This window comes from Malaya genurostris, chromosome 3 (assembly GCF_030247185.1).
Source record: "Malaya genurostris strain Urasoe2022 chromosome 3, Malgen_1.1, whole genome shotgun sequence".
NCBI classification, from domain to species: domain Eukaryota; kingdom Metazoa; phylum Arthropoda; class Insecta; order Diptera; family Culicidae; genus Malaya; species Malaya genurostris.
The window spans coordinates 134,487,408-135,640,840 of NC_080572.1; the positions used below are offsets into that span (position 1 = coordinate 134,487,408).

Genomic DNA, 1,153,433 nt, shown 5'->3' on the forward strand with positions numbered 1-1,153,433 from the left:
GGTGAAGCCCAAAGGTTTTAGTACAAGCTGAGCTCACGATTTTAAGTCGAAAGTTCATCCGACCTTCTCTCGAAGTTCTGCCATTACCACTGTAGCTATGCCAGCGACGGTAACTAGTGCCTATGAGAGTGTTTTTTTTACCATGACGTTGCACTGACTAATGCTCGGAAATGTTCATGCTTTTATAACAAAGTTTCTACAACAAGGTTGCGGTTACGCTGATATGCTGATGTGTGGGTTCGCTTGACGGCATTCTACTTTTATACAATACTAGCAAATTCAAAGAAAAATTGGCACGGCTTCCTAATTTTTTTACAATGCTGGAAAATTCAATGGAAAATTTGATGAAGGCGCCGCACCAGTAAGTTTATATACTATGCAGATCATAGTCATAAAGAATCATAAAAAAACTGTAGGTCATACTAGTTTATGGTTGAATAAACCAATTGTCACTATGCCGATATCCAGTTTTCGGTTCCATAAATACCGACAAAAGTAATCGAATGTAATAAAATGGAGCTCACTTCACTTTCTCACATGTGATTGAATAGATTTTCCCAAACTTAAATTGAAATGTGCAACAGGAATCTTCTAAACTTTTTTAAATTGTAGTATTTTTTGAGTTTTTACTGTAACATAAAGGCGAAAATAAATCATATGAGAAAGGTATCATTACACCTCTAGGTGAATTAAAACAGATTTTTTGGTTCAAGGCCACACTAAGCCAAAGCGCAAATGAGCCGAAAGTAAAACACTATGAAAATAACCTATCTTTATTTTCTAGAACACTGACGATTACTGTTCGTTTGGTGGTTCTGCAAAGCAATTTATTTTAGTAAGGCTTGTGTTCAATAGAAAATGGAAATTTTTTCAGTCATGCAGTACAAAAAAATTTATTGCACGAATTAAGTATTTTTTATCGAAATCATCCCTCGGCTTGAAACACGGCTTTGAAATCCCTCCCGGTCTACTGCTCCACGCTCCGGTACACTGTACGATCACGTAAACTTTTTGCCATGATGACCATACATTTCGTAAAACTGTACAAGATTCAAATGAAATCTAAGAATCATCTAAGATTCAAATGAAAAGTTTTAAGATTCTATAAAACATCTTGTTTTTTTAGAGTCAGATCCAACTTCCGGTTTCGGAGATACAGGGTTATTATTATAAAAAAGTCTATTTTACATAAATTAATCAGGTTTATCGGGTTAGCAGATTTGGATAGTCGATAACCATATAAACTTATTTCATTTTTGGTTGTATTGTCACCCAAAAAATTAATTCTCACTACGATTCCTCAGAGATGTCTACATTGATTTTCAAACATTTTGAATCAAGTGTAAACTATTCAGTTACTCAGGTGAATTTGTCTGACTTCGGCTACACCGAATTTCGAATTCCGGTTCCAGTATCGAATCGTTTCTCAAAGCTCAATCGTTTTCTCAAAAAAAGCCAAATCGAATTTCAGCGGTATAGAAGATGACAATCCCGAAAAGCTTTTAAGTTGACTCAAAAATATTGGAATTTATTCGTCATATGGCCATACGAATCGGTTTGGGTTATGCTGGTTCCTTAATACCGGCTCTGGAAGTACCTTAAATTACCCTAAACTCTAAAGTGGAAATTACTTCGACATATTTTGGAATGTTTAATCGATTGTTATACTTTTAGATTCAAATTCGATCCGATTTGTAGTTTCGACATTACAGAGTAATGTGTGATTAAAATTGCACTTAAAACGACGGACATTAGAATAATATCATGAAAACTGAAACACCGAAGAATATCCGAGAAAAGTAAGAGACATTATTTTCACATTTTGGTGCATAACACCCTGTAATTGTGGAACCAGAAGTCGGAACCAAATGAAATTCAGGAACTTTGTACATGAAGACTTTGTAACAAAAAACACTTTGCATACTTTGTTTTTCAAAAAACGATCTGTCTTTTGAAAAAGTCCAAACAAAAAAAACATGTTTGATTTGAATAAAATGTTGTTACAAGATAGGTGATTACTTTCCCCACCTACAGTCAAAAATTCAAGTTGAGCACTTTTAAGAAAAAAAATGTTTTGAAAAAAACTTTTCCCTGTCCAAAATGATTTTGTTTTTCAGTGTAATTTGATCAAAAACTAAACTAATGAAAGTTATAATTATCTCAGTCAGAATTCAATGAAACTTAGTTTGTGAGAAGATATAGCAATACTAATATAGCAACTAAGTATATTTTCACTTTTTATAGATATAAAAAAATGGGTACAGAACTCACTCAAAATTTAGAAAAAATTTCCGATGCCGAGTGTCACATACAACTTTATGTATGGGTGTTGTCAACAAAGAGGTCGAGATCTCTGAGATGCCAGGACCGGTTTTGATCAAATTAGTTGCAAATGAAAGGTCTCCCCATCACTCTGAACGCTATTGGATGTTTTTAGATAGGATGCTTACTTTTTGAGATATACGTAGCTTTATGTCGAAATTTTCCGGTTTTTTGACAATATCGGTCACAATTGACCTTGAAAACAGAATATGTTTTTAGACTTAGTTTCCGCACAGTAATAACAATATAACAAGTTTTAGATCCATTCAATTTTAACAGAGATATCAATATTCTTGTGAAAGCGAATTTTCTCCCTATTCCAGTGCACAGTAATCCCAATTACTTTAAAACTCGTTTTCTGTTTGCGCTTCTAAGGTTGAATTTGGAGCCTAAACGCCTTCAGAAGAATTTTCGGTTGGAATTGTACCATTCTCTTGATATAATTCAAGTTATTATTAATCCACTTTGAAGTGAGACTAAAGTTATAATTTGACTACATTGCGTGATCATTTCTTCGGAGAAGTTGTAGATTATATTATTATAAGAAAACACACCGAACACATTAATATTTTAAAATGGATTAGAGTCGAGATATGATGCTTTGTAATCGGAGACCAAAAAAATTGTACACTTTAACTTTTCTGTAACATTGGATTCTACTATATTATTTGAACGCCACTACCCCTTCACAGAATGTCACCAAACTTTCACAGAAGAACAATTCCATACGAAATTGAAGGTCGATTTTTTCTTGTATTTTTTATTTGACTTAAATTTTGCATATGCATTCTTTATGATCAGAAGAGATAATTTGCATCATAAGTTTGCAATTTTTACACTAGCCTTACTCTTGAGAAGGGACTAAGCAAAAACCCTTGAAAATTTTCAATAATGTGTGTTCAGAAACAGTGCTGGAACGTTTTAGGTAATTTAAGCAAAGTGCAAAATATATTAGTAATATTGACAAAAATTGTTTGTTTGGTTTTTATTTAAAAAAAAATACACCTAATACTCAAATGTCTCAAAAATGCATTTTCGATTTTTTATATTTTTTTAATATGTTGTAGCTGAGGTCCAAACTATTGTCAAATTTCTAGAATGGAGAAATAATATTTGAAAAAGTTTCATATTTGTAAAACAATGTAATTTATTGAGAATCATGAAGAAATTTTGTTTATTTATTCTTCAACAAAATTTTATGAAAGAACGTTAAATTTCCATTGAAAACAATGTTAATCAAAATTTTGCTACATGCTGCCATTCTCGAGATACAGCGGTTTAAAAAAAATTCGGGAAATTCTTATTTTTGTAACGATTTTCGGATGTTTGAGTTAAAAAAAACTATTCAAAGTTCGTACACAATATTCGGGAGTCGCATTTATTAAAGATTTCGTATTGTTTAATAACATCTACAATTTTTATACTAACATTACAATTTAAAAATCTAATCTAGTCTAATATCTATTTTATCTACAGAAACTGGAATGAATGAATGGTTTGTGTTCCTTGAATAGTAATTGCTTTTGAATATTGTTCATTAAGATGTTGCTTGGTATTCTAATGTAGTTGCCTAGGAAAAAAAGTTCGTATTAGTTGTTCCTCCTTTTTCTTTCTAGCCTATACGAATAGTTCATTTGCGTTTTTAATGGGATGTTCACGTTCCATAGCTAGACTTGCCCTTGTAGTTAAATACGACATAAAACTACTATGGGGTTGTTCGAATTGTTGACGTAGGACTTCTTAATTAGTGTCAAAATTACTGCCAAAATTTGTTTTGAACATTGAGGTAGCAGTCTTTTATGTTCCGTATAAACTTATTTGTGTCTGTGAATTTTCGCAATTAACTTTTTAAGAATTTTGGTTACCCTGACCGTTTACTTTGTTGGGGTGGATGATGGAAGGTGATGAGCTCGTTCATCCAGCAGTCCATGATTGAGGTCATCCTGCAATACCCTCGAAAATGAAGAAACTGCCGAGTTTCGATTAAAATGTATCTCGTGCGAATTGGGCGGCGCACAAACTAAATCCACAACCGGTCCAAGCGCTGATGTGCATACCACTTTAGTCAAAAACTAACCTCATTTTTAAAAAGTACCAAACTTAAGATGGCAGGTGTTGAACTTTCACGCCAATCGGCGGACTACAAAAGCTAAGTCTACCGGGATATAAGTGACGTTACTTATCCATTCATGAAAAAATGAAAATAACGATTTCCGTTTATTGATAAAATATTGCTTTTTAAGGGGATAAAACCGCGCAAACCCAGCAAGTTTAAGAAGTGTGCTCCGTACTCGAATTATAAAACAAATATTTGTGGTATTCTTATTTAAACGTGGCCGAATGAGGTAGTCATCCGGAAAAAAATTAGGCAAGTTTTGACAATCGTGATGGATGAACGCAAAATCAAAGTTCGTGATATAAGATTTGCCGAGATGGTTAGCATATCAACTGAAAGTGCTTTTACAATGTGTTACTAAAAGATTTCTGCTTGCTCAAGTGACCCTTGTACGTAAAAATCTGGGCATGAAAAAGGTCTTTACCAAATGGGTGCCTCGTTCGCACACAATCGAACAAAAGCAACAACGCATCAACTATCCAAAGAGCGGCACAGTTTAGTCCCAAAAAAAAAGGATTTCTTGCGTTGGTATGAAACAGTGGACAAAACATGGATCTACCTTTTCCTTCGGAGTCATATCAACATTTAAACGTGAAAAACCGTGCAAAAACGCAACTGGTAGCTGGAACAATCATGGCGTCAATGTTTAGATGCTCGAGGTACATTAAATATCGACTATTTTGAAACGGAAAGTGCCATCAAAAGTGATTATTACATTGAGTTATTGATGCGTTTGAAGTGCGAAATCGAAAAAATGACCGAGTGAGAATGAAAAAAAAAACATCTCACAATGCACCGTGCCACAAATCATTGAGAACGATTGCCAAATTTACAGAATTGGGCTCCGAACTGTTTTTTCACCCAACATATTCTCAAGAACCGAGCTGAATGTTGTTTTGTATGAGCGATTTTCTTAAGGAGGGGGGTCGAGTATAAATGATGAAAAAAATCATCATTTTTGCGAATTTTTTTTCAAAACTATCATTCAACAAAATAAATTCAAAATTTTGTATAATAAAAAGCATCACTCGAACAACATTTTGTATTTTTTTCGTGGAAAAATATTATGTTATAAGTCGGTGAAGAGGCATTTTTGAGGACGCTTCTTAAAAATCATGATTTGCGGTGTCCACTGTATCTCAGCGCAGACTAATAGGAAGTGAACAAATCAAAGCAGCATAGTTAAAGCAAAATTTTTTCTAGACCCCAACGTTTCGGTTTGATTTTTTTTAAATTTTTGGTGGTTGTTTAAATGCAAAAGTACGATTTTTCACGAAAAAATCGGCAATTTTGTAGCTGTAAAACCTCCCCATAGTACCAAACAACGAAAAGGAAAACGTTGGGGTCTTATTTTTTATATGTAGAAAGTGTGTGCAAAATTTGAAAAAATTTTGGTGCAGTAATTTTTGAATGACGATGGACACGGACTTTCAAAACTTGCTTTCGAGAAAAACGTGTTTAAAGTTTATTGTGTATAAAATCGAAGAAAACAATTTATTTTCAAGGGAGCACGTAGGTTCTAACATTCTCAATAGGCCATATTTTTTCTTTCGTATTTTCTTATAATGAAACATTTCGAGAATGTTTTATCAAGTTTTTAAGTCAATCGAAGCAGAAATCTTGGGCCTGTTCGCGCAGCTCTTAATTCTTCGTAGTATGAGATCGGCAAAAATAAAGGCCCATAACTTGCTGAGTTTTGTTCTGATAGGCTTCAAAATTTCACAGAATATTCTTGAAATGTTTAACTATCAGAAAATGGAAAGAAAAAAATAAATGATTTTTCAAAAGTGTTATACCCTACCCGCCCCTTAAATGAGAACGCACTCATTCAAGAGCAGAACTCCTATAGAAACCGCGGACTTATGTATACGAAACTATCGTATTTGTTGGATAAAATCATAACAATAGTTCGATCATCAATTATCTAAAATATGTTATATAATATAGAATATCAATCAAAGATGTAGATGTTCAAAACCTGACCGCTGTTTTTACGGTCTTATTTTCTGTATTATGGATTTGTACCCCAATATAGAAAACAAAAACCAGTATAGAAAGACAAAAACGAAATTTTTTTTTATTTTTGTGAAGATATAGAACGGAAAGGTGAGATGTGAAGGTTCATTTGAGCAACCAGACATTTTTAAGTAACTTAACCTTTATTTTCTCCCGGAAGAGGAGCAAGTGCCAGCTTCTGGTAACTTTACCGGTTCGGATTGTAAATGGCAAAAGACCTTTATCGGTACTTTCCGGCATACCACAGACTCGAGTGATTTCCATTGATGAGTTGCTTAAGCTCTACTCCTATGGTACAAGGTAAAAGTTAAGTTACTAAAAAAACTCTGCTTGCTCAAGTGACCCTTGTCACGTCTCACCTCTCTGTTGTATATTTTCACATCCTTGCTTTATTATTCTGCGTTACGAATATTCTAATTATGAATAATACTAATCTAACCATTGTTTATCGATCGAAATTTCAGATGGGTAATTACCCACCTTTGGAATTTTCGGGTGGGTAGTATTACCCATCGTACCCACATCTTTCGCCGGCCCTGTCCGCTGGAATTTATATGACACAGAGGTGGAAATTGTGAATCAAAAACCGAACACCGTAAATTCTTTGGTTATCAAAACAGTAAATTGTATTGGGTAACAAAACTAAAATTGCGATTATGTTTCAAATTGTGGGAAATGAAATTGAAGACCTTTTTAAATTTTAAGTAAAACCAATATAATCTTATCAAAAATGATTCAATCATCCATAATAATATCTACAATAAATGTGTGATATGAAAAGATAATACTGACTATTTTTATTTAATGTGAATCAAAAAATTGCCTATTTCCACCCCATATTAAATATGTATAATATGACCCGGGTTGGCGGTTCAATGCATACGGCGCTGGTTTTACAAGTCAATTGTCATATGTTCGAACCCCGACCTGGAAGAATTCATAGTGTCAGTAGCCATACAATGATGATTCTGTACGCTAAGAATCGGTCTGTTGGTCTGTTGAAACAGAAAGGCCAAATTCCACAAAAGAAATGTAATACCAAGACTTTGCTTTGCTTATAATATGAAGCATTGCTCAGCAAAAACAGGTTATGCGACAAATATGCCGTACAATAGACATACTTTTCTTTGCGTACCCAAGGTAGACTATCCAATATCCCAGTTCGAGACATTCTTGCTTGTCGTGACCTTCCATACATGAAACTTCTTTATCATTTCATAAAGACAATTGGAGTTTCAATTAAATAAATGACCCTTTTAAGACTTAGTTCTGATTCCAGCTCCGTCCATGAGTTCAACCTATAGCTAAATTAGAAAAGAAATTATGTAATGATACAAACAAGCTCTAAATAGTTTATGAAATTATCAACAAAATGTCTGAAAACAACAGCTTATCTTATAATTTATAGAAGTTAATCATTTGGTTCAAATAATAATATAGATTTCATAATTAATGACGAATTACCTAATATGATATTTAAGTAATGAGAGGAATATGTTTTAATAAATTTAAATCCTTTCGTGGTGAAATCATCCGGTCTTTATTGTTGATATCATGACTGTAGGGGAGTCATTCAATTTCATGAAATGGGTATTGTTTTTAGATATTACGAAACGACCGATGCAGTTAGTTGAAGACAATATGAATATTTTTGTATTGAATTTGAAGTTGTATTTTTGTGTTTAATGACCACACTTTAGAATCATCATTCTATGGTAACTCCAAATATAATTTCATTTTCTCCAATATTGAGTTAATTTATGAATTTGCTCTACCAATGCTGGCATAACCGCAGTTATTGATAAGTCCAGTAGATTTTGCAAATGCTGCACAGCTTCCTCGTCAGAAAGATCTAAACGTAAATTATCTTCTACTTTCTTGACAGCCTTATCTGGCTCTAGTGCAATATCTGGAATCGATGCATCTACCATCAAACCGAATAAATTAAGCATCACGTTTGCATGGCGCCTGAGATGTAGAAAAGCCGTGTAGCAAAGTTTTCTGAATTCATGGTAGTGTTCAGAATATATACCACCCATCGCTTCAACCATTTCCTTACTCAGTTTCATTGGAGGAGGCATCGGTTTTGGGTCGCGACCTAGTATGTAACCAAAATCTATATGGAATAGCTTTCCAGTATCTGTCAAAAGCAGATTGTCGAAATGACGATCTCCTACACCTGAAATAAGTTACAAAAGTTACAACAAACACCAAACATTTTGTACATTCTACATTAATTCCACATTCTACATTTACCTAACAAATAAGTTATTACACAATATCCAGCGCAGCTTTTTATATATGTGTCCATAACATCAGCAACGATACCATAAGGACCTGTCTCACACAGGTGATGTTTCCGAAAAAAGTTAAGGATGCTTCCTTCAGAATTTAGTACTTCAGCAACCGTTATTGATTCTATATATTGCATAAATCCATGCTTCGAACTGGTTGCTAAAACACGATATGGCGTGAGTTTTAAGTCTAAGTTTTCTTTTTGCAGAAGTTTATCCATCAATGTTATCATTTGCAAGATTAATTGATCTTGTCTCAAATCGTCTCCATGTTTGAAAATAGCAACGTATTCAGTTGTGTCTGTTGTCAAAAATGTCAACCTAGAAAAAACATGTGTCATAATTTTCGTCTATACGCATAATTGTAGTGTGAGCTGTAAAAAACCTTGTATTATTTTTCAATTAATCTTAAACCATCAAATTTCAACACATCACTTTGGGAAATTAAAAACATAGTTTATATATGAAACAGTTTCTAGTTTAATTTAAAAACTAAATGACATCAAGAAACCAAAATTTGATCGATTTTAAAGAAAACTTTGTTCCATTTAATTCCAGTATATGTCACGAAATAGTAACAGACACAGATACCGGTATTTTTGTGTGCAATTTGTAACCTTCATCAGTGTATAGGTTCAAAGTCTGTTGGAAGAAAAGTGCTGTGTGGTCTCTTTTTGGTTTGGTTTTGAACGGATGTGCAATATCACGATTAAAAACTACTGATATCCTTATTAAATTTTCAGATGGTTGGGATAAAATATTAAGTGATTGTTTTTCCGATAGTATTACTTTTTGTCGTTTATTCAAAATTTACCTTGTTTAATAGGTTTCGTACACCATGGATATTTCTTTTAATAACAGAGAAACACTTCTGTTTGACTTATCATTTAAGAATGAATCTTTTATTTAAATCAATCACTTATTTATATCCTATCCTCTCCTAACTTAGCTAAGTGAGTTTGCAGTATGGATTACTAAAAATCCGGGAGGAGGAGTTAGAACGCGCAGCGTAAATCTGATTTAACCAATGGCATTCGTAGTAACATATCGGCCATTTGAGGCGAATTTGAGTAGGAGAGAGTGAGTAATGTTTCTAGACAAGTGTGCGAGTGTGATACAGAGAGGAGAGGGTGAGAGTAGTCAGGTTAAACTCTCGTGAGTGTCGGTTCGAGTCAGTGTGTTTTCCTGGGTTACTGTTATTCTAGGTCATGTCGTATGGTACTTGATTGAGAGAGGTGTGGGACGTGAAGAAAAGGGAAATGACATAGCTGTTTTTTGTTTGTTTTTGGGTTACATAACGATTTGAAACGTGACGCTGACGCTTCCTTATTTATTGTTGTCGTATGGTCGCGGTGTTTTCGTTGAGTCGAAGTAAGTGCTGACACTTTAATTGCTTCATGTAGGTGAAGTTTATATTTCAAGTGGGTTTCTGGCTTTTCATGACATGTTTCTAGGTTTTCTTATCTGGGTGATTTTTATGGGTTTCTGTTAGGTGCATGTGATCTGGGTAGTGTTAGAGATTTAATGCCAATGTCTCATATTACATCATCCTCCTTTTGGAAGAATGATGTCACGAAGGGAAATCATTCTGCTGTGCTTTAGGGGATTAAGGTAATGATTTTACGTTCTAACTCTCAAACAATTTTAATGTATATTACAATGTTTTCTTATAGTTAAACTAACCGAATTTGACAGTTTTTCTCAGAGAAGCTGGGTAAAACTTCACTTACGATCACGTCAATGATTTTGTTTTTGAATTCTCTCTTTTTTTTGTTTTTGTGGCGTTAAGCTCGGTAGCTGAGTCTTAAATTCTAATAGTTTGATATTACAATTTTGAGTATTTATGCTTTAATAAGTCTGTTTTTGTGGACAATGGTTTTTTCTTTTGATTGTAATTTTTGTATATCGCAATTTGGATCCTGAAGTTGTGTAACTTTTAAAGGACCTATATAAAATGGATCTAACTTGCGTCTATTTTCGTTTTGTAGATACACTATGTCGTTCACGTGTATTTCTATTGGATTGGACAGGTGATCTGTTGTTGATTTTCTAATTTCTTTTTGGTGTATTAAATGTTTGTTTGCAATTTCGTGTGATTTGTGTAGTCGGTATTGTAATTCTTTATTGTACATGTCGAGATCATATATTGGTTCATTTTTGTCTGGGTAATTTTCTTGTGGTAGTCTGGCTTTTACACCGAATACTAGTTCGTAGGGTGTATATCCATGATCTGAGTTTGGTGTTGTGTTATATGAAAATGCGTAATATTGTAACCAATCATCCCAGTCGGATTGATGTTCGTTGATAAAGGATCGCAGAAACTCGTTGAGGCATCTGTGATTTCATTCCAAGGAACCAATTGTCTGAGGATGATAAGCTGTCGAAAATGTATGTTTGATTTTTAATAATTTGCAAATTTGTTCTAGAACCTTTTTATATTCGGTTCCGTTGTCGGTTTTCAACTCAAGAAATTTACCGTAAGTTAAAATGAAATTTTCTACTAACGCTTTAGCTACGATGTTAGCTTCTTTGGTTGGTATGGGTATATATACAACGTATTTGGTTAGTTCACACTGTATGCTTACAGCGTATCTATTATTATGCATTGTTTTGGGTAATGGTCCAACAGTATCGATTGCCACTACTTCAAATGGTTTGTTAGGTGTATTAGTAATTTGTAATTTTTCTTTAGTATGTTTATTAATTTTGTTCTTTTTGCAAATTTCACAGGCCTTGATGAAATTAGCAATTGAACTTTTCATAAATTTCCATGTATATATTTCTCTTAATTTGAGGTACAATCTGTTTTGTCCGATGTGTCCTCCTGTTGGTAATTCATGGCGATTCTTTAATATTGTTTGTATTTCCTGAGGTTTACTAATAAACTTCGGTGGTTTGTAGATAATAATTTGTAATGTTTTGATTGTTTTTAGGACGAGACCTTTAAACATTTCCATAGGTACCATTTCAAATATTTTATCATTGCAAGAGATTGCTACTCTGCTAACTTTTAATTTTCTCATTTCTTCTTCATATTTGGAGATTGCAAACACGAGTGTTTGTCTGATATCTCTTATTTCTGTAATTACACGATGCATCGGTTTTTGTTTCTGTATTCCTTGATATGTATCAATTATAATATGGTTGTTTTCGAAAAAACACCTCATTTTCAATAAGTTTCTTACTTCGCTAGGAGTTTCCGTTGAATAAACAGAGAGTTGATCAAGCTCACTGTTGATGCAAGGATTATTATTTTTTGAATTATTCTTATGATTAGTATTTTTGGTATCATTTAATTTATCCTGTTCTTTTTCCTTTTTATTAGTTCTTGTTTTCTTGACATTGACCTTGTATTAATCATCAAAATACTGTTTGTTTTTAATTCATCTGAGGACATTATTATGCGTGATAACGCATCGGCTTCAACGTTACTTTTACCTTGGATATATTCTATATAAAATTCAAATTCCTCTAAATCTAACCTCATTCTAGTTAATTTGGAGGTTGGGTTTTTCATATTAAATAGAAATACTAACGGTCTGTGGTCCGTTCGTATAGTAAATTTGCGTCCGTATAGGTAGGACTTAAAATAATTAATTGACCAATGTATTGCTGTCAATTCTTTCAAAATTACTGATTTATTTTTTTCTCCGATAGTGAAACTTTTGCTGGCAAATGCTATAGGTAAATCATTGCCATTAATTATTTGTGATAGAACTGCACCACATCCTACGTCTGAAGCGTCTGTGGTTACGATAAATTGTTCGTTAAAATCTGGGTATTGTAGAATCTTTGGTGACATTAGGAATGATTTTAGAATTGTAAATGCATGTTGGCACTCTATTGTCCATGAAAATTTTTGATTTTGTAGTGAATACGACTTACTTTACTATGGGGTGCCATTTCAAAATTTACCCTCTGAGAGAGTGATAAGTTTTTGATCGTGAATATTTCTTGTTGTATCTAACGAATCAACATAATTTTTTCTACATGCCATCGGAAATATGCTCACAATTTTATGATAAAATTTTCAGTTGTGTGACATAATCTCAAATAGTTCAAAGTTAAACTTTTCTGAAATGTTTGGTATAAACGAGTATCAAAGAGGATAATTCATAAGGCGCGTTTGCCTTTCTCGTATTTTGAAAGCTCATAGCTCAGTGATCTGTGGAAGGATTTATATAATCTAACTACCAATAGAATCGAAATTTTTCAACTTAAACGTGTATAGCAAAAGCATTGAAGTATTTCAATAGCACATTATTGAAAAACCTGTCTCATTTGACCCATGTCAACACCAGCCAATCAGAACGCGTTCTGAGGAAGAGTACAAAGTAACAGATCGGCTGAAAAGTTCGTATCGTTTCTATGAGAGGGCGCCACTAGAATTAAATCCATACAATTTTCAGTTAGTACCGACCTTCAAAAGATACGTGTATCAATTTGACAGCTGTCTGATTATTAGTTTGTGAGATATTGCATTTTGAGTGAAGCTACTTTTGTTATTGTGAAAAAAATGGAAAAAAAGGAATTTCGTGTGTTGATGAAACACTACTTTTTGATGAAAAAAAGTGCCGCCGATACCAAAAAATGGCTTGATGAGTGTTATCCAGACTCTGCACCGGGCGAAGCAACAATTTGTAAGTGGTTTGCAAAATTTCGTACTGGTCATATGAGCACCGAAGACGATGAACGCAGTGGACGTCCAAAAGAGGCTGTTACCGATGAAAACGTGAAAAAAATCCACAAAATGATTTTCAATGACCGTAAAGTAAAGTTGATCGAGATAGCTGACTCCCTAAAGATATCAAAGGAACGTGTTGGACATATTATTCATGAATATTTGGATATGAGAAAGCTTTGTGCAAAATGGGTGCCGCGTGAGCTCACAATCGATCAAAAACAACAACGAATTGATGATTCTGAGCAGTGTTTGGAGCTGTTATATCGAAATAAAACCGATTTTTTTCGTCGATATATAACAATGGACGAAACATGGCTCCATCACTTCACTCCGGAGTCCAATCGACAGTCAGCTGAGTGGACTGCACGCGATGAACTGAACCCAAAGCGTGGAAAGACTCAACAATCGGCCGGTAAGGTTATGGCGTCTGTAGTTTGGGATTCGCATGGTATAATTTTCATCGACTACCTTGAAAAGCGAAAAACCATCAACAGTGACTATTATATAGCGTTATTAGAGCGTTTGAAGGACAAAATTAGAAAAAAACGGCCTCATTTGAAAAAGAAAAAAGTTTTGTTTCATCAAGACAATGCACCGTGTCACAAGTCGATGAAAACCATGCTGAAATTGAACGAACTGGGCTTCGAATTGCTCCCTCATCCACCGTATTCTCCAGATTTGTCCCCCAGTGACTTTTTCCTGTTCTCAGACCTCAAGAGAATGCTCGCTGGTAAAAAAAATTAGAAGCAATGAAGAGGTAATCGCTGAAACTGAGGCCTATTTTGAGGCAAAGGACAAACCGTACTACAAAAATGGTATCGAAAAGTTGGAAGATCGCAATAATCGCTGTATCGCCTCTGATGGCAATTATGTTGAATAATAAAAACGATTTTGGCAAAAAAATGTGTGTTTCTATTAAACGATACGAACTTTTCAGCCGACCTGTTATCTGCTGCTGTACAACAAATCGTTCGAGAAAAATGTTCCGAAAAGTGGTGAATATCGTAGTGAGTTCCTCAATTTGGTCCTTCTGAATGCTAGAAACGAATCCCTACAGCATATTGATAGTTTCTTTCAATAAATTATGCAAATCCGAAATGAAATAATCGAAATTAAAATTTTGTATGCGGCTATTTTTATAGCCGTTAGGACCGCCCATTAGTGAAAAAGCTACAAACGAAATCACGTAAAAGAAAGCTCCTAACAAAAATTGAATCAGTTTGATTTCTATCGCCAATGCGAGCAGGTGTATTTTGTGCTGTTCGCAAAGCAAGTTTCGCTTCCGATAAAAGCGATTAAGTCACAGCTGCCAGTCATTTGCATGGATGAAAAAGCAACGGTGGAGAAAATTACAAAAAAATCAGCCGTTCCAATTTAAAAATTTAAAGTTAATTTGGTAAATACGTCTGGTTTGGAAGCGGTTACCTGTGATTCGTTTTGGCTAGACGTTTTGAAAGCATTTCCGTGTGGAGTTCTAACTGATCCAAGTTTTACGTGCCGGTAAACCCCGAGTAAACTCTACCAAAAGTGATTGGTTGCTTGCTTTGTGTGCGTATCCATTATCGTCGCTGACAGCAGCTTCATCGACTTCGTTAAGTTCTTCGGTATCCATCGGCGTGTGCTACGAATTTGAAGAGAGACGCAATGGATAAAAAACAATGCGGCGAGTGCCAAAATGAGATCAACGATCTCGAGCCCATGCGATGTGGTTTTTGCGATGTCTTTTTGCATATCAACCAAACCTGCTGCGGCATCAACACTAGGGGTTTGAAGGAAGCTTTTGCTCTCGGCAAAATTATGCTGATATGCACCAAATGCAGGGAGGAGCTTCAAGGTCGTAGCATTCGCGCCTATATTGATGATCAACGTCAAGTAACTTCCAGTGAGCCACCTAATTCTAAGAGTTTGTTACCTGATTTAACAGCTCAAGTACAACAGCTTTCGGATGCGGTGGCTGTCCTGAACGATAAAATCATTAATATAACGGGATCAGTAAACCAGCCCGAATGGCCTAAACCGGACAATCCCACATGGCCTAGAAACTCAAAACGCCGTCGTGTGGATGAAACGACTACCATTCAAGCCCCATCCGACCATGGAACCAGTCAGATCGATTTTAATGATCTTTCCGTGTCTTCTGTTAGTACCAACGTGGAAAAGTTCTGGTTGTACCTTTCAGGGTTGAACCCGTTAGTCTCGGACAGTGACGTCCAGAAAATCGTCGCTCGTTGCCTGGATTTGAATGATCCAATCAACTTAGTACGGCTTGTACCAAAAAGCAAGGATGTATCTGGCATGTCATTTGTGTCCTATAAAATTGGACTGAATCCTGACATGAAAACAAAGGCACTGGACCCATCGTGTTGGCCGGTTGGATTACTGTTTCGGGAATTTATTAACCAGCCAAAAAACTTCGACCGGCGAATGTCTCCCCCCAGCTCGAACAGTTCGTAAGGAGGCACATTCCATTGCGATGCACTGCGGACGGTGGAAACCCTAGGGTTTCCACCAGAGGCGAGTATTTTTGTTTAAATCCAGATATTCCAGCACTTAATGACAACGCGTTTCAGCATGGCGATAACGATAATCAAATCTGGATCTATTACCAAAACGTACGAGGTTTAAGGACAAAGGTTGATGATATTTTCCTGGCTACGCATGACTGCTGTTACGACGTCATCATTCTGACGGAGACTGGACTCGACGACCGAATAAACTCGTTACAACTGTTTGGAAACTCATTTAACGTGTTCCGTTGTGATAGGAGTCCAGAAAATAGTAACAAAAGGAGTTTTGGCGGTGTTTTGATCGCCGTTTCACAAGCGCACTCGTGCTCATTAATCGAAACTGTGAATGGTCGTTATCTAGAGCAAGTGTGTGCTAGTGCCACCGTGCGAGGCAGAAAACTGCAGATCTGTGCTGTGTACATTCCTCCCGATAAAAGTCAAGACGTTGGTATTATTGATGCGCACATTTGTTCTGTATCGGAGATAATCAGTAAATCATCACCTAATGATATAGTCTTGGTGTGTGGTGATTTCAATCAACCACGCATTGTGTGGACGGATGGAATCGATGGAAATATAAATTCGGGTTTCTCTCAGCTCACCGCTGCTAGCACCGCTTTGATCGACGGTATGGACTATTTGAACCTTTCCCAAGCAAACAAACAAAAGAATCACAACGGACGTATTCTCGATCTGGTTTTTGGCCCTTCCGAGCAGCAATTGAATATAAATAATTGTACTGCTCCACTGCTACCCGTTGACCTTCATCACCCTCCCTTGACAATATCGTTTTCAATTAATTGTGATGAAGATATTAGTCGTGCTGCTCCTTTGAATAAACCGAGAGCATTAAACTACAGGAGAATTAATTTTGATGCTTTGATTGAGTTTCTTCGAAACATAAATTGGAAACCTCTCAAGGAGCTCGATCATGTGGATGATATGGCTGTGCAGTTTCGAGATCTTTTGTTGGAGTGGCTAAACTTAAATTTGCCTTTTGTAAAGTGTGCGATTTCTCCTCCGTGGGCAAATTCTCGTCTTCGAGCTCTGAAACGTGAACGGAATTCATGGCAGCGTAAACACCGTCGTTGGCGTTCTACTGAAACTAAGAAAAACTTCAAAAAGTCCAGCGATGAATATCGTTTACTGAATACCGGATTGTACAAAGCTTATGTTATGCGAGTGCAGAATGACTTACGACGGAACCCAAAAAAATTCTGGAGCTTCGTCAACTCGAAACGAAAATGCTCGTCAATTCCTCCAAACGTTCGTTTTGATGGGGTAGAATCCACTTGTACATTTGATTCTTGTGAACTGTTTGCAAGTTTCTTCGCATCTGTTTTTGCTAACAGTACCGCCTCTGCCACGCAGGCTGAAACCGCCGCAATGGACGTTCCTGTTAGTCTAGTGGATTTAAGCACATTTGAAATCACTCCGGATATGATCGTCACCGCTGCAAAAAGGTTGAAAAAATCATACTCTACTGGACCTGATGGTATTCCAGCAGTAGTTTATAGTCGATGCGTCCACGTCTTGACTGATCCTTTGTGTGTGATATTCAATAAGTCGTTCGAGCAAGGCGTATTTCCGACAATCTGGAAACAGTCTTATATGTTCCCAGTATTCAAAAGTGGCGATCGCCTAAATGTACGAAGTTACCGTGGTATAACCAGTTTGTCAGCAGCGTCGAAGCTTTTTGAATTGGTAGTTAGCACTGTCGTACTTTCCAAAACTAAAACGTACATCTCTACTGATCAGCATGGTTTTATGCCTGGACGATCGGTGAACACGAACCTGTTGGATTTTACATCTACCTGTATCACTCGGATGGAAGAAAAATCTCAAATTGATGCAATTTATACTGATCTGAAAGCAGCGTTTGATCGAATAGATCATGAAATACTTGTAACAAAATTATCCCGACTAGGCGCTTCGAGAATGTTCGTTAAATGGCTGAGCTCTTATTTATGCGACAGAGTGCTACGTGTGCAGTTAGGCTCGTGTATTTCTTCTCCTTTCACGAATAAATCTGGTGTTCCTCAGGGTAGTAACCTAGGTCCACTATTGTTTGTGCTGTTCTTTAACGACGCTACTTTACTACTTGGCGTTGGATGCAGACTGGTTTACGCTGATGACCTGAAGCTGTATCTGGCAGTTCGGTATATTGAGGACTGTGTTCGTCTCCAGGAACTTTTAAATATTTTCGTTGGCTGGTGTAGAAGAAATTTTTTTTTTTTTTTTATAGAAAACTATTTATTGGAATATGAGTTAAAATTAAATTATTAAGATTTAAATTGGGTGTTCAGCCACAAGTGGTGACTTTTCAGCCCTATTATATATATATATATATGATTTGGTTATTACCATGAAGACATCATTTGCTTCCGCAATTCTGAGATTTTTGTGTAGGGAAAATTCTAAACCTACTTGTATTGTGTAATGGGGAAAAGGAACTTATATACTAACTTACTAACTAATACAGAGAGCGAATCGATTCAATTGAAGATTGCATCGATTTTTGTCGGAATTTGCTTATAATATTATGTGACATTACATCTAATGGTTCTATATTTGTGAGTCTGTGTAACTCATTTGTACTAAACCAGGGAGGACGCTTCAGAATCATTTTCAGAATTTTATTCTGAATCCTTTGAAGCGTTTTCTTCCTGGTGGAACAACAGCTTGACCAAATTGGTACCGCATAAAGCATGGCTGGTCTGAAAATTTGTTTATAAATTAACAATTTGTTTTTTAGACAGAGCTTAGAATTTCTGTTTATAAGAGGATATAAACATTTAATATATTTATTACACTTTGCCTGGATTCCTTCAATGTGATCCTTGAAAGTGAGTTTTTTGTCATACGTTAAACCTAAGTATTTAGCTTGATCAGACCATGTCAATTCTAAGCCATTCAAATTGAGAATGTGATTATTGTTTGGTTTTAGAAAAGAAGCTCTTGGCTTGTGAGGAAAGATAATTAATTGCGTTTTTGCTGCATTTGGTTTAATTTTCCATTTTGACAGATAATCACTGAAAATATTTAAACTTCTTTGTAGGCGACTGCAGATCACTCTTAGATTTCTACCTGTGGCTAACAGACTTGTGTCGTCACAGAATAGCGATTTCTGACAACCAACGGGTAGATTTGGTAGATCAGAAGTGAAAATATTATACAAGATTGGAGCTACACTCGAACCCTGCGGAACACCGGCTCGTACGGGTAGCATTTCAGATTTACAATTCTGATAGCTAACCTGAAGAGTACGATCAGTTAAATAATTTTGAATCATTTTGATCAAATAAATAGGAAACTGGAAATCAGACATTTTTGCTATTAAACCTTTGTGCCAAACACTGTCGAATGCTTTTTCTATGTCTAGAAGAGCAACTCCAGTGGATAACCCAGAAGATTTATTTGCTTTTATCATGTTCGTTACTCTGACAAGTTGATGAGTAGTTGAATGTTCATGACGAAATCCAAACTGTTCTGGTAAAAAAATTGAATTCTCATTTATATGAGTCATCATTCTTAACAAGATAATTTTTTCAAAAAGTTTACTGATAGAAGAAAGTAAGCTAATTGGGCGATAACTTGATGTTTCTGCTGGGTTTTTATCAGGTTTTAGGATAGGAATTACTTTAGCGTTTTTCCATCTTTTTGGGAAGTAAGCTAATGAAAAACACTTGTTAAAAATTTTAACCAGGAGTCTCAAGGCAACATCGGGAAGATTTTTAATAAGAATATTAAAAATTCCATCATTACCAGGAGCCTTCATGTTTTTGAGTTTCCTAATAATTGATTTAATTTCATCAAAATTCGTCTCAAAAATGTCATCGTGTGATAACACTTGGGTTGAAATATGATCATACTTCAGTGAGACTTCATTTTCAATAGGACTCACAACGTTTAAATTAAAATTGTGGACACTCTCGAACTGCTGAGCTAGCTTTTGAGCTTTTTCACCATTTGTAAGAAGTATTTGATTTCCTTCCTTGAGAGCAGGAATTGGTTTCTGAGGTTTCTTAAGAACCTTAGAAAGTTTCCAGAAAGGTTTAGAATATGGTTTAATTTGTTCAACTTCTTTAGCGAAATTTTCATTTCGCAAAAGAGTAAATCTATGTTTAATTTCTTTTTGTAAATCCTTAACTATGTTTTTCATAGCAGGATCACGAGAACGTTGATATTGTCGTCGACGAACATTCTTCAACCGAATGAGCAGTTGAAGATTGTCATCGATGATAGGAGAATTTAATTTAGTTTGAGCTTTGGGAACTGAAAGATTTCTAGCTTCGATAATATAATGATTCAAATTATCAATTGCTGTGTCGATGTCCGCAGAATTTTCTAAAATAGTTTCATGATCCACATGATTTTCAATGTGAGATCTGTAATCCAACCAATTAGCTCTATGATAGTTGAAAACAGAACTAATTGGATTAATTATAGCTTCGTTGGAAAGTCTGAATGTTACTGGAAGATGATCTGAGTCAAAGTCAGCATGTGTAATCGGTTCACTACAAATGTGACTTTGATCTGTTAGAACCAGATCAATTGTAGACGGGTTTTTCACGGAAGAGAAACAAGTAGGATTACTGGGATGAAGAACTGTAAAGTAACCAGCTGAGAGTTGATTATGAAGTATTTTACCATTACTGTTATTTTGCCTACAATTCCACTGGACATGCTTAGCATTTAAGTCCCCTATTACGAAAAATTTCGATCGATATCTTGTAAGTTTTTGCAAATCGCCTTTAAAGAAATTTAATTGTTCGCCGGTGCATTGGAATGGCAAATATGCTCCAGCGATGAAATAAATTCCATGAATGGTTTCAACTTCGATTCCCAAGCTTTCAATAACTTTAGTATTGAAAGAAGGTAAAATTCGATGTTTAATTTGCCGTTGGACAAAAATGGCAACTCCACCACCAATTCCAGTAAACCTGTCAAATCGATGAACCACATAATGTGGATTACTTTTCAATTTTACATTTGGTTTAAGAAAAGTTTCTGTCACAATGGCAATATGAATTTTGTGAACTTTGAGAAAATTATAAAATTCATCTTCACTCGATTTCAAAGATCGAGCATTCCAATTTAAAATATTCAAATAATTATTTAACATCACTGTTAAATTTTAAATTCATTATAATATTATTTGCAAATTTCCATCCGATTTGAAATGCTTCAAAAAGTGATGAAGTCGAATTCATTTGGATGATCATTTGAAAAAGTTGATCTTGTAGGTAGATCATTTTATTTTCAGTTATATCGCCTAAATCGACTTCATTTAAAGAAGCGAATGGCATTGAAGGAATATTTGTAGGTAGACTGCCATTAGAAGAAGATGATTTGGCCGGTCTACCTATTAATAAATTGTTTTCGTTAGAAGAAGAACTGCAAGGCGGTCCTGTGTTTTGATTATTTACATTAGAAGAAATAGGTGATAGATTTCTACCTAATATACCAGCATAACTGACATTAGAAGAAGATGATGACGAGGTCGATCTACCTGTCAATAAATTGTTTTCGTTAGAAGACGAATTGGCAGGTGCCTTAGAAGAATTTTCAGGTATATTCTGTAAATTTAAGGTCGTTGATTTGACTTGTTGTCTAAGCGAACGAGCGTTTAAAATTTTTTCTCTGACAGGACATTTCAAATAATTGGATTTATGATTTCCATTGCAATTTGAACATGAAAATTTATCAGTGGTTTCATTCATTGGACAATCGTCTTTCGAATGCGATTTACCACAATTCAAACACCGTATATCCATATGACAATTTTTGGTTCCATGACCGAAGCCTTGGCAACGACGACATTGCGTTAAGTTTGCAATACGATTATGCCGTTTATAATGTTCCCAATGAATTTTAATGTGGGAAATGAAACGTACTTTTTCTAAAGTTTTCAAATTGTTTACATCACTTCGATTGAAGTGTATTAGGTAAAGTTCATGGGAAATTCCAGAGCGTGGTTTAGAAGTACCATTCGCTCTTTTTTTCATAAGTATTACTTGGGAAGGGGCAAAACCAAGCAATTCTTTTAGTTCATTTTTAATTTCATCAATACTTTGATCATTTGATAATCCTTTCAAGACAGCCTTGAAGGGTCTGTCTGATTTTATATCATATGAATAAAATTTATGAAGTTTTTCGGACAAATATCGAATAAGACGTTCGTAATCTTCCAATCCATCCACCAAGACTCGACATTCTCCTCTTCGTCCGATTTGAAATGAGACTTTTACTTCCGGGAGAAAAGTAGAAAGCTCAGTACGGAATGCTTTGAAGTCGGAAATCATCACCGTCACTGGTGGCATAGATTGATGTTTCTTCCCAGAACGACAAGCGTCCATTTTGGGAATTTTTGAAGAATTTTCTTCTATGTCGCTACAATCGGATTCAGGAAGAATCTCGTAAATATTGTTAGACGGCATAGGATCAGCGGAAGGGAAATCCGTCCGTTGTCTTTTATTTTTACATTCAGATTCTATAAGATCGTGAATGTTATTAGAAAAATGTTGAATAACGGATTGTGATTTATTCCGTATTGAATTATTTTTAGCCTTAGGCTTGTTGCCTTTCCGGTTGGACGCAGGCATTTTTGAAATTAATGAAATTTTAAATTAAATTAACTAGGCTAAATTAGTCTTCGATTAGACTCCTAGCTAGCCTTAAAAAAGGCTGATTAATTTCTTAGTTACTCTAATATCACTCTTTGTATCACTTAGTCACTCTAATATCACTCTTTGTATCACTTAGTCACTTAGTTAGTGATTCAGGTAGCCTTGAAAAAGACTGAAGCCTTGAATCAATGAAACTCTAGGTAGCCAGAAAAAAATTCCAGGAGCCAAGAGCTATACGCGTGCGGTGCGAACGACTGTTCAACACCGACTGAAGAAATTTTTTAATTATCAGTACCGTGAAATGTCAAGTTATAACATTCCATCGCAAAACCAACCCCATAATATTCGACTATCAAATCGATGGACAAACTCTTGGAAGAGTCGACGTTGTCAATGACCTCGGCGTTTTGCTGGATGCTAAGCTTACCTTTAACCAACACCGATCAACTTTGATTTCCAAAGCAACACAACAACTCGGCTTCATAGTAAAAATTAGCCGAGACTTCGAAGACCCGTACTGTCTAAAAGCGCTATACTGTTCGTTGGTGCGTCCATTACTCGAAAATGCGTGTTTGGTTTGGAGCCCGTATCAACTCGTTTGGAACTTACGAATAGAACGCACCTCCCATGGCAAAACCCTCTGGATTTACCACCGTACACTGACCGCTGTCGTCTGATTGGCCTGGAATCTTTAGAGCGACGAAGAAAGATGCAGCAAGCGTTACTTGTGGCTAAAGTAATCAATGGCGATATTGATTCACCAAAATTGTTATCTCTTCTTGACTTCCGTGCTTCTCAGCGATCTCTACGCTCGACGAGTCTACTTCAACCAAGATTTCATCGTACTACTTTCGGACAACATGAACCAATGACAGCATGCATACGTGCATTTTCCAAAGTTGAGCATCTCTTTGAATTTGGTGAGCCGACGCACAAGTTCTCACAGAAATTATTAAGTGTATCCTTGTTATAAGTTTGTTCGTTGTACTTCGTGTTATTCATTAAGACTTTTAATTGTCAGATGGATTATTTTAACAAATAAACAAATAAACAAATGTCAAATGATGTTTTTTGTATCTTCCAACCTTCCGGGCGACGCCGTCTGGTGTATTACTTGTATTCGGTTTCTGTTTTCTGAGTGCTCAAAGTTTTCAGTGAGAGAGTCGATTTCGCGTAGTCGAATGAAGAAAACAGCGATTTAGAAGCAAAATTTTCAAAAAGAAGTTTATGTTTCGCTTATGTTATTTTCTCCAATACAACATCGTATTTATACCTGCCAATATAGGACCGCCCATTAGTGAAAAAGCTACAAACGAAATCACGTAAAAGAAAGCTCCTAACAAAAATTGAATCAGTTTGATTTCTATCGCCAATGCGAGCAGGTGTATTTTGTGCTGTTCGCAAAGCTAGTTTCGCTTCCGATAAAAGCGATTAAGTCACAGCTGCCAGTCATTTGCATGGATGAAAAAGCAACGGTGGAGAAAATTACAAAAAAAAAAAAAAAAAAAAAAAATCAGCCGTTCCAATGGCTCTAAAAGTTTTCTAAAGGACTATTAGGATTTGTTGTTCGCAAATCGAAGGTAAATATCCTCAGTTTAGTGCAAATCTAGAACAGTTTGGTTAGGTTTTTGCACATTTCGCTGTGTGAAATTCACAGTAATCTAGATCAAGTGAAGCCTAAATGTGGAAAAGGGGAATGCTTGCATAATTCATACAATTGATCAACTAATTGATATTCGGAAGTGTTAAGGAACATGTCACTTGTTTTCGTATTCACGACATCCAGTTATGTCTCTGACATTACCCACCCGCCTTTTTTCTTTAATAATTGGTTTGATGGGTAAGCTATGGTTGTGAAATTTGGGACGAATTTTCTGTAATAGTTGCAAAAGGCAACGAATCTTCGCACGTCGTCGCTACTTGTTGGTGTAGGATAATTTTTTATTGCTTCATATTTGTTACTATCTGGTAGTATTCCTTTATCTGTAATTTTGTGACCCAAATATGTTACTTCTGTATTAAAGAATTTACACTTATTGAGGTTTAGTTTAAGATTGTACTTCCTAATACATTCAAAAACTTTTTCTAAATTCTGAAGGTGGTGTTGGATTGAACATCCAACTACTATAATATCGTCTATGTATACAAAAGCATGCTCAGGTGTTAATCCTGACATTGCGATTGTCATCAATCGTTGAAAACTGTTTGGACTGATTTTTAAACCAAACGGTAATCTTTTAAATTGAAAGTGACCGGATTGGGTCGAAAATGCTGTAAATTTCCTAGAGTTTACTTCTAAGGGTATTTGATGGAATCCTGACATTAAATCCAGGGTTGTAACACGGAACGCCCGAAATTAGCTCTGCGCCTAATTCGTATTACTGTTTTTGAATTAGTTGATTTTAACAACAAAATTTTCAAAATAACTATAAAATTAGTTAAAATTGTGAATTTACTTTGCTAAAAAAAAACTCTTATTTTTAGAGAAAGAGTTTAGTTGGCGAATATCCTGGCCACAAACCAGCAATATTTCAATCCAACACGAAATTCTCATTGACAACTAATTTTGTTTTTAAAATCAGAAAAATTTGTTACTATTTATCTATCACCGTCATTACTGAAGGACAGCACAAAGAAAACAAAAAAGAAATGGGTTTTATTAACAAATTTATTAGCCAAAATCTCATGAGAAGTGTCAAAGCAAAACAAACCATTAAAAAGCTAAAAAGGACAGTCTTGTTGAAACTGCTTGCGAATTGTTTAGATGTTTTTCGCATGTGTTACGATATATCGATATATAAATTTCTAAACCGAGTTGTAAAAATGACGTAAACTCTTAGTGACAAGTGCATTTATTCAGAATTTGTTCGCATTTGAAACTATTGTGCGTAATAATGTTTTTACGTGGAACAGTGAAGTAAGTTTCGAATGTTGCATTCTAATTGTGTATGTCAAATGATGTTTTTTGTATCTTCCAACCTTCCGGGCGACGCCGTCTGGTGTATTACTTGTATTCGGTTTCTGTTTTCTGAGTGCTCAAAGTTTTCAGTGAGAGAGTCGATTTCGAAACAAAGAAGAAAACAGCGATTTAGAAGCAAAATTTTCAAAAAGAAGTTTATGTTTCGCTTATGTCTTTTTCTCCAATACAACATCGTATTTATACCTGCCAATATAGAAAAGACTACCGCGACTGAAATATTTTTTGGTAGTAGTGTGCCATCTAGTGGCTAGTAGTCATTACGGTGTTAATGTTTTTTTCGGTGACAGTGCGCCACATAGCAGCAAATTGCCGAAGCCAATTCAACCATTTATGTTGGTTGAAAACAACGTTTTATTTTTCTAATTCAACTAAAAAATTAGTTGAATTGGTGAATTCAACTAAAAAATAGCCATTTCAACGAATATTTTATTATTATTAAGGGAATCAGAAATAAAAAACCTAAATTAGCAAAAGTAAGATTTTTTTAGTTGTCTCAAAAAATAACTAAATAATTTTTTCGCCAAAATGCTGATTTCGGTCTTTCCGTGAAAATATTTTGCTTTACCAAGCTGGTCACTTTACTGCCCTATCTTCCCTACAGCACATAACTTTGTGCCTGACCTAACTTCTGCCCTAACTTCTACGGTAATCAGTTCTACCGGTTAACCGACGGTCGAACAAGGTTCTAGTTAGAGATGTCCTGCGGCACAAGCCACCTCTAAGTCTAGATGGAATCTATAGTTTGCAGCACCTGCGTAACAAATGCTACACGCTTATAGTCTTTGGGGTGGAGTCCTTCGTCCAGTTAGTACCGTCCTGCGTTACAAGCCGATACTAATTCCGGTCGTCTGGTTAATCTGATTCCCCGCCTGCGGTACAAACAAGGAAGTAGATCGACCAACGGATGCAAAGTGGAAAAAAACCAACGACGAGATCCGATGTTCTGGGTCCAACAGTTGAACCAAGAAGCCCCGATAAAATCAAAAACCGACCCTTTTTTGAGTATAAAAGGTATAAGTATATGTACCTAACAAAAACCTATATTTATATATATATATATGTCTGGTAGACTAACTACCACCTACGTGAATTCACTGCGATCGCGTCGCTTATGTACATAATCAATTAATTCGATCGGTGATACAGTTTTTTTCTGGCTGATGCAATATGTTGAAATAGCCAGCCGTGGGCATTACAATGACTCAACTGTTCTACTGCCTGTACTAGCTAAGATAAAGATTTTTATGGAAAAATTAGGGCTGCTACAATGTAAGTAAATGTAAGAATTACTTCTGTATGATTGATGAATATCGATACACTGTCATCATCGTTATCAGTTATTACTCTACTGGTCTACTGTCTGTACTAGATAAAGATTTCTTTGGAAAAATTAGGGCTGCTGCATAAGTTGCCGGAAATCAACTACCAATCTCCATTTTGCATTATTGTTTTCTGATTTTTTCGGGACTAGTGAAATTGGATTGTTATAGGGTGCTACGGATGGTTCGATTATATCATCTTTCAACATTTTGTTTACTTGTGTTGCAATTTCGTTGCTTTGTGAGTGAATAGTTTTGTAGTTTGGAATGCATACTGGGACTCTATCGCTCAGTTCAATATTTCGTGTATAAAAATTGTTTGGCGAAACTGGTATCAGAATAATTTGAAATTAATTTTGGCAAAATATATCAGAATAATTTGAAATTAATTTTTCCAGGCTGTTTTTAGCGTATATAGGTACATTGTTTAAATCGAGTTCAGTTAGGACTTTGTTTTTTCTACTGAAATTTTTTTGTGTTTTATTTTTCAAAATCGTATATTTACTCAAAGGTTCTAAAATTGGTTTGAATTCTAATTGACTGACATCTATGGGTTTGTCAGTTGTATTCATAAATTTTACAAATTGGTTTTGAGGTGAAATAATTGTACTTGCGCAAAATAACCCTTGTTTAATTTCCTGTGAGTGTAGTACCATGTCCTCACTGATATTTAAATTTTGCATTCTTCTGATAACTTCGCATCTTCCTGGTATAATGTAGTTTTTATCAATTGTATCTTGAATCGGTATTGCTATTGGAATATTATTAATTGTAAAGTTTAACATCCAACATTCATAATCTATTAGGCATTTATTAGCTGAGAGGAAATCTCTGCCTAAGATGCCGTCTGTAGAAATAGGAAAATTTGGGCTTACTAGGTGGAATCTGTGTTTCATAGAAACTTCGTTGTTAAATATTAATTCTGTTTCTGTTGACGCGATGGTTTCTATCTCGCCAACAGTAATGCCCGTAATTTTAATTTTGTTATTTATATTGATTGGTTGTTGTGGAGATATTTTGTTTGCTTTAAATAATGATATATCTGCACCTGAATCTATAATAAATGTGCATATCGAATTTGTCATTCTTATACCTACTTTGATAAAATTAGCGGCGTGTATATTCATGGTATACAAGGTCTTTCTTAAAAATTTTGATTCATTGAGTATTGGTTATTATTTTGTAATTGTCCGTACTGACGTGGTATTATATTTACATTATCATTTATAATATCGTTGTTTGTATTGTGGTATTGTATATTTAATGTTTCGTTTTGTGAGGCATTTTCTGTCTGTTCCTCGTTAGTTAATAATATTCTGTTATTTCCGTTCCTTCGGAAATTTTCGTCGTATTGACCTCCTCTGCGGGGTCTTCCACGGTAATTAGTTGTATTCCGCATATTACCTTCATATCGGAATTCTTGATTATTTGTATTAAAATTATTATGGTTAAAATTATTATTAAAATTATTATGGTTATAATTATTTCTATGATTATGAAATAATTGCTTTTGTGCATACCTATTGTATTGCACTGGATATCTGGGTGCATTATATTGTCTTGCCCCTCTATTAAAATTATTCATACGTTGTTGGTGCTGTTGAACAAAACGTGTGTGCATTATTTGAGAGTGAGTGTCTTCGTCTGTACCCAACTCTTGTGCTTTCTGGTTTGCTTCTCTTATGTTGCGAAATTACCAGCTTTGAGAATTATTTTTAATTCGGTGTTGTTACACCCTTTTATTAGAGCGTTTACCCCTATCTTAGTGCTCGTTGATTTTGCAACTGGTAGTGAGATTTTTTGCTCGACATAAGTGTTTTCGAGTTTCGTGCAGAGAATTTCAACTTCCTCGCAGAAACTGTTTATTGAGTTTTTCTGTTTTAAGGTGTTTATTTTCGCTATAATACTTTCGGGAGTGGTCGTGATTTTACACCTTTCCTCGACTAGTTGTATCAGATTATTGATTGTATTGACTGTTTCAGGGATGCCTTGTCTGGCTTTTCCGGACAGTCTGGTTTTTAGAAATTTTATTGCCATGGCCATGTGGTCTGACAGAACTTACTCATTCAGCAATCTAGCTGAGTCAATAAATGTGTCTAGGTTCTCGGGAGAACCGTCGTAAGGTTGGATAAGAGCCGTCGCCTGACGTAAGTCAAACGGTGTTGCTGTTGTTTGCGTCATTGTGTCGTTTTTGGTTGCTCTAATGAGTGTGATTTTAAATTTTATTATTTCGCAAATTTCGTCTGTCCACAGTCTCGTATTTTTTACTAAGTTGTGGAAAGTCTTATCGTCAATGATTTCTTGTTCCTTTATAAATAAATTTTCAAGGTCTATTTTTAATTCCTGACATTGATTTAATTTTCCTTCAAGTAATTTTTCTGATAGTTTTGTGTTGATAGACTTCTGTACGTAAGTGTGGAGTGGAAACACTGCCGACCAACTACAGCGAGCCACGAGTACACGCCGTTAGAATCGCATAGTTAGCAGTTTTTGCATTATAAAAGGTAGCCGAGCCACGCGCTCACTCTCTTTCTCTGCCGAGTGTTCGTAATAGCTAGTTAGTATCCTTTACTCCGGATTCATTAATAAAGTGTTTAATTTTAGTTTTAAAAAAGTTAACATTGCTGATCCGAACTCTAACTGGCGCAGCCGTTAGGATCTGTGTGATAGTGGTTTTAAAACATATAACAGTGTTGTGCAAGTGATCATTTATTAGAAGAACTAACCGGTCACGCTAAGCAACGGTTGATTATCTACAAAAGCAGCGACACCGATTAGGATACAACTGTAAAAGGATCCACCACGGAAACACGACCTACTCATTACTACGGATGCTAACACCAGTTTTCATATTGTAAGTACTTTATATCTATTTTATCGCACTCACAGTTTAAAATGGTAGAAACTCGGCAAACAACAGAGTTAGAGCAGCTCCGCCAACAAGTGGCCGAGCTTACAAGATTGGTGACCAATAGCACTAGTGTATACCACGTGCCGGATCCCATAAAACAATTATCGGAATTCTCCGGTAATAGAAGAGAACTTCTCATTTGGATCGACGAAATTGATCAAATTTATGAAACATTCGTGATCAAAGGCAGAAATGGTAGCCCAGACACATATTACATTACACCAACGGGAATCCAAATACAATTCCAGAAATAAAAAAGTGTTGATGGAGCACTATGGCGACAAGCGCGATATCGCCACGAATTTGAATCACCTGTTCACGACAAAAAAGGGTGAGCGGTCCCACCAAAAATTCTACAATGACATGAAAGAGCTAGAGTCGAGAATAAAATCAAATTTATTACTTAATCCTATTTCCACCACAGAGCTTCTCGAAAAGATTACCGTGACTAAGTATCTGGATAATATCCAAGAACCACTGGCAAGCATAATCCGAAGTTCTAACCCCAAAAGTGTAGAAGACGTGTATCAGTCCGTTCTATTAAATCAAAACGCTGAAACACGCAAACCCACGACAAAACCGAAATCTTCTTTCCATTATAATAATAGCAATCAAAATGCAAACGGAGCAAAACTCACTTTCAAACCTCCACAGTACGATTCCAGTAAAACCTTTCATAAAAAAACCATTCAAACCTAAAGCCACGCGAACAGAACAAAATAATAACGAAGCGCAAAAAGGTGCAATAGACGAAAAGAATGACAATGACGATGACGATAACGATGATTACGACAACGACGATGACGACGACGTTGAGGAGTCTAATTGCGCTCATGAAGAATGTGACGTAAATTTTCAACTGGTCAGACTAGACACAAGACCAGTCTAAACTTTATCCCGTACTTGCGGTTCCCGACTACGAAAGGCTATCTCAACTATCTGGTCGACACGGGAGCCAACAAATCATACATTAATCCCGAACACGTGGCTAAAGCGAAAAAAACCACCAACCCTGCAATAGTAACTAATAAGAACGGTAGATTCGTGCTAGACAGCGTAGTAAGTATAAATCTTTTCCACGATTCATTTGAAGAGAAATTGCCGTACCACGTATTTCAGTTCCACAAATTTTTTGACGGCCTCATAGGTTACGAAAACCTAGCAAAAATGAAGGCAGTTATAGACACATCAAATCACTTTGTACAAATTGGCCATAAGAAATACCATTTCTCCAAATATTACCCATCCAATTTGAATTTTCACGAATGTAAAGAAAATTTTTTTGAGATCTCAACCACATCGAACGGTTCATTTTTGATCGAGCAGGAGATTAATCTTAGCTCTCAGGTTACTATAAACCCCGGCTTATATGAAGCCCGCGACAACAAAGCGACGGTTTTTCTGTCTAGGAATGGCAAAAAAGAAAACTTCAGCTTTGAGCCATTTAAAAACGATTCTTATTTACTAGAAAGCGAAAGCAATATAAGCAAACTAAATTTTTCAGCCAGTCATTTAAATAATGAGGAGATTCGCCTTATAGCGAAAACCCTTAAGCCGTATAAAAAGGTATTTTTTAATGATAGGGAGAAGTTATCTTTCACACACGAAGTCAAGCACTCTATCAACACAACCAACAATAAACCTATTCATCAAAGAACGTACAAATGTCCTTACCATCTCCGCGAAATCGTATCAGCACAAATTCAGAAAATGTTGGACACAGGAATAATTCGGGAATCCTCATCCCAGTGGACTTCTCCAATTTGGGTCGTACCCAAAAAGGTCGACAATTCTGGTTTAAAAAAATACCGTATAGTCGTAGACTATCGGAAGTTAAATGAAGTTACACCCGCTGATAGGTATCCGATCCCGGAGATCAGCGAGATTTTAGATCGGCTTGGAAAAGCACAATATTTCACGGTGCTAGACCTTGCCAGTGGCTTCCACCAGATTGAGGTGGAACCAGACGGTATCCCTAAGACCGCTTTTAACGTGGACAACGGTAAATATGAATTTATTCGTATGCCGTTCGGGCTGAAAAATGCGCCCGCAACTTTTCAAAGGTTAATGGACTCTGTACTGAGAAAACATCTCGGTATAAGATGCTTCGTTTATATGGATGATATAATCATCTTCTCATCTTCATTAGAACAGCACAAGACATTTCAAAAGTTCCACGGAAAGACCGATATCAGCATTTTGGCGAAAAAATTAGTTGATTTTCTGATTTTAGTTAGTTATTTTTTGAGACAACTAAAAAAATCTTACTTTTGCTAATTTAGATTTTTTAATTCTAATTTCCTTGATAATAATAAAATATTTATTGAAATGGCTATTTTTTTAGTTGAATTCACCAATTGTCATTTCTTAGCTAAGGCACACTTCATATCCATTCAACTAATTTTTTAGTTGAATTAGAGAAATAAAACGTTGTTTTCAACCAACATAAATGGTTGAATTGGTTTCTGCAATTTGCAGCTATATGGCGCTCTGTCGCCGAAATAACGCTAACACCGTAATGACTACTAGCCACTAGATGGCACACTACTACCGAAAAAACTTTCAGTCGCGGTTGTCTTTTCTATATTGGCAGGTATAAATACGATGTTGTATTGGAGAAAAAGACATAAGCGAAACATAAACTTCTTTTAGAACATTTTTCTTCTAAATCGCTGTTTTCTTCATTCGACTTCGCGAAATCGACTCTCTCACTGAAAACTTTGAGCACTCGGAAAATAAAAACCGAATACAAGTAGTACATCGAACGGCGTGGACCGGAAGGTTGGAAGATACAAAAAACATCATTTGACATGTACAATTAGAGTGCAACATTCGAAACTCAATTCACTGTTCCGCGTAAAAACATTATTACGCACAATCGCTTCAAATGCGCACAAATTCTGAATAAATACACTTTCCACTAACAGTTTACGTCATTTTTACATACCGGTTTAGAAATTTATATATGGATATATCGTAACACATGCGTAAAACATCTAAACAATTTGCAAGCAGTTTCAACAAGACTGTCCCTTTTAGCTTTTTAATGGATTGTTTTGTTTTGACACTTCTCATGAATTTTGTGGCTAATAAACTGGTGATAGATAAATAGAAACAAATTTTCTGATTTTAAAAACAAAATTAGTTGTCAATGAGAATTTCGCGTTGGATTTAGATATTGCTGGTTTGTGTCCAGAATATTCGCCAACTAAACGCGTTCTCTAAAAATAAGAGCTTTTTTCAGCAAATAAATTCTCAATTTTAACTAATTTTATAGTTATTTTGGAAATTTTGTTGTTAAAATCAACTAATTCAAAAACAGTAATACGAATTAGGCGCAGAGCTAATTTCGGTCGTTCCGTGTCTACAAACCCTTCAAGACGCAAACTTAAAAATCCAATGCGACAAATCCGAATTTTTAAGAAAAGAGGTGGAATTCCTCGGTCACGTTGTAACAACCGAAGAAGTTAAACCCAATCCACGAAAGGTAGAGGCTGTGAAGAATTGGCCTCTTCCCAAAAACCCAAAAGAACTAAAATCATTCTTAGGTACGATAAGCTACTATAGACGATTTATACCACGGTTTGCCCATGTAGCCAAACCTCTCACTTCAAAATAAAGAGGAAACCCAAAATCGTTCGAGATAACGCCCGACTTCGAAGAGGCATTTGAAAAATTGAAAGAGATCATGTCTTCCGATCTCCTTCTAGCATACCCTGATTTCGACTTACCATTTATTTTAACGACCGATGCCTCAAACGTGGCAATCGGTGCCGTTCTAGCCCAAGCTGTCGATGGAAAAGAAAGACCTATCGCCTTCCTCTCCCGCACATTATCAAAAGCCGAGGAAAAATATTCAGCTGCTGCAAAGGAGCTCTTAGGCATTTATTTTGCGGCAAAGTCTTTTCGACCATATTTATACGGAAGAGAATTCAAGATCTACACCGATCATGAACCTCTTACGAAGGAGTTGAAATTGACCGACTCCACAGGAAGAGTTACCAGACAGAAACTCTACTTGGAACAATTTGATTTCAAAATAATTTATAAAAAAAGGGAAACAAAACGTCGTTGTCGACGGTCTTTCTAGAATTCCATCCTCAGAATTGAACTTAAACGAGGCACTGTGTAACGAATTGTTCGAAAATGATCCTGTGTATCACTCAGAAATTATTAACAAATATCCAGTTCAAATCATTATACGCAAATCTTATATCCCTTCTAAAAGTCCGTACTTAAATTGTATGATATTTCCCAATCACTTTAGACATATATTTCACAGACATGACTACACGAAAGACGACCTGACAGACCTACTTAAAAAATGTCTCGATCCAACAAAATCTAATGGAATCTTCGCCGAACCTGGAATTGCAAACATGTGTGAAGACATAATTCGATCTCATTTTAAAAGAACAAAAATACAATTCTCAAATATTAAACTACCGGATCTAGTTTCATTTCAGGACCAACAGGATTTCATCAAGAGATGCCATAACTTCAACCACCGAAATTACAAGCTAACCTACTAGTAAACTCGCAAATCAGTATACTTTCCTGGAATGCTTGGAAAAATTAAATCCTTCATAAAAAACTGTGAAGATTGTAAATTTTCCAAGTATGAAAGAAAACCATTCAAAATTCTGATCACTCGAAGAGTTTACGAGAAACCTTTCGAAAATGTATTCATAGACGTTTACGTCAAAGAAACTGAAAAATTCCTTATTCTCGTGGACTCTTTTTCAAAATTCGCCCAAATATATAAAATCCGCAACGAAACGGCAGATGAGTTAATTGAAACCCTAGTGGAATATTTCAAAATTTTTGGAATCTCTAAAATGATCACCTGTGATCAAGCCACAGGTTTTCATAACGCAAAATTTAAAGACTTCTTGGAAAACCAAATTTTTTTCTACATTTTGCCAGCTGCAGCAACAGCAATGAGATTATAGAATGCTTCCATAACACATTGCTCGAAATGTACTTGGCAAATAGAAGAAAGGTCGAAACCATGACATTGTACGAGCATTATATAACGAATCAAAGCACTCCGCTACAAATCTCTCACCACGAGAAATTATATATGGAACATCCACTTCATTAAACATTGACGAGATAAATCTGGCAAAGCAAAAAACAATCCAAACTGCATAAGATAATATAAAAGTTTCGGCCGATAGTCACAACGCAAAGTTGGAAACTATGCGTTCTGATGAATTCAGAAAAATCAATAAGCCAACGATCCTCGTTAAAGGCAGAGCGAAGCCTTCTCCTTACGGACATCGCTACAGACTTGTAAAAATTGAGAGTCAGACAGACAAAACTATTACTGACGAAAAACAAATCAACACTCATAAGAGAAACACAAAAACTCAAGACAGGTCCTTCTTCTAAATTTTCAGACTTTTCGCATGGATAAAGACGGGGACCACCGACATACAAATACACGACTTGACCAAAAACCCTCTGGCAATAATACCCCTAGGACCAGCACGACTTAGCAATAATTTTATAAGAATAATGCACCGGATTGATTTAGGTCTCATTCAGGACGCTATAGAGCGACTAAATTATCAAGTTCAAAAACAGACAGAAACAGAACAGTTAATGAGCTCACTATTAAATTCTAAAATAGAAACGTTAAACTCTTGTTTCCAGAAGTTGCAACCCCAGTCTAGAACTAAAAGATGGGAAACATTAGGTAAAATTTGGAAGTATGTGTCTGGCAGCCCGGACGCAGAAGATCTACGAATAATTAATAGAACTTCAAATTTACTAATAGATCAGAACAATAAACAAATCACTACCAATCACATCTTCGAAAATAGAATCAATAATATATCAAACAATATTGTAATGACACTCAGAAATTTTGATGTAACAGCTAAAGAAACACGCACTTATTTCGATTCATTGAACCTTCTGTTCAACATTGACGAGCTCATTAAACAATTAGAATACATAGAAGAAGCTATAGATTTGGCCAGGCAAAGTATTCCTAGCAGTCGGCTCATTAGCTACCAATAGATGAAGACAGCAAAGCAGATCCTTCTTCGAAGCGGTCTAGAAACAACAATCGTAGAAAATGTTCTGGACATCTCGAGCGCCTACGTCATGTACAGTAAAGAAACCATCATATACATACTGAAAATACCCAAAATAAAAAACGCGGAGTACACTATGAACTTCGTGGACTCAATAATTTCCAACCAAACAAGAATTCATCTAACATCAACCTATTATCTGAACGGTCCAATAGTATATAGTACAAAATCACAATGCCCCAAATACAAACACATTTATATCTGTCCAAGCTCTCAACTGGAGCCAGTGGTAGAATGTGTGCAACAAATAATTAAAGATGAAAACGCACAATGTCCTACAGAACGAGTGTACAACAGTAAAACCATCAGAAAAATCAACGATGGAAATATACTGGTAAACGATGCGAATGTAGTGTTAACATCCAACTGCTCCAATCAACGAGAACTGAAAGGCACATTCCTCATACAATTTTCCAGTTGTATGCTAAAACTAGACGGGGAAGAGTTCTCCAACAGTAATCTAGAAATTTCGGCAAAGTCATTCATACCGACCACTGGAGTGAAGGTAAATTCAACCTTCGTTATAAATCGCATTCCATTAGAATACTTACAGGAACTTCATTTGGAACAACGATAACATATCAATATTTTAAACCTGACCACAGAAAATCTCCACTGGAACCTCAAAACTTTTGGATGATTATCATTTGGCGGCATATCATCTATATCTATAAGCCTAATCATATTCATTGCAGTATGGGTCCTCAAAGTAATCATCGCTCGCAGGTCAGCACTAGTAATTCTACAAGATGGGAACAGAGAAGATACGAGTTCAGCACATGCAACAACAGGCGGACATTCCGAGGTGCCATTCATACCACAGGAATAACACAGATTTGGAAACAGAACGCTGAGGACAGCTTTTCTTCAAAAAGGGGAGCTGTTAGGAAACACTGCCGACCAACTACAGCGAGCCACGAGTACACGCCGTTAGAATCGCATAGTTAGCAGTTTTTGCATTATAAAAGGTAGCCGAGCCACGCGCTCACTCTCTTTCTCTGCCGAGTGTTCGTAATAGCTAGTTAGTATCCTTTACTCCGGATTCATTAATAAAGTGTTTAATTTTAGTTTTTAAAAAGTTAACATTGCTGATCCGAACTCTAACTCTAGCTCCTTATATTTTTGCATTTCATTTTAGCTTGGAAATGAATAAACATTTATATAAAAATTTTATAATATATATATATATATATATATATATATATATATATATATATATATATATATATATATATATATATATATATATATATATATATATATATATATATATATATATATATATATTTTTGATATTCTTAAACCGTGGTCATTTGAATTTGTCTTGCGGCCTTTATTGCAATTTTTTTTGTGAATTGCTTATGTAATTCTAATATTCCTTTTAATAACAGATAACTAACTATTATTATAACCAGGGCACAAAGCGCGATGCCTTCGGTTTCTCTCTGTTGTGGGACTATTGTGTTGTTGATGGTACAACCTTCATAGGTTTGTTGGCGGCAATATCGTGTGTGAAGTATTCCGCTTTTGTCTGTTTCATACATATATATATATATATATATATATATATATATATATATATATATATATATATATATATATATATATATATATATATATATATATATATATATATATATATATATATATATATATATATATATATATATATATATATATATATATATATATATATATATATATATATATAAAACAAATGCCAAACAATCTGCTAAAACCTATTTCGGGTCAATACAGATAGGAATCATCCACTCCAGGAAGAATGATGAACCCCTCTGACTATAGCTCCTTACCGCATTGGGTGAGAAACGATAGAATATCCTTTAATTTTGGCTCCTCATACACAGACTCAACCATGTATGGAGAACCAAAAACCGTAGTTGCGCGAATGCGGGACAGTTACATATCAGATGATATGAAATACCGTAATCGAATTCACACAAATCACACGAACAATAATAATTGCGGTAAATATGTCAAACAATAGACATACTTCCTGAATATGACAACAATTATCACACCAACTGTGACAGCACAAATATCGCAAGTTGTGAGCTGCGATATGAGAGAAACATCGAGAGCATTATTTGCAAGTATGCATGTTCGAGGCATTTCACGTGTATTAGTCATACCGTTCTTGTTGAAGGTAACAAAGACTGGGCTTAACAATTTCCTAACTTAGAAGTTTCCCTTTTGGAAATATGGTTCTTGAACCAAAGCTATAGAAACTTTACCTTCTTGCAGAAGTCTGGATAAATTCATATTTCCGGTACGTTTGTACTGGAGATTGATTTGTACTACTCTAACCATTATCAATTAATGTAATTAACACTCATCTCCAGCACTTATCGAACAACAACTAGAAAAAAAAGGTCCATAATCGCCTATAGCGAACCATGGAAAAATTGCTTTAAATGTTTTAATCATTTAACACAGTAAGTGGAAACCCAAGCTATTCCGTTCACGACGGCATTGTTTAACCTCCTGCAGCCTCTTGAGAGTTCATTTTTGTGGCCTCCTAACAGTTCGGCTAAAAAGTTCGTATCGTTTAATAGAAACACACATTTTTTGCCAAAATTCGTTTTTATTATTCAACATAATTGCCATCAGGGGCGATACAGCGATTATAGTGATCTTCCAACTTTTCGATACCATTTTTGTAGTATGATTTGTCCTTTGCCTCAAAATAGGCCAAAATAGGCGTGCAGTCCACTCACCTGACTATCGATTGGACTCCGGAGTGAAGTGATGGAGCCATGTTTCGTCCATTGTTATATATCGACGAAAAAATCGGTTTTATTTCGATATAACAGCTCCCAACACTGCTCAGAATCATCAATTCGTTGTTGTTTTTGATCGATTGTGAGCTCACGCGGCACCCATTTTACACAAAGCTTTCTCATATCCAAATATTCGTGAATAATATGTCCAACACGTTCCTTTGATATCTTTAGGGTGTCAGCTATCTCGATCAACTTCACTTTACGGTCATTGAAAATCATTTTGTGGATTTTTTTCACGTTTTCATCTGTAACAGCCTCTTTTGGACGTCCACAGCGTTCATCGTCTTCGGTGCTCATATGACTAGTACGAAATTTTGCAAACATCTTACGAATTGTTGCTTCGTCCGGTGCAGAGTCTGGATAACACTCATCAAGCCATTTTTTGGTATCGGCGGCACTTTTTTTCATCAAAATGTAGTGTTTCATCAACACACGAAATTCCTTTGTACCTTTGTCATATAGAAAGGCTATGCAATCGCTGTGAAAATCGACTTTTTAATCGAGGCCCGGAGGGCCGAATGTCATATACCATTCGACTCAGCTCGACGAACTGAGCAAATGTCTGTGTGTGTGTGTGTGTATGTGTGTGTGTGTATGTAACAAAAATATGCACTCACTTTTCTCAGAGATGGCTAAACCGATTTTCACAAACAAAGGTTCAAATGAAAGATCTCATAGTCCCATAGCCTGCTATTGAATTTCATTCCGATCCGACTTCCGGTTCCGGAGATATAGGATGATATGTACCAAAATAAGAAAAAAAATGCACTCACTTTTTCCAGAGATGGCCGAACCTATTTTTACAAACTAAGATTCAAATAAAAGGTATAATGGTCCCATAGTTTGCTATTGAATTTCATTTGATTGTGACTTCCGGTTCCGGAGTTATATGGTAATATGTGAAAATTTGAGAAAAAGTTTACACTCAATTATCTCTCGAACAACTCGACCGATTCTCGCAAACTAAGATTCAAATGAAAGGTCTTATAATATCCTAAAAAATTGTAGAACATTTTATCTAGATCCGACTTCCGGTTCCGGAACTAAAGCGTGATAAGTGGAAAATTATCAATTTTATTAAGATTTTTCCACGAACGATGGTTGAAAAAACAAGTACAAATCCCATGAAACTGTCTGATAAATTCTTCTAGTTTGCAGTGCTTGTTAGTTTGTGGGCATAAAAACTTAATTCGGCAATATTGGTCCTCTCTTTTCCTGTTCCGAGAGTACTGAAAATGGAGAAAAAAAAACTCCTAAAACTAAATTCACTTCGATTTCTCTGCGATGCTTGAACCGCTTTTCACAAATCTAGATTTGAATTAAATCTCATACTGTGTTTAAAGCTACTGTGAAATTTAATCCGGATCCGACTTCCGGTTCCGCAGTTACAGGGCGATGCGTGACAAAGTTTTCAAATCGCCATATAGAGTGACAATATGTGCAACACCGAAAGAAGAAGAAAACACAAAACGAACAACAAAACACGTTGTGTAGTGATATCAATAATGTTTAGCTTGACTTACATATGCAGAAGTAAACGGATAAGCAGAAGTAAAGGAAATAGAGCATGAAATAGTAAGTATAGGTTTAACTACATTCAAAACTGTTCCAATTTGTAGGTCATATTTGTTGGTAGCAAACGAACCAACTTCGGCTATTCCATTCATCTGAATCCGGTTTCGGAAGAATTGGAAATAGTGATTAAAAACTGCAAAAAGGATCTCACTCACTTTTCTTGGAGATGGCCAAATCGGTTTTCACAAACTTATAGGTTCAAAAGAAAAGTCTTACAGTTTCATATGGAATTCCTTAATTTGTTGTGGATACTACTTTCGGTCAGGGTAAAAAGGATTTATAGAGTTTGTGAGATTAGGTCCGAGCAAATTTTCCGTTAGGCGTTAGGTACACACTCATATTAAAGGCATTATCATCTATGTATTTTGACCAGCCTCAGCCGGTACAGCCACTTATCGGAAAACGGCGGAAGCAAAGTTGTACACCTGATATTAATTTATTTACTTATTTATTTACATGTAATCAACAGACAATGCGTAGTCCCAATGATTAAAAACTATTCCTATTTCTAAGTATGTTTAAAAAATTCGTTTGTCGGTGTCGAGTCCAATCAATAATCCAAGGCTTTTGTAGCTAGGCAGCTCTTAAGGGTTATTCCAAGGTAACTGTCAAAGAGCAAAACGGACGAATCTGCGCTGTATTGATTCTACTCGGTGGGAGCCGTTAAGGTAATATGGGTTCCATATCGTAGAGCAGCACTCCTTACAATAAAGTTGATATGCTTCTTAAAAGACAATTGCTCGTCTAGAATTACACCAAGATCCTTAACACATGTGGTTCTGTTGATCACTACTTCATCAAGGCAGTAGTTGTATCTTATAGGAACTTTTTTGCGTGTGAAAGTGATTATTGAGCATTTGTCAACGTTCAAAGCCATTCGATTTACCTCACACCCTTTTGAAAAGATTTCAAGTTGGTGTTGGAGGAAAACAGCATTCTCGTTACTTCGAACTATTTAGAATAGCTTGAGATAATCAGCGAAAGATAAGCGTGGACATTCAAGAGAAAGATTCACATCGTTAAAATACAGCAGGAAGAACAGGAGTCCGAGATGGCTGCCTTGTGGAATCCCAGAAGAAGCAATGAACTCTTTGGACACAGAGTCATTTATCTTGATTGTTAATCGGCGATTATTAAGGTATGAAGAAAACCAACGCAGCATGTTAGAACCAAATCCCAATCTGTCTAACTTAGCAACAGTAATGGCGTGAGTAATTTTGTCAAAGGCAGCGGAAAAATCCATGTAGATAACGTCTGTTTGTAAACCGCAGGATATAGCGTCACAAACGTCGTGAAGGTCAAGAGATTGGTATTCGTAGACCGTTTCGGCATAAACCCATGTTGTATTTCTGCAATAAACCATTTACAATGGTTGAATATAGATTCAAGTACCACCATTTCAAAATGCTTTGGATTAGCTCTGAGCGAGGTAATTCCACGGTAGTTGTCGATGTCTTTTTAGTCTCCTTTTTTATCAACTGGAAACATGTATAAAAACTTCCAGGAATCAGGGAAGATCCCAGATGTTAGCGATAAACGAAAGATTTGGCAGATAGGTAAAATTAAACCGATGGAGCATTTTTTTTAAATAGATCGGGTCAGGAAGAGCTCGACGACTTCATTTTGGCGATAGCCATTTTTACTGAATCTGGGTCAACACTAATTTTTTTAAATTTAATTCGTACGTTTATTTGTCATTTTCATATATGTATAATAAAAATCATCGTCAATATTTGATCAAACTACGATTTGAAGATTGATATTCAAATTATCTAGATCTACCCTATCATCTACAGTATTCTCGATGGATGTGACGTAGCACGTTAACAATTTAAGTATCTTTGTTCTAATTGTTTTTTGTACTCCTTCTAGCGCGGGCCTTTGCAAATCATTGTCCGCGATGTGTTGTCCGTTAGTCACTGCTAGTAACTTTTGTTGAAGCAGTGCGTAAGCGTCTTTAACTCTACGACAGCCGAAATATTTGTGCTGTATTGTTTCGACTGGTTCAGTGCAGTGAATACAGTTTTCTCCATCCGTACGTCCCATGATGTGCTGTAAGCGTCTATGCTGGCACTTTTGATTTACCCACATGTACAGGGAGCTGCGCAGTATAGGTGTAGCTCACGCGATGAAATGTTTCTCCATATTCGTTTCCAGTTATCGTGTGGGCTAGCAGTTCCAATTCTGCCACGGTCAGTACGCTCAATCAATTGGCGCTGAAATAGTTTGTTAAGAGCATTGTTCTGCGAGTATTGATTTGGTTGATGCAGGAGGAGTAAAATGGAATGGATTCGAGTTCTTAAAGATGACGATTTACTAGCAAAGCCTGGCATTTTATCGCCGGAAGTTGCAGTTGTAGTCCACCCTCTTCAATTTTGCGAGCTAATTGTTGCATCGGTATAGTCCACGGAAAAGGTACGGACGCATGGTAGCCACGTGTGCTGTTGTTGGAAGAACATTTGAAGACATGTACCATATTTTTGATGAAATAAATGTGTTTAGTAATGTAACTTTTTGATACATGGCTAAGCTGCGCAGTGAATGTTTTGGCTTCATTTAGACGGGCGCTTGCCACACACTCAAATTGCCTAAATAAAGCTCGCATTTCATCCAGCTGGTCTGCATTGCTGACAATGACGCTGATGTCGTCTGCATATGCGACGATCAGGTTTATTCCGCACACTTGTTCTACTTTCTGCAGTAATGGATTTAATTGTATCGTGAATAGTAGCACGCACCGAGCGCTGAATGGGAAAGGGCGCATGATAAACATGGTTTACTCTATCAAACGCATGATCGAGATCGAATGACACTAATTTGCCGCTTTGTTTGTTGGCAATCAATAACGCGATTTTATCTTTCAGGGTCAATGTAGCTTGAAAAATGTTTTTGTGGGAGTTAGAACATTTTTGCGAGTTTGCTAATTTACGGTGAGTTTACAGTATGCTTTCAAGATGCTGTTTCAAGATCCGAGCGAGGATTTTGTGTTCGAAGTTAATAAGGATAATCGGCCTGTACGCACATGCCGTATCATCAGCACCACGTTTCTTGATTAATACGATCACTCCGTCGACGAACTGAGCTGGAAAGTTAGAGTTGATGGCTTCGTTCAGTATTAGGTTCTGCTCACGATGGATTACATCGAATGTGTACAAGTAAAAATATTTTGGTAAACCGTCTGGGCCTGGTGATTTTCTGGATGCGCTAGTACGAATTGCAGCCAAAATTTCGGCTGTCGTGATTTCATTCATGCTAGCTTCGTTCATGGCATTCTGTTCGGGTATGACTTTGTCGCAGTGTAATGTGTCGGTGTTTCCTACTTCCTACTGGTCTCATTTCGAAAGTGTTCAATAATTGTTTTCCGTCTCATTCGCTCTCCCAGTTGATAAGTCGAAAGCGGTTCTACTGCGATGTACGATTCGTTGCTACGCACAAACATTTCAGAGAACCTTCTTTGATGCAGAAGCCTCTCCGATTTCAGCTGGTTAATAGTAGTGAGCATGGTTTGGTTCTTTTTAGTAGTTGTCGATCGCCTGCCGTAGTAAACCGTAGAGACGTTGTTGCTCACAATAGAAACGGTGGCATCAGAGAGCCTTATCACACAATTGAAGTCGCCTCCGAGGTACCGGAGGGGGCGTATACATTACTCAGCGTTATATCGTACACACGTAAGGCAACTAGTCTTCCATCCAAGCTTTTTTTCTATATGCGAGAACTTAATGTGTTCCTTCAATGCTATCGCTGTTCCTCTTCTTGAGTGGTCTACGTTGCAAATAACGTTATAGCCAGGTAATGTAAATTGTTCGTTCTCGATCTCTTGCAGGAACACAATATCAAGGTCCATTGTGCGAATACACATCTGGGGAGCGTTCAATTTGTAGTGGTACGGGCTGATTCGGTTTCCTTTGCTGTTTTGGATTGCTCTTTGTTACACCAGCGTACTTTTTATCTGATTCGAGTTCCTGTACGAGCAGTTTTTTGGACCGTATTGTAGTCTCGATACTTGATACCGAACGAAAGCGGCAAATAACACTGTACTGAATGTTTGTTAGCGAATTTTCGTTTCTCGAGCTTCCGAAAGAAGTGAACCGATCGACACGAAAGTTGGCTGATAATTGACACTGATAGTATCCAACAACTGATGCGATACTGGAACGTTCATAGCTGCTTGGGCGATTTGGTTTGGTGACAAAACTTCATTGGAGAAAACGCTGGAAAAACTTTTCGGAAAACAGTTGACAAATTTCATCTAGATTAGTTCCAACACTTATCCCATATACCATCGACGAGGGCAAATTCGATTCTTTTCGTTGGTCGTTTACGTACTTCTAAAAAGATTTAGGATCAGACTTTAATTTATTATGAACATTCCTAAGGTAACGTGCGTAGCAACGTTTTGCTGTCCCTTTATATGAAGAGTTGATGTGTACGTAGTTTGCGCGCAGTGCATACCTGCCATGCTAGGAATTTTTTTTTCACGCAGATCTTTTAGATGATTCTAATCGTTTCAATTCAGTAGTTTGCCATGAAGCTTGTCTGAAAGCATTACTTAGTCGTTTCGGCACATAATGATCTATAGCATACGTCAAGATATTGGAACAAGTTTGAACAGCAAGATTTTCATCGTCTTTGTCGAGAACTTCAACATTCGACAAAAAGTTGATGATTTTGCTATAGTCTGCTTTTTTATAATCATATCTGACGATTCCATTCACATTGGAGCTATGAGACTGCCGATAAGCTTCTATCTCAAGGCATAAAGGACGGTGGTGCTTGGCATATTTCACCACGGCTGCAGCACCAATATTGGGAGCGGAATTGGATTTACTTGAAAAACAAAGATCCTGTATTTTATTGTTTTCATTCGTCACGAAGTTGAATTGGCGCAACAAATTTGTGCTGTAACGATCAAGCAAACTGATACTGCCAGTATGGAAAGATGACTGCGATGGATCCGCGAAAAGAAAGCCGTTCGAAGCTGGTCGCCATTTCAGATTGGGAAAGTTAAAATCCTCAACGATTAATATTTCGTCAACAGGGCAAGCGAAAGAGCATATCTTTTTGAGGGACAAAAGATGGGCATAGATCAACGACAGGTCATAGTTTTCGCCGAGGACTTGCACATAACAGTCACTTAATGCGACTCATACCACCGGTACAAGTGGACCGTAGCGTTATTCATAGGCTATTCCGGAAATAGTAGTCAAACATTCAAAAATAGATCTCACTCACTTTTTCTCAGCTATAGTTTGACCGATTTCAACAAACTTAGGTTCAAATGAAAGGTTTTATGGTTCCATTCGGAATTCTTGAATTTCATCCGAATCCAACCTCCAGTTTAAAGTGTGTTAAATATTGTATACAGTCACTTAAAGTGACGAAACAAAACTAGCAAAACATTTTCGAGACCGGCCTCAGAACTACAGCCATTATCAGAACGCAGACCAACCAAACGTTTTTCGGAGATAGTGGTCATATATTGGATCTCACTCATATTTCTCAGCGATTATTCGACCGATTTCTTAGGTTCAAAGGAAAGGTCTCGTATGTATGTATGTACGTATGTATGTGTGAACCCACCATCAGTTTAAGGCATTACCTGTGTATGCGGGTAAACTTACAGTAGATTCGAATTTGATTATCAGATAGCTTTCATATAACTGCTATTAAGAAGGCCAAAATGGATTTTGAGGGGCCTCTAGCAAGAACATCCAGCCATATAATAATTTCGCTATACCAGCATAAGCCCGCCTGATGGTTTGATGGTTAGAAGAGGGCGTCTTACTAATTTCTGATTTTCTCCCTTCCCCCACGTGACTCAGTTTGTTAATCCACTCCACTCCATCCTCCATTCTTTCACTTGTAAGATATCCTGATGCACTCCCTGAGGCTCCACGTTATCGATATAATTGGACATAATACAATATAATAAAATATTACACAATATAACAGAATATAATATATTATAATACGATGCAATATAACATAACGTAATGAAATATAATGAAATGTATTATAGCATCTTATAATACAATACAATATAATATAATAATATAACACAACGTACAATAGAATGTAGTATAATATGATATAATATAATCCCAAGCAGCAATTGAAACATGTTAAAATTGGAATGTTTCACGATTGCTACAGAACGGTTATTTTTGTTCGATATGTTAGACAAGAGATTTCACGAGTTTTTATAACAAATGTGAAAATCATTCGTATTACTGCTTGTGATACCAACTCAAAAACCTGTAAGGAATATGTTCTACCTCGCTTTTGTTAACTGACTGTACACTATGTTCATTTGAACAGTTTCATCACAGACTAACAGACATGACAGTATGAGTAAATTCTTATAAAAATAATTTTTCGTTATGCACTAGTTCCACCTATATTGTACTGCGCGAACTATCTACTATCTATACACCCCTTGTGTTACATAAAGGTTTTTTTACTAGTTGGTTTCCCCTCGTTTGTCAACACCGATCAGCTGCTTGCAGGGTTGCCTGATTTCATCGAAATATTTGAAAATGAATCGTCACAATAAATTTTTGGATTACGTTGATAATATATTTAACTTTTTTAGCGATGTTGGAAGGTAAACATTTATTTTACTCAACGTTGTTCATCTAGACTATTTTTGATTGTGTTGGTAATTTTCACCCGAAATTAAGTGACGGCAGACCAGAAGCAAGTAAATATTGTAACAAAACGGGTTCGATTTTGTATTGCGTTGTAGGATGAGAAGTAGGCACAATTCTGTATATAGTTTTAGCAATATGTAATTAATCTGTATCCTGCATGAAATTCGCATGGGGGTATACAAATCAATACATCACAGGTAATTCTGTATGAATGGCAACTCGGTTGGTAAATGAAAAAAATAAACTCAGTCTAGATGACAGACAGAATGTTTTTGATAGGGTAACGTGGTGCCATCATGACACATGTGAGTACTGTCCCAAATAAATGAATATTCGAAATGACCGTTTATATGGTTAAAGAATCTAATTTGAGTGTCCTGTCTGTTAGTCTGTTGTTTCATTTCCGGTTTTCTCTTAACAAATATTACTGAAGTGAAACATATTAAAGAAAAAACTTGTTGCACATCATACAAACAAAGTGCGCTTTTCCAATTTCACAATCGTTACGAGAAGAGTTAAGAAATACAACACAAGATCAATGTTTGCTACTTGGGATATAACATAAAATATTATGGTACACTATAACATGATATAATGCAATGCAGTATAATATCATACAATATAATATAACATTCAGTCGGTGTTGAACAGTCGTTCGCACCGCACGCGTATAGCTCTTGGCTCCTGGAATTTTTTTCTGGCTACCTAGAGTTTCATTGATTCAAGGCTTCAGTCTTTTTCAAGGCTACCTGAATCACTAACTATGTGATACAAAGAGTGATATTAGAGTGACTAAGTGATACAAAGAGTGATATTAGAGTGACTAAGAAATTAATCAGCCTTTTTTAAGGCTAGCTAGGAGTCTAATCGAAGACTAATTTAGCCTAGTTAATTTAATTTAAAATTTCATTAATTTCAAAAATGCCTGCGTCCAACCGGAAAGGCAACAAGCCTAAGGCTAAAAATAATTCAATACGGAATAAATCACAATCCGTTATTCAACATTTTTCTAATAACATTCACGATCTTATAGAATCTGAATGTAAAAATAAAAGACAACGGACGGATTTCCCTTCCGTTGATCCTATGCCGTCTAACAATATTTACGAGATTCTTCCTGAATCCGATTGTAGCGACATAGAAGAAAATTCTTCAAAAATTCCCAAAATGGACGCTTGTCGTTCTGGGAAGAAACATCAATCTATGCCACCAGTGACGGTGATGATCTCCGACTTCAAAGCATTCCGTACTGAGCTTTCTACTTTTCTCCCGGAAGTAAAAGTCTCATTTCATATCGGACTAAGAGGAGAATGTCGAGTCTTGGTTGATGGATTGGAAGATTACGAACGACTTATTCGATATTTGTCCGAGAAACTTCATAAATTTTATTCATATGATATAAAATCAGACAGACCCTTCAAGGCTGTCTTGAAGGGTTTATCAAATGATCAAAGTATTGATGAAATTAAAAATGAACTGAAAGAATTGCTTGGTTTTGCTCTTTCCCAAGTGATACTTATGAAAAAAGAGCGAATGGTACTTCTAAACCACGCTCTGGAATTTCCCATGAACTTTACCTAATACACTTCAATCGAAGTGATGTAAACAATTTGAAAACTTTAGAAAAAGTACGTTTCATTTCCCACATTAAAATTCATTGGGAACATTATAAACGGCATAATCGTATTGCAAACTTAACGCAATGTCGTCGTTGCCAAGGCTTCGGCCATGGAACCAAAAATTGTCATATTGATATACGGTGTTTGAATTGTGGTAAATCGCATTCGAAAGACGTTCGTCCAATGAATGAAACCACTGATAAATTTTCATGTTCAAATTGCAATGGAAATCATAAATCCAATTATTTGAAATGTCCTGTCAGGGAAAAAATTTTAAACGCTCGTTCGCTTAGACAACAAGTCAAATCAACGACCTTAAATTTACAGAACATACCTGAAAATTCTTCTAAGGCACCTGCCAATTCGTCTTCTAACGAAAACAATTTATTGACCGGTAGATCGACCTCGTCATCATCTTCTTCTAATGTCAGTTATGCTGGTATATTAGGTAGAAATCTATCTCCTATTTCTTCTAATGTAAATAATCAAAACACAGGACCGCCTTGCAGTTCTTCTTCTAACGAAAACAATTTATTAATAGGTAGACCGGCCAAATCATCTTCTTCTAATGGCAGTTTACCTACAAATATTCCTTCAATGCCATTCGCTTCTTTAAATGAAGTCGATTTAGGCGATATAACTGAAAATAAAATGATCTACCTACAAGATCAACTTTTTCAAATGATCATCCAAATGAATTCGACTTCATCACTTTTTGAAGCATTTCAAATCGGATGGAAATTTGCAAATAATATTATAATGAATTTAAAATTTAACAGTGATGTTAAATAATTATTTGAATATTTTAAATTGGAATGCTCGATCTTTGAAATCGAGTGAAGATGAATTTTATAATTTTCTCAAAGTTCACAAAATTCATATTGCCATTGTGACAGAAACTTTTCTTAAACCAAATGTAAAATTGAAAAGTAATCCACATTATGTGGTTCATCGATTTGACAGGTTTACTAGAATTGGTGGTGGAGTTGCCATTTTTGTCCAACGGCAAATTAAACATCGAATTTTACCTTCTTTCAATACTAAAGTTATTGAAAGCTTGGGAATCGAAGTTGAAACCATTCATGGAATTTATTTCATCGCTGGAGCATATTTGCCATTCCAATGCACCGGCGAACAATTAAATTTCTTTAAAGGCGATTTGCAAAAACTTACAAGATATCGATCGAAATTTTTCGTAATAGGGGACTTAAATGCTAAGCATGTCCAGTGGAATTGTAGGCAAAATAACAGTAATGGTAAAATACTTCATAATCAACTCTCAGCTGGTTACTTTACAGTTCTTCATCCCAGTAATCCTACTTGTTTCTCTTCCGTGAAAAACCCGTCTACAATTGATCTGGTTCTAACAGATCAAAGTCACATTTGTAGTGAACCGATTACTCATGCTGATTTTGACTCAGATCATCTTCCTGTAACATTCAGACTTTCCAACGAAGCTTTAATTAATCCAATTAGTTCTATTTTCAACTATCATAGAGCTAATTGGTTGGATTACAGATCTCACATTGAAAATCATGTGGATCATGAAACTATTTTAGAAAATTCTGCGGACATCGACACAGCAATTGATAATTTGAATCATTATATTATCGAAGCTAGAAATCTTTCAGTTCCCAAAGCTCAAACTAAATTAAATTCTCCTATCATCGATGACAATCTTCAACTGCTCATTCGGTTGAAGAATGTTCGTCGACGACAATATCAACGTTCTCGTGATCCTGCTATGAAAAACATAGTTAAGGATTTACAAAAAGAAATTAAACATAGATTTACTCTTTTGCGAAATGAAAATTTCGCTAAAGAAGTTGAACAAATTAAACCATATTCTAAACCTTTCTGGAAACTTTCTAAGGTTCTTAAGAAACCTCAGAAACCAATTCCTGCCCTCAAGGAAGGAAATCAAATACTTCTTACAAATGGTGAAAAAGCTCAAAAGCTAGCTCAGCAGTTCGAGAGTGTCCACAATTTTAATTTAAACGTTGTGAGTCCTATTGAAAATGAAGTCTCACTGAAGTATGATCATATTTCAACCCAAGTGTTATCACACGATGACATTATTGAGACGAATTTTGATGAAATTAAATCAATTATTAGGAAACTCAAAAACATGAAGGCTCCTGGTAATGATGGAATTTTTAATATTCTTATTAAAAATCTTCCCGATGTTGCCTTGAGACTCCTGGTTAAAATTTTCAACAAGTGTTTTTCATTAGCTTACTTCCCAAAAAGATGGAAAAACGCTAAAGTAATTCCTATCCTAAAACCTGATAAAAATGCAGCAGAAACATCAAGTTATCGCCCAATTAGCTTACTTTCTTCTATCAGTAAACTTTTTGAAAAAATTATCTTGTTGAGAATGATGACTCATATAAATGAGAATTCAATTTTTTTACCAGAGCAGTTTGGATTTCGTCATGAACATTCAACTACTCATCAACTTGTCAGAGTAACGAACATGATAAAATCAAATAAATCTTCTGGGTTATCCACTGGAGTTGCTCTTCTAGACATAGAAAAAGCATTCGACAGTGTTTGGCACAAAGGTTTAATAGCAAAAATGTCTGATTTCCAGTTTCCTATTTATTTGATCAAAATGATTCAAAATTATTTAACTGATCGTACTCTTCAGGTTAGCTATCAGAATTGTAAATCTGAATTGCTACCCGTACGAGCCGGTGTTCCGCAGGGTTCGAGTGTAGCTCCAATCTTGTATAATATTTTCACTTCTGATCTTCCAAATCTACCCGTTGGTTGTCAGAAATCGCTATTCTGTGACGACACAAGTCTGTTAGCCACAGGTAGAAATCTAAGAGTGATCTGCAGTCGCCTACAAAGAAGTTTAAATATTTTCAGTGATTATCTGTCAAAATGGAAAATTAAACCAAATGCAGCAAAAACGCAATTAATTATCTTTCCTCACAAGCCAAGAGCTTCTTTTCTTAAACCAAACAATAATCACATTCTCAAATTGAATGGCTTGGAATTGACATGGTCTGATCAAGCTAAATACTTAGGTTTAACGTATGACAAAAAACTCACTTTCAAGGATCACATTGAAGGAATCCAGGCAAAGTGTAATAAATATATTAAATGTTTATATCCTCTTATAAACAGAAATTCTAAGCTCTGTCTAAAAAACAAATTGTTAATTTATAAACAAATTTTCAGACCAGCCATGCTTTATGCGGTACCAATTTGGTCAAGTTGTTGTTCCACCAGGAAGAAAACGCTTCAAAGGATTCAGAATAAAATTCTGAAAATGATTCTGAAGCGTCCTCCCTGGTTTAGTACAAATGAGTTACACAGACTCACAAATATAGAACCATTAGATGTAATGTCACATAATATTATAAGCAAATTCCGACAAAAATCGATGCAATCTTCAATTGAATCGATTCGCTCTCTGTATTAGTTAGTAAGTTAGTATATAAGTTCCTTTTCCCCATTACACAATACAAGTAGGTTTAGAATTTTCCCTACACAAAAATCTCAGAATTGCGGAAGCAAATGATGTCTTCATGGTAATAACCAAATCATATATATATAACAGGGCTGAAAAGTCACCACTTGTGGCTGAACACCCAATTTAAATCTTAATAATTTAATTTTAACTCATATTCCAATAAATAGTTATTTAAAAAAAAAAAATAATAATATAACATTCCTTATGATCAAAAATGAACCGGAATTTTCATTTTAAAATTCCCGCGCTTGTGAAATCGGTAAACTTTTATTCTCTCAACGTTGGCAACACTTTTATACACATTCTGTCAAATTTTGACGCATATCGTACGATTAGTTTTTGTTTGGCGTCTATACAAAGAAGTTGAAAAATTTTCGTGTGGCGATTTTTATAATGGATTTAGAACAACATTTAGAACAACGTGCGTGCATCAAATTTTGTGTTGCAAATGGATTTAAGTGTTCCGAAACGTTGAAAATGTTAGAAAAGGCCTTTGGTGAATCGTGTCTCGGAAAAACACAGGCATACATAATATATATAAGAAGGAGACGTACATAAAAATGAAATAAAAATTAAACTAAACTCCAACGACCTTAATGAAATGATTAAGAAGTTTTATGTATGGAAGGTTACGCCAAGCAAGAATGTCGCAAAATGGGACATTGAAAGCATGCATGCTGGCAAATGGTTTTTGGCGAGACGCACTATAAAATGAAAGCAGTTGGTCTCTCATAAAATTCACTCTAGAGCATTTGGCTAAAATAAAGGCTATTTTATTGCCTATAAAGGAGCAATGAGCTGGGACTCAGAATACAGTGATTTGATAATTATTATTTAATGTGTCAATCCGCACGAAATTGACCATCTATAAAACGCTAATCAGATCGGTTGGTCTCTATGGCCATGAGACCTGGACTATGTTGGCAGAGGACCAACGCGCCCTTAGAGTTTTCGAAAGAGAGGTACTAAGGACCATCGATGGCGGAGTTCAGATGGAGGACGGAAAGGACATCCCAGGACTATAGCTATTAGCAAGCAAGATAGCAATATGAATTGTGATTGCAAGCTGGTTTCTCCGGCTTCTGAACGACGATAACCTTCACTTGCCTTCAGTCAGGTGGAAATATGTTTTGATCAAGAAATTTGTTGAAAAATTCCAACAAACTTTTTTTTTGCGAGGTCAGGCTGATTCTTCACCAAGTTGAATTCAATTCTGTCCAACCCAGAAGCGCTGCTGTTACAAGACAAGAGTGCTATAGAAAATAACGTCATTTAAAGGGGCTCTCAATGAAACCATTATTTGTAGAAGATTCCCGAACAATACTCTTCCTAGGAAAAGAATCTGGGCAAACTTTCTCAGCAAAGTCAAATATCCATCGGTTCACTTTCATTTCCCACGTAACGATTCCTCATTCGTCTGGCCGTGTTCCAAAGAGTGCTCATTGAGGTTTTTTTTTACACACCTTCGACAAAATGTCTGAAATAGCTACATTTCTTGGCACGAAGTGAGCTCTTCTTATATGTGTGGTATAAAGCCTCAAACGCTTAGATCCTGCTTTCATTTGGACTTCAATCGTCCGGAGCAGCGGTCGTCAATAATGAGAGCAGACCTTTTGCGTGGTGCCAAACCTCAAACGCTCAGGTCGTGCTCTCATTTGGACTTCAGTCGTCAATGAAAGCAGACCTTTTGCGTGGTATAAAGCCTCAAACGCTTCGGTCGTGCGTTCATTTGGACTTCAATCGTCGGGAGCAGCGGTCGTCAATAATGAGAGCAGACTTTATGCGTGGTGCCAAACCTCAAACGCTCAGGTCGTGCTCTCATTTGGACTTCAGTCGTCAGGTGGAGTATTCGTCAATGAAAGCAGAACTTTTGCGTGGTATAAAGCCTCAAACGCTTAGGTCGTGCTTTCATTTGGACTTCAATCGTCGGGAGCAGCGGTCGTCAATAATGAGAGCAGACCTTTTGCGTGGTGCCAAACCTCAAACGCTCAGGTCGTCCTCTCATTTGGACTTCAGTCGTCAATGAAAGTAGACCTTTTGCGTGGTATAAAGCCTCAAACGCTTAGATCCTGCTTTCATTTGGACTTCAATCGTCGGGAGCAGCGGTCGTCAATAATGAGAGCAGACCTTTTGCGTGCTGCCAAACCTCAAACGCTCAGGTCGTGCTCTCATTTGGACTTCAGTCGTCAATGAAAGCAGACCTTTTGCGTGGTATAAAGCCTCAAACGCTTCGGTCGTGCGTTCATTTGGACTTCAATCGTCGGGAGCAGCGGTCGTCAATAATGAGAGCAGACTTTATGCGTGGTGCCAAACCTCAAACGCTCAGGTCGTGCTCTCATTTGGACTTCAGTCGTCAGGTGGAGTATTCGTCAATGAAAGCAGAACTTTTGCGTGGTATAAAGCCTCAAACGCTTAGGTCGTGCTTTCATTTGGACTTCAATCGTCGGGAGCAGCGGTCGTCAATAATGAGAGCAGACCTTTTGCGTGGTGCCAAACCTCAAACGCTCAGGTCGTCCTCTCATTTGGACTTCAGTCGTCAATGAAAGTAGACCTTTTGCGTGGTATAAAGCCTCAAACGCTTAGATCCTGCTTTCATTTGGACTTCAATCGTCGGGAGCAGCGGTCGTCAATAATGAGAGCAGACCTTTTGCGTGCTGCCAAACCTCAAACGCTCAGGTCGTGCTCTCATTTGGACTTCAGTCGTCAATGAAAGCAGACCTTTTGCGTGGTATAAAGCCTCAAACGCTTCGGTCGTGCTTTCATTTGGACTTCAATCGTCGGGAGCAGCGGTCGTCAATAATGAGAGCAGACCTTTTGCGTGGTGCCAAACATCAAACGCTCAGGTCATGCTCTCATTTGGACTTCAATCGTCAGGTGGAGCAGTCGCCAATGAAAGCAGAACTTCTGTTCTTGGTTCTAAACTTAGTTCTTGAACTCAGGTCCAGTTCCTTATTCTAGAGTTCTATTCGGTTCTTTTTAGAACCATAATAATACTCTCAAAGAATTATGCGAAATTTTGCTTTACTGTACTTTATACAACCCATTTTGATGGTCGAGATGAAAAACCGTCTTCAAGTTTCAGAGCTCAGCTCCGGGTATAGAATTCAGAGCCTGTGTGCTGAACTGGATTCTGGAAAAAGATTTCGGAACTGATTTCGGTTTCGAAATTGTAGTTCTAGAACTAAAATCAAACTGAATTCTGAGACTGTTCTAAGTTCTGAATTTAGTTGTTGAGCGCAGGTCCAGTTCCTATTTCCAGAATTCTTCAAATCGGTTCTTTTTAGAACCATAATAATACTCCTAAAGAATTATGCGAAATTTTACTTTACTGTACTCTATACGGCCCATTTTTACCTTTTTATATATATATATATATATATATATATATATATATATATATATATATATATATATATATATATATATATATATATATATATATATATATATATATATATATATATATATATATATATATATATATAAATAGGTATAGAATTCGCTCAAACTTTAGAAAAATTTTCCGATGCCCGGAGAGCCGAATGTCACATATCAATCCATTCAGCTCGACGAACTGAGCAAATGTCCGTGTGTGTATGTGTGTGTGTCTGTATGTGTGTTGCCAACTAAGAGGTCGAGATCACAGAGATGGCAGGACCGATTTTGATCAAGCTGGTCGCAAATTAAAGGTCTCCCCATCACCCAGAATGCTATTGAATTGTTTTGAGATCGGATGTTTATTTTTTGTGTTATACGAAGTTTTATGTCAAAATTTTCAGTTTTCTGACAGTATCTGTCACACTTGACCTTGAAAACAGAATATGTTTCCAAATATAGATTCCGCACGGTAATAGCTATCCAACAAGTCATAGATTGTTAAAATCCATCCAATTTTAAGTAAGCGACTTTTCCTCCTATTCCAGCAATAGGAGTTTTGAGCGCTGTATGACAAAGCAATGCTTGGGAGCAACGTGAAACACGATTTTTTATACTGTTACATACAATTGTTTCTAAGTACCAAAAAGACTGTGTACAGCATCCTTTTTCATGACAATTTGCCTCGGACCGATTTTAGCACGGTTCGTTTTTGGCAACATAATCGTTCGAATATGACATGTAAACCAGATGATGACATTTTCATGACATTTTCAAGTTGAAAGTAATACCTCCAACTTACATCAATAAATGCTGGAAGAACATAACACTCATATACCATTCAATCAGTTCGTCGAGATCAACAAATACGTGTGTGACAAATAATTTCACTCAGTTTTCTCGGAGATGACTCAACCGTTTTCTACAAACTCAGATTAACATGAAAAGTAGTATATTCCCAAACAAGGTTCCTGAATTACGTTTGGATCCGACTTCTGGTTCCGGAACCACAGGATGATATGTGAAACGAAATTTAAATAATGCAACTCACTTTTCTCGTAGATGGCTGAACCGTTCTATGATTCAAATGAGAGGTCTTAAAATCATATAAAACATCTTACTTTTTAGTCAGATCCGACTTCTGGTTTGGGAGATACAGGATGATTAGTATAAAAATGTCCATTTCACATAAATTAATCAGGTTCATCGGGTTAGCAGATTTGGATCATTTTCTCAAAAAAGGCCAAATCGAACTTCAAAACAAAAATTCAAATTAAAGGACTTAAGGTGAAATGTAGCGGAATGCGAAAATCGCGTTTTCGATCAATTATTCAAAAACTAGACCGATTTTTGAAAAACCAAAAACACTTAAGTTTTCGAAATCAAATTTATCATAACTAAGTATTCTTAGAATTTTGAAATTTTGCTCTGCCGAGCCGTAATTGGTTGTTGAAATGTACAAACGGTCACTGTTCCGTCCCATGGGGATGATTTTAGAACTGAAAAGTAGTGTTTGTAGCAGAATTTCACAAAGAATCTGAAAATGCAACTCAAAATTATAAAATTTTAGCTAAAACAACCGAAAATTGAAAAAGTTTACATAAACTTTTTTGCATTTTTTTTTATTGCTTGCGCGCTGCTGTTTCGTATTGAGGTGGTGTGAGAAATGCACGGTGGGCACGGTGGCATTATATCGTGAGCAAAAATACATACAATACATTAAATTATGACGCGAATTTATGCAGCATTGGGTTTTGTGTTGAAATAGAAACGAGTTGAATACAATTAAATGGGTATTGTAAGAAATTGTTTATTTTCTAAGTAACTGTCATTTATAATGCTAATAATGTCCAATTCTGTTGAGTTGATGTTGCTGAAGCAATTAAGCCTGGCTGTGTGATATCGTATAACAGGTATTATTTTAGATTGTAGCAAGCTACTGAATGAAATGAATACAAGCCAAGTATTATCGTTCATTAACATGATATACAAACAAAGTGATAAACATTGAGGGTAAGCTTCGAGCCAGTCAGCATGGAAAACTTATTGGAATTCATTGGTTTTTCCATTATTATGAATACAATGAATCAACGCTTGATTTTGCTTTCAAAATCGAATCGTTCTCGGGGGTCCTCCACAAATATTGCTTGAGCCCGGACCCATTGAAACGTGAAAGCGGCCCTGTAGTAGATGGATTTTTATTCTTGAAACAAGACGCACAAAAGGAAACAGACAGTTCGTCATTTCGTATTCAGCAATTCAGTTGGTCATTACATATACATATAACCTCATGTTAGTCACTCATAATTACTCATGATTTATAGCTCTAGTGTAAGAGTAATCACTAACAATAACGATTGAATTAGGATATATTCAAAGTGTGAAGAATTCAAAAATCCATTTCGTCCAGTCTTTTTTACAAGCCAATATAACGAGAGCTAAGCCCACTGCACTCAATCATTGTAAAAAGTTCTTGTTTCCATGTGTCCGTTTTTCGTGGTATGCTTTGTGCGACGGTTCGTTCAACTGAAGCGGATAAAATTTTGCGCGCGTTTTATGACGCTACATTTCACCTTAAGGTCCCATACATAGTTGGTGAATTTTATTCGATTCTGGAATTACAGATGATGAGTTTTTAAAATTCATACCGATATAGAATTTATGGCCATTCGAATCATTTATGGTTATGCTAGTTCCTGAATACCGGCTCTGGAAGTACCATAAATAATGACGAAAAACTCTAAAAACTCTCTCCTACTTCGACATCTCATGGAATACGAATTGTCACACGTTAAGATTGAAATTCGATACGATTTGCAGTTTCGACATTACAGGGTAATGAGTGATTAAAATCTCAATTTGCCGTTTAAAACGACGATAATTAAAATAATGTCATGAGAACTAAAAGACCTCAGAATATCCATGCAAAAAACGAATGCGGATTGTATAAAGAAAGTGTGTCAGTTTTATTCGTATTCACGACATCCAGTTATGTCTCTGAAATTACACACCCGTACTTTTTTTTGCATTTTTATATCCATTCAGTCACAACTTACGTTTTCATCTTAACCGCCCATCTACGTATCATCAATTTTATATGAAATACACTCTTTTCAAGCTACCTAACCAGCCATTCCAAAAGAATTTTAAAACTGAATATGCATCCTTAACCTAACAATGGATTCCGCTTCAGCTTATTGTGCTTGTGTCTGCGAGGTAGCAAAAGCCATAGAAATTATGTGCAGTGGATATTGTAGATCGTCTTTCCATCTTAACACAAGTGTGTGAAACAGTCCATTGCGATTCGTGATTCGATCGTTAAATGCCCCAATCTTTTCTGGATATGCAATACTTGTACAAAAAAATAGCAAAAGCTACTTTTCGTCATACAGTTTCGACAATTCAATAGCCGCCGTGAGTGTAGAACACAATGAAGCACTATTGGAATTTAAGGACGATGAAGCAACAGTTTGAAAATAAGTCGAATTCTTCGGCAAATTCCAACCATACTTTAACAAGCCGGACAAAAAGGTACGTCAAGTGATAATCCCCGGATAGACAATGATTTCGATCAGTTCACTTCGGATACATCAGTAGACACTAAATATGCCGATCCAAATGTTATGATACTTTTGGCAGCACGCAAGTCCAACGATGACTTGTTTTGATTGTAATTCTCCGGCTTCGATCCTAAAGCCACTGAGGAGGACAAACGCAAATTAGTACAATGAAGATTGGACACTAATAAGGCTATCGAAGTGCACAAGTTAGTTCCCAAAGGTAAAAATCTTGACGAACTTTCCTTCATGTCCTTCAAAGTCGGAGTCGGTATGCTGTTTAAATCTCTCTCATTACTTACATCAACCAGAAATAATTAGGCCGTCAGTAAGTCACATCCTCACAGACGATCAGCATAGCTTTGTCAAAAAGCGAAACTCTGATTGACTAGCTTGGAAAAAACAAGTTGATGCGGTATATTTTGATTTTTCTTAAGTTTTCGACTGTTTTCCTCATTTACTCGCTTGTAATATAACAAATTATCCCATCGTAGCATGATCCATTCTAAGTACAGTTTACATTCAATCCCAAACCAAATACGACATTTCCACGTATTTGGATATCCCGGTCATAAACCTTACAGAAATGCGCGTATCGCAATTACCTCGACCTAAGTCCACCGCGCAGGCAGCTAGCAATATATTTCGTGATTGCTTGCCCTGCATAAAGCGGAGGTCGATAACCAAATCTATGACATCACAGCTGGGCCACAGCTGTGAACGTTTTTACCAGTCCTTCTCCATTAGCATGACATTCTCTCCCTCTCTATGGTTTTTCCGATTTCTCCCGCTCCAGGTACGTCCGGTAGGAAACGATAAGTTACGGTAAGAATAATTGTACGGCTAGAGATAAGTAGAAATGAAAATACACATTCATTATTGGAAAAACAGTCAAACACTCTGGTTCTTAATCCGAAGGTATCACATGGCGAACCGTTGACAAGTGTCACGGGCTTACAGTAAAAAGTTATATATCAACATAGTGCGTAGGTGCGATTCAAGTGTACTTGTGGGTCAATCATTGTGACTTTCCGAAATGGGAAACAACAAGTCAAAACAAACGCATCAAAGCGGTGATGCACAAGTTAACATTCTTAAAGAACTATCGAGTCACTCAGAATTTCACGAAAGCAGTGAAATCAAGCTTACCATAATACTGGCGATGGCCGCAATTCAGCCTAAAAAAATTATGCGCCAGCAGGCGCTCAAAGCGGCACGATCCATTGCCAATATAGACCGTGTGTAACTGTGTGTGGCTGTTAAAAAAAACTCTACCCATCAGGGAACAGTGGTCCTTCGGGACAAAAGAGAAGAAAAAAAAACTTTCTACCCATAAGGGAACAGTGGTCCTACGGGGCAAAAATAATAAAGAAAAAATTGCCAACCTTCCAAGCATCTTTCCAACTTTTCAAAAAGGTAGGAAGTAACGGGCGATGTCAACCCGGTGAGACAAGTGCTTGAAATAGATATGAAAATAAGTTAAATTTATGTGCTATGGCAAGCAGTTATTCAGATGCTTAAAACCATTTGTTAGTAGTACACAGAAAAACTAATTAAAATGCATTTACGCGTACTTTAGTGAGTTTTAAATTAGCTGGGTGATGAATAACTATGAAATATCAAAAAGTCTTTATACCTACTGCAAAAAGGCAGTAAACACACCCATATCTAGGGAATTGTTAGAGTCAAAAAGAAGGAATTGCACTGAGGCGTTTGCAGGGTTTGAGCTGTTTTTAATAGAAAAGGAAGACGAAATACCGAACGAAGAATTTCATATACTAGTAAAAAACTCCCGGTCGTGGAATTACGAAGTAAATAAAATAATTAACCAAATATTAAGTAGTCTAGGTATAGAATCAAACAAAGGGAAGACAATGACCGACGCAATATTTGACGTGAAGCAGGCGACTGCCATCGTACCCATGTACGATGGCTCAGCAGACTCATTATCATCGTTTACAGACGCCTTAGGTTTACTGGCTGAACTGACACCAGCAAACCAACTAGCAACGGCATTAAAATTCGTTAAAACTAGACTAACCGGTAAAGCCCGGCTAGGGCTAGGAAACTGCGATACGCTACAAGCGTTAGCAGACGACGTCGAAAGACGCTGTAAAGTAAGTGAGTCCCCGGACTCCATAGTAGCTAATTGAATCAGGTGGAAAGCACTAAAACCAGTGAATTATGCGAAGAAATTGAAAACCTTACATTACGGCTAAAATGTACCTATCTAGCTCAGGGAGTCCCTGAGCAGACGGCTAATTCATTAGCAACCAAAAGCGGACTGAACTCTCTTATTAAAGGAGTAACGTCCCAAGAAATAAAAATCATACTAAAAGCGGGCAATTTTGCTGACATTAATGCAGCAAGCCAAAAGGTAAGAGAAAACACTACAGAAACGAGCAACGCTGCTCAAATTTTTACCACACGACACACTAGTCGCGGGCGTCGAAGACCAAATACGTCTGGTGGACAATACTTACATCGCAATGGGCACCCCGGACATTACAATAACTATAATAATAGCAGAACTAATTCCAGAGGACACCAAAACTACCGCAACACATACAGAAACAATTTTAATTCAAACATACAAAACTGGCATAATTACAATAACAGAGGTTACAGTCGCGGAGCTTATAATAATCGAAATCCTCGAATGCTCCTCGTACAACCAGAACAACCGAATAATCAACATGCAGCCCCGAATGCACAACCCAACGGTAGTATTACTGTTATTCCGAATAATTCTAACAATGCTTAAACACCACCACAATTTTTTTAGGAAGATTTATTCAATGAACATCTGTGCATCAAATTTTGTAAAAATTCATGTACAAATGGCTAATTCATTGTGCAACTTTTTATTAGATTCCGGAGCGGACATCTTCGTCATAAAAATTAACAAAGTAAATAATAACCACCCACTAGACGCTAATAATAAAATAAAAATTACTGGCATAACAAACATTTCAACCGAAATTCTGGCAACAACCACAACAGAATTAAATTTTGGAAATGGATTTGTTACCAACCACACTTTCCACATAGTAGATAACAACTTTCGAATCCTAACTGATGGCATTTTGGGAAGAGATTTCCTCTCTTCTCATAAGTGCATCATTGATTACGAATGTTGGATGCTAAATTTCAAAATTTATAATAATATTATTTCATTACCAATTGAAGATACAATTTATCAAAAATATATTATACCACCAAGGTGTGAAGTAATAAGACAACTTCACAATCTCAAAATTAACAAAGATATGATAATAGTTTCACAGGAATTGACCCCTGGTGTGTTCTGTGGAAGTACTATCATATCAACAGAAAACACTTTTATTAAAATTTTGAACACCACAGACTCAACCGTTAATTTAAGCACCAATAATCTCAACCTAAAACTAGAACCTTTAGAAAATTATAAACACTTGAAAACAAATTCAGGCGATAACAACAAAGAGCAACGTACAAATGAAATTTTAAAAAGCATAGAAAAGTCGGATGTACCATTCTACGCAGCAAACGATTTTTAAAAACTTATAAGCAATTACAACGACATTTTCTGTCCACAAAATGAGCCACTTACTACCAACAATTTTTATACCCAGGATATAGAACTGACTGATAGCGTACCAGTCTATATCCCTAACTATAAAATGATTCATTCGCAGAAAAACGAAATCGATGGGCAGGTATATAAAATGCTAAACGAAAAAATTATCGAGCCTTCCATATCTTCTTATAATAATCCCATCCTACTAGTACCAAAGAAGGGTGAGGATAACTAAAAAAATTGGCGTTTAGTTGTTGACTTCAGACAGCTAAACAAAAAACTTCTCGCGGATAAATTTCCGTTACCAAGAATTGATACTATTTTAGATCAACTTGGCAGAGCAAAATTTTTTAGCACACTGGATCTGATGTCAGGATTTCATCAGATACCACTAAGCGAAAATGCAAGAAAATACACTGCATTCTCGACCCAGACAGGTTATTTTCAATTTACAAGATTGCCATTTGGACTAAATGTCAGCCCGAATAGCTTTCAAAGGATGATGACAATCGCTATGGCTGGTCTGACACCAGAAATGGCTTTCGTCTACATTGATGATATCATTGTAACAGGATGCTCAATTAAACATCATTTATCGAATTTAACAAAGGTATTTGAACGACTTAGAAAATATAACTTAAAATTGAATGCAAGTAAATGCAATTTTTTTAGAAGTGAAGTAATATACTTGAGACATAAAATAACCGATAAAGGCATTTTGCCAGACGATTCAAAATTTGAAGCAATTGAAAATTACCCAGTACCAACAAATAGTGACGAAGTGCGACGATTCGTAGCATTTTGCAACTACTATCGTAAATTTGTTCCGAATTTTTCGATCATAGCTCATCCATTACACCAGTTACTGAAAAAGAACCATCAATTCATTTGGTCACCACAATGTCAAAACGCATTCTATACTCTAAAACAATATTTAATGTCTCCAATTATATTGCAAGTCCCAGACTTCACGAAAACTTTTATTCTTACCACTGATGCTTCAGACATTGGTTGTAGAGCAGTTTTATCTCAAAATGTAGATGGAGATGAGCTTCCAATTGCATTCGCCAGTAAAACTTTTACCCCAGGCGAAAAAAATAAAGCCGTAATTCTAAAGGAGTTAACAGCTATTCATTGGTCTATTAACTACTTCAAATCATATTTGTTTGGTACAAAATTTAAAGTAAAAACGGATCATAGACCACTAGTATACCTTTTCGGCATGAAGGACCCAACGTCGAAGCTAACTAGAATGCGACTTGATCTAAGTGAATTCGAATTTGAAATACAGTATATTAAGGGTAAGGACAATGTGGGAGCGGACGGGTTGTCGTTACCTCTGATGAAGTTAAACAAAAGTCGATTCTAATAGTGAATACGCGATCAATGACACGAAGTCAAAGATCCAAACCGATTGGAAAAAATGAGGAGTGTGAAACCAAGCCTGATCAACATGCGATGTACACCACCGAAAACCAATCAGAAACAAAAAAATTAGCTAAAATTAGTACAATAATCGAAAAAAATTGCATAACATTTTCAATTTATATTAAAGCAAAGGAAATAATAAACAATAAACTAACGAAAGGCATACTGAAGTATGAATATAAAATAAATAATGAAAGTCAAATTAGCTTTGCTCTTTCAGACATTGAAGAAGATATGAAAAAACTTCAAATAAATAAAATTGCGCTGTCTCAAGAAGACGAAATATTTAAACTAATTCCCATGGAAGTACTCAAACAAGTGAGTAATAAAACATTAAAAGCCATGCAAATTATAATTTTCAAACCAGCAATTTTCATTAGTGATCTTTGCAAGGTAAGTGAAATATTGAAAAGGCACCATGAAACACCAACAGGTGGACATATAGGACAGCATAGACTGTACCTCAAACTAAGAGAAATTTATGTGTGGAGAAAAATGAAACAGTCAATTTCACAATTCATCAAGGCCTGTGAATTGTGCAAATTGAATAAGATAACTAAAAATACTAAAGAGAACACACTAATTACAGCTACACCATCAAAACCGTTTTAAATAGTGGCAATCGATACAATCGGACCACTACCAAAGACAAACAAAAATAACCGGTACGCATTAACAATGCAATGCGAACTAACGAAATACGTAGTTTATGCACCAATACCTACTAAAGAAGCTAACATAATAGCAAAGACTTTGGTGGAAAATTTCATACTAATATATGGTAAATTTTTAGAATTAAAAACAGATCAAGGTACAGAGTACAAAAACGAAGTACTAGATCAAATCTGTAAATATTTGAACATCAGACGTTCTCAACAGCCTATCATCCGCAGACAATTGGCTCATTGGAAAGGAATCACAGATGTCTAAACGAATATCTGCGATCCTTCGTCAACCAGCACCAATCTGACTGGGATGAATGGTTACAATTTTATGCTTTTACTTATAATTCTACACCACATACAGATCATGGCTATACACCGTATGAACTAGTGTTTGGTGTAAAACCGAAACTCCCACAAGAGATATACAGCAAAAACAAAATAGATCCAATTTATAATTTTGAGCAGTACAGTAAAGAAATGAGATATAAAATGCAATTATCCCACGAAACAGCAAAGCAAAGATTACTAGCAAAAAAGGAATTTAGACAGAATATCCTCAACAAAAATATAAACCCAATATCAATAAACAAAAATGAAACAGTATACCTCAAAAATGAAAACAGGCGTAAGTTAGATTCTTTTTATTCTGAACCTTATAGAGTTAAACATATTTTGGAGCCAAACTGTGAAATAGAACATACAATCTCAAAACAATCATATTTAGTACATAAAAACAGACTAATTAAACAATAAACATTGTATACTTAGTCAGGAACTAATCATCATTATAACAAAATGACGTACTTGGAGGAAAGTTTTAGATGAATTCCACTTCGTTACATTCATCTCCCGAAAGGTGAAGGTGTAATATAACAAATTATCCCATCCTAGCATGATCCATTCTAAGTACAGTTTACATTCAATCCCAAACCAAATACGACATTTCCACGTATTTGGATATCCCGGTCATAAACCTTACAGAAATGCGCGTATCGCATTTACCTCGACCTAAGTCCACCGCGCAGGCAGCTAGCAATATATTTCGTGATTGCTTGCCCTGCATAAAGCGGAGGTCGATAACCAAATCTATGACATCACAGCTGGGCCACAGCTGTGAACGTTTTTACCAGTCCTTCTCCATTAGCATGACATTCTCTCCCTCTCTATGGTTTTTCCGATTTCTCCCGCTCCAGGTACGTCCGGTAGGAAACGATAAGTTACGGTAAGAATAATTGTACGGCTAGAGATAAGTAAAAATGAAAATACACATTCATTATTGGAAAAACAGTCAAACACTCTGGTTCTTAATCCGAAAGTATCACACGCTGTTGAAATATTGAGACGAAATGGATTCCTTGATTGGGTAACAAACTGGATTCTTTCGTATCTTACAGAACGTAAAACCTCAGTTCGAGTCGAAACTGATTCTGATCTTTTTGGTATAACATCATGTGTTTCTCAAGGGAGTAATCTCGGACCACTTCTGTTTGTGCTATTTGTGAATGATCTTTGCAATGAACTGTCGTCAAAGTGATGTATGCCGACGATTTAAAAATTTACCGAATCATCACAAGCCTTGTATATTTTTGTGCGCTACAAATGAACATTGAATGTGTCATAAATTGGTGTAATAGAAACGACATGAGTGTTAATGTTAATAAATGTAATACCATATCATTTTCACGAGCTCAGTCTCTAACTTTATTTGAATACTCAATGATGGCGAATCAAGTCAAACGAGTTTCATCAGTAAAAGAATAAGGCGTAATTCTCGACCGCAAGTTACGCTTCACCGAAAAGTTTTCGATTGTTATAACTAAAGCTTCTGCCGTGCCGGGACTTATCAAACGCAACACTAAAGACTTTAACGACGTTTTTTTGTCTCAAGGCGGTTTACTCTAGCAAGTAGTCTAGAATACGGAGTTGTAATCTTGGCCCATACCACAACGTTCACATCGATCGGATCGAACGAGTGCAGAAATGTTTTGTCTGATTCGACTTCCTTGGCTAAATCGGCTTCAGCAACCACGAAGATTGCTGTGCTTTCATCAATTTACTCACGCTGGAAAACAGGCGAATATTGAATCAACGACTTTTCGTTTCTTCTGATATGCATAATAGTAACATCGACTGACCCATGCTTCTAGCAAGGATTTTTTTCAATAACTATTTATTGGAATATGAGTTAAAATTAAATTATTAAGATTTAAATTGGGTGTTCAGCCACTATTATGTATATATGATTTGGTTATTACTTTTCAGCCCTATTATATATATATATATATATATATATATATATATATATATATATATATATATATATATATATATATATATATATATATATATATATATATATATATATATATATATATATATATATATATATATATATATATATATATATATATATATATATATATATATATATATATATATATATATATATATATATATATATATGATTTGGTTATTACCATGAGGACATTATTTGCTTCCGCAATTCTGAGATTTTTGTGCAGTGAAAATTCTAAACCTACTTGTATTGTGTAATGGGGAAAAGGAACTTATATACTAACTTACTAACTAATACAGGAGAGCGAATCGCTTCAATTGAAGATTGCATCGATTTTTGTCGGAATTTGCTTATAATATTATGTGACATTACATCTAATGGTTCTATATTTGTGAGTCTCGCACCTCCGCTCCATAACAAAAGCGGCCGATGAAAAGTCACCGTTAGTATCACTCACGGAAGCTATAAGCAGTTTACAAAGCGAAATTAAATCGTTATCTAAACCTGCTCCTCTGCCTCCCAAACTTTTCAATGCGAACTGGCCAAATATGGAGCGTCGTCGTCCTGCTAAAAGACCTCGTGGGCCTGATTATGAACAAGATGCTTTCGAGTGCCAATCAGGATCGAAACAAATAGGAGAAAACACCGTCAGCGTTCCTGTTTTCGAAAAACCGGCGGACAAATTTTGGCTATATTTGTCTCGTATCCGACCGGATGTCACTAAAAACGTAATTTCTGCAATGGTACGATCTAATCTCGGCATGTCAAACGACCCAGTGGTGTTCAAATTGGTTTTGGAATCCATCTGCTGTCGATCCGTCACCAACGCCAGCATCATCGCAAGAAGGAGCCGCTCAGTAATTTCTGAAGGTGGCTCACTGGGACGCAACGTTGTTAGCATTGTGGAAGTCTCTGACCCGCCCGCCCCAGTCCTGCCACCGCAGCCTGCGTTCATCAGTCGTAACGGTCCTGCGGGCAGTTGCGGTGTAGGGGGCTTCCAAACTTTGCTCCTTGGCAAGTATTTATTCGCTTCCAGTCGTTCAAGCGCTGATTCGTATTCTGGTTCCAGTTTAATGCCGTCAATGCACCGGTCACTGGGACGCACCGCAGAAGGTATCATGGAAGCCTCTGAGCGCCCCGCCACAGTCATGCTAATGCAGCCAGCGCTCACCAGTCGTCCCGGTCCTGTGTGCGTGAGTGGCGAAGAGGTCTTCCAACCCGCCGCTGTCGTGAAATTATACAAACAACGTGGACAATTCATGCACTGACTGCTTCCCCGTTTCTAGCTCGAATTCTTTCACTCTGGCAAGGTCATCGCATATTCAATTGTATTACTAAAACGTCGGTGGTATGAATACATGTCTGGATGACTACCTGTTGTCAAGTTCGGATGAATGTTTCGATATCATCGCCTTGACAGAGACTTGGTTGAGTGAAAGTACTTTGTCTTTGCAAGCATTTGGTGCGAACTATGATGTGTTCCGTTGCGATCGTGATTCCCGCAACAGTTCGAAGAAAAGCGGTGGAGGCGTGCTTGCGGCTATTCACCGACGTTTAAAAGCGCAACTTATAATAAACGTTTCTGGTAGCAGTGTCGAGCAGGTATGGGTTCAAATTTGCCTGAACACATGTTACTTATTTCTTTGTGTGGTTTATTTTCCACCGGATCGTACACGTGATTTGTCACTGATTGACTCGCACATTCAGACGCTAGAAAAAGTAGTTTCAGTCCACATGAAACCGGCAGATGATATTCTAATTGTTGGTGATTTCAACTTCTTCGGCCTGAAATGGTACCCTGCTTCCAACGGCTTTATGTTCGCTGACCCAATGAATTCTTCTTTTCACACCGGTATCGTCCATCTGCTTGACCGTTACAGTCTTAACCTATTGCGTCAAGTGAATCACGTCGAAAATGAGCACAACAGAATTCTCGATCTTTGCTTTTCAAGTAAATCCGATTTTGCACCCAGAATTTCCGAAGCAGCAATTCCTATAGTGAAATCCGTTAGATATCATCCTCCCCTGCACATTGTACTTGAATCAAATCAAACGTTGGATAACTGTAAAGTTTCTCAAACCGTCAGATACAATTTTAAAAGAGCCGACTACAACAGTATTGTTGCATTTCTTTCAAACGTGGACTGGACTGAAATTCTTGACAATGATGATATAAATTTTGCAGCGCAAACCTTTTCCAACGTTCTGATTTATGCAATTGACCAATATGTGCCGAAGCAAATCAGCCAGCTTTCCAGACAAGCACCGTGGCAATCCGCTGAGTTACGAAAATTAAAAAGTTTGAAAAGAACAGCACTAAGGAAATATTTCAAGAAAGGTTTATAAAAAAACAGACAAACGATGTTATGCCAACTTTTTGCGAAGTGTGCAGAGGAAATTAAAATCTAACCCTAAGTCGTTCTGGAAGCACGTTAATGAGCAAAGGAAAGAGCCAGATCTTCCTTCGTCTATGTACTACAACGATCAACCGACTTCTAGCTTGCAAGAAATCTTCGACATGTTTATGAAGAAATTCTCTGGGGTTTTTTTCTAGAGATATTTTATCAACGGATCAAATCTCCCAGGCAGCACGGAACGTTCCTGTTTTGAGTCAATCGTTGAATTTCATTAATGTTGATATTAGCTCTGTCCAAAAGGCTATCGTTAAAATGAAGTCTTCATATTCTCCTGGACCCGATGGCATCCCCGCTGTTGTCTTGAAGAAATGTTCCAGCGGTATTGCAACACCCTTATGTCAACTGTTTCAACAGTCACTCATCACTGGAGTATTTCCTGTTGTTTGGAAATCTTCTTATATGTTCCCAGTGCACAAAAAAGGAGACAGGAAGAATATCGACAACTATAGTGGCATTACCTTACTTAGTGCAATTCCTAAGCTGTTCGAACTGGTTGTTCTGGAACCCATTTTCAATCACTGTAAGCAGTATATCGTAGAAACTCAGCACGGATTCATGCCGAAACGCTCAACTGCTACTAATCTATTAAGCTTTACGACGTTTATAACAGATGCTATGTCAAACGGTTTTCAAACAGATGTTTTATATACGGACCTCTCCGCTGCTTTTGACAAAATAAATCACGCTATTACTATCGCCAAACTGGACCGACTGGGTTTCGGTTCCTGTATTCTTCAGTGGACTGAATCGTACCTCTGGAATCGACAGTTGGCGGTTAAGATCGGTGATGATCTATCTAATGATTTTTTTGATTTTTCTGGCATTCCACAAGGCAGTCATCTCGGACCACTGATTTTCCTCCTATACTTCAATGACGTGAACTTTTTACTGAGTGTCCCACGATTATCATTTGCCGACGACCTTGAGTTATTCAAAATTATTAAGACAACTGAGGATGCCATTTCCCTCCAGAGTCAACTAGAAATTTTTTCGGAGTGGTGCGAGATTAATCGAATGACATTAAATATCAGTAAATGCTCGATCATCACGTTCACACGGAAAAGAACACCTATACGTTTCGACTATTGTCTCCGAGGATCTACGATAGATAGAGTCACATGTGCCAAGGATCTTGGGGTTTTTCTTGATGAACAACTGAACTACAAGCAACATATCTCGTACATTGTTACAAAAGCTTCACGTTACCTGGGATTTGTAATGAGAACTGCTAAGCACTCCACAGATATACAATACAGCGCAGATTTGTTCGTTTCGCTCTTCGCCAGTTACCATGGAATAATCCTCATCAGTTGCCGAGTTATGAAAGCCGCGGACTGCTTATCGGACTCGATACACTGAAGGTGCGACGTGATCTGTCCCGTGCATTGCTAATCGCCGACGTTTTGTTGAACAATGTCGATTGTTCAGCACTTATTTGTCAAATAAACATAAATGTTCGCGCACGAGCTCTTCGCAACAACAACCTCCTCAGAATGCCTTTACGCCGCACTAATTATGGAATCAATGGCGCCATCATTGAATTGCAACGTTCTTTCAATGCTGTTTCGACGGGTTTCGATTTCCATGTCCCGCGCAGTCGAATTAAAACTAGTTTTTTAAATATACTTAGAAATAATCATTAGGACCATATTTTGTCTGTTGATTATGTATATTAGTAAATAAATAAATAAACAAATTATCCCATCCTAGCATGATACATTCTAAGTACAGTTTACATTCAATCCCAAACCAAATACGACATTTCTACGTATTTGGATATCCCGGTCATAAACCTTACAGAAATGCGCGTATCGCATTTACCTCGGCCTAAGTCCACCGCGCAGGCAGCTAGCAATATATTTCGTGATTGCTTGCCCTGCATAAAGCGGAGGTCGATAACCAAATCTATGACATCACAACTGGGCCACAGCTGTGAACGTTTTTACCAGTCCTTCTCCATTAGCATGACATTCTCTCCCTCTCTATGGTTTTTCCGATTTCTCCCGCTCCAGGTACGTCCGGTAGGAAACGATAAGTTACGGTAAGAATAATTGTACGGCTAGAGATAAGTAGAAATGAAAATAAACATTCATTATTGGAAATACACTGGAACGGCGCAGAAAAATTCAGCAAGCAATTATTGTTGCGAAAATAGTAAACGGCGATATTGACTCTTCGAAGCTTTTATCGAGTCTTGATTTCCGTGCTTCACAACGATCGCTACGTTCTACTGGTTTACTTCAACCGAGATTTCACCGAACGACGTTTGGATTCTATGAACCGATAACAGCATGCATCAGAACATTTGGGACTGTTGAACATCTCTTCGATTTCGGCGAACCTACACATAAATTTGCGCAGAAAGTGTTACGTTCCACTATTTTATAACTTGATTACATTATATTCATTAAGACCTTTTATTGTCGGATGAATTAGAGAAAAAAAAATAAATAAAAATAAATAAATAAATAAAAACAGTCAAACACTCTGGTTCTTAATCCGAAAGTATCACACGCTGTTGAAATATTGAGACGAAATGGATTCCTTGATTGGGTAACAAACTGGATTCTTTCGTATCTTACAGAACGTAAAACCTCAGTTCGAGTCTAAACTGAAACTGATTCTGATCTTTTTGATATAACATCATGTGTTCCTCAAGGGAGTAATCTCGGACCACTTCTGTTTGTGCTATTTGTGAATGATCTTTGCAATGAACTGTCGTCATTCAAAGTGATGTATGCCGACGATTTAAAAATTTACCGAATCATCACAAGCCTTGTATATTTTTGTGCGCTACAAATGAACATTGAATGTGTCATAAATTGGTGTAATAGAAACGACATGAGTGTTAATGTTAATAAATGTAATACCATATCATTTTCACGAGCTCAGTCTCTAACTTTATTTCAATACTCAATGATGGCGAATCAAGTCAAACGAGTTTCATCAGTAAAAGAATAAGGGGTAATTCTTGACCGCAAGTTACGCTTCACCGAAAAGTTTTCGATTGTTATAACTAAAGCTTCTGCCGTGCCGGGACTTATCAAACGCAACACTAAAGACTTTAACGACGTTTTTTTTTGTCTCAAGGCGGTTTACTCTAGTACGCAGTAGTCTAGAATACGGAGTTGTAATCTTGGCCCATGATTTGGTTATTACCATGAGGACATTATTTGCTTCCGCAATTCTGAGATTTTTGTGTAAGGAAAATTCTAAACCTACTTGTATTGTGTAATGGGGAAAAGGAACTTATATACTAACTTACTAACTAATACAGAGAGCGAATCGATTCAATTGAAGATTGCATCGATTTTGTCGGAATTTGCTTATAATATTATGTGACATTACATCTAATGGTTCTATATTTGTGATTCTGTGTAACTCATTTGTACTAAACCAGGGAGGACGCTTCAAAATCATTTTCAGAATTTTATTCTGAATCCTTTGAAGCGTTTTCTTCCTGGTGGAACAACAACTTGACCAAATTGGTACTGCATAGAGCATGGCTGGTCTGAAAATTTGTTTATAAATTAACAATTTGTTTTTTAGACTAAGCATAGAATTTCTGTTTATAAGAGGATATAAACATTTAATATATTTATTACACTTTGCCTGGATTCCTTCAATGTGATCCTTGAAAGTGAGTTTTTTGTCATACGATAAGCCTAAGTATTTAGCTTGATCAGACCATGTCAATTCCAAGCCATTCAATTTGAGAATGTGATTATTGTTTGGTTTAAGAAAAGAAGCTCTTGTCTTATGAGGAAAGATAATTAATTGCGTTTTTGCTGCATTTGGTTTAATTTTCTGAAAATATTTAAACTTCTTTGTAGGCGACTGCAAATCACTCTTAGATTTCTACCTGTGGCTAACAGACTTGTGTCGTCACAGAATAGCGATTTCTGACAACCAACGGGTAGATTTGGAAGATCAGAAGTGAAAATATTATACAAGATTGGAGCTACGCTCGAACCCTGCGGAACACCGGCTCGAACGGGTAGCAATTCAGATATACAATTCTGATAGCTAACCTGAAGAGTACGATCAGTTAAATAATTTTGAATCATTTTGATCAAATAAATAGGAAACTGGAAATCAGACATTTTTGCTATTAAACCTTTGTGCCAAACACTGTCGAATGCTTTTTCTATGTCTAGAAAAGCAACTTCAGTGGATAACCCAGAAGATTTATTTGCTTTTATCATGTTCGTTACTCTGACAAGTTGATGAGTAGTTGAATGTTCATGACGAAATCCAAACTGCTCTGGTAAAAAAATTGAATTCTCATTTATATGAGACATCATTCTCAACAAGATATTTTTTTCAAAAAGTTTACTGATAGAAGAAAGTAAGCTAATTGTCCGATAACTTGATGTTTCTGCTGGATTTTTATCAGGTTTCAGGATAGGAATTACTTTAGCGTTTTTCCATCTTTTTATGAAGTAAGCTAATGAAAAACACTTCTTGAAAATTTTAACCAGGAGTCTCAAGGCAACATCGGGAAGATTTTTAATAAGAATATTAAAAATTCCATCATTACCAGGAGCCTTCATGTTTTTGAGTTTCCTAATAATTGATTTTATTTCATCAAAATTCGTCTCAATAATGTCATCGTGTGATAAAACTTGGGTTGAAATATGCTCATATTTCAGTGAGATTCATTTTCAATAGGACTCACAACGTTCAAATTAAAATTGTGTACACTCTCGAATTGCTGAGCAAGTTTTTGAGCTTTTTCGTAATTTGTAAGTAGTATTTGATTTCCTTCCTTGAGAGCAGGAATTGGTTTCTGAGGTTTCTTAAGAACCTTAGAAAGTTTCCAGAAAGGTTTAGAATATGGTTTAATTTGTTCAAGTTCATTAGCGAAATTTTCATTTCGCAAAAGAGTAAATCTATGTTTAATTTCTTTTTGTAAATCCTTAACTATGTTTTTCATAGCAGGATCACGAGAACGTTGATAACCGAATGAGCAGTTGAAGATTGTCATCGATGATAGGAGAATTTAATTTAGTTTGAGCTATGGGAACTGAAAGATTTCTAGCTTCAATAATATAATGATTCAAATTATCAATTGCTGTGTCGATGTCCGCAGAATTTTCTAAAATAGTTTCATGATCCATATGATTTTCTATGTGAGATCTGTAATCCAACCAATCAGCTCTATGATAGTTGAATATAGAACTAATTGGATTAATTATAGCTTCGTTGGAAAGTCTGAATGTTACAGGAAGATGATCTGAGTCAAAGTCAGCATGTGTAATCGGTTCACTACAAATGTGACTTTGATCCGTTAGAACCAGATCAATTGTAGACGGGTTTCTCACGGAAGAGAAACAAGTAGGATTACTGGGATGAAGAACTGTGAAGTAACCAGCTGAGAGTTGATTATGAAGTATTTTACCTTTACTGTTATTTTGCCTACAATTCCACTGGGCATGCTTAGCATTTAAGTCCCCTATTACGAAAAATTTCGATCGATATCTTGTAAGTTTTTGCAAATCGCCTTTAAAGAAATTTAATTGTTCGCCGGTGCACTGGAATGGCAAATATGCTCCAGCGATGAAATAAATTCCATGAATGGTTTCAACTTCGATTCCCAAGCTTTCAATAACTTTAGTTTTAAAAGAAGGTAAAATTCGATGTTTAATTTGCCGTTGGACAAAAATGGCAACTCCACCACCCATTCCAGTAAACCTGTCAAATCGATGAACCACATAATGTGGATTACTTTTCAATTTGACATTTGGTTTAAGAAAAGTTTCTGTCACAATGGCAATATGGATTTTGTGAACTTCGAGAGAATTATAAAATTCATCTTCACTCGATTTCAAAGATCGAGCATTCCAATTTAAAATATTCAAATAATTATTTAACATCATTGTTAAATTTTAAATTCATTATAATATTATTTGCAAATTGCCATCCGATTTGAAATGCTTCAAAAAGTGATGAAGTCAAATTCATTTGGATGATCATTTGAAAAAGTTGATCTTGTAGGTAGATCATTTTATTTTCAGTTATATCGCCTAAATCGACTTCATTTAAAGAAGCGAATGGCTTTGAAGGAATATTTGTAGGTAGACTGCCATTAGAAGAAGATGATTTGGCCGGTCTACCTATTACTAAATTGTTTTCGTTAGAATTATTTACATTAGAAGAAATAGGTGGTAGATTTCTACCTAAAATACCAGCATAACTGACATTAGAAGATGATGACGAGGTCGATCTACCTGTCAATAAATTGTTTTCGTTAGAAGACTAATTGACAGGCGTACCTGTTTTTTGTTTTAAATTCGAAGAAATCAGTGCCTTAGAAGAATTAGGCGTGGCATTTGTAACGGTTTTTTGATTTTCAGGTATGGTCTGTAAATTTAAGGTCGTTGATTTGACTTGTTGTCTAAGCGAACGAGCGCTTAAAATTTATTCCCTGACAGGACATTTCAAATAATTGAATTTATGATTTTCATCGCAATTTGAACATGAAAATTTATCAGTGGTTTCATTCATTGGACGAACGTCTTTCGAATGCGATTTACCACAATTCAAACACCGTATATCAATATGACAATTTTTGGTTCCATGGCCGAAGCCTTGGCAACGACGACATTGCGTTAAGTTTGCAATACGATTATGCCGTTTATAATGTTCCCAATGAATTTTAATGTGGGAAATGAAACGTACTTTTTCTAAAGTTTTCAAATTGTTTACATCACTTCGATTGAAGTGTATTAGGTAAAGTTCATGGGAAATTCCAGAGCGTGGTTTAGAAGTACCATTCGCTCTTTTTTCATAAGTATCACTTGGGAAAGAGCAAAACCAAGCAATTCTTTCAGTTCATTTTTAATTTCATCAATACTTTGATCATTTGATAAACCCTTCAAGACAGCCTTGAAGGGTCTGTCTGATTTTATATCATATGAATAAAATTTATGAAGTTTCTCGGACAAATATCGAATAAGTCGTTCGTAATCTTCCAATCCATCAACCAAGACTCGACATTCTCCTCTTAGTCCGATATGAAATGAGACTTTTACTTCCGGGAGAAAAGTAGAAAGCTCAGTACGGAATGCTTTGAAGTCGGAGATCATCACCGTCACTGGTGGCATAGATTGATGTTTCTTCCCAGAACGACAAGCGTGCATTTTGGGAATTTTTGAAGAATTTTCTTTTATGTCGCTACAATCGGATTCAGGAAGAATCTCGTAAATATTGTTAGACGGCATAGGATCAACGGAAGGGAAATCCGTCCGTTGTCTTTTATTTTTATTTTTTTCAGATCGAAGATCGTGAATGTTATTATAAAAATGTTGAATAACGGATTGTGATTTATTCCGTATTGAATTATTTTTAGCCTTAGACTTGTTGCCTTTCCGGTTGGACGCAGGCATTTTTGAAATGAATGAAATATTAAATTAAATCAACTATGCTAAATTAGTCTTCGAGTAGACTCCTAGCTAGCCTTAAAAAAGGCTGATTAATTTCTTAGTCACGCTAATATCACTCTTTGTATCACTTAGTCACTCTAATATCACTCTTTGTATAGCCTTGAGAAAGGCTGACTAATTGTTAGTTTTTAAAAAGACTGTTAATGATTCAGGTAGCCTTGAAAAAGACTGAAGCCTTGAATCAATGAAACTCTAGGTAGCCAGAAAAAATTTCCAGGAGCCAAGAGCTATGCGCGTGCGGTGCGAACGACTGTTCAACACCGACTGTTCTAGCAAGGATTCATATCAATGTTCCGGGAAGATCTTTACAAAGAACGGGCTTTATACAACGATCAGCTCATCGCACACAGTATGGACAAAATGATCCAATGGATGTTTGCTGCAATCAATTCAATAGAGATTAAGGAGTGTATCGAAAATAAGCTATCCACATACATTTGTGTTGTATGCATGTATTTGTGATGGTTTTTAATGCTCAGATCACAACATGCTGTGCGATTCGTTGTCGGCTTTCTTCCGTTTACTTGTTTGTGCGGTTGAAATGTCGCGTATTTAATAGAAAGTGAAAATTGAGGTTCTGGTCACATGGCTAAGTGAGAAGGGTATTACTATGCGACAACGTGCGAAGTGGTTTGGAATTCATCATGCCAGTGTTAAAACCATCATTAATAAGTTGGGGGAACACTATTATTTGCATGAGCAACTAGGAAGAGGCAGAAAACCCGGTTATTCAAACCCAAAACTGGACCACAAAGTGGTATCTCTAAACATCAAGAACAAATCAATGTCAATACGTGATTTGGCTAAAAAAGTAGGAACGTCTGTCTTGATCCAGCGTATCAAGAGGAGAAATCACCTAAAGACCCACAAGAAGCAGAAAATCTTGAAACAAAGTGTAGAACAGAAGAAGCGAGCAGCAACAAGAACCCGGAAATTGTATTCGCATCTTTTGCAGTGTCCGGATGCATGCGTTTTGATGGACGATGAGACTTATGTAAAGGAGGACTCAAAAACCCTTCCAGGTCCACAATACTTTACTGTCGTCGTTGGGGAGAATGTGATCGATGCGGACAGGTCGATTCAAGTGGAGAAATTCGGTTGAAAGGTACTGGTATGTCAAGCAATATGTTCCTGTGGTTTGAAGTCACCCATTTTTTACACTAACGGAACTATAAATGCAGAAATCTATCGATCTGAGTGTCTCCAGAGGAAATTGCTGCCTTCATATTGTTCGATACCGAACGCATAATGCAGGGAAAAAATTACTCATGTCTTGTCTTTTCCCAAAATGATTATTTTGTCATACATTCCCGCTCCCATATTCCCCACTGAACTCAAATTTAATCCAATAGCTTGTATCTGTTGCCTAAAATTCACACGCATTGATCATGTCCATTCATGTCCGCACAGGAAAGTCTCCCCATACAAGCATTCTCTGCTAACACGCAATTCGTGTTGTTGTATTGAAAGGGGGTGGGGCTTAATCCTTGCTGAATGAATGCACACGTCGAACTGAAAAATAGTATATAAGAAAAGTATATAAGTATATAAAATTTATTATTGTTGTAACCATTGTACTGTAAACATCGCGAAATAAAATTAAAGAGTTAAACCTGGAATTTCTTATCTGCCACCGAAAGAACACCATTTGAGGTTTGGTATCCGCTGCTTGAGTGAGAATTCCGATTGCTGCTGCTTTTGAGCCTGTCGCCATCGAGTATAGTTCGTTTCAGCGTTCCGAGTCGCTATCGAACTTCGTCCATCCGTTCTGGAGCACCGCCGAGAGAACCACAAAAATTTGTCTATCGATCCGATCCTCAATCAGACCCTACCCAAGGTAATCTGTTGTGGACACCGGTTCGAACTGTACGGACAATTTTAATTCTCTGGTGTGTTGGTGTTAGCCGTAGCGGAATTAGATTGCCCACTGAAGAGATTTGTTCCTGTGCCATTATCCCTACATTGTACGCCGTACACATATAAGAAAAATAGTACACCTCCTCTGTTTTGGCCGGATTTAGTGACGACTCACTATGCCAAAACCACTCTCAATTGTCTAGCGAAAAGAAGTATAAATTTCCAATTTGTCAATCCACCGAATTGCCCTCAGCTTCGACCCATCGAACGTTACTGAGCAATCGTGAAGAGGGTCTTCAAGATGACTGGTAAAGCAGCTGAGAACATGCAGGAGTTCAAAAAAATTTGGGCTCAAGCGTCCAAAAAATGTGATGCAACACTTGTCCGGAACTTGAAGAAGAGCGTTCGAACATAAGTTCGATAATTTGTGAAGGAATAACTTAAATTTCATCCGGTTTTCGTTACGCTCAAGTTTAACCTCGTACAATAAAGGATCAATTTTTAGTTTGAATAAAATATCATTTTTTATCATAATTTGAAAGACAAATTTGTTGATACCTTATTTTCGATACACTTCTTATGACCTGTTTGATTTTACTATGAACAAAGACACATTGAAATCTGAAATATTTTTAGGTTAATGTTATTAGTCTAGATCAGTGATTCAGCTACACTAGTGGGCAGTAAAGTAGTAAATAGTTTCAATGTTTCGTTAGAAATTCATATCATGTCTATATTCCAAACTGATTGCATGAATGTAATTTGTACAGAACAAAATCAAGTCCACGTCCAGAATCCAGATGGTCAGAATGATTTTCAATGTTCGAGTCCGAAATCTTGTTCAGAATTCTGAGGTCAGATCCAGAATTCAGATTCATGTTCGGAATTCAGACCCAGAATCCTGTTTCCCGGTTCAGAATTTAGAACCAGATCTAAAATTTTTGTCAGAAATTCTGACCCAAAATCTAGGCCTGGGATCAGAACTTAGTCAGGAGTTCAGGTCTATAACCCAGGTCCAAAATGCAGGCCTAAAATTTGGATCCCGATTTTCGTTCAAGAAGCCAAGTCCATGTTCTGAAACTAGGACCAGAATTCAGGTGAAGAGCCATGGTTCAGCAGCTAGTTTCAAGTTCAAAAACTCTGTCAGGAGTTGATCCGGGGTCAGAATTCTGGCCTTGAACCAAAGTCCAAGTCCAGGTTGAAAATTTAATTCCAGAATCCAGATGCAGAATTCAGATTCAGGTAGAAAATCTCTGTCAATAATTTTGGTCCAGAATCTGAGTCGAAGTCCCGATTTAAGATTCTGCACTCAGATCAAAAATTCATGTTCAGAGGTTAGGTCAAGTTACTGTAATCAGGCCCAGTTTCTGAGTTCCAATATAGTATAGAATCCTGGTCTGTAATTCAGATCTTTGCTTAGAATCCATGTACCGAATCCAGTTCCAAATTCAGGATTCAAATAAAGTATTCTACATCAGTTTCAGACTACAAAATCAGGTTCCAAGTTCAGAATGCATGTTCACTTAGAAAACAGAAATCGGGTCTATAATCATGCTTCAACATTTTGGCCCAGTTCACGATTCTGGTGCATTCCCAGCATCTCTGTAAAATTTTTAGAGTAAAAATCTTGTTTGGAATACTGAATCCAGCTCCAGAATCCTGCCTCAGATTTAGACCCGAAACCGATATCTAGAATTCAAGCCAAGAAATGAGATTTAGATTTTTTGTCAAAATTCTGGTCCATAAACCATGTCCAGATTCAGTATTCAGATCCAGAACCAAATACACATCTTTATCACCAAAACTTATTTTTGTCGTAATTTCCCTGTAGGAGGTCGTCGCCTGAGAGTTGCCAATCTCGTTAGCCTCCAAAAATCGACTACAATGCTGATCTTATCTGAATGGACTATCTCTTTGGTTGCGAAGAATCGTAATGTCAAGTCTCTAGAAATCTGAAATAAATTTAATGGTTTCAATTTGCGCCGAATATACATGGGCCCGAATAAGTTCCTTTGTAGAACTTCATTCTATGCGAATTAGGACCCTTTAAATTTTCGCGTAGCGGCAAAGATGGATCTCCTAATTTCTCATCCATAAGATCGTAACTATGCTTCAATTGGTCTCAACTGAACTATATAAAACGACAATATACTACGATTTGGAATAACATAAGATCTCAGATCTATATGTTAGTCGCTTTCTGATTCCCACAGGTACTCGGTGTGAAGCTCACCCCAACGATTTCTAATTTGCTGTATTCTGGAGTAGCTTTCTTCTATCTCCGAGAGCAACGAAGTGGTCTTCGCTGAGCTTGTTGTGTACGCTGCCTGTACCTGGCCTTAGATACAGCGCTATAGCTCTTGTTGATGATTTAATGTGATGCTTGTTGTGTAGCACCAGGCGATAGGTGATGTCTCTTTTTGCCTTTCTCTATTGAAAGGTATTAGAATTGCTGAAAAACCCGACATTCGAACGGAGCCTCGGAGACCCATAGTGTTTTATACCAATCAATTCAGTTCGACGAGATCGGAAGGGCTCGACTAAGGCTCGTTTGAAAGCTACTATTGGGCCATTGATCAAGTTCAAAGATCAAATGTCTGCGACTTCTAGTTCCGGAGATATTATTGTATAAGTTACGTACCCGGCAAAACGTGTTGTTGGAAATTTTTTCTGGCTACCTAGAGTTTCATTGATTCAAGGCTTCAGTCTTTTTCAAGGCTACCTGAATCACTAACAGCTGCTTTCTCGGCTGCTCGGCCATCCATGGAAGTTGACCATCAATGTTAATTTCCCTCTCTGAGCAGCCTAGATAGCCGTGTAGTGTCGGTAGCGGTTTCCCAACTGGCTAAGTTTTTCCCTTACTGGATACACGCAATGCTTAGTAATCAACTTCTTTGATCATCGATTCGGCAGGCCAGAGATTAGAAAGCTGAGTGTCTGTGGGTGTCCTCAAGGTGGTGTACTATCCCCACTTTTATGGAACCTAGTCGCTGATGGTTTGTTAAGGAAACTTAATAACCTTGGATTTCCGACTTATGGTTTTGCCGACGATTATCATATATTGATGACCGGTATAAGCATTAACACTCTCTTTGATTTAATGCAGCAAGCCCTGTTGAACAATGGTGTTGGCAGGTTGGATTATCTGTAAATCCGGGCAAAACATCTATGGTGCTTATCACTCATCGTAGGATAATTACAGGAGCTCGTCCGTTGCAGTTCTTTGGTTCAGAGGTCACTGTGGTCGATCAAGTTAAATACGTCGGGGTTATTCTTGACTCAAAACTGAATTGGTCTGCTCACATTGACTCCAGGATTGAAAGAGCTTGCATGGCTTTCGGCCAATGCAGACGAGCTTTTGGAGATCATGGGGACTCAAACCCAGATATATTCATTGGATCTACACAACTATTGTTAGACCAATTTTAGCATATGGATGTCTTGTATGGTGGCAGAAAGGAGAAGTCGCGAGAGTTCAGTCAAAGCTAAATCATCTCCAAAGGATGGTCCTAATGGCGATGACAGGAGCATTCACGACAACTCCTACTGCTGCTCTAGAGGCGCTACTGTGTATTAAACCACTACATGTGTTCCTAAAACAAGAAGCATTATCTTGTGCATACCGTCTTAGGGTTACAGGGCTTTGGAACAGTAACCCATTAGATTATGCTACCAGCCACACTCGCTTGTGGTCTCAAATGGTTACGTGGGATGAGTATTTACTCGCTCCTAGTGACCTAACTCTCACACGCAGTTTTCCTTTTAAAACATTCAATGTGAGCTATCCTCTTCGTTAGGAATGGTTGTCTGGTTGTCTGGAACGACAACTTGATGAACACATAGTTTGTTTTACGAACGGTTCTCTGTTGAATGGTCGTGCTGGTGTCTACTGTCGTGAAATGAGGCTGGAGCAGTCTCATTCACTTGGTAGATACTGTACTGTGTTCCAAGCAGAAATCTACGCAATTCTGTGTGGAGTACAATCGGCACTTCAGCAGAGGATCTGTGGTAAACGAATTTATTTTTGTTCCGACAGTCAGGCAGCCTTAAAAGCACTCAGTTCGAATGACTCACGGTCGAATCTAGTGATCGCATGTCGAACTCAAATTGAAGACCTCAGCGTTTCAAATGCTGTTTACTTCTTATGGGTACCCGGCCATTCTGGTATTACTGGAAATGAATGGGCTGATGAGTTGGCTAGAGCTGGTGCAACGAATGATTTCGTTGGTCCTGAACCAGCTTTACCACTTTCAACTAGTTGGATAAAGCACAAGATACGTTCTTGGGCTGCCTCCAAACATGCCAGCTACTGGCGCAGCTTGCAAACTTGCGCTCAGAGAAAAGCATTTCTACCAGATTTAAATCTGAAAATGTCAGTGTCTACATCATTTCTCCAAGTATCATTGAAGTATTTTTGTCAGAGCTCTGACTGGACATTGCAAACTCAATTATCACATGGCTACTATTCAACGTGCTGAGTATTATTCGTGTGATTTGTGTGAATGCGATTATGGTACTTCATGTCATCTGATATGTAACTGTCCCGCATTGACGCAGCTACGTATCCGGGTTTTTGGTTCTCCATACATGGTTGAGTCTGTGTATGCGGAGCTAAAATTGAAGGATATTCTCTCGTTTCTTACCCAATGTGGTAAGGAGCTATAGTCAGAAGGGGGGTACCGAATTTACTTCTGCTCGTACATACTGCGAGTCGTTCTGCATTCTTCCGGGAGTGCAGAATGGTGTCGCTTTTGTAAGATCTCTAAATCCTCTCGGGGGTTGGAGGTTTTATTAACAGCAGACTGTTCGGGACCTCGTAGAGGTTCAGAATTTCCTTCTGCTTCCACAAAATGTGATCCTCAGCAGATTGTTCAGCATCCCTTAGGGGTGCAGAATTTACTTCTGCTTTTATGTGTTTTTGTGTCGTCAATTTTTCCCATCCTCCTAGTCCAACCCTTACCATTTCCTTTCAATCCTTCCCTCTTATATATCCGGAAAATGATGCTAAAAACAAATTGATGGCAAGGCACAAATCTCCAAATATCAAGGGGAACGTGCCATTTGAGCCAATTTGTTCTGATTCCTGATTCCTGAAACAGCCTTTTTAAAGACTAACAATTAGTCAGCCTTTCTCAAGGTTATACAAAGAGTGATATTAGAGTGACTAAGTGATACAAAGAGTTATATTAGAGTGACTAAGAAATTAATCAGCCTTTTTAAGGCTAGCTAGGAGTCTAATCGAAGACTAATTTAACCTAGTTAATTTAATTTAAAATTTCATTCATTTCAAAAATGCATGCGTCCAACCGGAAAGGCAACAAGCCTAAGACTAAAAATCATTCAATACGGAATAAATCACAATTCGTTATTCAACATTTTTCTAATAACATTAACGATCTTATAGAATCTGAATGTAAAAATAAAAGACAACGGACGGATTTCCCTTCCGTTGATCCTATGCCGTCTAACAATATTTACGAGATTCTTCCTGAATCCGATTGTAGCGACATAAAAGAAAATTCTTCAAAAATTCCCAAAATGGACGCTTGTCGTTCTGGGAAGAAACATCAATCTATGCCACCAGGGACGGTGATGATTTCCGACTTCAAAGCATTCCGTACTGAGATTTCTACTTTTCTCCCGGAAGTAAAAGTCTCATTTTAAATCGAACGAAGAGGAGAATGTCGAGTCTTGGTTGATAGATTGGATGATTAGGAACGTCTTATTCGATATTTGTCCGAGAAACTTCATAAATTTGATTCTTATAATATAAAATCAGGCATACCCTTCAAGGCTGTCTTGAAAGGCTTATCAAATGATCAAAGTACTGATGAAATTAAAAATGAACTGAAAGGATTGCTTGGTTTTGCCCCTTCCCAAGTGATACTTATGAAAAAAAGAGCGAATGGTACTTCTAAACCACGCTCTGGGATTTCCCATGAACTTTACCTAATACACTTCAATCGAAGTGATGTAAACAATTTGAAAACTTTAGAAAAGGTACGTTTCATTTCCCACATTTAAATTTATTGGGAACATTATAAACGGCATAATCGTATTGCAAACTTAACGCAATGTCGTCGTTGCCAAGGCTTCGGTCATGGAACCAAAAATTGTCATATGGATATACGGTGTTTGAATTGTGGTAAATCGCATTCGAAAGACGTTTGTCCAATTAATGAAACTACTGATAAATTTTCATGTTCAAATTGCGATGGAAATCATAAATATAATTATTTGAAATGTCCTGCCAGGAAAAAAATTTAAATGCTCGTTCGCTTCGACAACAAGTCAAATCAACGACCTTAAATTTACAGAACATACCTGAAAATCAAAAAAACCGTTACAAATACCACGCCTAATTCTTCTAAGGCACTTATTTCTTCGAATTTAAAACAAAAAACAGGTACGCCTGCCAATTCATCTTCTAACGAAAACAATTCATTGACAGGAAGATCGACCTCGTCATCTTCTTCTAATGTCAGTTATGCTAGTATAACAGGTAGAAATCTACCACCTATTTCTTCTAATGTAAATAATCAAAACACAAGACCACCTTGCAGTTCATCTTCTAACGAAAACAATTTATTAATAGGTTGATCGGCCATATCATCTTCGTCTAATGGCAGTCTACCTACAAATATTCCTTCAATGCCATTCGCTTCTTTAAATGAAGTTGATTTAGGCGATATAACTGAAAATAAAATGATCTACCTACAAGATCAACTTTTTCAAATGATCATCCGAATGAATTCGACTCTATTTTTGAAATCACTTTTAGAAGCATTTCAAATCGGATGGTAATTCGCAAATAATATTATAATGAATTTAAAATTTAACAGTGATGTTAAATAATTATTTGAATATTTTAAATTGGAATGCTCGATCTTTGAAATCGAATGAAGATGAATTTTAAAATTTTCTCAAAGTTCACAAAATTTATATTGCCAACGACAAATTAAACATCGAATTTTACTAAAGTTATTGAAAGCTTGGGAATCGAAGTTGAAACCATTCACGGAATTTATTTCATCGCTGGAGCATATTTGCCATTCCAATTGAAAACCCGTCTACAATTGATCTGGTTCTAACAGATCAAAGTCACATTTGTAGTGAACCGATTACACATGCTGACTTTGACTCAGATCATCTTCCAGTAACATTCAGACTTTCCAACGAAGCTATAATTAATCCTATTAGTTCTATATTCAACTATCATCATGTGGATCATGAAACTATTTTAGGAAATACTGCGGACATCGACATAGCAATTGATAATTTGAATCAATATATTATCGAAGCTACAAATCTTTCAGTTCCCAAAGCTCAAACTAAATTAAATTCTCCTATCATCGATGACAATCTTCAACTGCTCATTCGGTTGAAGAATGTTCGTCGACGACAATATCAACGTTCTCGTGATCCTGCTATGAAAAACATAGTTACGGATTTACAAAAAGAAATTCAACATAGATTTACTCTTTGGCGAAATGAAAATTTCGCTAAAGAAGTTGAACATATTAAATATATTCTAAACCTTTATGGAAACTTTCTAAGGTTCTTAAGAAACCTCAGAAACCAATTCCTGCTCTCAAGGAAGGAAATTAAATACTTCTTACAAATGGCGAAAAAGCTCAAAAACTTGATCAGCAGTTCGAGAGTGTACACAATTTTAATTTGACCGTTGTGAGTCCTATTGAAAATGAAATCTCATTGAAATATGAGCATATTTCAACCCAAGTGTTATCACACGATGACATTATTGAGACGAATTTTGATGAAATTAAATCAATTGTTAGGAAACTTAAAAACATGAAGGCTCCTGGTAATGATGGAATTTTTAATATTCTTATTAAAAATCTTCCCGATGTTACCTTGAGACTCCTGGTTAAAATTTTCAACAAGTGTTTTTCATTAGCTTACTTTCCAAAAAGATGGAAAAACGCTAAGGTAATTCCTATCCTCAAACCTGATAAAAATCCAGCAGAAACATCAATTTATCGACCAATTAGCTTACTTTCTTCTATCAGTAAACTTTTTGAAAAAATTATCTTGTTGAGGATGATGTCTCATATAAATGAGAATTCAATTTATTTACCAGAGCAGTATGGATTTCGTCATGAACATTCAACTACTCATCAACTTGTAAGAGTTACGAACATGTCAAAAGCGAATAAATCTTCAGGGTTATCCACTGGAATTGCTCTTCTAGACATAGAAAAAGCATTCGACAGTGTTTGGCACAAAGGTTTAATAGCAAAAATGTCTGATGTCCAGTTTCCTATTTATTTGATCAAAATGATTCAAAATTATTAAACTGATCGTACTCTTCAGGTTAGCTATCAGAATTTTAAATCTGAATTGCTACCCGCACGAGCAGGTTCGAGCATAGCTAAAATGTTGTATAATTCGAGCCGGTATAATTCGCAGGGATCGAGCGTAGCTCCAATCTTGTATAATTTTTTCACTTCTGATCTTCCAAATCTATCCGTGGTTGTCAAAAATCGCTATTCTGTGACGACACAAGTCTGTTAGCCACAGGTAGAAATCTAAGAGTGATCTGCAGTCGCCTACAAAGAAGCTTAAATGTTTTCAGTGATTATCTGTCGAAATGGAGAATTAAACCAAATGCTTCAAAAACGCAATAATTACACAGTTCGAAAAAATCTTCTGATTTTACATCTTATAAAATGCACACATAGAGCATCGTATTTCATACAAATTTATAATCAAAAAGCAGTCTTGGCATTACATCCCTTTTGTGGAATTTGGCCTTTCTGTTTCAACAGACTTCGCAGCCGATTCTTAGTGTACAGAATCATTGCATGGCTAGTACTATGGATCCTACTGACACTAAGAATCCTTCCAGGTCGGGGCTCGAACATACGACAACTGGCTTGTAAAACCAGCGTCCTATGCATTGAACCGCCAACCCGAGACGAAATTTATAATCAAGAACATGTAAAATTGTGTGATTTGAAAACTACATGCCTTGAATTCGAATGAAATAAAAAAACAAAAGATCGATAGCAGCAGCGGGACTTGAACCGAGAAACATTAGATCACAAGCACATCGGTTACTCGACCGGACCACAGAACTCATATCTGTTCATTGAATAATTGATAAATTTATCCATACAAGGTGAGATGAAAAAACTGCAACCAACTTCAGACTGCTGTCATTTCTAAACCGCTCGTCCCACAGCTGTCAGATTTATTCTAGTGACAGCTCATTATATTATTTACAAGCGCACAAAAGCATTTTGGTGGGAATTTTTCAGAAAAAAAGTTATTTGTGATGGAATTCAAGTGTGATAGTGTGATTGCTTTGCATTTGGCTGGAAAACCACAAGTGGCTATCGTTAGAGCCCTCCAGCATTTAAAAGTGAATAAATCTTTTGTGTCTCGTACCATCGCTCGTTACCGTGATACTGGTAGCGTAGCCCGACGTCAAGGAAGTGGACGAAAAAAAAACAGCAACATCGGCAGAAATGGTTCGAAAAGTGAAGAAGCGAATTGAACGAAATCCGCGTCGCAGTGGCCGAAAAATGGCTCGTGAGCTGAACATATCGCAATATGCCATTCGGCAAATATTGAAAAATGAGCTTGGACTAAAGCCATTGAAGTTCCAAAAAGTGCAAGATCTTACTGATGCGCAAAAAAAAGTTAGACTCGAAAAAGCTAAAGAGTTGCTTCGCTTGGCCGAAAGTGGTGAACTGCCGAATTTGGTTTTCTCCGATGAGAAACCATTCGTTATCCAGCAGTTTGTAAACAAACAAAATGATCGTGTTTACTTGCCAGAGAGGTCAGCTGAAAATTTGCAACTTCGGTTGGCCACCAGAACTCAAAAGCCGGCCATGGTGATGGTGTGGGCCGCCATAACAGCCGATGGTCGCTCGCCGCTCGTATTCATCGACCGTGGGGTCAAAATAAATGCGCAAATCTATCGCGAAAATATTTTGGAGGGAGTTCTGAAGCCCTGGGCACGCAAACATTTCGGCTGCAGACCTTGGACATTCCAACAGGACTCAGCACCATCGCACTCAGCACGCGCCACCCAAGAATGGTTAAGAAATGAGGTTCCTCGCTTCATTTCCACCGCACAATGGCCACCAAAATCTCCGGATGCCAATCCGTTGGACTATTGTGCCTGGGGTATTTTGGAAAGCAAGGTTGGCACTAAAAAATACCAAAGTGTCGATCATCTCAAGCAAGCGCTTCGCCGAGAATGGGACAAAATACCGCAGAGCCACTTTCGGGCAGCGTGTGATGGTTTCATTGGCCGTTTGAAGGCCATAGTTCGTGCCAAAGGTGGCCAATTCGAACAAATCTAAACCGATTCTCAAATTTGATGTTATTTCCGACATTTTTTGCTTTCATTCAATAAAATTTAAAAAAAAATGAAAAAATTATGGCGTTTTACTTTGTTGCAGTTTTTTCATCTCGCCTTGTACAGCGGCACTTGGTAGCTGAGTGCAAATTACATTTCGAGCATATAAAATTCTGTGCGAGTGGAATATTGCGTCATTTGAAAAATTAAGCAGTTGTGAATTGTATCGTTTATAGCATTCTGTCACCTGTAAAATTTATATTTTTTTTCTGTATATATTTCCTCATAAGCCAAGAGCTTCTTTTTGTCGTGAATACGACTTACTCAAAATTAGCCATATGGAAGAATGGGCAGAACTTAACCGTGAATATCTCGACTTGTATTAATGGTAGCAACATAATTCTTTCACCATTTCATCAAAAATATGATCAGGAATTCAGGATAATATTTTGAACAGTGTGCGATAACCACAAACAACTCAAAAATTAAGTTTTCTTAAAATTTGAAAACAACGCGGAAAACTCTTTACTTTCGCTTGGGGTTTTCGCGCAAGGACGACGATTTTGAGGTAGTCAGGCACATATCTTCAACTGAATGCGTATAAAAGGGAAACCGTGGTCGAAAATCGATCATTTCTTTTCGTGCGTTCGATGGAAGCAGACGTCGTGGGAGTGGAATCATCAACCAGCAGCGACGGAGAATGCACCTTCTGCGTGGTTAAAACCTCAAACGCTCAGGTCGCATCTCTCATTCGCTTGCTGACCATCGAGGCGAAAGGACCTTAACCAGCAGCAGCAGCGGGAGTTAACCAGCAGCGACGGAGAATGCACCTTCTGCGTGGTTAAAACCTCAAACGCTCAGGTCGCATCTCTCATTCGCTTGCTAGCCAGCGGGAGTTAACCAGCAGCGACGGAGAATGCACCTTCTGCGTGGTTAAAACCTCAAACGCTCAGGTCGCATCTCTCATTCGCTTGCTGGCCATCAAGGCGAGAACCAGCAGCGACTGAAACTGGATTCTGAGTCTGTTATTGGATCTAAATTTAGGTCTTGAACTCAGGGTCCAGTTCTCTATTCCAGACTTCTATTCGGTTCTTCTTAAAACCATAATAATACTCCTAAAGAATTATGCGGAATTTACTTTACTGAACCTCTATACAACCCATTTTGTCGTGAATACGACTTACTTTACTATGGGGTGCCTTTTCAAAATTTACCCTCTTGCGACATGCCGAAATGGAAATATGATCACAATTTTATGATAAAATTTTCAGTTTTGTCACATAGTCTCAAATAATTCAAAATTAAACTTTTCTGAAATGTTTGGTATAAACGAGTATCAAAGAGGATAATTCATAAAGCGCGTTTGCCTTTCTCGTATTTTTAAAGCTCATAGCTCAGTGATCTGTGAAAGGATTTATATAATCTAACTACCAATAGAATCGAAATTTTTCAATTTAAACGTGTATAGCAAAAACATTGAAGTATTTCAATAGTACACTATTGAAAAACCTGTCTCATTTGCTCCATGTCAACACCAGCCAATCAGAACGCGTTCTAAGGAAGAGAACAAAATATCTGCTGCTGTACAACAAATCGTCCGGGAAAAATGTTCCGAAAAGTGGTGAATATCGCAGTGAGTTCCTCAATTTGGTCCTTGTGAATGCTAGAAACGAATCCCTACAGCATATTTATAGTTTCTTTCAATAAATTATGCAAATCCGAAATGAAATAATCGACAATAAAATTCTGTATGCGGCTATTTTTATAGCCGTTAGGACCGCCCATTAGTGAAATAGTTACTAAAGAAATCACATAAAAGGAAATCTCTTAACAAAAATTCAATCAGTTTGGATTCAATCGCCACTGCGAGCAGATGTGTTTTGTGTCGTCTGCACGCTTTCGACAAAAGCGATTACGTCACAGCTGCCAGTCATTAGCATTGGAAAAAAACAACGGTGGAGAGCATTGCACAATATCAGCCGTTCTAATGGCTCTAAAAGTTTTCTAAAGAACTATTAGGATTTGTTGTTCGCAAATCGTAGGGAAATATCCTCAGTTTACGGCAAATCAAGAACAGTTTGCTTAGATTTGTGCACTTTTCGCTGTGTGAAATTCACAGTAATCGAGATCAAGTGAAGCCTTTTTTTGCAAAAAATGTTTTAGAGTTTAATGTCGTAGAGAATTACGCAATGTGACTCTTCTGAATGCTGGAAACAAATCGATGCAGCATATTGATAGTTTCTTTCAATAAATTATGCAAATCGGAATTGAAATAATCGACAATAAAATTCTGTATGCGGCTATTTTTATAGCCGTTAGGACCGCCCATTAGTGAAAAAGCTACAAACGAAATCACATAAAAGGAAATCTCTTAACAAAAATTCAATCAGTTTGGATTCAATCGCCACTGCGAGCAGATGTGTTTTGTGTCGTCTGCACGCTTTCGACAAGAGCGATTACGTCACAGCTGCCAGTCATTAGCATTGGGGAAAAAAACAACGGTGGAGAGCATTGCACAATATCAGCCGTTCTAATGGCTCTAAAAGTTTTCTAAAGAACTATTAGGATTTGTTGTTCGCAAATCGTAGGGAAATATCCTCAGTTTACGGCAAATCAAGAACAGTTTGCTTAGATTTGTGCACTTTTCGCTGTGTGAAATTCACAGTAATCGAGATCAAGTGAAGCCTTTTTTTGCAAAAAATGTTTTAGAGTTTAATGTCGTAGAGAATTACGCAATTTGACTCTACTGAATGCTGGAAACGAATCCCTACAGCATATTGATAGTTTCTTTCAATAAATTATGCAAATCCGAAATGAAATAATCGACAATAAAATTCTGTGTGCGGCTATTTTTATAGCCGTTAGGACCGCCCATTAGTGAAAAAGCTACAAACGAAATCAGGTAGAAACAAGCCTCTCAACAAAACTTGAATCAATTTGGATTGTATCGCCACTGCGAGCAGATGTGTTTTGTGTCGTCTGCACGCTTTCGACAAGAGCGATTACGTCACAGCTGCTAGTCATTAGCATTGGGGAAAAAACAACGGTGGAGAGCTTTGCACAAGATGCACAAGAGCTTTGTATAAAGCCTAACTGAAGGCGTTCTATTGCATTTATCATAAGTATGGAAAAATCTGTTGTCATAGCTGATTCCGTTGCTTGTCGCGGATACTGTGGATGCATGATCAATTTGGCATGCTCGGGTTTTTCCCGCGCTCGGTTGGGGTACTTTACATCGCATCAGAAAAATCTATTTTGGATGTGTGGTGAATGTGCCAAATTGTTTGAGAACTCGCATCTCCGATCCATCACCAAATCGGCAGACGAAAATTCGCCACTTATGTCATTTACGGAAGCTATCACCAACGGATGTCACCAACGACGAGATTTCTGCTATGGTGCGAGCCAACCTCGAGCTAAGTAAGGACCCAGTGGTAGTTAAACTGATTACCAAAGGTTCTGATATTAGCAACATGACCTTTGTGCCTTTCAAAGTTGGCCTTGATCCTGCATTGCAATGAACAATATATTTTCGCCAATTTGAGGAAACATCGACCCAAAAATTTTGGAAACCTTTGGTGAGCCTCTCTCTAACGCCCGCACAAGGAATATCTAAGCATTGAATGTATGCAGCACACTGGGACGCACCGTAAATTATACTATGGAAACCTCTGACTCTCCTGCCTCAATCGTACCACTGCAGCCTGCGCCCTGGTCCTGAGGGCAGGTGCGGAGAAGGGGGCTTCCAAACTACTAGACTGGGCGAGTATCCATTCGTTTCCAGTATTTCAAGCGCTGAATCGTGTTCTAGTTCCAGTTTGATGTCATCATTCTTCCGGCCACTGGGACGCACCGAAGTTAGTATAATAGAAACCTCTGACCCCCCGCCTCAGTCGTGCCACTGCAGTCAGCGGTCGACAGCCGTCCCGGCCCTGAGTGCGAGAGCGGAGATGATCTTCCAATCAACCACTGCCGGCAAGTCAAATAGTACCTTGTACAGTTAAAGCATTCACTACTTTCCTGATTCCAGTACAAATCGGTCTCGTTCGCACTCTCAGCCAGTTTTATCACACATCTTATTGTATTATCATAATGTTAGAGGGCTACGTACGAAGATTGACTTCAATTATTTTGCTCGATGTACACGGTGTACCGTAACGATGGGGATCCAGAAAATGCTGAAAAAAAACGCGGCGGTGTCGCTTATCGCTGTCTCCAACCAGCTTTCGTCCAAACGTAAATCTGTTCTGAATCATGCTCTTGAACAGCTTTAGGTAAAAATTCGCAGCCATAATACTGACATATTTGTAGGTGTGGTATATACCTACCCCGATTCTGTCGATAACGTTGAAGTTGTTCAAAGTCATATTGATACCGCACTCGACATCGCTCAATCTATAGATCCCAGCACAGTGCATTTACTGTTTGGAGACTATAACCAACCAGGTCTAGTTTGGATGGAAACTTATTCAGGTTTTGCTATCCATGATCCATCTGGATCAACCTGGACAAGGCCGAACGTTTCTTTGCTGGATGGAAAGTCGCTACTGAACATGGTGCAAAAAAACACTGTTACTAACATGCGCAACCGTACGCTAGACCTGCTTTTCATAAACGAAGAAATTTCAAGGAATTGCATCACTGCTGAAGCATTTGAGGCTTTAGTAGCCGTTGACGCAAATCATCCTCCACTTTCTGTCACTTTGACTTGTCCTCGGCTTGTTCGGTTTGACGATGTTCAACTTTTCGAAGACTGACTTTTCCGGACTCAATAATGCACTGTGTGTTATCGACTGGGATTCTCTACTGTATAATGCTGCTGACGTGGATACAGCTATGACAAATTTCCTCTGTTTTGCGTGACCTTTTCTTAGTAGATGTTCCCGCACCCCGCCCTCGTCCAAAGCCACCTTGGGGCAATAGAATATAACTGAATGTAACACACTGGGACGCACCGTTGTTCGATTAATGGAAGCCTCCGACACCCCCGCCCCAGTCGTGCCGTCGCCGCCAGCGTTCATCAGCCGAGCCGGTCCTGCGGGCGGATGCGGCGAAGGGGGTTTCCAAACTTTTCACCATGGCAAGTATTCATCATTACCCAGTTATGTATGCGCTGATTCGTTCTCCGGTTCCAGTTCGATGACTTCTACTCACCGGACACTGGGACGCAATGCAGTTGGTATTATGGACGCCTCTGATCCCCTCGCCACAGTCGTGCAATCGCAGCCAGCGCTCGTCAGCCGTCCCGGCCCAGTGTGCGAAAGCGGTGAAGAGGTCTTCCAACCCGTCGTCGCCGGCAAGTACTTGCACAATTCAACAATTGACTGGGAGGCTTCCAGCTCAAACTCACATAGACTACCTGCTCTTCGAAACGTTTTACAAATTCAAGTTTATTATCAGAACGCTGGCAGTATGAACTCATGCTAGGAGAATTACCGAGTAGCCTGTTCGGACGAGTGTTTTGATATCATCGCATTAACATAAACTTGGCTGACCGAAAATACGCTGTCTATACAAGCAACTACGAAGTATTTCGAACCGATCGCAGCTCCCGCAATAGTAACAAAATCATCGGTGGTGGAGTTCTTGTTGCTATTCGTCGTCGTTTGCAAAACGCTTCTGAAAACAACGTTGAGCAGGTATGTGTGAAGATCAGTTTGAGTGATAGCTCATCATTATTTCTCTGTGTGGTTTATCTTCCACCGGACCGGATACGTGACCTGTCACTGATCGATACGCATATACAATCGATAGACGAAATTACTTCCGTACATATGCGACCTACTGATGAGATCTTTATTATCGGTGATTTCAATTTTCCCGGCCTGAAATGGCTTCCCGCTTCCGACGGTTTCCAGTATGTAGATGCGTTGCATTCTTCCTTCCACACTGGTATCACGAACTTGCTTGACCGATACAGTCTCAACCTGTTACGTCAATTGAAACACGTTTAAAATGAGTATTGCAGAATACTCGACCTCTGCTTCTCGAGCCAATCCGATTGTGCACCCAGAATTATCGCAGCACCCTTTCCTCTGGTGAAATCCGTTAGACACCGCCCTCCGCTCCACATTGTACTCGAATCAGATGGATCGTCGCACGACCGATTCTCGCATCGTCAGCTACAATTTCAAAAAAGCCGACTACAATAGTATCATTTTTTTTCTTTCTAACTTGACCTGGAGTGAAATTCTTGACAACGACGATGTTAATCTTGCGACTCAAACTTTTTCTAACGTTATGACGTATGCAATCGATCAATACGTTCCTAAGCGAATTATCCAGCCCTCCAAACAGGCTCCGTGGCAAACTGCAGAGCTAATACGTTTGAAAAGTTCAAAAAGGACCGCATTGAAGAAATACTCGAAGAATGGCGGCGTAGTGTTTCGACAAAATTACATGCGAATAAACAAAGTATATAAAAAGACAACCAAGCGTTGCTACTCGAACTATTTGCGCAATGTGCAGAGGAGGCTAAAGTCCGATCCAAAATCATTTTGGAAACATGTTAACGACCTAAGAAAGGAATCGGACCTACCCTCGACCATGTTTTACGAACAACAAACTGGTTCCTGCACGCAAGAGATAAGCGATATGTTTAGGAAAAAATTTTCCAGCGTTTTTTCTAGAGAGCCAGTACCAAATCTCTCAGGCGGCTCTTAATGTTCCCATATCGAGCCTGTCTTTGAATTTAATCAATATCGACATCGACGCTGTACTAACGGCAATCGTAAAACTTAAACCTTCACACTCTGCTGGACCCGACGGTATCCCGACAGTTGTCTTGAAGAGATGTTCAAGTGCAATAGTAACTCCCTTATGCCAACTGTTTCAACTATCACTCACGACCGGAATCTTTCCCGTTATGTGGAAATCTTCCTACATGTTTCCAGTTCACAAAAAAGGAGACAAAAAGAACATTGACAAATATCGTGGAATTACTGCCCTAAGCGCCATATATAAATTGTTCAAATTAGTAGTTCTTAAGCCAATTTTCGACCACTGTAAACAATACATCGCGGAAACTCAACATGGATTCATGCCGAAACGCTCCACTGCTACTAATCTCTTATCTTTCACGACGTACATAATAGATGCTATGTCTAATAGCTTCTAAACGAATTCTATTTACACGGATCTCTCCGCAGCTTTTGATAAAATCAATCACGCTATCACGATCGCCAAACTGGATAGGCTGGGTTTCGGTTCCAGTATTCTTCGATGGATGCAATCGTATCTCTGCAATCGACGGCTGGCGGTTAAATTCAATGACAGTCTATCGCAGGAGTTCTTTGCGTTTTCCGGAATACCTCAAGGAAGCCATCTCGGTCCACTGATTTTCCTCCTTTATTTCAACGATGTAAATTACTCACTGGAAGGCCCATGACTATCTTTTGCTGATGACTTAAAGTTATACCAAATAGTCAAGAGTGCAGAGGATGCTTCATACCTTCAGCGTCAACTGACCATTTTTTCAAAGTGGTGCAAGATCAACCGAATGACTTTAAACATTAGCAAATGCTCTATTATCACATTCATTCGTAAGAAAGACCCTATGCGGTTTGATTATTGCCTCCATGATGCAGCGATTGAAAGAGTCACTTGTGTCAAGGACCTTGAAGTTTATCTAGACGAACAAATGAATTACAAGCAGCATATTGGTTACATAGTTACGAAGGCTTCTCGTTGCTTGGAATTTGTTATGAAAACTGCTAAGCGCTTCACAGATATATACTGTTTGAAGTCGCTCAACACTCGAATACTGCTCGGTGATATGGAACCCTCACTATGTTAACGGTGTTCTCAGAATTGAGTTAATCCAACGACGTTCCGTTCGTTTCGCTCTTCGCAAATTGCCCTGGACCAACCCTCATCAGCTGCCTAGCTACGAAAGCCGTGGGATGCTTATCGGGCTCGATACTTTGCAAGTGCGTCGTGACCTGTTCCGTGCAATGCTGATTGCCGATGTCTTGACGAACAATATCGATTGCCCAGCACTTCTTAGTCAAATCAACACCAATGTTCGTTCCAGAGCTCTCCTCAACAACAACCTCCTCAGATTGCCTCTACGTCGTACTAACTACGGAATCGACGGTGCATTGGATTGCAACGAACCTTCAACGGTGTTTCTACGGGATTCGATTTTCATTTTTCCCACAGCCGAATAAGAGATTTTTTTTTAAATATTCTTAAAAACAATCATTAGGACTTAAATTTGTCTGTTGATTAAATAAATAAATAAATGAATAGAAACCTACGTGAGCCTAAAATGTTACGAGCAGCTGCACTTCGGCACTATTCCAATCGACGAAACCCAATAACAAGGAAAGATTTTGCTCAAGCTAGTAACAATCGGTCGTACAACCGGTATCTCTACTCTAAGCACGTACAAAAAACTCAATCCAATCTGCAACGAAATCCGAAGAAACTTTGGTCTTTTGTTAATGGCAATCGCAAAGAAAACGGACTTCCTTCCTTCCAGCATGTTCCTTGAAAATGAAACATCGAACACTCTAAGAGGCACCTGCAACTTATTCGCACAACACTTCTCGAGAATATTCAATACAGACTCGGCTAATTCAACTCAGGTGGAACGATGCCTTCAAAATGTTCCATATAATGCGATAGATATTGCAAACATTCGATTTTCTGGTGAGAATATTATGGCGGCAATAAGTAAGTTGAAATCTTCAACATCAGCTGGGCCAGGTGGAATTCCGTCTATAGTACTGAAAAGATGTTCAAGAGCATTGTGTGCGCCCCTCAGATTAATTTTCAACCAATCATTGTTGCAGTCACGGTTTCCTGCATGCTGGAAAAAATCGTCTAGGCCGAGTTTTATCAGTAAAGCTAGGAAATGTCGAGTCACACAACTTCATTAACGAATCAGGTGTTCCGTAAGGAAGCAATCTCGGACCATTGCTGTTTTCATTATTTTTGTCGTGAATACGTCTTACTTAGTAAAGTAAGATGGGATAGTAATGGGGCGCCTTTTCAAAATTTACCCTCTGAGAGAGGGATAAGTTTTTGATCGTGAATATCTCCTGTTGTATCTAATGAATCAACATAATTCTTTCTACATGCCATCGGAAATATGATCACCATTTTATGATTTTCAGTTGTGTGACATAATCTCAAATTGTTCAAAATTAAACTTTTCTGACATGTTTGGTATAAACGAGTGTCAAAGAGGATAACTCATAAGGCGCGTTTGCCTTTCTCGTATTTTAAAAGCTCATAGCTCAGTGATCCGTAGAAGGATTTATATAATCTAACTACCACTAGAATCGAAAATTTTCAACTTGAACGTGTATTGCAACAACATTGAAGCCATTTGCTGAGCAACTGTTCCCGAAACAAAACACACGAGAGCAACATCGAGGACCTGTCGTCTCACTGTTTCCCGTTCTGCGAACAGAAGACGGTTTTTAACCAAGGGTCTGTCCGCACACCGCTGCCAGTAGCAGGTATAAAATGAAATGTGATGTGAAAAACTAGCGTGATTTAAGTTAAAGCAGCTACTCTGAACGTACTAGACACCGTCAGCACGATGGCACCGAAAGCCGGTAGAAAGGCAGCCAAAAAGTCCAGCAAAGCACTTTTAAGTGCTAATGATCATCCTAAAGAACTAGTTGAATTTTTTCGCTTTCATACCATTTTCTGAGCAACTGTTGCCGAAATAAGACACACAAGAAGTTTAAATAATTTGCACCGTCACTACCACATACAATTACGAACGGCAATGCGAAAGTGGAAGTGATGATGTTGAACACATCTTTATACTAGTATACAAATATGCCATGCGAAACAGAGTTGCCACGTATACAGATCAATATGTAAATTCGCAAATTCTTTATTATTCGGCCGAAAACAAAAATGAACAAATTGTTAGAACAAAGTTTTCCACTTGATTTGCGCATTTTACCTTCCAGGCGTATCAGAACTGGCTAAACTTTAAGCATTCTTAAATATTTCTTTATCACAGTGATTTGGTCGTCCTGAAAAGGACGGGGGTTTTCTACTCCTCGTCGTTACGAATGGCCAGCTGCAGATGGCGAGGGATTTTCGTTTTTTTGTTGTCACGGGCAGCGTTACCGGCTAATTCCAACACTTCGGCAGCCAAGTACTCCATCACTGCCGCCAGATAGACCGGTGCACCGGCACCCTCGGCGTAGTTCCAATTCCGGAGCAAACGATGGATTCTGCCCCCAACTGGGAACTGCATACCAGCACGGTTTGTGCGGGACTTTGCCTTGCCCTTAACTGTTCCTCCTATTTGTTTAGTGAAAAAGGAGAAAGCTTGCACAATTCTAACTGATATTCGGAAAAGTGATGGGAGCGTGTCAGTTTTTTCATATTCACGACATCCAGTTATGTCTCTGACATCACCCACCCGCCTTTTTAATGACATTTCTTTTGTCATCCCACCAGGATGCAGAGTTCCCGAGCAAAGTCAAACATCAAAACGAAAGCAAATCGAAATCTTATTATGATAGCAACATCACATTGAAATCTTAATATGATCTCAGCTCATCAATTTTTCAATTGATATCACATTATGTTATCTTTTTGCTGTTATTTTTGAAAATAAAAAAACTTGCGAGGCAAAAAATTTGTGAAACTCCAAAAATGATTATTCAAAAGCAACAACTTAATAACTGCATCAAGATAGGACTAATTCCATTAGGCGATACAAAAATGCAAAAATAAATTTTAATGGAACAATTATTCCTTAAATTCTATGTTGCGTTTTACAAAAATGCTTCCTGAGGCAGTAGTTTGGAACCATAACCGTGGTCAATGAAAAGATTGTTTCTCAACACTTTTGCAGCTTTTACACCAATAATCCTTTATATTATTGTTGTAGCACCACATATCTGGACGACAATGGATAGGTTGGCGATCATTGGTGCCACGTTTATCTGAAGCTAGTTTATTTCCATTAGTGATCTCCTGGCATACTGTGCTTTTATCAGATCCGACCAAAAGCCCTCATTCTCTTTCGAGGACGAAAAGCGGCTTGGGCATTCTCATCTCGCTGATCGTCAGCCACAAAAATACCTTCTTCAGGAACTTGATATGAAAAATACATTTGACGTTAACGATTTCCTTCTGGTGGGGTACGTTAAATATCAGATTCTCTAACAGTTTTCGCGTTTAGTTAAAAAAAGATGTTAAATGTCCTGACTATTATTCTCGTTTGTTGTTTTGATCGTTATTGTCTGTGGTTCAGAAATCAACTAACGGTATTGCCGGCGTTGCTTGAAAATGTTTCATGAAGGCAAAGCCGCAAAACAAATTTTAGAAATTGTTCTGGCCGTTGAAATACTCAGAGCGTAGTGAAACACAACTTATTTCCACACAATTGCTCAAGATTGTGATAATGATTATTTGATAACGAAAGGCTAGAATAATATTTTTCGTTCTATAGAATAACAATTCATTTAATTCGAATGTTGTCGTAAACTTATTTTCATCAGCTTGGGTCGACGGTTTTCTCATTCTGATTTCTTCGTCAATTCAGATCAATTTTACCTCCTTGGTTAATAATATTTATTTCCCCTGCCTCTTGTGAATATTTTCGTGGCCCTCACTTAACACTCCTAATACCAAGCCTAAAAAAGTTACGCGAAGCACCAAGACTCAAAAAAAGTTGGAACGGTAACTTTGAGCTATCATAGCTCAGTTGTTACTTGACCAATTTCGATAAATTTTTCACCCTCGAATTTTGTGAAGTTTGTAGATTATTTTAAGTATATCGTTATTGGCAATCTTTTAGGAAAAACTAATGAAAATCAGATTTTTCCCGTTCCAAGTTTTTTTTAGAGCTCAAAACGTGCCCTATCTGCATTCATGCGGCACCTGCATCGCGAATCGGATATTGAGAACTTCAACTTTACCGAGTCATAACTTTGTTGTTAGTCAACCGATCTTCAAAATTTGTTCTCCATTGGAAAGGTAATACTTCCAGAAACAAAATGCACTGAAAAAACCGACAAATAGGGTTATCTACCCAAAGTTATAATGAAAACTGTAGATAGATGATCTAAGAAAAGATGAGACTTTTTACTATGATCGTAAATATCTCGAAATTCAAAGCGATGACCTATATATTTTTATACATCATTCGATTGCTAGTGATACCAGCTACAATTTTCGCTCAACTACCTTTCCTGCACAATCAAAAGAAAACATTAAACAATCGATGAATTTATAAATATATATGAATTTTTCATTTTTTTTCACATGTTTGTATATAACTCGAAAATTAAAGCGATGACATGTACAATGTATGTAGAAACAATGTATTGATGATCAAAATTATATATCCGTTCAAAGAATCTCAAGAAATTTGGTACAAATACAGAGAATTTGTGTTATTGGGAAAATTTTGCCAAAACAACATGAATTCAAAACTTTTCAATTTTATGACATATATTTTTTTTATTATTTTAGTTGGAAATTTATTATAAACAAAATTTACAAAAAAAAACTGAAACTTGGATTTCACTGAAAATTTTAAAATTTTTAGGAAATAACCTAAAACTCTTAAAAAATTTTTGTATTGGACAAACGATCTAAACAATTTTTATGCACAACACAAACGCATTTGATAACTACTAAAATTCTGGTTTTGTTGTAGGTTTGCCGTAGAATCTCAAAAAATAGATGAAAGATCGGAAATTTTAAAATTTCCGAGTTAAATTGCATTGCAGAGTGGTCCGGATCCACAATTCAGGGGGACAAATACATTTGTGGCTTAACCTTATACTTTAGAGCTATGATGTCTTCAAAACAAATTATCAGTGAAGATAAACCATATGTCGATGTACATGGTATTAGGGTGGCTCTTATTATTAAGGTGATCCAAAACTTATTTTCCGGATGTATTATGATAGAGGACTGCATTTTTCGGCGAAACTATAGATAAACTTATATCGAGCAGCTTTGCTGAGGACATCATAGTAGTATCTGCAATGGTTTTAGTGTTACAGCTATTTTTAAAGAGCAACTTAGGGTGTTCCTCAAAAAATCAGATTTTTTGCACTAGCATTTATATTTTTCGCTTTTCGTATAGGTATCTTTGAACATCTTTTAGAGTTTGTTAAAACCAATTTTTTAATGACTGGCGTGTTCAGGTAGCGTTTTCTGAACCGAAGTTATGAGCAAAACTAGTTCAAAAACAGGTTGTTTTTAAACTGCTATATCTAACATTGAGGAAAACAAACAAAATCCGTTTCTTGTATTTGACAAAAAATATTTTCGAGCATGTTTATAAAAAAAGGCGGAGGAGATATTTTTTAATTTTTTTTTAAATTATGTTCATACATTGGATTTTTTCATTGAAAAATATTCGTATCAGTCATTTATTAGCTATATAAGGTATTTTTGTCTTCTAAAGTGTCAAATTAATTCAAGTGCATATTCGGGAAGAAATCGTTCTGCATTCTTCGGGGAATGCAGAATGGTGTCGCTTTTGTAAAATCTCTAACGCTTCTCGGTGTTGGAGGTTCTATCAACCGTGCATTTTGGCACCTGCAGAACGTTCAGCATCCTTTCGGGGATGCAGGACGACTTATTTCTTTATGTTTTGTGCTGTTTTCCCACCTCACTCAATTCTCAATTCCCTTCCATGTTCCTTTTATCCTTTCCTTCCCATCAGGAAGTTGATGAGAAGCTACGCAAGGCACGAATCTCCAAATAACTAGGGGAACATGCCACTTGAGCCAATTAGTTCTGATAACATAGGTGCAGGGTTTCATTCAGTAAAAAGCATTCAAACGAAGAGGTTGTTTTTCGAGACGAAGACAACTTTAAGCTGCGAATAGATTGGTTGGTAGGTGCTAATCGCAAAGGCTGCCGCAAAGCCATTATTCGGGGCGATTCCAGTTTCACAAGTACCTGAAATAGTGGAACTCACTTCACTGAGAAAGATGGCCTAACCGATTTGAGAACTGTTTCAATTTGTAGGTTACACTAGTTCATGCACTAGCTTTCATGTTTTTCAAAAATCAAACAAAACTGTTTGAAGAATACATTTTTATATGAGAATAAGAGAGATATGAGAAAGGCATCATTACACAACTACGTGGAAAAAAACAAGTTTTACTTAATTTCGTATGATTTTTGTGCTAAATTCAGAATTCTACTTTTTCTAAATTGTTTACTAATAGAAAATTCAAATAATTTTCGAATTCTATACATTTCGAAATAATTCTAAGTTTGTGATATTTAAATTCTAATATTCTATCGATTATAATTGATGTCGTTTAGGATAGCGGAAAATTTAAGATATATTTTTTAGTTTTTAATTGCTAGTAAAACAAAAATCAAGCAATTTTTTTTTTAATTTTAGTTGGTTTTTTGACCATGGGTTAGTATATGGAATTCGTATAAATTTACGTTCTATTTCTTTTTGTACAAAGCCATTGAAATAATTTAAAATTTTCGTGTTGTCACAAAATTTATTTTATTAATAGAAACAAATTCTACGTCTCTTTGAAACAGATGAAATCAAAACGGATTCCAATATTTTCACTTTGATTTATAGAAACGTTGGAACGCAATATATATCAGAAATTTTGAAATTTCCGATCTTCTACCGATTTTCTGAGATTTTACGGAAAACCTTAAACAATAAAACCTTATTTTAGCAGTTAACAATTCCGTTTGGGTTGTGCATAAAAATTGTTTAGATCGTTTGTCCAATACAAAAATATTTTAAGAGTTTTAGGTTATTTCCTAAAAATTTTAAAATTTTCAGTGAAATCCAATTTAATAGCTATCCGTTCAGTAGTTTCGGAGTTATACCGTTAGAAACATTACACCTCCCTTTTCAAAGGCACTTGCTGCATTCACCGCCATATAAGCATCTAAGATATGCAAAATGTTGCTATGATCTTAAACCCCCCCCCCCCCGCTTCCCCCTGTTAAGGACACTTGCTACGATCTCTCCTCCATTAAAATACTTTTATTACCATCTCTGAAAAGCAAGAATTATCTGTGCCAAGTTTGGTGGCAATCCGTTCAGTAATTCCAGAGTTATGGCGTTACAAACATACAAAATTACATCCATTTTTATATACATATATAAATATAATAGGTCTTAGAACTTTCATAAAGTTTTCCAAAGAAACCGTCTTACTTAGAGAAAAGGTGGGTAATAGGGCACGGTACATATTAGTGCGCATCTCATTGTGAGCTCCTGTTAATGTTTACCACTTACAATTAATATTGAAATTTTACACAATTAACATTATTCGTCTACATTAAAAATAATTTAATAATTATTAAATTTATTAATTAATTAATTTATTATTTTATATTCACACGACAGACGTAAATATAAAATCTGTCATTAACAGCTTTTCGACCCAAACGAGTCATCGAGTATTCCGAGTATTACGGAAAGTTCGAGTATTCGAGTACTACGGAAAATTCATTGTGCGCATAATTTTGTACCACTGTGCACTATTACTTTACCTCGCGCACTATTATGAACAAAACATGATTATTTTGTAGCCTTCATGCTCGTAATAATTGTAATCGTTAATTTGAGGATATTGAAAAACTAGGTTTTATGTTTCCGTAGACGTGTTTATGATCGTGATAGAAGTAATATTTTATTTGTAAAACTTCGTAAAGCTTAGGTGCGCATTAAACTCCACCTCTCCCCTAATCTGTATGATTTTGAGTCTTAGGAAGTTTGAATATTTGATTGAATTTTAGCGCCACCAAATGGAAGAATTTTATAACCTCCAATTACCGACGTTTTAAATCATCATGTTTTGGAGATATATCGTAATATGTCTTCTATCAGAAACATTCGAGCACTGTAGAAGCGCTTGGCGAATGAATTCCTAACTAACGTTTTCTTCATAATGTAGACTTTGACATCCCGAACAACTTTCCTCAGAAAAAAGCTTTGTAGAATTTAGGTTCTGAGCTAGATCATATTTTAGCACACTAGCTCCATATAGTACAGCGATTTTGCATTAATATTTGAAAGACTTAGAAAACTAGTTTGAAAACCCTATTCTACAAATAATCAGATTTCCATGAATTATCTATGTTTAATCCATTTTATCTGAAGCAAGCAAATGAATTGCTTAATTTTCGCTCCGCAATTAATCTTCATTGAATGATCCCGAATTTAAGTCTACACAAGAATTAAAAACTTGCTAAATCAGTGTGATGCTGTCTGTGGGCAGAAGTGAGATACTCGTTTATTGTCCCAATTAGTAAGATATTTTTTTGGAATCGAAATAACATATGATCTGGGATTGTTTATTGTCAGATTCCTAATTCACGTCTCCAGTGAGCCTTTGCTGTAAAAGACTTCACTCTAAAGTGCTCGCTCTTCTGAGCCTCGAAATTCGTATTTCCAAGTGATTACATACTCGAGTAGAGTGAGATCAAATAAATAACTCAATTTGATATTATGATGTTCACATGCTACAGCTTCTGGATACGAGAAAGACAAAGACCACATTTTCATACCTATCAAATAGCCGCACTGCCATTCACGATGGCTGCGGGAGGGATGCGACGAAACGAGTGTACATCGGCTAAAACTACCTGTATACAGCTTTGCGAATCAACACTGCTTGTCATATGATCGAAAATTCTCCATCTACTCACAACTTAACGTCACAGTCCATAGCATTCGCGGAGAGTTCGGAATCCAAATCACCTAGGTTCGAAACTCAAGTCTCTCTCTGTGGAGGTGTTTGGTGCTTTTGATGCTTTTTTATTGTTGCCAGTAATTTCGCCTAAAGGTATACTATCCCGGGTCTTTTGCCCAATCTATTTTTAGCTTATGCTCGCGACTTGTTTGTTTTCAGTAATGTATTCTCAAAGCAAATCAATAATTGATTAAGCATTCCAGTTTTGTTTTCGTTGTTTGATAATAATATCAAATTGAGAACTAATTTTGCAATCAACAAGAAACAATCTATATCTTATTTAGATTTCAGTTTGCTTTCGCTGTTAGCAAAAATTGTTTTCTGTTTGATATCATAGGAACATCTTTTTGCTTTCGATTTTGATGTTTTGCCACTTAAAACGACCAAAACAACAGCAAATTGAGTTATCGATAAATGCGAACATCACAACATCAAAATGAGTTTTCTATTTGATCTCACACCCTGCTCGGGTTATGTATGCGGACAATTTGAAACTGTTTCTTGTCATAAAAAAGCTGATTGCATGGAGTTTCAGCAGCACCTAAACAATTTTTATGTATTGTGCAATTTCAACCTCTGTGTCCAAATGCTCTGTGATTTCTTTCACAGGCAAGAAAATCCCAATAGTCTGGAACTAAACTATTTCTGGGGAAATACTTTAAAGAGTAACTGTTTTCAAAGATCTGGGTGTGCTTCTTGATTCTCAGCTCTCTTTCAGACATCACTACTCACATATAATTGCTCAGGCAAAAAGAAACCTAGGTTTCATCATGAGGATCGCCAAAGAGTTTACTGATTCATACTGCTGCCCTTGAAGCCGTAAGGCATATTTCGTGTCTTTACACCAGTGTTTGGATCAATAGAATTGAAGCAGTACAATCACGATTCCTACGATTTGCTCTTAGATCTCTGCCATGGCGTAATCCGTCAGAGCTTCCACCACACAGCGAGCGCTGTCGTTTGCTCGACATGGACACACTAGACAAACGACGGAATATACTCAGAGCTGTATTTATAGCGAAACTGCTGAATGGACAAATTGATGCTCCTGAGATTCTCTAAAATATGTATTAATGTCCCTCCAAGAACGCTAAGAGCGCCGAATTTCTTGCGACTCGACTTACGAAGAACGGAGTATGGTCAGAACGAACCGATTAGGGCATTGTGCAATGTTTTCAGTAGTTTGTACGACCTTTTTGACTTTTGTGTATCAAGTGTTGTTTTCAAGAATAGGCTTAGGAAACTCAGATAGAATATAAGTAGAATTCAATTATTTTTTAGCACTGGACAATGTTTGTATCTCCATGGCGAGTCGGGATAGTTTATATATGCTTCTCATATACCAGTACCTTAAACACATTGATATACAAGTGTAATGTGTTATTCCTCGCTCAGAAAATATAATTTCCGCCCACAGATTCTACACTAACATCCGTCGATTCTCTCGATCCCCGTCCCTGTCCACCATCTTCATTGGAACTAACAAGATCTATTTTTTTTTGTCACTAACTTTTTCGTTCCCCCTTCCCTGTCTCTCTACCATCTCGATGGCAACTAACTAGATCTCTGTCGTTTTCAGACATTTTGTTCCCAAATCCCCTTTTTACCACGTTTTCCACAATATTTACTTTTCTTTCATTCTCTTCGGAAATAGCATCATCACCGCCCACGGAAGACCGCTGCAGTCGAAAACCAGCATGCGGACCACCCGCCGGGCCTTCGTAGCCTGGGGGTGTTTCCCGCGGACCAACACCATCTGGAAGACTCATGCAACACTCAATTCATCGACCACTGCCGATCGCCAGCTGAAAGCTGGATTTACGAGAACCCGAGATGACATAGTCTAATAATACTATTCTAGTTTCAAGTTAGTCGTTAATTAAGATTAGAAAATACCCTTGGCATCCTAGAGCTTAAGCAGTGTGCCTAAAAATATATTACATTATTGAATAAAAAAAAGTTTGTATCTTTTTTCATTAGGCTAATGTTTTTGAATTGTAATTATGTAAACAAATATGTAAAATGTTAAAATGATGATGGGTTTTTACGCTCATTTGATGAATTTCAAATGGGCTTTCCCCACTCCACTAAAAACTCCATTGAGATCAATCCAGGTCAGTTGGAGAGAAATAGATAAATAAATAAACAAATGAATAAGATGTTTGTATTAACATATTAACGTTTGTTACAATTTGTTTATAACCTAGGCCAAGTTTAGTTATATTTTTGTTATTCTTACAACTAACCCGCCTAATTTGAAACAAATATTGTTATGTGAAAATAATATCTCAGTTTGTTATAAATTCATTTCGAGGATCTGATCGGGTATTGATAACAAGCCAAACAAATAAAATCACTGACTGACAAGTAGTTATGAATAAAAACCTATTCCAAATCCACTTATTGGCGTAATTTGTTCCTTTGTCTTGTCATTCACAGTCGCAATAGAATATTTTTTGTTTATTAAGATAAACTCTAACATGAATTTGGGCTCATATTTTATACAAATTTATTCAGATTGATTCGAATCGATAACAAAAGTATGCTTCAGCACTTACGTTGCAATGGCCACATTCCACAAACCAAATGTAATAATAAATTTGAACTTCCGGTTCCGGAGATAACTTTAGTCAAATCTGATGAAATTGTGCGGATAGAAAATATTGCTATTTGTCGGTTACGCCATTTTTACGATTATAACTACAGAACTGGAAGTTTCAGCTACTTGATCTTCGAACTTGATTCACAATTCAATAGTACCTAATAGTACCTACAGATTGATTGAGTCCTTCAGCTGCCTAAGTTGGTTGAAATCGGTTAAGTCATCTCCGAGAAAAGTGAACGTATAAAAAAATGTGCAGTTTGTCGATTACGTCACTTATACGATCATATCTCCGGACCCGGAAGTGTCAGTCGCATGATCTTCCTACTAAATCCATAGTACAATAGCAGCTTCTAAACGTGCTTAAGCTTGTTAAAGTTCAGTCTTCGAGAAAATTTGGCATATATATGAAAAGCGCGGTTCGTTGATCACTTTTACGATCGTATCTTTGGAACCGGAGGTGTCAGCAAAATGATCATCAAACTCAATCCACAATCCAATAGTTGCTTTCAAACGAGGCTAAGTTGGTTGCGATCAGTTAAGTCATCTCCGAGAAAAGCGAGCGTATAGAAACTTATATGATCACATCTCTGGAATCGGAACTGTTAGTAATTTTAGCATTGAACTCGATTCACAATCCAAAAGAAGCTTTGATTGTGTCATCTCCGTGAGCGTATATAAAAAAGTGCAGCTTGTCGGTTACTTCGCTACTACGATCATATCTCCGGAGCCGGAAATTTCAGCCACTTAATCTTCGAACTTGATTCACATTCCAATAGTAGCTTTCAAATGAGCTAAAGCTAGTTGAAATCGTTTAAGCCATCTCCGAGAAAATTTAGTGTTTCGAAGCGTGCACACACATAAACACAGACATTTTCCGATTTTGTCGAGCTAAGTCGATGGGGACGATAGGGATCTCCGAGGCTACGATCGAAAGTTTGGTTTTCCAGAAATTCTATTAGCTTTCTATAGTTATACTTAGTTATGCAGAACCCGTACATACCAGAATTGCGACCTTAGCAAAATAACATATAAGAAGTTAACGCATTTGGTACATGAATGTTTGCAATGGATTAACACAAAAGTGATATAATATGTCGTCACCCACTTTAAACTATTTCAACAACTCATAACAGAATTCCATATAGACGATATTACTTACTCTGCCGTTTATAAAACTAAACACTCAAATAAAATAAAATCAGGTTACTCACTTTGAAGGCATAAGCGCACTTTTGAATAAAGTAACTTTTTCTGGAATGATTCCACGGATAAAAACATCAGGATCCAATGGGAAGGGTAGCGGTTCAAACTTGGTAAAATTTATTTTTAAAGTGTCTGCATCCGATAGAAGAAATTGAAATTTCTCAGTCTTTCTTTTTCGATTACCTGGCTCTTTCGCCACGATTTTAATTAGTTTTACTAAATTGTCTATGAATTTCTGCTGCTCATTTAGATTATGATACACTATTTTCAACTTTGCATTCCCTGAAATATAATATGATAACTTGTGTATTAGTATAAATCTGTGTATATATACCCAATGAAAGCTGTCTTAAAAACATTTTCAAAACTGTTAAATACATTTCGCGAACTTTCTGATCTTGTTTTCTGGCAGATTCCTCGCCGCATTCTATTGATAAATACCAGTATAGGTAATTAGCTAATGTAGCATTTTTGCATGCCCGTTGTATCAAAAATGTTGCTAAATTACATGAAGCAGATATTTCCTCCTTGATTATTCCTTTAGATGCTGAAAAACTGTTTGCTTCATTGTCTACCGTCGTATCAAGTCTATCCGATTGGTACAAAATCGTTTTTTCTGGAATAAACAGCAGGATTAAAAAGATTAATGCAACTGAATCTATATGTGATCAATATTTAAAATATCCACATCCATTCGAATAATGGATTAGTCCAAACATCCAGGAAAAACATTCGACGTAGGACTACGTCTTCTTTTGCTTTCCCACCTGGGTGCATTTCCAAAAATTTAATAAGACAAAAGCGTAACAAAATTACTAGAGATTGGTTTTTGGCTAAAAATTTTTTTCCTGGTCAAGTATTCTCGTTCTTTGTTTCTTTCATTTTCAATATCATGATTCATGATTATAACACAATCGTTGCCTAAATAGTAACTTTTTGTGTCTCCACAAAAATCAATTCTTAATCTACCTAGTGGTGTGATAATGTCATTCTCTTGCCATCCACACAGTCTCATTTAAATATTTTTTGTGTATGTATGTATGCATATATGTGAAATCACCATCAGTTCATGGCATTTCTAGTGGATTCAGTTAGAATTACTGTACAGTGTAGTGAACAATAGGTGTACGAAATGGGCAAATACGATTTAACAAAGCCTTGGCCTACCAAACCTGACCAAATTAAATTTGCATTGATTTCAAGCGCTGCAAAGTTAGACCAGTCGCAAATCAAATTGAAATCTTACTTAAAGAACGAATGCATATAGCCGCTAATAATGTAACTGAGATTCAATTCAGCAAGGCATCTAACTGTGTGTGCATTATGTTTACACGTGAAAGTGATGCAATTAACAAGTTAACAACAGTTAACAACGAGGTGCACAGCGTTAAGTGTGACAATATTAAATACAAAATCCCTGTGTACATGGTGGCCAATTCGATGGAAGTACGCGTGCAGAACCTTCCCGGCAGGCCAGCGATAAGTTCGTTCGGGAAAATATGTCGCAGTATGGTGAAGTTCTTTCCATCGAAAGCGAAATATGGCGGAATTTTTCCCCGGTATCTGGAATGGCGCGCGAGTGGTACTTATGCAACTTTGTACTAGGGAAACAAGACAAAGCAGTTAAAACTAGCATTGATTTTAACACCACTAAAATTAACCTCATCACTAATACTAATACATCAGTGACAAAAAAAAACAACAAAAACGACGATGACGAAATGATCGGAGATTTGAACAGACCATCTGCTCTTCAAAGCTCGTTGGAACGCAACGAGAACACTTCTCCCACCACGAAAACAGGTTACAACGACTAAAAACTTAATTAATTGACAATAGTAAATAAGTCGTATTCACAATAAAAACCAATGCTTTTTGAAATCGGAAATCTCATACATAATACTGTGGTATTCTATTTAAAATATTTCTCTTCTATTTTTGAAAGAAACCAAGGGATTTATGCATTAACTGTATAACCTACAGAATGAAACAGTGCTTTGATCGCTTAGGTCATGCTAAAGAAAATGAAGTGGGTTCACTTTTAAATGTACTTCCAGCATCGGAATCCGAGAACCGGTATAATCTAAGGCGCTTCGTACACCAACTAACACCACGTACAAACTCTACTAGTTTTTGTTCAAATTTTGAATGTTTTATACGAGTTTGCCATCGTACTCTAAAAGACTACTTAAATTTTTGTTGTATTCGAAAATATGTAGTAATTTTTGGTAGGACCATAAGACCCTTCATTTGACCCTTAGATTGGGAATAACGGTTTCGAGTCCAGTTTAGCATTTTTTACGTTTTTTTTGCCGGTTTAAATGGCGGTGTACAATATTTAACAAACTTTTTCCTAAAACTCTGGAATCGGGAGTAGGATCCGGATGAAATTCAAGAATTCAGTATCTTAGATTCAAATGAAAGGTTTCACAGTTCCATACGGAATTCCTGAATTTCACCCGGATCCGATTTCCGGTTCCGGAGTTATAGGGTAAAGTGTGTACAATATTGTACACCGTCACTTAAACCGGCGAAACAAAGCACGTAAAAATGTTCTAAGCTACACAAATCGATAGCTATTATCAGTAGGCAACTAAACAAACCGATTCCGGCTATTCTGATTCCGGTCTCCGGTTCCGGTAGCACCGGAAATAGTGGTCATATACAATTTTGAATAGAATACCACAATATGATATATGAGAAAGGCATCATTACACCATTGGGTGGATTAAAACAGGTACTGCTAGATCCCATTGAACGCGTTTTCAGACGTGTTTTTATTTTAGTTTGCACATTTTTGTGAGTCGGCCAGCACCATGTGAGACCGAAGCACTCTCCCGATGCGCTGCTTTAAAATCCGGGAGAAAATTTTGTACTCGTAGTTTACTAAACAATAGGCCTGTATGGGTTTGCGGTGTCCCCCGTCCATCGTTTTTTCACTAGCACGATCACTCCATCAACGAATTATTCAGAAAAATTTGAGCGACTAACCTCGTTTAATATCAGGTTTAGCTCGCGGTGAATGATGTCGAATGTTCATAGGAAGAACGCCTTTGGCAAACCATCCGGACCGGGTAATTTTCGGGATGCACATGTGCGTATGGCAGTCAGAATTTCCGACGTAGTGATTGCTTCCATGATCGCTTCGTTTTCTGGATCCTGATCGGGAATGACTCTAACGCATTGGAACAGAATATCATTTTCGACTTCATCGACAAGGCTGCACGCGTACAGCTCGGCGAAATGGTGGACTGTATGGTTTTGAATAGAGATTGAATTGTTTATTATTATATCTTTTTCGTTCTTTATGTACTCGATCGTTGTTTTTCACCTTACTCGTTCTCCCAACTAGTAAGTGGATATTGGTTCTCCCGCTACCTACTTTTTATTCATTCTGACAAAAATCTCCGAAAAACGTCGTTGATGCGATAGCATTTCTGCCATCAGCCTGTTGATTGTGGTAAGTAAAGAGTTGCTGTTTTGATATCCGTCGTAAGTCTGTCTTAACAATCCGTAGAGGCATTTCTGTTCGCTGTAGAAATTTTGAAATACAACTTTCGATTTCCAACGGAAGAAATAATTTACCTTTGGCTTGGCATACATGAGCCACCACTCCATCCAAGAAGAAAAATTGCGACGCTGACGAGTCAAAAACTGCCACCGTATTTGAAATTCATCGATTGAATCGGTAGTCAGAAGATGTGGACGGAGGGACCAAAAACCTTGTCCGTGTACTTTGTCGGGTATCGGAAGACAAATTCTCGCAGTGACAGCCTTGTGATAAAAAAAAAACAGCACAGGCCCGTACCCAGGATTTCTGTTTGGGAGGGGCCCAAAGATAAAAAAAATTGTTACTGAAGATTGCTGATGTATCTAATTCTCGGTGTGCCTTTTACAAATTTTTTTAACAGACACTTAAAACTTTTCCACTAGAACTGTTATTGTAGGCTTGAAGGCTAACGCTGATATAAAGATGAACTTCATGAAGAGTTATGATTGATATATGTGTAATCATTCTCACGATGATGAGGGATTGCCATACATCACGAAAATGCATCTGCCGAACAGTGGCTTGAAGAATGGGACTATGGTTATTTTCAGTTGAATCGCCTGAACGTATCACGTAGTTGAAGTCGCCTCCGAGAATAATGTGTACAGTAGTAAGCAAGCGTTGTGTTGAAGAATCTCTCTCGTTCCCCACGACGGGAAGCATCCGACGGAACGTACACGTTACACAGTGTGATGTTATTACCACGTAAAGCAAGAAGTCTCCCACCTAGCCTTTTTTCAATGCGCGAAAATTTTATATGATTTTTGAGAGCAATAGAGGTTCCTCTCCTCGTGTGTAGGGCTTGCAAATTGAAGCAACGAATATTAACAAAATAGTTTCACCCTCTGTGCTATTCCCACACGACCAAAGCAAGGAGAGTTGCTTCGTTCGTTCATTAGTTCATGAAGATGTGCGCCAACTAATGAGTATATTTCATGAGGTTAGCATTTGATGAATAGTTCTCATATTGAAGATACCTTTGAGAAAACTAGATTCATAACTTTTTGTTTCGATGAATATCAATTGAAAAAACATTGGTTGTTGTGTTTCTAGAACATATGCACTGTATAAACTCCCAAGAAACAAATTGATTGTTTTGAAGACGAGCTCAAATGAAAAAAAGGCGGGTGGGTAATGTCAGAGACATAACTGGATGTCGTGAATACGAAAACAACTGACATGTTCCTTAACACTTCCGAATATCAATTAGTTGATCAATTGTATGAATTATGCAAGCATTCCCCTTTGCACATTTTTCACAAAAACAAAGAAGGCTTCACTTTTTGTTGAGAGGCTTGTTTCTACCTGATTTCGTTTGTAGCTATTTCACTAATGGGCGGTCCTAACGGCTATAAAAATAGCCGCATTCAGAATTTTAATGTTGATTATTTCATTTCAGATTTGCATAATTTATTGAAAAAAAGTATCAATATGCTGAAGGGACTCGTTTCTAGCATTCAGAAAGGTCAAATTGCGTAATTCTCTACGACATTAAACTCTGGAACATTTTTCGCAAAAACAAAGAAGGCTTCACTTGATCTCGTTTACTGTGAGTTTCACACAGCGAAATGTGCACAAATCTAACCAAACTGTTCTAGATTTGCAGTAAACTGAGGATATTTCCCTACGATTTGCGAACAACAAATCCTAATAGTTCTTTAGAAAACTTTTAGAGCCATTAGAACGGCTGATTTTGTGCAATGCTCTCCACCGTTGTTTTTTCACCAATGCTAATGACTGGCAGCTGTGACGTAATCGCTCTTGTCGAAAGCGAAACTAATTGTGCAGACGACACAAAACACATCTGCTCGCAGTGGCGATACAATCCAAACTAATTCAAGTTTTGTTGAGAGGCTTGTTTCTACCTGTTTTCGTTTGTAGCCTTTTCACTAATGGGCGGTCCTAACGGCTATAAAAATAGCCGCATACAGAATTTTAATGTCGAATATATCATTTCGGATTTGCATAATTTATTGAAAGAAACTATCAATATGCTGTAGGGATTCGTTTCCAGCATTCAGAAGATTCGAATTGCGTAATTCTCTACGACATTAAACTCTGGAACATTTTTCGCGAAAAAAGGCTTCACTTGATCTCGATTACTGTGAATTTCACACAGCGAAAAGTGCACAAATCTAAGCAAACTGTTCTTGATTTGCAGTAAACTGAGGATACTTCCCTACGATTTGCGAACAACAAATCGTAATAGTTCTTTATAAAACTTTTAGAGCCATTAGAACGGCTGATTTTATGCAATGCTCTCCACCGTTGTTTTTTCCCAATGCTAATGACTGGCAGTTGTGACGTAATCGCTCTTGTCGAAAGCGAAACTAGCTGTGCAGACGACACAAAACACATCTGCTCGCAGTGGCGATAGAATCCAAACTGATTGAATTTTTGTTAAGAGATTTCCTTTTATGTGATTTCGTTTGTAGCTTTTTCACTAATGGGCGGTCCTAACGGCTATAAAAATAGCCGCATACAGAATTTTAATGTCGATTATTTCATTTCGGATTTGCATAATTCATTGAAAGAAACTATCAATATGTTGTAGGGATTCGTTTCTAGCATTCACAAGGACCAAATTGAGGAACTCACTGCGATACTCACCACTTTTCGGAACATATTTCCCGGACGATTTGTTGTACAGCAGCAATTTTGTTCTCTTCCTTAGAACGCGTTCTGATTGGCTGGTGTTGACATGGATCAAATGAGACAGGTTTTTCAATAGTGTACTATTGAAATACTTCAATGCTTTTGCTGTACACGTTTAAATTGAAAAATTTCGATTCTATTGGTAGTTAGATTATATAAATCCTTTCACAGATCACTGAGCTATGAGCTTGAAAAAAACGAGAAAGGCAAACGCGCCTTATGAATTATCCTCTTTGATACTCGTTTATACCAAACATTTCAGAAAAGTTTAATTTTGAATTATTTGAGACTATGTCACAAAACTGAAAATTTTGTCATAAAATTGTGATCATATTTCCGATGGCATGTCGCAAGAATTATGTTGATTCATTAGATACAACAATAGATATTCACGATCAAAAACTTATCACTCTCTCAGAGGGTAAATTTTGAAAAGGCACCCCATAGTAAAGTAAGTCGTATTCACGACAAAATTAATGCTATGAAATGATTGAAATATGATTGAATTTGGTCTTAGATTAATCGTTTTGAAGACGGGCTCAAATGAAAAATTTATGCTATAAAATGTTTGAAATATGTTTGAAATTCGTTCGAATTTGGTCTTAGAGCACAAACGTTATGTTCAAAAATGATTTCTGTAAACCTACACTAAAAAACACCGTGCAAAATTGCCTGTATGACCTTGCTTTTCAACTTGTAGCACGCCGTGAAGCATAGTTCTTCATTTTCGTACAGTACTAACGAGATTGAACCCTTCATTTCATTGCATTGCCATGGGTTGCTTAGTCCATGTGTTAACTGAGACTGAAAGCTCAGTACCATATACTCTCACGCATCCAGTTTCTCTCTAATATAGGTATCTCATTCAGTTATGTCAAGCAAAGTGTTCACAGCGGGTGTTATTTTGTTGCTTCGCTCGTTTGAGGATTTACAATTCAAGCCCTGTTCGTCTTTTTCCCAGGTGGTTGCCTTTGTGAGCTCCGACTGGATGCCGAAGTCTGAGAGCTATCTGTCTCATTACCATCAACTTTTTGCTGTGCGTTGCGGCTGCTAGAAGGCATCGGAGATGGAGAGAAGCGTTAGATGACTTTTGCAGAGATGGAGCTGGCGCCGTTTTTCTGTTGTGCAAATACAGAACGTTTTCGATGGAATTTCGGGACTTAAGAAAAGACTGCCCGAGAAGCATGGAAAAATCTCGTGAGACTTCACCGTAGTCGGAAAGGAACGAGCCACATGTTCGTTGGTGACATCCTCGGGAAGATCGAAGATTTGCAGTTCTACTGCTCCGTCTTCCATCGTTATACGTAGCTTGTATACTTTTCCGTTGATCGTGAATTCATGCCTGTTGCCGTGTTGCTTTATAGATTCCCCGGCTACGGTGAGGCTGTTGACCTTTACAAAAGTATAACCTAGCCTCTTACTTGTCTGAATTTGAAGGACGTTTTCAAGCAGTTGACCGAGTTCCTTCCCGATGAATTTAAGAATTACATCGTGGGAAAGATGCTTCAGAAACTGTGACACACGAAATATTTTTTCCCGCATACTACACGCAACAACCGTTGCGCGTTAACAAAAGCGACAAATAAACCGTTTGATACTCATCAACTTTTCGTTTGAGTGTTTGAACAGAATGATTTTACAAGGATAAATTTATTAAATATACTGATTCGTTCGTCAGTAAAGGATGGGAAAATTTACGATACAAAAACACAAATAAGAAGATGTAAATACTGCATCCCTAAGAGATGCTGCTCTACGAGGTCTCGAACAGTCTGCTGTAGAACCTTTTTAGGTTTGTTACTATGTGCGTTCTTTCTGATGAACGATGCACAGTTAATAAAACCTCCAACCCCCCCGAGAGGACTTAGAGATTTTATAAAAGCGACACCATTCTGCACTCCAGGAAGAATGCAGATCGATTCGCAGTAGGTATGAGCAGAAGTAAATTTGGTACCCCATAAAGGATGCCACACAATCTGCTGAACCCTATTTAAGGTGAATACAGAAGGGATTCATTCACTTCAGGAAGAACGATGAACCCTTCTGACTATAGCTTCTTACCACATTGGGTGCGAAACGAGAAAATATCTTTTAATTGTAGCTCCGCATACATATACTCAATCATGTATGGAGAACCAAAAACCCGGATACGTAGTTGCGTCAATGCGGGACAGTTACTTATCAAATGGTATGAAGTACCATAATCGCATTCACACAAATCACACGAATAATACTCAGCACGTTGAATAGTAGCCATGTGATAATTGAGTTTGCAATTTCCAGTCAGAGCTCTGACCAGATCACTGCAATGATGCTTGGAAAAATGCAGTAGACACTTTGAAATCTTCATATTTAATTTCAGATTTAAATCTAAAAATGCTTTTGTCTGAGCGCAAGTTTGCTAGCTGTGCCAGTAGCTGGCATGTTTGGATGCAGCCTAAGAACGAATCTTGTGTTTTATCCAATTAGTTGAAAGTGGTAAAGCTGGCTCAGGACCAACGAAATCATTCGTTGCACCAGCTCTAACCAACTCATCAACCTATTCATTTCCAGTAATACCAGAGTGGCCGGGTACCCAAAAGAAGTAAACAGCATTTGAAATGCTGAGGTCTTCAATTTGAATTCGACATGCGATCACTAGATTCGACCGTGAATCATTCGAACAGAGTGATTTTAAGGCTGCCTGACTGTCAGAACAAAAATAAATTCGTTCACCACAGATTCTCTGCTGAAGTGCCGATTGTATTCCACAGAGAATCGCACAGATTTCTGCTTGGAACACAGTACAGTATCTACCAAGTGAATGAGACTGCTCTAGCCTCATTTCACGACAGTACACACCAACACCAGCAGGACCATTCAACACAGAACCGTCCGTATAACAAACTATGTGTTCATCGAGCTGTCGTTCCAAACAACCATTCCTCACGAAGAAGATACATATATCACATTGAATGTTTTGAAAGGAAAACTGCATGTGAGAGTTAGGTCACTAGGAGCGAGTAAATACTCATCCCACGTACCCATTTGAGACCACAAGCGAGTGTGGCTAGTATCTTAATCTAAAGGGTTACTGTTCCAAAGCCCTGTAACCTTAAGACGGTGTGCACAAGATAATGCTTCTTGTTTTAGTTAGTTCTCAGCAGTAGGAGTTGTCGTGAATGCTCCTGTCATCGTCATTAGGACCATCCTTTGGAAATGATTTAGCTTTGACAGAACTGTCGCGACTTCTCCTTTCTGCCACCATTCAAGACACCCATATGCAAAAATTGGTCTAACAATAATTGTGTAGATCCAATTAATGTATCTGGGATTGAGTCTCCACGATTTTCCAAAAGCTCATCTGCATTGGCCGAAAGCCGTGCAAGTTCTTTTAATCCTTAAATCACGAATTTAAATTGATCAACGACAGTAACCTTTGAACCGAAGAGCTGTAACGGACGAGCTCCTGTGATTATCCTACCATGAGTGAAAAGCACCATTGATGTTTTGCTGGATTTACAGATAAACCAACCTGACAACACCATTGCTCAACATATAGCAGGGCTTGCTGCATTGAATTAAAGAGAGTGTTAATGCTTATACCGGTCATCAATATATGATAATCGTCGGCAAAACCATAAGTCGGAAATTCAAGGTTATTAAGTTTCCTTAACAAACCATCAGCGACTACTTTCCATAAAAGTGGGAATAGTACACCACCTTGAGGACACCCACAGACATTCAGACGAGACTAGAGACATTTGTACAAAGGCTTTTCCAACCACTTCGCTCAGATGGTCGAAGAGCATTTTTGTTATTCCTTCGAGCCGACACGACTGCCCCGACCCATCTCTTCTGCACAGTTTCCTTAGACTAGCAAGTTCAGCATTCCACCAACCCGGTGAACGACCGCAACTAGGTTAAAGCCGGGTATAAATAAATGATATAAAAAAGCATTTCACCAAGAGTTCCTCTAGTAGCTCGCATAATCCGAAGTGGACAAGCCTCTTCATATGCTGCAACGATATGTGATAATATCAAATTTAACGTTTGAATGATCAATGAAGATGTACTTATTATCATCGGAGGCGAGAAAATTCACCAAATCATGCGTAATTTTATCAGAGCAGAGAGTTACGTTCAAAACCTCCTCTCATTCAGATCTCGCAAAAGTTGGATGGTTTCCTGCACTGACTATGTGCAGGTTTGTACTGCTCACAAATTCCATCATATCAGAACCTCGCGAGTTTATATCTGTACTGTCCCAAATGATATGGTGAGCATTAATGTCACTGCCGATTATAAGCGGTAAAAAACTTTTGCAGCAGTATGATACAACACTTTTGAAGTCATCGCTTGGCGAAGGTTGATTATGCAGTAAATATGCCGAACAATAGATATATTTCCTCTCTATGCCATCAATAGTCATACCAACTGTGACGGAACAAATATCCCGAGTTGTGATCTCCGATATGAGAGAAACATCGAGAGCACTATTTGCAAGTATGCATGCTTGAAGCATTTCACGTGGATTAATCATTAGTCATCTTGTTGAAGGCAACAAAGACTGGGTTTAAAAATTTTAAAACGTAGAAATTTCCCTTTTAGAAATATAGTTCTTGAACCAAAGCTGTAGAAGCTTCACCTTTTTGCAGAAGTCTGGATAGATTCATAGTTGTTGTACGTTTATGCTGGAGATTATTTGTGCTACTCTAACCATTATCAATTCAAGTAATGAACACTCCATCTCCATCACTTATCGTACAACAACTAGAAGAAACCAAATATATTGGCTTATAATCGCCTATAGCGAGCCATGTAAGGATTTTTTTAAATTTAATTCAGAATGGCAGGATTTGTCGCATATTGATTCAACTCCGAACAAAACAGTAAAGAACCTACTGCAGATGTAAGCCACCTGAAAATGTCAGACCTTTCCCCAAGAGAAGTATGCGAACTGATTCGGAGAAGCGTCAAGGTCGTAAATCGCGAATTGATCCACAGTTCCAATTCTTCAATAAAAGTAATATCGAAGAAGTAGAAAAATGAAACCAAGCGTAAGCGCGAACGCTGGTGGAAAAAAGAAATGAGTTGAGCTGAAGTAGATCGCCCGTAGTTGCACTTCGTGATCGATCGAATGAGTGGAAAAAGATAGAAATGAGTTGAGCTGAAGAAGATCGGCCGTAGTTGCACTTCGTGATCGATCGAATGAGTGGAAATGTACAATGAACCAAGAAAATGAAGCTCCGGAGAAGCAAATCATTTTCACTGTACGTATCCACTCACTTCTAACTTTTCATTAAATGATCAAATATCCCCCTTTCATCTGGCGATGAGCCAGTGATAGACGACAATATTTGTCTCACTAGACATTCAACTGAGCATTCACGGTATCATATACATTACTCAGAATCATCGTACAACCATTGCTACTGCATATATCTCTGGGTGTGTAGTCTTACGGCGTAACCAATGGTTTTAGTTATGTTTTTGGCGTGGTTCTAGGTACTAAGACTTAACTTGCTGAAGAAACCCGGTTTCGCAACCAAGAATCACGGATTCACCAAATATTTGCGTAAGATACCGATAAAAATCATCGATAGACCCTGACGATTCCCTACTTGTACTAGCCGGATTTTTACCTAATTGGCAGATATATTCCCAAGTTTCGACTATGTATTGGTGAATTTTATCTTTTTCCTCAGCCGTGGATATTTTAGAGCCTCGATAGTTGAACCTTGGATCCAGATATAATGCCGTATGGACCATCTTCATATGGCGCAAAACGTTCAATCTATTGTTCGAAGACCGAAGTGAATGAGGACTGAAAGCGTTTTCGTGAACTTTCTGTGCCTCACTCGTTGCCATCAGCCATGTCATATAGAAGTCAGATAACGACACGTGCTTCTCTTGCATTTGCTTTGTGCAGATGTACAACGGCTTAAACGTATCATGTAATGCTCAAGCTCAATGAATCATTAGTCATTGGAAAGGTGCAGTTCAGGAAAATTATCGGACAACTGGTTAAAAAACCTTTTTTGATGTACGAACGATTCCATCACTTTGAATATACCACCCCATCGTGTCCTACTCCAGTTGGGTGGGTTTGAAGCACCTTACTAGCTTACATTTTCTAGCAACTGCAGTGATGGCTCGGATAGACTCATCGGATTTGTAAACAACATAAAGTATTGAAGTTGTAAGGTGTGCACGGCACATCTCACAAGAGTAATCCTTTCGGACAGTTCATTGGCCAGTTCAGCAGTAACGTTTCATTCACACTGTTGATCATCCTCTATCACATCCGACTGATCCAGCTCATCTATGTTCCTACCATCAGCCTGCTGCTCTGTAGGCATTGCGTGCGTATCATTGTTTAATTTTCTAACCGTTGCCACCATATTAGCCCCATTGTTGCATGTCACGGAAAATATCTTCTCATAGGAAAGCTCGTAGTCGGCCAAAGTATCCATAACTTTTGATTTCAAGAACGCCGCCGTTTGACTTTCTTTGATTTCGATCATACCACGGGTACGAATGACCACCTGCTCGTCTAGGGCATACTGTACATTGATGTCTAAGATATGGCGATTGTGTCGGGCAGCAGAATCTATTTTCAAGCAGACGAGCTTGCCTTTCATTTCATCTATCAACATTTCTTTCAAACGATGGTCAGTGTTCGAGAGTAGACATTTCATTGTGACAAGGTTCAAAGTGCACCCAAGAGTAGTTGTAATCGGTTTCAGTAAGTCTTTGAAGCATTCCCACTCGAAGAATGAAATAGAAAGATGATGGAAGGACGTCAGCTTAACTGCAGACGCAATTAGTAACTGCTGGTTAATAGCTATTAAACGCTTAGGAATTATCTTCTCCTTCTTTTCCATTGGATAGGTAATTGTAAGGATTGTTTGCACATGCACGTTTCGTATGTGCGGTGCGAAAGTGACGGATGAAGTTGCCAAAGGCAAATCTACTCTGGACGTATGGAAATCCTGATGCGGGATCGATGTTGGATATAGCTTTATCGCCCTGGCTTACTACCAATGACGACGCAATGTCCGTCAGTAACCGCTGCAGCTTATTACGGTCTGTTCTAGTTGTAGGTGTCATCGTATAAACACCACACCAAATTTAGTCGCTAATCGTTAAAATACGCTCCTCTATCTAAACACACACACTTGATAAATACTTCTTTGATGAATTCGCACTATAACCTTGTCTGAATCGGATTCGTTCGGAATACGATACGAAACCTGACAGACTCTCCCTCTTACGCCTTCGACAAGTGCTGGAAGCCACGATGGTATCTCATTGTTGCCCGAGAGATAAAGCGAGCTCGCACCTATCTGGCAGTGGACCACAGTAGTGCAGCACTTCATAGTCCAGCGCTCATATAGCTATTCGCCGCTCTGTTCGTACCTGTCCTACCAAACCATAGTGCGTCACTTCATGGTTGGTCTCGCTCATGCCCTGTGTGTCAACAACAGGCCAGTAACTCTACTTCGTATTAACGAGTTCAACGGGTTTGAGCCCTAGGCAGTTTGACGTACTTTTTGACTCTCTATTCAGAGTGCTTTTCAACTTTCTCTCACGGTACTTGTTCGCTATCGGTTTTGTGGTGATATTTAGCTTTAGAAGGAGTTTACCTCCCACTTAGTGCTGCACTATCAAGCAACACGACTCCATGGACAAAATTTCTACCATCAGCGCCGGGCCTTCCACCCTCTATGAGAGTAAAAGCCACATTCTAGTTGAACTTGTACTGTTCCGCTGATTATGGTAGATAAAAAAATTTCCAGTACAAGGAATCAGGTAGATACGCGATGTATATCACCTCTACGTGCTGAGCTCCTTCCGTTTCGCTCGCAGCTACTCAGGGAATCCTTGTTAGTTTCTTTTCCTCCCTTTATTAATATGCTTAAATTTAGGGAGTAGTCACACATTATTTGAGGCCTTCTTTTTTGTCGGATGGTCGAATGTCGATGCACTGCCTACACACGTCAAGGCATATCCAAGCCAGGGTGGAGTATGCTATGTATGTGCATCAACCACCGATTGCCTGTATCGATGATTGCCTATCGGCACCGATACAATCCATGTCTAAATATCTTGAACGGGAACCAGGTAGGCACATTATTCGATTGATTGGGCTATATTTTGCATAATTTGTTCTAGTGTTTCTTTCTAAAAATAATTTCCTGGTTCGTAATTGACGGCTAGGTGTACAAAAATTAAATTGCGATAAAAAAGAAGGTGATTGAATGCGTTGAGAAATAATGTCGCTGATAAAATAAAGCATTGCAAGGTCGCGGCGTTTTTTAAGTGTTTAAATATTGATGAGCATGCAGCGTGCTTCATATGGTGGTAAAGGAAATGCTGTCCAGTTTAATTTACGAAGTGCATATAAAAGAAATTGTTTTTGGATAGATTCGATGCGTTCTTCGTGAATAATTTTGTATGGATTCCATACTAGGCTGCAATATTCCAAAATACGTGTGACAAATGTAGTATATAATAATTTAATTGAGTATGGGTCCTGAAAGTTATGATTGAAGCGTTTAATAAAGCCCAGCATGCTATTTGCTTTATTGATTATGGTATTGTAGTGTTCCACAAAAGTGAGCTTGGAGTCTAAGATTACGCCTAAATCTCGTACAATTTTACATTTTTCTACAAGTTGGTTTCCCAGATGTATGTTTATAGATATAGTTTCATTTTTCCTGCTGAAAGTTATTGAGTTACATTTTTTTACATTGAGTTGGAGTAGACTTTTGCAGCACCAAATGTGGAATAGATTGATTTCGTTCTGGAATATTACAGCGTCGCTGATATTTTTAATTTCCATGAAGAATACACATGTGTCATGTCGTCTGCATATATAAGCACTTTCAGATTGTTGAGTATGAAGGAAATGTCGTTTATATGTAAAATGAAAAGGAGAGGCCCTATATACGATGTGCAATATGCGTTCAACTTGTCGGTGTTCATGTGTCCTGCAGTTTACATCCTGACGCGCATTTAGCAGCGGCCTTTATCGATCCACGAGCTGAGTGATCCTCTGCCTAGGATTTTATAAGCTAATCGGATTCCCCAGTAGAACCATACAATAGCATAAACACTGTTGTGGTAGACATCCACGCGCACGGGCTCACGGTACCTCACTGCACTCCGAGTGAGTGAGTATAGTACATAATAGCACCGTTTACGAGCACAAATTTCGCGAACAAGAGTAGGAACAAAATAGAAACACACATGTATGTAGCGTGATTTTCGTTCTCTCAACCCACACATCTAAGGGCATCACGGACCTGTTATCGCTCAATCTCACTTTGCTGAACACAAATTGTCATATTAAGCAGAAGTCAACCTCGATGAGTTGACGCATTATCAGGTCACATTACACCGCCCGCCGAAACCGGCGCGAACGAAGAAACTGCACCGCATGGTTGCCCAACGTACAGCACCCCGCCGCACCGACCACCAACCGAATGGGATCATCGTCTGATTGCTGATAGCGTTCTATTTAATTTGATTGAGTCACGTTCGTTATCGGAATTAATTACCTCTTGATCTGGATTACAAACCAATAAATATTATTCCATGCAAGGTTATTAGCGGCCATAGGGGTAGCCTGCTTAGAGCACTCTAATTTGTCCAAGGTAATAGCAGCTGGGCTTGTGTAAAACGCCAGCACCCGATAAAAGACAACATACGCCAAAACAACACACACGAACCAGAGTTGCAATCATGGTAGTCCTCTTTACTACCATCAATAGTTGATAGTTCAGATATTTGAAAGATCCATCGTCGGTACGAGACCATAAGATCAACAAAATTATCCAGATTTCAATAATTGCACAGGTTCCGCAAGGTCCCTGTATTATGGCATGTATTAGCTCTAGATTTTCCCCAGTTATCCAAGTAACTAGTTAAATTATCTTGTAAATTATAGCCAGTGATGCCAACCCTACAGATTTATCCGTAGATCTACGAATTTCTGTCTTTTCTACGGATCTACGGATGAATCATATGAAATCAACGGATTTAGCATTATTTTACCAGAAATCTCCTGATCTAGCATTATATCTCTTGATATAAACGGAAAATAATTAAATATTGTTACATCGCCTGCATATTTTTTTGTAATTGTAATCATGCCTCTATTAGCCATCGATCTGTAATTATTGGAAGCCTTTGTGGATTAGAGCTTTAAGTTTATGTAAATGTACTAGTATAAATACACTTGAAAGAAAATCTTCAGATTTGACTTCAACGAAAAGTGGCTTCACTGATTATAGCTGTTATACTGAGCCTTATGCAGTTTCACATTAAATCTGTTTGTAATTAGACATGCATGGCTTAGCCTTTGAGACAAGCGTATATTACTGGTGAACCAGAATTCGTCCGGGTCAGTCAGTCAGTGATGAGCTGTTACATCTGGTATGAACTATGGTATGGCCGCCGTCGTTCAACACCGTTCTTTGGTAACTATCAAATCACCGCCCTCTTTCCTCTTCTCGTGTCAAGATGGATACGAAATCCTGTGCCATCGAATTTCACCACAACGTGTTTCATTCGCACATTCGCCAAAAGATTCCCATCCTTGACGGCCGACCACTTCCCATAGTTTTTGATGGTACACCAATCAGGACGAATAATAGTACCTGCTACTGTCGTTAGCTATCGCATATAACGTGGTAGCCGTATATCATTCATCAGACACCTAAATCCTCCTTGCGTTAGCCGGAGTCGGTCAGAACACGCTTCCGTCTGTGTAACCAACCGATCGACCATTTACCTCATCGTTCGAAAATGACACGTAGTGTACCGTCCCGAAACGATAGAATACACCTACGCTTGTATTACCAATCAATCGGCCATATACTCTTGTCCCAACCAACTTATGGTGTAACGTTCCACGTTTTTTTGCACTCAAATAACCATTTCGACCAAAGCTTATGTTTGTTCCCGCTCACATAGCCATTAATCGCACGACTGGTACCTCCTCCGACCAAACCATAGTGCACCACATCATGGTTGGACTCGCTCATATTGCCATTATGCCTCCCTGTTCGTACCTGTCCAACCAAACCGTAGTGTACCACATAATGGTTGGACTCGTTCATATAGGCATTATATCTCCCTGTTCGTACCTGTCCAACCAAACCGTAGTGTTTCGCACTATGGTTGGTCAGTGAGCCTCGCATCGTGCGGGAGACCGAACAGAACGTAGAAGGCGGTTTAGCTGACAAGCCCACTAAAAGGGCCGTTGATGGTACATCATATGGCAGACTTCCGCAGACTGATGGGAACGTCTTAGGCAAGTATGGTGATGTATTCCACTACAAGGGCCATTGATGGTACATCATATGGTAGACTGATGGGAACGTCTTAGGCAAGTAAGGTGATGTATTCACTACAAGGGCCATAGATGATTCATCATATGGTAGACTGATAGGAACGTACGCGCAATTTACATGTCAGCAGAGGGTAACTTTATCGTGGATTAGAACTCAAAAGAAATTACGCAAGTCATCGATCAATCAAGACATTCGAGACTTGCAGTACAGCCCTAGTACGATACCTCCACTAGGTCATGTACTATCCACGGAACCGATAACCAGAGTAGAATCAGATGACAAGAGACATAGAATGTCGCACTTTACCACTATATGGTGTAGTGATACAGTGCAAAAAGTTTTATTGACAATAAACTTGATTTACTAAACATATCTCCTCATGCTGCGGTCTTCCAGCCTGTTATCCATATCGCGCACGGATAGGCATTGCGTCTACGTTCATATCTTATCACCTATCCCGCGTACTACGCTCACGTCGATTACATTCGACAGAGCGGGGACGGCACTACCATATGTGAAACACCTGGGTTTGGAAAAAAATGCAGGTGTTGATTGTACTAAATCGGTTGGTGGAAAAACTAAAAAAGTGTTGGACATAGCTAAGAAAAAAAATCTGATAAGTTGTTCGAAAAGCTAACTAAAAATATGTAGGTTGTTCGAATTGCTAACTACGGTTTGGAGAGACAGGTATGAAGCGGAAGGCAAATGGCTGTATGAGCGAGACCAACCATGAAGTTATGCACTATGGTTTGGTAGAACAGGTACGAACAGGGAGGCGAATAGCTATATGAGCGTTGGACTATGAAGTGGTGCACTACTGTGGCCCACTGCCAGATAGGTGCGAGCTCAGGTAAAATATTATTCTACAAGCAACAATGAGATATCACTGTGGCTTCCGGCACTTGTCGAAGGCGTAAGAGGGAGCGTCTGTCAGGTTTCGAATCGTATTCCGAACGAATCCGGTTCAGACAAGGTTATAATGATATAGTGCGAATTCATCAAAGAAGTATTTATCAAGTGTCTGTGAGTTCAGATAGAGGAGCGTATTTAGAGTTATTTTAACGATTAACGACTAAAATTTGTATGGTGTTCATACGATGGCGCCTACAACTAGAGCAGACCGCAGTAAACTGCAGCTATCACTGACGGACATTGCGTCGTCATTGGTAGTAAGCCAGGGCGATAAAGCTATCTGCAACATCGATCCCGCATCAGGATGTCCATACTTCCAGAGTAGATTTGCCTCTGGCAACTTCATCCGTCACTTTCGTACCGCACATATGGAAGATGCATGTGCAAACAATCTCCTTACAATTACCGATCCAATGGAGAAGAAGGCAAGGGTAATTCCTAAGCGTTTAATAGCTATTAACCAGCAGTTACTAATTGCGTCAGCATTTAAGCTGACGACCTTCCACCATCTTTCTATTTCATGATTCGAGGCTTCAAAGACTTATTGAAACCGATTACAACGACTCTTGAGTGCACTTTGAGGTAAATGGTCGAACGGTTGGTTTCACAGACGGAAGTGTGTTCTGTCACTCTGTCGGACCGACTCTGGCTAATGCGAGGAGGATTTAAGGTAATGGTACTAACCTGCCGGTCACCACACGGCAAAAATAAAGTTCTATGTAGATGAGAATTCGTTTTGATAGAGAAATTCATTTATTTAGTTCATCAAACACTGTACATAATTCCAAACATTCTGATTTCAATTTTGTAGATTGCATTTATACATTTAATTATTCATTTTTGTAATATTTTGATCTTGAGTCCGTCCTATAACTTTCTTGTCGTTGCACCGCAACTGAATAAGTGTGATACGGTAGAAAATCTGAAAATTGCAGCACTCCAGATCCACGAAGGATGCATCGTCGACACCAAGAATTATGTTCCTCCGATCGTCCGAGCGGTTACCGGTCAGGGCTAGGATTCTCCAGCCGCGCGTATTCAGGTTAGGGTTAAGTTTTACAATGTGCCTCAGAATCTCTCCGTAGAGAAGTCGTTTTCGCCCACAATTGGGGAAGACCCCCATTAATCTGTGTAAAGGCGCCGGGGGTGAGTAATCGCGCACTGTTAGGTTTATAGCGGGGTTCCTTAACGAAATATTATAAATTGACGCTTTAAGCCAGTCAAGACTCGACAGGTTAGCAGCCTCTATCCAGAGATCGCCCGTCTGGAAACCGAAGCCATTAAACTTAGGCGGGTCCTGATCCACTGGAACCGCATCCTGGAGCACGTATAATTCGTTGAAAATAAAGCTGATGTGATTATCGAGAGTGCCACTTGTTGCTATGAGTAAACGGAGCGATTGATCTCGTTTCAACCTTTTACTATTTCTATTATCTTCGGGACGCGATGCGGAGCTCTCACGTCTCCTCTTGGAAGATGATGAAGCGGCATCTTCCTCACTTTTATTGCACTTTTGTTCAGTTTCAACTACACCGGATTCTCAAAGTGTGTCCTCCTCGATAGAGTCCATAATTGAGTCAGCTTCATTATTGTTACTCATTTTAACCACTGGTAATGATAACTTCCCGCGAAATAAACGGTATGTACGCGCCTAATTGAAAGACCAATTACAATTGTAAAAGCTGATGGTTGAGGTTGCTTCTGACTACTACTACTGAACCAACACACTTTTGGGAAACTTAGTATAGGTGACATGAGTAAAACCGTTACTAGGTCAGAGCTCGCAGCCGATGGATGCTGTTGACCCAAGAGTAATGTCTCGAGTCGTTTACAGCATATGCCATCAGAACGTTACACATTTATGAGTGTATCGAATGATACAAGAAATGAGACAGCAAGAGGCAGCCAAGATGAATCTTGGGTCAGTAAACCAAAACCGCACTCGAAGAGAAAGGCAGACAGGTATTACAAGTAATGACCAGAAATTGATGTAATGCATATGAAATTGAATTAAGATCTACAGCTAACCCATATATCAGAAAGAAACTTTTATTCGATAAGGGGCTAGTTCGAACTTAATCAGTAGAAAATGTGCGGAGGAAATAGGCTCTGGTAAGATAAACGGACACGAGCAAATACGGTACACGGGGGTGGTAAACATCCCGCGGATAAGTCTAGGCACAACCGAGGAAGAGTTTATAATACGAGAAGTACATCTTAAAGTAAAATTCGACATAGTCTAAGAGTTGGGGTTCGATGGAATTCTCGGGATGAAATTCATAAATAGATACGTCACAAGTTAAGATAACAAAAATGGAATACTATACATGCAAGAAGAACCTATAAAGTTTAGCACGAAAGTGAGACCTTGTACGAGAGGATCATTATATTTAGTACAGGGTAAAGAACACATGCGGGAGAGAAGACACAGGGAAACGACAGTGTGCACTAACAAACAAAAAGAGATACTGCTAGGCAAGCTAAATATGGTAAAAACATTATACGAACACCAAAAGGTGCTGCCCGAAAGCACAACTAAATCAGACAATCATTGAAGAAAAAAATATCCCCAAGTAGAGATAGAACAACCAAGAAACATATTAAAACTGATGCAGGGGATGCCAAAAATGACGTAATTATCGTAAATGTTGAAGTCTTGGAGCGTAGTTTGTCAAAGCATAATAAGTATGAAACGAACCAAAAAATGAATAACAATAATAACATTGATGTACTGTTTCAGAACAACAATAATATATACAAAAGCAACGATCGTTCAGCTAGTATGATTCCGTTTCAGGGGCTTTTATTAATAATGGAGAAGAAAATGTACGGGTGTGTAATGTCAGAGACATAACTGGATGTCGTGAATACGAATAAAACTGACACGCTTTCTTTATACTTCCGAATACGAATTGGTAGTTGATCGATTGTGTGAATTGTGCAACTTGACCCTTTTTCACTACAAGAATTTTGAACGATGCGCCTAGACTAAAGTACAAATTAGTAATATTAAACATTCTGAAACGCAAATAAAAAGGCGGGTGGGTAGTGTCAGAGACATAACTGGATGTCGTGAAAACGAAAACAACTGACATGTTCCTTAACACTTCCGAATATCAATTAATTGATCGATTGTATGAATTATGCAAGCATTCCCTTTTTCACATTTTTCGCAAAAACAAAGAATGCTTCTCTTGATCTCTATTACTGTGAATTTCACACAGCGAAAAGTGCACAAATCTAATCAAACTGTTCTAGATTTGCACTTAACTGAGGATATTTACCTTCGATTTGCGAAGAGAAAACTTTTAGAGCCATTCGAACGGCTGATTTTGTGTGATGCTCCCCACCGTTGTCCTCTTTTCGTTGTTTTCCACCAATGCAAACGACTAGCAGCTGTGATGTAATCGCTCTTGTCGGAAGCGAAACTAGCTTTTGCAAACGACACACAATACATCTGCTCGCAGTGGCGATGGAATCCAAACTGATCCAATTTTTGATAGGAGGTTTCTTTTTACGTGATTTCGTTTGTAGCTTTTTCACTAATAGGCGGTCCTAACGGCTATGAAAATAGCCATAGAATTTTCATTTCGATTAATTAGTTTCGGATTTGCATTTCATTGAAAGAAACTACCAGGATGCTATACGGTATTCATTCATGCCTTTCAGAAGAACCAAATTGTGGAACTCACTACGATATTAAGCACTGTTCGGAACATTTTTCTCGAACGATTTGTTGTACAGCAGAAAATATTTTGCTCTCTTCCTCAGAACGCGTTTTGATTGGCTGGTTTTGACATGGGTCAAATGAGACAGGTTTTTCAATAGTGTACTATTGAAATACTTCAATGCTGTTGCTATACACGTTAAAGTTGAATTGGTAGTTAGATTATATAAATCCTTTCACAGATCACTGAGCTACGAGCTTTAAAAATACAAGAGAGGCAAACGCGCCTTATGAATTATCCTCTTTGACACTCGTTTATACCAAAAATTTCAGAAAAGTTTAATTTTGAATTTTGGAGATTATGTCCCACAACTGAAAATTTTATCACAAAATCGTGATCATATTTCCGATGGCATGTAGAAAGAATTATGTTGATTCATCAGATACAACAAGAGATATTCATGATCAAAAACTTATCACTCTCTCAGAGGGTAAATTTTGAAAAGGCGCCCCATAGTAAAGTAAGTCGTATTCACGACAATATTATGAAATAACCTGTATAGCGACAATATTATGAAATAACCTGTATAAAATAATGGTGGCTCTGAAAAGAACCTTTTATGAAATCGTTCATGACGGAGAGTGTTGAGTTCGAATTCCTGGATCTGAGTTCAAGAACTAAATTCAGAACTTAGAACAGACTCAGAATTCAGTTGGGTTTTAGTTCTAGAACTACAATTTCGAAATTGAAATCAGTTCCGGAATTCTTTTACAGGATCCAGGCTCTGAATTCTCAACCCATACTCCGGAACTAAGCTCTGAAACTTGAAGACGATTTTTCGCCATGACTACCAGAATGGGTTGTATAGAGTACAATAAAGTAATTTTTCGCATAATTCTTTAGGAGTATTATTATGGTTCTGAAAAAACAACCGAATAGAAGAAGTCTGGAATAAGGAACTGGACCTGAGTTCAAGAACTAAATTTAGGACCAACAACAGACTCAGAATTCAGTTTTAATTCTAGAACTACAATTTCGAAACTGAAATTAGTTCCGGAATATAGTTCCAGAATCTAGTTTCAGCATGCAGGCTCTGAATTCTACACCTATATTGCGGAACTATCATCTGAAACTTGAACTTTTCGTTACAACTACCGAAAAGCAAATGAGAGTTGCGACCTTAGCGTTTGAGGTTTTAACCACGCAGAAGGTGCACTCTCCGTCGCTGCTGGTTGATGATTCACTCCCACGAGGTCTGCTTCAATCGAACGCACGAATAGAAATGATCGATTGACCACGGTTGCTCTTCTTACGCATTCGGTTGAAGATGTGCCTGACTACCTCAAAATCGTCGTCCTTGCGCGAAAAAGCCAACCAAAAGTAAAGAGTTTTCCACGTTGTTTTCAAAGTTTGAGAAAACTTAATTTTTGTGTTGTTTGTGGTTATCTCACACTGTTCAATATATTATCCATAATTCCTGATCATATTTTTGATGAAATGGTACAAGAATTATGTTGCGTTAATACAAGTCGAGATATTCAGGATTAAGTTCTGCCCATTCTTCCATATGGCTAATTCTGAAAAGGCACCCCATAGTGAAGTAAGTCGTATTCACGACAAAAGGTTTTATATACAGAGAGTGGGACGATGAAGACAAATGTTTCCTCTTTTTCAAATAAAATTTTATTGGGCTCATTTGCCTTAGCTTAACGTAACCGATTGTCTTGTTGTTAGGGAGAGAGGAAGGGATGCCGTATTACGAGGCGACATACTCCCCTAGAGTTAGTAAAGGGACATAGAGAAAGTGGGACCTACACAGTATTGAATTGGAATTTGAATACATCATTCGTTTGTGGCATGTACATTTTTTAGACACACTTTGCGTTCAATGAATCTTCATGTTCTTCAGCTTGTAGCAAGGAAGAGATTATTCTGGATTGGTTTGTTGGTGTGATGTTTTTGGGTAGCTTCCAGCAACTCAGTCAGTTCAAGGCAGTCAGTTGCTCCGAATCATCGTTTATACAGGCCATACTTTCAGTAACGTAAAAAAGTACGGGTGTGTAATGTCAGAGACGTAACTGGATGTCGTGAATACGAATATGACACGCTTTATTTATACTTCCGAATTCGAATTGGTAGTTGATCGATTGTTTGAATTGTGCAACTTCCCCCTCTTTCATTACTAGAATTTTAAACGATGCGCCTAGACTAGATTACAGATTAGTTACATTAATCATTCTGAAACGCAATTAAATATTATGAAATAAGCAGTATAGTTCTTTATAATAAAATAATGGTGGCTCTGAAAAGAACCTTTTATGAAAGTGTTCGTGATGGAGAGTGACGAGTTGAGTTCGAATTCCGATGGATACCGTTGACTTTCGATGGATACCGCTGACTTCCTTCATCTGTTTCCAGGCTGACCAGGCTGTTGTCCGTGGGTGCGATACTGATATGGTTTGTGTAGGTATAGCGTTCACAATCGATTACAATCTTTCAGTAAAGGAAACTTCAAGTTGCTGGATTGATCAATGATACAATAGGCCTGTGATATGAAAAGTATGAAATATATCTACGGCTTTCTACATTGATGTTCCTAGCAAAAACAAGATCGATACATGTGCCTCCAAGCGTAGTAGCTTGTGAAGGATCAGATTCCATATCCAGCTTCATATACTTGCTCATGAAATCAATGAATTTAATATTATCTTGTTTTGAGGCATCTATATTGAAATCCCCCACAACGATCATCGGTGTAATTTTACGAGAATATAAAAATAAATTACGCGTGATGAAAAATTGCTTCTCTTTGTAAGTTGTATCTGGCGAAATATATAGAACAACTAACAGTGTTTTTATACCATTTAGCATAATATCGATTGCACATATGTCGCCGAAATTGTCAGCCAACAACAAATTTTCATCATATTGCTCACTAAGTTGTTCGAGTTTATGAACAGTAGCAATCAAAGACGCAGTGTCCTTTAGGTAAATTGCAACACCACCAGCTCTACAATTAGAACGTTTATATTCGGCGATGCAATTATAGCCTGTTATACTCACTGCAGAACAATTGTCCAACCAAGTTTCACTAAATGCTAAAATATCAACTTTGGTTAGTATATTGTCAGTGAAAATATCTGAAGCATGAGCATTTAAGCTTTGAACATTGAAACTGATTAAGCTTAAACCTTGATTTGTCATAGCGATAAAATCCAACAGTGCGTCACTGATTGTGGATAGTTTATGACTGGATAGTCGGTTTAACTCTGTTCTCAGTTCCGTCATTCTGGGCGAATCACTACCCTTTGAGTGCCAAAATTTGAAGAAGTTCTTTTGGTTAGTTAAGTAAAGCCCATCCATTGTTGTCACCCGTGACAATCCAACATATACTAGTTGTTGTTCCAAAGATTTATCGTAGTCAAGTACAATTTCAGAAAATGTACCTCCCTGCGATTTATGGACCGTGAGTGCACATGCACTAACTATCGGAAATTGAATTCTTTTACAGTTGATGCTACCAAGCTTAATATTGGCTGATCGTTTTAATATAGGTACCCAATCAAATTGCAGTTGACCTGGGTTAGAATACACTAAAGGTCTAGATTTGACCTTTAAACTGGCACCGATAATATTACTCTCAAATTTTAGCCATAATCGAATAATGCGCTCTTCGGGATTATCATCATCATGTTCGATAAATTTAAGCTCTCCTATGGCCCCGTTAACTAGCCCATCTTCGACATCAATGTTAGTTGAGATCATATAGGGCATTCCAAGCGTCAACCGTAATAGATAAGGTAGACCGCCTGTTTCCACTACGCTCATCTTATGCATCTTTAATCTAGCACTAGCTAGTTGTTCCGCATTTCGATAACCTGTGAAAACATCGTTGACAATAAAATCATAGCCCTCTCGTTCACGCAATGCTTCCGTATTATATCTTTCAACATCCATATTGCGATGGAAGAGACGTATAGCATTCGGAACATTTTGTTTACACCACTCAGCTGTTCGAAAGCGGCTTTCAATACGCTCATTTTCAGAATCAGTAAGTGGCATACCATTACCTATTTTAGTAAGTATGGAAGAAAATTCAATGTCAGCTTGTCGCATAACTTGAACTAATGGGAAGAAATTAAGTGATTGCCAGAGTACAGGTCCAAGAATAGAGTTTTTACATGGCTTGAAAACTGGCCGTGCGTTCACAGGTGGCAGTTGGCGAAGATCACCACAGAATATTATATGAATTCCGCCAAAAGGATCATCATAGTTCCCAGTGATGTCTTGCAACCGAGTGTGAATAATATTAAGCATATCTGCGCCAATCATGCTTACTTCGTCGATAATAATCGCTTTAACGCCTGCAAAAGCATTGCGATACAGTTGAAGTGCTTCGAACCCAAGTTTTGAACTACTTCTACGTGCCATTGAAATTCGAAAAGCAGAATGAACTGTAGTGCCTCCAATAGCTACCGCTGCTTTCCCTGTTGATGCACAGGCGACATATGCATTTTTAAGTAAATTGTGTGCTTGACTAAAACGATTATAAGTCTCCATCAATATTTTCAGAGTAAACGTTTTACCACATCCTGCGGGGCCAGTGAAGAATATCTGCAAAGGCGTGTTCATACCGTCGAACGCATGCAAAATATCAATCAAATGTAAAATCAATTTTCTTTGATCTACATTTGTGGCCCTGACCATAGCACAATAATCCTGTTTGCTCATGACATTGGTACGTTTTTTGATGACAGCTGACAGAGCACCAGTAGGCAACTGTTCTATATCATCATCGTTGGGCTCCATAGTTATGGCCCGTACGTACTCATTGTGTTTATCGTTGGATTTTTGTTGATCATCACTTTCATTTTCTTCTGAAACACGAAGATATTCTTCGACGATCTGTTCCAACTTAATATCACAATCATATTCTTTTAACTTGTCGAATATGATAGTTTTATTTTGATCATACAAATCTATGAACTTGTTACGATCAAGAATATCACAAGCTTCACTTCGAAATGGTAGAAACAGAAGAACCATTTCACGCTTGTAATCGTTTAATTCAGACATTTTATATTTCAACCATCGCACTATGCGAGGTGCATTTCGCTTCTTATACGAATTCGTGTTACTGTTATCCTTCGTGTAACACGCTACGAAGTCAGCTAAACAAATGTCATCGAGATCTGCACGCTTTTCATATTTTTGTACTATGTTCAGCGTCCAAACATCGGTAGAATCATCATCAATTCCTTCCTCGTCCATTTGTTTAGTATGCTTTCTAGACTTTATACGTTCATGTGGCCACATGGTGGGTATAAATTGTACTTTCCGGCTGGCTTCTGACATTGGTTGACGTAGTAAGTACCAAGCAGCTTCTTGGGCACACATTTCTACTGAATTTAGCATTTTAATACTAACTTTTTTCAGTAATGAAGCATAATCATGATCAGGGTATTCTTCTTGTAACTTAACTAATTCGAGATGTAAGTTACTAATACCTCTGTTCGTTTTATTAACATATTCAACAACATACGCAGCACATGAATATTCATCTAGAATAAATTGAAGATCCATGTTTGACAGTAATTTGTTTGCAACCCATTTATTATACGGGTTGGTCCAAAGTTCTTCCATGGAACGTTTCAAAAGAATTATAGGTCTTGGTGTGGAGGCACGAATTACATCCAAGTAGTCATCGTATGAACAATTACAATCGCAAAGGTATTCATCTAATGTCGCATAAATTTTTATATTCAAATTTTCGCGCATTTCTTCACCTTTTTTCAACAACCGATTACGACGGGAGTCATTCGATGGCATTGGCAAAATAATTCTTGTTTGATCCATGGGCCAATATGGGATATTAAAACGACATCGCTTTTCGTTCCGTTTGTAACAGATAAATGTATGCTTATCTACCTGATTACTGTTAGAATTGATGGAACAAAGTCTATTAATAAGTTCAATTGTAGCGGGCATGTCCTCTGAAATTGTTTCTTTAGGATCATTGTTTAACCACAGCAAAATGTGTGCATGTGGACTGCCACGATGCTGAAACTCTATTCTTTTGAAACAATCGACCACATAATATTCACCAAAGGGACTAAATCTTGACGAAGATAATATGTTGAGCAAGGTATCCACGAGTTTATTGAAATAAATGCAACAAGTGACTGGATCCTCACTAACGAGTGTAGCTCGCTGCAAAGCAGTCAGTTGATCTACTGGGTTTGCTAAATTAGCGATATGTTCATCAGAAAGTCGATGTAAAATTTTTAACAATTCGGGCCATCGAGTTTCATTGGCACTCAAAGTCATGAATATTGTTGGTCTTCCAAGTTGTCTAATCATAGCGAAAACATCATGCTTACGTTGTTGCCAATATTGAACTGAATTTGGGATAGATTTGAGAAACGATAAATTACGCTCAATGCAAGTCTCCAAGAACTCTCGGTTCTTTAACATTTCGCGAGTTATATTCGCAGTTCCCATACACTTAAAAGTGCTGTGCAAACCTTCTGAAACACGAAGTCGCATTATTTTTGCTGCCATATACAACAGGTGTTTCGGTTTGGCACCTCGCCTATCCTGGCGCCTGAGCTCACTTGTAGCCATCATAAATGGTGTAACATGAACATCAGTTCTATAAGTGCGTGGATGCCCGAAATAAATATCTGGAAATGAGAGTTCTTCCGCAAATTCGTCATATATTATTGACAGAGGAATTCTATTCTGAGCGGGTGCAATTTCCAAACACTGGTCTTCATTCCAAAGGAGCGTTTGTTGTTGTCCAATTAAAAGCTCAAAATCACTCTCAGAATCAATACATTCCAGCTCGTTGTCAGGATCAAGTAATGTTGACGATGAGTGGTCAAACTGGTTTAGTTGATCTTGATTGATGACTATATTATAACGACGGTATAATGGAGTATCAACAAGGTACATAAGCCACTTTTTCACAGTAGCTTTTTTAACGAATCCATTCAAATAGGATGATTTGTGAATCGAATGCTTCTTAATGCTAACATTGAATGAATAATCATCATCAATGTTTCTAGGAAGCACGCGAACCATCTCAGAAACATCTACTGGTACATTAATAATTTGTCCCATAATTGAATGACTACCTGCAGCATGACGCAAACGGCGAATCTGCATAAAAGGTATTCTTGGTGAGATGAGTCTCTCACTTCAGCTGTTTTTCAAAGAACGGCGAATCTAACATTGACAGCAAATGGAGAAAATCATCGAGGAATGTTTCGACTTTGGTTTCAAATCGTGTTTAGAAATTATCGTATATTCTCAGATCAATTTATGATTTGTCGATGAATTGTTAGTTTATCTTCAAAAGGCACGCAAATGTTACCACTTTCCTTATATATCCACTGAATAAATCAACATAAAAAGAGTTTCGCCCTTTTCGATTTGTTCACTTTTATACTTCCTGTGTGAATTATAAAGATACGCCCTTGCGCATTTTTCATGAAATTGGCTGATTTTCGCGACTAAGACAAATCTGTGAGTAGTTTTATTGTCTCTTTTACTATTTCCAGTAATAAACGGTTCGGAAACCATCTAAAATAAAGAAAATAAATAGTTTCGCCCTTCCTTACTAGCAATTGAAGTATCGCCCTGTTTGTTGGCATGGAACACGGAGGGCGAAACTTGCGTAAACAAATGGAATGACAGTTTCGCCTTTCATAGTTCTTCGTATTACTAAGATTGAGATTTTTGTAAAATACGAATTTTTAGACAAAATTGTAGGACTTTGAAGCATTTATTGGTAGGAGAGAGAAGCTCGATTTGTTTACTTTTGTAAGATACGTCCTTCTTTGAAAAACAGCTGACTTATGGGATCAAGTGGAGGTAGACCTAGCGGACGATTGGGATATACAAAACCATTCGTTTTTGCTAGCTTAGGTACAACCCCACGTCTCAAACTGCTTCGGCATGTTTGACATGCTCTAAAGTTATCTGTGGATTCAAAAGAAGCTAATGTAATAAGCAAATTTTCCTCTTCTCTGTTAATCGTTTTCAAATCATTTTGAAACCATAGTCGATCGCAAACGCTACACACTACACCAAACTCATTATCAGTAAACCGCTTTTTGAACTCGCGATCAGCCCTTTCATAAACACACATCATATCTATAAAGAAATAAAAAACCATTCATACATTTCATTCTCGGCAGCTAGTAATGGAATGCAAAACTATATATTCTAAGCGTAAAACAATTCATTTTTAATATACTAATATAGGCTGGGTACAACAAATTTCTGAAGTAATTTCAATGAAAACTTTCAAGTACGAAGATTTCATTAAGAGACAATTGCAATGGTCCGTTTTGAAATGTGTACTTCCGTTGTGCAATTATAATTTTGATAATAAAATAATAATAATAATAATAATAATAATAATAATAATAATATAATAATAATAATAATAAATAATAATAATAATAATAATAATTATAATAATAATAATAATCATACTAATCGTAATGAACAAATTACTAAATGACATTAAAAGTTTTGAAGTAATAAAATCGATCATATGAAATATCGATTATTCAGCGCGCATTAAGGTTAATCAACAGGATGTAAGATTATTGGAAAATATCAAGAACCGTTATTCTGCTATCCGTAATATTATCACTAGAACTTCGAACGAATATTATTGATATTTCTAAAAACGCTGTCGAAATCCAGGGTAGCTTGGATCCGATCGGAAAATCAATACGTCACTATTCAGAATAAGTGATAATAACATACCTGATCGGATTCCATTCGAGTGCTCATCTTGTACTCCACTCGGTTGCGAACTCAACGAACCACCTCCATCACTCGGCTCTGCTACTGTCTGCTCAACGCGTCTCAACAGCCGACTCGGCTCTCCTTCTGCGAGTTCTGTTGAAGCCTCCTGCTTCTTCCGCTTGCGGTAGCAAGCTTTGTATTTCGCCTGGAGATGCCTCGATCGCGCCATAATCGATACGTTGACAACGACAGCCAAATTCGAAATGAATGGCTTCTGAGTCGGTGCCATGCATTTTATATAGCAAATCAGAAGGAAGTTCTACAAACTGCAACCAATTTAAAAATGGGTTGTATAGAGTACAGAAAAGAAAAATTTCGCATAATTCTTTGGGAGTATTATTATGGTTCTAAAAAGAACCGATTTGAAGAATTCTGAAATTAGGAACTGGATCTGAGTTCAAGAATTAAATTCAGAAAAGGTCTGCTTTCATTGCCGACTGCTCCACCTGACGGCTGAAGTCCTAATGAGTGCTTGACCTAAGCGTTTGAGGTTTGGCACCACGCAAAAGGCCTGCTCTCATTATCGATGACCGCTGCTCCCGACGATTGAAGTCCAAATGAAAGCACGACCTAAGCGTTTGAGGCTTTATACCACGCAAAAGGTCTGCTTTCATTGACGACTGCTCCACCTGACGACTGAAGTCCAAATGAGAGCATGACCTGAGCGTTTGAGGATTGGCACCACGCAAAAGGCCTGCTCTCATTATCGATGACCGCTGCTCCCGACGATTGAAGTCCAAATGAAAGCACGACCTAAGCGTTTGAGGCTTTATACCACGCAAAAGGTCTGCTTTCATTGCCGACTGCTCCACCTGACGGCTGAAGTCCAAATGAGAGCACGAACCTGAGCGTTTGAGGTTTGGCACCACGCAAAAGGCCTGCTCTCATTATCGATGACCGCTGCTCCCGACGACTGAAGTCCAAATGAAAGCACGACCTAAGCGTTTGAGGCTTTATACCACGCAAAAGGTCTGCTTTCATTGACGACTGCTCCACCTGACGACTGAAGTCCAAATGAGAGCATGACCTGAGCGTTTGAGGTTTGGCACCACGCAAAAGGCCTGCTCTCATTATCGATGACCGCTGCTCCCGACGATTGAAGTCCAAATGAAAGCACGACCTAAGCGTTTGAGGCTTTATACCACGCAAAAGGTCTGCTTTCATTGCCGACTGCTCCACCTGACGACTGAAGTCCAAATGAGAGCATGACCTGAGCGTTTGAGGTTTGGCACCACGCAAAAGGTCTGCTCTCATTATCGATGACCGCTTCTCTCGACGATTGAAGTCCAAATGAAAGCACGACCTAAGCGTTTGAGGCTTTATACCACGCAAAAGATCTGCTTTCATTGCCGACTGCTCCACCTGACGGCTGAAGTCCAAATGAGAGCACGACCTGAGCGTTTGAGGTTTGGCACCACGCAAAAGGTCTGCTCTCATTATCGATGACCGCTTCTCTCGACGATTGAAGTCCAAATGAAAGCACGACCTAAGCGTTTGAGGCTTTATACCACGCAAAAGGTCTGCTTTCATTGCCGACTGCTCCACCTGACGGCTGAAGTCCAAATGAGAGCACGAACCTGAGCGTTTGAGGTTTGGCACCACGCAAAAGGCCTGCTCTCATTATCGATGACCGCTGCTCCCGACGATTGAAGTCCAAATGAAAGCACGACCTAAGCGTTTGAGGTTTTATACCACGCAAAAGGTCTGCTTTCATTGACGACTGCTCCACCTGACGACTGAAGTCCAAATGAGAGCATGACCTGAGCGTTTGAGGTTTGGCACCACGCAAAAGGCCTGCTCTCATTATCGATGACCGCTGCTCCCGACGATTGAAGTCCAAATGAAAGCACGACCTAAGCGTTTGAGGCTTTATACCACGCAAAAGATCTGCTTTCATTGCCGACTGCTCCACCTGACGGCTGAAGTCCAAATGAGAGCACGACCTGAGCGTTTGAGGTTTGGCACCACGCAAAAGGTCTGCTCTCCGAAGCTGCTGGTCCCACGACGTCTGCTTGCATCCAACGCACAAGAAGAAATGACCGAATTTCGACCACGTTTCCTCTTTTATACGCAGTCAGTTGAAGATATGTGCCTGACTACCTCAAAATCGTCGTCCTTGCGCGAAAAAGCCAAGCAAAAATAAAAAGTTTTCCGCGTTGTTTTCAAAGTTTGAGAAAACTTAATATTTGAGTTGTTTGTGGTTATCTCACACTGTTCAAAATATTATCCTAAATTCCTGATCATATTTTTGATGAAATGGTGAAAGAATTATGTTGCTGCCTTTAATACAAGTCGAGATATTCACGATTAAGTTCTGCCCATTCTTCCATATGGCTAATTTTGAAAAGGCACCCCATAGTAAAGTAAGTCGTATTCACGACAAAAGAGTGCGATAGAGCTGTAGACGAGAAAGAGATAGGGAGAGCACTAAATTTGAGCACTGATAGTTTTCAAGAAGTTGTAGATAAGGAAGATTCCGTGTTGCCAAGACGTCGCGGACTGATACGAAGGGTGGTATACCTCTGGCCCGAAGGGAATCTATGAGTTGAGATCTGGCATCACAATACTCGACACACGTACAAACAACAAACTCGATGTCATGATAACCCTCACCGCAAATGCAAACATATAATGATTAGCCATAAGCCTTGACATTACACGAATAAAGTCTCGGCTCACGTCTAACCCCCGGAACCAAGCTTTCGTCGATACCTGTGGAATTATTGAGTGTAATCATTGTCCCAGAGTTCCACTATTCCAAGTATATTGCCAGCTGGCTAGAGTTTTCTGATGACAGCAACTGAAAAATTCATTGAAGCAGATTGGTCTTTCATAGATATCTCCTTCAAGTGCGCCTACCTTGGCTAGTGAGTCCGCCCTCTCATTGCCCGTATGGAGCAATGTGAGGGGACCCAAACCAAGGTAATCTGGTATGATTTTTCAAATAGAGCACTGAATTCGAGTGTTTTTGATCTCAATGGTATACTGAATTGCAGCTAGCTCTGTGATGTAAACTTAAGCTGGATCATTGAGTTTAAAGAATGCGGTGAAGTTATCATTGAATATACCGAAGCCAGTGGACCCATCGAGTTGTGATCCGTCAGTGTAGAACATCTTCTCACAGTCGACTGATCTAAATATTTGAAATCACTTGAGGGCGTAAAGGGATCCGGAATTCCACGAGTTCTTCTTTCATGGATGTGTCGAAAAATACAGTAGGATTAGAAGTATCCAAGAGTTGAACACGGTTGGAAACACATGAAGTAGGATTTATATTCTGAGCCATGTAACCAAAATACAAGGTCATAAAACGGGTTTGAGAATTAAGTTCGACAAGCCTTTCGAAGTTTCAAATCACCATTGGATTCACGATGTCGCATCAGATGAGCAATCGATATAAGAGATTCCGAAACCGGTTTTTCAACGGAAGAACACCCGCAAGCACTTCAAGACTCATCGTACTAGCAGATTGCATGCACCCCAAGGCAATGCGCAAACAACGATACTGAATTCTTTCCAGCTTAATGAAATGGGTTTTCGCGGCGGATCGGAAGCAAAAGCATCCATATTCCATAACGGACAATCAGGTCTCCTGGGTGGGCACCCCGAGACTACCCGGTTATTGTACGAAGAAAGTTAATTCTCTGCTGGCATTTTTGTTTCAGATATCAGTTTCCTTTGGAGTCGAACCAAACCCCGAGACATTTGAATGTGAAGACCTGAGCTATGGTTTCACCCCTTAGTCGAAGCTGTAATTGGGCTGGTTCTCGCTTCCTCGAAAATACAACTAGCTCAGTTTTCTGCGTAGAAAATTTGATGCTCAGTTGGAGAACCCATTTTGATAAGTTGTCAAGAGCATCTCATAACGGCCCTGGCAGATCGCCCGCTTTGGGTCCTATAATGGACACAACGCTGTCGTCGGCATGTTTTTTAGCGTGCAAGATGTGTTGATACATTTATCGATATCGTTTACGTAGAAATTGTATAGGAGGGGGCTTAAACATGAGCCCTGGGGAAGACCCATCTAACTAAATCGTAACGTTGTCAAATCACCATGCTCGAAATGTATGTGTTTCTCAGACAATAGATTAGATAAAAAGTTGTTTATGGGCATCGTCCAAGTACCATGCGCGCGGGTTCTTTTAGGAAATTTTCGATGGAAATTTTGAAAAATATGCCGAAACCAAAAACATACAGACATTTGAAATACTTTTATCTATCTACAGGGTGAAAATGGTTGGAAAATTCGGAGGATTTTCCGAGTCTTATCAAAAATAGCACTGAAAAAAGTACTTTTTTTGTAATCTTTCACAATTATTTGAAAAAATAATTCGATGGAATGAAATTTTAAAAAAAAAACCTTATGCTGCAACAAGGATCACATTCGGACACATTTTTGGAAAACCTTTTCACGCTTTTCATGAACAATCAACGAGTTTCATATAACCGATTTCGTATAAATTTTTGAAATTCGTGGTTTTTCTATGAAAAGCGTGAAAAGATTTTCCAAAAATGTGTCCGAATGTAATCTTTGTAGCCATCATAAGGTTTATTCGAAAAAAAAATTATGTCATCGCATTATTTTTCCTGATAATTGGGAAATATCACAAAAACACTAATTTTTCAGAGCTATTTTTGATAAGACTCGAAAAATCGTCCGAATTTTTCAGCCATTTTCATCCTGTAGATAGACAAAAGTATTTCAAAGATCTGTATGTTTTTGGTTTTAACCAATTTTTCAAAATTTCCATCGAAAATTTCCTAAAACCACCCGCGCGCATTGTACTTGGACAATGGCCTTAACACAGGTGAAAGACCATGCTGATGCAACTTCTCAGATAGAATATCAATGGAAACTGAATCAAATGCCCCCTTGACGTCGAGGAAAACTGATGCCATTTGTTCTTTACGAGAAAATGCCATTTGAACTTCTGTTGAGAGCAACGCAAGACTATCGTTCGTTTCTTTGCCCCTGCGGAACCCAAATTGAGTATCTGAAAGCAGCAACATTAGTTTCGACTCAATTGTCAATAAGCGTCTTTTAGTAGAATCAGGCAGATTTTTCAACAAGTTGAATTTAATTCTGTCTAACCCTGGGGCATGACAAAAGCGCATGTGAAAACTCCATCATTGAAAACGGTGTTTCGTTCGAACTTGATGTTGGGACTTGGTATACCTTCTATTGCGGGACAGAATCAGGGTACACCTTCTTGGCGAATTCGTATATCCAGAGATATGAATATTCCTCACTTTCCTTCGCGTGATTACCATTGCGCCTGCGTCGTGCCGTATTCCAAAGAATGCTCATTGCTGTTTCGCTCTTTATTCCGTCAACAAACCGTCGCCAATAACCACTTTTTTTAGTTTTAGTCAAACTTTTTATTTTGAGTTCTAACGTCGCGTGTATCTGGTAATTTTCAGATGTTCCGTTAGTTCTAAATACGATAAAAGCTGATACTTTTTTTTTCTCAGCTCTGAGCACTCTTTGTTCCACCACGGGTGGGGAGAACGAATGTTAGTTTTCGCGCCGGGTGTACGTTTCGTCTTCTCTTCTATTCTTCCTCCGGAGGAAGCTCCTGTGATATATCTACTTTCTCCGATATCGAGCTCGCGAAGCTTTTCCAATCAATGTTTCGCGTGAGATCATACGAAACATCGCTACCGTGAGGATCATAGGTTACCTTCCACTTGCAATCTAACTGTAGCGTAGTCGAGCACATGGATAAGTCCAACACGCTTGCGCGGTAAGGAGGTCTAGGATACCGTGTCATTTCTCCCGTATTAAGAATGGTCATATTGAAGTTGTCACACAGATCTTGGATTAACGAAGAGTGATTATCATCATATAGGCCGCCCCATCCCGTACCATGGGAGGTAAAGTCTCCAAAAACTAACCATGGTGTGGGAAGAAGTTCCATGATGTCTGCGAGTTGTCGATGCCCTATCGAGACTCTGGGAGGAATGTAGATGGAAGCTATCTTTGCCTTTAATGTTAATTTGGCAAGCAACAACTTTAATTCCTGGTATCGAGGGGAGATTAATTCTATAAAATGAATAGCACTTTTTGATTTCTAAAAGTACCCCTCCATAAGAGTCGTCCTGATCCAAGCGAATAACATTGTAATTGTGGAAGTCTAAGGTAATGTTAGAAGTAAGCTATGTTTCACACAGGCTAAATCCATCGCAGTTACGAATATTTCTTAGGTATTTGAAAGAATCAAGTTTTGGGATGATACTTCTGCAATTCCACAGTACAGTGATAATATCCTCGATTTCTGATGATAAATTAGCCGTCGAAGGATACGATCGCTGAGAGGATGGGTCATTGTTCAGACAACTGTTTTAAAAATGTTCTTACTGTTGGTATCAAAGCAGCTAAAAGATTTCTAAGAGGATCAGCAATATTGAAGGCTGTTAGTATCTAGCTAATGATATCAGTGAATCTCAACAATCCAGATTTTATCTGATTTACTTTCTGTGATTTGGAGTTATTAGGGTGTTTTGATGTTATTGGAAGTGCTGGATACTCCTTATTATAGTTTTCCAAACCTGGTGGAATTATCTTCGGTTCAGATTCAGTACTTTTCGTTTTTTTATTATTCTACGATGAATACAGTCTAATGCCGTTACGAGGAAGCTTGGAAGAGACCGAATTTAGTCTTTTTCTGCTTCCTAAAGGAAATGGGTGAGATGTTCCTTTGCCGAGGTCGTCAGAGTTACCTTCTTCAACTAGCAAGAGAGAAAACGGGTTCTCAGGGTGCGATGAAGGCGTTCTTTTTAATATTTCCGCGTACGTAATTTACCGTCTATCGATTTGGGGTGCAAATGCTCAAACTCCAGTATCAGGTCTTCGATTGTCAGGCTCTCGTCACGGACAACACCGCCGATCTCCACCACATGAGACGGGACGTACACGAGGTACTCCCTCGTGAACAACTCGCTGGCAATCTCGTTTGCTTGCTTCAGGTCGGACACAACAACACGCAACTTGTTTGACGAAACCTCGCCAATTGATTTTACTGCCGAGTAGTGCTTTGTCAGGTCCCGGGCAATATTCCTTGATTAAGATACAAATCAAAACGTAATTCTTACGGATACGGTCGAATAACTGGTCGGGACCGAACCGATAAAGTATTAGAATCACTAAATACAAATTATTTAGAACGAACAAATTTTATGGATATAGAGAAAATTATGTCAGCATAGAGCGATGAATTCTATCTGAAGGAGAACAACTTAACTATTACCGATGCGGCAGTGCACGAAATTGTGACCACATCAAATGTGCTTATCAATAAACGGCAACACAGATTTCCAGAAGCTATGAAGAAGCATATCAATAAAGAAATTGAAGAAATGTGTAAACAAGGTATCACAAAGTCTAGCAAAAGTCCGTGGAATGCACCACTCCTATGTGTTCCCAAAAAGGACGATGAAATTGGTAACAAGAAACACAGAATCGTGGTGCACTTCAGGGCTTTAAATTTAATTACAAAGCCATTAGTTTACCCAATTCCACAAATTGACGAAATACTAGACAGTAAATAGTTTTCTACCTTGGATTTAAAACCAGAGTTTTACCAAGTACCTAAAAACTCAAAAGATGCAGCTAAGACCGCATTTTCAATAGCAAAAGGTAATTTTGAATTTACACGAATGTCTACGGGCTTGCGTAACAGCCCGTCGACGTTCCGATGATTGATGAATACGGTACTTTATGAGATAGAAGGGGTTAAGCAATCGTCTATCTGGATGATATAATGATTTTCGGAGTTACCATCGAAGAACATAATGAAAACTTACGGAAAGTTTAAGAGGCTCTGTGCCGACATAATCTAAAAGTCGAGAAAATGAAAGTCCTGGCATTACATTCCTTTTGTGGAATGTAGCCTTTTTGTTTCAACAGACTTCGCAGCCAATTCTTAGTGTACAGTTAGTGCTTGGCAAGTACTATGGATTCTACTGACACTAAGAAGCCTTCCAGGTCGAGGCACGAACATAAGACAACTAGCTTGTATGATGTTAAGTTTACGTGGACAGAAGCGGGTCAAAAAGCTTTTGAGGTCAGTCGGTGTTGAACAGTCGTTCGCACCGCACGCGTATAGCTCTTGGCTCCTGGAATTTTTTTCTGGCTACCTAGAGTTTCATTGATTCAAGGCTTCAGTCTTTTTCAAGGCTACCTGAATCACTAACTAAGTGATACAAAGAGTGATATTAGAGTGACTAAGTGATACAAAGAGTAATATTAGAGTGACTAAGAAATTAATCGGCCTTTTTTAAGGCTAGCTAGGAGTCTAATCGAAGACTAATTTAGCCTAGTTAATTTAATTTAAAATTTCATTCATTTCAAAAATGCCTGCGTCCAACCGGAAAGGCAACAAGCTTAAGGCTGAAAATAATTCAATACGGAATAAATCACAATTCGTTATTCAACATTTTTCTAATAACATTAACGATCTTATAGAATCTGAATGTAAAAAAAAGGCGGTTGGGTAATGTCAGAGACATAACTGGATGTCGTGAATACGAAAACAACTGACATGTTCCTTAACACTTCCGAATATCAATTGTATGAATTATGCACGCATTCCCCTTTTTCACATTTTTCGCAAAAACAAAGAAAGCTTCACTTGATCTCGATTACTGTGAATTTCACACAGCGAAAAGTGCACAAATCTAAGCAAACTGTTCTTGATTTGCCGTAAACTGAGGATATTTCCCAACGATTTGCAAACAACAAATCCTAATAGTTCTTTAGAAAACTTTTGGAGCCATTAGAACGGCTGATATTGTGCAATGCTCTCCACCGTTGTTTTTTTCCCAATGCTAATGACTGGCAGCTGTGACGAATTCGCTCTTGTCGAAAGCGAAACTAGCTGTGCAGACGATACAAAACACATCTGCTCATAGGGGCGATAGAATCCAAACTGATTCAATTTTTGTTAAGAGATTTCCTTTTATGTGATTTCGTTTGTAGCTTTTTCACTAATGGGCGGTCCTAACGGCTATAAAAATAGCCGCATTCAGAATTTTAATGTTGATTATTTCATTTCGGATTTGCATAATTTATTGAAAGAAACTATCAATATGCTGAAGGGACTCGTTTCTAGCATTCAGAAAAGTCAAATTGCGTAATTCTCTACGACATTAAACTCTGGAACATTTTTCGCAAAAACAAAGAAGGCTTCACTTGATCTCGATTACTGTGAGTTTCACACAGCGAAAGGTGCATAAATCTAAGCAAACTGTTCTTGAATTGTAGTAAACTGAGGATATTTCCCTACGATTTGCGAACAACAAATCCTAATAGTTCTTTAGAAAACTTTTAGAGCCATTAGAATGGCTGATATTGTGCAATGCTCTCCATCGTTGTTTTTTTTCCAATGCTAATGACTGGCAGCTGTGACGTAATCGCTCTTGTCGAAAGCGTGCAGATGACACAAAACACATCTGCTCGCAGTGGCGATACAATCCAAACTGATTCAAGTTTTGTTGAGAGGCTTGTTTCTACCTGATTTCGTTTGTAGCTTTTTCACTAATGGGCGGTCCTAACGGCTATAAAAATAGCCGCATTCAGAATTTTAATGTTGATTATTTCATTTCGGATTTGCATAATTTATTGAAAGAAACTATCAATATGCTGAAGGGACTCGTTTCTAGCATTCAGAAAGGTCAAATTGCGTAATTCTCCACGACATTAAACTCTGGAACATTTTTCGCAAAACCAAAGAAGGCTTCACTTGATCTCGATTACTGTGAGTTTCACACAGCGAAAAGTGCACAAATCTAAGCAAACTGTTCTTGAATTGTAGTAAACTGAGGATATTTCCCTACGATTTCCGAACAACAAATCCTAATAGTTCTTTAGAAAACTTTTAGAGCCATTAGAATGGCTGATATTGTGCAATGCTCTCCATCGTTGTTTTTTTTTCCAATGCTAATGACTGGCAGCTGTGACGTAATCGCTCTTGTCGAAAGCGTGCAGATGACACAAAACACATCTGCTCGCAGTGGCGATACAATCCAAACTGATTCAAGTTTTGTTGAGAGGCTTGTTTCGTTTGTAGCTTTTTCACTAATGGGCGGTCCTAACGGCTAGCCGCATACAGAATTTTAATGTCGATTATTTCATTTCGGATTTGCATATTTTATTGAAAGAAACTATCAATATGCTGAAGGGACTCGTTTCTAGCATTCACAAGGACCAAATTGAGGAACTCACTGCGATATTCACCACTTTTCGGAACATTTTTCCCGGACGATTTGTTGTACAGCAGCAGATATTTTGTTCTCTTCCTTAGAACGCGTTCTGATTCTTATCACTCTCTCAGAGGGTAAATTTTGAAAAGGCACCCCATAGTAAAGTAAGTCGTATTCACGACAAAAATGGGTTGTATAGAGGTACAGTAAAGTAAATTCCGCATAATTTTTTAGGAGTATTATTATGGTTTTAAGAAGAACCGAATAGAAGTCTGGAATAGAGAACTGGACCCTGAGTTCAAGACCTAAATTTAGATCCAATAACAGACTCAGAATCCAGTTTCAGTCGCTGCTGGTTCTCGCCTTGATGGCCAGCAAGCGAATGAGAGATGCGACCTGAGCGTTTGAGGTTGTAACCACGCAGAAGGTGCATTCTCCGTCGCTGCTGGTTGATGATTCCACTCCCACGACGTCTGCTTCCATCGAACGCACGAAAAGAAATGATCGATTTTCGAACACGGTTCCCCTTTTATACGCATTCAGTTGAAGATATGTGCCTGACTACCTCAAAATCGTCGTCCTTGCGCGAAAAACCCAAGCGAAAGTAAAGAATTTTCCGCGTTGTTTTCAAATTTTAAGAAAACTTAATTTTTGAGTTGTTTGTGGTTATCGCATACTGTTCAAAATATTATCCTGAATTCCTGATCATATTTTTGATGAAATGGTGAAAGAATTATGTGGCTACCATTAATACAAGTCGAGATATTCACGATTAAGTTCTGCCCATTCTTCCATATGGCTAATTTTGAAAAGGAGCCCCATAGTAAAGTAAGTCGTATTCACGACAAAAGATTTCTAACAGTGGTTTTGCGTTTCCCATAATCTTCAACACATAATATGATAAAAACTGATGTTATTAGTTCATTTGATTCAAATTTTAAAACCGCCGTGTTATAATTGGTGTGGGGGCAAAAATGCAAATCCGGGCGAAAGTTGCTCGTGCAGGGCTTCTTATATTGCGATGTGTCATACAATGACCGGTAATTTAAAACTAGGTCCAGTTTGTTTACGATGATTGTTATTTTTGGTTGTCGACCATAACCACAGTCAAGATCGTAGTTTATCACTGTTAAAAAATAATAGGTAGTCGAGGGAAATTAATCTCATACTGGTGGGGGTAGTGAAAACAAAACTTGTTTGAAAAATTCCTGCATATGTTATAAATGGTGCTCGTAAAAACATGCAACAGAGGTTTTACAAAGATATAAGAGTATAAAAATGAAATGAAGAGCTACTAGTTAAAAACATGAAGCGGCATAGCGAATTAAAGTCACATTGACAATGACGAACGAAAATAATATTGAAGGCGGTGGTGCCTATCGATTTCCGATGTTGATTGCAATACAATGTATACCAGAATTTCATGGTTCAGTTAATGAACTGGAACCATTTTTATGTCAAATAAGTTATTTGCGGAGCAAATCCCGCAAGGTGCGAATGAAAAACCTTCAGCAAATGTGATACTTACTAGTTTCAGTAGAAGATATTCTTATCAGGGTCGAAACTCTCGAACAATATATGTAGAATCTTTTGAAGAGTACGCTGAAAGAGTGCTTCGAATAATGGAATTTATTGACGCTCAACAAGAGAATCAAGGTACGGAGGAAGTACAAAAATCCTTCGCAGAAAAAGCATTCACTATTCATTTTATAGCAGAATTATCGAATAAAAACTTAAAGCAAATAGCAAAAAATCACAGACACCTTAAGTTTCAAGATATAATAAGATTCCTAACAGAGGAGGCGAAAATCAGCTATTTATTAACAAATATTGAAAATCGGATGCTATTCTACCATGCAATTGATAAACCAAAACTCTGTCCAAACAACAAATATAAATGTTATCCAGAGGGACAAATTGAAAATTACCATAAATACAACCGAAATTTACACAACGAATTTTATCGTAACGACAGGTGCTTGATCGAAGATAGCAATTTTGATAGTAAACACTTAAAATATAAGGCAAAATAACTGTGGGTGAACTGCATGACATACAGGAATAGAAACATATTGCGAAGTTATGATCACATCAGAACCAGAAATGTGCCTGATCAAAGGAGATATGGAGCATCTAGATATTCGAACGCAAATAATTTCAAGGAAAAACCTCCAGAAGGGATATGGATTAAACTACATAAGACAAAAGACTACGAATTTATGATATTATTGAGATCGGCAACCAGACCAAATAAGGAAATGAGTTTCCTAGTAGACACAGGAGCAAGTGGCAACATGATAAGTAGACGAAACGCAGAGTACATGGGAGCATATACAATTAATGGAAACGAAGTCATAGAATATTCTGGGGTAACAGGTACCGTTAGAAAAACATTAGGTACCGTAGAACTAAATTTCATAATCGCAGGAAGAATTTTCCGAACGAAGTTCGACGTAGTGGAAAATTGACTCCAGGAGGTATTTTGGGAATGAGATTTATGAATAAGTATGTTCTTAGCATGCACAATGACTGAGGGTGGATATGCTTACAGAAAATACCTCTCACATTCGAACCAAAAGCGGAATTGTATGAAACTCATCAGAAACAGGAGAACAGAGTCTCGAAATACGAGGCAGGTAACGAGGTTAAGGTACAGGAAAAATACCAAACGGAAGATCAAACCAAGCTTAGTCTACAGGGTAGGCAGTGTACAAGAACGACAAAAAATTTCACGGAGCAATTGCAAGAAAGTATGCAACCACATGAATTGTTGAAAATAAATTGTACTAAAAACAATCAATTGTTAGTGAGAATTGCTTCAGTAAATAGGCCTTATGAAAAATTAAAAGTACGGGTGTGTAATGTCAGAGACATAACTGGATGCCGTGAATACGAATAAAACTGACACGATTTGTTTACACTTTCGAATTCGAATTGATAGTTGATGGATTGTGTGAATTGCGAAACATTCCCCCTTTTCACTACTAAAATTTTCAACGAGTTTTGACGTCGATTATCTCATTTCGGATTTGCATATTTCATTGAAAGAAACTATCAAGATGCTGTACAGGATTCATTTCTGACTTTTAGAAGGACCAAATTGTGGAGTTCTCTACGATATTTACCACAGTTCGGAACATTTATCTCGAACGATTTTCGCACAGCGAAAAGTGCACGAACCGAATCAATTTTTTTTGGGTTTTCACTAAACTGATGATTTCTACCTTCGAATTTCAAAGAAGTAATCTTAATAGTTCTTCAGATAACATTTAGAGCCATTAGAAAGGCTGATTTTATATAATGTTGTCCACTTTTCATTTGTTTTCTTTCTCTCCAATGCAAAGCACCAGCAGCTGATGCAATCTTTCTTGCATGAATTGAAACTAGCTTTGCGTACAAACCGACACATACGCTCGCAGTGCCAAATGATGCGAAACTGGTTTAATGCGTCTTCTCGCCTTGACGACCGGAAGCAAATGAGAACTAAGATCTGAGCGTTTGAGGTTTTTAATCACGCATAAGGTCTGCTTTCATTGTCGACTGCTCCACCTGACGACTGAAGTCCAAATGAGAGCACGACCTAAGAGTTTGAGGTTTGGCACCACGCAAAAGGTCTGCTTTCATCGACGACTGTTCCACCTGACGGCTGAAGTCCAAACGAAAGCACAACCTAAGCGTTTGAAGCTTGATGCCACGCAAAAGGTCTGCTTTCATTGACGACTGCTCCACCTGACGGCTGAAGTCCAAACGAAAGCACAACCTAAGCGTTTGAAGCTTGATGCCACGCAAAAGGTCTGCTTTCATTGACGACTGCTCCACCTGACGGCTGAAGTCCAAATGAGAGCACGACCTAAGCGTTTGAGGTTTGGCACCACGCAAAAGGTCTGCTTTCATCGACGACTGTTCCACCTGACGGCTGAAGTCCAAACGAAAGCACAACCTAAGCGTTTGAAGCTTGATGCCACGCAAAAGGTCTGCTTTCATTGACGACTGCTCCACCTGACGGCTGAAGTCCAAACGAAAGCACAACCTAAGCGTTTGAAGCTTGATGCCACGCAAAAGGTCTGCTTTCATTGACGACTGCTCCACCTGACGGCTGAAGTCCAAATGAGAGCACGACCTAAGCGTTTGAGGTTTGGCACCACGCAAAAGGTCTGCTTTCATCGACGACTGCTCCACCTGCCGATTGAAGTCCAAATGAGAGCACGACCTAAGCGTTTGAGGTTTGGCACCACGCAAAAGGTCTGCTTTCATCGACGACTGCTCCACCTGCCGATTGAAGTCCAAATGAGAGCACGACCTAAGCGTTTGAGGTTTGGCACCACGCAAAAGGTCTGCTTTCATCGACGACTGCTCCACCTGACGACTGAAGTCCAAATGAGAGCACAACCTAAGCGTTTGAAGCTTGATGCCACGCAAAAGGTCTGCTTTCATTGACGACTGCTCCACCTGACGGCTGAAGTCCAAACGAAAGCACAACCTAAGCGTTTGAAGCTTGATGCCACGCAAAAGGTCTGCTTTCATCGACGACTGCTCCACCTGCCGATTGAAGTCCAAATGAGAGCACGACCTAAGCGTTTGAGGTTTGGCACCACGCAAAAGGTCTGCTTTCATCGAAGACTGCTCCACCTGACGGCTGAAGTCCAAATAAAAGCACGACCTAAGCGTTTGAGGTTTGGCACCACGCAAAAGGTCTGCTTTCATCGACGACTGCTCCACCTGCCGATTGAAGTCCAAATGAGAGCACGACCTAAGCGTTTGAGGTTTGGCACCACGCAAAAGGTCTGCTTTCATCGACGACTGCTCCATCTGCCGATTGAAGTCCAAATGAGAGCACGGCCTAAGCGTTTGAGGTTTGGCACCACGCAAAAGGTCTGCTTTCATCGACGACTGCTCCACCTGACGATTGAAGTCCAAATGAGAGCACGATCTAAGCGTTTGAGGATTGGCACCACGCAAAAGGTCTGCTCTCAATATTGACGACCGCTGCTCCCGACGATTGAAGTCCAAATGAAAGCATGACCTAAGCGTTTGAGGCTTTATAGCACGCAAAAGGTCTGCTTTCATTGCCGACTGCTCCACCTGACGACTGAAGTCTAAATGAGAGTTGTGACCTGAGCGTTTGAGGTTTTTAACCACGCAGAAGGCGCACTCTCCGAAGCTGCTGGTCCCACGACGTCTGCTTGCATCCAACGCACAAGAAGAAATGATCGAATTTCGACCACGGTTCCCCTTTTATACGCAGTCAGTTGAAGATATGTGCCTGACTACCTCAAAATCGTCGTCCTTGCGCGAAAAAGCCTAGCAAAACTAAAGAGTTTTCCGCGTTGTTTTCAAAGTTTGAGAAAACTTAATTTTTGAGTTGTTTGTGGTTATCTCACACTGTTCAAAATATTATCCTAAATTCCTGATCATATTTCTGATGAAATGGTGAAAGAATTATGTTGCTGCCTTTAATACAAGTCGAGATATTCACGATTAAGTTCTGCCCATTCTTCCATAAGGCTAATTTTGAAAAGGCACCCCATAGTAAAGTAAGTCGTATTCACGACAAAATATATGCTCGATATTGGAGCCTTTTATAACGTGATGAGATGGGATACTGTCGCGAAAATAAGAAAGTATGCAACCACATGAATTGTTGAAAATAAATTGTACTAAAAACAATCAATTGTTAGTGAGAATTGCTTCAGTAAATAGACCTAATGAAAAAATTAAATATATGCTCGATATTGGAGCCTTTTATAACGTGATGAGATGGGATACTGTCGCGAAAATAAGAGCAGAGGAAATAAACTATAAAGATAATTTATACATTGCAGGCTTTGGTGGAACTCAATCACAGACTATTGGGTCAGTGAAAATCACGTTGATTATTGGAAAAACTCAATACAGAGCTAGGTTTTACATAGTAAAAGATTTATGTGTTCCTGGAATCATTGGAGCAGAGTTTTTTAAGATATATACAATTTATGTCACTCAGAATTTTGAGTGCCTAAGGGTACCAAACGAGTACATTACAACAGAATATATTAAAATATCGGAAAAAGAAAACTTCAACAGAGCTGAGAATTATTTAACGCGTGCTGCAAATAACGATAAAGTCAACATTGAAATATCAAACCGCATGAATAATGAAAAAAACAAAGTAGTTTGTGATAGTAAACAAAAACCAAAGGTTTTGTCAAAAAGCGCAGCTAAATCCGACAACAATTGTTACATAAATAAATCAACAAGTAGAGAGAGTACAATCAAGAAAAATATTAAAAATAATGTGGAGAATGACAAAAATGAATTAATCATCGTAAATGATGAAGTCAAGCGCGGTATATCAAAGAATGATAAACATGAAACAAACCAAAAAGTGAATGAAAATGAAAACATGAGTGTTGTGCCTCAGAACAACAATGAAGTATACAACAACGACGATCGTTCAGATAGTATGCTTCCCTTTTGTGGAACTAACATAACTAATGAAAAAGAACAAGATTTGTTAGATAGATATTGCGACGAGGAAGATATATATTTACTTGATTTAGAATCAAATCAAGACCTGAGTTTAACGGAAAATAAGAGATACGGTCAAACAACTGGTCAGAACCGGACGGATAAAGTACTGGAAACATTGAATACAGATCACTTGAAAAGAGAAAACTTTGTAGGCATAGAGAGAATTATGACAACGTATAGCGATGTCTTCTATTTGAAGGGGGATAAATTAACTATCACTGATGCAGCGGTACATGAAATTGAAACTACTTCAAACGTGCCTATCAATAAACGGCAATACAGATTTCCAGAAGCCACTAAAAACATATTAATGAAGAAATTGAAGAAATGCGTAGGCAAGGTATCATAAGGCCTAGTAAGAGTCCGTGGAATGCACCAGTCTTATGTGTTCCTAAGATGGACGATGAATTTGGCAACAAGAAATACAGAATTGTGGTTGACTTTAGGGCTCTAAATTTAGTAACAAAACCATCTGTATACCAAATTCCACTTATCGACGAAGTTTTGGATAATATCGGAAACAGTAAATATTTTTCCACTTTGGATTTAAAATCGGGATTTTACCAAGTACCCATTAACCCAAAAGTTTGCTGCCAAGACAGCGTTTTCAACTCCAAAAGGTCACTTTGAGTTCACAAGAATGCCTATGGGTTTACGAAATAGTCAATTCACTTTTCAGCGATTAATGTGCGAATACGGTGCTTTATGAAATAAAAGACGTGAAAGCTATAGTCTACTTGGACGACATAATTGTTTTTGGTTCAACTATTGAAGAACATAACGAGAACTTGTGCAAAGTTTTGTGGGCATTGCGCCGATATAATTTAAAAATCGAGCCAGGAAAATGTATAATTTAAAAAACAGAAATAAAATACTTAGGTCATGCAATCGACAAGGAAGGCATCCGGCCTACGGAGGAAAACATTAAGGCAATTAAAAAAATGATAGCGTCCAGGACGGTTAAAGGAGTCCGTTCATTTTTAGGGACAGTAAATTTTTATGTAAAATTTATAAGACATATAGCAGAGAAACGTAAACCACTGAACGATCTCTTGCGAAAGAATGTGAAGTTTGTTTGGACAAACGAGTGTCTAAAAGCCTTTGAACTAAGAAACTTCAGATACACTATTGGTAAGACCAAATTACAAAGACATGTTCGTAATCACAACAGACGCTAATGAGTACGCCCTTGGAGTAGTACTTTCTAATGAAAAAATCGGTTGAGAGACCAATAGCCTACGCAAGCAGGGGCCTGGTAAGTGTCGAAAGAAGGTACCACACCATCGAAAAGGAACTGTTGGCGATTGTATGGGCAGTAACCCGCTTCAGACATTATATTTACAACCAGAAATTCATTGTCTTTACTGATCAAAGACCTCTCATTTCAATATGGCACTTAAAAAAAGGCGGGTGGGTAATGTCAGAGATATAACTGAAGGACGTGAATACGAACAAAACAAACATGCTTCGTTCACACCTCCGAATATCAATAATTGTTCATATTAGTTGATCGATTGTTTTATTTGTATAATTTTTACTGCCTTGCTTTTGGAATTTAAACGAAGCATGTATATTGAGGTATAACTGGAACTGAATTCGGAACCTGGGCCTAGCTCCAGATTCAGTTGCAAAATTCAGGTTCGGAATACAGATCAAGAATTCAGTTCATGAATTTAGGCTTAAAATTCTAGAACTGAACTCATTTTCACAATTCAGGATCCAAATTTAATTCTAGAACTGAATACTGAACTTGAATTTCGAATCAGATTTAAAGCACTGAATCCAGTTCCAAAATTTTGTTCCAGAACCCAAGTTCCTGAATTCAATTCCAGCACGCTTAATCTGAATAAGGGTGATGTACTCAGAACTAAACTGGAATCAGGAGTTAAGGTGAAATGTAGCGTCATAAAATGCGCGCAAAATTTTATCCGCTTCAGTTGAACGAACCGTCACACAAAGCATACCAAGAAAAATGGACACATAGAAACAAAACCTTTTTTCAATGATTGAGCGCAGTGGGCTTACCTCTCGTTATATTGGCTTGTAAAAAAAACTGGACATAATGGATTTTTGAATCCTTCACACTTTGAATATATGCAAATTCAATCGTTATTTTTAGTGATTACTCTTACACTAGAGTTATAAATCATGAGTAATTATGAATGACTAACATGAGGTTATATGTAGTTATATGTATTGACCAACTTGCTAACCTTGTATATGCCTATTGTTTTTCAATGTTTATCACATTGTTTGTATCACGATAATACTTGGTTTGTATTTCATTCACTAGCTTGTCAATGATGAAGTTATAGTTTTGCTATAAAAATTGCTACAATCTAAAATAATACCTTTATTGTATTCAACTCGCAATGCTGCATAAATTCACGTCATAATTTTATATGTAATTTTTGCTCACGATATAATGCCTCCGTGCCCACCGTGCATTTCTCACACCACCTCAATACGAAACAGCAGCGCGCAAGCAATAAAAAAAATTCGGAAAAGTTTATGTAAACTTTTTCAAATTTTGGTTGTTTCAGCTAAAATTTTATAATTTTGAGTTGCATTTTCAGATTCTCTGTGAAATTCTGCTACAAACACTACTTTTCAGTTCTAAAATCATCCTCGTGGAACAGAACAGTAACCGTTTATACATTTCAAAAACCAATTACGGCTCGGCAAAGTAAAATTTCAAAATTCTAAGAATACTTAGTTATGATAAATTTGATTTCGAAAACTTAAGTGTTTTTGGTTTTTCGAAAATCGGTCTAGTTTTTGAATAATTGATCAAAAACGCGATTTTCGCATTCCGCTACATTTCACCTTAAATTCAGGTTCTAAAACTGACTTTCAAAATTCTGGTTCAGATCGAAAATACTGGATACGAATTCTGAACTCAAATTAGGGCACTAAATTTAGTTCGAAATCTAGTCAATGAACAGTTCCAAAATTTAGAAGTAGGATTCAGTTTTCAAAGTTTTAAGTTTTGAATCCGTATTCTGGAACTAAATTCTGAAACTAAATTCCAAAACTACGTTCTAAAATCAAAATTAAGTTAAAAATTCAGGTGGAATTTGGTTCCAAAATCCTATTCAAATGATGCTTTAGAAGCGATAGCGCAACCTAAACGTTTGCGGCTTCATACCATCTGATCTGATTTGGCTGCTGCTGATTAAAGGTGAATCGCTTCGTCTGAGACTACCTCAAAACTGTCGTCCGGGTGCGAAAAAAGTAAGCAAGCATGATGAGTTTTTCTCTTTGCTTCCAAAAGTTTTAGAAAAATTTGTTTTTGAGTTGTTTGTGATTATCTCACGCTGTTGAAAATTCAATCACAAATTCCTGATCATATTTCCTTTAGCTTGTAGAAAAAAATATTTTGTTGGGTTAAGTACAACAAGAGATTTTCATGGTTAAGTTCTACCCATTCTGGTACGGGGTAAATTTTGAAAAGGCGCCCCATAGTAAAGTAAGTCGTATTCACGACAAAAAACTTCGGCAACCCTTACGCGACTACGTCTAAAATTACAGGGACTCGAAATAGATATTCGCAACAAACAAGGTAAAGACAATGTTGTGGCAGATTTTTGTCCAGAGTCCTTATACCCTATATCAATAGTCACTAGACAACAGAAACGTCAACAGCAGCAAGCGGAGAAAAATGAACTTGCGAAGCGGAAAGACGCGGAAAATAAAACAACTGCCTCAAAACAACTTAAAGACGAATCAGGCAGGTTTACTTTATTTGAAAATAAACAAAAGACAGAATGGAATCCGCACATGGACGGATTAGAAAACATCGATTTTGGATGGGACGAAACAGAAGACTTAGGAACATCTTCTTATTTCGACGAATGTGAAATATGCATAAATAGCAATGATATCAAATTTGATCTGCTGAAATTTTCAAAACATAAAACAATAGTAAACAGTAGATCAGCATACAAAGAACTAGCCGAACTGGTAGATTTACCACACGGTTTAAAAGACTATTTTAAAGGAAGAAAATTGCAATTCCTGACATAAAATATGGGGATTAGTTTTGAATGGCTCAAGTAAATCACTAAACGACACAAAAATTCTATTAGATGGGTTAGTAGATGGTTTCAGTAATTGTCCCGAAGACATGAGAGGGGCGAAAACCATTTAGATAATTTCCTACCGAAATATGCAGAAAATTCCCGAATCAAATGTACTGAGGTTAATCGCAGAAAAATTTGATAAAATTTTCACACTATACGCACCGGAAAAAGACAGAATGTGGGTGCCGGAAAAAGATAGCGAAACTTTATTGAAAGAATTCCACGATGCTCCTCTAGGTGGACATGTTGGAGGCAAATGGATGGCAGAGCGTATGAGTCCGCTATTCCAATGGACTAATATGCGCAAAGATATCGAAAATTTTGTTAGACAATGTGATTCTTGTCAGAAGAATAAAATTGGCCGTTCAAACAAAATTCCAATGAAAATTACTACGACATCGTTGGAACCATTCGAGAAACTGTACATGGATATAGTAGTACGCCCAGAGTCTGACTGGGGTAACAAAGACGGCCTTGTTATGCAAGACGATCTGACTAGATATTTAGTTGTAGCACCGGTGGAAAATCAAGAGAGTTTCACGGTTGCTCAAACTTTTGTAAATAACTATATATGTAGATTAGGGACACCCGCTGAACTAGTAACGGATAATGGATCAAATTTTGTTAGTTCATTAATGAAAAATATCTGTAAAATTTTAAAAATTAAGAAAATTACATACATCCGCAGGCAAATCTCGTCGAAAGATCCAATAGAGAATTGAAAACATATGTTAGACAATATGTGGGTAACGATCCTAGAATATGAAAACAACTTTTACCATTTTTTACATTTGAATATAATACTACGATTAACGCATCAACGGGTTACACTCCGTTTGAGTAATTACATGTGAAACGAGCAAATATTCCTAATTCAATGAACAAATATAACAATGATGGAATGTACTATGAAGATTATGTGAATGAAATGCGATCATCATTCAAGCGATTGCATCATTAAGCACGAAAATATTTAATTAATTCAAAAGAATAACGTAAGGAGCTGTATGATAAAAACTCGAACGAATGGCAACCAATGTGGGAGACTTAGTGTTAGTCAAAGCCAATCCCACAGGCGCAGGCCAAAAATTACAATCACTTTGGAGAGAACCATATGAAGTAGTCGCTCTACCTAGTGAACAAACAACTACAATTAAAAATGGAAACAGGCTTGAGAAGATCCATAATAATCGATTGAAAAGATATACCGAATGATCGATGAAAAAAAAAACAAAACTCGTAATCACTCGCAATATTTTAAAAATAAATATAAATATAATTTTAACTGAGAAGATAACCTTTCATCCAGTATAATTGTATAAGAATAGTGATTACTGTATACAAAAAAAAAACAAATAAACAATAAAAATTAGCATATTATAAGACAATATACAAATGAAAGCACGAAATAATAGGATAAAGATCGAATTGAAGTTTATTAGTCATGAAAAAGTGTAACAAAAGAAAGACTTTTAAATCAAGTGTGAGATTTTGGAACACAAAATCAAGATGAAATTCAAGTTAACAAAATATGAATATTATTAGCTAAAAATATATTCGACAAAGCGATATTGTTTGAATATGCAACATAAAAGTGTAGATAAGTTAATGTAAAATCGGACAAGAGTTATTTAAACGTGTACGAGTAGTGAAACGAACATAATATTAAAGAAATCGGGGTCAAAAGTATCAAAGGAGAAAAAAACCGTTTTGAAAAACTAGGATACGTAAAACAATATACAGGTATTTAGAAAAGAAAGGGATAACTCAAAGCTGAATTATGGCTATGATATGTTACAAAAACAGAAAAAAAACTAGATTAAAACAAAATAAAACAAAATCAATGTTGTCAAGATGTTGACTGAGTATGCAATATGAAAACCAAATGGAAACTAAAAACCAACTCGGATGGATCTATGGATTACGAAAGAAGTTATGTGAAAAAAGAAACAATCCATGCATAGAAATCAGTGGAATAACAATAAAAAGATAACAATAAAATATCACAAAAGAGAGAATTATGAAAAACATTTTTGCTTACAATGGAAAGCAAACTTAATACAAGGGAAACAATATCAAGTAGTAGTAAAAGGATATAACTAAAAGGGGATACTCAAACGGGATTCTTTTTTAATAGTTTTTATGGATTCAAAATAAAATGACATGCTAAACATTAGGTCAGCACAAATATATTTGTATATATATAGTATAATATATATTCATAGTTAGACATTAAACTAATATAATGAAAAAAAAATTCAACAATGACGTGATGGAATTAGAATACGACAAAACGTTAGAGGACAACAAATTGAGAACGATATAACAAACTAGTGGACAGAGTAACGAATACCAAAACGACGTTGGCCAACATATAATTCCTATGCCATAAAGGTATTTTAGCAATTTCTTCAGTATGAGTGTGAAAACAAGTGTGTGTGGACAAGGGGAGCCGGACCCCAGAATGAAAAGAAAATCGGATTTTGCTTGAAATCTCAAATTATTTATGACAAAATAAATATAACACTCAACGAATCATACAGGGTCGTATAAAGGGATAATACATAAATCAAATCAATAGGGAATTAATTAATAATACTTAAGATTTATAAAAACGTGTTGAAAGGATGAAGGGAAATACAATTCATATGTGAACATAAAAGAAATCAATAAACCACTTTACAATGTATACTAACATATATATCGGATTTATTCACAATTTGTATTCAAATTAATCTAAAAGACAAATCTAAGTATGTTTTCAGATCAATATAGACCGCCGAAAACACACTTAGTAAGTAAGGGGGATTAGTTGCTGCATGGAACTGACCATTCGACCTGGATGAAAAGCAAAAACTAAACAGAAAGAAGGAAGATAGCAATTACCAAAGGTAAATTAAGGATAAACAAGTCGATGGATAGAGAAAAGCAATATGTAAGCAGCATGCATGTATCGATGAGCTGAAACATCGCATGGAAGCGAGTTTCAGAACCAATGAAAAAAAGGATAATAATTTGAGTAGAAACAAAAGATTTACAGAAAACGGACCCCTGCAACAATCTTCCCATGCAACAACTCTAACGAAACGTTCTACTTTTACAGGTTAAAGGAAAGCTAATAGTGTGTTGATTGCCAAAGATAGATTAGATTGATAGAAAGAGTGTACAAAATAAAAATGAAATAATAAAAAAACACGATCCTACAAGTGCTTACGAAAATTGATTTGTATATACACGCGGTGGAAACAATACATTATAGAAAGGTTAACAATTGAGTATTAGATACAAGTTACAGCTATGCAAGTTTATTAGGAGATTATTTGTAGAAGTAATCGGAGCCCTGGCCAACGTGTGCATCCAACGTATTCATCGCGGTCGTGCAAGAGGGAAGGATGTCGGTAGCATAGCAAAGCTACCTAAGAGAACGAGAGGGTGTGGTCGAATGCGGTGGCAAGTCGAAGACAAAGGGGACCGTCAACACAGTTAAAGACGATGCGCGAGTGCACCACAACAGCCCAAAGTACTATCCCGTATTTTACATACAATAAGACAAGAATGAAGTGAACGCAGTCGGCACCGTTCAGAATGATCTGCGCGGGGGTGCCACAACAATACAAGGTACTACCCCGTGTTTCGCTCAGTAAGCATCGTCAAAGCTCAACTGAATGCCAGGAACAAGCATAGAGAATTTAATGATCATTGTTAAATCCAACACGAGAAAGCAACCACGAAACCAGGCGAAACATTTTTGAAGATACGTTAGAAGCCTCAACACATCGTACGAAATAATGCAATAATTTCCATGACCCCTAAAAATTCAAACGAAACAGCAATTAATTCTCAAACTATTATCAACAAACCGGAGGATATTAACCGAGATGTTTAACTATGAACCCAGGCGAGAAGAAGGAGCTATTATAAAGGGAACGACACGGCACCCAGAGTCCGAGACTAGCAACCGTTCGATCACCCCATCCCACAGATAAGGTACAGACAAAAGCGACTACAAGGTGGCACTGGGACTGAAATGGAAGCACACGCTACGGCATTGTAAGGTTAGGGAAGCTAACTTCATATAATATTTAAATGGAAGAATGTAATATGTAATAAATGAATGTGTAAAAGGTTTAAAAAAAGGAGAAAAAATAAGAAACGAAGAATTATTAATCTTTTGTAACGGCAATCTTAGGGCTCAAAGTTTTACATTAAGACAACACAACCTTTCAATTTACTACCCGTGCGATCAACTTGATGGTATCATCAAGCTCAGTAAGTAATGGGGCATGCAACAACCCCAATTTTATCACAGATCAATATCAGGCCGAAATCATATAAAGATATTATAAAACCATATTTCACTATACCTTAGCTAGTACAGATAGTATATTAGTAAAGTTATTGCGGTGCTCACGGATGCCTATTTTAACATATTGCATCAGCCATGTACCATCGAGCGAGTTAATTGATTATGAACACAAGCGACGCGATCGCATTGCAATATATATATATATATATATATATATATATATATATATATATATATATATATATATATATATATATATATATATATATATATATATATATATATATATATATATATATATATATATATATATATATATATATATATATATATATATATATATATATATATATATATATATATATATATATATATATATATATATATATATATATATATATATATATATATATATATATATATATATATATATATATATATATATATATATATATATATATATATATATATATATATATATATATATATATATATATATATATGTAGATATATACCGCAAATTTCTTTCCGAATTGGCGAAACTGCGGGCTGCGTTCACATCTTAAAATAAACGCAGCTAACAATGCTTGCCAACACGTGAGTAATATGATGATGGTCCCACCTCATACCCCTACAAAGGTGTGAGCAGAACGAGTTATCGAAATGATAATTAATATTTTGCACATATTGTGGCGGAATTACAAAACCACCACGTTTTCCACGTTAAACACTCAGAACAATTGCAATAGTACATTTCATTTTATTTCATTTCGACACAATGTAGTTACATTGTAAACGTCTTCTTGAGAATACTTTGTACGGAAATCAGTCATACATCGTAGCACATACAGCTTTATGATTTGATGCATCGGCACTTTACAAATCATAAACTTTAAATATTTTATGAGTTGGACCGACACAGCCGAAATTATGCTCGGTACCAAAAACGGTCCTCCTATCTTAAACACTTGAACTGCTTACAGCGCACAAGCAAAGTAACGCAATGAATATAAACACTTTAAACCATTGCGCCGCTGGCGTGGATTTTCCGCCTCGCGCGAAGGAAAATAAATAACTTCAATTGTTTATTAAACACTAGCCTTCTCCATATAATCATTACCAAAACCTTTTCGATATATGTAATTGTCAAGTCTCAAGACTTCTCGTCAAACCTACACGTACACAGAGAAAATTTGTACATTTTATAAAAACCAAAATGCATAAAATAAATTGATTATTCATTCAGTAACCAAGACGGGAAACGGTCTTCTCTGTCAAAGAAAGAACCTCCTTTTTGCCACATGGCGACAGTGACAGTGGTCAAAGTTAAGACCCTCAAAAAAAAGTTAAGTTAAGGACTTGAACTAAATGGATAAGCTTTGGTTTCGTTTGCGGTTTCAGCACTGTTCGGAATTGATGAACGAAGCGTGAAATGTAACTTCTGGTAGCGGATAGTACGGAAGTGTTTTAGTGTTACATACAAAGTTTAATGAGTGAAGAAACTACTACTACCTAGTGAAATACATTGCAATAATCATTGCATTAAACACTCAGTTATACAGTTCCAATTTTAGGCATCTAGCGTTAGAATGTGAAAACAACTTAAATAAGGATTTAGCGAAAACCGAACGCAAAAAGTGACCTTGGCACTGATACCAAGAACAGTGAAAAAAAAACAGTTATACAGTTCCGATTTTAAGCATCTAGCGTTAGAATGTGAAAACAACTTAAATAAGGATTTAGCGAAAACCGAACGCAAAAAGTGACCTTGGCACTGATACCAAGAACAGTGAAAAAAAAATAAAAAAAAAAAATAAATAAAATAAATACAAGAAAAACATGGGTTGGTTCTCGTCGGAGGATTCAATGTCGAATATTATATACACCTCCAACGATGCCCAAACCTGGGCAGTAGTACTTTTGGCAGTTACAGCGGGAGCCTATATCGTAGGCAAAGCCATATACAGGCTCAATAAGTTGGTCACGGAAAGAGCAGCGGAGCGAGCAGCCAGGAGGATAACAGCAACAGTTTAAAGATAAGTAGCTCATTATCAATAAATTTATTCAAAAAAAAAGAGAGAAGAAATTTTTTTTTACATCATATACTTTACAAAATCTTGTTTTCCTAATATAAAAAAAATGCCGTACAATAAAGAGTTAGACGAAGAAATCAACGAAATGGTTGAATACTTCAGAGAAGTAGAGATGCAAGCTAAGAAAATTACTAGCACAAAACAATTCGAAAAGCAATTTTTAGAAGCAGAAGGCGATATTGAATTCGCTGTTACAATATTTCCACACCAACCGGAAAAAACACGAACTGTAAGAGTGACTATCGGAATTTAGGCAAAATTTATTATGAATAATTAATAATAATTAGAAATCATGAATTATACTAAATGGAAAAAATTGATGAATATTTAGCAATATTAAAAACAATAGAAACTAATTTTAGAAAATCCCCAAATAGAACTTATTCGACCCAAACTCTGCAAATAAAACGAAGTGAAGTACAATTCGCACAAAATAGCATCAACGAAAAACTTGCTGAGCTAGAAGATACCCTAGACTCAGACTATTTCAATTTAATCAACCGAGAAGCAAAATTGCTTTCCGGAAAAATTTTCAATTTAATAGATACCAAGTTAGTCTATGCCAAACCATCGCTACTACCCAAATTTAAAAAGGTAGTAAAAGCAATAATAATACAAAACAAAGAAGCAAAAAGCAAAATGACTAATATAGAAAATACCATAAAAACGGTGACGGCTTTAATGCCCGAATTCGATGGAAATCCTTTAAACCTGACCAGTCCCATCGATGCACTAAACATTATTAATACAATGGTGACAAACGATAACAAACAATTAGTTATCAGCATCGTATTATCTAAACTCAGAGGCAAAGCGCGAAACGCATTTGCCGCTAAACCCGAAAGCGTCGAGTCCATAATAGACAAAATAAAAACCATTGCACCTGCCTCCGTTGGAGCAGTGCAATCTAAACTAAAATTATGCAAACAAAAGTCTGACATAATCACATTTACCAACGAAATTGAAACCCTAGCAACGCAACTAGAGACTGCATATGTAGCTAAAAAAATTAATGGCGAGGTAACCAAAGAAATGGCTACCCAAGAAGCAATTAAACATATGGCGGAAGGTCTAAAAAATGAAAAAAACATCAATTATTCTTCGAGCAGGAACATTCACGGACCTAGCTTCAGCGATAAATAAAGTGCTAGAAGTAAACCCGGCCTGCGAAGAAAAGATACTATTTGCAAAAATGCAAACGAATAAAACGAATATACAGCAAAAAAGTAACGGTGAAGGTCGTCAGTTTAAACAACAACCGATACCATTCTTCAATATGCCTTTTCAGCCACGGTTCCAAGCACAGCGTGGTTGGAATAATCAAAACAACCAACAAATGCCTAACCAAGCAAATCAAAGTCAAGGGCGCCAAATGAGACCAAATTTTAACCAATGGCATAACCTGCCTCAACAAATGTTCAGTAACTGGAGAAATAATTCCAACACCAATTTCAGCAACACACATCCAAACAGAAATGTGATGGCTGCGGAAAACACATCGGAGCTGACGTCTGGTCCCCAAGACGTCGGCCAGCAACAAAGTGCAAATGGGACAATCAAGACAAATCAAAACATGAGAATGGATGTGAACCAGAATGTGGGTCACATTCAAGCTCGGTTAACGAATCAAGCAAGCCAGCAATGAAAATATTCAATTGCGAGATAAGTTATACAAATTTTGTAATTTTAAAATTAGATGTCTGTAACAAACCGGTCACACTAATCGTAGACACAGGTGCAGACATCTCTATATTAAAAGAAAGCGCACTAAAGCCAAATATACTTATTCACATGAATGAGAACTGTATTATAAATGGTGTTACCGAAGGTAAAATGGAAACCGAAGGTAGCACATATGCTAATATTAAACTAAATAATAATTTAATACCACATAAATTCGAAATAGTTAATGATAAGCTACCTATCTTTACAGACGGAATTCTCGGTAGAGACTTTCTAATAAACTACGAATGCAACATATGCCTGAAAACATGATGCCAAATAAATGTGAAATAAAGCCAGGAGTGAACTACTCAAACGCGCTTATCACTCCTGGTGCCCAATATGTAAATATTATGAATACTAGCGATAGTTTCGTACAGATTCCTTTTAATGATTTAATAGAAAAAATCAAAATAATCCCAACTAGCAACTACGAAGCAGCCGGAAACGAAAATAAAAACTCTAAACGAAAAATTAATCAACGAATACTAGATTTACAAAATCAGATTAATATTAAAAATATACCAATCAATGCTAAAGGTAAATTAATAGACCTATGCTATAGATATAACGACATTTTCGCACTCAAGGATGATCCGTTAAGTGCAAACAATTTCTACAAACAAGAAATTAATCTAGAAAATAAATCACCAGTTTACATAAAAAATTACCGAACACCCGAAATCCACAAAGGAGAAATAAATAATCAAATTAATAACATGCTTGATGAAAATATTATCCAACCTTCCGTATCCCCGTATAACTCACCTCTTTTACTAGTACCGAAAAAATCAACTACTGAAAATAAAAAATGGCGATTAGTAATTGATTTTCGCCAATTAAACAAAAAAATTATTGCGGATAAATTTCCATTACCAAGAATCGATGAGATACTTGATAATTTAGGTCGAGCAAAGTATTTTACGACACTCGACCTGATGTCAGGATTTCATCAGATCGAATTAGAAGAAAACTCAAAAAAATACACAGCATTCTCGAGTTCAACAGGCCACTATGAATTTAATAGATTACCTTTCGGACTAAACATTTCACCCAATAGCTTCCAACGTATGATGACAATCGCTCTGAGTGGTTTACCACCAGAGTGTGCGTTCTTGCACATTGATGACATCATCGTGGTGGGTTGTTCAATCAACCACCATTTGAAAAATCTAGAGATGGTTTTCCAACAACTCAGGAAATATAATTTAAAACTAAATCCAGCAAAATGTAATTTCTTCGGAAATGACGTCACATACTTGGGTCATCACATTTCGGAAAAAGGAATTTTGCCAGATCCATCAAAATTCTCAACAATAAAAAACTACCCCATCCCAACAAATGCAGATGAAGTTAGGCGATTTGTAGCCTTTTGTAACTACTATCGTCGTTTTATCGAAAATTTTGCCAAAATAGCACACCCATTAAACAAATTACTTAGAAAGAATACAAAATTTGACTGGTCGCTCGAATGCGAACAATCCTTCCAAACACTTAAAAATCTACTTTTAACGCCAACAATTTTACAATTCCCTGACTTCAACAAGAAATTTATCGTAATCACAGATGCTTCCAAAATGGCTTGCGGTGCAGTTCTTGCTCAGACACACGACAATATTGATTTGCCAATAGCGTACGCAAGTAGATCGTTCACCAGAGGCGAATCAAATAAGTCGACAATTGAACAAGAGCTGACAGCAATCCATTGGGCCATCACGCATTTTAGACCATATTTATACGGAAGAAAATTTCTTGTCAAAACAGACCACAGACCATTGGTTTATCTGTTTTCGATGAGAAATCCTTCTTCAAAATTAACAAGAATGCGTTTAGACCTCGAAGAATTCGACTTCGAAGTAGAATACGTACAAGGTAAATTAAATGTAGGAGCGGACGCGCTCTCTAGGATTAAAATTAACACAGACATGTTAAGTAATATGTCTATTTTAAAGGTTCAAACTAGAGCCGACAAAAGGAAACAAAATGACGAAAATATTATTCAGAAAAAAAATGCAGAAAATAAATTGATTATTCATTCAGTAACCAAGACGGGAAACGGTCTTCTCTGTCAAAGAAAGAACCTCCTTTTTGCCACAATATCTTAACCAGTAAACAAAAGAAAACGATCTGATTAATCTAGCAGGTATAGATTCTTCTTCAAAAGAACGACTGACCACATCCACATCGGATATACTATCCAGGGGTAACTAAAAAAATTTCCAACCCGCGAAGATCCTTGATCACATCAGGAATCGAACCCGATATCTTTACTAGTATCAGACAGTAATTCACCTGGCCCTTCCCGCCGGACCAGTTCATCGCTACACGCATCAGCTACGATGGAGTAACGAGACTGCGGATGAGCAGAGCCAAGCCCAATTCCATCAACAACTGTCGATCCCAATTAGTTTCCCGAATCTATTCCTTAATTTATTAATCAAACCTTGCGATCAAGGTCAAGAGCAAACTTAACACACCGAATGCTAAGGCTCTTCGGCCAGTCCTGTTCACGTCCAGATCACAAACCAGGAAATGTCTTCAAAATCTAAACATGAATATCTAGATTCAAAACCCAAAAAAAAACTGTTCCAGGAAATCTAAACTCTCGTAATCTCAGTAGGAGCTGAAACTGGTCTCGAAGTCTCGAAGCCCTGTCAAACGACCATCTCCCACTTTTTCCATTACTCTTGCCACAGATTCAACGACGTCTGAAACATCGTAAGTACTATGGATGATCATACTGACTGTTCTGATCCATAAAATAAAACAAACACAATTAAATATAAATTATGATTAACACACCCAAACATAACCAATGTAAATCACCATTTTATATGTCATCAAGTCCTTCAGGTTGTAGTTCTGATTCAGGCACAGTCGAGAATCTCGCTTTCGCGACCACTTCATCTGATGTTGAAACAAGACCACTAACCTCATTCCAGCCAAATTATTCTGACCCTGTACTTTCCATCGTGTCCACAAGCGCACTGAAATTTAGATGATCAAATCGCTCAAATGACCTCTGCACAAGCCATTTGTAAGTAACAATGGGACATGCAGCAGTCGAACATGCAATCAAACCCGCACTCTTGGAATTCAATGGAATCTAAAGCTAGAGCTATCGAATTCCGAAACAAACGCAACTAGGCTAGGAAAGCAATTGTGGTCGTCAAAAGTATGAGCTGGGTCAGGTTCCTTGACGAGATTCATCCGGAGACTTCAAGTAGTGAACTATGGAGACGCGTTAATGCTCTGAGTGGTAAAAAATGACACACAGGTTTTTCGATGATGATGATTGATCTGATTATCGTACAGCCAGATGAAACAGCGAAAGCATTGGGACAACATTTTCCTTCATTGTCTGCTATCGCAACTCTACCACCTAAATTCATTTCCATTAAAATTCATGTTAAATTATTTCCAAATCAACCTATTTCGGCATATGAACTAACCTTGGTAACTTTGGATTTGTAACTTTGGATACTATATCAAACGTTTCTTAACGAATCGAAGCTTCCGTGTAGGTATTGGAGGGTATCAATCATAGCTTTTTACGCCGAGTACTCGGGGTCACTCTTGATCGAAAACTATCTTTTATCCCCCACTTCAGATTTGTGACAGTCGCAAACGATTAGTACGTACTATCAGCTCTCGTCATACAAGATATAACCGACAGCTCTCGATCAATATAAGCAAATCGATTTTTTTCAGTCGTACCCAGAGATGCCAGATCTGCAGATTTTCCTGTAAATAATGTATAGTGCTGCAGACATTTTTTGTTGTGCAGACTTTTGAAAATCGAGTTTTTCGCAGACTTTCGTCCAAATTAAAAGACTTTTGAAATTGCCGCAACCTTTTTCTTTTGCTCGCCAAGTAAGTTTTGCGCGGCATACTTAATAGAGAAATTGCTGCCAGAAAGACATGCTTTCTGACTGCAGATTTTTTTCACATTTACAGACTTTTGAAACCCTGTATGCAGATATTTGAAATTTTTACCTGTCATAAGTACGTACTATCAGCTCTCGTCATACAAGATGTAACCGACAGCTCTCGATCAATATAAGCAAATCGATTTTTTCAGTCGTACCCAGAGATGCCAGATCTGCAGATTTTCCTGTAAATAATGTATAGTGCTGCAGACATTTTTTGTTGTGCAGACTTTTGAAAATCGAGTTTTTCGCAGACTTTCGTCCAAATTAAAAGACTTTTGAAATTGCCGCAACCTTTTTTTTGCTCGCCAAGTAAGTTTTGCACGGCATACTTAATAGAGAAATTGCTGCCAGAAAGACATGCTTGCTGACTGCAGATTTTTTTTCACATTTACAGACTTTTGAAACCCTGTATGCAGATATTTGAAATTTTTACCTGTCATCTCTGCCCCTACCTATCACGGCCCTATTCGTCGGCTTCTAACCTTTTGTCTAGTACACCTGCGGAGAACGCATATGTGAAGGCTGTCCTTCCGTTCCGCTAGACGGTGACCCTGGTGGCTTTGCGGCGGGCTCTCAACTTTCTATTTACAGCGAGTTCCTTACCAAAACTAGTATGTCTTCATCGTATCCTAGACCGGCCTTGGTACGACACAGCTCCCGATACGGACTCATCTCTATCTCGCTCAATTCGATCAGGAGTCTCACCGGCTCTTGCGCATATTGCGTACCATCAATTAGTCCATCGTCGATTTTCGAATCATGTCAAAATATTCACCAATGGTTCGAAGGCAAATGAAAGAGTCGGAATAGGATTAAGTTTCATTGAAAATGGTATATCATTCCAAATGTTCGATACCGAACGCATAATGCAGGGAAAAAATCACTCATGTCTTGTCTTTTCCCAAAATGATTGTTTTGTCATACATTCCCGTTCCCATATTCCCCACTGAACTCAAATTTAATCCAATAGCTTGTATCTGATCCCTAAAATTCACACGCATTGATCATGTCCATTCATGTCCGCACAGGAAAGTCTCCCCATACAAGCATTCTCTGCTAACACGCAATTCGTGTTGTTGTATTGAAAGGGGGTGGGGCTTAATCCTTGCTGAATGAATGCACACACCGAACTGAAAAATAGTATATAAGAAATCGTTTCACGCACTAAAATTCATTATTGTTGTAACCATTGTACAGTAAACATCGCGAAATAAAATTAAAGAGTTAAACCTGGAATTTCTTTTCTGCCACCGAAAGAACACCATTTGAGGTTTGGTATCCGCTGCTTGAGTGAGAATTCCGATTGCTGCTGCTTTTGAGCCTGTCGCCATCGAGTATAGCTCGTTTCAGCGTTCCGAGTCGCTATCGAACTTCGTCCATCCGTTCTGGAGCACCGCCGAGAGAACCACAAAAATTTGTCTATCGATCCGATCCTCAATCAGACCCTACCCAAGGTAATCTGTTGTGGACACCGGTTCGAACTGTACGGACAATTTTAATTCTCTGGTGTGTTGGTGTTAGCCGTAGCGGAATTAGATTGCCCACTGAAGAGATTTGTTCCTGTGCCATTATCCCTACATTGTACGCCGTACATTGTTTTGGTCCTTCGAACCGGATAGCAGCATCGGTAGCTTGCGATTGCAGCTGGAGTAGTTTTATCCTGCTCTGGTGGAGAAGTGAAATCCGTGAACATTTGACCAGATTTGAGTCGTTCGCGTTCGAAAGTATAGTCCGCGCGAGAGACTAGTGAACAAGTGGAAACACGTCCGAACAAGTTTCGGCAAGACAGTTAATGGTGAACACCCAAGTGATTGAACATTTAAGATAATAGTGTTTGTGCTTGATTGAACTAAATAAGTGATTGTTTGAATTGAACTGATGTCGTTAATGTACACACCGCAAAAAAGTGATAAAATGGTCGAGTTAAAAACACTCGTGCATCTTCGTGGTCAAACCAAGGCAAAAGTGACCAGAATCCGTAAAACCGTCGAAGAAGTGTCGGGTGCTGGCGCTGTGCAGTTCACACTAGCTCAGTTAAAAGTGTATTTAAGAAATTTAGAAGCCCATTATCAGGAGTATCTAAATTTACACCATCAAATTATTGGACTATCACCGCCTGAAAAGTTAGATGATAATGATGCCACGTATCTCCAATTTGAATCACTGCATACTGAAACTGCAACTATGGTGGAAGCACTCATTCAATCGTCGAGCCCGCAACCAATCTTGCCAACAGGATCAGCAGTTCTACCTTCAAGTGTGTATCAACCGCAGATTGTAGTCCAACAGCAACCGCTTCCGATTCCCATTCCTTCGTTCGATGGGAAACCGGAAAATTGGCCGAGATTTCAGCAGGTGTTCTCGGACATCATATCAAAATCCAGAGACTCTGATGCCGTCAAATTGCATCACCTCGAGAGGGCAATTTCTGGCGGTTCCGCTGCCAAACTCATCGATCCAAAAACGCTTAGAGAAGGAAATTTCGCCCACGCTTGGGAGCTACTGCTGGACGTATACGAAGATGAAAGGAAAGCAGTGGACTCTCACATCCATGGATTGCTGAGCCTTAAACGCATGCATAAGGAATGCTCCAAGCAAATGAGGGAGCTTTTGAACGAAACAACTCGTCACGTCGAAGGTTTGAGGCTGCTGAAACAGGATCTACAAGGCGTTTCTGAACGTTTGGTCGTCGTCGTTCTATCTGATGCTTTCGACACTGAGACAAGGAAACAGTGGGAAGCAACCATTCCTCATAAGCAGATTCCCAAGTATGAAGACACCATTCAATTTTTGAAGGAGCGATGTTCTTTGCTTGAACGTTGCGAATCCAGTCATCCTAAGTCAACATCAACCAAGGATATTAGTCAAAAAATTACTTCAAAACTGCCCCCAGCGAAATCTTTTGCTACGATTGCACCCGTTTCCAATAGTAGTGCTATTTGTGAGATTTGTAGTGCGAGCCATCCCAATTATAAGTGCGATAAGTTTCTTGCTTTAACGGTACCCCAACGTAGAGTTAAGGTAAGAGAAATGAATCTATGTTTTAATTGTTTGAGGAAAGGCCATATTTCCTCGAAATGTACGTCCAACAGAACTTGCCAGGAGTGTCAAAATAGACACAACACATTGTTACATGAGCCCAAGATAACAAAGCCCAATGTAAATCCCGCCGTAAACGATCCAAAATCTGTTACTGATAACTTGAAATCTGATAATCCAAAACCAAAATCAGGAGATTGTCAAGTGGTCATTAGTTCTCAATCATCTCCCCAACCCGTAGATGAATCGTCTTTTTCCAATTCAATTCACAAGGTTCGTCGATCGGATAGCACTATTCTACTAACGGCCATGGTTGACGTCTTGGACAGCCATGGAAATCCCCATCCCTGCCGTGCTTTCCTCGATTGTGGTTCCCAACCAAATTTGGTTTCCCGTTCCCTTGTTGAGTACTTGGAAATAGAACAGATACCAACTCATGTTGAAGTATTTGGTGCCACCGGTAAAAGATCGGTGTTGGATAAAAAGGCAACACTTAGGTTCCATTCCCGTTGTACTGATTATCATGCTCAAATAGAATGTTTGGTCACCGATGTGGTGACTGGTCCCCTTCCAGGACAAAAATTAGACTATCGGTCTTGGAATATTCCCTCCGGTTTATCTCTTGCCGACCCTGATTTCCATTCTCCAGGAGAAGTTAGTCTATTAATTGGAATAAAGTTATTTTTCCATTTAATGCTCCCCGGTCAGATAACTCTCGGTAAAAATTTACCAATCCTCAAGGAAACCCGTTTGGGATGGGTTGTTGCTGGTGGTGCTGAAGATCTGCATGAAAATCAGCATTGTTATACAGCTAATCTCAAACAACTTTCGGAAAGCATCGAAAAATTTTGGAATGTTGAATCGGTCGAACTTGTTGATGCTGTGTCCAAAGAAGAGCAAGAATGTGAGCAAATTTTCCGTTCAACCACAATTCGTAACCACGATGGCACTTATACTGTTCATCTGCCACTTAAAGAAGCCGTTAGCGAATTACAAAATAATCGCTCATTAGCTCTTAAACGTTTCCACATTCTTGAGCATCGTTTCAAGAAAAATCCCGATTTGAAAAAGGCTTATACTGATTTCATTAATGAATACAAATTGTTATCCCATTGCAAACAAGTTCTCGAATCCGAAGATCTCCCTGGAAAACTTATTCATTATTTGCCACACCACGCAATTCTGAAACCAAGCAGTTCCACCACACGTTTGAGAGTTGTTTTTGATGCTTCGGCTCGAGCAACTGGTCCATCACTAAATGACGTTATGATGATTGGACCCACAGTTCAAGATGATCTTTTCTCCATAATTCTCAGATTTAGAAAACATCGTTTCGCAATAACAGCTGATATTTCCAAAATGTACAGAAGAATCCGTGTTAATGAAAATCATTCCAGCTTACAGCGAATTTTCTGGAGGGATAGTCCCGATGACTCCTTACAAATCCTTGAATTGACAACCGTTACCTATGGAACATCTAGCGCCCCATTTTTGGCCACCCGAACATTATTACAATTAGCTAGAGATGAATATCACCGTTTACCATTAGCATCTAAGGCAATTGAAGAAGATTGCTACGTAGATGACGTGGTATCTGGAGCAGATACCATTGAAAAGGCCATTAAACTTCGTTGTGATTTAACAAACTTGTTTGATTCCGGTGGCTTCCCGGTGCATAAATGGTGTGCGAGTGATTCCACTATTCTTGATACTGTTCCTGAAGAAGATCGCGAAAAGTTTCTTGAATTCGAATCTTCTGATATAAACAAGGTTATCAAAACTCTAGGGCTACTGTGGGACCCTGAAAACGATATTTTTCGTTTCCATTGTGATTTGAAACCAACTTCGTCTATACCAACCAAACGTATTGTTCTTTCTGAGATCTCCCGTCTGTTCGACCCTTTAGGGTTGGTGGCCCCGGTAATAGTTCTGGCGAAGGAAATTATGCAGCGTTTATGGAAAGATGGATTAGGATGGGATGATCCATTAGAAAACGATATATTGCAGTCTTGGCTTTTATTCAGAGAATCATTGAGTTATGTAAACCAAATTAAAATTCCACGTTTCGTTGGACTAGAATGCATAGAATATTTTGAAGTGCACGGTTTTGCAGATGCCTCCAATCGCGCTTACGGAGCTGTCATTTATTTAAGAGCTGTTTCTTATACCGATGTTAAAATTTCTTTGCTTTGTAGTAAGTCAAAAATTGCTCCATTAAAACCATTAACAATTCCTAAAATGGAATTATGTGCCGCCTTGTTACTTTCGAGGCTAGTTCAGAAATGTATATCATCGTTAAAATTAGATACCAGGCGCGTCTGTCTATGGTCCGACAGTCGTATTGTTCTAGCTTGGTTAAAGAAGTCTCCCACTCAGCTTGAAGTTTTTGTTCGCAATCGTGTGACAGAGATAAACACCATCACCGAAAGCTTCTATTGGTCTTACGTACGTTCAGAGGATAATCCAGCCGATATTGTGTCCCGAGGGCAACTCCCGCAGGCTCTTTCGAAAAATAATTTATGGTGGAACGGAGCGTGTTTTTTAAAATCCCATCGATACGAAACCTTCTATCCTGATATTCCTCTGGATGCAGAGCTTCCGGAAATCATACAAAATGTGACAATTATGTCTGCCGCAGTTGTTTTACAAGATGTTCCTTTTCTTGTAGCCTACAGTTCGTTTCGGAAATTGCAAAGAGTTATTGCATATGTCCTACGATTTGCAGCTAATTGTAGATCTAGCCATGCAAATCGTATGCATTCCAAAGGATTGACGGTACCAGAATTACGAAAGTCAATGCTTACTATAGTTGGTTTGATTCAACGGCTTGAAATGTCGGATGAAATTCGTTTGATTTCATCAGGAAAACCTAGTCGTCATCTAGGCACGCTTGATCCAGTGTTTGTGGATGGTTTATTAAGAGTTGGTGGAAGATTAAAAAACTCTCGTCTACCTTATGAAGCCCGACATCAAATATTACTACCAAGTAAAAATCCAGTTTGCGATTTATTAATCCGAGACATGCATTTAGAAAACCTTCATTTAGGTCCCTCCGGCTTGATGTCACTTTTGCGTAAGAGATTTTGGATAATTAATGCCAAATCAACCATTCGTAAGGTGCTAAGAAAATGTATAATCTGTTTCCGATCTCGTCCACAATGTCTTCAACCCATGATGGGTAATTTACCAGCAGCCCGTGTTGTTCCATCTGATCCATTTTCCAAGACAGGTGTAGATTTTGCCGGACCGATATTTGTGAGGACTGGTCTCCGAAAATTCGTTCGAGTAAAGGCTTACATCTGTATATTCATATGCCTTGCTACCAAAGCTATTCACCTAGAATTGGTTTCTGACTTGTCGTCAGCGGCATTTATAGCTGCTTTGCACCGATTTGTTAGTCGTAGAGGATTAGTAGAAGAAATACACTCCGATCACGGCTCAAATTTCGTTGGTGCCAGATCAGATCTCCATGAACTTTATTTGATGTTTCGCGACGATCAGGCCAAGGGAAAAATAGACCAGTTTTGTTCCGCAAGAGAAATTGTATGGAAATTCATTCCGCCACGATCTCCTAATTTTGGTGGATTGTGGGAGGCTGGTGTGAAAGGTACGAAAACTCATTTGCGTAAGATTCTGTCCAATGTTTGTCTCACGTTTGAAGAATTCTATACTGTTCTCACGCAAATTGAAGCGGTCCTAAATTCGCGCCCACTCATTGCAATATCATCGGACACACATGAACCTTGTGCCTTGACTCCGGGACATTTTCTGATTGGCAGAGAACTAGTGGCTATCCCTGAACCCAGTATTAAAAATATACCTGTTAATTATTTATCCCGATGGAACTATTTGCAGTCTCTTAAGGAACAGTTTTGGAAACGTTGGTCAAACGAGTATCTCAATACACTACAGGCTCGTTCTAAGTGGATAAAAGGTTCCCCCAACGTGGTGCCTGGGCTCATTGTTTTAATAAAGGAAGACAACCTTCCTTCCCAGTCATGGAAATTGGGCAAAATTTTAAATGTGTATCCTGGCAATGATTCTATAGTCAGAGTAGTAGACGTACAAACATCGACTGGGGTATACCGTCGCTCAGTATCCAAACTCGCACCTCTGCCAATTGAAGAGAATGATCAAGCACTCGCATCTACAGATCCACATCGTAGCCCGGCGGGTGAATGTTCGATACCGAACGCATAATGCAGGGAAAAAATCACTCATGTCTTGTCTTTTCCCAAAATGATTGTTTTGTCATACATTCCCGTTCCCATATTCCCCACTGAACTCAAATTTAATCCAATAGCTTGTATCTGATCCCTAAAATTCACACGCATTGATCATGTCCATTCATGTCCGCACAGGAAAGTCTCCCCATACAAGCATTCTCTGCTAACACGCAATTCGTGTTGTTGTATTGAAAGGGGGTGGGGCTTAATCCTTGCTGAATGAATGCACACACCGAACTGAAAAATAGTATATAAGAAATCGTTTCACGCACTAAAATTCATTATTGTTGTAACCATTGTACAGTAAACATCGCGAAATAAAATTAAAGAGTTAAACCTGGAATTTCTTTTCTGCCACCGAAAGAACACCATTTGAGGTTTGGTATCCGCTGCTTGAGTGAGAATTCCGATTGCTGCTGCTTTTGAGCCTGTCGCCATCGAGTATAGCTCGTTTCAGCGTTCCGAGTCGCTATCGAACTTCGTCCATCCGTTCTGGAGCACCGCCGAGAGAACCACAAAAATTTGTCTATCGATCCGATCCTCAATCAGACCCTACCCAAGGTAATCTGTTGTGGACACCGGTTCGAACTGTACGGACAATTTTAATTCTCTGGTGTGTTGGTGTTAGCCGTAGCGGAATTAGATTGCCCACTGAAGAGATTTGTTCCTGTGCCATTATCCCTACATTGTACGCCGTACACCAAATGCCATCTTCCTGTTCCGTTTTCTCGACCAAGGCAGCTGCAATTTGGTTGGCACTTACACGGAGACCGCCTGACGTAGCGGTAGTAATTTTCTCATCTGATAATTCCGCCTTGAATTCCGGTGTATTCTGTACGGCGTACAATGTAGGGATAATGGCACAGGAACAAATCTCTTCAGTGGGCAATCTAATTCCGCTACGGCTAACACCAACACACCAGAGAATTAAAATTGTCCGTACAGTTCGAACCGGTGTCCACAACAGATTACCTTGGGTAGGGTCTGATTGAGGATCGGATCGATAGACAAATTTTTGTGGTTCTCTCGGCGGTGCTCCAGAACGGATGGACGAAGTTCGATAGCGACTCGGAACACTGAAACGAACTATACTCGATGGCGACAGGCTCAAAAGCAGCAGCAATCGGAATTCTCACTCAAGCAGCGGATACCAAACCTCAAATGGTGTTCTTTCGGTGGCAGAAAAGAAATTCCAGGTTTAACTCTTTAATTTTATTTCGCGATGTTTACTGTACAATGGTTACAACAATAATAAATTTTAGTGCGTGAAACGATTTCTTATATACTATTTTTCAGTTCGACGTGTGCATTCATTCAGCAAGGATTAAGCCCCACCCCCTTTCAATACAACAACACGAATTGCGTGTTAGCAGAGAATGCTTGTATGGGGAGACTTTCCTGTGCGGACATGAATGGACATGATCAATGCGTGTGAATTTTAGGGAACAGATAAAAGCTATTGGATTAAATTTGAGTTCAGTGGGGAATATGGGAGCGGGAATGTATGACAAAACAATCATTTTGGGAAAAGACAAGACATGAGTAATTTTTTCCCTGCATTATGCGTTCGGTATCGAACATATTCTACCATCCTTACATACAAGCAATTGAAACCGCCTGTGATTCACTTCCTACAATTTGCTGATTGCCAGGGCATTCGGGAATCCGGGGAAATGAAAAAGCTGACTATTTGGTTCCACTCGGTCGAGATTCGCGATCATTCCTTAATACCGAGGTCCCAGCCGAAGATATCATCAAAAATTTCGATAGATGTATTCATAACACATTGGAGTATACAGGGTCATTCACAGAAGATCAAAGGAAACCTTGAAAACTGGACATATCTGGAATGCCAAAATTCATAGGCGAAATACATAAGTTTTTCTTCGTCGTGTTTGGGTGTGTTAATCATAATTTATATTTAATTGTGTTTGTTTTATTTTATGGATCAGAACAGTCAGTATGATCATCCATAGTACTTACGATGTTTCAGACGTCGTTGAATCTGTGGCAAGAGTAATGGAAAAAGTGGGAGATGGTCGTTTGACAGGGCTTCGAGACTTCGAGACCAGTTTCAGCTCCTACTGAGATTACGAGAGTTTAGATTTCCTGGAACAGTTTTTTTTGGGTTTTGAATCTGGATATTCATGTTTAGATTTCTCTCTGTAATATTTAAATGAATTATTTATCAGCGTTTGAGTATTTTTCCCATAAACGCGTTTATTTCATAGGCGAAATACATAAGTTTTTCTTCGTCGTGGCATCCACAATACATACAGGGTCCGAAAAAAATGTCTTTTCCCAAAATGATTGTTTTGTCATACATTCCCGCTCCCATATTCCCCACTGTACTCAAATTTAATCCAATAGCTTTTATCTGTTCCCTAAAATTCACACGCATTGATCATGTCCATTCATGTCCGCATAGGAAAGTCTCCCCATACAAGCATTCTCTGCTAACACGCAATTCGTGTTGTTGTATTGAAAGGGGGTGGGGCTTAATCCTTGCTGAATGAATGCACACGTCGAACTGAAAAATAGTATATAAGAAATCGTTTCACGCACTAAAATTTATTATTGTTGTAACCATTGTACAGTAAACATCGCGAAATAAAATTAAAGAGTTAAACCTGGAATTTCTTTTCTGCCACCGAAAGAACACCATTTGAGGTTTGGTATCCGCTGCTTGAGTGAGAATTCCGATTGCTGCTGCTTTTGAGCCTGTCGCCATCGAGTATAGTTCGTTTCAGTGTTCCGAGTCGCTATCGAACTTCGTCCATCCGTTCTGGAGCACCGCCGAGAGAACCACAAAAATTTGTCTATCGATCCGATCCTCAATCAGACCCTACCCAAGGTAATCTGTTGTGGACACCGGTTCGAACTGTACGGACAATTTTAATTCTCTGGTGTGTTGGTGTTAGCCGTAGCGGAATTAGATTGCCCACTGAAGAGATTTGTTCCTGTGCCATTATCCCTACATTGTACGCCGTACAGAATACACCGGAATTCAAGGCGGAATTATCAGATGAGAAAATTACTACCGCTACGTCAGGCGGTCTCCGTGTAAGTGCCAACCAAATTGCAGCTGCCTTGGTCGAGAAAACGGAACAGGAAGATGGCATTTGGAATGATATACCATTTTCAATGCAACTTAATCCTATTCCGACTCTTTCATTTGCCTTCGAACCATTGGTGAATATTTTGACATGATTCGAAAATCGACGATGGACTAATTGATGGTACGCAATATGCGCAAGAGCCGGTGAGACTCCTGATCGAATTGAGCGAGATAGAGATGAGTCCGTATCGGGAGCTGTGTCGTACCGAGGCCGGTCTAGGATACGATGAAGACATACTAGTTTTGGTAAGGAACTCGCTGTAAATAGAAAGTTGAGAGCCCGCCGCAAAGCCACCAGGGTCACCGTCTAGCGGAACGGAAGGACAGCCTTCACATATGCGTTCTCCGCAGGTGTACTAGACAAAAGGTGTGAAGCCGACGAATAGGGCCGTGATAGGTAGGGGCAGAGATGACAGGTAAAAATTTCAAATATCTGCATACAGGGTTTCAAAAGTCTGTAAATGTGAAAAAAAATCTGCAGTCAGCAAGCATGTCTTTCTGGCAGCAATTTCTCTATTAAGTATGCCGTGCAAAACTTACTTGGCGAGCAAAAAAAAAAAGGTTGCGGCAATTTCAAAAGTCTTTTAATTTGGACGAAAGTCTGCGAAAAACTCGATTATCAAAAGTCTGCACAACAAAAAATGTCTGCAGCACTATACATTATTTACAGGAAAATCTGCAGATCTGGCATCTCTGGGTACGACTGAAAAAATCGATTTGCTTTTATTGATCGAGAGCTGTCGGTTACATCTTGTATGACGAGAGCTGATAGTACGTACTAATCGTTTGCGACTGTCACAAATCTGAAGTGGGGGATAAAAGATAGTTTTCGATCAAGAGTGACCCCGAGTACTCGGCGTAAAAAGCTATGATTGATACCCTCCAATACCTACATGGAAGCTTCGATTCGTTAAGAAACGTTTGATATAGTATCCAAAGTTACAAATCCAAAGTTACCAAGGTTAGTTCATATGCCGAAATAGGTTGATTTGGAAATAATTTAACATGAATTTTAATGGAAATGAATTTAGGTGGTAGAGTTGCGATAGCAGACAATGAAGGAAAATGTTGTCCCAATGCTTTCGCTGTTTCATCTGGCTGTACGATAATCAGATCAATCATCATCATCGAAAAACCTGTGTGTCATTTTTTACCACTCAGAGCATTAACGCGTCTCCATAGTTCACTAGTTGAAGTCTCCGGATGAATCTCGTCAAGGAACCTGACCCAGCTCATACTTTTGACGACCACAATTGCTTTCCTAGCCTAGTTGCGTTTGTTTCGGAATGCGATAGCTCTAGCTTTAGATTCCATTGAATTCCAAGAGTGCGGGTTTGATTGCATGTTCGACTGCTGCATGTCCCATTGTTACTTACAAATGGCTTGTGCAGAGGTCATTTGAGCGATTTGATCATCTAAATTTCAGTGCGCTTGTGGACACGATGGAAAGTACAGGGTCAGAATAATTTGGCTGGAATGAGGTTAGTGGTCTTGTTTCAACATCAGATGAAGTGGTCGCGAAAGCGAGATTCTCGACTGTGCCTGAATCAGAACTACAACCTGAAGGACTTGATGACATATAAAATGGTGATTTACATTGGTTATGTTTGGGTGTGTTAATCATAATTTATATTTAATTGTGTTTGTTTTATTTTATGGATCAGAACAGTCAGTATGATCATCCATAGTACTTACGATGTTTCAGACGTCGTTGAATCTGTGGCAAGAGTAATGGAAAAAGTGGGAGATGGTCGTTTGACAGGGCTTCGAGACTTACCAGTTTCAGCTCCTACTGAGATTACGAGAGTTTAGATTTCCTGGAACAGTTTTTTTTGGGTTTTGAATCTGGATATTCATGTTTAGATTTTGAAGACATTTCCTGGTTTGTGATCTGGACGTGAACAGGACTGGCCGAATAGCCTTAGCATTCGGTGTGTTAAGTTTGCTCTTGACCTTGATCGCAAGGTTTGATTAATAAATTAAGGAATAGATTCGGGAAACTAATTGGGATCGACAGTTGTTGATGGAATTGGGCTTGGCTCTGCTCATCCGCAGTCTCGTTACTCCATCGTAGCTGATGCGTGTAGCGATGAACTGGTCCGGCGGGAAGGGCCAGGTGAATTACTGTCTGATACTAGTAAAGATATCGGGTTCGATTCCTGATGTGATCAAGGATCTTCACGGGTTGGAAATTTTTTTAGTTACCCCTGGATAGTATATCCGAAATATTTGAATGTTATTTTGTGGTCAGTCGTTCTTTTGAAGAAGAATCTATACCTGCTAGATTAATCAGATCGTTTTCTTTTGTTTACTGGTTAAGATATGTGCAAAATATTAATTATCATTTCGATAACTCGTTCTGCTCACACCTTTGTAGGGGTATGAGGTGGGACCATCACCATATTACTCACGTGTTGGCAAGCATTGTTAGCTGCGTTTATTTTAAGATCCGTGAACGCAGCCCGCAGTTTCGCCAATTCGGAAACAAATTTGCGGTACTACTCACTAGATTCATTGAGCTGTTTTTTAAGTTCCATTATCTCAAGATCCTTAGAGTTATCTACATATTTACTATTTGCTTTTCAAAATGTTTCTAATACTTCTCGTAGTAAAAGTATTATTCGATCTTTTTCGTCTTTAGCAGGGTTTAAACGACTTTTTAACGCGTCAGCAGAGATGGCATTTCACTAGAGTGATACACCAGTGCGTATGTTTCATTTCTACACTGCGGATACATTTGCTGTGCTCCATACAAAGAGGAAAGCGCACTTCTTCCCAGTGTCCATTATACACACTTTGTGTGCGTGCCTGTGTTGGAAGAAGCTGGTGCGAGAGAACCACATCTTCGCATTAATTGCTTTCACGTGCTCTCGCCTAAATATATGGTGGTGATGGTGAGCGAACACTTCTGTGAACTTCATATAATAGAGAGTAGATCTGACCTTGCTATGAAAAACTTGCAAGAGAAAACGAAACTGCAACGATAAATTGTTTTATTTTACTGATTTTGTGTGCCCCACTCACTTATACACAAAGCACACAAGAGTGTTCACCGGCGTGTACACCTCTGTGAAAGTATATGCGTTCACCTTAGAGAATTTGCTAGCTCTGCTCTAGCACTTTGGTGCGATTGAGTTGAAGAGGTAAAAGGAAATGAACACGTGCATATTTTATATAACATTGGTGTATATGTGTGAAAGAGAAGTGCTCTCGTTGAAGTTGTCAGTGCGAGGGGAGAAATTTGGCTTGCTCTTCGTCACATAGGAGAGCATAATTGTTCTTCTCCACTTCTTTGCGAGCCAAAGCACGTGCTTCGGGAAAAGATAGTTCAAGAGAAACTTTCATTTTTATGATGTTCATCTCCTGTATATACATTAGGCATTTGCGGTTTCTGGTAGAGTGACAACCTTTACAATTATTGCAAAGACTTGGTAGGTTACATGGAATATCACGTTTCATTGTATATTTCCCACTGCAGTTTAGATATATTTCTTCATTTGGGCACACCCGACTACCATGACTGAATTTACCACATTTATAACAAAGTAAGTGAGCAGGGAAATATTTCCTCGCCATCGTACGCACCAGCTCGATGTATACATATTCGGGTAAAGTGGAATAAGAAAACGATAATATTAACAACGGAGTATTAGAAATTTTACCTTCGTTTGTCTTGCTAATTCGACGTACGCCGATTGCCTTTTTAGTTACCTTACCTTACCTAACAGCTATAGGCCTGGGGTGTCCTTTGCTGTATCAAGCATACGTTTCCACATAACTCGGTCCATGGCTGCTCGTCGCCAGCCACTCAAGGCACGGATGCTTCTGAGACCACCCTCCACTTGATCGATCCACCTTGCTCGCTGCGCTCTTCTTCTTCTTGTACCAGTCGGATTATATTCAAGAACCATTTTCACTGGGCTGTCGCCCGACATCCTTATGACATGCCCAGCCCATCGTAAACGTCCGAATCTAGCTGTCCGTACGATAGGTGGTTATCCTAGCAGCTGATGCAATTCGTGATTTATACGCCGTCTCCACGTTCCGTCTTCCATTTGCACTCCGCCATAGATGGTCCTCAGTACCTTTCTTTCGAAAACACTGAGGGCGCGTTGGTCCTCTGCCAACATAGTCCAGGTCTCGTGGCCGTAGAGAACAGCTGGTCTAATGAGCGTTTTGTAGATGTATACGACGTACCAGAGCGGCGAGAGAAGTATTTCTTTTCACTAACGAATTTTACTCTCATTTTTTTTGTAAAAATCGACAAACCGCACTTATTTATTTTATCCTTTCATTTCTTACTGGATTATAACACACTGCCTTTCCTACAGCACATAATTTTGTGCCTGACCTATCTAAAGCACTTATTTTCCGGGCCTGACCTATCAAACACCATAAATATCCCACCGGACGAACGGTTAAACTACTAAGCCCCCGATATAATCAAAAACCGCTTTTTTTATACTCAAAATATAACAACCTAACCAAAAGCTATATATATATATATATATATATATATATATATATATATATATATATATATATATATATATATATATATACATATATATACATATATATATATATATATATATATATATATATATATATATATATATATATATATATATATATATATAGCTTTTGGATAAGTAGTTATATGTAAGGTGGATCGATCAAGTGGAGGGTGATCTCAGAAGCATCCGTGCCTTGAGTGGCTGGCGACGTGCAGCCATGGACCGAGTTATGTGGAAACGTATGCTTGATACAGCAAAGGACACCCCAGACCTATAGCTGTTAGGTAAGGTACGGTAACTCAAAAGGAAATCGGCGTACGTCGAATTAGCAAGACAAACAAAGGTAAAATTTCTAATACTCCATTGTTAATATTAACGTTTTCTTATTCCTCTTTACCCGAATAACTTTTATAATTTTTTTTAAATGACTTATTATTGGAATATGAGTTAAAATTAAACTATTAAGATTTAAATTGGGTGTTCAGCCACAAGTGGTGACTCTTCAGCCCTATTATATATACGTTACGGAAAATCCATCCAGTACCCTAACTCGATATCGCGACCACACCACAAAAACAGCTGACCAGCCAATATTCATAACCGACACGCGGACAGAAGATACTACGTACACCACGGATAAATCGATGACCCAACAAACCAATCAAGCTACCAGTAACCAACCGGATGAGGAATGCTGACACAACAGGATCGACAAACAAAACCATTTGGAATGAGCCAGTTTAGTCAGTTCTAGTGAAGAAGTCGTCTTGTGCAATTGTAAATCTTTTTATTGAGTTAAATAAAGTTTATATTTTTTTCATACTCGGACCACCCGAATTATAAGTTGAAAACTTAAGTGAAACTAGTGAAGTGATCTTAGTGCAAATAAGAGCTTCATAGAAAAATTTAAGGACAACGAAAGACCTTTTTAAGTGAAGTTCATAGTGAACACTTGTGTTACCGGTAAAAAAACCGCTGTTGAGTGAATATCATACAGCTTGTGCAACACAGGACGAAGGAAGGACCCAGTCACAACCTACAAACCAACCAGCCAAGACGACACCTATAACTCCAGATGAGGATTAGTACTCTTCTGTAAGTAGTAAAATTTTTTTTACTTATTAACAAAAAGTGAACACAGTGATAATACTAACAAGTGTTTTAAAGTGAATATTTGAAACACAAGTAAGTGCTAAAACTTAGTGTAAACTTCGACCTCATACAAAAAAAAAAAAATACTTTTGATTTCAACTAAGAAAATATTTTATGAACCGTGCTAAAACTTTTGACAAAAACAGAGAAATGGCACAGCAAATTAACGCTGATGAGCTGATGGAGCAAATCCGCAGCCTCACAGAAAACCAAAACGCACTAATACAACAAATTAGTGCAATGCGCGAAAGGGCAGATGATCCGTTTTTAAATTACCGGACACCTGACCCAATAAAAAATTTAGCTACGTTCAGTGGCAATAAAAAAGAAACTCAAGCATGGCTCGAAGACACAGAAAATACGCTAGAGTTATTCGGAAGTTATACGGGAACACCGTATTATAACCAAATCATTAGAGCCGTGAAGAATAAAATAACAGGAGAAGCCAAAGAAGTATTAATTGCAGCCGGAAATCCTAAAGATTGGCAATCGATCAAGGAGGCTCTTCTAAACTCCTACGGCGACAGAAGAGATCTGACATCTCACATTCAATCGCTTTTCTACATAAGGCAAGGGAAAAAGACTTTGAGTGAGTTCTATAATAAAGTCAAATCCATAGACACAGCGATAAAGAGTACCGCAGCTGTCATGAACGACTATAAAGACTCAACCAGAGCTATAAATAACCTAATAAGCCTAATGTCAGTAACCCGATTCATAGACGGACTAAATGACACCTTGTCCATGCACGTGAGAAGTTACCGACTCGAGTCTCTCGAGGAGGCATACAATATCACGGTGCAATATGCAAACGCGGCTTACAGAATGAAACTTGATAATAAAACACCTTGTTCGAGTTCGAAACCGAACTACCAAAACAAATCTAAGCCACCGCAAATTCACAACGCGACCAATTCACATAATGCACAAAAACCCGGTCCATCAGGGAAATTCAGACATTTAAAACCAGCTACTGACGATGACGTATCCATGAGAACGGTTAGATCAAACCAAGTGAATGCACACGAGGGAGAAGCAGAGATAGATAATGATACTAATCAATTAGATGAAACAGTTTTAGATTCAGATGACGACGACTTTTTCTTAGGAGACGAGTTAAATTTTCACATAATAGAAGGAAAAGGACTGGAAACATAATAAACAATAACTTTATACCATATATTACGATACTTACTAGCAAGGGGGAAATGAAGTTTTTGATCGACACAGGAGCGAACAAAAATTATATTTCACCAGAGCATGTTAACCTTCAAAATTGCAAATCTGAGACTGGGATACAAGTAACAAACATACACGGAACGCATAAAATCGAAAAGTCAGCCACCTTCGACATTTTCCAAATTAATAAAAAACTTAAATTTTACATTTTCAAATTTCACGAGTTCTTTGATGGCTTAATTGGTTACGAATCACTAAGAGACATCAAAGCACAGATTGATATAGCTAAAAATAAGATAAAAATCGGAAGAAAGGAGTTGACAATGCAAAAACGTTTTCCACCTCAGAATAAAATCAACTTGACCGAACAAAAATTTCAATATGTCCCAGTACAGACAGTAAAAGACGGAGACTTCTGGATACAAAACGAAATGAATTTGGGAAAATTTTCTTTATTACCTGGGCTTTACCGGAGCACAAACAGAACAGCAATAGTAGCAATACAAAATCATTCCGACATTCCGTTGGAAATTAATTTAAATGAAATTAAAATTAAAACAGACAAATTTCAGGTAATCCAAGAGCCAAATAAGCAAGAAATTAACCAAAAATATAACTTTCGGGAAGACCATCTAAACGACGAAGAAAAGAAAGCGCTAAAAACCGTCATCAATCAAAATAAAGAAATACTACACTCAGAATCTGAAAAATTGACATTTACACATAAAATTAAACATGAAATTAAGACAGCGGACAATATACCAATTTATACAAAATCCTACAAATATCCTCAGATATTTGAAGGAGAGATACAAAGACAGGTACAGAAGATGCTAAAAGACGGCATTATCAAAGAGTCGATATCACCATACACCTCTCCCGTATGGATAGTACCGAAAAAAGCCGATGCATCTGGACAAAAAAAATTTCGTTTAGTGATCGATTACCGAAAACTCAATGAAAAAACAGTAAATGACAAATATCCGATTCCGGATATAACAGACATACTCGACAAATTGGGTAGAGCTCAATATTTTTCAACAATCGACTTAGTATCAGGATTTCACCAGATACAACTAGCCGAGGCAGATACCGAAAAAACAGCGTTTTCCGTGAATTCTGGAAAATACGAATTTACCAGAATGCCCTTCGGCCTGAAAAACGCACCTGCCACATTTCAGCGAGTAATGGATTGCATTTTGCGAGAACTAATAGGAGTGTGTTGTTTCGTCTATATGGACGACATAATCATTTTCTCTAGCTCACTGCAAGAGCATCAAAAAGACTTGATACGAGTAATGAAAAAGTTGAAAGACGCCGGTCTGAAGATACAGCTGGATAAATGTGAGTTCTTCAGAAAGGAAGTTCAATTTTTAGGACACACGGTGTCAGAAGACGGAGTGAAGCCTAACGCGGATAAAATTAAAATAATTAGAGACTGGCCGATGCCAAAATGTGAAAAAGAAGTCAGACAATTTCTGGGCACGCTAGGTTACTACCGGAGGTTCATAAAAGACTTCGCGAAGGTGGTAAAACCAATGACAAAATTACTAAGAAAAGACATAGAATTCAAAATTACACCTGAAATCGACGACTGTTTTCATAAATGCAAAAAGATACTAACCATGGATCCCGTACTAACATATCCCGACTTTAGTAAGGAATTCATTTTAACAACAGACGCGAGCGACTATGCGATTGGAGCTGTTCTCTCGCAAGGGACAATAGGAAAAGATAGACCAATAGCATACGCCTCACGGACATTAAATAAAACAGAAGAAAATTACTGTACCACCGAAAAAGAATTACTGGCAATCGTGTGGGCGGTAAAGCATTTCCGACCATATCTTTACGGAAGGAAATTCAAGTTAGTTACAGACCATCAACCCCTTACATATTCCTTAACCAACACGAACAGTAAAATCGTTCGATGGAAGCTTAACCTAGGAGAGTTCGACTATGAGATTGTATACAAACCCGGCAGGCAAAACGTCGTAGCAGACGCTCTCTCGAGAATCAACATAGTTCCAGAAAATCAGACTCTAAACGCTAATTCCCTAAGAAGTATAGAAGTAGAACCATCCTCAAGTGAATGTGATGATCTAGAAACAGTTCACTCAGCAGACACGAGTGATGATTATTTCATACCCTGTACTGAAAAACCAATTAACCTCTTCAGGAATCAAATCATTTTAAAATTAGGCAACAAAGACATAACATCGTACGAACAAGTTTTTCCGAAATACCACCGGCACATAATATCAAAACATGAGTTTACAGAAAACGACATGATCAAGGAACAAACTGCATGAGAATGCCAATTTCACTAATTCAACAGGCCCAGGAAACCTACAAAAAATATTTCTCCACTAACAGAACCTACAAGATTCTCATTTCAGAAATACTCCTAGAAGACGTAAGAATGGAAACTCAACAAGACGAAATCATCAGAGAAGTCCACAACTACGGGCATAGAGGCACAAAGGAGAACAAGCACCAAATATTAGTAAAATATTTTTTTCCACAGATCGAAAGAAAGCTCAAAATTTTCATAGGTGCCTGTGATATTTGCAAAAAAGCAAAATATGACAGGAAACCGCCAAAATTAATTAGAAAAAGCACTTTCGGCGAGACACCGTTCGATAGAGTCCACATTGACGTCTTTTTCCTGAAAGGTCAAAAGTGGCTAACTATAGTAGATTCCTTTTCCAAATTTGCAAATGCAATTCACCTTCAATCAAGAACAATAATAGATATGAAAAATGCTATAACTGAGCACATACGTCAGTTTGGAAGACCAAATACTATAGTCAGCGACCAAGAACCATCATTCAGATCAATCGACTTTATCGGATTCTTAAATGATCTAGGAATCGAAATACATTTCGCCAGCAATTCTAACGCGAACGGTACAGTTGAAAGATTCCATTCCACACTTATTGAAATATTTAGATCAACGAAACAACAATTCAACGATCTCTCTCTCAAAGAACACGTTAACGTCGCGATCGATATCTACAATAACACTTTCCATGAAGCTACTAAGGCTAAACCGCGCGATTTAATATTTAACACTTTAAATACAACAAATACTTTAGAAATAACAGAAAATTTTCATAAACTTCAATCAAAGGTTAAAAATGAACTCGATAAACGAAGAACAAAGTACGAGGATAACAACGCACACAAACAACCACCTAAAACATTAGACCCAGGCGAAGAAAAATATATTAAAATAGCACAAAGACTAACAAAAGATAAAAATCTGTATAAAATCGTAAAAGTTAAACAAGACAATGAACTTACCTTTGAAGACAATAATGACATTAAAATCCACAAAAATCGTCTAAAATGAGTAAACATCTAAAATGTCCTTCTACTCGCAGAATAATCTCACTCAGCATGATAAACGCCACCATATATAAAGAGATAACAAACACTAATGGACTACTAGCAACGAAAATCGAGACAGTCAGAATCAAAATAGGATACAATAGGATAATACACAAAATTGATCTGGAAACACTAGAATACAACATCAATTATATCGAGAAAATAGCGAAAGCAGTAAAAATTAGCGACCATTTAGAAAACACACTCGAATCCAAAATACAACTAGCCAAAGATAAACTATACAGCCTTATGCCAAGAAGACAGAAACGAGGTTTAGTCGATGCTTTAGGAACAGCAATAAAATATATTTCAGGAAATCCAGACAATAACGACTTGAAAATGATTCAGCAAAATTTAGGTATATTAAACGAGCAGGAAAACAAACTCGCTAATAATCAGATGAAACAGATCACAATCAATGAAATTTTTCAGAACAAAATAAACAATATTACAGCAATTTTGAAAAAGATTAACGCAAAATTATTCAGAGAATTCAATTCATCACAAGGCATTAAAGCAGATTTAGAATTTATAAACCTTATTTGGAAAACAGAAGAGATAATCCAACTGATAAATGATATAGAAGACCAAGTAGAATTCTCCAAACTAAACCTTATTAACAGAAACATACTTTCATTAGAAGAAAAGGATTTTATTTTTAAAAAGCTAAAAGATCAAGATATCAAAATAAATTACACAGATGAAATTTTTCGTTTTTGCACAGCTAGTATAGGAATCAGTAGAAACCAAGTAGCCATACTTATAAAAATCCCTATACTGGACGAGAAATTCTACGATTTGCTGGAACTCCACACACTCAATATCAACGGGACCCGCATCAACACGCACATCCAACTAGTAGCGAAACACAGAAACCAAGTCTACATACAAACAACAAAATGCGATATTTGCAGTAACCACCTTCCACTTGAAGACGAATGCATCCTTAATCTTCTTGTTCATCAAACACCAAAATGTTCAGTTACACGAGCGAAAGAACCCCCGAAAATCATAGAAATCTTAGAAGGCATCATCTTAATAGATACCAATAGCAAAATCGAAGTATCAGACTCATGTGGTAAACCCAAAGCAATAACCGAAGCAACACTAATAGAAATTGAAAACTGTACAGTGAAAATACACAATCTAACTTTCCACGGGAAGCCAGAATTAATACACAAAGACAACTATCTCATACCAATATACAGCAAAAGCTTTCAAACGAAGTCAGAAACAACCAAAGCTGAAGATAACCTTTTGACAAGGATACAAAACTTGGAAGAAGTCAGCGAAATCCAACTATCATTACACCAAACACAGAAAGAAGCGACACTAGGAGGATTCTGCTTCCTAACACTAACATTTCTTTGTTTATCCATTTATCTCTGTAGAAGGAAGTCATACCGAACGAAACTCCAAATCGATGGGTTGCCGAAATCACCTACAACAACAAAGGCAAGTGATACAGCAACTGAGATAATAGTCACAACAACCGGAAATAAAACCGAAAGTAAAAAACCACGAGTCATCCCGATACCGAGATTTGAACTTTTGAAAAATCAACCGAGAACGCTTGATGCTTAAGGAGGGAGACGTTACGGAAAATCCATCCAGTACCCTAACTCGATATCGCGACCACACCACAAAAACAGCTGACCAGCCAATATTCATAACCGACACGCGGACAGAAGATACCACGTACACCACGGATAAATCGATGACCCAACAAACCAATCAAGCTACCAGTAACCAACCGGATGAGGAATGCTGACACAACAGGATCGACAAACAAAACCATTTGGAATGAGCCAGTTTAGTCAGTTCTAGTGAAGAAGTCGTCTTGTGCAATTGTAAATCTTTTTATTGAGTTAAATAAAGTTTATATTTTTTTCATACTCGGACCACCCGAATTATAACTTATATATATATATATATATATATATATATATATATATATATATATATATATATATATATATATATATATATATATATATATATATATATATATATATATATATATATATATATATATATATATATATATATATATATATATATATATATATATATGATTTGGTTGTTACCATGAGGACATCATTTGCTTCCGCAATTCTGAGATTTTTGTGTAGGGAAAATTCTAAATCTACTTGTATTGTGTAATGGGGAAAAGGAACTTATATACTAACTAATACAGAGAGCGAATCGATTCAATTGAAGATTGCATCGATTTTTGTCGGAATTTGCTTATAATATTATGTGACGTTATATCTAATGGTTCTATATTTGTGAGTCTGTGTAACTTTTTGTACTAAACCAGGGAGGACGCTACAAAATCATTTTCAGAATTTTATTCTGAATCCTTTGAAGCGTTTTCTTCCTGGTGGAACAACAACTTGACCAAATTGGTACTGCATAAAGCATGGCTGGTCTGAAAATTTGTTTATAAATTAACAATTTGTTTTTTAGACAGAGCTTAGAATTTCTGTTTATAAGAGGATATAAACATGTAATATATTTATTACACTTTGCCTGGATTCCTTCAATGTCATCTTTGAAAGTGAGTGTTTTGTCATACGTTAAACCTAAGTATTTAGCTTGATCAGACCATGTCAATTTCAGCCCTTCAATTTGAGAATGTGATTATGGTTTGGTTTAAGAAAAGAAGCTCTTGTCTTATGAGGAAAGATAATTAATTGCGTTTTTGCTGCATTCGGTTTAATTTTCCATTTTGACAGATAATCACTGAAAATATTTGAATTTTTTGTAGGCGACTGCAGATCACTCTTAGATTTCTACCTGTGGCTAACAGACTTGTGTCGTCACAGAATAGCGATTTTTGACAACCAACGGGTAGATTTGGAAGATCAGAAGTGAAAATATTATACAAGATTGGAGCTACGCTCGAACCCTGCGGAACACCAGCTCGTACGGGTAGCAATTCAGATTTACAATTCTGATAGCTAACCTGAAGAGTACGATCAATTAAATAATTTTGAATCATTTTCATCAAATAAATAGGAAACTGGAAATCAGACATTTTTGCTATTAAAGCTTTGTGCCAAACACTGTCGAATGCTTTTTCTGTGTCTAGAAGAGCAACTCCAGCCAGAAGATTTATTTGCTTTTATCATGTTCGTTACTCTGACAAGTTGATGAGTAGTTGAATGTTCATGAAATCCTAACTGCTCTGGTAAAAAAATTAAATTCTCATTTATATGAGACATCATTCTCAACAAGATAATTTTTTCAAAAAGTTTACTGATAGAAGAAAGTAAGCTAATTGGTCGATAACTTGATGTTTCTGCTGGGTTTTTATCAGGTTTCAGGATAGGAATTACATTAGCGTTTTTCCATCTTTTTGGGAAATAAGCTAATGAAAAACACTTGTTGAAAATTTTAACCAGGAGTCTCAAGGTAACATCGGGAAGATTTTTAATAAGAATATTAAAAATTCCATCATTACCAGGAGCCTTCATGTTTTTGAATTTCCTAATAATTAATTTAATTTCATCAAAATTCGTCTCAATAATGTCATCTTGTGATAACACTTGGGTTGAAATATGATCAAATTTCAGTGAGACTTCATTTTCAATAGGACTCACAACGTTGAAATTAAAATTGTGGACACTCTCGAACTGCTGAGCAAGTTTTTGAGCTTTTTCGCCATTCGTAAGAAGTATTTGATTTCCTTCCTTGAGAGCAGGAATTGGTTTCTGAGGTTTCTTAAGAACCTTAGAAAGTTTCCAGAAAGGTTTAGAATATGGTTTAATTTGTTCAACTTCTTTTGCGAAATTTTCATTTCGCAAAAGAGTAAACCTATGTTTTATTTCTTTTTGTAAATCCTTAACTAAATACGACTTACTTTACTATGGGGTGCCTTTTCAAAATTAGCGATATGGAAGATTGAGGAGAACTTAATCGGGAATATCTCGGCTTGTATTAATGGCAGCAACATAATTCTTTCATTATTTCCTCAAAAATATGATCAGGAATTTACGATAATATTTTGAACAGTGTGAGATAACTACAAACAATTCAAAAATTAAATTTTCTCACAATTTGAAAACAACGCGGAAAACTCTATACTTTCGTTTGGGTTTTTCGCGCAAGGACGACGATTTTGAGGTAGTCAGGCACATATCTTCAACTGACTGCGTATAAAAGAGGAACCGTGGTCGAAAATCGATCATTTCTTCTTGTGCGTTGGATGGAAGCGGACGTCGTGCTATATATAGCCTCAAACGCTTAGGTCGTGCTTTCATTTGGACTTCAATCGTCGGGAGCAGCAGTCGTCAATGCTTTCATTTGGACTTCGGTCGTCAGGTGGAGCAGTCGCTAGTAATAAGAGCAGACCTTTAGCGTTGTACAAAACCTCAAACGCTCCGGTCGCAGAGCCAGTTTTCTTTCGAAGAAGATCGATTACATCATCCTGTTGGTGGCCATTTGCATTGGAGCAAAATACAACGGAAAATGGACAACAATGTAGAACATTATGCCAAATCAGCCCTTCTAATGGCTCTAAATGTTACCTAAAGAACTATGAAGATTGCTTCTTAGTAAAATTATCAGTGTAGTGCAAATCTAAGATAATTTGATCAGTTTTTTGCAATTTTCTAAATTCTAAATTCAGTTCTAAATTCGAAACAGTGTTTAAAATCGTTTATATTCAATCCGTGTTTAATATCATAGAAAGTTATACAATTTGGCTCTTCTGAGATGCCAGAAATTAATCCCGTACAGCATTTTGATAGTATCTTTTACTAAAATATTGAAATCCGAAATGAAATAATCGACATTAAAATTTTCTAAGGTGCCATTTAGAACCATGATTTTATACCCAAAGAATTATGCGAAATTTTACTTCACTATACTGTATACAACCCATTTTTCAACCAGTTGTAGTTTGTAGTAAACTTTCTGCAGATTTGCTATATAAAATATATCACCGGCTCAGAAGCCATTCATTTCGAATTTGGCTGTCGTTGTCATCGTGTTCATTATGGTGCGATCGAGGAATCTCCAAGCGAAATACAAAGCTTGTTACCGCAAGCGGAAGAAGCAGGAGGCTCCAACAGAACACATATCAGTTTCGCATTCATGGACAACAGGTCATCCTGGAAATAGAAGACGGAAGTCAGCGGTATCCATCAGAAGTGAATGGTATCCATCGGAATTTAAACTCAAATCATCACGAACGCCTTCATGAAAGGTTCTTTTCAGAACCACCATTATTTTAGGATAAGGAACTATACTGGTGATTTCGTAATATTTGTGTGTCAGAATGTTTAATGTAACTAATCTGTACTGTAGTTTAGGTGTATCGTTTCAAATTCTAGTAGTGTAAAAGGGCAAAACTTGCACAATTCACACTATCGATCAACTAATTTATATTCGGAAGTATAAAGTAAAAGTGTCAGTTTTATTCGTAGTCACGACATCCAGTTATGTCTCTGACATTACACACCTGTACTTTTTGCCTTTCTCTATAGAAAGGTATTAGAATTGCTGGTAAAACCGACTTTCGAACGGAGCCTCGGAGACCCATAGTGTTATATACCATTCGACTCAGTTCGACGAGATCGGAAAATATCTGTGTGTGTGTATGTGTGTGTGTGCACTTTTAGAAGATATTTGAACGCGCTCAATTTTCTCAGAGATGGCTGAAGCGATTTTTACAAACTTGGGCTCGTTTGAAAGCTACTGTCGGGCCATTGATCAAGTTTGAAGATCAAATGGCTGTGACTTTTGGTTTCGGAGATATGATTGTATAAGTGACGTAACCGACAAAAAGCGTTGAATTTGAACGCGCTCAATTTTCTCAGAGATGGCTGAACCGATTTTAACAAACTTGGGCTCGTTTGAAAGGTACTATCGGGCCATTGATCAAGTTCGAAGATCAAATGGCTGTGACTTTTGGTTCCGGAGATATGATTGTATAAGTGACGTAACCGACAAAAAGCGTTGTATTTGAATGCGCTCAATTTTCTCAGAGATAACTGAACCGATTTTAACAAACTTGGGCTCGTTTGAAAGCTACTGTCGAGCCATTAATCAATTTCGAAGATCAAATGGTTGTGACTTTTGGTTCCAGATATATGATGGTATAAGTGACGTAACCGACAAAACACATTGATTTTTACCGCTCTTGAATATATATATATATATATATATATATATATATATATATATATATATATATATATATATATATATATATATATATATATATATATATATATATATATATATATATATATATATATATATATATACATATATATATATATATATATATATATATATATATATATATATATATATATATATATATATATATATATATATATATATATATATATATATATATATATATATATATATATATATATATATATATATATATATATATATATATATATATATATATATATATATATATATATATATATATATATATATATATATATATATATATATATATATATATATATATATATATATATATATATATATATATATATATATATATATATATATATATATATATATATATATATATATATATATATATATATATATATATATATATATATATATATATATATATATATATATATATATATATATATATATATATATATATATATATATATATATATATATATATGGGTGCCAAAATTGCGTAAGGGGTGCTGCCCGGTGGTAAAGGTTTGACAATTTTCGACCTTGAAAAAGCACCATATGGGGGAGTACATGAAATTTCCAAAATCGATTTTTTTTATGCCGAAACTCTTAAAACTGCATGAAACATCGAAATTTAGTGTCATCTCAAAAAAAAATTTTTTTGAAAACATCAACTTTCTGGGACTTTTTCATGTTTTCATATTTTTTCTAAGTCTCAAAAAGCCGACTTTTTCAAAAAAAAATTTTTTTCGAGATGACACTAAATCTCGACGTTTCATGCAATTCTAAGCCTTTTGGCATCAAAAATTTTTTTTCGATTTCGAAAATTTCATGTACTCCCCCCTATGGTGATTTTTCAAGATATATGAAAATTCCACTAAGTGGACTAAGAAGGCTTTTTTTAGATTAGCATCACTGATTACAAATACGCAACGCAAATGTCAAGCACTGGTTTGGAAAAGTGATGCTGACTGTGTGACATAAACACTGAAGCATGCTTTTGTGAACCTACTCGAATCAATCTGAATCAATTGGTGTCAAAATTAGTATCCAAAATTATTTAATAAAAGTATGAAACATATTTTCATGAGACTGTTATGAAAGAAGAGAAAGGCATTATCACACCACTAGGTGGATTAAGAAGGGTTATTTAGATTAACATCACTGATTACAAATAGGCAACGCAAATGTCAAGCACTAGTTTGGAAAAATGATGCTGACTGTTTGACATAAACACTGAAGCATGCTTTTGTGAACTACTCGAATCAATCTTCATCAATTGTTGTCAAAATTAGTGTCCAAAATTATTTAATAAAAGTATGAAACATATTTTCATGAGACTGTTATGAAAGAAGAGAAAGGCATTATCACACCACTAGGTGGATTAAGAAGGGTTTTTTCATAGTAGGATCACGAGAACGTTGATATTGTCGTCGACGAACATTCTTCAACCGAATGAGCAGTTGAAGATTGTCATCGATGATAGGAGAACATAATTTAGTTTGAGCTTTGGGAACTGAAAGATTTCTAGCTTCTATAATGTAATGATTCAAATTATCAATTGCTGTGTCGATGTCCGCAGAATTTTCTAAAATAGTTTCATGATCCACATGATTTTCAATGTGAGATCTGTAATCCAATCAATTAGCTCTATGATAGTTGAATATAGAACTAATTGGATTAATTAAAGCTTCGTTGGAAAGTCTGAATGTTACAGGAAGATGATCTGAGTCAAAGTTAGCATGTATAATCGGTTCACTACAAATGTGACTTTGATCTGTTAGAACCAGATCAATTGTAGACGGGTTTTTCACGGAAGAGAAACAATTCGGATTACTGGGATGAAGAACTGTGAAGTAACCAGCTGAGAGTTGATTATGAAGTATTTTACCATTACTGTTATTTTGCCTACAATTCCACTGGACATGCTTAGCATGTTCCCTATTACGAAAAATGTCGGTCGATATCTTGTGAGTTTTTGCAAATCGCCTTTAAAGAAATTTAATTGTTCGCCGGTGCAATAGAATGGCAAATATGCTCCAGCGATGAAATAAATTCCATGAATGGTTTCCACTTCGATTCCCAAGCATTCAATAACTTTAGTATTGAAAGAAGGTAAAATTCGATGTTTAATTTGCCGTTGGACAAATATGGCAACTCCATCACCCATTCCAGTAAACCTGTCAAATCGATGAACCACATAATGTGGATTATTTTTCAATTTGACATTTGGTTTAAGAAAAGTTTCTGTCACAATGGCAATATGAATTTTGCGAACTTTGAGAAAATTATAAAATTCATCTTCACTCAATTTTAAAGATCGAGCATTCCAATTTAAAATATTCAAATAATTATTTTTTTTTTCGATTATAGAGGTTTTAACCTTAAGGTCATTTGCCTCTTCGGGCCAGAAAAACTTTCTGACCCTATGTGCGGGGTTGGGAATCGAACCCAGGCGGGCTGCGTGAAAGGCATCGACTTACCCATCACACTATACCCGTCCCCACAAATAATTATTTAACATCACTGTTAAATTTTAAATTTATGATAATATTATTTGCAAATTGCCATCCGATTTGAAATGCTTCAAAAAGTGATGAAGTCGAATTCATTCGGATGATCATTTGAAAAAGTTGATCTTGTAGGTAGATCATTTTATTTTCAGTTATATCGCCTAAATCAACTTCATTTAAAGAAGCGAATGGCATTGAAGGAATAGTTGTAGGTAGACTGCCATTAGAAGAAGGTGATATGGCCGATCTACCTATTAATAAATTGTTTTCGTTAGAAGATGAAATGCAAGGCGGTCCTGTGTTTTGATTATTTACATTAGAAGAAATAGGTGGTATACTAGCATAACTGACATTAGAAGAAGATGACGAGGTCGATCTACCTGACAATGAATTGTTTTCGTTAGAAGACGAATTGGCAGGCGTACCTGTTTTTTGTTTTAAATTCGAAGAAATCAGTACCTTAGAAGAATTAGGCGTGGCATTTGTAACGGTTTTTTGATTTTCAGGTATGTTCTGTAAATTTAAGGTCGTTGATTTGACTTGTTGTCTAAACGAACGAGCATTTAAATTTTTTCCCTGGCAGGACATTTCAAATAATTGGATTTATGATTTCCATAGCAATTTGAACATGAAAATTTATCAGTAGTTTCATTAATTGGACAAACGTCTTTCGAATGCGATTTACCACAATTCAAACACTGTATATCCATATGACAATTTTTGGTTCCATGGCCGAAGCCTTGGTAACGACGACATTGCGTTAAGTTTGCAATACGATTATGCCATTTATAATGTTTCCAATGAATTTTAATGTGGGAAATGAAACGTACTTTTTCTAAAGTTTTCAAATTGTTTACATCACTTCGATTGAAGTGTATTAGGTAAAGTTCATGGGAAATTCCAGAGCGTGGTTTAGAAGTACCATTCGCTCTTTTTTCATAAGTATTACTTGGGAAGGGGCAAAACCAAGCAATTCTTTCAGTTCATTTTTAATTTCATCAGTACTTTGATCATTTGATAAGCCTTTCAAGACAGCCTTGAAGGATATGTCTGATTTTATATTATAAGAATCAAATTTATGAAGTTTCTCGGACAAATATCGAATAAGACGTTCCTAATCTTCCAATCTATCAACCAAAACTCGACATTCTCCTCTTCGTCCGATTTAAAATAAGACTTTTACTTCCGGGAGAAAAGTAGAAATCTCAGTACGGAATGCTTTGAAGTCGGAAATCATCACCGTCACTGGTGGCATAGATTGATGTTTCTTCCCAGAACGGCAAGCGTCCATTTTGGGAATTTTTGAAGAATTTTCTTCTATGTCGCAACAATCGGATTCAGGAAGAATCTCGTAAATAATGTTAGACGGCATAGAATCAACGGAAGGGAAATCCGTCCGTTGTCTTTTATTTTTACATTCAGATTCTATAAGATCGTGAATGTTATTAGAAAAATGTTGAATAACGGATTGTGATTTATTCCGTATAGAATTATTTTTAGCCTTAGCCTTGTTGCCTTTCCGGTTGGATGCAGGGATTTTTGAAATGAATGAAATTTTAAATTTAATTAACTAGGCTAAATTAATCTTCGATTAGACTCCTAGTTTGGAAAAGTCTTCATAAGACTGACTGATTTTGTGGTAGTCTTAATAAAGACTGATTAGTTCGAAGAATAGTTCTTTGAATAGCTAGCCTTAAAAAAGGCTGATTAATTTCCTAGTCACTCTAATATCACTTAGTCACTCTGATATCACTCTTTGTATCACTTAGTCACTCTAATATCACTCTTTGTATAGCCTTGAGAGAGGCTGACTAATTGTTAGTCTTTAAAAAGACTGTTAGTGAAGAAATATATCTAAACTGCAGTGGGAAATATACAATGAAGCGTGATATTCCATGTAACCTACCAAGTCTTGGCAATAATTGTAAAGGTTGTCACTCTACCAGAAGCCGCAAATGCCTAATGTATATACAGGAGATGAACATCATAAAAATGAAAGTTTCTCTTAAACTATCTTTTCCCGAAGCACTTCTCTTTCACACATATATACCAATGTTATATAAAATATGCACGTGTTCATTTCCTTTTACCTCTTCAACTCAATCGCACCAAAGTGCTAGAGCAGAGCTAGCAAATTCTCTAAGGTGAACGCATATACTTTCACAGAGGTGTACACGCCGGTGAACACTCTTGTGTGCTTTGTGTATAAGTGAGTGGGGCACGCAAAATCAGTAAAACAAAACAATTTATCGTTGCAGTTTCGTTTTCTCTTGCAAGTTTTTCATAGCAAGGCCAGATCTACTCTCTATTAAATGAAGTTCACAGAAGTGTTCGCTCACCATCACGCGCCAGTGATCACTTGGGTATATTTAGGCGAGAGCACGTGAGAGAAATTAATGTGGTTCTCTCGCACCAGCTTCTTCCAACACAGGCACGCACACAAAGTGTGTATAATGGACACTGGGAAGAAGTGCGCTTTCCTCTTTGTATGGAGCACAGCAAATGTATCCGCAGTGTAGAAATGAAACATACGCACTGGTGTATCACTCTAGTGAAATGCCATCTCTGCTGACGCGTTAAAAAGTCGTTTAAACCCTGCTAAAGACGAAAAAGATCGAACAATACTTTTACTGCGAGAAGTATTAGAAACATTTTACAAAGCAAATAGTAAATATGTCGATAACTCTAAGGATCTTGAGATAATGGAACTTAAAAAACAGCTCAATGAATCTAGTGAGCAGTACCGCAAATTTCTTTCCGAATTGGCGGAACTGCGGGCTGCGTTCACGGATCTTAAAATAAACGCAGATATCAGGAATCAGAGCAAATTGGCTCAAATGGCACGTTCCCCTTGATATTTGGAGATTTGTGCCTTGCCATCGTTTTGTTTTTAGCATCATTTTCCCGCTATATAAGAGGGAAGGATTGAAAGGAAATGGTACGGGTTGGACTAGGAGGATGGAAAAAATTGACGACACTAAAACACATAAAAGCAGAAGTAAATTCTGCACCCCTAAGGGATGCTGAACAATCTGCTGAGGATCACATTTCAGGAATCAGGAATCAGAACAAATTGGCTCAAATGGCAAGTTCCCCTTGATATTTGGAGATTTGTGCCTTGCCATCAATTTGTTTTCAGCACCATTTTCCCGATATATAAGAGGGAAGGATTGAAAGGAAATGGTAAGGGTTGGACTAGGAGGATGGGAAAAATTGACGACACAAAAACACATAAAAGCAGAAGTAAATTCTGAACCTCTACGAGGTCCCGAACAGTCTGCTGTTAATAAAACCTCCAACCCCCGAGAGGATTTAGAGATCTTACAGAAGCGACACCATTCTGCACTCCCGGAAGAATGCAGAACGATTCGCGGTATGTACGAGCAGAAGTAAACTCGGTACCCCCCAAAGGATGCCAAACAATCTGCTAAACCCTATTTAAGGTGAATACAGAAAGGATTCATTCCCCCCAGGAAAAACGACGAACCCTTCTGACTATAGCTCCTTACCACATTGGGTGAGAAACGAGAGAATATCCTTCAATTTTAGCTCCGCATACACAGACTCAACCATGTATGGAGAACCAAAAACCCGGATACGTAGCTGCGTCAATGCGGGACAGTTACATATCAGATGATATGAAGTACCATAATCGCATTTACACAAATCACACGAATAATACTCAGCACGTTGAATAGTAGCCATGTGATAATTGAGTTTGCAATGTCCAGTAGACACTTTGACATTTTCAGATTTAAATCTGGTAGAAATGCTTTTGTCTGAGCGCAAGTTTGCAAGCTGCGCCAGTAGCTGGCATGTTTGGATGCAGCCCAAGAACGAATCTTGTGCTTTATCCAACTAGTTGAAAGTGGTAAAGCTGGTTCAGGACCAACGAAATCATTCGTTGCACCAGCTCTAGCCAACTCATCAGCCCATTCAATTCCAGTAATACCAGAATGGCCGGGTACCCATAAGAAGTAAACAGCATTTGAAATGCTGAGATCTTCAATTTGAGTTCGACATGCGATCACTAGATTCGACTTAACTAGATTTCTGCTTGGAGCACAGTACAGTATCTACCAAGTGAAAGAGACTGCTCCAATCTAATGGGTTACTGTTCCAATGCCCTGTAACCTTAAGACGGTATGCACAAGATAATGCTTCTTGTTTTAGAAACACATGTAGTGGTTTAATGCACAGTAGCGCCTCTAGAGCAGCAGTAGGAGTTGTCGTGAATGCTCCTGTCATCGCCATTAGGACCATCCTTTGGAGATGATTTAGCTTTGATTGAACTGTCGCGACTTCTCCTTTCTGCCACCATACAAGGCATCCATATGCTAAAATTGATCTAACAATAGTTGTGTAGATCCAATGAATATATCTGGGTTTGAGTCCCCATGATTTACCAAAAGCTCGTCTGCATTGGCCGAAAGCCATGCAAGCTATTTTAATCCTGAAATCAATGTGAGCAGACCAATTCAGTTTTGAGTCAAGAATAACCCCGACGTATTTAACTTGATCGACCACAGTGACCACTGAACCAAAGAACTGCAACGGACGAGCTCCTGTGATTATCCTACGATGAGTGAAAAGCACCATTGATGTTTTGCCCGGATTTACAGATAATCCAACCTGACAACACCATTGTTCAACAGATCGCAGGGCTTGTTGCATTAAATCAAAGAGAGTGTTAATGCTTATACCGGTCATCAATATATGATAATCGTCGGCAAAACCATAAGTCGGAAACCCAAGGTTATTAAGTTTCCTTAACAAACCATCAGCGACTAGGTTCCATAAAAGTGGGGATAGTACACCACCTTGAGGACACCCACAGACACTCAGCTTTCTAATCTCCGCTTGCCGAAGGGGAACGTGCCATTTGAGCCAATTTGTTCTGATTCCTGCCGAAGCGATGAACAAAGAAGTCGATTGCTAAGCATTGCGTGTATCCAATTTGTGATACTTGAAGGTATGCCATGACCACGGGCTGCTTTCAGAATTGAATTGAAAGACACGTTATCAAAGGCACCTTCAATATCTAGGAAAACTCCCAAGCAAGATTGCTTTTGTGAGAAAGCTTTTTCAATGTTGTACACAACAACATGTAACAGGGTTGTAGTTGACTTTCCACGCTGGTAAGCATGTTGCATTCCATGTAGCGGATGCACGCCCAGACGAACATTCCTGATATAGTGATCTACTATGCGTTCCACTGTTTTAAGAAGAAATAAACTTAGACTGATAGGCCTGAAACTCTTCGCTTCCTCATAAGTATCGCGACCGCCTTTGAGAATAAATTTGACAATTATTTCCTGCCAGGCTCTTGGAATTTAGTCGCAAGTAAGTATTTTCTTCAAAACATGTTTGAAATGTTCATACCCTTTCTGCAGTAACACTGGGAAAACTTCATCCTTTCCAGGAGACTTGTACGGAGCAAAACTCTCAACTGCCCATTTGACCGATTCAATCGTCATAACGCTTCGAGCAAGGGCCCAAGAATCGTAACTACCTGAAAAAGTCTCGGGAAGAGCTGTCGGTGATGGATCCATACATCCTGGAAAGTGAGTGTTAAAAAGATAGTGAACTACATCACCTTCATCAGACAAGTGTTCACCATCTGAAGTTCTCAAGAAACTGACATTAAAGTTAACTTATTTAATCTGCTAGCCTCGTTGAGACTAGAGACATTTGTGCAGAGGCTTTTCCAACCACTTCGCTCAGACGATCGAAGAGCATTTTTGTAAGCCCTCCCTTCAAGCCGACACGAATGCCTCCGACCCATCTCTGCGTCGGTGGTTCCAAACTCTTCTGCATAGTTTACTTAGTCTAGCAAGTTCAGCATTCCACCAAAGAGTTCCTCTAGTAGCTCGCACAATCCGAAGTGGACAAGCCTCTTCATATTCTGCAACTATTAGTGAATTTGTCTCGTCGACAACATTTTCCAAATCAATTGGGGTTTCAATTGTTGGTTGGTACCCGTAAAATCTACTCGCCAAGCTCTCTTCATAGAGGTCCCAGTTTGAAGATTTGGGATTACGATATGTGATAATATCAAATTTAACGTTTGAATGATCAAAGAATATGTACTTATGATCAGACAACGAAGGTTCGAGCTCATCGGAGACGAAACCAATTCACCAACTCATGCGCAATTCTATCAGAGCAGAGAGTTACGTCCAAAACCTCCTCTCTTCCAGATCTCGCAAAAGTTGGACGGTTTCCTGTATTTGTACTGCTCACAAATTCCATCATATCAGAGCCCCTCGAATTTATATCTGTGCTGCCTCAAATTATATGGTGAGCATTTATGTCACTGCCGATTACAAGCGGTAAATCACTTTTGCAACAGTATGATACAACCTTTTTGAAGTCATCGCTTGGCGAAGGTTGGTTATGCGGCAAATATGCCGAACAATAGATATATTTTCTGTCTATGCCATCAATAGTCATACCAACTGTGACAGCACAAATATCCCGAGTTGTGAGCTCCGATATGAGAGAAACATCGAGAGCACTATTTGCAAGTATGCATGCTCGAGGCATTTCACGTGGATTAGTCACACCGGTCTTGTTGAAGGCAACAAAGACTGGGTTTAACAATTTTCCAACGTAGAAAATTCCCTTTTGGAAATATGATCCTTGAAACAAAGCTATACAGGGTGATTTTTTAAGAGCTTGAGAACTTTTTTAAACAATAAACGCATTTGCAAAATCTCATCGGTTCTTTATTTTAAACGTTAGATTGGTACATGACATTTACTTTTTGAAGATAATTTCATTTAAATGTTGACCGCGGCTGCGTCTTAGGTGGTCCATTCGGAAAGTCCAATTTTGGGCAACTTTTTCGAGCATTTCGGCCGGAATAGCCCGAATTTCTTCGGAAATGTTGTCTTCCAAAGCTGGAATAGTTACTGGCTTATTTCTGTAGACTTTAGACTTGACGTAGCCCCACAAAAAATAGTCTAAAGGCGTCAAATCGCATGATCTTGGTGGCCAACTTACCGGTCCATTTCTTGAGATGAATTGTTCTCCGAAGTTTTCCCTCAAAATGGCCATAGAATCGCGAGCTGTGTGGCATGTAGCGCCATCTTGTTGAAACCACATGTCAACCAAGTTCAGTTCTTCCATTTTTGGCAACAAAAAGTTTGTTAGCATCGAACGATAGCGATCGCCATTCACTGTAACGTTGCGTCCAACAGCATCTTTGAAAAAATACGGTCCAATGATTCCACCAGCGTACAAACCACACCAAACAGTGCATTTTTCGGGATGCATGGGCAGTTCTTGAACGGCTTCTGGTTGCTCTTCACTCCAAATGCGGCAATTTTGCTTATTTACGTAGCCATTCAACCAGAAATGAGCCTCATCGCTGAACAAAATTTGTCGATAAAAAAGCGGATTTTCCGAATGGACCACCTAAGACGCAGCCGCGGTCAACATTTAAATGAAATTATCTTCAAAAAGTAAATGTCATGTACCAATCTAACGTTTAAAATAAAGAACCGATGAGATTTTGCAAATTTTTTGCGTTTTATTGTTTAAAAAAGTTCTCAAGCTCTTAAAAAATCACCCTGTAGAAGCTTTACCTTCTTGCAGAAGTCTGGATAGATTCATATTTGCTGTACGTTTATGCTGAAGATTGATTTGTGCCACTCTCACCATTATCAATTAGAGTAACGAACATTTCACCTCCAGCACTAACCGTACAACAACTACAAGAAACCAAATATATTGGTTTATAATTGCCTATAGCGAACCATGTAAGGATTTTTTTTGGATGTTTTAATCATTTATATCCCACGAGTTGCAAAGAATGAAGTCGTCCACTGTGCCAGAGCTTCGCTTAACACAGTAAAAGAAAACCCCAAGATATTCCGTTCACGACTGCATTGTTTAACCTCCTGCAGCCATTCAGCCATCGGCACGGAAATACACCTTGACTTAGGAGTTCCTATTTTTGTGACCTTTTACGACATGGAATAGGAAACTAGTGGATCAATTCTTGGTAAAAAATAATTCCGCCGGAATTACCCTAGCCACAGATTCAACGACGTCTGAAACATCGTAAGTACTACCCAAGTAACAATTCGAATGCCTTATGGTTTTGATTATAATTTATAGGAGTTTTGTAATTGCTTGTTCAATCACTACTTGTTTTATAACAACTATAATAAGTATCGCTTTTGACAAGTAATATCATAGTTTTTAAAGCTTCTATAAAACCTTTTACCTAGACTAACAACTGGACTAAAAATAAATCAATTTGTACTAGAATAAAACCATGCAAACACTCTTAATATTGCTTTAAAAAATTCTCTTTAAAACATTATTGTCAGTTAAATTCTTTCATAAATCTAGTTTTGTGTGTGTGCGTGTTCATTTAATGACAGTTCCACTCAGAGCAAATTTGAGGGTTCTAAAGTACATTTATGACACTCTTGTTGTGGGCTATTTGATTCATTGCTTCTTAGATTAAGTGTAATTTGCATTAGAGAAAATTTCATGGCCGCCATTATGATGTTCTTTGCTCTAGCCTTTATTGACATCAAATAAACTTCGAAATGCAAAAACGAGGAAGTATGATGGACTTTTATAATTCATGTTCAGAACGTATGCACAAGTTTTACCGCCACGAAATAGTTTTATACAAAAAAGACGATGAATCACAGAAAATAATTTTCATAAATCATGGAGACTTTTGCAAAAACCGTATTTATTTCAAGGCGAATGGTTATAATTCTTATTTTTATCCATACATTCACGATAAAAATAAAAGCGCATGAAGTTTTTACGTTCGGTTAAAGCCTCAAACTTGTAAATAAAATTCAATGAATTCTTACCGATTGCATTCAACGCAGACATGACACATATAGTCAAGAAAAATATTATCAAAACGACAGTTTATTTATAGCGGAATTCATACCATCCAAATAAATTTAATGTTGATCGTAAAGCTGGTTTCAAAATTATCTTGAATTTGAAGTTTTAACGCAGCTTTATGCTGATTCTTCACTTTGCTTTATAAACCTTATGAAGAATGGTCCACTTGGCAGGAACATGCTATTATAGAGGTTTTCAGTAGGCTTTCGTGGAGTTTAAAGTTTTAATGCAAGATTTATTATGTAGCATTGAAGATAGCTACAAGTATTTATTAATATTAAAAATGTTACTTGGGTATGGATGATCATACTGACTGTTCTGATCCAAAAAATAAAACAAACACAATTAAATATAAATTATGATTAACACACCCAAACATAACCAATGTAAATCACCATTTTATATGTCATCAAGTCCTTCAGGTTGTAGTTCTGATTCAGGCACAGTCGAAATCTCGCTTTCGCGACCACTTCATCTGATGTTGAAACAAGACCACTAACCACATTCCAACCAAATTATTCTGACCCTGTACTTTCCATCGTGTCCACAAGCGGCTGATTGCCAGGGCATTCGGGAATCCAGGGAAATGAAGAAGCTGACCATTTGGTTCCTCTCGGTCGACATTCGCGATCATTCCTTAATACCAAGGTTCCAGCCGAAGATATCATCAAAAATTTCGAAAGATGTATTCATAATGCATTGGAGTACACAGAATCATTTACAGAAGATCAAAGGAAACCTTGAAAACTGGACATATCTGGAATGCCAAATAGAACAACGGATTTTATCGCGGTTACGTGTAGGACACACTAGAATTACACACCCTTATTGTGTATTGAATTCAGATCCTTTTATTCGTATTCACGTCATGCAGTTATGTCTCTGGCCTGTTTTCTCCGGAAAATCAAGTTCTGTTCCTCGAATGTATCTCTGTAACATTCAAATTAATTATTTATCAGCGTTTGAGTATTTTTCCCATAAACGCGTTTATTTCATAGGCGAAATACATAAGTTTTTCTTCGTCGTGGCATCCAAAATACATACAGGGTCCGCCATCTAACTTTTTTTTTGAACTAGCGGTTATTTCGACATTGATAACCTTAATGTCACTTCTGATTTGACAGAAACATAGTTTTATCCTTCCGCTGAACGAAAATGATTGTCCGATGCGATATCGCTTCGCCTACTGGGCTTGTGATCAGCTTTAAAAAGACGCCGATTTTTGCCAAAAAATCATCTTCTCGGATGAGACACATTTTCATCTCGTCGGGTATGTTAATAAGCAAAATTGTCGCATCTAGGGGACGGAAACCCCGCACGTTATCATGGAGAAGCCGATGCATTCTCACAGAGTGACGGTTTGGTGCGGATTGTGGTCTGGAGGCGTCATTGGGACATTCTTCTTAGAAAATGTGGCAGGAGACGCCGCCGCGGTCAATGGCGAGCGCTACCGCGCCATGATTAGCGATTGGTTCTTCCTGTTACTTGAAGAGGAAGACTTGGACATCATTTGGTTCAAACAAGACGGCGCTCCGTGCCACACAGCCAACGCTACGATCGATCTTCCGCGCATAGTCTTCGAAGATCGGATTATCAGTCGAAATTCGGATGTCGTTTGGCCGCCTCGGAGCTGTGATTTGACGCCGTTAGACTATAATCTTATGGGGCTGTCAAAGATAAGTATCATGTGGACAAGCTAGAGACAATTCAAACCATAAAGGACAACATTCGTGCAGCCATAGCTGAAATAGAGCTGCATACAATGCATGTATCATATTTCAAATGATTTTATTCAATATAAGATAGCTAGCTATTGGTTGAACTCATGGAAGAGAAAGGAGCAAGAATGTCGCGAATTGGGACATTGGCCAATCTACCTTGGGTACGCAAGGAATTTACTAGTTGAGATCTGACATCATGATACTCAACGCATTCCCAAACGACATGATCAATTTCGCGATAACCTTCGCTACCAGCACAATGATTAGTCTCGGAAAGTCCAATTCGAAGGAGATGTGCATCTAACGTGTAGTGATTGGACATGAGTCTGGACATCACATGAATGAAGTCCCTACTCACATCCAATCTCCTGAACCATGTCTTTGTCGATATTTTAGGAATAATTGAGTGCATTCACCGACCCAGATCGTCTTTATCCCAAGAAGTTTACAGCTGGCAAGTGTTTGGCGAGACGCGTTATAGAATTCGTTGAAAACAATCGGTCTCTCATAAATTTCACCCTCAATAGCATCACATTTGGCTAATATATCGGATCTTTCATTGCCTGGAATAGAGCAATGGGCCGGGACCCAAACTATTGTGATTTGATAATTATTATTCAATATGTCGTTCAGGCACTGTTTTATTTTGCCCAAGAAAAACGGTTCATTTTTGCCAGCAGCGTTTGAGCGAATGGCTTCAATTGCACTCAGACTATCTGTGAAGAGAAAATAATGGTTTAGAGAAGCTGTGACGATTACACTCAAACTATAATGAACTGCTGCTAACTCTGCTATATAAACAGATGCAGGTTCTTGAAGCCTAAATGAAGCCGGAACATTATGGTTGAATATACCAAACCCAGTAGCCTCTTCAATTCGTGATCCGTTCGTGTAAAATATTTTCTCATAGTCAATATGCCTGAACTTACTTGTAAATATTTTTGGGATTTCCATCGAGCGTAGGTGTTCCGGGATTCCAAGCACTTCGCGTTGCATGGATGTGTCAAAAAATAAAGTTGAGTTAGGGACATTTAGGAGGCTATCACGGATGAGAATATATCTTGAAGAGTCGATTGCCTGTGACATATGATTAGAATATACTGTCATGAATCTTGTTTGAGATTAGAGCTCAACTAGCCTTTCGAAGTTATTAATAACCATGGGATTCAGTACCTCACATCTTTGCAGTCGCGATGAAAGCTCCGAAAAACGATCTTTCAATGGAAGAACTCCCGCTAGAACTTCAAGACTCATTGTATGTGTCGAATGCATGTAGTCTAAGGCAATTCACAAACAACGATACTGAATTCGCTCAAGTTTGATAATATGAGAGTTTGCAGTGGAATGAAAGCAAACGCATTTATATTCCATCACTAAGAGATTTATTAGATCTTCCGGATGAGCACCCCACCAAGATCCTGTTATCGTTCGGAGAAAATTTACTCTTTTTTTGGCATTTTGTTATCAGATACCTAATGTGTCCTCCCCCCGTGCATTTGGAATCAAACTACACCCCGAGGTATTTGAAAGTCAAAACCTGTTGGATCATTCTTCCCATCATATGAAGCTGAACCTGCGCGGAATTTTGTTTGAGTGTTTGAAAAGAATAATTTCACTAGGGTTAAATTTTTTATTACCATTTAATTCTGTTATAAGCATACTTATAGCAGAAATAAATGGTAATAAAAGTTCTCAACCTAATGATTTAAATCCATTTTATGTAAACATAGTATTGAGATGAGCAATGATTTCTTACCTTCAGGATCTGGATAAATTTCAAAATTAGTTTCTTTTAAATTATCGTCCATTGAATCCAGTACATCTTTTTCTAATTCATGTTTAGAATATGAGTTCTACAATGAAAATGTTTATAAAAATATTGCACAAATAAAAAATATCATCTTACAATTATTTCATCGAAATTTTCGTATTTCAATGCTTGAACTAGTTGCAATAAATAAAGTAGTAAATCTTCGTCTGGAGCCTGATTAAGTCGAGATATGGCATACCGTCTAACAGTTTGATGATTGAATGAAGGGTTCAGCAGTTCGAGTGCATCATCGACATCCATCGGAGCCCATTTTGCCAAAAGTGTGAGTGCTTGACGCACTTCTGAACCGGTTTCCCAATTGATACATTTTAAAAATTTAGTCAATGCTTTTTTTTGAGTACTGAGATAAAACCTATATTTCCATATTAAATCTTGCTCTTCGCCACTTAGCGTTGATGTTGGTGAGTAACGATAAACAATAGAATGTAATAAATCACGTACACTACGGTAAAATAACACAAATGTTAGAGCTGAAATCAAACAACTAAATTTCCGCAATACCTTGCAGTTGGCTTGGCATCACGATCCGATAGACCAGATCTAGCTGACCGGGACAGCCGATGATGTTTACGTTCGACAAGATTCTCCTAAAAGTGATTCCAAATGTACATATTATAATATACAATAAAATATAATGAAAAGTTGATCGAGAAACGATACATACATGAGTAATGTAAATGTATATTGGTTAAACACCAATATAGATTTACATTACTCATGTCTGCCAGTGATTTAATTGCGAGTTCGGACTGTGAGTATTTAATTGCGAATTATCAGGCTTATCAGTCTTTCAAAACTTTTCAAAGATTCTATAGAAATATTGAGCTGTTATAAATTTTTTATTTTCCATAAATACGCTTATTTCTTAACAGATCGGCTGAAAAGTTCGTATCGTTTTCATGAGAGGGCGCCACTAGAATTAAATCCATACCATTTTCAGTTAGTACCAACCTTCAAAAGATACGTGTATAAATTTGACAGCTGTCTGATTATTGGTTTGTGAGATATTGCATTTTGAGTGAAGCTACTTTTTGTTGTTGTGAAAAAAAAATGGAAAAAAAGAAATTTCGTGTGTTGATGAAACACTACTTTTTGATGAAAAAAAGTGCCGCCGATACCAAAAAATGGCTTGATGAGTGTTATCCTGACTCTGCACCGGGCGAAGCAACAATTCGTAAGTGGTTTGCAAAATTTCGTACTGGTCATATGAGCACCGAAGATGATGAACGCAGTGGACGTCCAAAAGAGGCTGTTACCGATGAAAACGTGAAAAAAATCCACAAAATGATTTTCAATGACCGTAAAGTGAAGTTGATCGAGATAGCTGACACCCTAAAGATATCAAAGGAACGTGTTGGACATATTATTCACGAATATTTGGATATGAGAAAGCTTTGTGCAAAATGGGTGCCGCATGAGCTCACAATCGATCAAAAACAACAACGAATTGATGATTGAAAACCATGCTGAAATTGAACGAATTGGGCTTCGAATTTCTCCCTCATCCACCGTATTCTCCAGATTTGGCCCTCAGTGACTTTTTCCTGTTCTCAAACCTCAAGAGAATGCTCGCTGGTAAAAAATTTAGAAGCAATGAAGAGGTAATCGCTGAAACTGAGGCCTATTTTGAGGCAAAGGACAAATCGTACTACAAAAATGGTAACGAAAAGTTGGAAGATCGCTATAATTTCCATATTTCCATCTGTTCCTCGTTGGTTAATAATATTCTGTTATTTCCGTTCCTTCGGAAGTTTTCGTGGTATTGACCTTCTCTGCGGGGTCTTCCACGGTAATTGGTTTTACTCCGCATATTACCTTCATGCCGGAATTCTTGATTATTTGCATTAAAATTGTTATGGTTGAAATTATTATTAAAATTATTATGATTATAATTATTTCTATTATTATGAAATAATTGTTTTTGTGGATACCTATTGTATTGCACTGGATATCTGGGTGCATTATATTGTCTTGCCCCTCTATTAAAATTATTCACACGTTGTTGGTGCTGTTGAACAAAACGTGTGTGCATTATTTGGGAGTGGGTTATTTCATCTGTACCCAATTCTTGTGCTTTCTGGTTTGCTTCTCTTATGTTGCTGAAATTACCAGCTTTGAGAATTATTTTTAATTCGGTGTTGTTACACCCTTTTATTAGAGCGTTTACCCCTATCTTAGTGCTCATTGATTTTGCCACTGGTAGTGGGATATTTTGCTCGACATAGGTATTTTCGAGTTTTGTGCAGAGGGTTTCAATTTCATCGCAAAAACTATTTATTGAGTTTTTTTGCTTTAATGTGTTTATTTTTGCTATGATACTTTCGGGGGTGGTCGTGATTTTACACCTTTCCTCGACTAGTTGTATCAAATTATCGATTGTGTTGACTGTTTCAGGAATGCCTTGTCTGGCTTTTCCGGACAGTCTGGTTTTTAGAAATTTTATTGCCATGGCCATGTGGTCTGGCAGAACTAACTCATTCAGCAATCTAGCTGAGTCGATAAACGTGTATAAGTTCTCGGGAGAACCATCGTAGGGTTGTATAAGAGCCGTCGCCTGACGTAAGTCGAACGGGGTTGTTGTTTGGGTCATTGTGTCGTTTTTGGTTGCTTTAATACATGCGAGTTTAAATTTTATTATTTCGCAAATTTCGTCAGTCCACAGTCTCGTATTTTTTACTAAGTTGTGGAAAGTCTTGTCGTCGATAATTTCTTGTTCTTTTGTAAAAAATTTTTCAAGGTCTGTTTTTAATTCTTGGCATCTATTCAATTTTTCGTCGAGTAATTTTTCTGATAGTTTCGTGTTTATAGACTTTTTTACGTAAATGTGGAGTTTTTCTAGCTCCTTATAATTTTGCATTTCATTTTTGCTTGGATATACATAACATTTATATAAAAATTTATCGTATTTTAAGTGGACATTATATTATTTTTATCGTTAAAAAAATTTTTTTTTTTTTTTTTAAAGAAAAAATCATTCCTTTCGCAATTATAAGATATAGTGTGTAGTCTTCTAGACATGAATATACATGCATAACCACATTTGTGTTTTTCAGGAATCGCCTGTTTGCGTTTTTCCTCTACACGAATTTTAATTTCATTTAATTTCTCTTTGACCGTTAAAGGCCATTTGTCGTTATAAGAATTTTCCATTGTCGCCTAAAAATGTTTGTGTACGTAGTCTAAATTTAAACGTTGGTCAGTTGTACCTGACGTGCGGCCTTGACTGCTATCTTTTCCGTATATTGTTTGTGTAATTTTAGTAGGCCTTTCAGTAGCAGATAGCCTATTACTATCCCTACCAACGCGCAGAGTGCGATGCCTTCCGTTTCCCTCGACGGGGAGGCTATTGTGTTATTGATGGTTTCGTCTGACGAAAACCAACCCATAATCTCTATTCACAAATGTTGTTTTGTCTCAACTCGATATTTGCCTAGCTAGTTGTCCCTAATTCTTAATTTAAGCACAGTACCTTAGTTTTACTTCCATTTCGTCCTCACGTTGCAGGTACTCGTGTGTGAGCGTTGTCGTCGTCTCTTCGTGCTGTAGCGGATCCTTCCTTGGTGACACACGGTTTTGTTTTATTTCTGTTTGCACACAGAATTTCTCCGGTAGTTCATAGTTAGCGTCGCACGATGTTTTCTGGTTATTCACTGCTATCAAACGAGCACCAATTACCGAAAGTCGAACTAACTAACGATAATAACGATCGTCATTTGCATCTTTTCATCATTAAACACTCGTTTATCAGTTATTGAATTCTGTTTATTGTTAGCCACTAAAGCCAAATTGCACACTTCACCAAATCACCAATAATTGGAATTTGTTGCCATCACTGTGGGATGCCAGGAACACTTTTTACGGGCATGCAACTATTTCATAAGTCAATTTCTTTTATTCTGTTTATTGTTAGCCACTTAAGCCAAATCGCACACTTCACCAAATCGCCGATAATTGGAACTTGTTGCCATCACTGTGGAATGTCAGGAACACTTTTTACAGGCATGCAACTATTTCATAAGTCAATTTCTTTTATTCTGTTTATTGTTAGCCACTTAAGCCAAATCGCACACTTCACCAAATCGCCGATAATTGGAACTTGTTGCCATCACTGTGGAATGTCAGGAACACTTTTTACAGGCATGCAACTATTTCATAAGTCAATTTCTTTTATTCTGTTTATTGTTAGCCACTTAAGCCAAATCGCACACTTCACCAAATCACCGATAATTGGAACTTGTTGCCATCACTGTGGAATGTCAGGAACACTTTTTACAGGCTTGCAACTATTTCATAAGTTAATTTCTTTGAAGCAGTAGTAACTTCCTTTGAAAAAATATAGGCACTTTTGCACTGTTCCGAATTTTGAATCCTGATCATTGTTAGAGTTTATTTCTTCAAATTTTTTTTTTTGCCTTATCACTTGCACGTATAAAACAGTCAATAGTACTTTAACTGAAACCGAATTGTTTCACAAGTTCAATTCCCGAGAATCGTTAAGAAATTCTATCACTTGCACGTATAAAACAGTCAATAGTACTTTAACTGAAACCGAATTGTTTCACAAGTTCAATTCCCGAGAATCGTTAAGAAATTCTATCACTTGCACACCACGGAATCGCGGGTGGAAAAACACTCGGTCGCCATTTAGTAATAACACAAGTTCAGGTTTAAAACGTAATCTGTGTTCTTTATTTTAAAATTTACTTATTTATATCCTATCCTCTCCTAACTTAGCTAGTTGTAATTTACAGTATGGATTGCTAAAAATCCGGGGGGAGGAGTTAGAACGCGCAGCGTAAATCCGATTTAACCAATGACATGTCTCGGTCATTGTATTGTATTTGAGTAGGAGAGAGTGAGTAATGTTTCTAGACAAGTGTGTGAGTGTGATACAGAGAGGGGAGGTTGAGAGTAGTCAGGTTTAACTCTCGTGAGTGTCGGTTCGAGTCAGTGTGTTTTCCTGGGTTACCGTTATTCTAGGTCATGCCATATGGCACTGTTTGAGAGAGGTGTAGAGGTGTGGAAAGTGGAGAAGCGGGGAAATGACATAACTGAATTGTTTTTAGTTGATATTTGATGCTTAAGTTTCCGTGTTTATACTTGTCGTATGAATGCGATATTTTTCGTTGGGCTGAAGTAAGTGCTGACAATTTAATTGTCTTATGTAGGTGAAGTTTATATTTCAAGTGGGTTTCTGGGCTTCATGACTTGGTGTCGAGTGGAAATTTGTCGAGTACGTGTTTTATGGAAATTTGTCAAGTGCGTGTGGTCTGAAGTGTGGGAAAGATTTACTTTTGAATATTTTACTGGGTCTGGGATGTGTGAAAGATTTAATGTTACATGGTCTGAAATGTGTGAAAGGTTTAATGTTACATGCTCATATTACACGCTGTATCGCCTCTGATGGCAATAATAAAAAAAATAAAAACGAATTTTGGCAAAAAATGTGTGTTTCTATTAACTGATACGAACTTTTCAGCCGAACTGTTAAGGCAGTTTACATATGTTCTTTTTCACTGTGGCATAACTTTAACATAGAATTCTTATCCAAATATAATTCTAATATAGACAAAACGAATTAAATTTAATAAAACATGTTTCAAATTGCGATTATGCATTTTGTGATTTACTACAAAATCTACTCAAGAATATTATTTGAACCAAACGATTAACTGCTATAAATTATAAAATAAGCTGTTATTTTTATACAATTTGTTGATAATTTTATAAATTACCTCGAGTTTGTTTGTATCAGTACATATTTTCTATTCAAATTTAGCTATTGGTTGAACCAATGGACACAGTTGGAGTCAGAACTAAGTCTTAAAAGGGTAAATTATTAAATGGAAACTACACTTGTCTATATGAAATATTAAAGAAGTTTCATGTATGGAAGATCACGACAAGAAAGAATGTCTTGAACTCTGACGTTGGATAGTCTACTTTGGGTACGCAAAGAATTTATTCCTTGAGATCTGACATCACGATACTCCACGCATGTCCAAAAGATTTGATCAATATTCCGATAATCTTCGCCACAAGCATAATGATTAGTCTCGGAAAGTCCAATTCGAAGGAGATGTGCGTCTAACGTGTAGTGATTGGATGATTTAGTGCATACACCTACCCAGATCATCTCTGTCCCAAGAAGCTTGCCAACCCTCGAGAGTATCAGATTTGGCTCAAATATCGGCTCTTTCATTGCCTGGAATGACGCAATGAGCCGGGACCCAGACTATAGTGATTTGATAATTATTATTCAATATGTCATTCATGTACTGTTTTAAATTTCCCCAATGGTTCATGTTTGCCAGCAGCGTTTGAGCGAATAGCTTAAATTGCACTTAGGCTATCTGTGAAGGTAATAATGGTTTGTAGATAACGTGACGATTACACTCAAGCTATAATCAACTGCTGTAAACTCTGCTATATTAACAGTAGCAGGTTCTTGAAGTCTAAATGAGGCCGAAACAATTTTTTTTTCAAATAAAATTTTAATTTGCTCATTTGCTTTGGCTTAACGTGGCCGATTGTCTTGTTGTTATAGGAGAAGAAGGGATGCCGCATTACGGGGCGGCATTCTCTTTAAAAGTTAGTCAAGGAATTTAAGGAGGGTGGGAAATATAAATATATCATTCGTTTGTGATATAAATCTTTTAGATATACTTTGAATTTCCTGGATCTTCACGTTCTTCAGATTATAACGAGAGAGATTATCCTTGGCTGGGATGCTGTGTTGGTGTGCTCTGACGTTAGTGTGGCGGTTTTGGGTAGTTTCCAGCAACTCAATCAGTTCTAGGCAGGTCACGGACTGGTACGAAGCGTGGTATACCTCGGGCCCGAAGGAACAATGTGAGGGGACCCAAGCCAAGGTAATCTGGGATGATTTTGTAGATAAAGCACTCAATTGTTCCCGTATTTTCCCCAGAAAATACGGTGAGTGCTTTCCAGGCTTCACTGAACGGAGAGCCTCAATGGAGCTAAGGCTGTCCGATACAATGAAGTAGTGATCTGTGGGCAGAGTGTCAATGAATGGGTATACTGATTTGCAGCTAGTTCTGCGACGTAAACTGAAGCTGGATCACTGAGTTGGCCGAAACATTATTTTTGAGCATACCAAGCCCTGCCGCCTCTTCAATTCGTTTTCCGTCCTATACTTTCAAGAATCTTGTTTGAGATTGAATCTCGACTAGCCTTTCCAAGAAATTAATAACCACGGGATTCAGTACCTCACATCGTATCTGCAGTCGTGATGAAACCTTCCAAAAGCGATCTTTTAATCGTTTTACTGTTTTTGAGTTAGTTGTTCTTAACAAATTAATTGCCAAAATAACTAATAAATTAGTTAAAATTCAAACTTTATTTGACTAAAAACACTTTTGGTTTTAGAGAATGGTATTAGTTGACAAATATTCTGGACACAAACTACCAAATTTTCAATCCAACACGAAATTTTCATTAAAAACTAATATTGTAGTTGAAATCATAAAAATTGACGCTATCTAACTGCTCAAAGCACAAAGAAAGTAAAAATGAAATTGGTTTTATTAACAAGTTGATTAGTCAAAAACTCATAAAAAGGGTCAAAGCAACACAATTCATTAAAAAGCTAAATAGGATAGTCTAGTTGAAACCGCTTGCAAATGATATTGATGTTTTTTTACATGTGTTATGATATATACATATTTAAATTTTCTAAACCGATATCTAAAACGCCGTAAACTCTTAGTGGAGTGTTTTTAGTGCAGAATTTGTGCACAATTGATATGAATGTAAAGAACAATATTATTCACGTGGAACAGTAAAGTGAGTTTCGTGTGCTGCACGCTAATTGTATATGTCCATTTTAATGAGAAACGCCATCGCGAGTGGTTCAATCTATTTTCTTCGTGCGTGCACTCATTAAGAGCTGTACTATTAAACTCTTGGAAGAACTAGTTGAAGAGTGATTTTGACGATTTTAGATCGTTTTTTGGATTACGTTGATTGATAGCAGAAATATTAGAGAAATTTTGCGTTTTTACCTATTTTTATATATATAAAAAATAGGTATAGAATTCGCTCAAACTTTCGAAAATTTTTCCGAAGCCCGGAGGGCCGAATGACATATACCAATCGATTCAGCTCGACGAACTGAGCAAATGTCTGTGTGTGTGTGTCCGTATGTGTGTTGTCAACTAAGAGGTCGAGATCTCAGAGATGGCTGGACCGATTTTCATCAAACTAGTCGCAAATGAAAGGTCTCCCCGTCACCCAAAACGCTATTGAATGGTTTTGAGATCGGATGTTTACTTTTTGAGTTATACAAAGTTTTATGTCAAAATTTTCAGTTTTTTGACAGTATCTGTCACAATTGACCTTGAAAACAGAATATGTTTTCAGACTTAGATTCCGCACGGTAATACCTATCCAACAAGCCATAGATTGTTAAAATCCGTCCATTTTTAACGGAGATATCGAAATTTTTCTGTAAGCGACTTTTCCCCCTATTCCAGCAGTAGGAGTTTTGAGCGCTGTATGACAAAGAAATGCTTGGGAGCAACGGAAAACACGATTTTTTATACTGTTACATACAATTGTTTCTAAGAACCAAAAGGATTGTGTACAGCATTCTTTTTCATGACATTTAGCCTCGGACCGATTTTGGCACGGCTCGTTTTTGGCAACATAATCGTTCGAATATGACATATATAAACCAGATGATGGCAGAATTTTTTTTAATTATTTTGTTTTAAACTACTTACAGCAATAAATGCTGGAACAACATAACATCCATATACCATTCGAATCAGTTCGTCGAGATCAGCAAATGCGTGTGTGACAAATAACTTCAATTAATTTTCTCGGAAATTTCTTTTCTACAAATTCAGATTCATACGAAAAGTCGTATGCTCCCAAACAAAGTTCCTGCATTATGTTTGGTTCCGACCTCTGGTTTCGGAACTACAGGATGATATGTGAAACGAAATCAAAATTGTGTAACTCATTTTTCTTGAAGATGGCTGAACCGATCTAAGATGCAAATGAAATCTAAGAATCATCTAAGATTCAAATGAAAAGTTTCAAAGTTCTATAAAACATCTTGCTTTTCAGTCAGATCCAACTTCCGGTTTCGGGGATTGTATAAAAATGTCTATTCCACATAATTTAATCAGGTTTATCGGGTTAGCAGATTTGGATAGTCGATAAAAAAATTAACTTTTTTCAGTTTTAGTGGTATTCAGTTGTCGATCAGAAGGCACCTAAAAATTTAATTCGTGCTATGATCTCTCAAAGATGTCTTAACTGATTTTCAAATATTTTGAAACAAATGTAAAGTGTACAGCTACTCAGGTGAATTTATCTGACTTCGGCCATACCGCTTTTAGAATTCCGGTTCCAGTATAAAATCGTTTCTCAAAGCTCAATCGTTTTCTCAAAAAAAGCCTAATCAAATTTCAGAAACAAAAATTTTAATTAAAACAAACTTATATACAAAAATTAATTATTTTATCCAATTATGACTTCCGGTTCTCGAATTACATGATGATGAATTTTTAAAATTCAAACCGATATAGAAGATGACAATCCCGAAAAGCTTCAAAGTTGAACTCAAAACTGTTGTAATTTATTCGTCATATGGCCATACGAATCAGCATAACCCAGCTGGTTCCTGAATACCGGCTCTGGAAGTACCTTAAATTACCGTAAACTCTAGAGTGGAACTTACATATCATGACATGTTTAATCGATTATCACACTTCTAGATTCAAATTCGATCCGATTTGCAGTTTCGACATTACAGAGTAATGAGTGATTAAAATCTCAAATTGTCGCTTAAAACGAGGGTCATTAAAATAATGTCATGAAAACTTAAACACCGAAGAATATTCATGCAAAAAACACATGCGGATTGATAAAAATAGGTATCATCTCACTGCTAGGTGGATTAAACACGTTTTTACCGAAATAATGGATTTGGAAGGAGGAGGCGGATCGCTGCCTCCAGATAAAGAAAACGATGGCGGCAAAAAAGACGAACACAAAATGGCGGATGATCAACCACGTGAATAGTATAAATATGTAGCAAGAGATATTGCACCATACCGTGATTACATCGAGTTAATCGATAAAACGAACCGTATGAACAAGATCTCTGTTGGATCGATGCTGCGAAAAATCAAGAGTTTTCGGAACCATATTACAGATCTCAAGTATTTGGGGAAAAATAAGATCATCGTGTTACTAAACTACTGGATTACGGCGAATATGCTAGTTAAGGAACCTAAGATAGTAGAAAAAGGCTATAAGGCGTACATTCCGCGACACCTTATTTGCATAACAGGTGTAATAGGAGGAATACCGACCGACATCACAATGGAGGATATCGCCCAGGATTATGAGTGTGTTTACCCAGTGGTAAACCTTTTTAGGCTGAACAGGTGGGATCGGGAGAAAGGAGTTAAAATTCCCTCAAGCCGAGTGAGTGTCACTTTTGGTGCTGGCAACTTGCCAGAAAAAAGGAAGGTGTTCGGAACATCAATTAAAATTCGACCGTACGCGCGCAGATTCTTATTCTGCAACAATTTCCATCGTTTTGGACACAAGGATTTTTCTTGCAACGCTAAGAAGCGGTGTGCGAAATGTTCCCGCGTTCGCGAAGAGAACGAAGATGAGTGTAACAATGAGGTAAAATGTTTCCATTGCCGAAACTCGGATCACCGCAAAACTGATCTAAAGTGCCCATCACGGCAGCGAGAGATATTTATAAACACTATGATGTCAAAACTGAATCTGACTTACATTGAAGCCAAAGAGCTTATAACCCCAATCCCAACACAAAATCATTACGATATTTTGGCAAACATCACGGATTTTCTGAGACTCCCAACCAGCTTTGCACGCATGACAGCTGGAAACCACAATGTGATAAATAATCAATAAACTCGATAACAGGAACGAATTCCAATCAAAAAGCCAGCCCCATGTAAAGATTTAGTAGCAAAGAAAATGAAATTTTCTGACCAACAAAACAACTGATCAAAGATCGAAATTCACCAAACGAATCAAAGGGAACAGGATTGAACAATCCTCTCACTACAAGCGAGAAGAAACGTTGGGACAACATCACCAAAAAAAACCAATGAAAACGCTTAAGAAACGGTGAAGCGCAACGTACGGGGTGAGCTCGCAAACTTCTACACAGCTTTGCTTCAATGCCCCGGGGTCACAAAAGAATTGCAGTATAGAATAATGGAAAGTTCCAAAAAATTTTTGAATCTTGATAGCATTATTGTTTAACAAGTCTTTACTTCACGATATCTAAAAAATCGAATATAAACTATTTTTTTCTCTTTAATTGTATTCTTATTAAGTATGAGTCATTTCAGGTTTGTACAGTGTAACATACAGAGTTTTTCTAAACATATAGATGAATTACAACGAGTATTAACTGTGGGTGACTATTCAGCAGCTCTCTTATCTGAGACTTAGTCACACGAGCCACAAGAAAAAAACAAATTACTATAATATATCTCGGTACCATAGAATTAAGCAATCCAGAACAGATGGCTATGGCGGTAGCGCTATATACCATAAGCAAGAAATAGGTTACGTCAATGTGAAAATGCCCCCGCTTTCAAACGCGACACAAGCTATGGCAATTAATGTAAAAATATTAGATTTAGTAATAGTCGCCTCATACATTGCACCCACAATCTCTAAAATTGAATTGAAATCTGATCTCTTAAAAATTTTCATCTCAATCAAACCCTATTCCAACATATTGATAGAAGGAGACTTCAACTTCCACCATTATGCGTGGGGAAATGAATTTATAGACGCAATAGTTTATAGGCTCAATAGTAATGAACCTTATAAACGATAGTAACATAATCCTTTTGAACGATAAATCTAAGACCTTTATTCCAATTCAGCTGAACAAAAGATCAACAGCAATTAACCTGACACTGTGTACACCAAACTTACTTACGCTCTTCGAATGGAAAACTCTTGAATATGGCATAGGAAGCCATAATCTCATTATAGAACTTAAGCTCTTCCAGCACAGAGTCGATGATAAGAAATACATATTGAATAAAAAAATTAGAAATAAAGTTAGGAAATTGAATTTTGATAACATTAAAAATAGAGTTTAAAGATCTGACATATACGAGAAAAATAAAATTCCAAATAGATACACTCCAAAGCATTGGTGGTCAGAAAATTTATCGCATGCATGGGAAGAAAAAACAAAAGCCCGATCATTTTTCAATAAAAATTCAACAATTTATAATTTAATCCGATATTCAAGAAAAAAAAGTGACGCTCATCTTCAAAATTAGTTAAACCTATGCAATCAACTCAAAATATCCATTAACACAACACATTAAGAATATAACCGCAAAATTGAAAACGAAATAAAAACTTGTCCTAAGAACTTTTTTAACTACACAAAAACTAAACTAAAAAGCAACAATTTTCCATCTCAAATGCACCTCGACGAACATGTAGGGCAAAATAGTACAGAAATCTGCAATCAATTTTCAAATTTTTTTCAAGAAGTATATACATCTTATTCAGAAACTGACCGTTACCGTGAATACTTTTCTTTCATACCTGCATTTTCCAACTCCATCTCTGTAAACTATCTATCAGAACATGACTTTTCGACAGCACTGAAAAACTTAGACGCCTCAAAAGGGCCTGGACCTGAAGGTATACTAAGAATATTCTTAAAAAATCTTGATGAAGAACTTACACAACCACTACAACTACTTTTTAACTTATCACTTAATAAATGTACTTTTCCTAAAGCACGGAAATCTTCCTTTCTTGTATCAATAATAAAATCTGGTGCCAAATCTAACATTCGGAACTACCGTGGAATCGTTATTATGTCATGCATTCCAAAATTATTTGAAAAAATTGTAAACGAAAAACTATTTCATCAACTTAAAAATGTAATAACAAACAAACAACATGGCTTTAATTATTTTTACGTTTCGTCTTTGACTCATTAGTGCAGAGCAGTTCAAATTGAACTGCTTAGTGCTAAAATCGGCAGTTCAATTTGAACCGCTAAGCAGACGTAAAGCTTCTGCTACTTACAGAACACTTTTTGTTTTGCAACGGAGTGCAATGTTTTTTCTGACGTGCCGAACGAAAACGTGTTTTCGACTATTTCTGGCCGATGCAGGTATGGTCATTTAGGGGTTAGCCAAATTTTGTGCTAGGGCACATAACCGTTTTTAATTATTTTTACGTTTCGTCTTTGACTCATCAGTGCAGAGCAGTTCAAATTGAACTGCTTAGTGCTAAACTCGGAAGTTCAATTTGAACCGCTAAGCAGACGTAAAGTTTCTGCTACTTACAGAACACTTTTTGTTTTGCAACGGAGTGCAATGTCTTTTCTGACGTGCCGAACGAAAACGTGTTTTCGACTATTTCTGGCCGATGCAGGTATGGTCATTTAGGGGTTAGCCAAATTTTGTGCTAGGGCACATAACCGTTTTTAATTATTTTTACGTTTCGTCTTTGACTCATCAGTGCAGAGCAGTTCAAATTGAACTGCTTAGTGCTAAACTCGGAAGTTCAATTTGAACCGCTAAGCAGACGTAAAGTTTCTGCTACTTACAGAACACTTTTTGTTTTGCAACGGAGTGCAATGTCTTTTCTGACGTGCCGAACGAAAACGTGTTTTCGACTATTTCTGGCCGATGCAGGTATGGTCATTTAGGGGTTAGCCAAATTTTGTGCTAAGGCACATAACCGTTTTTAATTATTTTTACGTTTCGTCTTTGACTCATCAGTGCAGAGCAGTTCAGCAGTTTAGCACTAAGCAGTTCAATTTGAACTGCTCTGCACTGATGAGTCAAAGACGAAACGTAAAAATAATTAAAAACGGTTATGTGCCTTAGCACAAAATTTGGCTAACCCCTAAATGACCATACCTGCATCGGCCAGAAATAGTCGAAAACACGTTTTCGTTCGGCACGTCAGAAAAGACATTGCACTCCGTTGCAAAACAAAAAGTGTTCTGTAAGTAGCAGAAACTTTACGTCTGCTTAGCGGTTCAAATTGAACTGCCAAGTTTAGCACTAAGCAGTTCAATTTGAACTGCTCTGCACTGATGAGTCAAAGACGAAACGTAAAAATAATTAAAAACGGTTATGTGCCTTAGCACAAAATTTGGCTAACCCCTAAATGACCATACCTGCATCGGCCAGAAATAGTCGAAAACACGTTTTCGTTCGGCACGTCAGAAAAGACATTGCACTCCGTTGCAAAACAAAAAGTGTTCTGTAAGTAGCAGAAACTTTACGTCTGCTTAGCGGTTCAAATTGAACTGCCGAGTTTAGCACTAAGCAGTTCAATTTGAACTGCTCTGCACTGATGAGTCAAAGACGAAACGTAAAAATAATTAAAAACGGTTATTTGCCCTAGCACAAAATTTGGCTAACCCCTAAATGACCATACCTGCATCGGCCAGAAATAGTCGAAAACACGTTTTCGTTCGGCACGTCAGAAAAGACATTGCACTCCGTTGCAAAACAAAAAGTGTTCTGTAAGTAGCAGAAACTTTACGTCTGCTTAGCGGTTCAAATTGAACTGCCGAGTTTAGCACTAAGCAGTTCAATTTGAACTGCTCTGCACTGATGAGTCAAAGACGAAACGTAAAAATAATTAAAAACGGTTATTTGCCCTAGCACAAAATTTGGCTAACCCCTAAATGACCATACCTGCATCGGCCAGAAATAGTCGAAAACACGTTTTCGTTCGGCACGTCAGAAAAGACATTGCACTCCGTTGCAAAACAAAAAGTGTTCTGTAAGTAGCAGAAACTTTACGTCTGCTTAGCGGTTCAAATTGAACTTCCGAGTTTAGCACTAAGCAGTTCAATTTGAACTGCTCTGCACTGATGAGTCAAAGACGAAACGTAAAAATAATTAAAAACGGTTATGTGCCCTAGCACAAAATTTGGCTAACCCCTAAATGACCATACCTGCATCGGCCAGAAATAGTCGAAAACACGTTTTCGTTCGGCACGTCAGAAAAGACATTGCACTCCGTTGCAAAACAAAAAGTGTTCTGTAAGTAGCAGAAACTTTACGTCTGCTTAGCGGTTCAAATTGAACTGCCGAGTTTAGCACTAAGCAGTTCAATTTGAACTGCTCTGCACTGATGAGTCAAAGACGAAACGTAAAAATAATTAAAAACGGTTATGTGCCCTAGCACTAAATTTGGCTAACCCCTAAATGAACATGGCTTTATTAAAGGCCGCTCAACCACAACAAATCTCTTAGAATTTATGACATTCACTATGAATGCAATGGACGCTGGCAACTACGTAGAAACTCTTTACACTGACTTTAGCAAAGCTTTCGACCGTATTGACATACCATTACTTCTACACAAACTACAAAAATATGGCATAAAACATACTCTTCTGGAATGGCTCAAATCATACTTAACGAATCGTGTATGCTTCCAAAACATACTGTGTAAACCAATTAATGTAACTTCTAGCGTACCTCAGGGTTCTCACTTAGGGCCTCTCCTTTTCATTTTACATATAAACGACATTTTCTTCATACTCAAAAATCTGAAAATGCTTATATATGCAGACGACATGAAACTCTTCATGAAAATTAAAAATATCAACGACGCTGTAATATTCCAGAACGAAATCAATCTATTCCACATTTGGTGCTGCAAAAGCCTACTCCAACTCAATTTGATGTGTTGAGGCAAAGCGAATGTTGTTGATCTCAAAGTTCGAAGGCAAGCATAAACTTTACCACACTGAGTTGCAACAGCTCTGCCCCAATGAAGGTTTGCTTGAAAAATGAGCCCAAGGTTGTTAGCATAGTCCGTGACCTCAATAATATTTTGGTCGATAACTACTTCAGATAATGAGGTGTCTCGACGATGTACTCCGAAAGGCACAAGCTTAGTTTTAGAAAAGTTAATGCAAAACGAGTTATCTTTAGCCCATCGCACCACTGCATGCATATCTTCCATTAACAACGCCAAAAGCTCCGCATGCGTCATACCAGGTTTTGAACATCATCAGCAAACATCTGGACACCGCAGTTTTTCAAAACGTCAGGAAGATCGTTATGTACATTGAAGAAGAAAGAATGGGTCCAAGTACAGATCCTTGCGGGACACCAGAAACAACCGGCACCCTTTCTGATGTAGACGTGGCAACACACAAACTGCGTTCTCCCGGATAAATATGATTTTATCAATGCAACTGCCTGTTGATCGAAACCAAAGAGATAACGAAGTTTGCCGCATAAACGTAGATGTGAAATTGTATCGAAGGCCTTAGAGAAATCCAACAGCAGAAGCAATACTCGACTTTTTTTTATCAATATCATCATAGACTTTGAGCAGAGCAGTTTTCACACTTTGACCTTGACGAAATCCAGCCTGCTTATCAGAGAGCAGACGATTACGATTTAAATGAGAAACAATTCGCGATTTCAGTAGTTTCTCAAAAGCTTTAGAAAGTCTCTATACAATACTTATTGGTCTCAAGTTGTCGATCGTGTTTAAATGCTTTTTCTTGTTTACTGGTACTACTTTAGCCGATTTCCAGGCATTTGGAAAAGATGAGGACAGAATAATTCTATTAAAGATGGACGATATGTGAAAAATGATGAGAGGAGTAATTATTTTCAGAAATTTCCATGATAGTTGGTCAGACCCAACAGCATTCGATTTAATATCAAAAACGGCATTTCTAACATCATACTACTGAACTTCTCGGAACAACGAGAAGACATTTAGACATTCGTTGGGTCGTAAATCACTCGAAGTTGTAGCATCGCTAAAATGCGTAAAGTGAGATGCAAAAGTGTTGTTTACTAAGTCAGGATCAAAGTTACATGTGATCTCACACTTCTGTCTTCCGAGGCCCAATGATTTAAGTTGCTTCCATATAACATTAGTGGAGTTTCTGAAATCAAAGTGCGTATTGCAGTAGTCCAATTTGGCTTGTCTTATGAGGCCAGTGACACGATTTCGCAGTACCTTGTAGATCATCCATAATCTGTCTTTCTGATCATCCGCAGCAAATATCCAATCTCTATATGCTATGTCTCTTTCCATTATTTTTGCATGGATTTCAGTAGTAAACCACTTATTATGTTGTTTACGTTGTTTAACAAATCTTTAAGGAATAACGGAATCATGGACATCATTAATTTGTCTAGTGAAGAACTCGACCATATGATCCGTTTCACTCATAGCATAGAACTGTGCCCAAGGAATCTGTTCTATGGCGATGCGCAAGGACTCTGCATCAAAGTTGACGAACATCCAGTAATATTTAGTTATCGGAAAAATACATTTACAGTCAACTCTACAGCCAACGGTATACACTTTAGTTGCTTGTTGCTACCGCATCTATTCACAACGTATAACCTTTGGCATGGTTGCCAGTAATGATGGGGTGAAGGAACGTGGCGAGGGGCTCAACCCAAACCTCGGCACTCGACCCCCGGATCCGAGCCATGTAAGCGAACCCGGTGAGAATCCATGGGTGAAAGTCGCCAAGAAGAAAAGGGTCAAAAAAGATGCTGGGCCCATTCCCGGGAGGAGGACTAGGGACAAAGGCGAGGCTTTGTTGGTTAAGGCCGACAAAGAAAAGTACGCCGATGTGCTCTAGGCCATGCGGAGTGAGGCAAAGCTAGCCGAGCTTGGCAAAGATTCTGGAAAGACACTTCCAGAACCGAGTATTGCTCTACGAGACCGACGATGGCACACGTAACACTCCAATCACGGCGGGAGTACCACAGGGATCTATCTTGGTCCCGATCCTGTGGAATATAATGTACGATAGAGTACTGAGTTTGAGGCTCCTTCCGGGTGTCAAGATAGTCGGGTTCGCGGACGACGTCACACTAACAGTCTACGGCGAATCCATCGAAGAGGTCGAACTGAGTGCATCACACTCAATCTGCTTGGTAGAGGACTGGCTGCGTAGCAGGAAACTGCAATTCGCACACCACAAAACAGAGGTGATGGTGGTAAACAACCGCAAATCGGAACAGGAGGCGTTGGTACATGCCGGAGATTGCGTGATCCCCTCCACGAGATCACTGAAGCATCACTGACTGATGTGTTTTCGCGTGATCAGTGCATACCGCACTGTATCGAGGGATGCGGCCTGCGTGATTGCATGTATGATGCCTATCGGTCTGATAGTGAAGGAAGACGCGGAGTGCTACAGCATGCGAGTAGACAGGAACGCCCGTAGGGCCTCCAAAGCCGCTTCTCTAGGCAGAAGGCAACAAGAGTGGGACAGCTCAATCAAGGGTAGGTGGACACATCGGCTCATACCTAGGGTCTCGACTTGATTAGATAGACCTCACGGAGAAGTAAACTTCGGCCTGACGCAATTTCTCACAGGCCACGGGTGCTTCAGATGGTACCTTCACAGGTTCGGCCAAGCGCAGGGTGGCAAGTGAATTTCCGATTTCGATTTCCCGGTTTTTTCCCGGTTTTCCCGGTGAGCGAGATAAAAAAATTCCCGGTTTTTAGAACAGGCAGTATTTTTTAGAATATTTCTAAATAAATCCCATATCCAAAAGAACATCGAGAGTTGAAAAAAAAGTATTTTTTCGAGTAGTATCTCGATTTAGAAATATGAAATATTCATTATGCCAAGTGCACATAACAATGGCAAGAAGTCTTTCTCATATAGATAAGTTATGCAATTACTGTGAAAACCGATTTTGGAACCAAGGCCCGCAGGGCTGAGTGTCGAATACCATTCGAATCGGTTCGTATGATAAAAGTGATAAATCTTGCATTTCACGAAGGAATACAGCATTAACATTCGTGCAATTTTGTTGAAAAATTAACCAATTTTATTCAGACTCCATTCTCTTTCTAATAATGATCTTAAGTGCAGCTTTTACCTCAAATTATTGTTTGTGTTTTCTAGATTGCCAGAAATACCATCAGGCATTTGAAAGCCAAATAATTAGGAATTAAATTTGAAGTCTTATAATTAAAATTGAAGTTGTGATTTTCCGAACGATTCAGTATTTGTTAAAACTACTACTAAATGAGTCTTCCAGGCTATCTGGAAAATCAGTTGTTCTTAAGACTCTTAGAATTCAAACTAGGAGTGTATTCTAGAGATGGACAAAACCGTTCTTTACAACGCAACTAACTTGTATACATCGTTAAAGAATTAGATTACATTCATTTCTATATAAAGAACTATCATTCTTGAATAAAGAACCCTAAGTCACTCACTATTCGAGGAGAAATAACTCGTTGAACTGTTCGTGAGCGGATTACCCATCTCTAGTGTATTCCAATACTATATCAGCCTAGCATAGTCTAAAAAAAGTATACCTAAGGTTAAAAACGAACAAGAAACAATTCTACTCCCGATTCCATCTAACAACATATAAGATATTCTTTCAAAATTGAATTTTGGTGAAACAGAACTAAATCCTTCCAAAATTCTTAAAATGAACTCTTGTCGCTCTGGAAAAACAATGCCTCTAGGTACTGAGATGATCTAAATTCTTGTGATCCTACTATGAAATCCATAGGTAATGATGTTTAATATAAGTTAAACATTAAACATTCACTGAACAAATCAGACCATCTTCTAAACCTTTCTAAGGTTTATCGCAAACTCTCAGAAACCAATTTCAGCTCTCAAAGAAGGAAATCAAATACTCGTTGCAAACGGTGGACAAGGTCAAAGTCGACAGCTTTTTATATTTTGTGAATCCTATTGAAATCAATACCAAGATTACAACACAAGTATTGTCTCAAGATGACATTATTAAGACAAATTATGATGAAATTCGGAAAATCATAAACCCACTCAAAAACACGAAGGGTCCTAAGAATTTTCTTTTGCAATCATATTATGCAAATTTGTTCTGAAATTTAATAGAAATCCAGCAAAAGCATCCGATTGATGTGCTGTTGTTGATAACAACTAAGAAAGCTTTGATGCTTTCTGATCCATTAAAAATTGCTGCTAAACCCTTACAAAAATTGTTGAACGAAACATGAGATGTTGGCCCCATCTCCAATGGATTGTGTACCATAAAGCCTGTGTGGGACAATACGATGTTTCAAAAGTTTTACTGAACTCAAACATATGATGGAGTATTGCCTCCAACTTTTCATTTGTTTGATCAAGAAAATCATGATACTGAAAATCTTTACTAAGATTAGGTGTAATAATAATAATTTTTTTCCCGGATTTGCACTAAAATTCCCGATTTTTCCCGGTGAAACGAAATTCCCGACTTTTTCCCGGTTTTCCCGATTTTCCCGGTCACTTGCCACCCTGCAAGCGACATCCCCTGTATGTCCTGGCTGCCCAGACGAGATCGAGACGGCAGAACACGTCTTGTTCGCATGTTCCCGTTTCGCGGCTCAAAGGAGTGAGCTACTGGAGGCATGCGACATTGACACCACACCGGAGAACCTGATCCAGAGAATGTGCCACTGCGGCATCCCAAATTGCGGGCATATAGCAGCGAAAATGGAGTGCGCAACAACAACAGGCAGCCGCGTGCAACCGTAGTAGGCTCAAGAGGGATCAGCGAAAAAACGTCGGTCCGGGAGAACCTCCTTCGCCGGGGAGCTCTTCGTCGGAGTAGTCTAGATCCATCTTCGGGTACTAGACGAGTAGTACGTAAAACTGTTAGGATCGTCGGGGCGCCAGTGAACCGGAAGCTATCCTCCAACCAGAATCACTGTATCGACCCAGGGAGGGCGTTGACGGGTATCGGAAGCGTCGGTTTCGGGAGGACCTCCTTCATCGGGGAACTCTCCGTCGGTGTAGTCTAGATCCTTCGTCGGGGACTAGACGAGTAAATCGTGGCGTAATACCGCTAGGATCGTCAGGGCGCCAGTGAACCGGAAGCTATCCTCCAACCGGAATCACTGGATCGACCCAGGCATCCTCTCGGTCGAGCGTTCACAGGAATAGAAAGCGTCGGTTTCGGGAGGGCCTCCTTCGTCGGAGAACTCTCTGTCGGTGTAGGCTAGATCCTTCGGCGGGGGCTAGTCGAGTAGCCGCCACAACACCGATTCGAGTCGTCGAGGCGCCAGTCGATTCTTCTTCGCCGGGGAACTCCCCGTCGGAGTAGTCTAGATCTTTTGTCGATGTCGACTAGATGAGTAGATTGTCGCGTGGTACCGCTAGGATCGACTGAGCGCCAGTGAACCGGAAGTCACGCTCCAACCGGAATCATTGGATCGACTTAGGCATCCTATCGGTCGGGTCGTAGACGCGTACTGTAAGCGCCGGTTCGGGAGGACTTCCCTCGTCGGGGAACCCTCCGTCGGTGTAGACTAGATCTTTTGGCGGAGACTAGTCGAGTAGTTCCGCGACGTAGCATCAGTTTTGGGTCGTCGAGGCGCCATTGAACTGGAAGTTACCCTCCAGCCGGCATCACTGGACCGACCTCGTCATCCAACTGGTCGATCCCTCGAGAGCAGGACGCTGATCCCCGTTCTGCATATATCTGGGGAGGGTGCTGTGAGCAAAAAAATGGCCTTCCACCCCGAAGTAATACCTAGCGGTGGTGCCGGGGAGGTAGGGTTGGAGATCCAAAGTATTTTAGTGGGTAGTTCCAATCAACAGTTGGGTAGTCCTGTGGAGAGTCCCACACTCCGTGCGTAAATGCATTTCAACTTATAGAAAAAAACAGTGCATATGTCAGACCTATTTTGGAATATTGCAGCCTAGTATGGAATCCATATAATATTATTCACGAAGTACGCATCGAATCTATTCAAAACAATTTCTTTTATATGCACTTCGTTAATTAAACTGGACAGCATTTCCTTTACCACCATATGAAGCACGCTGCATGTTAATCAATATTCAACAACTTAAAGAACGCCGCGTGCTTGCAATGCTTTATTTTATCAGCGACATTATTTCTCAACGCATTCAATCACCTTCTTTATTATCGCAATTAAATTTTTATACACCTAGCCGTCAATTACGAACCAGTAAATTATTTTTAGAAAGAAACACTAGAATAATCAATATTGCGAACATCTTGACCTTGGTATGTCGAAAAATGAAAGGAAATTCCAGCTTAGTCGTAGAAAATAATGCGTAGTATCTAAGTAAACATTGTACACCATTTCTATGTAGTCTACATTTGCTTGACGAAATATCAGGAATCAGAACAAATTGGCTCAAATGGCACGTTCCCCTTGATATTTGGAGATTTGTGCCCTGCCATCAATTTGTTTAAAGCATCATTTTCCCGATATATAAGAGGGAAGGATTGAAGGGAAATGGTAAGGTTTGGACTAGGAGGATGGGGAAAATTGACGAAATAAAAACACAATAAAGCAGAAGTAAATTCTCAATCCCTAAGGGATGCTGAACAATCTGCTGGGGATCACATTTAGTGGAAGCAGAAGTAAATTCTGAACCTCTACGAGGTCCCGAATAGTCTACTGTAAAACCTATGTAGGTTTGTTACTATCTGCGTTCTTTCTGATGAAGCGCAGTTAATAAAACCTCCAACCCCCGAGAGATTTTTCAGATTTACAAAAATGGCACCATTCTGCACTCCCGGAAGAATGCAGAACGATTCGCCGTATGTACGAGCAGAAGTAAATTCGGTACCCCATAAAGTATGCCAAACAATCTGCTAAGCCCTATTTAAGGTGAGTACATAAGGGATCCATTCACTCCAGGAAGAACGATGAACCCTTCTGACTATAGCTCCTTATCACTTATCATTGGATGAGAAACGAGAGAATATCCTTTTGCTGGCATGTTTCGATGAAACCCAAGAACGAATCTTGTGCTTCATCCAACTAGTTGAAAGTGATAAAGCTGGTTCCGGACCAACGAAATCATTCGTTGCACCAACTCTAGCCAAGCCCATTCATTTCCAGTAATACCAGAATGGCCAGGTACCCATAAGAAGAAAACAGCATTTGAAATGCTGAGGTCTTCAATTTGAGTTCGACATGTGATCACTAGAATCGACCGTGAATCATTCGAACTGAGTGCTTTCAAATTCTCTGCTGAAGTGCCGATTGTATTTCACACACAATCGCGTAGATTTCTACTTGGAACACAGTACAGTATCTACAAAGGGAAAGAGACTGCTCTAGCTCCATTTCACGATAGTAGACACCAGCACCAACACGACCATTCAACAGAGAATCGTCCGTATAACAAACTATGTGTTCATCAAGTTGTTTCAAATAACCAGTCAACCATTCCTCACGAAGAGGATAGCTCACATTGAATGTTTTGAAAGGAAAACTGCATGTGAGAGTTAGGTCACTAGGAGCGAGTGAATAATCATCCCATGTAACCATTTGATACCACAAGCGAGTGTGGCTAGTAGCTTGATCTAAAGGGTTACTGTTCCAAAGCCCTGAAACCTTAAGAAGGTATGCACAAGATAATGATTCTTGTTTTAGGAACACGTGTAGTGGTTTAATGCACAGTAGCGCCTCTAGAGCAGCAGTAGGAGTTGTCGTGAATGCTACTGTCATCGCCATTAGGACCATCCTTCGGAGATGATTTAGCTTTGACTGAATTGTCGCAACTTCTTCTTTCTGCCACCATACAAGACATCCGTATGCCAAAATTGGTCTAACGATAGTTGTGTAGATCCAATGAATGTACCTGGGTTTGAGTCCCCATGATTTTCCAAAAGCTCATCTACATTGGCCGAAAGCCATGCGAGCTGTTTTCATCCTGATGTCAACATGAGCAGACCAATTCAGTGTTGAATCAAGAAAAACTTCGACGAATGTAGCTTAATCAACCACAGTAATCTTTGAATCGAAGAACTGTAACGGACGAGCTCCTGTGTTTATCCTACGACGAGTGGAAAGCACCATTGATGTTTTGCCCGGATTTACAGATAATCCAACCTGACAACACCATTGCTCAACAGATCGTAGGGCTTGCTGCATTAAATCAAAGAGAGTGGTAGAGAGTGCTTATACCGATCATGGATCATCAAAGAGAGTCAAAGAGAGTGCTTATACCGATCAACGATATATGATAATCGTCGGCAAAACCATAAGTCGGAAATGCAGGGTTATTGAGTTTCCTTAACAAACCATCAGCGACTAGGTTCCATAAAAGTGGGGATAGTACACCACCTTGAGGACACCCACAGACACTTAGCTTTCTTATCTCTGCTTGCAGAAGCGATTAACAAAGAAGTCGATTGCTAAGCATCGCGTGTATCCAGTATGGGAAATATCCAAAATATTCCGTTCATGACTGCATTATTTAACCTCTTGCAGCCATTCAGTCCTCGGCACGGAAATACACCTTGACTTAGGAGTTCCTATTTTTGTGGATCAATTCTTGGTAGAAAATAATTCCGCAGTATGCCACATGGTTTACCTGTTTGGTGGACTTATACCATCGGTACAGGTGGACCGTAGCATTATTCTTAGCCAGTTGGGAAACCGCTACCGACGCTACACGGCTATCTAGGCTACTCTGAAAGGGAAGTTGACATTGATGGACAACTTCCATGGATGGCCGAGCAGCCGAGTATATTACGAACCAGGAAATTATTTTGTCGTCGGATAATATTTTGAACAGTGTGAGATAACCACAAATAACTAAAAATTGAGTTTTCTGAAAATTTTAAAACAACGCGAAAAACTCTTTACTTTTGCTTGGGTTTTTCGCGCAAGGACGACGATTTTAAGGTAGTCAGGCACATATCTTCAACTGAACGGTATAAAAGGGGAACCGTGGTCGAAAATCGATCATTTCTTCTTGTGCGTTGGATGAAAGCAGACGTCAGGGCGAGAAGACGCATTCAAACAGCGGCATCGGAGAGCGCACCTTCTGCGTGGTTGAAAACCTCAAACGGTCAGGTCGTTGTTCTCATTTGCCTTTCGGTCGTCAAGGCGAGAAGACGCATTAAACCAGTTTGGGATCATTTGGCACTGCGTGCGGATGTGTCGGTTTGTACGCAAAGCTAGTTTCAATTCAAGCAAGAACGATTGCATCAGCTGCTGGTGCTTTGCATTGGAGAGAAAGAAAACAAGAAACGAAAAACTCATTTCGCTCGTACATCTCATCCAAGTCAGTCGAAATAACAAAACCGCTTACGTTCGGAGCAGAAGATACCAAGTACAGTATTGTGTAGTGAGTGAACCAAACGAACTTGAAGGTTTGCTTAAGGAGCAAATGCATCTTGACATTAAACGTATGAATTTACTAAATTTATTTAAAGATAGTTGTAATTCCAAAAATAGGTAGAGACTAGTAGACCGTTGATGGTCAACGGCCTATCTCCTTAGTGCCGGTTTTAACAAAAATAATTAATTCAGCTGTTTTGATCAAATTGCAAAATTGGCTTGAGTTAGAACAAGTAATTCCTGAGACATCCTTTGGGATTCGAAAGAATATGTCAACAGTTACATGTACAAACTTTTTAGTAAACCAAATTAAACAAAATAAAAGAGATCACCTTCTAACATCAGTGGTGTTCATGGATTTGTCAAATGCGTCCTACGCTGTGGTAGTACTTCTACAGCACAAACTATTCGTTGATTCACAATGATCAATTTTATTTATCTAACTCCATTACACACAATCCATCAACTGGTGAACGATATCAGAACTTTTTCTCCTGCCTACAGCGGTTTTCTAGAACAGTCATATGCCTTCCGTTATTGAGTCATTTGGCAAGTAATAATTTTGATATGCAATTAAGCACGTGACTCGAAATGACAAATAACATGAATCAAGTATGCATGTGAAAACTATTCGTTGCGCGCCAAACGATTTTTTCTACGATCTAGTATTCTTTTCTTCAACGACCAAACACTTATGCAACTTGTTGCGCGCCAAACATCAATCGTAGATCTAGCAATCAATGACAACTATTTCAACGGAAAACTCCATTGTCCATACAAAACAACTTTATGGATTTTTCCCACTTTTCCTGCTAATTTTCCTAATTTTTTGATGTACGAACCGGGTGCGGGTAGAAACTAATAAAACAAAAAAAGATTCATTTAAATCTGTCCATCCGTTCTTAAGTGATGCGATTACAAAAAAATGATCTCTGCATTTATATATATATATATATATATATATATATATATATATATATATATATATATATATATATATATATATATATATATATATATATATATATATATATATATATATATATATATATATATATATATATATATATATATATATATATATATATATATATATATATATATATATATATATAGATTTGAGATCCTCCTGTTTAATGACTGATTCTGTACAACATTCAACTAAGACAGCAAAACTTATAAATCGAATTATAGAAAAAGCTATTAAATGGAACGTGACGCTTCAGTGGATCCCTAGTCATACTAATATTTCAGGGAACGAAATAGTTGATAAGCTTGCCAAAGCAGCACTGAATGAGAGTAGAACAATACCAAACTGCATGATGCTTTCAGGCGCGTTTGTTCTATTCAAAAATAGGGCAAAAGATAGCACCAATCTACGGTACCGAGAGTATGAATACGAGAAAGGTAAAGCCTTCTATCAGTTTCAGCAAACTGTGAATAAAGAGACATGGTATTACAATAAAAATCTCAGTAATCAAAATCAGTCTCACATTTTAATGAATAGACTGGATAGACTAATCACAGGCAATGTGATATAAACAGGTGGGGCAGAACACATAGCTTGCTTGCTTTGGTAACCAAAAATTTGTAAATAGTTCGGCATGACGACATACATGAAAAAATAAACATGCTATGATTCAATGCCAACTAGTCCGAACGATGTGACGAAAGCAAGCACGAGGGTTTTATACCGTTTTCGTTTTTGAACCGAGACGCGGGCTACTCTGACTCCGAGTAAAACGAACACGTGGTACGCGCCCTAAACAACAACTCATGAAAAAAAGAAAAAATAAACAAATTCGGTTGGATGCGTGGTGCGACCCGAGAAAATATTCAGAGCGAAACTACGCGATTGGAGTCCGATCTACAGCGATCTCAGGTTGCTAGAAAAAACATATCAAACGTTGTTTGGGCGTCTCTGGGTCAGCTTTTGGGCTGCTCTGATCAATAAACGGAAACGGTATTAGTTTTACTTGGCTTGCTGAAGCAAAGTTAATTTCACTAACACCAAGGAGTTGTGTTTGCCCCACCTGTTTCTACCTCATTGAATCACAGGGCACGATTGGTCAAAATTTTGGAAATTCAACATGAAATTAATAACAGTTCGGCTGAAAAGTTCGTGTCGTTTAATAGAAACACACATTTTTTTGCCAAAATTCGTTTTTACTATTCAACATAATTGCCATCAGAGGCGATACAGCGATTATAGCGATCTTCCAACTTTTCGATACCATTTTTGTAGTACGATTTGTCCTTTGCCTCAAAATAGGCCTCAGTTTCAGCGATTACCTCTTCATTGCTTCTAAATTTTTTACCAGCAAGCATTCTCCTGAGGTCTGAGAACAGGAAAAAGTCACTGGGGGGGGGGCAAATCTGAAGAATACGGTGGATGAGGGAGCAATTCGAAGCCCAATTCGTTCAATTTCAGCATGGTTTTCATCGACTTGTGACACGGTGCATTGTCTTGATGAAACAAAACTTTTTTCTTCTTCAAATGAGGCCGTTTTTTTTTAATTTCGTCCTTCAAACGCTCTAATAACGCTATATAATAGTCACTGTTGATGGTTTTTCCCTTTTCAAGGTAGTCAATGAAAATTATACCATGCGAATCCCAAAATACAGACGCCATAACCTTACCGGCCGATTGTTGAGTCTTTCCACGCTTTGGGTTCGGTTCATCGCGTTCAGTCCACTCAGCTGACTGTCGATTGGACTCCGGAGTGAAGTAATGCAGCCATGTTTCGTCCATTGTTATATATCGACGAAAAAAATCGGTTTTATTTCGATATAACAGCTCCAAACACTGCTCAGAATCATCAATTCGTTGTTGTTTTTGATCGATTTTGCACAAAGCTTTCTCATATCCAAATATTCATGAATAATATGTCCAACACGTTCCTTTGATATCTTTAGGGTGTCAGCTATCTCGATCAACTTCACTTTACGGTCATTGAAAATCATTTTGTGGATTTTTTTCACGTTTTCATCGGTAACAGCCTCTTTTGGACGTCCACTGCGTTCATCGTCTTCGGTGCTCATATGACCAGTACGAAATTTTGCAAACCACTTACGAATTGTTGCTTCGCCCGGTGCAGAGTCAGGATAACACTCATCAAGCCATTTTTTGGAATCGGCGGCACTTTTTTTCATCAAAAAGTAGTGTTTCATCAACACACAAAATTCCTTTTTTCCATTTTTTTACAATAACAAAAGTAGCTTCACTCAAAATGCAATATCTCACAAACTAATAATCAGACAGCTGTCAAATTTATACACGTATATTTTGAAGGTTGGTACTAACTGAAAATGGTATGGATTTAATTCTAGTGGCGCCCTCTCATAGAAACGATACGAACTTTTCAGCCGATCTGTTGATATGTGCGATATCTGTGATGCACCAGAAACGGGAGAACATATCGTTTTGCATTGTTTGAAATTTGTTGTGGCTCGTTCAAAATATTGGTTCGTTGGCAAATTCAGAAGTTTAATTGACTTGTTCAACAGTAAAAACGTAGAAACATTACGCGACATATGTGAATATTTAAAAGAAATCGAAATAGATATATAATTGATGTAACTATCTGCAAAACAGAAATTACCTCACTTTGCGGCTAGCTGGTGTGAGAGGGAACGAGGGAGCCTTGCACATACCAGAAAACCAAGGTGCAACTCTCGAATAAAAAGCTCAAGGGCTTTATAGTCACAGTCACTCTGCCCTTTAACATTTGTTGTCCAAATGACAGTAAAAGAAGATGAAGAAGAATTGTATATGTCAAACGAAATATGTTGTATCTTCCAACATGACAATATTGCAGCTGATTATGGTTTATTCAGCAGAAAGTTGCCTCGAAACAAGAAGAAAGGTCAGTGTTTTCTGTTCAAAACATAGTTTTGGATCTATAAAGCAAGATCAATCACAGTTTGCGTAGAATACTCGTAGTGGGCGGTTGCTTTTCTCTGTAGCTGTTGATTTCACTTGGGCTACGCTGTCCGGAGTATTATTTGTATTGCTTTCGGAGTGAGAGAGTCACTGTCGCACAATTGAGTGAAGAAAATAGTGATTTTGAATAAAAATAGTTACGCTTATAGCAGACTTCCTGAGTTTCACTTTCGTTTATGTCTTTTCCGTAAATACAGTACGGGAAGTCGTATTTATAGCTGCCAAAATAGTAGAGACAATCGTAAATGCGAATTTTTTTTCAGCAGTAATGTGCCATCTAGTGGCTAGTAGTCATTACAGTATGAACCATTTTTCGATGACACCTGCAAATGGCAGAAACTAATGTTGGCTGTTATTTTACCATCCACCGACGAAATCGGTAGTCTGCAAGATCGGTTGTATTCAGTGCGGTAAAATTTCATTTTCAATCGAATAAAATAAGATGAAAATGAAATTTATGGCCGCTGACCGTCAGCATATCCCTACTAATTCCTTTGACTTTTGCTGCCATTTTCAAGTGAAGCTCCCGGAATTCATCGTCAGTTGATTAATCGTTGATAGTCATTTGAAGTTTTGCTTGCTCAGTTTCAAGTGCCAAGTAGTGTAGCTCCTTCATTGCCTTCGCTCTTGGTAGTAAGCAAGTTCGAACGAATAGAATTATAAATGGAGTAAAGTATTATAAATGGAATAAAGTATTAAAAATGAAAACTGAAGGAGGAAACAATTAATTTATGTGTATTCTGTGATTGATATTTCAACTATCTGGTTTGTCTTTCATCTATTATCTTGAACCAATTCGAATGTTTACATGAACCTCATTTGAAGGCCGCTCTCACACTATTGAAAGAAATATCTTGTTACTTCAAGAGATCAACTGACGGTGGTTAAACTGAGCCTCGATTGAAGAGAAACGAGTGATGACTGAATGCTGCCCGTTCGGGCTGTCAGCAAACATTGTGTGTGTCAGAAAGTGAAGTTTACTGCATTAGAGAGATCGTCAATGTGTTCCACATTCAGTTTCAATTGAATTGAATGAACTACAGCACTCGATGTATTCAAGACTGATTTCGAGGTGTATCGTCGTTTTCTGATATTATAATATCAGAGGTGTATCGTCGTTTTCTGATATTATAATATCAGAAAACGACGATACACCTCGAAATCAGTCTTGAATACATCGAGTGCTGTAAAACTTCATTCAATTCAATTGAAACTGAATGTGGAACACATTGACGATCTCTCTAATGCAGTAAACTTCACTTTCTGACACACACAATGTTTGCTGACAGCCCGATATATTGATATCAAAACAACCAAATGATAATCCCTTATGCAATATATGGATATGGATAAGTGCGTTCATATAAGCATGTTTTTTGTGATTCGGAGATATATACTGAGAAATTTTGTCAGCATTGTTAGAAATTATAATTGATTTCTAATACCTAGTTCAAATCATTATTTTCTTCATTCAATTGTGCGACTGTGACTCTCTCACTGAAAACTTTTTGCACTCCAAAAGCGATACAAATAGTACACCGGACGGCGTAGCCCAAGTGAAATCAACTAGGAGCAACAGAGACAAGCAACCGCCCACTAGGAGTATACAACGCAAACTGTGAACGTATGAACGGTCGGTCAAGTAAACCCTATCGTTTTGATAGTTTACGAATTGCTCAATTGGAAAAATTTTCTCGTCAGAAAAAACAATGTTCGGAAATTGACCGCTTTCGGCCAAACGAAGCAACTCCTTCGCTCTCTCAAGTCATCAAGTCAAGGCAAAAGGTGGTCATATCGAGCAAAAGTGAATTGATTCTGAATTTTGTATTATTTTTACACATTTTGTACTTTGAATTAAGAAAAAGTAATTTTCCAAACTGAATTTATGACCTTTTTAATTGGTTACACTTCGAGTGCCGGACCCTGTATGTATTGAACAGAAGACTCTTACTTTTCTTTTGTCGTGAATACGACTTACTTTACTATGGGGTGCCTTTTCAAAATTTACCCTCTGAGAGAGTGATAAGTTTTTGATCGTGAATATCTATTGTTGTATCTAATGTTGCTCAAATAATTCAAAATTAAACTTTTCTGAAATGTTTGGTATAAACGAGTATCAAAGAGGATAATTCATAAGGCGCGTTTGCCTATCTCGTATTTTTAAAGCTCATAGCTCAGTGATCTGTGAAAGGATTTATATAATCTAACTACCAATAGAATCGAAATTTTTCAATTTAAACGTGTATAGCAAAAGCATTGAAGTATTTCAATAGTACACTATTGAAAAACCTGTCTCATTTGCTCCATGTCAACACCAGCCAATCAGAACGCGTTCTAAGGAAGAGAACAAAATATCTGCTGCTGTACAACAAATCGTCCGGGAAAAATGTTCCGAAAAGTGGTGAATATCGCAGTGAGTTCCTCAATTTGGTCCTTCTGAATGCTGGAAACGAATCCCTACAGCATATTGATAGTTTCTTTCAATAAATTATGCACATCCGAAATGAAATAATCGACAATAAAATTCTGTATGCGGCTATTTTTATAGCCGTTAGGACCGCCCATTAGTGAAAAAGCTACAAACGAAATCACATAAAAGGAAATCTCTTAACAGAAATTCAATCAGTTTGGATTCTATCGCCCCTGCGAGCAGATGTGCTTTGTGTCGTCTGCACAGCTAGTTTCGCTTTCGACAAGAGCGATTACGTCACAGCTGCCAGTCATTAGCATTGGGAAAAAAACAACGGTGGAGAGCATTGCACAAAATCAGCCTTTCTAATAGCTCAAAAAGTTTTCTAAAGAACTATTAGGATTTGTTGTTGGCAAATCGTAGGGATATATCCTCAGTTTACTGCAAATCAAGAACAGTTTGCTTAGATTTATGCACTTTTCGCTGTGTGAAATTCACAGTAATCGAGATCAAGTGAAGCCTTTTTTTGCGAAAAATGTTCCAGAGTTTAATGTCGTAGAGAATTACGCAATTCGAATCTTCTGAATGCTGGAAACGAATCCCTACAGCATTTTGATAGTTTCTTTCAATAAAATATGCAAATCCGAAATGAAATAATCGACATTAAAATTCTGTATGCGGCTATTTTTATAGCCGTTAGGACCGCCCATTAGTGAAAAAGCTACAAACGAAATCAGGTAGAAACAAGCCTCTCAACAAAACTTGAATCAGTTTGGATTGTATTGCCACTGCGAGGAGATGTGTTTTGTGTCGTCTGCACGCTTTCGACAAGAGCGATTACGTCACAGCTGCCAGTCATTAGCATTGGGAAAAAAACAACGGTGGAGAGCATTGCACAATATCAGCCGTTCTAATGGCTCTAAAAGTTTTCTAAAGAGCTATTAGGATTTGTTGTTTGCAAATCGTAGGGAAATATCCTCAGTTTACTGCAAATCAAGAACAGTTTGCTTAGATTTGTGCACTTTTCGCTGTGTGAAATTCACACTAATCGAGATCAAGTGAAGCTTTCTTTGTTTTTGCGAAAAATATGAAAAAGGGGAATGCGTGCATAATTCATACAATTGATATTCGGAAGTGTTAAGGAACATGTCAGTTGTTTTCGTATTCACGACATCCAGTTATGTCTCTGACATTACCCACCCGCCTTTTTGTTTCGAGGCAGCTTTCTGCTGAATAAACCATAACCAGCTGCAATATTGTCATGTTGGAAGATACAACGTATTTCGTTTGACATATACACTTAGAGTGCAGCACATCAAACTCACTTCACTGTTCCATGTGAATAACATTGTTATCAATTGTGCACAAATTCTACACAAAAAACACACCACTAAAAGTTTACGACATTTTAGATATCGGTTTAAAAATGTAAATATGTATATATCATAACACATGCAAAAAACATCAATACCATTTGCAAGCGGTTTCGGCTAGACTATCCTTCTTAGCTTTTTAATTAATTGTGTTGCTTTGACACTTCTTATGAGTTTTTGTCTATTACACTTTTTAATAAACCCAATTTCCTTTTTGCTTTCTTTGTGCTGTCTTTGAGCAGTTATGGTAACAGTTAGATAGCGTCATTTTTTATGATTTCAACAATCGGTCAAACCATCGCTGAGAAAAGTAAGTGAGATCCATTTTGGTACATATGAACACTATTTCCGGTACTTCCGGAATCGGATACCGGGAACCAGGATAGCCAGAATCGGTTTGTTTAGTTGTCTACTGATAATGACTATCGATTTGTGTAGTTTTGAGACCAGTTTAGAACATTTTTTACGTTTTTTGTTTCGCCGGTTTAAGTGACGGTGTACAATATTGAACACACTTTACCCTATAACTCCGGAACCGGAAGTCGGATCTGAATGAAATTCAGGAATTCCGTATGGAACCGAAAGACCTTTCATTTTAATCTAAGTTTGTGGAAATCGGTCAAACCATCGGTGAGAAAAGTGAGTGAGATCCATTCTAGTATATATGACCACTATTTCCGGTACTTCTGGACCCGGATACCGGGGACCAGGATAGCCGGAATCGGTTTGTTTAGTTGCCTACTTATAATGACTATCGATTTGTGTAGTTTTGAGACCAGTTTAGAACATTTTTGTTTCGCCGGTTTAAGTGACGGTGTACAATATTGAACACACTTTACCCTATAACTCCGGAACCGGAAGTCGGATCCGGATGAAATTCAGAAATTTCGTATGGGACCGAAAGACCTTTCATTTGAATCTAAGTTGTGGAAATCGTTCAAACCATCGCTGAGAAAAATGAGTGAGATCCATTTTGGTATATATGACCACTATTTCCGGTACTTCCGGAACCGGATACCGGGAACCAGGATAGCCGGAATCGGTTTGTTTAGTTGCCTACTGATAATGACTATCGATTTGTGTAGTTTTGAGACCAGTTTAGAATATTTTTTACGTTTTATGTTTCGTCGGTTTAAGTGACAGTGTACAATATTGAACACACTTTACCCTATAACTCCGGAACCGGAAGTCGGATTTGGATGAAACTCAGAAATTCCGTATGGGACCACGAGACCTTTCATTTGAATCTAAGTTTGTAAAAATCGGTTCAGCCATCTCCAAGAAAATCTAGTAAGATTATTTAACACATACACAACCACATACATACATGCACACACAGACAATGCTCAGCTCGATGAACTGAGTCGAATGGTATATGACACTAGTCGGTAGTCCCTAGTCGGTTTTTCAAGTGATTGCATAACCTTTCTATATGAGAAAGGCAAAAAAATGAAAATTTGGACATCGTACAACTCAAAAAGTAAAAACTCGATCTTAAAACCATTCAACAGCGTTCAGAGTGACGGGGAGACCTTTCATTTGCGATTAGTTTGATCAAAATCGGTCCAGTCATCTCTGAGATCTCGACCATATTTTTGACGACACACATACAGACACACATACATACACACATACATTCACACACGGACATTTGCTCAGTTCGTCGAACAGCATGGATTAGAATACGATTCTCGGCATCTTTTATTTATTTTTTATATTCATAAAAAAGGTAAAAAAGGAAAAAATACGTTTCCTCATAAAATATCAATATTCTCGATTTGGTACCTAATATAACAACTTTTTTTGCAAAATTTTTTTTTATTCATCAACATAATCACCTTTTAGGGTGATACAATGGTTCCAACGTTTTTTCAATTTTTCAATACCATGTATATAAAAAAGTTTATCTTTCGCTTCAAAATAAGCTTCAGTTTCAGCGATGACCTCCTCATTTGAGCCAAATCTTTTTCCCTGGAGCATTTTTTTAAGATCAGCAAAGAGCCAGTAGTCAATGAGGGCTAAATCTGGCGAGCATAGGGGGTAGGGAATCAGATCAAAGCCCAATTCGTTCAATTTCGCCATTGTTTTCATCGACTTGTGGCTGGGTGCATTTTGTTCCATCGAAAGCAATCGCGGCACCCACTTGGAAAAAAACCTTTTTCATGCTCAATTTTTCATGAAGGATAGTAAATACACTTCCATATGATATTTGTGTCATCTCAGCAATCTCACGGAGCTTCACTTTACGATCTTTCATTATAATTTTTGTTACTTCACTCACATTTTTCGGTGTAACGGCTTCCACAGGTCTACCCGAGCGTTCCGCGTCATTTGTGTCGGTACGACCACGTTTAAACTAGGCGAACCACCGACAAATCGTTGCTCTTGATGGACAAGAGCCCGGATAACATTTTGCAATCCATTGTTTCGCTTGCACGGTGTTTTTACCCATTAAAAAACAATGTTTTATCAAAACACGAAACTCGGTTTAGTCCATTTTTTAAACAAACTACAAAACGACTTTACTCCAACCTCGATAACTCAGCTGTTTCTGGTCGGATCGACTTAAAATTTTGACCCGTTTCAAGCAAAGGTTAGTACTCTAGAAAGGCGTGATTACTGGTTTACTACGAGCGCCATCTCTGCTTTAGTCTCGGGACTTATTGATCCATGTGTTATCTTGAAAATGGCTGCATTTGAAAAGTAGTTTCCTATAAGCTTTATCATTGAACGTAGCTTGGAGAATAATATTTCATTGCTTAGATACATTTATTCCTATAAAAACATCGTTTTTCTAAAATTCTTAAAAAGCTTTCCGTCGGGAAAAATTTTCATTTATCATCCCTTCAACGCTCCAAAACATTCATTAGTTTCCTTGTAACTTGACGTTTTTTGTGATAATTTTTTTTTTAAATCTTATTGTAAGATAACTGAGAATTTAAAAAATAACTTTATATTCGATTTCACGAAAAATTGGAAATATTGTTCAGTGTATAATTTTTTTAGAAAGTGTAATTGATTACCTACAACTTCTTTTTACACAAATTTATTATAGAAGCTATAGATTTCTAGTTATAATTGTTTGAAAATAATGTGGCTTGAATCACATACGCCCTTTTTATAAATTAGTCGTGAGTGAAAAAAATCCCTAGACCAGTGAAAAATACTTTATTTGTTACAACGAACACACATGCACATCGAAGGGAGTCGTTCCAACAGTCAGCGGATTCAGCATGAAATTGTTCCATTGTGTGATTTTTTGAAGCTAGTTTAGACCGAAATATTACGCTTTTAATACTACACACTTAGAAAATTTCGCAGAATTCGGTAATTTTTTACCGAATTTTCAACAGCTGAACGTTCGGTAATCAAATTGATTACCGATCGTTCAGTAATTGGTGAGCTGTCAAACGACTACCGTAAACTGTAAACCAAATGGATCTAACTTCCTTTGGTTAAAATTGTTTTATTTTCGGATTTCATAAAACAACACATGTTCACAAAAAACGAATGATAAAAAAATCCAACCTGTTGTGGCTATAATTTTATTCCACCTTCCAAAACACTGCACAATCCGTCGAGTCCACAAGAAATTACCCTTGAACGAATTGTGTAGGCAGCAAGTGAACAAGTGATACAAAATTATTCTCTGCCTATAAGTAAACAAAAAGCTTTTAGTGGTTCTAATGTTTCAAAAACTTTAGCACCTGTACCTCAATCCATTCGATGAACTCTTTAAGATTTTTTTCGTTTGATTAATAAAAAGACACTTACTGAACATTTATCAACTGTTTGACAGTTAGTTTTCACGACAATCAGTATCTACAGAAGTTCGGTTATTGGAAGATTATTTTACCGTACGGACGGTAGGGTTTTACCGTACTCGGAGACTATTCAGATTTACCGTATGAATTGTATATATATTTACAGAATTCTGTAAAGAAAATATGCGTAACACTGATCGTCCGGTAAAAATTTTCATAATTTTTGTAAAACGACGTTCATGTACCGAAATATCGCTAATAGCTTTTGATTACCGAAAGCTTTCGTTAAAAAAATTACCGAACAACGGAATTGAATCTTAGTGTGTATATCAATTTCTCATCATTAAATTAGGTTAAAGGATTATTGTTTGGTTCAATAATAGTAGCTGAGGGCTTATGCTGAAAGATAGTTCATTGTATATAGCCACATTTAATGAAAACAGAAGTATCTATGATTATCTTCATAACACAACTTAATGGATCCACCACCATAATTATTTTTGAATTTATTATGGGAACCTATCAGGAATCAGAACAAATCGGCTCAGATGGCACGTTCCCCTTATTAGAACCTTGTAATATTTCCGTTGAATGGAATCGTAATCTAGAAAAGATATAATACGTACCAAACTTTACCCATGTTACACTATGCCTCTACAACTACAGTTAAAATAAAGTTACACCACTCTTGTACAGAATTAAATTTGAAAAGGCACTCCATAGTAAAGTAAGACGAATTCATGTCAAAATAGGCAAAACTTGTTATTTTTCTTATTTTCTCTTTCTAGGGCATTGCATGTCACTTTCTCGCCACGTTGGCAATGTACTGTGATCCGCTGACCAATAAATGTCAGCGTCTCCCGTCCGCACACACGATCCCAGATCACAATGGCGGAATGCCCCTATTGAGGGTGCCGCCAGCTTCGCCTGCCGTGCGTCGATCTTGTGCTTCTACCTGGATGACCTCCGTTAATTACCTCGCGGGCGATAGACACGGCCTTTTTTCCGCGTGACTTTTGCCAGCTTTTCAATACACAATACAGTCAAACATCATAGCCGGCCGCACAAAACCTTCCTTTTCCGAAGCGCGCTCAGCGCAATGGCCGCCAAAGGCGAAGAAAAAACGGCCCTCGCAAAACACGTATCAACTCGAGCACGCCGGAAGACCAACTGACTATCGTTCGATACGCTATCTCTTTTTCGGATTCTGCAAAAGGAGCAGTGCACCCAGTTACACTAAATTTTTCTTACTCTGTCTACACGCTTGATTCAATTATCTTATATGCATCTCACCATGACTTAACTCAAATCCTTAATATAACGCTACACAACCCTACCCAGTGGCAAAAATGTTTCGTGAAGCACGAGAATGGTTCACGAAAAATTTCTAAAACTTTCACTTCTTTAAGAAGTGTGCCGGTGATTGTGCCGATTACAAACTTCAACACAAACCAACACAAATATACCAGAGCCTAACGAATGCTCTTCAAATCTTGAGCTCAACAAAAACTTATCTTCTTCTCTACCGCAACATTAACTAAACAGCAGAACTTGTCTGCACAAAATGGTAATCGTATGCCAACAAGACATGGCTAAAATGTATCCGGCTCAGCTCTTGTATGCCTTCCTCAAACTTCCACTGAGTATTAACAGTCAGTGATCTTATCCAGTCTTAATGGCTAAATTAAACTAGAAGATCAACAAATAACAAAGAAAACAGTATGCAGCATGCAAAAATAATTGATTGGCTTAACTACAGAATTGACAATCTTAGGAAAATTGGTTTATTTGAGGTTTGAGAGGATTTAGTCTCTCCTATCACCACGAGCCCAAGCAAGGATTATGACCGCGCCCTTGATTCGCGTTCCTTCGGGTTGATAACCTTCGTCGTGACGCCTCCGACCAACAAGACTATTATTGTATCACTGAACTTTGCGCACCTGTTCAGGCTTTCAGGGGAACTTCTACCGCTTGCGTGTTTTTTGAACATATTTTTCTGGGAGCTGGTGCTACTCATAGTTCGTTTTCCTCGATCCTTGTAGGCGACTACGATTCGATGCACTTCGGTCGCGTCGGTGAAATGATTCGGTCCTTCATCCATCAGCTTTCTCTCGCTACTGTGGGAGGCTAGTTAGCTACGCATGTGGGAGGCTAGTTTCCTAACCAATCGTGGTGCTTGGGTGCGTTTTTCTCACGGGTCGCTACCGGCAGGCCTGCAGAAGGCTTATTCCCTGGAACTCGCAGTTATTGAACGCGATTTCCGCTTGTTTCGCAATCTTCCGACACGATTCGTGCCCTTGAATTTCGTTCAACTGTTATACTTTCTGGGTTTTGAGGGTGTGTTGTCGACATAACTCATGCCATTACTTAACTTGAGTCCGTTTTCTCGCTGAACGGTAACGTACAGACATCCTCGGCCTTTTCTGGGAGGAAGTCCGATCCCGTCCCTGGCGTCTCGAAAGTAACTTGCTGCGACTGCCAGTTGTCATGGGCCTTCCTCGGCCTATCTGTCCGTCTTATGGCTCGTTTTCCTCTATCCTGTTGTTTGGATTGATCAGACTCGCGAGCCTATATTTCGACTGTCCGTTTTCTCTCGCTACGGTAACGGCCGAACTGTCTCTGTGCGTTTTTCTCCCGGTACGCTACCGGCTGGCCTGCAAAGGCTTTGCTTTATTGATTTAGTGAGTGTTCCGATGTGCGTTTTTTTCGCGGTCCGCTACCGGCGCGCCTGTGGGAGGCATTTTACTCTGAAATTTTCTCGACTTGGGTGCGTTTTCTCACGGTACGCTAACGGTAAGCCTGTAGAGGCTGGTTTCCTGTGTGCGACTGTGGACATAGCTGTGCTAATTGTTTTTAATCTGATTTAATGTCTTTCACGTGAAATCTCCCTGTCTTACCAGATGGGACGTCTTCTAGTTCTTCTAGAACCTTACGAATGATTGCCGGCACAAATTTCGAGTTTAACTTCTGATTGAAGTGGTCTGCCTTAGATGATAACGATCTTCTCCAAACCAAGTCGCCGACTTTGAACGACCGTTGCTTTGCCTTTTAGTGTGAGTTTCTAATTCGCTGAAGCATAAATTCTTGGATTCGCTTGAGATTCGATAACCGAGAATCTTGTGCCAACTTCAAGTCCTTCGGGGTGTTGAGGTCCTGCTGTCTGTAGAGATCGGTGTGTAGGATCAGCTCTCTGCCGAAGTTGGCGAAGTGTGGACTTACTCCTGTGACTTCATGCTTTGCACTGTTGATTGCTGCAACTATTGAAGGCAGATTCTCATCCCATGTCCGGTGATCTTCGTTCAAGAGTGCTCTCATGCAGGTTATCAATACACGGTTCACGCGTTCAGCGTTATTCACCATCGAACAATAATACGTTGTGGCCATGTGCTCAGTGTTATACCTCTTGAGCAAAGAGCGAAATGCCAACGAAATGAACTGTTTCCCGTTGTCTGTCAGAACAATCCTTGGACGTGAAAATCGCAGAAAGATCTCCTTTTCCAGAAAGTTAATAATCGCCTCAGTGTCTGCACTGCGCATGGAGTGCGCGATCACGTATTTAGTTATCCAATCCACTACCACCAAGATGACTGTGTTACCTTTCTTCGATCTGGTGAATGGACCAACAAAATCTAAAGAGATCAGCTCCCATGGAATTCTAGCAGGTTCCAATTTTCTCATATCCGGCATCATGCGATAATTCGGAGCTTTGCTGGCCTTGCACACCTTGCAGCTACGCACGTAACGAGCGATGTCCTCTTGCATTTTCGGCCAATAGAAGTTTGTCTGGATTTATTGTAGCGTCTTCTGGAATCCTAAGTGCGCTCCTGTGACCGAATCGTGAAATTTTCTTAATATTTCCGCTCGTTCGTCCCTCGGAGCTACCTTCTTCCATTTGTGCGTGATCTGCCCCAGCTCATCCCTGTAACGATAATTCTTGAAGAGTTCGTTGGACACAATACAGAAGTCTGGGAACTTCTACGGTTGCTTCGTTACGCCTCTTGCAAGACGGATGTACCAATTGTTGTCACTTGTGTTGGTGGAGAACGTAATCGTTGCTACTATCCTTGACAATGCATCCGGAACTACATTGCACGCTTCTTTACGATATTTGATGTCGAAATCAAACGCGTTCAACCGAAGGATCCATCTGCACATTAACGCCGTGGGGTTCTTTATTGATTTCAAGTACGACAACGCAGCGTGATCGCAGAATACCGTGAACTTGACGCCTTCCACATATCCACGGAACTTTTCAATTGCTCGAATGACCGCTAGGCATTTTCTTTCCGTAACCGAGTAGTTTCGTTCGGAGGATGACAGTTTCTGAGAAAAGTACGCTATCGGGTGTTCGATTCCATCTGTTTCTTGCGTTAGGACGGCTCCAATGGCGACGTCACTGGCATCGCAGGCTATGTTGAACGGTCTGGCATAATCGGGCATCACCAGAACTGGTGCTGACACTAGCATCGATTTCAGCTTCACAAAAGCGTCTTCAACTACTAGTGTCTATCGGAACATGATTTTAGCTTTCGTTAACTCGGTCAGTGGAACAGCAATGCGAGCGAAATCCTCGATGAACCTTCTATACCAGTTGCACAGTCCAAGAAAGCGCTGAACTTCTTTCCTGCTTTGCGGTGAGGGAAAATTCACGATGCAGTTGATCTTTTCGTTTTCTACCTTCCATCCGTCTTCATTCAAGACGTAGCCTAAATATTTCAGCTCCTGACGCAGAATTTGGATTTGTCCGGGGATATCGTCAGATTTGCCTGTCGCAGTCTGTCTGCTACTTTCCTCAGTGTTACTAGGTCTTCTTCGAAACTGCGCGAAAAGATGATAATGTCATCCAAATAGTGAAAAACCTGCAGTTCCAGATCAGCAAAAAGATGTGTCATCAACCGTGCTAGTGCTTGTGCAAGCACCTCGTCGTTTTCGGCCGAGCGGCGGCGGGAGGAAGATACCGAAGGAGGATGTTTCTTTTCCACAGTTAGAAAAATAATAAATTTGTTTCTTCTGTTCTTCTTTAAACTTTTATTTGTGTTATTAATTCACAATAACGTCTTTACATAGTGGTAGCACATTTTCCGCAAAAACTGTTATCACTTGTTATCTTTTCTCGGTAACACTACAGTGGGTCTATGCTTCTTGTGCTATATGTTTTGTTCACGCAATCTATCTTATCCCTTAGAGAATGTTTCTTCTCCCACTTGCTACCATCAGGCTATGTGCTTACAAATCCGATATTTACTTCTATTTATCACTATTCAAAAACTGTTAACATGCTTTCTGTCAATCATATTTTGCGAATTCTCTTCTTTATAACGATATTGTACACGAATTGATATCACTTAAAAACGATTATTAACACGAGAACTCGGACGGGACGGACTAACTTATCTACGGGTCGACTCCCGAGACTAACGGCTATTTACCGCGCACTCTTTAAAACTTAACTAACAGCTAACTCTTCCCAACTATGGGTTTTTAAGCTCCTAACATTTACTTTCGGGTGAAGCCCGAAGATTTTAGTACAAGCCGAGCTTGTGATTTTAAGTAGAAAGTTCATCCGACTTTCTCCCGAATTTCAACTGAAAGCCGCGAGCCGCGAACCGAAACCACTGCCACAATGTCAATGACAGTGACCGGTGCCCGTGAAAAGATATTTTTGTTATTGCTCGTCGCGTTTACGCTGACGTGAAGGCTTGCCTGAAAGGTGACGAGTTTTTTTCTTCTACAATACTAACAAGTGCGAAGGAAAATTTGCTAAGGGCGCTGCATGCCCCCTTACTTACTGAGCTTGATGTTACCTGAAGGGTGAACATCAAGTCGAATGTGTTGGTTTATAACATTGAGGTTTGTAGCTGGATCACAAACTTCCGTATTTATAATTACTGTCGAGCGTAGTGTTTGCTACAATCGCATTAATCAGATGATGGCATTAATAGACTTTATTTATCAACCAAAATAAATGTGCTTAAAGGAGCACTATGAATAAGAAGTAATTTGACCCGATAGTTCGTTACCAGCGCAGTCATGAGAGCTGTTATTTACCCATCAAATCTCGCATCCCGTATGCATTAATATTGCACTAATTCATATAGCGGCGGAAGCCTAAGTTCGGGTCGAGACACCAGATAAGCTGGTGCTGATGGCAATGTAAATTAACTAGCAAGGACCATGACGAAATGCGAAGGAACAAAACATAAACAAACGCCAAAAGGAGGCGATAACAAATATCGGTCAGAACTTGTTCTCTGAGGGTTGTGGTAATAAAGTAGTAAATATAACTCTAACGAAGAATGCAATAAAACGACGATCTAGCAACGGTCATGGAAATATTTGGAAAACATAATTAACATGCTTTTCGAGCATACAGATAAGGTGCCGCATATGTTTAGATAGGACGGCTAAGCAAGATTTGAACTTGAAACTTGAGCCTTCTAGGAAAGGCACTTGCAGCCGTTAGGGAATAGCGAAGGATAGCACAAAATGCAAGTGCTATCATCGGATCAAATCTTTATGTAGTAGTGAGGCACCAGGAATTTGTGCTGACGAATGGTAACGTCAGCATCTAAGGAGAAAGGGAGATAGCAATAAATGTTGCACTGCATGTCGTGCAACATTTTCATTATTTTACCATATGATTCATGTATATATAGGTTAAGAAAACTGAAAATACAGGAAGTCTATTAGTTACACCAGTCAGTGCTAGTTCATACTTAGAAAGAAAGCGCCATAGAAGGTCGTCGCCAGTCGAATTCTCATCCCACAGGACAAAGTCATCGCCAGAGAAGGAAGTTGTTGGAGCTTGGTGAAGTATCCTCGATTAGATAACATTTCCTTTTTTTACCTTCCCTAGGTACAGTCCGCTGGAGAACCGTAGCCAGCATAAAAGCGTACTTCCGCTCTTATGCCCTACTTGTTTCTTCCCGGATATCCGAAAGATTTAAACAAAAAAGGAAACAATAGTTTTCAAACCCAAAGATTCTTAAGCCAGTTTAGGAACTTGTGTTGGGTGAAGTCATCGAACGAGAAATCGCTCTTGTTCAGCCGGTGACATTTTGGTGGCTCCAGAGAGGAGCGTAACGCAAATTCCTTTAATTGGCTTAAGAATTTATTTAGTCTGACTTTGGAATAGTTGTTTTAAACTATTTTAGAGAATATTTGTTGAAAATTGATATAGGCAAATATTTTGAGTAGAATTCAAGGAGATAACAATTGTTCTTATTAAAATGGAATTTGTGTCTAATCCAAATGGACATTGTCGCCTTTGCACGAAGAAAGATCGTGCAATGGTCGAAATGATAACTTGCGATGAGTGCGATAGGTGGTTCCACTTATCTTGTGTGAATCTTGATAAACGGCCACCAAGACCAGAAGACTGGTATTGTGTAAAATGTCAGCAGCGGAATAAAGAATACGCTGCAATGACAAAAGACTTGGAGATGAAAACTATGGCTCTCCAAGCAGAGGCTTCAACCAGCAATGGGGCGATTTTTGAGTTGATGCGAATACACGAGAGGACAATGTCATCCCTCGTGACGTCATTTCAAAATAAGAATTTAAGTGATGACGCCATGTCAGAAAACTCGTCTGATTGGACGGTCTACCTAAAAAGGCAAGCATTAGTAGCTTTGCCTAAATTTAGCGGAAATGCCAGAGAATGGCCTAAATTTAAGAAAATTTTTGAAGAGACCACAAGAGAAGGTCAATTCAATAATTTAGAAAATTTATCCAGGCTGCAGACGGTATTGGAAAGTAAGGCCGCAAGATGCGTTCAGCAACTTATGCTGGACCCAGAAAATATAAACGAGATCATGAACAGACTTGGAGAAGTATTTGGATCTCCAAAAATCGTCTTTGAAGAATTAATTCATGAACTAAATAAGGCAAAAAGAGACGTCGTGGAAATATCAGACGCTCAAGAAAACTTAGTCAATAATATGACTATGTTAGACGCAAAAGGTTATCTATATGATAACCGGTTGATAGATGATACGGTTAAAAAACTACCGTTCAATCTTCAAATAAAGTGGGTCGAGACGTTACAGTCTAATGCTGAAAGGAATCGTATTCCTACAGTAGTTGACTTGTGTAATTGGTTAAGACCAACGGCAAAAGTATATAGGGCAACGTCACAGGTGAAATCAAAAACAGCCGGTGACGAAAGGAGAATTCACTTGCACCAAGATTCTCCAAAGAAGTACACTGAGCCGAAACGTCAATCCCAAAGGAAATGTGTAACCTGCACATTAGATCACAATTTAGAAAATTGTGAAAGGTTTAAACAGTCGTCACCTGAGAGGCGACAGGAAATAGTGAAAAACGCTAGGCTATGCTTTCGCTGCTTACGTTCTAATCACATAGTTAAGTTTTGCAAATCGAACAAGGTTTGCAAACAGAATGGATGTAACCAAAGACATCATCCATTAATACATGTTGATCCTAAAGATACAACGGAAAATGAAATAAATTGCCATCAAGAATCGAAAGGCAATAATTTTTACCAAATTCTTCCGGTAACGTTACATTCGGGAAATAAACAAGTGAAAACACTTGCCTTTCTCGATGCCGGATCTTCTTTAACGCTTATTGAAGAAGAAACGGCTAATATACTGGGGCTAAAAGGGAACAAGGAAGTTCTGAATCTAAAGTGGACTCAAAACATTTCAAGTGCCACTGAAAGCAGAACGGTTAACTTGAAGGTATCGGGAACGGGTAGGAAAAGGTTTGCATTAAGAAATGTGAAAACCGTTAAAAATTTGGACCTACCTGCTCAGTCAATGAATATACCTGAGTTAAAGGCAAAATATCCATATTTAAGTAAGGTACCTTTAACTGAATACAAGTATGAGAAACCAAAACTGTTAATTGGCCTAAATCATAGCCATTTATTGGTTTCGAAAAAAAGCGTTACCAGAAAAGCTAATGAACCCATAGCCATAAAAACAAAGCTGGGATGGTTAGTGTTTGGCAGTTCAAATAGCCAGCACGTCATGATAATCCAGCAAGAGGATGAATTAAGGAAAATGATGAAAAAAGTTGCAAATTCGCCTGAATCCAAGGAGCACAAACGCTCGAAAGAAATTATTAAAGACACTCTCCGCAAGAAGGAGAATAATTATGAAATTGGGCTACTTTGGAAAAATGACGAAGTGCAATTTCCAAAGAGTTATGATATAGCCTTGAGTAGACTCCGAATAATGGAGAGAAATTTGAATAAGGATATGTACAAAAAAGAATGGGCGATTGCCACCTTTAAGGACTATGAAGCGAAAGGTTATATAAGAAAATTAACCGAGGAAGAAATCGAGTATCCATTTAAACGTGTATACTATTTACCTCACTTTATAGTTAGTAACTTGAATAAAGTTCCGCCCAAACTGAGATTGGTATTTGATGCGGCTTCAAAGATTCAAGGTGTATCCCTCAATTCAAATTTATTATCGGGGCCGGATGCAACAGCATCCCTGTACGGAATACTATTGAGATTCCGGGAAGGCAAGGTGGCGGTTTGTGGGGACATTAAGGAAATGTTCCATCAAGTACACATAAAATCGGATGACCAGCATGCTCAACGATTTTTGTGGCGTAGTTGCCAAACTGATAAGAAACCTGACGTATACGTGATGCAAGTAATGACATTTGGGTCGACTTGCTCACCATCATGTGCTCAGGCAGTAAAAAATTTTAATGCTAAAAAATATGCATTAACGAATCCTGGCTTAGTGTTTGCGATTGAGAAACAACACTGTGTTGATGATTACCTGGATAGTTTTCATGAAATTACTTTGGCAACAGAAATGGTTGCGAATGTGATTGAAGTACAACAAGAAGCTGGGTTCCACATTCGTAACTTTATTACGAATGATAAAGTATTAGCCAACACTATTCCTTCCGAAAGGAGAATGGATAAAGGCCAGAAATTGTTTGAGGACAAGGACTCTATGGTGGAAAAGGTTTTAGGAGTTTACTGGGACGTTAATGATTCATTCGGGTACATAGTGAACGTAACCAGACTAGGCAATGAAGTTGCTCAAGGAATAAAAATTCCCACTCATCGTGAAGTCATGTCATTTGTTTTAAGCGTATATGATCCTTTAGGGTTAATAGCGCATATGACTATTCACGGGAAAATCTTGTTGCAAGAATTGCACCGTTCATGTATCGGGTGGGACGAGCAGCTACCAGAGCATTTGTGTCAAAAATGGCTTGAATGGTTGAATAAAATTAAAGAAGCCGAAAATGTACGAATCCCTAGATACTTACAAACAAGGGATGACGAAAGTAATGAGCTTCACATATTAGTTGATGCTTCAGAGGAAGCATTCGCGTCATGCGCATACATAAAAAATTGCGACAATAATTGTATCAGACTATTGTCGGCAAAAAGTAAGGTAGCTCCGATTAAACACAATTCTGTATTTCGAATCGTTCTTGTTTGCGCGATGCTATAATTACTATTTTGATTATAGTTTCGTGCCTGCCTATTACCATTCCCGTGTCCGACATACGCCTCTTGGTTCCTCGGTCCACTCCTATTTTCCTGTTGGTATGTTCGGTTGCCATTTCCATTCCATGAGATTCGACAGGCTTGGAGTCTCTGCTCTATTTCTTCTAGGTGATCGCAGTCTGCATGTTCCTGTTGAAGAAACTGAACAAGATCCCTGAACGTGGTGTTTCTTGGAATTCTTGCCACTTGCTTCAAATTCTTGTTTCTCAATCCTCCAATGAAGTGGCTTCTCAAACATTTTTCTGCATACGAGATCTCAGTTTGATTATCCCCCTGCATCTCCTCGATACACTCATAAATGTGTAATGCTCTGTTGGCGTATGCTGTAAAAGACTCTGTCTGCCGCTGCTCAAGTGTTTCCACTTTCTGTTGGATATCCCCACTCGAACTTTTTCTGCTGAATTCACGTTTCAGGTTGTGAAACATAGCCTCCCATGTATTTGCCCGTATTTTATTGATAGATCCGGATGCTTTCCCCTTCAACTTCATTAATACGATATTGAGTAGTGATCTTTCGTTTTCTCCTTCCGGTATATCATCTGCAAAATATTGTATCTGGACTAAAAATGGCTCTAGTTCGTCAGCGTTACCCTGGTACTCAGGAATACACTGTATCGCCTCCTGCATAGGAAATTTATATTCTCTGTGTACGCCCTGCATTTTGTCTTCTTTATTTTTGTTACTTCCGCTTTCGCCACTACTGTTTCCTTGCTCGCGTTGCAATTTCTCACTCCCACCACCTGATTGAGTTCTCCGCCGTTCTATTAGCGTCTCTTTTCTGCTAATTTCCCCAGATATGCTTCCTCTGCGTGTTGCTGGGCGGTCTGGATTTGGGTCTATTACGATTGAACCGCCCAATATCTTTATCGAGGAGTTATACTTCTCCTTTATAATACTATATCGATCCGTTAAATTGTTCCAATCATCAATTGTTAAGCGGAATTCGCAACGCTCCACTAGATTGGTATATTCCTCGAAGGCTTCTTTCAGCGCTTGAGTTTTTCCTAACACGCCTTGTAATGATCTCGGTCGTGTTTTGTTTTTATACACATTATCGTGTTCTCTTTTTATGTACTCTTCGATTTCGCTCAGTCTGTCCATTTGCGGTGACACCTTAAAATTTCTAACGAGTCCTTGCTATAGACCCACATTTTCTCAATCAAAATTCCCAAACAGAAACAAAAAAAACAAAACACACACATACCTGGCGAAAAGTGTAGTGGTCCTGAATCAAATAGCTTTCTTGATAACTTCAATAATAATTCAATTCATTGACGGCATATGCTGCAACGAAACATCATACCATACACGTGGTTGACCGTTATTGTTTACCGTACGCGTCTCAAAGTCAATGTCGGCTTATTATTATTATTGTTTCGTACCGCCTTTTTTCCCCGTGCTCTGTTCTTATTTCGGTTGCCCGACTTTTAGCCGCAAATATGGCCGCGATTGTTTTGGTGTGTCACCTAGCAACGCGTTTTTCGGTAGGCTCCGCCCATACGGGTTGGTTCACAACCGTTTTAAATATATATATACCTCGTGACATGCGCTCCTGGTGCCATTCGTCATCTAACACTCGATGTGGATAGACGAATAACCTACTACGACTAATTTCGATTTTGTTTTATTTTTTATTCGCAGTTGTCTACCTACCCAAGCTATGGGTAAAAACCGCCATAGATCCGAGAAGGATCCAAAGGATGCTAAGCGTCTGAAGCCAAGTAATGTACAGGTAAACGACCGTTTGCTGAGTAAAAACCAATATGCTGATCGGCCAGTTGATGTCGAAGAGGAACTGCAGAAGAAGGAAAAAATGCCGCCTTTCTACCTGAAAACGATTAAATCGTTATTTCACATAATCATCGAATGGCAAAAGTATAAACCGGTACATCGGGATGTTTGAACTACGGCCATGAAGCGAGAAATTGCCACATGAAAAGTCGGTGCGGGAAATGTGCCGAACCACACAATACCAACGGTTACCTACTAGATGACATCGCTGTAAAATGTGTGAACTGTGATGGCGACCATCCATCTACTAGCAAATCGTGTCCCAAACGTGCTGAGTTCACAAAAATTCGACAACAGGCGTCCCGCAAACAATCAACGCGCAAGAATGTTCCACAGAAGGATGAAATTAATTTCCCACGGCTCCCACCGAAGAGGGATATTCCGAGTTTGCCGCCACTTCCTCGCAGCAATCCAAAAGATTCAGCCGCTGGATAACAAAAAGAATCTTCCTCTAAAATCCCTCCTGGATGGGGCAATAATCAACCACAAGCAAAGGATGACTCTGGTGATTTATTTTCTGCTGAACAACTGATCGTCATTTTTGAAACAATGACAACAAAACTACGAAACTGCAGAACGCGGTTAGATCAAATCAACGCCTTAGGGAAATTCATCATCGAATATGCAATATAATGAGTTAGTTATAGTAAATTGGAATGCTTGCTCACTCAGGAGCAAAACTGCTGAATTGTCCGACTTTCTTCAAGAGAAGAATGCCGATATTGCTATTTTAACTGAAGCTCATCTTAAACCTGAAATTTCTATTTTTATTTCCAATTACAGGATTCACAGGCTCGACAGGGCAACTACCAGAGGAGGGGGAGTTGCCATTGCCATTAAACGATCCACTCAGCACAGGCATCTGCAGCCTTTAAATTGCAACTCATAGAAGCCATCGGAATTGAGATTACAACGACGATGGGACCCATCATCATCATTGCAGCGTACGGCCTCAAACAAACCAATCTTCGAGATGGTACGTGTGCATCATTGAAGCGAGATATGGCTATGCTCACTCGACGACTGAACAAATTCATCATTGCAGGGGACCTGAACGCACGGCATGAGCTGTGGGGAAACAGAAGACAGAATCGAAACGGATTCGTACTTGCCGAAGATTACGAAGCTGGACAGTACAACATCCTCGCTTCGGATCAACCAACGCGACTTTCCAAATCGGGAGTTCATTCCATTTGGATATATTCATCAGCAACATCGCCATAGACAGCTCTCCGGTTGTCTTCAACGAGCTCTCTTCCGATAACTTTCCAGTAATATTGACGTTGGGATCTTCACCAGAAACAGTGCCTATTCAACCTCGGAGGAACTATTATCGCACCGATTGGGTCCAATTTCAACATATCGCCGACCAACATATTAATATCGATTTGCCACTTGATTCCCCGATGGAAATCGATGCAGCCCTATCTTCCTTCCAGCATTCAATCACAGTCGCTCGTGATAGGACGGTTCCAGTACAACATATGCCGAGTTCCTCTCTTCAAATCGACAGTGTCACCAAGAAACTCATCCGACTTCGAAATATCTACCGGAGGCAGTATCAACGAACTGGCATCCTAGATAGGAAGACGGAAGACTACTTATGACAACTTAACTAGGATAATCCAGGAAAGGATATCTGAGCTTCGCAACAGGAACTTCCAGCAAAAGCTTCGAGAAATTCTCCCACATTCAAAGCCCTTCTGGTCCTTAACGAAGGTGCTTAAGAAAAAACCGAAGCCTATTCCTCCTCTGATGTCACCCCAGGACGCAGCTGAAGGAATACCTTTAATCACACCAGTAGAGAAGGCAAATGCGCTAGGCCAGCAGTTTGTGTGTTCTCACAATTTAGGACTTAACATTGTTAGTCCATATGAAAGAGCCGTTCCTGATAGCGTAGCTGAGGTTGACCAATCAGACAGCTTGGTTCCTGAGGAAAGTAGAGTCACTGCGAATGAGCTGATGGCTTTTGTGAAAAAATCCGAAAATATGAAGGCCCCCGGTTTCGACAACACAATCAACATTGAGCTGTAACATTTGAGTATTCGCTCATTTGTCGTCTTAGCTGAAATTTTTAACAGGTGCTGGGAGCTTGGTTACTTCCCTTCAATGTGGAAGTTAGCTAAAGTTATCCCAGTTTTGAAACCGGGGAAAGATTCTTCCTTTTCCAAGAGCTATCGGCCCATCAGCTTACTCGCTGCCCTATCCAAGCTGTTTGAAAAGTCAATACAAAGGCGAATTCTTGCTTTCGCAGATGAACAGGATATAATTCTGGAAGAACAGTTTGGGTTCCGGAAAGGAAGATCCACCATCCACCAACTCACAAGGGTTAACAACGTCATCCAGCAAAACAAATCAGTGTCCAAAACGACTGCCATGGCAATATTGGATATTGAAAAGGCATTCGATAATGTGTGGCACTGGTCTGGTGTTCAAACTGCATCGGTATAATTTTCCCATGTATCTTATTAAAATTATCAAAAATTATCTTGCAGCTAGAGCATTCCAGGTTTCTCTGAATAATGCACTTTCAGAAATATTTACTATTCCTGCTGGTGTACCACAGGGAAGTATCCTAGGTCCCATTCTATACAACATTTTCACATCAGACATCCCACCTCTTCCAGGTGGTGGTGTTCTGTCACAATTTGCTGATGATACTGCCATTCTTTACAAAGGTCGTGTCATTATTGCTCTGAAGAATAAACTACAGACAGGTCTGGACGCTTTAACGGAATATTTTACAAGCTGGAAAATTGTGATCAATGCAGCAAAAGAACATCTAAACTATGCCTGAAGAATCAGATGGCTGTCTATAAACAAATCATCTACCCCGCAATTCATTTTTTTTTCGTCCAATATAAAAATAAGTGAAAATTTCCGTTTTCTATCGTTTATATTGAGTTGGTGGACTTTAACAGTGCCTAGTAATAATATTGAACAAACTGTGTGTAGTTATCGTACGTTACAAGTAGAAAGTGCCGTTGGACATAGATAACACAGGCAATTGTTGCTTTTTCCTCCTCGGAGGTTTTTTGCACTGCCGTGGTTTGATATATCGGTCGACGAGAACCAGTCCCGACGGCCGCTCCTAGAATAAGGATTACAAGCTAAGTGTAGTTGTTTTTTTTTTAATTTTCTCCTACTGAATTTAAATACCGTTACTGTTATCTGCGCGGAGACAATTCCGTGCCATGATAGTGTCTTCTGTTGTTAATCCCCCTCCCCCAGATGATAAAATGGAGACTTCCGCTGACAATAAAAAGTCTCGCATTAAGAACTTTCTCGATGGGCTTTCACTCCCGCCCGGGCCTTACGCGGTCTATTTCCGGACCAAATCAAATGAGAAAAAATTGAACCTTTTGAAAATTTCTCACGGCTTGACCTCGCGATACCCTACTGTTAAAAGAATTGATAAAGTACGCCCAGACAAGCTTAGGGTCTTGTTAACCAGCTCTCAGCAGACAAACGAGATTGTTCGAAACGAGCACTTTACGCGGGATTACCGTGTCTACGTACCAGCTCGTGAAGTCGAAATAGACGGCGTGGTTACCGATTCGACTCTGACTTGTGAGGACATTCTTAAGTACGGGGCGGGTTGTTTCAAAGATCCCTTACTTAAGAATGTCAAGATACTGGATTGCAAACGATTGCATTCAGTATCGATCACCGGGGATGGAACAAAATCTTATCCTCAATCGGATTCTTATCGAGTAACCTTTGCTGGCTCGGCTTTGCCTAACTACGTCCTCTTGGACCGGGTTCGTCTGCCTGTTCGTCTCTATGTACCACGGGTAATGAATTGTACGAACTGCAAACAATTGGGGCATACAGCCTCCCATTGCTGCAATAAGCCTCGTTGTGCTAACTGTGGGGGTGCCCATGCGGATGGTTCTTGCGGTAAGAATATTGAAAAGTGCCTCTATTGTAAGGAGGATCCGCATGACCTCTCAGCATGTCCCGCGTACAAACTTCGCGGTGATAGAATGAAGCGTTCTCTGAAGGAACATTCTAAACGCTCTTTTGCAGATATGCTGAAAAGTGCCACACCCCCTAAACAGACAACGAACCCATATGCCTGCTTGTCAACTGACGAGAGCGATTCTGACGACCCTTTGGAAGGTACATCTTCGGCTGTCCCTCATAGCTTTAGGAAAAGAAGAAATATATCCTCTCATAAGCTCCCTAGTAAGGGTTCGAAGATATCTTTAGAAGGGCCTCGAAAAATTACAGCTATAGGAAGTGATGTTAAAGCAAAACCGAAAAAAAATGCTCCTGGTCTAGGAAATCTAAACTCTAAGAAGGAATTCCCACCACTTCCTGGGACACCGAGCCCCTCAAGCGTCCCTGAAAATCAACAAGAGAACCATCTTGAAACTGCTGGACTTATCAAGTTCTCTGATATTGTGGACTGGATCTTTAAAAATTTGAATATTTCTGACCCTCCTAAAAGCATTTTATTTGCTTTCATGCCTACAGTGAAAACGTATTTGAAGCAGATGACTGCAAATTGGCCCCTTCTTTCAGCGATCGTATCCTTCGATGGCTAAGTCATCCTTGGAGGTTAGGGATTCAATCACTGTCATACAGTGGAATTGTAGAAGTATCATCCCAAAAATAGATCCTTTCAAATTTCTAGTAAATAATCTGAAATGTGACGCATTTGCATTGTGCGAAACTTGGCTAACTTCTGAAATACCCTTAAACTTCCACGATTTTAACATTATTCGTCTGGATCGAGATGATCCCTATGGAGAAGTACTTTTAGGGATCAAAAAGTGCTATTCTTTCTATCGCTTTAACCTCCCATCGATACCAGGTATTGAAGTTGTCGCATGTCATGTTACAATCAAAGGCAAGGACCTTTGCATTGCTTCCATCTACATTCCCCCAAGAGCCTCGGTTGGGCATCGGCGGCTCAATGATATCATAGAGCTTCTTCCCGCACCGACGTTGATTTTAGGAGACTTTAACTCACACGGTACAGGATGGGGCTGTCTTCACGACGATAACAGATCAACTATGATCCATGATATCTGCGACAACTTCAATATGACAATCTTGAATACGGGAGAAATGACACGAATTCCTGCACCACCAGCAAGACCAAGTGCGCTGGATTTATCCCTTTGCTCGACATCGCTACGGTTGGATTGCACGTGGAAGGTAATCCCTGATCCCCACGGTAGCGATCATCTGCCTATCGTAATTTCAAACGCCACCGGATTAAGACCATCGGAAACAATCAATGTTTCGTATGACCTCACACGAAACATTGATTGGAAATGCTACGCAAATTCGATATCTGAGAAACTAGAAACAACACAAGAACTTCCTCCGGAGGAAGAGTACAAGTTTTTGGCTGGCTTGATTCTCGACACCGCGAGTCAAGCTCAGACGAAACGTGTACCCGGCGCGAAAACTAACATCCGTCCTCCCAATCCGTGGTGGGACAAAGAGTGCTCATCACTAAACGTGGAAAGAACTTCAGCGTTCAAAAAGTTTAGAAAAAATGGAACACCTGATAATTATCGGAGTTACGCGGCGTTAAACTTGCAAATGAAGAACTTAATTAAAGCAAAGAAACGAGGTTACTAGCGCCAATTTGTTGATGGATTAACAAAAGAAACATCGATGAGCACTCTTTGGAACACAGCCCGACGAATGCGCAACAAAAACACCACTAATGAAAGCGAAGAATATTCAAACCGCTGGATATTCGATTTCGCTAAAAAAGTTTGTTCAGACTCTGTTCCGGAACAGAAGATCTCTCGCGTCACGACATTGAATACAAACGAAACATCGTTTTCGATGGTAGAGTTCTCACTTGCACTCTTGTCGTGTAACAATAAAGCCCCGGGGCTAGACAGAATTAAATTCAACTTGCTGAAAAATCTGCCTGACCCTGCCAAAAGACGTTTGTTGAATTTATTCAACAAGTTCCTTGAGGGTAATATTGTCCCACATGACTGGAGACAAGTGAGAGTGATCGCCATTCAAAAACCAGGAAAACCAGCTTCCAATCACAACTCGTATCGGCCGATTGCTATGCTTTCCTGTATCCGGAAATTGTTCGAAAAAATGATTCTGTTTCGTCTAGACAATTGGGTCGAGACTAATGGCTTCCTTTCAGATACACAATTCGGCTTCCGCAGGGGCAAAGGAACGAACGATTGTCTTGCGCTGCTCTCAACCGAAATTCAAATGGCATTTGCTCGTAAAGAACAAATGGCGTCAGTTTTCCTAGACATCAAGGGGGCTTTTGATTCAGTTTCCATAAACATCTTATCAGAGAAGTTGCATCAGCATGGTCTTTCACCAATCTTGAATAACTTTTTGTATAATCTGTTGTCCGAGAAATACATGTATTTCACGCATGGTGATTTGTCGACAATACGATTCAGTTACATGGGTCTTCCTCAGGGCTCATGCTTAAGCCTCCTATTATACAATTTTTACGTAAACAACATTGATGAATGTATCAACACATCTTGCACGCTAAGACAACTTGCCGACGACAGCGTTGTGTCTATTATAGGACCCAAAGCTGCCGATCTCCAAGGACCATTGCAAGATACCCTCGACAACTTGTCGACATGGGCTCTTCAGATGGGTATCGAGTTCTCTACGGAGAAAACTGAACTGGTTGTATTTTCAAGGAAGCGAGAACCAGCACAATTACAGCTTCAACTAGGGGGTGAAACCATAGCTCAGATCTTCACATTTAAATATCTCGGGGTCTGGTTCGACTCCAAAGGCACCTGGGGTTGTCACATTAGATATCTGAAACGAAAATGCCAACAGAGAATCAACTTTCTTCGTACAATAACCGGATCGTGGTGGGGTGCCCACCCAGGAGACCTGATAAGGCTGTATCAAACAACGATATTGTCCGTAATGGAATATGGATGCTTCTGCTTCCGATCCGCCGCAAACACCCATTTCATTAAACTGGAAAGAATTCAGTACCGTTGTTTACGTATTGCCTTAGGTTGCATGCAGTCGACTCATACGATGAGTCTTGAAGTACTGGCGAGCGTCTTACCGTTGAAAAATCGATTCTGGGATCTCTCATATCGATTGCTAATCCGATGCGACATCCTGAATCCGATGGTGATTGAAAATTTCGAAAGGCTTGTCGAGCTCAATTCTCAAACCCGTTTTATGTCCTTGTATTTTGATTACATGGCTCAGAATATTAATCCTTCTTCGTTTGTTTCCAACCGTGCTCATTTCTTGGATACTTCTGATTCTACTGTGTTTTTCGACACATCCATGAGAGAAGAAATTCGTGGAATTCCGGATCACGTGCGCCCTCAAGTGGCCCCAAATATTTTTTATAATAAATTTAGAACAGTCAACTGTGAAAAGGTGTTTTACACTGACGGATCAAATATCAACGAGTCCACAGGCTTCGGCATCTTCAATCAGAACATCACCGCTTCTTACAAACTCAATGATCCGGCTTCAGTTTACGTCGCAGAATTAGCTGCTATTCAGTACATCCTCGAGATCATTGAAACCTTGCCCAAAGACCATTACTTCATTGTCACGGACAGTCTAAGCTCAATAGAAGCTCTCCGGGCAATGAAGCCAGGAAAGTATCCCCCATATTTCCTGGGGAAAATACGGGAACATTTGAGAACTTTATCTGAACGGTCTTATATAATATCGTTAGTCTGGGTCCCTTCGCATTGTTCCATTCCGGGCAATGAAAAGGCAGACTCATTGGCTAAAGTGGGCGCATTGGAAGGTGATATTTATGAAAGACCAATCTGCTTCAATGAATTTTTCAGTATTTCTCGTCAGAAAACTCTCGAAAGTTGGCAAACTTCATGGACGAATGACGAACTGGGACGATGGCTACACTCCATTATCCCTAAGGTATCGACGAAACCTTGGTTCAAGGGGATGAACGTGAGTCGTGATTTCATTCGCGTTATGTCACGGCTCATGTCAAATCACTACACTTTTAACTCACATCTCCGGCGTATTGGGCTCGTGGAGAGCAGTCTCTGCACCTGTGGCGACGGTTATCAGGACATCGAGCATGTCGTGTGGTCGTGCGTAGAGTATCGTGACGCCAGATCGGAGCTTCTGGAATCCCTTAGGGCCCGAGTTAGACCGCCTGAGGTTCCGGTTCGGGATGTGTTGGCGAGTCGGGATAGTTCCTATATGCTTCTCATTTACCAATACCTTAAACACATTAATATACAAGTGTGATCCGTTGTATATGGCATAGAAAGTTTTCCTTACTCTTTTCGAGACTAAGAATACTCTTCACCTATAGGTTCGACACTAACATCCGCCCGATTCTCCCAATCCCCCGTCTGTCTACCATCTTTATCGATACTAACAATTATTTCTCTATTTTTTTTTCTTCATACCATTCGGCAACATCACCATCATTGCCACGGAAAGCCGCTCCAGTCGATGATTCACATGCGGGCCACCCGCCAGGTCTTTGCAGCCTGGGGGTGTTTTCCGCGGACCCACTGAAGGATGCAGCAATTTTTGATACATTTTCACGTCACCTGGCTGATTCCAAGAACGGAGGACCACTCCTGTCGACTAGCACGCGGGGCACTGGCCGGGTCTTTAACTCGGGGGTGTCTTCCGTGGACCCATACGGACAAGCATACGGCCACTACCATTGAGTAGAAACGTCACCAGTAAAACATGAGAGGCCAGCACCTACACAATTCTTATTATTACAAAATGCCTTTGGCATAATAGAGCTAACGCATTGTGCCTTAATAAATATATTATATGAAAAAAAAAATCTACCCCGCAATTGAATACGCAGTCCCTGTTTGGCGGGACTGTGCACGAACACACAAACTTAGGCTTCAGCGCATTCAAAGTAAGATCTTAAAGATGATTCTAAATCTACCCCCTTGGAAAAGGACTAGTGAAGTACATGAGATGGCCTCATTGGATATACTAGAACAAAAATTCGAACAATACTGCACGAAATTTGAAGAGAGGTGCTCAATCTCTGAAATACAAATAATTCAAAATTTGTACGTATTAGGTTAGGGATAGTTATAAGTAGGTAGACATTTTATAAATAATTAAAATAAATATTATGATTAAACATTAGTATGTAAAACAAGAGTAACTAAAACACCTAATATTAATAACGAATCGTATGAACAACAAAGATGAAAGGCCAAAGGGTCAAAACACTTGTACTGTAAAATGTTGATGTAATACACAAAAATAAGATTAATAAACAGATATTTATGTAAAAAAAATGCACTCCTGGTGCCTATCTCGCTGTTTTGCTTTGTTATGTCAGTCGAAGTACGGCTACTTTTGCTTATTCGCAAAATGATGCGTCAAATTACCGATTCCTTCGCTCATACGCGTGAGGTTCGGTTGGTCACCTTGACCTTATAATCATTACACCAGTGCTAACTGTTCAGCTGGTCCTGATTATCGTGTTTCTTCAACGAAGGCAAAAAAACTTCTTAGGCCTTCATGCTAGTATGGCCACTTTTGTAAATATTATCGCGGTGTTGTTTTTTTTCTCTTCAACACATGCACCCGTATTGACCGTGGTCAAAACGTAAACAAATCAACTGTGAACGTAATCTATACGTCCGCAGTTTTTAAGGAAACTTGAATAAAATTATTGCTTGCCAAATGACTCAACAACGGAATGTATATAACTGTTCTAGAAACCCGCTGTAGGCATGAGAAAAAGTTCTGATATCGTTTACCAGTTGATAGATTGTGTGTAATGGAGTTAGAAAACCAATATTGGTCATTGTGAGCGCGAGTTTAACAAATCAGAAAAAAAATTTATATGAGTCAATGAAAAGATTGTTCTGTAGAAGCGCTAATGTCAACCTAATAGATTTTCCTTGCATTTTACTTTCTAATGATTTAGCGCACACAATAAGTGGCAACATTCAAGTATGGGTAATTCCTTTTAAACGGACTGTTCAGAATGCTTTGTATGCTTTGTATGAATGTGTTAAGTTTATCAATACGAAATTCAGGTTAGTGAACTGTTTTATTTATTACCGAAAGCAAGAATCACATCTGGAAGAGAAAGCGTGACAACTTATATCTACTATGTAGAAGCCATTATAGAGAGATTCTTTATTGACTCAAAGGATGGGATGACATTCTGTGCATTTGCTCATTTTTTTTTCTTAACAGAAGTGTTTCACAATTTCACATTAATTTTTGGTGATATTGCTTTTTTTTAAAGCTAAAGCAAACGTGTGTCGAATTTCGTTGGTTGTAGGTTAAGTAATCAGAAAAATAATGGAGACTCACCATACTAATACTGCTTCGCCCAACATCCTCAATTTCGAATTCCTCTCCCATACTCCTGGCGTATCCTTGCTGTGCGTACCGCGTCTTCTCCACCGCGGACAGTACCGCTGTCACCACTTGCAAGCACCTCGTCGTTTTCGGCCGAGCGGCGGCGGGAGGAAGATACCGAAAGAGGATGTTTCTTTTCCACAGTTAGAAAAATAATAATTTTTTTTTTAAATAACTATTTATTGGAATATGAGTTAAATTATTAAGATTTAAATTGGATGTTCAGCCACAAGTGGTGACTTTTCAGCCCTATTAGGACTTTGCCTTGCCCTTAACTGTTCCTCCTGTGTGGGTGTTTCTGCGTAAAAATTCCACAATATGCTGCTAACAGCTCGACGACCAATTCAGAATTACTGGCTGCCGCTCTGCTAACTCTCTCTTTTATATCGTTTCACTGTTTCCCGTTCTGCGTATAGGAAAGGAATTCTAACTAAGGGGACGTCCGTCCACCGCTACCACTAGAACGTATAAAAGGAAATGTGATGTGAGAAATAGCGTCATATAAGTTAAAGCAGCTACTCTGAACGTACCAGACACCATCAGCACGATGGCACCGAAAAGATGGCAGATTTGTACCGTCATTAACTCATTCAAGTACGAACGGCAATGCGAAAGCGAATGTTGAACACATCTTTATACTAGTATAGGGTCGTGTGAAAATATGCCATGCGAAACAGGGTTGCCATATATACAGATTAATCTGTATTATAACTATTATTATTATTATTATTATTATTATCATTATTATTATTATCATTATTATTATTATTATTAGAAACCCTTTTGCATACCAAAGATCGTAGATACATTTCAGACCAGGCCATTGCAATTGTCTCGTACCGAAATTTCGAGAAGAATCAGATATCTTCGAACTTCATAGCTTCAATAAAAATAAACTACAAATTTGTCGTACCTAGCTTCCTATATTAGCAAATTAAAAAGGAATTGTTTGAAGTTTTGAATATATAGTTGTGGAATGTAACTAATCTGTACTTTAATGTAGGTGTATCGCTTCAAATTCTATTAGTGAAAAAGAGGAAAGCTTGCACAATTCATACAATCAATCTACTAACTGATATTCGGAAAAGTGATGGGAGCGTGTCAGTTTTTTCGTATTCACGACATCCAGTTATGTCTCTGACATTACTCACCCGCCTTTTTTTAGACAGAGCATAGAATTTTTCTTTATGAGATGATATAAACATTTAATATATTCATTACACTTTGCCTGGATTGTTTCAATATGATCCTTGAAAGTGAGTTTTTTGTCATACGTTAAACCTAAGCATTTTTCTTGATCAGACCATGCCAATTCCAAACCATTCAAATTAATAATGTGATTATTGTTTGGTTTAAGAAAAGGAGCTCTTGGCTTATGAGGAAAGATAATTAATTGCGTTTTTGCTGCATTAGGTTTAATTTTCCATTTTGACAGATAATCACTGAAAATATTTAAACTTCTTTGTAGGCGACTGCAGATCACTCTTAGATTTCAACCTGTGGCTAACAGACTTGTGTCGTCACAGAATAGCGATTTCTGACAACCAACGGGTAGATTTGGAAGATCAGAAGTGAAAATATTATACAAGATTGGAGCTACACTCGAACCCTGCGGAACACGGGCTCGTACGGGTAGCAATTCAGATTTACAATTCTGATAGCTAACCTGAAGAGTACGATCAGTTAAATAATTTTGAATCATTTTGATTAAATAAATAGGAAACTGGAAATCAGACATTTTTGCTATTAAACCTTTGTGCCAAACATTGTCGAATGCTTTGTCTATGTCTAGAAGAGCAACTCCAGTGGATAACCCAGAAGATTTATTTGATTTTATCGTGTTCGTTACTCTGACAAGTTGATGAGTAGTTGAATGTTCATGACGAAATCCAAACTGCTCTGGTAAAAAAATTGAATTCTCATTTATATGAGTCATCATTCTCAACAAGATAATTTTTTCAAAAAGTTTACTGATAGAAGAAAGTAAGCTAATTGGTCGATAACTTGATGTTTCTGCTGGGTTTTTATCAGGTTTCAGGATAGGAATTACTTTAGCGTTTTCCATCTTTTTGGGAAGTAAGCTAATGAAAAACACTTGTTGAAAATTTTAACCAGGAGTCTCAAGGCAACATCGGGAAGATTTTTATTAAGAATATTAAAAATTCCATCATTACCAGGAGCCTTCATGTTTTTGAGTTTCCTAATAATTGATTTAATTTCATCAAAATTCGTCTCAATAATGTCATCGTGTGATAACACTTGGGTTGAAATATGATCATATTTCAGTGAGACTTCATTTTCAATAGGACTCACAACGTTCAAATTAAGATTGTGGACACTCTCGAACTGCTGAGCAAGTTTTTGAGCTCTTTCGCCATTTGTAAGAAGTATTTGATTTCCTTCCTTGAGAGCAGCAATTGGTTTCTGAGGTTTCTTAAGAACCTTAGAAAGTTTAGAATAAGGTTTAATTTGTTCAACTTCTTTAGCGAAATTTTCATTTCGCAAAAGAGTAAATCTATGTTTAATTTCTTTTTGTAAATCCTTAACTATGATTTTCATAGCAGGATCACGAGAACGTTGATATTGTCGTCGACAAACATTCTTCAATCGAATGAGCAGTTGAAGATTGTCATCAATGATTGGAGAATTTAATTTAGTTTGAGCTTTGGGAACTGAAAGATTTCTAGCTTCGATAATATAATGATTCAAATTGTCAATTGCTGTGTCGATGTCCGCAAAATTTTCTAAAATAGTTTCATGATCCACATGATTTTCAATGTGAGATCTGTAATCCAACCAATTAGCTCTATGATAGTTGAAAATAGAACTAATTGGATTAATTATAGCTTCGTTGGAAAGTCTGAATGTTACAGGAAGATGATCTGAGTCAAAGTCAGCATGTGTAATCGGTTCACTACAAATGTGACTTTGATCTGTTAGAACCAGATCAATTGTGGACAGGTTTTTCACGGATGAAGAACTGTGAAGTAACCAGCTGAGAGTTGATTATGAAGTATTTTACCATTACTGTTATTTTGCCTACAATTCCACTGGACATGCTTAGCATTTAAGTCCCCTATTACGAGAAATTTCGATCGATATCTTGTAAGTTTTTGCAAATCGCCTTTAAAGAAATTCAATTGTACGCCGGTGCATTGGAATGGTAAATATGCTCCAGCGATGAAATAAATTCCATGAATGGTTTCAACTTCGATTCCCAAGCTTTCAATAACTTTAGTATTGAAAGAAGATAAAATTCGATGTTTAATTTGCCGTTGGACAAAAATGGCAACTCCACCACCCATTCCAGTAAACCTGTCAAATCGATGTACCACATAATGTGGATTACTTTTCAATTTGACATTTGGTTTAAGAAAAGTTTCTGTCACAATGACAATATGGATTTTGTGAACTTTGGGAAAATTATAAAATTCATCTTCACTCGATTTCAAAGATCGAGCATTCCAATTTAAAATATTCAAATAATTATTTAACATCACTGTTAAATTTTATTTTAGATCATTTTATGTTCAGTTATATCGCCTAAATCGACTTTATTTAAAGAAGCGAATGGCTTTGAAGGAATATTTGTAGGTAGACTGCCATTAGAAGAATATGATTTGGCCGGTCTACCTATTAATAAATTGTTTTCGTTAGAATTATTTACATTAGAAGAAATAGGTGGTAGATTTCTATCTAAAATACCAGCATAACTGACATTTGAAGAAGATGATGACGAGGTCGATCTACCTGTCAATAAATTGTTTTCGTTAGAAGACTAATTGACAGGCGTACCTGTTTTTTGTTTTAAATTCGAAGAAATCAGTGCCTTAGAAGAATTAGGCGTGGCATTTGTAACGGTTTTTTGATTTTCCTGTATGTTCTTTAAATTTAAGGTCGTTGATTTGACTTGTTGTCGAAGCGAACGAACGTTTAAAATATTTTCCCTGACAGGACATTTCAAATAATTAGGATTTATGATTTCCATTGCAATTTGAACATGAAAATTTATCAGTGGTTTCATTCATTGGACAAACGTCTTTCGAATGCGATTTACCACAATTCAAACAACGTATATCCATATGACAATTTTTGGTTCCATGACCGAAGCCTTGGCAACGACGACATTGCGTTAAGTTTGCAATACGATTATGCCGTTTATAATGTTCCCAATGAATTTTAATGTGGGAAATGAAACGTACTTTTTCTAAAGTTTTCAAATTGTTTACATCACTTCGATTTAAGTGTATTAGGTAAAGTTCATGGGAAATTCCAGAGCGTGGTTTAGAAGTACCATTCGCTCTTTTTTTTCATAAGTATTACTTGGGAAGGGGCAAAACCAAGCAATTCTTTTAGGTCATTTTTAATTTCATCAATACTTTGATCATTTGATAATCCTTTCAAGACAGCTTTGAAGGGTCTGTCTGATTTTATATCATATGAATAAAATTTATGAAGTTTCTCGGACAAATATTGAATAAGACGTTCGTAATCTTCCAATCCATCCACCAAGACTCGGCATTCTCCTCTTCGTCCGATTTGAAATGAGACTTTTACTTCCGGGAGAAAAGTAGAAAGCTCAGTACGGAATGCTTTGAAGTCGAAAATTATCACCGTCACTGGTGGCATAGATTGATGTTTCTTCCCAGAACGACAAGCGTCCATTTTGGGAATTTTTGAAGAATTTTCTTCTATGTCGCTACAATCGGATTCAGGAAGAATCTCGTAAATATTGTTAGACGGCATAGGATCAGCAGAAGGGAAATCCGTCCGTTGTCTTTTATTTTTACATTCAGATTCTATAAGATCGTGAATGTATTTAGAAAAATGTTGAATAACGGATTGTGATTTATTCCGTATTGAATTATTTTTAGCCTTAGGCTTGTTGCCTTTCCGGTTGGACGCAGGCATTTTTGAAATTTTAAATTAAATTAACTAGGCTAAATTAGTCTTCGATTAGACTCCTAGCTAGCCTTAAAAAAGGCTGATTAATTTCTTAGTCACTCTAATATCACTCTTTGTATCACTTAGTCACTCTAATATCACTCTTTGTATCACTTAGTTAGTGATTCAGGTAGCCTTGAAAAAGACTGAAGCCTTGAATCAATGAAACTCTAGGTAGCCAGAAAAAAAAAGTACGGGTGTGTAATGTCAGAGACATAACTGGATGTCGTGAATACGAATAAAACTGACACGATTTCGTTACACTTTCGAATTCGAATTGATAGTTGATCGATTGTATGAAGATATGTGCCTGACTACCTCAAAATCGTCGTCCTTGCGCGAAAAAGCCAAGCAAAAATAAAGAGTGTTCCGCCTTGTTTTTAAAATTTTCAGAAAACCTAATTTTTGATTTGTTTGTGGTTATCTCACACTGTTCAAAATATTATCCTAACTTCCTGATCATATTTTTGATAAAATAGTGAAAGAATTATGTTGCTGCCATTAATACAAGTCGAGATATTCACGATTAAGTTCTGCCCATTCTTCCATATGGCTAATTTTAAAAAGGCGCCCCATAGTAAAGTAAGTCGTATTCACGACAAAAGAACCTATTTGAAGAATTCTGGAATTAGGAACTGGACCTGAGTTCAAGAACTATATTCAGAACTTAGAACAGACTCAGAATTCAGTTGGATTTTAGCTCTAGAACTACAATTTCGAAACTGAAATCAGTTCCGGATTCTTTTTCCAGAATCCAGTTCAGCACACAGGCTCTGAATTCTAAACCCATATTCCGGAACTAAGCTCTGAAACTTGAAGACGATTTTTCGCCACGACCATCAAATGGGTTGTATACAGTAAAGCAAAATTTCGCATAATTCTTTGAGAGTATTATTATGGTTCTAAAAAGAACCGAATAGAACTCTAGAATTTAGAACCAAGAACAGACTCAGTGATCAGTTGCAATTCTAAAACTGTAATTTCGAAACTGAAATCAGTTCCGGAATATAGTTCCAGAATCCAGTTTCAGCAAAGTCCAAATGAATGCACGACCTATGCGTATGAGGCTTTATACCACGCAAAAGGTCTGCTTCTATTGCCGACTGCTCCACCTGACGACTGAAGTCCAAATGAGAGTTGCGACCTGAGCGTTTGAGGTTTTTAACCACGCAGAAGGTGCACTCTCCGAAGCTGCTGGTCCCACGCCGTCCGCTTGCATCCAACGCACAAGAATAAATGATCAAATTTCGACCACGGTTCCCCTTTTATACGCAGTCAGCTGAAGATATGTGCCTGACTACCTCAAAATCGTCGTCCTTGCGCGAAAAAGCTAAACAAAAGTAAAGAGTTTTCCGCGTTGTTTTCAAAGTTTGAGAAAACTTAATATTTGAGTTGTTTGTGGTTATCTCACACTGTTCAAAATATTATCCTAAATTCCTGATCATATTTTTGAACAAATGGTGAAGGAATTATGTTGCTGCCTTTAATACAAGTCGAGATATTCACGATTAAGTTCTGCCCATTCTTCCATATGGCTAATTTTGAAAAGGCACCCCATAGTAAAGTAAGTCGTATTCACGACAAAATTCCAGGAGCCAAGAGCTATACGCGTGCGGTGCGAACGACTGTTCAACACCGACTGAAATAATAAATTTGTTTCTTCTGTTCTTCTTTAAACTTTTATTTGTGTTATTAATTCACAATAACGTCTTTACATAGTGGTAGCACATTTTCCGCAAAAACTGTTATCACTTGTTATCTTTTCTCGGTAACACTACAGTGGGTCTATGCTTCTTGTGCTATATGTTTTGTTCACGCAATCTATCTTATCCCTTAGAGAATGTTTCTTCTCCCACTTGCTACCATCAGGCTATGTGCTTACAAATCCGATATTTACTTTTATTTATCACTATTCAAAAACTGTTAACATGCTTTCTGTCAATCATATTTTGCGAATTCTCTTCTTTATAACGATATTGTACACGAATTGATATCACTTAAAAACGATTATTAACACGAGAACTCGAACGGGACGGACTAACTTATCTACGGGTCGACTCCCGAGACTAACGGCCATTTACCGCGCACTCTTTAAAACTTAACTAACAGCTAACTCTTCCCAACTATGGGTATTTAAGCTCCTAACATTTACTTTCGGGTGAAGCCCGAAGATTTTAGTACAAGCCGAGCTTGTGATTTTAAGTAGAAAGTTCATTCGACTTTCTCCCGAAGTTCAACTGATAGCCGCGAGCCGCGAACCGAAACCACTGCCACAATGTCAATGACAGTGACCGGTGCCCGTGAAAAGATATTTTTGTTATTGCTCGTCGCGTTCACGCTGACGTGAAGGCTTGCCTGAAAGGTGACGAGTTTTTTTCTTCACGGCTACCTACTTTTTCTACAATACTAACAAGTTCGAAGGGAAATTTGCTAAGGGCGCTGCACTTGACTCGCCGTACACAGACCAAATGGTACGACTTTGAACTGAAAGTGGCCCCGACCGGGAACAGTGAATGCAGTTAACAGACGAGATTCTTTTTTCAGTGGCAGCTGCCAAAAAGCATCTTTCAAGTCACTCGGCGATATGTAGAAACATCCACTGAGATTGCTGACGATTGAGGCGATCTGCGGAATCGGATGTCCTTCATTAACCATGATCGAGTTCAAGTGTCGAGCATCTAGACATACTCTGTACTGTCCTGTCTTTTTCTTTACAGCAACGAGCGGATTGTTCCACGGCGAAAACACGGCCTCCTCGATGACATCCAACGCTATCATCCGATCAATTTCCGATGGGTTCATCATTGTTATTCTGCTCATCGGACGACATGTCTATCTTGTTGCACACCGCTCGAACTCCACAAATTCATGCCGAGGATAATACACTCGGGCAATGAAGGTATTAGTAGCACCGGAATTGTTTCATGACGGCCGTTGTATGCTATAGGCAGCTTGACGAACTCGGACATGGTGTGTTTTGTGCCGTCTGCTGTCTGGATACCACCTTTCAGTCGACCTCGCTTCAAGTTCAGCTCGTCGATGATCTTTATTGCGGCTCCTCCGATTAGAGAACAGTTTGCTCCGCTATCCAACAAACCTGTTAACTGTTTGCCAAGAACTGTGAAATCGGCATGTGGCCGGTTGTCTCCGTTTGTGTTGATTCTGATAGAGTTGATGTGTCGAAGCTCGGGAAATGATGAGGGACTATAGAATTCTTGCGAGGATGCGATTCCCTCGGTTACTGACTCCTCGCTTGCTCGTTTCCCGTTGCTGTGAACAACTAGGACAACTGCGAAGTGAATAGCCCTTCTGACCACATCGATAGCAAAACAGTATGGCTTGTGGTTTTGGACAGTCCATGAACCTATGCCCTTCCGTATCACAATTCCAGCAGCGAAGCAGGACTGATCTGTTCTCGTCCTGTGCTTCTTGGGAGCAGATCGCTGTCTGTTGCTCTCTACGATTATTGTTCGCTTCCGACCGATAAGATTGTCTCGACGCTTGTGGCTGTTGTACACGAAACCCTTGCGCCGCCTCTTGGCGATGATCTCTCCTTTCGAAGCGAGCCTTTAATGCGTTTACTTGCTGGCATAATCTCCAGTTGTTGCGTCCAATCTTGCTCTTCTCCAGCTGTTGACACCGAGTCGTACGATTCATCATACGGTTGTTGTTCTAGAAATTCGGCTGATTCCACGGCATGTACTCTGTTGAATCTTTGCAACTGTCCTGCATTTCCGTATGTTCTCTCTCTTTGTGATGGTGTTGGCGTTGCTAGGCTCGGCTCAAGCTCAGAAGAATGCGCGTCTCGTCCAATTCGTTACAGACTTCAGCCATTTCGGTTAACGTTTGAGGTCTCGCAGCTGCAACAATCGATGCGTACTCCGTGTTCATGTTCTTCTTCACGATGAATAATTTCTCCTCTGGTGACATCGCTGGCTGGACGAACCGAAACAGTGCTGATATGTCCCTGAAGAATTTCGCAAACGATTCATTTGCACCTGTGACGGATACTCTCTATGAGGGAATGGTGGTGTGCTTCCCGTTCTTCCGTAGTGATGATATTGGTCCTAATTGGATGTTGGATTGAAGTTATCCGCTTCCTTGTGCAGAGTTGAAGACCACGCCGGTTGCCAATTTCCGAGATCACGTCCACGACCTCGTCCTCTTCCGATAGGTGATGATACTCTGGGTAAGCCAGTAGCTTCTTTACTTTCCGTTTGCTGCCATGCAAACGTAGCCATTTGCGTCTCTTTGTTGCTAGCACCTTGCTCTGCTGTCTTCTTCGCGCGGGCGCCTGCACCTCCTACCTGTCCGTGCGTTGCTTGCGAACTCTGATGATCTTCCGGTACGCCAAATGCCCCTTGCATTATGTGCACTGAGTTATTTGATTCTTTGGAACTGCTGTTTCGATCACTCACTTGACACAAAGCTGACATGTTTAACGCGGTGTAAACTTCTTCCAATAAAGCGGCTATCAATGCTTGAACACTAGCTAAACACTAGAACACTAGAACCAAACGATTTCGATAGTGACGTAATCGCGATTTTATATGTTCTAAGAAACCAATATCGTGTTTCTTAATTGCTGAGTCTATTGGTGCCAGCAATAATTTCAGACGTGATGCGCAAGCATTAATGTTGCTTTCATCACTCATAACGTGACTAGAAGTCGTATAGAAACGCTTCCGCCTTAAATCTTCTTCAAAAGCCTTCAATAAACGGGCACATTTACCCCTACGGGTGATTTGACCAAGGCCAGTGATACTACGAAGAGCGAGTTCATAATTTAACTCCTCTTCACTTAAATGCAACGGATCTATCTCCATGGTGAGATAGCGAATTAAACTAAAGCCAATCAACAGAATTTAACATAACTAACAAATCGAATACCAAACTAGCAATATATTTGCTTTATGCCGTGCTTACCCGAAAGCAAAATAGGTTTTCTAGTAGGGCGCCATTGCGATTTTTCTTATTTTCTCTTTCTAGGGCATTGCATGCCACTTTCTCGCCGCGTTGGCAATGTACTGTGATCCGCTGACCAATAAACGTCACACAATACTGGGACTAGTGAGATGCAAGGAAATGATTGTGCAGACATACCCGTGTCACTTCAGCATTCACTCCTGTCTCCGAAACCCACGATCTCGTAACATCGGTTGCACCAACGCCACCAATCATGCAAATCATGGCCGTTTGTGCATGTGCCGGAACTGTTGTCTAGATTTCGCTTCCTTGATTATCCTTCTTACCGGCCTCTGCGCCGTCAATCTCCGTCGCGGCTAGCGGCGGAATTCTCGTGTGCTCGCCTTTGCTTGTAGATGGGCAGAAATGAAAAACCTTACTCTCCCGTCCGCACATACGATCCCAGATCACAATGGCGGAATGCCCCAATTGAGGGTACCGCCAGCTTCGCCTGCCGTGCATTGATCTTGTGCTTCTACCTGGATGACCTCCGTTAATTACCTCGCAGGCGATAGACACGGCCTTTTTTCCGCGTGACTTTTGCCAGCTTTTCAATACACAATACAGTCGAACATCATAGCCGGCCGCACAAATCCAAAACCGAAAAATTTTCCGAAGCGCGCTCAGCGCAATGGCCGCCAAAGGCGAAAAAAACGGCCCTCGCAAAACACGTATCAACTCGAGCACGCCGGAAGACCAACTGACTATTGTTCGATACGCTATCTCTTTTTCGGATTCTGCAAAAGGAGCAGTGCACCCAGTTGCACTAAATTTTTCTTACTCTGTCTACACGCTTGATTCAATTTCCTTATATGCATCTCACCATGACTTAACTCAAATCCTTAATACAGGGTGATTTTTTAAGAGCTTGAGAACTTTTTTAAACAATAAAACGCATAAAATTTGCAAAATCTCATCGGTTCTTTATTTTAAACGTTAGATTGGTACATGACATTTACTTTTTGAAGATAATTTCATTTAAATGTTGACCGCGGCTGCGTCTTAGGTGGTCCATTCGGAAAGTCCGCTTTTTTATCGACAAATTTTGTTCAGCGATGAGGCTCATTTCTGGTTGAATGGCTACGTAAATAAGCAAAATTGCCGCATTTGGAGTGAAGAGCAACCAGAAGCCGTTCAAGAACTGCCCATGCATCCCGAAAAATGCACTGTTTGGTGTGGTTTGTACGCTGGTGGAATCATTGGACCGTATTTTTTCAAAGATGCTGTTGGACGCAACGTTACAGTGAATGGCGATCGCTATCGTTCGATGCTAACAAACTTTTTGTTGCCAAAAATGGAAGAACTGAACTTGGTTGACATGTGGTTTCAACAAGATGGCGCTACATGCCACACAGCTCGCGATTCTATGGCCATTTTGAGGGAAAACTTCGGAGAACAATTCATCTCAAGAAATGGACCGGTAAGTTGGCCACCAAGATCATGCGATTTGACGCCTTTAGACTATTTTTTGTGGGGCTACGTCAAGTCTAAAGTCTACAGAAATAAGCCAGTAACTATTCCAGCTTTGGAAGACAACATTTCCGAAGAAATTCGGGCTATTCCGGCCGAAATGCTCGAAAAAGTTGCCCAAAATTCGACTTTCCGAATGGACCACCTAAGACGCAGCCGCGGTCAACATTTAAATGAAATTATCTTCAAAAAGTAAATGTCATGTACCAATCTAACGTTTAAAATAAAGAACCGATGAGATTTTGCAAATTTTATGCGTTTTATTGTTTAAAAAAGTTCTCAAGCTCTTAAAAAATCACCCTGTATAACGATACAAACTGCTCTCTAACTAAGATCCATATACTTACATTACCGATGAACTCTTACCTGTAGTGTTTCAGAATCTGGCACAGTAACCAATTTTGGTTTCGAAACAAAAAAATATTTGTTATCGCCATCCGGATCATAATATAATATGGAACACTGAAACGAAAGAAACAAGCAATCAATCAAAACCTAAAGAGAAACGAGTTGACTGACTGATATATCTTGTGTTAAGCAATATAATGTGTATAGAGATATTATTTCTTAAGTGCTAAGTAAACGGAATGCTTGAATAAAATAAATTAATTGCATTTCAAGATCAGTAGATAATCAATTTTGTTCTTGGAATTCTCAATAGACTTCATAATATCGGTTCCACTAAAGATCGTCGAAACCGACATAATTACGCTCTTTTGTTTATGATTCACTGTTGGCCACAGATATTGCAAAGAAAGTTCGATTTCGATTCTTCGATGAAAATTATGTTCCAAAAATTCTAAGGCTGTGGTATATAGAAATAGCACTGAAACACGTCACACGGTAATTATGAAAAACTCAGAACCTAGAATATAAAAAGCCTTCTGAATTGTCTTAGTAGCGTAATAATACTTTTCTTTTCGATTCCTTTGCATTTCGCTTTTGGCTCATCAGTGCTTAAAGCAGTTCAAACTTGAATGCTATCTCCGCATAGTACTTCAATTTCAACCTCTTTACCACAATTTTTGTGATACTTAAAGGATATTTCACGTGGTGCCATATATTAACTGACGTCTCAAGCGTAAACGAGTGACCTATTACTGGTCGCCGCAGAATTTAACTATTTATGAGTTGTTTGGTTTGTACAATAAGTAAATGTTTTGTTTCGGTTACTTCGAGTTTCGCCTTCGGCTCATCAATGCTTACAACAGTTTAAATTATTTTGCTTTTCTCTTGCCATTTACATTTTAGGGGTACAAATGAGTTCATGGCGTTTTGCCTTTCTCTATCGAAAGGTATTAAAATTGCTGGAAAACCGACTTTAGATAGGAGCCTCGTAGACCCGTTGTATACCAATCGACTTATCTCGACGAGATCTGAAAATATATGTGTGTGTGTATGACTTACCCTTACTAACAGCTATAGTTCTAGGGTGTCCTTTGTTGTATCAAGCATACGTCTCCACATAACGCGGTCAATGGCTGCTCGTCGCCAGCCACTCAAGGCACGGATGATTCTGAGATCACCCTCTACTTGATCGATCTACCTTGCTCGCTGCGCTCCTCTTCTCCTTGTACCAGTCGGATTATATTCAAGAACCATTTTCACTGGGCTGTCGTCCGACATCCTTATGACATGCCCAGCCCACCGTAGACGTCCGATTTGAGCTGTCCGTACGATGGGTGGTTCCCCTAGCACCTGTTGCAATTCGTGATTCATACGCCGTCAATTTCGTGAGGTGGCGTACTTTTCTCGATGGAAGGGTTTTTCTGAGACCAAAGTACGCACGATTCCCTGCCAAAATACGTCTCTGAATTTCGCTGTGTCATTATCGGCGGTCACCAGTAAAACCCAAATACACGAACTCGTCAACCACCTCGATATCGTCACCTGTCTATCAATATTCGTGGTGGGAGGTGTAGTGTTTCTTCTCTAGAGCCTCCTTCTCTCATGTATTTTGTTTTTGACGCATTTATGGCCTGTCCGATACGCCTAGCTTCAGCTTCAGTCCGATGTAGGATTCCGTCATCTTCTCTAGGTTACGTGTCAGAATAACAATATCGTCAGCGATGTCGAAAAGTTGTACGGACTTTTAGAATAACGTGCCACTCGTGTCGATTCTCGCGCTTCGAATCACACCTTCCAAGACAATATTAAACAAGATACAAGAGAGTCCATCACCTTGTCGTAGCCCTCTCCGAGATTCGAAGGGACTCGAGAGCGTTTCAGATACTCGGACGTAGCACATCACTCTATCCATCGTTGCTTTGACCAATCGCGTCATTTTTTTTTGGTAAACTGTATTCGCGCATTATCTGCCATAGCTGTTCTCGATCGATTGTGTTGTACGCAGCTTTGAAGTCAATGAGTAGGTGATGCGGTACGTTGTATTCACGACACTTCTGGAGTACTTGTCTTATAGTGAATATGTGATCCGTAGTGGCGCGGACTCCAGTAAATCCCGCTTGGTACGGCCCTACGAATTCTTTATCTATTGGTGATAGACGAAGGCGAAGGATTTGGGAGAGTACCTTGTAGGCGGCGTTCAGCAATGTGATTGCGCGGTAATTGCAACAATCTAGCTTATCGCCCATTTTGTAAACGGGACATACCACTCCATCCATTCATTATTGCGGTAGAATCTCCTCCTCCCAAATCTAAGAAATAATACAGTGCAGCGCTCTAGCCAGTGCCTCTCCTCCATGTTTAAGCAGCTCGCCTGGCAACTGGTCATTGCCCGCGGCTTTGTTGTTCCTCAGCTTGCCGATCTCCTCACTTATCTCCGACAGATCAGGGGCTGGGAATCTGTCGTCGGCTGAACGTGCACCCAGATTGATTTCTGTACCGTTCTCTGTATCTTGTGCTTCGCCATTCAGATGCTCCTCATAGTACTGCTTCCACCTGCCGATCAACTCACATTCGTTCGTGAGAAGGTTACCACTGGTATCTCTACACATTTCGGTCTGTGGCGTGTAGCGTTTCACCTTCTCATAGAACTTTCCCTTCTCATAGAACTTCCGTGTGTCATTTGAGCGGTACAGCTGTTCCATCGCTTCGCGATCTTTGTCTTCCTGGTGGCGCTTTTTCTTCCGTGTTCTGTCTGTTCCGCGCCTGTCTGTATAGTTCCTCGTTCGCTCTAGTGCGGTGTTGTAGCATCCTCGCCCTTGCTGCATTCTTCTTTTCGACCAACTGCTGACATTCGCTGCCAAACCAGTCATTTCCTCGATTCGATAACCTCTTACCTAGAACGGTCGCAGCAGTGCTACTCACGGCGGACCTTATGTTCCTCCAGCCGTCTTCAAGAGTCGCCGCGCCAAGCTGCTCTTCCGTTGGTAGCACTAGCTTCAGTTGTTGCGCGTATTCCTCTGCAGTACGAATGCTACGTAGCTGCTCGAGATTGAGTCCCGGCGTTCCTGTGCGACGAGTATTGTGCACCGTCGCTAGTTTTGAGCGCATACAAACCGCGACAAGTCTACATAACGATTTTAGCACGAACTACTGTTGGGCCAATCAGACCGAGGGGGTCGAAGAAACTGCTCATCTGCGATAACAGTTCTTTTTGTTAGTGATTGGTTTGGTTTCCATTTCGGTGACTTGAATGAAAGCGTATATGCGGCTGGTTCCCAGCGTTACCTGAGAGCAGTGGTAGATGAATCTCGATCCAATTCTAGTAACGTACGTGTTTCACGAAGGTTTTCTGGAATGACGTCCAAAACTGATTGACTATTAAATGACCACTGTCGAAGTGTAAAACCACCCGCGTTGAGCAAACCAATCACCTGTTGACATATTTTTTGAAGATTGAAAATATCGTTCGAACCGGTGAGAAGATTATCGACGTAAAAGTCTGTCTTAGCTATGTGAGCTCCCTGGGAAAAATTAGATTCCTCGTCCTTGGCCAATTGTAACAGCACACGTATGGCTAGAAATGGGGAATTGTTAAGTCCATACGTAACGGTCTGTAACTGGTACATTTACAAATGTTGTTTTTTATTTTATTTATTTATTTATTTATTGTAAAATCAACAGATACCATGTGGCCCTAATGATTAATTCTAATACTATGTAAGAATTTGGTCCTTGTTTTATGCCGTGAAAGATTGAAGTCGAACTCAGATGACACTCGATTGAATGATCGTTGTAAGCCGATAATCGCACCGTTTATACCGTAGTTAGTGCGGCGTAAAGGAAGTCGAAGAAAAGCGTTGTTGCGGAGAGCTCGAGGACGAACATTGATGTTGATTTCACGGAGCAAAGTGGGGCAGTCGATTCTATCATTCAAAACGTCTGCTATCATTAAAGCACGCGATAGCTCCCGTCTTACTTGCAGTGTGTCTAGACCGATTAGCAATCCGCGACTTTCATAGCTCGGTAGTTGATGAGGATTGGTCCAAGGTAAACGGCGAAGAGCGAATCGAACGAATCTACGTTGAATCGACTTGATTCTATTAACGCCATTGAGGTAGTGAGGGTTCCAAACAGCTGAACAATATTCCAGAGTAGAGCGAACGAGTGAACAGTATAGGGATTTCAAACAGTAAACATCCGTAAAATGCTTAGCCATTCTCATCACGAATCCAAGGCAGCGAGAAGCTTCAGCCACAATGTAGTTGGTATGTTGCCTGAATGTTAACTGCTCGTCAAGAAAAACGCCGAGGTCCTTGATGCACGTCGATCTACCAATCATGAATCGCTTAATAAAGTATTCGAATTCCAAAGGCACTTTTTTTCTCGTAAACGTTATGATCGAACATTTTTCTGGATTAACGGTCGTGTGATTCAATTTGCACCAATCCGAAAAGATTGCCAATTGTCGCTGAAGAAACGTCGCATCACCTAAGGTGCGAATAACACGGTAGATCTTGAGGTCATCTGCAAAAGATATGCGCGGTCCTTCCAGAGAAAAATTAACGTCGTTAAAGTAAAGCAAGAAGATCAAAGGGCCGAGATGGCTCCCCTGCGGAATTCCAGATGTTGCAACAAATTCTACCGAAGCACAATCATCAATTTTAACCACAAGATGACGATTCCTGAGATATGAATGTATCCATCGAAGGACGTTTGTACCAAAACCAAGTCGATCCAGTTTTGCTATTGTGATGTCATGGTTAATTTTATTGAAGGCGAGGAAAAGATTGGTATAGATTACGTCCGTCTGAAAACCATTTGACATGGCGTTGGTCATGTAAGATGTAAAGGATAATAGATTGGTGGTTGTGGAACACTTAGGCATAAACCCATGTTGGGAATCATCGATATACTGCTAGCAATGATTGAAAATTGGAGTCAGCATTACTTTTTTCACGGTAGTTGTTTAAATTTCTTTTGTCTCCTTTCTTGTAGACCGAAAACATGAATGAAGCTTTCCATAAGTTGGGGAATACTCCCGTAGCTAGTGACATATTAAATAAACGGCAAAGGGGGGCAACTAACCCGGTTGAACATTTCTTTAAGATGACTGCTGGTATGGCGTCTGGGCCTGCAGAGGTGGAAGCCTTCATACCAACGATTGCCGTTTGTATGGATTCCTCGTCTATATTGATCGAGTGCAAAGCATAATTGGATACAGGAACATTATTCGCGGCGCGTGCTATTTCCTGCGGAGATAGAAAATTGCAAGAGAAAACACTTGCGAACCATTCCGAGAACAGCTGGCAAATTTCTTGAGTAAACGAACCAATACGATCTCCGAATTGCATTTGTGATGGCAAACCGAATTCTTTCCTTTGCTCATTAACATGCTTCCAGAAAGCTCTCGGGTTAGATTTTATTGTACGTTGTATATTATTGTTGAGGATCGTCTCACCAAAAAATGCGTTGTAACGGTTGATCATATGGATGCACTAACACTTGCCTGAACATCTTCTCGATATCTGCGGATACAACAAATTTATAGGTCCGAAACCGTAGTACGTGTGACACAAGCGTATCCTGAATTGTAGGTCCTGGTAACAAGATATCGTTCAGTGACAATCCAGGGCGGGATTTACACGACGCATCAAATACTGTTCTGAGTTTTGTGGTATTGCTATCAAGCTTCAACACAATCAACACAATAATTTTCAATAGTACACTATTGAAAAACCTGTTTGATTTAACCCATGAAAGCACCAGCCAATCAGAACGCGAGATGTATGCTTCTATACAAGAGCATCCATATAAAAGTTGAGTGGTTCATTTTTCCTACCATTTGCTGAGCAACTGTTCCTGAAACAAGACACTCGAGAGCAACATCTAGGACCTGTCGTCTCACTGTTTCCCGATCTGAATGCACGAGACACAATGACGCACAATGAGACCGAAAATCGGTAGAAAGGCAGCCAAAAAGTCCAGCAAGGCCCATTGCTGAAACAAGACACACACGAGAACCATATCAGATCTCAATATTTCCTACCAAAAGATTCATCAAGTTGGAAGCTAAATTAATTTGCACCGTCACTAACACATTCAATCACGAAAGCGAAAGTGATGATTTTGAACACATCTTTATACTTGTATACAAATATGCCGCGCGAAACAGAGTTGAACAAATTGAACAAATGAAAGAGATGAACAAATGTTTCCACTTGATTTGCGCATTCTACTTTCCAGGCGTATCAGAACTGGCTAAACTTAAAGTAATCCTAAATATTTCTTTATCACAGTGATGTGGTCGTCCTGAAAAAGACGGGGTTTTCAACTCCTCTTCGTTACGGATGGCCAGCTGCAGATGGCGAGGGATGATTTTCGTTTTCTTGTTGTCACGGGCAGCATTACCGGCCAATTCCAACACTTCGGCAGCCAAGTACTCCATCACTGCCGCCAGATAGACCGATTCACCGGCACCGACACGCTCTGCGCAGTTTCCCTTCCGGAGCAGACGATGGATTTTGCCAACTGGGAACTGCAGACCAGCACGGTTCGAGCGGGACTTTGCCTTGCCCTCAACTCTTCCTCCTGTGTGCGTGATTCTGCGTAAAAATTTCACAAATGCTGTCAACAGCTTGACAGCCAATTCAGTATTACTGGCTGCTGCTATACTAACTCTCTCTTTTATATCGTCTCACTGTTTCCCGTTCTGTGAAGGGGAGGTCCGTACACCGCTACCAGTATAAAATAAAATGTTATGTGAGGAATAGCGTCATTTAAGTTAAAGCAGCTACTCTGAACGTACGAGACACCGTCAGAACGATGGCACCGAAAACAGGTAGAAAAGCAGATTTGAATCGTCACTAACACATTCAATTACGAACGGCAATGCGAAAGCGAATGTGATGATGTGGAACACATCTTTATACTTGTATGGGGTCGTGTGAAAATATGCTATGCGATACAGGGTTGCCATATATACAGGGTGTTGTGTCCGGTATAAATATTCGTGGAAAATCGCGCACCTTCACCCTTAACGGACTCTTCAAGTAACAGGCAAGAAATAGGATTTCAATTATTTTACAGCAACTTAAATTTTCTGCGATGTGCTTTCTTCGACGGTCAAACTATAATAAGTTTACTCTATTATTTTCTGCTTCACTCCAGCAGTAAATCACGGTAGTAGTAGTGCGCAACGAGCGTGTGAGAAGGAATGTCAATCATGTACGATCAACAAATTAAGCTGGGGTTACAAGGTATACTCTACACTCTAATTTTCTTTAGCGGGTAATTCGGTGGGTAAGTATGGTAATTCTAAACACAGGGTAATCTGTATTTTATTTATACATACATATATGTACAGATTAATCTGTATTATTATTATTATTATTATTATTATTATTAAAATGACTTGCACACCGAAGATCGTCGATACATTTCAGACCAGGCCATTGCAATTGTTTCGTACTGAAATTTCGAGAAGAATCTGATATCTTCAAACTTCATAGCTTCAATAAAAATAAACTACAAATTTGTTGTACATAGCCTCCTATATTGGCAAATTAAAAAGGAATTGTTTCAAGTTTGGAATATATAGCTGTAGAATAGTAGCTGTTTACTGTAACTAATCTGTACTTTAATGTAGGTGCATCGCTTCAAACTCTATTAGCGAAAAAGGGGAAAGCTTGCACAATTCATATAATCAATCAACTAACTGACATTCGGAAAAATGATGGGAGCGTGCCAGTTTTTTCGTATTCACGACATCCAGTTATGTCTGACATTACCCACCCGCCTTTTTACAAAGCGAGGTAGTTATAATCCCCGTGATCCCGAATCCAACAAGCATCGGGCGACAACTTTGCGTCCTTGAAAGTCTTCGATCTGTACTAAAGCGATGGGAAGAATTATTGTGTTCGATTGATCATTCTTGTCACAAACCACCGTGGCGTATTGAAAATGTTCTGGGATCCCGACTGTTTGTGCAGAGAGGGAGGTTCTCATTGTTATTGGTTGCTGAAAAGATTGCGATTGAGCTGACAATGGTTGTTGAAAAGCAGCAGGTAAGCGTTGCGATGCGTTTACTACAGTAGATTGATGAGCGACGAGTGGTGCTGGTTCATTTTTCTGGGTAGCAGAGCGGTTCTACTGTGTAAAGTGCGACAAACTTTTTATTGACCGAAAATAAAAATGACACGATAGACACTCGACCACCGTTGCAGCTTGGGGACCAGCGGGTCCCCATTCCAGTTAAGCATTTATGTATCAATGATTTTCAAAAAAAAATATGAAATGTTCGTTCCCCATAGTCCAGCTTCTCGGCGTGAACGCGATATCGGCGATGTAAACATTCCTGAGAATGAGTTAATCGGATCGAAAGAAACCGAGAGCATTTATTTCTACATATTACCAGAACGTTCGTGGTTTGAAATCAAAAGTTGATGAGTTTTTTCTCTCATGTACCGATGCCGACTTTGACGTCATTGTACTGGTGGAAACCTGGCTTGATGACCGAATTACCTCAGTGCAATTATTTGGTGATCAATACAATGTTTATCGAATTGACAGAAATTCGAACAACAGCATCAGAAAAGTTGGAGGAGGCGTATTGATTGCTGTCAAATGTTCCCTAGACTTGTCGTTGTATATTGAGTGAATGCCGTACTGTATTGAACAGGTTTGCGTCATAATACGAATAGCGCAGAGAAGAATTTTCGTTGGCTCGTTTTATCTGCTATGTGAAAAGTGCCACGAATCTGACCTGATATTGGAACATTTGAATTGTATTGATCGGATTCGTGACATTACCAATCCAAATGGTGTTATAGTAATTGCTGGTGTCTATAACCAGCCAAATTTAGCATGGAAGAGATCTCTGGATAATCGAGTTTATGTGGACCCATCATCAACGCGTACTAGACTTAGGCGTGAAGTCGTCGCTCATAAACTACTGTTGGATGGATTAGCTCGCACTAATTTACAACAAATCAATACTGTTTTCAATCACAACGGCCGCATATTAGATCTGATTTTCATTAGCCAGGATGTTCCATGCACCGTAACGACTGAACACGATGATCCGCTGGTTTCTTTAGACAAACATCATCATCGGCTTTTGCAATTACCTTGCACTCAGTACGTTGAAGCTCGTGAAATTCATTCTTTGCATTTTAGGAAAACCTATTTTGTCACTCTACGCCGTGAATTGCAACTGATCCATTGGACTCCAATAATACGTTGTTCGAATGTCGTCGAAGCGGTCCTTATTTTCAACAACATTGTACGGGCACTAATAAATAATCATACACCACCTTTTCTATCTCCTTCCAAGCCACCTTGGTCTAATGCCCATCCCCGTCGATTGAAAAAGAAACGTGCTTCAGAACTGCGAAGGTATACGAAAACGCGTTGCCCGTTCGACTTTAAAATGGCTAGTAGCCAGTATAAACTGTACAATCGACAGCGTTACATATTGTATGTTAAAAAAATCCAGGATCAAATCCGTCGTCAACCTGCAAAGTTTTGGTCGTTTGTAAAAACTAAACATAAGGAGCATGGATTGCCATCTACAATGACTTTGGGAAAGGAGATTGCTCAGTCCTGTATTGAAAAATGCGGTTTATTCGCAAAACATTTTTCTTCTGTATTCCAGTATCATAATGTTGAAAACAATGACACGAAATTTTTACATACGGTTCCATCGGACATCATTGACTTGGATGTTCCGAGCATCTCAGAAGAAATGTTGAAACGTGCAGCAGTTCGATTGAAATCTTCATTCACCCCTGGCCCAGATAGTATACCCTCGGTCATACAGAAACGTAACATGAATGAACTCACTGTTCCTTTATTGAAAATATTCAACCTGTCACTGCAACAATCGAAATTTCCCTCCGAATGGAAAAAATCATTTATGTTTCCCATACATAAAAAAGTGCGGGTGTGTAATGTCAGAGACATTACTGGATGTCGTGAATACGAATAAAACTGACACTCCTTCATACTTCCGAATATTAATTAGTTGATCGATTGTGTGAATTATGCTAGCTTTCTCCTTTAAAAGTACTAGAATTTGAAAAGATAGACCTAAAGTAAAGTACTCAAAAGAACCTTTTCTTTGCGGTAGCAAGCTTTGTATTTTGCTTGGAGGTGCCTCGATCGTGCCATAATCAACACCTTGATTACGCCAACCAAATTCGAAATGAATGGCTTAATTCTCTAAGAATCTCACCTCGACATCTAGTTCCGTCTGAAGCAGTAGAAGAAATGAACGATTTTCAATCAAAGTTTACCTTTCGTACTCGTCCAGTAAATAGTTGGAACTGATATGTGCCTGACTACCTCAAAACCGTCGTCCGGGTGCAAAAAAAGCAAACAAGCGTGATGAATTTTCCTCATAATTTCCAAAAATTTTAGAAAAGTTTGTTTTTCAGTTATTTATGGTCATCTCACGCTGCTAAAAATTTAATCACAAGCTGCTGATCATATTTCCGATTGCTTGTAGAATAAATTATATTGTTATGTTAAGTATATCAAAAGATATTCGCGATAAAGTTCTGCCCATTCTTGTACAGGGTAAATTTTGAAAAGGCGCCCCATAGTAAAGTAAGTCGTATTCACGACAAAAATGGGCTGTATAGAGTAAAGCAAAGTAAAATTTCGCATAATTCTTTGGGAGTATTATTATGGTTCTAAAAAGAACCGATTTGAAGAATTCTGAAATTAGGAACTGGATCTGAGTTCAAGAGTTAAATTCAGAACTTAAAACAGACTCAGAACTCAGTTGGATTTTAGTTCTAGAACTACAATTTCGAAGCTGAAATCAGTTCCGGAATCATTTTCCAGAATCCAGTTCAGCACGCAAATTCTGATTTCTAAACCCATATTCCGGAACTAAGCTCTGAAATTTAAAGACGATTTTTCGCCATGAATAAAAAATAGGTTGTAACAGTTCGACTAAAAGTTCGTATCCTTTAATAGAAACACACATTTTTTGCCAAAATTCGTTTTTATTATTCAACATAATTGCCATCAGAGGCGATACAGCGATTATAGCGATCTTCCAACTTTTCGATACCATTTTTGTAGTACGATTTGTCCTTTGCCTCAAAATAGGCCTCAGTTTCAGCGATTACCTCTTCATTGCTTCTAAATTTTTTTACCAGCGAGCATTCTCTTGAGGTCTGAGAACAGGAAAAAGTCACTGGGGGCCAAATCTGGAGAATACGGTGGATGAGGGAGCAATTCGAAACCCAATTCGTTCAATTTCAGCATGGTTTTTATCGACTTGTGACACGGAGCACTGTCTTGATGAAACAAAACTTTTTTCTTCTTCAAATGAGACCTTTTTTTTAAAATTTCGTCCTTCAAACGCTCTAAAAAAATTGAAATTTCGGCCTTCAAACGCTCTAAAACAAAATGATAGAAAAAGTGACAAAATCAGCTTTTATATGCCTGGGGTAGCACATATTTTGTTCTCTTCCTCAGAACGCGTTCTGATTGGCTGCTGCTGAAATGAATAAAACCAGACAGGTGTTTCAATAAAGTACTATTGAAAAACTTCAATATTGTTGCAATATACGTTCAAGTTGAAAAATTTCGAGTGAGATTATATAAATCCTTCCACAGGTCACTGAACTATGAACTTTCAAAATACGAGAAAGGCAAAGAATCGTAATGTGTTTTCCTCTTTGATCGTTATCGCGATAGATGTTAAGTTTCTCAACAATTGTTACGATGCATAGGTCTTTTTACAGTAATTGCTTCGAAATTTTCGATTTTCAAATTTGATCAATGCTTCAATCAAAGTCAGCATTGGTTTACATTATTCTAAAAACTCCAAAAAAATCCACTGATATTAAAGTTAACATTTCGACGTTAAGGAATGGCACATTGCTTAAGTCCGAGCGAGTCGCGCTGCGGTACGCTCCGCGCGTGCAGCTCGTGATTGAAAAATCCCCTGCTCCGAAAGTATTCATCTTTCCACTCTCAAATTTTCAATTTAGTCACACCCTAAAGCTACATTTTTTCAAATAAAAAAGTTTTTTTTTTTTTCCATAAATACGTTTATTTCATAGGCAATATACATAAGTTTTTCTTCGCCGTGGCATCCACAATACATAGTAGTTTAAACCTAATACATTTCGAATATCATATTAGTATGTTGGTACTCATTAGTTAATCTAAACACTGTTTTTATCAAGCGAGTTGCTATTTTAAATTACATTAAATAAAATACATTTATTTTGTACATGATCTTATAACTATTTCAGGATTGTTTGTATCAGTTCACCACTTATATTCAATATCCTATAGTTGGCTATTGGTTGAACTCATGGAAGAGAAAACAGTTTAACATAAAATAAAATTTAAATTGGAACTCCAATGGATTTAATGAAATGATAAAGAAGTTTCATGTATGGAAGGTCACGACAAGCAAGAATGTCGCGAACTGGGACATTGGATAGTCTACCTTGGGTACGCAAGGAATTTATTAGTTGAGATCTGACATCACGAAACTCCACGCATGTCCAAACAACATGGTCAATATCGCGGTAACCTTCGCCGCAAGCACAATGATTAGTCTCGGAAAGTCCAATTCGAAGGAGATGTGCATCTAACGTGTAGTGATTGGACATGAGTCTGGACATCACACGAATGAAATCTCTACTCACATCCAGTCCCCTGAACCATGCCTTTGTCGATATTTTAGGAATAATTGAGTGCATCCACCGACCCAGATCATCTTTATCCCAAGAAGCTTGCCAGCTGGCAAGTGTTCTTTGGCGAGACGCGCTATAGAATTCGTTGAAAGCAATCGGTCTCTCATAAATTTCACCCTCAATAGCACCACGTTTGGCTAAAATATCGGCTCTTTCATTGCCTGGAATGGAGCAATGAGCCGGAACCCAAACTATTGTGATTAGATAATTATTATTCAATATGTCGTTCAGACACTGTTTTATTTTACCCAAGAAAAACGGTTCATTTTTGCCAGCAGCGTTTGAGCGAATGGCTTCAATTGCACTCAGACTATCTGTGAAGAGGAAATAATGGTTTGGAGATAATGTGACGATTACATTCAAGCTATAATGAACTGCTGCTAACTCTGCTATATAAACAGATGCAGGTTCTTGAAGCTTGAATGAGGCCGAAACATTATTGTTGAACATACCAAACCCTGTCGCTTCTTCCATTCGCGATCCGTCCGTGTAAAACATTTTCTCAAAGTTAATATGCCTGAACTTACTTGAAAATATTTTTGGGATTTCCATAGAGCGTAGGTGGTCCGGGATTCCACGCACTTCGCGCTGCATGGATGTGTCGAAAAATAAAGTTGAGTCAGGTACATTTAGGAGGCTGACACGGATAGGAATATATCTTGAAGGGTTGATTTCCTGTGACATATGGTTAAAATATACTGTCATGAATTTTGTTTGAGATCGAAGCTCGACTAGTCGTTCGAAATTATTAATTACCATGGGATTCAGCACATCACATCTTATTAGCAGGCGTGATGAAAGCTCCCAAAATCGATCTTTTAATGGAAGAACTCCCGCCAGAACTTCAAGACTCATTGTATGTGTCGAATGCATGCAGCCTAAAGCAATTCGCAAACAACGGTACTGAATTCGCTCAAGTTTGATAATATGAGAATTTGCAGCGGAACGAAAACAAACGCATCCATATTCCATCACTGAAAGTATCGTTGTCTGATACAATTTTATTAGATCTTGCGGATGAGCACCCCACCAAGACCCTGTTATTGTTCGAAGAAAATTTACTCTTTGTTGGCATTTCGTTATCAGATACCTAATGTGTCCTCCCCACGTGCATTTGGAATCAAACCACACCCCGAGGTATTTGAAAGTCAAAACCTGTTCGATTATTCTTCCCATCATATGAAGCTGAAGTTGCGCGGGATCATGCTTTTTTGAAAAGACGACCAGCTCTGTTTTCTCCGCAGAGAATTCGATACCAAGATGAACAGCCCAAACGGACAATTTATCTAAGGTATCTTGCAATGGTTTTTGCAGATCAATAGCTTTGGATCCAGTAACTGAAACCACGCCATCATCTGCCAATTGTCTTAGTGTACATGGGGTTACTAGACAGCTGTCAATGTCATTCACGTAAAAATTATAGAGGAGCGGACTGAGGCATGAGCCTTGCGGGAGACCCATGTAGCTAATTCTGATTGTTGCCAAATCGCCATGTGAAAAATGCATGCGTTTCTCTGACAAAAGGTTGTGCAAATAATTATTTATAACCGCTGGGAGTCCATGTTGGTGGAGCTTGTCTGAAAGAACATCAATGGAAACTGAATCAAATGCTCCTTTAATGTCTAAAAATACAGATGCCATTTGTTGCTTTTGAGCGAAGGCAATTTGGATGTCAGACGAAAGTAATGCAAGGCAATCATTCGTCCCTTTATTTCTACGGAAGCCAAACTGAGTATCTGACAACAAACCGTTCGTCTCGACCCAAGTGTCGAGACGTCGTAGAATAATTTTTTCGAACAATTTTCTGATGCAGGACAACATCGCAATGGGTCTATATGAGTTGTGATTGGAAGCTGGTTTCCCCGGCTTTTGAATGGCGATAACTTTCACTTGTCTCCAGTCAGGTGGAACAATATTTTGCTCAAGAAACTTGTTGAACAATTCCAACAAACGTCTTTTTGCGAGGTCGGGCAGATTCTTCACCAAGTTGAATTTAATTCTGTCCAATCCAGGAGCGTTATTGTTACAAGACATGAGTGCTATGGAAAATTCCATCATTGAAAAGGGGCTATCAATGGAATCATCATTTGAAGAAGACTCCCTAACAATGCTATGCGTAGGAACGGAATCTGGACAAACTTTCCTCGCAAAATCAAATATCCATCGATTCGAGTACTCCTCACTCTCATTTCCTACGTTACGATTCCTCATTCGTCTGGCCGTATTCCAAAGAGTGCTCATTGAGGTTTCTCTTGACAAACCTTCCACAAAATGTCTCCAATAGCTGCATTTCTTAACCCGAAGTATGTTCTTGTACTTGGTTTCTAAAACCAAGAATTTTTCAAAATTCTGAGGAGTTCCTCCTCCTCGTTTTAAAAACGTCTTGAAAGCATTTTGTTTCGCGTGTTTAGCATCTGAGCACTCTTTGTCCCACCAAGGATTTGGAGGTCTTCTGTTAGACGATGGACCAAGAAATCGTTTGGTTTGGGCTTGTTCTGCGGCCTCCAGAATCGAACAAACGAGGAAGTCATATTCTTCAAGTGGGGGAAGCTCTTCCATTGAAGTTAAGACACTTGAAATATTACTTTGGTATTTAATCCAGTCAATATTTTTTGTCAAATCATATGGAATATTAACTGAATTAGCAATGCCTTTGTTACTGCTAATTGAGATGATGATTGGTAAATGATCGCTACCATGTAAATCAGGAAATACTTTCCAGGTGCAATCTAGTCGAATTGAAGTCGAACAAAGAGATAAATCTAATGCACTTGGACGTGCAGGAGGTCTTGGGATCCGTGTCATGCTACCCATATTTAGTACCGTCATGCTAAAATTGTCGCAAATATTATATATTAGAGATGATCTGCTATCATTGTAAACGGAACCCCACATCATTCCGTGCGAATTGAAATCTCCTAAAATCAAACGTGGAGCAGGAAGGGCTTCGACAATTTCATTAAGCTGTCGTTGTCCAACTTGAGCTCTTGGAGGAATATATACCGAAGCAATGCAAATGTCCTTTCCTTTAATGTTTATTTGACAAGCAACAACTTCTATACTAGAAGTCGAAGGAATGTTTAATCTATAAAAGGAATAACATTTCTTAATTCCTAAAAGCACTCCACCATACGGGGAGTCTCTGTCGAGACGTATAATGTTAAAGTCATTAAAATTTAAGGCTATGTTTGATGTAAGCCATGTTTCGCACAAAGCAAATACATCACATTTTTGACTATGCAACAAAACTTTAAATGAATCAAGTTTTGGCATGATGCTTCGACAATTCCACTGCAGGACAGTGATTGAATCATTTGCGGCGGATGATAAATTATCCATCAAATGATACAAAACCTGAAAGAGCTGGCCATTGAGCTGATAACTGTTTCAAAAAAGTTCTAGCTATTGGAAGGAATGCTGTTATGATGGTCTTTAGAGGTTCAGAAATATTGAATGCAGCGAAAATCCATTCTACAATTTCCGAAAATTTCAGTAATCCTGTTGGTGAATGTGAAATGGAGCCCACTGGATTATTGTCTTTTCTTGAGCTAGTTCCTGGATTGGTTTGTGAATTTGACAAACCAGGAGGCACAGTTTTTGGTTTTAAATTTGGCTTTTTAGCTTTAACACGGGGATCTTTTTTTGAAGGTATAATTTTAGGTGTCTTTTTTGGTATTTTGTGGTTTGTTAATCTCCTCTTAACAGACCCTTGAGGAGTGACAAACGAGGTATCTTCACTATTTCCGTCAGAGTCAGATTCCTCTGGCTCCGCAAGATTTGAAAAACCGTTTTCGGTTTCCAAAGGGGAGACATGTATGACCGTTTTGAGCATTTCTGCATATGTGCGCTTAGACCGTGCTTTTAAAGAAAGCTTCATTTTGTCTTTACGCAGCTTAAATGCAGCGCACACTGAAAGATCATCATGAGGGCTTTCCCCACAATAAACACATTTTTCAACATCTTTATCGCAAAGATTATCCTTATGAGGCCCTTGACATTTGATACATTTGGACTTATTACTACAGTAAGTAGCTGTATGTCCGAATTTTTTACAGTTCGTGCAATTCATAACATGCGGTACGAAAAGCCGAACAGGAAGACGAATTTTATCGATATAGACATGGCTAGGCAATGCAGATCCGGCAAATGTTACGCGAAACGAATCTGAGGGACGATAAGACTTTTTTCCATCGACAATAGATGCTGAGTACAATTGTTTGCACTCGAGTATCTTAACTCCCTCAAGCATGGAGTTTTTAAAACGGCCAACTCCATTTTTAAGTAAATCATCTGCTGTCAGACTTGCTTCAGTCACAACACCGTCAATTTCTACCTCCTTCGATGGAATGTAAACTCGATATTCAATAGCAAATAATTTACAGGTTACAATATCGTTTGCCTGTTTCAAGTCGTTAACTACAACTCGAATTTTATCTCTATTAACCTTACAGATTTCTTTAACTTCAGAGAAATGTGATGTCAAATCCTTTGTAATTTGCATCAAGTTTAAAATCTTTTCTTTTTTTCGAAGATAGACTATCCATGGCCCAGTGGTACCCTGTGGATAATGTTTAGCCCTCGGAGTATTTAAACTTTTACTAGTATCCGGAATCGGATTCGGATGATCTTCCATGAGATCATCCATTACATTAAATTTTTTTTGTAAATTAATAATACCAAAATAAAAACTTATGTTTAGTAAAATTTCAGATATAAGAAATAAAAAATAAATTAAATTAAATCTACCTTGTAGCTGATGTCTCTGTTCCTTTATCGTGAAGAACGACGTGAAGCTCTTCCAACGATTTCCAATTGGCAGTCTTTTGCTGTTTCCAATTGGCAGTCTTCTGTCGTTTACTGCTATCTCAGTTGCTCTGCCGTCGTTGTGAACACCACTGCACTTGCTGTACCTGACCCCAGGTACAGTGCTTTTGCTCTTGGTGGCGATCAAATGCGATGCTTGCAGTGTAGCACCTCGCGATATATGCCGTCTCTTTTGATCCTACGCAGCGTACAAATTCTGGTACCTGGTAGATCAGCACTGGGTTGCTTTAGCACCTCTGTGCCTTTGCACCCCTTCGTCTTCGCACCTTTATGCGATGGCACCTCTGTGACTCGTCACTTCTATGCTCTCGCACCTCTGTGTCTCTACACCTCTGTGCGTATGAACGGGATGGCCTTCGTTGCTAGCTTTCCAGTCGGGAAACGCCCCGAATATTGCGTTTGCTATGGGCAGTTTAACTACCTGAAGCTTAGAATTGTCTCGGTAGCAGCCGTTAACTCACGAGCCAGTACAATCGAAACACAACCTCTTCGCTTGAATGGTTTTTACTGAATGAAAAAAGTTTTATTTGAGCCTGTTTGGGAAAATCGATCTAATCATCTCTGAGAAAATTGAGTGAGTCTCATTTTAAACTTTTTGATCACTATTTCCGGTACTTCTGAAACCTTGGAACTTGGAACCAGTATAGCCGAAGTCGATTAGTTTAGTAAGTAACTGATATAGAAGAATCACTTGAAAAATATAAATTTTAATGTGACAACCCTGCACGCTATACAAAATTGAACAAAGCACGTTGCCAACGGAGCAACGCCGCACGTACCATCCGTATTAGTTTTGCCTCGTCATTTTGAATAACGATTTTAATGTTTTGACTCTCATCGCTCTATAATTTCGGAACCGGAAGTCGGATCAGGATGAAATTGTACAGTATATTTAAAGGCAATGAGAGCTTTAATTTAAATCATGATTCGTGAAAATCGGCTTAGCCGTTGCTGAGAAATCGAAGTGAGTTCCGTTTTTGGAGATTTTCTTCACTATTATCGGTGCTATCGGAAGCGGAAACCGAGCACTAGTAGTCCCAAAGTAGTTTTATATCATGTATTCACCAACTAACAAGACTGCCAACTAGATAAATTTAAATTTTTGAAAGAATACTCATGAAATTGAAAATTTGGACGATTTTTTATCTACGTATCGAATATTGTTATGTTCTTATCCAAATGAAATAGTTAAAGGTAAATAAATTGGTAGCTGATTTTGTGTGAAATGTCACATACATACTTTTATCCTGAACTTTGATGCTATTATTTTTCTTACCGGTTTATCATCCATACATATCTCAGAAAATTCCACCATCAAATACAGAAAATGAGAACTTCTTTTTTCTCTTTCGTTTATATGTTCCACTTCTCTGAATGTAAGACGGTCCAGCCAATCGACCTACAACGAAAAACAAAATTCTAAGCATTTTTTATTCAAACACGTACGAATTACTAGTCATGCGACAAATCATACAGAAATATCATTAAGATGATATAAAATCTAAGAGATTTTTTAAATTTCTCTATGCAAAGGAAAAAGAATTTTAGGAAAAATCGACTCGATGAGACCCATAGTGTTACATACCAATCAACTCCAGACAACAGGATTGGAAAATGTGTGCATGTGTATGTGTGTTCCTCTTTAAATGATTTTTCTCTTCTCTCAATTTTCTCCTAGGTAGCTTAACCGATTTCAACAATCTTAGCCTTATTTGAAAGGTCAAGCCGTGTAGAATCTGACGGAATTATTTAAACCAAGAATTGATACACAAGTTTCCTGTTCCATGTCGTAAAAGGCCAGTAAAACGGGTGCACGCAAGTTCAGCTGTATTTCCGTATCGATGACTGAATGGCAGTTAGTGCTGAACTTCGAAGTAGACACGTTTAACTGGGATTTAGAAGTCATGCGCGGGCTATTCTTTACCATGTTATATAGGCAAATAGGTGTAAAGCAATTGCCAATCATTATTTCTTTTATTTTGATTCGGGTCGTCGCGAATGTATCGTGATGAGACTACACAAAAACACATTCCGTATTGATTTTTCGATGCTTCCGCGGAAAACGTTGTTTCGTAAATTAGGTTCTAGAACATGAATAGGAACAAGTGATACGTATCCAGCCAACCCGAAGTCTTGGACGTGCTTTTGTTAAAGTCAGTTACCCTACGATAGTCCCAAAATCCGTTCAAAAACACGACAACGTACACGAAACCGAGATCGAAGGGAAGATATACAGACTAAGAATTACGATGGAGGGTGGAGAAGTGGAAGTGAATCTGTTTGATTTCTCCGAAGACATAACCGATGAATAAATTATCGAGTACTTAGGAGAATACGGTTTAACGAGTTCATGGGGCACAAAAACTTAGCTTTTGTATTTCGACAGGAGCTCCTGCAGCGAGAACGCTCGCAAAAAAGAATATGTCATCCTTTGTCACTGCAGACGGAAAATGAACAGAAAAGCAATACCACGGTCAACAGCGAACGTGATGTCACTGTAGCGAGTTCGTACACAGCAATACATCGTGTGTTCAGAAGAAAAAACTATTATACCAAAGATAGAGGCCGATCGAACTAACGAATCGTATGCCAACGTTGCCAAATAATTGACAAAGCCAAAAGTGACACAACCGCAACTATCGCTTTCCGCACTTTATCTTTACATCTTTGAGTATTATGACTCTATAATTTTCATATTCTTTCTCTTCTCACAATCTCTTGTTAGTTTTATATGATTAAAAACCGAAAAAAACTAACTGACTAGAAGTCATAAACAAAAATCTGTTTTAATCCACCTAGTGGTCGCATTCTAAACGACGATTTTTTTTTGTTGTATCCGAATATATGCAGTAATTTTCAGTATGACCATAAAACCTTTCATTTGACCCTAAGATTATGAATAACGGTTTTGAGTTCAGTTTAGAATTTTTTAACGGTTTTTGTTTCGCCAGTTCAAGAGACGGTGTACAATATTTAACACACTATAACTCCGGAACCGAAAGTCGGATCCGGATGAAATTATTCAGGAATTTCGTATGGGACCGTGAGACCTTTCATTTGAATTTAAGCTTGTCAAAATCGGTTAAAAAAACCTAGTGAAGTTATTTGACACATAAACACACAGACATTGCCCAGCTCGATGAACTGAGTCGAATGGTATACGACTTGGCCTTCCGGGACAATTTTTACTAGTCGGTTTTTCAAGTGATTTCATAGCCTTTCTATATGAGACAGGCAACAACGCAAAGAGTTTTCTAAACTGGTCTCAAAACTACACAAATCGATAGCCATTATCAGTAGGCAACTAATCAAACCGATTCCGGCTATTTTTGTTCCCGATCTCCACTCCCGGTAGCACCGAAAATAGTGGTCATATATTCGATGCGACACGTTTCATTCATTTTAGCCTGCACAGTGGATTTCAAATAACAGTAAATAATTAGTGAAGAACTTATTAAAATTTTCTTCCATTAAAATTATTGTACTTCGTACCGTGTGTACTTCTGTAGGCAAACAATTTTTACTGTCTTCCGACATGTCTTATTTATTTATATTTGAAAAAAAGTATGTCGTGAATAAATCGTACTTTAGTATGGGTGCACCGCTACAGTTCTGGAAGTAAAGTAATGAAACCTTTCCCAATTCACTTATATCAATCTACGATTCTAGATATTCAGAAGTGTGAAGTTTTATTCGTATTCGCGTCATCCTGTTATGTATTTGACATTACCCACCTAATTTTTTTTTACAAGATAGGTGTTTATATTCCCTACCTGCAGTCAAAAATTCAAGTTGGGAGCTCTTATGAAAAAACAACAAGGATCAGCCCCATAAGGGTTGTTCGAGCTTGTTCATTAAATATTTTGCCTTCAAAAGCATCGATCAAAAATCTATCCTGACAATGCTTAGATAATTTAGTTTAGATGCGATTAGTGCATAAAAACATATAACATATGTTGTCGCGATAAAAATTAAGTGAATGTTATTTTTGTAATGGTAAGTACGTTTCTATGGCGGCACCATTTATTTCTGCTCTTGTATCCTGGTAACGTAACGAAACATGAGAGAGAAATCGGCTCATCAAGTCTGCCAAACAAGCGGTAGCTTTATTGGATTTTATGTGATGTAGTCAAACTTGTAACCGAAAATATCAAAACTTTCTTGGTCACCCGGCCACATCGATAGTCATTTTACACATTTACGAGAGAGCATGAAGAGAAATGTAATACGCACAGCGAGCGACACGGTTTTACGCTAACAACTGGCTTCAGCCCTTAAAGCTTCAAATCGTTTTATGGCACGTTTTTGTCTTGCTGTTTAGCAACAACCTACCTCTAGCATGCTAGGAATAGGACTGAAACGTTAGCTTTAATTTCGCTTCTATTTATACATTCGCGTGCTTCCAACAGCTTCGCTTTTGCATCGATTGACCAATCAGAGCGATACTCTCTCTTTGATACTTCGCTTACTCCTTCAAAACCGTCGATTATGGCAGGGAAATCCGGTATGCTGGAAATTTTTTGCAGATAAAATAGAACACTGCTAGCTATTAATCAACATTTCAATGATATACAATTCAAAATACATGGCTATGAACATTCAAATCAATACGTAGAAATATTTCATATCAAATGATGAAATAATATTAATAATTGATACAAAACAGACTGAGCTGTAAACGTTTAAAACCTGACCACATTTCTATGTGTAGTTTTTCTTGAGTTTCTGATTTGCACCCCTAATAAAGATGTGTTCCACATCAAAAAGTTATTAAAAAAAACTTTTCTTTGTCCCAACTGACTTTATCGAAACTGAAGAAAGCCATACTTATTTGTAAGGCCGCTGTTCCATACGGCGTGTGCGGAAGGAACGGAGAAGCGTTTTGTTTTGTTCTGTTATTACTATCACCACACTTGTTCCGGGTTGGCGGTTCAATGTATAGGGTGCTGGTCTTACAAGCCAGTTGCGCATGTTCGAGCCCCGACCTGGAAGGATTTTTAGTGTCAGTAGGATCCATAGTACTAGCCATGCAATGATTCTGTACACTAAGAATCGGCTGCGAAGTCTGTTGATAAAAAGGCCAAATTTTACAAAAGGAATGTAATAGAATTTTGCGAATCAAAATATCTTACACAGCTTTCACGCTTCGATTTTACCTGCGGATCTGGAAGTCACAATTGACTTTTTTTGCTCACCATACTCCCCCACACCAAAAAGCTTCGATTTTTAGCCCCCTGGTTGAGGACGCAACTAGTCTCAGTGAAAAACAAGAAAGAATTATACACTGGCAATTATAACACTCGAAATACTAATTTAATTTTGACATAAAGTCCGCTGAGATTCTATTTATTTATGTTTCGATGTGCAATTTATTAATAACATAAAGTGGAGTCCCAGTTAAAACAGCAAATGTAACTTATTTAAATTTCAAAATGTTTTACAATTGTTTTAGAATTGTTATTTATGTGAGATATGTTCAGAAAGATTTTTAAATATATTAAAATTGGTTGTGCAACATATAACTGTTAATACAATACTATCTAAAAATCACCTTAGAACCAGTACTATAAGTACATCTAAAACAATTGTGCAGCAAGTCACCAATCTGCTCATGTTTCACTAGCAGTTATAGAAGTTCTGCAAAAAATTTCGCATCGTCGGGAGTAACTATACCAATTGTGTAACTTATGAAAAAATTTCCAAACGACTGTAATAATTGTATCGGACAAAATATTCGTCGAAATTGCTTTAAATCTCTTGTGGAAGAAAAATGAGCAAAATGATGCTCTCCTCAAGGCCAAAAATTATAAGTCGCATTGAGAACCTTGCTTTAACACGTTGACGGACAGTAGGAACAAGCGAAGTTCGAAAATTGACACTATATGTTTTTGTGATTTTTAGAATGTTAGAAGTATAGTTTTACTCTTTCTGCTTAAATTAACTTAATTTTGATTAATTTAGTACCTTTAATTAGGTTGCGGCTACAACCGTCATGGCGCCAGCGGACTCTATACACTAAGTGATAGGACGATGGCGGCTATAACAGCAAATGTAAAACCAAAAAAAAAAGTAAACAGTATAACCTATAGTATCGTTAACCTAACCTAAAATGCTAAATTTTGTTTTTTTTATTTCTGTTTAAATTATAAAACGAATAATAAACAAATACATACCAGTATAGTTATATAAATACTAATAAATATCGTTAAACGTATCAATAAGAACTATAAATTCAATAGAAAACACGATCGCACTACTCCCTTCACAACCACGTGCATACTGAATCTGCAACTCGTATAACAGGTGAAATATGAACTTAAACCTAAAAAGATGTTTTCAAAACACGACACTATGCTTCTACGTATATGCCAGTAAGTGCACATTTGTGCTGCTATAGTGCCGTAGTGTCTAAAAACGACCGTTTCGTTTTGGACGGCTATAGCAGTCATGCCACATTGTGAACTTCGCTTTGACGGCTATAGCCGCAATTGTCCGTCAACGTGTTAAAAAATATTTTTTTGTTGAGTCCACATAGTTTTGACTGCCTCATGAATTTTTAAGCCAGTGTGTGCAGTTTTCTTCAGTTTCTGTTCGAAATGAACGCAAAACATGCAGACATGAGAACATTATCATAAAAATACTAGAAATACAGCATTAAATATGTAATGAAAACGAAAGTCAATCAGATAATTTATATTCGGTTCTCATCGCCCGACAAAAATAAGCAGACCTGACGTCACTTTTCAGAGATATTGAACGAAAAGTTAAGTTCATCATAGTAACTCTCATAGAAATATATTACCGCTTAAGCAACATGTTTTCACAACTCCAACACATAGACTTACCAAAATAATGCCAACAGTGCGCAAAAGCCACAAAAGCCGTGCCGCTAAGATGAATGACTATACTTGATGTTAAATTCAACTAAAAAATTTAAAATAAAAAAAAGTAAAAGCTGACCATGATATTCATGTTACTTATCACTCGAGTGTCTTTCGGTGAAGTCATATGCAACTGATTATCAGATACGTAGTCCTGATATATCTATTTCGGTATCAGTCAACCCGCGTTAGCTGTATGAGCGAGTACGTGTTTATCACCAATCACCATTCGCCTGACTGCTTGGCACTGCAGCCATCAATCACCAAGCATGTCACGCACCGACTGCAGTACCCTATGTGATAACGTTGTGCGTGCAATCACTCGCTCGGCTACTCATCCATCGAACTGTACCCTGCGGACCTGGTAAGTTTTCCGTGTTGAGTCAAATTAAGCCGCAGGCTCCACTCCTGGTGGTGCCCTTCCGTCAATTCCTTTAAGTTTCAACTTTGCAACCATTCTTCCCCCGGAACCAAGCTTTGGTTTCCCGGAAGCTACTGAGAGCACCACAATGAAGCGTCTCCCAATTGCTAGCTGGCATAGTTTACGGTTAGAACTAGGGCGGTATCTAATCGCCTTCCATCCTCTAACTTTCGTTCTTGATTAATGAAAGCATCCATGGTAAATGCTTTCGCTCTAGTTTGTCCTACGACGGTCTACGAATCACCTCTCGCGCCGTAATACTAATACCCCCAACTACTTCTGTTAATCATTACCTCTTGATCTGGATTACAAACCAAAGAATATTAAGACCGTGATCATATTCCATTATTCCATGCAAGATTATTCTCGACCATAGGGATAGCCTGCTTAGAACACTCTAATTTATTCAAGGTAATAGCAGCTGGGCTTGTGCGAAACGCCAGCACCCGACAAAAGGCAACAAACGCCACAACAATACACATGAACCAGACGGCCCGTATGATCGCACACCCAGTCCTATAGTTGCAACAATCCAGTGACCTACTACCATCATTCGGAGTAGCACCCGTGTTGGACAATAATCAACTTCGAACGGTTTAACCGCAACAATTTTAATATAAGCTAGTGGATCAGGTATTACCGCGGCTGCTGGCACCAGACTTGCCCTCCACTTGATCCTTGTTGAAGGATTTATGCTCAACTCCATACAATTATAAACCTCTATCAAGAGACCTATATTGTTATTTCTCGTCACTACCTCTCCGTGCCGGGATTGGGTAATTTACGCGCCTGCTACCTTCCTTGGATGTGGTGGCCATTTCTCAGGCTCCCTCTTCGGAATCGAACCCTGATTCCCCGTTACCCGTTGCAACCATGGTAGTCCTCTATACTACCATCAATAGTTGATAGGGCAGATATTTGAAAGATCCATCGTCGGTGCGAGACCATACGATCAACAAAATTATCCAGATTTCAACTTAAGCGTTACGGAGGACGATTGGTTTAACTAATAATTGCACAGGTTCCGCGAGGTCCTTGCATTATGGCATGTATTAGTTCTAGATTTTCCACAGTTATCCAAGTAACTACTTAAATGATCTAGTAAATTATAGCTCTTATACTGAGCCTTATGCGGATTCACATTAAGCCTGTTTGTACTTATACATGCATGACTTAACCTTTGAGACAAGCGTATATTATTCATCCGGGTCAGTCAGTCAGTGATGAGCCGTTAAATCTGGTATGAACTATGGAATGACCGCCTTCGTTCAACACCGTTCTTAGGTAGCTATCAAATCACCGTCCTCCTTCCCTTCCTCGTGTCAACCATACGCTCAAAATGCATTTTTACGGCTCAAAAGTCAATCTTTTCGAAGCATACGTTCCGAAATGTGGTCATCCTATATATACATTGTTGACCATAACTGGCCCACTTTATCATAATTTGTAATAACTTTAATGCGTCGGTCCACCGCAACCAGCGGAACCGTATTCTACGGTACCGTCAGTGAGACAAGTATGCCTCGCATCGTGCGGCAGACCAACCAGAACGTAGAAGGCGGTTTAGCTGACATGCCCACTACAAGGGCAATTAATGGTACATCATATGGCAGACTTCCGCAGACTGATTGGAACGTCTTAGGTAAGTATGGTGATGTATCCCACTACAAGGGCCATTGTTTTTTTTTTTCATAAGATATATGCGTTAGCTCTATGATGCCAAAGGCATGTTCTAATAATTAGGATTGTGTAGGTGCTGGCCTCTAATGTTTTACTGGTGACGTTGTTACTTAATGATAGTGGCCGTATGCTCGTCCGTATGGATTCACGGAAGACACCCCCGAGTCAAAGACCCGGCCGGTCGCCCGCGTGCTAGTTATCGACAGGAGTGGTCCTCCGTTCTTGGAATCAACCAGGTGACGTGAGAATGTATCTAAAGTTGCCGCATCCTTCTGTGGGACCGCGGAAAACACCTCCAGGCTGCGAAGACCCGGCGGGTGGCCCGCATGTTAGTCATCGACTGGAGCCGCTTTCCGTGGGCGATGATGGTGCTGTTGTCGAATAAAGGGCCATTGATGACACATCATATGGCAAACTGATAGAAATGTACGTGCAATTTACATGTCAACACGGAGCAACCTTACCAAAATTAGAACTTAAAAAAATTACGCATGTCATCGAATGATCAAGGCGTTCGAGACGTGCTATACAGTCCTAGTACGATACCTCCGCTAGGTCATGTACTATCCACGGGACCGATAACTAGAGTAGAATCAGTTGGCAAGAGACATAGAATGTCGCACTATACCACTATATGGTATGGTGATATAGTGCGAAAAGTTTTATTGACAATAAAACTTTTGTCACTATATCACTATGCCCCCGCTTCGTACCTGTCCCTCCAAACCGTAATTAGCAATTCCAACAAGCTATCAGATTTTTTTTCTTAGCTAAGTCCAACACTTTTTTAGTTCTTCCAACAACCGATTTAGTTCAGTCAACACCCGCATTTTTTCCAAAACCCAGCTGTTTCATATGATAGTGCCGTCCCCGCTCTGTCGAATGCAACCGACGTGGCGTAGTACCCGGTTGAAAAAATATTTGCACACTATAGTAGTTCGCTATAACGCCTATCGATGCGGCATAGACAGCGGACCGCCCATATATGTGTCCATGGTGATTTTTTTTTATTCAATAATATAATATAAAATTAAGGCACACTGATGAAGCTCTAAGATGCCAAGGGTGTTTACTAATCTTAATTATCGTCTAACTTAAAATTAGAATAGTATCATAATGTAATGTATTATCGGGTCGCGGATTCTCGAGAATCCAGCTTTTAGCTGGCGATCGGTACACGAGTAGAGTGTGAGATCAAAAAGAAAACTCCATTTGATGTTGTGCTGTTCGTTTATATCGATTACTTAATTTGCTATCGTTTTAGTCGTTTTAACGGTTAAAAGATCAAAATCGAAAGCAAAAAAAATGCTGTGTGACATCCAAGTGAAAACTAGTTTTGCTCTCAGTCAGTCATAAATGGTCCGGGATAGTATACATTTAGGCGATATTACTCGCAAGCAAGAAAAAAGATTTTATGCAATCTCCATATTAGTCGCAAGCAAAAAAAAGATTTTATTCAATCTACACACTACCGCCGCGGAAGAAAACCGGTTTCGAACTTAGGTGATTTTGGATCGCAAATTTTTAGCGATTGCTATGGACTGTAAGTGCTAGCTACGAGGAGATGGAAAATGTTCGGTTATATGACAAGCTGTGTTGTTGCACAAAGTTGTATGCAGGTAATTTCTGTCAGTGCACACTCGTTGCGTTGCTTCCATCCCGCATCCACCGTGAATAGCAGTGTGGCTGTTTGAGCACAGTATAAAAATGTTGTCTTTGTCCTTCTCATATCCAAAGCGGTAGCATTTGAACATTATAACATTAAATGGAGTTATCTACTTGATCTCACACAACTCGCACATGTAATCACTTTGAAATACGAAATTAGAGGCTCTAAAGACCGAACGTTTTACAGTGAATTCTTCTACAACACAGGGAACATGGATTAAGAATCCGGCAATAAGGTATCCCAGATCATTTGTTTTTTCGACTAATTGGGACAATAAACGATTATCTTGCTTCTGACCACAGATAGAACCAGAATGAAGAGTTCCTGTGTGGACTTATAATTTACGATCATTTTATGCAGAATTAGTCCTGTGACTCAAAATTATGAAGATTTAGTTAGACGGTTTCTTCGGAAAAGTGTATTAAAGTTCCAAGATCTATTAGATGATTGATAAAATACTTCTCATAATATCTAGCGTTAGTGAGTATATGAAGTTCTAAGCATTTATAACTAGGAATGAGAATTGTTTTGAAGAGTGTCTTCGACACAGTTTGTGGACTACTTAGGAATATACAAATTAAACATATTTTTTCTTGGTGGCTCCTCTAAGCCACTAAAGTATTATGAAGAATTAGCTCTAGGTTCTGAAATCTGAGACATTCAATGTTCGATGTTCGAATTTCGTAAACAATGAATTTTCCATACTGTAGGATATAAAGTTATGGGTTTTTTTTCAGAACGGGTTTTACAAGTAGATTATTTTCGCCATTCAGGTCCCCGATTTCTGGATGCACTGAAAATAATGGTCTAAAAATTTTGGAATGAACTTCGCGACGTCGTATGATTACAAATATCGAAAAAAAAAATTTAAAACTGAACGCAAAAATTGTTACAGAATCGGATACTTAACGTATCTAGAAGGTAATCGATGACGTCAAATATATTTCTCATATCAAGTTCTGAAATATGCTCCTTGTACGGTAGACGATCAGCGAGATGGGAATGCCAAAGGAAGTATTCAGATTGACCTGCTTCAGACAAACGTGGTATATATCGATAATAGCCTATTTATCTAATGCCTCCCAGAGGTGTGATTTGACTAATATTCTCGTGGTTAAAAAGAAGGAGTATTGTTTGCGTAAAAGTGGAAAAAATGTTGAAAAAAATCATTTCCTCGCGGTTATGGTTGCGGTCAACTGCAGGATGCCAAAGCATTTTTGTAAAAGGCAACATAGGATTGAAGGAATAATTCTTCCATTGAAACTTAACTATGTATTGTTGTGTTGCCATTTGAAATTTGCTCAATTTCAATGGATTCACTAAGTTGTTGATTTTAATATTTTCATATATTGAGTTTCACAAAACTTTTGCCTTTAAACAGCAAAATGATAACATAATGTGATATTAATTGAAAATTTGATGAGTCGATATCATAATAGGATTGCAATCTGATGTTGCTATCATAATCAGATTTCAATTTGTTCACATTTTGATGTTAGACCTTACTCGGGTAGTGGCCGGTGAATTGAATTTAGGATGAGATGATTCCAGATGGCGTTGGTAATTTTCTATGTTGGCCACATTCTTCGGTTCGTGTCTTTGGTTCGGCTTACTATGGTAAACGAACGTAACGACATATGGTGCGTTCTGGTAGTTTTGCGACGTACTTTCACGACGTTGAGTCCGTTTTGGAAAATCTGCGCACAAATTTTTCGCAAATGTGACCAAGTTGCAACCGGCCAACCCGGCTTACTAAGCCTATACCCTCATGCTGCGGCCTTTCAGCATGTTACCCATGTACGAACTGGCACATATTCCGCACGGACAGGCATTGCGCCTACGTTCATATCTTATCACCTATCCCGCGTACTACGCTCACGTCGATTGCATTCGACAGAACGGGGACGGCACTTTCATATATGAAACAGCTGGGTTTTGGAAAAAAATGCGGGTGTTTACTGAACTAAATCGTTTGTTGGAAGAACTAAAAAAGTGTTGAACTTAGCTAAGAAAAAAAAATCTGATAGGTTGTTGGAAAAGTTAACTAAAAATATGTAGGTTGTTGGATTTGCTAACTTCGGTTTGGAGGGACTATAAATGGCTATATGAGCGACCAACCATGAAGTGACACACTATGGTTTGGTAGGACAGATACGAACAGAGAGGCGAATAACTACATGAGCGCTGGACTATGAAGTGGTGCACTACCGTGGCCCACTGCCAGATAGGTGGGAGCTCGGGTAAAATATTATCTCCCGGGCAACAATGAGATACCACCGTTGCTTCCGGCACTTGTCGGAGGCGTAGGAGGGAGAGTCTGCCAGGTTTCGTATCGTATTCCGAACGAATCCGGTTCAGACAAGATTATAGTGATATAGTGCGAATTCAATATTGATCAAAGAAGTATTTATCAAGTGTGTGTGTGTTTAGATAGAGGAGCGTATTTAGAGTTATTTTAGCGTATTTAGAGTTTAAACCATTAACGACTAAGTTTTGTGTGGTGTTTATACGATGGCACCTACAACTAGAGCAGACCGCAATAAGCTGCAGCGTTCACTGACGGACATTGCGTCGTCATTGGTAGTAAGGCAGGGCGATAAAGCTATCTGCAACATCGATCCCGCATCAGGATGTCCATACATCCAGAGTTGATTTGCTCCTAGCAATTTTATCCGTCACTTTCGTACCGTACATACAGAACGTGCATGTGCAAACAATCTCCTTACAATTACCTATCCAATGGAGAAGAGGGCAAGAATAATTCCTAAGCGTGTAATAGCTATTGAGCAGCAGTTACTAATTCCGTCAGCAGTTAAGCTGACGTCCTTCCATCATCTCCCTATTTCATGCTTCGAGTGGCAAGGCTTCAAAGACTTACTGAAACCGATCACAACGACTCTTGGGTGCACTTTGAACCGTGTCACAATGAAATGTCATCTCTCGAAGACTGCCCATCTTTTGAAAGAAACGTTGATAGGTAAGATGAATGGCAAGCTCGCCTGCTTGAAAATAGATTCTGCTGCCCGACACAATCGCCATATCTTAGGCATCAATGTACAGTATGCCCTAGACGAGCAGGTGGTCATTCGTACCCTTGGTATGATCGAAATCAAAGAAAGTCAAACGACGGCGTTCTTGAAATCAAAAGTTATGGATACTTTGGCCGACTATGGGCTATCTGTTGAGAACATATTTTCCATGACATGCGACAATTGGGCTAATATGGTGGCAACGGTTAGACAATTAAACAATGATACGTACGCAATTCCTACAGATCAACAGGCTGATGGTACGAACATAGATGAGCTGGATGAGTCGGATGTAATAGAGGATGATCAACAACGAAACGTTACTGCTGAACTGGCCAATGAACTATCCGAAAGGATTACTCTTTTGAGATGTGTGGTGCATAGCTTGCAGCTTGCGATACTGGATGTTGTTGATAAATTCGATGAGTCTATCCGAGCCATCACTGCTATTGCTAGAAAATGTAAGCTGGTGTAGTACCGGTCAGAGTTTGAAAGCTACGATGCTTCATACCCACCCGTCTGGAGTAGGACACGATGGGGTGGTATATTCAAAATGATGGAATCGTTCGTACACCAAAAAAGGTTTTTTAACCAGTTGGCGATAATTTTCCCGAACTAGACATTTTCAATCAATGGTCATTCATTGAGCATTAATATGATAAGTTTAAGCCGTTGTACATCTACAGTGCCCTTGCCTTGGTTTTCTCTAATCAACGCACTGGCCTTGGGAAAGATACGTTGGAAAACATTTTACTTATTAAATTAAACAAAGAGTTGCTCCCCAGGGCGCTGGCAACTGCATATAATTGGAAGGGCCCAATCGACCCGGTTGACGATGAGACTCATGAATGTATATGATGCCGTTGATGCTCAGCTGAATGTCAAATGAGACAAATATTATCGTCTATCACTGGCTCTTCGCCGGGTGATAACTTTTGTTCATATTTTCATGAAATCAATTTCCAATGATACTGAAAGGGTTCGGCAGTCATGATACTTGTTATGATTCAATTAGCGACAATCGTAGTTGGGTGGACGATGATATATGTGTTGTCTCAATGTAAGCTCGAGTCACCATTGTGATAACGAATTTTTTCAGCACTGTTGGAAAATATTCAAGAAAAATTCATTTCGAGATTTTTCAGGTTCAATGAAACATTAATTTGATCAAATCGTCTTAAATTTTTAGGAATGTTTGAATACACGTATTTTACCACCATTCCGATAATTCTCGTTAAAAATAATAGACTGTTATTTTTACAGAAATCGGTGTACAATCATCAAAACACGTTAATTTAAAGGCGCTTGAAAATTCCGGCCGTACGAATACATGTTTCACCATAAAAAAGCAGTTCGTCGTCGATTTTTCATTAAAAGAAAACAAAAGATCAATTTTACAATATGTAACATTATCATTTTTCATGTGCAGATTATTTTACAAGATCCATGTTTTTGTTAAGAGCAGTTGTATTGAAAATAAAATGTAAAACTAATTCATTAGAAAATAATTTTATGTTTTTTTAAACGTCATTCCATTTCTTGTTTACATTACGTAGTAGTTTTCACGAGTTTCACAATTGTTTTTTCGCTGATTTTATTACTCTCTTTGTGGTAGGATCGACGAATGTGTTTTGTTTTAGTTGCATAATCGTTGTAAATAAATTTTCGTAATAACGGAAGAACTTGAAGATGTGTTGCACACCACAGAAAAAATGCGCTTTTTCCATAACACAACAGTTACTAGAATAGTAATATAAACTAACTTGATAAATTGCACAATCAGTAGAAAAATACAGGACAGCAACTTAATATGCTACTTGGGAGTGGAAAAATTTTTCTTTCAAGGGATCCACAATTTAATTATTACGCTATATTGGCAGGGAAGTACAAATATATTAGGAAATTAATTATTAAAATGAAACACTGTTGACGATAAACACATTATAAAACCAAAAAAACTACATTAGCTAAATATCTCGTTCAGTCTGTGCTTGAAATGTTACTTTAGTATGGTTTTCCTTATCGTACGGAACTCATATACTTAGTCTTTGTAGCATTCAATAATCATAAATTCGCATTAAAATATTGATCAATAATTCTTAAATCACCATCACCATCATCATTGAGTTAATAATAGCATTGATGTCACTGTCAGGATAGAACAGAGGTGTGTCGTCGGCGAGTGGAGTTACTTTAAGCTGTAAATTACCTATGTCAATTATATGTTAAAGAAACAATTGTGGTTCAATATTACTTCCTTGTGAAACATCTATGTTTATTGAAGCATGGTTGCAGTTGTCATTTTCAATGGAATACAAATTGTTTTCTATTAGTCAAGTAACTACGGATAGTTGAATTAAAATTTGTCCAATTTACGCTAAGAGTGTTGGAATCTCCACATGACTACCACTGTATAATTGAAACTACCCACTAAAACATCTTAGATCTCCAACCACACCTCCCCGGAACTACCGTTAGAAATTACTTCGGGGTGGAAGGCTATCGGTGCTCAAAGCACCCTTCCCGGCCTTATGCATCGCCATGGACGTCTGCTTCGTTGTCTCCTACTTATAGACTATGTATCTCTCGACTTTGAGCCACTTGTTTCGCCCTAGGGATCTACCAGAAGGATATCGGGTCGGTCCGACGATTCCGGTTGGAACTTGGCTTCCGGTTAGCTGGCGCCTCGACGACCCAGGGCTGCTCTAAGTCATAAACTACTCGGCTAGTCCCCGACGATGGATCTCACCTGCACCATCGGGAAACTTCCCCGACGATGGAAGTTTTCCCGGGACCGACGCTCCCAAAACCCGTGAACGGTTCCAACGGCAGAATTCCTGAGTAGGTCCAGTGCATCCGGTTGGAGAATGACTTCCGGTTCACTGGTGCCTCGACGATCCATACCAGAACTACGTCACAATCTACTCGTCTAATCTTTGGCGAAGGATTCAGACTACACCGACAGTTCCCCGACAACGGAAAAACTCCCGAACCGACGCTTGTTTGCTAATCCCTCTAGCGACCGGCGGTCGGGAATGTCTGTTGTTGTGCGCTCCAACTCCACTGAAAGATGCCTGCGATCTGAGAGGTCGCGGCCGACACTGCGTGCCAGATCTCCTCACTGTGGCACATTCTCTGGACTAGCTTTCCTGTTGTAGTTTCTCTGTCACATACATCCAGTAGATCATTTCTTTGTATCGCAAAGCGGGGACAGGCAAACAGGACGTATTCTGCCGTCTCAAACTTACACCTAAAACAACCGTGACCTGTGAAGAGCTGCTTCAGGCCGAAGTTTACTGCACCGAGGGGTCTGTCGATCCATCCGGAGACTTTTTAAATGAGCCGATGTGTAAACCTGCCCTTGGTTGAGCTGTCCCATTTCCTTTGCTACTCGCGTAGGGAGACTGTGTTGGCAGTCCTACGGATGATCCTGGTACTCCACATGTCGTAGCACTCCGCGACCTCCTTGATGAGCAGTAATCAATATGCAATGCATATTGATCATGCACGCCACCACACAGTCATCATGCACGCCACTACGCAGGCTGCGTCTCCACATACCGTACGGTACGCACTGATCACACGAAGACAGTGTTCTCCAGCAGTTGTGCGTTGCGTTTCACACGGAGTGCCGACGTCCATACCGGGCTGCCGTACCTGAGGATCTAAACTGCCACTCCTGCCAGTAACCTGCGTTAACTGGAACGCACCAGCGAGCTATTGGCCATCATTCGCAAAAGCCCCGCAATCTCCATTGAAACACGTTTACAGGCATATTCAACGTGATTGCCGAAACTGAGCTTTTCGTCAAGCATTACACCCAACTGCTTCATTGATCTCTTGGAGAGGATCATGCAATCGCCAGCATGCGCCGACGCCTCTTGCTCAGATTTTCTATTGTTTATCACCATCATCTCTGTTTTATGATGCGCAAGTTGCAACCTTGCTGATCGAGTGTGATGCGCTCAATTCGACCTCTCCGATGGATTCTTCGTAAACTGCTAGCGTGATGTTCGCGAACCCGACTATCTTGACGCCCGGGGTGAGCCTTAACCTCAGTACGCCATCGTACATTATGGATCCCTCTGGTATTTCGGCCGTGATAGAAGGGCTGCGTAAGTATATATATATATATATATATATATATATATATATATATATATATATATATATATATATATATATATATATATATATATATATATATATATATATATATATATATATATATATATATATATATATATATATATATATATATATATATATATATATATATATATATATATATATATATATATATATATATATATATATATATATATATATATATACATTCATATATATATATATATATATATATATATATATATATATATATATATATATATATATATATATATATATATATATATATATATATATATATATATATATATATATATATATATATATATATATATATATATATATATATATATATATATATATATATATATATATATATATATATAGCCGAATTCGATTACGATGTTAAATAGAAACCTGTCAAATAAAACGTCGTAGCAGACGGATAGAATTGTTCAAGAAATTAACGTTAACGAAAATGAACTATCATCAGATAACGCTACAGTACATTCCGCAGATACGGATGATTCCGAATACATTCCGTGTACTGAAAAACCTTTAAATTATTTCAGTAATCAAGTAATCCTTGAAGTTGGCCCCGAGGAAAATAATATTCACGAAGAGGTTTTTTCGAGAGTTCATAGAAGAACCATTACAAAATTAATATTTGGTATCCCTCAATTGATAACAATATTTAAAGATTTTATCGACTTAAAACGCAACAATTGCATATTGTGTCCCGAAAGTTTGATAATCGACTAAAGTAATAAAAATTACTTTAGTCGATGTAAGACTTTCAAAATTTTCATCACGCAGAAACTTTTGGTTGACTTAAAAACACTCGAGGAACAAAGTGCCCCCATTGAATAAACCCATGAACCAGCCCACCGAGGAGTTTTACAAAACGCAAAACAAATATCTAATCGGTTCTACTTTCCAAAAATGAAGTATAAAATTCAACAGTTTATCAAAATTAGCGAAGTATGTAATCGAAGCAAATATGACCGACACCCATACAAAATTAAACTTGGCTCAACACCGAACACGAAAAAACCCATAGAAATAATTCATATTGACATAAATAAATCCCAATAAAATCCAGGAATACAGTCGATGTTAGAAGAGGCCTGCTGAAACTTTCTCAACCTATGGTACACCGGAGCTTATCGTACAACATCACCATTCATTCAGCCACCGGCTTTAAACCGAGAGAGATTTTCATTGGGTTAAAGGACGAACACGAACGGCCTCTTGACATTCAGAAAATGATAGAAGAAAGAGACAGCTTCTATGATGAGGTAATTTTGGCAAACGACAAGACACGATCAAAAAATTTATCCTTCTACAATGAAGGAAGAGAAGAAGCACCTCACATAGCAGACGGAGAAATAGTTTTCAAAAGGATTCAAGGAATCAAAAAGACAATTAAAGAAAGATTTTCACCGACCGAAGCTATGGAGGACAAACAAAGAACGAGGTTCGGCCGGGAAATTCACAAAGAAAACATAAAAAGACTTTAAAATAATATTTGTCTTTCTTTCAGGATGTACTTTCGGATCATCGCATTCATTTCCCTCATTTCCTTTTCCTATCCTCCTTTCATTAAAATACATTACATCTAAAATAATCCTGGTGCGTTAATTATGAAAGTTGGAGAAGGAAGAATTAGTTTAGGCTTTGATAAGGTTGTGCACATTATAGAATGAAATCAGTTCCAGCATTCAATTACTACAAATAAAAATGTGTTGAATCGAATCGACAATAAAACAGGAGATTTTTCAAGTTTAATCGAATTAAAGCTCTCAATGATTAATGATACCTTCATGAGCCTTCTCCCAAGAAACAGAAAGGTAAAATGATCAATATGTTAGAAGTGTTAGGATGCACCGGATCACCGGAAATTTAGACGCCCAGGATTTGAGAAATATTAATCCAGATCTATATGCACTGAAAAACAACGAAAACATAAAAATAATAAAAACGGTTATGTGCCCTAGCACAAAATTTGGCTAACACCTAAATGACCAAACCTGCATCAGCCAGAAATAGTCGAAAACACGTGTTCGTTCGGCACGTCAGAAAAGACATTGCACTCCGTTGCAAAACAAAAAGTGTTCTGTAAGTAGCAGAAACTTTACGTCTGCTTAGCGGTTCAAATTGAACTGCCGAGTTTAGCACCTAGCAGTTCAATTTGAACTGCTCTGCACTGATGAGTCAAAGACGAAACGTAAAAATAATAAAAACGGTTATGTGCCCTAGCACAGAATTTGGCTAACCCCTAAATGACCAAACCTGCATCGACCAGAAATAGTCGAAAACACGTTTTCGTTCGGCACGTCAGAAAAGACATTGCACTCCGTTGCAGAACAAAAAGTGTTCTGTAAGTAGCAAAAACAATTTGAAGTGCTCTGTACTGATGAGTCAAAGACGAAACGTAAAAATAATAAAAACGGTTTTGTGCCCTAGCACAAAATTTGGCTAACCCCTAGATGACCACAATCAAGAATCAGATAAATCGAAGTGAATTTAGTTTTAGGAGTTTTTCTTCTCCACTTTCGGTTCCCTCGGAACAGGAAAAGAGAGGACCAGTAGTGCCGAATTGAGTTTTCATGCCCACAAACTATCAAGCTCTGCAAACTAGACGAATTTATCAGACAGTTTTATGGGATTTGTACCTGTTTTTAACCATCGTTCGTGGAAAAATACTAATAAAATTGATAATTTTCCACTTATCACGCTTTAGCTCCGGTACCGGGAGTTGGATATAGAAAAAATGTTCTACAAATTTTTAGGATATTATAAGACTTTTCATTTGAACCTTAGTATGCGAAAATCGGTTGAGTTGTTCCAGAGATAATTGAGTGTAAACTTTTTCTCGAATTTTCACATATTACCATATAACTCCGGAACCAGAAGTCACATTCAAATGAAATTCAATAGCAAACTATGGGACCATAATACTTTTTATTTCAATCTTAGTTTGTGAAAATCGGTTCAGCCATCTCTGAAAAAAGTGAGTGCATATTTTTTTCGGTACATACCATCATATATCTCCGGAACCGGAAGTCGGATCGGAATGAAATGCAATAGCAGGCTATTGGACTATGAGACCTTTCATTTGAATCTTTGTTTGTGAAAATCGGTTAATATCTGAGAAAAGTGAGTGCATATTTTTGTTACATACACACACATACACTCACACACACATACACACACACACACATACACACACACACACACACACACACACACACACACACACACACACACACACACACACACACACACACACACACACACACACACACACACACACAGACATTTGTTCAGTTCGTCGAGCTGAGTCGAATGGTCGAATTTCCGGAGGGCCTCGATTAAAAAGTCGATTTCCACAGTGATTGCATAGCCTTTCTATATGAGAAAGGCAAAAAGATTAATGAACAGATATTTATTCAAAACAAAAAAACAGTTCGCGCTTTCATTAGGACTTCGATTGTCGGGATCAGCAGACGCCATCAATAAGAGCAGACTCTTTGCGTGGTACAAAACCTCAAACGCTCAGGTCGTGCTTTCATTCGAAACTAGTTCGAAAACTAAATTGCAATTGAATTCTGAACCTGTTTTAAGGATTTCTTTCGTATTGTATTATTTTTAGCCTAAGGCTTGTTGTCTTCCCGGTTGGACGCAGATAGTCTTCGAATAGACTCTTAGTTTGTTAAGTCTTGATAAAGACTGATTTTGTGATAGTCTTAATAAAGACTGAATATTTCGAAGAATAATTCTTTGGATGGATAGCCTTAAAAAGGCTTTCTTTGGATGGATAGAATTATATTAGAATATCACTCTTTGTATAGCCTTGAGAAAGGTTGACTAACTGTTAGTCTACAAGAAGACTATTAGTGATTCACGTAGCCTTGTAAAAGACTGAATCCTCGAGTCAATGAAACTCTAGGTAGCCAGATTTTTGTCGTGAATACGACTTACTTTACTATAGGGCGCCTTTTCAAAATTAGCCATATGGAAGAATGGGCAGAACTTAGTCGTAAATATCTCGACTTGTATTAATGGCAGCAACATAATTCTTTCACTATTTCATCGAGAATATGATCAGGAATTTAGGATAATATTTTGAACCACAAACAACTCAAAAATTAAGTTTTCTGAAAATTTTAAAACAACACTTTTGCTTGGGGTTTTCGCGCAAGGACGACGATTTTGATGTAGTCAGGCACATATCTTCAACTAAACATTATAAAAGGGGAACCGCTCTCAAAATACGATCATTTCTTCTTATGCGTTAGATGGAAGCAGACGTATTCAAACAGCGGCATCGGAGAGCGCACTTTCTGCGTGGTTAAAAACCTCAAACGCTCAGGTCGTAGTTCTCATTTGCCTTCCGGTCGTCAAGGCGAGAAGACGCATTAAACCAGTCTCGCATCATTTGGCACTGCGAGCGAATATGTCGGTTTGTTCGCAAAGCTAGTTTCAATTCAAGCAAGAACGATTGCATCAGCTGCTGGTCGTTTGCATTGGAGAGAAAGAAAACAAGAAACGAAAAGAGGACAACATTATATAAAATCAGCCTCTAAATGTTATCTAAAGAATCGAAAGAATAGATTACTTCTTGCAAATCGAAAGTAGAAATCATCAGTTTAGTGAACATCAAAAATAAAAAAATTGACATCGTAAGAGACTCAGCACGGCTACACTTTTCATTTGAAGTAATGAACGCAAGGAAACACAGAATATTTTCATTTTAAAAGAAGTTCCTCGTGCTTTTCACTGAATTCATATTGCAAAAATGACCAACGTTGCACAAATCACCCATAACGCCTGAATTTATGTTGCATAAATTACCATCGTAGCAGAAACACGCCTGAAGTTATACACAACAACTTCAAGTGCGTTACGTTTAAATTTCATCGAAATCAGTCCGAATGGATCATGATCCGAGAAATTTTAATCATGGTGTATTATCATAACATGAAAATATATATTTTTTCCCCAAATCATGACTCGTTTAGCTCATTTCAAGAATCGGAATTTTGCTCGTGTAGAGAATTCCACAATTTAGTCCTTCCAAAAGGCAGAAATGAATCCTGTACAGCATCTTGATAGTTTCTTTCAATGAAATATGCAAATCTGAAATGAGATAATCGACGTCAAAAATCGTTTAAAATTTTAGTAGTGAAAAGGGGGAAAGTTTCGCAATTCACACAATCGATCAACTATCAATTCGAATGTGTAAAGAAATCATGTCAGTTTTATTCGTATTCACGACATCCAGTTATGTCTCTGACATTACACACCCGTACTTTTTTCCGGAGCCAAGAGCTATTTGCGTGCGGTACGAACGACTGTTCAACACGTAAAACGTTCTGCTTCAGAATCAATTTTTAAAAGTGGCTGCATCGATTGTTGGAACCGAAATAGATAATTTCTTTTTGTTGTTAGTGAAGTAGTATTAGGTGTTAGATTAAAATAAATGTTTCTGTCAATTGTAAAATCGGACGTAGCGAATTTAAAAGTTATCTTATCTAACGCTACTGGACAATAAATAAAAAAAACAAACACCAGCATCCAGGTTCTGGATTCAGTTTTATAATTCAGTTGCGGAAACCAATCCAAATGATGCTTTACACCTCGCAGAAGGTCTGATGGCGGAAAGCCCTCACCACGACGTCCAGTTCCTAACAGGCAGCCAAGCGTGTTTCCAAAAGTTTAAAAGCACTTTACTTTTCAGCTGTGTCGCTTCCTTGACACTTCCGAATATCAGTTAGTTGATTGATTGTGTAAATTGTGCAAGCATTCTCCTTCTCCACTACTAGAATTTGAATCGATGCACCTTCACTATAGTACGGGTAAGTTACATCAAACATTATGACACAGAATTAAATATTGCGAAGTAATTTTTATAGGTCTTTATAACAAAATAATGGAGTTTCTAAAAAAAACCTTCGTTGAAGAGTGACGAGTTGAACTAGAATTCCGATGGATGCCGCTAACTTCCGTCATTTATTTCCAAGCTGACCTGTTGTCCGTGGATGAGATACTGATATGGTTGGCGTAGGTATAACGTTCACAACCGATTATAATCTTCTAATGAAAACAGAGACGCGAAAATTTGGCGCCCGGGGCAGAATAAGATTTGTCGCTCCCATGGTTTAGTGAACAAAAAAAGGTGAACCCCATCTCCGAAAAGATGACTTGAACGAACAAAAAAAAGGTGGGTGGGTAATGTCTGAGACATAACTGGATGTCGTGAATATGAGAACAACTGACATGTTCCTTAACACTTCCGAATATCAATTAGTTGATCAATTGTATGAATTATGCAAGCATTCCCCTTTTCCACATTTTTCGCAAAAACAAAGAAGGCTTCACTTGATCTCGATTACTGTGAATTCCACACAGCGAAAAGTGCACAAATCTAACCAAACTGTTCTAGATTTACACTTAACTGAGGATATTTCCTTTCGATTTGCGAACAACAAATCCTAATAATTCTTCAGAAAACTTTTAGAGCCATTAGAACGGCTGATTTGGTGTAATGCTCTCCACCGTTGCTTTTTCATTCATGCAAATGACTAGCAGCTGTGACGTAATCGCTCTTGTCGGAAGCGAAACTAGCTTTGCAAACGGCACAAAATACATCTGCTCGCATTGGCGATGGGATCCAAACTGATTCAATTTTTGTTAGGAGCTTTCTTTTACGTGATTTCGTTTGTTGCTTTTTCACTAATGGGCGGTCCTAACGGCTATAAAAATAGCCGCATACAGAATTTTAATGTCGATTATTTCATTTCGGATTTGCATAATTTATTGGAAGAAACTATCAATATGCTGTAGGGATTCGTTTCTAGCATTCAGAAGGACCAAATTGAAGAACTCACTACGATATTCATCACTTTTTGGAACATTTTTCTCGAACGATTTGTTGTACAGCAGCAGATATTCTGTTCTCTTCCTCAGAGCGCGTTTTGATTGGCTGGTGTTGACATGGGTCAAATGAGATAGGTTTTTCAATAGTGCACTATTGAAATATTTCAATGTTTTTGCTATACACGTTTAAGTTGAAAAATTTCGATTCTAATGGTAGTTAGATTATATAAATCCATCCACAGATCACTGAGCTATGAGCTTTCAAAATACGAGAAAGGCAAACGCGCCTTATGAATTATCCTCTTTGATACTCGTTTATGCCAAACATTTCAGAAAAGTTGAATTTTGAACTATTTGCGATTATGTCACACAACTGAAAATTTTATCATAAAATTGTGATCATATTTCCGATAGCATGTAGCAAAAATTATGTTGATTCGTTAGATACAACAAGAGATATTCACGATCAAAAACTTATCACTCTCTCAGAGGGTAAATTTTGAAAAGGAACCCCATAGTAAAGTAAGTCGTATTCACGACAAAAAAGGTTCCAAAGATTGATGTGCCGCCCACTAAAATGTTGTGCCCGGAGCGGGTGCCCCCTTTGACCTCCCCCCACCCCTCTCCAGATATGCCCTGAATGAATTATTAATTCGCTGGGTTGATCGATCATACAATAGGCCTATGATATAAAATGTATGAAATATATCTACGGCTTTATATATTGAAGTTCTAATCAAATACGAGATCAATACATGTGCCTCCAAGCGTAGTAGTTTATGAAGTAGCAGATTTCATATCCAACTTCCTATACTTGCTTACAAATTGAATTTCATATTATCTTGTTTTAAAGCATCTGTATTGAAATACCCCACAACTATCGTCGGCATAAGTTTATGAGGATATAAAAATGGGAATACTTTATTTCTTAATCCGCATAGAAACATTAATTATGTTTAGAATTATAGAACACTTTTTAACCCGAATCGGATTTTGGAATCAAGTTGGTACAAATCTCAACTTCAAAATAAAATGTAAAAAATAAATGATCATATGATCCAGCACAACTCCGGATTAATTAAACAGATTTCAACCAAACTTGGTACAGATACTTCCCTCTCAATAAGCGGTTCTATTTTGTTAGTTGTTGAGCGCTTGTTCAACTACATACTGCACGAAATATTCGTTCAGTTTGCTGGGTCGGTTTGTTGTTTTTTCTCTTGCAAAAATAGTGTCAAAATTAGGTGTTACCTTCATATAGATATAAAATTTGTTGTTATTCTTCGTGAAGTAGAAGAATTGTACAGGTATGTGGTGTTAGTTTGAAAAAAAGTGCAAAAAGCTTTAGAAATTCTCCAGCAAAACTAGTCCAACAAGGTTCCAACTCCTCATATTCAAAATGGCTCAACAATGGACCCCTGTCTGCCGGGTTTGTTGAACGAAAAAAATGGTATTCGGTTCAACGGTCTGTTTCAAAATCGGCAAACGAATATCCCGTGTTTTCCTCCCGTTGAACGATTGATTGAAGGTTCATTGGACCAATGATCCAACGTATTCGACCTACGAAGGACCACCGTTGAACGTATTTTTCTAAGATGGTTATGGCACTTGGAAAGTAATCGTAAGTGTATTTTCATGTGAGTGGAAGGAGTAGCAAGTGTCCCTAGCAGGAGGATTTTAGATGGAACTGATCGAATTTTACGAGGAGTCGAATTCTTGACCATTACAGATAATACTCTTGTCTCAGAAGAAGTATTTCCAGGGGAAATATGTAGTAAGTGTATATCACAAGGGAGGAGAGAGGTCAAAGGTCTAATTGACCTGTTTTTCTTTGAAATGAGCACAAGAAAACATACAATTCTTGCAAATCAGGATGTTCGGTGTTCTCGTTACAGGGGTGATTAGATTTCATTTAGATTTAGATTTGGATAAATCCTCCAGCTCACACCTTTGTAGGGGTATGAGGCAGGACCATCATCATCATCAAGTGTCCTTAGCATGAGGATTTTAGGTGGAACTGATTGAATTTAACGAGATTCGAATTTTCTTCACCAGTACAGATAATACTGACCAAGTTGTAACTTCGTTACACTTACACGTAAGAAAAATTGTCCTTGACGCTGAAAAAATCCATTACCATATCGAAAAAAACTGTTGTCAAGATTTTGAGTCTTCGAGTTTGCTATTATCGGTATTCTTGCAAAGGAAATTCGTAACCAGCTGCTATATTTGAAAATATGTTACACATTTCTGTATTCAATGTATTTGGTAAATTTACTGCCCTCAGTTTACTATAGAAGCAAATAGAATTTATCCACCTGTTTCTAATTCTTCTTAAGTAGAAAAAAATATTGTCAACAGTTTGACAAAAAAGTTAACCTGTGACTTTTAGTGTGAATTCAGTACTTTTCGATGGCATGTATCAAATTGATACATTAGAACCGTTGTGTTACAATTTTTGAAGGACGTCCTTTCGCAACATTTAAATCTGTATTTTTCACCCTGTTTCCTACGGCATATTTCGAAGCGACACCTATACTAGTATAAAGAAGTGTTCTACATCAATATTTTAATTTTCGCATTGCGAGAGAACCTTGCCGTCGCAATTAAATGTGTTAGTGACGACGTAATCTTTTTCAACTTCCATTTTGACGAATCTGCATGGTAGGATATGAATAAAATTCAATTAATTGATAATGATGATAGGTGAGACTGAAAAATGCCCTGAATTGTCAAGACTAACAGGGTCTGCATTTAGACAGAACTGAAACTTGCCAATTGTGCGTGTTTTAGGGGTAGTGTTAGACTCCAAGTTCACTTTTGTGGAACACTACAACACCATAATCAATACAGCAAATATTATGCTGGGCTTTATTAAACGCCTCAGTTATAACTTCCAGGACCCATATACAATTGAATTATTATAAGTATATGTCAAACCTATTTTGGAATATTGCCGTCTAGTGTAGAATCCATATATTATTCACGAAGAACGCATTGAATCTATCCAAATACAATTTCTTTTATATGCAAAGCAAAGTCCTGGCATTACATTTCTTTTGTGGAATTTGGCCTTTCTGTTTCAACGGACTTCGCAGCCGATTCTTAGCGTACAGAGTCATTGCATGGCTAGTACTACGATCCTATTGACACTAAGAGTCCTTCCTCCTTTATCTTTTATATGCACTTAGTAAATTAAATTGGACAGCATTTCCTCAACCATCTACGCTGTATACTCATCAATATATAAACACTTTAAGAACGCAACGACCTTACATTGCTTTATTTTATAAGCGACATTATTTCTTAACATTCAATTAAGCATTCAATCACCTTAATTATTATAGCATTTTATACATATAGCCGTCAATTACGAAATTATTTTTAGAAACAAATTATGCAAAATATTGTTCAGTCAATCGAATTATGTCCGGCGTCCACAAAGTCACTTTTAGACGCGACAAGGTTCCATTCTTTGAACACGCACACTGCTGAGCAGAGTTGCTTCTTTGTTTTTGCCATCACGGTTAGAGTTCGAATGATAGAGCTATCAAATTTTGTCTGACTCATGGGTTACTATGATTGATTCAACAGGGGGCGTTCCGTCAGTACGTGCAAGAAAAATCAGCAATTTTTATCCATTTTGTTAAAGGTTTCGGTTTTGAGATTAGCTTTAAATGGGGTTGTATTTTGCAAACGATAGAAGTTATTGCAACGAAGAGTGAGTACTTGCAGGTTAGATGATACGATAATGATTCATTTACCTTTTCTATGTGTCCATTCCTGTGTTTCTTTGCAAGTTTTGACAGTCGTTGCATTTGATCATTACAAAACTCATTGTATTTTCCAGGGGTTCCCGATTTATACTTCCCATCGCCTTTAGCTTCCGGCCATATTTTCAAGTCATATAAACCCTAAAAACATGAAACAGTTAAAGCTTTTAGTAACAAACAACTGTTCGAAAACACTTCTGTCAATTCCTCAAGTTTGTACAAAAATTAAAGGGTTGTAAACAAGACACGAGCGAGCACTATTACATTAAAAATTAAATAATTCTAAGGTCCCACAATAAATACAAAAATAAAGATGATGGTGGAAGTGACAAATTACAAACTTACTTTACCATTAGAGTTTAGATTTTTTGCAAATTATCTAATTGTCAATTAGATTCTTTCAGAACAATTAATTCCACTCTATTTTGATGCCTTCCAGAAATTTTTACATTATAAAATTTTTGAAAAATATTCTTCGAATAGAAACGATGGATACGAACAATCTAAAGATATCAGTTCGTGTTCCCAATCGAAAATTACTTAAGGTCTAGACGACATAAACAAAGACAATACAGTGCAGTGAACAATAGAGTGTACGAAATGGGCAAATACGATTAACAAAGCCTGAAACTTGGCCTACAAGACCAAATTCAATTTGTATTTATTACAAGCGCAACAAACGAAATTGAAATTTTACTTAAAGAATGAATGCATCTAGACGATAATAATTTAGCTGAGATTCAATTAAACAAGGCGTCTAACTGTGTGTACATTATGTTCAAACGTGAAAGAGAAAAAATTGCATTCGCTTCAGTTAACAAAGAGGTGCATACCGTTGAGTGTGACAATGTTAAATACGAAATTCCTGTGTTCCTTGTGGACAATGTCATAGAAGTACGCGTGCATGACCTTCCCTCACAAACCAGCGATCAGTTCGTTCGGGAAAATAGGTCGCAGTACGGTGAAGTTCTTTCCATCGAAAGGGAAGTATGGCGGATTCTTTCCCCCGTGTCCGGAATTGCGTGCGAGTGGCACGTATGCAACTACGTAAAGCAATTCCATCTTACATCATTTGTAGTCAAGGTGGAATACATCCATGTAAACGCCGATTACCTATGAAAATCAGCTGATTACATGTCAGTTTTGTGAACAACCTGCATACTACGCAATCCTTACACTGAAACTGCAAAAAGAACACCTTCAACCAAAGACAAGGTCAAGGTGAGCGCAGTACTCCTGTTTCACCACCACACCAACCAGCAACTGCAATCAGTGTACAACAATGCGCATCTACAGTAACTAGCAACCGGCCTAAGACTGCGAATAACAAGGAAAACGAAAAGAAAACGGAAACCAACAACAATACCATCGATACGGTAATGGATGACAAGACGAGCCCCTCAATCATCGCAGGACATAAATGGAAGCTCCTCTCCCTCTAGAAAAGCGGGGAGTGGAGACATTTTGGTTTAATGATTATATTGGCTATTTAAGGTAGCGCTTCGCCGTGGTCAGGTCGAAGCGAGACAACTCACTGCTTCCTCTTGCTTTGTCGCCGAAATTTCACCCTAAATTGCAAATTTCTTCAATACTAAGCCGATTCACGAAAAATCAAAAGCATACGATTGTAGGTAAATGATTTTACTATGCATTTGGCGAAAAATATTAGTTAGAAAGCTTTTCTTTCGCGAGATTTCGTGCGATTTTTGTTAAACATTTTGTTTTCTTTTTTCCTTTTCTCGCTATAAACAACTCGCATATGTAGGGATGTGCTACGTTTCCAACAAAGCGTCAAAGCTAGTAGCGATGAAAATCATTACTGATTTCTGGTTCACCTGAAACATGAATAGACATTATTTTACAAAGTAGTAACACTTACTTACATTTTCTACTCATCTGTATTCAACGTTTACGCAGAGAGAACAAACAACGAAAACAAAAGAAATGTTGTTGGCGTCTACCGCATGTGACATTTTGCACACCCCAATGCATGCGTGGACATTGTGTGCGTGCGAAAAAATAAGGAAAAACTCATTTATTTTTATTATTCGCACGAAATCTTTCGATAAAAACGTTTATCAGGCACAATTTATATACGAATCGATAGAAAAATTATTTATCTTGAATCGTATGTTCTTGGAATTTCCGTTTTCTTCCCCGTTTTCTCACAATTTTGGGTAAAGTGCATGAAACCCCGGGATAGACAGCGAACTCCCGTGACCACGGCGAAGCGCTACCTTAACTGAGATATTTATAGCGTATAACAATTTGCATTGTCTTTATTAACTAATATAGCAGTACCCTTAAACTTATATTGTTAAATAAAAAAACTATTTTTATCTTATATATTCGTTATGTTAAGTAATTGTTCAGAACGAACGAACAGGCGCACCGAAACAAAAAACTAGTGTCATAAATATAATACTTTTACAAGAAAATTTACGAAAACGCATGGTAAAGTTCAAGGGTGCTTAAAAACGAAGTTCTAATTTTGTTTCGATAGCTGGAACCATAAACTAGAGAGAAAGGAAAAGAAACCGCGATTTTCATCCTTTTCCCCTACGTCCTGTGCATTTTGTGAAATTATATCAGGCTCATGACAAAACTAATATACTACTGTTGTATACATTCTAAGAGCATCATTGGAGTGGGAGTTTAATTTCTTTCACCTGTTAGTATTTTGAACTTTTTGTCGTGAATACGACTTACTTTACTATAAGGCGAATTTTCAAAATTTACCCTTTCCAAGAATGGGACGAAGTTTATCGCGAATATCGCTTGATGTACTTAACCCAACAAATTTTTTCTACAAGCTATCGGAAATATGATCTGGAATTTGTGATTTTGGTATAGCGTGATGGGTTAGTCGATGCCTTTCACACAGCCCAGCTGGGTTCGATCCCCAACCCCGCACATAGGGTCAGAAAGCTTTTCTGGCCCGAAGAGGCGAATGACCTTGAGGTTGAAACCTCTATAATTGAAACAAAGAAAGAAAAAAGAAAGAATTCGTGATTAAACTTTCAACAACATGAGATAACCATAAATAACTGAAAAACAAAGCTATATAAAACTTTTGAAAATAATGACGAAAATTCATCACGCTTGCTTGCCTGTTCGCACCCGGACGACGGTTTTGAGGTAGTAAGTCACATATCAGTTCCGATTATCTACTAAACGAATATAGAAGGTAAACTTTGATTGATAATCGTTCATTTCTTCTAGTGCTTCAGACGGAACAGATGTCGAGATGAGATTCTCTCACCAACACCAGTAAGAACAAACCAAATATATAGCGTAAAACGCCTAGGTCGTGTTCTCATTTGAACTTCGGTCGTCAGAAGGACCAGTCGGCAATGAAAGCATAACTTTTGCGTGGTACAAAACCTCAAATACTCAGGGCGGGCTTTCATTTGAGCTTCGGTCTTCAGTAAGAACAGTCGGCAATGAAAACATATCTTTTGCGTGATATAAAACCTCAAACACTCAAGTCGTGCGTTGATTTGGACTACGATCGTCGGGAGCAGCAGGTGCCAGTAATGAGAGCAGACCTTTCGCGTAGTACAGAACCTCAAACTTATCACTCCAAATACCAAGCCAGGCACTGCAACTTCGAGCTGTCATAGCTCAGCTGTTTTTCAACGAATATCAATAAATTTTACACCCTCGAATTTTGTGATGTTCGTAGATTGACTCGAAAACTTTGTATCAAACGATTGGTAAAGGGAATCAAATGAAAATTTGATTTTTCCCATTCCCGGTTTTTACACGCGCCCAAAATGCCCTAACTGCTTTCCAATTTTCTATCCTTTGGCATAAACACCGCATAGAAAATATTGAACACTTCAACTTCACCGAGTCATAACTTTGTTGTTAGTCAACCAACTTTGCTCATCATTGGAAAGGTACTACTTCCAGCGATAAAATACACTGAAAAAAAAAAACGAAAAATAGGATTCTTTACCCAAAGTTATAATGAAAAATGTAGATAGATGACCTCAGAAAAGATGAGACTTTTTACAATGATCGTAAATACCTCGAAATTCAAAGCAATGACCTATATATTTTTACACATCATTCGATTGCTAGTGATACCAGCTACAATTCTTGTTCATTTATCATTCTTGCACTATCAAAAGAAAACCTTAAAAAATCGATGAATTTTTATATATACATTTATATGTATATATATATATATATGTATTTTTAATTTTTTTTTCACATGTTTGTATATAACTTAAAAATCAAGGCGATGACATGTACTTTTTTCTACTCCAAAATATTGGAATTATTACCAGAAACAATGTATTGATAATCAAAATTATATATCCGTTCAAAGAATCTCAAGAAATTTACTACAAATACGGAGGATTTGGGAAAACTTTGCCAAACAAAATCAAAACGAAACTTTTACGTGACATATATTTTTTTATTATTTTAGTTGGAATTTTGTTACGAACAAAATTTACAAAAATAACTAAACCTCTGATGTAACGGACAATCTTAAAAAATTTTGGTTAATATACTCACAAAATTTGACAAAAGATTTAAACAATTTTTATGCACAACCCAAACGCAATTGATAACTACTAAAATTCTGATTTTGTTTTAGGTTTTACGTAGAACCTAAAAAAATCGGTAGAAGATCGGAGAGTTCACAATTTTAAAATTACCATCCGTGTTGATTACATCTATTTCATAGAGACGTAGAATTTGAATTTTTCTAATAAAATAAGTTTTGCGATAATACAAAAATTTTCTATAATTCCAATGGCTTCATACAACAAGGAACAGAACGTAAAAATATAAGAAATTTATATACTAACCCATGGCAAAAGCAATCAATTACAATTTAAAAATATACACTACTTAATTTTTGTTTACAAGTAATAAAAAACAAAATCATATATCTTAAATTTTCCGCTATCCTAAACGACATCAATTATAATCGATAGTATATTAAAATTTATATTTCACAAACTTACAATTATTTCGGAATGTACAGAATGCGAAAATTATTTGAAATTTCTATTAGTAAATTCCACTCAAAAATCCATCATATACTCGTTTTACAATTCAGAAAGAGTAAGATTACGAATTTAACACAAAAAATCTCACGAAATTAAATAAAACCTGTTTTTATCAACCTAGTAGAATAATGATGCCTTTCTCATATCTCTCTTATTCTCATATAAAAACGGAATACTACTCCAGGTACTTCTGAAACTAGAATCGACCCGAATATTGGCTTTGCAGCAGCCTTTGCGATTAGCACCAACATGTTGTCTACCTGCAGCTTACCTCTCCGTTTGAATTTTTTTCTCCTGAATGAAACCCTGCACTGCCAATACTTTGGGATCATCTTTAATTGCGTAAAGCGGTAGGTGAGTGAGTTGTGCCGGTCGGCATTGAATGTTATTTAGGAATTAACCTTGTTTGTGCTAGGGCACATAACCAATTTCATCATTCGTGCCGTGACTATCGGATCGATCGGACGTAAATTCGGCTTTCTCCAATCGCGTGGTGAATTGTTTCATTCCGTTATCAAGGTCATTCCGTATTCTATTGTCTGCATCAGTGATAATTCGAATTAATCCGTTCTCAAGGCCGACTGTGAGCTTGTGTAAAGCAGCACTGCGTGTGGTACCGTTAGCCAGCGCCAGCGCTGGGCGCTGCGTATATATCATTGTACATTAGAAACAGTGATAAATATATATAGTGATAAAAAGAGAAACGTTTCATTGGACAGTGTAGTGAGAGACAAAAAAAGTGGTTTTTCCTGAAAGAGGATTTTTGCACTCTACTGGAAGGAATATTTACCCATTGCCTCGGACTGGGTATTGGCAGCCGTTCACCGTTTTGGAGCTTAAGCTAAGTAAAACTTCATTTTCCCTGTTGTTTAATACCACTTCATTTGCACCCCGAATCTGACCGCACGGACACAAGTCCGTGACATGACAGGCGATATCAAATTGCCTGACCTTCCCCTTGATGATCAGATGGATGCTTCAGATGGCAATAAATCGCGCATTAGAAGCTATCCCGATGGGCTTGCACTCTCGGCCGGACCGTATGCGGTTTACATCCGGACCAAAGCGAATGGTAAAAAATTGAACCTTCTAAGACTTTCTAAAGACCTGTCCTCGCGATACAATACTGTACAAAAAATTGAAAAAGTACGCCCGGACAAGCTTAGGGTCTTGTTAGCCAGTGCAAAACAGGCTAATGAGATCGTTCAAAGTGAGAATTTCACGTGGGAGTATCGCGTATACGTACCAGCTCGCGAAGTCGAGATAGACGGCGTGATCACCGATCCGAGTCTGACTTGCGAGGACGTTCTTAAGCATGGGGCAGGCGGATTTAAAAAACCCCTACTCAAGAACGTTAAGATACTGGACTGCAAGCAATTGCGTTCAGTATCGACTGCTGAGGATGGGACTAAGTCCTATATCCCATCAGACTCGTATCGGGTGACTTTCGCTGGCTCGGCTTTGCCTAATTACGTCCTCCTGGACCGAGTTCGTTTACCTGTTCGTCTTTATGTACCGCGGGTCATAAACTGCACCAATTGCAAACAATTGGGACATACAGCATCCCATTGTTGCAATAAATCCCGGTGTATAAAGTGTAGAGGGAGTCATGCGGATAACTCCTGCAGTGGAGACAATGAAAAGTGTCTCTATTGTAAGGAGAGGCCGCACGACATCTCTGATTGTCCCGTGTACAAATTGCGTAAGGATTGTCCCGTGTACAAATTGCGTAAGGTTGAAATGTGCTACGCCACCTACCGAAAATCCTTACGCTTACTTGTAACTGACGAGAGCGAATATGATGATCCCCTCGAAGGTACATCTTCGGCTGTCCCTTATAGCTCATCAATTAGAAAGAGAAGAAATAAATCCTCTCAAAAGCTCCCTAGTAAGGGTTCGAAGATGTCCTCTGATGGGACTCGAAAAATTACAACAACTGGTAGTGATGGCAAAAAACCAGATAAAAAAGCTCCAGGCCTTGGAAAATTGAATTCCGAGCAAGAATTTCCATCACTTCTTGGGACCTCAAAACCCCCGAAAGTCCCTAAAGATCAGTCAGAGAATTTACCAAATACTGGGTTTGTTAAATTCTCTGATATTGTGGACTGGATCATGTCTACTTTCAATATTTCTGAACCTCTTAAAAGCTTGATAATGGCTTTTATTCCTACAGTTAAAACATTCTTGAAGCAGTTGACTGCAAAATGGCCCCTTCTTTCAGCGATCGTATCCTTCGATGGCTAAGTCACCCACCGAGGTCACGGATACAATCACTGTTATACAGTGGAATTGTAGAAGTATCATCCCAAAAATAGATCCTTTCAAATTTCTAGTAAATAATCTGAAATGTGACGCATTTGCATTGTGCGAAACTTGGCTAACTTCTGAAATACCCTTAAACTTCCACGATTTTAACATTATTCGTCTGGATCGAGATGATCCCTATGGAGAAGTACTTTTAGGGATCAAAAAGTGCTATTCTTTCTATCGCTTTAACCTCCCATCGATACCAGGTATTGAAGTTGTCGCATGTCATGTCACAATCAAAGGCAAGGATCTTTGCATTGCTTCCATATATATTCCGCCAAGAGCCTCGGCTGGGCATCAGCGGCTCAGTGATATCATTGAGCTCTTTCCCGCACCGAAGTTGGTTTTAGGAGACTTTAACTCTCACGGTACGGGATGGGGTTGTCTTCACGACGATAACAGATCAGCTATGATCCATGATATCTGCGATAACTTCAATATGACAATCTTGAATACGGGAGAAATGACACGAATTCCTGCACCACCAGCAAGACCAAGTGCGCTGGATTTATCCCTTTGCTCGACATCGCTACGGTTGGACTGCACGTGGAAGGTGATCCCTGATCCCCACGGTAGCGATCATCTACCTATCGTGATTTCAATCGCCTACGGATTAAGACTATCGGAGACAATCAATGTTTCGTATGACCTCACACGAAATATTGATTGGAAATGCTACACAAATTCGATATCTGAGAAACTAGAAACAACACAAGAACATCCTCCGAAGGAAGAGTACACGTTTTTGGCTGGCTTGATTCTCGACACCGCGACTCAAGCTCAGACGAAACGTGTACCCGGCGCGAAAACTTACATCCGTCCTCCCAACCCGTGGTGGGACAAAGAATGCTCAGAATTAAACGCGGAGAGAACTTCATCATTTGTCGAGTTTAGGAAAAACGGAACACCTGATAATTTTAGAAACTACGCGGCATCAGACGCTAAGATGAAAAGCTTGATTAAAGCGAAGAAAAGCGATTATTGGCGTCGATTCGTAGACGGATTATCGAGAGAAACATCAATGAGTACTCTTTGGAACACAGCCCGACGAATGCGCAACAAAAACACCACGAACGAAAGCGAAGAATATTCTAACCGCTGGATATTCGATTTCGCTAAAAAAAAGTATGTCCTGACTCTGTTCCGGAACAGACGATCATGCGCGTCGCCTCATCTAACAGAAACGAAACACCTTTTTCGATGGTCGAGTTCTCACTTGCGCTTTTATCGTGAAACAATAAAGCTCCGGGGTTAGACAAAATCAAATTCAACTTGTTGAAAAATTTTCCTGACTCTGCCAAAAAGCGCTTATTGAATTTATTCAAAAGGCTTCTTGAGGATAATATTGTCCCATATGACTGGAGACAAGTAAGAGTTATCGCCATTCAAAAACCAGGGAATCCAGCCTCCGATCACAATTCGTATCGGCCGATTGCTATGCTTTCCTGTATCCGGAAATTGTTCGAAAAAATGATTCTGTTTCGTCTAGACAATTGGGTCGAGACTAATGGCTTACTTTCAGATACACAATTCGGCTTCCGCAGGGGCAAAGGAACGAACGATTGTCTTGCGTTGCTCTCAACCGAAATTCAAATGGCATTTGCTCGTAAAGAACAAATGGCGTCAGTTTTCCTAGACATCAAGGGGGCTTTTGATTCAGTTTCCATAAACATCCTATCTGAGAAGCTGCATCAGCATGGTCTTTCACCAATTTTGAATAACTTTTTGTATAATCTGTTGTCCGAGAAATACATGTATTTCGCGCATGGTGATTTGTCGAAAATACGATTCAGTTACATGGGTCTTCCTCAGGGCTCATGCTTAAGCCCCCTTTTATACAACTTTTACGTAAACAACATTGATGAATGTATCAACACATCTTGCACGCTAAGACAACTTGCCGACGACAGCGTTGTGTCTATTATAGGACCCAAAGCTGCCGATCTCCAAGGACCATTGCAAGATACCCTCGACAACTTGTCGACATGTGCTCTTCAAATGGGTATCGAGTTCTCTACGGAGAAAACTGAGCTGGTTGTATTTTCAAGGAAGCGAGAACCAGCACAAATACAGCTTCAACTAGGGGGTGGAACCATAGCTCAGGTCTTCACATTTAAATATCTTGGGTTCTGGTTCGACTCCAAAGGCAACTGGGGATGTCACATTAGGTATCTGAAACAAAAATGCCAACAGAGAATCAATTTTCTTCGCACAATAACCGGAACTTGGTGGGGTGCCCACCCAGGAGACCTGATCAGGCTTTACCAAACAACGATATTGTCCGTAATGGAATATGGATGCTTCTGCTTCCGATCCGCCGCGAACACCCATTTCATTAAACTGGAAAGAATTCAGTATCGTTGTTTGCGCATTGCCTTAGGTTGCATGCAGTCGACTCATACGATGAGTCTCGAAGTGCTCGCGGGCGTATTACCGTTGAAAAATCGATTCTGGGATCTCTCATTGATTGCTTATCCGATGCGATATCTTGAATCCGATGGTGATTGAAAACTTCGAAAGGCTTGTCGAGCTCAATTCTCAAACCCGTTTTATGTCCTTGTATTTTGATTACATGGCTCAGAATATTAATCCTTCTTCGTTTGTTTCCAACCGTGCTCATTTCTTGGATACTTCTGATTCTACTGTGTTTTTCGACACATCCATGAGAGAAGAAATTCGTGGAATTCCGGATCATGTGCGCCCTCAAGTGGCCCCAAATATTTTCTATAATAAATTTAGAACAGTCAACTGTGAAAAGGTGTTTTACACTGACGGATCAAACATCGACAGGTCCACAGGCTTCGGCATCTTCAATCAAAACATCACCGCTTCTTACAAACTCAGTGATCGGGCTTCAGTTTACGTCGCAGAATTAGCTGCTATTCAGTACACCCTCGAGATCATTGAAACCTTGCCCAAAGACCATTATTTCATTGTCACGAACAGTCCATTCCGGGAAATGAAAAGGCAGACTCATTGGCTAAAGTGGGCGCATTGGAAGGTGATATTTATGAAAGACCAATCTGCTTCAATGAATTTTTCAGTATCTCTCGTCAGAAAACTCTCGAAAGTTGGCAAACTTCATGGAACAATGGCGAACTGGGACGATGGCTGCATTCCATTATCCCTAGGGTATCGACGAAACCTTGGTTCAGGGGGATGAACGTGAGTCGCGATTTCATTCGTGTTATGTCGCGGCTCATGTCAAATCACTACACCTTTAATGCACATCTCCGGCGTGTTGGGCTTGCGGAGAGCGGTCTCTGCACCTGTGGCGACGGTTATCAGGACATCGAGCATGTCGTGCGTAGAGTATCGTGACACCAGGTCGAAGCTACTGGAATCTTAGGGCCCGAGGTGGACCGCCTGAGGTTCCGGTTCGGGATGTGTTGGCGAGTCGGGATAGTTCATATATGCTTCTCATATACCAGTACCTTAAACACATTGATATACAAGTGTAATGTGATTATCCTCGTTCAGAAAGTATAAACTCCACCTACAGGTTCGACACTAACATCCGCCCGATTCTCTCGATCCCCGTCCCTGTCCACCATCTTCATTGGAACTAACAAGATCTTTTTTTGTCACTAACTTTTTCGTTCCCCCTTCCCTGTCTCTTCACCTTAGGGCCCGAGGTAGACCGCCTGAGGTTCCGGTTCGGGATGTGTTGGCGAGTCGGGATAGTTCATATATGCTTCTCATATACCAGTACCTTAAACACATTGATATACAAGTGTAATGTGATTATCCTCGTTCAGAAAGTATAAACTCCACCTACAGGTTCGACACTAACATCCGCCCGATTCTCTCGATCCCCGTCCCTGTCCACCATCTTCATTGGAACGAACAAGATCTTTTTTTTGTCACTAACTTTTTCGTTCCCCCTTCCCTGTCTCTTCACCATCTCGATGGCAACTAATTAGATCTCTATCGTTTTCAGACATTTTGTTCCCACATCCCCTTTTTTACCTCGTTTCCACAATATTTACTTTTTTTTCATTCTCTTCCGTAACATCACCATCATCATCCACGGAAGACCGCTCCAGTCGAAAACCAGCATGCGAGCCACCCGCCAGACCTTCGTAGCCTGGGGGTGTTTCCCGCGGACCCACACGGACCGAAGGATGCGCCCAACATGGATATTTGCAAACGCCATATGGAAGACCCTCATGCAATATCCAATTCACCGGCATTACATAATGATACTATTCTAGTTTTAATATAGTCGTAATTAAGATTATTAAATATCCTTGGCATCTTAGAGCTTAAACAGTGTACCTTAAAATTATATTATAATATTGAATAAAAAAAAATAACCAATTTCATTATGTTTACGTTTCGGTTTAGCCTCGGCGATTTATGTTGAACTGCACGAGTCTAAAACATAAAGATAATGGTGAAAGTGTTATAATTTTCCATTTTGTAAAATCATCGATTTACATGAAATTTCCGAAATCGACAATTTTTTTCATTTCCAAATATCTTAAAATTGGCATAAACGATAAATTTTTTTTTTTTTGTAAAAATTCACCGCAACCGGAAGTTAATTTTTTATGTCAAATATCTTGGAATTGCCTGAAACTTCGAGATCACACTAGATCTCGACGTTCGATTTCGGAAATCTTGAAATTCAAAGTCCCAGAGAGTCGATTTCTTTCAAAAAAAAATTCGAGATGACTCATGATCTCGACGTTCAGTGAGGAAGCGCAAGAAAATCGAAATTAATCAATACACAAGTATAGGAAAATTCAATCGCTTGGTGGATCTGGAGGAGGTATTCAAACGATTGCTTTTGAAGTCAGATAATCTCTGTAATAGCTTGATCAAATAGAGTAACAACCAACGTGAGTGAACTTCATCTTCCCTAATATGCACCTGAATTAGTTTTAACACTAGAAGACAAAAATCCCTTATTTTCATATGTAGCTAATAAATGCCTTACAGTACAGTTACTAGAGTATTTTTCAATGAAAAAAACCAGTTTTAGAACACAATATAAAAATTTTTAAACAAATATCTCCTCTGCCTTTTTTTATAAACATGCTCGAAAGTAGTTTCTGTCAAATGCAAAAAACGGATTTTTTTTTCGTTTGCCTCAATATTAGATATAGCAGTTTAAAAATAACCCATTCTAAAACTACTTACTCTTACTCTTTCAGTCGTAGACCACGCGGGTCTCTGCTGTATACAGGATTCAACTCGGTTCATGGCTGTTCGCCGCCAGCCTCGGTAGCTGCGAAAGGTCCGCAGGTCGTCCTCAATTTGATCGATCCATCTTGCCCGCTGCGCGCCTCTTCTTCTTATACTGGTCGGATCATTATCGAGGATCATTTTAACCGGGTTGTTCTCCGACATTCTAACAACATGCCCGGCCCACCGTAACCGCCCGACCTTGGCCGTTTGGACGAGGGTTGGTCCTCCCAGCAACTGGTGCAGTTCATGGTTCATTCGCCTTCTCCACGTACCGTCTTCCATCCGAACATCGCCGAAGATGGTTCGCAACACCTTCCGTTCAAAAACACCTAGTGCGCGTTGATCCTCCGCAAGCAATGTCCAGGACTCGTGCTCGTAGAGGATAACCGGTCTAATCAGCGTTTGGTAGATAGTTAACTTCGTACGATGGCGAATTTTGCTCGATCGAAGTGTCCTGCACAGTCCAAAGTAAGCACGATTTCCTGACAATATGCATCTCTGAATTTCTCTGCTGGTGTCATTATCGGCAGTCCCCAGTGAGCCCAAGTACACGAACTCGTCGACCATTTCGATTTCATCATCACCAATCAGAACTCGTAATGGCTTTTAGTTCGATGTACGTATCTTCCATCTTCTCAAAGTTGCGTGCTATAATATCAATATCATCAGCGAAACCAAGTAGCTGAACGGACTTTCTGAAAATCGTGCCCCTCGTGTCTATCCTCGCTCTTCTTATCACACCCTCCAAAACAATGTTAAATAGCAGACACGAAAGGCCATCACCTTGCCGTAGCCCTCTGCTAGTTTCGAAGGGACTCGAGTTCATCCCCGATACTCGAACAACGCACATCACTCGATCCATCGTAGCCTTGACCAATCGAATCAGTTTGTCCGGGAATCCGTAGTCGTGCATGATTTTCCATAGCTGTTCTCGATCGATTGTGTCGTAGGCTGATTTGAAATCGATGAATAAGTGATGTGCGGGCACATTGTATTCGCGGCACTTTTGCAACACCTGGTGGATGGCGAAAACTTGGTCCGTGGTAGCGCGTTCGCCCATAAATCCTGCCTGATATTGTCCCACGAATTCGTTTGCAATCGGTGAAAGTCGACGGCATAAGATTTGGGAGAGTACCTTGTAGGCGGCATTCAGCAGAGTTATCGCGCGGTAATTGCAGCAATCCAGCTTATCACCCTTTTTGTAGATGGGACACACGATTCCTTCCATCCATTCCTCCGGTAAAATCTCGTCCTCCCAGATCTTGGTAACGACCCAGTGCAGTGCTTTCACTAGTGCATTACCACCGTGTTTTAGTAGCTCGCTTGGTAGTTGGTCAACGCCAGCGGCCTTATTATTTTTCAACCGGCTTACCACCTCCTCCACTTCTTGGAGGTCTGGGACCGGCAGTCTATCGTCCTCCGCACGCGTTCCCAAGTTCGTTACCGCGCCGCTACTTTCGAATTCCGCCACATCGCCATTGAGGAACTCGTCGAAATACTGCCGCCACCTTTCGATCACCTCACAGTTGTTCGTGAGAAGATCCCCGTTGGTGTCCTTGCTCATATCGGCCTGTGGCATATGACCTCTGCGCGAACGGTTCAGCTTCTCGTAGAGCTTCCTTGTGTCATTAGCACGGAACAGCTGTTCCATCGCTTCGCGATCTCGGTCTTCCTGTTGGCGCTTTTTTCTACGGGATACCGAGTTTAGTCTGTTCCGCGCCTGTCTGTATCGCTCCTCGTTTGCTCTCGTCCGGTGTTGCAGCTTACTCGCCCAAGCTGCATTCTTCTCGGCCACTAACTGTTCACATTCGTCGTCAAACCAGTCGTTTCTCACGTTCGGAGCCGCCGTACCTAGCATTGCTGATGCAGTGCTACCTATGGCAGAACGGATGTCTCTCCAGCCATCTTCAAGAGTAGCTGCACCGAGCTGCTCTTTCGTTGGTAGTGCCACTGCCGACTGCTGCGCGTAATCTTGGGCTACTCCACCATCTCGGAGCCGCGCGATGTTAAATCGCGACGTTCGGTAGCCACCGTCGAAAGTTTTGAGCGCATGCATACAGCAACCAAGTAGTGGTCCGAATCTATATTCGCACTGCGGTAGGTGCGAACATTGTTGATGGCCGAGAAAAAATTTCCGTCCATCAAAACGTGGTCGATTTGGTTTTCGGTCGGTTGGTCAGGTGATCTCTAGGTAGCTTTGTGCATATCCTTGCGGGGAAAGAAGGTGCTTTTGACTACCATTCCTCGGGAGGCCGCAAAGTTGACACACCGTTGGCCGTTGTTATTCGATGCGACATGCGGACTGTTCGGCCCGATTACCGGTCTTGCCTCCCTTCCTACCTGGGCATTCATGTCACCGATGACAATTTTACGTCTCTGCGTGGGCAGCCGTCATAGACTTGTTCCAGCTCCACGTAGAACGCTTCTTTCTCATCATCGGGTCTCCCTTCATGTGGGCAGTGCACGTTGATGGTGCTGTAATTGAAAAAATGGCCTTTAATTCTCAACTTACACATCCTAGCGTTGATCAGCTGCCACCCAATCACTAGCTGACGCATCTTGCCCAGCACTATAAAGCCAGTTCCCAGCTCGTTCGTTGTGCCACAGCTTTGGTAGAAGGTAGCCGCTCGATGTCCGCTTTTCCACACCTTCTGTCCCATCCAACAAAGCTCCTGCAGCGCTACGACGTCGAAGCTGCGAGGATTTAGTTCGTCGTATATTATCCTGTCGCAGCCTGCGAAACCTAGCGACTTGCAGTTCCATGTTCCAAGTTTCCAATCGTAGTCCTTATTTCGTTACGTGGGTCTATGCCGATTGTTCCGGGTCGTATTCTCTCCAGTATCATTCGTAATAGGTGTTTTACGGGCGGCTTATTAGGCCTACGCCAACCTCCTGTCTCGCCGGAGGATCATCGTGCTTGCTCTGTTTAACGTCCCAACTAGCACTAGGACGATCCCGTTGGTGGGGTTGCCACCTTAGATTTAGCTGGACGGGATACAGTATTTCATACTCAGCCGCTGGATACCAGAACAGACGCTGTTTGAAGCCGCTCCTAACATGGAGTACAGACGCTCCGACATCTTCTAAAGAGGACCCCCTTCCCTGTCAGCATACGACCAAGGTCCAACCGGGTTGGTTATCCGATCTTTGCTATGGTTGCTCGTACCCCAGCCGGCACCGCGGGGAGGAAGGGATAGGAGTTACTGAACAAGAGGCTAAGAACCACATTGGGGCCTGAATTGCGCATTGTCCAGTCGTTTACCAACCATTTTAAAACTAGTTTGACTCACTAAAAACTAGTAAAAGTTTAAAACTAGTTTGACTAAAACCGTTGAAGATACCACAATGGTGACTTCAGCAAAGCTGCTCGATATAAAGACTGTCCCAGAAAGTATGGACGCAAACAAAAATCGCTGCCATTTCGCAATGGTTCAGAATCTGTCAATTTTTATGGCTGCGTTCTGTTTTTTACATTCTTCTCTAACCACTTGTGCAGTTGTTTATTGGTTTTCATTAGTTTGTTTCGAAATGCGTGGACTTTCAGCTGAACAACGTCGAAAAATTGTATACAAATGGTGCACAGAACGCGGACTGTCACTGAGAAAGATAGCCAAAATGGAAGGAGTAAGTGAAAAAACCGTGCGAAATCCAATCAGGAAGTTGGATAAACGTATACTGAAGGCGTTCGAGCAAAAGAAGGAGGTTTTAGTTTGGAATGTGGCCAAAAAAGTGGGCACTTCGAAGTCAAATGTTCTTCGTGCTAAAGAACGTTTGAATCTTCGAACCTATTAGAAGCATAAACAACCAAAACGTAGTCCGAAACAAGAAGCATCGATCAGGCCGAAGCTATACAATGCTGGAAATTTTAACTGCATAATCATGGACGACGAAACCTACGTGGAACTCGATTACAAATCCTGCCGGGACCACAATATTATACGGTGCGAGAAGGGCAAGTGTTGAACCAGTCCGAGACATCGATTGAAGTCGAAAAATTTGGTAAGAAAGCTATAGTCTGGTAAGCAATTTGTAGATGCGGTAAGATTTCGAAACCCTTCATCACCACTGCTTCAATGAACAGCGAAATATACATCAAGGAAAAAAAACAAAAACGACTTCTACCCATTATTGGAAGCCACATGCATCCTGTTGTCTTCTGGCCAGATCTTGTCACTACTCGAAATCAACGGTAGATTGGTATACTACCAAAAATGTCACTTTCGTCCCAAAAGACACGAATCCACCAAATTACCCACAACTTCGACCAATTGAGGAATTTTGAGCATTAACGAAGTCACATCTTAGGAAACATGTCTCGGCAGCAGTGATACAGTGTACCTTACAATCAAAAACGAAATACAAACCGCTAAACAGATTAACAATATTTAATTGAAGAAAACGTTGAGAACTTCGTCTACTTTATGAAATTGTTTTTGCTTTTGTCTGAAGTTTTCAACTGCTCCTATTTTCTCGCTTACTTTGATAAATATTTAGTTTAAGATGCAAGGTTAATGAACACTGTGTGAGTACTAAATATATATTGGTAACTGTTAGGACTTGCTTTTTTAAAAGTGTGTTTCCATATAAGGCCTCCCTTCTACTATGACTCTTGGAAATGAATGTTCAAATTCATCTTCTGGAATTTGCAACTTGTTCGCTAAACATTTCTTAAGTGTCTTCGAAACAATTTCATTTGATCCTGCTCAGATGGAATTCGGGCTCAGCGATGTTCCTTGCGATATTATGAGTTTTGGTAACATTCAATTCACATGCGAAGAAATCATTTTTGCGTTGAAAAAACTGAAGTCATCAACATCAACTGGCCCAGATGGCATTCCTGCCATCATACTCAAACGATGCGCGAATGCACTGTGTGTTCCTCTAAAGATAATCTTCAATAAGTATCTGTCGCAAGGAATATTTCCGTCGCAAGAATTATGTTGATTCATTAGATAGAACAATAGATATTCACGATCAAAAACTTATCACTCTCTCAGAGGGTAAATTTTGAAAAGGCACCCCATAGTAAAGTAAGTCGTATTCACGACAAAAAATCCACAAGTAGAGAAAGTATAACCACGAAGCATATTAAAACTGATGTAGAGAAAGACGAAATTGAAGTAATTGTCGTGAATGCTGAAATCTTGGAGCGCAGTTTATTAAAGCATAATACATATGAAACGAATCAAAAGGTGAATGAAAATAATAACATTAATGCACCGTATCAGAACAACTATGAAATATACAATAACGGCGATCGTTCAGTTTTCCTGTTGTGGGACTAATATTACTTATGAAAAAGGAAAAGATTATATAGCTAGAGAGTGTGACGAGGAAGACAAATGTTTCCTTGATTTAGGTGCAAATCAAGACTGACCGAATAACTGGTCGGGACCGAACGGATAAAGTATTAGAATCACTCAATATAAATCTTAAAAAAAAAACAAATTTATGGATATAGAGAAAATTATGGCATCATATAGCGATGTATTCTATCTGGAGGGGGAACAAATTAACTATCACCGATGCGGCAGTGCACAAAATTGAGACCACTTCAAATGTGCCTATTAATAAACGAGAATACAGATTTCCAGACGCTACAAAGACACATATTAATGAAGAAATGCATAAATAAGGTATCACAAGGCCTAGTAAAAGTCCGTGGAAAACACCAGTGCTATGTATTCCGAAGAAGGGCGATGAATTTGGTAACAAGAAATACAGAATCGTGGTTGATTTCAGGGCTTTAAATTTAGTTACAAAGCCATTTGTATACCCAATACCACTAATTGACGAGGTTCTAGACAATCTTTCTTTTTGTCGTGAATACGACTTACTTTACTATGGGGTGCCTTTTCAAAATTAGCCATATGGAAGAATAGGCAGAACTTAATCGTGAATAAAAAAATTGTATTAAAAGCAGCAACATAATTCTTTCACCATTTCATCAAAAATATGATCAGGAATTTAGGATAATATTTTGAACAGTGTGAGATAACCACAAACATTTTGAGGTAGTCAGGCACATATCTTCAACTGACTGCGTATAAAAGGGAAACCGTCATCGAAATTCGATCATTCGTCATCTAACACTCGATGTGGATAGACGAATAACCTACTACGACTAATTTCGATTTTGTTTTATTTTTTATTCGCAGTTGTCTACCTACCCAAGCTATGGGTAAAAACCGCCATAGATCCGAGAAGGATCCAAAGGATGCTAAGCGTCTGGAGTCAAGTGACGTACAGGTAAACGACCGTTTGCTGAGTAAAAACCAATATGCTGATCTGCCAGTAGATGTCGAAGAGGAACTGCAGAAGAAGGAAAAAATGCCGCCTTTCTACCTGAAGGGCTTACAACCAACTCTACGCTCGGATTTCAACACACTGATCAGCACAGGACTACAGGCAACAATCCGTTTATGTACTGAAGGCAACAAAATAACTGTTCCGGCTTTGAACCACTACAAAGGAGTGGAATGCTATCTGAAGCAGACAAAAGCGGAATACTTCACACACGATATTGCCGCCAACAAACCTATGAAGGTTGTACTTCGAGGACTACCCGACATGATGGAAGCCGAACTAAAGCAGGCACTGTCAGAGGCTGGACTAAAACCTTTGATGGTATTTAAAATGAAGCGACATAATACGGACAAAAAGTTTAGAGATCAACTGTACCTGATTCATCTGGAGTAGGGCTCCATCACCATGAGTCAACTGAAAACGATTAAATCGGTATTTCACATAATCATCGAATAGCAAAAGTATAAACCGGTACATTGGGATGTCACACAGTGCACGAACTGTTTGAACTACGGCCATGGAGCGAGGAATTGCCACATGAAAAGTCGGTGCGGGAAATGTGCCGAACCACACAATACCAACGATTGCCTACTAGATGACATCGCTGTAAAATGTGTGAACTGTGATGGCGACCATCCATCTACTAGCAAATCGTGTCCCAAACGTGCTGAGTTCACAAAAATTCGACAACAGGCGTCTTGTGAACAATCATCGCGCAAGAATGTTCCACAGAAGGATGAAGTTAATTTCTCACGGCTCCCACCGAAGAGGGATATTCCGAATTTGCCGCCACTTCCTCGCAGCAATCCAAAAGATTCAGCCGCTGGATCACAAAAAGAATCTTCCTCAAAAATCCCTCCTGGATGGGGCAATAATCAACCACAAGCAAAGGATGACTCTGGTGATTTATTTTCTGCTGAACAACTGATCGTCATTTTTGAAACAATGACAACAAAACTGCAGAACGCGGTTAGATCAAATCAACGCCTTAGGCAAATTCATCATCGAATATGCAATATAATGAGTTGGTTATAGTAAATTGGAATGCTTGCTCACTCAGGAGCAAAACTGCTGAATTGTCCGACTTTCTTCAAGAGAAGAATGCCGATATTGCTATTTTAACTGAAACTCATCTTAAACCTGAAATTTCTATTTTTATTTCCAATTACAGGATTCACAGGCTCGACAGGGCAACTACCAGGGGAGGGGGAGTTGCCATTGCCATTAAACGATCCATTCAGCACAGGCTTCTGTCAGTCTTTAAATTGCAACTCATAGAAGCCATCGGAATTGAGATTACAACGACGATGGGACCCATCATCATCATTGCAGCGTACTGCCCCAAACAAACCAATCTTCGAGATGGTACGTGTGCATCATTGAAGCGAGATATGGCTATGCTCACTCGACGACAGAACAAATTCATCATTGCTGGGGACCTGAACGCACGGCATGAGCTGTGGGGAAACAGAAGACAGAATCGAATCGGATTCGTACTTGCCGAAGATTACGAAGCTGGACAATACAACATCTTCGCTCCGAATCAACCAACGCGACTTTCCAGATCGGGAGTTCATTCCATTTTGGATATATTCATCAGTAACATCGCCATAGACAGCTCTCCGGTTGTCTTCTACGAGCTCTCTTCTGACCACTTTCCAGTAATATTGACGTTGGGATCTTCACCAGAAACAGTGCCTTTTCAACCACGGAGGAACTATTATCGCACCGATTGGGTCCAATTTCAACAAATCGCCGACCAACTTATTAATATCAATTTGCCCCGATGGAAATCGTAGCGGACCTATCTTCCTTCCAGTATTCAATCACAGTCGCTCGTGATAGGACGGTTCCAGTACAACATATGCCGAGTTCTTCTCTTCAAATTGACAGTGTCACCAAAAAACTCATCCGAAATATCTACCGGTGGCAGTATCAACGAACTGGCATCCTAGATAAGAAGACTTCTTATAACAACTTAACTAGGATAATCCAGGAAGGGATATCTGAGCTTCGCAACAGTAACTTCCAGCAAAAGCTTCAAGAAATTCTCCCACATTCAAAGCCCTTCTGGTCCTCAACGAAGGTGCTTAAGAAAAAACCGAAGCCTATTCCTCCTCTGCTGTCACCCCAGGACGCAGCTGAAGGAATACCTTTAATCACACCAGTATAGAAGGCAAATGCTAGGCCAGCAGTTTGTGTGTTCTCACAATTTAGGACTCAACATTGTTAGTCCACATGAAAGAGCCGTTGCTGATACCGTAGCTGAGGTTGACCAATCAGACAGCTTGGTTCCTGAGGAAAGTAGAGTAACTGCGAATGAGCTGATGGCTATTGTGAAAAAATCCAAAAATATGAAGGCCCCCGGTTTCGATAACACATTCAACATTGAGCTGAAACATTTGAGTATTCGTTCATTTGTTTTCTTAGCTAAAATGTTTAACAGGTGCTGGGAGCTTGGTTACTTCCCTTCAAAGTGGATGTTAGCTAGTTATCCCAGTTTTGAAACCGGGGAAAGATCCTTTGTTTTCCAAGAGCTATCGGCCCATCAACTTACTCTCTGCCCTATCCAAGCTGTTTGAAAAGTCAATACAAGACGAATTCTTGCTTTCACAGATGAACAGGAAATCTTACTGGAAGAACAGTTTGGGTTCCGGAAAGAAAGATCCACCATCCACCAACTCACAAGGGTTAATAACGCCATCCAGCAAAACAAATCAGTATCCAAAACGACTGCCATGGCAATATTGAATATTGAAAAGGTATTCGACAATGTGTGGCACGATGGCCTGGTGTTTAAGCTGCATCGGTATAATTTTCCGATGTATCTTATTCAAATTATCTAAAATTATCTTGCAGATGGAGCATTCCAGGTTTCTCTGAATAATGCACTTTCAGAAAGATTTACTATTCCTGCTAATGTATCCCAAGGAAGTATCCTAGGTCCCATTCTATACAACATTTTTACATCAGACATCCCGTCTCTTCCAGGTGGTGGTGTTCTGTCACAATTTGCTGATGATACTTCCATTCTTTACAAAGGTCGTGTCATTAATGCTCTGAAGAATAAACTACAGACAGGTTTGGACGCTCTAACTGAATATTTTACAAGCTGGAAAATTGTGATCAATGCAGCAAAAACTCAGGTCATATTGTTTCCACATTCAAGATCTCCAAAACTTGTTCCATCAGACGAATGCCGAATACGATTCGGTGATGAAGTCATTCAATCGTCCGACGAAGTTATCGATCTAGGACTCACCTTTGTCAGACATCTGATATTCAGGTCACATGTTGACAAAATCGTTCAAAAATGCAGCATACTCATCAGGTCTCTGTATCCGCTGATTTGTAGAACATCTAAACTGTGCCTGAAAAATCAGATGGTTGTCTATAAACAAATCATCTACCCCGCAATTGAATACGCAGTCCCTGTTTGGCGGGGCTGTGCACGAACACACAAACTTAGGCTCCAACGCATTCAAAGTAAGATCTACCACCTTGGACAAGGACTAGTGAAGTACATGAGATGGCCTCACTGGATATACTAGAACAAAAATTCAAACAATACTGCACGAAATTTGAAGAGAGGTGCTCAATCTCTGTAATACAAATTATTCAAAATTTGTACGTATTGGGTTAGCGATAGTTATAAGTAGGTAGACATTTTATAAATAATTAAAATAAATATTATGATTAAACATTAGTATGTGAAACAAGAGTAACTAAAACACCTACTATTAATAACGAATCGTATGAACAACAAAGATGGAAGGCCAAAGGGTCAAAACACTTGTACTGTAAAATGTTGATGTAATACACAAAAATTAGAATAATAAACAGATATTTATGCAATGCGTAAATCGATTATTTCTTCTTGTGCGTTGGATGAAAGCAGACGTTGGGCGAGAAGACGCATTCAAACAGCGGCATCCGAGAGCGCACCTTCTGCGTGGTTAAAAAAAAACCTCAAACGCTCAGGTCGTAGTTCGCATTTGCCTTCCGGTCGCCAAGGCGAGAAATACGTATTAAACCAGTTTCGCATCATGTGGCACTGAGAACGGATGTGTCGGTTTGTTCTCAAAGCTAGTTTCAATTCAAGCAAGACCGATTGCATCAGCTGCTGATGGTTTGCATTGAAGAGAAAGAAAACGAGAAACGAAAAATGAACACTATATAAAATCAGCCGTTCTTATGGCTCTAAATGTTATCTAAAGAACTATTAAGATTACTTCTTTGCAATTCGAAGGTAGAAATCATCAGTTTAGTGAAAATCCAAAATAGTTTGGTTTGCTTCGTGCACTTTTCGCTGTGCGAAAATCGTTCGAGAAAAATGTTCCGAACTGTGCTAAATATCGTAGAGAATTCCACAATTTAATCCTTTTAAAAGGCAGAATTTAATCCTGTACAGCATCGTGATAGTTTCTTTCAATGAAATATGCAAATCCAAAATGAGATAATCGACGTCAAAAATGGTTGAAAATTTTAGTAGTGAATAGAGGGAAAGTTTTACAATTCACACAATCGATCAACTATTAATTCGAATTTGAAAGTGTAAAGAAATCGTGTCAGTTTTATTTGTATTCACGACATCTAGTTGTGTGTCTGACATTACACACCCTTACTTTTTTCATATCTTTTTTGCCGAGACATGTTTCCTAAGATAAGCCTTCGTTAATGCCCAAAATTCCTCAATTGGTCGAAGTTGTGGGCAATTTGGTGGATTCGTGTATTTTGGAACGAAAATGACATTTTTGGTAGTATACCATTCTACCGTTGATTTCGAGTAGTGGCAAGAAGCAAGATCTGGTCAGAAGACAACAGGATCCTTGTGGCTTCGAATCATTGGTAGAAGTTGTTTTTGTAAACATTCCTTGAAGTATATTTCGCTGTTCATTGAAACAGTGGTGATGAAGGGTTTAGAAATCCTACCGCATCTACAAATTGCTTGCCAGACTATAGCTTTCTTACCAAATTTTTCGACTTCAATCGATGTTTCGGACTGGTTTAACACTTGCCCTTCTCGCAGTGTATAATATTGTAGTCCTGGCAAGGATTTGTAATCGAGTTTCACGTAGGTTTCGTCGTCCATAATTATGCAGTTTAAATTTTCAGCAAGAATCGTATCGTACAGCTTTCGAACCCTCGGCCTGATCGATGCTTCTTGTTTCGGACTACGTTTTGGTTGTTTATGCTTCTTATAGGTTCGAAGATTCAAACGTTCTTTAGCACGAAGAACATTTGACTTCGAAGTGCCCACTTTTTTGGCCACATTCCAAACTAAAACCTCCTTCTTTTGTTCGAACGCCTTCAGTATACGTTTATCCAACTTCCTGATTGGATTTCGCACGGTTTTTTCACTTACTCCTTCCATTTTTGCTATCTTTCTCAGTGACAGTCCGCGTTCTGTGCACCATTTGTACACAATTTTTCGACGTTGTTCAGCTGAAAGTCCACGCATTTCGAAACAAACTAATAAAAATGAATTAACAACTGCACAAGTGGTTAGAGAAGAATGTAAACACCAGGACGCAGCCATAAAAATTGACACATTCTGAACCATTGCTAAATGGCAGCGGTTTTTGGTTGCGTCCATACTTTCTGGGACAGTCTTTATTAACACATTGACCACTGACTGACGTACTACTATCCGTACACTATTCGATAACTGACTGACTGTCTACGGGTCAACGCCCGAGACTTCAGGATATTTTCCGTTAACTCTCTGAAACTGACTACTGATTGGCTCTGCCCAACTATGGGTTTTTAAGCTCCTGACATTTACTTTCGGGTGAAGCCCGAAGATTTTAGTACAAGCTGAGCTTGCGATTTTAAGTAGAAAGTTTATCCGACTTTCTACATTCTACCAAAAGCCGAGACCAGTGCCACTATGCCAATGGCAGTGACTAGCAAGGAAGGGAATAATCGTATCTATTTTCACTCGGCTAGCACTCATATACGTTTCTACCTGAAGCGAGTCATTCGATTTTATTCGTGCATAAGTGTGCTTCTGCCGAACACCCGATTGCCTCAAGTAACACTCGATCGGCAAAGCGCAATAGTTAATTCTCTCGCATTTATTCTCTCTTTCATTCGTTATGGAGCGCTGCCATTTGAATTCTGCTTAGTACATGTTCGGTTTTAATCCGAACCAATGATGAGTTAACTCGCTCGGCAATCCGAATATCTGCAAGTATTTTGAATCGTGATTCAAGACTATCCGTTCTTTTAACGCTCTGGAGTATAATGAAGGCAGGCGCAAAATAATCGTATCCGTGGGGTGATTTCACGAGCCGACGGGAAGTTTAGGTGCATTTTTGATTCATGCTGCAAATATGTGAAAAAAGTTGTTATTTTCTAAATTAAAGCGACATTATTTGCAGTTTTCACGATGTTGTTTCTAGTGGCCCGCTCACCTAGAAAATTTATGATACCGTATTTTCAGGTGAATTTGCTATATTTCAGTAGAGGCTTGACATTTTCAACTGAAAACCTATTTTCTATGCACATTATATTTTCACATATATCTTTACTTTTCGATCCAGAATCGATAACATATGACAAACGGCTCTCCTCATCAAAATCGAATGTTTTGGAATACAACTCTCAACGAGCCCATAAGAGTCTTTGATTTTTAGTAGTACTATCTACCCTTATATTATAGCTTCGTGTAGGTTTTTTTGGGGCTGGAAAAGTGCTGTATTCACTTACAAGTTCGACACAAATGTTTATACAAGTCATACAAGTAGCCAAAATTCATTATATTGTTCAAGGTATTGTAGTTTCCATTACGAATACGATAACATGTGGGCGGGTACCAATTTTGTTACAACTTTTGTAACAGCATATTACAAGAGAGCAAAAGAAATAAATGAACAATGTTTGCTTCAATCGATAAATAATTATAAGAAATCATGAATGCAAAATTGGAAAATCAGTCTTACAATTCTTTCGGAGATATTCCCTTTGCGCGTTTTCTCGAAACCGTTAGGGAACACACGATAGCAATAAAACTACTGGACACAACTGAATATTTTGCTTTTCCCTATAGAGAGGTAAAACAATTGCTGCAAAATTCGACTTTCAAACGGATCCTCGGAGTTTTTCAGAAATGGTTGAACCGATTTCCGCAAGCATCTAACTATTTAGCTACTAACAGATATTGAGTGGGGGGTAATATAAATATAACACATATCGAAAAAAAAATAGAAATAATTCTTTATAATAACGCATGCGCTATCCAAAACAATAAACATTTCAACTGTTGTTGTTTACAAATCAGCGGAAACATTCTGTTAACAATATTATTCCTTGTATCTAAAACCCTAAATCGTGATTTTTTAATAGTCTAAAATTTTTAATATAATCGCTTGGTGTATGTTAGTCCCATCAGCACCCAATAAATTAAAATTCGATGAACGTAGAGTAGTTCCCAATTTTCGTCTAATATGTCAATTATGGTGTTGTTTAAGTGAAACTAAATTTGTCCTCTGGGGTATCAGAGGAGGAATCACGTACGGTGATCAAGCGGTGATCACCAGAAATTTAGAAATCACAGAAGGTGATCGTGTATCACCAGTCTGGCAATAATTTTTTTATAATATGACTAAGGAAATAAAGTTTTCCAACCAAACTTTTTCCTATTCAAACTAATTTATTTCAGTGTCTTTTTATCGAAAACATCGAAAACTAAACTGAATAGAATGTCGTAGTCATTCAAGAATTCAATGAAACTCAAAAAAGTATCAGTACTTGACAAGAAGTGATGATCCATAAACTCGAACGTGATAATAAAAGGCGGGTGGGTAATGTCAGAGACATAACTGGATATCGTGAATACGAAAACAACTGACATGTTCCTTAACACTTCCGAATATCAATTGTGTGAATTATGCACGCATTCCCCTTTTTCACATTTTTCGCAAAAACAAAGAAAGCTTCACTTGATCTCGATTACTGTGAATTTCACACAGCGAAAAGTGCACAAATCTAAGCAAACTGTTCTTGATTTGCAGTAAACTGAGGATATTTCCCTACGATTTGCAAACAACAAATCCTAAAAGTTCTTTAGAAAACTTTTAGAGCCATTAGAACGGCTGATATTGTGCAATGCTCTCCACCGTTGTTTTTTTTTCCCAATGCTAATGACTGGCAACTGTGACGTAATCGCTCTTGTCGAAAGCTTGCAGACGACACAAAACACATCTGCTCGCAGTGGCGATAGAATCCAAACTGATTCAATTTTTGTTAAGAGATTTCCTTTTATGTGATTTCGTTTGTAGCTTTTTCACTAATGGGCGGTCCTAACGGTTATAAAAATAGCCGCATTCAGAATTTTAATGTTGATTATTTCATTTCGGATTTGCATAATTTATTGAAAAAAAAACTATCAATATGCTGTAGGGATTCATTTCCAGCATTCAGAAGGGTCAAATTACGTAATTCTCTACGACATTAAACTCTGGAACATTTTTCGCAAAAAAGGCTTCACTTGATCTCGATTACTGTAAATTTCACACAGCGTAAAGTGCACAAATCTAACCAAATTGTTATTGATTTGCACTAAACTGAGGATAATTACCTGCGATTTGCGAAAAACAAATCCTAATAGATCTTTAGAAAAATATTAGAGCCATTCGAACGGCTGATATTGTGTAATGCTCTCCACCGTTGTTTTTTTCTCCCAATGGTAATGACTAGCAGCTGTGACGTAATCGCTCTTGTCGAAAGCGAAACTAGCTGTGCAGACGACACAAAACACATCTGCTCGCAGTGGCGATAGAATCCAAACTGATCCAATTTTTGTTAAGAGATTTCCTTTTATGTGATTTCGTTTGTAGCTTTTTCACTAATGGGCGGTCCTAACGGCTAAAAAAATAGCCGCATACAGAATTTTAATGTCGATTATTTCATTTCGGATTTGCATAATTTATTGAAAGAAACTATCAATATGCTGTGGGGATTCGTTTCTAGCATTCAGAAGGACCAAATTGAGGAGCTCACTGCGATATTCACCACTTTTCGGAACATTTTTCTCGGACGATTTGTTGTACAGCAGCAGCTATTTTGTTCTCTTCCTCAGAACGCGTTCTGATTGGCTGGTGTTGACATGGGTCAAATGAGATAGGTTTTTCAATAGTGTACTATTGAAATACTTCAATGCTTTTGCTATACACGTTTAAGTTGAAAAATTTCGATTCTATTGGTAGTTAGATTATATAAATCCTTCCACAGATCACTGAGCTATGAGCTTTCAAAATACGAGAAAGGCAAACGCGCCATATGAATTATCCTCTTTGATACTCGCTTATACCAAACATTTCAGAAAAGTTGAATTTTGAACTATTTGAAATTATGCCACACAACTGAAAATTTTATCATAAAATTGTGATCATATTTCCGATGGCATGTAGCAAAAATTATGTTGATTCGTTAGATACAACAAGAGATATTCACGATCAAAAACTTATCACTCTCTCAGAGGGTAAATTTTGAAAAGGCACCCCATAGTAAAGTAAGTCGTATTCACGACAAAATCATAATCATTCAAAAACATTCTCACTATTATCAGTCATGCAGAGATTCTCACTGAAAATGCTGATACTCAATATGGTGGGTGATGTATTGAAAATCAATTTAAATCTGATCTTAATATGCCACTCTGTGATTAAAAACAATTATAATGACAATAATATAACTTCAATCACGAAGCATGTTCCATGCAGAGTAAATTGCAGGTACATTTTTTATGCAGGTTTAAAAAAATATGTCACTATTGCTTGCATTTCATACACCGAAGTAACAGGAGCGGAGAACTTGGCTAGAGCGAACACAAACAAGCGCTCAAACCAGCCCGGTGGAAGAGTGATGTAGCAAGTGTTATCGTAGCCAACAGGCTTCTCAGTAGAGGGCTGGTTCAAGTGCTGCGCACAAATATTTGCACTCTTGTTACTTCTATACACAAAATTCATGCTAAATAGCCTTTAATAAGGGTAATAAAGTTACTTAGACCATGAGATTCAATCAACCCTAGAATTAAAACAAAGTCCTTTGTCTCTATAATCAATATTCAGAATGTATTGTTTTTTCGCTGTATCCTATTGCGCATATTGCTATTGCGTACTGGACTTCCGACATCTGAATATCATCATCTGCTAGTGCAAATCGCTGCATGGCTGATAATAGTGAGAATGATCATTCATAATCATGTGTGTATTTGAAAGGAAAGAAATTTTCCCCATACTTAGCGGAGGTGGACTAGGTGATAATTGTGCAGCACTGATCAGCACCCAATATCAATCTCAGAAAATCAAAAAAATTTCGTTAACATTATAATGCAAACACTGGTGGTATGAAGATTTTTCGAAGGAAGGTTTTCCCAGTGTCACTTGTTTGATCTTCCTGAAACGAGTCAGAATATGCATTGATTGAAATGATTAACAGAAATGCATAAACTGTTGCTTGAGAAGATTGAGCAAGCAACAAAGGGAACAACTGCTTTGGAATATTATGCCTATTGAGAGGTTTTACATGAAGATACAGTTATGATTATGTCCAGATTTCCAAAACAAACTTATATGAAATGCACCATCACACCACTAGGTGGACCGAATCAGCATGCCTTGCAATAACGCGGATTATCTGAAACCTAATGCATAAGCGCACTGGCCGTTTCAACAGATTGCTGGAATCATTCGAACTGTTCAATTACAATGATGAAGCTCTACTTTACTTGAAAATCATTCCGAAGTGAAGTCGATGATCGGCACACAAATTTGTTAGAGTTGGAACTAATTGATTTCCTCATTCGTCAACTAACAATCTCATCTTATTTGTCTTAAAAGACCTAATTAACTCTGACTAGAATAGCACATCAAACTTGTAACATGTTAACATAACTGGCAATGTAACGATCATCATAATGCACATTGCCCTTCAAGCAAAAACTTATATTCAGCCGACCGAACCAGGCGCGTACCCAGAAATTTTTTTCGGGGGGTGTTTAAAAACATGTCGATCAATACGAATAGAAATATGTATATGATCATATGAAAAATTTTGGGGTAAAAAGTCGTTTGTTGAATATTAATCATTTTATAATTGACTTAAATATTTAAAGAGAAAAGTATTCATAATATCATAATTTTTTGAGTTTCGGAGGGGGTTTCAACCCCTAAAACACCCGTCTGTATACGCGCCTGGACCGAACTCATCATGCAATCTTGCCATAGCCAGTTTTTTTTCCACCCTACCCTACAACAGAACAGATCGTTTCGATCTAACTCCTGCTGAATATATCCAGTCACACTTGTCAATCTTTCGGATTTTCGATTGCACACGAACAGTTGGCTCATTTTTACGAACGAACATAATCGCTTCCGATGATGTTCGCTGGCACTCTTTAACTCATGCATTGGCAATTGAGTTCGTGTTTCAAAATTTTGTAATTTTCAATTCTCTCATTCTCCGCCATCGCACGCAGTATGATACTGAACGAGTTTGAGTTACTCTGTTATGTATTATTGAGTACGCAATGGAACGATGATGCATAGTGAAAGATGATCGTGTGTATTCAGGGTGATGATTGATTTTTTCCGTCCTTGGTGACTAGTGTCCGTGAAAATGGCTTTGTTTCTACAATATCGCTGAGCTGACTAATGTTTCTACGACAAGGCTACGGCTACGCTGATATGAGGGTTAGCTGTACGAGTTTCCTTCATAACTTCCTACCTTTTTCTAGCAAATTCAAAGGAAAATTTGCTAATGGCGCTGCATGCTCCTTACTTACTTACTTAGGTGAACATCAAGTCGAATGCGTCGGCTTATAACATTGACGTTTGTAACTGGATCACAAATTTCCGTATTTATAATTACTATTGCCGGACAAATTTCCGTATTTATAATTACTATTTACATATGTTTTTTTTGTTTTGTTTTCGTTTTTGCTGTACGCAAATTAAATTTTCTAACCTTACGGTGGTCCTCGTGTGTGTGCTTCTCTGTGGAGTCATCCATGGTCTGCTTCTATCGTTGCTTTATCTGTGGGGTGATCGAACGGTTGCTAGTCTCGAACTCTGGGTACCGTGTCGTTTTCATTCCTAATAACTCGTTCTGCTGTGTTGGTGATTCATATTAGAGCTTCTCGTCGATTAGTCATTCACTTCATTGGGTAAAGTTAAGAATTGATCGTTGTCTCATTCGCGTTTTGGGCAACATTGGGATTATTGCCAGTAGTAATAATCGTTCCGCAAAAGTGTAATGAAGCTTCTTAGTTGGGTAAAATGTGTTGAGGCCATAGCGGGTTTTTCATGTATTTCATTCGATTTCATGGTTGTTTTCTCCGTAATGTTTTAGTTTTCCACGTATTAATAATTTTTTATTTTCATATGTGTGTTTATGGTATTGAGTTGAGCTTGGCGATGGTATTCAGTTGAGCTTGACGATACTCACTGACTTAAATATGAGGTAGCAATTTGTAACGTTGTGCCATACCCACGTAAGTCATCTTTAACTGACTGCGTTCACTTCCTTCTTGTTTTGTTATCAATTGTACTTGTCGATGTGGCAATTTGTAGCGTTGCCATTACTTCAATTTGTTATCACGGTGTTCCATATTAAGCTTTCGTAAATTTTCTGCATCGATTTTTCAACTCTGCTATTCTTCCTTCGGACATCTTGGTAGTTCCCCGGTTCCCTTTGTCTTCAACCTGCCGCCTCATCCGACCACACCCTCTCGTTTTCTGTGGTAGCTTGGCTAAGCTACCGACATTCTTCCTTCTGCGACGACTATTTTCGGGCACATACACAGTTTGGGATTTCAAAAAAAGCTTCAAGTCATTTTGTATGATTCTGTTCCTCTAATGTAATCAATTTATTATTTTTATTTCAGTATTACGTAATCTATTGTCTATTGTATGATTATCATTATTTTATCTACATTTTTTTTCATAATCGCATTGTGCATCATATTCTTTTTCCATTGTCATATCTTTGTGCATCGTATTTTTCTTTGTTTTCGTTATCATATTTGTTTTATCTATTAGTTTTTTTTTTTAAATTTAATGCATTTAAGTGTATCTGTCAATATATTTATTCGTCTATATGTTATCTCGACTGAATTTCCTTTAACATAGAAGTTTTCATATTTATGTTTTTTTTCGTTAAGATAACTCGCACCTCTTTAACCCGTAGATGCAGGTCGACAACCCGTCTGTTTGTGGAAAGAAAATTGTTATTAAAGTAGCGGCATGCGAATGCTTGTTGCAGGTTATTAATTTCGATAATGTATTTTTTTCTAAACTGTCCCACAACTAGCTTCTATGCCGTATTCATTGTATTGGTGCCATACCATCCTCGCCTCCATAGCTTCAGAAGTCGTCCTTCCGTTCTATTACTGGAATCGTTCTAAACTGGTCGGTTGTCTAGGTTGCCGCAGCTTCTCTTCCCGACTACCCGAGCTGGTTTTCTCGGCGTGTATTCCTCTTCTCCTTTCTAAAATAGACTTAAAGCTGGGTTTCAATATTTTTCCAATAATAACAGTAACCCATAAAGTAACTTAGATCCTAATTCCGTGCTGAATGTGTTGTCTTCAATCAAAAATATTTTTTTTCGTCTTGTGCCGCTTTTTGGTGCTCGTTTTGTTTCTAAACTATTTCCCTTTATGCTGCAAATATCTATCTCTCTGTTTCTTGAGGATTCCAATATTATTAGTTTGTTAGCGGCAGCGTTTTGAGTGCGTTGAACTGAAGAAATCCTCAATTCATTCATATAGCACGCATCTCCTTTTTTCATTCCGGGGTTGCGATCCCCTTGTCCACACACACTTGATCACTCATACTAAGATCATTGCAAAAATGCATACATTAGATAGGCAGTATTTGCTGGCCAGCGTCGTTTTGAAAGTTTGGTAGCTTGTGTCTTATCCTTTTCTTGTCCATCCACTCAATGGTAGAAGTGCAATTTGTTTCTCTTTTCGCATCTACCGTTCCCTTGGAGCCTTCCAACGCTAGGGCTTTTAATTTATGATGCAAATGAAAACATTTTGGACAACTCCAATAGTCTCGTTTTGTTGGTAAATTTTCTAGTTTTACGCATCGTTGGTGTAACCAACTATCGCACTCATCGCAACACACCATTGCATCTTCATTATGTGGTTTGTCGGAAAGTGGACAGTGACCATTTTCATTTTTCTTATATAAAAAAGTATCCATTTACTTGCCTTGCTGCCAGAGATGTGACTTTGATCCAACCGTACGTCGAATAAAATTTCTGCTCGCCAGCCTTGTTGAGCCGGTAAATTTCCTGTCCGTTTGAGAGTTTAGGTTGCCGACAGTCCGTCGGATTCGATCACCAGCGTCTGCACCGGTTGATCAACAGCCTTGTTGAGCCGGTATTTTTCCAACTGTCCGTTGGAGAATTTAAGTTGCCGACCGTCCGTCGGATTCAATCACCAGCGTATGTGCCGGTTGATCACCAGCCTTGTTGAGCCGGTAATTTTCCAACTGTCCGTTGGAGAATTTAGGTTGCCGACCGTCCGTCGGATTCAATCACCAGCGTATGTGCCGGTTGATCACCAGCCTAGTTGAGCCGGTAATATTCCAACTGTCCGTTGGAGAATTTAGGTTGCCGACCGTCCGTCGGATTCAATCACCAGCGTCTGTGCCGGTTGATCACTAGCCTAGTTGAGCCGGTAATTTTTCAACTGTCCGTTGTAGAATTTAGGTTGCCGACCGTCCGTCAGATTAAACAGATTCTGACAGTCCGTCGGTTCACCAGCTGTTGCCGGTTTGGTTTGCACCAGCCTTGTTTAGCCGGTAATTTTTCAACTACCCGTTGGAAACTTAGTTTGCCGACCGTCCGTCGGATTCTACTTGATAGCTTGGAAACAGCTATTCTGTTAAGATTCTCACCATTTTTGTGAGAATCTGTTACTGTTGAGTTGTTCCTCTCTGGAGCCACCATGAAAAACTTATTGTCGTGAATACGACTTACTTTACTAAGGGGTGCCTTTTCAAAATTTACCCTCTGAGAGAAAGATAAGTTTTTGATCGTGAATATCTCTTGTTGTATCTAACGAATCAAGCTAATTTTTGCTACATGCTATCGAATATGTGATCAAATTTTTACGATAAAATTTTCAGTTGTGTGGCATAATCTCAAATAATTCAAACTTAAACTTTTCTGAAATGTTTTTTATAAACGAGTATCAAAGAGGATAATTCATAAGGCGGTTTGCCTTTCTCGTATTTTTTAAGCTCCTAGCTCAGTGAGCTGTGAAAGGATTTATATGATCTAACTACCAATAGAATCGAAATTTTTCAACTTAAACGTGTATAGCAATAGCTTTGAAGTATTTCAATAGTACACTATTGAAAAACCTGTCTTATTTGACCCATGTCAACACCAGCCAATCAGAACGCGTTCTGAGGAAGAGAACAAAATATCTGCTGCTGTACAACAAATCGTTCGAGAAAAATGTTCCAAACAGTGCTTAATATCGTAGTGAGTTCCAAAAAATTGGGTCTCTTGAAAGGCAGGAATGAATCCCGTAAACCATCCTGATAGTTTCTTTCAATGAAATGCAAATCCAAAATGGAATAATCGACATTAAAATTTTATATGCTGCTATTTTTTTAGCCGTTAGGACCGCCCATTAGTGAAAAAGCTACAAACGAAATCACGTGAAAAGAAACCACTTAACAAAAATGGGATCAGTTTGGATTCTATCGCCACTGCGAGCAGATGTATTGTGTGTAGTTTGCAAAGCTAGTTTCGCTTCCGTCAAAAGCGATTACGTCACAGCTGCTAGTCGTTTGCATTGGTGAAAAAAACAACGAAAAGGGGACAACGGTGGAGAGCATCACACAAAATCAGCCGTTCTAATGGCTCTAAAAGTTTTCTACAGAACTATTAATATTTCTTCTTCGCAAATCGAAGGTAAATATCCTCAGTTTTGTGCAAATCTAAAACAGTTTGATTAGATTTGTGCACTTTTCGCTGTGTGAAATTCACAGTAATCGATATCAAGTAAAGCCTTCTTTGTTTTTGCGAAAAAGGGGAATGCGTGCATAATTCATACAATTGATCAACTAATTGATATTCGAAAGTGTTAAGGAACATGTCAGTTGTTTTCGTATTCACGACATCCAGGTACATTACCACCCGCCTTTTTTTCAAGAAATAAAGCTGCTGGAATAATATATAAATATATATATATATATATATATATATATATATATATATATATATATATATATATATATATATATATATATATATATATATATATATATATATATATATATATATATATATATATATATATATATATATATATATATATATATATATATATATATATATATATATATATATATATATATATATATATATATATATATATATATATATATATATATATATATATATATATATATATATATATATATATATATATATATATATATATATATATATATATATATATATATACATGTGTACTTTTTTTATGCCCCCCCCCCCCAATTTCTTTGGTATATAATATTTTAATTATTTGTTATTATTTATTGTATCTCTATTTCATTGTGTTTTCGTAACTTTATCTGTCTTTTATGGACATCTTAATCTGTATTTTATTGACAACTTAATTTGAGTTCGTTATTTGAACTGAAGAAATCCTCTATTCATTCATATAGCACGCATCTCCTTTTTTCATTCCGGGGTTGCGATCCTCTTGTCCGCACACACTTGATCACTTATACTAAGATCATTGCAAAAATGCATACATTAGATAGGCTGTATTAGCTGGTCAGCGTGGTTTTGAAAGTTTGGTCGCTTGTGTCTTATCCTTCTCTTGTCCATCCGTTCTTCGTGATTACTGTCATTTTTATTTATTTATTTATGTTCGAAGTGTTCTTTTAGTGTCTTTTCAGTGTTAGTTTATTGTTATTTAATGATAAACCATCTTATTTCACCATAGAAATTCTCCTTATTTATAACATTATTTCCGTATTCTATGCCATTATATTTACCGCCCTTGTGTAATGTACTCCTCTTTTTTTCTAAACGCATTGAAACTTTTACCCAGTTCATTTTAATTTGTAGCATTATAGCTTCTTCCCAAGAACACATTTTTCTCACATCTATGATCTTCCTCTTCAATTTAACATTTTTTTATCCTTCTGACCAGCTCAGTATTGCTGTGTATGATTCCCATGTTTATAATATATTTTATTTTCTTGATCTAGGATCATTAAAATCCCATATTTTCCAATTATATGTTTGAATTTCCTTAGTATACTCTTTTTACTTCTTCACATGTTTCCCCCCATTACATATCTTCTTTGACAATGTAACCTATTGCTTTATTTTCCCTCTGATGTATCTTGGTCATCTTCATCTGTCTGCAAATAACCATCAATTTCGAATTATTTTTCTATTTACGTTTGATACCCACTTGTTTTCATTATGTTCGTTTCATCGCATAAGTATAATTTTATTTCTTATTTACTCTCGTACTTTTTCATCCAATAACATCGTAAAACATATGTGTATTACCTTCTTAACAGTTTTTAATATCCTTTTGTTTGTACTTATTCTTTCTCATGTTATACTCAATTCATTACTTACTATTTCATGTATATATTCCACTATTATTTAGACTGTAGATTACGAGATTAAATTTAATGACCACTGTAGATTACGAGATTAAATTTGATAGTTTGTTTACAAGAAACTAAAACATGATTATAAACAATCGTCTTGGAACTTGCTTTAGAAAGGAAGATAAATATTTAGTCTAGACTTACAAGATAATGTCTGTTAAGCTAGATCGACTTCATGTCGAAATTAGGGTCATAAAAAAAGGCCCGCCTTATCTTTACGCAGGATGTGTATGTTTCAGTGTTTATTCTCTTAATCGCGCAGGCTTGTCTGTCCGCTTTTGTTCAATAAAGGATCTAAGCCGAATTATATTAACCAGCCTTGGTTCTCAATCGAGTGGTGAGAAGAGAATTGCACATCACTCCCCGTTTTCTTTCTTCTTTACTCTCACTTCATCTCCAACTCTTTTGAACCGCCTTGGTAAATTCTCGATACTCTTTCCTATCTGAAGATTCTCCAATAAGGGGAAAATGTATACATAAAATGTAGTGGAACTAACATAGATGTAAGAAAAGTGTAAACTAACCTTAAAAATTTGAAAATAAATCAGTAGTATTTTAGACACCAAATTAAACGGATAGTCCAGCAGTTTTATTTCTTGAAAAAAAGGCGGGTGGGTAATGTCAGAGACATACCTGGATGTCGTGAATACGAAAACAACTGACATGTTCCTTAACACTTCCGAATATCAATTAGTTGATCAATTGTATGAATTATGCACGCATTCCCCTTTTTCGCAAAAACAAAGAAGGCTTTACTTGATATCGATTACTGTGAATTTCACACAGCGAAAAGTACACAAATCTAATCAAACTGTTTTAGATTTGCACAAAACTGAGGATATTTACCTTCGATTTGCGAAGAAGTGGTTTCTTTTCACGTGATTTCGTTTGTAGCCTTTCCACTAATGGGCGGTCCTAACGGCTATAAAAATAGCAGCATATAGAATTTTAATGTCGATTATTTCATTTTGGATTTGCATTTCATTGAAAGAAACTATCAGGATGGTTTACGGGATTCATTCCTGCCTTTCAGGAGACCCAATTTTTTGGAACTCACTACGATATTAAGCACTGTTCGGAACATTTTTCTCGAACGATTTGTTGTACAGCAGCAGATATTTTGTTCTCTTCCTCAGAACGCGTTCTGATTGGCTGGTGTTGACATGGGTCAAATAAGACAGGTTTTTCAGTAGTGTACTATTGAAATACTTCAATGCTATTGCTATACACGTTTAAGTTGAAAAATTTCGATTCTATTGGTAGTTAGATCATATAAATCCTTTCACAGCTCACTGAGCTAGGAGCTTGAAAAATACGAGAAAGGCAAACCGCCTTATGAATTATCCTCTTTGATACTCGTTTATAAAAAACATTTCAGAAAAGTTTAAGTTTGAATTATTTGAGATTATGTCACACAACTGAAAATTTTATCATAAAAATTTTATCACATTTTCGATAGCATGTAGCAAAAATTAGCTTGATTCGTTAGATACAACAAGAGATATTCACGATCAAAAACATATCTTTCTCTCAGAGGGTAAATTTTGAAAAGGCACCCCATAGTAAAGTAAGTCGTATTCACGACAATAAGTTTTTCATGGTGGCTCCAGAGAGGAACAACTCAACAGTAACAGATTCTCACAAAAATGGTGAGAATCTTAACAGAATAGCTGTTTCCTATCAAGTAGAATCCGACGGACGGTCGGCAAACTAAGTTTCCAACGGGTTGAAAAATTACCGGCTAAACAAGGCTGGTGCAAACCAAACCGGCAACGGAGCTGGTGAACCGACGGACTGTCAGAATCTGTTTAATCTGACGGACGGTCGGCAACCTAAATTCTACAACGGACAGTTGGAAAATTACCGGCTCAACTAGGCTGGTGATCAACCGGCACATACGCTGGTGATTGAATCCGACGGACGGTCGGCAACCTAAATTCTCCAACGGACATTTGGAAAATTACCGGCTCAACTAGGCTGGTGATCAACCGGCACATACGCTGGTGATTGAATCCGACGGACGGTCGGCAACTTAAATTTTCCAACGGACAGTTGGAAAAATACCGGCTCAACAAGGCTGTTGATCAACCGGTGCAGACGCTGGTGATCGAATCCGACGGACTGTCGGCAACCTAAACTCTCAAACGGACAGGAAATTTACCGGCTCAACAAGGCTGGCGAGCAGAAATTTTATTCGACGTACGGTTGGATCAAAGTCACATCTCTGGCAGCAAGGCAAGTAAATGGATACTTTTTTATATAAGAAAAATGAAAATTGCCCAAAAAGAGGTCATTAAATATACAACAAACGAAAGTTCAAAGTACAACGACATGCAATTTCTGAAATGCTCAGTTCATTTAAAAATGAATTCATTCTACCAGGTCCATCTGGTGTGAGTGATTCAAACAGAGGAGTGGATTCTTCTGAAAAATTAATAAAAAACATAGCGAGACAATCTATGATGGAACTGCCATACTATAATGGGTCATATAAAGTATGGCCTAAATTTAAAACCACCTTCGAAGAAACTACAAAGGAAGGTGAGTTTTCGGATCTAGAAAATCTTTAAAGACTCCAAAAATATTTAAATGGGGATGCCCTAAAATTAGTTGATCCTTCGTTGTTAGATCAACGAAACGTTGGAAGTTTTAAAACAATAATTTGGTAGTGTTCGCCAAATTTATGAAGGGTTACAGAAAAACGTGCTTGCAATTAAAAGTCCGACTTTAGACATCCCCAAAACAATGATCGAGTTTATTACAGTAGTCGAAAACCTAGCAATAAATATAAAAGCTTTAGATCAAATTGATTATCTTATGGATCAAAGATTTATCAGCCAAACTTCCTACCAATCTTCATCAACAATGGTTGAAGCATGAAATTGATATAGAGGAAGATGATTCTGTCTATAGTTCACCCACCTTAGAAATATTCTGCAATTGGCTGATTCCACATAAAAGGCTTGCGACGATGTTGCAATATGAAAAAAGAGAAAAAACAATAAAACCCAAAACTAAAGAACGTGTATTCGCTCAATTAGATGGTAAATTTAACAACAAACAAAAACGATATAAATGTTTTACTTGTGATCTAAATCACAAAACTACGGAATGTTCGGTCTTTAAGAAGATGAGCGTTAAAGATCGAACGGAAATTTTATCAAAAAATAAAATTTGTTTCGATGGCTGCAATTTTTCCAATCACTTTAAGAAAGATTGTAAATTTTCTCGGCAATGCAATATCGGAAATTGTAAACAGAATCACCACCCCGCATTTCATGAAAACTTTAAACAAAACGAACAAGGAAAATAATGCTCCAAATATCAATAATCAGATTAATCATAACAATAAAATAGATAATGGAGTTTATTACCAAATAATTCCAGTTACGTTAAGTAACGGAAAATCAAGAACTAAAATTCTTGCATTTTTTTATTTTTTCTGTAAGTTTACTATTGCATGAAGTCAAAAACGATATTAATTTGGCGGGTAAAAAAAGGCCATTGTCCCTGGTCAAATGGTGAAATACAAGAGGATGATGAAAGTGAAGAGGTCTCGGCGCGTATAACCGGATCTAGCAATCGATCCTACATGCTAAGAAATGTACGGACAATAGAGAAGATGTGTTTACCGTCTCAATCGATTAATATTGCAGACTTGAAGAAACGGTATCCTTATTCATCCGACTTGAAGTTGGAAGGATATAAAGTTGGCAAACCAAAATTACTACTTGGTTTACCTCATGCTTACATGATTCAGAGTTTTGAATCTAAATCTGGCAGATTTAACGACCCTATTGCCAATAAAATAAGACTAGGGTGGGTATTGTATGGAAGAAAAACAGGCGAACCAAGTAATTTATTTTTTTATTGAAAATATGGGGGTAAAATTTACAAATAAACCGCTTGTATCGAAACTTGAAGAAAGATCACTAAGTATTATGGAAAATACTTTTAGTTATGAAAATGGCCAGTATGAGATTGGGCTTTTATGGAAGGAAGATGAAGTAGAATTTCCAGAAAATTATAACAAATTGCTGCATCCTTCAGTGGGTCCGCCGAAAACACCCCAGGTTGCGAAGACCTGGTGGGTGGCCCGCATGTTAATCATCGACTGGAGCGGCTTTCCGTGGCAATGATGGTGATGTTGCCGAATGGTATGAAGAAAAAAAAATAGAGAAGTAATTGTTGTGGAAAACGGATTGTTAAAGAGGGGTATGGGAACGAAATAACTAATAACTACAAATATTTAGTTAGTTGACATCGAGATGGTGAAGAGACTGGGGAAAGGGGAGCAAAAAGTTAGTAACAGCAAAAAGATCTTGTTAATATCGATAAAGATGGTAGACAGACGGGGATTGAGAGAATCGGGCGGATGTTGGTGTTGAACCTATAGGTGAAGAGTATTCTTAGTCTCGAAAAGAGTAAGGAAAATTTTCTATGCCAAATACAACGGATCACACTTGTATATTAATGTGTTTAAGGTATTGGTAAATGAGAAGCATATAGGAACTATCCCGACTCGCCAACACATCCCGAACCCGAACCTCAGGCGGTCTACCTCGGGCCCTAAAGGATTCCAGAAGCTCCGACCTAGCGTCACGATACTCTACGCACGACCACACGACATGCTCGATGTCCTGATAACCGTCGCCACAGGTGCAGAGACTGCTCTCCACGAGCCCAATACGCCGGAGATGTGAGTTGAAAGTGTAGTGATTTGACATGAGCCGTGACATAACACGAATGAAATCGCGACTCACGTTCATCCCCCTGAACCAAGGTTTCGTCGATACCCTAGGGATAATGGAATGTAGCCATCGTCCCAGTTCGCCATTGCTTCATGAAGTTTGCCAACTTTCGAGACTTTTCTGACAAGAGATACTGAAAAATTCATTGAAGCAGATTGGTCTTTCATAAATATCACCTTCTAATGCGCCCACTTTAGCCAATGAATCTGCCTTTTCATTTCCCGGAATGGAACAATGCGAAGGGACCCAGACTAACGGTATTGAATAACACCGTTCAGATAAAGTTCGCATGTGTTCCCGTATTTTCCCCAAGAAATATGGAGGATACTTTCCTGGCTTCATTGCCCGGAGAGCTTCTATTGAGCTTAGACTGTCCGTGACAATGAAATAATGGTCTTTGGGCAAGGTTTCAATGATCTCGAGGGTGTACTGAATAGCAGCTAATTCTGCGACGTAAACTGAAGCCGGATCACTGAGTTTGTATGAAGCGGTGATGTTCTGATTGAACATGCCGAAGCCTGTGGACTTGTTGATGTTTGATCCGTCAGTGTAAAACACCTTTTCACAGTTGACTGTTCTAAATTTATTATAAAAGATATTAGGGGCCACCTGAGGGCGTACGTGATCCGGAATTCCACGAATCTCTTCTCTCATGGATGTGTCGAAAAACACAGTAGAATCAGAAGTATCCAAGAAATGAGCACGGTTGGAAACAAACGAAGATGGATTAATATTCTGAGCCATGTAATTAAAATACAAGGACATAAAACGGGTCTGAGAATTGAGCTCGACAAGCCTTTCGAATTCAGGATGTCGCATCGGATTAGCAATCGATATGAGAGATCCCAGAATCGATTTTTCAACGGTAAGACACCCGCCAGTACTTCAAGACTCATCGTATGAGTCGACTGCATGCAACCTAAGGCAATACATAAACAACGATACTGAATTCTTTCCAGTTTAATGAAATGGGTGTTCGCGGCGGATCGGATGCAGAAGCATCCATATTCCATTAAGAACAATATCGTTGTTTGATACAGCTTTATCAGGTCTCCTGGGTGGGCACCCCACCACGATCCGGTTATTGTACATGTATTTCTCGGACAATAGATTGTACAAAAAGTTATTCAAAATTGGTGAAAGACCATGCTGATGCAACTTCTCAGATAGGATATTTATGGAAACTGAGTCAAACGCCCCCTTGATGTCTAGGAAAACTGACGCCATTTGTTCTTTACGAGCAAATGCCATTTGAATTTCGGTTGAGAGCAGCGCAAGACAATCGTTCGTTCCTTTGCCCCTGCGAAAGCCGAATTGTGTATCTGAAAGTAAGCCATTAGTCTCGACCCAATTATCTAAAAGAAATAGAATAATTTTTTCGAACAATTTTCGGATACAGGAAAGCATAGCAATCGGCCTATACGAATTATGATTGGAAGCTGGTTTTCCTGGTTTTTGAATGGCGATCACTCTCACTTGTCTCCAGTCATGTGGGACAATATTGCCCAGAAGGAACTTGTTGAATAAATTTAACAAACCTCTTTTGGCAGGGTCAGGCAGATTTTTCAGCAAGTTGAATTTAATTCTGTCTAGCCCCGGGGCTTTATTGTTACACGACAAGAGTGCAAGTGAGAACTCTACCATCGAAAACAGTGTTTCGTTTGTATTCGATGTCGTGACGCGAGAGATCTTCTCTTCCGGAACAGAGTCTGGACAAACTTTTTTAGCGAAATCGAATATCCAGCGGTTTGAATATTCTTCGCTTTCGTTAGTGGTGTTTTTGTTGCGCATTCGTCGAACTGTATTCCAAAGAGTGCTCATCGATGTTTCTTTTGTTAATCCATCAACAAATCGGCGCCAGTAACCTCGTTTCTTTGCTTTAATTAAGTTCTTCATTTGCAAGTTTAACGCCGCGTAACTCCGATAATTATCAGGTGTTCCATTTTTTCTAAACTTTTTGAACGCTAAAGTTCTTTTCGCGTTTAGTGATAAGCACTCTTTGTCCCACCACGGATTGGGAGGACGGATGTTAGTTTTCGCGCCGGGTACACGTTTCGTCTGAGCTTGAGTCGCGGTGTCGAGAATCAAGCCAGCCAAAAACGTGTACTCTTCCTCCGGAGGAAGTTCTTGTGTTGTTTCTAGTTTCTCAGATATCGAATTTGCGTAGCATTTCCAATCAATGTTTCGTGTGAGGTCATACGAAACATTGATTGTCTCCGATGGTCTTAATCCGGTGGCGATTGAAATTACGATAGGCAGATGATCGCTACCGTGGGGATCAGGGATTACCTTCCACGTGCAATCCAACCGTAGCGATGTCGAGCAAAGGGATAAGTCCACCGCACTTGGTCTTGCTGGTGGTGCAGGAATTCGTGTCATTTCTCCCATATTCAAGATTGTCATATTGAAGTTGACGCAGATATCATGGATCATAGCTGATCTGTTATCGTCGTGAAGACAGCCGATCCCGTACCATGTGAGTTAAAGTCTCCTAAAACCAACGTCGGTGCAGGAAGGAGCTCAATGATATCACTGAGTTGCTGATACCCAACCGAGGCTCTTGGGGGAATGTAGATGGAAGCAATGCAAATGTCCTTGCCTTTGATTGTAACATGACATGCGACAACTTCAATACCTTGTATCGATGGGAGGTTAATGCGATAGAAAGAATAGCACTTTTTGATCCCTAAAAGTACTCCTCCATAGGGATCATCTCGATCCAGACGAATAATGTTAAATTCGTGGAAGTTTAAGGGTATTTCAGAAGTTAGCCAAGTTTCGCACAATGCAAATGCGTCACATTTCAGATTATTTACTAGAAATTTGAAAGGATCTATTTTTGGGATGATACTTCTACAATTCCACTGTATGACAGTGATTGAATCCCTAACCTTCAAGGATGACTTAGCCATCGAAGGATACGATCGCTGAAAGAAGGGGCCAATTTGCAGTCATCTGCTTCAAATACGTTTTCACTGTAGGCATGAAAGCAAATAAAATGCTTTTAAGAGGGTCAGAAATATTCAAATTTTTAAAGATCCAGTCCACAATATCAGAAAACTTGATAAGTCCAGCAGTTCCAAGATGGTTCTCTTGTTGGTTTTCAGGGACGCTTGGGGGGTTCGGTGTCCCAGGAAGTGGTGGGAATTCCTTCTTAGAGTTTAGATTTCCTAGACCAGGAGCATTTTTTTTCGAGGCTCTTCTAAAGATATCTTCGAACCCTTACTAGGGAGCATATGAGAGGATATATTTCTCCTTTTCCTAAAGCTATGAGGGACAGCCGAAGATGTACCTTCCAAAGGGTCGTCAGCATCGCTCTCGTCAGTTGACAAGCAGGCATATGGGTTCGTTGTCTGTTTAGGGGGTGTGGGACTTTTCAGCATATCTTCAAAAGAGCGTTTAAAATGTTCCTTCAGAGAACGCTTCATTCTGTCACCGCGAAGTTTGTACGCCGGTCATGCTGAGAGCTCATGCGGATCCTCCTTACAATAGAGGCACCTTTCAATATTCTTACCGCAAGAACCATCAGCATGGGCACCCCCACAGTTAGCACAACGAGGCTTATTGCAGCAATGGGTGGCTGTATGCCCCAATTGTTTGCAGTTCGTACAATTCATTACCCGTGGTACATAGAGACGAACAGGCAGACGAACCCGGTCCAAGAGGACGTAGTTAGGCAAAGCCGAGCCAGCAAAGGTTACTCGATAAGAATCCGATTGAGGATAAGATTTTGTTCCATCCCCGGTAATCGATACTGAATGCAATCGTTTGCAATCCAGTATCTTGACATTCTTAAGTAAGGGATCTTTGAAACAACCCGCCCCGTACTTAAGAATGTCCTCACAAGTCAGAGTCGAATCGGTAACCACGCCGTCTGTTTCGACTTCACGAGCTGGTACGTAGACACGGTAGTCCCGCGTAAAGTGCTCGTTTCGAACAATCTCGTTTGCCTGCTGAGAGCTGGTCAACAAGACCCTAAGCTTGTCTGGGCGTACTTTATCAATTCTTTTTACAGTAGGGTATCGCGAGGTCAAGTCGTGAGAAATTTTCAAAAGGTTTAATTTTTTCTCATTTGATTTGGTCCGGAAATAGACCGCGTAAGGCCCGGGCGGGAGTGAAAGCCCATCGAGAAAGTTCTTAATGCGAGACATTTTATTGTCAGCGGAAATCTCCATTTTATCATCTGGGGGAGGGGGATTAACAACAGAAGACACTATCATGGCACGGAATTGTCTCCGCGCAGAAAACAGTAAAGGCTATTTAAATTCAGTAGGAGAAAATTAAAAAAAACAACAACACTTAGCTGGTAATCCTTATTCTAGAAGCGGCCGTCGGGACTGGTTCTCGTCGACCGATGTATCAAAAACACGGCAGTGCAAAAAACCTCCGAGGAGGAAAAAGCAACAATTGCCTGTGTTCTCTGTGTCCAACGGCACTTTCTACTTGTAACGTACGATAACTACACACAGTTTGTTCAATATTATTACTAGGCACTGTTAAAGTACACCAACACAATACAAACAATAGAAAACGGAAATTTTCAGTTATTTGTATATTGGACGAAAAAATGACGCGCAAAATTTTTTTCCGTACGCTCAAGCGCACAGCCTACAGAGCATTGATTAATTTTTATATTTATGACCACTATTTCCGGTACTTCCGGAACCGGATAACGGGAACCAGGATAACCGAAATCGGTTTGTTTAGTTGCCTACTGATAATGACTATCGATTTGTGTAGTTTTGAGACCAGTTCAGGAAATTTTTTACATTTTTTGTTTCGCCGGTTTAAGTGACGGTGTACAATATTGAACACACTTTACCCTATAACTCCGGAACCGGAAGTCGGATCCGGATGAAATTCAGGAATTTTGTATGGGACCGGAAGACCTTTCATTTGAATCTAAGTTTGTGGAAATCGGTCAAACCATCGCTGAGAAAAGTGAGTGAGATTCATTTTTATATATATGACCACTATTTCCGGTACTTCCGGAACCGGATACCGGGAACCAGGATAGCCGAAATCGGTTTTTTTAGTTGCCTACTGATAATGACTATCGATTTGTGTAGTTTTGAGACCAGTTTAGGAATTTTTTTACGTTTTTTGTTTCGCCGGTTTAAGTGACGGTGTACAATATTGAACACACTTTACCCTATAACTCCGGAACCGGAAGTCGGATCCGGATGAAATTCAGGAATTCCGTATGGGACCGGAACCCCTTTGATTTGAATCTAAGTTTGTGGAAATCGGTCAAACCATCGCTGAGAAAAGTGAGTGAGATTCATTTTTATATATATGACCACTATTTCCGGTACTTCCGGAACCGGATACCGGGAACCAGGATAACCGGATACGGTTTATTTAGTTGCCTTCTGATAATTACTATCGATTTGTGTAGTTTTGAGACCAGTTTAGGAAAATTTTTACGTTTTTTGTTTCGCCGGTTTAAGTGACGGTGTACAATATTGAACACACTTTACCCAATAACTCCGGAACCGGAAGTCGGATCCGGATGAAATTCAGGAATTCCGTATGGGACCGCAAGACCTTTCATTTGTATCTAAGTTTGTGGAAATCTGTCAAACCAGAAAAAAGTGAGTGAGATCCATTTTGGTATATATGACCACTACATCCGGTACTTCCGGAACCGGATACCTGGAACCAGGATAACCGGAATCGGTTTGTGTAGTTGCCTAATGACAATGACTATCGATTTGTGTAGTTTTGAGACCAGTTCAGGAAATTTTTTACGTTTTTTGTTTCGCCGGTTTAAGTGACGGTGTACAATATTGAACACACTTCACCCTATAACTCCGGAACCGGATCCGACATGCTAATAATAAATCTCACTAGCCAAATTTGGGATACAAAGGAACCTATCATTTTTGTCTTTCTTATATAGAAAGACTATACAATCACTGTGAAAACCGACGTTTGAACCGAGGCCCGGAGGGCCGAAAGTCATATATCATTCGACTCAGCTCGACGAGCTGAGCAAATGTCTGTGTGTGTGACAAATATTGTCACTCACTTTTCTCGGAGATGCCTGAACCGATTTTCACAAACTTAGATTCAAATGAAAGGTCTCATGGTCCCACACCAAGTTCCTGAGATTCATTTGGTTCTGACCTCCGGTTCCGGAACTACAGGGTGATATGCACCAAATATGTAAAAATAATGTTACTCAATTTTTAGGAGTTGGCTGAACCGATTTTCAAAACTTAGATTCAAATGAAAGGTTTCATGGTCCCATACAAAGTTCCTGAATTTCATTTTCCGGAACTACAGGATGATATGCACCAAAATGTGAAATTAATGCAATTAATGAGAAAATAATGTCACTCACTTTTCCCGGAGATGGCTGAACCGAATTGTATAAACTTAGATTCACATGAAAGGAATTTCGTTTATATGCAACTTCCGGTTCCGTGATATTTGTGTATATCAACAAAAGTGTGAAAATAATGTCACTCACTTTTCTCGGAGATGGCCGAAAGGATTTTCACAAACTTAAATTCAATTGAAAGGTTTTACGGTCCCATATAAATTTCCAGAATTTCATTTGGATCCGACTTTCAGTCTCGTAATTACAGGGTGATATGCAACAAAATTGTGAAAATATTGCACCGGAACGGTGACAACAATGTCACTCACTTTCCTTGGAGATGATTGAATCGATTTTCACAAACTCAAATTCAAATCAAAGTCTTTACGGTCCCATACAAAGGTCCTGAATTTCAATTGAATCTGACTTCCGGTTCTGGAATTACAGGGTGATATGCACCAAAAATGTGAAATAATGTAACTCACTTTTCTCGAAGATCGCTGAACCGATTTCCACAAACTTCGATTCAAATGAATATATATTCATTTCATTTTAAAATTTGAATATATATATATTCAAATTTTCATTCGGCTTAAGAGTCTGTAACCAAATAAACCATTGATAATCTAAAAAAAGTTCTGCTGAATTTTATTCAAGTTCGACTACCAATACATTGTTTCTAAAATTCAAATCTTCATAAAGAATCGTAAATAAATTTGTTGGTCATATATATATATATATATATATATATATATATATATATATATATATATATATATATATATATATATATATATATATATATATATATATATATATATATATATATATATATATATATATATATATATATATATATATATATATATATATATATATATATATATATATATATATATATATATATATATATATATATATATATATATATATATATATATATATATATATATATATATATATATATATATATATATATATATATATATATATATATATATATATATATATATATATATATATATATATATATATATATATATATATATATATATATATATATATATATATATATATATATATATATATATATATATAGGTTCAGAATCGTCAGCTTATTTATTAAAATTTCGGTTCAAGCATCGCTGAGAAATCGAGGTGAAATCTATTTTTGATGTTTTTCTTCACTACTTTCGGTGCTTCCGGAACAGGAAAAAGAGGGACCAGTAATGCCGAATTACGTTTTTATGCCCACAAACTAACAAACTCTGCAAACTAGAAGAATTTATCAGATTTTTTTGGGATTTGCACCTGTTTTGACCAACGTTCATAAAAATTACTCATGAAATTGATAATTTTTCACTTATAACGATTTAGTTCCCGAACCAAAAGTCGGATCCAAAAAAATGTTCTAGAAATTTTTAGGAAATTATAAGACCTTTCATTTGAATCTAAGTTTGTGGAAAACGGTTGAGCCGATTCCTAGAAATTTGTTCGTCGTTCATCGAACTGAGTCGAATGGTATATGACATTCGGCCCTCCGGGCCTAGGTTAAAAAGTCGGTTTTTACAGTGATTGCATAGCCATTCTATATTAGAAAAGCAAAAAATGTATCACACCATAAAAGTTGTCAGCTGGTAGCTGCACTTTTCCTGTCAAATTATTCTGAACATTTTTTTCAGGTGTAAGATCATACATGAACCTGTTTATGTATAAATTTAGCGATTAAAAAATTGACTGCGCTTGTGATAGAGTAAAATGAATTGTGTGGAACGGGAATGATTTTTAATGGTATTTCGTATATAATATATTCAAAGCAGGGACCTTACATCAACATGCTAGAATGCGCAATTTAATATTATTGGCCCAAGGTGAACATTGCAAAATTTATCAATATTTTTTCAAGATATAATCTACAATATTCTTTTTGTTCAGATCAAGATCTACGACTATTGTTACATATAACTTTCACCTTCATCACTTAAAAATACACTTTGATTGAATCCATTGATATCCATAAGCATTGTAAGTGCAAAAAATTGTCCCATCTTCATTTTTGTGGTGTAGGGTGTAGATCCATGATATACGTATCAAATATGGAATACGTAATACACATATTTCTAGCACCAGAAAACTTGGTTTACACTTGATCCCTTATTCTGAGTCGAATGGTATATAACACTAGGAGTCTCCTGTGCTCTAATCAGAAGTCGGTCTCCAGCAGTTCTATATAATAATTACCTGTCTGAAGATTCCAGTATTACCAAATAATGATAATGATGTTCCTCCAACAATTGTTTCATCTCCTTGATTTCCAGCACAATCAAATATTGTTATACCCAACATAGAATTCCGGGATAAATCGCTGAATAAAACGGGTATAGTCAACCATTCATGCCAACTACAAGAATAAACTTCAGCTTTAATTCAATTCTATGACTATGACATTACCTCCATCTACTATAAAAGCTTCTATACGATGTAGTGACTGGTAGACCTAGACATTTTTCTTCGTCATACACTTGAACGCTAACTTTCAACGGTGGAAATTTTTCAGAATTAAAACCAGAAAATTTTAGTAATGGTTGTTGTAGAAGTCTTTCGTACGAACATGATTGTCGTTCACCTTCTAATGTGCCTCTGCAAATAAATATAAATATAAAATTTATAAAAATATATAAAAATATATAAAATTTTGTTAGTCATCAACCGATTAATATTTTTCGTCAAAAGACACGATCAAAACGAGTAGACCTAGACATTTTTCTTCGTCATACACTTGAATGCTAACTTTCAACGGTGGAAATTTTTCAGAATTAAAAACAGAAAATTTTAGTAATATTTGTTGTAGAAATCTTTCGTACGAACATGATTGCCGTTCTCCTTCTAATGTGCCTCTGCAAATAAATATAAATATAAAATATACCGCTTTCCGGTATTCAAGCCTAGAGGACGCATCCCACCAGCAGCGACAGAGAGTGCACCTTCTGCGTGGTTAAAACCTCAAACGCTCAGGTAGCAACTCTCTGTCGCTTTCCGGTATTCAAGCCGAGAGGACGGATCCCATCAGCAGCGACAGAGAGTGCACCTTCTGCGTGGTTAAAACCTCAAACGCTCAGGTAGCAACTCTCATTCGCTTTCCGCTATTCAAGCCGAGAGGACGCATCCCGCCAGCAACTCTCATTCGCTTTCCGATCTCCTTAGTTTTAAATTTAGTTCTTGAACTCAGGTCCAGTCCAATTTTCCAGAATTCTTATGTTCGATTCTTTTTAGAATCATAACACTCCCAAAGAATTATGTGACATTTTACAGTACTCTATGCAACCCATTTGGGTAGTCGTGAGGGGTAGGGCTTAGTTCCGGAATATGGGTTTAGAATTCAGAGCCTGCGTGCTGAATTGGATTCCGGAACTGATTTCCGTTTCGAAATTGTAGTCTACTAAAATCCAACTCAATTCCATCCAGAATCCTTCAAATCGGTTCTTTTGTCCTGAATACGACTTACTTTTCTATGGAGTGCCTTTTCAAAATTTACCCTTTCGCATTCGGACGACGGTTTTGAGATAGCCAGACACATATCAGAATCTACTGAAGAAATAGAAAAGGAAATTTTTGCTTTTATTGTTACAGACGAAATTGGATGGCGAGGTGAGGTTCTCCCACCAACATCAGTAGGAAACCAAGTATAAAGCGTGAAAGTATCATTTGGACTTCAGTCGTCAGGAGGAGCAATTGGCAATGAAAGTAGACCTTTTGCGTGGTGTAAAGTCTCAAACGCTCAGATCACAGAGCCAGTTTTCAGGATAATTTGATAAGCTTTGTGCAATTTTCGCAGTGCAAAATTCGCAACAGTGTTTAATATCTTAGAGAATTACACAATGAATTTAAATGAAAGGTTTCTTCCAGAACCACCATTATTTTATCATAAAGAACTATACTGGTTATTACGTAATGTTCAATTGTGTGTCAGAATGTTTAATGTAACTAATATGTAGTTTAGTTTAGGAGTATCGTTTAAAAGTCTAGTAGTGAAAAAGAGGAAAGCTTGCACAATGCACACAATCGATTAACTTATTGATATTCGAAAGTATAAAGAAAGAGTGTCACTTTTATTCGTATTCACGACATCCAGTTATGTCTCTGACATTACACACCCGTACTTTTTAGATTTAAAGTATCGTTTAAGGTGAAATGTAGCGGAATGCGCACGTTGCGTTTTTGATCAATTATTCAAAAACTAGACCAATTTTCGAAAAACTGAAAACCCTTAAGTTTTTGTATTCAAATTTATCACAACTAAGTATTCTTAGAATTTTGAAATTTTGCTTTGCCGAGCGTAATTGGTTTTTAAAATGTATGAGCGTAATTGGTTTTTAAAATGTATGTTCCGTTCCACGGGGATGATTTTAGAACTGAAAAGTAGTGTTTGTAGCAGAATTTCACAAATAATCTTAAAATGCAACTCAAAATTATAAATTTTTAGCCCAAACAACCGAAATTTGAAAAAGTTTACATAAAATTGTTCGCGTTCGTTTACATAAACTTGTTTTTATAGCTTGCGCGCTGCAGTTTCGTATTGAAATGGTGTGGGACGGTGACATTATATCATAAGCAAAAATTACATGTTAAATAATTACAAGAAATTATGCAGCATTAGGTCATATTGACACAAAGAAAAGAATAGTATAACCACTTTCTACTTATTCGAAGATGACAGTGAAAGTTAGAATGGAATATATTGGCAGTAATTTATTTTAACAGTGTTTTATTCGATAAGAAAATTCGACCGCGATCTATCATGTGTGTCAAGTGAACACTTTTACATAAATTTCATCTCAACGGCTGCAAGGGTCTGGTGAACTACTGTCAAAGATACCGAAAATACTTGAATATTTTCTTGTCTTCAATCGATATTTTGAAAGATAATTCATGCTTGTTACTGAACATATACATGGTAAGCAAGTTAGTCAATACAGATACATATAACCTCATGTTAGTCAATCATAATTACTCATGATTTATAGTTCTAGTAGTTCTAGTGTAATAGTAATCACAAACAATAACGATTGAATTAGGATATATTTAAAGTGTGAAGGTTTTAAAAATCCATTACGAATCAATGAGTCTAAAAATATTCTGAAAATATTCCTGATTTCTATGTGTCGGTTTTTCTTGATATGCTATATGCGACGATTCGGTCAACTGAAGAGGTTAAAATTTTGCGCGCTTTTTTGAGACTACATTTCACATTAAAGATATTTCACTAAGTGCCATTTCCTATCTGAAGTCTCGGGCGAAAACGTGTGACGACCGACTTTTGCCGCTGCAGAATTTGAACATTTAAAGGTTTTTGGATTTGTACAAAAACTACATGTTTCGTTTCGATTTCTTCGCGTATCGCCTTCGGTTTATCACTGCTTAAAGCAGTTAAAATTGAACCGCCATCTCCGCCTAACAGTTCAATTTGAACCGCTAAGCAGACGCAAAGTTCATTCAATTCAAACTACCCTTTAAGGATATTTCACTAGGTGCCATATCAAATCTGACGTCTCGGGCGAAACGTGTGACGACTGACTACTGGCCGCCACAGGATTGGAACATTTAGGGATTTTTGGTTTGTACAAAAAGTACATATTGCGTTTCGATTTCTTCGCGTTTCGCTTTCGGCTCATCAGTGCTTGAAGCAGTTCAAATTGAACCGAAGAAACCACTAAATGTTATTATTCTTGTTTTCTATAGTAGCTGGTATAACTTGGTATAAAATTGAATCATTTGCCTTCGTATGGAGATTATCTCTGTTCATATTCGAGGCGTCGTTACTCCAGTTCTTGTGTAGTAATGTCGTTATTCATGTTCTTACGTAGTAATGAATGAATTTTTTAAACAATTCGCTCAATCATTATACGTACAACAAGCTTAACATAATCTGTATTTGTTCACCAGATTATCTTTGTTGAATGTCAATTTCCTTAAATTTGAAACAATCAACTGTTCTATGCTAGTCTTTACATGCAAAACATATCATAGCTCTTTTAATTCGCGGATTTTCACTAATATTTATTTCCTTTTCATGAAAAAAAATTCGTTCATTACGTCTTGGCTTCTCACTCTTCTCAGAGTAGATTTGTCGCCAACCTTTCCTGGGGTTTCAACCAATCGTTAGGGGATGAAACCATTATCATCACATAAATCTTTTATATTAGCAATGCATTTCCACCATTGTTGATGTAGATTACTTGGCAGCTTGGCCACTAAATCACGAATCAATCTCGGATCGTTTAAATATTCTTCGTGTTTTATAACGATCATATTATTAACCAAACGGTAATTCGAAGTTATAAAGTCTATGACTGTTCAAACTTCGGATTCCTTAAATCATCACTCAAAAGATAGTTTCTGTACTTCCGAATTTCAGATTTTATTATTTTTTAAGTAAATATTTATTGAAATATGAGTTGAAATAAAATTATTAAGATTTACCACTTTGAATTCAGCCACAAATGGTGACTTTTCAGCCCTATTATATACATGATCTGGTTATTACCACGAAGAAATCATTTGCTTCCGCAATTCTGTGATTTTTGTTTAGAGAAAATTGTAAACCTACTTGTATTGTGTATTGAGGAAAAGGAACTTATATACCAACTCACTAATCGATCCAATTGAAGATTCCTTTGATTTTTGTCGGAATTTGCTTATATTATTATGTGATATTACATCCACTGGTTGAATATTTGTGAGGCTGTGTAACTCATTTGTACTAAACCAGGGAGAACAGGAAAATATTGAGAATTTTGTATTGAATCCTTTGAAGCGTTTTCTTCCTGGTGGTACAACAACTCGACAAAATTGGTACTGCATAAAGCATGGCTGGTCTGAAAATTTGTTTATAAATTAATAATTTGTTTTGTCGTGAATACGACTTACTTTACTATGGGGCGCCTTTTCAAAATTTACCCTCTGAGAGAGTGATAAGTTTTTGATCGTGAATATCTCCTGTTATATCTAACGAATCAACATAATTCTTGCTACATGCCATCGGAAATATGATCACAATTTTATGATAAAACTTTCAGTTGTGTGACATATTCTTAAATAGTTCACAATTAAACTTTTTCAGAAATGTTTGGTATAAACGAGTATCAAAGAAGATAATTCATAAGGCGCGTTTGCCTTTCTCGTATTTTGAAAGCTCATAGCTCAGTGATCTGTAGAAAGATTTATGTAATCTAACTACCAATAGAATCGAAAATCTTCAACTTGAACGTGTATTACAACAATATTGAAGTTTTTCAATAGTACACTATTGAAAAACCTTTTTGATTTAACCCATGACAGCATCAGCCAATCAGAACGCGAGATGTCTGCATCTATACAAGAGCATCCATATAAAAGTTGAATGGTTAATTTTTCCTACCATTTGCTGAGCAACTCTTCCCGAAACAAGACACACGACAGCAACATCGAGGACCTGTCGTCTCATTGTTTCCCGATATGAATGCACGAGACACTGTTAGCACAATGACACCGAAAAAGGCAGCCAAAAAGTCCAGCAAGGCCCAATGCCGAAACAAGACACACACGAGAACCATCTCAGATCTCAATATGTCCTACCAAAAGATTCATCAAGATGGGAGTTAAAATAATTTGCACCGTCACTAACACATTCAATTACGAACGGCAATGCGAAAGCGAAAGTGATGATTTTGAACACATCTTTATACTAGTTTACAAATATGCCGTGCGAAACCGAGTTGCCACAGACAAATATGTATTTTTTGTCGCGATTACTTTAGTATGCGACCGAAAACAAAAATTGTTAGAACAAATGTTTCCACTTGATTTTCGCATTCTACTTTCCAGGCGAATCAGAACTGGCTAAACTTAAAGCAATTCTAAATATTTTTTTATCACAGTGATGTGGTCGTCCTGAAAAGGACGGGGTTTTCAACGAATGGCCAGCTGCAGATGGCGAGGGATGATTTTCCTTTACTTGTTGTCACGGGCAGCGTTACCGGCCAATTCCAACACTTCGGCAACCAAGTACTCCATCACTGCCGCCAGATAGACCGATGCACCAGCACTGACACGCTTGGCGTAGTTCCCCTTCCGAGGCAAACGATGGATTCTGCCGCCAACTGGGCACTTCAGACCAGCACGGTTTGAGCGGGACTTTGCCTTGCCCTTAACTGTTCCTCCTGTGTGGGTGTTTCTGCGTAAAAATTCCACAATATGCTGCTAACAGCTCGACGACCAATTCAGGATTACTGGCAGCCGCTCTGCTAACTCTCTCTTTTATATCGTTTCACTGTTTCCCGTTCTGCGTATAGGAAAGGAATTCTAACTAAGGGGACGTCCGTCCACCGCTACCACTAGAACGTATAAAAGGAAATGTGATGTGAGAAATAGCGTCATTTAAGTTAAAGCAGCTACTCTGAACGTACCAGACACCATCAGCACGATGGCACCGAAAAGATGGCAGATTTGTACCGTCATTAACTCATTCAAGTACGAACGGCAATGCGAAAGCGAATGTTGAACACATCTTTATACTAGTATAGGGTCGTGTGAAAATATGCCATGCGAAACAGGGTTGCCATATATACAGATTAATCTGTATTATCATTATTATTATTATTATTATTATCATTATTATTATTATCATTATTATTATTATTATTATTATCATTATTATTATTATCATTATTATTATTATTATTAGAAACCCTTTTGCATACCGAAGATCGTATATACATTTCAGACCAGGCCATTGCAATTGTCTCGTACCGAAATTTCGAGAAGAATCAGATATCTTCGAACTTCATAGCTTCAATAAAAAAAACTACAAATTTGTCGTACCTAGCTTCGTATATAAGCAAATTAAAAAGGAATTGTTTCAAGTTTGGAATATATAGTTGTAGAATAGTAGCTGTTTAATGTAACTAATCTGTACTTTAATGTAGGTGTATCGCTTCAAATTCTATTAGTGAAAAAGAGGAAAGCTTGCACAATTCATACAATCAATCAACTAACTGATATTCGGAAAAGTGATGGGAGCGTGTCAGTTTTTTCGTATTCACGACATCCAGTTATGTCTCTGACATTACTCACCCGCCTTTTTTTAGACAGAGCTTAGAATTTTTGTTTATAAGATGATATAAACATTTAATGTATTCATTACACTTTGCCTGGATTGTTTCAATATGATCCTTGAAAGTGAGTTTTTTGTCATACGTTAAACCTAAGCATTTTTCTTGATCAGACCATGCCAATTCCAAACCATTCAAATTAATAATGTGATTATTGTTTGGTTTAAGAAAAGAAGCTCTTGGCTGATGAAAAAAAATTATTTGCGATTTTGCTGCATTTGGTTTAATTTTCCATTTTGACAGATAATCACTGAAAATATTTAAGCTTCTTTGTAGGCGACAGCAGATCACTCTTAGATTTCTACCTGTGGCTAACAGACTTCTCTCGTCACAGAATAGCGATTTCTGACAACCAACAGGTTGTTTCTGACCCTATATGCGGGGTTGGAAATCGAACCCAGGTCGAATGCTTTTTCTATGTTTAGAAGAACAATTCCAGTGGATAATCCAGAAGATTTATTTGCTTTAATAATGTTCGCTACTCTTACAAGTTGATGAGTAGTTGAGTGCTCATGACGAAATCCAAACTGCTCTGGTTTCATTTCGCAAAAGAGTAAATCTATGTTTAATTTCTTTTTGTAAATCCTTAACTAGGTTTTTCATAGCACGAGAACGTTGATATTGTCGTCGACGAATATTCTTCAAACGAATAATTCATCGGTGATAGGAGAATGTAATTTAGTTTGAGCTTTGGGAACTGAAACATTTCTAGCTTCGATAATGTAATGATTCAAATTATCTATTGCTGTGTCGATATTCGCTGAATTTTCTAAAATAATTTTAAGATTCACACGATTTTCAATGTGAAATCTGTATTCAAACCATTTAGCTCTATGATAGTTGAATATAGAATTATTTGGATTAATTATAGCTTCGTTGGAAAGTCTGAATGTTACAGGAAGATGATCTGAGTCGAAGTCAGCATGTGTGATCGGTTCACAACAATTGAGACTTTGATCTGTTAGAACCAGATCAATTGTAGAGGGGTGTTTCATGGAAGAAAAACAATTCTGATTACTGGGATAAAGAACTACAAAGAAACCAGCAGAGAGTTGATTATGAAGTATTTTACCATTACTGTTATTTTGCCTACAATCAGTGGCGTATCTAGGGGGGGCGGCGAAGGGGGCATTCGTTCCGGGCGCAACAATTTTAGGGAGGGGGGGGGGCACAGTTATCTTTGGGACCTTTTTTTTTGCTCGTCAACTCAGCTTTCCGGAGATGGAGTTCAGCTTTTTTTTGCTCACTAAACCAACGATGGGGGCGGCTAATCTCTTATTTTGCCCCGGACGCCAAATTTCCTCGGCACGCCACTTCCTACAATTCCACTGGACGTGCTTTGCGTTTAAGTCCCCTCTTACGAAAAATGTCGGTCGATGAGTTTTTGCAAATTTAGTTGTTCACCGGTGCATTGGAATAGCAAATATGCTCCAGCGATGAAATAAACTCCAGGAATGGTTTCAATTTCGATTCCCAAGCTTGCGATAACTTTAGTATTGAAAGAAGGTAAAATTCGATGTTTAATTTGCCGTTGGACGAAAATGGCAACTCCACCACCCATTCCAGTAAACCTGACAAATCGATGAACCACATAATGTGGATTGCTTTTCAATTTGAAATTTGGTTTAAGAAGTGTTTCTGTCACAATAGCACTATGCATTTTGTGAATTTTGAGAAAATTATAAAATGCATCTTCACTCGATTTTAAAGATCGAGCATTTAAATTTAAAATATTCAAATAATTATTTAACATCATAGTTAAATTTTAAATTCATTATATTATTATTTGCAAATTGCCATCCAATTTGCTACAAAAAGTGATGAAGTTTAACCGATAAGTTAAAAAACTTATAAAACCGATACACTGAAGAAGGATGTAAATAACATTCCGAAATACGCGTATCTGTATTGTAACGTTTGTTATGCTTCATTAAAGTATAGTGACTTTGTGAAAGTGTAATAACGTGACAGTGAAATAGTGGAATTAAATGGTACATAAATAGTGCAACTGTTTCTTGAAAAGTTTATCAAATGATCAAAATACTGAAGAAATTAAAAATAAACTAAAATAATTGCTTGGTTTTGCCCAATTATTACTTATGAAAAAAAATAACAGCGAATGGTATTTCTAAACCACTCTTTGGGATTTCTCATCTACTTTACCTAATACTTTAGAAAAAGTATGTTTCATTTTCCACATTAAAATTCACTGGGAACGGCAAAATTAATGCAATGTCGTCGTTGCCAAGGATGGCGTATCTATGGGATTCGATTTCCATTTTCCTCGTAGCAGAATAAAAGCGATTTGTTTTAAATATTCTTAGAAATAATCATTAGAATTCTATGTAAAAGTGAAGCTACGACGAAGAAAAACTTATGTAAACTGCCTTAAGAAATAAAATAACTGCCTTAGGAAAAAGGGTGGGTGCGTAATGTCACAGACATAACTCGAGGACGTGAACACGAATAAAACTGACATGTTTCTTTCTCTCTTCCGGGTAAAGATAATCATTCGTATTAGATTGTGAATATTTTGCAACTTTCATTGCTTCGCTTCCAGAATTTTAACGATGCATCTTTACTACAGTACGACTAATTGACGGCAAACATATTCTACCATACAATTAAATAACACGGAACAAATACAGTTTTGTAGATTTAGATACTCAATAGAAATAAATTTCTTCAAATTCTTTTGGAAATACTTTAGTGGTTCTAAAAAACCGCTTTGCATAATTTGTCCAATGTTTAGAACTGTTAAAATTCAAGAACTAATATCGACATCTGGGGCACGTTCCGAATTCAGCTGCAAATCTAGATCAAAAACTCAGGTCATAAATCTAGTTCTAGAAGTAAGGAACTGAAGTTATTTTTAGAATTTTCTGAATTGCGTTATAGAACTAAATTCTAAACTTGAATTCCAAGTCTTAATATAGGAACTGAATTCAGTTCCAGCATCTAGTTCCAGAAATCTGGTTCACAATTCATTGTTCCAACATGTAGGTTTTGAATTCTGGAAATGAATGCTGAAACTGAATTGATTAATTAAATTCTGAAACTTAGTTTAGGAATTAAACTCTGGTTTTGAATTCATTTTTTGAATGAAGGTTCGGTGTTCAGACCTGATATTTAGTTTCAGAATCTAAAATTCATATCCTGCATTTTGTTTATTAATTATGACGAATAAATCCTAAATCATAGCTCTGGATTGATTCGAATCCCAGAATAAGGAACTAAATTTGAAACCAGTTTCAAAATTTAGAAATAGGATTCATAGTTAAAATTCTGAACCTGTAATCTGGAACTAAATTTTGAAATAGAAGTATGAAACTAAATTTGGAACTTAAAATTAACTTCAGAATTCAGTTGAACCAGAACCTAGGGTTACCACCCCATTGTTACTGATGTTGGTGAAAGAATTTCAGCACGATTTTCAGTTCCGTCTGACTTACTAGAAAAAAATAACAATCCTCGGTCAAGATTTACCTATTACACTCGGCCAGTAGAACATCGGAGCTGATATGTGCCTGACGGCCTCACAACCGTCGTCCTGGTTCGAAAAAGGCAAGCAAACGTGGTGAGTTTTCCTCATTGTTTCCAAAAGTTTGAGAAAACATAGTTTTCGAATTATTTATGGTTATTTTACACTGTTGAAAATTTATTCACAAATTCCTGATTATATTTCTGATAGCATGGAGAAAAAATTATGTTCTTGCGTTAAGTATAACAAGAGATATTCACGATCAAAAACTTATCACTCTCCCAGAGGGTAAATTTTGAAAAGGCGCCCCATAGTAAGTAAAGTAAGTCGTATTCACGACAAAAATCAAATAGACCCTCAAGGCTTTCTTGAAAACTATTTTTCACCTGGAGCTGTTAGCGGAATATATTCAACAGTTGCACTATTTATGTGCCATTTAATTCCACTATTTCACTGTCACGTTATTACACTTTCACAAAGTCACTATAGATACGCGTATTTCCGAATGTTATTTACATCCTTCTTCAGTGTATCGGTTTTATAAGTTTTTAAACCAATACACTGAAATAGGATGTAAATAACATTCCGCAATACGCGTATCTGTATTGTAACGTTTGTTATGCTTCATTAAAGTATAGTGACTTTGTGAAAGTGTAATAACGTGACAGTGGAATAGTGGAATTAAATGGTACATACACTTTTATTCTGCTACGAGGAAAATGGAAATCGAATCCCATAGATACGCCATTGAAGGTTCGCTGCAATCCAATAACGGCACCGTTGATTCCGTAGTTAGTACGACGTAGAGGCATTCTGAGGAGGTTGTTGTTGCGAAGAGCTCAACATGGATGTTGATTTGACTAAGTAGTGCAGGGCAATCAATATTGTTCGTCAAAATATCGACAATTAGCATTGCACGAAACAGATCTCGACGTACTTGTAGAGTATTGAGTCCGATAAGCATCCCACGGCTTTCATAACTAGGCAGCTGGTGAGGGTTATTCCAGGGCAAACGACGAGAGCGAAACGAACGAATCTGCGCTGTATTGATTCAAGTCTTGAAGCTCCATTATGAAAGTGAGGATTCCATACTGACGAACAATATTCGAATGTTGACCGTACAAGCGAGAAGTAGAGAGATTTCAAACAGTATATATCTGTGAAGTGCTTAGCGGTTCTCATGATAAATCCTAAACAACGAGAAGCCTTTGCCACGATGTACGAAATATGCTACTTGTAGTTCAATTGTTCGTCGAAAAGAACGCCAAGATCTTTGACACAATTGACTCTATCAATCACTGATCCTCGAAGACAATAATTGAAACGAATAGATGTTAGTTTTTCGTGTGAAGGTGATAATCGAGCATTTGCTGATATTTAACGTCATTTTATTAATTCCACACCACTCGGAGAAAATTTCAAGCTCACTCTGAAGGAAATAGGCATATTCAAGACTTGATAATTTGGAATAACTTTAGGTCGTCCGCGAAAGATAGTCGTAAACCTTTCAATGAATAGATCACGTCGTTGAAATACAATAGAAATATCAGTGGTCCAAGATGACTGCCTTGTGGAATACCAGCAAAAGCAAAAAAACTCTGGAAACATTTTCATTGATATTAACCGCCAGCCGTCTATTGCAAAGATAAGATTGAAACCATTGAAGAATGTTGGAATCGAAGCCCAGTCTGTCCAATTAGGCAATTGTGATAGCATGATTAATTTTATCAAAAGCAGCAGAGAGATCCGTGTAGACAACGTTCATTTGATGACCCTTAGACATAGCATCCGTTATAAACGTCGTGAAAGCCCTAGCCGTGGCCGTTGAGCGTTTCGGCATGAATCCGTGTTGAGTTTCAACGATGTACTGCTTGCAGTGATTAGAAATAGGCTCCAGAACAACGAGCTCAAACAATTTAGGAATGGCGCTAAGAGCGGTGATACCACGGTAATTGTCGATGTTCTTCTTGTCTCCTTTTTTGTACACAGGAAACCTATAAGCAGATTTCCAAATATCAGGAAATACTCCAATCAGTGACAGTCGGAACAGAAGACATAAAGATACTATAATACCACTAGAGCATCGCTTCAAAATAACAGCCAGGATACCGTCGGGTTCAGCAGAGTGTGAAGACTTTATTTTTGCGACTGGTGTTTTTATGGAACTTGCGCTTATGTTGATTGAATTCATTGACTGTCCCAAAACGGGAACGTTAAGGTGAAATGTAGCGTCATAAAATGCGCGCAAAATTTTATCCGCCTCAGTTGAACGAACCGTCGCACAAAGCGTACCAAGAAAAACGGACACATAGAAACAAGAACTTTTTTCAATGATTAAGCGCAGTGGGCTTACTGGACGTAATGGATTTTTGAATCCTTCACACTTTGAATATATGCTAATTCAATCATTATTGTTAGTGATTACTCTTACACTAGAGTTATAAATCATGAGTAATTATGAATGATTAACATGAGGTTATATGTATATGTATTGACTAACTTGCTAACCATGTATATGCCTGAGTTTAGTAGCAAGCATGGATTCTCCTTCAAAAGAACGATTGAAGACAAGAGAACATTAAAGTATTTTCGATATCTCTGCCAGTCGTTCACCAGGCCCTTCCCATTGATGAGATAGAATTTACGTAAAAGTATTCACCATTAACTTTTTTCGGAAGCGACTTTCGGAATTATATAGCAAGATGAGTCTAGAAATGTCTGTTTCAACGATAACGAACGGAAGACCAAACAGCCTCTGGCCTCCGGTGCCGAAAATCATCAATAGTTTAATCATGTCTTAGATTACATTATTGGAAAACATTCCAATTATAACTAAAAGTTCATCATACCATGCAGTTTAGTGAATCTTTTCTCAAGCACATATTCGGGGCACGAAATTGAATATTAAGTTATTTCGTAGTTCCTTATTATTCAATCGATTTTTAAAGCAAAATCAAGCGTTGATTCATTGTATTCATAATAATTGAAAAATCAATGAATTCCAATAAGTTTTCCATGCTGACTGGCTCGAAGCTGACCCTCAATGTTTATCACTTTGTTTGTATATCAGGTTAATGAACGATAATACTTGGCTTGTATTCATTTCATTCAGTAGCTTGTCAATGTTGAAGTTTTAGTTTTGCTATAAAAATTGCTACAATCTAAAATAATACCTGTTTTACGATATTACACAGCCAAGCATTATTGCTTCAGCAACATCAATGCATTGAACTCAACAGAGTTGGACATTATTAGCATTATAAATGACAGCTACTTAGAAAATAAACGATTTCCTACAATACTCATTTTATAGTATTCAACTCGTTTTTATTTCAACACAAAACCCAATACTGCATAAATTCGCGTCATTATTCGTGTCCACCGTGTATTTCTCACACCACCTCAATACGAAGCAGCAGCGCGCAAGCAATAAAAAAAATGCAGAAAAGTTTATGTAAACTTTTTCAATTTTTGGTTGTTTTAGCTAAAATTTTATGATTTTGAGTTGCATTTTCTTTGTGAAATTCTGCTACAACCACTACTTTTCAGTTCTAAAATCATCCCCGTGGGACGGAACAGTGACAGTTTATACATTTCAAAAACCAATTACGGATCGGCAAAGCAAAATTCTAAGAACACTTAGTTATGATAAATTTGATTTCGAAAACCTAAGTGTTTTTGGTTTTTCGAAAATCGGTCTAGTTTTTGAATAATTGATCAAAAACGCGATTTTCGCATTCCGCTACATTTCACCTTAAGTGCCGCTTGGGTAATTTGGGAAGGTGCTAAGATTTCTCTAGAAAATATCTCAGAGAATTTTTTCATGGACATTTCGCAAATTTCCTGCATGCTAGAACTTGTCTGTTCATTGTAATGAACAAACATAGATGAAGAATAATTTTGGATTAGACTTTAACACTCCACATACCAAGCCTTAAAATAAGTTGGAACGGTAACTTCGAAATTTGTGCACCATTGGAAAGGTACTACTTCCAGACATAAAATGCACTGAAAAAAAACCGAAACAGGGTTGTCTACCCAAAGTTATAATGAAAATTGTAGATAGATGTTCTCAGAAAAGGTGAGACTTTTTGCAATAATCGTAAATATCTCGAAATTCAAAGCGATGACCTATATATTTTTACACATCATTCGATTGCTAGTGGTACCAGCTACAATTTTCGCCCTACTACCATTGTTGCACTATCAAAAGAAAACCTTAAAATATCGATGAAATTATAAATATATATAACCTACACTCAAAATAATAATCATGTTATAGTTACGTGAAAAGTTATGTGAATATTTTCCATCCTACTTTTCACGTAGATTTTAATGGACTGGCATTTAAAAGCTATTTAATGCATAATCCATTCAAAGTTATGTATTCGTCATCTAACACTCGATGTGGATAGACGAATAATCTACTACGACTAATTTCGATTTTGTTTTATTTTTTATTCGCAGTTGTCTACCTACCCAAGCTATGGGTAAAAACCGCCATAGATCCGAGAAGGATCCAAAGGATGCTAAGCGTCTGAAGCCAAGTGATGTACAGGTAAACGACCGTTTGCTGAGTAAAAACCAATATGCTGATCGGCCAGTTGATGTCGAAGAGGAACTGCATAAGAAGGAAAAAATGCCGCCTTTTTACCTGAACTACGCTCGGATTTCAACACACCAACTCTACGCTCGGATTTCAACACACTGATCAGGAGTGGAATGTTATCTGAAGCAGACAAAAGCGGAATACTTCACACACGATATTGCCGCCAACAAACCTATGAAGGTTGTACTTCGAGGACTACTCGACATGATGGAAGCCGAACTAAAGCAGGCACTGTCGGAGGCTGGACTAAAGCCTTTGATGGTGTTTAAAATGAAGCGACATAATACGGACAAAAAGTTTAGAGATCAACTGTACCTGATTCATCTGGAGAAGGGCTCCATCACCATGAGTCAACTGAAAACGATTAAATCGTTATTTCACATAATCATCGAATGGCAAAAGTATAAACCGGTACATCGAGATGTCACACAGTGCACGAACTGTTTGAACTACGGTCATGGAGCGAGGAATTGCCACATGAAAAGTCGGTGCGGGAAATGTGCCGAATCACACAATACCAACGATTGCTTACTAGATGACATCGCTGTAAAATGTGTGAACTGTGATGGCAACCATCCATCTACTAGCAAATCGTGTCCCAAACGTGCTGAGTTCACAAAAATTCGACAACAGGCGTCCCGTAAACAATCAACGCGCAAGAATGTTCCACAGAAGGATGAAGTTAATTTCCCACGGCTCCCACCGAAGAGAGATATTACGAATTTGCCGCCACTTCCTCGCAGCAATCCAAAAGATTCAGCCGCTGGATCACAAAAAGCATCTTCTTCAAAAATCCCTCCTGGATGGGGCAATAATCAACCACAAGCAAAGGATGACTCTGGTGATTTATTCTCTGCTGAACAACTGATCGTCATTTTTGAAACAATGACAACAAAACTACGAAACTGCAGAACGCGGTTAGAGCAAATCAACGCCTTAGGCAAATTCATCATCGAATATGCATTATAATGAGTTGGTTATAGTAAATTGGAATGCTTGCTCACTCAGGAGCAAAACTGCTGAATTGTCCGACTTTCTTCAACAGAAGAATGCCGATATTGCTATTTTAACTGAAACTCATCTTAAACCTGAAATTTCTATTTTTATTTCCAATTACAGGATTCACAGGGTCGACAGGACAACTACCAGAGGAGGGGGAGTTGCCATTGCCATTAAACGATCCATTCAGCATAGGCTTATGTCAGCCTTTAAATTACAACTCATAGAAGCCATCGGAATTGAGATTACAACGACGATGGGACCCATCGTCATCATTGCAGCGTACTGCCCCAAACAAACCAATCTTTGAGATGGTACGTGTGCATCATTGAAGCGAGATATGGCTATGCTCACTCGACGACTGAACAAATTCATCATTGCAGGGGACCTGAACGCACGGCATGAGCTGTGGGGAAACAGAAGACAGAATCGAAACGGATTCGTACTTGCCGAAGATTACGAAGCTGGACAATACAACATCTTCGCTCCGGATCAACCAACGCGACTTTCCAGATCGGGAGTTCATTCCATTTTGGATATATTCATCAGTAACATCGCCATAGACAGCTCTCCGGTTATCTTCAACGAGCTCCCTTCCGACCACTTTCCAGTAATATTGACGTTGGGATCTTCACCAGAAACAGTGCCTTTTCAACCACGGAGGAACTATTATCGCACCGATTGGGTCCAATTTCAACAAATCGCCGACCAACATATTAATATCGATCTGCCACTTGATTCCCCGATGGAAATCGATGCGGCCCTATCTTCCTTCCAGCATTCAATCACAGTCGCTCGTGATAGGACGGTTCCAGTACAACATATGCCGAGTTCCTCTCTTCAAATTGACAGTGTCACAAAGAAACTCATCCGATTTCGAAATATCTACCGGAGGCAGTATCAACGAACTGGCATCCTAGATAGGAAGACTTCTTATAACAACTTAACTAGGATAATCCAGGAAAGGATATCTGAGCTTCGCAACAGGAACTTCCAGCAAAAACTTCGAGAAATTCTCCCACATTCAAAGCCCTTCTGGTCCTTAACGAAGGTGCTTAAGAAAAAACCGAAGCCTATTCCTCCTCTGATGTCACCCCAGGACGCAGCTGAAGGAATACCTTTAATCAAACCAGTAGAGAAGGCAAATGCGCTAGGCCAGCAGTTTGTGTGTTCTCACAATTTAGGACTCAACATTGTTAGTCCACATGAAAGAGCCGTTGCTGATAGCGTAGCTGAGGTTGATCAACCAGACAGCTTGGTTCCGGAGGAAAGTAGAGTCACTGCGAATGAGCTGATGGCTATTGTGAAAAAATCCAAAAATATGAAGGCCCCCGGTTTCGACAACACATTCAACATTGAGCTGAAACATTTGAGTATTCGCTCATTTGTCTTCTTAGCTAAAATTTTTAACAGGTGCTGGGAGCTTGGTTACTTCCCTTCAAAGTGGAAGTTAGCTAAAGTTATCCCAGTTTTGAAACCGGGGAAAGATCCTTCCCTTTCCAAGAGCTATCGGCCCATCAGCTTACTCTCTGCCCTATCCAAGCTGTTTGAAAAGTCAATACAAAGGCGAATTCTTGCTTTCGCAGATGAACAGGATATATTTCTGGAAGAACAGTTTGGGTTCCGGAAAGGAAGATCCACCATCCACCAACTCACAAGGGTTAACAATGTCATCCAGCAAAACAAATCAGTGTCCAAAACGACTGCCATGGCAATATTGGATATTGAAAAGGCATTCGATAATGTGTGGCACGATGGACTGGTGTTCAAACTGCATCGGTATAATTTTCCCATGTATCTTATTAAAATTATCAAAAATTATCTTGCAGATAGAGCTTTCCAGGTTTCTCTGAATAATGCACTTTCAGAAAGATTTACTATTCCTGCTGGTGTACCCCAAGGAAGTATCCTAGGTCCCATTATATACAACATTTTTACATCAGACATCCCACCTCTTCCGGGTGGTGGTGCTCTGTCACAATTTGCTGATGATACTGCCATTCTTTACAAAGATCGTGTCATTAATGCTCTGAAGAATAAACTACAGACAGGTCTCTACGCTTTAACGGAATATTTTACAAGCTGGAAAATTGTGATCAATGCAGCAAAAACTCAGGTCATCTTGTTTCCACATTCAAGATCTCCAAAACTTGTTCCATCAGACGAATGCCGAATACGATTCGGTGATGAGGTCATCCAATGGTCCGACGAAGTTATCTATCTAGGACTCACCTTTGACAGACATCTGATATTCAGGTCACATGTTGACAAAATCGTTCAAAAGAGCAGCATACTCATTAGGTCTCTGTATCCGCTGATTTGTAGAACATCTAAACTGTGCCTGAAGAATCAGATGGCTGTCTATAAACAAATCATCTACCCCGCAATTGAATACGCAGTTCCTATTTGGCGGGGCTGTGCACGAACACATAAACTTAGACTTCAGCGCATTCAAAGTAAGATCTTAAAGATGATTCTAAATCTACCCCCTTGGACAAGGACTAGTGAAGTACATGAGATGGCCTCCCTGGAAAAATTCGAACAATACTGCGTGAAATTTGAAGAGAGGTGCTCAATCTCTGAAATTCAAATAATTTTACGTATTAGGTTAGGGATAGTTATAAGTAGATAGACATTTTATAAATAATTAAAATAAATATTATGATTAAACATTAGTATGTAAAACAAGAGTAACTAAAACACCTAATATTAATAACGAATCGTATGAACAACAAAGATGAAAGGCCAAAGGGTCAAAACACTTGTACTGTAAAATGTTGATGTAATACATAAAAATAAGATTAATAAACAGATATTTATGCAAAAAAAAATCAAAGTTATGTGTTTCATAGGTAAAATGTAATGCACTCTTCATATCACATTTACCTATCACTTCATATCAAATTTAGGCATCAGAGAATTACTATTTTATATATTGGTTGAAGTCAAAAGGGAAATATCTCAGTTTTTTTGTAATTCTATGAAATGGAATGTACCATGAAAAATAAAACACTTATTTCAGAAAATTAGCATAGAATTTCAATGGCTGAAAATAAAAAGCAACTAATAACGTCGTGAGATCTCGAATCGACAAGCCTCCAGAAATCGTTTTTATTGTCACTGCCATCCAACCGAAGCCGATGTCGAGATCCGAGAACTCCCATAACACTACCGTTGCACCCTCTCAGCAGGCCGTTCAATTTTGTTGGTTTTTGAGCGCTTGTTGAACGACATATTGCACGAAATATTCGTTCAATTTGCTGGAACGGTTTGTTGTTTTTTGTCTTGCAAAAATAGTGTGAAAATTAAGTGGCACCTTTACATAGAAAGAAAATTTGTTGTTATTTTACGGGAAGTAGAACAACTGTACAGGTATGTATTGTTAGTTTAAACAAATAAGTGGAAAAAACTTCAGAAATTCTGCAGTAAAACTAGTCCAACGGGGCTCCAACTTCTCATTTTAAAAATAGCTCAACAATGGACCTCTGTCTGCCAAGTTTGTTGAACGAAAAAAATGGCATTCGGTTCAACGGTCTGTTTCAAAATCGGCAAACGAAGGTTGTTGGCCTCCCGTTGAACGATTGATTGGACTTTCATTGGACCAATACGTTGGATCCAACGTATTGGGCCAATGAAGGACCACCGTTGAACGTTTTTTTCTCAGTGGGCAAGTTGAGGTCGCATTATATGGGTCCAGTGTCTCTATCTTCATACCGATTTTGAACTCGTTTTTCGGTGGACCAACGGCTTGTTTGAAGCATTCGACAGGTGCGGGTACATTTCCGGACTTACGCAGGCACTCGGTCCATTCGAACACATGAAAATTTTCAAACTGGAATGGTTCGCTCGATGTAGTAAAAAAATGTAGTTAAATAACATTTTTCGCAAATATTTACACTACTTACACTTTGAGGGCCAGTGTTCGCCATTTTCAAAATCGAATTTTTCACACCGGAAATTCACGTAGATTGTTTGACGTTTGGTCAATTCACGTAAACCTTATGTGATGGCTTTATTCATTTTAGGGGATGTTCGTATAACATTCATTTTCGTCACGTAAAATGTTGAATTTTACATTTGAAACCAATTTACGTGATTTTTCAAGTGAATTGAACGTGAATTTTTATTTGAGTGTACAGCAAGCCGGACCCAGGATTTCATTTCGGGCCCAAAGATTAAAACATAATGTTACTGAAGATTGCTTCCCAAGTAGCAAACATTGTTCTAGTACTGAATTTATTAACTCTTCTCGCTACGATTATGCGATTGGAAAAGCGCACTTTTCTTGAGTGATGTGCAACAAGGTTCTTGTTTCATATGTTTCACAACAGTAATATTTTCTTAGTGGAAACCGGAATCAAAACTGCTAAAATGATCTTGTCGTACAGTCAGTTGAAAAACCGGATGTGGAACTTAATCCATTCATGGTTTTGAGTTGGTTTAACAAGCAGTAATATGTATGAATTTTACATCCCTTACAAATCGTGTTGAATCAATTGTCTAACATATCTAACAAAAATAACCGATATGAAACAATTGTGAAACATGCCAATTATAACAAGTTTTTATTGCTACTTGGGTTATGTACCTAATTCTCGGCTTTTACGGATGTTTTTAACATACACTTTAAACTTTTCCACTGGAACTGATATTGTATTACATTTCATTACGTTTCCTGTCTTGTTATTTCTGTAACACATGTCTACCTAATAAAATGTTTTTGATTTCGGGAGGGGCCATGGCCTCTCGGGCCCACCCTCTGGGTACGTGACTGACCTACAGAATGAAAAAGTTCTCAGATCGGTTAGGACATCTTTCTCAGTGGAGTGAGTCCCACTATTCCAGGTACTTATGAAACTGGAATCGCCTCGAATATTGGCTTTGCAGCAGCCTTTGCGATTAGCACTAACATGTTGTCTACCTGCAGCTTACAGTTGTCTTCGTCTCGAAAAACAACCTCTCCGTTTGAATGCTTTTTACTGAATGAAAGCATCTCTTATGTTACTTTTGTATATGAAATTCATATTATATATTATATTTTAACCAAAAACATAAAATAATTTTTGTGATTGGATTTATATCATTGGATTCCAAAATATTGGCATCCTACTATTTAATTATAATGGTAGTATAATAAAACAGTAGGATGGAAATATTTTGGAATCATCTTTAATTTCGTAAAGCGGTAGGTGGGTGAGTGGTGCCGGCCGGCATTGGAAGTTATTTAGGAATTAACCTTGTTTGTGCTATGGTACATAACCAATTTCATTATGTTTACGTTTCGGTTTAGCCTCGGCTGATTATGTTGAACTACAGGTGGCATAACAGTTCAACATAAACTGCTATGCACTGACGAGTCTAAGACGAAACGTAAAGATAATGATGAAAGTTGGATAATTTTCCAATTTGAAAAACCACCGGTTTACATGAAATTTCCGAAATCGACAAATTTTTTTCAAATATCTTAAAATTGGCTAAAACGATAAGATCTAGTGTCATCGAAAAAAAAATATTTTTTTTTAGTTCACCGAAATCGGAAATTTATTTTTTATGTCAAATATCTTAGAATTGCCTGAAACGTCGAGATAACACCAGAACTCAACGCTCGATTTCGGAAATCTTAAAATTAAAAGTCCCAGAGTGTCGATTTTTTCAAAAACAAATAATTCGAGATGACTCATGATCTCAACGTTCGGTGAGGAAGCGCAAGAAAGTCGAAATTAATCAATACACAAGTATAGAAAAATTCAATCGTTTAGTGAATCTGGAGGATGTATTCAAACGATTGCTTTTGAAGTCAGATAATCTCTGTAATAACATTATCAAATAGAGTAACAACAAACGTGAGTGAACTTCATCTTCCCGAATATGCACCTGAATTATTTTAAACACTCTAGAAGACAAAAATACCTTATTTTCATATGTAGCTAATAAATGCCTTACAGTACAGTTACTAGAGTATTTTTCAATGAAAAAACCCAATGTTTGAACACAATTTTAAAATTTTTAAAAAAATATCTCCTCCGCCTTTTCTTATAAACATGGTCGGAAGTATTTTCTGTCAAATGCAAGAAACGGGTTTTTTTCGTTTGCCTCAATATTAGATACAGCAATTTAAAAATAACCCATTTTTGAACTAGTTTTGCTCATAACTTCGGTTCAGAAAACATCAAAATCAATAAAAAATTGGTTTTAACAATGTTCTAAAATGCCTAATACGAAAAGTGAAAAATAAAAATGCTACAGTAAAAGTACGGGTGTGTAATGTCAGAGAAATAACTGGATGTCGTAAATACGAATAAAACTGATACTCTATCATTATACTTTCGAATATCAGAATTTGAAACGATACACCTAAACTAAAGTACAGATTAGTTACATTAAACATTCTGACACACAATGAAATATTACGAAATATCAAATATAGTTCTTTATGATAAAATAATGGTGATTCTGAAAGGAACCTTTCATTAATGGCAAGCGGTGCTATGCATTTTATATAGCAAATTAGAAGAAAGTTCTACTACAAACTACAAGTGGTTGAAAAATGGCCCGTATACAGTATAGTGAAGAAAATTTCGCTCAATTCTTTGGGTATACAATTATTGTTCTAAATAGAACTATACACAATTTTGATGTCAATCATTTCGTTTCGGATTTAAATATTTCAGTGAAAAAAGAGTTGCGACCTGATGGCGAGCAAGCGAATGAGAGTTGCGACCTGAGCGTTTGAGGTTTTAACCACGCAGAAGGTGCGCTCTCCGTCACTGCTGGTTGATGATTCCACTCCCACGACGTCTGCTTCCACCGAACGCACGAAAAGAAATGATCGATTTTCGACCACGGTTCCCCTTTTATACGCATTCAGTTGAAGATATGTGCCTGGCTACCTCAAAATCGTCGTCCTTGCGCGAAAAACCCAAGCGAAGGTAAAGAGTTTTCTGCGTTGTTTTCAAATTTTCAGAAAACTTAATTTTTGAGTTGTTTGTGATTATCGCACACTGTTCAAAATATTATCCTGAATTCCTGATCATATTTTTGATGAAATGGTGAAAGAATTATGTTGCTACCATTAATACAAGTCGAGATATTCACGATTAAGTTCTGCCCGTTCTTCCATATGGCTAATTTTGAAAAGGCACCCCATAGTAAAGTAAGTCGTATTCACGACAAAACATGTTTTTGTAGGAACACCCTAAGTTGCTCTTTAAAAATAGCTGTAACACTAAAACCGTTGGAGATACCACAATGGTGTCTTCAGCAGATCTGCTCGATATAAGTTTATCTACAATTTTGTCGAAGGATGCAGTCCTCTATCTCAACACATCCGCAAAATAATTTTTGGATCACCTTTATAATAAGAGCCACCCTAATACCATGTACATCAAAATATGGCTTATCTTTCACTGAGCATTTGATTTGAAGACATCATAGCTCTAAAGTGTAAGGTTAAGCCACAAATGTTTTTGTTCCCCTTAATTGTGGATCCGGATCACTATGCAATGCAATATAACTCGGAAATTTTGTAATTTCCGATCTTCTACAGATTTTTAGTGTGAAACACATTTTTGTTTTCTATATAGGCGTTCAAATTAGAAACTCAAAATGGGGACGGGTATAGTGTGATGGGTAAGTCGATGCCTTTCACGCAACCCGCCTGGGATCGATTCCCAACCCCGCACATAGGGACAGAAAGTTTTTCTGGCCCGAAGAGGCGAATGACCTTAAGGTTAAAACCTCTATAATCGAAACAAAAAAAGAAACTCAAGAAAAATACACGTAGAAATGTGTCGATTTTAAATAAATTATTAATATTATGTCACCATTTGATTGGAAATATTTCTACGTATTGATTTGAATGTTCATAGGCCTATATTTTTAATTGTGTATCATTGAAATGTTGATTAATAGCTAGCAGTGTCCTATTTTGTCAGCAAAAAATCTCCGGCATACTGGATTTCCCTGCCATAGTCGACGGTTTTGAAAGAGTAAGCGATATATCAAAGGGAAAGCATTGCTCTGATTGGTCAATCGATGCTAAAGCGCAGCTGCTGGAAGCACGCGAATCTATAAATATAAGCAAAATTATAGCTAACGTTTCAGTCCAACGAGTAGCATGCTAGGGGTAGGCTGTTGCTAGACAGCAAGATAAAAAGTGCCATAAAACGATTTGAAGCTTTAATTGGTATGCTCTGATCTTGTGTCATGCCAGTTCGGATGAAATTCTATGTTATGTCGTTTCACCTGAGAAATTGACAACTACCCCAGGGTAAATTTTGAGTGCATAAGATTAATTTCCTATTTATGTCAGATGAACTCGATTGATAATAAGCACAAGTTTATCGCTTCAACCGAAATCGCAGAATGGTTGTAATGGTAGAGAAACGCTATAAAAATAACTGCTTGCATACAAAACTTGAACACAAGCTGGGCGAAGAGAAGCTTAAATATCGATATCCGTATCGCAAGCTTAAATATCGATATCCGTATCGTGTATCAACATATAATTGCATACATTTGGGCTATTGGTTTAATTTTGTCGGCTACAAAACAAATACAAATCACGACAAATAAAGTCTATATTCTGGGTTCGCGTGTTCGGTTTTGGTTCCTAATAAAGTTCAATCTAAGCAGACTCTCATGCCTTTGCGAATTCAAAAGTGTGACGATGAACTGTTTGATTGTAGATGATTAGAAATTTTGATTGCCTTGTTCCACATCAAATGCTCGACCAACCCCATGGGGCTGATCCTTGTAGTTTTTTAGATTCTACGGCAAACCTAAAACAAAATCAGAATTTTAGCAGTTATCAATTGCGTTTGGGTTGTGCATAAAAATTGTTTAGATCTTTTGTGCATTTTTAGAGTTTAGGTATATTAACCAGAATTTTCAAGACTGTCAGTGTATTCCAAGTTTTAGTTTTTTTTTATAAATTTTGTTCATAATAAATTTCCAACTAAAATATTGAAAAAATATATGTCATATAATTCAAAAGTTTTGTTTTGATTTTGTTTGGCAAAATTTTCCCAATAATAAAAATTCTCAGTATTTGTACCAAATTTCTTCAGATTCTTTAAACAGATGTATAATTTTGTTCATCAATACATTGTTTCTGCTAATAATTCCAATATTTTGGAGTAGAAAAATGTACATGTCATCTCTTTAATTTTTGAGTTATATACAAACATGTGAAAAAAATATTTATATATTTAAAAATTCATCGATTTTTTAAGGTTTTCTTTTGATAGTGCAAGAATGGTAGTTGGGCGAAAATTGTAGCTGGTATCACTAGCAATCGAATGATGTGTAAAAATATATAGATTAATTTCGAGATATTTACGATTATTGCAAAAAATCTCACCTTTTCGTTTTTTATCAGTGCATTTTATATCTGGAAGTAGTACCTTTCCACTGTGAACAAATTTAGAAAATCGGTTGACTAACAACAAAGTTATGACTCGGTAAAGTTGAAGTTCTCAATATCCTATTCGCGATGCAGGTGCCGCATTTATGCAGATAGGGCATATTTCGTGCTTGAATAAAAAAAACTTGGAACAGGAAAAATCAGATTTTTATTAGTTTTTCCTAAGCGATCGTCAATACTCTAATGACATACTTAAAATAATCTGCAAACTTCACAAAAATTCGAGGGTGTAAAATTTATTGAAATTGGTCAAGAAACAACTGAGCTATGATAGCTCAAAGTTACCGTTCCAACTTTTTTTGAGGCTTGGTGTTCCGCGTAACTTTTTTAGGCTTGGTATTAGGAGTGTTAATCTCCTCTGCACACTGCGTAAATAGTTGGCATAGTAACGTTCAGCTGTTTTTTGTAAACTTTATTTTAAACATTTCAGTCATCGTAGTTCTACGGTTTGCCACGATACTGGTTCGGCTGGCTTACTAATTTCATTAGGAACATATTGGTCAAGAGCATACATCAGAACGTTGGAAAATGTTTGAGCTGCAAGATTAACATCGCCATTGTCAAGAATTTCACTCCAGTCAATGCTTGTAGGAAATGCAATAATACTATTGTGGTCAGCTCTTTTAAAAGCTTTTTTTTTTGGTTGGTAAACGACTGGACAATGCGCAATTCTGGCCCCAATGTGGTTCTTAGCCTCTTGTCCAATAACTCCTATCCCTACCTCCCCGCGGTGCCGGCTGGGATACGAGTAACCATAGGAAAGATCGGGTAACCAACCCCGGTGGGACCTTGGTCGTATGCTGACAGGGAAGGGGGGGCTTGCCTTCTCTTCACAGAGAGCGAGCCTACCCGAGCGTCTGTTCCCCATGTTGGGGCGGCTCGAAACAGCGTCTGTTCTCCATGTTAGGAGCGGCTGATTACCGTCCTTGTGTCAGTGTGGGACTCTAAACAGTGCTGATACTATGGCCCTCCGGCGAGACAGGAGGTTGGTGCAGGCCTAACAAGCCGCCCGGAAAACACCTGTTACGAATAATCAGGATATAAATACGACTCGGAATAATCGGCAGAGATTTACGCGACGAAATAAGGACTACAATTGGAAGCCTGGCACATGGAACTGCAAATCGCTTGGCATCCCAGGATACGACCGAATGCTGCATGATGAACTTCAAATCCCTGGCTTCGATGTCGTAGCACTGCAGGAACTTTGTTGGACGGAACAGAAGGTGTGGAAAAGTGGGCATCGAGCAGAGCTGCGGCACAACCAACGTACTAGGAACGGGATTTGTAGTGTTGGGCAAGATGCGCCAGCGCGTGATTGGGTGGCAGCCAATCAGTGATAGAATGTGCGTATTGAAGATCAAGGGCCGTTTCTTCTATTACAGCATCATCAACGTGCACTGCCCACATGAGACGAGACCCGATGACGAGAAGGAAGCATTCTACGCGCAGCTGGAACAAACCTACGACAGCTGCCCACGGCGGGATGTAAAACTCGTCATCGGCGACATGAATGCTCAGGTAGGCCGGGAGGCAATGTACAGACCTGTGATCGGGCTGGAGATTCTGACCACTACCTTGTCGCGGTTTGTATGCACTCAAAACTATCGACGGTGCACAATACTCGTCGCACAGGAACGCCGGGACTCAATCTCGAGCAGCTACGTAGCATTCGTACTGCAGAGGAATACGCGCAACAACTGAAGCTAGTGCTACCAACGGAAGAGCAGCTTGGCGCGGCGACTCTTGAAGACGGCTGGAGGAACATAAGGTCCGCCGTGAGTGGCACAGCTGCAACCGTTCTAGGTACGAGGTTATCGAATCGAGGGAATGACTGGTTTGACGGCGAATGTCAGCAGTTGGTCGAAGAGAAGAATGCAGCAAGGGCGAGGATGCTGCAACACCACACTAGAGCGAACGAGAAACTATACAGACAGGCGCGGAACAGACAGAACACGGTTTTCCGAAAGAAAAAGCGCCACCAGGAAGACCAAGATCGCGGAGCGATGGAACAGCTGTACCGCTGCGAAATGACACACGGAAATTCTATGAGAAGGTCAACCGCTCACGTAGAGGCTACACGCCACAGACCGAAATGTGCCGAGATACCAGTGGTAACCTTCTCACGAACGAACGTGAGGTGATCGACAGGTGGGAGCAGTACTATGACGAGCATCTGAATGGCGAAGCACAAGATACAGAGAACGGTACAGGACGACAGATTCCCAGCCCCTGATCTGTCGGAGATAAGTGAGGAGATCGGCAAGCTGAGGAACAACAGATCCTCGGGCAATGACCAGTTGCCAGGCGAGCTGCTCAAACATGGAGGAGAGGCACTGGCTAGAGCGCTGCACTGGATGATTTCTAGGATTTGGGAGGAGGAGATTCTACCGCAGAAATGGATGTCCCGTCTACAAAAAGGGCGATAAGCTCGACTGTTGCAATTACCGCGCAATCACATTGCTGAACGCCGCCTACAAGATACTCTCCCAAATCCGTTGCTGTCGTGAATACAACGTACCCACGCATCACCTATTCATTGACTTCAAAGCGGCATACGACACAATCGATCGAGAACAGCTATGGCAGATAATGCACGAATACGGTTTCCCGGATAAACTGACGCGATTGGTTAAAGCAACGATGGATAGAGTGATGTGCTACGTCCGAGTATCTGGGACGCTCTCGAGTCCCTTCGAATCTCGGTGAGGGCTACGTCAAGGTGATGGACTTTCCTGTATCTTGTTCAATATTACCCTGGAAGGTATGATTCGAAGAGCGAGGATCGACACGAATGGCACGATCTTCCGGAAGTCCGTACAACTTTTTGGCTTCGCTGACGATATTGATATTGTGACACGTAACCTTGAGAAGATGATGGAAACCTACATCGGGCTGAAAGCTGAAGCTAGGCGTATCGGATTGACCATAAATGCGTCGAAAACAAAATACATGAGAGGAAGAGGCTCTAGAGAAGAAAGTGCAGATGGAAGACGGAACGTGGAGACGGCGTATGAATCACGAATTGCAACAGCTGCTAGGAGAACCACCTATCGTACGAACAACTAAAATCGGACGTCTACGATGGGCTGGGCATATCATAAGGATGTCGGACGACAGCCCAGTGGAAATGATACTTGAATATAATCCGACTGGTACAAGAAGAAGAGGAGCGCAGCGAGCAAGGTGGATCGATCAAGTGGAGAGTGATCTCAGAAGCATCCGTGCCTTGAGTGGCTGGCGACGAGCAGTCATGGACCGAGTTATGTGGAGACGTATGCTTGATAGAGCAAAGAACACCCCAGGCCTATAGCTGTTAGGTAAGGTAGGTCTTTTAAAAGAGGAGGATGATGCTTAACCAGAGGAGAGGGTCTGCACTGATTTTAGGTGCACAATACGATTTGCTTGAAAAACAGAGATCGAGGATTCTATTGTGCTCATTTTTAACGTGATTCACTTAACGCAGTAAATTAAAACTGTACCGGTCAAGCAAGTTGATAATAGCAGCGTGAAACGAAGAATGCATTGGATCTGCAAACAGAAAACCATCGGAAGCTGTGAGCCATTTTAGGCTTGGAAAGTTGAAATCACCGACGATAAGTATTTCATCTGCCGGATGACTATGAGTAGTAATGACATCTTCTTACGACTGAATATGCGAGTCAATCAGTGACAAATCACGAGTCCGATTCGGTGGAATATAAACCACACAGAGAAACAACGAACAGTCGCTCAGATTAATTTGCACCCATACCTGCTCGAAACAACTCCCAGATGCGCTAATAATTAGCCGTCCTTTCAAGCGGCGGTGAATAGCAACGAGCACGCCACCACCGAAACTCTTCGAACTGTTACATGGATTACGATTGCCACGGAAAACTTCATAATTGGTACCAAATGCTTGCGTAGAGAGGGTACTATCTCTCAGTCAAGTTTCCTTCAACACGATAATATCAATGCATTCATCCGAACAAGCCAGTAAGTAGTCGTTCAGGCATGTATTCATACCGCCCACGTTTTGGTAGTACAATAGAACCGATTGCGGGCTGGAAGCAGGAAAGGAGTCAATGCCGGTATTGTCCAAACGTTTTGTATACTTGCCGGCGGTGGCGGGTGAGAAGACCTCATCGCCGATCGCTCACACAGGACCGGGACGTCTGCTGAGCGCTGGCTACAATGGCTCGACTGTAGCGAGCGGGTCAGAAGCTTTCAATAATACCAACTGCGGTGCGTCCCGGTGTCTGGATTGAAGAAATCGAGCTGGAACCGGAAAACGAATCAGCACAAGCAAAACTAGAAGTAGACGAATACTTGCCAAGGTGGAAAGTTTGGAAGCCCCTTTCACCACATCCACCCGCAGGACCGGGACGACTGATGAACGCTGGCTACGACGGCAGGACTGGGTCAGAGGAGTCGTAGGCTTCCACATTGCCATCAACAGTGCGTCCAAATGTTCTGCATTCAGTTATTGCTGAACGGCTACGCCCGTTACTTCCGTTAATGTAGCCGTTATAGACGAATTCGCAGGAGTAAGGTTCCGAAATTTTTGAATAGACTTTTCCTCGAATTCTCGAAAATATATACCTTGTGGACAAGTTGCTGGTTCCAAGGCAACGGCTTCCAAAGCAAGATCGAGGCCAACTTTAAACGATACAAACGTCATGTTGCTAATGTCAAAACCTTTGGCAACCAACTTAATTACCACTGGATCCTGAGTCATTCCCAAATTGGCACGTACCATAGCAGAAATGTCATTGTTGGTGACATCCGGGCGAATGCGTGACAAATACAACCAATATTTATCAATTGGTTGTTCCCACACTGGAACACAAACGACGCTTTCCCATATTTGTTTCAACCAGGCTTGACACGCAAAACCTTCGAGATCAGGTCCGCGAGGCCTCTTCTCTGGACGACGATATTCAGAGGATGGCCAGAGCCGATTGAACGGTTTAGGTGCTTGTGGTGTTGGATTGAATAACGAATTGATCTCGCTTTGTAGGCCGTTTATTGCTTCCGTGAGTGACATCAATGGAGACTTTTCATTAGCCGCTTTTGTAATAGATCGAAGATGCGAATTCTCGAACAAATTCGCAGTCATCACACATCCAAAAGAGATTTTAACGATGCGTAGTGAAATAGCCCAAAAGAGCACGGTAGACACCAGACAGCAAACGGTCAATCACTAATCAAAAACATAAGCGAAACGATCACGTAGAACTTTAAAGCGCATAAAATATGGACCGAAAATCACAACAAACTCAAATTGAAGTGTTCCAAAAAAATTCAATTAAAATTAATCCTAATATAATTCTAATATAGTCACAACAATTCAAAAAATTTAAATTTATTTTTTATGAAATGATAAAGAGGTTTCATGTATGGACGGTCACGACAAGCAAGAATGTCGCAAACTGGAACATTGGTTAGTCTACTTTGAGTACGCAAAGAATTTTGTCGTGAATACGACTTACTTTACTATGGGGTGGCTTTTCAAAATTAGTGATATGGAAGAATGGGCAGAACTTAATCGTGAATATCTCGACTTGTATTAATGGCAGCAACATAATTCTTTCACTATTTCATCAAAAATATGATCAGGAATTTAGGATAATATTTTGAACAGTGTAAAATAACCACAAACAACTCAAAAATTAAGTTTTCTCGAAATTTGAAAACAACGTGGAAAACTCTTTACTTTTGCTTGGGTTTTTCGCACAAGGACGACGATTTTGAGGTAGTCAGGCACATATCTTCAACTGACTGCGTATAAAAGGGTAAGCGTGGTCGCAAATCGATCATTCGTCATCTAACACTCGATGTGGATAGACGAATAACCTACTACGGCTAATTTCGATTTCGTTTTATTTTTTATTCGCAGTTGTCTACCTACCCAAGCTATGGGTAAAAACCGCCATAGATCCGAGAAGGATCCAAAGGATACTAAGCGTCTGAAGCCAAGTGATGTACAGGTAAACGACCGTTTGCTGAGTAAAAACCAATATGCTGATCTGCCAGTAGATGTCGAAGAGGAACTGCAGAAGAAGGAAAAAATGCCGCCTTTCTACCTGAAGGGCTTCCCACCAACTCTACGCTCGGATTTCAACACACTGATCAGCAAAGGACTACAGGCAACAATCCGTTTATGTACTGAAGGCTACAAAATAACTGTTCCGGCTTTGAACCACTACAAAGGAGTGGAATGCTATCTGAAGCAGACAAAAGCGGAATACTTCACACACGATATTGCCGCCAACAAACCTATGAAGGTTGTACTTCGAGGACTACCCGGCATGATGGAAGCCGAACTAAAGCAGGCACAGTCGGAGGCTGGACTAAAGCCTTTGATGGTATTTAAAATGAAGCGCCATAATACGGACAAAAAGTTTAGAGATCAACTGTACCTGATTCATCTGGAGAAGGGCTCCATCACCATGAGTCAACTAAAAACGATTAAATCGTTATTTCACATAATCATCGAATGGCAAAAGTATAAACCGGTACATCGGGATGTCACACAGTGCACGAACTGTTTGAACTACGGACATGGAGCGAGGAATTGCCACATGAAAAGTCGGTGCGGGAAATGTGCCGAACCACACAATACCAACGATTGTCTACTAGATGATATCGCTGTAAAATGTGTGAACTGTGATGGCGACCATCCATCTACTAGCAAATCGTGTCCCAAACGTGCTGAGTTCACAAAAATTCGACAACAGGCGTCCCGCAAACAATCAACGCGCAAGAATGTTCCACAGAAGGATGAAGTTAATTTCCCACGGCTCCCACCGAAGAGGGATATTCCGAATTTGCCGCCACTTCCTCGCAGCAATCCAAAAGATTCAGCCGCTGGATCACAAAAAGAATCTTCCTCAAAAATCCCTCCTGGATGGGGCAATAATCAACCACAAGCAAAGGATGACTCTGGTGATTTATTTTCTGCTGAACAACTGATCGTCATTTTTGAAACAATGACAACAAAACTACGAAACTGCAGAACGCGGTTAGATCAAATCAACGCCTTAGGCAAATTCATCATCGATAATGAGTTGGTTATAGTAAATTGGAATGCTTGCTCACTCAGGAGCAAAACTGCTGAATTGTCCGACTTTATTCAAGAGAAGAATGCCGATATTGCTATTTTAACTGAAACTCATCTTAAACCTGAAATTTCTATTTTTATTTCCAATTACAGGATTCACAGGCTCGACAGGGCAACTACCAGAGGAGGGGGAGTTGCCATTGCCATTAAACGATCCATTCAGCACAGGCTTCTGTCAGCCTTTAAATTGCAACTCATAGAAGCCATCGGAATTGAGATTACAACGACGATGGGACCTATCATCATCATTGCGGCGTACTGCCCCAAAAATATCAATCGTCGAGATGGTACGTGTGCATCATTGAAGCGAGATATGGCTATGCTCACTCGACGACTGAACAAATTCATCATTGCAGGGGACCTGAACGCACGGCATGAGCTGTGGGGAAACAGAAGACAGAATCGAAACGGATTCGTACTTGCCGAAGATTACGAAGCTGGACAGTACAACATCCTCGCTCCGGATCAACCAACGCGACTTTCCAGATCGGGAGTTCATTCCATTTTGGATATATTCATCAGTAACATCGCCATAGACAGCTCTCCGGTTATCTTCAACGAGCTCTCTTCCGACCACTTTCCAGTAATATTGACGTTGGGATCTTCACCAGAAACAGTGCCTTTTCAACCACGGAGGAACTATTATCGCACCGATTGGGTCCAATTTCAACAAATCGCCGACCAACATATTAATATCGATCTGCCACTTGATTCCCCGATGGAAATCGATGCGGCCCTATCTTCCTTCCAGCATTCAATCACAGTCGCTCGTGATAGGACGGTTCCAGTACAACATATGCCGAGTTCCTCTCTTCAAATTGACAGTGTCACAAAGAAACTCATCCGACTTCGAAATATCTACCGGAGGCAGTATCAACGAACTGGCATCCTAGATAGGAAGACTTCTTATAACAACTTAACTAGGATAATCCAGGAAAGGATATCTGAGCTTCGCAACAGGAACTTCCAGCAAAAACTTCGAGAAATTCTCCCACATTCAAAGCCCTTCTGGTCCTTAACGAAGGTGCTTAAGAAAAAACCGAAGCCTATTCCTCCTCTGATGTCACCCCAGGACGCAGCTGAAGGAATACCTTTAATCACACCAGTAGAGAAGGCAAATGCGCTAGGCCAGCAGTTTGTGTGTTCTCACAATTTAGGACTCAACATTGTTAGTCCACATGAAAGAGCCGTTGCTGATAGCGTAGCTGAGGTTGACCAATCAGACAGCTTGGTTCCGGAGGAAAGTAGAGTCACTGCGAATGAGCTGATGGCTTTTGTGAAAAAATCCAAAAATATGAAGGCCCCCGGTTTCGACAACACATTCAACATTGAGCTGAAACATTTGAGTATTCGCTCATTTGTCTTCTTAGCTAAAATTTTTAACAGGTGCTGGGAGCTTGGTTACTTCCCTTCAATGTGGAAGTTAGCTAAAGTTATCCCAGTTTTGAAACCGGGGAAAGATCCTTCCTTTTCCAAGAGCTATCGGCCCATCAGCTTACTCTCTGCCCTATCCAAGCTGTTTGAAAAGTCAATACAAAGGCGAATTCTTGCTTTCGCAGATGAACAGGATATATTTCTGGAAGAACAGTTTGGGTTCCGGAAAGGAAGATCCACCATCCACCAACTCACAAGGGTTAACAACGTCATCCAGCAAAACAAATCAGTGTCCAAAACGACTGCCATGGCAATATTGGATATTGAAAAGGCATTCGATAATGTGTGGCACGATGGACTGGTGTTCAAACTGCATCGGTATAATTTTCCCATGTATCTTATTAAAATTATCAAAAATTATCTTGCAGATAGAGCATTCCAGGTTTCTCTGAATAATGCACTTTCAGAAAGATTTACTATTCCTGCTGTTGTACCCCAGGAAAGTATCACAGGTCCCATTCTATACAACATTTTCACATCAGACATCCCACCTCTTGCAGGTGGTGGCGCTTTGTCACAATTTGCTGATGATACTGCCATTCTTTACAAAGGTCGTGTCATTAATGCTCTGAGGAATAAACTACAGACAGGTCTGGACGCTTTAACGGAATATTTTACAAGCTGGAAAATTGTGATCAATGCAGCAAAAACTCAGGTCATCTTGTTTCCACATTCAAGATCTCCAAAACTTGTTCCATCAGACGAATGTAGAATACGATTCGGTGATCATTAGGCATACTCATTAGGTCTCTGTATCTGCTGATTTGTAGAACATCTAAACTATGCCTGAAGAATCAGATGGCTGTCTATAAACAAATCATCTACCCCGCAATTGAATACGCAGTCCCTGTTTGGCGGGGCTGTGCACGAACACACAAACTTAGGTTTCAGCGCATTCAAAGTAAGATCTTAAAGATGATTCTAAATCTACCCCCTTGGACAAGGACTAGTGAAGTACATGAGATTGCCTCACTGGATATACTAGAACAAAAATTCGAACAATACTGCACGAAATTTGAAGAGAGGTGCTCAATCTCTGAAATACAAATAATTCAAAATTTGTACGTATTAGGTTAGGGATAGTTATAAGTAGGTAGACATTTTATAAATAATGAAAATAAATATTATGATTAAACATTAGTATGTAAAACAAGAGTAACTAAAACACCTAATATTAATAACGAATCGTATGAACAACAAAGATGAAAGGCCAAAGGGTCAAAACACTTGTACTGTAAAATGTTGATGTAATACACAAAAATAAGATTAATAAACAGATATTTATGCAAAAAAAAAATGCGAAAATCGATCATTTCTTTTCGTGCGTTCGATGGAAGCAGACGTCGTGGGAGTGGAATCATCAACCAGCAGCGACGGAGAATGCACCTTCTGCGTGGTTAAAACCTCAAACGCTCCGGTCGCATCTCGCATTCTGTTATTGGATCTAAATTTAGGTCTTGAACTCAGGGTCCAGTTCTCTATTCCAGACTTCTATTCGGTTCTTCTTAAAACCATAATAATACTCCTAAAGAATTATGCAGAATTTACTTTACTGTACCTCTATACAACCCATTTTTGTCGTGAATACGACTTACTTTACTATGGGGTGCCTTTTCAAAATTTGCCCTCTAAGTTTTTGATCGTGAATATCTATTGTTGTATCTAATGAATCAACATAATTCTTGCGACATGCCGACATGGAAATATGATCACAATTTTATGATAAAATTTGCAGTTTTGTGACATAGTCTAAAATAATTCAAAATTAAACTTTTCTGAAATGTTTGGTATGAACGAGTATCAAAGAGGATAATTCATAAGGCGCGTTTGCCTTTCTCGTATTTTTAAAGCTCATAGCTCAGTGATCTGTGAAAGGATTTATATAATCTAACTACCAATAGAATCGAAATTTTTCAATTTAAACGTGTATAGCAAAAGCATTGAAGTATTTCAATAGTACACTATTGAAAAACCTGTCTCATTTGCTCCATGTCAACACCAGCCAATCAGAACGCGTTCTAAGGAAGAGAACAAAATATCTGCTGCTGTACAACAAATCGTCCGGGAAAAATGTTCCGAAAAGTGGTGAATATCGCAGTGAGTTCCTCAATTTGGTCCTTGTGAATGCTAGAAACGAATCCTTACAGCATATTGATAGTTTCTTTCAATAAATTATGCAAATCCGAAAAGAAATAATCGACAATAAAATTCTGTATGCGGCTATTTTTATAGCCGTTAGGACCGCCCATTAGTGAAAAAGCTACAAACGAAATCACATAAAAGGAGTTCTCTTAACAAAAATTCAATCAGTTTGGATTCAATCGCCACGCGAGCAGATGTGTTTTGTGTCGTCTGCACGCTTTCGACATGAGCGATTACGTCACAGCTGCCAGTCATTAGCATTGGGAAAAAAACAACGGTGGAGAGCATTGCACAATATCAGCCGTTCTAATGGCTCTAAATTTTTTCTAAAGAACTATTAGGATTTGTTGTTCGCAAATCGTAGGGAAATATCCTCAGTTTACGGCAAATCAAGAAGAGTTTGTGTTACGGACCAGTTTAGTAATGCAATTATATCAGTTTAGTAATGCAATTATATCAGTTTAGTAATGCAATTATATCAGTTTAATAATTCAATTATATCAGTTATAATTAAACCACAGGGATTTATCCGATGGCCCAAAGAGTGGGTCTAGACATTGTAAAGTATTAAGAAAATAATGAACAAAACGAAACCGCTCTTCAAGCGGTTGTAGTACCTCAATAAAGCAGGTATAGATTTATGATTTGTGTGCAAGCCGAGACAAGCCGCTCTTCAAGCGGCTGAAGAATAAACTACAGACAGGTCTGGACGCTTTAACGGAATATTTTACAAGCTGGAAAATTGTGATCAATGCAGCAAAAACTCAGGTAATCTTGTTTCCACATTCAAGATCTCCAAAACTTGTTCCATCAGACGAATGCAGAATACGATTCGGTGATCATTAGGCATACTCATTAGGTCTCTGTATCTGCTGATTTGTAGAACATCTAAACTATGCCTGAAGAATCAGATGGCTGTCTATAAACAAATCATCTACCCCGCAATTGAATACGCAGTCCCTGTTTGGCGGGGCTGTGCACGAACACACAAACTTAGGTTTCAGCGCATTCAAAGTAAGATCTTAAAGATGATTCTAAATCTACCCCCTTGGACAAGGACTAGTGAAGTACATGAGATTGCCTCACTGGATATACTAGAACAAAAATTCGAACAATACTGCACGAAATTTGAAGAGAGGTGCTCAATCTCTGAAATACAAATAATTCAAAATTTGTACGTATTAGGTTAGGGATAGTTATAAGTAGGTAGACATTTTATAAATAATGAAAATAAATATTATGATTAAACATTAGTATGTAAAACAAGAGTAACTAAAACACCTAATATTAATAACGAATCGTATGAACAACAAAGATGAAAGGCCAAAGGGTCAAAACACTTGTACTGTAAAATGTTGATGTAATACACAAAAATAAGATTAATAAACAGATATTTATGCAAAAAAAAAATGCGAAAATCGATCATTTCTTTTCGTGCGTTCGTTGGAAGCAGACGTCGTGGGAGTGGAATCATCAACCAGCAGCGACGGAGAATGCACCTTCTGCGTGGTTAAAACCTCAAACGCTCCGGTCGCATCTCGCATTCTGTTATTGGATCTAAATTTAGGTCTTGAACTCAGGGTCCAGTTCTCTATTCCAGACTTCTATTCGGTTCTTCTTAAAACCATAATAATACTCCTAAAGAATTATGCAGAATTTACTTTACTGTACCTCTATACAACCCATTTTTGTCGTGAATACGACTTACTTTACTATGGGGTGCCTTTTCAAAATTTGCCCTCTAAGTTTTTGATCGTGAATATCTATTGTTGTATCTAATGAATCAACATAATTCTTGCGACATGCCGACATGGAAATATGATCACAATTTTATGATAAAATTTGCAGTTTTGTGACATAGTCTAAAATAATTCAAAATTAAACTTTTCTGAAATGTTTGGTATGAACGAGTATCAAAGAGGATAATTCATAAGGCGCGTTTGCCTTTCTCGTATTTTTAAAGCTCATAGCTCAGTGATCTGTGAAAGGATTTATATAATCTAACTACCAATAGAATCGAAATTTTTCAATTTAAACGTGTATAGCAAAAGCATTGAAGTATTTCAATAGTACACTATTGAAAAACCTGTCTCATTTGCTCCATGTCAACACCAGCCAATCAGAACGCGTTCTAAGGAAGAGAACAAAATATCTGCTGCTGTACAACAAATCGTCCGGGAAAAATGTTCCGAAAAGTGGTGAATATCGCAGTGAGTTCCTCAATTTGGTCCTTGTGAATGCTAGAAACGAATCCTTACAGCATATTGATAGTTTCTTTCAATAAATTATGCAAATCCGAAACGAAATAATCGACAATAAAATTCTGTATGCGGCTATTTTTATAGCCGTTAGGACCGCCCATTAGTGAAAAAGCTACAAACGAAATCACATAAAAGGAATTCTCTTAACAAAAATTCAATCAGTTTGGATTCAATCGCCACGCGAGCAGATGTGTTTTGTGTCGTCTGCACGCTTTCGACATGAGCGATTACGTCACAGCTGCCAGTCATTAGCATTGGGAAAAAAACAACGGTGGAGAGCATTGCACAATATCAGCCGTTCTAATGGCTCTAAATTTTTTCTAAAGAACTATTAGGATTTGTTGTTCGCAAATCGTAGGGAAATATCCTCAGTTTACGGCAAATCAAGAAGAGTTTGTGTTACGGACCAGTTTAGTAATGCAATTATATCAGTTTAGTAATGCAATTATATCAGTTTAATAATTCAATTATATCAGTTATAATTAAACCACAGGGATTTATCCGATGGCCCAAAGAGTGGGTCTAGACATTGTAAAGTATTAAGAAAATAATGAACAAAACGAAACCGCTCTTCAAGCGGTTGTAGTACCTCAATAAAGCAGGTATAGATTTATGATTTGTGTGCAAGCCGAGACAAGCCGCTCTTCAAGCGGGTCTAGAGCCAAATATAGGAATTTCCACATTTAGAGCAATAAAATCTTTCCGCTCAGCTTTCGATAAGGACTAAAATATGTACACAAACAGCATCGGTCTGAGCCGCGCACCAGGATGTATGAAGTAAATAATACCTTTGTAAACAAGCGGGTAAAACTAGATGCGCGCGCTGACATAGCTAGATATCAGTGTGCGTTAGGATCCCGCAATGAGATAGAAAGGGAAAACCGAGAATGTTGCGGTTAATGTCGCGCAACATTTACATTTGTTGTAAGGAAAATACTTGTATATATAGTTAAGATTTTGTTAAAATAAATCACTTGCAATTCACTGCAGTCAGGGGGAAATTGTTACTCATCCGAAAACAGCCCAAGTGGAATTGATTTCAAGGTGGATAGACCGCTACGAGAGCTATCCGGCTGCGAAACAATTACACTAGGCTTCATCCAGATACCCCTTAGTAACATTGGTGGCCCCAAGAGGAGCCAAGAAAAAACTGGTCTCTATCGCCAGTAACATTGGTGGCTGCAGAAAGGAATCTCTGCGGTCAATAACATTGGTGACTCTACAAAAGAGTCTTCGCTCATTAACATTGGTGGCCCCAAGAGGAGCCAAGAAAACATTAGTTTCTTCCCCAACAACATTGGTGGCTCCAGAGAGGAGTCAGGAGGAGCCAGTCTCGCCAATAACATTGGTGTCCTCCAGAGAGGACGAGAACTCACATTATCAGCACGATAGAAGGATTTCGTTAGCAACGAAAGGGATAGCTCGTGAACTAAACACAGCTAGAAACATGATGTTCACGACATATCGACCGAACCCCCATGGCAGTTGCCGTCTGTGTACGGCAGCTGATAAAAAAGAAGCCATGATCGCATGCGACGAATGCGGTCGATGGTTCCATCTGAAGTGTGTGAAACTTTCAATTTCACCACCAGAGGAAGAAAGATGGATATGCCCTAAATGTTTAGACGCAGAAAGGGAACTTATTCAATTGAAAACACAACAAAAACAATCGCTAAATAAAGACGTCATCCAGGAAATACTTAGGGAAAATAGAATGGCGATGGAACAATTAATAAAATCCATACAGACAATTAAATCAGAAACTGAAGAGCCTGTACCAGGTACATCGGCAGCAGGAATAAAACCCACCAAACAAGAGCCCGATTGGACGGTTTATTTGAAACGACAAGCGCTTATGAGTTTGCCCAAATATGGAGGCTCGGCCAAGGAATGGCCTAAATTCAAGAAAATATTCTTGGAAACAACCAAAGAGGGGTTGTTTAACAATCTGGAGAATCTCACTAGACTCCAGACTGTGTTGTACGGCAACGCAGAGAAAAGCGTGCGTCAACTAATGATGGATCCAAACAGTGTGGATCAAATAATAAAGAGACTAGAGGAAAATTTCGGAAGACCCGAACTAGTCTATAAAGAATTATTGGCAGATTTGATTAATATAAAAAAGGATAATCGAAATCTGATAGCAGAGATATCCGATTCATTGGATAATCTCGTCTGCAACGTATCACTCTTAGACAGAGAAGAGTATCGTATAGACCACAGACTTGTGGAAGACACGGTACGAAAGTTACCATATGGTTTACAAATAAAATGGCACGAGAACCAATACCAAGATGATACACCGATAAAAACACTATCGGATCTAAATGAATGGCTAAAGCCTCATGCTAGAACTAGCAGGTTGATGATCGCATCACATAAAGAACCAGAGCGAAAATCAAAAATACATGTAAACATGCATAAAGCAAGGATGCAGATAAATGCGTTATGTGTAGTGATGGTCATACACTACCTGAATGCACCAAATTCAAAACATTGAAGCCAGAAGAAAGAAACAATCTGGCCTTCAAATCAGGACTATGTTTGAGCTGTCTTGTATTTAAGAATCATAAAATGCGAGACTGTAGAAAAACCAAATGCTGCGGAATAGATGGATGCAACAAAAAGCATCACCCGTTACTACACAACAAATACACGATAAAAGAGGTACCAAAGGATGAAGAAATTCAAGAGGTGGAATTAAATAACCACCACGAACACACCAAACAAAACGTTTTCTACCAAATAGTACCTGTAACTTTGCGCAACGGGAATAAGAAAATTGAAACGTATGCGTTTTTGGATGCCGGTTCGTCACTCACGCTACTCGACGAAAATACGGCTAGAGAACTAGAGCTACAAGGAAGGTCTGATCCACTAATGCTTAAATGGACACAAAATGTCACCAGAAATGAGGAGGAGAGCCGCCGGGTTCAACTTAAAATTCATGGCGAATCCAACAAGGAGTTCACTATTAAGGGTGTAAGGACGATCAGCAATCTTCAACTGCCTAAGCAATCAATGGATGTTAAAAAACTGCAGACTGAATATCCATATTTGAAGAATATTCCATTGAAAACCTATAAGGATGTACAACCGACAATTCTTATTGGACTGAGTCATAGTCATCTTTTAACTCCGTTTGAAAAACGGATTGGGAAAGCAAATGAACCAACAGCATTACGAACGAAACTAGGATGGTTCGTTTTTGGAAACACTAGACATACAGTCGAAGGTGATTACGTTATGTTGACACAAAAAGAAGAAGAAATGGAAAAAGTCATGGAGAAATATTTTTCCACAGAAGATTTTGGTGTCAAATCAGTCAAAACACTGCCCAAATCGATCGAAGAAGAAAGAGCAGACTCGATAACAAAATCCACGATGAATTATCAAAATGGTCGGTACGAGATTGGCCTATTGTGGAAAAATAATCATACAATATTTCCGGAAAGTTATAAAAATGCTATGAGAAGATTGGTGTCAATGGAAAGAACGTTGCAACGAGACTCTGAGTTAAAAAACTGGGCGATAAATACATTTATCGATTACGAAAGGAAAGGATACATACGCAAATTGACACAGTCGGAACTAAATCTATCAGCACCACGAGTTTATTATCTTCCACACTTCATTATTCAGAGTAAAAATAAACAGCCACCTAAACCAAGATTGGTGTTTGATGCAGCAGCTAGTGTACAGGGAGTTTCTTTTAACTCAGCCTTGTTATCAGGGCCGGACGCCACTACTACATTATTTGGCGTATTAATAAGATTCCGGGAAGGAGCAATTGCGATCTGTGGAGGCATCAAGGAGATGTTCCACCAAGTCAAAATAAGTCCAGAAGATCAACATGCTCAAAGGATTTTGTGGAGAGATTGTGACAACCGAGGGCAGCCTGAAACCAACGTCATGAAAGTAATGGTATATAACAAGACTGTTAAAATTGCGACACCAATTGAGAAGGAAAATGTCGACGCGCAAATGATGGACACTGATCGAGAAGATGATCCCACCAAGGAAGAAGGTTGTAAACAAAATACAGTGAAAGAAATCAGAAAACTCGAAACAGTCATCGAATCATCTTCAGTCGACTCTGGTATATCAGCAGTTGCTTGGAACATGAAAACAAAATCGATTGATAAAACCGAGGCGATATCAGAAACAGTTTCTTTTGAACAAAATAAAGAAGATACAGCACTAGTTGATAGTATGAAATTGAAGGAAGAATCAAATGGTTTAGTGAAAAAGAAAAAGCGCATTCGACTCTTCACTGGTACAATACCGAAATTAATAATTATGTTTGTAACACTTTTATCATTAGGAAGCACTTTGAAAATAAAACCAATTGAAGAGGACGGGTTGATTTTCAACCATTATGGAACATGCATCCTCAAAAGAGGAACATGGAAGACGAATCTAAATACACAAGTGATCCCGGAAAAGGACATGAATACTATTGATGAAATTCACCATAAGTTATCTACGGCATTGGCTACGATGAAAAAACTAACAAGAGATCGCAATATGGAACAAATAGTAACATCATTACAACGTCAGGCAAGTAATGCAAAATTGGAGATTCAGTATTCTACAAGAATAAAAAGAGGAAGAGGAATATTAGGATTTCTCAAGGACTTATTATTTGGTGGAAACGATGTCGATGACGAATTGGTTGGTAAACGACTGGACAATGCGCAATTCAGGCCCCAATGTGGTTCTTAGCCTCTTGTCCAGTAACTCCTATCCCTACCTCCCCGCGGTGCCGGCTGGGGTACGAGCAACCATAGGAAAGATCGGGTAACCAACCCCGGTGGGACCTTGGTCGTATGCTGACAGGGAAGGGGGTCCTCTTTAGAGGATGTCGGAGCGTCTGTACTCCATGTTAGGAGCGGCTTCAAACAGCGTCTGTTCTGGTATCCAGCGGCTGAGTATGAAATGCTGTATCCCGTCCAGCTAAATCCAAGGTGGCAACCCCACCAACGGGATCGTCCTAGTGCTAGTTGGGACGTTAAACAGAGCAAGCACGATGATCCTCCGGCGAGACAGGGGGTTGACGCAGGCCTAATAAGCCGCCCGTAAAACACCTATTACGAATGATACAGGAGAGAATACGACCCGGAACAATCGGCATAGACCCACGCAACGAAAAAAGGACTACGATTGGAAACTTGGAACATGGAACTGCAAGTCGCTAGGTTTCGCAGGCTGCGACAGGATAATATACGACGAACTAAATCCTCGCAGCTTCGACGTCGTAGCGCTGCAGGAGCTTTGTTGGATGGGACAGAAGGTGTGGAAAAGCGGTCATCGAGCGGCTACCTTCTACCAAAGCTGTGGCACAACGAACGAGCTGGGAACTGGCTTTATAGTGCTGGGCAAGATGCGTCAGCGAGTGATTGGGTGGCAGCCGATCAACGCTAGGATGTGTAAGTTGAGAATTAAAGGCCGTTTTTTCAATTACAGCATCATCAACGTGCACTGCCCACATGAAAGGAGACCCGAGGACGATAAAGAAGCGTTCTACGTGCAGCTGGAACAAGCCTATGACGGCTGCCCACGCAGAGACGTAAAAATTGTCATCGGGGACATGAATGCCCAGGTAGGAAGTCAACTTTGCGGCCTCCCGAGGAATGGTAGTCAGAAGCACCTTCTTTCCCCGCAAGAATATCCACAAAGCCACCTGGAGATCACCTGACCAACAGACCGAAAACCAAATCGACCACGTTTTGATCGACGGAAAATTTTTCTCGGACATCAACAATGTTCGCACCTACCGCAGTGCGAATATAGATTCGGACCACTACTTGGTTGCTGTATGCATGCGCTCAAAACTTTCGACGGTGGCTACCCAACGTCGAAACCGAACGTCGCGGTTTAACATCGCGCGGCTCCGGGATACTGGAGTAGCCCAAGATTACGCGCAGCAGTTGGCAGTGGCACTACCAACGGAACAGCAGCTTGGTGCAGCTACTCTTGAAGATGGCTGGAGAGACATCCGTTCTGCCATAGGTAGCACTGCATCAGCAATGCTAGGTACGGCGGCTCCGAACGTGAGGAACGACTGGTTCGACGACGAATGTGAACAGTTAGTGGCCGAGAAGAATGCAGCTTGGGCGAGCAAGCTGCAACACCGGACGAGAGCAAACGAGGAACGATACAGACAGGTGCGGAACAGACTAAACTCGGTATCCCGTAGAAAAAAGCGCCAACAGGAAGACCGAGATCGCGAAGCGATGGAACAGCTGTTCCGTGCTAATGACACAAGGAAGTTCTACGAGAAGGTGAACCGTTCGCGCAGAGGCCATGTGCCACAGGCCGATATGTGCAAGGACACCAACGGGGATCTTCTCACGAACGACTGTGAGGTGATCGAGAGGTTGCGGCAGTATTTCGACGAGCACCTCAATGGCGATGTGGCGGAATACGAAAATAGCGGCGCGGTAACGAACTTGGGAACGCGTGCGGAGGACGATAGACTGCCGGTCCCAGACCTCCAAGAAGTGGAGGAGGTGGTAAGCCGGTTGAAAAATAATAAGGCCGCTGGCGTTGACCAACTACCAAGCGAGCTACTTAAACACGGTGGTAATGCACTAGTGAAAGCACTGCACTGGGTCGTTACCAAGATCTGGGAGGACGAGATTTTACCGGAGGAATGGATGGAAGGAATCGTGTGTCCCATCTACAAAAAGGGCGATAAGCTGGATTGCTGCAATTAACGCGCGATAACTCTGCTGAACGCCGCCTACAAGGTACTCTCCCAAATCTTATGCCGTCGACTTTCACCGATTGCAAACGAATTCGTGGGACAATATCAGGCAGGATTTATGGGCGAACGCGCTACCACGGACCAAGTGTTCGCCATCCGCCAGGTGTTGCAAAAGTGCCGCGAATACAATGTGCCCACACATCACTTATTCATCGATTTCAAATCAGCCTACGACACAATCGATCGAGAACAGCTATGGAAAATCATGCACGACTACGGATTCCAGGACAAACTGATACGATTGGTCAAGGCTACGATGGATCGAGTGATGTGCGTTGTTCGAGTATTGGGGATAAACTCGAGTCCCTTCGAAACTCGCAGAGGGCTACGGCATGGTGATGGCCTTTCGTGTCTGCTATTCAACATTGCTTTAGAGGGTGTGATAAGAAGAGCGAGGATACACACGAGTGGCACGATTTTCAGAAAGTCCGTTCAGCTACTTGGTTTCGCTGATGATATTGAGCACGCAACTTTGAGAAGATGGAAGATACGTACATCGGACTAAAAGCTGAGGCCAAGCGGATCGGATTAGACATCAATGTGTCAAAGACAAAGTACATGAAAGGCAGGGGCTCGAGAGAAGATAACGTCAGCCACCCATTACGAGTTCTGATTGGTGGTGATGAAATCGAAATGGTCGACGAGTTCGTGTACTTGGGCTCACTGGTGACTGCCGATAATGACACCAGCAGAGAAATTCAGAGACGCATATTGTCAGGAAATCGTGCTTACTTTGGACTGCGCAGGACGCTTCGATCGAGCAAAATTCGCCGTCGTACGAAGTTAACTATCTACAAAACGCTGATTAGACCGGTTATCCTCTACGAGCACGAGTCCTGGACAATGCTTGCGGAGGATCAACGCGCACTAGGTGTTTTTGAACGGAAGGTGTTGCGAACCATCTTCGGCGGAGTGCGGATGGAAGACGGTACGTGGAGAAGGCGAATGAACCATGAACTGCACCAGTTGCTGGGAGGACCAACCCTCGTCCAAACGGCCAAGGTCGGGCGGTTACGGTGGGCCGGGCATGTTGTTAGAATGTCGGAGAACAACCCGGTTAAAATGATCCTCGACAATGATCCGACCGGTATAAGAAGAAGAGGCGCACAGCGGGCAAGATGGATCGATCAAATTGAGGACGACCTGCGGACCCTTCGCAGCTACCGAGGCTGGCGGCGAACAGCAATGAACCGAGTTGAATGGAGACGCCTCCTGTATACAGCAGAGACCCGCGTGGTCTACGACTGAAAGAGTAAGAGAGTATGTCGATGACGAAATTCAAGCTATGCGCATACACGAAGATGAAAGGTTCGATAAAATAGCACATTCTGTGAACCTAATGAATGTAAAAGCAGCACAGATGGGAGACACATTTGCAAGCAGGATTTCTATCCTTCATGGCGGAATGAATAAACTTAAGGTTTATTATACAGAAGACCGTGTAGCTATTACTCAAAGAAAAGCCATGGAGATAGCATTTCTTGCTCGGGAAATAATCGACGAAATATTGGCAAAATATAGAAGGATTCGTTCCTATCCTTTGGATAAAATAGAACTTCAGCAAATATTGCATAACATTACTGAGCAATTGCCGAATGGATATAAGCTATATAATCATATAATATATATATAATCATATAATATATATATAATATATAATCAACCAAAAATATTAAAGGCACCCGACTGCATATCTGCTGCAATATTACATGTGGAACCAAAAATCGGATGTATAGTTAATCGATTACCTGGTAACTATACACGACTAATACATCTTCCTATGCGGAACTCTGTACTTTATTATACGAATAATCCCAGCACGATCGTAGTTCATTGTGAAAATACAATAATTTCACCGCCGTACGAAGCAGCAATTGTCGAGATGACACCAGAATGCAAGATACAAGCGAAAAAGGAAACAATTTATGCAACCATGGAAATTAGTAACAAGGCAACGTTTACCTATTTCAAGCCAAGGTCACAGATTGACATCGAATTGAATATTGACAACACGACGACAGAAAGATCAACAACACCATGGTCGGTGAATCCTTACAAGAATTTTCTAGATGTAGTGGAAACTGAGGAACCAATAAACATTTATCATCGTATTTGGATTGGTGCGTTATTATTCCTGATCACGGCACTTTGTGTTTTACTGATGTGCAAAATTCTGAAACACAAATCTAACCAGAAGACGTCGAACATCGGAACCAGGTCCAACGCAGAGGGATCATCAATAGCTCGTCGTAGAGGTCATCCAACTAGAACTACTGACTCAGAAGTCGAGTCACAGCTGTAATGAAAGTGAATCATATATAAATGGTCCATTCATATTTAATAAATTTAATAATTTATCAGGGCCGGAATGTTACGGACCAGTTCAGTAATGCAATTATATCAGTTTAGTAATGCAATTATATCAGCTTAGTAATGCAATTATATCAGTTTAATAATTCAATTATATCAGTTATAATTAAACCACAGGGATTTATCCGATGGCCCAAAGAGTGGGTCTAGACATTGTAAAGTATTAAGAAAATAATGAACAAAACTAAACCGCTCTTCAAGCGGTTGTAGTACCTCAATAAAGCAGGTATAGATTTATGATTTGTGTGCAAGCCGAGACAAGCCGCTCTTCAAGCGGGTCTAGGGCCAAATATAGGAATTTCCACATTTGGAGCAATAAAATCTTTCCGCTCAGCTTTCGATAAGGACTAAAATATGTACACAAACAGCATCGGTCTGAGCCGCGCACCAGGATGTATGAAGTAAATAATACCTTTGTAAACAAGCAGGTAAAACTAGATGCGCGCGCTGACATAGCTAGATATCAGTGTGAGTTAGGATCCCGCAATGGGATAGAAAGGGAAAACCGAGAATGTTGCGGTTAATGTCGCGCAACATTTACATTTGTTGTAAGGAAAATACTTGTATATATAGTTAAGATTTTGTTAAAATAAATCACTTGCAATTCACTGCAGTCAGGGGGAAATTGTTACTCATCCGAAAACAGCCCAAGTGGAATTGATTTCAAGGTGGATAGACCGCTACGAGAGCTATCCGGCTGCGAAACAATTACACTAGGCTTCATCCAGATACCCCTTAGTAACATTGGTGGCCCCAAGAGGAGCCAAGAAAAAACTGGTCTCTATCGCCAGTAACATTGGTGGCTGCAGAAAGGAATCTCTGCGGTCAATAACATTAGTGACTCTACAAAAGAGTCTTCGCTCATTAACATTGGTGGCCCCAAGAGGAGCCAAGAAAAAATTAGTTTCTTCCTCCAACAACATTGGTGGCTCCAGAGAGGAGCCAGGAGGAGCCAGTCTCGCCAATAACAGTTTGCTTAGATTTGTGCACTTTTCGCTGTGTGAAATTCACAGTAATCGAAATCAAGAGAAGCCTTTTTTTAATAAAATGTTTTAGAGTTTAATGTCGTAGAGAATTACGCAATTTGACCTTTCTGAATGCTAGAAACGAGTCCCTTCAGCACATTGATAGTTTCTTTCAATAAATTATGCAAATACGAAATGAAATAATCGACATTAAAATTCTGAATGCGGCTATTTTTATAGCCGTTAGGACCGCCCATTAGTGAAAAAGCTACAAACGAAATCACATAAAAGGAAATCTCTTAACAAAAATTCAATCAGTTTGGATTAGGGATGTCGGAAATTTCGAATTACTTGATTATTTAATAATCGAGTATAATTTTGATACCAATCGATTGAAATTTATTCGATTATCTGGGTTATTAATCGATTACTCGATTATTCATTCAATTATTACTATGGGATTTTTTTAATTATTCGATTAGCTCAATAATCGAATATAAGTTTTAACCTATTCGATTAAATATTACTCGATTATCTGGGTTATTAATCGATTACTCGATTAATCGATCAATATTACGACATCCCTAGTTTGGATTCAATCGCCACTGCGAGCAGATGTGTTTTGTGTCGTCTGCACGCTTTCGACAAGAGCGATTACGTCACAGCTGCCAGTCATTAGCATTGGGAAAAAACAACGGTGGAGAGCATTACACAATATCATCCGTTCTAATGGCTCTAAAATTTTTCTAAAGAACTATTAGGATTTGTTGTTCGCAAATCGTAGGGAAGTATCCTCAGTTTACGGCAAATCAAGAAGAGTTTGCTTAGATTTGTGCACTTTTCGCTGTGTGAAATTCACAGTAATCGAGATCAAGTGAAGCCTTTTTTGCAAAAAATGTTTTAGAGTTTAATGTCGTAGAGAATTACGCAATTTGACCTTTCTTAATGCTAGAAACGAGTCCCTTCAGCATATTGATAGTTTCTGTCAATAAATTATGCAAATCCGAAATGAAATAATCGACATTAAAATTCTGAATGCGGCTATTTTTATAGCCGTTAGGACCGCCCATTAGTGAGAAAGCTACAAACGAAATCACATAAAAGGAAATCTCTTAACAAAAATTCAATCAGTTTGGATTCAATCGCCACTGCGAGCAGATGTGTTTTGTGTCGTCTGCACGCTTTCTACAAGAGCGATTACGTAACAGCTGCCAGTCATTAGCATTGGGAAAAAAACAACGGTGGAGAGCATTACACAATATCAGCCGTTCTAATGGCTCTAAAATTGTTCTGAAGAACTATTAGGATTTGTTGTTCGCAAATCGTAGGGAAATATCCTCAGTTTACTGCAAATCAAGAACAGTTTGCTTAGATTTGTGCACTTTTCGCTGTGTGAAATTCACAGTAATCGAGATCAAGTGAAGCTTTCTTTGTTTTTGCGAAAAATGTGAAAAAGGGGAATGCGTGCATAATTCATACAATTAATATTCGGAAGTGTTAAGGAACATGTCAGTTGTTTTCGTATTCACGACATCCAGTTATGTCTCTGACATTACCCACCCGCCTTTTTCATTTTCTTTATTGCAATCATTATCTGAGTGAGATTCCTCATATTTAATACATTTTCGTTTATTACTGCAGTAAATAGCTGTGTGGCCGAATTTTTGCAGTTCGTACCATTCATTACATGTGAAACAAAAAGCTGAACAGGAAGACGAATTTTATCGACATAAACATGGGACGGCAACGCGGACCCAGCAAATGTCACTCGAAACGAGTCTGATGGGCGATAAACCTTTTCCCCTCTCCAAGAACTGAATGCAGTTGTTTACCTTCGACTATTTTCACACTCTCAAGCATAGAGTTCTTGAAACGACAAACATCTTGCTTGAGTAGTTCATCTACCGAAAGACTTCGGTAACAACACCGTCAATTTCGACATCTTTGGAATATGAATGTGAATAGCCTGTATTGTGCCGCGAGCGTCGAGCATTGGAGGGGTGTTTTTCACAATTAGAAATAATAATCTCTTTTTTCTGTTCTTCTTTAAGCTTCTACGGTGGTCCTCGTGTATGTGTTCTCCTTTGACGCCATCCTGTTCCATGGTCTATCGTTGCTTTATCTGTGGGGTAATCGTTCCACAAAAAATGTGATGAAGCATCTTCTAAGGGTAAAATGTGTTGAAGCTCCTAGCGGCTTTTTCATATACTTCATTAGATTTCGTGATTGTTTTCTCTGTATTGTTTTAGTTTTCCGCGTATTAATAACTTTGATTTTCATGTTTGTTTATGGTATTCAGTTGAGCTTGACGATGATCACTGAGTAAAATATGATGTAGCAATTTGTAACATTGTGGCATACCCACGCAAGTCATATTTAACTTTGTTGACGTTTACTTCCTTCTTATTTTCAGTTGTATTTGTCGATGTAGCAATTTGTGGTGTTGACATTACTTAAACTTGTTATCACGGTCTTCCATACTAAGTCTTCGTAATTTTTTTCTCCCCCTATGGTTCAACTCTGCTGTTCTTCCCTTTGTCTTCAACCTGCCACCGCATCCGACCACACCCTTTCGTTCTCTAAGGTAGCTTGACTAAGCTACCGACATCCTTCCTACCGCGACGATTATTTTTTTGGCACACGTACAGTTTAGGATTCTAAATTGTAACAAAAACTCCTAGTCATTCTGTATGATTCTGTGCCTCTAATGTAATCTATTTTCTGTTCCATGATTATTATCATTATTATTATTTTTATATACGTATTGTTTTTCCATAATTGCATTTTGCATCATATTCTTTTTACATTGTCATATCTTTGGGCATCGTATTCTTTTTTGTTTTCGATAGCATACTTGTTCTTTCTATTAGTTGAATCTATGTTTTTTAGCTTTAATGCATTTAAGTGTATCTGTCGATATATTAATTCGTCTATATGTTATCTCGACTGAATTTCCTTTAACAGAGAAGTTTTCATGTTTATGTATATATTTTTTTTCGTTGAGGTACCCCGCACCTTCTTAGTCTGTAGAATGCGAATGCTTGTTTCAGGTTATTAATTTCAATAATGTATATGCCAGTTTTTCTAAACTGCCCCATAACTTGCTTCTATGGCGTATTCATTTTAATGGTGCCTTACCATCCTCCTGGTTCTTCCGGCGCGTGTTCCTGTTTTTATTTTCTAAAAATAAACTTAGATCTGGACTTTAATATCTTTCCGATAATAACACTAACCATAAAGTAACTTAGAATTCCGTTCTTTGTATTAGTGTCATATGTCATCCCTGTTTTCCTTTCAGTTTGAATTATTCTTTTAGTGTATTTTCAGTGTTAGTTTTATGTTATTATCCATCTTATTTCATTATAGAGATTCTCCTTACTTATAATAATATTATGCCATTATGTTTACCTACCTTGTGTAATGTACTCTTCTTTTTACCTTTTTATATATATATATAAAATAGGTATAGAATTCGCTCAAACTTTAGAAATTTTTTCCGAGGCCCGGAGGGCCGAATGACATATACCAATCGATTCAGCTCGACGAACTGAGCAAATGTCCATGTGTGTGTCTGTTTGTGTGTTGTCAACTAAGAGGTCGAGATCTCAGAGATGGCTGGACCGATTTTGATCAAACTAGTCGCAAATGAAAGTGTCCCCGTCACCCAAAACGCTATTGAATGGTTTTGAGATCGGATGTTTACTTTTTGAGTTATACGAAGTTTTATGTCAAAATTTTCAGTTTTTTGGCAGTATTTGTCACAATTGACCTTGAAAACAGAATATGTTTTCAGACTTAGATTCGATAATAGCTATCCAACAAGTCATAGATTGTTGAAATCCGTCCATTTTTTGACGAAGATATCGAAATTTTTTTGTAAACGACTTTTCCCCCTATTGCAGCCGTAGGAGTTCTGAGCGCTGTATGACAAAGAAATGCTTGCGAGCAACGGAAAACACGATTTTTTATACTGTTACATACAATTGTTTCTAAGTACCAAAAAGACTGTGTACAGTATCCTTTTTCATGACATTTAGCCTCGAACCGATTTTAGCACGGCTTGTTTTTGGCAACATAATCGTTCGAATTTGACATATATAAACCAGATGAAGGCAGAATTTTTTTTTAATTATATTGTTTTAAACTACTTACAGCAATAAATGCTGTAAGAACATAACAACCATATACCATTCGAATTAGTTCGTCGAGATAAGCAAATGCGTGTGTGACAAATAATTTCACTCAATTTTCTCGGAAAATTTCTTTTCTACAAATTCAGATTCATACGAAAAGTCGTATGCCCCCAAACAAAGTTCCTGAAATATGTTTGGTTCCGGAGCTACAGGATGATATCTGAAAAGAAATCAAAATTGTGTAACTCATTCTTCTCGTAGATGGCTGAACCGATCTAAGATTCAAATGAAATCTAAGAATCATCTAAGATTCAAATGAACAGTTTCAAGATTCAATAAAAATCTTGCTCTTCAGTCAGATCCAACTTCCGGTTTTGGGGATACAGGGTGATTGGTATAAAAATGTCTATTCCACATAAATTAATCAGGTTTATCGGGTTAGCAGATTTGGATAGTCGATAAAAAAATTAACTTTTTTCAGTTTTAGTGGTATTCAGTTTTCGATTCAGAAGGCACCTAAAAGTTAATTCGTGCTATGATTTCTCAATGATGTCTTCACTGATTAACAAATATTTTGAAACAAATGTAAACTATACAGCTACTCAGGTGAATTTATCTGACTTCGGCCATACCGATTTTAGAATTCCGGTCTAGTATAAAATCGTTTCTCAAAGCTCAATCGTTTTCTCAAAAAAAGCCTAATCAAATTTCAGAAACAAAAATTCAAAAATAAAATAAACTTATATACAAAATTAAATAATTTTATACATACATACAAAAATTTGATTAATTTTATCCAATTATGACTTCCGGTTCTCGAATTACATGATAATGAATTTTTAAAATTCAAACCGATATAGAAGATGACAATCCCGAAAAGCTTCAAAGTTGGACTCAAAACTATTGTAATTTATTCGTCATATGGCCATACGAATCGGTTTGGGTTATGCTGGTTCCTGAATACCGGCTCTGGAAGTACCTTAAATTACCATAAACTCTAAAGTGGAAATTACTTCGACATATCATGGCATGTTTAATCGATTATCGCACTTTTAGATTAAACTTCGATCCGATTTGCAGCTTCGAAATTTCAGAGTAATGAGTGATTAAAATCTCAAATTGTCACTTAAAACGACGGTCATTAAAATAATGTCATGAAAACTTAAACACCGAAGAATATTCATGCAAAAAACACATGCGGATTGATAAAAAAGGTATCATCTCACTGCAAGCTGGATTAAACACGTTTTTTTCTAGACGAATTGTAACTTTTCCCCAGTTCATTTTAATTTGTAGCATTGTAGCTTCCTCCCAAGAACACATTTTTCTCACATCTATAATCTTCCTCTTCAATTTAACATTTTTTTATCCTTCTGACCAGCACGGTATTGCTGTGTATTACGTGATTCCCATGTTTATAATATATTTGAATTTTCTTGATTGGTTGACTCATCTAGAATCATTAGAATCCCATATTTTCCCAAATTTTCTACCGCTTTGTATTACTTCAACTATATGTTTGAATTTCTTTAAGTATATTTTTTCTTTATATGTTTTCCCCCCATTATAACTTCTTTGGCAATGTAACCAATTGCTTTATTTTCCCTCTGATGATTCTTTGTTATCTTCCCGATCTTGTTAATAATCGTCAATTTCGCCTTATTTTTCTATTTACGTTCGCTGTCCATTTGTTTTCACTGTGTTTGTTTCATTGCATAAGTATGAATTTATTCCTTGTTGACTCTTCTTACTTTTCATCCAATGACATCGTAAAACATGTCAATACACACTCTTAACAGTTTTTAATATCCTTTTCTTTCTCATGTTATACTTAATTCATTTTGACTTACTATTTCGCTGATATTTTTCCCTGCTTGGTAGATTTTCCATGTTTTTATCTTATCCAGTGTTTTCCTTACGCTTGGGGTTTAGGTTTTAAGCAAACCAGCAAAGAAATCACAACGTTCAATGTTCTAGATTTAGTGTTTGGTCCTCTCGAGCCAACATTAAGTGTAAAGAATAGCACCGCTCCACTGCTTCCCGTTGACCTTCATCACCCGCCCTTCACAGTATTATTTACAATTGATCATGGTAAAGAGGTTTGCCGAACTGCTGTTTTGAATGAACCTAGAGAATTGAATTATAGGCAAATAGATTTTGATACCTTGATAGAATTTCTTCTAAATACGAATTGGGAACCTTCAAAGGTGCTCGACCATGTGGATTATATGGATGTGCAGTTTATAAACCTATTGTTGAAGTGGTTCAATTCTAATTTGCCTTTCGTGAAGCGTCCAATTTCACCTCCGTGGGAGAATTCTCGTCTTCGTGCATTGAAACGAGAGCGCAATCATTGGCAGCTAAAACACCGTCGATGGCGTTCTTCTGTAACTAAGCAAAACTTCAAGAAATCCAGTGATGAATATCGGTTACTGAATGCTGGTTTATATAAAGCCTATGTAATGCGCATCCAGTTTGATCTACTGCGGAATCCTAAAAAGTTTTGGAGTTTTGTCAATTCGAAACGAAAATGTCCATCAATCCCTACACACGTTCGTCTTGATGGGGTAGAATCAAAGGGTACATCAGATTCTTGTGAATTGTTCGCTAGATTCTTCGCTTCTGTTTTAGCTGATAGCACCAGTTTTTAAAAGTGGCGATCGCCTGAATTATCGAAGCTATCGTGATATAACTAGTTTGCCAGCAGCGTCCAAACTTTTTGAGTTAGTAGTTAGTGCTTCCATATTATCTGAAACGAAAACATACAAATCCACCGATCAGCATGGTTTTATGCCTGGACGATCAATGAATACGAACCTACTGGATTTTACATCGACATGTATTACGCGGTTCGAAGAAAAGTCACAAGTTGATGCAATCTACACCGATCTTAAGGAGCTTCTAGATATTTTCGTAGACTGGTGTCGACGAAACTTTTTAATAATCAGTACCGTGAAATGTCAAGTTATAACTTTTCATCGTGAAATAAATCCAATAGTATTTGACTATCAAATTGATGGACAAACGCTAGAGTCAACTTTGTCAATGATCTTGGCGTTTTGTTGGATGCTAAACTCACCTTTCATCTACACCGATCAACTTTAATTTCCAAAGCAACGCGGCAACTCGGGTTTATTGCAAAAATTAGTCGGGACTTCAAGGATCCGTATTGTTTGAAAGCGTTGTATTGCTCATTGGTGCGTCCACTAGTTGAAAATGCGTGTTTTATTTAGAGTCCTTACCAACTGGTTTGGAATTTACAGATAGAACTTTACAAGAAAGATTTATTCGATTTGCTTTGCGGGACCTTCCCTGGCGAAACCCACCGTTGTCGCCTGATTGGTCTGGAAACACTAGAGCGACGTAGAAAGATACAGCAAGCGTTACTTGTGGCTAAAGTAATGAACGGCGAATTGACTCTCCCAAGATCTTATCTCTTTTCGACTTCCGTGCTTCTCAGTGACCTCTACGCTCGACTAGTCTATTTCAACCCAGGCTCTATCGTACTACATTCGGACACCATGAACCTATAACAGAATGTATCCGAGCATTTTCCAAAGTTGAGCATCTATTCGAATTTGGGGAACCATCGCATAAGTTTGCACGAAAGTTATCAAGTATTTCTTTTAATGTGAAACACATTTTTGTTTTCTATATACGGGTGCAAACTAGGATATCGATATCCGTATCGCAAGCATGTACAAACATATAATTGCATACATTTGGGCTATTGATGTAATTTCGCCGGCTACAAAACAAATACAAATCACGACTATTAGGTTGTTCGCAACGCTGTTTTATTTCATATGCACTGATCTACTTTAGATCTACAACTGAAACTTCAGAAATTATCAATATAAGCGTTAAATGTTTTGCACTGAATAATACAGTTTCATTTAGAAGCACTCCAGCTCACTATGATCTGTAAAAATATGCATATCGTTTTCGAAATCATTAATTTAGTTTGTTTGTTTCTGATTTGAAACAGTGAAGTGAATAGACACAACACCAATACATTTACAGAAATATATAGAACAGATTTTAAATCTTTCCGTTGAGATCGTCAAGCTCGAGTTTTATTTTTGACAGTTTTAAATTATACAACAGTATGTCATTTTAGAACAGATATCCATCACCGCGTTGCGAATAGCCTTAGAGTCTATATTCTGGGTTCGCGTGTTCGGTTTTGGTTCCTAATAAAGATCAATCTAAGCAGACTCTCGTGCATTTGCGGATTCAAAAGTGTGACGATTAATTGAAGAAATCGATCATTAGAAATTTTGGTTGCCTTGTTCCACATCAATGGCTCGAACAACCCCAGGGGTTGATCCTTGTAGTTTTTTATAAATTGAACGTTTGTACCTTTTTCCCTTCATTCAGACTATTATTTGTCAAATGAATTATTTTAACAAATAAACCAAATGATGTTTATTGTTATTTTTGTTATAATTGCATCCTATTTTTTCCTTTTTCAATTACCCTCAGGATTTCAGTTTACCTCATATTCCCATATCTCATTGTGACTGGCTCCCCTTTTTAATATTAATTCTTTTTATTTAGTTTTCCGACAAAAAAAAATCTGATTACCATGTGTTTATTTTCATATATTTTGAATCTTTTTATTACTTTTATAATGTTACTTTGATAATTTCTTAATTATCTCAATATTCTGTGATAAAATTTGGTTTCTCAATCCGTATACTTTTTCAATCGGTTATTGTGAACCTTTTCTAATTTATTCCCATTTTATCGTTGTTGTTTGCTCGTTAGGTAAAGCGACTATTTCATATGGTCCTCTCCAAAGTGATTGTAATTTTTGTCCTGTGCCTGTGGGATTGGCTTTGACTAGCACTAAGTCTCCCCACATTGGTTGCCATTCGTTGAAGTTTTTATCATACAATTCTTTGCGCTTTTGTTTAGAAGCCGTTAAAATGTCGATCGCATTTCATTGACGTAGTCCTCATAGTAGAAACCATAATTATCGTATTTGTAAACGCAGTTTGTAAAGCTCGCCCGTCGTCCGTATAATAATTCAAACGGCGTATAACCCGTTGAGGAATTCACAGTTGTATTATATTCGAAACTGAAGAATGGGAGTAATTGGTCTCATGCTTTCGGTTCGTTACCTACGTATTGTCGTAAATAGGTTTTCAATTCCCTATTCGATTGTTCCACCAGGTTTGCTTGCGGATGATATGTACTAGTAGTAATCTTCTTAATTTTTAAAATTTTACATACATTTTTCATAAGTGAACTAACAAAGTTGGTTCCATTATCGGTTACTAATTCGGCGGGTGTCCCATATTAACATGTATAATTATTTACGAAAGTTTGCGTGACCGTGGCACTCTCCTGATTTTCCATCGGTGCTACAATTAAATATCTCGTTAGATCGTATTGTATAACAAGTCCGTATCTGTTACCCCATTCTGACAAATACTACTACTATGTCCAAATACAATTTCTCGACTGGTTCGGATGATGTCGTAGTAATTTTCATTGGAATTTTGTTCGATCGACCGATTTTATTGTTCTATTGTTTAACATAATTTTCAATATCTTTTCGCATATTAGTGCAATGGAATAGCGAACTGATTCTCTTCAACATTCATTTGCTTCGAACATGTTCGCCTAGAGGAGCATCGTGGAATTCTATCAATATAGTTTCGCGGTCTTTTTCTGGCACCCACATCCTGTCTTTTTCCGGTGCGTATAGTGTGAAAAATTCACAAGCTTTATGTTTCGAAAATTTCAGTAGATCAAATTTGATGTCATTATTATTCATGGTTATTTCGTATTCTTCGAAATACGGAAGTGCTCTTAAATCTTCCTTTTCGTCCCATCCAAAGTCTATGTTTTCTAATCCGTCCATGCGCGGATTCTAATCTGATTTTTGTTTGTTTTGTCGTGAATACGACTTACTTTACTATGGGGTGCCTTTTCAAAATTTACCCTCTGAGAGAGTGATAAGTTTTTGATCGTGAATATCTCTTGTTGTATCTAACGAATCAACATAATTTTTGCTACATGCCATCGGAAATATGATCACAATTTTATGATAAAATTTTCAGTTGTGTGACATAATCTCAAATAGTTCAAAATTAAACTTTTCTGAAATGTTTGGTATAAACGAGTATCAAAGAGGATAATTCATATGGCGCGTTTGCCTTTCTCGTATTTTGAAAGCTCATAGCTCAGTGATCTGTGGAAGGATTTATATAATCTAACTACCAATAGAATCGAAATTTTTCAACTTAAACGTGTATAGCAAGAGCATTGAAGTATTTCAATAGTACACTATTGAAAAACCTATCTCATTTGACCCATGTCAACACCAGCCAATCAGAACGCGTTCTGAGGAAGAGAAGAAAATAGCTGCTGCTGTACAACAAATCGTTCAAGAAAAATGTTTCCAAAAGTGGTGAATATCGTAGTGAGTTCCTCAATTTGGTCCTTCTGAATGCTAGAAACGAATCCCTACAGCATATTGATAGTCTCTTTCAATAAATTATGCAAATCCGAAATGAAATAATCGACATTGAAATTCTATATGCGGCTATTTTTATAGCCGTTAGGACCGCCCATTAGTGAAAAAGCTACAAACGAAATCACATAAAAGGAAATCTCTTAACAAAAATTGAATCAGTTTGGATTCTATCGCCACTGCGAGCAGATGTGTTTTGTGTCGTCTGCACAGCTAGTTTCGCTTTCGACAAGAGCGATTACGTCACAGCTGCCAGTCATTTCGATGGATGAAAAAGCAACGTTGGAGAGCATTATAAAAAATCAGCCGTTCTAATGGCTCTAAAATTTTTCTAAAGAACTATTAGGATTTGTTTTTCGCAAATCGCAGGTAATTATCCTCAGTTTAGTGCAAATCAAGAACAATTTGGTTAGATTTGTGCACTTTTCGCTGTGTGAAATTCACAGTAATCGAGATCAAGTGAAGCCTTTTTTTGAGAAAAATGTTCCGAGTTTAATATCGTAGAGAATTCCGCAATTTGACCCTTCTGAATGCTGGAAATTAATCCCTACAGCATATTGATAGTTTTTTTCAAAAAATTTTGCAAATCCGAAATGAAATAATCGACATAAAAATTCTGTATGCGGCTATTTTTATAGCCGTTAGGACCGCCCATTAGTGAAAAAGCTACAAACGAAATCAAATAAAAGGAAATCTCTTAACAAAAATTGAATCAGTTTGGATTCTATCGCCACTGCGAGCAGATGTGTTTTGTGTCGTCTGCACAGCCAGTTTCGCTTTCGACAAGAGCGATTACGTCACAGCTGCCAGTCATTTCGATGGATGAAAAAGCAACGTTGGAGAGCATTATAAAAAATCAGCCGTTCTAATGGCTCTAAAATTTTTCTAAAGAACTATTAGGATTTGTTTTTCGCAAATCGCAGGTAATTATCCTCAGTTTAGTGCAAATCAAGAACAATTTGGTTAGATTTGTGCACTTTTCGCTGTGTGAAATTCACAGTAATCGAGATCAAGTGAAGCCTTTTTTTGCGAAAAATGTTCCGAGTTTAATATCGTAGAGAATTACGCAATTTGACCCTTCTGAATGCTGGAAATGAATCCCTACAGCATATTGATAGTTTTTGTCGTGAATACGACTTACTTTACTATGGGGTGCCTTTTCAAAATTTACCCTCTGAGAGAGTGATAAGTTTTTGATCGTGAATATCTCTTGTTGTATCTAACGAATCAACATAATTTTTGCTACATGCCATCGGAAATATGATCACAATTTTATGATAAAATTTTCAGTTGTGTGACATAATCTCAAATAGTTCAAAATTAAACTTTTCTGAAATGTTTGGTATAAACGAGTATCAAAGAGGATAATTCATATGGCGCGTTTGCCTTTCTCGTATTTTGAAAGCTCATAGCTCAGTGATCTGTGGAAGGATTTATATAATCTAACTACCAATAGAATCGAAATTTTTCAACTTAAACGTGTATAGCAAGAGCATTGAAGTATTTCAATAGTACACTATTGAAAAACCTATCTCATTTGACCCATGTCAACACCAGCCAATCAGAACGCGTTCTGAGGAAGAGAAGAAAATAGCTGCTGCTGTACAACAAATCGTTCAAGAAAAATGTTTCCAAAAGTGGTGAATATCGTAGTGAGTTCCTCAATTTGGTCCTTCTGAATGCTAGAAACGAATCCCTACAGCATATTGATAGTCTCTTTCAATAAATTATGCAAATCCGAAATGAAATAATCGACATTGAAATTCTATATGCGGCTATTTTTATAGCCGTTAGGACCGCCCATTAGTGAAAAAGCTACAAACGAAATCACATAAAAGGAAATCTCTTAACAAAAATTGAATCAGTTTGGATTCTATCGCCACTGCGAGCAGATGTGTTTTGTGTCGTCTGCACAGCTAGTTTCGCTTTCGACAAGAGCGATTACGTCACAGCTGCCAGTCATTTCGATGGATGAAAAAGCAACGTTGGAGAGCATTATAAAAAATCAGCCGTTCTAATGGCTCTAAAATTTTTCTAAAGAACTATTAGGATTTGTTTTTCGCAAATCGCAGGTAATTATCCTCAGTTTAGTGCAAATCAAGAACAATTTGGTTAGATTTGTGCACTTTTCGCTGTGTGAAATTCACAGTAATCGAGATCAAGTGAAGCCTTTTTTTGAGAAAAATGTTCCGAGTTTAATATCGTAGAGAATTCCGCAATTTGACCCTTCTGAATGCTGGAAATTAATCCCTACAGCATATTGATAGTTTTTTTCAAAAAATTTTGCAAATCCGAAATGAAATAATCGACATAAAAATTCTGTATGCGGCTATTTTTATAGCCGTTAGGACCGCCCATTAGTGAAAAAGCTACAAACGAAATCAAATAAAAGGAAATCTCTTAACAAAAATTGAATCAGTTTGGATTCTATCGCCACTGCGAGCAGATGTGTTTTGTGTCGTCTGCACAGCCAGTTTCGCTTTCGACAAGAGCGATTACGTCACAGCTGCCAGTCATTTCGATGGATGAAAAAGCAACGTTGGAGAGCATTATAAAAAATCAGCCGTTCTAATGGCTCTAAAATTTTTCTAAAGAACTATTAGGATTTGTTTTTCGCAAATCGCAGGTAATTATCCTCAGTTTAGTGCAAATCAAGAACAATTTGGTTAGATTTGTGCACTTTTCGCTGTGTGAAATTCACAGTAATCGAGATCAAGTGAAGCCTTTTTTTGCGAAAAATGTTCCGAGTTTAATATCGTAGAGAATTACGCAATTTGACCCTTCTGAATGCTGGAAATGAATCCCTACAGCATATTGATAGTTTTTTTTCAATAAATTATGCAAATCCGAAATGAAATAATCGACATAAAAATTCTGTATGCGGCTATTTTTATAGCCGTTAGGACCGCCCATTAGTGAAAAAGCTACAAACGAAATCACATAAAGGAAACTCTTAACAAAAATTGAATCAGTTTGGATTCTATCGCCACTGCGAGCAGATGTGTTTTGTGTCGTCTGCACAGCTAGTTTCGCTTTCGACAAGAGCGATTACGTCACAGCTGCCAGTCATTTCGATGGATGAAAAAGCAACGTTGGAGAGCATTATAAAAAATCAGCCGTTCTAATGGCTCTAAAATTTTCCTAAAGAACTATTAGGATTTGTTTTTCGCAAACCGCAGGTAATTATCCTCAGTTTAGTGCAAATCAAGAACAATTTGGTTAGATTTGTGCACTTTTCGCTGTGTGAAATTCACAGTAATCGAGATCAAGTGAAGCTTTTTTTTGCGAAAAATGTTCCGAGTTTAATATCGTAGAGAATTACGCAATTTGTCCCTTCTGAATGCTGGAAATGAATCCCTACAGCATATTGATAGTTTTTTTTTTCAATAAATTTGCAAATGCGAAATAAAATAATCGACATTAATATTCTGTATGCGACTATTTTTATAGCCGTTAGGACCGCCCATTAGTGAAAATGCTACAAACGAAATCACGTAAAAGAAAGCTCCTAACAAAAATCTAATCAGTTTGGATTCTATCGCCAATGCGAGCAGATGTATTTTGTGCCGTTTGCAAAGCTAGTTTCGCTTCCGATAAGAGTGATTACGTCACAGCTGCCAGTAATTTCGATGGATGAATAAGCATCGTTGGAAAGCATTATAAAAAATCAGCCGTTCTAATGGCTCTAAAAGTTTTCTGAAGAACTATTAGGATGTGTTGTTCGCAAATCGAAAGAAAATATCCTCAGTTTAGTGCAAATGTAGAACAGTTTGGTTAGATTCTTGCACTTTTCGCTGTGTGAAATTCACAGTAATCGAGATCAAGTGAAGCCTTCTTTGTTTTTGCGAAAAATGTGGAAAAGGGGAATGCTTGCATAATTCATACAATTGATCAACTATTTGATATTCGGAAGTGTTAAGGAACATGTCATTTGTTTTCGTATTCACGACATCCAGTTATGTCTCTGACATTACCCACCCGCCTTTTTAAATAGCGTGAATCGTCCAGACTCATCTGTGAGCTGTCGGGAGGGGGCTGTTTTAGCTTCCGCTGTTCAAGTTCATTTTTTTCTGTTTGCTGCTGTTGACGCTTTTGTTGTCTAGTGACTATTGAAATAGGGTGTAAGGACTCGGCCTGCTCGGGCAGTCTAGATAAAAAGTCTGCCACAACATTATCTTTGCCTTCTTTATAGCGAATGTCCATTTCTAAACCTTGCAGTTTCATACGTAGACGCGTTAGCGTAGGCCAAGTTTCTTTTAATTACCACATAGAAATCAACGCTCTATGATCAGTGTATACATTAAATTTCTGATTATAAATAAAATGTTTCAAACGGTGCACTACCCATACGATGGCTAACAGTTCTTTTTCAATCGTATGGTACTTTCTTCCAGCACCTACTAGACCTCTGCTTGCATATGAAATGGGATTATCAATCGATTTTTCATTCGAGAGTACTGCTCCAATAGCGTACTCGCTTGCATCTGTCGTGATCACGAATGTATCTTTACAGTTCGGTCTGACCAATAGTGTATCCGAAGTTAAAATATTCCGCAATTCCTCAAAAGATTTTTGACATTCTTTTGTCCAAGTAAACTTAACATTCTTTCACAATAGATCTTCAATGGTTTACGTTTCTCTGCTAACACATGGATAAATGAGTCCCGAGACTAACAATGGAAACAACATTTTTTTTGCAAATTTTTTTTTATTCATCAACATAATCACCTTTTAGGGTGATACAATGGTTCCAACGTTTTCGATAAACTGCTTTCTGAATCATCGACTCGTTGCTGTTTTTGTTCCATCGAAAGCAATTGGCATATTGTCGCAAAACTGAAATGTAGTGGCGCTTGTTTAGAGATGATACTTTCAGCAAGAGCTGTCAAATCGGTAGGAAAATCTCTAATTACTCCACCTATTCAACGATTTCTTATGAAAACGGGCAAATTCATTTGAAAAATCATAGTAGAAGTTGAAGAAAAAGTTTTTACTCTGAGGTGGTAATGTTGATCTTAGTTCATTCTACAGTTTATTCAGAATAGAGTATTAAACTTGGTTTGATACATTCTAGTACTCAAGAAATCAACATTACACTGGTTTCTGTTTGAAAAACGTTGATCCTAACCTTACCCAATTACCACATTTCTGAAGATTTTCAATGTTTAATCGTAGTTTACATTAAAAAACGTAGTAGTAATCACTTTGAAATCGATTTTCTGCTACTCCGAATTTGCTTTCATTTCTGATATCTATTAGTACTATTGAATAAACAAAAACATCGTTGCAAACAACTACTGCTGATATGAAAATTTTCGGAAGAATCCTTCTTTTCTTGGTTCCATTTTTCATTGGTAGGTGTCGCTACCGGTAATTCAGCTTTGTGACAATGTGCCAATCGCGGCACCCACTTGGAAAAAACCTTTTTCATGCTCAATTTTTCATGAAGGATAGTAAATACACTACCATATGATATCTGTGTCATCTCAGCAAACTCACGGAGCTCGGCGAACCACCGACAAATCGTTGCTTTTGATGGACAAGAGTCCGGATAACACTTTTCAATCCATTGTTTCGCTTGCACGGTGTTTTTACCCATTAAAAATCAATGTTTTATCAAAATACGAAACTCGGTTTTTCCATTTTTTAAACAAACTACAAAACGACTTTACTCCAACCTCGATAACTCAGCTGTTTCTGGTCGGATCGACTTAAAATTTTGACCCGTTTCAAGTAAAGGATAGTACTCTAGAAAGACGTGGTTACTGGTTTACTACGAACGCCATCTCTGCTTTAGTCTCGGGACTTATTGATCCATGTGTTATGTGAGGTATGAATTTTTCGTAGAAATTTACTGTTCCTAAGAATGACCGAACACATTTGACTGTTTTTGGTGCAGCCATCTCTTTTACAGGGTCCGGCACTCGAAGTGTAACCAATTAAAAAGGCCATAAATTCAGTTTGGAAAATTACTTTTACTTAATTCAAAGTACAAAATGTGTAAAAATAATACAAAATTCAGAATCAATTCACTTTTGCTCGATATGACCACCTTTTGCCTTGACTTGATGACTTGAGAGAGCGAAGAAGTTGCTTCGTTTGGCCGAATGTGACTTGCAGGTATTTTGGCTCACTCGCGGACAATAACTTTTTTCAGCGCCTCGAGACTGGTGTATCTTTTAGTTCGGACTTTGCTCTCCAAAATGGCCCAAAGAGAATAATCCATTGGATTCGCATCTTGTGAATTCGAGAGCCATTGTGTGGACGTGATGAAGTTCGGAACGTTGTTTTGTCGTGAATACGACTTACTTTACTATGGGGCGCCTTTTCAAAATTTACCCTCTGAGAGAGTGATAAGTTTTTGATCGTGAATATCTCCTGTTATATCTAACGAATCAACATAATTCTTGCTACATGCCATCGGAAATATGATCACAATTTTATGCTAAAACTTTCAGTTGTGTGACATATTCTTAAATAGTTCACAATTAAACTTTTCTGAAATGTTTGGTATAAACGAGTATCAAAGAGGATAATTCATATGGCGCGTTTGCCTTTCTCGTATTTTGAAAGCTCAAAGCTCAGTGATCTGTAGAAGGATTTATATAATCTAACTACCAATAGAATCGAAAATATTCAACTTGAACGTGTATTACAACAATATTGAAGTTTTTCAATAGTACACTATTGAAAAACCTGTTTGATTTAACCCATGACAGCACCAGCCAATCAGAGCGCGAGATGTCTGTATCTATACAAGAGCATCCATATAAAAGTTGAATGGTTCACTTTTCCTATCATTTGCTGAGCAACTCTCCCCGAAACAAGACACACGACAGCAACATCGAGGACCTGTCGTCTCATTGTTTCCCGATATGAATGCACGAGACACCGTCAGCACAATGAAACCGAAAAAGGCAGCCAAAAAGTCCAGCAAGGCCCATTGCCGAAACAAGACACACACGAGAACCATCTCAGATCTCAATATTTCCTACCAAAAGATTCATCAAGATGGGAGTTAAAATAATTTGCACCGTCACTAACACATTCAATTACGAACGGCAATGCGAAAGCGAAAGTGATGATTTTGAACACATCTTTATACTAGTTTACAAATATGCCGTGTGAAACAGAGTTGCCACAGATCAATATGTATTTTTGTCGCGAGTACTTTAGTATGCGGCCGAAAACAAAAATTGTTAGAACAAATGTTTCCACTTGATTTGCGCATTCTACTTTCCAGGCGTATCAGAACTGGCTAAACTTAAAGCAATTCTAAATATTTCTTTATCACAGTGATGTGGTCATCCTGAAAAGGACGGGGTTTTCAACGGATGGCCAGCTGCAGATGACGAGGGAAGATTTTCGTTTTCGTTGTCATGGGCAGCGTTACCGGTCAACTCCAACACTTCGGCAACCAAGTACTCCATCACTGCCGCCAGATAGACCGATGCACCAGCACTGACACGCTCGGCGTAGTTCCCCTTCCGAGGCAAACGATGGATTCTGCCGCCAACTGGGCACTTCAGACCAGCACGGTTTGAGCGGGACTTTGCCTTGCCCTTAATCGTTCCTCCACAGCTCGACGACCCATTCAGTATTACTGGCTGCCGCTCTGCTAACTCTCTCTTTTATATCGTTTCACTGTTTCCCGTTCTGCGTATAGGAAAGGAATTCTAACAAAGGGGACGTCCTACCGTGCTACCACTAGCACGTATAAAAGGAAATGTGATGTGAGAAATAGCGTCATTTAAGTTAAAGCAGCTACTCTGTACGTACGAGACACCGTCAGAACGATGGCTCCGAAGACAGGTAGAAAAGCAGATTTGTACCGTCACTAACACATTCAATTACGAACGGCAATGCGAAAGCGAAAATGATGATGTTGAACACATCTTTATACTAGTATGGGGTCGTGTGAAAATATGCCTTGCGAAACAGGGTTGCCATATATACAGATTAATCTGTATTATCATTATTATTATTATTATTATTATTATTATTATTATTATTATCATTATTATTATTATTATTATTATTATTATCATTATTATTATTATTAGAATCACTCTTGCATACCGAAGATCGTAGATACATTTCAGACCAGGCCATTGCAATTGTCTCGTACTGAAATTTCGAGAAGAATCAGATATCTTCGAACTTCATAGCTTCAATAAAAATAAACTACAAATTTGTCGTACCTAGCTTCCTATATTAGCAAATTAAAAAGGAATTGTTTCAAGTTTGGAATATATAGTTGTAGAATAGTAGCTGTTTAATGTAACTAAACTGTACTTTAATGTAGGTGTATCGCTTCAAATTCTATTAGTGAAAAAGAGGAAAGCTTGCACAATTCATACAATCAATCAACTAACTGATATTCGGAAAAGTGATGGGAGCGTGTCAGTTTTTTCGTATTCACGACATCCAGTTATGTCTCTGACATTACTCACCCGCCTTTTTTCAGCCATTCTTGGTTCACTCGAGCTTTGTGAGACGGTGCCGAGTCCTGCTAAAACGTCCATGGTCTGCCACCGAAATGTTTGTCTGCCCACGGCTTCAAAGCAACCTCCAGAATACTTTCCCGATAATATGTCGCATTAACCTTGACGCCAGGCTCGATGAAAACGATTGGAGAGCGCCCATCTGCGGTTACAGCGGACCAACCCTTTATCTGTTGCGGGTGGTGCCTCCTGGTGGCCAATCGATGACTCAAATTCTCGTATGAACGGTCGGTCAAGTAAACCCTATCGTTTTGAGAGTTTACGAATTGCTCAATTGGAAAAATTTTCTCGTCAGAAAATACAATGTTCGGAAATTGACCGCTTTCGGCCAAACGAAGCAACTCCTTCACTCTCTCAAGTCATCAAGTCAAGGCAAATGGTGGTCATATCGAGCAAAAGTGAATTGATTCTGAATTTTGTATTATTTTTACACATTTTGTACTTTGAATTAAGTAAAAGTAATTTTCCAAACTGAATTTATGGCCTTTTTAATTGGTTACACTTCGAGTGCCGGACCCTGTATTGTTTTTTATATTGTCTCCCATAGGACGAATTCTTTCTTTGTTAATTACATGTCCTAATTACTTTATTTCATCTTCCAAAATCTGGCGTTTACCTGGCTCGACCTTCAGATTATGTCAGCGCAGAGCTTTTAAGGCTGCATAAGTTATCGTTATGTTATTCAATGGTAACACCGAATACAATTATATCATCAAGATAGACGATTGCGTTAACCCCTTCTATCTCAAAAAGTACCGTATTCATTAATCTTTGGTCGACGGGCTGTTATGCAAGCCCATAGGCATTCTTGTGAATTCAAAGTGGCCTTTTGGAGTTGAAAACGCTGTCTTGCCAGCATCTTTTGGATTAATGGGTACACTGGGGTCTCTTTTTACGCGGTTTTTTGTCGTGAATACGACTTACTTTACTATGGGGTCCCTTTTCAAAATCAGCCATATGGAAGAATGAGCAGAACTTAATCGTGAATATCTCGACTTGTATTAATGGTAGCAACATAACTCTTTCACCATTTCATCAAAAATATGATCAGGAATTTAGGATAATACTTTGAACAGTGTGAGATAACCACAAATAATTCAAAAATTAGGTTTTCTCAAAATTTTAAAATAATACGGAAAACTCTTTACTTTCGCTTGGGGTTTTCGCGCAAGGACGACGATTTTGAGGTAGTCAGGCACATATCTTCAACTGAATGCATATAAAAGGGGAACCGTGGTAAAAATCGATTTCGTGCGTTCGATGGTAGCAGACGTCGTGGGAGTTAAACCTTTAACTAGCAGCAACGGAGAGTTTGCGTGGCTTTGCGTGGCTAAAACCTCAAACGCTCAGGTCGCAACTCTCATTCGCTTGCTGGCCATCAAGGCGAGCAGACTGCGATCGCGAGAGTTAAACCATCAACCAGCAGCGACGGAGAGTGCACCTTCTGCGTGGCTAAAACCTCAAACGCTCAGGTAGCAACTCTCATTCGCTTGCTGGCCATTAAGGCGAGAAGACTGCCATCGCGGGAGTTAAACCATCAACCAGCAGCGACGGAGAGTGCACCTTCTGCGTGGTTGAAACCTCAAACGCTCAGGTAGCAATTCTCATTCGCTTGCTGGCCATCAAGGCGAGAAGACTGCCATCGCGGGAGTTAAACCAGCAGCGACGGAGAGTGCACCTTCTGCGTGGCTAAAACCTCAAACGCTCAGGTAGCAACTCTCATTCGCTTGCTGGCCATCAAGGAGAGAAGACTGCCATCGCGAGAGTTAAACCAGCAGCGACGTAGAGTGCACCTTATACGTGGTTGAAACCTCAAACGGTCAGGTCGCAACTCTCATTCGCTTGCTGGCCATCAAGGCGAGTAGTCTGCGATCGCGAGAGTTAAACCATCAACCAGCAGCGACGGAGAGTGCACCTTCTGCTTGGCTAAAACCTCAAACGCTCAGGTCGCAACTCTCATTCGCTTGCTGACCATCAAGGCGAGAAGATTGCGATCGCAAGAGTTAAACCATCAACCACCAGCGACGAAGAGTGCACCTTCTACGTGGCTAAAACCTCAAACGCTCAGGTAGCAACTCTCATTCGCTTGCTGGCCATCAAGGCGCGAAGACTGCCATCGCGAGAGTTAAACCAGCAGCGACGTAGAGTGCACCTTCTACGTGGTTAAAACCTCAAACGCTCAGGTCGCAACTCTCATTCGTTTGCTGGCCATCAAGGCTAGCAGACTGCGATCGCGAGAGTTTAACCATCAACCAGCAGCGACGGAGAGTGCACCTTCTGCGTGGCTAAAACCTCAAACGCTCAGGTAGCAACTCTCATTCGCTTGCTGGCCATTAAGGCGAGAAGACTGCCATCGCGAGAGTTAAACCAGCAGCGACGGAGAGTGCACCTTCTGCGTGGTTGAAACTTCAAACGCTCAGGTAGCAACTCTCATTCGCTTGCTAGCCATCAAGGCGAGAAGACTGCCATCGCGAGAGTTAAACCAGCAGCGACGTAGAGTGCACCTTCTACGTGGTTGAAACCTCAAACGCTCAGGTCGCAACTCTCATTCGCTTGCTGGCCATCAAGGCTAGCAGAGTGCGATCGCGAGAGTTAAACCATCAACCAGCAGCGACGGAGAGTGCATCTTCTGCGTGGCTAAAACCTCAAACGCTCAGGTAGCAACTCTCATTCGCTTGCTGGCCATCAAGGCGAGAAGACTGCCATCGCGAGAGTTAAACCAGCAGCGACGGAGAGTGCACCTTCGGCGTGGTTGAAACTTCAAACGCACAGGTAGCAACTCTCATTCGCTTGCTGGCCATCAAGGCGAGCAGACTGCCATCGCGAGAGTTAAACCAGCAACGACGGAGAGTGCACCTTCTGCGTGGTTAAAACCTCTAACGCTCAGGTCGCAACTCTCATTTGCTTTTCAGTAGTCGTAACGAGGTTTAGAATACAGAGCCTGCGTGTTGAAACTGAATTCTGGAGCTGTATTCCGGAACTAATTTGAGTTTCGAAATTGCAGTTCTAGAATTGAAACTGAATTCTGAGTCTGTTATTAGTTTTAAATTTAGTTCTTCAACTCAGGATCCAGTTCTTTATTCCAGACTTCTTCTGTTCGGTTCTTTTTAATAATACTCCTAAAGAATTATGCGGAAAATTACTTTACTGTACTCTATACAAACCATTCTGGTAGTCATGACGAAAAATCGTCTTCAAGTTTCAGAGCTTAGTTCTGGAATATGGGTTTAGAATTCAGAGTCTGCGTGCTGAACTAACTCAGCTCGTCACTCTTCATCACGAACGGTTTCATAAAAAGTTCTTTTCAGAGCCACCATATTTTATTATAAAGAATTATGAAGAAGAGAAAATAAAGGAGTTCTTAATTTATATAAGACTGAAAAGCCGATACATAACCTTCGAATACCCATAACAGTCGTTAACAATATAAATTATAAAGAACTATACTTCGTATTCACGACATCCAGTTATGTCTTTGACATTACACACCCGTACTTTTTTAAAGCGGTTTCTTTTTACGCGGATTTCCGAAGTGAGGCGGCTTTTTTACGCAGATTTCCGAGGTTACACGTTTTTTACGCAGATTTCCTAATTTACATTTTCGATATTAGTAGTCTCAAAATTTTTCTATGTCCCAAAGTCGATTTTCACAAAAAAAAATTTTTTTTTTATATTTCACCAGATCTGGATATTTCATACATTTCTAAGATATTTGGTATCAACAAATTTTTTTTCTTTAGTTCATGGCTTTCTACGCGGATTTCCGAAGTTACGCGATTTTTTGCGCGGTACGTATCCCTCGCGTAAAAAGAGACCTCAGTGTACTTGGTAAAACCCTGATTTTAAATCCAAAGTAGAAAAATATTTACTTTTTCCAATATTATCTAAAATCTCGTCCATTAGTGGAATTGGGTATTTAAAATTAAATTTAAAATCCTGAAGTCAACCACGATTCTGTATTTCTTGTGCCGCATCGGTGATAGTTAATTTGTCCCCCTTCAGATAGAATACATCGCTATATGATGCCATAATTTTCTCAATACCCATAAAATTTGTTCTTTTTAAATGATTTATATTTAGTGATTCTAATACATTATCCGTTCGGTCCCGACGAGTTATTCGACCGTATCTTTTATTTTCCGTAAGAATTACGTCTTGACTTGTATCTAAATCAAGGAAACATTTGTCTTCCTCGACACTCTCTCTGTCTATAAAATCCTTATCTTCTTCATTAGTAATATTAGTTCCACAACAGGGAAAGACACTATTTGAACGATCGTCGTTATTGTTTATATCAAAGTTGTTCTGATACGGTGCATTAATGCTATTATTTTTATTCACTTTTTTGTTCGTTTCATACTTATTATGCTTTGATAAACTGCCTTCTAAGACTTCAGCATTTACGATAGTTACTTTATTTTTGTCTTTCTCTACATCAGTTTTAATATGTTTCTTAGTTATCCTCTCTCTACTTGTGGATATTTTTATTTCACAATTATTGTTTGCTTTAGTTGCACTGTTTGGAAACATCTTTGGCTTCTCATTATTATCATTTACTTCAACATTTCTTTCATTATTCATGCCGGTTAATATTTCAATGTTATACTCATCCTTATCTGCAGAACGCATCCCATGATGCTCGGTTGCGTGTATCTTTTCTTTTCCTGTTACTGGTATATTTGCTTCATTATTGTGCTCGTTTGATACACTTAGGCAAAAAATTCTGAGTGACATAAATTGTGTATATCTCTAAAAACTCTGCTTCAATGATTCCAGAAATACACAAATCATTTACTATATAAAATCTAACTCTTTAATGAGTTTTTCCAATCACCAACGTGACCTTCACTGACCTGATTGTATTTAGCACAATCTATTTTTAACATTTCGTGAGGCGGCATACTTCTTGCCATTGCCCTGTATATTTTTTAGTCGTTACTGTACGCCGCGTACCCCGTGGACTAAACTTGGTTTGATCATCCGCTTGGTATTTTTCCTGTACCTTGACATTGATATCTGCTTCGTATTTTGAGACTCTGTTCTTCTGTTTCTGATGAGCTTCATATGATTCTGTTTTTGGTTCGAAGATGAGAGGTATATTCCGTAAGCATATCCAACCTTGATCATTGTGTATGCTAGTCACATACTTATTCATATATCTCATTCCCAAATTACAGATGATGAAGTTTAGTTAATTACGATAATGAAGTTTAGTTCTACGCTACCTAATGTCTTTCTAACAGTACCTGTTACCCCGAAATATTATATGACTTCGTTTTCATTAATTGTATATACTCTCATGTACTCTGCGTTTCGTCTACTTATCAAGTTGCCAAATGCTCCAGTGTCTACCAGCAACTGCATCTCGTTATTTGGTTCGTTTGCCGATCTCAACAGCATCATAAATTCGTTGTCTTTTGTCTCATGTAATTTGATCCATATTCCTTCTTTATGGTTTTTGCTATCTTTTTCTTCAATGTGATCGTTCGCATCACTCTTCATTGGTTTTCTATTATCGTCATTTTTAGTCTCCCCGTATCGATCCCAATTTTGCATTTGACATGTTTGCTTGACTAAATTTGCATTCGGGTTTCTAGATGATCCATATCTAATTTGATCAGGCATATTCCTCGTCCTGATATTATGATCATATCTTCGAAATATTTTTCTGTTACTGTATGTCATGCAGTTTACCCATAGTTGTTTCGCATTGTGTTTGATATGTTTATCAAAATTGTTATCTTCGATTATGCACCCGTCGTTGCGATAATATTCGTTGCGTAAGCTTCGGTTGTGTTTATAAGAATCTCTGGATAACATTTATATTTATTGTTTGTCCAGAGCTTTGGTTTATCAATTGCATGGTAGGATAGCAGACAGTGAGTGTCAATATATTCCATTATTCGAGTTAAGTTTTCACTAATCTAAATGTCTTTTTAAAAAAGCACAACCGCTCGTTTCACTTGCAAAAATTAAACTGACTTTATTCTTTAATTCAATTGTATCTACAGCTCATAATGTCAAATTGCACTTTTTAGTGGACGTGACTTTTCTCCGTTCCCATAGATCGATGTCTTCAGGTGCGAAATGTTCCGTCAGCGTTCTTGTCTGTCCCGTCAGGCTGGCGCCGATGCTAACGTGTTCGTCAGCAATTCTCGCTGTCCTCGCTCGGGTAGCTCCGTTGCTAACTCGTCCCTCCTTAGAGATGAGGTTCCGTACGAATCACATCCTTAAGTGTCAATGATCTAAGTTTGGGTTGTATGTCTCTCTCTGGCTCCTGGTTTGATGTGGTCTCTGTTACTTGCTGTATTTTAAAAACGGTTGATCTGCAGGAGAAAATTTTGAATAAAACCATGATGACTATTATCATACATGGGAGAGAAATGAGTCCCCCAAAAACAGGCCAAACTGGCCATTGAATACTGGTTTGATTTAATCGGATGTAATCCATCTCTCTTCTGGCCTCCATGTGTAAATTGAGTAAGTGTTCTAAACTTAGGTTGGCTATGGTGAATTGTTTGTGTATTGTGAGGCCTTCCAGGGGAAGCTGAATTGGTTTACTAACTATGTCCTGCATTCGGTTAGAGTAACTGATATTATTAATGTTTGCTTCGCAATCCTGGAAAGTTATTAGAAATGTGCCGCTTAGAGTACGGTTGATGATTCCACAATTTGATGTGAATGAGATATTCTTGTTAGAGTTTAAGATGATATTTTCATCATTTATAACGATGATTTCGTGTTCAGTCGGGTTCATTGTATAATTACAGTCTGCTTGTTGACCAGAGAGTAGGCTGGGAATGCATCTGGAATTGTCGATTACAGTTTCGGCTAATTTGTATATATCAGGTTTTAGTGAATTAACGATGAAATTGCCAGTTTCGTGACTTAGGTAGTTTCTTTTCATCAGATGTATTTGCTTGTGGTTAGCTATGACAGGAAAGATGTGAACTTTGTTAAATATCCTTTTATCCAAGATGGGAGCTTTTATGATGAGAGCTAATTCCTTGCCATTCGTGGCAATCGTGGTGTCTGCATAACTGAGTGCATCCAAGACATTATGAACTGTGACATTTTGGTTGATTATATTTTGATACAAAATGTTTACTTCTTCCTGACTAAGGATTTTTTCATTTAGGTTTCCGGTTCTAGCTAATGATATGCTATCTGCGATTTGTTCTAGTTTTTCTGACAAATATCTTAAATTGAGGAAAATATTAATGGAATATATTTCTGTTGATTTTGTGTTTGAAAGCTCTATTGCTTCTTTGGTTTTGTATACTAGTTCTTTCATCTGTAAGTTTAAGGCTCGGTTTATTCTAACTTGTTGATTGTTACTGGAAATAAGGTCGTTGATGGAAGAATTTATTATCTTTAAGTCATTGGCGTCGGGACTACCTGCTATAAACTTCCAAACTGTTCCTAGACTGTCCCAGCGTCTTTGTCTTCTAGAAGGTGCTAAATTGTGTAAGGTTTGATAAATTTGTTCGAATTTCTGAATTGTGAGCTCTGTAAACTGGTTAGATTTTAATTCATCAAATTGTATCCTGAGATTTTCTACATGTGTTCTTAAGGCCGTAACATTGAAGTGGTGTACATAATAATGGGCTGAAATTTGTATCCTAGCTGTTCCTGAATGAAATAAAATTATAGGGAGATGATCTATTCTTTTGATTTCCAATTTTTCGCCTGCTAATATCTCCAATAGTATGAATACTCTGTAAAGAGGAAAGATAAACCTGGTCAGATCTTTCTAATCTTTATATCATTTTTGTGAACTTTTCTTCCATCATCCATAGTTACTGTACTTTTATTTACTTCTTTAATTCTATTTTTCTTGAACCTTTTTTTGTGTTTTAGTCGTTGTCTAGCGTTTTCGTATACGTCCTGGTTACCGTCTATTTCTGTGTGTTTTCTGATCTTATTATGGAAGTCCAAATCCTTTTTTTGTTTTTCTGTAATGTTTTTGAAAACATTTTCTATTATCGTGGGTGTGCGAGGAGAAGGTAGTATGACTTCGTAAGGAGTGTGTTTTGTGGAACTATGGATGGAGGAATTGTATTTGTGGAGTGCTAAGGAGAGTAGGTCGGTGACTGATTTTTCAGGATTTTCGTGTTTAGTTATTCGATATAGTTCCAAAATGGTAGAGTGGAAACGTTCCACAATGCCGTTCGTTTCACTTCGCCCTGTTGCTGTGACGTAAGGTTTAATATGATGAGCATTGTAAAAGTTTACCAAGTCTCCTGTTGCAAAGGATTTTTCTCCGTCCATAACTAAAATTTCTGGAGGATTATACTTCAGAAGAATTTCTTTCACAGCTGGGACAATATCAATGGCGGCTCTGGAGGGTATGGATTTTATTTGAGCGAATTTGGAAAATTTATCTACGTATGTAAGAAAATGACCGCTTTCAAGGAATAGGATATCGATGTGAGCTATTTTGAAAGGAGCGTTTGGAATTGGAGTTGCCTGGATTGGGTATTTTATTGGTCTTCTGTCATATTTGTTTTCATTACAGATCTGACAGTTAACAATAAAATCCCGTAATTTTTGTTTTAATCTGGGGAAGTAGAATCTTTTTAGAATTTGAAGTTTATTCTCTTCGACGTTCCTGTGAGCCCTTTGATGCTCTTTTCGGATGACAGCCCATTGACTGTCCTCTTCCTGGATGTCTTCGAGTTGTGTTTGTGCGAAGCGGATTTTCAATAATCTCTGGTGTCCGAAATGTTTCCTATATACCTCCTGTACTTTACCCATAATTTCTTCTGTTGTTAACAGCCCGCTAACTTTACTAGGATTAAAATGGTTTTTCAGTATCTGCAAAATAGATTGATCATTAATATCATTTATATGGACAGTAATTCTTGTGTACGAGTCGAATGGTCGTTCTGTCGTTACTTTGTCGGGTCCTTTCTTGATGATCACCTGGTGGCGAAATGAGTTAATTGGAGCTTCGGTTGATACTATGAAGAAATCGTCGCTCGTACCGGCGGAATGCTGTGTTCCCGTCATGGAGCATACGATCCTACTTAAGGCATCTGCTACAACGTTCGCCTTTCCTGGCTTGTACACGATTTCATAATCGTGCTCTTCTAAATACGCCTTCCATCTCTTCAGTTTGGCATTCGTATTTTTAGGAGAAAGGGCAAACGTGAGTGGCTGATGGTCTGTCAGGATTTTAAATTTTGCGCCATATAGGTAGTTTCTGAATGCTTGTAAAGACCAATGAATAGCAAGCATTTCTTTTTCGGGTACCGAGTATCTCTCTTCAGTCTGTGTCAGTGTGCGAGAGGCAAAATGTATTGGCTTATCTTTGCCAATCTCACCTTGAGATAAGACTGCACCGATGGCAAAATCGGATGCGTCCGTTGTTAGAAGGAATGGTTTTTTGTAGTCTGGGTAAATTAGAATGTCGGACGAGGATAGTAACAATTTCAACCTCTCGAAGCAACGTTTTTCATTTTCGTTCAAAGAAATTTTACGATTCGATGCGGGATTGCTCTCCCCCCGTAGAAGGTTTGTAAGAGGTTTTGCAATTTTTGCAAAGTCTTTTACAAATCTTCGGTAGTAGCTCATCATTCCAAGGAAAGAGCGGAGTTCTTTGAGATTTCTAGGTTCAGGGTAATTATTTATCACCTCGATTTTTTTTATGTTAGGTTTAATTCCTTCTGTGCCAATAATAAATCCTAGAAATTCAATTTCAGAATGTAAAAACTCACATTTATCTAATTGAATTTTTAGATTTGCGTTATTTAGTGTTTCTAGAATTGTTTTCAAATTTATCAAATGTTCGTCTAGTGATTTTCCAAATACGATGACATCATCGATGTACACATAGCATATTTTTCCTATGTGGTCTCTTAAGACATCATCAATTGCTCGCTGGAAGATTGCGGGAGCATTCTTCAAGCCGAATGGCATCCGGGTAAATTCGTACTTTCCATTATTGATTGAAAAAGCTGTTTTTTTGATATCTTTTCCTCTCATTTTTATCTGATGAAATCCAGATGCTAGATCGAGTGTCGTAAAATATTTTTGGCCTTTTAGTTGATCTAAAACATAACTGATTTCTGGCATTGGATATTTGTCAGCAATGGTTTTCTCATTGACCTTCCGATAGTCAATAACCATTCTGAACTTTTTTTCACCCGACGCATCGGTTTTTTTTGGTACGACCCAAACCGGCGCTGTCCAGGCGGATCGCGATGGTCGAATTATACCATCATCTAAAAGTTTGTTGATTTGCTTCTTGACCTCATCTGCATAAGCAGCAGGGTAAGGATATATTTTTTGATGTACTGGAATGTCATCTGCAGTGTTAATGATGCATTCGACATTTGTTGAACAAGTTAATTTTTCGTTGGGTTTGTGAAAAACTTCTTTCGTAGTTTCGAGAATCTGATTTAATTTGACATGTTCTTCTTCGGAGAGATGCTTTGTACGGAAAATGTTATTTGTCGAGTTTTCTGGTTGAACGTATTCTTGCAATGGGACGACGAGTTTCTCATTGCCAGAATACAAAGTCAATGTCTTGTTGCTAAAGTCAATGGTCGCGTTTAAAGCGGTTAATATTTCGGTTCCAATGATTCCACAGAAATATGAATGAAATTTATGTAACAAAAATTTAGCGACATGATTTATTTTAGGGTAAAAGAAATTGATGTCGATTGCTGAAGTAGCGTTGAAGGTGCCATTAGCACAAGTTATATTAGCGGCATCAAAGTTGTATGGCCTTGAAGCTTTGTATGACCATGCCAGTTTTGGGTCAATTAAATTGATGTTTGCTCCCGTGTCTACTAGAAAAGGGAAGCATCCATTTGTCGTCTTCAAGTTGATGTACGGCAATATCGGCCTCACCAACTTGGATTCCACTCTAAAAAATTCGTTGTATTAGATGTCGTGGGTTCGGGTTCGTCAAAATTGTTTTGATGTTGTTCGGCCGGTGTGTTACTATTTTCATTGTTCGGTGGAGTCGGTGGTTGAAAATCTTGATAATCATTATGATTGTAATATTGATCGAACGTATGATAATAATCATGTTCGTGATCGTCGAAGAAATCACCTTGGACATATTCAAATGAATTTTCCACGGGGTGTGCCTGTCTCTTGAAGGGAGGTATTTGGTACGACGGCGGATGTGGACGTTTTAAGTCCATCTGCGGTCGGTTTCCGTAGTTCATATTGCGAGATCGTAAACTTTGGTCGACCTCCATTGGTTCTGGTCTTTGGAATGTATTGGGATGATATTGTTGCCTATTCGGAGGAAACTGTTGTCGGTTTTGGGCAAATGGGTTCGGTGAGAATGGTTGGCGATTTTGGGAAAATGTGTTCGGAGAGAACTGTTGCCGACTTGACATGAAGGGATTTGTCTGGAAGCCTCTTGTATATGGCATTAAAGGAGGAGGAAGATTTCTCGGAGGTGGCCGAGGTGGAAGTTTCGGTACCTCAAAGTCTCTTGGTTTAGGATGTGGGGTGTTATGTTCGTTTCGGTAAGGTGCTGATCTTGAATCCATGTTGAAATAGTCAAGACAGAATTGGTATGCTTGACTTAGTGTAGTGGGGTTAAAAGTTTTTAATAAATGGCAAAGCGGTTTCTCTAAGCCACGAATGAAAGCGTCTACAGCTTTTTCCCTGAAATAGTCAATGTGGGAGTTGACGTGCAGGCAATACTTTTCTTCGGTTTGAATTTGAGCGATGAGCGAAGATAACAACTCATTCACTCTAGAGTAGTAACTACTCAAGCTCTCGGTTGCTGATTTTTTTATCGAAGTGAGTTCATAATCGAGCGTTTTTATGTCACGCTTATCTCTATAGTAAAGTATTAGTGTATTTTTAATCTCCCCCCAGTCATAAGTAATGTTGTTAGAGTTTAAAACATCAGCGGCCTCGCCTCTAATCTTCCTTCTAATTGATCTTTCAATTAACTGTGTTTGAGAGACAGTCGCTCCGGCCTCTCGGTACATATCAAAAATTCCTTCAACATCTGTCAGCCAGGATAACAATTCAACCGGCCTTCCGTCGAAAGGTTGGAGATCCTTTACAAAATCAGGTAATCTCCCAAGCTCAATGAATTGTTGCATGGTCAATTCTGGAGCTAAAGCTGGCATTGGGTTCGCCATTGTTTGTAAATTTATTTTTCAATTGGCTAAAAACGATTCAATGTCTACTTGGAATATTTTCACTGATCAGGAAAAATCAGTCACTTTAATTAACACTTATCTTTTTGATTCACTATTTATTGAATAAAAAAAAATATTTATTATGACTTACATAAAGGACCGTGTCCTGGGTGCGGCCAACATTTGGTCCGTTGGTCTTTCTTGTTGGCTGTCCTCGGGGCGGGGGAATCGGTGAGCAGGCACGTTTGGGTTGCTCCGTTTTACGTCACGTTACTCCGGTCCAGCGGTGCCGATCGGTCCAGCGACACAGTGTCTCACCACTCGCTTTGTGATCTATAGTTCCGGTTCCTTTAACCGGTTTGTGACCTGGCTCTTATAACCAGCACTTAGCACTAATCAATTTTGAAGAATTTTGTCACTAAGTTTTTTCTTAAAGGATTTTTTTCACTACACGATCACTTATTCTATTCCCGTCCACGAGGATCTCGCCGGAGCCTCCAGTTAAGTTTTCACTAATCTAAATGTCTTTTAAAAAAAGCACAACCGCTCGTTTCACTTGCAAAAATTAAACTGACTTTATTCTTTAATTCAATTGTATCTACAGCTCATAATGTCAAATTGCACTTTTTAGTGGACGTGACTTTTCTCCGTTCCCATAGATCGATGTCTTCAGGTGCGAAATGTTCCGTCAGCGTTCTTGTCTGTCCCGTCAGGCTGGCGCCGATGCTAACGTGTTCGTCAGCAATTCTCGCTGTCCTCGCTCGGGTAGCTCCGTTGCTAACTTTCGTAGCGCTCTTTCAGCGTACTCTTCAAAAGGTTCTCCATATTGTTGTTCGAGAGTTTCGATCCTCATAAAAATCTCTTGTACTGTGATTTTCAAACCGAATGTTTCTTAAATTCCTGACCATATCCTTTACTGTGTCGGCTCTTATTCTATTAATAAAGGTTGCCGCTTTACCTTTTAATTGCATTAGTACTACATTTAGTAATGGTTTCTGGTTTTCCCCTTCCGGGATGTTTTGTGCAAAATGTTCTATTTGCATAATAAATGTCTCTAATTCGTCCACTGACCCGTGGAATTCTGGGATACATTGTATTGCCTCTAGCATTGGAAATTGGTACCCACCGTTATTTCTAGTTATCCTGGCTTCGTTAATCTTTTTACTAAGATACGTTACTACTTTTTCTTGTTTCCTTTGGTTGGCGTAGTTTTCAGTTACGCTCTTTTGCTGTCTTGTTAATCGTTGTGCTATGCTTCCGAAATAACTCTCGTGTCTGATGGGCTTCTATTATCGCAGGATATGTTTTCTGATTCGTTTGATATTTTTCTAGGTGCTTTGTATTTAGCCCTAACTATAATGTATATGTCCGTCAGTTCATCCCACAAACTCTTCCAATTCTTCTTTGGGGGGTTTTCTTTAACACGCCTTGTACCGATCTAGCCCGTGTTTGTTGAAACAAACCGTTTTTCCCAGACGGCCTCCAAATTAGTTTCTTTTTTTTTTTTGTCGTGAATACGACTTACTTTACTATGGGGCGCCTTTTCAAAATTTACCTCTGAGAGAGTGATAAGTTTTTGATCGTGAATATCTCTTGTTGTATCTAATGAATCAACATAATTCATTGTACATGCCATCGGAAATATGATCACAATTTAATGATAAAATTTTCAGTTGTGTGACATAATCTCAAATAGTTCATAATTAAACTTTTCTGAAAAGTTTGGTATATACGAGTATCAAAGAGGATAATTCATAAGGCGCGTTTGCCTTTCTCGTATTTCGAAAGCTCATAACTCAGTGATCCGTAGAAGGATTTATATAATCTAACTACCAATAGAATCGAAAATTTTCAACTTGAACGTGTATTGTAACAACATTGAAGTTTTTCAATAGTACACTATTGAAAAACCTGTTTGATTTAACCCATGACAGCACCAGCCAATCAGAACGCGAGATGTCTGCATCTATACAAGAGCATCCATTTAAAAGTTGAGTAGTTAATTTTTCCTACCATTTGCTGAGCAACTGTTCCCGAAACAAGACACACGAGAGTAACATCGAGGACCTGTCGTCTCACTGCGAACAGTAAAAGGGGCTGTCCGTACACCGCTGCCAGTAGCAGGTATAAAATGAAATGTGATGTGAGAAATAGCGTCATTTAAGTTAAAGCAGCTACTCTGAACGTACGAGACACCGTCAGCACGATGACACCGAATACCGATAGAAAAGCAGCAAAAAGTCCAGCAAGGCCCAATCATCCTAAAGAACTAGTTGAATTTTGTCGTTTTCCTACCATTTTCCGAGTAACTGTTGCAGAAACAAAGACACACACGAGAAGTTTAGGTAATTTGCACCGTCACTAGCACATTCAATTACGAACGGCAATGCGAAAGTGGAAGTGATGATGTTGAACACATCTTTATACTAGTATACAAATATGCCGTGCGAAACAGAGTTGCCACGTATACAGATCAATATGTATTTTTGTCGTGAATACTTTAGTATTCGGCCGAAAACACAAATGAACAAATTGTTAGAACAAAGGTTTCCACTTGATTTGCGCATACTGCTTTCAAGGCGTATCAGAACTGACTAAACTTAAAGCAATCTTGAATATTTCTTTATCACAACAATATTTTCGTCCTTAAAAGGACGGGTTTTTTTTTCAACTCCTCGTCGTTACGGATGACCAGCTGCAGATTGCGAGGGATGATTTTCGTTTTCTTGTTGCCACGGGCAGCGTTACCGTCCAATTCCAACACTTCAGCAGCCAAGTACTCCATCACTGCCACCAGATAGATCGATACACCGGCACCGACACGCTCGGCGTAGTTTCCCTTTCGGATGGATTCTGGGAACTGCAGACCAGCACGGTTCGAGCGGGACTTTGCCTCACCCTTAACTGTTCCTCCTGTGTGCGTGTTTCTGCGTAAAAATTCCACAAGATGCTGTTAACAGCTAGACAGCCAATTCAGTATTTCTGGCTGCCGCTCTGCTAACTCTCTTTTACATCGTCCCACTGTTTCCCGTTCTGCGAACAGGAAAAGGGGCTGTCCGTACACCGCTGCCAGCAGCAGGTATAAAATGAAATGTGATGTGAGAAATAGCGTCATTTAAGTTAATGCAGCTACTCTGAACGCACGAGACACCGTTAGCACGATGGCGCCGAAAGCCTGTAGAAAGGCAGTCAAAAAGTCCAGCAAGGCCCATTCAAAGCACTTTTAAGTGTTAAAGATCATCCTAAAGAAATAGTTCAATTTTGTCGCTTTCCTACCATTTTCTGAGCAACTGTTACCGAAACAAGACACACACGAGAACCATTTCAGATCTCAATATTTCCTACCAAAAGATTCATCAAGATGGAAATTACAATAATTTGTACCGTCACTAACACATTCAATTACGAACGGCCATGCGAAAGTGATGATGTTGAACACATCTTTATACTAATATGGGGTCGTGTGAAAATATGTCATACGAAACAGGGTTGCCATATATACAGGTTAATCTGTATTTTATTTATATATACACGGTCTGGCACTCGAAGTGTAACCAATTAAAAAGGCCATAAATTCAGTTTGGAAAATTACTTTTACTTAATTCAAAGTACAAAATGTGTAAAAATAATACAAAATTCAGAATCAATTCACTTTTGCTCGATATGACCACCTTTTGCTTGACTATGGCCTTGAGACGGTCAAAAAAACGAATCGCAAGCTGCCGAATGTGACTTGCAGGTATTTTCGCCCACTCGCGGACAATAACTTTTTTCAGCGCCTCGAGACTGGTGTATCTTTTAGTTCGGACTTTGCTCTCTAAAATGGCCCAAAGAGAATAATCCATTGGATTCGCATCTGGTGAATTCGAGAGCCGTTGTGTGGACGTGATAAAGTTCGGAACGTTGTTTTTCAGCAATTCTTGGTTCACTCGAGCTTTGTGAGACGGTGCCGAGTCCTGCTGAAACGTCCATGGTCTGCCACCGAAATGTTTGTCTACCCACGGCTTCAAAACAACCTCCAGAATACTTTCCCGATAATATGTCGCATTTACCTTGACGCCAGGCTCGATGAAAACGATTGGCGAGCGCCCATCTGCGGTTACAGCGGCCCAAACCATTATCTGTTGCGGGTGCTGCCTCCTGGTGGCCAATAGATGACTCAAATTCTCGTATGAACAGTCGGTCAAGTAAACCCTATCGTTTTGAGAGTTTACGAATTGCTCAGTTGGAAAAGTCAGAAAATACAATGTTCGGAAATTGATCGCTTTCGGCCAAACGAAGCAACTCCTTCGCTCTCTCCATCACTGATTTTTTTTCGCGTTCACTTTTGGCAAAATGCTTTCTTGCGCTTGTAAACAATACAACTCCGAACTGTCATTTAGCAAATTTCTAGAGAGCTGATGCCCGTGCGTCAGCTGCGCGAGCGGTCTGAAGTTGGTTACACTTCCAGTGCCGGACCCTGTATATATATATAAATATATATATATATATATATATATATATATATATATATATATATATATATATATATATATATATATATATATATATATATATATATATATATATATATATATATATATATATATATATATATATATATATATATATATATATATATATATATATATATATATATATATATATATATATATATATATATATATATATATATAATTATATATTTATTTCGTCAAGCAAATGTAGACTACATGTAAATTGTTTACAATGTTACATACATGTAAGTACATACTACGCAAAGCTGAGATTTGGTTTGATTTTTTGACATAGGTTCGCAGTATTGATTGTAATGGCGCATTATTCGATTGACTTGGCTGTATTTTGAATAATTTTTTCTAGCTTGTTTTTCTAATAATAATTTCCTGGAACGTAATTGACGGCTAGGTATATAAAAATTTAATTGCGATAATAATGGAGCTGATTGAATGCGTTGAGAAATAATGTCGCTGATAAAATAAAGCATTGCAAAGTCGCGGCGTTCTTTAAGTGTTTGTATATTGATGAGCATGCAGCGTGCTTCGTATGAGGAAATGCTGTCCAGTTTAATTTACGAAGTGCATATAAAAGAAATTGTTTTGTCGTGAATACGACTTACTTTACTATGGCGCGCCTTTTCAAAATTAGTGATATGGAAGAATGGGCAGAACTTAATCGTGAATATCTCGACTTGTATTAATGGCAGCAACATAATTCTTTCACTATTTCATCAAAAATATGATCAGGAGTTTAGGATAATATTTTGAACAGTGTGAGATAACCACAAACAACTCAAAAATTAGGTTTTCTGAAAATTTTAAAACAACGCGGAAAACTCTTTACTTTTGCTGGGATTTTCCGCGCAAGGACGACGATTTTGAGGTAGTCAGGCTCATATCTTCAACTGAACGTTATAAAAGAGGAACTGTGGTCGAAAATCGATCGATTTCTTCTTGTGCGTTGGATGAAAGCAGACGTCGGGGCGAGAAGAAGAATTAAACCAGTTTCGCATCATTTGGCACTGCGAGCGGATGTGTTGCGGTTTGTTCGCAAAGCTAGTTTCAATTCAAGCAAGAACGATTGCATCAGCTGCTGATGGTTTGCATTGGAGAGAAAGAAAACAAGAAACGAAAAGTTGACAACATTATATAAAATCAGCTGGTCTAATGGCTCTCAATGTTATCTAAAGAACTATCTTGATAGTTTCTTTCAATGAAATATGCAAATCCGAAATGAATAATCGACGTCGAAAATCGTTGAAAATTTTGGTAATGAAAAGGGGGAAAGTTTCGCAATTCACACAATCGATCAACTATCAATTCAAATTCGAAAGTGTAAAGAAATCGTGTCAGTTTTATTCGTATTCACGACATCCAGTTATGTCTCTGACATTACACACCCGTACTTTTTGAATAGATTCGATGCGTTCTTCGTGAATAATATTGTATGGAATCCATACTAGGTTGCAATATTCCACAATAGGTCTGACATATGTAGTGTATAATAATTTAATTGTGTATGGGTCCTAAAAGTTATGACTGAAGCGTTTAATAAAGCCCAGCATGCTATTAGCTTTATTGATTATGGTATTGTAGTGTTCCACAAAAGTGAGCTTGGAGTCTAAGATTACGCCTAAATCTCTTACAATTTTACATTTTTCTACAAGTTGATTTCCTAGATGTATGTTTATAGGTATAGTTTCATTTTTCCTACTGAAAGTTATTGAGTTACATTTTTTTACATTGAGTTGGAGTAGACTTTTGCAGCACCAAATGTGGAATAGATTGATTTCGTTGTGGAATATTCAGCGTCGTTGATATTTTTAATTTCCATGAAGAGTTTCATGTCGTCTGCATATATAAGCACATTCAGATTTTTGAGTATGAAGGAAATGTCGTTTATATGTAAAATGAAAAGGAGAGGCCCTAAGTGAGAACCCTGAGGTACGCCAGAAGTTACATTAATTGGTTCAGACAGAATGTTTTGGAAGCGGACTACCTGTACACGATTCGTTAAGTATGATTTGAGCCATTCAAGAAGAGTATGTTTTATGCCATATTTTTGTAGTTTGTGTAGAAGTAATGGTATGTCAATACGGTCGAAGGCTTTGTCAGTGTAAAGAGTTTCTACGTAGTTTCCGGCGTCCATTGCATTCAGAGTGAATGTCATAAATTCTAAAAGATTTGTTGTTGTTGAGCGGCCTTTAAAAAAGCCATGTTGTTTGTTTGTTATTACATTTTTAAGTTGTTGAAAAAGTTTTTCATTTACAATTTTTTCAAATAATTTTGGAATGCATGAGATAATGGCTATTCCACGGTAGTTCCGAATGTTAGATTTTGCACCAGATTTAAATATTGGTACAAGAAAGGAAGATTTCCATGCTTTAGGAAAAGTACTTCTTCAGCAAGATTTTTTAAAAATATTGGTGGTATACTGTCAGGTCCAGGCCCTTTCGAGGCGTCTAAGTTTTTCAGTGCTGTTGAAATGTCATGTTCTGAAAGATAGTTTACAGAGATGGAGTTGGATAATGCAGGTATGAAAGAGAAGTATTCACGGTCACGGTCAGTTTCTGAATAAGATGTATATACTTCTTGGAAAAAATTTGCAAAGTGATTGCAGATTTCTGTACTATTTTTCCCTACATGTTCGTCGAGGTGCATTTGAGATGGAAAATTGTTGCTTTTTAGTTTAGTTTTTGTGTAGTTAAAAAAGTTCTTAGGGCAAGTCTTTATTTCGTTTTCAATTTTGCGGTTATATTCTTCATGTGCTGTGTTAATGGCTATTTTGAGTTGATTGCATAGATTTAAGTAATTTTGAAGATGAGCGTCACTTTTTTCTTGTTTGTAAGTTTTGTGTGCTTTTTGTTTCCTATTTTTCAAATGTTTTAGTTGTGAATTGAACCATACAGGTAATTTGCTGTTATTTTGCTTCTTCTTTTCATAGGCAAAGTTTCGGCTAATATTTTGTTTATAATGTGATAGAATTTGTTTACTTCGACGTCGACATTTCCTTCTGTACTCAGTATGTTCCGCCAATTTATTATACTTAGTCTACACTTGACTTCTGCAAAGTCAATTTTATTGTATTCCGGCACTTCCTCATATTCCAAGTCATAGGGAAGGGATGCATTGTGTGTAAATAATGAATATTGAATTGCGGTGTGAAATGCTTCATTTTTCCATAATGGCAGGTTTGATGCGTTCACACAAAAGTCTACTGTGCAATTTGTGAAAAGAAGGTCTAAATATGCATTTTGTTGATTTTTTACGGAGTTTACTTGATGCAGGCCAAAATTAGAAATTTTGTCGAAAAAGTAATGCAATGTTGCGTTTTCTCCTACGACTGGAAGTAACCAAAATTTCAGTCACATTTTGTCCACGAAGCACAGAAGTTTTTGAGAATTCTGGAATACTTACATTACTAATTCCTGTTTCTATTCCTCCGTCAAAGGGCGTCGTTATTTCCGAAAATACGGCCTTGTAGAATTATGTTCGGCTTCCCGGATTAGTTGGAGTCGGCGGATACGTTCACTTGTCAAAAATTTCCTATAAGAGTCCAGGTCGGCCAGCGCTTCCTTAGGTTTCATTCCATATTCCTGATGCACTTCGATGAAGATTCGTAGGAGGTGTTCAGGTGTTGTTGGAAGGCCTTCTGATGCTAATAGCATTTTTATACTAGTTGGTGTCATACCCTCGATGCATACTGTAGGTTGTTGATTTTTCATGTATGACAAATACAGACGGACGACGTGCATTATTTTCGGGTCACGAAGTCTTGCTTTCAAGAAGCGTTCGTCGCCATTTGCAGATTGTGAAGTAAGACGTACAATGGGAGGACGCATTGGATCAATTTCGAATTGGCTGTCTGTATTCATGCCCTGTGATATTGCAGACGTATTTATGTTCTGTGATATTGCAGATGTGTTCACTTTGATGTCATTACTTCCTAAGACCGGAGTGATGTTGTTTTGAATACTTTGTAAGGGTTGATTGTTTCACCTTTTTGAAAATTTATGAATTTTGAGGCAATATCTGCACCTGGATTCCCGGAGAATTGAACCCATGCAGCTGCTAGTAAGTCTTTGTCCAAGGGTAAGGTATATTGTAATGACACATTATTGTTATTGTTGTGGCAGGTATTGTTACTATTAGTGTTCAAGTTGCTGTTGTAGTGCACATTATTGTCGTTGTTGTTGTTGTTGTTGTTGTTGTTACTGCTGCTGTTGTTGTTGCTGTTGTTGTTGTTGTCGTGTTTGCTGTTGTTGGTGTAGTTATTGTTTTTACGGCGTATACAGGGTCCGGCACTCGAAGTGTAACCAACTTCAGACCGCTCACGCTGCTGACGCACGGGCATCAGCTCTCTAGAAATTTGCTAAATGACAGTTCGGAATTATATTGTTTACAAGCGCAAGAAAGCATTTTGCCAAAAGTGAACGCGAAAAAAAAATCAGTGATGGATTTAAAACGTAATAGTGTGATTGCTTCATATTTAGATGGAAAATCACAACCAGCGATTGTTCGTGAGATCAAACACCTTAAAGTGAATAAAGTTTTTGTTTATCGCACCATAACTTGTTACAATAATACTGGTAGCATCGCAAAACGTCATGGAGGTGGTCATCAAAAGACTGCAACGTCGACTTGAACGAAATCCTCGACGAAGTGCCAATCAAATGGCAAAAGAACTGAAAATATCCGACCGTAGCATCCGCCGCATACTGAAAAATGGTCTGAAGGTCAAGCCTTACAAGATCCAAAAGGCGCATGATCTCACACCGAAGCAGCAACAAGTTAGACTTGAGAGAGCGAAGGAGTGGTTTCGTTTGGCCGAAAGCGGTCAATTTCCGAACATTGTATTTTCTGACGAGGAAATTTTTCCAATTGAGCAATTCGTAAACTCTCAAAACAATAGGGTTTACTTGACCGACCGTTCATACGAGAGTTTGAGTCATCGATTGGCCACCAGGAGGCAGCACCTGCAACAGATAATGGTTTGGACCGCTGTAACCGCAGATGGGCGCTCTCCAATCGTTTTCATCGAGCCTGGCGTCAAGGTAAATGCGACATATTATCGGGAAAGTATTCTGGAGGTTGTTTTGAAGCCGTGGGTAGACAAACATTTCGGTGGCAGACCATGGACGTTTCAGCAGGACTCGGCACCGTCTCACAAAGCTCGAGTGAACCAAGAATGGCTGAAAAACAACGTTCCGAACTTCATCGCGTCCACACAACGGCTCTCGAATTCACCAGATGCGAATCCAATGGATTATTCTCTTTGGGCCATTTTAGAGAGCAAAGTCCGAACTAAAAGATACACCAGTCTCGAGGCGCTGAAAAAAGTTATTGTCCGCGAGTGGGCCAAAATACCTACAAGTCACATTCGGGCAGCTTGCGATTCGTTTTTTGACCGTCTCAAGGCCATAGTCAAGCAAAAGGTGGTCATATCGAGCAAAAGTGAATTGATTCTGAATTTTGTATTATTTTTACACATTTTGTACTTTGAATTAAGTAAAAGTAATTTTCCAAACTGAATTTATGGCCTTTTTAATTGGTTACACTTCGAGTGCCGGACCCTGTACTGTAATTTGTATTATTTTGTTGTTTCCGCTTCCGATGTTTTCGTCTGAGGTTTGCTTTTTCTGCTTGTTTTTCTTGCAGCCGTCGAGTGCGCTGTTTCTTGTCATACTCACTCCAGTCTCGTTTCTAGATTTTTATACTTCCAATGAAGCGCCAGCCACTGTCGCATGTTTGAATTTCCTTCTCTTTGAGTTCTTCAGCTAGAGACTTAGGTTTGGTATTTTGGTCTTTGGTTCCGATACTGGAGATTGAAGTCGATATTGCTTTAACTTCATCTCTCTTCAGATTTGGTAGGTCGTAAGAATTTTTCTTCGAGGCGAAGAAGCCGTTCGCTCATTTCCTTGATGTTCTGGTCATTTACTTTACTAAAATCGCTAACGTTTTTTATGACACTGTGTAACGAGGCCTTGAATGACTGCATGCGCTGACCTACTTTACCGCAAATGTTGTGGTCGTTTCTGCTGATACTGGACAATGACTGCTTCACGTCGAGGAGCAAGCGCTCGACACTGTCGAATTCCAGGTAATGGGTTTTCATGGTCCGGTGATACGTTTCCGTTTGTTTTTTTGTGTACTTTAGAAGTTACTCCTGTTGATGAAGTAGCTTTATATATATATATATATATATATATATATATATATATATATATATATATATATATATATATATATATATATATATATATATATATATATATATATATATATATATATATATATATATATATATATATATATATATATATATATATATATATATATATATATATACGTATATATAAAAATTAATCTGTATTATTATTATTATTATCATTATTATTATTAAAATTACTCTTGCATACCGAAGATCGTCGATACATTTCAGACCAGGCCATTGCAATTGTCTCGTACTGAAATTTCGAGAAGAATCTGATATCTTCGATCTTCATAGCTTCAACAAAAATAAACTACAGCAAATTAAAAAGGAATTGTTTCAAGTTTGGAATATATAGTTGTAGAATAGAAGCTGTTTAATGTAACTAATCTGTACTCTAATGTAGGTGCATCGCTACAAACTCTATTAGTGAAAAAGGAGAAAGCTTGCACAATTCATACAATCAATCAACTAACTGATATTCTGAAAAGTGATGGGAGCGTGTCAGTTTTTTCGTTTTAACGACATTCAGTTACGTCTCTGACATTACCCACCCACCTTTTTTCTCTCAAATGGATTATCAATGAGCTCTAAAAATTATAGAACAAATCCCCTGGATGGTGCTATAAATAATTTTTAGCTGTAAATAATTACGATCTTGACCGTGGTTATGGTTGACCTTCATTAACGTAAATAAACTTGACCTAGTCTCGCATTACTGGTCATTGTATAGCACAATGTAGCAACTGCAACGAGCCCTGCACGAGCATTTTTCGTTCGCGTTTGCATTTTTGTTTATTATTGAGCTAGCCCAACTCGGCGCTCACAAATTTGTCCTACAAGTTGTGTGCGCAATTCCGATCAGCACAAAATACCAAACTGTCTTTGTCATTCATTAATATGATAGAAGCCTATATTCGATCGACTTATTAGGCTCGATGGAGCAGTTTGATTCTTGTTGCGGTGTGCGTGCAACTTGTATTAATGACGTCGCGTACGTGTACTGATTCAATACTTTCTTTCCCTTACAAAATTGCGAACTGTTGTCCGAAAACCTAATATACGAGTACGATCCACTTTTATTAGTACCACTGTACCAATGCACTTGATCATACCCAGACAGGAATAATTCCACTATAAGGGTCGACGGCATAAGCTGCAACAAAACACCGTACCATACTCGTGGTTGAACGTTATTGTTTACCGTACGCGACTCAAAGTCAATGTCGGCTTATTATTATTATTGTCATATATCTATTGTCTATTGCCGCCTTAACGCAGAATGGCCACTTCAATAGTTTATCCGCGTTTTTTTTTTTCTTTTTTCTTTCCTTAGTACATGAGCCCCTAGTACATGTGCTCCGTATTGACCGTGGTCAAAACGTAAACAAATAAAATGCAAACGTAATCTCTACGTTTGTTGCCTTTAACGAACATGAAACTTTATCGAGCTCATGCTCATCTAACGAACATGAAACTTTATCGAGCTCATACCAGAGTAAATACAATAACGGTAATCAATTTTCCTTTACTCACCTTATTATTATTAATCCGTTGATCATCATTTTTGCCACCACTTTTTTTCCTCTAGCACTATTGGCGTTCATCTGCCGTTTCTTTCCTCCAAGCGGCCAGTACCGCTGTCACCAGATGAATAGCCTGTATTGTGCCGCGCAGTCCGTGCGGAGTGCGTCGAGGATCGGAGGCGTGTTTTTCACAATTAGAAATAATAATCTGTTTTTTCGGTTCTTCTTTAAACTTCTTTTATTCACTTTTATTACTTCACAATTAAGGTTTTAACGGCGAACTACACAATGGCAGAAAAGACTTCGCAAAAAGTACAGGTGTGTAATGTCAGAGACATAACTGGATGTCGTGAATACGAATAAAACTAACACTCTTTCTCTGATCGTTTATGTGAATAGTGCAAGCTTTCCTCTTTTTCGCTACTAGAATTTGAAACGATACACCTAAACTACAGTACAGATTAGTTACATTAAAAATTCTGACACACAATTCAATATTACGAAATAACCAGTATAGTTCTTTATGATAAAATAATGGCGGTTCGAATTTTGCACTGCAAAAATTGCACAAAGCTAATCAAAATATCCTGAAAACTGGCTCTGTGACCTGAGCGTATGACGCTTTACATCACGCAAAAGTGTACTTCCCTTGCCGACTGCTCCTTCTGACGACCGAAATCCAAATGAGAGGACGACCAAAGCGTTCACGCTTTATACTTGGTTTTTTTCTTATTGATGTTGGTGGGAGAACCTCACCTCCACATCCAGTTGCGTCTGTAGCAATAAAAGAAATGAACAGTTTTTAATCAAAGATTACCTTTTATAATTGTTAAGTAGTATCTGATATGTACCTGACTACCTCTAAATCGTCGTCCGGGTGCGAACAAGTCAAGCAAGCGTGATAAATTTTCCTCATTATTCCAAAAAGATTAAGAAAACTTTATTTTTTAATTATTTATGGTTCTCTCACGCTGTTGAAAATTTAATCACGAATTCCTGATCATAATTCCGGTAGCTTGAAGAATAAATTATGTTGTTGGGTTAAGTACATCAAGAGATATTCGCGATGAACTTCTGCCCATTCTTGTACAGGGTAAATTTTGAAAAGGCGCCCCATAGTAAAGTAAGTCGTATTCACGACAAAACTGTTATCACTTGTTATCTCTTCTCGGAAACACTAAAGTGGATCTACGCTTCTTGTGCAGCATGTTTTGTTCACGAAAAATAGATATTATCCCTCAGTGAATGTTTCTTCTTCCACTTGCTACCATCAGGCTATGTGCTGACAAATCCGATATTTACTTTCATTTATCACTATTCAAAAAACTGCTTTCACGCTTCTCTGTCAGTCATATTTAACGGATTCTTTTCTTATCACTATTCAAAACTATTTTCATGCTTTTCTGTGAGCCACGTTTAGCGGGGTTTTTTTCTACAGCGATATTGTGCACGGAATAGTACTACTTGAAAAACGATTATTAACACGAGAACGACCTTTTTCTTTTAGAGTTAATCGCACAATGAATAATATTTTCATTTCGTCCCAAAATTTCACTGACTATGCTCTAAACTATGACGACCGTGACTTGCGACTGATTGATCATTGATTGACGGACTACTATTCGTACACTATCCGAAAACTGACTGATTTGTCTACGGGTCGACGCCCGAGACTTACGGATATTTTCCGCGATCTCTCTGAAACTGACTGACTGACTAACTTTTCCCAACTATGGATTTTTAAGCTCCTTACATTTTTTCGAGTGAAGCCCGAAGATTTTAGTACAAGCTGAGCTTGCGATTTTAGGTCGAAGGTTTATCCGACTTTCTCCCGAAGTTCTACCGAAGAACCGAGACCACCGTCACTATACCAGTGGCAGTTACTAGGGTCCGTGAAGAAAATAACTTTGTTTCTACAGCATTGTTGCCCTGACTAATGCTCGAAAATGTCCATGTTTCTATAACAACGTTTCTACAACATCGTTGCGATGACTAATGCTAAGAAATGTCCAGTTTTCTATAACAAAGTTTTTACGTGAAGGTTGTGGTTACGCTGATATGAGAGTTTGCTTCACACTTCCGACTTTTTCTACAATACTAGTAAATTCAAATGAAAATTTGCTAAGGGCGCTGCACATGTATATTTTATACTCTCTAATAAATAGTTACGAAGAGACAATATCATTCGCGTGTTTCAAAGAGTTTATAACAACACGAATTTTTCTTTTGTTCACTTTTACGATCTCTTTGATTGTAGGGAATCCTAATGTCAAATCTTTAGATATTGGCATTTACGCTTAAAAAAGACTCTCCACGGCCCAGAAGAGTTTTCCTGATATTTTTTCGTTTCGTGGAGGGAGTATAAGATTCATGCTAGGATTTGGAATCAAATTTTCGTCCATATATTCATCTATTACATTGAATTTTGAATCATATTTTCAAATTATAAATCAACAATATAGAACACTCAATAAAAAAGAAAAAAAACTTCAACCTTGCATTTGTTGTCTATCTCTGTTGTACTGTCGTTGCGATAGATGTACTTGTTGGTTGTACCTGGACGTCGATACAACGCTGAAGCTCACTGTAGCGATAGAATACGATGTGATGCTACTGCTACCTGACATGAAGCACCACAGGATTTCCGATTCTCTTTTTTCCACTGATAGTGGATAACACCGGTGTATACCTGTGTGTTGTATGGCAGTGGAAAGATCGAGTTGTCTTGTCTCCTTTCTCCTTGTGCTTCTGCATCGATGTGCCTTTGCACCGATGTGCCTTTGCACCGATGTGCCTTTGCACCGATGTGCCTTTGCACTCTCTTGATCAGTTCTTGTGGCTGTATATTGTGGCCTGGTAGAACTTGGGAAAAGCCCTTTGTTGTTTCTTGCACCAGCTTGGTCCAGCACTAGGGCTTTCATATGCAGCACGACTATACGTTTTGATGGTTGATGCCAACAGGACTCTACCTCTAGTCCAACCGATGTCGTGTTTAACATGTGTAAACCAACCACCGTTATTAAACTGTATGCTACCAGACACAACCCCTTCGGTTGAATAATTTTTACGAAATAAGTCTAATTGGTTTTATATCATATTCATAAAATTTATGAAGCTTCTCGGATAAATACCGGTGAAGACCAAGTCCTCTTCGTCCGATTTGAAATGAAACTTTTACTTCTGGGAGAAAAGTAGAAAGCTTAGTACGGAATGCTTTGAAGTCGGAAATCATCACCGTCACTGGCATAGATTGTTATTTCTTCCCAGAACGACAAGCGTTTATTTTGGAAACTTTCGAAGAATTTTCTTCTACGTCGCTAATATCACATTCAGGAAGAATATCGTAAATATTGTTAGACGGCATAGGATCAACGGAAGGGGAGTCCGTCCGTTATCTTTTTTTATACATTATGTAAGATCGTCAATGTTGTTAGAAAATTTCGGAATAACGGATTGGGATTTCTTCCGTATTGTATTATTTTTAACCTTAGGCTTGTAGCCTTTCCGGTTGGTCATATGAGCCATCGAAATATGGCATGGCCTTTTGAACATCTTCAAAACATTATTCTCGGGTGGATCAATTCTTATTTCTTTAACTGAATCCACCAAATATTTCATAGAATCCCTTTGAATTGCCAACATTTTTTCAAAGCCTGAATGGAGAGAAAAAATGTTCAGAATTCAGAATTTCCGATTCGAAGGATTTACATTTAATGCATAACCTTCGTTAAGATTTTCTCGGTCTTCTATGTAGTTTACCTTACCTTGCCCAACAGCTATAGTCCTGGGATGTCTTTTGCTGTATCAAGCATACGTCACCACATAACTTGGTCCACGGCTCCTCGTCGCCAGCCACTCAAGGCACGGATGCTTCGTAGATCACCCTCGCTGCGCCCCTCTTCTTCTTGTACCAATCGGATTAGATTCAAGAACAATTTTCACTGCGATGTCGTTCGACATTCTTATGGCATGCTCAGCCCATCGTAAGCGTCCGATTTCAGCTGTCCTAGCAGCTGTTGCAATTCGTGATTCATACGCCGTCTCCACGTTACGTCTTCCATCTGCACTCCGCCATAGATGGTCCTCAGTTCCTTTCTTTCGAGAACACTAGGCGCGTTGGTCCTCTGCCAACATAGTCCAGGTCTCGTGGCCATAGAGAACAACCGGTTTAATGAGCGTTTTGTGGAAGATCAATTTCGTGCTGTGGCGTACTTTTCTTGATCGAAGGATTTTTCTGAGTCCAAAGTACGCCCGATTCCCTGCCAAAATACGTCTCTGAATTTCTCTGCTGGTGTCATTATCGGCGGTCACCAGTGAGCCCAAATATACGAACTCGTCAACCACCTCGATATCGTCACCGTCTATCAATATTCGTGGTGGGAGGCGTAGTGCTTCTTCTAAAGAGCCTCCTCCTCTCATGTATTTTGTTTTTGAAGCATTTATGGCCAGTTGGATACGCCTAGCTTCAGCTTTCAGTCCGATGTATGTTTCAGTCATCTTCTCAAGATTACGTGTCACAATATCAAAATCGCCAGCAAAGCCAAAAAGTCGCCAGCGAAGCCAAAAAGGTACTTTCGGAAGATCGTGTCACTCGTGTCGATCCTAGCTGTGCGAATCACACCTTCCAAGGCAATATTGTACAAGATACAAGAGAGTCCATCACCTTGCCGTAGCCCTCTCCGAGATTCGAAGTGACTCGAGAGCGCCCGAGATACTCGGACGTAGCACATCACTCTATCCATCGTTGCTGTGACCGATCACGCCAGTTTATTCGAAGAACCGTGTTCGTGCATGATCTACCATAGCTATTCTCGATCGATTGTGTCGTCGTGCCGCTTTGTATTCAATGAATAGGGGATGCGTGAGTACGTTGCATTCACGACACTTCTGGAGTACTTATCTTATCGCGAATATGTGATCCGTAGTGGCTCGGGCTCCAATAAATCCCGCTTGGTACGGCCCTACGAATTCCATCACTATTGGTGATAGACGACGGCAAAGGATTTGGGTGAGTACCTTGTTGGCGGCGTTCAGCAATGTGATTGTGCGATAATTGCAACAATCTAGCTTATCACCCTTTTTGTAGACGAGACATACTACTCCTACCATCCATTCCTGCGGTGGAATCTCCTTCTCCCAAATCTTAGAAATCACCCAGTGCAGCACTCTAGCCAGTACCTCTCCTCCATGTTTTAGCAGCTTGCCTGGTAACTGGTCATTGCCGCGGCTTTGTTGTTCCTCAGCTTGCCGATTAATTCCTGTGTCGTTCTTTGTATTTTGTGCTTCGCCATTCAGATGCTTTTTATATTACTGCTTCCACCTGTCGGTCACCCCACGCTCGTTCATGAGAAGGTTACCACTGGTATCTCGGCACATTTCGGCATGTGGCGTGTAGCCTATACGTGAGCGGTTCACCTTGTCAAAGAACTTCCGTGTGTCATTTGCGCGGTACAGCTGTACCATCGCTTCGCGATCTTGGTCGCGCTGTGTTCTGTCTGTTTCGCGCCTGTCTGTATCGTTCCTCGTTCGCTCTCGTGCGGTGTTGCAGCATCCTCGCCCTTGATATATTCTTCTCTTCGACCAACTGCTGACATTCAACGTCAAACCTGTCATTTCCTCGATTCGATAACCTCGTACCTAGTACGGTTGCAGCAGTTTCGAGAGTTGTCACGCCAAGCTGCTCTTCCGTTGGTAGCACTAGCTCCAGTTGTTGCGCGTATTCATCTGTAGTACGAATGCTACGTAGCTGCTCGAGATTGAGTCCCGGCGTTCCTGTGCGACGAGTGCTGTGCACCGTCGATAGTTTTGAGCGCATACAAACCGCGACAAGGTAGTGGTCAGAATCGATGTGGGCACTGCGGTAAGTGCGGGCAATGATGACGTCGGAGAGAAATCGCCCGTCGATGAGAACGTGGTCGATTTTATTTCCCGTATGTTGATCACGTGATCTCCAAGTGACTTTGTGGATATCTTTGCGAGGGAAGAAGGTGCTGGCGCATCTTGCTCAACACTATAAATTCCTATTCCTATACAGCTATCCCAACTTGCTGCGTTTTCTAAATGCTGCTTTTTCTTCGCGCTTCAGACGAACTACTTTCAATGCAGAAAAAAATTGATACGAATGTCCCGTCGTCTCAAAGACTAAAAAAGGCGGTGGGTAATGTCATAGACATAACTGGACGTCGTAAATACGAAAACAACTGACATGTTCCTTAACACTTCCGAATATCAATTAGTTGATCAATTGTAAGAATTATGCAAGCATTCCCCTTGTCCACATTTTTCGCAAAAACAGAGAAGGCTTTACTTGATCTCGATTACTGTGAATTTCACACAGCGAAAAGCGCACAAATCTAACCAAACTGTTCTAAATTTGCACTAAACTGAGGATATTTCCTTTCGATTTGCAAACAACAAATCCTAATAGTTCCTTAGAAAACTTTTAGAACCATTAGAACGGCTGATTTTGTGTAATGCTCTCCACCGTTGCTTTTTCACGGATCAGGGTCATTTCGCCGAAAGCCATTTCGCCGAAAGCCGTTTCGCCGAAAGTCATTTCGCCGAAAGGGTTATTTCGCCGAATGACATTTCGCCGAAAGCCATTTCGCCGAAAGTGTCATTTCGCCGAATCCTGAAATCGTAATTAGAATTGATTTAAATGAAAGACAAAAGAAAGATGATAGCGTTAACGCCCGTTTTGTTAACCTACCATTGTACTTCTTGAATAATAATTGATTGTTGTACTCTTGAATAAAGATTGATTCATGAACCTCAGAGAGTAGTTCCCAAGAAAACTTGTTGACTGTTAGCTAGTAAGAATCAAAGCAATTACTAGGCAAATGTAGTTGGTATTTTCCGTTTATTAAGTGAAAATGAATAAAATAGTAATGCGGCTACGCCACATCGTTATGGTTCATGTGCTGTCCGACCTCGCTACCGCTCGTTCGGACCTAACTTAAGCAAAGAAACCTAGCTTTGAGTAGACCGGGCAAACGAGGCGGTTACAGGTTTGTATGCAAGAGGCCGCCGCTTCCGACGGCGGGTCGGCGGCCGACTCAGCTGGCGTCGGCTCGGCGGCTTTATGCCGCCGAGCCATCTTGGCTTCGGTTATGTGGCTGCGCCACATCAGTTATACGAGGGAAATAACATGCAGAAGATATGACCCTTACGGAGAAATGACCCTTTCGGCGAGATGACCCTTTCGGCGAAATGACCCTTTCGGCGAAACGACTTTCGGCGAAATGACCTATTCGGCGAAACGACTTTCGGCGAAATGGCATTCGGCGAAACGACTTTCGGCGAAATGGCTTTCGGCGATATGACCCGCTCCCCTTTTTCACCAATGCAAATGACTGGCAGCTGAGACGTAATCGCTCTTGTCGGAGGCGAAACTAGCTTTGCAAACAACACAAAATACATCTGCTCGCAGTGGCAATAAAATCCAAACTGATCCAATTTTTGTTGAGAGGCTTGTTTTTACCTGATTTCGTTTGTAGCTTTTTAACTAATGGGCGGTCCTAATGGCTATAAAAATAGCCGCATACAGAATTTTAATGTCGAATAATTCATTTCGGATTTGCATAATTAATTGAAAGAAACTATCAATATGCTGTAGGGATTCGTTTCTAGCATTCAGAAGGGTCAAATTGCGTAATTTTCTACGACAATATCTACGACAACAACTACGACATGGAACATTTTTCGCAAAAACAAAGAAGGCTTCACTTGATCTCGAGTACTGTGAATTTCTCACAGCGAAAAGTGCACAAATCTAACCAAACTGTTCTAGATTTGCACTAAACTGAGGATATTGCCTTTCGATTTGCAAACAACAAATCCTAATAGTTCCTTAGAAAACTTTTAGAGTCATTAGAATGGCCAATTTTGTGTAATGCTCTCCACCGTTGCTTTTTCACCAATGCAAATGACTGGCAGCTGAGACGTAATCGCTCTTGTCGGAGGCGAAACTAGCTTTGCAAACGACACAAAATACATCTGCTCGCAGTGGCGATAGACTCCAAACTGATCCAATTTTTGTTGAGAGGCTTGCTTTTACCTGATTTCGTTTGTAGCTTTATCACTAATGGGCGGTCCTAATGGCTATAAAAATAGCCGCATACAGAATTTTAATCTCAATTATTTCATTTCGGATTTGCATAATTTATTGAAAGAAACTATCAATATGCTGTAGGGATTCGTTTCTAGCATTCAGAGGGTCAAATTGCGTAATTCTATACGACATTTAACTCCGGAACATTTTTCGCAAAAACAAAGAAGGCTTGATCTCGATTACTGTGAATTTCACACAGCGAAAAGTGCACAAATCTAACCAAACTGTTCTAGATTTGCACTAAACTGAGGATATTTCCTTTCGATTTGCAAACAACAAATCCTAATAGTTCCTTAGAAAACTTTTAGAGTCATTAGAATGGCCGATTTTGTGTAATGCTCTCCACCGTTGCTTTTTCACCAATGCAAATGACTGGCAGCTGAGACGTAATCGCTCTTGTCGGAGGCGAAACTAGCTTTGCAAACGACACAAAATACATCTGCTCGCAGTGGCGATAGACTCCAAACTGATCCAATTTTTGTTGAGAGGCTTGCTTTTACCTGATTTCGTTTGTAGCTTTATCACTAATGGGCGGTCCTAATGGCTATAAAAATAGCCGCATACAGAATTTTAATGTCAATTATTTCATTTCGGATTTGCATAATTTATTGAAAGAAACTATCAATATGCTGTAGGGATTCGTTTCTAGCATTCAGAGGGTCAAATTGTGTAATTCTCTACGACATTAAACTCTGGAACATTTTTCGCAAAAACAAAGAAGGCTTGATCTCGATTACTGTGAATTTCACACAGCGAAAAGTGCACAAATCTAAAAAAAACTGTTCTATATTTGCACTAAACTGAGGATATTTCCTTTCGATTTGCAAACAACAAATCCTAATAGTTCCTTAGAAAACTTTTAGAGTCATTAGAACGGCTGATTTTGTGTAATGCTCTCCACCGTTGCTTTTTCACCAATGCAAATGATTGGTAACTGAAACGTAATCGCTCTTGTCGGTGGCGAAACTAGCTTTGCAAACGACACAAAATACATCTGCTCGCAGTGGCGATAGACTCCAAACTGATCCAATTTTTGTTGAGAGGCTTGCTTTTACCTGATTTCGTTTGTAGCTTTTTCACTAATAGGCTATAAAAATAGCAGTCCTAACGGCTATAAAAATAGCAGTCCTAACGGCTATAAAATTAGCTGCATATAGAATTTTAATTTCGATTTTTCTTTTCGGATTTGCATTTCATTAAAAAAAACTATCCGGATGCTGTACGGGATTTATTCCTGCCTTTCAGAAGGACCAAATTGTGGAACTCACTACGATATTAAACACTGTTCGGAACATTTCCTCGAACGATTCGTTGTACAGCAGCAGATATTTTGTTCACTTCCTCAGAACGCGTTCTGATTGGCTGGTGTTGACATGGGTCAAATAAGACAGGTTTTTCAATAGTGTACTATTGAAATACTTCAATGCTTTTTCTTTACACGCTAAAGTTGAAAAATTTGAATTCTATTGGTAGTTAGATTATATAAATCCTTTCACAGATCACTGATCTATGAGCTTTAAAAATACGAGAAAGGCAAACGCGCCTTATGAATTATCCTCTTTGATACTCGTTTATACCAAACATTTCAGAAAAGTTTAATTTTGAATTATTTCAGATTATGTCTCACAACTGAATATTTTATCATAAAATTGTGATCATATTTCCGATGGCATATAGCAAAAATTATGTTGATTCGTTAGATACAACAAGAGATATTCACGATCAAAAACTTATCACTCTCTCAGAGGGTAAATTTTGAAAAGGAACCCCATGGTAAATTAAGTCGTATTCACGACAAAAAATTGTCAGAAATGTTAGATTGCACAATTTTGATGGAATTACACAATGCTGACTGTCCAAATGCGTAGTAACACCAGGAGAAGCAAATTACGCAAAGAATTCAAATTACGGCACAACTTTTCACTCAAATGTAGGCTTAACTTATTTTTGAAACTCAATGGTTTCGGTTTCCAGTGAGTTTTTTGCCAAAAAAAATTCAAATATCAACTTTTTCAAGGCTGCTGTCTTGGATATCTTCCTATTCACACCCGGTTGCTCTACTAGAGTTTGCAAAATACAGTCTCTCGCTCATTACCCTCGGTTATTCATACTTTTACTCGGTTCGCTCGAATTCATCAGCTCATCACTTCGCAGAAGTTCAACTTCAAATCATTCACTTATTCACTGTGTGTTCTCTGCGCCTCCGAATCAAGTCGAGGTCATCATGAATATTTTTTCCGTTTCGAAAATTTCTTCCTACACAAAGTAGGGATGGAATTACCATGCAAAATTTTCGCCGTTGTGAATTTTCGGGCTACCAGCTGGGTAAATGTAAAAATTGGCACGTTTCATTCTTTCCAGCCTGTGAAGTTGACTTTAATATCAGTAAATTAATTATTAAGGAACTTTTTGATTTTTCTTCCATTGAAATTATTGTAATTCGTACCGGATGTACTTCTGCAAGCAAACGTTTTGTTTTTCTCATATAGAAAGGTTATGCAACCACTTGAAAAACCGACTAGTGATAATTGGCCTGGAGGGCCAAGTGTCATATACTATTCGACTCAGTTCATCGAGCTGAGCAATGTCTGTGTGTTTGTGTGTATGTATGTGTGTGTATGTGTCAAATAATTTCACTAGGTTTTCTCGGAGATGGCTGAACCGATTTTGACAAACTTAGATTCAAATGAAAGGTCTCGTGGTCCCATACGGAATTCCTGAATTTCATCCGGATCCGACTTCCGGTTCCGGAGTTATAGGGTAAAGTGTGTTCAATATTGTACACCGTCACTTAAACCGGCGAAACAAAATACGTAAAAAAATTTCTAAACTGGTCTCAAAACTACAAAAATCGATAGTCATTATCAGTAGGCAACTAAACAAACCGATTCCGGCTATCCTGGTTCCCGGTATCCGGTTCCGGAAGTACCGGAAATAGTGGTAATATATACCAAAATGGATCTCACTCACTTTTCTCAGCGATGGTTTGACCGATTTCCACAATCTTAGATTCGAATGAAAGGTCTCGTGGTCCCATACGTAATTCCTCAATTTCATCCGGATCCGACTTCCGGAGTTATAGGGAAAAGTGTGTTCAATATTATACACCGTCACTTAAACCGGCGAAACAAAAAACGAAAAAATTTTCTAAACTGGTCTCAAAACTACACAAATCGATAGTCATTATCAGTAGGCAACTAAACAAACCGATTCCGGCCATCCTAGTTCCCGGTATCCGGTTCCGAAAGTACCGGAAATAGTGGTCATATATTCCAAAATGGATCTCACTCACTTTCCTCAGCGATGGTTTGACCGATTTTCACAAACTTAGATTCAAATGAAAGGTCTCGTGATCCCATACGGAATTCCTGAATTTCATCCACATCCGACTTCCGGTTCCGGAGTTATAGGGAAAAGTGTGTTCAATATTATACACCGTCACTTAAACCAGCGAAACAAAAAACGTAAAAAATTTCCTAAACTGGTCTCAAAACTACACAAATCGATAGTCATTATCAGTAGGCAACTAATCGAACCGATTCCGGCTATCCTGGTTCCCGGTATCCGGTTCCGGAAGTACCGGAAATAGTGGTCACATATACCAAAATGGATCTCACTCACTTTTCTCAGCAATGGTTTAACCGATTTCCACAAACTTAGATTGAAATGAAAGGTCTCGTGGTCCCATACGGAATTCCTGAATTTCATCCGGATCCGACTTCCGGTTCCGGAGTTATAGGGTAAAGTGTGTTCGATATTGTCCACCGTCACTTAAACCGGCGGAACAAAAAACGTAAAAAATTTCCTAAACTGGTCTCAAAGCTACACAGATCGATAGTCATTATCAGTAGGCAACTAAACAAACCGTTTCCGGCTATGCTGGTTCCCGGTATCCGGTTCCGGAAGTACAAATAGAATACCACAATATTATATGTACATGAGAAAGGCATCATTACACCACTAGGTGGATTAAAACAGGTTTTTTTACTCTCTTTCATCCTAATTTGTGTATTAGTATAAGTTTGTCGTAAATTTTTCGTACTTTGGTATACGTGCACAGGCACAATTCTGGAAGTAAAGAAATTAAATCTTGCGCAATTCACACAACATATAAACTTATTAGAATGACTTTAGATATTCAGAAGTGTGAAGTTTTATTCGTATTCACGTCATCCAGTTATGTCTCTGATATTATCTATCCGATTTTTTACGTTTCGTCTTTGACTCATCAGTGCAGTTCAAATTGAATTACTTAATGCTATACTCGGCAGTTCAATTTGAAAGAATTGAGAAAATTTGCAGGAGATCCAGGTTTGCATCAGGCTGCATTTACTTCACATAGGTCTACAGATGACCATATTTTTATTGCTAGAAGAATGATAGAAGAACAGTGGAATTCAAGAAGTATACACGCTATATATAAAAAAGCATTTGATACAATAAAAATTCAAAGCATAACAGACATTTTGGTTAGGTTAGAAGTGCCAACAAGACTAGTGGATATATTCTATCTGCAACTGCATAAAAGGAGAAATTACTCGGATAAGATGTCAGAATCAGTTGTCACCATACGTTAAGCTAATGAATATAGGGCAACTATTATTACCACTAATCCTAGCTTTTGCAGATGATATTTTAAAAATATGTAAAAACAAAAATCAATTAGAGGAAATTTTGAAAGTTTTAGAGGAAAAATTAGCACAATTAGGATTACACTTAAACTGCGAAAAGAGTCAAGTGAAGATAAGGGCACCCAATAATAAGGCAGAACTTCCCGAAGAGATAGTTTTAAATGGAAAAAAGTTTAGAATAAGTAATGATATCAAATACCTAGGAACATGTCTGACAGCTACATTAGACAAGAAAAGTATGAATAGGCAAAAGTGTAGAAGTGCACTTAAAACATCGAGGATTATTGTTGAATTTTGTAAAAAAAATTCGTCCGTCATGGGAACTAGGGAAACTTATGTACAACACAGTTATAGCACCATCCATTCTATATGGAACCAAAGTAGCAGTTGTGTAACAAACTCAATTTTCATTCGTCCGGCCTCCACAAATGAAGTTATTGCCATAATACATGAACTAGATGCTAACAAAAGTAATGGATATGACAATATTTCCGTTAAACTCTTGAAAAGCAATCCATGGTCTTTTGCACGGATTTTGGCACAAGTTTTTAACCAAATTCTAAGCACTGGTATTTATCTCGACTGTTTAAAAGTTGCTCGTGTTGTGACTGTTTTCAAGTCCGGAAATATTTATGATCCTTGCAATTACCGCCCGATTTCCACCTCATCAGTATTCGATAAGGTCCTGGAAAAGCGGTGAACAGAATGCTTAACTTTTTCAACTTTAACAACGTCGTGTATAGATTCCAGCACGGGTTTAGATCGGGATGCAGTACCACCACAGCTATTACCGAATTGATGAATTGTTTTGTTGGTGAGGTTGATTCAAAGAAACTTGTTGGTGCGTTGTTCTTAGAAAAGCGTTTGATACACTGCACCATAAGATTCTGTTACAGAAGCTGGATCGATATGGGATCAGGGGGGGTTGCTAACGACATTGTTAAAAGTTATCTGTCGAACAGGAAACAGTTTGTATCTCTCGGCAACGCTCGTAGCTCCTACCCTTGGACCCTTACTATTTATACTTTTTATCAACGATATTAAACATTTCAAATTGAAAGGTATACCAAGGCCTTTTGCTGACGAAGCAAAGCAAAGTCCGGGCATTACATTCCTTTTGTGGAATTTGGCCTTTCTGTTTCAACAGACTTCTTAGTGTACAGAATCATTGCATGGCTAGTACTATAGATCCTACTGACACTATGAATCCTTCCAGGTCGAGGCTCGAACATACGACAACTGGCTTGTAAGACCAGCGCCCTATGCATTGAACCGCCAACCCGGGGCGCTGACAATATTGTGCTTTTTTATCAGTGTAATGACGTACATAAAGTTATCTCGTTGATTCAATACGACCTTTAGATCTTATCGAATTACTTCAATGCGAACTTACTTTCTTTGAATCTATCAAAAACAAAATACATTGTGTTTCATTCCCATCGATGTCTGGGCTCGACAGTGATCGAAAAAACCAACGATTTTAAGTATCAAGGCATACATTTAGATTCAACACTCTCTTGGGATATCCATATATAGGTAATTGAAAAAAAGTTGCTTCATTGTCAGGTACACTGCGAAAGGTTAGTGACTTTGTTACAAGGAACGTTCTGATGAGTTTCTATTTTGGCTGTATCCATTCTCACATTCAATATCTTATAATTGAATGGGATCTAAATCTAGACTCAAAAAGATCCAGGCTCTGCAAAATAAATGTATAAAAACCATATTCAGGTTACCCCATCTGTATCCTACAGTTTTGCTGTACTCAAACGTCAGCCACAGCTTTTTTTCCTATATTGGCATTGAGAGATATGCAAACGATCATGTTCATTCACAAAGCACTGTACCAAACAGGAGCTCACAGCAATTTACCACTGTCGGTTATCACTCGCCAACGAAGTAGTAGACAAGCTAGCTCGTTACTGCGAGCATGCGCCTCGACTAACTTTGGTCAAAGCCGAATAATGTTTCATGGCCCAACAGTCTATAATACTTTACTTAATATTTTGAAATAAATAACGAACATAAACATATTCAAAACTAACCTGAAACATCATTTGAAGTCGAAGATAGCCGATTATATCGTTTAAGTGTATCAGCCGTATAATGCATATCAGATTATATTATACTATGTTACCTGTAGTGATGTCAAACTGTGTTACTAGAGCATGCATTTACTAAACTCATGATTATCAACTTTATCTATTCATTCACGTACTCAAACAATCATTATTTAATCGATCCTGCCACTCGTTCATTCATTCTTTTATTCATTCACTTTCACTCATCCATAATTCATTCATTATCTTATTCATACATTCATTTATCAAACCGTTCATTCATTCATTCATTCATTGACTCATTTATATACTCATTGATTAGCACTTAACGTTTCTTTCATTCACATATTATTCCAAATACGTAACGAAAAGATGATTTTGTGCCCTTTTGAGAGTGTACTGGTATAACAGTCAGCTCAAGGAGGCTTTTTCCTGCTCCAATAAATGGATATAAATTTTGTTGCAAATTATTTTAATTCTTTAGTTTTTAAAATATTTTAAAGAGCCCCTTAAAAGGTATCGTACATTCCACTGGATGCTCTTGCTTTGTAAATATAGTTTATTTCTTTCTTCGCTTGTAATAACCGATAATTGTAATACCCTCAGCTTGCTAACATCGCGTTGTAGTCTTTTGTCTTGTTGTAAAGTTTTTAATGTTTTCCAAGCTAAGGTTTGTATGTGTCGGTTACAGGGGGCTCCGAACGTGAGTTCTTTGGTGCGGAGGAGTGTGGAGGGCAAAAAAAGGTCTTATTTTGAATAATAAAGTTTTTAATTCGAACTTTCGGTTCTAAATGATGAAAAGCATCATTCGAACAACATTTTGTAATTTTTTCGTGGAAAAATATTGAGAAATAAGACGGTGAAGAGGCTTTTTTGAGGACGCTTCTTAAAAATCATGATTTGCGGTGTCCAGTGTATCTCAACGCAGACTAATCAGAATTAAACAAATCAAAGCAGCATAGTTAGAGCAAAAGTTTTTCTAGACCCCAACGTTTCTGTTTGATTTTTTCTTTAATATTTTGAATTTTTGATGGATGTTTAAATTCAAAAGTACGATTTTCACGACCATTTTGTAGCTGTAAAACCCCTTAGTAATAGACCTTACAAAATTTCAGTAAATAAAAACAATTTCAAATAAGCAGCATGTTCATTTATTATGCCAAATGACTGTTATGCTAAATGACCATTATGCCAAATAACTATTATGCCAAACGGCGTTATGCCAAACGACTTTATTCCAACGTGGTAGCCCCCAAATGCATGATACTAGGGAGAAATAAATCATGCTCAACATGCAACCTAATGTATGTATGAAATGTTCAATAACGTAGATGACCACACCCATGCACGTCACTGTGAGAAGAAAGGAAATGTTAGTTCAACTTTGGCTACTACTAGTGACCGAGGAATTCTCTGCATCACCACAAGTGTCACGAAGTGGTGATAGTGGAGTGAGGAAACGATCAGGATTAAGTTGGTAGATAGTACGATCTTATTATCTAACCTGAACGCTCATTTGTAGCCCATCTTAAAGTGAATAAATAATATGAAAAACGATTATTTGAAACGACGCGTAACTCCGTCATATTTCAATAATGCAATATTTTCACTTAGAAGTTGAACGAATCATGTACAGTTTTCAGTCGGTGTTGAACAGTCGTTCGCACCGCACGCGTATAGCTCTTGGCTCCAGGAAAATTTTTCTAGATACCTAGAGTTTCATTGATTCAAGGCTTCAGTCTTTTTCAAGGCCACCTGAATCACTAACAGCATTTTTAAAGAATAACAATCAGTCAGCCTTACTCAAGGCTATACAAAGAGTGATATTCTAATATAATCAGCCTTTTTCAAGACTAAGAAATTATTCAGCCTTTTTAAGACTAGTTATTCAAAGAACTATTTTTCGAACTAATCAGTCTTTATTAAGACTACCACAAAAGCAGTCTTTATCAAGACTTTTCTAAACTAGGATTCTAATCGAAGACTAATTTAGCCTAGTTGATTTAATTTCAAATTTCATTCATTCCAAAAATGCCTGCATCCAACCGAAAAGGCAATAAACCTAAGGCTACAAATAATTCAATATGGAATAAATCACAATCCGTTATTCAACATTTTTCTAATAACATTCACGATCTTATAGAATCTGAATGTAAAAATAAAAGACAACGGACAAACTTCCCTTCGTTGATTCTATGCCGTCTAACAATATTTACGAGATTCTTCCTAAATCCGATTGTAGCGACATAAAAGAAAATTCTTCAAAAATTCCCAAAATGGACGCTTGTCGTTCTGGGAAGAAACAACAATCCATGCCACCAGTGACAGTGATGATTTCCAACTTCAAAGCATTCCGTACTGAGCTTTCTACTTTTCTCCAGGAAGTAAAAATCTTATCTCAAATCGGACGAAGAGGAGAATGTCGAGTCTTGGTTGGTGGATTGGAAGAATACGAACGTCTTATCATATTTGTCCGAGAAACTTCATAAAATTTATTCATATGATATAAATTCAGACAGACCCTTCAAGGCTGCCTTGGAAGGCTTATCAAATGATCAAAGTACTGATGAAATCAAAAATGAACTAAAAGAATTGCTTGGTTTTGCCCCTTCCCAAGTAATACTTATGAAAAAAGAGCGAATGGTACTTCTAAACCACGCTCTGGAATTTCCCATGAACTTTACCTAGTACACTTCAATCGAAGTGATGTAAACAATTTGACAAACAATAAAATTTATTAGGAACATTATAAACGGCATAATGGTATCGCAAACTTAACGCAATGTCATCGTTGCCAAGGCTTCGGTCAAGGAACCAAAAATTGTCATATGGATATACGGTGTTTGAATTGTGGTAAACATTCGAATCGCATCGCAAATTGCGATGGAAATTATAAATTTAAATATTTGAAATATCCTGTCAGGGAAAAAAAATTTAAACGCTCGTTCGCTTAGACAACAAGTCAAATCAACGACCTTAAATTTACATAACATATTTGAAAATCAAAAAACCGTTACAAATGCCACACCTAATTCTTCTAAGGCACTTATTTCTTCGAATTTAAAACAAAAACAGGTACGCCTTCCAATTCGTCTGCTAACGAAAACAGTTTATTTACAGGTAGATCGACCTCGTCATCATCTTCTAATGACAGTTACGCTTTGGTAACAGGTAGATAACTACCTCTTAATTATTCTAATGTGAATAATCAAAACACAGGAACCTACCAGTTCATCTTCTAACGAAAACAATTTATTAATAGGAAGATCGGCCAAATCATCTTCTTCTAATGGCAGTTACTATAGTGTAATAGGTAGACATCTACCTAGCAATATTCCTTCAATGCCATTCGCTTCTTTAAACGAAGTCGATAAAAACGGAAAATAAAATGATAAATCTACCTACAAGATCAACTTTTTCAAATGATCATCCGAATGAATTCGACTTCATCACTTTTTGAAGCATTTCAAATCGGATGGTAATTCGCAAATAATATTATAATGAATTTAAAATTTAACAGTGATGTTAAATAATTATTTGAATATTTTAAATTGGAATGCTCGATCTTTAAAATCGAGTGAAGATGAATTTTATAATTTTCTCAAAATTTTCATATTGCCATTGTGACAAAAACATTTCTTATACTAAATGTCAAATTGAAAAGCAATCCACATTATGTGGTTAATCGATTTGACAGGTTTACTGGAATGGGTGGCGGAGTTGCCATTTTTGTCCAACGGCAAATTAAACATCGAATTTTACCTTCTTTCAATACTAAAGTTATTGAAAGCTTGGGAATCGAAGTTGAAGCCATTCATGGAATTTATTTCATCGCTGGAGCATATTTGCCATTCCAATACACCGGTGAAAAATTAAATTTCTTCAAAGGCGATTTGCAAAAACTCACAAGATATCGACCGAAATGTTTCGTAATAGAGGACTTAAATGCAAAGCATGTCCAGTGGAATTGTAGGCAAAATAACAGTAACGGTAAAATACTTCATAATCAACTCTCAGCTGGTTACTTCACAGTTCTTCATCCCAGTAATCCGACTTGTTTCTCTTCCGTGAAAAATCCGTCTACAATTGATCTGGTTCTAACAGATCAATGTCACATTTGTAGTGAACCGATTACACATGCTGACTTTGACTCAGATCATCTTCCTGTAACATTCAGACTTTCCAACGAAGCTATAATTAATCCAATTAGTGCTATATTCAATTATTATTATTATTCAACTATCATAGAGCTTATTGGTTGGATTACAGATCTCACATTCACATTTAAAATCATGTGGATCATGGAACTATTTTAGAAAATTCTATAGACATCGACACAGCAATAGATAATTTGAATCATTACATTATCGAAGCTAGAAATCTTCCAGTTCCCAAAGCTCAAACTAAATTAAATTCTCCTATCATCGATGGCAATCTTCAACTGCTTATTTCAATATCAACGTTCTCGTGATCCTGCTATGAAAAAAGTACAGGTGTGTAATGTCAGAGACATAACTGACACTTTTTCTTTATACTTTCCAATATCAATTAGTTGATCAATTGTGTGAATTGTGCAATCTTTCCTCTTTTTCACTACTAGAATTTAAAACGATACTCCTAAACTAAAGCACAGATTAGTTACATTAAACATTCTGGCACACAAATTAATATTACGAAATAACCACTATGGTTCTTTATGATAAAATAATGGTCGTTCTGAAAGGAACCTTTCATTAATGGCTTCTAAGTCGGTGCTATGCATTTTATATAGCAAATCAGCAGAAAGTTCTACTACAAACTACAAGTGGTTGGAAAATGGGCCGTATACAGTATAGTGAAGAAAATTTCGCATAATTCTTTGGGTATACAATTATTGTTCTAAAGAGAAACACAGAATTTTTATGTCAATTATTTCGTTTCGGATTTAAATATTTCATTGTAAAAAGTTATCAAAATGCCGTACGAGATAAATTTCTGGCATTCAGTAGGGCCAAATTGTGTAATTCTCTAAGATATTAAACACTGCGAAAATTGCACAAAGCTAATAAAATTATCCTGGAAACTGGCTCTGTGACCTGAGCGTTTGAGGCTTTACACCACGCAAAAGGTCTACTTTCATTGTCGACTGCTCCTCCTGACGACCGAAGTCCAAATGAGATTACGACCTGAGAGTTTTCACGCTTTATACTTGGTTTGTTCTTACTGATGTTGGTGGGAGAACCTCACCTCGATACCCAGTTCCATCTGTAGCAATAAGAGAAATGAACAGTTTTTATTCAAAGATTACCTTTTTTATTTGCTCAGTAGATTCTGATATGTGCCTAACTACCTCAAAACCGTCGTCCGGATACGAAAAAGGCAAGCAAGCGTGATGAATTTTCCTCATTATTTCCAAAAGTTTTAGAAAACTTTGTTTTTCAATTATGTTTAGGGTTTACACACTGTTGAACATTTAATCACGAATTCCTGATCATATTTCCTATTCTGTAGAAAAAATATGTTGGGTTAAGTACATCAAAAGATATTCGTGATAAAGTTCTGCCCATTCTTGTACAGGATAAATTTTGAAAAGACGCCCCATAGTAAAATAAGACGTATTCAGGACAAAAGAACCGATTTGAAGAATTCTGGAATTAGGAAATATGTGCATGGAAATAGATGTAAATGTTTTTATCTGTGTAGTCCTGTGAATAATCCGATTCACTTTCTGTTGTCTTCCATGAACATATCCTTTAAACCCAACGAGTTACCATGACCAAAGCAAACTGATTGGTCTAGATTTATTATTTGTCCGTTGAAATGTTTGTAAGGCTACTAGCTATTAGAATTGTTGCAATTAAAAAAATCAGATTCCCTATGCTCGAACCAATTACGGCTATAACTAGCACATTGCTAAAATGTGTTGCATATTCAACAACTGTTCCAATAATTTCGACTTTCATTTATCGCGTAATGTTATCGAGAAATCATACCTAAGGTTACTGCCTAATTAGTTTTAATTTCCATAGTACTAAATTGACGGGAAATGTATCATTTGGACGATTGTAATGTTGAATCAGAAGATGAGAAGGTTTTATAGAATTCTGCAGAAAAAAATATGTTGGGTTAAGTACATCAAAAGATATTCGTTGTAAAGTTGTGCCCATTCTTGTACAGGCTAAATTTTGAAAAGGCGCCCCATAGTAAAATAAGTCGTATTCAGGACAAAAGAACCGATTTGAAGAATTCTGGAATTAGGAACTGGATCTGAGCTCAAGAACTTAGAACAGACTCAGAATTTAGTTGAATTTTAGTAGACTATAATTTTGAAACTGAAATCAGTTCCGGAATCATTTTCCAGAATCCAGTTCAGCAAGCAGGCTTTGAATTCTAAACCCATATTCCGAAACTAAACTCTGAAACTTGAATACTCGCCACGACTACCAAAATGGGGTGCATAGAGTACAGTAAAATGTCGCATAATTCTTTGGGAGTATCATTATGATTCTAAAAAGAATCGAATAGAAATTCTGGAATAAGGAACTGGAGCTGAGTTTAAAAACTATGGTCAGACCCAGAGTTCAGTTGCAATTCTAGAACTACAATTTCGAAACTGAAATCAGTTCCAGAGTATAGTTCCTGAATCCAGTTTCAGAATGCGAATGAGAGTTGCTACCAGTGCGTTTGAGGGTTAAACCACGCGGAAGGTGCACTCTCCGTCGCTGTTGGTTGATATCGCTCCCTCGACGACCGGAAAGCAAATTATAAATCATTCTCACGACGTCTGCTTCCATCCGACACACAAGAAGAAATGATCGATTTTCGACCACAGTTCCTCTTTTAGATGCATTCAGATGAACAGGGTGGCAAGTGAATTAGCGATTTCAATTTCCCGGTTTTTTCCCGGTTTTCCCGGTGCGCGAGACTAAAAATTCCCGGTTTTTTTTAACATGTCCATAAAACATCGAGAGTTGAGAAATAGGTGTTTTTCGGGTATCTCCTGGGAACTACGATTAAAACTCACATCCACAGTTTGTCTAAACAAACTATTCAATCTTTTTCAAGACTACCACTGAATCAGTCTTTTAAAGGCTATCTGAAAAATCAGTCCTTCTTAAAATTTATGCAAGTTATGTATTCTAGAAATGGGTAAAACCGTTAATTTCAAAGAACTGTTGAAAACTTGATAGTTGTACCGAAAGAATTAGTTCTATTGAACCTTTCTTTCGTGTTTCTGAAACTGTATGTTTCTTCGAAAATAATATGAGAGCTATAAATTATATTTTGTAGTTAACAGATTCAATAATAATACAGTTTTGTTGCATGTGTTCTACCAATAATCATTCTCTTTTGTATACATTTTAAAAGTTCGTGAAATTGTACCAGATTACTCAAACCAGCAAACGTTTCGAAAGACTATTCCATTGAGAAGAACAGTGAGCTATCATTCTTCAATAAAGAACTCTAGTTTACTCAATCTTCAAGGAAAACTAGTTCTGTTGGACCGTACTTGGACTGACCATCTCTAGTGTATTCCATTTTTTTTAGTTTGGTATAGTATAGGGTTAAAAATTAAAAATGAATGAGCTGAAGCACAACACTCCTCCCTCAAACCCGATTATTTCTAACAACCAATGGCGTCTCGTGACAAAATTTTCGGGTTGTGCACTGCTTATACGGTATGATATCAGAACCGTTTCGATGTTGCAACTGAGACAGCAATTTGTTTTCAACTGCCATAAGCATAAGGCACTGAAGCCTCTCCTGAATGTGTGTATACAAGTTCATACAGAGCCTATTTGACCAGTTGTGCAGTGCACGAGGTGCACATGAGGACGAGAGACCATTGCTAACAACATATACGATGTTCTTTCAGAGTTGGGTTTTGGCGAGAAAACAAAATACTTCTAGAATTCTTAAAATGTGCGCTTGTCACTTTGGAAAAACAACAACCATTTATGCCCCTAGTGACTGAGATGATCTAAATTTGATTCTTCTATCATCGACCCTGAACAGGCTCTTACGAACGCTGGAAAATCAATTTCAGCTGTCAAAGAAGGAAATCAACCGTTAGGTGGATAAAATGAAAGTCGACAGCTCTGTCGATCTTGTGAATCCTATAGGAATCAATACCAAGATTACTAAACAAGTATTGTCACTATTTGACATTACTGAGACAAATTTGAGTGAAATTAGGGAAATTATTGGCTGGCAACTAAAAACACGGCCCCTAAAATTTCTTAAGAAATTTATCAAACAAACATGTTACTTGATGTTACTTTTACCATTATGCATACTTATTCTGAAATTTGAAGAAAAACACTAGAAAAGGTCCTAAGTGCAAATGACAGTTCCTCTTTCTTTACTCTTTCTTTCGATTATTATGGTCCTATAGGCAATCAATCTATCTTACACTTTGCATAGAATAACGACTGAAACTATCAACTTTCGATCTGCTGTTAAAAAAATGTTGGAAAATACAGTAATAATTGAAAGAGAAAATAAACAAAGATAAACTGTCATTTGCACTTGGAATCTTTTCTAATATTTGTCGAGATTTAATAAAAATTCAGCAGAAGCATTCAAATTATCCATATTTTTCATTATGAGCATTCATTGTGCTGCTATTGATGGCAACTAAGAAAGCTCTCATTGATTTAAAATTGCTGAAGTGTTGGCTCCATTTTTAATGGATTGAACCTGCGAGGGAAAATAAGAAGTTTCAAAACTTGTACTGAACTCCTAGCTCAAACACAAAATGGCCTTTATCTTTTCATTTGTTGTATCAGGAAAATCATGATGCTGAAAATCGTTACTACAGGGTCCGGCACTCGAAGTGTAACCAATTAAAAAGGCCATAAATTCAGTTTGGAAAATTACTTTTACTTAATTCAAAGTACAAAATGTGTAAAAATAATACAAAATTCAAAATCAATTCACTTTTGCTCGATATGACCACCTTTTGCCTTGACTATGGCCTTGAGACGGTCAAAAAACGAATTGCAAGCTGCCCGAATGTGACTTGCAGGTGTATTTTGGCCCACTCGCGGACAATAACTTTTTTCAGCGCCTCGAGACTGTATCTTTTAGTTCGGACTTTGCTCTCCAAAATTGCCCAAAGAGAATAATCCATTGGATTCGCATCTGGTGAATTCGAGAGCCGTTGTGTGGACGTGATGAAGTTCGGAACGTTGTTTTTCAGCCATTCTTGGTTCACTCGAGCTTTGTGAGACGGTGCCGAGTCCTGCTGAAACGTCCATGGTCTGCCACCGAAATGTTTGTCTGCCCACGGCTTCAAAGCAACCTCCAGAATACTTTCCCGATAATATGTCGCATTTACCTTGACGCCAAGCTCGAAGGTCTGAAGTTGGTTACACTTCGAGTGCCGGACCCTGTAAGATTAGGACTAGTAAATTTTTTCCCGGATTTGCACTAAAATTCCCGACTTTTTCCCGGTTTTTCCCGGTAAAATCAAATTCCCGACTTTTTCCCGGTTTTCCCGATTTTCCCGGTCACTTGCCACCCTGGATGAAGATATGTGCCTGATTACCTCGAAATTGTCGTCCTTGCGAAAAACTCAAGCAAAAGTAAAGAGTTTTCCCATTGTTTTCAAAGTTTTAGAAAACTTAATTTTTGAGTTGTTTGTGGTTATCTCACACTATTCAAAATATTATCCTAAATTCCTAATCATATTTTTGATGAAATCGTGAAAGATTTATGTTGCTGCCGTTAATACAAGTCGAGATATTGATTGCCACAGTAGGCCTCGCCAAAACCGGACGCGATAAAAAAATTCTGTCAAGTTTTTTCAGTGGAAATTTTCAACGATAGAAAATCCTACAACCGTGTCTTTGTTCGGATACCGACACAGCATCGATTAGAACGTTTTACAACAGCAGAAAACCCGTGCCGTGACGTCTGACGTTAATTTCGCGCGGATTGTGTAAGTGTTGTGACTTGTGCTTTTCCCTCGCGGAGGTTTTTCACACTGTCACACAGCCGATGGCCGGTGCAACAGATAAACAGTTGAGATTGTGCTTTTTCCTCAAGGAGGTTTTCGGAACATATTAAAGAGGCAATCGACCAAGACCAGGCCTTGGCGGCCATTCCTTATTGCCAGACAAGCTAAGTATTGTTTCCTTTTTCTCCTCTGATACCATTGCTTATCGTTGCATTCCACCTCATATAATTACATAACCTGCGCGGAGATAACTCCGTGCTTTAATAAGCTTCGTTATAATGAATCCCCCTAATCCTGATAATGTAATGGATACAGATCCAAAACCACCTCTTGATAACAGCAAGAAGATCTCAAGGGTAAAGAAGTATCCCGATGATCCTTTGCTTTCGACCGGTTCCTATGTGGTCTATTTCCGGACCAAGAACAACAACAAATTTAACCTTATAAAAATATCTCACGAATTGACCTCACGATACTCTACTATTACACGTATTGATAAAGTACGCCCAGGGAAGCTTAGGGTCTTGTTAACCAGCTCAAAGCAGGCTAACGAGATCGTTCAAAGTGATCTTTTTGCGCGGGAGTATTGTGTCTACGTGCCAGCACGCGAAGTGGAGATTGACGGCTTGGTCACAGATGCGAGTCTGACATGTGAAGATCTTCTTGAGCACGGGGTTGGCGAATTCAAAGACCCCCTACTCAAGAAGGTAAAAATACTGGATTGTAAACGTTTACATTCAGTGTTTGTCGCTGGGGACGGAACAAAGTCTTATCCCCAATCAGACTATCAGACCTTTTCCATTTCGGCTTCACCCAATTTCGTTCTCTTGGGCCGGGTACGTCTGCCTGTTCGTCTGTTTGTACCGCGGGTCATTAACTGTACCAATTGTAAACAATTGGGACATACAGCCTCTCGTTGTGGCAATAAACCTCGTTGTGCTAACTGTGGAGAGGCACATGCGGATGGCTCTTGCGGAAAGAACATTGAAAAATGTTTTTACTGTAAAGAGGGCCCGCATGACCTCTCGATATGCCCCGCGTACAAATTGCAAGGAGATAAATTGAAAGAATCTCTCCAAGCACGCTCCAAGCGTTCCAACTAACAGAAAACATTTACACTTGCTTGTCAACTGACGAGTATGAATCTAACGATCCCCTCGAAGGCCCATCTTCGGCTGTCCCTCGGAGCTTTAGAAAGAGGAAAAATATTTCCTCTCACAAGCTCCCTAGTAAGGGTTCGAAGATATCTTCTGAGGGCCCTCCAAAAGTAACATAAAAAAAAAATGGTAAAATGAAAAAACCAAAGCAATCAGCTCCTGATCTGGATAAACTTAGATATAAAAAGGAATTTCCAGCACTTCCTGGGACATCAAAACCCCCAACCGTCCCCAAATATCAACCAGAGAATCTACCAAATGCTGGTTTTATAAAATTCTCGGATATTGTGGAATGGATTTGCAAAACATTCAATTTTTCCGACGCCTTGAAAAATCTTTCAATGACTTTTATACCAATAGTTAAAACATTTTTGAAGCAGTTGACTGCAAAATGGTCTCAGCGATTGTATCCTTCGATAGCTAATTTACAGAACGAGGTCATGGATTTGATCACTGTTCTACAGTGGAATTGCAGAAGTATCATTTCCAAAATAGATTCAATGTGACGCATTTGCTTTGTGCTAAACATGGTTAACTTCTGAAATACCCCTCAACTTCCACGATTTTAACATTATCCGCTGGAATCGAGAAACCCCTTACGGAGGGGTACTTTTAGGGATCAAAAAGTGCTATTCCTTCTATCAAATAAACCTCCCCTCGATATCAGGTATTGAAGTTGTCGCATGTCAAGTCACAGTGAAAGGCAAGGACCTTTGCATTGCTTCCGTCTACATTACTCCAAGGGCCTCGATTGGGCACCGACGGCTTTGCGATCTAATGGCACTCCTTCCAGCACCAACGTTGGTTTTAGGAGACTTCAACTCGCATGGTACGGGATGGGGCTGTCTTCATGATGATAACAGATCAACTATAATCTACGACCTATGCGACAACTTCAATATGGCAATTTTAAATACGGGAGAAATGACACGGGTTCCGGCACCACCAGCGAGACCAAGTGCATTGGATCTTTCCATTTGTTCGACATCGTTACGATTGGATTGCACGTGGAAAGTAATCCCTGATCCTCGCGGTAGCGATCATTTGCCAATCGTAATTTCTATCAGCAGCAGTTCGAGACCATTGGAGACAGTCAATGTTTCGTATGACCTCACACGAAATATTGATTGGAAAAGTTACGCAAACTCGATATCTGAGAAACTAGAAACAACACGAGAACTTCCTATGGATACATTTCTGGCTGGCTTGATTCTCGATACTGCGATTCAAGCTCAGACGAAGCGAGTACCCGGCGTGAAAAATACCATCCGTCCTCCCAATCCGTGGTGGGACAAAGAGTGCTCAGAACTAAAAGCTGAAAAAACTTCAGCCTTCATAATATTTAGAAAAATTGGAACACCAGATACCTATCAAGAAAACGCGTCATTAGACTTTAAAATGAAAAGCCTTATTAAAGCTAAGAAACACGGTTATTGGCGTCGATTTGTAAATGATTTATCGAGAGAAACATCAATGACTACTCTTTGGAATACGGCCCGACGAATGCGTAACCAAAACAACACAAACGAAAGTGAGGAATATTCTAACCGCTGGATATTCGATTTTGCTAAAAAGGTATGTCCCGACTCTGTTCCGAAACAGAAAATCACCCGCGTCGCATCATCAAACAGGAACGAAACACCGTTTTTGATGGTGGAGTTTTCACTTGCACTCTTGTCATGTAACAATAAAGCCCCAGGGTTAGACAGAATCAAATTCAACTTGTTAAAAAATCTGCCTGACACTGCCAAAAGGCGCTTGTTCAAATTATTCAATAAGCTTCTTGAGGATAATATTGTCCCACATGACTGAAGACAAGTGAGAGTTATCGCCATTCAAAAACCAGGGAAACCAACCTCCGATCATAATTCGTATCGGCCGATTGCTATGCTTTCCTGTATCCGGAAATTGTTCGAAAAAATGATTCTGTTTCGTCTAGACAATTGGGTCGAGACTCATGGCTTACTTTCAGATACACAATTTGGTTTCCGCAAAGGTAAAGGGACGAACGACTGTCTTTCGTTGCTCTCAACTGAAATTCAAATGGCATTTGCTCGTAAAGAACAAATGGCGTCAGTTTTTCTAGACATCAAGGGGGCGTTTGACTCAGTTTCCATAAACATCCTATCTGAGAAGTTGCATCAGCATGGTCTTTCACCAATTTTGAATAACTTTTTGTATAATCTACTAGCTGAATTACCCGGCGTTGCTCGGAAATGTTTCGTGAAGGAAAGGCCGAAAAAAATTCTCAAAGTTCTCCTGCTTAGTGAAATACACTTGTAGTGAAACACAACTTAGACGGAAACCCGATCGAACAATACTCCGTTCATGTTCAGACAGCGAATGATCAGTGTCCCATCTCAGATTTCACAATAATCATAATTTTCATGGTATTCACGACAAATTGGATCAGTTTTATATTTTAACCCTTTTGTTAGGAACATTTAAAACACCTTTCTCTTTATAAATACCTTCTTAGTAACCTCCGAGTTTCATATCTATATGTGCCTGTAACGTACTTCCGTACTTCCTCGTCACAATCGATCTACAATACCTTTGGCTTCCATGGTTATGAGCACTTGCTACTCCCTTTTCTTTATAAAAAATTTTATGACATCATTAATTGCTCATAACTTTCCATCTGATAATGATTATTTTATAACGAAAGGCTGTTTAACATCATAACTACATTCGTACTATAGAATGACGTTTTTATATAATTTATTTGACCAAGGTTTTAACCATTTTGGTAGTTCATCGGAGAGTAAAACCTATAGAATAATTATTCAGTTAATACAAATGTTGTTGTTATCCTATTTCCATCACCTTGAGTCGACAGTTTTCTTAATTTACATAATAAAATGCACATTGATTGTATGATTTCGTCAATTCAGATCAATGTTGAGAATACTTATTTCCCCTTCCTCTTGTGAATTTTTTTGTGAACCTCTCTCAGTTGCTAGATATATACTGTACTCGTAAAGAAGTACCAATTTTTCGTAAAACCCGATCAATTTTCCCTTACACTTTCCATGTTCGGGGTACTTGCTACTCTCTCTCACCCTCAAAATAACCTTATAATCTATTTTGATTTAACTTCCTTTTTGTCAGTGACTTTTAACAGATCTCCTCCATGATTACCCTGAGTAGTGTATCTGTGCTTTTCAAAAAATATCGATTCCCACCTTTGGTACATGTGCCAAACTTGGTGGCGATTCGTTAAGTTGTTTCGTAGTTATGCTGAAACTTAAATACACTCGCGGTCATAGACAGATAAAGATTATTTTCCCTTAGCTCTTTGAATTGTCCGGCAAAATGGAAGCAGATCCTTTGAAATTATTCAAAGAAAAATACGACCTTGATATTTTTTCCACTCTCTTGTTTTATAAAAAATGGGAGTCTAGTCTAAATGTCGATTCTATTCAAATTTCGTCATTGACCCTCTCCCCCCATGTTAAGGACGCTTCCTACACACGTTCATCCCTTAAAATGTCCTAATGATCATTTCTGAAGAGCAAGAAGTATCTGTGCCAAATTTGATAGCAATCCGTTAAGTAGTTCCGGAGTTGCGCCGTTACAAACATTACATCCCCTTTTCAGAAGGACGTACTACATCCACCCCACACGAATACCCTAAGTTACACAAAAAGTATCTATGATCTCCAAAAAGTATCGATTCTCGTCAAATAAAATAAATTTTTTCAATACCCCTGTTAAGGATAGTTGCTACGCTCTCTCCCCCATAAAAATACCCCTACAACTATCTCTGAAGAGCAAAAAGCAGCTATGTCAAGTGTGATAGCAATCTGTTCAGTAGTGTCGGAGCTATGCCGTTACATCTCCCTTTTTAAATGCACTTGCTACATTCACTCCCCATATCTATCATATCTAAGGTATGGAAAATGTTTGCACGATCTTCAAAAATTATCGATTCTTGTCAAATTTTATGAATTTTTTTTTCTTGGCCCCTCCTGTTAATGATACTTGCTACGCTTCCTCCTCTATAATAATACCTTTTTGACTATTTCTGAACAGCAAGAAATAACTGTACCAAATTTTATAGCAATTCGTGCAATAGTTCCGGAGTTATGCCGTTACAAACATTGCACTCCTTTTTTAGAGGCAATTACTACACCCTCTCCTAAAAGAATATCCTTATAATCTTATCTAAGTTGTGCAAAAAGTGCCTTCAAAAAATACCGATTCTCGTCAAGTTAGATAATATTTTGTCGTGAATACGACTTACTTTACTATGGGGTGCCTTTTCAAAATTACCCATATGGAAGAATGGGCAGAACTTAATCGTGAATATCTCGACTTGTATTAATGACAGCAACATAATTCTTTCACTATTTCATCAAAAATATGATCAGGAATTGAGGATAAGATTTTGAACAGTGTGAGATAACCACAAACAACTCAAAAATTAGGTTTTCTCAAATTTTGAAAACAACGCGGAAAACTCTTTACTTTTGCTTGGCTTTTTCGCGCAAGGACGACGATTTTGAGGTAGTCAGGCACATATCTTCAACTGAATGCGTATAAAAGGGGAACCGTGGTGAAAATCGATCATTTTTTTCGTGCGTTGGATGAAAGCAGACGTCGTGGGACTAGCAGCTTCGGAGAGTGCACCTTCTGCGTGGTTAAAAACCTTAAACGCTCAGGTCGCAACTCTCATTTGGACTTCAGTCGTCAGGTGGAGCAGTCGTCAATGAAAGCAGACCTTTTGCGTTGTACAAAACCTCAAACGCTCAGGTCGCAGTGCCAGTTTCCCTTCGAAGAAGATCGATTACATCATCCCGTTGGTGGTCATTTGCATTGGAGCAAAATAAAACGGGAAATGGACAACAATGTGGAACATTATGCAAAATCAGCATTTCTAATGGCTTTAAATGTTACCTAAAGAACTATAAAGATTGCTTCTTTGTAAATCAAAAATTAAAATTAGCAGTGCAGTGCACGATAAGATGATCAGTTTTTTTGCCATTTTCAAAGTTCTAAATTCGCATCAGTGTTCAAAATCGTTTATATCCAATCAGTGTTTAATATCTTAGAAAATTATACAATTTGGCCCTTCATGCACGCCTTCATAAGAGGTTCTTTCCAAAACCACCAATATTTTATCATAAAGACTATACTGGTTATTTTGTAATATTTGTGTGTCAGAATGTTTGATGTAACTAATCTGTACTGTAGTTTTGGGTGTATCGTTTAAAATTCTAGTAGTGTAAAAGGGCAAAAATTGCACAATTAACACAATCGATCAACCAATTGATATTCGGAAGTATAAAGAAAGACCAGTTTTATTCGTATTCACGATATCCAGTTATGTCTCTGACATTACACACCTGTACTTTTTAATGACCAGCTTTGTTAAGGACACTTACTACGCTTCCTCCCCATGGAAATATTCTTATAACCATATCTGAAGAGCAAGAAGTACATGTGCCAGGTTTAATAGCAATTCGTTAAGTAGTTTTGAAGTTATGCCATTACAAACATTACACCCCCCTTTTTAAAGGCACTTGCTGCATCCATCCCCCAATTACTTATATCTACGATATGCAAAATGTTTCTAAGATCTTCATAAAATATCGGTTTTCATCAATTTATATGAATTTTTTCATGACCCCTCCATGGTGATGACACTTGCTACGCTCCCTTCCCCAAGAAAAATACGCTTATGACCATCTCTGAAGAGCAAGAAGTACATGTGCCAAGTTTAAACATCCAAGCGAACAATCCGTTCAGTAATTCCGGAGTTATGCCATTACAAACATTACACCCCAATAGGTGGCAATAGTTTCGGAATTATGCCGTTTTAAACATTATACCCCCCTATTTAAAGGCACTTGCTACATACACCCCCCATATAGTCATATCTAAGGTATGCAAAATGGTTCTACGGTCTTCAAAACGTATCGATTCTTTTCAAGTTATATGAATTTTTCCATGACCCCCCCCCCTTGTTTATGACACTCGCTACGCTCCCTCCCATATAAACATACTCCCTAAACCATCTCTGAAATACAAGAAGTACCTGTGCCAAGTTTGGTGACAATCCGTTCAGTAGTTCCGAAGTTATCGCGTTACAAACATACAAACTTACATCCATTTTTATATATATAGATTGTCTGAGAAACACATGTACTTCGCGCATGGTGATTTGTCAACAATACGATTCAGTTACATGGGTCTTCCCCAAATCTCATGTTTAAGCCCCCTTTTATACAATTTTTACGTAAACAACATTGATGAATGTATCAATACAACTTGCATGCTAAGACAACTTGCCGACGACAGCGTTGTGTCCATTATAGGACCCAAAGCTGCCGATCTCCAAGGACCATTACAAGATACCATCGACAACTTGTCAACATGGGCTCTTCAAATGGGTATCGAGTTCTCTACGGAGAAAACTGAATTGGTAGTATTTTCAAGGAAGCGAGAACCAGCACAATTACAGCTTCAACTAGGAGGTGAAGCCATAGCTCAGGTCTTCACATTCAAATATCTAGGGGTCTGGTTCGACTCCAAAGGCACCTGGGAATGTCACATTAGGTATCTGAAACAAAAATGGCAGCAAAGAATCAATTTTCTTCGTACAATAACCGGAACTTGTTGGGGTGCCCACCCAGGAGACCTGATCAGGCTGTACCAAACAACGATATTGTCCGTAATGGAATATGGATGCTTCTGCTTTCGATCCGCCGCGAACACCCATTTCATTAAACTGGAAAGAATTCAGTATCGTTGTTTGCGTATTGCCATAGGTTGCTTGCAATCGACTCATACGATGAGTCTCGAAGTGCTCGCGGGCGTCTTACCGTTGAAAAATCGATTCTGGGAACTCTCATATCGTTTGCTAATCCGATGCGAAATCTTGAATCCGATGGTGATTGAAAACTTCGAAAGGCTTGTCGAGCTCAATTCTCAAACCCGTTTTATGTCCTAGTATTTTGATTACATGGCCCAGGATTTTAACCCTTCTTCGTCTATTCCCAACCGTGCTCATTTCCTGGATACTTCTGATTCTACTGTGTTCTTCGACACATCCATGAGAAAAGAGATTTGTGGAATTCCGGATCATGTACGCCCTCAAATGGCCCCTAATATTTTTTATAATAAATTCAGAGCAGTCAACTGTGAAAAGATGTTTTACACTGACGGTTCAAACATCAACAGTTCCACAGGCTTTGGTATCTCCAATCAGAACATCACCGCTTCGTACAAACTCAGTGATCCGGCTTCAGTTTACGTCGCAGAATTAGCTGCTATTCAGTACACCCTCGAGATCATTGAAACCTTGCTCAAAGACCATTACTTCATTGTCACGGACAGTCTAAGTTCAATAGAAGCTCTCCGCGCAGTGAAGCCAGGAAAGTATCCCCCATATTTCCTGGGGAAAATACGGGAACACTTGCGAACTTTATCTGAACGGTCTTAATTAATATCGTTAGTCTGGGTCCCTTCACATTGTCCCATTCCAGGCAATGAAAAGGCAGACTCATTGGCTAAGGTGGGCGCATTAGAAGGTGATATTTATGAAAGACCAATTTGCTTCAATAAATTTTTCAGTATCTCTCGTCAGAAAACTTTTGAAAGTTGGCAAGTTTCATGGAGCAATAGCGAACTGGGACGATGGCTACATTCCATTATCCCTAGGATATCGACGAAATCTTGGTTCAGGGGAATGAACGTGAGTCGCGATTTCATTCGTGTGATGTCTCGGCTCATGTCAAAACTACACGTTCAACGCTCATCTCCGGCGTATTGGGCTCACGGAGAATGGTCTCTGCACCTGTGGCGAGGATTATCAGGACATCGAGCATGTCGTGTGGTCGTGCGTAGAGTATCGTGACGCCAGGTTTGAGCTTAAGAAATCCCTTAGGGCCCGAGGTAGACCACCTGAGGTTCCGATCCGAGATGTATTGGCGAGTCGGTATAGTCTTTATATGCTCCTCATTTATAAGTACCTTAAACACATTAACGTACAAGTGTAATCTGTTATATTACTCATTAAATTGCTCCTTTTCCTTGACGATACTTCAACTGAGGCTAAGAATAAACTTCACCTACAGGTTCGTTACTAACATTCGCCCGCTTTTCCCCATCCCTCGACTGTCCACCATCTTCATCGAAACTAACAAGATCTTTCTTCTGTCACTAATGTTTCGCTTCCCCTTCCCATGTCTCTTCACCATCTCGATGTCAACTAATTAGATCTCTGTCGTTCTTAGTCTTTTTGTTCCCATACCCCCTTTTTTCACTCCGTTTTCCACAACATTTACTTCAGAAGGATGCGGCAACTTTTGAAACGTTTCCACGATATATTTCAACACCACCGCCACGAAGAACCACTCCCATCGATGAGGGCAACCCGCCGTATCGAAGACTCAAGAGTGTTTCCTGAGGACCCACATAGACAAGACCTTGGCATCGTAAACCTTAATGGATTATGCCTTAATAAATATATCGTTGAAAAAAAATGGAGATATTCAAGATTAAGTTCTGCCCATTCTTCCATATGGCTAATTTTGAAAAGGCACCCCACAGTAAAGTAAGTTGTATTCACGACAAAACATTTAAGGATTTACAAAAAGAAATTAAACAAAGATTATCTCTATTGCGGAATGAAATTTTCGCTAAAGAAGTTGAATAAATTAAACCTTATTCTAAACATTTCTGGAAACTTTCTAAGGAAACTTTCAGAAACCAATTCCTGCTCTCAAGGAAGAAAATCAAATACTTCTTACAAATGACGAAAAAGCTCAAAAATTTGCTCAGCAGTTCGAGAGTGTCCAAAATTTTAATTTGAACGTTGTGAGTTCTATTGAAAATGAAGTCTCGCTAAAATATTTCAACTCAATTACCAAATATTACATTATTGAGACGAATTTTGATAAAATTAAGTCAATCATTAGGAAACTTAAAAACATGAAGGCTGCAGGTAATGATGGAATTTTTAATATTCTTATTAAAAATCTTCCCGATGTTGCCTTGAGGCTCTTGGTTAAAATTTTCAACAAGTGTTTTTCATTAGCTTACTTCTCAAAAAGATGGAAAAACACAAAAGTAATTCCTCTCCTCAAACCTGATAAAAAGCCAGCAGAAACATCAAGTTATCGACCAATTAGTTTACTTTCTTCTATCAGTAAACTTTTTGAAAAAATTATCTTGTTGAGAATGATGTCTCATAAAAATAAGAATTCATTTTTTTACCAGAGCAGTTTGGATTTCGCCATGAATATCCTTTATATCCTCTTATAAACAGAAATTCTAAGCTATGTATGAAAAAAAAATTAGTAATTTATAAAGAAATTTTCAGACCAGCCATGCTTTATGCAGTATCAATTTGGTCAAGTTGTTGTTCCACCAGTAAGAAAACGCTTCAAAGGATTCATAATAAAATTCTGAAAATGATTTTGAAGCGTCCTCCCTGGTTTAGTACAAATAAGTTACACAGACTCACAAATATAAAAACATTACAACAATATAAACACATAATATTATAAGCAAATGCCGACAAAAATCGATGCAATCTTCAATTGAATCGATTCGCTATCTGTATTAGTTAGTAAGTTAGTATATAAGTTCCTTTTTCCCATTATACAATACAACTAGGTTTAGAATTTTCCCTACACAAAAATCTCAGAATTGCGGAAGCAAATAATGTCCTCATGGTAATAACCAAATCATGTACATAATAGGGCCCAATTCAAATCTGAATAATTTAATTTTAACTCATATTCCAATAAACAGTTATTAAAAAATGTACAGTTTAAATTCTTAGGACGGTTGTCAATCATTTTGAAATCAACCGAACCGCCAAATTTACCTCGTAACACGATATCAATGACAATTGTTTTATAAGAATAATCCACAAAATGGAAATGACAACTTTTTCGCAATAGCCGCTTGATTTATAACATGCATTGTTAAATTTGTAACGAAATATTTGTTTTCAAACCTATAGTTCATTCCTCAATCCCCAAGACAGCCAGATACTGAGAGATAAATATGGAGTCATTTTAATTGAAGGCCATTTATGTTAGTGAAACAATTTTCTTGCTGACGAATAGTCATATTCGAAAAAGAGTCAAAGGATAAAAAACAAGCTGAACTCACCACCAAAGGCTTTCAATGAATTATACAATAATTTTAATCAACGTTTAGTTTTGTTTTTAAAGTATATTGAAAGGTAAAGACCTGAGGAATAACTTTATATTGAATTTCCGGCTCCAAATATGTGCATGAAAATAGATGTAAATATTTTTATCTGTGTAGTCCTGTAAATAATCCGATTCCCTTTCCGTTGTCTTCCATGAAGATATCCTTTAAACCCAACGAGTTACTGATTGGTCTAGATTTATTATTTGTCCGTTGAGATGTTTGTAAGGCTACTAGCTATTACAATTGTTGCAATTAAAAAAAATCAGATTCCCTATGCTCGAACCAATTACGGCTATAACTAGCACATTGCTAAAATGTGTTGCATATTCAACAACTGTTCCAATAATTTCGACTTTCAATTATCGCGTAATGTCATCGAGAAATCATACCTAAGGTTACTGCCTAATTAGTTTTAATTTCCATAGTACTAAATTGAAGGGAAATGTATCATTTGGACGATTTTAATGTTGAATCAGAAGATGAGGAGGTTTTATGGAACTAAATTTCAGGAAAATGTATCGTTTGGATGAATGTAATGTGTATTCAAAAGACGAGGAGGTTTTATGCTAGTTTGACAAAAAATAACTACAATGGGCATTCCCTACACCAAATAAATAAACAAACTGAAAGGCATCATTGTACCAATACAAGAATTAATATTCAATGAGAATGATGAGCGGGGAGGATGTTGAAAGTTGCTACGTAATTCTTTATGAGGGGTTTCAAAATTTGTGACCAATAGTTACAAGGGGGGAGAGATTTGGTTAAATTTGATATTTAGCGTGACGTAATTCATGCATGACACCTTAAAACTATGTTAGAATGCATTAAATATGTGTTATATGAGCTGTATTATTGAATTATTGATGATGCACGAATATGTCGGTCACAGAAGACGTAAATTTACACTTTTTTTTCTACGTAAATATATTATCCAGATTGTTTTTTCCTAGGACAGGACCTGACAATTGTTAATCCACTTTTAGGACCAATTTCGGACCAGCTCGTGATTGGTTGAAATTGACATAAGCAAGTACAAGTTGTTGAAATCAATATTACTGCAGGGTGGTAGAAAAAGTGTTGTCAGTATCGTCGGTAACAATGTAGCTTGATATTGGATATTTTTTTTTTCGGGTCATCTTTTCAAAATTATTAATTTCAATAGGATTTATGTTCAATTTGTTTTTAAGTCCTGTCAATGCGGAAAGTATACGATTTAACAATCACTGGATGGTACATTTAACAATCACTGGATGATACAAAGAGAAAGCCTGAAATCACGAAGTGTGATATGGACGAGAATATTGATTGTGTTGGTTGAGAATAGCACCGAATCTTTGGATACTTCTGTATGTTATTATTTTTCTCAAATAGAATATGTTGAATACTTTAGTTAATAAAGCTACAAAAATTAATTACCCAAAATTGAGTGTTTTAGAAAATTTTTATTAAGCTGTTTCAACTAAACGTTTTCTTCAAAACAAACATCTGATCAAAATGAATCCAGAGCTATATTTTTGACCGGTATAACATTTGTCTAAGTGTTTTCAAATGATAAATAATTGCATGTTATAAGGGGAGAAAGTTTTTAGAATGAATAATTATCTCTACTGGCAACAGTGATCCCGAGGCATTTATTATTTACAGCAGAGTGCCTATAACCGATTATAGTCACTCTAATTTACAGCAGGGAGCAACCGGAATAAGAGAAATATTTTTCTGGAAAAAGAAGCCAGTTGTCTGGTCCAAGTCCCTGCTAGGCCGCCATGTTTTCGTGACCATCATATTTTCCGCAAAGACGAAAACAACGAAGAAGTATATAAGTTCGTTGTTGCTAAATATCTGTGATATTTAGCTTTGAAAGTTGATTTTTTTATGTTTGATTATAAATGTGATATCGTTATGAAACGTGCGCTGCCAAATTGTAATACTGACTTTCACAATCAATGAAGTGTTGTATTTTACTTCATTTTGTTTACTTTGCTCTCGCTGACTTGCTAGCTTTGACGGCCCCGAAGGACTGAGATGTTGGTTACGATAGCACTAGCTGGAGCGCCTTATTGTTGCCACCGGGCTGGTCTGGTCCTGTCCTAGGTTTTTTTCCACCAAATATAATTAGAAAAAATAGTTAGCAACTCTGCCCTCTGCCACTAATAAAAACATTTGAAAATGACACTTTCGCTCATTGTGAAACCGGTACTAGAGAATTGAATTGACGCTAATAGAATTTGTCCTGACCGATTAATATAGTTGAATTTTTTTCACGGCTATAATTTTGTTGCATAAAAACATGCTACATCTAGATTTATAAACCATTGTTTCGGTTAGAAATTCATTTTTCCTTATATTTTGACAGATAAAATAGAAATCAACACTTGCGAACTTCTCCAATAGTGAGAAAGTGTTTGATTGTTCATACGAAGATAAAAATGTTTTGAATCTGAAATAACTCGGTTTGAAATAACTATTTTTTGTTTGATGTGCAACTAATCGTTTTAAATAGGATTTTTGCGTGTAGGATAAATAGACATGATGCATCATTACCATGATAATCCTTTTCAATTGGCACGCGAATTAATCGCATTGTAAGGTTAAACTTTATTTAACCGCATTGTGAAATATTTAACACTTACATTTTTATCTGTAGTTTTTGAAGAATTTCACAACTACGAACATAACGAAAAATATTTTCCATTATCGAACCGATGACAAAACACAACAAACACACGCAGATAGGGATGTCGTAATATCGATCGAGTAATCGATAAATTACCCAGATAATCGAGTAATATTTAATCGATTAACTAAAAACTAATAGTCAGCCCGGTGGCAAAGATAGGGCGCTCCAGCAAGTGCTAGCGTAGCCAACATCTGGGGCATTTGGTGGGCAATCAGAGCGCTCAGAGTACGGTAAACAAACAATCGAGCATTTCAATTCGAGTAAAATCTTAATTTCTTTATCGTAGTGATGATATTCTGATCGATAATTTGCGGGGAAGTGCTTTAAAGGGCACTGAAAAAACAAATAGTTTGTAATATCCAGTTTTTGGTTAGCCATTTTTCTTCATTGTTTTGGTTTTTGCAGAATGATGCTGGCCACAGTTTCATGACGTCATAGCAGGGGGCTGCTAATAGTCGATTATTGAACTAATCGAATAATCAAAAAAATCCCGTAGTGATAATCGAATGAATTAAGGTTTCTATGCCCGGTGAAAAATGAATGGCGGCCGTACTGAAAAATGGGTGGCCAACACGTTTCATGATGAAAACAAAACAATACGTAAAAGCGATTCACGCGCAACATCAAGCGACTATCGACTGCATGGAAAGATTACGAAACAACAACATTAATAGTATGCAATTAATCTGAAAGGACACTACGTCAAGTTCACGGAACATTTTAACGTCGGATACGTGAGCAATATTCGGCTAAAATAATTCATAAATTAATCTGGACGTCGACCGAAGTTGGTTGATCGTCTGAATCGTGTTTAATGCATGCGTTTCCTGATAAAAACTGGTTGTAAGTGACAGAGATGCCATTTATACAGATTTATCTGTATTATACAGATTTTTACATGCGCATACAGATTTAATACAGAGTACAAATTTCTTACAGATTTCTTAAATTCAATACAGATTTAAACAGATTTCACCAAAAGTATTAAGGAAAAATTAAACTATCTATTAGTATTTGAGCTATCTATTAGTATTTGATTGCAATGACGAGATAAACGTTTAGGAATCAACGTACAAATCACTTTTTAAAATATATGTTTTTTGAGCAGATATTCAATGAAGAACACTGAAATCCATTTATATTAAAATTTGTAACTAAATTGAACTTACAAGTTAGACAACTCTTGGCAGCATGAAACATTATTGCCAGACTGACAGTTGTATTACCTGACTCGACGTTGCATATTGGGTTTTGGAAATCCATCTCAACTTATGAAGTGAACATTTTCAAATTAGACAAGTATATCACAGACTAACAGACATGACAGTATGAGTAAATTCTTATAAAAATAATTTTTCGTGATGCACTAGTTCCACCTATATTGTACTGCGCGAACTATTTACTATCTGTACACCCCTTGTGTTATGTAAAAGTTTTTTTTACTAGTTGGTTCCCCCTCGTTTGTCAACACCGATCAGCTGCTTGCAGGGATGCCTGATTTCATCAAAATATTTGAAAATGAATCGTCACAATAAATTATTGGATTACGTTGATAATATATTTAACTTTATCGCGATGTTGGAAGGAAACCATTTATTTTTCTCAACGTTGCTCATCTAGATTATTTTTTAATGTGTTGGTAATTTTCACCCGAAATTAAGTGGCGGCAGACAAGAAGCAAGTAAATATTGTAACCAAACGGGTTCGATTTTGTATTGCGTTGGAGGATGAGAAGTAGGCATAATTCTGTATACAGTTTTGGCAATATGTATTAAATCTGTATCCTGCATGAAATTCGCATGGACGTATACAAATCAATACATTACAGGTAATTCTGTATGAATGGCAACTCTGTTGATAAAAGAAAAAAATAAACACAGTCTACATGACAGATAAGATGTTTTTGATAGGGTAACGTGGCGCCATCATGACACATGTGAGTACTGTCCCAAATAAAGGAATATTCGAAATGACCGTTAAAATGATTGACGAATCTAATTTGAGTGTCCTGTCTGTTAGTCTGTGAGTATATGGCACCATAATTCAATGTTGTTGATAGGAAAAAACTCTAAAATTTCGTCGATGAATATAATATAACATATGAAATTTATTCTACCACTCTATAACCATAATCTATTGGAATAACACCTTTTAACATAATTGTATTGTAGAAATTTCATTTCATTAGCGAATACAGATAAATACAGATATTTTATACGAATCAATACAGATTTTCTAGGAAAATATCTGGCATCTCTGCCCTGTATAAAAAATCTGTATTTATCTGTATTCACTAATGAAATGAAATTTCTACAATGAAATGATGTTGAACGCTATCTCAACAGATTATGGTTAAACAATGAGATTTTCAATGAGCATTTATTTTTTAATATCTTCTTAGTTCACAAAAATATGTAAAGACGAAATTTAATATGAATGTTTTTTCAACCACAATCAAATTTCAATTCCATATACTTTTCTAGATTTACAAGTTGACATAATATGCAACTTCAAGTCAAGTCATACAACTCTCAGGCCGCAGACAGAATAAACACGAAAAGCTGAATCGAGCTGGTGGATGGCATTAGCAGACCAAAAGAGGTATATGCTTCCCTCTTTTGGTCTGCTAATGTCAGCAAGCCAAAGGGCCCTGCTAATTCAGCAAGCCAAAGGGGCCCTGTTATCTGCTCAGCCTTCCATCTGACAAGGTCCTTCAATTTACTGTATGTGCATTACTCGCTTTGATCAGTACCAAGTTTGGCTTTGCTTTCTCGTGCTCACTCTGTCTAAATGTTTTTTTTTGTGTTGATCATCAAATATCTGCACATCGTTTTTTACTTCAATTTGTGATTTGTCCGTTGATTAATAAACTTTCATCTCGTCATTGCAATCATGTACTAAAGGATAGCTCAGACAAAAACAGTTTATTTTTCTAACTTCTTGTGAAATCTGCATAAATCTGTATTAAATTTAGGGAATCTGAATAAAATCTGTACTCTGTATTAGATCTGTGTGAGGTTGTGAAAATCTGTATAATACAGATAAATCTGTATAAATGGCATCTCTGATACAGGGTAATACAGATTTTCTCTGAAAATATCTGGCATCTCTGGTAAGTGAGCTGTCAGAGAGCCTAATAGCCCGGTGGATTTTGTCGACCCGTATCGGTCCGATCATCGGCCCGATTATCGGACCGATTGAGCACGATATGGGGCCGATCGTAGCGCTTCGATCGGCCCGTCATCGGACAATTCTGCACCATTTGCGTCAACCGTGTCGACCTAAAAAAGCTTTATGTTTACGTTATGTATCGCTAGAGAAACAGTGCGAAGGAATATCAAACAAGGCATTTTCGAGCCGACGTCTCACCGATAGGATGTGAAAGAGTGTTAAACATTCTTTTGTTTCGATCACAAAGGCTTTAACCTTAAGGTCACTCGCCTCTTAGGGCCAGAAAAACTCTGGCTCTATGTTTGGGGTGGGAAATCCAACCCCGATATATCCCATCCCCTGAGTATCAGACATCCGCTCTCTGCTTTGGTATATCTCCACCCTTTTGTTCTACCGATACACTATGTGAGCTCGAAACGCAATCAAAAGCTTTCATGCACGATGCGTCCGATGTTCGAATTTACTGGGAGTGATGTCTGATTTTTCGTATTAATCGATTATTACGTATTCGATTAATAATAGAGGCGTCGATTAGTGTAATCGATTACTATTAAGAATTAATCGATTAGTGCCATTAATCGATCAAATTATCCTAAACAGAATCAGAGCCGCCAAATGAAAATTTACCATTAGTGTATCATACAGTAAGAAAAATATGAGAAAATGTGGTTGAAATGTCTAGAAAATTCAATAATATACATTGATCACATATATTATTGAGTTTTCTAGACGTTTCAACCACATCTATATATATAAAAATGCAGAGATCATTCTTTGTAATCGCATCACGTAAGAACGGATGGACGGATTGAGATGATTTTTTTTTGTTTGATCAGTTTTTACCCCCACCGGGTTCGTACATCAAAAAAATTAGGAAAACTTACCGAAAAAGTGGGAAAAACCAATAAAGTTATTTTGTATTTAGTGTCGAGATTTCACATGCATACTTCATTTCGAACCACGTGCTCAAATGGATATCAAAATTATGGCTTACTAATGTCGTTTTCGCTTGAAAAATCTGAAACTGACCCAAGGTAATCCGTTCAGTAAAAGTTTTGTTTGCCGAATGATCGGTACAGTTCCACCGAACTTCGATCTGTCATAATTCTAATGACTTCATCATCATTCAATACCGACGTTCGACGAAATTTACAAAACAATTCTAAAAATATGTAAACGTCTTGACCCGTAAAGTATTACAATTTTTTGGTAAATTGTACTAGAGATCTGGGAAAGGAAGGACCAATTTGTTTTACAAAACATATTTTCATCCGATTAATTAATTTTTTTGCATGTGATGAATGAATTGAATTACATCTGCTCTCCAGAAATAATTTATTCAAATAAAATGATCAATTATTTTCGGATGCAATTCAGTAGAATATGGAATCACCCTTTATATTTTTGGAGTGCTGAAATAAAAAGTTGTAGAAGGCTTTTTGAATATATTCACTTAATGAAAAATTACCGGTAGGAATTAGTATTATCTATTTTTCGCAAGCAATCAATTCGCACCATTTCCACCATGTCGCACATTTATGTCCGAAAATTATGTTATTTGACAGATCTTTATTTCTGCTGAATGTATGGCGATGATTACCGAAATTCTTCATTATTTTTTTTATTACTTTTCCGAATATTGGTAAAACTTTCACTGAGTTCGTCAAGAGAAATGACAGTTCAGAGTTTACAGAACGTGTCAGTAAATAATAAATAATCGTAACTTTTACATAGGATTTTCCTATATTCAGTAGTTCTTTGACAGATGACCGTAAGTTGAATAAATTTTTCTCAACTTTCAGTAAAAATAATATTTTATAGATCGTTGCGGAAAAAATTATTACCGAACACAAAAATAGATTTTTTTGTATATATGAAACTGCTTCGAAGTTGGTTCTGTCGGGTGAACATTTACGTATGAGTAATTTCTTAAAACGGACTGTTCAGAATAGAAATTTGTGTATTTGTTCTGTTTTCGCTTAATAGAGGTATTACATATTTTCACATTAATCTTTGGTGGTATTTCTTCTTTTTGAGCTAAAGCGAGTGTGTGTCGAATTACTTTGATTGTAGGTTAAGTAATCAGAAAAATAATGAAGAGAAACGTTGACCACTTAGTCTTTTGACAATTCTTCTGACGAGACGAAGTTCGACGGGTCAGCTAGTTTTCTCATATTTTTCTTACTGTATGATACACTAATGGTAAATTTTCATTCGGCAGCTCTGATTCTGTTTAGGATAATTTGATGGAAAAATGTATGAACATTGTAACCGACGACACGACCTACCACTCGTCTATCAAAACTGTATCGCAAATCTAACTACCCCTCAGTAACTGGTAATGTCAAAACAAAATTGCCTGGAAAATTATTGAAACGGGCAACAAATGTTGATCAATTATTGATTTTGAATAACAGTTACCATAACCTTGGTTATTGCACATTGAAGACTTAAGAAATGTAAACAAAACAAAAGTTGCAAGTTCTCCGACATCATCACGTTACAGACCAGTGGCTCAATTATTTCCATCCGACAGAGGATTTCGTTAAGGCTGATGTGAATTAGCTTTTTTTCAAGTGAAAAGTAATGTATTGAAAAGTATTGAACTAATTTACTATATAAGAAATATTGACGGTATCCTACCGCACTGAATGAATGGAAGCTTGAATGAGAAAAAAATGAAAGGTGCAGCAGGCCCACTACCCGGTATTAACTTTACTCTTTAAGAGAATTTTGAATTCGTGACTTTTTTTTAAAGAACTGATGAAGTTTCACCGCAGTCACATAATCAACTACGGCATGTACATGTTCAACACATCGGTGTTATCGAGAATACAACTGAAACCTACCTGAAAGTTTTGGCTGTACTTGAATTATGTATGCCTGTGACTGCCTAAAATCCTACAGGGCACTGCGAAATAATTGAGGAATGTAAGTGTTGACCCAAGTGCCAAACTTGGAGCAGGCTGTAGAATACGTTTGAGTGTAATTATCAGTTCTGTTGTGATAATCGAAGATGGTGTAAAACGATACACCATTGTGGCCGTAATCAAATCACATTAGTGGCAATAATCGGGTACTACTGAGAAGTTTATTTGCAGGAAAAAGAACATAACCATAAACTGTTATTGAAATCGAATCTTTCTTACTATACATATATGAAGATGATGAACACGAAGCAGAAATGATATGCAAAGATATACTGTACCAGTAAAAAAATATATTGTATAAAAAATCTTTCATATGCAGGAACAATACACTATATATACAAAATTCATTCGTTCTTTTCTAAAGTTAAATTAATTCAATTGTTCGTCAATTCTTTATATATTCTCAACTTCTGTATTTGTTCCAAATCGTTGAACCCACGACCCAAACTTGAAGGTGAATCAATTTCTACGTTTCGCCTTTGGCTCATCAGTGCAACAGCAGTTTATGTAAAACTGCTAATGACACCTCACGGTCCAACATATTGAAGGTCTTCCAAATTTATAATTCGATCTAGCACTGTTGAACCTGGCTTTGATGCGGGATAATTCTGTAATTCGGAAAAAAGAAAAATGTTCAATATGATCGAAAAGGTTATTTTCAAACTTCTTATAATGTAATAAAACTCTAAACTCTTCTAGAAACGATAGATCAAATCCTCATTTATTGGTACCTTTTCAAATACATGAGACAACACGTTGCGGAGACACTCGCTGTTTGGAATATTTCGCACAAATTCAGCCAACTTGTGAAATTTATTCAAATTCCTCGGACCTCGCGTATCGTGAAAGCGTCTAACTTTGTCGTATTTTGTAGTATGATTTCCGTCTAGCATTGCAAACATGAGCATCTGTTTGTAGGGTTGTTGAACGAGGGCCGGACGGTTGAACTCGTAAGTTGAAGGAGTGTCTAAATCAATATCTATAGACGACTAATAATACCCAAACACAAAGATCATGCAGTTCGAATCAATAGCGAATAGCCTCACGTGATCCCGAAGACCGATCGTGCTTACCTAATTTGTAATTTGCACTGATACTTATTATCCTGTCGCGTGGTCCAGGTGTAATTTTTGGTGTCCTGAAATGGTATGCCATAATTAAGCGCCAAAGTATCATTAAGACTTTTTAACCTTGCTTAAAACTGATTCAGTACATATTCTGCCTTGTTGAATATCCACATTGTTCTCAGCATAATTTTTCATAAAAATATATTTCAATACAATGAACGCTAAAAATTAATTCACTAGTGGATATATCCTGTCCTGCAGAAGTTTAAAATCACAAGGGTTTCGTTTTGGTTTTATTCGACATTCAGGTTTGTTTATTTATTTTGGGACTCCTTGGTAACTGGTTCGTAGCAACTTAAACAGTGTTGCGCAAGAAGATAATTTTTATCATTTTCAAGGGGTCGCTATATTTGTGTTAACTGGCGGTAAATCGCTCACGAACGCTTTTCACTCCGATTTTTCTTCGGAGTGTCTGGTCGTGTCGTCGTTGTAACCGTATACAGAATGGATAAAAAATCATTATTTAAATTGAAATTCGTATTTCTTTGAATTATGACAGATGAAACTGCAACTCTCATCATAGCATCGTTTAGACTTAGGATGCAGACAGAGTGAGCGCGAGAAGCTGAGCCGAGCTTGGTGCTGACCAAAGCAGGAAACATACTTACAGCAAAACAGAGGGACCCTGTCGGAGTGAAAGTTGAGCCGATTTCTCACTTGTATTCTAAAAGAGTACTTTTGATTAACTATTGCTTTTGATTTGCCAATGTTAGTCACCAGCTTGGCTTCGCTTCTCGCGCCCACTATGTTTGCAGCCTAATGCTAAACGTTATCTACTAAGGCTGTGAACCATTTCACGGTTAATTTTAACTTTTGGTTAACTTGAGTGGTTATTTGGTGTCGAGTAGTTAAATTTGACTAAAACTGTGGCCCATTTCAAAATTTGACGGACGAAAAGTTATTTGGGTTTATTTTCCACTGGAAATAATTTCAACTAAAGAATTCGTATTAGAATTTTCATTGCGAGATTTTTTTCAGTGTTGGAAAATAACTATAGATCTGTCAAAAATAACCATTGTTACGAACCAGTTTAATAATTCAATTATATCAGTTTATAATTAAATCAAATCAGGGATTTTATCCAATGGCCCAAAGAGTGTGTCTAGACATTGAAAAGTATTAAGAAAATAATGAACAAAACTAAACCGCTCTTCAAGCGGTTGTAGTGCCTGAATAAAGCAGGTATAGGTTTATGATTTGTGTGCAAGCCGAGACAAGCCGCTCTTCAAGCGGGTCTAGGGCCAAATATAGGAATTTCCACATTTAGAGCAATAAAATCTTTCCGCTCAGCTTTCGATAAGGACTAAAATATGTAAACACACAGCATCGGTCTGAGCCGCGTACCAGGATGTATGAAGTAAATAATACCTTTGTAAACAAACAGGTAAAACCACAGACTAACAGACATGACAGTATGAGTAAATTCTTATAAAAAATAATTTTTCGTGATGCACTAGCTCCACCTATATTGTACTGCGCGAACTATTTACTATCTGTACACCCCTTGTGTTATGTAAAAGTTTTCTTACTAGTTGGTTTCCCCTCGTTTGTCAACACCGATCAGCTGGTTGCAGGGATGCCTGATTTCAACAAAATATTTGAAAATGAATCGTCACAATAAATTATTGGATTACGTTGATAATATATTTAACTTTTTCGCGATGTTGGAAGGTAACCATTTATTTGACTCAACGTTGTTCATCTAGACTATTTTTTATTGTGTTGGTAGTTTTCACCAGAAATTAGGTGGCGGCAGACCAGAAGCAAGTAAATATTGTAACAAAACGGGTTCGATTTTGTCTTGCGTTGGAGGATGAGAAATAGGCACAAATATGTATATAGTTTTGGCAATATGTATTAAATCTGTATCCTGCATGACATTCGCATGGACGTATACAAATCAATACATTACAGGTAATTCTGTATGAATGGCAACTCTGTTGGTAAATAAAAAAAATAAACAGTCTAGATGACAGACATGATGTTTTTGATAGGGTAACGTGGCGCCATCATGACACATGTGAGTACTGTCCCAAATAAAGGAATATTCGAAATGACCGTTAAAATGATTGAAGAATCTAATTTGAGTGTCCTGTCTGTTAGTCTGTGGTAAAACTAGATGCGCGCGCTGACATAGCTAGGTATCCGTGTGAGCTAGGATCCCGCAATGGGATGGAAAGGGAAAACCGAGAATGTTGCGGTTAATGTTGCGCAACATTTACATTTGTTGTTAGGAAAATACTTGTATATATAGTTAAGATTTCGTTGAAATAAATCACTTGCAATTCACTGCAGTCAGGGGGAAATTGTTACTCATCCGAAAACCAGCCCAAGTGAAATTGATTTCAAGGTGGATAGACCGCTACGAGAGCTATCCGGCTGCGAAACAATTACACTAGGCTTCATACAGATACCCCTCAGTAACATTGGTGGCCCCAAGAGGAGCCAAGAAAAAACTGGTCTCTTTCGCCAGTAACATTGGTGGCTGCAGAAAGGAATCTCTGCGGTCAATAACATTGGTGACTCGAGAAAAGAGTCTCGCCATTAACAACCATGCTCTCGAGCAGGGTTATTTTTGACAACATCAAATTAACCACTCGAGTGTCAGATTTTAACCAAAAGTTAAAATTAACCGCAAAATGGTTCACAGCCTAAGGCTGTTACCCATTTCGCTTTTAACTTCAACTTTTGGTTGATATTTCGCAATGTTGGAAATTAACCATCGATCTGTCGGAAATAACCATGCTCTCGAACAGAGTTATTTTTGACAACATTAAAATAGCCACTCAAGTGTTAGATTTCAACCGAAAGTTAAAATAACCGCGAAATGGCTCACAGTCAAGGGGCAAATCACTCTAAACTCTAGACAATTTCATACTAATAAACTCATGTCATTCCAAAATAATTTTCTCTAATCTCATATAATCCCGACTAGTCTAGATAAGTTTGGGTAATTTAAAACTAATCCAACCTAGTTTTGCCTAATCTTGTTCGAAGTGTATCTGTCATTCGAGCTCCCACGCAGAGATGCCATTTATACAGATCTATCAGTATTATACAGATTTTTGCATGCGTATACAGATTTAATACAGATTTCTCAAATTAAATACAGATTTATACAGATACCACAAAAAGTAAGAAAGAAATAATGAAACTTTTCCGTCTGAGCTTGTTTGTTTACCCATATTAAAATGAAAAATTTTTCGTGCAGCTGTTTAATGATGAACACTGAAATACATTTATATCATAATTTGAAACCAATGTAAACTGATGTTCAAGGAAGTCATGGCGTCATGAAACTTTATTGTCAGACTGAGAAGTTGTATGACCTGACTTGACGTTGCGTATTGGGCGTTTGAATTCTATGTTCGAATTCCAAGTCATCATTTTCAAACGAAAAAAGTATATGGATTTACAATTCAATTGTGGTTGATAGCAAAAACAATTAAATATCGTCGTTGAATGTTCTTGTCAGTGCGGCAAGGACTTACGATATAAAGGAATGCTCCTAGCACCTGCCATTCTATAACAATAATCTAATGGAATAATATCTTTAAACGACATTTTATTTCCGAAATTTCCTTTTTTAGTGAATACAGATAAATACAGATTTTTTATACAAAGCAGTACAAATTTTTTATGAAAATATCTGGCAACTCTGCTCCCACGTTTACAGCTTCTTAAGGACTATTCACACATATCCGGTCCGGTTCAGTGCCGGCACGATACCGTGCACGGATACTGATATTCTTTCATTCGTTTTCTATGCGTGCATTCACACCTATCCGGCACCGTGCCTTTTCAGTGCAGCTCGCCGTCAGTGTAGCGTCCGTCCGGCAAACTCAAATTCGTCGTCACCGATATATTTTTATTTTCACTGAAGTCAGTGACATACCGACTTTGCTGTGCCGGAACGGAAACAGAACGGAAGGGTTCCGACAAAAAAATAACACTGACGGCTCACTGAACCGTCACGGAACTGAAATGTGTGAATAGTCCTTTATGTCAAAATAATGCTTTTCCAGATCTCGGCTAAACTTCTCTAATCGCATTCTAATCCAGCGAGATCCCTGCTAAACTTTTTTTACTCCCGGTAAAACTTGTTTGAGTTCAGTCAAAGTTTAGAGTGATTTGCCCATTGGCTCACAGCCTAACTGATATAAATCTCGATTAATTGATTGCTATTAATCGATTAGCTCGATTCGTGGCACTGTCGTTAATCGATTACAAATACTCGATTACTTTAGCCTTTTAATCGATTATTTTGATTAATCGAGTTAAAAAATACATCACTAGTCGTAACGTGAGCTGTCTTGTTGTCTTACGATTGAACATGGTTGATAAAAACGATATAAATATTTTGAAGTTTCTTCCCCTGAAATCGTTTATTCATTGTAATTTTTGGTACAAATTAACAGATACAAAATTGAATGTAGACAAATTGAGCGATTCTCCCAAGAATATCTCTGGATTTATAAAAAAAGCTCATACTTCTCGAACATTGCTTGAAGTAGACTGTACAGCATTCAATGAGTAAGTATTGAACAAACAAATGAGTTACATTAAAGGCCCCCAATTCATGCTCAGATTTTCAGAGCTGAACCCATTTAAACCGTCCGAAATTTGAGAAAAAACGCATTACGATTCCAAGATGGATTTTGGTTCATGATTTGTAGTAATAATTGATTGAACTTGAATCGGAATTCACCTTGGAATTGTAACGAATTTCTTACCAAATTTCGGACGATTTATTTGAGTACAAGTCCGATTCGTCTCAAATTGTTGAAAAACGTCTCTATAAATTGTGTCAGTTGGAAATTGTAATTAATTTCGGGCGATTTATTGGGTACTATTACTTTTCAACTCAGATTGACTGAAGGTGATTGCGACCTTCAAAAATTTAGAATTTTATATCCAATGAGTATTTAAGCCCCATACACATTGAATTTATTTGTCAATCTGAGTCGTCCAAAATTCCTTATGAATTCGAGCTGGCTTCCGATTTAAGTGTCTCAACCAATTTCTAGTCTCAATCTGTTCATGCCCCACTACAGCAAAATTTAGTTACACGCAAAAAAAGCAAGAATTAGGTTCGCAACGCTGTTTCATTACGTATGGGTTGATCTATTTTAGATCTACCACTAAACCATATCAATCACAACGCTGAGATCTAGTTCTATTTTTCGAGCACAAATTCGAAACAGATTTAAAACAGCTTGACGAACTTGTTTCAAATTAATGAAAATTTGAAACACGAATAGCGGCCCTTACACGAGCATTAAAAATGTCAGTTTTAATGTAACTAAGTAATGATGTATTTCAAATTTGTTTGAAATCTCGTCATTACTGCACCATTACACGTTCATTAATAATTCAGTAATGACATTTTTAATGCTCGTGTAAGGGCCGCTAATAGAACACTGTTTTAAATTTCTTACGTGAGTGTGGGTAGCAAAATCTGACAGGCGAAATGTCAAAGCGTCGAATGACATAATATGACATTATCAGAAATTGTCAGTATAAGCAGAAAATGTTTTGCACTGAATAATACAGTATCATTTAAAAGCACTGCAGCTCAGTATCATCGACAAATTTTCTCTAGAAGTTCGTGACAAAACTTTATATCGTTTTCGAAATCATTCATTTTGTTTGTTTCTAATTTGAAACATTACAGTCAGTCGACACAACACAAATACATTCACAGAATAAATATAGAAACGGTTTTAAATCTTCGCGTTGAGATCATTAAGCTCGTGTTTTAGTTGAGGGTTTTAAATTATACGACACCCTGTCATTTTAGAATAGATATCCATCAAAGCGTTGCAAAAAGCCTTATGTCGTTTTCGCTTAAGAAAACTGATACCGAGCCAGGATAGTTTCATCAAACAAACACTTTTAACGAAACTGTGTTGGTTTCGCACTTAGCAACGGGGATATGAGCAAACCTGATATACAAACCTGACTCGATTTTCAGTTCAACAATGTTGAAACTAGGTTCGGAACAAACGGTTTGACAGCAGTTAGGGTGGAAACTAGGTTAGGTTTGCAATTAAACGAAAACGACATTAGAATGTCTTAGAGCTGTAGAAAATTTGACACTTCATAATTGGCCGATGAAATCGGGCTCTTGAAAATCGACCGATTAGTTTTGCGACTAGATTGTGAAACACATTCGAATGTGTTTTGTAGGCATATTAATCGGCTGTTTCAATACAAAGTATTTTTAAACTCGCAATTTGTACACCGATTAAGTCACTCCATCCTGACCGATTTGTACAAGATTTAGTCTGTTTACTAAACCGGCTTTCGCATCGGTCAACGCTAATGTTAAACTCCCATAAGCGTCTGTGCAACAAATCGTCAATTAATCGATGGATCCGTCTGCCGATTGTACAGACGGAACCCTATTAAGTCGGTGAGATAATCGGGAGGATTTTTTACGGGGAACCAACAAAAATCGGATATGGCTAATTACATATTTATTCAGTGCCTTTTACAATACTTTCCTATAAATTATCGATCAGAATCACTACAGAAAAGAAATTAAGATTTTACTCGACCTATAATGCTCGATTGTTTGTTTACCAAATTTTAAGCGCAATGATTGCTCACGAAATGCATGAGATGTAGGCTTATCTTTATCCTTGCCACCGAGCTGTTTTTTTTACTGTCACTGCTAACGAGTGTATAGCGGCCCTTACACGAGCATTAAAAATGTCAGTTTTAATGTAACTAAGTAATGATGTATTTCAAATTTGTTAGAAATCTCGTCATTACTGCACCATTACACGTTCATTAATAATTTAGTAATGACATTTTTAATGACTCGTGTAAGGGTCGCTTATCGAAAATATCCACAGCTATCCACATACATTTGTGTTGTACGCATGTATTTGTGATGATTTTTCATGCTCAGATGACTGCATGCTGTGCTTTTGGCTGTCAGCTTTGGTTTGTTTACTTGTTTGTGCGGTTGAAATTCTGCGTTTTCAAAATGTCGCGTATTGAAAAGGAAGTGAAAGTTAGGATTCTGGACACATGGGTAAGTGAGAAGGGTATTACTATGCGAAAATTGGCGAAGCGGTTTGGAATTCATCATGCCAGTGTTAAAACTATCGTTAATAAGTTTGGGGAACACTATTCTTTGGATGAGCTACAAGGAAGAGGCAGAAAACCAGAGAGTGGCATCTCTAATCATGGAGAACAAAGCAATGTCAATGTGATTTGGCCAAAAAAGCAGGAACGAGTGTCGGAATGATCCAGCATATCAAGAGGCGAAATCACCTGAAGACCTACAAAAAGCAGAAAATCTCGAAACAAAGTGTAGAACAGAAGAACCGAGCAGAAACAAGGGCCCGGAAATTGTATTCGCGTCTTTTGCAGTGTCCAGATGCATGCGTTTTGATGGACGATGAGACTTATGTAAAGGAGGACTCAAAAACTCTTCCAGGTTTACAATACTTTACTATCGTCGTTGGGGAGGATGTGAGCGATGCGGACAGGTAAATTCAAGTGGAAAAATTCGGTCGAAAGGTACTTATATGGCAAGCAATATGTTCCTGTGATTTGAAGTCAACCATTTTTACACTACCGAAACTATAAATTAAGGATGGCTTTTATCGTATCAAAGAACGTTTACTGGCAACTCTTCACACGGTTGAATCAGTGCCATCAAAGAGAGACGGAAATCATCGCAACAACAAAAACCCGGCATGACTCATTTAATATAGAATCGACACCAGTGCGAGAGCGAATTTCTCTCGAAGACATTTTTGAGAATCAAAGGTTAGCACGCTGCTGTGGGGATTCTCTCTGAAGCAACAAACGGTCGCTTATTCTCGTTTCGCGATCAGTTTCTATACACGCAGTTGATAATTGCGATAGAATCATTTCACTATTGTCGATTATTCTATGTGCATATAACATTTGTATAAGTTGTGTCTATGAAAATGTCTGTGAATGCTCCACACAAGGTTTTTAAAATATTGCAACCTAGTATAAGAATCATCAAGTAGTATCATCGATTCGATTTTCGCGATAATTGTCAACTTGCGATTCTCTCTTGGAAAATTCCACTCAGCAACGATCATTATCAGACTGTAAATTTTTTTTAAAGGCGTGAAATGCTCAGAGTATGAAGTGGAACGAAGAAATGTAGCAAAATTCTCTCACGGTTCATGCATTTAGAGACTCAAGTTCTTGTAGCATCTTCTACCAGCTTGAAAATATTTTATACAATATTGATAAATATCCAACAGCTTCTGTCAAATTTTCGGCAATCACCAACACTGCTATAAATGCAGAAATCTATCGATCTGAGTGTCTCCAGAAAAGATTGCTGCCTTTATTTATTTATTTATTTATTCCGTTTATTCATCTGACAATATAATAAGTCTTAATGAATATATCAGTCAAGTTATAAAATATTCGATCGTAACACTTTCTGAATAACCTTATATGTCGGTTCATTAAAATCGAAAAGATTTTCAACAGTGGAAAATGTTCTTATACATGTAGTTATCGGTTCATGGAATCCGAACGTCGTTCGATGATATCTCGGTTGAAATAGACTAGTAGAACGCAGCAATCGTTGCGTGGCACGGAAATCAAGTAGAGACAAAAGTTGCGGTGAGTCGATATCGCCATTGATTAGTTTTGCCACAAACACAGCTTGTTGAATTTTCCTGCGTCGTTCCAATGAATCAAGACCTATCAGACGACAGCGATCGGGGTACGGTGGAAGGTCAAGCGGGTTTTGCCAGGGAAGATTTCTTAGAGCCAGTCGGACAAATCTTTTCTGAACACGTTCAATCCGTAAGTTCCAAACGATCTGATACGGGCTCCAGACTAAACTAGCATTCTCAAGTAGCGGTCGAACCAATGAACAGTATAATGCCTTCAAGCAATGGGGATCTTTGAAGTCACGTCCGATTTTGACGATAAAACCCAGTTGCCGTGTTGCTTTTGAAATCAAAGTTGAGCGATGTAGATTGAATGTAAGTTTGGCATCAAACAAAACACCTTGGGGTCATTAACATGATCAACTCTTTGGAGCGTTTGTCCATCAATTTGATAATCAAAATGCAATGGATTCTGTATTCGGTAGAACGTTATGACCAGACATTTCGCAGTACCGATAATCAGCCAGTTTCTTTTGCACCAAGCAACAAAAGTATCGAGGAGCTGTTGGAGCCGGACACAGTCGTCAATAGACCGAATTACATGGTACAATTTCAAATCATCAGCGTAAACTAATCTGCAGCCATTACTGAGCAGCAAAATAGCATCATTGAAAAACAAAAAGAACAGAAGCGGACCCATATTGCTGCCTTGAGGTACTCCTGACACATTCGTAAACTGAGATGAAACGCTCGAGCCCAATTTTATTCGTAAAACTCTACCCCACAAGTAAGAGTACAACCAATTAATGAACTTTTGAGTTCCACCTAATCGCAACATCTTTCGAAGGAGTATTCGGTGGTCCATTCGGTCAAACGCTGCTGATCCGTGTATACCGCATCGATTTGTACCTTTTCCTTCATACACGAAATGCAGGTCGAAGTGAAATCTAATAGATTTGTGCTGACCGAGCGTCCAGGCAAAAACTCATGTTCAGGGTGGCAAGTGAATTGCCGATTTCAATTTCCCGGTTTTCCCGGTTTTTTGAGATAAAAACTCGGTTTTTGCATCCATCTATCAGTCGTAGACCACGCGGGTCTCTGCTGTATACAGGAGGCGTCTCCATTCAACTCGGTTCATGGCTGTTCGCCGCCAGCCTCGGTAGCTGCGAAGGGTCCGCAGGTCGTCCTCAATTTGATCGATCCATCTTGCCCGCTGCGCGCCTCTTCTTCTTATACCGGTCGGATCATTATCGAGAATCATTTTAACCGGGTTGTTCTCCGACATTCTAACAACATGCCCGGCCCACCGTAACCGCCCGACCTTGGCCGTTTGGACGAGGGTTGGTCCTCCCAGCAGCTGGTGCAGTTCATGGTTCATTCGCCTTCTCCACGCACCGTCTTCTATCCGCACTCCACCGAAGATGGTTCGCAACACCTTCCGTTCAAAAACAGCTAGTGCGCGTTGGTCCTCCGCAAGCATTATCCAGGACTCATGCCCGTAGAGGATAACCGGTCTAATCAGCGTTTTGTAGATAGTTCACTTCGTACGACGGCGAATTTTGCTCGATCGAAGCGTCTTGCGCAGTCCAAAGTAAGCACGATTTCCTGACAGTATGCGTCTCTGAATTTCTCTGCTGGTGTCATTATCGGCAGTCACCAGTGAGCCCAAGTACACGAACTCGTCGACCATTTCGATTTCAAACCGCCAATCAGAACTCGCAATGGGTGGCTGACGTTATCTTCTCTCGAGCCCCTGCATTTCATGTACTTTGTCTTTGACACATTGATGTCTAGTCCGATCCGCTTGGCCTCAGCTTTTAGTCCGATGTACGTATCTTCCATCTTCTCAAAGTTGCGTGCTATAATATCAATATCATCAGCGAAACCAAGTAGCTGGACGGACTTTCTGAAAATCGTGCCACTCGTGTCTATCCTCGCTCTTCTTATCACACCCTCCAAAGCAATGTTGACTAGCAGACACGAAAGGCCATCACCTTGCCGTAGCCCTCTGCGAGTTTCGAAGGGACTCGAGTTTATCCCCGATACTCGCACATCACTCGATCCATCGTAGCCTTGACCAATCGTATCAGTTTGTCCGGGAATCCGTAGTCGTGCATGATTTTCCATAGCTGTTCTCGATCGATTGTGTCGTAGGCTGATTTGAAATCGATGAATAAGTGATGTGTGGGCACATTGTATTCGCGGCACTTTTGCAACACCTGGCGGATGGCGAACACTTGGTCCATGGTAGCGCGTTCACCCATAAATCCTGCCTGATATTGTCCCACGAATTCGTTTGCAATCGGTGAAAGTCGACGGCATAAGATTTGGGAGAGTACCTTGTAGGCGGCGTTCAGCAGAGTTATCGCGCGGTAATTGCAGCAATCCAGCTTATCGCCCTTTTTGTAGATGGGACACACGATTCCTTCCATCCATTCCTCCGGTAAAATCTCGTCCTCCCAGATCTTGGTAACGACCCAGTGCAATGCTTTCACTAGTGCATTACCACCGTGTTTTAGTAGCTCGCTTGGTAGTTGGTCAACGCCAGCGGCCTTATTATTTTTCAACCGGCTTACCATCTCCTGCACTTCTTGGAGGTCTGGGACCGGCAGTCTATCGTCCTCCGCACGCGTTCCCAATCGTAGTCCTTATTTCGTCGCGTGGGTCTATGCCGATTGTTCCGGGTCATATTCTCTCCTGTATTGTTTGTAATTAAAGTTTTATGGGCGGCTTATTAGGCCTACGCCAACCCCCTGTCTCGCCGGAGGATCATCGTGCTTGCTCTGTTTAACGTCCCAACTAGCACTAGGACGATCCCGTTGGTGGGGTTGCCACCTTGGATTTAGCTGGACGGGATGCAGCATTTCATACTCAGCCGCTGGATACCAGAACAGACGCTGTTTGAAGCCGCTCCTAACATGGAGTACAGACGCTCCGACATCCTCTAAAGAGGACCCCCTTCCCTGTCAGCATACGACCAAGGTCCCACCGGGGTTGGTTACCCGATCTTTCCTATGGTTGCTAGTACCCCAGCCGGCACCGCGGGAAGGTAGTGATAGGAGTTACTGGACAAGAGGCTAAGAACCACAATGGGGCCTGAATTGCGCATTGTCCAGTCGTTTACCAGCCAGTCGGTTTTTGGAATAGGCTCAAATCGCCCCTGTTTAGTTTTTTTAAACATTTTTTAATTAAACATTAAACAGATATCCCATGTCCAAAAAGGATCATTGTAATAGGCCCACTGATTGAGAATCCAAAAACTTTCCAGGCATTTCGATGTATAAATAAAAATATTCATTATAACATGTGCATATAAGAAAAGCATAAAGCCTTGTTCAAGACATTCAGGAGTTTTGGTTGCACTTAACCGATTTCTTCCGAGTGCACATGACTGTTTTTATTATTTTTCTGATATACATATGATTGAAAATAAATCAATAAGGAATAACATTCCCAAAAACGAACGCTTGCCACTCGGAGAAAACAACAACAATCTATGCTTGCAACTTCAAATCATTTTGTACAGAGCTTTCTTCGCTCCTTCCGGAAGTGAAAGTGGAAATCTCAGTTCGGCGGGGAAATTATAAACGGCATGATGGTCAAGGATGGCTTTTATCGCATCAAAGAACGTTCTCTACCAATTCTTTACACGATTCAATCAGTGCCAGATAGACGATTCAATCAGTGCCAGATAGACGATTCAATCAGTGCCAGAGAGACGGATATCATCTCAGCAACAAAACACCGTCATGGTTCATATAACATGGAATGGAAACCAGTGCGAATTGCTTTCGATGTCCTGTCTGAGCATCACGGGTTAGCACGCTGCTGTGGGGATTCTCTCTGAAGCAACAAACGGTTGTTTATTCTCGTTTTGCGATCCGATTCTATACGAGCAGTGGATAGTTGCGATAGAATCATTTTACTATTGCCGCTTATTCTAACTATGTGCATATAACTTTTGTATAAGTTGTATCTATGAAAATAGCTGTAAATGCTCCAGACCAGGGTTTTGAAATATTGTATATTGTAACCTATGATGAGAATAATTATCAACTTGCGATTCTCTCTTGGTGAAATACTCAGAGTATGCAGTGGAGCAAAGAAATGTAGAAAAATTCTCTCACGGTTCATGCATTGAGAGACAGCGAGTTCTTGTAGCATCTTCTGCCATATTGAAAATGTTGTATACAATGTAGAGAAATATCAAGCCACTTTCTGCCAAATTGTCGGCAATTATAAACACTGATGATGGCACAGCGAATCTAACACAATATCTTCATTGCCAGGGCTTCGGCCATGGTACAATAAATTGTTATATGGACATATACTATTTAAATTATGTCGCTTGCAAGCACATCTGTTCAATGAACGATGCCCTCAGATGAATTATCATGCTGTGATTGTGATGAAAACCATAAAACCAATTATTAACAAAGTCCTGTCAGACCAATAATTTGAAATTTTCATGTAATAGAATTGAATTTAAAATCATTAGATGTATTAGATGTGTGTATAAGAAGATTTCGCAAAACCGTTCGGCTGCCACGACTTGCTCTTTTAAAACACCATTTTTTTCTAACGTATCTGTTAGTTAATAAACAATGTTTACAATTTCAATGCGTTGATGGGCAGATAAATCAAATGGTAGCAGTTAAAATGCACAATATATCGATCTGTTTTTTCCTAATAGGATTCTAAATGCTCGAAGAGTTTTCAGAAAAAAATCAAAAGTACGAGTTCTCCATGATGGCGGCGCTGGTTTTAAACCAGTTTTATTTAGAATAGCTTAACTAATTTATCTATATGATAAATCCTTCTACAATTGATCTGATTCTAGCAGATCAATCAATATCTATATCAATATCAACGTTCTTGTGATCCTACTATAAAATAGTTGAGGACCTTTAAAAAAAAATTAAACATATATTCACTGAACAAACCAATCCATTTTCTAAATCTTTCTAAGATTCTATTCTAGTCCTCAGAAACCAGTTTCAACTCTCAAAAAAAAAAAAAGAACTGAAATATTTCCTGTAAATGGTGAATAAGATCGAAGTCGATAACTCTTCCGATCTTGCGAGTCCTTTTGACATCTCACAGAAATATAAACATAACACAAGTATTGTCTCAAGATGACATTACTGAGTCAAATTATGACAAGGGCAATCATTAGCAAACTTAAAAACATGAAGGCTCCTAAAAATGTTCAATAATTTTATTAGAAATTTTCCCTATGTTAACTTGAGATTTTGCCATACATTTTGCAGGTGTGTTGAATATTTATTCAAAAATTTAATAAAAATCTAACAGAAGCATCCAAATTATCCTTATTTTTCAAAATGAGATTTCATCATGCTGTTATTGATAACAACTAAAAAAACTCTGATGCTTCCTGTTTGATTTAAAACTCCCTGCATGCCTCTAAAAATCGTTAAACGAGACATGGGGTGTTGGCCCAATTTCCAATAGTCAATAAGTTATTCCAACACTTGTACTGAACATTTTGCTCAAACGCAAACTTGGGTATTGTCTCCTACTTTTCAATTGTTGAAAAAAAATCACTATGCTAACAACTGTGAGCTAACTATGGTGAGCTAGAAATTTTTTTCCCGATTTTTCACTAAAATTCCCGACTTTTTCCCGGTAAAATCAAATTCCCGACTTTTTCCCGGTCACTTGCCACCCTGCATGTTGTTCAGTAGAGATATAATGTTTAGTGCAAAAGAGCATCTCATTGCTTACAATTATTTCAAAAAGCTTTGAATCAGCAGATAAACTTGTTATCCCTCGATAGTTTCTTACATTACGGCGGTCACCACTCTTGAATACAGGGAACATGAAGGATTGTTTCCGAATATAAGGAAAAATGCCTTGCTCGAAAGATTTGTTGAAAATAATGCAAAGAGGCTCAGCTAAAGCAGCAGCACAATTAGTGTAAACTACAGCGGGTATACAATCAGGTCCGGCTGAATACGATTTTTTCATTAACTTTTCGTTTGAGTGTTTGAACAGAATGATTTTACAAGGATCAATTTTTTAAATATTTTCATTTAATTCTGTTATAAGTATATCACGTCACTATACAAATTCACTATGTATCTCACGACACTATAAATCTTGTATAATAAACGTCACATCACAATTGCAACTTTTGCTGCACAGCTCCGAAACAGTAGAAATGTGCTCATCGATCACTCCAACGTGCTGGCTTTTATCGGGAGGAATATACACACCGCACAGAAATATCTTTCGGTCCCGCACGGTAGCACATACATCTACTTGTTCGAGGCAACGACCATTCACCGTTTGTACAACAGAGCTGGCATATTTTTGAGAAACAGCAATTAAAACACCGTCAAACTTTGATTTGACACTGTTTGCTAAACTGCGGTCGCAGCGAAAAACGTTGAATGCATTTCCAAATAACTGTTGGGAATTGATCCGATCGTCGAGCCCGGTCTCGGTAAGAATGATGATATCGTAGTTGTAGTCACACACTGCCAGGAATAGCTCGTCGATTTTGGTCCTTAAGCCACGAACGTTCTGGTAGTATATTCATTTCGTTCATCACTCTGCAACACGGGATCATTTAGTGAAGCGATAGTGGATTTAACCGTTGTGCACTCGAAAAAAAAAACACCTTTAACCACCCGAATGGGTACCCGGGTACCCATTTTTTTAAATCGCTGTAAGTTGAGCATTTTTCAACCGATTGAAGTAATTTTAGCACTGTTGGATTCAGGAACTTAAGCTCTTTGGGATTGGTACCCATAAAGATGGACATGGTGCTCCTGGTTCCCAGGAACCCGGATATCCTAAATGAGTTCCGACATCGAGGCATTTATACACGGATTTCACGTATTTTTGTAATCTTTTCTAAGAATTGCTATATGAAATCAAGTGCTATGCTGAGTTGTTATGTTTATATATTTCAGGGGGCATCCGTTATGTACGTAACATAAAATTTTGAATTTTTCTACCACTCCTTTCCCCCTTTGTCGAGCATTTCTCAATCTTTTCACCATGTATTGTCACGTATTTTTGAAACCTCTCCCCCCTAAACGCGTGACGTACTTTATGTATGTTCCCTTATATACTTCACTTTCTTATCTTCAGTTTGAAAATTATTATGTACTTCAGGCCTATTGCGAGGAGCACGCAATACAATTTTTAATTCTGGCAACAAACATTTCGAAACATCACGAAGTTACTTCCCAAACAGTTTCGTTCTCATTTATATTTCCTTTTTTTCGTTCTATGAGAGTAAGTCCAGAATAGGCCAACTACCCTTTAGATGACGTCATTTTTCTACAAAAGGTTCATTTTGGTACGGCCTTTCTCAAATAGCTGGTTTGGAAAAGTTTCAAATTAGTAAATGACATTTATGGTGGAAAACACAAGTGTCGGAACATTCTACGGAAATCCGGATTAACGGGAACCAGAAGAACCTACTACAGCAATATACACGGCCATCGAAAAGTGGATAAATTTCTGAATTTACCCGTACTGAAAAAATTCAACTCGGATGGAATTTGCCTTAGTTACAAGCATTTTTATTTGTGGGTACCCGGGTACCCATTCGGGTGTTTACGTAATAAAAAAAATTTGAGCCCCCCCATTCGACCCCCCTTACTGTAAAATGAAAAGTCAAAGCATGAGAAGTTATGGTCCAACTAGTTCTTGGAATTGACCGAATTGCAGAATCTTAGTTTAAACCTAACTCAGAAATTTCTTATTTTGAAATTCGAAAAGGTACCCGGGTACCCATTCGAGTGCATAAGGGTTAATACAAAAATACTCGCCTCTAGTTTAAACCCGAAGGTTTCCACCGTCCACAAAACAGCGCACGAAAACAGAATTATTTTTTAGCTCTCCGAGCGAGGGAGAAGCAAACGACGATTTGAGATTTTTGACAAATCCAGAAACTCTCGGAATAACAATACGACGGGCCAAGAAGATGGGTCTAGAGCTTCGGTTTTCAAGCAAGGGTCCAATCCAATTTTGTACGAAATGAACGACATGCCAGTTACATTCTTCCCTTTTGGTACGAGCCGTTTCAGATCAATTGATTCAGTTACACTATGGCAGCGGGATATAATTTTTGTACGTCATCGTCCGACACCAACGGATTAAGGTCAGGAAGATATAGCCAAAACTTTTTTGTATTATCGGTGATAATAGATCGCACGGACAGGTCACTCAAATCAATTTGATTAGTGCCACGATCAGTCGGAACTTGAACTGTGGGTTCAGTTTCTTCAGTCCGGCGACGTTTTAAGCCTCTAGGCCAAGCTGGCGTAGGCCAGTTGGACTGGGTAGCTGACATATCCTCTATTTTATTATTTAGAGCAGTAACGACTTTCGAAAGTTGCTGAACTTGCGTTGGCAAATCAGTCGATTTTTGCGGGTCAGGTGGCATTGTCGACACTTGTTGTGTCTTATCAATATAGGCACGAATGCTTCGACGGTCCAGCACCTCTCTGCAACCACTGCAGAAAAGCATGAGTTTGCCATTGGTGAAGGCTTCTCTTAGGCCTCTAGAATTTATGCCGCAACAAGTTTGGCTAATATGAATGTAGGCCTCACAGAAACCACAACGCATTGGTTCGATGTCGTTTACATATCTTCTACAATCGGCGTATGTTTATTCTCCATTGCGCTTCTCACTCGTTTTGTGAAAAACGGACGGTAGATAAAGACGGCAAGAACTTAACGAAACCTTTGTAGCTGCTGATTATTGACGTGTCAACAAACGAAATAACCAGGGAATTTGACCTTCTGTTTCAACAGACTTCGCAGCCGATTCAGGGTGTACAGAACCATTGCATGGCTAGTGCTACGATTCTACTGACACTACGATTCCTTCCAGGTCGGGGCTCGATCATACGACAACTGGTTTGTAAGACCTGCGCCCTATGCATTGAACCGCCAACCCGGGACAACTTGACGAACGAACGGGAATTTATATAAGAAGCATAGTACACCTCTACTGTTTGGCCAGATTTAGCGTCGGCTCACTATGCCAAAACCACTCTCAATTGGCTTGCGGAAAAGGGTATAAATTTCGTTGAAAAAAATATCAATTCGCCAAACTGCCATCAGCTTCGACCCATTGAACGTTACTGGGAAATCGTGAAGAGGGTCTTCAAGAAGACTGGTAAGGCAGCTGGAAACATGCAGGAGTTCAAAAAGGCTCAAGTGTCCAAAAAATGCGATGCAACACTTGTCCGGAACTTGATGAAGAGCGTTCGATCAAAAGTTCGAAAATTTGTGAAGGAATAACTTTAATTTCACCCGGTTTTCATTATGTTCAAGTTTAACATTGTACAATAAAGGATCAATTTTTAGTTTGAATAAAATATCGGTTTTTATCATAATTTGAAAGAAAAATTTGTGGATAGCTTATTGTCGAAACACTCCTTAATCTCAAACGGGTGAACACATTCTAAAAGTTCAACGGTGCTGTTTGTAAACAGTTTTTTTTCTGTTTTTCTGTTGACAGACGGATGAGACCGTTCACGGTTCAGAGTTTAAATACATTGGTGACGATTCGATTCTTTTTGATTTAGAGATTTATTAAATAAAAGTCTCTGGGTGTTAGCACAATCTTGAGACATATTGAATGATGCTGTCATTGTTCCAGGGCTTGTCTTAGATTACATTGTAGTGTAACATAGTATGCTTACTTAGATCCATACTAATGCTCCACTCACTCAACATTCATTACTCGTATTCTATAAAACATACATTTATTTCCGCATCCAAAATTGTAGATTAAGTACACCATCAAGCCATGTTTAGTAAGCATAGGTTCTATTTAATACCTTCTTTAAATATTCAGCAACGCAATTGCACATGGTTAAAGAATCAATGCAAAATTACTGGCCAACGCCAGTGTTCAGTTGATCAACATAGACTAGTTCTTCTGAAGAAGAATTGAAATTGTATATTCTGGATCCATAAATGGGCCCGGTTCCGAATTTACGCTATTCAGCTGCCCAACCGGTAAACCCACAAAAAATAGATTTATTAAATAAAAGTGGCTAGCTGCGAAGTATAAAGATGATTGAGATGTGTTCCTCGATTGAACTCAGGGATTTCTATATGCTTATGACGAAACGACACAGAAAATGTTTCTATCTGAACATTGAACAGTTTCTTAAATCAATAATCGTCGAAGAAAAGTGATATTCGATCAGCATTACATGCAAGAATGTGCAACCAATATACTAACTAAAGCGGCCCATACATGCTCAGAACGAATAACTGAAGTGACTAAAAAGTTCATCTGGCCTAACGTCCGGGTTTTTGACTGAAGCTCTTGAGCTGAGTTCTTCAGTTAATCGTTCAGTCCGTCAGTTTTCAGAATATTGTGTCTCCATGAAAAAACGAATGAAACTGGCATGAAGACAAAACCTGACGCCACACACGCTCAGTTCAGATAATCGTTCAGTTTTAATGTGGAACACATTTCTGTTTTCTATATAGCGGTGCAAACTAGAAACTCAAGAAAAATACACGTAGAAATGTGGTCAGGTTTTGAACAATTACAGCTCAGTCAATTTTGTATCAATTATTAAAATTATGTCACCATTTGATTGGAAATATTTCTACGTATTGATTTGAATGGTCGTAGCCATGTATTTTTAATTTTATATCATTGAAATGTTGATTAATAGCTAGCAGTGTCCTATTTTGGCTGCAAAAAATCTCCTTACCGGATTTCCCTGCCATAGTCGACGGTTTTGAAGGAGTAAGCGATATATCAAAGGGAAAGCAGCGCTCTGATTGGTCAATCGAAGCAAAAGCAAAGCTGTTGGAAGCACGCGAATCTATAAATAGAAACGAAATTATAGCTAACGTTTCAGTCTTATGCGTACCTTGCTAGAGGTAGGTTGTTGCTACACAGCGAGATAAAAAGTGCCATAAACGATTTGAAGCTTTTATTGGTATGCTCTGATCTTGTGTCATGCAAGATTGGATGAAATCTCATGTTATGTCGTTTCGCCTGAGAAATTGACAACTACCCCAGGGTAAATTTTGAGTGCATAAGACTAATTTATATAAGATGAACTCGATTAATAATGAGAAATATTTTATCGCTTCAACCGAAATCGCAAAATGGTAGTAATGGTAGAGAAACGCTATAAAAATAACTGCTTGCATACAAAACTTGTACACAAGCTTGGTGAAGAGAAGTTTAAATATCGATATCCGTATCGCAAGCATGTACAAATATTAAATTGTATACATTTGGGCTATTGATGTAATTTCGTCGGCTACGAAACAAATACAAATCACGATAAATAGAGTCTATATTCTGGGTTCGCGTGTTCGGTATTGATTCCTAATAAGAATCAATCTAAGCAGACTCTTGTGCATTTGCGGACTCAAAAGTGTGACGATTAATTGAAAATGTCAATCATTGGTAATTTTGGTTGCCTTGTTCCACATCAACGGCTCGAACAACCCCATGGGGCTGATCCTTGTAGTTTTTTATTCCGTCCAAGGTTCATTTGGACTGTCCGTAAAACTAAAGATGTATGGGCCGCTTTTCAATGTTTGCATATCTATTAGGTTTTACACGAACATGACACCTCACAAAATGAACTTTTTTGACAGCGGCTGGTGGTTTGTTTACAGTTTAAAAGTTCATCAGAGGTTCATCGTTTCAGTTTAAAAATTGCAAGTCGCCTCACACTAAGCAGATTTATACAAATATCGCTCCTTGATGCTAGAAACGCATACAAGGTAACCTTTTTTGTCCTTTTCACAGTGGAACACGTTTTTAACAGGCACTTTTTCGTCATTTTTCAATGTTTAATTCGCAGTCGCAAAACAAAACAAACCATTGGCAGCTGTCAAAAATGAACTTGATTCATCGACAGTTCATTTGTGTCGTCATCGTGAAAACCTAATTAGGTTTTTTACCGTCACTGCTAACCTCAATCGGATGAACACATTTTGACAGTTCAGCGGTACTGTTTGTAAACAGACTTTTTTTGTTTGTCTGTTGACAAAATGGATGAGACCTTTTACGGTTCATATCACCTAAATAGAGTATTAAAACATTTGTTCACGATTGGATACGGTTTGATTTTGAGATTTATTAAATAAAAGTGTCTAGTTGCAAAGTGTATAGACGATTGTTTGAGATGTGTTCCTCGATTTTGTTTAAGCTTGTTTGTAAACAGTACCGCTGAACTGTCAAGGATGAATTTTTGTTCATTTGTGACGTCATGATAAACAATCTAGTTAGGTCACTTACCGTCACTGCTAACCTCGATCGGATGAACACATTTTGACAGTTCAGCGGTACTATTTGCACACAAAAAATAACGTTGATTAATTTGAGAAAATCGTTGGTAAATTCGAAAGCTTTGGTTGGTTCTTTTTTGCAGAGATTAAAAACTATCAATTTAAGAGTTCAAAAACTTTTATTTCGGAAGTGATTGTCTTTGAGTATAAAATGGTATTCTTCAGTTAAGATCATGTTTTTGTTCGAATGATAGTGTACTCATAATAATACAAAAACTATCTGCATTTGATGCAAATAGTAGAGGCATTTGAAATAACAGGTTTTTCTTTCAAAATAAAAACAAAATACTTAGGCATGATGATGGTATAAAATTTTTAACACTTTTACTCTATAATTCCGAAATCAGAAGTCGGATTCAGATGAAACTCAGAAGTTTTGTAGATAATCATAAAACCTTTAATTTAAATCTAAGTTTTATTGTAATTTTTATTGTTATTTTATTATTACACTATACCCTACAATTCCGAAATCAGAAGTCGGATCCAGATGAAATTCAAAAGTTTTGTATATAATCATAAAACCTTTTATTTAAATCTGAGTTTTATTGTATTTTTATTGTAAAATCAAAAGACACGATGTGGCCCTAATGATTAATTCTAATACTATGTAAGAATTTGGCCTTTCACGACATAAAACGTGAAAGATTGAAGTCGAACTCAGATGACACTCGATCGAATGGCCCTTGTAAGCCGATGATCGCACCGTTTATCCCGTTGTTGGTGCGGCGTAAAGTGGGGCGTCTAGACCAATTATTTATTTATTTATTTATTTATTCAAAATACTTGTGAAGTAAGGACAAGTCCTTTTAAATTTCCACAATCGGTTGCAATTCAGGTGATTTTTCATAACAACTATCACTAACTTTATTCTAAACTATCATACTATGACGTATTAATTCCTTTTATTAAACCAATTCATACATTCTGTTCGAAATTTATGAAAAGAGCGATTGCTCTTTATCTGGGCAGGTAACTGATTCCATTGGACAATGGCTCGTATGAAAAAGGTATTCCCTTAATGAGATGTACGATATTGGGGTAAAATAAAATTCCTTGTGCGGTTACTGTGGGACACTTGTAATTTATCGAACAGATAACCTGAATTATTTTAAACAATGTTATACAGGCTCGAGATTTATAAAATACATTGAAGGAACAACCAAGCAATTCACTCTGTAGATGGGTTACTCTTGCGAAACGGAACTGATTAAAACCCCATAGAACACAACAATTCAAGGCAATATTCAACCTATTTTGCGATCTAGAGGAAGCGTTCAATAGAAATTCGGCTCCATACATGAAATCGACCTGATTAGTGATACTGCAGTATGTGAAAAATTAAAGTGAGATGAAAGTTTTTGGATCAATTTTACATGTGAAACCCTATAGAATGCATTTGAAAAATCTAATGATAATAAAAATGCCACGCCTTGTTAATCGATCACTTTACAAACATCATCGTAAACCTTTAGAAACGCGGTTGTAGTATTGTGTTTTTTGTCGTGAATACGACTTACTTTACTATGGGGCGCCTTTTCAAAATTTACCCTCTGAGAGAGTGATAAGTTTTTGATCGTGAATATCTCCTGTTATATCTAACGAATCAACATAATTCTTGCTACATGCCATCGGAAATATGATCACAATTTTATGATAAAACTTTCAGTTGTGTGACATATTCTTAAATAGTTCACAATTAAACTTTTCTGAAATGTTTGGTATAAAAGAGTATCAAAGAAGATAATTCATAAGGCGCGTTTGCCTTTCTCGTATTTTGAAAGCTCATAGCTCAGTGATCTGCAGAAGGATTTATATAATCTAACTACCAATAGAATCGAAAATCTTCAACTTGAACGTGTATTACAACAATATAGAAGTTTTTCAATAGTACACTATTGAAAAACCTGTTTGATTTAACCCATGACAGCACCAGCCAATCAGAACGCGAGATGTCTGTATCTATACAAGAGCATCCATATAAAAGTTGAATGGTTCATTTTTTCTACCATTTGCTGAGCAACTCTTCCCGAAACAAGACACACGACAGCAACATCGATGACCTGTCGTCTCATTGTTTCCCGATATGAATGCACGAAACACCGTCAGCACAATGACACCGAAAAAGGCAGCCAAAAAGTCCAGCAAGGCCCATTGCCGAAACAAGACACACACGAGAACCATCTCAGATCTCAATATTTCCTACCAAAAGATTCATCAAGATGGGGGTTAAAATAATTTGCACCGTCACTAACACATTCAATTACGAACGGCAATGCGAAAGCGAAAGTGATGATTTTGAACACATCTTTATACTAGTTTACAAATATGCCGTGCGAAACAGAGTTGCCACAGATCAATATGTATTTTTGTCGCGATTACTTCAGTATGCGGCCGAAAACAAAAATTGTTAGAACAAATGTTTCCACTTGATTTGCGCATTCTACTTTCCAGGCGTATCAGAACTGGCTAAACTTAAAGCAATTCTAAATATTTCTTTATCACAGTGATGTGGTCATCCTGAAAAGGACGGGGTTTTCAACGGATGGCCAGCTGCAGATGGCGAGGGATGATTTTCGTTTTCGTTGTCATGGGCAGCGTTACCGGCCAATTCCAACACTTCGGTAACCAAGTACTCCATCACTGCCGCCAGATAGACCGATGCACCAGCACTGACACGCTCGGCGTAGTTCCCCTTCCGAGGCAAACGATGGATTCTGCCGCCAACTGGGCACTTCAGACCAGCACGGTTTGAGCGGGACTTTGCCTTGCCCTTTACTGTTCCTCCACAATATGCTGTTAACAGCTCGACGACCCATTCAGTATTACTGGCTGCCGCTCTGCTAACTCTCTCTTTTATATCGTTTCACTGTTTCCCGTTCTGCGTATAGGAAAGGAATTCTAACAAAGGGAACGTCCGTCCACCGCTACCACTAGCACGTATAAAAGGAAATGTGATGTGAGAAATAGCGTCCCCGTAAACAATCAACGCACAAGAATGTTCCACAGAAGGATGAAATTAATTTCCCACGGCTCCCACCGAAGAGGGATATTCCGAATTTGCCGCCACTTCCTCGCAGCAATCCAAAGACTTCAGCCTCTGGATCCCAAAAAGAATCTTCCTCAAGAATCCCTCCTGGATGGGGCAATAATCAACCACAAGCAAAGGATGACTCTGGTGATTTATTCTCTGCTGAACAACTGATCGTCATTTTTGAAACAATGACAACAAAACTACGAAACTGCAGAACGCGGTTAGATCAAATCAACGCCTTAGGCAAATTCATCATCGAATATGCAATATAATGAGTTGGTTATAGTAAATTGGAATGCTTGCTCACTCAGGAGCAAAACTGCTGAATTGTCCGACTTTCTTCAAGAGAAGAATGCCGATATTGCTATTTTAACTGAAACTCATCTTAAACCTGAAATTTCTATTTTTATTTCCAATTACAGGATTCATAGGCTCGACAGGACAACTACCAGAGGAGGGGGAGTTGCCATTGCCGTTAAACGATCCATTCAGCACAGGCTTCTGTCAGCCTTTAAATTGCAACTCATAGAAGCCATCGGAATTGAGATTACAACGACGATGGGACCCATCATCATCATTGCAGCGTACTGCCCCAAACAAACCAATCTTCGAGATGGTACGTGTGCATCATTGAAGCGAGATCTGGCTATGCTCACTCGACGACAGAACAAATTCATCATTGCTGGGGACCTGAACGCACGGCATGAGCTGTGGGGAAACAGAAGACAGAATCGAAACGGATTCGTACTTGCCGAAGATTACGAAGCTGGACAATACAACATCTTCGCTCCGGATCAACCAACGCGACTTTCCAGATCGGGAGTTCATTCCATTTTGGATATATTCATCAGCAACATCGCCATAGACAGCTCTCCGGTTGTTTTCAACGAGCTCTCTTCCGACCACTTTCCAGTAATATTGACGTTGGGATCTTCACCAGAAACAGTGCCTATTCAACCTCGCAGGAACTATTATCGCACCGATTGGGTCCAATTTCAACAAATCGCCGACCAACTTATTAATATCGATTTGCCACTTGATTCCCCGATGGAAATCGATGCAGCCCTATCTTCCTTCCAGCATTCAATCACAGTCGCTCGTGATAGGACGGTTCCAGTACAACATATGCCGAGTTCCTCTCTTCAAATCGACAGTGTCACCAAGAAACTCATCCGACTTCGGAATATCTACCGGAGGCAGTATCAACGAACTGGCATTCTAGATAGGAAGACTACTTATAACAACTTAACTAGGATAATCCAGGAAAGGATATCTGAGCTTCGCAACAGGAACTTCCAGCAAAAGCTTCGAGAAATTCTCCCACATTCAAAGCCCTTCTGGTCCTTAACGAAGGTGCTTAAGAAAAAACCGAAGCCTATTCCTCCTCTGATGTCACCCCAGGACGCAGCTGAAGGAATACCTTTAATCACACCAGTAGAGAAGGCAAATGCGCTAGGCCAGCAGTTTGTGTGTTCTCACAATTTAGGACTTAACATTGTTAGTCCATATGAAAGAGCCGTTGCTGATAGCGTAGCTGAGGTTGACCAATCAGACAGCTTGGTTCCTGAGGAAAGTAGAGTCACTGCGAATGAGCTGATGGCTTTTGTGAAAAAATCCAAAAATATGAAGGCCCCCGGTTTCGACAACACATTCAACATTGAGCTGAAACATTTGAGTATTCGCTCATTTGTCTTCTTAGCTAAAATTTTTAACAGGTGCTGGGAGCTTGGTTACTTCCCTTCAATGTGGAAGTTAGCTAAAGTTATCCCAGTTTTGAAACCGGGGAAAGATCCTTCCTTTTCCAAGAGCTATCGGCCCATCAGCTTACTCTCTGCCCTATCCAAGCTGTTTGAAAAGTCAATACAAAGACGAATTCTTGCTTTCGCAGATGAACAGGATATATTTCTGGAAGAACAGTTTGGGTTCCGGAAAGGAAGATCCACCATCCACCAACTCACAAGGGTTAACAACGTCATCCAGCAAAACAAATCAGTGTCCAAAACGACTGCCATGGCAATATTGGATATTGAAAAGGCATTCGATAATGTGTGGCACGATGGACTGGTGTTCAAACTGCATCGGTATAATTTTCCCATGTATCTTATTAAAATTATCAAAAATTATCTTGCAGATAGAGCATTCCAGGTTTCTCTGAATAATGCACTTTCAGAAAGATTTACTATTCCTGCTGGTGTACCCCAAGGAAGTATCCTAGGTCCCATCCTATACAACATTTTTACATCAGACATCCCACCTCTTCCAGGTGGTGGTGTTCTGTCACAATTTGCTGATGATACTGCCATTCTTTACAAAGGTCGTGTCATTAATGCTCTGAAAAATAAACTACAGACAGGTCTGGACGCTTTAACGGAATATTTTACAAGCTGGAAAATTGTGATCAATGCAGCAAAAACTCAGGTCATCTTGTTTCCACATTCAAGATCTCCAAAACTTGTTCCATCAGACGAATGCAGAATACGATTCGGTGGTGAGGTCATTCAATGGTCCGATGAAGTTATCTATCTAGGACTCACCTTTGACAGACATCTGATATTCAGGTCACATGTTGACAAAATCGTTCAAAAATGCAGCATACTCATTAGGTCTCTATATCCGCTGATTTGTAGAACATCTAAACTATGCCTGAAGAATCAGATGGCTGTCTATAAACAAATCATCTACCCCGCAATTGAATACGCAGTCCCTGTTTGGCGGGGCTGTGCACGAACACACAAACTTAGGCTTCAGCGCATTCAAAGTAAGATCTTAAAGATGATTCTAAATCTACCCCCTTGGACAAGAACTAGTGAAGTACATGAGATGGCCTCACTGGATATACTAGAACAAAAATTCGAACAATACTGCACGAAATTTGAAGAGAGGTGCTCAATCTCTGAAATACAAATAATTCAAAATTTGTACGTATTAGGTTAAGGATAGTTATAAGTAGGTAGACATTTTATAAATAATGAAAATAAATATTATGATTAAACATTAGCATGTAAAACAAGAGTAACTAAAACACCTATTATTAATAACGAATCGTATGAACAACAAAGATGAAAGGCCAAAGGGTCAAAACACTTGTACTGTAAAATGTTGATGTAATACACAAAAATAAGATTAATAAACAGATATTTATGCAAAAAAAAAAAAAATATGCATGAGAAATAGCGTCATTTAAGTTAAAGCAGCTACTCTGTACGTACGAGACACCGTCAGAACGATGGCTCCGAAAACAGGTAGAAAAGCAGATTTGTACCGTCACTAACACATTCAATTACGAACGGCAATGCGAAAGCGAATGTTGAACACATCTTTATACTAGTATGGGGTCGTGTGAAAATATGCCTTGCGAAACAGGGTTGCCATATATACAGATTAATCTGTATTATCATTATTATTATTATTATTATTATTATTATTATTATTATCATTATTATTATTATTATTAGAATCACTCTTGCACTCCGAAGATCGTAGATACATTTCAGACCAGGCCATTGCAATTGTCTCGTACTGAAATTTTGAGAAGAATCAGATATCTTCGAACTTCATAGCTTCAATAAAAATAAACTACAAATTTGTCGTACCTAGCCTCCTATATTAGCAAATTAAAAAGGAATTGTTTCAAGTTTGGAATATATAGTTGTAGAATAGTAGCTGTTTAATGTAACTAATCTGTACTTTAATGTAGGTGTATCGCTTCAAATTCTATTAGTGAAAAAGAGGAAAGCTTGCACAATTCATACAATCAATCAACTAACTGATATTCGGAAAAGTGATGGGAGCGTGTCAGTTTTTTCGTATTCACGACATCCAGTTATGTCTCTGACATTACTCACCCGCCTTTTTCGGAAACCAGATTGAATAGGATTGAGGAGGTTGTGATAGGAGATACAATTTTGAATTTGTAACTTACTCAAATGCTTTCGATAATGCCGATAAAATACTTATTGGACGCAGATTGTTCAAACACGTACATGTACCCTTTTTCGTAATAGAAATTATCTTCGTCGTTTTCCAAGCTCGTGGAAATTTAGAAGCTGTCACAATCAAGTTGAATACATATGTTATAGGCTGAATGATGCAAGGCAATATCCATTTAATAAATTTTATTGGAATTCCATATAAGCCCACAAGATTCGATTTAATGCTGTCGATAGCTAATATGATTTCAGCTGAACTTATTATTGTAAAATTGAATCCGTTCGGGTTGTGGAGAGAAGGCGACGAAGCAATAGGGTCACATGAAAAATTGTTTCTAAAAAAAGCATCAATTTCATCACATGTGTTTTCGAATTGCAGTGAACCTTGAGTGTTACTAGTAACATTTAAAAGCTTAAAGTTTTCCTAAAGTTCTTTACTTGAGTTGGAATTATGTAGCACGCTGGAAAAATAGCTAGATTTCGCATGATTGACTAAATGGGTTGATTGTACTGAAAATGATCTTCCGGACTTCTACTTGTTATCCATAAACGATACGCGGTATCTCTATCGATCATCGCCGATAGAATATTACTGTTGAACCATAGATTTTTTTTTGCACTGTCACATGCGGGCATAAAGGAACAAAAGATTCATATAGCTCTGTCACACGAGTATTGAAGAAATCCATTGTCAAATCAGGGTCGCTTATATTGTATAGTAATGTCCAATCGATAGAATTTATTGCGCTCACGAGAGAGATGGAGTCTATTTGTGCATAATTTCTATAAAAACGTTCGATTGGTTCAGTTGAACGCGAGAAATTTAAGGAGGCAAAAATTGTGTCATGTTTAGAAAAGCCGGGCACAGCTACTTGGTTGAAATTTAAAGTAAATTAGCAATCCGCGACTTTCATAGCACTGTAGTTGAGCGAAACGAACGTTCATTATTAGGTTATTTATTTATTTAGGTATAATCAAAAGACACAATATGGTCTTAATGATAATTTCTAGTAATACACAACAAATTTTCTAGTATCTTACTGCGTGATAGATTGAAGTCGAATCCTAATGAAACACGGTTAAATAATCTCTGCAAACCAATAATAGCATTGTTAGTACAGTAGTTAGTTCATCGTAAAGAAAGTCGAAGAAATGCACTGTTTCGAAGAGCTTGAGGTCGGACGTTGATATTAATTTCGTGGAGTAAAGCAGGGCAGTCAATCTTATCGGTCAAAACATCTGCTATCAATAAAGCACGTGCAACATCGTATCGAGACCGATTAGTAACCCGCGACTTCCGTAGCTTGGTAGTTGGTGAGGATTGTTCCATGGTAACCGCCGTAGAGCGAAGCGAATGAATCTGCGTTGTATCGATTCGATTCTAAACGACAGAACAGTACTCTAAGGATGAACGAACAAGTGAACAATACAGAGATCTTGAACAGTACACATCTGTAAAATGTTTAACCAACCTCATTACAAATCTTGAGTTGCGAGAAGCTTTAGAAACGATATAGCTGATGTGTTGCTTGAATGTCAGTTGCTCATCGAGAAAGACACCAAGGTATTTAACACACGTCGTTCTGACTATCGGGGATCCTTCCAGAATGTAATCAAAATGAAATGACTATTTTTTCTTCGAGAACGTAATGGTCGAGAATATATCAGGATTCAATTTCATACGGTTTATTTTACACCATTCGGCAAATCTCAACAACTGTCGTTGTAGAAAACCTGCATCTTCTGGGCTTCGAATGTAATAGTAGATCTTATATATATATATATATATATATATATATATATATATATATATATATATATATATATATATATATATATATATATATATATATATATATATATATATATATATATATATATATATATATATACATATATATATATATATATATATATATATATATATATATATATATATATATATATATATATATATATATATATATATATATATATATATATATATATATATATATATATATATATATATATATATATATATATATATGTATATATATAATATAATTTGTGTACAAGAATAATTAAACCAAAAATTCAATGTTCAAATTGATTCATTATTTAATCAAGTCGTGTTTAGTAATCTAGGATGAAATAACACTAATTTCCATAACTTACTTGTCAAACCCGTTTCGAAAAAACAAATTGTATTGCGATTTGAAAGCAAATCCGCAAACCGAAAGCTATCATCTTCCACTCGCCAAACGTGAACAAAAATATCACAAACAAATTGCGATATTATAAAATTCAACAGAACAAAGAAAAACTACATCTTTGTATAAAAATTTTTGAATAAAAAAGGCGGGTGAGTAATGTCAGAGACATAACTGGATGTCGTGAATACGAAAAAACTGACACGCTCCCATCACTTTTCCGAATATCAGTTAGTTGATTGATTGTATGAATTGTGCAAGCTTTCCTCTTTTTCACTAATAGAATTTGAAGCGATACACCTACATTAAAGTACAGATTAGTTACATTAAACAGCTACTATTCTACAACTATATATTCCAAACTTGAAACAATTCCTTTTTAATTTGCTAATATAGGAGGCTAGGTACGACAAATTTGTAGTTTATTTTTATTGAAGCTATGAAGTTCGAAGATATCTGATTCTTCTCAAAATTTCAGTACGAGACAATTGCAATGGCCTGGTCTGAAATGTATCTACGATCTTCGGAGTGCAAGAGTGATTCTAATAATAATAATAATAATGATAATAATAATAATAATAATAATAATAATAATAATAATAATGATAATACAGATTAATCTGTATATATGGCAACCCTGTTTCGCAAGGCATATTTTCACACGACCCCATACTAGTATAAAGATGTGTTCAACATTCGCTTTCGCATTGCCGTTCGTAATTGAATGTGTTAGTGACGGTACAAATCTGCTTTTCTACCTGTTTTCGGAGCCATCGTTCTGACGGTGTCTCGTACGTACAGAGTAGCTGCTTTAACTTAAATGACGCTATTTCTCATGCATATTTTTTTTTTTTTTGCATAAATATCTGTTTATTAATCTTATTTTTGTGTATTACATCAACATTTTACAGTACAAGTGTTTTGACCCTTTGGCCTTTCATCTTTGTTGTTCATACGATTCGTTATTAATAATAGGTGTTTTAGTTACTCTTGTTTTACATGCTAATGTTTAATCATAATATTTATTTTCATTATTTATAAAATGTCTACCTACTTATAACTATCCTTAACCTAATACGTACAAATTTTGAATTATTTGTATTTCAGAGATTGAGCACCTCTCTTCAAATTTCGTGCAGTATTGTTCGAATTTTTGTTCTAGTATATCCAGTGAGGCCATCTCATGTACTTCACTAGTTCTTGTCCAAGGGGGTAGATTTAGAATCATCTTTAAGATCTTACTTTGAATGCGCTGAAGCCTAAGTTTGTGTGTTCGTGCACAGCCCCGCCAAACAGGGACTGCGTATTCAATTGCGGGGTAGATGATTTGTTTATAGACAGCCATCTGATTCTTCAGGCATAGTTTAGATGTTCTACAAATCAGCGGATATAGAGACCTAATGAGTATGCTGCATTTTTGAACGATTTTGTCAACATGTGACCTGAATATCAGATGTCTGTCAAAGGTGAGTCCTAGATAGATAACTTCATCGGACCATTGAATGACCTCACCACCGAATCGTATTCTGCATTCGTCTGATGGAACAAGTTTTGGAGATCTTGAATGTGGAAACAAGATGACCTGAGTTTTTGCTGCATTGATCACAATTTTCCAGCTTGTAAAATATTCCGTTAAAGCGTCCAGACCTGTCTGTAGTTTATTTTTCAGAGCATTAATGACACGACCTTTGTAAAGAATGGCAGTATCATCAGCAAATTGTGACAGAACACCACCACCTGGAAGAGGTGGGATGTCTGATGTAAAAATGTTGTATAGGATGGGACCTAGGATACTTCCTTGGGGTACACCAGCAGGAATAGTAAATCTTTCTGAAAGTGCATTATTCAGAGAAACCTGGAATGCTCTATCTGCAAGATAATTTTTGATAATTTTAATAAGATACATGGGAAAATTATACCGATGCAGTTTGAACACCAGTCCATCGTGCCACACATTATCGAATGCCTTTTCAATATCCAATATTGCCATGGCAGTCGTTTTGGACACTGATTTGTTTTGCTGGATGACGTTGTTAACCCTTGTGAGTTGGTGGATGGTGGATCTTCCTTTCCGGAACCCAAACTGTTCTTCCAGAAATATATCCTGTTCATCTGCGAAAGCAAGAATTCGCCTTTGTATTGACTTTTCAAACAGCTTGGATAGGGCAGAGAGTAAGCTGATGGGCCGATAGCTCTTGGAAAAGGAAGGATCTTTCCCCGGTTTCAAAACTGGGATAACTTTAGCTAACTTCCACATTGAAGGGAAGTAACCAAGCTCCCAGCACCTGTTAAAAATTTTAGCTAAGAAGACAAATGAGCGAATACTCAAATGTTTCAGCTCAATGTTGAATGTGTTGTCGAAACCGGGGGCCTTCATATTTTTGGATTTTTTCACAAAAGCCATCAGCTCATTCGCAGTGACTCTACTTTCCTCAGGAACCAAGCTGTCTGATTGGTCAACCTCAGCTACGCTATCAGCAACGGCTCTTTCATATGGACTAACAATGTTAAGTCCTAAATTGTGAGAACACACAAACTGCTGGCCTAGCGCATTTGCCTTCTCTACTGGTGTGATTAAAGGTATTCCTTCAGCTGCGTCCTGGGGTGACATCAGAGGAGGAATAGGCTTCGGTTTTTTCTTAAGCACCTTCGTTAAGGACCAGAAGGGCTTTGAATGTGGGAGAATTTCTCGAAGCTTTTGCTGGAAGTTCCTGTTGCGAAGCTCAGATATCCTTTCCTGGATTATCCTAGTTAAGTTGTTATAAGTAGTCTTCCTATCTAGAATGCCAGTTCGTTGATACTGCCTCCGGTAGATATTCCGAAGTCGGATGAGTTTCTTGGTGACACTGTCGATTTGAAGAGAGGAACTCGGCATATGTTGTACTGGAACCGTCCTATCACGAGCGACTGTGATTGAATGCTGGAAGGAAGATAGGGCTGCATCGATTTCCATCGGGGAATCAAGTGGCAAATCGATATTAATAAGTTGGTCGGCGATTTGTTGAAATTGGACCCAATCGGTGCGATAATAGTTCCTGCGAGGTTGAATAGGCACTGTTTCTGGTGAAGATCCCAACGTCAATATTACTGGAAAGTGGTCGGAAGAGAGCTCGTTGAAAACAACCGGAGAGCTGTCTATGGCGATGTTGCTGATGAATATATCCAAAATGGAATGAACTCCCGATCTGGAAAGTCGCGTTGGTTGATCCGGAGCGAAGATGTTGTATTGTCCAGCTTCGTAATCTTCGGCAAGTACGAATCCGTTTCGATTCTGTCTTCTGTTTCCCCACAGCTCATGCCGTGCGTTCAGGTCCCCAGCAATGATGAATTTGTTCTGTCGTCGAGTGAGCATAGCCAGATCTCGCTTCAATGATGCACACGTACCATCTCGAAGATTGGTTTGTTTGGGGCAGTACGCTGCAATGATGATGATGGGTCCCATCGTCGTTGTAATCTCAATTCCGATGGCTTCTATGAGTTGCAATTTAAAGGCTGACAGAAGCCTGTGCTGAATGGATCGTTTAACGGCAATGGCAACTCCCCCTCCTCTGGTAGTTGTCCTGTCGAGCCTATGAATCCTGTAATTGGAAATAAAAATAGAAATTTCAGGTTTAAGATGAGTTTCAGTTAAAATAGCAATATCGGCATTCTTCTCTTGAAGAAAGTCGGACAATTCAGCAGTTTTGCTCCTGAGTGAGCAAGCATTCCAATTTACTATAACCAACTCATTATATTGCATATTCGATGATGAATTTGCCTAAGGCGTTGATTTGATCTAACCGCGTTCTGCAGTTTCGTAGTTTTGTTGTCATTGTTTCAAAAATGACGATCAGTTGTTCAGCAGAGAATAAATCACCAGAGTCATCCTTTGCTTGTGGTTGATTATTGCCCCATCCAGGAGGGATTCTTGAGGAAGATTCTTTTTGGGATCCAGAGGCTGAAGTCTTTGGATTGCTGCGAGGAAGTGGCGGCAAATTCGGAATATCCCTCTTCGGTGGGAGCCGTGGGAAATTAATTTCATCCTTCTGTGGAACATTCTTGTGCGTTGATTGTTTACGGGGACGCTATTTCTCACATCACATTTCCTTTTATACGTGCTAGTGGTAGCGGTGGACGGACGTTCCCTTTGTTAGAATTCCTTTCCTATACGCAGAACGGGAAACAGTGAAACGATATAAAAGAGAGAGTTAGCAGAGCGGCAGCCAGTAATACTGAATGGGTCGTCGAGCTGTTAACAGCATATTGTGGAGGAACAGTAAAGGGCAAGGCAAAGTCCCGCTCAAACCGTGCTGGTCTGAAGTGCCCAGTTGGCGGCAGAATCCATCGTTTGCCTCGGAAGGGGAACTACGCCGAGCGTGTCAGTGCTGGTGCATCGGTCTATCTGGCGGCAGTGATGGAGTACTTGGTTACCGAAGTGTTGGAATTGGCCGGTAACGCTGCCCATGACAACGAAAACGAAAATCATCCCTCGCCATCTGCAGCTGGCCATCCGTTGAAAACCCCGTCCTTTTCAGGATGACCACATCACTGTGATAAAGAAATATTTAGAATTGCTTTAAGTTTAGCCAGTTCTGATACGCCTGGAAAGTAGAATGCGCAAATCAAGTGGAAACATTTGTTCTAACAATTTTTGTTTTCGGCCGCATACTGAAGTAATCGCGACAAAAATACATATTGATCTGTGGCAACTCTGTTTCGCACGGCATATTTGTAAACTAGTATAAAGATGTGTTCAAAATCATCACTTTCGCTTTCGCATTGCCGTTCGTAATTGAATGTGTTAGTGACGGTGCAAATTATTTTAACCCCCATCTTGATGAATCTTTTGGTAGGAAATATTGAGATCTGAGATGGTTCTCGTGTGTGTCTTGTTTCGGCAATGGGCCTTGCTGGACTTTTTGGCTGCCTTTTTCGGTGTCATTGTGCTGACGGTGTTTCGTGCATTCATATCGGGAAACAATGAGACGACAGGTCATCGATGTTGCTGTCGTGTGTCTTGTTTCGGGAAGAGTTGCTCAGCAAATGGTAGAAAAAATGAACCATTCAACTTTTATATGGATGCTCTTGTATAGATACAGACATCTCGCGTTCTGATTGGCTGGTGCTGTCATGGGTTAAATCAAACAGGTTTTTCAATAGTGTACTATTGAAAAACTTCTATATTGTTGTAATACACGTTCAAGTTGAAGATTTTCGATTCTATTGGTAGTTAGATTATATAAATCCTTCTGCAGATCACTGAGCTATGAGCTTTCAAAATACGAGAAAGGCAAACGCGCCTTATGAATTATCTTCTTTGATACTCTTTTATACCAAACATTTCAGAAAAGTTTAATTGTGAACTATTTAAGAATATGTCACACAACTGAAAGTTTTATCATAAAATTGTGATCATATTTCCGATGGCATGTAGCAAGAATTATGTTGATTCGTTAGATATAACAGGAGATATTCACGATCAAAAACTTATCACTCTCTCAGAGGGTAAATTTTGAAAAGGCGCCCCATAGTAAAGTAAGTCGTATTCACGACAAAAATTTGCTTTCATAACAGTTCGGCTGAAAAGTTCGTAGTAGTTTTTGTAGTAGGATTTGTCCTTTGCCTCAAAATAGGCCTCAGTTTCAGCGATTACCTCTTCATTGCTTCTAAATTTTTTACCAGCGAGCATTCTCTTGAGGTCCGAGAACAGGAAAAAGTCACATGGGGCCAAATCTGGAGAATACGGTGGATGAGGGAGCAATTCGAAGCCCAATTAGTTCAATTTCAGCATGGTTTTTTGTTGTTGTTTTTAATCGATTGTGAGCTCACGCGGCACCCATTTTGCACAAAGCTTTCTCATATCCAAATATTCGTGAATAATATGTCCAACACGTTCCTTTGATATCTTTAGGGTGTCAGCTATCTCGATCAACTTCACTTTACGGTCATTGAAAATCATTTTGTGGATTTTTTTCACATTTTCATCGGTAACAGCCTCTTTTGGACATCCACTGCGTTCATCGTCTTCGGTGCTCATATGACCAGTACGAAATTTTGCAAAACCACTTACGAATTGTTGCTTCGCCCGGTGCAGAGTCTGGATAACACTCATCAAGCCATTTTTTGGTATCAGCGGCACTTTTTTTCATCAAAAAGTAGTGTTTCATCAACACACGAAATTCCTTTTTTTCCATTTTTTTCACAATAACAAAAGTAGCTTCACTCAAAATGCAATATCTCACAAACTAATAATCAGACAGCTGTCAAATTTATACACGTATCTTTTGAAGGTTGGTACTAACTGAAAATGGTATGGATTTAATTCTAGTGGCGCCCTCTCATAGAAACGATACGAACTTTTCAGCCGATCTGTTATATAATTTGTCAACTGGGAGAATGAAATCCAAAATGGTTTACAAAAGAGGCAAATAAAACTGACGCCACCGACTCACCTGCAAACAAAATGTCCAGCACACCAAGCGTTTTAAACACTATTTATCCCCAGCGCACTACCGGGCAAAATTTTACCCCGGATTTTATATAATTTCCTTTCACTTACTCACTACCGCACGGAAAGACCGAAATCAGCATTTTGGTGAAAAAATTAGTTGATTTTCTGATTTTAGTTAGTTATTTTTTGAGACAACTAGAAAAATCTTACTTTGGCTAATTTAGATTTTCTAATTCTAGTTCCCTTAATAATAATAAAATATTTGTTGAAATGGCTATATTTTTAGTTGAATTCACCAATTAAACGTGCTGTAATTTCTTAGCTAAGGCACACTTCATATCCATTCAACTAATTTTTTAGTTGAATTAGAAAAATAAAACGTTGTTTTCAACCAACATAAATGGTTGAATTGGTTTCTGCAATTTGCAGCTATATGGCGCTCTGTCACCGTAATGACTACTAGCCACTAGATGGCACACTACTACCGAAAAAAAATTCAGTCGCGGTTGTTTTGTCTACAGGGTCCGACACTCGAAGTGTAACCAAGCTTGCTTCAAATAGAATTGGAACAAAGACAATTGCCCCTATTTCAGTTATTTATTATTGTATTCAAGATCTTTTTTTATACAAATGTAGCGTTTTCTTCATACTTTTAAGAAAAAATACGGATAAAATTATTCGTCACGGTTTTGAAGGAATTCTCGATTTTTTCCTGTAACACGGCTCATTAGGCGGCGCACACCTTCTTCGTCCATCGTTTTAGCTGTCTTATTCCACCAGGTCGTCATCTGATTGATGTCTTTGACAACGTTTCCCTTTGCCTTGAGTCTCCTCTTCATGATTGCCCAGTATTTCTCAATAGGGCGGAACTGGGGGCAGTTGAGTGGGTTAAGGTTTTTCGGAACAAACTGGACCACTTTCTCTGCATACCATTCTTAAACGGCTTTGCTGTAATGACAGCTTGCCAAATCTGGCCAAAACATTACAGGATGGTCGTGGGATCGAATGAACGGCAAAATTCGTTTTTGGAGACACTCTTTTTGGTATAGATCCGATGTCATTGTCTTATTTCTAACGAAAACTGCAAATGCCCGGCCAAATCATAAATTTTCTTCCAAATTTGTCGGCAAAAACAAATTTAAATTTGGCTGGAACATCCCCCGAGTCGTTGCCAAGTAAAATCTTTGACCTGGGATTTGCCTGAAGTCAGCCTTGACATAGGTTTCATCGTCCATCAGAAGACACCCGTCGAACTTGGTCAGCACCTGGTCATATAGTTTCCGAGCACTAATTTTGACCACACTATTCTGTTTTATGGTTCGATTTGGCTGTTTGCTACCTCGATACGACTTGATTCCTTCCCGGAGTCGAGTTCTTCTCACGGTACTATGGACAGTACCAAATTTTCTGGCCAAATCACGGTCCGACAGATTAGGATTCCTCTTAATCGTCTTCAACATCTTACCACGCAGTTTCCGATCGACAGTTCCACTCCGACGATTGGCCTCCACTTCCGAATCGTCGTCAATCTTTCCTTATACCGTTTGAAAACGCGCCATTCGGTATTTCTGGGCAATTTCAGCTGTTTAGCTAGCTTAGATGCAGACCACAATGGATTTTCCAAATAACTGTGCACAATTTTTTTTCCTTCTTTCGGCTTCCATGTTGATTGTTTACAAAGTACAGTCGGTTTTCGGAATGTCAAAAATCATACGTGAAGCTGAATTCCCGACACGTGGGCGCCAAGAGCTTCCAAATCCGTCCACCAGGAGCGCCACAATATGAGCAAAAGTTTGTTCCAATTCTAAATGAAGCAAGCTTTAAAAAGGCCATAAATTCAGTTTGGAAAATTACTTTTACTTAATTCAAAGTACAAAATGTGTAAAAATAATACAAAATTCGGAGTCAATTCACTTTTGCTCGATATGACCACTTTTTGCCTTGATTATGGCCTTGAGACTGTCAAAAAACGAATCGCAAGTTGCCGAATGTGACTTGCAGGTATTTAGGCCCACTCGCGGACAATAACTTTTTTCAGCGCCTCGAGACTGGTGTATCTTTTAGTTCGGACTTTGCTCTCCAAAATGGACCAAAGAGAATAATCCGTTGGATTCGCATCTGGTGAATTCGAGAACCATTGTGTGGACGTGATGAGGTTCGGAACGTTGTTTTTCAGCCATTCTTGGTTCACTCGAGCTTTGTGAGACGGTGCCGAGTCCTGCTGAAACGTCCATGGTCTGCCACCGAAATGTTTGTCTGCCCACGGCTTCAAAGCAACCTCCAGAATACTTTCCTGATAATATGTCGCATTTACCTTGACGCCAGGCTCGATGAAAACGATTGGAGAGCGCCCATCTGCAGTTACAGCGGCCCAAACCATTATCTGATGCGGGTGCTGCCTCCTGGTGGCCAATCGGTTACTCAAATTCTCGTATGAACGGTCGGTCAAGTAAACCCTATCGTTTGTAGAGTTTACGAATTGCTCAATTGGAAAAATTTTCTCGTCAGAAAATACAATGTTCGGAAATTGATCGCTTTCGGCCAAACGAAGCAACTCCTTCGCTCTCTCAAGTCAAGATTTTTTTTCGCGTTCACTTTTGGCAAAATGCTTTCTTGCGCTTGTAAACAATACAACTCCGAACTGTCATTCAGCAAATATCTAGAGAGCTGATGCCCGTGCGTCAGCTGCGCGAGCGGTCTGAAGTTGGTTACACTTCGAGTGCCGGACCCTGTATATTGGTAGGTATAAATACGATGTTACGAGACATAGGCGAAACATAAACTTCTTTTTGAAAATTTTACTTCTAAATCACTGTTTTCTTCGTTCGACTTCGCGAAATCGACTCTCTCACTGAAAACTTTGAGCACTCGGAAAACAAAAACCGAATACAAGTAATACACCGGACGGTGTAGCCCGGAATGTTAGAAGATACAAAAAACATCATTTGACGTGTACAATTAGAGTGCAACATTCGAAACTCACTTCACTGTTCCGCGTAAAAACATTATCACCCACAATCGCTTCAAATGCGCACAAATTCTGAATAAATACACTTTTCACTAACAGTTTACGTCATTTTACATATCGGTTTAGAATTTTATATTTGGATATATCGTAAAACATGCGAAAAACATCTAAACAATTTGCAAGCAGTTTCAACAAGACTGTCATTTTTAGCTTTTTAATTGATTGTTTTGCTTTGACACTTCTCATGAGTTTTTGGCTAATAAACTTGTTAATAAAACCAATTTCATTTTTGTTTTCTTTGTGCTGTCCTTCAGTAATGACAGTGATAGATAAATAGAAACGAATTTTCTGATTTTAATAACGAAATTAGTTGTCAATGAGAATTTCGTGTTGGATTAAAATATTGCTGGTTTGTGTCCAGAATATTCGCCAACTAAACACATTCTCTAAAAATAAGAGTTTTTTCAGCAAAGTAAATCTTCAATTTTAACTAATTTTATAGTTATTTTGGAAATTTTGTTGTTAAAATCAACTAAATCAAAAACAGTAATACGAATTAGGCGCAGAGCTAATTTCGATCGTTCCGTGCGGGTAAAAACTTCCCCCGGATTTGATAAAAAAATAACTTTTTTCTCGTCGCTTATTCTATTAAGTCGAGTGCTTTTATAGCGACTGAAATCTGGCAACTCATTCGAGGTTTATATCTTTTTACCGTATCATTTAAACCGACTGAAAAGGTGTTATTTACACATTTTGAACTACTACAATTATAATTATATAAATACAACCTTCTTACATAAACCTAATGACTAAATTTTTGCCTTTCTCATATAGAAAGGTTATGCAATCACTGTGAAAACCGACATTTTCACCGAGGCCCGGAGGACCGAATATCATGTACCATTCGACTCAGCTCGACGAACTGAGCAAATGTCTGTACGTGTGTCTGTATGTGTGTATACATACAAAACTGTATGTGTATGTAACAAAAATGTGCACTCAATTTTCTCGGAGATGGCTGGGCCGATTTTCACTAACTTAGTTTCAAATGAGAGGTCTTTGGGTCCCATAGGATGCTATTGAATTTTACCTGAATCGGACTTCCGGTTCGAGTATGACGGGGTAAAATGTACAAAACAATGAATCAAAAGTTCGATTTTCTCAGAGACTGCTCATCCAATTTTCACTAGAGTAAGTTCAAATGAAAGGTCTTACAATCCCATATAATCCAACCAAATTTCAACAGGATACGACTTCCGGTTACGGAATTACAGACTGATAGGTATAAACATTTCATTTTCAGGGACGTTTTTTTATACATGACACGGAAAATTCAATCAATACAGTCAAATAGCCGTCTAATTCTTGAATTGGACAGATTTAGTTTGTTGATGACCAAATACATTGGTTTTGGGTATATAGGATATTCGTTCTAGTTTCCGGAAGTATAAAAGTACGGATGTGTAATGTCAGAGACATAACTGGATGTCGTGAATACGAATAAAAGTGACACTCTTTCTTTATACTTTCGAATATCAATTAGTCGATCGATTGTGTGCATTGTGCAAGCTTTGCTCTTTTTCACTACTAGAATTTGAAACGATACTCCTAAACTAAAATACAGATTAGTTACATTAAACATTCTGACACACAATTAAATATTACGAAATAACCAGTATAATTCTTTATGATAAAATAATGGAGGTTCTGAAAGGAAACTTTCATTAATGGCTTCTAAGTCGGTGCTATGCATTTTATATAGCAAATCAGCAGAAAGTTCTACTACAAACTTCAAGTGGTTGAAAAATGGGCCGTATACAGTATAGTGAAGAAAATTTTACATAATTCTTTGGGTATACAATTATTGTTCTAAATAGAACTATACAGAATTTTGATGTCAATCATTTCGTTTCGGATTTAAATATTTCAGTGAAAAAAGTAATCAAAATGCAGTACGAGAAAAATGTCTAGCATTCAGAAGGGCCAAATTGTGTAATTCTCTAAGATATTAAACACTGTTGCGAATTTTGCACTGCGAAAATTGCACAAAGCTTATCAAATGATCACCTTTACACCACGCAAAAGGTTTACTTTCATTGCCGACTGCTCCTCCTGACGACCGATGTCCAAATGAGACTTTCACGCTTTATACTTGGTTTGTTCTTACTGATGTTGGTGGGAGAACCTCACCTCGACATCCAGTTTCGTCTGTAGCAATAAAAGAAATGAACAGTTTTTATTCAAAAATTTCCTTCTCTATTTGTTCAGCAGATTCTGATATGTGCCTGACTACCTCAAAACCGTCGTTCGGATGCGAAAAAGGCAAGCGAGCGTGATGAATTTTTTTCAAAAGTTTTAGAAAACTTTGTTTTTCAATTATTTTTAGGTTTTTTTCACGCTGTTGAATATTTAATTACGAATTCCTAATCATATTACCGATAGCTTGTAGAAAAAAATATGTTGTTGGGTTAAGTACATCAAAAGATATTCGTGGTAAAGTTCTGCCCATTCTTGTACAGGATAAATTTTGAAAAGGCGCCCCATAGTAAAGTAAGTCGTATTCAGGACAAAAGAACCGATTTGAAGAATTCTGGAATAAGGAACTGGATCTAAGCTCAAGAACTAGATTCAGAACTTAGAACAGACCCAGAATTCAGTTGGATTTTAGTAGACTACAATTTCGAAACTTAAATCAGTTCCGGAATCTTTTTCCAGAATCCAGTTCGGCACGCAGGCTCTGAATTCTAAACCAATATTCCGGAAGACGGTCTAAGGTCTGAAGCTTGAAGACGATTTCTCGCCACGACTACTAAAATGGGTTGCATAGAGTACAATAAAATGTCACATAATTCTTTGGGAGTATTATTTTGATTCTAAAAAGAATCGAACAGAAGAATTCTAGAAAATGGAACTGGACCTGAGTTCAAGAACTAAATTTAGAACTAAGAGCAGACTCAAAGTCTCGGCTTGAAGACCAGAAAGCGAATGAGAGTTGCTACCTGAGCGTTTGAGGTTTTAACCACGCAGAAGGTGCACTCTCCGTCGCTGCTGATTGAAGGTTTAACTCCCGCGACGTCTGCTTCCACCGAACACACGAAAAGAAATGATCGATTTTCGACCTCGGTTCCCCTTTTATAGCAGTCAGTTGAAGATATGTGCCTGACTACCTCAAAATCGTCGTCCTTGCGCGAAAAACCCAAGCGAAAGTAAAGAGTTTTCCGCGTTGTTTTTCAAATTTTGATAAAACTTAATTTTTGAGTTGTTTGTGGTTATCTCACACTGTTCAAAAAATTATCCTAAATTCCTGATCATATTTTTGATGAAATGGCGAAAGAATTATGTTGCTGCCTTTAATACAAGTCGAGATATTCACGATTAAGTTCTGCCCGTTCTTCCATATGGCTAATTTTGAAAAGGCACCCCATAGTAAAGTAAGTCGTATTCACGACAAAAAGCCTGTTTTTTTTTATTCAATAATATATATTAAGGCACACTGCGTTAAGCTATAAGATGCCGAGGGCATTAATTTTACTACTTAAAATTAGAGTAATTTATTCTATTTCGTGATGTGATTTCGAGGAGATCAGATTTCAAGGATGTAGTCTCCAACTAGTCATCGGCAGCGTCTGGTCGGTTGGAACTTGTACGCTGAATTATCCTGGTGACGTTGGTACGCATCGATGGTTTTCGTATTCTTTCGTGTGGGTCCGCGGGAAACACCCCCGGGCAGCGAGAACCCGGCGGGTGGTTCGCGCGTTGATCATCGACTGAAAGGAATGAAACAAGGAGAAAAAAATGTTGCTGGAAAAAGGAATAAGAAAGAGATCTTGTTAGTTCCGAAGAAGATGGTGAACATATGTTGGATGAGGAGTTGCGAGCGGATGTTAGGATCGAGGTGGAACTGAAATATCATCGGGGGATAAGAGAAGACTTTCTAAGGAATACTAGCTCATTTTGCGAAAAAGCAAGGACTCGTTTCGCTTTTATTTCATTGGCTTAAACATCCACGTGGAATGGGATAAAGGTTTCTGAGAGAACACAGATCAGACTTGTACGTTGATGATTTTTATGAACTGGTATAAGAGTGACATATAGGAAAGGTCTCGATGAGCCAACACGTCTCGTACTGGAACCCCGGGTGATATACCTCGGGCCCGAAGGGAGTCCATTAGCTGCGATCTGGCGCCACAATACTCGGTACATGCTCAGACAATATGTTCGATGTCGTGATAACCCTTACCGCAAGTGAACAGACCGCTCTCCACGAGGCCGATACGCCGGAGGTGTGCATTCAAGATGTGGTGATTAGACATGAGCCGGGACATCACACGAATGAAATCACGGCCCACATTCATCCCTCTGAACCAAGGTTTCGTCGATACCTTCGGGATAATGAAGTGTAACCATCGTCCCAGCTCCCCATTACTCCATGAAGTTTGCCAACTTTCGAGAATCCTTCGACGAGATATACTGAAAAATTCGTTGAAGCAAATTGGTCTTTCGCAAATTTCACCATTTAATGCGCCCGCCTTGGCCAATGAATCTGCCTTTTCATTGCCCGGAATGGAACAATGCGAAGGGACCCAGACTAACGATATTGAATAAGACCGTTCAGATAAAGTTCTCAAATGTTCCCGTATTTTCCCCAGGAAATATGGGGGATACTTTCCTGGTTTCATTGCCCGGAGAGCTTCTATTGAGCTTAGACTGTCCGTGACAATGAAGTAATGGTCTTTGGGCAAGGTTTCAATGATCTCGAGGGTGTACTGAATAGCAGCTAATTCTGCGACGTAAACTGAAGCCGGATCACTGAGTTTGTAAGAAGCGGTGATTGAAGATACCGAAGTCTGTGGACCCGTTGAGATTTGACATCTTTTCACAGTCGACTGCTCTAAACTTATTGTAAAAAATATAAGGGGTCACTTGAGGGCGTATGTAATCCGGAATTCCACGAATCTCTTCTCTCGTGGATGTGTCGAAAAACACAGCAGAATCAGAAGTATCCAACAAATGAGCACGGTTGAAAACAAACGAAGAAGGATTAATATTCTGAGCCATGTAATTCAAATACAAGGACATAAAACGGGTCTGAGGATTGAGCTCAACAAGCCTTTCGAAGTTTTCAATCACCATTGGATTCAAGATATCGCATCGGATTAGCAATCGATGTGAGAGATCCCAGAATCGGTTTTTCAATGGTAAGACGCCCGCGAGCACTTCGAGACTCATCGTATGAGTCGACTGCATGCAACCTAAGGCAATACGCAAACAACGATACTGAATTCTTTCCAGCTTGATAAAATGTGTATTCGCCGCGGATCGCAAGCAGAAGCATCCGTATTCCATTACGGACAATATCGTTGTTTGGTACAACCTGATCAGGTCTCCTTGGTGGGCACCCCACCATGATCCAGTTATTGTACGAAGAAAGTTGATTCTCTGCTGGCATTTCTGTTTCAGATACCTAATATGACATCCCCAGGTGCCTTTTGAACCAGACCCCGAGATATTTAAATGTGAAGACCTGAGCTATGGTTCCACCCCCTAGTTAAAGCTGTAATTGTGCTGGTTCTCGCTTCCTCGAAAATACAACCAGCTCAGTTTTCTCCGTAGAGAACTCGATACCCATTTGAAGAGCCCATGTCGACAAGTTGTCGAGGGTATCTTGCAATGGTCCTTGGATATCGGCAGCTTTGGGTCCTATAATAGACACAACGCTGTCGTCGGCAAGTTGTCTTAGCGTGCAAGATGTGTTGATACATTCATCGATATTACTTACGTAAAAATTGTATAAAAGGGGGCTTAAGCATGAGCCCTGAGGAAGACCCATGTAGCTGAATCGTATTGTCGACAAATCACCATGCGCGAAGTACATGTGTTTCTCAGCCAATAGATTATACAAAAAGTTATTCAAAATCGGTGAAAGACCATGCTGATGCAGCTTCTCACATAAGATATTTATAGAAACCGAGTCAAAAGCCCCCTTGATGTCTATGAAAACTGATGCCATTTGTTCTTTACGAGCAAATGCCATTTGAATTTCTGTTGTGAGCAACGCATGACAATCGTTCGATCCTTTGCCTTTGGGGAAACCAAATTGTGTATCTGAAAGCAAGCCATTAGTCTCGACCCAATTTTCTAAACGAAAGAGAATCATTTTTTCAAACAACTTCCGGATGCAGGAGAGCATAGAAATCGGCCGATACGAATTGTGATCGGAGGCTCGTTTCCCAGGTTTTTGAATGGCGATAACTCTCACTTGTCTCCAGTCATGAGGGACAATATTACCCTCGAGGAACTTGTTGAATATATTCAACAAGCGCCTTTTGGCAGAGTCAGGCAGATTTTTCAACAAGTTGAATTTAATTCTGTCTAGCCCCGGGGCTTTATTGTTACATGACAGAAGCGCAAGTGAGAGCTCTACCATCGAAAACGGTGTTTCGTTTGTATTCGATATCGCGACGCGGGAGATCTTCTGTTCCGGAACAGAATCGGGGCATACTTTTTTAGCGAAATCGAATATCCATTTAGCATAATGATATTTGGCATAAAATATAAAAATAATTCGGACGATTATAATTCACTTTAATACTTTCTGAAAATTCATATTAATAATTGAGTTTATGTAGTTTGTCTTTATGATTTGGAAATTCGTGTTGAAAATACATTTTTATTAAATATTTTTGCCTTTCTCATATAGAAAGGTTATGCAATCACTGTGCAAATCGACTTTTGAACCGAGGCCCGGAGGGCCGAGTTTTATATACCATTCGACTCAGTTCGTCGAGTACGCAAAATGTCTGTGTGTGTGTATGTAACGTTTTTTTGCACTAACTTTTCTCGGAGATGGCTGAGCCGATTTTCACAAACTTAGATTCAAATGAAATGTCTTGTGGTTCCATACAAAACTCCTGAATATATATTTTGGATCCGACATCCGGTTCCGGAATTATGGGGTAAAATGTGCAAAAAATTGTGAAAATAAGTGCACTAACTTTTCTCAGAGATGGCTTAACCGATTTTCACAAACTTAGATTCAAATGGAAGGTCTTGTGGTCCTATAAAAAATTCCTGATTATTATTTGGATCCGACTTCCGGTTCGGGAGTTATGGGGTAAAATGTGCAAAAAATATATGTGTTCTAACTTTTCTCATAGATGGCGCGACCGATTTTCACAAAATTAGGTTCAAATGAAAGATCCTGTAGTCCCATACGAAATTCCTGAATTTCATGCGAATCCGACTTCCGGTTTCGGAAATATAGGGTAAAGTGGGTTAAAAATTGTGCACCATCACTGAAAATGAGGAAAAACCTAAATTCTACATCGACCTCATATCTTTTCCAATTCATAGTTTTTATCAGAAGATGGTCAAACAAACCGATTTCGGTTATTCTTTCTAGAATTAAAAGAAAATTATTTCGAAGAATACCACAGTATTATATATGATAGTATGATTGATATGAGAAAGGTATCATTACACCACTAGGTGGATTAAAACAGGTTTTCTGCATCGTGACGGTTTATCGCAGAATTTTTACGTGCAAATTGAGGAAAAATATACTCATGGGCAAGTACTGGCGTATGAGTCGTGTTTTTCTAGTAGGAACTATGAACCAGAATAATGACGCTAACGTAATGAAAATAGCACATAGTATTAACACGTACTCCGAAGAAACTACTTGAAAGCTATAGCAGCATTGTTGGGGTAAAAATCAATATAACTCTGATGACTTTTTTGTTATTCATATGTTAAGTATTAGAACTTTTTATGTTTCGTTACGACTCTTCGTTCGTATTTCTTTTTGTTTTGTTGTTCAATGTAGAATTAAATATTGATTTTTTCTTCATATTTATTTTTTTTTATGCCGAAACTCTTAAAACTGCATGAAACATCGAAATTTAGTATCATCTCAAAAATTTTTTTTTTTAAAATCAACTTTCTGGGACTTTTCATATTTTTTCGAAGTCCCAAAAAGTCGACGTTTTCAAAGAAAATTTTTTTTGAGATGACACTAAATCTCGACGTTTCATGCAATTCTAAGCCTTTTGGCATCAAAATTTTTTTTTCGATTTCGAAAATTTCATGTATTTCATGTATATATATGAAAATTCCACTAAGTGGACTAAGAAGGCTTTTTTTTAGATTAGCATCACTGTTCTCATACAAATAGGTAACGCAAATGTCAAACACTAGTTTGGAAAAATGAAGCTGACTGTGTAACATAAAAACTGAAGCATGCTTTTGTGAACTAATTGAATCAATCTGAATCAATTGGTGTCAAAATTAGTATCTGAAATTATATAATAAAAGTATGGAATATATTTTCATGAGACTGTTATGAAAGAAGAGAAAGGCATTATCACACCACTAGGTGGATTAAGAAGGGTTTTTTTAAGAAGCATCACCTTTCTCATACAAATAGGTAACGCAATCAAGCGGTGTTGAACAGTCGTTCGCACCGCACGCGTATAGCTCTTGGCTCCTGGAATTTTTTTCTGGCTAGCTAGAGTTTCATTGATTCAAGGCTTCAGTCTTTTTCAAGGCTACCTGAATCACTAACAGTCTTTTTAAAGACTAACAACAGACCCGTAATGAACATTTCTGGTGCCCGAGGCGAACTAAAAAATAATCGCCCCCTCCAATTTTTTAACAAACACCATAAATACGAACACACATTATTTCATTTTCCCGTACGGTTATCTCAAGTAACATTTTCAATTTTAGTAAATACTTGTAGCTCTTTTGAGTGTTACATCAGAAATCCCGAATGGAAAGCTGAATTCTGAAAGTGAATTATGAACCTGAGTCTTAATATTAAACTCTCGACTTACTCCTGGATTCTGGACTTGGATTTCGGGCTTGGATTCTGGAGCTGAATTTTAAACTGAACATCGAAACAGATTTCTGGACCTGAACACTAAATCTTGATTCTGGAAATGCATTTTGGACCTGAATTTTAGTTTCTGAATTAGAATTATAGAATTTGATTCTGTATCTGAATTATAAATTTGTATGCTGGAGCTGTATTCTGGTTCTGGGAATGAATTCTGGACCTTAGATCTGAGCTTTTATTCAGGACCTGGATTCTGCATCCGATTTCTTGACTTGATTTGAATTATGGACCTGAATTGGGAGTCTGGGTTCTGGACCAGAATTCTAGGACTGTTTACTGTATCTGAATTCTTGACATGAATTTTAGGTCTGTATTCTGGAGTAGGATTCTGTAAATGAATTCTGGATCAGAAACTGAATTTTAGACCTGGATTTTGGTTCTAGCGTCTGGGAATGAATTTTGGACCTGGGTTCAGAGCTTTAATTCAGGACCTAGATTCTGCATCTGATTTCTGGACCTGTAATTGAGACTAGGAACTTGGATTCTGGTTCTAGAATCCGGAGTTCTGGACTTAACTTCTGAACGTTAATTCAGAACCTGGATTCCGTATCCGATTTCTGGACTTGGATTTTCAACCTAGAATCTGGACCAGCAGACCACCAGAACCCAGGGGCCTGGGTTCTGAATTTGAATAATAGAACTGGATTTTGGACATGAATTCTAAATTTTCGCCCAAAACTAGGATTCTGAAAATGAATTTTGGACGTGGAATTCTGCATCTTGAATCTGTACCTAGGTTCTGGGAATTAAATTTAGAACCTAGATTCTAAACCCAAATTGTGGAACTGGATCCTGAACCTGAGTTCCAGAGCTGCCATCTGAACCAGGACCAATTTTTTTTTTCGTTTTATTTTTATTCGTTCATGCTTCCCGAAGCATGCTATGATTCTGGATAAAACATTGCGTTATCTTAGAACGGTGTGATATTTTTTATGCCAAATGTCTTAAAAATTAAAACTTCGGGAACTAAAATTCCAAAAAAAAAATTTTTCCTGAATCGAGATCTAAAATTTCAAAACTGACTCTAAAACTCAGGAAAATGTTGAGGTTGAAGTAGTTGAGTAGTTCGTGGCTGGTTGAGGTTGAAGTAATTATTTTCATGCCAAATGTAATATAATTGCATTAAACATCGAGATCTAGTGTCATCTCGAAAATAATTTGAAAAAATTGACAATGGAAGTTTTGAGATATCAGAAATCTAAATTTTTTTTATGGCAAATGTCTTTGAATTGTATGAAACGTCGAGATCTAGTGTCATATAAACAAAATTATTTTTAAAATCGATTCTGGAACTTTGAATTTTGAGATTTCCGAAACTGGAATTTTGAGATTTCCGAAATTGAAAATCCTCTTCTTGATGCCAATGTCTTTAAAATATCTTAAACTTCGAGAACTAGTGTTCCCTCATAAAATTTTGTTGGAAAAAAATTGACCCTGGATGTCGAATTTTTTTTTTTGGTCGAATGTCTTAGAATTGCATAAAATGTCGAGATCTGGTGTTACCTCGACGTTCAAGGCAATTTTATGATATTTTGCATCAAAAATAAATTTCCGATTTCGGAGATCTCAAATTACCCAACGTTCGGTATCCCGAATGGAGAAAATCAGCAGAACTCCTACAAAAATCATTACCTCTCATTAAATACAAAAAGCGCATTAAAACCCACAGAAATGTGATGAGCATAGAATCCTTTTCCACGGCACAAACGAATCGCACAGAATGCAAGTCGATTCAATACTAATTTCGATTGTGGGAAGAGGCTCAGTTTAAATGATCGCGTCCATTCTACGTGAACTGCAAAGAGATTTAATGCATACGAAATTGTCGTCTTATTAGCTATGGGAAGCTATGACTACGGCTTGGTAAAGATGGAAAATTATACATTGTTTGTTATTTATTAAAGTTTCGACAACCAATTATCTCAAACATATAGTTTTATCTCTTCGATTCGATGCGACCTGATCACTGTTTCGCATTCCAATATAGAATTCAAAGAGTAGTCCTATGTCAAAACGTGCGATACCAGTTTTCAGTGAACGGTAGTATAGATATCTACGTACTTGCACATTAGATCTTTGGTAAGTCCAAGTTCACAAATTTTTCTAATAATATAGACGATCTTATAGAATCGCACGGAACCACCCGCGATCCCATTTCAACCAGAATATTAGTTGATTTTCTGAATTCGATTGGTTAAAATTTGGTACAACTAATCGATTGTTGTTTTAACTAAACTGTCATTTTTGTTTTTCGATTAGCAGAAACGATGGTTGAAACAACTAATTCAACTGTTTGAAAAAAAAAATGCTGTCAATTAGTGAGGACACATACCTTTCAATTTCAACAAATATTTTAGTTGAAATAACTGGTGTTGTTATTGAAACAAAATTCTGTTAGTTAAAAAATAAATCGGTTTTATTTGTTTGTTTGTTTTGAGATCAGTAAAGATCTAAATTCTAAAAAAAATACTTCTGATTCGATCGGAAATGATTGATGTAGAAAAACGTTTTTAATCAGCAAAAGTGCCCGGAGGGGCGAGTAAATTAGCCAAATTATTAAATTTACCTAAAATGATGCCTTCAAACGGTTGAACTGAAGTTATGCACTGATAATTTTAGTCAATTTATATGAGCTTGGGTGCATCAACCGCTGGGAATCGGAATTTTGCGACGGCAATTCAAACGCGCCATTCAATCGCAACGCGTTCTGTGCGTTTGAAACCCTTCGCTCCTGTTACTTTTATAAAAGTAAATTCATGTCAAAAAGCGTTTTATTGCTAATGCATGAACATCATCATCGGTAACAAACAGCTGGAAGTAAAACAGTCTGCTGGAAGTAAATAATGATCGAATTTGAAGCATAAAATTTTTGCGCATACCTGAAAGATTACGAGATGATCATTCATTAACATTTTCTAATTTGTCACCAAATCTTTTTCATCTCAAACGAGGTTAACTTTATCACAACACCGCTGTTAGATAAACACTTGTTATCATAAAATTTTCAAATCGAATGAACACAATTTCACCAAACGCTTTAACCATCGATGTTGTTTTCATTTACATTTTGAAGCGACGCGAACAGATTTCATCTCAAAAAGTTGTTGATTTTGCATTGCGATTATTGTTTTGCTTTCAACTGTCTCCGGCATTTGACAGCATTCAAAACAACATATTTTTCAACTACTTGAATATATGCTAATCAAAAACCATTTTGGTTGAATCAAATAGAAATTAGTTAAATCAACTATCGCAAAAATCAAAAACTGCGATATCGCAATTTTATGATCGAAGGGTTCTCCGTGCGGGATGTAAAAATAAAAGACAACGGACGGACTTCCCTTCCTTCATCTTCACTCGATTTCAAAGATCGAGCATTCCAATTTAAAATATTCAAATAATTATTTAACATTACTGTTAAATTTTAAATTCATTATAATATTATTCATCTTCACTCGATTTCAAAGATCGAGGATTCCAATTTAAAATATTCAAATAATTATTTAACATTACTGTTAAATTTTAAATTCATTATAATATTATTTGCAAGTTGCCATCCAATTTGAAAAGCTTCAAAAAGCTTCAATAATTTTCTCAAAGTTCACAAAATTCATATTGCCATTGTGACAGAAACATTTCTTAAACAAAATGTCAAATTGAAAAGCAATCCACATTATGTGGTCCATCGATTTGACAGGTTTACTGGAATGGGTGGTGGAGTTACCATTTTTGTCCAACGGCAAGTTGAACATCGAATTTTACCTTCTTTCAATACTAAAGTTATTGAAAGCTTGGGAATCGAAGTTGAAACCATTCATGGAATTTATTTCATCGCTTTAGCATATTTGCCATTCCAATGCACCGACGAACAATTAAATTTCTTTAAAGGCGATTTGCAAAAACTCACAAGATATCGACCGAAATTTTGCGTAATAGGGTACTTAAATGCAAAGCATGTCCAGTGGAATTGTGGGCAAAATAACAGTAATGGTAAAATACTTCATAATCAACTCTCAGCTGGTTACTTCACAGTTCTTCATCCCAGTAATCCGACTTGCTTCTCTTCCGTGAAAAATCCTTCTACAATTGATCTGGTTCTAACGGATCAAAGTCACATTTGTAGTGAACCGATTACACATGCTGACTTTGACTCAGATCATCTTCCTGTAACATTCAGACTTTCCAACGAAGCTATAATTAATCCAATTAGTTCTATATTCAACTATCATAGAACCAATTGGTTTGAATACAGATCTCACATTGAAAATCATGTGGATCACGAAATTATTTCAAAAAAATTTTGCGGACATCAACACAGCAATAGATAATTTGAATCATTACATAATCGAAGCTAGAAATCTTTCAGTTCCGAAAGCTCTAACTAAATTAAATTCTTCTATCATCGATGACAATCTTCAACTGCTCATTCGGTTGAAGAACGTTCGTCGACGTCAATATCAACATTCTCGTGATCCTACTATGAAAAACATAGTTAAGGATCTACAAAAAGAAATTAAACATAGATTTACTCTTTTGCGAAATGAAAATTTCGCTAAAGAAGTTGAACAAATTAAACCTTATTCTAAACCTTTCTGGAAACTTTCTAAGGCTCTTAAGAAACCTCAGAACCCAATTCCTACTCTCAAAGAAGGAAATCAAATACTTCTTACAAAAAGGCGAAAAAGCTCAAAAACTTGCTCAGCAGTTCCACAATTTCCACAATTTTAATTTGAACTTTGTGAGTCCTATTGAAAATGAAGTCTCACTGAAATATGATCATATTTCAACTCAAGTGTTATTACCAAATGACATTATTAAGACGAATTTTGATGAAATTTAGTCAATCGTTAGGAAAATTAAAAACATTAAGGCTCCTGGTAATGAAGACATTTTTAATATTCTTATTATAAATCTTCCCGATGTTGCATTAAGACTCTTGATTAAATTTTCAACAAGTGTTTTTCTTTAGCTTACTTCCCAAAAAGATGGAAAAACGCTAAAGTAATTCCTATCCTCAAACCTGATAAAAATCCAGCAGAAACATCAAGTTATCGACCAATTAGTTTACTTTCTTCTATCAGTAAACTTTTTGAAAAAATTATCTTGTTGAGAATGATGTCTCATATAAATTAGAATTCATTTTTTTTTACCAGAGCAGTTTGGATTTCGTCATGAACATTCAACTACTCATCAACTTGTAAGGGTAACGAACATGATGAAAGCAAATAAATCTTTTGAGTTATTCATTGGAGTTGCTCTTCTAGACATAGAAAAAGCATTCGACAGTGTTTGGCACAAAGGTTTAATAGCAAAAATGTCTGATTTCCAGTTTCCTACTTATTTAAAGGAAATGGTTCAAAATTATTTAACTGATCGCACTCTTCAGGTTAGCTATCAGAATTGTAAATCTAAATTGCTACCCGTACAAGCAGGTGTTCCGCAGGATTCGACACAATACAAATAGGTTTACAATTTTCCCTACACAAAAATCACAGAATTGCGAAAGCAAATGATATCCTCATGGTAATAACCAAGTCATGTATATAATAAGGCTGAAAAGTCAGCACTTGTGGTTGAACACCCAATTTAAATCTTAATAATTTAATTTTAATTCATATTCTATTAAATAGTTATTAAAAAACCTGTTTTAATCCACCTAGTGGGGTAATGATGCCTTTCTCATATCAATCATACTATCATATATAATACTGTGGTATTCTTGAAAATAATTTTCTTCGGTTCTTAAGATAATAACCGAAATCGGTTTGTTTGACCGTCTGCTGATAAAAACTATCAATTTAGGAAGTTTTGAGGTCGATTTAGAAAGCTTTTTACGGTTTTTCGCCCTTATCAGTAATGGTGTAAAATTTTTAACACACTTTACCCTATATTTTCCGGAAACCGGATCCGGATGACACTCAGAAATTACGTATGAGATCACAGGTCTTTTCATTTAAACCTAAGTTTGTGAAAATCGGTCGCGCCATCTATGAGAAAAGTTAGAACACATATTTTCTGTTTTTGCACATTTTATCCCATAATTCCGGAACCAGAAGTCGGATCCATATAATATTTAGGAATTTTGAATGGGACCACAAGACCTTTCATTTGAAGTTTGTGAGAATCGGTTCAGCCATCTTCGAGAAAACCGTTACATACACTCATACATACACATACACACACACACACACATCCATTTTGCGTACTCGACGAACTGAGTCGAATGGTATATAAAACTCGGGCCTCCGGGCCTCGGTTCAAAAGTCGATTTGCACAGTGATTGCATAACCTTTCTATATAAGAAAGGTAAAAAGGTAACACAATGATGTGTATATGTTATATACAACAAGATATATTCACGATCGAATATTTAACACTCTATCAGAGGGTAAATCATGAAAAGGCGCCAGGTAATTCACGACAAAATCGGTTGATCGGTCTCCTAGAAATTCGAGTGCACTTTTTTCATATTTTTGCGAATTTTTCCCTGTTACTAACGAGCCGAAAATTCAATCAGGATAATATTCAATAACAGGCTATGGGGCCCTTATATTTCTTTAGAATCTAAGATTATGAAAACCGGTTCAGCCGTTTCTAAGAGATTGGAGTTGGGAGATCACTTTTTTATACTTCCCTATATACACGAAATTTGGTCATCAACCAACCAAATCTGTCCAATTCAAGAATTAGACGGCTATTTGAATGTATTGATTGAATTTTCCGTGTCATGTATAAAACACGTCCCAGAAATTGAATTTTTATACCGATCAGTCTGTAATTCCGGAACCGGAAGTCGTATCCGGATGATATTTGGTTGGATTATATGGGATTGTAAGACCTTTCATTTGAACCTATGCTAGTAAAAATTGGATGAGCAGTCTGTGAGAAAATCGATTGCACTTTTTATTTATTTTTTTGTACATTTAGCCCCGTCACTCTCAAACCGGAAGTCCGATCCAGGTAAAATTCAATAGCGCCCTATGGGAGCAAGAGACCTTTCATTTGAATCTAAGTTTGTGAAAATCGGCCCAACCATCTCCGAGAAAATCGAGTGCACAGTTTTGTTACATACACACGAACATACACACACGTACAGACATTTGCTCAGTTCGTCGAGCTGAGTCGAATGATACATGAAATTTGGTTCTCCGGGCCACGGTTAAAATGTTGGTTTTCACAGTGATTGCTTAACCTTTCTATATGAAAAAGGCAAAAATTAGTCGATAGGTTTATGTAAGAAGGTTGTATTTATATAATTATGATTATATATTATGCTGTTATATTTCCGACACAGTTAATGTCGCAGTAAATCTGAGTATTATGTAAAGAAAAGAAAATTCCACAGTAGGCATTATGAAAACTGTGAGAGAACAGCTGCTTGGCCACTCATGGATGTTGACCGGGTGATATAAGTCCACCCGTGTCAAGCCGTGTGGCATCCGGCGGAATTATTTTCATTCTAGAATTGCTCCATTGGTTTCCTGTTCCATGTCGTAAAAGGTCACAAAAATAGGAACTCCCAAGTAAAGGTGTATTTCCGTGCCGATGACTGAATAGCTGCAGGAGATTAAATAATGCAGTCGTGAACGAAATATCTTGGATTTTGCCCTTACTGTGTTATGTGAAGCTCTGGCAGGTTTAAATGATTAAAACAATTAAAAAATCCTCCCATGCTTCGCTATAGGCGATTATAAGCCAATATCTTTAGTTTCTTCTAGTCGTTGTACGATAAGTGCTGGAGATGGAGTGTTCATTACGGTGTATGGTCACTTCGCCGACGGTCATTAGGCATACGGTCATTTGGCATAAATGTCATTTGGCATAATGATATTTGGCATATAATCTAAAAATAATTCGGACGATTAAAATTCACTTAAATACTTTCCGAAAATTCATATAAATTGACATAAATAATTGAGTTCATGTAGTTTGTTTCTGCTCTATGTGTTTCGGCCTTTTGAGGTACTCTCGTGTATGGTCTTGATGATTTGGAAATTCGTGTTGAAAATACATTTTAATTTAATATTTTTTCTGCATCGTGACGTGCAAGGCGATGAAAAATATACTCATGGGCAAGTACTGGCGTATGAGTCGTGTTTTTCTAGTAGCAGCTATGAACCAGAATAATGACACCAACGTAATGAAAATAGCACATAGTACTAACACTTACTCCGAAGAAAGCTACTTGAGAGTTATAGCAGTATTTGTACGGCGTACAATGTAGGGATAATGGCACAGGAACAAATCTCTTCAGTGGGCAATCTAATTCCGCTACGGCTAACACCAACACACCAGAGAATTAAAATTGTCCGTACAGTTCGAACCGGTGTCCACAACAGATTACCTTGGGTAGGGTCTGATTGAGGATCGGATCGATAGACAAATTTTTGTGGTTCTCTCGGCGGTGCTCCAGAACGGATGGACGAAGTTCGATAGCGACTCGGAACGCTGAAACGAACTATACTCGATGGCGACAGGCTCAAAAGCAGCAGCAATCGGAATTCTCACTCAAGCAGCGGATACCAAACCTCAAATGGTGTTCTTTCGGTGGCAGAAAAGAAATTTCAGGTTTAACTCTTTAATTTATTTCGCGATGTTTACTGTACAATGGTTACAACAATAATGAATTTTAGTGCGTGAAACGATTTCTTATATACTATTTTTCAGTTCGACGTGTGCATTCATTCAGCAAGGATTAAGCCCCACCCCCTTTCAATACAGCAACACGAATTGCGTGTTAGCAGAGAATGCTTGTATGGGGAGACTTTCCTGTGCGGACATGAATGGACATTATCAATGCGTGTGAATTTTAGGGAACAGAGACAAGCTATTGGATTAAATTTGAGTTCAGTGGGGAATATGGGAGCGGGAATGTATGACAAAACAATCATTTTGGGAAAAGACAAGACATGAGTAATTTTTTCCCTGCATTATGCGTTCGGTATCGAACATTCACCCGCCGGGCTACGATGTGGATCTGTAGATGCGAGTGCTTGATCATTCTCTTCAATTGGCAGAGGTGCGAGTTTGGATACTGAACGACGGTATACCCCAGTCGATGTTTGTACGTCTACTACTCTGACTATAGAATCATTGCCAGGATACACATTTAAAATTTTGCCCAATTTCCATGACTGGGAAGGAAGGTTGTCTTCCTTTATTAAAACAATGAGCCCAGGTTCCCACGTTGGGGGAACCTTTTATCCACTTAGAACGAGCCTGTAGTGTATTGAGATACTCGTTTGACCAACGTTTCCAAAACTGTTCTTTAAGAGACTGCAAATAGTTCCATCGGGATAAATAATTAACAGGTATATCTTTAATACTGGGTTCAGGGATAGCAACTAGGTCTCTGCCAATCAGAAAATGTCCCGGAGTCAAGGCACAAGGTTCATGTGTGTCCGATGATATTGCAATGAGTGGGCGCGAATTTAGGACCGCTGCAATTTGCGTGAGAACAGTATAGAATTCTTCAAAGGTGAGACAAGCATTGGACAGAATTTTACGCAAATGAGTTTTTGTACTTTTCACACCAGCCTCCCACAATCCGCCAAAATTAGGAGATCGTGGCGGAATGAATTTCCATACAATTTCTCTTGCGGAACAAAACTGGTCTATTTTTCCCTTGGCCTGATCGTCGCGAAACATCAAATAAAGTTCATGGAGATCTGATCTGGCACCAACGAAATTTGAGCCGTGGTCGGAGTGTATTTCTTCTACTAATCCTCTACGACTAACAAATCGGTGCAAAGCAGCTATAAATGCCGCTGACGACAAGTCAGAAACCAATTCTAGGTGAATAGCTTTGGTAGCAAGGCATATGAATATACAGATGTAAGCCTTTACTCGAACGAATTTTCGGAGACCAGTCCTCACGAATATCGGTCCGGCAAAATCTACACCTGTCTTGGAAAATGGATCAGATGGAACAACACGGGCTGCTGGTAAACTACCCATCATGGGTTGAAGACATTGTGGACGAGATCGGAAACAGATTATACATTTTCTTAGCACCTTACGAATGGTTGATTTGGCATTAATTATCCAAAATCTCTTACGCAAAAGTGACATCAAGCCGGAGGGACCTAAATGAAGGTTTTGTAAATGCATGTCTCGGATTAATAAATCGCAAACTGGATTTTTACTCGGTAGTAATATTTGATGTCGCGCTTCATAAGGTAGACGAGAGTTTTTTAATCTTTCTCCAACTCTTAATAAACCACCCACAAACACTGGATCAAGCGTGCCTAGATGACGACTAGGTTTTCCTGATGAAATCAACTATAGTAAGCATTGACTTTCGTAATTCTGGTACCGTCAACCCTTTGGCATGCACACGATTTGCATGGCTAGATCTACAATTAGCTGCAAATCGTAGGACATATGCAATAACTCTTTGCAATTTCCGAAACGAACTGTAGGCTACAAGAAAAGGAACATCTTGTAAAACAACTGCGGCAGACATAATTGTCACATTTTGTATGATTTTCGGAAGCTCTGAATCCAGAGGAATATCAGGATAGAAGGTTTCGTATCGATGGGATTTTAGAAAACAAGCTCCGTTCCACCATAAATTATTGTTCGAAAGAGCCTGCGGGAGTTGCCCTCGGGACACAATATCGGCTGGATTATCCTCTGAACGTACGTAAGACCAATAGAAGCTTTCGGTGATGGTGTTTATCTCTGTCACACGATTGCGAACAAAAACTTCAAGCTGAGTGGGAGACTTCTTTAACCAAGCTAGAACAATACGACTGTCGGACCATAGACAGACGCGCCTGGTATCTAATTTTAACGATGATATACATTTCTGAACTAGCCTCGAAAGTAACAAGGCGGCACATAATTCCATTTTAGGAATTGTTAATGGTTTTAATGGAGCAATTCTTGACTTACTACAAAGCAAAGAAATTTTAACATCGGTATTAGAAACAGCTCTTAAATAAATGACAGCTCCGTAAGCGCGATTGGAGGCATCTGCAAAACCGTGCACTTCAAAATATTCTATGCATTCAAGTCCAACAAAACGTGGAATTTTAATTTGGTTTACATAACTCAATGATTCTCTGAATAAAAGCCAAGACCGCAATATATCGTTTTCTAATGGATCATCCCATCCTAATCCATCTTTCCATAAACGCTGCATAATTTCCTTCGCCAGAACTATTACCGGGGCCACCAACCCTAAAGGGTCGAACAGACGGGAGATCTCAGAAAGAACAATACGTTTGGTTGGTATAGACGAAGTTGGTTTCAAATCACAATGGAAACGAAAACTATCGTTTTCAGGATCCCACAGTAGCCCTAGTGTTTTGATAACCTTGTTTATATCAGAAGATTCGAATTCAAGAAACTTTTCGCGATCTTCTTCAGGAACAGTATCAAGAATAGTGGAATCACTCGCACACCATTTATGCACCGGGAAGCCACCGGAATCAAACAAGTTTGTTAAATCACAACGAAGTTTAATGGCATTTTCAATGGTATCTGCTCCAGATACCACGTCATCTACGTAGCAATCTTCTTCAATAGCCTTAGATGCTAAAGGTAAACGGTGATATTCATCTCTATCTAATTGTAGTAATGTTCGGGTGGCCAAAAATGGGGCGCTAGATGTTCCATAGGTAACGGTTGTCAATTCAAGGATTTGTAAGGAGTCATCGGGACTATCCCTCCAGAAAATTCGCTGTAAGCTGGAATGATTTTCATTAACATGGATTCTTCTGTACAATTTGGAAATATCAGCTGTTATTGCGAAACGATGTTTTCTAAATCTGAGAATTATGGAGAAAAGATCATCTTGAACTGTGGGTCCAATCATCATAACGTCATTTAGTGATGGACCAGTTGCTCGAGCCGAAGCATCAAAAACAACTCTCAAACGTGTGGTGGAACTGCTTGGTTTCAGAATTGCGTGGTGTGGCAAATAATGAATAAGTTTTCCAGGGAGATCGTCGGATTCGAGAACTTGTTTGCAATGGGATAACAATTTGTATTCATTAATGAATTCAGTATAAGCCTTTTTCAAATCGGGATTTTTCTTGAAACGATGCTCAAGAATGTGGAAACGTTTAAGAGCTAATGAGCGATTATTTTGTAATTCGCTAACGGCTTCTTTAAGTGGCAGATGAACAGTATAGGTGCCATCGTGGTTACGGATTGTGGTTGAACGGAAAATTTGCTCACATTCTTGCTCTTCTTTGGACACAGCATCAACAAGTTCGACCGATTCAACATTCCAAAATTTTTCGATGCTTTCCGTAAGTTGTTTGAGATTAGCTGTATAACAGTGCTGATTTTCATGCAGATTTTCAGCACCGCCAGCAACAACCCATCCCAAACGGGTTTCCTTAAGGATTATTTTTGTCCTGGAAGGGGACCAGTCACTACATCGGTGACCAAACATTCTATTTGAGCATGATAATCAGTACAACGGGAATGGAACCTAAGTGTTGCCTTTTTATCCAACACCGATCTTTTACCGGTGGCACCAAATACTTCAACATGAGTTGGTATCTGTTCTATTTCCAAGTACTCAACAAGGGAACGGGAAACCAAATTTGGTTGGGAACCGCAATCGAGGAAAGCACGGCAGTGATGGGGATTTTCATGGCTGTCCAAGACGTCAACCATGGCCGTTAGTAGAATAGTGCTATCCGATCGACGAACCTTGTGAATTGAATTGGAAAAAGACGATTCATCTACGGGTTGGGGAGATGATTGAGAACTAATGACCACTTGACAATCTCCTGATTTTGGTTTTGGATTATCAGATTTCAAGTTATCAGTAACAGATTTTGGATCGGTTAAGGCGGGATTTATATTGGGCTTTGTTATCTTGGGCTCATGTAACAATGTGTTGTGTCTATTTTGACACTTCTGGCAAGCTCTGTTGGACGTACATTTTGAGGAAATATGGCCTTTCCTCAAACAATTAAAACATAGATTCAGCTCTCTTACCTTAACTCTACGTTGGGGTACCGTCAAAGCAAAAAACTTATCGCACTTATAATTGGGATGGCTCGCACTACAAATCTCACAAGTAACACTACTATTAGAAACAGGTGCAATCGTAGCAAAAGATTTCGCTGGGGGCAGTTTTGAAGTAATTTTCTGACTAATATCCTTGGTTGATGTTGACTTAGGATGACTGGATTCGCAACGTTCAAGCAAAGAACATCGCTCCTTCAAAAATTGAATGGTGTCTTCATACTTGGGAATCTGCCTATGAGGAATGGTTGCTTCCCACTGTTACCTTGTCTCAGTGTCGAAAGCATCAGATAGAACGACGACGACAAAACGTTCACAAACGCCTTGTAGATCCTGTTTCAGCAGCCTCAAACCTTCGATGTGACGAGTTGTTTCGTTCAAAAGCTCCCTCATTTGCTTGGAGCATTCCTTATGCATGCGTTTAAGGCTCAGCAATCCATGGATGTGAGAGTCCACTGCTTTCCTTTCATCTTCGTATACGTCCAGCAGTAGCTCCCAAGCGTGGGCGAAATTTCCTTCTCTAAGCGTTTTTGGATCGATGAGTTTGGCTGCGGGACCGCCAGAAATTGCCCTCTCGAGGTGATGCAATTTGATGGCATCAGAGTCTCTGGATTTTGATATGATGTCCGAAAACACCTGCTGAAATCTCGGCCAATTTTCCGGTTTCCCATCGAACGAAGGAATGGGAATCGGAAGCGGTTGCTGTTGGACTACAATCTGCGGTTGATACACACTTGAAGGAAAAACTGCTGATCCTGTTGGCAAGATTGGTTGCGGGCTCGACGATTGAATGAGTGCTTCCACCATAGTTGCAGTTTCAGTATGCAGTGATTCAAATTGGAGATACGTGGCATCATTATCATCTAACTTTTCAGGCGGTGATAGTCCAATAATTTGATGGTGTAAATTTAGATACTCCTGATAATGGGCTTCTAAATTTCTTAAATACACTTTTAACTGAGCTAGTGTGAACTGCACAGCGCCAGCACCCGACACTTCTTCGACGGTTTTACGGATTCTGGTCACTTTTGCCTTGGTTTGACCACGAAGATGCACGAGTGTTTTTAACTCGACCATTTTATCACTTTTTTGCGACGTGTACATTAACGACATCTGTTCAATTCAAACAATCACTTATTTAGTTCAATCAAGCACAAACACTATTGTCTTAAATGTTCACTTGGGTGTTCACTATTAACTGTCTTGCCGAAACTTGTTCGGACATGTTTCCACTTGTTCACTAGTCTCTCGCGCGGACTATACTTTCGAACGCGAACGACTCAAATCTGGTCAAAATGTTCACGGATTTCACTTCTCCACCAGAGCAGGATAAAATTACTCCAGCTGCAATCGCAAGCTACCGATGCTGCTATCCGGTTCGAAGGACCAAAACAATGTACGGCGTACAATGTAGGGATAATGGCACAGGAACAAATCTCTTCAGTGGGCAATCTAATTCCGCTACGGCTAACACCAACACACCAGAGAATTAAAATTGTCCGTACAGTTCGAACCGGTGTCCACAACAGATTACCTTGGGTAGGGTCTGATTGAGGATCGGATCGATAGACAAATTTTTGTGGTTCTCTCGGCGGTGCTCCAGAACGGATGGACGAAGTTCGATAGCAACTCGGAACGCTGAAACGAACTATACTCGATGGCGACAGGCTCAAAAGCAGCAGCAATCGGAATTCTCACTCAAGCAGCGGATACCAAACCTCAAATGGTGTTCTTTCGGTGGCAGAAAAGAAATTCCAGGTTTAACTCTTTAATTTATTTCGCGATGTTTACTGTACAATGGTTACAACAATAATGAATTTTAGTGCGTGAAACGATTTCTTATATACTATTTTTCAGTTCGACGTGTGCATTCATTCAGCAAGGATTAAGCCCCACCCCCTTTCAATACAACAACACGAATTGCGTGTTAGCAGAGAATGCTTGTATGGGGAGACTTTCCTGTGCGGACATGAATGGACATGATCAATGCGTGTGAATTTTAGGGAACAGAGACAAGCTATTGGATTAAATTTGAGTTCAGTGGGGAATATGGGAGCGGGAATGTATGACAAAACAATCATTTTGGGAAAAGACAAGACATGAGTAATTTTTTCCCTGCATTATGCGTTCGGTATCGAACAGTATTGTTAGGGCAAAATCAAAATAACTCCGTATGCCAAATGACCGTATGTCAAATGGCCTTTATGCCAAATGACCGCATGTCTAATGAACGTTATGCCAAATGGTGTGTATGCCAAATGACCTTTATGCCAGTTGATCGTATGACTAATGACTGTCTTCGAAATGACATGTAACCGTTCATTACTTTGATAATGGTTAAAGTAGCACAAATTAATCTCCAACATAAACGTACGTAGGTAAAGCATCTATGATTTTATTTCAAGAACCATATTTCTAAAAGCGAAACTTCTACGTTTGAAAGTTATTAAACCCAGTCTTCGTTGCCTTCAACAAAACGGTTTGACTAATTCACGTGAAATGCCTCGAGCATGCATACTTGCAAATAGTGCTCTCGATGTATCATATTATATTCATATATGGTCTGCGATAAATTTCATCTATTAAAAAGATGACTTTTTGGCCAAGTGTTTCTTTACTAAATATTTATTTTGCGTTAAAGGCCGACGTTTCGAAAGAATATCACTTCATCTTCCGGGCAAAACGACAACAAATATTTTTTAGTCAAGTGGATTGGAACATTGAAAATGGTCAAAAACGGGAACGGCTACTCTAAAACAGTCACTTCCATCGCACATCAAACCAGAAATTGAGAAGACACTGCAATGTTTTTCTACTGATTTCCAGTGTTGGCAGTTGAATAAATCGACAACGATCTTCGTAGGGAGGAAGATGAAGTGGATAGGACCAAGGTAACAGACGTAAAGCGTAGCGTATAAAACACTTTTGAACGCTTTCAATTCTCTTGATATGTACAATGTGATACGGTGACCGTACTGGAGCGGCATATTCTAAGATGCTGCGGACAACTGAACAATACAGAGTTTTTAGACAATACACATTTTCGAAGGTCAGAGTATTTCGACGAGTGAAACCCAGTATCGAGAAGGCTTTAGCTGTGGTTAGTGCAACGTGCTCCGAAAATTACTATCCAAATAAACGCCGAAATTTGCTTTCCAAATAAACACCGAGATATTTATAACGAAAACTCGTTCGATGATTAGAGGTGAGATTTTATAGTCGGAAGCAATCGAAGAACGCACACGAGAGAATGTTACGACATTACATTTCCTATAGTTTACCTCCATACTAGAGATGGTCGGGTATACAAATTCTTATACCCGAACCCGACCCGTACCCGAGTGATCAGCAAAAAAATTACCCGTACCCGATTAAAAATTAAAAAAATTACCCGTACCCGATCAATAATAAAAAAAATTACTCGTACCCGATTAAAAATTACCTGCACCCGTACCCGACCCAATTGAGCAGTAAAAATTTTACGAAAATTCAGGATGGAAAAAATAAGGTGTTTTAGATAGCGAACCGTATCAGGCTCTAGTTGGTATTTTACTTACATTAAAATTCTTGTTTACATTTAAACATATAAATACACTGTGAAGCATGAATAGATTTCCAATGTCTTTGGTACTTTATACTCATTTACAAATGTCAACAAAAGGGAGTAATATCTACTCAAATTTTTCGAGAAGTATATTTACCCAAAATGTCGTAATACCCGTTGTATTCAATTTTGAATAGGTATGGTTTTTACGAAACAGTGCGACTTTTGATCCAATTATTTAGAACCACAAGTAAGCGTGCTCATTATCTTGACACACAAATAAACATTCGAATCACTTGAAAAATCACGTAAAATGGTTCCAAATGTCAAATGGAATATTATACGTGACGCAAGTGAGTGTTATGCGAACATCCCCTAAAATGGATAGAGTATCATCGGTTCGTTTACGAGAATTGAGCAAACATCAAATTATGTACGCGTATTCCCGATGTGAAAAATTCAATTTTGAAAATGGTGAACAGTGAGTCCTTCAAAAGTAAGTAGTTTGAATCATCGTAAGAATTTTTTTTTGGTTGCATTTTTTTACTACAAAGCAAAATGAATTATGATTTTGATTTAAATTAATCTGTTAAATATGCCCGTTTTGTAAGCCTCACAAACCCACACCCACTATGTTAACGGTAGCTGGTGGTTTTTACAGCCATTGAACTTCTGTACCACCTCCGGTGGAACCCTCAACGAGTGATCACGGTGAAAATTTGAGTATTTCGCGAGAGAAGATTTTCACCCGTACTTTTGCGAGTCCACGTTGTCACGTATCGAGATTTTATATATAGCCCAACTTGCTGTGCCATCAATCGGTGTCATTTCAAGTGAGGTGACACCACCCAGAAGTGAAGAATTAGAAGAACTTCTATGCAGATTTTCTGAAATAAATGTTCATGTTTTTATGGTTAGAATCCTAATGATTTATATGAAAATTTTGAAAATCTCCAACCTTTATATAAAATAACAGGTTTCTGGTATCTGAGTGTGATATGAGTACTACACTACATTTTATATATGAATCAAATAAATTTTACTGGATTGTGAATTAAACAGCTTTAAAATGGCAGTCCATTAAAACCTACGTGAAAAGTAGGGTCTGACCGCAACATCTTAGAGCTAAGGCAGTGTGTATTATTAAATATGTTATAAAAAAGTAGGGTGAAAAATATTCACATAACTTTTCACGTAACTATGTTTATTTTCGGAAGAACTGTTTTGCAATAAAAAATTCTCGTCAACGTGTAAATATATTTATGTGAAGTACAAATGGTCGGGTAATCGATCAGAAAAAAATATTTACCCATTCCCGAGTGAGAAGAAAATTTTTTTACCCGACCCGTACCCGTGTTAGCAGTAAATTTTTTTACCCGTACCCGACAGAAAATAAAAATTTTTACTTGTACCTGACCAAAAACCCGTCGGGTACGGGTCGGGTTTCGGGTAAAATACCCGAGACCCGACCATCTCTCCTCCATACCATTCTCGCACATAGAAGTATCGGAAAAATGTCAAATTCGTGTGCGCCAAAATTTCGCTCCAAGCTGACAGGACATGATATCATGCAACATGCTTTCGAGTATTTTTGGTAGGCAGCTGAGAATTGGATCGATCGGTAATTACTTACATCGGGAATGTTACCACTTCGGTGAATCGGAGTTATTTATGCAGTTTTCCATGCAGTCGGAAAGACACAGTCGCTGAGAGATTGGTTGAAAATCAGAGAACCCGGAGAAGCACGAGAGGCTGCGCAATTTCTGATGAAGGAAGGTGGTAATCCGTCAGCGCCTGCACCTTTTGAATCATCAAAAGACAGCAGCCTTCGCATAAGTTCTTGTTGACTGAAAACTATGCGTGGTATGTTGAGATTGTAGTGGGACAGGTCGCTCAAGTACGATTCTGTCAAGGGTGGTGGGTTATTACTAAGCACACTTTGTAAGAATGACGAGAATAGGTTTGCAGTATCAGTGATGTATCTGCTGATTCACCAGCCGGTTTTCACAGTGATTGCATAACCTTTCTATATGAGAAAGACACAAATTGAGTAAATAGGTTTATGTAAGAAGGTTGTATTTATATAATTATAATTATATATTATGCTGCTATATTTTTGGAACAGTTAATGTCGCAGTAAATCTGAGTATTATGTAAAGAAAAGAAAATTCCACAGTAGGCATTACGAAAACTGTCAGAGAACAACTGCTGGGCCACTCATGGAAGTTGACCGGGTGGTATAAGTCCACCCGTGTCAAGCCGTGTGGCATCCGGCGGAATTATTTCATTCAAGAATTGATCCACTCGTTTCCTGTTCCATGTCGTAAAAGGTCACAAAAATAGGAACTCCCAAGTAAAGGTGTATTTCCGTGCCGATGACTGAATGGCTGCAGAAGATTAAATAATGCTGTCGTGAACGAAATTTCTTGGATTACTGTGTTAAGTAAAGCACTGGCAGGTTTAAATAATTAAAACATTTAAAAAATCCTTTTATGCTTCGCTATACTGCCCATACTTGCATGTCAGTCCCATATGGAAAATCGGCAAGTCGAGAAAAAGACGATTAAAATTTTATTTTCCAATTTTTCGATTTGTTGTGCTACCTAATGGTTAATCATGGTATTATTACATGTAATATCGGTAATACACCTTTGCTATTCCAATATTGCAACCAATGAAATTATTCTAAATTTGCACTGAATGGGACTGATATGCGGGTACTTTGCATATGGGACAGATATGAGTTGATATTTTTTTCACATTTTAATGAACAAATCCTCAACTTTTACTACAATTTCTGAAAGTATATTGAAGATAGATTGCATTCTCAATATTGGCGAAAATCGATATGGGACTGATATGCAAGTATGGGTAGTATAGGTGAATATAAGCCAATATGTTTAGTTTCTTTTAGTTGTTGTACGATAAGTGCTGGAGATGGAGTGTTCATTACGGTGTATGGTCACTTCGCCGACGGTCATTAGGCATACGGTCAACTGGCATAAAGGTCATTTGGCATAGAGATATTTGGCATACACACCATTTTGCATAACGGTGGATAGGCATACGGTCATTTGGTATAAAGGTCATTTGGCATAAGATATAAAAATAATTCGGACGATTAAAATTCACTTAAATATTTTCCGAAACTTCATATAAATTGACATTAATAATTGAGTTTGTGTAGTTTGTTTCTGCTCTATGTATTTCGGCCTTTTGAGGTACTCTCGTGTATGGTCTTGATGATTTGGAAATTCGTGTTGAAAATACATTTTAAAGAAATGTTTTTTTCTGCATCGTGACGTCATTATAACATGATAAAAGACATAATTTCAACAAGATATCCAGCTCACACATTTCCCGAACAAATCATTGGCAACATTTTTTTTTTGCGGAATTTGTGGCTTTGTACATTAGGACCTTTAAAGGAAAAAGCAACAGTGGTCACGTAGTCGAAATGGATAATATTAATTTGTCTTATGTTCGGTTGAGGACTATCGTCTAAAATACAAATATAAATTAATAATATACACACACACACACACACACACACATATATATATATATATATATATATATATATATATATATATATATATATATATATATATATATATATATATATATATATATATATATATATATATATATATATATATATATATATATATATATATATATATATATATATATATATATATATATATATATATATATATATATATACATATATTAATCAGTATTTATTATGTTTCGTTTTCAGAGAAACGAGCTCTGCATCTTTTCATCATCGCTGTGAAGGTCTTCTGTTGAACAAAAATACGATTGAAGAATTTAAATCAGTTGACAAAACTAATGTTCTTAAAAGTATATGCACTAAGTATTATCAAAATCTTCTGTCGCAGAATAAATTGTATAGCTGTTCTCAATTGATAATGTTTGTAATTTTCTCATTCGCGGTAATAACTCAAAGAACATGTAGTATTAAATTCTATTGACTTGTATACTATTCCACAGGATTGCAAAACTCATAAATATTATTATTGGTTCGCATTTCCAGTACTACGTGATGTTGTCTATAAATGCCCTGAACAAAGATCATCACTGTCGTCCTTATTCACTGAACAAATAATAATTAATTTTGAAACAGAGTTGAAAAAAACTAGAGATTTATTTTTTTTGTATGATGTGAACTCTAATGTTATATTTAAGATAACTGATGTAATAGCACATAACGATAAAAGAAAGAATTTGTGCTACATGGATTTAAAATCGGCTTACTTCTGTTGTATCGAGTATTCCACCGATGAGAATCCTAGTTGGTTATTGCGCCAGTTTTTGGGATATATATTTATTACGTGGTTTGCATCGTTGAGTTAATATTACAAAACAAATAAAACTGCATGGTTTTTTCAGTCCAATTTTAAAGAAAGAAGTTATCAACATAATCCGTGTTAAAGAAGATGTTATGGATAGCATTGTCCATCGAATACAAATGTCTGATTATGAGTTCGATGTAGAACAAGCGACTTGGATTGGATGGGAAGCTAACGAAAGTGGAAAATTCGTCACTCGTATAGCAGACATGTCCAAGATAATGGATCCGTTTATGTAAGTAAATTTTTTGATTCAATAATATACGTCATCAACATTAATTCAGGAGTTGGAATGCTTTTAAAAAATCGAAGCACCGTTTGAAATCCGCACCCATAAAAATCATTCTCAAAATTCGAGTTATAATCCGATTATTACCAAATTTTCAGGGAGTAAAAAGAAACATTTAAACTGAGTTTTGGTATCATTCATTTAATGCCATTCACCTTAATATCTGAATTCGCAAAACTTGGCCTAAACTCCAGCCAAAAGGTTTGCCATGACCTCAAAATTAACAGCTTTTAACATATTTAACCCACGCTTTTGAAATTTATTTATATTCTTCACTTTGAAGGTACTTCTTCATAATGGCCCTATTTTTTCTGTTGGGCTCAGTTTTTTAGGGGATCATATCTTTCTGTATGAAATCGACATCATTTGCCTTACTAGGGATAGAGAATGTAATGTCATCAACATTAATTCAGGAGTTGGAATGCTTTTAAAAAATCGAAGCACCGTTTGAAATCCGCACCCATAAAAATCATTCTCAAAATTCGAGTTATAATCCGATTATTACCAAATTTTCAGGGAGTAAAAAGAAACATTTAAACTGAGTTTTGGTATCATTCATTTAATGCCATTCACCTTAATATCTGAATTCGCAAAACTTGGCCTAAACTCCAGCCAAAAGGTTTGCCATGACCTCAAAATTAACAGCTTTTAACATATTTAACCCACGCTTTTGAAATTTATTTATATTCTTCACTTTGAAGGTACTTCTTCATAATGGCCCTATTTTTTCTGTTGGGCACAGTTTTTTAGGGGATCATATCTTTCTGTATGAAATCGACATCATTTGCCTTACTAGGGATAGAGAAAAGCCGCTCTCGAAGACACTTGAAAATACACCTTTCCAGTCATGGTGTTTGCGATAGTGAAAGATGTACTTCGCTTCCCGCTAACACAAATCACTTTTTTGGCAACGCTGTTATACGGTTGATACATACGTTTACACTACGAAGGATTCGTAGTGTCAGTAAGATCGTAGCACCAGCCATGCAATGGTTCTGTACACTCTGAATCGGCTGCCACAAAAATTACAAATCTGTGTTTTTTTTTGTTAAAAATTGGAATAAGTGCATCCTTCAATAAGCTTATTCGTTAGTTTCATACGAGTGCATAGAGATTGGTTGTGTATAGTATCGATAAAAGCAGCATTTAGTTTGTGATTATTGCAGGGGAATTAAAGTGGTTCGCTTTTATGGTGGTGGTGTGTTTGGCGTCGGTACCAAAAATATTCTATTGTGCTGCACTGCGCTACTGTGTCTGCCTTCAAATCGTGCCGTAAAAAATTGTCAGTGTGTTGATCCCACGTGTCCTTAGTACAACTGTTTGGTACACATTAATTATACCGCAGTCCGCGTGAGTGTGTGGTGTGGTGGTCTTGATAGGGCAGCAGTCTCATGTGTCTATACAGCCAATAGATTGCATGTCATCTGTTCTGCTCTGGTAGAGCATACTTTTTTGGCTGAGGCGGTAAGTACAGTAGTGCTAACGTGCCTCGCTGTAACCGTCTGGCACACAACAAAAGCATTGTGTCTGCGTGTTCATTTGTGGTGTCAGCTGTCTTCGAGAGGAAATCTCACGAAGAAGCGATCTAAGCTGAAGCAATGAGAGTAGACTTTTGGTCGATTGATCGTTTTTATCGATCGAGTAGCGAACGGGTGTTTTGTTTGCATGAAATGATAGAATTGTTTTTAATTTATGTATACATATATTTTTCACTTTTTTATATTGAGCAATTCCAGAAATGCTTAGCAGATCATCAGACTCGACCTTCTCGAATTTGGATGACACTTTGCACATGGCTTCAGTATGGCAAACCATAAGTTTTGAACCGATGGAGAAGTCAATCCGACTCACGACTGATTTTTAAAAATGGCGTATGTATTTTTGCATTTCACAAAAATTATCTTTTTCAAATCGTTGTAACTCGGAAACTGTTAATTGTACAAAAATGGCGTTCAGGAAGTAGTTGTAGGGAATCGATTGAGCACTCTAATTTCTAATTTTTTTCTCAATAATTTCAAAATGAACCAAAAAAATTAAATTAAAAAAATCAGAGTTTTTAATTTTTTTTTTAATAGTTTTTGTGTTAAAGCTCTCATTGAAACCTACAGATTGATGGCTATCTTATCCGTGCCTTTTGAAAAATGAAGAAGTTACAGCTAAAACAATTTACAGATATATTCGAAATTTCAAGTTCTCGTTGAAAGATAATCAGAACTAACGTAACTACGTCAAAACGAATAAACACATGTAGAATCAAAGAGGTATGCCAGTTGACTACCTACTGTTTACAACCAACGTACGTACCGGCGAATTGCTTACCTAAATTCTAACTGTTTCACATATAAATAGCTATGCATCGTAGAACAGATATCAGTTTATAACAAATCTCTTTCGAAACAGTTACAATACTACAATGTGGGTTTCCCAAAGTGTTGTAAACCTTTTCCTGGTTTTGTGTGTTCCGGAAAATTTTTCCAATTAACAGAAACCATAATTGGAAAATTGTAAACTAAAAAGTGCAAGGTTAAATTGCATACCAAGTTAAGCATTTGTGGTCGCTGTCGTAGGCGGGCTTCTAAGGAAAGTTATACGATCGTAATGTTAAAATTGTAGATATATACATATAATAATTGTAGATATAGCAAGCAAATAAATAATTCATGGAAATATAAAAAATGGTGTAATAATTAAATATCCAAGTATCTCAAGAACAGCTTCTTTTAGAAGAAAGGATATCATGAACAAATTTATTGCCTTTAACCTGTAGAATAATTTTCTACTGTTTAAATGGTTATCTTTCAATGGGAACCTGAAATTTCGAATAAATCTGTAAATTGTTTTAGCTGTAACTTCTTCATTTTTCAAAAGGCACGGATGGGATGGTCATCAATCTGTAGGTTTTAATAAGAGCTTTAAAATAAAAATTATTTTAAAAAAATCGAAACCCTGTTGTATTTTTAATTTAATTTTTTTGGTTCATTTTGAAATTATTGAGAAAAAAATCATTTTTTTCAGTGTAAATTTTTTTTAGACTGCCCTATTGATTCCGTACAACTTCTTCCTGGACGCAATTTTTGTACGATTAACGATTTCCGAGTTATAACGATTTGAAAAAATTCTTGTCACTTTTTCGTCTACTCATTCCTGGAATTGCTCATATTATTTTGTGACGGCGCTGTGCGATATCTATTACTATAATAAGCGTCCTACCCTGTAATAGTTACCTATTGATAAGTACTTTTGTCGATCAATACAGCTGATTTTGTGTGCTTGTTTGTATCTACTGCATTGACATTAAGCTTCATTTTCTATACTATCTCGATTTCTCATTTAGGCAGTGATGGCAGATAGTGAGTTACTTTATGTTGTTTGTAACAAAAAAAAATTGACGAAAACAAATTGTTGACATGTTTATAATGTTTATCTAGCGTGCACTTCAAGTGCCGCAATATAATTGGAAATGCGATCAGACGAGCCAGAGAAATGCCGTTTTTTTTGCTCGGCTGATTGCTCTGCTACTTACCAACGCATGATGGACATGAAGAACAGTAACACGTCAATGATTGCCGATCTTACCGCTCAGTTAAAAAAATCGATCTCTAGTGCGGTTGCTAGTGATATGAATAGTGTTCGGATGGAAGTCAAACAACTAACTACGACAATAGAAGCTTCACAAGATTTTCTTTCCTCTAAGTTCGATGATATTTTAACGGATTTTAACGAAATAAAAGTTGAAAACGAAAACTTGAAGGAAATTTCTTTCTTCAAACGTTGAAACAGTCAAATGCTAACCTTTGTGGAATTATGCACGAGTTAGAAGGAAATGTTGATAAGGCAAATAGACTGGCTGTCGGGGACAATGTCAAGTTGTCATTGGCATACCGGTGCTTCCCAGTGAAAATATTTCTGCAATAGCAACGAAAACATTGGAACTAATTGGTATGACGTTAGAATCTGACTCCGTTATTTGAGTCGAACAAATCTTCTAACTCGCTAATCCCAATTAGAATTGTTTTTAAAAATCAAATCACTGGAGATGAAACTGTTGATAAAAATGCAGTCAATGTTGATACAAAGCTCATTACTACTAAATGGAAGACCCACAAATATTTCAATTCGTGACGAACTGACACCGCTCTCTCTTGAACTTCTGAAAGAATTGAGAGGAGCTCAGGAAGCTGTCAATTTTAAATACATATGGTCAGGTAGAGGGTGAGTGGTGTTAGTGAATATTTTTTGACCCAATGCGATTCAAATATTGATATAATCGTCATTGGCGAAACGTGGCTCAAAGATGGCAATAGTTCAATTTACAAGATTCCTGGTTATTCTGCCATTTTTTCATGCAAGGCTTGTTCACACGGAGGATTGGCAATGTTCGTCAGTGAAAATATAGAACAAAATTTACTGTAAAATGAGGTTGTCGATGGTCTACATACAATTCGTGTTGAAATCAACAAAAACGGATACAGCTCAGATATCATTGGTATTTATAGACCTCCCGCTTTTGATTCGAGTCGATTTCTTGAGCTGTTGGAAATATGGCTTTCAAAAGCAAAAAATAACAAAGCATGTTACATTATGGGAGATACTAATACACCTATGAACATGCCAAACAACAACCTTGTTTCACGTTACAGCAGTTTGCTAGAATCTTATTGCTTTTTGTGTACAAATACTATCCCGACTCGACCAGCCAGTGCACAGTGGTTCAAGAGCGCAATTTTACACTCTTAAGGCCATCGTCCAAGTACCATGCGCGCGGGTGGTTTTAGGAAATTTTCGATGAAAATTTCGAAAAATTTTCCAAAACCAAAAACATACAGACCTTTGAAATACATTTATCTATCTACAGGGTGAAAATGGCTGGAAAATTCGAAGGATTTTCCAAGTCTTATCAAAAATAGCTCTGAAAAATGAGTGTTTTTGTTATCTTTCACAATTATCTGGAAAAATAAAGCGATGACATAAACTTTTTTTTTCAAATAAACTTTATTATGGATACACAGATTACATTCGGACACATTTTTGGAAAACTTTTTCACGCTTTTCATAGAAAATCCACGAATTTCAAAAATTTCCACGAAATCGGTTATATGAAATTCGTTGATTTTCCATGAAAAGCGTGAAAAGGTTTTCCAAAAATGTGTCCGAATGTGATCCTTGTTGCCAGCAAGAGGTTATTTTTGAAAAAAAAATTTCATTCCATCGAATTATTTTTTCAAATAATTGTGAAAAATTACAAAAAAAGCTCATTTTTTCAGCGCTATTTTTGATAAGACTCGTAAAATCCTCCGAATTTTCCTGCCATTTTCACCCTGTAGAGAGATAAAAGTATTTCAAAGGTCTGTATGTTTTTGGTTTTGTCAAATTTTTCGAAATTTCCATCGAAAATTTCCTAAAACCACCCGCGCGCATGGTACTTGGACGATGGCCTTAATTGATAACTCATTAAAAACGTGGCTTTCGAGGTACGGTATCTTCAGCAAAGTTGCTCAGAATAATAGACGCCATCTTTTGGCAAATTTTATTTATGTGATTAATTCTCCTAAAAGTGAGATAAAAATTTTAGTTTAGCTCAGGGCCAACATAGGGGCTAAGTTACTTTGAAAAAGTTGAGCAGAAAGTTTTTTCAAACAAGTTTGCTGAAGCTACTATTCCCGTAACCTGATTGTAATTCATGATATAATGTATTTTCTGAAAAGGGTGTCCAAAAACCAGTTTTTGTAAGAAAACACATATATTTTCCATTTATATGAGTTTTTCATGTTGTACAAAGTTTTTCATCTTTAAAAACTACACAACTTTCTCAAACATACTATGTTGCTATCATTTCAGTTTATTGAAATAGAGCAATTTTTCATGTTTTTTATGAATTTCAAACTTGTCTATTATCAAAAGGCGCAGGAAGGTGCAGGTACCGTGGTTGAGTTACAAGTCTGCGATCGTCTGCAGGCGAGATATGTTCATTTCAAATATCCTTGTCCTTGACATTTGCAATGAGTAGGTTCATTGTATTTCAGATCAGATTTCAGTATATATTCATTACTATGGTACTTGCCACAAAATATGATTTTTTTTGCACATTGAAGTCTATAAATTGAATAGTTTAGTAACTGTTTTGTCAAGATTTTTAAAAAAGCCATCATCAAATCGAATTAAGTTATGTCATCTTCTGGTAGAAATAAGTATTATCAAAACTCATTTTTTAATTATTTGTATTTATTTTATGATAGCTGATAATGTTCTTAACCAACTAAAAGACTCTTAGCATCGTTCGACAGATTCTTCTTGGACTGTTTTGGCCATTCACGAATATTTGTAACCAAAGGATCCAAAGAAACTAATTACCAATTCATGGGATCCCGGATTCGTAAGTGATCTGGATTGCTCGCGTGTATATTACTTTCGACATCTGCACGGAACGACCGAAATTAGCTCTGCGCCTAATTCGTATTACTGTTTTTGAATTAGTTGATTTTAACTACAAAATTTCCAAAATAACTATAAAATTAGTTAAAATTAAGAATTTACTTTGCTGAAAAAACTCTTATTTTTAGAGAATGTGTTTAGTTGGTGAATATCCTGGACACAAACCAGCAATATTTCAATCCAACACGAAATTCTCATTGACAACTAATTTTGTTATTAAAATCAGAACATTTGTTTCTATTTATCTATCACCATCATTACTGAAGGACAGCACAAAGAAAACAAAACTGAAATGGGTATTATTAACAAGTTTATTAGCCAAAAACTCATGAGAAGTGTCAAAGCAAAACAATCCATTAAAAAGGTAAAAAGGACAGTCTTATTAAAACTGCTTGAAAATTGTTTTGATGTTTTTCGCATGTGTTCGATATATCTTTATTTAAATTTCTAAACCAATATGTAAAAATGTCGTAAACTGTTAGTGGAAATCGTATTTATAAAAAATTTGTGCGCACTTGAAGCGATTGTGCGTAATAATGTTTTTACGCGGAACAGTGAAGTGAATTTCGAATGTTTCACTCTAATTGTGATGAAGTTTTTTTGTATCTTCAAACCTTCCGAGCTGCGCCGTCCGGTGTACTACTTGCATTCGGTTTTTGTTTTCCGAGTGCTAAAAGTTATCAGTGAGAATGAAGAAAACAGTGATTTAGAAGAAAAAAATTCAAAAAGATGTTTATGTTTCGTTTATGTCTTTTTCTTAAATACAACATCGTATTTATACCTGCCAATATAGAAAAGACAACCGCGTCTGAAATTTTTTCGGCAGTAGTGTGCCATCTAGTGGCTAGTAGTCATTACGGTGTTACCGTTTCGGTGACAGGGCGCCATATAGCTGCAGATTGCAGAAGCCAATTCAACCATTCATATTGGTTGAAAACAACATTTTATTTCTTTAATTCAACTAAAAAATTAGTTGAATGGAAATGAAATGTGCCTAAGCTAAGAAATGGCAGCACGTTTAATTTGTGAATTCAACTAAAAAAAATAGTCATTTCAACAAATATTTTATTATTATTAAGGGAATGAGAATAAAAACTCTAAATTAGCAAAAGTAAGATTTTTTTAGTTGTCTCAAAAAATAACTAACTAAAATCAGCAAATCAACTAAATTTTTCGCGAAGATGCTGAATTCGGTCGTTCCGTGTGTATAAAAGAAACTTCTTAATCATTATGAACAGTACAATATAGCAAGCGTTCATCGATCTCCACTTTAATTGATGAATAGAGGATATCTATCCGCAGAGCTTTTCTATAGAAAAAAAACCCTTCTTAATCCACCTAGTGGTGTGATAATGCCTTTCTCTGTTTTCATAACAGTCTCATGAAAATATGTTTCATACTTTTATTAAATAATTTTGGATACTAATTTTGTCACCAATTGATTCAGATTGATTCGAGTAGTTCACAAAAGCATGCTTCAGTGTTTATGTCACACAGTCAGCATCATTTTTCCAAACTAGTGCTTGACATTTGCGTTGCCTATTTGTAATCAGTGATGCTAATCTATAAAAGCCTTCTTAGTCCACTTAGTGGAATTTTCATATATCTTGAAAAATCACCATAGAGGGGAGTACATGAAATTTTCGAAATCGAAAAAAAATTTTTGATGCCAAAGGCTTAGAATTGCATGAAACGTCGAGATTTAGTGTCATCTCGAAAAAAAATTTTTTTGAAAAAGTCGACTTTTTGGGACTTAGAAAAGTCCCAGAAAGTTGATTTTTTCAAAAAAATTTTTTTTTGAGATGACACTAAATTTCGATGTTTCATGCAGTTTTAAGAGCTTCAGCCTCAAAAAAAATTTTCGATTTTAGAAATTTCATGTACTCCCCCCTATGGTGCTTTTTCAAGATCGAAAATTGTCAAACCTTTACCACCGGGCAGCACCCCTTAAGCATGTCCGATTTAGGTCAAATTTTGCATGAAGGCTTTTTTCGAGGTGCTTAAACTTTTGAGCACTAGAACTTAACGAAAATAAAGGTGATCCCAAAATTTTGGCACCCTTATATATAAGAGCGGTAAAAATCAACGTGTTTTGTCGGTTACGTCACTTATACCATCATATATCTGGAACCAAAAGTCACAACCATTTGATCTTCGAATTTGATCAATGGCCCGACAGTAGCTTTCAAACGAGCCCAAGTTTGTTAAAATCGGATCAGCCATCTCTGAGAAAATTGAGCGCGTTCAAACACAACGCTTTTTGTCTGTTACGTCACTTATACAATCATATCTCCGGAACCAAAAGTCAAAGCCATTTGATCTTCGAACTTGATCAATGGTCCGACAGTAGCTTTCAAACGAGCCCAAGTTTGTTAAAATCGGTTCATCAATCTCTTAGAAAATTGAGCGCGTTCAAATACAACGCTTTTTGTCGGTTACGTCACTTATACAATCATATCTCCGGAACCAAAAGTCACAGCTATTTGATCTTTGAACTTGATCAATGGCCCGACAGTAGCTTTCAAACCAGCCCAAGTTTGTTAAAATCGGTTCAGCCATCTCTGAGAAAATTGAGCGCGTTCAAATATCTTCGAAAAGTGCACACACATACACATACACACATACACACACAGACATTTTTCGATCTCGTCGAACTGAGTCGAATGGTATATAACACTATGGGTCTCCGAGGCTCCGTTCGAAAGTCGGTTTTTCCAGCAATTCTAATACCTTTCTATAGAGAAAGGCAAAACTTACCAAAAAATGACATAACGTAATTCGACATGATGATTGCCTTTTTTCAAAGTCGTGGCTTCTTATCTCACTTTCAAAAAACGTCGGACAGTTACTTTCAAAAAACGTCTATAATTATTACTAAACTTTTCTATTTGTGGACTTCGATGTCCATAAAAACCTTTTATTGTGAGAGTCCATGGTAAAGAATATATACTGAAATCTGATCTGATATACAATGAACCTTATCATTGCAAATGTCAAGGACAAGGGTATTTGAAAAGAACATATCTCGCCTGCAGACGAGTAATTCAACCACGGTATGAAAGCTCTTTTGAATTAGTTTAATATGTAAGCTGTTTAATCTGCACCTTCCTGCGTAGTTGTGTAGTTTTTAAAGATGAAGTGTAGTTTTTAAAGATGAAAAACTTTGTACAACATGAAAAACTCACACGGAGAACCCTTCGATCATAAAATTGCGATATCGCAGTTTTTGATTTTTGCGATAGTTGATTTAACTAATTTCTTTTTGATTCAACCAAAATGGTTTTTGATTTGCATATATTCAAGTAGTTGAAAAATATGTTGTTTTGAATGCTGTCAAATGCCGGAGACAGTTGAAAGCAAAACAATAATTGCAATGCAAAATCAACAACTTTTTTAGTTGAAATCTGTTCGCGTCGCTTCAAAATGTCAATGAAAACAACATCGATGGTTAAAGCGTTTGGTGAAATTGTGTTCATTCGATTTGAGAATTTTATGATAACAAGTGTTTATCTAACAGTGGTGTTGTGATAAAGTTAACCTCTTTTGAGATGAAAAAGATTTGGTGACAAATTAGAAAATGTTAATGAATGATCATCTCGTAATCTTTCAGGTATGCGCAAAAATTTTATACTTCAAATTCGATCATTATTTACTTCCTGCAGACTGTTTTACTTCCAGCTGTTTGTTACCGATGATGATGTTCATGCATTAGCAATAAAACGCTTTTTGACATGAATTTAATTTATAAAAGTAACAGGAGCGAAGGGTTTCAAACGCACAGAACGCGCTGCGATTGAAGGCGCGTTTGAATTGCCGTCGCAAAATTCCAATTCCCAGCGGTTGATACACACAAGCTCATATAAATTGACTAAAATTATCAGTGCATAACTTTAGTTCAACCGTTTGAAGGCATCATTTCAGGTAAATTTAATAATTTCGCTAATTTACTCGCCCCTCCGGGCACTTTTGCTGATTAAAAACGTTTTTCTACATCAATCATTTCCGCACGGAACGACCGAAATCAGCATTTTCGCGAAAAATTTAGTTGATTTGCTGATTTTAGTTAGTTATTTTTTGAGACAACTAAAAAAATCTTACTTTTGCTGATTTAGATTTTTTATTCTCATTCCCTTAATAATAATAAAATATTTGTTGAAATGACTATTTTTTTAGTTGAATTCACAAATTAAACGTACTGTCATTTCTTAGCTAAGGCACACTTCATATCCAGTCAACTAATTTTTTAGTTGAATTAAAGAAATATAATGTTGTTTTCAACCAATATGAATGGTTGAATTGGCTTCTGCAATCTGCAGCTATATGGCGCCCTGTCACCGAAACGGTAACACCTTAATGACTACTAGCCACTAGATGGCACACTACTGCCGAAAAAAATTCAGACGCGGTTGTCTTTTCTATATTGGCAGGTATAAATACGATGTTGTGTTGGAGAAAAAGACATAAACGAAACGTAAACATCTTTTTGAATTTTTTTTCTTCTAAATCACTGTTTCTTCATTCTCACTGAAAACTTTGAGCACTCGGAAAACAAAAACCGAATACAAATAGTACACCGGACGGCGCAGCTCGGAAGGTTTGAAGATACAAAAAAACTTCAACACAATTAGAGTGAAACATTCGAAATTCACATCACTGTTCCGCGTAAAAACATTATTACGCACAATCGCTTCAAGTGCGCACAAATTCTGAATAAATACACTATCCACTAACAGTTTACGTCATTTTTACATATCGGTTTAGAAAATTATATAGGGATATATCGTAACACATGCGAAAAACATCTAAACAATTTGCGAGCAGTTTCAACAAGACTGTCCCTTTTAGCTTTTTAATGGATTGTTTTGCTTTGACACTGCTGTCCTTCAGTAATGACGGTGATAGATAAATAGAATCAAAGTTTCTGATTTTAATAACGAAATTAGTTGTCAATGAGAATTTCGTGTTGGATTGAAATATTGCTGGTTTGTGTCCAGAATATTCGCCAACTAAACACATTCTCTAAAAATAAGAGTTTTTTTCAGCACAGTAAATTCTACATTTTAACTAATTTTATAGTTATTTTGGAAATTTTGTTGTTAGAATCAACTAATTCAAAAACAGTAATACGAATTAGGCGCAGAGCTAATTTCGGTCGTTCCGTGCGATCGAATCAGAAGTATTTTTTTTAGAATTTAGATCTTTACTGATCTCAAAACAAACAAACAAATAAAACCGATTTATTTTTCAACTAACAGAATTTTGTTTCAATAACAACACCAGTTATTTCAACTAAAATATTTTTTGAAATTGAAAGGTATGTGTCCTCACTAATTGACAGCATTTTTTTTCAAACAGTTAAATTAGTTGTTTCAACCATCGTTTCTGCTAATCGAAAAACAAAAATGACAGTTTAGTTAAAACAACAATCGATTAGTTGTACCAAATTTTAACCAATCGAATTCAGAAAATCAACTAATATTCTGGTTGAAATGGGATCGCGGGTGGTTCCGTGCACATAAATTGAAAATATATTTGTTTTTTCACAAAAACTGCACCTTTCAAATTCAACAAATATTTTAGTTGAAATAACTGGCGTTGTTATTAAAACAAAATTCTGTTAGTTGAAAAATAAATCGGTTTTAGATGTTTTTGACATTGCAATTAGTTGAATCAATTAGAACAACGTTATTGATTTGCGATAATAATCAAAATATACTTACTGATATACGTCATGATCTATTTGAAAAAAAGTTCGGTATGTTGAGATACATGAAATAAATATCGTTGTCCCAATATAAATAGTATTTTATATTGACATGTTCCGCGTAAAATCATTATTCTTTACAATCATATCAATTGCGCATAAATTCTTAATAAAACATAACACTTTTTACTATGATTTTACCGTATTTATACATTAGTTAAGATATTTAAATATGCACATATCGCAACACATTGTTACACAGTCACATATTTTGCCTTTTGTAAATACCTTTCAAGTTCGTTCGTTAGAACATATTTTTCAAGCTATGTACCGTGAGAGAGAACTTCAAAACTTAACACAATTCGAAAAAAGATTCTCAAATGAGTCATCAACCAGTCACTTGAGATTGCGAAAAGATGAAGCAGTTCTAAAAAGTAGTAGAAACTATGAAGCATATGAATCAGACAAAACATTGACCTATTATCAGAAGTGTCAACACGAAAATTTGAAGGTATTTAGGCGGTGACGGTTTTTATTAGAGTGAGAATGACTACGATTCTTTAGCCTGACTTGTCTCGTTATGCTGAATTCTTTAGGAAAACATCCTATTTCAGGAATTGATCACCGACATGGAGCTCCAACCTCACATAGCATTAGAGAAAAATGGTGAACAACTGACGAGATGAACACTTCGTAAGAAGTAACAAAAAAAAAATTATGGAAATACCCAACTTAGATAAACAAATATGTGAACACTGGTGTTAGTTCGCGGTTAACGATCTAGATTAGACGATAGGTTAAAAAACTCACTGTTTCCTTGTAAATATTTTCTAATTTTTTTTCGCCCTCTTCAAAATAGCTCGTTTTCCATATTTAAATTATTTTTCCTCCAGGTTAATTTCAATAATATTCAATTTTCTTCAGCAAATTTTCCATATTTTGTTTCATCATCTTCCAGTAAAATATATTTGTTCCATAACATATCCAGTTTATCAATCATTTTCCATTTCAGATTCTCGATTCTTCGCACATATCTATCACCTGAAAATAAAATTAAACAAAAAAAAACGGAAATAAAATTCTTATCAACAACCGATAAAACGATACATTATACAATACTTCCCTTGAATTGATGTAATTGAGTCCAAAAGAAATGTATCCTGACAAGATGAACCGTGAGTGGTCTTAGCCGTTCTTATAGTGACACCACAAAAGAAAAAAAAGAATTATATTGACATCGAATTAACTTCTGTGAAGTTACCGACTAAAAAGCTCACCGACCAAAACTCTCACCGACCGAAATTCTCTTCTTTGAAAAACTCTCTCGCAGCGAAAAGCTCATCTCGATTGAAACCCTGTAAAAATATACCCAATGCAGCGCCTCGCATCCTAGTGGTGGGAACCGTAAAAACTGGAAATCAACGAACAAAACGGAAATTCAACTAAAACCAATATTTCTGAAAATACAGTAATCTATTGCATGATACCAAGTATTTTTATTAAAACAAGAAAGAAGTTTAGTTATGTTATTATATCTGAATTATATTTTAAATTTCAAATATTTTAATCCAGTTGAAGATCATAGGTAGGCGTCACATATATTAGAAACATACTATGTAAGACATCAAAAATACCCAAGCTGGCATATTGCTGAAAAGGTTTCTGATACATTCAGCTATCTTCAGGTGTAGTGGTTGCTCTGGAAAAAGGGTCAGAGTCGAACAGTATGCTGGAGAGTATGGGTAAGTATAGACATACTAAATTATTTCGATGAAACGACATATGAGACACCAAAAATACCCAAGCTGGCATACTACTGAAAGGGTTGCTAATACATTCAGCTATCTTCAGGTATAGTGGTTGCTCTAGGAAAAGGGTCAGAGTCGTGCAGTATGCTAAAGAGTTTCATCGAAATAATTTAGTATGTCTATACTTACCCATACTCTCCAGCATACTGCTCGACTCTGACCCTTTTCCCAGAGCACCCACTACACCTGAAGATAGCTGAATGTATCAGAAACCTTTTCAACAGTATGCCAGCTTGGGTATTTTTGGTGTCTCATATGTCGTTTCATCGAAATAATTTAGTATGTCTATACTTACCCATACTCTTTAGCATACTGCTCGATTCTGACCCTTTTCCCAGAGCAACCACTACACCTGAAGATAGCTGAATGTATCAGAAACCTTTTCAACAGTATGTCAGCTTGGGTATTTTTGGTGTCTCATATGTCGTTTCATCGAAATAATTTAGTATGTCTATACTTACCCATACTCTCCAGCATACTGTTCGACTCTGACCCTTTTCCCAGAGCAACCACTACACCTGAAGATAGCTAAATGTATCAGAAACCTTTTCAGCAGTATACCAGCTTGGGTATTTTTGGTGTCTCATATGTCGTTTCGTCGAAATAATTTAGTATGTCTATACTTACCCATACTCTTTAGCATACTGCTCGATTCTGACCCTTTTCCCAGAGCAACCACTACACCTGAAGATAGCTGAATGTATCAGAAACCTTTTCAACAATATGCCAGCTTGGGTATTTTTGATGTCTTACATAGTATGTTTCTAATATATGTGACGCCTACCTATGATCTTCAACTGGATTAAAATATTTGAAATTTAAAATATAATTCAGATATAATAACATAACTAAACTTCTTTCTAGTTTTAATATAAATACTTGGTATCATGCAATAGATTACTGTATTTTCAGAAATATTGGTTTTAGTTGAATTTCCGTTTTGGTCGTTGATTTCCAGTTTCTACGGCTCCCACCATTGGGTATATTTTTTACAGGGTTTCAATCGAGATGAGCTTTTTCCCACTGAGCTTTTCGCTGCGAGAGAGTTTTTCAAAGATGAGAATTTTGGTCGGAGAGAGTTTTGGTAGGTGAGCTTTTTAGTCGGTAACTTCACAGAAGTAGAGATGGGAAATATCGAATTAAATCTGTTATCGATAATATCGATATATCTCAATCCAATATCGATATTATCGATAAATATCGATATTTGTCACCAGTTAAATGAAAATTTATTAAAACAAGAAAGTATATTTGATTGCAAAAATTAATTTTAGGTTCACAGCCGAACAAATTACATTTTCAAAAATTGAAATATCCCTGGGCTCAAACAAGCCGTGTTTCCCGCTGTGGAATTGACTCTTCCAGCGTCTTTTTTTTGCTAGAATTATCAAAAGACGCTGTGCAATAAATTTCTGTGTAATTTTCCCAATAAAAGAAAATATCTATTTTCTCTGGTGCTTGCTCAATACTTAGCATACACGCTGCCAACAAAATACTTAACATTAAGTACTGTTCGCCCTTTACAAGAATTGCGTGCAGGAAGTCAATTTTAACAGACCCTGTCAGCTTGGAGCGAAATTAGTCTTCAGTCCAGTAACGCCATCGCACGGCATCACATTCAACATATCATGTCATTTGTATGGGCGCGTATTATTCGTGCGCGCCAGAGATGCCAGGTAAAAATTTCAAATATCTGCAGACAGGGTCTGTAAATCTGAATCAATTTCTCTATAAAGTATGACACCTGAAGCACTATATCCCAAATCTGCAGATTTACAGACAAATCTGCAGACCTGGCATCTCTGGTGCGCTCCAAACGAATTTAACATTGCTCTCCCCTACTTCTATGTATGAGATTCAATGCGAACTCGCCTGAGGGTGCCATGCTCGCTAAGAACGATGTTGCCAATGATTTGTTCGTGAAATGTGAGAGCTGGATATCTAGTTAATATGATGTCTTTGATTTTAGGTAAAATTTTATTAACGTATTTTTGAATATAGCCTAAATATCTAATATTAGATAAAAACTACACGAGCGAAGTAATAATATGAAATTATAATTTTACTTAACTCCATGGTTGCAATATCGAATATCGATATTTTTCGTCAATGCTCTGAATTATCGATGTCGTCGATATCGTGGCAATATCGATATTATCGATAAATATCGATAAGTTTCCCATCTCTACACAGAAGTATCGAATTAACCTCTCGGCAATACAATTTTTTGTTTTGACAATTTCTAGTTATTGTTCGTTTCTAAAGTTGGCAACGTGATAGAGTATGTATGGATAAAAGCGTCACAGTGACCACTGTGATGCAAGTGTGAACGAGGGATATTTGAGTGAGTTATTTTCTTGCTATATTTCAAATGAAATATTCTCGACGGAAAAAAATTAATATCGTGATTTTTTTTTGTGTAACAAGTTATCACGTTGGAGGTGTTGGTTGGTTTAGAAAACTGATGCTGTATTTAATATGAAAAGTAAATTCGATCGAAGACTTAGGATTTATTTTGATCATCACCCAGAATAAATCCCGAGCCTTCAATCGATTTTACTTTCATTATTAAATACAGCATCAGTTCACTGATCCAACAAACTCCACCAACGTGATAAATTCTTTCACAAAAAAAATAATACACGAAATTAAATTTTGTCGCCTACAATATTTAATTTGAAATATTGCAAGAAAATAGAACTCACTCAAAAATCCCTCGTTCGCACTTGCGTCACAGTGGTCACTGTGACGCTTTTATCCATACATACTCTATCACGTTGCCAACTTTAGAAACGAACAATAGCTAGAAATTGTCAAAACAGAAAAACTGTATAAAATGTTCCAAACGACTAATGTAACAATAAGAGATTCTCTTTGTTTACTTTCTCTTTCGATTATTGCGAAATATTCCTGCTTTTTTCGGTAATTTCTTCAGTGCAGATTAAAAGATGATCGATTTAGTTATTTTTATCGGTACATAATTGGAGAGAAGGAATCCTAGGAGCAGAGCTGCAAATTGTCAGTCATGTCAAATGACCTTGACAGACTGACTAAAATCATCAATTAACTGTAATCGGTACGGTCAAAGTGTCTGTCAAATGAGATACTCGATAGTTCAATGACCAAGAAGAAGTATACTCAGTCAAATACAGGTGACGCATTTTGTTCTCTCTCTCATTCTCCTATTCCCTGTTGAAGTAAAAAAAATCCATGAGAGTACTAACATAAACATAAATTGATTAAGTTAACTGTTCTTTGTAAAAAGTCAGCGAATTTCGGAGTTTATTGGTGTACATGAATTTAATTCAATGTTTATGCTGCTTGATTAATATTTAGTCACATCGTAATCAAGCAGTGACAGGAGAAATGAATATAATATCAATCGCATCGGCAATCAATGAGCGTCCTGGTGAGTATAATATCAAGAGAATTTAAGTTATGACAGATCGGCTCTCAGACACTCAATATATGATGATTGGTAAAGCCTGATTGACAGCAGTCCAGTGACATAAACTTTCCAATCTTTGTCGTGCAAAGTTGCTCGTTGATAGTGACATTTAGCAGCTCTGCTCCAGGGTTGATGTGAATAGTGAACAAAAATCAAAATAACAACATATTTTACCAACATATTTTGTCTTAATGTTCCTGTGCTGTCATAGCATTACTTCATATTTTCTTGATATTTCATTGAAGGAATCTTCTTGATAGATTAGACAATATATATTTAGCATCAAGATTTGTTATTATATCTTATTTCGTTATTGATGAGGTATGCCAATTTCATTAAGTACAATTGATCCAGTGGTTCCTTTTTTAAATGGAATACCATTGAATAAACTGCATCAGAATCAGATAAGAGAAATTCCTATGATATACTATTCTCAATGCTAGAAAATCCAATTACTGAAAAATTCGTCTTCTATAAATATTTTGCTCTTGCTTTGATGTTACAATGGCAGAATTTTATATTTTGTTGCTATTTTCTCATGCAGACCTACTAATGATTTTTTTCAAACTAAATAATGTTATTTTCTACCATACCAGATGATTTTTTTCAAACTAAATAATGTTCTTTTCTACCATTGAGATGTTAGGTTTCAATTATTGGTTTGCAAATCACTTCAACCCGGGCTGTTACTTCTGTGTATGATATTCAAGCTAAAGAGGATAAAATTTTCAGCTGCATGACATGCTTTATGATTGAACAAGTTTTTCTTATCATTATAATTATTGATAATCACAGCATATATGTTAATATTATTTGCTGGTTTTATTGATATGACTCCGCGAACATGGTTTTGCTGAATGAATTTTAAATTCATCAAGAAGCATGAAATTTCGGCCACGGCGAATAAAAACTTATGTATACGTCAAGAAAATGAAACTTCGATGCGACCGACCAAACAAACTTTTTGAAATTATTTTATTCTTTATGTGGTTTATATTCCACATCTGCTCACTACCTATCATAAGATTTCCGAAAGTTAAAAAATCCATAATTCCAAGCAATTGGTGCATCAAAACTCATATACATTGACTCAAATTGTCAGTGCATAACTTAAGTTAAACCGTTTGAAGGCATCTTTCTTTACTCATATTAGACAAAATTTATTAATTTCACTCGTTTACTTGCCTCTCCGTGCAATTTTGCTGATCACAACAGAAATGATTTCCTGCATCATTGATTTCCGAATTTTCAAGAAGAAGCTTTTACATCAACAAATACACGTTTTCCTATAGAATGCAAACGTTTATTGGGGAGATTTTTTCTGGAAATAGGGCAAAGCAGTAATACCTTATGATAAAAAAGGACCGGAATTTTATTAAAAACGCAAAATTTCAATTTTTAATAAATTTCTTTATTATCGCCTTCAAAGTACTCTTCTCCTGCGGCCATACATGCATGCCAACGCTTGATCCAATTTTCCATACAAGTTTTATAGGCCGCCGAAGGTATGGCCTTTAGTTCACGCAGCGAATTCTCTTTTATGGTCTCTATAGTCTCAAAACGCGTTCCCCGCAATGGCAATTTGAGTCTGGGGAAGAGGAAAAAGTCACACGGGACCATATCTGGAGAGTACGGTGCTTGGTTGATGATATTGGTTGAGTTTTTGGCCAAAAACTGCGACACAACCAACGCTGTGTGAGCCGGCGCATTATCGTGGTGTTCAGCTTTTTTGGCACCAGCCGAGAAGCGACGCGTTTCAAACCTAAAACATCAGTTAAAATGTGTTCGGCTGATCCATAAGAGATGCCCAACAACACAGCAATCTCTCTAATCGGTACAGAACGATTTTGCAACACGATTTGCTTCGCCGTTTCAATGTTCAGTAACAGATTTTGTTGGGCGGCCAGGAATCTCATCATGATCGTACAAGCTTACGACCACCTTTGAAGCGTTTATACCACTCATATGCCTGTGTTTTTCCTAGACACGATTCACCAAAGGCCTTTTCTAACATTTTCAACGTTTCGGAACACTTAAATCCATTTCCAACACAAAATTTGATACACGCACGTTGTTCTAAATTTTCATCCATTATAAAAATCGCCACCCGAAAATTTTTCAACTTCTTTGCATAGACGCCAAACAAAAACTAATCGTACGATATGCGTCAAAATTTGACAGAATGTGTATAAAAGTGTTGCCAACGTTGAGAGAATAAAAGTTTACCGATTGGACAAGCGCGGAAATTCTAAAATGAAAACTCCGGTTCTTTTTTGATCATAAGGTATTATTAGGTATTTCAAAAATGCGCTCATTGAAAATATTGGACGTCACATTCCACCCTCCCCCTTTCTCTGGTCACAAAAGGTCACGTTTCGTGAAACACCCCCCTCCCCCTTGCGGCGTAACGTATTAATTGATAGCCCCTAATACGAAAAGAGAAAAATATTAGCATTCAAAGCAAAAAATCTGATTTTTTGAAGAACACCCTAAGTTGCTCTTTAAAAATAGCTGTAACACTAAAACTGTTGCAGATGACAGACTACTATGGTGTCCTCAGCAAAGCTGCTCGATATACAATCTTGTATCTACAATTGCCGAAGAATGCAGTCCTCTATCTCAACACATCTGGAAAATAAGTTTTGGATCACCTTAATAATAAGAGCCACCCATATACCATGTACATCGACATATGGCTTATCTTCACTGATCACTTGTTTTAAAGACATCATAGCTCTAAAGTATAAGGTTGAGCCACAAATGTTTTTGTCCCCCTAAATTGTGGATCCGGACCACTGTGCAATGCAATATAATAGTAGTTATCAATTGCGTTTGGGTTGTGCATAAAAATTGTTTAGATCTTTTGTCCAATACAAAAGTATAACTATTTCTAGAATTTTAGGTTATTTACCAAAATTTTTAAAATTTTCTGTGAAATCCAAGTTTCAGTTTGTTTGTAAATTTTGTTCATAATTTCCAACTAAAATAATAAGAAAATATATATCATAAAATTTAAAAGTTTTGATTTGATTTTGTTTGGCAACATTTTCTCGATAATAGAAATTCTCTGTATTTGTAAATACAAAATGTTTTAATATCTTTGAAAAATCCTTCCGCAATAGGTAATTTAATGTGATTAGCTTCAAACTGATGCAACATGGGTTACCTAAGTTCGATTGAATCCATATAGTTTGTTAGGTGGGCCAAAATATATGAAGTGGCCAAAATATATCTGTTACCCTAGTTGAGCGAAAATTGTAGCTGGTATTACTAGCAATCGAATAATGTGTAAAAATATATAGGTCATCGCTTTGAATTTCGAGATATTTACGATCATTGTAAAAAGTCTAACCTTTTCTTAGGTCATCTATCTACAGTTTTCATTATAACTTTGGGTAGACAACACTATTTTTCGTTTTTTTTCAGTGCATTTTATTTCTGGAAGTAGTACCTTTCCAATAGTGAACAAATTTTAAAGATCGGTTGCCTAACAACAAAGTTATGACTCGGTTAAGTTGAAGTTCTCAATATCCGATACACGATGCAGGTGCCGCATGAATGCAGATAGGGCACATTTTGAGCATGAAAAACAACTTGGAACGGGAAAAATCAGATTCTCATTAGTTTTTCCTAAACGATCGTCAATAATGATATTTTTTTATTTTATTTTACTAATATACATAATCAACAGACAAAATATGGTCCTAATGATTATTTCTAAGTATATTTAAAAAACTAGTTTTAATTCGACTGCGCGGGACATGGAAATCGAAACCCGTCGAAACAGCATTGAAAGAACGTTGCAATCCAATGATGGCGCCATTGATTCCATAATTAGTGCGGCGTAAAGGCATTCTGAGGAGGTTGTTGTTGCGAAGAGCTCGTGCGCGAACATTTATGTTTATTTGACAAAGAAGTGCTGAACAATCGACATTGTTCAACAAAACGTCGGCGATTAGCAATGCACGGGACAGATCACGTCGCACCTTCAGTGTATCGAGTCCGATAAGCAGTCCGCGGCTTTCATAACTCGGCAACTGATGAGGATTATTCCATGGTAACTGGCGAAGAGCGAAACGAACAAATCTACGCTGTATTGATTCGATTCTGATATTCCCATTATGGTAAAGCGGGTTCCATACCGCCGAACAATATTCGAGCGTTGAACGTACAAGCGAGCAGTAGAGAGACTTCAAACAGTAGATATCTGTGAAGTGCTTAGCAGTTCTCATTACAAATCCCAGGCAACGTGAAGCTTTTTCAACAATGTACGAGATATGTTGCTTGTAGTTCAGTTGTTCGTCAAGAAAAACCCCAAGATCCTTGGCACATGTGACTCTATCTATCGTAGATCCTCGGAGACAATAGTCGAAACGTATAGGTGTTCTTTTCCGTGTGAACGTGATGATCGAGCATTTACTGATATTTAATGTCATTCGATTAATCTCGCACCACTCCGAAAAAATTTCTAGTTGACTCTGGAGGGAAATGGCATCTTCAGTTGTCTTAATAATTTTGAATAACTTAAGGTCGTCGGCAAATGATAATCGTGGGACACTCAGTAAAAAGTTCACGTCATTGAAGTACAGGAGGAAAATCAGTGATCCGAGATGACTACCTTGTGGAATGCCAGAAAAAGCAAAAAAATCATCAGATAGATCATCACCGATCTTAACCGCCAATCGTCGATTGCAGAGGTACGATTCAGTCCACTGAAGAATACAGGAACCGAAACCCAGTCGGTCCAGTTTGGCGATAGTAATAGCGTGATTTATTTTGTCAAAAGCAGCGGAGAGGTCCGTATATAAAACATCTGTTTGAAAACCGTTTGACATAGCATCTGTTATAAACGTCGTAAAGCTTAATAGATTAGTAGCAGTTGAGCGTTTCGGCATGAATCCGTGCTGAATTTCTACGATATACTGCTTACAGTGATTGAAAATGGGTTCCAGAAAAACCAGTTCGAACAGCTTAGGAATTGCACTAAGTAAGGTAATGCCGCGATAGTTGTCGATATTATTCCTGTCTCCTTTTTTGTGCACTGGGAACATATAAGAGGATTTCCAAACAACAGGAAATACTCCAGTCGTGAGTGATTGTTGAAACAGTTGACATAAGGGTGTTGCAATACTGCTGGAACATTTCTTCAAGACGACAGCGGGGATGCCATCGGGTCCAGGAGAATATGAAGACTTCATTTTAACGATAGCCTTTTGGACAGAGCTAATATCAACATTGATGAAATTCAACGATTGACTCAAAACAGGAACGTTCCGTGCTGCCTGGGAGATTTGATCCGTTGATAAATTATCTCTAGAAAAAACCCCAGAGAATTTCTTCATAAACATGTCGCAGATTTCTTGCAAGCTAGAAGTCGGTTGATCGTTGTAGTACATAGACGAAGGAAGATCTGGCTCTTTCCTTTGCTCATTAACGTGCTTCCAGAACGACTTAGGGTTAGATTTTAATTTCCTCTGCACACTTCGCAAATAGTTGGCATAACATCGTTTGGCTGTTTTTTTATAAACTTTATTTATTTCCAAATAGTTTTGCCTGAGCAAAAAACCACCTTTCTTGGAATATTTCCTTAGAGCTGTTCTTTTCAAACATTTTAATTTTCGTAACTCAGCGGATTGCCACGGTGCTTGTCTGGAGAGCTGGCTGATTTGCTTTGGCACATATTGGTCAATTGCATAAATAAGAACGTTGGAAAAGATTTGCGCTGCAAAATTTATATCATCATTGTCAAGAATTTCAGTCCAGTCCACGTTTGAAAGAAATGCAACAATACTGTTGTAGTCGGCTCTTTTAAAATTGTATCTGACGGTTTGAGAAACTTTACAGTTATCCAACGTTTGATTTGATTCAAGTACAATGTGCAGGGGAGGATGATATCTAACGGATATACTTAAAATAATCTACAAACTTCACAAAATTCGAGTTTGCAAAATTGATCGAAATTGGTCAAGTAACAACTGAGCTATAATAGCTCAAAGTTACCGTTCCAACTTTTTTTTAGGCTTGGTGCTTCGCGTAACTTTCTTAGGCTTGGTATTAGGAGTGTTAAGCAAGCTTCCCACACTATCTGCCTAGGCCACATTTCTTTCCCTTGCGTAATGCGCTATAGGTTCAATCGCCTTCTTTGCATGGATGCACCAATCGATACTCTCTCTTTCTCCTCTCTCCCACTAACAATTTATTTAACGAAATGATGGCAACTGGCTCCTCCCACCTTTATGTACATCATAGAACAGGCAGTAGGGTAGCTTAAGTTTGAAAACTTTGAATAAAACAATTGCATTTGAACAACCAAACAAAACGGTTGAATGTTTTAATTTACAAATAAAAAACCCTATAGAAAAATATAAAACAGATTGATTAGTTCGAAGAACAATTCTTTTAATGGTTAGCCTTAAAAAAGGCTAATTATTTTTTAGTCTTGAAAAAGACTATTAGTGACTCAGGTAGCTTTGAAAAAGACTGAAGCCTTGAATCAATGAAACTCTAGGTAGCCAGAAAAAATTTCTTGGAGCCAAGAGTTATTCGCGTGCGGTGCGAACGACTGTTCAACACCGGTTGAAGCACTGTTTCATTCTTCATGTTATACTAATTAATGCACAAATAATCCCTTGGTTTCTTTCAAAAATCGAAGGGAAACATTTTAAATAGAATACCATAGTATTATAATTAAAACAAGTTTTTTTTATTTATTTATTTTATTTATTTATTTGGGAGCAGGGAAAAGCCCGATGGAGATGAAATTTAGCAATCTCTCTCTCCAGCAGGCATAAAACCTCCTCATCAGTATCAACAGATTACAATGATCCAACAGATACATTTGGACTTAACACTAACAATTAGAACTAACAATAAAAACTAACAATGAAAACTTAATCTATAATCCTATAACTAGTTGATGACACCAAGCATTGGATGGCAGTAATAGTGCTCTTTTTTAAAAGGTGAGAGAGAAGAAAAAAGTGGGTAGGCGAATGGAGTACCAGGGTTGGTGGAGGAGGTGGTAAAGGAGCGTGGACTAACGACGATGTTAGAATCGGCATGTAGATCTAATTAGTGACTAAAAAGGTGGTGGAAGGAAAAGAAAACGACGATGTTAGAATCGGCATGTAGATCTAATTAGTGATCGAAGAAAGCATGGTGATAGACAAAGAAAAAGAGAAAGGGACGACCGGGTTAATTTCTGCGAGCAAATCTAGTTAGTGTCCAATGAAGATGGTGGAGAGACGAAGTGGGGGTTGAACGAAAAAACAATATTGTCGGTTACAAAACAAATACTGACCGTAAGGCTAATCTGACAAGTGATTACGAAACAATCGTTTGTTTGTTTGTTTGGAGCCGGGAAAAGTAACATGAAAACTCTAACTGTGCCTGTCTCTGAGATCGTAAATAGAATTAAAGCTAACTAGAGAGAGTATTCCGGAAACGTTTTTTTGCAGTAGTACGCGACAAGTGGAAATCGAAAACATCTGAACAGCGATTGAAAAGGCGACACATGCTGAGGAAAGGTTCGTTATATGCATAATTTGTTCTAGCACGAGGTAACCTCAGAAATGGCTGGTATCGAAGACTGCGTTGATGGATGTTGAAATTCAATTTTTGTAACAGATCTGGAAAATCAATTCGTGATAATATTAAATCAGAAACAAAAACTGCTTTCGAGACATCACGGCGAACGGATAGCAGGTCAAGATCAATTAGCTTACAACGGTCCTGGTAGCTGGGAAGGTTATGAGGGTCGTTCCAAGGAAGACGACGAAGTGCAAAGCGAACGAAGTTGCGTTGGATAGATTCAATACGCTGGATGCCGTTTTGATAGTACGGTGCCCAAACAACGGCAGCGTACTCGAGAGTAGATCGGACCAAAGTGCAATACAGCGCTTTTAAACAGTATATATCAGTGAAGTGCTTAGTTACGCGGAATACGAATCCAAGCATTTTAGAAGCTTTTGAGATAATGTATTCCATGTGTTCCTTGAAACTTAGTTTACAATCCAAGAGAACGCCTAGGTCTTTGACTACGGATTCCCGCTTAATAACTGTTTGAGCGATAGTATAGTTGGATATAATTGTTGAGCGTTTACGAGAGAATGAGATAACGACGCATTTGGTTGCGTTCAATAACATCCTATTCACGTCACACCACATAGTAAAATTATCCAACTCTCTCTGCAAGAATACAGTGTCTTCAGAATCTCTGATGAGCTGGAACAGTTTAAAATCGTCGGCGAAAGATAGTTTTAGGCATTTCAGCGATAAGTTTAGATCGTTCAAATAAAGTAGAAATATGAAGGGTCCGAGATGACTGCCTTGAGGTACACCGGAGCTCACTTGGAAAGGCGTGGTAATACAGGTACCAATTTTTACTGCCATGTCACGATTTGTTAGGTAAGACTGAAACCAGGCCAAAAGTGCGTCATTGAATCCAAGCCTTGCTAATTTAGCAACGGCTATTTGATGATTTATTTTGTCAAAAGCAGCTGAGAAATCCGTGTATATAGCGTCGACCTGTAGTCGCGCTTGTAATGACTGGATGATAAATGATGTGTAAGACACTAGATTTGAAGATGTAGATCGTTTAGGCATAAAACCGTGCTGAGTTGAAGAAATATAGTTAGAGCAGTTATAAGTGATGAAGTCGAGAACGATTATTTCGAATAACTTAGAAACTGCACACAGCGCAGCTGTTCCTCTGTAGTTAGATATTTGTCGCTTGTCGCCTTTTTTGAACACAGGAAAGATAAATGATTTTTTCCACGGATCGGGGAATACTCCGGTACGTAGAGAGGTATTGAACATTATTGATAATGGTACGAGAAGGCTCTCGGAGCATTTTTTTAGCACTAGGGAAGCTATACCATCAGGTCCGGCACTATATGATGATTTTAATTGAGTACATGCGGATTTTATGATTGTGGTAGTTATTATAGGATGTGAACCAATAGAAGGACGTATAGGTACGTTGCTTGCTGCTTCAAGATCCTGATGGCTACTCAAAATTTCTGCGGAAAAGACACTGCTGAAGTGTTTGCGAAATAGTTCACAAATGTCAAAAGTAGTGGTAGCTTCTATTCCATCAAATGACATCTGGTTTGGCAATCCAGTTTCTTTCCGTTGAGTATTGACATGGTTCCGAAAGTTTTTCGGTTTAATTTTCAGATTATTTTGAATTCGGCGTAGATGTGCATGGTATAGCGCTTTGTTCAAACGTTTGTACCGAGTGTTGTAGTACAGATAATAGTTCCTAAGTTGAACGGAGGGGCGTTTTGAGAATTTCCTGAGTGCTGTCCTTTTGGTTGACTTGTAGTATTTTAATGTAGAGTTGGACCAAGGTGGATTCGTTGATGCACGACAAACCTTCTTGGGAATTAACTTATTTATTGCGTAAGAGACGATCTCAGACCAAATTGTGACAGCAGAATTACAGTCCTTATTGCAAAGTAAAAGTTTCCAGTCCAGTTCAATAAGAAATCTATTCATTGTTTCATAGTCTCCATTTTTATAATCATAAAAGGTCTCATCTGACATACTGTTGAAAACGATAGGCGACACTTCAACTAAGGACAGATGAAGAGGAGGGTGATGTTGACTACTTCTTACAAGCGCAGAAGGGGCAAGTGAAATCGTACAAATGCTTGAAAGCTCCTGGCTAGCGAAGCAAAGATCAAGCATGCGATTGTTTGTGTTGTGGCACTCATTTAGTTGAACTAAGCCCGCTATATTGTATGCATCAAGAAGCATCACGGAAGATGGTGTTTTGGATGAGCAAGCAGTGTCTGGGTACAGATAGTTAGATGAACCACGGATCCATCTTAAACCAGGAAAATTATAATCGCCCAACATCATAACTTTGTCGTTAAAATCCATTCGATCGTTGATTTGCGATAATGAGCTCAAATGCTGTTCAATCAATTCTATGTCATTAACACGATCAGGCGGAAAATAAAGTACACAAATGTAAAGAGTATAATGATTGAGAGCGAGAGCAATCCAAATCTGTTCTACGCTAGCACAATTCGATAGAGAGATGAGACGTGATTTATATTTTGATCGACAAGCAATGAGTACTCCACCACCAATTTTTTTGGTGCTATTCGAGTCGCTACGGTCCTGTCTATAGACTAAATAGGAATTCCCGAAAATTTGACTCGAAAGAGTGTTACTGTTTAGCCAGCTTTCAGTGAACACATATAGATCATAGGCTTCATCAGAACAGGCAAGATGATAATCATTCAGGCAAGTGTTAATTCCCCCTACGTTCTGATAATAGATTGCTAAACTAGAGTGGTCTGGATCATCCTTGAAGTGGGATATCGGGAACAGACTGGAACAGACGGGTGTCGCACGGGGGGGGGGGGGCGAGGCTGAGACTGACGGACTGTGAGAACTCGGGGTGATTGCGCATACGGGCGATTGGATTGATTGTCTGGCATTCGACGAGGTGGGAGACGGGGTGAATATAATCTGTTTGGCAGCTGTCTGAGATTGTGCTCTAAAAAAGGAGCTATTGTCACACCGTTGGGCCAGAAATCAGATGATGTGATAGTTGTTTCGAAGTTAATTGGAACGCATATTTTGAATGAGACGAAAGATAACGGTAGATCCTGATTCTGACGTACGAGTTTGATACACTTGATCAAATCAGTATTACAGTTGAGTCTAGCTTGTATATAGTTGGAAATGTTTTCTACAGATTCACTTGGCAAAAATCTACTAATATAATACCAGTTGCCTGCGTCAAATGATTTTTGAACAGGAGGAGCCACTTGGAGCTTAGCTATCTGGTTTGTAGTTTGATTACTAATGTAACTACTATTGTGTCTATGTGGAATTATTGTATTGGTAGATGTAAAACGTGTATTGGCAGGCATGTCTAAAAGTGGATTAGCACCTGACGTGACGTTCTTGCTGATTCAGTAGCATTGGTGATGCGCATATCAACATCAGCCATGCTTTGGTTACTGCTACACGATGCAAAAGGGTGACTCACTGTAGGATTACCGATAGTCTGCATGGGCTGGGCAGACAAGGTGCGGTTGAACGAATTAGAACTGCTTGCAAGATAGTGTGCTGAATTGGCGGTGTTGGCAGCGACGGTGGATATTGTTGGTATATATGAATCAGCAGGGCTGGCAGCAATATTAGGCAACAGCAGTGAGTTTGTCGCAGCAATAGGTGGTGGCATTGAAGCATTGTCGGTCGAGTTGATGAATGGAACAGTGAGTTGTTGATGATAATGCGGATTGTAGATCGGCTGTTCTTGGTCAGAAGACAAGACAGGAATTTGATGCGAAACTGATGGTAAGGATGTGTCAGTTCCGGCGGTGACGGTGGTGGAGGCAGCGGAAGAAGTAAATGTAATTGTAGTGGTGGCGGTCGTGGTGATACAGGTATTTAAGTTTGGTTCAGCAGTAGGTGCAGTAAATGTTGTTTCGACAAGACATTGCAATTGAGAGATGATTTTGCCGCTGTTCAACCAAAGTATCACTAGTAGCTGGAGTGGCAACAGAGAAGTGATTAGAGCTGGTTTCGCCTAAAATGACAGGAACTATAGTATGCGTTGTAGGTGCACTGGTTACAGGAACGTCGACTTTCGGTATTTTATCAGGTTGCGTTAGAGATGTTCTACTAATGCTGCTAGTTCGAGGGCGTTTATTGGTTGCATCAATTATTGAGTCGAATCTGTTGCTCATGTCGAAGTGCAGTTCATCGATACGGTCCTTGAAGGGACCAGCGCTATCATTGTTTGGGAACTGCGAGCAGGTCGGTCGAGAGAAAGATAAAGAATATACTTTACAGAACCATTGCAGAGTATCCATGACTGAGCCGACGAGTTTAAGCGTTGAGGTAGTGCGTTGCAAAATCAGATCGATTTGTTCAGTACATGATGATGAACGATTATCCACTACACGGCAACGACTGCAGAGCCAACATACTCCAGGCCAGTCGCGAAGAGCTTTAACTGCTGAATTACTAAGATTCACGCACTTGTGATGAAACCATTTAGCACAGAATTCACAGCAGATTTTCTGACTGCGTGAGCCAGAAGAACCAAAACAGGAATCAAAGTCGCACTTATTGTGTTTTGATATTGTGTAAAAAAGCACAAAAGCTAAACAATGATGGCGAGCAAGTAACAGGTCTCGTGGGATGCGATATACTTTATTTATATATTTTTTATTTGACATGACCAAAATTTTTATTCAAATCAATCAGAGAATATTGATATTGAAGAGAGAAATTAGTTCAAAACAATATCTATCTCATATCGTGTCCAACACTCGTTCTGACTGGTCGCGTTTTCCTGTCGGTCCTGAACGTGTATTTCACCCTAAGTGCTTTCTGCTGTGCTGTGGTAATTCACCCAGCGCGGCCTAGTGATTTATCAGTGCAGAAAAGAACGATTTGTGCTAATCGAGACTTGCGCAGGAAGCAAAGCAACTTAAGTGTAAAATTACCGAAACAAAGAGCAAGCGCTAACCAGGTAAGCGCGTGTGGCTGCACCGAAATCGACGAGCGTAAATTCACCCAGCAAGCCGAAGTAGGGCGGTGAGTAATAAGTAAAATGAAAGAGCCGGATCCCCCTCTTCCCGATGACCCCCCACTACCAAGTAGCTCACTCCCCCGCTTTATGCAGAGCGGGGACGAAATTGATACTCAAACCCTGTTAATGCGCGACGCCCTGTTAAACCGCGTTAATGCGCGACTCTAACGGAAACAACCGAAGCCTTCCACAGAACCCTTTCTTCATCAATCATGTCCTTAAACGAACACTGGGGATGGACCCCACCAAAGTAGTCAAAGCAACGAAGGAAGCCAGGGGGACCCAATATGTCATAAGAACATCCTCCCTTAATGCCTATCAGAAACTTATTCGACAAAGAAGCCTCGGGCAGGACTACCCAATTGAAATCATACCACATCCGTCAACCAGTTAATCGCCAGAAAAGATTTAGAAAATCTAAAAGTCGAAATTTGAGCCATAAAACAACAGATCGAAAAAATAATGGCTCATCTGGCAACAGTCCAAAAATCCAACACAAAAACCGAAATTCAAGCCGTAAAACAGCAGAACGAAAAACTCATGGCCCACCTGGGAGGAATCCAAAACTCAATCGAAAAAAATGATCGACTCTCCAATGTTCATTCCCACACCAACAAACCACCCAGATCCAACCGGCCCTCCAGCTCCAAGTCTGACAAAGCCAAGAACAATACCGAAAAGCTTAATCTATCCGGAATAACCCCCATCAAAAGAGAATCTGACAAACCCCCAAAAAGAAATCAAGCACCAATCAATAAATCTCCTACATCCTCACCGGTATCAAAAAGACAGACCACCAACTACCTAGATCTATCCCTACTGTCAGAACCCGAAGAAGAAGCAATGACAACGGAACATGAACAAATGGCAACGGAAATCGTCGAAGAAGTCGTCATCGAAGACGCCGAAGTCTCCGACTAAGTAGCGACATCAAAAACAAAAGTAGATGGCCAGTCAATCAAATATTCCCAACCTACAAAGCACCACCAACAACAATCCAACACGGAGAAATGACAAAAATCGAACAACACTTGCATTGCAATGTAACATTAATGGGCTGCAAAACTCGTTAGGCGACCTACAAATAATAATCAGCAATTATAACCCTTTATGCTTGGCCTTACAAGAAACACATCTACCTAACTCTTCTGACCCCACTGCATGGCTCGGACATAATTACACCTGGGAAGCCAAGACCGGAGAGAATATCTACCAAACAGTTGGACTCGGAGCCCGAAAGGACATCCCTTCCACCACCACCCACCTACAAACAGATCTGATCGCCGTCGCTACAGATCATGTAACCTATTAAAATAACTGGGGTCTCGATATACCTGCCACAAAACATCCCCAACTTAAACCACCAACTACGCAAGCTAATAGAGCAAATTCCCGGCACCTTTCTCATCCTGGGGGACTTCAACGCCCACCACGATAGTTGGGGATCACGCGAAAACAACCAGCGAGGGAACCAATTAATGGAAATTATCGAAGACCATAACGAAGTAACATTAAACGACGGGAGAACCACGTTCATCCGCGGGAACTCAACATCAGCAATTGACATCTCCATAGCATCATCCTCAATCGCCAGATTATGCTCTTGGGAGGCTCTTGACGATTTAGCTAACAGCGATTATTTCCCCATCCCATTTTCCACAACCAACGTCCACCCGACACGACACGACGACCACAATGGATTACGGAACGAGCCGACTGGTCCGAGTACGAGCGTCTCGTATCTATGCACATAGATTCCGATCGGGAGTACACCGCTACAGGGCTCGGCATAATAATGCATGAAGTCGCTCAAGAATCAATACCCAGAACAGCACTACAAAAGACCGGGGTAAATCACCCAACTAGACAAGACAAGGAGCAGACGTTCAGAATTAAAAGAAACGAGGCCACGAAAGCAATCCTGGAAGCAAAACAGGCAAGCTGGTCTCGATTCCTAGAAGGAATCTCGCCGGACTCCAACACAACCGAACTCTGGAGAAGGGTAAACGCCCTCAATGCAAACGTCGGCACACCGGCTTCGCCCTCAACACCAATGGCACCACCACAACAAACCCCACAACAATGGCAGAGGAAATGGGCAACTACTTCGCCTCACTATCAGCCAATAACGCCCTACATCCGTCCTTCCTAACCAAGAAAACTAAATTGGAACTCAACATAATAACGTTTCCTCCAGACACCGGGTAACAGTTTAACCTACCTTTCTCAGGATCCGAACTCTAACATGCACTAACCTCAGCACATGGGAAATCAGCCGGAAGCGATGGCATTAGTTACCCACTCATACAGCACCTCCCACCGGATGCTAAAAAAGCGCTACTCAAATGCTACAACACAATATGGGAGCAAGGTGAACTACCCGACTATTGGAAAAGCGCCTTAGTAGTTCCCATCCCCAAGAAATGCGAAGGAAGCAGAACCGTCAAAGACTTCCGCCAATCAGTCTCCTCCCATGTGTCGGGAAAATCATGGAAAGAATGGTAAACCGCCGCCTGTCAGCCTTCTTAGAAACCAACCAACTGCTCGATCAGCGACAATTCGCCTTCCGGCAAGGTTACGGAACAGGAACCCACTTGGGAACCCTGGGACAGATTTTACGGGATGCAATAGACCGAAACCTACACGCTGACGTAGCTATCTTAGACATAGCTAAAGCCTATAACACAGTATGGCGAGATGGTGTATTACGCACATTACAAAAAGAAGGAATCACCGGCAACATAGGTGCATTTCTCAGTAACTATCTTCAAAACCGCCAATTTCGGGTTACCATAGGAGGAACCCATTCATCTATTTTCAACGAATTTAATGGAGTACCATAAGGTTCAGCAGTATCGGTTACACTTTTCCTAATTGCAATGAACCCACTATTCCGGAGCATAATAAGCAAGCTTCACATACTGGTCTACGCCGACGACATAATCATCGTCTCAATCGGAAAGAACCTGAACTTTATTCACAGAAAATTATAAACCGCAGTCAAAAAATCGGCCAATGGGCGAACTCCGTCGGATTCTCCATAGCACCACAAAAATGCGCTATCGCTCACTGCTGCAACTCCCATCATGTCGCCGCAGGAAACCCAATCCAACTCGTCAACATTTATATTCCCTTTAAAAAGAAAGCACACAACATTGCAACCAAGCAAATCGCACACAACTTGGCCAACACCGACCAGCTCGAGGCAAAACTAAGCAGCTATAGTGGAAAACTTCTCTCCCTAAAAAGGTACCGGACAACGGCACCTATCAGCCAGAATTACAACCAAGCAGCACGGGGGAACCCTATCTCCACAGTGAACGCTCCAAGGACGACACCTGCAGGTCACTTACTTAACAGAGTCGACCCCCGGACGAAAAACTTTGAGGATCATCCACAAGGAAAAACAAAGAAAGGCAAACGAAATTAAAATTATATCCAATACAATGTAACTATATCGCTATATATATGCAGTCGTCTGGGCTCCCTATTATCAACTCGACATCCAACGCATAGAAGCTATTCAGCATAAATTTATTCGGTTTGCCCTTCGCAGTCTTCCTTGGAGGGATCCCAACAACCTTCCCAGCTATAGTGAGCGCTGTAAACTTATGGATTTAGACTTGTTATCCGTACGTCGAGACATCTGTAGAGCTATTTTCGTGGCGGATTTGTTACAATCTCAAACTGATTGCCCCGAATTGTTACATAAACTGAACCTAGCTATTAATTTTCGCAATCTCCGATCTCATCCATTTCTCAGAATTCAATCTGCTCGCATTAATTACGGCTATAACGAACCGTTTTCTAGTATGTGTCGTCTATTTAATCGATGTTCTCACTTGTTCGATTTTAACCTATCTCACAACACCGTGAAAAAATCGTTTCTGAATTACTTCTCTACTTCTTGAGTATTGAGGTTAGCAATAGGGATAGTTTTAATTATCAGTAATAAGTATATGACATGGTATCTGCTGGATTATTGTGATCTTTCCCACTCCGCCTCTTCACAACCTCCACTGGAAACTAACTAGATTCGCTCGTCTAAATTAACTCGGTCGTCCATTCTACTTTTTCTTTGTCATTCACCTTCCGTTTTTCGTTCACTAACCAGATCTTCATGCCGATTCTAACCCCGTCGTTTTCTCTGTCTTTCACCATCTTTTTGGTCACTAATTAGATCTACATGCCGATTCTAACACCGTCGTTAGCCCACTCGCTTACCACCCCACCCCCTCACCAACCCTTATATAACATTTACCTACCCACTTTTTTCTTCTCTCACCTTTTAAGCAAGAGCGCTATTACTGCCCTGCAATGTTTAGTGTCATCAACTAGTTTTAGATAGGGTTATAGATTTAGTTTTAATTGTTAGTGTTAAGCCCAGATGTATCTGTTGGATCATTGTAATCTGATATACAAATGATACAAATGATGAGGAGGTTTTATGCCTGCTGGAGAGAGAGACAGATTGCCAAATTTCATCTCCATCGGGCTTTTCCCTGCTCCAAAAGAAATAAAGAAATATCAAATGAAATGTAATTATAAATCCCACCCCACTCATCCCAAAACTCCCCTCCCAACACTATACCTCCTCGGCGAATGACCAAGTTTTCCGCGTTGTTTTCAAATTTTGAGAAAACCTAATTTGTGAGTTGTTTGTGGTTATCTCACACTGTTCAAAATATTATCTTAAATTCCTGATCATATTTTTGATGAAAAAGTGAAAGAATTATGTTGCTGCCATTAATACAAGTCGAGATATTCACGATTAAGTTCTGCCCATTGTTCGATATGGCTAATTTTAAAATGTCGCCCCATAGTAAAGTAAGTCGTATTCACGACAAAATCTAGTTGAATCATCAACTGAATGAGATCCTAGATAAGTTGAACCAAATAGCAAGATTTAATCACTATAAACATTGCCGATAACTTCAACTCAACTTTGGTTGACATGTAATAAATAATTAGTTTATTTCCACAATAAAAGCAACCGGAACAATTTTTTTTTCATTTGACATGACCGAAATTTGTATTCAAATCAAACAGAGGTAATTATTGATATTGAAGGGAGAAATTAGTTCAAAACAATCATAGCCTAACTAGAAATTATCATAAATCGAATTTAAAAATATTCTAACAGTTTTGCTATTCTAAACATGTTCCATTTTTCTGCGTGATTTAGACCTTTTATTTTTAGATGAATTTGAGAAAAGTAAATAAATTAATAAATCGTATGGATTAATAACACCTTTCATTTGAATACAAGTTCGTGAAATAGGCCAAGCAATATCTCCTGTGCTTCCGGAACTTGTGAAGTTAACTCGCCCCTCCCGAAATAAAATCCTGGGTACGGGTCTCAGTGGTACCAATAAACAACCAAATTATTTATGCAATGAAAAAAGTTAATGAACAATTAAAATTAAATCTAAAAATAATTTAAATTTATGAATAATTTTTTTCTGTTTTAAGTTAAAAAAGTAGCTTAAGCGGTTTGACTTAATCTTGGTTTTAGAGTGGAAAGAATAATACTTTCCGAGCAGTGAATTTTTAACAACAACCTGCATCCGACTGGTTCGCACTTGAACAGGTTTCCATTCCTTAACATTCCGACTACCAAGCATCAAAAATAGACGGAACGGTATTTTCAAATGATTATATCTTCGTTGAAAATTTATGAAAATTCACTGCTGAGCAATTCCAGAAATGCTTAGCAGATCATCAGACTCGACCTTCTCCGATTTGGATGAAACTTTGCACATGGCTTCAGTATGGCAAACCATAAGTTTTGAACCGATGGAGAGGTCAATCCGACTCACGACTGATTTTTAAAAAGGGCGTATATATTTTTGCATTTCACAAAAATTGTCTTCTTCGAATAGTTGTAACTCGGAAACCGTTAAATGTACAAAAATGGCGTTCGGGAAGAAGTTGTAGGGAATCAATTGGGCACTCTAAAAATAATATACACTGAAAAAAAAATTTGATTTTTTTTCTCAATAATTACTAAATAATCCGAAAAAATAAATTAAAAAAATCAGCTTTCGATTTTTTTTTGATAATTTTTATTTTAAAGCTGTTATTAAAACCTACAGATTGATGGCTATCCCAGCTAAAACAGTTTACGGGTGCATGCAAATGATCAAGTTCTCGTTGTAATTCGGAAACCGTTCATCGTACAAAAATGGCGTCCAGGAAGTTGTAGGGATGATAGAGCAGTTTGCTAAGCCTGATTGCACTAGGAATGGAAAAGTGAGTTTGTTGTCAGTCTTGCCAAACTCGTGGTCAAGGGAGAATGTTCAAGGCGAACAAATACATTGTGTCGGAGGGAAGAGAATCAACGGACGAAAAAAGCCAAGAATCAAACGGGACGCAGCAGGAACGAAACGATAGAAAACGAGGTGCTTCAATATTTCAACAGCGATTACATCGAAAGTGTAAGAAGCGAAGAAGTATTTGGAAATAATTTTAACGTATTTCGGCACGACTGAAATTTATCTCTCTGTCAGAAAAAATCTGGAGGTGGAGTCCTCATAGCCATTACCTCTTGCTTTACTTCTGAAGAAATTATTACTCCTAAATATAAAGAATTTGAGCATGTATGGGTCAAAGTCTCAATGTTGGGAGAAGAACATATTTACTGCTCTGTCTACTTCCCATCCGAAAATGCGAACAAATTCTCTTTTGAATTATTCTTTCAATCTTTAGACACAATTATTTCGAATATGGAACCTGAAGTAAAGCTTTATATTTTTGGCGACTTCAATCAACGTAATGCGGACTTCATTTCTGACATTGAAAATGAATCAACCTTACTTCCAGTCGTAGGAGAAAACGAAACATTGCCTACATCAAGTAAACTCCGTAAAAAATCAACAAAACGCATATTTAGACCTTCTTTTCACAAATTGCACAGAAGACTTTTGTGTGAATGCATCAAACCTGCCATTGTGAAAAAATGAAGCATTTCACACCGCAATTGAATATTCATTATTTACACACAATGCATCCCTTCCCTACGACTTGGAATATGAAAAAATGCCGGAATACAATAAAATTGACTTTGAAGAAGTCAAGTGTAGACTAAGGATAATAAATTGGCGGAACATACTGAGTACAGAAGGAAATGTCGACGTTGAAGTAAACAAATTCTATCACATAATAAACAAAATATTAGCCGAAACTTTGCCTATGAAAAGAAGAAAAAAAAATTCTGAACAGCAAATTACCTGTATGGTTCAATTCACAACTAAAACATTTGAAAAATAGGAAACAAAAAGCACACTAAACTTACAAACAAGAAAATAGTGATGCTCATCTTCAAAATTACCTATGCAATCAACTCAAAACAGCCACTAACACAGCACAAGAAGAATATAACCGCAAAATTGAAAACGAAATAAAGACTTGTCCTAAGAACTTTTTAACTACACAAAAACCAAACTAAAAAGCAACAATTTTCCAACTCAAATGCACTTCGACGAACATGTAGGGAAAAATAGTACAGAAATCTGCAATCAATTTGCAAATTTTTTTCAAGAAGTATATACATCTTATTCAGAAACTGACCGTGACCGTGAATACTTTTCTTTTATACCTGCATTTTCCAACTCCATCTCTGTAAACTATCTATCAGAACATTTGTCAAGGCACAAATCTCCAAATATCAAGGGGAACGTGCCATTTGAGCCAATTTGTTCTGATTCCTGAAACTATCTATCAGAACATGACATTTCGACAGCACTGAAAAACTTAGACGCCTCAAAAGGGCCTGGACCTGACAGTATACCACCAATATTTTTAAAAAATCTTGCTGAAGAACTTACACTACCACTACAACTACTTTTTAACCTATCACTTAATAAATGTACTTTTCCTAAAGCATGTAAATCTTCCTTTCTTGTACCAATAATAAAATCTGGTGCCAAATTTAACATTCGGAACTAGCGTGGAATAGCCATTATCTCATGCATTCCAAAATTATTTGAAAAAATTGTAAACGAAAAACTTTTTCATCAACTTAAAAATGTAATAATAATCAAACAACATGGCTTTTTTAAAGGCCGCTCAACTACAACAAATCTCTTAGAATTTATGACATTCATTCTGAATGCAATGGACGCCGGAAACTACGTAGAAACTGACTTTAGCAAAGCCTTCGACCGTATTGACATACCATTACTTCTACACAAACTACAAAAATATGGCATAAAACATACTCTTCTGGAATGGCTCAAATCATACTTAACGAATCGTGTACAGGTAGTCCGCTTCCAAAATATTCTGTCTGAATCAAATAATGTAACTTCTGGCGTACCTCAGGGTTCTCACTTAGGGCCTCTCCTTTTCATTTTACATATAAACGACATTTCCTTCATACGAAAAAATCTGAAAGTGCTTATATATGCAGACGACATGAAACTCTTCATGGAAATAAAAAATATCAACGACACTGTAATATTCCAGAACGAAATCAATCTATTCCACATTTGGTGCTGCAAAAGTCTACTCCAACTCAATGTAAAAAATGTAACTCAATAACTTTAAGTAGGAAAAATGAAACTATATCCACAAACATACATCTAGGAAATCAACTTGTAGAAAAATGTAAAATTGTAAGAGATTTAGGAGTAATCTTAGACTCCAAGCTCACTTTTGTGGAACATTACAATACTATAATCAATAAAGCAAATAGCATACTGGGCTTGATTAAACGCTTCAGTCATAACTTTCAGGACCCATACACAATTAAAATATTATACAGTACATATGTCAGACCTATTTTGGAATATTGCAGCCCTAGTATGGAATCCATATAATATTATTCACGAAGAACGCATCGAATCTATTCAAAAACAATTTCTTTTATATGCACTTCGTAAATTAAACTGGACAGCATTTCGCCTACCATCATATGAAGCACGCTGCATGCTCATCAATATTCAAACACTTAAAGAACGCCGCGACCTTGCAATGCTGTATTTTTTCAGCGACATTATTTCTCACCGCATTCAATCACCTTCTTTATCATTGCGAATAAATTTTTATACACCTAGCCGTCAATTACGAACCTGGAAATTATTTTTAGAAAGAAACACTACAACAAATTATGCAAAATATAGCCCAATCAATCGTATAATGCGCCACTACAATCAATATTGCGAACATCTTGACCTTTGTATGTCCAAAAATGAAATGAAATTACAGCTTAGTCGTAGAAATTATGCGTAGTATCTAAGTAAACATTGTAAACCATTTATATGTAGTCTACATTTGCTTGACGAAATAAATAAATAAACAATCCATGAGAATGTTTTATTAATGATACATGCTGTTGAAAAATATTTCAAGTATGATGATAAGAATTATTGTTTTAAAAAGCTATTATATGACTCATCTAAAAGATCCTAAAGCTTGCTTCAGATAGAATTGGAACAAAGACAATTGCCTGTATTTCAGTTATTTATTATTGAATTCAAGATCTTTTTTTATACAAATGTAGCGTTTTCTTCATACTTTTAAGAAAAAATACGGATAGAATTATTTGTCACGGTTTCGAAGGAATTCTTAATTTTTTTCTGTACCACGGCTCATTAGGCGGCGCACACCTTCTTCGTCCATCGTTTTAGCTATCTTATTCCACCAGGTCGTCATTTGATTGATGTCTTTGACAACTTTTACCTTTGCCTTGAGTCTCCTCTTCATGATTGCCCAGTATTTCTCAATAGAGCGTACCTGGGGGAAGTTGGGTGGGTTAAGGTTTTTCGGAGCAAACTGGGCCCCGTTCTCTGCATTCCATTCTTGAACGACTTTGCTGTAAGGACAGCTTGCCAAATCTGGCCAAAACATTACGGGATGGTCGTGGGATCGAATGAACCGCAAAATTCGTTTTTGGAGACACTCTTTTTGGTATAGTTCCGATGTCATTGTCTTATTTGTAACGAAAACTTTCGTTTTTTTGCCACAGCTGCAAATCATAAATTTTCTTGCAAATTTGTCGGCAAAAACCAATTTAAATTTGGCTGAAACATCCCCCCGAGCCGTTGCCAAGTAAAATTTTTGACCTGGGATTTGCCCGAAGTCAGCCTTTCATCGTTAATCAGAAGACACCCGTCGAACTTGATCAGCACCTGGTCATATAGTTTCCGAGCACGAATTTCTACCACACTATTCTGTTTCATGGTGTGATTTGGCTGTTTGCTAGCTCGATACGACATGATTCCTTCCCGGTGTCGAGTTCTCCTCACGTCAACGTTTTCTTATACCGTGTGATAACGCGCCATATGGTATTTCTGGGCAATTTAAGCTGTTTAGCTAGCCTAGATGCAGACCACAATGGATTTTCCAAATAACTGTGCACAATTTTTTCCCTTCTTTCGGCTTCCATGTTGATTGTTTCCAAAGTACAGTCGATTTGCGGAATGTCAAAAATCGTACATGAAGCTGACAAAATTACCGACACGTGGGCGCCAAGAACTTCCAAATCCGTCCACCAGGAGCACCACAATATGAGCAAAAGTTTGTTCCAATTCTAAATGAAGCAAGCTTTACTACTTCCGTGAATGCAAAAGTTGTCCAGCGACACAAGATCTGGAGAGAAGCGTTTTAGACAATTTCGAGGAACGTGATTTGACTGAGATATGTTTTGAACAATGGGTTTCTACTGACAGATGTGATCCAGAGAAATTTGTCAAACCAGTAGAAGAATTTGCAGCATATTTTTGCAAAAAATTAGAAAAACTTGTGACTCATGATTTTATTAAAAATCAGCAATCCGATTTTCTTAAAAAAGGAAAATCTAATTTAAAGACAGAAGAAATTGTAATTATTTGTGATTTTTCAGAAAATTTTTCATTTTTTATGGGGACAAAATTTTTCATTATGGGGTGTGAACGAGTGGAGTAGTGTTTCCATGAATTGTTCATTTGCTTGCTATAACTACAATTATTACATGTACATGAATAATTCTTAATTATATTTAAAATTTTAAGTTTTTGAAAATTGTATGAGTACTACGTGCATCGTCATTCGTATACAGTCTTGTGACGATTGTGGTTTCTGAAATCGGAACGAAAGAATGGTATTTCTGTGTGCCTGAAATCATTCTGGTATCCTTATAAACACTACTTCACTCGGTCTCACCCCGTTCATATTCTTCTTGTGACACGTAACAAGAAGACATGGTCGTGAATGCATCTCAACTTCTCTGCTCTGCCCATTCATATAATTGTTTTTCAGTTGTGATTGGGTGTTCATGTAGTTTAGCCAAGCTTTTACGTCGTGCCATTCGCTTTAAATTACCCCGAGTGCATCTCATGATCCTTTACCATGAGAAGTGGCAAAAATGCCACTCAGCATCAATGTTATACATTGATTTAAATTTACAGAGACTTGCAAAATTTTTTGTGTTTTTGTACTGCGAGCCAGCTCCGTCAGACATAAATATTGCTTTTGTCGTGAATACGACTTACTTTACTATGGGGTGCCTTTTGAAAATTTACCGTTTGAGAGAGTGATAAGTTTTTGATCGTGAACATCTCTTGTTATATCTAACAAATCGACATAATTTTTGCTACATGCCATCGGAAATATGATCACAATTTTATGATAAAATTTTCAGTTGTGTGACATAATCTCGAATAATTCAAAATTAAACTTTTCTTGAATGTTTGGTATAAACGAATATGAAAGAGAATTATTCATAAGGCGCGTTTGGCTTTCTCGTATTTTTAAAGCTCATAGTTCAGTAATCTGTGAAAGGATTTATATAATCTAACTACCAATAGAATCGAAATTTTTCAACTTCGTTCGAGAAAAATGTTCCGAACAGTGATTTATATCGTAATGAGTTCCACAATTTGGTCCTTCTGAAAGGCATGAATGAATCCCGTACAGCATCCTGATAGTTTCTTTCAATGAAATGCAAATCCGAAATGAAATAATCGACATTAAAATTCTGTATGCGGATATTTTTATAACCGTTAGGACCGTCCATTAGTGAAAAAGCTACAAACGAAATCACGTAAAAAGAAACCTCTTAATAAAAATTGGATCAGTTTAGATTCTATCGTCACTGCGAGCAGATGTATTGTGTGTCGTTTGCAAAGCTAGTTTCGCTTCCGACAAGAGCGATTACGTCATAGCTGCTAGTCGTTTGCATTTCTGAAAAATCAACGAAAAGAGGACAACGGTGGAGAGTTTTCTAAAGAACTATTAGGATTTCTTGCTCGCAAATCGAAGGTAAATATCCTCAGTTTAGTGCAAATCTAGAACAGTTTGATTAGATTTGTGCACTTTTCGCTGTGTGAAATTCACAGTAATCGAGATCAAGTGAAGCCTTCTTTGTTTTTGCGAAAAATGTGAAAAAGGGGAATGTTCTCATAATTCATACAATTGATCAACTAATTGATATTCGGAAGTGTTAAGGAACATGCCAGTTGTTTTCGTATTCACGACATCCCACTCTGACATTACCCACTCGCCTTTTTTAATTTGAATTTTGTCTTTTAAAAATGACATTAAGTGTGAAATAAACACTTGAACCGCGATGGTATCGTGTTTAAGCACTTCTGAAATCACAATGAAACTTAAATGTTTAAGTTCTTCTGATTCTCTAGAATAAATTTTTAAACGGATGAATGGTTGCTTGATCATTGCTCCAATAGTGGCTTTGAACAGCATCCTGAAGCACAAATGAAAATTTTTCTGAAAAATCACAAATAATTGCAATTTCTCCTGTCTTTAAATTAGATTTTGCCTTCTTAAGAAAATCAGATTGCTGATTGTGCAAACACATATGTTATGTAAACCAGAACTTCCAAGCAACTTGCAGTGTTTTGGTCTTAATGCTGCAAATGTACTAAATCCATTATTTCGATCTAGAAATTCCTCCCAAATAAATTTCTTTCAATGATGAACAAAGCAATCGTTTTTTTTTTGCTTTTACAATTACGATTCTTTTTGACTGTGACGCAATCTCTTGATCCCGGCATTACTCTGCTGACGTCATCGCTGTTGAAATATTGAAGCACCTCGTTTTCTATCGTTTCGTTCCTGCTGCGTCCCGTTTGTTTCTTGGCTTTTTTCCCCCGTTGATTCTCTTGCCTCCGAAACAATGTATTTGTTCACCTTGAATATTCTCCCTTGACCACGAGTTTGGCAAGACTGACAACAAACGCACTTTTCCATTGCTAGTGCAATCAGGCTTAGCAAACTGCTCTATCATTTTAGTAATCACTTAATCCAACTCTGCTGCTTTCATTTTGAGTAATTCTGGATCTTCTTCATCCGCCGGGAACCCGAATATTTGCTTTTTTATACCTCTTGAAATATCCAAATATTTTTCTCGAGGATAATTAATATTCCGGGTTTTCTTCGTTGATATCGGAGAAACGTTGATTCCTACGATGCCCTTGTAGAAGAGTTCAATGTTGTGTGCTCTTGAATACTCCGCCGCGGCTGATGCTTCAGAAGATGCTGAGTTGATTGAAGCTGCTGAAGGTACTTCCTCTAAATCGTATTGCGATGTGGATGGTTGTGGCTTCGTTGTTGACTGACCTTCTGTTTCCGACGTATGACTTTCCTTATAAGCCCGTCTACGACAGCGATCACAAATGCTTAACGTGGTATTCCGTTTAGAGCTTATAATTTTCCAATTATGGTTTCTGTTAATTGGAAAATTTTTCCGGAACACACAAAACCAGGAAAAGGTTTACATCACTTAGGGAAAACCATATTGTAGTATTGTAACTGTTTCGAAAGAGATTTGTTATAAACTGATATCTGTTCTACGATGCATAGCTATTTATATGTGAAGCAGGTAGAATTTAGGTAAGAAATTCGCCGGTACGCATGTTGGTTGGTAAACAGTAGGTAGTCAACTGGCACACCTCTTTGATTCTACATGTGTTTATTCGTTTTGACGTAGTTACGTTAGTTCTACTGTTTAAATGATTATCTTTCAACGGGAACTTGGAATTTCGAAAATATCTGTAAATTGTTTTAGCTGTAACTTCTCCATATTTCAAAAGACACGGATGGGATATCCATCAATCTGTAGGTTTTAATAAGAGCTTTAGAATAAAAATTATTAAAAACAAATCGAAACCGTGATTTTATTCAATTCAATTATTTTGGTTCATTTTGAAATTATTGAGAAAATCAAATTTTTTCAGTGTATATGTTTTTTAGAGTGCCCTATTGATTCCCTACAACTTCTTCCTGGACTTCTTTTTGAACGATGAACGGTTTCCGAATTACAACGAGAACTTGATCATTTGCATGCACCCGTAAACTGTTTTAGCTGTAACTTCTTAATTTTTAAATAACAGCTTTGAAACAAAAATTATCAAAAAAATCGAAACCCTGATTTTTTTCATTTTTTTTCGGATTATATATATATATATATATATATATATATATATATATATATATATATATATATATATAAATATATATATATATATATATATATATATATATATATATATATATATATATATATATATATATATATATATATATATATATATATATATATATATATATATATATATATATATATATATATATATATATATATTTGTGTATATATTTGTTGATCTGTGTTTTTCTTTCCAGATTAGCTGAAAAATCCATCAACCTGAACTTGACTTTAATGAAATGGAGACTTCTTCCAGACTTGGATATAAGCATTATTAAGAAAACTAAATTTCTACTTCTCGGTGCTGGTACGCTTGGTTGTGGCGTAGCACGGTCACTTTTGGTAAATTTAGCTATTTTTTTATGTTTTTTGATTTGGAATTATGATCCAAATCATTACGTCTAACAACCAATTCTGTTTTTTTTCAATAGTCATTTTCAATAGTTAAAAGTATAATTCGCAGATCTCGCAAACCATGCACGAACTCTGAACTGCTCGTGTTACCTCATGGAAAAACGTTTCAGCCCCGCGATACTAAAACAGCTGCCTAACGGCTGCTTTTGTTTTTTTTGCAATATTGTTCTAGAGTTTGAGGGTGCAGTAATTTAATTTTAGTAATATGAAGAGGTTGGAAGTGAAGTAACATATCATGAATATCTTCTCCAGTATATATATTTCAACAAAAGAAATCAATTCTGGTGTCACTTCATAGGTCTTGATTTCTTCACTTGTGTTTTGTGAAGTTTTCGCTTTAAGGGAAATTCAACCCAGTTCCGACTGCATCTACTGTCAAATGTATTGATTTGACAGAATTTGAAGTTGGAATTGGTTATGTCGTTTTCGCTTGAGAAAATTGAAACTGACCCAAACAAACACTTTTCACGGAACTGTGTTAGTTTCGCACTTAGCAACGGGAGTTTGAGCAAACCTGATATAAAAACCAGGTTTGAAACTGACTCGATTTTCAGTTCAACAACGTTAAAACTAGATTAGAAATTAGCTTCAAACAAACGGTTTGACTGCTATTATCTTGACACATGAATAAAAATTCAAATTCGAATCACTTGAAAAATCACGTAAAATGGTTCAAAATGTCAAATTGAATATTATATGTGACGAAATTGAGTGTTATGCGAACATCCCCTAAAATGAATAGAGTATCATCAGTTCGTTTACGTGAATTGAATAAACATCAAATCATGTTCGCTTATTCCCGCGGTGTGAAAAATTCAATTTTGAAAATGGTGAACAGTGAGTCCTTCAAGTGTAAGTAGTTTGAAAATTCGTGAGAATTTTTTTTTGGTTACAATTTTTTACTACAAAGCACAATGAATTATGATTTTGATTTAAATTAATTTGTCAAATATGCCCGTTTTGTAAAGCTCACAAACCCACACCCCCAATGTTAACGGTAGCTGGTATTTCGCGAGAAAAGATTTTCACCCGCACTTTTGTGACTCCACGTTGTCACGCATCGAGATTTTCACTTGTAGTCCAGTGAAAAGAAACGAAAATTAACTGGCAATATAGCCCAACTTGCTGTGCCATCAATCGGTGTCATTTCAAGTTCGGTGACACCACCCAGAAGTGAAGAATAAGATGAATTTCTATGCAGATTTTCTGAAATAAATGTTCATGTTTTTATGGTTAGAATCCTAATGATTTATATGAAAATTTTGAAAATCTATAACCAATATTTAAAATAACAGTTTTCTGGTATCTGAATGTGATATGAGTACTACACTACATTTTATATATGAATCAAATAATTTTTACTGGATTGTGCATTAAACAGCTTGAAAATGACAGTCCATTAAAACCTACGTGAAAAGTAGGCTCTGACCGCAACATCTTAGAGCTAAGGCAGTGTGTCTTATTAAATATGTTATAAAGAAAGTAGGGTGGAAAATATTCTCATAACTTTTCACGTATCGGTTTTTTTAAATGAAGAAAAGAAATGTTTTTTCTGGAAAAAGATGCCAGTTGTCAGATCAAATGTCAAAACCCCTTGAATCAAATTGTTTATTTTTCGGAAGAACTATTTTTCGATAAAAATTTTCGTCAACGTGTAAAAATGTTTATGTGAAGCACAAATGGTCGGGTAATCGATCACTAAGAATCGGCTGCGAAGTCTGTTGAAACAGAAAGGCAAAATTCCACAAAAGGAATGTAATGCCAAGACTTTGCTTTGCACTTGTTCCTGTATCTTCTTTATTTTTCCTGAACTTACCTTCTGTACCTGTTCTTCTTATTTCTGTACCTGTAGCTGTTCCGGTGAACTTTCCACAGCTCAAATATTATCTTTGGATGGAAATTATTTCGAATACTCTAAAGTCAGAATAATCGAACGACCCTCATGATTGCTCGCGATCAGTGAAGTAGAATGGTATTTTTCTCGCACAGTGAGAAGTATTATCCTTCATGTTCCGTAAAAATGGATCATCTGACAATTGTTTTTGATTCGATCTCAACATTTTTTCCCCAAAAACAGATACACACGTACACTTCGCACTTTAAAGCAGTTTTCTCCTGCTCTTAAAGGTCCCAAATGACCCAAGCAAAATACAACAAAAATCAGTTTGACAGTTTATGAGCAAGAGAGTGAATCGTTCGAATAGATAAAACATGTCGATATGTTTCCAAATCTCGGTTCCATCGATGTAATTTAATAACAGGAGGCAAAGGGGATGGTTCGAGTACATTGGCCGAACTGTTCGTAGCAATTGACGAAATTTGGAGGTCGTTTCGAGAAAAATTTACACAAAATCTCGTCCAAATAATCCTTCAAAGGTATATGGGAAATGCTTGTGAAAAATTTAAGCCGAAAATAAAAGAATTGCTCCAAAAAGTAGAGAGCCGAACAGATTTGGTGTTTGAGATAACGGTGTTAATTTGAAGTGGCAGCATACCACAATCCTGTTGTCTCTGAATAAAATTTTAGTGCATTATGACAGCAATAATTACATCTATCGTGAAGATAAGATTCACATTTCTATAGGTTTAGGAAAACAACGAATCATAAGAAACGTTAACCGTTCACCGTTTCTTCTTGTAGTCGTTCTATAATTTGACTTGACGTCATTGAATCCAAATTCATATAAAGGAAAATGGAAACCTGTATGCTGTTCATTTGGCACCCTTACTTAATTGAACATGTGATTCGAAATAAAGAAACACGTGAATCAAGTAGGCTCAGTGAAATTTTTGCACAAATCAGCACGTTTGGCGCCAAACAATTTTAATCTAGTGTTCATATTTTGCTCTACAATCAGCTAGCATTTCACAACTCCATACACGCCAAACAATCATCGGAGAACTAGTATGCATTGAGTGGAACATTTCCAATTCCAAACGAACCAATTTTCTAGTTTTTCTTACTTTTCCGAAGGATTATCCTTATGTACTATAGCCTAAAACCTTCGCATAAACGTCACCTTTCGAACAAAAAAAATCATTTGTAGATCGGTCAACGCATACCAGAGAACATTAGTTACACACACTTTTTCCGCTATTGCTATTGTTGGAATTGGAAATGTTCCACTCAATGCATACTAGATCTCCGATGATTGTTTGGCGTGTATGGAGTTGTGAAATGCTAGCTGATTGTAGAGCAAAATATGAACACTAGATTAAAATTGTTTGGCGCCAAACGTGCTGATTTGTGCAAAAATTTCACTGAGGCTACTTGATTCACGTGTTTCTTTATTTCGAATCACATGTTCAATTAAGTAAGGGTGCCAAATGAACAGCATACAGGTTTCCATTTTCCTTTATATGAATTTGGATTCAATGACGTCAAGTCAAATTATAGAACGACTACAAGAAGAAACGGTGAACGGTTAACGTTTCTTATGATTCGTTGTTTTCCTAAAACTCCAGAAATGTGAATCTTATCTTCACGATAGATGTAATTATTGCTGTCATAATGCACTAAAATTTTATTCAGAGACAACAGGATTGTGGTATGCTGCCACTTCAAATTAACACCGTTATCTCAAACACCAAATCTGTTCGGCTCTCTACTTTTTGGAGCAATTCTTTTATTTTCGGCTTAAATTTTTCACAAGCATTTCCCATATAAATTTGAAGGATTATTTGGACGAGATTTTGTGTAAATTTTTCTCGAAACGACCTCCAAATTTCGTCAATTGCTACGAACAGTTCGGCCAATGTACTCGAACCATCCCCTTTGCCTCCTGTTATTAAATTACATCGATGGAACCGAGATTTGGAAACATATCGACATGTTTTATCTATTCGAACGATTCACTCTCTTGCTCATAAACTGTCAAACTGATTTTTGTTGTATTTTGCTTGGGTCATTTGGGACCTTTAAGAACAGGAGAAAACTGCTTTAAAGTGCGAAGTGTACGTGTGTATCTGTTTTTGGGGAAAAAAATGTTGAGATCGAATCAAAAACAATTGTCAGATGATCCATTTTTACGGAACATGAAGGATAATACTTCTCACTGTGCGAGAAAAATACCATTCTACTTCACTGATCGCGAGCAATCATGAGGGTCGTTCGATTATTCTGACTTTAGAGTATTCGAAATAATTTCCATCCAAAGATAATATTTGAGCTGTGGAAAGTTCACCGGGACAGCTACAGGTACAGAAATAAGAAGAACAGGTACAGAAGGTAAGTTCAGGAAAAATAAAGAAGATACAGGAACAAGTGCAAAGCAAAGTCTTGGCATTACATTCCTTTTGTGGAATTTGGCCTTTCTGTTTCAACAGACTTCGCAGCCGATTCTTAGTGATCGATTACCCGACCATTTGTGCTTCACATAAACATTTTTACACGTTGACGAGAATTTTTATTGCAAAATAGTTCTTCCGAAAAATAAACAATTTGATTCAAGGGGTTTTGACATTTGATATGACAACTGGCATCTTTTTCCAGAAAAAAACATTTCTTTTCTTCATTTAAAAAAACCGATACGTGAAAAGTTATGAGAATATTTTCCACCCTACTTTCTTTATAACATATTTAATAATACCGTTTTCGTTTATTGATCAGAGCAGCCCGAAAGCTGACCCAGAGTCGCCCAAACAACGTTTGATATGTTTGTTTTAGCAACCTGCGGTCGCTCTAGATCGGACTCCAATCGCGTAGTTTCGCTCTGAAAATTTTCTCGGGTCGCACCACGCTCCATGCAAGTTTGTTTATTTTTTCTTTTTTTTTTCATGAGTTGTTGTTTAGGGCGCGTACCACGTGTTCGTTTTACTCGGAGTCAGAGCCGCCCGCGTCTAGGTTCAAAAACGAAAACGGTATAAGACACACTGCCTTAGCTCTAAGATGTTGCGGTCAGAGCCTACTTTTCACGTAGGTTTTAATGGACTGTCATTTTCAAGCTGTTTAATGCACAATCCAGTAAAAATTATTTGATTCATATATAAAATGTAGTGTAGTACTCATATCACATTCAGATACCAGAAAACTGTTATTTTAAATATTGGTTATAGATTTTCAAAATTTTCATATAAATCATTAGGATTCTAACCATAAAAACATGAACATTTATTTCAGAAAATCTGCATAGAAATTCATCTTATTCTACACTTCTGGGAGGTGTCACCGAACTTGAAATGACACCGATTGATGGCACAGCAAGTTGGGCTATATTGCCAGTTAATTTTCGTTTCTTTTCACTGGACTACAAGTGAAAATCTCGATGCGTGACAACGTGGAGTCGCAAAAGTACGGGTGAAAATCTTTTCTCGCGAAATACTCAAATTTTCACCGTGTTCACTCGTTGAGGGTTCCACCGGAGGTGGCACAGAAGTTCGATTGCTATAAAAACCACCAGCTACCGTTAACATTGGGGGTGTGGGTTTGTGAGCTTTACAAAACGGGCATATTTGACAGATTAATTTAAATCAAAATCTTAATTCATTGTGCGTTGTAGTAAAAAATTGTAACAAAAAAAAAATTCTCACGAATTTTCAAACTACTTACACTTGAAGGACTCACTGTTCACCATTTTCAAAATTGAATTTTTCACACCGCGGGAATACGCGAACATGATTTGATGTTTATTCAATTCACGTAAACGAACTGATGATACTCTATTCATTTTAGGGGATGTTCGCATAACATTCAATTTCGTCACATATAATATTCAATTTGACATTTTGAACCATTTTACGTGATTTTTCAAGTGATTCGAATTTGAATTTTTATTCATGTGTCAAGATAATGAGCACACTTACTTTTGGTTCTGAAGAATTGGATCAAAAGTCGCACTGTTTCGTAAAAAAACATACATACCCAAAATTGAATACATCGGACATTTTGGTTAAATATGCTTCTCGAAAAATTTGAGTAGATATTACCCCCTTTGTTGACATTTGTAAATGAGTATAAAGTACCAAAGACATTGGAAATCTATTCATGCTTCACAGTGTATTTATATGTTTAAATGTAAACAAGCATTTTAATGTATTTTACTTACCAACTAGAGCCTGATACGGCTCGCTATCTAAAACACTTTATTTTTTCCATCCTGAATTTTGGTAAAATTTTTACTACTCATTCAGGCCGGGTACGGGTACAGGTAATTTTTAATCGGGTACGGGTAATTTTTCGTTCTCGGGTACGGGTCGGAAACGGGTTATTTTTTTTAATATTGATCGGGTACGGGTAATTTTTTTTGCTGATCACTTGGGTACGGGTCGGGTTCGGGTATAAGAATTTCTATACCCGACCATCTCTAGTACACACGTACACTTCGCACTTTAAAGCAGTTTTTTTCTGTTCTTAAAGGTCCCAAATGACCCAAGCAAAATACAACAAACATCAGTTTGACAGTTTATGAGCAAGAGAGTGAATCGTTCGAATAGGTAAAACATGTCGATGTGTTTCCAAATCTCGGTTCCATCGATGTAATTTAATAGCAGGAGGCAAAGGGGATGGTTCGAGTACATTAGCCGAACTGTTCGTAGCAATTGACGAAATTTGGAGGTCATTTCGAGAAAAATTTACACAAAATCTCGTCCAAATAATCCTTCCAAGGTATATGGGAAATTCTTGTGAAAAATTTAAGCCGGAAAAAACATAAACCATCCTTTTAATTCGAATGGAATTGTTCCAAAAAGTAGAGAGCCGAACAGATTTGATGTTTGAGATAACGGTGTTGATTTGAAGTGGCAGCATACCACAATCCTGTTGTCTCTGAATAAAATTTCATTGCATTATGACAGCAATCATTACATCTATCGTGAAGATTCACATTTCTGGAGTTTTAGGAAAACAACGATTCATAAAAAAACGTTAACCGTTAACCGTTGTTTTCTTATAGTCGTTCTAGAATTTGACTTGACCTCATTAAATCCAAATTCATATAAAAGAAAAAGGGAAACCTTCATGCTGTTCATTTGGCGCCCTTACTTAAGGGCTGAGGACAGTACCGTAAAGTTGTAGTTTTTTTTGCTATTTTCCCGTTTCAAATTGAATTTTCTAGGGAACGGTGCAGAATATAGAAAAACCCACCTGACAATGTCTTCGAAATTTATACCATGTTCACACTATGAGTTAAAACAAGTTTTAACTCTGATTTCATGTTTTAAGCGAAATAACATGTTTTTCTTTTGCGTTATTTCATATTCCGAAACGTCACATTAAAACATGTTTTCCCGAAATAACATGATATAATTGTCAGTGAAGCACAACCCGAGTAAAATCAAACATCAAAATGAGAACAAATTGAAATCTGATTATGATAGAAACATCAGATTGAAATCCTAATATGATATCGACTCATCAAATTTTCAATTAAAATCACATTATGTTATCATTTTGCTGTTTAAAGGCAAAAGTTTTGTGGAACTCAAAAAATTAAAATATTAAAGACAACAACTTAGTGAATCCATTGGCATTGAGCAAATTTCAAATGGCAACACAAAAATACAAAGTTAAGTTTCAATGGAAGAATTCTTCCTTCAATCCTATGTTGCCTTTTACAAAAATGCTTTGACATTCTGTCGAGATTCTGCAGTTGACCGCAACCATAACCGCGAAGTAACGTTTTTTTTTCACATTTTTTCAACTTTTATGCAAATAATGTTCCTTCTTTTAAACCACGGGAATATTGGTGTCAAACCACATGTCTGGGAGGCATTAGATAAATTGGCGATCATCGGTACCACGTTTGTCTGAAGCAGGTCAATCTGAATAGTGGCTTTGGCATTCACATCTCGTTGATCGTCTGCCCTAGAAGTAGCTTATTTCTGAATTTGATATGAGAAATATATTTGACATCATCGATTTCCTTCTAGATACGTTAAGTATCCGATCCTGTAACAATTTTTGCGTTCAGTTTTAAAAAAATGTTTCGATATTTGTAATCCTACGACGTTTCGAAGTTCATTCCAAAGTTCTTAGACCATTATTTTCAGTGCATCCAGAAATCGGGGACCTGGATCGCGAAAATAATCTACTCGCCAAACCCGTTCTGAAAATGTCCATAACTTTATATCCAACAGTATGGAAAAATTCATTGTTTACGAAGTTCGAACATCGAATATTGAATGTCTCAGATTTCAGAACCTAGAGCTAATTCTTAATAATACTTTAGTGGCTTAGAGGAGCCACCAAGAAAATATATGTTCAATTTGAATATTCCTAAGTAGTCCACAAACTGTGTCGAAGAACCTCTTCAAAACAATTCTTATTCCTAGTTATAAATGCTTAGAACTTCATATTCTTACTAACGCTAGATGCTATGAGAAGTATTTTATGAATCATCTAAAAGATCTTGAAACTTTAATACGCTTTTCTATAGAACCCGACTAACTAAATCTTCATAATTTTTAGTCACAGGACTAATTCTGCATCAAATGATCGTAAATTATAAGTCTACACAAGAACTGGAGAAATTCTGGTTCTATCTGTGGTCAGAAGCGAGATAATCGTTCATTGTCCCAATTAGCCGAAAAAACAAATGATCTGGGATACCTTATTGCCGGATTCCTAATTCACGTTCCCTGTGATGTAAAAGACTTCACTGTAAAAGGTTCGGTCTCTAAATTCGTATTTCAACGTGATAACATGTGCGAGTTATATGCGATCAAGTAGATAACTCAATTTGATGTTATAATGTTTGAATGCTACAGCTTTGGATATGAGAAGGACAAAGAGAACATTTTTATACTGTACTCAAATAGCCACACTGCTATTCACGGTGGTTGCGGGATGGAAGCGACGCAACGAGTGTGCACTGACAGAAACTACCTGCATACAACTTTGTGAAACAACACTACTTGTCATATAACCGAACATTTTCCATCTCCTGATAGCTAGCGCTTACAGTCCATAGCAATCGCAAAAAGTTCACATTCCAAATCACGACTTTTTTACGACTATGTCAATTGACAAGCTGTTCAACAACAGCAGTTTTCAATCAAAGTAGCCATGTAATCATAATAAAACAAAACTGGAAACTGGTACCAACGTTGGCAGGTATACCGATTTCTCGGTATTTATACAGATTTTTGCCGTCTATACCGCAATACAGATATGTACTCCCAAAATACCGATTACTCACGAATCATACAGATAAGTACCGATTTTGGTTTTTAGCTTGAATAGACATGAAAAAAGGTTGTCGTGGGACCTTTTTTTGCTCACCTCTTGGTGACATTTTCTACTACTTATGTAGAAGAGACTCTGATACCGATATGGCACAGATAGATTTTTGCGCCGAATACAGATTTTTGGAAAAACAACCTGGCAACGCAGACTGGTACAACCATTTTTGTTTTTGAATTAAAAGATGACTTTTTAGATCATTTGCTGCTCAAAAATATTCGAAACGGTGGCAATAATCGTGAAACGATAATATCCTTCATAGCTAGGAGAAGTACCTGGCTTATATATATATATATATATATATATATATATATATATATATATATATATATATATATATATATATATATATATATATATATATATATATATATATATATATATATATATATATATATATATATATATATATATATATATATATATATATATATATATATATATATATATATATATATATATATATATATATATATATATATATATATATATATTGATGACCAATAGCTTTTAAAGTGCCAGATCAACAGAGATTGGACTTTGGAAGGTCCAAGAAACTTTGCCGCAATTGTCTTCGTAATGTCGATCACTTTGCTAAAACTTGCCCGTGGAAAACTTGCAACCGATGTCCTCGGAAACACCACACCCTTCTCCACGGAGCACAATGTACACAGCAGACCCACTCTGCTACCCAGCAAAATGAACCAGCACCACTCATCGCTCATCAATCTACTGTAGTAAACACGTCGCAACGCTTACCTGCTGCTTTACAATAACCATTGTCAGCTCAATCGCAATCTTTTCCACCGCCCATAACAATGAAAACCTCCCTCTCTGCACAAACAGTCGGGATCCCAGGACATTTTCAATACGCCACGGCGGCTTGTGACAAGAATGATCAATCCAACACAATATTTCTCCCCACCGCTTTAGTACAGATCGAAGACTTTCAAGGACGTAAGGTTGTCGCCCCATGCTTGTTGGATTCGGGATCACAGAGTCACTTTATAACTACCTCGCTTTGTAAAAAAAACTGAATCTGTCTTGCTCAAGAATATCATCCCCTATTCTGGTTTGTGGTATCGGTCAAACCTCTACGAAACCTACACACTACATTACCGCAAAGATATCATCCAGAGTATCTCCATATATTGTGGAACCCCGTTTATTGATCTTGCCGCACTTAGCCATTTACCTTCCGGCATCTACAATATACGAGAATGATAATGAATTTAAAATTTAACAGTGATGTTGAATAATTATTTGAATATTTTAAATTGGAATGCTCGATCTTTGAAATCGAGTGAAGATGAATTTTATAATTTTCTCAAAGTTCACGAAATTCATATTGCCATTGTGATAGAAACTTTTCTTAAACCAAATCGACCGTCCCACGACAAAAGGGCCTAAATGCAAATGACAGTTTCCCTTTGTTTACTTTTTCTTTCATGATTTACCGAACTGATTTCATATTTGACGTTTTACTCTCTGCAGAACATTCAAGGTAAAACTACAAGCTTTCGATTTATATTGGAAACTTTAGTGAATTTGCAATAATGGCTCCGTAATAATCAAAAGAGAAGGTAACAAAGAGAGGCTCTCATTTACAGTTAGGCCCTTTTGTCGTGGGACTATCGAAATGTCAAATTGAAAAATAATCCACATTATGTGGTTCATCGATTTGACAGGTTTACTGGAATGGGTGGTGGAGTTGCCATTTTTGTCCAACGGCAAATTAAACATCGAATTTTACCTTTTTTCAATACTAAAGCTTGGGAATCGAAGTTGAAACCATTCATGGAATTTATTTCATCGCTGGAGCATATTTGCCATTTCAATGCACCGGTGAACAATTAAATTTCTTTAAAGGCGATTTGCAAAAACTCACAAGATATCGACAAAAATTTTTCGTAATAGGGGACTTAAATGCTAAGCATCCCAAGTAGCAAATGTAACTTATTGAACTTTCATAATGTTTTACAATTGATTTAGAAATCTGATTTATGTTAGATATCTTTAGAAAGATTTTTAAATATTTTAAAATTGGTTGTGCAACTTATCACTGTTTAGTTTCACAATACTACCGAAAAAATCACTGTAGAACAACTTTAAGTATATCTAAAACAATTGTGCAATAAATCACCAACTTGTTTATGTTTCACTAAAGTTCTGCATAAAAATTTCACATCGTCATGTGAAACGGGAGTAACTATAACAATTGTGCAACTTATCAAATTTTTTCCAAACGGCTGTCATAATAGTTGCGGACACAATATACGTCGAAATTGCTTTAAATCTCTTGTAGCGTTATGTTAAGGATTTGAGTTAAGTCATGGTGAGATGCATATAAGGAAATTGAATCAAGCGTGTAGACAGAGTAAGAAAAAACGAATAGAACGATAGTTAGTTGGTCTTCCGGCGTGCTCGAGTTGATATGTGTTCTGCGAGAGCCGTTATTTCTTCGCCTTTGGCGGCCATTGAGCTGAGCGCGCTTAGGATAAACGAAGGTTTTGGATTTGTGCGGCCGGCTATGATGTTCGGCTGGATTGTGTAGTGAAATGCTGGCAAAAGTCACGCGGAAAAAAGGCTGGGTCTATCGCCCGCGAGGTAATTAACGGAGGTCATCCAGGTAGAAGCACAAGATCGACGCACGTCAGGCGAAGCTGGCGGCACCCTCAATTGGGGCACTCCTCCATTGTGATCTGGGATCGTGTGTGCGGACGGGAGAGTAAGGTTCCTCATTTCTGCCCATCTACAAGCACGGGCGAGCATACGAGAATTCTGCCGCTAGCCGCGACGGAGATTGATGGCGCAGAGGACGGTAAGAAAGAAAATCAAGGAAGCGAAATCCAGACAACAGTTCCGGCACATGCACAAACGGCCATGATTTGAATGATTGGTGGCGTTGGTGCAACCGATGTTATGAGATCGTGGACTTCGGAAACAGGAGTGAATGCTGAAGTGACACGGGTAAGTCTGCACAATCATTTCCATGCATCTCATTAGTCCCAGTATTGTGTGACGTTTATTGGTCAGCGGATCACAGTACATTGCCAACGTGGCGAGAAAGTGGCATGCAATGCCCGAGACAAGAGAAAACGAGAAAACTATAAAATTAGTGAAATGATTGATGCTCTCCGCAAAACAAAAATGATTAGCCGATTTGATAACCTTGCAGTAAAAAATATGTTTCTTCTGAGTCCGCATAGTTTTGGCTGCCTCATGAATTTGTAAGTCAGTGTGTGCAGTTTTCTTCAGTTTTAGAAAAACAATGATATAAAATTCAAAATTTGCAAAAAAGTTGTGCAAGATTTATCTGCTTGAAATGAACGCAAAACTTGCCGACATAAGAATATTATCATAAAAGTTGCAGGAATACAGCATAACATACGCAATGAAAACAAAAATCAATCAGATAAATTGTATTCGGTTTTCATCTCGCGAAAAAAAAATAAGCAGGCCTGACATCACTTTTTAAAGATATTGAACGCAAAGTTAATTCATAATAGTTACTCTCATAGTTATATATTCCCGATTGTGGAACTTGTTCTTGCAACTCCAGCATATGGACTTACAAATGTAATACCTACAGTGCGTATCAAAAAAGTCGGGCCTGTTAAGATGAATGACTATACTGTATTGTTGTTTAATTCAACTAGAAGATTACTGATAAAAAAAAGGCGGGTGGGTAATGTCAGAGACATAACTGGATGTCGTGAATACGAAAACAACTGACAGGAAGTGTTAAGGAATACACTTCCGAATATCAATTGTATGAATTATGCACGCATTCCCCTTTTTCACATTTTTCGCAAAAACAAAGAAAGCTTCACTTGATCTCGATTACTGTGAATTTCACACAGCGAAAAGTGCACAAATCTAAGCAAACTGTTCTTGATTTGCAGTAAACTGAGGATATTTCCCTACGACTTGCAAACAACAAATCCTAATAGTTCTTTAGAAAACTTTTAGAGCCATTAGAACGGCTGATATTGTGCAATGCTCTCCACCGTTGTTTTTTTCCCAATGCTAATGACTGGCAGCTGTGACGTAATCGCTCTTGTCGAAAGCGAAACTAGCTGTGCAGACGACACAAAACACATCTGCTCGCAGTGGCGATAGAATCCAAACTGATTCAATTTTTGTTAAGAGATTTCCTTTTATGTGAATTTATTTGTAGCCTTTTCACTAATGGGCGGTCCTAACGGCTATAAAAATAGCCGCATACAGAATTTTAATGTCGATTATTTCATTTCGGATTTGCATATTTTATTGAAAGAAACTATCAATATGCTGTAGGGATTCGTTTCCAGCATTCAGAAGAGTCAAGTTGCGTAATTCTCTACGACATTAAACTCTGGAACATTTTTCGCAAAAAAAGGCTTCACTTGATCTCGATTACTGTGAATTTCACACAGCGAAAAGTGCACAAATCTAAGCAAACTGTTCTTGATTTGCCGTAAACTTAGGATATTTCCCTACGATTTGCGAACAACAAATCCTAATAGTTCTTTAGAAAAATTCTAGAGCCATTAGAACGGCTGATATTGTGCAATGCTCTCCACCGTTGTTTTTTCCCAATGCTAATGACTGGCAGCTGTGACGTAATCGCTCTTGTCGAAAGCGAAACTAGCTGTGCAGACGACACAAAACACATCTGCTCGCAGTGGCGATTGAATCCAAACTGATTGAATTTTTGTTAAGAGATTTCCTTTTATGTGATTTCGTTTGTAGCTTTTTCACTAATGGGCGGTCCTAACGGCTATAAAAATAGCCGCATACAGAATTAATTTTATTGTCGATTATTTCATTTCAGATTTGCATATTTTATTGAAAGAAACTATCAATATGCTGTAGGGATTCGTTTCTAGCATTCACAAGGACCAAATTGAGGAACTCACTGCGATATTCACAACTTTTCGGAACATTTTTCCCGGACGATTTGTTGTACAGCAGCAGATATTTTGTTCTCTTCCTTAGAACGCGTTCTGATTGGCTGGTGTTGACATGGAGCAAATGAGACAGGTTTTTCAATAGTGTACTATTGAAATACTTCAATGCTTTTGCTATACACGTTTAAATTGAAAAATTTCGATTCTATTGGTAGTTAGATTATATAAATCCTTTCACAGATCACTGAGCTATGAGCTTTAAAAATACGAGAAAGGCAAACGCGCCTTTTGAATTATCCTCTTTGATACTCGTTTATACCAAACATTTCAGAAAAGTTTAATTTTGAATTATTTGAGACTATGTCACAAAACTGAAAATTTTATCATAAAATTGTGATCATATTTCCGATGGCATGTCGCAAGAATTATGTTGATTCATTAGATACAACAATAGATATTCACGATCAAAAACTTATCACTCTCTCAGAGAGTAAATTTTGAAAAGGCACCCCATAGTAAAGTAAGTCGTATTCATGACAAAAAGAACAAAACGTAGAGCATTTTTTCCGAATTATTAACATGTTAATGTTTGCTGGTATTTAGATGTTATATGTCATTACGTTGGGTGAACCTTTTCCTATCCAACTCACTGTTACCATCGATGCCATATTGGAAAATATTCAAGCAAAACTCATTTCGAGATTTTTCAGGTTCAATTACACATTTATTTGATCAAAATCGTCTGAAAATATTAAGAATGTTTGAATACACGTATTTTAAACACCATTCCGATGATTATTCAAAGGCGCTTGAAAATTTCGGCGTACGAATACATGTTTTACCATAAAAATGCAGTTCGTTGTCGATTTTTCAATTACAAAAACACAAAAGATCAATTCTACAATATGTAGCATTATCATTTTTCATGTGCAGATTATTTTACAAGACTCATGTTTGCGTTAGGAGCAGTTGTATTGAAAATCAAATGTGAAACTTATTCATTAGAAATTAAGTTCGCATATTTTTGTAAACGTCATTCCATTTCTTGTTTACATTACGTAGTAGTCTTACGAGTTTCACAATCTTTTTTTCGCTGATTTTATTACTGCCTTTGTGATGGGATCGAGGCATGAGTTTTTGTATCAGTTGCACAATCGTTGTGAATAAATGTTCATAATAACAGTTGAACTTGAAGATATTTTTATTCAATATTGTAATATAATTTTAGGCACACTGATTAAGCTCTAAATGCCAAGGGTATTTTCTAATCTTAATTATCGACTAACTTAAAACTAGAATAGTATCATTAGACTATGTCATCTCGGGTTCTCGTCAATCCAGCTTTCAGCTGGCGATCGGTAGTGGTCGAAGAATTGAGTGGTGCTTGAGTCTTCCAGATGGTATTGGGGGGTACGTGGGAAACACCCCCAGGCTACGAAGGCCCGGCGGGTGGCCCGCATACTGGTTTTCTACTGGAGCGGTCTTCCTTGGGCGGTGATGGTGATGTTACGGAAGAGAATGAAAAAGAAAGTAAATATTATGGAAATGGGGTAAAAAGGGGATGTGGGAACAAAATGTCTGAAAACGACAAAGATCTAATTAGTTGCATCGAGATGGTGAAGAGACAGGGAAGGGGGAACGAAAAAGTGAGTGCAAAAAAAAACAATGAAAGCAGCTAAATCTGCGACGTAAACTGAAGCCGGATCACTGAGTTTGTAAGAAGCGGTGATGTTTTGATTGAAGATGCCGAAGCCTGTGGACCTGTTGATGTTTGATCCGTCAGTGTAAAACACCTTTTCAAAGTTGACTGTTCTAAATTTATTATAAAATATATTAGGGGCCACTCGAGGGCGTAGGTGTTCCGGAATTCCACGAATCTCTTCTCTCATGGATATGTCGAAAAACACAGTAGAATCAGAAGTATCCAAGAAATGAGCACGGTTGGGAACAAACGAAGAAGGATTAATATTCTGAGCCATATAATTAAAATACAAGGACATAAAACTGGTCTGAGAATTGAGCTCGACAAGCCTTTCGAAGTTTTCAATCACCATCGGATTCAAGATGTCGCATCGGATTAGCAATCGATATGAGAGGTCCTAGAATCGGTTTTTCAACGGTAAGACGCCCGCGAGCACTTCGAGACTCATCGTATGAGTCGATTGCATGCAACCTAGGGTAATACGCAAACAACGGTACTGAATTCTTTCCAGTTTAATGAAATGGGTGTTCGCGGCGGATCGGAAGCAGAAGCATCCATATTCCATTACGGACAATATCGTTGTTTGGTACAGCCTGATCAGGTCTGCTGGGTGGGTACCCCACCAAGTTCCGGTTATTGTACGAAAAAATTGATTCTCTGCTGGCATTTTTGTTTCAGATACCTAATGTGACATCCCCAGGTGCCTTTGGAGTCGAACCAGACCCTGCGATATTTGAATGTGAAGACCTGAGCTATGTTTTCACCCCCTAGTTGAAGCTGTATTTGTGCTGGTTCTAGCTTCCTTGAAAATACAACCAGCTCAGTTTTCTCCGTAGAGAACTCGATACCCATTTGAAGAGCCCATGTCGACAATTTGTCGAGGGTATCTTGCAATGGTCCTTGGAGATCGGCAGCTTTGGGTCCTATAATAGACATAACACTGTCGTCGGCAAGTTGTCTTAGCGTGCAAGATGTGTTGATACATTCATCAATGTTGTTTACGTAAAAGTTGTATAAGAGGTGGCTTAAGCATGAGCCCTGAGGAAGACCATGTAACTTAATCGTATTGTCGACAAATCATCATGCGCGAAATGCATGTATTTCTCGGGCAATAGATTATACAAAAAGTTATTTAAAATTGGTGAAAGACCATGCCGATGCAACTTCTCAGATATGATGTTTATGGAAATGGTTTATGTCTAACCCCGGAGCTTTATTGTTACACGATAAAAGCGCAAGTGAGAACTCGACCATCGAAAAAGGTGTTTCGTTTCCGTTAGATGAGGCGACGCGCATGATCGTCTGTTCCGGAACATAGTCAGGACATATTTTTTTTAGCGAAATCGAATATCCAGCGGTTAGAATATTCCTCGCTTCCGTTCGAGGTGTTTTTGTTGCGCATTCGTCGGGCTGTGTTCCAAAGAGCTCATTGATGTTTCTCTCGATAATCCGTCTACGAATCGACGCCAATACCCGCTTTTCTTCGCTTTAATCAAGCTTTCCAATGCCGCGTAGTTTCTAAAATTATCAGGTGTGTCGTTTTTCCTAAACTTGATAAATGATGAAGTTCTCCGCGTTTGATTTTACGCACTCTTTGTCCCACCACGGGTTGGGGGGACGGATGTTAGTTTTCGCGCCGGGTACACGTTTCGTCTGAGCTTGAGTCGCGGTGTCCGGTGAAAGTTCTTGTGTTGTTTCTAGTTTCTCAGATATCGAATTTGTGTAGCATTTCCAATCAATATTTCGTGTGAGGTCATACGAAACATTGATTGTCTCCGATGGTCTTAATCCGTAGGCGATTGAAATCACGAGAGGTAGATGATCGCTACCGTGGGGATCAGGAATCACCTTCCACGTGCAGTCCAACCGTAGCGATGTCGAGCAAAGGGATAAATCCAGCGCACTTGGTCTTGCTGGTGGTGCAGGAATTCGTGTCATTTCTCCCGTATTCAAGATTGTCATATTGAAGTTGTCGCAAATATCATGGATCATAGCTGATGTGTTATCGTCGAGAAGACAGCCCCATCCCGTATGGTGTGAGTTAAAGTCTCCTAAAACCAACGTCGATGCAGGAAGGAGCTCAATGATATCACTGAGCCGCTGATACCCAACCGAGGCTCTTGGGGGAATGTAGATGGAAACAATGCAAAGGTCCTTGCCTTTGATTGTAACATGACATGCGACAACTTCAATACCTGGTATCGAGGGGAGGTTAATGCGATAGAAAGAATAGCACCTTTTGATCCCTAAAAGTACTCCTCCATAGGGATCATCTCGATCCAGACAAATAATGTTAAAATCGTGGAAGTTTAAGGGTATTTCAGAAGTTAGCCAAGTTTCGCACAATGCAAATGCGTCACATTTCAGATTATTTACTAGAAATTTGAAAGAATCTATTTTTGGGATGACATTTCTACAATTCCACTGTATAACAGTGATTGTATCCGTGACCTAGGTGGGTGACTTAGCCATCGAAGGATACGATCGCTGAAAGAAGGGGCCATTTTGCAGTAAACTGCTTCAAGAATGTTTTAACTGTAGGAACAAAAGGCATTAATAGACTTTTAAGAGGTTCTGAAATATTGAAGGCAGTCATGATCCAGTCCGCGATATCAGAGAATTTAACAAACCCAGTATCTGGTAAATTTTCTGACTGATCTTTAGGGACTTTCGGGGGTTTTGAAGTACCAGGAAGTGATAGAAATTCTTGTTCGGAATTTAATTTTCCAAACTTGGAGCTTTTTTCTCCGGTTTTTTGCCATCACTTCCAGTTGTTTTAATTTTTTGAGACCCACTAGAAGATACCTTCGAACCCTTACTAGGGAGCTTACTCGAAGATTTATTTCTTCTCTTTCTGAAGCTATGAGGGACCACCGAAGATGTACCTTCAAGGGGATCATCAACATCGCTCTCGTCAGCTGACAAACAAGCGAAAACATTCTCTGGAGGCGTAGCACTCTTTAACATTTCAGCAAAGGAATGCTTCGAATGTTGCTTAAGTGAACGTCTCATTTTGTCTTTGCGCACTTTGTACGCGGGGCATGCCGAGAGGTCATGCGGTCCCTCCTTACAGTAGAGACACTTTTCAATGTCTCCGCCGCAGGAGTTATCCGCATGACTTCCTCCACATTTGATACAACGGGACTTATTGCAACAATGGGATGCTGTATGTCCCAATTGTTTGCAATTAGTGCAGTTCATGACCCGCGCCACAAAAAGGCGAACAGGTAAACGAACTCGGTCTAGGAGGACGTAATTAGGCAAAGCCGAGCCAGTGAAAGTCACTCGATACGAGTCTGATGGGATGTAGGATTTAGTACCATCCTTAGCGATCGATAATGAGCGCAATTGCTTGCAGTCCAGTATCTTAACATTCTTGAGTAAGGGTTTTTTAAAACCCCCTGCCCCATGCTTAAGAATGTCCTCGCAAGTAAGCTTGTCTGGGTGTACTTTTTCAATCTTTTGTATTGTAGAATATCGCGAGGTCAGGTCTTTAGACAATCTAAGGATGTTCAATTTTTTTCCGTTTGATTTGGTCCGGATGTAAACCGCGTACGGACCGGCCGGAAGTGCAAGCCCATCGGGATAATTTTTTATACGTATCGGATTATCGCTACCAGATGACTCCATTTCGTCATCTGCAGGGAGGTCAGGCAATTCTGAGCCTTTTGACATGCACGGAAAAGTGTCCGTGCGGATAGAGATTGGAGCTCAAGGCAGTGGTAGTGAACAACAGGGAAAAAGAGATAAGAAAAAAAAATTACTTAGCTTCAGTTCTCAAACGGCGAACGGCCGTCAAGGTCCGGTTCTAGGAAATCGGTGATTATTCCTTTCGATGAAGTGCAAAAAAACTCCTTAAGAAAAAGCACTTTTTTTTTCTCTCTCTCTCTCTCTCTCTGGAGTGTTCAATGAAACGTTTCTCTTTTTATCATCATATATATTTATCACTGTTTCGAATCACTCGACCGCACTGATGCAGACAATACAATACGGAATGACCTTGATAACGGAATAAATCAATTCACCACACGATTGCGGAAACACGAGTTTGCGTCCGATCAGCCCGATAGTTACAGTGGAACTGGCTTGAAGATATGTTGCACAACACAGAAAAATTGCGCTTTTTGCATAACACAACAGTTATCAGAATAGTAATATAACTTACCTTACCTTACCTAACAGCTATAGTCCTGGGGTGTCCTTTGCTGTATCAAGCATACGTCTCCACATAACTCGGTCCATGGCTGCTCGTCGCCAGCCACTCAAGGCACGGATGCTTCTGAGATCACCCTCCACTTGATCGATCCACCTTACTCGCTGCGCTCCTCTTCTTCTTGTACCAGTCGGATTTGATTCAAGAACCATTTTCACTGGGCTGTCGTCCGACATTCTTATAACATGCCCAGCCCATCGTAGACGTCCGATTTTAGCTGTCCGTACGATAGGTGGTTCTCCTAGCAGCTGTTGCAATTCGTGATTCATACGCCGTCTCCACGTTCCGTCTTCCATCTGCACTGCGCCATAGATGGTCCCCAGTACCTTTCTTTCGAAAACACTGAGGACGCGTTGGTCCTCTGCCAACATAGTCCAGGTCTCGTGGCCATAGAGAACAACCGGTCTAATTAGCGTTTTGTAGATGGTCAATTTTGTGCGGTGGCGTACTTTTCTCGATCGGAGGGTTTTTCTGAGTCCAAAGTACGCACGATTCCCTGCCAAAATACGTCTATGGATTTCTCTGCTTTTGTCATTATCGGCGGTCACCAGTGAGCCCAAATACACGAACTCGTCAACCACCTTGATATCGTCACCGTCTATCAATATTCGTGGTGGGAGGCGTAGTGTTTCTTCTCTGGAGACTCTTCCTCTCATATACTTTGTTTTCGACGCATTTATGGCCAGTCCGATACGCCTAGATTCAGCTTTCAGTCCGATGTAGGTTTCCGTCATCTTCTCAATAACAATCACAATATCAATATCGTCAGCGAAGCCAAAAAGTTGTACGAACATTCGGAAGATCGTGCCACTCGTGTCGATCCTCGCTTTTAGAATCACACTTTCCAGGGCAATATTGAACAAGATACAAGAAAGTCCATCACCTTGACGTAGCCCTCTCCGAGATTCGAAGGGACTCGAGAGCGTCCCAGATACTCGGACGTAGCACATCACTCTATCCATCGTTGCTTGACCAATCGCGTCAGTTTATCCGGGAAACCGTATTCGTGCATTATCTGCCATAGCTGTTCTCGATCGATTGTGTCGTATGCCGCTTTGAAGTCAATTAATAGGTGATGCGTGGGTACGTTGTATTCACGACACTTCTGGAGTACTTGTCTAATCGCGAATATGTGATCCGTAGTGGCGTGGGCGCCAGTAAATCCCGCTTGGTACGGCCCTACGAATTCCTTAGCTATTGGTGATAGACGACGGCAAAGGATTTGGGAGAGTACCTTGAAACCGGCGTTGAGCGATGTGATTGCGCGGTAATTGCAACAGTCTAGCTTTTCGCCCTTTTTGTAGACGGGACATACCACTCCATCCATCCATTCCTGCGGTAGAATCTCCTCCTCCCAAATCCTAGAAATCATACTGTGCAGCGCTCTAGCCAGTGCCTCTCCTCCATGTTTGAGCAGCTGCCAGGCAACTGGTTATTGCCCGCGGCTTTGTTATTCCTCAGCTTGCCGATCTCCTCAATTATCTCCGACAGATCAGGGGCTGGGAATCTGTCGTCGGCTGAGCGTGCACCCAGATTGATTGCTATACCGATTTCTGTATCTTGTGCTTCGCCATTCAGATGCTCGTCATAGTACTGCTTCCACCTGTCGATCACCTCACGTTCGTTCGTGAGAAGGTTACCACTGGTATCTCTGCACATTTCGGCCTGTGGCGTGTAGCCTCTACGTGAGCGGATCACCTTTTCATAAAACTTCCGTGTGTCATTTGCGCGGTACAGCTGTTCCATCGCTTCGCGATCTTGGTCTTCCTGGTGGCGCTTTTTCCTCAGGAAAACAGTGTTATGTCTGTTCCGTGCCTGTCTATATTGTTCCTCGTTCGCCCTCGTGCGGTGTTGCAGCATCCTCGCCCTTGCTGCATTCTTCTCTTCGACCAACTGCTGACATTCGCCGTCAAACCAGTCATTTCCTCGATTCGATAACCTCGTACCTAAAACGGTTGTAGCAGTGCCTTATGTTCCTCCAGCCGTCTTCAAGAGTCGCCGCGCCAAGCTGCTCTTCCGTTGGTAGCACTAACGCTAGTTGTTGCGCGTATTCTTCTGCAGTACGAATGCTACGTAGCTGCTTGAGATTGAGTCCCGGCGTTCCTGTGCGACGAGTATTGTGCACCGTCGATAGTTTTGAGCGCAATCAAACCGCGACAAGGTAGTGGTCAGAGTCAATGTTGACACTGCGGTAAGTGCGGACATTGATGACGTCGGAGAAGAATCGCCCGTCGATGAGAACGTGGTCGATTTGATTTTCCGTATGTTGATCAGGTGATCTCCAAGTGGCTTTGTGGATATCTTTGCGGGGGAAGAAGGTGCTTCGAACTACCATTCCTCGGGAGGCTGCCAAGTTTACGCATCGTTGACCGTTGTCGTTTGTTACCGCGTGCAGGCTCTCCAGCCCGATCACGGGCCTGTACATTTCCTCCCGGCCTACCTGAGCATTTATGTCGCCGATGACGAGTTTTACATCCCGCCGTGGACAGCTGTCGTAGGTTCGTTCCAGCTGCGCGTAGAATGCTTCCTTCTCGTCATCGGGTCTCGTCTCATGTGGGCAGTGCACGTTGATGATGCTGTAATTGATGAAACGACCCTTGATCTCCAATACGCACATTCTATCACTGATTGGCTGCCACCCAATCACGCGCTGACGCATCTTGCCCAACACTACGAATCCCGTTCCTAGAACGTTGATTGTGCCACAGCTCTGGTAGAATGTAGCCGCTCGATGCCCACTTTTACACACCTTCTGTCCCGTCCAACAAAGTTCCTGCAGTGCTACGACATCGAAACCGCGGATTGGAAGCTCATCATGCAGCATTCGGTCGTATCCTGGGAAGCCAAGCGATTTGCAGTTCCATGTGCCAAGCTTCCAATCGTAGTCCTTTGTTCGTTGCGTAGGTCTTTGGCGATTATTCCGAGTCGTATTTCCTTCTTGATCGTTCGTAACATATGTTTTCCGGGCGGCTTGTTAGGCCTGCACCAACCTTCTGTCTCGCCGGAGGGCCATCGTGTCAGCACTGTTTAGAGTCCCACACTGACACAAGGACGGTAATCAGTCGCTCCTAACATGGAGAACAGACGCTGTTTCGAGCCGGCCCAACATGAGGAACAGACGCTCGGGTAGGCTCGCTCTCTGTAAAGAGAAGGCAAGCCCCCCCCCCCCCCTTCCCTGTAGCATACGACCAAGGTCCCACCGGGGTTGGTTACCCGATCTTTCCTATGGTTGCTCGTACCCCAGCCGGCACCGCGGGAGGTAGGGATAGGAATTACTGGACAAGAGGCTAAGAACCACATTGGGGCCTGAATTGCGCATTGTCCAGTCGTTTACCAACTAACAATAATATAAATAAATATAAATATAGTAATATAAACTAACTTGATAAATTACACAATCAGTAGAAAAATACAGGACAGCAACTTAACATTCCACTTGGAATGTCCAGTGGATTTGTAGGCAAAATAAAAGTAATGGTTAAATACTTCATGATCAACTCTCATCTGATTACTTCACAGTACTTCATCCCAGTAATCCGACTTGTTTCTCTTCCTTGAAAAACCCGTCTACAATTGATCTGGTTCTAACAGATCAAAGTCACATTTGTAGTGAACCGATTACATATGCTGACTTTGACTCAGATCATATTCCTGTAACATTCAGACTTTCCAACGAAGCTTTAATTAATCCAATTAGTTTTATATTCAACTATCATAGAGCTAATTGGTTGGATTACAGATCTCACATTTAAAATCATGTGGAAACTATTTTAGAAAATTCTGCGGACATCGACACAGCAATTGAAAATTTGAATCATTACATTATCGAAGCTAGAAATCTTTCAGTTCCTAAAGCTCAAACTAAATTAAATTCTCCTATCATCGATGACAATCTTCAACTGCTCATTCGGTTGAAGAATGTTCGTCGACGACAATATCAACGTTCTTGTGATCCTGCTATGAAAAACATAGTTAAGGATTTACAAAAAGAAATTAAACATAGATTTACTCTTTTGCGAAATGAAAATTTCGCTAAAGAAGTTGAACAAATTAAACCATATTCCAAACCTTTATGGAAACTTTCTAAGGCTTTTAAGAAACCTCAGAAACCAATTCCTTCTCTCAAGGAAGGAAATCAAATACTTCTTACAAATGACGAAAAAGCTGAAAAACTTGCTCAGCAGTTCGAGAGTGTCCACAATTTTAATTTGAACGTTGTGAGTCCTATTGAAAATGAAGTCTCATTGAAATATGATCATATTTCAACTAAAGTGTTATCACAAGATGATATTATTGAGACGAATTTTGATGAAATTAAATCAATTATTAGGAAACTTAAAAACATGAAGGCTCCTGGTAATGATGGAATTTTTAATATTCTTATTAAAAATCTTCCCGATGTTGCCTTGAGACTCCTGGTTAAAATTTTCAACAAGTGTTTTTCATTAGCTTACTTCCCAAAAAGATGAAAAAGTAATTCCTATCCTCAAACCTGATAAAAACCCAGCAGAAACATCAAGTTATCGACCAATAAGCTTACTTTCTTCTATCAGTAAACTTTTTGAAAAAATTATCTTGTTGAGAATGATGTCTCATATAAATAAGAATTCAATTTTTTTACCAGAGCAGTTTGGATTTCGTAATGAACATTCAACTACTCATCAACTTGTCAGAGTAACGAACATGATAAAATCAAATAAATCTTTTGAATTATCCACTGGAGTTTCTCTTCTAGACATAGAAAAAGCATTCGACAGTGTTTGGCACAAAGGTGTAATAGCAAAAATGACTGATATCCAGTTTCCTATTTATTTGATCAAAATGATTCAAAATTATTTAATTGATCGTACTCTTCAGGTTAGCTATCAGAATTGTAAATCTGAATTGCTACCCGTACGAGCCGGCGTTCCGTAGGGTTCGAGCGTAGCTCCAATCTTGTATAATATTTTCACTTCTGATCTTCCAAATCTATTTATTTATTTGTCGTCATACTATAGTAGACCATTACATTGTATTGATTACATTTTTAAACGTGTGATATTATCTAAAATAAACATTAATGTGCATTATGTTCTAGAACCTAGGTCATATTGAATTAAAATATTGTTTTAGCTGGGCTGTCGTCATTGTAAAGTCATTTGCTCCGCAATGCTTATTATAAGTTGACATCATTTGATTTAATGGGCCAAATTTAGCATAGTTGGTACGATAATGACTTATATAGAATATAGCTCGGTTTCGTAATTGTCGGGAAGGTATATAAAAATTAAGTTTAGACAGAAGTCCAGATGAATCAACCCGATGTGTAACGATGTTATGTATGAATGAAACCATTAATTGTTCTCGATGCTCTTCTAGTGTGTGGATGTCAATGAGCATGCAACGAGCTTTGTATGATGGTAGAGGAAATCTTGCCCAACCTAACTTACGGAGTGCAAATAATAGGAATTGCTTTTGAACTGATTCTATACGTTCCTTGTGAGTGATTGAGAATGGGGACCAAACAATGCTACAATATTCAAGTATAGACCTTACGTAGGCAATATATAATGTTTTAATCGTGTAAGGATCGCAAAAATTATAGCTGAAGCGTTTTATAAATGCAAGCATGTTATTAGCTTTGCCTATTATCGTATTATAGTGATCGATGAAAGTCAACTTTTTATCTAAAATTACTCCTAGATCTCTAATTCTAATACATCTTTCTACTGTTTGATCGCCTAGTTTATTTGTGATATCTGGTGTGTTTTGTTTCCTACTGGAAGCTATTACTTTACATTTATTGACGTTTAGTTTCAAAAGGCTTTTGTTACACCAGACATGGAACGTTTGCACTTCATCTTGAAATACCACCTTGTCTACATCACTTTTTATTTCTAGGAAGAGCTTCATGTCATCGGCATAAACCAACACTTTTATGTGTTTTAAAATAAGAGATATATCGTTTACAAATAAAATGTATAAGAGAGGGCCTAGATGAGAACCTTGTGGAACTCCTGAAGTTACTAGGACATGGTTGGATATCCTCCCTTTAAATCGAACCATTTGCTGACGATCAGTCAAATACGACTCAAGCCATTCAGGACCAGTTCCTATTTTTTGTAGTTTGAATAATAACATAGGTATATCAATGCGATCAAATGCTTTGCTGAAGTCAGTATAGAGAGCTTCTATGTAATTACCCTTATCCATAGCAGCCAGTGAGTAATTGACGAATTCGAGTAAATTTGTATTAGTCGAGCGACCCTTAAAAAATCCATGCTGCATATTAGTGATTCTATTTTTAACTTGATAAAACATTTTTTCATTGATTATCGCTTCAAAAAGTTTAGGAATGCAGGAGATAATTGCAATTCCTTGATAATTACACACATCTGATTTTTTCCACTTTTGTATATCGGTACCAAATAGGAGTCCTTCCATATTTTAGGAAAAATACCGATCATTAGTGATTTATTGAAAAGCCAAAACAAGGGTGTGGCTAGTTCTAACGATAGTTTTTTCATGAATATGGGAGGAATTCCATCAGGTCCTTTAGAAAAATCTAATTTATTGAGCGCTTGCATAATATCTTGGACACTAATGTGATGAATATTAATGTCACAAGCATGTTCAGGGAAGAAATTAAAATATTCACGGTCTCGATCCTCTTCGGAAAACGTAGTATAGGTTTCTTGGAAGTAATTTGCAAATAGTGTACAAATATCTTCCGAGTTGTCAGCAGTCTTACCCTTGAAAAACATTTTTGAGGGAAAATTATTAGATTTCAGTTTTTGTTTTACGTAACTGAAGAAATTCTTTGGGCAAGATTTGATTTCACTCTCCGTTTCTGAGTAGTACTCCTCGGAAGCGATTTCAATTGCCAGATTCAATTGATCACAAGTTTGTAAGTAAGTTCCTAATTTTACGCTACTACTGTCTCTTTTATATTTTTTATGGGCCTTCTGTTTTCGATTTTTTAGATTTTTAATGTTATCATTATACCATATTGGATATTTATAGTTAAGTCGTCGTCTGATTCTCTTAAAAGGTACCTGATCATTAATAGTATCAAATATTTGCCAATCAATGTAACTTAATTTTAACTTTATGATGTCATAATTTGCCAAGTCATACTGAAAGACCTCGTCATACTCATATTCATCGGGTCTATTATACTCATGAACAAATATGGACAACTCAATTGCAGTGTGAAATCTTTCATTTTTCCATAAGGGGGTCAGGGATTCGGTAAGACAGAAGTCTTCTTGTGAATTTGTTAGTAAAAAATCTAAGTAAAAGTTTTGCTGACCATTTAGGGATTTTTAACGTAATTAATTTAGTTGAGTGCTAAGCATGCAACTTGATCAAAGATATATTGGAGGGTTTCATTCTCTCCTACCACTGGTAGTAGGATGCTCTCATTTTCAGAGTCTGGGAAAAAGTCAATGTCACGTTGATTGAAGTCACCATAAATGTGTACTTTCACTTCGGAAGGAAGGTTAGTTATGATTTCTTCAGCAATCTGGAAAAATTTTTCATATACTTCTTTTCGGGTGTTGTTTGGGGGAAAATACACTAAGCAGAAAATATGTGTTTCCTCTGCCAGACGAGTTTTCACCCATACGTGCTCGAATTCTTTAATTGTTATAGTGGTTATGATCTCAGCATTAAATTTTGTAGAAATAGCAATTAGTACTCCACCACCCGATCTCTTATCAGACATTTGTAAATTGCGATCATCTCTGAACACATTGTAATTATTGCCGAAAACTTCTTCACTCCTAACGCTTTCATCCCAGCTTGTTTCTGTAGCTAAGATTATTGCATAAGAACTACTTAATATTTTATTACAAATTTCAGTCATTTTCAACGCAGTTTTCATTCTATTAAAATTCTGGCCATAAACTATGACCTCCAATGATGACTTATTAAACTGTGGCGTTTGGATGATAAGCATTATAATCAATAGAGTTGTCGTCGTTTTCTTCTCCTAAGAGGTGTGTCAATGACGCCGAAAACAAGAGTGTTGAGAATTGAGCGCGCCGTACAAAGTAGCTGACGCACCTTTTGGAGTCATCAGGTTGCGTCGTTGCGGCGATCGTCGTGAGTCATTCCCTGGATATGGATTCAATATCTCACCTCTTTGGAATTGAATGGTTGGTCTATTATTTGCTAACGGTCTAGAAAAGCGGTCTTTCGCAGCAGCAAGAAGCACTCTGTCTGGTGGGAGGATGCTGTTGGGTTGTCTTCGTATTAGATGATCATTACTAGGATAACATGAGCCACGGATATTGTAATTTTCATTGTAATTACTATGATTTCTTAAATCTACCCGTTGGTTGTCAGAAATCGCTATTTTGTGACGACATAAGTCTGTTAGCCACAGGTAGAAATCTAAGAGTGATCTGCAGTCGCCTACAAAGAAGTTTAAATATTTTCAGTAATTATCTGTCAACATGGAAAATTAAACCATATGCAGCAAAAACGCAATAAATTATCTTTCCTCATAAAACAAGAGTTACTTTTCTTAAACCAAACAATAATCATATTCTCAAATTGAATGGCTTGGAATTGACATGTTCTGATCAAGCAAAATACTGAGGTTTGACGTATGACATAAAACTCACTTTCAAGGAATCCAGGCAAAGTGTAATAAATATATTAAATGTTTATATCCTCTTATAAACAGAAATCTAAGCTCTGTCTAAAAAACAAATTATTAATTTATAAACAAATTTTCAGACCAGCCATGCTTTATGCAGTACCAATTTGGACAAGTTGTTGTTCCACCAGGAAGAAAACGCTTCAAAGGATTCAGAATAAAATTCTGAAAATAATTTTGAAGCGTCCTCCCTGGTTTAGTACAAATGAGTTACACAGACTCACAAATATAGAACCATTAGATGTAATGTCACATAATATTATAAGCAAATTCCGACTTCCGCTTTCTGTATTAGTTAGTAAGTTAGTATATAAGTTCCTTTTCCCCATCACACAATACAAGTAGGTTTAGAATTTTCCCTACACAAAAATCTCAGAATTTCTGAAGCAAGTGATGTCCTCATGGTAATAACCAAATCATATATATATATATATATATATATATATATATATATATATATATATATATATATATATATATATATATATATATATATATATATATATATATATATATATATATATATATATATATATATATATATATATATATATATATATATATATATATAATAGGGCTGGAAGGCAATTTAAATCTTAATAATTTAATTTTAACTCCTGTTCCAATAAATAGTTATTTAAAAAAAAATTTAAAAAAATATTTGAGACTGGAATGTTACTGAACAAGTACAGTTGGCTGATCCCACATTCCACGTGTCACAGCAAATTGATCTCATTCTAGGAGCTGAATATTGCTTCAATACATTGCGGTATGGACGCATTCAATTAGGTGAGTACCTTTCGGTACTACAAAATTCTGCACTCGGATGGATTGTCTCCGGAGCTTGTGTGATTCAAGATCACGATCACACCAATCCACGGTCCTGTTTTTCAATACGTCTAGAAGAACTAGTACAAAGGTTTTGGGAGCTAGAAACGGTTAGAGACTCAAAGTGCTGGTCAACGATCGATCGGATTTGTGAAGAACATTTCACGGTTAATTCACGTACCACAGAAGGGCGTTATGTGGTAAAATTACCAAAACGTGAAGAGTTGATTCTACTGTTAGACGATAATAAAAATCAAGCAACAAGACGATTTCTCTCTTTGGAACGATCTTTGCAACAAGATCCTCCAAAAAGGCCATGTATAAGAACATCATCGATCAATACATTTCTCTAGGTCTTATTCGCGAGGTCACTATAGAAGAGCTTGACGCTCGGCCGCAGTTTACCCTCATGCATCACGAAGTGTTGAAGCTACGGTTTCGGACCTATAAATTTGTTGTATTCGCAGATATCGAGAAGATGTTCAGGCAAGTGTAAGTACACCCATCTGATCAACCGTTACAACGCATTTTTTGGCGAGACGATCCTCATTTGAAAATGTACCACTTACAGACCGTTACGTATGGACTTAACAATTCCTCATTTCTAGTCACACGTGTGCTGTTACAATTGGCCAAGGACGAGGAATCTAATTTTCCCCAGGCAGCTCACATAGCTAAGACAAACTTTTACGTCGATAATCTTCTCACCGGTTCGAACGATATTTTCGATCTTCAAAAAAAAATGTCAGCAGATGATTGGTTTGCTCAACGCGGGTGGTTTTTCACTTCGACAGTGGTCATCTAATAGTCAATCAGTTTTGGACGTCACCCAGAAAACCTTCGTGAAACACGTACGTTACTAGAATTGGATCGAGATTCATCTATCACTGCTCTAGGGTTACGCTGGGAACCAGCCGCAGATACGCTTTCATTCAAGTCACCGAAATGGAAACCAAACCAACCACTAACAAAACGGACAGTGTTATTGCAGATGAGCAGTCTCTTCGACCCCCTCGGTCTGGTTGGCCCAACAGTAGTTCGTGCTAAAATCGTTATGCAGACATTGTGGAAACATCATTTAGATTGGGACACACCGTTACCAGCTAAGTACCAAGAGAAATGGAGTAAACACCAACAAGAGATACCGTGCTTAGACCGTCTTCGAGTACCACGAACTGTAATATTACATCCACATTGTCAACTCCAGATTCATGGGTTTGTGACGCATCTGAACAGGCATATGGTGCATGCATTTACATGAGGTCAGTTGATACTTTCGGGCAGTGTTCTGTACAACTATTAACAGCAAAATCCCGTGTAGCTCCAGTTGACAGCAAGTCGATCCGATGATTAGAACTTTCTGGAGCGCTTCTTCTATCGCAGCTCCTCGTTCAAGTCACCTCTAATACAAAAATCTCCGCACCAACCTACTTGTGGACAGATTCCACCGTCGTTTTAAGTTGGATTTCAGCAACACCGTAAACTTGGAAAACCTTTGTGGCCAACAGAGTCGTTGAGATTCAAGAACACACTGCACTTGCTATTTGGAACCACGTACCGTCCGAGGACAACCCTGCTGATTAATTATCCAGAGGCAAGAACCTGCAAAATCTTATTCATAACTCCCTGTGGTGGCATGGATCAGCATGGTTGAACAACGTGAATAATGCTTGGCCAGAGAATCCTTTTTCCAGAAAACAATATGCTGATGTCCCAGAGCATCGAAAGCTCGTGTCATTGGCAGTTACTACGCATCCAGAAGATATAATCAATCTTTACTCGGCTCTTAATCGTTTGGTCCATATCTGCGCGTTGTGACAACGTTTTCGTGATAATACGCGATGGAATGTAAATGATCGCGCTACCGGTTCGATAACCTCCGCGGAATACGATCGCGCGCTTATTGGTATCGAATTAAAGCAGCAAGAGTGTAGCGAAGCAAGAAACTGCTTAGTGATCTGAAGAAGAGGTCCAACGTCATTCTCTTTACGGATGAGACGCTCTTTAATGTTGACAGCGTGTCCAACAGTCGCACCAACTTGTATATAAGTTCGAAGTAAGCATCTGGTATACCTGTTAGCATCAAATTCACGTTTCGGATCAATCATCCAGCAGGGGTGATGGTGTTTCGATTGTTTGCTTCCGGTAGTCGAAAAATTAACCCCGTTTTTATACAAGAAGGCATGAAAGTGAATATGTGTACTTAGGAATTCTCATTACATCTACCTGCGGCAAGGATGCAAATATTGTGTTCCAGCAAGACGGGGCTCTTGTCCACACGTCGAAGCATACACAAATGCGGTTGAGGGACAACATGCTTCAATTCTGCTCCAAAGAGATGTGGCCACCTAGTTCGCTTGACTTAAATCCTCCTGAGTTCAGTGTATGGGAGAGTATTGAAGCACGTGTGTGTAAACATCCTCATTCGAATATGATCACTCTACGAATCTGCATAACGAAGTATTGGAGAGAAATGGCATCAGATTATATAGCCAAGGTCTGCAAAAGCTTTAGGCATCATCTAGAAGCGGTCATAAATGCAAATGGCGGGCATATTCAGCGAAGAGGAAGCTACATCTTCTACGAACATTTTATGTTAATAAAGATTATGTTTGAAGTTGATAATAAAGATACTGAGCCCCAATGAAATTAAAAATGTTAGAATTTCCTTGTTTTCTGGCACATACTGTACAAAACCAAATGTTTTTTCCTTTAATGTAATTTATCGTTCGAAACATCATGTTTTGAGTAGAATAACAAATGAATACCGAAATACTAATATTATAATCAACGAAACTAGTAGCAATATGTTTTGTAAAATACTGACCGGATCGCTTCCGACCACTTCCAGGTTTTCTTGGCACTATTGGGAATTCAACTGACGCCTTGACACGAACATTTTACAAGAACTCTGAAACTGTCTGAAACTGATTATTAGGCATGCAGTAATCTAAGGATGTCATCCTTAGCGTACATTTTTCAAAAAACACACTTTTTTGAGCACTCTTTGGAATAAGGCCAGACGAATGAGGAATGATAACGTGGAAAATGAGAGTGGGGAATACTCGAACCGATGGATATTTAACTTTGCTGGGAAAGTTTGTTCAGATTCTGTTCCTAAGCAAAGCATTATTCGGGAATAATGATTCCTTTGATAGCCCCTTTTCAATGATGGAATTTTCTATGGCACTCTTGTCTTGTAACAATAACGCTCCTGTGTTGGACAGAATTAAATTCAACTAGGTGAAAAATCTGCTCGATCTCGCAAAAAGACGTTTGTTGAAATTGTTCAACAAGTTTCTTTATGCGAAATATTGTTCCACCTGACTTAAGGCAAGTGAAAGTTATCGCCATTCAAAAGCCGGGGAAACCAGATTCCAATCACAACTCATATAGACCCATTGCGATGTTGTCCTTCATCAGAAAATTATTCGAAAAATTTATTCTTCGACGTGTCGACACTTGAGTCGAGACGAACAGTTTGATGTCAGATACTCAGTTTGGCTTCCGAAGAAATAAAGGGACGAATGATTGCATTGCATTACTTTCGTCTGACATTAAAATTTCCCTCGCTCAAAAACAACAAATGGCATTTGTGTTTTTAGACATTAAAGGAGCATTTGATTCAGTTTCCATTGATGTTCTTTCAGACAAGCTCCTCCAACATGTAGTTCCAGTGGTTATAAATAATTATTTGCACAGAAGTTCATGTATTTTTCACATGGCGATAATAACCCCATGTACACTAAGACAATTGGTAGATGATGGCGTGGTTTCAGTTACTGGACCCAAAGCTACTGATCTGCAAAAACCATTGCAAGATACCTTAGATAACTTGTCCGTTTGGCCTGTTCATCTGGGCATCCAATTCTCTACGGAGAAAACGGAGCTGGTCGTCTTTTTAAGAAAGCATGATCCCCCGCGCTTCAGCTTCATATGATGGGAAGAATGATCGCGCAGGTTTTGACTTTTCAATACCTCGGGGTGTGATTTGATTCCAAATGCACGTGTCGAGGACACATTAGGTATCTGATAACAAAATGCCAACAAAGAGTAAATTTTCTTCGAACAATACCAGTATCTTGACAGGGTGCTCACCCGGAAGATCTTATAAATTTGTATCAGACAACGATACTTGCAGTGTTGGATTATGAATGTGTGCTTTCGCTCCGCTACAAGCTCTCATACTATTAAACTTGAGCGAATTCAGTATCGTTGTTTGCGAATCGCCTTAGGCTGCATGCATTCGACACATACAACGAGTCTTGAAGTTCTGGCGGGAGTTCTTCCATCGAAAGATTGCTTTTGGGAGCTTTCATCACTACTGCTAATAAGATGTGAGGTACTGAATCCCCTAGTTATTAATAACTTCGAAAGACTAGTCGAGCTTCAATCTTGTTTCGTGATAGTATATATTAACCATATGTCACAGGAAATCAATCTGTCAAGATATATTCCTATCCCTGACAGCCACAATGTTCTTGATTTAACGTTATTTTTGGACTCATCCACGCAGTGCGAAGTGCGTGGTATCCCATATCACCTACGCTCGATGGAAATCCTAAAAATATTTTCAATTATGTTCAGGCAGAAAGAGAAAATGTTTTACACGGACGTATTACGAATTGAAGAGGTGACAGGGTTTGGTATGGTTAACAGTAATGTTTCGGTCTCATTTAGGCATCAGAACCTGCATCTGTTTATATAACAGAGTTAGCAGCAGTTCATTATAGCTTGAGTGTAATCGTCACATTATCTCTGAACGATTATTTCCTCTTAGCAGATAGTCATTCGCTCAAACGCTGCTGGTAAAAATGGACCGTTTTCCTGGGCAGAATAGTACAGCATCGGAACGACATAATAAATAATAATTATCAAGTTACTACAGGGTCCGGCACTCGAAGTGTAACCAATTAAAAAGGCCATAAATTCAGTTTGGAAAATTACTTTTATTATTTTTTTTAAATTTATTTATTTGGTCTTCGAAAATTTACATCGCACAGAAACTTAAATGCTAATTCTTAATTTAAACACATTTTTAGACACATTAATATCAAATTTGTCATAAACTTCATTAAACAATCGGCAACATACATTAAGAGGGTTGTTTTGTCCATATTGTGTGCGATGATTAGGCAGCTGAAACAGTTCCATACGCCGGGTCCGTCTCAACGGGGTACGAAATTGTAGTTTTCCTAGTAATTCAGCACAGTCGATATTATTACCAACAATGTCGAAGATTAGAAGACGTTGCAAGGTTTTCCTTCTGCTCTCTAATGTTGGAAGATGGATAAGTCGACAGCGATCTTCATAGGAGGGGAGGTGAACGGGATCGGACCAAGGCAGCAGACGTAGAGCGTAACGTATGAAACTTTTTTGCACGCTTTCGATTCTGCTAATATGTACGCTGTGGTACGGTGCCCAGACTGGAGCAGCATATTCCAAAATGCTGCGAACAATTGAACAGTACAATGTTCTTAGACAGTAAACATCTTCGAAAGCCTGAGTATTTCGACGAATGAAACCAAGCATTGAAAAGGCCTTAGCAGTGGTCAGTGCTACGTGTTCTGAAAATTTTAGCTTGTGGTCTAATAATACACCAAGATCCTTTATAACAGCGACTCTTTCAATGCTTAGTGATGAAATTTTGTAGTCGAAAGTTGTTGAGTCACGCAAACGAGAGAAAGATATTACGTTGCATTTTCGTACGTTTACTTCCATTCCATTGATTTTGCACCAGTCAACAAGTGCATCGATGTCGGATTGAAGAGCGTTGCAGTCCAATAATGAATTTATACAGCGAAAGAACTTCAGGTCATCCGCGAACAGTAGCTTGGGAGATTTTATAGCTCTGCAGAGGTCGTTTATAAACAATACAAAAAGCAGCGGACCCAAATGGCTTCCTTGGGGAACACCTGATGATGTTGCAAACGAAGAAGATTGTATGTTACCAATGCGTTCAAAAGCACTGCGTCCAGTCAAGTATGTCCTAATCCATTGTGTCAGCCACTCCGGAAAGCCAAGTCTGCTTAATTTTTCAACAGCAAGTCGATGAGGAACTTTGTCGAATGCCTTGGATAAGTCAACGTAAATTGCGTCCACTTGTTTACTTTTACTTTTACTTAATTCAAGGTACAAAATGTGTAAAAATAATACAAAATTCAGAATCAATTCACTTTTGCTCGATATGACCACCTTTTGCCTTGACTTGATAACTTGAGAGAGGGAAGGAGTTGCTTCGTTTGTTTTTTCCAAACTGGATTTATGGCCTTTTTAATTGGTTACACTTCGAGTGCCGGACCCTGTATGGTCCGGGTCCCGGCTCATTGCTTTCTTCCAAGCCGATACTTTAGCCAAACGTGGTATTATTGAGGGTGAAATTTGTGAGAGACCGGTTGCTTTCAACGAATTCTATAACGCGTTTCGCCAAAGAACACATGCCAGTTGGTAAGCTTCTTGAGATAAAGATGATCTGGGTTGGTGGATGCACTCACTTATTCATAAAATATCGACAAAGGCATTCAGTGGACTGGATGTGTGTAGTGATTTCATTCGTGTGATGTCCAGACTCATGTCCAATATACTATACGTTAGATGCACATCTCCTTCGAATTGGACTTTCCGAGACTAATAATTGTGCTTGTGGCGAAGGTGCTCGCGATAGTGATCATGTCGTTTGGACATACGTGGAGTATCGTGATCTCAACTAATAAATTCATTGTGTACTCAAGGTAGACTATCCAATGTCCTAGTTTACGATATTCTTGCTTGTCGTGACCTTTCTTACATGAAACTTCTTAATCATTTTATTAAGTTTACTGGAGTAAATTTTATTTTATGTTAGACTTCTTTCTCTTCCAAGAGTTCAACCAATAGCCAGTGATTTTATATTGAATAAAGGTGATTAAATGATACAACTTCTCTTCTTCTTGTATCAGTCGGATTAGATTCAAGAACCATTTGCACTGGGCTGTCGTCCGACATCCTTATGACATGCCAAGCCCATCGTAGACGTCCGATTTAAGCTGCCCGTACGATGTGTGATTCTCCTAGCCGCTGGTGCAATTCGTGATTCATACGCTGTCTTCACGTTCTGTCTTTCATCTGCACTCCGCCATAGACAGTCCTTTTTACCTTTCTTTCGAAAACACTAAGGGCGCGTTGGTCCTCTGTCAACATAGTCCAGGTCTCGTGGCCATAGAGAACAACCGGTCTAATGAGCGTTTTGTAGATGGTCAATTTCGTGCGGTGGCGTACTTTTTTCGATCAAAGGGTTTTTCTCAGGCCAAAGTATGCATGTTTTCCTCCCAAAATACATCTCTGAGTTCATCGGCGGTAACCAATGAGCCCAAATACACAAACTCGTCAACCACCTCGTTATCGTCACCGTCTATCAATATTTGTGGTGGGAGGCGTAGTGTTTCTACTCTAGAGCCTCTTCCTTTCATTGTTTTGTTTTTGACGCATTTATAACCATTCCGATACGCCTAGCTTCAGCTTTCAGTCCGATGTAAGTTTCCGTCATTTTCTCAAGCTTACGTGTCACAATATCAATATCGTCAGTGAAGCCAAAAAGTTGTACGGACTTTCGGAAGATCATGCCACTCGTGTCGATCCTCGCTCTTCGAATCACACCTTCCAAGGCAATATTGAACAAAATACAAGTAAGTCCATCACCTTGCCGTAGCCGTCTCCGAGATTCGAAGAGACTCGAGAGCACCCCCTCGGACGTATCACATCACACTATACCAGGCTCGCCTGGTAACTGATCATTGCATGCGGCTTTGTTGTTCCTCAATTTGCCGATCTCCTCACTAATCTCCGACTGATCAGGTGCTAGGAGAGGTTCACCGTCTCAAAGATCTTCCTTGTGTTATTAGTACGGTGCAGCTATTCCATCGTTCCGCGATCTTGGTTTTGCTGGTGGTGCTTTTTCCTCCGGAAAACCGTGTTCTGTCTGTTCAGCGCCTGTCTGTATCGTTCCTCGTTCGCTCTAGTGCGATGTTGCTGCACCCTCGCTCTTGCTGCATTCTTTTCTTCGACCAACTGCTGACAATCGCCGTCAAATCAGTCATTTCCTTCGATTCGATAACCTCGTACCTAGTACGGTTGCAGTAGTACTACTCTCGGCGGACCTTATATTCCTTCAGCCGTCTTTAAGAGTGGTGCATCTTGCCTAACACTATAAATCCCGTTCATATAACGCAGGTTGTGCCACAGCTCTAGTAGAAGGTAACCGCTCGATGCCCACTTCCGTCCCGTCCAACGAAGTTCCTGCAGTGCTACGATATCGAAGCCGCGGATTTAAAGCTCATCATGCAGCATTCGATCGTATCCTGGGAAGCCAAGCATATTCCTTGTGCCAAGCTACCAATCGTAGTCCTTTGTTCGTCGCGTAGGTCTCTTACGATTATTCCTAATTGTATTTCTTCTTTGATTGTGCGTAACATGTGTTTTCCGGGCGGCTTGTTAGGCCTGCACCAACATCCTGTCTCGCCGGAGGGCCATCCTGTCAGCACTGTTTAGAGTCCCACACTGACACAAGAATGGTATTCAGCCGCTCCTAACATGGAGAACAGACGCTGTTTCGAGACGCCCCAACATGAGGAACAGACGCTCGGGTTAACTAGCTCTTTGTATACGACCAAGGTCCCACCGGGGTTGGTTACCCGATCTTTCCTCTGGTTACTCGTACCCCAGCCGGCCCCGCGGGGAGGTAGGGATAGGAGTTACTGGACAAGAGGCTAAGATTCACATTGGCCTGAATTACGCATTGTCCAGTGGTTTACCAATATTTTGAATTCGTGCCAGATTTTTTAATACTAATTATGAAGTGCTAGTAATAATATTACGGATAGCGGAGTTCAAGTTCTTGATATATTTCAATAATTTTTCATCTTGTTGAATAGTTTGAGTCCGAACTCAATAATCAATATTTCGAAAGATTGATTGATGAAATATGGCCATTTGTCCAATATTATTAGTATTATTTTTATAATAATATTAATATTTTTATGATTATCATCATTATTATTATCATCATCTTCATTATAATTATTATTATTATCATTATTATTATTACTATTATTATTATTATTATTATTATTACTATTATTATTATTATTATTATTATTATTATTATTATCATTATTATTATTATTATTATTATTATTATTATTATTATTATTATTATTATTATTATTATTATTATTATTATTATTAATATTATGATTATGATTATTATTATTATTATTATTATTATTATTATTATTATTATTATTTTTATTATTATTATTATTATTATTATTTTTATTTTTATTATTATTATTATTATTATTATTATTATTATTATTATTATTATTATTATTATTATTATTATTATTATTATTATTATTATTATTATTATTATTATTATTATTATTATTATTATTATTATTACTATTATTATTATTATTATTATTATTATTATTATTATTATTATTATTATTATTATTATTATTATTATTATTATTATTATTATTATTTTTATTATTATTATTATTATTAATATTATTATTATTATTATTATTATTAATATTATTATTATTATTATTATTATTATTATTATTATTATTATTATTATTATTATTACTATTATTATTATTATTATTCGTATTATTATTATTATTATTATTATTATTATTATTATTGTTATTATTATTATTATTATTATTATTATTATTATTATTATTATTATTATTATTATTATTATTATTATTATTATTATTATTATTATTATTATTATTATTATTTATATTATTATTATTACGGATTACAGCTGAACTTTGGCACTATACAATTCGACGTAATTCTACTATCAAGCGGGAATTCTTCGCATTGGCGTATAACCGCTTCCTTTATTCGAGACATGTTCTACAGAGCCAACCTTAAACAAAACCCGAAACGTTTCAGTTTTTTTGTGAATAACAAACGCAAGGAGAACGGTATTCCTTCCATAATGACTCTTGGAAATGAAAGTTCAAGTTTGTCTGATGAAATCTGCAAGTTGTTTGCTAAACACTTTTCAAGTGTCTTTGAGACTGTTCCGTCTACTTTAGCACAGGTGGAGTCCGGTCTCAGAGATGTTCCTCGTTATATACTAATGCTTAATAACATTCAGTTCATCAACGCTGATATACTCACTGCATTTAATAAGTTGAAGTCATCATCATCGTCTGGTCCAGATGGCATTCCTGCACGGAACGACCGAAATTATATCTGCGCCTAATTCGTATTACGGTTTTTGAATTAGTTGATTTTAACAACAACTATGAAATTAGTTAAATTTGAGAATTCACTTTGCTGAAAAAAACTCTTATTTTTAGAAAATGTGATTAGTGGGCGAATATCCTGGACACAAACCAGCAATATTTAAATGTAACACAAAATTCTCATCGACAGTAAATTTTGTTTTTAAAAAATTAGAAAATTTGTTCCTATTCATCTGTCATCATCATTGCTGAAGGACAGCACAAAAATACAAAAATTAAATTGGTTTTACTAACAAGTTTATTAGCCAAAAACTCAAAAAGAAGTTTATGTTTCGTTACCTGTCAATATAGAAAAGACAATCGCGACTTTTTCGGTAGTAGTGTGCCATCTAGTGGCTAGTAGTCATTACGGTCTTACCGTTTTTAGGTGACAGGGCGCCATATAGCTGCAGACTGCAGAATCCAATTCAACCATACATGTTGGTTGAAAGCAACATTTTATTTTTCTAATTCAACTAAAAAATTAGTTGAATGGAAATGAAGTGTGCCTTAGCTAAGAAATGACAGCACGTGAATTCAACTAAAGAAATAGCCATTTCAACAAATATTTTATTATTATTAAGGTAATGAGAATTAAAAAATCTAAATTAGCAAAAGTAAGATTTTTTTAGTTGTCTCAAAAAATAACTAACTAAAATCAGAAAATCAACTAATTTTTTCGCCAAAATGCTGATTTCGATCTTTCTGTGTGCTATTATAAAAAAAAGATGTGCAAATGCTTTGTGCTCTCCCTTAAAACTTATATTCTATCAGTAGCTCTCGCAAGGAATATTTCCGCAATGCTGGAAAAAATCATATATGTTTCCCGTATTTAAAAAAGTACGGGTGTGTAATTTCAGAGACATAACTGGATGTCGTGAATACGCCTAAAATTGATACGATTTCCTTATACTTTCGAATTCAAATTGATAGTTGATCGATTATGTGAATTGTGTAACTTTCCCTTTCACTTCTAGAATTTTAAACGATGCACCTAGAATAAAGTACAGTTTAAATTAATTAAACATTCTGAGACACAATTAAATATTATGAAATAACCAGTATAGTTCTTTATAATAAAATAATGGTGGCTCTGAAAAGAACCTTTTATGGAAGCGTTGGTTTTATATAATGTTGTCCACTTCTCGATTTCTTTCTCTCCAGTGCAAACGACCAGCAGTTCTGTATGCCGCAATCGCTCTTGTTTGAATTGAAACTAGCTTTGCAAACAAACCGCAACACATCCGCTCGCAGTGCCAAATTATGCCAAACTGGTTTAATGCGTCTTCTCGCCTTGACCACTGGAAGGCAAATGAGAACTACGACCTTTTTTTGCATAAATATCTGTTTATTAATCTTATTTTTGTGTATTACATTAACGTTTTACAGTACAAGTGTTTTTTTTTATTTAAAAGACATCTTTATTCAGGCCTATTTGCGTACAAGCTTTACGTGGCCGATTGAGCCGATTTTTTAAATAAAAAATTCTTTGTATTCGATCTCGTTGTCACCCTTTTTATAGGGGGAGAGGAGCTTCCATTTCCCTCCTGCGAGGATTGAGGGGCACTTTGTTCGTGGCTCGTCTCGTCGTCCATTGACGCATCGGTGGCATTGTTGATTTCCGTCTTCTTTTCGTTTTCCTTGTTATTCGCAGTCTTGATCTCGTTGCTAGTTACTGTAGAAGCGCCTTGTTGTACATTGGTTGCAGTTGTTGTTTGGTTAGATGGTGAAGGTGATTTTGAAACAGGAGCACTGCACTCACTAGTTTCCGTTGTTGAGCGGTTGTCCTTGTTTTTGTTTGTTTTGTTTGTTTTCGTAGTTTCAGTGCAAGGTTTGCCGTAGTGTGCAGGTTGTTCACAAAACTGACATGTAACCAGTTGATTTTCATACGTAATCAGCGATTTACACGGATGTTTCCCGTCTTGATTAAAAATGATGTAAGATGGAATTGCTTTACGTAGTTGCATACGTACCACTCGCACGCCATTCCGGATACCCGGAAAAAAATTCCGCCATACTTCCCTTTCGATGGAAAGAACTTCACCGTACTGCGACATACCTTCCCGAACATACTCTTCGGTGCACTGCGGGGGAAGGTCATGCACGCGTACTTGTATGGCATTGTCCACCATGTGCACAGGAATTTTGTATTTAATGTTGTCACACTCAACGCTGTGCACCTCGTTGTTAACCGAAGCGAATGCAATTGCATCGCTTTCACGTTCAAACATAATGTACACACAGTTAGACGCCTTGTTGAATTGAATCTCAGTTACATTATTAGCGTCTAGATGCATTCGTTCTTTAAGTAAGATTTCAATTTCATTTGCTGCTGGTCTAACTTTGCAACGCTTGAAATCTATACAAATTGAATTTGGCCTTGTTGGCCAAGTTTCAGGCTTTGTTAAATCGTATTTGACCATTCCGTACACTCTATTGTTCACTGCACTGTAGTGTCTTTGTTTCTTTTGCTTCGACCGCAAACGATTTTCGACTGCGTTGGCTGAGATGCGAGCACGAACTGACAGTACAAGTGTTTTGACTCTTTGGCATTTCATCTGTGTTGTTCATACAATTCGTGATTATTAATAGGTGTTCCAGGGAGGCCATCTCATTTACTTTACTAGTCCTTGTCCAAGGGGGTAGATTTAGAATCATCTTTAAGATCTTACTTTGAATGCGCTGATGCCTAAGTTAGTGCGTTCGTGCACAGCCCTGGCAAACAGATACTGTGTATTCAATTGCGGGGTAGATGATTTGTTTATAGACAGCCATCGGATTCTTCAGGAACAGTTTAGATGTTCTACAAATCAGCGGATTTGAACGATTTTGTCAACATGTGATCTGAATATCAGAAGTCTGTCAAAGGAGAGTCCTAGATAGATAACTTCGTCGGACCATTGGATGACCTCATCACCGAATCGTATTCGGCATTCGTTTGATGGAACAAGATTTGGAGATCTTGAATGTGAAAACAAGATGACCTGAGTTTTTGCTGCATTGATCACAATTTTCCAGCTTGTAAAATATTCAGTAAAAGTGTCCAGACCTGTTTGTAGTATATTATTCAGAGGATTAATGACAAGACCTTTATAAAGAATGGCAGTATCATCAGCAAATTGTAACAGAACACCTTCACTCGGAAGAGGTGGGATGTCTGATGTAAAAATGTTCTATAGGATAGGACCTAGGATACTTCCTTGGGGTACACCAACAGGAATAGTAAAACTTCCTGAAAGTGCAGTGTTCAGAGAAACCTGGAATGCTTTATCTGCAAGATAATTTCAATAAGATACATCGGAAAATTATACCGATGCAGTTTAAACACCAGGCCATCGTGCCTTACATTGTCGAATGCCTTTTCAATATCCAATGTTAACCCTTGTGAGTTGGTGGATGGTGGATCTTCTTTTCCGGAACCCAAACTGTTCTTCCAGTAATATATCCTGTTCATCTGCGAAAGTAAGAATTCGCCTTTGTATTGACTTTTCAAACAGCTTGGATATACAGAGAGTAAGCTGATGGGCCGATAGCTCTAGGAAATGGAAGGATCTTTCCCCGGTTTCAAAACTGGGATAGCTTTAGCTAACTTCCACATTGAAGGGAAATAGCCAACTCCCAGCACCTATTAAAATTTTTAGCTAAGAAAACAAATTAGCGAATACTGTGATTAAAGGTATTTCTTCAGTTGCGTCCTGGGGTGACACCAGAGGCGGAAAAGGCTACGGTTTTTGGGAGAATTTCACGAAGCTTTTGCTTTAAGTTGCTGTTGCGAAGCTCAGTTATCCTTTTCTGGATTATCCTAGTTGTTATAAGAGGTCTTCTTATCTAGTATGCCATATGTCGAAGTCGGATGAGTTTCTTGGCGACACTTGAAGAGAGAAACTCGGCATATGTTGTACTGGAACCGTCCTATCTCGAGCGACTGTGATTGAATGCTGGAAGGAACAATCGATTTCCATCGGAGAATCTAGTGGCAAATCGATATTATTGAGTTGACGATTTGTTGAAATCGGACCCGGTCGGTGCAATAATACACTGAAATGAAAATCTTATTTATATTCATTAGATTTGTCATATGAATCATATGCAGAATATAATTCATAGAAATTATATGGAAACTTATAATCTTTATTTAATGTGTACGTCAAATCTAAATGGACGTTATCATAATGAAAGTTATAAAAATATCCCATATAATTTATATGGAAATCCGATGGAAAACGACAATCGTACTGCTTGAAGCTGAAGAAATAGTTGTGTCTCCGATATTCATCAACTGCTCCAGACCATTTTTTTCAGGAAGTTCCGCATCTCAATGTAATTTTAAATCGCTGACAAGACAGCTCATCCAACTTCGTTCAAGGATATGCGTTAACGGACCATGAAATATATATCCGGTACATTTCATTACTCTATCTGTCTAGTAAGATTCATTTTTATTTTCAGTCTCGGGATCTCACTTCTCTTTCGCAAATATCATGAGGTGCTCCCTTACCGAACGGAATACTAGTAAAGCTTGAATCCTCAAAGAAAAGTAGTAGTTGGCGATTATCTGCTATTCGTATGAGCTTCATTGAAAGTTATATATATATATATATATATATATATATATATATATATATATATATATATATATATATATATATATATATATATATATATATATATATATATATATATATATATGTATATATATATATATATATATATATATATATATATATATATATATATATATATATATATATATATATATATATATATATATATATATATATATAAATTTTATAAAACTAGTCATATGGTATATATGAACCTATCTAAATAAAATCGAAGTGAATATAATATGCGCTTCATAAATTGTTCCAATGTATGTTGTGCGGATATCTAGTAATGGTTATAAGACGCACCAATCAATTTGACTCAGACTGGAAATTCCATTCGTTATATGGAAATCCTGTAAAAATAACGTTAAGAAGAGTTTTATGTTTCATAAGATTATCTCATATATTTGACATGATGTTGAACACATCTTGTAACTATTATTGGAAATGCTAATAGTGCAAAATCATTAGAATATCATATAATGTGAAAAAGAAAATTTAGCTCAGTGTAGTTCCGCTGAGGTTGAATATGCACTGTTTCTGGTTAAGACACCGATGTCAATATTCCTGGAAAGTGGTCGGAAGAGAGCTCGTTGAAGACAACCGGAGCACTGTCTATGGCGATGCTGCTGCTGATATATATATCCAAAATGGAATGAACTCCCGATCTGAAAAGTTGTGTTGGTTGATCCGGAGCGATGATGTTGTACTGTCCAGCTTCGTAATTTTCGGCAAGTACGAATCCGTTTCGATTCTAACTTTTGTTGCCCCACAGCTATTATTATCATTAAATAACTATTTATTGGAATATGAGTTAAAATTAAATTATTAGGATTTAAATTTGGTGTTCAGCCACAAGTGGTGACTTTTCAGCCCTATTATATATATGATTTGGTTATTACCATGAGGACATCATTTGATTCCGCAATTCTGAAATTTTTGTGTAGGAAAAATTCTACACCTACTTGTATTGTGTAATGTGGAAAAGGAACTAATATACTAACTTACTAACTAATACAGAGAGCGAATCGATTCAATTGAAGATTGCATCAATTTTTGTCGGAATTTGCTTATAATATTCTGTGACATTACATCTAATGGTTCTGTATCTGTGAGTCTGTGTAATTCATTTGTACTAAACCAGGGAGGACGCTTCAAAATAATTTTCAGAATTTTATTCTAAATCCTTTGAAGTGTTTTCTTCCTGGTGGAACAGCAACTTGACCAAATTGGTACTGCATAAAGCATGGCTGGTCTGAAAATTTGTTTATAAATTAACAATTTGTTTTTAGAGAGAGCTTAGAATTTCTGTTTATAGGAGGATATAACATTTAATATATTTAGTACACTTTGCCTGGATTCCTTCAATGTGATTCTTGAAAGTGAGTTTTTTGTCATACGTTAAACCTAAGTATTTAGCTTGATCAGACCACGTCAATTCCAAACCATTCAATTTGAGAATGTGATTATTGTTTGGTTTAAGAAAAGAAGCTCTTGGCTTATGAGGAAAGATAATTAATTGCGTTTTTGCAGCATTTGGTTTAATTTTCCATTTTGTATTTTATCATTACCGTTGCCTACAATTCCACTTAACATGCTTTGTATTTAAGTCATTATTATGAAAAATTTCGGTCGATATCTTGTGAGTTTTTGCTAATCGTTTTTAATAAAATTCAATTGCTCGCCGTTGCATTAGAATTCCATGAAGTTTACCATTCCATGAATGGTTTCAACTTCGATTCCCAAGCTTTCAATAACTTCAGTATTGAAAGAAGGTAAAACTGAAAATATTTAAACTTCTTTGTAGGCGACTGCAGATCACTCTTAGATTTCTACCTGTGGCTAACAGATTTGTGTCGTCACAGAATAGCGATTTCTGACAACCAACGGGTAGGTTTGGAATCAGAAGTGAAAATATTATACAAGATTGGAGCTACGCTCGAACCCAGCGGAACACCTGCTCGTACGGGTAGCAATTCAGATTTACAATTCTGATAGCTAACCTGAAGAGTACGATCAGTTGAATAATTTTGAATCATTTTGATCAAATAAATAGGAAACTGGAAATCGGTTGATAACTTGATGTTTCTGCTGGGTTTTTATCAGGTTTGAGGATATGAATTACTTTAACATTTTTCCATCTTTTCGGGAAGTAAGCTAATGAAAAACACTTGTTGAAAATTTTAACCAGGAGCCTCAAGGCAACATCGGGAAGATTTTTAATAAGAATATTAAAAATTCCATCATTACCAGGAACCTTAATGTTCCTAAGTTTTCTATTAATTGATTTAATTTCATTACAATTCGTCTCAATAATGTCATCTTGTGATAACGCTTGGGTTGAAATATGATCATATTTCAATGAGACTTCATTTTCAATAGGACTCACAACGTTCAAATTAAAATTGTGGACACTCTCGAACTGCTGAGCAAGTTTTTCAGCTTTTTCGTCATTTGTAAGAAGTATTTGATTTCCTTCCTTGAGAGAAGGAATTGGTTTCTGAGGTTTCTTAAGAAATTTAGAAAGTTGGAAAGTTTCCAGAAAGGTTTAGAATATGGTTTAATTTGTTCAAATTCTTTAGCGAAATTTTTATTTCGCAAAAGATTAAATTTGTGTTTAATTTCTTTTTGTAAATCCTTAACTATGTTTTTCATATCAGGATCACGAGAACGTTGATATTGTCGTCGACGAACATTCTTCAACCGAATGAGCAGTTGAAGATTGTCATCGATGATAGGAGAATTTAATTTATTTTGAGCTTTGGGAACTGAAAGATTTCTAGCTTCGATAATGTAACGATTTAAATTATCAATTGCTGTGTCGATGTCCGCAGATTTTTTTAAAATAGTTTCATGATCCTTATGATTTTCAATGTGAGATCTGTAATCCAAATCCAACCAATTAGCTCTATGATAGTTGAATATAGAACTAGTTGAATTAATTATAGCTTCGTTGGAAAGTCTGAATGTTACAGGAAGATGGTCTGAGTCAAAGTCAGCATGTGTAATCGGTTCACTACAAATGTGACTTTGATCTGTTAGATCCAGATCAATTGTAGACGGGTTTTTCACGGAAGAGAAACAAGTCGGATTACTGGGATGAAGAACTGTGAAGTAACCAGCAGAAAGTTGATTATGAAGTATTTTATCATTACCGTTGCCTACAATTCCACTTAACATGCTTTGTATTTAAGTCCTTATTATGAAAAATTTCGGTCGATATCTTGTGAGTTTTTGCTAATCGTTTTTAATAAAATTCAATTGCTCGCCGTTGCATTAGAATTCCATGAAGTTTACCATTCCATGAATGGTTTCAACTTCGATTCCCAAGCTTTCAATAACTTCAGTATTGAAAGAAGGTAAAATTCGATGTTTAATTTGCCGTTGGACAAAAATGGCAACTCCACCATCCATTCCAGTAAACCTGTCAAATCGATGAATTACATAATGTGGATTACTTTTCAATTTGACATTTGGTTTAAGAATAGTTTCTGTCACAATGGCAATATGAATTTTGTGAACTTTGAGAAAATTATAAAATTCATCTTCACTCAATTTAAAATATTCAAATAATTATTTAACATCACTGTTAATTTTTAAATTCTTTATAATATTATTTGCAAATTGCCATTCGATTTGAAATGCTTCAAAAAGCGATGAAGTCGCATTCATTCGAATGATCATTTGAAAAAGTTGAACGTGTAGGTAGATCATTTTATTTTCAGTTATATCTCCTAAATCAACTTCATTTAAAGAAGCGAATAGCATTGAAAGAATATTTGTAGGTAGACTGCCATTAGAAGAAAATGATATGGCCGATCTACCTATTACTAAATTGTTTTCGTTAGAATATGAACTGCAAGGCGTTCCTGTGTTTTGATTATTTACATTAGAAGAATTAAGTGGTAGATTTGTACCTGTTACACTAGCGTAACTGACATTAGAATAAGATGATGACGAGGTCGATCTACCTGTCAATAAATTGTTTTCGTTAGAAGACGAATTGGAAGGCGTACCTGTTTTTTGTTTTAAATTCGAAGAAATAAGTGCCTTAGAAGAACTAATCGTGGCATTTGTAACGTTTTTTTTATTTTCAGGTATGTTCTGTAAATTTAAGGTCGTTGATTTGACTTGTTGTCTAAGCGAACGAGCGTTTAAAATTTTTTCCCTGACAGGACATTTCAAATAATTGGATTTATGATTTCCATCACAATTTGAACATGAAAATTTATCAGTGGTTTCATTCATTGGACAAACGTCTTTCGAATGCGATTCACCACAATTCAAGCACCGTATATCCATGTGACAATTTTTGGTTCCATGGCCGAAATCTTGGTAACGACGACATTGCGTTAAGTTTGCAATACGATTATGCCGTTTATAATGTTCCCAATGACTTTTAATGTGAAAATGAAACGTACTTTTTCTAAAGTTTTCAAATTGTTTGCGTCACTTCGATTGAAGTGTATTAGATAAACTTCATGGGAAATTGCAGAGCGTGGTTTAGAAGTACCATTCGCAAAACCAAGCAATTCTTTTATTTCATTTTTAATTTCATCAGTACTTTGATCATTTGATAAGCCTTCCAAGACAGCCTTGAAGGGTCTGTCAGATTTTGTATCTTATGAATAAAATATATGAAGTTTCCGGAAGGTTTCCGTTGTCTTTTATTTTTACATCCAGATTCTATAAGATCGTGAATGTTATTAGAAAAATATTGAATAACGAATTGTGATTTATTCCGTATTGAATTATTTTTAGCCTTAGGCTTGTTGCCTTTCCGGCTGGACGCAGGCATTTTTGAAATGAATGAAATTTGAAATTAAATTAACTAGGCTAAATTAGTCTTCGATTAGACTCCTAGTTTTGAAAAGTCTTGATAAAGACTGATTTTGTGGTAGTCTTAATAAAGACTGATTATTTCGAAGAATAGCTCTTTGAATAGCTAGCCTTATAAAAGGCTGATTAATTTCTTAGTCTTGAAAAAGACAGATTATATTAGTATATCACTCTTTGTATATCCTTGAGAAAGGCTGATTAATTGTTAGTCTTAAAAAAGGTGGGTGGGTAATGTCAGAGACATAACTGGATGTCGTGAATACGAAAAAACTGATACGCTCCCATCACTTTTCCGAATATCAGTTAGTTGATTGATTGTATGAATTGTGCAAGCTTTCCTCTTTTTCACTAATAGAGTTTGAAGCGATGCACCTACATTAAAATACAGATTAGTTACATTAAACAGCTACTATTCTACAACTATATATTCCAAACTTGAAACAATTCTTTTATAATTTGCTAATATAGCAGGCTAGGTACGACAAATTTGTAGTTTATTTTTATTGATGCTACAAAGTTCGAAGATATCTGATTCTTCTCGAAATTTCAGTACAAGACAATTGCAATGGGCTGGTCTGAAATGTATCGACGATCTTCGGTATGCAAGAGTTATTCTAATAATAATAATGATAGTAATAATAATAATAATAATAATAATAATAAAAATAATAATAATCATAATAATAATAATAAAAGAGATTAACCTGTTTATATGGCAACCCTGTTTCGCATGGCATATTTTACACGGCCCCATACTAGTATAAAAATGTGTTCAACATTCGCTTTCGCATTGCCGTTCGTAATTGAATGTGTTAGTGACGGTACAAATCTGCTTTTCTACCTGTTTACGGTGCCATCGTTCTGACGGTGTCTCGTACGTACAGAGTAGCTGCTTTAACTCAAATGACGCTATTTCTCATATCACATTTCAATTTATACTGGTAGCGGTGTACGGACCTCCCCTTCACAGAACGGGAAACAGTGAGACGATATAAAAGAGAGAGTTAGTAGAGCGGCAGTCAGTAATACTGAACTGGCTGTCTAACGGTTAACAGCTTCTTGTGGAATTTTCACGCCGAAACACGCACACAGGAGGAACAATTAAGGGCAAGGCAAAGTCCCGCTCGAACCGTGCTGGTCTGCAGTTCCCAGTTGGCAAAATCCATCGTCTGCTCCGGAAGGGAAACTACGCAGAGCGTGTCGGTGCCGGTGCACCGGTCTATCTGGCGACAGTGATGGAGTACTTGGCTGCCGAAGTGTTGGAATTGGCTGGTAATGCTGCCCGCGACAACAAGAAAACGAAAATCATCCCTCGCCATCTGCAGCTGTCCATCCGTAACGACGAGGAGTTGAAAACCCCGTCCTTTTCAGGACGACCACATAACTGTGATAATGAAATATTTAGGATTGCTTTAAATTTAGCCAGTTGTGATACGCCTAGAAAGTAGAATGCGCAAATCAAGTGAAAACATTTGTTCTAATAATTTGTATAAAGTATACTAGTATAAAGATGTTTCTAAATCAAAATTTTCTGTTTCGTATTGCGAGACAGCGTTACTGTCCTGTCGTAATTGAATGTGTTAGATATCATGATCAAAAAGCGCCCCATACTAAAGAATTCACGACAAAAAAAAAATACATATTGATCTGTACGTGGCAACTCTTTCGCACGGCATATTTGTGTACTAGTATAAAGATGTATTCAACATCATCACTTCCTCTTTCGCATTGCCGTTCGTAATTGAATGTGTTAGTGACGGTGCAAATTAATTTAACTTCTCGTGTGTGCCTTGTTTCGGCAACAGTTGCTCGGAAAATGGTAGGAAAGCGATAAAATTCAACTATTTCTTTATGATTATTTTTAGCACTTAAAAGTGCTATTTGAATTTGCTGGAATTTTCGGCTGCCTTTCAGAATTCCTTTCCTGTACGCAGAACGGGAAACAGTGAGACGACAGGTCCACGATGTTGCTCTCGTGTGTCTTGTTTCGGGAACAGATGCTCAGCAAATGGTAGGAAAAAAATTTTTTTTTTGCATAAATATCTGTTTATTAATCTTATTTTTGTGTATTACATCAACATTTTACAGTACAAGTGTTTTGACCCTTTGGCCTTTCATCTTTGTTGTTCATACGATTCGTTATTAATATTAGGTGTTTTAGTTACTCTTGTTTTACATACTAATGTTTAATCATAATATTTATTTTAATTATTTATAAAATGTCTACCTACTTATAACTATTCTTAACCTAATACGTACAAATTTTGAATTATTTGTATTTCAGAGATTGAGCACCTCTCTTCAAATTTCGTGCAGTATTGTTCGAATTTTTGTTCTAGTATATCCAGTGAGGCCATCTCATGTACTTCACTAGTTCTTGTCCAAGGGGGTAGATTTAGAATCATCTTTAAGATCTTACTTTGAATGCGCTGAAGCCTAAGTTTGTGTGTTCGTGCACAACCCCGCCAAACAGGGACTGCGTATTCAATTGCGGGGTAGATGATTTGTTTATAGACAGCCATCTGATTCTTCAGGCACAGTTTAGATGTTCTACAAATCAGCGGATACAGAGACCTGATGAGTATGCTGCATTTTTGAACGATTTTGTCAACATGTGACCTGAATATCAGATGTCTGTCAAAGGTGAGTCCTAGATAGATAACTTCGTCGGACCATTGAATGACCTCATCACCGAATCGTATTCTGCATTCGTCTGATGGAACAAGTTTTGGAGATCTTGAATGTGGAAACAAGATGACCTGAGTTTTTGCTGCATTGATCACAATTTTCCAGCTTGTAAAATATTCCGTTAAAGCGTCCAGACCTGTCTGTAGTTTATTTTTCAGAGCATTAATGACACGACCTTTGTAAAGAATGGCAGTATCATCAGCAAATTGTGACAGAACACCACCACCTGGAAGAGGTGGGATGTCTGATGTGAAAATGTTGTATAGAATGGGACCTAGGATACTTCCCTGGGATACACCAGCAGGAATAGTAAATCTTTCTGAAAGTGCATTATTCAGAGAAACCTGGAATGCTCTATCTGCAAGATAATTTTTGATAATTTTAATAAGATACATGGGAAAATTATACCGATGCAGTTTAAACACCAGGCCATCGTGCCACACATTATCGAATGCCTTTTCAATATCCAATATTGCCATGGCAGTCGTTTTGGACACTGATTTGTTTTGCTGGATGACGTTGTTAACCCTTGTGAGCTGGTGGATGGTGGATCTTCCTTTCCGGAACCCAAACTGTTCTTCCAGAAATATATCCTGTTCATCTGCAAAAGCAAGAATTCGCCTTTGTATTGACTTTTCAAACAGCTTGGATAGGGCAGAGAGTAAGCTGATGGGCCGATAGCTCTTGGAAAAGGAAGGATCTTTCCCCGGTTTCAAAACTGGGATAACTTTAGCTAACTTCCACATTGAAGGGAAGTAACCAAGCTCCCAGCACCTGTTAAAAATTTTAGCTAAGAAGACAAATGAGCGAATACTCAAATGTTTCAGCTCAATGTTGAATGTGTTGTCGAAACCGGGGGCCTTCATATTTTTGGATTTTTTCACAAAAGCCATCAGCTCATTCGCAGTGACTCTACTTTCCTCAGGAACCAAGCTGTCTGATTGGTCAACCTCAGCTACGCTATCAGCAACGGCTCTTTCATATGGACTAACAATGTTAAGTCCTAAATTGTGAGAACACACAAACTGCTGGCCTAGCGCATTTGCCTTCTCTACTGGTGTGATTAAAGGTATTCCTTCAGCTGTGTCCTGGGGTGACATCAGAGGAGGAATAGGCTTCGGTTTTTTCTTAAGCACCTTCGTTAAGGACCAGAAGGGCTTTGAATGTGGGAGAATTACTCGAAGCTTTTGCTGGAAGTTCCTGTTGCGAAGCTCAGATATCCTTTCCTGGATTATCCTAGTTAAGTTGTTATAAGTAGTCTTCCTATCTAGGATGCCAGTTCGTTGATACTGCCTCCGGTAGACATTCCGAAGTCGGATGAGTTTCTTGGTGACACTGTCGATTTGAAGAGAGGAACTCGGCATGTGTTGTACTGGAACCGTCCTATCACGAGCGACTGTGATTGAATGCTGGAAGGAAGATAGGACTGCATCGATTTCCATCGGGGAATCAAGTGGCAAATCGATATTAATAAGTTGGTCGGCGATATGTTGAAATTGGACCCAATCGGTGCGATAATAGTTCCTCCGAGGTTGAATAGGCACTGTTTCTGGTGAAGATCCCAACGTCAATATTACTGGAAAGTGGTCGGAAGAGAGCTCGTTGAAGACAACCGGAGAGCTGTCTATGGCGATGTTGCTGATGAATATATCCAAAATGGAATGAACTCCCGATCTGGAAAGTCGCGTTGGTTGATCCGGAGCGAAGATGTTGTATTGTCCAGCTTCGTAATCTTCGGCAAGTACGAATCCGTTTCGATTCTGTCTTCTGTTTCCCCACAGCTCATGCCGTGCGTTCAGGTCCCCAGCAATGATGAATTTGTTCTGTCGTCGAGTGAGCATAGCCAGATCTCGCTTCAATGATGCACACGTACCATCTCGAAGATTGGTTTGTTTGGGGCAGTACGCTGCAATGATGATGATGGGTCCCATCGTCGTTGTAATCTCAATTCCGATGGCTTCTATGAGTTGCAATTTAAAGGCTGACAGAAGCCTGTGCTGAATGGATCGTTTAACGGCAATGGCAACTCCCCCTCCTCTGGTAGTTGTCCTGTCGAGCCTGTGAATCCTGTAATTGGAAATAAAAATAGAAATTTCAGGTTTAAGATGAGTTTCAGTTAAAATAGCAATATCGGCATTCTTCTCTTGAAGAAAGTCGGACAATTCAGCAGTTTTGCTCCTGAGTGAGCAAGCATTCCAATTTACTATAACCAACTCATTATATTGCATATTCGATGATGAATTTGCCTAAGGCGTTGATTTGATCTAACCGCGTTCTGCAGTTTCGTAGCTTTGTTGTCATTGTTTCAAAAATGACGATCAGTTGTTCAGCAGAGAATAAATCACCAGAGTCATCCTTTGCTTGTGGTTGATTATTGCCCCATCCAGGAGGGATTCTTGAGGAAGATTCTTTTTGGGATCCAGAGGCTGAAGTCTTTGGATTGCTGCGAGGAAGTGGCGGCAAATTCGGAATATCCCTCTTCGGTGGGAGCCGTGGGAAATTAATTTCATCCTTCTGTGGAACATTCTTGTGCGTTGATTGTTTACGGGATGCCTGTTGTCGAATTTTTGTGAACTCAGCACGTTTGGGACACGATTTGCTAGTAGATGGATGGTCGCCATCACAGTTCACACATTTTACAGCGATGTCATCTAGTAGGCAATCGTTGGTATTGTGTGGTTCGGCACATTTCCCGCACCGACTTTTCATGTGGCAATTCCTCGCTCCATGGCCGTAGTTCAAACAGTTCGTGCACTGTGTGACATCCCGATGTACCGGTTTATACTTTTGCCATTCGATGATTATGTGAAATAACGATTTAATCGTTTTCAGTTGACTCATGGTGATGGAGCCCTTCTCCAGATGAATCAGGTACAGTTGATCTCTAAACTTTTTGTCCGTATTATGGCGCTTCATTTTAAATACCATCAAAGGCTTTAGTCCAGCCTCCGACAGTGCCTGCTTTAGTTCGGCTTCCATCATGTCGGGTAGTCCTCGAATTACAACCTTCATAGGTTTGTTGGCGGCAATATCGTGTGTGAAGTATTCCGCTTTTGTCTGCTTCAGATAGCATTCCACTCCTTTGTAGTGGTTCAAAGCCGGAACAGTTATTTTGTAGCCTTCAGTACATAAACGGATTGTTGCCTGTAGTCCTTTGCTGATCAGTGTGTTGAAATCCGAGCGTAGAGTTGGTGGGAAGCCCTTCAGGTAGAAAGGCGGCATTTTTTCCTTCTTCTGCAGTTCCTCTTCGACATCTACTGGCAGATCAGCATATTGGTTTTTACTCAGCAAACGGTCGTTTACCTGTACATCACTTGGCTTCAGACGCTTAGCATCCTTTGGATCCTTCTCGGATCTATGGCGGTTTTTACCCATAGCTTGGGTAGGTAGACAACTGCGAATAAAAAATAAAACAAAATCAAAATTAGTCGTAGTAGGTTATTCGTCTATCCACATCGAGTGTTAGATGACGAATGGTAGGAAAAATGAAGCACTCAACTTTTATATGGATGCTCTTGTATAGATGCAGACATCTCGCGTTCTGATTGGCTGGTGCTGTCATGGGTAAAATCAAACAGGTTTTTCAATAGTATACTATTGAAAAACTTCAATGTTGTTGCAATACACGTTCAAGTTGAAAATTTTCGATTCTATTGGTAGTTAGATTATATAAATCCTTCTACAGATCACTGAGCTATGAGCTTCCAAAATACGAGAAAGGCAAACGCGCCATATGAATTATCCTCTTTGACACTCGTTTGTACCAAACATTTAAAAAAAGTTTAATTTTGAACTATTTAAGATTATGTCACACAACTGAAAATTTTATCATATAATTGTGATCATATTTCCGATGGCATGTTGCAAGAATTATGTTGATTCATTAGATACAACAGAAGATATTCACGATCAAAAACTTATCACTCTCTCATAGGGTAAATTTTGAAAAGGCGTCCCATAGTAAAGTAAGTCGTATTCACGACAAAAGACTGTTAGTGATTCAGGTAGCCTTGAAAAAGACTGAAGCCTTGAATTAATGAAACTCTAGGTAGCCAAAAAAATTTCCAGGAGCCAAGAGCTATACGCGTGCGGTGCGAACGACTGTTCAACACCGACTAGGTCCCCAGCAATGATGAATTTGTTCTGTCGTCGAGTGAGCATAGCAAGATCTCGCTTCAATGATGCACACGTACCATCTCGAAGATTGTCTTCTTTGGGGCAGTACGCTGCAATGATGATGATGGGTCCCATCGTCGTTGTAATCTTCATTCCGATGGCTTCTATAAGTTGCAATTTCTAAGCTGACGGAAGCCTGTGCTGAAGGGATCGTTTAATGGCAATGGCAACTCCCCCTCCTCTGGTAGTTGTCCTGTCGAGCCTGTGAATTCTGTAATTGGAAATCAAAATAGAAATTTCAGGTTTATGATGAGTTTCAGTTAAAATAGCAATATCGACATTCTTCTCTTGAAGAAAGTCGGACAATTCAGCAGTTTTGCTCCTGAGTGAGCAAGCATTCCAATTTATTACAACCAACTCAGTATATTGCATATTGGATGATGAATTTGCCTGAGGCGTTGATTTGATCTAACACGATTTGCTAGTAGTTGGATGGTGGCCATCGCAGTTCACACATTTTACTGCGATTTCATCTAGTAGGCATTCGTTGGTAGTGTGGGATTTTCACATTGCCCGCACCGACTTTTCATGTGGCAATTCCTCGCTCCATTGCCGTAGTTTAAACAGTTCGTGCATTATGTGACATCCCGATGTACCGGTTTATACTTTTGGCACTCGATGATTATATGAAACAACGATTTCATCGTTTTCAGTTAACTCATGGTGATGGAGCCATAAAGATGAATAAAGTACAGTTGATCTCGGTACTTTCGATTGTCCATGTTGTGTCGTTTCATTTTAAACACAATCACAGGCTTTAGTCCAGCCTCCGACAGTGCCTGCTTTAGTTCGGCTTCCATCATGTCGGGTAGTCCTCGAAGTACAACATTCATAGGTTTGTTGGCGGCAATATCATGTGTGAAGTATTCCGCTTTTGTCTGCTTTAGATAACATTCTACTGCTTTGTAGTGGTTCAAAGCCGGAACAGTTATTTTGTAGCCTTCAGTAAACGGATTGTTGCTTGCAGTCCTTTGCTGAAACATTCGTCTTTTATATCGATGGAGAACATATTTTGTTTTCTTTCCCAGAACGCGTTCTGATTGGTTGGTGTCGAAATGAGTCAAATCAAACAGGTTTTTCAATGATGTACCATTGAAACACTTCAATATTGTTGCAATACACGTTCAAGTTGAAAAATTTCTAATCTATTGGTAGTTAGATTATATAAATCCTTCCACAAATCACTGAGCTATGAGCTTTCAAATTACGCGAAAGGCAAACAAGCGTCATGTGTTTTCCTCTTTGATACTCGTTGATACCAAACATCAAGAAAAGTTTAACTTTGAATTTTTTTAGATTATGTCACACAATTGAAAATTTCATCATAATATTGATATCATATTTCCGATGACATATAGCAAAAATTATGTTGATTCGTTAAATACAACAATAGATATTCATGATCAAAAACTTATCACTCTCTCAGAGGGTAAATTTTGAAAAGGCGCCCTATAGTGAAGTAAGTCGTATTCACTACAAAGTAATAACGATTTGTTGTGACATATTGTGTTCGAGATCACAATCGTCACTGCTACTACCACATATAGCTGAGATCGTCAAATAGATGTATGACGCCGATGTACCCCATGAGCAGCAAAAGAGACAAAACCAAATTTTTAAATTTAAATCAAAAATTTAAATGCCTTTCTCATATCAATCATACTATCATATATAATACTGTGGTATTCTTCAAAATAATTTTCTTCGATTCTTAAAAGAATAACCAAAATCGGATTGTTTGACCGTCTACTGATAAAAACTATTAATTATAAAAGATTTGAGGTCGATTTAGAAATTTTTTAAAGGTTTTTCCCCATTTTCAGTGATGGTATACAATTTTTAACCCACTTTACCCTATATTTCCGGATCCGGAAATCGGATCCGCATGAAATTCAGGAATTAAGCATGGGACCACTGGACCTTTCATTTGAACCTAAGTTTGTAAAAATCGGTCGCGCCATCTATGAGAAAAGTTAGAACACATATTTTCTTTTTTTTTGCACATTTTACCCCATAACTCCCGAACCGGAAGTCGGATCCAAATAATATTCAGGAATTTTGTATGGGACCTCAACATTTCATTTGAATCTAAGTTTGTGAAAATCGGTTCAGCCATCTCTGAGAAAAGTTAGTGCATTTATTTTCACAATTTTTTGCACATTTTACCCCATAATTCCGGAACCGGAAGTCGAATCCAAATAATATTCAGGAATTTTACAAGACCTTTCATTTGAATCTAAGTTTGTAAGAATCTGCGAGAAAAGTTAGTGCAAAAAAACGTTATATACACGCATACGCACATACACACACATACACACACACAGACATTTTGCGTACTCGACGAACTGAGTCGAATGGTATATGACACTCGGCCCTCCAGGCCTCGGTTCAAAAGTCGGTTTTAACAGTGATTGCATAACCTTTCTATATGAGAAAGGCAAAAATAACACATACACACACATACACACACAGACATTTTGCGTACTCGACGAACTGAGTCGAATGGTATATGACACTCGGCCCTCCAGGCCTCGGTTCAAAAGTCGGTTTTCACAGTGATTACATAACCTTTCTATATGAGAAAGGTTAAAATAATGCTTTTCACCATTTCTACATCCTTAACACAATTAAAAAATATAATCTTGTTAGTTCAATGATTTAATGCATATTAAATGTGTTTGGAAGATGTCATACTAACAAAAAAAATTACACTCGTTCACACCAAATGTTCATTATAGACACGCACTTCTTACCGGTATTATTTGAAATTTGTTTTATCTTCTCCAAAGGCATGGGGTGCGCATCAAATAACATTCGTGGACTGTGGAAAAGTTTCACTGTCTAATCCAGTTCGACAAAATTTGTTTATGTACGACGATGCGCTTAACGGAGGTAAACCTAAAGCATCCACTGCCGCGGAACGGCTGAAACAAATTCATCCGTTTGTGGTATAATAATTTCTTATATATATATATATATGTCCCAGCCATATTATTTATTTGTTATTTATAGACATCAACAGGTTATTGTCTTCAAATTCCAATGCCGGCTCACTCTGTAGGAGAACTGCGAAAAAGCGATATAAATGAGACTCTGAATACATTGAAAAATCTAATAAACTGTCACGATGTAGTATTTCTTCTCACAGATTCTCGCGAAAGTCGATGGCTTCCAACTATGCTGGCAGCCTTCTACGGAAAGGTATAAATTTACTTAATAGAGTTTATAGTTTCTAGCATTTTTTTCTTATTTTGTTTTCAGATGACTATCAATACCGCTCTTGGATTTGACAGTTTCTTAGTAATGAGGCATGGAACCAATATATCTACTTCCAAGTCTTCATGTACGTCTTCTCGGGTAATTGAGGGCTTAAAAGAAATTGAAGGCTCTAATTTAGGTTGTTATTTCTGCAATGATATTGTAGCGCCAGGAAATGTAAGTGTTACTTATTCCACTTTGTTATGTTGATAAATGTTACATTTATTTTAAAGTCTCTCAAAGATCGAACTTTGGATCAACAATGCACTGTTACACGGCCAGCCGTCGCGAACATTGCTTCAAGTTTAGCTGTGGAATTAACAATAGCATTACTGCAGCACAAATTTCGGTAAATTTATGTTATAGAAGAATAATACACTATGAACAACATCGAAACTAATATTTTTAGAGATGCTGCTTCCGCTTTCTATCAATTATCAAATGATACTATTAATCGAGAAGATATTCCAGAAGATATATTGGGAATTGTGCCGCATTCGATTCGAGGCAATATATGCAGCTTTGATTATCTAATCACAGCAACTGAACGTTTCTCGGAGTGTATAGCCTGCTCAAAGGTATGTACTGCATGTAGTACACTTTAATAGCACGAGAAGTTTTCAACGGTACGTTATCCGTGTCTGACCGAACTTAAAAAAAGGCGGGTGGGTAATGTCAGAGACATAACTGGATGTAGTGAATACGAAAACAACTGACAGGTCCCTAACACTTCCGAATATCAATTAGTTGTTCAATTGTATGAATTATGCAAGCATTCTCCTTTTTCACTACTAGAATTTGAAACGATGCACCTAAACTAAAGTACAGATTAGTTACATTAAACATTCTGAAACACAAATATTATGAAATATCCAGAATAGTTCTTTACAATAAAATAATGGTGGCTCTGAAAAGAACCTTTTATGAAAGCGTTTGTGATGGAGAGTGATGAGTTGAATTCGAATTTCGATGGATGCCGCTGACTTCCGTCATCTAATTCCAGGCTGAACTGTTGTCCGTGGGTGCGATACTGATATGGTTGGTGTAGGTGTAGCGTTCACAATCGATTATAATCTTCCAATGAAGGAAACATTAATTCGCTGGATTGATCAATGATACAATAGGCCTGTGATATGAAAAGTATGATATATATCTACGGCTTTCTACATTGATGTTCCTAGCAAATACGAGATCAATACATGTGCCTCCAAGGGTAGTAGCTTGTGAAGGAGCAGATTTCATATCCAACTTCATATAGTTGCTCATGAAATCAATGAATTTAATATTATCTTGTTTTGAGGCATCTATATTGAAATCCCCCACAACTATCATCGGCGTAATTTTACGTGAATATAAAAATAAATCACGCGTGATGAAAAATTGCTTCTCTTTGTAGGTTGTATCTGGCGAAATATATAGAACAACCAACAATACTTTTATACCATTTAGCGTAATATCAATTGCACATATGTCACCGAAATTGTCCGCCAACATAAAATTTTCGTCATTCAGTAAAAACCATTCAAGCGAAGAGGTTGTGTTTCGATTGTACTGGCTCGTGAGTTAACGGCTGCTACCGAGACAATTCTAAGCTTCAGGTAGTTAAACTGCCCATAGCAAACGCAATATTCGGGGCGTTTCCCGACTGGAAAGCTAGCAACGAAGGCCATCCCGTTCATACGCACAGAGGTGTAGAGACACAGAGGTGCGAGAGCATAGAAGTGACGAGTCACAGAGGTGCCATCGCATAAAGGTGCGAAGACGAAGGGGTGCAAAGGCACAGAGGTGCTAAAGCAACCCAGTGCTGATCTACCAGGTACCAGAATTTGTACGCTGCGTAGGATCAAAAGAGACGGCATATATCGCGAGGTGCTACACTGCAAGCATCGCATTTGATCGCCACCAAGAGCAAAAGCACTGTACCTGGGGTCAGGTACAGCAAGTGCAGTGGTGTTCACAACGACGGCAGAGCAACTGAGATAGCAGTAAACGACAGAAGACTGCCAATTGGAAACAGCAAAAGACTGCCAATTGGAAATCGTTGGAAGAGCTTCACGTCGTTCTTCACGATAAAGGAACAGAGACATCAGCTACAAGGTAGATTTAATTTAATTTAATTTAATTTAAATTTTACTAAACATAAGTTTTTATTTTGGTATTATTAATTTACAAAAAAAATTTTAATGTAATGGATGATCTCATGGAAGATCATCCGAATCCGATTCCGGATACTAGTAAAAGTTTAAATACTCCGAGGGCTAAACATTATCCACAGGGTACCACTGGGCCATGGATAGTCTATCTTCGAAAAAAAGAAAAGATTTTAAACTTGATGCAAATTACAAAGGATTTGACATCACATTTCTCTGAAGTTAAAGAAATCTGTAAGGTTAATAGAGATAAAATTCGAGTTGTAGTTAACGACTTGAAACAGGCAAACGATATTGTAACCTGTAAATTATTTGCTATTGAATATCGAGTTTACATTCCATCGAAGGAGGTAGAAATTGACGGTGTTGTGACTGAAGCAAGTCTGACAGCAGATGATTTACTTAAAAATGGAGTTGGCCGTTTTAAAAACTCCATGCTTGAGGGAGTTAAGATACTCGAGTGCAAACAATTGTACTCAGCATCTATTGTCGATGGAAAAAAGTCTTATCGTCCCTCAGATTCGTTTCGCGTAACATTTGCCGGATCTGCATTGCCTAGCCATGTCTATATCGATAAAATTCGTCTTCCTGTTCGGCTTTTCGTACCGCATGTTATGAATTGCACGAACTGTAAAAAATTCGGACATACAGCTACTTACTGTAGTAATAAGTCCAAATGTATCAAATGTCAAGGGCCTCATAAGGATAATCTTTGCGATAAAGATGTTGAAAAATGTGTTTATTGTGGGGAAAGCCCTCATGATGATCTTTCAGTGTGCGCTGCATTTAAGCTGCGTAAAGACAAAATGAAGCTTTCTTTAAAAGCACGGTCTAAGCGCACATATGCAGAAATGCTCAAAACGGTCATACATGTCTCCCCTTTGGAAACCGAAAACGGTTTTTCAAATCTTGCGGAGCCAGAGGAATCTGACTCTGACGGAAATAGTGAAGATACCTCGTTTGTCACTCCTCAAGGGTCTGTTAAGAGGAGATTAACAAACCACAAAATACCAAAAAAGACACCTAAAATTATACCTTCAAAAAAAGACCCCCGTGTTAAAGCTAAAAAGCCAAATTTAAAACCAAAAACTGTGCCTCCTGGTTTGTCAAATTCACAAACCAATCCAGGAACTAGCTCAAGAAAAGACAATAATCCAGTGGGCTCCATTTCACATTCACCAACAGGATTACTGAAATTTTCGGAAATTGTAGAATGGATTTTCGCTGCATTCAATATTTCTGAACCTCTAAAGACCATCATAACAGCATTCCTTCCAATAGCTAGAACTTTTTTGAAACAGTTATCAGCTCAATGGCCAGCTCTTTCAGGTTTTGTATCATTTGATGGATAATTTATCATCCGCCGCAAATGATTCAATCACTGTCCTGCAGTGGAATTGTCGAAGCATCATGCCAAAACTTGATTCATTTAAAGTTTTGTTGCATAGTCAAAAATGTGATGTATTTGCTTTGTGCGAAACATGGCTTACATCAAACATAGCCTTAAATTTTATTGACTTTAACATTATACGTCTCGACAGAGACTCCCCGTATGGTGGAGTGCTTTTAGGAATTAAGAAATGTTATTCCTTTTATAGATTAAACATTCCTTCGACTTCTAGTATAGAAGTTGTTGCTTGTCAAATAAACATTAAAGGAAAGGACATTTGCATTGCTTCGGTATATATTCCTCCAAGAGCTCAAGTTGGACAACGACAGCTTAATGAAATTGTCGAAGCCCTTCCTGCTCCACGTTTGATTTTAGGAGATTTCAATTCGCACGGAATGATGTGGGGTTCCGTTTACAATGATAGCAGATCATCTCTAATATATAATATTTGCGACAATTTTAGCATGACGGTACTAAATATGGGTAGCATGACACGGATCCCAAGACCTCCTGCACGTCCAAGTGCATTAGATTTATCTCTTTGTTCGACTTCAATTCGACTAGATTGCACCTGGAAAGTATTTCCTGATTTACATGGTAGCGATCATTTACCAATCATCATCTCAATTAGCAGTAACAAAGGCATTGCTAATTCAGTTAATATTCCATATGATTTGACAAAAAATATTGACTGGATTAAATACCAAAGTAATATTTCAAGTGTCTTAACTTCAATGGAAGAGCTTCCCCCACTTGAAGAATATGACTTCCTCGTTTGTTCGATTCTGGAGGCCGCAGAACAAGCCCAAACCAAACGATTTCTTGGTCCATCGTCTAACAGAAGACCTCCAAATCCTTGGTGGGACAAAGAGTGCTCAGATGCTAAACACGCGAAACAAAATGCTTTCAAGACGTTTTTAAAACGAGGAGGAGGAACTCCTCAGAATTTTGAAAAATTCTTGGTTTTAGAAACCAAGTACAAGAACATACTTCGGGTTAAGAAATGCAGCTATTGGAGACATTTTGTGGAAGGTTTGTCAAGAGAAACCTCAATGAGCACTCTTTGGAATACGGCCAGACGAATGAGGAATCGTAACGTAGGAAATGAGAGTGAGGAGTACTCGAATCGATGGATATTTGATTTTGCGAGGAAAGTTTGTCCAGATTCCGTTCCTACGCATAGCATTGTTAGGGAGTCTTCTTCAAATGATGATTCCATTGATAGCCCCTTTTCAATGATGGAATTTTCTATAGCACTCATGTCTTGTAACAATAACGCTCCTGGATTGGACAGAATTAAATTCAACTTGGTGAAGAATCTGCCCGACCTCGCAAAAAGACGTTTGTTGGAATTGTTCAACAAGTTTCTTGAGCAAAATATTGTTCCACCTGACTGGAGACAAGTGAAAGTTATCGCCATTCAAAAGCCGGGGAAACCAGCTTCCAATCACAACTCATATAGACCCATTGCGATGTTGTCCTGCATCAGAAAATTGTTCGAAAAAATTATTCTACGACGTCTCGACACTTGGGTCGAGACGAACGGTTTGTTGTCAGATACTCAGTTTGGCTTCCGTAGAAATAAAGGGACGAATGATTGCCTTGCATTACTTTCGTCTGACATCCAAATTGCCTTCGCTCAAAAGCAACAAATGGCATCTGTATTTTTAGACATTAAAGGAGCATTTGATTCAGTTTCCATTGATGTTCTTTCAGACAAGCTCCACCAACATGGACTCCCAGCGGTTATAAATAATTATTTGCACAACCTTTTGTCAGAGAAACGCATGCATTTTTCACATGGCGATTTGGCAACAATCAGAATTAGCTACATGGGTCTCCCGCAAGGCTCATGCCTCAGTCCGCTCCTCTATAATTTTTACGTGAATGACATTGACAGCTGTCTAGTAACCCCATGTACACTAAGACAATTGGCAGATGATGGCGTGGTTTCAGTTACTGGATCCAAAGCTATTGATCTGCAAAAACCATTGCAAGATACCTTAGATAAATTGTCCGTTTGGGCTGTTCATCTTGGTATCGAATTCTCTGCGGAGAAAACAGAGCTGGTCGTCTTTTCAAAAAAGCATGATCCCGCGCAACTTCAGCTTCATATGATGGGAAGAATAATCGAACAGGTTTTGACTTTCAAATACCTCGGGGTGTGGTTTGATTCCAAATGCACGTGGGGAGGACACATTAGGTATCTGATAACGAAATGCCAACAAAGAGTAAATTTTCTTCGAACAATAACAGGGTCTTGGTGGGGTGCTCATCCGCAAGATCTAATAAAATTGTATCAGACAACGATACTTTCAGTGATGGAATATGGATGCGTTTGTTTTCGTTCCGCTGCAAATTCTCATATTATCAAACTTGAGCGAATTCAGTACCGTTGTTTGCGAATTGCTTTAGGCTGCATGCATTCGACACATACAATGAGTCTTGAAGTTCTGGCGGGAGTTCTTCCATTAAAAGATCGATTTTGGGAGCTTTCATCACGCCTGCTAATAAGATGTGATGTGCTGAATCCCATGGTAATTAATAATTTCGAACGACTAGTCGAGCTTCGATCTCAAACAAAATTCATGACAGTATATTTTAACCATATGTCACAGGAAATCAACCCTTCAAGATATATTCCTATCCGTGTCAGCCTCCTAAATGTACCTGACTCAACTTTATTTTTCGACACATCCATGCAGCGCGAAGTGCGTGGAATCCCGGACCACCTACGCTCTATGGAAATCCCAAAAATATTTTCAAGTAAGTTCAGGCATATTAACTCTGAGAAAATGTTTTACACGGACGGATCGCGAATGGAAGAAGCGACAGGGTTTGGTATGTTCAACAATAATGTTTCGGCCTCATTCAAGCTTCAAGAACCTGCATCTGTTTATATAGCAGAGTTAGCAGCAGTTCATTATAGCTTGAATGTAATCGTCACATTATCTCCAAACCATTATTACCTCTTCACAGATAGTCTGAGTGCAATTGAAGCCATTCGCTCAAACGCTGCTGGCAAAAATGAACCGTTTTTCTTGGGTAAAATAAAACAGTGTCTGAACGACATATTGAATAATAATTATCTAATCACAATAGTTTGGGTTCCGGCTCATTGCTCCATTCCAGGCAATGAAAGAGCCGATATTTTAGCCAAACGTGGTGCTATTGAGGGTGAAATTTATGAGAGACCGATTGCTTTCAACGAATTCTATAGCGCGTCTCGCCAAAGAACACTTGCCAGCTGGCAAGCTTCTTGGGATAAAGATGATCTGGGTCGGTGGATGCACTCAATTATTCCTAAAATATCGACAAAGGCATGGTTCAGGGGACTGGATGTGAGTAGAGATTTCATTCGTGTGATGTCCAGACTCATGTCCAATCACTACACGTTAGATGCACATCTCCTTCGAATTGGACTTTCCGAGACTAATCATTGTGCTTGCGGCGAAGGTTACCGCGATATTGACCATGTTGTTTGGACATGCGTGGAGTTTCGTGATGTCAGATCTCAACTAATAAATTCCTTGCGTACCCAAGGTAGACTATCCAATGTCCCAGTTCGCGACATTCTTGCTTGTCGTGACCTTCCATACATGAAACTTCTTTATCATTTCATTAAATCCATTGGAGTTCCAATTTAAATTTTATTTTATGTTAGATTGTTTTCTCTTCCATGAGTTCAACCAATAGCCAACTATAGGATATTGAATATAAGTGGTGAACTGATACAAACAATCCTGAAATAGTTATAAGATCATGTACAAAATAAATGTATTTTATTTAATGTAATTAAAATAGCAACTCGCTTGATAAAAACAGTGTTTAGATTAACTAATGAGTACCAACATACTAATATGATATTCGAAATGTATTAGGTTTAAACTACTATGTATTGTGGATGCCACGGCGAAGAAAAACTTATGTATATTGCCTATGAAATAAACGTATTTATGAAAAAAAAAAAAAATAAAATTTTCGTCATATTGCTCACTAAGCTGTTCGAGTTTATGAACAGTAGCAATCAAAGACGCAGTGTCCTTTAGGTAAAACGCAACACTACCAGCTCTACAATTAGAGCGTTTGTTTCGGCGATGCAATTGTAACCTGTTATATTCACTGCAGAACAATTGTCTAACCAAGTTTCGCTAAATGTTAAAATATTACCTTTGGTTAGTGTATTGTCAGTTGAAATATCTGAAGTATGAGCAGTTAAGCTTTGAACATTGAAACTGATTAAGCTAGAACCATGATTCGTCATATCGAACAGTGCATCACTGATTGTGGATAGTTTGTGACTGGATAGTCAGTTTAATTCTGTTCTCAGTTTCGTCATTCTGTGCGAATCACTGCCCTTCGAGTGCCAAAATTTAAAGATGTTATTTTGGTTAGTTAAGCAAAGCCCATCCATTGTTGTCACCCGTGACAACCCAACATAAACTAGTTGTTGTTCCAAAAATTTATCGTAGTCAAGTACAATTTCAGAAAATTTACCTTCCTGCGATTCCTGGACCGTGGGTGCACATGCACTAACTATCGGAAATTCAATTCTTTTGCAGTTGAGGCTGCCAAGCTTAATATTAGCTGATCGTTTTAAAATAGGTACCCAATCAAATTGCAATAGACCTGGATTAGAATACACCTAAGGTCTAGATTTGATCTTTAAGCTGGCACCGATAATATTACTCTCAAATTTTAGCCATAATCGAAGAATGCGCTCATCAGGATTATCATGTTCGACAAATTTCTCCTATGGCCCCGTTAACTAGCACATCTTCGACATCAATGTTAGTTGAGATCATATAGGGCATTCCAAGCGACTACGTTTCCACTACGCTCATCTTATGCATCTTTAATTTAGCACTAGCTAGTTGTTTCGCATTTCGATAACCTGTGGAAACATCGTTGACAATAAAATCATAGCCCTCTCGTTCACGCAATGCTTTCGTATTATATCTTTCAACATCAATATTGCGATGGAAGAGACGTATAGCATTCGGAACATTTTGTTTACACTCAGCTGTTCGAAAGCGGCTTTCAAAACGCTCATTTTCAGAATCAGTAAGTGGCATACCATTACAAAGGCTATAGCAGGATAAGCATGTGAAATCTGCCCCCAAAGGGAATTCATATTGTTATACCACATTCGAAAGGTCATAGACTGGAAACAATTTTCTCAAAGTTTCAACCCTTTAACTGCCATATTGACGGAGCTAGGGTGGTTCTATTGATTTTTATTTTATTTGATTTTTGAAGAAACTGCTTCTCCGAAAAATTTGAAAAAAATCAGGCATGTTTAAGGCATTATGGGGATGCTTTACAATTTTTTTCAAAATTTTCGAAGATGTATTTCTTTTATTAAAAAATACTAGAAAATTTTGAAACATATTATTTCCCTCTTCCAATTTTTGCACCACCCTGGATTTTTTAGTGATAAATAAAGAATTTTTGGACATGTTAAAATGATATGTTTTCATATTTTTTAAAAATGTGGACGACCAAAATATTTGATTTTTTCTAAAAAATCAATAACAGTCGACCATGCGTTCCCATAAAGTTCTCTTAAAACGGAAACGCATGGTGCTTTGTTCTAGTAGTTTATGATGCAACTCAAGCGCAGGGCTTAGAAATCAAAGTTACGGAAAGAAGGAAATGAGTATCAACCTTTGCATAATACATACACGATCATACTTCGGGTACAACCTAGAAAGCTACAAAGCGAGAACTTACTGGTATGTGGTTTATATATGAATGGTAGTAATATATGAACGTTGCGAGTATCACACATATGCAGTTCGGTTACGGCAGCCAAGAACTAGAGCGAGTGACTGTATATAATTCGATGATTCGATAGTGTTTCATGAAATAGTAAAATCGTTTTGCACTGTTGGGTCTCGTACAACGCGGTTTTCTTTTTGCCAGCTCTGTGCATTTCACTAAATGCATAGCGAGTTGAAACAGCAGTGAATTTAATTTTTTCTTTTTTTTATATTGGTGTCAAACAAAAGTGGCCACTGATGAAGGTTGGAATCGATTTCTTAGAATTGTTTTTCCATAAATACGTTTATTTCTTAAGGCAATTTACATAAGTTGTTCTTCGCCGTGGCATCACTTTTACATAGAATTCTTATCCTAATGTAATACTAATATAGTCACATTAATTTGAGTTTAATAAAGCATATTCCTCTTATTTTTTAAATATCATATTATTTAAACCAAACGATGAACTGCTATAAATTTTAAAATAAGCTGAAATTTTTATACATTTTGTGGTTGATTTCATAACCCACTTGGAGTTTTTTTTTATCAGCACATCATTTTTAATAAAATTTTGCTATTGGATGAACTAATGGACGCAGTAGGAGTCAGAACTAAGACTCAAAAGGGTCAATTATTAAATTGAAACTTCGATTGTCTTTATGAAATGATTAAGAAGTTTCATGTAAGAAAGGTCACGAAAAAATTCTGAAAATTATTGACTGTATTTTTCATTTAAATAGGAAATGGGATAAAAATGTTATAAAAATACATTGCTGTTTCAATGCACACATTTTCTCTCTGATTCTTTTCGTTTATTCTATAGAATTATCATCGTCACTTGGTAGCTGTTCTGATATTAGCATTTCTGACAATATTTTCGCCGGTCTCACAATTCTGGATAAAAACCGAACATAAGGAAAGGTAGTGAATAATGGCGGCCTCGTGTGAATAGCAACCAACAGTTCTATTGCCAATAACGCATTCACAGCAACGGCGCTGGATTCCCAAATATCCAGTCGAATTTGTAGTGTACTCGATATAGTACTTGTAAGCTTTTAAAAATGAGACTTATTACCGGCCCGAATAGCTTTTTTGTGATCTGTGTGTCTCAATTGGGTCATCTCGTGATAAAGCTTTAAATCCAAAATTACTTGGCAGAACATCCTTTTCGAAAGCTTCTGTTCCAGAACTACTATATTCCGATACTTGTTGCACTCGTTCCAATCCAAGGATTGATAATATTATCTTATTAGAACTTTCCGTTCGCAATTCGAACGAAAATACGAATAAATCTTTCTCATTTACACCAGCATATCACGAAGCTCAATGATATTTGACCATATTAAACCTGTAAAAACCATTTCCTTCTTTTCGTTACTTTGATTTCTAAGCCTTGCGCTTGAGTTGCATCATAAACTACTAGAACAAAGCACCATGCGTTTCCCTTTTAAGAGAACTTTATGGGAACGCATGGTCGACTACTACTAGAAACTGCTAAGATAAAGCACCATGCGTTTCCTTCTCTCAGAATTCGATGGGGACGCATGGTCGACTGTTATTAATTTTTTAGAAAAAATCAAATATTTTGGTCGTCCACATTTTAAAAAAATATGGAAACATACCACTTTAACATGTCCAAAAATTCTTTATTTATCACTAAAAAATCCAGGGTGGTGCAAAAATTGGAAGAGGGAAAAAATATGTTTCAAAATTTTCTAGTATTTTTTAATAAAAGAAATACATTTTCAAAAATTTTGAAAAAAATTGTAAAGCATTCCCATAATGCCTTAAACATGCCTGATTTTTTTCAAATTTTTCGGAGAAGCAGTTTCTTCAAAAATCAAATAAAATAAAAATCAATAGAACCACCCTAGTTCCGTCAATATGGCAGTTAAAGGGTTGAAACTTTGAGAAAATAGTTTACAGTCTATGACCTTTCGAATGTGGTATAACAATATGAATTTCCTTTGGGGGCAGATTTTACATGTTTATCCTGCTATAGCCTTTAGTAAGTATGGAAGAAAATTCAATATCAGCTAGTCGCATAACTTGAACTAATGGGAAGAAATTAAGTGATTGCCAAACTACAGGTCCAAGAATAGAGTTTTTACATGGCTTGAAAACTGGCCGTGCGTTCTCAGGTGGCATTTGGCGAAGATTACCACAGAATATTATATGAATTCCGCCAAAAGGATCATCATAGTTCCCAGTGATGTCTTGCAACCGTGTGTGAATAATATTAAACATATCTGCACCTATCATGCTTACTTCGTCGATAATCGCTTTAACGTCTGCAAAGCATTGCGATACAGTTGAAGTGCTTCAATCCCAAGTTTTGAATTACTTCTACGTACCATTGAAATTCGAAAAGCAGTATGAACTATAGTACCTCCAATAGCAACCGCTGCTTTCCCTCTTGATGCACAGGCAACATACGCGTTTTTAAGCAAATTGTGCACTTGACTAAAACGTTTATAAGTCTCCATCAATATACTCAGAGTAAACGTTTTACCACATCCTGCGGAACCAGTGAAAAATATCTGCAAAGGCGTGTTCATCCCGTCGAAGGCGTGCAAAATATCAATCAAATGTAAAATAAATTTTCTTTGATCTACATTTGTGGCCTTGACCATAGCACAATAATCCTGTTTGCTCATGACATTGGTACGTTTTATTATGACAGCTGACAGAGCACAGGAGCAACTGTTCTATATCATCATCGTTGGGCTCCATAGTTATGGCCCGTACGTACTCATTGTGTTTATCTTTGGATTTTTGTTGATCTTCACTTTCATTTCCTTGTGCAACACGAAGATATTTTTCGACGATCTGTTCCAACTTAATAGCGCAATCATATTCCTTCAACTTGTCGAATATGATAGTTTTATTTCGATCATACAAATCAATGAACTTGTTACGATCGAGAATATCACCAGCTTCATTTCGAAATGGTAGAAACAGAAGAACCATTTCACGCTTGTGATCATTTAATTCAGATATTTTTTTATTTCAACCATCGCACAATGCGAGGTGCCTTTCATTTCTTATACGAATTCGTGTTACTGTTATTCTTCGTGTAACACGCTACGAAGTCAGCTAAACCAATGTCATCGAGATCTGTACGCTTTTAATGTTTTTGCACTATGTTCAGCGTCCAAACATCGATAGAATCATTTATTGATTCTGTTCTATTCTGGTATTGATCTTCCTCGTCCATTTGTTTAGTATGCTTCCTAGACTTTATACGTTCATGTGGCCACATGGTGGGTATAAATTGTACTTTTTAGTTTGATTCTGACATTGGCTGACGCAGTAAGTACCAAGCAGCTTCTTGGGTACACATTTCTACTGAATTTAGCATTTTTATAATAACTTTTTCCAGCAATGAAGCATAATCTTGATAAGGGTATTCTCCTTGTAGCTTAACTAATTCGAGATGTAAATTACTAATACCTCTGTTCGTTTTATTAACATATTCAACAACATACGCAGCATATGAATATTCATCTTCTTCTTCTTCTTTTTTTTGTAGTCGTGCTGTTACAGCTAATTTTTAAGGGCCAGTCATATAGACTATATACCCTGTTGTGCTTTTATATAAAGTTGTGCTTTTATATAAAGTTGTAATCCAGCTTACAATTTTTAATAAATCCTACTACTTTTTTTATACAAAGTAATCTCCTTTGTTTTGAATATGTCAATTAAACTCGCATGAGTGCATTGAAAACTATACATAGATCTGATGATGTTATGTCTGACACAGTAAAGTATCGAATGTTCTGCAGTTTCTTCCTTTTCGCACAGTTCGCAATTTCCATTTTCGACTATCTTCATTCGAGCGAGCCAGTATTTTGCATAATTATGTCCAGTCATCAGTCTATTTATAAGACGTATATCTTGTCCACTTAGATCTTTTCTATCCTACCATGGTTTTTTCTAGCAGTAGTGGTTAAATTTCGAAAAACCCTTTTTCCTTCTCTGAAGAATATTCTTCATACCATTTTTGTGCTGCTTCGGTAATCTGCTTTCGTAATTCCAATATCACATCCTTCGCGAAAAGTGCGTGTTGTAATGTATCTGTTTGGTTTGTCCCTTCTCTTGCTAACTGATCTGCTATATCATTACCACAAATTCCTACATGGCTAGAAATCCATTGAAATGTGATCTTCCAATTTCTGGCTGTTTCTATAATTTCAGCTATCAATTTCGTTGCTCTATTCGTTTCCATCGCATCTTCCAATATTCGGCATGCCGTCATTGAGTCCGTGTATATTACATGAATGTATAGTTTCCATTTTTCTACATATTGCATTGCCATACTTAGAGCGCGTATTTCAGCAGTTGTTATACTAACGTATTTCATTAGTCTAAAGGATTTTCTAATATTATAATTTTCTATATACACTCCTAATCCGCATGTTCGTCCTATTTTCGAAGCATCCGTGAAAATACTTCCACGGTTTTTATTTTTACTAAGAATGGTTTCCAGTGATATTTGTTTCATTTTTATCGGGAGAGTGTTTTCCTTTTGTCCTTCGATTCCTTCTAATGACGAGTACACTGCCATTTCGTCGTATCCTTGTTTCGCTTTCGGTATAGATTCTAGTGCCATTATCTTGTCATATAGTTCCTTATTCTTGAAGTAAATTTTTTCCACGTAGGAGAATTTATCTTCTTCTCCTGTTCTAATTACCTCTATCTTCCTCAGTTGTTCTGCTACGACATTATCTAATTCAAACCATCTAGCAATATTTTTCCCCGTCACATATTCTCTTCTGTTTTCCCAAGGTAATTCTCCCGCAAGCGCTGTTAGTGCATTTAGAGGTGTGCTGCGCGTACATCCGGTGATTTTGCGTAGACATTGATTATTTGTAACATTTAATAGCTGCTTATTTGCTTTTCGTGCGTTATTAGTAACTGAGCAACTATATTCCTTGTTGCTTCTAATGAGTGCTGTGTATATATTACTTAGCGTTTGTGGCTACCTGTTTTGTTGCCACTTATAACTTTTAACATATTCAGACGGTCCCCAATTTTTTTTCGAATCTCTTTTATGTGTATTCCAAAATTTTGAAACCGATCAAATGTCACTCCTAGATATCGATGACTTCTTACTTTTTCTATCGGGTTTGTTCTAATGTAATGATTTATCGTTGTTGGTAAACAGGATGGTTTTGGTTTTTTCCGCATTGATGTGTAGGTTTAGTTCTTCAGTATAACATCTAATATCGTTCAGCTTATCTTGTGTTTTACTTTGCAGATCTTTCATGTTTTTCCACGAACAATAATATCCAAATCATCGGCGAGTTGCACCAGGACGCAGTCATCATCTGAAATTACGTGTAATCCTGCGGTGTATATGTTAAAAAGTGTTGGCGATAGCACGTCTCCTTACGGTAGCCCATTACTTACTGTCCTAGATACAGTTTCATCTCTCAGATGCATGATCATCAGTCGGTTTCGAAGGAATCCCGTGATCCATATACTTATATCATCAGGCACAAAATACGATTGCAATATATTTTCCAATCTATTTGTCCTTACAGTACTGAAGGCGTTAGTCATATCAATACATACCATCGCAGTTATAAATCCCTTACGTTTGTTGTCTTTTATTTGATTCACAACATATGTTATTAACAAGTATTTGTAGATAAGTGTTTTTCTAAAGCCAAATGACGTTCTTTGTAATATTTTTTTACCTTCGATAAATTCTTGTAGTTTTTCTAACACTGCTATGTTCATCACCTTAGTGATCGTAGGCACCAGTGAGATCGGTCGTTTGCCTTTTGCGGAGAATTGATCTTTTCCCGGTTTCGGTATGGCTACTATTTTAATAGTTTTTAAGGTGTCGTTAGGACATCCGTTTCTCCACATCCGGTTCAAATCTGTCAGCAGGTTTCTTTTCACTCCAGGGCTGAGTTGACGAAGCATTTCGTATGTTATTCGATCTTCACCTGGTGCTGATCTTTTTTTCTTTTTCTCTAGTATTTCCTTTAATTTATTTTCATCCATAAGATCGTAATCAGCTACTCCGCGTTGTAGCTGTTGGTATTCTGCTTGTCCGAAGTGATTGTCAATGAACGATTCTGCTTCTATTCTACTTTCATAGATCACATTATTTTCTTGTTTCGAATATTTTTCACTAGTCAGTCGTCCTATTTTGTTCCATAGCTCTTTCGATCCAACAAATAGGGTTATTTCATCCGGGAAGCTTCTCCATTTTTCTGCTATTTCCTGTCTTTTTATACGTTAGAATATGGCCGCCTTTTTCTTAAACTCGATCATGTTTTCTAGACTGGATATCCTATTGAAAGCTTTTCTGGCTTCCGTTTTTTCTTTCCAGGCGTTGTCTACTCTTTGCGACCACCAACATTTTCGTTCTTTATTAATTTTTCTTTTGTGTTGTTTGCATATTCGTTTCACGTTTTTTTTGTATATCGTCTATCCCTTTAACTGTCGTGCTATCCAGTTCTGATTACTCCTTAAATATTTTAGCATTCTTATGAACATATCTGTCCGGTCGTTTCATGGCTCCGGTTGAAATACTGATCTCGATTGCGAGATGATGGCTTCCGATTCCCATATCTGTTACTTTCCATGTAACACTTGTAATTATGTCAGTCGAGCTCATTGTAACATCTATGGCTGTGGCATTTTGATCCAATCTTACAGGTATGTACGTGGGCGATCCGTCGTTCAAAAGCAGTAGATTGTTTTCATTGACTAGTTGCATAAGAATTTCTCCAAGTTTATCTGTGTGGTTGTTACCCCAGCTTTGATGATGTGCGTTCACGTCACCTCCAACTAGAATTTTACGATATGGTCTCAGTGCTCCGAAAATTTTATCTAAGTCACTCTCAATTGCTTTGTTTTCTCCAGTTGGGCTAATATAGATGGACACTAAGACAAGTTCCAGTGATAGAACATTAATGGCAATAGCCTGAGTTGTATCAGATAACGGAGGGATTTTTAAATAATTAAAATTTTAATCTTTTTTAGGACGATTCCAGATCCTCCGTAGTTGTCAAATCATGAATGAAAAATTTGGTGATACGATGCTATTTGATATTTTGTAGTTTGTTCCCAGTTTAATTGTGTTCATGTCTCGGATAGTAGTGCTGCGTCATAACTTTCAGTTATTAGTATTTTATTCAATTCGGCTTTGTTTTTATGTAAACTTTGGATATTGCATTGCAATATTTTGAAGGATGTGTTTCTGTTCGTATTGAATGTGTTAAAATGTTTTATCCAGATCGAAATTGTTTCGATATGGATTTAAATTTTTTTGTCACATCTTCCGTCAGGCCTTGTTCTATGCACTTTGAGTAGAAAGTCATCATTTTCTCTTGAAAGATTCTGTTAGCCATTTCCAGTGTATTTTAACTTGCATCGCTGATTAGTTTTTCTGTTTGTTCCTTTTCGGTTACTCGATATGTGTTATTGAGACCAGCACCATTTCTGTTATAACTTTTTGTATTACGTCGATCTTCCTCTTGTCTCTCATCAACCTTTCGTCTTTTTGGATTTTTTTCGCTCTCCTTCATATTCAATTTGTACGTATTCACTGCTGGACGAATAACTTGTCTAGGTAGATTAGTATTTGACCATTGTTTATGTAGCGGTTCAAAGCCGTGCTTGGTAACTTCAGCAAATGATTCCTCTAACGTAGGGTACTCATTTAGTTCGTTTAGTAATTCGTATGGATTCGTATTGCTTATAGAGAACATCTCTCGCGCTTCTGTGTAAGTGAGGTTTTGTTTTGAACGGATTGCGTTTATGTTTGCTTGCTTTTTTTTCTCGGGGCATATTGGGTCTGTTGTTTTGTGTTCCATTCGACAGTTTGCACATTTTATTGGGTTTTCACATCTGTTGTACTGATCTTCATCTTCGTGACGATTCCCGCATCGTTCACAGCGGCGAGTGCCTTTACAATTTATTGTTTTATGTCCATACCGAAGATATTTTTCGCAAAGTTCCCAGATATATTTACCACGTGGCTGAAAACGTATGCTCTGTATAATCCATCTGCTTTATTTATTGCTTCAACAAGAGCATTTGCTTTGACGAAACTGTTCACAATGACCATTATTTTGAATCTGCCCAAATATTTCATGTCTAATATGTGTCCTTTCATCCCGTCTATTTTTCTTAGCGCTGATCCAAGCGAAAAATTATTAATTTTCGCATTGTTTTCCACATTTGATCTTAACCTCATCTCTTCATAAATCCGATATGGTGCTTTGTCTCTATTTGTGTATGTTATGTTTTCACGTTGTTTAACTTGTCCATTGTTTTATCTATTTCGTGAATTTTCGCCTTGCTCCATGTCATTTTTGTCAGGCGGGTCGTCGTCCCACTTTTTGTTACCGAAACCCATAGGTTCCTGCACGTTGGACCTAACCTCGCCTTCCTTACTATTGCTTTTTTTCTTCTTGCTAAAAGAAAAAAGCCATGGTTTGGTGGCGTTAGAACGCCCCGTTTTTATAATTTTTCCTCCTTGATCTCGTGTCACTATCACTTTTTATACAATTTGCTTATAATAATTCAAGTAATAATACAATTTGCTTATAATAATTCAAGTATTCCGCTCTTAGCCTCTTGTTCAGTAACTCCTATCCCTTCCTCCCCGCGGTGCCGGCTGGGGTACGAGCAACCATAGCAAAGATCGGATAACCAACCCGCTGGGACCTTGGTCGTATGCTGACAGGGAAGGGGGTCATCTTTAGAGGATGTCAGAGCGTCTGTACTCCATGTTAGGAGCGGCTTCAAACAGCGTCTGTTCTAGTATCCAGCGGCTGAGTATGAAATACTGTATCCCGTCCAGCTAAATCTAAGGTGGCAACCCCACCAACGGGATCGTCCTAGTGCTAGTTGGGACGTTAAACAGAGCAGGCACGATGATCCTCCGGCAAGACAGGGGGTTGGCGTAGGCCTAATAAGCCGCCTGTAAAACATCTATTACGAATAATATAGGAGAGAATTCAACCCGGAACAATCGGCATAGACCCACACGACGAAATAACGACTACGATTGGAAACTTGGAACATGGAATTGCAAGTCGCTAGGTTTCGCAGGCTGCGACAGAATAATATACGACTAACTAAATCCTCGCAGCTTCGACGTCGTAGCGCTACAGGAGCTTTGTTGGATGGGACAAAAGGTGTGGAAAAGCGGTCATCGAGCGGCTACCTTCTACCAAAGCTGTGGCACAACGAACGAGCTGGGAACTGGCTTTATAGTGCTAGGCAAGATGCGCCAGCGAGTGATTGCGTGGCAGCCGATTAATGCTAGGATGTGTAAGTTGAAAATTAAAGGCCGTTTTTTCAATTACAGCATCATCAACGTGCACTGCCCACATGAAGGGAGACCCGATGACGAGAAAGAAGCCTTCTACGTGCAGCTGGAACAAGCGTATTACGGCTGCCCACGCAGAGACGTAAAAATTGTCATCGGTGACATGAATGCTCAGGTAGGAAGGGAGGCAATGTACCGACCGGTAATCGGGCCGAACAGCCTGCATGCCGCATCGAATAACAACGGCCAACGATGTGTCAACTTTGCGGCCTCCCGAGGAATGGTAGTCAGAGCACCTTCTTTCCCCGCAAGGATATCCACAAAGCTACCTGAAGATCACCTGACCAACAGACCGAAAACCAAATCGACCACGTTTTGATCGACGGAAAATTTTTCTCGGACATCAACAATGTTCGCACCTATCGCAGTGCGAATATAGATTCGGACCACTAATATGGATTCGGTTGCTGTATGCATGCGCTCAAAACTTTCGACGGTGGCTACCCAACGTCGAAACCGAACGTCGCGGTTTAACATCGCACGGCTACGGGATGCTGGAGTAGCCCAAGATTACGCGCAGCAGCACTACCAACGGAAGAGCAGCTTGGTGCAGCTACTCTTGAAGATGGCTGGAGAGACATCCGTTCTGCCACAGGTAGCACTGCATCAGCAACACTAGGTACGGCGGCTCCGAACGTAAGGAACGACTGGTTCGACGACGAATGTGAACAGTTAGTGGCCGAGAAGAATGCAGCTTGGACGAGCAAGATGCAACACCGGACAAGAGCAAACGAGGAGCGATACAAACAGGCGCGGAACAGACTAAACTCGGTATCCCGTAGAAAAAAGCGCCAACAGGAAGACCGAGATCGCGAAGCGATGGAACAGCTGTTCCGTGCTAATGACACAAGGAAGTTCTACGAGAAGGTGAACCGTTCGCGCAGAGGCCATGTGCCACAGGCCGATATGTGCAAGGACACCAACGGGGATCTTCTCACGAACGACTGTGAGGTGATCGAGAGGTGGCGGCAGTATTTTGATGAGCACCTCAATGGCGAAGTGGTGGAATACGAAAGTGGCGGCGCGGTAACGAACTTGGGAACGCGTGCGGAGGACGATAGACTGCCGGTACCGGACCTCCAAGAAGTCGAGGAGGTGGTAAGCCGGTTGAAAAATAATAAGGCCGCTGGCGTTGACCAACTACCAAGCGAGCTACTAAAACACGATGGTAATGCACTAGTGAAAGCACTGCAGTAGGTCGTTACCAAAATCTGGGAGGACGAGATTTTACCGGAGGAATAGATGGAAGGAATCGTGTGTCCCATCTACAAAAAGGGCGATAAGCTGGATTGCTGCAATTACCGCGCGATAACTCTGCTGAATGCCGCCTACAAGGTACTCTCCCAAATCTTATGCCGTCGACTTTCACCGATTGCAAACGAATTCGTGGGACAATATCAGGCAGGATTTATGGGCAAACGCGCTACCACGGACCAAGTGTTCGCCATCCGCCAGGTGTTGCAAAAGTGCCGCGAATACAATGTGCCCACACATCACTTACTCATCGATTTCAAATCAGCCTACGACACAATCGATCGAGAACAGCTATGGAAAATCATGCACGACTACGGATTCCCGGACAAACTGATACGATTGGTCAAGGCTACGATGGATCGAGTGATGTGCGTTGTTCGAGTATCAGGGATAAACTCGAGTCCCTTCGAAACTCGCAGAGGGCTACGGCAAGGTGATGGCCTTTCGTGTCTGCTATTCAACATTGCTTTGGAGGGTGTGATAAGAAGAGCGAGGATAGACACGAGTGGCACGATTTTCAGAAAGTCCGTCCAGCTACTTGGTTTTGCTGATGATATTGATATTATAGCACGCAACTTTGAGAAGCTGGAAGATACGTACATCGGACTAAAAGCTGAGGCCAAGCGGATCGGACTAGACATCAATGTGTCAAAGACGAAGTACGATCAAATTGAGGACGACCTGCGGACCTTTCGTTGCTACCGAGGCTGGCGGCGAACAGCCATGAACCGAGTTGAATGGAGACGCCTCCTGTATACAGCAGAGACCCGCGTGGTCTACGACTGAAAGAACAACAATAGTTTTCCGCAGTCACGGAGTACTCTCCCAAATTTAACTTCCCAAGCTGCTTCCGAATTATGCTGGAAAAATGGTCCTAACATCACCGCTAACGGATTTAAACTGGAATATTCATCTAGAATATATTGAAGATCCATGTTTGACAGTAATTTGTTTGAAACCCATTGATTATACGGGTTGGTCCAAAGTTCTTTCATGGAACGTTTCGAAAGAATTATACATCTTGGTGTGGAGGCTCGAATTACATCCAAGTAGTCATCGTATGAACAATTACAATCGCAAAGGTATTCATCTAATGTCGCATAAATTTTTATGTTCAAATTTTCGCGCATTCCTTCGCCTTTTTGCCTTTCTCATATAGAAAGGTTATGCAATGACTTGAAAAACCGACTAGTGAAAATTGGCCCGGAGGACCAAGTATCATATACCATTCGACTCAGTTCATCGAGCTGAGCAATGTCTGTGTGTGTGTGTGTGTGTGTGTGTGTGTGTGTGTGTGTGTGTGTGTGTGTATGTGTGTGTATGTATGTGTCAAAGAATCTCACTAGGTTTTCTCGGAGATAGATGAACCGATTTTGACAAACTTAGACTCAAATGAAAGGTCTCGTGGTCCCATACGGAATTCCTAAATTTCATCCGGATCCGAATTCCGGTTCCGGAGTTATAGGGTAAAGTGTGTTTAATATTGTACACCGTCACTTAAACCGGCGAAACAAAACACGATAAAAATTTCCTAAACTGGTCTCAAAGCTACACAAATCGATAGTCATTATCAGTAGGCAACTAAACAAATCGATTCCGGCTATCCTGGTTCCCGGTATCCAGGTTCCGGAAGTACCGGAAATAGTGGTCATATATACCAAAATGGATCTCACTCACTTTTCTCAGCGATGGTTTGACCGATTTCCATAAACTTAGATTCAAATGAAAGGTCTTGTGGTCTTATATGGAATACCTGAATTTCATTTGGATCCGACTTCCGGTTCCGGAGTTATAGGGTAAAGTGTGTTCAATATTGTACACCGTCACTTAAACCGGCGAAACAAAAAACGTAAAAAATTTCCTAAACTGGTCTCAAAACTACACAAATCGATAGTCATTATCAGTAGGCAACTAAACAAACCGATTCCGGCTATCCTGGTTCCCGGTATCCGGTTCCGGAAGTTCCGGAAATAGTGGTCATATATGCCAAAATGGATCTCACTCACTTTTCTCAGCGATGGTTTGACCTATTTCCACAAACTTAAATTCAAATGAAAGTTCTTGTGGTCCCATACGGAATTCCTGAATTTCATCCGGATCCGACTTCCGGATCCGACTTCCGGATCCGACTTCCGGATCCGACTTCCGGTTCCGGAGTTATAGGGTAAAGTGTGTTCAATATTGTACACCGTCACTTAAACCGGCGAAACAAAAAACGTTAAAAATTTCCCAAACTGGTCTCAAAACTACACAAATCGATAGTCATTATCAGTGGGCAGTTAAACAAACCGATTTCGGCTATTGGGTTTCCGGTATCCGGTTCCGAAGTACCGGAAATAGTGGTCATATATACCAAAATAGATCTCACTCACTTTTCTCAGCGATGGTTTGACCGATTTCCACAAACTTAGATTCAAATGAAAGGTCTCGTGGTCCCATACGGAATAGTGTTCAATATTGTACACCTTCACTTAAAATATTTTCGGATTCAACAAACATTCAAACCGTAATTTAGAGTGCGTACTAGTAGAGTTTGTGTGTCATGTTAGTTGGTGGCCGTACGAACCGACTTTGATTGTACCGGTTCTCGGGTTCCGGTGCCGAAAGTGCATATAATCGTGAAACCACTTCGTTTTCTTAAGGATGACATACGCAATCAAAGCACTGTTTTATTCTGTATGTTATACTAGTTAAGGTCTGAGGACACAGGGCCACGTGTTGAGGTTTAAATCGACCACGTGGCTCGCTCAATTCCCTTTGCGCATCGTATTTCTCTTGTACTCTCTCGTATATGAGCAAACTGTACCGGGTTGCCAGCATACATTTTATTATTTTGATGAGAAGTTTTATCACATTAATTTATCGTATGAGTTGGACATTACATTAATTCCAATGAACAATGAAAAAATATTCAACTTTCACAAAGATTGAGTCTCTGTGTTTGGCAGCCTTGTCGAGCACATTTTATTTCTTTTTCCTTATTGCCTTTCTCTATAGAAAGGTATTAGAATTGCTGGAAAAACCGACTTTCGAACGGAGCCTCGGAGACCTATAGTGTTATATACCATTCGACTCAGTTCGTCGAGATCGGAAAATGTCTGTGTGTGTGTGTGTGTATGTATGTATGTGTGTGTGTATGTATGTGCACTATTCGAAGATATTTGAACGCGCTCAATTTTCTCAGAGATGGCTGAACCGATTTGAACAAACTTGGGCTCGTTTGAAAGCTACTGTCGGGCCATTGATCAAGTTCGAAGGTCAAATGGCTGTGACTTTTGGTTCCGGAGATATGATTGTATAAGTGACGTAACCGACAAAAAGCGTTGTATTTGAACGCGCTCAATTTTCTCAGAGATGGCTGATCCGATTTTAACAAACTTGGGCTCGTTTGAAAGCTACTGTCGGGCCGTTGATCAGGTTCGAAGATCAAATGGTTGTGACTTTTGGTTCCATTTATATGATTGTATAAGTGACGTAACCGACAAAACACGTTGATTTTTACCGCTCTTATATATATATATAAGGGTGCCAAAATTTTGGGATCAACTCTATTTTCGTAAAGTTCTAGTGCTCAAAAGTTTAAGCACCTCGAAAAAAGCCTTCATGCAAAATTTGACCTAAATCGGACATGCTTAAGGGGTGCTGCCCGGTGGTAAAGGTTTGACAATTTTCGATCTTGAAAAAGCACCATAGGGGGGAGTACATGAAATTTCCAAAATCGAAAATTTTTTTTGATGCCAAAACTCTTAAAACTGCATAAAACATCGAAATTTAGTGTCATCTAAAAAAATAAATTTTTGAGAAAATCAATTTTCTGGGACTATTTCATATTTTTTCTAAGTCCCAAAAAGCCGATTTTTTCAAAAAAAAAATTTTAGAGATGACACTAAATCTCGACGTTTCATGCAATTCTAAGCCTTTTGGCATCAAAATTTTTTTTTCGATTTCGAAAATTTCATGTACTCCCCCCTATGGTAATTTTTAAAGATATATGAAAATTCCACTAAGTGGACTAAGAAGGGTTTTACCTTTTTTTATATATATAAAAAATAGGTATAGAATTCGCTCAAACTTTCGAAAAATTTTCCGAGGCCCGTAGGGCCGAATGTCATATACCAATCGATTCAGCTCGACGAACTGAGCAAATGTCTGTGTGTGTGTGTATGTGTGTGTGTGTCCGTATGTGTGTTGTCAACTAAGAGGTCGAGATCTCAGAGATGGCTGGACCGATTTTGATCAAACTAGTCGCAAATGAAAGGTCTCCCCGTCACCCAGAACGCTATTGAATGGTTTTGAGATCGGATGTTTACTTTTTGAGTTATACGAAGTTTTATGTCAAAATTTTCAGTTTTTTGACAGTATCTGTCACATTTGACCTTAAAAACAGAATATGTTTCCAGATTTAGATTTCGCTCGGTAATACCTATCCAACAAGCCATAGATTGTTAAAATCCGTCCATTTTTAACGGAGATATCGATATTTTTGTGTAAGCCATATTCCAGTGGAAGGAATTTTGAGCACTGTATGAAAAAGCAATGCTTGGGAGCAACATGAAACACGATTTTTTAAACTGTTACATATAATTGTTTCTAAGTACCAAAAAGACTGTGTACAGCATCCTTTTTATGACAATTTGCCTCGGACCAATTTTAGCACGGTTCATTTTTGGCAACATAATCTTTCGAATATGGCATACATACCAGATGATACCAGCATTATCGAGTTGGAAGTAATTCCATAATTATATTGATTTAAACTATTTACAGCAACAAATGCTGGAAGAACATGACTTCCATATACCATACGACTCAGTTCGTCGAGATCAGCAAATGCGTGTGTGACAAATAATTTCACTCAATTTTCTCGGAGATGGTTAAACCGTTTTCTACAAACTCAGATTCATATGAAAAGTCGTATACTCCCAAACAAGGTTCCTGAATTACGTTTGGATCCGACTTCTGATTGCGGAACCACAGGATGATATGTGAAACGAAATTAAAATAATGCAATTAATTTTTCTTGTAGATGGCTGAACCGATCTAAGATTCAAATGAAATCTAAGAATCATCTATGATTCAAATGAGAAGTCTTAAAATCCTATAAAACCTCTTACTTTTTAGTCAGATCCGACTTCTGGTTTAGAAAATGCAGGGTGATTAGTATAAAAATGTCCATTTCACATAAATTAATCAGGTTTATCGGGTTTGCAGATTTGGATAGTCGATTACCAAATAAATTTATTTCAGTTTGAGCGGTATTCGTTTTTGGATTCGGAATGTATCCCCAAATTTTAATTCGCACTACAATTTCTCAAAGATGTCTACACACTCCTCAGGTGAATTTAACTGATTTCGGCTACACCGATTTTAGAATTCCGGTTCCAGTATCGAATCGATTCTCAAAGCTCAATTATTTTCTCAAAAAAGACCAAATCGAACTTCAAAAACAAATATTACAGGACTTAAGGTCCCATACAAAATTGGTGAATTTTATCCGATTCTGGAATTACAGATGATGAGTTTATAAATTTCAAGTAAATTGTTTGGCGTAATAATTTATGGCCATTCGAATCATTTTGGGCTATGCTAATTCCTGAATACCGGCTCTGGAAGTACCATAAATAATGACGAAAAACTCTAAAGTGGAACTTACTTCGACATCTCATGGAATGTTCAATCGATTGTCACACGCTAAGATTGAAATTCGATATGTTTTGCAGTTTCGGCATTACAGGGTAATGAGTGATTAAAATCTCAATTTGCCGTTTAAAACGACGATAGTTAAAATAATGTCATGAGAACTAAAACACCTAAGAATATCCATGCAAAAACACATGCGTATTGATAAAAAAAAGGTATCATCTCACTGCTAGGTGGATTAATCACGTTTTTTAGATTAGCATCACTGATTACAAATAGGCAACGCAAATGTCAAGCACTAATTTGGAAAAATGATGCTGACTGTGTGACATAAACACTGAAGCATGCTTTTGTGAACTACTCGAATCAATCTGCATCAATTGTTGTCAAAATTAGTGTCCAAAATTATTTAATAAAAGTATGAAACATATTTTCATGAGACTGTTATGAAAGAAGAGAAAGGCATTATCACACCACTAGGTGGATTAAGAAGGATTTTAGAATGCTATCAGGAAACCAAAGCAGAAAAAAATGGTGGATGCATTGAAACTGACTTTGTTTCACAGAAAAATACAAGACTTTATTTTTATCGCGATAACATATATGTTTTTATGTACTAATCGCATCTAAACTAAATTATCTAGACTTTGTCACGGTAGATTTATGGTGCAAGCCTTCAAAGCCGAGATATTCGATGAACAAGTAGAGGTATGCATTTCCGAGCGTTCCAATTTTCAGCAGTTCTTCAGTCAGAAAAAAAATACAACACGACCGCTAAACTCAATGAATCATTCTGAAAATTTCACAGAATATTCTCAACTATATTTCGAAGACATTGTCAAGTGGGTTTTTCTATATTCTGCACCGTTTCCAAGAAAATTTAATTTGAAACGAGAAATTAGCAAAAAACCTACCACTTTACGGTACTGTCCTCAGCCCTTAATGCACAAACAATCTCTTGGTTTCTTTCAAAAATCAAAGAGAAAAATTTCAAATAGAATGCCTCAATATTATATGTACATGAGAAAGGCATCATTACACCACTAGGTGGATTAAAACAGGTTTTCATCAATCGATTACGACGGGAGTCATTCGATGGCATTGGCAAAATAATTCTAGTTTGATCTGTGGCCCAAGATGGGATATTAAATCGACATCGCTTTTCGTTCCGTTTGTAACAGGTATATGCACCTGATTGCTGTTATAACTGATGGAACAAAGTCTATTAATAAGTTCAACTGTGGCGGACATGTCCTCTGAAATTGTTTCTTTAGGATCATTGTTCAACCACAGCAAAATGTGTGCATGTGGACTGCCACGATGCTGAAACTCTATTCTTTTGAAATAATCGACCACATAATATTCGACAAAGGGGCTAAATCTTGACGAAGATAATATGTTGAGCAAGGTATCAACAAGTGACTGGATCCTCAATAACGAGTGTAGCTCGCTGCAAAGCAGTCAGTTGCTCTACTGGATTTTTTAAATTAGCGATATGTATATCCATCAGATAGTCTATATAAAATTTTTAACAATTCGGGCCATCGAGTTTCATTGGCACTCACAGTCATGAATATTGTTGGCCTTCCAAGTTGTCCAATCATAGCGAAAATATTATGCTTACGTTGTTGCCAATATTGAACTGAATTCGAGATAGACTTGAGAAACGATAAATTACGTTCCATGCAAGTCTCCAATAACTCTCGGTTCTTCAACATTTCGCGAGTTATATTCGCAGTTCCCATGCACTTAAAAGTGCTGTGCAAACCTTCTGAAACACGAAGTCGCTTAATTTTTGCCGCTATATACAATAGGTGTTTCGGTTCGGCTCATCCTAGCACCTGAGTTCACTTGTAGCCATCATAAATGGTGTAACATGAAGATCAGTCCTGAAAGTGCGTGGATGTCCGAAATAAATATCTGGAAATGATCTTCCGCAAGCTCGTCATATATTATTGACAGAGGAATTCTATTCTGAGCGGGCGCAATTTCCAAACACTCGTCTTCATTCCAAAGGAGCGTTTGTTGTTGTCTAATCAAAAGCTCAAAATCACTTTGAGGATCAATAGATTCAAGCTCGTTGTCAGAATCAAGCATTACTGACGAGGAGTCACCAAACTGGTTTAATTGATCATGATTGATTACTACATTATAACAACGGTATAATGGAGTATCAACAAGATACATAAGCCACTTTTTCACAGTAGCTTTTTTAACGAATCCATTCAAATAGGATGATTTGTGAATCGAATGCTTCTACTGGGATATTAATAATTTGTCCCATAATTGAATGACTACCTGCTGCGTGACGCAAACGGCGAATTTGCATAAAAGGTATCCTTGGTGATATGAGTCTCTCACTTATGGGATCAAGTGGAGGTAGATCTAGCGGGCGAGTGGGATATATAAAACCATTCGTTTTCGCTAGGTATAACCCCACGTTTCAAACTACTTCGGCATGTTTGACATACTCTAAAGTTATCTGTGGATTCAAAAGAAGCCAATGTGATAAGCAAATTTTTCTCATCTCTGTTAATAGTTTTCGAATCATTTCGAAATCATAATCGATCGCAAACGCTTCACACTACACCAAACTCATTATCAGTAAATCGCTTTTTGAACTCACGATCAGGCCTTTCATAAACACACATCATATCTATAAAGAAATAAAAAAAACTATCATACCATACATTTCACTCTGATACTATTCCGAAACTGTATGTTCTGAACTTGAAACGATTTCTTTTTAATATGTTAATATAGGTTAGGTACAACAAATTTGTCGTCCCGGGTTGGCGGTTCAATGCATAGGGTGCTGGTCTTACAAACTAGTTGTCGCATGTTCGAGCCCCGACCTGGAAGGATTCGTAGTGTCAGTAGAATCGTAGCACCAGCCATGCACTGGTTCTGTACACTCTGAATCGGCTGCGAAGTCTGTTGAAACAGAAGGTCAAATTCCACTACAGGAATGTAACACCAAGGCTTTTTACAACAAATTTGTAGTTTATTTTTTGAAAACTTTTAAGTACGAAAGCTTTTGATTCTTCAGTAAGAGCCAATTGCAATGGCCTGCTCTAAAATATATTGTCGATCCAAACAATAGTAGTTTATTTATTTTATTTATTTATTTATTTATTTGTCGTCAATCAAAAGTAGACCATAAGGATAAATACAATAATCGTCTTAAATTAGTAAACTATTCTAAATAGATCACTAAATAATGTGTAATTTATTATGAGTTAAATAATAATAATTGGCTTACCGAATAGAACTGAAATATTGCTTTAGTTTGTTTTTTTGACATAGTGAAATCGACTGCTTCTGAATGCTTGTTGTATACAGCCATCAATTGATTTATTGGCCCATTTTTTGCATAGTTTGTTCGCTGGTGGTTTGTAAGAAAAATATTTCGATTTCTTAAACGCCGAGATAATATGTAAAAATTTAGTTTGGACAGGAGTTGACTGGAATCTATGCGATTCGAGACAATGTCATTTACAAATGAGACCACTGAAAATTCTCTGCGTTCTTTTAATGTTTGAATACTTATTAGCATACAGCGGGCTTTATATGACGGAAGAGGAAGTCTTGTCCAACCTAATTTACGAAGTGCAAATAACAAAAATTGTTTTTGAACTGATTCTATTCGATCTTCCCATGTGATTAAGTAAGGTGACCAAACTAAGCTACAGTATTCTAGTACTGACCGAACATAGGCAATGTATAATGTTTTAATTGTATACGGATCGAGAAAATAGTAACAAAATCGTTTTATGAATCCTAGCATGTTATTAGCTCTGTTTATAATTGTATTATAATGGTCAACAAAAGTCATTTTCGAATCTAGTATTATTCCTAAGTCCCTAATTCTTTCGCATTTTTGAACTGTTTGACTTCCTAGAAGAAGTATCAAGTAAGGTGTATTTCGTTATTTACTGAATGTTATTCTACTGCATTTTTTCACATTAAGTTGAAGAAGACTTTTGTTACACCATGTATAAAAAGAAAGAATTTCTTCTTGATAAACCTTGGTATCCTCACCTTTCTCTATTTCTAAAAATAGTTTTATATCGTCTGCGTATATTACAATTTTTATTAATTATATTTTATTATCCCTGGGGGACCCCGGAACTGACGTGAATGGGGCTCGACTTTTTACCCTTAAATTTTACAATTTGTTGACGATTTGTTAGATAAGATTCCAACCAATTAAGAAGACCTGGTAAGATTCCCAATTTCTGTAATTTGAACATAAGCATGGGTATGTCAACACGATCGAAAGCTTTGCTGAAATCTGTATAAAGAGCTTCAATGTAATTTCCCTTGTCCATAGCGGCCAGGGTATAGTGGACGATCTCAAGCAAATTAGTAGTAGTGGAACGTCCTTTGAAAAATCCATGTTGCATGTGAGTAATTCTATTTTTTATTTGACTAAATAGTTTGTCATTAACGATCGCTTCGGAATGCAAGAAAGAATAGCAATCCCGCTATAGTTGCATATGTCTGCTTTTTTCCCATTTTTGAAAATTGGTATAAGGAAAAAGTTTTTCCACGTATCTGGAAAAACTCCAGACTGAAGCGAATTATTAAAAAGCCAGAACAAAGGGGTTGCAAGATTTAATGCTAATTTTTTTATAAATATGGGTGGAATCCCATCAGGTCCGGCACTTTTAGAGATATCCAATTTGTTTAGGGCATCTATTATGTCTAGCACTTCGATTTGATTTACATTTGTATCTTCAGTAAACTCTGGAAAGAAATTAAAATATTCACGATCGCGGTCATCTTCAGAAAACTTCGTGTAGATTTGTTGAAAAAATTTAGCGAAAAGATTACAAATTTCTTGTGAGTTATTACCAATGTTTTCCTGTAGATACATTCTTGACGGAAAGTTTTCTGATTTCAATTTGTTTCTAACATAACTAAAGAATTTTTTTGGGCAAGACTTTATTTCCTGTTCAGTTCTTGAGTTATACTCTTTGAATGCAGTATCAATTGCTAAACTTAGTTGGTCACAGATGTGTATGTAATTCGATAAATTGTCACTATTATTTTTTCTTTTTATGAGCTTTTTGTTTTCGATTTCTTAGGTTTCTAATATGCTCGTTATACCAAATAGGATACTTTGAATTATTTTGTCGCCTAATTTTCTTTAATGGGACATGTTCATTTATTATGTCGTACAGCCGTGCGTAGAAAATATCGACTGAAATTTCGACATTTCCTTCGTTTCTAAGGAGTTCTTGCCAATCTATTTCTCGTAGCTTACGACTAATACTATCATAATTTGCTGAGTGGTAATCGAAAATCTCCTCATACTCGTAGTCGTCGGGTCTATTAATCTGATGTATAAATATTGAGAATTCGATTGCTGTATGAAAAGCTTCATTTTTCCACAATGGAGTTGGTGATTCTATTACACAAAAATCATCGTTAATATTAGTAAAAAAATCTAAATAACAGTTTTGCTGATTTTTTACATGATTAATTTGATTAAGACCTAAACCGGATATTTTGTCGAATAAGTAATGAAGTGTTTCATTCTCCCCAACGAGAGGTAGTAAAATGCTATCATTTTCAGCGTCTGCACGGAACGCCCGAAATTAGCTCTGCGCCTAATTCGTATTACTGTTTTTGAATTAGTTGATTTTAACAACAAAATTTCCAAAATAACTATAAAATTAGTTAAAATTTAGAATTTACTGTGCTGAAAAAAACTCTTATTTTTAGAGAATGTGTTTAGTTGGCGAATATTCTGGACACAAACCAGTAATATTTCAATCCAACACGAAATTCTCATTGACAACTAATTTCGTTATTAAAATCAGAAACTTTGATTCTATTTATCTATCACCGTCATTACTGAAGGACAGCAGTGTCAAAGCAAAACAATCCATTCAAAAGCTAAAAGGGACAGTCTTGTTGAAACTGCTCGCAAATTGTTTAGATGTGTTTAGATTTAGATTGGAAAGTGTATTTATTCAGAATTTGTGCGCAGTTGAAGCGATTGTGCGTAATAATGTTTTTACGCGAAACAGTGAAGTGAGTTTCGAATGTTGCACTCTAATTGTACACGTCAAATGATGTTTTTTGTATCTTCTCATTCCGGGCTACGCCTTCCGGTGTACTACTTGTATTCGGTTTTTGTTTTCCGAGTGCTCAAAGTTTTCAGTGAAAATGAAGAAAACAGTGATTTAGAAGAAAAAAATTCAAAAAGATGTTTATGTTTCGTTTATGTCTTTTTCTCCAATACAACATCGTATTTATACCTGCCAATATAGAAAAGACAACCGCGTCAGAAAATTTTTCGGCAGTACTGTGCCATCTAGTGGCTAGTAGTCATTACGGTGTTACCGCTTCGGTGACAGGGCGCCACATAGCTGCAGATTGCAGAAGCCAATTCAACCATTCATATTGGTTGAAAACAACATTTTATTTCTTTAATTCAACTAAAAAATTAGTTGAATGGAAATGAAATGTGCCTTAGCTAAGAAATGACAGTACGTTTAATTTGTGAATTCAACTAAAAAAATAGTCATTTCAACAAATATTTTATTATTATTAAGGGAATGAGAATAAAAAATCTAAATTAGCAAAAGTAAGATTTTTTTAGTTGTCTCAAAAAATAACTAACTTAAATCAGCAAATCAACTAAATTTTTCGCGAAAATGCTGATTTCGGTCGTTCCGTGTAACAATCCGAATTCTATGGTCGAGTTGGACATTCTAGAGGACATTGCTGGAATCCAAATTGCTGTATCATCATCATCGACATCTGACGCATGCCCCAGTTTGGATGACGAATTGAACTGTAAAAAACCCGACTATTCTGGGTGGCGTTTATTAGGCACCAAAAAGGTATGGATCATTCATCTACAAAACGACATCGTAATAACATTATTAGTCACAACATGAATAATAAATGCAATAACTATAATAACAACAACTACAACAACAGCCGAAATAATCTTCCACCCGATAGAATACTTCTTGCTGCAGCTAAGGATCGATTTTCGGGACCACCAACAAATTACAGACCTACAATTAATTTTCATAGAGGACCGACGATTCATCCTTATCGAGAGCACAACCTGCAACTAACGATGCCGAATCAAATGTCTGCTGAATGTCCGTCAACTGATACGTCGACAGAAATCGTACACGGAACGACCGAAATTAGCTCTGCGCCTAATTCGTATTACTGTTTTTGAATTAGTTGATTTTAACAACAAAATTTCCAAAATAACTATAAAATTAGTTAAAATTGATAATTTACTTTGCTGAAAAAACTCTTATTTTTAGAGAATGTGTTTAGTTGGTGAATATCCTGGACTCAAACCAGCAATATTTCAATCCAACACGAAATTCTCATTGACAACTAGTTTTGTTATTAAAATCAGAAAATTTGTTTCTATTTATCTATCACCATCATTACTGAAGGACAGCACAAAAAACCAAAACTGAAATGGGTATTATTAACAAGTTTATTAGCCAAAAACTCATGAGAAGTGTCAAAGCAAAACAATCCATTAAAAAGCTAAAAAGGACAGTCTTATTGAAACTGCTTGAACATTGTTTTGATGTTTTTCGCATGTGTTCGATATATCTTTATTTAAATTTCTAAACCGATATGTAAAAATGTCGTAAACTGTTAGTGGAAATCGTATTTATTCAGAATTTGTGCGCACTTGAAGCGATTGTGCGTAATAATGTTTTTACGCGGAACAGTGAAGTGAATTTCGAATGTTTCACTCTAATTGTGATGAAGTTTTTTTGTATCTTCAAACCTACCGAGCTGCGCCGTCCGGTGTACTATTTGTATTCGGTTTTTGTTTTCCGAGTGCTCAAAGTTTTCAGTGAGAATGAAGAAAACAGTGATTTAGAAGAAAAAAAAATTCAAAAAGATGTTTACGTTTCGTTTATGTCTTTTTCTCCAACACAACATCGTATTTATACCTGCCAATATAGAAAAGACAACCGCGTCTGAATTTTTTTCGGCAGTAGTGTGCCATCTAGTGGCTAGTAGTCATTAAGGTGTTACCGTTTCGGTGACAGGGCGCCATATAGCTGCAGATTGCAGAAGCCAATTCAACCATTCATATTGGTTGAAAACAACATTATATTTCTTTAATTCAACTAAAAAATTAGTTGACTGGATATGAAGTGTGCCTTAGCTAAGAAATGGCAGTACGTTTAATTTGTGAATTCAACTAAAAAAATAGTCATTTCAACAAATATTTTATTATTATTGAGGGAATGAGAATAAAAAATCTAAATCAGCAGAAGTAAGATTTTTTTAGTTGTCTCAAAAAATAACTAACTAAAATCAGCAAATCAACTAAATTTTTCGCGAAAATGCTGATTTCGGTCGTTCCGTGTAGCATATTGTTAAAATTTTAACCGGATGAAGAGCGCACTTAAGATTAATGAAATCCATAAAAATATTTTAGGGTGTTCGTATGTAATTATTCTAGCAACCGAAACTAGTTGGAATGATAGCGTTAACAGCACGGAAGTCTTCGGAAACATATACAACGTTTTTAGAAACGATCGTGAGCTCCATACATCTGATAAAAAATCGGGGGAAGGTGTTCTTATTGCTGTTTTAGCAGAATTTGACGCCGAAATGATAACCACTACGAAATTTAAAGAATTTGAACACGTATGGGTAAGAATTCATTTAGCAGGTGAAACACATATTTTTATTTCAGTATATTTTCCTCCTAACAATGCCCAAAAAGCCACATATGAAAAATTTTTGCATGTTGTTGATGAAATAATGACTAAGCTTCCATCGGAAGTTAAAGTTCATATATATGAAGACTTTAATCAGCGCAATATCGACTTTATTCCACACGGAAAGACCGATATCAGCATTTTGGCGAAAAAAATAATTGATTTTCTGATTTTAGTTAGTTATTTTTTGAGACAACTAAAAAAATCTTACTTTTGCTAATTTAGATTTTTTAATTCTAATTTCCTTGATAATAATAAAATATTTATTGAAATGGCTATTTTTTTAGTTGAATTCACCAATTGTCATTTCTTAGCTAAGGCACACTTCATATCCATTCAACTAATTTTTTAGTTGAATTAGAGAGATAAAACGTTGTTTTCAACCAACATAAATGGTTGAATTGGTTTCTGCAATTTGCAGCTATATGGCGCTCTGTCGCCGAAATAACGCACCGTAATGACTACTAGCCACTAGATGGCACACTACTACCGAAAAAAAAATTCAGTCGCGGTTGTCTTTTCTATATTGGCAGGTATAAATACGATGTTGTATTGGAGAAAGAGACATAAGCGAAACATAAACTTCTTTTTGAACATTTTTCTTCTAAATCGCTGTTTTCTTCATTCGACTTCGCGAAATCGACTCTCTCACTGAAAAACCGAATACAAGTAGTACATCGAACGGCGTGGCCCGGAAGGTTGGAAGATACAAAAAACATCATTTGACATGTACAATTAGAGTGCAACATTCGAAACTCAATTCACTGTTCCGCGTAAAAACATTATTACGCACAATCGCTTTAAATGCGCACAAATTCTGAATAAATACACTTTCCACTAACAGTTTACGTCATTTTTACATACCGGTTTAGAAATTTATATATGGATATATCGTAACACATGCGTAAAACATCTAAACAATTTGCAAGCAGTTTCAACAAGACTGTCCCTTTTAGCTTTTTATTGGATTGTTTTGTTTTGACACTTCTCATGAATTTTGTGGCTAATAAACTGGTGATAGATAAATAGAAACAAATTTTCTGATTTTAAAAACAAAATTAGTTGTCAATGAGAATTTCGTGTTGGATTGAGATATTGCTGGTTTGTGTCCAGAATATTCGCCAACTAAACACATTCTCTAAAAATAAGAGTTTTTTCAGCAAATAAATTCTCAATTTCAACTAATTTTATAGTTATTTTGGAAATTTTGTTGTTAAAATCAACTAATTCAAAAACAGTAATACGAATTAGGCGCAGAGCTAATTTCGGTCGTTCCGTGTATTAATCATATTAGACTATTGAAACAATTACAGGGTAGTTTACAAGACACAACACATGACATTAAAAATGCAGTGATTGGAACAAATGGTATTGGTCACGATTCTAGGTTCTAGATGTAAAGATTAATATTCCATATTACATGAGGAATATTATTCTTTAATTTTTAATTTACTGACAAGTAAAACAACTGTAGTTTAAATTTTGAATATATTGGATAGCACATGTATTATTATGGAGACCTATTTCTATTTTTTCCGGCAAGCCAATGTTATTCGTATTTACGTCAACCCGATTATGTTTTTGACATTACCCAGCTACCTTTTTTAAAATAAAGAATTATAATTTGTATATAAAATATATGTGATTCCGATTTCGGAAGTGACAAGGGCCCCTTATCCCCCCTCTTTTAGTACGAACCTGGGTTCCTATAATATACATATATCTTACACTATCTAGTTTATATTGCTCTTAACCATTACCAAACTTCTGTTGTTTCATAGCGTATTTTGGAAAAATTCAAACAAGAAGGAAATGACTTTGTAATTGATGTGCTGAACTCTTCTACAATTTTGGAAGAAGTTTCTGGAGTTACAAAGCTTACATGTCAGGCCAATGAGGTACCTATCTTAGAACCATTTCTTAAATTTTTTTACTAATCATTCATTCTTATTGCAGGACATTGAATTTGAAAGTGATGAAGACTCAATCAGTCTTGAATGAATCAATATGTTCGTAACCAGTTATTTCCATTATCAGATAAGTGACGAAAACTACAAAAAGCACCTTTATGAGTTGCGCGAAACGATGATGTCGGACATTTGCAACCATTTCAAAATGAATGCGTTTTAAAGAATCCGAAACTATTCGATCGATCGATCGATCGATCGATTTTGAATTTTCCCTTGAGGTTCTTTACTATATGAGCAGTGCGCTTAGTATTGATTTGTTAGTATATTTGATTTTTTTGGTTTTGTGAAATAAAAATTCGATGTTAATTCGATGCTAATTTGTTAACCTTTGTATTAATTCTGGAACTAATAAACAGATTGAATCAAATACATGGATACATATGTTTCGATGTGGGATCTCGTGTCAAACTGCTATGCAGTCACTGTGAAAACTGACTTTTGAAACAAGGTCAATATACTTTTTCTACTCAGTTCGTCGAGATCAGAAAAAAGAAAGAGTGTATATGTGTATTTAAAGAATAAACTCACTCGATTTTCGTAGAGATTACAAACTTATGGCGTTTTTCATTGAAAAACACTGGTGGCGTGGGTTGTTCTGGTTTTGCACTTTCGAGCAGAAATGGCAATGAAACACCATCAGAATATTACATTTCTGCTCGAAAGTGCAAAACCAGAACAATCCACGCCACCAGTGTTTTCAATGAAAAACGGCATTAGATTCAATTGATGAACCTCGTGTTCTCATAGCATGCTATTGAATTTCATCCTCGTTGAATTTCCGGTTCGGGAGTAAGGGTTATCCTCAAATACAAAAATTAATAAAACTTAAATTGACAGTCCTTTTTAACAATTTTCTTGGGCTTAGATTCAAATAAGTCTGCTAATCGGAGTTTTTGTTCCCATAAATACGTTTATTTCTTAAGGCAATTTACATAAGTTTTTCTTCGCCGTAGCATCACTTTTACATAGAATTCTTATCCTAATACAATACTAATATAGTCACAACGATTTGAGTTTAATAAAACATATTCCAAACGATTAACTGCCATAGATTATAAAATAAGCTGAAATTTTTATACATTTTGTTTGATTCTATAACCTATTTCGAGTTTGTTTCCGCACATAATTTTTATTAAAATTTAGCTATTGAATGAACTAATGGACGCAGTAGGAGTCAGAACTAAGTCTCAAAAGGGTCAATTATTAAATTGAAACATTAATTGTCTTTATGGAATGATAAAGAAGTTTCATGTAAGAAAGGTCACGACAAGCAAGAATGTCTCGAACTGGGACATTGTATGGTCTACCTTGGGTACGCAAAGAATTAATTAGTTGGGATCTGACATCACGATACTCCACGCATGTCCAAACGACATGATCAATATCGCGTTAGCCTTCGCCACAAGCACAATGATTAGTCCCGGAAAGTCCAATTCGAATGAGATGTGCATCTAACGTGTAGTGATTGGACATGAGTCTGGACATCACACGAATGAAATCCCTACTCACATCCAGTTCCGGGGAACCATGCCTTTGTCGATATTTTAGGAATAAGTGAGTGCATCCACCGACCCAGATCATCTCTATTACAAGAAGCTTGCCACCTGGCAAGTGTTCTTTGGCAAGACGCGCTATAGAATTCGTTGAAAGCAATCGGTCTTTCATAAATTTCACCCTCAATAGCATCACGTTAAGCTAAACTACCGACTCTTTCATTGCCTGGAATGGAGCAATGAGCCGGGATCCAAACTATTGTGATTTGATCATTACTATTCAATATGTCGTTCAGGCACTGTGTTATTTTGTCCAAGAAAAACGGTTCACTTTTTCCAGCAGCGTTTGAGCGAATGGCTTCAATTGCACTCAGACTATCTGTGAAGAGAAAATAATGGTTTGGAAATAATGTGACGATTACACTCAAACTATAATGAACTGCTGCTAACTCTGCTATATAAACAGATGCAGGTTCTTGAAGCCTAAATGAAGCCGAAACATTATTGTTGAATATACCAAACCCAGTACCCGAGTAGAGTGTGAGATTAAAAAGAAAACTCAATTTAATGTTGTGCTGTTCGTATATATAGATTACTTAATTTGCTATCGTTTTGGTCGTTTTAACGGTTAAAAGATCAAAATTGAAAGCAAAAAAGATGCTGTGTGACATCAAACTGGAAACTAGCTCTCAGTGAAAGCACATTGAAAACTTAATATGATGCAGATTTTCTCGGAATAACACTTCACGAGCATAATCTAAAATAGAACTGCCAAAAAGGTCCGGGATAGTATACATTTAGGCGATATTGCTCGCAAGCAAGAAAAATGATTCTATGTAATCTCCATATTAGTCGCAAGCAAAAAAAAGATTTTATGCAATCTCCACACTACCGCCGCAGAAGAAAACCGGTTTCGAACTTAGGTGATTTGGATCGCGAACTTTTTGCGATTGCTGTGGACTGTAAGTGCTAGCTACGAGGAGATGGAAAATGTTCGGTTATATGACAAGCTGTGTTGTTGCACAAAGTTGTATGCAGGTAATTTCTGTCAGTGCACACTCGTTGCGTTGCTTCCATCCCGCATCCACCGTGAATAGCAGTGTGGCTGTTTGAGCACAGTATAAAAATGTTGTCTTTGTCCTTCTCATATCCAAAGTGGTAGCATTTGAACATTATAACATTAAATGGAGTTATCTACTTGATCTCACACAACTCGCACATGTAATCACTTTGAAATACGAAATTAGAGGCTCTAAAGACCGAACGTTTTACAGTGAATTCTTCTACAACACAGGGAACATGGATTAAGAATCCGGCAATAAGGTATCCCAGATCATTTGTTTTTTGACTAATTGGGCAATGAACGATTATCTCGCTTCTGACCACAGATAGAATCATAATCTCTTCTGTAAATTATTAGTTCTTGTGTAGACTTATAATTTACGATCATTTGATGCAGAATTAGTCCTATGACTCAAAATTATGAAGATTTAGTTAGACGGTTTCTTTAGAAAAGTGTATTAAAGTTCCAAGATCTATTAGATGATTGATAAAATACTTCTCATAGTATCTAGCGTTAGTGAGAATATGAAGTTCTAAGCATTTATAACTAGGAATGAGAATTGTTTTGAAGATGGTTCTTCGACACAGTTTGTGGACTACTTAGGAATATACAAATTAAACATATATTTTCTTGGTGGCTCCTCTAAGTCACTAAAGTATTATTAAGAATTAGCTCTAGGTTCAGAAATCTGAGACATTCAATGCTCGAGGTTCGAACTTCGTAAACAATGAATTTTTCCATACTGTTGGATATAAAGTTATGAATATTTTCAGAACGGGTTTGGCGAGTAGATTATTTTCGCCATCCAGGTCGCCGATTTCTGGGTGCACTGAAAATAATGGTCTAAAAACTTTGGAATGAACTTCGCGACGTCGTATGATTAAAAATATCGAAACATGTTTTTAAACTAAACGCAAAAATTGTTACAGGATGGGATACTTAACGTATCTAGAAGAAAATCGATGACGTCAGATATATTTCTCATATCAAATTCTGAAATAAGCTCCTTCTACGGCAGACGATCAGCGAGATGGGAATGCCAAATCCACTATTCAGATTGATCTGCTTCAGACAAATGTGGTACCGATGATCGCCAATTTATCTAATGTCTCCCAGACGTGTGGTTTGACACCAATATTCTCGTGGGTAAAAAGAAAGAGCATTATTTGCGTAAAAGTTGAAAATATATTGAAAAAAAATCGTTTCTTCGCGGTTATGGTTGCGGTCAACTGCAGGATCTTGGCAGAATGTCAAAGCATTTTTGTAAAAGGCAACAAAGGATTGAAGGAATAATTCTTCCATTGAAACTTAACTTTGTATTTTTGTGCTGCCATTTGAAATTTGTTCAATTTCAATGGATTCACTAAGTTGTTGATTTTAATATTTTCATTTTTTGAGTTTCACAAAATTTCTGCCTTTAAACAGCAAAATGATAACACAATGTGATATTAATTGAAAATTTGATGAATCGTTATCATATTAGGATTTCAATCTGATGTTGCTATCATAATCAAATATCAATTTGTTCTAATTTTGATGTTAGACTTTACTCGGATAGCCTCTTCAATTCGTGATCCGTCCGTATGAAATATTTTCTCTGAGTCAATATGCCTGAACTTACTTGTAAATATTTTTGGGATTTCCATCGAGCGTAGGTGTTCCGGGATTCCACGCACTTCGCTCTGCATGGATGTGTCGAAAAATAAAGTTGAGTCAGGGGCATTTGATTTCCTGTGACACATGGTTAAAATATACTGTCATAAATCTTGTTTGAGATTGATGCTCGACTAGTTTTTCGAAGGTACTAAGAATCAGGGGATTCAGTACCTCACATCTTATTAGCAGTCGCGATGAAAGCTCCCAAAAGCGATCTTACAATGGAAGAACTCCCTCCAGAACTTCGAGACTCATTGTATGTGTCGAATGCATACAGCCTAAGGCAATTCGCAAAACAACGATACTGAATTCGCTCAAGTTGATAATATGAGAGTTTGCTGCGGAACGAAAACAAACGCATCCATATTCCATCACTGAAAGTATCGTTGTCCGATACAGTTTTATTAGATCTTCCGGATGAGCTCCCCACCAAGATCCTGTTATTGTTCGAAGAAAATTTACTATTTGTTGGCATTTTGTTATCAGATACCTAATGTGTCCTCCCCACGTGCATTTGGAATCAAACCACACCCCGAGGTATTTGAAAGTCAAAACCTGATGGATCATTATTCTCATCATATTAGGCTGAAGCTGTGCGGGATCATGCTTTCTTGAAAAGACGACCTGCTCTGTTTTCTCTGCAGAGAATTCGATACCCAGATGAACAGCCCAAACGGACAAGTTATCTAAGGTATCTTGCAATGGTTTTTTGCAGGTTAACAGCTTTGGGTCCAGTAACTGAAACCACGCCATCATCTGCCAATTGTATTAGTGTACGTGGGGTTACTAGAAAGCGGTCAATGTCGTTTACATAGAAATTATACAGGAGCGGACTGAGGCATGAGCCTTGCGGGAGATCCATGTAGCTAACTCTGAATGTTGCCAAATCGCCATGTGAAAAATGCATGCGTTTCTCTGACAAAAGGTTGTGCAAATAATTATTTATAACCGCTGGGAGTCCATGTTGGTGGAGCTTGTCTGAATGAACTTCAATGGAAACTGAATCAAATGCTCCTTTAATGTCTAAAAATACAGATGCCATTTGTTGTTTTTGAGCGAAGGCAATTTGGATGTCAGACGAAAGTAATGCAAGGCAATCATTCGTCCCTTTATTTCTACGGAAGCCAAAGTGAGTATCTGACAACGAACCGTTTGTCTCGATCCAAGTGTCGAGACGTCGAAGAATAGTTTTTTCGAACAATTTTCTGATGCAGAACAACGTTGCAATGGGTCTATGAGTTGTGATTTGTAGCTGGTTTCCCCGGATTTTCAATGGCGATAACCTTCACTTGCCTCCAGTCAGGTGGGACAATATTTTGCTCAAGAAACTTGTTGAACAATTCCAACAAACGTCTTTTTGCTAAGTCGAGCAGTGGTGGAAGGCGTAGTGTTTCTTCTCTAGAGCCTCTTCCTCTCATGTATTTTGTTTTCGACGCATCTATGGCCAGTCCGATACGCCTAGCTTCAGCTTTCAGTCCGATGTAGGTTTTCGTCATCTTCTCAAGGTTACGTGTCACAATATCAATATCGTCAGCGAAGCCAAAAAGTTGTACGGACTTTCGGAAGATCGTGCCACTCGTGTCGATCCTCGCTCTTCGAATCACACCTTCCAGGACAATATTGAACAAGATACAAGAAAGTCCATCGCCTTGACGTAGCCCTCTCCGAGATTCGAAGGGACTCGAGAGCGTCCCAGATACTCGGACGTAGCACATCACTCTATCCATCGTTGCTTTGACCAATCGCGTCAGTTTATCCGGGAAACCGTATTCGTGCATTATCTGCCATAGCTGTTCTCGATCGATTGTGTCGTATGCCGCTTTGAAGTCAATGAATAGGTGATGCGTGGGTACGTTGTATTCACGACACTTCTGGAGTACTTGTCTTATCGCGAATATGTGATCCGTAGTGGCGCGGACTCCAGTAAATCCCGCTTGGTACGGCCCTACGAATTCCTTAGCTATTGGTGATAGACGACGGCAAAGGATTTGGGAGAGTACCTTGTAGGCGACGTTCAGCAATGTGATTGCGCGGTAATTGCAACAGTCTAGCTTATCGCCCTTTTTGTAGACGGGACATACCCCTCCATCCATCCATTCCTGCGGTACAATCTCCTCCTCCCAAATCCTAGAAATCATCCAGTGCAGCGCCCTAGCCAGTGCCTCTCCTCCATGTTTGAGCAGCTCGCCTGGTAACTGGTCATTGCCCGCGGCTTTGTTGTTCCTCAGCTTGCCGATCTCCTCAATTATCTCCGACAGATCAGGGGCTGGGAATCTGTCGTCGGCTGAACGTGCACCCAGATTGATTCCTGTACCGTTCTCTGTATCTTGTGTTTCGCCATTCAGATGCTCGTCATAGTACTGCTTCCACCTGTCGATCACCTCACGTTCGTTCATGAGAAGGTTACCGCTGGTATCTCTGCACATTTCGGCCTGTGGCGTGTAGCCTTTACGTGAGCGGTTCACCTTTTCATAGAACTTCCGTGTGTCATTTGCGCGATACAGCTGTTTCATCGCTTCGCGATCTTGGTCGTCCTGGTGGCGCTTTTTCCTCCGTGCCTGTCTGTATCGTTCCTCGTTCGCCCTCGTGCGGTGTTGCAGCATCCTCGGCCTTGCTGCATTCTTCTCTTCGACCAATTGCTGGCATTCGCCGTCAAACCAATCATTTCCTCGATTCGATAATCTCGTACCTAGAACGGTTGCAGCAGTGCTACTCACGGCGGACCTTATGTTCCTCCAGCCGTCTTCAAGAGTCGCCGCGCCAAGCTGCTTTTCCGTTGGTAGCACTAACTCCAGTTGTTGCGCGTATTCCTCTGCAGTACGAATGCTACGTAGCTGCTTGAGATTGAGTCCCGGCGTTCCTGGGCGACAAGGTAGTGGTCAGAATCAATGTTGGCACTGCGGTAAGTGTGGACATTGATGACGTCGGAGAAGAATCGCCCGTCGATGAGAACGTGGTCGATTTGATTTTCCGTATGTTGATCAGGTGATCTCCAGGTGGCTTTGTGGATATCTTTACGGGGGAAGAAGGTGCTTCGAACTACCATTCCTCAAGAGGCTGGAAAGTTTACGCATCGTTGACCGTTGTCGTTTGTTACCGCGTGCAGGCTTTCCAACCCGATCACGGGCCTGTACATTGCCTCCCGGCCTACCTGAGCATTCATGTCGCCGATGACGAGTTTTACATCCCGCCGTGGACAGCTGTCGTAGGTTCATTCCAGCTACGCGTAGAATGCTTCCTCCTCGTCATCGGGTCTCGTCTCATGTGGGCAGTGCACGTTGATGATGCTGTAATTGAAGAAACGGCCCTTGATCTTCAATACGCACATTCTATCACTGATTGGTTGTCACCCAAGCACGTCACCCAACACTACGAATCCCGTTCCTAGAACGTTGATTGTGCCACAGCTCTGGTAGAAGGTAGCCGCTCGATGCCCACTTTTCCACACCTTCTGTCCCGTCCAACAAAGTTCCTGCAGTGCTACGACATCGAAGCCGCTGATTTGAAGCTCATCATGCAGCATTCGGTCGTATCCTGGGATGCCAAGCGATTTGCGGTTCCATGTGCCAAGCTTCCAATCGTAGTCCTTTGTTCGTTGCGTAGGTCTTTGCCGATTATTCCGAGTCGTATTTCCTTCTTGATCGTTCGTAACATATGTTTTTCGGGCGGCTTGTTTGGCCTGCACCAACCTCCTGTCTAGCCGGAGGGCCATCGTGTCAGTACTGTTAAAAGTCCCACACTGACACAAGGACGGTAATCAGCCGCTCCAAACATGGAGAACAGACGCTGTTTCGAGTCGCCCCAACATGGGGAACAGACACTCGGGTATCGTTTTTGAAGGTGTAATTTTAGTGACTTTTTTATTTTATTTTTTTTTTTTTGGTAATCAGACTCTGGAGGAGTGACAGTCTCTTGAGGAGTGACAAACGAGGTATCTTCACTAATTCCGTCAGAGTCAGATTCCTCTGGCTCCGCAGGATTTGAAAACCCGTTCTCGGTTTCCAAAGGTAGGACATCAATGACCGTTTAAAGCATTTCTGCATATGTGCGCATAGACCGTGCTTTTAAAGAAAGCTTCATTTTGTCTTTACGCAACTTAAATGCAGCGCATACTGAAAGATCATGAATACTCTCTCCACAGTAAATACAATTTTGAATTTCTTTGCTGCAATCGTTGTCCTTATGGGACCCTTAACACTTAATATATTTCGCTTTTTTACTGCAGTATAAAGCTGTGTGACCAAATTTTTTGCAGTTCATGCAATTCATAATATTTGGTATGAAAAGCGAACTCTATCGAGGTGGTTATGGCTAGTCAAGGCTGATCCAAGTAATGTCACTAGAAACGAATCTGAAGGTCAAAAAGTGTTGTTTCCTTTTTCGAAAGATACTGAGTACAATTGCTTGCACTCGAGTATCCTTGCTCCCTCAAGCATAGAGTTTTTAAAACGACCAACTCCATGCTCAAGCAACTCTTCAACCGAAAGACCCGCTTCGGTGGTAACATCGTCTATTTCAACGTCTTTCGAAGGAATATATACGCGATATTCGCGGGTAAATAGTTCACAAAAAACAAGCTCGTTAACTTGCTTCAAAGAATCGACCACAACGCGGATCCTGTCTTTTGAACTCTTACTATTTCTTTGGTAGCGGAAAATCGTGATGTCAACTCTCTAGATATCTGGAATAAATTGATTGCCTTCATTTTATGCCGAAAATAGACTATCCATGGGCCCGCAGAAGTTTCATTGTAAAACTTCGTTCTATGTGATTTAGGAATCGTTAAATTTTCGTCTGGTGGCAGAGATGGATCTCTTGAATTCTCATCCATTACATAAATATGATTAAATAATTGATCTCAACTGAATTATATAAACCGACAATGTACTTTGAGGTGAAATAAAATAAAATCTCAGATCAACCGTAGTCGCTTTCTGCTTTCCACAGGTACTCGGCATCAAGCTCGCTCCAACTATTTCAAATTTGCTGTCTTCTATTTTCCGTTGCATTGCCGTCGTGGTCTTCGCTGAGCTTGGTGTGTACGCTGCCTCTACCTGGCCTTAGATACAGCGTTATAGCTCTTGTTGACGATTAAGTGCGATGCTTCTTGTGTAGCACCACACGACAATGTTTCGTTTTGTCCACCGCAACCGGTACTGTACACCATACAAACTGATACCTGGTGATTGTATCTGCGGCTTTGCGCTGATGCGCCCTAGCATCTCTGTGCCTTAGCACCACTATGCCTTTGCACCCCTTCGTCTCCGCACCTCTGTGTCTCTTCACCTCTGTGCGTATGAATGGGATGGCCCTTTTCGACTGCTTTCAAGTCAGGAACGCCCCGAATATTGGCTGTACACCAGCCTTTGCTGCGTTTGCAATTGGCGCAAGCGGGTTTTGTTTACCTGCAGCTAAGGTTGCCTTGACTTGATGATAGCCGTTAACTCACGAGCCAGTAACACAACCTGTCTGCAGGAACGCTTTTTACTGAATGATGCTAATCGGAGATGGTTGAAGTTACTAGCACTCACAGGCTCTCTCGGGTACTCATATATTTGACATTTGCCGTACGCCGCTACCAACACTATGGTAAAAAGCAAATGCGACGACGTTGTTTGTTTTGGTTCCTCTAACTCCCGAGGCACCAACATAGTTTGCCGATTTTGCTTCAAAAGTTTCTACGTAAAGTGCGTTAACTTAAACAACTCGCTAACTAAATCCATTCGGGAATGTCTAGGAATTTCAGGGTTGTGCACCCCGTGCCGTGAAATTTCCAGTTGCAACGAGTTATCTAATGAAGCTATACAATTAACTCTTCAGCGTACTACCTCAGCTCTGAATATGATCGGTACTTTGACGGACACCATGCAGTCTTTTTGCAGGATGTATTCGAATGTTTGCACTAGATTCGGCTGCTTTCTTCGTTCTGGGTCGAAGGAACCAACCGAATGTTATGTAAATGACAGCACTCCATTTCTCGAACTAGCAGCTTTAGCAGACCATCTCTATTGCAACCTGACAAAATTCCGAGTGTCGACGCTTCAATTCAAACATATCCACTTCAAATTCGATAATACCTCTCGTTTCAGATACGATTAATAACAATCGTCAATCTATCTAATAATCTTCCCCGCTGATAATAATGTCACAACACCACCAGTCGGCAGCATCGTCATTCAAAACGTCGATCTTCCGTCGCCCTCATTTCGAAACACAACCAACAACTACACCAATGACACCGATCCGCCTCCACTTCCAACTGCTACAGTAGTGCAATAAGCACCGTCAACCACCGGTGTCGATACAACTCATCTCCCAAAAGCTCGAACTAACTCTTCAACACCGACTTCTAGGACCTCTACCGCAGACACTGTCAATATGTATCCGTTGCTACCATTAGTACAAATTCGATAAGCATCTGTAACACAAGCACTCTGCAGTCAATTCCGGTTACATCTGACGTTTGTTCGCCCGCTGCTTCAGACAATGCTGTAAGTAAATCTCACAGCTACGGACTTACCACACGACACCGTTTTATTTCATCGCAAGCAAACATTCCATATGTTGGTCCAACCCAGTTCCAAATTGTCCCTACTAGTAATGAGCTGGTAATAACTAATTGTACACCTCGCATGCAATCCATTGCCAATAGCACAGCCACAGACTAACAGACAGGACACTCAAATTAGATTCTTCAACCATTTTAACGGTCATTTCGAATATTCCTTTATTTGGGACAGTACTCACATGTGTCATGATGGCGCCACGTTACCCTATCAAAAACATCCTGTCTGTCATCTAGACTGTGTTTATTTTTTTCATTTACCAACAGAGTTGCCATGCATACAGAATTACCTGTAATGTATTGATTTGTATACGTCCATGCGAATTTCATGCAGGATACAGATTTAATACATATTGCCAAAACTATATACATAATTGTGCCTACTTCTCATCCTCCAACGCAAGACAAAATCGAACCCGTTTTGTTACAATATTTACTTGCTTCTGGTCTGCCGCCACTTAATTTCGGGTGAAAACTACCAACACAATAAAAAATAGTCTAGATGAACAACGTTGAGTCAAATAAATGGTTACCTTCCAACATCGCGAAAAAGTTAAATATATTATCAACGTAATCCAATAATTTATTGTGACGATTCATTTTCAAATATTATGATGAAATCAGGCATCCCTGCAAGCAGCTGATCGGTGTTGACAAACGAGGGGAAACCAACTAGTAAAAAAACTTTTACATAACACAAGGGGTGTACAGATAGTAAATAGTTCGCGCAGTACAATATAGGTGGAGCTAGTGCATCACGAAAAATTATTTTTTATAAGAATTTACTCATACTGTCATGTCTGTTAGTCTGTGGCACAGCTACAGTCCATACGCAAAATACTACCCTCCTGGTAGCTCCCCGGTAAATCAGATTCCTAGCAACACTAGCGATAGAAATTGGTACTATCTAACCTAATTTTTACCAAGCGAATCAGAAGAAAATATTATCAACTACGTTTAATCTAAAACTGATTGTAATCGTAGCCTCATTGTTGGCATCACGCTTGTTACTCAGTACCAGGACAGACCGCTATCTTTCATTTCGTTCAAAATAAGTGTTCCGCAAGCTTTTGAGTAAAATATTACGTCACCTATTTTTTTCCCGAATGAAGTGACAATCGCCTCTGTTTTAGAGCGCAAGTCAGAACAGAGAACAGAATCAACTATACGATCAGTCGGTGTTGAATAGTCGTTCGCACCTCACGCGCATAGCTCTTGTCTCCTGGCATTTTTTCTGGCTACCTAAAGTTTCATTAATTCGAGGCTTCAGCTTTTTTCAATGCTACCTGAATTACTAACAGTCTTTTTGGAGACTAACAATTAGTCAAATTTTCTCAAGGCTACACAAAGAGTGATATTCTAATATAATCAGTCTTTTTCAAGACTAAGAAATTATTCAGCCTTTTTCATGGCTAGTCATTCAAAGAATTATTCTTCGAACTAATCAGTCTTTATTAAGACTACCACAAAATCAGTCTTAATGAAGACTTTTCCAAACTAGGAGTCTAATCGAAGACTAATTTAGCCTAGTTAATTTATATTCTTCTAAAATGTCTGCGTCTAATCGGAAGGCAAGGGGCCTAAGGATACAAATAATTCAATACGGCAGAAATCTCAATCAGTTATTCTAAATTTTTCTAATAACATTGACAATCTTATAGAATCTGAATGTACAAATAAAAGACAAATGACGGACTTATCTTCCATTGATCCTATGCCGTCAAACAATATTTACGATATTCTTCCTGAATATGATTGTAGCGACATAGACGAAAATACTTCGAAAGTTCCCAAAATGGACCCTTCTCGTTCTGGGTAGAAACAACAATCTATGCCTCCTGTGACGGTGATGATTTCCGACTTCAAAGCATTCCGTACTGAGCTTTCTTCTTTTCTCCCGAAAGTAAAAGTCTCATTTCAATCGGACGAAGAGGAGAATGTCGAGTCTTGGTTGATGGATTTAAATATTACGAGCGTCTTATCCGGTATTTGTCCGGGAAACTTCATAAATTTTATTCATATGATATAAAATTAGACAGACCCTTCAAGGCTGTCTTGAAAGGCTCATCAAATGATCAAAGTGCTGATGAAAGTTAAAATGAACTAAAAGAATTGCTTCGTTTTGCCCATTCCCAAGTAAAAAAAGTACGGGTGTGTAATGTCAGAATCATAACTGGATGTCGTGAATACGAATAAAACTGACAGTTTTGCTTCATACTTTCGATTTATTTGTTTATTTGTTAAAATAATCCATCTGACAATTAAAAGTCTTAATGAATAACACAAAGTACAACGAACAAACTTATAACAAGGATACACTTAATAATTTCTGTGAGAACTTGTACGCCGGCTCACCAAATTCAAAGAGATGCTCAACTTTGGAAAATGCACGTATACATGCTGTCATTGGTTCATGTTGTCCGAAAGTAATACGATGAAATCTTGGTTGAAGTACACGGAACCACCCGCGATCCATTTTCAACCAGAATATTAGTTGATTTTCTGAATTCGATTGGTTAAAATTTGGTACAACTAATCGATTGTTGTTTTAACTAAACTGTCATTTTTGTTTTTCGATTAGCAGAAACGATGGTTGAAACAACTAATTTAACTGTTTGAAAAAAAAAAATGCTGTCAATTAGTGAGGACACATACCTTTCAATTTCAACAAATATTTTAGTTGAAATAACTGGTGTTGTTATTGAAACAAAATTCTGTTAGTTGAAAAATAAATCGGTTTTATTTGTTTTAGACATTGCAAATAGTTGAATCAACTCGAACAATGTTACTGATTTGCGAAAATAATCAAAATATACTTACTGATACACGTCATGATCTATTTGAAATAAGTTCGGTATGTTGAGATTCATGAAATAAATATCGTTGTTAAAATGTAAATAGTATTTTATATTGACATGTAATATAATTAGGGCTGGGTGAACCACCGATCACTGCTGATTTAACCAAGGAATAAATTATCATTACGAAATCAGAACTGATCTGATCTGAACTGATCGGAGGGGCGAGTAAATTAGCGAAATTATTAAATTTACCCAAAATGAGTATAGAAAGATGATGCCTTCAAACGGTTGAACTAATGTTATGCACTGATAATTTTAGTCAATTTATATGAGCTTGGGTGCATCAACCGCTGGGAATTGAAATTTTGCGATGGCAATTCAAACGCGCCATTCAATCGCAGCGCGTTCTGTGTGTTTGAAACCCTTCGCTCCTGTTACTTTTATAAATTAAATTCATGTCAAAAAGCGTTTTATTGCTAATGCATGAACATCATCATCGGTATCAAACAGCTGAAAGTAAAACAGTCTGCTGGAAGTATTTCAATGATCGAATTTGAAGCATAAAATTTTTGCGCATACCTGAAAGATTACGAGATGATCATTCATTAACATTTTCTAATTTGTCACCAAATCCTTTTCATCTTAAACAAGGTTAACTTTATTACAACACCGCTGTTAGATAAACACTTGTTATAATAAATTTCTCAAATCGAATGAACACAATTTCACCAAACGCTTCAACCATCGATGTTGTTTTCATTGACATTTTGAAGCGACGCGAACAGATTTCAACTAAAAAAGTTGTTGATTTTGCATTGCGATTATTGTTTTGCTTTCAACTGTTTCCGGCATTTGACAGCATTCAAAACAACATATTGTTCAACTACTTGAATATATGCAAATCAAAAACCATATTGGTTGAATCAAACAGAAATTAGTTAAATCAACTATTACAAAAATCAAAAACTGCGATATCGCAATTTTTTGATCGAAGGGTTCTCCGTGTAGACTCGTCGAGCGTAGAGATCGCTGAGAAGCACGGAAGTCAAGAAGAGATAACAATTTTGGTGAATCAATATCGCCATTGATTAGGACCTTTCATTTAGCGTAGGATGAAAAAGTTAAACTACTCGAGGTGCTCGAGCAACACCATGAGGTATTTCATAAACCTGATGACTATTTGACCTGTAGCACAGTCGTCGAATGTGCTACAGACACGGTGGATGAAATGCCTATCCACCAGAAAGTTTATCCATATCTTGCAGCATATGCCGAAGAGATAAACTCCTTCACGATGGAATAATAACACAGACTAACAGACATGACAGTATGAGTAAATTCTTATAAAAATAATTTTTCGTGATGCACTAGTTCCACCTATATTGTAATGCGCGAACTATTTACTATCTTTACACCCCTTGTGTTATGTAAGTGTTTTTACTAGTTGGTTTCCCCTCGTTTGTCAACACCGATCAGCTGCTTGCAGGGATGCCTGATTTCATCAAAATATTTGAAAATGAATCGTCACAATAAATTATTGAATTACGACAAAAATATATTTAACCATTTATTTGACTCAACGTTGTTCATCTAGACTATTTTTTATTGTGTTGATAGTTTTCACCCGAAATTAAGTGGCGGCAGACCAGAAGCAAGTAAATATTGTAACAAAACGGGTTCGATTTTGTATTGCGTTGGAGGATGAGAAGTAGGCACAATTATAAATATAGTTTTGGCAATATATATGAAATCTGTATCTTGCATGAAATTCGCATGGACGTATACAAATCAATACATTACAGGTAGTTCTGCATGAATGGTAACTCTGTTGATAAATGAAAAAAATAAACACAGTCTAGATGACAGACAGGATGTTTTTGATAGGGTAACGTGGCGCCATCATGACACATGTGAGTACTGTCCCAAATAAAGGAATATTCGAAATGACCGTTAAAATGATTGAAGAATCTAATTTGAGTGTCCTGTCTGTTAGTATGTGATAATAAGGCCATCACGTTCAGCCTAGACATCTCCAGTTTGGATTGTGCCAAAAAAGTCCGACGCCTCCGGAGAGAAAAAATTTAGAATGGCAGTGGACTATCGAAAATTGAACGAGAAAACAATCTCCGATAAATACCCTATGCCAGGAATCAGTTATGTCATAGACTTAAAGGTCAAAAATATTTTGTCACTCTAGATTTGGCTTCTGGTTTTCACAAGATCAAAATGAAAAAGAAAGACATCGAGAAAACTGCTTTCTCGATTAATAACGGAAAATACGAATTCACTCGTACGCCATTTGGATTGAAAATGCACCCGCCATATTTCAGCGAGCGATCGACGACGTATTGAGGGAGCACATAGAAAAAATTTGTTACGTCTACATTGATGCCGTTATTATATTTGGTAGCACCCTTCAAGAAGTACTATCAAATCTCGAGAAAATTCTGAAAGCCTTGAACGACGCCAATTTGAAGGTTCAACTGGATAAATCAGAATTCTTGCACAAGGAAATTGATTTCCTTGGATATATAATTGCATCAGACGATATAAAACCGAATGGAAAAAAATAGAAGTGATCGAGAACTACCCAGAATCTTCCACAATCAAAGAGCTTAGATCATTCCTAGGAGTGATGTTTCATGAAAATGAAGAGTATCTTGTCTTCTTCCGATATACTAATTTACCCTGATTATAGTAAACCATTCTTGCTCACGACAGACGCATCGGACTATGCCATCGAAGCCGTTTTGCCACAAGGCGAGACAGGCAAGGATAAACCTATCCATTTTGCTTCTAGAACTCTTTCCAAATCAGAAGAAGGGTGCTCTGTCACAGAAAAAGAAATGTTAGCAATATTCTGGGCTTTACAGACGTTTCGAAATTACTTATACGGAGCGAAATTCAAAATTTTAACAGACCATCAGCCCTTAACTTTCTCACTATCAGCAAAAAACACCAACGCTAAATTAAAACGCTGGAAAGCATACCTGGAAGAACATGACTATTCCATAGAGTACAAGCCAGGTAAAAGAAATGTAGTGGCAGATGCCCTGAGTCGAATAGCATGCTCTCTGACTGGTACTCAACATTCAGCGGACACCAGTGACAATTTTTATATAAAATCAACGGAAGCCCCAATAAATGTATTCAGACACCAGGTTATTTTAAAACAAGGCCCGAACAAAGTTACCACCGAGCACCCCTTTGACAAATATACTAGAGTACACGTTTGTATCCAAGAAATTAATGATCAATCACTATTACAGGTCCTCAAGAATAATTTCGACGTAAGTAAACTAAACGGACTTTTAACAACCGAAAAGATAATGGGAAAGCTAGAAGAAGTATACAAAGAACATTTCGGAAGTAAAAGGTTGTTAAAAATCCGTTTTACAGAAAAACAATTACAAGACATCGGAGACGAAAATGAACAGTGGGACGTCATCTACAAGGAGCACTTTCGTGCGCATCGAGGCGCCGAGGAAAACAAATGTCAAATTTTGAGGAAGTTTTACTTTCCAAAACTCTCTCAAAAACTGCATGATTTCGGGAAAAATTTTCAAACCTGCCACGAAAATAAATACGATCGGAGCCCATTTAACTTCCCGATACAAAAAACTCCTATCCCAGATCAACCTTTCCAAACAGCACATACAGATATCCTTTTTATAGATAATCTCCAATATTTAACATATATCGATAAATTTTCAAAGTACGCAGAGGCTCACTTAATTGAGTCCAGGGCCACAGTCGACCTTATCCCAGCTGTGAAGAAGGTGTTGTCAAAGTTCAGGTTTCCCGAAACATTGGTTATGGACCAAGAAAAGTCATTTATGACCGGAGAACTGGTGAAGTTTTACAATACCAACAAAATCACACCACATATTGTGGCTACAGGTCGAAGCGAAATGAAAGGTACAGTAGAACGCTTCCATTCAACATTGTTGGAAATCTATCGAATCACGAAATCCGAAAATCCAGGGAAAAGTCCCGCAGAAAAAATGAACATTTATATAGTCAAATATAATCATACAGTCCACTCTTCCACCAAATACACTTCATACGAAATAGTCATACCAAACTCCCAAAGTTCCCATATAATTGAGACAGGCCACAAAATTTACTCACTAAACAAAAAGACATGAAATACCACAACCGGAAAAGAAGAAACAAAACCATTAAAGACGGTACCGACGCATACGAAAAAACTAGACGTAGAGTTAAAACGACTTTTCGCTACAAAAAAAAATTAAAATACAACAAGTAAACAACAGTACAGTGAAGACAGCTGACGGCAGACGTGTTCACAAAAACGATATGAAAATTCGCAAAGTATAACCAACAACCAGACGGATCGATTTTATCATTCTCAGATTGAAATTGACCTTCATTTGCAGACTACTAATTTATTCATTTATTTATTTATTTATTTATTTATTCATTTATTTTCCATCTGACCTATGTTGTTCTTCATGAAATAGTGTATAAATGGGAAAAGCCCATTTGAAAATCAGCAATCTTGAAATGCGCGCAAAAACCCATCATCTTTTCTACTTTTTCACAAACATAATGCTTACATAAATACATTTTTACATTTTTAAATAAATAATAACTAATTAAATAACATCTACGTGTTTTAAAATTCGTTAGGTCTAAAAAGCTTATCTATTGAAGTCTTTTAAGCCTATTTTTGAAAACCCTGATCAGTTCATTCTGACCATACTCTGTACGTTGAAAATCGAGCCTCAAGAAATTCCACGCTCTAAGGCTTCTCGGAGGAACATTAATATGTATTTGAGAGAGAATCTCCGGAGCATCAATTTGTCCACTTAGTAATTTTGCTATAAATACCGCTCTGAATATGTTCCTTCGTTTGGTTAGTGTGTCCATACCGAGCAAACAACAGCGATCGGTATATGGTGGCAGTTCTGACGGATTACGCCAAGGCAGAGATCTAAGAGCAAATCGGAGAATCGGATCGTTAAACTCTTTGGCGACCCTTACAATGAAACCAAGATTTCTATTTGCCTGAGCTATTATATGAGCGTAATGATGTCTAAATGAAAGTTGAAAATCAAGATGTACGCCAAGATCTTTGAATACTGATACTCTTTCAAGTGTTTCACCAGAGATGCTGTAGTTCCAAAGTATTGGGCTTTTCTTACGTGTAAAAAAATTACCGAGCATTTAGACACACTTATAGTCAAGAGGTTGAGATTGCACCAATTACAGAAATTGTTTAAGTACCGCTGAAGTTCCTCGCAATCTGCTGTTGATCGTACCACAAGAAATAACTTCAAATCATCCGCATACATAAGTATGTATCCTGGTAGTATAATGAAAGAAACGTCATTGAAAAAGTACGGGTGTCTAATGTCAGAGACATAACTGGATGTCGTGACTACGAATAAAACTGACACACTTTCTTTATATTTCCGAATTCGAATTGGTAGTTGATCGATTGTGTGAATTGTGCAACCTTCCCCTTTTTCACTACTAGAATTTCGAACGATGCGCCTAGACTAAATTACAGATTAGTTACATTAATCATTCTGAAACGCAATTAAATATAATGAAATAACTAGATAATAAAACTGGGCCGTATAGAGTACAGTAAAGCAAAATTTCGCATAATTCTTTGAGAGTATTATTATGGTTCTAAAAAGAACCGAATAGAATTGTAGAATAACGAATTGGACCTCAGTTCAAGAACTAAATTTAGAACCAAGAACAGAAGTTCTGCTGTCATTGACGACTGCTCCACCTGACGATTGAAGTCCAAATGAGAGCACGACCTGAGCGTTTGAGGTTTGGCACCACGCTAAAGGTCTGCTCTCATTATTGACGACCTCATTATTGACGACCACTGCTCCCGACGATTGAAGTCCAAATGAAAGCACGACCTAAGCGTTTGAGGCTTTATACCACGCAAAAGGTCTGCTTTTATTAACGACTGAAGTCCAAATGATAGTTGCGACCTGAGCGTTTGAGGTTTTTAACCACGCAGAAGGTGCACTCACCGAAGCTGCTGGTCCCACGACATCTGCTTGCATTCAACGCACAAGAAGAAATGATCGAATTTCGACCACGGTTCCTCTTTTATACGCAGTCAGTTGAAGATATGTGCCTGATTACCTCAAAATCGTCGTCCTTGCGCGAAAAAGCCAAGCAAAGGTAAAGAGTTTTTCGCGTTGTTTTCAAAATTTGAAAAAACTTAATATTTGAGTTGTTTGTGGTTATTTCACACTGTTCAAAATATTATCCTAAATTCCTGATCATATTTTTGATGAAATGGTGAAAGAATTATGATGCTGCCTTCAACACAAGTCGAGATATTCACGATTAAGTTCTGCCCATTTTTCCATATGGCTAATTTTGAAAAGGCACCCCATAGTAAAGTAAGTCGTATTCACGACAAAATAGCAAAAATAGTAATGGACCGAGTTTCCATATTTTTAATACAATAAGAACAGAATTGTGTCAGATTGCTGATAGTCGATCTGTTTGGGAAAAAAACCATGCTGATCCTTCGAGATATACGACTTTGTTTCACGAAATAGGACGTCTCCAACTAAAATCTCAAGTAGCTTAGATCCGGCACAGAGTGAAGTTATACCTCGGTAGTTTGTAACATTTTGTTTGTCTCCTTTTTTGAAGACAGGAAACATAAATGATTTTTTCCAGTTCAAAGGAAATCGTGACTGCGACAATGATAGGTTGAAAATTATTCTCAGAGGTGCACACAATGCTCTTGAACATCTGTTCAGGATTATATATGGAATCCCATCCGGCCCTGCCGATGTAGAGGATTTCAACTTGTTAATTGCCATCAATAATATCCTAATCAGAAAAACGAATATTGTCGACATGTATAACACCTCGGGATACGTTTTGTAGGCAACATTCAGCCTGAGTAGAGTTAGCCAAATCGGAGTTGAACACACTCGAGAAGTGTTTTGCAAATAGATTACATGTGTCACTTATGGTGTTTGAAGTTTCGTTCTCAAGGAACATACAGGAAGGAAGTCCATTCTCTTTGCGTTTACCATTAACAAAAGACCAAAATTGCTTTGGATTCCGTTTCAAATTTGACTGAGTTCGTTCATGTGTTTTGAGTAAAGAAAGCGGTTGTCTTAAAACATTGGAGAAACTGTCCACAGCAGCATCCACATCGGTAGCATTATCAAGAATAGAGTCCCAGTCGATTAAACGGAGTGCGTTGTTAAGCCCGGTAAAGTCAGTTTTAGAAAAATTGAACAACCTATTTTCAACCACCTCATCAAAACGAACTAGTTGAGGGCAAATCAAAGTAGCAGAAAGCGGAGGATGATTTGTGTCAACAGCAACCAATGGTTCAAGTGCTTCTGAAACGAAACAATTCTTCGCAGTTTCTTCATTAACGAAAAGAAGATCTAATGTGCGGTTGCGCATGTTAGTCACAGTACTCAATTGCAGCATATTCAATAGGGACATGCCATCCAATAGAGTGACGTTCGGCCTTGATTGAGATAGGTCTGGGATAGCAAATCTGGAATGCGTACCCTTCCAGACGAATGCGATTCGATGATCAGTATTGTTAATGATGTTAAGTGCAGAATCAATGTGATTTTGAATAACGTCTACATTATCGGCGAAATAAGGGGGAATATAAACTACACCTACACTTATATATGCGTTATGGCAACGGATATTTACCCAGAGTTGTTCGAGGGTGTGATTGATATCAGATATACGTTTGGATGACAGCCGATTGGAAACAGCGATGAGAACACCTCCACCACGTTTTTTTCTGGCACTTGCGATCCTTAAGGTGAAATGTAGCGGAATGCGAAAATCACGTTTTTGATCAATTATTCAAAAATTAGACCGATTTTCGAAAAACCAAAAACACTTAAGTTTTCGAAATCAAATTTATCATAACTAAGTATTCTTAGAATTTTGAAATTTTGCTTTGGCGAGCCGTAATTGGTTTTTGAAATGTATAAACGGTTACTGTTCCGTTCCACGGGAACGATTTTAGAACTGAAAAGTAGTGTTTGTAGCAGAATTTCACAAAGAATCTGAAAATGCAACTCAAAATTATAAAATATTAGCTAAAACAACCGAAATCGGAAAAAGTTTTCATAAACTTTTACGCATTTTTTTTATTGCTTGCGCGCTGCTGTTTCGCATTGAGGTGGTGTGAGAAATGCACGGTGGACACGGTGGCATTATATCGTGAACAAAAATTAGATATAAAATAATGACGCGAATTTATGCACCATTGGGTTTTGTGTTGAAATAAAAACTAGTTGAATACAATAAAATGGGTATTGTAAGAAATCGTTTATTTTCTAACTAACTGTCATTTATAATGCTAATAATGTCCAATTTTGTTGAGTTCAATGAATTGCAAGGTCTTGGTATTAGATTTATTGTTGAATATGACCATTTGTTTCAACAGACTTCGCAGACAAGGAGTGGCGGAACCGTATGGGGAGAATACTGAATCCACACCAGGAAAATGTCTGGGTGTGGAAGTCTTGGAATTACATTTCTTTTGAGAAATTTGGCTCTTCTGTTTTAACAGACTTGGCAGCCGACTCATAGCATCCCGATCAACAAGGGATAACAAAATTGTATCTGCGGTTGTTTCGTTTTTTCTATCTGAATTAGTTATAAGCTTGGCCTTGTTAATAGTTAAAATAACAAAAATTATAACTCAATTTAACCTAGGTGATAACAAAATTGTAACAAACCTTGATATGTAAATATCAATATTATATCTAAATTTGTTACAAATTTAGTACGATTTTTCAGCTGTTATTACCCATTTTTTGGGGTTAAGGCTTTATCGTGCAAATCTAAAAACAGATTTCACCAAGTAAGATGAAATTGCATACCTTTAGGCGATTTGATTTGCGATAAAAAAAACATATACAGTTAAGCGACTGGTTTCGAACCGGGAAGTTTTGAGTTGCCAACATACGCTACGATTGCATCGGGCCATGAGAACCAACTGAGGTTGGAAGGATATATTGGCATAATATAATAACTAGTGTAAGTCCATATTGCTACAAAAACAATCTATCGCTCTCCACCTCTTTCGTCGTTTCCTTCCAACCGGCATAGGAATGACAAAGGAGCTATTTTAGAACTATGAGCAAGCTTTTTTATGGTACTGAAGAATAGTTGTAAATGAACGGAAATGATTATCGTTATTCAAAAACTACTGAACCAATTTTTTTCAAATTTTGCACACACTTTCTACATATAAAAAAACAGACCCCAACGTTTTCTTTTTCGTTGTTTGTTACTTTGGGGAGGTTTTACAGCTACAAAATGGCGGATTTTTTCGTGAAAAATCGTAGTTTTCACTTTGAACAACCCAAAAATTTAAAAAAAAACTAAAAAAAATCAAACAGAAACATTGGAGTCTAGAAAATCTTCTACTCTAACTATGCTGCGTTCATTTGTTCACTTCTGATTAGTCTGCGCTGAGATACAGTGGACACCGCAAATCATGATTATTAATAAGCGTTCTCAAAAATACCTTTTCACCGACTTATTTCTCAATATTTTTCCACGAAAAAAATACAAAATGCTCTTCGAATGATGTGCAAAACATTTGAATTTATTTTGTTGAACGATAATTCTAGTAAAAATTCGCAAATATGATGATTTTTTTCATCGTTTAGACCCGAGTTTTGAAGCTTTTACCCTTACCATTCTTTGTTCATAAAAGAAAATGGGCAAAATAATCTTGAAAAATATTTATTTTCAATTTAAAATTAATATTTGAATAAAAACTTTACACAATTTGAGTAGGAATTACTTATGAACGTTCTTAAATTTAAAATTTAAGCTGTCATTTCAAAATGAAATATCAAATTATTGTTTTCAAAAGCATCTCCAGGTATGTGAAATAGGAAAAAATGTTTGTTACTGTTATGTTACTGTTTGTTATTGAAGCATAGCATTTTTCGGGTTGAAAGTCAGAAACATGATCGACAAAAGTGTTTGACCTCTTTTTTTCAATTCTCTAGTATAGTTTTACCTGAAATATAACGACCCTTAATATAATATCTGGACTTGCTATAATCTTAATCTTAATAAAATCTGAATGTTTGCTTCTGATTTGGAATCATATTTATAACATATTGAGATATAAATATTAGGATCACATATAATTTTGATAGAATCCTGTTATGCTCTGTTGATCGGGATAGCTTCGATTACATGGCTAGTACTACGATCCTATTGACTCAACAGAAATAATACTTTCTACTTATTCGAAGATGATATGAAAGTCAATTAGAATAGAATATATTGGCATTGAATGTATTCGATAAGATTCGACCGCGCTCTATCATGCGAGTCAAGTAAATACTTTTACGTAAATTCTATCTCATCAGCGGGAAGGGCCTGGTGAACGACTGGCAAAGATATCGAAAATACTTGAATGTTATCTCGTCTTCAATCGTTCTTTTGAAGGAGAATCCATGCTTGCTACTAAACTCAGACATATACATGGTTAGCAAGTTGGTCAATACATATACATATAGCCTCATGTTAGTCATTCATAATTACTCATCATTTATAGCTCTAGTGTAAGAGTAATCACTAACAATAACGATTGAATTAGCATATATTTAAATTGTTAAGGATTCAAAAATACATTACGTCCAGTCTTTTTTACAAGTCAATATTACGAAAGGTAAACCCACTGCGCTCAATCATTGAAAAAAGTTCTTGTTTCTATGTGTCCGTTTTTCTTGGTATGCTTTGTGCGACGGTTCGTTCAACTGAAGCGAATAAAATTTTGCGCGCATTTTATGACGCTGCATTTCACCTTAAGGTAGACCGTATAACTCGAGCCAAACAGTAGAACAGAGTTGATTTCATTGTTTAACCACGTCTCAGTTAAAATAAGAGCATCGTAATCCATTTTTGCAGCAGCACTAAACAATTCGTCAATCTTCGTTCGCAGCCCTCTCACGTTCTGGTAGTAGAATTTTAGTTCGCGTTCGGGATGTTCTTTTAGTGATAATACAACAGAGCAGCTTTCGGTGGTAGTCACGTCGATGCATTCAGGATCACGCGCTGGCTATAATGGAGAGTCTGCACCATCGACGAGAACGAGAGAATTGCGTTCGGAAGCAAATGAAGATCGTTTTCAGTGTGTGCAGTATCTAGAGAGGCTTCGGAGGGACATATACCCTTTTTAGCATTACCTGACCGGATGATATCGTTGCTCCTAGGCTGATCAGCGTTGTAATGCACTGGTGTCTGAAAGTGCGAGACTTCTCATAAAACGAGTCTAGAATCATTCCTAGCTTCAGTGGACCATATACCACTCTTATATTTACCTGACCAAACAAATATTCCCAGTGAAGAGTGGATACATTGCAACATGACAGGTACACTAGTGTCTGCAGCAGTTGGATGTAAGACTGATTGCTACGTGGAGTAGTCAATCCGTTGTCGGGCCCAAGCCAGGCGCTTTTGGAACAATTGACATTCTGCGCTCCAACATGTGTGCTTAATATCCAATTGCTCATCCGGGGGAAGCTTTTGTTGCTGATTTAGGTTGTGACAATTTATACATTTTAGAGAATTCGATTGGCATTCCTGCACTTCATGTTCTCCTGCACATTTTGGACAGCATCGTTGTTTTTCACATGTAGATGCTTTGTGACCATACTCAGAGCAGTTGAAGCAGCGTAAGACGTTGATTGCTTCAATTACTCTACACCTCTTCCAGCCAATGTTAACGCGTTGAAGCTTTATAATTGTTTCAAAAGTGACTTCCAAGACTACCGTCACAGCATTATTTTTCCGAGCATTTTTTTATGCGAATTATTTGAATCTCGGCGGAATCGGGCAAATCGTTTTGTTTTCTAAGCCGATCGTCAAGATTAGTAAGCACAGTGTCTTCGTCAAGCCCCAAAATTTTGACTCGTGGTCTGAAAGCCTTCTGAATTTCGATGTCGTAGTTTTCCGCAAGTACCGTCTGTGCTGCAGAAACTAAGCTTACAGCGTTTTCTTTGGTATCACAACGTATTGTAACCTCACCACTGCCCCGGTGGCAGACATTCCTTAATGCGAATTTGACAGGATCAAGCTTGTTTGGTATATCGCGCATAGTAAAATCAGCAGTTTGACTATTCTTTGGCTTAAATAAAACGGTCTGTTCCAGTTTTGCGACTACTCTAGTTTTAGACAGGGGAGCCTTAGCAGGGCTTCGCAGTTTAATTGGCGATTTTTCAGGAGTATTAGCTGGATCGATATTTTGTTTATCACACATTAAACGTATTTTACCAGATCTCAATAAACCACATTCTTCTTCGTCGGTGAGATTTTATGTTGCTTTCCGTTTTGAGTTTGGCATTTGAGATTTTGTCACTGAAGCGTACGACTTCTTAGAAGATGTAGCAGAACTAAGAATATTTGATGTAGCCGAAAGATTGGAGTTTGAAATTCGTTCGTTAGCAAGCGCTTGATTGATCGCTGTCAAGATTTTCGTTTCGAAGCGTTGTTCGAGTTTTATAAACTCATTCCGCATGCCTACTTTTATTTTATCCTCGAGATTCGTAACGAAAGCGGTTGTGTCATTGATTTTTAAAAGCATTTCCCTACAGGTTTTCTGCACATCATTACGACAGGTTTGTTTACGTCTGCACGCAAAACACATATACTATAAAACAACATTCTCCCGCAAAGCACAAATGCCAGCCGCGTTGATATCCGAACATTTTACATGGAGAATCTGCTCACAACCGCCAAAGCAGTAAACTCTATCATTTTCAGACACAATTTTTAAAGCACACACATTACAAGTGACCGATGTCATAGGTAATCGGTTATTAGCCTTCCACCGCTTCTTCACTCAGCAGAGACACAGGCCGCACTTAAACGAAATGAGTCACTAATTACGGTTACTAAATGCACGTATATTCTACTATTCGTTGGCATAATTTCGTGTAAATGTGTAATCGGTATCACTGTGAATTGATGATTTATAAGACGGGAACATAAACAAACAATCCATTCCAAATGTAAACTGTATAATGTGTAATAATTCAACCATCATGGGGACAGACGATACACCTAACAAAACTGGACAACCAACCAATCATAATACTTGACCACGATATTGGACTGATACAAACTAGTAATTACTATTATATTCACCACTTTAATGTAACGGCTATCAAAACGCATATAAATGATTTGAAGTATGCATACAAAGAACTAACTACTAATCAATTTACACCACTCATCATACAACAATTTGAGGAGATAGGTCAAACTCTTAGGAAAATATCCATAACAAACAGGCAGAAACGATGGGATAGATTAGGAACTATATGGAAATTCATCGCTGTCAGTCCAGACACTGACGATCTAAAACTAATAAATTCTTCCATTAACAACTTTGTCACGACAAAAAACCTTCAGGTAAAAATCAATAGAGAATTAACACTTCAGATAAAAGAGACTATCTTTAAAACTAGAGACGCACTTAAGCTGTTTAATGCAAAATCCTCTGAATCTCATACCATAAATATTCTAATGAAACTTGAATACTTGCAATCAAAACTACTACAAATTATAGAGACAATAGTTTTAGCTAAGCTAGGAGTTTTGAACATTCAAATATTAACCGGAAGAGAACTAAAAATCCTATCAGAAGATCTAGCTAGGGAATGCTTGATCACACACACACACACAACTGCCGAAATCATCTCCTACGTCACCGCATCAATCGCCACGAATCATCAGGAGGTCGTATGATTGATAAAAGCACCCAAATTAGACAACGGAATCTTCCATGAAGTTCACCCTATCATTACAAATCATAGCCAAATTCATTTGCCCCAACGAAATTATCTCATCTCTAAGAATGAATGCTTCGCCATAAAATCATTAGATCGTATCATTTTCAACAAACATGAAATTAATATACACGAACACGCAGAACACGATACACATTTCGGCATGTTGCTAATTGTGACAACGTGTGCAGAACGCACGGTAGCTAGGGTATTGTTAGTTTAATTTTTCGGAATAAAAGTTAGTCTTGATTTAGCCTTAAGCTGAAATTGACGTTTTTTAAAAAGAAATCCAAGGACTCGATTTCTTAACTCGCGTACCAACTCGGTCTGTTGTAGAACTGTGTCTACCACAGCTCAGGATGGCGGACATGGTGAACGCGTATGCATGGATTGCAATAGAACGCAGGTTCGAGCCCTGCCTCTGAGAGCATCTTGCTAGATCATCGATAGGTGTTTGGCGTATAACGAGTTACATAAGTGTTAGGCTGTCGAAAAAAGGAATACTAGATCGTTGAATGAATCTTTTGGCGCGCAATGAGTTTTGTGTGAATTCATGTGGTTCGTCATTTCGAGCCACTTGCTTAATTGGGTATCAACTTGCCAAATGATTAAATGACGCATATGAGTGTTCTAGCTATACCGTAAACAGGATCAAAACTTCTGATATTGTTTACCAGAAGATGCATTCTGTGCAATGTAATCAGTTAGATGTTTATTGTTGGCCATCGTAGGCGTGAGTTGAACAAATCACCTTATAAACAGAACGATTTTTGTACGAATCAATGATAAGATGCTGCTGTTTAAATAATGAGATCAATCAAAGATGTTTGCCTTGCATTTAGCATGCTGAAGTTCATTCGCGTCGGGTAAATTCTGGTGGATTGAAAACCATTAGTTGTTAGATTTTATTCATTGACTTGAACGATAAGCTGCATACTGGTACAATCACTCCTCTATAACAGAAGATTAGACATTATTTTCATATAAAACTTTCTGATATAGATTCTCAGTGCCGAACTCCACCATTCATTAATTGTAGGTGGGGTACTAAACAAAATTATGTGGTGTTGACTAATGAGACGATAAAACTATTAAACGAATGCAGTGTTCATGAAAAAGTTAATGGATACAATATTTAAAAGAATGGTAACTTGAGCTTTCGAATGTCCAAGAATTACTTTATCATTCGATTTTTTAACAAAACTAACCATAGTACTCAAGGAGGAGTAAGAATTTGAAGATAAAGTGTGGAAAAATTCGACGTAACAAGGTTCATTTAAGTAAGAAGAAAATTTCTCGCATCTAAACTTTTACCGTCTACCAGAGGAGTCGAACTTAGCGAGAAGTGACGAACTACAAGTCACGAGGGCAGCTTTTGTAAATTTGTGGAATCAATTTAAAGTAGTCATTTCAGTTATTTTTGCTTCACTTTTTATTCCATATGTCGAAACCATAGTTTGAGAGAGATCAACAATCGCTATTCGATGCACAATCTCAAATGATGATATGGCGATCGGTGTATTCGCTTAATTTTTGCGTAACAAAAGCTTTTAACACATTCACAATTTTTTTATGAATTCATCGCAGCCAAGTAATCAGAAAAATAATGGAAAGATACATTCACAGCATAATTTTTAACAATTCTACTGCCCGAAAACATTAATTAAAAAGCGCTCTCAGTCTACACACCATGAAAACCATCATAAAGATATTCGATTGACGTTTTCAAACACAAAACTCCAACTTTATCTTTATCATACATTTTTCCAGAAAACTATAGACATCCCTCGATAACATATCTTTATGATAACTTTTGACACTGTATTGAATTTTCATCCTTTCTTTTATTATTCTTTCATTACATCCATCAGCAACGCGTAAAAAACTGACACCCGCTCTAGTTCTTTTACTGCCGTAACCGAACTTCATGTGTGATACTCGCGACGTTCAGGGCCGCCGAGATGGGGGTTTCCCCCCGGGCCCGGACTTTTTAGGAGGCCCGTAAGTTCGAAGATTTAAAATTTTTTGTTGTTGCTCATAATGGAACATACCTTGGGGCCTTTTCTTTTTTTTTGCTCGTTCAATCCTCTAGGTGTTTTCGAAGGGGGCCCGTATTGAATTCCCCCGGGCCCGGATTTGACTCTCGGCGGCCCTGATTACTACCATGAACTACATATATACATATACATATATGAACATATACATATACACTTCATATAAATATATGAACTACATATATGTATATGTAGTGTATATGTATATGTTACAACATATACACTACATATACATATATGAACTACATACCAATAAGTTCTTGCTTTGTTGCTTTCTAGGTTGTACCCGAAGTATGATCGTGTATGTATGGTTGAAAGTCATTTCCTCCTTCGTTCCTTTGATTTCTAAGCCCGCTTGAGTTGCACAAACTACTAGAACAAAGCACTATGCGTTTACTTGTAACAGAACTTGATGGGGACGCATGGTCGACTGTTATTTATTTTTTAGAAAAAATCAAATATTATGGTCGTCCACATTTTTAAAAAATATGAAAACCTACAACTTTAACATGTGCAAAAACTTTTTATTTAACACTTAAAAATCCAGGGTGGTGCAAAAATTGGAAAAGGGAAAAAATATGTTTCAAAATTTTCAAGTCTTTTTGCCTTTCTCTATAGAAAGGTATTAGAATTGCTGGAAAAACCGACTTTCGAACGGAGCCTCGGAGACCCATAGTGTTATATACCATTCGACTCAGTTCGTCGAGATCGGAAAATGTCTGTGTGTGTGTGTGTATGCATGTATGTATGTGTGTGTGTGTGCACTTTTCGAAGATATTTGAACGCGCTCAATTTTCTCAGAGATGGCTGAACCGATTTTAACAAACTTGGGCTCGATTGAAAGCTACTGTCGGGCCATTGATCAAGTTCGAAGATCAAATGGTTGTGACTTTTGGTTCCAGATATATGATTGTATAAGTGACGTAACCGACAAAAAGCGTTGTATTTGAACGCGCTCAATTTTCTCAGAGATGGCTGATCCGATTTTAACAAACTTGGGCTCGATTGAAAGCTACTGTCGGGCCATTGATCAAGTTCGAAGATCAAATGGTTGTGACTTTTGGTTCCAGATATATGATTGTATAAGTGACGTAACCGACAAAACACGTTGATTTTTACCGCTCTTATATATATAAGGGTGCCAAAATTTTGGGATCACCTCTATTTTCGTTAAGTTCTAGTGCTCAAAAGGCTCGAAAAAAGCCTTCATGCAAAATTTGACCTAAATCGGACATGCTTAAGGGGTGCTGCCCGGTGGTAAAGGTTTGACAATTTTCGATCTTGAAAAAGCACCATAGGGGGGAGTACATGAAATTTCCAAAATCGAAAATTTTTTTTGATGCCAAAACTCTTAAAACTGCATAAAACATCGAAATTTAGTGTCATCTCAAAAAAAATTTTTTTTGACAAAATCAACTTTCTGGGACTTTTCATGTTTTCATATGTTTTCTAAGTCCCAAAAAGTCGATTTTTCCAAAAATTTTTTTTTCGAGATGACACTAAATCTCGACGTTTCATGCAATTCTAAGCCTTTTGGCATCAAAAATTTTTTTTCGATTTCGAAAATTTCATGTACTCCCCCCTATGGTGATTTTTCAAGATATATGAAAATTTCACTAAGTGGACTAAGAAGGCTTTTTTTAGATTAGCATCACTGTTCTCATACAAATAGGCAACGCAAATGTCAAGCACTAGTTTGGAAAAATGATGCTGACTGTGTGACATAAACACTGAAGCATGCTTTTGTGAACTACTCGAATCAATCTGAATCAATTGGCGTCTAAAATTATTTTATAAATGTATGAAACATATTTTCATGAGACTGTTATGAAAGAAGAGAAAGGCATTATCACACCACTAGGTGGATTAAGAAGGGTTTTTAATGGAAGAAATACATCTTCAAAAATTTTGCAAAAAATTGTGAACCTTCCCCATAATGCTTTAAACATACCTGATTTTTTCAAATTTTTCGGAGGAGCGGTTTCTTCAAAAATCGAATAAAATAAAAATCAATTAAACCACCCTAGCAATATGATAGTTAAAGGGTTGAAACTTTGAGAAAATTGTTTCCAGTCTATGACCTTTCGGATGTGGTATAACAATATGAATTCTCTTTAGGGGCAGATTTCACATGCTTATCCTGCTGTAGCCTTTTGTGATAGAGTTAAATGAATAGTGTGAAACGGGAACGATTTTTAATGTTATTTCGTAAATCATACTTTCAAAGCAGGGGCCTTACATCAACATGCTGGAATGCGTAATTTTATATTATTGGCCTTCACCTTGGGCCATTGCATTGCAAAATTTATCAACATTTCTACAATATTCTTTTTGTCTTCAGAACCAGATCTACGACTATTGCTACAAAATAAGCTTTACCTTAATCACTTAAAATTAACTTTGATTATATCCATGATATCCATACTACCCATTGCAACTGCAAGAAATTGTACCATCTTCATTTTTGTCGTGTGGAGTGTAGATCTATGATATACGTATCTAACATGAAGTAGGTAATATACAAATTTCTAACACCAGGAAACTTGGTTTACTCTTGATCCTTAATGGTTCGACCAAATGTTTTCATCAATGTCAGCCACCAGTGTAATAAGAGAAGAAATGTGAACTCGACACCTGCTGAAAAGATGAATTGTCGCGGGATACGCAAATCATATATGATTAACAGATAAATTTGTGCTTTATTAAACCTTCCGAAAACCAAATTACCCGCTTTTGTGGTTTTATCTACTTGTTCTCAGGTTGAATCGTGTTTATACACTCTGCTAATATTCATAAAAACCCCTGTAGAGAATTCCTTTATAATTTTCTTTCTCGGCACATCTATTTACCGTTGAAAAATGAGCATATAGTATCAAGTAAACTATTTTAGGATTTTCTTTTTGATTGAATAACAAAATATCAGTTTAATTTTTAATTACGCTATTAATAATTGATTTTTTGGTTCTGAAATTTAAATAACTTATATAAATAATATAATTTATACACATTTCTTTCCGATTTCCGGTGTTTATACGTAGTCATATGGTGTACATAACATACGTAGTCGCAATATGAACATAACAGCAAAATGAACGTTGCAGTAAATCCTAGGTCTGCTGATCCATACCGCAGGTTAACAAATTGTTAGGTATTGTACTAGATGTCGATGAATCCGGAGATGATGTACTTTTATTCTGACTAATGAGCTCGGATGCATTTTTCTCAGGTATTATCAGAATTGTATCTTTCTCCAACATGGTTTCTGGCCAAGCTTTAGTTGTTAAGTTCTTGAAATGAGATAAATAAATAATATATTTGTATGCATTCGATCATGTTTAGCTAAGTGATAGAAAAGTTGATTTTTATTCCTTTTCGAGTTAGCAAGACTCAGGGTTGGTATTTCCGGGTTATATACATTCTATACCATACCATCTAAGCTACGTTCCCCACTTCAGGGGTTATATACAAAGTTTGGGCTAAGAGATAAGGGAATATTCTAAAATACAAAAAATGATTTTCACAACATCTGTGTGAAATATCATTTGCATCGAAGCACTGGATATCAAATGTAGTTCGCAGCGCGCTGTATCTATACACAAGCTCCTAGCGTGCAAAATTTCAAACATGCAAAAATTCGTAGACAGTTTAGATTTTCATCAGTAGCATTCATTTTCTGTTTAGATTTTTAAATGATAATCAATCATTTATCAGAGACCATAAGCATGTCATTTTTTATAATTTTTTTTTAATTCTACTTTTTTTTGCCTTTCTCATATATAAATGCTATGCAATCACTGTGAAAACCGAGTTTTAAACGATGGCGGGAGGGCCGAATGTCATATAACACTCGACGAACTTAGCGAATCTCTCTCTCTCCCATATATATTCGTAGGAAGAAAACTTAACACGCCTTCACAAACGATGCACACACCGGAGCTGATTACTTACTCACTTCCTTCAGATATAGCGTAACCGATTTTCACAAACTTAGGTTCGAACAAAATCCTTATGGTCCCATACAAAGTGAAGAATGTTAAAAATTTACATCGCGACTTTAAGCGGCGAAGCAAAAATCGTAAAAAGATTTCTAAACTAGGCTCCAAACTATTCCAACCGTTAGTCATTGTTAGTAGACGGCCTATCAAATGAATTCCGGCTATCCTGGGATCCGATTTCCGATTCTGGAAGCGCCGAAAATAGTATTGAAATACTCCTAAATGAAACTCAGACTATTTTTCTCAGAGATGGTTAAGCGTTTAAAATTTTATACCGCCACATTCTTTTTAACTAGATTCAAAACTATTTCAACTTGTGGTCATATTTATTGCCGAAAAGTTCTCACTCACTTTTCTTCAAGATGGCCAAATCGATTTTCACAAACTTAGAGATTCCAAGGATAAGGTCTTACCATGGATTCGTTGTGGATATTACTTTCGATTATGGAACTGTAGGATGTTTTGATTCGTAGATTTTGCGACATTAACTTCGAACATACTTTCCTGTTTCAATTCAATGAACAGTTGTTTTTATAACTCTGCAATCATATTTATAACAGTATGAGTAATATAAGAAAGGCAACATTACACCAGTAGGTGGATTAAAACAGGTTTTTCTTCTATAGTACCACTAGAATTTTGTCTTCCAATTTTTCAAATAAGTTTGTCCATAACACTTAAACATTCATCAACCTTCAGCTTTGTATATGATAATGAAGATGATGATAATGATGATGATGATGATGATGATGATGATGATGATGATGATGATGATGATGATGATGGTCCCACCTCATACCTCTACAAAAGTGTGAACAGAATGAGTTATCTAAATGTTAATTATTATTTTAGCATATAACACATTAATACTAGCAACACGGAACCAAGCTCATCGTCCAAAAGATCTGCTCATTGTTAGAAATATATTTAAGACAACGACCAACCTATCAACCGGTAATCTACTCGTTTGCTCGGATTACTCAATGCTTTCAGTTTGACCGAGCGGGTGGGTAGCACATAAAGCTCATTTAAATGAGAAAGTAGTATTAAGTGTCCCTACCGACTAAAACGCATTTTCTAAACAAAAGTTTTATCACTAACACTACTTGTCATATGAACTGTCTGCTATGTTAGTTTGGCAGTTGTCGTATGCTGCAAAATATGAATAAACTGAAGATTTGGTAGATTTTTATTGAAATATTTTTCTCCAAGCCACGCTCAATGAAAAAGTGTATAGAGGGCTATTTCCTAAAAGAAGTCATTTTCGAAATATGAGAAACAATATCGAGAAAATAATTGTTTCATGAGAATACACTTTTTCATGTTTTTACTTTAAAAATGCCTTACTATTCACTATACATGACCGGGTGTCAATTAAAAATTAGAAAACAAGCCGCGTTGGACTTTTGGTAATTTTGAACGCCAGTAGCTCAGTGATTTGTGGGTGGATTTATATACTAAATTTTTGTTAGAGCTGTTAGTGGATTTATATAATTCAACTACCAATCGATTCGGAAACATTTAACTTAACCATGTAGAACAACGTCGTTTCAGTATTTAAATACCATACTATTGAAAATTGGTTAGAATCGACCTATCAGATTAAATTTTCGTACACGGCAGATGGTTTCGATCGTTGGTCTGCACCTAGAATTTCATATAGTATCAGATCTGCCCCATTCGGTATAGGGAGTTTTCACGTTATGCAAGAAAAAGTATCGTTCCCTTCTGCATCTTATGAACGGTCCCACAAAAGGGCATCTATAAATATATGACATCTAACAATTTTAGCTTTAATCAATCGCCAGTCAATTCGTCATCTAACACTCGATGTGGATAGACGAATAACCTACTACGACTAATTTCGATTTTGTTTTATCTTTTATTCGCAGCTGTCTACCTACCCAAGCTATGGGTAAAACGCGCCATAGATCCGAGAAGGATCCAAAGAAAGCTAAGCGTCTGAAGCCAAGTGATGTACAGGTAAACGATCGTTTGCTGAGTAACAACCAATACGCAGATCTGCCAGTTGATGTAGAAGAGGAACTGCAGAAGAAGGAAAAAATGCCGCCTTTCTACCTGAAGGGCTTCTCACCAACTCAACGCTCGGATTTCAACACGCTGATCAGCAAAGGACTACAGGCAACAATCCGTTTATATACTGAAGGTTACAAAATAACTGTTCCGGCTTTAAACCACTACAAAGCAGTGGAATTGTACCTGAAGCAGACAAAAGCGAAATACTTCACACACGATATTGCCGCCAACAAAACTATGAAGGTAGTATTTCGAGGACTACCCGACACGATGGAAGCCGAACTAAAGCAGGCACTGTCGGAGGCTGGACTAAAGCCTGTGATGGTGTTTAAAATGAAACGACAAAAACGGACAAAAAGTATCCAGATCAACTGTACCTGGTTCATCTGGAAAAGGGCTCCATCACCTCGAGTCAACTAAAAACGATAAAATCTTTATTCCATATTATCATCGAATGGCAAAAGTATAAACCGGTACATCGGGATGTCACACAGTGCACGAACTGTTTGAACTACGGCTATGGAGCGAGGAATTGCCACATGAAAAGTCGGGGCAGGAAATGTGCCGAATCACACAATACCAACGATTGCCTACTAGATGACATCGCTGTAAAATGTGTGAACTGTGATGGCGACCATCGATCTGTTATTAAATCGTGTCCCAAACGTGCTGAGTTCACAAAAATTCGACAACAGGCGTCCCGTAAACAATCAACGCACAAGAATGTTCCACAGAATGATGAAATTTATTTCCCACGGCTCCCACCGAAGACGGATATTCCAAATTTGCCGCCACTCCCTCGCAGTAATCCAAAAGATTCAGTCGCTAGATCACAAAAAGATTCTTCCTCCAAAATCCCTCCTGGGTGGGGCAATAATCAACCACAAGCAAAGGATAACTCTGGTGACTTATTCTCTGCTGAACAACTGATCGTCATTTTTGAAACGATGACAACAAAACTACGAAACTGCAGAACGCGGTTAGATCAAATCAACGCCTTAGGCAAATTCATAATCGAATATGCAATATAATGAGTTGGTTGTAGTATATTCGAATGCTTGCTCACTCAGGAGCAAAACTGCTGAATTATCCGACTTTCTTCAAGAGAAGAATGCCGATATTGCTATGTCAACTGAAACTCATCGTAAACCTGGAATTTCTATTTTTATTTACAATTACAGGATTCACAGGCTCGACAGGACAACTACCAGAGGAGGGGGAGTTGCCATTGCCATTAAACGATCCATTCAGCACATGCTTCTGTCAGCCTTTGAATTGCAACTTATAGAAGCCATCGGAATTGAGATTACAACGACGATGGGACCCATCATCCTCATTGCAGCGTACTGCCCCAAACAAATAAATCTTCGAAATGGTACGTGTACATCATTGAAGCGAGATCTGGCTATGCTCACTCGACGACAGAACAAATTCATCATTGCTGGGGACCTGAACGCACGGCATGAACTGTGGGGAAACAAAAGACAGAATTTGAAACGGATTCGTACTTGCCGAAGATTACGAAGCTGGACAGTACAACATCCTAGCTCCGGATCAACCATCGCGACTTTACAGATCGGGAGTTCATTCCATTTTGGATATATTCATCAGCAACATCCATCTCCAGTTGTCTTCAACGAGCTCTCTTTCGACCACTTTCCAATAATATTGATGTTGAGATCTTCACCAGAAACAGTACCTATTCAAGATGAACTATTATCGCATCGACTGGGTCCAATTTCAACAAATCGACCAACTTATTAATATCGATTTGCCACTAGATTCCCCGATGGAAATCGATGCAGTTCTATCTTCCTTCCAGCTTCAATCACAGTCGCTCGTGATAGGACGGTTCCAGTACAACATATGCCGAGTTCCTCTCTTCAAATTGACAGTGTCACCAAGAAACTCATCCGACTTCGAAATATCTACCGGAGGCAGTATCAACGAACTGGCATCCTAGATAAGAAGACTTCTTATAACAACCTAACTAGGATAATCCAGGAAAGGATATCTGAGCTTCGCAACAGGAACTTCCAGCAAAAGCTTTGAACAATTCTCCCCTTCTGGTCCTTAACGAAGGTGCTTAAGAAAAAACCGAAGCCTATTCCTCCTCTGATGTCACCCCAGGACGCGGCTAAAAGAATACCTTTAATCATACCAGTAGAGAAGGCAAATGCGCTTGCCCAGCAGTTTGTGTGTTCTCACAATTTAGGACTCAACATTGTTAGTCCACATGAAAGAGCCGTTAGCGATAGCGTAGCTGAGGTTAACCAATCAGACAGCTTAGTTCCTGAGAAAAGTAGAGTCACTGCGAATGAGCTGATGGCTTTTGTGAAAAAATCCAAAAATATGAAGGCCCCCGGTTTCGACAACACATTCAACATTGAGCAGAAACATTTGAGCCTTCTTAGCTAAAATTTTTAACAGGTTCTGGGAGCTAGGTTACTTCCCTTCAAAGTGGTAGTATGCTAAAGTTATCCCAGTTTTGAAACCGGGGAAAGATCCTTCCTTTTCCAAGAGCTATCGGCCCATCAGCTTACTCTCTGCCCTATCCAAGCTGTTTGAAAAGTCAATACAAAGGCGAATTCTTGCTTTCGCAGATGAACAGGATATATTACTGGAAGAACAGTTTGGGTTCCGGAAAGGAAAGGGTTAACAACGTCATCCAGCAAAACAAATCAGTGTCCAAAACGACTGCCATGGCAATATTGGATATTAAAAAGGCATTCGATAATGTGTGGCACGATGGCCTGGTGTTTAAACTGCATCGGTATAATTTTCCCATGTATCTTATTAAAATTATCAAAAATTATCTTGCAGATAGAGCATTCCAGGTTCCTCTGAATAATGCACTTTCAGAAAGATTTACTATTCCTGCTGGTGTACCCCAAGGAAGTATCCTATCCCATCCTATACAACATTTTTACATCAGACATCCCACTTCTTCCGGGTGGAGGTGTTCTGTCACAATTTGCTGATGATACTGCCATTATATACAAAGGTCGTGTCATTAATGCTCTGAATAATATACTACAAACAGGTCTGGACGCTCTAACTGAATATTTTACAAGCTGGAAAATTGTGATCAATGCAGCAAAAACTCAGGTCATCTTGTTTCAAGATCTCCACAACTTGTTCCATCAGACGAATGCCGAATACGATTCGGTGATGAGGTCATTCAATAGTCCGACGAAGTTATCTATCTAGGACTCACCTTTGACAGACATCTGATATTCAGGTCACATGTTTACAAAATCGTTCAAAAATGCAGCATACTCATTAGGTCTCTGTATACACTGATTTGTAGAACATCTAAACAGTGCCTGAAGAACCTATAAACAAATCATCTACCCCGCAATTGAATACGCAGTCCCTGTTTGGCGGGGCTGAGCACGAACACACAAACTTAGTGAAGCGCATTCAAAGTAAGATATTAAAGATTATTCTAAATCTACCCCCTTGGACAAGGACCACTAAAGTACATGCGATGGCCTCCCTGGATATACTAGAACAAAAATTCGAACAATACTGCACAAATTTTGTAGAGAGGTGTTCAATCTCTGAAATACAAATAATTCAAAATTTGTACGTATTAGGTTAGGGATAGTTATAAGTAGGTAGATATTTTATCACTATATTAATTTTAGCTTTAATCAAACAATACTGCACAAAATTTGAAGAGAGGTGCGCAATCTCTAAAATACACATAATTCAAAGTTTGTACGCATTAGGTTAGGGATAGTTATAAGTAGGTAGATATTTTATTATTATATTAATTTTAGCTATAATCAATCGCCAGTCGCCAACGAAGCAGACAGCTTGTCGCTCGCTGGATGTTTATTTGTTGTGGTGTGTCATTTTCTTCCATCTGCTACACACCATGTTCGCTTGAGTAGCTAGAACAGTTATGGAAAATCATGCACGACTACGGATTCCCGGACAAACTGATACGATTGGTCAATGCTACGGTGGATCGAGTGATGTGCGTTGTTCGAGTATAGGGATAAACTCGAGTCCCTTCGAAACTCGCAGAGGGCTACGGCAAGGTTTCGTGTCTGCTTTTCAACATTGCTTTGGAAGGTGTGATAAGAAGAGCGAGGATAGACACGAGTGGCACGATTTTAAGAAAGTCCGTCCAGCTACTTGGTTTCGCTGATGATATTGACAAAATAGTACGCAACTTTGATAAGGTGGAAGATACGTACATCGGACTAAAAGCTGAGGCCAAGCGGATCGGACTAGACAATGTGTCAAAGACAAAGTACATGAAAGGCTCGAGAGAAGATAACATCAGCCACCCATTACGAGTTCTGATTGGTGGTGATGAAATCGAAATGGTCGACGAGTTCTTGTACTTGGGCTCACTGGTCACTGCCGATAATGACACCACCAGAGAAATTCAGAGACGCATATTGTCAGGAAATCGTGCTTACTTTGGACTGCGCAGGACGCTTCGATCGAGCAAAATTCGCCGTCGTACGAAGTTAACTATCTACAAAATGCTGATTAGACCGGTTATCCTCTACGGACACGAGTCCTTGACAATACTTGCGAAGGATCAACGCGCACTAGGTGTTTTTGAACGGAAGGTGATGCGAGCCATCTTCGGCGGAGTTCAGATGGAAGACGGTACGTGGAGAAGGCGAATGAACCATGAACTGCACCAGTTGCTGGGAGGACCAACCCTCGTCCAAACGGCCAAGGTCGGGCGGTTATAGTGGGCCGGGCATGTTGTTAGAATGTCGGAGAACCGGTTAAAATGATTCTCGATCATGATCCGACCGGTATAAGAAGAGGCGCGCAGCGGGCCAGATGGATCGCTCAACGATTGACAACGACCTTCGGACCCTCCGCAGCTACCGAGGCTGGCGGCGAGCAGCCATGAACCGTGTTGAATGGAGACGCCTCCTGTATACAGCAGAGATCCGCGTGGTCTACGACTGAAAGAGTAAGAGTAAGTATGTGTGCAGTGTGATGCTGTATGCCAAATATGGCTTCGTTTGTGTGCGTGTTCACCGGTGAGCGATTGGTTTGCTAGGGTTACCACCATGTTAGCTTCTCTCGCCCGGCAAGCAAAAAACCATTTGCACTTTCAGATTTTTTAGTATGAAGGAAATGTCGTTTATATGTAAAATGAAAAGGAGAGGCCCTAAATGAGAACCCTGAGGTACGCCAGCAGTTACATTAATTGGTTCAGACAGTATGTTTTGGAAGCGGACTACCTGTACACAATTCGTTAAGTATGATTTGAGCCATTCCAGAAGAGTATGTTTTATGCCATATTTTTGTAGTTTGTGTAGAAGTAATGGTATGTCAATACGGTCGAAAGCTTTGCTAAAGTCAGTGTAAAGAGTTTCTACGTGGTTGCCAGCGTCCATTGCATTCAGAGTAAATGTCATGAATTCTAAGAGATTTGTTGTAGTTGAGCGGTCTTTAAAAAAGCCATGGTTTTTGTTTGTTATTACATTTTTAAGTTGTTGAAAAAATTTTTCGTTTACAATTTTTTCAAATAATTTTGGAATGCGTGAAATAATGACTATTTTACGGTAGTTCCGAATGTTAGATTTTGCATCAGATTTAAATATGGGTACAAGGAAGAAAGATTATCATGCTTTAGGAAAAGTATGGTTATTAAGTGATAAGTTAAAAAGTAGTTGTAGTGGTAGTGTAAGTTCTTCAGCAATTTTTTTTAAAAATATTGGTGGTACTGTCTGGTCCAGGCCCTTTTGAGGCGACTAAGTTTTTCAGTGCTGTCAAAATATCATATTCTGATAGATAGTTTACAGAGATGGGGTTGGAAAATGCAGGTATGAAAGAATCATGGTCAATTTGTTGCTTTTTAGTTTAGTTTTGGTGTAGTTAAAAAAGTTCTTAGGGTAAGTCTTTATTTCGTTTTCAATTTTGCGGTTGTATTCTTCGTGTGCTGTGTTAATGACTGTTTTGAGTTGATTTCATAGATTTAAGTCATTTTGAAGATGAGCGTCACTTTTTTCTTGTTTGTAAGTTTCGTGTGCTTTTTGTTTCCTATTTTTCAAATTTTTCAGTTGTGAATTGAACCATACAGGTAATTTGCTGTTATGACTTTTTCTTCTTCTTTTCATGGGCAAAGTTTCGGCTAATATTTTGTTTATAATGTGATAGAATTTGTTTACTTCGACGTCGACATTTCCTTCTGTAGTCAGTTTGTTCCACCAATTTTTTAAACTTAGTCTACACTTGACTTCTTCAAAGTCAATTTTATTGTATTCCGGCACTTCCTCATATTCCAAGTCGTAGGGAAGGGATGCATTATGTGTAAATCTATATATATAAAAATGGATGTAAGTTTGTATGTTTGTAACGCCATAACTTCGGAAATACTGAACGGATTGCCACCAAACTTGGCACAGGTACTTCTTGTATTTCAGAGATGGTTTAAGGAGTATTATTATAGGGGAGGGAGCGTAGCAAGTGTCATAAACAAGTGGGGCTCATGGAAAAATTCATATAACTTGACAAAAATCGATATTTTCTAAAGACCATAGAAACATTTTGCATACCTTAAATATGACTATACGGGGCTGGATCTAGCAAGTGCCTTTAAAAAGAAGGGTGTAATGTTTAAAATGGCATACGTTCGAAACTACTGAACGGATGGCCACCAAACTTGGCACAGGTACTTCTTGCTCTTCTGAAAAGGTCATAAGGATATTTTGACAGGAGAGGGAGCGTAGTAAGTATTCATAACAGGGGGTCATGAAAAAGTTTGTCTAATTTGACGAGAATCGATACTTTTTCAAGACCGTAGAAACATTTTTTAAATATTAGATATTATTATATGGGGTGTGGATGTAGCAAGTGCCTTTAAAAAGGGGGGTGTAATGTCGTGAAAAAATTCATATAACTATCGATATATTTTAAAGATCTTAGAAACATTTTCCTTATCGTAGTTATGATTTGATCGGAGATGGATGTAGCAAGTGCTATTAAAAAGGGGGGTATAATGTTTGTAATGACATAACTTTTTTTTTTTTTTTTTTTTTTTTTTTTTTTTACAATTTACACAATCGGTCCACTTATTGATTTATTTATTTATTTATTTGTTTTGAATCATCGGACATTGCAGTCTAAATGATTTGAGTGGGAAAAAGCCCATTTGAGTTTACCAACACATCCAATGGCATAGTTCTCAAACAGGCATAAAAACCACTATCTTTTCAACTATACTAAAAATAATGACATAATACACATAACACTAATATAATTGTCGTTGATTAAAAGCAGAATACATACAAAAATTAAATAAAATAAAATATATCACAGAAGTTGTAGTCTGCGTATGATGGATGCAAATTTTTCTGATGAGTCGCCAAACTCGAAGACACTATCTACTTGTGAAAAAGTGCGTATCATAGAAGTAATTGGCTCGTGATATCCAAAACTTGTGCGATGAAATCTTGTCGATAGTAACGATACATCGCGAGTTCTCCTAGAGGTTCGTAGATCTATACGGGATAGCAGTTCGGGTACATCAATTTCACCATTCAGGATTTTCACTACTGTTACGGCTTGTTGTATACGACGACGACGTTCTAATGATTCAAGGTTTAGTAGCTGACAACGATCTTTGTATGGTGGAAGGTTCTGCGGATCACGCCATGGTAGATTCTTGAGCGCTAATAGTATGAACCTTTTCTGAATTCTTTCAAGTTTCAAGCTCCAAGTTAGCTGATGTGGATTCCAAACTGGCGATGCAAACTCAAGTATTGGCCTGACTAAAGAGCAATAAAGTGATTTCAAACAATATGGGTCAGTAAAGTCGCGGGATATTTTTGAAATGAATCCCAGTTGCCTATACGCTTTCTTAGTTATGTTAGCTATATGAGAGTTAAAATTCAGTTTGTGGTCAAAAATAACGCCGAGATCGCTGATTTCACTGACTCTATGTAGGTTTATACCATCAATGCTGTAACTGAAGATGATCGGATTGCTCTTCCTATGAAATGTCATTACGGAACATTTAGCGATGCTAATGATCAGCAGATTGGAGCGACACCACTTCACGAAACTATTTAATACGGTTTGTAATCGATAGCAGTCTTCAATCGACTTTACTACTAGATAGAGCTTGAGATCGTCAGCATATATAAGCTTGCATCCAGCACCCAAAACCGTAGCCACATCATTGAAAAAGAGAGTAAACAGCAGGGGACCCAGATTACTACCTTGTGGCACACCTGATCTATTGGTGAATGCGGACGATTCACAAGAACCTAATTTAACACGTATAATTCTTTGGGTGAGGTAAGATCGTAGCCAAGTAGTTAGCTGGTGTGTGGCGCCAAGTAAACTGAGCTTACGAAGAAGAACTTCGTGATCGATACGATCGAAGGCTGCTTTCAAATCAGTATATATAACGTCGACCTGTGCTTTCTCTTCTATATGGTTAATGCAAGTTGACGCAAATTGCAGTAGATTAGTTGAAACGGATCGGCCTGGCATAAATCCATGCTGGTCAGGTGAAATGTAACTAGTGGTTTGGCGGAGAATAAACTGGTAGACGATAATTTCAAATAATTTACTTCCGGCTGAAAGATTTGCAATTCCACGGTACTGCTGAACATTTCGTCGGTCTCCATTTTTGAATACTGGAAACATGTAAGATTGTTTCCAAACTTCAGGAAACCTTGCCTCACTAAACGATCGATTGAAAATTTGAGATAGAGGTTCAGCTAAAGCGACAGCACAGCGGCAGTACACAACAGCCGGAATTCCATCTGGACCAGGAGAGAACGAGCTTTTAAGTTTTTTGATAGCATTAAGTACCATATCCGGTGACACATAAAAGGTACTCAAATCAGCAACATTCTGCGGTACAGTAGCTAAGGCAGAAGTCAACTCAGACTCGGTTGCAGAGCAGGAAGCGAAAACAGAGGCAAAGTGATTCGCAAACAATTCACAAGCGGTCGCAGTTGAAGATGCAGTCACATCTTCAAAGTAGACATTAGGAGGTATTTTTGATGTTTTCCGTTTAGAGTTAACGTAATTCCAAAAGCCTTTAGGATTATGTCGCAAGCCTGCTTGAACTCGCAGAACATAAGATCTGTATAGGACAGCGTTAAGGTTCCGATAAGCAGTGCTGGCGGCATGAAAATCATGGGTAGTAACAGTCGAACGTCTACGGCGAAGTTTGCGCTGGCATGCATTTCGTTTTCGGCGCAATGAACGCAAAAGTGGCGTACTCCAAGGCGGGGAGATCGGTCTACGTGTGACAGGAAGATTAGCTCCAAGCCAGTCTTGTAAAATACTACAAAACATAAGTGCCATTGTATCAGCGTTAGATGATCCTAATAATGATTGCCAATCAAGGCTGAATAAATACTCTGCCAACTTTGAATAATCAATTTTGCGGTAGTTCAGCGGCTGGACTTCACTAACTCCCACACTTAATGAGGGTGCTGCAGTAGGTTGTTGGAACGAAATAACCAATGGAGGGTGGTGAGCATCAATGGGTAGAAGTGGAGCAGCTGATTCCTCAATACATAGTTCCTGTTCATCAGAACCGAAAACCAAATCGAGCACACGCCCTAGGTGATTAGTATGTAGATTGAACTGCTTTAGATTTAAGAAATCCATTCCATCTAACAAGGCAGAACTGGAAGGCGATAGCTGAGATATGTTGTCAGGAAGGATGTTATCATCATCAGATATCCAAATTAACCGTGGTTGATTGTAATCTCCGCAGACCAAAACCATGTCGTCAGTAGAGCCACTGTCGCATAACTCTTGGACTGATGCAATATGAGAGTCAACAGTAGGAACATCTCTACTTTTATCCGGTGGAATATATATTGCACAAAGTAGCAACTTCCGGCTTCCAATACAAACCGAGACACAAACCTGTTCTAAAGTTGACTCATGAGTTACATGTACACGTATACTAGTGAAGCGATCCGATACAGCAATTAGAACTCCTCCAAAGCTAGATTTAAGGCTGTTATTTTCGTTCCGGTCACAGCGGAATACGTTAAAAAAAAAAAAAAAAAAAAAAAAAAAAAAAAAAACTTCGAAACTACTTAACGGATTCCTATCAAACCTGGCACATGTGCTTCTTGCTCCTCAGAGATGGTTATAAGAATATTTCCATGGAGAGGGAGCGTAGCGAGTGTCCATAACAAAGGTAGTCATAAAAAATCATCTAATTTGACGATAATCGGTACTTTTTGAAGACACTTTTTGCACAACTTAGATTTTAGGATATCATGTGGGGAGAGAGTGTAGTAAGTGCCTCTAAAAAAGGAGTGTAATGTTTGTAACGGCATAACTCCGGAACTATTGCTCGATTTGCTATAAAATTTGGTACAATTATTTCTTTCTCTTCAGAAATAGTCATAAAGGCATTTTTATAGGGGAGGATTCGTAGCGTATCATCAAAAATTCATAAAATTTGACAAGAATGGATAATTTTTGAAGATCACGCAAACATTTTCCATACCTCAGAAATGATATATATGCCTTTAAAAAGGGGGATGTAACGGCATGTTAACTCCGAAACTACTGAACTGATTGCTATCACACTTGGCATAGAAGATTTTTTCTGTTGAAAGATATTTGTAAGGGTATTTTTATGGGGAGGGAGCGTAGTAAGTATCTTTAACAGGGGTCATGAAAAAAATTATTTAATTTGACGAGAATCGATACATTTTGAAGACCATAGATACTTTTTGCCCAACTTAGATATGATTATAAGGGTATTCGTATGAAGTGGATGTAGTACGTCCCTCTAAAAAGAGGTTGGAATGTTTGTAACGGCATAACTCTGGAACTACTGAACGGATTGCTATCAAATTTGCTCTTCTTGCTCTTCAGAGATGATCATTAGGACATTTTCAGGGGGGGGGAGGGGTAGTGTGTAGCAAGTGTCCTTAACATGGGGGGAGGGGGTCAATGATGAAATTTATGTAATTTGACATTTAGGCTAAAAGGAGGCGTTTTTGAAAATACATTCTTACCTTCCATTTTTTGTAAAACAAGAGAGTGGCAAGAATTTCAAGGTCGTAGTAGATAGTATTGCTATTGTTAATTCGAGTTAACGCAATTTTATTTAAATAATTTCAAAGGATCTGGTTCCATTTTGCCGGGAAATTCAAAGAACTAAGTAAAAATAATTTTTATGTGTCTATGAACGAGTGTATTTAAGTCTCAGCATAACTACGAAACAACCTAACTAATCGCCACCAAGTTTGGCACATGTGCCAAAGGTGGGAATCGATATTTTTTTTAAAAGCTCAGATACTTTCTACACTACTCAGGGTAATCATGAAGGAGATCTGTAGTAAGTTCACTTACAAAAAGGAAGTTAAATCAAAATAGATTATAAGGTTATTTTGAGGGTTAGAGAGTGGAATAAGTGCCCCGAACATGGAAAGTGTAAGGGAAAATTAATAGGGTTCCACGAAAAATTGGTATTTTTTTACGAGTACAGTATATTTCTTGCAACTAAGTGATCCCATTTCTTCAGCAATATCACAGGACATGAATACAGACAGCCAATTCGAAATTGATCCAATGCGTCCTCCCATTGTACGTCTTACTTCACAATCTGCAAATGGCGACGAACGCTTCTTGAAAGCAAGACTTCGTGACCCGAAAATAATGCACGTCATCCGTCTGTATTTGTCGTACATGAAAAATCAACAACCTACAGTATGCATCGAGGGTATGACACCAACTAGTATAAAAATGCTATTAGCATCAGAAGGTCTTCCAACAACACCTGACCACCTCCTACGAATCTTCATCGAAGTGCATCAGGAATATGGAATGAAACCTAAGGAAGCGCTGGCCGACCTGGACTCTTATGGGAAATTTTTGACAAGTGAACGCATCCGCCGACTCCAACTAATCCGGGAAGCCGAACACAATTTTACAAGGCCGAATTTTCGGAAATAACGACGCCCCTTGACGAAGGAATAGACACAGAAATTAGTAATGTAAGTATTCCAGAATTCTCAAAAACTTCTTCGCTTCATAGACAAAATGTGACTGAAATTTTGGTCTATTGCCAAAATTTCAACCGCATGAAAAGCCCAGCCAAAATGAAAGAAATTCATCAAAATTTAATAACCTCCTCTTTCGACGTAATACTTGGAACTGAAAGCAGCTGGGATGAAAGTGTTAGAAGCGAAGAAGTCTTTGGAAATAATTTTAACGTATTCCGGCACGACCGAAATTTATCTCTCTGTCAGAAAAAATCTGGAGGTGGAGTCCTCATAGCCATAAACTCTTGCTATACTTCTGAAGAAATTATTACTCCTAAATATAAAGAATTTGAGCATGTATGGGCCAAAGTCTCAATATTGGGAGAAGAACATATTTACTGCTCTGTCTACTTCCCACCCGAAAATGCGAACAAATTCGCTTTTGAATTATTCTTTCAATCTTTAGACACAATTATTTCGAATATGGAACCTGCAGTAAAGCTTCATATTTTTGGCGACTTCAATCAACGTAATGCGGACTTCATTTCTGACATTGAAAATGAATCAATCTTACTTCCAGTCGTAGGAGAAAACGCAACATTGCATTACTTTTTCGACAAAATTTCTAATTTTGGCCTGCATCAAGTAAACTCCGTAAAAAATCAACAAAATGCATATTTAGACCTTCTTTTCACAAATTGCACAGAAGACTTTTGTGTGAACGCATCAAACCTGCCATTATGGAAAAATGAAGCGTTTCACACTGCAATTGAATATTCATTATTTACACAAAATGCATCCCTTCCCTACGACTTGGAATATGAGGAAGTGCCGGAATACAATAAAATTGACTTTGAAGAAGTCAAGTGTAGACTAAGTATAATAAATTGGCGGAACATACTGAGTACAGAAGGAAATGTCGACGTCGAAGTAAACAAATTCTATCACATTATAAACAAAATATTAGCCGAAACTTTGCCCATGAAAAGAAGAAGAAAAAATCATAACAGCAAATTACCTGTATGGTTCAATTCACAATTAAAACATTTGAAAAATAAGAAACAAAAAGCACACAAAACTTACAAACAAGAAAAAAGTGACGCTCATCTTCAAAATTACTTAAATCTATGCAATCAGCTCAAAATAGCCATTAACACAGCACACGAAGAATACAACCGCAAAATTGAAAACGAAATAAAGACTTGCCCTAAGAACTTTTTTAACTACACACAAACTAAACTAAAAAGCAACAATTTTCCATCTCAAATGCACCTCGACGAACATGTAGGGACAAATAGTACAGAAATCTGCAATCACTTTGCAAATTTTTTCCAAGAAGTATATACATCTTATTCAGAAACTGACCGTGACCGTGAATACTTCTCTTTCATACCAGCATTTTCCAACTCCATCTCTGTAAACTATCTATCAGAACATGACATTTCGACAGCACTGAAAAACTTAGACGCCTCAAAAGGGCCTGGACCTGACAGTATACCACCAATATTTTTAAAAAATCTTGCTGAAGAACTTACACTACCACTACAACTACTTTTTAACTTATCACTTAATAAATGTACTTTTCCTAAAGCATGGAAATCTTCTTTTCTTGTACCAATATTTAAATCTGGTGCAAAATCTAACATTCGGAACTACCGTGGAATAGCCATTATCTCATGCATTCCAAAATTATTTGAAAAAATTGTAAACGAAAAACTTTTTCATCAACTTAAAAATGTAATAACAAACAAACAACATGGCTTTTTCAAAGGCCGCTCAACTACAACAAATCTCTTAGAATTTATGACATTCACTCTGAATGCAATGGACGCCGGAAACTACGTAGAAACTCTTTACACTGACTTTAGCAAAGCCTTCGACCGTATTGACATACCTTTACTTCTACACAAACTACAAAAATATGGCATAGAACATACTTTTCTTGAATGGCTCAAATCATACTTAACGAATCGTGTACAGGTAGTCCGCTTCCAAAACATTCTGTCTGAACCAATTAATGTAACTTCTGGCGTACCTCAGGGTTCTCACTTAGGGCCTCTCCTTTTCATTTTACATATAAACGACATTTCCTTCATACTCAAAAATCTGAAAGTGCTTATATATGCAGACGACATGAAACTCTTCATGGAAATTAAAAATATCAACGACGCTGTAATATTCCAGAACGAAATCAATCTATTCCACATTTGGTGCTGCAAAAGTCTACTCCAACTCAATGTAAAAAAATGTAACTCAATAACTTTCAGTAGGAAAAATGAAACTATATCCACAAACATACATCTAGGAAATCAACTTGTAGAAAAATGTAAAATTGTAAGAGATTTAGGCGTAATCTTAGACTCCAAGCTCACTTTTGTTGAACACTACAATACCATAATCAATAAAGCTAATAGCATGCTGGGCTTTATTAAACGCTTCAGTCATAACTTTCAGGACCCATATACAATTAAATTATTATACACTACATATGTCAGACCTATTTTGGAATATTGCAGTCTAGTATGGAATCCATACAATATTATTCACGAAGAACGTATCGAATCTATTCAAAAACAATTTCTTTTATATGCACTTCGTAAATTAAACTGGACAACATTCCCTTTACCATCATATGAAGCACGCTGCATGCTCATCAATATACAAACACTTAAAGAACGCCGCGACTTTGCAATCCTTTATTTTATCAGCGACATTATTTCTCAACGCATTCAATCAGCTCCATTATTATCGCAATTAAATTTTTATATACCTAGCCGTCAACTACGTTCCAGGAAATTATTTTTAGAAAAACAAGCTAAAACAAATTATGCAAAATACAGTCCAGTCAATCGAATAATGCGCCATTACAATCAATACAGCGAACATCTTGACCTTACTATGTCAAAAAATCAAATCAAATCTCAGCTATGTCGTAGAAATAATGCGTAGTATGTAAGTGAACATTGTAAACAATTTATATGTAGTCTACATTTGCTTGACGAAAAATAAATAAATAAATAAATAAATGCTTGAGAGACTTGCTCTTTCTTCAATAATGCATCATTGCACAGTGCCTTGATGTCGTCCAAAAATTCAAGGTGTACTTCTGTCTTAGTAGACAGTTGCTTGTTGGCGGTGTTTATGTCCGCAAAAAAAGTTTCGTCACGTTCATTCAAAAGTGATGGAATGTGATTTATGACTTTACTGGCCGCTTTGCATGTAGTAATGTTTACACTTTTTATGTCCATTTCTAGCTTCAGCAAAAGAGATTCCATGCTGTCGAGAGCGTCATGTGATACTTTCATGCTTTTTATTTGTGCGAATAAAGCATGGTTTGCTTCAATTTGGGCATGGACTGTTTGGTTCAATTCCTGCTGTTGATGGATAAGTTTTTTCATTTGCAGTTCTTCGGCAAATTCCTGCTGACAGTCAATACAGAGAGGTACCATGAAGGTCCAAATAATTCTTCGTGGTTTCTTTGTGTTCCCATGCAGGCTGCATGAAATTTCCGATTGCGCTTTCCGTGACACTTCCAGAGATAGCGATTGTCGTAGACAGTACAATTACAAATTCCGCACTTCTCAATGTTTACGCGACGGTAACAGATCGGCTGAAAAGTTCGTATCGTTTCTATGAGAGGGCGCCACTAGAATTAAATCCATACCATTTTCAGTTAGTACCAACCTTCAAAAGATACGTGTATAAATTTGACAGCTTTCTGATTATTAGTTTGTGAGATATTGCATTTTGAGTTAAGCTACTTTTGTTATTGTGAAAAAAATGGAAAAAAGGCGGGTGGGTAATGTCAGAGACATAACTGGATGTCGTGAATACGAAAACAACTGACATGTTTTTTAACAATTCCGAATATCAATTAGTTGATCATTTGTATGAATTATGCAAGCATTCCCCTTTTCTACATTTTTCGCAAAAACACTCGACTCGACTCGATTACTGTGAATTTCACACAGCGAAAAGCGCAAAAATCTAACTAAACTGTTCTAGATTTGCACTAAACTGAGGATATTTCCCTTTGATTTGCGAACAACAAATCCTAATTGTTCTTCAGAAAACTTTTAGAGCCATTAGAACGGCTGATTTGGTGTAATGCTCTCCACCGTTGCTTTTTCACCAATGCAAATGACTAGCTGCTGTGACGTAATCGCGAAACTAGCTTTGCAAATGGCACAAAATACATCTGCTCGCATTGGCGATAGAATCCAAACTGATTCAATGTTTGTTAGGAGCTTTCTTTTACGTGATTTCGTTTGTAGCTTTTTCACTAATGGGCGGTCCTAACAGCTATAAAAATAGCCGCATACAGAATTTTAATGTCGATTATACCATTTCGGATTTGCATAATTTATTGAAAGAAACTATCAATATGCTGTAGGGATTCGTTTCTAACATTCAGAAGGACCAAATTGAGATAGTATAGAATTGTATAGAAGTACAGTAAAGTAAATTCCGCATAATTCTTTAGGAGTATTATTATGGTTTTAAAAAGAACCGAATAGAAGTCTGGAATAGAGAACTGGACCCTGAGTTCAAGACCTAAATTTAGATCCAATAACAGACTCAGAATCCAGTTTCAATTCTAGAACTGCAATTTCGAAACTCAAATCAGTTTCGGAATACAGTTCCAGAATCCAGTTCCAGCACGCATTGATGGCCAGCAAGCGAATGATAGATGCGACCTGAGCGTTTGAGGTTTTAAACACGCAGAAGGTGCATTCTCCGGCGCTGCTGGATGAAAGTTTAACTCCCGCGATGCCAGTCCTCTCGCCTCGATGGCCAGCAAGCGAATAAGAGATGCGAACTGAGCGTTTGAGGTTTTAACCACGCAGAAGGTGCATTCTCCGGCGCTGCTGGTTGATGATTCCACTCCCACGACGTCTGCTTCCACCGAACGCACGAAAAGAAATGATCGATTTACGACCACGGTCCCCCTTTTATACGCATTCAGTTGAAGGTATGTGCCTGACTACCTCAAAATCGTCGTCCTTGCGCGAAAAACCCAAGCGAAAGTAAAGAGTTTTCCGCGTTGTTTTCAAATTTTAAGAAAACATTATTTTTCAGTTGTTTGTGGTTATCGCACACTGTTCAAAATATTATCCTAAATTCCTGATCATATTTTTGATGAAATGGTGAAAGAATTATGTTGCTACCATTAATACAAGTCGAGATATTCACGATTAAGTTCTGCCCATTCTTCCATATGGCTAATTTTGGAAAGGCACCCCATAGTAAAGTAAGTCGTATTCACGACAAAAGGAATTTCGTGTGTTGATGAAACACTACTTTTTGATGAAAAAAAGTGCCGCCGATACCAAAAAAAGGCTTGATGAGTGTTATCCAGACTCTGCACCGGGCGAAGCAACAATTCGTAAGTGGTTTGCAAAATTTCGTACTGGTCATATGAGCACCGAAGACGATGAACGCAGTAGACGTCTAAAAGAGGCTGTTACCGATGAAAACGTGAAAAAAATCCACAAAATGATTTTCAATGACCGTAAAGTGAAGTTGATCGAGATAGCTGACACCTTAAAGATATCAAAGGAACGTGTTGGACATATTATTCACGAATATTTGGATATGAGAAAGCTTTGTGCAAAATGAGTGCTGCGTGAGCTCACAATCGATCAAAAATAACAACGAAAAACCATGCTGAAATTGAACGAATTGGGCTTCGAATTGCTCGCTCATCCACCGTATTCTCCAGATTTGGCCCCAGTGACTTTTTCCTGTTCTCAGCCCCCAAGAGAATGCTCGCTGGTAAAAAATTTAGAAGCATTGAAGAGGTAATTGCTGAAACTGAGGCCTATTTTGAGGCAAAGGACAAATCGTACTACAAAAATGGTATCGAAAAGTTGGAAGATCGCTATAATCGCTGTATCGCCTCTGGTGGCAATTATGTTGAATAATAAAAACGAATTTTTGGCAAAAAAAATGTGTGTTTCTTTTAAACGATACGAACTTTTCAGCCGAACTGTTATGTTAAAAAATATTTACTATTTAAAAAGAGTGCCTATTTGAACGGTTGCGTCGAAATAAAAAAGTTGAAATAAAAAAAAATATACGCGAGCAATATACTGCGACACGAGTCCCGTGAACACGTCCGTTCGGTTCGACGGATGGACAAAGAAAAAAAAGCTAGCACCAATGAAACTGTTGACGATTAGAAACGTCTTACTGCTCATCACGGAAATTTGAATTGAGTTATATATTTATTGAATTGACACTAGACAAACTAATGTTTTAAAAATATGCAGATCGTCTTTCCATCCCAAGCGCGTGAAAATATCCAGTGAGATCCGCGCTTCTGTCACTAAGTGTACAGGCAGCCCGACAAGTAGCTCTAGGCCCAGCTCTGCCGGCCGAGGCTCGTGCAGGTAGTATCTCTACGTATTGGTATTTTGTCATCCTACCAACTGCTTCTGTGTCTTAAATGTCCTCGTCGATGAAACTTTGGAAAATTTCGCATTGAATCCGCTTCAGTCTTGGCCCTGCTTTCCTAATATATAGTCTTTTATGTCTGAAGCTTCAACAGTTTCGTTTTTCGTCAAGAAAATAAAATAAAATCTGGTGTTAGTGAGCTTGTTAAATTATATAAAGCATAGATGCACATTTAACACTAGATTGCTCAGGAAAGTCACTGTCCGTTTTTTTTAAGGAGAGAATCTAATCATTTTGACTGCTTTTGAGCAATATAGGTTTTGGGCCCTCTAGTGTTAAGCACGCATCCAGGGAACAAGAACTACATGTATTTCGTAAAGAAATACTAGGTGTGATTATATGAAATGGTCCACGTGAACCGTTCTCTTCCAGAAACACACATCTCACACTTTCAGTTTGAAAGTGACATCTGTGCAAAGTTGAGAAATTTAGGTACATTCAAACCTTTCCTGATTTGAGAGTGTGTCCACACCTGATCAATCAGTTTCGCCGTCATTGCAATTTGTAAACATTAGTACCGATACCGAGCTGGATCGGAAAGGTTTGAAAGCTCCTGGACGGTTAATAAGAGGTCAATTTACTTTTATTCCTGATAACAATAGTCCTCTTGTTTGTATTAAATTCACCAGTTCAGGACAAATGTTATATATTAACATAATTCCCAATTGGATCAAGATAATTCAAATTGGTGACCAATTCCAGGCATAAGATTACTCGAAACCACCTAATGACCTATTGTCAATTTCAAGTCCTGTCCACTCCGTGATCGATCGAGATAACATAATAATTTTCATCTTTTTACATTTATAAGCGAACGATCGATCTCGGTATGGTCCGACTTTGTCAATACGCGAAGTATAAATTGACTCCCATCCCCATCCGCCAAGCGGGGGTACGCGCCCTGTAGCTCATCATACAAAGCCTAGGGTTATCAACATGAGAAAATCTATATCTTATTTTGATTTCAGTTTGCATTCGCTGTTACTAAAAATAGTTTTCTGTCATCGATAATGAAATTCAACCGCGCTCTCTCATGCGGTGAATTACTATTTGGTACTGGCAAAGATACCGGAAATACTTCAGTCAGCTCTTCCATTGAGTTCAAGGTACTTGAGATACTACTTTGGTATTTAATCCAGTCAACATTTTTTGTCAAATCATATGGAATATTACCTGCATTATCAATGCCTTTATTACTGCTGATTGAGATGATGATTGGTAAATGATCGCTACCGTTTAAATAGTCGAATTGAAGTCGATAAAAGAGATGAATCTAATGTACTTAGACCTCCTGCACGTCCAAGCGCATAAGATTCATCTCTTCTATCGCACTCTTTGGGATACGGCCAGACGAATGAGGAATACTCGAACCGATGGATATTTGATTTTGCGAGGAAAGTTTTTCCAGATTCTATTTCTACGCATAGCGTTATTAGGGAGTCTTCTCCAAATAATGGTTCCACTGATAGCCCCTTTTCAATGATGGAATTTTCCATAGCACTCATGTCTTGTAACAATAACGCTCCTTGGTTGAACAGAATTAAATTCAACTTGGTGAAGAATCTGCCCGACCTTGCAAAAAGACGTTTGTTGGAATTGTTCAACAAGTTTCTTGAGCAAAACATTGTTTCACCTGACTGGAGGCAAGTGAAAGTTATCACCGTTCAAAATCCGGGGAAACCAGCTTCCAATCACAACTCATTTAGACTTATTGCAATGTTGTCCAGCATCAGCAAATTGTTCGAAAAAATTAATACGAACGGTTTGTTGTCAGATACTCAGTTTGGCTTCCATAGAAATGACAGTTACAGCTATCTAGTAACCCCATGTACACTAAGACAATTGGCAGATGATGGCGTGGTTTTAGTACTGTACCCAAAGCTATTGATCTGCAAAACCCATTGCAAGATACCTTAGATAACTTGTCCGTTTGGGCTGTTCATCTCGGTATCGAATTCTCTGCGGTCGTCTTTTCAAGAAAGCATGATCCCGCGCAGCTTCAGCTTCATATGATGGAATAAATGAAGGTTTTGATTTTCAAATACCTCGGGGTGTGGATTGATTCCAAATGCATGTGGGGATGACGCATTAGGTATCTGATTACAAAATGCCAACAAAGAGTAAATTTTCTTCGAACAAAAACAGGATCTTGGTGGGGTGCTTATCCGGAAGATCTGATAAAATTGTATCAGACAACGATACTTTCAGTGATGGAATATGGATGCGTTTGCTTTCGTTCCGCTGCATATTATCAAACTTGCGCAGTATCGTTGTTTGCGAATTGCTTTAGGCAGCATGCACTCGACACATACAATGAGTCTTGAAGTTCTTGCGGGAGTTCTTCCATGGAAAGATCGTTTTTGGGAGAGATGTGAGATACTGAATCCCCGGGTTATTAATAATTTCGAAAGGTTAGTTGAGCTTCAATTTCAAACGAGATTCATGACAATATATTTTAACCATATGCCACAGGAGATCGATTTTCCAAGATATGGAAATCCCAAAAATATTTACAAGTTTTTTTAATAAAAATGATTTTATTTCGCACATTGCGGTTAGCTAAACGTGGCCGTTGGTCTTGTTGTTAGAAAGAGATGGAAGGGAAGCCATATTAAGGGGCGTCTTACTCCCCTAGGATTAGGAAAGGAGTATCGGTAGGGTGGAACCTGATCAACAATAAATCTTGTCATTAAGAATTCATATTTATGCATGGGGTTTTCATGTTTCTTTCGGTTGTGGTGGTGTAGTAGTGGTTGACCAGCACTGTATGACATTTTTGACGTTTTCTACAGTGCGAGGAATCGTTCATCGTATACCATACCAATCCATAGAAGAAAAGGATGAGTTGGTACAATGGGATGTAAAATGAAGTTATAGAGGTAGATGTAAAGAGGATCTCGGGTCGCCAGAACGTCACGGACTGGAACATAAGGTGGTCTACCTCGGGCCCGAAGGGAACCGATTAGCTGGAGTCTGGCGTCATAATACTCGGAGCACACCCAAACAACATGTTCGATGTCGTCGTAACCGTCACCGCAAGCGCAGTGATTACTTTCAGTAAGGCCCACACGACAAAGATGCGCTTTGAGCAAGTAGTGGTTGGACATAAGCCTTGATATTGTCCGAATAAAGTCTCGGTTCACATCCAACCCTTGGAACCAAGCTTTCGTGGATACCTGCAGTATAATGAAATGTAACCAACGTCATAGACTTCCATCATTACAGGAGGTTTGCCAGCTGATAAGTGCCTCTTGGCGAGAACGACTGAAAAATTCATTGAATCAGATTGGTCTTTCATAGGTTTCACTATGTAATGCGCCCACCTTGGCCAATGAGTCCGTCATCTCATTGCCCTTACGGAACAATGTGATGGGATCCAAACCAAGGTAATCCAGTATGATTTTTCAGATAAAGCACTCAGTTGTTCCCATATTTTCCTTAGGAAATACGGTGAGTACTTTTCAGGCTTCACTGAGCGAAGAGCCTTGATGGAGCTGAGACTTTCCAATACAATGAATGCAAAGTTTCAATGATCTCAAAGGTATACTGATTTGCAGCTAGTTCTGCGACGTAAACTGAAGCTGGATCACTGAGTGTATAGGAGGCGGTGAAATTTTCATTAAATATACCGAAGCCAGTAGACCTGTCGAGATGTGATCCGTCAGTGTAAAACATTTTATTGCAGTCTACTTATCTAAATTAGTCATTAAAAATATTTAGGATAACTTGAGGGCGTACGGGATCCGGAATTCCACAAATATCTTCTTTCATGGATGTATCGAACAACGCATTAGCATTAGAAGTATCAAAAAAATGAACACTGTGAGGATTGTATGAAGAAGAATTATTGTTATGTGACATGAAATCAAAGTACAATGTCATAAATCTGGTCTGAGAAATAAGCTCGACTAGCCGTTCAAAGTTATCGATAACCAACGGATTTGAGACACTACATCGAATCAGTTGTCGATATGAGAGATCCCAAAAACGAAAGAATTCCCGCCAGCACCTCGAGACTCCTCGTATAAGTCGATTGCATACAACCTAAGGCTATACGCAAACAACGATACTGGACTCTCTCCAGCTTGATGAAATGTATTTTCGCGGCGGAACGGAAACAGAAACATCCATACTCCATCACTGGTAATATCGTTGTTTGGTACAGCCTTATTAGATCTGTTGGGTGAGCTCCCCACCAAGTTCCGGTTGCTGTACGGAGAAAGTTGATTCTTTTTTGGCTTTTTCGTTTCAGATACCTAATGTGACATCCCCAGGTCCTTTGGAATCGAACCAGACTCCGAGATACTTGAATGTGAAAACCTGAGATATGGTTTGACCCATTAGATGAAGCTGTAGTTGTGCAGGTTCATGTTTCCTAGAAAATACTACCAGCTCAGTTTTCTCCGTGGACAATTCAATACCCAGGTGTAGAGCCCATGTAGACAACGTGTCCAAGGTAGTTTGTAATGGTCCTTGCAGATCTGTAGACTTGGCTACCACACCATCATCTGCAAGTTGCCATATCGGGCATAAGTTTTCAAGACATTCATCGATGTCATTAATATTAAAGTTGTAAAGAAGGGGACTGAAGCATGAGCGGGGAAGGCCCATGTAGCTAACTCGTGAGGTTGTCAAGTCTTGATGTGTAAAAAACATGCACTTTTCAAACAATAAGTTGTGTGAAAAGTTGTGTAAAAGTGGGGAAAGACCATGCTTGTGCAGCTTCTTCGAAAGAATTTTTATGGAAACTTAATTAAAAGTCCCTTTTATGTCTAAGAATACTAATGCCATTTGCTTCTTGTGAGCAAATGCCATTTGAATTTCTGTAGAAAGCAGCGCAAGGCAATCGTTCGTTCCTTTGCCTTTACGGAAGCCAAATTGTGTATCAGAAAGCAAGCTATTTGTTTCCATCCAAGTGTCGAGACGAAACAGAATCATTTTTTCCAACAGTTTTCGAATACAGGAAAGCATTGCAATCGGCCGATACGATTTGTGGTCGGAGGCTGGTTTGACCGGGTTTCTGAAAAGCAATAACTTTCACTTGTCTTCAGTCTTGGGGGACAAAGTTCTGTTCGACAAACTTGTTGAATAAGTTCAACAGACGCTTTTTCGCGATATCGGGAAGATTTTTAAGTAAGTTGAACTCGATTTTATCACACCCAGATGCATTGTTCTTGCATGATATGAGGGCAAGAGAGAACTCCGTCATCGAAAATGGGGTTTCGTTACCAGTATATTGGATGGGCGCGGCGCGATAGGTTTTAGTTCACGAAAAAACTACAAGTATCAGCCCCATGGGGTTGTTCGAGCCATTGATGCGGAACAAGGCCACCAAAATTCCTAATGATCGACATTTTCAATTATTCGTCACACTTTTGAATCCGTAAATGCACGAGAGTCTGCTTAGATTGATCTTTATTTGGAACCACCACCGAACACGCGAACCCAGAATATAGACTCTATTTGTCGTGATTTGTATTTGTTTTGTAGCCGACGAAATTACATCAATAGCCCAAATGTATGCAATTATATGTTTGTACATGCTTGCGATGCAGATATCGATATTTAAGCTTCTTTTCGCCAAGTTTGTGTTCAAGTTTGGTAAGCAAGTAGTAAGTAGTTATTTTTATAGCGTTTCTCTACCATTACTACCATTCTACGATTTCGGTTGAAGCGATAAACTTTTTCTCATTATCAATCGAATTCATCTTATGTAAATAAGAAAAGAATCTTATACACTCAAAATTTACCCTGGGGTAGCTGTCAATTTCTCAGGCGAAACGACATAACATGGGATTTCATCCAATCTTTCCTGGCACAAGATCAGAGCATAGCAATTAAAGCTTCAAATCGTTTTATGGCATTTTTTGTCTTGCTGTCTAGCAACAACCTACCTCTAGCAAGCTACGTGTAGGACTGAAACGTTAGCTATAATTTTGCTTATATTTATAGCTTCGCGTGCTTCCAACAGCATCGCTTTTGCATCGATTGACCAATCAGACCGATGCTTTCCCTTTGATATATCGCTTACTCCTTCAAAACCGTCGACTATGGCAGGGAAATCCGATATGCCGGAGATTTTTTGCAGGCAAAATAGGACACTGCTAGCTATTAATCAACATTTCAATGATATACAATTAAAAATACATGGCTATGAACATTCAAATCAATACGTAGAAATATTTCCAATCAAATGGTGACATAATATTAATAATTGATACAAAATTGACTGAGCTGTAATTGTTCAAAACCTGACCACATTTCTACGTGTATTTTTCTTGAGTTTATAATTTGCACCCCTATATAGAAAACAAAAATGTGTTCCACATTAAAAATCCGGGCAAACTTTCTTGGCGAAATCAAATATCCAGCGATTCGAATATTCCACGGACTCATTATTAATGGTCAGGGCTTGTATTGTGAATCCTCAAACGAACGAAGCAACAAAAAATATCTGCTGTGAACACTTTGCTTGACATAACTGAATGAGAGACCTATATTAGAGAGAAACTGGATGCGTGAGAGTATATGCTACTGAGCAGACCAATTCCCCTTGCCAAGTAAATTGTCTGTGCTCTTATTCTCAGTTAACACATGAACTAAGCAATCCATGACAATGTAATGAAATGAAGGGTTCACTCTCGTTAGTATTGTACGAGAAAGAAGACCATGCCTCACGGTGTGCTACAAGACGCGAAGCAACGTCATTTAGGCAATGTTTACGGTTTATTTTTAAAAAGTAGGTTTACAGAAATCATTTTTAACATAATGTTCGCATTCCAAGACCAAATTTGATCACATTTCAAACAGACTTTAAACATTTTATAGCAGAAATTTTGCATTTGAGCCCATTTTCAAAACGATCCATTTGTTTCTTGGCAGTTTACACTGTGTACATATCCTAGAAACACTAAAAGCAATGTTCTTTAAATTAATATTCATCGGAACTAAAAGTTATGAAACTAGTTTCCTCATAGGCATCTACAATATGAGAACCATTCATCAAATGCTAACCTCATGAAGCATAGGTCTCAGCAAGCGGGCATATTCATGAACTAATGAACGAACGAAGCAGCTCTCCTGGCTTGGGTTGCGCTGTGAATTCTACCTGACATACGAATGTGTGTGAATAGCACAGATAGTGAAACCCTTTCGTTCATATTCGTTGCTTCAATATGCAAGCCCTGTTAATGGTACCATTTCCATTGCGACTGGCTTTATTCCATAGAGTGGTCATCGATGTTTCCCTAGATAGTCCATTGACGAACAGAAGCCAGTAGCTCCGTTTCGCTTTGATCAGATTTTCCATAGTCTTTTCTAACGATGCGTATTTTTCATAGTCTTCGCGATTCCAGTCCAGTGCACTAGGGCGGGCTAGGTGTCTTGGACTGCGTGTCATTTCACATGTATTTAAAATTGTCATATTGAAGTTGTCGCACAGATCATAAATTAACGAAGAACGGTTATCATCATAATGCAGCCCAACCCCGTACCATGCGAGTTAAAGTATCCTAAAACTAATCGCGGGGTGAGAAGAAGATCCATGATGTTTGCAAGTCGTCGATGCCCTATCGAGACTCTGGGAGATAGAAGCTATACAAAGATCTTTGCCTCTAATTTTAGTGTGGCAAGCAACAACTTCAACGCCCGGGATCGAGGGGAGGTTAATTCGGTAGAATGAATAGCACTTTTTGATCCCTAAAAGTACCCGTCCATAGTAGTCTTCTCGATCCAGTCGTATAATGTTGAAATCGTGGAAGTCAAAAGTTTATATTTGAAGTAAGCCATGTTTCACACAATGAAAATACATCGCAGTTACGAGAATTCACCAAAAATTTGAAGGAATCAAGTTTTGGGATGATACTTCTGCAATTCCACTGGAATATAGTGATCATACTCTCGATTTCTGTAGGTAGTTCAGCCATCGATAGATACGATCGCTGCAAGGAGGGGCCATTGTTCTGTAAACTGTTTCAAAAATGTTCCTACTGTTGGTAATAAAGCCGTAAGAATACTTTTAAGAGGATCATTACAACTAAGTTCAAGCATATTGACTCTGAGAAAATATTTTACACGGACGGATCACGAATTGAAAAGGCAACTGAGTTTGGTATATTCAACAATAATGTTAAGGCTTTATTTTTAGGCTTCAAGAACCTGCATCTGTTTATATAGCAGAGTTAGCAGCAGTTCATTATAGTTTGAGTGTAATCGTCACATTATCTCCAAACCATTATTTTCTCTTCGCACATAATCTGAGTGCAATTGATGCCATTCGCTCAAACGCTTCTGGCAAAAATGAACCGTTTTTCTTGGGCAAAATAAAACCTGAACGACATTTCGAATAATAATTATCAAATCACAATAGTTTGGGTCCCGGCTCATTGCTCCTTTCCAGGCAATGAAAGAGCCGATATTTTAGCCAAGCGTGATGCTATTGAGCGCGTCTCGCCAAAGAACATGTGGGAGCCACGGATACGGAGCGAATAAAACGAATATATTCACATTTAATAAAATCGATAATTTTATTCGAGCGATTGTCTTACTATCTCGCGAGCGTAACGTTTCCTACTTGACTGACGTCAAGGTGTTTTATCCTCAAGGCGCTGTTATGAATGTATTCGACGCCCCCATATAGTACCCTTCAGTTACACGAGAAATCGGACCCGAAGACCCGAAGGTGTAACTTTAGTATGAGCCTCGTCATTCGCCTAGCTTCCTGAACGCTCCCTTGATGTGAATGCAGGCTTTATTCTGTCGATCGAAATTCGTTTCGATTCGGATGTCGAAGTATTTACCTTGTCGATTTATCACCTAGTACGGTCGATCGTATGGTGGTTGGAGCAGTCGCGAACAAAAACATGTTCACAAGTAGCTAGATATTTCCGAATGAATACTCTTGGCTTGGAATGGTGTAGTGCGCTTGCCCAGGAACTACTGGAATGACGACATATCCCAAGTTCTAACATCGTCTCGAATTTTTGTTTAGAGGCTTTCATTTTGTCTGGAGGAAGTGGACGACTTCTACATGATAACGGTGGCCCTTTTGTAAGGATATGATGGATTACGTCATGTTGAACTTTAGAACGCAAGGTAGTTGGTAATGTAACCTCACGGAACTCTTCCAACAAATTTCTATATTGGTGATTTCCCACCACGGTTGTTATATTGCACAGTGTAGGAGTTGCGAATCCACCGATTGAGTGCAATTTCGTGGTTCAATCGATGAGCCGGCGACGTTTCAGATCCACAACAATCTCAAAATGGGCCAGAAAATCCGCACGTATTATAGGTGTAGTTACAGTTAGAAGGAGGGGGTCGTTTGTCAGATGTGTGTACTGGTCATGACATATGAATCGATGTGTTATTACTGTCGACATGGACAAATTATCACTTTCAAAACAAGCAATAAATACTTGTTACAGGTGTATTACATAGAAATTTTTCGTTCATAATTTCTAAAAGCTTTCTTCTGAAAAAGATTACTAAATTATCATTCATACATCCAGTTGAATTTAATTTTCTATTGAGATTTCACATGTATTCTATGAAATGACTTTATTTCATCAATTGTTAGAGGCGTTTTTAAAGAGACTGTTGTAAGTAACCTTGTTGTATATTGGGTAAATGTTATCATAACTAATAGTATTTAGAAAAATCTCATGCGCTATCTTACCACATTATGAATGTTTTCATTTAAATTTGAGTCACATGCTACATCCGCGTGAATGTTTACTTTTGACAATATCTTACTAACATTAGTTAGAGTAGACGGACTAGAGTTTCGGTTTTCTTCTTGCGATGTACTTAGCAACGCCTGCTGTTTTTGGACACAAGCATGTTTCGTTGTATCGTTTATGGCTGTCGGAGTAGATATAACTACTTGAAAATTTTCATTATCTTCTGTTTCGTGTTCATTTTGATCTTCCTGATCCTGGAATTAAAAAAAAAATTAATTTATATATTTATATATATTTACGTGAGTAATCCAAAATGATAATTGTACTTCTTCGGGACAAATTTCAAATGCCATTTGAAGTACGTTTCTGGCAGATTGAGATCGCTCTAAAACAAAACTGTTTGTGCTGTCGTTGCTTTGCGCAGGTGGTGACCATGAATTATAATTATATTGTCCTCCAGATCCCCTGTGTCGATCTAATTCATCTTGTAACCACTCCACAGCATGTGCCCATTGTCGTCCAAGCTGTAGTGTATTATGAAGCATGTTCAAAGCGACTCGACTGCGATTAAAGAGTTGAACCATACATTTTATGCATTGGTATGCTCGTTTTTGGTAATTCATTTTGTTTCTTTGAATTATATCCAGAAGGCCTTCTCTGTCATCCGAAATGCCTATAAATTGGAAACATGAGTATGATTTTGAGAAATGCACAAGACGACAAAAACAGGCAAGAACATATATATATATATATATATATATATATATATATATATATATATATATATATATATATATATATATATATATATATATATATATATATATATATATATATATATATATATATATATATATATATATATATATATATATATATATATATATATATGTATATATATATATATATATATATATATATATATATATATATATATATATATATATATATATATATATATATATATATATATATATATATATATATATATATATATATATATATATATATATATATATATATATATATATATATATATATACATATATATATATATATATATATATATATATATATATATATATATATATATATATATATATATATATATATATATATATATATATATATATATATACATATATACAAAGAAGTTGAAAAAATTTCGTGTGGCGATATTTATAATGGATGAAAATTTAGAACAACGGCTCGCCTTCGAAGCGCCGAAGCATGCGGTTTCGACGTCATATTCATAGATCCACACCTCATCACCAGTTATTATGCATTCGATGAATGTGGGGTCACTATCTGCGTTGGAAATCATCTCTTTGGCCACATCAACACGACGCTGTTTTTGAATGAAATTCAGCTTTTTTGGCACCAGCCGAGAAGCGACGCGTTTCAAATCCAAAATATCTGTTAAAATGTGTTCGGCTGATCCATAAGAGATGCCCAACAACACAGCAATCTCTCTAACCGGTACAGAACGATTTTGCAACACAATTTGCTTTGCCGATTCAATGTTTTTTTCAATAACAGATGTTGGGCGGCCAGGGATCTCATCATGATCCAAGCTGCGTTTATACCACTCGTATGCCTGTGTTTTTCCTAGACACAATTCACCAAAGGCCTTTTCTAACATTTTCAACGTTTCGGAACACTTAAATCCATTTGCAACACAAAATTTGATGTTCGCACGTTGTTCTAAATTTTGTTTCCTAAAAATGAATATACGTGGAATTCAAAGATCTATTTCCCAATTGAGAAATCAAGTCGGGCAAATCACAGATATGTTACAAGAAATGAGACAGCCAGAGGCAGCCAAGATGAATCTTGGGTCAGTAAACCAAAAACGCATTCGAAAAGAAATGAAGTCAGGAACCACAAGTCATGTAATGACTAGAATTTGGTTTAATGCATATGAGATTAAATTAAGGTCTATAGCCATATATTAGAAAAAAGTTTTTAATCGATACGGGGGCTAGTTCCAACTTAATCATTAGAAAATATGCGGAGGAAATAGGCTCTGGTAAGATGAACGTACAAGAGCAAATACGGTACACGGGGGTGGTAAACATCCCGCGGATAAGTCTAGGTACAATCGAGGCAGAATTTTTAATGCAAGACGTAAATCTAAAAGTAAAATTCGACGTAGTCGAAGAATTGGGGTTCGATGGAATTCTTGGGATGGAATTCTTAAATAGTAACGTCACAAGTCTAGATAACAAAAATGGAATAATATACATGCAAGAAAAACCTATCGAGTTCAGCACGAAAGTGAGACTTTGTCCAAGAGGATCATTATATTTGGTACAGGGTAAAGAACCCATGCGGGAGAGGATACACAGAGGAACGCCAATGGGCGCTAACAAACAAACAAAGATACTGCTAGACAAGCTAAATATGGGAAAAACATTATACAAAAAACAAAAGGAGCTGCCCTAGCACAGCTAAATCAGACAACAATTGGGAAATAAAGAAATCGCCAAGTAGAGATAGCACAACCAAGAAACATATTGAAAACTGCAGAAGAGAATGACAAAAAGGAAGTAATTATCGTAAATTCTGAAGTCTTGGAGGGCAGTTTATCAAAGCATAATAAATATGAAATGAAGAAAAAAATGAATAAAAATAATAACATTAATACACCGTATCAGAACGACTATGATATATACAAAAACGACGATCGCTCAGATAGTATGCTTCCCTGTTGTGGGACTAATATTACCAATGAGAAAGAAAAAGATTTTATATACAGAGAGTGTGACGAGGAAGACAAATGTTTCCTTGAATTAGACACAAATCAAGACGTAATTCTTACGGAAAATAAAAGATACGGTCGAATAAATGGTCGGGAACGAACGAATAACGTATTAGAATCACTAAATATAAACCATAGATATAGAGAAAATTCTGGCATCATGTAGCGATGTATTCTATCTGAAGAGGGACAAATTAACTATCACCGATGCGGCAGTGCACGAAATTGAGACCACTTCAAATGTGCCGATCAATAAACGACAATACAAATTTCCAGAAGCTACGAAGGAGCATATTAATGAAGAAATTGAAGAAATGCGTAAACAAGCTATCATAAGGTCTAGCAAAGTCCGTGGAATACACCAGTCCTATGTGTTCCCAAGAAGGACGATGAATTTGGTAACAAGAAATACAGAATCGTGGTGGACTTCCGGGCTTTAAATTTAGTTACAAAGCCATTTGTATACCCAATTCCACTAATTGACGAGATTCTAGATAATCTTGGAAACAGTAAATATTTTTCTACCTTGGATTTAAAATCAGGATTTTACCAAGTAACAATTTACTCAGAAGGCCACTTTGAATTCACAAGAATGCCTATGAGCTTGTGTAACAGCCCGTCGACATTCCAAAGATTAATGAACACGGTACTGTATGAGATAGAAGGGGTCAAAGCAATCGTCTATCTGGATGATATAATTGTTTTCGGTGTTACCATAGAGGAACACAATGAAAACTTACGCAAAGTTTTAGAGGCTCTCCGCCAGCATAACCTAAAGGTCGAGCCAGGCAAAAGCCAAATTTTGAAAAAAGGCGGGTGGGTAATGTCAGAGACATAACTGGATGTCGTGAATACGAAAACAACTGACATGTTCCTTAACACTTACAAATATCAATTGCATGAATTATGCAAGCATTCCCCTTTTTCACATTTTTCGCAAAAACAAAGAAGGCTTCACTTGATCTCGATTACTGTAAATTTCACACAGCGAAAAGTGCACAAATATAATCAAACTGTTCTTGATTTGCACTAAACTGATGATAATTACCTTCGATTTGCGAACAACAAATCCTAATAGTTTTTTAGAAAACTTTTAGAGCCATTAGAACGACTGATTTTGTGTAATGCTCTCCACCGTTGTTTTTTCGCCAATGCTAGTGACTGGTATCTGTGACGTAATCACTCTTGTCGAAAACGAAACTAGCTGTGCAGACGACACAAAACACATCTGCTCGCAGTGGCGATAGAATCCAAACTGATTCAATTTTTGTTAAGAGATTTCTTTTTATGTGATTTCGTTTGTAGCTTTTTCACTCATGGGCGGTCCTAACGGCTATAAAAAAAGCAGAATACAGAATTTTAATGTCGATTATTTAATATCGGATTTGCATTACATTGAAAGAAACTATCAGGGTGCTGTACGGGATTCATTCCTGCCTTTCAGAAGGACCAAATTGTGGAACTCACTACGATATTAAACACTGTTCGGAACATTTTCCTCGAACGATTTGTTGTACAGCAGCAGATATTTTGTTCTCTTCCTCAGAACGCGTTCTGATTGGCTGGTGTTGACATGGGTCAAATGAGACAGGTTTTTCAATAGTGTACTATTGAAAAACTTCAATGCTTTTGCTATACACTTTTAAGTTGAAAAATTTCGATTCTATTGGTAGTTAGATTATATAAATCCTTTCACAGATCATCGAGCTATGAGCTTTAAAAATAACAGAAAGGCAAACGCGCCTTATGAATTATCCTCTTTGATACTCGTTTCTACCAAACATTTCAGAAAAGTTCAATTTTGAATTATTTGAGATTATGTCACAAAACTGAAAATTTCATCATAAAATTGTGATCATATTTCCGATTTTGATCATGTTGATTCGTTAGATACAACAATAGATATTCACTCAGTTCGTGCTCGCCTCTCAGCCAACGCAGTCGAAAATCGTTTGCGGTCGAAGCAAAAGAAACAAAGACAATACAGTGCAGTGAACAATAGAGTGTACGGAATGGTCAAATACGATTTAACAAAGCCTGAAACTTGGCCAACAAGGCCAAATTCAATTTGTATAGATTTCAAGCGTTGCAAAGTTAGACCAGCAGCAAATGAAATTGAAATCTTACTTAAAGAACGAATGCATCTAGACGCTAATAATGTAACTGAGATTCAATTCAACAAGGCGTCTAACTGTGTGTACATTATGTTTAAACGTGAAAGCGATGCAATTGCATTCGCTTCGGTTAACAACGAGGTGCACAGCGTTGAGTGTGACAACATTAAATACAAAATTCCTGTGCACATGGTGGACAATGCCATACAAGTACGCGTGCATGACCTTCCCCCGCAGTGCACCGAAGAGTATGTTCGGGAAGGTATGTCGCAGTACGGTGAAGTTCTTTCCATCGAAAGGGAAGTATGGCGGAATTTTTTTCCGGGTATCCGGAATGGCGTGCGAGTGGTACGTATGCAACTACGTAAAGCAATTCCATCTTACATCATTTTTAATCAAGACGGGAAACATCCGTGTAAATCGCTGATTACGTATGAAAATCAACTGGTTACATGTCAGTTTTGTGAACAACCTGCACACTACGGCAAACCTTGCACTGAAACTACGAAAACAAACAAAACAAACAAAAACAAGGACAACCGCTCAACAACGGAAACTAGTGAGTGCAGTGCTCCTGTTTCAAAATCACCTTCACCATCTAACCAAACAGCAACTGCAACCAATGTACAACAAGGCGCTTCTACAGTAACTAGCAACGAGATCAAGACTGCGAATAACAAGGAAAACGAAAAGAAGACGGAAATCAACAATGCCACCGATGCGTCAATGGACGACGAGACGAGCCACGAACAAAGTGCCCCTCAATCCTCGCAGGAGGGAAATGGAAGCTCCTCTCCCCCTAGAAAAAGGGTGACAACGAGATCGAATACAAAGAATTTTTTATTTAAAAAATCGGCTCAATCGGCCACGTAAAGCTTGTACGCAAATAGGCCTGAATAAAGATGTCTTTTAAATAAAAAAAAATAGATATTCACGATCAAAAACTTATCACTCTCTCAGAGGGTAAATTTTGAAAAGGACCCCATAGTAAAGTAAGTCGTATTCACGACAAAATGAAATAAAGTATTTAGGACATGTAATTGACAAAGGAATTCGTACTATGTAGGACAATATAAAAACAATAAAAGAGATGGTGGCACCAAAAACAGTCAAAGGTGTTCGGTCATTCTTAGGAACAGTAAATTTCTACGGAAAATTCATACCTCACATAGCAGAGAAACGTAAACCATTGAACGATCTCTTGCGAAAGAATGTTATGTTTACTAGGACAGAAGAGTGTTAAAAATCTTTTGAGAAATTGCGAATTTTTTCAACTTTTGACACACTATTGGTTAGACCGAACTATAAAGATACGTTCGTGATCACGACAGATGCAAGCAAGTACGCTATTGAAGCAGTACTCCCGAAAAAAAATAGATAGATTGGCCCATTTTATATGTAAGCAGAGGTTTTGTAGGTGCTGAAAGAAAGTACCATACGATTGAAAAAAAACATGTTAGCCATTGTATGAGCCGTTTCAAACATTTTATTTATAATCAGAAATTTATTGTATACACGGATCATAGACCGTTGATTTCAATATGGCATTTCAAAGAAACTTCGTCTATGCTAACGCGTCTATGTCTGAAATTACAAGAGTTGGAAATGGACTTTCGCTATAAACAAGGCAAAGACAATGTTGTGGCAATCTTTTTATCTAGACTGCCGAGCAGCCGAGTCCTCACACCCTGACTATTTCAATAGTCACTAGACAACAAAAGCGTCAACAGTAGGTAGCAGAAAAAACGAACTTGCAAAGCGGAAGAACGCAGAAGGTAAAATAGCCGTCGCCAGACAGCTCACAGATGAGTCTGGACGATTTACGCTATTTAAAAACAAACAGAAGTCAGAGTGGAATCCGCACATGGACGGATTAGAAAACATAGACTTTGGATGGGACGAAAAGGATGATTTGGGAGCACTCTCGTATTTCGAAGAATATGAAATAAGCATGAATAATAATGACATCAAATTTGATCGACTGAAATTTTCAAAACATAAAGCGAATTTGACGGTACTTTCATAGTAGTAAACAGTAGATCAGTGTATGAAGAGTTAGCCGAACTGGTGGACCTACCACACGGTTTGAAGGACTATCTGAATGGAAGAGTAATTGCAATTCCAGGACGCGAAATATGGGGATTGGTTTTAAACGGCTCGAGTAAATCAATAACCTACACAAGAATTCTAATAGACGGGTTAGTGGACGCATTCACCAACTGCCCTACATATAGACATGAAAAATGCAAAGAACATTCAAATTATTTCTTTTCGAAACATGCAGAAAATTCCTGAGGCAAATGTACTGAAGTTCATCGCAGAGAAATTTGATAAAATTTCCACGCTATACGCACCGGAAAAAGACAGGATGTTGGTGCCATAGAAGGAGCGCGAAATTATATTGAAAGAATTCTACGATGCTCCTCTAGGTGGACATGTTGAAAGCAAACGAATGTTGAAGAGAATGAGTCCGCTATTACATTGGATTAATATGCGAAAAGATATTGAAAATTATGTTAAACAATGTAACTCGTGTCAAAAAAATAATATCGGTCTATCAAACAAAGTTCCAATGAAAATAACTACGACATCGTCCGAACCATTCGAGAAATTGTATATGGACATAGTATAGTATTACCTGAGTCAGAATGGGGTAACAGATACGGACTTGTTATGCAAGACGATCTGACGAGATATTTAATTGTAGCACCGATGGAAAATCAAGAGAGTGGTGTCCCATATTTACATATATAACAAAAAATAACAGTAAACATCATACAACGTTACGATATAAGATTTGAACGAAAACTTAAAACCCAAGTGTAAGGAAAACACTGGATAAGACAAAAACATAGAAAATATACCAAGAAGGGAAAAATATCAGCGAATTATGTAAGATGAAAGTCGAAATTAATCAATTCTAACACGAAAAAAAAATAAATGCGAGCAGAAAGATATTACAACTGTTAAGAGGGCAATACACATACGTTTTACTACACACTTAAAAAAATCCCTGTGATTTTACATCTTATTAGATGCACATAAATGAAGCGTCGCAAATTCACGTGGAAGAACTTTTAATATTGTGTCTAAAACTCCATGACATGAAATTCGTTGAAATAAAAAAAGAATACTGATTAGCAACCACCGCGACTTGAACCGAGAATCATTGGATCGCATGTACGTCTGTCAATCGACTGAGCCACAGAAGCATGCATCTGCTTAGTTGGTAAAAGGTGCATTTAAATTCATACAGTCGCACCTGCTAGCAGAATGCAAGTTACAGTCGAAACCAGTAAAATTCAAGCTAATCTAACATTAAGTCAATACAAATGAAATTTGTAGGAAAAAAACGAGTTTCGTGTTTTGATAAAACATTGTTTTTAATGGGTAAAAACACCGTGCAAGCGAAACAATGGATTGAAAAATGTTATCTGGACTCTTGTCCATCAAAAGCTCCAATTTGTCGGTGGTTCGCCGAGTTTAAACGTGGTCGTACCGACACAAATGACGTGGAACGCTCGGGTAGACCTGTGGAAGCCGTTACACCGGAAAATGTGAGTGAAGTGACAAAAATTATAATGAAAGATCGTAAAGTGAAGCTCCGTGAGATTGCTGAGATGACACAGATATCATATGGAAGTGTATTTACTATCCTTCATGAAAAATTGAGCATGAAAAAGGTTTTTTCCAAGTGGGTGCCGCGATTGCTTTCGATGGAACAAAAACAGCAACGACTCGATGATTCAGAAAGCAGTTTATCGAAAAAAAAAACAGTTCGTGCTCGCATCGCAAACGACACAGTCGAAGATTTCTTACGGTCGCGACGACAGAAACAAAGACAATATAGTGCAATGAACAATAGAGTGTACGAAATGGGCAAATACGATTTAACAAAGCCTGAAACTTGGCTTACAAGGCCAAATTCAATTTGTATTGATTTCAAGCGCTGCAAAGTTAGATCAGCAGCAACCGAAATTGAAATCTTGCTTAAGGAACGAATGCATATAAACGTTAATGATGTAAGTGAGATTCAATTCAACAAGGCGTCTAACTGTGTGTACATTATGTTCAAACGTGAAAAAGATGCAATTGCATTTGCTTCGGTTAATAACGGGGTGCACAGTATTGATCATGACAATGTTAAATATAAAATCCCTGTGTAAATGGTGGACAATGCCATAGAAGTACGCGTGCATGACCTTCCCCCGCAGACCAGCGATGGGTATGTTCGGGAAAGTATGTCGCAGTACGGTGAAGTTCTTTCCATCGAAAAAGAAGTATGGCGGAATTTTTCCCGGGTATCCGGAATGGCGTGCGAGTGGTACGTATGCAACTACGTAGAGCAATTTCATCTTACATCATTTGTGGTCAAGACATCCGTGTAAAACGTTGATTACGTATGAAAATCAATTGGTTACATATCAGTTTTGTGAACAACCTGCACACTACGGCAAACCTTGCACTGAAACTGCGAAAACAAACAAAACAAACAAAAACAAGGACAACCGCTCAACAACGGAAACTAGTGAATGCAGTGCTCCTGTTTCAAAAACACCTTCATCATCTAACCAACTATCAACTGCAATCAATATACAAAGCGCATCTACAACAACTGCAAATGAACCCAAGACTGCGATCAACAATGAAAACAAGGAAACGGAAACCACTCACAGCTCCAACGATGTAGCAATGGATGATATGAACAACGGACAAAATGACCTCCATTCTTCGCTAGAAGGAAATGGAAGCTCCTCTCCCCCTAGAAGAAGGGTGACAACGAAATCCAACAATAAAAAATTATATTATGTAACAAAAACATGGGTAAATCGGCCACGTAAAGCTATACGCAAATTGGCCTGAATAAAAATTGTTATAAATAAAAAATAATAAAAAAACGTTGGAACCATTGTATCACCCTAAAAGGTGATTATGTTGATGAATATAAAAAATATTTTGCAAAAAAAATGTTGTTTCCATTGTTAGTCTCGGGACTTATTGATCCATGTGTTAGATGAGTTAGGCAATCAAGAAAAAAAAAGATTAATTCAAATTATCAACATGGGAATCATGTCATACACAGCAATACCGTGCTGGTCAGATAAAAATTTTAAATTGAATAGGAAGATTATATATGTGAGAAAAATGTGTTGTCGGGAGGAAGCTATAATGCTACATATTAAAATGAACTGGGGAAAAGTTCAAATGCGTTTAGAAAAAAAGAAGAGTACATTACACAAGGGAGGTAAACATAATTGCATAGAATACGGAGATAATGTTATAAATAAGGAAAATTTCTATGGTGAAATAAGATGGTTTATCATTAAATAACATAAAACTAACACTAAAAAGACACTAAAAGAATACTTCGAAAAAAAAATAAACAAAATACGGTTGAGATATAACACTAATTACGAAGAACGGATGGATAAGAAAAGGATAAGACACAAGCGAACATGCCGCAACTCCAATAACAATTTTCTTTCCACAGACAAAGACGGGTAGAAAAGGTGCGAGTTATCTCAACAAAAAAAAATTAAACATGAAAACTTCTCTGTTAACGGAAATTCAGTCGAGATAACACGTATACGAATAAATATATCGACAGATACATTTAAATGCATTAAAGGTAAAAACATAGATTCAACTAATATATAGAACAAGTATGATAACGAAAACAAACAAAAAATACGATGCACAAAGATATGACAATGGTATAAGAATATGATGCACAATGCGATTATGAAAAATATACGTATATAAAAATAATGATAATCATAGAATAGACAATAGATTACGTAATACGTATATAAAAATAATAATAATAACTATCATAGAATAGAAAATTGATTACATTAGAGGCACAGAATCATACAAAATGACTAGAAGTTTTTTTGGAGTCCAAAACTGTGTGTGTGCCTGAAAATAGTCGTAGCAGAAGGAAGGATGTCGGTAGCTTAGCCAAGCTACCACGGAGAACAACAGGGTGTGGTCGGATGCGGTGGCAAGTTGAAGACAAAGGGAACCGGCGAACCACCAAATGCAGAAGGAAGAACAGTAGAGTTGAAAAAAATCGAGGCTAAAAATTTACGAAAGCTTAATATGGAAGCCGTGATAACAAATTGATGTAATGGCAATGCTACAAATTGCTACATCAACACTGATAACAAAACAAGAAGGAAATAAACTCAGTCAACACAGTTAAAGATGACTTGCGTGGGTATGCCACAACTAAAAACACTACGAAAAAAAAACAACCACGAAATCAAATGAAATACATAAAAAGCTGTTAGGAGCCTAAACACATTGTACGAAAGGAAGAAGTTTCATCACCTCTTTCGGAACGATGATGCCCAAAACTCAAATGAGAACGATTAATTCTAAACTATACTCAAGGAAGCGAGCGACTAATCAACGAGAAGCCTTGATGAGAAGCAACAATACAGAATTAACCAACACAGAATAACGAGCCTTTAGGAATGAAAACGACACGGTACCCAGAGTCCGAGACTAGCAACCGTTCGATCACCCCACAAATAAAGCAACGATAGAAGCATACCATGGATCAGAGGAGAACACACACACAAGGACCACCGTAAGGTTAGAAAGTTTAGTTCACGTATAGCAAAAACGAAAACAAGAAAAACAGATCCCATGAGTAAATAAGTTGGACAGCAGTAATTAGAAACACAGAAATTTGTGAACCAGCTACAAACCTCAATGTTATAAGCCGACGCATTCGACTTGGTGTTCACCCTTCAGGTAACATCAAGCTCAGTAAATAAGGGGGCATGCAGCGCCCTTAGCAAATTTTCCTTTGAATTTACTATTACTATAGAAAAAGTAGGAAGTTGTGAAGGAAACTCATCAAGCAAACCCTCATATCACCGTAACCGCAACCTTGATGTAAAAACTTTGTTATAGAAGCATGCGCATTTTCGAGCATTAGTCATCGCAACGATGTTGAAGAAACTTTGTTATAAAACCATAGACAGTTCCGGGCATTAGTCAGCGCAGCAATGTTGTAGAAACAAAATTATTTTTTTCACGGACACTAGTCACTGCCACTGGTATAGTAACAGTGGTCTCGGCTTTCGGTAGAACTTCGGGAGAAAGTCGGATGAACTTTCTACTTAAAATCGCAAGCTCAGTTTGTACTAAAATCTTCGGGCTTCACCCGAAAGAAAATGCTTAGAATTTAAAAACCCATAGTTGGAAAGAGTAACAACACAGTCAGTGTCAGAGAGTTCGCGGAAAATATCCGTAAGTCTCGGGCGTCGACCCGTAAACGAGTCAGTCAGTTTTGAATTTTGTATTTATTTATTTATTTATTTCGTCAATCAAATGTAGACTACATATAAATTGTTTACAATGTTCACTTACATACTACGCATTATTTCTACGACAAAGCTGAGATTTTATTTGATTTTTTTTCATAGTAAGGTCAAGATGATCGCAGTATTGATTGTAATGGCGCATTATTCGATTGACTGGACTGTATTTTGCATAATTTGTTAAGTATGATTCAAGCCACTCCAGCAGGCTATGTTCTATGTCATATTTTTGTAGTTTGTATAGAAGTAATGGTGTGTCAGTACGGTCGAAAGCTTTACTAAAGTCTGTGTAAAGAGTTTCTACGTGGTTGACAGCGTCCATTGCGTTCAGAGTGAATGTCACAAATTCAAGGAGATTTGTTGTAGTTGAGCGGCCTTTGAAAAAGCCATGCGTTTTGTTAGTTATTACGTTCTTCAGTTTGAGGCGTCTAAGTTTTTCAGTGCTGTCGAAATGTCATGTTCTGATAGATAGTTTACAGAGATAGAGTTGGAAATTGCAGGTATGAAAGAAAAGTATTCACGGTCACGGTCAGTTTCTGAATACGATGTATATACTTCCTGAAAAAGGTCGTCAAATGGTGAGATAACTAAGTCCTCACAAGTTCCTATCTCATGCCTCCCCGTGTGTCTATGATGACATTTGGTCAATAGAACGGCGTCGACTGGGTGCTATCGCCTTCTGCGTTAGTAGCAGAATGAGAGGGTGCGAATTGACTCATAAGTTAAGGCCCATCCTAAAGTGCAATGTTTATCTTAGTATATTACAACATATGATTCTGTTGTTTATTACATCATGTATTATTATTATTATTATTATTATTATTATTATTATTACTATTATTATTACTATTATTATTACTATTATTATAACCATTATTATTACCATTATCATTACTATTATTATTACTATCATTATTACCATTATTATTACTATTATTATTACTATGATTATTACTATTATTATTACTATTATTATTACTATTATTATTACTATTAATATTACTATTATTATTACTATTATTATTATTATTATTATTATTATTATTATTATTATTATTATTATTATTATCAATGACGTCACTAAACAATGTGTACGAAATAGAACAAAGCACGCCTTGTTCGTTTTGTGTTTTCTTTGTCTTTCGGTGTTGTACATATTGTCAGTGATATTTGATAACTTTGACACTCATCGACACAGATTTGATAACTTTGACACTCATCGCCCTGTAACTGCGAAACCGAAAGTCGGATCCGGATGAAATTCATTTATTTATTTATTTATTTATTTATTTTGATTATATTTATTTGATTGATTACATTTTAACACGTGTGATATTTTCTAAAATAAACAATAATGTGCATTATGTTCTAGGTCGTATTGAATTAAAATATTGTTTGAGCTGGGCTGTCGTCATTGTAAAGTCAATTGCTCCGCAATGCTTATTATAAGTTAACATCATTTGATTTAATGGGCCAAATTTAGCATAGTTGGTACGATAATTACTTATATTGAATATAGCTCGGTTTCGTAATTGTCGGGTATATAAAATTATGTTTAGACAGAAGTCCAGATGAATCAACCCGATGTGTAACCATGTTATGTATGAATAAGACCATTAATTGTTCTCGACGCTCTTCTAGTGTGTGGATGTCAATGAGCATGCAACGAGCTTTGTATGATGGTAGAGGAAATCTTGCCCAACCAAACTTATGGAGTGCAAATAATAGAAATTGTTTTGTACTGATTCTATACGTTTGATTGAGAATGGGAACCAAAAAATGCTACAATATTCAGGTATAGACCTTGTGTAGGCAATATATAATGTTTTAATTGTGTAAGGATCGCAAAAATTATAGCTGAAGCGTTTTATAAATGCAAGCATGTTATTAGCTCTGCCTATTATCGTATTATAGTGATCGATGAAAGTCAACTTTTTATCTAAAATTACTTCTAGATCTCTAATTCTGATACATCTTTCTACTGTTTGATCGCCTAGTTTATTTGTGATATCTGGTGTGTTTTGTTTCCTACTGAAAGATATTACTTTACATTTATTGACGTTTAGTTTTAAAAAGGCTTTTGTTACACCAGACATGGAACGTTTGCACTTCATCTAGAAATACCACCTTGTCTACATCACATGTTATTTTTAGGAAGAGCTTCATGTCATCGGCATAAATCAACACTTTTGTGTGTTTTAAAATAAGAGATATATCGTTTACAAAAAAATGGATAAGAGAGGGCCTAGATGAGAACCTTGTGGAACTCCTGAGGTTACTAGGACATGGTTGGATATCCTCCCTTTAAATCGAACCATTTGCTGACGATCAGTCAGATACGACTCAAGCCATTCAGGACCAGTTCCTATTTTTTGTAGTTTGAATAATAACATAGGTATATCAATGCGATCAAATGCTTTGCTGAAGTCAGTATAGAGAGCTTCTATGTAATTACCCTTATCCATAGCAGCCAGTAAATTTGTATTAGTCGAGCGACCCTTAAAAAATCCATGCTGCATATTAGTGATTCTATTTTTAACTTGATAAAACATTTTTTCATTGATTATCGCTTAAAAAAGTTTAGGAATGCAGGAGATAATTGCAATTCCTCGATAATTACACACATCTGATTTTTTTCCACTTTTGTAAATCGGTACCAAATAAGAGTCCTTCCATATTTTAGGAAAAATACCAGTCATGAGTGATTTATTGAAAAGCCAAAACAAGGGTGTGGCTAGTTCTAATGATAGTTTTTTCATGAATATGGGAGGAATTCCATCAGGTCCTTTAGAAAAAGACGGGTGGGTAATGTCAGAGACATAACTGGATGTCGTGAATACGAAAACAACTGACATGTTCCTTAACACTTCCGAATATCAATTGTATGAATTATGCACGCATTCCCCTTTTTCACATTTTTCGCAAAAACAAAGAAAGCTTCACTTTATCTCGATTACTGTGAATTTCACACAGCGAAAAGTGCACAAATCTAAGCAAACTATTCTTGATTTGCAGTAAACTGAGGATATTTCCCTACGATTTGCAAACAACAAATCCTAATAGTTCTTTAGAAAACTTTTAGAGTCATTAGAACGGCTGATCTTGTGCAATGCTCTCCACCGTTGATTTTTACCCAATGCTAATGGCTGGCAGCTGTGACGTAATCGCTCTTGTCGAAAGCGAAACTAGCTGTGCAGACGACAAAAAGACGACGATAGAATCCAAACTGATTGAATTTTTGTTAAGAGATTTCCTTTTATGTGATTTCGTGTGTAGCTTTTTCACTAATGGGCGGTCCTAACGGCTATAAAAATAGCCGCATACAGAATTTTATTGTCTATTATTTCATTTCGGATTTGCATAATTTATTGAAAGAAACTATCAATATGCTGTAGGGATTCGTTTCCAGCATTCAGAAGAGTTAAATTGCGTAATTCTCTACGACATTAAACTCTAGAACATTTTTTGCAAAAAAAGGCTTCACTTGATCTCGATTACTGTGAATTTCACACAGCGAAAAGTGCACAAATCTAAGCAAACTATTCTTGATTTGCAGTAAACTGAGGATATTTCCCTACGATTTGCGAACAACAAATCCTAATAGTTCTTTAGAAAATTTTTAGAGCCATTAGAACGGCTGATATTGTGCAATGCTCTCCACCGTTGTTTTTTTCCCAATGCTAATGACTGGCAGCTGTGACGTAATCGCTCTAGTCGAAAGCGTGCAGACGACACAAAACACATCTGCTCGCAGTGGAGATTGAATCCAAACTGATTGAATTTTTGTTAAGAGATTTCCTTTTATGTGATTTCGTTTGTAGCTTTTTCACTAATGGGCGGTCCTAACGGCTATAAAAATAGCCGCATACAGAATTTGATTGTCGATTATTTCATTTCGGATTTGCATAATTTATTGGAAGAAACTATCAATATGCTGTAGGGATTCGTTTCTAGCATTCACAAGGACCAAATTGAGGAACTCTTTGTGATATTCACCACTTTTCGGAACATTTTTCCCGGACGATTTGTTGTACAGCAGCAGATATTTTGTTCTCTTCCTTAGAACGCGTTCTGATTGGCTGGTGTTGGCATGGAGCAAATTAGACAGGTTTTTCAATAGTGTACTATTGAAATAATTCACTGCTTTTGCTATACACGTTTAAATTGAAAAATTTCGATTCTATTGGTCCCGAGTTAGATTATATAAATCCTTTCACAGATCACTGAGCTATGAGCTTTAAAAATACGAGAAAGGCAAACGCGCCTTATGAATTATCCTCTTTGATACTCGTTTATACCAAACATTTAAGAAAAGTTTAATTTTGAATTATTTGAGACTATGTCACAAAACTGAAAATTTTATCATAAAATTGTGATCATATTTCCGATGGCATGTCGCAAGAATTATGTTGATTCATTAGATACAACAATAGATATTCACGATCAAAAACTTATCACTCTCTCAGAGGGTAAATTTTGAAAAGGCACCCCATAATAAAGTAAGTCGTATTCACGACAAAATCTAATTTATTGAGCGCTTGCATAATATCTTGGACACTAATGTGATGAATATTAATGTCACAAGCATGTTCAGGGAAGAAATTAAAATATTCATGGTCTCGATCCTCTTCGGAAAACGTAGTATAGGTTTCTTGGAAGTAATTTGCAAATAGTGTTCAAATATCTTCCGAGTTGTCAGCAGTCTTACCCTTGAAAAACATTTTTGAGGGAAAATTATTAGATTTCAGTTTTTGTTTTACGTAATTGAAAAAATTCTTCGGGTAAGATTTGATTTCACTCTCCGTTTTTGAATAGTACTCCTCGGAAGCGATTTCAATTGCCAGATTCAATTGATCACAAGTTTGTAAGTAGGTTCCTAAGTTGACGCTACTACTGTCTTTTTTATATTTTTTATGGGCCTTCTGTTTTCGATTTTTTAGATTTTTAATGTTATCATTATACCATATTGGATATTTATAGTTAAGTCGTCGTCTGATTCTCTTAAAAGGTTCCCTGATCATTAATAGTATCAAATAAAATCTTATAAAACATTTCCACAGAAGTTTCAACATTAGGCTCCTTGAAAATGGTTTGCAAATCAATGTAACTTAATTTTAACTTTATGATGTCATAATTTGCCAAGTCATACTGAAAGACCTCGTCATACTCATATTCATCGGGTCTATTATACTCATGAACAAATATGGACAACTCAATTGCAGTGTGAAATCTTTCATTTTCCCATAAGGGGGTCAGGGATTTGGTAAGACAGAAGTCTTCTTGTGAATTTGTTAGTAAAAAATCTAAGTAACAGTTTTGCTGATTTTTAACGTGATTAATTTGGTTGAGTGCTAATCATGCAACCCTGATCGAATATATATTGGAGGGTTTCATTCTCTCCTACCACTGGTAGTAGGATGCTCTCATTTTCAGAGTCTGGGAAAAAGTCAATGTCACGTTGATTGAAGTCACCATAAATGTGTATTTTCACTTCGGAAGGAAGGTTAGTTATGATTTTCAACATTTTCAACGCACTTTTCAATCCATTAAAATTCTGGCCATAAACTATGACCTCCAATGATGACTTATTAAATTGTGCAGCATTTGGATGATAAGCATTATAATCAATAGAGTTGTCGTCCTTTTCTTCTCCTAAGAGGTGTGTCAATGACACCGAAAACAAGAGTGTTGAGAATTGAGCGCGCCGTACAAAGTAGCTGACGCACCTTTTGGAGTCATCGGGTTGCATCGTAGCGGCGATCGTCGTGAGTCATTCGCTGGATATGGATTCAATATCTCACCTCTTTGGAATTGAATGGTTGGTCTATTATTTGCCTAGAAAAGCGGTCTTTCGCAGCAAAAAGCACTCTGTCTGGTGGGAGGATGATGCTGGGTTGTCTTCGTATTAGATGATCATTACTAGGATAACATGAACCACGAATATTGCAATTCTCATTGTAATTACTATGATTTCTTAAATTGTTGCTGCTGTTGTTTACAGTTTTGTTCATTTTCAAATTCTTGAATAACTTTTTTTTGCTTTTTGTGACTTCTAGCTTTTGCAGCTTGTTTCTGCTGATGTAGTCTTCTAGATTCTCGCGCATCGTAGTCACTCCAGTCCGATTTCCACTGGTATTTGCACAGGTTTCTTCGCTGCTACCAAATGTGCTGACAAAGACTTGATTTCGTCAATAAAGTCAATTGCCAATGTCGAACTTACGTTCATGGTGCAGCTGGCTGCAGTATCAAGAGATAGCTGGTATTTTTTATTCAATAATATAATATAATATTAAGGCACACTGCTTAAGCTCTAAGATGCCAAGGGTATTTACTAATCTTAATTATCGTCTAACTTAAAACTAGAGTAGTATCATTATGTAATGTAGTATCGGGGTCGCGGATTCTCGAAAATCCAACTTTCAGTTGGCGATCGGTAGTGGCCGGTGAATTGAATTTATGATGAGATGATTCCAGATGGCGATGGTAATTTTCGATGTTGGCCGCATTCTTCGGTCCGTGAGGGTCCGCGGGAAACACCCCCAGGCTACGAAGGCCCGGCGGGTGGCCCGCATGCTTGTCATTGACTGGAGCGGTCTTCCGGTGATGGTGATGTTACGAAAGAGAATGGAAAAAAATAAATATTGTGGGAAACGGGGTAAAAAGGGGGTGTGGGAACAAAATGTTTGAAAACGACAGAGATCTAATTAGTTGCCATCGAGATGGTGAAGAAACAGGGAAGGGGGAACGAAATAGTTAGTGACAAAAAAGATCTTGTTAATTCCAATGAAGATGGTGGACAGGGACGGGGATCGAGAGAATCGGGCGGATGTTAGTGTCGAACCTGTAGGTGGAGATTATATTTTCTGAGCGAGGAATAACACATTACACTTGTATATCAATGTGTTTAAGGTACTGGTATATGAGAAGCATATATGAACTATCCCGACTCGCCAACACATCCCGAACCGGCACCTCAGGCGGTCTACCTCGGGCCCTGAGAGATTCCAGTAGCTTCGACCTGGCGTCGCGATACACTACGCACGACCACACGACATGCTCGATGTCCTTATAACCGTCGCCACAGGTGCAGAGCCCGTTCTCCACGATCCCGATACGCCGGAGGTGTGCGTTGAATGTATAGTGATTTGACATGAGCCGTGACATAACGCGAATGACATCACGACTCACGTTCATCCCCTTGAACCAAAGTTTCGTCGATACCTTAGGGATAATGGAGTGTAGCCATCGTCCCAGTTCGTCAATCGTCCATGAAGTTTGCTAACTTTCGAGAGTTTTCTGACGAGAAATACTGAAAAATTCATTGAAGCAGATTGGTCTTTCATAAGTATCACCTTTTAATGCGCCCACTTTAGCCAGTGAGTCAGCCTTTTCATTGCCCAGAATGTAACAATGCAAAGGGACCCAGACTAACGATATTGAATAAGACCGTTCAGATAAAGTTCTCATGTGTTCCCGTATTTTCCCCAGGAAATATAGGGGATACTTTCCTGGCTTCATTGCCCGGAGAGCTTCTATTGAACTTAGACTGTCCGTGACAATGAAGTAATGGTCTCTGGGCAAGGTTTCAATGATCTCGAGGGTGTACTGAATAGCAGCTAATTCTGCGACGTAAACTTAAGCCGGATAACTGAGTTTGTACGAAGCGGTGATGTTTTTATTAAAGATACCGAAGCCTGTGGACTTGTTAATATTTGATCTGTTAGTATAAAACATATTTTCACAGTTGACTGTTCTAAATTTACTATTAAAGATATTAGGGGCCACTCGAGGGCCTTCATGGATGTGTCGAAAAACACAGCAGAATCAAAAGTATCCATGAAATGAGCACGGTTGGAAACGAAGAAAGATTAATATTCTGAACCATGTAATCAAAATACAAGGACATAAAACGGATTTTAGAGTTAAGCTCAACTAACATTTCGAAGTTTTCAATCACCAGAGGATTCAAAATGTCGCATCGAATGAGCAAACGATATGAGAGATCCCAGAATCGGTTTTTCAATGGAAGAACGCCCGCTAGCACTTCGAGGCTCATCGTATGAGTCGATTGCATGCAACCCAAGGCAATACGCAAACAACGATACTGAATTCTTTCCAGCTTGATGAAATGAGTGTTCGCCACGGATCGGAAGCAGAAGCATCCGTATTCCATCACGGACAATATCGTTGTTTGATACAACCTGATCAGGTCTCCTGGGTGGACACCCCACCATGATCCGGTTATTGTACGAAGAAAGTCTATTCTCTGCTGGCATTTTTGTTTCAGATACCTAATGTGACATCCCCAGGTGCCTTTGTAGTCGAACCAGACCCCGAGATATTTAAATGTGAAGACCTGAGCTATGGTTTCACCCCCTAGTTGAAGCTGTAATTGTGCTGGTTCTCGCTTCCTCGAAAATACAACCAGCTCAGTTTTCTCTGTAGAGAACTCGATACCCATTTGAAGAGCCCATGTAAACAAGTTGTCGAGAGTATCTTATAATGGTCCTTGGAGATCGGCAGCTTTGGGTCCTATAATAGACACAACGCTCGGCAAGTTGTCTTAGCGTGCAAGATGTGTAGATACATTCATCGATATTATTTACGTAAAAATTGTATAAAAGGGGGCTTAAGCATGAGCCCTGAGGAAGACCCATGTAGCTAAATCGTATTGTCGACAAATCACCATGCGCGAAGTACATGTGTTTCTCAGACAATAGATTATGTAAAAAGTTGTTCAAAACTGGCGAAAAACCATGCTGATGCAACTTCTTAGATAGGATATTTATAGAAACTGAGAGCCCCCTCATGTCTAGGAAAACTGACGCCATTTGTTCTTTACGAGCAAATGCCATTTGAATTTCTGTTGAGAGCATCGCAAGACAATCGTTCGTTCCTTTGCCCCTGCGGAAGTCGAATTGTGTATCTGAAAGTAAGCCATTTGTTTCAACCCAATTGTCTAGACGGAAAAGAACCATTTTTTCGAACAACTTGCGGATACAGGAAAGCATAGCAATCGGCCGATACGAATTGTGATCGGAGGCTGTTTCTCTGGTTTTTGAATGGCGATAACTCTAACTTGTCTCCAGTCGTGTGGGATAATATTACCCATGAGGAACTTGTTGAATAAATTCAGCGAGCGCCTTTTGGCGGGGTCAGGCAGATTTTTCAACAAGTTGAATTTTATTCTGTCTAATCCCGGGGCTTTATTGTTACATGACAAAAGTGCAAGTGAGAGCTCTACCATCGAAAACGGTGATTCGTTTGTATATTCGCAAATATCATGGATCATAGTTGATCTGTTATCGTCGTGAAGACAGCCCCATCCCGTACCGTGTGAGTTAAAGTCTCCTAAAATCAACGTCGGTGCGAAAAGGAGCTCTATGACATTACTGAGCCGCCGATGCCCAACCAAGGCTCTAGGGGGAATGTAGATGGAAGCAATACAAAGGTCCTTACCTTTGATTGTAACATGACATGCGACAACTTGAATATCTGGTACCCATGGGAGGTTAATTCGATAAAAAGAATTGCACTTTTTTATCCCCAAAAGTACTCCTGCGTAAGCATCATCTTGATCCAGGCGAAAATGTGTTGAAATCGTGGAAATTTAAGGATATTTCAGAAGTTAGTCAAGTTTCGCACAATGCAAATGCGTCACATTTCAGATTTGTTTACTAGATATTTGAAAGAATCTATTTTTGGGATGATACTTCTGCAATTCCACTGTATCCACTGTGATTAGATCCGTGACCTTGGTGGATGATTTAGCCATCGAAGGATACAATCGCTGAGAGAAAGGGCCAATTTGCAGTCAACTGCTTCAAATATGTTTTTACTGTTGGCATGAAAGCAATTAAAATGCTTCTAAGAGGGTCTGAAATTTTGAAAGTTGTAAAAATCCAGTCCACAACATCATAGAACTTGATAAGTCCAGCACCTAGTTGGTTCTCTGGTAGATTTTCTGGGACGCTTGGGGATTTTGTAGTCCCGAGAAGTCGTGGGAATTCCATCTCGGAATTGAGTTTTCCGAGACCAGGAGCTTTTTGCTTTGGTGTTGTGTCCCGATTCCCCTTAGCTGTAACTTTTAGAAGCCCTTCGGAAGACACCTTCGAACCCTTACTAGGTAGCTTATGAGAGGATTTATTTATTCTTTTCCTACAGCTATGAGGGAGCGCCGAAGATGGACCATCCAAAGGTTCGTCAGAATCGCTCTCGTCAGTTGACAAGCAGGCATATGGGTTCGTTGTTTGTTTAGGAGGGGTGGCACTTTTAAGCATCTCGGCGAAGGAACGCTTGGAGTGCTCCTTTATGGAACGCTTCATTCGATCACCTCGCAGTTTGTAAGCGGGATAATCAGAGAGGTCATGCAGACCCTCCTTACAGTAGAGACACTTTTCAGCATCCTTACCGCAAGAGCCGTCCGCATGAGCTTCCCCACAGTTAGCACAACGTGGCTTATTGCTGCAATGGGTAGCTGTATACCCCAGTTGTTTGTAATTAGTACAATTCATTACTCGGGGTACGAATAGGCGAACAGGCCAACGAACCCGGTCCAAGAGGATGTAGTTGGGCAAAGCAGAGCCGGCGAAGGTCACACGATAAGAGTCTGATTGGGGATAGGACTTTGTTCCATCCCCGGCGATCGATATTGAATGCATTCGCTTGCAATCCAGTATCTTGACATTCTTAAGTGAGGGATCCTTAAAACAGCCCACCCCGTACTTAAGAACGTCCTCGCAAGTCAAACTCGAATCGGTGACCACACCGTCGATTTCTACTTCGCTAGCGGGCACGTAGACGCGGTACTCCTGCGTAAAAGGATTCTTTTGAACAAGCTCATTAGCCTGTTTTGAGCTGATAAACAGGACCCTGAGCTTGTCTGGACGTATTCTATCAATACTTTTGATGGTATTATATCGCCATGTCAGGTCCCGCGATATTTTTAAAATATTTAAATTTTTTTCTTTCGATTTGGTCCGTAAGTAGACCGCATAAGGCCCGGCCGGTAGTGCGAGCCCATCCGGATAGCTCTTTATGCGACAGTCAAGGGAAGTCTCCATTTGATCCTCGGGAACGGGGGGGTCAGGATTTAAATTAGACATAGCGGAACTACTTCCGCGCAGAAATAAATGAATCGGGGAGAAATAGAACGGTCAAATGCAGAAAGGAAAAAAAAACTAAATAATAATACTTAACATAAATCCAACGGGGGCCACCAAGGCCCTGCCCTCGTCGATCAGCGTATCGCCGCTGCGATGGTGTGCAAAAAACCTCCGAGAGGAAAAAGCACACTCTTTTGTAATCCGCACAGTGATATCACATACACCGCTGGACCTATTTTGATCGATCAAACATTCACCGGCTAACGGTACTGTGTCGATCGTCCGCTCACAATAATGCACTGCTTCAGTATATAATGTGCATAAAACCTCTCACAGGAAAAAGCACTATTGTCTATTACACAATAGCGATCTAGTTTTGATCGTCCGGCACTGGTTTTCAACGCTTTCACAGTAAACACAAAGAACGTCCGTTCACTCGGAAGGTTGAAACGGCAATGAGATGGCTGGTTGATATGGTTTAGCTCGTTATTCATATCACGCAACTCAGATGATAATTCGGAAGTCAGTTTTTTTAAGTCATTGTACACGTTTTCCTTCATTGCAGACATTGCTGTATCGAACAATGAGGTGACATGGTTTTTAATGGCAACAACACTGCCGGCCAAGCTGCTATTTTTGTTTATTGAATTCAATTCATTTTTTATAGTCGTAAGCAATATTTCTTGGGCATCTATAGCCTCATGAACTAAGCTTGACTTCTCTTGTTGCATCGAAAGTTTATGCACAACTTCCGTGTTTGAATGGAGTTGACGTTCAAGAAGCTTTTGTTGTTCAACTAGTCTATCGAGGTCCATTTTTGCGTTAACAAGCTCTTGACAGGACTCACAGCACGGCAGTATATAAGAGTTTACGTCAATAACTCTTCTATCCCTTCTCCGCAGTGAACCCCGCTGAATAGACACTCCAACACAGGTGGCGTGAAATTTTCGTGGGCATCCAACACATGTCCACATAACCGAGTCGACGGTGGTATCCAAAGCACAAATTTCGCAGGTCATAGTGAATAATAAACAAAAAGCAATACTGTTTTGATTAAAAAGCAAATTAAATAAACTCGCGCACCGCGGCTCTTGGAGCAAATTAAAAAACGCGTCCGAACTGGTTGACGACAATGATATTGAAATTTCACAGTAGCTTTAGAGACAGTATGAACTTTAATTCAAATCAAGATTTGTGAAAATCGGTTCAAACATCGCAGAGAAATCGAAGTGAATTTAGTTTTAGGAGTTTTTCATCTCCACTTTCGGTGCTCTCGGAACAGGAAAAGAGGGGACCAGTAGTGCTGAATTAAGATTTCATGCCCACAAACTAACAAGCTCTGCAAACTATAAGAATTTATCAGACAGTATTATGGGATTAGTACCTGTTTTTAACCTTCGTTCGTGGAAAAATACTAATAAAATTGGTAATTTTCCACTTATCACGCTTTAGTTCCGGAACCGGAAGTCGGATCCACATAAAATGTTCCAGAAATTTTTAGGATATTATAAGACCTTTCATTTGAATCTTAGTTTGCGAAAATCGGTTGAGCCGTTCCACAGATAATTGAGTGTAAACTTTTTCTCAAATTTTCACATATTACCATATAACTCCGGAACCGGAAGTCACATTCAAATGAAATTCAATAGCAAGCAATGGGACCATAAAACCTTTTATTTGAATCTTAGTTTGTGAAAATCGGTTCTGGCATCTCTGAAAAAAGTGAGTGCATATTTTTTTCATTTTTTTGGCACATATCATCCTATATCTCCGGAACCGGAAGTCGGATCGGAATGAAATTCAATAGCATACTATTGGACTATGAGACCTTTATTTGAATCTTTGTTTGTGAAAATCGGTTTAGCCATCTCTGAGAAAAGTGAGTGCATATTTTTGTTACATACGCACACAAACACACACACACACAGACATTTGCTCAGTTCGTCGAGCTGAGTCGAATGATATATGACTCGGTTAAAAAGTCGATTTTCACAGTGATTGCATAGCTTTTCTGTATGAGAAAGGCAAAAACCCTCATCAAATAACACATCCCAGCCACCGAATTACAAAATCTTCATGTACCGCATCAGATTTCAACACATCCAAAGCCCAAAAAACACGAACAGCCACACTCTATGTTGACCCAAGCTCAGCGTGTGTACATGTTTTCCTTAAGTCCGAAACAAAATTACGTAATTGCTTTCCTCTCGCACTCGCAAATACGCACGGAACGACCGAAATTAGCTATGCGCCTAATTCGTATTACTGTTTTTGAATTAGTTGATTTTAACAACAAAATTTCCAAAATAACTATAAAATTAGTTAATATTGAGACTTTACTTTGCTGAAAAAACTCTTATTTTTAGAGAATGTGTTTAGTTGGCGAGTAACCTGGACACAAACCAGCAACATTTCAATCCAACACGAAATTCTCATTGCAACTAATTTTGTTATGAAATCAGAAAATTTGTTTCTATTTATCTATCACCATCATTACTGGAGGACAGCACAAAGAAAACAAAAATGAAATGGGCTTTATTAACAAGTTTGTTAGCCAAAACCTCATGAGAAGTGTCAAAGCAAATCAATCCATTAAAAAGCTAAAAAGGACAGTCTTGTTTAAACTGCTTGCAAATTGCTTTGATGTTTTTCGCATGTGTTACGATATATTCATATATAATTTTCTAAATCGATTTGTAAAAATGACGTAAAATCTTAGTGGAAAGTGTATTTATTCAGAATTTGTTCTTTTCGGTAGTAGTGTGCCATCTAGTGGTAGTCATTAGTCATTACTGGTGTTACCGTTTTTAGGTGCAAATTGCAGAATCCAATTCAACCATACATGTTGGTTGAAAACAACATTTTATTTTTCTAATTCAACTAAAAAATTAGTTGTATGGAAATTGAATGTACCTTAGCCTGTTGGTTGAAAACAACATTTTATTTTTCTAATTCAACTAAAAAATTAGTTGTATGGAAATTGAATGTACCTTAGCTAAGAAATGACAGCACGTTCAATTGATGAAAAAATAGCTATTTCAACTAATATTTCACTATTTAAGGGAATGACAATTGAAAAATCTAAATTAGCAAAAGTAAGATTTTTCAAATTGTCTCAAAAAATAACTAATTAAATTCAGAAAATCAACGATTTTTTTCGCCAAAGTGCTGATTTCGGTCTTTCAGCACAAGAAAAGCGGCTGATCAGAAGAAAAACATTTCTGTATCAAGTGAAAAATTTACATGAATTGAAATTGAGACCAAAAAAAACTTAAAGGAATGTTTTAAGTAAGGTGTGATCTCAAAATAGCTGGCTGATCTAACCAGCTACACCTGGAGTATATCAACAACATTTATTCTTACGTGCCTACAATTTTTTGGTCCTGCATCCCATGATACTCTAACGATGCTTCACCCACAAGGTAACCACCCAAGTAGCAAATGTAACTTTTTGAAATTTCAAGATGTTCTACAATTGCATTAGAATTGTTATTTATTTTAGATATGTTCCGAAAGATTTTTAAATATATTATAATTAGTTGTGCAACTTATCAATGTTAAGTTTCACAATACTGCCGAAAAAAATCACTGTAGAACAGCTTTAAGTACATCTAAAACAATTGTGAAGCTAATCACCAACTTGTTCATGTTTCATAAGCAGTTATAAAAGTTCTGCAAAAATTTCCACATCGTCATGTGAAACGGAAGTAACTATAACAATTGTGCAACTTATCAAAAAATTTTCAAAAGGCTGTCATAATTGTATCGGACACAATATACGTCGAAATTGCTCTGTGGAAGAAAAATTAGCGAAATGATGCTCTTTGCAAAGCAAAAAATGATAAGTCGAATTGAGAACCTTGCTTTAAAAAAAAGTCTGCAGTGTGCTGGGTCTGTATTGTTTTGGCTGCCTCGTGAATTTTTAGGTCAGTGTGTGACGTTTTTTTTCAGTTTTGGAAAAACAATGATAAGAAATTCAAAACTTACAAAAAAGTTAACAAGATTTATTTGTTTGAAATAAACACAAAACTTGCAGACATGAGAATATTGACATAAAAGTTGCGGAAATATAGCATTACATACGCAATAAAAACAAAAATCAATCAAACAATTTGTATTCGGTTTTCATATCGCGAAAAAAAATAAGCAGACCTGACATCACTTTTTAAAGATATTAAACGAGAAGTTAAGTTCATCATAGTGACTCTCATAGTTATATATCACCGCTTGAGCAACTTGTTTTTGCAACTACAACACATGGCCTACCTACAGTGCGTATCACAAAAGTCGGGCCCGCTAAGATGATTGACTGTATGTACTGTATTATTGTTTAATTCAACTAGAAGATTCAAACTGATAAAAAAAACAAAACGGAGTGCATTTCTCTTCGAAATATCAACATGTTAATGTTACTTGTTATTTAGATAACATAATTTATTATGTTGACTGAACCATTTTTTATTCAACTCACTGTTACCATAGATGTTATATTGGAAAATATTCAAGAAAGATTCATTTCAAGATTTTTCAGGTTCAATAACATTTTAGTTTGATCAAAATTGCCTGAAAATCTTAAGAATGTTTGAATTTGCGTATTTTAAACACCATTCCGATGATTCTCATTAAAAATAATAGACTGTTATTTCCACAGAAATTGGTGTACAAACATCAAAACACGTTAATTCAAAGGCGCCTGGAAGTTTCGGGCGTACGAATACATGTTTCACCATAAAAATGCAGTTCGTTGTCGATTTTGTATGTACAAAAATACAAAAGATCACTGCTACTATACACAGAAAGAATAGATGAAACTTACACGACATGTAAACCGATAGTACTATGAAATAGACATCAGATGAAACGAAAATCTGATTTAAAACCACGATTGATGTAAAATTACATTAAAATTCGTTTAGTTTTTCATTAAACAGGACTGTACATTTGCAAACCGCTTCGTTTTGATATGTAAATTTCCATTCAATTGCCTGCTCCAAATATGTGCATGAAAATAAATGTAAATTCACAATATATTTTTATCTGTGTATGTAGAAATATCATTTCTGCACGAGCTGATTATTTTACAATATCCATAATTGTATTAAGAGCAGTTGTATTGAAAATCAAATATGGAACTTATTCATTAGGAATTAAGTTTGTTATGCTTCTGTAAACGTCATTTCATTTCTTGTTTACATCACGTAGTAGTTTTCACGAGTTTCACAATTGTTTTTTCCTTTCTCATATAGAAAGGGTATGCAATCACTGTGAAAATCGACTTTTTAACCGAGGCCCGGAGGGCCGAATGTTATATACCATTCGACTCAGCTCGACGAACTGAGCAAATGTCTGTGTGTGTGTCTGTGTGTGTGTATGTATGTGTGTGTAAATAAAATATGCACTCACTTTTCTCAGAGATGGCTAAATCGATTTTCACAAACAAAGATTCAAATGAAAGGTCTCATAAACCCATTGCCTGCTGTTGAATTTCATTCCGATCCGACTTCCGGTTCCAGAGATATAGGATGATAAATGTGAAAAAAATATGCACTCACTTTTTTCAGAGATGGCTGACCCGATTTTCACAAACTAAGATTCAAATAAAAGGTATTATGGTCCCATAGCTTGCTATTGAATTTCATTTGAATGTGACTTCCGGTGCCGTAGTTATATGGTAATATGTGAAAATTAGAGAAAAAATTTACACTCAATTATCTCTGGAACAATCAGGATCCGACTTCCGGTTTCGGAACTAAAGCGTGATAAGTGGAAAATTACCAATTTTATTAGTATTTTTCCACGAACGATGGTTAAAAACAGGTACAAATCCCATAAAACTGTCTGACAAATTCTTCTAGTTTGCAGAGCTTGTTAGTTTGTGGGCATGAAAACTTAATTCGGTACTACTGGTCCCTTCTTTTCCTGTTCCGAAAGCACCGAAAGTGGAGAAGAAAAACTCCTAAAACTAGATTCACTTCGATTTCTCTGCGATGCTTGAACAGATTTTCACAAATCTTGATTTGAATTAAAGTTCATACTGTCTTTAAACCTACTGTGAAATTCCATCCGGATCCGACTTCCGGTTCCGCAGTTGCAGGGCGATGAGTGTCAAAGTTATCAAATCGCCATATAGAGTGACAATATGTACAACACCGATAGAAGAAGAAAACACAAAACGAACAAGGCGTGCTTTGTTCTATTTCGTACACGTTGTGTAGTGATGTCATTATTAATAATAATAATAATAATAATAATAATAATAATAATAATAATAATAATAATAATAATAATAAACATAATAATAGTAATAATAATTATAATAATAATAATCCTACTACATGTTTTATGTTGCTGATTCATGCTGTTTAGCTTGACTTACATATGCAGAAGTAACAGAAATGCAGGTTCGTTTCGTTTGTTAGATTTCGTTTAATTGGTTTAATCGAAATAGAGCATGAGATAGTAAGTATAGGTTTAACTACGTTCAAAACTGTTCCAATCTGTAGGTCATATTTGTTGGTAGTAAACGAACCAACTTCGGCTATTCCGTTTATCTGAATCCGGTTTCGGAAGAATTGGAAATAGTGATCAAAAACTGCAAAAAGGATCTCACTCACTTTTCTTGGAGATGGCCACATCGATTTTCACAAACTTATAGGTCCAAAAGAAAAGTCTTACAGTTAAATACGGAATTCCTTAATTTGTTGTGGATACTACTTTCAGTTCCGGAACTACAGGGTAAACAGGTTTTATAGAGTTTGTGAGATTAGATCCGAACAAATTATCCTATTTATATTCAATAAACAGTTGTTTTTGCGAATTTCACGATTATATTTATCATGTAATGAGTAATATGAGAAAGCATCATTACACCAGTAGGTGGATTAAAATAGGGGTTTCTCTGATTTTATTACTGCCTTTGAGATGGAATCGACGCATGAGTTTTTTTTATCAGTTGTACAATTGTTGTGAACAAATATTCGTAATAACGGAAGAACTTAAAGCTATTTTGCACAATACAGAAAAATTGCGCTTTTACCAGACACAACAATTACTACAATAGTATTATGAACTAACTTGATAAATTGCACAACCAGTAGAAAAATACAGGACAGTAACTTAACATGCTACTTGGGCGAGAACGTCCCGTCTAATTTGCAAATCGAAAATCAGCGACGAAGAAACTCTTGGTACCATGGTATTCGTAATTATAAGATCAGTGAGATCGCGTTAATTGAAATTGGCTAACACGCTTTCTTCCAGATCATAAGTGGTTTGAAAAAGGTCTGGCTTGACCCACCTGTCAGGCGGAAACTGATCAACATTGGTACATTGCGTATAAGAAAAAGTCTAAAAACACTTTAAAAAACCATATTTTACTTATTTTCGACCTCATGTGAACCGGTTTGAGCCGAAGTGCTCATGACTACTCGGGTAGAAGTGATTTGCGAACCAATAGTAAATTTGATTATTGAAACCAAACATCTCCATTGTAGAAAACAACATTAGTTAGTTTGAAATAGGAGTTAAAATATCAAAAATCATTCGCAGTGGCATCCACAATACATAGTACTTTAAACCTAATACTTTTCGAATATCATATTAATATTTTGGTATTTATTAGTTAATCTAAACACTATTTTCATCAAGCGATTTGCTATTATAAGTAACATTAAATGAAACACATTCATTTTGTACATCATTTTATAACTATTTCACTTTTATTTAATATAAGACAGCTGGCTATTGGTTGAACTCATGGAAGAGAAAACAGTCGAAAGTAAAATAAAATTTAAATTGGAACTCCAATGAAAATGATAAAGAAGTTTCATGAAAGGAAGGTCATGACAAGCAAGAATGTCGCGAACTGGGACATTGGATAGTCTACCTTGGGTACGCAAGGAATTTATTAGTTAAGATCTGACATAACGATACTCCACGCATGTTCAAACGACATGATCAATATCGCGATAACCTTCGCCACAAGCACAATGATTAGTCTCGGAAAGTTTAATCCGAAGGAGATGTGCATCAAACGTGTAGTGATTGGACATGAGTCTGGACATCACACGAATGAAGTCCCTACTCACTTCCAGTCCCCTGAGCCATGCCTTTGTCGATATTTTAGGAATAATTGAGTGCATCCACCGACCCAGATCATCTTTACCCCAAGAAGCTTGCCAGCTGGCAAGTGTTCTTTGGCGAGACGCGCTAAATTGTTGAACATACCAAATTCAGTAGCCTCTTCCATTCGTGATTCGTCAGTGTAAAATATTTTCTCATTGCAGGACAGTGATTTGCGGCGGATGATAAATTATACATCAAATGATACAAAACTTGAGAGAACTGGCCATTGAGCTGATAACTGTATCAAAAAAGTTCTAGCTATTGGAAGGAATGCCGTTATGATGGTCTTTAGAGGTTCAGAAATATTGAATGCTGCGAAAATCCATTCTACAATTTCCGAAAACTTCAGTAATCCTGATGGTGGCTGTAAAACGGAGCCCACTGGATTATTCACCCTCATTCTTGTTTACGTCCGTATCCGCAATACGACGAACGGGTACTTTCGAACGAATACGAATAAGCCATTCTTGTTTTCACTCGAATGAATTCGAACGCGACTCGTTTGCCACAAAATATTCAAATATCAGTAAACTTCTTAAAATAAATGCTAAGCCTTGATGTAATCAGTCCAATTCATGTGATTAACCATATGCGAAACGCTAGAATGTATGCCATTTTAGTTTCAAACGAAACGTGTGTTCGAACATCATTCGTACGAACGAAATGTCGCATTCCCGTTTACGGACGAATAGACGAAATGCCGTGGTTTCGATTCGTCAGTTTAATGTTGCGAATCAACCGTTCGAACACATTGAAAAAAGTTTAACCGATCTCTAACAAAATTATTTTCGAATCTAAAGGTGATTTGTAATCAAATCATAAATTTGTGTTTTGCATAAATCATTTAGAAAGCATAGCAGTATAGTAAAATGCTGTTTTTTGTGGGGAGCCTTTGAATATATGCGAGGTTCAAAGTTTTTACGCATCAATTTTGCATCTATTAAGTACTTTATGGAAAATACGCCATGGGTAAACATGCTTTATTTTATATTAAATGCATGATTTTACCAATGAAATAAATATGTAGGCTATCGAAAACATGACAAAATTGCAAGAAAAATGCAACATATTTTTCGCAGATACTACTGATCGGACTGCTATTTCAAATGCTTTTTTTACTTTGCACGAAGTTTGATTTGAAAATTTCATTTACCGACTTGAATAAAATTGGTCCTGAGTACGATATTTATTTATTATGTAGCATTCGTCACTTCCTTGATGCTTGGAATCTTCCTTAAAAAACTACCTGCGCTACCGATCCTTCTTTTGCACAGGAATCGCGTACGTACACGTTCGAGTGAAAACAAGAATGGCTTGTTCGCATTCGTTCGAAAGCATGTGTTCGTCGTATGGTCGATACGGACGTAAGCAAACATGATGATACAAAATCAGTGAAAAAAACAAGTCAAATAACAAATGATATCAAAGATTTTTATTTACAACTCAAATCTGTACCAGAACTGATAGTTTAAAGTTGGATGGGCGTTGTTTTTATGCATGTACGATGTTTAAAAGTGTAATTGATTCGAACGTAAACGGGAATACGAATTTGCTATACTTTCGAACGTATCGCATACGGCCGTAAACAAGAATGAGGGTGATTGTCTTTTTTCGGCTAGTTCCTGGATTGGTTTGTGAATTTGATAAACCAGGAGGCACAGTTTTTGGCTTTTTAGATTTAACACGGGGATCTTTTTTTGAAGGTGAAATTTTAGGTGTCTTTTTGGTATTTTGTGGTTTGGTAATCTCCTCTTAACAGACCCTTGAGGATTGACAGACGAGGTATCTTCACTATTTTCGTCAGAGTCAGATTCCTCTGGCTCCGCGAGACTTGAAAACCCGTTTTCGGTTTCCAAAGGTGGGACATCAATGATCGTTTTCAGCATTTCTGCATATGTGCGCTTAGACCGTGCTTTTAAAGAAAGCTTCATTTTGTCTTTACGCAAGTTAAATGCAGCGCATGCTTAAAGATCATGAAGACTCTCCCCACAGTAAACACATTTTTCAATATCTTTGTCACAAAGATTATCTTTATGAGGCCCTTGACATTTTATACATTTAACAGATCGGCTGGAAAGTTCGTATCGTTTCTATGAGAGGGCGCCACTAGAATTAAATTCATACCATTTTCAGTTAGTACCAACCTTCAAAAGATACGTGTATAAATTTGATAGCTGTCTGATTATTAGTTTGTGAGATATTGCATTTTGAGTGAAGTTACTTTTGTTATTGTGAAAAAATGGTAAAAAAGGAATTTCGTGTGTTGATGAAACACTACGTTTTGATGAAAAAAAGTGTCGCCGATACCAAAAAATGGCTTGATGAGTGTTATCCAGACTCTGCACCGGGCGAAGCAACAATTCGTAAGTGGTTTGCAAAATTTCGTACTGGTCAAATGAGCACCGAAGACGATGAACGCAGTGGACGTCCAAAAGAGGCTGTTACCGATGAAAACGTGAAAAAAATCCACAAAATGATTTTCAATGACCGTAAAGTAAAGTTGATCGAGATTGCTGACACCCTAAAGATATCAAAGGAACGTGTTGGACATATTATTCACCAATATTTGGATATGAGAAAGCTTTGTGCAAAATGGGTGTCGCGTGAGCTCACAATCGATCAAAAACAACAACGAAAAACCATGCTGAAATTTAACGAATTGGGCTTCGAATTGCTCCCTCATCCACCGTATTCTCCAGATTTGGCCCCCAGTGACTTTTTCCTGTTCTCAGACCTCAAGAGAATGCTCGCTGATAAAAAAATTAGAAGCAATGAAGAGGTAATCGCTGAAACTGAGGCCTATTTTGAGGCAAAGGACAAATCGTACTATAAAAATGGTATCGAAAAGTTGGAAGATCGCTATAATCGCTGTATCGCCTCTGATGGCAATTATGTTGAATAATAAAAACGAATTTTGGCCAAAAAATGTGTGTTTCTATTAAACGATACGAACTTTTCAGCCAAACTGTTAGATTTACTACTACAAAAAGTAGCTGTATGTCCAATTTTTTACAGTTCGTGCAATTCATAACATACGGTATGAAAAGCCGAACAGGAAGACGAATATTATCGATATGGACATGGCTAGGCAACCCAAACCCGGCAAATGTTACTCGAAACGAATGTGAGGGACGATAAGACTTAATTCTTTCAACAATCGATGCTGAGTACAATTGATTGCACTCGAGTATTTTAACTCCCTCAAGCATTAAAAAAACGAACGTTTTTAAAACGACCAACTCCATGTTTAAGTAAATCATCGGCTGTCAGACTTGCTTCAGTCACAACACCGTCAATTTCCACCTCCTTCGATGGAATGTAAACTTTATATTCAACAGCAAGTAATGTTCCTCTATCGTAAAGAACGACGTGAAGCTCATCCAACGATTTCCAATTGGCAGTCTTCTGGTATCGTCTTCTGCTATATCAGTTGCTCTGCCGTCGTTGTGGTCACCACTGAACTTGGTGTGCTGCCTGTGCCTGACCCTAGGTACAGTGCTATTGCTCTTGGCGGCGAACAAATGTGATGCTTGTAGTGTAACACCTCGCGATATATGTCGTCTCTATCGATCCTACGCAGCATAAAATTCTGATACCTGGTAGATCAGCACTGGATTGCTTTAGCACCTCTGTGCCTTTGCACCCCTTCGTCTTCGCACCTTTATGGGACTCGTCACTATGAACGGGATGGCCTTCGTTGCTAGCTTTCCAGTCGGGAAACGCGCCGAATATTGCCTTGGCTATTAGCAACAGCAGTTTTAACAGTTTGAAAAAGAGCGGCGGTGGTATTCTCATTGCTTGTCGCTCCAAATTCAATTCTCGCTTGGTGTCTCTCTCAAACTATGAAAATGTTGAGCAAGTTTGGATCGCTCTTTCGTTCACACACTTCACATCGTACATTTGCGTGCTTTACTTTCCGCCTGATCGCGTGAATGATTTGAATCTGATCGAACAACACTTGAGCTCTCTTTCATTGATAAGCGATAAATTGAGCTTAAATGACAAAATTATGATCTTAGGTGATTTCAACCAACCTGGTATTAAATGGTCTCGCGGTTCTTGTAAATATCTTTATCCGGATGCTTCATGTTCTTCTAAAACGCATACTACATTACGACTCCTGGATGATAATAACACTGCAGGTTTAGTTCAGGTAAATGATAACTATAACAGCAATAATCGCCTTCTGGATCTTTGCTTCGCCAGTTATGAATTGTCGTGTACTTGTTCCATATCCAGCGCTCCTTCGTCACTGGTTAAAATGTGTCGTCATCACCCTCCTCTCCAAATCACTATACCTGTATACACGCCAACCGTTTTTAATAACATTTCTAAAGGCACTTATTACGATTTCAAGAGAGGAAATTTCAAGGCAATGATTCAGTTTTTGCTGTCGCTAGACTGGAGAAGCCTGTTTACTAATGGCGATTGCAATTCCATTGGTATGTTATGGTCCCATATAGTTTCGTATGCTATCGATCAATTTGTACCCAAAACTATTCGACGTGAATCTGTCCATCCCCCATGGTCCAATCTGACCCTAAAACGTTATAAGCGTTTCCATTTGAGATCGTATTATATGTTCCTCAACAATCGTTATAAGCGACTGAACAAGATGTTATTTCATTCCCACCTCCTTCGTGTACAAAATAATTTAAAAATTAACCCTAAAAGCTTCTGGAACAACGTGAACGAACAGAGGAAGGAATCAGGACTACCCAACCAGATGTTTCTTGGTGACGTTGAATCATCCGTGTTGCCTGACATTTATAACCTATTTAAATCACATTTCTGGTGAAAACTTATCGAATGATCAGACCTTTCAAAGCTATCATTAATGTTCCTCGCCGTTCCCCGATTGGCCCCCATCCAATCATAACGACAACTATGATTGATGAAGCGTTTTCTAAAATGAAACTATCTTCTAACGCTGGGCCCGATGGTATTCCTTCTCTGGTATTGAAAAAGTTCTCGAACAGCCTTCTGATTCCACTTTCGATGCTGTTTAATAAAAAAAGCAAAGTCTTGGCATTACATTCCTTTTGTGGAATTTGGCCTTTCTGTTTCAACAGACTTCGCAGCCGATTCTTAGTGTACAGAATCATTGCATGGCTAGTACTATGGATCCTACTGACACTAAGAATCCTTCCAGCTCGGGGCTCGAACATACGACAACTGGTTTGTAAGACCAGTGCCCTATGCTTTGAACCGCCAACCCGGGACGTCAATACGTGATTTGGCCAAAAAAAAAACGGAACGAGTGTCGGAATGATCCAGTGTATCAAGAGGCAAATCTCCTGAAGACCTACAAGAAGCAGAAAATCTCGAAACAAAGTGTAGAACAGAAGAAGCAACAACAGGCCCGGAAATTGTATTCGCGTCTTTTGAAGTGTCCGGATGAACGCGTTTTGATGGACGATAAGACTTATGTAAAGGAGAACTCCAAAACCCTTCCAGGTCCACAATACTTTACTGTCGTCGTTGGGGAAGATGTGAGTTATGCGGAAAGGTCTATTCAAGTGGAAAAATTCGGTCGAACGGTACTGGTATGGAAAGGAATAGGTTTGAAGTCAACCATTTTTACACTACCGGAAATATACATGCCGAAATGTATCGATCAGAGTGTCTACAGAAGAGATTACTGCCTTTATATAACAAGCATATTACACCTCCACTTGTCCGGAACTTGAATAATAGCGTTCGATCAAAAGCTCGAAAATTCGTGAAGGAATAACTTAAATTTCATCCGGTTTTCATTATGCTCAAGTTTAACCTCGTACAATAGAGGATCAATTTTTACTTTGAATAAAATATCGTTCTTTATCATTATTTGAAAAAAAAATGTGGATAGCTTATTTTCGATACACTCCTTACAACACCGTTTGCTGTAGGTTCTGGAGTCCCTCAAGGCAGTCACTTGGGACCATTTTTATTCTTGATCTACCTTAATGATCTCCACTTTCTATTGAAATGTCACAAACTATCTTTCGCAGATGATTTTAAGCTATATCATCTAGTAAGATCGCCCGACGACACTATATTTTTACAGTCACAGCTTGAATCATTCGGGAACTGGTGTAACGACAATAGAATAGTCTTAAATGTCTCGAAATGTTCCGTTACGTAATTTACTCGCAAACACTCGCTATTTAGCTACGACTATAACATTACGCAGTTTGTACTGAAACGAGAGTCTACCGTTAAAGATTTAGGTATCATTCTTGATACCAAGTTGAATTTCAAAAGTAATATCGATTATGTGATATCTAAGGCCTCCAAGCTTTTAGGTTTCGTCTTTCGCATTACTAAGAGCTTTGTCAATGTACATTTTCTTAAAGCATTATATTGTGATCTAGTCCGCTCGACGCTTGAATATTCAGCTGTTGTCTGGTCATCCCATTATCAAATCGACATAGATCGGATCGAAGCTATTCAACATAAATTCATTAGATTTGTCCTGCGTAACCTACCATGGAGAGATCCTACCAATCTTCCTAGTTACATAGATCGCTGTAAGCTTATTGATCTTGATCGGTTATTCGTTCGTCGGAATGTCACCAAGGCAACTTTCGTTGCTGATTTGCTTCAATCACAAAAATGACAAAATTATGATCTTAGGTGATTTCAACCAACCTGGTATTAAATGGTCTCGCGGTTCTTGTAAATATCTTTATCCGGATGCTTCATGTTCTTCTAAAACGCATACTACATTACGACTCCTGGATGATTACAACACTGCAGGTTTAGTTCAGGTAAATGATAACTATAACAGCAATAATCGCCTTCTGGATCTTTGCTTCGCCAATTATGAATTGTCGTGTACTTGTTCCATATCCAGCGCTCCTTCGTCACTGGTTAAAATGTGTCGTCATCACCCTCCTCTCCAAATCACTATACCTGTATACACGCCAACCGTTTTTAATAACATTTCTAATAGCACTTATTACGATTTCAAGAGAGGAAATTTCAAGGCAATGATTCAGTTTTTGCTGTCGCTAGACTGGAGAAGCCTGTTTACTAATGGCGATTGCAATTCCATTGGTATGTTATGGTCCCATATAGTTTCGTATGCTATCGATCAATTTGTACCCAAAACTATTCGACGTGAATCTGTCCATCCCCCATGGTCCAATCTGACCCTAAAACGTTATAAGCGTTTCCATTTGAGATCGTATTATATGTTCCTCAACAATCGTTATAAGCGACTGAACAAGATGTTATTTCATTCCCACCTCCTTCGTGTACAAAATAATTTAAAAATTAACCCTAAAAGCTTCTGGAACAACGTGAACGAACAGAGGAAGGAATCAGGACTACCCAACCAGATGTTTCTTGGTGACGTTGAATCATCCGTGTTGCCTGACATTTATAACCTATTTAAATCACATTTCAGCAATGTATTCTCTGGTGAAAACTTATCGAATGATCAGACCTTTCAAAGCTATCATTAATGTTCCTCGCCGTTCCCCGATTGGCCCCCATCCAATCATAACGACAACTATGATTGATGAAGCGTTTTCTAAAATGAAACTATCTTCTAACGCTGGGCCCGATGGTATTCCTTCTCTGGTATTGAAAAAGTTCTCGAACAGCCTTCTGATTCCACTTTCGATGCTGTTTAATAAAAAAAGCAAAGTCTTGGCATTACATTCCTTTTGTGGAATTTGGCCTTTCTGTTTCAACAGACTTCGCAGCCGATTCTTAGTGTACAGAATCATTGCATGGCTAGTACTATGGATCCTACTGACACTAAGAATCCTTCCAGCTCGGGGCTCGAACATACGACAACTGGTTTGTAAGACCAGTGCCCTATGCTTTGAACCGCCAACCCGGGACGTCAATACGTGATTTGGCCAAAAAAAAAACGGAACGAGTGTCGGAATGATCCAGTGTATCAAGAGGCAAATCTCCTGAAGACCTACAAGAAGCAGAAAATCTCGAAACAAAGTGTAGAACAGACGAAGCAACAACAGGCCCGGAAATTGTATTCGCGTCTTTTGAAGTGTCCGAATGAACGCGTTTTGATGGACGATAAGACTTATGTAAAGGAGAACTCCAAAACCCTTCCAGGTCCACAATACTTTACTGTCGTCGTTGGGGAAGATGTGAGTTATGCGGAAAGGTCTATTCAAGTGGAAAAATTCGGTCGAACGGTACTGGTATGGAAAGGAATAGGTTTGAAGTCAACCATTTTTACACTACCGGAAATATACATGCCGAAATGTATCGATCAGAGTGTCTCCAGAAGAGATTACTGCCTTTATATAACAAGCATATTACACCTCCACTTGTCCGGAACTTGAATAATAGCGTTCGATCAAAAGCTCGAAAATTCGTGAAGGAATAACTTAAATTTCATCCGGTTTTCATTATGCTCAAGTTTAACCTCGTACAATAAAGGATCAATTTTTACTTTGAATAAAATATCGTTCTTTATCATTATTTGAAAAAAAAAATGCTTATTTAGCTTATTTTCGATACACTCCTTACAACACCGTTTGCTGTAGGTTCTGGAGTCCCTCAAGGCCGTCACTTGGGACCATTTTTATTCTTGATCTACCTCAATGATCTCCACTTTCTATTGAAATGCCACAAACTATCTTTCGCAGATAATTTTAAGCTATATCATCTAGTAAGATCGCCCGACGACACTATATTTTTACAGTCACAGCTTGAATCATTCGGGAACTGGTGTAACGACAATAGAATAGTCTTAAATGTCTCGAAATGTTCCGTTACGTAATTTACTCGCAAACACTCGCTATTTAGCTACGACTATAACATTACGCAGTTTGTACTGAAACGAGAGTCTACCGTTAAAGATTTAGGTATCATTCTTGATACCAAGTTGAATTTCAAAAGTAATATCGATTATGTGATATCTAAGGCCTCCAAGCTTTTAGGTTTCGTCTTTCGCATTACTAAGAGCTTTGTCAATGTACATTTTCTTAAAGCATTATATTGTGATCTAGTCCGCTCGACGCTTGAATATTCAGCTGTTGTCTGGTCATCCCATTATCAAATCGACATAGATCGGATCGAAGCTATTCAACATAAATTCATTAGATTTGTCCTACGTAACCTACCATGGAGAGATCCTACCAATCTTCCTAGTTACATAGATCGCTGTAAGCTTATTGATCTTGATCGGTTATTCGTTCGTCGGAATGTCACCAAGGCAACTTTCGTTGCTGATTTGATTCAATCACGTATCTATTGTCCCGAACTCTTACAGTTGATTAATCTCGAACTTCATCGACGCAATCTTCGTTCCCACCCCTTTTTGAGATTACCTGTTGCAAGTCCCGGGTTGGCGGTTCAATGCATAGGGCGCTGGTCTTACAAACCAGTTGTCGTATGTTCGAGCCCCGACCTGGAAGGATCCAGGTCGGGGCTCGAACCCGAAAAAAGACACACGACAGCAACATCGAGGACCTGTCGTCTCATTGTTTCCCGATATGAATGCACGAGACACCGTCAGCACAATGAAACCGAAAAAGGCAGCCAAAAAGTCCAGCAAGGCCCATTGCCGAAACAAGACACACACGAGAACCATCTCAGATCTCAATATTTCCTACCAAAAGATTCATCAAGATGGGAGTTAAAATAATTTGCACCGTCACTAACACATTCAATTACGAACGGCAATGCGAAAGCGAAAGTGATGATTTTGAACACATCTTTATACTAGTTTACAAATATGCCGTGCGAAACAGAGTTGCCACAGATCAATATGTATTTTTGTCGCGAGTACTTTAGTATGCGGCCGAAAACAAAAATTGTTAGAACAAATGTTTCCACTTGATTTGCGCATTCTACTTTCCAGGCGTATCAGAACTGGCTAAACTTAAAGCAATTCTAAATATTTCTTTATCACAGTGATGTGGTCATCCTGAAAAGGACGGGGTTTTCAACGGATGGCCAGCTGCAGATGACGAGGGATGATTTTCGTTTTCGTTGTCATGGGCAGCGTTACCGGTCAACTCCAACACTTCGGCAACCAAGTACTCCATCACTGCCGCCAGATAGACCGATGCACCAGCACTGACACGCTCGGCGTAGTTCCCCTTCCGAGGCAAACGATGGATTCTGCCGCCAACTGGGCACTTCAGACCAGCACGGTTTGAGCGGGACTTTGCCTTGCCCTTAATTGTTCCTCCACAGCTCGACGACCCATTCAGTATTACTGGCTGCCGCTCTGCTAACTCTCTCTTTTATATCGTTTCACTGTTTCCTGTTCTGCGTATAGGAAAGGAATTCTAACAAAGGGGACGTCCTACCGTGCTACCACTAGCACGTATAAAAGGAAATGTGATGTGAGAAATAGCGTCATTTAAGTTAAAGCAGCTACTCTGTACGTACGAGACACCGTCAGAACGATGGCTCCGAAGACAGGTAGAAAAGCAGATTTGTACCGTCACTAATACATTCAATTACGAACGGCAATGCGAAAGCGAAAATGATGATGTTGAACACATCTTTATACTAGTATGGGGTCGTGTGAAAATATGCCTTGCGAAACAGGGTTGCCATATATACAGATTAATCTGTATTATCATTATTATTATTATTATTATTATTATCATTATTATTATTATTATTATTATTATTATTATTATTATTATTATTATTATTATTATTATTATTATCATTATTATTATTATTATTAGAATCACTCTTGCATACCGAAGATCGTAGATACATTTCAGACCAGGCCATTGCAATTGTCTCGTACTGAAATTTCGAGAAGAATCAGATATCTTCGAACTTTGTAGCATCAATAAAAATAAACTACAAATTTGTCGTACCTAGCTTCCTATATTAGCAAATTAAAAAGGAATTGTTTCAAGTTTGGAATATATAGTTGTAGAATAGTAGCTGTTTAATGTAACTAAACTGTACTTTAATGTAGGTGTATCGCTTCAAATTCTATTAGTGAAAAAGAGGAAAGCTTACACAATTCATACAATCAATCAACTAACTGATATTCGGAAAAGTGATGGGAGCGTGTCAGTTTTTTCGTATTCACGACATCCAGTTATGTCTCTGACATTACTCACCCGCCTTTTTTTCTGTCTCCCACCATCTTTTTGATAACTCATTAGATCTACATGCTGATTCCAACCCCGTCGTTCGATTTCGCTCGTGTAGCACCCCCTCCACCAACCCTACTTTACAATTTACCTAACAAGTTTTCTCCTCTCTCTCTCTCACACATTTTAAGTAAGAGTACTAATACTGTTATGCTTTGTGTCATCAACTAGTTATAGTGATATAAATTTAGTTTTAACTGTTAGTTTTAATTGTAGTGTTAGGCCTAAATGTATCTGTTGGATCATTGTAATCTGTTGATACAAATGATGAGGAGGTTTTATGCCTGCTGGAGAGAGAGAGAGATTGCTAAATTTCATCTCCCGGCTTTTCATCTCGGGCTTTTCCCTGCTCCAAATAAATAAATAAAAAGGCAGGTGGGTAATGTCAGAGACATAACTGGATGTCGTGAATACGAAAACAAATGATATGTTCCTTAACACTTCCGAATATCAATTAGTTGATCAATTGTATGAATTATGCAAGTATTCCCCTTTTCCACATTTTTCGCAAAAACAAATTTCACACAGCGAAAAGTGCAAAAATCTAACCAAACTGTTCTACATTTGCACTAAACTGAGGATATTTTCTTTCTATTTGCGAACAACACATCCTAATAGTTCTTCAGAAAACTTTTAGAGCCATTAGAACGGCTGATTTTTTATAATGCTTTCCAACGTTGCTTTTTCATCCATCGAAATGACTGGCAGCTGTGACGTAATCGCTGTTAGGAGCTTTTTTTTACGTGATTTCGTTTGTAGCTTTTTCACTAATGGGCGGTCCTAACGGCTATAAAAATAGTCGAATACAGAATATTAATGTCGATTATTTCATTTCGCATTTGCATAATTCATTGAAAGAAACTATCAATATGCTGTAGGAATTCGATTCTAGCATTCAGAAGGGTCAAATTGCGTAATTCTCTACGATATTAAACTCTGGAACATTTTTCGCAAAAAAAGGCTTCACTTGATCTCGATTACTGTGAATTTCACACAGCGAAAAGTGCACAAATCTAACCAAATTGTTCTTGATTTGCACTAAACTGAGGATAATTACCTGCGATTTGCGAAAAACAAATCCTAATAGTTCTTTAGAAAAATTTTAGAGCCATTAGAACGGCTGATATTGTGTAATGCTCTCCACCGTTGTTTTTTCCCAATGCTAATGACTGGCAGCTGTGACGTAATCGCTCTTGTCGAAAGCGAAACTAGCTTTGCAAACGACACAAAACACATCTGCTCGCAGTGGCGATAGAATCCAAACTGATTCAATTTTTGTTAAGAGATTTCCGTTTTATGTGATTTCGTTTGTAGCTTTTTCACAAATGGGCGGTCCTAACGGCTATAAAAATAGCCGCATACAGAATTTTAATGTCGATTATTTCATTTCGGATTTGCATAATTTATCGAAAGAAATTATCAATATGCTGTAGGGATTCGTTTCTAGCATTCAGAAGGACCAAATTGAGGAACTCACAACGATATTCACCACTTTCCGGAACATTTTTCTTGAACGATTTGTTGTACAGCAGCAGCTATTTTGTTCTCTTCCTCAGAACGCGTTCTGATTGGCTGGTGTTGACATGGGTCAAATGAGATAGGTTTTTCAATAGTGTACTATTGAAATACTTCAATGCTTTTGCTATACACGTTTAAGTTGAAAAATTTCGATTCTATTGGTAGTTAGATTATATAAATCCTTCCACAGATCACTGAGCTATGAGCTTTCAAAATACGAGAAAGGCAAACGCGCCATATGAATTATCTTTTTTGATACTCGTTTATACCAAACATTTCAGAAAAGTTTAATTTTGAACTATTTGAGATTATGCCACACAACTGAAAATTTTATCATAAAATTGTGATCATATTTCCGATGGCATGTAGCAAAAATTATGTTGATTCGTTAGATACAACAAGAGATATTCACGATCAAAAACTTATCACTCTCTCAGAGGGTAAATTTTTGAAAAGGCACCCCATAGTAAAGTAAGTCGTATTCACGACAAAAATATATCAAAAGTATCGTTATTGTACTGTACCTCAGCACACATGATAAAATACGCATTTCAAATTTCAACACGTCCAACGCCCACCAACACGAATAGCCGTACTCTATGTTGACCCAAACTCAGCGTGTGTACATGTTTTCCTTAAGTCCCAAATAAAATTACGTATTCACTTTCCTCTCGCACTCTCAATTACGTAATGCGACATTCCTCTCGCACACCCCACTTCACGCACACTGACCGTTAGAACGATGGAACGATGTCTATAATATTTTTCACGTTTCGTCTTTCACTCATCAGTGCAGAACAGTTCAAATTTGTTGTCAATTATATTTACCAATTTCTTCGTGTCTTCTCCTTCACACATCGAAGCCTTTATATGCATTACATACCCGATAGTAGGAGCCAACAAATTTGACAGTAAATAATTAAACTCCAGCTCCTCCCAACAGTCAAATCTTTATGTGGTCAGCATTAGTAGGTTACTTTAAGTATTAGTAGGATTAGTTGGTAGGTTAATTGAAAAATAAACGACAGTCCCCTGACGACAATCCTATAATGTTTCATGGCGACCTGACTCTCAGGCCTGCTCAGAATTTTTTAAATGGAAAAGTTTAACGAAATCTTGGACAAGTGCCTGATAATTTGGAATAAGTTTTTAAAAAGGCTAACAGTAAGCAAAAATGCACCGTGAAGTGAATTATTCGCAAAAACAGAGGTTGAATTTAGAACTATATTAAAAAATGCTCCTAGTAGAACAAACGCATAGTGAATTGAACTATTCACAAGAAAAGCGGTTGAATTGAGAACTAATTTAACAAAGGCTCCCAGTACGGACAAATGCATAGTGAAGTAAATTATTCGCAAGAAAAGCGGTTGAATTTAGAACTAATTTAACAAAGGTTCCCTGTAAGAACAAATGTATCGTGAGGTGAACTATTCGCAAGCAAAGCGGCTGATTAGAAGAAAACCATTTCTGTATTCAAAGTGAAAAATTTGCCTGAATTGAAATTGAGACCAAAAAAAACTTAGTGGAATGTTTTAAATAAAATGCGATCTCAAAATAGCTGGCTGATCTCACCAGCTACACCTGGAGTTCATCAACAACATTAATTTTTACGTGCCTACAATTTTTTGGTCCTGCAACCCACGATACTCTAACGATGCTCTTCACCCACAAGGTAACCGAGAACGTCCCGTCTAATTTGCAAATCGACAATCAGCGACGAACTCTTGGTACCAAGGTGTTTGTAATTATAAGATGGTGTAATGAAAAGTCAAAATTAGCTAGGGTTAAAAAAATTGATCAACAAAAAAGTCAAAAAACGCGAGAGTGAATAGTATTCAAACGATTTAATTTATTTTCCCAAAATAGTCGCGTCCAATTTTTTTTTGTTAAAAGTCTTTTTGTTTAATTTTTCGGACGAAATAAACATTCATTAAAACGAAAGCATAGAAGAAGCCCGTAGGACTAAGACCCACTCGCAACACGTATGTTGTTTTTCCTGTGTATTCATGACCCATTCAAACTTATTTATTACATGCGCGAAAGACGCAACAGCTATGATTTCTAAATAAAATTTATCTGCATAACTAACGCTCGTATATTTTTTTGACGAAAACAGTACATTTTGGGCTGAATAAAAAAATACAGTACATCGACTTAAAAAAAAACAATACATTTCGCAGTACGCATTTTCCTTAATATTTTATATTAATTATCAGATAATTTATTTCAATAATCTTAATAGTTTATTTATTATTTCCTTCTTAAGGTAATTTTTAGTTCAATATAAACTAAAAAAATGCAGGATACGACCGAATGCTGCATGATGAGCTTCAAATCCGCGGCTTCGATGTCGTAGCACTGCAGAAACTTTGTTGGACGGGACAGAAGGTGTGGAAAAGTGGGCATCGAGCGGCTACCTTCTATCAGAGCTGTGGCACAACCAACGTTCTAGGAACGGGATTCGTAGTGTTGGGCAAGATGCGCCAGCGCGTGATTGGGTGGCAGCCAATCAGTGATAGAATGTGCGGCTGGTAAACGACTGGACAATGCGCAATTCAGGCCCCATTGTGGTTCTTAGCCTCTTGTCCAGTAACTCCTATCCCTACCTCCCCGCGGTGCCGGCTGGGGTACGAGCAACCATAGGAAAGATCGGGTAACCAACCCCGGTGGGACCTTGGTCGTATGCTGACAGGGAAGGGGGTCCTCTTTAGAGGATGTCGGAGCGTCTGTACTCCATGTTAGGAGCGGCTTCAAACAGCGTCTGTTCTGGTATCCAGCGGCTGAGTATGAAATGCTGCATCCCGTCCAGCTAAATCCAAGGTGGCAACCCCACCAACGGGATCGTCTTAGTGCTAGTTGGGACGTTAAACAGAGCAAGCACGATGATCCTCCGGCGAGACAGGGGGTTGGCGTAGGCCTAATAAGCCGCCCATAAAACTTTAATTACAAACAATACAGGAGATAATACGACCCGGAACAATCGGCATAGACCCACGCGACGAAATAAGGACTACGATTGGAAACTTGGAACATGGAACTGCAAGTCGCTAGGTTTCGCAGGCTGCGACAGGATAATATACGACGAACTAAATCCTCGCAGCTTCGACGTCGTAGCGCTGCAGGAGCTTTGTTGGATGGGACAGAAGGTGTGGAAAAGCGGACATCGAGCGGCTACCTTCTACCAAAGCTGTGGCACAACAAACGAGCAGGGAACTGGCTTTATAGTGCTGGGCAAGATGCGTCAGCGAGTGATTGGGTGGCAGCCGATCAACGCTAGGATGTGTAAGTTGAGAATTAAAGGCCGTTTTTTCAATTACAGCATCATCAACGTGCACTGCCCACATGAAGGGAGACCCGATGACGAGAAAGAAGCGTTCTACGTGCAGCTGGAACAAGTCTATGACGGCTGCCCACGCAGAGACGTAAAAATTGTCATCGGTGACATGAATGCCCAGGTAGGAAGGGAGGCAATGTACCGACCGGTAATCGGGCCGAACAGCCTGCATGCCGCATCGAATAACAACGGCCAACGGTGTGTCAACTTTGCGGCCTCCCGAGGAATGGTAGTCAGAAGCACCTTCTTTCCCCGCAAGGATATCCACAAAGCTACCTGGAGATCACCTGACCAACAGACCGAAAACCAAATCGACCACGTTTTGATCGACGGAAAATTCTTCTCGGACATCAACAATGTTCGCACCTACCGCAGTGCGAATATAGATTCGGACCACTACTTGGTTGCTGTATGCATGCGCTCAAAACTTTCGACGGTGGCTACCCGACGTCGAAACCGATCGTCGCGGTTTAACATTGCGCGGCTCCGGGATGCAGGAGTAGCCCAAGATTACGCGCAGCAGTTGGCAGTGGCACTACCAACGGAAGAGCAGCTTGGTGCAGCTACTCTTGAAGATGGCTGGAGACACATCCGATCTGCCATAGGTAGCACTGCTTCAGCAACGCTAGGTACGGCGGCACCGAACGTAAGGAACGACTGGTTCGACGACGAATGTGAACAGTTAGTGGCCGTGAAAAATGCAGCTTGGGCGAGTAAGCTGCAACACCGGACGAGAGCAAACGAGGAGAGATACAGACAGGCGCGGAACAGACTAAACTCGGTATGCCGTAGAAAAAAGCGCCAACAGGAAGACCGAGATCGCGAAGCGATGGAACAGCTGTTCCGTGCTAATGACACAAGGAAGTTCTACGAGAAGGTGAACCGTTCGCGCAGAGGCCATGTGCCACAGGCCGATATGTGCAAGGACACCAACGGGGATCTTCTCACGAACCACTGTGAGGTGATCGAGAGGTGGCGGCAGTATTTCGACGAGCACCTCAATGGCGATGTGGCGGAATACGAAAGTGGCGGCGCGGTAACGAACTTGGGAACGCGTGCGGAGGACGATAGACTGCCGGTCCCAGACCTCCAAGAAGTGGAGGAGGTGGTAAGCCGGTTGAAAAATAATAAGGCTGCTGGTGTTGATCAACTACCAAGCGAGCTACTAAAACACGGTGGTAATGCACTAGTGAAAGCACTGCACTGGGTCGTTACCAAGATCTGGGAGGACGAGATTTTACCGGAGGAAGGGATGGAAGGAATCGTGTGTCCCATCTACAAAAAGGGCGATAAACTGGAGTGCTGCAATTACCGCGCGATAACTCTGCTGAACGCCGCCTACAAGGTACTCTCCCAAATCTTATGCCGTCGACTTTCACCGATTGCAAACGAATTCGTGGGACAATATCAGGCAGGATTTATGGGTGAACGTGCTACCACGGACCAAGTGTTCGCCATCCGCCAGGTGTTGCAAAAGTGCCGCGAATACAATGTGCCCACACATCACTTATTCATCGATTTCAAATCAGCCTACGACACAATCGATCGAGAACAGCTATGGAAAATCATGCACGACTACGGATTCCCGGACAAACTGATACGATTGGTCAAGGCTACGATGGATCGAGTGATGTGCGTTGTTCGAGTATCGGGGATAAACTCGAGTCCCTTCGAAACTCGCAGAGGGCTACGGCAAGGTGATGGCCTTTCGTGTCTGCTATTCAACATTGCTTTGGAGGGTGTGATAAGAAGAGCGAGGATAGACACAAGTGGCACGATTTTCAGAAAGTCCGTCCAGCTACTTGGTTTCGCTGATGATATTGATATTATAGCACGCAACTTTGAGAAGATGGAAGATACGTACATCGGACTAAAAGCTGAGGCCAAGCGGATCGGACTAGACATCAATGTGTCAAAGACAAAGTACATGAAATGCAGGGGCTCGAGAGAAGATAACGTCAGCCACCCATTACGAGTTCTGATTGGTGGTGATGAAATCGAAATGGTCGACGAGTTCGTGTACTTGGGCTCACTGGTGACTGCCGATAATGACACCAGCAGAGAAATTCAGAGACGCATATTGTCAGGAAATCGTGCTTACTTTGGACTGCGCAGGACGCTTCGATCGAGCAAAATTCGCCGTCGTACGAAGTTAACTATCTACAAAACGCTGATTAGACCGGTTATCCTCCACGGGCATGAGTCCTGGACAATGCTTGCGGAGGACCAACGCGCACTAGCTGTTTTTGAACGGAAGGTGTTGCGAACCATCTTCGGTGGAGTCCGGATGGAAGACGGTACGTGGAGAAGGCGAATGAACCATGAACTGCAACCCGGTTAAAATGATTCTCGATAATGATCCGACCGGTATAAGAAGAGGCGCGCAGCGGGCAAGATGGATCGATCAAATTGAGGACGACCTGCGGACCCTTCGCAGCTACCGAGGCTGGCGGCGAACAGCCATGAACCGAGTTGAATGGAGACGCCTCCTGTATACAGCAGAGACCCGCGTGGTCTACGACTGATAGAGTAAGAGTAAGTATGTGCGTATTGAATATCAAGGGCCGTTTCTTCAATTACAGCATCATCAACGTGCACTGCCCACATGAGACGAGACCCGATGACGAGAAGGAAGCATTCTACGCGCAGCTAGAACGAATCTACGACAGCTGTCCACGGCGGGATGTGAAACTCGTCATCGGCGACATGAACGCTCAGGTAGGCCGAGAGGCAATGTACAGGCCCGTGATCGGGCTGGAGAGCCTGCACGCGGTAACAAACGACAACGGTCAACGATGCGTAAACTTTGCAGCCTTTCGAGGAATGGTAGTTCGAAGCACCTTCTTCCCCCGCAAAGATATCCACAAAGCCACCTGGAGATCACCTGATCAACATACGGAAAATCAAATCGACAAATTGGCGATTCTTCTCCGACGTCATCAATGTCCGCACTTACCGCAGTGCCAACATTGATTCTGACCACTACCTTGTCGCGGTTTGTATGCGCTCAAAACTATCGACGGTGCACAATACTCGTCGCACAGGAACGCCGGGACTCAATCTCAAGCAGCTACGTAGCATTCGTACTGCAGAGGAACACGCGCAACAACTGGAGTTAGTGCTACCAACGGAAGAGCAGCTTGGCGCGGCGAATCTTGAAGACGGCTGGAGGAACATAAGGTCCGCCGTGAGTAGCACTGCTGCAACCGTTCTAGGTACGAGATTATCGAGTCGAGGAAATGATTGGTTTGACGGCGAATGCCAGCAGTTGGTCGAAGAGAAGAATGCAGCAAGGGCGAGGATGCTGCAACACCGCACGAAGGCGAACGAGCAACGATACAGACATGCACGGAACAGACAGAACACTGTTTTCCGGAGGAAAAAGCGCCACCAGGACGACCAAGATCGCGAAGCGATGGAACAGCTGTACCGCGCAAATGACACACGGAAGTTCTATGAAAAGGTGAACCGCTCACGTAAAGGCTACACGCCACAGGCCGAAATGTGCAGAGATACCAGCGGTAACCTTCTCACGAACGAACGTGAGGTGATCGACAGGTGGAAGCAGACTATGACGAGCATCTGAATGGCGAAGCACAAGATACAGAGAACGGTACAGGAATCAATCTGGGTGCACGCTCAGCCGACGACAGATTCTCAGCCCCTGATCTGTCGGAGATAATTGAGGAGATCGGTAAGCTGAGGAACAACAAAGCCGCGGGCAATGACCAGTTGCCAGGCGAGCTGCTCAAACATGGAGGAGAGGCACTGGCTAGAGCGCTGCACTGGATGATTTCTAGGATTTGGGAGGAGGAGATTCTACCGCAGGAATGGATGGATGGAGTGGTATACCCTGTCTACAAAAAGGGCGATAAGCTAGACTGTTGCAATTACCGCGCAATCACATTGCTGAACGCCGCCTACAAGATACTCTCCCAAACCTTTTGCCGTCGTCTATCACCAATAGCTGAGGAATTCGTAGGGCCGTACCAAGCGGGATTTACTGGAGCCCGCGCCACTATGGATCACATATTCGCGATAAGACCAGTACTCCAGAAGTGTCGTGAATACAACGTACCCACGCATCACCTATTCATTGACTTCAAAGCGGAATACGACACAATCGATCGAGAACAGCTATAGCAGATCATGCACGAATACGGTTTCCCGAATAAACTGACGCAATTGGTCAACGCAACGATGGATAGAGTGATGTGCTACGTCCGAGTATCTGGGACGCTCTCAAGTCCCTTCGAATCTCGGAGCACGGCAAGGTGATGGACTTTCTTGTATCTTGTTTTATATTGCCCTGGAAGGTGTGATTCGAAGAGCGAGGATCGACACGAATGGCACGATCTTCCGAAAGTCCGTACAACTTTTTGGCTTCGCTGACGATATTGATATTGTGACACCTAACCTTGAGAAGATGACGGAAACCTATATTGGACTGAATGCTGAAGCTAGGCGTATCGGACTGGCCATAAATGCGTCGAAAACAAAATACATGAGAGGAAGAGGCTCTAGAGAAGAAACACTACGCCTCCCACCACGAATATTGATATACGGTGACGATATCGAGGTGGTTGACTAGTTCGTGTATTTGGACTCACTGGTGACCGCCGATAATGACACTAGCAGAGAAATTCATAGACGTATTTTAGCAGGGAATCGTGCGTACTTTGGTCTCAGAAAAACCCTCCGATCGAGAAAAGTACGCCACCGCACGAAATTGACCATCTACAAAACGCTAATTAGACCGGTTGTTCTCTATGGCCACGAGACCTGGACTATGTTGGCAGAGGACCAACGCGCCCTCAGTGTTTTCGAAAGAAAGGTACTGAGGACCATCTATGCCGGAGTGCAGATGGAAGACGGAACGTGGAGACGGTGTATGAATCACGAGTTGCAACAGCTGCTAGAAGAACCACCTATCGTACGGACAGCTAAAATCGGTCGTCGACGATGGGCTGGGCATGTCATAAGGATGTCGGACGACAGCCCAGTGAAAATGGTTCTTGAAACTAATCCGACTGGTACAAGAAGAAAAGTAGCGCAGCGAGCAAGGTGGATCGATCAAGTGGAGGGTGATCTCAGAAGCATCCGTGCCTTGAGTGGCTGGCGACGAGCAGCCATGGACCGAGTTGTGTGGAGACATATGCTTGATACAGCAAAGGACACACCACGCCTATAGCTGTTAGGTAAGGTAAGTATCTTTTAGGTGGTGACACTTTTCTTTTGTTTTAAATCAACTAAACTTAGTAAAATTGTTGTTACACGCTCTGAACATGAAAGAATAATGAAAAAAAACCCTTCTTAATCCACCTAGTGGTGTGATAATGCCTTTCTCTTCTTTCATAACAGTCTCATGAAAATATGTTTCAAACTTTTATAAAATAATTTTGGATACTAATTTTGACACCAATTGATTCAGATTGATTCGAGTTGTTCACAAAAGCATGCTTCAGTGTTTATGTCACACAGTCAGCATTATTTTTACAAACTAGTGCTTGACATTTGCGTTGCCTATTTGTATGAGAACAGTGATGCTAATCTAAAAAAACACTTCTTAATCCACCTAGTGGTGTGATAATGCCTTTCTCTTCTTTCATAACAGTCTCATGAAAATATGTTTCAAACTTTTATAAAATAATTTTAGATACTAATTTTGACACCAATTGATTCAGATTGATTCGAGTTGTTCACAAAAGCATGCTTTAGTGTTTATGTCACATAGTCAGCAACATTTTTCCAAACTAGTGCTTGACATTTGCGTTGCCTATTTGTATGAGAACAGTGATGCTAATCTAAAAAAAAAGCCTTCTTAGTCCACTTAGTGGAATTTTTATATATCTTGAAAAATCACCATAGGGGGGAGTACATGAAATTTTCGAAATCAAAAAAAAAATTTTGATGCCAAAAGGCTTAGAATTGCATGAAACGTCGAGATTTAGTGTCATCTCGAAAACAATTTTTTTTTGAAAAAATCGACTTTTGGGACTTACAAAAAATATCAAATAGTCTCAGAAAGTGGATATTAAAAAAAATTTTTTTTTGAGATTACACTAAATTTCGATGTTTTATACAGTTTTAAGAGTTTTGGCATCAAAAATATTTTCGATTTTGGAAATTTCATGTACTCCCCCCTATGATGCTCTTTCAAGATCGAAAATTGTCAAACCTTTACCACCGGGCAGCACTTCTTACGCATGTCCGATTTAGGTCAAATTTAGCATGAAGGCTTTTTTCGAGGTGCTTAAACTTTTGAGCACTAGAGCTTAACAAAATAGAGGTGATCCCAAAATTTTGGCACCCTTATATATAAGAGCGGTAAAAATCAACGTGTTTTGTCGGTTACGTCATATATAGCATCATAAATCTGGAACCAAAAGTCACAGCCATTTGATCTTCGAACTTTATCAATGGCCCGACAGTAGCTTTCAAACGAGCCCAAGTTTGTTAAAATCGGTTCAGTCATCTCTAAGAAAATTGAGCGCGTTCAAATACAACGCTTTTTGTCGGTTACGTCACTTATACAACCATATCTCCGGAACCAAAAGTCACAGCCATTTGATCTTCGAACTTGATCAATAGTCCGACAGTAGCTTTCAAATGAGCCCAAGTTTGTTCAAATCGGTTCAGCCATCTCTGAGAAAATTGAGCGCGTTCAAATATGTTCTAAAAGTGCACACACACATACACACAGACATTTTCCGATCTCGTCGAACTGTGTCGAATGGTATATAACACTATGGGTCTCCGAGGCTCCGTTCGAAAGTCGGTTTTTCCAGCAATTCTAATACCTTTCTATAGAGAAAGACAAAAACAAGATGAAAAGAAGAGAAAGAGGCAAACCTATTCTTTGTTTGCTTGTATTTATATGCGTTACGTGTTGTCATTGCACTATGCTCTGAAACGGGAAATTAGCGTGACAAAAATATCTTCACTATTAAATATTAGTTTTTTGTAGTTGGTGTCTTCACAAAAGTTGTTTGTAATCAAATGGCGCTCTTTTTGATGAAAAATGTTACTAGGGTGGTCCTCATTCAGATTGAAATCTGAAATCTAACTTTCTTAATTGAACTCAAAAATGACTTTGTTGTAGAACTTTCCTAAAAGAGCACTTCTCTAGCTTTTCATTTGATCGAGTTACATCAATTTTCCCGAATAAATGTAGGGTGGCTCCTAAAAATTCACCTTTTTTGTTTTAACTTTTTTGTGAAACGTTCTACGGAAAAGTTGACTTCAGAAGAGTAGTTGTTCTATTCATTGCGCACAATTTTGTTCAACCAAGCTTTTTCATTTGAGCTACCAATAAAAAGTTATGATTATTTTTTCATCAAAAACTAGTCAAGCTTCAAATATCAATTTCATTAGATACCAGATCGATAAAAATACTTTTATTCGGAAAAATTTATGTAACTCGATCAAATGAAAAGCTAGAGAGGAGCTTTTTTCAGCAAAGTTGCTCAATATTAAATTTCCTACAACTTTATTGTACAATAAAACAATTTATTGACAGGTAGATCGACCTCGTCATCATCTTCTTCTAATGTCAGTTACGCTTTGATAACAGGTAGAAAGCTACCACTTAATTATTCTAATGTAGGGTAACAGAGGTATTTTGGCCCACTTTAGGTTGATTTTATTTTGACCCACTTTGAATAAATATCCATCAAATGTTGTAATATCTTTGAAATACCCTTCCGCAATAGGTAATTTAATGTGTTTACCTTCAAATTTATGTAACATGAGGTACTTCACATCATTTAAATCCGATAAAATCGATAAAGTTTGTTAGGTGGGCCAAAATATATGAAGTGGCCAAAATACCTCTGTTACCCTAAATAGTCAAAACACAGGAACGTCTTGCAGTTCATCTTCTAACGAAAACCATTTATTAATAGGTAGATCGGCCAAATCATCTTCTTCTAATGGCACTTATACAACCATATCTCCGGAACCAAAAGTCACAGCCATTTGATCTTCGAACTTGATCAATAGTCCGACAGTAGCTTTCAAATGAGCCCAAGTTTGTTCAAATCGGTTCAGCCATCTCTGAGAAAATTGAGCGCGTTCAAATATGTTCTAAAAGTGCACACACACATACACACAGACATTTTCCGATCTCGTCGAACTGTGTCGAATGGTATATAACACTATGGGTCTCCGAGGCTCCGTTCGAAAGTCGGTTTTTCCAGCAATTCTAATACCTTTCTATAGAGAAAGACAAAAACAAGATGAAAAGAAGAGAAAGAGGCAAACCTATTCTTTGTTTGCTTGTATTTATATGCGTTACGTGTTGTCATTGCACTATGCTCCGAAACGGGAAATTAGCGTGACAAAAATATTTTCACTATTAAATATTAGTTTTTTGTAGTTGGTGTCTTCACAAAAGTTGTTTGTAATCAAATGGCGCTCTTTTTGATGAAAAATGTTACTAGGGTGGTCCTCATTCAGATTGAAATCTGAAATCTAACTTTCTTAATTGAACTCAAAAATGACTTTGTTGTAGAACTTTCCTAAAAGAGCACTTCTCTAGCTTTTCATTCGATCGCAAGTAATACTTATGACAAAAAGAGGGAATGGTACTTCTAAACCACGCTCTGGAATTTCCCATGAACATTACTTAAGACATTTCAATCGAAGTGTTGTAAACAATTTGAAAACTTTAGAAAAAGTACGTTTCATTTCCCACATTAAAATGCATTGGGAACGTTATAAACGGCATAATGGTATTGGAAACTTAACGCAATGTCGCCGTTGCCAAGGCTTCGGCCATGGAACCAAAAATTGTCATATGGATATACGGTGTTTGAATTGTGGTAAATTGCATTCGAAAGACGTTTGTCCAATGAATGAAATCACTGATCAATTTTCATGTTCAAATTGCGATGGAAATCATAAATCCAATTATTTGAAATGTCCTGTCAGGGAAAACATTTTAAACGCTCGTTCGCTTAAACAACAAGTCAAATCAACGACCTTAAATTTACAGAACATACCTGAGAATAAAAAAACCGTTACAAATGTCACGCCTAATTCTTCTAAGCTACTTATTTCTTCGAATTTAAAACCAAAAACAGGTACGCCTTCCAATTCGTCTTCTAACGAAAACAATTTATTGACAGGTAGATCGACCTCGTCATCATCTTCTTCTAATGTCAGTTACGCTTTGATAACAGGTAGAAAGCTACCACTTAATTATTCTAATGTAGGGTAACAGAGGTATTTTGGCCCACTTTAGGTTGATTTTATTTTGACCCACTTTGAATAAATATCCACCAAATGTTGTAATATCTTTGAAATACCCTTCCGCAATAGGTAATTTAATGTGTTTACCTTCAAATTTATGTAACATGAGTTACTTCACATCATTTAAATCCGATAAAATCGATAAAGTTTGTTAGGTGGGCCAAAATATATGAAGTGGCAAAAATACCTCTGTTACCCTAAATAGTCAAAACACAGGAACGTCTTGCAGTTCATCTTCTAACGAAAACCATTTATTAATAGGTAGATCGGCCAAATCATCTTCTTCTAATGGCAGTCTGCCTACCAATATTCCTTCAATGCCATTCGCTTCTTTAAACGAAGTCGATTTAGGCGATATAACGGAAAATAAAATGATTTACCTACAATGTCAATTTTTTCAAATGATCATCCGAATGGATTCGATTTCATCACTTTTTGAAGCATTTCAAATCGGATGGCAATTTGCATATAATATTATAATGAGTTTGATGTTACATAATTATTTGAATATTTTAAATTGGAATGCTCGATATTGCCATTGTGACAGAAACTTTTCTTAAACCAAATGCCAATTGAAAAGCAATTCACATTATGTGGTTCATCGATTTTGCAGGTTTACTGGAATGGGTGGTGGAGTTGCCGTTTTTGTCCAACACAAATTAAACATCGAATTTTACCTTCTTTCAATACTAAAGTTATTGAAAACTTGGGAATCGAAGTTGAAACCATTCATGGAATTTATTTCATCGCTGGAGCATATTTGCCATTCCAATGCACCAACAATTAAATTTCTTTAAAGGCAATCGCAAATATGCTATGTAAAAACTCACAAGATATCGACCGAAATTTTTCGTAATAGGGGACTTAAATGCTAAGCATGTCCAGTGGAATTGTAGGAAAAATAACAATAACGGTAAAATACTTCATAATCTTGTTTCTCTTCCGTGAAAAACCCGTCTACAATTGATCTGGTTCTAACAGTTCAAAGTCACATTTGTAGTGATCCGACTACACATGCTAACTTTGAATCAGATCAACTTCCTGTAACATTCAGACTCTCCAACGAAGCTATAATTAATACAATTAGTGTTATATTCAACTATCATAGAGCTAATTGGTTGGATTACAGATCTCACATTGAAAATCATGTGGATCATGAAACTATTTTAGATAATTATGCGGACATCGACACAGCAATTGATAATTTGAATCACTACATTATCGGAGCTAGAAATCTTTCAGTTCCCAAAGCTCTAACTAAATTAAATTCTCCTATCATCGATGACAATCTTAAACTGCTCATTTGGTTGAAGAATGTTCGTCGACGATAGTATCAACGTTCTCGTGATCCTGCTATGAAAAACATAGTTAAGGATTTCCAAAAAGAAATTAAATATAGATTTACTCTTTTGCGAAATGAAAATGATGGAATTTTTAAAATTCTTATTAAAAATCTTCCCGATGTTGCCTTGAGACTCCTGGTTAAAATTTTCAACAAGTGTTTTTCATTAGCCTACTTCCCAAAAAGATGGAAAAACGCTAAAGTAATTCCTATTCTCAAACCTTAGCTATCAGAATTGTAAATCTGAATTGCTACCCGTACGAGCAGGTGTTCCGCAGGGTTCGAGCGTATTTCCAATCTTGTATAATATTTTCAATTCTGATCTTAAAAATCTACCCGTTGGTTGTCAGAATTCGCTCTTCTGTGACGACTGTTGTAGAAATCTAAGAGTGATCTGCAGTCGCCTACAAAGAAGTTTAAATATTTTCAGTGATTATCTGTCAAAATGGAAAATTAAACCAAATGCAGCAAAAGCGCAATTAATTATCTTTCCTCATAAGACAAGAGCTTCTTTTCTTAAACCAAGCAATAATCACATTCTCAAATTGAATGGCTTGGAATTGATATGGTCTGATCAAGCAAAATACTTAGGTTTAACGTATGACAAAAACCCGTACGAGCAGGTGTTCCGCACCCGTACAGCAGGGGTTCGAGCGTAGCTCCAATCTTGTACAATATTTTCACTTCTGATCTTCCAAATCTACCCGTTGGTTGTCAGAAATCGCTATTCTGTGACGACACAAGTCTGTTAGCCACAGGTAGAAATCTAAGAGTGATCTGCAGTCGCCTACAAAGAAGCTTAAATATTTTCAGTGCAGCAAAAACGTCACATAATATTATAAGCAAATTCCGACAAAAATCTTTGCAATCTTCAATTGAATCGATTCGCTCAATGTATTAGTTAGTAAGTCAGTCATTTTCAGAATTCTATTCTGAATCCTTCGAAGCGTTTTCTTCCTGGTGGAACAACAACTTGACCAAATTGGAACTGCATAAAGCATGGCTGGCCTGAAAATTTGTTTATAAATTAACAATTTGTTTTTTAGACAGAGCGTAGAATTTCTGTTTATAAGAGGATATAAACATTTAAGGCCATCGTCCAAGTACCACGCGCGCGGGTGGTTTTAGGAAATTTTCGATGGAAATTTCGAAAAATTTGACAAAACCAAAAACATACAGACCTTTGAAATACTTTTATCTATCTACAGGGTGAAAATGACTGGAAAATTCGGAGGATTTTACGAGTCTTATCAAAAATAGCGCTGAAAAAATGAGCTTTTTTTTGTAATTTTTCACAATTATTTGAAAAAATAATTCGATGGAATGAAATTTTTTTTTCAAAAAAAACCTCATGCTGGCAACAAGGATCACATTCGGACACATTTTTGGAAAACCTTTTCACGCTTTTCATGGAAAATCAACGAATTTCATATAACCGATTTCGTGGAAATTTTTGAAATTCGTGGATTTTCTATGAAAAGCGTGAAAAGGTTTTCCAAAAATGTGTCCGAATGTAATCTGTGTATCCATAATAAAGTTTATTTGAAAAAAAAAGTTTATGTCATCGCCTTATTTTTCCAGATAATTGTGAAAGATCACAAAAACACTCATTTTTCAGAGCTATTTTTGATAAGACTCGGAAAATGCTCCGAATTTTCCAGCCATTTTCACCCTGTAGATAGATAAATGTATTTCAAAGGTCTGTATGTTTTTGGTTTTGGCAAATTTTTCGAAATTTCCATCGAAAATTTCCTAAAACCACCCGCGCGCATGGTACTTGGACGATGGCCTTAATATATAACTTTGCCTGGATTCCTTCAATGTGATCCTTGAAAGTGAGTTTTTTGTCATACGTTAAACCTAAGTATTTTGTTTGATCAGACCATGTCAATTCCAATCCATCCAGTTTGAGAATGTGATTATCGTTTGGTTTAAGAAAAGAAGCTCTTGGCTTATGAGGAAAGACAATTAATTGCGTTTTTGCTGCATTTGGTTTAATTTTCCATTTTGACAGATAATCACTGAAAATATTTAAACTTCTTTGTAGGCGACTGCAGATCACTCTTAGATTTCTACCTGTGGCTAACAGACTTGTGTCGTCACAGAATAGCGATTTCTGACAACCAACGGGTAGATTTGGAAGATCAGAATTGAAAATATTATACAAGATTTAAGCTAGGCTCAAACCCTGCGGAACATCTGCTCGTTCGGGTAGCAATTCAGATTTACAATTCTGATAGCTAAGGTTGGAGGATAGAAATTACTTTAGCGTTTTTCCATCGTTTTGGGAAGTAGGCTAAAGAAAAACACTTGTTGAAAATATTAACCAGGAGTCTCAAGGCAACATCGGGAAGATTTTTAATAAGAATATTAAAAATTCCATCATTACCAGGAGCCTCCATGTTTTTAAGTTTTCTAATAATTGACTTAATTACATCAAAATTCGTCTCAATAATAACCTTGTAATAACACTTGAGTTGAAATATGATCATATTTTAGTGAGACTTCATCTTCAATAGGACTCAAAAAGCAAAGTCTTGGCATTAAATTCCTTTTGTGGAATTTGGCCCCTCTGTTTCAACAGACTTCACAGCAGATTCTTAGTGTACAGAATCATTGCATGGCTAGTACTATGGATCCTACTGACACTAAGAATCCTTCCAGGTAGGGGCTCGAACATACGACAACTGGCTTGTAAGACCAGCGTCCTATGCATTGAACCGTCAACCCGGGACGACAATAGGACTCACAACGTTCAAATTAAAATTGTGGACACTCTCGAACTGCTGAGCAAGTTTTTGAGCTTTTTCGCCATTTGTAAGAAGTATTTGATTTCATTCCTTGAGAGCAGGAATTGGAAAGTTTCCAGAAAGGGTTAGAATATGGTTTAATTTGTTCAACTTCTTTAGCGAAATTTTCATTTCGCAAAAGAGTAAATCTATGTTTAATTTCTTTTATTAAATCCTTAACTATGTTTTTCATAGCAGGATCACGAGAACGTTAATATTGTCGTCGACGAACATTCTTCAACCAAATGAGCAGTTTAAGATTGTCATCGATGATAGGAGAATTTAATTTAGTTAGAGCTTTGGGAACTGAAAGATTTCTAGCTTCGATAATTTAATGATTCAAATTATCAATTGCTGTGTCGATGTCCGCAGAATTTTCTAAAATAGTTTCATGATCCACATGATTTTCAATGTGAGATCTGTAATCCAACCAATTAGCTCTATAATAGTTGAATATAGAACTAATTGAAATAATTATAGCTTCGTTGGAGAGTCTGAATGTTACAGGAAGTTGATCTGAGTCAAAGTCAGCATGTGTAATCAGTTCACTACAACTGTGACTTTGATCTGTTAGAACCAGATCAATTGTAGACGGGTTTTTCACGGAAGAGAAACAAGTCGGATTACTGGGATGAAGAACTGAGAGGTAACCAGCTGAGAACTTCTTATGAAGTATTTTACCTTTACTGTTATTTTTCCTACAATTCCACTGGACATGCTTAACATTTAAGTCCTCTATTACGAAAAATTTCGGTCGATATCTTGTGAGTTTTTGCAAATCGCCTTTAAATAAATTTAATTGTTCGCCTGTGCTTTGAGTGCCTGGCGACAAGTAGCCATGGACCGAATTATGTGGAGACGTATGCTTGATAAAGCAAAAAACACCCTAGGATTATAGCTGTAAGGTAAGGTAAGTATTTTTTAGTTTTCAAATTCTTAAAAAAGTATTCAACTTTTTTTCCCAGTGTATATTTTTTTAAGTGTCCCATCGATTTCTTACAACTTCTACTTAGACACCATTTGTGTACGAATTATAGTTTCCGAGTTACCGCGATTTGAAGAAAGTGCATGCAAAAACACATGCACCCTTTCTAAAAATCAGTCTTGAGTTGAATCGGTCTCTCAATCCATGCAAAACAAATGGTTTGACATTCTGCAATCGTGTGCCAAGTTTCAATCATATTCAATAAAGTCGATTCTGATATTGTCACATCTTCTGCTGTTAATTGTTGCCCGGAGGGCAGTGTCATATACTATTGGACTCATTTCATCGATCTGAGCAATGTCTGTGTGCTAGTAGACTAAAGTGAATGCAATGAACTGAAAGTAAATTAAACAGAGCCCTTCACGGAAAGAGCATTGGAATTGAATCGCTCCGCACTTTGGGTGGATCTGCAACGCGTCAAAAGGAAAATTTATCATTAAAACGAATTATGTCATTTATAACTTATTATTTAATTGTGTGTCCGGATGTTCGATGTAGATAAATGTTTATTTAGTTTAAAGCGAGAAGCAATTCACCCAATCGATCAACTATTAAGGATGATTGTCGATGTTCGGAATGTGAAAGAAGCGTGTCATCCAGTTATATTTCTGAAGTGCCTCACCCGACTTTTTTCATACTGAAATCAAGAATGGAATAACACTCTTAATCCGACGAATTCATATCCGGAACAATGCTAAAGAGATAATAGTTTTTTATATTGGAAGCTTTGTTAGAACTGAACTCTAGCATGCTCTCGTGGGGTAGATTTATATCCCAGCGTTCCTTCAAACCTAGATTATTTAGTTACGGTAACCGTAAACAACCTTTACGATAATTCAATCTAATATTTAGCTTTTCGTTTACACAGGTGCAGTATTTTTTTATAGCAATTTTTATTCAGGCCAATTTGCGTATAGCTTTACGTAGCCGATTTACCCATGGTTTTGTTAAAAGGATTATTTTTTTATTGTTGGATCTCGTTGTCACCCTTTTTCTAGGGGGAGAGGAGCTTCCATTTCCTTCTAGCGAAGAATTGGAGGTCATTTTGTCCGTTGCTCATATCATCCATTGCTACATCGTTGGAGTTGTGAGTGGTTTCCGTTTCCTTGTTTTCATTGTTGATCGCAGTCTTGGGTTCATTTGCAGTTGCTGTAGATGCGCTTTGTACATTGAGTGCAGTTGATAGTTGGTTAGATGGTGAAGGTGGTTTTGAAACAGGAGCACTGCATTCACTAATTTCCGTTGTTGAGCGGTTGTCCTTGTTTTTGTTTGTTTTGTTTGTTTTCGCAGTTTCAGTGCAAGGTTTGCCGTAGTGTGCAGGTTGTTCACAAAACTGGCATGTAACCAATTGATTTTCATACGTAATCAACGTTTTACACGGATGTATCCCGTCTTGATCACAACTGATGTAAGATGGAATTGCTTTACGTAGTTGCATATGTACCACTCGCACGCCATTCCGGATACCCGGGAAAAATCCGCCATACTTCCCTTTCGATGGAAAGAACTTCTATGGCATTGTCCACCATGTACACAGGGATTTTATATTTAACATTGTCATGATCAATACTGTGCACCCCGTTATTAACCGAAGCAAATGCAATTCACGTTTGAACATAATGTACACACAGTTAGACGCCTTGTTGAATTTAATTTCACTTATATCATTAACGTTTAGATGCATTCGTTCCTTAAGCAAGATTTCAATTTCGGTTGCTGCTGATCTAACTTTGCAGCGCTTGAAATCAATACAAATTGAATTTGGCCTTGTAGGCCAAGTTTCAGGCTTTGTTCAATCATATTTGCCCATTTCGTACACTCTATTGTTCACTGAACTGTATTGTCTTTGTTTCTATCGTCGCGACCGTAAGAAATTTGCGACTGTGTCGAATGCGATGCGAGCACGAACTGACAGGTGCTTTATGTTTATTTCACTTAACCGGCATGTGATATGTTTAGATCTTTTGCTACGGAAAAAAGTTAGTCTTTAAATATTTTGCTCAGAAAAAAAACTGTGGCTAAGACCCTTTGAAGTTGGTCTAGATTACATATGCACCACACATAAGGCCTGGAGCACATATGCACCCCACGAGAGCGTTTATAATAGTGTTTTGTTGGGAGCAAAAAACTTGAACTTTTTTTGTGCAAAATATCTAAACATATTAGGCGAGAAATATATAATAAATTTTGTAAACTAAAACAGCATTGTTTGTCTTGTATGTAGAAGTAGCTAATCGATGAGAAAGACAGTAGAATGATGGCATATATGAGTGAAGAATAAATAGCTCATTCGCAAACACCCCTTTCTGGCGTACGTACTTAACTCACCCCCATCACCCCATTGTTTCATACCATTCAGCACATGATTTTTCATCTTCTGCTGTCCACTTTGCTATATTTTTCATTAATATACAATAGCTCAACCAACATTTGGCACTAATACATATTTGTACTTGGTGCTCACAAATACATCCGAATAATCACTTTTTAAATGGTTTGGAAAACACTTAGCATTTATGAAATAAACAAATTCAAAACCTTTACAATAAATTTTCAAAAACAGTTCTGGTATCATCCAGGGGTTAACCAAATTTTGTGCAAGAGTACAAAACCGTTTTCAATAGACTTTGAATTTTCAGGTCGATGCAAATGTGATCATTCAGGGGTTTGCCAAATTTTGTGTTAGGGCACATAACCGTTTTTAATATGTTTACATTTCGTCTTTGACTCATCAGTTCACCAGCTCTGAAATGCTGGAGCTGTTGCAAAATGAAGGTAAAAAGGAAGTTCTGACGTATTTTAGGGCTTAGTTTTACAAAAAAAATTAGTTTCATAAAATTGACCGAACTCAAATATCATTAAAGTGGACTCTTTGCAAACGGGTTTGGCCTAAAACTGTACCGTTTATTTGTAAATACATTAAAACTTAATAAGTTTAGAGTTACTTTTAGAGAGCGTTTATGTATAGAAGAATTCACGGGAACGTTATGTGGTTAATTATCTTATTTTTTATGATTTGAAAAAGTTATAACTACTGCATAGAATATTCATAACGAAGGAGAATATAATGTAAATACTCCCATATAATGACAGAAGTCAAAAGCATAGCGAAGCTTGTTTGCTCACCAAGAATAGCGTTGTGTATCCTATGATTTTGCCAGGAATCTTCAATAAGTAATATATGAAGCAAAAGTTCTGTGTGGTGTCTCATTTCGTGCCAGTATGCATATCCACAGTGCCATAACAATTCTGCTAGTAACGATCGGGAAAAATGAGGATTTTCCCAACTACAATATTGCAACAGCTTAATGCCTTCATCGCCAATATTTGTATCCTCAATTAATCGTTTGGTGTAGCTATAAGAACATAAAAGTAAAAAATATAGAACCATATATTTAGTAATCAACTTACCTAACTCTATTGAAAAGATACTCGCAACATTCCATTGAGAGAGGCAGCATTGCGTCATACGTTATGTGCGGATCGATATAAATATTTGGTTTTACAGAAACCATACTGTTTGAACTTTGGCATCTACTTGAAATGTCACAGGAGCGTATTAAATGCGAAACTACATGGTGGAGCTTACTTAAATCGGGATACTGATATTTAATTTGACCTCCAGGGCCTTCATCTAACGCAACCTTTATAAAAATGGCAGGAACGTTGAGCTAGAAGGAAAAATGTTTTAACGGACCTGTTAGTGAAGATGCAACCCACAAATATAACACATAGAATTCCAATGATACGTTGGTAGTTTGGAGCCCCAATAAAACGATATACGAGGTTTGCTCAAAAAGTATGTTCGATTTTTGAATAAAACCCTGTTTTAATTCATTTAGTGGTTTAATGATGCTTTTCTCATATCAATCATACTTTCAAATATAATATTGTGGTATTCTATACAAAATGTTTCTTTTCGGCTCATGAAAGAAACCAAAGAGATTGTTTGTGACTAACTAGTATAACCTACAGAATGAAACAGTTCTCTGATCAGTTAAGCCGTCCAACAAAGTGAGTTCCACTATTGTAGGAACTTCCGGCACCGGAACCCGAGAACAGGTATAATCGATGTCATATTATTGCCGGAATTAGTTTGTTTGGCTGTTTACTGATAATAGCTACCGATTGGTATAGTTTTGAGACCAGTTTACAAATTTTGTTTCACCGATTTCCATTTTTTTCAGAAGTTTTCAAAATGTGTTTCATGTGAAAAAAAATGTTCCAAAATTTGAATTTATTTATTCGCACTTACAATTTTGGTACCACTCTAGATTTTACATCAACAATAAATCGTTTGTGGTATATTACGCTGTTTTTTCAGATTTTTAAAAATTGTGGACTTGAAAAAAAAATATTCGAAAACCGTGCGTTTCCATGAAATTAACATCCGATGGAGACGCATGGTATCTAGTTCTGAAATCGTACACCTTCAGAACTAAATACCATGCGTTTTCATCTACAACTTGAATTCAGGGTTTAGTAATGACGTAATTGATAATGAGAAAAGAATTTCATTTCTAAAATTATTTACACACGGCCACACGCCTGACTTGATTTACCTAGCAATGATGTGTGCCAGCGAACGGTTATAATTCATAAGGAAGACTATTGAGGGAAACATGAATCAGAATTAATGAATCGACATATATTTAGTTTTTAATATACTGAACTGATAAGTAATTTTTCTTACATTTATTGTATTCAAATCAATGTGAGTACACTGTAATTAACTGTAATCACTTATTTTTGTTATATTTAGTGAAAGCTCTAAGGAGTATTGAAAGTATAGTTCTTTTGCGGACAAAAGTATTCACCATACACCATGACCATGTGCGAAGTCAACAAGAATCTAAAACCAAGCAAAATCTAAAAAAATTCTTCAGTTTTAGGGCAAACTGTTCGTCGACGGTCTGTGTCACATGGTATGAATAGCCAAGTTGTCTGAAATTGCTCTACAAGATAATCAAAATCAAACGGTTTAGGGCATATTCAGTAGTGTTCTAGTTCTAGTTGCATAATTTATGTCAGTTACAAAATTTAAACCTGAATTTTATAACAAGAAAAAGTGGCAGCCCCAGCAGTGTTTTACTCGTGCTTCAAATATACAAAAAATAGAACGGCATCGTCGACCAGTTTCAAATTTGACTGAAGAGCTGGTCGAATAAATAAAACTAGAACTGCTTGCTGGGGATACGTTTGCTCCAAATTCTGCTCTATTATAGATCTTCAATATAGAACTTCTAGCTGCTGAATTTGCTCTTAAGTCCCTAAAGACGCACAGTGGAACAGGAGGGAGGAAATTATATGGTCTGGTGCAGTATTTCATGAGGTAGCGTAGGAAGCCTGTGAAAATCGACGGGCAAAATTTTGAAAGTTTCTAACTTTAACATCTTTCGGGATAATCTGAAGGTTTCGAGATTAGCTATTAGCAGTCCTAAGAAATACTATGAAACGTGATAGTAATCACGTCCAATAGCCTGCAGCAAGTCCCGAAGACCCAAAAAGAGCGTATTAATTCGCATTGTCGATTTTCTATACAAACAATATGTTCGTCTAAACGGAATATTTTCAGTATCTTACTGTTTCCTGAAGAGGACTTCTTTATTGAACAGTTTTGGAAAATTGTATTGTTTTATTGCTATAATCGAAATATGTTTCAACTAAGAATATAATTGCTATGTATAAAAATCGAACTACAAACGCTTTCGCAAATATATCATAGTTCATCGATTTCATCTTTGATCGATCAACCTGGCTCGCAAGGCTTCTCTTTTTCTTGAGCCGCAAAATCACATTCCCAGCCGATCGTAGCTGTCCAATTACCATGTGATACAGGACGTCGACGAACAGTTTACCCCAGTGTTGGTGATTGCCGAAAATTTCACAGAAGCTGCTATATTGCTATCTATATTGTATACAACATTTTCAATCCGGTAGAAGATGCTACAAGAACTCGAGTCTCTCAATGCATGAACCGGGAGAGAATTTTTATACATTCCTTCGCTCCACTTCATACTCTGAGTATTTCTCGGCCCTTTCAAAAAATGCAGTCTGATAATGATCGCCGCTGTGTGGAATTTACCAAGAGAGAATCGCAAGTTGACAATTATCGCAGAAAATCGAATCGATGATTCGACTTGATGATTCTCATACTAGGTTGCAATATTTCAAAACCCTTGTGTGGAGGATTCACATACATTTTCATAGACACAACTTATACAAAGATTATATGCACATAGTTAGAATAAGCGGCAATAGTAAAATGATTCTATCGCAAATATCCACTGCCCATACAGAATCGGATCACGAAACGAGAATAAGCGACCGTTTGTTGCTTCAGAGAGGATCCCCACAGCAGCGTGCTAACCTTTGATTCTCAGAAATGTCATCGAGAGAAATTCGCTCTCGCAACTGGTGTCGATTCTATGTTAAATGAGCCATGGCGGGTTTTTTGTTGTTGCGATGATTTCCAACTCTCTTTGATGGCACTGATTCAATCGGTGAAGAGTTGCCAGCGAACGTTCTTTGATACGATAAAAGCCATCCTTGGTTTACCCTAAAACTGATCATTTTTTTAGATTTCGCTTGGTCTCGAATTTTTCTCGATTTTGCGCTTGATGCTTGAGAATACATTTTTCTGCAAAAGAACTATAATTTTTATGTTCTTTAGAACTTTTACTAAATATAGCAAAAATGTGAGATTAAAACTGACCACAGCGTATTTCTTGATTTATTTGATTTGAATACAATAAATGTAAAATAAATGAAAAATGACTTGTCAGTTCATAAATAAAAACTTTGAACCGTATATTAAAACCTAAATATTTGTCAGTTCATTAGTTCTGGTTCATATTGGTCCTGCCTTATAAAGCACAACTGTCCGCTGGCAACATGTTCACTAATGCGTTCAAATTAACTGTTTCCCTAGATGATTACTAGCCAAATCAAGATAGACGTACAGATGTGTGTAAATAATTTTAGGAATGAAACTTTTTCTTAGGCCCTAAACTCAAGTTGTAGATGGAAACGCATGGTATTTAGTTCTAAGGGCATGTGATATATGATTTTAGAACTAAATACGATGCGTCTCGATCGGATGATAGTTTGATAGACACGCATGGTTTTTCGAATGATTTTTTTTAAGTCTGATGTTATACCCGTCCACGTTTTTTAAAATTTGAAAAAATACTGGCTAATGTACTCATTATTTTTTATTTTTTATGTAAAATCTAGAGTGGAACAAAAATTGTGAGTGCGAATAAAAAAAATCGAAAATTTTGAACATTTTTTTCACATGATATACATTTTGAAAACTTTTGAAAGAAATCGGAAAGATTTCCCATAATTCCTGCAATAATCCTGATTTTTTTCCATTTTCTGCTAAACAGGTTTTTGAAAAATACATCCATTCAATGGAAGCTTCCACAATATTTTAGAAAAACTTAAATCAAATAATTTTGCCGAAAAAGTAAACTCTCTATTTCTTATAGTTTAGAAGATACAGACGATACTATTTTATGCAAACAAAAACATAATTTACACGACCTCTTGTGTCCTTACAGTAAGGTTTGGAAAATGAAAAAAAAAAATCATTTAAAAAAAATCTTCATGCTAAGCTGAGAAACTTTTGTGAAGACAACAAACAACTCAGATCAACTGTTATAATAACATAATAAAAGAAAGTAAAATCATATGACCACCACTAGCAACAGTGGTGCTAGCTATACAGGTTTTTTTTTAACTAGTGGTTATTTCGACATTGGTAACCTTAATGTCACTTCTGATTTGACAGAAACTTAGTTTTATCCTTCCGCTGAACGAAAATGGTTGTGTATACGCTTGAGGAACGCGTGAAAATAGTGCAGTTTTACTTCGAAGAAGACGCCGATTTTAGCCAACAAATCATCTTCTCGGATGAGGCACATTTTCATCTCGGCGGGTATGTTAATAAGCAAAATTGTCGCATCTGGGGGACGGAAAACCCACACGTTATCATGGAAAAGCCGATGCATCCTCAGAGAGTGACGGTTTGGTGCAGATTTTGGTCTGGCGGCATCATTGGGCCATTTTTCTTCGAAAATGAGGCAGGGGCCGCCGCCACGGTCAATGACGAGTGCTACCGCACCATGATTAGAGATTGGTTCTTCCCGTTACTTGAAGAGGAAGACTTGGACACCATTTGGTTCCAACAAGACGGCGCTCCCTGCCACACAGCCAACGATACGATCGATCTTCTGCGCACAGTCTTCGAAGATCGAATTATCAGTCAAAATTTGTCGTTTGGCCGCCTCGGAACTGTGATTTGACGCCGTTAGACTATTATCTTTGGGGGGCTGTCAAAGATAAGTGTTATGTGGACAAGCCAGAGACAATTCAAGCCTTGAAGGACAACATTCGTGCAGCCATAGCTGAAATAAAGCTGCATACCATCGAAAATGTACTAAAAAACTGGACCGACCGTATGGCGTTTTGCAAGGCCAGCGAAGGCAGCCATTTCAATGAAGTTATATTCCACAATTAACCGGAAGGATTGTACTTTAATATGAAAAAATAAATTTTTAAATCGGCTGAACCGTTTGAGTTCTATTGCATGTTTAAAAAAAAAAGGTACAAGGCGGACCCTGTATTAAGGAATAATATAAGTTCCAAGTGTCGGTGAAAACTCTCAAGTGACCAGTGAAACTGTGAAACCTGGTTAAAAAACCAGCACCGATAACGAACAAAGTAAGTTGTAAGTGTCAGTGAGAATTCTTAAAGCGAACAGTGAAACTGTAGAATCAGGTTCAAAGAGCCATCACCGATAATAAACGAAGCGAGACGTGGGACACCAAGGAGTCAACCCGATCGGCATTAGGACCCTTAGTAGCTGCTCAGCAGCTCGCTATCGCCAATTTCTCTAATGTGGGAAAATTATCGGACTTTGTCCGAGATTTAGTAAAATTTGACGGTAAGCCAACGGAATTAATAAGTTGGATTAGTGATGTCGAGGGCATATTTGATCTCTATCGAGATCTACCAGCCGACTCGACCGAATTAGAACTATTGCAACGAACAATCAGAAGAAAAGTCGTTGGTGGAGCCTCTGACATTCTCAACTCCAATAATGTTCTATACAATTGGCAAAATATAAAAGACACCTTTTTACTCTCCTACAGAGATAAGCGTGATCTCAAAACCTTTGACTTGGAACTATCGACAATTTGCAAAGGTAGCAATGAGAGTCTAAGTAGTTATTTCAGCCGAGTTAATGATTTACTGGCAGCTATGGTAGTTTAGTTCCAAACAGATCCAGTACTTAGCACCAATGCTGAAACGCACATAGCGTATTTCAGAGAGAAATCTCTTGACTCATATACAAGAGGTCTAGAGAAACCTTTGAGTATATTACTGAAGACAGCGGACGTGAAAACAAAGCAAAGCGTATCTATTCTGTATAGACTATTACAATATGGATGCGAGAAATGCACCATTCAAAAACCAATATTCCAATCCAATATTCCATTACCAAAACCGAGGGATTTTAATTCACAGAAGCTGCCGCCCCCAGTTCCACACATATTTCCCATACGACCTGCAACATGAATATAGCCCTTACAAATACTCCGATTCCTACTCAGACTACCAACCATATTACCCACAGGAGTATGAACAAAGTAACCAGGATGATCAGACGATCGTCGAACTCAAATCGTCTAACCTAGAGGCAGATACAAAACCCGAACAGCAAGCTAATTTTTTAGAATGGCAAGCGAGTTGGTGAGGACAACTATGCCATAAATAAACTTAAAAACTACCATCGGATAGTTTCCCTTTCTAGCAAAAAACTATTCACTATCAAGACCGTATCATTTTTCAGCAAGAAATATAGGAAGTGCAAACGGAAGATTTAACGCTAACACAGCAATAGATATCAACTTTTTCAAACCTAAAATCAATCATTACGCACAATTTTTACTTCACGATTTTCATCCGTTTTTCCGTGGTATTATCAGAACCGACATTTTAACTGCATTAAATGCAAAAATTGACCTTGGTAACAACACTTTGCAATTATTTAAAGGAAACGAAGACTTAACCATCCCTCTCTTAAAATACTCTACAGAAAATAAAACAAATTACTCAAACGCTGTAGTACACCAACCCATTTTACACTCAATTCCTAGCGAGAAAATTAGGTATTTCATAAACCTGATGACAATTTGACCTGTAGCACAGTCGTCGAATGTGCTATAGACACGGTGGATGAAATACCTATCCACCAGAAAGTTTATCCATATCCTGCAGCATATGCCGAAGAGGTAAACAAACAAGTAGATAAACTCCTTCGGGATGGAATAATAAGGTCATCACGTACAGCCTGGACATCTCCAGTTTGGATTGTGCCAAAAAATCCGACGCCTCCGGAGAGAAAACATTTAGAATGGTAGTGGACTATCGAAAATTGAACGAGAAAACAATCTCCGATAGATACCCTATGCCAGAAATCACTCTAGATTTGGCTTCTGGTTTTCACCAGATCAAAATGAAAGAGAAAGACATCGAGAAAACTGCTTTCTCGATCAATAACGGCAAATACGAATTCACTCGTATGCCATTTGGCTTACAAAATGCACCCGCCATATTTCAGCGAGCAATCGAAGACGTATTGAGGGAGCACATTGGAAAAATTTGTTACGTCTACATTGATGACGTTATTATATTTGGTAGCACCCGTCAAGAAGTACTATAAAATCTCGGGACAATTCTGAAAGCCTTGAACGATGCCAATTTGAAGCTTCAACAGGATAAATCAGAATTCTTACACAAGGAAATTGAATTCCTTGGATATATAATTGCATCAGACGGTATAAAACCGAATGGAAAAAAATAGAAGTGATCGAGAATCACCCAGAAACTAGTCAAAGTCTTGGCATTAGTTTCCTTTTGTGGAATTTGATGACCTTTCTGTTTCAACAGGCTTCACATCCGATTCTTAGTGTACAGAATCATTGCATGGCTAGTACTATGGATCCTACTGACACTAAGAATCCTTCCACAATCAAATAGCTTAGATCATTCCTATGAATGATGGGCTACTACAGACGGTTCGTAGAAGATTTTGCAAAAATCGCAAAACCTCTTACAAACCTTCTACGAGGGGAATGATGTACATCAAATTAGAAAATAAAATTAAATGAAACCGAAAAAACTTGTTTCAGGAAAATGAAGAGTATCTTGTCTTCTTCCGATATACTGATTTACCCTGATTATAGTTAACCATTCTTGCTCACGACAGACGCATCGGACTATGCCATCGGAGCCGTTCTGTCATAAAGCGAGACAGGCAAGGATAAACCTATTCATTTCGCTTCTAGAATTCTTTCCAAATCAGAAGAAGTGTTCTCTGTCCCGGAAAAGAAATGTTAGCAATATTTTGGGCTTTACAGACATTTCGAAATTACTTATACGGAGCGAAATTCAAAATTTTAACAGACCATCAGCCCTTAACTTTCTCACTTTCAGCAAAAAACACCAACACTAAATTAAAACGCTGGAAAGCATACCTGGAAGAACATGACTATTCCTTAGAGTACAAGCCAGGTAAAAGAAATGTAGTGACAGATGCCCTGAGTCGAATAGCATGCTCTCTGACCGGTACTCAACATTCAGCGGACACCAGTGACGATTTTTATATAAAATGTACAAGGCCCGAACAAAGTTACCACCGAGCACCCCTTTGACAAATATACTAGAGTACACGTTTGTATCCAAGAAATTAATGATCAATCACTATTACAGGTCCTCAAGAATAATTTCGATGTAAGTAAACTAAACGGACTTTTAACAACCGAAGAAATAATTGAAAAGCTACAAGAAGTATACAAAGAACATTTCGGAAGTAAAAGGTTGTTGAAAACCCGCTTTACACAAAAACAATTACAGGACATCAGAGACGAAAATGAACAGTGGAACGTCATCTACAAGGAGCACTATCGAGGCGCCGAGCAGTCGGCCTTATCCCAGCTGTGAAGAAGGTGTTGTCGAAATTAAGGTTTCCCGAAACATTGGTCATGGACCAAGAAAAGTCATTTATGGTGAATTTTTACAATACCAACAAAATCGCACCATATATTGTGGCTACAGGCCGAAGCGAAATGAATGGTACAGTAGAACGCTTCAATTCAACATTGTTGGAAATCTATCGAACCACGAAATCCGAAAATAAAGGAAAAAATTCCGCAGAAATAATGAACATTTCTATAGTCAAATATAATCATACAGTCCACTCTTCCACCAAATACACTCCATACGAAATAGTTTACTCACTAAACAGAAAAAAGACATGAAATACCACAACCGGAAAAAGAGACACAAAACCATTGAAAACGGTACTGACGCATACGAGAAAACTAGACATAGAGTTAAAACGACTCCTCGTTACAAAAAAAATAAAAAACAACAAGTAAACAACAGTACAGTGAAGACAGCTGACGGCAGACGTGTTCAGAAAGACGATATAAAAATTCGCAAAATATAACCAACAACCAGACGGATAAATTCTATCACTCTCAGACTGAAATTGACCTTCATTTACAGACTACTAATAATTCGACCATCATGGGGACAGACGATACACCTAACAAAACCGGACAACCAACCAATCATAATCCTTGACCACGACATTGGACGGATACAGACTTGTAATTACTATTATATTCACCACTTTAATGTAACGACTATCAAAACGCATATAAATGATTTGAAATATGCATACAAGGAACTAACTGCTAATCAATGTACACCACTCATTATAAAACAATTTGAGGAGATAGATCAAACTCTTGGCAAAATATCCATAACAAACAGGCAGAAACGATGGGATAGATTAGGAACTAGGCAGCCCAGACGCTGACGATCTAAAACTAATAAATTCTTCCATAAACAGTCTTGTCACCAATAACAATCTTTAGGTAAAAATCAATACAAAATTAACACTTCAGATAAAAGAGACTATCTTTAAAACTAGAGACGCACTTAAGCTGTTTAATGCAAAATCATCTGAATCTCATACCATAAATATTCTGATGAATCTTGAATACTTGCAATCAAAACTACAACAAATTATAGAAACAACAGTTTTAGCCAAGCTAGGAGTTTTGAACATTCAAATATTAACCGAAAGAGAACTAAAAATCCTGCAGAAGATCTAGCTAGGAAACACTTGATCACACACACAACAGCCGAAATCATCTCCTACGTCACCGCATCATTCGTCGCGAATCATCAGGAGGTTGTATTATTGATAAAAGCACCCAAATTAGACAACGGAATCTTCCATAAAGTCCACATTCACCCTATCATTACAAATCGTAGCCAAATTCATTTGCCCCAACGAAATTATCTCATCTCTAAGAACGAATGCTTCGCCATAAAATCATTAGATCCTACCATTTTTAACAAACATGAAATAATTGAATTGAAGTGCTGGACTTGTAAAATTCAGTGACATTGTGGACTTTATATTTTCCGTCTTCAACATTTCTGACCCCCTAAAAGGTATTTTGATGACTTTCCTGCCAAAAGTTAAAATGTTTTTGATGCAGTTGACTGCAAAATGGCCCCTCCTCTCAGCAATCGTTTCCTTCGATGGCTAATTTTTCGAACGAGGTCAAGGATTCGATCACTGTTTTACAGTGGAACTGTAGAAGTATCATCCCGAAAATAGATCCTTTTAAATACTTAGTAAATAATCTGAAATGTGACGCATTTGCATTGTGCGAAACTTGGTTAACTTCTGATGTATCACTAAACTTCCACGATTTTAACATTATTCGCCTGGATCGAGATAATCTCTACGGAGGAGTACTTTTGGGGATAAAAAAGTGCTATTCCTTCTTTCGAATTAACCTCCCCTCGATATCAGGTATTGAAGTTGTCGCATGTCATGTCACAATTAAAGGCACGGACCTTTGTATTGCTTCCATCTATATTCCCCCTAGAACCTCAGTTGGGTACCACTGGCTCAGCAGTATCATGCAACTTCTTCCCGCACCGACGTTAGTTTTAGGAGACTTTAACTCTCACGGTGCGGGATGGGGTTGTCTTCATGATGATAACAGATCAGCTATGATCCATGATATTTGCGACAACTTCAATATGACAGTCTTGAATACGGAAGAAATGAAACGAATTCCCACACCACCAGCAAGACCAAGTGCGCTGGACTTATCCCTTTGCTCGACATCGCTACGGTTGGATTGCACGTGGAAGGTAATCCCTGATCCCCACGGTAGCGATCATCTGCCTATCGTAATTTCAATCGCCAGCGGATTAAGACCATCGGAAACAATCAATGTTTTGTATGACCTCACACGAAATATTGATTGGAAATGCTACGCAATATCGATATCTGAGAAACTAGAAACAACACAAGAACTTCCTCCGGAGGAAGAGTATACGTTTATGGCTGGCTTGATTCTCGACACTGCGATTCAAGCTCAGACGAAACGTGTACCCGGCGCGAATACCAACATTCGTCCTCCCAACCCGTGGTGGGACAAAGAGTGCTCATCACTGAACGCGGAAAGATCTTTAGCATTCAAAAAGTTCAGAAAATATGGAACACCTGATAATTATAGAAATTACGCAGCACTAGATAAGCAAATGAAGAACTTAGTTAAAGCAAAGAAACTAGGTTACTGGCGACGGTTTGTTGACGGATTAACAAAAGAAACATCGATGAGCACTCTTTGGAACACAGCTCGACGAATGCGCAACCAAAACACAACGAACGAAAGCGAGGAATAGTCTAACCGCTGGATATTCGATTTCGCTAAAAAAGTATGTCCTGATTCTGTTCCGGAACAGAAGATATCCCGCGCCGCGACTTCGAATACAAACGAAACACCGTTTTCGATGGTAGAGTTCTCACTTGCGCTCTTGTCGTGTAACAATAAAGCCCCGGGGTTAGACAGAATTAAATTCAACTTGTTGAAAAATCTTCCTGACTCTGCCAAAAGGCGCTTGCTGAATTTATTTAACAAGTTCCTCGAGGGTAATATTGTTCCACACGACTGGAGACAAGTGAGAGTTATCCTGGGAAACCAGCTTCCGATCACAATTCGTATCGGCCGATTGCTATGCTTTCCTGTATCCGGAAGTTGTTCGAAAAAATGATTCTCTTCCGTCTAGAAAATTGGGTCGAGACTAATGGTTTACTTTCAGATACACAATTCGGCTTCCGCAGGGGTAAAGGAACGAACGATTGTCTTGCGTTGCTCTCAAACGAAATTCAAATGGCATTTGCTCGTAAAGAACAAATGGCATCAGTATTTCTAGATATCAAGGGGGCTTTTGATTCAGTTTCTATAAATATCCTATCTAAGAAGCTGCACCAGCATGGTCTTTCGCCGGTTTTGAACACCTTTTTATATAATCTATTGTCCGAGAAACACATGTATTTTGCACATGGTGATTTGTCGACAATACGATTCAGTTACATGGGTCTTCCTCAGGGCTCATGCTTAAGCCCCCTTTTATACAATTTCTACGTAAACAACATTGATGAATGTATCAACACATCTTGCACGCTAAGACAACTTGCCGACGACAGCGTTGTGTTCATTATAGGACCCAAAGCTGCCGATCTCCAAGGACCATTACAAGATACCCTCGACAACTTGTCGACGTGGGCTCTTCAAATGGGTATCGAGTTCTCTATGGAGAAAACTGAGCTGGTCGTATTTTCAAGAAAGCGAGAACCAGCACAATTACAGCTTCAACTGCCAGCAGAGAAACAATTTTCTTCGCACAATAACCGGAACTTGGTGGGGTGCCCACCCAGGAGATCTGATCAGGCTGTACCAAACAACGATATTGTCCGTAATGGAATATGGATGCTTTTGCTTCCGATCCGCCGCGAACACCCATTTCATTAAACTGGAAAGAATTCAGTATCGTTGTTTGCGTATTGCCTTAGGTTGCATGCAGTCGACTCATACGATGAGTCTCGAAGTGCTCGCGGGCGTCCTACCGTTGAAAAATCGATTCTAGGATCTCTCATATCGATTGCTAATCCGATGCGATATCTTGAATCCAATGGTGATTGAAAACTTCGAAAGGCTTATCGAGCTTAATTCTCAGACCCGTTTTATAACCTTGTATTAGATTACATGACTCAGAATATTAATCCTTCTTCGTTTGTTCCCAACCGTGCTCATTTCTTGGATACTTCTGATTCTACTGTGTTTTTCGACACATCCATGAGAGAAGAAATTCGTGGAATCCCGCATCACGTACGCCCTCAAGTGGCCCCAAATATTTTTTATAATAAATTCAGAACAGTCAACTGTGAAAAGATATTTTACACTGACGGATCAAACATCAACAGGTCCACAGGCTTCGGAATCTTCAATCAGAACATCACCGCTTCGTACAAACTCAGTGATCCGGCTTCAGTCTACGTCGCAGAATTAGCTGCTATTCAGTACACCCTTGAGATCATTGAAACCTTGCCCAAAGACCATTACTTCATTGTCACGGACAGTCTAAGTTCAATAGAAGCTCTCCGCGCAGTGAAGCCAGGAAAGTATCCCCCATATTTCCTGGGGAAAATACGGGAACACTTGCGAACTGTATCTGAACGGTCTTATTTAATATCGTTAGTCTGGGTCCCTTCGCATTGTTCCATTCCGGGCAATGAAAAGGCAGACTCATTGGCTAAGGTGGGCGCATTAGAAGGTGATATTTACGAAAGACCAATCTGCTTCAATGAATTTTTCAGTATCTCTCGTCAGAAAACTCTCGAAAGTTGGCAAACTTCATGGAGCAATGGTGAATTGGGACGATGGCAGCATTCCATTATCCCTAGGGTATCGACGAAACCTTGGTTCAGGGGGATGAACGTGAGTCGTGACTTCATTCGTGTGATGTCTCGGCTCATGTCAAACCATTACACATTCAACGCGCATCTCCGGCGTATTGGAATCGTGGAGAGCGGTCTCTGCGCTTGTGGTGACGGTTATCAGGACATCGAGCATGTCGAATGGACGTGTACGGAGTATCGTGACGCCAGGTCTTTATTAAAGGACTCCCTAAGGGCCCGAGGTAGACCACCTGAAGTTCCGGTCCGAGATGTGTTGGCTAGTCGGGATATCTCTTATATGCTTCTTATATACCAGTACCTCAAACACATTAATATCCAAGTGTAATCTGTTATACCTCGCTCAGAAAGTATAATCTCCACCTACAGGTTCGACACTAACATCCGCCCGATTCTCTCGATCACCGTCCCTGTCCACCATCTTCATTGGAACTAACAAGATCTTTTTTTGTAACTAACTTTTCGTTCCCCCTTCCCCCGTCTCTTCACCATCTCGATGGCAACTAATTAGATCTCTGTAGTTTTCAGACATTTTGTTTCCATACCCCCTATTTACCTCGGTTTCCACAATATTTACTTTTTTTATTTTTTCATCTCTTCGTAACATCACCATCACCGCCTACGGTCCAGTCGATGACCAGCATGCGGGCCACCGGCCGGGCCTTCGTAGCCTGGGGGTGTTTCCCGCGGACCCACACCAACTGAAAGGAAGCGGCCATAGATAGCACCAACTGGAAGTCATGCAATATTCAATTCACCGACCACTGCCGAACGCCAGCTAAAAGCTTTTTCCAAAAATTCTAGACGACATAATCTAATGATACTATTCTAGTTTTAAGTTAGTCGTTAATTAAGATTAGGAAATACCCTTGGCATCTTAGAGCTTAAGCAGTGTGCCTAAAAATATATATTATACTATTGAATAAAAAAAATTGAATTGACGATTTTTGAAAAGAAATCCAAGGAATCGATTTCTTAACTCGCGAAAATATAGTTTCACCGATTGAGCTGAAATTTTGCATATTTCTTATGCAAGCGTTTTCAATTTTTTCCCATACAACCTTGTCCCACCCTACTAAGCTTGCTTGGCTGTACTTAGCCACCACGGTATTCATTTACAGTCCCATATCGACGGAAAAAAAATTCAACAGAAACATATACATCGATCACGAGTCTATTTCTTCTCATCTACTTTGCCGCACGATACTGATTTGAGACTTTTGTTTTTATCTATTTTGCTATCTACGTTGTACACACGATAGTTTCATGCATCTATTTAATAATCTCTACTAGTGTGTGGTGGCAGGAGTGACGATTATGTGATCCCAAACATAGTTTAGTAAAGGTGCTCAAACCTTTGACTGAGTTTAATAAAGCCAATACCCTAAACAGTCGAACACGAAAATGAACTGTAATTACGAATAGTTCCATCTACAAATAGTAATAATCTCCTTCAACACTTCCAAACTTTCGTTGCTTTCAATTTTGTTACCAACTTTAAAGGGGAGAGAAAGCAGAACCATTGAAAAAATTCTATGGTCTTAATAATATTATCATGTCTCGTCATCTGTATTTCTATTAATCGATTACAGGGAATATAATATATTAAGTTTTCTTATACCGTTTTCGTTTTAGAACCTACACGCAGGCGACTCTGACTCCGAGTAAAACGAACACGTGGTACGCGCCCTAAACAAAAACTCATATAAAAAAGAAAAAATAAACAAACTCGCATGGATGCGTGGTGCGACCCGAGAAAATTTTCAGAGCGAAACTACGCGATTTGAGTCGATCTAGAGCGACCCCAGGTTGCTAAAACAAACTCATCAAAAGTTGTTTTGTTGAACCTGGGTCAGCTCTCGGGCTGCTCTGATCAATAAACAAAAACGGTATTAGTGATCGTGACAAATATCGCGTTCATTTTTCATTTTTGAGCATACTCAAAGCATGTTACTCAAAGCTTATAAAATGTACATAATGTACATACTTTATTATGAGACACGTGCAAGGTTCTATAAGAATCAGGATTCATAAAAATCTGTTCCGCTATTCCTGAGAAACCGCTAAAAGTTAAAATTGGAAGCTAAACATTAATTTTATAGATTAGAATAAAATATTTTGCTTACTGACAAAGCTTATTATGAACTTATTATTATTATTATTATTATTATTATTATTATTATTATTATTATTATTATTATTATTATTATTATTATTATTATTATTGAAAAAGAAATATATTTTCTGCAGTACTGCGACGAAAGAAGAGCATAACTTACACTGCGACATCTACTGCTATATATTGTATCATAGCATATAATTTCATATATTATCGTCTTATATTATATTTTTTATATAAATCTATATTATATTATATTATATTATATTATATTATATTATATTATATTATATTATATTGTATTGTATTATGCTCTATTATATCGACAACGGGGAGGGGCATCAGGGTATCTTACAAGTGAATGACTGGATGATAGAGTTGATTGCCAGCCTGAGTCACGTGGGGGAAGCTATGTGTTTCTCCCTGAAGGTCTGAAATGAGCAAGACGCACCCTTCTAATAAACAAACCATCAGGTGGGTAAGCTGGTATAGCGAAATTCTTTATTATATGACTGGGTGTACTTGCTGGAAGGCGCCTGGTCTTTGAAACCCATTTTGGCCTTCTTAACAGCAGTTATATGAAAGCTATCTGATAATCAAATTCGGATCTACTGTAAGTCTACCCGGATAAACTGGTAATGTCTTGAACTGATGGTGGCTCCACATATACATATACATACATACATGTGTGTATGTAACGTTATTTTGCACTAGCTTTTCTCGGAGATGGCTGAAGCGATTTTAACAAACTAAGATTCAAATGAAAGGTCTTGTGGTCCCATACAAAATTCCTGAATTATATAAGGATTCGACTTCCACATCCGATTTTATGAGGTAAAATGTGCAAAATTTTAAATTGACCCCAAAGTACTCCATTTAATAGTCATTATCAGCAAACGGTCGACTAACTAAGATAAAACTAAGTTTCTGTCAAACCAGAAGTGACATAAGGGTTACCAATGTCGAAATAACCGCTAGTTCAAACAAAAAAGTTAGATGGCGGACCCTGTATGTGTGAAGCCATCATCAGTTCAAGGCATTACCAGCGTATGCGGGTAGACCGAAGTAGATCCGAATTCGTTTATCAGATAGCTTACATATAAGTTCTGTTAATATGGCCAAAATGGGATTTGAGCAGTATTGGTGATTGCCGAAAATTTGACAGAAGCTGCTATATTGCTATCAATATTGTATACAACATTTTCAATCCGGTAGAAGATGCTACAAGAACTCGAGTCTCTCAATGCATGAACCGTGAGAAAATTTTGCTACATTTCTTCGCTCCATTTCATACTCTGAGTATTTCACGCCCTTAAAAAAAATACAGTCTGATAATGATCGTTGCTGTGTGGAATTTCGCAAGAGAGAATCGCAAGTTGACAATTATCGCAGAAAATCGAATCGATGATTCAACTTGATTTTCATGGACACAACTTATGCAAAGGTTATATGCGCATAGTTAGAATAAGCGGCAATAGTAAAATGATTCTATCGCAAATATCCACTGCCCATACCGAATCGGATCACGAAACGAGAATAAGCGACCGTTTGTTGCTTCAGAGAGGATCCCCACAGCAGCGTGCTAACCTTTGATTCTCAGAAATGTCATCGAGAGAAATTCGCTCTCGCACTGGTGTCGATTCTATGTTAAATGAGCCATGCCGGGTTTTTGTTGTTGCGATGATTTCCGTTTCTCTTTGATGGTACTGATTCAATCGTGTGAAGAGTTGTGAGTGAACGTTCTTTGATACGATAAAAGCCATCTTTGGTTTTGAGGACTTGAAAGAACACCCAGCTATATAATAAAGAATTTCGTTGTACCAGCTTAAACCCGCATGATGGTTTGTTTGTTAGAAGGGCGCGTCTTACTCATTTCAGACCTTCAGGGAAAAACGCATAGCTTCCCCCACGTGACTCAGGTTGTCAATCTACTCCATCATCCAGTCATTTACTTGTAAGATGCCCTGATGCACTCTTTGCCCCTCCCCGTCGTCGATATAATTGAGCATAATACAATATAATATAATATAATATAACATGATATGCTACGGTATTCTCTTCCTTCGTCGTAGTACTGCAGGAAATATAATATTTTATTATTAATAATAATAATAATAAAAATAATAATTGTAATAATATTATATAATGTAATCAACAACAAAATTATGTGTTGCAATATACTATGATAAACATTGCACTTCAGGATGGACTTTAACTTATAAGCTATTTCGCTCCCTCTCATTTTGCTACTAACACAGAAAGCGATAGAACCCAGTCGACGCCGTTCTATTGACCAAATGTCATCATAGACACACGGCATGACGCATGAGATAGGAACTTGCGAGGACTTAGTTATCTCACCATTTGACGACCAGTTGCTGTAGACGCGTTTTGTTGTACATTAAGTGCAGTTGCTGGTTGGTTTGAAGATGTCCTTTTCGCAGTTTCAGTGCAAGGTTTGCCGTAGTGTTGTTCACAGGTAGTGTGCAGGCTTTGATCACAAATGAAGTAAGATCGAATTGCAAGATTTCAATTTCGGTTGCTGCTGGTCTAACTATGCAGCGCTAATTTAATACAAATTAAATTTTGTCTTGTAGGCCAAGTTTCAGGCTTTATTAAATCCTATTTGCCCATTTTGAATATTCTATTGTTCACTACACTGCATTGTCTCTGTTTCTATCGTCTCGACCGTAAGCAATTTTCGGATGAGATGCGAGCACGAACTGATTTTGTTACTTCAAGGGATCAACTGACGGTATTTAAACTGAGCTTTTTTTTTGAAAAGAAACGATTAAAGAATTGAATGCTGCCCATTTGGCACGTCAGCGAACGTTGTATGTGTCAGAGTGTGAAGTTTACTGCAGCAGAGAGATCGTCCGTGTGTTTCACATTCGGTTTCAATTGAATTTAATGAAGTTTTACTGCACTCATAGTGGTTATATATTCCAAAATGGATCTCACTCACTTTTCTAATTGACGGCTTGAAAAATTTTCACAAATTCAAACTGAAATGAAAAGGCTTCTAAACCCATATTGAATTCCTGAATTTCGTCCGGATCCGACTTCCGGTTCCTGAGTAACAGGGTGAAGATTGTTAAAATATGTATGTATACCGCCACTAAATGCGGGGAAGTAAAAAACGAAAAATAGTTTCCGAACTTGCCTCAAAACTATTCCAATCGGTAGTCATTGTCAGTAGACAGCCAAACAAAGTAATTTCGGCCTGCCTGGTTTTCGATTTACGACCAAAGATTTTAGCCATAGACTCAAAAATGGATCTCACTCTCTTTTTGCTTTCTTATATAGAAAGGCTATACAATCAGTCCAAAAACCGACTTTTGAACCAAGACCCGAAAAGCCGAATGTCACATACCATTCGACTCAGCTCGACGAGATGAGCAAATGTCTGTGTGTGTATGTGTCACTCATTTTTCTCGGAGATGGCTGAACCGATTTTCACAAACTTAGATTCAAATGAAAGGTCTCACGGTCCCATTCAAAGTACCTGAATTTCATTTGGATCCGACTTCCGGTTCCGGAATTAAAGGTTGATATGCAAAACAAAATCTGAAAATAATGTCACTAACTTTTCTCGGAGATGGCTGAATCGATTTTCACAAATTTAGATTCAAATGAAAGGTCTCATGGTCCCATACAAAGTTTCTGGATATCATTAAGATCCGACTTCCGCTTCCAGAATTACAAAGTGATATGCACCAAAAATGTAAAAATAATACATAAAACCTGTTTTAATCCACCTAGTGGTGTAATGATGCCTTTCTCAGATCAATCATACTATCATATATGATACTGTGGTATTCTTCAGAATAAATTTCTTCGATTCTTAAAAGAAAATTATTTTTTCGGTTTGTTTGACCGTCTACTGATAAAAACTATCAATTGGAAAAGATTTGAGGTCGATTTAGAAAGGTTTTAAGGTTTTTCCCCATTTTCAGTGATGGTATACAATTTTTAACCCACTTTACCCTATATTTCTGGATCCGGAAGTCGGATCCGCATGAAATTTAGGAATTACGTATGGGACCACAGGACCTTTCATTTGAACCTAAGTTTGTGAAAATCGGTCGCGCCATCTATGAGAAAAATTAGAACACATATTTTCTTTTTTTTGCACATTTTACCCCGTAACTCCCGAACCGGAAGTCGGATCCAAATAATATTCAGGAATTTTGTATGGGACTTTAAGATCTTTCATTTGAATCTAAGTTTGTGAAAATCGATTCAGCCATCTTTGAGAAAAGTTAGTGCACTTATATATATATATATATATATATATATATATATATATATATATATATATATATATATATATATATATATATATATATATATATATATATATATATATATATATATATATATATATATATCAGGTGTGATCGGTAAACGACTGGACAATGCACAATTCAGGGCCCAATGTGGTTCATAGCCTCTTGTCCAGTAACTCCTATCTCTAGCTCCACGCGGTGCCGGCTGGGGTGGAAAGATCGGGTAACCAACCGGTGGGACCTTGGTCGTATCCTGACAGGGAAGGGGAGGGGGGTTGCTTTCTCTTTACAGAGTAAGCCAACCCGAGCGTCTGTTCCCCATCTTGGGGCTGGCTCGAAACAGCGTCTGTTCTCCATGTTTGGAGCGGCTAATTATCGTCCTTGTGTCAGTGTGGGACTCTGACACGATGGCCATTCGGCAAGACAGGAGATTGGTGCAGGCCTAACAAGCCGCCCGAAAAACACTTGTTACGAATAATCAGGATATAAATACGACTCGGAATAATCGGCAAAGCCGTACGCGACAAAATAAGGACTACGAATGGAAGCTTGGCACATGGAACTGCAAATCGCTTGGTTTCCCAGGATACGACCGAATGCTGCATGATGAGCTTCAAATCCGCGGCTTCGATGTCGTAGCACTGCAGGAACTTTGTTGGACGGGACAGAAGGTGTGGAAAAGTGGGCATCGAGCGGCTACCTTCTACCAGAGCTGTGGCACAACCAACGTTCTAGGAACGGGATTTGTAGTGTTGGGCAAGATGCGCCAGCGCGTGATTGGGTGGCAGCCAATCAGTGATAGAATATGCGTATTGAAGATCAATGGCCGTTTCTTCAATTACAGCATCATCAACGTGCACTGCCCACATGAGACGAGACCCGATGACGAAGAGGAAGCATTCTACGCGCAGCTGGAACGAACCTACGACAGCTGTCCACGGCGGGATGTAAAACTTGTAATCGGCAACATGAATGCTCAGGTAGGCCGGGAGCCAATGTACAGCTCTGTGATCGGGCTGGAGAGCCTGCCCGAGGTAACAAACGACAACGGCCAACGATGCGTGAACTTTGCAGCCTCCCGAGGAATGGTAGCTCGAAGCACCTTCTTCCCCCGCAAAGATATCCACAAAGGCACCTGGAGATCACCTGATCAACATACGGAAAATCAAATCGACAACGTTCTCATCGACGGGCGATTCTTTTCCGACGTCATCAATTTCCGCACCTACCTCAGTGCCAACATTGATTCTGACCACTACCTTGTTGCAGTTTGTATGCGCTCAAAACTATCGACGGTGCACAACACTCGTCGCACAGGAACTCCGGGATTCAATCTCGGGCAACGACGTAGCGTTCGTACTGCAGAGGAATACGCGCAACAACTGGAGCAAGTGCTACCAACGGAAGAGCAGCCTTGCGCGGCGACTCTTGAAGATGGCTGGAGGAATATAAGATCCGCCGTGAGTAGCACTGCTTCAACCGTACTAGGTACGAGGTTATCGAATCGAGGAAATGACTCGTTTGACGGCGAATGTCAGCAGTTGGTTGAAGAGAAGAATGCAGCAAGGGCGAAGATGCTGCAACACCGCACTAGAGCGAACGAGGAACGATACAGACAGGCACGGAACAAACAGAACACAATTTTGCGGAGCAAAAAGTGCCGCCAGGAAGACCAAGGTCACGAAGCGATGGAACAGCTTTACCACGCAAATGATACATGGAAATTCTGTGAGAAAGTGAACCGCTCACGTAGAGGCTTCACGCCATAGGCCGAAATGTGCAGAGATACCAGTGGTAACCTTCTCACGAACGAACGTGAGGTGATCGACAGGTGGAAGCAGTACTATGACGAACATTTAAATGGCGATGCACAGGATACAGAGAACGACACATGAATCAATCTGGGTGCACTCTCAGCCGACGACAGATTCTCAGCACCTAATCTGAGGGAGATAAGTGAGGAGATCGGCATGATGAGGAACAACAAAGCCGCGGGCAATGACCAGTTACCAGGCGAGCTGCTCAGAGATGGAGGAGAGGCACTGGCTAGAGCGCTGCACTGGATGATTTCTAAGATTTGGGAGGAGGAGATTCTATCGCAGAAATGGATAGATGGAGTTGTATGTCCCGTCTACAAAAAGGGCGATAAACTAGATTGTTGCAATTACCGCGCAATCACATTGCTCAACGCTACCTACAAGGTACTCTCCCAAATCCTTTGCTGTCGTCTATCACCAATAGCTAAGGAATTCGTAGGGCCTTACCAAGCGGGATTTACTGGAGCCCGCGCCACTACGCATTACATATTCGCGATAAGACAAATACTCCAGAAGTGTCGTGAATACAACGTACCGACGCATCACCTATTCATTGACTTCAAAGCGGCATACGACACAATCGATCGAGACCAGCTATGGCAGATCATGCACGAATACGGTTTCCCGGATAAATTGACGCGATTGGTCAAAGCTACGATGGATAGAGTGATGTGCTACATCCGAGTATCTGGGACGCTCTCGAGTCCTTTCGAATCTCGGAGAGGGCTACGGCAAGGTGATGGACTCTCTTGTATCTTGTTTAATATTGCCTTGGAGGGTGTGATTCGAAGAGCGAGGATCGACACGAGTGGCACGATCTTCCGAAAGTCCGTACAACTTTTTGGCTTCGCTGACGATATTAATATTGTAACACGTAACCTTGAGAAGATGACGGAAACCTACATAGGACTGAAAGCTGAAGCTAGGCGTATCGGACTGGCCATAAATGAGTCGAAAACAAAATACATGAGAGGAAGAGGCATTAGAGAAGAAACACTACGCCTCCCACCACGAATATTGCTATACGGTGACGATATCGAGGTGGTTGACGAGTTCGTGTATTTGGACTCACTGGTGACCGCCGATAATGACACTAGCAGAGAAATTCATAGACGTATTTTGGCAGGGAATCGTGCGTACTTTGGACTCAGAAAAACCCTCCGATCGAGAAAAGTACGCCACCGAACGAAATTGACCATCTACAAAACGCTAATTAGACCGGTTGTTCTCTATGGCCACGAGACCTGGACTATGTTGGCAGAGGACCAACGCGCCCTCAGTGTTTTCGAAAGAAAGGTACTGAGGACCATCTATGGCGGAGTGCAGATGGAAGACGGAATGTGGAGACGGCGTATGAATCACGAATTGCAACAGCTGCTAGGAGAACCACCTATCGTACGGACAGCTAAAATCGGACGTCTACGATGGGCTGGACATGTCATAAGGATGTAGGACGACATCAGAGTGAAAAAGGTTCTTGAATCAAATCCGACTGGTACAAGAAGAAGAGGAGCGCAGCGAGCAAGGTGGATCGATCAAGTGGAGGGTGATCTCAGCAGCATCCGTGCCTTGAGTGGCTAGCGACGAGCTAGTTATGTGGAGACGTATTCTTGACACAGCAAAGGACACCCCAGGCCTATAGCTGTTAGGTAAGGTAAGTGGTATATATCAGGTGTACAACTTTTCTTCCGCCGTTTTATTTTAAAATTAAAAGCTTCATTGTGAAAAAGTGCTTACAGATGTATTATTCAAAGTACAGGGTCCGCCATCTAACTTTTTTTAACTACTGGTTATTTCGACATTGGTAACCTTAATTTCACTTCTGATTCGACAGAAACTTAGTTTCATCTTAGTTTTCACTGAACAAAAATGGTTGTGTATACGCATGAGGAACGCATGAAAATAGTGCAGTTTTACTTTGAAGAAGACGCCGATTTTTGCCAAAAAATCATCTTCTCGGATGAGGCACATTTTCGTTTCGGCGGGTATGTTAATAAGCAAAATTGTCGCATCTGGGGGACGGAATACCCGAACGTTATCATGGAGAAGCCGATGCATCCTCAGAGAGTGACGGTTTGGTGCGGATTTTGGTGTGGCGGCATCATTGAGTCGTTATTCTTCGAAAATGAGGCAGGAGCCGCCACCACGGTCAATGGCGAGCGCTACCGCGTCATGATTAGCAATTGGTTCATCCCATAACTTGAAGAGGAAGATATGGACACCATTTAGTTCCAACAAACCAGCGCTCCGTGCCACACGATCGATCTTCTGCGCGCAGTCTTCAAAGATCGAATTATCAGTCGAAATTCGGATGTCGTTTGGCCGCCTCAGAGCTGGGATTTGACGCCGTTAGACATTACCCTTTGGGGGCTGTCAAAGATAAATGTTATGTAGACAAGCCAGAGATAATTCAAGCGTTGAAGGACAACATTCGTGCAACCATAGCTGAAATAACGCTGCATAAAATCGAAAATGTACTAAAAAACTGGAACGACTGTATGGCGTATTACGAGGCCAGCCGAGGCAGCCATTTTAATGAAATTATATTCCACAATTAACCGGAAGTATTGTACTTTAATATGAAAAAATAAATTTGAAATCAGATGAACCGTTTGTGTTTCATTGCATGTTTAAAAAAAGTTACATGGCGGACCCTGTATTGTCCGTCGCTAGCAACAACTTTCTCCCATCTTTCCGGCAATTTTCGGATCCAGGCTCGAAAAAAGGAGTCCTCATTTGACACTATCCATGAAGCAATCCATTTTTCCAACTCTTCGCAGGATTGAAAATGTTGATCTGCCAGGCCGTGTGCCATCGAACGGAATTGATGGAAGTCAGAAGGGGTGACATCTGGGAAGTAAGGCGGGTGGGGAGACTTCCAATTTCAGCGTTACCACGTACTTTTTGACAACTTTTGCGACGTGAGCCCGAGCATTGTCGTGTTGGAGGATGACTTTGTCATGTCGCTCTTGATATTGTGGCCGCTTTTCTTTTAGCGAGACGTTTTGAAATGGCTTGCTAACTCACTCCTAATGATTCGGTAAGCTCTTCTTGGGTTTGGCACGAATCTTCATCAAGCAATGCTTCTAGTTGTTCATCTTTGAAGGTTTTTTCCCTTCCACCACCATGTTTGTTTTAGACATCGAAATAACAATTTTTATCCATCAGTAACCGAATGTTCGAAGTTAACACACGCGTTTTTCTTACAATCGACATCGGCAAAACGAAAGTACCTATCACAGTAAAGACTGTAGTATAGGCATTACACCGTAGTGATAAAAAGCAGCATCCCCGGAAGTGAATTCTACCTGTGCACCGACGGTATCGGCAGCTATTGTTTTATACTCGGATAGCAGCGGACATCCGTCCACTGTTTGCTACCCGCATCGCAGATGTACAATCCTGAGTCAAGGTCACACTGAGCCACAACGGAGGAGTGAAAGATCAACTCACCTAACAGATTGCCGGGTCATACTGTGAAGTATTTTTTCTAACTTTTTCTTTTTACTTTTCCTATCTATATACTATCTTTTTTACTTTTGTTTTTAATTCTTATTACTCTTTCCTCCCGTACTTAAAATATGAATATTGATGATAATGGGGGTGTCTCGGAAGAAGATAGAGTTTCAATGAACGAAGAACGTTTAGAAACCGAGTCTGAATCCGAGATGCCGCCATCTCCCGCTCCGATGCCATCTCCCCCTCCGATACCATCCTCCTCTCCGATGTCTCCATCTCTCTCTGAGATATTGCCACCTCGTCGAAAAGTTTACCAAGACGATGGCTCGGGGTGTCCGTGGGTGGTATACTTCCGGCCCAAATCACCCAAATCAAAGCCTCTCAGAGTCCTGAATGTTGCCCGGGACCTGATAAAACATTACTCGGCAATAAAATCAATCGAGAAGGTTTCGCCAAACAAGTTACGCGTTGTTGTGTCCGACCTGAAGCAAGCAAACGGGATTGCTACCGGCGAGTTGTTCACGAAGGAGTACCGCGTGTACGTTCCGTCTTATGTGGTGGAGATCGACGGTGTGATCCGTGATGAAAGTCTGACGATCGAAGCTCTGATGAAAGACGGGGTAGGCCGTTTCAAAAACCCCGACCTTCAGTCAGTGAAAATTTTGGAGTGCAAGCAATAGTGTTGTTACTGCGGGGAGAATCCTCATGGTATGTCGGAGTGTCCTACGTACATACAGCGTGCGGAGAAATTGAAGCGATCCGTGAAAGAACGCTCTAAACGTTCTTACGCGGAAATCCTAAAACGAACCACTCCATCGAACCCTGAGAACCCGTTTGCACTCTTGCCAATTGAAGAGAATACCTCTGACGACCCAGGGGAAGGACCTTCCTACACGCAGGTTGAAGGAAGCAGCAAAAGACAAAATCTGGCTTCTCCTAAGCTTCCTCGTAAAGGCCTCAGAATGTCCTCATCGTTACAAAATGATCAAACAAAAACGAAAACTACTGACTCAAACCCGAAGCAAACACCTCCGGGTTTCAAAAAACTTAGAGATGATAAGGAGTACCCAGCACTTCCAGGGACATCAAAAAAACCCGAATTACCCCAAATCACAACCAGAAAATCAAACAAACGCTGGCTTAGAGAAATTTTCTGATATCGTGGACTGGATATTAACAGCCTTCAATATTACTGATCCTCTAAAAAGCCTCCTAACTGCTCTACTGTCAACAGTAAGGACATTTTTAAAACAGTTGACTGAACAATGGCCCCTCCTTGCAGCGATTGTATCTTTTGGTGGATAATTTACCAATGAGAATCAAAGATATGATCACTGTGCTTCAGTGGAATTGCAGAAGTATCATCCCAAAACTTGATTCTTTCAAACACTTAATACATACTCGTAATTGTGATGTATTCTCCTTGAGTGAAACTTGGCTGATTTCCAACATCAACCTCGACTTCAACACAATCCGCCTGGATCGAGAAGACTCTTATGGAGGGGTACTTTCAGGGATCAAAAAGTGCTATTCATTTTATCGTATTAACCTCTCGTCGACACAAGGAATTGAAGTTGTTGCTTGCCAAATTAATATTAAAGGCAAAGATCTTTGTATAGCTACCACCTACATTCCTCCCAAAGTCTCGATAGGGCATCGTCGGCTTGCAGACATCATAGAACTTCTTCCTTCACCGCAGTTAGTTTTTGGGGACTTTAACTCGCATGGTACAGGATGGGGCTGCTTATATGATGATAACCGTTCTTCGTTAATCCTAGATCTGTGTTACAACTTCAATTTGACAATTCTAAACACGGGAGGAATGACACGGAACCCTAGACCGCCAGCACAACCAAGTGCGTTGGATTTATCCCTTTGCTCGACTTCGCTACAGTTAGATTGCAAGTGGAAGGTAATCTGTGATCCTCATGGTAGCGATCACTTGCCGATCATATTTTCTATCACCAACCGTGTAAGACCATCGGAAACAATCAATGTTTCGTACGATTTCACACGAAACATTGATTGGAAAAGTTACGCGAGCTCGATATCTGAGTAACTAGAAACATCACAGGAGCTTCCTCCGGAGGAAGAGTATACATTTTTGGCTGGCTTGATTCTTGACACCGCAATTCAAGCTCAGACAAAACGAGTACCCAGCGCGCAAACTAGTATACGTTCTCCCAACCCATGGTGGGACAAAGAGTGCTCAGAGCTGAAAACGAAAGAAGCTTCAGCCTTCATCTCGTTTAGAAGTAACGGAACCCCAGGTAATTATCGGAAATACGCGGCGTTAGAATTTCAAATGAAAAATCTGATTAAAGCTAAGAAACGCGGTTACTGGCGAAGGTTTGTTGACGGATTAACGAGAGAAACAGCAATGAGCACTCTTGGGAATACGGCCCGTCGCATGCGCAATCGAAATCACGCTAACGAAAGCGAGGAATATTCTAACCGCTGGATATTCGATTTCGCTAAAAAAGTATGTCCTGATTCTGTTCCGGAACAGAAGATATCCCGCGCCGCGACTTCGAATACAAACGAAACACCGTTTTTTATGGTAGAGTTCTCACTTGCGCTCTTGTCGTGTAACAATAGAGCCCCGGGGTTAGACAGAATAAAATTCAACTTGTTGAAAAATCTGCCTGACTCTATCAAAAGGCGCTTGTTAAATTTATTCAACAAATGGCTCGAGGGTAATATTGTTCCACACGAATGGAGAGAAGTGAGAGTTATCACCATTCAAAAACCTGGGAAACCAGCCTCCGATCACAATTCGTATCGACCGATTGCTATGCTTTCCTGTATTCGGAAATTGTTGGAGAAAATGATTCTCTTCCGTCTAGACAATTGGGTCGAGACAAATGGATTGTTTTCAGGTACACAATTTGGGTTCCGCAGGGGCAAAGGAACGAAAGATTGTCTAGCGTTGCTCTCAACAGAAATTCAAATGGCATTTGCTCGTAAAGAACAAATGGCATCAGTTTTCTTCGACATCACGGGGGCCTTCGATTCAATTTCCATTAACGTTCTATCTAAGAAGTTGCATCAGCATGGTCTTTCACTAGTTTTGAACAACTTTTTATATAATCTATTGTCTGAGACACACATGTATTTCGCACATGGTGATTTGTCGACAAAACGATTCAGTTACATGGGCCTTCCTCAGGGCTCATGCTTAAGCCCCCTTTTATACAATTTTTACGTAAACAATATTGATGAATGTATCAACACATCCTGCACGCTAAGACAACTTGCCGACGACAGCGTTGTGTCTATTATAGGACCCAAAGCTGCCGATCTCCAAGGACCATTACAAGATACCATCGACAACTTGTCAACACGGGCTCTTCAAATGGGTATCGAGTTCTCTACGGAGAAAACTGAGCTGGTTGTATTTTCAAGGAAGCGAGAACCAGCACAACTACAGCTTCAACTAAGGGGTGAAACCATAGCTCAGGCCATCACATTTAAATATCTCGAGGTCTGGTTCGACTCCAAAGGTACCTGGGGATGTCACATTAGGTATCTGAAACGAAAATGCCTACACAGAATCAATTTCTTTCGTACATTAACCGGAACTTGTTATTGCTCTCACCCAGGAGACCTGATCAGGTTGTACAAAACGACGATATTGTCAGTAATGGAGTATGGATGTTTCTGTTTTCGCTCCGCAGCGAATATTCATTTCATTAAACTGGAAAGAATTCAGTATCGTTGTTAGCGTATTGCCTTGGGTTGCATGCAATCAACTCATACGATGAGTCTTGAAGTGCTGGCGGCCTCTCTCGTATCGACTGCTAATCCGATGCGACATCTTGAATCCGATGGTGATAGAAAACTTTGAAAAGCTTGTCGAGCTTAATTCACAGACCCGTTTTATGTCCTTGTATTTTTACTACATGGCTCAGAATATAAATCCTTCTTCATTTGTTCCCAATCGTGTTTATATTGTGGATACTTCTAATTATACTGTGTTTTTCGACACATCCATGAGAGATGAAATTCGTGAAATCCCGGATCCTGTACGCCCTCAAGAGATTCCAAAACTTTTTAATAATAAATTTAAAGAAGTCGACTGTAATAAAATGTTTTACACTGACGGATCATATCTCGACGGGTCCACTGGCTTCGGTATATTCAATTGCACCGCTTCCTATAAACTCAGTGATCCAGCTTCAGTTTACGTCGCAGAACTAGCTGCAATTCAGTATACCCTTGAGATCATTGACACTCTGCCCACAGATCACTACTTCATTGTATCGGACAGTCTCAGTTCCATTGAGGCTCTCTGTTCAGTGAAGCCTGGAAAGCACTCACCGTATTTCCTGGGGAAAATACGGGAACAATTGAGTGCTTTATCTGCAAAATCATACCAGATTACCTTGGCTTGGGTCCCCTCACATTGTTCCATACGGGGCAATGAGAGGGCGGACTCGTTAGCCAAGGTGGGCGCACTAGAAGGTGATATCTATGAAAGACCAATCTGCTTCAATGAATTTTTCAGTTGCTGTCGTCAGAAAACTTTAGCCAGCTGGCAAAATACATGGAATAGTGGAACTCTGGCACGATGGTTACACTCAATAATTCCACAGGTATCGACGAAACCTTGGTTCCGGGGGTTGGACGTGAGCCGAGACTTTATTCGTGTAATGTCAAGGCTTATGTCTAATCATTATATGTTCAGCGCACATCTCCGTCGTGTGGGGCTCGCCGAGAGTGGTGTCTGCGTTTGCGGTGAGGGTTATCATGACATCGAGCATGTTGTTTGGATGTGTGTCGAGTATTGTGATGCCAGGTCCCAACTCATAGGTTCCTTCGGGCTCGAGGTATATCACCCTTCGTACCAGTCCGCGACGTCTTGGCAACTCGAAATATTCCTTATATGACTCTCACCTATAACTTCTTGAAAACTATCAATGCCCAAATTTAGTGCTCTTCCTATCTTTCTCTCGTCTACAGCTCTATCGCACTCTTCTTTACGCTGCTGAAAGTATGACTTGTGTAAACGATGCTTCGGAGCATGCACCTGCCTCGAACTGACGGAGTTGCTGAAAATTACCCAAAAACGCCACATCAACGTCAGAGCACACCAACAAAGCATCCCAGTCAAGGATAATCTCTATCGTTACAATCTAAAGGACGTGAAGATCCAGAAAACTCTAAAAAATTTGTGTCACAAACGAATGATGTATTGTAATTCAAAATCAATATTTTGTAAATCCCACCCTCCTCACATTCCTTTACTAACTCTAGGGTAGTATGCCGCCCCCTTAATACGGCGTCCCTTCTTCTCCTATAACAACAAGACAATCGGCCACGTTAAGCTAAAGCAAATGAGCCGAATAAAAAAAAAATATTATATAAAAAAAACAATTTTTAAAACGTTGAAACCACTTCCAACACGTTCTTTTACTCAGAGCAGCATAACCGTTAATTTCTGAGAGCATTCGATGCTCTTCAGAAGCATTTTTTTCGAATTGTAACAGAAAAGTACAACTTCCCGCAAATGGCGAGAATTGGGCACATAAACAGACATTTTCGAGCGTGAATAATACGAAAACAAGAACAACAGTCACTGAAACGGCGATGACAATTTGTTAGGCACTGTACACACTCACTTTAAAGGCATTAACATCTCTGTATTTTGACCAGCCTCAGCCGTACCGGCCACCTATCGGAAAACGGCGGAAACAAAGTTGTACACCTGATACGTCTGTGAATTTCTCTGCTGGTGTCATTATCGGCGGTCATCAATGAGCCCAAATACACGAACTTATCAATCACCTCGATATCGCCACCGTATATGAATATTCGTGGTGAGAGGCGTAGTGTTTCTTCTCTAGAGCCTCTTCCTCTCATGTATTTTGTTTTCGACGCATTTATGGCCAGTCTGATACACCTAGTCCGATGATGTTTCCGTCATCTTCTCAAGGTTACAAGTCACAATATCAATATCGCCAGCGAAGCCAAAAAGTTGTACGGATATTCTGAAGATCGTGCTACTCGTGTCGATCCTCGCTCTTCGAATCACACCTTCCAAAGCAATATTGAACAAGATACAAGAGAGTCCATCACCTTGCCGTAGCCCTCTCCGAGATTCAAAAGGACTCGAGAGCGTCCCAGATACTCGGACGTAGCACATCACTCTACTCATCGTTAGTCGAATCGCATCAGTTTATTCGGAAAACCGTGTGCGTGCATGATCTGCCATAGCTGTTCTCGATCGAGTGTGTCGTGTGCCGCTTTGAAGTCGTGTGCCGCTTTGAAGTGGTGATGCGTGGGTGCGATGTATTCACAACACTTCTGGAGTATTTGTCTAATCGCGAATATGTGATCCGTAGTGGCGCAAACTCCAGTAAATCCCACTTGGTACGGCCCTACGAATTCCTTAGCTATTGGTGATAGACGATGGCAAAGGATTTGGCAGAGTACCTTGTAGGCGGCGTTCAGCAATCTCCTCCAAGAAAACATCCAGTGCAACGGTCTAGCCAGTGCCTCTCCTCCATGTTTGGGCAGATCGCCTGGTAACTGCTCATTGCCCGTGGCTTTGTTGTTTCTCAGTTTGCCGATCTCCTCACTTATCTCCAACAGATCAGGCGCTGGGAATCTGTCGTCGGCTGAGCGTGTATCCAGATTGATTCCTGTGTCGTCTCTGTACCCTATATCTGCGCTTCGCCATTCAGATGCTCGTCATAGTACTGCTTGCACCTGTCGATCGCCTCACGTTCGTTCGTGAGAACGTTACCACTGGTATCTCTGCACATTTCAGCCTGTGGCGTCTAGCCTTTACGTGAGCATTTCACCTTCTCTTAGAACTTTCGAGTGTCATCTTGGTCTTCCTGGTGGCACTTTTTCCTCCGAAAAACCATGTTCTGCCTGTATCGTTTCTCGTTCGCTCTCGTGCGGTCAGGCATGTCCAAACACTGCACTGCACTGCGTGCTTCATATAACCACCGCCACCGCGTGTATTGAGAATGCCATTGCGTGCCAGTGCACAAAGAGAAACACGAAACGCAATATCCGAAGCCACGGTGCTCGTGGCGCTGTTTTATTTTCGGCACTGGTGTTTCAAGCTTCGGCATACACCGAAACCGCGTATTTTCAGTTTCGTTAAACACCGGAGCCGAGTGTTTTCAATTTCGCGATGGCACCGAAGAGCACCCATGCGTTGGTTATATTGTCAATCAATTGAATTCAATCAGACGCGTATTGATGAAAAAAGAATTAATCATTCAAACGCATTTTTCGTCATACCGTGGCGCTATAGGTGCTTATAGTACAACAACGTATGTGGCAAAATCGGAAACACTCGGCTTCGGTGTTTGCCGAAGTCAGGAACACTCGACTTCAGTGCTGCCCGAAAATCCAAGCACCGGTGTTTGACAATTGCACGACCACCGCTACGAGTGCTTTTTCTACTGCGTTCGGTGTGTGTTTTTCAACACGGGCACGAAGCGTAGCATTCAATACTCCTGGTGGTGTGCTCACGAGTGAAGGTGAGTACCGTGCAGAACGGATCCGTGTTTTTGCCATGCCTGCGTGCGGTGTTGCAGCATCCTCGTACCTAGTACGGTTTCAGCAGTGCTACTCACGGCGGACCTTATATTCCTCCAGCCGTCTTCAAGAGTCGCTGCTCTTTCGTTGGTAGCATTAGTTCCAGTTGTTGCGCGTATTCCTCTGCAGTACGAATGCTACGTAGCTGTACGAATTCTACGAACAAACGCTACGTAGCTGCTCGAGATTGAGTTCCGGCATTCCTGTGCGAAGAGTGTAGTGCACCATCGATAGTTCTGAGCGCTTACAAACCGCGACAAGTTAGTTGTCAGAATCAATGTTGGCACTGCGGTACGTGCGGACATTGATGACGTCGGAGAAGAATCGCCCGTCGATGAGAATGTGGTCGATATGATTTTCCGTATGTTGATCAGGTGATCTCCCGATGGATCGTGTTAGCACTGTTTAGAGTCCCACACTGACACAAGGAAGGTAATCAGCCGCTCCTAACATGGGGAACATACGCTCGGGTAGACTCGCTCTCTGTTAAGCGAAAGCAAGCTCCCCTTCCCTGTCAGCATAAGACCAAGGTCCCACCGGGGTTGGTTACCCGATCTTTCCTATGGTTACTCGTACCACAATCGGCACCGCCGGGAGGTACCCGAGTAGAGTGTAAACAAAGTAGAGATAAAAAAAAACTCAATTTGATGTTGTGCTGTTCGTTTATATCGATTACTTAATTTGCTATAGTTTTGGTCGTTTTAACGGTTAAAAGATCCAAATCGAACGCAAAAAAATGCCGTGTGACATCAAACTGAAAACTAGTTTTGCTCTCAGTGAAAGCACATTGAAAACTTAATATGATGTAGACTTTCTCGAAATGACACGTCACGAGCTTAAGCTAAAAATAGAACAGACAAAAAAGGTCCGGGATAGTACACATTTAGGTGATATTACTCGCAAACAAGAAAAAAGATTTTATGCAATCTCCATATTAGTCGCAAACAAGAAAAAAGATTTCATGCAATCTCCACACGCGCTACCGCGGAGAGAATCCGGTTTCGAACTTAGGTGATTAGGAATGCGAAATTTTTGCGACTGCTATGGACTGCAAGTGCTAGCTATAAGGAGATGGAGAATGTTCGGTTATATGACAAGCAGTGTTGTTTCACAAAGTTGTATACAGGTAGTTTCTGTCAATGCACACTCGTTGCGTCGCTTCCATCCCGCATCCACCGTAAATAGCAGTGTGGCTATTTGAGCACAGTATAAAAATGTTCTCTTTGTCCTTCTCATATGCAAAGCTGTAGTATTCAAACATTATAACATTAAATTGAGTTATCTACTTGATCTCACACAACTCGCACATGTAATCACTCATACGAATTTAGAGGCTCTGAAGACCGAACGAGAGGCTCTGAAGTCTTCTACAACACAGGGAACGTGAATTAGGAATCCGGCAATAAGGTATCCCAGATTATTTGTTTTTTTCGATCATCAGTTAGACGGTTTCTTTAGAAAAGTGTATTAAAGTTCCAAGATCTATTAGATGATTGATAAAATTCTTTTCATAGTATCTAGCGTTAGTGAGTATATGGAGTTCTAAGCATTTATAACTAGGAATGAAAATTGTTTTGAAGTTTGTGGACTACTGAACATATATTTTCTTGGTGGCTCCTCTAAGCCACTGAAGTATTATTAAGAATTAGCTCTAGATTCTGAAATCTGAGACATTCAATGTTCGAACTTCGTAAACAATTAATTTTTCCATACTGTTGGATATAAAGTTTAAAGTTTTCAGAACGGGTTTGGCGAGTAGATTATTTTCGCCATCCAGGTCCCCGACGCAAAAATTGTTGCAGGACCGGATACTTAACGTATCTAGAAGAAAATCGATGACGTCAAATATATTTCTCACATCAAACTCTGAAATAAGCTCCTTCAGACGATCAGCGAGATGGGAATGCCAAAGCTACTATTCAGATTGACCTGCTTCAGACAAACGTCGTACCGATGATCGCCAATTTATCCAATGCTTCCCAGATGTACATCAATATTCCCGTTGATAAAAAGAAGAAGTATTATAGGCGTAAAACAAGAAAAAATGTTGAAAAAATCATTTCTTCGCGGGTATGGTTGCTGTCAACTGCAGGATCTCGGCAGGATGTCAAAGCATTTTTGTAAAAGGCAACATAGTATTGAAGGAATAATTCTTCCATTGAAACTTAACTTTGTATTTTTTGTTCCCATTTGAAATTTGCTTAATTTCAATGGATTCACTAAGTGTTTTTTTTTATTCAATAATATAATATAATATTAAGGCACACTGCTTAGATTCACTAAGTTGTTGATTTTAATATTTTCATTTTTTTAATTTCACAGAACTTTTGCCCTTAAACTAATGTGATATTAATTGAAAATTTGATGGGTCGATATCATATTAAGATTTCAATATGATGTTGCTATCATAATCAGATTTCAATTTGTTCTAATTTTGATGTCAAACTTTATTCGGGTAGGGATAGGAGTTACTAAACAAGATGCTAAGAACCATATTGGGGTCTGAATTGCGCGTCCAGTCGTTTACCAACCAATATTTCAATCAACTTCCAAACATGCAAAGGAGAATTGTATGTTATGTTAACCGGTTTGTGTAGTTTCCACTACACTTTAAAAAGAATTGTGAACAACCACGTTTCAACCCAATTCGCAAAAAAAAATGGGAAAATTCTTTTTCCGTCCAATATTACTATAGTGACGTTGAATAAACTCACACCTGATTATGAATGATCATTTTCACAATTAACAGCCATGTAGCGATTTTATCTAAAACATTATGATATTTAGATGTCCTCAATTTCAGAGAAAATCAACGTTCAGAGCATCCAATATTGCAACCAACGTTTAAATGATCATTTTCACGTTTAACAGCTATGCAGTGATTTTCACTAAAACATGATGATTTTTAGATGTCGGAAATTCAATACGCAATAGCAATAAGCTATGCAAATACAACGAATAAAAAACCCTTTCTAATCCACCTAGTTGTGTGATAATGCCTTTCTCTTCTTTCATAACAGTCTCATGAAAAAATATTTCATACTTTTATTAAATAATTTCGGACACTAATTTTGACACCAATTGATTCAGATTGATTCGCAGTTCATACGTAACATTCGTCGCGTACCTTTTTTTTTCTCTTCGCTCTGTGTCCATACGTTGTGTTTTGCATGGGTTGCGCCAGCTGGACGAATGCTTGCGTTAGGTTTCCGCCACCACCGGATTATTCAGGGTTCAAGTGTTGTGTTGTGTAGAAGGATTTTGTGTGGGCAGAAGAGAGATCGAAGTCCAGTTTGCAAACACTTGTAGCGGGTGATTGCTTTTCTCTGTCGCTCCTTCATTGTATGTTTTACTCGGGCTTCGCCATCCGGACTACAACTTGTACTCGGATTTTCAGTTAAATAGCACTTTCGATCAGTTGAACTAAGCGGATAGTGATTGGAAAGACAGATAGCTTCACTGATAGCAGAATAGGCTATCTGCGCAGCTCCGGAAGCGCCACCATGTGGCGCATAGCGTCTCCAGCGCGGTGCGCTGCATCGAGCATATGAAATGTCCAACAAAGTGTGATAGCTTACAAAGTTTACAATGGTTAACGCAACTGGAATTTTGAACACTTCTGTTCGCATTATCTGCTAAAACCAGATTTTTTGGTGAGTTTTCACAATATTTTTGTAAATAGGTATAGGATTCGCTCGAAAATTACCCGATGCCCGGAAGGCCAACCGATTCAGCTCGACGAACTGAGCAAATGACCATGTGTGTGTGTGTGGTTAGTTATGTGTTGTTCACAAAAAGGTCGAGATCTCAGAGATGGCGAGACTAGTCGCAAATGGAAGGTCTTCTCGTCAGCCAGTACGCAACTGATTGGTTTTTCGATTTGATGTTTACGTTTTAAGTTATACATAGTTAGTTTTTTTTTTGTAATTGCAATAATTGGATTGCATAGTTTCAATCCATAGATTGTAAAAATCCATTCACTTTTAACAGAGTGCTCAGTGGTCCCAACCACATCAAAATACGTTTTCTGTTTGAGTTTCAGAGGTTGATTTTGGGGCTTCATTGCATTCAGAAAAACTTTTGTTTGGAAATGTCTTCTTCTTTGAATAAAATCAAAGTTTTCATTAATCCACTTAGAAGTGAGTTATAAGTTTTAATTTGCATACATTGCGTGGTAGTGAATTCAAGCCTTTTGAAGAATTATAGAACATGTTACTACAAGAAAATATGCCGAACACATGGGTCCTTTAAAATGCATCGGTGTCGATATAAGGAGCATAATTGATATGAGGCTCCCAAAATGTAGTTTTTCCATCATAACTTTCTTAACCACACAGACGAAAAAGGGAATTGAGGGAACCACGTGGTCGATTCACAATTTATACGCGACCCACTGTGCTTAGGCCTTGAATAAATATGAAAATACACGTTTAGGAATGAGTGTCTTAAAATTCGTTACTAAACGTAGCACTCTAATATGCGTTAGTTGTCCCTTAGTTGTTCCCGAAACCTGTTGGGAAGTGTAAAAATGTTCCTTCATTATTTCTATCTGAAACAAATGATAACGAACGAGTCTAAAATAAAACAATCACTGGTAGATAAAAACGGACTTGTTGTTTAAGTCACTTATATCATCATATCTCTGGAACTGGTAAGGATAGCCACTTGATCTTCAAACTTCACCAATAACTCAATAGTAGCTTTCAAACGAATCTAAGTTTGTTTCAGTTGGTTTAGCCTTCTACACACACAAACACACAGAGAAACATTTTCTGATCTCGTCCAGCTGGTCGTCTGATCGAGCTCGATCAAAAGTCGTTTTTTCAGCAATTCTATAGCCTTTATAGAAGAAGGCAGAAACATTGATGCAATAATATTCAAATGTATGTAGTGAGATTGAATGTGGTTAATCATTTTTGTACGCGAGTTTCCGTAATCGACAAGAAGTAAAAATACCTAAAAAACGGGATAATACAAATTTTCGTGTTTTAGCGAGCTATTGGTGCGCAAAACAGTTCCCTGGAGAAACCCATTGTCATTTCGCTCTACCTTATTTTATTCCCTTCCTCAACGATTTACGACGAAAACTAGAAAATTTTACGGTTTGAAAGAGATTTTCAATAACCGTGCTCATACTTCATCTGATTATGCAAATAATATTAATTAAAATAGTCGAGTTTAGCTTGTAAAACCATGGCTAAGGATATTAAAGAGTACCGCGCTGACGACGCCAGTCCTCACAAGGTGTCGCTTTAATCGCTATTTCGAGATATGCAGTTAGCCTATGGCTAGAATTCTTTTTCGTTTGTGTGTATTTTGTTCCGTAAATACAGGCAGGTATTCTATCTACCAAATTAGAAAAGATAACCGCGAGTGAGAAATCCTTTTCGGGTGTAGTGCGCCATCTAGTGGGTAGTAGCCATTGTAGTTTAATTTTTCGGTGACATGAGTTTGGTTGTTCTGATGGCAAATTCATCAAACGTACTGCAAGTACCCGAGCGCATCGATGAAAATGCTGGATACTGGTGAGACCGTTTCATAATATTTTATTTATTTATTTATTTATTCAAAATGTTAATGGTTTCGTATTCAGCGATTATAATTGTAATACTGGTCTCCTTGTTTGATGAATTTTTGTAACATTCTGAAGGGACTGCAAATAGAGGAATTATTTGAAGGAAGTTTTCCAACACAAAGTAGGGAGCTTCCAAAATATAGTGAATTCTATTACTGTTATATTTTTATAATATTGCTACTATTATTATTATTAATATTATCATTATTATTAATATTATTATTATTATTATTATTATTATTATTATTATTGAATATTATTATTATTGTTTATAATTACTATAATTATTATTTTTGATTTCCCACTCATTGTTAATATTATGATTGAATAATTGAATGGGCGTTTCCATTTTTTACAATATTTAGGATGCCTGCAAATTCATCATGACATTTCAAATCATTTCACTACGCAATAAATGCAAACATGTTAAATTATACTGTATTATATTATATTGTGTTATATTATACTATATTATTTTATATTATATTATATTAGGTTGTATTATAATATAAATAACGTTATATTGTATGATGATGATGGTCCCACCTCATACCCCAACAAAGGTGTGAGCTGAACGAGTTATCTAAGTGATAATTAATATTATTACATGCTTTAACCAGTAATCAAAAATTGAAACGAGCTTTTTAACTTAGCAGGCATAGATATTCCTTCGATAGAGCAGCTGAACAAAAGAAATTACCATACGACATTATATATTACAATTACTATCCAACCCGGGAAGATCCTTGAACAAATTAGGAATCGAACCCAATATCTCGAAAAGTATCAGACAATAATTCACCGGGCCCTTCCCGCCGGACCAGTTCATCGTTATCACCATCAGCTACGATGGAATAACGAGACTGCGAATGAGCAGAGCCAAGCCCAATTTCATCAACAATTGTAGATCCCAGCATAACTCAAGAAAACCATAATAACATCTCTTAATTCAGTCATATTCCATTTCTAGATTGTCTTTGACTGCGTTACGCGCGCGGGCTCAAACTTTTGTAGACAACTCATTTAATTTTTTATCTATATCAACTCTAAAATATTAATAACAAAAAATCCATCACAGTTTCACTGTAACTATCGGGCTGATCGGACGCAAACTCGTGTTTCTCCAATAGTGTGGTGAATTGTTTTATTCCGTTATCAAGGTCATTCCATATTCTATTGTCTGCATCAGAGCGGTCGAGTGATAGTTCGGATTAATCCGTTCTCAAGGTCGACTGTGAGCTTGTGTAAAGCAGCACTGCGTGTGGTACCGTTAGCCAGGCGCTGCGCAGCTATCGTTTACATATACATTAGAAACAGTGATAAATATATATAGTGATAAAAAGGGAAACGTTTCATTGGACAGTGCAGATAAAGAGAGAGAGACAAAAAAGTGCTTTTTTTCTCAAGGGGTTTTTTTTTGCACTTCATCGAAAGGAATATTTACCGAATTCCTAGGACCGGACCTTAACGGCCGTTCGCCGTTTGAAAACTAAAGCTGAGTATTTTTTTGTCGTGAATACGACTTACTTTACTATGGGGCGCCTTTTCAAGATTTACCCTCTGAGAGAGTGATAAGTTTTTCATCGTGAATATCTCCTGTTATATCTAACGAATCAACATAATTCTTGCTACATGCCATCGGAAATATGATCACAATTTTATGATAAAACTTTCAGTTGTGTGACACATTCTTAAATAGTTCACAATTAAACTTTTCTGAAATGTTTGGTATAAACGAGTATCAAAGAGGATAATTCATATGGCGCGTTTGCCTTTCTCGTATTTTGAAAGCTCATAGCTCAGTGATCTGTAGAAGGATTTATATAATCTAACAACCAATAGAATCGAAAATATTCAACTTGAACGTGTATTACAACAATATTGAAGTTTTTCAATAGTACACTATTGAAAAACCTGTTTGATTTAACCCATGACAGCACCAGCCAATCAGAACGCGAGATGTCTGTATCTATACAAGAGCATCCATATAAAAGTTGAATGGTTCACTTTTCCTATCATTTGCTGAGCAACTCTCCCCGAAACAAGACACACGAGAGCAACATCGTGGACCTGTCGTCTCATTGTTTCCCGATATGAATGCACGAGACACCGTCAGCACAATGAAACCGAAAAAGGCAGCCAAAAAGTCCAGCAAGGCCCATTGCCGAAACAAGACACACACGAGAACCATCTCAGATCTCAATATTTCCTACCAAAAGATTCATCAAGATGGGAGTTAAAATAATTTGCACCGTCACTAACACATTCAATTACGAACGGCAATGCGAAAGCGAAAGTGATGATTTTGAACACATCTTTATACTAGTTTACAAATATGCCGTGCGAAACAGAGTTGCCACAGATCAATATGTATTTTTGTCGCGAGTACTTTAGTATGCGGCCGAAAACAAAAATTGTTAGAACAAATGTTTCCACTTGATTTGCGTATTCTACTTTCCAGGCGTATCAGAACTGGCTAAACATAAAGCAATTCTAAATATTTCTTTATCACAGTGATGTGGTCATCCTGAAAAGGACGGGGTTTTCAACGGATGGCCAGCTGCAGATGGCGAGGGATGATTTTCGTTTTCGTTGTCATGGGCAGCATTACCGGTCAACTCCAACACTTCGGCAACCAAGTACTCCATCACTGCCGCCAGATAGACCGATGCACCAGCACTGACACGCTCGGCGTAGTTCCCCTTCCGAGGCAAACGATGGATTCTGCCGCCAACTGGGCACTTCAGACCAGCACGGTTTGAGCGGGACTTTGCCTTGCCCTTAATTGTTCCTCCACAATATGCTGTGTTGTTGCTCGACGACCCATTCAGTATTACTGGCTGCCGCTCTGCTAACTCTCTCTTTTATATCGTTTCACTGTTTCCCGTTCTGCGTATAGGAAAGGAATTCTAACAAAGGGGACGTCCTACCGTGCTACCACTAGCACGTATAAAAGGAAATGTGATGTGAGAAATAGCGTCATTTAAGTTAAAGCAGCTACTCTGTACGTACGAGACACCGTCAGAACGATGGTTCCGAAGACAGGTAGAAAAGCAGATTTGTACCGTCACTAACACATTCAATTACGAACGGCAATGCGAAAGCGAAAATGATGATGTTGAACACATCTTTATACTAGTATGGGGTCGTGTGAAAATATGCCATGCGAAACAGGGTTGCCATATATACAGGTTAATCTGTATTATTATTATTACTATCATTATTATTATTAGAATCACTCTTGCATACCGAAGATCGTCGATACATTTCAGACCAGGCCATTGCAATTGTCTCGTACTGAAATTTCGAGAAGAATCAGATATCTTCGAACTTCATAGCTTCCATAAAAATAAACTACAAATTTGTCGTACCTAGCTTCCTATATTAGCAAATTAAAAAGGAATTGTTTCAAGTTTGGAATATATAGTTGTAGAATAGTAGCTGTTTAATGTAACTAAACTGTACTTTAATGTAGGTAAATCGCTTCAAATTCTATTAGTGAAAAAGAGGAAAGCTTGCACAATTCATACAATCAATCAACTAACTGATATTCGGAAAAGTGATGGGAGCGTGTCAGTTTTTTCGTATTCACGACATCCAGTTATGTCTCTGACATTACTCACCCGCCTTTTTCTTTCTTTTCTCTTTTTCCCTGTTGTTCACTACCACTACCTCAAGCTCCAATCTCTACCCGCACGGACACTTTTCCGTGCATGTCAAAAGGCTCAGAATTGCCTGACCTCCTTGCAGATGACGAAATGGAGTCATCTGATAGCAATAAATTTCGCATAAAAAATTATCCCGATGGGTTTGCACTTCCGGCCGGTCCGTACGCGGTCTACATCCGGACCAAATTGAACGGAACAAAATTGAACATCCTTAGATTATCTAAAAACCTGACCTCGCGATATTCTACAATACAAAAGATTGAGAAAGTACGCACAGACAAGCTTAGGGTCTTGTTAGCCAGTGCAAAACAGGCTAACGAGATCGTTCAAAGTGAGTATTTCACGCGGGAGTATCGCGTATACGTACCAGCTCGCGAAGTCGAGATGAACGGCGTGATTACCGATCCGAGTCTGACTTGCGAGGACATTCTTAAGCATGGGGCAGGCGGTTTTAAAAACCCCCTACTCAAGAATGTTAAGATACTGGACTGCAAGCAATTGCGTTCAGTATCGACCGCTGAGGATGGAACTAAGTCATACATCCCATCAGATTCGTATCGAGTGACTTTCACTGGCTCGGCTTTACTTAATTACGTCCTCCTGGACCGAGTTCGTTTACCTGTTGGCCTTTTTGTGCCGCGGGTCATGAGCTGCACTAATTGCAAACAATTGGGACATACAGCATTCAACTGTTGCAATAAACCCCGTTGTATAAAATGTGGAGGAAGTCATGCGGATAACTCCTGCGGCGGAGACATTGAAAAGTGTCTTTACTGTAAGGAGGGACCGCATGACCTCTAGGCATGCCCCGCGTACAAACTGTGCAAAGACAAGATGAGGCGTTCACTTAAGCAACATTCGAAGCATTCCTTTGCTGAAATGTTGAAGAGTGCTACGCCTCCATAGAACGTTTTCGCTTGTTTGTCAGCTGACGAGAGCGATGCTGATGATCCCCTTGAAGGTACATCTTCGGCGGTCCTTCATAGCTTCAGAAAGAGAAGAAATAAATCTACTAGTAAGCTCCCTAGTAAGGGTTCGAATGTATCTTCTGGTGGGTCTCAAAAAATTAAAATAACTGGAAATGATGGCAAAAAACCGGAGAAAAAAGTTCCAGGCACTGGAAAATTAAATTCCGAGCAAGAATTTCCATCACTTCCTGGGACTTCAAAACCCCCGAAAGTCCCTAAAGATCAGTCAGAAAATTTACCAGATACTGGGTTTGTTAAATTCTCTGATATCGTGGACTGGATCATCACTGCCTTCAATATATCAGAACCTCTTGAAAACCTATTAATGGCTTTTATTCCTACAGTTAAAACATTCTTGAAGCAGTTGACTGCAAAATGACCTCTTCTTTCAGCGATCGTATCCTTCGACGGTTAAGTCACTCCCCGAGGTCACGGATACAATCACTGTTATACAGTGGAATTGTAGAAGTATCATCCCAAAAATAGATATTTCAAATTTCTACTAAATAATCTGAAATGTGACGCATTTGCATTGTGCGAAACTTGGCTAACTTCTGAAATACGCTCAAACTTCCACGATTTTAACATTATTCGTCTGGATCGAGATGATCCCTATGGAGGAGTACTTTTAGGGATCAAAAAGTGCTATTCTTTCTATCGCATTAACCTCCCCTCGATACCAGGTATTGAAGTTGTCGCATGTTATGTTACAATCAAAGGCAAGGACCTTTGCATTGCTTCCATATATATTCCGCTAAGAGCCTCGGTTGGGCATCAGCGGCTCAGTGATATCATTGAGCTCCTTCCCGCACCGACGTTGGTTTTAGGAGACTTTAACTCTCACGGTACGGGATGGGGTTGTCTTCACGACGATAATAGATTAGCTATGATCCATGATATCTGCGACAACTTCAATATGACAATCTTGAATACGGGAGAAATGACACGAATTCCTGCACCACCAGCAAGACCAAGTGCGCTGGATTTATCCCTTTGCTCGACATCGCTACGGTTGGACTGCACGTGGAAGGTGATCCCTGATCCCCACGGTAGCGATCATCTACCTATCGTAATTTCAATCGTCTACGGATTAAGACCATCGGAGACAATCAATGTTTCGTATGACCTCACAGGAAATATTGATTGGAAATGCTACACAAATTCGATATCTGAGAAACTAGAAACAACACAAGAATTTCCTCCGGAGGAAGAGTACACGTTTTTGGCTGGCTTGATTCTCGACACCGCGACACAAGCTCAGACGAAACCTGTACTCGGCGTTAAAACTAACATCCGTCCCCCCAACCCGTGGTGGGACAAAGAGTGCTCAGAATTAAACGCAAAGAAGCATCATCATTTATCGAGTTTAGGAAAAACGGAACAGCTGATAATTTTAGAAACTACGCGGCATTAGACGCTAAAATGAAAAGCTTAATTAAAGCGAAGAAAAGCGGTTATTGGCGTCGTAGACGGATTATCGAGAGAAACATCAATGAGCACTCTTTGGAATACAGCCCGACGAATGCGCAACAAAAACACCACGAACGAAAGCGAGGAATATTCTAACCACTGGATATTCGATTTCGCTAAAAAAGTATGTCCTGACTCTGTTCCGGAACAGACGATCATGCGCGTCGCCTCATCTAACAGAAACAAAACACCTTTTTCGATGGTCGAGTTCTCACTTGCGCTTTTATCGTGTAACAATAAAGCTCCGGGGTTAGACAAAATCAAATTCAACTTGTTAAAAAATTTGCCTGATTCTGCCAAAGAGCGTTTATTGAATTTATTCAATAGGCTTCTTGAGGATAATATTGTCCCCCATGACTGGAGACAAGTAAGAGTTATCGCCATTCAAAAACCAGGGAAACCAGCCTCCGATCACAATTCGTATCGGCCGATTGCTATGCTTTCCTGTATCCGGAAATTGTTCTAAAAAATGATTCTGTTTCGTCTAGACAATTGGGTCGAGACTAACGATTTACTTTCAGATACACAATTCGGCTTCCGCAGGGGTAAAGGAACGAACGATTGTCTTGCGTTGCTCTCAACCGAAATTCAAATGGTATTTGCTCGTAAGGAACAAATGGCGTCAGTTTTCCTAGACATCAAGGGGCTTTTGATTCAGTTTCCATAAACATCCTATCTGAGAAGTTGCATCAGCATGGTCTTTCACCAATTTTGAATAACTTTTTGTATAATCTATTGTCCGAGAAATACATGTATTTCGCGCATGGTGATTTGTCGACAATACGATTCAGTTACATGGTTTTTCCTCAGGGTTCATGCTTAAGCCCCCTCTTATACAACTTTCACGTAAACAACATTGATGAATGTATCAACACATCTTGCACGCTAAGACAACTTGCCGACGACAGTGTTGTGTCTATTATAGGACCCAAAGCTGCCGATCTCCAAGGACCACTGCAAGATACCCTCGACAACTTGTCGACATGGGCTCTTCAAATGGGTATCGAGTTCTCTACGGAGAAAACTGAGCTGGTAGTATTTTCAAGGAAGCGAGAATCAGCACAATTACAGCTTCAACTAGGAGGTGAAACCATAGCTCAGGTCTTCACATTTAAATATCTCGGGGTCTGATTCGACTCCAAAGACACTTGGGGATGTCACATTAGGTATCTGAAACAAAAATGCCAGCAGAGATTCAATTTTCGTCGTACAATAACCGGAACTTGGTGGGGTGCCCACCCAGGAGACCTGATCAGACTGTACCAAACAACGATATTGTCCGTAATGGAATATGGATGCTTCTGCTTCCGATCCGCCGCGAACACCCATTTCATTAAACTGGAAAGAATTCAGTATCGTTGTTTGCGTATTGCCTTAGCTTGCATGCAGTCGACTCATACGATGAGTCTCGAAGTGCTCGCGGGCGTCTTACCACTGCAAAATCGATTCTGGGATCTCTCATATCTTGAATCCGATGGTGATTGAAAACTTCGAAAGGCTTGTCGAGCTCAATTCTCAGACCCGCTTTATGTCCTTGTATTTTGATTACATGGTTCAGAATATTAATCCTTCTTCGTTTGTTTCCAACCGTGCTCATTTCTCGGATACTTATGATTCTACTGTGTTTTTCGACACATTCATGAGAGAAGATATTCGTGGAATTCCGGATCACGTACGCCCTCGAGTGGCCCCAAATATTTTTTATAACAAATTTAGAACAGTCAACTGTGAAAAGGTGTTTTACACTGACGGATCAAACATCAACAGGTCCACAGGCTTCGGCATCTTCAATCAAAACATCACCGCTTCTCACAAACTTAGTGATCCGGCTTCAGTTTACGTCGCAGAATTAGCTGCTATTCAGTACACCCTCGAGATCATTGAAACCTTGCCCAAAGACCATTACTTCATTGTCACGGACAGTCTAAGTTCAGTCTCCGGGCAATTAAGCCAGGAAAGTATCCCCCATATTTCCTGGGGAAAATACGGGAACATTTGAGAACTTTATCTGAACGGTCTTATTCAATATCGTTAGTCTGGGTCCCTTCGCATTGTTCCAATCCGGGCAATGAAAAGACAGACTCATTGGCTAAAGTGGGCGCATTGGAAGGTGATATTTATGAAAGACCAATATGCTTCAATGAATTTTTCAGTATCTCTCGTCAGAAAACTCTCGAAAGTTGGCAAACTTCATGGAGCAATGGCGAACTGGGACGATGGCTACATTCCATTATCCCTAGGGTGTCGACGAAACTTTGGTTCAGGGGGATGAACATGAGTCGCGATTTCATTCGTGTTATGTCGCGGCTCATGTCAAATCACTACACTTTCAACGCACACCTCCGGCGTGTTGAACTCGCGGAGAGCGGTCTCTGCACCTGTGGCGACGGTTATCAGGACATCGAGCATGTCGTGTGGTCGTGCGTACAGTATCGCAACGCCAGGTTGAAGCTACTGGAATCCCTTAGGGCCCGAGGTGGACCGCCTGAGGTGCCGGTTCGGGATGTGTTGGCGAGTCGGGATAGTTTATATATGCTTCTCATATACCAGTACCTCAAACACATTGATATACTAGTGTAATGTGTTATCATCACCGCCCACGGAAGACCGCTCCAGTCGAAAACCAGCATGCGGGTCACCCGCCGGGCCTTCGTAGCCTGGGGGTGTTTCCCGCGGACCCACACGGACCAACGCCATCTGGAAGACTCATGCAAAACTCAATTCATCGACCACTGCCGATCGCCATTACGATTTACGAGAACCCGAGACGACATAGTCTAATGATACTATTATAGTTTTAAGTTGGTCGTTAATTAAGATTAGAAAATATCCTTGGTATCTTAGAGCTTAAGCAGTGTGCCTAAAATTATATTACATTATTGAATAAAAAAAATCATCATACCGATCATAATAACTTCTACCATCTACAAAAAATAGTGATAAGTCAAAATACATTCTTCTTCATTTTACATAATTTTTAAGAAATCAAATCATAATAAATATTTTATAATCGGTTCATAAGACAGATTTTACATGTGAAATACATAATTGTTTGAACTCATTTAGAGTTGTATCACGTTTAACTTGTCTGGGCATCGAATTGAAAAAAAAATTAATTTGTACAGTAGCGAATTCTGTGATCTGCATAATAGAAAGTTTGATGTTTTTACATCTGATGCATTTCTGGTATTATATCTATGTAAATCACTTCCTCTCTCAACTCGATCACACAAATATAGAAGGAGCATACCATTTATTAATTTAAAAATTAACACCATTGTTAAGTAATAAATTCTTCGTTTGACCGAAAGCCATTGTAATGCACTCAGCAGAAAAGTAGAGGTAGTGTATCTATTACATTTAAGTATCAATTACATGACTTTATTTTGCAGTCGCTGTAATTGCATGATTTGTGTACTATTAGTAAGAAACAGAATGAATGGACAGAAGTCAATGTGTGCTGAAATGATTGATTTATACAGAAGAATTTTACTACTTATCGCTAAGTAATTTTTCAAACGACACAATACTCCGTACTTTTTGGTAATCTTCCTGATTACGTTATTAATGTGAGATTTGAATGTTAACTTTTCATCAATTACGACTCCAAGATACTTCATCTCTCTAACGCGATCAATAATCTCACCATCAATTTCTACGATAGCATCATGTCTAGTGCTCGCAGAAGAAATAACCATGTATTACCGTGTCGTCAGCAAATAAATTGATATCACAAAACCGTAAAACTCGTTTCATATTATTAATATACATAATAAATAAAATTGGTCCTAGGACACTGCCTTTAGGCACTCGAAGTGAATTATCTAGAGAACTAGACACAAAATCGTTAAATACAGTCTTTTGTTTTCTATCATATAAATAGCTTTCAAACCATTTGTATGCTACTCCTCCAATGTCAAAGCGTTGTAGAGTTTGTAACAATAAAGGTCTTGAGATTGTTTCAAAAGCGCGCTTTAGATCCAAGAATATTGCAAGAATAGTCTCTTTAACTTCAATTCTCTCTTTTCATTTTGCTAATACCAGATTCAAAGCGGTTTCGCAAGAGTGTCCCTATCGGTATCCCGATTGTTCCGGCATTAGCAAATTATTACCGTTCAAATAGTTCATCAACTGATCCTTAACTACATGTTCCAATATTTTCTCCAGCGTGTGCAACATGTTGATGGGACGGTACTCTTCGGCTTTATCCGTTCCAGCAAATTTGGGAATAGGAACCACTAATGATTCTTTCCAAACTTTCGGTACGTGCCCAGTTTGTATCGATTCATTTATCAAGTTTAGAAGATCGTGCCCGATAACATGAAAGCAATCTTGTATCACCTTTGCGTTGACATTATCGATACCTGTCGATCTTCCCAAATTAAAACAAATATCTCTTAACTGTTCAAAAGTGATTGGGTGAAACCCTTCAAATCTGCAATTGTTATTTATCGACTGTGTTATTTCACTAGGTTAACTGACTTGATCAATACTCTGATTGATCAGTTGAACACTGTTTATGAAATAACTGTTCAGTTTTTCAACTATGTTTTGCTCACACCGTTCTTCTATCCCATTAAAACTCATGCTTTTCGAAGAACTATGTGTTGGCTTAATCATTTGTTTAAGGATTTTCCACAACTCCTTGCTATTTCGTTGATGTTGATCGATCTTCCTCTGGAAATACTCACATCTAGTCTTTTTCAAGGCTCGTGAGTATATATTCCGAGCATTCGTGTATCCACGCCAATGAATTTCGTTTTTAGTTCTGCAAAACGTTTTATATTTTTATCCCTCTCTCGCTTCAACCGTAAAAGGTCCAAACAGTACCACCGGCTCGAGCTAGTCAAGCTAACGTATTTCTCAGATACCAAGCAACTAGTACACTTTTTCAACACAGTCGCTCTAAATTTCCAGCTGACTGCGTAAAATCCAGGCTTCTTGATACCAGTTGAGATATAGTTTGGCTTGAGTATTTTTTCCGGCATTTTATTTTAATTTTCTTTTCTTTTAGTATGGAACCTCTCGTCAAGTAAACTGAGATTGTTTCATGATCCGAAATCTTACAACCGTCCGCCACTAATGAACGAATACCGTCAAAATTTGGATACACGTGATCTAATTAAGTTCTACTGTGTCTGGAAATTCTCGTGAATTCATTTGAAGAATTCTTGAGGTTGAAGAATTCTGACAACTGTTTCAAATGATTCGAATCTTGGTCTCTGAGCCAGTCAATATTGAAATCTCCTGAAATATACTATATATACTAACTTACTAGCTACCACAGAGAGCGAATCGATTCAATTGAAGATTGCATCAATTTTTGTCGGAATTTGCTTACAATATTATGTCTAATCTAATGGTACTATATTTGTGAGTCTGTGTAACTCATTTGTACAAAACCAGAGAGGACGCTTCAAAATCTTTTTCAAAATTTTATTCTAAGTCCTTTGAAGTGTTTTCTTCCTGGTGGAACAACAACTTGACCAAACTGGTATTGCATAAAGCATGGCTGGTCTGAACATTTGTTTATAAATTAACAATTTGTTTTTTAGACAGAGCTTAGAATTTCTGTTTATAAGAGGATATAAATATTTAATATATTTATTACATTTTGCCTAGATTCCTTCAATGTGATCCTGGAAAGTGAGTATTTTGTCATACGTTAAACCTAAGTATTTTGCTTGATCAGACCATGTCAATTCCAAACCAGTAAATTTGAAAATGTGGTTATTGTTTGTATACTCTGACAAGTTGATGGGTAGTTGAATGTCTCATTTATATGAGACATGTCTCATTTATATGAGACATCGTTCACAAGATAATTTTGTCGTGAATACAACTTACTTTACTATGGGGTGCCTTTTCAAAATTAGCCATATGGAAGAATGGGCAGAACTTAATCGTGAATATCTCGACTTGTATTAATGGTAGCAACATAATTCTTTCACTATTTCATCAAAAATATGATCAGGAATTTAGGATAATATTTTGAACAGTGTGAGATAACAACAAGCAACTCAAAAATTAAGTTTTCTCAAAATTTCAAAATAATGCGGAAAACTCTTTATTTTCGCTTGGGTTTTTCGCGCAAGGACGACGATTTTGAGGTAGTCAGGCACATATCTTCAACTGAATGCGTATAAAAGGGGAACCGTGGTGAAAATCGAACATTTCTTATCGTGCGTTCGATGGAAGCAGACGTCGTGGGAGTTAAACCTTCAACCAGCAGCGACGGAAAGTGCACCTTCTGCGTGGTTAAAACATCAAACGCTCAGGTCGCAACTCTCATTCGCTTGCTGGCCTTCAAGGCGAGCAGACTGCCATCGCGAGAGTTAAACCATCAACCAGCAGCGACGGAGAGAGAGCCTTATGCGTGGTTAAAACCTCAAACGCTCAGGTAGCAACTCTCATTCGCTTGCTGGCCATCAAGACGAGAAGACTGCCATCGCAGGAGTTAAACCAGCAGCGACGGAGAGAGCACCTTCTGCGTGGTTAAAACCTCAAACGCTCAGGTCGCAACTCTCATTCACTTGCTGGCCTTCAAGGCGAGCAGACTGCCATCACGTGAGTTAAACCATCAACCAGCAGCGACGGAGAGAGCGCCTTCTGCGTGGTTAAAACCTCAAACGCTCAGGTAGCAACTTTCATTCGCTTGCTGGCCATCAAGGCGAGAAGACTGCCATCGCGGGAGTTGAACCATCAACCAGCAGCGACGGAGAGAGCGCCTTATGCGTGGTTAAAACCTCAAACGCTCAGGTAGCAACTCTCATTCGCTTGCTGGCCTTCAAGGCGAGCAGACTGCCATCGCGAGAGTTAAACCATCAACCAGCAGCGACGGAGAGAGCACCTTCTGCGTGGTTAAACCCTCAAACGCTCAGGTAGCAACTTTCATTCGCTTGCTGGCCATCAAGACGAGAAGACTGCCATCGCGGGAGTTAAACCAGCAGCGACGGAGAGAGCACCTTCTACGTGGTTAAAACCTCAAACGCTCAGGTCGCAACTCTCATTCACTTGCTGGCCTTCAAGGCGAGCAGACTGCCATCGCGAGAGTTAAACCATCAACCAGCAGCGACGGAGAGAGCGCCTTCTGCGTGGTTAAAACGTCAAACGCTCAGGTCGCAACTCTCATTCGCTTGCTGGCCTTCAAGGCGAGCAGACTGCCATCACGGGAGTTAAACCATCAACCAGCAGCGACGGAGAGAGCGCCTTCTGCGTGGTTAAAACCTCAAACGCTCAGGTAGCAACTTTCATTCGCTTGCTGGCCATCAAGACGAGAAGACTGCCATCGCGGGAGTTAAACCAGCAGCGACGGAGAGAGCACCTTCTACGTGGTTAAAACCTCATACGCTCAGGTCGCAACTCTCATTCACTTGCTGGCCTTCAAGGCGAGCAGACTGCCATCGCGAGAGTTAAACCATCAACCAGCAGCGACGGAGAGAGCGCCTTCTGCGTGGCTAAAACGTCAAACGCTCAGGTCGCAACTCTCATTCGCTTGCTGGCCTTCAAGGCGAGCAGACTGCCATCACGGGAGTTAAACCATCAACCAGCAGCGACGGAGAGAGCGCCTTCTGCGTGGTTAAAACCTCAAACGCTCAGGTAGCAACTCTCATTCGCTTGCTGGCCTTCAAGGCGAGAGGACTACCATCGCGGGAGCAGCGACGGAGAGAGCACCTGCCATCATTTGGTTTTCGGTAGTCGTAACGAGAAGTTCAATTTTCAGATTTTAGTTCCGCAATATAGGTTTAGATTTCAGAGCCTGCGTGCTGAAACTGGATTCTGGAACTGTATTCCAAAACTAGCGAATGAGAGAGCACCTTCTGCGTGGTTAAAACCTCAAACGCTCAGGTAGCAACTTTCATTCGCTTGCTGGCAATCAAGACGAGAAGACTGCCATCGCGGGAGTTAAACCAGCAGCGACGGAGAGACCACCTTTTGCGTGGTTAAAACCTCAAACACTCAGGTCGCAACTCTCATTCGCTTGCTGGCCTTCAAGGCAAGAAGACTGCTATCGCGGGAGCAGCGACGGAGAGAGCACCTGCCATCATTTGGTTTTCGGTAGTCGTAACGAGAAGTTCAATTTTCAGATTTTAGTTCCGCAATATAGGTTTAGATTTCAGAGCCTGCGTGCTGAAACTGGATTCTGGAACTGTATTCCAAAACTAGCGAATGAGAGAGCACCTTCTGCGTGGTTAAAACCTCAAACGCTCAGGTAGCAACTTTCATTCGCTTGCTGGCAATCAAGACGAGAAGACTGCCATCGCGGGAGTTAAACCAGCAGCGACGGAGAGACCACCTTTTGCGTGGTTAAAACCTCAAACACTCAGGTCGCAACTCTCATTCGCTTGCTGGCCTTCAAGGCAAGAAGACTGCTATCGTGGGAGTAGCGACGGAGAGAGCCCCTGCCATCATTTGGTTTTCGGTAGTCGTAACGAGGAGTTTAATTTTCAGATTTTAGTACCGCAATATAGGTTTAGATTTCAGAGCCTGCGTGCTGAAACTGGATTCTGGAACTGTATTTCGGAACTAATTTGAGTTTCGAAATTGCAATTCTAGAATTGAAACTGGATTCTGAGTCTGTTATTGGTTCTAAATTTAGTTCTTGAACTCAGGATCCAGTTCTTTATTCCAGACTTCTTCTATTCGGTTCTTTTTAGAACCATAAAAATACTCCTAAAGAATTATGCGGAAATTTACTTTACTGTACTCTATAAAACCCATTCTGGTAGTCATGGCGAAAAATGGTCTTCAAGTTTTAGAGCTTAGTTCTGGAATATGGGTTTAGAATTCAGAGTCTGCGTGCTGAACTAACTCAAATCGTCACTCTTCATCACGAACGCTTTCATAAAAATTTCTTTTCAGAGCCACCATTTTTTTATTATAAAGAACTATACTGCTTATTTCATAATATTTAATTGCGTTTCAGAATGTTTAATGTAACTAATCTGTAATTTAGTCTAGTCGCATCGTTTAAATTTCTAGTAATGAAAGAGGGGAAAGTTGCACTATTCAAACAATCGATGAACTACCAACTCGAATTCGGAAGCATAAATAAAGCGTATCATATTCGTATTCACGACATCCAGTTATGTCTCTGACATTACACACCCATACTTTTTTCAAAAAGTTTACTGATAGAAGAAAGTAAGCTAATTGGTCGATAACTTGATGTTTCTGCTGGGTTTTTAGCAGGTTTGAGGATAGGAATTACTTTAGCGTTTTTTCATCTTTTGGGAAGTAAGCTAATGAAAAACTTTAACCAAGAGTCTCAAGGCAACATCGGGAAGATTTTTAAAAAGTAAAATAAAAATCCCATTATTACCAGGAGCTTTCATGTTTTTAAGTTTCCTAATGATTGATTTAATTTCATCAAAGTTCGTCTCAATAATGTCATTTGGTAAAAACACTTCACTTGAAATATAATCATTTTTCAGTGAGACTTCATTTTCAATAGGACTCACAACGTTCAAATTTAAATTGTGGACACTCTCAAACTGCTTAGCAAGTTTTTGAGCTTTTTCGCCATTTGTAAGAAGTATTTGATTTTCTTCCTTGAGAGCAGGAATTGGTTTCTGAAGTTTCTTAAGAACCTTAGAAAGTTTTCAGAACGGTTGAGAATATGGTTTAATTTGTTCGACTTCTTTCATTTTCATTTCGCAAAAGAGTAAATCTATGTTTAATTTCTTATTTGTAAATCCTTAACTCTGTTTTTCATAGCAGGATCACGAGAACGTTGATATTGTCGCCGACGAACATTCTTCAACCGAATGAGCAGTTGAAGATTGTCATCGATGATAGAAGAATTTAATTTAGTTAGAGCTTTGTGAACTGAAAGATTTCTAGCTTCGATAATGTAATGATTCAAATTATCAATTGCTGTGTCGATGTCCACAGAATGTTCTAAAATAGTTTCATGATCCACATAATTTTCAATGTGAGATCTGTAATCCAACCAATTAGCTCTATGATAGATGAATATAGAACTAATTGAATTAATTAAAGCTTCGTTGGAAAGTCTGAATGTTACAGGAAGATGATCTGAGTCAAAGTCAGCATGTGTAATTGATTCACTACAAATGTGACTTTGATCTGTTAGAACCAGATCAATTGTAGAGGGGTTTTTCACGGAAGAGAAACAAGTCGGATTACTGGGATGAAGAACTGTGAAATAACCAGCTGAGAGTTGATTATGAAGTATTTTACCATTACTGTTATTTTGCCGACAATTCCACTGGACATGCTTAGCAGTCCCCTATTACGAAATATTTCGGTCGATATCTTGTGAGTTTTTGCAAATCGCCTTTAAAGAAATTTAATTGTTCGCCAGTGCATTGGAATGCCAAATATGCTCCAGCGATGAAATAAATTCCATGAATTGTTTCAACCTCGATTTCCAAGCTTTCAATAACTTTAGTATTGAAAGAAGGTAAAATTCGATGTTTAATTTGCCGTTGGATAAATATGGCAACTCCACCACCCATTCCAGTAAACCTGTCAATCGATGAACCAGATAATGTGGATTGCTTTTCAATTTGACATTTGGTTTAAAAAAAAGTTTCTGTCACAATGGCAATATGAATTTTGTAAACTTTGAGAAAATTATAAAATTCATCTTCACTCGACTTTAAAAATCGAGCATTCCAATTTAAAATATTCAAATAATTATTCAACATTACTGTTAAATTTTAAATTCTTTATAATATTATTTGCAAATTGCCATCCGATTTGAAATGCTTCAAAATGTGATGAAGTCGAATTCATTCGGATGATCCTTTGAAAATTTGAATCTTGTAGGTAGATCATTTTATTTTCCGTTATATCGCCTAAATCGACTTCGTTCAGAGAAGCGAATGGCATTGCAGGAATGTTGGTAGGTAGATGTCTACCTGTTACACTAGTGCAACTGCCATTAGAAGATTTGGCCGATCTACCTATTAATAAATTGTTTTCGGTAGAAGATGAACTGGAAGGCGTTCCTGTGTTTTTTTCCGTCTTCCAATTTTTCTAGTAGTTTATGCCACTGGGTTTCATATATAGTTCTAGTAGTTTATGCCACTGGGTTTCATATATAGTTGATTCTGATGCTTTCGATCAGTTCAGTATTCCGGGTTACACTATTGCTTTTTGCTTGTCACATTTTAGACACACGGGTGGAGAGGCCATTTATGCCAGAGAATCGATTAAGTTCAGCATTCTATCAAACGAAGTAGTTGGAAATAATTGGTTCTTGGGTATATCAGTTGAGAGAGGCATGCAGATGGGAAACTATGGAGTTGTATATCATTCCCCTAGTTCAAGCGATCGCCAGTTTCTGGAAATTCTAGAAAACTGGTGGGAAAATTTTGTAGATTTTAGTAAACTTAATATTATTGCGGGAGATTTCAACGTTGATTGGCTCAGTGATCAGAGTTCGAATCACTTGAAACATTTAGCAGAGTTCTTCAGTTTCAAACAAACTGTGAATGAATTTACAAGAATTTCGAGACATAGCAGAACTTTGATAGATCATGTATATTCCAATTTTGACGGAGTTTATTCGTGTGTGGAGACCGATTGCAAGATTTCAGATCATGAGACAATTGCAATTTCTATAGCGAGTACCCCTAGAGATGGGAAAAACACAGTGAAAATTAAATGTTGAAAAAAATATTCAAAGCAAGCCTCGTCTCGACTTGTGTCAATAAGCTTGTATTGTACGCAGTTGACTGGAAATTTGGATCGCAGGGCATCTATTTTTACGGACGTATTAAAAAAGTGTACTAATAAATTAGTCACTGAAAAGTACGTTAGTTTGAACAGCTCAAGTAGCTGCTACTCAATGGACCTCTTACGATTAAAACGAGAGAGGGATAAACAGTACAAGAGGTTCTGTAGAACTAATAATGAATGCCACTAGCGTGCTTATACCAATGCACGAAACATTTATTCACGGGCCCTGAAGAAGATTAGATGTGAATATGTTCAGAGGAAGATCGATCAAAATCAGATAAACAGCAAGGAGTTATGGAAAATTCTTAAACAATTACTAAAACCTACACATTGCTCAGCAAAAACTTAAACATTTAATAGCAGAGAAGAGCACTCAGAGCAAGTGATACCAGAAAAATTAAACAGTTATTTCATAAACAGTGTACAGCAGACCAATCAAAGTATTGATTTGGTCGGTGAACCTGTTGAAATAACACAGCCGATTAGTATTTATTGTAGATTTCTTGAATTTCACCCAATCACTTTTGAACAATTGAAAGATATTTGTTTTAATTTAATGAATCGTTATACACGGGCATGTGCCAAAAGTTTGGAAAGGATCGCTGGTGGTTCCTATCCCCAAGATTACTGGAATAGATAAAGCCGAGGAGTACCGTCCCATTAACATGTTGCACACGTTGGAAAAAATTTTGCAACTTGTTAAAGATCAGCTGATTAACTATTTAAACTCTAACAGTTTGCTGTGCGACTTTTGATTCGATTCTTTAGAACCACAAGTAAGCGTGCTCATTATCTTGACACACAAATAAAAATTCACATTCGAATCACTTGAAAAATCACGTAAAATGATTCCAAACGTCAAATTGAATATTATACGTGACGAAAATGAATGTTATGCGAACATCCCCAATAATGAATAGAATATCATCGGTTCGTTTAAGGAATTGACCAAACATCAAATAATGTACGCGGTCAGTTCGCATTCACATCGCATCCAAGTCAGTCGATATAACAAAACCGCTTACGTTCGGGACGGAAGAATCCAAGTACAGTATTGTGGAGTGAACAATAGAACGGCCTCGAAATGAGTGAACCAAACGAACAAAAGCTACCGCCGACACGAAAGAATACAATTGTTGTTGACTTTAGGCAGTGCAAAATTCGACCTTTCGTTACGTGAACTTGAAGGTTTGCTTGAAACAGATGCATCTTGACATTAAACGTGTGCATTAACTTCAATGCAATAAAACGAATAATGTTGTTTACATCCAGTTTGATAAAGAGTTGGATGCAATTCAATTCGCAAAAGACAATAACAATGTGCACAATGTGGAGCACGAGAACATTAAGTACAACACTCCAGTATATATGGAAGATATTACTATAGAAGTGCGTGTGCATGATCTTCTCTCAAGCGTCAATGATTCTTATATTCGCAAAACTATGTCCCAATACGGAGAGATTCTCTCTATCGAAAAAGAAAATTGGAAGAACTTTTTCCCCGGTATTCTAGATGGTGTACGTTTGTTACGTATACACTTGAAGAGGCCTATACCTTCTTATGTGATTTTCGGCCAAGATACAAGAATTCCGTGCAAATCACTTGTTACCTATGACAACCAGATGGCTACATGTCAATATTGCCAAAAAGCTGTTCACTGCGGTAAGCCATGTGACAAACTGGACAAGGAGACAACCACACCAAAGAACAACGGTGCTTCCTTCATACCAACCCCAAGCAACCCCAGTACACCTGTGACAGCCACCAACAACAATGAAGCATCCCCTTCAACGAAACCATCAGTATCCCCTATAGAACAAAGTACACCAGCTGCAGTTAACAACTTACCCTCCAACCTACCAGCAACTGCAACCAATGTACAACAAGGCGCATCTACAGCAACTCTCAACGAGCAAAAGACTACGATCAACAAGGACAACGAAAATAAAACGAACGAAGTGACCCCCGATCCTCGTTGGATGGAAATGGAAACTCATCTCCCCCTAGAAAAAGGGTGACAACGAGATCCAATAGCAAAAAAAAATTTTAAGTAATAAAAATGCAAGCCAATCGGCCACGTAAAGCTTTTACGCAAAAAGGCCAGAATAAAAATTTTAATACAAAAAAAAATGTACACGTATTCCCGGTGAGAAAAATTCAATTTTGAAAATGGTGTACAGTGAGTCCTTCAAGTGTAAGTAGTTTGAACATTCGTGAGAATTTTTGTTTTAATTTTTTACTACAAAGCAAAATGAATTATGAATTTGATTTAAATTAACCTGTCAAATATGCCCGCTTTGTAAGCCTCACAAACCCACACCCACGATGTTAACGGTAGCTGGTGGTTTTTACAGCCATTAAACTTCCGGTGGAACCCTCAACGAGTGAACTCGGTGAAAATTTGAGTATTTCGCGAGGAAAGAGTTTCACTCGTACTTTTGCGATTCCACGTTGTCACGCATCGAGATTTTCACTTGTCGGATTCAAGATATCGCATCGGATTAGCAATCGATATGAGAGATCCCAGAATCGGTTTTTCAATTATAAGACGCCCGCGAGCACTTCGAGACTCATCGTATGAGTCGACTGCATGCAACCTAAGGCAATACGCAAACATCGATACTGAATTCTTTCCAGTTTAATGAAATGGGTGTTCGCGACGGATCGGAAGCAGAAGCATCCATATTCCATTACGGACAACATCGTTGTTTGGTACAGCCTGAGATATTTGAATGTGAAGACCTGGGCTATGGTTTCACCTCCTAGTTGAAGCTGTAATTCTGCTGGTTCTCGCTTCCTTGAAAATACAACCAGCTCAGTTTTCTCCGTAGAGAATTCGATACCCATTTGAAAAGCCCATGTCGATAAGTTGTCGAGGGAATCTTGCAATGGTCCTTGGAGATCGGCAGCTTTGGGTCCTATAATAGACACAACGCTGTCGTCGGCAAGTTGTCTTAGCGTGCAAGATGTGTTGATACATTCATCAATGTTGTTTACGTAAATGTTGTATAAGAGGGGGCTTAAGCATGAGCCCTGAGGAAGACCCATGTAACTGAATCGTATTGTCGACAAATCACCATGCGCGAAATACATTTCTCGGACAATAGGTTATACAAAAAGTTATTCAAAATTGGTGAAAGACTATGCTGATGCAACTTCTCAGATAGGATGTTTATGGAAACTGAATCAAAAGCCCCCTTGATGTCTAGGGAAACTGACGCCATTTGTTCTTTACGAGCAAATGCCATTTGAATTTCGGTTGAGAGCAACGCAAGACAATCGTTCGTTCCTCTGCCCCTGCGGAAACCAAATTGTGTATCTAAAAGTAAGCCATTAGTCTCGACTCAATTGTCTAGACGAAACAGAATCATTTTTTCGAACAATTTCCGGATTAATCAAGCTTTTCATTTTAGCGTCTAATGCCGCGTAGTTTTTAAAATTATCAGGTGTTCCGTTTTTCCTGAACTCGATAAATGATGAAGCTCTCTCCGCGTTTAATTCTGAGCACTCTTTGTCCCACCACGGGTTGGGAGGACGGATGTTAGTTTTCGCGCCGGGTACAGGTTTCGTCTGAGCTTGAATCGCGGTGTCGAGAATCAAGCCAGTCAAAAACGTGTACTCTTCCTCCGGAGGAAGTTCTTGTGTTGTTTCCAGTTTCTCAGATATCGAATTTGCGTAGCACATCCAATCAATATTTCGTGTGAGGTCATACGAAACATTGATTGTCTCCGATGGTCTTAATCCGTAGGCAATTGAAATCACGATAGGTAGATGATCGCTACCGTGGGGATCACAAATCACCTTCCACGTGCAATCCAACCGTAGCGATGTCGAGCAAAGGGATAAGTCTAGCGCACTTGGTCTTGCTGGTGGTTCAGGAATTCGTGTCATTTTTCCCGTATTCAAGATTGTCATATTGAAGTTGTCGAAAATATCATAGAACATTGTTATCATCATGAAGACAACTTCATCCCGTACCGTGTGAGTTAAAGTCTCCTAAAACCAACGTCGGTGCGGGAAGGAGCTCTATGATATCCCTGAGCAGCCGATGCCCAAACCGAGGCTCTTGGGGGAATGTAGATGGAAGCAATGCAAAGGTCCTTGCCTTTGATTGTAACATGACATGCGACAATTTCAATACCTGGTATCGATTCCATAGGGATCATCTCGATCCAGACGAATAATGTTAAAATCGTGGAAGTTTAAGCGTATTTCAGAAGTTAGCCAAGTTTCGCACAACGCAAATGCGTCACATTTCAGATTATTTAGTAGAAATTTGAAAGGATCTATTTTTGGAATGATACTTCTACAATTCCACTGTATAACAGTGATTGTATCCGTGACCTCGGTGGGTGACTTAGCTATCGAAGGATACGATCGCTGAAAGAAGGGGCCATTTTGCAGTCAACTGCTTCAAGAATGTTTTAACTGTAGGAATAAAAGCCATTATCAGCCTATCAAGAGGTTCAGAAATATTGAAAGTAGACATGATCCAGTCCACCATATCAGAGAATTTAACAAACCCAGTATTTGGTAATTTTCTGACTGATCTTTAGAGACTTTCGGGGGTTTTGAAGTCCCAGGAAGTGATGGAAATTCTTGCTCGGAATTCAATTTTCCAAGGCCTGGAGCTTTTTTCTCTGGTTTTTTGCCATCACTACCAGTCAGGCGCGTAGCCAGAGAAAATTTTCGGAGGGGGGGGTTTTAGAACATGGTGATAAATCAACACATGTACAATTTATATCACAATGTTTCCCATGGATTATAATTTTTTGTTTCGGGGGGGGTTTGAACCCCTAAAACCCCCCCCTGTATACGCGCCTGCTACCAGTTGTTATAATTTTTCGAGACCCATCAGAGGACACTTTCGAACCCTTACTAGGAAGCTTTTAAGAAGATTTATTTCTTCTCTTTCTGATTGATGAGCTAAGAGGGACAGCCGATGATGTACCTTCGAGGGGGTCATCATATTCGCCCTCGTCAGTTGCCAAACAAGCGTATAGGTTTACTGGAGGCGTAGCACTTTTCAACATTTCAGCAAAAGAACGCTTTGAATGTTGCTTAAGTGAACGGCTCATCTTATCCTGGCGCAATTTGTACGCGGGACAATCAGAGAGGTCATGCTGCCCCTCCTTACAGTAGAGACACTTTTCATTGTCTCCATTGCAGGAGTTATCCGCATGACTCCCTCCACACTTTATACACCGGGATTTATTGCAACAATGGGATGCAGTATGTCCCCATTGTTTGCAATTGGTACAGTTCATGACCCGCGGCACAAAAAGGCAAACAAGTAAACGAACTCGGTTCAGGGGGACGTAGTTAGGCAAAGCCGAGCCAGCGAAAGTCACCCGATACGAGTCTGATGGGATATAGGACTTAGTCCCATCCTCAGTGGTCGATACTGATCGCAATTGCTTGCAGTCCAGTATCTTAACGTTCTTGAGTAGGGGGTTTTTAAAACCTCCTGCCCCATGCTTAAGAACGTTCTCGCAAGTCAGACTCGGATCGGTGATCACGCCGTCTATCTCGACTTCGCGAGCTGAAAAAAATGCTGAAATGCTCACTTTGAACGATCTCGTTAGCCTGTTTTGCACTGGCTAACAAGACCCTAAGCTTGTCCGGGCGTACTTTTTCAATTTTTTGTACTGTAGAAAATCGCGAGGTCAGGTCCTTTGATAGTTTAGGGAGGTTTAATTTTTTTTCCATTGGCTTTAGTCCGGATGTAAACCGCAAACGGTCCAGTCGGGAGTGCAAGCCCATCGGGAATAGCTTCTAATGCGAGATTTATTGTCATCAGAAGCATCCATTTGATCATCTAGGGGAAGGTCAGGCAATTCTGTGCCTTTTATCATGGCACGGAAATGTGTCCGTGCGGGTAAATATTGGGGGCAATAAAAAATCTAGTGGTACTGAACAACAGGGAAAAAGAAAAAAAACTTAGCTTTAGCTCTCAAAGGGTGAACGGCCGAATATTCCAGTTCAATAAATCAATAAAGTTCAAAAAACCTCTTTGAGGAAAAAGCACTTTGTTTTTCAGTCTCTCACTACACTGTCCAATGAAACTTATATATATATACACAACTTTTCTGGATGTGTAACGCTTGCACTAAAATAATGGCAAATGCTACGTTCCGCCAGGCAATTTCTTCAACAAACAATGCCATAGTTGCCAGTAGTGTTGATCACAACAAGGCACTTTTAGAGCTAAGACGTGAGATGGAGCAAAATACCATGAAAATAAATAAAATTCTAGCGCAAATGCCAGCCGGCCTAAAGGAGTTCAATCGCAAAGAGAATATTTCAAATAACTCCCGTAAACGCCCCCGAACCGATGATGATTCTTCGAGCAAGTCTGAAGGCACAAAAGATGTCGAACCAAACGTGACGATCCCACTGGCTACACGTAAGTTAAGCGAAGACATGTTTTGGCTTTACCTTTCTGCCTTTGATCCTAAAGCTACTGAGGATGATATCCGTGTACTAGTGCAGAGAAACCTGGATACCAAGGAGACTATTGAGGTGCGCAAATTAGTTCCCAAAGGTAAACATCTCGAAGAACTATCTTTTGTCTCCTTCAAAGTCGGTGTTGGTCTACAATATAGAACCATTTCTTTACTTACATCTACCTGGCAAAAAGGAATCATCTTCCGAGAATTTGATTTCCAACCGAGATCTACATTTCAATTTCAACATCCATAATAATGAAGGTTCTGATTCAATAACAATAACGACCCCGTTTTCTGCTACTATCTCACAAGATGACACTACCCGACACTCTCCATTGGCTCAGAAAATTATCACTTCAAGCAACCCTAACAATCACTCGAACCGTTCATTTACAGTATACTATCAGAACGTCCGTGACCTACGCACTAAAACAATGGAACTTTTTTCGACCCTCTCTGCTTCCGACTATGACGTGATAGTATTTACAGAAACTTGGCTTAATAAGAATATACTCGATACAGAACTAACCGACCAGTATACCATCTATCGAACCGATCGTAATAATCTCACTACCCGTTATCTTCGTGGTGGCGGTGTTCTGATAGGAATCAAAAAAGGTGGGTGGGTAATGTCAGAGACATAACTGGATGTCGTGAATACGAAAAAACTGATACGCTCCCATCACTTTTCCGAATATCAGTTAGTTGATTGATTGTATGAATTGTGCAAGCTTTCCTCTTTTTCACTAATAGAGTTTGAAGCGATGCACCTACATTAAAATACAGATTAGTTACATTAAACAGCTACTATTCTACAACTATATATTCCAAACTTGAAACAATTCTTTTATAATTTGCTAATATAGCAGGCTAGGTACGACAAATTTGTAGTTTATTTTTATTGATGCTACAAAGTTCGAAGATATCTGATTCTTCTCGAAATTTCAGTACGACACAATTGCAATGGGCTGGTCTGAAATGTATCGACGATCTTCGGTATGCAAGAGTTATTCTAATAATAATAATGATAGTGATAATAATAATAATAAAAATAATAATAATAATCATAATAATAATAATAATAATAAAAGAGATTAACCTGTTTATATGGCAACCCTGTTTCGCATGGCATATTTTTACACGGTCCCATACTAGTATAAAAATGTGTTCAACATTCGCTTTCGCATTGCCGTTCGTAATTGAATGTGTTAGTGACGGTACAAATCTGCTTTTCTACCTGTTTACGGTGCCATCGTTCTGACGGTACGTACGTACAGAGTAGCTGCTTTAACTCAAATGACGCTATTTCTCACATCACATTTCAATTTATACTGGTAGCGGTGTACGGACCTCCCCTTCACAGAACGGGAAACAGTGAGACGATATAAAAGAGAGAGTTAGTAGAGCGGCAGTCAGTAATACTGAACTGGCTGTCTAACGGTTAACAGCTTCTTGTGGAATTTTCACGCGGAAACACGCACACAGGAGGAACAATTAAGGGCAAGGCAAAGTCCCGCTCGAACCGTGCTGGTCTGCAGTTCCCAGTTGGCAAAATCTCCATCGTCTGCTCCGGAAGGGAAACTACGCAGAGCGTGTCGGTGCCGGTGCACCGGTCTATCTGGCGACAGTGATGGAGTACTTGGCTGCCGAAGTGTTGGAATTGGCTGGTAATGCTGCCCGCGACAACAAGAAAACGAAAATCATCCCTCGCCATCTGCAGCTGTCCATCCGTAACGACGAGGAGTTGAAAACCCCGTCCTTTTCAGGACGACCACATAACTGTGATAAAGAAATATTTAGGATTGCTTTAAATTTAGCCAGTTCTGATACGCCTAGAAAGTAGAATGCGCAAATCAAGTGAAAACATTTGTTCTAATAATTTGTATAAAGTATACTAGTATAAAGATGTTTCTAAATCAAAATTTTCTGTTTCGTATTGCGAGACAGCGTTACTGTCCTGTCGTAATTGAATGTGTTAGATATCATGATCAAAAAGCGCCCCATACTAAAGAATTCACGACAAAAAAAAAATACATATTGATCTGTACGTGGCAACTCTTTCGCACGGCATATTTGTGTACTAGTATAAAGATGTATTCAACATCATCACTTCCTCTTTCGCATTGCCGTTCGTAATTGAATGTGTTAGTGACGGTGCAAATTAATTTAACTTCTCGTGTGTGCCTTGTTTCGGCAACAGTTGCTCGGAAAATGGTAGGAAAGCGATAAAATTCAACTAATTCTTTATGATTATTTTTAGCACTTAAAAGTGCTATTTGAATTTGCTGGAATTTTCGGCTGCCTTTCAGAATTCCTTTCCTGTACGCAGAGCGGGAAACAGTGAGACGACAGGTCCACGATGTTGCTCTCGTGTGTCTTGTTTCGGGAACAGATGCTCAGCAAATGGTAGGAAAAATGAAGCACTCAACTTTTATATGGATGCTCTTGTATAGATGCAGACATCTCGCGTTCTGATTGGCTGGTGCTGTCATGGGTTAAATCAAACAGGTTTTTCAATAGTGTACTATTGAAAAACTTCAATGTTGTTGCAATACACGTTCAAGTTGAAAATTTTCGATTCTATTGGTAGTTAGATTATATAAATCCTTCTACAGATCACTGAGCTATGAGCTTCCAAAATACGAGAAAGGCAAACGCGCCATATGAATTATCCTCTTTGACACTCGTTTGTACCAAACATTTAAGAAAAGTTTAATTTTGAACTATTTAAGATTATGTCACACAACTGAAAATTTTATCATAAAATTGTGATCATATTTCCGATGGCATGTTGCAAGAATTATGTTGATTCATTAGATACAACAAGAGATATTCACGATCAAAAACTTATCACTCTCTCAGAGGGTAAATTTTGAAAAGGCGCCCCATAGTAAAGTAAGTCGTATTCACGACAAAAGGCATCCAGAGTAGTATTGTGACCGTTTCTGCAGCAGACCGTCTAGAGCAAACAGCTGTTCACATCACATGCGGGAGAGCTTCTCTCGTCATTTGTGCAATATATCTTCCACCAAACTCGGATATCTCTCTTTACGAGCAACATGCAGTTTGTGTGAATGAAATAATTAGAAAATTTGCTGGCCGTGATAGGGTTATAGTTTTGGGTGACTACAATCTTCCGCTGCTACACTGGAGTTTCGACGATGAAGTCGGTTGCCTACTACCTAGCAATGCAGCTTCAGAACATGAAATTTTATTCGTTGAAATGATGATCGCTTCTGGTTTGCAACAGATAAATTATTTGACAAATCAGAATGGTAAACTGCTTGACCTTGCATTCGTTAGCTGGGCCAGTGATTGTGAAGTTTTTGTACCCTCTTCGTCTCTGTTGAGATTGGATCGCCATCATCCTCCCTTCGTATTAAAAATAGAAGTCTCACTTTCTTCGCATGTGGACGTCGAGGAAGACACGCTTTACGATTTCAATCGGTGTGACTACCATGAATTAAATGCGGAAATTTCACGTATAAATTGGGTTGATATACTGACGCATGGAACATTAGATGAAGCAGTTGAAAAGTTTTACCGTAAGCTAGATTCTATTTTTCAACACCTCGTTCCTCGGAAACGACATATACGTTACTCAAATAACAAACGACCTTGGTGGAACAGTGAGCTTCGCAACCTTCGGAACCGCCTAAGGAAGGCTCGGAAACGGTTTTTTCGGACAAAATGTGAAAATGATAAATTGCTCGTGCGAGATTTGGAACGTCAGTTCGATTCACTCAATGCATCGTGTTTTCGGATTTATATATCTCGACTGGAAAGTAACTTCAAATCTGATCCAAAACAATTTTGGTTTTATCTTCGGAATAAAACGTCTTCTCGTGGAATTCCCGAAAATGTTTTCTACGGGAATCACTCGTCTTCAGCAGCTTTGGATTCAGCTAATCTATTCGCGTCTTTCTTTCAAAGTGTGCTAAGTAATAACTCGCCACCTTTGTCAGAATCGTACCTGAATAGCCTACCGATGTATAATCTGAACTTACCAGCGATTGTGTTCACGGCAAGTGAAGTGCATACTAATCTGCAACGTGTCAATGGATCAAAAGGACCAGGATCGGATGGATTGCCACCTTCATTTATAAAAGAATGCTCTTCTGCCTTAGCTTTGCCGGCTTCACTACTTTTCAATCGTTCCTTAGCTGAGAGGTATTTTCCGGCGAAGTGGAAAGAAGCTTTAATCGTTCCGATTCATAAAGCTGGTAACGTTCATGACGTCGATAACTACAGAGGCATTTCCATTCTGAGTTGCTTACCAAAAGTTTTCGAACGTATGCTGTTGGAGTATCTATATCCCGCAGTAAAGCACATTATTAACACTGATCAGCATGGCTTTGTCAGAAAACGATCAACAACGACTAATATGATGAGCTACGTTTCTGTACTGATTGACAAACTCGAAAAACGACAACAAGTTGATGCGTTGTACGTTGATTTCTCTAAAGCTTTCGATTGTGTACCCCATCTGCTCGCAATAGAAAAATTGAGGCGTGGTGGTTTCCCCGACTGGCTGACAGATTGGATTTTTTCGTATCTCACAAATCGCATAGCCTCAGTTCGTGTAGGATCTATTCTTTCTGATCCTTTCAACATTATATCAGGTGTTCCCCAAGGAAGCCATCTAGGTCCACTACTCTTCGTACTGTTCGTGAATGACCTATGTAGAGAATTATCGTCGCCTAAAGTAATGTATGCAGACGATCTCAAATTGTATCGCATCATTACTAGCCTTGTGGATTGCTGTGCCTTACAAATGGACGTTGACAAAGTTATTGACTGGTGTGACAGAAACGGTATGAGTATAAACATAAAAAAATGCAGTGCAATTACTTTCTCACGATCGCAATCTCCGATCGTATTTGAATACTCTATGATGGCTGTTTCCAGTTCAACGCGTTTCTGCTGTCAAAGATTTGGGCATCGTCCTTGATCGTAAGCTTCGTTTCACCGAACAATTATCTTTAGTTACGGCAAAGGCTTACGCAGTTTTGGGACTTATCAAGCGCAACACCAAAGACTTTGATGATGTGTATTGCCTAAAGACAGTTTACGTCGCTTTAGTACGCAGTATTTTGGAATACGGAGTAATAATTTGGGCACCCTACCACAACGTCCACATCGATCGAATCGAACGAGTTCAAAAATGTTTCATTCGATTTGCACTACGACGACTTCCATGGCAAAACCGTCTTCAATTACCAAGCTACGAAAATCGGTGCGCTTTGATTAATCTTCCTACACTACAAAACAGACGAATTTTCCTTCAACGACTGTTTGTCTTCGACTTGCTTTCAAATAACATCGACTGCCCAGCGCTTTTGGAGAGATTGCATTTTAATATTCCTGGAAGATCATTGCGGAGAACAGACTTTCTTCGACGATCAGTCCATCGCACACAGTACGGTCAAAACAATCCTATGGATGTTTGTTGTCATCGCTTCAATAGTGTTTATCATTTATTTGATTTTACAATGAACAAAAACGCATTTAAAATTAAAATATTTATGTTAGGTTAATGTTAGTAGTTGTATAGTAATAGTCTGTGCGATAATTTTATTTTAATCGAAGACAAATTTAAATAAATAAATATATATATATATATATATATATATATATATATATATATATATATATATATATATATATATATATATATATATATATATATATATATATATATATTTATTTATTTAAATTTGTCTTCGATTAAAATAAAATTATCGCACAGACTATTACTATACAACTACTAACATTAACCTAACATAAATATTTTAATTTTAAATGCGTTTTTGTTCATTGTAAAATCAAATAAATGATAAACACTATTGAAGCGATGACAACAAACATCCATAGGATTGTTTTGACCGTACTGTGTGCGATGGACTGATCGTCGAAGAAAGTCTGTTCTCCGCAATGATCTTCCAGGAATATTAAAATGCAATCTCTCCAAAAGCGCTGGGCAGTCGATGTTATTTGAAAGCAAGTCGAAGACAAACAGTCGTTGAAGGAAAATTCGTCTGTTTTGTAGTGTAGGAAGATTAATCAAAGCGCACCGATTTTCGTAGCTTGGTAATTGAAGACGGTTTTGCCATGGAAGTCGTAGTAGTGCAAATCGAATGAAACATTTTTGAACTCGTTCAATTCGATCGATGTGGACGTTGTGGTAGGGTGCCCAAATTATTACTCCGTATTCCAAAATACTGCGTACTAAAGCGACGTAAACTGTCTTTAGGCAATACACATCATCAAAGTCTTTGGTGTTGCGCTTGATAAGTCCCAAAACTGCGTAAGCCTTTGCCGTAACTAAAGATAATTGTTCGGTGAAACGAAGCTTACGATCAAGGACGATGCCCAAATCTTTGACAGCAGAAACGCGTTGAACTGGAAACAGCCATCATAGAGTATTCAAATACGATCGGAGATTGCGATCGTGAGAAAGTAATTGCACTGCATTTTTTTATGTTTATACTCATACCGTTTCTGTCACACCAGTCAATAACTTTGTCAACGTCCATTTGTAAGGCACAGCAATCCACAAGGCTAGTAATGATGCGATACAATTTGAGATCGTCTGCATACATTACTTTAGGCGACGATAATTCTCTACATAGGTCATTCACGAACAGTACGAAGAGTAGTGGACCTAGATGGCTTCCTTGGGGAACACCTGATATAATGTTGAAAGGATCAGAAAGAATAGATCCTACACGAACTGAGGCTATGCGATTTGTGAGATACGAAAAAATCCAATCTGTCAGCCAGTCGGGGAAACCACCACGCCTCAATTTTTCTATTGCGAGCAGATGGGGTACACAATCGAAAGCTTTAGAGAAATCAACGTACAACGCATCAACTTGTTGTCGTTTTTCGAGTTTGTCAATCAGTACAGAAACGTAGCTCATCATATTAGTCGTTGTTGATCGTTTTCTGACAAAGCCATGCTGATCAGTGTTAATAATGTGCTTTACTGCGGGATATAGATACTCCAACAGCATACGTTCGAAAACTTTTGGTAAGCAACTCAGAATGGAAATGCCTCTGTAGTTATCGACGTCATGAACGTTACCAGCTTTATGAATCGGAACGATTAAAGCTTCTTTCCACTTCGCCGGAAAATACCTCTCAGCTAAGGAACGATTGAAAAGTAGTGAAGCCGGCAAAGCTAAGGCAGAAGAGCATTCTTTTATAAATGAAGGTGGCAATCCATCCGATCCTGGTCCTTTTGATCCATTGACACGTTGCAGATTAGTATGCACTTCACTTGCCGTGAACACAATCGCTGGTAAGTTCAGATTATACATCGGTAGGCTATTCAGGTACGATTCTGACAAAGGTGGCGAGTTATTACTTAGCACACTTTGAAAGAAAGACGCGAATAGATTAGCTGAATCCAAAGCTGCTGAAGACGAGTGATTCCCGTAGAAAACATTTTCGGGAATTCCACGAGAAGACGTTTTATTCCGAAGATAAAACCAAAATTGTTTTGGATCAGATTTGAAGTTACTTTCCAGTCGAGATATATAAATCCGAAAACACGATGCATTGAGTGAATCGAACTGACGTTCCAAATCTCGCACGAGCAATTTATCATTTTCACATTTTGTCCGAAAAAACCGTTTCCGAGCCTTCCTTAGGCGGTTCCGAAGGTTGCGAAGCTCACTGTTCCACCAAGGTCGTTTGTTATTTGAGTAACGTATATGTCGTTTCCGAGGAACGAGGTGTTGAAAAATAGAATCTAGCTTACGGTAAAACTTTTCAACTGCTTCATCTAATGTTCCATGCGTCAGTATATCAACCCAATTTATACGTGAAATTTCCGCATTTAATTCATGGTAGTCACACCGATTGAAATCGTAAAGCGTGTCTTCCTCGACGTCCACATGCGAAGAAAGTGAGACTTCTATTTTTAATACGAAGGGAGGATGATGGCGATCCAATCTCAACAGAGACGAAGAGGGTACAAAAACTTCACAATCACTGGCCCAGCTAACGAATGCAAGGTCAAGCAGTTTACCATTCTGATTTGTCAAATAATTTATCTGTTGCAAACCAGAAGCGATCATCATTTCAACGAATAAAATTTCATGTTCTGAAGCTGCATTGCTAGGTAGTAGGCAACCGACTTCATCGTCGAAACTCCAGTGTAGCAGCGGAAGATTGTAGTCACCCAAAACTATAACCCTATCACGGCCAGCAAATTTTCTAATTATTTCATTCACACAAACTGCATGTTGCTCGTAAAGAGAGATATCCGAGTTTGGTGGAAGATATATTGCACAAATGACGAGAGAAGCTCTCCCGCATGTGATGTGAACAGCTGTTTGCTCTAGACGGTCTGCTGCAGAAACGGTCACAATACTACTCTGGATGCCTTTTGTCGTGAATACGACTTACTTTACTATGGGGCGCCTTTTCAAAATTTACCCTCTGAGAGAGTGATAAGTTTTTGATCGTGAATATCTCTTGTTGTATCTAATGAATCAACATAATTCTTGCAACATGCCATCGGAAATATGATCACAATTTTATGATAAAATTTTCAGTTGTGTGACATAATCTTAAATAGTTCAAAATTAAACTTTTCTTAAATGTTTGGTACAAACGAGTGTCAAAGAGGATAATTCATATGGCGCGTTTGCCTTTCTCGTATTTTGGAAGCTCATAGCTCAGTGATCTGTAGAAGGATTTATATAATCTAACTACTACGATCGCAATCTCCGATCGTATTTGAATACTCTATGATGGCTGTTTCCAATTATCTTTAGTTACGGCAAAGGCTTACGCAGTTTTGGGACTTATCAAGCGCAACACCAAAGACTTTGATGATGTGTATTGCCTAAAGACAGTTTACGTCGCTTTAGTACGCAGTATTTTGGAATACGGAGTAATAATTTGGGCACCCTACCACAACGTCCACATCGATCGAATCGAACGAGTTCAAAAATGTTTCATTCGATTTGCACTACGACGACTTCCATGGCAAAACCGTCTTCAATTACCAAGCTACGAAAATCGGTGCGCTTTGATTAATCTTCCTACACTACAAAACAGACGAATTTTCCTTCAACGACTGTTTGTCTTCGACTTGCTTTCAAATAACATCGACTGCCCAGCGCTTTTGGAGAGATTGCATTTTAATATTCCTGGAAGATCATTGCGGAGAACAGACTTTCTTCGACGATCAGTCCATCGCACACAGTACGGTCAAAACAATCCTATGGATGTTTGTTGTCATCGCTTCAATAGTGTTTATCATTTATTTGATTTTACAATGAACAAAAACGCATTTAAAATTAAAATATTTATGTTAGGTTAATGTTAGTAGTTGTATAGTAATAGTCTGTGCGATAATTTAATTTTAATCGAAGACAAATTTAAATAAATAAATATATATATATATATATATATATATATATATATATATATATATATATATATATATATATATATATATATATATATATATATATATATATATATATATACATATGAGGGTGCTAAAATTTTGGGATCACCTCTATTTTCGTAATGCTCTAGTGCTAGCACCTCGAAAAAAGCCCTCATGCAAAATTTGAGCTAAATCGGACATGCGTAAGGAATGCTGCTCGGTGGTAAAATTTTGAAAGTTTTCAGTTTTAAAAATGCACCATAGGGGGGAGTACATAAAATTTCCAAACTCGAAAACGTTTTTGATGTCAATTAAAAAACGATACCGAGTATGTGACATAAACACTGAAGCATGATTTTGTGAACCAATCGAATCAATCTGAATTAATTGGTGTCAGGAATGAGCCAAAATTAGTGTCAGAAATTTTTTCATAAAATGATAAAAAATTCATGAGACTGCTTTGAAGAAAGAGAAAGGCATTATCTTACCACTAGGTGGATTAAGAAGGGTTTTTTTAGATTAGCATCACTTTTCTCATACAAATATGCAACGCAAATGTCAAGCACTAGGTTGAAAAAATGATGCCGACTGTGTGGCATAAACACCGAAGCATGCTTTTGTGAACTACTCGAATCAATCTGAATCAATTGTATGTATGTATGTAGGTAGCCACCACCCTATCTGGAGGGTTCAGCTCAGTTCCACTGTAGCTATCGAGCCGATCGGACGGAAATTCGTGTTTCTCCAATAGTGCGGTGAATCGTTTATTCCGTTATCAAGGTCATTCCGTATTCTATTGTCTGTATCAGTGATAATTCGAATTAATCCGTCCTCAAGGCCGATTGTGAGCTTGTGTAAAGCAGCACTGCGTGTGGTACCGTTAGCCAGCGCCAGCTGGGCGCTGCGCATATATCGTTTACATATACATTAGAAACAGTGATAAATATATTTAATGATAAAAAGAGAAAAATTTCATTGGACAGTGTTGTGAGAGACTGAAAACCAAAGTGCTTTTTCCTCAAAGAGGTTTTTTGCACTTTATTGAACTGGAATATTTGGCCGTTCAACCTTTGAGAGCTAAAGCTAAGTTTTTTTCCTTTTTCCCTGTTGTTCAGTACCACTAGATTTTTATTGCCCCCAATATTTACCCGCACGGACACATTTCCGTGTCATGACAAAAGGCACAGAATTGCCTGACCTTCCCCTAGATGATCAAATGGATGCTTCTGATGACAATAAATCTCGCATTAGAAGCTATTCCCGATGGGCTTGCACTCCCGGCTGGACCGTTTGCGGTTTACATCCGGACTAAAGCCAATGGAAAAAAAATTAAACCTCCTTAGACTATCAAAGGACCTGACCTCGCGATATTCTACAGTACCAAAAATTGAAAAAGTACGCCCGGACAAGCTTAGGGTCTTGTTAGCCAGTGCAAAACAGGCTAACGAGATCGTTCAAAGTGAGCATTTCACGCGGGAGTATCGCGTATACGTACCAGCTTGCGAAGTCGAGATAGACGGCGTGATCACCGATCCGAGTCTGACTTGCGAGAACGTTCTTAAGCATGGGGCAGGAGGTTTTAAAAACCCCCTACTCAAGAACTTTAAGATACTGGACTGCAAGCAATTGCGATCAGTATCGACCACTGAGGATGGGACTAAGTCCTATATCCCATCAGACTCGTATCGGGTGACTTTCGCTGGCTCGGCTTTGCCTAACTACGTCCTCCTGGACCAAGTTCGTTTACTTGTTCGCCTTTTTGTGCCGCGGGTCATGAACTGCACCAATTGCAAACAATGGGGACATACAGCATCCCATCTTTAGACACAATTATTTCGAATATGGAACCTGAAGTAAAGCTTCATATTTTTTGCGACTTCAATCAACGTAATGCGGACTTCATTTCTGACATTGAAAATGAATCAATCTTACTTCCAGTCGTAGGAGAAAACGCAACATTGCATTACTTTTTCGACAAAATTTCTAATTTTGGCCTGCATCAAGTAAACTCCGTAAAAAATCAACAAAATGCATATTTAGACCTTCTTTTCACAAATTGCACAGAAGACTTTTGTGTGAACGCATCAAACCTGCCATTATGGAAAAATGAAGCATTTCACACCGCAATTGAATATTCATTATTTACACACAATGCATCCCTTCCCTACGACTTGGAATATGAGGAAGTGCCGGAATACAATAAAATTGACTTTGAAGAAGTAATAAATTGGCGGAACATACTGAGTACAGAAGGAAATGTCGACGTCGAAGTAAATAAATTCTATCACATTATAAACAAAATATTAGCCGAAACTTTGCCCATGAAAAGAAGAAGAAAAAATAATAACAGCAAATTACCTGTATGGTTCAATTCACAACTAAAACATTTGAAAAATAGGAAACAAAAAGCACACAAAACTTACAAACAAGAAAAAAGTGACGCTCATCTTCAAAATTACTTAAATCTATACAATCAACTCAAAATAGCCATTAACACAGCACACGAAGAATACAACCGCAAAATTGAAAACGAAATAAAGACTTGCCCTAAGAACTTCTTTAACTACACAAAAACTAAAGTAAAAAGCAACAATTTCCCATCTCAAATGCATCTCGACGAACATGTAGGAAAAAATAGTACAGAAATATGCAATCACTTTGCAAATTTTTTCCAAGAAGTATGTACATCTTATTCAGAAACTGACCGTGACCGTGAATACTTCTCTTTCATACCTGCATTTTCCAACTCCATCTCTGTAAACTATCTATCAGAACATGACATTTCAACAGCACTGAAAAACTTAGACGCCTCAAAAGGGCCTGGACCTGACAGTATACCACCAATATTTTTAAAAAATCTTACTGAAGAACTTACACTACCACTACAACTACTTATTAACTTATTACTTAATAAATGTACTTTTCCTAATGCATGGAAATCTTCCTTTCTTGTACCAATATTTAAATCTGGTGCAAAATCTAACATTCGGAACTACCGTGGAATAGCCATTATCTCATGCATTCCAAAATTATTTGAAAAAATTGTAAACGAAAAACATTTTCATCAACTTAAAATTGTAATAACAAACAAACAACATGGTTTTTTTAAAGGCCGCTCAACTACAACAAATCTCTTAGAATTTATGACATTCACACTGAATGCAATGGACGCCGGCAACTACGTACAGTGTTGGTGATTGCCGAAAATTTGACAGAAGCTGCTATATTGCTATCTATATTGTATACAACATTTTCAATCCGGTAGAAGATGCTATAAGAACTCGAGTCTCTCAATGCATGAACCGCGACAGAATTTTTCTACATTTCTTCGCTCCACTTCATACTCTGAGTATTTCACGGCCCATGAAAAAATATACAGTCTGATAATGATCGTTGCTGTGTGGAATTTCCCAAGAGAGGATAGCAAGTTAACAATTATCGCAGAAAATCGAATCGATGGTTCATCTTGATGTTTCTCATACTAGGTTGCAATATTCCAAAACCCTTGTGTGGAGCATTCACATACATTTTCAGAGACACAACTTATACAAAGGTTATATGCACATAGTTAGAATAAGCGGCAATAGTGAAATGATTCTATCGCAATTATCCACTGCCCACACAGAATCGGATCGCGAAACGAGAATAAGCGACCGTTTGTTGCTTCAGAGAGGATTTCCACAGCAGCGTGCTAACCTTTGATTCTCAGAAATGTCATCGAGAGAAATTCACTCTCGCACTGGTGTCTATTCTATGTTAAATGAGCCATGCCGGGTGTTTGTTGTTGCGATGTTTTCCATTTCTCTTTGATGGCACTGATTGAATCGTGTGAAGAGAGAAGATTGAACGTTCTTTGTTACGATAAAAGCCATCCTTGACTACGTAGAAACTCTTTACACTGACTTTAGCAAAGCCTTCGACCGTATTGACATACCTTTACTTCTACACAAACTACAAAAATATGGCATAAAACATACTCTTCTTGAATGGCTCAAATCATACTTAACGAATCGTGTACAGGTAGTCCGCTTCCAAAACATTCTGTCTGAACCAATTAATGTAACTTCTGGCGTACCTCAGGGTTCTCACTTAGGGCCTCTCCTTTTCATTTTACATATAAACGACATTTCCTTTATACTAAAAAATCTGAAAGTGCTTATATATGCAGACGACATGAAACTCTTCATGGAAATAAAAAATATCAACGACACTGTAATATTCCAGAACGAAATCAATCTATTCCACATTTGGTGCTGCAAAAGTCTACTCCAACTCAATGTTAAAAATGTAACTAAATAACTTTCAGTAGGAAAAATGAAACTATATCCACAAACATACATCTAGGAAATCAACTTGTAGAAAAATGTAAAATTGTAAGAGATTTAGGCGTAATCTTAGACTCGAAGCTCACTTTTGTGGAACACTACAATGCCATAATCAATAAAGCAAATAGCATGCTGGGCTTTATTAAACGCTTCAGTCATAACTTTCAGGACCCATACACAATTAAATTATTATACACTACATATGTCAGACCTATTTTGGAATATTGCAGCCTAGTATGGAATCCATACAATATTATTCACGAAGAACGCATCGAATCTATTCAAAAACAATTTCTTTTATATGCACTTCGTAAATTAAACTGGACAGCATTTCCTCTACCATCATAAGAAGCACGCTGCATGCTCATCAATATACAAACACTTAAAGAACGCCGCGACCTTGCAATGCTTTATTTTATCAGCGACATTATTTCTCAACGCATTCAATCAGCTCCATTATTATCGCAATTAAATTTTTATATACCTTGCCGTCAACTACGTTCTAGGAAATTATTTTTAGAAAAACAAGCTAGAACAAATTATGCAAAATACAGTCCAGTCAATCGAATGATGCGCCATTACAATCAATACTGCGAACATCTTGACCTTACTATGTCAAAAAATCAAATCAAATCTCAGCTTTGTCGTACAAATAATGCGTAGTATCTAGGTAAACATTGTAAACCATTTATATGTAGTCTACATTTGCTTGACCAAATAAATAAATATATAAAACATTGTTGCAATAAATCCCGGTGTATAAAGTGTGGAGGGAGTCATGCGGATAACTCCTGCAGTGGAGACAATGAAAAGTGTCTCTACTGTAAGGAGGGGCAGCATGACCTCTCTGATTGTCCCGCGTACAAATTGCGCCAGGATAAGATGAGCCGTTCACTTAAGCAACATTCAAAGCGTTCTTTTGCTGAAATGTTGAAAAGTGCTACGCTTCCAGTAAACCTATACGCTTGTTTGGTGGACTGGATCATGTCTACTTTCAATATTTCTGAACCTCTTGATAGGCTGATAATGGCTTTTATTCCTACAGTTAAAACATTCTTGAAGCAGTTGACTGCAAAATGGCCCTTTCTTTCAGCGATCGTATCCTTCGATGGCTAAGTCACCCACCGAGGTCACGGATACAATCACTGTTATACAGTGGAATTGTAGAAGTACCATTCCAAAAACAGATCCTTCCAAATTTCTACTAAATAATCTGAAATGTGACGCATTTGCATTGTGCGAAACTTGGCTAACTTCTGAAATACGCTTAAACTTCCACGATTTTAACATTATTCGTCTGGATCGAGATGATCCCTATGGAGGAGTATTTTTGGGGATCAAAAAGTGCTATTCTTTCTATCGTATTAACCTCTCATCGATACCAGGTATTGAAATTGTCGCATGTCATGTTACAATTAAAGGCAAGGACCTTTGCATTGCTTCCATCTACATTCCCCCAAGAGCCTCGGTTGGGCATCGGCGGCTCAGTGATATCATAGAGCTCCTTCCCGCACCGACGTTGGTTTTAGGAGACTTTAACTCACACGGTACGGGATTAAGTTGTCTTCATGATGATAACAATGTTCTATCATATTTTCGGCAACTTCCATATGACAATCTTGAATACGGGAGAAATGACACGAATTCCTGCACCACCAGCAAGACCAAGTGCGCTAGACTTATCCCTTTGCTCGACATCGCTACGGTTGGATTGCACGTGGCAGGAATCCCCACGGTAGCGATCATCTACCTATCGTGATTTCAATCGCCTACGGATTAAGACCATCGGAGACAATCAATGTTTCGTATGACCTCACACGAAATATTGATTGGAAATGCTACGCAAATTCGATATCTGAGAAACTAGAAACAACACAAGAACTTCCTCCGGAGGAAGAGTACACGTTTTTGACAGGCTCGATTCTCGACACCGCGACTCAAGCTCAGACGAAACGAGTACCCGGCGCGAAAACTAACATCCGTCCTCACAACCCGTCGTGGGACAAAGAGTGCTCAGAATTAAACGCGGAGAGAGCTTCATCATTTATCGAGTTCAGGAAAAACGGAACACCTGATAATTTTAAAAACTACGCGGCATTAGACGCTAAAATGAAAAGCTAGATTAAAGCGAAGAAAAGCGGTTATTGGCGTCGATTTGTAGACGGATTATCGAGAGAAACATCAATGAGCACTCTTTGGAACACAGCCCGACAAATGCACAATAAAAACACCTCGAACGAAAGCGAGGAATATTCTAACCGCTGGATATTCAATTTCGCTAAAAAAATATGACTCTGTTCCGGAACAGACGATCATGCGCGTCGCCTCTTCAAACAGAAACGAAACATCTTTTTCGATGAGTTCTCAGTTGCGCTTTTATCGTGTAACAATAAAACTCCGGGGTTAGACAAAATCAAATTCAACTTGTTGAAAAATTTGCCTGACTCTGCCAAAAGGCGCTTATTGAATTTATTCAATAGGCTTCTTGAGGATAATATTGTTCCACATGACTGGAGACAAGTAAGAGTTATCGCCATTCAAAAACCAGGGAAACCAGCCTCCGATCACAATTCGTATCGGCCGATTGCTATGCTTTCCTTTATCCAGAAATTGTTCGAAAAATGATTCTGTCTCGTCTAGACAATTGAGTCGAGACTACAGATACACAATTTGGCTTCCGCAGGGGCAAACGAACGAACGATTGTCTTGCGTTGCTCTCAACCGAAATTCAAATGGCATTTGCTCGTAAAGAACAAATGGCGTCAGTTTCCCTAGACATCAAGGGGGCTTTTGATTCAGTTTCCATAAACATCCTATCTGAGAAGTTGCATCAGCATAGTCTTTCACCAATTTTGAATAACTTTTTGTATAATCTATTGTCCGAGAAATGTATTTCGCGCATGGTGATTTGTCGACAATACGATTCAGTTACATGGGTCTTCCCCAGGGCTCATGCTTAAGCCCCCTCTTATACAACAATTACGTAAACAACATTGATGAATGTATCAACACATCTTGCACGCTAAGACAACTTGCCGACGATATATTATATATATATATATATATATATATATATATATATATATATATATATATATATATATATATATATATATATATATATATATATATATATATATATATATATATATATATATATATATATATATATATATATATATATATATATCACTTCTACTGAAAAGTTCGTATCGTTTAATAGAAACACACATTTTTTTGTCAAAATTCGTTTTTACTATTCCACATAATTACCATCAGAGGCGATACAGCGATTATAGCGATCTTCCAACTTTTCGATACCATTTTTGTAGTACGATTTGTCCTTTGCCTCAAAATAGGCCTCAGTTTCAGCGATTACCTCTTCATTGCTTCTAAATTTTTTACCAGCGAGCATTCTCTTGAGGTCTGAGAACAGGAAAAAGTCACTTAGGGCCAAATCTGGAGAATACGGTGGATGAGGGAGCAATTCGAAGCCCAATTCGTTCAATTTCAGCATGGTTTTCATCGACTTGTGACACTGTGCATTGTCTTGAAGAAACAAAACTTATTTCTTCTTCAAATGAGGCCGTTTTTTGAAATTTCGTCCTTCAAACGCTCTAATAACGCTATATAATAGTCACTGTTGATGGTTTTTTCCTTTTCAATGTAGTCGACGAAAATTATACCATGCGAATCCAAAAATACAGACGCCATAACCTTACCGGCCGATTGTAGAGTCTTTTCAGGCTTTGGGTTCGGTTCATCGCGTGCAGTCCTCTCAGCTGACTGTCGATTGGACTCCGGAGTGAAGTGATGGAGCCATATTTCGTCCATTGTAATATATCGACGAAAAATTCGGTTTTATTTCGATGTAACAGCTCCAAACACTGCTCAGAATCATCAATTCGTTGTTGTTTTTGATCGATTGTGAGCTCACGCGGCACCCATTTTGCACAAAGCTTTCTCATATCCAAATATTCGTGAATAATATGTTCAACACGTTCCTTTGATATCTTTAGGGTGTCAGCTATCTCGATCAACTTCACTTTACGGTCATTGAAAATCATTTTGTGGATTTTTTTCACGTTTTCATCGGTAGCAGCCTCTTTTGGACGTCCACTGCGTTCATCGTCTTCGGTGCTCATATGACCAGTACGAAATTTTGCAAACCACTTACGAATTGTTGCTTCGCCCGGTGTGGAGTCTGGATAACACTCATCAAGCCATTTTTTGGTATCGGCGGCACTTTTTTTCATCAAAAAGTAGTGTTTCATCAACACACGAAATTCCTTTTTTTTTCATTTTTTTCACAATAACAAAAGTAGCTTCACTCAAAATGCAATATCTCTCAAACTAATAATCATACAGCTGTCAAATTTATACACGTATCTTTTGAAAGTTGGTACTAACTGAAAATGGTATGGATTTAATTCTAGTGGCGCCCTCTCATAGAAACGATACGAACTTTTCAGCCGATCTGTTATATAAAAGCGGTAAAAATTAACGTGTTTTGTCGGTTACGTCACATATACCATCATATATCTGGAACCAAAAGTCACAACCATTTGATCTTCGAACTTGATCAATGGCGCAACAGTAGCTTTCAAACGAGCCCAAGTTTGTTAAAATCGGTTCAGTCATCTCTGAGAAAATTGTGCGCGTTAAAATAGAACGCTTTTTGTCGGTTACGTCACTTATACAATCTCTTATACAATATCTCCGGAACCAAAAGTTATAGCGTTTGATCCTTGAATTTGATCAATGGCTCGACAGTAGCTTTCAAACGAGCATAAGTTTGTTAAAATCGGTTCAGCCATCTCTGAGACAATCGAGCGGGTAAAGATACAACGCGTTTTGTCGGTTACGTCACTTATACAATCATATCTCCAGAACCAAAAGTCACAGCCGTTTGAACTTTGAACTTGATCAATGGCCCAACAGTAGCTTTCAAAGAAGAAAAATTGAGCGCGTATAAATTTCTTCGGAAAGTGCACACACACAGACATATTCCGATCTCGTCGAACTGAGTCGAATGATATATAACACTATGGGTCTCCGAGGCTCCGTTCGAAAGTCGGTTTTCCCAGCAATTCTAATAGGTTTCTACAGACTTCATTCGTGCTTCAGACTTCGTGTGCGTGTTTTCTGCTAGCTCGCGTGTTTCGCGTGTTTACAAAAGACATGAACCCACTAAGATTAATTGAATTTTGAGCATTAACGAAGGCACATCTAAGCAAACTTGTCTAGGCAGCCGAAACCATTCAACACATTGAAAAAGATTGGAAAAAGGTGTCAAAACTTGTCGTCCAGAAGTCTGTGCTGAATTTAATAAAAAACTTCCGAAATAAAATGGCCAAGCTAGCCTTCAATCACTAGACAGCAAATGTTGAGAGTACTAATCGGTCGTGCTAGTCTAATATTAACAGTATATCCAATATCCAATAAAAATTAGGTATCCAAAACATTTATATTATTTCCACTGAAAATTAGTTGCGGTCATACATTCTGGGACAAACTTATATAATCCTCGTAACTCGTTCTCATGTTACCTTTATGCGACTATCTAAAGGTAAAAATAGACACAAATTACAGCATATTACACTTAGTACAACAAATATTACCTTTGGATGAATAAATAAATAATAACTCATAGCTGGAATTGAATGAATCACATTTAACTAACATGGAAATCATCAGGCATGGACCACGTTTGATCATTCTTGGAGTTATAAAAAAAAAGAACTTACTGAACCCACGAATATGCCTTAAACAAGCACAGGAAATATTCTTCAAACTACTTCTGAATTTTCGGTAAATAGTAACAAACAAAATGCAACGAAATTGAGACACAGAGGTGCGAACGCATAGAAGTGCGGAGACACAAAGGTGCGGAGACGCAGGGTGTTGAGCCGCTAAGGCACATAAGTGATGAGTCGCAGATACATTATATAGGTATAGATTTTGTACGGAGTACAGTACCTGCTGCGGTTGCTCAAAAGAGACGACACACATCGCGTGGTGCTACACAGCAAGCATCACATCTAATCACTATCAAGAGCTACAGCGCTGTACAACGGACAGGTACAGACAACACACATCATATTCAGTGAAGACCACGGCGACAGATCAACGGAAATAAAAAATCGTTGGCAACGCACTCTATGTACAGCCGGCACATACTCTCAGTTCGTCCGTTTTCATCAACAGACAGCGCAACAGAGACAACAGTAATAAGGTAGATTTAATTTTATTTAATTTAATTTCATTACCTTTACTATAACAAATCTTATTATTTGTAAAATCCATTTTGATATTATTAATATAAAACAACCAGTTATTGTAATGGATGATATCATGGAAGATCATCCGAATCCGATTCCGGATCCTTGCAAGATGTTCAATACTCTCTGGGCCATACATTATCCAGAGGGTACTTCTGGGCCATGGATAGTCTATTTTCGGCGAAAATTAAAACAATTGAACTTGATGATTTCAAAAACTCTGTGCTTAAGGGAGTTAAGATATTCGAGTGCAAGTAATTGTACTCAGCATCTATTAACGATGGGAACAAGTCCTATCGTCCCTCAGATTCATTTCGAGTGACAATTGTCGGATCCGCATTACCTAGCCATGTCTACATCGACAAAATTCTTCTTCCTGTTCGGTTTTTCGTTCCGCATGTCATGAATTGCACGAACTGTAAAAAATTCGGGTATACAGCTACTTATTGTAGTAATAAACCTAAATGTATCAAATGTCAAGGGCCCCAAAAATATAATATTTGCGATAAAGACATTGAAAAATATGTTTATTGAGGGAAGAGTCTCTCAGCACGCGCTGCATTTAAGTTGCGTAAAGACAAAATTAAGCTTTCTTTAAAAGCGGTCTAAGCGGAAATGCTTGAAACAGTCATTGATATCCTCCCTTACGAAATAGAAAACGGGTTTTCAAATTTAGAGCCAGAGGAATCTGACTCTGATGAAAATAGTGAAGATACATCGTTTGTCACTCCTTACGGTTCTGTTGTAGGAGAAGTAGTCCCTCTAATTACCAAAAAGGCACCTAAAATTACATCTTCAAAAAGAGATCCCCGTGTTAAATCTAAAAAACAAAATTTATAAGCAAAAACTGTGCCTCCGGGGTTGTCAAATTCACAAACCAATCCAGGAACTAGCACAAAAAAGACAACAATCCAGCGGGCTCCGTTTCACAGCCACTATAAGGATTACTGCAGTAGAAATAAAAATTCCACCGGCAAAATTGATGATAACAGATCATCCTTAACATATAATATTTGAGACAATTTCGAAATATCAGTATTGAATATGGGGTGCATGAAACGGACTCCAAGACCTCCTGCACGTCCAAGTGCATTAGATTTATTTCATTGTTCGACTTCAATTCGACTATATTGCACCTGGAAAGTGTTTCCTGATTTGCATGGTAGCGATCATTTACCAATCATCATCGCAATTAGCAGTAACAAATATGCATTGCTAATTCAGTTAATATTCCATATGATTTGACAAAAAAATATTGAGTGGATTAAGAACCAAAGTAATATTTCAAGTGTCTTAAATTCAATGAAAGAATTCCCCCTGCTGGAAGAATATGACTTCCTTGTTTGTTCGATTCTGGAGGCCGCAGAACAAGCCCAAACCGAACTATTTTTTGGTCCTTCGACCAACAAAAGGCCTCCAAACCCTTGGCGGGACGAAGAGTGCCCCGATGCTAAAAATGCGAAACAAAATGCTTTCGAGACGTTTTTGAATCGAGGAGGAACAACTCATCAAAGTTTTGAAAAATTCTTGGTTTTAGAAACCAAGTACAAGAGCATACTTCGGGTCAAGAAATGTAGCTATTGGAGACATTTTGTCGAAGGTTTGTCAAGAGAAACCTCAATGAGCACTCTTTGGAATACGACCAGGCGAATGAGAAATCGTAACGTGGGAAATGAGATTGAAGAATACTCGAACCGATGGATATTTGACTTTGTTAGGAAAGTTTGTCCAGATTTTGTTCCTACGGAGAGCATTATTCGGGAGTCTACTCCAAATAATGGTTCCATTGATAGCCTCTTTTCAATGATGGATTTTTTTTTATTGCACTCTTGTTTCGTAGCAATAACGCTCCTGGGTTGGACAGAATTAAATTCAATTTTGTGAAGAATTTACCTGACCTCGCAAAAAGACGTTTGTTGGAATTGTTCAACAAATTTCTTGAGCAAAATATTGTTCCACCTGACTGGAGACAAGCGAAAGTTATCGCCATTTAAAAGCCGAGGAAACCAGCTTCCAATCACAACTCATATAGACCCATTGCAATGATGTCCTGGATCAGAAAGTTATTCGAAATAATTATTCATGGGTCGAGACGAACGGTTTGTTGTCAGATACTCAGTTTCGCTTTCGTATTAATAAAGAGACGAATAATTGCCTTGTACTGCCTTCGCACAAAAACAACCAATGGCATTAGTATTTTTATACATAGAAGGAGCATTTGACACAGTTTCTATTTATGTTCTTTCAGACAAGCTCCGCAAACATGGACTTCCAGCGGCTATAAATAATTATTTGCACAACCTTTTGTCAGAGAAGTGCATGTATTTTTCACAACATTCAGAACTAGGAAGATGGGTCTCCGCAAGGCTCGTGCCTCAGTCCTCTCCTCTATAACTATTACGTGAATGACATTGACAGCTGTCTAGTAACCCTATACACACTAAGACAATTGGCAGATGATGGCGTGGTTTTAGTTGCTGGACCCAAAGCTGTTAACCTGTGAAAACCATTGCAAGATACCTTGAATAAATTGTCCGTTTGGGCTGTTCATCTGGGTATCTCTGCAGAGAAAACAGAGCTGGTCATCTTATCAAGACCGCATGATCCCGCGCAAGAGGAAACCTAAGGTATCTGATAACAAAATGCCAACAAAGAGTACATTTTCTTCTAACAATAACAGGATCTTGGTGGGGTGTACATCCGGAAGATCTAATAAAATTTTATCAGACAACGATACTTTCAGTAATGGAATATAGATGCATTTGCATTCGTTCTTCTGCAAACTCCCATATTATCAAATTAAAGCTAATTCAGTACCGGTTTTTTTTTGCGAATTGCCTTAGGCTGCATGCATTCGACACATATAATGAGTATTGAAGTCCTGGCAGGAGTTCTTCCATTGAAAGATCGCTTTTGAGAGCTTTCATCACGACTGCTAATAAGATGTGAGGTACTGAATCCCCTAGTTATTTATAACTTGGAAAGATTAGTCGATCTTCAATCTCAAACAAGATTCATAACAGTATATTTTAACCATGTGTCACAAACCCTTCAAGATATATTCCTATCCGTGACAGCCTCCTAGATATCCCTGACTCAACTTTATTTTTCGACACATCCATGCAGCGCGATGTGCGTGGAATCCCGGTTCACCTGCCCTCGATTGAAATGGAAATAGGATGGATATATTTTCAAGTAAGTTCAGGAATATTGAATCTGAGAAAATGTTTGGTATGTTCAACAATAATGTTTCGGCCTCATTTAGGCTTCAAAAACCTGCATCTGTTTATATAGCAGAGCTAGCAGCAGTTCATTATAGTTTGAGTGTAATCGTCATATGATCTTCAAACCATTATTTCCTCTTCACAGATAGTCTGAGCGCAATTGAAGCCATTCGCTCAAACATTCCTGGCAAAAATCAACCGTTTTTCTTGGACAAGTTAAAATAGTACCTGAACGACATATTGAATAAAACCTATTTAATCCACCTAGTGGTGTAATGATGCCTTTCTCATATTACTCATTACACCATAAATATAATCGTGAAATTCGCAAAAACAACTGTTTATTGAATAGAAATAGGATAATTTGTTCGGATCTAATCTCACAAACTCTATAAAACCTGTTTACTCTGTAGTTCCGGAACCGAAAGTAGTATCCACAACAAATTAAGGAATTCCGTATGAAACTGTAAGACTTTTCTTTTGAACCTTTGTGAAAATCGTTTTGGCCATCTCCAAAAAAAGTAAGTGAGATCCTTTTTGCAGTTTTTGATCACTATTTCCAATTCTTCTGAAACCGGATTCAGATAAACGGAATAGCCGAAGTTGGTTCGTTTACTACCAACAAATATGACCTACAAATTGGAACAGTTTTGAACGTAGTTAAACCTATACTTACTGGGCCGTATGAATAAAATGTAGTAAAGTCTGTTGTTTGTAGTATCTTCTCAAAAACATAGTCCACAGAGTAAAACACGTTTGGTTTGGTTTTAATTATTCTACTTCACTTTATCAGCAAACACACGAGTAGCAATCTCTGGAGCTACCTACCGAAAAATTGTAGTAAATACTACATGTTCGAATGTTTTTGTGTAGTAAAGTCTCTGCTTTTGACAGTAACGTGATCCACATGTAGCATTTACTACCGAAATTCAAGCATGCTACGTTTTATTCATACGGCCTACTATCTCATGTTCTATTTCGATTAAACCAATTAAACGAAATCTAACAAACGAAACGAACATGCGTTTCTGTTACTTCTGCATATGTAAGTCAAGCTAAACAGCATTAATCAGCAGCATAAAACATGTAGTAGAATTATTATTATTATTATTATTATTATTATTATTATTATTATTATTATTATTACTATTACTATTACTATTACTATTACTATTACTATTACTATTACTATTACTATTACTATTACTATTACTATTACTATTATTAGTATTATTATTATTAGTATTATTATTATTAGTATTATTATTATTAGTATTATTATTATTATTATTATTAGTATTATTATTATTAGTATTATTATTATTATTATTATTATTATTATTATTATTATTATTATTATTATTATTATTATTATTATTATTATTATTATTATTATTATTATTATTATTATTATTATTATTATTATTATTATTATTATTATTATTATTATTATTATTATTATTATTATTATTATTATTATTATTATTATTATTATTATTATTATTATTGTTATTATTGTTATTATTGTTATTATTGTTATTATTATTTTTTTTTTGTTTGGGGATTTTAACCGCAGTTGCGGTCATTCGTCCCATAAGCTATTTATTCAAGTGTCGATATGCATACATGTCATTTAATTTTATAGTAATTTCAATAAATTCGTTTTTCTAAGAAACATCACCAATTTTCGTTCTTCTTCCTCGTTGTTACTCAAAACGTCTCCAATGGTCGTCGCAAGGTTACAGCTTTTCCGATGAGTTTCGTATTTTCTGCAGTCTAATAGTATATGTCGAACCGTCAGTGGTTCATTACAGGTCCGGCAGTTGTTGCTGTCTCCGTTGAATAAGTGCTGATGTGTTAATCTGGTGTGACCGATTCTCAGTCTACTTAGCGCTCTTCTTTCTGTGGCAGGAAATCTGTCTGGCCATTTATTCGTTGTATATTTTATTGCTCTCAAAAAACTGGTACTACTTTGCCACTGGTGTTCCCATTGCAGAAGAATATTTTGTTTACATGATCGGATTGCATCTTCTGCCGGAATCGCATCACATTCCGGTTCACCGCTGGACGATTTTGCTAACTTGTCTGCTGCTTCATTTCCAACTATTCCAGTATGTCCTGGGATCCAACAAAGTTCAACTAATTTGTCTTTCAACTCCTCTTCAATTTCTTGAATCCAGGCATGCCGCGATTGGCCTTTTTCAAGTGCTGACAATACACTGGCAGAATCCGTAAAAATGACGGCCGCTGATGTATTTGTACAAATATTCAAAACGGCGTAAAGAATTGCCCTTGCTTCAGCCGAGAAAACAGAGCATGTATTAGGCAATTTTTTGCTGACTTCAATATTTTCGCTTACTACACCGAAACCCACACTATCCTGGCTAACAGACCCATCTGTAAAAATGATTCGATGGAATAAATATTTTGTGGCGCAGAGCTCTCGAAAGAGTTGTTGTACTTTGGTTGACGGCTCACCGACTTTGAACTTTTTCAAAGACCAATCAATTTTTACTGTTGTTGAGTATCATGGCTTGTCTCCGAAGCGTCGTAGAGTTGCAATTCTAGGGAACGTTTCTCCGGTAAGCGATTGATACGTTATTGAAGCTCTTTTTAAAAACGGAAAATTGTCAATAAATTGATCAACAGTGTTCATCGATGGAGAAAGAATGTTCAGTTTTTGAATAAATCGTATTGCTTTTATTGTTAAATTCGTGGCGACCATTTGTTCAAAAGGAAGTTGTCCAGTTTCGGCCATTATGGATTCAATCGGACTCGATCTGAATACTCCCGATGATTCTCTTACGGCGGTGTTGTATAATGGTTTCAATGTTTTAGAAATCGTTGGGCTACCGCCATTAATAATACTCATTCCGTAGATTAACTTTGGAAACAGCACTGCGCTGGTTATTTGCTGTAAAGTTTTCCGTGTTCCTCCGTACATTACATTTCCAACTACTTTGAGGAAATTCAACACTGATTGGACATTACGCCGTGTAGCTGCTGCATGCCGTTTGAAGTTTAATCGTTTATCCAGGATGATACCAAGGGTCTTAATGTACTCTGCTTGGGATACTTCTAGACGGTCATTGGTTATAGCGGGGGTTTCTGGATGCTTCCGCTTTTTGCATATGTGAATAAAGCTGGATTTTTCAACTGAAATCGACATGCTATTTTGCTCTGCCCATATACCCAGCAGGGTTGCTGCTTTTTGCAGTTGTTTTCGCACTTGTTTCGCGTTTTCACCAGTAGCCATTACAAGAACATCATCAGCATACACGAAAATTTGGATTTCCTTGGGTATTTTCTCGAAAACCGTCTCCACCAATACCAAAAACAATGTAACGGAAAGAACTGAGCCTTGGGGAATTCCAGTCGATTGTGTCTTAAGGGTTGACAGCGTGTCGCCTACAATGACGCGAAAGTGACGATCGGTGAGAAAATTTTGAACGTAACGTATCATTCGTCCACTAATTCCCCAAGCTCTCAGTTTGGAAATAATTTTAGTTCTGTTTGCTTTATCGTAAGCTTTCTGCAGGTCGATTGTAAGTATTTCGCAGTGCTTACCTTCGTCGAATGGCTGACGGATAGCTGACTCCAGACATGTCAGATATGTGTCAATGCCTCTCCCTTTCCGAAAAACAAATTGTTGTTTATTGAAACGATTGTGCTTTTCAATTTCATCTACCAGTCTTCTATTGACCATTCGCTCGACTACTTTGCTGAAGCAGCTAAGCAAAGTGATCGGGTGCTGATTTCCAACTATTTTGCAATCCTTCCCTGGTTTTTGGCAACGGAATAATAATACCTTCTTTCCAAGACTGAGGTATGTTTCCAGAGCACCACAAATTGTTAATAGTGTCCAGTACTGCTAGTTTGATTCTAAAGGGTAAATGACGGAGCATTGCGTAACTGATATTGTCAGCACCTACAGACGTATTTCCACCTTTTTCTAGAGCCCAAAACAGTTCCTCAATCGTGAAAATTTCATTGTATTCATCACTGGACCGCAGGTTTTGCTCCACTTCAATCGGTGATGAAGGCGTGGGTGATTGAGAAATTGAATGGAAATAGCAAGCCAACTGTTCTGCAACTTCAGCTGGGTCCTCGATTGTTTCGCCCCGAACTATTAACGTTTGCTTTTGGAAATTTTTTCTTCCACAGAACGCATTAACCTTTCGCCACATCTCACTAACAGGAGTTTGTGGGTTGAACTTCGATATAAAATTAATCCAAGACGTCTTTTTCGCGTTGGCAATCGTTTTTCTCGCTTCATTTCGTGCGTGCTGGAACTCTGTTAGCATTTGCTGCTTGCGTGGATCGGCATCATTCATTCGTCGTAGCGATCTAAGTGTTTTACGTCTTGCTTTAACCGCTGCGCAAACCTCATCGTTCCACCAAGGGACCGTTCTTTTCTTTGATTTACCTGAAGTTTGTGGTATGCTTTGTTCCGCGGCGTGAATGATTTGTTCACTCAACTGTTCTATTGAGAAGCTTTGGTCACGTGGTAAGCGTTCAAGCAGTATGACTTCGTATTCTTCCCAATTGGCTTTTTCGTGTAGCCATCTTTTACGGCAGCTCGTTTTTGGGGCACTAACTAGTGCACTCACGATCACAGGAAAGTGATCGCTGGTTCGGTTGTCTGCATCTACTCTCCACTGCAGTTTTGAAATCAACTCTTGCGAGCTAATGGTTAGATCAATAGCGGATGTCTTACCTGATCGTGGATCGAGTCTTGTTTGTTCGCCGTTGTTCAGAATCAACAGATTATGTTTGGCTGCGAAGTCTTCGATGACGTCTCCCTTGTGATCGTGTTTCACACTTCCCCACAGTGGGCTGTGAGAATTAAAATCACCCAACAGTACGACGGGTGGTGGCAAATCTTCAACCAAACGTTCTAGCTCTTCTTCTAAGTCACGTGGTTGCATATGACATTGTATGTAAACCGTTGCATAGGTAGCTTTTATCGGGTGGTCGACACGAGCTGCAACAACTTGTAGTGAAGTGTTGAGACGGAGAAATCTATGCTTTGCAGACTGGTGAATAGCGAGTCCCACTCCGTTTTGAGAGTGATGTGTTGGTCCAGGTTTAAATTTCCATTCATACTCAGAGTGATGAAAGCGATTCATTATTTCGACTCGAGCCAAACGAGTTTCCTGTAGTGCATTAACTATGGGTTGATATTGAACTACAAGAAGTTGCAATTCTGCGTAGCGTTCCATTATACCATTTACGTTCCATTGAATTGCGATGCATTTAGATGCATCGGTACTGTTGTGCATTGCTACTGCTTGGTTTTCCTCTGTTTGATCGCTCGTGCCTTCAACAGGAAGACCGGAATTTGGGTAAGACAATGGCAAATTGGCAGCCGTGTCTGCTAATCCCGATGCGACCTCTGCCTGTTCAGACAGTGGTGGGGCTACTTTCCTCTCTTCCCCACCAAGTTGAAGTAGCGAATCGTTCAACAGTTCTAGGATCCGCTGATTGTCCTCGACATAGCTGTGGCATTCAAGTAGTATTTGATTGGAGGCTGTTGATGTGTAAGACTGTGTTGAGTCCATATAATAGAAATTGTTTTTAGAATGAAGCAGTAAGTTTGAATTCAGGGTCAAAGGTTTTAGCGTAAGTGACTCATTTCCTCATCGGTGACTGTCTCTTCGCCAGAGGAGATTGTATGACTACCTGCGTTGTTTATTGTTTCAATTTCTTGAGAATTCATTGATAGCGCTTGATTTGTTTTGTGTTGTTTCGGTGCTCGTTTTGGTGGGCTTGATACGGGTTTTCGCTTTTGGTTGCTTAACATTTCTTCACTGCACGAGGCGGGTAATTTTTGTGCGCTATTCCGTGCCTTTTGCCTGGTTATCATTTGATTATTTTGCTCTGTTGTAGCTTGCGTTGCTGTATGCACAGATGACGTTGTTGGTATTGGTAGACTGGGATTAGATTGCTGCGGTTGTTGTTTCAAGTGCTCTTGCAATTTCTTTTGGTTTTCCAAAACTTGTTTCAAAGTTTGCTGGAGTTTCGATATTTGTTTGCGCATAGCCTCGTTTTCAGCCTGAATTTTTGTATTTTCTTCGTCCTTTTCCTTCAAATTGTTCATCAACTGCGACATTTTAACATTTTCTAATCTTTGCTGAACAACGCTCGCGTAAGAACCTTTAGATGACGTCACCCTTGATTTATGTGCATCTCTTGCTTCAGTGTACGACAAGCCTTCATCGATTTTGATTTTAATGATTTCTTCTTCCATACGATACACTGGACATGAACGACTAGTCGGTGTGTGATTCTGTTGACAGTTTTTGCATGCTGCCGGTTGGTTGCAACCCTGTGACGTATCGTGTATTCCAGAACAATTATTGCATCTTTCTTCACTTGTTGCATTTTACTTTCGTGTGGCCATATGAGAAACATCTATAGCATAGCATTGGACTTGGGTAGTACGGGCGGGTAGCTACACGTAGCAATCCAAATTTAACGTGTTCGGGGGGAGATGTTCCGTTTATCGAAAGAATCATCGTTCCTGTGTTGATGAAACCCGCATCGGTTCGTCGACTTATCCTTCTAATTGCGGTTACGCCTTGATCACGTAGGTTTTCCAAAATTTCTTCTGTATCATTTTCGGCTACATCCCAGCACGTAACAACACAACGGCATATGTTTCGTGTTGGATGACGTACAACTTCAACTGGTGTATCATCGATAAGGTTCGTCATACTCAATAATTTATCAACCTGTGCTTTGCTACATACTTCGAGAGTATATTTCGTACCACGAGACTCAGAAATGGCTCCAGATATGGCGCCACCAGCAGCTAACTCTACCGATTTTCCAATCACGAAGGGTTTTTTTGGCAGAGGTATTCCGTTTTGGCCTTGAAGTAGGAGGTACTCAACATTTCCGTATCGGTTGTCTTTATCGAGATACAGAGGCAAGGTACGCTTATTCCTTTTGTCCTTCCCGGCTGTTTGACCACCGATAGGATCTGGTGGTTTGGATGGCATTCTCGTATCACTCATTATTCACAGCCAGCTGCCCGAAGCAGCGGCAGATCGAAAACAAAATAAAACTCAGATGCTGTGTGGCGTTTGGGTAACGCGCAGAACTATTCGTTTGTTCTTTGCACTTGCTTCTTCTGATAATACACAGAGTTGTAGAATATTGTGATCTACAAGCAATCTTTCCTATACCAACACCGAAACTTCTTATTCTCACTTGATCGTATAGCACTTGCTGTTTAACACTTTTTTTTGCGACAATTTATATCACTCAATCACTATGGATGCAACCGATGTGCACTTTTAAACCGCTGATAATTGTAGATTATAGCTTGCGTGACGGGAAAACTCACTATCTACCTAATTCAATTAATAGTATATCCGGAAATACACCTTTAAGAATCGAAATCAACTGTGTTTAGTGGTGATATCACGTAAAAATATCGAAACTAGGCCGCAGTAAACGCGTGCGTCGTATCTCTTTGGCCGTTACGATAGAACTGATTGTTATTATTGTTATTATTGCTATTATTGCTATTATTGTTATTATTGTTATTATTGTTATTATTGTTATTATTGTTATTATTGTTATTTTTGTTATTATTGTTATTATTGTTATTATTGTTATTATTGTTATTATTGTTATTATTGTTATTATTGTTATTATTGTTATTATTGTTATTATTGTTATTATTGTTATTATTGTTATTATTGTTATTATTGTTATTATTGTTATTATTGTTATTATTGTTATTATTGTTATTATTGTTATTGTTTTTATTATTGTTATTATTGTTATTATTGTTATTATAGTTATTATTGTTATTATTGTTATTATTGTTATTATTGTTATTTTTGTTATTATTGTTATTTTTGTTATTATTGTTATTATTGTTATTATTGTTATTATTGTTATTATTGTTATTATTGTTATTATTGTTATTATTGTTATTATTGTTATTATTGTTATTATTGTTATTATTGTTATTATTGTTATTATTGTTATTATAGTTATTATTGTTATTTTTGTTATTATTATTATTATTATTATTATTATTATTATTATTTTTATTATTATTGACAACACTACACTATCAAATCAAGATTTGTGAAAATTGGTTCAAACATCGCAGAGAAATCGAAGTAAATTTAGTTTTAGGAGTTTCTATTTTCCACATTCGTTGCTCTCGGAACAGGAAAAGAGGGGACCGACCAGTAGTACCGAATTAAGTTTTCATGCCCACAAACTAACAAGCTCTGCAAAATAGAAGAATTTATCAGAAAGTTTTATGGGATTTGTACCTGTTTTTAACCATCGTTAGTGGAAAAATACTAATAAAATTGGTAATTTTCCACTTATCACACTTTAGTTCCGAAACCGGAAGTCGGATGCCGATAAAATGTTCCAGAAATTTTTAGGATATTATAAGACTTTTCATTTGAATCTTATTGCAGAAATCGGTTGAGTTGTTCCAGAGGTAATAGAGTGTAAACTTTTTCTCAAATTTTTACATATTACCATATAACTCCGGAACCGGAAGTCACATTCAAATGAAATTCAATAGCAAGCTATGGGACCATAATGCCTTTCATTTGAATCTTAGTTGGGAAAATCGGTTCAGCCATCTCTGAAAAAAGTGAGTGCATATTTTTTTCACTTTTTTGGTACATATCATCCTATATCTCCGGAACCGGAAGTCGGATCGGAATGAAATTCTACAGCAGGCTATGGGACTATGAGACCTTTCATTTGAATCTTTGTTTGTGAAAATCGCTTCAGCCATCTCTGAGAAAAGTGAATGCATATTTTGTTACATACACACACACGGACACACACACACACGGACACATACACACACAGACATTTGCTCAGTTCGTCGAGCTGAGTCGAATGGTATATAACATTCGGCCCTCCGGGCCTCGGGTAAAAAGTCGATTTTCACAGTGATTGCATAGCCTTTCTATATGAGAAAGGCAAAAATTATCAAATCACTATAGTCTGGGTTATCAGATATTTTTAACGTTTCTCTTCTGACTACTCTACTTCACTAAACTATCTCTTCATTCAACTTATCAATTTCCTGCTAGTTTCGGAGAAAAGTTCTTCCATTTTTTTGTAAGTAGTCTCAGTGGCAGCAGTCCCTTGCTTCAGTTCTACACTGGACTCTTGGTTTTTAACGTTTCTCTTCTGACTACTCTACTTCACTAAACTATCTCTTCATTCAACTTATCAATTTCCTGCTAGTTTCGGAGAAAAGTTCTTCCATTTTTTTGTAAGTAGTCTCAGTGGCAGCAGTCCCTTGCTTCAGTTCTACACTGGACTCTTGGTAAGATTTGCTTCTATCAGCTTCTATTTCAAACCAACACACAGACGTTACTAGGCTATGGTGCCCACTTGGTCACTGTTTTTTGTGATGGTTCAAACAGATTCTATAAAATTGTTGATAAGTTGATGTTTGTATCTTATGAATTTAGTTGCTGTTTTCGTCATCATCGTGTATTTGTTTGATTTATTTTTTTAATATGTATATTGTACATACCTACAAATATACATACACACATACATACATACACATATACATAGATAGATAGATATATACATACATACATACAAGGCTTTTTGTGGAAGCACGGGAGGACACGCAGTAGAGTCACTATGTTATTTTACCGATCACTCGACTTTCAATCAATGAAATATGATAAAATCTAATACAATATCTTTGCTTCGGTTTTGTGAAGTTATACCGCAGAAAAAGTAGTAAATTTTTCAATACTGATATTATAGCGACGCGAAAACTTGAAGTGAATGCTCCTAATTTTATCTCACTCTAGAAGTCAATCTATCCAACAGAAACAACAGATCTCACTCTAACTAATGGTTTTCGTATATGAGATGACCAGGCCCGTACCCAGGATTTCGTTTCGGGAGGGGCCCAAGGTAAAAAAATAATGTTACTGAAGACTGCTTATGTACCTAATTTTTGGTGTGCCTCTTACGGGTGTTTTTAACAGACACTTTAAACTTTTCCACTGGATCTATTATTGTATTACATTTGTTTACGTTTACTGGCTTGCTATTTCTGCAACACATGCCTCAGGCCTTCTAAATAATTATATATCTGTTTTTGATTTCGGGAGGGGCCCGGGCCCCTTGGGCCCCCCTCTGGGTACGTGACTGGAGATGACTAATGGAGGTGAGATAAAGATGGTCCGTTACCCTACTTTTATCTCTACTATTGGTCGATCGTTAGTCCTGAGCTGAAACGGTGGCCTTTATTACCGTTCTTGCATGCACTTCCTCTTACATTTCACTCACACATCAACTCACCCATTAGACATCCTTACAAAATAAACTGGATTAGCTATTAGTTGGTTTGCTCACACATTCAGTCTATATTATTTTATTCTATCTCACAATATTACATCTCCACTATATTCCACTATATTCTATGGTACATAAACCACCACGTTTATAAAGATGAACTAGATTTACCGTTCATGTGCTGCCATCGTGTGAAACCCAATTGGGATATGTTCATTCCACTTAATTCCACTTTAATAAGGGCCAGTAGTATGAAAACGAAACATAAAACAGAGCTTAGTTAATCCCTACCGGCAATCAACATCTTATCCGTTCCATATCTTATTCATTTAATTCAATAACGCTAAAAACTGTAACACATATATTTATCAAATTGTAACGCAAATTGATTGTATCTGATGATGTTTGCAATACCGTCAAGCGCATCAACCACGGAAGGGGAGAAAATAGCCAATGAATAATTTTAATAAGTAATTAAAACAATAAAGCGGAAATAATAAACAATCAAGACGCGCGTGAAATCGGTTGACCTTTGTTTGATGATTTGAACTGATTTTCTAAAAACTTTTAGAATATGTCATTACAATTAATGAACTATTTTGTCTAAATCCTATTCACTCGTTTATTTTGTAGCAGATAATTCTTTTTAGAAGAAATAGGGAAGTTTTTATTCGTTACGCGATATTTCGAATTTTCATTCAGTTTTCATGAGTAAGAACTGCGAATCAAGACTTCTCGGGGCTTCAGTATAGGATTTTGTTGAAACGTTCACCCGGGAAGTCAGTGAGTTTAGTGGTGCATCCGAGCATCTTGAAACCAGAACATACTGAATCGCGCGGGAATACTACCATTACTGAAATTTATGCTAACCCGTGACACGCAGTAGAGTGCGCAGTAGTATATACGCCCTATAGTAACAACAAGTGTTGGACTAACATTCCTTCCCATTCTCTAGACGATCAAAGTTCGGGCCTGGTCGGCGCCTGTACTGATCAATGAATTCTAGGGTTACCAGAAGATGTACATTGAAGGATGATTTACCAGTCCCAGGTCGGATCATCTAGAAATTCCCAGTGCAATTTCAGCTAAACCCGATCAGTAACGGAGTAGTAACCAGGGGTGGTCGCTCAAGCTCTAACTCAATTCAATATTTCTTTACAGCTGGAAGATGACACACAGAGTTACTATGATTAATTGTAGCATCACACTTTTGTGATGTGATTTCATCAGTCTTCTTATATATAAATTATAGAGTTAAACAACAATCCAATCGTTGCCTTCAAAACCAAATCCGTTTTCTTATAAGAAGGTTCCCATACACTAATTCACAAATTCAATATGTGTTCATTCAGAATTATATTAAAGCAGTAGGAAATAAACAAAATAGATACCCTTATTAGTTGCAGCTTCTCTTGAACTCCCAAACTGGCATAAAGGCTGAATAGATTAAAATACTGTGGTAAGTTCTTTCCAAAATCTGCAACATCTCCTTTCAACAACGATAACGCAGCGATTAGAATTTGTTCACTCAAATTACTTCCTTCGTATCCTTGGATAGGTTCGTCATTGGCAGCACAGTGGCAAAAGAATACGACTAGCTTTCCGAAAACCGAACGTATTTCGGGAGATGGAGCTGCCAATAAGTACTCACTTAATCGTGTTGGTGGATTTAACAATATATTTTCTGAGAACCATTTTCTGACAACGGCCGAAATCCTGAGATGCTGACAAAGTATTTCGTACCTGAAAGAGAAAATTTTCATATTAATTAAATTTCTCATATCCAAACCGGTATGCAAAAAACAGGCGATACATGAGACTGACTGAATTTTGACCGTTTTCCAGAGGCGTATTTTAAAAGGAAGGAATAAAAATATTATTACGAAATCAAGTAATAATATTTTTATTCCTTCCTTTTAAAATATGCCTCTGGAAAACGTTCATTATCTTGAGAAAAATTCCATAGTAGACAACATCCTGAAACCCTTTCGACGACAAGCATCAACTGGTGGAATTTTGTTACTTCTGTTGCAGTAATCTGAAACCAACACTTTTGGTTTGAGATTGTTCATAAAACATATACCTTCTAGTTAAGGGGGAGTAGGGTCTAAATGATGCAAAAAATCATAATTTTTTCGTGGAAGAATATCGAGAAATAAATCGTCGGAGAGATATTTTTGGAGACGCATCTTAAAAATCATGATCTGCGGTGTCCACTGCATCTGAGCGTAAACTAATCAAAAGTGAACAAACAAAGTAGCATAGATAGAGTGGATGTTTTTCTAGACACCAACGTTTCTGTTTAATTTTTTGTGAATTTTTAGTGGTTGTTCAAAGCAAGGCCGTACCCAGGATTTCGTTTCGGGAGTGGCCCAAAGATAAAAAAAATAATGTTACTGAAGATGGCCGATGTACCTAATTCTCGGTGTGCCTTTTACGAGTGTTTTTAACAGACATTTTAAACTTTTCCACTGGAACAGTTATTGTATTACATTTCTTTAAGTTTACTGTCTTGTTATTTCTGTAACACATGTCTGAGACCTTCTTAATAATTTTTGATTTCGGGAGGGGCCAGGGCCCCTCAGCCCACCATCTGAATACGTGACTGGTTCAAAGCGAAAACTACGATTTTTTACGAAAAAATCCGCATTTTGTAGCTGTGAAACCTCCAAAAAGTGACAAACAATGAAAAGATAAACGTTGGGGTCTGGACACGGACTTTCAAAACCTCCTTTGGAGAAGAACGCGTTAAAGTGTTTTGTCTATAAAATCAATGGAAAAAAATCATTATTCAAGGGAGCCCGAAGGTCTAACATTTTCAAAACATCCTATTTATTCCTTTATAATTTGTTATAATGAAACGTTTCAAGAATTTCTTGTCAAGTTTATAAGTCGATCGAAGCAGAAATCTTGGGCCTGTGTGCCGAGCTCTTACTTGTTCGTAGTATGAGATAAGCAAAGAGATAAAGGTCCATAACTTGCTGAGTTTTGTTCCGATATGCTTGAAAATTTCACAGAATATTCGTGAAATATTTTACAATGAGAAAATACAAAGAAAATATTAACTGATTTTTCAAAAGTGTTAGACCCTACCTACCCCTTAAACCAGGAACAATACAAAAAAACTTTTTTAATCCACCTAGTGGTGTTATGATACCTTTCTCATATTACTTATGCTTTAAAAAATAACACTAGAATTTACCAACCGTAAGAGATCAGCACAATCGATACGCGATTGTATTAAGTCCACTATGAAAACGGCCTTGTGAACATTCCTTCAAACAGACGGCAGATCCAAGTCAATAAGGCGGCAGCGATCCACGTAGCTTGGAAGGTTAAATAGATCACTCCATGGTAGATTGCGAAGAGCGAATCTAATGAATTTACGTTGAATAGCTTCAACACGATCGATGTCAGTTTGGTAATGAGATGACGAAACAATAGATGCATATTCGAGGATTGACTGGACCAGTGCACAATAAAGGGCTTTTACGCAGTGTATGTTACGAAAACTTTTAGCAATTCGAAACATATAACCTAACAGTTTGGAAGCCTTTTAAATTACTTAATCGACGTGGTTCTTGAAATCAAGTTTGCAGTCTAAGATTATTCCTAAGTCTATAATTTGACAAAATATGTTGACTGGATTAAATACCAAAGTAGAATATCCAGTACCTTGAACTCAATGGAAGAGCTCCCCCCACTTGAAGAATATGACTTCCTCGTTTGTTCGATTCTGGAGGCCGCAGAACAAGCCCAAACCAAACGATTTTTTGGTCCATCGTCTAACAGAAGCCCTCCAAACCCTTGGTGGGACAAGGAGTGCTCAGATGCTAAACACGCGAAACAAAATGCTTTTAAGACGTTTTTCAAACGAGGAGGAGGAAAAGCTCAGAATTTTTGAAAAATTCTTGACTTTAGAAACTAAGTACAAGAGCATACTTTGGGTCAAGAAATGTAGCTATTGGAGACATTTTGTCGAAGGTTTGTCAAGAGAAACCTCAATGAGCACTCTTCGGAATACGGCCAGACGATTCAGGAATCGTAACGTAGGAAATGAGAGTGAGGAATACTCGAACCGATGGATATTTGATTTTGCGACGATAGTTTGCCCAGATTCTGTTCCTACGCATACCATTATTAGGGAGTCTTCTCCAAAAAATGGTTCCATTGATAGCCCTTTTTCAGTGATGGAATTTTCCATAGAATTCATGTCTTGTAACAATAACGCTCCTGGGTTGGACAGAATTAATTTCAACTTGGTGAAGAATCGGCCCGACCTTGCAAAAAGACGATTTGTTGTTCAACAAGTTTCTTCAGCAAAATATTGTTCCATCTGACTGGAGGGAAGTGAAAGTTATCGCCATCCAAAAGCCGGGGAAACCAGCTTCCAATCACAACTCATATAGGCTCATCGCAATGCTGTCCTGCATCAGAAAATTGTTCGAAAAAATTATTCTTCGACGTCTCGACACTTGGATCGAGACGAACGGTTTGTTGTCCGATACTCAGTTTTGCTTTCGTAGAAATAAAGGGACGAATGATTGCCTTGCATTACTTTCGTCTGACATCCAAATTGCCTTCGCACAAAAACAACAAATGGTATCTGTATTTTTAGACATAAATGGAGCATTTGATTCAGTTTCCATTGATGTTCTTTCAGACAAGCTCCATCAACACGGACTTCCAGCGATTATAAATAATTATTTGCCCAACCTTTTGTCAGAGAAATGCATGTATTTTTCACATGGTGATTTGGCAACATTCAGAATTAGCTACATTGGTCTCCCGCAAGGCTCATGCCTCAGTCCGCTCCTCTATAATTTTTACGTGAAAGACATTGGCAGCTGTCTAGTAACCCCATGTACATTAAGGCAATTGGCAGATGAAGGCGTGGTTTCAGTTACTGCACCCAAAGCTATTGATCTGCAAAAACCATTGCAAGTATTTTCTCCGGAGAAAACAGAGCTAGTCGTCTTTTCAAGAAAGCATGATCCCGCGCAGCTTTAGCTTCATATGATGGGAAGAATGATCGCGCAGGTTTCGACTTTCAAATATCTCGGGGTGTGGTTTGATTCCAAACGCACGTGGGGAGGACACATTAGGTATCTGATAACAAAATGCCAACAAAGAGTAAATTTTCGTCGAACAATAACAGGATCTTGGTGGGGTGGGGAAGATCTAATAAAATTGTATCAGACAACGATACTTTCAGTGATGGAATATGGATGCGTTTGCTTTTGTTCCGCTGAAAACTCTCATATTATCAAACTTGAGCGAATTCAGTAATGTTGTTTGCGAATTGCTTTAGGCTGCATGCACTCGACACATACACTTAGTCTTGAAATTCTGGCTGGAGTTCTTCTATTGAAATCGTTTTTGGGAGCTTTCATCGCGACTGCTAATAAGATGTGGTGTACTGAATCCCCGGGTTATTAATAACTTCGAAAGGCTAATTGAGCTTCAATAACAAACAAGATTCTTAACAGTATATTTTAACCATATGTCACAGGAAATCGACCCTTCAAGATATATTCCTATCCGTGACAGCCTCCTAAATGTCCCTGACTCAACTTTATTTTTCAAGACATCCATGCAGCGCGAAGTGCGTGGAATCCCGGAGCACCTACGCTGGATGGAAATCCCAAAAATATATACAAATAAGTTCAGGCATATTGACTCTGAGAAAATATTTTACACGAACGGATCAAGAATTGAAGCGGTTACTGGGTTTGGTATATTCAACAATAATGTTTCGGATTCATATAGGCTTCAAGAACCTGCATCTGTTTATATAGCAGAGTTAGCCAAACGTGGTGCTATTGAGGGTGAAATTTATGAGAGACCGATTGCTTCCAACGAATTTTATAGCGCGTCTCGCCAAAGAACACTTGCCAGCTGGCAAGCTTCTTGGGGTAAAGATGATCTGGGTCGGTGGATGCATTCAATTATTCCTAAAATATCGACAAAGGGATGGTTCAGGGGTCTGGAAGTGAGCAGGGATTTCATTCGTTTGATGTCCAGACTTATGTCCAAATACAACACGTTAGATGCACATCTCCTTCGAATTGAACGAAGGCTATCGCGATATTGATCATGTCGTTTGGACATGCGTGAAGTATCGTGATGTCAGATCTCGACTAATAAATTCCTTGCGTTCCCAAGGTAAACTACCCAATGTCCCAGTTCGCCACATTCTTTCCTGTCGTGACCTTTCTTACATGAAACTTCTTTATCATTTCATTACGTCCATTGGAGTTAAAATTAAATTTTTTTTTATGTTCGACTGTTTTCTCTTTTAGTGTCTAATAAAAAACCGGCACTAGGGGTTATTGAATTTTTATTGTCTGCAAGAATAAACTACTGAACGAAATCGATATAAATCGGTTTAGATTTGGATTTCTACTGACTTTATTCTACTATAAGATAGCTCTTATCTACCTATCGTAACTGTTATTGGCGTACTTGAGAATATTACAGAGAGAACTTGAGAATATATAAGAGAGAGTGTTGATCGAATGTGATCTAATCTGATTCGGTGTAAGGATGATCATTATACATATTCTGGCACGACCATGCCGGCCGCCTTGAAACCAAAAAAGGTTTCGAAATATCCACCTTTGGCTTGCAATTTGTTAAACCAACTAACCCCTGCTGTTTCTTAACTATAGACTAACAATGCTTTCAATAATTAACTTCAATAACTGTAATTAGATAGCTTCAGAGCTTCTGCTGTTGTTCGGCTTTCGAATTACACATTCTTTCGGATGACGTCGGTGGTAGATTCAGTAGTGTTTGCTGCACAGTAATGTGTTTGCTGCACAGTAATAGTAGCAACCCGTAACTAGTTCTGATACCATTTAGCCCAACTATGTTGCAACAAGAGCACGAACATGTTTTTTATGTTATACTTTATAACATAAACATTGAACTAACTATTATTTGTAAGTTATCGTTATTTGATTCTAACATATCTTTTATCACAGCTATTGTTTTAGCTACTAGTTGAAAAAAGGTTGCGAAACCATTATAAATACGTAAGATTCAGATAGCTATCGATAGGTTTTCCCAACGTAATGATAACGGAAATACAACCACAAAAGCTTGTTGGCTTGAACATGGCCATCACACTATGGAGTCGCAGGAAGTGTATAAAACATAAAAAAAACAGGATATTACTATTTTCAAAACTACTTTTTGGGGAAAATAATGAAAAGCAGAATAGTTATTTTTGTTGTATGCACTATCATAAACTCGAAGAAAACCATATATGGATTAAACATCGATTGTTATATTACAAATCATGATATATGAATTGAAAATAATGAGAAATCACTCTAGTTGGATTAATTTTGAGCATTCTGAACATAGAGTTTTATCGTTGTTTATTTGACCATATATTCATAAACAAATTTGGATTGAAGGCGCATAAAAAACAGTCAATTAAAATTTAATTCCGCTCGACAGTTTTAAAATCGTTGTGAAATTTGTACCTTGTATCAAGTTTGTGATTTAAAGTACTTTTCTACCTTTTTATTGCTGATAGAAAAGTTCTCTGGATCAACTCATTATTTATAATGTCGATGGTGACTAAGTTTCAACTAGTTTACTTGAACACAAGTTATTTTCAAGTTATGGAATGATAAGTTATTTCAGTATGGCATTACAACGTAACGACAACTTATTTTTATCCGAATTAACAACTAGTAGAAACTGCGCTTTTTGTGCCACGCAAGTGATTAGATATTAGTAACAATAACTTAAATGTCTGGTTGCAGCCTAGTCAAAAATAAGCTAGCGTAACAAAAATTGTTGCTTGGGTACCCAGGTAATTATGGCGCCTGGGAATTCTCCGTAGAGGATAGCCCTGGGTGGTAGTTTTACTTGTCTTCGGTGTTTCTATCGACGCGTTGAACTAGCCAAGCCCAATGTCAATCGAAATGGTCAAAGAGTTGGAGGATATCCATGGCTTCCTCCAAGGAGAATGGGTGCTGTTTGCTGATATGCTGCCATTTTAAAGATGTGATTAGTATACTTCTAAGAACCTTAGATGATCCTTTGATCATCACCGGTGGCTTATGCGCCCAGACCTTCACCTTAATACCATACGAATACGATCATAAACATGCACAGACGATTCATTCTGACCAGACCTTATGCTAAATGTTGTAAATCATGTGATGGGGCTGACTATGTTATTCTTAACTTGAACTTTGAGATGCACTTGCATCAGAGCACCCTCGTAGAGTACTTATTGATCAGAGCTGTAGACGATTGCTTCATTGTCCCTGATGGGAAATGACATACCTTAGAAATTCCACCAAAGTTGGGCGTACGCAGAGGAATGAACCAAAATTCAATATCATCGTCACAAGTGCTTTGATTACTTTATACTGGAATTGTTGATTGTGGAAGAGTCGCTGTAGATCTGTGATCCCACGCTTAGCTCCGACGAAAATTGTTGCGTTGTCGGACATTATTAACATCGGTTTACCACGACGACCAACAAATCGCTTCAAGGGGGCCAAAAATGATTGACTGGTTAGATCCGTTACTAACTCAAAATGAACTGCCTTCACAACTAGACAAACAAAGATCGATACATAGCATTTCACAGGCCGTGCTCGTGGATTAGGATAACTTATTTGGAAAGGTCCACAGTAGTCTACTCCAACCTTGAGAAATGGTGGAGCAGGGTTTACTCTTGTCGACGGAAGATCCGCCATGATTTGTTCCAAAATCTTTGGTTTGTTTCGGAAACACGGTACACAGTCATGTATCACCTTCGTTGTAAAACTGTGTATGTGTATTGGCCAGAACTTTCCCCTCACGGAAGAGATCAGCAATTGCTGCCCAGCATGAAATAACCTTTGGTGGTAGTCTCGCACGACCATCGTCGCTAGCGGAGTATTGTGATGCAAAATGTAAGGATGCTTTCGATCTGACGATACATCTGCTTTAGCAAGCCTGCCGCCGAATCGCATCACGCCGTCACACAATCGAGAATCCGATTAATCAAGCGATAATATTGAGGACGAGTCCCTCACATGTCCTTGTTTTGCGAGATCTTGTAGTTCCGTTGGAAAACACTATTGTTGTGAAATTCGTACCAAGACTAACGTTGCATACTCTTTCTCTTCGAGAGAAAGCATCCCAATTCTTCGCGACTGTCGATTGTTACACTGAGCGTTGTACTGAAACTGTAGCAAATATGCCACTAACCGATCTAGCACTGAAAATGAAGAGCGCAGCTCGAAAATCTCACTCGGGGCTGTGATCTGTAACTGATGATCGCAAGTATGTGGACTTATAGATGTCTGCTAATTGCTGATTATTATGGATCAGACTGCGAAATGAGTCCCGAAAGCAAATCCAATCGTTGATCTTCCCAATTAACGACGAAGCTCTGGTAGCTTCACACGAGAGAATCTGGTGATCTGGTGGTTTGGTACCCTCGACTTTCTTTGATCGCAGTGCTACTAACTCTGATTTTATCTCATAGTATTGCTCCTCTACGATACGGATGGCTTCCTCGTACTCGCCTTCACGTTTTTTAGCTAACGTCTCCAATCTTAGAACTCGATCGTCTTCTGACTCCTTGAGATCAGGTTTTTCATCTTCCTCATCGATGACTAGTTCGATTTTCTGACGTACATTGTAGAATTTTCGCATTGAATTGCTAATGTCTCCAAACGAACGTCGATTTTATTTTCGTGCTTCTCTCTTTGGATCTTTTCGACGAAGCGTGCCAAAGCCTTCATCGACCCATGGAGCTGCCTTTCCTGTTTCTTCAGTTCTTTTAGTTCGTTCATTTCGGTAGCCACTTTTTTTAAACACTTGCAAATTTGCAATACTGAAATAATCTTCACGAACTGTTTCAAATTTTCATAATAAGTTTATTTTTCGCATTAATAGAAACTTGAAATGAATAAGTTCATATTCACTTTAACACTTGTTGTACAATATTGATCATTCAACTTGGAACACCAGCAATAGAGTTTTTTTACTTGACGACCCAAAAAGCGTGATTGACTAAGTAATTTCAAATTGACTGATATGAAATGCAGCGAAAACAATTCAAGTATTGGTTGAGACTCAAAAAATGAAACCTGGGACTTTTTAAGAATATTTCAGCTCAAAGAACATCGCTTACCAGAAATGAAACACATGCAATCATTTTTGCAATCTTTATTTCTCAACTCACAATTAATCTCAACCCTTACCATGCCACCCATGCCACGCAAACATGCACCACATGCAGGATACTTAGCAGTTAGAGGTTCGCCGTCCTGCAAAGCTTAACATCAGCAATCCGACGACTCAATTTTCCAGCAGTAGAACGAAATCACATTAATTGATGTTCATCCTATCAGCTTCCAACGCTTGGTTCTTCTTTCCCACCGTGGTGACGCTACCAGTAGAACAATTGATCTTCGTAACACAATGGCGCTGGTAGACCACACAACAGCTGCACGTGGATGCCAGCAAGCACTTATCACATAGTTTGATTCAATGAAGTTTTGTACAGAACGTAACGGTCGATTAAATCACAATTCATTTATAAGGATTGTTCACTTGACCGTCTGATTTAAGGGGCGGGTAGGGTGTAACACTTTCGAAAAATCATTTATTATTTTCTTTCTATTTTCTGATAGTAAAACATTTCAAGAATATTCTGTGAAAGCCTATCAGAACAAAACTCAGCAAGTTATGGGCCTTTATTTTTGCCGATCTCATACTACGTAGAAATAGGACCTGCGCGCACAGGCCCAAGATTTCTGCTTCGATTGACTTAAAAACTTGATAAAACATTCTCGAAATGTTTCATTATAACAAAATACAAAAGAAAAAATATGGCTTTTTGAGAATGTTAGAGCCTACGTGCTCCCTAGAATAAAAAATTGTTTCCTTCGATTTTATAGACAATAAACTTTTAACGCGTTCTTCCCGAAAGCAAGTTTTGAAAGTCCGTGTCCATCGTCATTCAAAAACTACTGCACCATTTTTTTTCAAATTTTGCACACCCTTTCTACATATAAAGAACCAGACCCCAACGTTTTCCTTTTCGTTCTTTGGTACTATGGGGAGGTTTTACAGCTACAAAATGGCCGATTTTTTCGTGAAAAAATCGTACTTTTGAATTTGAAACAACCACCGAAAATTTAAAAAAAAAATTTAAAAAATCAAACAAAAACGTTGGGGTCTAGAAAAACTTCTGCTGTAACTATGCTGCTTTGATTTGTTTACATCTGATTAGTCTGTGCTGAGATACAGTGGACACCGCAAATCTTGATTTTTAAGAAGCGTACTCAAAAATGCCTCTTCACCAACTTATTTCTCAATATTTTTCCACGAAAAAATTACAAAATGTTCGAAAAAATTAACAGAAATCCTCAAGCAGGTAAAAATGCCGAAAATGATATTTCTTAGGTGAGTCATCCTTTGTTGGGAGTATTCTCCAAGAAGCTTGACGCATATTACAGCAAATTCAACACACTGCATTAAGAAATACTCGTATTAGTCCCTATACTAAAAATTGAAGATCAAGATGAACAAATATCTGAATTTCAACCCATCCATACAGATGTCATGGTGCGTGTATGTCTGATTGAATCACTGTGTATTACAGCCTCATTCAGCGCAGTTCCACCTATTGTGCCCAAATAGTTCCACTGTTCCTAAACAAGCAATTTTGCAACAACAACCTCTTAAAGCCCCAATTCCCACCTTTGATGGCAGTTATGAAAATTGGCCTCGTTTTAAGGTGATATTCACCGACATAATCGGTCTTTGTTCTGATGCGGATGCGATTGCATTATTTTGATAAAGCTCTGATCGGTACAGCTGCCGGATATATTGATTCGCAGACTCTTTTGGATAATAATTATGACCATGCATGGCAAATATTGGTTGAGCGTTTTGAGAACAAACGCGTTATAGTATACACACACATTACTGGCCTTCTTAATATGAGAAATAATAGAATAAAAAATAGAGAATCCCATTCTGAGTTACGCGCGCTTATTGAAATATTTATATAATCGCCATTTAGAAGGCTTGAAATTTTTAAAGCAAGCTACTGACGGCTTTAATGCTTTGATTATTAACCTCATGCCTTGATCCCGTTACACGCAGGCAATGGGAGAGAATCCTGCAACATGGAGCGCTTCCTAATCTAGACGATACTTTACAGTCCCTGTATGATTGATCAATCAATGTTCAATAAATCCTCTAAACCTGCAAGTGTGAAGATTCATACTCTGAATCATAATTCCTATTCATATTCTGATTCATAATTCCTTTTGCCAGAACTGTGGAAAAAAGCATCCAAATTTTCAGTGTCATAATTTTCGATAACTCAACGGCTCATAAAGGTAAGAGAATTGCATTTGTGCTATACCTGCCTCCGCCGTGGGTATCGTTTTGCTAACTGCGCATTAAAGAACCTGCTGTACCAAATGACAAAAACGACACCATACTCTTCTTCATGAATATCATAATATTCCCGAAGGTTCCTCCACACCTCGGAATTCTACCACAGATCCTACACATTATGATAACCCTATTCCCTTTGATCAATCTACCAAGCAAATGCATAAAGTTCAATCAATGTCTGTCTCATCGTCAACTTGTTTGAGTGGAAAACAATTTCTGAACGTAATATTACTAACAGCTATCGTTAATCTCATTGACAAGCATGGCTAACCTATTCCCTGTTGTGCTTTCTCCCTTTCTTTTCCCTGTTATCTTTCTTCTCTTTCTTTTCCCTGTTACCTTTGAAAACCTAATAAAAATCCAACAGAAGCATCCAAATTATTCTTATTTTCCAAAATGAGCTTTCATTGTGCTGTTATTGATAACGACTTGAAAACTCTGATGCTTCCTGATTGAATTAAAACTGCCTGCAAGCCCTTGAAAATCGTTGGATGAGACATGGGGTGTTGGTCCAATTTCCAATGGAATGTTCAACATAGAGCCTGTAGGCGACAATAAGTTGTTTCAACACTTTTACTGAATATCTCGCTCAAACGCAAATTTGGGTGTAGTCTCATATTTAAGTTAGTAATATTTTTCACGGTGTTTCACTAAAAATCCTGACTTTTTCCTGGTGAAACCAAATTCCCGACTTTTTTCCCGGTTTTCCCGGTCACTTGCCACCCTGGTAAAGCTAACACTATTTATGAAACAGCAATGTTTTCCTGACGTTCACACGCACAGGGAGGCCAAGGTGGCAGAAACACCAAAACAATATTTTTTTCCTGCACTATATATTTTTTTCTGAATTCTCTGATAAGTGAAGGATCACAGTTTAAGTTATACAAATTTTTGAATAAGAAATAATCTCTCAGTACCATTTCAAAGATAGGGTATTGTAAACTTTCTGTTCATCCTTCCATACAAAATATATGTTGTAATGATGATGTTTTGCGACTAGACTTTTGAATAGGTAGGAAAGGGCTGTCACTGTTCAATAATATTTGATTTTATAGAACTAAAAACCGCTATGCGATCATGCACGTATATGTCGTAACCAAAGTAAGACACACGTGTTTCAAGTTTTGAACTTGAGAGAAAATTTAAAATTTTCAGACTAAACCAAATACGTCTACTCGCTGTAAGTTTAGTTCACAGAATGGTCCTAATTCTTAGGTATTAATTTCAGTTTCCCCTTTTCCCAACGAATTCATAATAAATCAGTTTCCATATCAACGAAGTATAGTTGTTTATTGGAAAATTAACGGTCACCATGGTAAGGCTAAATTTCCATTTACAGTGATATCAGTTTTATCAGTATTTTTTATTAAAGTACATGTTTAATCTGGCGTGGCGCTAACTGTGCAATTAATTATGTATTTTATTTTAATTATCGTAATGATATCAATTCATTAATCATGCATCATCCAATCTGGTATCGTTGAATATAATTCATCTTTACCACATGAACGTCACAGTTGTATACAAGTTTGCATCAAATTAGTTCTGCGTTTTGAGATAGTTTTATTTGAGAAATAGGTCTGATATAATAATCTCTCCTGTGTACTCTACATCTTTCTTCACCTCTATTCATCAGAGATGCCAGTTCTGCAGATTAGACTACGTATGTTCAGATGGCTGTTTTTTTTTTAAATTCAGCATGCATTTTTTTTCGATTTATGAAATGGCGTTCTGCCAGTTTTGTGTATCATACTCTATAGTAATTTTTTTTTTTACTTTTGCAACCCGGTCTAAAGATAAAAAAATTATTTCTGGCATCTCTGCTATTCATTCAGTTTACATTTTAAAACAATATTTGGAAGAAAACAATAATTGGATTGGAAATAAACAATAAATTCCGTTAAGTATTCAACATGTATTTATAATAATAAGTTTTTTTTTAGGTTTTCTGTTAACAAAACACGAAGTAAAGATATTTGTCATCAAATCTCTAGAGTCACTACAGTGTATCTTTCTGATGAAAAGGTTGGATCTGTTTTACATTTTTTTTGTCGAGCCAGTAAAACGACATCTCCGGCAATGATATTAGAATCCTTTGCTCCTCTCGCAGCATCCGCGTATTTTTTTACTTAGAAGCTTGGATTCGCAATCTCGCTCTCATACTTCTGTGCGATCAAGTTCTCTGTTGCATTCGTTGTTCCAGAGACTCGGAAAAGTTCCTCTATATTTCCAGCCGACCATCAATTCGAATGGAGTGACAGCAAGACGTGAGTGGGGAATTAGTGTGTTGTGCTTGTGCACGAAATCCTGAAGCGCCCATCGCCAATTATTTCCATCCATGCGTGATGCAGCTAGTGCTTTTATCAGTCCCTGATTTTGCCTCTCAACCGCTCCATTGGATTGTGGACTGAGAGGTATTGATTTTCTAACACTTACGCCTTTATTTTCCCAAAACTGGATAAATGCCGAGCTTTGAAATGGTGGGCCGTTGTCTGTTTGTAAAGCTAAAGGATAACCCCACGTTTGAAATATTTGACTAAGAGCGGAATTTGTGTTTCCTGCGTCAGTAGTTCTCATCTCCACTGCACTCAAATACCTGGAGTAAGTATCAACGACAATGAGAAGTTCTCCCGTACCAAATCCTGACACTGACAAAAAATCGGCCTGTAGGATTTCCCATGGCCCCAAAAGTAAATCTCGGCTAATTAGTGGAACAGGTGGATTACGCTTAGAAAGGAGTGTGCATGTTTGGCATTCTTTCCCAAATTTTGTGACTTCAGATGACATGTGTGGCCACCAGAAAAATTCGCGCAGGATCCGTTTCATGGCCATTTCACCAATGTGACCACCATGTGCAGATTTTAGTGCTTTCACTCGAAGCAACTGTGGAAGAACAATTCTCTCATCTTTGAATAGAAGGGGACCATACCAGTGTAAATATTTCCTCTGTGCTTCATATGCTTTCAAATCTTTTGGCCAATTTTTAGCTTTAAGAGCATCGCGAACAAGTTGAATTTCCTTATCGTTTTCTGAATTCAATTCGATTTCGGTCCATGTAAGTTCCATCCAACGGGGCTCCAATACGTAAAGGCAATGGAATTCTTCGTCTTCATCGAAGGGTTCCGATTGTTCTGATGCTGATATTAATCGGGAAAGTACATCAGCCACATTTTGTTTACCTGGGACTTTTTCTATTAAGAAATCGTAACCCTGTAATCTAAGTGCCCAATTCTCAGCTCTTGTGAGTGCTCTCTTACCGAGTCTATGATCACAATTAAATATGAATTGGTTAGCCTCGGCATCTGTGCGAACTTCGAATTTCTTTGTCAAGAGATAGCTTGAAAACCGTTCAACACCCCACACAACTACTAGTGCTTCCTTTTGAGTGTGAGGATAACGTTGTTCTGATGGAGTCAAAGCTTTTGAACTGCAAGCTATTACTCTAGGTACATTTTTTGAATCAAACTGCGTGAGAACAGCACCAAGGACTATAGGCGAAGCATCAACGTATAATACCGTTCGGTCATCGGGATTATAATAACCAAGTTTTTTGATCAAGGTTAGCGCCTCATTTTTCAAAAATTCAAATTCTTTTTCCTCCTTTTCAGTCGAGTAAAAATTTTCTGCTCTAGCAAGCCTACGTATGTTTTCCGTTTTTGTTGCTCTATGAAAAATGAATTTATCCATAAATGTTACTAAGCCTAGGAAGCTTTTTACTTCGGAACAATTGGAAGGCCGGGAAAAAATTTTGATAGGAAAAAATTTTGATAGCTGCATATTTTGGATACTTTTCCATCTTCTATTTGCCAACCTTCCGGAGTCAAAACAAATCCAAGAAAATTAACCACTCGACTACTATACACATATTTCGATTCGTTTAGCATTACGTTGTGATTAGTTAAGCGAGTTTTCACGCAAGCAAGATTAGCGTCGTGTTCCTCTTTTGTTTTTCCGTAAACCAGGATATCATCAAGATAATTTTTACAACCATTGCAGTCACCCAAAACATTTCGTTGAAGGATTTCCTGGAATATGTCAGGTGCGTTGCACAAACCGAACGGTAACCGAACGAAACGAAACATTCCATATTCAGTATAGAAATTTGTCAAATGGCGAGACTGAGTATCTAAGACGATATGGAAAAACCCTTCTTAATCCACCTAGTGGTGTGATAATGCCTTTCTCTTCTTTCATAACAGTCTCATGAAAATGTATTTCATAATTTTATTAAATAATTTCGGATACTAATTTCGAAACTAATTGATTCAGATTGATTCGAGTAGTTCACAAAAGCATGCTTCAGTGTTTATGTCACACAGTCAGCATCATTTTTCCAAATTAGTGCTTGACATTTGCGTTGCCTATTTGTAATCAGTGATGCTAAGCTAAAAAACCCTTCTTAATCCACCTAGTGGTGTGATAATGCCTTTCTCTTCTTTCATAACAGTCTCATGAAAATATGTTTCATACTTTTATTAAATAATTTTGGATACTAATTTTGACACCAATTGATTGAGATTGATTCGAGTAGTTCACAAAAGCATGCTTCAGTGTTTATGTCACACAGTCAGCATCATTTTTCCAAACTAGTGCTTGACATTTGCGTTGCCTATTTGTATGAGAACAGTGATGCTAATCCAAAAAAAGCCTTCTTAGTCCACTTAGTGAAATTTTGAAAAATCACCATAGGGGGGAGTACATGAAATTTTCGAAATCTAAAAAAAATTTTTGATGCCAAAAGGCTTAGAATTGCATGAAACGTCGAGATTTAGTGTCATCTCGAAAATATTTTTTTTTTGAAAAAATCGACTTTTTGGGACTTAAAAAATATGAAAAAAGTCCCAGAAAGTTGATTTTTTCAAAAAATTTTTTTTTGAGATGACACTAAATTTCGATGTTTTATGCAGTTTTAAGAGTTTTGGCATCAAAAAAAATTTTCGATTTTGGAAATTTCATGTATTCCCCCCTATGGTGCTTTTTCAAGATCGAAAATTGTCAAACCTTTACCACCGGGCAGCACCCCTTAAGCATGTCCGATTTAGGTCAAATTTTGCATGAAGGCTTTTTTCGAGGTGCTTAAACTTTTGAGCACTAGAACTTAACGAAAATAGAGGTGATCCCAAAATTTTGGCACCCTTATATATAAGAGCGGTAAAAATCAACGTGTTTTGTCGGTTACGTCACTTATACAATCATATATCTGGAACCAAAAGTCACAACCATTTGATCTTCGAACTTGATCAATGGCACGACAGTAGCTTTCAAACGAGCCCAAGTTTGTTAAAATCGGATCAGCCATCTCTGAGAAAATTGAGCGCGTTCAAATACAACGCTTTTTGTCGGTTACGTCACTAATACAATCATATCTCCGGAACCAAAAGTCACAGCCATTTGATCTTCGAACTTGATCAATGATCCGACAGTAGCTTTCAAACGAGCCCAAGTTTGTTAAAATCGGTTCAGCCATCTCTGAGAAAATTGAGCGCGTTCAAATACAACGCTTTTTGTCGGTTACATCACTTATACAATCATATCTCCAGAACCAAAAGTCACAGCCATTTGATCTGCGAACTTGATCAATGGCCCGACAGTAGCTTTCAAACGAGCCCAAGTTTGTTCAAATATCTTCGAAAAGTGCACACGTTCAAATATCTTCGAAAAGTGCACACACATACACACACACACATACACACACACATACACAGACATTTTCCGATCTCGACGAACTGAGTCGAATGGTATATAACACTATGGGTCTCCGAGGCTCCGTTCGAAAGTCGGTTTTTCCAGCAATTCTAATACCTTTCTATAGAGAAAGGCAAAAGGCGTTCGTTAAATCAATCGTAGAAAACCACTTAGCACCATTAAGTTCATCTAGGATTTTCTCGAGAGTTGGCATTGCAAACGGTGTACGTTGTATATAACGGTTTGGTCCTCTAAGGTCTATGACCAGCCTGATATCATTCTTTCCTTTAGGAACAACTAACATAGAGGAGCAAAACGAAGTATCCATTCCTTCATTGACTTTCTCTATTATGTTAGCGGAAACTAATCCTTCGAGTCGTTGTTTCACAATCGATCTTACTGCAACAGGGATGTTCCAAAATACATTACGGCATGGAGGTTTTGATGTGTCATATCGTATTCTTACTGGTGGAACGTTAAACTTGGAGAATTCTACAGTTTTGTTAATCGAGTGGATTTCACCTGCTAATGACATTGGGTCGATTGTGAAATTTGAAGAATGTACCGGTACCGCAAGGCCCAACAGTAACACACTATATCTAGAAACTGTAGGTCTACCAAGGAGAGCACGTGTTTCGTTTACTACATAAAATCTTTCCAAAAATGTTGGTCTATTCTTGGAAATAAAGAGAAACGCGTCAAATGTGGCTATCACTGAAATGGTTCCCACAGTCGCGTATGCCTTGAGTACACGATCAGTTTGGTATTGTACGTTGTAAACCTCCTTAAACTGCTCACTCGCTATTAGTCTCTCGAACATCTCTTTTGTGAATGTGTTCACTTGCGCTCCTGAATCAATTAAAAATTTACATAGCATTCCTGCTACTGTTCCTTCAATTGTACCTTCATCGATTGGATTTACATATGATACGGAAAATTGATCGCTGTTCAGAATTAAAATATCACTGAGATTATGTACTACGCTAGCTGATTCCTCATTTAGAACCGTTTTATGTTGTTTTACAGTGGATAACACCTGTATAAAGGATTTTTTTAGTATATATTATTAAAATGGACACATTGCTTTTGATGTACAACTAAATATAGAAGATGATATATATTTTTAAAAAACCATTTGATTTTATTTAATGAAGTTCATTTTTTTTAGAAATTTACATCAAAAGTTAGTGTGTCGTGTAGATATATAATATAAGTTATTCGTTAGATATTTCACTCACGTTTTCCTCTTTTCTAGGTTCTATTTCAACTTCGACTGCTGCTATTTTCTTCGGTGGAGCTTCCGGATTATCGTACACAAAACGCTTTTCAAGTTTTCTTCGAATTGGTGCACGACACGCCCTTTCAATATGGCCAAGTTTGCCACATCTATTACAGTTTTTTTCCTTTACAACACACTGGTTGGCATGATGGAACATACTGTAACAACGCCAACATCTATCGTTTCTGGTTCCGGAAAAAAAATCCTTTCGAGAATCCTGACGCCAATTTCTATTGTTTTGTCGGTATTTATCGAAGCCTGGTTGATTCCAGTTCCTGGTATTAGATTCACTGATCTGTGCAATCATTGCTGAGTAATTCTTTCCGTGCTTCTGATTGACAAACTGCTCGTTCAGGCGTATAGTTTCAAACTCGCGAACTCGGTCTACTAAGTCGGTGAAGCATCCTCTTCGATTCAGCATTTTTAAAGCTGTTGTTCTAACCTCTCGATTTCTTGCGTGCTCAGTGACCGTTGATACTATCTCTTCAAACTCTTTTTCTGTGTCGAATTCGCAAAGCTGTGCTGTTGAACCTACACGAGTAATGAAGGCGAGGTCCGATTCCTCTACCTTCTGTGTCATCAGTGCCAGTCTTCGTCTCATTAGCATAATATCCGAGCTTGACCCAAAGTACGATTTCAAACGATACAAAGCGTTTGAAAATGGTTCTATATCAGCATCTGGTGAATCTGCTGTAGTTTTTGTATTTCTGAAAATTTCCAAGAGTCTTACTCCTGCCTTTACTCTAAATATTGTGAATTTCGTAGCTTCATCTGCAATGCAAGCTAGTTTCATTGAGTCTACAAGCAAATCTTTCCATTGTTCAAAGTCTTGACGATGAATCTCGCCGTCTTCGGATGGTTTGCATTCAGGAATGTTAACCGAGGCTATTGAAAGTTGATTCATTGAGCTATAAAACTTCGATTCCTCTAGGTTTGCGTTCCGTGTCTCGTTTTGAGCCATGTTACGTGTACTGCATAATACATTTTCCTCGTCAAACACAACATCAGCTGCATTAACTGCGGCATTTTCATTGTTATGTTTCATATTAGCTAGCAACTCCTCATTTTTTTTCAAACATTCTTCCAATTCCTCTCGTAGCTCAGCATTGTAAGCTTTCTCATTTTCAAGTTGCTTACGTAGATCTTTCATTTCAACTTTTGACGATTTCTTGCGGAGCGAAGCTAGTGATAAAAAAAAAGTCGCTGTTATCAATAATGTAGATTCATTCTCTTAGGTTCATATTTTTAGTCTAATACATAGTCTTTTTTTTTCTTTAAGCCATTGTAAGCTTAGGATGCTATGAGTACAATTGCAAGAGACCTTCACGCCCTTGCACTATGGCCTTTGAAGCCTTTTTTTTAAAGCGTATCAGCTGACATAATTAAGTTTTTTACAATAACTTGATTCAAGTTTTCTTAATACGAAGGGTCTGCTCGCCCTTGCATTTTCTTTAATTACCTTTTTTTTTTTTGCAACTACTATCGTTATTCAGCGTGGCGCAAAGAAACCATGCCATCTTGGTAACGTGATTACCTCATCAATGCTCTCGAAAAAAAAACTTCTTTATACATGAACATTCCGTCGATTGACTAAAATCTACGCTTACTTCAAGTGTTTAATGATTTCTTTACCATTTTAGTACTCACCTACTGACTGCGCCATGTCGTAACCAAAGTAAGACACACGTGTTTCAAGTTTTGAACTTGAGAGAAAATTTAAAATTTTCAGACTAAACCAAATACGTCTACTCTCTGTAAGTTTAGTTCACAGAATGGTCCTAATTCTTAGGTATTAATTTCAGTTTCCCCTTTTCCCAACGAATTCATAATAAATCAGTTTCCATATCAACGAAGTATAGTTGTTTATTGGAAAATTAACGGTCACCATGGTAAGGCTAAATTTCCATTTACAGTGATATCAGTTTTATCAGTATTTTTTATTAAAGTACATGTTTAATCTGGCGTGGCGCTAACTGTGCAATTAATTATGTATTTTATTTTAATTATCGTAATGATATCAATTCATTAATCATGCATCATCCAATCTGGTATCGTTGAATATAATTCATCTTTACCACATGAACGTCACAGTTGTATACAAGTTTGCATCAAACTAGTTCAGCGTTTTGAGATAGTTTTATTTGAGAAATAGGTCTGATATAATAATCAGTCCTGTGTACTCTACAGTATATATTATTTTCAATTGTTTGCGGGGTCAACAATAAAAATCACATAACTAAGGGCTTAACTTTTATAAATGAAGTCGGTGTGAGTAAAATTTACCTGTATAAATTTCGTTATATGAAGCTTTCTATAATATATAGGGCGCTGGAATAATTTAATGGCGTTTTTTTTGCTAAGTTTCATGATTTTTTGTGAGAGTATCATTACAGTACCGTTATTCAAAGTATAGTCCATCGTTATCTACTACTTTCTGGCATCTCTCTGGTAAGACCCAGATACCACGTTTGACGAAAGATATAAGAATATAAGCTATAAGATATAAGGAAAAAGCTTTTTTAAATTTCCCACACAGGTTTAATCAATATCTAAAACATTACTCAAAGCTCCAAATCAATCGCGAAATAAAAAAACCTGTTTTTATCCACCTAGTGGTGTAATGATGCCTTTCTCATGTACAGGGTGATTTTTTAAGAGCTTGAGAACTTTTTTAAACAATAAAACGCATAAAATTTGCAAAATCTCATCGGTTCTTTATTTTAAACGTTAGATTGGTACATGACATTTACTTTTTGAAGATAATTTCATTTAAATGTTGACCGCGGCTGCGTCTTAGGTGGTCCATTCGGAAAATCCGCTTTTTTATCGACAAATTTTGTTCAGCGATGAGGCTCATTTCTGGTTGAATGGCTACGTAAATAAGCAAAATTGCCGCATTTGGAGTGAAGAGCAACCAGAAGCCGTTCAAGAACTGCCCATGCATCCCGAAAAATGCACTGTTTGGTGTGGTTTGTACGCTGGTGGAATCATTGGACCGTATTTTTTCAAAGATGCTGTTGGACGCAACGTTACAGTGAATGGCGATCGCTATCGTTCGATGCTAACAAACTTTTTGTTGCCAAAAATGGAAGAACTGAACTTGGTTGACATGTGGTTTCAACAAGATGGCGCTACATGCCACACAGCTCGCGATTCTATGGCCATTTTGAGGGAAAACTTCGGAGAACAATTCATCTCAAGAAATGGACCGGTAAGTTGGCCACCAAGATCATGCGATTTGACGCCTTTAGACTATTTTTTGTGGGGCTACGTCAAGTCTAAAGTCTACAGAAATAAGCCAGTAACTATTCCAGCTTTGGAAGACAACATTTCCGAAGAAATTCGGGCTATTCCGGCCGAAATGCTCGAAAAAGTTGCCCAAAATTGGACTTTCCGAATGGACCACCTAAGACGCAGCCGCGGTCAACATTTAAATGAAATTATCTTCAAAAAGTAAATGTCATGTACCAATCTAACGTTTAAAATAAAGAACCGATGAGATTTTGCAAATTTTATGCGTTTTATTGTTTAAAAAAGTTCTCAAGCTCTTAAAAAATCACCCTGTATAATATTGTGGTATTCTATTCAAAAATTTTCTCTTCGATTTTTGAAAGAAACCACGAGATTGTTTGTGCATTGACTAGTATTACATACATAATAAAACAGTGCTTTGATTGCGTAGGTCATCCTTAAGAAAACGAAGTGGGTTCACTATTATATGCACATCCGGCACCGGAACCCAAAAACCGGTATAATCGAAGTTCGTACGGCCACCAACTCACATGACATACAAACTCTACTAGTACGCACTATAAATTACGATTTAAATGTTTGTTGCATCCGAAAATATGCAGTAATTTTTGGTAGGACCATAAAACCTTTCAATTGACCCTAAGATTGGGAATATTGGTTTAGAGTCCAGTTTATAAGATTTTTTACGGTTTGTAAGTTTAAGTGACGGTGTACAATATTGAACACACTTTACCCTATAACTCCGGAATCGGAAGTCGGATCCGAATAAAACTCTGGAATTCCGTATGGGACCGGAAGACCTTTCATTTGAATCTATGTTTGTGGAAATCGGTCAAACCATCGCTGAGAAAAGTGAGTGAGATCCATTTTGGTATATAAGACCCCTATTTCCGGTACTTCCGGAACCGGATACCGGGAACCAGGATAACCGGAATCGGTTTGTTTAGTTGCCTACTGATAATGGCTATCGATTTGTGTAGTTTTGAGACCTGTTTAGAATTTCTTTTACGTGTTTTGTTTCGCCGGTTTAAGTGAAGGTGTACAATATTGAACACGCTTTACCCTATAACTCCGGAACCTGAAGTCTGATCCGGATGAAATTCAGGAATTCCGTATGGGACCGGAAGACATTTCATTTGAATCTAAGTTTGTGGAAATCGGTCAAACCATCGCTGAGAAAAGTAAGTGAGATCCATTTTGGTATATAAGACCACTATTTCCGGTACTTCCGGAACCGGATACCAGTAACCAGGATAGCCGGAATCGGTTTGTTTAGTTGCCTACTGAAAATGGCTATCGATTTGTGTTGTTTTGAGACCAGTTTAGAACATTTTTTACGTGACGTTTTACAATATTGAACCTACTTTACCCTATAACTCCGGAACCGGAAGTCGGATCTGGATGAAATTCAGGAATTTCGTATGGGACCGGAAGTCCTTTCATTTGAATTTATGATTGTCAAGATCGGTTCATCCATCTCCGAGAAAACCTTGTGAGATTATTTGACACATACACATACACACACAGACACAGCTTGATGAACTGAGTCGAATGGTATTTGACACTTGGCCCTCCGAGCCAATTTTCACTAGTCGGTTTTTCACGTGATTGCATAATCTTTCTCTATGAGAATGACAAAAAAAGTTAATTTATTGAAAAATCGTCCTTTCCCGGTCCGTATTGAACGGTGCATCGTATCACTTTTAGGTGGATCGAATATTTTTTTCATATATTAAGATAGAAATATTTCTAGAGACCTCAATTTAATAATAAAAATTCATCCAGCTGACGTTTATCGACATATTTAGGGTTTTTGCTAACTTTTGTATTGATAGGCATCACTGTTCCGTTCATTGTATTGATAGTTGTCATTCGTTTGTCGATGCGAGTTCTAAGAAGAGAAGTCCGCTGTCAAATGCTTGGAGCGTAGTTCTGTATGTGTTCGATTGTTGCTGACGGGTGGTTTTGACTGTGAATTAGTTCGATACTTTTTACTGTTATTGTGCCGGCTCTGGTAGGGCCCTGTTTTTCACTAGTTCAACTGATAGATGTTCGGTTTGTGGTTTTTATCGTTGATTGGATACTTCGAATACTTTTATTCGAGCCTTATTCTTATTGTTTCTCTAATTTTGTTTATTTTCCTTATATGTTCACAGGTGCTCAAGATATACGGTATCGATGCAGTGGACGAGTATGTGATCGACGCCCGATCAACAAGGGAGAACAAAATTGTATCTGGGGTTGTTTTGTTTTTTTCTATCTAAATTAGTCATAATCTTGGCCTCGTTAATAGTTAAAATAACAAAAATTATAACTCAATTTAACCTAGGTGATAACAAAATTGTTACATACCTTGATATGTATATATCAATATTATATCTACATTTGTTACAAATTTAGTACGACTTTTCAGCTGGTATTACCCATTTTTTGGGGAAAGGCTTTACCGTGCAAATCTAAAAATAGATTTCGCGAAGTAAGATGAAATTGCATACCTTTGGGCGATTTGATTTGCCATAAAAAAAGTAATGCACAAGTAAGCGACTGGTTTCGAACCGGGAAGTTTTGAGTAGCCAACATACGCTACGATTGCACCTGGACATGAGAACCAACTTACGTTGGAAGGATATATTGGCATCATATAATAACTAGTGTAAGTCCATGTTGCTACAAAAATAATCTATCGCTCTCCACCTCTTTCGTCGTTTCCTTCCAAACAGCATATGAATTACAAAGGGGCTATTTTAAAACTATGAGCATGCTTTTTTTGGTACTGAAGAATAGTTGTAAATGAACGGAAATGACTAAATTCAGTGAAACAAAACTACCTTAAAGAATCTGAGGATATTAACTAATGTATAATAGTTTTTCAGTTTCTTCTTCTTTGTACCAAGACGGACGTCTTTCAAATAACATTCGAATCAGTTCGCTCGTTCAATTGAACCAGTGAATTGTCTGTACGTGTATGTGTGTCGATTGGCGGGCATATTTGATTAAAACGTGCACTTAATTTTCTCGGAGATGGCTGAATCGGTTTTCGTAAATTTAGATTGAAATAAAAATTCGTTTCAAAGACAGTGAAAAATCAGAAGAAGTGTATATAACATCGATTCAAATAGCAAGTTTTTATGATTGATGATCAACCAATTGTCTATTAATCACAACAGTTTGCGATTTCCGTAGCCAGAAGCCCCGCAAGTAATGTTCCAAAATCATCAAAATTGAACTTTCATTTCGTTTTGATTGTTTGATATCTACCTAGATTGATTCACAGAAAAATAATTCAAATGGAAAGTCTCATAATGCGGGTCGGTTGCTTTAAACTCTACATTGCAAATTTCGAATCCTAGCTCATAGTTCCGGATTGGAAGAAATCAAAATCCTACGAAATAAAACTATCATAAAAATATCATATGGATAGATTGAACTTTTCAAATCGAAGGTTTTATGGTGCGATAAATCGTTTTTGTCTGATTCATGAATGTAAAAATGTTGATGCAATGATATAGATGACTACAGGCAAAATGCGATATTTGCAATTTGTAGATCTTATAATTGATGATGTAACCAACTCATTTCGACTTTACTGATTTTTGATCCAAAAATTGTGAAAATGATTCGACATTACTTTAGTTTGCTTTAGGCCATGATGATATCATCAGCGCCACCAGTGAACATTTTTCGATGTAATAGTAACACAGTTTTTTATTTAGAACTACGTAAAAAATCATCAGATCAACATAGTATAAAGTACAGCAAAATCTAAAGATAAATACGAATTTTTTAAAGATTTTTTCTATCCCAATTTCCAGTACATCCGGGGTCCGGTGAAACTAAAGTCGCTATTTTCAATCTGCAACTAAAAGACCTATAAATCGAAAAAGTATTGAGCTAAGTTTATATTTTGATTTTGAGCCCAGTTTAGATTTTGTTTTTCGTTTTATGCAACGTCACATTTTAAGACGTTTTGAAATTTTTAACACTTATCATTCTGTGTTTTTGTAAGCAAAAGTCGGTCACCGATAAAATTGAAGAATTCAAGCATTCATTTGACTTCAAGCTTATGAAAATCATATCTGAGGAAACATTGCAGAATTCAATTAACTGAGTCGAATACTATATCACTGTCGAGTTTTAAAGCTTTTGCCTTACCTTTCTTTGTTCGTAAGAGAAAAAGCGAAAAATCATGTTTAAAAATATTCATTTTCAATTTGAAAATTAGTATTTAAATAAAAACACTATACAATTTAAATAGGAATTACTTAGGAACGTTCTCAAACTTCAAATTTAGGCCGTCATTACAAAATTAAATATCAAATTATTGTTTTCAAAAGCATCTTCAGGTATGTGAAATTGAAAAATATGTTTGCTACTGTTCTTTATTGAAGATAGCATTTTTCGAGTTGAATGTCAAAAACATGATCGACAAAAGTGTTTGAACTCTTTTTTCTTCAATTCTCTAGTATAGTTTCATCTGAAATATAACGGCTCTTAATATAATATCTGGACTTGCTATAATCTTAATAAAATCAGAATGTTTGTTTCTGATTTGGAATCACATTTATAACATAATGAAATATAAATATTAAGATCATATATAATTTTGATAGAATCCTGTTATGCTCTGTTGATCGGGCGGTTAGCAGTTCATTGCCCGTTGGGCAGATTGGGGGATCTGTCCTGGTTATAGTGTGGGCATGAGTAACTCTGGTGTACCGGCTCTTAGTAGTGAGAGTGCCCGCTGTTCGATACGGTTTTATAAGTCTGTTCAAGAGGTTTGATCTTTTGCGTGTGGTCTGTGGTGTGTTTAGATCCGAAAATTTGTTGGTTATTCTAATTCTCTTGGATGCTACAGTTGAAGTTAATCCGAGAAGTGTTGGGTTGCGCACTGGCGTGAATAGGGCGGGTGAGGCTGATTTCGATTCATGGCGTCAGAGAGAACCACCCCCCTATTCGTAATATTTCGAAGTTTTGGTACAAGAGAAATCGTCGCTTAGCAATGCTAAGTAGAATACATTCGTCTTCGGTAGTCCTATTCAGGAATCCGAGAATTCTTTTGAACAGGACAACGGTTGCGTAACAAAGGAAGTCAGTGTGCGGCATGTCTGTACGGTGTCGGGTTGAATTTGATTCTCTTGATTTGGATTGATTTGGAAAGTAGAGTGTAGAGCCTGTCAGCAGATAGAGTGGTTAATTGTCTGCCCATTACATCAGCGATGCTGGCGGGGTCGATTGTTATTCAGAGTTCGGATAGTACCATCAGTACCATCAGTGGGTAGCTCTTATGGCGGGTTTATTTCTTGTTCTGGGGATAGATGTTACAACTGCTTAGTGCATAATCTGCACTAGTTCTGTTGCGATGTGTTCTTGTTTAAAATACGGATTGATACGATGCACTCGGCCCAGTTCGGGGAAGTGATCAATGTTGGCAATATCAATGTCAACCTCATATGTGCATCGGTTGGGGATGGAGGGGGATGCGATTACTATGTCTGTTGTGGAGAAGGAGTTGCCGCGGGAGATAATGGCTCTGCCGTAATTCAGGATTACAGTACTGCAGTTATCGATGGTCTCGGCCCCCTTGATCTCTAAGATGAGTGTTCTTGCGAGATCCTCAGCTCTCGTGGTGGAAGTTGAGATCCCCAGTATCAATTGCGATTGAAGTTTGAGACTGTCTATGGACACTACGGTTCTTTTGGTTGTATACTTGATCTGAGTTGCATTTGCCGTCCAATTTCTACTGGAGTGCTAGGGCAGTTTTTCATATTGTTGGTGGCATTTGTGAGTTGGGAGTGTTTGATTGACTGATTATTTAGTTGTATTTTTGGGGTCTCTATATAGTCAGAGTTCATCATCGATGATTTCTTGAACGTGTACGGCGCAACAACATTGACACCCTGTCTTTTTTTACAAGGTGAAATGCAATTTGCGCACGGAGTGTGAGACTCTCCACAGGACTACCGAACTGTTAATTGGAACTGCTCACTAAAACATCTTGGATCTCCAACCCTACCTCCCCGGCACCACCGCTAGGTATTACTTCGGGGTGGAAGGCTATTGGTGCTCACAGCACCTTCCCCAGATTTATGCAGAATGGGGATCAGCATTCTACTCTCGAGGAATCGACCAGTTGGATGACGAGGTTGGTCCAGTGATGCCGGTTGGAGGGTAACTTCCAGTTCACTGGCGCTTCGACAACCCAAAACTGATGCTACGTCGCGGAACTACTCAACTAGTCTCCGCCAAAAAATCTAGTCTACACCGACGGAGGGTTCCCTGACGAGGGAAGTCCTCCCGAACCGACGCTTACGGTACACGTCTACGACCCGACCGAAAGGATGCCTAAGTCTGATTTGACCCATGTCGGCACCAGCCAATCAGAATGCGTTCTGAGTACGAGAACAAAATATCTGCTGCTGCATCGATATACAAGATGATCATGAACACTTTTGCTCTTAATTTTCTGGATGAAGCTTGTCGAAGCGAGACATACCGGGAAATTAATATCGACTATCTCACGCTTTTGAAATAAATCGAGCGCCAAACAGCAGAATTGTGCAGAAGAAGTATCAGTCGCCCTTGGGCAAACACCAAAAGTCTGCCAGTGGAAGTCGTCATGGGAGCGCTGCTTACTACTGCTCTGAAACATCACGCTTTTGGAATGCAGTGAGCGCCGAAGAACAGTCGCAGCCAGGCACATAGGATAACCACACCGAAAGCCTACCAGTGAAAGTTGTCAGTCGTCATGGGAGCGCTCCTCAGTTAATTTGGCCGGATTTCATTATGTGTTTCAAATGCACCAATTGATTCTGCCCGAAATGGATTGTTTCATCTTCATTGGAATCCAATTGGATATCACAATTAATTCCTACTCGAATTTCGGACGAGTTTACCGAGTGTACACGACATAAGCCTGTCTAAAATACAGATCCTGTGGGTCGTGACAATGCAAGGCACTTTTCAGTCCCACAGATCATGTTTAAAAATTAATAATTTTTCTTCATTTTCTACCAAAAGCATTAGATTCTTCAAAATGGAAGTTGAAAAAGTTCGCATCGTCAATAGCACATATAATAACGACGGCCATGCGAAAATGAAAGTATTGATGTAGAACACATCTTTATACTGGTATGGATGTCGTTTCGAAATATGCCGTGCGAAACAGGGTTGCCACATATAAAGCTTGCTTCATTTAGAATTGGAACAAACTTTTGCTCATATTGTGGCGCTCCTGGTGGACGGATTTGGAAGTTCTTGGCGCCCACTTGTCGGGAATTTTGTCAGCTTCACGTATGATTTGTGACATTCCGCAAATCGACTGTACTTTGTAAACAATCAACATGGAAGCCGAAAGAAGGGAAAAAATTGTGCAAAGTTATTTGGAAAATCCATTGTGGTCTGCATCTAGGCTAGCTGAACAGCTGAAATTGTCCAGAAATACCGTATGGCGCGTTATCAAACGGTATAAGGAAACATTGACGACGATTCAGGAGCCTCAAGCCAATCGTGAAGATGATTAAGAGAAATCCTAATCTGTCGGACCGTGATTTGGCCAGAAAATTCGATGCTGCCCATAGTACCGTGAGGAGAACTCGACTCCGGGAAGGAATCAAGTCGTATCGAGCTAGCAAACAAATGTGGTCAAAATTCGTGCTCGGAAACTATATGACCAGGTGCTGACCAAGTTCGACGGGTGTCTTCTGATGGACGATGAAACCTATGTCAAGGCTGACTTCAGGCAAATCCCAGGTCAAAAATTTTACTTGGCAACGGTTCAAGGGGATGTTCTAGCCAAATTTAAATTTGTTTTTACCGACAAATTTGCAATAAAATCTATGATTTGGCAGGGCATTTGCAGCTGTGGCAAAAAACGAAAGTTTTCGTTACAAATAAGACAATGACATCGGAACTATACCAAAAGAGTGTCTCAAAAAACGAATTTTGCCGTTCATTCGATCCACGATCATCCCGTAATGTTTTGGCCAGATTTGGCAAGCTGTCATTGCAGCAAAGTCGTTCAAGAATGGTATCCAGAGAAAGGGGTCTAGTTTGTTCCGAAAAACCTTAACCCACCCCCAACTGCCGCCAGTTACGCCCTATTGAGAAATACTGGGCAATCATGAAAAGGAGACAAAGGGAAAGGTTGTCAAAAACATCAATCAGATGACGACCTGGTGGAATAAGATAGCTAAAACGATGGACGAAGAAGGTGTGCGCCGCCTAATGAGTCGTGTTGCAGGAAAAATTCAATAATAAATAACGTTCTTGATTGCGATCTTGACGAGTGAGTTTGACACACTTGATGGATTCACGGTTGAAATTAGTTCGTGTATGGATGTAACTGATAATATTATCTTCGGATTCACTGGGCAGGAATTTTGTAAGATAGTACCAATTGTCGATATTTACGGGCACGGATACTTGTGCTGGAGCTACTAATAATGATGAAGTTTGGCTTCTGGACTTGTCATTTGGTACTCGAGGGGAAAAATTATTTGATCTCAATTGTTTTAAATTAAATAGTGTTTCTTGTGGTTCGTGTATTGAGCGAAATTCCTTGAGCCGATATTCCAAGAGATATTCCAATTCTGATGTTGTCTATCAGTCTGATAGCATATTCCTTCCCACAGCTAACTTTGTCTAACGCCTTCAATTCCGTTTATATATCCACTTCACAATTGTAATTGATAGTTTCCTCAAATTGGGATATACAGTGCAGAACAAATAAAGTGTAACGAAATCGTTGTACCGAATCAGCAAATATTTTATTTAACGCAAAGAATACACCGTATAAATTTGTACATGCTAACACCAAGTGTATTTGCAGGAGATCGATTGCTTACTAAAACTAGATGAATCGGTTATAATCTATTATCTCTCCTTTTCTATACGTTCGTTATTGATCTCATACCACTATTATCATCTAATCAGTGTAGGTGATTAAACTAGAGATGTTCCATTTTTTTTAATCGATAAGCAACTGCCTGAATTTAATTCTTAGCTACATAAATACTAACACAATTTAACCTAGCTCAATCAACTGGAACAAATAGAGAATTATATGCTTTGTACGGTACACTTTTCAGAAAGGGTGGTGAGTATGTAGTGGATTGTGGTGCGGTGGTGGAGGGTATACCATTGATGGCAGGATACGTAGTGGCCGTGTGGTTGAAGGATGCAATACAATCCCTGTCAGTTCTAGCAGCTGGAATTGATGTTGGTGGTACTGACAAGATTGAACCGATATTATCAGCAGCAGGATGGCAAGATGGTGGCAGGACGGTAGAGGCTTGAGTCATCACTGTAGAACTGGTGTTGTTGGCAATAGTGAAGGTAGTAGCAGACAGAATGCTAGTATTTAGTGCATGTATAGAAGTTGGGCTAGCGGCGGAAGAATTCAGCATAGATTCACTTGTTGCGGATGTTGAATGTTGATGCAATCTGGTGTTCTTTTGTGGTGCTGATGCGTTGGTAACCGCGTTAGAGATGACTGGCAATGGCAAAAAAATAGTGCTGGTGGTGCAGGAGGAAGAGGGTGCTGGTGATTATTCTGCGGCAGGCGGTGGTGCAGGTTGGGCGGTATCTATGGTGCCAGAGGCTGTTGGTGATAACGTTGTGATGATGTTAGCTGCACATCCAGCAGCATTAGAATTCGGATTGTTGATATCATTCGTATTTAAAAAATCGCAGCTTTAGAAGTTGAAAGACTAGGGTTATGTATCGAAACATCAACTCTCGGAATTTTATCTGGTTGACAAATAGATTGCCTGCTGACACTGCTGGTACGAGGCCGTTTATTGTTGTCCTCGAGAATTGATTCAAAAAGATTGGTTAGGTCGAGATGAAGGTCGTCTAGCCGTTCAAAAAACGAGTACCATCGTTAATTGAACGCTCGGCTTGATCACGTGAAGTAGACCGGTGAGAGCAGCTGGGTCTGGTACAAGCATTAGCATACATACGGCAAAAAACTTGCATAGAACTCATTAGGTCGCCAACTAACTTCAGAGTTGTGGTGGTGCGTTGGAGGATCAAGTGTAGAATTTCATCCGTTGAGTTGTGAAGACTGGGCGATTGTCGACACTGGGAACACAAGCAGCAAACTCCTGGGCTGTCACGAAAGCAGTTAATCGTCAGAATGTAAGTGTTTGTAAGTACTACCGGCTTCGATGTGCGTGGCAGAAAAGATGGTGTGTTGAGTTCGCAAACGGTTTACTGTTTTAGAAAATAAGTGCCCTACGTGGTTAGTGGAACAGATATAGATTATATCACTTGCATTAAAACCAAATTAGTTCACTTTGACGATAATTGATTTCAGAGTATATTACAATTTGCACTATAAAATTTCGATTATTCGAGGAGCAAAAGATTAGAATGTAGATCAACTTGTTATACACTGAACCAAAAAAGCGGTAAGGATGCTGAAAATTGTCTCTACTGTAAGGAGGGTTCGCATGATCTAAAAGCATGTCCCGCGTACAAACTACGAGGAGATCGGATAAAAAGTTCCTTTGCCGAGATGGTTGAGAGTGCCACCCCTCCTAAATAGACAACGAAACCATATGCCTGCTTGTCAACTGACGAGAGCGATTCCGACGACCATTTGGAAGGTCCATCTTCGGCGGACCTTCATAGCTATAGGAAAAGAACAAACAAATCCTCTCATAAGCTCTCTAGTAAGGGTTCGAAGATAACTTTCGAAGGGCTTCGAAAAATTACAGCTAACGGGAATCGTGATAAACCACTGAAGCAAAAAGCTACTGGTCTCGGAAAACTCAATTCCGAGATGGAATTCCCACCACTTCCCGGTACAACAAAATCCCCAAGCGTCCCTGAAAATCTACCAGAGAACCAACTAGGTGCTGGACTTATCAAGTTCTCTGATGTTGTGGACTGGATTTTTACAACTTTCAATATTTTTGACCCTCTTAGAAGCATTTTAATTGCTTTCATGCCAACAGTAAAAACATATTTGAAGCAGTTGTCTGCAAATTGGCCCTTTCTCTCAGCGATTGTATCCTTCGATGGCTAAATCATCCACCAAGGTCACGGATCTAATCACAGTGGATACAGTGGAATTGCAGAAGTATCATCCCAAAAATAGATTCTTTTAAATATCTAGTAAACAAATCTGAAATGTGACGCATTTGCATTGTGCGAAACTTGACTAACTTCTGAAATATCCTTAAATTTCCACGATTTCAACACATTTTTGCCAGTGCTATTCTTTTTATCGAATTAACCTCCCATCATCACCAGGTATTCAAGTTGTCGCATGTCATGTTACAATAAAAGGTAAGGACCATTGCATTGCTTCCACCTATATTCTCCCTAGAGCCTTCGTTGAGCATCGGCGGCTCAGTGATATCATAGCACTTCTTCCCGCACCGACATTGATTTTAGGAGACTTTAACTCACACGGTACGGGATGGGGCTGTCTTCACGATGATAACAGATCAGCTATGATCCATGATATTTGCGACAACTTCAATGTGACAATCTTAAATGCGAGAGAAATGACACGGACTTTTGCACCACTAGCAAGACCAAGTGCGCTGGATTTATCCCTTTGCTCGACATCGCTACGGTTGGATTGCAAGTGGAAGGTGATCCCTGATCCCCACGGTAGCGATCATATACCGATCGTAATCTCGATCACCAGCGGCTCAAAACCATCGATGACAATCAATGTTTCGTATGACCTCACACGAAATGTTGATTGGAATAGCTATGCAACCTTGATATCTGAGAAACTTGAAAGAACTCAACAACTTCCTCCGGAGGAAGAGTACACGTTTTTGGCTGGCTTGATTCTCGACACCGCGACTCAAGCTCAGACGAAACGTGTACCCGGCGCAAAAACTGACATCCGTCCTCCCAACCCGTGGTGGGACAAAGAGTGCACAAATTTAAACGCGTAGAGAACCTCTGCGTATACAATATTCAGAAAAAAATGGAACACCTGATAATTACTGGAATCACACGGCGTTAGACGTTAAAATTAAGAACTTCATTAAAGCCCAAAAACGCGGTTACTGGCGTCGGTTCGTAGATGTCTTAACGAAAGAAACATTTATGAACACTCTTTGGAAATTAGCCCGACGAACGCGTAATCATAACACCACGAATGAAAGCGAGGAATATTCTAACCGCTGGATATTCGATTTTGCTAAAAATGTATGCCCAGACTCTGTTCCGGAACAGAAGATCACCCGTGCCGCGACTCCAAATACAAACGAAACACCGTTTTCGATGATAGAGCTCTCACTTGCACTCTTGTCATGTAACAATAGAGCCCCGGGGCTAGACAGAATAAAATTCAACTTGTTGAAAAATATTGTTCCACATGACTTGCGACAGGTGAAAGCGATCGCCATTCAAAACCAGGAAAACCAGCCTCCGATCACAATTTGTATCGGCCGATTGCTATGCTTTCCTATATTCGGAAGTTGTTCGAAAAAATTATTCTCTTCCGTTTAGACAATTAGGTCCAAACTAATGGTTAGCTTTCAGATATACAATTTAGTTTCCGCAGAGGCAAAGGAACGAACGATTGTTTTGCGTTGCTCTCAAAAGAAATTCAAATGGCGTTTGCTCGTAAAGAACAAATGGCGTCAGTTTTCCTAGACATTCAGGGAGCTTTTGACTCAGTTTCTACAAATATCCTATCTAAGAAGCATGCTGGTCTTTCGCCAGTTTTGAACATCTTTTTACATAATCTATTGTCTGAGAAGCACATGTACTTCGCGCATAGTGATTTGTCGACAATACGATTTAGCTACATGAGTCTTCCTCAGGGCACATGCTTAAGCCCCCTTTTATACAATTTTTACGTGAACGACATCGATAAATGTATCAACATACCTTGCACGCTAAGACAACTTGCCGGGACAGCGTTGTGTTCATTATAGGACCCAAAGCTAGCGATCTTCAAGGGCCGTTACAAGATATAGCGACGCCAGATCGGAGCTACTAGAATCCTTCAGGGCTCGAGGTAGACCGCCTGCGGTTCGGGTTCGGGATGTGTTGGCGAGTCGGGATAGTTCATATATGCTTCTCATATATCATTACCTCAAACACATTAATATATATGTATAATATGTTACACCTTGCTTAGAAAGTTCCTTCTATTTATCGACGTGAAACAACTGTGGCTGATATAATCTTCACCTGCAGGTTCGACACTAACTTCCGCCGATTCTCCTGACTTCTCATCTGTCCACTCATCTTTATCGGAAATAACAAGATCTTTTTGCTGTCACTAACCTGTTCGCTTCCCCCCTCCTTGTCTCTTCACCATCTCGATGTCAACTAATGAGATCTCTGTCGTTCTTAGTCATTTCGTTCCCATATTTCCGCTTTACTCCGTTTTCTGCAATATTTACTTCTCTATATTTTTTTAAATTTTCTTCCGTAACATCACCATCATCGCCCACGGAAGGCCGCTCTAGTCTATCAACAGTGTGCGGGCCACCCGCCGGGTATTCGTAGTCTGGGGGTATTTAACGCGGACCCACATGATACATATCAACGTCATCTGGAAGACTCTCATGATATATTCAATCCACCGGCCGTTCCGATCGCCAGCTGAGGGCTGGATCTGCCAATCTGCCATTGCGACACCAATACGACATTACCTAATGATACTCCCCAAGTACAGCACCGGAACCTGAGAACCGGTATAATTGAAGTTGGTTCGTACGGCCACCAATTAACATGACGTACAAACTCTACTAGTTTTTCTTCATATTTTGAAGATTTTATGCGATTTTACGATACTCTAAACGACGATTCAAGTTTTTGTTGTATCCGAAAAATGCAGTAATTTTTTGTGGGATCATAAGACCATTTGATCCTAATATTGGAAATAACGGTTTTGAGTCCAGTTTAGACAATTTTTAAGGTTTTTTTCGCCGGATTAAGTGACGGTTTACAATGTTTAACACAAAGCAAAGTCTTGACATTACATTCCTTTTGAGGAATTTGGCCTTTCTGTTTCAACAGACTTCGCAGCCGATTCTTAGTGTACAGAATCATTGCATGGCTAGTACTATGGATCCTACTGACACACTTTACCCTATAATTGCGGACCCGGAAGTCGGATCCGGATGAAATTCAGGAATTCCGTATGGGACCGTGAGACCTTTCATTTCAATTTAAGTTTGTGGAAATCGGCTCAGCCATCTCCGAGATAACCTAGTGAGATTATTTGACACATACACACACATACATTGCTCAGCTTGATGAAATAAGTCGAATGGTATATGACACGTGGCCTTCCGGGCCAATTTTTACTGATCGGTTTTTCAAGTGACTGCATAAGGGGACGGGTACAGCGTGATAGGATAGTCGATACCTTTCACGCAGCCCCCCTTGGGTTCGATTCCCAACCCCGCATATAGGGTCAGAAAACTTTTCTGGCGAATGACCTTAAGGTTAAAACCTCTATAATTGAAACAAAAAAAGTGATTGCATAACCTTTCGATATGAGAAAGGCAAAACATAAAACTTTACTTTTAAAAGGCTACGAAAAATCATAAATATAATCAGACTTTACAATTTAAAACTTTTACAATAAGTTTGCAGTTGAAAGTTTTCTGATTTTGAATCAATTATATTCAAAAGTATAAACTTTTTAAATAACATTCATAAAACTCTTGAACAACCAAGCAATCCTTAAACGGTACAGTGTATATTTAAACAAAAATAACTAAATGCATTTAATCGCACCATGGTAATCTTTCTTCTCGAGTGCGTCTACCGTCTTCCGGTGAATCTCTCAACGGGTGAGTACGTTGAATCGTGTAAGTGCGGGGAAATTCGAGTATTTCGAGTATTTTTTTGTATTATCCGTACTTTGGCGACTCGTCGTAGCCACACAGCGAGATTGGAAAGTCCACTGGACTATACACGAAAATTAACTGGCAATATAGCCTAAGTTGCTGTACAATCAATCGGTGTCCTCTCAATTTGCAAGAATATCGATAATAGCACACTCGCACGTTCAAAATTTCGACCATTTTATTTGTCGTGAATACGACTTACTTTACTATGAGGTGCCTTTTAAAAATTTAGCCTTTTCAAGAATGGGCAGAACTTTATCGCGAATATCTCTTAATGTACTTAAAACAACAAGATAATTTGCCCTACAAGCTATCGGAAATATAATCAGGAATTTGTGTTCAAATTTTCAACAGCGTTGGATAACCATAAACAAATGAAATACAAAGTTTTCTAAAACTTTTGGAAATAATAATTCTTTACGCTTGCTAGTCTTTTTCGCACCTGGACGACGGTTTTGAGGTAGTCAGGCACATATCAGTTCCGATTATCTACTGGACGTGTATGAAAGGTATACTTTGATTGAAAATCATTTATTTCTTCAAGTGCTTCAGACGGAACTGGATGTCGAGGTGAGGTTCTACCACCAACATCAGTAAGAACAAACCAAATATAAAGCGTGAAACACTCAGGTCGTGCTCTCATTTGGACTTCAGTCGTCAGAAGGAGCGATGAAAGCAGGCTTTTGCGAGGTACAAAACCTCAAACGCTTCAAAGAAGATCGAATGCTTTTCCTGCTGGTGGTCGTTTGCATTGGAGCAAAATACAACGAAAAATGGAAAACAATAGGGAAAATTATGCAAAATCAGCCCTTCTAACGGCTTCAAATGTTATCTAAGGAACTATAAAGATTGCTTCTTTGCAAATCGAAAATTAAAAACATCTAGGATAATGTTTGATATCGTTTTATCTAAACAGTGTTTAATATCTTAGAGAATTACACAGTTTGGCCTCTCTGAATGCCAGAAATTATTCCCGTACAGCAATTTTTATACTTTCTTTCACTGAAATATTCAAATCTGGAAAGAAATAATCGACATCAAAGAATTATGCGAAATTTTACTTCACTATACTCTGTACACGGCCCATTTTTCAATTAATTGTAGTGCCAGAAGCCATTGATTTCCAATTGGGCTGTCATCAACGTGTTGATTATGGCGTGATCGAGGCATCTCCAAGTGAAATACAAAGCATGCTACCGCAAGCGGAAGAAGCAGGAAACTCCGACGGAACACATATCAGTAATGCGCCCACGGACAACAGATCAGTATGGAAATAGATGATGGAAGTCAACGGTATCCATCAAAAGTCAACGGTATCCATCGGAATTCGTACTCAACTCATCACCCTCTATCACAAACGCCTTTATAAAATGTTCTTTTCAGAACCACCATTATTTTGTCATAAAGAACTATACTGTTTATTTAGTGATATTTGTGTGTTAGAATGTGCAATATAATTAATCTGTACTTAGGATTATCGTTTCAAATTCTAGTATTGCAAAAGGGTAAAACTTGCACAATTCACACAATCGATCAATTAATTGATATTCGGAAGTATAAAGAAAAAGTGTCAGTTTTATTCATATTCACAACATCAAGTTATGTCTCTGACATCACACACCTGTACTTTTTTTTTTGAAATAGTAATGGATTTTGTCAGTAACAAGGATTACAGAACAGCCAACAACCTGATTTGCAATAATTACATGTGCTCGTTAGGTGTTCGTTCCACGGAAAAACATATCAATTAGGTCTTTGACCTCTTTCCCGACTTGTGAGATAAAGTTGCTACATCTTTCCCCTGGAAACATTTCTAGAATCTCTTCTGAGACGATAGCATTATCTGTACTGGTCAACAAGTTTCGATTCTCGTAAAATTCAATCAGTACCGCCTAAAATCCTCCTGCTACGGACACTTGCTACTCCTTCCACCCACATGAAAATACCCTTATGACTAAGTGCAAAAAGTATCTGTACCACGTTTGGTTGAAATCTGTTCGACTGATCCGGAGCTACAAAGACTGATACAAAGATCCGGCTCGGATCAAAATGTGTTTTTTTCTAAATATATTTCATGTTTCTATGCGGATTAAGAAATAAAGTACATTTTTATATTCACGTAAAAATACACCGACGATAATTGATAAGGATTTCAATATAGGTGCTTCCAAACAAGATTATGTTAAGTTCATTGATTTTATGAGCAAGTGTATGAAATCTGCTCCTTCACAAACTACTACGCTTGGAGACACAGGAGGAAAGCCGTAGATATATTTCATACTTTTCATATCATAGGCCTATTATATCATTGATCAATCCAGCGAATTAATGTGTAATAGCTATAGTTTAGAAATTGGAAATTGTTTACGAATTTCACGATACGAAAGTGTAACGAAATTACTCCAGATTTGATTTCTTAATAACCGTTTCTCTGATTGAGTATTTTCTCTAATTCTTTCACTAAACGAATGGAAAAAGATGTAAGATTGTTCCAAATTCCACGTTTATTACGAAAACATTGTTTAAATAGTGAAAACCTTTTTTATACACCTAGCAGTGATGGCCCAGCACACCAGCCAGTTCTCATACAGCCTGTGTGCTATGCTTTTTCAAAAAACACGCACACGAAATCTGAATCACAGCTGGAAAGGGGGGCCAGCTCGTGAGCTGACTCATGTGCTGGATCATGTGCCAACTTGAGTGTCCGCTCTTTTTTTTATTCAATAATATAATATAATTTTAAGCCCACAGTGTCCGCTCTTGTCTTGTCACTTGTCAGTAGGTGGACTACACAAATACCACACGCTCACAAGTCTGGTTTGAAAAAGCACTGCACACGAGCTTAATAGGCATATACAGCAGGTATAGAGCAGCTCGTGTTCTGAGCTCGAACATCACTGCCACCTAGTGGTGTAATGATGCCTTTCTCATACTACTTATATTTTCAAAAACATCACTAGAAGATTCTGCAAGTTTCTTTTTTTGAAACTTGAATAAAATCAAAAACTTTCTTCGGTATAAACTACCATCACCTTTTAAATTTGTAAACAGTTATATCAAGTTAATAAAGATTTGAATGTGGCAACCCTGCACGCTATACAAAATTGAACAAAGCACGCTGTGTGCAAGGCGGATGCGTTTTCTTCTTCTTCCTTACCAGCACGTACCGATGCGTACCGATTCAGAATAATTTTGTATGACAGTTTAAAAGTTTTGATACTCGTTGCCCTTAAATTTCAGAAACGGAAGTCGGATCTGGATAAAATAACACAGTAATCATGATTTGTGAATAATCGAAGTGAGTTCCGTTTTTGAAGCTTTTTTTCATTATTATCGGTACGTTCGAAAGCGGCAACCGGGCACTAGTAGTCCCAAAGTAGATTTATGTATCCACCAACTAACAAGGTCTGTCAACTAGATGAATTTACCAGTAAATTTTATGAAAATGTGCACCTCGCTTCGCCATCGCTTCTGAAAAAATCCTAATGAAATTGAAAGTTTTTACTAATCTCACTGTTATATCGGAACCAGAAGTCGGAAAGCTTTTCGGGAATTTTTTAAATATTTTCAAGACCTTTCATTTGCATCTTAGTTTCTAAAAATCCGTTGAGAAATTTCCGAGAAAATTGAATGCGCATTTTTATATAGATTTGCACATATTGCCTTGTAATTTCAGAACCGGAAGTCGGATAAAGATAAGATCCAAAGGCGATATATGGGACTATAAGACCTTTAGTTTGAATCTAATTTTGTGAAAATCTGAGAAAAGTGAGTGACATTTATTTTCATTTTTTTGTGCATATCACCCTGTAATTCCGGAACCGGAAGTCGGATCTAGATAGAATTCAATTGCGATCTATGGGACTATAACACCTTTCATTTGAATCTGAGTTTGTGAAAATCGATTCAGCCATCTCTAAAAAAATCGAGTGACATTATTTGTCACATACACGCATACATACATACATACATACAGACATTTGCTCAGTTTGTCGAGCTGAGTAAAATGGTATGGCCTCGATTCAAAAGTAGGTTTTCATAGTGATCGTATAGCCTTCTACATGAGAAAGGCGGAAATAGGTCCAAACACGAAACATCAAAATCAACCGAATCTATAAATAGACCCTGTTGCACGTTTGCTTGCTTCAGTCTATGATAATCCGTGAACGGAGACACATCGAGTTTCAGTTGCATCTTAGTTTGTAAACATCGAGAAAATTTCGCATTTTCTCATAGATTTGCACATATTGTCTTGTAATTTCGGAACCGGAAGTCGGATAAAGATAAGATTCAAAAGCGATCTATGTTACTATACGACCTTTAGTTTGAATCTAAGTTTGTGAAAATCGGTCACGCCATCTCTGAGAAAAGTGAGTGACATTTATTTTCATGTTTTTGTGCATATCACCCTGTAATTCCGGAAACGAAAGTCAGATCTGGATACAATTAAATTGCGATCTATGGGACCATAAGACCTTCCATTTGAATCTGAGTTTGTGAAAATCAGTTCAGCCATCTCTAAGAAAATCGAGTTACATTATTTGTCACATACACACATACACACATACACACACAAACATTTACTCAGTTTGTCGAGCTGAGTCGAATGGTATGGCCTCGGTTCAAAAGTCCGTTTTCATAGTGATTGTATAGTCTTCTATATGAGAAAGGCAAAAATAGGTCCAAACACGAAACATCAAAATCAATCGTATCTATAAATAAAGTCTGTTGCACGTTCTAGCATCAGTCTATGATAATCCATAAACAGAGATCGATAAAAATGTTCCGAACAGTGTTTAATATCGTAGAGAATCCTACAGTTTGCTCCTTCTGAATGCCAGAAATGAAATCCGGCCGCATTTTCATAGTTTCTTTTACTAAGATATGCAAATCCGAAACGACATAATCGACATCAAAATTCTATTTGTGGCTATTTTTGCGACCGTTTGAACACCCAAACGAAATCCACTGTCCTAAACTACCACCCTATTTTCTATAATACAAACGCAATCTTTTGAAACCGAATGATCTTTTCCAATACTTAATCTTAAACCGTCAAACAGTAACAAATCGCTTGCTATTTATTTACATCTCTAATGCAGTCCAATGTCAACCTCGCGGTTATGTCTCTGACATTACCTACTCCTGTTTTTTTTTAAATTAAAGAATCTAATGTTTAAAAAGGTTCTTTTTAGAACCACCAATATTTTATTATAAAGAACTAAGAAAATTGCTTCGTAGTATTCAATTGTGTGTCAGAATGTTTGATATAACTTATCCGTACTTTAGTGTAGGTGCATCATTTCAAATTCTTGTAGTAAAGAAGGAGAATGCGATTTTTTTAACTAACTAACTAACTAATTCTAATTCTAATTTCTGTTAGTCAATAAACAATGTTTACGATTTAAATGCGTTGATGGGCAAATAAATCAAATGATAGCTGTTAAAATGCACAATATATCGATCTGTTTTTTTTCCTAATAGGATTCTAAATGCTCGCAAACTCTCCGCTGGTTTTAAACTAGTTTTATCTCCAATAGCTTATCTAATTTATCTTCTATGAGAAATCTTTCTACAATTGATCTGATTCTAGCAGATCAATCAATAACATTCAGGGTTTAAAATTAAGCAATGATCAGTGTAATTAGTTATTTATTCTACCAGTTTAGAACTAATCGACTATAATACTATCGAATATAAACCCTGAAATTGTTTTGGGAAATATAGATATAGTCTTATATAATTCAAATCATTACTTTATTGAAGTTCCAAAAGCTCAAACTAAATTCAATTCACCTTCATCTACATACATATCAACGTTCTTGTGATCGTACTATGGAATAGTTGAGGACCTTCAAAACAAAATTAAACATAGATTCACTGAACAAATCAATCCATTTTCTAAATCTTTCTAAGATTCTATACTGGTCCTCAGAAACCAGTTTCAATAATTGTAATAAAAATTTTCCTTAGGTATTCAAATATTTAATAAAAATCCAACAGAAGCATCCAAATTATCCTTATTTTTCAAAATGAGCTTTCATTGTGCTGTTATAGATAACAACTAAAAAAACTCTGATGCTTCATGTTTCATTAAAAACTGCCTACAAGCTTCTAAAAATCGGTGGACGAGACATGGGGTGTTGGCCCAATAAGACCAATGGACAATAGGTTGATTCAACACTTGTACTGAGCATTTCACTCAAACGCAAAATTGCATATTGTTTCCTATCTTTCAATTGTTGAAAAAAAAATCATTATGCTAACAACTTTTACTCATAGCAAAGACATCATATTAACAAGATATCCAGCTCTCACATTTCCCGAACAAATCATTGGCAACAACATTGCTTTGCGAGCATGCGAATCCGCATCGAATCTCGTACACAGAAGTAGGGGAGAGAAATGTCAAATTCGTGCGCGCCAAAATAGCAGCACTGCGCACCCATACAATTGACGTGATATGTTGAATGTGACACCGTGCGATGGCGTTGCTGAACTGAAGATTGATTTCGCTCCAAGCTGACAGGGTCTGCTCATAGGTAAGCTAGTAATATTTTTCCCGGTTTTTCTCTAAAATTCCCGACTTTTTTCCGGTTTTTCCCGCTGAAATCAAATTCCCGACTTTTTCCCGGATTTCCCGATTTTCCCGGTCACTTGACACTCTGTTATTTTTGTAAGTTCAAGTTTGAGTTTTCGGTTAATTGTTGTTTGTTTATTTGTTTATTACACTCTAATTCAACGCTGGCAAATTGCAGTATCGTACTAATTGTGTTAAATTTATGGGTAATATAATTGGTGATAGAACGGTTTACCCTTTGGAAAAGCATGTTAATGCGAAAACCGATATGCCAAAACCAAAAAAATATTTCAGATATCACTCGTTTTTTGGGTATGTGTAGCTGCTAAGTTTATTATGTTTGAGTTTTCAAGCCCCCGATACCCTCAAAGCAACGGACTCGAGGAAAAGGAGTAGAAATCACTAAAAATATTCGTAAACGATGCTATGAAACCGGAGAGGTGAATCAGTTCCAGTATCGGTTACTTGAATAAAACACGACGCCTGTTGCCACACACTTAAAACAGATTCTTGAGCTCGCATAATGAAATACCGAATTAGATCGGCAACACGACAATTTACTGATTGTTCAGTAATCCTTACGATCTTTTCCGAAATGCGGTAATGTATTATTTTGATATCTCGTTGAAGCGCGTTCTTTTGCCGAAGTTTTGAAAAATATTAGGCTGAACTTGTCAGTAAACAACAAATATGCCGAAATCAGCAAATCCGCTTGTAGAGATTTCGAACAGTGTGTTAGCTCTTACTGAAACTCGGTGAAACGGTGCAAAACACCACGTAGCAATTCTGATGGAGTGGGAAAATAATATATATTGGATGAAGGTAAGAGATTCTTATATTTCTTGAGAAGATAAGTGAAATAAAAAATTCTGCTGTTCATAAAGACTGTACCAGAAAGTACGGACGCACTTTAATTTCGCTGTAAATAATTCACAAGTGTTAGATATTCAAATTTTATTCGATATACTGATAATATTAGACTACAACAACAGAATATTATTCTCAATATTTGCTACTTAGCTATTGTTGACTAACTGGCGCACCTTCTTGCGAACGTTCCTCATTAAATTCCGTACAGACTTCTTGGCGACAAGTTTTGACACTTTGTTCCAATCTTTTTCGAACTGTTGAATGGTTTCGGATGCCGAGACATGTTTCCTAAGATGTGCTTTCGTTAATGCCCAAAATTTCTCAATTGGTTGAAGTTGTGGGCAATTTGGTGGATTCATGTCTTTTGGGATGAAAGTGACATTTTTGGTAGTATACCATTCTACCGTTGATTTCGAGTAGTGGCAAGAAGCAAGATCTCGCCAGAAAACAACAGGATCCTTGTGGCTTCAAATCATGGGTAGAAGTCGTTTTTGTAAACATTCCTTGATGTAAATTTCGCTGTTCATTGAAGCAGTGGTGATGAAGGGTTTCGAAATCTTACCGCATCTACAAATTGCTTACCAGACCATAGCTTTCTTACCAAATTTTCCGACTTCAATCGATGTCTCGGACTGGTTTAACACTTGCCCTTCTCGCACCGTATAATATTGTTGTTCCGGCAAGGATTTGTAATCGAGTTTCACGTAGGTTTCGTCGTCCATAATTATGCAGTTCAAATTTCCAGCAAGAATCGTATTGTACAGCTTTCGAACCCTCGGCCTGATCGATGCTTCTTGTTTCGGACTACGTTTTGGTTGTTTCTACTTCTTATAGGTTCGATGATTCCAACGTACTTTAGCACGAAGAACATCTGACTTCGAAGTGCCCACTTTTTTGGCCACATCCCGAACTGAAACCTCCTTCTTTTGCTCGAACGCCTTCCGTACACATTTATCAAACTGAGGGTCTAGCAGGACCGTTTTTTCGATCAGTTTTCGGTTTATCCTCAAAGGTATTATACTCACCGAACTTCCTGATTGCTTTTTCACTTACTCCTTCCATATTTGCTATCTTTCTCAGTGAGAGTCTGCGTTATGTGTACCATTTGTACCCAATTTTTCGACGTTGTTCTGCTGAAAGTCCACGCATTTCGTAACAAACTAATGAAAACGAATAAACAACTGCACAAGTGGTTAGAGAAGAGTGTAAACAACAGGACGCAGCCATAAAATTTGACAGATTTTGAGCCATTGCGAAATGGCAGCGGTTTTTGGTTGCGTCCATACTTTCTGGGACAGTCTTTATATACTTACAATAGTCTTTTTATTTCCAGGTAGATGCGTTGAGGACCACTGGAAATAATTGTCTTTACCCGTGATGTTTTCTTTTGAGGTTTGTTTTGCCCTTTTGCGTTTCTAATATAGAAAGGTTATGCAATCAATGTGAAAACCGACTTTTGAACCGAGGCCCGGAGGGCCGAGTGTCATGTACCATTCGACTCATTTCGTCGAGTAAGTAAAATGTCTGTGTGTGTGCATGTGCGTATGTCTGTATGTAACGATTTTTGCACTAACTTTTCTAGGAGATGACTAATCCGATTTTCACAAACTTAGATTCAAATGAAAGGTGGTCTTGTGGTCTTATACAAAATTCCTGAATATTATTTGGATCCGACTTCTGGATCCGGAAATATGGGGTGAAGTGAAGGGCGGAAATATAGGGTGAAAAAGGGCGAAAAACCGTAAAAAGTTTTCTAAATCGACCTCAAGTCTTCTCCAATTGATAGTTTTTATCAGTAGATGGTCAAACAAAGCGATTTCGGTTATTGTTTTAGGAATCGAAAAATATTACAGTATTATATATGATAGTATGAATGATATGAGAAAGGCATCATTACACCACTAGGTGGAATAAAACAGGTTTTTATGTTTTATTTTATTGCCCTTATTACCAGTGTAAAGTGGAAATTAAGTGGAGTGAACGTATCCCAATTGGGTTTCACACGATGACAACAAATGAACGGTAAATCGAGTCCATCTTTGACGTTTATTGGTAGTTTGTGTGCCATGGAATACTGTGGAATGAGAGAGAATATTGTAGAATAGAATAAAATAATAATGATTTAACCAATGAGCAAACCACTAGCAGCTGTCGAACGATGTTCATCCACTTTGTATTGTGAGGATGTATCGTTTGGGAACTGATGAGTGAGATGATGTGTGAGTGAAATGTAAGAGTAAGTGCATGCAAGAACGGTAATAAGCAACCGTTTCAGCTCAGGACTAACGATCGACTAATAGAAGAGATAGAAATTGGGTAACGGTACCCCCATTCATTTCAAATCCATTAGTCATTTCATATACGAAAACCATTAGTTAGAGTGAGATCTGTTATCTCTTTTTGATAGATTACCTCCAAGGGTAACATGAAATTTGGAGCATTTTGCTTCACTAAAACAGCAGTATTGAACCATTTCCGAACTACTTATATGCGCTATTGCTTCTTAGAGACGAGGCAAAAATTTTGTATTCGATTTTGTCACAATTCATTTATTGAAAGTCCAGTATTCGGTAAAATAACATGGTGACTCTACTAATGAGATGACTATTGGTACACTAGTTTTAGTTAGAATCTATTAGAATAGAAATAGTAACTCAATGTTATGATGCTTGCTTGTGGAATAAATGTATGTATGTATGTATATTGAAATACTAACATAATGTTGAAAAATATTAAAAATAAAAAAAACTATTGTTAATATTATTTAAATAAAAACGCATGTCCTCAGTTCTTATCCGCCAAACCATCATGAGCGGCCTACCAAAGATGTCATCAAAAATACTAATATTTTTCTTCTTTTTTTTCTTTATGCCTTTCACATATAGAAAGGTTATGGCCTGTGAAAACCGACTGTGTGTATGTGTGTATGTATGTAACAAAAATATGCACTCACTTGTCTCGGAGATGGGTGAACCGATTTTCACAAACCAATATTCAAATGAAAGATCTCATGGTCACATAGCCTGCTATTGAATTTCAACCGGATCCGACTTCCGGTTCCGGAGATATAGGATGATATACACCAAAAAAATAGAAAACATATGCACTCACTTTCTTCAGAAATGGCTGAACCGATTTTTACAAAGTAAGATTCAAATAAAAGGTCTTATGGTCCCATAGCCTGCTATTGAATTTAATTTGGATCTGGATGTGAAAATTAAAGAAAAAGTATGCATTCGATTTTCACTGAAACAGCTCAACCGATTTTCACAAACTAAGATTCAAATGAAAGGTCTTACAGTTTCCTAAAAATTTCTAGAACATTTTATCTAAATTTGACTTCCGGTTCCGGAACTAATGTGCGATAAGTGGAAAATTACGAATTTCATTAGTATTTTTTCACAAACGATGGTCAAAACCAGGTACAAATCCCATAAAACCGTCTGATAAATTCTTCTAGTTTGCAGAGCTTGTTAGTTAGCTTTGCTCTATTTCGTAAACGCAAAGGAAACAAAACGGTTACGGATGTCTGCTACTAGTTTGTAATATTGGTAAAATACGGCGTTGCAGTTGATAAAAATTATAGCTATTTTATGATCAGTACGGTCGAAAGAATAAACGAATGTCAATGAATACAAATTTATTTAAAAAATATGAAATTTTCACATCCGGTAGTGCAGTAATACCGTACCGGTGGTGTAATGATGTCAATAATAATAATAAAAGTAATAATAATACTATATGGTTTATGCTGCTGATTTAAGCTGTTTAGCTTGACTTACATATGCAGAAGTAACTGAAACGCAACATCTCATCGTTTGTTAGATTTCGTTTAATTGATTTAATCGAAATAGTGCATGAGATAGTATGCCTATGTTTAACTAGGTTCAACTATTCAAATTTTTAGGTCATATTTGTTGCTGGCAAACAAACCAACTTCGGCTATTCCGTTCATCTGAATCCGGTTTCGGAATAATTGGAAATGCTGATAAAAACTGCAAAAAGGATCTCACTCACTTTTTTTCAAGATTGCCAAATCGATTTTCACAAACTAATAGGTTGAAAGGAAAAGTCTTACAGTTTCATACGGAATTCCTAATTTGTTGTGGATACTACTTTCGGTTCCGCAACTACAGGGAACACAGGATTTGTAGAGTTTGTTAGATTAAGTCCGAACAAACTTTCCTATTTCTATTCAATGAACAGTTGTTTTTGCGAATTCCGCAGTAATATTTTTGATGTTATGAGTAATATGAGAAAGGCATCATTACACCACTAGGTAAATTAAAACAGGTTTTTTATACTGCATTAAAATGGACATCAATAAAACACCCTTTTTCCCCTATCTTAGCTTTTGTGATGTTTATTTCATACAATAATAAAGAAAATCCTTTATACGTTCGATTACTGATGACTCGGCAATTAATTATTCGATCATAATCGCTTTTGCCGAGTTAATAGCAAAATTGCTGCTGACAAGTTCTGCAATAATTTGGTTTTGCCGAGATTCCCAGTAATTATTATTTTGCCGAGATGAATACCGATCTCTCGGCTGTGCAATTCTCGGCATTTTTTTGCCGTGATTCAGCAATAAAATTTAAGTATGCAGCATGCAATTATCGCCGAGCCAGTTGCTTTTCGGAAGTGAAAACTCGCTTATCTGTCAATGAGACACCATTAAAAAGAAATATGCTAGATGAAAACTATGAACAACAAAAGATTCTGCGTAAGCGTGCTGTTCAACAGAGCTACTATGACCGTAATGAGAAACAGCTTCCAAATTGACAACCTGGTGAAAGGGTTCTTTTCAGAAAGTTAATAATGGATAATGGAATTACGGTATGGTAACAAGAGACGTGCACGGGCGTTCCTATGTAGGGTAACGGCTTCTTATTCATCTGAGCTCCTATTTCCATCTTATTCTTTCATCTTATAATTTTTAACAAGAATTCTATCTTTCAACGTACCTGAACCAAACTGTGGAATTTTTCAAACGTTTGTTGAAGTTTTTGTAACACTTTTCTATTGAAAAACTGGGTTTAAAACCTTAAGCGGTCGTTTTTTTTCTTCATTTAAAATAAACTCACTTCATAATTTAGGAAATACTTCCGTCTCAAGTTTTACAAATCGCAATGTTTTTGAATACTTACTACTCGATTCGTCCCAAAACATGATCACTATTTCACAAAATTGAACCACTTTTGAATGTTGGATGACTTCATTTTGAGTAATGTGCACTTTAATGTTCAACAATTAAAGACTTTTAATATTACCCGATAAGCAATAAAATATACGAGATTAAAATTTGCACTACATTTACTTGATTGCACTTTGTTTTCATCTTATTTCGCATCGCAAGGTTACCAAGTTTTCTCATAATGTTATGAAAACAAATTTTATTTGCTTCTTTAAATTACCATCAACCAATATTTTTTTGGTATTCGTGACATTAGTTTAATTACATTATTGTTATTTATATTTCAATGAAACGGTTTCGGGTTCGAATATTACTGGATAGTGTGTATTAAACACTAATAAAATAACCATTGCGGCAAATCTAATAGCACTGGTTTCATTCCGATATATGTCAACATAACGCTGTTAAGGTGACCGTGGACAGAAGCCAAGGAAAATAAATGTAAAAGTATTGGTGAAACAATACTTTTTCATATAGTAATAGTATTTGTGAGTAGAGAAGAATGAAATAATAATATTTGTGTGCTGAAAGGAATACAGTTGCCAGAACAAAATGTAAACATTGAAATATTCAAATCACCTAGCAGAACAGAGTGGACTAATCTCATCTTCATGCTCATTCTTGAGGTAACAAATTGCAATCATGCGAACAAAAGAATATAATGAATGTGCCGATGAAGAAAGTTTACTGTTTGCCTTCGCTTGGTTCTTGGCATTTTTCTTACATTACAAAGTAAAAAGGAAGCTGTTACATTGATGAATTAAGTGTAGTAACACGAAGTCAGAACAAACTCTGTTGCAATGGCTTTTTATATTAATATTAATTTTTGAATATGAAGCTCCCATGTTCAAAAAATACAAACCAACAAATTCTACATTTTCCATTTTGTCGACAACGTCATCGTTTTCGGATAGGAAAGCAACCTGACCCAGAGAACAGTCAAGTGGCATTTGACGAGAGGGCTTGATGACAAATCGGCTATTTGCTCTGAAAAGATTTATCATGCAAATTTGAAGATATAATTTCATGTATTGACGAAAATATTTTAGAACTTTACCTATTGATACCAAATAATTGGATCCAGTTTCATAAATTCCGTGGTATTGTTTTGAACCGGCCCTTCTGGCATTTCTTCCACTGTTTGAACTGATGAGTCCCGCACATACTCACTACCCAAAACACACTCTATCAACGTATTACATCTATATTTCTATTGATTTTCGCGAATGAGCGCTGCTTTCCTCTTCGTAGATGGACGAGGCATTTTGAAAAGATTGCAATACTTGAACTGGTTATTTAGGGGTTATCCAATTTTGTGCATTGGGCACATAACCGATTTCTATATTTTATGTTTCGTCTTCGACTCGTCAGTACATAACAGTTTATGTTGAACTGTTATGTAACCTAGCAGCTCAACATAAACCGCTAGGCAGACATAAAGTTTCTGCTACTTACAGAACACTTTTTTTATATTTGCATCGAAGTGCAACGTCTTTACTGTCGTGCCGAAAGTAAACGAGTTTCGACTTAAACTGGCCGATTCAGGTGATGGTTACATAGGGGTTATCATATTTTGTGCATTGGGCACATAACCGATTTCTATACGTTATGTTTCGTCTTCCACTCGTCAGTACATAACAGTTTATGTTGAACTGTTATGTAACCTAGCAGCTCAACATAAACCGCTAGGCAGACATAAAGTTCCTGCTACTTACAGAACACTTTTTTTATATATGCATCGAAGTGCAACGTCTTTACTGTCGTGCCGAACGTAAACGAGTTTCGACTTAAACTGGCCGATTCAGGTGATGGTTATTTTGGGGTTATCCTATTTTGTGCATTGGGCACATAACCGATTTCTACACTTTATGTTTCGTCTTCGACTCGTCAGTACATAACAGTGTAAATCTTGAGGTGAGTACAAACTAATAACATTCTAAGAAGAAACCTTCTAATGAAGGTACGAAAAAGTTTTGCACAAATCATTCTTCAGAGTTGATAGTTTATCGTAAACATATATCAATACGATGAGTGATTATGTCACCAAATTGCAGTAGCATTTTTACGAAACATATTTACCCCTGCGCGTAGAAAAAATGTGTTTCATGGTTTGTTTACATCTAGAGCAGGGCAAAATAGCGGTAGGTGGAGTGGGAGGGTAGGTGGTTTCTTGGTTGCCATTTGTGGCTCGCTTCCATGGTCACCTTAAGAGCGTGCGTTTCATCGGGTGTGTACAGAGATGCCAGATATTTTCATAGAAAATCTGTATTGCTTTGCATAAAAGTCTATGTCTGTTATATCCGTTAAAAGATGTTATAAAGATAATTTTTCATATCTTCGCGCTCATTGCCATGCTCACTAGAATATTCAACGAGAGCTTGTTTCTTATCAAATCACAACAGAATCTTCTAGTGATGTTTTTTGAAAATATAAGTAATATGAGAAAGGCATAATTACACCACTAGGTGGATTGAAAAAGGTTTCTTACTGCTAGTCTCTTCGGGGAGCAGCTAGTAGTCCGGATTCATACAACGAAATGTTGCCTGAATAGTTGCTTATATCTTTAACACTAAACTCACATATGATGTAGAAATGCAAAACTAGATTATAATTCCCAAGATAGGATTAACCAGCAAAATTTTCACTTACAAGATGGTCCGCTTTGCCTATGAAATAAATGTATTTATGGGAAAAAAAGATGGTCTATTGGAACAGTATTTCTAAATCCGTTTTCAGGAATGTAGCTGATAAACCTAATGCTAGAGGTGCATATTAAGGATAATACAAATGCTATTGCTCCACTTCAGCAGAAATTTTTGAGCGTTAAGCGTAGTTAATTACATTGACATGAACTGTCCGAAAATACATTACCCGCAGATGAAATTAAACCATTTATACTGTAGGAATTGTATTAAAACTGACAGCAAAATATGAATGTTTTATTTCACGTCCTTGCGTTTAATATAAATTTTACTGGCTGTCTCTATTCGTGGGCGACGCTGAACAACTGAACCTAACAAATCACTATGCTCAATACATGCGTGTGAGCACAGGGGTGCAATCATCATAGTGATGTTAAAAAATCAAAGATTATTACACGCTTTCTTCTTGAACAAGCTAGTACAGCCATTGCCCAAAAGGATTCAGTGGGATTACCGCACGACAACTATGAGTTGACTATGATTCTTCAAATTGGAAGTACTGTTATCCATGCTCTGGTATCATATCTAGTGAAGTTTAGAGATATTACTCAAGTGTTTTTTTTTCAGAAAACTGTTCGAATGGTACAGATTTGATATTGTTCGGAGGTTTTCAAGCCTAGGTAAATTATTACGTGATTCTGGTGGACTCACAATTCTTGGAGCACTATTATCAGTCGCCTGAGGACGAACTACGTGGACAGACACCTCTGGAAGGATTTTGAATCCAGAAGTATATTGCGACTTGATTTTCGAATTTTCACTTGGGTCAGCCGTTATTGATTGTACCAGTCATGAATACGATGGAAATAATTACCTAAATTATCGCGAACTAAGGTAACGGCTCCCTATTTCATCTCGTTTTTAGGGACGTTGCCTGAAAAACCAGATTTAGCCACTAAAATTATTTCATATTTCTGCTTAAGTCGCCTAGCTCCACATTGGGAATTGATTCACTTTTGTTGGAAATCAAACTAGTATTCAAAAACCCGTCAAAACACATTAGATATGTTCACTACTCTGCTTCTAATTTCATTTCAATGGATTTTTTTCATCCTATCGTTGGTCCTTTATTCGTCCTCTTAATTAGCAATGGTGACAGCAGTCAAAACTATTACACTATCAGGTTCAAAATTGCAGAATTATAAAAAGGGCCTAATGCCAAGTATGAGACAACACACGATATTTTTAGAACCAGTTTGGACGGTTAAATTTTTGTGGGTCATTTTCGTTTCCTCTCGTTTAACATTCAAAACTTTACTATAAAGTTAATCTGGTAAATTAAAAAAAACAAAATGAAAATTGTTGATTTTTAGAGATGCCATTTATATAGATTTATCTGAATTATACAGAATTTTGCATTCGCATGTTGATTCAAATCAGGGTAAAGGAAAATGTTCGGTTGTCGGCATCGCACCGCAGCTTTTGACAGTAAGTACACATGTCATGTGTAGCAGCACATTCTTTTTGTGCCGAATACTGAAGCAAACAGACGCTTGTACTTGTTTTAATTGCGTGAAAATCAACACAAAAGTTTTTATGACTTTTTTTTATAGTATCACAAATTTAAAAGCATCTATCGAAAAGGTGAGTGGATTGCATACTTATGAGGTGAAATCGATCTATTTCATTTTTGCCAACTTAACTTATTTTATTACCTGGTGTCTCGGATAATATGCAACGCGTGGACAACTTGACGGCTTCAATACATTCGTCATATAAGTAAAAACTTTGGTGTTCTGGTTCTGTTAGCCATGGCGACGAACAAATCGTCAAAGTCAAGGAAAATTAACTTTATTGCATTGATTAATGCCATTAAACGTTGCTTAGTGGATAGCAAGCCAATAAATTCGACTGCAGCAACGTATTCAATTCCGCGAAACCAGTGGAAGACCGGCCTAATCAACACCAAAGGCGCCACCAACCAAATCAGTAGCCAAGAGAGCCAAGGCGAAGTCACCATCAGACAATGAAGACTTTTTTCCAAAACGCCCCCGAAAAGAATAAATTCCGTTTTTTTCTTTGAATAATTGTAGTTTTTACTTCCATTTTTAGCGAAATGTGTGCTGGAAATGGCCAAAATTTACCACTTAACTAAATTGATAATGGAGTTTTTTCAATAGATTGAATCAACTTAGTTTATTATTCAGTTGTTAGCTGAAGATTTTAGCTTTCCATTAATGTATATATGTCCGCATAATGTGCACTTAGTCAGAAGTTATAAGCTTAAAAGAAAAGGGTGCCGGTAACCAAGCACTCTATCCTACATATTTTAAACAGATTTCCTAAATTTAATACAGATTTGTACAGATTCTCTGGAAGGATTTTGAATCCAGAAGTATATTGTGACTTGATTTTCGAATTTTTACTTGGGTCAGCCGTTATTGATTGTACCAGTCATGAATACGATGGAAATAATTACCTAAATTATCTCGAACTAGGGTAACGGCTCCCTATTTCATCTCGTTTTTAGGGACGGTGCCTGAAAAACCAGATTTAGCCACTATAATTATTTCATATTTCTGCTTAAGTCGCCTTGCTCCACATTGGGAATTGATTCACTTTTGTTGGAAATCAAACTAGTATTCAAAAACCCGTCAAAACACATTAGATATGTTCACTACTCTGCTTCTAATTTCATTTCAATGGATTTTTTTCATCCTATCGTTGGTCCTTTATTCGTCCTCTTAATTAGCAATGGTGACAGCAGTCAAAACTATTACACTATCAGGTTCAAAATTGCAGAATTATAAAAAGGGCCTAATGCTAAGTATGAGACTACATACGATATTTTTAGAACCAGTTTGGAATCATTTCGACGTTTAAATTTTTGTGGGTCGTTTTCGTTTCCTCTCGTTTAACATTCAAAATTTCACTGTAAAGTTAATCTGGTAAATTAAAAAAAAACCCTTCTTAATCCACCTAGTGGTGTGATAATGCCTTTCTCTTCTTTCATAACAGTTTCATGATAATATGTTTCATACTTTTATTAAATAATTTTGGATACTAATTTTGACACCAATTGATTCAGATTGATTCGAGTAGTTCACAAAAGCATGCTTCAATGTTTATGTCACACAGTCAGCATCATTTTTCCAAATTAGTGCTTGACATTTGCGTTGCCTATTTGTATGAGAACAGTGATGCTAATCTGAAAAACCCTTCTTAATCCACCTAGTGGTGTGATAATGCCTTTCTCTTCTTTCATAACAGTCTCATGAAAATATGTTTCATACTTTTATTAAATAATTTTGGACACTAATTTTGACAACAATTGATGCAGATTGATTCGAGTAGATCACAAAAGCATGCTTCAGTGTTTATGTCACACAGTCAGCATCATTTTTCCAAATTAGTGCTTGACATTTGCGTTGCCTATTTGTAATCAGTGATGCTAATCTAAAAACCCTTCTTAGTCCACTTAGTGGAATTTTCATATATCTTGAAAAATCACCATAGGGGGGAGTACATGAAATTTTCGAAATCGAAAAAAAATTTTTGATGCCAAAAGGCTTAGAATTGCATGAAACGTCGAGATTTAGTGTCATCTCGAAAAAAAATTTTTTTGAAAAAATCGACTTTTTGGGACTTAGTCCCAGAAAGTTGATTTTTTCAAAAAAATTTTTTTTTGAGATGACACTAAATTTCGATGTTTTATGCAGTTTTAAGAGTTTTGGCATCAAAAAAAATTTTCGATTTTGGAAATTTCATGTACTCCCCCCTATGGTGCTTTTTCAAGATCGATAATTGTCAAACCTTTACCACCGGGCAGCACCCCTTAAGCATGTCCGATTTAGGTCAAATTTTGCATGAAGGCTTTTTTCGAGGTGCTTAAACTTTTGAGCACTAGAACTTTACGAAAATAGAGTTCATCCCAAAATTTTGGCACCCTTATATATACAAGAGCGGTAAAAATCAACGTGTTTTGTCGGTTACGTCACTTATACCATCATATATCTGGAACCAAAAGTCACAACCATTTGATCTTCGAACTTGATCAACGGCCCGACAGTAGCTTTCAAACGAGTCCAAGTTTGTTAAAATCGGATCAGCCATCTCTGAGAAAATTGAGCGCGTTCAAATACAACGCTTTTTGTCGGTTACGTCACTTATACAATCATATCTCCGGAACCAAAAGTCACAGCCATTTGATCTTCGAACTTGATCAATGGCCCGCCAGTAGCTTTCAAACGAGTCCAAGTTTGTTCAAATCGGTTCAGCCATCTCTGAGAAAATTGAGCGCGTTCAAATACAACGCTTTTTGTCGGTTACGTCACTTATACAATCATATCTCCGGAACCAAAAGTCACAGCCATTTTATCTTCGAACTTGATCAATGCCCCGATAGTAGCTTTCAAACGAGCCCAAGTTTGTTAAAATCGGTTGAGCCATCTCTGAGAAAATTGAGCGCGTTCAAATATCTTCGAAAAGTGCACACACATACACACACACATACACACATACACACACACATACACACACACACACACAGACATTTTCCGATCTCGTCGAGCTGAGTCGAATGGTATATAACACTATGGGTCTCCGAGGCTCCGTTCGAAAGTCGGTTTTTCCAGCAATTCTAATACCTTTCTATAGAGAAAGGCAAAAAGCCTTCTTAGTACACTTAGTGGAATTTTCATATATCTTGAAAAATCACCATAGGGGGAAGTAGATGAAATTTTCGAAATCGAAAAAAAAAATTTTGATGCCAAAAGGCTTAGAATTGCTACTTCGAGATTTAGTGTCATCTCGAAAAATTTTTTTTTTGAAAAAGTCGACTTTTTGAAAAATATGAAGTCCCTGAAAGTCGATTTTTTCAAAAAAATTTTTTTTAAGATGACATTAAATTTCGATGTTTCATGCAGTTTTAAGAGTTTCGGCATCAAAAAAATTTTTCGATTTTGGAAATTTCATGTACTCCCACCTATGGTGCTTTTCGAACTTGATCAATGGCCCAACAGTATCTTTCAAACGAGCCCAAGTTTGTTAAAATCGGTTCAGTCATCTCTGAGAAAATTGTGCGCGTTAAAATAGAACCCTTTTTGTCGGTTACGTCACTTATACAATCATATCTCCGGAACCAAAAGTCACAGCTATATGATCTTCGAACTTGATCAATGGCCCGACAGTAGCTTTCAAACGAGCCCAAGTTTGTCATAATCGGTTCAGCCATCTCTGAGAAAATTGAGCGCGTTAAAATAGAACGCTTTTTGTTGGTTACGTCACTTATACAATCATATCTCCGGAACCAAAAGTCACAGCTATATGATCTTCGAACTTGATCAATGGCCCGACAGTAGCTTTCAAACGAGCCCAAGTTTGTCATAATCGGTTCAGCCATCTCTGAGAAAATTGAGCGCGTTAAAATAGAACGCTTTTTGTTGGTTACGTCACTTATACAATCATATCTCCGGAACCAAAAGTTACAGCCATTTGATCTTCGAACTTGATCAATGGCCCAATAGTAGCTTTAAAACGAGCCCAAGTTTGTCAAAATCGGTTCAGCCATCTCTGAGAAAATTGAGCGCGTTAAAATAGAACGCTTTTTGTCGGTTACGTCACTTATACAGTCATATCTCCGGAACCAAAAGTCACAGCCATTTGATCTTCGAACTTGATCAATGACCAGACAGTAGCTTTCAAACGAGCCCAAGTTTGTTTAAATCGGTTCAGCCATCTCTGAGAAAATTGAGCGCGTTCAAATAGAACGCTTTTTGTCGGTTACGTCACTTATACAATCATATCTCCGGAACCACAAGTCACAGCCATTTGAACCTCGAACTTGATTAATGGCCCGACAGTAGCTTTCAAACGAGCCCAAGTTTGTTAAAATCGGTTCAGCCATCTCTGAGAAAATTGAGCGCGTTCAAATATCTTCGAAAAGTGCACACACATACATTTTCCGATCTCGTCGAACTGAGTCGAATGGTGTATAAGGCTCCGTTCGAAAGTCGGTTTTTCCAGCAATTCTAATACCTTTCTATAGAGAAAGGCAAAAAATAAACAAAATGAAAATTGTTGATTTTTAGAGATGCCATTTATACAGATTCATCTGAATTATACAGAGTTTTGCATTCGCATGCTGATTCAAATCAGGGTAGCAGAAAATGTTCGGTTGCCGACATTCCACCGTAGCTTTTGACAGTAAGTACACATGTCATGTGTAGCAGCACATTCTTTTTGTGCCGAGTACTGAAGCAAACAGACGCTTGTACTTGTTTTAATTGCGTGAAAATCAACACAAAAGTTTTTACGACTTTTTTTTATAGTATCACAAATTTAAAAGTATATATTGAAAAGGTGAGTGGATTGCATACTTATGAGGTGAAATCGATCTATTTCATTTTTGCCAACTTAACTTATTTTATTACCTGGTGTCTCGGGTAATATGCAACGCGTGGACAACTTGACGGCTTCAATACATTCGTCATATAAGTAAAAACTTTGGTGTTCTGGTTCTGTTAGCCATGGCGACGAACAAATCGTCAAAATCAAGGAAAATTACCTTTATTGCATTGATTAATGCCATTAAACGTTGCTTAGTGAATATCAAGCCACTAAATTCGACTGCTGCAACGTATTCAATTCCGCGAAACCAGTGGAAGACCGGCCTAATCAACACCAAAGGCGCCACCAACCAAATCAGTAGCCAAGAGAGCCAAGGCGAAGTCACCATCAGACAATGAAGACTTTTTTCCAAAACGCCCCCGAAAAGAATAAATTCCGTTTTTTTCTTTGAATAATTGCAGTTTTTACTTCCATTTTTCCAATTTTAGCGAAATTTCTTGGTGTGCTGGAAATGGCCAAAATTTTCCACTTTACTAAATTGATAATGAAGTTTTTTTCAATAGATTGAATCAACTTAGTTTCTTATTCAGTTGTTAGCTAAAGATTTTAGCTTTCCATTAATGTATATATGTCCGCATAATGTGCACTTAGTCAGAAGTTATAAGCTTAAAAGAAAAGGGTGCCGGTAACCGAACACTCTACCCTACATTTTTTAAACAGATTTCCTAAATTTAATACAGATTTGTACAGGTTCATAAAAAGTAACAGAAACAGAGTGGCATTCTATTCAAAATGTTTCTCTTCGATTTTTGAAAGAAACCAAGGGATTGTTTGTGCATTAACTAGTGTAACATGAAGAATGAAACAGTTCTCTTGTCGGTTAGGCCACCCATTAGAAAACGAAGTGGGTTCACTATTAGATATACTTTCAGCACCGGAACCTGGGAACCGGTATAATCGAAGTCGGTTCATATGGCCACCAACTAACATGACGTACAAACCCTGTGCTAGTTTTTATTCAAATTTTGAGGATTTTATACAATTTTGCCATCGCACTCTAAATGACGATTTAAATTTTTGTTGTATCCGAAAATATGCAGTATTTTCTGGTAGGACCATAAGACCTTTCATTTGACCCTAAGATTGGGAATAACGGTTTTGAGTCCATTTTACAACATTTTTCAAGGTTTTTGTTCCGCCAACATATTTTAAGGTTTTTGTTTTGTGAGAAACTACAAACAGTACAAACTAATAAGGTACGAAGAAAGCTCCTCGACGCACGCCGCTCGGACTGCGCGACAATAATACAGGATATTCAGTGGTCATATCTCCGAGCGGCGTGCGTCGAGGAGCTTTCTTCGTACCTTATTAGTTTGTACTGTTTGTAGTTTGTCAAAATCGATTCAGCCATCTCCGAGAAAACCTAGTGAGATTATTTGACACATACATACACACAGAGACATTGCTCAGCTCGATGAACAGAGTCGAATGGTATATGACACTTGTCCCTCCTGGAGAATTTTTACTAGTCGGGTTTTCAAGTGATTGCATAACCTTTGTATATGAGAAAGGCAAAAACGGAGTTTATTCTTTTCGGAGGCGTTTTGGACAAAAGTCTCCATCGAGTCTGGGAACACTGTTACAATAAAGCTTGTTGTTTTTATTAGCGATATTAAATTGTTTCCGCGTCAGTCAGGCGATTAAGATTTTATTCAGCGAAAGATTTCTGCACCCAGCAACAGTGTGAGATGTTGTTGTCATCTGTCGCATGCGATTTGTGAAGTGTTTTGGATTCAATTGTGTTCTTCCTATCGCTATTTCTTCTGTTTACATCATGTTGTGGCTTAGACAATAAACAACCGTCCCGTTGTATACTGACCATTCAGTACTTTGCGTGTAGCCAGGAGGATTTTCTAGGCATTGGAGGCATTTTCGTTAAGTATGGAGAGAAAATGTGGAAAATGTAGCCTAACGATTACCGGCATCGATTCATTTGCATACCGTGGCTACTACGGATGCTTATTCCATTTGGAGTTTCTCGCGCTCTTTGATGATATTTTACATCGCATCAAAAGAATTTGTATTGGATGTGTGACAATTGTGCCGATTTGTTTGAGAATTCGCATCTCCGCTACATAACAAAAGCGGCCGATGAAAAGTCACCGTTAGTATCACTCACGGAAGCTATACACAATTTACAAAGCGAAATTAAATCGTTATCTAAACCTGCTCCTCTGCCTACCAAATTTTTCAATGCGAACTGGCCAAACATGGAGCGTCGTCGTCCTGATTAAAGACCTCGTGGGCCTGATTATGAACAAGATGCTTTCGAGTGCCAATCAGGATCGAAACAATTAGGAGAAAACATCGTCAGCGTTCCAGTTTTCGAAAAACCGGCGGACAAATTTTGGCTCTATTTGTCTCGTATTCGACCGGATGTCACTAATAACGAAATTTCTTCAATGGTACGCTATAATCTCGGCATGTCAAACGACCCAGTGGTGATCAAACTGGTTGCGAAAGGTGCTGATGTTAGCAACATGACATTCGTATCCTTCAAAGCCGGCCTGGACCCAGCTTTGTGCATCGTTGCTTTGGATCTTTCAACTTGGCCATAAGGAATTTACATTCGTCAATTTTACCCGCCCGCCCCAGCCCTGCAACCGCAGCCTGAGTTCATCAGTCATGCCGGTCCTGCAGGCGGCTGCGGTGTAGGGGGCTTCCAAACTTTGCTCCTTGGCAAGTATTTATTAACTTCCAATCGTGCAAGCGCTGATTCGTATTCTGGTTCCAGTTTGATGCCGTCAATGTGCCGGTCACTGGGACGCACCGCAGTTGGTGTCATGCAAGCACCTGAGCACCCCGCCACAGCCGTGCCAATGCAGCCAGCGCTCGCCAGCCGTCCCGGTCCTGTGTGTGTGAGTGGCGAAGAAATCTTCCCGCCGCAGTATACAAACAACCTGGATACTGACTGCTTCCCCGATTCTAGCTCGAATTCTTTCACTCTGGTACTGTCATCGCATATTCAATTGTATGACCAAAACGTTGGTGGTATGAATACGTGTCTGGATGAGTACCTGTTGTCAAGTTCGGGTGAATGTTTCGATATCATCGCCTTGACAGAGACTTGGTTGAGTGAAAGTACTTTGTCTTTGCAAGCATTTGGTGCGAACTATGATGTGTTCCGTTGCGATCGTGATTCCCAACTGTAGCGGGAAATTTTGGCTCTAAGAAAATCGGTGGAGGCGTGCTTGCGGATATTCACCGACGTTTAAAAGCGCAACCTATAACAAACGTTTCTGGTAGCAGTGTCGAGGAGGTATGGATTCAAATTTGGCTGAACACATGTTCCTTATTTCTATGTGTGGTATATCTTCCACCGGATCGTACACGTGATTTGTCACTGATTGACTCGCACATTCAGACGCTAGAAGAAGTAGTTTCAGTCGACATGAAACCGGCAGATGAAATTCTAATTGTTGGTGATTTCAACTTCCCCGGCCTGAAATGGTATCCAGCTTCCAATGACTTTCTGTTCGCTGACCCAATGCATTCTTCTTTCCACAGCGGTATCGTCCATCTGCTTGACCGTTACAGTCTTACCCTATTACGCCAAGTGAATCGCGTCGAAAATGAGCACAACAGAATTCTAGAGCTCTGCTTTTCAAGCAAATCCGATTTTGCACCCAGAATTTCCGAAGCAGCAATTCCTGTAGCGAAATCCGTTGGACATCATCCTCCCCTGCATATTGTACTTGAATCAAATCAAACGTTGGATAACTGTAAAATTTCTCAAACCGTCGGATAGAATATTTTAACAGCGGATCGAATCTCCCAGGCAGCACGGAACGTTCCTGTTTTGAGTCAGTTGTTGAATTTCATCAATGTTGATATTAGCTCTAAACAAAAGGCTATTGTTAATATGAAGTCTTCATATTCTCCTGGACCCGATGGCTCCCCGCTGTCGTCGTGAAGAAATGTTCCAGTGGTATTGCAACACCCTTATGTCAACTGTTTCAACAGTCACTTACGACTGGAATATTTCCTGTTGTCTTCTTATACGTTCCCAGTGCACAAAAAAGGAGAGAGGAAGAATATCGACAACTATCGCATTACCTCACTTAGCGCAATTCCTAAGTTGTTCGAACTGGTTATTCTGAAACCCATTTTCAATCACTGTAAGCAGTACATCTTAGAAACTCAGCACGGATCCATGCCGAAACGCTCCATCTTTTGCCGACGATCTTAACAAAGCTTGTTACGTATTATTTTGTATCACACTACTTGTTTTCCCGACCTGTGGCCACTGAGTAAATCGTTTCGGCGGAAACAAGTAACAAAATACACAAAATGGACGACACAGCTTGTATAAAAAAAATACCGTACTATTTTTAACTTTTTAAACGCTATATTGTATTTATACTAATATTTTTACTTGCGCAAGTTTATTCGGTGAACGTCTTAGCTTCGACGCTCCGTTGCGGCCGTGATGATCGTTGGTCGACTTGGTGGACTCTGCTGACGACGACGGACGGGGTGGCACGGACTTCGGGGCGGTGAAACAGCAACTCGTCTCCAGATGAAGCAGCAATTCGGCCTATCTGTATCGAAGGCCTCCGTTTCGCGTGAGGAAGACCCAGTGAGTGGTACTGTGCACTATTAACCGATCGCGAGTGTCTGACGTATGATCGAGTGGGACATTTAACTTATTGGTCTTTGGGCTTTCCCCGGTTTTTCACTACGGTGGCGTCCTCAACGCCTGCCAAACACAATTTTTCTTGCCCTTCACTGACCGGGAATGCACTCACGTCATGCTAGCACTATTTTTAGTAAAACCGGGGAATAAAAAAACGATCCTACTGGCCCCCCTCGATTACCATGATCGAAACAAACGTTCGTGCGGATCTTCGACACGGATAACTACGGAGATCCCTTTTGGGATCGACTTGGACTGTGGTTCAAAGAAACGGATTGTCACTTTTGGCGGGTGACACGCTGGTGCTGTCTTCACTTCACTGGGTCAGAATCTACTAGTCCTCCGCAAAGGTTTTCCCGCGAATTTTATCTGCTTGGGGCCCGTTTTCCATCTCATACCCACCGCCACCCTCAAAGCATGCCACCCCGCATATTATGTTGCGATGATGACGATGATGACGATGATGACGATGATGACGATGATGACGACGATGACAATGTGCAGACAGATGACGGTTACAATATTTTATCGTTTTATTATGGTTGGTGTCATGAACTGTGTATTTGAATTTTAGTACTTTTATAAGTGTATTTGCTATTTTGTTTCCTTTTGCCGAAATAATCATAATTTTTATTAAATAAATTTGTATAAAGAAATATATGAACTTACGAATGTAAATAAATGAATAATATAAATAAATAAATAGTGAAAACAAATGTTGTAAATATATAAATAAACAATAAATAAATGTAAATAAATAAATAATAAATAGAATAAATAAACAATAAATAGGATAAATAACTAATAAATAAATAAATGGAAATAAATAAATAAATCAACAAAACCCTACTTTTGACACCAACCTTTGCTATTGAGCAGAACTTAAACGTGACTCAAACATGTAAACACGGAGTATGAACGCGATTGACGTTTAAATTCTACTCAGACATTTACTGACAATGAAATAAACAAAAATATACAATATTTGAAAAATATATACAAGCTGGACTCAGTGACCAAAGGAACTATATTGTGACCAGAGAAAAACAGGTCACAAGCTATTTAAAAATATTAAGATAACAGAGGATGCCATTTCCTCCAGAGTCAACTCGAATTTTTTTCAGAGTGGTGCGAGATCAACCGAATGACATTAAATATCAGTAAGTGCTCGATTATCACGTTCACACGGAAAAGAACACCTATACGTTTCGACTATTGTCTCCGAGGATCTACGATAGATAGAGTCACATGTGCCAAGGATCTTGGGGTTTTTCTTGACGAACAACTGAACTACAAGCAACATATCTCGTACATTGTTACAAAAGCTTCACGTTACCTGGGATTTGTAATGAGAACTGCTAAGCACTCCACAGATATCTACTGTTTGAAGTCTCTCTACTGCTCGCTTGTACGTTCAACGCTCGAATATTGTTCGGCGGTATGGAACCCGCTTTAACATAATGGAAATTTCAGAATCGAATCAATACAGCGCAGATGTGTTTGTTTCGCTCTTCGCCAGTTACCATGGAATAACCCTCATCAGTTGCCGAGTTATGAATGCCAGGGACTGCTTATTGGACTCGATACACTGAAGGTGCGACGTGATCTGTCCCGTGCATTGCTAATCGCCGACGTTTTGTTGAACAATGTCGATTGTTCAGCACTTCTTTATCAAATAAATATAAATGTTCGCGCACGAGCTCTTCGCAACAAAAACCTCTTCAGAATGCCTCTACGCCGCACTAATTATGGAATCAACGGCGCCATAATTGGATTGCAACGTTCTTTCAATGCTGTTTCGACGGGATTCGATTTCCATGTCCCGCGCAGTCGAATTAAAACTAGTTATTAGTGAATAAATAAATAAATAAATAAATAATTGGCCAATGATTTGTATGGTGGCGCCTTTGGTGTTGATTAGGCCGGTCTTCTTTTTTTTTTGTCTTCGATTATAGTAAAAACTATCGCACAGACTAGTATAAAACATTAACTTAACAATATTAATATTTTCTATTTACATGTGTCTTTGTTCATAGTAAAATCAAACAGATGATAAACTCTATTGAATTGATTACAGCAAACATCCCTTGGATTATTTTTTGTCCATACTGTGTGCGATGATCGTCGTATGAAGTCGGTGAACGCTTTAGCTTCGACGCTCCGTTGCGACCGTGATGATCGTTGGTCGACTTGGTGGACTCTGCTGACGACGACGGACGGGGTGGCACGGACTTCGGGGCGGTGGAACAGAAACTCGTCACCAGATGAAGCAGCAACTCGGCCTATCTATATCGGAGGCCTCCGTTTCGCGTGAGGAAGACTCAGTGAGTGGTACTGTGCACTATTAACCGATCGCGAGTGTCTGACGTATGATCGAGTGGGACATTTAACTTATTGGTCTTTGGGCTTTCCCCGGTTTTTCACTACGGTGGCGTCCTCAACGCCTGCCAAACACAATTTTTCTTGCCCTTCACTGACCGGGAATGCACTCACGTCGCGCTAGCACTATTTTTAGTAAAACCGGGGAATAAAAAAACGATCCTACCGCACTTGCCCCACTCGATTACCGTGATCGAAACAAACGTTCGTGCGGATCTTCGACACGGATAACTACGGAGATCCCTTTTGGGATCGACTGGGACTGTGGTTCAAAGAAACGGATTGTCACTTTTGGCGGGTGACACGCTGGTGCTGTCTTCACTTCACTGGGTCAGAATCTACTAGTCCTCCGCAAAGGTTTTCCCGCGGATTTTATCTGCTTTGGGTCCGTTTTCCATCTCATACCCACCGCCACCCTCAAAGCATGCCACCCCGCATATTATGTTGCGATGATGACGATGATGACGACGATGACAATGTGCAGACAGATGACGGTTACAATATTTTATCGTTTTATTATGGTTGGTGTCATGAACTGTGTATTTGAATTTTAGTACTTTTATAAGTGTATTTGCTATTTTGTTTCCTTTTGCCGAAATAATCATAATTTATTAAATTAATTTGTATAAAGAAATATATGAACTTACGAATGTAAATAAATGAATAATATAAATAAATAAATAGTGAAAACAAATGTTGTAAATATATAAATAAACAATAAATAAATGTAAATAAATAAATAATAAATAGAATAAATAAACAATAAATAGGATAAATAACTAATAAATAAATAAATGGAAATAAATAAATAAATCAACAAAACCCTACTTTTGACACCAACCTTTGCTATTGAGCAGAACTTAAACGTGACTCAAACATGTAAACACGGAGTATGAACGCGATTGACGTTTAAATTCTACTCAGACATTTACTGACAATGAAATAAACAAAAATATACAATATTTGAAAAATATATACAAGCTGGACTCAGTGACCAAAGGAACTATATTGTGATCAGAGAATAACAGGTCACAAGCTATTTAAAAAAGGTGGGTGGGTAATGTCAGAGACATAACTGGATGTCGTGAATACGAAAAAACTGATACGCTCCCATCACTTTTCCGAATATCAGTTAGTTGATTGATTGTATGAATTGTGCAAGCTTTCCTCTTTTTCACTAATAGAGTTTGAAGCGATGCACCTACATTAAAATACAGATTAGTTACATTAAACAGCTACTATTCTACAACTATATATTCCAAACTTGAAACAATTCTTTTATAATTTGCTAATATAGCAGGCTAGGTACGACAAATTTGTAGTTTTTTTTTATTGATGCTACAAAGTTCGAAGATATCTGATTCTTCTCGAAATTTCAGTACGAGACAATTGCAATGGGCTGGTCTGAAATGTATCGACGATCTTCGGTATGCAAGAGTTATTCTAATAATAATAATGATAGTAATAATAATAATAATAATAATAATAATAATAATAATAATAAAAATAATAATAATAATCATAATAATAATAATAAAAGAGATTAACCTGTTTATATGGCAACCCTGTTTCGCATGGCATATTTTTACACGGCCCCATACTAGTATAAAAATGTGTTCAACATTCGCTTTCGCATTGCCGTTCGTAATTGAATGTGTTAGTGACGGTACAAATCTGCTTTTCTACCTGTTTACGGTGCCATCGTTCTGACGGTGTCTCGTACGTACAGAGTAGCTGCTTTAACTCAAATGACGCTATTTCTCACATCACATTTCAATTTATACTGGTAGCGGTGTACGGACCTCCCCTTCACAGAACGGGAAACAGTGAGACGATATAAAAGAGAGAGTTAGTAGAGCGGCAGTCAGTAATACTGAACTGGCTGTCTAACGGTTAACAGCTTCTTGTGGAATTTTCACGCGGAAACACGCACACAGGAGGAACAATTAAGGGCAAGGCAAAGTCCCGCTCGAACCGTGCTGGTCTGCAGTTCCCAGTTGGCAAAATCCATCGTCTGCTCCGGAAGGGAAACTACGCAGAGCGTGTCGGTGCCGGTGCACCGGTCTATCTGGCGACAGTGATGGAGTACTTGGCTGCCGAAGTGTTGGAATTGGCTGGTAATGCTGCCCGCGACAACAAGAAAACGAAAATCATCCCTCGCCATCTGCAGCTGTCCATCCGTAACGACGAGGAGTTGAAAACCCCGTCCTTTTCAGGACGACCACATAACTGTGATAAAGAAATATTTAGGATTGCTTTAAATTTAGCCAGTTCTGATACGCCTAGAAAGTAGAATACGCAAATCAAGTGAAAACATTTGTTCTAATAATTTGTATAAAGTATACTAGTATAAAGATGTTTCTAAATCAAAATTTTTTGTTTCGTATTGCGAGACAGCGTTACTGTCCTGTCGTAATTGAATGTGTTAGATATCATGATCAAAAAGCGCCCCATACTAAAGAATTCACGACAAAAAAAAATACATATTGATCTGTACGTGGCAACTGTTTCGCACGGCATATTTGTGTACTAGTATAAAGATGTATTCAACATCATCACTTCCTCTTTCGCATTGCCGTTCGTAATTGAATGTGTTAGTGACGGTGCAAATTAATTTAACTTCTCGTGTGTGCCTTGTTTCGGCAACAGTTGCTCGGAAAATGGTAGGAAAGCGATAAAATTCAACTAATTCTTTATGATTATTTTTAGCACTTAAAAGTGCTATTTGAATTTGCTGGAATGTTCGGCTGCCTTTCAGAATTCCTTTCCTGTACGCAGAACGGGAAACAGTGAGACGACAGGTCCACGATGTTGCTCTCGTGTGTCTTGTTTCGGGAACAGATGCTCAGCAAATGGTAGGAAAAATGAAGCACTCAACTTTTATATGGATGCTCTTGTATAGATGCAGACATCTCGCGTTCTGATTGGCTGGTGCTGTCATGGGTTAAATCAAACAAGTTTTTCAATAGTATACTATTGGAAAACTTCAATGTTGTTGCAATACACGTTCAAGTTGAAAATTTTCGATTCTATTGGTAGTTAGATTATATAAATCCTTCTACAAATCACTGAGCTATGAGCTTCCAAAATACGAGAAAGGCAAACGCGCCATATGAATTATCCTCTTTGACACTCGTTTGTACCAAACATTTAAGAAAAGTTTAATTTTGAACTATTTAAGATTATGTCACACAACTGAAAATTTTATCATATAATTGTGATCATATTTCCGATGGCATGTTGCAAGAATTATGTTGATTCATTAGATACAACAGAAGATATTCACGATCAAAAACTTATCACTCTCTCATAGGGTAAATTTTGAAAAGGCGCCCCATAGTAAAGTAAGTCGTATTCACGACAAAATATTAAGATAACAGAGGATGCCATTTCCTCCAGAGTCAACTCGAATTTTTTTCAGAGTGGTGCAAGATCAACTGAATGACATTAAATATCAGTAAGTGCTCGATTATCACGTTCACACGGAAAAGAACACCTACACGTTTCGACTATTGTCGCCGAGGATCTACGATAGATAGAGTCACATGTGCCAAGGATCTTGGGGTTTTTCTTGACGAACAACTGAACTACAAACAACATATTTCGTACATTGTTGCAAAAGCTTCACGTTGCCTGGGATTTGTAATAAGAACTGCTAAGTACTTCACAGATATCTACTGTTTGAAGTCTCTCTACTGCTCGCTTGTACGTTCAACGCTCGAATATTGTTCGGCGGTATGGAACCCGCTTTAACATAATGGAAATTTCAGAATCGAATCAATACAGCGCAGATTTGTTTGTTTCGCTCTTCGCCAGTTACCATGGAATAACCCTCATCAGTTGCCGAGTTATGAATGCCAGGGACTGCTTATCGGACTCGATACACTGAAGGTGCGACGTGATCTGTCCCGTGCATTGCTAATCGCCGACGTTTTGTTGAACAACGTCGATTGTTCAGCACTTCTTTGTCAAATAAATATAAATGTTCGCGCACGAGCTCTTCGCAACAAAAACCTCTTCAGAATGCCTCTACGCCGCACTAATTATGGAATCAACGGCGCCATCATTGGATTGCAACGATCTTTCAATGCTGTTTCGACGGGATTCGATTTCCATGTCAGGCGCAGTCGAATTAAAACTAGTTATTAGTGAATAAATAAATAAATAAATATATAAATAAATGATTGGCCAATGATTTGTATGGTGGCGCCTTTGGTGTTGATTAGGCCGGTCTTCTTTTTTTTATTTATTTTTGTCTTCGATTATAGTAAAAACTATCGCACAGACTAGTATAAAACATTAACTTAACAATATTAATATTTTCTATTTACATGTGTCTTTGTTCATAGTAAAATCAAACAGATGATAAACTCTATTGAATTGATTACAGCAAACATCCCTTGGGTTATTTTTTGTCCATACTCTGTGCGATGATCGTCGTATGAAGTCCATTCTTCGCAAAGGTCTTCCCGGAACATTGATATGAATCCTTGCCAGAAGTGTGGGGCAGTCGATGTTATTATTATGCAAATCAAAAACGAAAAGTCGTTGATGAAATATTGCAGCGTGGGTAATTTGATGAGAACACAGCGATCTTCGTAATGTGGTAGCTGAAGCCGATTAAGCCAAGGAAGTCTTCGAAGCGCGAATCGGACAAAACATTTCTGCAGTCGTTCGATCCGGTCGATGTGAACGTTGTGGTATTGAGCTCAAATTACAACTCCGTATTCTACAATACTGCGCACTAGAGCAATGTAGACAACCTTGAGATAATAAACGTCGTTAAAGTCTTTAGTGTTGCATTTGATAAGTCCCAGGACGGCAAAAACTTTAGCAATAACCATCGGAAGCTGTTCGGTGAAGCGTAACTTGCGGTCGAGAATTACGCCTAAATCTTTTACAGAAGAAACTCTTTTGACTGGATTCGCCATCATTGAGTATTCAAATAAAATTGGAGACTGGACTCGTGGAAATGTAATGGTATTACATTTATTAACATTAACACTAATGCCGTTTCTATCACACCAATCTGACACATTCAATGTCCATTTGTAGCGCACAACAATCTACAAGGCTTGTGATGATTCGGTAAATTTTTAAATCGTCGGCATACATTATTTTAAACGACGACAGTTCATTGCAAAGACCATTCACAAATAGCACAAACAAAGTGGTCCGAGATATATCAAATGTAATATCAAAGGGACCAGAATGTACAGTTCCGACTCGAACTGAAGCACTACGATCTGTAAGATACGAAAGAATCCAGTTTGTTATCCAGTCAGGGAATCAATTTCGTCTCAATTTTTCAACAGCGGGTACATGAGGAACACAATCGAAAGCTTTAGGAAAATCGAAATACACCGCATCAACTTGTTGTCGTTTTTCAAGCTTGTCAATCAGAGTAGAAACGTAGCTCATTAGATTGGTAGTAGTTGATTCTTTTTTGACAAAGCCGTGCTGATCGGTTGTGAGGAGGTGCTTTACTGACGGGTAAATAATATCCTACAGCATTCGCTCGAAAACTTTTGGGAGGCAGCTAAGGATAGAAATGCCTCTGTAGATCGTGACGTCATGTACGTTTCCGGATTTGTGAACTGGTACTATTACAGCTTCTTTCCATTCCAAAGGAAAATAGCCTTCCGCGAGAGAACGATTAAAAATAAGCGATGCCGGCAAAACCAAAGCAGATGAGCATTGCTTTACAAAAGATGACGGAAGGCCGTCCGAGCCCGGTCCCTTTGATCCATCAACTAATCGTAGATTATTATGCACCTCGTCTTGGGTGAAAACAGAAGCGGGTAGATTCACATTATACAACGGTAGACTATTCAAGTACGATTGTGACAAAGGTGGTGAGTTATTACTTAACACGCTTTGAAAGAAAGACGAGAATAGATTGACCGAGTCAACAGATGTTGTTGAAAATTGGTTTCGATAGTGGATGCTTTCAGGAAATCCTCGGGAAGACTTTACTTCGCAGATAAGACCAGAACTGTTTCGGGTCCTCCTTAAAACTGCTCTCCAGTCGAGAAACGTAGAGTCGAAAACGCGATATGTTCAATGATTCAAACTGATGCTCTAATTCACGCCCCAACAGTTTATCTCCTTCACCTTTTGTCCGAAAAAATCTTCTAGCAGCCTTTCTTAACCGATTCCGAAGGTTGCGCAGCTCATCATTCCACCAAGGCCGCTTGTTCTTCGAGTTTCACACGCGTCTCCTACGCGGCACGAGATGTTGAAAAATCGAATCTAATTCACGATAAAACAAGTCTACTGCATCATCCGAAGCGCCCTGTCTGAGTATATCCATCCAAATTACACGAGAGATTTTCGCATTCAGTAGTTGATAATTGCACTGATTGAAGTCACAATAAAAGTCTGCATTGTCATTCGTCACTAAAGTGTGTGAAGCTTGAATTGTGAGAACAAAAGGGTAGTGGTGCTGATTCAGTTTCATCAAAGGTAAGGGCGGTTCAAAAATTTTGCAGTCAGTGGAGCAACTAACAAATGCCAAATCTAGAAGATTTCCGTTTAAATTCGTCAAATTGTTAATTTGTTGCAATCCAGTAACGATCATGGATTCAACTAATAACAATTCTCGTTCTGAAGATGCGTCATTAGGAAGAAAACAGCCAACTTCCTCGTCAAAACTCCAACGTAACGTAAATTATAATCACCTACTACTACAATTCTATCACGATCAGTTAGTTTATTAGAGAGCTCATTCACACAGGCTGCATGTTGCTCATATAAAGAGGGTTCGGAGTTCGGTGGTAAGAAAACAGCAGAAATAACAAACGAAATGCCTCCGCACGTAATACGAACCGCTATCTGCTCAAAACAATTCGCTCCTTGGACAGTCATGATACTGCTCTGATTGCCTTTATTAATTGCAATCAGAACACCGCCACCTCGAAGATACCGACTTGTAAGATTGTTGCGATCACATCGGTAAATGATATACAGGCCAGTTAGTTCTGCATCAAGTATATTATCGTTTAGCCAGGTTTCTGTTAGAACAATGACATCGTAATCGGAGGTAGAAAGAGACGAAAAAAGTTCATTGGTTTTGGTGCGCAGACCACGTACGTTTTGATAATATATTGATACAGATCCACTCGAAGGGTTACTTGAGTTGTTTAAAACAGTACTATCATGTATCAATGGAGAATATGAAGTTGAGTTAGAGCATCTAAGCGGAGTGGATCGCGAGTCTGCCGTTGAATCACTATTACTTAGCGGGTTGAATGTGAAAAGTTGATCGTGCTTTAATCTCGAATTCCCGAAAAGTAATTCCTTTCTGCCAGGTTTATGTTACTAACGAAAGAGATTTGAACTGCATACCAACTCCGACTTTGAATGACACAAAGGAAAGTTTTTACCTTTGGGAACTAACGTGTGCACTTCGATAGTCTCATTAGTGTCCAGGTTTTGTTGTACTAATTTGCGTATATCCTCCTCAGTGGTTTTAGGATCGAAACCGGACAAGTACAGCCAAAACAAGTCATCATTAGGCTTGCGTGCTGCCAAAAGTATCATCAAATTTGGATCAGCATCTTTAGTGCCTACTGATGTATCCGAAGCGGACTGATCGAAATCAATGTTTGTCCGGGGGTGTTTCCGGGGATTATCACTAGACGTACCTTTTTGTCCGGCTTGCTGAGGGATGGTTGGAATTTGCTGCAGAATTTGATTTATTTTCAAACTGTTTCGTTCCAAAGGTGCTTTGTTGTGTTCTAGGCTCATGGCGGCTATTGCTGGTTCGATAGATTGAAACAAGTGTACTCCAGATGAAATTGGTGATACGTAGATCGGCGGTTTTGATGAAAACGTAAGTTGTGATGGAATGGATATAAACATGCAAAAAACACTGATTAAAAAGCGAGCTCGATATTCAAACAACTAGGCTGTTCACCTAAACTGCCAAAAAAAGGAATCAAAAAAAAAAAATTCGATTTTGGAAATTTTATGTAATAAAGCACATTTCCCCCTATGGTGCTTTTTCAAGATCGAAAATTTTCAAAATTTAACCGCTGGGCAGCACCCCTTACCCATGTCCGATTTAGCTCCAATTTTTCATGAGGACTTTTTACGAGGTGCTTAAACTTTCGAACAATAGCGCTTTACAAAATTAGAGGTGATCCCAAAATATTGGCATCCTTATATACATTAGAGCGGTAAAAAACGTGTTTTGTCGGTTACGTCACTTATACCATTATATCTCCAGAACCAAAAATCACAGCCATTTGGTCTTCGAACTTGATCAATGTTCCGATAGTAGCTTTCAAACGAGCCTAAGTTTGTTAATATCGGTTCAGTCATCTCTGAGAAAATTGAGCGCGTTAAAATACAACGCGTTTTGTCGGTTACGTCACTTATACAATCATATCTCCGGAACCAAAAGTCACAGCCATTTGATCTTTGAACTTGATCAATGGCCCAACAGTAGCTTTCAAACTAGCATAAGTGTGTTAAAATCGGTTTAGCTATCTCTGAGAAAATTGAGCGCGAATAAATATCTTCGAAAAGTGCACACACACAGACATTTTCCGATCTCGTCGAACTGAGTTGAATGGTATATAACACTATGGGTCTCCGAAGCTCCGTTCGAGAGTCGTTTTTTCCAGCAATTCTAATACCTTTCAAAAAAGAAAGCCAAAACTTTGATTGCGAAAATTTTGATAGCATCCGGTATTAAATTACGAAATAGATCGATTTCACCTCATAAGTATGCAATCTACTCGCCTTTTCGAATGCTAATTTTAAATTTGTGATACTATAAAAATGTCATAAAAACTTTTGTGTTGATTTTCATGCAATTAAAACAAGTACAAGCGTCTGTTTGCTTCAGTATTCGGCACAAAAAGAACGTGCTGCTATTTCACATACATGACATTTGTCGGAATGACGCTATCCCTTTCTGTCAAAAGCTACGTTGGGATCCCGGCAAACGAACATCTTCCCCTACCCTGCTCTGTATAATACAGATAAATCTTTTTCCTTTTTGTTTCGTTTTTAAAATTTACCAGATTAACTTTATAGTAAAATTTTATATGTTGAACGAGAGGAAACGAAAACGACCCAAAAATTTTTAAACGTTGAAATGATTCCAAACTGGTTCTAAAGATATCGTGTGTTGTGTTATAGTTGGCATTAGGCGCTTTTTATAATTCTGCCATTTAGAACCTGATAGTGTAACAGTGCTATGTTTTGTTTTGACAGTCGTCGCCATTGCTAATTAAGAGGATGAATAAAGGACCAACGATAAGATTAATAAAAATCCATTGAGATGAAATTAGAAGCAGAGTAGTAAACATATCTAAAGTGTTTTAAAGGGGTTTTTGAATACTAGTTTTATCCCAAAACAAAACTGAATCAATTCACAATGTGGAGCAAGGCGACTTAAGCAGAAATATGAAATAATTATAGTGATTTTAGTGACTAAATCTGGTTTTGCCTTTCTCATATAGAAAGGTTATGCAATCACTGTGAAAACCTACTTTTAAAGCGAGGTGTGTGTATGTATGTGTGTGCATGTGTGTGTATGTGCGTATGTGTGTATATAACGTTTTTTGCACTAACTTTTCTCGGAGATGGCTGAACCGATTTTCACAAAATTAGATTCAAATGAAAGGTCTTTAGGTCCCATTCTAAATTCCTGATTCATTTAGATCTGATTTCCGGTTCCGGAGTTATAGGGTAAAATGTGTAAAAAAATGAAATAATGTTTTCTAACTTTTCTCATAGATAGCGCGACCGATTTTCATAAATTTAAGAAGGTCCTGCGGTCCCATACAGAATTCCAGAATTTCATCCGAATCCGAATTCCGGATCCGGAAATAAAGTGTGTTAAAAATTTTATACCATCACTGAAATAGGCGAAAAACCGTAAAAAAATTTCAAAATCGACCTCAAATTTTTTCCAATTGATAATTTTTACCAGTAGACGGAGTAGGATATACATATTTACAATTTACAATTAGTTAAAGTAACCAAAAGTTCGTAAAAAAAGATTTGGCTTAATCTGAATACAGAGCAATCTGAACAGTCCGTTCAAAATGCTTTGTACACAATTCATCAGCTGGTAAATATCAGAACTTATTCTCCTGCCTACAGCGGCTTTTTAAGAACATTCCGTAATGAAGAATGGATCAAGCATGCATGTGAAATATCCACACAAAACTACTCGCTGCGCGCCAAACGATTTTTTCAACGATCTAGTATTCTTTTTTTCGACGGTGAAACACTTATGCAACTCGTTGCGCGCCAAACATCAATCGTATATCTACCAAGCATTGGTGACTTTTTCAACGGAAAATTCCATTGTCCATACAAAACAATTTAATGGATTTTTCACACTTTTCCAACAAGTTTTCCTAATTTTTTATATGTACGAGCCCGGTGGGGCTAAAAACTGTTCAAACGAAAAAAGAATCATGTAAATCCGTCCATTCGTTCTTACGTGATGCGATTACAAAGAATGCGATTACAAAGAGTGATTCTGGTGGACTTACAATTCTTGGAGCACTATTATCAGTCGCCTGAGGACGAACTAGGTTGCAAGGTGGACAGACAGCTCTGGAAGGATTTTGAATCCAAAAATATATTGTGACTTGATTTTCAAATAAAATTTCACTTGGGTCAGCCGTTATTGATTGTACGTGTCATGAATACCATTAATTACCAAAATTATCTCGAAATAGGGTAACGGCTCCCTATGTTATCTCATTTGTAGGGACGTTACCTTAGAAACTTGTTTTAATTGTAGTGGTGTAATGATGCCTTTCTCGTATCAATTATACTATCTATATATATATATATATACATAGATAGTATAATAATAGTATAATTGATACGAGAAAGGCATCATTACACCACTACAATTAAAACAAGTTTCTAAGGTAACGTCCCTACAAATGAGATAACATAGGGAGCCGTTACCCTATTTCGAGATAATTTTGGTAATTAATGGTATTCATGACACGTACAATCAATAACGGCTGACCCAAGTGAAATTTTATTTGAAAATCAAGTCACAATATATTTTTGGATTCAAAATCCTTCCAGAGGTGTCTGTCCACCTTGCAACCTAGTTCGTCCTCAGGCGACTGATAATAGTGCTCCAAGAATTGTAAGTCCACCAGAATCACTTAATAATTTACCTAGGCTTGAAAATCTCCGAACAATATCAAATCAGTACCAATCGAACAGTTTTCTGGAAATAAAACACTTGAGTAATATCTCTAAACTTCACTAGATATGATACCAGAGCATGGATAACAGGACTCCCAAGTTACAAAATCACAGTTAACTCGTAGTGGTCGTGCGGTAATCACACTGAATCCTTTTGGGCAATGGCTGTAGCTTGTTCAAGAAGAAAGCGTGTAATAACATTTGAATTTTGAGCAACCCTATGATGAGCGCACCCCTGTACTCACACGCACGTATTAAGCATTGTGATAGGCATATACAATTTGTTAAGTTCAGTTGTTTAGCGTCGCCCACGAATGGAGACAGACAGTAAAATTTATATTAAACGCAAGGACGTTAAATAAAACATTCATATTTTGTTATCAATTTTAATACAATTCCTACAGTATAAATGGTTTAATTTCATCTGCGGGTAATGTATTTTCGGACAGTTCATGTCAATGTAATTAACTACGCTTAACGCTCAAAAATTTCTGCTGAAGTGAAGCAATAGCATTTGTATTTTCCTTAATATGCACCTCTAGCATTAGGTCAGCTACATTCCAGAAAACGGAATTAGAAATACTGCTCCAACGGACCATCTTGCAAGTGAAAATTTTGCTGGTTAATCCTATCTTGGGAATTGTAATCTATTTTTGCATTTCTACATCATATGTGAGTTTAGTGTTAAAGATAAAGGCAGCTACTCAGGTAACATTTCGTTGCATAAATTGTGAACGATTAGCTGCTCCCCGAAGAGACTAGCAGTAAGAAACCTATTTTAATCCACCAAACTTGAATAAAATCAAAAACTTTCTATGGGTATAAACTACCAGAACCTTTTCAATTTGTAAACAGTTATGTCAAGTTAATATAGATTTAAATGTGGCAACCCTGCACGTTATACAAAATTGAACAAAGCTCGCTGTGTGCTAGGCGGTGGTGCTTTCTTCTTCCGTACCAGCACGTACCAATACACCGCGGTTTCGCATCGTGTTGTATAACAGTTTAAAGTTTTGATACTTATCGCCATATAATTTCGGAGCCGGAAGTCGGATTTATAGATCCACTAACTAACAAGGTCTGCCAACTAGATGAATTTACCAGCAAGTTTTAAAAAATTGCACCTTGTTTCGCCATCACATTTGAAAAGATACTCTTGCAATTGAAAAATTTTCACTTATTGTGCTATAATACCGAAATCGAAATCGGATCTGGATAAACTTTTCGAAGACTTTTTAAAGAATTTCAAGTCCGTTTAATTTGCATTTTAGTTTGTAAAAATCGGTTAAGAAATTTCCTAGAAAATTGAGTGCGCATTTTTTCATAGATTGGCACATATTGCCTTGTGACTCCGGAACCAGAAGTCGGATCGGGATAAAATTCAATAGCGATATATAGGACCATGAGACCTTTCATTTGAATCTGAGTTTGTGAAAATCGATTCAGCCACCTCTGAGAAAATCGAGTGACATTATTTGTCACATACACACAGCCATACATAAATCCGCACAAAATAAATATACAACGAACGAAACAACTTAAAACTAAGCTTGATTTTCCCAGCTTCGATCGATGATATGAAAACCATAAGTTTTTGCGATTCTTAGCATATCACTAGAAACTATGTAATGGCAGCTATGATCAATGCTACTCTAAATTATTCCACCAACATAGTTTTATGTGTGTGTTCATCGAATTAATGTTTCAGTCATAACAAATTTTATGGTTCTGAAGTACATGTATGGCGATATTGTTTTAGTTTGTTAGGATTTATTTCTTATTCAAGTGTAATTAACATTGGGGAAAATTTAATGATCGTTATTTTAATTCTCTACCGTACAATTTACTGACAAAATAATATAACTAAAACTAGAAGGAAATAGAGTGAATTTCATAAATAATTTTAGGAACATTTACATAACTTCTTACGCAACGAAGTTGATTTATATCAAAATGATGACGATTTACCAAAGGATGCAGCGGTAAGCTGATCGAGCTAAAGTAGATCGCCCATAGTTACACTTCGTGATTGATCGAATGAGTGGAAATGTACAATGAACCATGGAAATAAAGCTCCCTCACTCCTAAATTTTCGTTAAATGATCAATAACGACGCCAGCTACGACCAATGGCTGTGCTACTGAGGAAAAGGAAGAAATGTTAGTCCGATACTAGTTGTTTCTAGAGACCGCGGGTACCACTGTACCTCCACGAACATCACGAGATAGGAGATGTGTTAGTAGGGAAGGGAAACAGATCCGGATATGTTTTGGTAAACAATATAATCTCAACAAAATCTGATTTTTGATACTCAGGAGAAATAAAATAAGGCATTAAAAAAAAAGAAAAATACAAAATATATCTAAGGAAAGATCTCATTAGTATCCTTTTTCTCCTATTCGCATTGCTGCTAACAACGCGAGATGAAACACGACTACTGAAAAAATAAAACAATATAAAAACTCGCGAATCGGTCCGCTGCAGAGCAATCAGCTTATTAGCCTGAATAACAGGATTGACTTGTAAATCCTCACACATTCCAAAGAAATCTGATAACACCGACAATGATATGTATGCGGCTCTTCGATCGGTTAATATCGTTGAATTTTGGGGCGGTAAATTCTCAGTTTCCACCGCTTGAGCATTTTCAGTTCGCGAATCAACATTATTCAATAAATAGCACTCTCACTACTAAACACACACTTGCCACACCTACAATATCACTCAACATAACTGTTTAAACCAAATTATTAAATATACGTATCAAACAACACATTGAAAATAGACTTGTTTGAAAGCAGTACTCGCGGTGATGCACACACCTTTCTCCCAAAGGGCATAGCCGGGAAAGCATATAAAAACTGTCCCTAAACAGAAATGAAATCGATATAAGCTGTTTGAAAGAGATTGTATCGGAGATGATATTCACAAAATTATAACCCGTTAACTGTCATATTTGTTGAGTTAGCGATGCAAACGTCGAAGGATCTGAATTTCGTTAATTTGTTTTCAGCAAAAAAATAACATGTATTCCAGAGTAAACACGAAGCGTTGCGTAGTGACAAGCTATTTTTGGTGCGATAAACAACGAATCGCTGCGTGCTCAGCTTTTCATGCGACTAACGAGCGAACAAAGGTATCCTAAATTAATTTTCGTAATGGCGGAAGAAGATAATTTGATTAATAGCGAAGCTGTAATCGGAGCAGTTTTTCAACGAAATGCGCTTTGTGATCAACAATCTCGCAATTATCGGAACTGGGTTCTTGTGAACAAGTGTTGGAAAGAGGTTTCGCAAATATTAGAAATTACTCGAAAGTAGTCAATGAAAGTACATTAAATAAGTTTTGAGAATATTTCGCGATACTTTTGGTCGGGAGCTACGAGAACTACTAAAATTTAGATCCGTGGTTTCGGATGGTGATGTAATCTCCTCGAGCTGACTTTATTTTAACAGGCATTGTTCAAATAAAAATCTTAGGGGAATCTAAAGCCTTCTGTACATTACGACAACGAAGAAGGGTCATTTGAAAAGGCACCTAGTCAGATTGAACGAGCAATCAAAGACATCCAGTGTACAATCAATTATTCCTTGATGAAGGAAAATGGAAGAGAATTCCGAAAAGAATAACCAATAGGCACTACTTCTAGAATAGAGTTTCGAAAGTTAGATCTACTGGAGAAAAAAAAACATCAGTTCAAATCCGTGCTTTTCTAGAAATCGTCTTCATACATGTCAGACTATGACCACTCTTCGCCTGCCATTCAACACTCCATTTGATCGATCCACCTTGCTCGCTATGCTTCTCTTTTTCTTGAGCCTACCGGATCACATTCAAGAACCATTTTCACACGGTTGCCGCCTGTCTGATGACATGACCAGCCCATCGTAGCTATCCAGTTTTAGCTGTGCGTGTGGAACTCCAAGTAGCTGTTCAAGACCGTGACTCATACGCCGTTGATTAATTTCGTGTGGTGACGTATCATTCTTCTTGTATCCTTATCCGCGGTCATAAGTGAATGAATACACGAATTTATCAACAACCACGATATCGTCGCCACGTGTTATTATTCGAGTAGGCAGGTGTTATATTTTAAAGCTTTTTGATCTCATATGTTTTGTTTCGACGGATTTGCAGTCAGTCCGATCCCAGTTTGATTTATCCGTCTAAATGAGCTTAAACTGTTTAACTTTAATTGTCTTATTGAGCAGTTTCAGGCAACTTGGTTATTCATACCTTGTGATGTAAAACGTCGACGAACAGTCTGTCCTAAAACTGATAGCCTAAAAGTTTTTTGGATTTCGCTCGATTTTGAAATTCTTTTATCATTATCAATTACGTCAATACTCAAGCCCTGAACTCAATTTGTAGATGGAAACACATGGTTTTTAGTTCTAAAGACATGTGATGAATGATTTTAAACTAAATTTAAATATTTACGATAAAAATACGAGCGCATAAACGTTTTACTTTGAAAAAATCTAAAATCGTAAATAAAATCTTAAATATTCTTAATATGCAATCATCTTTCGAAAACGGAAGGACACATATTCAAGAGAAATGCTATCATGATGATAATTCATTCATTACGGAATTTTCAAGAAAATATTTATCATTTATCATCATTTTTAAACTTTTTTTGCACTTTAAATCCTTTGGAAGTCATCATTTTGATTTATAAACCGAAAGAAAAATGGCCCACTTAGTTGGAATATGATTTCATGGTGGTTTTTGTAGAATTTCGGGGAGTTAAAAGTTTTTATGCTACATTTATTAAGTAATACTGACAACTGCTACAAGTACTTATTAAAATTGAAAATGGCAATTGGTACATATTCTGCTTTCATTTGCCCACAGTGAAAAACATGATTCGCTGTTCACTTTTTCATACCTAACCCGATCAACAGAGCATAACAGGATTCTATCAAAATAATATACGATCTTAATATTTATATATCATTATGTTATAAATATGATTCCAAATCAGAAGCAAACATTCAGATTTTATTAAGATTAGCAAGTCCAGATATTATATTAGGGGCCGTTATATTTTAGGTACAACTATGCTAGATAATTGAGAAAATAAGAGTTCAAACACTTCTGTCGATCATATTTTTGACTTTCAACCCGAAAAATGCTTCAATGAAGAGCAGTAACAAACATTTTTTTCCAATTTCACATACCTGAAGATGCTTTTGAAAACAATAATTTAATATTTGATTTTGAAATGACGGGCTAAATTTTTAATTTTGGAACGTTCCTAAGTAATTCCTACTTAAATAGTGCAAAATTTTTGTTCAAATATTAATTTTAAATTGAAAATAAATATTTTTCAAGATGATTTTGCGCTTTTTCTCTTACGAACAACGAAAGGTAAGGCAAAAGCCTTGAAACTCGACTAAAAAAATATTGGAAAAGTGATATAGCATTCGACTCAGTTCATTGAATTTTGCAATGTTTCCTCAGATATGATTTACAAGCTTGGAGTAAAATGAATGCTTGAACTCTTCAATTTTATCGGTGACCGATTTTTGTTTCCGAAAACACAGAGTGATAAGTGTTAAAAATTTCAAAACGTCTTCAAAAGTGACGCTGCAATAAACGTAAAACAAAATCTAAACTGGGCTCAAAACCAAAATCTAAACTCAGCTCAATACTTTTTAGATTTGTAGGTTTTTAGTATATATATTCGTGTCGATTTATCTTTAGTTCTTGCTGTACTTTATACTAGGTTGATCTGATGATTTTTTACGTAGTTCTAAATAAAAACTTTGTTAATATTACATTGAAAAATGTGCACTGGTGGCGCTGATGATATCATCATGGCCTAAAGCAAACTAAAGTAATATCGAATCACTTTCACAATTTTTGGATCCAAAATCAGTAAAATCGAAATGAGTTGATTAGGTCATCCATTAATAAGATTGCAGATACCACATTTTGCCCGTTGTCATCTATATCATTGCATGAACATTTTTACATTCATGAATCAGACAAAAACGATTTATCGCACCATAATACCTTCGATTTGAAAAGTTCAATCTATCCATTTATGATAAATTTATGATAGTCTCATTTCGTAGTATTTTTATTACTTCCTATCCGGAACCATGAGCTGGGATTCGAAATTTGCAATGTAGAGTTTGAAGCAATCGACCAGCATTATTAATAGGCAGATATCAAACAGTCAAACCGGAATTAAAGTTCACTTTTGATGGTTTTTGGACACTATTTGCAGGGCTTCTGGCAAAAACTTGCTATTCGAATCGATGTTATATATAATTCCTCTGATTTTTCACTGTCTTTCAAACGAATTATTCGAATGCTATATCACTATTCGAATCTAAATTTACGAAAATCGATTCAGACATCTCCAAGAAAAGTGCACATTTTAATCAAATATACCCGCCAATCGACACACATACACGTACAGACAATTCACCACTTCAGCTGAACGAGCGAACTGATTCGAATGTTATTTGAAAGTCGTTCCTCTTGGTACAAAGAAGAAAAAACTGAAAAACTATCATTCATTAGTCAGTTTCCTCAGCTTCTATAAGGTAGTTTTGTTTCACAGAATGTAGTCATTTCCGTTCATTTACAACTATTCTTCAGTACCAAAAAAGCTTGTTCTATAATAGACCCTTTGTCATTCATATGCCGGTTGGAAGGAAACGACGAAAGAGGTGGAGAGTGATAGATTTTTTTTTAAATAACTATTTATTGAAACATGAGTTAAAATTAAATTATTAATATAAAAATTGGGTGTTCAGCCACAAGTGGTAACTTTTCAGCCCTATTATTTATATGATTTGGTTGATACCATGAGGACATCATTTGCTTCCGCAATTCTGAGATTTTTGTGTAGGGAAAATTCTAAACCTACTTGTATTGTGTAATGGGGAAAAGGAACTTATATACTAACTTACTAACTAATACAGAGAGCGAATCGATTCAATTGAAGATTGCATCGATTTTTGTCGGAATTTGCTTATAATATTATGTGACATTACATCTAATGGTTCTATATTTGTGAGTCTGTGTAACTCATTTGTACTAAACCAGGGAGGACGCTTCAAAATCATTTTCAGAATTTTCTTCTGAATCCTTTGAAGCGTTTTCTTCAAATTTCAATTTTTTAATTTGTTTTTTAGACAGAGCTTAGAATTTCTGTTTATAAGAGGATATAAACATTTAATATATTTATTACACTTTGCCTGGATTCCTTCAATGTGATCCTTGAAAGTGAATTTTTGTCATACGTTAAACCTAAGTATTTAGCTTGATCAGACCATGGCAATTCCAAACCATTCAATTTGAGAATTTGACTATTGTTTGGTTTAAGAAAAGAAGCTCTTGGCTTATGAGGAAAGACAATTAATTGCGTTTTTGCTGCATTTGGTTTAATTTTCCATTTTGACAGGTAATCACTGAAAATATTTAAACTTCTTTGTAGGCGACTGCAGATCACTCTTAGATTTCTACCTGTGGCTAACAGACTTGTGTCGTCACAGAGTAGCGATTTCTGACAACCAACGCACAGTGGTTCGAATCAATGAAAACGTGGACATAAATCAGTAGCTGCCAAACCGTTCTTTTAATGCATATAGTTGCTTTTAAGAAATTATTTACAAATATATATCGCGTAATTTGATCCTATCATTAATTGTTCATGGCCTACTATGACAAAAAATGTAACCATAACTTTTTTTTCTGAAGAGATAGAAATTTTTTTTCTTCTACAAAGTTTCAGAACTATTAAAAATAATTTACTTTGTCAAATATACCAAAAGTCTAGGTCGCACCGTTTCGGATATACAAAGCGTTTTTATGGCAACCCCCTTAAAATCAGTTTTTTATTCATAAATTGTTTCGAGTTATTTTGTTATGCATACTTTGTTTGGAAAAATTGTAGAATTTATAAAATCGCATATTTTTGTTGAAGATAGTGCATAGGTTTGTTCTTTTTTGGCAAAGTTATGCAACATTTTACTAGGATAAAAACTTGCACCGAAGCGAAATATGCAACTTTATGCAGCTGATTTTTACAAAATTTGTAGGAAAAGATGTACCCAATATCATAAAAAAAATCTAAGTGGAACTCGGTGGAACTTTTTTTTTAGGTCTCTTCAAAGTTAGCTTTAATTACTGAATTATGGCAACCCCTTAAAACTAGTTTTCTAGTCATAACTTGTTTCGAGTTATTTTTTATGCATACTTCGTTTGGAATAATTGTAGAAAATATAAAATATCATAATTTTGTAGAAGCTAATGCATAAGTTTATACTTTTCTGGAAAATTTATGCATAATTTTACTTCTTACCAACACTGAAATGAAAATATTATTTATATTCATTAGATTTGTCATATGAATCATATGCAGAATATAATTCATATAAATTATATGGAAACTTATAATCTTTATTTAATGTGTACGTCAAATCTAAATGGACGTTATCATAATGAAAGTTAAAAAAATATCCCATATAATTTATATGGAAATCCGATGAAAGTCGTGAATAGCTGTGTCCTCGATAGTCATCAACTGCTCCAGATCATTTTTTCAGGAAGTTTCGCATCTCAATGTAATTTTAAATCGCTGACAAGACAGCTCATCCAACTTCGTTCAAGGATATGCGTTAACGGACCATGAAATATATATCCGGTACATTTCATTACTCTATCTGTCTAGTAAGATTCATTGTTTTATTTTCAGTCTCGGGATCTCACTTCTCTTTCGCAAATATCATGAGGTGCTCCCTTACCGAATGGAATACTAGTATAGCTTGAATCCACAAAGAAAAGTAGTAGTTGGCAATTATCTGCTATTCGTATGACCTATATTGAAAGTTATATATATATATATATATATATATATATATATATATATATATATATATATATATATATATATATATATATATATATATATATATATATATATATATATATATATACATAAATTTTATAAAACTAGTCATATGGTATATATGAACCTATATAAATAAATTCGAAGTGAATATAATATGCGCTTCATAAATTGTTCCAATGTATGTTGTGCGGATATCTAGTAATGGTTATAAGCCGCGCCAATAAATTTGACTCAGACTGGAAATTTCATTCGTTATATGGAAATCCTGTAAAAATAACGTTAAGAAGAGTTTTATGTTTCATAAGATTATCTCATATATTTGACATGATGTTGAACACATCTTGTAACTATGATTGGAAATGCTAATAGTGCAAAATCATTAGAATATCATATAATGTGAAAAAGAAAATTTAGCTCAGTATAGAAAACCTTGTGCCGAAGCGAACTATGCAACTTAATGCAGCAAACTTTAATAATACTTATAGGAGAACATGTACCTTATCAAATTTATTTTCCAATGAGAATATCTTGAGCAATATTCGTGTGACTCATTTTCACTATGGCCATGCTGAAATCATGAATGGTTAAGAAACAGAGGGCGCACAATAGTCCAAAACTGGAAAAAGACGGTCACAAGTCTGTACAGACTTTCACTGATTTTTAAGAGCTAACGTGTCTTCGAAGAAGTTTTACAAAATTACATAACGCTTTTTTTGAAAGTAGCACCTTGATTTTTGTTAAGGGGGTAGTACCGATTTCGAAAAAATATAATTTTGTTTTCGACGAAAAATTTTTTTTTCTATCTCATTTTAAAGAAAAAAAACCTGTTTTAATCCACCTAGTGGTGTAATGATGCCTTTCTCATGTACATATAATATTGTGGTATTCTATTCAAAAAACCAAGTTTATTCTCTTCGAGTTTTGAAAGAAACCAAGAGATTGTTTATGCATAATGTACAGAATAAAACAGTGCTTTGATTGCGTAAGCCATCCTTAAGAAAACGAAATGGGTTCACTATTATATGCACTTTCCGGAATCCGGAACCGGATACCGGGAACCAGGATAGCCGGAAACAGTTTTTTTAGTTGCCTACTGATAATGACTATCGATTTGTGTAGTTTTGAAACCAGTTTAGAATTTTTTTTTACGTTTTTTGTTTCGCCCGTTTAAGTGACGGTGTACAATATTGAACACACTTTACCTTAAAATTCCGGAACCGGAATTCGGATCCGGATGAAACTCAGGAATTCCGTATGGGACCGGAAGACCTTTCATTTGAATCTAAGTTTGTGGAAATCGGTCAAACCATCGCTGAGAAAAGTGAGTGAGATCCATTTTGGTATATATGACCACTATTTCAGGTACTTCCGGAACCGGATATCGGGAACCAGGATAGCCGGAATCGGTTTGTTTAGTTGCCTACTGATAATGACTATCGATTTGTGTAGTTTTGAGACCAGTTTAGAAATTTTTTTACGTTTTTTGTTTCGCCGGTTTAAGTGACGGTGTACAATATTGAACACACTTTACTCTATAATTCCGGAACCGGAAGTCGGATCCGGATGAAAATTTCCGGAATTCCGTATGGAACCGGAAGACCTTTCATTTGAATCTAAGTTTGTGGAAATCGGTCAAACCATCGCTGAGAAAAGTGAGTGAGATCCATTTTGGTATATATGACCACTATTTCCGGTACTTCCGGAACCGGATACCGGGAACCAGGATAGCCGGAATCGGTTTGTTTAGTTGCCTACTGATAATGACTATCGATTTGTGTAGTTTTGAGACCAGTTTAGAAAATTTTTTACGTTTTTTGGTTCGCCCGTTTAAGTGACGGTGTACAATATTGAACACACTTTACCCTATAATTCCGAAACCGGACGTCAGATCCGGATGAAACTCAGGAATTCCATATGGGACCGGAAGACCTTTCATTTGAATCTAAGTTTGTGAAAATTGGTCAAACCATCGCTGAGAAAAGTGAGTGAGATCCATTTTGGTATATATGACCACTATTTCCGGTACTTCCGGATAGGGATGTCGGAAATTTCGAATTACTCGATTATTTAATAATCGAGTATAATTTTGAAACCAATCGATTGAAATTTATTCGATTATCTGGGTTAATAATCGATTACTCGATTATTCCTTCGATTTTTACTATGGGATTGTTTTAATTATTCGATTAGCTCAATAATCGAATATTAGTTTTAGGCTAACCGATTAGATATTACTCGATTATCTGGGTTATTAATCGATTACTCGATTAATCGATCGATATTACGACATCCCTACTTCCGGAACCGGATACCGGGAACCAGAATAGCCGGAATCGGTTTGTTTAGTTGCCTACTGATAATGACTATCGATTTGTGTAGTTTTGAGACCAGTTTAGAAAATTTTTTATTCAGGAATTCCGTATGGGACCACGAGACCTTTCATTTGAATCCTAGTTTGTCAAAATCGGTTCAGCCATCTCCGAGAAAACCTAGTGAGATTATTTGACACATACACACACACACACACACACACACACACACACACACACACACACACACACACACACACACACACACACACACACACACACACACACACACACACACACACACACACACACACACACACACACACACACAGAGACATTGCTCAGCTCGATGAACTGAGTCGAATGGTATATGACACTTGGCCCCCCGGGCCAATTTTCACTGGTCGGTTTTTCAAGTGATTGCATAACCTTTCTATTTGAGAAAGGCAAAACATTTCAAGTATTTTTGCTGCAGATATGAATAATGTAAAAAAATATTTTTTGAGATATTCGCTTTATTTTAAAACAGTTTTTTTGGATTTACCTTCGTAGAATTGATCTCTATTACCTAAGTATCTACTACAAAGTTAGCATTTAAATGAGTAACTTTTCCCAATACTTTTCACAACCTAATCAATCAACTAGGTAGTTAATGTTACCTAATAAATCATTACAATATGTCACTTAGTCGCATTGCATTCGATCAATCAGTCACGCTATCGTCCGAGTTTTCCGTATCGCTAATTTCTTGTTCTGTTATAAGTTCTAGCATATCAATTGCTTCCAGTGACAATTTCTTTCCAGTTTTGATAGGTTTGTAATAAATATTCGAAATCAGTGGGTCAGACGCAACTAGGAGTCTAAAAAAACATCTGTCATCGTTTTTTCACGGCTGTTTTTCCTCGTGCCCAAGTTTGGATTTTTTTTATTTGTTTATAATTTTTAACTTTTTTCATTCAATAAACTATAAAGGTTGTTTTATGGAATCGCTTATTTGAAACCTAAGAAAAAACCTTACATTCATGCCTTGGACGAATTTTTGAATCTTTGTTATATTTTACAGGCTGTTGAAAAAAGGCTTTGTGTGAAATACCCCATGGATTATTACTATACATGCTGTGCACGTATGCAAATATATGAAAGATATTTCTATCCTATTTCCGACTACCAGTCTGGACGCGCGTAAATACGCATAAACAAGTTCATGCTTGCACGCGCAACTTAAGCAAATTGATGCGATTTTTATTTTGTTACTTTTCACAATTGACATTATTAGAATAAATCTAAGTGGAACTAGATGCAATTTTAGGCCTTTTCAAATTTAGTTTTAATTATTGAAAATCCGAAAAATTATCAAAACTTCAACACATATTTAAAAAATGGAAAAATGTTTTCTAGACAAAATATGATAAAGTATTGTTAAAGTACAAACCTTTACGAAGAGATTTCATGTTTAAACGTGTAAATAAATTGAGTTATCGCGAAGCAACACGATTTTTAAGACGAGATGTTGATCGGGCGACGCTCACTGCAAAAAAGAGTTACAGAAATCGCAGACGCGTGACGCCCTCTGTTTCTTAACCATTCATAATTTCAGCATGGCCATAGTGAAAATGAGTCACAGGAAGAGTACTCAAGATATTCTCATTGGAAAATAAATTTGATAAGGTACATGTTCTCCTATAAGTATTATTAAATTTTGCTGCATTAAGTTGCACAAGGTTTCCTAGGTAAACAAAGGTAAAATTATGCATAAATTTTCCAGAAAAGAATAAACTTATGCATTAGTTTCTACAAAATTATGATATTTTATATTTTCTACAATTATTCCAAACGAAGTATGCATGAAAAAATAACACGAAACAAGTTATGACTAGAAAACTAGTTTTAAGGGGGTTGCCGTAATTCAGTAATTAAAACTAACTTTGAAAAGACCTAAAAAAAAAGTTCCACCGAGTTCCACTTAGATTTTTTTTATGATATTGGGCACATCTTTTCCTACAAATTTTGTAAAAATCAGCTGCATAAAGTTGCATATTTCGCTTCGGTGCAAGGTTTTATCCTAGGTTAAAAAAAAGGAAAAATGTTGTATAACTTTGCCAGGAAAGAACAAACCTATGCACTATCTTCAACAAAAATATGCGATTTTATAAATTCTACAATTTTTCCAAACAAAGTATGCATAACAAAATAACTCGAAACAATTTATGAATAAAAAACTGATTTTAAGGGGGTTGCCATAAAAACGCTTTGTATATCCGAAACGGTGCGACCTAGACTTTTGGTATATTTGACAAAGTAAATTATTTTTAGTAGTTATAAAACTTTGTAGAAGAAAAAAAATTTCTATCTCTTCAGAAAAAAAAGTTATGGTTACATTTTTTGTCAAAGTAGGCCATGAACAATTAATGATAGGATCAAATTACGCGGTATATATTTGTAAATAATTTCTTAAAAGCAACTATATGCATTAAAAGAACGGTTTGGAAGCTACTGATTTATGTCCACGTTTTTATTGATTCGAACCACTGTGCAACGGGTAGATTTGGAAGATCAGAAGTGAAAATATTATACAAGATTGGAGCTACGCTCGAACCCTACGGAACACCGGCTCGTACGGGTAGCAATTTAGATTTACAATTCTGATAGCTAACCTGAAGAGTACGATCAATTAAATAATTTTGAATCATTTTGATCAAATAAATAGGAAACTGGAAATCTGACATTTTTGCTATTAATCCTTTGTACCAAACACTGTCGAATGCTTTTTCTATGTCTAGAAGAGCAAATCCAGTGGATAACCCAGAAGATTTATTTGCTTTTATCATGTTCGTAACTCTTACAAGTTGATGAGTAGTTGAATGTTCATGACGAAATCCAAACTGCTCTGGTAAAAAAATTGAATTCTCATTTATATGAGACATCATTCTCAACAAGATAATTTTTTAAAAAAGTTTACTGATAGAAGAAAGTAAGCTAATTGGTCGATATCTTGATGTTTCTGCTGGGTTTTTATCAGGTTTGAGGATAGGAATTACTTTAGCGTTTTTCCATCTTTTTTTTGGAAGTAAGCTAATGAAAAACACTTGTTGAATATTTCAACCAGGAGTCTCAAGGCAACATCAGGAAATTTTTTAATAAGAATATTAAAAATTCCATCATTACCAGGAGCCTTCATGTTTTTTAGTTTCCTAATAACTGATTTAATTTCATCAAAATTCGTCTCAATAATGTCAACTTGTGATAACACTTGGGTTGAAATATGCTCATATTTCAGTGAGACTTCATTTTCAATAGAACTCACAACTTTCAAATTAAAATTGTGTACACTCTCGAACTTCTGAGCTAGTTTTTGAGCTTTTTCGCCATTTGTAAGAAGTATTTGATTTCTTTCCTTGAGAGCAGGAATTGGTTTCTGAGGTTTCTTAAGAACCTTAGACAGTTTCCAGAAAGGTTTAGAATATGGTTTAATTTGTTCAACTTCTTTAGTGAAATTTTCATTTCACAAAAGAGTAAATCTATGTTTAATTTCCTTTTGTAAATCCTTAACTATGTTTTTCATAGCAGGATCACGAGAACGTTGATATTGTCGTCGACGAACATTCTTCAACCGAATGAGCAGTTGAAGATTGTCATCGATGATAGGAGAATTTAATTTAGTTTGAGCTTTGGGAACTGAAAGATTTCTAGCTTCGATAATGTAATGATTCAAATTATCAATTGCTGTGTCGATGTCCGCAGAATTTTCTAAAATAGTTTCATGATCCACATGATTTTAAATGTGAGATCTGTAATCCAACCAATTAGCTCTATGATAGTTGAATATAAAACTAATTGGATTAATTAAAGCTTCGTTGGAAAGTCTGAATGTTACAAGAATATGATCTGAGTCAAAGTCAGCATATGTAATCGGTTCACTACAAATGTGACTTTGATCTGTTAGAGCCAGATCAATTGTAGACGGGTTTATCACGGAAAAGAAACAAGTAGGATTACTGGGATGAAGAACTGTGAAGTAACCAGCTGAGAGTTGATTATGAAGTATTTTACCATTTCTGTTATTTTGCCTACAATTCCACTTGACATGTTTAGCATTTAAGTCCCCTATTACGAAAAATTTCGATCGATATCTTGTAAGTTTTTGCAAATCGCCTTTAAAGAAATTTAATTGTTCGCCGGTGCATTGGAATGGCAAATATGCTCCAGCGATGAAATTAATTCCATGAATGGTTTCAACTTCGATTCCCAAGCTTTCAATAACTTTAGTATTGAAAGAAGGTAAAATTCGGCAAAATTTGCCGTTGGACAAAAATGGCAACTCCACCACCCATTCCAGTAAACCTGTCAAATCGATGAGCCACATAATGTGAATTACTTTTCAATTTGACATTTGGTTTAAGAAAAGTTTCTGTCACAATGGCAATATGAATTTTGTGAACTTTGAGAACATTATAAAATTCATCTTCACTCGATTTCAAAGATCGAGCATTCTAAATTAAAATATTCAAATAATTATTTAACATCACTGTTAAATTTTAAATTTGTTATAATATTATTTGCGAATTGCCATCCGATTTGAAATGCTTCAAAAAGTGATGAAGTCGAGTTCATTCGGATGATCATTTGAAAAAGTTGATCCTGTAGGTAGATCATTTTATTTTCAGTTATATAACTTCTTTTAAAGAAGCGAATGGCATTGGAGGAATATGTGTAGGTAGACTGTCATTAGAAGAAGATGATATGGCCGATCTACCTATTAATAAATTGTTTTCGTTAGAAGATGAACTTCAAGGCGGTCCTGTGTTTTGATTATTTACATTAGAAGAAATAGGTGGTAGATTTCTACCTGTTATACTAGCATAACTGACATTAGAAGAAGATGATGACGAGGTCGATCTACCTGTCAATAAATTGTTTTCGTTAGAAGACGAATTGGCAGGCGTACCTGTTTTTTGTTTTAAATTCGAAGAAATCAGTGCCTTTAAAGAATTAGGCGTGGCATTTGTAACGGTTTTTTTTTATTTTCAGGTATGTTCTGTAAATTTAAGGTCGTTGATTTGACTTGTTGTCTAAGCGAACGAGCGTTTAAATTTTTTCTCTGACAGGACATTTCAAATAATTGGATTTATGATTTCCATTGCAATTTGAACATGAAAATTTATCAGTGGTTTCATTCATTGGACAAACGTCTTTCGAATGCGATTTACCACAATTCAAACACCGTATATCCATATGACAATTTTTGGTTCCATGGCCGAAGCCTTGGCAACGACGACATTGCGTTAAGTTTGCAATACGATTATGCCGTTTATAATGTTCCCAATGAATTTTAATGTGGGAAATAAAACGTACTTTTTCTAAAGTTTTCAAATTGTTCACATCACTTCGATTGAAGTGTATTAGGTAAAGTTCATGGGAAATTCCAGAGCGTGGTTTAGAAGTACCATTCGCTCTTTTTGTCATAAGTATTACTTGGGAAGGGGCAAAACCAAGCAATTCTTTTAGTTCATTTCTATTTTCAGCAGTACTTTTATCAATTGATAAGCCTTTCAAGACAGCCTTGAAGGTTCTGTCTGATTTTATATCATATGAATAAAATTTATGAAGTTTCTCGGACAAATGTCGAATAAGACGTTCGTAATCTTCCAATCCATCAACCAAGACTCGACATTCTCCTCTTCGTCCGATTTGAAATGAGACTTTTACTTCCGGGAGAAAAGTAGAAGGCTCAGTACGGAATGCTTTGAAGTCGGAAATCATCACCGTCACTGGTGGTATAGATTGATGTTTCTTCCCAGAACGACAAGCGTCCATTTTGGGAATTTTTGAAGAATTTTCTTCTATGTCGCTACAAACGGATTCAGGAAGAATCTCGTAAATATTGTTAGACGGCATAGAATCAACGGAAGGGAATTCCGTCCGTTGTCTTTTATTTTTGCATTCAGATTCTATAAGATCGAGAATGTTATTAGAAAAATGTTGAATAACGGATTGTGATTTATTCCGTATTGAATTATTTTTAGCTTTAGGCTTGTTACCTTTCCGGTTGAACGCAGGCATTTTTGAAATGAATGAAATTTTAAATTAAATTAATTAGGCTAAATTAGTCTTCGATAAGAATCCTAGCTAGCCTTAAAAAAGGCTGATTAATTTCTTAGCCACTCTAATATCACTCTTTGTATAACTTAGTCACTCTAATATCACTCTTTGTATCACTTAATCACTCTAATATCACTCTTTGTATAGTCTGACTAAATGTTAGTCTTTAAAAGACTGTTAGTGATTCAGGTAGCCTTGAAAAAGACTGAAGCCTTGAATCAATGAAACTCTAGGTAGCCAGAAAAAGTTTCCAGGAGCCAAGAGCTATACGCGTGCGGTGCGAACGACTGTTCAACACCGACTGAGAGTGATAGATTATTTTTGTAGCCATATGGACTTATACTAGTTATTATATGATGCCAATAAAACCTTCCAACCTCAGTCGGTTCTCATGCCCCGATGCAATCATAGCGTATGTTGGTAACTCAAACCGTCCCGGTTCGAAAATAATCTCTTAACTGTGAATGACATTTTTATGGCAAATCAAATCGCCTAAAAATATGCAATTTCATTTTACTTCGCGAAATCTATTTTTAGATTTGCACGGTAAAACCTTAAGACTAAGAACAATTTGGTTAGTATCGAAAAATGGGGTCGGGTTCAGGTTGAAAAATTTAGTTGGGTTTAGGGATTTTCCGGGTGTCGGGTACGGGTCGGGCTCCCGTTTAGAAGAAAAATTAATCGCGGGGTCGGGTAAAAGTCGGGTACAAATCGGGTTTGGGTTTAAAAAAATGCTTATTCGAACATCTCTAGTAAACTGTGAGGTGATTTTGCACAGTACAGTGATAGATGACCGCACTATGCAAATCAGCGTTGTATCATGGTGCTCGCGTGATGCCACCGTGATTCAAGGTGTCACACATGTTATTTCATAGTGTACAGTGATTCCAATATCATATGTCTGTCATAAGCATTAGAAACTAGGAATATTTTCAGTGAGCGCATTGGGCTTATCTCACGTTTTGTTGACTTGTAAAAGAGACTCATATTGATTTGTAATGGATTGTTTAATATTTCACAATGTGAATGTATCCCAATTCAATTTTCATAAATATTGATTACTATTACACTAGAACTATGATCCATTAGTATTATTAATTGACTAACGTGAGGTTATACGTATATGAATTGAATAGCTTGCTAACCATGTATTTACCTGAATTTAATAGCAAGCATTGAGAACGATTGAAAACAAGGAAACGATCAAGTTTTTTAGGTATCTTTACCTGTACCAAATAGTAATTCACCGCATAAGACTTTGCGAATACTTGGCTTGTTTTCATAACATTCAGTAGCCTATCTAGGTTAATCTTCTAGTTTTGCTACAGTCTGAAGTAATATCTATTATATGATAGTACACAACTAAACATTATTGCTTCAGAAACATCAATGTATTGAGCTAAACAGAGTTGAACATTGCTAACATTATAAGTGTCAGTTACCTTAGAAAATTAACGATTCATTGTAATACTCATGTTATTGTATCGTTGTTACTTCAATGAAAAACATGAATTACATTGAATAAACTCGTGTCATATTTTATACATAATTTTTGCTCACGATATAACCAAATACTAATAATAATACCCCTAAGTCCCATACAAACGAACCGCCAATGTTTGGTTCACAGCCTGAACAAGTAAGCCTAGCAAATTACTCCTTTTCATTGCGATAGTTTGAAAATGTAGAAGGAGATCGTTTCTGGCAACGCTTTATGCTAGTTGCTACGGTGCAAAACAAACTTGTTTTTTTATGTTTATCGTTGCTGTATTAAACTGTAACAATCAGTCTAAATATCACCGGCACTAGCACAAAAGATGGAAAATGAACACAAAATACAAATATCAATACAGCTAGTAGTATATTCATGGTGGCTTAACCATTCTAGATTATTGTTTAACTTACATTTCGCTTGTGATCTTGATTATCAGATAAAAACTGTTTGTTTATTTATTTTTCACTATAATAAACAGTAATTATGGTGAACTTGTTCTTACCCTTCAGTGTTGCTAGTTTTATAGAAAACTCGTTAAAGTACATTGTCACTCTGACAGTGTATCATGACAGTGTACCGCACGATGCAAAATGAGTCATTGAAAATTTGTCGAAGTATTCCGTATTATAATTTGTATTTGGTAATACCGTAAGGTGGTGTAGTGAGGTCAATAATAATAATAATAAAAATAGTAATCCTACTACATGTTTTATGCTGCTGATTCATGCTGTTTAGCTTGACTTACATATGCATAAGTAACAGAAACGCAGGTTCGCTTCGTTTGTTAGATTTCGTTTAATTGATTAAATCGAAATTGAACATGAGATAGTAAGTCTAGGTTTAACTAGGTTCAAAACAGTTCCAATTTTTAGGTCATATTTGTTGCTGGCAAACAGACCAACTTCGGCTATGCCGGCCATCTGAATCCGGTTTCGGAAGAATTGGAAATGGTGATTCAAAACTGCAAAAGGGTCTCACTCACTTTCCTTCAATATGGCCAAATCGATTTTCACAAACTTATAACTATGGTATACCCCAGTCGATGTTTGTACGTCTACTACTCTGACTATAGAATCATTGCCAGGATACACATTTAAAATTTTGCCCAATTTCCATGACTGGGAAGAAAGGTTGTCTTCTTTTATTAAAACAATGAGCCCAGGCACCACGTTGGGGGAACCTTTTATCCACTTAGAACGAGCCTGTAGTGTATTGAGATACTCGATTGACCAACTTTTCCAAAACTGTTCTTTAAGAGACTGCAAATAGTTCCATCGGGACAAATAATTAACAGGTATATCTTTAATACTGGGTTCAGGGATAGCAACTAGTTCTCTGCCAATCAGAAAATGTCCCGGAGTCAAGGCACAAGGTTCATGTGTGTCCGATGATATTGCAATGAGTGGGCGCGAATTTAGGATCGCTTCAATTTGCGTGAGAACAGTATAGAATTCTTCAAAGGTGAGACAAACATTGGACAGAATTTTATGCAAATGAGTTTTTGTACTTTTCACACCAGCCTCCCATAATCCACCAAAATTAGAAGATCGTGGCGGAATAAATTTCCATGCAATTTCTCTTGCGGAACAAAACTGGAACACTGGATCAAGCGTGCCTAGATGACGACTAGGTTTTCCTTATGAAATCAAACGAATTTCATCCGACATTTCAAGCCGTTGAATCAAACCAACTATAGTAAGCATTGAATTTCGTAATTCTGGTACCGTCAACCCTTTGGAATGCACACGATTTGCATGGCTAGATCTACAATTAGCTGCAAATCGTAGGACATATGCAATAACTCTTTGCAATTTCCGAAACGAACTGTAGGCTACAAGAAAAGGAACATCTTGTAAAACAACTGCGGCAGACATAATTGTCACATTTTGTATGATTTTCGGAAGCTCTGAATCCAGAGGAATATCAGGATAGAAGGTTTCGTATCGATGGAATTTTAGAAAACAAGCTCCGTTCCACCATAAATTATTGTTCGAAAGAGTCTGCGGGAGTTGCCCTTGGGACACAATATCGGCGGGATTATTCTCTGAATGTACGTAAGACCAATAAAAGCTTTCGGTGATGGTTTTTTTCTCTGTCACACGATTGCGAACAAAAACTTCAAGCTGAGTGGGAGACTTCTTTAACCAAGCTAGAACAATACGACTGTCGGACCATAGACAGGCATTTCTGAACTAGCCTCGAAAGTAACAAAGCGGCACATAATTCCATTTTAGGAATTGTTAATGGTTTTAATGGAGCAATTCTTGACTTACTACAAAGCAAAGAAATTTTAACATCGGTATTAGAAACAGCTCTTAAATAAATGACAGCTCCGTAAGCGCGATTCGAGGCGTCTGCAAACCCATGCACTTCAAAATATTCTATGCATTCTAGTCCAACGAAACGTGGAATTTTAATTTGGTTTACATAACTCAATGATTCTCTGAATAAAAGCCAAGACTGCAATATATCGTTTTCTAATGGATCATCCCATCCTAATCCATCTTTCCATAAACGTTGCATAATTTCCTTCGCCAGAACTATTACCGGGGCCACCAACCCTAAAGGGTCAAACAGACGGGAGATCTCAGAAAAACAATACGTTTGGTTGGTATAGACGAAGTCGGGTTTTTAATCACAATGGAAACGAAAAATATCGTTTTCAGGGTCCCACAGTAGCCCTAGTGTTTTGATAACCTTGTTTATATCAGAAGATTTGAATTCAAGAAACTTTTCGCGATCTTCTTCAGGAACAGTATCAAGAATAGTGGAATCACGCGCACACCATTTATGCACCGGGAAGCCACCGGAATCAAACAAGTTTGTTAAATCACAACGAAGTTTTATGGCCTTTTCAATGGTATCTGCTCCAGATACCACGTCATCTACGTAGCAATCTTCTTCAATTGCCTTAGATGCTAATGGTAAACGGTGATATTCATCTCTAGCTAATTGTAGTAATGTTCGGGTGGCCAAAAATGGGGCGCTAGATGTTCCGTAGGTAACGGTTGTCAATTCAAGGATTTGTAAGGAGTCATCGGGACTATCCCTCCAGAAAATTCGCTGTAAGCTGGAATGATTTTCATTAACACGGATTCTTCTGTACATTTTGGAAATATCAGCTGTTATTGCGAAACGATGTTTTCTAAATCTGAGAATTATGGAGAAAAGATCATCTTGAACTGTGGGTCCAATCATCATAACGTCATTTAGTGATGGACCAGTTGCTCGAGCCGAAGCATCAAAAACAACTCTTTATGGTGGAACTGCTTGGTTTCAGAATTGCGTGGTGTGGCAAATAATAAATAAGTTTCCCAGGGAGATCGTCGGATTCAAAAACTTGTTTGCAATGGGATAACAATTTGCATTCATTAATGAAATCAGTATAAGCCTTTTTCAAATCGGGATTTTTCTCGAAACGATGCTCAAGAATATGGAAACGTTTAAGAGCTAATGAGCGATTATTTTGTAATTCGCTAACGGCTTCTTTAAGTGGCAGATGAACAGTATAGGTATCATCGTGGTTACGAATTGTGGTTGAACGAAAAATTTGCTCACATTCTTGCTCTTCTTTGGACACAGCATCAACAAGTTCGACCGATTCAACATTCCAAAATTTTTCGATGCTTTCCGAAAGTTGTTTGAGATTAGCTGTATAACAATGCTGATTTTCATGCAGATCTTCAGCACCACCAGCAACAACCCATCCCAAACGGGTTTCCTCAAGAATTGGTAAATTTTTACTGAGTGTTATCTGCCCGATCGATGTCAGAGACATAACTGGATGACACACATACGAATATCGATAATCGCAGGTACTGGTTAATTGATTTTGTGAATTTTGTAAACTTTCAGTTCGCTACAATTATAAGGCGGAACACAGTGCGGATTGAAACTTCGACTGAAGAGGATAGACGGAGATATAATCCACTTTTTCGCTTTAAAATCAAATCAGGAATATAACCAAAAGATTATTATCTGACATAAAAGTTAGCTATATCGGTATTATTCCAACACTCTATACTGTAGTGGTTTATTTTTTGCAAATAACCCTAAACCAGAAAAACCGAAAGCACACCACGCGGTACAAACATAACCTCAAAAATGGGGGACCCCCCGGAAAATCCGGGAGAAGAACAATCAAAGGTTGACAAAGGACAAAGAACCTATCAAATATATGAATATGATCAACTGTATCCTGTTGATGTATTGTTTGCTCCATATCGTGTCATCGTTCAACTGCAGAACAACAAAGACGACAAAGAACGCATAAATAAATTGTCCCTGGGCAAACTACTTTCAAAAGACTTTTTTTTTGCACAAAACATCACGAATATGCGTGCCTTTGGAAGGAATAAGATTTTGGTATTTCTCAAAACACATCAAGCAGCCAATAAACTGCAAAATTACAACAATCTAATAACGAACAAATACAAGGCATACATCCCTCGGAACTTTGACTCAGTCACGGGAGTTATCACAGGAGTACCAACAGATATGACAATAGACGAAATTGAAGAAAACATCTCAAGTGAACTGAAAATCTTAAACATTTCCCGTCTACACCGATACGAAAACAATCAAAAACTAGAGACACATCGAATCAGCATAACTTTTCGTTCCAGTAAGCTTCCACCAGAAGTACGGCTGTTCTGCTGTATAAACAAAGTAAGACCGTTCATCAATAAGCCAGTTTTATGCTCAAACTGTCTTCGATATAATCACCGAGCTGACAATTGTCGGTAAAAAAAAACGCTGCCTAAATTGCACACAACAACACGAAGAAACGGAAAACTATGAATGTCCAAATAAACTCAAGTCTATATTGCAAGTCCGAATCGGAGCACCGTACATTGGATACAATGTGCCCAGAATGGATCAGACAACGGAATATAAAAACAATTATGGCCAAAACGACACTAACATACATGGAAGCACGAGAGCAAAATCAGATATTGACCCAAAATCGCTACGATATGCTCGAACAGGTCTCAGAATTTCCAACACTCCCGGAAAGCTATGAAAACATGGCCGCCGGAAAATTTTCAGTCAAAAATGATCACCAGTATAAAACACAAACAAGCAAACGAGGGTTACAAGATAGTAATATTGCTGACCGCCTCGTGGTATTTGCGGATAAGAAAAAGAAAACGGAGAACAATGAAAATGGGGTTGCACTTTCTAATAAGTTTAGAGTATCAGACTACGAGCGCTGGGCACAACGTGTCGAAGAACAACGATCAGAGAACAACAAGAGTTTGGAAAAAAGCCCAGTTTCTCTAACACTGGAGCACTGAATAAGAGATCCGGTAATATGTACAAAATGAGAACTTTCTAAGGTGTTAATAACACAAAAATATGATCTAGCATTAGTATCAGAAACTTGGAGTAAGCCACATCTAGAACATACAAAATATAAAATAGCTGGATACTTCACTTTCCTGGCATCGAGGGCCGACGGGTATGGCGGTGCAGGAATTATAATCTCTAAAAACATTAAAACACGAGCAATAGAATTACCATGCACCGCTAAAATCCAAGCAATAGCTCGACATATGGTGTTAGCAAACATCATAGTAGTCTCCCTATATATAGCACCAAACATATCACATTATGAACTAAAAAGCAGTTTAAAAGCCATACTCACTGAAACGACTGGATTTAGAAAAATTATTATTGGTGGCGATTTTAATGCGACCACATTGCCTGGGAACCAATGCATTCAGACAACAAAGGAGCGGCTCTATTTGATCTGATTAATGAAGAAGATCTTATATTAATGAATGACGGACATCCCACGTACATACCCGCTGAAATGAACAAAGCACCATCCGCAATAGATCTAGTTCTTGTGTCAGCACAGCTCTTCCATAACACAAGCATGCACGTATTAGAATTTGGGGTTGGTAGTCGCCACCTAGGAATTGAAGTTAAAATCGAGTTTGCAAAACAGAAAAAAGCTAAATACTTTATTAACAAATCACGCTTAGCAAATCACACAAGTAAAATCGACAGCAGCTGCATAGCATCGGTTGCTGACCTGCAAAACACTGCCAGAAAAATACTTAAAGACGCAAAGCAGAAAGTGAAACATACCCCAAAGTTCTGGTGGTCGAAAGAAATAGAACTAGCATGGCAAGAGAAATTGGCGGCAAGAGCAAACTTCAACCGAATAGGAGGAATTCACGAACTAATAGATTTTAAGAAAAAAGAGGCGAATTTCATTAAGAAAAAAAAGAAGCAGCGAAGCGGCGATTCAAAGAGTTTGTCACTGGTTTTGACCCACGAACACCGTCTAAAATGATATGGAAAGGCCTTTCAAGACTGATGGGTAAGAATGTTACCATTGGAAACATACTAATTCACGACGATCTGAATATGGCAAACAAATTTATGGATAAGTACTTTCCACAAAATGGGCAAGGCGAAGAAGGTATCAGATACCATCCGACTTATGATGTACTAACCGTCGATCTATGGCAAAGCTTTTTATTCAAAAAGATAAAAAAATTAATCTCCCGGACCAGATGGCATAACATACAATATGCTAAAACTCCTACAGCCAGAAGTAAGAGACACTGTAATTCGTGACCTGAACTTGATCTGGAAAACCAACAACATACCCAATGGCTTGAAAACAATAAAATTTATAGCTATTCCAAAACCAGGACGTAACCCTGAGAGCGTAGATGGCACTCGACCGATATCATTGGTAAATACCTTGCTCAAACTACTCAATGCGGCTGTTCTAGACAAGCTGCAACAAGAACTTAGAAATAAAAACATTTTATATCCCCTCTCCTTCGGATTTCAAAGACAAAAATCGACAGTCTATTGCTTAGAGTTTGTTACAAACAGCATAACACAGATAAAACGACAAGACAGAGTGCCGATGATTTCGCAGTTCTCGTAGAAGGAAAATCAATAGACGAAATCAATGAACGAGGAAACATCTTCATGAAGAATTTTCAGGAAACAGCGAAAAATCTAAATTTATCGATAAATACACAAAAAACGAAGGCGATTCTTTTTCGAAATAGCTCAAAACACATGGACATCTGCGTCGATAATATTCCAATAGAAAATGTAAACGTTCATCCGTATCTGGGAATTCTATTTGACCGATCACTAAAATTTGGTGCACATATCAGGAATCTTACACGAAAATTGGCAGATCGCCTTAACATGCTGAAGGTTATCAGTGGAACACAACATGGAAGCCATCCACAGACGCTAAGTATGGCATATAATGCATTCTTTAGAGGTTTTGTAGAATATGGCTGCAGTGTATACGGTTCTGCAAATAATACTAATCTCGAAAAAATCAACGTCATAAATAACGAATGTCTGAGAAGAATTACGGGCTGTACGAAAACAACGCCAAAAAACACTCTCCATGCAATAGCTGCTCAACTTCCATTAAATTTTCGAAGAACACAAACAGTGGGAAAACAAATAGTGAAACACCATTACTACAACACGCCGGTGAAAGAGCAAATCAACATAAAGTACCTGGATGATAATAAACAATACACGATCCTTGAGAGAACCGCTCACCAACATAGTGATATTCTACAACGCATGTCAACAATAGAAACAACTGAACATCTATGGAAAGAAGTAGTAATAGAGACGGAACTTACCGAAGGAGATTGGAAAAAGAAAGCGACGAATGAAAAAGTGCTTAAACAGCTGACATTATCTCTAATTCACGGTAAATACAAAGGACGTCCAATCATATATACAGATGCATCTAGCGATCTGATCTCATCATGTGGAGTAGGCATTTTTCACGAAGCTTGTAACACCAGAATGAGCATGAAGCTGGAGGCTCATGTATGTATTATCTCCGCAGAAATCGAAGCCATTTATGTGGCCCCAGGCCCGTACCCAGGATTTCATTTCGGGAGGGGCCCAAAGATTAAAAATGTTACTGAAGATTACCTATGTACCTAATTCTCGGTGTGACTTTTACTGTTGTTTTTAACATGCACTTTAAACTTTCCCACTGGAGCTGATATTGTATTACATTTCATTACGTTTACTGTCTTGGTATTTCTGTAACACATGTCTGAGACATTCTAAATAATTATATGTTTTTGATTTCGGGAGGGGCCAGGGCCCCTCGGGCCCCCCCTCTGGGTACAACATTACCAACGCGGTAATAATGACAGACTCAAAGTCAGGATGTAAATACATCAAAAGCTTTATTGGAAAAAAAGAGAAAGACGGCGTAATAAACACGATTTTAAAATTAGCAGCAGATTCACAAACATCAATCCAATGGATTCCGGGCCACGTCAATATATCCGGCAATGAAGTAGCTGACCAATTGGCGAAAGCCGCTCTCACACAAACGGTCATGTGCAGCAACAAAGTTCTATTCCATGATGCAATGAACTACTTCAAATCCGTCAGCGAAGAAACGGCTCAACAGTGGTATCTCGAGTATTCAGCAGTGTTTGGAAAGGATCGGAAATTCTTCCAAATTCAAAACACAATACCGCAAACGGCGTGGTACCATAATCTGAAACTAAATAACAGAGAAGTAAGAACGTTGAACCGCCTTTTAGCGGGGCATGATTACTCTCGATACTGGCTACACAAAATGAAGATATGCAATGACTGCATACGTGATATTTGCGACAAGATAGAAAATTCTGAACATATACTATTCTATTGTTTAAAATATGTACAAGAACGAAAAAAAACACAAGTTGGATAGTTTTTCAAACATATACGAACTATTTGGAAAAAAAGACGTCGCCATACTAAGGAGTGTTGTAAGATTTTTGGAGGAAATCGAAATACAAATTTAAAAGGTTCCTTGCACCCCTTGCACATAATATCATAATGAAAAAAAGTCTAAAAGACTTTAAACAGTTATCGCTGGCAATATAGCAACACTGCTGTGCCATTTTGACATGATACGCAGCTGATAAACGAAGAAAAGAAGAGGAAGGCGGAATACACGGGAGTACATAATTACGGTGTTGAGCAGAGAACAAGACCGATTCAATAAAAAATGCAATGTTCAAATTCATTCATTGAGAAAATTTATTGGAAAATCCACAACAATTCGTTTTTAGCCATCTAGGATTCCTAAACTTAGGTTAGGGAATTATTATGACATACATTTCAATAACTAACTTGTCAATACCGTCTCGAAAATACAAACTATATAGCGATTTGAAACCGAATTTAGGAATTGTAAAATATAAATTATTGCATCCCAATTGCCAAGCGTAGACAAAAAGTACCTTTAATTCCTTCTTTGAATTTCTACAAAAATTCAATACACTGATATGATATGCGCTTCCCAAACTGGATATTTCTAGTTTTCCAAAGGTTTTGATTTGTAACAAAGAATGAATAATTGCACAAAAGGCGAGAAAATCAGTTATAATAATAAGGGCATTTTGATTATAAGTTTAATGACAAAATTGATTGTCTTGAACAACATGCACAAACATACCTACTTCATATTAGTCAATTAAATATAGTCATGTGATTCAGCCCATAGTAATTTCTGTTTTACTAGCGAACAAAATATGTCGTAAGCCCAACAACACTCAACAACTGAAAATATTCCGTATTTTTATTCGATTTTTCGCAATACGCTTTTTGCGATGATTCGTTCAATTCATGCGGTTGGAACTTTGCGCGCCTTATTTTGGCACTGAATTTCACCTTAATGCTTGTTCATACCAAACATTTTAGACAACTTCAATTTCGAGTTAGTTGTGGTAATCTCACTCTTTCGAAATGTTTTTCATACATTGTTGACCATATTTTCGATGACATGGAGGAAAAAAATTATTGCTGCGTTGAATACAACAAGAGATATTCGCGATTAAGTTCTACCCATTCTTGGATATGATAAATTTTGAAAAGGCGCGCCATATTAAAGTAAGTCGCATTCACGATGAAACACCGAAATATTCAGGCAAAAAACACATGCAGATTTATAAAAAAAGGTTTCGTCTAACTACTAGGTAGATTAAGCACGTTTTATTTATAATACAATTTGCACAAAATACACCGGATTGTATTTCTTGCGCAGTGATTTCACTTTTCTATATATTTGGCATATGAATTCGCCTGATCACCTCGCATCAATATATAAAAAAAACATCAATTGTACAATTGTACATCTATAGTTACAAATGAAGACTCTTCCCGAAATTCCATCAGAGGGAATAGGAAAACTATCTTCCATAATATGGAAATTCAGAGGTAAAGTGAATCTTCAATTAAAAAATTCGTCATTATATCGCCTAAGGTTGTTAGTGTACCATTTTATATTACGAATATACTACATTTATCATTTGAGAAATAAATTTGAGAGCAATTGATTTCGTGTGTTTTGATAACCGAAATGTCAGACCCGAAATCTACCAATAGTTTCAGATTACAGGTTCAGAAACTAGAACTATGCCTCTGGAACTGAATTCTTGTTACTGGAACTGGTTTTTGATTTTTGGAATTGTATTTATGTTCGGAATATGAATCTAGAGTTCTTTTTTAGGATTTCAACTTCAAAGTTCTGAATTAAAACTCAGGATATGAGTTTTATTAGATCTGGATTCTGGAACTAAACGTTAGATTTGAATTCTGAACAAGAATTTTCAAACCTTGACTCCAGAACCAGAATATTATTTCTAAATTCAGTTTCATGATTGAATTCCTGAATTCAGTTTCAGAATTTAATCATGTTGAGCTGCCGAGTTTTGCATTAAGCAATTCAATTTGAACTGCTATGTACCATAACAATGTTTGTTGTTCTTTCTTTTTGTATCTTTATGTTTCGTCTTAGACTCGTCAGTGCAGAGCAGTTCAAATTGAACTGCTTATTGCAAACTTAACAGTTCAACTTGAATTGCTAAGCAGACGTAAAGTTAATGCTACTTCCAAAACTTATTCATTTAGTACCGAGGTACCACGTCTTTCCTGACGTGCCGAACGAAAACGTTGTTTTCGACATATACTGGCTGATTCAAGTACGGTCATTTAGGGGTTAGCCTATGTTTGTGCTTAGGGTTGGTTGGTAAACGACTGGACAATGCGCAATTCAGGCCCCAATGTGGTTCTTAGCCTCTTGTCCAGTAACTCCTATCCCTACCTCCCCGCGGTGCCGGCTGGGGTACGAGCAACCATAGGAAAGATCGGGTAACCAACCCCGGTGGGACCTTGGTCGTATGCTGACAGGGAAGGGGGGGCTTGCCTTCTCTTTACAGAGAGCGAGCCTACCCGAGCGTCTGTTCTCCATGTTGGGGCGGCTCGAAACAGCGTCTGTTCTCCATGTTAGGAGCGGCTGATTACCGTCCTTGTGTCAGTGTGGGACTCTAAACAGTGCTGACACGATGGCCCTCCGGCGAGACAGGAGGTTGGTGCAGGCCTAACAAGCCGCCCGGAAAACATATGTTACGAACGATCAAGAAGGAAATACGACTCGGAATAATCGCCAAAGACCTACGCAACGAACAAAGGACTACGATTGGAAGCTTGGCACATGGAACTGCAAATCGCTTGGCTTCCCAGGATACGACCGAATGCTGCATGATGAGCTTCAAATCCGCGGCTTCGATATCGTAGCACTGCAGGAACTTTGTTGGACGGGACAGAAGGTGTGGAAAAGTGGGCATCGAGCGGCTACCTTCTACCAGAGCTGTGGCACAACCAACGTTCTAGGAACGGGACTCGTAGTATTGGTCAAGATGCGCCAGCGCGTGCTTAGGTGACAACCAATCAGTGATAGAATGTGCGTATTGAAGATCAAGGGCCGTTTCTTCAATTACAGCATCATCAACGTGCACTGCCCACATGAAACGAGACCCGATGACGAGAAGGAAGCATTCTACGCGCAGCTGGAACAAACCTACGACAGCTGCCTCGGCGGGATGTAAAAATCGTCATCGGCGACATGAATGCTCAGGTAGGCCGGGAGGCAATGTACAGACCCGTGATCGGGCTGGAGAGCCTGCACGCGGTAACCAACGACAACGGTCGACGATGCGTAAACTTTGCAGCCTCCCGAGGAATGGTAGCTCGAAGCACCTTCTTCCCCCGCAAATATATCCACAAAGCCACCTGGAGATCACCTGATCAACATACGGAAAATCAAATTGACCACGTTCTCATCGACGGAAAATACTTCTCCGACGTCATCAATGTCCGCACCTACCGCAGTGCCAATATTGATTCTGACCACTACCTTGTGCGCTCAAAACTATCGACGGTGCACAATATTCATCGCACAGGAACGCCGGGATTCAATCTCGAGCAGCTACGTAGCGTCCGTACTGCAGAGGAATACGCGCAACAACTGGAGCAAGTGCTACCAACGGAAGAGCAGCTTGGCGCGGCGACTCTTGAAGACGGCTGGAGGAACATAAGGTCCGCCGTGAGTAGCACTGCTACAACCGATCTAGGTACGATGTTATCGAATCGAGGAAATGACTGATTTGACGGCCAATGTCAGCAGTTGGTCGAAGAGAAGAATGCAGCAAGGGCGAGGATGCTGCAACACCGCACGAGGGCGAACGAGGAACGATACAGACAGGCACGGAACAGACAGAACACTGTTTTCCGGAGGAAAAAGCGCCACCAGGAAGACCAAGATCGCGAAGCGATGGAACAGCTGTACCGCGCAAATGATACACGAAAGTTCTATGAAAACTTGAATCGCTCACGTAAAGGCTACACGCCACAGGCCGAAATGCGCAGAGATACCAGTGGTTCACATATTCGCGACAAGACAAGTACTCCAGAAGTGTCGTGAATACAACGTACCCACGCATCACCTATTCATTGACTTCAAAGCGGCATACGACATAATCGATCGAGAACAGCTATGGCAGATCATGCACGAATACGGTTTCCCGGATAAACTGACGCGATTGGTCAAGCAATGATGGATAGAGTGATGTGCTACATCCGAGTATCTGGGACGCTCTCGAGTCCCTTCGAATCTCGGAGAGGGCTACGTCAAGGTGATGGACTTTCTTGTATCTTGTTCAATATTGCCCTGGAAGGTGTGATCCGAAGAGCGAGGATCGACACGAGTGGCACGATCTTCCGAAAGTCCGTACAACTTTTTGGCTTCGCTGACGATATTGATATTGTGACACGTAACCTTGAGAAGATGACGGAAACCTACATCGGACTGAAAACTGAAGCTAGGCGTATCGGACTGGCCATAAATGCGTCGAAAACAAAATACATGAGAGGAAGAGGCTCTAGAGAAGAAACACTACGCCTCCCACTACGAATATTGATAGACGGTGACGATATCGTAGCATTAACTTTTCGTCTGCTTAGCGGTTCAAGTTGAACTGTTTAAGTTTGCAATAAGCAGTTCAATTTGAACTGCTCTGCACTGACGAGCCTAATGGCGTTTTCGTTTTTAATTTGCACTACACCGGTGCAGTGCTACACTGAGGCATGAATAAACGAACAAAAATGACGAAAACATAAACAGTAACCATTGACTACAATAAACGATTCCATTGCACAGAGCTACACCAAACTTTTCATGAGTGCTACACCAGTGGTATCGGTGCAGAAAAAGTGTAGCACTGGTGTAGTGCAATTGGTAAAAACGAACGGTTTAGGTGCAGCTTTCGCTACACCGGTGTAGTGCAATTTAAAAACGAAAACGACATAAGACGAAACGTAAAGAAAAGTAAAAACGGTTATGTGCCCTAAGAACAAACATAGGCTAACCCCTAAATGAATGTTTGTTGTATTTTTTCACTCTCATTTGTTCCGTATTATTCAATTGTGAGGTAGAATATGTTTGTCGTCAATAAGTCGTACTTTAGTATGAATGCACCGTTAAAATTCTAGAAGCGAAGCAGTAAAGGTTGCAAAGGTCACACAATCAACTAATGCGAGCGATTATCTATATTCGGAAGTATAAATAAAGCATGTCAGTTTTATTCGTATTCATGTCTTCCCGTTATGTCTGTGACATTAACCACCCGCCTTTTTTCTTGGCCAAATGAAATTCCTTATTCAAGATATTCCTTCTCAGCACCGATTCGCTCCAAAAAATGCAAAGGACTGTTATTTGGGCTCCGGTGTGTTGTAGTGGTTTGATGGTCATGGAACGGTTCAAAAAATCTAAATATTACATTATTCTAATGATAAATAAATTATTACTAATTCATATATAATTAAGTCTAGAAAAAAATTACTCTCCTTGAACACTCACCAGTCAATAGCTCCACCTCGAATGGATTTCTTTGTTCTGTATCCTGAGTGAAATAGGAACTGAGACGCTAATTGCATACTTTGTAATGACAACTCCTCAGCAGCTGGAGGCTAAAAACATAAATTCATACAGTAAAATTATATGCATGGTTCAAATGTGTGCCTTTACCAGTTTTTCTACTTTCTCACTTCTTTGTAGTTGTGGTAAACTAACTAGTTTTTTGATAAATGTGAAAAATTCCATTGAAAACAAACTTTTGGCATGAAGAAATCGTATATTCTGTGTCCTGAAAATAAAAAATAAAACAAATTTTTATCATAACTGGTTTTCTGACCACGATTGGTGAAAGAATTCATATATAGAAATATGTGTTACATCTGAGTAACTGGTACGCTCTTAACTCACTTCGAGTTTCATTTAGCTTTGTAACTTTGCCTGTTATTGGTATCAAAGGTGTGAAATCAGAACTAATTGACTTAAGTGGCACGTTAGTTATTCAGAGATTTGTACCTTGCCGAGGCTTCTCATCATTTTCCAGATGAGAAGGAAAGGATAAAAGGAACATGAAAGGGAATTGTGAAGTGGGCGAGGTGGGAAACGGTACAAAACATAAAGAAACAAATCGTTCTGCATCCCCGAGAGGATGTTGAACGAACTGCAGGTACCGAAATGCACAGTTAATAAAACCTCCAACCCCGAGAGGATTAAGAGATTTTACAAAAGCGACACTATTCCCGGAAGAATGCAGAACGATTCGCAGTATGTATGAGCAAAAGTAAATTCGATACCTCATAAGAGAGAACCTTTTAAGGTTAATACAGATAGGATTCATTCACTATAGCTCCCTACCACATTGGGTGAGAAACGACAGAATATCCTTAAATTATAGCTTCGCATACACAGACTCAACCATGTATGGAGAAAAAAAATTCAGATACGTTGTTGCATCAATGTGGGACAGTTACATATAAGATGATATGAAGTACCGTAATCGCATTCACACATCTCATTGAAATAATACTCAGCACACCGAATAATAGCCATACGACGATTGAGTTTGCAATGTTCAGTCAGAGCTCTGACCAGAATACAGCAAGGATGTTTGGAAAAATGCAGTACACATTTTGACATTTTCAGATTCAAATCGGGTAAAAGCGCTTTCGTCCAAGCGAAAGTTTGAAGTGCCGATTGTATTCCACACATAATTGCGTTGATTGGAACACAGTACAGTATCTATCAAGGGACGTCATGCAGAGATGTCTGAACGAGCGCACGTTCCCGGACATTTGGAAAAGGCAGAGATTGGTTACCGAAACCTGGGAAACCTCCTGGGGACCCGTCGGCATATAGAGCAATCTGCCTGATGGACACCACCGGGAAGCTCCTGGAGATAATCATTCAGAACAGGCTAGCCCCGTTCATAGAGGAGGCGGATGGACTGTCTAACGAACAGTACGGGTTCCGCAAAGGATGCCATAAAATCGGTGGTAGCCACGGCGGAGGTCGCCAGACAACCTAAGCGGCGTGGAATTCGCTACTGCGCGATAGTAACGCTAGACGTCAAAAATGCGTTCAATAGTGCTTTTTGGGCGGATATCGCTCACTCCCTCCTTCGACTAGGAGTACCAGAAGGGTTGTACAATATTCTGGAAAGCTACTTTCAGAACCGGGTATTGCTTTACGAGACCGAGGAAGGCTTACGCAGCACTTCTATCAAGGTCGGAGTACCACAGGGATCAAACCTGGGCCCGCTCCTGTGGAATACAATGTACGATGGCGTACTGAGGTTGAGGTTCACAACGGGCGTCAAGATAGTCGGGTTCGCGGACGACATCACGTTGGCAGTCCACGGAGAAACCATCGAAGAGGTTGAACTGAGCGCATCACACTCGATCAGCATGGTGTAAAACTGGTTGCGTAGCTGGAAACTGCAACTAGCGCATCATAAAACAGAGATGATTGTGGTAAACATCAAAAAATCAAAGCAAGAGGCGTCGGCACATGCTGGTGATTGCATGATCCCCTCCAAAAGATCACTGAAGCAATTGGGTGTGATGCTTGACGACAACCTCAGTTTCGGCAAGCACGTCGAATATCCATGTAAACGTGCTCACCTAAGAGTTGGCTCATTCCAAGAGTCTCCGGATGGATCGACAGACCCCACGGCGAAGTAAACTTTGGCCTGACGCAGTTCCTCACAGGTCACGGTTGTTTTAGGTGGTACCTCCATAGGTTCGGCCACGCGGCATCTCCTGCTTGCCCTGGCCGCCCAAATAAGCTTGAAACGGCAGAACACGTCCTGTTTGCGACACAAAGGAATGGTCTACTGGATTTATTTGGAGCCCCGTTTTGCGACAAAAAGGAATGGTCTACTGGATGTATGTGGCAGAGAAACTACACCAGAGAACCTAGTCCAGAGGATGTGCCACAGCGAGGAGAACTGGAACGCAGTGTCGACCGCGACCTCCCAGATCGCGGGCATCTTGCAGCGGAATTGGAGCGCAGAACAACAGGCAGTCACACTAACACTCATGAATTTTACCCAATCGCACTCACTTTCAGACTGCATACTCATTCATATTCATGACGCGCATACTACCTTAAACTAATTAAACCTTATATTATGGGCGCCCTTAATTCTAATATTTTTCTTTTCGACTCTTTCCGAAGAGTCGAAACGATACATAACTTAAACGAAATGTTTCACTCATTACGTACTTTTATTACTCGCTCAACTTGTGAGAGAGAATTGATTAAAGCTACGCAGAATGAAACCATTTACGTTGAGAGTGTACAGTTGGCATCTAATCGGCGGGCAAACGTTATCCCGCCACCTTAGCTACCACCCTGTCGTATGTTTGTTTATTTTCCGATCTGTCAGTTCTGCTCGTACATTACTGACCGCTAATAGAAAATAATGAAAAGTGATACAAATTTGGAGGGTGCAGGTAAGTATTTTGTTTAACTACGTTGTTTTTTTTTATTTACAGGATACTGTATGTGTTGCCGGTTTATTTTTCGGGAAAAGAATGGGTAACAGACGTGAAAAACCTTAATATCTTCAAAGACGATGTTTTGAAGAATATTTATACTGTTCGCTACAACAAGGATCAACCCAGACTACATCCCTGGTCATCAATAGCCCATACAGCATCTGCACAGCATTTATAACTACCTGATCCAGTTAAATGCATCGTCAAGCACCATTGGCATTTACTATTAGCATCTTCAACATAATGATAACAATGACGAGCGAGTGAGTTCCCTTCAACCCATCTATTGCACGATCGGAGTCTGGATTCTAGCTTGGTGATGACCCAAAATACGATCGAGAGTCAGTCGAAATTGGATCCTTAGCTAGAAAGGGCGCAAGGCCCGTACGTATTTTAACTTGTTAGAATTAAGAATAAAATATAATCGTTGTTATATGAAATAAGTCTAAAATAACTGTGTTCCTTTTAATAAAAATGTTAAGTTAGTAAAAGCGCGAGTTTTTATTATGCATGTATGCATGGTTATTCCCAAGTGATTGTGCGGAGAAATACTGCAAGGCATTAACGAGATTACCAATCGATGTTGGAATTGGCCATCCCAATATTCAAGCCGCTATCGGAACAGAAGGAAGGTAATCGGCCGGTTCCCAAAATTATGGTCCTTCGAACTGGATAGGACAGCAATAGGAGCAAAGGAATTATTAAAACTGTCGACATTGGGTCGACGCTTGCATGCTTGCGACGCTCGTCGACGTCATTGCAATTGAGGTCGAAAGGTGGAGATCACCATTCTCCGCTGCCATTGCTCAGGAGAAGCAAAAGGCATTATCGCCATAGCAGTTCAGACTGACGCCACTTGGCTTGGACATTTTGCGCCAAGTAATTTTTCTCAGGTTAGTTGAACACCTTTATATGTCCAGCCGAAGCTGGCATTCAACGTACAATAATAACACCGAATCTTTGCAATTGTGACTGCCTTGGAAGAAGTTTGGGTTCTTCTGCTTCCTGGAGCTCCCAGTATTTGGATGTCGAGTCAATTTCGTAGGACGATCACTGTACTAGCGCCGAACCTTGTTTCTCAGAAGTAACTGTATGAAGTGGAGATCAGCTCGCACTGTACGACAACAACGCTCATTTTCTCAACATTTCCGGAGTACTCGAGCCACAATGGTGTCGTTTGGGATATTTTCATCCGACTAGTGAGGAGAAGAGGCAGCGCCTAAAAACTGTTGCTCAGGTTAGTGAATAGATGGTATATGTCACCGAATCTAGGGGCGTACAAAAAATACACTTTTGATAAAATTTATATCCTCTTCGAGTCCTGACGACCCGCAAGGTATTTCATATAGATTTGGATAGTCTCCTGAAGACGTTATTGGTTGAGGTCACAAATTTTCGCGCTGTTCATCTCTTGGGTTATTCCTGGAATTATTGTCTAAGGCGCATTCACCTGTTTCGTCAGGTCAGTGAACTCTACAGTATATGCCAGTCTGGATAGGGTAATACGCAGAAAATTACACAATACTCCTTCTCATTTTATTGTCTCTGTACTGTGACATCCTATCAACATGCCACCAGCTGCATCATCAGCGAAAAAGTCACAGTCATTGAAGCATTTAACTACTAAATTGAAGGATAGCCAGACATCACTACTGGATATATGGAGTTTTATCGAAGACTTTAAGGAAGAGTCAACCGCATCTCAAGTAACTGTGCGATTGGAGAAGCTAGAAGAATTGTGGGAGAGGTTCAGTTCTTTTGGAAAGTTTCGAACGTGTCGTACAAACTCTCGATCAGATAGTTCAGCCAGCCGATTACAAGGACCTCCTGCTCGTGAACATGCTTACAGCGCGGCTCGACTCAGTAACACACCGAGGATGGGAAGAGTTCTCGTCAACAAGGGAAAAAGACAATTTGGCTGATCTCACCGAGTTTCTTCATCGTCGTATCCGTGTATTAGATTCGCTACCTCTTAAGCCTGCGGACAGTAAGAGTGTTCATCTACCGTACAAACAAAAGCTATTGGCAACAAGAACTAGCTCAAATTCAGCATAAGTGCCTGGGAGACGTTGTGTGGCCTGTTCTTCCAATCATCCTCTATTCCAATGTAACACGTTTCAACGACTGTCTTTGTCGGAACGTGACGCCATGTTAAAATTACATGTCCTCTGTCGGAATTGTTTCCGGGCAAGTCATCAAGCCAAGGAATGACAGTCGAAGTGCTCCTGCCGGAACTGTAACGGACGTCACCACACTTTAGTCTGTTTCAAACCACGAAAGGAAAGGGACATGAATGAAGCGAATGATATTAAGACTAAATTATCTTCCAACAAGGAATCAACGATTAAAACTCCATCCCAGGTGACTAACGTGGCAGCCACTGAAATTTCGGCCAACCATGCGTCGTATGAATGTACATCCCAAGTTTTGTTAGCAACTGCTGTCGTCATAGTGGAAGACGACGAAGGCAATCAGTATCCAGCACGTGCTCTGTTAGACTCTGGTTTGGGGAGCAATTTTATCACGGAATGTCTGTGCCAGAGATTAAGAGTAACTCGAGATAAGGTGAATATCTCAGTTCTTGGAATCGGTCCAGCTGCTACGAAGGTTAACCACTGTATTCGAGCCATGGTGCGCTCACGGACTTCAAGGTTTTCACGAGATTTAGACTTTCTCTTACTCCCCAAGGTAACAGTTGACCTCCCTACAACTACGATGAGAACCGATGGATGGAAAATTCCAAATGGCGAAGAACTGACAGATCCTGCGTTTTTCGAATCCAAGAAGGTGAATATGGTGCTTGGAATCTTGTCTTTCTTTGATTTCTTCAAAACTGGCAAACAAATTTCTCTTGGGGAAAACCTACCGACGCTCAACTTATCGGTATTCGGGTGGGTGGTATGCGGCGGAGTAGTCGATACAAGCAATTCTATTAGCATCAATTGCCATGTCGCTTCAACGGATAAGTTGGACTCATTGTTAGAACGGTTTTGGGCTAGCGAAGATATCGGATCCAGCAAACCCTATTCTCTGGAAGAAAGGCGTTGTGAGCAGATTTTCCAGCAAACGGTTTTACGTGAGAAAGATGGTCGATATACTGTGGCATTTTCAAAAACCAAAGACACTCTCTACGACTGGGTGAGTCGAGAGACATCGCATTTAGGCGTTTACAAGGAACGGAACGAAGATTGGCAAGAGATGTCAGTTTACGCGAGCAGTATAAGGCATTCATGAATGAATAAATCTAATTGGGTTACATGCGAGCGGTCAACCAATATAGCTCGCCTCAAAGGTGTTATTTACCGCACCACCCGGTGGTAAAGGAAGCAAGTACTACTACAAAGGTCCGGGTAGTTTTCGACGCCTCCTGTAAAACGTCTTCTGGAGTATCTCTGAACAATGTGTTACTGGTGGGGCCAGTATTAGAAGACGACCTACGGTCCATAGGTTTGCGCTGTCGGACTAGGCAAATAATGCTGGTCTCAGATGTGGAGAAAAGGTTCCGCCAGATAAATGTTCGCTTTGAAGACCGATCACTACAGTGCGCTCTTTGGCGATCCTCCCCGGAAGAAGACGTTGGAATCTACGAGCTAAATACCGTAACATTTGGAACCAAGCCCGCTCCGTTTTTAGCTATCCGAGTACTGAATCAGTTGGCAATGGAGGAGAAGGTTAACTTTCCACTTGCAGCACGAGTGGTGAGCGAAGACACGTACATAGATGATGTAATTACTGCAGCAGATGATGTGGAAACGGCAGTTGAATTACAGCCTCAACTAAATCAAATGATGTCAAGTGAAGGCTTTAGGCTCAGGAAATGGGCTTGGAACTGTTCCAAATTGCTAGAGAACATTCCATCGGAAAGTTGGCCATTCGAGACTTGGTCTCTTGATCAAAGCACTACCGTAAAAACCTTGGGGCTCACATGGCTGCCAAGGTTCGATATGCTGAAATTCCAATTTAATATTCCTGTGTAGGAAGAAGAAGTGACACTCTCTAAGCGGGTCGTTTTGTCGATAATTGCTACCTTATTTGATCCCTTAGGGCTTCTAGGAGCCACTATTACCACGGCAAAAATATTATGCAAAGTTTGTGGTTGCTTCGAGATGAAGAAAACCAACGGTTGGATTGGGATAAATCGCTACCGCCCACGGTGGGTGAGACTTGGAGGAAATATCATTTCCAACTGCCACTGCTAAATACGATTACCATCGAGCGTTGCGTTGTTATTCCAGATGCAACAACGGTGGAAATACACTGCTTCTCCGTTGCCTCAGAAAGGGCATTTGGAGCTTGCCTTTACCTTCGCAGTCAGAACGAGAAGGGAGAAGTTTTAGTACGGCTCATAACGTCAAAATCGAAGGTATCTCCGCTCAAATGTCAAACTATACCTAGATTGGAACTCTGCGGTGCATGACTGGCAGCTCAATTGTATGAGAAGGTCCAGGATTCTTTAAAAAGAAAGTGGAAGACCTATTTCAGGACAAATTCAACATGCGTTCTGCGGTGGATTCAAGCTCCTCCTACAAACTTTACCACATATGTGGCCAACAGAGTTGCTAAAATCCAAACCATTACTGAAGGATGTTTTTGGGGACACGTACCTGGTATAGAAAATCCTGCGGACTTGTTTTCTAGGGGAATCATGCCGGAAGAAATCGTGAAGAACAAATTCTGGTAGCAAGGACTGATTTGGTTGGACTACAGCCAGAAAGAGTACCCAAAACAGCTAGAAATATTACCCGAAGTTGGCGATGAAGAAAAACGACGAAACGTAGTGGCAAATATGGGTTCTTCACTGAATAAGTTTAATGAGTACTATTTCAAGAGATTTTCGTCTTACAGTGACATGATTCGACGAACTGCTTACTGGTTGAGGCTTATGAAACTTCTTCGTAAACCCAAACACGATAGAAAAGATGACTCATCGCTTTCTACTATGGAGCTGCGTGAGGCAGAATACATGCTAATTGGACGAGTGCAAAGGGAAGTTTTCGTCGATGAATGGAAGGCGCTGCTGAAGGGGAAACCTGTACCCGCGAAATCACCGTTGCGATGGTATAACCCATCTATAACTGAGAACGGAATCATTAGAGTTGGCGGACGATTGAGTAAATCCGAGGAAAAGGACGATTCCTCCTAACAGCATCGACCTATCAAAAAACAACCCAGATACCGATATAGAGATTAGAATTAGAACAAGCTTTTTGAATCTTTCGAAACTAGAGAAGTCCGAATTGTTAAACGTTCTGAAAAGACATGAACGTGTAATTCAAAGAAACGAGGAAAAATTAACGTCAACTTCCACAACCAAACATAAAATCCATACTACGAATAACTCCAATTTATACAAAAAATTATCGGTACTCTCACAAATTTAAACAGGATATCCATGAACAAATCCAGGAGATGCTAGACAACGGCATCATCCGGCCATCTGAAAGCCCGTACTCATCACCCATATGGGTAGTCCAAAAAAAATGGACGCCTCAGGGAAAAGAAAAGTACGAGTCGTCATCGATTATAAAAAGCTTAATGAGAATACCATCGATGACAAATACCCAATGCCCCAAATCGAAGAAATATTGGATTCTTTGGGAAAATCCGAATATTTTACAACAATCGATCTGAAATCGGGATTCCATCAAATTCCAATGGACCCGAAACATATCGAAAAAACAACATTTTCCAAGATAAAGGACACTTCGAGTTTATCACAATGCCTTTCGGGCTTAAAACTGCTTCTGCAACTTTTCAGAGAGCCATGAACAACATTCTTAATGAATATATTGGAACCAGAAGCTATGAATATCTAGATGATATAATCATCATCGGATATAATCTGAAGAACCACTTGGAAAATTTGCAACTGATTTTAACACGTTTATTCGATTTCAATTTAAAAATTCAACTAAATAAATGTGAATTTTTGAAAAAAGAGACAGAATTTTTAGGACACATCATAACGTCCGAGGGAGTAAAACCAAACCCCGAAAAAATCAAGAAAATTATTCAATGGCCGTTACCGAAAACCCGAAAAGAAATCAAGAAATTCCTTGGTTTAGTCGGGTATTACTGAAGATTCATTAAAGACTCCTCAAAAATAAAGCGACCCATGACCCGATACCTAAAAAAAATTGGATTGTTCATTCAAAAGACCCTTTATACATAGACTCATTTAATACACTAAAACAAATACTATCAACAGACCAAATACTGACGAACCCGCAGTTCGACCAACCTTTCATCTTAACTACAGATGCATCGGGCTTCGCACTAGGCGCTGTGTTATCACAAGTACAAGACAATGTCGAATGCCCAATCCCATTCGCGTCTCGAACACTTTCAGACACCGAATCACGATACGCAACCAATGAAAAAGAAGCATTGGCTATCATATGGACGATGAATAAATTCAAACCTCATTTATACGGACAAAAATTTACTTTAATAACCGACCATAAACCACTTACTTTTATAAAATACTTCCTATAAGAAATCAAAATTCTACGTTGGCGACTTCAATAAAGATCAAATAACACACTTTTTAAAGCGCTTTCACAACGGCAAACAAAGCGCCCTTCTGGCGCCAGTAAATCTTATACAAACCATCCAGGAATCCTATAAAGAGAATTTTAATCAGAAAGGTCACTTTGTCTTCACTGATAAAATAGTGGAAAACGTTCAAAACAAAAATAGACAGGATCAAATAATTACAAAAGAACACGAGAGAGCGCATCGAGGAATAACAGAAGTAGAAGCACAAATTAGACGGTCATACTTTTTCATAAACATGTGCGCAAAAATTAGAAAATTCATAAACTTTTGTGAGATATGTAACAGTCAAAAATACAAAAAAAAACCCTTTAACATTAAAATATCTTCTAGGCCCATAACGAACAAGCCCTTAGAAAGAATCCACATTTATTATAGACAAATATTGTTTTTTATAATTGATCGATTCATTCTCAAAATTTCTCCAAATGATATACATCAAATCAAAAAATTTAGTAAATGTGCAAAAAGCACTAGGAAAATTTATTAGTACATTCGGAGTACCCAAGAAAATAATCACAGATCACGAAACCACCTTTAGATCCATACAACTTAGGGATTTTCTTAGCCAGCTCGGTTCACAAATAGAATACGCAGCTTGCTCCGAATCTAACTGACAAATAAAACGCACATATTCTACTATAATCGAAATCTCTAATACAAACAAAAATAAATTCAGAACAATGGGTACCAAATCAATCGTAAAATTGCCAGTTGCGTTATATAATAATACCGTTCATTCTTCAACTAAATACACACCCAATGAAATCCTATTTAATCAAAACAATATTGTAAACCCAGAAGAAATTATAGGAGATGCACAGGAACTTTTTTCAAAAGCAAAAAGAAATATGGAAAAATCACAAGAGTACATTACTAATCAAAATATAAGAAGAGAAGACTCGGCACCAATCAACGTTATTCCAAATATCCGTACCAAGACCCAAGCACGAGCGAGCAAGACCAACGCTAAATCAGTAACCGATCGCACATTCATGAACAATAATTTAAAATGGAACCGCGCATATATTCGAAAGCTCGCCAGAAAAAAAACAGCATTTTACTATACTGCTATGCTTTCTAAATGTTTTCTGCAATACACAAATTTATGATTTGATTGCAAATCACCTTTAGACTCGAAAATAAAATCGTTAGAAATCGGTTAAACCTTTTTTCAAATTGTTCAAACGATTGATTCGCAACATAAAACTGACGAATCGAAGCCACGTCATTTCGTCTATTCGTCCGTAAACGAGAATTGGACTTTCCGTTCGTACGAATGATGTTCGAATACACGTATCGTTTGAAGTTAAACTGCCATACATTTAAGCATTTCGCATATGGTTAATCACAAAAATTGGACTGATTTCATCAAGGCTTAGCATTTATTTGAAGAAGTTTACTGATATTTGAATTTTGTGTGGCAAACGAGTCGCGTTCAAATTCATTCGAGTGAAAACAAGAATGGCTTATTCGTATTCGTTCGAAAGTACCAGTTCGTCGTACTGCCGATACGGACGTGAACAAGAATGAGGGTGTATATTCCAACTTTCTACAAATCAAACCAACGACTCATAGGAGCAAAAGATGGGAGACCATTGGCACGGTATGGAAATGGATCGCCGGTAACCCAGATGCCCAAGTCTTACGAATCATCAACAAAACACTAAATCAACTCATAAATGAAAACCACCAAATCAAAAAACTACAAGGATCAGCCCCATGGGGTTGTTCGAGCCGTTGATGTGGAACAAGGCAACCAAAATTTCTAATGATATACAATCAAAAAGTTCAATCAATCCGAACCAACACCGAACATCATTTGTCTTGATTGGCATTTGTTTTATGACCGAAGAAATTACACCATTATCCCAAATATATGCAATTATATCTTTGTACATACTTGCGATTTCGATAATTAAGCTTCTCTTCGCCAAGCTTGTGTTCAAGTTTTTTATGCAAGCAGTTTTTTAGCGTTAAGTTTCTCTACCATTCTGCGATTTCGGTTGAAGCAATAAACTATTTCTCATTATCAATCGAGATCATCTAATATAAATTAGAAACTAATCTTAAGCACTCGAAATTTATCCAGAGGTTGTTGTCAAATTCTCATGGGGAAACGACATAACATGGAATTCCGAGCTTGCATGACACAAGATCAGAGTATACCAATTAAGGACTGAGGCCAGTGTGTTTTAGGGCGTTTTAAAGGGTTATTTTCACGCTTCAAATCTGATTTTCTCAGAAACGGTGACGAATATCAAAAAACCCAACCACCAATCTCTTAGAAATTTAGTTTAGATTATTCTGTGAAAATTTCAGAATGATTGTTTGACTTTAGCGGTCGGGAAAATCTTTTTTCTGAAGAAAGAGCTGCATAGCTGAAAACGGCAACTTTCAACTTGTTCATTGAATATTTTGCCTTCAAAAGCATGGATCAAAAATCTATCCTGACAATGTTTAGATAATTTAGTTTAGATGCGATTAGTGCATAAAAACATATATGTTGTCGCAATGAAAATTAAGTGAATGTTATTTTTGTGGAGATAAGTCGATTTCTATGTCGGCGCCATTTTAGTTCCCTGGTAACGTAACGAAACATGAGAGAGAAATAAAATCGGCTTATCAAGACTGCCAAACAAGCGGTAGCTTTATTGGATTTTATGTGATGTAGTCAAACTTGTAACCGAAAATATCAAAACTTTCTTGGCCACCAGGCCACATCGAGAGTCATTTTACACATTTACGAGAGAGCATGAAGAGAAATGTAATACGCACAGCGAGCGGTTTTACGCTCACAACTGGCATCAGCCCTTAAAGCTTCAAATCGTTTTATGGCACGTTTTTGTCTTGCTGTCTAGCAACAACCTACCTCTAGCATGCTAGGAATAGGACTGAAACGTTAGCTTTAATTTCGCTTCTATTTATAGATTCGCGTGCTTCCAACAGCTTCGCTTTTGCATCGATTGACCAATCAGAGCGATGCTCTCTCTTTGATACATCGCTTACTCCTTCAAAACCGTCGACTATGGCAGGAAAATCCGGTATGCTGGAGATTTTTTGCAGACAAAATAGTACACTGCTAGCTATTAATCAACATTTCAGTGATATACAATTCAAAATACATGGCTATGAACATTCAAATCAATACGTAGAAATATTTCCTATCAAATGATGAAATAATATTAATAATTGATACAAAGCAGACTGAGCTGTAAGTGTTTAAAACCTGACCACATTTCTACGTGTAGTTTGTGATTTGCACCCCTAATAAAAATGTGTTCCACATCAATAAACAAGCAAATCGCAGATTTAACGTCTACCATTACCCAAATAATAGAAAAACAGCACATCAACCAAAAAATCTTAGACGAAATAGATAAGATTACAACGATGATGAATATCGATACCCTTAACAAAATTCTAATCAACATCCAAGAAGCAATACTATTCTCCAAAATGCACGTCACAAACAATAAAATACTATCCAATAGGGAAATACATTTAGTAAGAACAATTCTGAACAACCAGGGAATCCAAACAGATGTAAAATAGGAATTTTATACCTTAAGGCGACGGAAAGCCAACTAGCCCAAATAAAATAATTTTGTGTATCGTTTCATATTGCTTATATATTTTCGAGCATGTGCTCCAATCTACTTTTCCGCCTCCTCACTTTCTTTCTCTAAACCTAAAGCACTTCTTTCGCTATCCAGCTCTACACATTTCCTTAAGCCTGACCATTATTTTCCTACGTTATCACACATCGTCGTCTTACAAAAAATCGATTTACTCACGGTATGGTAGACACAAGCGCTTGGCCTACCCGAATAATTGCTGCTTTCATACATCACCCCAGAGTGCAGGGAGCAGAAACTGACTCGTCTAGCAGAGCCATTCACTCAGCAATTTCTCCGTTCAACACTTGATGACATCAGGACAGCCAAAGGCGACAGCTTACCAGCGCGGATCCTCGAACTCATGCTTGTCAGATACGTTTGTCGACGACGTTCAAACCTTTCCTAAAGCACTATTTTGCCTATCGCGTCACGTGCCCACAGCTGTCGGACCGTACGGATTGTCGTCCAGCGCCACTTGATTGTTGTCCACGCCGTTCTTTCCTGGCCGTTGTAGCTCAACCTTGAGTGTTCCGTTTGGCTCTTGGATCGTGATCTGCCGCTGCGCATTAAAACCCTGCAACATTGGATCCATTGTACTTTGCACGCATGTAATTTCGCGTCATTTGTTTTTCTTACCCTTTTAGGAAAATCTGTTGCATGTACTCTATCTCGATTATTGAAATTCGTGACTGCTGTACTTGTGAACACAGGCTTCCTATCTTGCGGTTGCGTCTTAATCTGAATTGCAAGGAGCCGTGGTTAGTTTTGCCATGTGGTCAAATTATTGCTGCCTACCTGGAATCGGCTTCGCTTCGACACGGTAGCCCTTGAATATTCTCCGGAATGTTTATTCCTTCGGCTGTGACCGCTCTTCCGAGTCGGGTCCGCTCTCGTTAGCACGTTCCGTCGCAGCGAGCAATGGTAAATCGCACAAAATCACTTTTTTTCTTCTGCGGAGCAGAAAAAGCATCCACTTGCAATGGCTGCTGACTAAAATGATTCTTCCCGGCTTCAGGTTTTTCCTATTCGCTTTACCACTTTTTTTTGCAGTTTGACAACTGTCCGATAGTTCGTATCCGCTTGCGTTTTTTTCTACGACTGAGCGGTTCGTGGCTATGCAGTGAGGCCAGTATTGATGATTTGTATTTTGATTAACGTTTTCCAACTATTGTTTTAATTTAGATGTATTTTTTCCAGTGCATGCTCATTTTAAAAGCTCAAAATAACTTAAACGTTACACAACATTATCAAAGCGGATGAATTTTTCATGCATCGTTGCAAATGATGCATGCAAAGTTCTAAAGCTTAAACTTTTTCATGCAAAAGTCGGCCAGAGACTGTGGATCGCTCAGAGGGAAATTTGCTCTAATAAACGTTAGACAAATAACCAAAATTCACTAATCATAATATGCAGGCTTATGCTCACCAAAACACCAAATTTCTTGATACAACTAAACTAAACTTCAAAATCATATACCAGCGAATTCTGCCAAAATTAGCGATCACAAACACCACAAAATTTGTGCAAAACGTCTCCGACTGAGTTTTTATCCTCACTTCTTTGTACCCTTCCACTTTAGCCCAACAGGCACAAATCAATTTTAATTTATTATAAGACTAAACTAGTAAGATTATTCTTAATTAACGATATGTACAAATTTTAGGTAGACAATTGCACAGGTAAAGGGCTATTTAGTCCCTAGAACGTCATGAGTCCATAGCAAGGGTTTTACTCTCGGTACGCTAACGGATTACCTGAAGAGAGCTGTTTTCGTCGTACTTGGGTGCGTTTTCTCTCGATACGCTAACGGACTGCCTGAAGAAGGCTATTTTCTTCGTACTTGGGTGCGTTTTCTCTCGGTACGCTAACGGATTGCCTGAAGAAGGCTGTTTTTTTATTGTACTTGGATGCGTTTTCTCTCGGTACGCTAACGGACTGCCTGAAGAAGGCTATTTTCGTGGTCGGCCTGCTGAAGGCTTTCTAGCTTCTTAAATCATCTCTATGCGTTTGTCTCTCGGTTCGCTACCGGCTGGCCTGCAGAGGCTCTGCTTCGCTGAATCTACGAAGGTTCCGATTTGCGTTTTTCTCACGGTCCGCTACCGGCACGCCTGAAAAAAGGCTTTTCGTTTCACTAATCGTACAACTTGGGTGCGTTTTTTCACGACACGCTAACGGTAAGCCCGCGGAAGGCTTGATTCTTTATAATTCATTTTTCTTGGGTGCGTTTTCTCACGGTACGCTAACAGTAAGCCTGCAGAAGGCTTGTTTCCTGCAAATCGTCTTACCAAGGTGGGAAGGTAGTCTAAAAGTTGTTGCTTGCCGCACCCTGATAATGTGTAATTCATCCCGATCACTTGCGGTGTTTCTGGAGCATCGAAACTCTTTGTTAACAGACATGGCCTGCGTGCATAGCTGTATAATAGTTCTCTAATCGGCTTTGATGTCCTTCACATGATATCGTCCCCTTTTTCCAGTGGTACCGTCCTCTAAGAGATACAGATTTGCTCCAAGCGTCTCTTTAACAATAGCTGGTACGAACTTAGGATCAAATTTCTGGTTGATGTGATTCAATTTCGATGATAACCCGAATGTTCTGCGCCATACCAAATCGCCAATCTTGAATGAAATTATACGTTTACTGAGATCATATTGTTTGGTTTGTCGTGATTGCTTCACAATGAACTTTTGAATTCGCTGGATTTTTGATAATCGCATGTCCTGCGGCACCTTTGGGTCGTCCTCACCATTCAGATTCTGTTGTTTGTACAGGTCCGTGTGAAGAATGAGATCTCTGCCCGAAGTTCGCTGAGTGTGGACTAACTCCGGTTACTTCGTGTTTGGCACTGTTGATGGCCGCCGTTGTCGCCGGAAGCTGTTCATCCCATTCACGATGATCCCCTTCTAACAGTGAACGTATACATGTTACGAGAACTCGGTTGACCCTCTCCGTGTTGTTAACTGTTGGACAGTAGAACGCCGCTTTCATGTGAACGATGTTGTGCCATGCCCGCAAAGATTTGAATGCCATGGATTCAAACTGCTTTTCGTTTTTGCTCAGTACTATTCTTGAACGAGAGAATTTCAGAAACACTTCCTTCTCCAAGAATTCTACCATTATTGTCGCATCTGCTGACCGCATGGGATGCACGATGACATACTTCGTAATCCAATCAACAATCACCATCATAACGGTGTTGCCTCGCTTTGATCTTGTCAACGGGCCACAAAATCCATCGAGATCAGTTCCCATGGCAGTCTAGCCGGTTTCAGCTTGCCCATTGTTGGAAGCATATGAGTGTTCGGAGCTTTGCTCGCCTTGCACGTACTACAATCCGTCTTGTACTTGCCGATCTCTAGCTGCATTTTTGACCAGTAGAAATGAGACTGAATTTTCTGCCATGTTTTGAAGAAACCTAGATGTGCGGCTGTTGATGAATCATGATATCGCCTGATGATATCGGTTCGCTCTTTTTTTGGAACAACCTTCTTCCATTTGTGACTTGTGTTTCCAAGCTCATCCTTGCAGAGACAGTTTTTGTACAGCTCATCGCCTGATGATATCGGTTCGCTCTTTTTTTGGAACAACCTTCTTCCATTTGTGACTTGTGTTTCCAAGCTCATCCTTGCAGAGACAGTTTTTGTACAGCTCATCTCCTATCAATCGAAAATCTGGAAAGCAGTCCCCGTTGTTCATCACCCGCTTTCTCAGGCTCTTGTACCAATCGTCTTTAATCTCATCAATCACAAACACCATGCTAGAAACAATTCTCGATAATGCGTCCGGAACGACGTTGATGCTACCTTTCCGATACTTGATGTCGAAATTGTATGCGTTAAGCCTCAACAACCATCGACTCATGAGCGCTGTTGGGTTCATCATGGATCTCAGATAACTAAATGCTGCATGATCACAGTACACTGTAAACCTGGTGCCTTCGACGTATCCTCGAAACTTCTCAATAGCACGAATTACAGCCAAACATTCTCGCTCTGTCACTGAGTATTTCCTTTCCGAAGATGAGAGTTTGCTTCATCAGTTTATCAAGTTTCAACGACCAATTATTGTTTCCATCCGGTGATTGAACATTGGATTGGTGCTAAGCCCTCAACGGAACCATATTCTTCTGCAGCATTCTCTTCTGATTGTACCGCGTGAACTCTAGCCAAACGTTGATGATACTGTGTTGTCTGCGGTGATTTTGCTGTAACCGTTTGAGTTGCAAAATTGGGTTCCAATAGTGCACTGTGTGGTATTGGAAGTCGTCGCTGTCTACTTAAGAGCAATCTAGTTCCATCGTTGCTCGTGCAAATCTCCGCCATTTCCTCTAGTGAACGAGGCCTTGATGCTGTGTTCCCAGGAGCTTAATCTGTTCTGCACCATGGGTCGAGCGTGCCAATCAAGCGCATCTTCTTGCAGTAAATGCTTGATTGATGACAACAAAGTGTCGTCATTCATGCCTTCCGATCTAGCAAATGTCTCAACTCGATCCAGAAATATGTTCAAAGATGTTGTATCCTTTTCTCCTCGAAATTTGAAAGGCCAGTTATGTACTGCCTTCAGCATGCGTCTGTCTTCGCCTCTTTCCTGCGTTGGTCTTGATGCTCGTCGTAGCAGATGTCGAAGCAAATCATCTCGTAATTTGTTGTATTCTTCCCATGCATTGCGACAAACATTGTCGCGATTCCAATTACCAGTTGGATTCTCTTCTTGTTGTCTTGTCGGTGATGGGAGCCAATATTCATTCGAAGATTCCGTCTGATTCAAATGATAGTTATTTTGGAGCACGCTATTCATTCCTCTCGTATTGATATTGCTCACAAAGTTTCTTTGATTTCCTAAAGGAAGTGGAGAGTAATGTGAGCTTCCATCAAATCTCCTGCCGGTAACGTTCGACCATGATGAACTGCTTGCTTGTCCTGCAGCTTGAGGGGAGCCAGGGGGTAACTCTCATCCACGCTGCCCACGTGCGGTTTCCGTTGTCGCATTGCTATCGACTGCTGAGTTATTCTGTTGTGCGGGTGTTATGTCGCTGCCTTGCACCACACGAGTTACCGCTTCATTTAATACACTTTTAACATCACTTCCCATCATTTTGACTAGAGCACACAATGAGCTGTGCATCTCTGAACGATCTCTCGGCGGATTTATTAGTGATAAACGAGACCGGTAATGTGCGATACGCGATCGTAATTGAACAAGCATTTCAATGTATATATTTCTAAGAGCAACTTCGACCAGTTTTTGAAGCTCATAAATCTGAATTCGACATGACTCTAAATTGTCTGAAGGGGTTATAGCGTGATCAACGCTTCTTCGTACTATATTTCGCGATTCATCTTCGCGGATTGCTTTAAGTAAAAGCTGCACTCTAGTGCGGTGAGTCTTTGCGGTTATATTGACTACATGTCTCAACGCCAACTCATAATCAATTTCTTCATCGATTAAGTGTGTATAATCCATGCTTGAAAGATCAAACTGAATTTACAAATCAAAATATGCTTAAAACAAACTATCACCCAAATCACAAAACTCAAACTCTACCATTATTTTTCAAATAGGTGGGGTTTTCAGTTGGGCGCCAAAGTAAAATAGGAATTTTATACCTTCAGGCGACGGAAAGCCAACTAGCCCAAATAAAATCATTTTGTGTATCGTTTCATATTGCTTATATATTTTCGAGCATGTGCTCCAATCTACTTTTCCGCCTCCTCACTTTCTTTCTCTAAACCTAAAGCACTTCTTTCGCTATCCAGCTCTACACATTTCCTTAAGCCTGATCATCATTTTCCTACGTTATCACACATCGTCGTCTTACAAAAAATCGATTTACTCACGGTATGGTAGACACAAGCGCTTGGCCTACCCGAATGATTGCTGCTTTCACACATCACCCCAGACTGCAGGGAGCAGGAACTGACTCGTCTAGTAGAGCCATTCACTCAGCAATTTCTCCGTTCAACACTTGAAGACATCAGGACAGCCAAAGGCGACAGCTTACTAGCGCGGATCCTCGAACTCATGCGTGTCCGATACGTTTGTAGACGACGTTCAAATCTTTCCTAAAGCACTCTCGCCGATCGCGTCACGTGCCCACAGCTGTCGGACCGTACGGATTGTCGTCCAGCGCCACTTGATTGTTGTCCACGCTGTTCTTCCCTGGCCGTTGCAGCTCAACCTTGAGTGTTCCGTTTGGCTCTTAAATCGTGATCTGCCGCTGCGCATTAAAACCCTGCAACATTGGATCCATTGTATTTTGCACGCATGTAATTTCGCGTCATTTGTTTTTCTTACCCTTTTAGACGAATCTGTTGCATGTACTCTATCTCGATTATTGAAATTCTTGATTGCTGTACTTGTGAACACAGGCTTCCTATCTTGCGATTGCGTCTTAATCTGAATTGCAAGGAGCCGTGGTTAGCTTTGCCATGTGGTCAAATTATTGCTGCCTACCTGGAATCGGCTTCGCTTCGACACGGCAGCCCTTGAATATTCTCCGGAATGTTTATTCTTTCGGCTGTGACCGCTCTTCCGAGTCGGGTCCGCTCTCGTTAGCACGTTCCGTCGCAACGAGCAATGGTAAATCGCACGAAATCACTTTTTTTCTTCTGTGGAGCAGAAAAAGCATCCGCTTGCAATGGCTGCTGACTAAAATGATTCTTCCCAGCTTCAGGTTTTTCCTATTCGCTTTACCGCTTTTTTGCAGTTTGACAACTGTGCGATAGTTCGTATCCGCTTGCGTTTTTTTTCTACGACGGAGCGGTTCGTGGCTATGCAGTGAGGCCAGTATTGCACAGGTAAAGGGCTATTTAATTTCTAGAACGTTATGAGCCCATAGCAAGGTTTTTACCGCGCTCAGAATCGCGTTACTTTTGACGATTTGTCGTGACGAGCCTTGATGCGACTGTTTCCCTTACGATCTTATGGATTATATGGACATTGGATCTGAGAAAATTTTCGACACCAATCCAGGAATTGTAATGTGAGTGGCTTTTATCGTGACACTAAATGGTAACTGGTGTAGCTCATAGCTTGTTCACGACTGTCAATTTCTCCCGATCTGACCAAACGGCTGGCCTGCGAAGCCTTTGATATTCTCGCGTTCTCTTTTGTGTATGGTCATATTTCAGCATGTTGAACCAAGTTTCGCGGTTTACGATTTTTGTCCCAGTGCGATTTCACTCTGCGCCAATTAGCTGCGCTGTTGCTATTGTTCTGCGTCGTTTGTACTGTTATCTGGTTCTTGAGTTCTCATTTCCCGTAATTGACGTATCCTCCTGATGGTTCCCTCAAAACTGCATTAATCGCTGTGCGTTTTCTCTCGGTACGCTAACGGATTGCTTGAAGAGAGCTGTTTTCGTCGTAACTGGGTGCGTCTTCTCTCGATACGCTAACGGACTGCCTGAAGAAGGCTATTTTCTTCTTACTAGGGTGCGTTTTCTCTCGGTACGCTAACGGACTGCCTGAAGAAGGCTGTTTTTGTCGTACTTCAGGAATCAGAACAAATTGACTCAAATGGCACGTTCCCCTTGATATTTGGAGATTTGTGCCTTGCCATCAATTTGTTTTTAGCATCATTTTCCCGATATATAAGAGGGAAGGATTGAAAGGAAATGGTAAGGGTTGGACTAGGAGGATGGGAAAAATTGACGACACAAAAACACATAAAAGCAGAAGTAAATTCTGCACCCCTAAGGGATGCTGAACAATCTGCTGAGGATCACATTTAGTGGAAGCAGAAGGAAATTCTGAACCTCTACGAGGTCCCGAACAGTCTGCTGTTAATAAAACTTCCAACCCCCGAGAGGATTTAGAGATCTTACAAAAGCGACACCATTCTGCACTCTCGGAAGAATGCAGAACGACTCGCAGTATGTACGAGCAGAAGTAAATTCGGTACCTTCCAAAGGATGCCAAACAATCTGCTAAACCCTATTTAAGGTGAATACAGAAGGGATTCATTCACTCCAGGAAGAACGATGAACCCTTCTGACTATAGCTCCTTACCACATTGGGTGAGACACGAGAGAATATCCTTCAATTTTAGCTCCGCATACACAGACTCAACCATGTATGGAGAACCAAAAACCCGGATACGTAGCTGCGTCAATGCGGGACAGTTACATATCAGATGATATGAAGTACCATAATCGCATTTACACAAATCACACGAATAATACTCAGCACGTTGAATAGTAGCCATGTGATAATTGAGTTTGCAATGTCCAGTCAGAGCTCTGACCAGAATACTTCAATGATACTTGGAGAAATGCAGTAGACACTTTGACATTTTCAGATTTAAATCTGGTAGAAATGCTTTTGTCTGAGCGCAAGTTTGCAAGCTGCGCCAGTAGCTGGCATGTTTGGATGCAGCCCAAGAACGTATCTTGTGCTTTATCCAACTAGTTGAAAGTGGTAAAGCTGGTTCAGGACCAACGAAATCATTCGTTGCACCAGCTCTAGCCAACTCATCAGCCCATTCATTTCCAGTAATACCAGAATGGCCGGGTACCCATAAGAAGTAAACAGCATTTGAAATGCTGAGGTCTTCAATTTGAGTTCGACATGCGATCACTAGATTCGACCATGAGTCATTCGAACTGAGTGCTTTTAAGGCTGCCTGACTGTCGGAACAAAAATAAATACGTTTACTACAGATCCTCTGCTGAAGTGCCGATTGTACTCCACACATAATTGCGTAGATTTCTGCTTGGAACACAGTACAGTATCTACCAAGTGAATGAGACTGCTCCAGCCTCATTTCACGACAGTAGACACCAGCACCAGCACGACCATTCAACAGAGAACCGTCCGTAAAACAAACTATGTGTTCATCAAGTTGTCGTTCCAGACAACCAGACAACCATTCCTAACGAAGAGGATAGCTCACATTGAATGTTTTAAAAGGAAAACTGCATGTGAGAGTTAGGTCACTAGGAGCGAGTAAATACTCATCCCACGTAACCATTTGAGACCACAAGCGAGTGTGGCTGGTAGCATAATCTAATGGGTTACTGTTCCAAAGCCCTGTAACCCTAAGACGGTATGCACAAGATAATGCTTCTTGTTTTAGGAACACATGTAGTGGTTTAATACACAGTAGCGCCTCTAGAGCAGCATTAGGAGTTGTCGTGAATGCTCCTGTCATCGCCATTAGGACCATCCTTTGGAGATGATTTAGCTTTGACTGAACTGTCGCGACTTCTCCTTTCTGCCACCATACAAGACATCCATATGCTAAAATTGGTCTAACAATAGTTGTGTAGATCCAATGAATATATCTGGGTTTGAGTCCCCATGATTTTCCAAAAGCTCGTCTGCATTGGCCGAAAGCCATGCAAGCTCTTTCAATCCTGAAGTCAATGTGAGCAGACCAATTCAGTTTTGAGTCAAGAATAACCCCGACGTATTTAACTTGATCGACCACAGTGACCTCTGAACCAAAGAACTGCAACGGACGAGCTCCTGTAATTATCCTACGATGAGTGAAAAGCACCATTTGATGTTTTGCCCGGATTTACAGATAATCTAACCTGACAACACCATTGTTCAACAGATCGCAGGGCTTGCTGCATTAAATCAAAGAGAGTGTTAATGCTTATACCTGTCATCAATATATGATAATCGTCGGCAAAACCATAAGTCGGAAATCCAAGGTTATTAAGTTTCCTTAACAAACCATCAGCGACTAGGTTCCATAAAAGTGGGGATAGTACACCACCTTGAGGAAAAACCCAAGATATTCCGTTCACGACTGCAATGTTTAACCTCCTGCAGCCATTCAGCCATCGGTACGGAAATACACCTTGACTTAGGAGTTCCTATTTTTGTGGCCTTTTACGACATGGAACAGGAAACCAGTGGATCAATTCTTGGTAAAAAATAATTCCGCCGGATACCACACGGCTTACCTGTTTGGTGGACTTATACCACCGGTACAGGTGGACCGTAGCGTTATTCTCAGCCAGTTGGGAAACCGCTACCGAAAATACACGGCTATCTAGGCTGCTCAGAGAGGGAAGTTAACATTGATGGTCAAATTCCATGGATGGCCGAGCAGCCGGACAGCCGAGCAGCATTTGGGTGCGTTTTCTCTCGGTACGCTAACGGATTACCTGAAGAAGGCTGTTTTTTATCGTACTTGCGTTTTCTCTCGGTACGCGAACGGACTTCTTGAAGAAGGCTATTTTTGTGGTGCTTTAAGTGATTCTCTGTTGGTTGTCGACATAACTCAAGCTGTTGTCTAGCTTGAATCCGTTTTCTCGCCGAACGGTAACGTGTGGACATCCTCAGTCTTTTCTGGGAGGAAGTTCGATCCCGTCCCTGACGTCTCGACAGCAACTTGCTGCGACTGTCAGTTGTTTTGGGCCTTCCCCAACCAATCTGTCCACCGCTTTCCTCAATCCTATGGTTTGGATTGACAAGACTCTCGAGTCTATGTTTCGACCATCCGTTTTCTCTCGTTGCGGTAACGGTCGGCCTGCTGAAGGCTTTCTAGCTTCTCAAATCAAATCTATACGTTTTTCTCTCGGTTCGTTACCGGCAGGCCTGCAGAGGCTCTGCTTCGCTGAATCTACGAAGGTTCCGATTTGCGTTTTTCTCACGGTCCACTACCGGTACGCTCACGGTCCACTACGAAGGTTCCGATTTGCGTTTTTCTCACGGTCCGCTACCGGCACGCCTGATAAAAGGCTTTTCGTTTCACTAATCGTACAACTTGGGTGCGTTTTCTCACGACACGCTAACGGTAAGCCCGCGGAAGGCTTGATTCTTTATAATTCTTTCTTTTAATGGCAACTTTCCGGCTTCTGCTAAAACTACATGATTTGGAGTAGATCTTAGTAGGCGTAGAGATGTTCTTATAAGTGAATGCTGCACAGCTTCTAATTTGGCGAAAGACTTTTTTGGTGCTGCCGCTATTATGGTGAGTTTCTAGTCTAGATGAGGTTGTACAATAGCTTTAAAAATTCTTAGCATTGTTTTTGGATGTGCTCCATTTTTTTACCAATCATTTTTAATATATTAATTTTGCCATTAGCTTTAGATGTCGTTACCCCAATATGTTTAGTGTAATTCAATTTGTAGTCTATGATTAATCCAAGGAATTTATGAAATGCTTTGTTTTCTAATAGTACGCTGTTTAGTGTAATGTTTGTGGTGGGGTGAAATTTCTTAGTGAATACTATTGTGGCACATTTGTCAGGGTTAATTATCATGTTGAGTTTTTGGAAGAAATCTGAGATTTTTGATAAGAAGGTATTCATTTTTTCTGTTGCTAACTGTAAGTTTTTAGCTTTGACTAGAGCTGTAAAGTCGTCGGCAAATTGGATTAATATTTTGTCGTTATCTGCTATGGAATGGATATGCATTGTGTAAATATTAAACAGAATTGGAGATAGTGGGTATCCTTGTGGTAATCCCTTGTTTGTAGTTCGCGTAATAGTTTTCCCATTATTCAATGTGAGGATTATCGTTCGCTTTTTTAGGTAATGATAGATCCAATTGATTATGACTGTTGGAATTTTAACCTCTTCAAGTATTTGTAATAAGATATCTACGTTTACTCTGTCAAAGGCTTTTGATAAATCTAGGAACGTGGCTATGATGACTTGACCCTCTCTTTTAGCGTTATGAATATGGGAAATGAGTGTGTTAATGCAGTTGATAGCCGATGTTTTCTATTTAAATCCGTGAGAGTATGCTGGAAGTAAGCTGTTTGTTTCTATAAAGGATGTGAGTTGATTTTTAACAGATAAGTTTATTAATTTTAAAATGACACATAGCATAGCTAGAGGGCGGTATGAGTTTGGTTTATTTGGATTTTTTGATGGTTTTAAAATTGGAATTAACTTGATAACTCTCCATTCTTCAGGAATTTCGCCATTGTTGACGACTATGTTTAGAAGTTCTATTATTTTCATCATCATATTAAAATTTATGTGTTTAAGAAAGTAAAATGATATATTATCATGACCTGGCGATGAATGATCTTTATTTGATTGAATTAGTTTCATTGTTTCGGTGTAGTTTATGTTGATAATATTACTTGTCTGTTTGGGCTTATAGCTTAAGTCATCAAGAGTGTTTGTAATCGTTCAGTAGATATATTATCTTTTGCCGGTCGTCCACCTCCTAATTTTCTTATTGTGTTCCATAATTGTCTCTGGTTTATATCTGGGTTTATGGAGTCGACCAGTTTGTTTCAACTCTTTTTAGATTCTTTACGGATCATTTGCTTAAGTTTGGCTTTGGATTTTTTAAATGGTATGTAATTTTTATATATTCGGTTCCTGAAGTATTGTGTTAAATGTTCATTTTTTTGTTTCCACTGTTGGTTTATTTCCTGGTTATACCTAGTATTACCTAGCATCTTAAATTCAGAATTGATCAAAGTGAGCGAGAAAATATGAGCAAACAAAAACAAAATAAACAACTTTTTACAAAGTATTGAAACATAAAAGAACGAAAAGGTCTCTTAATATAGTGTTCCTCCCAATCAAACATGAAATCGCCCCTGTTTAGTTGTTTTTATATTATTTAATTCAAACTTTAAACAGATATCCCGTGTCCAAAAACGATCAGTTAATTGAGGATTGAATTACTTTTCAGGCATCTTGAACTATAAATAGGAAATACTCATTATTACATGTACATATAAGAGAAGCGTAAAGCCTTTTTCTAGACATGAAGGGGGTTACACGTAACCGATTTCTGCCGAGTGCACATGACTGTTTTTATTATTTTTTGGTATACATATGATTGAAAATAAATCAATAAGGAACAGCAATCCCAAAAACGGACGCTTGCTACTCTGAAAACCCTATTTTAATCCACCTAGTGGTGTAATGATGCATTTCTCATATTACTCATTACATCATAAATATAATCGTGAAATTCGCAAAAACAACTGTTTATTGAATAGAAATAGGATAATTTGTTCGGATCCAATTCTTACAAACTCTATAAAACCTGTTTACCCTGTAGTTCCGGAACCGAAAGTAGTATCCACAACAAATTAAGGAATTCTGTACTAGCAACAAATATGACCTACAAATTGGAACAGTTTTGAACGTAGTTAAACCTATATTATTATTATTATTATTATTATTATTATTATTATTATTATTAATATTGACATCACTACACAACGTGTACGAAATAGAACAAAGCACGCCTTGTTCGTTTCGTGTTTTCTTCTTCTTTCGGTGTTGTACATATTGTCACTCTATACGGCGATTTAAAAACTTGGACACTCATCGCCCTGTAACTGCGGAACCGGAAGTCGGATCCGGATGAAATTTCACAGTAGGTTTAAAGACAGTATGAACTTTAATTCAAATCAAGATTTGTGAAAATCGGTTCAAGCATCGCAGAGAAATCGAAGTGAATTTAGTTTTAGGAGTGCTCTCGAAACAGGAAAAGAGAGGACCAGTAGTGCCGAATTAAGTTTTCATGCCCACAAACTAACAAGCTCTGCAAATTAGAAGAATTTATCGGACAGTTTTATGGGATTTGCACCTGTTTTTAACCATCGTTCGTGGAAAAATACTAATAAAATTGGTAATTTTCCACTTATCACGCTTCAGTTCCGAAACCGGAAGTCGGATTCTGATTAAATGTTCTACATTTTTTAGGATATTATAAACCTTTCATTTGAATCTTAGTTTGCAAAAATCGGTTGAGTTGTTCCAGAGATAATTGAGTGTAAACATTTTCTCAAATTTTCACATATTACCATATAACTCCGGAACCGGAAGTCACATTCAAATGAAATTCAATAGCAAGCTATGGGACCATAAAACCTTTTATTGAATCTTAGTTTGTGAAAATCGGTTCAGCTATCTCTGAAAAAAGTGAGTGCATATTTTTTCACTTTTTTGGTACATATCATCCTATATCTCCGGAACCGGAAGTCGGATCGGAATGAAATTCAATAGCAGGCTATGGGACTATGAGACCTTTCATTTGAATCTCTGTTTGTGAAAATCGGTTTAGCCACCTCTGAGAAAAGAGAGTGCATATTTTTGTTACATACATACACACACACACACACACACACACACACACGCTTGCTCAGTTCGTCGAGCTGAGTCGAATGGTATATGACATCGTTTAAAAAGTCGATTTTCACAGTGATTGAATAGCCTTTCTATATGAGAAAGGCAAAAACAAAAATCTATGCCTGCCATTTGAAAGCATTTTGTACAGAGCTTTCTTGGCTCCTCCTGTGAAAGTGGAAACCCCAGTTCGGCGGGAAAATTATAAACAGCATGATGGTATAGCGAACTCAACACAATATCGTCATTGCCAGGGCTTCGACCATGGTACAACAAATTGTCTTATGGACATACGATGTTTAAATTGTGGTAATTCGCTTGCAAGCATATCTGTTCAATGAACGATACCCTCAGATGAATTGTCATGCTGCGATTGTGATGAAAACCATAAAACCAATTATTAACAATGTCCTATCAGACAAAAAATTTTAAATTTTCATGTAATGAAATTCAATTTAAAATCATTAGATGTACATATACCTAAGGGACATCAGTCATGTCATCCCATTTTCGAAATTCAGCATGTTTACGATTTCAATGCGTTATTGATCAAATTAATCAAATGATAGCTGTAAAAACACACAAGATATCGATCTAATTTTTCCTAACAAGATTGTAAATGCTCCTGTATCCAAAAATTATTGGCGAATATATAAATTACAATGAATCTAGCTAATTCACTGGTGACCCCGACGTGATGGTGACTTTGATTCAGATCATCTACCAATACCATTCAAGGTTTCAAATTGTAGCAGTTAGAAATATTCTTTAAGGGATCTACCGTCTACCTAACATCGACAAACTCTTTTATTTTGTTAAGTTATAATTTGCGTGTACGAGCGACACATCCGGTCATCACTTCCTAGTCACAAGACACAGAGACAACACGTAATAAACATTGTTATTCATTAAACACGCTTTTTCCTATCGAACGACTGCGTAATTTAGTCTAAACCACCAGCTAGCCTACAAAATTGAGCAATGATTAGTTCAACTAGTTATATATCGGCTAGGATACAGATCTCATATCGAAATTAAATTCCATTCTCCTTCACCTACATCAATATCAACGTTCTTGTGATCCTACATAGATCAATCCATATTCTGAATCATTCTAAGATTATATACTGTTACACAGAAACCATTTTCAACTCTCAAAGAAGGAACCCAAATACTCCCTGCAAATGGTGGATAAGATCAAAACCGATAACTCTTCCAATTTCATTCAGTAAAAACCATTCAAGCGAAGAGGTTGTGTTTCGATTGTACTGGCTCGTGAGTTAACGGCTGCTATCGAGACAATTCTAAGCTTCAGGTAGTTAAACTGCCCATAGCAAACGCAATATTCGGGGCGTTTCCCGACTGGAAAGCTAGCAACGAAGGCCATCCCGTTCATACGCACAGAGGTGTAGAGACACAGAGGTGCGAGAGCATAGAAGTGACGAGTCACAGAGGTGCCATCGCATAAAGGTGCGAAGACGAAGGGGTGCAAAGGCACAGAGGTGCTAAAGCAACCCAGTGCTGATCTACCAGGTACCAGAATTTGTACGCTGCGTAGGATCAAAAGAGACGGCATATATCGCGAGGTGCTACACTGCAAGCATCGCATTTGATCGCCACCAAGAGCAAAAGCACTGTACCTGGGGTCAGGTACAGCAAGTGCAGTGGTGTCCACAACGACGACAGAGCAACTGAGATAGCAGTAAACGACAGAAGACTGCCAATTGGAAACAGCAGAAGACTGCCAATTGGAAACAGCAGAAGACTGCCAATTGGAAATCGTTGGAAGAGCTTCACGTCGTTCTTCACGATAAAGGAACAGCGTCATCAGCTACAAGGTAGATTTAATTTATTTTTTATTTCTTATATCTGAAATTTTACTAAACATAAGTTTTTATTTTGGTATTATTAATTTACAAAAAAAAATTAATGTAATGGATGATCTCATGGAAGATCATCCGAATCCGATTCCGGATACTAGTAAGAGTTTAAATACTCCGAGGGCTAAACATTATCCACAGGGTACCACTGGGCCATGGATAGTCTATCTTCGAAAAAAAGAAAAGATTTTAAACTTGATGCAAATTACAAAGGATTTGACATCACATTTCTCTGAAGTTAAAGAAATCTGTAAGGTTTATAGAGATAAAATTCGAGTTGTTGTTAACGACTTGAAACAGGCAAACGATATTGTAACCTGTAAATTATTTGCTATTGAATATCGAGTTTACATTCCATCGAAGGAGGTAGAAATTGACGGTGTTGTGACTGAAGCAAGTCTGACAGCAGATGATTTATTTAAAAATGGAGTTGGCCGTTTTAAAAACTCCATGCTTGAGGGAGTTAAGCTACTCGAGTGCAAACAATTGTACTCAGCATCTATTGTCAATGGAAAAAAGTCTTATCGTCCCTCAGATTCGTTTCGCGTAACATTTGCCGGATCTGCATTGCCTAGCCATGTCTATATCGATAAAATTCGTCTTCCTGTTCGGCTTTTCGTACCGCATGTTATGAATTGCACGAACTGTAAAAAATTCGAACATACAGCTACTCACTGTAGTAATAAGTCCAAATGTATCAAATGTCAAGGGCCTCATAAGGATAATCTTTGCGATAAAGATGTTGAAAAATGTGTTTATTGTGGGGAAAGTCCTCATGATGATCTTTCAGTGTGCGCTGCATTTAAGCTGCGTAAAGACAAAATGAAGCTTTCTTTAAAAGCACGGTCTAAGCGCACATATGCAGAAATGCTTAAAACGGTCATACATGTCTCCCCTTTGGAAACCGAAAACGATTTTTCAAATCTTGCGGAGCCAGAGCAATCTGACTCTGACGGAAATAGTGAAGATACCTCGTTTGTCACTCCTCAAGGGTCTGTTAAGAGGAGATTACCAAACCATAAAATACCAAAAAAGACACCTAAAATTACACCTTCAAAAACAGATCCCCGTGTTAAAGCTAAAAAGCCAAATTTAAAACCAAAAACTGTGCCTCCTGGTTTGTCAAATTCACAAACCAATCCAGGAACTAGCTCAAGAAAAGACAATAATCCAGTGGGCTCCATTTCACATTCACCAACAGGATTACTGAAATTTTCGGAAATTGTAGAATGGATTTTCGCTGCATTCAATATTTCTGAACCTCTAAAGACCATCATAACAGCATTCCTTCCAATAGCTAGAACTTTTTTAAAACAGTTATCAGCTTTCAGGTTTTGTATCATTTGATGGATAATTTATCATCCGCCGCAAATGATTCAATCACTGTCCTGCAGTGGAATTGTCGAAGCATCATGACAAAACTCGATTCATTTAAAGTTCTGTTGCATAGTCAAAAATGTGATGTATTTGCTTTGTGCGAAACATGGCTTACATCGAACATAGCCTTAAATTTTAATGACTTTAACATTATACGTCTCGATAGAGACTCCCCGTATGGTGGAGTGCTTTTAGGAATTAAGAAATGTTATTCCTTTTATAGATTAAACATTCCTTCGACTTCTAGTATAGAAGTTGTTGCTTGCCAAATAAACATTAAAGGAAAAGATATTTGCATTGCTTCGGTATATATTCCTCCAAGAGCTCAAGTTGGACAGCGACAGCTTAATGAAATTGTCGAAGCCCTTCCTGCTCCACGTTTGATTTTAGGAGATTTCAATTCGCACGGAATGATGTGGGGTTCCGTTTACAATGATAGCAGATCATCTCTAATATATAATATTTGCGACAATTTTAACATGACGGTACTAAATATGGGTAGCATGACACGGATCCCAAGACCTCCTGCACGTCCAAGTGCATTAGATTTATCTCTTTGTTCGACTTCAATTCGAGTCGATTGCACCTGGAAAGTATTTCCTGATTTACACGGTAGCGATCATTTACCAATCATCATCTCAATTAGCAGTAACAAAAGCATTGTTAATTCAGTTAATATTCCATATGATTTGACAAAAAATATTGACTGGATTAAATTCCAAAGTAATATGTCAAGTATCTTAAATTCCATGGAACAGCTCCCCCCACTTGAAGAATATGACTTCCTCGTTTGTTCGATACTGGAGGCCGCTGAACAAGCACAGACCAAACGATTTCTTGGCCCATCGTCTAACAGAAAACCTCCAAATCCTTGGTGGGACAAAGAGTGCTTAGATGCTAAACACGCGAAACAAAATGCTTTCAAGACGTTTTTAAAACGAGGAGGAGGAACTCCTCAGAATTTTGAAAAATTCTTGGATTTAGAAACCAAGTACAAGAACATACTTCGGGTCAAGAAATGCAGCTATTGGAGACATTTTGTGGAAGGTTTGTCAAGAGAAACCTCAATGAGCACTCTTTGGAATACGGCCAGACGAATGAGAAATCGTAACGTAGGAAATGAGAGTGAGGAGTACTCGAATCGATGGATATTTGATTTTGCGAGGAAAGTTTGTCCAGATTCTGTTCCTACGCATGCATTATTAGGGAGTCTTCTTCAAATGATGATTCCATTGATAGCCCCTTTTCAATAATGAAATTTTCCATAGCACTCATGTCTTGTAACAATAACGCTCCTGGGTTGGACAGAATTAAATTCAATTTGGTGAAGAATCTGCCCGACCTCGCAAAAAGGCGTTTGTTGGAATTGTTCAACAAGTTTCTTGAGCAAAATATTGTTCCACCTGACTGGAGACAAGTGAATGTTATCGCCATTCAAAAGCCGGGGAAACCAGCTTCCAATCACAACTCATATATACCTATTGCAATGTTGTCCTGCATAAGAAAATTGTTCGAAAAAATTATTCTTCGACGTCTCGACACTTGGGTCGAGACGAAAGGTTTGTTATCAGATACTCAATTTGGCTTCCGAAGAAATAAAGGGACGAATGATTGCCTTGCATTGCTTTCGTCTGACATCCAAATTGCCTTCGCTCAAAAACAACAAATGGCCTCTGTATTTTTAGACATTAAAGGAGCATTTGATTCAGTTTCCATTGATGTTCTTTCAGACAAGCTCCACCAACAAGGACTTCCAGCGGTTATAAATAATTATTTGCACAACCTTTTGTCAGAGAAGTGCATGTATTTTTCACATGGCGATTTGGCAACATTCAGAATTAGCTACATGGGTCTCCCGCAAGGCTCATGCCTCAGTCCGCTCCTGTATAATTTCTATGTAAACGACATTGACAGCTGTCTCGTAACCCCATGTAAACTAAGACAATTGGCAGATGATGGCGTGGTTTCAGTTACTGGATCCAAACCTATTGATCTGCAAAAACCATTGCAAGATACCTTAGATAAATTGTCCGTTTGGGCTGTTCATCTTGGTATCGAATTCTCTGCGGAGAAAAAAGAGCTGGTCGTCTTTTCAAGAAAGCATGATCCCGCGCAACTGCAGCTTCATATGATGGGAAGAATGATCCAACAGGTTTTGACTTTCAAATACCTCGGGGTGTAGTTTGATTCCAAATGCACGTGGGGAGGACACATTAGGTATCTGATAACAAAATGCCACCAAAGAGTAAATTTTCTTCGAACGATAACAGGGTCTTGGTGGGGTGCTCATCCGCAAGATCTTATAAAATTATATCAGACAACGATACTTTCAGTAATGGAATATGGATGCGTTTGCTTTCGTTCCGCTGCAAACTCTCATATTATCAAATTAGAGCGAATTCAATATCGTTGTTTGCGAATTGCTTTAGGCTGCATGCATTCGACACATACAATGAGTCTTGAAGTTATGGCGGGAGTTCTTCCATTGAAAGATCGTTTTTGGGAGCTTTCATCGTGACTGCTAATAAGATGTGAGGTTCTGAATCCCCTGGTTATTAATAACTTCGAAAGGCTAGTTGAGCTTCAATCTCAAACAAGATTCATTACAGTATATTTTAATCATATGTCACAGGAAATCAACCCTTCAAGATATATTCCTATCCGTGTCAGCCTCCTAAATGTCCCTGACTCAACTTTATTTTTCGACACATCCATGCAGCGCGAAGTGCGTGGAATCCCGGAACACCTACGCTCGATGGAAATCCCAAAAATATTTACAAGTAAGTTCAGGCATATTGACTCTGAGAAAATATTTTACACGAACGGATCACGAATTGAAGAGGCTACTGGGTTTGGTATATTCAACAATAATGTTTCGGTCTCATTTAAGCTTCAAGAACCTGCATCTGTTTATATAGCAGAGTTAGCAGCAGTTCATTATAGTTTGAGTGTAATCGTCACATTATCTCCAAACCATTATTTTCTTTTCACAGATAGTCTGAGTGCAATTGAAGCCATTCGCTCAAACGCTGCTTGCCAAAATGAACCTTTTTTCTTGGGCAAAATAAAGCAGTGCCTGAACGTCATATTGAATAATAATTATCAAATCACAATAGTTTGGGTTCCGGCTCATTGCTCCATTCCAGGCAATGAAAGAGCCGATATTTTAGCCAAACGTGGTGCTATTGAGGGTGAGATTTATGAGAGACCGATTGCTTTCAACGAATTCTATAGCGCGTCTCGCCAAAGAACACTTGCCAGCTGGCAAGCTTCTTGGGATAAAGATGATCTGGGTCGGTGGATGCACTCAATTATTCCTAAAATATCGACAAAGGCATGGTTCAGGGGACTGGATGTGAGTAGAGATTTCATTCGTGTGATGTCCAGACTCATGTCCAATCACTACACGTTAGATGCACATCTCCTTCGAATTGGACTTTCCGAGACTAATCATTGTGCTTGCGGCGAAGGTTATCGCGATATTGACCATGTTGTTTGGACATGCGTGGAGTTTCGTGATGTCAGATCTCAACTAATAAATTCCTTGCGTACCCAAGGTAGACTATCCAATGTCCCAGTTCGCGACATTCTTGCTTGTCGTGACCTTCCATACATGAAACTTCTTTATCATTTCATTAAATCCATTGGAGTTCCAATTTAAATTTTATTTTATGTTAGACTGTTTTCTCTTCCATGAGTTCAACCAATAGCCAACTATAGGATATTGAATATAAGTGGTGAACTGATACAAACAAACCTGAAATAGTTATAAGATCATGTACAAAATAAATGTATTTTATTTGATGTAATTTAAAATAGCAACTCGCTTGATAAAAACAGTGTTTAGATTAACTAATGAGTACCAACATACTAATATGATATTCGAAATGTATTAGGTTTAAACTACTATGTATTGTGGATGCCACGGCGAAGAAAAACTTATGTATATTGCCTATGAAATAAACGTATTTATAAAAAAAACTCTTCCAATTTTGTGAGTCTCACAGAAATATGCGCATAACACAAGTATTGTTTCAAGATGACATTACTGAGACAAATTGTGTTGAAACAAGAGCAATCATTAGCAAACTTAAAAATGTGAAAATTTTTCCTATGTTACCTTCAGACTTAGCCAACAATTTTTTCCAGTGTGTTGAATACTTATTCCAAAACTTAAAAAAAACCAACAGAAGCATCCAAATTATCCTCATTTTTCAAAATGCGCCTTCATTGTGCTGTTATCGATAACAACTAAGAAATCTCTGATGGTTAATGATTGATTTAAAATTTAAATTTTCAATGGAATGTTTAACATAGAACCTGTATGGGACAATAAGTTGTTTCAGCACTTTTACTGAACATCTTGCTCAAACGCAAAATTGGGTGTTGTCTCCGCCTTTTCATTTGTTGAAAAAAATCATTTTGCTAACAACTGTTACTCATATGTGAGCTAGTAATATTTTTCCTGGTTTTTCACTAAAGTTCCAACTTTTCCCGGTTTTTCCCGGTGACACCAAATTCCCGACTTTTTCCAGATTTTCCCGGCCGCTTGCCACCCTGTAATAGTGTTTTACCATACTTTCAAGCTTTGTTGAAATTGATTCCACATATTTCCACATTTTCGAAATATTGATAGTTGAATATGTATTTTATTGCAATTAATTTGTTAAAAAAACTTTTTAGTTTAAAAACTGCTATGCAACCTTCGAAAAGCTATGTATTTTGATAATTAAAATATAATTGTAGAACATTTGAAAAAATTCATTGAAAAAAGTTATGATGGAAAAAATTGATTTTGGGGGTCCCCAATAAACAATATATCATATCTCGACGCAATGGTGTCATCTTAAAGTGTTCATGCATCTTAAAGTGTTCATGTCTGCGACATGTTTTTTTTTGTTTAAACATGATCTACAACTTTGCTTTGCTGTATGGTTTTTTTTTCTCGTTTTGTGTGTAGAATAATTTTTTAAACTCACTTGTAGGTGTATTAATACAATTTTGATTATATCAAAAGAAGCGGACTACATCAAATTGAAATTCTTCTGAAGACATGATAGATCCAAAATATACCCCTGAAGCACAAATAAAAAACGCATGTCAAGATATGATTGGGACCACTATGCAGTGGAATCAACCGATTTCTCTTATTATAATTTTGATACACATTTTGTCGATTGTGATGTAAACAAATAAAAATACTACGGGCAAATTACACTGTTAGGCTTGTTACTATACCTTACGCTTCGTTCTATTGGTTCTGGCATTGGTAATATGCAATGCTTGCTTTCTGCTAATGACAGTTGCTCGATGCAATTAATATGTGTCAATGCTGTGTGGTCGCGCCGAGTATAAAAGAGCATGTATGCATTCCACCACCTTTTCTGACGTCTGTACTGCATTCTTTTCAAATTGTTGTCATAAACTTCTCCCATATAATCTCCACCAAAGCACTGTGCTTTCATTTCTTCATCTTCGTTCATTTTGCATTCAGAAACTTCACCATCATCAAATTTATACCACTTTTCAAAACCATCTGGCGACCTAAAAGAAGCCTAATATAGAACTAAACGTCGCTATCATTACAACATCAAAATACTTGTGTAGTATGTAACTGAAATAGTGTCCACCAGACGCCTGCCCACTATGTACAACGATGCCTGTTAACTGGAAACGAGTTTCAGTTGAGTCTTCTGGTTTGTTGTCATCTAAGTCTATCACTTCGCCTTCGATTTTCGCCAACCCCGAGACTGATCAAAGAGTTGTAAATGAAATACTTGTATGCTCTAAACATTTTTAATCTATTACCTGTATATGGTGCCATATCTAACCAACGAGGAAATTCAAAGTAATCATTAAATTTTATCGCACACACCCTCTCGTAGTCATATTCGAATCGCTTAAGTTGAATAGCTAGAACCGGTGGCAGCTTCCGCACGCATAACCGTTTTACGGTCACCACCTACACACAGATTATAAAAACCAAATTAACAACATTAATAGATTTTTTCCAACACTCATCTAAGATTATTCGTATTTATAGCTGTTTATCATTGGGAATGTAAAAAAAGAATCTAAATATGTTCGATATAATTCATCATTGGTGTGCATACAAACCTTTTTATCACATTTATCACAATGGTAAGCATCCGCGCCTTCTAAAATTTCTCCTTTAACATATTGTTCAAGAGAGTCAGTAAGCGAACTATGATTTCTAATATCTACACTGAAAGCACTAAAAGGCTCATCCTTGCTATACCGATGTGGACAATCCTGACAAATTTTCTGATCACTGAAACATCCACCTAGCGTAGTACCCATGAGTTGTGGATAGCCCAACGTCTTTAAACCTTCATCCAAACTTTCAAAAAGGGACATGAAAAATTCTACTGCATCTTGTTGCTCTCGAAGATTCACCGGTTCCCCTTGAAGCCTGAAAATATGATTTTTTTCATCAATACATTACCATTTCACGCATGCTATGTATACAGAAATTTTGATAGAACGTAGAATAATTATACGTCTTACTGAAAATGTCAATAACATTTACTTGAAATGACTCCATAATCCTCGCGGAGTGTAGTACTGAAGTGAACTATGGCCAAGGTGAGCGAAAATAGCTTGAACGTGCTTTAAAATTCCTACGTGATAGTTTTTTTGAGCTGCATCATCACCTTCTTGTACCTGCTAAAAAGAAAATGTTCTGTTATTATTATTTTTAAAAATAACTTCAAGTTTATTTTAACACACGTGAGAATCCCATTCTCCACTAAAATCCTCATTCGGATTAGTCGAAGCCCCTTGTGCTGTTAATATTCCTACTCTCAATGATGGCACCATGAAAAGTTGTTGTAACACAGAATTCATATAACAGGTAGCACCAGCATTTTTCAGTCCACAAAAGCCTTGCGTCGGACGAGGTCCCACCGGAGGTAAGTATTCCCACTCACGCAGTGGCTCGATATCCGTGAAAAACATATCGAGCAAAATTTTAACAAGAATTTTCATATTTTCGAGACAATTCTGACACAAGGCAACTAACAAATCATATGCCGCAGAAATTGTGTGTGGATTACGGCACACGGGTGGAGGAGCGTTGATGTCGAGTATTTGGCCATTGCGACGCAAATGTAAATATTGACGAGAAGCTATGAAGAGATAATCATCCGTAAGTTCCTGAAATAGTAAAAGTGTATGTTTGATGTTAAAAACATGATATGATAATATATATATATATATATATATATATATATATATATATATATATATATATATATATATATATATATATATATATATATATATATATATATATATATATATATATATATATATATATATATATATATATTAAACAATAAAAAATTAGGAGACATTAGAATTTCGTTTTTTATAATAATTTCGTTTTTTATAATAATAAAGATAATTTAGTCTTAATATATTTAAAACTGTTTTCCACTATTGGCTCATGTTTTATTTTGAATATTTACGATGCGAAAATTGTAATCATGGGTTCTAAATAAATCGACTCAACTTTTTGGCAATATATTAATTCACATCGTCAAGCATAAAATCTATTTCCGGCTGTAGACTTGTTTTTTTTTTATTTAAATAATCTAATTTCGAAGGCACACTGCTCTAAGATGCCGAGAGCATTTTCTAATTTTAATTAAATATTTTCTTAAAACTAGAATAATTTTAATAATAGTGGTGATGTCGAATTTGCGTAAAATGATCTACTCTAAGGTATCCTGCTTCCATATTATGGTTGGCAATGGTAGGTTGGCACTTATCAGGCACCCCCAGATCATGAAAACTCGTTGAGTGCTTGCTGGTCAAGAGCAACCCTCGATGAGTTGGTTGGTATTTTGTAGACGAGAAAAAAATAAGCAAAGAGAAGTAAATGATGCAGAAAATGGAATTTAAAAGCGGAGAGGAGAGCAAAACGAGCTAGAATCGGCATAAAGAGCTTATTAGTTGACCGCAGAGATGGTGGAAAGGCGGGAAAGAAGGGGGCGAATAGGTTAGTGACATAATAAAGATTAAGATAATGCCGATGATGGTGGTGGATAGTCATAGGATGGGCAGGATCGAGCGATTGTTAGAATCGAACCTGAAGGTGAAGACTTTTTTAGGAAGACACAACAATAAATTAGACTTGTAAATTGATGTTTTTTTCAAGTACCTATAGATGAGCAGCATATAAGAATTATCCCGACTCGCCAACACATCCCAAATCGGAACTACAAGCGGTCTACCTCGGGCCATGAGGGATTCCAGAAGCTATGTCCTGGTGTCGCGATACTCCACGCACGACCACACGACATGCTCGATGTCCTGATAACCGTCGCCACAGGTGCCAAGACCGCTCTCCGCGAGCCCCACAGGCCGGAGATGTGCGTTTAAAGTATAGTGATTTGTAATGAGCCGTGACATAACACGAATGAAATCGTGACTCTCGTTCATCCATTCATCCATTGATCCTTCGTAACTATCACCTTCCAATGCGCCCACCTTAGCTAATGAGTCTGCCTTTTCATTGCCCGGAATTGAACAATGCGATGGGACCCAGACTAAGGATATTAAATAAGTCCGTTCAGATAAAGCCCCCTTTCTTACTTGTCCATCCTTTTCGGGATAAACCTTGACAACGCAATGAACCATTAAAGACTGTCCCAAAGTATGGACGCACTTTGATTTCGCTGTAAATAATTCACAAGTGTTAGAAATTCAAAATTTATTCGATATACTGATAATATTAGACTACAACAACAGAATATTATTCTCAACATTTCCTACTTAGCCATTGTAGACCAACTGGCGCACCTTCTTGCGAACGTTCCTCATTAAATTCCGTAGACTTCTTGGCGACAAGTTTTGACACTTTGTTCCAATCTTTTTCGAACTGTTGAATGGTTTCGGCTGCCGAGACATGTTTCCTAAGATGTGCCTTCGTTAATGCCAAAAATTCCTCAATTGGTCAAAGTTGTGGGCAGTTTGGTGGATTCATTGCTTTTGGGACGAAAGTGACATTTTTGGTAGTATACCATTCTACCGTTGATTTCGAGTAGTGGCAAGAAGCAAGATCTGGCCAGAAGACAACAGGATCCTTGTGGCTTCGAATCATGGGTAGAAGTCGTTTTTGTAAACATTCCTTGATGTAAATTTCGCTGTTCATTGAAGCAGTGGTGATGAAGGGTTTCGAAATCTTACCGCAGCTACAAATTGCTTGCCAGACCATAGCTTTCTTACTAAATTTTTCGACTTCAATCGATGTCACGGACTGGTTTAACACTTGTCCTTCTCGCACCGTATAATATTGTTGTCCCGGCAAGGATTTGTAATCGAGTTTCACGGAGGTTTCGTCATCCATGATTATGCAGTTCAAATTTCCAGCAAGAATCGTATTGTACAGCTCTCGAACCCTCGGCCGGACCGTTGCTTCTTGTTTCGGACAACGTTTTGGTTGTTTCTGCTTCTTATAGGTTCGAAGATTCAAACGTTCTTTAGCACGAAGAACGTTTGACTTCGAAGTGCCCACCTTTTTGGGCACATCCCGAACTGAAACCTCCTTCTTTTGCTCGAACGCCTTCAGAATACGTTTATTCAAATAAGGGTTAGCAGGACCTTTTTTTCGACCCGTTTTCGGTTTATCCTCACCGAACTTTCTGATTGCATTTCACACGGCTTTTTCACTTACTCCTTCCATTTTTGCTATCTTTCTCAGTGACAGTCCGCGTTCTGTGGACCATTTGCACACAATTTTTCGACGTTGTTCTGTTAAAAGTCCACGCATTTCGAAACAAACTAATGAAAACCAATAAATAACTGCACAAGTGGTTAGAGAAGAGTGTAAACAACAGGACGCAGCCATTAAAATTGACAGATTCTGAACCATTGCGAAATGGCAGCGGTTTTTTGTTGCGTCCATACTTTCTGGGACAGTCTTTACGTACTGCTTCGTCTACAATGACCACCGGTTCCCCTTCCTGAAGCGGACGCACGTCGTAAACCACTTTGTTCTGCGCGCTATGGTGGGCAGATAACCCTTAATCCAACCCTTCCAAAACTGGTTGAACAGATGTTGCATCAACCTCTAGCGGTACTTCTCCCTGTATGGATATTCTTATAGATACGTTGGCGCCACTCGAACTCATGAGTGAAAAGTGATTTGGTGTCAGGGTTTCGTCAGATGGATCTTCTATCGGTACAAAGGTTAGAGGGTGCGAATTTACTATCATCTCAGATTTCGATAAAAAAAAGTCTTCAATTCCTCGTCGTTCAAGTGATGTTTATGATGAAGAGATTTCAACGCATCTTTGATTGAACGTACCTTTCTCTCTTACACACCGCCCATGTGGGGGAAGGAAGGAGCATTAAATAACCATTCAGTTTCCGCTTTGGTGAAAACTGGGGCTAGCTTCCTATTGATAGCAAAAATCAAGTCTGCAAGCTCGCAAGAAGCTTCCCGAAAATTTGTTCCATTGTCGCTATAAATTTGCTTTGGGGCTCCTCTCCCATTTTGATTCAAATTCACCCAGTGCTGCAAACTTTCGAAATTTCACATTTGATTGGGTCATCCCAATCTACACCGGATCTCCAAACGTCCTGTATTAGTATTTTTCCGTGCACTGTGTAGTTAGCTACGATGCCGAGCGGATCAAAATTGCTCAACACCATCCTGAGAACCTGCCTCTTGGTGGGTACGACGTTACCGGATAATAACGGTAGAAGATCTTCACGGAACTGCGTGGCGAATACAAATAAGTCGTCTTTGGGTTTTCATTACATTCCAAGCACTCGCTCTGCTAATGTTGACTTCTCTATTGAAAAACGCTTTGCTGTTTAACGTCGACCCCGATCCGTCGAAGAACTTCCTGAGAATTTCACTGCCAGTTCCGTATCTCAAATTCCGCTTTATCGAAAACGCATCGCACATCTTTTATGATTCGCACTATTTCATTTACTGTATCTCGGCTATCCAGAAAGTCATCAACGTAAGCGTTATTGATGACAGCCGGCTTCAGGGTACAGCTTCTTTAGCGTTAGTTTTTTTACATGTTGTGTCAGACACGGCGAACACGACGCACCAAAGATAACAACGTTCATGACATAAACTGTTGGTGCTTGATCCGGCTCTGGACGAAAGAGAAACCTTTGCGCCTGTCGGTCTTCTTTCCTAACCAATAACTGGTGAAACATTTGCGAACATCTCCTACTGCAGTGTACTGCTGTTGGCGGAACTGAAACATAACCCTTAGCAGCGTAGTCAACAAATCTGGTCCAGCAAATAATATTATGTTCAGAGATACATCTCCTACTCGTCCTGCGGCGTCCTACACGATATGTGTACAAACAATACCAAGTGATAAACACCAAACGAGGTATTTTTTTCGAATTACGCATTTCGTTCTCTGTGGCTTTGTGGACATAACCTCGCAGCAGGTACTCATCAATTTGCTCTAAGATTTTCGGTTTCAGTGTTTGATCTTTACAGATTTTTTTCTCCAAGCAAACTAACGACGTGTAACCATTGCGTAGCTATCTGGCAAGTCAATAGTATCACTCTTCCATAGCAACCCACATTCGAATTATCTTGACTTGTGGTATCTAATAAGATCTGCTTGGTACGTCGATGCAGTGCCATCGCACATATGAATCGATACAAGATGGGTTTGCTGTGTTTCTTTTTTTTCGCAACCAAAAATCATCCAACCAAGTCGTGTTTTAGCTGCAACTGGTTCACAATAATGCCTTTCACGTTTGTCTAAAGTCATTATCCAAACCAATGAGAATCCGAGGCATTGCATTCGAATAACTACTAACTGGAAGACACTTCAGGTGAGCAAATCTGTTGGCTAGCTTATCGTAATCTAAGCATTGATGAGGAAGGTCAAAACAGGGAACCGTGCGAACACCTAAAATAGTGTATTGCTGAGAACGAGTGCGAGTCCCGGGTTGGCGGTTCAATGCATAGGACACTGGTCTTACAAGCCAGTTGTCGTATGCTCGAGCCCCGACTTGGAAGGGTTCTTAGTGTCAGTAGGATCCATAGTACTAGCTATGCAATAATTCTGTACACTAAGAATCGGCTGCGAAGTCTGTTGAAACAGAAAGGCCAAATTCCACAAAAGGAATGTAATGCCAAGACTTTGCTTTGAGAACGAGTGCCCGAGATGCGTACTTGCACCTCACGTGAGGACGACTCCTTTCTTGTCACACTTCCTGTCTACTGAATGCACAGTGGAGTGACATTTTCATTCAACTCCAGCTCTTCAGCGATTTATTCTTCCATCAACGTAATATTAGATCCCTCGTCTAAAAATGCGAAGGATGAAATAGACTTTCCTTTATGTGACAGAATGACAGGAATTACTTTAAAGAGAATACTCTCCTGATTATAGCAGTGAGCGAAGATAACACCAGTGAAAACTAGTCCCAGGTTGGCGGTTCAATGCGTAGGACGCTGGTCTTCCAAACCAGTTGTCGTATGTTCGATCCCCGATCTGGAAGGATTCTTAGTGTCAGTAGGATCCGTAGTACTAGCATGCAATGATTCTGTACACTAAGAATCGGCTGCCAAGTCTGTTGAAACAGAAAGACCAAATTCCACAAATGGAATGTAATGCCAAGACTTTGCTTTAGAAACTGTTCGTTGAACTGAGCAACTTGGCTTTGTATGTAACAGGCTATTATGATACTCTTTACAACCATCGATTTCACAAAACTGTTTCGATCTACACGGTGACTTCCCAAACAATGTTGACAGAGCTTCAAACGTTCCACCAGTTGTTTTCTTTGATCTAGGCTTAAATTTTTAAATTTGTGATCATTCTCATCACACGCTGCACATGATTTCGAGATGATGTTTTTAGTTTTAGTTTGGTGTTCTTTTCTCGAATTTATCTCAATTTCATCATCCTCTCCGAAAGAGTGTGCGCTCACGAAACCACCTTCTTGCTCCGACGACCTTCGTCATGACTGCAGTCTGGCAGCAAGACATTACAAGTAGCAGTTCTGATAGCCGTAACCAAAAAAAGAAATAATCGTATCTATTTGCAATCGGCAAAGACTAATGAGCGTCTTTCTACCTACTGTGAGTTATTTGTTTTGTTTTACTTCTAAGTATGCTTCCACCGAACACCCGATCGAAGCAAGCAACACTCGGTCGGCGGAGCACAACAGTTGAATTGCTTTCATTTATCTTCTCTTTCATTCGTTACTGAGCGCTGACTCTCAAATTCTGCAGATACATGTTCGTTGTTGTATCCGAACCAATAAAGAGCAAAGACATCATATTAACAAGATATCCAGCTCTTACATTTCCCGAACAAATCTTTGGCAACATCCTTTTTTGCGACCATGGCGCACTCAGGCGAGTCCGCATCGAATCACGTACATAGAAGTAGGGGAGAGAAATGTCAAATTCGTACGCGCCAAAATAGCAGCTCTGCGCACCCATACAATTGACATGACATGTTGAATGAGACGCCGTGCGATGGCGTTGCTGAACTAAAGATTGAGATCGCTTCAAGCTGACAGGGTCTGTAAAGAGTTAACTCGCTCGGCAATGCGATTATTTGCATCTATTCAGAATCGTGAGTCAAGCCAAGTTAGTTCGTTGTAATTGTTTAGAAAAATGAAGCGTGTTAGGGAAACGCAAACTAATCGCATCCGTGAAGTGATATCACAAGCCGACGGGAAATTTAAATGCATTGCCGATTCGAGCTGTAAATACGCACAAGAAAAATTTATGTTTTCAAACTTTAAGCGTCACCTCCATAGCCAACATTATGAAGTGTTTAATATGCTTGGTCTGTCATATACAGAGGCGCAAATTTCGGTTCCCAAAGCAAAACAAAAAACTACAAGGATCAGCCCCATGAGGTTGTTCGAGCCATTGATGTGGAACAAAGCAACCAAAATTTCTAATGATCTACAATCAAATAGTTCAATCAATCGTCACACTTTTGAATTCGCAAATGCACGAGAGTCTGCTGAGATTGATCTTTATTAGGATCCAAAACCGAACACGCGAACCCTGAATATAGACTCTATTTGTCGTGATTTGTATTTGTTTTGTAGCCGACGAAATTACATCAATAGCCCAAATGTATGCAATTATATGTTTGTACACACTTGCGATACGGATATCGATATTAAAGCTTCTCTTCGCCAAGCTTGTGTTCAAGTTTTGTTATTTTTATAGCGTTACTACCATTCTGCGATTTCGGTTGAAGCGATAAACTTTTTCTCATTATCAATCGAGTTCATCTTATATAAATTGGATATTAATCTTATGCACTCCAAATTTACCGTAGTCGACAACTACGACTTCTCATGCGAAACGACATATCATAGAATTTCATCCGAACTTGCATGACACAAGATCAGAGCATACAAATTAAAGCTTCAAATCGTTTTATGGTACTTTTTGTCTTGCTGTCTAGCAACAACCTACCTCTAGCAATCTACTCGTAAGACTGAAACGTTAGCTATAATTTTGCTAATATTTATAGACTCGCGTGCGTCCAACAGCTTCGCTTTAGCATCGATTGACCAATCAGAGCGATGCTTTCCCTTTGATATATCGCTCACTCCTTCCGGTATGCCGAAGATTTTTTGCAGACAAAATAGGACACTGCTAGCTATTAATCAACATTTCATTGATATACAATTAAAAATACATGGTTATGAACATTCAAATCAATACGTAGAAATATTTTCAATCAAATGTTCCACATTAAAAAAATGATTGTTGAAATTGATCGGCATCAAGTTCTTTTGGGCATTTTACAATTGGTGGCAGTAGACAGCTTTCCCTTTTCTTTCCCTGAGAAAACCAGTTTTAAAACGTTAGTTCACCCATTGTTTAAAGCGGCAGGAATCGCTGTCAATTCAAAGAATATTTGTTCGATGGTAACGGATACTGCATCCATAATGCGACAATTTGTTAAAGATGAGATGAGTAAACGTATGGTTCACCTTAAAATTGATAGTGCGTCACGTCATAACCGGCATTTGTTCGGCATAAATGTCCAATACTATGTCAATGGAAAGATAGTTGTTCGCAATCTAGGTGAGTTATAATCTTAATGTCAAATGGTTTGTTCGCATTCTCGTTCCGATCTGCTGGCTAAATATAATGGTGAAAAGTGTTGATATTGTTATATGCACTAAAACTGTAAAAAATATTTTACAGGCCAATCCGACCTGGTGTCTTTTCATAATCAATCTAATCTACTGCTCGCTAGCTGTTGCAGTATTGCTTTTTGCAGTTCAGGTTCTGGTACCAAAGGCCGCCATTGAAAAATTACCATTGTTTGTTATTGAATCTACTTGAAAACAAATTACCATGTGAGCTTCGTCTACAAAAATGTGTTAAATGAATTTCAAAAGAGTAGCAAAAACTGGTTAAAAAATTTTCGTTTGTAAAATCATAAACCCTGTGGAGTAGTATAAAAACATAGGACGTCTTGAGGTCACAAAAGAGGGAATAAAATTTGAAACATTTCGGATATTAAAGAAGACAATGCATGTGATTTGATGATTGTTCTCCGGTGAACAACCAATTGCGTTTAAAATCTGTATTAAACTACTGATATATAATAATAATAGAAGACTGTATGAAATTCGATTTTTATATGACATCCTGAAGGATTGTTCTTGAGATAACATGATGTTTAATTTATTTAGTGCTAGCGGACCCTTGCAAACTTCGCAGAGCAATAATTTTAGATTTGAATAAAACAAAACTTTCAATCAATTTTAATTATTATTGAAAAGAATTTATTGTAATGTCCTATTATAAATAACATTTTTGTTTTTCCTTTTTTTGTTATAACGACCATGATCGAAAGACGCATGTTTAGAGAGGTGTGGGGCAAGAAAATTCTTCATCACAATCATATCAAAATCGAATTCAAATTAAAAAAAAACTTTCAATCAACTGCGTTTAAGGTGGGCATCTGATCAGCTAAACTATTTTTTTAACTGTTTATTTAAACCCATCAGTAACCTTTCGGTGATCAGAGGGCGGCAGTCGAACCAAGTCGACTAGTCGAACTATCTCCTACAGAAAATTTGAACAGTACGTTCCTTGTTGATGTTTAACGTTGTATTTAAACTTGTTGATATAAAAATAGTTGTGTTCACAGCACTGATATAAGAACTTACTGGCAACACTATAACTGTTTAACGTTGTATTTAAACTTGTTTATTGTTGCCAGTAAGTTTTTATATCAGTGCTGTGAACACAACTATTTTTAAATCAACAAGTTTAAATACAACGTTAAACATCAACAAGGAACTTAGAAAGAAACATTTCAAATTATCAAATTCTTATGAGATTATACCTATTGCTGATGATGTTATGAGCAATAACTCATCTTCCTAAAAATTTATATTAATTAGGTCTCATGAGAAGACCTGTTTCTTGATTTAAATAATTTCGTAATGATTTTCATCCGTGTATGACTAAATAATCTAATATTAATAAACATTTAAATTTAAAACATTTCAGCTATGAAAGAATTACATCACAGCCAGACCAAAAGAGTTTGGCGAAAGAGATCCGTGAAGTAATGGATCGCTTTAGTTTAATTTATGACCAGGTATGTTCTATAACACATGATAATGGCGCTAATATGTGTGCTTCCGTCAAAGAATTTAAAAAAAAAACGATGGAAGCACAACAAGAAATGGATATTCTCAAAGAATTTGATAACGAATACAACTACTGCTGTGATTCCGATTCGGATTGCAATGCAAATGATGTCAACGATTTTGATGGCTTTCTCAATGAACAAAAAGAAAACGAAGATCCAAACTGCGAGGATGAAGAATATTGTGGTGAAGTCGTAATTGACGACGAAAAAAGTGATGTTTTCGAGGAAACGCTTTCTGTAGTTTTCAATAGCACGCGTTGCGCTGCCCATACCGCTCAACTTGCAGTATGGGATGTGCTAAAGTGTCATGAAAAGCAAACGTAAATTGGAATGACGTACTCTTTGATTGCGATGCCAATCAAGCTGCTGAAAAAAATCAGCCACGTCTTTCTCTATGCCATCGATCAATTTGTGCCGAAAGTTATAAAGTCTCACACCCTTCAGCCTAAATGGTCATGCGAGAGACTCAAACAATTGAAAACTGCAAAAAGATCCGCTCTGAGAAAATATTCGAAAAATAGAACTGATTACCTTCATTCACGATATGTGGCGATAAATAGCACATACAAACGTTTGAATGAACAGTTATTTGAAGCTTATCAACAGAAATCACAGGATAATCTAAAAAAACAACTCGAAAACTTTTTGGAAATATGTTAACGAACAGAGAAAACAAAGTGGGCTGCCGAAAACTATGGTAAACGGTGATATTGAAGCAAAATCGACTGATAGTATTTGTAGTCTTTTCCGCGATCACTTCAGCAGCGTTTTCAGCGACGAGAAACTCGACATCGATTCAATTGCTGAAGCCGCTAATAATGTATGTACCTTGCTTTTCATCTGTCGGCTCTCCGAACACTATATCGATTGGTGATGTGATCGAAGCGTGCAAGCGTCTTAAATGCTCATCGAATCCTGGCCCTGATGGTATCCCGTCAATTGTGCTAAAAAAATGTGCTCCCAGTATCGCAGCTCTATTGGCCAACGTTTTCAATAGCTCGCTGTCGTCAGGCATACTTCCAGACATCTGGAAAACCTCGCTATTATTCCCCGTTCACAAAAAAGGTGATAAACATATAATCTCTAACTATCGTGGTATTGCGTCATTAAGTGCACCTTCTAAATTGTTTGAGCTGATTGTCATGGATTTCACGCACCGTTGTAGCTCACAGTACATATCCACCGACCAACATGGATTCGTTCCCAAGCAAACAACTCGGATTTATCTTCCGAATGACGAAATCATTCAGTAACATACACTGCTTGAAAGCATTATATATTGCCCTGGTTCGCTCTGTTCTCGAGTTTTCTGCAGTTGTGTGGTCACCTTATTACCATAACGGGGTACAACGCATTGAAGCTGTGCAGCATAAATTCGTCCGTTTCGCCTTACGTCAGCTGCCTTGAAGAGATCCCCATAACCTTCCCAGATACGAACTTAGATGTAATCTCATTGGACTTGAGTTGCTTAGTGATCGACGCAATATTTCGAAAGCAATGTTTGTTACCCATTTAATTCTGGGAAACATCGACTGCTCCAGCCTTCTCGGACAACTCGATATAAATATCAGACGTAGAACTCTCCGGAATAACCCTTTTCTTGTCCCCCAGTTTGCTAGAACGAATTATGCGAAGAACGAACCTGTATCAAGCATGATTCGTATATTTAATCGTTGTTATACTATTTTCGATTTTAATCTGTCTCGTACTACTCTCAGACGCTCATTTATAGTATTTTTCAAGAACTTGACCTAAGAATGACATTACTTATAATTCGTATATTTGTATTCAAGTTTGTGAGTTCTAAGTATATTATGTTAGTTTGTAAGTGTACCTTGTATTTTATTATAATTAAATAATGTATCATTTGGATGTAATTATCTGTTGGTACAAAAGATGAGGAGGTTGTATGCCTACTGGAGAGAGATTTTTAATAAGTATCAATTCCAGTGGGCTTTTCCCTGCTCCAAATAAATGAATAAGTGAATTTACATCTATCGATATACGGTGTCAAATTGAATGGGTCGTTCCATTGCACAGTGGTCCGGATCCACAATTTAGGGGGACAAAAACATTTGTGGCTTGGCCTTATACTTTAGAGCAGGGGTTCCCAAACTATTTTGGGTCATGGACCCCTTTACTAAAATAAACTTAGACCTCAGACCCCCAGTAACAAATTCATTTGAAAATTCAATTTCTTGCTTTATTAATATTGATGTAAAATACTTACCAATTTCTTCGGATGGTCAAATAAACACAACTTTTTTAGCATGAATATTTCAAATAACAACTTATATCAAACAATAGGGGGTCGGTTTCAAGACCTCGTCGACCCCCACAGCAGAGATGTCTATCTCCTCTGTGTGACGAAGAGCAAGCAAAATTTCTCCCCTCGCACTGACAACTTCAACGAGAGCTCTTCTCTTTCACATTTATACACCACTGTTGTGTAAGTGTGCACGCATCATGAGTGCGTTTGTTTATTTCCTTTTACCTCTTCCACTGAATCGCACCAAAGTGCTAGAGCATTAGCTAATAAATTCTCTGAGATGGATGCAGATACTTTCACAGAGGTGTACACGCCGGTGAGCACTCTGCTGTATGGTTTTCGTAGATGAAGCGTGGACACGCAAAATCAGCAAAATAAAACAATTTATCGTAAAATTTTCGGTTTTCCTTGCAAATTTTTCATAGCAAGGTCAGATCTACTCTCTATTAATTGAAGTTCACAGAAGTGTTCGCTCTCCATCACGCGCCTGTGGTCACTTGGGTGTATTTAGACGAGAGCGCGTGTGAGCGATTCATGCGAAGAGAATGTGTTTCACTCGCGCCAGCTGCTTTAACCACAAGCACACACTCAAATGCTGTTTATTCGACACTGAGAAGAAGTGCGGTGCTCTTTGTGCGGTGCTTCGTTTTTTTCATCCTCGGTGTGGCAAAAATCTGACTCTAGCGTGTATCTCTCTGGTGAAATGCCATCTCTGCCCCACAGTCAGTTTATGTTTACGTCGACCCCCGCAAAAAGGACATCGACCCCATCTATATCGACCACGTTGGGAACCCCTGCTTTAGAGCTATGATGTCTTCAGAACAAATGATCAGTGAAAGATAAGCCATATTTTGAAGCATATGGTATTAGGGTGGTTCTTATTATTAGGGTGATCCAAAAATTATTTTCCGTATGTGTTGAGATAGAGGACTGCATCCTTCGGCAAAATTGTATGAAAACTTATATCAAGCAACTTTGCCGAAAATTTTTATAAACATGCTCGAAAGTATTTTCTATCGAATAAAAGAAACCGATTTTTTTTTCATCTGCTCCAATGTTAGATATAGCAGTTTAAAAATGATCTGTTTTGGAACGAGTTTTGCTCATAACTTCGGTTCAGGAAACGCTACCTGAATGCGCTATTCTTGAAAAAATGGTTTCAACAAACTCTAAAAGATATTCAAAGACACCAAAATCGAGAAGTGAAAATTAAGAAAGCTAGAGCAAACAATCTGATTTTTCTAGGAACACCCTAAGTTGCTCTATTAAAATAGCTGTAACACTAAAACCGTTAGAGATACTAAAATAAAGTTTTCGGCAAAGTTGCATGACATAAGTTTTCCTACTATTTTGCCGAAGGATGCAGTCCTCTATCTCAACACATACGGGAAATTATTTTTGGATCACCCTAATAATAAGAACCACCCTAATACCATATGCTTCAAAATATGGCTTATCTTTCACTGATCATTTGTTTTGAAGACATCATAGCTCTAAAGTATAAGGCTAAGCCACTAATATTTTTGTCCCCCTAAATTGTGGATCTGGACCACTGTGCAGTGTAGTTTCCTTAGTGCGTATCGAACAAAGCTTTTATGGATGCGTTCCAATCGGTAGCATTTCACGTCGTGATACTGCCCCAACAATTGTACAGCAAACTCTGAAATACTTCCAATTAGGGCGCAGTAGAAAATTTTTAGTGTGTAGAAGTTATTAAAACCAGCGGTTTTCGTTTCAAAAATCTCAACGTTTCATACTTTAGCCGTGATGGAATATGGACCTATAAGCTAAGTTTGCTGTCGAATATAACACCTAAGTGATGAATAGAGTCTACTCTTTCGTAATGTGCCCTCGAAGAGTATATTCGAAGCAGCCCAAAACTATCGAACGACTGAGCTTATCATCTTACATCTACTGGTATTAAGCAGCATACCTAACCCTCGTATATTTTTTGACGAAAAACAGTACATTTTGCGCAAAAATAAAAAAAACCCTTCTTAATCCACCTAGTGGTGTGATAATGCTTTTCTCCTCTTTCATAACAGTCTCATGAAAATATATTTCATACTTTTATTAAATAATTTCGGATACTAATTTTGACACCAATTGATTCAGATTGATTAGAATAGTTCACAAAAGCATGCTTCAGTGTTTATGTCACATAGTCAGCATCATTTTTCCAAACTAGTGCTTACATTTGCGTTGCCTATTCGTATGAGAAAAGTGATGCTAATCTATAAAACGAGTGACATTGTTTTCACATTCCTGGTATACATCACCCTGTAATTACTGAACCGGAAGTCGGATCCGCATGATATTTCGGAACTTTGTATGGGACCATAAAACTTTTCATTTGAATCTAAGTTTGTTAAAATCGGTTTAACCATCCCAGAGTAATATGAGTGACATTATTATCACATTTTTTATGTATTACTTTCACATTTTTTATGCATATCACTCTGTATTTCCGGAATCAGAATTTGGATCTAAATGATATTCAGGAACTTCGTATAGGACCGTGAGACCATTCATTTAAATCTGAGTTTGAGAAAATCGGTTTAGCCATCTCCGAGAAAAGTGAGTGACGTTATTTTCCCATTTTTGGTGCATATCACCCTGTAGCTTCGGAACCGGGAGTCGGATCCAAATGAAATTCAGGAACTTTGTATGGGGCTATGAGACCTTTCATTTAAATCTGAGTTTGAGAAAATCGGTTTAGCCATCTCCGAGAAAAGTGAGTGACGTTATTTTCCCATTTTTGGTGCATATCACCCTGTAGCTCCGGAACCGGGAGTCGGATCCAAATGAAATTCAGGAACTTTGTATGGGGCTATGAGACCTTTCATTTGAATCTAAGTTTGTGAAAATCGGTTAAGCCATCTCCGAGTGTGACATTTATTTAGTGACAATATTTGTCACACACACAGACATTTGCTCAGTTCGTCGAGCTGAGTCGAATGGTATATGACATTCGGCCCTGCGGAGCTCGGTTCAATAGTCGGTTTTTGCAGTGATTGTATAGCCTTTCTATATGAGAAAGGTAAAACAGTACATCGACTTTGGAAATACAGTATATTTCGCAGCACGCACGGATTCAAATGAAATTCCAGAACTTTGTATGGGACCGTGTGACCTTTCATTTGAATCTAAGTTTGTGAAAATCGGTTAAGCCATCTCCGAGAAAAGTGAGTGACATTTTTTCCACATTTTTAATGCATTATGTCCCCCTTTTTGGTGCATATCCCCCGGTAATTCCGGAACCGGAAGTCGGATGCTAATGAAACTTAGGAACTTTGTATGGGACCATGAGACCTTCCATTTGAATCTAAGTTTGTGAAAATCGATTCAGCCATCTCGGAGAAAAGTGAGTGATATTTTTTTTCAAATTTTTGTACATATCACCCTGTAGCTCCGGAACCGGGAGTCGGATCCAAATGAAATTCAGGAACTTTGTATGGGGCCATGAGACCTTTCATTTGAATCTAAGTTTGTGAAAATCGGTTAAGTCATCTCCGAGAAAAGTGAGTGACAATATTTGTCACACACACATACACACAGACATTTGCTCAGTTCGTCGAGCTGAGTCGAATGGTATATGACATTCGGCCCTGCGGGGCTCGGTTCAAAAGTCGGTTTTTGCAGTGATTGTATAGCCTTTCTATATGAGAAAGGCAAAACAGTACATCGACTTTGGAAAAACAGTATATTTCTCGAATAATAGTGAATAAAACGTGATTAATCCACCTAGCAGAGAGATGAAACCTTTTTTTATCAATCCGCATGTGTTTTTTGCATGAATATTCTTCGGTTTCAGTTACATTATTTTAATGACCGTCGTTTTCATTACATTATTTTAATGACCGTCGTTTTAAGCGACAATTTGAGATTGTAATCACTCATTACTCTGTAATGTCGAAACTGCAAATACAATCGAATTTAAATCTAGAAGTGTGATAATCGATTAAACATGCCATGATATGTAAGTTCCACTTTAGAGTTTACGGTAATTTCAGGTACTTCAAGAGCCGGTATTTAGGAACCAGCATAACCCAAACCAATTCGTATGGCCATATGACGAATAAATTACAGTTTTGAGTACAACTTTGAAGCTTAATTGGATAAAATTCATTAATTTTTGTATGTATTTATAAAATTAATTATTTTGTAAACAAGTTTATTTTAATTTGAATTTTTGTTTCTGAAATTTGATTAGGCTTTTTTAGAGAAAACGATTGAGCTTTGAGAAACGATTTTATACTGGAACCGGAATTCTACAATCGGTATGGCGGAAGTCAGATAAATTCACCTGAATAGCTGTATAGTTTACATTTGTTTCAAAATATTTGAAAATCAGTGAAGACATCTTTGAGAAATTATAGCACATATTAAATTTTTAGGTGCCTTCTGAATCGACAACTGAATACCACTAAAACTGAAAAAAGTTAATTTTTTTTATCGACTATCCAAATCTGCTAACCCGATAAACCTGATTAATTTATGTGGAATAGACATTTTTATACTAATCACCCTGTATGTATATAATGAACCGATAGCCGCTTGTATTCGAACGTTCACTGCAGTTGAAGATCACTTCGAGTTTGGTGAATCATCTAGTCGCTTTGCTAGTAAAATTAAACGATGTGCCATTATGTTTTGACAATGTTTTACAATATTTATTTTTTACGTTATTTATTTAGTATGTAGTTAGCCGTTTTAAGATTATTGTAGTTGTTTTGTTCTTGTTTTTGTTCCTGTAACTGTTTTAAAAGATGGTGGTTTTTACGCCCGTATGAGAATGACAAACAAGACTCAACTCAAATGGGCTTTTTCCCACCCAATCTGTCCATTTAGATTCATTTATCCGATGGACATAAACAGAAATAAATAAATAAATAAATAAATCCCCGAAACCGGAAGTTGGATTTGACTGAAGAGCAAGATGTTTTAAAGAATCTTGAAACTTTTCATTTGCATCTTAGATGATTCTTAGATTTCATTTGAATCTTAGATCGGTTAAGCCATCTACGAGAAGAATGAGTTACACAATTTTGATTTCGTTTCATATATCATCCTGTAGTTCCGGAACCAGAGGTTGGAACCAAACATAATTCAGGAACTTTGTTTGGGAGCATACGAATTTTCGTATGAATCTGAATTTGTAGAAAAGAAATTTTCAGAGAAAATTGAGTGAAATTATTTGTCACACACGCATTTGCTGATCTCGACGAACTGATTCGAATGGTATATGGATGTTATGTTCTTCCAGCATTTATTGCTGTAAGTAGTTTAAAGAAATATAATTGAAAAAATTCTGCCATCATCTGGTTTATATATGTCATATTCGAACGATTGTGTTGCCAAAAACGAACCGTGCTAAAATCGGTCCGAGGCAAATTGTCATGAAAAAGGATGCTGTACACAGTCTTTTTGGTACTTAGAAACAATTGTATGTAACAGTATAAAAAATCGTGTTTTCCGTTGCTCCCAAGCATTTCTTTGCCAGACAGCGCTCAAAACTTCTACTGCTGGAATAGGGGGAAAAGTCGTTTACACAAAAATTTCGATATCTCCGTTAAAAATGGACGGATTTTAACAATCTATGGCTTGTTGAATAGGTATTATCGTGCGAAATCTAAGTCTGAAAACATATTCTGTTTTCAAGGTGAATTGTGACAGATACTGTCAAAAAACTGAAAATTTTGACATAAAACTTCGAATAACTCAAAAAGTAAACATCCGATCTCAAAACCATTCAATAGTGTTCTGGGTGACGGGGAGACCTTTCATTTGCGACTAGTTTGATCAAAATCGGTTCAGCCATCTCTGAGATCTCGACCTCTTAGTTGACAACACACATACAGACACACACACATACACACACACACACACACACACACACACACACACACACACACACAGAGACATTTGCTCAGTTCGTCGAGCTGAATCGATTGGTATATGTCATTCGGCCCTCCGGGCCTCGGAAAATTTTTCGAAAGTTTGAGCGAATTCTATACCTATTTTTTATATATATAAAAAAAGGTAAAAAACAAAAGCGAATAACGATTTATTAATTTTAGTTGTTTTACGTAAAGCCGCCATAACTAAGTTCAGTTTTTGCAATGACTGAGCGGAAACATATATTGGAGAAGTCAAATGAATGAAAAACTAACAGAAAAGATGAATTTTTGGAAAAAGATACGCGTATGTACGCGCTATTGTGTCTGACTGGTGTTTTAGAGTGACTAAAACAAGATTCAGAGTGGCGAAATGGTAGCGCGTATGCACGGAATGCATAAGAACGCAGGTTCGAGTCCTGTCTCTGAGCGTATCCTTTTACCAAAAAATCATCTTTTCTGTTGGTTTTTCATTCATTTGGCTTCTCCAATATATGTTTCCGCTCAGTCATTGCAAAACCTGAACTTAGTTATGGCGGCTTTACGACAAATAACTAAAATTAATAAATCGTTAAAAACAATTGCGGTTTGATTTTCCGTAACAGCACGATGTTTGGATATAAGGTATCGTTTTAGAGTGACTAAAACAAGATTCAGAGTGGCGAAATGGTAGCGCGTATGCACGGAATGCATAAGAACGCAGGTTCGAGTCCTGTCTCTGAGCGTATCTTTTTCCAAAAATTCATCTTTTCTGTTAGTTTTTCATTCATTTGGCTTCTCCAATATATGTTTCCGCTCAGTTATTGCAAAACCAAAAGCGAATAGTTATCGGACAATTTATTTCAATAATCTCAATAGTTTTTTCATTATTTCCTTTTTCAAGCGTTTTAGTTCAATAAAACCAAAGAAAAAATGCATATCATCAAAAGTTTCATGCAAAAGATGAAAAGAAGAGAAAGAGGAAAATCTGTTTATTGTTACGTGTTGTCATTGTTCTTTTTAAAGTTTGTATTGCGGCAAATCGAAATTCGATGCGATAAAGATTTAAAATTCAATATTGAAATTTGGTTTATGAGCAGTTAGTGGAATGAAACTAAACCGGCTTAAGAAAAGAATGATAAGTTCCTTTGGATTCCACTATGAAAAAAGGCGAATGGGTAATTTCAGTGACATAACTGGATGTCGTGAATACGAAAACAACTGACATGTTCCTTAATACTTCCGAATATCAATTAGTTGATCAATGGTATGAATTATGCAAGCATTCCCCTTTATCACATTTTTCGCTAAAACAAAGAAGGCTTCACTTGATCTCGATTACTGTGAATTTCGCACAGCGAAAAGTGCAAAAATCTAATCAAAGTGTTCTAGATTTGCACTAAACTGAGGTTTTTTACCTTCGATTTGCGAAGAAGAAATCCTAATAGTTCTTTAGAAAATTTTTAGAGCCATTAGAACGGCTGATTTTGTGTGATGCTCTCCATCGTTGTCCTGTTTTCGTTGTTTTTTCACCAATGCAAACAACTGGCAACTGTGACGTAATCGCTCTTGCCGGAAGCAAAACTATACACAGGTTTCTTTTTACGTGATTTCGTTTGTAGCCTTTTCACTAATGGGCGGTCCTAACGGCTAAAAAAATAGTCGCATACAGAATTTTCATGTCGATTATTTCATTTTGGATTTGCATTTCATTGAAAAAAACTATCAGGATGCTGTACGGGATTCATTCCTACCTTTCAGAAGGGCCAAATTGTGGAACTCACTACGATATTAAGCACCGTTCGGAACATTTTTCTCGAACGATTTGTTGTACAGAAGCAGATATTTAGATCTCTTCCTCAGAACGCATTTTGATTGGCTGGTGTTGACATGGGTCAAATGAGACAGGTTTTTCAATAGTGTGTTATTGAAATACTTCAATGCTGTTGCTATACACGTTTAAGTTGAAAAATTTTGTTGTTCTATTGGTTTAGATTAGATTATACAAATCATTTCACAGATCGCTGAGGTATGAGCTTTCAAAATACGAGAAAGGCAAAGGCGCCTTATAATCTTTGATACTCGTTTATACCAAACATTTCAGAAAAGTTCAGTTTTGAATTATATATATATATATATATATATATATATATATATATATATATATATATATATATATATATATATATATATATATATATATATGTATATATATATATTTATATATATATATATATATATATATATATATATATATATATATATATATATATATATATATATATATATATATATATATATATATATATATATATATATATATATATATATATATATATATATATATATATATATATATATATATATATATATATATCTATAAAGAACTATGAACAAAATCTCGGTTGTATTCCCTTTCAGTTATATCTAACGCTCGTATCCGTACTTTATTTTACCGTATTGTACTGTATATTTTACCCAAATACTGCGTACTGTTTTTCATCCTTAAATGAACTGTATTTTGAATTGTACTGTATTTTTCCATTAAAATGTACTGTATTTTTCATATTAGAAAATTAATACAGAATAAAAACGTCTTAAAAAAGAATGATAGGTTACCTTTAGACTTATGCACGCGCGCTCTTCATTTTATTCTCGTTTTCATAAGACAACCACGCGCATGCGACGTGCTTATGACGCTCTCAAGAGAACTCTTTGGCACATTTACGTACCGCACCAGAAACTGATGCACGCTTCGTTGCATAATCTCATCTCATTCTGCCAAGACCGAGACTCAAGCGCTCTTGTCGCATGAGATAGCGCGGCGCGCTCGTTTCATGCGATCTATATACGAGCGGTTTGTGCGTCATTTTCATTCTCTTCCTTTCTTCCTTACACTTAGTTGCAAATAAATAAATGCTAGCGAAGAAAGCCGTGCACATTTAGCGCAGTTCGTAGCGAGAGATATATTCAAATCGAAGATACTGTATTCGGTATTCGTTAGTGTGATTCTGAAATGCTAAATAATGAATCAATCAATTTTCCAATGAGAAGAGCCACATGTCGTACTTTTTATGTGACTGTATAGTAAATTATGAACATTAGATGATTACAAATTTCAGTATATCTATGTATTCACTTAGTTTGAAAAACCCGATTAAGTATTCTTGAAACTAATAATCTTTCCATGTCAGGACTCAAACATATTATGCCTGCCTTGTTAGACCAGCGTCTTATACTCTAAACCTCAAATCGAATAAAAATATCTAGTGCAAAAGCCGGACACGAGTTTCGCAATGCAAAAAATGTTTTCTGCAAAAACCGAATAAAAACTTAGTCAACCGAAATAAGTGATTTTATATTATTCTTGTATTTATATATTATTGTATTTTGTCGGCATAATCTGAGCTGATAATATGGGAATCATTTTCTTCCTGTTTTTGCAAAGAACTAAAAAGTTGTACTGTTATGGGAAAAATCCTTAACTTAATGTCGTCTACAATAAATATTTGGTTTCCGTATAATAGACACTGTTGCTCAAATTTTTTTAACAGTTACCAAAAGGATTAATTCAAACTTCTAAAAGTCTCTTGATCATGCCCTCTTTTTCCAGGCTCAATCCAATTTTGGAAATGTAGATGGTGCAATCACTGGGTTTTGTTCTGCTATATACTTTTAAAACATATACACTGTTTGGTTAGAAAGCTGTTCAAGAAAGTCTCGTAATGAACTTATGAATCAAGTCTCCTTCGATTAGGGCGAAGAACTGAAAGTTTCTTTTTGAATAATGAATGAGGATCTGCAAGATTGACAAATTAATATTCACATACTTCCAAAAAAGTATTCACATACTTCCTGAACTGAAACTTGAAGAGTATTCTTATTATCAATCGCTCGTGATATGTAACTAGAAATAGCCCTTTCAATCAGCAAACCGTCGTAAGATATTTTAATCCAATCCATAAAATCTAATGTCTTCCAATTTTAACTTTTATACGTTTCTCAGGAATAGCGAAACAGATTTTTATGAATCCTGATACTAGAAGAACCTTGCATGTGTTTCATAATAAAGTGAAGTACATTATTTACATTTCATAAACTTTGAATAACATTCGGTAATTATTTTGATGATTCGGTAATTATGTTCAAAAATGAAAGAAAGATCACGATATTTGTCACGATCACAAAGAAAACTTAATATAGTATATTCCCTGTAATCGATTAATAGTAATACAGGTGACAAGAAATGACAATGTTATTGAGACCGTAGCATTTTTCCAAAGCTTTCATTTTCTCTCCCCTTCAAAGTTGGTAACAAAACCGAATAGCAACGAAAGTTTAGCTTTGGAAGTGTTTATTTCAATTTGTAGGTATAACTATTCATAATTACAATTCGATTCTGCGAATCAGTCTAAATATGCAACAGCAAATGTAAGATCAATCTCAAAATTGAAAAAGAAAAAAAAGAAAGATTATTTGTTTCAAGAATACTTAATCGGGTTTTTCAAACTAAGTGAATGCATAGATATACTGAAATCTGTAATCATCTAATGTTCATAATGTACTATACAGTCACATAAAAAGTACGACATGTGGCTCTTCTCATTGGAAAATTGATTGATTCATTATTTAGCATTTCAGAATCATACTAACGAATACCGAATACAGTATCTTCGATTTGAATATATCTCTCGCTACGAACTGCGCTAAATGTGCACGGCTTTCTTCGCTAGCATTTATTTATTTGCAACTAAGTGTAAGGAAGAAAGGAAGAGAATGAAAATGACGCACAAACCGCTCGTATATAGATCGCATGAAACGAGCGCGCCGCGCTATCTCATGCGACAAGAGCGCTTGAGTCTCGGTCTTGGCAGAATGAGATGAGATTATGCAACGAAGCGTGCATCAGTTTCTGGTGCGGTACGTAAATGTGCCAAAGAGTTCTCTTGAGAGCGTCATAAGCACGTCGCATGCGCGTGGTTGTCTTATGAAAACGAGAATAAAATGAAGAGCGCGCGTGCATAAGTCTAAAGGTAACCTATCATTCTTTTTTAAGACGTTTTTATTCTGTATTAATTTTCTAATATGAAAAATACAGTACATTTTAATGGAAAAATACAGTACAATTCAAAATACAGTTCATTTAAGGATGAAAAACAGTACGCAGTATTTGGGTAAAATATACAGTACAATACGGTAAAATAAAGTACGGATACGAGCGTTAGATATAACTGAAAGGGAATACAACCGAGATTTTGTTCATAGTTCTTTATGGATTCCAAACAAAATGGCATGATAAACATTTGGTTAGCTAAAGCACAAACATATTGATTCATAGTTGGACATCAAACTAATATAATGGAAAAGCTGAAAAAATTCAACCAAGAAGTAATGGGATTGGAATACAATACAACAAAAGAGGACAAAAAATGAGAAAGATATATTAAACTAACCGACAGAGCAACGACTACCAGAACGACGTTTTCCTGCAAATAAATACTATGCTATAATTGTATTTTATTAATTTCTTCAGCATGAGTGTGGAAACAAGTGTGCGTGGACAAGGGGAGCTTAACCCCGCAATGAAAAAATAGTGCGCACTATTTGAATGGAATGACAATTTGTATTATTAACCAAATCACTGAATAAAGATTAAATAACATTTTGTGATAATTTGCAATTCTCAAACAAGACTTCGAGTGACAAGAATATGAACCTGAAAATCGAATTTTACATTAAATCACAAATTAAATTATGATGAAATAAATACAACATTCAACGAATCACACGGGGTCGTATAAAAGGATAACACATAAATCCAATCAATAGGGAAATGCATTGAAAAGAAAACAAGCGTTGTTGAAAGCGACAAGGGATATACAATTCATATGTGAGCAAAAAAGTAATAAAAAAAACAATTTATAATGTATAAAAAAAGTACGGGTGTGTAATGTCAGCAACATAACTGGATGTCATGAACACGAATAACACTGACACTTTCTTTATACTTCCATACATCAAATAGTTGATCGATTGTGTGAATGGTGCAAGTTTTCCCATTTTCACTTACGAAATAGCCAGTATAGTTCTTTAAGATAAAATAATGGTGATTCTGAAAAGAAACTATTATGAAGTCGTTCATGATAGAGAGTGACGAATTGAGTTCGAGTTCCGATGGTTACCGCCGACTTCCGTCATCTATTTTCAGGCTGACCTGTTGTCCGTGATGCGATACTGATATGTGTTCCGTTGGAGTCTCCTACTTCTTCCGCTTGCAGTAGCAAGCTTTGTATTTCGTTTGGAGATGCCTAAATCGCGCCATAATCAACATGTTTACAACGACAGCCAAATTCGAAATAAATGGCTTCTGAGTCTGTGCTATGCATTTTATATAGCAAATCAGCACAAAGTTCCACTACAAACTACAACTGGTTGAAAAATGAGCCGTATACAGTAGAGTGACGTAAAATTTCGAATAATTCTTTGGGTATACAATTATGGTTTTAAATAACAACTTACAGAATTATGATGTCGATTATTTCATGTCGGATTTAAATATTTCAGTGAAAAAACTATTAAAATGCTGTACGGGATTATTTTCTGCAAATTGTGTAATTCTCTAATATATTAACCACTGTTTGGATATAAACGATTTTGAACACTGTTGCAAATTTTGCACTGCGAAAATTGCACAAAGCTAATCAAATTATCCTAGATTTGCACTACACTGATTGTTTTATTTTCCGAATTGCAACGAAGTAATCTTTATAATTCTTTTTAGATAACATTTAGATCCATTAGAGGTGCAGATTTTGCATAAAGTTCCCCATTTTTCGTTGTATTTCGCTACAATGCAAATGATCAGAAGCTGGATGATGCAATCGATCTTCTTTGAAAGGAAACTGGCTCTGCGACCTGAGCGTTTGAGGTAAAAGGGCTGCTTTCATTGCTGAGTGCTCCTCCTGACGATCGAAATCCAAATTAGATCATGACCTGAACGTTTCACGCTTTACACTTGGTTTGTTCTTACTGATGTTGGTGGGAGAAACTCACCTCGACATCCCGTTCCGTCGGAAGCATTTTTCATTTTTTTTGTTTGCATAAATATCTGTTTATTAATCTTATTTTTGTGTATTACATCAACGTTTTACATTACAAGTGTTTTGACCCTTTGCTCTTTCATCTTTGTTGTTCATACAATTCGTTATTGTTAATAGATGTTTTAGTTACTATTGTTTTATGTACTAATGTTTAATCATATGCAACAACCTGAGCGGCGAGAGGGTTATTTTTATAATTTTTATAATGTTGTTGGAATTTTTATATCTAATCTCTGAGATTGCCATTACATTGCTTCGTTTTCTGTTTAAATTTTCAGATCATTTTCAGTTTGCGTATGGGTGTCATCGAAATTACTTCATTATTCCGCACAATGTATTGTGGCTTCTAACGTATTTTCAAAATGTTTCATCTGATTTCGTGGTTGTTTTCTCCGTAATATTTTATATCGTGTTGGATTAAACAATAAACATTAAATTTTATATGCTTGTTCATGGCATTCAGTTGAGCTTTGACGATGCCCAGTGAACAAAACACGGGGTAGCACCTTGTATTGTGGTGACAAAACCGCGCAGATCATCTTAGACGGTGTCGACTGCGTTTACTTCCTTCTTGTTAAACATGGGATAGCACTTTGGACGGTTGTGGTACACCCGCGCAAGTTTTCTTTGACGGTGTCGCCTGCTTTTACTTAAATTCGTTATCATGGTCTCCAATGCCGGATATACATTCGATCGAAAAATCAATACGTCGTTATTCAGAATAAGGGTGATTGATGGTTCCATGGTTTCCTTTGTCTTCCACTTGCCACTGCATTCGACCACACCCTCTCGTTCTTTTATGTAGCTTTGCTATGCTACCGACATCCTTCCTTCTTGCACGACCGCGATGAATACGTTGGACACACACGCAGTTCAGGACCGCAAATTGTTCCACTAAAATCGCCTAGCTATTTTGTTTACCTATTTTTTTCGAACATTCTTTTTCCGATCATTATTTACTTTTTGATTGTGACATTCTTAACAATTTCTGTGATTACATATAGTTCTAAACTTTATTAAATGGACATTTTTCTTTTTGTGTATTCATTTTTAATTTTGACTTTATGTCTTTTAATCTTTCCTTTCTTCCGCATTGTACTGTTATTCTTAAAATCGGTACTTCCATATTCATATGTTTGGCACTCAGTTTACTGCCCCTATCTTACTTTCCCCTTCCTGTAAAAATCAAGATTCATTAGAGTTGTGGCGTGGAAGTTTGTTTCAGGTTTCCTCAAACTATTATACTTGTTTATTTTTTTTCATTTGTTCTACAACTCGCTTCCATGCGATATTTCAGCTCATTTTACCATGAATGCTGCTTACATATTGCTTACCATTATCCATCGGCTTGTTTTTCCTTCATTCGTCTCTGGTAATTGCTTTCTTCCTTCTTTCTGTTTGGTTATTGCTCTTCATCCAGGTCGACTGGTTAGTTCAATGCCGCAACTACTCCCCCTTACTTACTGAGATGTGTTTTCGGCGTGCTATATTGATCTAAAAACAGACTTAGATTTGTCTTTTAGATTAATTTGAACATAAAATGTGAATAAATCCGATATATGTGTTACTATACTTTATAAATTGGTTCATTGATTCCTTTTCTGCTAACATATGAATTGTATTTCCCCTATCCCTTTCAACACGTTTTTTTCTTCAATCTTCAATACTATTAGTTAACTTCCTATTGATTTGCTTTATGTATTACCTCTTTATACGACCCCGTGTGATTCGTTGAATGTATTTATTTTGTCGTAAATAATTTGAGATTTGAATTAAAATCCGATTTTCGGGTTCATATTCTTGTTTTCTTACGATTGTCTCGAAGTCTTGTTTGAGTATTGAGAATTATCACAAAATTTTATTTCATCTTTATCCAGATGATTTGTTTACTCATACAAATTGCCATTCTGTTATTTGGTTTTAATTGCCGCATAATGTCTACTATATCGATTTTAATTGGTTCTTTTCGGCAAGCATTAACTGAGAGAGACGAAAGATAGGAAATGAAAAGACGGATAGGTTCTAGATTGAATCAGTTATAAATTTAGAACGGAAAAGCTAGCTTAGGCAGGCTCATGATCAGAACAGAGAAATGAATTCTATTTTACCTTCTACTTGAGGAGGTCGAACACTAAATTCGAGTCACCAAGTATGGTTGTCTAACAAGTGTAGTTCTTTACCACACTATGCTACTGACACCGGCAAAATAGAATTCAAATCTTCCCGCCTAGATCCTATCACGCGATTATTATTCTCTTACTACTGACACCGCAGCTGTGTCGAATACTTTTCTAGGCATCAAGTTAGAAGTGCCAACCCCATATCTATTGTGTTTGAACTTCTCGTAGCCTTTCGTTGCGCACACAACGGAGGGTATATCGCATCAAACGACACAGCCAGACACTCAGTAAAGATCGAATTTTTCGTTACATTTTTTAACGAACATTAATGTATATGTTTTTTTATAATAAAATTTTTATTTGGCTCATTTGCTTTAACTTAACGTGGCCGATTGTCTTGTTGTTATAGGAGAAGAAGGGACACCGTATTAAGGGGGCGGCATACTCTCCTAGAGTTAGTAAAGGAATGTGAGGAGGGTGGGATTTACAAAATATTGATTTTGAGTTACAATACATCATTCGTTTGTGACACAATTTTTTTAGAGTTTGCTGGATCTTCACATTCTTCAAATTGTAACGAGAGAGATTGGCTGGGATTCTTTGTTGATGTTCTCTGATGCACGTGTGACATTTTTGGGTAGTTTCCAGCAACTCAGTCAGTTCAAGGCAGGTACATGCTCCGAAGCATCGTTTATACGGGTCATACTTTCAGCAACGTAAAGAAGAGTGCGATAGAGCTGTAGACGAGAAAGAGATAGAGAGAACACTAAATTTGAGCATTGGTAGTTTTCAAGGGGTGTAGATGACAGTCATATAAGGAAGATTTCGAGTTGCCAAGACGTCGCGGACTGGTACGAAGGGTGGTATACCTCGGGCCCGAAGGGAACCTATGAGTTGGGACCTGGCATCACAATACTCGACACACATCCAAACAACATGCTCGACGTCATGATAAGCCTCACCGCAAACGCAGACACCACTCTCGGCGAGCCCTACACGACGGAAATGCGCGCTGAACATGTAATGATTAAACATAAGCCATGGCATTACACGAATAAAGTCTCGGCTCACGTCTAACCCCCGGAACCAAGCTTTCGTCGATACCTGTGGAATTATTGAGTGCATCCATCGTCCCAGAGTTCCACAATTCCATGTATTTTGCCAGCTGGCTAGAGTTCTCTGACGACAGCAACTGAAAAATTCATTGAAGCAGATTGGTATTTCATAGATATCACCTTCTAGTGCGCCCACCTTGGCTAACGAGTCCGCCCTCTCATTGCCCCGTATGAAACAATGTGAGGGGACCCAAGCCAAGGTAATCTGGTATGATTTTCCAGATAAAGCACTCAATTGTTCCCGTATTTTCCCCAGAAAATACGCTGAGTGTTTTCCAGGTTTCACTGAACGGAGAGCCTCAATGGATCTGAGACTGTCCGATACAATGAAGTAGTGATCCGTGGGCAGAGTGTCAATGATCTCAAGAGTATACTGAATTGCTGCTAGTTCTGCGACGTAAACTGAAGCTGGATCACTGAGTTTATAGGAAGCGGTGAAATTTACATTGAATATACCGAAGCCAGTGGACCCGTCGAGATGTGATCCGTCAGTGTAAAACATTTTATTACAGTCAACTTCTTCAAACTTATTATTAAAATTTTTTGGGATCTCTTGAGGGTGTACAGGATCCGGGATTCCACGAATTTCTTCTTGCATGGATGTATCGAAAAACACAGTAAGATTAGAAGTATCCACCAAATGAACACGGTTGGAAACAAACGAAGAAGGATTTATATTTTGAGCCATGTAGTCAAAATACAAGGACATAAAACGGGTCTGAGAATTAAGCTCGACAAGCCTTTCGAAGTTTTCAATCACCATCGGATTCAACATGTCGGATCAGCAATCGATATGAGAGATTCCAGAATTTATTTTTCAACGGCGTCTTGCTCGCCAGCACTTCAAGGCTCATCGTATGAGTCGATTGCATGCAACCCAAGGCTATACGCAAACAACGATACTGAATTCTTTCCAGTTTAATGAAATGAATATTCGCAGCGGAGCGGAAACAGAAACATCCATATTCCATTACGGACAATATCGTTGTTTGGTACAACCTGATCAGGTCTCCTGGGTGAGAGCCCCACCAAGTTCCGGTTATTGTACGAAGAAAGTGTGAGATCCCCAGGTGCCTTTTGAATCGAACCAGACCCCGAGATATTTGAATGTGAAGACCTGAGCTATGGTTTCATCCCTTAGTTGAAGCTGTAATTGTGCTGGCTCTCGCTTCCTTGAAAATACAACCAGCTCAGTTTTCTCCGTAGAGAACTCGATACCCAGAGCCCATGTCGACAAGTTGTCGAGGGTAATGTATATGTTGTTTTGTTTTAATTGCAGCATAATGTCTACTATATCGATTTTGATTGGTTCTTTTCGGCAATCAATAACTGAGAGAGACGAAAGATATGAAATGAAAAGACGGAAAAGCTAGCTTAGGCAGGCTCATGATCAAAATAAAGAAATGAATTTTACCTATTTTACCTTCTACTTGAGGAGGTCGAGCACTAAATTCGAGTCACCAAGTATGGTTGTGTAACAAGTGTAGTTCTTCACCACTGCTACTGACACCGGCAAAATAGAATTCAAATCTTCTCGCCTAGATCCGATCACGCGATTATTATTCTCTTACTACTGACAACGCAGCTGTGTCCAATGCTTTTTTAGGCATCAAGTTAGAACTGCCAACCCCATACCTATTGTGTTTGAACCACTCGTAGCCTTTCGTTCCGCACACAACGGAGGGTATATCGCATCAAACAACACAGCCAGACACTCAGTAGAGATCGATGTTTTCGTTACATTTTTTAACCAACTCATCTATATGTTATTTGGTTTTAATTGCCGCATAATGTCTACTATACCAATTTTGATTGGTTCTTTTCGGCAAGCATTAACTGAGAGAGAGAGACGAAAGATAGGAAATGAAGACGGATTGGTATTCTAGATTGAATCAGTTATAAATTTTGAGCCGAAAAACTAGCCTAGGCAGGCTCATATAAGCATGATCAGAAGAAATGAATTCTATTTTACCTTCTACTTGAGGGGGTCGAACACTAAATTCGAGTCCCCAAGTATGGTCGTGTAACAGGTGTAGTTCTTCACCACACTATGCTACTGACACCGGCAAAATAGAATTCAAATCTTCCCGCCTGGATCCGATCACGCGATTATTATTCTCTTACTACTGACACCGCAGCTGTGTCCAATGCTTTTTTAGGCACCAAGTTAGAAGTGCTAACCCCATACCTATTGTGTTTGAACTACTGAGCCTTTCGTTGCGCACACAACGGAGGATATATCGCATCAAACGACACAGCCAGACACTCAGTAGAGATCGAATTTTTCGATACATTTTTTGTCGTGACTACGTGAATGTCGACTTACTTCACTATGGGGTGCCTTTTCAAAATTTACCCTCTGAGAGAGTGATAAATTTTTGATCGTGAATATCTCTTGTTGTATCTAACGAATCAACATAATTTTTGCTACATGCCATCGGAAATATGATCACAATTTTATGATGAAATTTTTAGTTGTGTGACATAATCTCAAATAGTTCAAAATTCAACTTTTCTGAAATGTTTGGTATAAACGAGTATCAAAGAGAATAATTCATAAGGCGCGTTTGCCTTTCTCGTATTTTGAAAGCTCATAGCTCAGTGATCTGTGGAAGGATTTATATAATCTAACTACTAATAAAATCGAAATTTTTCAACTTAAACGTGTATAGCAAAAGCATTGAAGTATTTCAATAGTACACTATTGAAAAACTTATCTCATTTGACCCATGTCAACACCAGCCAATCAGAACGCGTTCTGAGGAAGAAAACAAAATATCTGCTGCTGTACAACAAATCGTTCAAGAAAAATGTTCGAAAAGTGGTGAAAATCGCAGTGAGTTCCTCAATTTGGTCCTTCTGAATGCTAGAAACGAATCCCTACAGCATATTGATAGTTTCTTTCAATAAATTATGCAAATCCGAAATGAAATAATCGACATTAAAATCCTGTATGCGGCTATTTTGTAGCCGTTAGGACCGCCCATTAGTGAAAAACTACAAACGAAATCACGTAAAAGAAAGCTCCAAACAAAAATTGAATCAGTTTGGATTCTATCGCGGATGCGAGCAGATGTATTCACAGCTGCCAGTCATTTGCATGGATAAAAAAGCAACGGTGGAGAGCATTACAAAAAATCAGCCGTTCTAATGGCTCTAAAAGTTTTCTAAAGAATTATTAGGATTTGTTGTTCGCAAATCGAAAGGAAATATCCTCAGTTTAATGCAAATCTAGAACAGTTTTTGCACTTTTCGCTGAGTGAAATTCACAGTAATCGAGATCAAGTGAAGCCTTCTTTGTTTTTGCGAAAAATGTTCCAGAGTTTAATGTCGTGAAGAACTACGCAATTTGACCCTTCTGAATGCTAGAAACGAATCCCTACAGCATATTGATAGTTTCTTTCAATAAATTATACAAATCCGAAATCAAATAATCGACATTAAAATTCTGTATGCGGCTATTTTTATAGCCGTTAGGACCGCCCATTAGTGAAAAAGCTACAAACGAAATCAAGTAAAAGAAAGTTCCTAACAAAAATTGAATCAGTTTGAATTCTATCGCCAATGCGAGCAGATGTATTTTCTGCCGTTTTCAAAGCTAGGATGGATGGATAAAAAAGCAACGGTGGAGAGCATTACATCAAATCAGCCGTTCTAATGACTAAGTTTTCTGAAGAACTATTAGGATTTGTTGTTCGCAAATCGAAAGGAAATATTCTCAGTTTAGTGCAAATCTAGAACAGTAATCGAAATCAAGTGAAGCCTTCTTTGTTTTTGCGAAAAATGTGGAAAAGGAGAATGCTTGCATAATTCATACAATTGATCAACTATTTGATATTCGGAAGTGTTAAGGAACAGGTCAGTTGTTTTCGTATTCATGACATCTAGTTATGTCTCTGACATTACCCACCCATCTTTTAACCAACTCATGTATATGTTATTTGGTTTTAATTGCCGCATAATGTCTACTATCTCGATTTTGATTGGTTCTTTTCGGCAAGCATTAACCCTTATGCACTCGAATGGGTACCCGGGTACCTTTTCGAATTTCAAAATAAGAAATTTCTGAGTTAGGTTTAAACTAAGATTCTGCAATTCGGTCAATTCCAAGAACTAGTTGGACCATAACTTCTCATGCTTTGACTTTTCATTTTACAGTAAGGGGGGTCGAATGGGGGGGCTCAAATTTTTTTTATTACGTAAACACCCGAATGGGTACCCGGGTACCCACAAATAAAAATGCTTGTAACTAAGGCAAATTCCATCCGATTTGAATTTTTTCAGTACGGGTAAATTCAGAAATTTATCCACTTTTCGATGGCCGTGTATATTGCTGTAGTAGGTTCTTCTGGTTCCCGTTAATCCGGATTTCCGTAGAATGTTCCGACACTTGTGTTTTCCACCATAAATGTCATTTACTAATTTGAAACTTTTCCAAACCAGCTATTTGAGAAAGGCCGTACCAAAATGAAACATATGTAGAATACACAACGCTGCCAACTGTTGCAGGACATCTCACTTATACATATTTACATCGCCTGAGGCCGAGGGGCACGCAGACCGAATTGATTACATGTTCAATTTCAAAATTTATTGTTTTTGTTACATTTTCATTACACTCCTTATATTTTTATTACCTGAAATTTACTACTGCTTTCACTAATTTTGATTGCATTTAATTACATTGCATACATAACACAAAATTTGGTATTGCGTGCTCCTCGCAATAGGCCTGAAGTACATAATAATTTTCAAACTGAAGATAAGAAAGTGAAGTATATAAGGGAACATACATAAAGTACGTCACGCGTTTAGGGGGGAGAGGTTTCAAAAATACGTGACAATACATGGTGAAAAGATTGAGAAATGCTCGACAAAGGGGGAAAGGAGTGGTAGAAAAATTCAAAATTTTATGTTACGTACATAACGGATGCCCCCTGAAATATATAAACATAACAACTCAGCATAGCACTTGATTTCATATAGCAATTCTTAGATAAGATTACAAAAATACGTGAAATCCGTGTATAAATGCCTCGATGTCGGAACTCATTTAGGATATCCGGGTTCCTGGGAACCAGGAGCACCATGTCCATCTTTATGGGTACCAATCCCAAAGAGCTTAAGTTCCTGAATCCAACAGTGCTAAAATTACTTCAATCGGTTGAAAAATGCTCAACTTACAGCGATTTAAAAAAATGGGTACCCGGGTACCCATTCGGGTGGTTAAAGGTGTTTTTTTTTTTCGAGTGCACAACGGTTAACTGAGAAAGACGAAAGATAGGAAATGAAAAGACGGATAGGTATTCTAGATTGAATGAGTTATAAATTTAGAACGGAAAAGCATTGGCGGTTACGAGTTCTGATGGAGTACCAAATTTACAAATATAATGTTCTACGAACGTTTGTGCCATCGTAGAACTTTCTTGATTTTCCATCCGTGCTATCGTCAAATATCGCTTCAGGTCATCCTGCGTGACCAGACCATATCTATTACCCCAGTCTGATTCCAGAAGTACTACGATGTCCATGTACATCTTTACAAATGGTTCCGATGATGTCGTTATAATTTTCATTAGAACTTTATTTGAACGCCCGATTTTATTCTTCTGACAAGAATCACATTGTCTTACATAATTTTCGATATCTTTGATGAACCGCAGTGCATTTGCCTCAGGAATTTTCTGCATGTTATGAAAAGAAACAATCTGAATGTTCTTCGCATCTCTCATGTCTACAGGACATGCTGGCATCTGTTGTGACAACAAAAATATCTTTATAATTCGGTCTAACCAACAGAGTATCCGATGTTAAAAAATTTCTCAATTCTTCAAAAGCTTTTTGTCATTCTTCTGTACAAACAAACTTTACATTCCTTCGTAAGAGATCATTCAGTGGTTTACGTTTCTCTGCTATATGTGGCATAAATTTTCCATAAAAATTTACTGCTCCTAGAAATGAGCGGACTCCTTCAACCGTCCTGGGCGCTGTCATTTCTTTAAATGCCCTAATGTTTTCTTCCGTAGGCCGAATGCCTTTCTTGTCGATTACTTGAGCTTGAGTTTGAGCGACCACCCCTGGTTGCTACTCCGTTACTGATCGGGATTGGCTGAAATTGTACAGAGAGTTTCTAGATGATCCGACCTGGGACTGGTATATCATCCTTCAATGTACATCTTCTGGTAATCCAAGAATTCATTGATCAGTACCGGCGCCGGCCAGGCCCGAACGTAGATCGTCTAAGGAATGGGAAGGGATGTTAGTCCAACACTTGTTGTTACTAGAGGCCGTATATACTACTGCGCACTCTACAAGTGTCACGGGAGGATATTTGTTAGTAAAAAATTCAGTATTGGTTTCGCGTGCGACTCAGTATGTTCCGGTTTCAAGATGCTCGTATGCACCACTAAACTCACTGACTTCCCGAGTGAACGTTTCAACAGTATTGAAGTCCCGGGAAGTCGTGATTCACAGCTCTTATTCGAGGAAACTAAAGAAAAATTTGCAATACTATCGCGTAAAGAATAAAAACTTCCCTATTTTTTTAAATGAAATTACGTGATTCAAAATAAACGAGTGAATAGGATTTAGACAAAATAGTTGATTCATTGCATTGACATATTCTAAACAGTTGTTGTAAAATCATTTTAAATGACCAAATAAAGTCGCACCATCTATGAGAAAAGTTAGAACACATATTTTCTTTTTTTGCACATTTTACCCCATAACTCCCGAACCGGAAGTCGGATCCAAATAATATTCAAGAATTTTGTATGGGACCTCAAGACCTTTCATTTGAATCTAAGTTTGTGAAAATCGGTTCAGCCATCTCTGAGAAAAGTTAGTGCACTTATTTTCACAATTTTTTGCACATTTTACCCCATAATTCCGGAATTGTATGAGAGCATAAGACCTTTCATTTGAATCTAAGTTTGTGAAAATCGATTCAGCCATCTCCGAGAAAAGTTAGTGCAAAAAAACGTTACATACACACATACGCACATACACACACAGATATTTTGCGTACTCGACGAACTGAGTCGAATGGTATATGACACTCGGCCCTCCGGGCCTCGGTTGAAAAGTCGGTTTTCACAGTGATTGCATAACCTTTCTATATGAGAAAGGTAAAAATTTAAAACAAAAACTTTAACGACAAAATTAAACTACGCCAACGCGCTATATGTACAAGTAGAAAGCAATCTACTAGAAAACGAAGACTCATTATCAAACTCAGAATTAACATTTCTTGTTAAAGCAGCAAGAACTGCAATTACAGACATCCGTACTACAGTAACCTCGAAAACTACGAGAACAATTCACTGACGAGAAGCAAAATACAGACTCCAAAATGACAAACGCAACACCAGCAGTCTTTGACATCCGCCAGGCAACGGCGTTAGTACAATGCCTTCATAGACTCAGTAAATCTATTATTAGAAATTACTACATCGGAACACTTGGCAATGGCAACCAAATTTTAAAAAAACGCGTCTGTCAGGTAAAACAAGATTGGGCCTACCTAATAATATAATTAATATAAATGAGCTAATAGAAAACGTTAAATCGAGGTGTAACAAGCTAAAACATTTCAACACCCGAAAACATAATCGCAAAACTAAAAGCCACCCGACAAAGTGGCCCAATAACAAAATTTTGCGAGGAAGTAGAAAACCTAACTACTTCACTCGAGCATGTCTATATTAAACAAAAAATACCCTCTGCGGTATCAAAAACAATGGCCACCAAAGCGGGCCTAAATACACTTGTATCAGGAATAAACCAACCTGAAACAAAAACAATACTAAAAGCAGGGAACTTCCACACAAAAAAGGAAAGCACAAGAAAATTTAACCGAAAATACAACCACCACGCAAGTCTTAACCACGCGAGCTAGGCAAAATCACAATAACTTCAAAAACTACAACTGTTTTTCTAGAGGAAACGGGAGGAATTTCACTACCCAGAGCAATTATAGCGCAAATTAACGCTATAACGGACCACACCGTATTTACAACAACAATGACCAATTCCACACTAACAGATCTGAGCGCCCAAACAGCTCAAATTACTCATACTATAACAATAATAATCGAGGCCGTGGACATTACCAACCTCAACAAACTCGATATGGGTCAGATCGATTTCAGCACAATCGGCAGAATGTCTTTGTAGTAGGCTCCGAGTCATTACCGTATATACAAACGAAATGCAAATGCAAACGGCTGTGCCGGTCAATGCACCGAGCGAGCGGCAACAATCACAACAGCAGAATCAACCGATGCAAAATCATTTTTTTGGGCAAATGTGTTGACTTTAAATCTAAGCGCTTCTAACTTCATTAGGGTCGGAGTGCGAATGACTAACTCAATTTGTACATTACTGATAGATTCCGGAGCAGATATTTCAATTTTGAAGACAAATAGAATAATACCTAATCAAATAGTGAATAGAAATGTAGGAACAAAACTAACTGGAATAACAGACGGAGAAATAGAAACTACCGCAATAACCGAAACAGAACTAATGTTCGGAAATTATGTAACCACTAGACATCACTTTCATTTAGTTGAACCAGATTTTCCTATTCAAACAGACGCCATGTTGGGCAGAGACTTTTTCATCTCCCACAAATACCAGATCGATTATGAATAGTGGTTATTAAATTTTACTATAAATAATATAAATTTATCTATACCTATAGAAGATAAAGTTAATGAAAATTTTATTATTCCACAACGAAGCGAAGTGATTAGAAAATTAGGCAATCAAACTATAACAGAAGACATGATAATCTTTTCGCAGGAAATTGAACCAGGAGTTTTCTGTGTAAACGCTATCATATCCCCACAAAACCCTTACATAAAAATCATGAATACAAGAAAATCACCTGTAAATATATCCAACTTAGAATTTAAACCTGAAATGGAACCTTTAACGAAATACAATATAATGAAATTTAACAATAACCCTCTGAACGATACAAGAAACCATAAACTATTGAACGAAATAGACATGAACAACGTACATACGTACGCACAAAAGGAATTAAAGAATTTAATATTGAATATGCAGATATATTCTCTACCCCAGAAGAACCTTTGACGACCAATAACTTCTATAATTAAAATATCAACCTAAACGATAACGTTCCAGGCTACATTCCTAACTACAAAACGATTCATTCACAACACGACGACAATTTTAACAATAAACCGACAACTGTGACAGACAAGTTACCAACGACAAAAGATAAAGAGACTGATCACCTCGTTATCTATACGACCGAAAACCTGAAACGAGAACCTTACCTAAGTTAAGAATAACTGTAGAAAATACACACCTAATTATTAGTATATACAAAGACGCGCAAATGAAAAAAATAATAAAGCAAATAGTAACACATGTGAATGAAAGAAGAGTTCTAGAACTCATAATTTCAACATTAGAACAAGAAATGACAAAAATGAAAATAAATAAAGTCGCAATATTTTAAAAGGGTACCCATAAATATATTCAAAACATTAAGTCAACAAACGAATAAAAACATACATATAATAATGTATCATCATCCCAAGTTCATCAGTGAACCTGGCAAGATACAGAATCTTTTAAAAAATTTCCCCGAAACCCCTACGGACATGTAGGACAGCATCGTCTGTACCTCAAAATAAAAGAATATTACAATTTTAAAGATATGAAAGGAAATATTTCACGATTCATAAAGGCCTGTGAGTCGTGTAAAAGGAATAAAAAAACTAAAGAAAAACAAATAATATAAACACACCGTCAAAACCATTTGAAATAATATCAATAGACACTGGATGAACCATGAATAATATGTTCCCACATGTATTTGAAAACCTTTGTTTATTTGCTCTTCACTTTTTTGCTTTACATGCGCTCTACCTTGTAGAGATATTTTCACTCAAAGTAAAAAAAGGAAAAGCTGCCGTCGTTATGACATGAAAACAGAACGCTGCGCGTTTTTGATTCAATGTACCGAAATTTTATACAGTCCACTTAAATTGGAGGGCCATCTTTTTGGCCCTTAGGATACCGGATATTTTCGGAGTGATTGGAGACTTTTGTTGACGGGTTTTCCACTGGGAAAACTTGAATCTGCCGAGAAAGAGGAACATTCGAACGGAACGCCCGGAATTCGCAATTTGACGAGTTTTCTACCGAAAATCTCGATTCCCGACGTGACTGCTAATCTCAGCTTGTAGTGTACATGCTATTTGGATCGAACATGTTCAAACGTGTTCGAATTGCTTTGTGAATTGAAGAAACCGAAACTGACGCATTGCAGTCGATTAGTGATCAACGTTCACTACAACAAAGAAAAAAAGAATCACGCGTTATGGAAGAATCATTCAAAGCTCTGGTTCATCAGAGAGGAGCAGTAAAAGGAAAAGTAACCCGAGTGAAAAAACACTTATGCATAGTGACGCCGTACCGAACCCGAACATTCGAAATGTGCGTTTTCTGCGAAAACTGTTGAGAACTGTTTCATTGAGTACAAAGCATTTCAAAATCAAATATATGCTCAAACTCTTTCTGATGAACGACGACATGAACAAGAAAACCACTATGTTGAGTTCGAAGCTCTTCATAGTAAGCTTACGATTCAGCTGAACATACTAGAAGATTTGATGCCAAAACCACAGATACAACCAGGCCCTTCGGCTGTTGGAAATGTGGTTGGACCGATGATTCCTGTCGTTGCACCCAGGTTTCCCAAATGTACCGCCGCGCGACATAATTATTGAGGCTGTCTTGCTACTCTTTCCATGACAGCCTTGTGATAGGTTTCATCACGACAGCCCTTAGACAAATAGTTCTGTACAGTCAACGTTGCCGTCATTCACTTCGTTCGACAGTTCATTCCATCTCAAGACATTTTGTCATGGTCCACGACAGCCGAAGAAGCATGAAGTTCTCGCTGTTGCGACAGTAAACTTCGGGTATCAGTCACTGCGTTGTTTCTGTCGAGAGCAAAATATTACTCTCCCTTGACCAGGTCTGCGACAGTAGCCGGTGCGGTTCAAATTTGTTGCTCTTGGTTTGCTATGAAGATTCGAGGCAATTATGTGAGTTTTAGTTTTGCCTTTGGTGATTGCTTTGCGCAGCGGTTGATCATTGCGCATAGCAATCACCGTTGGTAGGGCATTGATAACAATATAATTGATAATTGATAATATACGAAACGGATTGAAGGACGGACTTTGGTTTTAATGAATAGTTAATTTTTATATTTTGGTCGATCTTCTATGAATCGATCGATCAATGAAATTCTATAGAAAGAAAAGTTTGTTTTCAAGAAATTATATTCATAATTAAAGATCTGAGACAGTTCGGCGTGCTCGTTTCAGGCAGTTTACGTTCGGTTTGTCGGTTGTAGCATTCATAGTGTAGACGCGTACTGATGTGCGTGGAGCATTATTTCCATCCTCTTTATCTCTTCCTTCGGGATATCAAAGGCGCGATCTTTTTTCATACAAGAGTGTATAAGTCAATTGAATCAGATTTTAGATGTAAACGGTGAATGAATGTTTGTAGCAAAAGATATATTCAAATTAAAGATTCTGTATTCGATACTAGTTAGCGTGATTCTGAATAGCATTCAACTTTGCAGTCGACTTGTAAGGCTACGGGACTATTGCATGGTCAGTGCTGCAATACTACGGACACTAAGAATCTTTCCAAGTCAGAACTGAAACATACAAAATCTGGCTCGTTAAGTTCGTTATATGTACATTGAACCACCAATCGAATAAAAACCTTGAGTGCAAAATTTGGAGTCGGAATTTGCAAGGCAAAAATCATTTAGCAACATCTTATTTTCAGGTACCGTACAACAAAACTTTGAATGCAAAAACTGAATGAAAAATTCCGGTTCTTCCAAAAAAGCGTGGAATGCAGCATGGTTGCCCGTAACAGATTCGAATGTTTATTATGTTTTATTTAGAAAAAAAGTTTTAATTCCCCAAGTTATGTAATAATGTCTTTCTTGTGTAATATGGTCTCAAGCTTTCCAGACATATCAAGTTATCTTCTATATATGAATAGTGTTTCTATTAACCTGGAATATATTCCAAAATACATATGGGCTGATAATCTGGAATTCATTTTCTTCCTGTTATGCATTGAATTATCTTATCTCTAGAAACGGCATATTAACTATTATATTATTTTGGTCATAGCTACCAGAAGTTCGCGACTTTTACACACTTTGAAACTGTCACATGTTCGACGTTTGGAAGCATTGGGAAAATCGAAAAGACTCCCATCCAGAAATTTCGGAAGTTGCTTTAACCCTCATGACTGTGCCTGCAACGCAAGTTTCTGTTGAAAGAGCGTTTAGCGCTCTGGCGTTAGTATTGTCGCCAGCTCGGACAAAATTGTCCGTACAAAACCTGTCGAACATTTTAATAGTAAAATTAAACCAAGACCTACTCCATCATATTATTCCACACATGTACAATTGGAAAGACTACAAATCGATGGGCAAAAATGAATAAAACATTATTTTTGATTAATTTAGAGCTAAAATCTTATCATTTGAGGTTTCAAAATCACTATAGATTCATCGTATTGAATTTCATTGCCGATTCTGGTTGGGAAATTTGGGGAGTACGATTACCTATAAAGTACACTTATATTTCCAAAAATGGTAAGTAACAAAAACTACCTAAACATGAATTCAAGCTCAATTTGGTTTTGAAGAATCTTATATCTGCCATTGGAATTATAAAAATTTCATAGTGTCTATACATAGATTTTGATTTGTCATAAAAAAGGTTTTGAAATTACTTGAAAATTCGACAAGTGAAAGTTGACATTCGACTAAGATAAGTTAAGCAATTCTTCCGTGTGTATGTATGTGTATTGTATGTGTCAAACAACGTCACTCAATTTCTCAGGCATGACTGCACTATTTTTCCCAAATCAGGCTGAAATGAAAAGGCTGCATAGGTTACTATTCAATTTATTTCGGATCCGACTTCCGCAGTTACAAATCTAAGAATGTCGAAAATTTTCTACCGTCTAATTGTCTAAGTAGCCTGTGTCCGCATTTAAAAAAATTAAACGTTTGGAACTTTAACTATTGTAAATGAATAGTGAAACATTCTGAGAGCCGAGTTCATTGCATATATTTAACAGTTTTCTTTCTGAAAAGAAATTATGTTAAAAAAAATGAAAACTGATATATTGAAAAATGTATATAAATAAATAAATATAATAATAATGATAATAATAATAATAATAATAATAATAATAATAATAATAATAATAATAATGATAATAATAATAATAATACTCAGCACATTGAATAGTAGCCATGTGATAATTGAGTTTGCAATGTCCAGTCAGAGCTCTGGCCAGAATACTGCAATGATGCTTGGAAAAATACAGTAGACACTTTGACAGTTTCAGATTTAAATCTGGTAGAAATGCTTTTGTCTGAGCGCAAGTTTGCAAGCTGCGCCAGTAGCTGGCATGATTAGATGCAGCCCAAGAACGAATCTTGTGCTTTATACAACTAGTTGAAAGTGGTAAAGCTGGTTCAGGACCTACGAAATCATTCGTTGCACCAGCTCTAGCCAACTCATCAAATAATAATAATAATAATAATAATAATAATAATAATAATAATAATAATAATAATAATAATAATAAAAATAATAATAATAATAATAATAATTATAATTATAATAATAATAATAATAATAATAATAATAATAATAATAATATTGTGACTGTCATTACCGATCCTAAAAAATTCATTGGTTCAGTTATCCTAGGAGAAACAGAAAAATCAAAACGTCGTTAATCAGAATAAAGGTGCATAAGATATTTTTGGAGTATTATCAATGAATGCTAGTGTATCGGTTTCTTTAGGAATAAGAAGGAAGCACTAAGGATGAATACTTCAGTAATTCAAATATATGAGCCGTTACACCAAACTCTGTGTTTATCTTTTAATATTTGTTAATTATTAAAATTCATTGCCTTCGCCGACAGTATATATAAATCTAAAACAATTTCTTTATTTCACAATGGTAATGTAATGAAACCCTAAAATTTCCTGCAAAGGTAATCCCAACAACGCAATCGTATGTACTAGTACCATTTCATTGAGGCAGCCGAAATAGTGCGAGCGCATTATGAACCACAGCTCGTCTATTTTGACTACTCTCCGGATAGAATACTCTCATCAAACTGGTGAGTAGAAACTTTAGGCATGCGAGCGCTGTTGCCATTACAGTTCGGCATATGCTTCACACATATTGTAGACTGGGCTTTCGACTTTGCACTCAGACAGTTCATGCTATCTCGTGGCGGATGTCATTGAAAAGCAGTACTGCTGGGAAGCCTGGTTGCACCCCAGCAGTTAATTCCACCGTTGACAGTTCCGTTGACTTTTGATGGAACGTATTCATTTAAAGCCATGTTTCAAACATGAAACAGAATCACCAGAAATCAAATTGTACCCTTGTTGGAAAAACTGCTGTAATAATCGACCAAGATGTCATCAATAACGGTGGTTATGACGCTGCTTGGGCGATTTTGATTGATCGATTTGAAGATAAATGCTTGATAATCGATAAACACATCGATGCTATCTTCTCCCTACCAAAAGTTTCGAAAGATAGTTAAATCGAACTTCGCAGGATGGTTGACGTTTGTGTCAAAAATGTCCAGGCACTAGAAAACCTAGAACTCGCTGTTGACGGTTTGGGAGAACAAATGCTGATCAATCAGTTAGCATCGAAAACGGATCGTGATACGCGGAAGGTTTGGGAAACGAAACAAGGCCCAGGAGAGTTGGCCTATTCGGACACTATCGAGTTCCTGAAACAACGATGCAGAGTTATGGAAAAAGTGGACATAAACAGTGTTAACACTTCTAATACCAAGCCTAAAAAAGTTACGCGAAGCACCAAGCCTAAAAAAAAGTTGGAACGGTAACTTAGAGCTATCAAAGCTCAGTTGTTACTAGACCAATTTCGATAAATTTTACACCCTCGAATTTTGTGAAGTTAGTAGATTATTTTAAGTATATCATTATTGACGACCGTTTATGAAAAACTAATGAAAATCTGATTTTTCCCGTTCCAAGTCTTTTTTCAAGCTCAAAAGATGCCCTATCTGCACTCATGCGGCACCTGCATCGCGATCGGATATTGAGAACTTCAACTTTACCGAGTCATAACTTTGTTGTTAGTCAACCGATCTTCAAAATATGCTCACCATTGGAAAGGTACTACTTCCATTGAAAAAAAAACTACTAAAATGCATTAAAAAAACGAAAAATAGGGTTGTCAACCCAAAGTTATAATGAAAACTGTAGATAGATGACCTAAGAAAAGATGAGACTTTTTACAATGATCGTAAATATCTCGAAATTTAAAGCGATGACCTACATATTTTTACACATCATTCGATTGCTAGTGATACTACCAGCTACAATTTTCGCTCAACTACCATTCCTGCACAATCAAAAGAAAACATTACAAAATCGATGAATTTATAAATATATATGAATTTATCATTTTTTTCACATGTTTGTATATAACTCAAAAATTAATGTGACGTCCAAAATTTTCAATGAGCGCATTTTTGAAATACCTAATTATATTATTGCTTTGCCGTATTTCCTGAAAAATCCACAATAAACGTTCACATTCTAAAGGAAAACGTGTATTTGTAGATGTAAAAGCTTCTTCTCGTAAATTCGGAAATGAATGATGCAGGAAATCATTTCTGTTGTGATCAGCAAAAGTGCACGGAGGGGCGAGTAAACTAGCGAAATTTTCCTACTATGAGTAAAAAAAAAGATGCCTTCTAACGGTTTAACTTAAGTTATGCACTGACAATCGCTTGGAATTATGACTTTTTTAACTTTCGGAAATCTAATGATAGGTAGTAAGCAGATGTGGATAATAACCACACAAAGAATAAAAGAATTTCTAAAAGTTTGTTTGGTCGGTCGCATCGAAATTTTATGCTTCTTGATGTATTCAAAATTCAATTAGGCGGAGTAATATCAATAAAACCAGCAAATAATATTAACATATATGCTGTGATTATCAATAATTATAATGATAAGAAAAACATGTTCAATCATAAAGCATGTCATGCAGCTGATTAATTTACCCTCTTCAGCTTGAATATCATACACAGAAGTAACAGCCCGGGTTTAAGTGATTTGCAAACCAATTATTAAAACCAAACATCTCAATGAAAGAAAATAACATTATTTAGTTTGATATAAGAGTTAAAATATAAAAAAGTATGGGTGTGTAATGTCAGAGACATAACTGAATGTCGTGAATACGAATAAAACTGACACGATTTCTTTACACTTTCGAATTCGAATTGATAGTTGATCGATTGTGTGAAGATATGTGCCTGACTACCTCAAAATCGTCGTCCTTGCGCGAAAAACCCAAGCAAAAGTAAAGAGTTTTCCGCGTTGTTTTAAAATTTTCAGAAAACATATTTTTTGATTTGTTTGTGGTTATCTCACACTGTTCAAAATATTATCCTGAATTCCTGATCATATTTTTGATGAAATAGTGAAAGAATTATGTTGCTGCCATTAATACAAGCCGAGATATTCACGATTAAGTTCTGCCCATTGTTCCATATGACTAATTTTGAAAAGGCGCCCCATAGTAAAGTAAGTCGTATTCACGACAAAATCATTGCAAAGTCTGCATGAGAAAATAGCAACAAAATATAAAATTCTGCCATTGTAACATCAAAGCAAGAGCAAAACATTTATGGAAGACGACTTTTTTCAGTAATTTGATTTTCTAGCATTGAGAATAGTATATCATAGGAATTTCTCTCATATGATTCTGATGCAGTTTATTGAATTGTATTCCATTTGAAAAAGGAACCACTGGATCAATTGTACTTAATGGAATTGGTATGCCTCATCAATAACGAAATAAGATATAATAACAAATCTTGATGCTAAATAGATATTGTCTATTCTATCAAGAAGATTCCTTCGATGAAATATAAAGAAAATATGAAGCATTGCTATGACAGCACAGGAACATCAAGACAAGATATGTTGGAAAAATTTGTTATTATTTTGATTTTTGTTCACTATTCACATCTACCCTGGAGAGGTGCAGGTTTCAAACGCACCTGCTGTGTGCTCAAACATTGTGCTCCTGTTACTTCCATAAATCAAATTCATGTCAAAAAGCGTTTTATTGAGTTTAATCAAAATAGTTCATCATCATAAAGTCTTTTGTCGCTCTAATCACTATGGTGTGTGAAATATTTTTTTAAACTAATTGCAAGGAGCATTGCTATTGCGTTGAGAATGCTGTAAAATTAACAGTATCAATATGATTACGATAAAGGGACGGGTATAGCGTGATGAGTAAGTCGATGTATTTAACGCTGTCCACCTGGGTTCAATTCAAAACCCCGCACATAGGGTTTTTTTTCGCCTCGAACAGTCATCGGGCGCGGTTCGCTTTTTCGAGCGCTCCGCAAGTAATTTATATTTATTTATTTTCTGACGCGTAGTCTACGTCGCACGCGTGCTTTTTTATAGCCTTTCGGACTAATGAAGTGCGGTGTAAAATCGTGTGTTAATATTGACGATCGCTTTCTTTGGAAATGCGAATTCTGTGAAAAATCGTACCATTCAGCCTGCATCGGCGTGCAGCGGCATCAAGAAAATTTTATTCTGGCATTTATGGTACCAGTGTGTGCCGACTGTCAACATTTAATAAGGACTCTACAGCTACGACGACGACGACGACGACGACGACGACGACGACGACGACGACGACGACAACTACAGTATGCATCGAGTATAAAAATGCTATTAGCATCAGAAGGTCTTCCAACAACACCTGATCACCTCCTACGAATCTTCATCGAAGTGCATCAGGAATATGGAATGAAACCTAAGGAAGAGCTGGCCGACCTGGTCCTTATGGGAAATTTTTGACAAGTGAACATATCCGCCGATTCCAACTAATTCGGGAGGCCGAACATTATTTTACAAGGCCGAATTTTCGGAAATAACGACGCCCTTTGACGAAGGAATAGAAACAGGAATTAGTAATGTAAGTATTCCAGAATTCTCAAAAACTTCTTCACTTCATAGACAAAATGTGACTGAAATTTTGGTCTATTGCCAAAATTTCAACCGCATGAAAAACCCGGCCAAAATGAAAGAAATTCATCAAAATTTAATAACCTCCTCTTTCGACGTTATCCTTGGAACTGAAAGCAGCTGGGATGAAAGTGTTAGAAGCGAAGAAGTATTTGGAAATAATTTTAACGTATTCCGGCACGACCGAAATTTATCTCTCTGTCAGAAAAAATATGGAGGTGGAGTCCTCATGTGATGTGATGCGATGTGATGTGAAGTGAAGTCACCATCAGTTCAAGGACTTGCCAGTGGATGCGGGTAGACTTACAGTAGCTCCGATATGACTCATGCATTCACCTTCTTACTATAGCTGTTACCGAAAAGCGAACAAAAAGGGTTGGGCGGATATGTAAGTAGAGTTACTTACTCGTATTCCGCGGGAATAAAAGATGCTCTTCCAACCATAGTATCCAGTGCATGGATGAAGCATATCGCTATACATGCTTGAACCCGCCTGATGGTTTGTTTGAGAAGGGCGCGTCAAACTCATTTCAAACCTTCAGAAGGAAACAAGTTTCCTTCAAGTGACTTGGGCTGGCTATCCACAATCCCTCGTCCAGTCATCAATTCGTCCGATGCCCTGATGCTCCCTACCCTTTACGCCCCCGTGCAAAATGTTTTATATTGATAAATACAATGAAACAGTGTAATGAAATTAATATAACATAAAATGATACAATAGATTACAAAATAATATAATATAACATAATATAATATAATATATTTTATTAATAATATTTTAATAATACAATGTCATACAATATAATATAATATATTATAAAACAATATATAAAACAACAGTTAATGTATAGTGTCAGTTATGCTCTTCTGTCTTCGCAATACTGCAGGAAGTAGAATATTTCTCTTCTAATAAGAATAATAATATACACATCTATAAAAATAATATATGTTATTATTATTGATAACAAATTAATAATAGTAACAATAAAAATAATAATGAAAATAATAATAAAGAAACAAATCTTATATAGAACAATGAAATATATAATAAATAATAGAATGAAAAAAAAATGGTATGTGGCGATATGCTATGATATTATATTACTTGAATTTATATGTCATTTCTCATCCTCTCATTCTGCCATCAACGCATTCCATCGACCAATTTTCATCACAGACACACGTGTAAGCATGAAACAGGAACCAATGAGGACCAAGCTCACCTTGTGACGACCTTGATATTTAGTTAAAAAATTACTTTAAAATATAAAAAAAAGACTTTAAAATATAAAAAGTTAAAAGATCTGGAGGTGGAGTCCTCATAGCCATAAACTCTGGCTTTACTTCTGAAGAAATTATTACTTCTAAATATAAAGAATTTGAGCATGTATGGGCCAAAGTCTCAATATTGGGGGAAGAACATATTTTCTGCTCTGTCTACTTCCCACCCGAAAATGCGAACAAATTCTCTTTTGAATTCTTCTTTCAATCTTTAGACACAATTATTTCAAATATGGAACCTGAAGTAAAGCTTCATATTTTTGGCGACTTCAATCAACGTAATGCGGACTTTATTTGTGACATTGAAAATGAATCAATCTTACTTTTTTTTCATTTCACACCGCAATTGAATATTCATTATTTACACACAATGCATCCCTTCCCTACGACTTGGAATATGAGGAAGTGCCGGAATACAATAAAATTGATTTTGAAGAAGTCAAGTGTAGACTAAGTATAATAAATTGGCGGAACATACTGTCAGAAGGAAATGTCGACGTCGAAGTAAACAAATTCTATCACATTATAAACAAAATATTAGCCGAAACTTTGCCCATGAAAAGAAGAAGAAAAAATCATAACAGAAAATTACCTGTATAGTTCAATTCACAACTAAAACATTTGAAAAATAGGAAACAAAAAGCACACAAAACTTACAAACAAGAAAAAAGTGACGCTCATCTTCAAAATTACTTAAATCTATGCAATCAACTCAAAATAGCCATTAACACAGCACACGAAGAATACAACTGCAAAATTGAAAACGAAAGACTTGCTCTAAAAACTTTTTTAACTACACAAAAACTAAACTAAAAAGCAACAATTTTCCATCTCAAATGCACCTCGACGAACATGTAGGGAAAAATAGTACAGAAATCTACAATCACTTTGCAAATTTTTTCCAAGAAGTATATACATCTTATTCAGAAACTGACCGTGACCGTGAATACTTCTCTTTCATACCTGCATTTTCCAACTCCATCTCTGTAAACTATCTATCAGAACATGACATTTCGACAGCACTGAAAAACTTAGACGCCTCAAAAGGGCCTGGACCTGACAGTATACCACCAATATTTTTAAAAAATCTTGCTGAAGAACTTACAATACCACTACAACTACTTTTTAACTTATCACTTAATAAATATACTTCTCCTAAAGCATAGAAATCTTCCTTTCTTGTACCAATATTTAAATCTGGTGCAAAATCTAACATTCGGAACTACCGTGGAATAGCCATTATCTCATGCATTCCAAAATTATTTGAAAAAATTGTAAACGAAAAACTTTTTCATCAACTTAAAAATGTAACAACAAGCAAACAACATGGCTTTTTTAAAGGCCGCTCAACTACAACTAATCTCTTAGAATTTATGACATTCACTCTGAATGCAATGGACACCGGCAACTACGTAGAAACTCTTTACACTGACTTTAGCAAAGCCTTCGACCGTATTCTACACAAACTACAAAATTATGGCATAAAACATACTCTTCTTGAATGGCTCAAATCATACTTAACTAATCGTATACAGGTAGTCCGCTTCCAAAACATTCTGTCTGAACCAATTAATGTAACTTCTGGCGTACCTCAGGGTTCTCACTTAGGGCCTCTCCTTTTCATTTTACATATAAACGGCATTTCCTTCATACTCAAAAATCTGAAAGTGCTTACATATGCAGACGACATGAAACTCTTCATGGAAATTAAAAATATCAACGACGCTGTAATATTCCAGAACGAAATCAATCTCAATGTAAAAAAATGTAACTCAATAACTTTCAGTAGGAAAAATGATACTATATCCACAAACATACATCTAGGAAATCAACTTGTAGAAAAATGTAAAATTGTAAGAGATTTAGGCGTAATCTTAGACTCCAAGCTCACTTTTGTGGAACACTACAATACCATAATCAATAAAGCAAATAGCATGCTGGGCTTTATTAAACGCTTCAGTCATAACTTTCAGGACCCATACACAATTAAATTATTATACACTACATATGTCAGACCTATTTTGGAATATTGCAGCCTAGTATGGAATCCATACAATATTATTCACGAAGAACGCATCGAATCATTTCAAAAACAATTTCTTTTATATGCACTTCGTAAATTAAACTGGACAGCATTTCCTCTACCATCATATGAAGCACGCTGCATGCTCATCAATATTCAAACACTTAGAGAACGCCGCGACCTTGCAATGCTTTATTTTATCAGCGACATTATTTCTCAAAGCATTCAATCACCTTCTTTATTATCGCAACTAAATTTTTATACACCTAGCCGTCAATTACGAACCAGGAAATTATTTTTAGAAAGAAACACCAGAACAAATTATGCCAAATATAGCCCAATCAATCGTATAATGCGCCACTACAATCAATATTGCGAACATCTTGACCTTGGTATGTTGAAAAATGAAATGAAATTCCAGCTTAGTCGTAGAAATAATGCGTAGTATCTAAGTAAACATTGTAAACCATTTATATGTAGTCTACATTTGCTTGACCAAAATAAATAAAAATAAATAAATAAAAAAAAGAAGGTTTTTCTGGCCCGAAGAGGCGAATGACTTTAATGTTAAAACTTCTATAATCGAAAAAAATGTGATTACGATCCAAACTTATTATTTTCATGAAACTTTCATCTAGCATTTATTTCTCTTAATCTAGTATTCATTTATTGCGAATGAAACAACGGTTGCGAAATCGAACACAGGATGCATCAAACGAGAATATATGTTGAGACTACGTAAACCGTGTCGTAACGAAACCGTGCTTTCCCCAACTCTGTTGATAAGGAGTGTTAAAAGAGCATTTCCCAAAGATACAAAATTGACAATGTTCTATGATTTTGGAAAAGTCTCATTGACACGCGTTATTCTTAGTTATAAATTCCTGTAGGATTGCTGTTGTTACTAATTTTCACACCCCTCAGCGGGGGATCAACGATTTCAGACGTAGATCATGTCATGTCTTATCTTGATCATATGTGGTTTTCCTCCACCAAGATCAAAGATGATTAGCTATTAGATCAAAAATGATTAGCTCAAAATCATTACCGATTTTGTGTGACGGAAGATCAGTACCGATTTTGATCGATGTGATTTAAAGATCACTGGTCAACTGATCTTGAAAAGATCAGATCAGAAGTGATCTTTATTGGCAAAGGTCACAAGCGATCTTCTTCGGCAGTGATCTCGATTTGATTAGGTTTTGATCTTTATTTTCTCAGCCCTGTATGCTACACTAAGGAAATATTACCCCTTAGCTAAAGAAATAACATATCTGTGTACCCCTAGGAGGGTTAAAACAAATGATTTAAATGTTTCATCAATTCCAATCAAACAAACAAATTTGTTAAATTGTATAATTAATATTAATAAAATAATTTCGATGGCTTTATAGTTTTAGGGATATTTTTTAATCTAATGACAGCATGTAATAAATCGATTTTTCCCTC

General features: G+C 38.1%; 3 protein-coding genes across 12 annotated transcripts in view; 1 reads left to right on the forward strand and 2 right to left on the reverse strand.

Moving 5' to 3' along the window:
* Positions 1-3,673: 3,673 nt before the first annotated feature.
* On the reverse strand, positions 3,674-512,551 carry LOC131436716 (phosphatidylinositol 3-kinase catalytic subunit type 3). Of its 3 annotated transcripts, XM_058605587.1 has the most exons (13): positions 512,443-512,551; positions 382,009-382,197; positions 381,799-381,958; positions 331,977-332,126; positions 304,799-304,921; positions 285,995-286,090; positions 215,491-215,576; positions 215,065-215,431; positions 214,915-215,011; positions 109,771-110,052; positions 109,445-109,718; positions 8,711-9,069; positions 3,674-8,633 (listed from the first exon to the last, which is right to left on the reverse strand). In XM_058605587.1, the coding sequence occupies exons 1-13, from the start codon at positions 512,502-512,504 to the stop codon at positions 8,188-8,190; spliced, it is 2,691 nt and encodes an 896-aa protein (XP_058461570.1). In that variant the 5' UTR covers positions 512,505-512,551; the 3' UTR covers positions 3,674-8,187. The 3 variants fall into 3 exon arrangements, with proteins under 3 accessions (XP_058461570.1, XP_058461572.1, XP_058461571.1); XM_058605589.1 differs by lacking the exon at positions 331,977-332,126; XM_058605588.1 differs by lacking the exon at positions 304,799-304,921.
* Positions 512,552-524,015: 11,464 nt separating this feature from the next.
* LOC131437982 (ubiquitin-like modifier-activating enzyme ATG7) lies at positions 524,016-729,993 on the forward strand. 5 transcript variants are annotated; one of them, XM_058607701.1, is made up of 12 exons: positions 524,016-524,250; positions 588,403-588,598; positions 588,657-589,000; positions 589,056-589,250; positions 633,878-634,022; positions 692,940-693,098; positions 693,163-693,351; positions 693,412-693,585; positions 693,642-693,757; positions 693,818-693,986; positions 729,480-729,596; positions 729,655-729,993. In XM_058607701.1, the coding sequence occupies exons 1-12, from the start codon at positions 524,051-524,053 to the stop codon at positions 729,697-729,699; spliced, it is 2,049 nt and encodes a 682-aa protein (XP_058463684.1). In that variant the 5' UTR covers positions 524,016-524,050; the 3' UTR covers positions 729,700-729,993. The 5 variants fall into 5 exon arrangements, with proteins under 5 accessions (XP_058463684.1, XP_058463685.1, XP_058463687.1 ...); XM_058607702.1 differs by lacking the exons at positions 588,403-588,598; positions 588,657-589,000; positions 589,056-589,250; XM_058607703.1 differs by lacking the exons at positions 524,016-524,250; positions 588,403-588,598; positions 588,657-589,000; positions 589,056-589,250 and adding an exon at positions 606,508-606,657.
* A 32,050-nt stretch (positions 729,994-762,043) lies between these two features.
* Positions 762,044-1,153,433, reverse strand: part of LOC131439381 (probable ubiquitin carboxyl-terminal hydrolase FAF) — a 466,389-nt gene continuing 74,999 nt past the window's right edge. For 3 of the 4 annotated variants that reach the window (XM_058610308.1, XM_058610311.1, XM_058610310.1), the window contains 14 exons: positions 1,102,127-1,102,552; positions 1,101,927-1,102,063; positions 1,101,494-1,101,809; positions 1,101,185-1,101,338; positions 1,100,976-1,101,126; positions 1,100,615-1,100,920; positions 1,065,064-1,065,181; positions 1,064,896-1,065,005; positions 955,898-956,249; positions 858,414-858,673; positions 858,129-858,358; positions 793,578-793,924; positions 793,248-793,505; positions 762,044-762,407 (listed from right to left, as the gene is read on the reverse strand). In XM_058610308.1, coding sequence (XP_058466291.1) covers positions 762,228-762,407; positions 793,248-793,505; positions 793,578-793,924; positions 858,129-858,358; positions 858,414-858,673; positions 955,898-956,249; positions 1,064,896-1,065,005; positions 1,065,064-1,065,181; positions 1,100,615-1,100,920; positions 1,100,976-1,101,126; positions 1,101,185-1,101,338; positions 1,101,494-1,101,809; positions 1,101,927-1,102,063; positions 1,102,127-1,102,552 — 3,345 coding nt within the window. In that variant the 3' untranslated portion in view covers positions 762,044-762,227. The remainder of the gene's footprint in view (positions 762,408-793,247; positions 793,506-793,577; positions 793,925-858,128; positions 858,359-858,413; positions 858,674-955,897; positions 956,250-1,064,895; positions 1,065,006-1,065,063; positions 1,065,182-1,100,614; positions 1,100,921-1,100,975; positions 1,101,127-1,101,184; positions 1,101,339-1,101,493; positions 1,101,810-1,101,926; positions 1,102,064-1,102,126; positions 1,102,553-1,153,433) is intronic. The other variant, XM_058610309.1, reaches the window with a different exon arrangement.

Bases quoted from the DNA above. Each gene is read 5' to 3' on its own strand.
- LOC131437982 (XM_058607701.1), top strand. From the start codon at position 524,051: ATGGTTGATAAAAACGATATAAATATTTTGAAGTTTCTTCCCCTGAAA. The intron at 589,001-589,055 runs GTTTGCATCGTT...TGGTTTTTTCAG, and splicing joins GGATATATATTTATTACGTG to TCCAATTTTAAAGAAAGAAG. The intron at 729,597-729,654 runs GTACCTATCTTA...TTCTTATTGCAG, and splicing joins TTACATGTCAGGCCAATGAG to GACATTGAATTTGAAAGTGA.
- LOC131436716 (XM_058605587.1), bottom strand. From the start codon at position 512,504: ATGGAAAATATTTTTCGTTATGTTCGTAGTTGTGAAATTCTTCAAAAA. The intron at 381,959-382,008 runs GTAATGTCATAG...TTATTCTTGTAG, and splicing joins AGCTTTTATAGTAGATGGAG to TTGGCATGAATGGTTGACTA. The intron at 215,432-215,490 runs GTATTGCGGAAA...ATTTTACCGTAG, and splicing joins GATGCCAAGCCAACTGCAAG to TGTACGTGATTTATTACATT.